At 44.6% G+C, this 1,072,292-nt stretch overlaps 7 protein-coding genes and 3 long non-coding RNA genes across 21 annotated transcripts; 6 read left to right on the forward strand and 4 right to left on the reverse strand.

Moving 5' to 3' along the window:
- The first annotated feature begins 3,867 nt into the window (after positions 1-3,867).
- Positions 3,868-553,550, forward strand: RABGAP1L (RAB GTPase activating protein 1 like). 6 transcript variants are annotated; one of them, XM_074960979.1, is made up of 26 exons: positions 3,870-4,023; positions 82,501-82,668; positions 86,544-86,736; positions 87,403-87,613; positions 90,965-91,139; positions 92,464-92,624; positions 93,987-94,097; positions 112,143-112,209; positions 119,375-119,477; positions 120,781-120,947; positions 134,888-135,032; positions 165,685-165,778; positions 171,782-171,932; positions 348,919-349,032; positions 378,602-378,676; positions 385,222-385,347; positions 386,845-386,988; positions 413,405-413,446; positions 438,858-438,986; positions 529,118-529,210; positions 539,167-539,277; positions 542,127-542,231; positions 543,570-543,653; positions 544,179-544,250; positions 546,230-546,427; positions 547,810-553,550. In XM_074960979.1, exons 2-26 carry the CDS (start codon positions 82,534-82,536, stop codon positions 547,963-547,965), a joined length of 3,162 nt encoding a protein of 1,053 aa, XP_074817080.1. In that variant the 5' UTR covers positions 3,870-4,023; positions 82,501-82,533; the 3' UTR covers positions 547,966-553,550. The 6 variants fall into 6 exon arrangements, with proteins under 6 accessions (XP_074817082.1, XP_074817080.1, XP_074817081.1 ...); XM_074960980.1 differs by lacking the exon at positions 3,870-4,023 and having other exon boundaries at positions 82,600-82,693; XM_074960981.1 differs by lacking the exons at positions 539,167-539,277; positions 542,127-542,231; positions 543,570-543,653; ... (1 more) ...; positions 546,230-546,427; positions 547,810-553,550 and adding an exon at positions 529,509-529,669 and having other exon boundaries at positions 3,868-4,023.
- On the forward strand, positions 208,377-213,218 carry GPR52 (G protein-coupled receptor 52). The gene has a single exon (XM_074960978.1). The coding sequence runs from the start codon at positions 208,645-208,647 to the stop codon at positions 209,728-209,730; it is 1,086 nt and encodes a 361-aa protein (XP_074817079.1). The 5' UTR covers positions 208,377-208,644; the 3' UTR covers positions 209,731-213,218.
- On the reverse strand, positions 523,509-560,061 carry LOC141992197 (uncharacterized). Its single transcript, XR_012640549.1, has 4 exons — positions 559,902-560,061; positions 543,540-543,609; positions 524,736-524,951; positions 523,509-524,070 (listed from the first exon to the last, which is right to left on the reverse strand). It is a non-coding gene; the product is annotated as an uncharacterized LOC141992197 (long non-coding RNA).
- A 612-nt stretch (positions 560,062-560,673) lies between these two features.
- CACYBP (calcyclin binding protein) lies at positions 560,674-582,736 on the forward strand. The gene is made up of 6 exons (XM_074960986.1): positions 560,674-560,831; positions 572,737-572,932; positions 575,585-575,681; positions 576,229-576,328; positions 578,879-578,973; positions 582,457-582,736. The coding sequence occupies exons 1-6, from the start codon at positions 560,811-560,813 to the stop codon at positions 582,614-582,616; spliced, it is 669 nt and encodes a 222-aa protein (XP_074817087.1). The 5' UTR covers positions 560,674-560,810; the 3' UTR covers positions 582,617-582,736.
- On the forward strand, positions 562,596-568,720 carry LOC141992201 (uncharacterized). Its single transcript, XR_012640551.1, has 3 exons — positions 562,596-562,993; positions 564,294-564,413; positions 568,547-568,720. It is a non-coding gene; the product is annotated as an uncharacterized LOC141992201 (long non-coding RNA).
- Positions 582,737-587,402: 4,666 nt separating the features above from the next.
- MRPS14 (mitochondrial ribosomal protein S14) lies at positions 587,403-593,429 on the reverse strand. The gene is made up of 3 exons (XM_074960987.1): positions 593,321-593,429; positions 591,574-591,732; positions 587,403-587,914 (listed from the first exon to the last, which is right to left on the reverse strand). Exons 1-3 carry the CDS (start codon positions 593,381-593,383, stop codon positions 587,732-587,734), a joined length of 405 nt encoding a protein of 134 aa, XP_074817088.1. The 5' UTR covers positions 593,384-593,429; the 3' UTR covers positions 587,403-587,731.
- A 16,747-nt stretch (positions 593,430-610,176) lies between these two features.
- Positions 610,177-645,243, forward strand: TNN (tenascin N). The gene is made up of 16 exons (XM_074962183.1): positions 610,177-610,591; positions 611,637-612,008; positions 619,229-619,492; positions 621,953-622,135; positions 623,225-623,314; positions 625,736-625,999; positions 626,744-627,007; positions 628,533-628,796; positions 629,532-629,795; positions 637,270-637,400; positions 638,059-638,191; positions 639,207-639,358; positions 641,523-641,619; positions 642,413-642,580; positions 643,369-643,532; positions 645,097-645,243. Exons 1-16 carry the CDS (start codon positions 610,177-610,179, stop codon positions 645,241-645,243), a joined length of 3,372 nt encoding a protein of 1,123 aa, XP_074818284.1.
- A 9,008-nt stretch (positions 645,244-654,251) lies between these two features.
- On the reverse strand, positions 654,252-678,420 carry KIAA0040 (KIAA0040 ortholog). The gene is made up of 2 exons (XM_074962184.1): positions 678,298-678,420; positions 654,252-657,768 (listed from the first exon to the last, which is right to left on the reverse strand). Exon 2 carries the CDS (start codon positions 657,657-657,659, stop codon positions 657,336-657,338), a length of 324 nt encoding a protein of 107 aa, XP_074818285.1. The 5' UTR covers positions 657,660-657,768; positions 678,298-678,420; the 3' UTR covers positions 654,252-657,335.
- Positions 678,421-711,023: 32,603 nt separating this feature from the next.
- TNR (tenascin R) lies at positions 711,024-995,092 on the reverse strand. Of its 7 annotated transcripts, XM_074960989.1 has the most exons (26): positions 994,933-995,092; positions 928,590-928,683; positions 849,928-850,030; positions 788,901-789,060; positions 785,463-785,673; positions 778,016-778,583; positions 770,616-771,092; positions 762,718-762,981; positions 760,385-760,500; positions 756,619-756,769; positions 750,261-750,530; positions 747,448-747,633; positions 737,975-738,064; positions 736,240-736,503; positions 734,793-735,059; positions 733,671-733,790; positions 731,861-732,004; positions 730,091-730,210; positions 728,318-728,461; positions 727,477-727,607; positions 725,857-725,989; positions 722,199-722,350; positions 719,896-719,992; positions 718,650-718,811; positions 716,154-716,317; positions 711,024-715,764 (listed from the first exon to the last, which is right to left on the reverse strand). In XM_074960989.1, the coding sequence occupies exons 6-26, from the start codon at positions 778,512-778,514 to the stop codon at positions 715,645-715,647; spliced, it is 4,071 nt and encodes a 1,356-aa protein (XP_074817090.1). In that variant the 5' UTR covers positions 778,515-778,583; positions 785,463-785,673; positions 788,901-789,060; positions 849,928-850,030; positions 928,590-928,683; positions 994,933-995,092; the 3' UTR covers positions 711,024-715,644. The 7 variants fall into 7 exon arrangements, with proteins under 7 accessions (XP_074817090.1, XP_074817089.1, XP_074817094.1 ...); XM_074960988.1 differs by lacking the exon at positions 928,590-928,683; XM_074960993.1 differs by lacking the exon at positions 788,901-789,060.
- On the forward strand, positions 745,868-814,075 carry LOC141992205 (uncharacterized). The gene is made up of 3 exons (XR_012640552.1): positions 745,868-745,881; positions 748,133-748,252; positions 814,021-814,075. It is a non-coding gene; the product is annotated as an uncharacterized LOC141992205 (long non-coding RNA).
- Positions 995,093-1,072,292: the final 77,200 nt, after the last annotated feature.

A 1,072,292-nucleotide genomic window follows, 5' to 3' on the forward strand; every position in this document is an offset into this window, starting at 1 on the left:
CTGGAGGTGCTGTGGTTCAGGAAATTCCCAAGCATCTTTTCTGGCTGAATTTTTTTTGAAAAACTGTACCACATTACTAGATTAAAAGCCTGATCCTGCAAGGTCTTGACTGTGCCAGACAGTCCCTGATGTCTCCCAAAAAAGGCCTAGTCCAATGCCCATTGATATCAATTTAAAGACTCCTATTGATTTAAACAGGCACTGGACCAGCCCTTAAATATACACTATCTAATGGAACATCAGCTGCTCCAAATTCAGGTCTTATATTGCTGCTCCATTAGAGTACACAATTTAAATGCGGGATATGGAAGTGCACAGGGAGGGACTAAACAGAGGCTAATGAAGAAGGCAGGAAGGTGAAGGCTAGAATATCAATCTCCAGATCCTTGACCTGGTACCCACTAAAGTAAATGAGAGTCTTTCGATTGACTTAATTGGATTTTGGATTGGGCCCTACACACTAATGTATCAGCTCTAGTGATGAATACCAATGGCTGGGAAGCACTGCTACACTTTAATTAGAAAAAAGTATTTTCAGCAAAAGATAGTAGCATTTTAAACAGAAAATAAATTGAAGACACAAAGCTAAGTATGGCTATTGCATTAGAAAGGTAAACTGAGGTGCACTACAAAATAACAACAAGGAATTTAAGGCATGTGTTACTGTATTTTCACTGCAAATTAACTATTATTTAATCATATCCTTCGCTATTGGTATGCACTACAAAATAACTAATAGAGAATAAATGATATTAAAATGTGATATGCATTTCATATTAATGTTAATGAATGGTGTTTGAATTACAAAATAACCAATCCACAGTCAACTGCATTAATAGATGCTATGCAATACAAATTAGATGATTATGAATAAATTTAATTTATAATTGATTATATGAATTGCAATTTAATTTAATAGCAATTGACTGTATTCTTTGGCACCATTATCAATGAATGATTACTGTCATTAACTATTGATTAAATGCATTAAAACACCAAAAGGAAAATCTCAGAAGTTTTATAGATGATAAAATAATTATTCTGCTATATTTCTGTAGTCTTTGCAACTGCCGGGAAAATATCTGTTTCTTCTTAGTGAAGCCAATATGAAGGTTGCAACTTAATTATATTAAAATGTAAAGATCAAACAAGATTATTAAATAAATAATCCTACAAAAGGCTGTAGCAAGCACCTCAATAAACCAAATCATTAAAAGGGAACTCAATGTACTCTAAGTGCCAGATCCTGGATGCTGTCCAAATCAGGGATATGCAAACAGGACATGAAATTTAGCTTTGTACTCTCCTGATATTGCTACATGTCTGTGTCTAACCACAGGCCAGGTTGGAACAGCCTGAAGACTACTCTAACTTATGCCAACTGAAAATAGCCACCATAGGTTAAAAAGACAGCTGGCAATCAGCATCGTTTTAGAGAGGTATCAGTCATACTTCTTTTCCTCTGGCCATGACCTTTTCCCTATGAACGGCCAACTTTAGTGCCAATTTATGATGCCAGTGCAGTGCAAAGCAGCCCTTCCTCACTATAGAACCTGGCTCTATGACTGTATATTCAAAACTTGGTGTCCTTTTCTTACAGTATATGAATAATCATTCATCTGAATGGAATGTTTGGATGTGTCAATTTTCTCTAGTCACACTAAATAAGTTCAAACAACATCAGGATCTTGAAGAATCACATTTCCATGTGTAAATGCTGTATCTGTTATTGTTACAGTAACTCCTAAGGTCTTGTCTGCACTAGCTTTTTCCCTTAAAATTTCCCCCCCAAGAACATGCTGGCAGCCGCTTGTATGTTTACTAGTGTTGTCTAGACCTGTTGAACTATCCAAAAGCATAGAAATTTGGCCGTAGGATCCCCATAATTGCTAATTCCCTGTCCAAGATCCCCATCAGTATACCCAGGTTCCTTGCATGGGAAATCAGTGCAGAACTAGCTTCTGTGGAGAGAAACTAGTGTAGAACATTGCATAAATAAGATATCCCTGCATCATCTTTCCTAAATCCTACCTAATTATATAAATCATGTGCCACCTCTACAAATTTGCTGCCTTATGTTAATTGGAAAAATCTGCCACATCTAGCCCACAGTCATTCACACAATAAATAGTCATTATTAAGCATTCTGGAGTGATGCTTCTTATAGGGTGATCAGATGTCCTGATTTTAAAGGGACAGTGCTGATTTTTGGGTCTTTTTCTTATATAGACTCCTATTACCCCTCTCCTCTTGTCTGGTCACCCTAGCTTCTTAACACATTGCTGTTCTAGGCAACCACCCTTGATCTATCTTTGAGGCAGAAGCAGCCCTGACAAGCTCTATAATATGTATATTTAATTTTAATTACAATTTATTTTTTATGGCTTGTTTCAGCATAAAAGGAGAATAAGAGTGAAAGAAATAGAGAAAGGAAACCAACAAAACACTCTCCAGTTACATAAATGGATATATAATTGTTGATGGGTCAATAATCAGAAACAAATTGGTATCATCTGCTGGAATTAGAGGGCAATATAATCCCCCCCTCTGTTGAGCCATTATGTACCTGATCCAGCAGGCCCAGAGGCAGCTGAAGGTCAAGCACAAAAGTAGAAAGGCAATTTACTTGGGGCATGGGAGAATGGGATAATCAGTAGCAATTGACTTTTTTGGAAAGAAGTGAAGGTCTTATGCCGCTCCATGTTTGACATTCTCCAATGTCCCTGACAGGGATCCCTGTCCCCCACAGCAAGCAATAATGGGAAACTATATAGGATTGGGATACATACATTAATGACTTTCTCACTTGTCAGAAATGTTACAGGTGGAGCTGCACAAGCTTTGGCAGCTATGGGAACAGGTAGCTGCCAGGGCTGAACAGGAAGAAAGGAAGGTTATGAGACTTGCAGACACCTGCACCACAACTGCATGAAAGCGAGTGTTCTCATTATTTTCACAGCAGCTGTAGCAGGAAGCACTTTAATTTGCAAGAGCTGGAAGTACTGTGATTGACACCCACCCTGAGGACTTGCATCGGGAGTCTGCAAATCAGCTGACAGCAATGCTTAATTTGTAATGAGAGGTGCCAGGGCTAAAACATGTTTTTTTCATTCATAACTGATGCAGCAAGCCCAGAGATGCTCCGGCTATAAACTGCCAAGTCTAGAAGTGCCAGAGCTCAGCCCTGGCACATATTAAGCGCTCGGTGACAGACAGAAAACCACACCAGACTTGTTTCAAAGAGCCTCATGACTTGCACGCCAATCTCCCTTAATGAGGTGTTTTTTTCGGAGGAGAAGGGCTGACTCCGGATTTTCTGACCTCTGTGGTTGGTGTTACTCCTGCCACGCAGCAACGCATGTCATCGAGCAGCCACAAACGCCAACGTTTTCAATTGCCTGAAGCTAGGCACCAACATAATTAGTTACACTAAGGCAGCTAGCCACCCCCAGGCGCCTGGGGGAAAGGGGCTGAGCTGGCAGAGCCGCTCCTCAGGAGACGTGCGGCTACCCCCCCTACAAAGCTCAGCTCAGGCCAGTTATTTTAGGTGCCTAACCGCCACCCTGGAAAATCCGGGGCTTCAGCGGCTCTCCCTGACGAGCAACCCACAGCGCTCCCTTCATACGCGGGAGCGGTCCGCGGAGTAGGGCACGCGGCTGCCCTGAACCGCCAATGACTGACGGGGCACGCGCGGCAGGCCCCTCAGTCAGAAGGCCGTAGATTGCCGCGCGCGCACCAACGAGCAGGAGGCAACAATAGCCGCTGGGGGCGCGCTCATACCGCCTTTTCCAAAGGCCGCCCTCGACGGCCGCTTGGTCCCCGGCTCTTGGACCCGCGCGCGCGCGCTCCGCTGTTGGAATGTTCGTCGTCCTCTCGAACCTCAGCGCGGCTGCGCGACTTCCTCTCCCCTGCTCCTCCCCTCTTGCTCGCTCCCTCCCTCCGCCACTTCTCGGAGCGCCGGTGTTGGAGCGAAGCCGGAACGGGCCGGGCAGCCGGGCTGGAGCACGCAGAGTTCTGCGGCTGGTGAGCGAGGGGAAGGGGAACAACGTCTCGAGGTCCCGCTCTTGGGCTGTGCTTGGGCTGCCCCCTGTGTGCGGACGGGAGGGGGCGGTACCTCGCCCCTATTCACCGGGCGGGTGGGGGGGCGCGAGCGGTTCTCTTTTGGGTCCGCTGGTGCCCGGAAAGGGGAGGGAGCTGCTTTCTTTCAGGTCCGCAGGTCTTGAGTCTCGCTTTGCCCTGCCCTGGGTGGGCGGCCTGAGCCTGTGACAGGTCCTCGTGACCTCGGGTGGCTTCTCCTGCCAGGGGGCGGCACTAGCTGTGACCTGCCGACATTGCTGCTGCCTCGGTGTTTGCCCCCCCCGCCCGGTGCTCTCGGAGTCGCCGGCTGCGCCTCCCCTGCCCCGAAAGAAGGAGGAGGAGGAGGAGACGCGAGGTGTGTGTGTGTTTTGGTGCGGGAGTTGCTGTGTCGTTCTGCTCTGTGTCCAGGTATTTTGTGTGTGTGTGCGCTTCCCTGCACTCCAGCGGTCCTTGGGTTAGTGCAGCTTTGTGGGGTGTGTGTGTGTATGTGTTATGAAGCTGGCGTGTAATGGTAAAGTTGCTTGCCTCTTGAGCTGGGAAGGGGGGATTCGGTGGAAGGGTTCCTCTCTTCTCCTCGTAGGAAAAGCGAAGTCACTTTCCAAGTCTAAAACTAGCAAAGCAGCAGTCTGCATCTGTCTGTTTGTCTGAGGAGCACAAACACTTAATTGATACACACAGCAAAACCCTTCATGCACATGGAGACACTTTAAAAACTCCTTAAAACTTAATCCCAAATGAGGGAGTCGCTCTCTGAAGGAGTGAGACTTTGCACGTCTGCTCTACTGTATGTTTCTAAAGTGTGGCAATTACTTTAATCTCACTGTCAAGGGTTCAGTGCTGGGCTGTTTGCATTTGATTTTCTTGTATGTTAATTACATCTCATATAATTTTTCTTAGCAAGGGATTTTGAATGTTTTTCTGTTTTGAGCTATAGATATAAAGTACTAGCCGCTTTAAAAAAATAAAAGCAACAACTAGAAAAAACCCTTCTGTTTAAAAGAAGCCTGTGTAGAAACATTTCTCATGTTTTCATTTTCAAGCTTTAGCCAGCTTCATGATGATATTGATGACATGATGCCAAATCCCACTTTGGTAAAGAGCAGCTGCACCCCCTACCTCTTTCAAAAACTTCCTGCCTGTTAGGATAGAAAGCAACAAATTCTGTTTTCCGCAAACCCATGTTACCCCACTGAAGTGTTCACTTGACTAAAGCAAACTCCCAAGTTCTGTATGTCAACGTGCTTGCATGTTTTGGGGACTTAAAATTCACTTTATCCTGTTTGTAAAGCCATCAACAAAGTGTAACAAAGCAGCTGTGTACAAATGGATTTTCAAAAAGAAAAGGAGTACTTGTGGCACCTTAGAGACTAACCAATTTATTTGAGCATAAGCATCCGATGAAGTGAGCTGTAGCTCACGAAAGCTTATGCTCAAATAAATTGGTTAGTCTCTAAGGTGCCACAAGTACTCCTTTTCTTTTTGCGAATACAGACTAACACGGCTGTTACTCTGAAACCGGATTTTCAAAACATAACTTTTTGCCTTTTTAAAGACATCTGCACATATTGAAGTTTTGGAATTGGTGATTTTAAGGTTAGTGCCCCAATTCTGCAGGCTTCCCGTGTACATGTACTCACCTTGATACATTGTGAGTAGTCTTCAAAAGTTAAGCACGTGTATAAATCTCTGCAGGACTGGGGCCAACATTGTTTGTGCAGCACATTTGGATTGTATGGTACATCTGACATAATTAAACATCAAATGATACTGGTATGAAGTAAATGTGCAGTTTGAACTTGATTGGGCCTGGAATACTGACTGAGTTGTTAGCACAGAATGATCTGAATAGTGTTTCTAAAAGTGAAGCTAAATCTGAAGAACTGATGGAAGTATTTAACTGTAATTTTAATTAAATTTTCATAGAGATATGGTGGAATACTGAGCCTCATTTTGTTTAGAGGGCTGAATTCAACTTTAAATTTTGGTTCATGTGCTAAGGTGTGGGCCACATACAACCCATGTCTGTGCTGAAGCTTCCAATGATGTCAATAAGAGGCTTGTATAAAGATCAAGGGTATAGTATGTTTTTCATTTTGTTACCAAACTTTTACTTACCATCACTATTAGTTCCTTATTTTTGCTTTCAGCACTACAGGGTGGGAAAATTTACTTGTATTTATGGTCACCTGTAGTTCTGCCCCTTGTTCCTCTCCTTCCCTATAGTATTTTTGCTTCAACTTTCCTGTCTTTCTGAATCAGTCTTTCTTCCCTCTGCATTTTGTTCCCTGCAGCAATTTCAATTCCCATTTCCTCTCTTTGGGCTTCACTCTCACCCTTCCCACCATTGCATCTCCTAAATTAATGAATAATGTTGAAATATAAAGTGTTACCATTAGGCTTTATATTGTTAAGATGCTAATGAGATTAATAGGGCACGGGAATTCTCAGTCATTGTTTCAGCCTGTCTGCAGATTCAGGAAGAGAACAGTACATCAGCTACTCTTAGGTTTCAGAGTAGCTACTCTTAGTTCATGATTGAAAGGTTATCTTTGCAACTGGTAGGGCAAGAACCTTTGTTTTTACTGAAAACTCAGATTTTGCAGAATTTGAATATTCTATGTGGGCCATATAAATACACAAAGTGGAACAGATCCAGCCCGTGGTCTGGTTGTTCGATGTTTATGATATGTTAGACAACTTACACATAACATCCTTATGTAATTATGATATTTGGAACATGTTAATTCCATTGACTATCCAAACAGCATGAGTTTCCTTTCTTTTCTGGTGGTGGTATAATTCAACCTGTGCTTCATTGGCATTTGTTTAGTAACACATCACTTGTGAATCTGTGTCTTTCACTTTTATTCTCTTTTTTGCCTGTGTAGGTCTTTGTTCTTGAAAGATATTAGCAAGTCTTAAGTAATCTAGCTGGTAGCACCCCCTGGGGCATGTACGCTTGCTTTTTAATGTACACATTTGAGCCCAAGAATACAAAAAAGTCTCTTTCTCAAATGCTTGTAAGCAGTGAGGACTGCAGAGCCCAGGCTCCGGCCTCAGCCCAAATGTCTACACAATAATTTTCCGCCATTGAGCCCAAGGCCCTCAAACCCAAGCAGCTATGCCCATGCTGTGGGTCTTTTATTCCAGTGTAGACATACTCAAAAAGGTGTTTCCCAAATGCCACTCTTCCTTCTTGGTGGTTACCTATGTGCTTTCTTCCATCTCCTAAGATGTTTAGTATTAACTAACTTTTCTTAATTTAAAAAGTATTTTTAGTTTCCACTGTTGCAGGTACTGTAGTCTAGGGTTGTTCTTCTGTTCTCAGCCTTGTTTCCGCAAATACGGACTTCATTTTGAATTCATTCCCATTGTGTTGCCCCTTCTTCTTTGCACCTGTTAGGCCATGGGGCTCATGGCTGATACTGGTAAGAAAGCTAGCTTTTGACTTAGTGGTAACTTTGGCATTCCAAGACGCAGGGATGACTCTGTTCAGTGTTTACAAGGTATAATGAAGAGCATGGTCCCAACCAGTGCTCTCTCTTTTTCCTTCACTCTAGAAAAAGGATCGGGATGGCCTTCTCAAACTCCTATTAATAGAGGCTCCTGTAACAAAGTTGACTAGAGTAGTGTCCTCAGTAGTGTCGAATAGCCATTCAGTCTGGACACAAATAACAAGTAAATTAATTGTGTGCAGTGTTGTTGTAGCTGTGTCGGTCCCAAGATATTGGACAGACAAGGTGGATGAGGTAATAGCTTTTACTGGCCCAGCTCTCACTAGCAGAAAATGGTCCAATAAAAGATATTATCTCATCTACTTTGTCACTCCAGGAAACTACTTGTAATCTAGAAATAAGAAATACATCATTTACAAGTTTCTAACATAAAAATGTTAGAATCTGAATAAATGTAAGTTAAGCTATATAATTGCTTAAATAAATGTGTACAGATAAAATGTATCTTCCTGGTTATCAACAAGTAGTACCAAATTTAGTGTGAAGGTTATATTTTAGTTGTAAATCACCGTGTTTTAATGGTTACCAACCAGTGAGAATCATCTTTTCTTTAGGAAAATAACTAAAAAATATTAAATGCAAGACATAATTTAAATCATTTTAATGAAAGTTTCCTGCTTTCTTCTTGAAATGATAATTAAAATTAGTGATTTAAATTGCTCTGATTTAAATCAATCTACCCTGCCTCCTTTATATATCCTAAAGCAGGGGTGGGCAAACTACGGCCCGCAGGCCGGATTTGGCCCACCAGCCATTTTAAACAGGCCCTCAAGTTCCCGCTAGGGAGCAGGGTCTGGGACTTTTCCCGCTCCGGCACTCCAGCCGGGGAGCAGGGTCAGGGGCCGCTCAACGTGGCTCCTAGCCTTCGGCTCCTATGCACTCCAGTACCCACCTCTGGCACTCCAATGGGAGCTGCAGGGGCGGTGCCTGCGGATGGGGCAGCGTGCAGAGCCACCTTGCTTCACCTCTGCATAGGAGCCAGAGAAGGGACTTGCTGCTGCTTCCAGGAGCTGCTTGAGGTAAGCGCCGCCCAGAGCCTGCGTCCCTGAGCCTCCCCCCTGTGCCCCAACCCTCCGCCCCAGCCATGATCCCCCTTCTGCCCTCTGAACCCCTCGGTCCCAGCCCGCAGCACTCTCCTACACCCCAAACTCCTCATTCCCAGCCCCACCCAAGAACCCACTGTGACGTTGCATCCCATAATGCTTTATGGAAATATACTTATTAATGTAAATATGACACAACTGGAATATCTTTTATGCTATGTATGCCATGTAATACATCTCTGCAAAGGTTATGATCTACTGAATATATTCATCCTATTTGTATGCATGTATCATTCTTGTGTTTGAAGTTATGAATATTGGCTGTGCACTAGTTTGATTTTAAATAGCGTTAGTAAGTCATTTGGGCAGCTTCTTTAGAAAGGAATTTGCAAGTTAAGTGACCAGTCAAGAAACACTGAACGGACAATGGATCTTGGAAGGCTCCAATCCACATAAGAAGTCTACTTGAGGATGTTCAAGGTAGCATGTGAACAATGGCTGTTACCTGTGACCAGAAATAAGAGAGAAATACCCCCTTGGAATAGTGTAGGTGTTCCCTGGTGAGATAGATGTTGCTATGGGCTCACAAACAAGGACAGATCCATTGGTAGGTATATGTGTGTCTAAATTAACCAGGTATGACTCAGACCTAGAATGAGGTGTGCAATAAAATATATGCTTTAGTTCAACCAGAGTAATGGACTTGATTCAAAAATTACTGGGTGAAATTGTACAGTTGATGTTATGCACGAGATCAGACTTAATGATCATAATGGTCCCTTGAAGCCTTAAACTCTATGCATCTATAAAATGTGGAAAATTGGAAGGGAGTATTTTTTTTTTTAAACTATCATTGGATGCATAGAATAGAACATATAGTAAGAAGATACATACATACAGATAAGTTGGAAGTTGCCATACAAACTGAGAGGCGAATTAATTCAGATGAGCTGCTATTAGCAGGAGAAAAAAACTTTTGTAGTGATGATCAAGATGGCTCATTTAGACAGTTGACAAGAAGGTGTGAGGATACTTAACGTAGGGAAATAGATTCAATATATGTAATGACCCAGCCACTCCCAGTCTCTATTCAAAGCCAAGTTAATGGTGCCTAGCTTGCATATTAATTCAAGCTCAGCAGTGTCTCGTTGGAGTCTGTTTTTGAAGCTTTTCTGTTGCAAAATTGCCACCCTTAAATCTTTTACTGAGTGGCCAGAGAGGTTGAAGTGTACTCCTACCGCTTTTTGCCTGTTATGATTCTCTAAGTTAAGTATCCTCACACCTTCTTGTCAGCTGTCTAAATGGGCCATCTTGATTATCGCTACAAAAGTTTCTTTTTCTCCTGCTGATAACTCAGCTTAACTAATTAGCCTCTCACAGTTTGTATGGCAACTTCCAACTTATCTGTGTGTGTGTGTGTGTATATGTGTGTGTATATATTGTGACAGGGTTGGGCTGGATGGCTACAGGAGAGTAATAGAAGGCAGATATATTAGCCCCCGGTTAAGTAGGTCCCTTTTCCCAGTGTAAAGTAACAGGGAAGGTTCCAGAACGATCAGGAACCTTCTAGAGACAAGGAAGACAGACAGGCTGATTAGAACACCTGCAGCCAATCAAGAAGCTGCTAGAATCAATTAAGGCAGGCTAATCAGGGCACCTGGGTTTAAAAAGGAGCTGACTTCAGTTTGTGGTGCGCGTGTAAGGAGCTGGGAGCAAGAGGCGCTGAGAGTGAGAACGCATACTGTTGGAGGACTGAGGATAAACAAGGTGTTGGGAGGAGGCCATGGGGAAGTATCCCAGGGAGTTGTAGCTGTCGCACAGCTGTTTCAGGAGGCACTCTAGACAGCTACATGCCACAGGGCCCTGGGCTGGAACCCGGAGTAGAGGGCGGGCCTGGGTTCCCACCAAACCTCCCACCTCCTGGTCAGACACATCCTGGTCAGTCCAGTTGACCTGGACTGTGGGTTCATGAAAACGGCCAAACTGAGGGCTTCCGTGAAGCTCCAAGGCGAGCAAATCCTCCAATAAGTGCAAGAGGAGGAATTTTGTCACAATATCTTCTTACTATATGTTCCATTCTGTGCATCCGGTGAAGTGGGCTGTAGCCCACGAAAGCTTATGCTCTAATAAATTTGTTAGTCTCTAGGGTGCCACAAGTACTCCTGTTTTTTTGCGGATACAGACTAACACTGCTGCAACTCTGAATACCATACCATGCCACGCTTACTTCTGCCTTCAGAGTTGGGTCAGGACCCCTACAGTTAGAATATTATGAAATTTTAGATTTAAATATCTGAAGTCAATAAATTTGTGGATTTTTAAAATCCTCTGACTGTGAAATTGACCAAAATGGACCGTGGGCTGTACTTCTGGGGAAAAAATCCTCCGTTCATGCACAGAAAAGGTAAAGAACAGGCAGTGACAGTACCTTCTAGTTTATTCCAGAACTTGAATTTGCATCCTGAATCATGATGGATTGATTTAAGTCACTCTTGTTTTGCATTTGTACTTCAGTTATTTTTTGTAAAGAGAGGCTGATTCTTATTGGTTGGTAACGATTAAAACATGTTGATTGTCAACTAAATGTAGCCTCTACGCTAAATTTGGTACTATTTCTTGCTAACCAGGAGGAAACATGGTCTGTATATGTTCAAGCAATTAAATAGCTCAACATACTTTTTTTTCAGATTCTTGCACAGAATTTTTTTATTATGTCAGGAAATGAAGAATGGTGCATTTCTTATTTACTAACTGTTTTTTTTTTGTTTTGCTCATAATTTGTGTCGAGCTGTGTTTGGATGGACATTAGAATTAAATTAAAAATGCACAAAACCACGATTTTAATTATTTTCTTAAATAAAATCTTATGTGCGGGATACACAAGAAAAATTTTTATCAAAACAAGCAACTGATGTATTAAAAAAGGAATTATCTGTAGTTAGTGAATTTAACCAGTTGTTTCTGGTTACCGTGTCCTTGAAGTCTTTACAACTAGTATATCTCATTCTCTCACACCTAGCTTTTATTAATAGATTGGAAGAGGAAAACAAGCTTTCCTGCTTCCAATTGATCTCTTAACGTTGAACTGAACTTGTAGAATGAACTGAAATAAAGAAAATATTCCCTCTTCCCTTGAGAGAGGCTGTCAAAAACTGGTTTAGCACTTCAACAATTGGTGATTCCAAGTGATTAGTCAATGACTACCACCAGTTCACTGATTTGACTTCCTTTAAAACTCTAGCAGCAAACAAGTAGTGGTTGGATAGTTTTTAATTTAATTTTTAGTTTAAACAATTGTAATAGATTACAGTAAGTTTGACTTCACACAGTTGTTAAACTTCAAATTAAATTTTAAGTAACTTTATTTTTTGAAAAACAAAATTAATTTAATTAAAAAAATCAGATTTAAATGCACTCTGATCTCCACCTATTTTAGCTGAAAACTTAAATCCAGGTACAATAAGGGTAAAAAAGCAAATCCTGTAAGAAGTGCACCCAACATCTCACAAGCATGAGGGAGTTTATACCGTTACTTCTGGAATCAGAAAGCCAGTGAAAATGCTTGCAAAAAGTTCTAGGCCCCTTCTTTGGAAGTTAGATCTATAGAAAGTCTTTTTTCCTGGTTTTTAGAAATGAATATGTGTGAGTACAGCACTGACTGATCAAGCAGAAACGAATCCTGTATTTCAGTGGCATGTTCTTTTTTTGGATAGCCTTCCGTGTTCAAAATATATTTTGAATGTCATATGGAGCCATTAAGTAGATGTAGAAACAAAAGTTTCTAAATGTTGCTGTTACTTTTGAAGGTTGAAAATCCAGTTTGGTGGTATGGGAGTTGCAGTATTTAATTTCATGGGTACTTGTTGTATCAAGCTTGCAAGTATAATCAATTCACTTCCGAATGGCATTTTTTGCCTTCCTATTGGCATACTGAAGATTTAGCCTTTCTCTCAGCATCTGCTGTCCATTCTTCCATCACTGGGGGAGAGTTGGTAGGTATCCCGCCGCGGGAGGCTGCACAGGGTTCCCCTTCTGATTCCTCCATTGTTACTCAATTAGCCAGAGCAATTATTGTTGAGAAACTCATTCCTTTTGTGCATGGCCACAGAAAGGCAGAGAGCATTGCTTCAAAAATTACTAGCTCCTGCTGGCTAGGGAGTCGGAGTTGAGGACTGGAAATACAGCCCGGGTCTCCTGTATAGTACGTTGGAGTCGCATCTTACGCGGTGGTTAGGTTCTAAAGTCAGCACGTAAGGTGAAAATTGTGTATAGTCAAAATTACTCTTGAAAATCTCTTAAATCGCCCATAAAGTACAGTGTACTGTACATGGTTTTGTGTATCCTGTACAGTAATATGTATACAGTAATGTACAGTATATAATGAGTACATAAGCAAAATATAATTTTACACTATTTTTAATTACATGAGAGAGAGAGAGACGGAAGGATGAAAGAATAAAAAAGGAAAACAGTAAACCTAACCACTCACCATTCATCCTGGATATTCTTGCTAGTCTACGACGACTAAGACAATGGTGATGCGACGATGATGAATGATGATTATGATGATTAGTACAGCGCCTGTATGATCGATGAGACGATGAAGATGGGTGCTGTACACACTCTGATTAGTCTTCCTCTTCCCCTGACAACACTATTGGGGGGTCCTCAGGGCTTGATGTCAATCCAGGAGATGGAGGTGACGGAGAGCTTGGGTGATGGAGAGAAAGTCATAGACGAAGTGGTTGGCTCTGGTTCAGCTCGAGAAGTTGATTGTGTAGGCTCATCTGCTGCTGTTTTTTTTTTCTTGAAAAACATGGTGATCGGCAACTGTCGCTGTTGTCTCTTGAGCTGCTCAAACATTTCTTGATACGGTCTCAAATCGTCCGTAATACTACATGTGATTTTGAGGCTTCGTTCCATAGAGGGGATCGTATTCAGAAATTAAATCATTCACGTGTTTTGCTACTTGGAACACTTAAGCAAATTTATGAAGATTCCAATTTGCTGGCTCTTCCTGTTCGTGGTCGTCATCTTCGTCTTCTGGAGATGATTTTCATCAATTCCTCTAAGTCTTCGTTAGTTAATGTTGCTCAATAGCCCTCAATTAATTCTTCAGTTTCTTCCTCAAGGATGTAGACGAAGCCATTACCACCCGCTTGCTTGGCCATCTGAATAATGCGTTTTACTTCTTTGTCAATGGTCAGGAAACCCTTAAAATCATTCACACGTTCTTTTCATAGGTTTCGCCAACATACATTGACTGTGTCAGGCTTGATTGCATCCATTGCCTGTTTAACGTAAGTGATGCAATCGGCAGTGTTGAAGGACTTCCAACACTCCATCACATTAAGATTGGGATCAGCATCCATAGCGCTACGTATCTGTGAGAATGTAAGCCTGGGGTACCTGGCCTTGAAACAGCGAATCACGCTTTGGTCGAGAGGATGGAGGTGGTACTGGGGGGGGGGGGAGATGACTTCAACATTGTTATGCGCACCGGAGTGCCTCAGGATGGCCAGGAGCATTGTCTACTATAAGCAACATTTTAAAGTCAAGTCCTTTCTCCTTGAGGTACCGCTTGACCACTGGATTGAAACACTTTTGGCACCAATCCAGAAATAATGCTGCTGTCACCCAAGCTTTTTTATTTCATTGCCAGAACACAGGCAGGAGATTTTTGTTCTTGCCTTTTAGGGCATGGGGATTTATGGCCCTGGAGAGCAAGCCTGGCTTTATTAAATGCCCAGCCGCAGTGCCACAAAACAACACAGTCACACGGTCTTTAGCTGCTTTGAAGCCGGGGCTTGTCTTTCTGATTTCGAAGTGTAAGTGTGGTTGGGCATTTTTTTCCAGAAGAGCCCAGTCTCATCAGCATTAAAAACTTGTTCCGGAAGACAGCCCTTTTCTTCTATGATTTTCTTTAATTGTTCGGGATAGGCTTTTGCTGCCTCTTCATTGGCAGATGCAGCTTCACCAGTAGTCTGCACGTTTTTGAGGTTGAAGCGGTTCCTAAAACTGTTAAGTCAACCTTGGCTGGCATTGAATTCCTTCTCATCAGAAGGCTGTCCCTCTTCGGCGGGAGGTTGGAACAGCGCGTAGAGGCTAAGAGCCTTTTCTCGCAACGTGTTGCCATCGGTAGGCACACCTTTACGGTTCATATCTTCCAGCCATAAGTTTAATGCCTTTTCGGTCTTCACTAAAGTCTTATCACGCACCTGGCTCGTCGCTTTAGCAGTTATTGGAGCACTTGATGCCACGGCTTGACGAATTTCTCTCTCTCGAATCTTGATGGCACGGATGCTAGATTCGTTGTGCCCATATTTACGCTCCACATTGGAGACCGACATACCGTCTCTCAATAAGTCTAACACAGCCAGTTTTACCTCCAGCGTTGGAACAGAACGCCGTTTCTTCGGTTGAGCACCAGATGAAGTAGTTGGCTTGCATTTAGGGGCCATGTTGTACAAAAAATATGTATCTTTAAACACTAGAATCGCACACAGCACGGCGAGATGCTTACACTATGAGAGGCATGCGGGAACTGAGACCAACTGAGGGAACAGCAGATTCACATCTCCCATCTTACGCTCACTCCGGGGCATACACTCATTGAGTGGAATGCTGGGCGGAATCGCTCGCACTATTTAAACTGTTATTTGTCTTTCTTTTTTTTTTTGCTGAGCGTGTATAGTTGAATTTGCGTAAGTTAAATGTGTGTATGGTGCGACTCCACTGTATTACAGAAAGCTGCTGCTATGTCAGTTCAGTCAAAAAATGTTTGAACAGATTAGTATTTCATTTGATGGTAGAGCGGTAAGTAAAGCAACTAAGCTGATCGGACTTAGCTTAGAATGTCTATCTGCAAAATCATGAGACGTTGACATAGTACAGGTTCTGTGGGGAAAAAGTAGCATGGCTGAAAGGTCTCTTGATCATAATTTGTATGATGATAATTACAAGTAAATATGGTGGGATGGTCTTAAGGTGAAGTTACTTTTCCACAAAAAGGACCTTAGTATAGGCTGTGTTTCAGTGTGAAACTGTGATCTGCACATTACAAGGCATTGGAAACTTGGGACTGTAGTTCACACTTCACTGTATTGGAATTCATTATGAGCCAGCTCCAGTGTCCTAATTGTGGGAGGCAACTTCATGACTCTCTGTTTAGAAATCATTGTATGTGAGAGAGTAAAAGGAATTTAAACATGAAAAATGAGAGTAAAAGCATAAAGGAAAGGAAGATATTACGAAATTGACTTTACAGGTAGTTCTTCAAGTTGTTCTTGAGATATATTCCACTCAGGTATGTTCACACCTAGCAAACTGATGTCAGAGATTTTTCTCTCTAGCTGTATATGTCATGGCGGCACGCACATCTTATGCCTTCCCATGGCAGCACCACCCTTATGTAGTCTCAGGAGGGGCCCAGACTCCACTCCACTCCACCCCCCGCAGTTACTCATAGCTCCCTGTGCGCAAATCTTCTCATGTTTTTTTTCTCTGCGTCACATTTGTGTTGCTGAGTTTTCACTTTGTAAACAGTTTTTAATAACTGTTAGTACTCATGGTCTAGTTTAGTTTTAGTGTAGTTCTTATAATTAGGATTTTTTGTGTGTTTTTTGTGGTGTCTGGATGTGAGGGTTATGCAGCATTCTCCAGGCTTCAAACGTTATCTGTTGTATGGGGTCTCTCTTCGCATCAGTAACCCATACACTTGATGCTTGCTCTGCGTATGAGAGGGTCACGCTAAAGAAAGGTGTATTTTCTGCATTCTTTTAAAAAGAGAATGCAGATTGCAAGAGACCATCATCTGAAGCAGCACTTGATGGAGCAAGCTATGAGGCTTGTCTCATCACTGTGACCTTCCACAACCTCCGGTTCCAATCACCTTCACCCACCTTCCATCTTTGAGGAAGCGGTGAACAGACCCCTGGTCTCTAGATCGCCATCAAAAATAGAAAGGGGTCATCTTACATCTAAGGAACCACTTTGAAAAAGGACCAACAAGACAGATCGGGGCACCTGAAAGAAAGGAGGGATTCATCATCTTCCTCCTCAAAGGCAGCCTTGAGACATCTGCAAAACCATGGTACCCAATGTGGAGCTGGCCATTTGGCCTGCATCTTCCTGGTACAAGAGCAGGAGATTTCGAGTACTACACCATTTACTTCAATCTGTTTGGGGGATGGCCATCAAATCCAGTACCTAAGGTATCAAAAGCAGCAGTGCTGCAACTGTTTCTATCAGCCTCGCAGGCCTATGTGGCAACAATGAACTTGTTCTGTTTGTCCATTCTGGCGTTGCCTACTTCAGGAGTCACCAGGATTATCAATACCAACTGCTATTCTAGGCCCTTCCGCTTCTTCAGCATTGAGGCTAAGGTTGATGCCATTGACATCCTTGGTAATGAAGTTGGAACAGACACCATCATCAGGGCAGGAGGCTGTAGGTTTGGTAGAGGTGCAGTACTCTATAGCGCCGTGAATATTCTTCACCTTGTCACTGGGGATCTCGATACCTAGACTGTGCTTTGAGCCCACACCAACTCCATTTTGGTCTTCGGCACCAATAAGAGGTGATTTCCTGAACTTTTTGGCAATGTGTCTGATACCAACAATGCTCCTGGGCTGACTTGGCCATTTTATTCTTTGTTTGTGGACAAGTCAATATACCTTGTAGGCCCATCTGGTTGGGCTCCACCCATGCCCACAGACTATATAGAGCACTTTTCAGATTATGCTATAAAGTCTTCCAGTTCTTCTCCACCATGGTGGGAGAAATCTAGCAAATCCCTTAAGCAGCACCCTGCAGAGAGTCTCTCCACTCCTATAGAAAGGACAGACCATCTTGGCCCCTGATGTACTGTTCTCCTATGCCTTGCCATTTCTTGCAGTGCCCTTCCTGGGAATTGTGGAGTGCCTCCTGCTTACATAAAGTTAGGACTCGATTCCCATCTGCAAGCAGATCTCCCTACCCTCAAAGGGACCAGCCTATAGAGAAGTCCCTATCAAGAATGCAGGAGGATGTCCATCCTCTCAAACCACAATTCCTGGAGGAGCATTTGTCAGAGCAACAACCTCTCTCTTGTGCGACAACCTTGGCTATACCCAGTTCCCTCCCTGCCACCTCAGGAAGATCAGTAGCCCCACACTCCTCATCTCCCCTCCAGAAGACTTTAAATCTTACCAGGACCTGCTTTGAAGGGTGGCTTCAGCTCTGAGTATAGAGGCTGAACTAGTCCAGGAAGATACTTACATAACTACTCCAGAAAGGGTTGTCCTTCAGATTAATGACTCCTTATTACAATTTGTGAAGGCTTTATGATTAACCCCTGCTTTGCATCCCCCAAAAGCTAAATGTGTGGATAAGCATTCTGACGTACTTGCTCAGGGGTTTGAATGTGTTTTATTCACATCCAATGCCTAACTCTTCAATCATCACAGCTTCCAATGAGAGGTCGCTGCAGGGGAGGTCCAAAGCAACTTAGAAAGAAAAAGGCGAAAAGTCTGGATTTGTTAGGAAAGAGAATTTATTTGACTGCCTCGCTCCAGATGAAGATAGTGAACCAGCAAATGTTCTTGACAAAATATGATTTCCTCAGCTGGGAAGGGATGGCTAAGTTCTTGGACAAGCTCCCGGAGGACGCAAGGAATGAATTCCAGGCCTTCCTCACTGAGGGTAGGCTGGTGGCAAAGACTTCGTGTCAGTTGGCACTGGATGTTGCAGATGTCTTTTCTAGGCTATGGCCCCTACGATAAGAAGGGGATCATGGTTACACAATTCTGGAATAGCACTAGACATTCAACATTCTATTGAGATGAGGACTTAACTTTTGGTGGATAGTTGCTATTCTCTGATAAGATAGATGAAGTCGTACATTCTTCTAAAGACTTCTGTGCTACCCTCTGTCCTCTGGGAGTGTGTACCCCATTCACTAAGAAGTGCCAATACAAACCTTCTCAACAAGAGCAGAGGCTGCCATTCTATCCCTCAAAGGACCAGGACACCTCCAGAAGAAGGCAGACCTCAATAGAAGATGTTGTCTAACTCCAGTTCAAACCAGTTGTCTCTGTCTCCGCCTGCGACAGAGAAGCAACCATTTGACTTCTTTGAGGGCAGCGACACAACCAGCAGCAATCTTCCTATTCCTTATCTTCATCTTGAAAACAGACTAGCTCTTTTCCTCAGCACTTGGCAGATGATAACCTCAGACAAGTGGATTGTAATTACTGTGGGTCTAGGATATTCAGATGAATTCTGCTAATTTCCCCCTTTCTTCACTCTCCCTCCATTTCCCTTTTTCAGGGACCAATCTCACAAGACTGTTTTCCTTTAGGAAATCTAGTCACTGCTTACCTTGGGAGCTACAGAGGAGTTTACTCCACTGTTTTAGGGACAGGGTTTTTACTCCTGCCATCTCTTAATCCCCAAAGCCAAAGGGGGACTACAATCCATACTCAATCTCTGTGCTCTCAACAAATTCATCAAGCATGTGGGTAACCATATGGAATCTCTAGCATCAATCCTCCCTTCCCTGGATCAAAATGATTGGGTTGTTGTCCTCAGTCTTTGAGATGTGTATTTCCAATTATGGTGCTTCCTGGTCACAGAAAATATCTCAGATTTGTTGAAAGGGATCATTAGTATCAGTATACAGTACTCCCCTTTGGCATCTCAACAGCTTCCTTTTTTCTCCTGCAAATGTGTGGGATTGGTGGCAGCATTCTTAAGGCGAAAGGGTATTCACATCTTCCCTTACCTCAACCACTGGTGGCTCCATGGGTCATCTGAGAGTCAGGTTCATTGTCACATCAAATTCATCATCCCCCTCTTCAGTCATGGGGGACTCATTCTGAATAAAAAAGATCACTCATTCTTACTCAGAGAATTGAGTTCTTTGGGGTCCTACTCAATTCTGAGTTCAACTGCATTTCTGTCTCAGCAGAAATTTCAGGTGATTCACAACCTGTGCCTGACTTTCAGGACTCACCCATCCATTGTGGCTTGGACTGATCTGAGGTTGGTTGGCCGTATGTCCTCATGTACATAAGTAACCAAGTATGTCAGACTGTCTCTGCAAGGTTCAAATGTGGGTGAGATTAGTCTGTTGGCCCAGGAGGCACCACTGAGACAAGTTTGTCTAACTACACCAACAGTGCCAGGGTCGTACAGTGGTGGATGAACCCAGGCAATGTGTGTGTAGGGGTCCTCTGTTCTCCCCCAGCCTCGGGAGTTGGCAGTTGTAACTGACTAATTTCTAAGGGCATGTCTACATGTACAGTGCTGCAGTGGCACAGCTGCATCAGTTCTGGTGAAGATGCTCTATGCTGACAGGAGAGAGCTCTGCCATCGGCATAACAAAACCATCTCCACGAGCAGGAGAAACTCTCCTGCCGACATAGCATGGTCCACATTGGCACTTACGTCGCTCTGGGGGGTCATTTATTGTTTAATGTTGTCAAATGAGTGACAACATTTCTGCCAACATAAGCTGTAGTGTAGATATAGCCTAATAAGATGGGGTGCTCATATGGAGTGTTCTTGGGCTCAAGGCCTCTGATCACAGCATGAGGCAAATCTTCATATCAATGTCCTTGAGCTCTGAGCAATCCACAAAACTTGCCAGGGACTCTTAGTGCAGATTCTCATTGACGACGCTATTGCGATGTATTATCTGAATAGGTGGCGGTTGAAGGGGCCTGGTGCACCCTGCTGTGTCGAGGCAGTAAACTTCTGGGAGTTTTGCATTGGGGAAAATGCTTCACCTGTGGCTGCACACTTACCTGAAGTGCAGAACCAGCTAGCTGACTTCCTCAGCCGGAGGCTTTCACTCAGTCACAAATGGTTTCTCAAGAAGAGTGTTGAGACTCATTTTTCAGAGGGGGATGCCTCCTTTCCATCCACTTGTTGGCAACAAAAGCGAACAGAAAATGTCACTTCGTTTGTTCTTGAGTAGGGCACAGCCCATATTCCCTTTCTGACACCTTTAATGGACACTGGGTCTAATGTATATATTGCTTCAATTCCTCTTCTGCAAGTCCTTCACAAGCTGAAGTGAGGATTGTACCAGATTGATCCTTATAGCCCTGGAATGGCCAAGGCAGTATTGGTTTTCGGTTCTCCTCAGTCTCTCAGTTCCTCCTCCTCACCCCTGCCTCTTCTTCTGGATTTCCTTTTGCATCTGGGCATGGGCAGCCTCCACTTTTCAGACTGGCTTCTGACTGGCTAAACCAAGAAGAGAGAATGTGATTGTAATGGATGGCCTGGAGGGCCAGACAGTCTAGAGGTTAGAGTGTGTGGCTCCTGGTCCTCTGCTTGGTTGCGGGGCCTCAGTGTTTAAGGCTGGAGGTGGGGAGGTAGGGGGGAATCGGGCCGTCCCTCTCCACCAGGTCCCAGTCCATGGCCTTGTGTGTGTCAACTCCTGAACAGGGGCAGCCCTACTGGCAGAGTGTCTAAATTCACTGCGCTGGGCTACTTCCTATCAATCTATTCGGTTTGGGGCATGGCTCCTCTAGTCCGCTTAGCTGAGAGGTCTGCTTCTGTAGGGTCCTTCTCATGGGTCTTGAGCTGCACCTCATCATGGTCCCAGGCTCCTGCAGGCAGGTGGCTGCAAGTTGGGCAGACCAAGCCCCACAATGTCTCTGGGCTTTGCCCACTCAGTTGCCTCTGGAGCTTGGAGGCTTCTAGGTCTCCTCCAAAGTCTCCTTTGGACGGGGAGACCGTGCTTCCTCTCAGATGGCTGCATTGGTGGGCCAGGTTAGTGATCCTTCCCCTCAGTTAGAGAGGTGGTTAGCTCCTGCCTCTTTGCCAGTCAGTCCAGAACTGAGCCAGGCATTTTCCTTTTTTCCTTCTTCCAGGCTGGCATTGGCTGTAGGTATAATGGGGCAGGGCTTGCTGGGCCCAGAAGCTCTCTTTAACCCCTGATGTGTTGGCTGGCCATTGCTCTGCTTCATCACAGTGTTCAATAGTGGGTCAAGAAATCCTTCTCAGCAGCAGAAAGCAATCAACAAGACCGGCTTACCTAGCTAAGCAGAAACATTTTTCCGTCTGAGCCTGTTATTGCAAGGTACAGCCTTTGGAAACAAAGATCCAAGATGTATTAGAGTATCTCCTACATTTGAAATCTTTGGACCTGCCTCTAATTTTGCTGAGGGCACATTTGGCAGTGATCCAAAACAGTCTTGATTGGTTTGTGCCAATCCAATGGTGGTTGTTTCTTAAAGGAGTAACCTGCCTTTCCCCTCCGATCCAGGACTCAGTACCTCTTTGGGACCTCAACACAGTTTTAGCAGCAGTCGTGGGTCCACCCTTCAAACCAGTGGCCCCTTGTGTTTGTCCTTACCGAAGCCAGAAGATTCTTTCTTATAGCTAGAACTTCAGCCAGAAAAATCTCTGAGCTCATCCATTGTTGGTGGGCCCTTCTTAATGTTTTTAAAGACAAAGTAGCCCTACAACCGCATCCCAAGTTCTCAACTAAAATCTTGTTAGTATTTCATTTAAATCATGTGATATGTCTTCCAGTCTTGTTCCTGAAGCCATGTTCCCTCAGAGACGAGGAATGTCTCTATTTTAAACATGAACACTGGCTTTTTATCTTGACAGGTTAAAGCCCTTTAGACAGGTGTTCTTGTCTTTTTTTTTTTTTTTTTTCCCCCCGTGTGGATCATGAGGGGTCAGGTGGTATTGATTCAAACAGTATTTCACTGGATTGCTTTCTGCATCAGTTGAGTGTGTGGGGTAGCCTGTATTCTTCCTCCATAGATGCTCTCAGCTCATTTGATGAGGGCCCAAGTCATGTCAGTGACTTTGCTCAGGATGTTCTCATACTAAACGTTTGTGGGACTGCTACTTGATCCTCAGTACATATATTTATCTGGCACTATGCAGTCACAAGGGCCTTTAGGTCTGATGCAACTTTGGCAAGGTGGTGCTGCAAACACTGTTTAGGTAAAAGCGGCAGAGTCCTGTGGCACCTTATAGACTAACAGACGTATTGGAGCATAAGCTTTTGTGGGTGAATACCCACTTAGTCGGATGCATGTAGTGGAAATTTCCAGAGGCAGGTATAAATATGCAAGCAAGCATCAGGCTAGGGATAACGAGGTTAGTTCAATCAGGGAGGATGAGGCCCTCTTCTAGCAGTTGAGGTGTGAACACCAAGGGAGGAGAAACTGCTTTTGTAGTTGGCTAGCCATTCACAGTCTTTGTTTAATCCTGAGCTGCTGATGTCAAATTTGCAAATGAGCTGAAGCTCAGCAGTTTCTCTTTGAAGTCTGGTCCTGAAGTTTTTTTTGCTGTTTTTTGAAGTTAAATTTGCTATTTAACTATTTTTGTCCAGGGAGATTGAAGTGGTCTCCTACAGGTTTTTGTTTATTGCCGTTCCTAATATCTGATTTGTGTCCATTTATCCTTTTATGTAGGGACTGTCCAGTTTGGTGATGTACATAGCAGAGGGGCGTTGCTGGCACATCATGGCATATATTACATTGGTGGACATGCAGGTGAATGAACCAGTGACGGTGTGGCTGATTTGGTTAGGTCCTGTGATTGTGTCGCTGGTGTAGATATGTGGGCAGAGTTGGCATTGAGGTTTGTTGCATGGATTGGTTCTTGAGTTAGTTACTATGGTGCGGTGTGTAGTTGCTGGTGAGAATATGCTTCAGGTTGGTGGGTTGTCTGTGGGCGAGGACTGGCCTGCCTCCCAAGGCCTGTGAAAGCTGGGGATCGTTGTCCAGAATGGGTTGTAGATCACTGATGATGCGTTGGAGAGGCTTTAGCTGAGGACTGTATGTGATGGGTGGAAGGTGTGGCAATTGGCCTGAATGTCATTTAAGTTTGGACTCAATCTATTTTCTCTTTCCCCTGGGGAGGGACTCATGTCCAGAGTCCTCTGCCAAGGACAACCTGCCTGCTACAGTTGAAAACTTTCAAGTTCCATGAAAGATAGGTGTAAGAGGATGATGTGTCTGTGACAAATTAGCCTTAGACAGTTAAGGGCCTTTTATCAGAATCTTTAATTAGACCTGTAATCAAATGGGAGTCACTGAAGTGCATGGAGCACTGTTGTCATGATCATGTGCGCCTGGAAAGCCCAGAAAGGATGCTGCTACATTCAGTAAAAATAGAATATTGAGCCTTCTGGACTTCTTCGGGTTGGTAAACAGATCTTTACATTTCTTGAAGGTGCTCAGATGCCATGGTGATGGGTAACCTTATGAAAACAACTAGTGAAATGTTAACTTCCTAAGAGGCATGGGAGCTGCCCTTGGAGTCCTGAGAGGGTTAAATAGGTTGTAATTAAAAGGATCCCACCCAAATATTATTGGGTTCTTGAGTAGATTGAAAGTTGCATTGCATCTGAGTCTCTTGTTGGTTTGTAGTCTTTGAAGCTGTTAGGTAACCATTTGAGTCTAATTGGAGGCAGAAATAATTTACATTGCTAACGTTTTGGGTGACAACATTTGTCCCATCTAACAGATGATGAATGATTCTTAACTTCTAGACATTTCAGGCAGTTGAGCTGGGTTAACAGGCTTCAATTTTAATTCAAGCATGATAAGATTCATCTTGCATGTAGTATGTCAATTCTGTGTGTTTTAGGGACATCATGCCAAATTTTTTATAGGAAGGATGCATATCTCAAACATCTGAACACATAGATAATTCAGCAGTTAAGTAAGAATTTTAGCCTTTTTGGGATTTTGACTTCTAGAGGAAAAGACCTTATTTAAGGATTGACTTTTTGATGGGAATTAGATGCCTAATTTGTCTGAAAACTTCCCCAATGTCTCAAAGCACCTGATAAATACTTCTGTAGTAGATTGTTTGTCACTTCTGTTGCTTTTTAATTTCAAAAATTGGAAATATTTAAAAACACTGTGCTTGAAAGGCAATAACATTTCAGTGTGTTGCTAGCTGAATAAATAATTTAAGCAGAAAAGAAACTTATAAATGGCAGCCTATACAGTGGAGAATCATAAACGTGTAACTTGGGTTCCATTTGCACATACAAAAATAATAGCTGTTGGTCTTGAAAAAGATGTAACCTCCCCCCTTCCCTTTCTCCTGGAAACTATTCAAGTTAGTTAGATGTTTTAGCTTGAATACTGGATTTCAAAGGATCTAGAGTAAATTTAGCTTGCTTATCTGCAACATAAGCAGTAATCAAGAAAACAAGTTTTTGTTTTATCCCTGTACTGTGTGTAAAACGTTACGTTGTGATTTTTCTCTGAAATGTGACTGTACAAAAATGGCTTTGCCGGCAGTGGACCCTAGGGTCCATATTTTTTGTCTATGATTTCTGTCTCTAATGTGTTTTTTAAAAAAAAAAAAAAATGCCAGCCCTGCAAACTTTACACAGGCTGAGGGTCATGCTTGGTTTGTTCCTTTTCTTGCATCATGCTCTGTGCATGTAAAGGAGGCTGAGAACAAGATGCTAGCTGGTGGTCTGAGGTTGAAAATTACTTTCTCTCCCTCCACAAAAAGTTCTCAGCCTTTTTCTTGGCAGGTTCAGAATTAATTTGAAAATAAAAATTAACTCAGCAATCTACAAATCTAAACAAGATTACACAGGAAGACTGGTGGAGGAGGGAATTGAACCAAGGTCTCCCAAGTGCCAGGCTAGCACATTTAGGTCCCAACTGTTGGCTGAACATCTTTTTTTGTTAATTCAGTGATGGACTATGTAGCGTACTTATAGCATATAGAAAACAGGAGCATTCTGTTTAATCAAACTCTTTACTTGCATTTCTGTCAGAGAATCAGGAAAATCTATTTGAAAAATAAAAGATCAATAGCTTAGTTTCATGCCTTGTTTGGGGCCCTTTTGGGTAGCATATCAAAGGCCTTGGTGTCAGTTAAAAATGTGATGACCCTGTAGGGTTTTTTTTTTCTTGGTGGGGAGAAAAGAGGGCTTGCACAACTAAGAGCCTAACTTTCTATCTAGAATTAGCATTTTAAGATCTCTAAAGATGATTAGTAAGAGGCTTGTCCTTTGGCTTTGCTTGTTTACATTCCTCAACTTGCTCTGGTTTGTTTCTCCTTTTTGATTGTTGTTTAGGCTTCATCCAGCATGCTTACCTTAACTACTTCTGTTTCAATGCCATTTACCCCTTGGCTTCCCTGGCATATGTTAATTTTTAATAGTTGTAGGATATTACTGCCTTTACAGATAAAAGCTGTACTGGTTTATGCATGCTACACAGATATAGGATAAAGACATATTCTTCCCTTAATCATAGTTGATCCCAGCTGTCAACACTTTAAATGATAGCTTGTGTTAGTAATATAGAACTTCCAGTAAACAGAGGAACCACTTACTTGAATCCTTCTCGGAGATAAAGAAATTGTTCACCACTTCAGTGGAAAGAGAAACCTCTCAGGACAAATGCTAGAAAATTCAATAATTTTTAATTATGGTCAGTACTGCTGCTTATCTCTCTCTTTCTTGGAGATTGATCAGGTAAGAGTCCTGTGTGCCCAAAAAAAAAAAAAAAAAAAAAAATGTATGGAAGGAAGTTGTTTGCCAAATCTAGAAAGGCAATTAGGTTGGAAATTCCCTTTACATTTAAAGTTTCTCTTGGGTTCCCTGGCCTATTGCTGTGACCACTTCATTCCCCTCTTTGAATCCCTTCACTTGTTCTTCTGCACTATATAAAATGTAAAATTCTTGCCCTAGCCTTCAAGGTCCTCTACGCTCTCAACTTGTCTGCCCTTGTCCTTATTATGTTGATGCCCAGCATCATATTGAGATAAAATATAAGCATAGACAAGACCCCAGAGCTCTAAAAACCCCAACTCCACGAGGGGGAATAGCCACCTCCTGTCAGTGGAAAAACAGTAGTATTATCATAAAGTCCAATACCAGGTGACTTGGTCACATATCCCTGCAGCCATAACTCAGAGACTGTTTGCGGCATAAGGCTTCCTGGTGGGAAGTTAGCATTTCAGAGACATATAGTTTTCCCTAATGACCCTTCCCAAATGGCCATCTAGACTGATTGCATTCTGTCCAGTGGGCATTCCTCAGGTGTAAACACATTTGTAATAGATGCATACACAATATTCCTGACTTCAGATACAAAAATGACACATGCATATAAATAGGATAATCATATTCAGTACATTATAACTCTTTCCAATGATATCTCACATTCCCTATCTTGCATAAAATGCATCATAGTTATGCCATAATCATATCATATATATAACAATATTTCTATGAAGAATATTGGGGCATAGTGCCACAGCGGTAATTTGCAAGAAAACACTGTAAAACTTTTAATACTTAAATTCAGGGTGGATTTGATTTAAAACAAATTGATTTAAATCACTAGTCAGGAAGACTCAGTTTAATCATGGATTTCTACATAAAAGTGCATTTTTGTTGTTTGTTATAACCTTAATATATATTCTTCACAACTCAAAGATAGATATAGGTTTCATTGTTATAAGGTACATACTACATATTTTAAAGTGATTTATTCTGAAAATTTTTCATATTAGTTTTATAGCTATATCAGAAAATGATTGATTGGTTATTTCATTTACCAAAGGTAATTGAAGCAGATATTTATGAAGTCATTGGGAGGTGAACTATCTCCAATTCAACAGGTTAATCATTAATATTTGGAGGATTTCCTTGCCATGCTGAATTAGGAGGAGAACATCACCAGACAGATTTTTAAATTGTTTTATTGAACTAAAACAACAACGTTATGTATTCTGGATTTGTTTCTTCAACAGCAAAAATATAATATTTTAACAAAACAAGCATATGAATTTTGGAATTTAGTTAAACATTCAAGTTCTTTAAAATCAGGTTTGTTTTTGTTAAGTATTTTAGTTAAAAACAATTTTAAATGAAATATTTAAAAAAGCCCACAAATTTAAATTGACTATGTCAGCCAGGTCAACATGAGAAACTTAAAATAATGGCTTCTGAAGCTAACTCATTTGTCTTCACCTTCATTTTCCTGTTTGTTCATAATCTGGAAAAGAAAAACAACCTTTCCTGCTTTTTCAAGTCCCAAACAATTTCTCAATTTGGAATGAATTAGTCCAAAGGAAGAATATATTCTTTCTACACTGGCGGAAGAAGCTACTGCTGTTAAAAGTGAGATTATCACTTCAACAGTCTCTGAATCCAAGTGCTTAAGTGACTTCCACCAGTTCACTGGTGTGACTTCCTTTAAAACATCATCAGCAAACACATATTGCTTGAATGGTTCACCCTTACCTCTGAAGTTTATTATAGTTGGCATTATAGAGGGATGATTGCTGGATGTCCATGTCATAGCCAATTCTTCTTCTTCAGCAGTTCAGGTTTGACCATGGTACTGAGTACTGAGAACATTTGCAAGAAAATGAGCTGGAGATAGTGCTTGTCCCATTCATTTTTTTAATGCTTGTAATTTAACTCTGTCATTGCATATTTCTCTTTTGGAGATCTCACTCAGTTCCTTCCAAATTTCAACAGCGTCAGCAATAAAACAGCTATTTCCCAGCATTTTGTTGAAGGCTACGGAAATAGGTTTCAGGGTTCTTGGCATGTGTTCAACATTTCTCTTAAGCCCAATGTTGAGAACTTGGGCTGTGACAGTGCCATCTATTTGTTCACAATTTTGTTCACAAACTGTCATCAGATTAGGCCAGTTCTTGATATAGAGGTCAAAACAGTCCACTACTGAGTTCCATCGCATGTCTTGTGGGAGAGTTAGCTTGGTTCCTCTCTCTTTTTTCAGAGCTGCTGCTGCGAAGTGGTTGTTACGGAAGTATTTTGCAATTTCAACAACATTAGCCTTTATTCTGGAACATTGGAGGTGCATCAAATGAGCACTGCAACTGTATGTTATTAGCTTGGGACTCTCTTCTAAATAATTTCTTCTAATCTTGGATACATTTGCAGCATTGTCTGTGACCAAGCTGCGTAGTAGACATTTGAGTTTTTTTAGCTTTTACTGCTACTTCTTGTAAGTATTCTGCTGTGTGTGCATTTCCTGATGTATCAATTGTTCCTGTAAGGAAGACATTCCCTCCTGCTGTTATCACACAAGCACATGCAACAGGATCACTGTGGACACTGCTCCACCCATCAAGACTCAGGTTAACAATTTCACCCTCTAGACCTTTTGCCCACTGCTCAGTTTCTTTTTCATACACTTTATCCAGCAATTTGCCTGCGACATCTGCTCTGTTGGGTGGACTGTATCCTGTCTTAATTACTGAACCATGTTAATGAAGTGTGGGTTCTCAATCATACGGAAAGGAGAGTTTGTTGCATAAACAAACTGGGCAGTTTTTCCATCAATCATCTCTTTTTGTAATCTGCTGGTTCTTATCACATACTTATCTATGGTTGTTTCTGAATGATGGAGATTTTTCTTTTCTTTTTTGCTACAGGTGATGTACTGTGGCTGTGTGACATACATGATGTAACTGAAACACTATCATTGGCAGATAACTCTGAAACTATAGAAAATGATGGTGATCTTGAAGGGGGTGGATAGTCTTCAGACTCCTGTATGTTGAGGATGGATTCTCCTAAACAAAATAAGTCAATGCATTTATTTCATTAGTACCACCATACTGCTCATTTAATATTACTCATTGCGTTGGCTGACACTCAGTACTACTGTTAAAGGTGAAATTGTAAAAGGAAGATCTGCCAATTTCAGCTATTTATTTTTGATCACAACTTCATCTAAAATGATAGTACCGTAGAGTAACAACTATATTTTTTTGCTCAAACATGAGAATTCAAGAATAGTCCAGAAGGAAGACAGGCAGTCCTTAAGAAAGAAGTATGAAATAAAAAAGTTTACCAACCTGAAGATCCTGCATGTTCAGACATGTTCCTTTCATTATCTTCAATGCAGCTTCCTCTTGAAAAGGAACACTTCTCATGATGTTGTTTCATTCGGGCAATCAGTCCTTGCATTTCTTTGTTGCACTGTTTGCATTTTGCATGCATGCCTGTCTTACCCACAGGTAGAGGAACTTCATTAAAATATTCCCGAACTGGGTCTCTTTCATGGCCTGCTGCTATGATAGGTTTTCCCTTCTAGTTAGAGAGTGGTATGGTATATCTCAAATCAATGAAGGCTACCCTCAGAAAGACCTCAAGACTTCTGGAATATGTTGCTCAAGCAGTTTCACTTTTGTTTCTACTGCCTGTCCCTCCCCTGTCACATTTATCTCCAGACTTCTTCTCATTGTCCAGATCTAATCTTCCCCAGATCATTTATTTATTTTAAAACATTTTTGCTGTTAACAAGCATGTTATCTCTGGAGTCACAAATCCACAGTTTGAGAACTGCAAAACTAAGGATCTCTTATGGTATCTTTTGGACTGAGCACTGAGTCCCATTGGGTAGAGAGAAGTATTAACCTAAATAAGCTATAAAGAAGCCCCTGGAACCTCATAAAATTGGTTCCCTAATCCATGAACTATTGGAACTCATTTACAAAACTTTTCTTACACATTACATGAATATATTGTCTCACACTATAGAATTAGAATGAATAATCCCTGTTCCATGGTGGGATACATTTTGAGTTATAATGTAGTCTTTAGATAGGTGTTTTCCTCAAAAAACATTTTATCCAAAAAATCCAATTTAAATAAAAGTCCAATTTTTTTTTTAAAATGATTGGTTTGTATTCACCCTGGCATCGTATAGCTTTACAAAATTCTCCTCCTTCAGTGGAAGTTGATTTTCTGATATGGGGTAAAATATTCCTAATCCTTTCATTACCGCAGGGTGGGCAAATAACTTTGGTCCTGGAGCTGGGAAACACTAATTTTAATAGTAATTCTATCTTGAATTGTAAAATTTATTTTGAGATACCTTGCATATGAAGGTGAGACACAACCAAAAATATCAAGGAATAAATGGGCTTGAAGATTTAGGATATGACTTAGTTCTACCAAAATAAAGTCATAGATTTTTCTGAAAAATTCCATTTGGCTTATTTCTTGGTATCTATGTGTTAAAGATTTTAGTGTACACATGTACAAGCTCCTTGGGGGAATTTAGTATTTTGAGTAGGGCTGTCGATTAATCTCAGTTTTAATTGCACTGTTAAACAAGAGAATACCACTGAAATTTATTAAATATTTTGGATGTTTTTCTACATTTCATATATAACTTGTATTCTGTGTTGTAATTGAAATCAAAGTGTATATTTTGATTACAAATATTTGCACTGTAAAAATGATAAACAGAAGAAATAGTATTTTTCAGTTCACCTCATACAAGTACCATAGTGCAATCTTTGTCCTGAAAGTGCAACTTACAAATGTAGATTTTTTTGCTTTTGTTACATAACTGGAGGGCTGGCCTTACCATGAGGCGAACTGAGGCGGCCATCTCAGGTGCCAGACTGTGTGTGGGGGTGCCACTGGGACGCAGAGTATAAAAAATTGTCTGCTTGTGGTGTGTATGTATTCTGTCTGCTCTAGATGCACAGAGATGGAGTGCTGTGCTGGAGGAAAGATGGCACAAGAGACATAACAGGCAGGCAGGAGAAAAGGTGAGAGGGAATAACAGGGAGCTGCAGGGGGAGAGAGGAGGAGGAGCCGCCTCTGAGGTACCTCTCTAGCACCCCCAGGAGCCTGGACTGATTAACACCAGCTTCTCAGGGTGCTTCCTGTTTCTTGCTGCTTCCCTGAACCCACTTGAGGAGAACAGGCAGTCAACTGAAGTAGTAGGAGCCAGTTAGGCCCTTAAGATGCTGATATCTTCCCTCACTCAGGCCCTTCTACCAGCCTGCTTATTTGTCCCCTTCAACTGAGTGTTGAGAGCCACTATAGCTGGCACAGAACAGCAGTCATGAGTGAAAGACAAAAACGCCCCTCTGGGGCAGCATTCAGAAAAAGAAAGAAAGCAAAGGAAGTTTTTCTATCTAATCAGGAAGGAGCTCTCCTGAGATACGTAGACACAAATGTTCACGGTGAGCCTTCCGGCCTCAGTGAGGATGTGAGTGGTGAGGAAATGCCTGATCTTCCAGTTAGTCAGAGTGCAGGTGGCCTGGCAGGTACTGCAACATCCATATCTCCATCTCAAATGGATGTAACCATGCACATTCCTGAAGAAAAGCGTAGATCAGAGAAGAGTGTGGTGGAGGCGCAAGAAACAGCTGCTGCTGAGTTTTGTTCCTTAAGTCTAGATGATCCAGGACTGTGGACCCACTTGAGCAGTAGCCTGAGGGACCTCCTTAAACTGCATGGGCACAGCAAGTGAAAAACTTCATGTTCTCCAAAGACAATGAAAACAGAAGTTGCCATCCAACATATTACTGGCATGAAATCCCTAATGGTGACAAAGTGGAGAGGCCATGGCTTATGTACTCAACCCCAGAATGCTGCATACTGTTTTTGTTGCAAACTCTTCCAGTTTAATGTTCCAGCCACATTAGGTTCTACAGGAAGAAAGGGCTGGAAAACTCTGGCTAGAAATCTGGCATGCCATGAGAAAGCAGCAAATCACCAGAGTGCATTCCATAGGTGGAAAGAGCTTGAGATGAGACTAAGGTTAAAGGCCGCCATAGATGATTGCATCACAGTTTGTTTACTGGCAAAATGTTCTGAAAAGGCTCATTGTCATTGTGAGACTGCTAGCATCTAAGAAGAGTCACCACCCAAGAAATGTACGCACACCACTACCTTGGAAAAACAATTCAAAATGATACCATACAGTTACTGGCAACAAAAGTCAAGCAGAAGATTGTGCCCGGTCTGAAGTCAGCAAGACATTACTCTGTTATTTTGGACTGCACATCTGACATCAGCCATACAGCACAAATGACTTTAATAGTGCGTTTTGTAACAACAACAGAACTTGGTGAAAATGTCCCTGCAATGGTGACTGTCAGAGAGCATTTTCTAGAATTTATTGACATTGATGATGCTACAGGAGCTGGTATGACAAATGTGCTTCTTAAAAAGCTGGAAGATACGGGAATTTGCGATAGCTGACATGAGAGGTCAGGGCTACAATAATCCTGCCAACATGAGAGGAAGGCACAGAGGAGTGAAGACACGGATCCGAGAGTTAAACCGCCGAGCTTTTTTTGTCCTTGCAGTTCTCATTTATTGAACTTGGTGGTCAGTGATGCAGCATCAGCTTCTAGTGAGGCTGCTGAATATTTTAATGTAATTCAAAGCATCTATGTATTTTTCTCTGTATCAACTTATAGATGGCAAATTTTGAAGCAACTTCTGGGAACATCCTCTCTCGCACTGAAACGACTGAGTGCCACACGATGGGAAAGTTGAGTAGAAGGCGATAAAGCCTATCAAACACCAAATTGGGAAGATAAATGATGCCATAGTTGCCAATATGGAGAATAATACTATTGCAGGAACTGTTCGTGAGAAAACAGTGGCAGAGGGAAATGGAATCACCAGTAACATACATAACTTCAAATTTCTGTTTGGCTTAGTGTTGTGGCATGACATACTGTTTGAAATAAATGTTGTAAGCAAGAGACTGCAAGGTGTTGACCTCGATACATCTGGAGCAATGGAACAACGGGACAAAGCAAAGTCATACCTACAGTCTTACCAGTCAGATGAGGGATTTCAAAACGTTCTGAAGAGAGCACAGAAGTTGGCAGAGGAACTTCACACTGAAGCTGTTTTCCCACCCATTCAAGAATACAAGAATCACCAAAGATGACGACATTTTGATTATGAGGCACGGGATAATCGCATAAGAGACCCCAAACAACAATTCAAAGTTGATTTCTTTAACCAGGTGCTAGATTGTGCAATACAGTCAGTTGAAGAACGTTTCATGCAGCTCAAGGAACACAGCAGTATATTTGGGATGTTGTATGATATTCCAGAACTCCTCACTATACCTGAAGAAGACCTACACCAGCAACGCAGGGCACTAGAGACAGTATTGACACATGATGACATGCGCGATATTGATGCGAGTGATTTAGGTGATGAACTGAAAGCCCTTTCAAGATACTTTTCAGCAGGATCAACTCCAAAGGCTGTTCTGGAATATATGTGCACAAATAAGATGACCACCCTCTTTCCAAATGCTTTTGTTGCTCTGCGCATACTTGTAACACTTCCTGTAACAGTTGCCAGTGGAGAACGCAGCTTCTCCAAGCTGAAGTTTAATAAAAACACATCTACGCTCCACAATGACACAGGAGAGGCTGGTCGGCCTTGCAACCATCTCAACAGAGCATGAGCTGGCCCAGACTGTGGACCTTCAGGAAGCAGTTCAAATCTTTGCAACCAAGAAGGCACGGAAAGCACCAATTTGATTATTCAAACAGATAAAAATGCCAGCGTTTACTCCGCAGACAAGAAAAGTTACATTTGCTGTTCAGGTGTTTTGAAAGTTAAGTGTTAGTTTAAGTTTTTGAAAAAGGCCTTTTAAGTTGTTAGTTCTCCTTTATTGGGATAGGTAACAGAGCAGTACCATGAGAGGAGTAGAACAGGAAGAAGGCAGAATTGAGACATTTCAAAGTTTTGGCCCAAGCTAGGGGGTATGGGGGCGTCATTTGAGCTCCCCGCCTCAGGTGCCAAAATGTTGTGGGCCGGCCCTGCATAACCACACTCAAAAACAAAACAGTGTAAAACTTCAGAGGCTACAAGTCCACTCCGTCCTACTTCTTGTTCAGCCAATTGCTCAGACAAACAAGTTTGTTTACATTTGCAGGAGATAATGCTGCCCGCTTCTTATTTACAGTGTCACCAGAAAGTGAGAACAGGCATTTTCATGGCACTTCTGTAGCCAGCATTGCAAGGTATTTATGTGCCAGGTATGCCAAACATTCACTTGCCCCTTCATGCTTCGGTCACAATTCCAGAGGACAGGCTTTCATGCTGATGAGGTTCATTAAAAAAATAACATGTTTATTAAATTTGTAACTGAACTCCTTGGGGGAGAATTGTACATCCCCTGTGCTGTTTTACCCGCATTCTGCCTTATATTTCATGTTATGGCAGTCTCGGATGATGACCCGTCACATATTGTTGTTTGTTTTAAGAATGCTTTCCCGCAGATTTGACACAATGCCAAGAAGGTACCAATGTGAAAGTTATAAAGATAGCTACAGCACTCAACTCAGATTTAAGAATCTGAAGTGCCTTCCAAAATCTGAGTGAGACGAGGTAGGGAGTGTGTTTTTAGAAGTCTTAAAAGAGCAGGACTCTGATGTGGAAACTACAGAACCCGAATCACCAAAAAAGACAATCACCCTTCTGCTGGTGGCATCTGACTCAGGTAATGAAAATGAACATGTGTCGGTCCGTACTGCTTTGGATGGTTTTCAAGAAGAACCCATCATCAACATGGATGCATGTCCCTGGTATGGTGGTTGAAGCGTTTGCATCTGGCATGTAAATATCCTGTGCCGCCGACTACAACAGTGCCATGAGAATGCCTGTTCTCACTTTCAGGTGACATTGTAAACAAGAAGCGGGCAGCATTATCTCCTGCAAATGTAAACCAACTTTTTTGAGCAATTGGGTGAACAAGACGTAGGACTGAGTGGACTGGCAAGCTCTAAAATTTTACATTTTGTTTTTGAGTGCAGTATTTTTGTACATAATTCTATATCTGTAAGTTCAACTTTCATGATAGAGATTGCCTTGTAGTACTTGTATTAGGTGAATTGAAAAATACTATTGCTTTTGTGTTTACAGTGCAAACACTAGTAATAAAAATAAATATAAATACACTTTGTATTCTGTGCTGTAATTGAAATCAGTATATTTGAAATGTAGAAAACATCCAAAAATATGTAAATAAATGGTATTCTATTGTTTAACAGTGATTAATCACATGGTTAATTTTTTTAGTCGCTTGACAGCCCTACTATTGAATTATGTTAACACAGATTTCACGTTTTTGGGGAAACGCCTATTTATCATCTTTAGATGGACAGTCCAGGGAAAATCCAGGAAACCTGTTTTCTCTTTGATAAAAATATATTGTCTCCTTAAGTATAATGGAAGTTACATGTATACAGAGTAGATAAATGAACAGGTTAGTATTCTTAATTGGATGTATGCAGTACCCAACGAAACACATTATCAAAGTAAAATTTTCAGCTGCTGTTCTTTGTTACCAGTGACTACTGCTGTTTGAAAATAGTGTATACAATTAACTTTCTTGGAAAGTAGTAAAATCTGAAGGGGAGAGCTACACTTGTGTGTGGGCAACTATACTTAAGGTAAAACAAGTTGACTTTTACCAAATCTGAAAACAAAATTAACAAGTTGCTCTTTTGGGAAAGTTAGGCCCTATGGCAGAAATCTAGCTTTATATGAGCCAACCAAGCAAACATTCCAGGAGAAAAGTCCAGGTTTAAAGTTGTTTTGTTTTGGGGACATGAAAAACAAAATACATTAAATTATACAAAAGTTAACCTTCACCCAGGTGACTGTATTCTAAGCAGGAACTGAAAGCTTTACTTATCATACCTGAGTCAGAAATAAGTTCTAACCTTCCCCTCTTGCCCTTGGTGATTGCACACTTCCACGAGGTAATTGGTTTTCACCTTTGCTCAGCCACATTCCTGCATATTTGGGTTGCCTTCCAATTTGGACTTATTTATCTAATTGACCCTGCCATATTTTCACATGGTGGGGTCTATTTGTATTCCAGGCCATTAAGATGAAAACTGAACAGTGCTTTCAGTTTTTTTTGGATAGGCATTTGACCCCTCCATGACTACAATCATAGAATCTCAGGGTTGGAAGGGACCTCAGGAGGTCATCTAGTCCAACCCCCTGCTCAAAGCAGGACCAATCCCCAATTTTTGCCCCAGATCCCTAAATGGTCCCCTCAAGGATTGAACTCACAACCCTGGGTTTAGCAGGCCAATGCTCAAACCACTGAGCTATCCCTCCCCCCAGGATCCATCAGGGAATCTATTTTCCAGTGATTCCATTCTCCTTGATTTAACTCATATCCTATAGAACAATTTGAATTCATTACAGATCCACTGTATTAGGCCATAAAGACTCCTTTTGGCTTATTCAAACTATTTTTTTGTAGGAAATTTCCCACCGTTTGCTACAATTGGTGCAGCTTTGTTGGGGGCAACAGTGGTGGATGTGCTAGTGTCAGAGTGCGGGTGTCTTTACTATTATGTCATCTAGACCTGCTTTAAGCAAAGGGTTAAATGATGCAAGAGTGAAAATGCCTGTGCCCTGTGTATACTAGTTCTCTCATTGCTGCCATCTGTGGAAGTGTATGGCTTTTTGATTTGAGTGTGAATGGGGGGTCAACTTTCTGAGGTGACAGACTTCAGTTTTAAAATCTAGCAAAGCACATTTGTAATCTTTGTAAACGTTAGTCAATATTGGAATGGAATTTAATTTAATTGGGTTTAACTCTTCATTGAGTCCAAGGAGTCTTAGCTTATTAACATTAGTACTAGATTCTTTCCAAGTCGTCTTTTACCTGTCTGGGACAGTATTCCTCAGATCTGGACACTTGGTTATTCTTAACCAACCAACAATTAATTCACCCAGAACCACATAAGCAACCAATCACAGTTCGTTGATCAAGTGTAGATCCAACAAATTTTCTAGGCACACATAGAATACAATATCAAATTCAGTTTTGTAAGCAATTAGTATAGACCAGTGTTGGGAACCAGCAGCTCTACCAGGGAACAACACAAACCACCTAAGCTCTCTTAGTATATTTACATATTAGTTACAGACCTTTAGTACCCCTAATTCATTTTCATGTTTCCAGTAGTTGTCCAAGAAATAAGGCTGCCCTTGTTTTAAAGCACTTTTAGGAATATTGTCCTTCTATTTCAGTTCAGTCTGAAAGGGGGGGGAACTAATTGAAAATATCGAGCAATTGCTTAAAGGTATTGTTTGAAGTTCTCTCAGGACGATTTGCTTGGACTTAGAAAGGAGAACATGCGTATACTACTACTTAAAATTCAAAATATGAGGTTACTTGATGTCTCGCTAGAAAGAGGGTAGACTAGCAGTACCTAAATATTTTCCCCTGTATGACCCCATTTTCAGATATACTATCTGGGACTGTGGGAAACTCTATAAATGACACCCACCCTGCAGTGCAACTGTACGTGCAAGGTCATGCTACATGGAGGATGCCATTTTGCTTTCTGAAATGGTATCCTGCACACAGTGCCCTTGCACATGCACAGTGTTTGTGAGGTCACGCTGCATGGAGGCACAAATGTGTAGAGAAAAATAGTATCCTCCATGTGGCGTGGCCTTGTGTGTGAGGTCATGCTGTGCAGAGGATGCCGTTTTGTAAAATGGGGGAATTGAGAGCTTCATTAGTGGGAGATAGGTGTCAATTACCTCCTGCCTGAAGGGAACACCTCGAAGGTATGTCATCTTCTGGTGAACTGTCTTAACTCCAAGTCCTTTGAGCATAATTTTGAGTATGGATACATAACTCCTTAAATGTTATCCATACATATATTTCGCAATTATTAGGATGACAGGTGGGCTACTGGTTCTTGGTTGAGACCTCACATGGCACCCTTTGGTGAACTCTGATACAGATATCCAACCCAGGGGTTCCCTGTTGTGCACCCCTCATCATCTGCCATTTGACATCAAGAGTTCCCTGGATCACAGCATGGTGGCTCAGATTTAGGGAGGCTGAGTTTCTAGCCTTACTACCCACTGCCTTGGTTCCTTAGACCTCTCCCAGGGCAGCTGAGCAACAGGTGCTTGGGGAAGAGTGTGGCCTTTTTGAAATCTTTGGGGAGGGAGGTGTCCCTCCAGACTTCAGGTCTGTTAGAATTATTATTAATAATTAAAATTATTAATATTGATATGGGAAACTAGTAAATACTAATTTAACCCAATAGTACTTATACAATTGCTCTAAACATGCCTAAAAAGCCTAAATCATATGCAATTTACTACATCCAAACAGTGTTTAAAAAAAAAAAAACGTAAGCATTTGATCAAGCTTCTTATAAGTGGGCTACACCTGGAGGTGCTTAGACCCATATTGGTTGGCTCCAGCGTGGTCAGGCAGGTATTAGCAATGAACCCTTTAAGAGTTGACAAATTTTTATATCCTTTAATAAACAAGTGATGTCATTGCCAATTACTGACTTTAGCTAAAAACCAATTTGAGACAGTTCCACCTTATTTCATCTTAATCCAGATAAAATTTACCACCTACTTTCTTCCCATGACCTTTTCTCCCATCCTGAGAATTTTTCCATTACACCTGCATTCACATAGGCTTTAACACTGGTATATGGGGTGGGAAAGGGCCATGTTGGCTTATTTTAAAACAGATTATCTTTGTTTTATTGAAAACCATCTGCAGTCTTCCTTACTGGGCCAGAGGCCTTCTTTTTAGAAACTTCCCTTAATCTCATTAGTTATTCTTTGAACCATGCATCCTTCCTACTTCGTTCCTTCTGGCCTTATACCTCATTATTTTCAAGGCCTTTCTTCTACTTCCTAATCAGGGCCTTTGTTTACAACACATTTTTCTTAACCAAATTTAAGATAACTCTAATTCTTTAATTTCATATTTATCCTACATGGTCCTCATTGCCTTGTTGGCATACCAATAAATCTCCAAGGCACTGTACTTTATCCAATATTGAGGTTGGTACCAATCATCCAGTGCCGACCCTTCCAGTACAGACACAGTGGAAAAGAGGGATGTTACCGTGCACTCTCTGTACTTTCTCCTCATCCTTGAATGAGGCCATTGTCTTAGAATCATCCTCCCTGGTTCCTTATGATTACAACATACAAGGAACTTACGAAAAGGGTAGCTGCCTCCCAAGGTGTTCAGATAGAACTAGTCTAGCCCAATCCACACAAGTTAGTGGATATTTTACCTATTGATGCCATTGTGGCACCTATAGAAATCCTTTGACAAATTCCATTCTCTCTCATGCCCAATGTCCAAAAGAATGGAGGAAAGTACTAAGTTCCTTCCCAAGGACATGAGTATTCGAGGATCTGTGCTGTTGATGATGGCTGTGAATGGAAAGGCAATGCAATGGTGGTCTAAATCCACTCCCGAAGACAAAGGTGCAAAGAAATTGGATTTCTTTGGAAGCAAGGATTAATCGTCATCAGGATTTCGGTTCAGAATTGCGAATGAACAGGCTGTCTTAGCCTGTTGTGATTATTTGGGACTCAATGCTTCAATTTGTGGATAAATTGCCAGATTAGAGTAGGGAGGAAATTATTAATCTGTGAGGGCCACCAAGTGGAAATATCATCCTTGCAGGCTCTGTTGGACAGAGCTGATTCAGTGGCTTGAGTGATGGTGATGGGAGTCACTATACATCATACATCTTGCCTGAAGTCATTGGGCATTCCAGCATACAGTTGAGGATTTGCCTTTTGAAAACTCAAATCTATTCTCAGAGGAGACAGATGAAATTCTGCGTTATCTAAAAAATCCCTGGGCAGCCCTGAAGTGTTTGGGCATTTATGCTCCAGGCCGTAAGAGAAAGCAGTTCAGCCCTTTGGTCCAGCTGTCTAATAGGTCCAGCAGAGGTATCTGTTTTACCCTGTTGAGCATGTGACATAGGATGCAAAGAAACACCTCCTCAACCTTCTGTTACTGCTAAACAGTCTGTAGCATCTAAGCAGTCTATTTGACTCTTTAGTGATTGATTTGCTGGCCCATCACTATTATTTCCCCTCCTTTGTCAGCAGGTTTTTTCACTTTCTAAGTGCTTGGACCCACATTACACCAGAAGGATGAGTTCAAAGCACAGTAGAACTGCGCTATACCCTGCAATTCACTTGTATCCCCCCTCTCTTTTCAGGGATCATTCTTATGAAACTCTACTAATTCAGGAAGTTCAGTCTGTTACAGTTAGGGGCCACAGAAGAAGTATCATCTCACCATCATGGTATGTGATTTTGTTCTCATTTTCCAATTCCAAAGTCCCAGGGAGACATCAAATCTATTTTAGACATATGAAAACCTCAACAGATACGTAAAAAAGATAGCTTCATATGGTTACCATTGCATTTGTTATCCTATCTCTACACCCAATGACTGGTTTGCTGCCCTCATCTTAAAGGTTGCCTACTTCCATGTAGCCATTCACTAGAGGTACAGAAGGTTCTTAAGATCCATTGCAGCAAATGTTTATGGTCCTTCACTTCAGCCTGTTGTCAGCCCCTCAAATCTTCACAAAGTGCCTGGCATTAGTTATGGCACGTCTCAGGAAGGCAGGGGTCCTGGTATACCCGTATCTGGATGATTGGTTAGTTCAAGATCAATCCAGACAGCAAGTAGTAGTGGCCATCAAAAAGATTCAGCCCCTCTTCCATTTGCTGGCCTGTTGATCAACAAGAACAACTCAATTCTTCTCTCTTTAGAGAGAATCTTAATTCATAGGAGTGGTTCTCCACCATAATGAGAGTGTATTAATCTCAGGCTGGGTTTCAGGCAATATTGCACCTGTGCAAAGACTTTTAGGTTTACCCTTAAACGACAGTGAGGAATTTCCTGGAACTTCTAGGCCATTATTGCAGCTTGTACATATGTGAATCCTCATGCCAAACATCCTCAGTCATGCAGAAGTGGTTGAAGTGTACCATTTCTTATCTACTGGACATGCTGACTCACATACTTCAAAGTGTTTTGTTGGATAAACCCTGCTAATGTGTACGGTGGAGTTCCTTTTGCCTCAACTCTGCCCTCCATGATCCTAGTCATGCTTCATCTTTTGGTGGCGGAACTCTTTTCGGTAATTTTCAGACTTAGGTCTCTGGTCAGATCAGGATCTCTTTCTCTCTCTCTACCTCAGTGTTGGAGAACTTTGAGCTATCTGCCTGGCCTGCCAAGTGTTTCTTCCCCATGTCAAAAGTGGTTCTGAGAAGTGCTCTTGGACAACAATGGTGCAGTGTTCTTCCTAAAGAAGTATGGAGGTGCTAGGGTAGAATCCCTTTGGTCAAGAAGCAATATACCTTGTGGCAGGGTCGGGCTGGATGGCTACAGGAGGGTAATAGAAGGCAGATATATTAGTCCCAGGTTAAGTAGGTCCCTTTTCCCTGGGTAAGGCAACAGGGAAGGTTCCAAAACCATCAGGAACCTTCTGGAGACAATTAAGACAGACAGGCTGATTAGAACACCTGCAGCCAATCAAGAAGCTGCTAGGATCAATTAAGGCAGGCTAATCAGGGCACCTGGGTTTAAAAAGGAGCTCACTTCAGTTTGTGGTGCGTGTGTAAGGAGCTGGGAGCAAGAGGCGCTAGGAGCTGAGGGTGAGAATGCATACTGTTGGAGGACCGAGTACAAACATTATCAGACACCAGGAGGAAGGTCCTATGGTGAGGATAAAGAAGGTGTTGGGAGGAGGCCATGGGGAAGTAGCCCAGGGAGTTGTAGCTGTCGCACAGCTGTTCCAGGAGGCACTCTAGACAGCTGCATTCCACAGGGCCCTGGGCTGGAACCCAGAGTAGAGGGCGGGCCCGGGTTCCCCCCAAATCCTCCGAACTCCTGGTCAGACACAGGAGGAGTTGACCTAGACTGTGGGTTCATGAAAACGGCCAAACGGAGGGCTTCTGTGAAGCTCCAAGGCGAGCAAATGCGCCAATAAGCGCAAGACCCACCAAGGTAGAGGAGGAACTTTGTCACAACCTCTAGACTGTCTGCAGAAAGAATGGAGTTGTGCTCAAAGCATCTCACCTCCCTTGGATTTCACAAGTGTCTAGTGCAGTGGTTTTCAACCTATTTACCATTGTGCCTTGCATATGCAACTCTGTGTTATGTGGGCCTCATACACACAATACATATGCTACCTCTATGGCTCTGAGGATGTCACATGGGCCACAGTTGTGTGCTGATTGGGTCGCAAGTGGCCCATGGGTCACGAGTTGAGAACCACTTGTGTAGTGGATCATCTCTGCAGGTCATTGTCTGAGGGGACCATTTGTGATCTCTGATCCCTATGTTGCAAAACCTATTTTTTGGATTTGGTGAATGCCAAAAATAGACCTATTTCCCACCCAACAGAATAGGAAGTGTTACGAGTTCTGTTCAAGGGCAGGTCAAGCACTGGATCTTTGTCAGACACCTTTCTAGTGTCCTGGAGGGGGAAAATGTCTCTGCATGTTTCCCCTCCATTCCTGTGGTGCCAAGAGTTTTGTGCAAACCCAGACAGGATCCCTCTGCTAATTTTGATAGTGCCAGCCTGGTCTGATCAGCATTGGCTCTTGGACCTGTTGAGCCTTTTGATTTGAGATCCAGTATCTATTCTTCTGGTCTCAGATGTAGTTTTGCAGGACCATGGCCAGACTCTGCATTGCAGCTCTCTCAGCCTGCAACTGGCTGCTTGGATGCTCCCTGGGTAACTCTCCAGGAAGCTGCCTGTTCTCTTGGAACAGGCAGCTTCCTGGAGAGTTGTTTTAAATAGCAGGAAACTTTCCACCAGATATACCTACCTTAAGGAATGGAAGAGGTTCTCTCTGATCCCAGCAGAAAGATACTTCTCCATCATGGGCTCCTCTTAAGTTTATCCAGGATTACCAGCTTCACCTAAAGGATGAAGGACTTACTGTCAGTTTCCTGAGAGTTCATCTGACAGTTCTCTCAGCATTCCATCCTCTTTTAGAAGGGAAGATCTTTTCTCCCTTCCTCTCCCCCCCAACCCTATCAATATTAGATTCTTGAAAGGTTGGAAGAAGTTCTTCCCAGGTAGGGACTGTGATGGGGTGGACTAGGCCCTGAGGTTCCCTGCTGGTGGCCTCACAGCCCTGTCACATCCCATGCCAGAAAAAGGCAGTGGAGAGGGTCCTCCAAACTGCCAAGAGTGGCTGTGTTGGATGCAGCCAATCAGAAGGGGCTGCAGGGAGAAGCCAATTGGGGCCCAGCAGCCTAATATAAAAAGAACTGCAGGGCAAGAGTGCAATTCTTAGCTGGAGTGGGAGAAGTACGGATGGTGTGCCGGGGTAACTGAGGAAGCCAGAGGACCTTGGACAGAGCAATGCTGGCAGAGACCTGAGGGGAGCAAGAAGGCGCTCTGGGCTGGCTGCTGGGACTCAACCAGGGCAAGGCCCTGAGGTAAGGGTAAAGAATTGTGGCTCAGGGAATTGTAGCAGTGACACAGTTTACTTAAAGGAATCCAGTTTATTTAAAGGGACATAGGTGTTATCAATAGGGTCCCTGGGCTGAGATCTAGAGTAGTGGGTGGGTCTGGCCCCTCACCCCCTCAATTAGCCACTGGGGAGGTGGCCTGGACTTTTGATGTACCCCAGAAGAGGGAACTGAACTCTTTTTGTTGCCCAGAAGGAGAGCTGGGGACAGAAAGGCCTTGAGAGGGTGAAGACATTGCTTCCGGGGAGGGAGCCCAGGAGCACTGATCTGTACCAGAGCAGGAACAATTTGAGAGAGCCCAAAGAGGCTGAGAGACTATTCAAACCAGAGTACTGCGATAGGCCTTGCTGGACTGATTGAGGAGCGAGTCCAGGGGCAGGGCTGTAGATAGCAGAGGGCTATCTATAACAGAGGGCACAGAGAGGCCACTGTTAGACTTGTAACCTGGAAGGGGTTTCCTTTTCATTTCACATACAGACTGTGTGTGACTTGGCCGGCCGGAGGGCTGAGTTGCTGAAGACTCACCCCAAGGCAGAGAGAGAGTGCAGCATATGCACCCTGCCAAGAGGGGAGCTTGTGAGAGGTGTCACCCTGTTACAGGGACCCCACATCATCCTAGGATCTGAATTTGCTGCTTTTGGTTTTAATAGGGACCAGCTTTTAAACCAATGACTACATCTTTTTTCTCATCTCTCAATGAAGATAGTATTCCTGATGGCTGTTACTTTGGCTTTGAGGCTAGCAGAATTTCAGGCTTTGATGACTGACCCTCCTTTATACAAGGTTTTAGAATGCTAAAGTTAGTTTGAATTCACACCCAAAATTTCTCACTAAATGACTTTAAACTAAATTAGCCTATGTACTTAGCAACCTTTTCCCCAAAACCTCATTCACGATGATGGAAAAACTCCATACTTTGGATATCTGTAGGGCATTAGTCTCATTAAGTCTACAGACTTAAAGATATCTCTGGAATTATTTGTCTCCTTTGCTGACAGAATGAAGGGACAATTTGTCACTTTTGCAGAGGATTTCTTCCTGGATATCCTCATGTATTAGTCTATATTGTGGTTTTGCTAAGGTTCCACTACCTCAGAGTTTTAACAAGCCGTGTCGGCTGCATTCTTAGGTCGAGTTTCCATCAGTGATGTTTGTAGGGCTGCAACTTCATCTGTTAATACCTTCGTTGCTCGTTATGCTCTCCCCAGGCCTTACGAGTGATGATAGAATTGTGAGGCTGATATTTAGATAAACTCCAATACCCTTCTCCATTTGGAACTGCTTGTGAGTCACTAAAACAGAATCGACATGTGGAAGCAAATGGTTACATACCTGTTCTGTAACTGTTGTTTGAAATGTGTTCCACATATCTATTTCACGACTCCTGCTCCTTCCCCTGTATGTCAGGGTCACAGCAAATGGTGACTTCAAGTATAAAGGAAATGAGGGTGCTTGGAGCTGCTCTGCCTCGGTATGCCCTTGGCTTGCAGCATGAGAGTGTGGAAGGCACAGCCACTTCCCCAGTGGAAACTGCTCTACGAAAAGTTCTCTGACTTTGATGCACCGGCACATACGCACCAAAAGTGGAAAGGACATGTGCAACATATCTCAAAGAACAGTGGTTACTGAACAGGTATGTAACTATATTTTGTTGGTCACTTGTTAAGGATTCTTTTTAGCCACAAGGAAGATGGAAGTTTCATCCTCAAGTTAATTATGGGAGTCTTCAGCTTGAAGGACCTACAATATTTGGAAGACTCTTCAGTCAGTATCTCTAACTTCGAAATATGTCAACCATTGTTTCTAGTTCCTTTAGAAGGAACAAATGTCTGAAAAAGGTGATAATAACCAGGATTCTAGTAATTGAAAGGGGGCAACAGGGTTATAGTTTCCTGATTATGTAAGCCGGGAAAAGACTATAATTTATTACCAGTATATATTCAAGGAATGTTTGACATCTGTACATCCGTCATTCAACAATGGTGGGAATATTTCTGAAGAAGGCTGTTGTAACTCTTTTTGCCTGTGCATGTATATGGGCTCGTCAGATGCAATGCCCTTGCATTCCCATGACTGGTCACGAGTGTCTTTTTTTTTTTTTTTTCCTTCAGAGCTATGGTGTCCATTTGTGGTCAGCAGAACTATATCTTTTGAGGGTCAAGCAGTGCAGGATTCATAACATAACAGAGCACGGCTACCACTCTGAAACCTTATGTGCCTTAGGCCTGGTCTACACTACAGGAGGGATCGATCTAAGTTAAGCAATGATAGCTACGTTAATAATGTAGCTGAAGTCAACGTACTTAGATCTACTTATCGTGGTGTCTTCACTGTGGTAGGTCGACGGCTGATGCTCCCCCGTCCACTCCAATTCTGCTTCTTGTCGATGGGAGAGCGCTTCGCGGTCCGTTTATCATGTCTAGACTAGACACGATAAATCAACCCCTGCTGGATCGATCGCTGCCCGTCGATCCAGCGGGTAAGGTAGACAAGCCCTTAGTCATCTTATGTGCCAGAAAGGGTTAAGCGTCCTGCAGGATTCAATCCGTAAAGACAAATTTCAATCCAATTCAAATTCAATCCGTAAAGACATGCGGGGAGATAATGTTTGTTTTTGTGTCTTTACATATATATGGGTAATGGTCAACAATGTTATCAACAGTCCCTGTCTATGCTGTATTCTGTTAATTCAGAGATAAAAAGAATATCCTAACATTTAAATGAACTGTAAACCTGGGATATCACTGCATCTCTCTTTGAAATGCGTAGCCGATCATCTGCGAATGGTGAAAACAGGCAATTGCCTTAAGTTAATTCATGTAGCTAAGTACCGGTGATGGACCTACTTCAGTCACCCTGATTATCTATTGTAAATCAAGGGACTCCGACCTGTCAAAGAAGGCTTGAAATTGTATAAAAGATCCTTTTTATGTCAGATCTGCTTAAGTGTCAACAGAAGCTGCTTAGTGTTGGCTTGGCTTGATAAACCTGAGTATTGAAATATCCACCAGCTTTGGGGTTTGTCTGCCCCATTCTTTGCAGTTCACCCTAATTGAGTGACCTCAGCAGGCTCCCCCCCCCCCCCCCCCCCCGGGACCCTGGTCACACATGTACATGAACACGAGAAGCCTGGGCAACAAGCAGGAAGAATTGGAAGTCCTGGCATAGTCAAGGAACTATGGTGTGGTTGGAATAACAGAGATTTGGTAGGATAACTCACATGACTGAAGAACTGCCGTGGATGGGTATAAACTGTTCAGGAAGGACAGGCATGGGACAAAAGGTGGAGGAGTTGTACTGTATGTAAGAGAGCAGTGTGATTGCTCAGAGCTCCAGTATGAAACTGGAGAAAAGCCTGTTGAGAGTCTTTTTGGGTTAAGTTTAGAGGCGAGAGCAACAACGGTGATGTCGTGGTGAGCATCTGCTATAGACCACCAGACCAGGAGGATGAGGTAGACAAGGCTTTCTTCAGACAACTAACAGAAGTTTTTAGATCACAGGCCCTGGTTCTCATGGGGGACTACAATCACCCTGATATCTGCTGGGAGAGCAATACAGTAGTGCATGGACAATCCCAGGAAGTTTTTGGAGTGTGTTGTGGCCACCTTCCTGGTGCAAGTGCTGGAGGAATGAATGAAGGGCCATGCTCCTCTTGACCTGCTGTTCACAACAGGGAAGAATTTGTAGGGGAAGTAGAAGTGGGTAGCAACCTGAGCAGCAGTGACCATGAGATGTTCAAGTTCAGGATCCTGATAAAAGGAAGAAAGGAGAGCAGCAGAATATGGATCCTGGACTTCAGAAAAGCAGACTTTGACTCCCTCAGGGAACTGATTGGCAGGATCTCCTGGGAGGCCAATATGAGGGAGAAAGGAGTCCAGGAGAACTGGCTGTATTTCAAAGAAGCCTTATTGAGGGTGCAGGGATAAAGCATCGTAATGTGCAGAAAGAATAGCAAATATGCCAGGTGACCAGCTTGGCTTAACAAAGAAATCTTTGGTGAGCTTAAACACAAAAAGGAAGCTTACAAGAAGTGAAAACTTGGTCAGAGGAGAATAAAAAATATTGCTTGAGCATGCAGGGATGTAATCAGGAAGGCCAACGCACAATTGGAGTTGCAGCTAGCAAGGGATGTGAAGGGTAACAAGAAGGGTTTCTACAAGTACGTTAGCAACAAGGAGGTCAGAGAAAATGTGGGACCCTTACTGAATGGGGCAGGCAACCTAGTGATAGATGATGTGGAAAAAGCTGAAGTACTCAATGCTCTTTTTGCCTCTGTCTTCACAGACAAAGTCAGCACCCAGACTGCTGCACTGGGCAGCACAGAATGAGGAGGAGGTGAGCAGCCCTCAGTGGTGAAAGAACAGGTTAAGGACTATTTAGAAAAGCTGGACGAGCACAAGTCCATGGGGAGGAATGCAATGCATCTGAGGGTTCTGAGGGAGTTGGCTGATGTGATTGGCAGAGGCATTGGCCATTATCTTTGAAAACTCATGGTGATCGGGGGTGGTCCCAGATGATTGGAAAAAGGCAAATAAAGTGCCCATCTTTAAAAAAAGGAAGAAGGAGAATCCGGGGAACTACAGACTGGTCAGCCTCATCTCAGTCTCTGGGAAAAATCAGGAATCCATTTTGAAGCACTTGGAGGGAGAGGAAGGTGATCAGGAACAGTCAAGCTGGATTCACCAAGGGCAAATCATGCTTGACCAACCTGATTGCCTTCTACGATGGGATAACTGGCTCTGTGGACATGGGGAAAGTGGTGGATGTGATATATTGCTCACAGTTTGTATTTGGCTTTGCCTAAAGCAGACAGATATGATTCCCTGTCCCAAGCAGCTTGCAAACTAAACTAAATGTGGTAATTAGGAGGAGAAGCAACAATAGGAAATGAGATGAGTAACAGCAATAAGCCCATGTGCTTATTCAGTAGGGGTAATTGCATGCCATGGTGTAGTATAAAGAGTAGCTTGTTCTGTTTTATTTTACCATGTGGGATGGTTAGTTGACTAATATGTAGGTTTCATGGCAGAAGTAGTCTTCAGTGAAAAGGGAAGGGCTTTATGAATTAGGCTAGTAAGAAATCCAATTGTTGAGGTGTTAAAAGAATGTAGAGATGTTTGTGGAAGTAGATGTATGGGGTATCAAGGCTGTGGTATCATTGGGTGGGGTCTGGGGGGACAAGAAGAGTCTCTGCAAAAAGGTAGCTCTGTATGTTAGACGAGGCAAAGTTGATGGAGGATCTTGAAAGTTAAAATAAGCTTCTGAAAGTTTGGGGCGGAAGAGAAGGGGTAGCTGGTGGAGTGATGAGCTCAATGGGTGAGGAATATGCTCTCAATGACAGCTTTGAAGAGATGGAAGGGTGTCTTGGGCATTGAAGGTTATGTCTACAGTGATTTAAAAATAAGAGAGTGCAAGAGAGTTGGGAGGGAAGATCAGGAGTTCACGTTTGGTTATGTTGACTTTAAATTGACATTGACATATCCAGGTAATGACTGAGCATAGAATTGAATTGAAAGGGATTGGTTAGGAGTAAAAAAGGTGGATTTGGGAGTTCAGTGTAAAGTTGTTAGTCAAGACTGAGTAAAGATTTTTGGTACTCCTAAAAATCTTTATTTGATTTTCAAAATCTGGAACACCAGTGGATGGCTTGTTCATTTTTATATAATAAAAATATACTTCTCTCTCTCTCTTTTTTTCTATGGAGTTTGCTGGGGACAGTCTGTAACAAGTGGTCTGCCTCTTTAAGAGCCTGGGGCCAACCAGCCCTGTTCAGTTATCAAACCCAGCTGGAAAGGGGTCAGGTGATCTCTGAAGGCCTAGGAGAGCTGTGGGAGGGAGCTTGGTTCTGCTGATAGGCCATGGAACAGAGACAAGGGTGCTTTCAAAGGAGACCTTAAACTGAGGTTAGGTTTGCTCAGTGTGGAGAGCAAAGTTCCTCTGGAGTTTTTGTGAAAGTAGACACTTTTCTGATCCCTTGACCAAATTATCTCTGCTGACTATGTAGTGTGATAATTATTTGCCCAGCAACTGTTTATCAGAGGTGGATGCATTTCAGTGGTGGTTGAAGTGACTCCTGTTTATAAAGCACTTCAGGAAGAATAAAACTGTGCTATTATAAAATATTACTATTATATTATCTCAGACAAGTTCCTCACAGTCTCACGTTATTAGAAATAATAGCCTGCAGAGATGGTAGTTGGTAGGAACACTCAATATATTTAACTGTGAGCTTGTTTCAGTGGCTAAATTAACACATCACCACTGCTCGCGCTATTTTCTGACGTAATAAAATATATTAAATAAATTATTTAAAAAAATGAGCCTCTTATGCTGTTGCTTTCCACTCGGGAATAAAATCCATCACTCTAAACTGTGTGGCCATAACGTTTAGTAACCTGCTTGTCCCACCAGGATTGAGCTTGACCGAGAGTTTGAAAACAGCAAGTACTCGGGAACAGTGATATGGTGGGTTTTTTTTTTTTTTTGCCTATCAGAACTTGACTCAAGTAGCATCATCCGTTCTGTCTTCACCACTACCTCATACTTTCCAAAGTCAAAAACGAACTGTTGGATAGCCACATTTTCCCTAAATTACTCAACTTTAAAGAGTGTGCTTAGTGACAAGGAAGCAGCTTGAAACAATATTACAGAACTACTTTAATTTGTAGCACTTGCACTGCGATACCCTTGACTCAGAATTGCTTACTCAACAAAAACTGGATCTCAGGAGTCTGAATAGCATACATGCATAGTAAATACTTTCAGTATTACTTTTCTGATACTTAACATGCAAATGTATTATACCTTTTCTTCCTTGTGCTTTTATTAGCACTAAGATCTGCATAATTAGTCATAACTTCCTGGAGATGAGGACAGTTCTGCTACTAGTCCTGCTTTAGCAAAATATGTAATTAAAAAAAATGATGTAAACTGGTGGGAAAACTATGGGTGGACATGCTTCAATCAACTTAATCCTAAGTAATATAATCAGTTGTAATCTGATGTGTGTCCACACACAGGTCTGCACCAGTGTAGCTATTGGCTTATTTACACATGGAAACCTCAGGAAAATTAATCTGAATTAAATAAAGGTGTGAATATAAAGTGGGTTAGTAAAATCCCTGTGAGGATCCTTGTATTTAGAATTCAATTGGCTTTCAATGTGTTTAGTTTAATAAATTTTTGAAGTGAATGAAACTAAACAAGATGAAGGTCATTTTAATTCTGAATGAGAGCATCCATACATGGATTTAATATGGCTTTAACTAATCCACTTTGAATTCAGACTTTTTCATACTTAGGATTAATTCTCTTGAGTGTCACCGTACAGACAAACACTAAATCAGTTCTAAATAGATGCAGTCCTCTACCTGTGGTTAAAAGTAAACATTTATTTTTTTACTCTGTTTTTAATGCCTAGCACTGCACACACAGCTGAGTGAGAGCTGGGATTCTATAACTTGCCCAGTATCAGTAGAATTGTCTACTAAATTCTAGTTACAAACCTGTCACAACACCTGTGCACCCTGTTGAAGGCAGTGGGGTTGCACAGGTAATGCAGAGGGCATAGTTTGGCCTGCCTAATGTTTATTATTGAGGATGTGTGAAAAGGAAAGGACCCAGCTTGACTTTCTGAATGTTTGTTTTAAAAGGAGAAAAAAAAAAGGGGGTGGGTGGGAGTGGGGTGGGGGAGGATTTATTTATGAACTGATTTCATTTGAAAAACCTAGGCTAGTGTTTGAGTTAGTTGTCCTGGTTGGCACATTGGCTCTGTGTTTAGGGCTTCTTAATTACAGTACTTCCTCCTCCCCTTCTGCAATGGACTGTGTGCAGAAAGGAGGCTGGGGATGTGTTGCTCCTTTGTGTGGTTGTGCATGTGTGTGTGCTCCTTGTCATCTTGAGCCATGCTGCACTGAGCTGGCAAGTTGACTCGGTGCCAACCACATAGCTGGCACTGTTCTGGGACCTTCTTTCCCCAGCTTAGTTGGTTAAGGCTAGTCAGGACAGTATTTTTCCCTGAATGACTCTAGACTGAATTCTTGTGTTACCAAGTGGTTCAGGGACGCAGCGCATACACAAAGCCTGAGTAAGCAAAACATTTTTTCTCTTTCTTATAAATACATTGGTATTCATAATATGATCTAGTGCAAAGCACTGGTTGCAAAATCTTGCAGAGGGGGAATAAATCTTGGCTGATGTGACTTTGTATTGATGCCATTTTCCTTAAGTGGTTGATCCTGGGTTATAAGTTGCAGAGACTTTAAAGTTTGTCTATGGCAGGGGTTCTCAACTTTTTTCTTTCTGAGGCTCCCACACAACATGTGAAAATTCCACTGCCCACCTGAGCTACAACAACTGTTTTTCTGCATATAAAAGCCAGGTCCAGCATTAGGAGGTAACAAGCAGGGCAGTTGCCTGGGGCCCCATGCCACACTGGGCCCAGTGAAGTTGTTCAAGTTTCAGCCCCAGATGGTGGGGCCTCGGCTTTCTGCCTTGGGCCCCGGTGAGTCTAATGCTGACCCTGCTTGGCGGACGCCCTGAAATCTGCTGGCGGCCCGCCAGAGGGCCTCAGACCCTTGGTAGAGAACTGCTGGTCTATGGCATCTGTAATGTGGCCATCACTTTTTTATTTAGGTACCCAATACAATAACTTAACCAAAAACAATCATTCTGTGTTCTCCACAAACAGACCAGTAACTGTGCTCTTGCCATGGAGGGTAGTTTTACTTCCACAGAAATGTCCGTTTTTCCAAAATAAGTCAAGTGACTCATTTGTGTGGTAGGGGATTTTTTTTTTTTAAAGGACTTCATCCTCAACACTGCTTTCTTGGAAGCTATGAAAAAATATTTCATGATTGTAGAAGTATATTGATAATATACATCTGCCTCCTCTCTGTTCATGAAAAGTTCTTATTCTATCCCATACAACAGTATTAGCAAATCAAGGAAGTACTGATAGTTTACTGGTTTCTCAGAGATGTTTAACACTTTCTAGTACTGCTGGATTTAAGGCACTGGGGGGGCTTAATTAACTAATAGCGAGCAGATGTAATTTTGTTCTGTATCTTTATAGCAGAAGTTTCCACAGAAGTGAGAAGACGAAGGCTAGGGGTGACATCCTGGCTCTGTTGAAGTAGTGGGAACAATCTCATTGACTTCAGAAGGTCCAGGATTTAGCCCTATTAGTGTGCTTGTGGCACCTTAGAGACTAGGTGCCACAAGTACTCCTTTTCTTTTTGCAAATACAGACTAACACGGCTGTTACTCTGAAACCTGTCTTTAGTGTGCTGTCTGCCTTCCATATAGACTATCAGCTATGTTACTTAAACACACATGAACCTACCAGAGGCATTTAAAAATTAAGATGCAGATATGTACTAAAAATATAATGTGTGTTTAGTGGTGGATGTACACCATATGCATATATCTCTTATACATTTTAAGCTATTTGATGTGTTCATGAGCAAAAAAACTAGGTTCAAATGTTGGGCCTGAAAACATTAGCACTTTTAAGGAATAGGTCTAGTCTGCGTACAAAACTTAGGTTGGCATAGCTGTGGTGCTCAGGGTGTGAAAAATCCACACCCCTTAGTGCTGTACCTCTGCAGACCTAACTCCCAATGTAGATGCAGGTAGGGCAATGGAAGAATGTTTCTATCGCTCTAGCTACCGTTGCTCAGGGAGATGGTGTACCTACAGTGACAGAAAAACCCTTTCCATTGCTGAAGGCTGTGTCTACATAAGTACAGCTGTATTGGGTCACACCTAGCCCAGTATCCTGTCTTTTGACAGTGGCCAGTGCCAGGTGCTTCAGAGGGAATGAACAGAACAGGCAGTCACTGAGTGATCCATCCTCTGTCATCCACTCCCAGCTTCTGGCAAACAGAGGCTAGGGACACTCAGAGCATGGGGTTCCATCCCTGACCATCTTGGCTAATAGTCATTGGTGGATCTATCCTCCATGAACTTACCTGGTTCTTCTTTGAACCTGTTATAGTCTTGGCCTTAACAACATCCCCTGGCAATGAGTTCCACAGGTTGACTCTGCATTGTATGGAGAAGTACTTCCTTTTGTTGGTTTTAAACCTGTTGCCTATTAATTTCAGCAGGTGACTCCTGGTTCTTGTGTTATGTGAAGGAGAAAATAACACTTCCTTGTTCACTTTCTCCACACCAGTCAAGATTTAATAGACCTCTATCATCCCCTCTTAGTCATCTCTTTTCCAAGCTGAAAAGTCCCAGTGTTTTTCATCTCGGCTTGTACGGGAGCTGTTCCATACGCCTAATAATTTTTGTTGCCCTTTTCAATTCTATTAGATCTTTTTTGAGATGGGGGTGGGGATGGGACAGGACCAAAATTGCACACAGTACTCAAGGTGTGGGTGAACCATGGATTCGTATAGAGGCATCGTATTTTCTATCATCTTACCTATACCTTTGCTAATGGTTCTTAATGTTCTGTTATCTTTTTTTATCCTGCTGCACACTGAGCGGCTGTTTTCAGAGAACTATCCACAATGACTCCAAGATCTCCTTCTTAAGTGGTAACAGCTAGTTTAGACCCCATCATTTTGTATGTATAGTTGGGATTATGTTTTCCAATGTGTATTACGTTCATTTATCAGCATTGAATTTCATCTGCCATTTTCTTACCCAGTCACCCAGTTTTGTGAGATCCCTTTGTATCTCTCCACAGTCCGCTTTCGACTTAACCATCTGAGTGATTTTTGTATTGTCTGTAAATTTTGCCACCTCACTGTTTACCCCCATTTCCAGATCATTTGTGAATATGTTGAACAGCACTGGTCCCAGGACAGACTCTTGGGGGACATTACTATTTACTTCTCTCGAGTCTGAAAACTGACCATTTATTCCTACCCTTTGTTTGCTGTCATTTAACCAGTTACTGATCCATGAGAGGACTAGGGATGGATTATGACATTTTGAGCCCCTAAACTACTTCAAGTGTAAGAGGCCCCATACCGTAAAAAAAAAAAAAAAAAAAAAAAAAATTTCACAGAACATTGTAAACAATACAGTATAAAAAAATCCAAAATCCAAAAAACAATAGAGTAAAGAATACCATTTACTAGAAGAGTTCTCAGGAAATGTTTCTTCTCTGTTGGGGCATCTAAATAGTGGAATTCCTTGTCAGAATATGCAATGAGACTCTTAGAGGATGGCAAAAACTAGAGATGGCAATAGAGGATAAAAAAGGCAATAGAAGATATAGGATGCAGATAACCCACAAGTTTAAAGCTCAACTATTAATTATATTGATATGAATAACACCCAGGTAATAAGCAGATCATCAGAAAATTCTATGTGGGTTGTATTTTTCCAGTAAACTTATTTGGTTTGTTTTTTATAGATGGTTATGCTGAATTACCAAATATTGTTACTAAAATTAGTAGTAGAAAGTTTTAATTGAAACCAGTAAAATATTAATTTTATATAGTGTTATACCAGGATATTTCTGTTAAAAGTTAGTGCTATTTTGTCTGTTCTCAGAGGAAAAGGAGAGGATATATAATTTTTTTATACCATGAATAAGGAAAATTATCCTTCTTTTCATATGAATAAATGAAAAACCGTTTGATTATTTTGTTAGAAAAATACAAATTTTATTCACAGTATGTATAAAATATATTTACAGATGTTTATTCAGATTTAATTTTCACTACAAAACAATGAATTGTTGGTATTTTTCGTTTGCCATACTATAAAAATACAATGTATTATGCATATGATATGTGATTTATAAGTCTATATAAGAATTTTTACATAGCATACTATCTATAATAAAATATTACCTTATGTGCGCCAAACCCACCTAGCAGAAAATACCTTTCTTTTTTCTAGACAGCCATCTCTCTTCGCATTCACTTCACTATCCTCTGTCTTCCCCAGGACCACTAATTAATCTTGAGTAAACACCTCGGAGACACAGAGCGACAACAAGCTGTATGTGCGAAAGAGAGAGAATTTACCAGAAAAAAAGACTGGTAATCTCTCGACAAGCATTGAGAAAGTGAGAAAAACTTGCCTATAGTCAAGCAAATATAATGAATATTATAGCCTTTAATAGCTTATAAATCATATATGCACATAGTTTGAAATAACTTGCTCACCAAGTACTCGGAATACTTCTCTCAGAACCCTCAATTTATCCTTTTGTCAGCGCTCTCTGATATTTACTGTGAAGGTTCCCGAAACTGACGGAGGGAAGCCAACACAAATTTGTCCTCCTCAAGATTCACTCAATCCAAGTCCATAAGACGTTCACCTGCAAACTCAATCATATGACGTATGGACCGCAGAAAGCAGCATGCGCACTAAAATATACAATTGTACGGATGTACAGATCAAAAGAAGAAAACACACTAACACTTAAGAAAACGAAACAAAACGGGAACAAAGGCACTATACGACTGAACGTGCTGGATCATAAACAAAAGATAGCGGCCTTCCGGCTATTACCAGCCAAGGGGGCCACTATACATGACGTCACTCCTAGGACGAGTCCCATACGAGTATGAGCTTGGCAGGATTGCTTCACGACACTGCAGTCTCAGACCTTACATTTTTCCCAATTTTATCAGCGGTGAGATTATTTATTTAAATAAATTAGAAAGGCATGGTCAGAATTTTACCAGTAGCAGCTGGCTAACAAAACGCTGCCTTAGGAGACTGATAGTAGACTTATTAGTAGAAATACTAATTTTAGAAGTGCAATTATAGGTTTTTTTTTTTTCTTCTCAGCACTGGCCTCCCACCTGTCAATAATGAGCAATGATTGAAGTATAAGGGTAGGGTAAGAGTATTTGTGTAGCCATGTGTATATTTTTGTCATATTTGAATGAAAAGTCTATATTTAGAGAGAATCCTCTTTTTCCCATATCTCCATCAACCGATTTTCATAAAATTTGAAATGGAGTCAGTTTTTTCTTTTTTAGAGGCCCCTCATATTGGGAGGCCCTGAGCTGTAGTTTAGTTACCTTATGCCTTAATCCAGTACCGGAGAGGACCTTGTCTCTTTACCTATGCCTACTTTGCTTAAGAGCCTTTGGTGAGGGAGCTTGTCAAATGCTTTCTTATAATCCAAGTGCTCTATCCACTGGATCACCATTGCTAACACGTGTGTTGACACCCTCAGAGAATTCTAATAGATCGGTGAGACATGATTTCCCTTTACAAAGGCCTTGTGGACTGTTCCCCAACATATCGTGTTCATCTGTGTGTCTAATAAATCTGTTCTTTGCTATAGTTTCTTCCAATTTGCTTGGTACTGAAGTTAAGCTTACCATCCTGTAATTGCCAGGATTGTCTTTGGAGCCTTTTTAAAAAAATTGGTGTTATATTAGCTATCCTCTAGTCATCTGGTATAGAAGCTGATTTAAATAATAGGTTACATACCACAATTAGTAGTTCTGCAATTTCATATTTGAGTTGCTTCAGAACTCTTGGGTGAATACTGTCTAGTCCTGGTGACTTTAAATTACTGTTTAGTCTATCACTTTGTTCCAAAACCTCCTCTATTGACACCTCAATCTAAGACAGTTCCTCAGATTTGTCATCTAAAAAGAAGGGCTCAGGTGTGGGAATCTCCCTTACATCCTCTTCAATGAAGACTGATGCAAAGAATTAGTCCAGTTTCTCCACAACAGCCTTGAGTGTTCCTTTAGCACCAGCATGCAGTGACCCCACTTGCTGCTTCTGATGTACTTAAAATTTTTGTTGTTAGTTTTTGTGTTTTTGGCGAGTTGCTCTTCATATTCTTTTTTTGGCCTGCCTAATTATACTTCTACACTTGACTTGCCAGAGTTTGTTCCCTTTTATTTTCTTCTTAACTTTCAGTTTTTTAAAGGATGCCCTTTTTTGCCTCTGATTTTTATTTTATGGTCTTTACTTCTGCTTTATGGTGATACATTGGCATAGTTGCAATGACGTAGTTATGCAACTATAATGCCAATAGTGTAGACCTGGCCTCAGGCATACTAAATTAACACTGAACAGTAAGTTGACAATATGTAGCTTCACAGCAGCAAATTAGCATGTGGCGCACATCAGCTTAGCAAACTAGAAATTTGAATAACACTGCACGCATAAATACAGCAGGGTGACTCAAAAGATCAAACCACATTAAAAGGGTCACCTTAGTCATAGCGAAAAGTCTGTTTTGTTTTTTGTTTTTTTGTCACCTTTTCTGTTTCATTATCCAGCACATTACTTTTTCTTTGTGTTAAACAGAGAACTGGTATGGTTTTGGATATAGCTTGCCAAAAGCTAGAGTCAAATTGGCTGGCTGAGCCTTTTTGTTGGTCAGTTTAATTCTTCCATAACATAGAACCTTTTTTCATAAGTGGTATCTGTTGTGCTGTTTATGTAGGTTGAATGTGGGTATGTGGGGGGATGGTGGAAAAAAATATGGTGGAAAAATATTGTATTCTTTTATTGTACGACATAATTACAAGCTTGAGATGCAAAAGTATTTGTGTCTATTTATAGCTTTAAAAGGTCACTAGGAAAATATTACTTGTTTCCGGGGCAAGGAGAGAGGACCAGTCACTCTTAAAAATACTCCAGAGCCATACAGTGCTTCTTGTGCTTCTTTAGAATCTCCTGGCTTATTTTATTATTAAACATCCTACAAAGGATTTTTAAAGGGTTATACCCTGTTTTGGTACTTCACTGCATGTCGTGTGGAACGTGATGTGAGTATTTTCATATTTTCTCTCAGCTTTTTTTGTTTTAAACTTTTTTAGAAATACTAGGAGTGTTTGACTTCAGCTTCTGGTTTTGTTGGAGGACTTTTAGGGTAATTGTCAAATTTGTTGGGAGGTTTCAGGTGTTTGCTTTAAATAGGTGTTAACAAAAACAGATTTTTAAACTGAGTGAGTAAAAATAAACATTCCTATTCATTTAATTGTTTATCTTGGATATCTCTGTGAAAACAACACTTGCATTTCAACCATAAAAAATCAAGAAGCAGAAAAAGAGTTTAGGGATATGAAAATGATCTTTTAGACTGCCATTATATATTATGAGGAGGGGACTCTTCCTTTCCCCCTTTGCAGGTCCCATTTAAAAGGGCTAAATCAGGGCACAGTAAAAGATTTATATAGTGGCATTTTTTGTTTTAAAACCTATTAAGATAAAATTTTTAAAAAATATATGTATATATAATACACACTCACACACACACACGTGTCGTTTATTAACGTAGCCTTAAACTTACATCCCATAGACCGGGGTTCTCAATCTTTTTGTTTCAGAGTCCCCCTCCCCTCCCCCCAACATACTGTAAAAACTCCATGGCCCACTTGTGCCATAACTCTTTTCTGCCTATAAAAACCAGTTCCAGTGTTAGTCCCCATGCCATAGAGGGCCCCACAAATCTCAGTTGCTCAGACTTTGTCTTTGGCTTCAGCTCCAGTGGCGGGGCAGCGAGGCTCCAGCCCCAGACCCCAGCGAATCTGATGCTGACCCTGCTTGGCAACACCCCTCCTCCCCCCAGTAAAACTTGTTCATGGCACCCTGGTTGTGAACCGCTGCCATAGACAATATTTGCTCTTTTTAATATAGTTCTTGAAAGCTGAGCTTTAGCTGTAACAGGCTGCTAGAGGATTGCAGGGGAAAGGAAGAGCAGGATATGACAGCATCTAGGATATCCAGAGATCTGAACTAAATAGGGGGGAAGAGAAAAAGGATGATACTTAGCCAAGTCAAGTAACAATGGTAACCGGAATCTGCTACTACCATTTAATAATCATTTCTCTCCTTTCCCTCTGTTAGAAAATACATATTTTTAGTAGGGCTGTCAAGTGATTAAAAAAATTAATCGCAAGATTAATTGCACTGTTAAACAATAACAGAATACAATTTATTTAAATATTTTTGGATGTTTTCTACATTTTCAAATATATTGATTTCAGTTAAAACACAGAATACAAAGTGTACAGTGCTCACTTTATATGTATTTTTGATTGCAAGTATTTGCACTGTAAAAAGACTTATTTTTCAATTCACCTAATACAAGTACTTCAGTGCAATCTCTTTATCATGACAGTTGGACTTAAAAATGTAGAATTATGCACAAAAAATAACTGCATTGTTTCATTTTTCAATGTAAAATTTTACAGCCTGTAAGTCCACTCAGTCCTACTTCTTGTGAAGCCAATAGCTCAGACAAATTTGTTTACATTTGCAGGAGATAATGCTACCCACTTCTTGGTTACAATGTCACCTGAAAGTGAGAATAGGCATTTAATGGCACTATTGTAGCCAGCATTGCAAGATATTTACCTGCCAGATGTGCTAAAGATTCATATGTCCCTTCATGCTTCAACCACCATTCCAGGGGACATGTGTCCATGCATTTGATGGGTTCTGCTTGATAACAATCCAAAGCAGTGTGGACCGATGCACATTCATTTTCTTTATCTGAGTCAGATGCCACTGCAGAAGGTTGATTTTCTTTTTTGGTGGTTTAGGTTCTGTAGTTTCCGCAAAGGAGTGTTGCTCTTTTAAGAGTTCCGAAAGCATGCTCCACACCTCATCCCTCTCAGATTTTGGACGGCACTTCAGATGCTTAAACTTTGTGTCGAGTGCTGTAGCTATCTTTAGAAATCGCACATTGGTACCTTATTTGCGTTTTGTGAAATCAGCAGTGTAAGTGTTCTTAAAATGAACAACATATGCTGGATCATCATCCGAAACTGTTATAACATGAAATATGTGGCAGAATGCGGGTAAAACAGAGCAAGGGACATACAATTCTCTCCCAGGGAGTTGTCACAAATTTAATTAACGCATTATTTTTTTCATGTGTCATGAGCTTGGAAGCATGTCCTTGTAATGGTGATTGTAGGCTCTGAAGTTTTATATTTTGTTTTTGAGTGCAGTTATGCAAAAAAAAATCTACATTTGTAAGTTGCACTTGCACGACAAAGAGATTGCACTACAGTGCTTATGAGGTGAATTGAAAAATAAAATTTATCATTTTTACAGTGCAAATATTTGTAATAAAAAATAATACACACTTTGATTTCAATTGCAACACAGAATCAATATATATGAAAATGTAGAAAAAATCCTAAGTGTTTAATAAATTTCAATTGGTATTCTATTGTTTTACAGCGCAATTAAAACTGTGGTTAATCGTGATAAATCTTTTTGAGTTAATCGCGTGAGTTAACTGTGATTAATCGACAGCCCTAATTTTTAGAAAAGGTTAAAACTTTTTTTTTATCGGTTGTGTACTTTATAGATCTGTTGTTGTTCCATCCTCCAGAGGAGAGGGATGTTTAAAGAAATTGACAGTCCTGGTCAAGTATTCATAGATGCATAGATATTCAGGTCATAAGGGACCATTATGATCATCTAGTCTGACCACCTGCACAACGCAGGCCACAGAATTTCACCCACCACTCCTGCAAAAAACCTCACACCTATATCTGTGCTACTGAAGTCCTCAAATCGTAGTTTAAAGACTTCAAGGAGCAGAGAATCCTCCAGCAAGTGACCCGTGCCCCATGCTACAGAGGAAGGCGAAAAACCTCCAGGGCCTCTTCCAATCTGCCCTGGAGGAAAATTCCTTCCCGACCCCAAATATGGCGATCAGCTAAACCCTGAGCATATGGGCAAGATTCATCAGCCAGATAGTACAGAAAATTCTTTCCTGGTTAACTCGGATCCCACCCCATCTGATATCCCATCACAGACCATTGGGCCTTTTAACCATGAATATTTAATTACCAAAACCATGTTATCCCATCATACCATCTCCTCCATAAACTTATCGAGTTTAATCTTAAAGCCAGATAGATCTTTTGCCCCCACTGCTTCCCTTGAAAGGCTATTCCAAAACTTCACTCCTCTGATGGTTAGAAACCTTCGTCTAATTTCTAGTCTACCTTTCCCGGTGGCCAGTTTATATCCATTTGTTCTTGTGTCCACATTGGTACTGAACTTAAATAATTCCTCTCCCTCTCCGGTATTTATCCCTCTGATATATTTATAGAGAGCAATCATGTCTCCCCTCAACCTTCTTTTAGTTAGGCTAAACAAGCCAAGCTCCTTTGAGTCTCCTTTCATAAGACAAGTTTTCCATTCCACGGATCGTGCTAGTAGCCCTTCTCTGTACCTGTTCCAGTTTGAATTCATCCTTCTTAAACATGGGAGACCAGAACTGCACACAGTATTCCAGGTGAGGTCTCACCAGTGCCTTGTATAATGGTACTAAACCTCCTTATCCCTACTGGAAATAGCTCTCCTGATGCATCCCAAGACGGCATTAGCTTTTTTCACGGCCATATCACATTGGCGACTCATAGTCATTCTATGATCAACCAATACTCCAAGGTCCTGCCTATGAATTTTTTCCCCTTTCTTGAGATGCAGGCTTTCGATAGCTTCTGCAGCTTTGATTTAAAATAATCCCAGGCCTCCTCTACCTTTAGACCGAAAATTCTTGAGTCCAATCCACTTCCCTAACTAGTTACCTTAATTTTTGAAAGTCAGCCCTTTTTGAAATCAAAAACCCTAGTTGCAGATTTATTTTTGTTAATCCTTCCGTTAGTTTGAACTGAATTAGCTCATGATCACTTGAGCCAAGACTATCCCCTACAACCATTTCTTCTATGAGGTCCTCACTACTCACCAAAACCAAATCTAAAATGGCATCCCCTCTAGTCGGTTCAGCAACTACTTGCTGAAGGAATCCATCAGCAATCGCATCTAGGAAAATCTGAGCCCTATTATTATTACTAGCACTTGTCCTCCAGTCTATATCTGGGAAGTTAGTCTCCCATGATCACACAGTTTTCATTAGTATTTACTTTATTAAAAACATTAAAAAGGGCTCTATCCATATTCATATCCAAATTAGATCCCGGCGGTCTATAGCACACCCCAAGCACTATCCCAGGGGAGGCTCTAATAGTTTTCTTCCCCAGTGTATTCTCCCATAGCATAAATACAGGCGAAAACACAACACCTTGTTGTATGGGAAAATTATTTACAGAGGACATAAAGTGATTTAAGGAAAGGTGGGTGGTTGAACTATAAACTAGCTGCAAAAACAATATATTAAAAAAACCAAACTTAACTCCATAGAAATGAGGGTAATTGGTAATTCAAAAGGTGAATCAAGACAGAGGCTTGCTCTCATTGGCCAAAGTAGCAAAGATATACTGGTATTCTAGAGCTGTTTTATTAGCATCTTATATCCCAAAGGGACGGTCTAGTTTTTCCTCACAATCCGGAGTCTCTATACCAGGCAACATGAGTCATAGGACATTAACTTTCACAGATACAACATGTTCAAGTTCAAGCTATCCTCTACTACAATCTAAGATGTTTTCAACTTAGAATTGTTATTCAGAATGGAAGAGATTTTTTTGATATGAGCTTGTGAGAAGGGCCTGTCACCTGATTCTGCATTAGTCTTCCCCATCTTCTCTCACTTTATTGCAGTTCCTGGGGAAAAGTGCAAGAGGGATTTAGTGGATGAAGTCCTGAGTTAACACTTGTTATGACATAGCTAAAATGCCCATATCTGCAGGTCTTAGGGCTCACTTAACTAGAGTTACAGTTGCTTTCATGGCTTGAGTTAAACATATCTCTGTTATAGAAATATGCAGAATAGCTGTGTGGTGGTCAGTAAGTGCATTTACTGTACATTAGCCTCTGGACTTAACATCCTGCTCTGATGCTGGAATGAGGGGCGCAATGTTTCTTTCTGGTTTAACTAAGAACTTCTCAGCCCACCTTCTGTTTGGCCAGTTCCGCTCATTAATCTCCTTTTTGAGTGGAAGTGCTCGGGGCCCTTGAAGAAGTAAGAGGTTACTGGTAACTGTGGTTCCTTGGGAGTTGCTGCTGTATATTCTCACTCTCTACCCATTCTCCCCTCTGCCTCTGAATTCCTATATACCTTGGACTCTGAGGTTTAGGTGAGGAAACTGAAGCAGTTAAGGACTGTACTTCCCTTATGACCTCGGGTGCTGATTGATCAGTAGCGTAAAATGCAGCTCATGTAGCCCCAACGGACATAGCTTTTCAGAAAGTTCCAGGAATTCAGATGCCAGGGGTGGCACCTTTCCCAGAATACATATAAGTACAAAGCAACTATTCAAGAATCAGTTACTGGTAAGTAACTTTTCTTTTTTGTTTTCTTTTTATCACAAATTCATTTTGTGGTCAGTTGGCAAAACTATTGAGTTTACATCATCTACTTGAAGACAAAATAGGTCAGCTTTACTAAGCAAGAGTTTGCCTGTCCTGCTCTTGTTATCATAGATGAGAAACGTGCACATTAGGAGCTTGTTTTTGTTTGCTCTGAGAGCACAGGCAACTTACTTCCTGTTAGAAACTGTTTAGTGTTTTATATTGAACCATTTCTATTTCAAGAAAGTAGCAGTGAGGTTAATTTAATCTCATTCTGCTGTGGTTTTCTTTTTAGTTCATAGCACTAAACATGAAAAGCTGTTTGGATCTATAAGGCACATCTGTAATACAATCAACATCAGGGCCCCATTGTGCTAGGCACTGTACAAATGCATATTAAGAGACAGTCCCTTTCCCAAAGAGCTTATGCTCTAAGTACACAACACAGAAGAAGGATTGGATAATTGGAAGCCGCATATGAGCAAGAATTGGAAACTGAGGCCCCAAAAGATTAAATGACTGGCCCAAAATGGCACAGGAAATCTGTGGAGGAGGCAGGCAGCAATTTAATTCAAATCTCCTGAGTCCTGTCCATTGCCTTAACCATCCTGTCATCTACAGTGTCAGCACATTTCTTAAGACTTTCTCAGTATAGATTGTTGCATGTGGTCTTTCTATTTTAAAACTAGATAAAATGGGACACGTTTAATTTTTGTGAAGTCCAAAATATGTAATCCTCTTCAAATTTAAAAACAGGACTCAGTTTGGAGTTGAAAATGTGACCTATTTGGCAAAAAATCCATTTGGGCAATGTTTTCTGCATTCCTAGGAGGTATATTACTAGTTTATATATTGGTCAATAGTTTAAACAAAAAAATGCACGTTGTGTTTTTTCTAGGGGTTTCTGCACCGGCATGTGTACTGTATCGCTGATCAAGGCTTGATAAAATAAATTTGCCTATGGGAGTGAGTGTGGCTGCCCGAGCCATTATTTTATGTAGAATTTAAATTTTTACTGTAAATATAAAGCTCTAATCTGTACAGGTGTTGAGAGAACTTTCCAAATGTCAAGAGGCATACTGTTGTCTTTCTGAGTCTGCAGTCAGACTGCTCCAGTGCCTCTGCTGCTGTTAGTAACTTAGATAGCACCAACAGTGAATTTCACAAGACTGTGGTCAGCGTAAGTGCTCTTATCAGAATTTAGTAAGGGGGATGTCAATCAACAAGAATTGTCCTCATCCACAGGTGTAATTTGGGTTATTCATATGGAAAACGGACCTACAAAATGGAGGTTGGGGGAGGCATAGAATAATAGAGAATTCTTCTTGTATTGGTTTCTACACTGGGCTCAAATCTTACTTCTTTGAGTGCTTGTTCACGTCCATTCCAATTAGGTGTGCACACGTCACGTGCACGGAGGTCGGAAAGTTTTTCCCTAGAGGAGCCCCCTAGTGGCGCCCTTATGACACTGTATATAGTACCCTGCAGGACCGACCCCGCTTCGGTTACTTCTTACTGTCCGTGGCGGCATTGGAATGTGCTCTCTCGCTTGCGAATGATCCCTTAGGAATCTCGTTTTACCAGTTAGACAGTTTGTTGTTAGATAGTTAATAAGTTAGTTAGGTACAGTTTAGCTAGAGGTGACTGGGAATTAGTTTCAGCTACCAACCTTGGGCTGCGGGGCATGCAGCAAGCCCAGGGGTTTAAAGCTTGCGCTAACTGCCACAAGTCTATGCCCAATAGCGACCCCCATAACTCCTGCCTTAGGTGTCTGGGGGAGGCACACCAGGCTGAGGGCTGCAAAATTTGCAAGGCCTTTAAGCCCTGCACTAAGAAAGAAAGAGACTTTCATCTTAAGCAGCTTCTCATGGAGGCTGCGTTACAACCAGCGGCCCCAGACTGCCTGGTACCGGGCCCAAGTTCCTTCGTGCGAAGTGCCCTGGCATTGGTGCGCGATTCGGCACCGGGCTCTAGAGATTCCCAGCTCCGTAAATCCCCAGCATTGAGATGAGCCGACCAGCCCCGGCAGCACTCAAGCTCCCCAGCACTGGCCAAGTGCCATAATAAAGGGGAAAGAGGACACTCCCCTCAAAGAGCAACCAAGACAGTCAGAAAGCCTCCTACAACTCAGAGACAGGACTCTGTTTCCTATCAGGAACCGGCACCATTGACTCCGGCGCTGCAGGCACCGTTGAGTCGGGCGCGCAGCGACTTCAGCGCAGACCAGTGTCTAGAGGTGGTCTTGGAACCCCCTTCCATGCCTGACACATTTGAGGCTGCAAAGGACCTCATCGAACTGTTGGCGCCCAATCCCATCCCATGCAGGGAGAAGCTTCTGGCACCACCCAGACGGGTGCTGTCCAGAGGGAAACTGGCAATGGTGCGCCACTCATGGCACCGCTCCCGTTTGAGCTCGTCACAGCGCCACTCCCCGGCACCGACAACCCCACATGAGGTTACGGCACTCAATGAGGACCCATCACTGCTCCATGTCGTCCTTCGTTACTTGGCACTGAAACACGGTACCAGCCACTTCCCCGGCACCATATGCTCTAAGGTGGTCCAGGTCTTGGGATAGCCGGTACCGCTCACTATCACGATCATCTCGGCACTGGTCCCTGGCCCACACCTCTCGGCACCCCACGGTGGCACAACGATCATCTGCACTGCCTTGGTCCTCCCCATCAGCCTCCGAAGCTGACTCAGGCCGCTCGAGTTATAGCAGGCACTGGACCAAGACCAGCACAGAGTCCCACACAGCCTGGCAGCCGCAGTGGCCAACTCTGGGGCAGTGGCCCTTTTGGACCCCATAAACCTATCACCTACAGGGCACATTTTCCAGAGCCTCCAGGTCGGTGCACTCAATGCGACACCACTCAAGGTCGCCATATATACACACCTTGAGGGCAAGAGAGGCCACTCTCTCTAGACCAACCTCGGACCCCCAGAGCAGCCAACAGAGGCAGGTCCATTGCCTGCACCACTACCGAGAAGCACGCCCCAAGACCGCAAGAGGCGCAGTCTGCCTCTGAAGAGGCAACAGCCTTGACAGGCCCCAACATGGTCCAGGACTACAGGGCATTACAGGAGGGTCAGGACGGTGGCAACCAGCCTCAGCACACATCCTTATCCACCCCAGATGAAATTGGCAGGAACATCTGTATCAGGACCCCCACCTATCGACCATAGGGCCCAGCAAGAACTTCTCCACCTAATTGCTCTTAATATGGGCCTTCAGGCGGAAGAGGCTGTTGAGCCTGAGGATCCGATGGTTGATATCCTGGCTCTGGAAGGACTCTCAAGGGTAGCATTGCCACTGATCAAGACTATCCAGAGTAATTATAAGACAATCTGGAAAACCCCAGCTTCTATTACCCCGATGGCCAGGGGAGTGGAGAGAAAATACTTCGCCCCATCTCAGGGCTATGAATTCTTGTTCTCCCACCCTGCATCCTGCTGCCTGGTTGTGTCAGCTGTGAATGAAAAAGAACGCCAGGGTCTGTAGGCCTTGGCACCGAGGTCGAAAGAGGCCAGATGATTGGATCTCTTTGGCAGGAAGGTCTACTCATCGGGAGGCCAGCAACTCAGGATCGCAAACCAACAGGCCATCCTTAACAGACACAACCTCAACTCTTGGAACGTTATGTCCAAGTTTAAGGATCGCCTGCTGCAGGATTCGCATGCAGTTTTCTGCACTAATTGAGGAAGGAAAAGGCGTAGCCAAGACATCTCTGCAAGCCCCCATTGATTCGGCTGACTCTGCGGCCAGAACCATATCATCAGGAGTGGTTATGTGGCATTCAGCATGGTTACAGGTGTCAGGCCTCCTTCCCGAGGTCCAAAACACATTGCAAGACCTCACTTTTGAAGGCTCTGGCCTCTTTTCAGCTCAAACAGACTCCAGGCTGCATAGCCTCAAGGATTCCAGGACTACAATGAAATCCTTGGGAATGCATACAGAAGCAACCCAGAAGAAGCCCTTCAGGCCTCAACCTCCACAGCAGAAGCAATACCAACCTTGCCCCAGACAAGACCCTTATTGCAGGTGAGGCAGGAATAATGGACACAGACCGTTGAACAATGTGTCTAACTAAGGCCCAAATAAGCCCCAGCGAGGCAACAAGCAAGGGTTTTGAAGGCATGCATGAGGACAGCGTACCAATCCAACCCCAGGATCCCTCCCCACAGTTTTTAAACCGGCTATCCCACTTCTACAGTGCGTGATCCCGTATAACATCAGACCGCTGGGTCCTATGCACAGTACAGGTGGGATACTCCCTCCAGTTCTCCTTCCCTCCCTCCCTCCCACTCCCTTTCCCCATCCCTCTTCAGGGACCCCTCTCATGAGCAACTCCTTATGCAGGAGGTGCGATCACTCATTGATGTAGGGGCGGTGGAGGAGGTTCCCCAGGAGCTAAGGGGAAAGGGATTTTGCTCCCGTTATTTCCTAATAACCAAGGTAAAGGGGGGAGTGTACGACCCATTCTAGACCTTCGCGGACTCAAGACATTTATGGTCAAACTCTGGTTCCGCATGGTCTCCCTAAGCACTATTATCATCCTGTCACTGGGTCTAGGAGATTCGTACACTGCCCTCGACATGAAGGACGCTTATTTCCACATTGCCATCCATCCGGCACACAGATGCTTCCCATGTTTTGTGATAAACTGCGAGCATTACCAGTTCACGGTGCTCCCGTTCGGCCTTTCCACAGCCTCCCACATGCATGGCGGTGGTAGCAGCTTTTCTGCGCAAAAGACAGGTTCGAGTGTACCCGTACTTTGATGATTGGCTGCTGACAGAACACTCCAAAGAGCAGTCCCATGTTACACTGGTCAGGAACACCTTTCACAGACTGGGGCTCCTTCTCAGCATAAGCAAGTCGTCACTCATATCAACCCAAAAGATAGAATTCATAGGGGCGGTCCTGGACTCAGTACAGGGAAAAGTAAGCTTCCCAGAACCCAGGTTTCAGGCCATAGAACAAATTGTCAAGACGATATTACAATACCACACCACAACCGTGAGGGGTTGCCTGAAGTTAATAGGCCATATGGCAGCCTGTACTTACGTAGTCAAGCATGCCAGACTGAGGCTCAGACCCCTACAAGTGTGGCTCACATCATGGTACCGCCTGGCCTGAGACAGCCTGGACATGATAGTAACTACCCGGCCAAGTCCGAGAGTCTCTGTGTGGTGGCTGGACCAACTAGTAGTCTATGCAGGAGTCCCTTTCGCCACAACCCAGCCTTCACTGACGTTAGTAACAGATGCGTCTGATCTGGGTTAGGGTGCACACCTAGTGGAACTGAGAATGCAAGGTCTGTGGACGCAGGATGAGATACTCCTTCATATCAACCCAAAGGAGCTCAGAGTGGTTCGTCTGGCCTATCAAACCTTTCACACCACTTTGCAAGGTCACAGCATGACAGTCCTGACAGACAACACTGCTATGTTTTACATAAACAGGGCAGAGCTCGCTCCTCACCCCTCTGCCGTGAGGCTCGGCTCTTCTGGGGCTTCTGTATAGCCTGGTCCATACAGCTGGAAGCATCCTACCTCCCTGGGGTGAGGAATGAGCTGGCAGATCACCTCAGCAGGTCCTGCCAAGCTCGCGAGTGGTCAGTCCGATCAGATGTCCTGCAGTCAGTTTTCCAAAAGTGGGGTTATCCCGAAGTCGATCTATTGGCTACCAAGGACAACAGACAGTGCCCTCGGTTATGCTCATGTCAAAACCACAGCCCGGGCTCTATCTCTGATGCATTCTTAATGCGGTGGGGGAGAGGGCCTGAAGTATGCCTTCCCTCCAATCCTGCTGATCCATTGGGTCTTGCTCAAGATACGCAGGGACAGAGCAATGGTGATCCTGCTTGCCCCGTCCTGGCCACGTCAGCATTGGTATACAACACTCCTCGAATTATCAGCAGATGCCCCAATAGCCCTACCCCTATATCTGGACTTGATCACTCCGGACCATGGGCGCCTTCTCCACCCGAACCTACAGTCCCTGCACCTCATGACTTGGAAGCTCAAGCTAAACTTGATTGAGAGCCAGTGCTGTCAGCCAGTGAGACAAATACTTTTTGGCAGCAGGAAACCTTCCGCAAGGTCAACTTACTTGGCCAAGTGGAAAAGATTCTCTTGCTGGTGTGAACCCAGACGTCTGTTACCGCTCCAGGTATCTATCCCAGTTATTCTGGACTACCTGCTTCACCTCAAGCAACGAGGCCCATCACCAGTGATGAGCTGCCAAAAGCTGAAGAACCGGTTCCTTCAGTCGCTCCAGGTCTTCGGCGGCAGGCCCTTCAGTCAGTCGGGGTCTTTGGTGGCACTGAAGGATGCGCCACTGAAGTGCCGCTGAAGACCCGGAGCGAGTGAAGGACCCGCCGCCAAAGTGCTGCTGAAGACCCGGAGCGCTGCTGGGTGAGTAAAAATTAAAAAGGAATTCTCAGGGTAGCCTCCCCAGCTGAGAGCTCAGGCGGGCCGGACAGGACGGTCCCACGGGCCGGATGTGGCTTGCGGGTTGGAGATTGCCCACCCCTTTAACAACCAGTTCTAAACCAGCTTCAAAATTTAACCAGTTCGCGCTAACCAGCTCCAGCTCACCACTGTCTATCACTTTCATCCATCAGAGTACACCAGGCAGGTATCTCAGCTTTCCATCCAGGGGAATCTGGGTGCTCGTTTGTTCTCAAATCCCATGGTGGTGCATATTCTCAAGGGATTGGAGAGGGTATACCCTTACTCTTGACCGCCAGTACCAACCTGGAATCTGAACCTGGTCCTCTCCAAGCTAATGAGCCCACTGTTCGAGCCCCTGGCTATTTGTTCCCTCCTTTACCTTTCATGGAAGGTATCATTCTTGGTGGTCATTACATTGGCGAGGAGAGTGTCTGAACTAAAGGCTCTCACCTCCGAACCCCCTTATACGGTGTTTCATAAGGACAAGGTGCAACGTAGACCGCACCCTAGATTCCTCCCCAAGGTGGTCTCCCAGTTCCACATGGGACAGGACATTTGTCTGCCTGTGTTTTTTCCAAAGCCTCACACGAGCCCGCAGCAGCAGAGCTTGCATACGCTAGGTGTTCAAAGAGCCCGAGCATTCTACATAGCATGCACGAGGCCTTTTCGCAAATCAACCCAACTGTTCATGGCCATAGCCAATAGAATGAAGGGCCTTCATTCTATCTTCAGCGCATTTTGTCCTGGATCACAGACTGCATTCGCACTTGCCATGAGCTGGCTAAGGTCCCAGCTCCGGCAATCACAGCCCATTCAACGAGAGTGCAAGCATTTTTGACTGCCTTTCTGGTGCCTGTACCCATCCATGAAATCTGCAAAGCAGCTATCTGGTCCTCATTGCATACGTTTACATCTCACTATGCCATCGAGTAACAGGCCAGAGATGATACAGCGGTCTGCAGGGCTGTCCTCCAGTCAGTCATTCTTTGGCTCTTACCCACCTCTGATGGTCAGCTTGGAAGTCACCTAATTGGAATGGACGTCAACAAGCACTTGCAGAAGAAAAGACGGTTACTTATCTCTCGTAACTGTTGTTCTTCGAGATGTGTTGTTCACGTCCATTACAATACCCTCCCTCCCCTTCCTCTCTGTTGGAGTCTACAGCAAGAAGGAACCAAAGCGGGGTCGGGCTGGCTGGATACTATATACAGCACCATAAGGGCGCCGGGGCTCCTCTGCCGTCCCAATGGGAGCTGCTAAGGGAAAAAGTTTCTGACGTCCATGCATGCGACGCCCGCATAGCTAATTGTAATGGACATGAACAACACATCTCGAAGAACAATTACGAGAGGTAAATATCTGTCTTTTCCTGGGCTCTAGGAGTGCTTCTCTCCGAGGAAGCTGCTTCCCCGTCTTTACTGCAGCCATATATATTCCAGGGAAGAGAGCTTCTAGAGTAGCCTTGTGATCGTATTGTGGGTTATAACCTGCCAAACTTGAATGTGTGATATGTAGATTTAGTTTAGAATATATAAACCTGTCTGCCTGCCTGCTACATCATAACTTCAATCTTGTTCCATGAAACCAAACCCATTAACGTTTCTGACATTTTAAATTGCTATGATTTAGAAAGGGAAGAATTTAAATTCAGAACCGTTGGTAGTGAGAGAGATGGGGAAGGTGCTAATATACAAGAGTAAAACTAGCTACCAAAGAGAGTCCTCATAACCTCCTGTTGTCTAGAAGCAACCAGAAAGTCAGTAAGGAACTGCCTCTGTTTTCTTCTGGTAATAAAAGAGCATGTTACATCATCACATTACTGTCTGTGTGCGGCGCCTTCCCCTGCCCCACAAGATAGTCAGTTGCCTCATAAAGATCTTTTAATCTGTATGGATCACTTAACAGGTTTTACTAGATGATTACTATGTCACTTGATAAGTGTTCAGCTGTATGACGTATCAACATCCAAATGTTTATTATGTGGTATATGTGAATATTTTTTTTATAGGCAGCTCATTAAAAAAAAAAATTAGGGGTAACTTTTAAATTTGGTGTGCATTTTGGGAGTGTATATCATGTTGTCTTTAGGCAGTCATTCTAATACTTATGCTATATGCTCTGGAATATGACTCAAGTTGATAATTCTTAGTACTTGGTGGCTAATTTGTACATGGTATGGGAAGCTACTTTGGCTCATGGATGGTGTCATACTAACTTTTGTGTACAAAACCTTTGCTATCAAAATAGCACATGACTAGAATGGGCTAAGGGAGATGAGAAATCAAATCACTTCTGTGGTTCATTCATGCATTTCAGCGTCAAAAAGGTACTGAGTAGCATGTTCAATCTTCCACTTGTACTCTGGGGAAGCCATTTTTACTTTTGTACCTCAGTCCCAACTATCCTAACAGCACAAGACAAAAGTACTGACACCCATTTCTGTTCTATATTGTGGTGCTAAAAGGAGCTGAATGACTGTCAACTGTCTCTGAGATGAGAAGTTACTCTTGTGATAGAGCAGAAATTCTATATTAGAATACAAATGCTGCTGTAAAGTTGCTGTTTGCCATATGACAATATATCAAACTTCTTTAGTATCTAAAAGAGGATATCTTGAAAAGACACCAGGCCTAGATTGGAATCTGAAATTACCCTCCCATTCAGGCTGTGTCAAAATCTGAGTCTTTTTGCATAACATAGCTAAGATATGACCAGGGCCATCCCTACCAATTATGGTGCCCTACGCAGCCCAAGCACCTGTCTTACCCTCCCTGTGGGGGGGATGGGCTGCGCTCAAGAAGCAGGAACTGTGGGGAGCTGCTTTGGGGGGGCCCCCACAGGCCCAGAGCGGCCCGAGGGATTAGCGGGAGGGGGCCTGGCACCGGCTGCAGGAAGTGGAGCGACCCGGCCCCAGCCCGCTCTGCTTCCCCGGGCCCAGCCGTGTCGCTTGAGTCGGGATTTTTGTGTTGGGGAAAGCACCACCCCTGGCACTCACCGGTAGCGGGAAGTGCAGTGACCCAGCCCTCTCTGCTTCCCCTGCCCCGGCCCCTGCCCTGTTGCTTGGGGGTAGGCCCCCTGCACTCACCGGCAGTGGGAAGCGGAGCAATGTGGCTGGGAGCTGCCACAGTGGAGCAGGCTGGGCGTCGGTTGCTCTGCTTCCTGCCGGTGAGTGCCAGGTTGGGCCCGACCACTGCTGGTGGCGCAGACCCCCTGCTAATCCTCTGGGCTGCGTCCATCTCTGGGGGAAGAAATGGAATGGGGGTTGGGCTGGGGGCAGAGATTAAGAGCCGGGGTGGAGGGAATTGGCACCCCCCCCCCAGGGATGGCCCTGCCCCTTACAGGGGGCGCAGCCCGTGTGGGGGCCTGCAGGGGGATAGGGCTGGCCGCTGGAATTGGTGCTGCCACGTATGCAGCATGCAGCTGCTTAGGGGACTATGAAATTTGGGGCAGTTTGGTGCCCCAAATTTCATGGTGTCCTACGCAGCTGCGTATTCTGCATATGCCTAGGGGTGGCCCTGGATATGACCTTTTCTTATCTATCTATCCACATTTCCAAAATGCTTGTTCATGCTGTCATCTTGCATCTCAATTATTGCAATGTGTTCTCTGGACTAGGTAAATGCAATTTTGCACCACTCACATTTATTTAAAAAAAAAAAAGTCACAAAGTTCATTTCCCTCATCACTTTAACCATGTCATCCTTCTCTTTGCATCCATTTGCTCTTCTTTCTCCATTACATGAAACATAAACTTCTTGTTTTCACTTTCAAGACCTTTTGCAGCCTAACGCCATGCTGCTTATTCTCTTTCGCTAGTGAGATGTTGACTCCCATCTCCTGCCAAAGAAGCCAGTGTTGGTTGCCCACTGGTAAAATTTTCAGACAAGCACTTTTGTGCTTTAAACCATACTGCCCCTCATGCTTGGGAGGAGCTTTCTGTAAACATTTGCAAATGTACTTTGTTAAAACTGTCCTTTGCCAGGATGTCTTAAAAAACAACAACAATGGCTAGACAGCAAGTGTGCTGAGACCATTGCCTGTCATCCTGATAAGCAGGATCCTAGTTTTCCATGATAAAAACCCAAAATTCTCTGACTAAAAAAATACATAAAAATCTGTGTTTTTCCACTATTAAAATGAAATGCTGAACTTTAGTTTCCCTAGCCATGATATATAGTTGATAAGGTGGATTTGATTTAAATCACTAGTCAGGAAGGCTAGTGATTTAATCATGGATTTCTACACAAAAGTGCATTCTTGTTGGTTGTTATAAACCTAATACATATTCTTCACATCACAGAGATAGATGTAGGTTTCATTTTTCGGAGGTGTTACAGAGTCCCTGGGCGATGCTCTGGAACTGCTCCCTACAAAGCCAGGCAGGACTCTGGTGAAGTCTCCTCTCTGTGAGCAGACTGTCTTCAGGTCAAAAGCTCACACAGCTTCCACCTTCCTGGGTCTGACCTCGGAGCATTCAGCATCCTCTGCCCCTCTGTGTGCTTCCCACAGCGAGTCGGCCCAGGCTGGGTCCTGGGGAAGCCAGAGGGTCCAGCACCCCAACTTCGCAGTCAGACTTGACTCTTAGCCCGCCAGTAAAACAGAGGTTTATTAGATGACAGGAACGCGGTCTAAAACAGAGCTTGTAGGTACAGAGAACAGGACCCCTCAGCTGGGTCCATTTTGGGGTGCTGTAAGCCAGACAACCACATCTGCACTTCACTCCTCGTCCCCAGCCAGCCCCAAACTGACTCACCCTCCAGCCCCTCCTCCTCTGGCCTTCGTCCCTTTCCCAGGCCGGGAGCTCACCTGATTCCTTTGTTCTCCAAGCCTTTAGCTATCACCTTGCAGGGGGGAAGGGCCCAGGCCATCAGTTGCCAAGAGACAGAATGTCGGCTATTTATGTACCCTGGCCCTTTGCTCTGCAACAATTACACTCCCTTATCCCACCACCTAGAGACTTAAGAAATGCATAGGGGAAACTGAGGCACCCCTACAGTATTCAGAGGAAACATTAAGAACAGTCCCACTTCGTCACAGAAGGTACACACTATACATTTTTAAAGTGATTTACTCTGAAAACTTTCCAGATTAATTTTACAGCTATATCAGAAAATGAACGATAGTTTGGTTATTTCATTTACCAAAGGTAATTGAAGCAGATAGTTCACCTCCCAATGACTTCATAAATATCTCCAATTCAACAGGTTAATCAATAATATTTGGAGGATTTCCTTGCCATGCTGTATTAGGAGGTCTGTATTCTGGATTTTTTTCTTCAACAGCAAACATACAATATTTTAACAAAACAAGCACATCGATTTTTGAATTTAGTGAAACATTCAAGTTTTTTAAAATCAGGTTTGTTTTTGTTAAAACTGTTAACTAAAATAGTTAAATGAAATATTTAAAAAAACAAAAATTAAACTGACTGTGTCAGCCAGGTCAATGTGAGAAACTTAAAATATTGTCTTCTGCAGCTAACTCATTCATCTTCACCTTCATTTTCCTGTTTGTTCATAATCTGGAAAAGAAAAAACAAGCTTTCCTGCTTTTTCAGATCCCAAACGATTTCTCAATTTGGAATGAATTAGTCCAAAGGAAGAAAATATTCTTTCTACACCGTCAGAAGAAGCTACTGCTGTTAAGTGTCTCTGATTCCAAGTGCTTAAGTGACTTCCACCAGTACACTGGTGTGATTTTCTTAAAAACTTCATCAGCAAACATATGTTTCTTGAATGGTTCACCCTTAGCTCTGAAGTTGGCACTATGGAGGGAAGTGTGATGGTTTGGGTCACAGAGACCCCCTTGGGATTGTCACCTGATGTGCTGAGACTACCTCTGAGCCTGTTTTCTCTGCCAGTTTGGGCCTCCGGAACCCTGCCTTGTTGAGCCAGACACGCCAGTCGACTCCAACACAGACCCAGGGTCTGACCCATGCGCCCCAAAGCTGCAGACTTAACTGAAAACAGCTTAAGAAGTGCTCCTGTCTCCAGCACCCAGACATCCAGCTCCCAATGGGATCAAAACTCCAAATGAATCCGTTTTACTCTGTATAAAGCTTATACAGGGTAAACTCATAAATTGTCCGCCCTGTATAACACTGATAAAGAGAGATGGACAGCTGTTTCCTCCACCAGGTATTAATACTTGCTCTGGATTAATTAATAAGCAAAAGTGATTTTATTAAATATAAAAAGTCGTATTTAAGTGGTTCCAAGTAACAACAGACAGAACAAAGTAAGTTACCAAGGAAAATAAACCAAAAAGTCTAATACATTAAAAAAATAATAAAATCTCACCCTCAGAGATGTTCCAACGAGTTTTCCTAGTCTGGGCCCAATCCTTTCCCCGGTACAGTTCTTGTTAGCTCCAGCTCAGGTGGTAACTAGGGGATTTCTCATGACTGGAACCCACTTTGTTTTGTTCCACCCCCATATATAGCTTTGGCAAAAAGCAGGAATCTTGTCTCTCTGGGTCCCCACCCTTCCTTCTAAATGGAAAAGCACCAGGTTTAAGATGGATTCCAGTCCTAGGTGACATGGTCACGTGTCCTGGGAGACCCCAAGCCTTCATTCTTCCTGGCCTGACTCACAGGAAGGCTTGCAAGTAAACAGAGCAATTTACAACCAGTTGTTCTAGTTGATGGGAGCCATCAAGATTGCAAACCACCATTTATGGCCCACACTTTGCATAATTACAATAGGACCGCAGAGTTATATTTCATATTTCTAGCTTCAGATACAAGAATGATACTTCACACAAATAGGATGACCACACTCAGTAGATTATAAGCTTTGTAATGATATCTTACAAGAGATCTTTTGCAAGAAGCATATTCCAGTTACATTATATGAAAATATGCTAATGAGTATGAATAAAGTCATATGGAGTGCAATGTCACAGGATGATTGCTAGATGTCCATGTCATAGCCAGCTCCTCTTCTTCAGCAGTTAAGGTTTGACCCTGGTACCATGTATTGAGAATAGTTGCAAGAAAATGAGCTGGAGAGAGTGCTTGTCCCATTCATTTTTTTAATGCTTGTAACTTAACTCTGTCATTGCATGTTTCTCTTTTAAAGATCTCATTCAGTTCATTCCAAATTTCAACAGCGTCAGCAATAAAACAGCTATTTCCCTGCATTTTATTCAAGGCTACAGAAATGGGCTTCAGGGTACTCGGCATGTGTTCAACATTTGTCTTAAGCCCAATGATGGGAACTTTGGCTGTGACAGTGCCATCTATTTGTTCACAATTTTGTTCACAAACTGTCATCAGATTAGGCCAGTTCTTGATACAGTGCTCAAAACAGTCCACTACCGAGTTCCATCGCATGTCTTGTGGGAGAGTTAGCTTGGTTCCTCTCACTTTTTTCAGGGCAGCTGCTGCAAAGTGGTTGTTACAGAAGTATTTTGCAATTTCAACCACATTAGCCTTTATTTCTGGAGCACTGAAGTCTTTGACTAGGAGGTGCATCAAATGAGCACTGCAACCGTATGTTATTAGCTTGGGACTCTCTTCTAAATAATTTCTTCTAAACTTGGATACATTTGTAGCATTGTCTGTGACCAAGCTGCGTAGTAGACATTTGAGTTTTTTTAGCTTTTACTGCTACTTCTTGTAAGTATTCTGCTGTGTGTGCATTTCCTGATGTATCAATTGTTTCTGTAAGGAAGACATTCCCTTCTTCTTTTGTCACACAAGCATGTACCACAGGATCATCGTGGACATTGCTCCACCCATCAAGACTCAGGTTAACAATTTCACCCTCTAGACCTTTTGCACACTGCTCAATTTCTGTTTCATACACGTTATCCAGCAATTTGCCTGCGACATCTGCTCTGTTGGGTGGACTGTATCCTGGTCTTAATGACTGAACCATGTTTATGAAATGTGAGTTCTCAATCATACGGAAAGGAGAGTTTGTTGCATAAACAAACGGGGCAATTTTTTCATCAATTACCTCTTTTTGTAATCTGCTGGTTCTTATCACAAACTTATCTATGGTTGTTTCTGGATGATGGAGTTGTTTTTCTTTTTGCTACAGGTGATATACTGTGGCTATGTGACATACATGATGTGACTGAAACACTGTCATTGGCAGATAACTCTGAAACTATAGAAAATGATGGTGATCTTGAAGGTGGATAGTCTTCAGAATCCTGTATGTTGAGGATGGATTCTCCTAAACAAAATAAGTCAATGCAGTTATTTCATTATTACCACCATACTGCTCATTTAGTATTACTCATTGCATTGACTGACACTCAGTACTACTTTAAAGGTGAAATTGTAAAAGGAAGATCTGCCTATTTCAGCTATTTATTTTTGATCACAACTGTATCTAAAATGATAGTACCATAGAGTAAGTACTATATTTTTTGCTCAAACATGAGAATTCAAGAATAGTCCAGAAGGAAGACGGGCAGTCCTTAAGAAAGAAGTATGAAATAAAAAAGTTTACCAACCTGAAGATCCTGCATGTTCAGACATGTTCCTTTCCTTATCTTCAATGCAGCTTCCTCTTGAAAAGGAACACTTCTCATGATGTTGTTTCATTCGGGCAATCAGTCCTTGCATTTCTTTGTTGCACTGTTTGCATCTTGCATGCATGCCTGTCTCACCCACAGGTAGAGGAACGTCATTAAAATATTTCCAAACTGGGTCTCTTTTATGGCCTGCTGCCTCTAGTGAGAGAATGGAATAGTAGATCTGAAATCAGGGAAGGCTACCCTCAGAAAGACCTCAAGACTTCTGGAATATGCTGCTTAAACAGTTTCACTTTTGTTTCTACTGCCTGACCCTCCCTTCTCACATTTATCTCCAGACTACTTCTCCTTGTCCAGATCTAATCTTCCCTAAATCATTGAACTTTTTGAAACTTTGCACTTTTAGAGAGAGGTAAGGGATTGACTCAGTGTAGAGAAATTTGCAGAGGAACAATAGGGTTGTAGGTAGTTAGTTAGTTACATTTTTGCTGTTAACAAGCATTTTATCTCTGGAGACACAAATCCACAGTTTGAGAACTGCAAAACTAAGCATCTCTGATGGTGTCTTCTGGACTTAGCACTGGGCCTCATTGGATAGATAGAAAGATTAACCTAAATAATCTATACAGAAGCCCCTGAGACCCCATACGATTGGTTCTCTAATCCATGATCTATTGGAACTAATTTACAAAACTTTTCTTAAACATTACATGAACGTATTGTTTTATACTATAGAATTAGAATTTATAATCCCTATTCCATGATGGGATACCTTTGAGCTATAATGTATCTTAATTAAAACTATCTTTAGATTAGTTTTTTCCTCAAAAAGCATTTTATCAAAAAAATCCAACTTGAATAAAAAAAAATCTGATTTTTTTTAAATTTGATTTTTGAAAAATCACTGCCTTTTATTCACCCTGTCAGTTGAACACGTTTTATTGATATATTTAACATTTTAAAGCAAGTTTGAAGCCTACCAGTGCAATTAATCATTATAATAAAATTAATATAATTGCAGTTTGTATTTGTCTGCCTTTGAATGTAATGTACAGCTTTGGTGCATACAGTACAGAACTGCACATTACCATGAAATATTGTCCTTACCAAACTCAGTGACATGGTTTTAGGGGTGCTTTTTTGGCATCTTCTCATAACTTTAATTTCTCACGTCTGGAGGCTGAAGTGAAATTTGAAATGCATTAAAACAGGAATCCCTATATACTATTGAAAAAACCTCTATACCCAAGAAGCAGTTTATTGGAGTATGTTTAGCTATGTAAATTTTAAAGTGCATTCAAAAATCAACTACAAGAGGTGGAGGTTGTGCACATTGAGTAAGTGACACTGGTATTTTCAGTAAAATTTAGTTAACAGTTAATATGTTTTTATTTTTTCACAAAAGGTAAAAACTGAAGATTCTGTGCAAAAATGTAAATTCCATGTTTTCCTGTGGCAAATGGATTTCTAGGATCCCTGTTCAGTATTACCTCATTTCTTGTGCTCCTCTGCCCTTTTTCAACCTGTTGTCTCTTGTCTTCTACTTAGATTGCAAGTTCTGTGGGGAAGGAGTGTCTCTTTGTTTTGTTGTTTTGTACAGCACCTCGTACAGCAGGACTGGGGCTCCTACATTGTACCGGAATACAAATAACAAATAACATTGAAGTTAATCAAATAGAAAGGCTGTCTAGGAAAACTATCTTGCAGGATAACATTATTTCTTGAGGAGACAGGTTGTTTTTACTGGACATTTTTGTTCAAGAAAGACTTGATTTGCTGGTAGAATTCAGATTACTTAATAATCAGCAAAATAATCCTCTTATAGTATAGTCCTGTTATCTCCCCCCCCCCCCTTCACCCCCCTTTCCCTTCACCAAGCGTATGCAAAAATTCACTAAGTGGAGTTTCACTATAATGAAATGAGGCCTACTTGGAAAAATATCCTCCCGCCTGCCTATCAAATATGTTTGGAGTAGTGGTAGGGCCTCTTCTTATTTCCTGTAGCTTTGGGGCCTTTATCAGCAGTGTTTGCATAGGGCCCTTTACAAAAGCTCAATCTCCTCCTTAAGGGAGCAGCATCAATAATATTGAGAGGCATACTTATGGTTCCTCACCATACTGGGGGCAATTTCTCCTCCCAGGTTTCAGCCAAGCCTTTTCTATATTAAAATATTTTGTCTTGTAGCAATGGTGCAACTATGGGTGCTAGCAACAGTAGGAGTTCTAATGTAGACAGGGGTTGAGCATATTTGTCATGGTGACTAATTGCTGCATTCAAAGAAGAGGGCAATGCAATTTTATTCTAAAGTGAATCTTCAGTGAAAATCAGAGCAGTTCAAATCCCCTGAAGTGCGTTGAAGCACTTTCACCCTACTTCATTATAACAGGAATTTCTCTATAACAGAGTAATATAGTAAGTGAGCTCCAAGCACTTATATAGCATGTTAAATTTTCAAAGCATTGTACAGACATTAATTGTTGTAGTTTTTGTAATAATCACATCACTGCACTTTCTTCCCTGTGTCTTTATTCTCATGCATTTCCAATGTGGTGCTGGAAGGGATTATTACTTGGCCATTAAGTGAAAGAACATTTTTACAGAGATTTTTAAACTCTGGAACAAAGTTCATTGCAACACTGAATCTCTCAACTAGGCTTGGGTGGAGCTCACATTACATCATTCGTCTGAAAATATTTCTTAAATATGTGAGTTTTTTTGAAATGGTGAGATGATGTCTGAAAGAGCACAGGTACAGCTAAAACTTTAACCCCAGCTGGTAATCTCTACCACAGTAGTTGCAACCACAGGACAGTGGCTTTGCTGGAAGCACGGCCTTCTGACAAGAGTATACTGTATAAAATCTGTATAAATCAGTCCCTCGATAGAATGGAGTTCTGCAGTGATTCCAAGATTTCTGTTTATGACGTCTACAAGCCCAGAGGAGGTCAAATTTTCAAGGTCATATTTATGTTCTTGATCTTTGCTGGGGTTACATGTGTCGACATGGGCACAATGAAGCCACCATTCTTTAGGGAAGAGCCAAAGACTTGTTTTGGCTCTAGAGTAGGGGTTCTCAAACTGGGGGTCGGGACCACTCGGGTTTGTGAGGTTATTACGTCGCAAGCTGTCAGCCTCCACCCCAAACCCCACTTTACATTTATAATGGTGTTAAATATATTAAAAATTGTTTTTAATTTATAAAAGGGGGGGTCACACTCATAGGCTTGCTATGTGAAAGGGGTCACCAGTACAAAAGTTTGAGAACCCCTGCTCTAGAGCCACCATAGAGCATGCCAAACAATTGTATTTTGTGGTTGGGGCTTTGAAATAATGAAAATGACAATTCAGAATGGAGTATTTTAATCCCTTCTCCTTTTTAATTAGTATATTTTTAGATTGTTTTTCACCTTCCCTTTAAATGGTCAGGAAGGGAAGGAAAATGAATGTCTCTTATAGGGTCTTGCTATCTAAAATCATGGTTTGGGAGGCCAAAAATAAAAACTCTTTTTGAGTTCCCATTAACCATTATGTTTATATAATTTAAAATATTCTGTTCTTTTTGTTAGGCACTACTTATTTTTCTTCTGCAACTGCTATTAAATATATTTATCAATTAGAAAAGGATAGCTGCGTACAGTTTCAGAGCTGACTCAGTGTTTGTACTTTTTTTTTATTAGGTTGGTGCAGCAGGAGGGAATTGCAGTCCTGAAATGGAAGTCCGGTCCTCATTTGATAAATTTAGTCAATCATCTGAATCTGTGTCCACCTTAAACAGTGAAGAATTTGTCTTGGTTCATCAGCAACTTGAGGATCCCTGTGCAAAAGATGAGAAACCTCAACTAAAAGTACACTTATTTTTTTAAATGCATAGTAAGAATCTCTTGCACCAAAAGATTGTGATTTATATTACAATTTATTTAAGTTAATTGACTTTGGTGTTTGTGCAGATTCTTAAAATCCTTTACTTTTGTTCTTGCTGTATATATTTGCAAAATGAACAGAGTGAGTGAGCAAATCTGTTTGTCTAATGAAAGTTTCAGTCCAGTCACTTATGTAATAACTTGAAGTGTCAAGACTTAGCCATCTTAGCATCCTTCTGATTTATGCAGTCAACAAAAGAAACCAGTTATTCTTATAAATTTAAAAACTTCAAATTGGGAGATAGGAAACAATGTGGCTTTATGATTCAGAACACTGTTTCGCTGTTTGTATATGAGATCAGGATTAAGCTATATATGTATAGACTGCACTGGCTTTTGCCTTATTGATCTGCCTTCCTTAGCGTTGTCTATACCAGCGTTTCTTAACGTGGGGGACATGACCCGTAGGGGTCACGAGATGGGTTTAGGGAGGTCACAAGTGCAAGGCCAGCATTAGGGGGTAGCAAGCAGGGAAATTGCCTGGGGCCCCATAAAGCTAAGTTACACGCTCGAGTCCCGCGTAGCGGGGCTCCAGCATGTAACTTAGCTTCATGGGGCCTCCTGAAGTGTTGAGTCCTGGGCAGTTGCCCTGCTTGCCACCCTCTAGCGCTGGTTCTGAGTATTATTCATAATTTACTTAATTAGATTTAAGGTAGGGGGTCGCAATTTTTCAAGTCTTACTGGGGGAGGAGGGTCATGATTTTTTTTTTTTTTTAAGTTCAGGTTGAGAAACACTGGTATACATTAAGGACTCTTTTTCTAAAAACTTCCTACTGTGGATAACATTGGAACACTTAATACAGGCAAGACTCCTGCAACTGGAGCCACTTTTAATACCACGTCAGATTTTCTCTAAGCGTTTTTGGCTGATAGTGTTACAGATGGTTCTGGCTGTGGGACCTTGCCTCATAAGGGTTTCCAACATAGTCAACTTTGGTGCAGGAAGAGCTGTTGGCACAGGTGGGAAATGTGTAGAAAATGACCCAACTTCCATTGCTGACATGCTTATAACTACACTATACTTTCAGCCTCGTTTCTGTCCCTAAGCTCTCTGCCCAGACACGTTTTTCTCTTCAGCCCAGCTTTTCCTTTTAATTTAGCAGCAGTTTTGGTAGGGAGAGGGGTTTTGTCAAAGGTTGAAGGGAAGCTCAAAACTTCCTTAACTCAGTGGGTTTCTACAGTGCTAGAAGTGGTTAGAACACTAAGATCAGAGGAGGTGCTCTCAGCTCCATGTGTTTGTACATACAGTAGCCTTGGAGGCCGGAGCTGGGATTTCAAGATTTTCACCAGTTTTCTGATGCTCTGCATTAGCCAAGTCCCAATCCAATGATTTAGGTTATCTGCTCTGTAGGATGAGGTTGAGCTGCTGGATCATATTTACTGCACCTTAAATATTGCAAACCTGGCCACCCAACTCAAAACCGTCCTTAAGATAAAATGATGGGGAGAGGGCAAAACTGCCTTCCCAATTCCACAATATCTAAGGAAATAGTGGCCTCATAGTATTTGAAGATGTGTGGCAGGCAGCCGATTGAAGATCATACTATCAGGACTGTCCAGGCAGGTACCAGAAGAACTCCTTAATTTCAGCCACAGGAACTGGTGCACCTGCAGCTGTCTCCTGAACAAATCTGAAACACTGCTTTTAAGAAACCACGCACAGCCAGGAGAGCCCCTTGTTCTAAGGTCTTGGCATCTAGTTTTGCAAGTACTCACCAAATCCATTAAACAGTGGTTTGCTGGGTGGTTGGGTGTAGGTTTTTAAAAAATCATTAAAATTTAATTTAAATTTTAAAAAACATTTATATTTATTTTAAGGTACCTCTTAGATGAGATTTAGAATTTGTTTCCTGGGAAAAACACAACCTTCCATTTGAGTCAGTGTTCCCTTGCCCTCTTTCTACCCCAAGCCAGCTCAGACCATGAGAAGCACTGAAATGTGTTGGATGTGGTCAAGGATGTGAAGTTTTACTTGCATAAAACAAAGCCCTGGGGAAAGACTGATGCAAATTTGTCTTTATATGGAGGATCTAAAAAAGTGAATAGTTAAGTCTACTATTGCAAGATAGTCCTGTAACTTGTAGGCGATCGGTTATACAAGAAGTCTCCTCCCATTTGAGTGAGCGCACACACTAGCAGGTGCATGACTGCTTCATGGGCTCAGCAACACAGAGAACCTTTGAGGAGATGTGTTGGGTTTCAGTGCACTCGGTTTTCAGTGCTCTGTTTACTAGGCCAGGGGTTCTCAAACTTCACTGCACCATGACCTCCTTCTGATGACAAAAATTACAGCCTGACCTCAGGAGTGGGGACCGAAGCCTGAGCCTGCCAAGCCCTGTCACCCTGGGTGCAGGGGCCAAAGCCTGAGCCCCACCACCCCAGGTGGGTGGGGGCGGGGACAAAGCCAAAGCTCAAGGGCTTCAGCTCCAGGCAGGGGACCTGCAACTTGAGCCCTGCTGCCCTTGGGCTTCAGCCTTGGGCCCCAGCTGGTGTAAGCCAGACCTGGAGACCCCATTAACATGGGGATGCGACCCACCTTGGTGTCCCGACCCAAGTTTGAGAACTGCTGTACTAGGCCTTATAAGATAAAAACTCATCCAATGCAGCTATCAGATACTGAAAGACTTAAGTTTTTCTTTCCCTTCGATTTGATGGATGTCTTTTTACTGCTTGCCGTTTCCTATAAGTACTTGTCTCATGGGGGCAGCAGCTGTTTATATGGGAGAAACGTAAAAGTTCTCCTTTTACTTTACTGTAATTTTATCAGCTTTAAGCTTCTAGTGCATTGTCAGAAACCACTCCCTTATAAGAGCTTATTTGAATGTGAATTATTCTTCACTTTAGCAGGCAAGTAACTGACAGATGCGGGCAGGGTGGGGAAGCTCGTTAGGAATATTATGCTCTTCATCCAAAATCTGTGACAAGATAGAAAACTTGTCAGTACTTGACTGACAGAGAACTGTGCTCCCATTTAAAGAAGAGAAAATTATGGTGAGGAAATTAATTTTAAATTATCTTTCAGTGTGGCTCAAAGTTGAACTGTGCTGAGGAGATGGCAGATATGAAAATGTCTCTCCCAGGTAGTTGTCTCAACTGACTAGATGTGTTTTGTTATGATTAGGTAGTTTCTCTTCTTTCTGTATACAGAAACTGAATTGAACAACGTTTTTACTATTGTCTGAACACCTGGAGAGAGCTCTGTTTCTAATTCTCAGTTACATTTTAAAAAATAAAGATAAATGAAAATAGAATAAGGAATAAAACCTCCAAATTAATTTTGCCATTCATTACAGATGTATATTAAAAATGAGGGGAGAAGGATATACCTAATTACACTTTTATTTTTCTGTGTGCCTTTTAATATACTATCTGAGTGTAGCACACATTCATGACTCATGGATGCCATTTTAATACAATATAAAGTACTTGGAGAGGTGAAATCTGTACTGTATATAGTCAAAGATTTGAGGATATATAAATTGTCATTACCTGAGCAGTTATACTGGATGCTGCATTGTAATACTGGATGTTGGAACCTTTGGTAGTCAGATATAGTCTTCCATTGTACACATTTTATTTGTTGGTTTAATGAACACAGATGAGCCTTGGGTGCATTCATGGCTTTAGCCACATGAGTAACATGGATATCTGGTATAATTAGCTGAAGAAGTGTTTGGCAAAATGTCTTCTTTAAAAAAGTAAAACAAATTTGAAAATATTTTTCAAATATTTGTGTAATAACTCTTAAGGTAAAAGTAGCAGACAATTTGTAAGTCTTCTGTGTCTTGTCCTTCGTACAGATATTTTCAAATGGAGATGAACAGCTGGAGGAAGCCATGGAAGAGGTACTGAGAGATTCTGAAAAAGGCCAAATAAGTTATACTACTGACTGTAAAGACTCCAATGATGCTTGCAGACGGTCGGCTGAAGATGTGTCAGCCAGTCAGACAAAGCAACCTTCTTTACATCTAATTCTGGACCCTTCCAATACAGGTACTGGTTAAGATATTTTGGGTATGTACTGAAGTTATGGGATGAAACTGAGCAAAGGAAAAATTGAGGTGAGTCTGACTGTGCAGAGGTCTGATCCTCGTCCCAAGAATCCCCAGACCGGGGGAGGGGAAACTGGGGAGAACATTTCTGAGATTCTGGGCTTCTCTGGCCTCCCTCAAGCCTTCCTCTCTCACTCCTGTCTGTCTTTTAACTGTCCTCAACTGACTAGCTGCATTACCTTGCTAATTGCTCAATATCCAGTCATTAACCAGTTATCTCCTCCATATGGCCCATGTGGGGATGCTTGCAGAATGCTCAGATTGATGAATCAACCTTAGGCTACTCACACTCATTCGGCAAGCAATACCTGTAGTCAGTAGGGAGAGATTGACACTAAATATGGAGATGTTCTTAAAATGTCTTTTTGGTAACCTGACTACATTTATTACTGCAAAAGCTTCACAAATATGAAATGGCCATAATTCAGAATAACTGCCCTTCCAGGTCTATGTGATCATTGTCTAGGGTAATGCTTCAGGGAGCTTGTTCAGATACAGTGATAGTTTCTTTTAGGTTTACAGATGTAGGCTTGCAGCTTTTAACTTGCACTAATTTAATGCAATGGCTGAGAGTTTTATTGTTAAGATTTATTTTCTTCATTTTCAGAAATCTCGGCACCTAGACCCTCTTCCCCTAATGAACTCCCAGAAGAGGACAGTGTATTATTTAACAAACTGATGTATCTAGGTTCTATGAAGATTTCTGCTCCTCGTAATGAGTCAGAAGCTCTACGTGCTATGGAAGCTTTGAAGTCCTCATGCCAGTCCTCTTTTCCTGTGACTCTCTATGTTCCGAACGTCCCAGAAGGCTCTGTAAGGTGAACTACAATGGTACTTCATTACTTACGCAGACACACAGGCCTGGTCTACACTGGGGCGGAGGGGAGGATTGATCTAAGTTACACAACTTCAGCTATGTGAATAATGTAGCTGAAGTCGACATACTTAGACCTACTCACTGCGGTGTCTTCACCGTGGTGAGTCGACTGCTGCCGCTCCCCAGTTGACTCTGCCTGTGCCTCTCATGGAGGTGGAGTACAGGAGTCGACGGGAGAGCACTCGAGGGGGGCGGGAGAGGGGTTTGATTTATCGCGTCTAGACTAGACGTGATAAATCGACCCCTGTTGGATCGATCGCTGCCAGCCGATCCAGTGGGTAGTATGGACATACCCAAAGAGTTCAGATTCTGACCTGGGTTGCAAACACTGGGCTTCCAGTGAAGTTGAACTGCGTAGGTCTGTCCAAAAGCATAATTTATCACAAACTCTGCTGAGGAAATGATAAAATGAATAAAAATCAAGGATATTTAAACGAATAAGTAAAACATCCAGTGAGAAAAATGCACAAGTTGAACTTAGAATCTTGAACCCTTTAATATTAAACTAGTTTTATTGTATGATGATGGTAGGACTCAATCACATAGATTCAATCTCCCTGATGTATTGTATGAGACAAAATCTCTACCTTCTGTTAATTTGCATGCGAATTTGAAATATTCTAGATTGTGTTTAACAGATCACACTGTATAATGAGAAATAGTCAGCCTGTCCTTACAGAATAAACATACCTAACGCTGAAATCAGCGAAGATCACATTTGAGAAGTTCTTGAGCATGCTTTATTTCTATAACCAAAACCATGCTCACATTATTAGCATTTTCCTATATACAGGGTTTGTAATTGTAGACTCTGTAAAGGTCTTGCAAGCAGTTAGCTTTACAGTAATATTCCCCCAAAGTCCTATATGCTCACTAAATGGAGTATTTTTGAAGACTGCAAAAGTAATGTGTGCTTGCAAAAAGACAGCTGCGAAGATTCTATTGCTGACCATTGTGAAGGGCTATAACTAGTGCCATTCTTTCAGGTTGTAATTTCAATCTATGCCAATAACCTTTTAAGAGGGTATTCATACATTTACAGTGAGATCTTGGTACTGTGTCCCAAATTTAGAACTGAAGTAAGTAGGCACAGCTCCCATTGATTTAAATGATCATTTTAATCTACTTTATATTGCTTTCATAGATGTTGTGCTTGAGCTTAATTCTGTAAATACAGTATATATATAAGTGCATGTTGTAGGTCCTGTTTCATAAAATGAAGATCCATGATGTTTTTTCCATAATGAAATTCTATTATGAATTGCGTTAGACAAGTTTGCCTCCTTTGGAAAAGACCCACCTTTTTGTTAGTTTTCCCTTACTGACTCTGCTTTTCATCGTTAGTGTAGTTAGTTTCCCTGGCACCCGTTTCTTAAAGCAAAAACAAATAAAATTACCTTCATTAAATAGTTTCCGAATGAGCATAGTCTTTTTTGGTAATCTGGTTTTCCTGCACAATAAAATATTTATTGTTACGATTCTTGGTGGAAACCACAAGGTGGCGCCTTGGAAATGCTTCCAGGCTAATATATAATTGGAAATGATGTGACTTTGCTAAAGCATCAGACTTGCAGGTGTCATGCAAGAGAGAAATCAAGGGAAATGGAAAGAAAGAGGGTTCACTTCTAACAGAAAAAATATACACATCATTGGTACTTGTGTATTTTGTGGATCTGTGAATGCTTTGACCCACTTCATGAAAAACTTAGATACCTATTTTTCTGTTTAAATAAAAATGGTGTATTAATGCAATGCATATTGTTGCAGATTATGTAAAAGGTGACTTCTCTGATTTAGGGAATAAAGTATTAGTTTAAATGCACATTGAGATAGAAAATTATGTTAGGAAGGTTTGAGGCATTAGCATAGCCTAGTGCAGGGGTGGCCAACCTGAGCCTGAGAAGGAGCCAGAATTTACCAGTATACATTGCCAAAGAGCCACAGTAATACATCAGCAGCCCCCCATCAGCTTTACTTCCCCCTGCTCCCAGCACCTCCCACCCCCCGGCAGTCCTCCCGATCAGCTGTTTTGTGGCATGCGGGAGGCTCAGGGTGAGGGGAAGGAACGAGGGCACAGCAGGCTCGGGAGGAAGTGGGAAGGAGTGGAGTGGGGGCAGAGTCTCTGGCAGAGCTGGGGGTTGAGCAGTGAGCACCCCCCAGCACATTGGAAAGTTGGTGCCTGTAGCTCCAGCCCTGGAGTTGGTGCCTATACAAGGAGCCACATATTAACTTCTGAAGAGCTGCATGTGGCTCTGGAGCCACAGGTTGGCCATCCCAGGCCTAGTGTTTGGAGAAATTCAATTTATAAGATATATATATATATATAAATAATTTGGAGTAGCATACCTGCAGTGTTGGTAACTTTTGCCAAATTCTAGAAAGGAAGCCTTTCACATATTCCAGCTAAAGTTAATTTCAAGTGATTTTATTCCAGACACCTTTGAATATGGGTACTTTCTACTACCCTTGATTTACTTTTAGGAAGGAGCTGGTGCTTGGGCATGATATGACAGGGGAAGTATCTCCAGTTTCTTCAGGGCACTTCCAACACCTTCCTTGGGCAGAGACAGTTTGTATATCTTCTTTTTCTTTATGAAATGCAGGAGCTGGAGTTGCCTTGAGGTTTATTACTTTTGGCTGGATTTTTTCCTATTGATGGTTGTCAGGAGGTAATATGCCCCGATTTTATCCAAAAATAAAATATCAGGCCTTTAAAATAGCTTGCAGGACAGGGTAAAGGAAATCTTGATGAGAAGTTGACCTCAAATGGGGGTCGTGTGCCTTTTATTGATATTTTTAGACAAGATATTAAGGTCAGTTTTCACCATTATTTGACTTTTTAGCAGTATACAGCATAACAGCGTACATTTCAGACTACTAATAACTTCTCAGACAGGGAGTTTACAGAATCTCCCTTTGCTGAGTTTCTGGGCATGTATGTATACGAAGTGCATTTTCACAATTTCTGTGGTTCCTAGTTAACCAGACCCTTTGATTCTGGTGATTAACTGCAGAGCAGTGATTTTTATGAGGCATACTGCTCCGATATAATTTAGAGTATTATATGCTTCCTATTTTATTTTGATATAAATTGTATTGAAACAAATGTAGTTGAAACTGAACATTTTTATTGCTTACATTCCTTAATTGTATTATAATGTTGGGTGCTTGCATTGAATATTAGTTATACTTTGCATAATAGCTCATTCAGTTACAGAAAGAAGCTGGTGGATATCTTTATTTGGTTCCAGTTTATTTGACTGACTTCACATTTGTCACTTCCCCCCTGCAGAATAATAGACCAAACCAGCAATATGGAGATAGCCTCTTTCCCAATCTATAAGATATTGTTCTGTGCACGTGGACAAAATGGAACCGCAGAGAGTGACTGCTTTGCATTTACTGAAAGCTACTGTGGAACAGAGGAGTTCCAGATTCATGTTTTCTCCTGTGAGATTAAAGAGGCAGTAAGTATAAAATACTACCACAGTGACTTGTTACCGAGCATAATAAAGCTATTTTCTATGATTGTTCCCAGTCTTTAAATATCTGCTGTCACATACTATCATGTAAAATCAACCTCAGTATTTTGGCATGTGTGCAGTAGATTTCACAAGATGTGCAGCTATGTGTTCTTGAATATTAAAATAATTTAGGAAGTTACTTTACTTTAATACCTTTTACCAAAGTGTTTATCTTGCAGTGGGTCTTGCCCAAACATTGTCCTAGTTTACAATTTATTGCACTATGATGTAATGGGGAGATTTGGGAGATAATCCTTCGCTCCTGCTTTAAATCTGGGTTGAGATTACCAAGGAGATAATGTGCTTGGGCCTTGGAGTTATAACGGAATGTCTTAAATCCCTCAGTAGGGATTCCTCTTGATGGTTAAAGAAGAGCATTGGGACATTTGAAAGAGCAGACTTCTGCTTTCCTTGAGTTAATGATGATCAGCACAGTATTGGGTCTTGAGGGTGGAGATGGTAAAAAGAAAAAAGTAAAGCGAATGTGAGTTTAGGACCTGGCAGGTACAAACAATAAACTGGACAGATTTTTAAATGTAAAATTAATTACAATAACAAAATCTGCAGGTCATTTAGCAACAAAATTACATTCATGAACTGCGTAGACCAGTGGTTTTTCAACCTTTTTTATTTCTGGACTTCTAATTTTTGAATGAAGGTGTGGATCCCTTTGGAAATTCAATTTGTGGTCCACAGATCCCTACTACAGTAGTCTTAAGCTGCAAACGGACTGAATAGAACTCAACCATAAATGTCTCACATGCTCAGCAGGTCATTTGACGCAGCAGGAGAAAGGGTGCTAAACTCTTGTTTTTTATGGTAATGACAACACTTCGAGGTTTTGACCTGTAGGTGGGGGATTCACATACTTTTGATCAGAAAAATGGAATGACTTTTCTGGGATCTGAAACTTTATTTTCATAGTCACCTTTCATGGACCCCTTCGACATTGTCTGCGGATCACACGTTGAAAATCACTTGTGTAGGTGAAACTTGCTGACTTAACAATTTTTGAGATATTGCATCAGAGGTGAACACACTTCTGTAACACTAAAACTATGGTATCTCAACACGTATTCTTATTAAACACTTGAAATGAGCGGGAGAGAAGAAGGGTAAAATGATTTTTTTAAGAATTTCAAAAATATGCTTGCTGAGAAATGATCTCTTGAGGGAATACATCACAACTGTGTATGTTCTCCACAGGCAGATGAACGGATGGCGTCGGTGCTCTTACTCTTTTTTTTTTCCCCCTTCCCTTTTTCAGGTCAGCAGAATTTTATATAGTTTCTCAACAGCATTCAGACGGTCTTCCAAACAAGCTTCAGACCATGTTAAAGACACTGTTCTTCCTACCCCAGATAGTGATGTGTTCACTTTCAGTGTCTCCTTAGAGGTCAAAGAAGATGATGGTAAAGGAAATTTTAGGTAATTTGAAAAACGGAGAAAAATTAGAAGTCTCCATAAGACATGTGCGGCTGTTTTGAGGGATGTGTGGCTAACCAGCATGTAGTGAAGAAGCTAGTTTTGGTTTACTTTTTGCTGTATGCTATTTTGTTTGTTTGAGGTTTTTGCTTTGTTTGTCTTAAATACATTTTTTTGTAGAAGCCTAACTTGATTCAAAAATAAAAAGCAGTGTAGAAAAACAATATTAATCAAGTTTTGTAACTGTTTAAATTCTAGTTCTTGGTGTACATACTCAAGTGTGCCTATGGAACTTGGAAAGATAATTGAGGCCTAGCTTGCTGAAAATTTGTACCAGTGTTTTCTGGGGTTTCTTTCAGTACAGTAAATTAACTCTTTTAATTGAGTTTTCATAAGCCAATAAATCTGAATCAGTGTGTTGAGGGTACAGGAGAAAATATTGGAAAAATGTCTTGAAGCATTGTGGAGGTGGGAAAGGAAGCATATTTCAATAAGCATGAGCACCCTTCTCTTAACACACAGTGTTCTTTGGGTATGATTTAAGACATACAGATATGTGAGAATTTTGGATAGAAAGGGGTAGCAATGGGAATTTTTGTTTTGTGTAACACTTGTTTCTGCTTTTATATTTTGCATGGTGCCCAACTATGGGCACCTAATATTCTCATACTGTAACTTAAGATAGCTACTGTTTGAGAAGCAGTCTTAAACTATAGTAGATAAATATGTACCACATAATAGCTGCAAACATGAAAATGAAACATACAGAAATTTAGGCCCCTACGGGTGGGGCAAAGATTCCTCTTGTTCAGTACCAAGCTATTAATTGGCTGATAAAAGACGAATAAAGGGGAAGAGGAGATATAGAATGATTGCAGACATGGGTGGCACTGGTGGAACTAAGTGGGTGGCTATCACTAGAGCTCTGTGGTTTTTCACAAATGTGAAATAACACAACATAAAATGAAATAAAACAAAAAATCTACCCCATGTTGGTGGCTCCTGCTGCTCATGTCCCATGGGTTAGCCAGGCCAAACCCCAGCAGCTCTGCAACCCTGTGTACCAGGTCATAACTGTTGGAGTGGGGAGCCATGCCCAGCTCCATGGGACAGATGGCACCACTGTGGGGTGAATGCAGGGTGACCTCACTCTGCAACACCCCTCCCGGGGCCTCCCACTCCCTTCCGGGGCAGGCCCAGACACACTTCCACCTGGGCCTCCCACAATAAAATAAAATGAAATGCCTTAAAAATAAAAGGAAAATAATTTTATGAGGCTCTAGCTATCACCACATCATATTTCTAATAGTTATTCACCTATATTGTGCTATATCTGTGCTAAAGGAATTAATTCTTTCTTTTTAGCCCTGTACCAAAGGACAGAGAGAAATTTTATTTCAAACTGAAACAGGGAATTGAGAAGAAAGTTGTGATCACAGTCCAGCAACTGTCAAACAAAGAATTGGCCATTGAAAGGTAAGCATGATATAAAGGAAAACATGTTAAGTGTAAGAAAATGTTCTCTAATGTGCTTATCATCGCCCTCACAAAATACCTGTGATTCAGTGGAACTGAATACATTGTGCGCTAATAATACATACATACTAAATTCAGACTTGGAGCTCTAATGAGGTAACTTGTGTGTATTACCAAGTGTTTCTTCTTAAATATCCAAAGGAATAGAAAAATATAGGTTAATGGGTTACTAGTGTCCAAACACCTTATAGCTCATCTATCACTTCTGGAGTTATTTCAGTGTTAAGACCAGTGTTCACTACTACTGAGGTGAATCCAACCAGTGTTGGCTCAGCACAGGACCAAATACTTGGAGCTACAGTTGATTTGAGGCCCATTTTATTTTATTTTATTCTTTAAATCTGCATGTTGGTTGAAGATTTGGCCACTTACTTTGGTACCTAAGGGAGGGGGGCAGATATTTTCTGAAAATCTCTCTCATAATACTCAGGGTTTTTCGTTCTGCTTCAGTTCTTGGTCGCATTTTTGGGTTTGCCTACAATTCTTGTTGTTTATGCACTTGAACTGCTTTTGATGTTGCTTTATGTGTCAAATATGTGGGACAAAATGTAGTACATCCGTTGTAGCCTTTTGTGTCTAGCATGTTCCTATTGAAATGCTGGCAGCCGTATCTGCTAAAGCCACATTTGCTATACTAACATCTTAAAAATAGAAACAGTGGAGAGTTAGTGTCTCACTGGATTGCTAGTGGGACATGAATCTGTTTTCAAAACCTTAATTTCAGATCCAACAAACTGTGAGTTGGCATTAATGCCCTGATGCCCATTAATTTAAATTCTTGAATCTGTAGGTTTTCCATTTTGTTTTTTTCCGTGGAGGTCTCCTTCTGTTCAGATCTGGCCAAAGTTTCTTAAAGCTTCTGTTTCATTCTTTCTGTTCCCAAGGATTGTTTGGCTTTGTTCTTGGTTAAAGGTTTGGTTACTGCACAAAGTATGTATTGGTGTTTGAATGCTGGTGCTGCTTTTTTGTCTTAAAGAAATCCAGATTCCTGATCAACTTTTTAGTTTTCTGTTCCATTTCTTCTGATTCCTGTTTCTATGCAACTGTAACAGGTGTGAAGACTGCCAATTTGTGGTTGGATTCTAAATTAGTCTTAGAAAGTTTTTATTCTTTTCAGCTTTAAGTTTTACAAGAACATGTCTCCTGCTGGATGGCTAGGCCCATCTTCCTCCAGTTTTGTCTGGACTATCATGTCAGTGCAAAGTCCTATGATCCTCTTCCGATCATACAAAGTTTAGATTCTTGAATTTGTAATATATCTTCTAATTTTATAATTTTTAGTGAATGTTTAATAAAATTATTTAGGAAATAATATGCACTGAATGTGTTCAAGTAATGGTATAATTAGTAGAGCTGTCAAGGGATGAAAAAAATTAATCGTGATTAATTGCACTGTTAAACAACAGAACACAATTTATTTAAATATTTTTGGATGTTTTCTACCTTTTCAACTATATTAATTTCATTAGAACACAGAATACAAAGTGTACAGTGCTCGCTTTATATTATTTTTGATGGCAAGTATTTGCACTGTAAAAAAATAAAAGAAATAGCATTTTTCAATTCACTTAATACAAGTACTTTTAGTGCAATCTCTTTCTCATGACCATTAGACTTACAAATGTAGAATTATATACAAAAAATAACTGCATGCAAAAATAAAACAACGTGAAATTTTACAGCCTGCAAGTCCACTCAATCCTACTTCTTGTTCAGCTAATCACTCAGACAAACAAGTTAGTTTATATTTGCAGGAGATAATTCTGCCACTTCTTACTTACAATGAAAGTGAGAATAGGCATTTGCATGGTACTGTTGTTGCAGGCATTGCAAGATATTTATGTGCCAGATGTGCTAAAGAGTCATATGTCCCATCATGCTTCAGCCACCATACCAGAGGACATGCGTCCATGTGGATGACGGGTTCTGCTCGATAACAATCTGAAGCAGTGCAGACCGACACATGTTCATTTTCATTATCTGAGTTAGATGCTGTCAAGGCTAATTCCCCACCCTAGCATGGATAGTTGAACCAGCCCCATTCTTTTATCTCTGACAGGACGAAAACATTTGACAATTGCTTATCTGTGGATGTCAAGGCTAATTCCCCACTCTGGCACTTTGAGTGCCGAAGGTGGGGGCCCACAAGGATTCTAAAAATTAATACTGGCCACTCCAGGCTTGTATTAAACTCCCAAGATTACAGCTTTTCTCTGACCTTGGATTGGTAGATGCTGCCACCACGCAAGTGCAGAACCCCTTTGAGAGCCCAAGAAGGCATACTTGGGAATTCCTTCCTGTGGAGTACCCTCAAACCGTTTCACCTCCCCCTCCCCTTTTGGGGAAGAGCGGAGAAAGGGGGGGGGGGGAAGGGAAATCAGCTGTTGCCATGAGCTAATTAAACAACATGTGCACAAACTTCTTAAGACACAAAAATCTAACTCTGTTCTTAAAAAAGGTAAATTTTATTTAAAAAAAAAAAAAGGGTGGGGGGGAGAGAATACATCTGGGAACTCAGGCTATTGCTAGATTTTAAAAGAGCAATTACAGGGAGTAAGCACCAAAAATAGCTTCCTTGAGGTCCAGTTTAAAGGTTACAAGCAAAACAAAAGCACTTGGGGTTAGCACAGAGGAATCCACAAGCCATAAAGAAATAAAAGGGATAAACCTAATCACATCTTCCTAGACATTTCCTGATCTACTTACATAACTGGGTCTTTAAAGGAGTAGTTTCTAGGTATGATACTGATGATTTTTCATACCTGCCCCAAGCTTTTTACAGCATAGCTCTGCTCTGTCTGCCTCTCCCCGGGAGAACAACAGACCGACAAAAAGGGGAGTCGTTTTTCAATTTTTGAAAGTTCTAGCCTTCCCATTGGCTCTTTTGGCCAGGTGCCCACTCACTTCCTTTTACCTATGCACAGCAGTGAGACTTTTTAACCCTTTACAGGTAGAGCAATTAGAGAATAGCTACTGAGAGGGATTTCATAGCTACTGGCTGGCTGGGTGTCCATAAAAGGGAGGTACCCTCCCCCCCCCTTCATTTATCACAGTTGCCACCAGCAGAAGGTTGTTTTTTCTTTTTTTGGTGCTTCAGGTTCTGTAGTTTCCGCATCGGCGTGTTAATTTTTTTTAAGACTCCTGAAAGCATATTCCACACCTTGTCCCTCTCAGATTTTGGACAGCACTTCAGATTCTTAAGTTTTGGGTCGAGTGCTATAGCTATCTTTAGAAATCTCACATTGGTACCTTCTTTATATTTTGTGAAATCTGCAGTGAAAGTGTTCTAAAAATGAACATGTGCTCTGTCATCATGCGAGACTGCAATAACATGAAATATATGGCAGAATGCGGGTAAAACATAGCAGGGGACATAAAGTTCTCCCCCAAGGAGTTCAGTCACAAATTTAATGCTTTATTTTTTTAATGAGCGTCATCAGCGTGGAAGCATGTCCATTGGAATGGTGATTGTAGACTATGAAGTTTGTTTTGTTTTTGAGTGCAGTTGTGTTACAAATGTAGATTTTTAAAAAAAATTTTAAGTTGCACTTTCATGGCAAAGAGATTGCACTACAGTACTTGAATGAGGTGAATTGAAAAATACTATTTCTTTTGTTTATCATTTTTACAGTGCAAATATTTGTAATAAAAAATAATATACACTTTGATTTCAATTGCAACACAGAATACAATATGTATGAAAATGTAGAAAAACATCCAAAATATTTAATCAATTTCAATTGGTATTCTGTTGTTTAACACTGTGATTAAAACTGCAATTAATCACAATTTTTTTGAGTTAAGCGCGTGAGTTAACTGTGATTGACAGGCCTAATAATTAGTAATATGTAGAAGTAAGCATAAGTATTGTATAAAAATATTTGACAGGACTCTTCGGTGCAAAAACTCTCTTCCTTGGAAACTGAAAGTTTTTGTGTGATTGGTCCACATTTGGTGTGCTTATGCCCATGTGTGCGAGATTGGATTCTTTTGGCCACCAATGTCTGGTTTTGGTGTGCCTGCATGCTATGTTTTCTTGCACTCCTCCATCTTCGCCTGAAGGCATAAAGAGTAGAGTGGTCCAACAGTCTTTCCATTCCATCTTACCACCTGTGGCAATGAGACAGAATCCTTACACTGTCTGCTTGCTTCCCTGTGCACTAGTGTTAGTAGGTACTAGTATTTGTTAATTAGTTACTAGTGTTAGTCTTTTTATCAGTTGCCACAAGCACCAACCTTTTAGTCAGACATTTAGTTTATAGGGAGGACCACCATATACAGGGTCTCTGACAATATGACAAAACCAAAATCCCTGGAGTTCAAAACCTGTCCTCTTTGTGTGAAGCTTCAATAGGTGCATGTGTGCTGCAAAACACAAAATCTCCCCCTCCCACATACAGCAGCAAGTCTCAGAGCCTCTGTCAACTGACTCTGGCGTGTGAGGCTTGTGCTACATGGCTAAAAGTAGCAGTGTAGATATTCCCACACAGGCTCTGAGACCCACCCTTACTGGCTGGGTTTCAGAGCCCGAGCTCCAGCCTGAGAGGGAAGGTCTAAACTGCTATTTTTAGCCCTGAAGTGTGAGCCTTGCAAACCTGAGTCAGTTAGACTCAGGCTTCAAGACTTCCTGCTGCAGGGTTTTTATTTATTTATTTTGCAGTGTAGATGTACCTGGTCCTCTTTTGTTTAGGAGAGGGACACATGCATAAGTGATTGTTCAATATATTTCTCCTTCTCTAAATGGACTCAAAAAGCTAGAGTCCCACCTAAAATTGCTGCTCCTGGAGTGCTATGTACAAGCAACTGTGGATGCTAAAAGGAAGGATGTAGCTTGACCTTAGTCCTCCTGTCAGTTCCTCCTCATGAGTGCCACAGTGAGTTGAGATTCCACTTGAGCTCCTGTGTTACAGTGACTAAGATGGTCCCGTTCTCTGCCTCCATTTTGGTGTCTATGACCTCAGAGAAGGTTCGGAAGGAGCACTGCTCCAGATATGAACTAAGGTGCAAGTCACCCTCTGCTGCTGATTCTTACATCTCAACTTGCTAGGCACCAGTGCCTGATTTGTCTCTGGCTCAACAATCACAGGGCAGCCAGCTGCCTGACAAATGTGACCTTGTGCCAACTGTAACCTTGTTTGATGTGTTTCCAATTTACAGTTTAAACATAAGGAATAAAACCACACTGAATTCTTTAAGGGTTGAGCCTCCAGGGTAGTTACAGATAATTTAATTTAGTGGAGGATTGTGACTGACACAATGAGTGATCAAATTAAAGGCATTATTTAATTTAAAAAATTACGTAAAGCAAACAGGAATTACAATATAACTACATGCTGCGTTTATATTCACATTCCAAGAATAAATGGTGCATTCTGGGGTGATCAGTCCTTGGATGAGAAGAACTTAAGTCTTTTTTTTTTTTAACAGCACCTTGATGGTGGATGAGCATGTAAATCTAAAATTAGAATAATACCTTTTTATAATAAATTATAACAACACTCCTCCTATTAAGCCTACCTTGTACCATATCTATATTTCGGCTACCACATTAAACCTTTCATACCCGAAAACTCAAATACCTTCTACTTCATTATTAGTTATTAATATCAAACATCATTCTAATTACTATTTGCATCATTGCAAATTCTGTGGTTACCAATATTCCAAAACATCCAAAAATTCCCCTACAACACTTGCTAAACCCAATTAAAACAGAAACATATTTACTACATGACCCAAGGTTATGCCTTGTCGCTTCTATTAATATCACTATTCACTCATGCTAACAACATAACATAACTTTAGCTAGTGTGACTCCTGCTCCCGACTTGCATTTCAACATATTTTGAGTTAGCCTCATCATCTACACCATGAAACCCATGGATTGAGCTTGCTGTGGCACAGTCACCTTAGAAGAGGTGTGGCCAACCTGAGCCTGAGAAGAAGCCAGAATTTACCAATGTGTGTTGCCAAAGAGCCACAGTAATATGTCAGCAGGCCCCAATCAGCTCTCCCCGCGCCTCCCGCCCACCGGCAGCCCCGCCGATCAGCGCCTCCCTCTCCCTCCTTGCACCTCCCAATCAGCTGTTTCATGGTGTGCAGGAGGCTCAGAGAGGGAGGAGTGAGGTCATAGCAGGCTCAGGGGAGGGGATGGGAAGGAGTGGAGTTGGGGCAGGGCCTGTAGCAGAGTCAGGGGTTAAGCAGTGAGCACCCCCCGTCACGTTGGAAAGTTAGCGCCTGTAGCTCCAGCCCTGGAGTTGGTGCCTATACAAGGAGCCGCATATTAACTTCTGAAGAGCCACATGTGGCTCCGGAGCCGCAGGTTGGCCACCCCTGCCTTAAAACTTTGCCCATTGGTGCTGTTTCTAGAGCATATATGGACCCCAAATGATTTAGCTGTGGGCCTGATTCAAGATCACCTTCACTGGATAGGTTGGTGATGGTGCTGGCTCGACCACTTGTCACTGAGACCTTAATATTGCAGACAAGCGAAGTATTGATGGCATTGCTTCAGTTCCCTACTTGAAATGAGGGGACGTGAGAGCATCCTTGTAACTACTGAAAAGGCAACCCCACCTTTGTAGGAGTCTTACTGCTTTTCATCCTACCCACTGGTTCACATTATGGGCTCATTTCCCATTCTCCCTCCTCCCCTCTATGGGGATCACAGTGGAATTCTGGGATAGCCTGCAGGGACTGCTCTTTGAGTAGGAAAAGGCGTGCATCTCAGAGAACAGGACCCCTGGTATCCTCTTGTCCTCTAGTCCAGCATTCATATACCTATCAACCATTGCCTACTGGGTAGCCTATCCCAGAAAACCATTAGCTAATTGTCCGTCTTTCCAGGTCTAGATCGCCCTTCTCTCAAAAGACAGCATAGAACTTTCCAGCCAGGTCAGTTATTGCAGCATCAGATACGAGAGTGACAGAAGGAGAGCTCTTTCTCAACACTGGACACTAGATGTCTTCCTCCCACCAACAAATTTGCCAACACCATTGAGAGTCTATCAGAACCTCCTACAAATCTTCTCCTTCCCCTTTTGGCAGCTATCTCTTTTTTGGAAGCTTGGGATGGGATCACCTCAGACCAGTTTGTCCTAGATATTGTCAGCAAAAGGTACTGCTTTCAATTCCAATCCTTTTCTACCTCTCACCCTCTTTCAGGGGCACCCTTTCACATGACACTGTTGAAACAAGAGTTGGACTCCATCTACTGCTTGCAGCAGTGCAGAGGCAGGGCATTTAATTCCCATTACTTTCTCATTCCAAAGAAGGAAAGTACTATGGCATCCCATATCTGGACTTTCAGCATCTCAACAGGTTCATCTGGCATTTCAGGTTCAGGATGGTGATTCTGGCCTCCATAATGCTCTTGTTAGATTCTCAAGACTGGCTCACATCTCTCAACTTTCAAGATGCCCATTTTCACATGTTAATGCTTCTGGCCCTCATGAAATTTCTCCAGTTCCTAGTAGGAAGATCTCATGACTGGTACACTCTCATCACTGTCCTGCCCTTTGGCCTTTCCACAGGACTGGGGGCATTCAGAATGCTTGGCAGTCCTGGCATCTCATCTAATCAAACAGGTAATCCAGTTCTACCCATAGCTCGACTGACTGATCTGAGGAAGATCACCCCAACACCAACTCGATTTAGGTGACCCTTACAACTGTTATACTGGGCGTCAAAGTCGGCAGAGAAAAAGCTACACTTTCACCTACTCAAAGCATGCAGTTTGTAGGAGCTGTGTTAAGTTCCAAGTCATCTAAAGCTTACCTTACACAAGTTTACAAACAAAGGTGGACCTTGTCAACTAACTTCAAGCACCCAAAAACATCAGTGAGAGCATGCCTCAGACTTCAGGGACACGTGGTCTCCTGCACCTATGTGATGCATCTTGCCTAGGGTTGCCAGGTGTCCAGTTATCGACCGGAATGAGTGGTCGAAAAGGGACCCTGGCAGCTCTGGTCAGCACCATGGCCAATGGGAGCTGGAGGGACGGTGTCTGCGGGCAAGAGCAGTGTGCAGAGCCTCCTGGCCTCCCTACCTAGGAGCTGGACCTGCTGCTGGCCGCTTCCGGGGCGTAGCGTGGTGCCAGGGCAGGCAGGGAGCCTGCCTTAGCCCCACTGCGCCGCTGACCGGCAGCCGCCTGAGGTAAGGCCATGCCCCAACCCCCTGCCCCACCCCTGAGCCCTCCCTAAAGCCAGAGCCCCCTCCTGCACACCCAACCCAGAGCCCAAAGCCCCTCCTGCACCCCAACCTCCTGCCTCAACCCTCAGTCCCCTCCCACACTCTGAATCCCTCGGCTTCACCCCCCAGCTTAGAGCCCCCTCCTGCACCTCATCATAGAGCCTGTACTACCTCCTGCACACCAACCTCCTGTCTCAACCCGCAGCCCCTTCCCACACTCTGAATCCCTCGGCCCCACCCTGCAACCTGGGGCCCCTTCCTATACCCCCAAACCCCTCATCCCCAGCCCCACCCCAGAGCCCACACCCCCAGCTGGAGCCCTCACCCCCTCCTACACCCCAACTCTCTGCCCCACCCCGGAGCCCCCTCCCACACCCTGAACCCCTCATTTCTGGCCCCACCCTGGAGCCCGCACCCCCAACCCTCTGCGCAGTCCCATAAAAAGTTCTCTCCTCATTACGTTGATGGAAAGACCTTCAGATATGCAACAGAATACGCTCTTCTTCACCTTTACTTAGAGAGAGACTGGTGACTGATACCTTCACTCAGGTATGGGTAGTCATCTAGGTCACCTTAAAACTCAAACCTTATGGTCCCCTCAAGAAGCTTGTCTGCATGTAAACATCCTGGAACTCCGTCATCTGCCTGGCACGTGTGGCGGTTTCTACCTTTACTCCAGGGATTCACAGGTCAGATGCTGACAGACAACATCCTGCCTATGGATTATGTCAGTAGACATGGAGGATTCAGGTCCTCCCCACTCTGTCAGGAAGCCATTTGGCTCTTGATTTTGTATGTTGATCACCCTATCATGCCTGGTCCCCAAGGATTGAGAACTTGCTAGTAGATTACTTCAGCAGACAGTTCTCGGACAACCATAGGTGGTCAGTCAAGGACATAGTGTTTCGGAGTGTCTTCTGCAAATGAGGGTAGCCATAATTAGATCATTTGCTCCAGTCCTGGCTTTCTGTCAGATGGCTTTCTTGTCCCCTGTACACTGGGACCCATGTATACTTTCTACCAACCATCTCAATGATACAGAGGGTCTAGACGAAACTGAGGCAAGATGCTGGATCAGTGATCACGATGGCCTCAGCATGGGCCAAGCACTTGCCTATGACCTAATTAATTCATCTCCCAGTTTTTTTCCCCAGGCATTACTCAACTGCAGGGAATTGCCATTTTACCTTAAGGTCAGAATCATTCATGAACACACCTAAACTGCTGGTAGCCTTTGCTGATAGAATATTGCCTGATCTTAATCTTCACAGAGATGATAAAAATGAGTCTCCAAGTGTATAAGAACATATTGGGAGCAAACCAAGTTAGAGCCACCTAGAGCACAGGCTTTAGAGCCTCTGCTGCCTGTTAGAAGAATGTCCTTCTTTCTGAAATTTGTAGAGCAGCTACATGGAACTTCGTCCACATATTTGCAAGAAACTGTACTTTGGTAGAAACTTCCAGATTAGATGCTCATTTTTGGTAGGTCTGTCCTGCAGTCATTGTTTAAATAGAATAGCTATTATCTACCTCCTAGCACACAGATACTGCTTGTTAGTAAACAAGAATGAAATCCACATGGAAGTCAGTTTTCAAGATGTGTTGTCCACATGGACTCCATGACCCACCCTCCTTCTCTGCTACTATGGAGTCCTACTCCTTTGGGATTCTGTACTGGTGGGGGAACAGAAGGGTGCTTGGACCTGCTATGCCCTTGATATCCTTGGAATGGGGGGTGGGGTGAGACCATCTAGGGCACAGGAATGGGCTCTGTTGGCCAAAATATTCCAGTTTCATTTCATGTGGGTGCACCAAGAGTGGAATTAATGTGGATAATACATCTGAAAGAACCAGTTACTGTAAGGTAAGTAACTGTTCTTTCATAATATAAAATACTAACTGTCCTTAACTACAGTGGTGATGGGGGTGGTTGTTATGGTATAATGGGGAAGTTCCTTCTGAATAGTAGCATGAAAAATATTAACATAAAAAATCCACCAGGTGGCAGTCTTACCAAAAGAATTCAAATACACTTTCAAGTCTCTCATATAGTGAAAAAGTTGAGGAAAGTACTATATTCTAATCAGTGATTAGTAGGAGAAAGTACCTTGAAATGATCAAGAGATACTCACCACAAAAAAATAATTAAAAATAACTTGAAAAAGACATGTATCTTTCTCTTTCACTTCCAGTTTTGTCATAAAATGGAAATTTAACGCTTTAGACAGTTAAAATATAATAAAAAATATTACCTTTAAACACAGTTGTGTGATTTTCTGTATCCTGAAACTCCATTCCTACTCTTCGGGAGCTTTTTTAAAAAATAACTAAAAATAGGATTGAAAACAGGATATAGAATAATTTCGTAGAATCATAGAATATTAGGGTTGGAAGGGACCTCAGGAGGTCATCTAGTCCAACCCCCTGCTCAAAGCAGGACCAATCCCCAATTTTTGCCCCAGATTCCTAAATGGTCCCCTCAAGGATTGAATTCACAACCCTGGGTTTAGCAGGCCAATGCTCAAACCACTGAGCTATCCCTCCCCCTCTTCACCGGTAAATCCACTCTTGCTGTCATGATACAACTTCATTTCTGTACCCAGTAAGTGGTATGTCAAATATAGCCTTAAAATAGATGAATGGAGATTATACAACCCTTTCTTTGCTGTGGGAGTGGGGGCATTATGATAGTCTGTAATTACATAATCATACACTAATTTTTCCAAAGGACCCCCGCCTTATTCGTTATGCAGACTGGGTGGAGGAGGGTAGAATTAAGGTTTTATGGGCAACTGTAAATCTGGCATTCTCTACCTTTTGAGTGTTGAATTTGCAACCCTAAAGAACTTAGTTTTTATATGGAATATACAATACCAAATTGTGAAATAGTAAAGCTAATTTCTAATTTTAGTATTTAAACAAGATTTTGTTTATAACCACATAACTCAAAAATGGTTAAACAGATTTTGCTCAAACTTCAAAAAAAATACTCTTTTTGATTTGAAGCAAGCTATGGAGAATTTCAGCTCTAGAGTTAGAGTCTGGAGCACAGCACAAAGGTTTTGTTCGACAGGAATTAGGCTCCTTGTGTTGTGTATGAGGCCTTGCAGATACATAGTTGACCCTAGCTGGTGAGTTCTTCACTTGACTGAATTTCAGCAATATGTTTTGGAAAGCAAGTAATTAGTGTTCCATCTTGTCTTTCTGAGATGGAAACTCAGCTTTTTGCAAAGATGAGAATTTGTACTCCTGGTGAGGGTACATGCAGATAATATATTGTGGAAATTCATACAGCAAATTCTCCTATAGCAGACTATCCTGATCAGCAAAGGGCTAAGTCTCTTTACAACAAGATGATTGTGTGTATTTTTGTCTTTCTGTATTCTAATTTGATGAAGCTCAGTTTGGATTCTGTAAGCCTACATGTGTTAATAGTGTCCTCTTGGGGGTAGTGGATGAAAGTGATTTTGGGTTAATTAATGACTGGTTCATATGTGATCCTCAGACTCCTTGCAGCTCCTAGCAACCAGTGACAATTTAGGAATAGTTGTTGCATTAGTGTCTAATTATTTAGTTTTTACAAAAATGAAATTGCCTCTAACTGATTTCTTTTTTCTTCAAACAGTGCAAATGCATATTCTTGGGGAAACACTAGGAATTACTTGTTTCATTCTGTACTTCAAAAACATTAATTGAAGATCTGCCTATAAAGGTTCACACTTTTTAATGTCATTCAGATGGTTTTCCAAGTTTTGATAGTTAGAGAGGCTACAGAATTAATTTCTAATTTCTTTGTAGGTGGAGGCTATGGGGCATCAAAGCATTTGTTGAATTTTTTTGTAGTTTCATGCAAACTTCAAGGTTTGTACAACATTTGATCTTGGTTAATCTTAAATGATGATTTCATAACAGTATCTTGTTAATTACTTTCAGCAAGTGCAGTAAGAAACTTATGTTATGAAAAGGTTCACCTGCTTTAGAGTAATTGACAATTCAGAAGTGCAGTACCTGGTATGCGTATGGATCAGTGTTCTAACTGACCGATTACAAGATTGGATACTGATGGGAATCTGTTATGGACCACCAGATCAGGCTAGAGAACAGGATAAAGAGCTCCTTTAAGTATCCATTTATAATATGTAGAAAGAAAAATTGCACTATTGTGGGAAATTTCAATCTAGGGATATATGCTAAAGGTCTCATGCTGCCACTAGTAAAAATTACTTGGAGTTCCTAAAAAATTATAGATTTTCTAGCACCAAGTATTATGACTTACTTGAAGTAATTCTAGTTGACCTCCTAGATACTGTGTTTTGAGATTACGAGTTTGGTTGACAAAGGTAACTGTATTGATAAAAGATGCTTAGACTTCTGTAAGTCATGTGACTTAGTACTGCATAAGCAGACGTAGATGATGTGCCACATGCAACAAGTTGTGGGATTGCGGCCTAAGGATGTAACCAGCAGTTCTGAGTTGTGTGCCTGTCTTTCAGTTTCATTTCCCTCTTCCCTGGTAACCTTATTGCTTTTGTATGCAGTAATTCCTCACTTAACGTTGTAGTTATGTTCCTGAAAAATGCGAGTTTAAGCAAAACTATGTTAAGCGAATCCAGTTTCCCCATAAGAATTAATGTAAATACTGGGGATTAGGTTCCAGGGAAATTTTTTTCATGAGACAAAAGACTATATTTTAAACACACACACACGCTCTCGCTCTTGCTCTCGCTCAACAAACAACAATGTAATCCTGGTACACAGCGATGATGATTGTGAAGCTTGGTTGAGGTGGTGAAGTCAGAGGGTGGGATATTTCCCAGGGAATGCCTTACTGCTAAATGATGAACTAGCAGTTGGCTGAGCCCTCAAGGGTTAGCTCATTGTTGTTAATGTAGCCTCACACTCTACAAGGCAGCACGAATGGAGGGAGGGGAGACAGCATGGCAGAGAGAGAGAGAGATGCGCATTTCCCCTTTAAGTACGCTGACCCCACTCTTAAGTACATTGCCTTGTTAAGTAGATCAGCAAGCTGAGACCATAGCTGCTGCCAGGAAGCTCCCTCCATCCTGAGCCCTGTCGTGTGTCCCCCCCTGCTCTATGGAAGATGTGGTAAGCGGGGTGCAGGAGCAGAGGGGAGGGGGATGCCCTGACATTAGCCCCCCCCCTTCTCCTCCACACCCCCTGCACAGCAAGCAGGAGGCTTGGGGAGCAGATCCAAGGCAGAGGGCAGGAGCAGCACACTGCCGGGGGGGAGGGACAGCTGAACTGCCTGCAATTGATAGCCTGCTGGGGGGCTGCTGCACAGGGAACTTAGGGGAGTGGGGAGCTGATGGGGGGGCTACGGGTCCATCCTGATTCCAAGCCCCCAACAGCTAGCTGCAACGGGCTGCTCTTCCTGGAAGCAGTGGACAAAGCAGGCGGCTGCCAAATGACATTATAAGGGAGAATTGTGCAACTTTAAATGAGCATGTTCTCTAATTGATCAGCAACATAATGAAACAACATTAACCGGGGCGACTTTAAGTGAGGAGTTACTGTGCTCTTTTGCCTTTTGAAGCCTGTGTAGCTGCTATTGATCTTTTTTACGCTCTATAATAAAATGTGAAGAGAGGAAAAACATAATTTTGTGTATAAATTACTACCATGTCTGATTTCTATAATGAAGCAGAGAAAGCATATCACATGCATAAAATGAACAGGAACAAACCTGGCTAATAGGGTAGTAATCACTTATGTGGAAAAACCTGTTAGTAAGTTTTTAATATAATGATATTCACTCTGCTAATGTAATTGCATTGTTTATTACATTTCTACTCATAACACACCATGCTCACCACAGTATTAATTAGTTAGCTGTCAGTCATTTGAAAGCTATGAAACTGCTTTTGTGGTACCCTTTGAATACTAAATGTCTAAACTGTCTATTCCTTATAATCCCTATTTGTTGTAAAACCTAAATATTCATTGTGAAACAGTCAAACCTTTCTTCCATTAGAGAAAATTGGGCTATTGTGCAAAAGAAAACTGTCAAAAAAGACTAAAATATTGTCTGTGCTTTTTATAATTCAGCCTGTTGCTAATAGTGCTGCTCAGATGCTTTCTTGATTGTGAGATCTCGTTTCTGTGTAATATTGCGTAACATTTGTCCATTATAAATATGCATCAGCTAACCACTCTATTTGTGATGTAGCAGATACCAAGAGGAAGATTTACAGGTGACTTAACAAGGATTTTTTAAAAACTGGCTTTGTGCCTTTGTTTCCTTATCCTGTATAAAGGAAGCCTGAAGAGATTGTTTTAAGAAGTGTTCTATTTTTTAAAAAAATATGAGGCATATTAAGTCTGTTTTTTCCAGCTGTCCCTGGAGATGTCTTTGGGATCTTAGAGGAAGAGGGTTTTTTTTTGGTTTTTTTTTTGTTTTTTTGTTTTTTAAATTTATTCTTTTGTAGAAAGATAGCCTTATGGCTCAAGCACCAGACTGGGTTTCAGTGCAGACTCCTTCCTGATCTTGGGCAAGTTACTTAATCTCTCATGGTATGTCTACACTGCACACTAAGCCAGAATCTGTGAACTTGGTGTTTCCAACCCTACACTTGAGAATCCACATTGCATTTTTAACTTGGGTTTACAGTTACAGGACCTGGGTCTCACAGCTGTGCTAACACATCCATAGTGCACTACACAGACCTTCTGACTTGGGTCTGCTGTTTGACTTGCATCCACACTGCAAAATGACAGGGCTTGGACCTGAGTTACAGTGGGACTCAAACTTTGACCCATCTCCATAGCAGGGTCTTAGGACCTGGGTCCTGAGTGTTTGCTAACCTGAGTCAGATTGATTTGTGTGTGTGTGACGTTGTGCTCCATATGATTTTATGAAAATATGCTAATAAGTGTGAGTATAATGTAACTGGAATATGCTTCATGCAAAAGGTCTCTTGTAAGGTATCATTACCAAGCTTATAATCTACTGAGTGAGGTCATCCTATTTATATGAATGTATTATTCTTGTATCTGCAACTTGGAATATAAAATATAACTCTGAGGTCCTATTGTAATTATGCAAAGTGTGGGCCATTAATGGTGGTTTAGAATCTTGATGGCTCCCATCAACTGGGACAACTGACTGTAGATGGCTCTGTTTACTTGCAAGCCTTCCTATGAGTCAGGCCGGGAAGAATGAAGGCTTGGGGTCTCACAGGACATGTGACCATGTCACCTGTTACTGGAATCCATCTTAAACCTGGTGCTTTTCCATTTAGAAGGAGGGGTGGGGACCCAAAAAGACAAAAAATTCCTGCCTTGTACCAAAGGTTTATAAGGTAGTGGAACAAAGTGGGTTCCAGTCATGAGAAATCTCCTAGCTACCACCTGAGCTGGAACGAGGACTGTACCGCGGAAAGGATTGGGCCCAGACTAGAAAGGAATCTAGTCTGTGAAAGAAGCTTATTGGAATATCTCTGAGGGTGAGGTTTCATCTGTAATCAGTTTCTTACTGTATTAGGCCTAAAGTTGTGTGTTTTTGTTTTATTTTGCTTGGTAACTTATTTGTTCTGTCTGTTATTACTTGGAACCACTTAAATCGTACATTTTATATTTAATAAAATCACTTTTTGCTTATTAATTAACCCAGAGCAAGTATTAATGCCTGGGGGAGAAAAGAGCTGTGCATATCTCTCTATCAGTGTTAGAGGGCAAACAATTTGAGTTTACCCTGTATAAGCTTTATACAGAGTAAAATGGATTTATTTGGGGTTTGGAACCCATTGGGAACTGAGTATCTGGGTGCTAGAGACAGGAGCACTTCTTGAGTTGTTTTCCGTTAAAACTGCAGCTTGTGGGGGACGTGGTTCAGACCTAGGTCTCTTGTTGAGCCAGACACACGAGCCTGCTACAAACAGACGGTGTACTGAAGTTCCATGCTGGCAGGTAAAACTGGCTCAGAGGTAGTCTCAGCACATCAGGTGGCAGTCCCAAGTGGGTCTCTGTGACCCAACCCGTCAGTGTGGACAGAAGTGGAGGTTGGGCTGAAACCTGAGTCAGAGACTGGGCTTAGTGTGCAGTGTAGACATAGCCCCAGTACCTCAGTTTCCCAACTGTAAAATGGGGATGGTAAATCGTTCCTTTGTTTGTCTTGTCTGTTTAGATTTCAGGGTCTCTAGGACAAATTGGGGAGAGTCCAGCAGAGGGCAACGAAAATGATTAGGGAGATGGGGCACATGACTTACGAGGAGAGGCTGAGGGAACTGGGGTTATTTAGTCTGCAGAATAGAAGAGTGAATCGGGATTTGATAGCAGCGTTCAGTTACCTGAAGGGGGCTTCCAGTGAGGATGGAACTAGACTGTTCTCAGTAGTGGCTGATGACAGAACAAGGAGCAATGATCTTAAGTTGCAGTGGCGGTGGTCTAGATTGGATATTAGGAAACACTATTTCACTGGGAGGGTGGTGAAGCACTGGAATGGGTTACCTAAGGAGGTGGTGGAATCTCCATCCTTTGAGGTTTTTAAAGCCTGGCTTGACAAAGCCTTGGCTGGGATGATTTAGTTGGTGTTGGTCCTGCTTTGAGCAGGGGATTGGACTAGATGACCTTCTGATGTCTCTTCCAACCATAATATTCTGTGATTCTACGACAAGGTGCTGTCTATATAAACCAGGGTTAGGCAACCTATGGGACACGTGCCAAAGGCGGCACGCAAGCTTATTTTCAGTGGCACTCACGCTGCCCAGGTCCTGGCCACTGGTTTGGGGGGCTCTGCAATTTAATTTAATTTTAAATGAAGCTTCTTAAACATTTTAAAAACCTTATTTACATACAAAAATAGTTTATTTATATGTTAAAGAGTTACAGAAAGAGACCACCTAAAAATGGTAAAATGTATTAAATTAGAGTGAATAAATGAAGACTCGGCACACCACTTCTGAAAGGTTGCTGACCCCTGATACAAACAATTAACACAATGGGGTCCTGATCTCAGTTGGAGCCTCTGCAGGCTAGTATAATGTGTTTTGTAAGCTCCTGTACCTTAATTGAAGGGGCTGGAGTACTGAACATTGAAGAAGGGTATAATTCCTTCCAAATAGTCAGCGGGATGGGTGTGCATGTATGTGTATACTGTTTAGGGCTTTATATATTTTATAATCCTTTCCTATAGCAGTTGCTCAAATTTGAGCAAAACCCTTCAGCTCATTTGATGTATCCATAAAGAATTACAGAAAAAGAAAGCAACCTCAGTGTTTTTGTTCCTTTACAATTCAAATGTAAGGTTAGCAATGGACATGACACTAAAATAGGGAATGAACAGAAAAGCATTTTCATTTTTAAAGAATGCTGATACTGTGTTGTAAATGGTAGAAAGGAACATTGGAAATAGTATTTAGTCCTTCTGTACAGAAGTAGATTACATTTTTGATATATATTCCTTGATGTGGTGAAATATTGAATACCTTGCTTTCAAATACTCAAATACTTCCTATGTATCAGAAGTATTTTAACATTTAAACTGTATACGTTAAGCTTTGTACTTACTCAAGAAAGTTCGTAACAGAAATTAATTTTGATTTTGAAAACTTGATTTTGCCTTTATCTTTTCAGTAGACGATTTCTTGGCCATGTCTAGTATATGTGGTGGCGTTTTCTGAATGTGAGAGATAAAAGCACCAACAGCAATTTACTGTAAAAATGATTCTACTTAAAGGAAAAATAGTGGGTGATCTTTGTCGTGTGCACACTCAAGAAGATATTGCTGTAGTTTTCAATGACTTTCTAATGTCTTTAATTTTTAAAAACCTTTTGCAGATGCTTTGGGATGCTGTTAAGCCCAGGTCGAAATGTGAAGAACAGTGACATGCATTTACTTGATATGGTAATAATCATCTTGTCTAACAAATTAGAGGCTATGGGGTGCAGTTTTCTGTTGCTTTTTTGAAAAAGGACACTGTCAGGGTGCCCATTGTAATTCAATCTTTTAAAATCCCAGCTTTGAAACTTGAAGGTGAAATTTGGTCCTTTACCAAAATGTTTCCTCCATTATATGCATATATTGGTTTACTATTGTAGAGCTGTTCTTGAATTTTGTTTTATTAAATAAAAACGTTTGAAACATTGTTATCCTGGGGAAGAAAGCATATCTAAAAGAATTAAGAGGAGTTTACATACAAAGATAAGAAAAAAAAATTATTCAAATGCCAACCTTGACAGTGTCCCTTTATGGGGAAAAATAAATAAATCTATCCTTAATGAAAATGGTCCCTCAAATAAGCAAATAAAGTAGAGCTTTCTACCTTTGTCTGACCTGATTACCTAAATCTAGCAAAGGTCTGATAATTTGCATCTGCAAGAGTTTTGTTGTCACTTATTTAAAGCATGACATTAATCTATCATATGTGACTGACACTGCTGTTTAAAGAGCCCCTCCTCTGTTCCTTCTTATTTTCAAATTATTTGGTCTTAGAGTATATCCAGTGAATATGCCTCAAATTTCTAGAAACCCATATTAAAAGCAACATATATTGTGTATTCAGATTGTATATTTAGTAAATCAAATGTTAATCTCTGATATGATGACTCTTCAAGCTGCATTCTTGTAAATGAGAAGCAAACTGCCTTCCTCTGAATTAGGTCAGATGTTCAGCAAGGATATCTTGCTGCTCCAGAGCTCTTAATGTCATCAGAATATGTGCTTGAACAAACACTAAGTAAATATATTTTAGGGATATACCTGGATGATGATAACCTTACTGACATCAGTTTCGCTAATGGCATAGCACTCTTGGATCCCCACAGGCCCACAACTGTCACAGATCTACAGGATCAGCGCTACGCCCCCAACTTTGGAACAATCTCTTGAAGGAAATCCTTTGATGTGCCTCACCCTAAGGGGTCTCTTTTCCTTCAGGGTAGGCCGTGGATACCTCACTACCTCTTGAGACTAAACCTCTGGGGCTTAAGCACTGCTGCTTCACACTGTGAGCTCTGTTCAGTGAGTCCAGCTGAGATAAATTCCTGGGAGAGACTTGTACACTCTTCAGGGACTAATGCACCTCACCCAGGATTCGTAGTGGCATCAAAACAGTGGCATTTTAGTCAAGTGGACCACAGCATAAGAAATCCTTAGGTTAGCATAGAGAAATTAAGGTTAAAGCATAGTCCATTCTGGTCAACCCAGAGCCCCAGCCAAGCTGTAGCAAACTCCATTATATAACTTGTGCTTGCACACGTGCGTGTTCTCTCTCTCTCTCTCTCCCTCTTCGTTCATTAGTCAGTTCACAAGTGAGAGAGCTTCCAGCTACCTCTGGAAACCAACCCTTATACCCCCTCAACACCAGTCTCTGTCTTTTGTTCTTCAGCTTGGGTCTTTGCTTAGCTTCTCTGCTGAGAAGCTGGAAATCTGAGTCATTGGAACTTGCGTTGTGTCTCCAGCCCTCTTGTTGATCTGGGTTGATTTCAACCAATTCCTTAAAGACTGTTCATTCCACCTATACAGGGAGGTAACACACACCTGTGTCTTAGTCTGAGTGGAGAGCAAATTTAATCCTTTTCTCCTAGCTGGGTAGTAGTGCACCATAGAGGGGAAACTGAGGTACACATAGGACTCATAAAAATACTACAGAAAATTCCCACTTTGTCACATCCGCTAATTGCCAAATCAGTGGAAAAGTTTATTGTGGTATGTAAAGGCTGGAAAGCTCAGCGGCAGAAGCTGGCCTGAAAATTAACTGAAGTAAAACCAAAATTCTTCCAGCTGGTGACTTTGTATGTGGTGTGGGCACTAGCATCTTAGCGGGCAACCACCTAGTCGATATGGCTGCGTTGGGCAATGATCTACCTCAGCTACATTGTGGATAACATGGGTGGCATCAAAGAAGAACCTGAAGCCTGCAGTGCAAAAGCGTCATCAGTAATGGGGTGCTGCTTAATCAAAAATGTCTTTTGAAAGCCAAACTCCATGATAAGTACAGAGATTGAGCTGAGGATATACAGTGGTCAGTATCTTGACCTACGGGACTGAAACATGGCCCCTCATTGTCCAGATGGAAAAGAAATTGGATGTCATTCAGATAAAACATCTCTGAATGATTGGAAAACATCCAATGGTTGAAATTCAAGACAAATGAAGAGATCAGTCTTCTAACTAAACAGGTTCTGCTCTCTCAGATGGTTGCCCAGTGTGTTCTAAGGTAGCATGGACATTTTGTTTGAATGCCTACCAACTTCCCTGTGGGAGTCATCTTTGACTTTTGACTTAGTAAAAGCAGAATGGAAAAAACCGTCCGGAAACCTAAAACACGATGGCTGGATGGTGTCAACAGACACCTGTTCCTTAAAGTCGTTCTAAGTGTCCCATTTCAGGGCAACTGCACCTGTATTTCCTCTTTGTGGTCCAGCAAGGGCACCCACCCTCAGGCTTCTGGCTCCCCAGCCATCAGCTGTCTTGAGTGGAGACCTTCCTCTCTCTCTTCCTCCTGACTGGGGTTTTCTCCGGCTGCAGAGTTCCCCCAGCAAGGCAGAATGACTGACAGGCCCATATCTGCACTTTGCTTTTCTCCTCAGAGGCTATAAACAGCATAATTGCCCATGGTTTAATTTGCCAAACAGCTTTTTCTAAGCAAGCACATTTATTCTTAAGATAAAAAATTATCAAGAAAACATTAAAAAAAAAAAGAAAGAAAAGAAAAAAAAAAACCCCTACAAACATGCTAATAAGCTTACCAGAGATCACTTTCCCCTATCTCCACAATAGCTCTGATCGGTGTCAGTGCTTCCAGTCATTCCCTAAAGATTGAGGCCCTGCCTTTGGACAGAAGATCCTGTCTGTTTTCTGGATGAGAAAGGTCTCGACTCAGTTTAAACTTAGGCTATTTATCCAAAAATCCTTTTTGTCGGTTGGCCTCTAAAAAATCCAGTTTGAACTAGTGTAGGTGAGCCTCCCCAGGGGGTGGTGTATCTCTGGAGGTGTTACAACTTGATTTGAATTTGCCTGATAACCCCACACTGTTCTTATTTCATGGATGGCTCTGATTACCCTCCCCCATACAGTTGCTGGCCCACAATGATACATAAACTTAATACAGTAAGCTCTCCCAAAGAAATCATAGGCAATTGCCATGTCTGTCTCACTGTCTTGTAATATATCAGATTTGGTTCAGGACAGAACATCATGGAGGTACATAACTCATTCGGTGGCTTCTGTCTAGGTTGCCCAAGCAACAGCATGACATCTAGTTATATTTTAACTTAATTGATGGCCAAAATGAGCACTAAAAAATATTCACTGAGCAGAGGAGAAGCCAAAATCAGTCCTGCCGTAAGCAGACCCAGTTCCACTGAAGTCAGTGGAATCGTACCCATTTATAAGAAGGGCTAAATTTTGCACTTGGATTTTAACTAAACCATTGAGGAAAAAGGTACTAAAACCATGTGTAGATTGTCTAAAGTAGTTGCTTAAGACAAAGAGTTGCCCATTGAAGGTTGTCTTTTTGTGCAGGTTTCACTGTATTAGGACGTCCCAACCTGTAGCCATCAGTTGCTTTTAACGGTGCAGGAGTTTGCTTGGTGAGCTGACACTTATTGTTAGAAGTAGGCATACAAGCCAAAATTTTCAAATATGGGTAATTAAAATCAGGTACCTACATTCATACTTGGACATCTAAATAAGTGACCTGACTTTCTAGATGCTTAGAAACATTCAGCCCCTCATTTGCTTCATTACAACTTAAAATTTTGGCCATTGCTCTTAACTACTAGTTGACCTTTTTCAATTTTTAACTTTTCTATTGTACACTCTATAGCAAGTTGTTTGTAAGTTAAATACAAGTTAATAGTTTATGTAATTTAATTTTTTGAGTTTTGATTAGTGTTCTACAATATTGAAATCTCAACATATTCTAGAAGTGCTTAACTTGAACTGGTTAGGAGTTGCGCATCAGTACAATAACCTTGATTTACTTCGAGTCCTTTAATGTCCCTCTGGTTTCCTGTGTAAGGTGAGAAAATGGTTGATCGGGACAAGCTGATCCTTGTGTGTTTCATAGCAAGCAATTAATGTTGATGGCATTAAATTGTTTAAGGATGTCCTTCTAGCAGTCAAGACACAAGAATCCTCGATCCTGACTAAATACCCCTCTTTTTTCCAAAGTGTGAGTTGTCAGCATGAAAGATAATTCCTGAAGACTTCATGGTAAATTAATTTTTAGGAGTGAGGAGGACATTCCTTTTCTTTTTCATGGGAAAAGTAATCTTCCTCAAATGAGATTTGACTCAAGTTGAAAATTTCCAGTGGTGCTTTGAAGATGTCAAAGCATTCTATGTTGTCTCATATCAGCAAGTCAAAAAGACATGTCAGTGCAGTGAAAGACACTCCAGAATGTTGGCACATCTCAGGGGTTTGGCTTTGGCTCAGATGTTGAGGATATATTTTACTCCCTGTGAAGATCAGAGTAATGCACCCTGATGTGATCTCTACCACCTGTTGTCTTCACTGACATATAAAACCCTCAGTCACTTTAAAGAATTCTTCTTCCTGTCCTGCTGTAGCATGTTTTTTTTCCTAATGAGATTCCTGCTACAACCATTTTTTCCCCACTTGTTTAAAAAAGTCATTCTGATGACAGCAAGGGACTAAATGATACTAGCTTGAGCCAAACACAGAGTGTGCAAATAATGGGCACACTTGCAGAATCACAGAAATGTGTAGGGCTGGAAGGGACCTCAGGAGGACATCCAGTCCATTGCCCTGTGCTGAGGCACAATTATATATACCTAAACTATCCCCAACTTATGACCATCCTTTGTTATAAAAACCTTTTACATATTTGATTACTTATAGTGTCCCCCCTCAGCCTTCTGCAGACATATCTCTGCTAGTGCATTTCAGTATTGACATGAACAAATCTGCTTTTCCAGTTGTATCCTTTGATTAGGAAATGGAACAACAAATTGTAATAAACTTTGTGGTTGCTTTGTAATGTAGACAAATGTTTACTGAAACAGGTCTCAAAAATGTATTTTAATATGTCATCTTAACAAGGATTTGAATCCAGGTCTCCAGAAATAAAACCCATTGCATTAAACTACTGCATCACATAATCTTAGTTTATTTGCTTAAGTATAACAAATATTCTGAAAAGTCCTTTTTCTGTTTATTTGGAGAATTCAGCAGTAGAACTGGGTGAATCATGGATTTTTCAATTCTCTGACAATTCCAGAAAAAATGTTTTGATTCAGGTGGAAATGAAAACAATCTAAAAAAAAAATTGTAGTGAATTAAAAAGTCAGAAAAAAATTTGAGCTGGATCAAGTCAAACATTTTGTTCAACCCAACTCAATGTCTTTCATTTCAGTTCTGATATTTTAACACAAACAGAGGAAGACTAGATTCACAAAATCGGTAGGGATGAGGGTGTGCTCATTTCTTCCTTATAACTTTTAGTCCAGTCGTTAGGATAGTCTTCTGGGGATGTAGCAGACCAGGGTTCAATTCCCCCTGCGGCCTGAAGTGGGAGAGGTAATTTCAACTTGAGTCTCCCACATTGCAGGAGAGTGCCTTAGCCATGGGGCTGTGGAATATTTTCATGTGAATCTCTCGCTCTCTCCATTGTTGTTCATAGTGGCAATTTTTAGTCATCCATGATTGCAATGAATAATCATTGGGCCAGGGAAAGTATGTGAGAGTGACTCTATAGCCAGCTTTTTAGGGCATCCACATACGATGCGGGAGGCCCAAGTTCAAGTCCCTGCTCCACAAAGGGTGAAGTTGAACCTAGGTTTTCTACATTCCAGGAGACTCTGCCCCAGTGGGTTATAAAAAGGGCACCACCATCAGCTTGACAAATTAAAAGGTTTTGACAATGTCAAACCAAACCATTTTGATTGGAAAAAATCAGAATGTTTTGGAAACGTTCTGTTTGGTTGAAACTATTCGGCAGACTCAAAGTGACTTTGCAGATAGTTTCTGGTTTCCTGAAAGTCTTTTTTTTTCCTCTTCAGTGAATAAATTATTCACTCAGCTTTATTGAGCACCTCAGATTAATTACCCAGCACCCTGACAAATTTGAGGTAGGATGGAAGATACCTCTCTCCTCAAGATCCGTGGGGAGGCCATTCTGCAAGGCCCTCCTTGATCTGAGCAATGAAGGGATGTTCTAAAACAGGGAGAGGGCTTCAAGAGACTGGTGTGCATGCATATACGACTACAGACTTGGCAATAGCCTCTACACGTAACTTTGTGTTCAGACTTATTTCTCCCAAGATTATGAATTTTTTTAGAAATGGGAGACACTGCATGGAATTGTCTTTTAGTGCAAACCTGGAGACGTTAACAGAGATTTTAGTGCATGCATGTACGTCGGGGGTGGTGGTGGGAGGGGGCTGTTCTGGATGCATCTGCATGTTGTTCTGACATTTCTCCCTAAAGTTAAGGTTTAATTCTCAAAGAAATCTACTTCAATGGTGGCACATACAAATCTACCAGCCAGCAGCAAACACCAAAGCAGGTGCAATGGGTACAGCTGCACCGTGAGAGATTTCTGCCTCCCCTTTCTCCTGGAAGTTTGGATGTTGATGAGTTCCTCAGAGAGTTTCCCTAGTTTTCACTCTGAATGCGTTCTCCCCTGTGCTGATTGGCTTTTTTATTCCTATACAGTCAGTTTTCCTGACCCTGTCCTCCATGTCTGTTTCCCTGCCTTCCCCTCATCACTCCCTTCCTTGTCTCTTCTCCCTTCATTTGTTTGTCTATTCCCACACTCCAAAACAGTAAAACATAAAGCCAGAAACACGCTCCCGCAAAATAAAATACTAACAAAAATAATTCAACTAAATGAAAATAAATGAAATGTTTGCAAGCTATCATGTTGTTCTCTTTGCTTGTATGTTCTATCCCTTTTCAACTTTGTCTATCTTCACTGTTTAGATTTGAAGCTCTTTAAAGCAGGGGATTATCTCACTGTACAATTCCTAGCACAACTGGGCCCCCGATATTGGTTGTATGTAGGTGCCACTGTAATGCATATAATACATATGTTTATTCTTAGGAGTCCATGGGAAAGAGCTGTGATGGGAGAGCGTATGTTATTACTGGAATGTGGAATCCCAATGCACCTACTTTTGCAGTACTTAATGAGGAAACACCTAAAGGTAAATGATTTTTTTAACAATGCTGTTTTGCTTGCTTAGTAATTACTTAATATGATAAAGAATACTTAACCTTGTTTAATAAATGTTTTCTGTCTTTGTCTCTTTGAGACCATGCTGTGTACTTCAGTTTAACGTTAACATCATGGTAACCCCAAAGGCCTTGGTCAGTATCACAACCTGACTGTGCGAGGAACTGTATAAACACATATAACATAAAGAATTGTTCAAACTGGCATGTGCTCTTGCTGCAAGGTCAGAATCCTGTAGAAGAGCTGTGTGTGAGGTCACAGGCATGTTCCCCTGGGGATCAGAATTCTCAATCCCAGGGGTACTTAGGAGCCATTTCCTCACTGCGCCTAGTTCCTGTTTTACTGCTTGGTTGAATCAGGAAATCCTATCCTTTTTTTAACCTTGATTTTAGCCTTAAAGTAGTATTGACTCCGAGCACAGCATACTTTTCCTTATTCTTGGATTTCTTTAGTGTCTTTTAAAATGTTATATACAGTAGTTTGTTACTTCTAGCATAGTGTAGATTTGGCTCTTGCTGTGCAGCTTGACTCTATTTCCAATTCATGACTTGATTGTGTTCTTTCCATTGTCCATTTGTGGTCTGATCACGTAACTATCCCAGGTGAGTGCATTTGTTATTGCCTGAGGCTCTGTTTCATATCCCTGATGACTAAAAACGAACACTTATTTTAAAAGCTGTGTTTCCTGCAACAGTAAAATCACGTACTTAAGGGGTCTTATTTGTAACTTATAAGGCCTAGGCATCATTCATCCATTTTGTATCCGAGTGCCAATGGGGCTTGGGACAAATGCAGGATGATGTAGGGAATGCTTGACACCGAGTATCTGGCTTCTAAGACAGCTCACTCCTTCAGCATTAGATGATACCTTCAGATTTGTGACCTGACCCATTGTAATTTTCCAGTCATTTGACCTCAGACCATGGTTCTGGTCCGCAGTTTCTTCATTCCTTCCCCCTCCTCACCCCATATGGGACGTTTTGCCTCCATTCTTGCAAATGCTTACTTGTGTGAGAGAACTACCAGAATTATTTGCTATTAAAGGAGACTATCCCATTGGCTATTTTGCATTTCATTCTATGTGGATATACAAGATCTAAAACAGAAATGAAATATGTGCTGCAGAATCAATAGATGGATTTAATAGGAAGGGATTTGGACCTAAATAGCCATCTGTTTTTGTGGGGTTTTTTTATACTAATCAGTACCTTGAGAAATTGACTCTTTTTGAGACTGACTGCTTTTGTGAATGTGAATTTATTTTTGCGTTCCAGATAAACGTGTGTACATGACTGTGGCAGTGGATATGGTGGTCACTGAAGTGGTAGAGCCAGTCCGCTTTTTGCTGGAGACTGTTGTTCGTGTGTACCCAGCTAATGAGCGTTTCTGGTATTTCAGCAGAAAAACCTTCACAGAAAATTTTTACATGAAGCTAAAACAGGTACAGCAGTGTTTTCTAATAAGAATAAAATTGCTTTTCTTTAGAAAAAATTGACTTTCTGAGCATTAGTCGACCTTTTCTAATTATTTGTTTCTGTAGATGTTTCCAAGGCCCCTGATACTGGCGCAGAGCCGGCTCTAGCTCTAACAGACTAAGCAATTGCTTAGGGCCTCAAGCAGCTCAAGGGGGCCCCCATTCACATTTTGTATTGTTGAGAGGAGGGAGGGGAGAACAATATTCCTGCTTAGGATCCCCAATGCGCTAGCACCACCTCTGTAATGGTGATAGAGTATAACAATTAAAAATGAAGAAAACTCAATCCTTTGAAAGTCTTAATTTTATCATGTTATAATTTATCTAGTTTTATTTATATATATAATATACACACAAAATAAATAAATAAATAAATAAAAGTAATTAATTTGTTTCGGTAAAATGTGTTGGAGTTCACAGGTGCAACTTGGTTACAAATGCACTTTGCCTAATCTCAAATATTCCTTTTCATGCTAGTTAATGAAAGGGCCATTATTCATCTCTAGGCATTTGAGTTTGTATTCCCTGACATTACACATTTTATAAATGCTTAAATTGGAAGCTTCCTATCTAGTTCTAAATTGCTTACTGATGCAGTGGTAAACTTCTACGTATATTTATAATAATGTAGCTCTAACGTTAAAGCAACCAAGGCATCTTTATATATTTAAATATCAACAGCTCACTCTACTACTGTAGTTCATTACAGCATCATCAGGGCCCTACCAAATTGACAGTCCATGTTGGTTAATTTCACAGTATTGTTAACTCTAGGGGTCTTGACCCAAAAAGGAGTTGGGGGAGGGGGTCGCAAGGTTATTGTAGGGAGGGTTGTGGTACTGCTACCCTTACTTTTGTGCTGTTGCTGGCGACAGCGGTGCCTTCAGAGCTGGGCAGCTGGAGCGTGTCGGCTGGGCGCCCAGCTCTGAAGGCAGTATCCCACCAGCAGCAGTGCAGAAGTAAGGGTGGCAATGCCATACTATGCCTTCATTACTTCTGTGCTGCTGCCTTCAGAGCTGGTCGGCCAGAGAGTGGCAGCTGCTGACCAAGGATCAAGCTCTGAAGGCAGCAGCGCAGATGTAAGGGTGGCAATACCATACCATGCCATCATTACTTCTGCGCTGCTGCTGGCGGCAGCTCTGTCTTCAGAGCTGGACTCCTGGCCAGCAGTGGTGAATTTATCTAATTCTTTTTGAACCCAGTCCCCTGGCAATGAGTTCCACAGGTTGAATGGGTGTTAAGTGAAATAGTATTTCCTTACGTTTGTTTTTAAACTTTGTTCATATTAGTTTCACTGGGTGACCCCTAGTTCTTGAGTTAGGAAAGTTATTTATCCCTTCACATATTCACTTTCTCCACACCATTCATGTTTTTATAGTCATATCTTTTCTAAATTGAACGGGCCTAGGCTTTTTAATCTCTCCTTATATGGAAGCTGCTTCATATCCCAAATCATTTTCGTTTCCCTTCTCTGTACTACTTCCAATTCTAATATATTCCTTTGAGATCGCACCACCAGAACTGCGTGCAGTATTCAAGGGCGTTCCATGGATTTATGTAGTGGCACTATGATATTCACTGTTTTATTATCTATCCCTTTCTTAATGGTTCTAACATTCTGTTAGGTTTTTTGACTGCCACTGCACAGTGAGTGGATGTTTTCATAAAACTATCTGCAGTGTCTCCACGATCTTTCTTGAGTGATAACTGATCCCATCATTTTGTGTGTATATTTGGGATTATTTTTTCTAATGTACCTTACTTTGCACTTATCAACATGGAGTTTTATCTGCCATTTTGTTGTCCCATCACCCAGTTCAGTGATCTTTTTTTAACTCTGCAGTCAGCTTTGGACTTAATTATCTTAAATAATTTTGTGTTATCTGCAGACCTTGCCGTCTCACTCTTTACCCCTTTTTCCAGATCATTTATGATGAATATGTTGAACAGCACAGGTCTCAGTACAGATCCTTGGGAACCCCACTATTTATCTTGCTTCATAATGAAAACTGACCATTTATTCATCTTGTAACCAATTATTGATCCATAAAAGTACCTTCCCTCTTATCCCAGGACTACTTAATTTGCTTTGAGCTTTTGGTGAGGGACCTTGTAAAAGGCTTTCTGAAAGTCCAAATACACTATATCCACTGGATCTTGCTTGTCCAAGTGTTTGCTCACACCCTCAGAGAATTCTAATAGATTGGTGAGTGGTGATTTCCGTTTACAAAAGCCATGTTGACTCTTCCCCAACATATTGTGTTCATCAGTGTGTTTGTTTGAAACTATAGTAAAAAACAAAATTATCAATGTGCCTGGTATTGAAGTTCAGTGTCCTGGCCCATAGTTGCCATGATCTACTCTGGAGCCTTTTAAAAAAATTATTGTTATGTTAGCCATTCCCCTGTCATCTGGTATGGAGGCTAATTTAAATGCTAGGTTACCTACCACTCTTAGTAGTTCTGCAATTTCATATTTGAATTCCTTCAGAACTCTTGGGTGAATACCATCTGGTCCTGCTGAGTTATTACCATTTAACTGATCATGTTGTTCCAAAACAACCTCTACTGACACCTCAATCTGGGACAGTGCCTCATATTTGTCACCTAACAAGAATGGGTTGGGTGTGGGAATCTCCCTCACATCCTCTTCAGAGAAGACTGATGCAAAGAATTAATTTAGCTTCTCTGCAATGGCCTTGTTTTCCTTGAGTGCTGATTCAGCACATGAGTTGTCCAGTGGCCCTATGGATTGTTTGGTAGTCTTCCTGCTTCTGATGTGCTTAATTTTTTTTAAGTTTGTCTTTTGCTAATTAATCTTCAAATTCTTTTTTGGTCTGCCTAATTATACTTTTATACTTGATTTACCAGAGTTTGTGATTCCAGGGAGAACTGGAAGTCCTGGCACAGTCAAGGAATTATGATGTGATTGGAATAACAGAGACTTGGTGGGATAACTCACATGACTGGAGTACTGTCATGGATGGATATAAAATGTTCAGGAAGGACAGGTAGGGCAGAAAAGGTGGGGGAGTTGCATTGTATGTAAGGGAGCAGTATGACTGCTCAGAGCTCAAGTATGAAACTGCAGAAAAACCTGAGTCTCTGGATTAAGTTTAGAAGTAGAAGCAACAAGGGTGGTGTCGTGGTGGGAGTCTGCTATAGACCACCGGACCAGGGGGATGAGGCGGACGAGGCTTTCTTCCGGCAACTCACGGAAGTTACTAGATCGCAGGCCCTGGTTCTCATGGGAGACTTCAATCACCCTAATATCTGCTGGGAGAGCAATACAGCGGTGCACAGACAATCCAGGAAGTTTTTGGAAAGGGTAGGGGACAATTTCCTGGTGCAAGTGCTGGAGGAACCAACTAGAGGCAGAGCTCTTCTTGACCTGCTGCTCACAAACCGGGAAGAATTAGTAGGGGAAGCAAAAGTGGATGGGAACCTGGGAGGCAGTGACCATGAGATGGTCGAGTTCAGGATCCTGACACAGGGAAGAAAGGAGAGCAGCAGAATACTGATCCTGGACTTCAGAAAAGCAGACTTTGACTCCCTCCGGGAACTGATGGGCAGGATCCCCTGGGAGAATAACATGAGGGGGAAAGGAGTCCAGGAAAGCTGGCTGTATTTTAAAGAATCATTATTGAGGTTACAGGGACAAACCATCCCGATGTGTCGAAAGAATAGTAAATATGGCAGGCGACCAGCTTGGCTTAACAGTGAAATCCTTGCTGATCTTAAACACAAAAAAAGAAGCTTACAAGAAGTGGAAGATTGGACAGATGACCAGGGAAGAGTATAAAAATATTGCTCGGGCATGCAGGAGTGAAATCAGGAAGGCCAAATCACACCTGGAGTTGCAGCTAGCAAGATATGTTAAGAGTAACAAGAAGGGTTCCTTCAGGTATGTTAGCAACAAGAAGAAAGCCAAGGAAAGTGTGGGCCCCTTACTGAATGAGGGGGGCAACCTAGTGGGAGAGGATGTGGAAAAAGCTAATGTACTGAATGCTTTTTTTGCCTCTTGTCTTCATGAACAAGGTCAGCTCCCAGATTACTTCACTGGGCAGCACAGCATGGGGAGGAGGTGACCGGCCCTCTGTGGAGAAAGAAAGTGGTTCGGGACTATTTAGAAAAGCTGGACAAGCACAAGTCCATGGGGCCGGATGCGCTGCATCCAAGAGTGCTAAAGGAGTTGGCAGATGTGATTGCAGAGCCATTGGCCATTATCTTTGAAAACTCATGGCGATCAGGGGAGGTCCCAGATGACTGGAAAAAGGCTAATGTAGTGCCCATCTTTAAAAAAGGGAAGGAGGAGGATCCTGGGAACTACAGGCCAGTCAGCCTCACCTCAGTCCCTGGAAAAATCATGGAGCAGGTCCTCAAAGAATCAATTCTAAAGCACTTAGAGGAGAGGAAAGTGATCAGGAACAGTCAGCATGGATTCACCAAGGGCAAGTCATGCCTGACTAATCTAATTGCCTTCTATGACGAGATAACTGGCTCTGTGGATGAAGGGAAAGCAGTGGACGTGTTGTTCCTTGACTTCAGCAAAGCTTTTGACACGGTCTCCCACAGTATTCTTGCCAGCAAGTTAAAGAGGTATGGGCTGGAGGAATGGACTATAAGGTGTGGATAGAAAGCTGGCTAGATTGTCGGGCTCAACGGGTAGTGATCAATGGCTCCATGTCTAGTTGGCAGCCGGTATCAAGTGGAGTGCCCCAAGGGTCGGTCCTCGGGCTGGTTTTGTTTAATATCTTCATAAATGATCTGGAGGATGGTGTGGATTGCACCCTCAGCAAGTTTGCAGAGGACACTAAACTGGGAGGAGAGGTAGATACGCTGGAGGGTAGGGATAGGATACAGAGGGCCCTAGACAAATTAGAGGGTTGGGCCAAAAGAAATATGATGAGCTACAACAAGGACAAGTGCAGAATCCTGCACTTAGGACAGAAGAATCCCATGCACTGCTACAGACTAGGGACCGAATGGTTCGCCAGCAGTTCTGCAGAAAAGGACCTAGGGGTTACAGTGGACGAGAAGCTGGATATGAGTTAACAGTGTGTTGTTGTTGCCAAGAAGGCCAATGGCATTTTGGGCTGTATAGTAGGTGCATTGCCAGCAGATCGAGGGACGTGATCGTTCCCCTCTTTTCAACATTGGTGAGGCCTCGTCTGAAGTACTGTGTCCAGTTTTGGGCCCCACACTACAAGAAGGATGTGGAAAAATTGGAAAAAGTCCAGCGGAGGGCAACAAAAATGATTAGGGGACTGGAACACATGACTTAGGAGGAGAGGCTGAGGGAACTGGGATTGTTTAGTCTGCGGAAGAGAAGAATGAGGGGGGATTTGATAGCTGCTTTCAACTACCTGAAAGGGGGTTCCACAGAGGATGGATCTTGACTGTTCTCAGTGGTAGCTGATGACAGAATGAGGAGTAATGGTCTCAAGTTGCAGTGGGGGAGGTTTAGGTTGGATATTAGGAAAAACTTTTTCACTAGGAGGGTGGTAAAGCACTGGAATGCGTTACCTAGGGAAGTTGTGGAATCTCCTTCCTTAGAAGTTTTTAAGGTCAGGCTTGACAAATCCCTGGCTGGGATGATTTAACTGGGAATTGGTCCTGCTTTGAGCAGGGGGTTGGATTAGATGACCTTCAGAGGTCCCTTCCAACCCTGATACTCTATGATTCTATGATCTGACTTCCAATTTTTAAAGGATGCATTTCTACTTCTAATTGTGTCTTTTACTCTGCTGTCTAGCCATGGTGGCATTTTTGTGCTGCTCTTACTGTTTTTTTTATATTGGGGGGGGCAGTATACATTTAATTAGAGCCTTTACTATGGTGTTTTCAAAAAGTTTCCATGCACCTTGCAGGCACTGCACTGTGTGGCACCCACCTCTCGCGAGCTCCTGCTTCTGTTTGGGTGTGTCTGTGGTCTTTAAACCAGTCACAGCCTTGGTATTGGGCCATACCCCCAGGGCTTCCTCCCTGAAGGCAATGGTTTTGCCCTTTTAGTCTGTTCTGCCCCCCAGTTCTCCAGCTGGACTTCCTGACACTTCAGTCCCCTTCTGGGGGTTTAAAACTGTCCAATTGTAGGCCCTTCCCCAGTGGCCTATGGTGGAACCCAGGTCCACCAACTACTCTGAGTCCCATTCCAGGGACCCTAAGAATAGCAGCCACGCTCCACTGTGTCCGTTCAGTAAAACTGCATTCAGTTTCCTAGGACGCTTCCCCACAGCCCCAGCCTTCCCTTACACCTTACTCTTAGCTCAGGGCCCTTCAAAGTTCAGGCCCAGCAGCCAGCCAGGAGTCCTTCCTCGCTCCCCCAGTCCTTACTAGCACTGAGTTGTCTGTTGTGCTGCATTTCCCTTTGGGCAGCCAGGAGTACCATCTGCACTCTTCTAGCTCCAGCAAGGAACTGCCCCCCCCCCCCCCCGCAGCTCTTTTTTATTGGGCTCTCCTGGTCTCTGATTGGCTGCTTCCCCTGGAGCCACTCTCACCTGCTTGGAGGACCTCTCTACCGCTCTTTCCTGGGACAAGTGTGTCAGGACCCTGAGGCTTCCAGCAAGGGGCCTCAGATCCTAGTCCACTCGGTCACACTGTTCCGTTTAGTTTCCTTTTAACTAGATTCCTTGTTTTGGTGGTATTTTCCTTTTTGAAAGTAAATGTGACTGTGGTGGGTTAGTTTGGTATTTTCTCTCCTGTAAGGATGTTAATTTCAATTCTTTTAGTTTGGTATTTTCTTTCCTGTAAGGATGTTAATTTCAATTCTTTTATGGTCACTATTATTAAGCGGTTCAGTTATATTAATCTCTTGGACCAGACCCTGTGCTCCACTGAAGACTAAATCAAGAACTGGTGCTCCCCTTGTGGGTTCCAGGGAAACAGCTTCAAAAGGCAGTTGTGATGGGATCCCCGGGGTGCAGCGTGAGACTGTGGGACCGCTGTGCCCTCTGAACTCTCTCCATCCTGGGCTGTGTCTCTCACAATGCCTTGCTCGTGACCAGCAGCAAACCCCTCCAGGTGCTGTTATCACTCAGCACAACCACATGTGGAGACCCCACACCCAGCTAGATTGAATGAATGCTCCCAGAGCCACTTATGAATCACACATGGAAAGGCACCTGAGCCAAATCCCCCCAGTTCCCAGCACTGTACCCCAGAAATATACCATCTTGCACTGCTCAAGATTGGCAGTGCAAATTTATTAATTGGTTCATCTTTCATCAGTGGAAGTGGATATACACCAGCCTTTTCAAAACTTGAGCAGATTTGCCCCACACTTCATACAAACTCACTGGTAAAGATCAACAGTAAAACAAATTTATTGACTATAAAAGATCAATTTTAAGTGAAATTAAGTGCTAGGCAAAAAGTCAGAGTTGGTTACCAAAAGAAATAAAATATAAACACGCAGTCTAAACTCTCAACCCGATTAGACTGGGCAACAACTAGACTAAGCAGTTTTTCTCACCCCACTGGATATTGCAGTCCTTAATATACAGATTTCACCCTTGAAATCTGGGCCAGTCCCCTCAGTTGGAGTCTTCAGAATGTCCTTGTTGCTTGCAGCATAGGTGGGTGAAGGAGAAAAGTCCAGCATGGGCCCCCTGTGTTTGGTTTTATATCCTCAGTCCATGTGCTTGGAAAACACAAGTCCAGGCATGTCTGGGTGGGCATTGCTGAGTCTCCAGGCAAGGTTGAACAATTCCCTTGCTGTGGCCTCATGCAGGTGAGTCATTGCATTGTAGCTCCCTCGCTGGACAATGGTTGTTGCTGCGTTGATTGACATCCCGCGCAAGTGTTGGTCACTTTCCTTGCTGTTGCCTCTGGGGAGCTAATATCTGGTTGATCCCCCAAATTACAGCATGTTTTAGTGACAACCCTACAACACAATTCTCCTAACTTCATATTAGGGCTGTCAATCACATTTAACTCATATGATTAACTCAAAAAAATTAATCGCCATTAATTGCGATTAATTGCACTTATAACAATAGAATACCAATTGAATTTATTAAATATCTTTGGATGTTTATCTATCTTTTCAATACTGATTTCAATTACAACACAGAATACAGAGTGCACAGTGCTCACTTTATTATTTTTGATTACTAATATGTGAACTGTAAAAATTATAAACAGAAGAAATAGTATTTTTCAGTTCACCTCATACAGGTACTGAAATGCAATCTCTTTATCATGAAGGTGTAACTTACAAATGTAGATTTCTTTGGTTACATAACTGCACTCAAAAACAAAATAGTGTAAAACTTTAGAGCCTACAAGTCCACTCACTCCTACTTCTTATTCTGCCAATTACTAAGATAAACAAGTATCAGAGCAGTAGCCATTACAGTAACTCCCTTCTCTGCATGTGCCAGTATATTTATGCTTGTATCTATAATTTTCACTCCAGGCATCTAAAGAAGTGGTTTTTCACCCATGAAAGCTTATACCCAAATAAATCTGTTAGTCTTTAAGGTGCCACCAGACTCCTCATTATTTAAGATAAACAAGTTAGTTGACATTGATGGGAGATACTGCTGTCTGCTTCTTATTTACGTCTCCTGAGAGTGAGAACAGGCATTTGCATGGCACTTTTGTAGCCAGCATTGCAAGGTATTTACATGCCAGATATGCTAAACATTCATATGCCCCTTCCATGCTTTGGCCACCATTCCAGAGGACATGCTTCCATGGGGATGATGCTTATTAAAAAAATAATGGATCAATTAAATTTGTGACTGTATCCCTTGCGGGGAGAATTGTATGTCTCCTGCTCTGCTTTACCCGCATTCTGCATATATTTCATGTTATGACAGTCTCGGATGATGAGCCAGCACATGTTCGTTTTAAGAACACTTTCACAGCAGATCTGACAAAATGCAAAGAAGGTACCAATGTGAAATTTCTAAAAATAGCTTCAGAATTTGACCCAAGGTTTAAGAATCTGAAGTGGTGTCCAAAAACTGAGAGGGACGAGGTGTGGAGCATGCTTTGAGAAGTCTTAAGAGCAACACGCCAATGCAGAAACTACAGAACCCAAACCACCAAAAAAAGAAAATCAACCTTCTGCCGGTGGTGTCTGACTCAGATGATGAAAATGAACATGTCTGTCCGCACTGCTTTTGATAGTTATCAAGCAGAACCCCTCATCAGTATGGAAGCATGTCCTCTAGAATGGTGGTTGAAGCATGAAAGGACATATGAATCTTTAGCACATCTGGCACGTAAATATGTTGCAACACCAGCTACAACAGCGCCATGCAAACACTTGTTCTTGCTTTCTGGTGACATTGTAAACAAGAAGCAGGCAGCATTATCTCCTGCAAATTGTAACCAAAATTGTAACCAAAATTGTTTGTCTTGAGTGATTGGCTGACCAAGGAGTAGGACTGAGTGGACTTGTAGGCTCTAAAGTTTTACTGTTTTATTTTTTGAATGCAGTTTTTTTGTACATAATTCTACATTTGTAAGTTCAACTTTCATGATAAAGAGATTGCATTACAGTTCTTGTATGAGGTGAATTAAAAATATATTTTTTTACAGTGCAAATATTTGTAATAAATAAATACAAAGTAAGCACTGTATACTTTGTATTTAGTGTTGTAATTGAAATTAATATATTTATAAATGTAGTAAACATCCAAAATATTTAAAATAAATGGTATTCTAATTATTGTTTAACAGAGAGTTTAATTTTTTTACTCACTTGACAGCCCTACTTCATATGCATTAATGATATACATATTTGGATAGAGAAATGACTTTCAGCAGATCATAACCTTTCCCCTGATACCTCACAAGGAATGCTTTATATATAATATCACAATTATATACAAATGAGGAATATGGTGGATTACAGGGTGTTTCCCCCAGGTACACAATGTCACAGCAGTCATTTATGGTATCCAGAAATTTTTCTGTCTGCATCCCTGTCTTGGGGTGACATATACCCAGTCAGTACTGGGATAGTTGAAATCCCTCATTATGGTTGGGTTTTCTGTTTTTGTAGTCTCTATAAACTCCCTGAGTATTTCACAATCACTGTCACCACCCTGGTCAGGTGATTGTTAGTATATTCCTGTTACTATACGCTTATTATTCATGTATGGAATTTATATCCATAGAGATTCGATAGTAAAGTTTGATTTATTTAAGTTTTTTACTATATTTGACTCTGCTTTCTCTCACAGGTAGTGACACCCACCCACCAGTGCAATCTACTGGAATTCTTACATATTTTGTGCCCCGTATTAGTGTCACGTGGATTATCATTGTTTCACCAAGTTTCTATAATGCCTGTTATTTCAATACCCTCATTCAATCCCAGGCACTCAGGTTCAACCATTTTAGTAATTAGACTTAAAGCATTTGTATACAAGTACAATATTTAATTGTCTGCCTTCTTGTGATATTTCATGTGATGTCATCTACACTGCCCCCTGGTGTGTGGAAGGAGCAGTGAGGGAATGAATGTTATAAATTGCACCATTAAATGATCATTATTAATGAAAATCACTATACAGATGATTGTAATGTTATATAATGCTTTAATAATATCGATTAAAACACGTACCTTCCTCAGAATAACACACAACAGATTTCTGTGCAAGTTAGATTTCCTCCAGAATATTTCACTTCATTAGCCCCCCTTCCCTCCCCCGAGCTCTGTCTGTCATTATTTGTATGAGGGGCTGTGTAGTTGAACCTAGGGGAGGTGGACTCAAGATACAGCATACTGCATATTCCCTCTGTGTGGCTTTCCCACGACTGTGAGTGTGTGATTTACATGATTTTGCATCCGTCCTTGCCATGCAGTGGAAGGGTGCATATGCTTCTTAGTATGTGTAAGCTTTACTGAATAATGTTCAGTACAGTAGAATCCAAAGGTCCTCCCCATAGTTTTTCTGTCCTGCTTGACCCCCATTACTTGCAGCTTCCATTATTATTCAGTTCATTTTGGAATTATGTAGAGTTTCATACTCCTGCAATAAACATTGATCCATTTTCTCTAGAGATTTACACATCTAACTGATATTGGCTCAAGATCTGAAGAGTGGAGTCTGATCTTCTAATTTGTGTTGTATTGCAGTGGAATCACAACCCCTGTGGCTGACTTAAATGAATAGGACTGACTTAATTTTGCTGATCCTAAACTAGAATGACAATTGTCGCCTTACTAAGGGATAAAACAGTTAGTGCTGAACAGCTAGTGATGTTTTTACTGTACAGTAAAGGCACAGACTACACTGAATGCCCACCTGACTAAATCAATCTCCTGCAAGCTGTTTTCTTTGGCACTCCAGCTCTTCAGTTTTACAATAGAGATAAGTGAAATACAGTAGAATTTATAAAAAACACAAGTATGTGAAAATGTGGAAGACTGCTGCCCTTCCCAGTTTTAAAGAGCGTACACTATAATCCTTTCTATTTGATACTCATCATAAAATACAGTTTCTTTCTTGGTCCAAGTAAACTTGAGTCAGCAGGGCATGTTTCAAGGAATACTTTGCCTTTTTCTGAGGTGATTTTAAGGGTATCAGTGGGAAGTAGATTGAGGGGGCATTTTTGGTGGTTAGAAGAGTCCTAAATGTTGGCAGTGGGCTAATCTGAAGTTCTTAATGTATTTTTAAAATGTTTGTTTATATGTGCCTTGAGTTTCAGACAAACACATTTTTTAAAAAATGACATTTAAACAGATTTTTGAATACTATCCCAAGTCCTCAGAATAATGCTAAAGCTGTATAACTGTAGTGTTCTCAATAACACCCCTCTCTATCCCTCCAAAAGGAATGTCCAAGACTTTTTGATAAATGATGAGATTATCAGTGTCGACATAATTGCTTGATCAAGGGCCTTGCAACTACCTGATGCTGACATCCTGGGAGATGAAACGTGTATGCATTGATAATGGACCCAATGCCTCCCTGTTATATTTTACTAATCACAAGCGTAATGGCTCTAAATTATAAACTGTCGCCCAGCTTTCATCCCGCATTTCCAGAACTGTATGGAAAACTGATACTCGGAGAGAGAGAAGAGGACCCACGCCCTGTTTTTTCTGTTATAATAGAAACAGGTCTGATGGACTGATCAGAGTAGGGGGGGAATGCTTGATTTTGTCCAACCACAGGCAGTCCAGATTTAGACTAGCCCATGGAACAGTTCCACCAACTGGAACTGAAACTAGAGGAGGTATTTAGAGTGGAAGATGTTAATTACTGCGGGTGGAATTGGCGAGCAAGCTGGAGTTAATGCTCCTTTTTTGAATGAAAGGTGCCAGGGGCTCTTAAATGACAAGTGGTCAGTGCCTTGGTTTTACACAGCAGGTTCTCATATGTTACTCTTATTTTTTGCTGACAGAGGAAACAGTAATCTTATTCTAATACTTGGTAACTTTTTTTCTTTGACTTATCCTTTATTGGATATTCCTTTTTTCTCATGTGGTTAACACCGTGCTTCTGAGACAATTTTAGCACCACCTCTGTAAGACTGCTTTCATTTGATTTTTGAGGCTGACTTTACATTATTAGCCTGTTTGAAAAATGACTTTATTTTAACTGTGATTATGTAAGGTTTGCAAAGAATTAAGCAGGCTTTAAAAACTCTGATTTAAAACTGGTCTTAAAATGTACTTTTTGGCTTTACTTTATCTCCAGTTCACTTAATAACAGCTATTTGGCTTGATTATTGGACAACCATATGAAAATACATGAATCACGGTGCTTTTTGAATAATAATATTGAGTACATCAGAGAAGAAACTTTTTTACATGGGGGTGGGGAGTAAGGAGAGTTGTATATACTGTACTCTGATTTCTGGGAAGTGAAGCAGCTGGGGCACATGTTGGAGAGGACACATCTAGGAACAGTCTTGGTGTCTGGTTCTTTTCTCTTTGAAGATTTAATGTGGACACACTAAAGAGTTATTTTACTGACTTTTTTTCTTCTAGACTTATCAAATTCATTTATCCAATCTTCAAGATTTAAGTACATTACATTTTTAAAAATATGAAGTACAAGTTGTTTTAATCAACAAAAAAATTTGATGGGTCTTTAATGGATCTTTTGTCACACTTGATTCATGCTAAATAAAGAATGTCAGAAAATGTATTCCTGTCAGTGTGCCTTGAAAGTTATCAAACTTAGGCACAGTCAGGTATGAAGCTACTTTTGAGTGTCAAGTGCCCTCCAGTGAGAGTGCCTTATTCCCCAAATTGTTATAACTAGGGATATTGAGCTCAGGCATCCCAGCTAATTTCAGCTACTGGTAAAACATAAATACACTGGATAAAAATCCTAAAGGGCTCGTGGGATTAAATGGAAGATATTGTGGTCCCTGGAGCACAGGTGAATGTGTGCACTGTACACAACCGACTTCTAAGGATCCTTTCATAGCACGTTGCTCATGCAGTGCGCATTATAATCTTTCTGATGCGCAACATGCTACCTACTGCCAACTCTCAACATTCTACAAAATGGCTAAAAAACTTGGTTTCTCAAAAATGCTTGGTACTTTTTTTTATCACAATATTTTTCCTGTCTGTCTTTGCAATTTTTTCTTGAAGCAGTCCCCTCTCTGTCTCAGTTTGTTACATTTAAATTGTAAAGTTTGTGTTATAATTCCTCAAATACATAAAGGTTGTTGCGGGAGGAGCTTTAAAAATAATTGTTGTTCTGCCTGTTTTCATTGCTGTTTTTCTTCTTCCTCAAATTACATTCAGCAATGTCATATACGAATCTCAATCCACATGTGCAACTTCCATTGAAATTGGACAGAGTCTTGCCCCCCAAACTACTATATCAGTCCTTGGTTTAAGCCTATTTTGAACAAACCAGCAGAAACATGGAATTGGTGAATAGCAAGAACCTAACATTAAAACTCATTTTATGTCCTTATTTTTAGTCTGCAGGGAAAAGCCACACAAATGCTGGAGATGCAATTTATGAAGTTGTAAGTCTGCAGCGGGAGTCTGAGAGAGATGATGAATCAGTCAGTCCAACAAGTGCAGGGGGTCCGCTCTCGCCACAGGAGGATGAGGCAGAAGAAGGTAAGAGTAAAATGAACATGTAAAATTCCCGTATATGCTGCTTTTTTCATAGTTTTTCTGCCTTTTATTCCCATATAGATTTCTTCCTATTTGTGCCCGTCAGGGATAGATTTTTTTTTTTTTTTTTTTTTTTTTGCTATTATAATACGTCATTCACAACTAGTGCATCTTCACTACCAGCAGCAGTGCCCGACACTTTTAGACTGTCCTGTCTAGACTGTTTTATCCAGATGCAGCAGCAAACAGGGTGCATCCATACAGCACTCTGCACCAAAACTTGCCATTCCTCCTCACCCGTTAGGCTAACAAGATAGTAAGCTTCTGTTAAAGGGTTTTTCTTCCAATCAGAGTCCATTATTCTCTAGAAAGAGCTTTCATAATTAACAGTGATGCCAGGAAGCTCTTAGCTGTTTATAGTAGTAATGATTTCTGACTCAATCCCTGGTGCCTGTGGATCATTTTTATATAACTTAAAAATTATTTGTGGATTTTTTCCTTCATGCTATCAATCTATCCTGAATATATTTTAAATTTGTAGTAAGTGTCCTTTCAGCAGCTTGTTTGATGGAGCAGGCATCAATTACTATTGCACAATTAATTCCTTTTTTCCCAGTGATTATTATTGAGAATAACAAGTGTTTGTTCCAGAATGTAATGAACACTGTGCTATTAGAGAATAAATATTCTCTAGAGCTTGCCCTCTTGATGTTGTGTAAAACAGTTTTATTTAAAAATAGGGTAAATAAAAGTACAGAGGTGTGCACAGCAGGAAAAATAAAATGGTAAGTTAAACCTAATGTTAGTTTCCATATGTTAAATTCAAAATACTTGCAAAGGAAATAATCCTCTTTTAAAGATGTCATTACGATGTAACACTGTTCTCATGGAAACTGCATTTAGAGTACTTGCCTAGAAGTTATCCGTCCTGCTAGATGTGCCAATTAAATGAGTCACTACCAGTTGTTCTACATATATTTCCATTCTTATGTACCTTCTTTTGCAGATTATTAATTATTATTATGGAAAAATACAATAGTTTAAAATTCCAAAGTTTTTTTCATTTGTATTTTAGATCTTGAACTAAGATTTATTTATTTGTTTAATTTCTGTTTCGGATCAGGGACCATGAATACCGGCTCCATATTCCCTCCCGCCTCCCTTTTTACCTGGTCCTGACTATGGCATATATTTTGTATTGTAGGGACTTTCCCACCTCATAGGCTACCAGTTAGTTCATCCATGTATGGGTTTTGAAGGGTTGTTCTTTATTCTGTATGAAGTGCTGTTCCCCACTCTATTCGCTCCATCATTTTCCTCATGATTCACTGTATGACATTTGAAGCTTGCAATATTATTTATTTATATAATGCCATAAAAGTGTATGATGCCTTATTTGCATCCTCTTCTTGCTTACTTACTCTTTGCAGCTATCTCAATTTCTGCCAACCCCAGGACTAAGCGTCCCGTGGTCCTTTGTGAGCTAGCTGACTCATGCCATGATTAGGAGTGGAAATGTCACTTTAAGAAATAGGACAGAATAGTCTTTCAGTCCATATATGAAGAGAGTGGTTCAGAAGGACTTTTGTGCTGCTGTTGTATTGGCGGACATGTGGATTTTCTTCCCATGGTGGTTTTAAGGTCATTAGCATTTTAATGTGAATGGGAAATACATTTCATTGTGTCATAAGAGCAAGAACTTATAGAAAATCGGGATTGTGTTTTTCTAATAAATAAACCATACCTTTGTTCTTACTGGTGCTTTGGTTTCATGACACTAACTTCCAGTTTGTCTTTTTTAAAGATCTCTGCAAAATCATACGTGGCCATTTAGGAATTTTTCATATCAGCCTAACATACATTTCCATTACATTTTATCACTAGCATTGCAGCTCATATTTCTGTCAGCTCAGTCATCAAACCTGAGAGCTGGAGGCGGCTCAGAAATTTTCCCCTGCTTAGGGGATCACTATAGTCTTATTTAATTAATATTAACAGCTTGCTTGTCAAAGCAAAAGAATGCGTTGAACCTCTACACTAAATTGCCTTACCTTGCTAACAAGGTTGCTTAATTCAGACTATAATTTAAGTAAAAAGAGATCCAGATATATATTGACTAAACTTTCTCTTATATGTTGTTGGAAGAGGTCTCAAGTGAAATGTATTAGGGTATCTGTGCTCATGTTCATAATGCATGGTAAAGTAGTGGGAGAGTGAATTATTAATGTGTAATTTTGAATTTTGACAAGGTGCAAGGCATGGCTGGTCAAGCACGCTCATAGGGGCTTCCTTTGTAATCATTTTTTCATTTCCTCCCCCATTTAAATTTGCCCTGACAGAAGTCCCCAGACAAAGAGCCATCAGTGGCCAGGAAAGAACCCCAGAGGATGCACCTAGATGGGGGCAGCATGAAGCACCTGAAAGTGGGGGTCTGGAGGCATCCTATAGAAAAAGGGCAATATGAAATAGCTAGGAGGGTGGAGACTTAGAAGACCCCCATGAGGGGCAACATGAAATGAAGTTAGGCAGCTGGTAACTAGTGAGGAAAAGACAATTCTCCCTCACCTCTCCTGGTCATCTAAGACCCAAACTTGAAGTTCAAGTATCCCCCTCATGCTGCTGTTTCCTCACATGCCTGGCCAAGCTTCCTGAGAACTGCTTCTCAGAACAGAACAGATCTTCTTTTTGGAGGGCTGGGAGGTGGCTGGGGAGGGAAGCAGTTTTCAGGCATATGAAGTAGAGCACAGGGTTTCTCAAATTCACTCTTTATAGTGTATGATGGAGGAATGAAGAATAAGTAGGCACTAAACTATGGCAAAAAAATGAAACTGTTGTTCATTACTGTTCCAGTGGTTGCAGCTGAACTGATTCTCCCTGTTTTTCCTTCCACTGGGGGATTCTATAGCCTGCCAGAATTGGTCCTGGTATAGGGTCACCAAATTGTGAAAGGTGTTAGCCTCAGTTTCCTCCTCTTCCACACACATACTTGGGGGAAAGAGTATAAACTGGTTGCTTAGGAGATTGCTCATGGAAAGGCAGGTTTCCACATTTGAGGTCCTAAGACTGGATTGATTGGGGGAAGGGGAAAGGTATTATTTTTGAGTTAATGTGTTTTGATTTCTAATGATACTGGTTACCCTTAGAAGACCATCCCGGATGACTCGGTCTGATTTTTTGTTTCTGCTGAGTCAGTCCACCAGCTCAGTGCTCTTTTGATATGAAGTTGATATACAGCAACTAGGTGTAAATAATTTCACGAATTAACTTGTCGTCTTTGTATCTCCTACAGTCATTAAACTATTATTATTATTATAACTATTATTGAGAACGGCTTTTGAGTTCTCTTGATATAGTTTTGTATGATTTCAAAAACTAGGCCTCCCTGCTGTTGCCCACGTAAAGTCATACTTAATATTCAGTGCTTTCAGAAAGTAGTTCAGAAGTAGGAAGTAGATGATAAATAAAATGCTTTCTTTACAAATGTGCCAAAATTATACAAAAAGTTGAATTTATTTAATGTATAGCCAACTGTAAGATAGTTTTAATGGCATTGTTTTCCTAAGTAAACTTTTATATTTTTGTAAATTGGCAAAGAATAGTCTTCAAAAAGTGATTCCTCCTTTAAAAAAAAAAAAAAAAAAGAAAAGAAATAAGTAACACTTTATTAGTCAGGTGACACTTCTGGAGAGAGTAGCTTGATAATTAAGAAGTGTCTACCCAAAGGTCAGTCATCTTATAGAACATTCGCATGATTTCCTGAAATGCAGTGCTGAATGGAAAACTAAGGAACAGTCAGCCTTTTGCTATAGCAAGAGATTTCTTAAAGATGATTAGGCCTCCACCATGGCTGACACACCAGGAATTGAATTGGGCGTCCTCCAGATATGAAAGAATGGGTCTCTGCACTGATGCTGGTGCAGAAGGAAGGGATTGTGCTATCGGAGCCATGTTGGAATGTGATTAAACATACATGAATGTTACTAGGGAGGTGAAGTTGAATTTTTTTGTTAACAAGTTGGGGGGTAGAGGTAGAACTTCAGGAGGGAAGAACAAATGTGTAGCAGAAGTCCCCTGGTCCTTGGACTCTTCTGAGATGGCTTCACTCTCCAGAAATAAGAACAAAGTAATAGCATGTGAGGATTGCGACGTGGAGGAGAGGTTGGTGTTGCATATAGACACCATGAAATTCAAAGATGAGAGGGAGATCCAAGTGATGGAGGGGTCTGAAAGCTGCAGAGAAATCTGAGAGAGTTATGTATTGGAGGACCCAGAAAGAGAGAGTAGGTAAGGACAGAGTGAGCAATGTAAAATGATCTGATCATCTCAGAGTATGGTAAGACAAAAAATATAGTAAGACAAAAACACCACATCAGCTGTGCATGAACAGTTTTCATAAAGTGATCACTCACTTTTTCAATATTTGTCCTCAAAGGAAACCTGCACAACTTCTTCAAAAGGCAAGCCTATTAACTTAAATTCAAACTCAGATAAACAACAAAAGACATGAACTTAATGGGGACATGGTTTTGTGGCTCAGTCTAACATTTTGTAATACACCACACTGTCTTCTGTCCTTAATTGCCCACTTCAAACCCTGCATGCATAACGGTCTATGCCCCAATTGCCCACTTCATTTAGTCTGTCCCAACTGGTATTTAGTGCAGACATTCTGATTTCCTTCCCCAGACTTGAAGAGCTCTGGGTAGCTCGAAAGCTTATACTTTCCAACAACAAAAGTTGGTCCAATAAAATATATTATCTCACCCACCTTGTGTGTCTCATACTCTGGGACCAATATGGCTACAACAACACTTCAAAGTTTTATGAAGTTGACTTTGAAAGAAGAAAAGTTGAGGAGTGGGGAGGGACAGGAAGCAGCATCCGATGAAGTGAGCTGTAGCTCACGAAAGCTTATGCTCAAATAAATTGGTTAGTCTCTAAGGTGCCACAACTCCTCCTGTTCTTTTAGCAAGAGGAAAGAATCTCAGTGGCATCACCATGGTCTCTGGGGCAGGAGAAATGAGGATGAGAGAATCAAGGAGTTACAGAAGCAGAGTTAGTGGAGGAGAGTAGTATCTCAGAATGAATTCCTATTTTGTGGAAATTACATAAGAACAAATAAATTACATAAGAACCGTTTGGGGGAGTAGTCAATTCTGCATTTTTTATACAAACTAAAAATAGCTGATATTTTGTTTAATTCATAAGAACTGTGTCAGAACCCAAAAACAGGCTTCTGCTGTTGGGTCCTCCCTCAACCAAACAGAACTTTAAATGTGCTTTGGCTTTTAATTCCCACGGTAGTCATAAAAACTAAAAACTAAAACCTGTTCAGTTCGTGAGGACAGTCTGTTAGAAGGTCATCTTGTCCTAGGTTCAATCAGACAGAAACCTTGGTTGCAGTCCCACAAGATGTAACCTTTTTATACAATAGCTTCTAATGCGTGTGCAAATGCATAGTGTCTCACTTAAAAAAAAAAAAATACACCTGAGATGAGTCAATCTCTCATTTTTACAGGTTGTACGTTCAGTTCTCTAACATTAGACCATTCTTACTGCATTGCAAGTTAACCTTTCAGTTATTAAAAATACATTGAATCAACTCCTGCAGCAATATTATTGTGCTATTGGGTGGTTTCTAATCCCTTTAAGTGGTGAAAAATTTAGTACAGTATATTACTGTATATTTTTTTTCTCGCTCTGAATGATGTAAACACGCACTTGATAGTTTAGTTTGATTTATGTTCATACTGTAAAGTGAGTGATTCAAGTGTGAATTCTCAGTTTTAAAAAAATAAATATTTGAATGCAAAACATTTCCATGGGATGCAAACCTACCTAGAGTTCTATGACGTGAATTTTTCATGTCAAATGTTGAAATTTGGAATTTTATGGCTGCTTCTCTTCAAGAATTATTTTATAACGAAAGTTGCTAGGGGGCAGTAGTTTGGAGTTAGGGTTCTGCATGACATCCTTTCTTCTTTCTCCTGTACCCAAGTCTCCCCAACCCCATGAAAATTTGTTTGTGGGAACTCATTTGTGATTCAGGTCAGGAGTGGATGGGACAGGGATGATGGGTGCTCTGTACAGCATCATATTCTTCCTTCTTCCAAATCCACAGGACACGTAAGTGCAAGTTGTGGTGGACTGGGTAAGCATTATATGAGTGGATTCTCCCTTCTCTCTGTCAAACCCGCTCCCCTTGAGCGCTAAGTGATAGTTTCCATCTGCAGCAAGTTCTGTATGATAATCTTCGCAGCATAGGGCTGTTCTGTGAATGACCATGGCCCTCTATGGATATCCTTGATATTCATGAGTATTTGATAGGATTCGATGGGTTCTTCTTCGATTGGTCTCTATATGTATTCCACATTTGGGTATGCATGTGTACCATGTGCCTGGGTTCAGAAATTTTTAGTACGCAGTGTTCTTTGGTCTGGGATGTGAAGTTACTCTCCTCATACTCCAAACAGACTATAAAGGGTAGTGTGAACTGACACCTCTCCAGTTCCTTCATACCACCACATGGATGGAGTCAGAATCCTCATTGTCCACTTTGATCTTTCTTTACTGTGAACCTGTAAATATAATTTATAAATAGTTGCAAATAGTTTAGTGTGTGTTTTTTTAGTGTTTTTATAGTTAGCATAATTAGTTTAGTTCTTCTCACCCCAGGGAGCTTCTCCTTCTGAAGAGGGACTATGCCAAGAGTTCCGGTGTTCAAGAATTGTCTCTCCTGCCCCTTTTCCATCAGCAACTACCACTAGCACTGCCTTTATTGCCTTGGGGAGACTCTTATTGCCATCAAGTGCCACATCTGCTGCTCCTTCCCCTCCCCAAACTCATAAGGGACAAGAGCTTTCTCTGCAGAAGCACCTCATGGAGCAGGACGTGAAATCTCATTCAGATTCAGGCTGGAGAGACCTTCCCCATACAACGGCCTCAGACTATGAGCAGCAGACCTCTGGGCATGACTTCCAGAGTAGAGGCAAAAGCTGTTAAGTCTAAGAAATCCTCTCACAGGAGAAGGGGACATAAACATAGGCATAAGGACAGATCTCTGTCCAGATCTGCTTCAAAGAGAGAGAGGATTCCTCCCCATCCTGTCAAAGTCAAGTGAGTCCTCATGTGAGGGTTCTAAAGAGTTAGGTCTGTATAACCCTTCTGTCCTAGAAGGACAGGCATGAAGGAAGAAGGATCCAATCATACTGGGTCCCGCTCCATCCTGCAAACCTAATGAGTGGTACCCAACGGTTCCGTGTAGGAGTTCAATGATGGGGGTCCCATCCGATGGCTCCGATGTTCTCACAGTGGCATATTATCAACTGGGCCCACACGACCTGTGCCCAAGGTCCCTGGCCAATTGAGAGACCCTGGAAAAATGGGCATCCCGCCCACAGCAGACAAGCACTGGGTGGGGCAGGGGAAGTCTTTGCACCAGTGCCAGGTGGGTGGGTGGGCAGGGGAAGCCCCTATGCCCCAACCCTGCTAAATGACTGGGAGGGTCCAGTGCTCCCCAGCAGCCGCCAGGTCAGAGAGAGGAAGGGACGGGGCCAGACTCGGAGCCGGAGATGAAGGGGCGGGGCCAGAGCCTCTCCAGCTACGCTGGAACACTGCCTGCAGAGCTACTTGGGAGAGAGCCTGGCTGGGAAGGGGCAGCAGCCCGCTCCCTGCTCAGGCTCCGCAGAAATGCGGGGCAGTGGGGGAAGCCCCAACGCTGCAGGCAGAGGGTATGCTCTGGTCCAGGGCCTCACGAAACCTTAATCCACCTCTGGTTCTCCATGCCAGATTTCTCAAACACAAGACATTTGCATGACCTGGATCCACTGATCTACTCCTCAGAAGCCCTCGAAACACTGAGGACTGAAGCCTTTACCTCGCTGGAGGATGTCTTCACTCTGTCCTGCCCACAAGCTCCCTTGCACTCATGCTCGACTCCTTTAGAAACATACCTACATGCGGGGAGACCACCTTGTGAGGAAGAGTATCCTCCCCTACTGTGTCCACAATTTTGAACATCCTTCCCCTAGTATCATTGGCACTGCTGGTAGAACAGGAGCCTATAATTTTATCAAGTGACTGACATTCCAGATGAGGCTCCCTCTCCCCCTTCTCCTACAAGGGAAACGAGACCAAAGAAGGTACTGGAACTGTCTACCTCCTTCCAGCCACTGGTCTCAGATGCCTTACGCTCCTTCCCCTCTGGCCAATCCGTACTGGTCTTACTGGGGCCTGTGGGATCCATATAGTAGGCATCGTGGATCTGTGCAGGAATCACACCAACTGTCCTCTCCTAGCCATTCCAGTTGGCTCTGTCAGAATTTAGGAGGAAGTCAAGCTGGATCCAGTTGTTCTGGTGGGTATATCATTCTCATTGAAAGAGGTGGTTGCTCCATCATCTCCCACTCTATCTGATGACCGAAAGCAGAACAGGAGTTATTGCAGTGTGTGACAACGGAGCTCCAGATATCTCTTTGAAGAAGACCAGGACACACAACAGCGCCTATTGGACATCCTCCAGGCCTCTGGCCCTTTGAAGGTGGCCCTTGCAGTTAATCAAGCCATTTTGGAACCCACTAGATTGGTGTGCCCCTACCCCAGAGAGAGCTGAGAAAATATATTTTTTGCCAGAGAAAGTGTCAGAGGTTTCTTCTGCTCATTAAGTTCCCAACTTCTTAGTGCTTCAAGTTGCTGCACAAAGGCCCAGAGTTCTCAAAGACTACCCCAACTGACAAATGTGCAAAACATATTGACCTTTTGGGTCGGAAAGTGTCATCTGCTAGTCTCCAATTCAGAGCTGCTAACTATGAGGCATTGTTAGCAAAATACGATTTCCTGAATTATGCCAAATTTGCTGACTTTAAAAACAGACTTCCCTGGGAAGCTAGGGCCCAGTTCCAAGCCCTTACTGATGGAGGCAGGCTGGTGGCCAAGATGTCACTTCAAGTGACAGTAGATACTGCCTCTAGAGCCATTGTCACAGCTGTAGTCATGAGACATGAGTTATGATTGTAATTATACAATAGAATCATAGAAATGTGGGACTGGAAGGGACTTCAAGTGGTTATCTAATCCAGCCCCCTGCGCTCAGGCTAGGACTAAGGATTATCTCTAGACCATCCTTCCCAGGTGTTTGTCTAACTGGTTCTTACAGACCTCCAAAGATGGAGACTCCACAGCCTCCCTAGTTAATTTGTTTTGAAGCTTAACCATCCATATAGTTAGGAAGTTTCTTGTAATGTCTAACCTAAAGCTCCCTTGCTGCAATTTAAGCCCGTTACTTTCTTGTCCTGTCCTCAGTGGATAAGGAGAACAATTTATCACATTTTTCTTTATAACAACCTGTACATAATTAGACTGTTCTCATCAGGCCCCCACACTTAGTCTTCTCCAGCTAAACAAACCCAGTTTTTCAATGTTTCCTCGTAGGTCATGTTTTCCAGACGTTTCATCATTTTTGCTGCTCTTCCTCTGTCCACATCTTTCCAGAACTGGACACAGTTCTCCAACTGAGTCCTTATCAGTGCTGAGTAGAGTAGAAGAATTACTACTTGTCTTGCTTGCAACACTTCTGCTAACACATCCCAGAATGATGTTGGCTTTTTTTAGAACAGTATTACACTGTGACTCAATCATATTTAGTTTGTGACCCACCATCATCCCCAGATCCCTTTCTGCAGTACTTCTTCCTAGGCAGTCATTTCCAATTTTGTGTATTTGCCACTGATTATTCCGTCCTGAGTATAGTACTTTGCATTTGTCCTTTTTGAATTTCATCGTGTTTAATTCAGACCATTTCTCCAGTCTGTCAAGATCATTTTGAATTCTAATCCTGTCCTTCAAAGCGCTCACACCTCTTCCAGCTTGGTATTGTCCGCAAACTTTATATGTGTACTCTCTGTGCCATTATCCAAATCATTTATGAAGATCCTGAATAGAACTGGCTCAGGACAGATCCCGGTGGGACCTCACTCGATATCCCCTTCCAGCTTGACTGTTACATATCACCTTATCTTCTAGGTTCTTACAAACTGATTGTTTGACTATTTGCTTCGTTATCTTTTCAGGTACCAAAATTAAGCTGACTGGTCTATAATTCCCTATAAGTCCCAGGGATACCTCAGGGAGGACCAGAATAACATTGAGAACCTTCCCTTTGATGAGTATAACCTCTTTAGTGAGAAGACCCATGAGTCTTATACACTTTAAAACAGCTGTTCTCAACTGGGGGTCCATGGCCCCCTGGCGGGGCCACAAGTCATTTCAACTGGGCCATGGGGCTCTGTGACTGAAACCCTGAGCCCTGGCACCCCCTGTGGGGCTGAAGTCCTGAGCCCATGGGCAGAGTTAGGGGGTGTGGGGGGGTGTTGCTCCTCCCCCAAATTGCAGTGCTTTACCCACAGCGAGGCAGCCCCAGGGGCAACTCCACACCTTCCGTTCCTGGCCAGGTTGGAGGCGGGAAGCTGGAGCCAGGCATTGCAGGGTGGCTGGTGCCATGCAGCAAGCAGCTGTGGAGGTCCCCCGTCTCCTGCAGTTGGTGCCCAGGGTTGCGACTGCTCCTCGGCTTCCAGCCCCCTTGGGCTGCTCAGGCAGCCAGTAAGAGCCTCCCTAGCTCCGGAGCCAGCAGAGCCCTTGGGGAGCAGCGACCACAAGGGGGGGCCATCCTGGCGCACAGCCCCTAGTTACCCCTCTCCCTGGTAAGAAAACGAATTGGAGAGGTGTCTGTCCACACTGCCCTTAATACTTTCTTCTTTGGAGCACAAGTAGAACAATTGCGATATGTGGACCAACAGACGCTGCTTACTAAAAATTTCTGGACTCGAGCAAATCATGTGCATGCTTACAGATAGGGACCACACATCTTGAAGTACCTCCAGATACAGGTAAGTAACCTCTATTTCTTTGAGCCAGTTCCCCTCACTACTATTGCTTTGGGGCAAGCCCCACTCCTCCAACAGAATGATGAGTAGAAACAGCTAGCAAAAATTTGAGGATTTTCCAGTCCCCTGTATGGAAACAGACCACATAGGATATCTTGGGGCCATAAGTGAGGTTCTTTTTAGGAACTTCAATTTTGTTTTAGGCTAAATTTGTAAAATTCTAATCACTGCACATTCAGTTTTGTGTTGGCAAACGTTTTGTACACTTTCGCACAGTGTGTGCAAATCATGAAATTTACATTGCGGACCTCATTCATGCACCCAATAGTGCAAACTGAGGACAAATGGAGTATATGCATGGATGTGCTAACGCTTATACATATTAAAAAAAAAATCATTGTGGATTCTGCATTGACACTTTCAAAAATCTGGTCTATCAACTCTGGTTCAATTCAGTTGGCTTTCTGGAATGCTTAAAAATGTGATTTTGATAACCATTTTATCTGCTAATCTAATCAAAGGCTAAAATATAGTCACTTCAATTTATGCTCTGTAAAATTGACGTTTTACCTTTTAAATAATAAATGACAGTAAATGGGTGTAGCTTGTGCAGAGTGCAGAAATAAGCCAGCTCTTGAGATTGAACCACTGTGATCACATTACACCTGCCCTGCATTCTTTACCTTAGTTACCTATAAAATGGCATATTGATTTTTCTTAAAAGGTCTCCTCATTGGTTTATCAAGTCTCCGGGGGGGGGGGGGGGCGGGGTGTGTGTGTGAAGTTACCTATGCCCTCGATAACCTCTGTGACCTTTTTTCTGGTGTGTCTGGGTTCTGATGCAAATTACATGATAGGTTTTCACCTTTGTACCTTAGGTTGATTGACTCAAACCCTTACTGTTGTGGTCCCTAGGGGTTATGAATTGCTCCCACTAGATATCCAAGTATCTCTCGTTCCACGCTTTAAAATAAAATTAAAAAAAAAAAACCCTTGTCTTTTTTGCCTTTTCATAGAGATGTCAAACTCAGATGGTACAGTACATTTTGAAGGAATTTACATTTTTAGGAGCACTTATCTATTGTGCTGCATTTAATTGGCTTTGTCATCAATGTGGGTGTAAAACTAGTGAACTGTAAAGAGAATTATGCTGAATGAAGAGTGGGGGAAAATTATCTATTAAGATTTAAGTGAAGTATATACCAACTTCTAATTTTCCATGATTAGCACCCTTTTGTATTTGCTATTTATGAATATACATGAGTGGAGTCTTCTCTTTTTGTACAAATGTTTTTACAAACAAATTTTTGCTCTACAGCTGAGCAAACAAATGAGTAAACAAAACTTTTTTTGAGTAAAAATAGGGAAGGGCCACTATAGGATTTTATCTGAAAATGAGGAAGAAGCTAGGGATTAAGGCAGAGAGGGCTGGAAAGGTCCACTGGACCATGTTGGCTTCAGAGGCTGCAGGGAGAGGGACTACTGCTGTCTGCAAGTCAGGTGAGCCAATCTGCGCAGAATAATATTGCTCAAATCTACCATCACATCACCCCATGAAGAGGAGCAGCAGCAGCAGGGGGGAGATCTGGCAAAGATTCATCCAGAGAATCCCTCATCTGTGAATTGGGATTGCTGGTTCTTCTTTTTTAGGGTCTGTGCCACAATTCCATCAGGCAGTAGATTGGAAAGGGGGAAGAGGAGGGAAGGAGAGAACTGGCTCGTTGTGAAAACTATTTGCTATGGACATGGAAGCAGCGTGACACCCACCATAATATTGTTTAAATGCAGAGGCCACAACTTTATTTAAAATATTACCTTACTGGGGTAACCACTTCTAACTATCCAGTAAGGTTGTTCCACTGCAGCTCTCTTATGTGGTATACCCTCATGTACTATAAACTTTTGTGTGTGATTGTGAAGGTCATGCACCCTCTCCACCCTCAGCTCTGCTAAGGTGCTCTGACTGGAAGCCCAAGTCTCCTGCCTTCAATGTGGAGAAGGAGAGAGAAGATGCGGAGTTGCAAGCAGCATGAGACACATCGGCATGACCCCTTGCCATGCTGTGCTGTGACCAGGGTGAATGCCCAAGTATGCCACTAGATTACAGCGCTCTCAGTAGGACCCTTTCTAACCTGCCAACTGCACTGGAATCTGCCAAAGTTGAAATAATTAAACTCCAAAGCCAGACCTCTTGAGTGCCAGGTGGAAGGTAAAAAAAAAAAAACCCACACAGCAATTTGCCAGTTTTGCCTTATGAGAAAAATCGTTTCCAGATGGCAAAACTGTTGATTAGCCTAGCTCCCATCATCACTGCAGACCAAGCAACTAGATTGAGATGGGCAGGGCTGAAACTGGGAGCCCACAAGGGTTACCCTGTCCAGGCAGAAAACTGCATCAACCCTCCCTCATGCTCCACCTGGCCCAGCACCACTCACATCAGCCAGTGGCAGGGGCAGTGGATGGTCAGGCCCAGATGCAGCATGTTATCCTCTCACTCCCCCACCCAATGCAGTATGAGGAAGGAGGGAGGGAGGGGAGAAAGAAGCAGCCCCAACATGATGAACTAAACCAGCATTGCAAGAGCAAAGGTACATGGAACGCTGCCTCAGCTGCTGCTAGTTGAGATGCCAGAAGCTGTTGCCATTGTTCCCAGCCACATCAAAGCCACGCCCTGGATAGTGGGGTGAACAAATATTTACTTGAATGAGAGGTGAAGTGTCTCCCCTCTTGATTTATGTCCTCCTTCCATCAGTGTACCTCCTTTTCCTCTACAGGCAATGTATGTCCTTACCCTATTTATGCCATCCATCTCTAGCTTCCCATTCAATCTGAGCAGGAGAATTGTGTCTGGGGGAAGTGGGAGTATGTGTTTACTGTGTTAACCTTTCATTCACACTCCCCATATTTTAAGTTTTTGCTTCAATAGTTGTAGCTTAATGTTTGCTAAAATTATTCTAAAATATTTTGAAACAAATATGTTAGGATGGGGGAACTGTTTTACTGTTAAATTAATTCATGGGTGACTTGAGGTGAGCATTTCTAATTTTTGAGTGTTTGGAGTACTAAAACATTTCACTGCACAGCAAATTATTTGAACATTAAATCTCATATTTGGACCATTTGTTATATTTCTCCAGTTGGTTTCCTGACAGACCTTGCAGAATTCTGAAAGTATCACACAAACATAATGTGCTGGTATGAATAGAATAGAAAAATTGTTTTAAACAAGCTTAAAAATTAAATTGCAGAAGACTAGCAGTAGTAACACTTTCTTTATATGTAACAGTCTTTCATCCCCCAGGTTTCATGAGCAGACTTTACTTTAGCAGTACTGTTAGTGTAGCCTAGCCTGTTAAGCTAGGCCAATATACTGCCTTTTTCCACAACAGATAGCAGATGTTCAAGAGAATACACAACAGTTTGCCTTTACAGGTCATACAAATCTACAATAATGCTAAACTATGAATAGACATAAGTAGGAAGATGTGGCCATTGCCTACTGCAAATTTTTAGATTTCATATGAGTACAAAGATGCAGATGAATGCGAACATAGTGTAATCAAATGCAACAATAAAAACATGGTCAGACTGAAAGTTTTGATGTATTGACTTGCACTAGCACTAGGTTGTCATTGATGCTGCCTTCCTGCTGAATGCCAGTCCTTGAGTACCGAAGATAGTATTTCGGTGGTTGCTCTAGCTTTGTCTTGCAGGCCCTTGCCCACTCCTATACAATATTATATAACTGAAGCCAAATGGTCTGCGAAAAAAGGCAGTATATGTTCTCTTTGAAGATCAGACAGTCATTTGCAGATTTTCACCAAGGAGCACATAGTCCTTGAATGTTGTCCTCATTCACATCCAACTCCATTTTCTGTTCTTCCCTGCCGCTACTAGATAAGTATTTTTTTTAGTGTGGAAGAGGATGTTTGTTTTGATTAAAGTAATTTTCTTCACATTACCTCTGTATTACCTACCTTTCTAAAAAGTCACTCCAAGTAAGTTTGGGGGGGAAGGGAGGATGAAACTGTACAGGTGAAAGTCCAGTTGCAGATCCCTTTCACTATGTCAATACAACTAAGGGTCTGTATTGGGCAGTACAACAATGGGACCTTGCATATATCCTACCTGTGTTGGGGAATGAAGGAGAGAGACACGATGAGCATGATATAAATATTAATAAAGTCTGTGGCCATCTGTGCAGCCCTGGCTTCAGCTGAATCTACTGGGCGCGTGGGGAAAATGTTGACCAGTCTGAAGTTCTCCAAGTTGCTTCACAGGGATCTTTTCACCTCTGAATTGCCTCTGTCATGCTGCTGCTGTTGTTTCTGTTGCACTCCTCTGAGCAGCATGATGTTTGGATCAGGTCCTTGCTGAATGTATGTTGCCAGTCTGTTAGTCTTTGCTACCAGTTCTTTGCCTGTTGCCCCCTCAGGAAGGAAAGGGAGAAACACACATAAAATACATCTGATATTTTAAAAAGTGGGGTCCATGTACATAGCCACAATGTAATGGTCCTTTGCTCATACTACTATGAGGGGGCAATTGTCTGTCAGTGTGTCCTAACCCAAGAGCTTTGTCCCAGAGTTTTCATGCAAAACCTTGATGACTTTAGCATTGTAGAGGCAAATTAACTTCCCATATGAATGGTTTGTGTGATGGTCAGATATGCCACTCTGCTCATATAAATGATATGGGCACATGAGGTCACCATTAAGGCTTTGTGCAACAGCATGAATTTGAAGCTGGGCTATGCATTGCTTTTTGGTATCTGTTGGAGAGAAAAGTGAAAGCCTGATGGGAGTGTGTTATCGACTGTGTTGTAGGTAATGTGAAAGTAGCAAAGAATGCGGGAGACTTTTCTCTTAATTTATTTCCATGTTTTAAGGTGTTGAGAGTGTGGGATGCATCCTGACACAACCTTAACTGTTTCAAAATATGTTTTGTTTTTTTTGATATAAACTTAGCTAGAATATGACCCAACCTTTCATGGATGGAGAGGGGACCACACATGCCCTTCCCAATTAGTTCATATTGATGTGATGAGATAATTCTGTATCTGCTCTCAGCCTCTATTATAATAATCTGATTCAGTCCTCCCCCAGCCACTGTTTTAATTGCTCTTCCAAAGAGGAAAAAGAAGCAATACCATGTGATGGTGACTAATCACATAGTGGTAATAAAAATAGCAGACACTCCGCAAATAATCTGCAAATAATCAACATGTTGGAATTTGTCAGCATGAAATGGTACTTGAAGAATTTTGAATAGCAAACAAGTTCTGTAAAAATTGAAGTCTGTTCAAACCATGAACAAGAAATAAGGGTGATACTGAATGGAAACACTTGTTTGCTACAGCTGTTCACAGAGCTAGAAACACACTGTTATGTGGCTTTTTAAAGGCCCCCCCCCCTTTTTTTTTTTTTTTGTGCTCTGTGTTTAGATGATCTTTCAAATAGCTATTGGGAAATATTTTTTCCCATACCAGTTCAATATGTAACTTACAAATATCCAGCCTTTTTTCTCAATGAGCGGGAGCCAACATGGCTAGCTTTGTTCACATTCATGTCCAAATTTTTAGCTGCATCTACAAAGTCATTGCTGCTTCCTAAGAACTGATCTTATCTCCCTATGAACTGTTTTACCTTAATGTAAATGTAATGTACTTCTAATTTACTGTTACATTGATTCTGGCAGTCCAGAGAAATAAGTTTGTCTCATTTATAGAACTGGCTGATTTTTTTAAACAAAAAATGCTGTTTCAATAAAATAGAAATTTGTGTGAGAGGTTATTTTCCCTCTCTTTTGCATTTATATTGAAACAAAAAATCATATGGTCATTGACAATCGTTTTTTTTTTTTAACAAATTAATTTTTTTCATTTTTGTCAAGTTTTTGTGGGAAATGTCATACATTTCCTGACTAGTTCTGATAATTTATCCCCTTTTCTCCATCATTACTGCCAAAACACTCTCTGGTCCATGCTCTGGTGCTTCTTATCTCCGCTTACCTACTGAAACCTGCTTCTCTCTGGTCTTCCTCACTGTTATCTCTCTGTTTTATTTAATATGTTCAAAATGCTGCTGTCAGTAGCATCTTCCTGTTGTTACTCTGACCATACCTTGTCACCTTCAGTCTTTCTGTTGACTTCCCCTATTCTCCTACGTTTAGTTTAAACTTCACTTTTATTGACATTACCACCTACATCCAACCTAATTTCCTTCTGTACATTCCTTTCCACTCCCTGTGCTCTGCTCAAGCTTCTCTCCTGACTTTTTTTGTCACCCTTACCCACTGCACAGTTTCTTTTGTTTGTAACAGGTTCTCAGTTAAAACTCCTCATGAACCTTTTCTGCTCCTTCAGATCACTACCAAAAATCCACCTGCTTAGCCAAGCAAATCTGTAAGTTCTTCGGGGGGCAAGGATGTGTTTATTTGCATGTGCTATAGAAGGCACTTAGAATAATTACTTCTAAGTTACTATATAAGTTAATAATATCATACTCACTGAATCAGATCTACTGTGCCTGGCTTTTTAAAGACAGCTGCAGTTATTGAAAAGGTAGTGCTAAGTACTCTATATATGTAATTGGTTTTAAATACTAGTGGGAGAGTAATACGTCTATTAAATGAAAGTTTGTTAAATAGAATTCAACAAAAGGCCCACACAAAATGGAGCCGTTATTTTTTCATTATAAATACCGCAGATAAAACATCTGAAATACATCCATTTGTTAGGATAACAATTCTGAACCAGAATCTGTTTCTTCATAGAACTGGAAGGGACTTAGAGAGGTCATGTAGTTCAGTCCCCTGCACTCAGGACAGGACTAAGTATTATCTATACCATCCCTGACAGGTGTTTGTCCAACCTGCTCTTAAAAATCTCCAACGATGGAGATTCCACACCCTCCCTAGGCAATTTATTCCAGTGCTTAACCATTCTGACAGGAAGTTTTTGCTAATGTCCAACCTAAACTTCCCTTGCTGCAATTTAAGCCCATTGCTTTTTGTCCTATCCTAAGAGGTTAAGAACAACAATTTTTCTCCTCCTCCTTGTAACAACCTTTTATGTACTTGAAATCTGTTATCATGTCCCATCTCCGTCTTCTCTTCTCCAGATTAAAAAAAAAACCCTATTTTTTCAGTCTTCCTTCATAGGTAATGTTTTCTAGACCTTTAATCATTTTTGTTGCTCTTCTTTGGACTTTCTCCAATTTGTCCACATCTTTCCTGAAATGTGGCACCCAGAACTGGGCACAATACTCCAGTTGAGGCCTAATCAGAGTGGAGTAGAGCAGAAGAATTACTTCTCGTATCTTGCTTACAATACTCCTGCTAATACATCCCAGAACGATGTTTGCTTTTTTTTTTTTGCAACAGCGTTACACCATTGACTCATATTTAGCTTGTGATCCACTATGACCCCCAGATCCCTTTCCGCAGTGCTCCTTCCTCGGCAGTCATTTCCCATTTTGTATGTGTGCAAGTGATTGTTCCTTCCTAAGTGGAGTATTTTGCATTTGTCCTTATTGAATTTCATCCTATTTACTTCAAACCATTTCTCCAGTTTGTCCAGATCATTTGAATTTTAATCCTATGCTCCAAAGCACTTGCAACCTCTCCTAGCTTGGTATCGTTCGCAAACTTTATAAGTGCACTCTATGCCATTACCTAAATCGTTGATGAAGATATTGAACAGAACCAGACCCAGAACTGATCCCTGTGGGACCCCACTCGTTATGCCCTTCCAGCATGACTGTGAACCCCTGATAACTACTGTCTGGGAACAATTTTCCAACCAGTTATGCACCCACCTTATAGTAGCTCCATTTAGGTTGCATTTCCCTAGTTTGTTTGTGAGAGGGTCATGCGGGACAGTATCAAAAGCCTTACTAAAGTCAAGATATACCGCATCTACCGCTTACCCCCTATCCACAAGGCTTGTTACCCTGTCAAAGAAAGCTATCAGGTTGGTTTGACATGATTTGTTCTTGACAAATCCATGCTGACTGTTACTTAGCACCTCATTATCTTCTAAGTGTTTGCAAATTGATTTCTTAATTATTTGCTCCATTATCTTTCTGGGTAAAAAAGCTAAGCTGACTGGTCTGTAATTCCCCAGGTTGTCCTTATTTGCCCTTTTCCAGTCTTCTGGAATGTTTCCTATCTTCCATGACTTTTCAGAGATAATTACTAATGGCTGAGATATCTCCTCAGTCAGCTCCTTGAGTATTCTAGGATGCATTTCATCAGGCCCTGGTGATTTGAAGACATCTAACTTGTCTAAGTAATTTTTGACTTGTTCTTTCCCTATTTTAGACTCTGATCCTACCTCATTTTCACTGGCGTTCACTACGTTAGACATCCAATCACCCACCAACCTTCTTGGTGAAAACCGAAACAAAAAAGTCATTAAGCACCTCTGCCATTTCCACTTTTTGTTATTGTCTTTCCCCCCTCATTGTATAACGGGCCTACTCTGTCCTTGGTCTTCCTCTTGCTTCCAATGTATTTGTTGAATGTTTTCTTGTTACCCTTTGTGTCCCTAGCTAGTTTGATCTCATGTTGTGCTTTGGCCTTTCTAATTTTGTCCCTACATACTTGTGGTGTTTGTTTATATTCATCCTTTGTAATTTGACCAAGTTTCCACTTTTTGTAGGACTTTTTTTTTCAGTTTTAGATCATTGAAGATCTCCTGGTTAAGCCTGGGTGGTCTCTTGCCATACTTCCTGTCTTGCCTATGCAGTGGGATAGTTTGCTCTTGTGCCCTTAATAGTGTCTCTCTGAAAAACTGCCAAATGTCTTCAGTTGTTCTTCCCCTTAGACTTGCTTCCCGTGGTATTTAAAACTCCCTGAGTTTGCTAAAGTCTGCCTTCTTGAAATCCGTTGTCTTTATTGTGCTGTTCTCCTACCATTTCTTAGAATCACGAACTCTACCATTTCATGATCACTTTCACCCAAGTTGCCTTTCGCTTTCAAATTCTCAACTCGTTCTTCCCTATTTGTCAAAATCAAATCTAGAACAGCTTCACCCCTAGTAGCTTTCTCCATCTTCTGAAACAAAAAATTGTTTCCAGTACATTCCAAGAAGTCGTTGGATAATCTGTGCTCTGCTGTGTTATTTTCCCAACAGATGTCTGGGTAGTTGAAGTCCCCCATCACCACCAAGTCCTGTGCTTTGGATGACTTTGTTAGTTGTTTAAAAAAAGCCTCCTCCACCTCTTCTTCCTGGTTTGGTGGTCTGTAGTAGACCCCTACCTTGACATCACCCTTGTTTTTTACCCCTTTTATCCTTACCCAGAGACTTTCAACAAGTCTGTCTCTTTTTTCTATCTCAACCTCAGTCCAAGCATATACATTTTTAATATATAAGGCAACACCTCCTCCCATTTTTCTCTGCCTGTCCTTCCTGAGCAAGGTGTACCCTTCTATACCAATATCCCACCAAGTCTCCGTGATGCCAACTACGTCATTCTTGTGTTTATATACTAGCATTTCAAGTTCTTCCTGCTTATTCCCCATACTTCTCGCATTAGTATACAGACATCTATGATACTGATATGATTCCCGCCCCCGCAGTTCTGTCTTGTTTCTCCCTTATTTCTGCTATAACAGCCCACGCTCCCCCCATATTCCGACCCTTCTCCCAGGCCTCCATGTTTTTGACTTTCCTGTGGGCTTTGGTCACCTGCCCCCGTCAAACCTAGTTTAAAGTCCTCATTAGGTTAGCCAGTCTGTAGCCAAATATGCTCTTCCCCTTCCTCAATAGGTGGGCCCCATCTCTGTTTAGCAGTCTTTCTTCCTGGAACAGCATCCCGTGGTCAAGGAAGCTGAAGCCCTCCTGGCGACGCCATCCTCGCAGCCAGGCATTGACCTCCAAGATGCATCTGTCTACTGAAGTCCCTACCCTTGACTGGAAGGACTGAAGAGAACACCACCTGCACCCCAACTCCTTCACCCTTACTCCCAGAGCCCTGTAGTCACTTCTGATCTGCTGAGGGACATACCTTGCAGTATCATTAGTGCCCACATGGATGAGTAGCATGGGGTAGTAGTCATAGGGCTAGATGATCCTCGACAATCCCTCTGTAACATCTCGGATACAGGCCCCTGGCAGTCAGCATACCTCCCAGGATGCCATGTCAGGGCGACAGATAGGTGCCTCTGTCCCCCTCAGAAGAGAGTCTCCAGCCACCACTACCCTATGTTTCCTCCTGGGAGTAGAGACTGTGATCCTCCTACCCTTGGGGGTATTTGGCTTCTCCTGTTCAACCTTTGGAGGTGATTCCTCATTACTCGTTGCCAGGGCAGCATAATGGTTCTCCATCACCATAGTGGGGTGGAGCACTGCTTGCTGCCAGAAGTAACCAGCAGCCAGTGTCCTCCCTGTACCAGAGCCATGTTCTCCTCCCCTGGTGGCATGACAGCAGTCCTCTCTAGCTGATAGCGTCCTCAGCCTTGGAAGTCTCCATATGAATACTGTCAAGGAATTCCTTGTGTGCACGGATGCTCCTCAGCCTAGCCACCACCTCCTGTAGCTCTCCCACATGCTTCCTGAGAGATTCCACCAGCAGGCACCTCTCACACTGGATGGTCCCCCCAGCCTGGCTTTCTGTGAGTGGGAAATGTAGGCCACAGTCTCTGCAAATCCACACCAGGATCTGGGTAGAGGCATCCATTGTTAGGTTCTCTGTCTGGATACAGGCGCAGGTGGAGGAGACAGGAGCAGTGTTGGCACTGGCAATGTGGCCCTTCCTAGCCATAGCGCTTTTATTACGTCTCCCTCCCACAAATTCCCCTGTTTGCAGTTCCCTGTTCGCTAGCTCCCCTTGGTTGCTTAGCCTCTGGCTTTTAAGGCCTTCCGTCCTGGGTCAGCCCTACCCCCTCGTTAATCACACACGGGGAGGGTGATCACAAGGCTGATTGAGGCTGATCAAGGGAACAAAGGCTCAAACAGAAAAGCAGAAAATCAAAATATCATGAATTTGTTATTAGGGTGTGCAATAGCCTGCTAGGTAGCTTGTCACTGTTGGGAGGATGGGTTTTCTGGGGTTCTCCATGTGTTACCCTCTTGGAGAACATTGTGATTCCCCCCCTGCAGTGGCTGTCAGTGCATCTGTGAGTGCTGGGGAGAGGGCATGCAAGAGCAATACACGGTGTTCTTTACCAGTAGGGTCTCAAAATACTGCCCCTAAATCCTGCTCTTGTTCTGTTCTCGTTAGGATTCTTAAAAGCAGTTCAGAAACTGTTCATCTAATTCTAATGATTAAACTCTATTTAAAGGGCTGGTACTATCTACAACTGAAATTTGGCATGCTGTAAAAGTTTCAGCTTGACAATAGTCTTGTAGCAGTTTTAAGAAAAAGTGGCTACTGAAGATAGCTAATCAGTTTTTTTAAGCCGTTTAATGATTTAGGATTGTATTGTAGCTTTTGTAACTCCAAAATGGTTTCCTCCACATCTCCTGACACTGAAGTATTGCGAATGATTAATCTCTATACTGGATGAGCTATAGTAGGTATCATAAATAAATTAAAGGAAATGTGAATATCTGGTGCAAGATACTGCATGCTGTACTTGGTGTAAAGATGCCCACGGAGCATAAGAACATCGAGTAGTCAGCAACATTAAATCTATAAGAACTACATCTGGCTACAGTCAAATAAATCTTGACATAAGAGTCCATAAATCTTGACATAAGAGTCCACTGATTTAATCTAGTTTAGGAAGCACTAATCTTAGATCAGGTTTCACAGTGGTAGCCGTGTTAGTCTGTATCAGCAAAAATAACGAGGAGTCCTTGTGGCACCTTAGAGACTAACAAATGTATTTGGGCATAAGCTTTTGTGGACTAAAAGCCACTGCATCAGATGCATGCTTGCATCTGATGAAGTGGGTAAACTTATGCCCAAATACATTTGTTAGTCTCTAAGGTGCTACAAGGACTCCTCGTTGTTTTAATCTTAGGTCAAGTTTTGGAGTTACCTCCTTGTTTTAGTCACACTCTCAGCAGTTTCGGGAGATACAGTTTCTTTGGGGAGATACAGCAGAAGCCTTTCACTCTAATGTTAGAGTACACCAAATGAGTGTGCATATTGGATCACTTGGACTCTCAACTGTGTTTTTATAGCTTTCTTTACTTGTGTGGGACTGGGATGTCCAAGAGGAGGAGCCACCCATTAGCTTTATAAAAAGGGGACTGCTCTCTTGAAGGAAGTCTACTGTTAACATCTGTTTGGCAGTAATATTTTCAGCTGTCCTAATGCACTGCTCTAAAGTTTCCCTGCCACTCTGCAGCAAGAAAACTTTAAAACAATTTGAGATGCCCCTGAAAGTTCCAGTGCTTCAGACTCAGCTGTGGGGAAGTCATAAAATCCATAATTGTGTGGTCTGCGTACGTTTTCCTTTTAAAAATGTTTTACAAAACAACCAAAAAACCCTCCTCTGCAGATTCTTTGTTTTAATGATCAGGCAGTTCGCAGGTATGGTCAGTTGATTCTAAAACCACTTGAAAATACTTTAAATGCTCCATTATATAAATTGTATCACTCTACTACTATATCAAAGATATTCTTATCCAGATAAAAAATAGTCTAAAATATATTGGATCAAAACAGATCCAAATAATAGCCTCAGCTGCCTTCAGCCCATCTGCCTCTGGTTTGTGAGATGTGCGTAGATCCCTGAGTCTCTTACAGCCTTTTAAGAGATGAATTCCTACACCTGCCTTCAGATATCAAAGACCGTATTATCCACTTCTTCTTCTTCCTATTTCAACAACACTACCACCAACAGCAATCATCTTTTTCTCAAAACTGGTATGGAAGATGTCCCTTTAAGTCCATGCTGAGACAAAAGAATTTGTCCTCCACTTCTTTACCAGCAGTTCGACGTCAGGTTTGACGTAAGGTTTGAGAACAGCAAATCCCAACTTTGATTTTTGTTCCTTTTTCTTTGGAGACCATTTAAGCCAATTTCCCAGTAATTCACAAAAGATCACCACAGAAAGTGGGTTTTCCACACTATAAAAGACTGTTTATACCATCCAGTTCAAAATCTTCCCTCCAAACGAACCTTCTCCTTCCCTATTCAGGAAGCCCTCTGACAAGATGGTGTTAAGAGAAAAAAACAACTCTGTACTAAGGGAGGGAGCAGTAGAAGAGGTTATGGTAAATTTCAGAAATTGGGGTTTCTATTCCTCATGTTTTCTAATACCAAAGAATGGTGGAGGTTTTTGCCCACTTCTGGATCTGAGGAAACTAAACAGGTACATTTGAAGGTTTTGCTTCAAAGTGTTAATAGTGGGTTTCATTATCGATTTCCTATCTCAATTGGTTTGCTGCTCTTGACCTGAAAGACAGTTAACTGCATATTTCAATAAGACCATCACACAGGAAGTACCTTCATTTTGCCACAGGACAGGACCATCTCCAATACAGGGTCCTTCCTTTAGGGCTCTCCAGGGCACCCAGAGTCTTTATGAAGTGCATATCCATAGCGGCAGCTTTTCTGAGAAGACGGGATTTTCCTGATTCCTGTATTTAGATGATTGGCTCTTAAAAGCAGCTTCCAAACATAAGCTGGAAATAGGCACTTGATTCACGTGGTCTCTGTTCCAGAGGTTGAGTATTTGGATTAACAAAAAGAAATCTCTATAAATGCCTTCACAAAGTGCCCCTTTCATAGGAGTAATTGTAGACTCCAGGATAGCCAGGGCTTCTGGAGGACAAATTCCTAAAGATGTCATATGCCCATTCAGTATCTACTTCAGAATCCATCTCAGAAGGTGAAGTTCTTCCTCTCCCTACTAGGTCTTATGACATCAACCTTATGTGAGAGTAAAGATGATACTTCATGCCACTGGTTGGCAAGAAACGTCAAACCTGCAATAGACTACGTGAACCTCGTAATTACTATTACAAACAAGATCTAGAAAACTCTTGTGGTGGACGGACAAGGATCATATAATGCAGGGAGCTGAGGTTCAGCCCTTCTTCCCCATCATGACAATTACAACAGGTGCCTTGAAAACAGGCTGGGGTGCCCATGTCAACAACCGTGTAACAAGAGAGCTCTGGAATCGGGAAGAGTGTCACCTCCCCGATCAGTGCTTTGGAGTTAAGAGCGAGTTGTCTGGCACTCAGATCTTTCCTCCCTCAGGTGAAAGGATATGTGGTTCAAGTGGCCATGGACAGTTATAACAGCAGTATATTATATTAGGAATTGGGGAGGAGCCACTAAAGCCTTGGGAGAGGGGTATTCTTCATGAGATTTATATGGGAGCCTTCAGCCACTTAGTGGACCAGCTAAGCAGATCCACAGATATAAGAATGGTCCATGAAAGACACTGTGATCAGGGGAATTTTTGACCTATGGGATACTCCATATATAAATCTCGTTGCCACAAGGTACACCACCAAATGCTGTTTGTTTTTGTTCAAGGCAGGGGCATCTAACAGATGCTTTCCTCCTCAGTTTGGATACAGATCTGATGTATGCTTTCCCACTATTCCCTTTAATATTGAAGGCTCTGATCATGATCAATCAGGATGATACTTGTCGCTCCAGAATGACCAAGACAGCAATGGTACGTGGACTAGCTCCTCCTTTCAAAGGAAACTTCAGGGTATTACCACTGTCATAGGACTTTTTGTCATAGCAGCAAGGGTATCCTCTTTATCCACTTTTGTTAAATTTGACAGAATCTCTGACAGAATTAGAGTACTGTTTCTCTCTAGATGTACAGCATGTGTTACTAAATGCTAGAAGCCAATCAACCAGAAAATGTTATGATTTGAAATGGAAAAAATTTTCACTTTGGGTAGCCCTTATTCAATCCATATTTGAAGTATTGTTTCTAAAGAACGAGGGTTTATCTGTTGTCACTTAGGGTACATTTAACTGCAATTGCAGTGTTTCACACACCACTAGATGGAAAATCTATATTTCTAATATAGAAGTTTCTAAAAGCTTTACTATATTTCAGGGTGGATTTGATTTACATCATGAAGAAAAGAAGGTTCTTTACCTGTAGCCAAGGTTCTTTGAGAGAGACTTTGCATATTCATGCTCTGTACCTTTTCCTCCCTCTTCTGCAAAGTTCTAACTATTTGGGGGCTCTGCATTAGCGGTGGAAGGAACTGCGGTGGCAACCGCTGCAGTGCCCGCTTTTACAGCCCTGCCATCAGAACATGCTCAAATGTTGAGGAGAGGAGCACCGAGGGGCCACATGAGCGCTCATATTGGCACTGCTACTAGAAGGTTGCACTGTTCAGTGGCACTGGTTGGCACATGTCTCAAGAGTGTGAATATGCAGAGTCCATCTCCAAGAACCTCAGTTATAGGCTAAGTAACCTTCATTTCTGGTGTTGCTGACTAGGCTGGAATATGTCTTGTGGAGCTTAGTCATATGTTTCTCAAACTGCAAGAATATTTCTTGTGCATTTATTTTCAGCAGTGGTTTAGTAGAACCATTTTACCTGTGAACATACATTACCACTCAGGTTCTCAAGTTTTTATTTATGTATTTATTTATTTTTAAGCTTTAACCTTGGAACATTTTTCTGATTATTTTTGCTTTGTTCTGCTCTGGATTTAGAAGTTGCTATTTGTAATGAGCTTCAGGTTTGGGCCAGGTAGATCAGTGGGACGTCATATTTTTATTGTGATTGGCTGAATTACCCCATGTGACCAATAATGGATCTGCTCAGCAGAATCCATTTTTACGTAGTGTCTGAGGGAGAGAAGAGGGAAGAATTGTATCTGATCTAGCTGGGAAAATCAGGACGAGAGAATTTTTAAAATTTCATTTATGCTATTAAATTTCTTTTAAAAATTACTGTTTTTAAATTTTAATTATTGTTCAGGTTTTAAGGATAAGGAGAATGGGTCCACAATATTTTCCGTTACTTGCTTTAGAATTTAATAATATGCTTTGCAGATCTGGGCTTCAAAATACAGTACATTTCCATGGGCCATAATGAGTTCTTCAAGTTATCGGAAGTGGTCTCGTTTTACTATCGTATATTTTAATACACTTCATTATCATTATATCCTTGCTTTATAAGGGAAAATTGATTTTTCTGAGCTCAGTGTTTCTACTTTTGGTTCCAGTGAACCTGCACAAAAGGATATGAACTCATCAAATCAAAATTTTGCCTGTAGGACTGCATGGAGATTAAAAAAAATGGGGCAACGGGATTCACTGAAACCTTCGTCTTCTCTATTTCAGGACCTATGAAACCATGCAAACTGATTCTGACCCAAAGAATTTAATGAACCATGTTTTGGTTTGAAATGGAAGAGATTGTGGAACTCTGTTTTTCCAAACCAGTATTTCTGTTCACATTGCTTTGAGTGTTTTTGAGGTGCAAGACATGAGCTATCTTTGTCCTCATTGTTGGCTGTCAAATTCAAGGACCAATATGTTTTTATTAATGACTTGTACTTGGCAACTGCTGAGATTATTAATTAGGAACCTGTACTTGGAGTCAGAGTGACAGCGATGAAGATTTAGTTAGGAGAGAAATCATGCCAGTATGTTGGACAGATCCTCCTCTACATGTTGGCATCAGTAGTTCAATATATCAACTTGTTTCTAATATGAAATGTTGAAAATTCTTGGAAAATTAAAGATGTTGGCAAAGACTCAAGAGTGTGGCTGAGCTCTGTCACACTCTCTTGTGGAGCAAAAGTTGCTTTAAGCCATCTTTTGTGCTCTCTGGATTCTTGGGATAGTTTGCCCCCGGGCAAAGTTTAAAGCATACTCAGGCCTGCTCTGAACTATATTTAGCTGCTTTGGGACTCCAAGGATAATGGGAACATCGCAGCGACTCTTTTGTGCTGCCAGAGTGGTACAAAAGAGCTATGATTTGGCCTGATCACAGTACCAGTTATCTTCTAAACCATACTAGTTTTGAATATTTAACAGTATTGGGTTTTTATTTTGCTTTTAAGATTGTGTTTAAAGACCTAAAATTACTAGTAAACATATAATCAGAAATCTGTGGTTTCAGTGGTTGGAACCAGGAAAAAGTTTGTATAGATGGTAACAGGTCCTCCTTTGTATCTGTATTTATTTTTGGTGATGGTCGGTCCTCTGATATATGTGAAATACAAAGATCTCATAATTTCTTTTGGCAGTCTAATTTGGCCCCACCTTGGCCATAAATTCGTCAGTACCACTCTGCATATTAGATGGCGTCAGATGAGAGCAATGTGAAATGTTTCAGTGTGAGACCGGAGGGGATTTTCCTGTAGTTAAGGTAGTGGACTGAGACTCTTAAAGATCAGAGTTCAGTTCCCAGCTCTGACACGGTGTGAGACCTCGGGCATGTCACTTAAACTCTCTATACGTCTGTTCTTCATCTGCAAAATGGGGATATTTCCTTTTTTCCACTCTGACTGTAAACATCTTGTGGTAGATATGTTGCTCCAAAAGCTCTTGGGCCAGTCCTTCCACAGCTTGAGAAGAATCTTCACCAAGTTCATGTGCCTCAAAAAAAAAGCTCCAAGATTATCTCATAGACTCCTCAAATTATTCTGATTGAATGGAGGATTAGGTCAACCCAACTAAATGAGTTACTGTCTTTCCATATAATGGTTGTGGTCACAATGTTTCCCAATACACAAAACACATGTAACCCCACTAAGTCTTGCACCTGAGAGGGAACACTTTGTGACATCAAGCCCATTTCCTTTTCAGTTGTGCCAGCCAATACCCTATGAGATGAATCTAGTCTTTAATCATGAGCCTTTCTAGAAAGAAAAGGAGTACTTGTGGCACCTTAGAGACTAACCAATTTATTTGAGCATAAGCTTTCGTGAGCTACAGCTCATTTCATCGGATGCATACTGTGGAAAATACAGAAGATGTTTTTATACACACAAACCATGAAAAAATGGGTGTTTATCACTACAAAAGGTTTTCTCTCCCCACCACCCCACTCTCCTGCTGGTAATAGCTTATCTAAAGTGATCACTCTCAAACTGGACAGTCTCTATGTAAAAGAATAAATGGATGCAAATCAGATGTCAAGAATTATAACATTCATAAACCAGTCGGAGAACACTCTCTGGTCACGCGATTACAGACATGAAAGTTGCGATATTACAACAGAAAAACTTCAAAACCAGACTCCAGCGAGAGACTGCTGAATTGGAATTCATTTGCAAATTGGATACAATTAACTTAGGCTTGAATAGAGACTGGGAGTGGCTAAGTCACTATAAAAAGTAACCTATTTCCCCTTGTTTATTCCTTCCTCTCCCCCCACCCCCACACACTCACACACACAATGTTCCTCAAACGTTCTTGTTAAATCCTGGATTTGTGCTGGAAATGGCCCACCTTGATTATCACACACATTGTAAGGAGAGTGATCACTTTAGATAAGCTATTACCAGCAGGAGAGTGGGGTGGGGGGAGAGAAAACCTTTTGTAGTGATAAACACCCATTTTTTCATGCTTTGTGTGTATTAAAAAGATCTTCTGTATTTTTCACAGTATGCATCCGATAAAGTGAGCTGTAGCTCACGAAAGCTTATGCTCAAATACATTGGTTAGTCTCTAAGGTGCCACAAGTACTCCTTTTCTTTTTGCGACTACAGACTAACACGGCTGTTACTCTGAAACCTTTCTGGAAAGAGTTCTCTCTCTACTTCATTAAACTTCTGTTTGTGAAACTTGAGGTTTGGATGTGGGTGGTAAAGCTTCAGAAACAACCCCTGGGCTGTAGATATATATCTCAGCTAGCAAAGCATATAACTGTTTAGAGTACACTTTTCAATAGTGAAGTCCCATTTTCAGAAGTGAGTTAGGAACCTGAACTCAGTGAGATTTGGGGCTTGTCTCCACAGGGAAATAGCAATTCTGGAATAACTGTTTTGCAATATCTATTTTGGAATAGCTCCCTGCATCGATGATGTATTCCAGAACATAATTGATGTAATTCCAGAATAGTGTCCATATGGGGGAGTTATTCTGTTATAGCTAAATTATACCAAAATAGCTGTGCTGGTCAGTTTCCCTGGTGACGTTTGAAAATGGGATTTAGACTCCTAACTCACTTAAACTGTTTAGAAAATGTTCCCTGTAACCCATATCTTCAACATAATTTCTGATTCACAGGCTCATCCCATCCATTTTACCTCTGTTTCTAACTCTACATTAAAGCCACTTATCCTTAACACTCCTGAGATTATTGCCTCTTCACTTCTAACTTCCCATATAATTTCAGCTTCCAAGTCACGATATCACTTTTGCTGCTCTTCTGTGGATCTTTTTCAGTAAGATACTGTTTCATCACTGTGGAGTGTGATCAGAGTTCCTGAGGCAAGAACTGTGCATGGTGTCCTAGGTGTGGTGCAATGTAAGGGACTAATATAGTCTGCTCTACTTGATGAGAAATTTCTCTGTATATAAAACCTGGAAATGGAATTGGCTTGTATTTGGCAGTAGTATAGTACTGAGTACTCTTATTTAATGCATCACTGATTGCCACCAAGTCTCTTCACATAATGCCTTTCTAGATACTAGTTCCCTAATCTGTCTGTTGTGCATTCTTTCCTAAATGTGTTAATTTTAAACTTCTGCATCTTACATTTCATCCCTCACTTGTCTGCACAAATCCTCAAGCTTTCCATATTCCTTTGTATTTTCTGCCTTTTTTTGTGTTGTCTCCTATAACTGTTTTGTGTTTTCAGAAAAAATTGTTATTCTATAAATCTGTTAGCACTTTGGTAAATGTGTGCATGTTTTTGTTTCTTTGCAGAAAGCGATAATGAACTCTCAAGTGGTACTGGTGATGTGTCTAAGGATTGTCCTGAGAAGGTCTTGTATTCCTGGGGAGAATTACTGGGGAGATGGTAAATATTAACTTTCTCATTTAGATTTTTAAATACTGAACCTTTTCACCTTTCCGAAGAGCAGATAAAGGCTCATAAAACAATACAAGGCCTAAAATTCCCTTGGCTTAAATTTTAATTTTCTTTTTCCATTTAAAAAATCCCCAAACATTTTAGTTATGATTATAAAGTAGAGATGCTCCATATGAAAACATGTATTTAAACCCAGAGCATAAAGGATTAGCACTTGTATTTTTAATTGGTGGTTATTCTGGGGATCTCTCTCCCAGTGCTTCCATGAAAGCCCTGGTCCCTGTGTTACTGCGTTTTCCGAGGTTTATTTGACTAATTATTCTCCTCAACCTTGGTGTTAAACATGGTTCATTTCATGCTCCCTCCTCCCCATCCTGTTTAAATGCTTATCTTTATAACCTGATTTATTAATTTGTACTAATTTGTCTGTTCCCAAATCTTTCCTCCTTATGATGTTACATGTTGTGTATTATGGTTTCATTGGTATTGATTCTTTCTGTTGGTCCTATATGTGATAGAATCCCAAGGGGACACTGATCTGTTTTCTCAGATGCCAGGAAGAGGTTTTTAAATCATGTAACAGACTTCAAATTGCCTTGCTTAGACCAAATTAAATTTGATCAAATGTATTTTTTGGCAAAATTCTCAATTTCAAGTTAACATTCAAATGCATATTGACACAAGGTTAGAAAAATTAAAATTGAAGGCTTACATGTTGGAGGAACTTAGTCTTCCCAGGTGAACAAATGCATGTTTACATCTTTCAAAAGAAGGCAATCCAGGATACATGAAAGGCCTGGTGAAAAGTTAGAATTTGATGAAATATCTTAGAAATTTTCAAATACCTAGAAAACAGGTTGCAACTTTTTTCAGACTGATAAAAACATATTCGTTTCACCTTTTCACAACTCAGAAATGTCCAGAAGAGTTTTACCCAAATTAAAATAAAATGCTGTTGAGATGCAGACCGAGCATAGAAAATTTTAGGCCACAATGTGGAGGTTGAAAGGTATGAGCATCTGCAAATTGAAGGTTGTAATAGAAACTGTTTTGCCAATAACTATAGTGGGTATTGCCTAGGCTTGTGAAAAGAAACACATTCATGGAATGAAGTAGCTACATGGATAGTGCCAGTATGGATGGAATGTTATTTTTGGGACTTCAGAGCTAAGTGGGAAATAGATTAGAACAAAAACTCTGTGTGTTATGGAACTGGCAAAATATGCATGCATCAAACCAGATTATCCTTATTCCCTTATTATTTGTGACTCTGTTCTTTATCTTGCCTCTGTTTTGTTGCTTTCACCCCTTGAATCAAGTCTGCTATTAAAATGTAGGATCATTAGGTGCGGTGGGTATTTTATTTTTCTGTAAAGTACGTAGCACTCTTTGGGTGCTAATATGGTGATAGGGTTACAATAATAAGATTGTGGTTGTTTCTGCTAAATTGTGCCGCTGCAGAGTTATACCCGACTTTCATTTAAGAATTTAAAATTTTAGAAAAATGTAATTGAAGGAATGGGATGGAATGGATCTGCTGCGGGATTTAGCTTCAACACTCACTCAGTCTTTAAATAAGATTAGATTGGAATGCAAAGCGCTTTTCCATCCTTAGTTTTCACATGCAAATGCTCCTGAAAAACACCCAGGGTATGAGTAGTGAGCCGGAGGGGAAGGACCTCAACCAGCTTGAAGACCAGCTGCTGCAGGCCCCTGCCTGCTAGTTTATCTGAGGACTTTCTTTGTGGGAACCTTCTGCTACTATTAACCCAGCAGAGTCCTCTGTCTAGGTGGTGGCACCAGGAGTCATCCTCTACAGCAGTGGTGCTCAACCTTTCCAGACTACTGTACCCCTTTCAGGAGTCTGATTTGTCAAGTCTCAAGTTTCACCTCACTTAAAAACTACTTGCTGACAAAATCAGACATAAAAATACAAAAGTGTCACAGCACCCTATTACTGAAAAATTGCTTACTTTCTTATTTTTACCATATAATTATCAAATAAGGGAATATAAATATTGTACTTACATTTCAGTGTGATACTTGAGCCTGTTTTTCATTTGTGAGCCTTGTCTGAAGCCAGAGCCTTGGGTGGCAGAGCTGAAGCCAAAGCCCTGATGCTCAAGGCTGAAGCATGTATCTTAGCTTTGCGGGGCCCCCGTAGTGCGGGGCCCTGGGAAATGGTCCTGCTTCCACCCCCTAACATCAGCCCCACACTTACGACCCCTCTAAACCTGTCCTGCAACCCCCCTGGAATTCACAACCCCCAGGTTGAGAAACTGATCTCAATGTGTTGAGTACCCCTTGCAAGACCTCTGCATTACCACCAGGGGTATGTGTACCCCTGGTTGAGAACCACTGCTCTACAGGGCCTTCTGCTGTTGTGGTGGAAGGGATGCCTCCACCTTGAGACCTCTGTGCGGTTAGGTGGGGCTGGGGCATTGCTGGTCATGTGCTGACCCCAGCATGTTCAGATGTAGAGATAGGTTTGGGCTTACTGTATAAGTATAAATTGGGTATACTGTATAAGCTCTCCCAAAGAGAGAACAGGTAGGCTGTCCACTGCCATAGGAGATGATTCGTGTGTGGATGGTCTTCGCTACTACCATCACCTCAGATTGAGAGGGGGCTTGGAGATGTGCCTGAAGTCCCAGATTGCCTTAATCCAGGCTTGCATTAATGAGAGGTAGGAGGAAATGGATTAAACCTAAAACACGCTTGCCCAAATTCAGCTTTAGTGTAACTCCACTGATGTTATGTCAGAGATGAATTTCGCCTGTTCAGTATTTGAACTTTTGAGGAATTGTTTAGTCTTTCCAGGATTTTTTGAAAAGTATAGCATTAAACAGTTGATCAGAAATGTAACAGTTTGAAAATTAAAAATAGATAAAATAAAATAAGCTCCTCCAACGTGCCAAACGCTACAGCATATGCTGAAAGAGGATACATGCCTTTGTAAGAAATTAACATTTCCATCTAGAGAATTGGTGCACTGATTGTTTTGGAGATAAAAACTTCTTGTATGTTAATTGCTACCTGTCATTGAATGTTACTGTAAACGGGTGGACTGATATGACAGAAAAATTGCATAGATGTAGTCTGTAAGAGATTTTTCCTAAAAGAAGTCATAACAAGATAAGCAGAAAAACAAACAAACAAATGGAAGATAGGGGACTGTCTTCTCATTTATTTAATAAGTCACAGTATGTAGGGCATCCTTAGAATGAGGTTTATTTTTCTGAGCTGAACTTCTGTCATAACCAGCGGAATTCTCAAAAAGATGTGGATAATAGCTTCTGATGTGTACATAGATAATGGCCATACTTAGTAGTCTTTAACCAGAAATATTTATAGCAACTGTAATTTTTTATTGTTTTTGTTATGTCTTCCCAGGCCATAATCATATGGTCTTGGCATCTCTGATAATATCCTGTATTTGTTCTTTGACCTATTAAATAACAGCTGCTGAAGTGTAGCCAAGATAATAAATGCACTTTGTAAGAAATTAAAGATGTAAATCCACCAGTAGCCATGAGAGACCTAGTCCTTTCCAAATGCCAAACGGTGTATGTGATAAAAATAAGCGGATAAGCAAAGCTTTGTGGGTTTTTTTTTTTTAAAAAAAAGCTGTTTCCACAGCCAAACAGATGGCAGAGGGTCATCTGGCAATAGAGAAAATAAAAAGCATACATATTTATTTTCTACAGTAAAATGGACAGCAAGGAATATTAATCGTTTAAACTATTTCCCAGATAGACACTCAGATACCTGAAGAGTTGCTAATTGTAAAGGTACAGAGTTTTGCTTGACTGCATGGTTATTTTATAACGTAAACTGAACTATCTAATACTATCGAGAAGTGCTATCTGTGCAGTAAAATTAATGTACTTGAGTATTTATGTAACAAATCAGTTATGATCCTGTGCATGCAGTGCTCAAACATGCTTGGAAGTTGGAAATATATGATGGTAATGGAGTACAGTATTCTGCTCTCTTGACTATCACTGTATATTATTATCTGTGTGCTCTTGCTGCTGGTAGTGAAGAATTGCTTATTGTCTTTCATGTGCATGTGAAAGTTTACCATCTTAGCTCTTTGTTGGATTTATTTACATGTTAAAAGGCTCAGAATTAAGTAGGCCTTTATGTTTACTTACAAAGAAAAATTGTTTGCTTTGGTTTCTGTAAATTACCTAACAAATAAAAAGAAATTGTAGTTAAATGTGCAGGTGTGGGAAGCTCACTCGAAAGTACAGCATGTATCTTACGGAATTATTGCTTCAGAATTGATGAACTTCATCACCCCATTTTAGACTGTTTAAACTTTGTGTATTTTGGGGGCATAGTTATTTGTTTGGTTTTATGACAATAGTATTCCATTCTTTTTTATTTTGTTCCCTTCTTACCACTTGCCTGGTTGGTGGTGGTTTCACTTTCAGTTTAAATTAAATTATAAAGTCGGCGGGCGGGGCGGGGTAGGGACTTGGTTTTCTTACTTGTCTTTTCATAGCAATGGCACTATATAAATAATTACCAAACGCATCTTAAACTACTTTTTCGTGGGTATAGATATCTTGCTAACTAGTTCATGCTCACTGTGTGTAACTTGTGTTTGAGACCAAAGAATCAATTCAAACACTGACCTTCTGCTGCATTTTTGGAAATTGCCATGATAGATCAAAGCAATGGTCCATCCAGTTCAGTGTCTTGTCTCTGACAGTGGACAGTATCTGATGTTTATAGAAGAAGTTCTGAAATCTCTATAATTGAAAATTACAAAATATACTTATGGGAGAAACTTGACCCTTCCATTAGGTGATTAGTGGGTGGGATTTTATTCTGTGAAATATGATGGTTGATGTGTCGTACATGATTAACCCATCTAATGTAATTGGACGTGATAGCAGTGATGCCGTTATCATTATGTAATCCTTTTTAAATTCTACTAGGCCCTTTCTCTCAATTTTTGAAGTGAATTCCACAGGTGAATTATGTGTTAATTTTTTAAAAACATATGTCCCAGCCATGCATGAATCTTTTCCATCTTCTACGCAGGGAGTGGGACTAGGTTGAGAAGCAGTGGACAAGAAGTCTAATAGAGAAGTGCTAAATTATTTTTAAAAATACTTTTAAATTAATTTTCACTCATTAATTCATAGATTTACTTGTAAATCCTTAGAAAAATTAATTCAGTACTCAGAGGAAGTGCTGTAATTTGGTGGGTTTCAGAGTAGCAGCCATGTTAGTCTGTATTTGCAAAAAGAAAAGGAGTACTTGTGGCACCTTAGAGACTAACAAATTTAATTTGGTGGAAACACTGTATACTCTTCATAAGTAACAAAGAGGTTGAATCCCTGCTTTACAAGCAAAACTCAACTCAGCTTTAACTATGGAGCTGTAACTAGTGCCTCTATAACAATAATATTAAAATATTATCAGTGCCTCTTTTTATGATACCCAATGTATTTTATTTGCTTTTTTAAACTGCAACTGTACATTGAGCAGATGTTTTAAATGAACTTCCATAATGGCTATGCCTTTTTCCTTAATAGTTAGTTAATTTTGAGCTCACCTATGTGTATGAATAGAGAAACTGTTCTGTGCACTACAGATTGTTGCACTTGCCAACAATGAATTTAATTTATCAATGTGTTCTCCGTTGACTAGCTTGGCTCCCTTTTCAGTTCTTCACTTTTCTAGTCTTGATTAAACCTCTCTAATGTTGACCTTTTGGGTAATAAGCAAATTTTGATTTTGGGAATTCAGCAAATTTTGTCACCAATCCTGATATGAGTTCTTGTGGCAGTTTTGTTAGTAACCTGAGAAGTACTTGCAAATATGAGCAATGAAACAAATATTTATGGTTTGAATTAGTCGTGACTGTACTTTTGAGAAAAACACACATACTCAGAAAACTTTCCATGTATTTCTCATACTGAATGTTTATGTCTCCTCATATAGGAGAGGTAAACACTTAATTTGTTTTCTCAGGCACAATAACCTTGTTGTGCGACCAAAAGGACTGTCTACACTGGTGAAGAGTGGCGTTCCAGAGGCACTAAGGGCAGAGGTTTGGCAGTTGCTAGCAGGATGCCATGACAACCAGGCCATGTTGGACAAATACAGAATTCTCATCACAAAGGTAAAAATTATTTATGCTTTCGTTTTCTAGAATAAACTATATAGAACCTCAGTTTTGTGGCTGAAAAGTGACAAGTGTGCAGAATTGTTTTAAAAAAAAACAAGTAATTTGAATGGTGATGAACACACTTTACCCCCTGCCGTGGGTAGCTGCTGGATGGCATTCATTAACAATAGAATCCAATGACCTATATCCATAGTAATGTTTGACATTTAACTTTCTGCTTGCCTTGATAACAACCACTGCATAGTCTTATTTTTAAAATGTTGGGTCTTATTTAAGATTTATTGTTTGTTACACAGCAATTGGAGGCTGATGCTATTTTAATTTTTGCTCTTTATTGAAAGAATATGATCTTGGCAAAGGCTTTTTTATATAAGAATATTAAAAAGTATATTTAAGTATGAAGAGACTTGGCTCCTCTTCTCATCACATGGTTTCCAGTGCATAGCATCATTAGTAATCTGGAGCAGTGGTTCTGCAAACTTTTCATTTTATGGACCACTCTGTGAGTGGAATATCCTCTCATGGATCACCTCCCGTCACCACATCCCAATGCCTCTGGTGCTTGGGTGTCCTAATAGTTTTTGCAGATTATCAGGAAAGGCTTCCCAGACTACTGATGCCCATGGACCAGAGTTTGAGATTCATTAGTATAAAGTTACAAAGCTTCTGTGCATTTTCAGACTAGTCATTCTGTTTTATAAGATTTATCTATCTTATATTTCTAAAACACATATTACTGTCGTTTTATCTGATTTAAAACAATAGCCACAAAGATGAGTGTGATGGAAGCAAGTAATGACTCCAGTTTTACGTTGTGGTTGTAAAATGTACTGGATTTATAGCCCCAGAGACTGAAATTTTCTGTCCACAGAAAACATACAGCATGGGCAATGGCAATGCAAACTTCTCACAATGTCCTCTCAGTATGACTCAGTCCTGACTACTATACTAGTAGTAATTAGTAGCATACGTAGGGTGCCATCATTTTAGTATCTGGTGCCCTCACAAGTCTTAAATAGAGACATTAGAGAGATGGAACTCTATCTTATCCTGTTGTTGCTTGTACCTTTTAATCTGACCAGTCAGCTGGGGTTTTAAGGTGAGAAAGTTGTTCCTGGAATTGAGAGAAGAGTTTGGTTTTCATGGCCTATTTAGCCTTGCCAGCAGCAGTATCAGTTGATACTGTTTTTTGTGATTTGGACACAGTTTTCTCTGGGAGCCATTTGGAGACCGCCATTTGGAGACCACCATTTTGTTGTGTGCTGCATCAAATCCATTCACCGTTATTCCTCCCCTCCATTTTAACAGTGGGGAAGCTGTTTATTGCAGGGTAAAAAAGTTGATTACTTTTTTATATGACTCTGATCTTCAAACTGTTGCCTTACAGAAATATGTAGCTGCAATTTGTGCTTTTCATGAACTAATAGAAGATAAGGATTTCTAGGTGGCTTATATTTTTCAAGATTATTAAGGGACAATTGCATCTAACGTTCCATATGAAATTTTTGAAAACTCAGTTTTGCTGAATGGAAATCTTTTTCTCTGAAGGCATGAACTTTGCCCCATCAACTACAAATATACAAAAGCTGGTGATTTATATAATTTGGCATATGATGGATAAAATGGTTAGTGAAATGAGATGAAGTGGTTTTTTTTTCCCAGTGAAGATGTTGTTTTCACTTTAAATGTTCATCATTCTGCTTACATCTTTTACTGGCCCTCATGCCGGTCCTGGTGAGGTCTTATTCTGTAAGTGAGAACCTAAAGACCTTATGAGATCTAGCAGGTATTAACAAAGTCTATACAATTTGTGATGTTTTAACATCCTGTGTTTCAAATTGTTCTGAGGGGGGCTTGTCATTCAAAGGCTTACGTTTAAAATTGGCTGTAGCATGCTTTTTGTTCGTCCTATGTGGTGTAACTGTGCGTGGGGTAGATGAATGGGAGGGGGAGAGAAAAATACAAAGGCTTTCCCATTAGTGTTTCAGCAAGTATCACTTGCTTCCGTTCTCAACGTGCTGGGGCACAACCCAAGAAGTTGTACCCCGATTATCTTGGCGAGCAAAGGTGAATGGAGAGCAATTCAGCTGTTAGTAGGAATTGTCAGTGATCCCTTTTTGGCATCTTTTAAAGAAGCAGTTGTTAAACTCTTGATACAGAGAATCTTAATTAGAGCAGTGTCTGCAACCTCTCTTTTTAAGGGAGGTTTATTGAGTAGGCTGTGGCAAAGCAGCTCAGATAATATCGAGAGTGTCAATACATCTGGCGATCTTTATTTTAGGCCTTGTTATGGTATGGAGGTTGAATTGTAGGATGATCATCTTTTGGTGACTGAAGATTAAGGGTACATGCTCATTCTGTTGGATCCATCTTCAGTCTTTGATCACAAGATACTGTTAACATGGACATTTGTGGACCCTAGCATGGATAGTTGAACCAGCCCCATTCTTTTTTCTCTGACAGGTTCAAAACATTTTGGCAATTGCTTATCTGTGGATGTCAAGGCTAATTCCCCACTCTGGCACTTTTGAGTACAGAAGGTGGGGGCCCGCAAGGCTCCTAAAAATTAATACTGGCCGCTCCAGGCTTGTATTAAACTCCCATTTCTGACCTTGGATTGGTAGATGCTGCCACCACCCAAGTGCAGAATCCCTTTGAGAGCCCAGGAAGGCGCACTTGGAAATTCGTTCCCGTGAGGTACCCTCAAGCCCTTTCACCCCCCATCCAGGGAAGAGTTGAGAAAGAGGAGTGGGGAGGGGGGGGCAGGGGGAAGACAAGGAAATCAGTTGTTGTCACCAGCTAATTAAACAACGTGCACAAACCTCTTAAGACACAAAAATCCAATTCTATTCTAAAAAAAAGTAAATGTTATTAATAAAAAAAAAAGGAAAAAATACATCTGGGAACTCAGGCTATTGCTAGATCTTAAAAGAGCAACTGCAAGGATTAAGCATCAAGAATAGCTTTCCTGAGGTCCAGCTTAAAGGTTACAAGCAAAACAAAAGCATCTGGGCTTAGCACAGAGGAATCCACAAGCCGTAACGAAATAAAAGGGATAAACCTATCGCGTCTTCCTAGACATTTCCTGATCTACTTACATATCTGGGGTTTTAAATGAGTAGTTTCTAGGTATAATATTGTTGATTTTTTTGTACCTGGCCCAAGCTTCTTACAACATAAACGCTGTCCTGTCCGCCTCTCCCCAGGAGAACAACAGACAGACAAAAGGGGAGTCTTGTTTTAATTTTTAAAAGTTCTATCCTTCCATTGGCTCTTTTGGCCAGGTGCCCACTCACTTCCTTTTACCTATGCATAGCAGTGAGAGCAATTAGAGAACAGCTACTAAGAGGGATTTTATAACTGCTGGCTGGGTGTCCATAAAAGGGAACTACCCTCCCGCCCCTTCATTTATCATAGTGGACACTCTCATGTGCAGTACTCCAGGATTCTGTTCTGTCATGCCTCCTGCTCGACATGTATCTGAGGCTGTTAAGGGAGATAGTTAAGTGGTATGAGTTAGTGCCTTTAGTATACATATGATACCTAGCACTAAGGTCTTCCTATATCAGATCCAGACTGCACAGTCTATCAGCTTTTCCAGTCTCTGGTCAAGATAGAGGCTTTAATGAGAGCTACTTGGCAGAGCTCAATTTAGGGAAGACAGAAGTAATGTTGACAGACAGGGAAGAACAGTGGGAGGGAAAACAAAGGTGGCATGAGGTTCTTTGAATGAAGGAATTGGTTTGCCTTTTTGTTGCTACATTTCACAGTGTGGGTTCCTCTTGGTTTCTTGTCTGCTGGATTTGCAGATAGGAGTGGTGACTCATAGACTTTAAGGCCAGAAGGGACCATCGTGATCATCTAGTCTGACCACCTGCACATCACAGGCCACAGAACCTCACCCAACCACTGCTATTATAGACCCCTAACCTCTGGCTGGGTTACTGAGCTCCTCAAATCATGGTTTAAAGAGTTCAAGTTACTGAGAATCCACCATTTACTCTAGTTCGAACCAGCAAGTGACTTGTGCTCCATGCTGCAGGGGAAGGTGAAAACCCCTCAGGGTCTCTGACAATCTGACCCAGGGGAAAATTCCTTCCAACTCCAGATATGGCAATCAGTTAGACCCTGAACACGTGGGGGAGACTCACCAGCCAGACACCTGGGCAAGAATTCACTGTAGTAACTCGGAGCCCTCCCTGTATAGTGTCCCATCTCTGGCCATTTAAATTGTTTGGTAATAGCAGTGACAGATGGGCCACATGCCTTTGTAGGCAATCCCATCATACTATCCCCTCAATAAACTTCTCAAGCTTATCTACAGAAGAGGATAGAAACGTCAAATCTATCCTATCTTAAGTATCCACCATGCTTTATTGTTTCTCCACTTTCTAGACACAGAAACACTCAACTTCCTGTGAATGATTCTAGATAATGTAGTCCAACAGGAAATTGCTTGTATTAAGTAGTATTGTAATTAGAAACACCACGGAGAGCACTCAAAACACTGTGTGCACATATTGGTATTTTGTAACAGTGACTGCCAAATTTCCCTGAATCGAAGGAACGAATTGTGGGAGTAAAAGAAGGAAGACGGACATTGAATTATAAGGGGACAAAGTCCAGAATTACACACCTCCCCCAACACAGGCAATCCAAGAAGGTCCAGACCGGACTGGTGCAACATAAGTAAAATACAGGATGTTGGCACCTTGGATGCTGATCCAGGCTCAAAGCCACTGGTTCAATAAGAGCTACACACAAAATGAATGCAGGTGCACCAGCAGTTAAGTGTAAGTGCCTCCCACTATTCCAATGGTTTTGGCCAGCACACGGCATTGCAATACATCACAGACCCACTCTAAGAACAAATATGCCTGATAGAAATCTGATACACGCCTGTAATGCTGGCAGACCAACAGTGGGGAAAAAAGCACATTTCATACCACCCAAGAAGCTCAGCACAACTTCTGCAATTCGCTCACAGAGAGTACTTTTTTCTAGCTGTACTTTGTTAAAAGGTTGTGACTTTATCATTTTGAATGTAGACTGTGCGATACTACTGCATGCCTTTGTCACTTCCAGATTGGATTGCTGCTGTGCAGTCTGCCACATTGTGACTAGCTGTTAAATGGGTGGAAAGGGGTGGGGTGCATGGAAGTAGCCTTTCTATGTACCTGCAGAATGGAACAGCCTTTGCACACGCCACTGTGTATCAAGAAGTTCGCATTTTGTTTCTGGGTGTGACCTGCTGAATGCTGGCTGCTGTGTAGACTGCTTCTTTGCTTGCATGATACTGCAACACTTAAGGTCAGCTGTGGTAGTTGAGCTAACAGCCTTCATGTTTAACTGGAAGTGGGCTGGTGGCATGGTGTTTCCAGTTAGGGACCCACAACAATAGATCTTGCCCCACTCCCTTTAGTTTCATAAGGTTTGGATCTTTATCTTAATGGCACATTGTAAAGATTACCTGTTTTCTCATGTTTCAGAGTAACAGCCGTGTTAGTCTGTATTCGTAAAAAGAAAAAAGAAAAGGGGTACTTGTGGCACCTTAGAGACTAACCAGTTTATTTGAGCATGAGCTTTCGTGAGCTACAGCTCACTTCATCGGATGCATAGCCGATGAAGTGAGCTGTAGCTCACGAAAGCTCATGCTCAAATAAACTGGTTAGTCTCTAAGGTGCCACAAGTACTTCTTTTCTTTTTTCTGTTTTCTCATGCTTTTCTTGGGGTTGAGGGGTTGTAGTTTCCATTGAGGGATGTTTGCCTTTACTTTATTGGACTTTGGAGGGGTTCTTACTTGTCAATGTTTTGTTTTGTTTTGTTTTTTTAAATCTTTGTGCGTGAAGAACTTTGGACTTTTATTACAAATTGAAATAAATATCTGATGGCCGGCTAGCTTGGGCAGTGTTGTACAATAAATCCAGGTTCAACTCTTCTGTTCACCACAGCGTATTTTTAAATTGCTGGGTTGAATGTCATTTCACTTTGTATGTTAGATCATTTTGCCTTATGTATACCTTCTTCTAATATTGTATATAGTTTATTTCTCTGCATGTAGTTATTGCTCATATAATACTTTTTCTGTTTTCTATGGAAATCTCTTTAAGCTGTTGCAAAACCTAGGAACATAGGAATTGCTATAGTGAACCAGATAAAAGGTCCATCTGTTCTGATGTCTTGTCTCTAGTGATGGCTGTTACCAGATATCCTCTTAATGGACAATTATGGAATAATCTGCCAATAGGGAAAGTTTTTCCCTAAACCCTGTCAATTCAGGGTTGATTTATATTTTGAAGAATTTTCTTTGGTATTTAAAAAAAATGTTAATTTAATCTTGGATAATAAAACTCAGTATTTTATCCATATAAATGTCTGCTCCTCTTCTGAATCCTACTAAGGTCTTTGCTGCAATACATTTTTGTGATAATAAATTCCATAGATTGTTCGGTTTCAAAATTTAAATTTCTTGTCTTAATTTCATTGTGTCCTTTTGCCCTTGTATTATGAAAAGAAGGTAAATAGGAATGCTCACCTTATTTTTTTCTGTACCCTTCAATGCCTCTATTGCCTCTTCTCTTATTTGTTTCCTTTCTGAACTAGTCACCCTCTTTTTAGCCTTTCATTGATGGGAGGTCTCTACATTCTCTGATTTTCATTGCTCTTCACTTGACCTTTCCTATTTGTGAACCCTGTATAAGTATTCAGTGTTTCGGTTCGTTTCTGGAAACTCAATGTCTTGTTGGGTTTCTTGCCCTCTTGGTAGCATAGTCTCTAAAAGTATGAATCTTTACAGTAGAAGACTTGGATGCAAACGAGTAAATCAATTATCTTTAATTAAATGTTTGCAAATATGGATTTAGGGACCTAAATTGAGGCACAAAGTAGGAAAACTTTGGCTTTAGTCCCTAAGCAGGAATGAGGAAAGACACTTAGTCTCTAATACTGAATGTATAATATCTAGCCATCATTGCTTATGACTATCTCAAGTAGCGAAGAGAGTTATGTTAGTGTCTGGAGGCTTTGAAAATACTCCAGCACTGACCTGACATAACCCACAGTGAGGATCTAGCTGCTTGACTTCATGGAAAATTACTGCTTGTAGGCAGGCAGCAGGAAATACATCATATGTGGACCATAAGATGAATTAAATTGTGGTAGATACTAAAAATAAATGTAATTCTAATTTGGAATTTTAATAATGTACAAACTTCTTGAAAACGTCATAATTTGACAAACAGTAATGCAAAAAATACTTCTAATTGTCTAACCATGTACTGTCAAGTAACTTCATAATTAATGTTCCCACATTTCAGCGTACAGTTCAGTGACAACATAAAATGGTTATTTAATTTTAATTTTTAACGATGCAACCACATCAAAATAGCATTTTAAATACATTTTGTTTTCCCTTTTGTGAGTGTTAGAGTCTGTGTTTTGCGTGGGGTTGGGGTTTTTTAAACTCAACATAGGAAAGAAAGATTTCTCCCCTTATTAGAAAGATGATTTATAACATACCTTGTCCTCCAAGAGCCCTATCTGTTGTTCTTGACACAACATTGAGAGAAGCAACTTGCAGAAGCAGGCAAGCTAAATGGAGCCACCTGCTATGATGGACAAATGGCATGTAAGGTAGGGAAATTGAAGCAGGAAAGCATTTCTGATGAGAGAGAAAAGGAATGGGTGGTAGTGTCAGGCTGTCTGCAGTGGCTCACAAATGTGAGTGCCAACTTAGGGCAGACTGTTACAAACCAGGGCACAAACCCCAAACTAGTGTGTTCCATAATTAGATTTCACCAACCAAGTATGAACTCTTCAAGCACTGTAAGCCTCAACATGGAGTCATGAACAGCCCCCTTGGGTATTACAGTCTGTCTTGCCACCCAGGCAAGTCTGCTTTTGTGATAGATGATCCCTTACACCAAAATTCACAATAATATTCAGGTTTCAGAGTAGCAGCTGTGTTAGTCCGTATTCGCAAAAAGAAAAGGAGTACTTGTGGCACCTTAGAGACTAACAAATTTATTTGAGCATAAGCTTTCGTGAGCTACAGCTCACCTCATCGGATGTAGCTTACGAAAGCTTATGCTCAAATAAATTTGTTAGTCTCTAAGGTGCAACAATATTCAGGTTACTCCCAGTCCGAAAGGACCAGTCACGTACCCCAGTCAATTGTACCTTAGATCTCTCACCAAAGACAACACTTGGCACATAGGTATCAATCACATTATAAAGTTTATCAGGTTTTGTTTACAGTTCATAAGCCCTGTCCTACCCACAACATCCTATCCATAAATCAATTTGCAAATCTTTTAAATGAAAGACTCACTATAAATGTGAATTATTATTTAAAGAGGCAAAAATGGCCTATCGCTTAGAAATAATAAAGGCACCTCACTGCAGAGGACTTGCCAGACTTGAAAACGAACAAAATCTTTCCTATCCTAGATGCATCTCATTAATGTTTCATGTTTCCTTAAATTTTGTGGCTTGATTCTTAAGAAAAAAACAAACTTATAATAGAACAAGGCAAACTATTATTAGTGTTGCCAGAATTGAATCAGCTCGAGAATTATTGTTCTTTCAAGTTCTCTGTGATTACTTAATGGGATGCTGTCAGTTTAAAATCACATTTCTCTGTTTGCTAAGGTGCTAGATAAAATATTAAATATGTTTCTTAACTGCATACACAGGAACAAACGATCAAGGACAGGCAATTAGCAGACAATATTAAAAGAGAATTGAAAGTGATTTATTTAGTATGCTGAGAAAAAGAACAAAATTGTCATTATAAGATGTGTTTGGCGTGTTATGGGGTGATAAATTTGGATGTGAATGCAGTACAAATTTCCTTAAATTGACTGAGATTTGTATGAAGAACCTCAGGCAAGAGTTAATGGCTGTATTTCTGTATAGGGGAACCAGACAAGTCTGTCCATGCTTGTCATTATTATTGGCTATGGAAATAGAAGCATTTGCCCAGAAAATTAGATATAATCAACTAATTAAATGAATGGAAGTGGGGAAAAAATCAGCCAAAAATTAGCTCTGTTTGCTCACTGTGTAATGCATGTATCTGGGCCAAGAACGTAATTGCAGGCCATTCAGTTGGAGAACAACCTTTCCGGAGATTCTTCTGGGTTTCAAAATATGGGAAGTTTGATTCTGGGATTAAATTACAAAATCAGGAGAACAAATCTCTTCAAAAAACAAATTGAAATGGATACAGGGAAGCAATTGCCATCCAGTGAGGGGCCAGTTGAATGAAGGTACTATAAATGCCAGTGTTGAGACAGATCAGGGGAGTTATGGAAATGTGGAATAAATATACTATTTCTTGGCTGGTTAGAATCTCATTGATTAAAAAGAATAAACTAGGTAATATATTCATTCTGTTTCCAGCTGTTGTCATATTATTGTGATATCAGATACAAGTTTCCTAATTTGTTTCATACTATCTCACTTTAAATGGGAAAAGAAAAGACCCAGAGTTAAGGCTTCAGGTCTTTATAGAGCCTTTAAATAAGGAGGTTTTATGGTCTCTAATGTAAAATTAAACTTGCAAGTATATCCTCTGAAAAAAAAAATTGCTTGCAGCAAAATAGGGTTGCCAACTTTCTAATTGCGCAAAACTGAACACCCTTCCCCAAGGCCCCGTCCCCTCTCAGAGGCCCCACTCCCTCCAGCTCCTCTCCCTCCGTCGCTCGCTCTCTTCCACCCTCACTCACTTTCACTTGGCTGGGGCAGGGGGTTGTGACGCGAGAGGGGGCGAGGGCTTCAGCTGTGGGTGTGGGCTCCGGGGTGAGGCCAGAAATGTGGGTTCAGGGTGTAGGAGGGGGTTCCTGGCTGGGGCAGGGGGTTAGGGTGTAGGGGGGAGGGAGGGCTCCCGCTAGGGGTACAGACTCTGAGATGGGGCTGAGGGGCTTGGGGTACCGGAGCAGGCTCAGGGCTGGGGCAGGGGATGAGGGGTTGGGGTGCAGGAGGGGGCTCAGTGGGTTGGGGTGTGGGAGAGGGTTTGGGGTGCGGGCTTCAGGATGGAGTTTGGGTGTGGGGGCGGGGCTCGGGGCTGGGTCCCTTTACCAGTAGTCTCTCTGGTCCAAAATTAAAGAACAAATTGAACTAATAAGTAGATTTTGCATTCCAAACCACCCAGGGTTTAGGTAAGAATCAGGGTAAGAATTTTCCCATTATGTCTTCTTTTCTTCTATTCTGGTCAACCCTGGCGTTTTAAAAAGTACTTAGTTTGAGCTCCTCTTCTAGAGGAGCACATTCTTCCACAGAGCTGAACTAAATTTTATGCTAACAGAGTTTTAATACAGCTATTTCTATGCATTTTCCTGTTAATTCTGTGCACAAGTTGAGTAGAAAAGCTTAAAGTAAAAGATGAGCTTTCAAATAACCCATGTAAACCTGTTAAGAACATGTGCAAGCATTTATTTTTTCAACATTTGAAATTCTAATAACTATATTTGTACAGTGGGAAAAACTTTGCTACATATTTAATATACTTTGCTTTTAATACACCTAGTTAATCTTCATTTTTCTAAGTTAACTAATGCAGCTGGAAGATAGAAGATGAAGGAAATTGAAAGTGAGCCAAAGCTTATTTAAATGTGAGTAAATCCAGTATACCTTGAAGTCCTTTGAAAGCTTTATAATTTCTGTTTCTATTAGGAAGCCCCCATGTTAATTTCTGACTGCAAAAGTAGCCTTGAAATGTTCATTGTAGATGTGAGGATTATTTCTAACATGGAAAGACGCCATTGATTTGGATAGAAAATAGATCAAGCTTGTTATTTCTAGCAGCAACAGAGGATATTAAGTGAGAACCAAGAGGGAGAAGCATCTTTTATCCCAATGCATAATGCAGGCTTACATTGTTAAATGTTCTGGGACTAATTAAACAATAAAGGACTCTAATTAAAAAGGGGATTACATACCAGCTGCCTGTGCAGGTTGTTTTAAAGAAGGAAACTAGAAAAGAATATTTGCATAGCAACTTTCTGGCAAATTTCTCCTGTACAGGACATTTCATCTGTTTGTCCTAACTGAGGGTGGGTGAGTTTATGCTTCCATTTAGAGTAGAGCACCTTCTATTCCTCCTGTTGAGTGACCTGGGAAGCATCACTTGCCATTAAACTTGCTGCTTAGTGGTCTACTTCTAATATTAACCTGTATGAGAGCACCAGTAGGAGGCAAGATTTTGTTCATTTTCAAGTCCAGCAACTTCTCGATAATGAGTTTTTGCAGTGAAGTGCTATTATTATTTCTAAATAGACTACTTTCTCTTCTTCTAATAAGACAAGTATTTACCGCAAAGACCCTTACAAACTGATTTATGGCTAGGGGATGTAGGTTAACAACTTTACTTTTGTGAAAATTTGTCTTGGGATCTTTGGAGACCACAGCTTGTCCAAACTATGGTTTCAAACCTGCTTAGGAAAAAAAGCACTTCTGGCTGCACATTGTTTCATGACGCTGTTTTAGAGTGGGAAATTTGCTCTATACTAACTCTGTGGAAAGCTCTCACCTACTGAATTTTTCTTCCAGCCTCTGGCTTTTTCCTTGGCTGTGTTCTATTTACATATTGAGTAGGCATGACCTCCTTACCTGCTTAGAGATAAGATCACCACCCAGGGTGGTGTGACTGCAGGCTCATATAAATCTTCTGTAATTGATAATGTATAAGGTATTTTTCTGCAGTTTGCTAAGAAAAAAGAGAAAAATATCCAATGATTTAAACATTATAAAAGCAGTTAAGATCTTCTCATTAAAAGGTGAAAATGACATATAAGTAATTCTTATTAATCATATCACACTTGGTCTGTGTTGTATATCAGTTTCTTAATGATTTGCTTGGATATTAGGTGAAATAATTCTTGAGAGCATACCTTCAGGTATTAGTATCATTGTGTGCTGTCTATGAGCTTGTTGCCCAATTTCATTTTTGTTTCATTTCCGTTTGTTCAATAGCCGTAGCAGATTCTGCTGCCTTAATTTTATCTACTTTTCCTAGGAGACAAAGGATAAGGTGGTTCTCTCCACACTCTTAGATTGTTCATGCCATGTTTTGTGAATCGCCAATCTCTCTAAGTATCATACATTTTGCTCTTCATGAAGGAAGGTTATTTCAAGTGTCTGCTCAGACTGACAGGACAGCATGTCATTTTCTGGTGTAAATGAATAATAATCTGAGTTTTATAATGCTGAAAGTTAGGAGATAGAAAGGTCTCATGCTTTACAAACATTTCTAGTAGCTTTTTGATTTATTTCGGGAGTGCTGCATTTCTGCAGCTTTGAAGATTTTGAGCTATTATGCCATTTGAACTGAGAACATTTATTAGAAATAATTAGTAGAAGTTGAGGCATATTATTTCACTTGGAAAGCCAACCCATTCCTGTTTTCCTCAGTGTAACCTTTGTTGTTGGAATGAAGTGACTCATAAAGAAATATATTTTTAATTATGTTTTAGTAAAGTATTTAAACCCAGATTTTCAATGAATTGTGTACACATTTTGGTGCATATTTGAGCTGGTGTGGGAAGCTCTGAATAGTGCCCACAACCTCAGCTTATATGGCACACACAAAAAATGCACATAAACCTGTTTGAAAATGTGTTCTCTAATCTGTTAAACCTATTGAGATGGTATTTGCATAGTGCACAGTGCCAAACTCATTAGTGCTAAACAAGAAAATAATAATGGTTTATTGTACACTGCTTCTTCAGTACCATTGTGCAATAAATGAATATCCAATTAAGGAATACAATTGTTAAATACAATGAGGTACTTCGATATCAGATTTGAATGAAATTATCTAATGAAAATAATGAACAGGAGTTATGACAAAAGATCTTATTTAAAATCAGTGATGTGTATTTGTTAAAACACTTTGCCTAAAATACACTGTTAATAGAAATTAGTTTTATTCAGCTTTAGAGACTTCCTTAACGCTTAGAGCTTGATCATGTGACTTGTTCTTGACCTCAACTTCCATTGACTTCACTGAGAATTAAGGATGCTTGGCACCTTGGAGAAGAGATGCAGTATATTGCAAGATCAGGTACTTAACTATTTATGGAGTTTTTCATATGCTTACTTTTTTTGCTTAGTAATTGTAACTGTTTTTATGCTGCTGTCTTTTGTTTCACCTACTTGAACATAGACAGTGGCAGAAAAATTCTGACAAATCAGCAGCAAACCTAGGTGATAAAATTTGATGAAGCATTAGTCTCTCGTCTTTCCTCCAACTAAGGTGACCAGATGTCCTGATTTTATAAGGACAGTCCTGATATTTGGGACTTTGTCTTATATAGGCACCTTCCCCCAGCAACTGTCCCAATTTTTCACACTTGCTATCTGGTCGCCCTACCTCCAACCCAATCATTACTGTTTGTTAGGTCTCAAGTATTGGACAGACTTACCTGTGAGGCATATTTTGTATGAAAACAATAGGAGAAACTTATAACTACAAATAACAGGCCAGGTTCAATGATTTGCACCAGCTGAGAATCTGGCCCATGGTTCTTGATTTATCTGTGAGCAGGGAAGTGCTTAGAAAACTGTCAGATTTCAGGGTCTTAATGCACAGCTTTCCCACTTCAGTATTTCAGTTTATTATGTAGTATTATAACTACCCTTTAAATACATAAGTAACTAGCAAAAAGAAAAGGAGTACTTGTGGCACCTTAGAGACTAACCAATTTATCTGAGCATGAGCTTTCGTGAGCTACAGCTCACTTCATCGGATACATCCGATGAAGTGAGCTGTAGCTCACGAAAGCTCATGCTCAGATAAATTGGTTAGTCTCTAAGGTGCCACAAGTACTCCTTTTCTTTTTGCGAATACAGACTAACACGGCTGTTATTCTGAAACCTGAAGTAACTAGTTGTCACTTATGTGTTTGAAGTATTCCTTCCTCCCCTGGCCTTTTGCACATTACTTTGAAGATAGTTTGTCTTTCTGAAAGTATTGTCCAACATTGTTCTTTCAGGTCATTTATTGGTAGGGCATCCTCAATTTTTCCATGTTAGGAAAGTCCTAATAAGGCTACAAAAGAAACAAACAACTCTGTGCTTTGCTCAGTGTAGCACAGTATAGAACAAAGGGTAGATTGAATTCTCATTGTTTCTGGCCCCAAGTATGAGAATAATGCCGACCAGTTAAGCAGTAGGAAACTTATGGCATGATGGTTTGTATTCTTGCAGGATGTGTGTGCAGGATGTATACAAAAAGTTATGAATCCACACTAGAATTATATTCTTAAAATGTGTTTGGCAAGCAATGCATAAGCACTGTCTATCTTAGCCAAGGAACGTGAACTTTATTCTCCGACCAGCCTGGTCATGGGGAAAAGACAATGAAGGCCCATTTTTACATATTAGGTAAAGCCAACAAGTAGGGGAAGAGACAGCCTGGTGTCTTTGCACTCTCAGGAGAGAGAAGCTTAGTCTAGGTTTTACTTTTCAAAGAACATTTGCAAAGATTTACTGCTCTGTAAAGACGGGGGCTGAACCTCCAGTGATAAGCAATTGAATCAACCAACTGTATAAATATTACTCTTTTATAAAATGTGTGGAGTGAGGTCTTTTCTGAAAGCTAATGGCACACTGGTGATAAATATATCACTTGGAAATCTATATTTTAACACTATATACAGAAATATGGATACTTAATGATATTATGCTTTAAAGTAAGGTTAAGCAAGGTGTGGCCAAAAACAATGCTCTCTGTTACAAACGCCCATCTGTTTCTTCCACTAGCAGCTGTGTAAGAGATGTAGGAACTGCAATTCTGGATCTGACTTATGGTCTATCCAGTGTATTATCCTGCATGAGCAGCCAGTACCAGACCTTCACAGGAAAATTTCTCCACAGTGAAAAATTGTGCAGTAGATGTAGTTGCCAATAATAGAAGCATTTTTCTAGCTGCAATTTTTTAAAATAGCCGAGGGATCTGGGATAGAAAAAACGCAACTCTGGAGAGTTATGTGTATATTTTGGTGAGCTTTTAATTTTATTTAACTTTTTAAAGTTTGGGGATCAAATAACATACCAAGGTTTAGATGCTTATTCACATCACTGGGGACCCAAACTAGACTCCATATTCCTCCATCCCAATATAAGCCCCTTCTTGCAACAGGCACCCTCTGTCTGCAATTGTCTTGGGGATGTGTGGACGTGAGCAGGCTAGCTGCATACCTTGGATATTCCTAATGGAGAACAGTTTTCCCTACGCACCCGTTTCTGGTGTTTTTTTCCCTCTTCCCACCACTCTGGGAAATAGGGGACCATAGGGCTTCTCCCTTCATTGAATCTCATCTTAGGGAACCTCAGGTGATCTCCCTAACTTACAGTCTTTTGGTAATGGGATGGTATTTAAAGCTTCCTGCATGTCTCCTGTCAGCCTTTTCCCCATTTCTTTCTCTTGCTTCTCCCTTCATTGAATCTCATCTTAGGGAACCTCAGGTGATCTCCCTAACTTACAGTCTTTTGGTAATGGGATGGTATTTAAAGCTTCCTGCATGTCTCCTGTCAGCCTTTTCCCCATTTCTTTCTCTTTCAGCCCTAAGGTGGGAGTCTGAGTGGAATCGAACAGACTACATATGAAAGGACTGTGCTGTATCACCATCATTAAGGGACCAGGCTAGCAGGTTGGCAGTGGTCCCTTTCTGACCTCTACTAGCGGGTTGGCAGTGGTCCCTTTCTGACCTCTACTAGCCTCTGCTGCTCAGCGTCTACCTCTTGCAGGCTCGGGGAGAGGGTATAGCTCCCCGTTGTGACCTACTGACTAGGCACCAAATTTCTTTTAGAAAATGGAGCCAGTGTATGGCCTGGGATTTTGGCTTGGACTGAAAGTGCCCAGGAAAACTTTTAAACAGATCTGTCAAGTTTTGTGCAGCTCCATGCATGACAGGCAAATTATTTAATGAAAACAATTGCAAATAGTCACAAACTTCAACTTAAAACAACGGTGTGGCTCTAGTGCTGGTGAAGGGCATTGGCTCTGTTTATCCAATATGCATCAGCTTTGACATAGGGGCACAGGAAGTTTCCTCTTGAGGGAATGGATAGTTCAGCCTCCATGACCCATTCAGTTTTTGGGGCTCTTTGCTGAGTCTACCAATTAATGCAAACTCTGGTGATGAATTTGTGATGTAGGACCTAGAACTGAGACCCACCGAACTCATCTCCTATGGGGGCGAGCAAACATCCTTTAAATGGGAACAGCTTTTAATCTTTACTGATATAGGCTGGGTTCAGGCTAGTGACCTATAGATCCAAGGTCCTGTAGCTTTTAATAATTCCCCGAAGCATCCAGTCCCTCAATAAATGCTAAGTAAACTTTCTGGGAAAATAAGTGTAATAAATCAAGTTCTGACATTTTGGGAGCTGACACTTTGCCTCTGCTCTCTGTGTGGATACAGAGGCAAAATTTTCCCCACACTGCTCTGTCATCTTCAAACATATTCTACTATTAAAGCTGTTCTTAAAGGAACAGCTCCCATTGACCAAAATACAAACAATAATAGAGCAATAAAACAAATATTAACAATCATCCAAATTCATTTTAAGTACAATATTTTGCAATATAAAATCGTGTCAACAACTACAGTTATTCCAGGATACTCACTAATATAAGAAGTAGTTCCATATATTTAGCGCTTTCATTTGTAACTCAAGACAGCACTGTATTGTTGGTTATTAGGATGCAGTTCCTGGCTCTGGGAGCAGTGTGTGGCCTACTAGCTAGAGACAGCATATCCAAGTACATAATTTGACACATTTCTTCTGAACGTTAGTGAATGAGATTTGGGTCTGTAATATCAGAGACCTAGATTCTATTCCTATCTCTAGGTGATTGATAATTGCCTCTCCCCTAAAGTAGGGTGATGAAGTCTTGACTATTAAGGGCTATGAAATGTGCAGATGTATTAACAGCAGTCATTGGAACAGATTAGAATTTATGGTCTCTTGGTTGCAGTTTTGTACACTTTCCCCTAGGCATCAGGGAATTTTGTAGTGGAGGGTCAGGGTCCCTTCTCTCCTTCCTCTCCCATACACATTTTTGAATGATAGTTCTGTCAGATGCTTGACACTAGGCAGGTCGATTTAAAAACCGGTAGGGTAGTCCAGGCCAAACTGGGACAGTTAGCAAGAAGGGTAATATAATACATATTCGCAAAAAGAAAAGGAGTACTTGTGGCACCTTGGAGATTAAATAAATTGGTTAGTCTCTAAGGTGCCACAAGTACTCCTTTTCTTTTTGCGAATACAGACTAACACGGCTGTTACTCTGAAACCTGTCATAATACATATTGGTTTCTTCCTTACCCTAGATATTTAGTGGTATGTTTTATGTCCTGAGCATGAACACATAGCTGTTCATACAGCAAACAGAGTGAAAATATTATTAAAAGTAGGTGTTTTGTGTACCATATTGTAAAAGTATCTGCTAATGTTTCTGAGGGCAAGAATAATTGTTCTTAAGTACTCCCCCGTTGTGGACTGTTGTATATAATTTGTGTTCAGTTTGTATATAAGCACCTAGCTGCCAGAGCCAAAGGAACTCTCTAAAATGTAAAGAATTATTGCATATGTAGACTATTAACAGATCACTGTAATTTCTGAGAAAATAAAATTAAAAAATGAACCTCCTGTGAACATTACAATCTCATTTCAAATTGATTGCATGCTGACTTCTTCCTAACTGTCTACCATCTTCAAACAAAGGGTTGCATAATTGCCATTCAGGACACTGCATTACTAAAGGACGAGATTTGTTTGAAGGTGTGAGAGAGATCTAGCATTAACCTTTCTATATTACTGAGTGTGGAACAACTACTAGGGGACTTGTGCCTTTAGGGGAAGTAGAGACAGTGTCCCATATAGTGTATTTTGGTAGTTTTCCATTCTGGAAATCTAATGTCTGGCATCATTGAAATTCATAGAATTATGATTTAACATTTACTTCTGGTTTTGGGGCTAATTCACTTCTTCCCTTAACGCACTGATTGTAAAGGAAATGTAAACCTTATTCATTAGGGCAAATTTCAGCCAGCCTGAACTTGGCTTCTAAAACTGCAAACATATTTGACAATGCATCCGATGAAGTGAGCTGTAGCTCACGAAAGCTTATGCTCAAATAAATTTGTTAGTCTCTAAGGTGCCACAAGTACTCCTTTTCTTTTTGCGGATACAGACTAACACAGCTGCTACTCTGAAACCTGTCATATTTGGCAATGTAGATCAGGTGGTTAAATGTTGAATTACGACATTTGCTTGTGTCAGTGCAGATTTGTGTGCCCAAATACAGTGATTTGTATGCAAAATTAGACTGTGATTGTTGAAAAATTGGGTTCTCTTTACTTTTTGAACACTTACTGACAGTCTCCTGCACTGTATAAAAGTCAGCTTTTAAAATAGATAATATTTTTTTATGTAAGTGTTACATACAAGTTAAGATCCATTTGTATCTCAGATGCCATATGTTATACACAAGGTAAGATCAATTTGTCTCTAATGCTAAAGCTGTTCGTTTAAAAAAAAAAACCCTATACTATTTATTTCTAGTTTCTATATAATAATATCTATCACGGTGGCGGTTAAGTATACAGATTTTTAAACACTAAAACAAGATTTACTACAAAACTATTTATCAAAAACTGAGTGAAATAAATACATGAACCTGTGTACTTTCCATTTCATTTCTTTTCTCAAAGAATTTTGGTGCTGTGCAGAAAAGTGTTGATACCTCTGTGACCAGGTGAACAAATGACCAGTGACGACTAAAATTGTACAAATCCAAGCATGTGGACTTTCCATTCATGTCCACAAAGAAATACAAAATTTTCTTTTTCTCTTGAAATGCGCACACTCTTTGTCTATCTTTCTCTTCTTGGATAAAGGCATGATGGCCTTTTGTCACAAGCTGAATAAAGAAATGAAGCAAGGGATGTATATCCCCCCCTTTACATTTTTCTTTTAAATTTTTATTTAAAGCGGAGTCTGCCAGTCTACTGGCTGCAATAACTATTCACCCTTTGACTTATTTTAAGTTTCCTTTTCCTTGCCAGTTTGGGGTATCTGCCTTCCATCCAGTGTGTATCGCATTCCGGGGATGTAATCCAGACCAGTGGGGGATGTTTCCTTCTGTAGGTGCTTCACAATGCTTTGCTGCTGTAGCTCCCAACTTGGGCTGTTCACAAATAGTCAAACAGCATGCAGGTCACACCCTGAGTGTCTGTGTGTAGTTGCAGCCTGCCAGCAACACTCCATGCGTGCTCTGGCTTCCACCAGCCTCGGTTACCACTTGCAGGGTGACCCCCAACACAGTCCCAGTCCCAAATTTTCCCAACAGTGTGTATAATGTATTGTCCAGCCCTCTCCTGGAGAGTTCAGATATTAGAGATCCGTTGTCCTTGTAAAGGGTCAATGTTCAACATTTTGCTTTTTAACTGGAGTTACCTGGACAGTTCACTTCAAACACAACACTGGATAAGTTTTGATTAAAGGATAAAACAAGTTTATTTAACTACAAAGAGGAGATTTCAAGTGAGAGCAAGTACAAGGTATTAGAATCAGAAATGGTTAAAAGAAAAATAAGTAGCTAAACTGTCTAGTAGCTAAAACTTAACTAGACTTGGTTCAAGGTAAAATTCTTACCACATGTTCCAAGCAACAGGGCTGACCGAATTCTAAAATCTCACCCCTCCCCGCCAACAACAAAAAAAAAGTCAAAGGACTAGCTCGGAGTGGGTTTGCCATATGGATGCTGGTTAAGTGGGCGGGATGCCAGCCTGAGTGAAAGTGAAACCTAGTCTCTAACCCAGAGGTTCTCAGGACACACATTTTGGTGGCCGCATGCAGCCACGGTGGCTGCGTTTGAGAAATACTGCTCTAATCTGTATCCCCAGCCATGCCAGCTAGCCCAGGTTGAAAGCACCACTAAACCTGGGTAAGAGGATTTTGTGTACGGATGGGAGTGGGTTAGGGGAAACGCTTGCCAGCATACCCTAAGACACATACTGTCTTCAGTTGTGGCCCTCAATATTGTTGGAGTGCTGGCAACAGCTACAGTATACAGTTCAGGTTGCCAAAGTATTTCCATTTATAAATTATTTTCAGTTACTCATAACTTTACAGCATTTCATCCATGTAGCTGAAATTTTCTGTTCCTTGATTCTGCTTGAAGGTGGGTTTTTAGTTTAAGGAAAAATGGGTCCCCCTTTTAAATACAAAATAAAAAACCTTTCCATCTTTTTCAAAACAGAAATACAGCCAAACTAATTAGAAAATTGAAATCTTAAAAAAAAAAAAAAAAATTAGGTCTTACTAAGAAGAGACTTTTTGAGTATTTTGGTCAAAGATTGGTTAGGATTTGGCTGAGTTGTGAGGCTTTGAAAGTGCACATTGAGCATATGTTAAATTTTTAACAAAAGTGGTAACTTAACAATCATCTGCTAGTACTTGGGGGAAAAAGGCATGCTGTGCTAAGCTGACTTGCACAGCAATTTAGCTTCATAGCAAATGTGCACCTCTAGCTAGATCCCTAAAATTGCATTATGTATATTAGAAATTTAAATGTATTGTGGTATTTGAGAAAAATTGTGATCCATTAATTTGTCTGCTTTCTAATGCATACACACAAAGAGTTAACTTTGGGAAGGCCTGACTTGACTGCATAGTTTTTAATAGTATCTTAATGCAACTTTTAAAATGTCATTTGTTCCCACCATTACAACGAATGCCATAAATGTTGTTTATCCCTGACTTACAATAAACTAAGGTAATTGCTGGCCTAGATAAAGCTGCAAGGACACCGAGCTGAGTATGAGAAGTCTGAATGACCAATTTGTTTTCCATTCACTTTTATTTTCCTCACGTTCTATTACCCTGAAGAGTTTTTAAAAAGTTATACTGTAATTCTGATCTCTAAAGGAGATTCACAAAAGCAAAAGAACTTGTATCTGAAAGCTCATCTGAAAATTGAGTCATAGATGTTACATTTAAGGCACTGAAGGTTTGATTATTCTACTCTTGACTGCTTTTAAATTTCCAGTTGCCATAACAACTTTGATATTTCTTTATTTTTAGCACATCAGTTGCCATAACAATAAAATACAGCTTTTTGAATGTAATCTTTTTTCTCTTTTTTTTTGGTCCTTTTTGTTTTACAGAGAAACTTTTTCTGGGGAAAAAATGTTTAAATGCATAGCAAAATTTCCCCTATAATATGAACACTTTAGTTAGAGTATGGTTGTTGCCAAAGTAAATGTTTTCATATAATTTTAATGGGTTTTCACATGAGGTCTTCGAAGGCAGATCCTTGATTTCTATGAATTTGAAAATCAGTGGAGATACCTATATGGAACCTTTGCTTGGATAGAAAATTAATTAGTGCTGGAATTTTGTTTCATGTTCAATACATTTTGTTTAATTCTTCTCAATTCAAACAAACAAAATCTTGCCTTCCCCAACATGTTTGTCTGTAGTGATTGGTTATTTGTAAGGAGCAACCGATCTCTTCTGCAGAAAGAACCCTGATTTTTTTTTTTTCTGTTGAAACCCCATCTCTCTTTTCTTCTGATGTTATCATTTGCATTTTTAATTCTCAAAGGTTGCCTCAGAGACTTGTCTTTCAATTTTTTGTTGTTGACTGAATAGACCTGACATTTAACATTCATATATTTTTTTTTAACTATAGGTTATAAATAACATGCGTACAGAAAGAACACCATACTTTTTGACACCATGTTGGTCCATATTAAAACCAATCCATTAATTTAATTTTGGGTTGCTAGTAGGTGTCCGAAGGAGGAAATTTTGATGGAGTTGGGGATTATCCATTTAAACAACTTAAGTCGTTTAAATTTACAGTATTTCCAAAACAGCTGGCCATTTTGTTCTCATTACAAGGATGGTGGAAAATTCTGCGCTCTGTTTACACTTAAAATGTGAAGTGGAGGCGTGTTGGGGAGAATAAAGGGCACTGAAATTATTCCAGCAGTGCATGGAATTACTTGGCTTGTGTAAGGCAAATTAACTTAGGTCCTATGGTGTGGAACCTGTAATGAGGCCAGTGGGGTTTACTTACAAGGATGTAACAAGGAGACAGTGCTTCCATTATTCTGCTGATGCTCCTCCCCAAGCTGCCCTGCCCGGAATTCCTCAGGCATTCAGTTTAATTCTCTCTATTTCGTATGCCCATGTGTATGAGTGCATTGGGGTAAGGACTCCCTGTGCCTTCCCAGACATGGTGGAGAGGCCATAATATAATGCAATATGAGTAGCTGCCAAGTTTTGTTATGCTCTGCGAGACATTTTAGAGAAGTAATTTACTTATCTGCGAATAACATGCTTATAACCTTAAATTCAGTTTTAAAAAAAATATGTGGTTTTATTTCTGATGAAAGGCATCTGGCTTGAACTCATGGTCTCCAGATTTGCAGGTCAGTGTCTGTTTTCTTAGGCTACAGGGTGTTTTGTGGGGAGACGTGCTCTTCTCCAAAAATGTGATAAATTGCCAAAGATGCAGGAATGCATGAAAAAAATTGCCCTCTTAAGTGAGTGTTTTGTGAGATGCATGATACTTGGCATGTCTGACTGTGAGCTTTAGAAGTTTAGAGAAATCTCAGCTTGTCCCATTGGACACAAGTAAGCTCACCACTGAACAAAAATTAAGTGCTTAATAAATTCTTGGTGTTTGTTTACCAAAATTAATCACAAAATATTCTTCAAAATTTGCAGCAAATCTTGTCTTCTCATTTGTTTCTTTAAAAGCATTATCTGATTAACCCTGACCTGAAAATTAAAGTTTGGTAAAATGTTCTACAAAACCTGAAAATAAAAATTTCAGTGAAATCGCCCAGCAGGATTTGCACCTCTACCTTGTGCCAGTATGTAAGATTTCAAAAGTGAAATGTACTATATGCAAAAGGGAAACTCAGTATTCAGATTCTCTTGTCCAGCAGAGACCAATGAAATCTGTAAGCAAAGAGCATAAATACTGTAAAGTAAATTCTTACAATTCTGCTTTAATTAACTATGTTTGTTTTAGTAAAGGAGTTAGGGAAATTTATTTTTAGTAAGCAGATTTTTAACTTGATGTTCTGTGCACCAACAAAATACTTACATTTAATTTAATTTTTTTTCCTGGAATGGTGGGAGAATCTTTGTGGGAAAAGTGGCAGTTTCCTCGAACCAAGTAAAAAGCTAAGACTTGTTCTCCAGCCCACACGAGATTTATAACACATACCACTTTATTTCTATAAAGGGTGAATTTTCCTCATTAAGCAATAAGGTCATACTAATGTTGAGACCAAAAAAAAAAATGTAATTATTAAATAGCAAATGTTAAAAAAATCTGTAAAAACAATCAAAAGAGTTGTAGAGTGTTACAGGTGAGCTTTATGCATTTTAACTTAATGTTCCATTTTGATTCTTGGGAGAAAATTAGAAACACTTTGCTTGAAGGGTCATCTGGTGAGGTACACCTAGGCTCATTCCACGGCTCCCTCTCCACTGAGAACCACCACTGAAATCTCCTCGGAGATCTGCTGTCCTTCCCTAAATCTCCCCTTAGCTTCTTCTCAACAGTAAACTACTGTTGGTCCGTCCCCAAGACCCTGGTCATGCCCAGCTTATTGGTGCTCCAGGTAGCTCTTTCCTCTGCTTGGGAACAGGTGCCTCTTATATATCCCACCAGGCCTGTCTCACCTTTACTTTTAGGAGGCAAAACAGGCACAGGTAACCAGCTGACCTTGTGGCACACTTCAACTTGATAGTTTGAACATTTTTATGCCCCCCAATAAGCTTAGGGGGTTTTCATGCAGGTCCCCACATCTGTTCAGAGTGGGGAAGAAACCTTGACAGCTATACTACGTGATCGTTGGTTGCTGTGTCTAGCTCATTTGGTTAGAATGAGATGCTAATAACACCAAGGTTGTGGGTTTGATACCTGTGTTGGCCACTTACTAGCTGCCTTTGTGCCGTGGCTTTGTACTTAGGGTTGTGGTGGATTCTCAATCGCTTGAATTCTTTAAATCAAAAGTGAATATCATTTAAAAAGATGTACCCCAGAACATCAATTGCAAAACACAAATAAAGAAGCAAGACATTTGGGTAGGTTGTCAATCAAAACATATAATAACCTTGAGCTGGTTAGGTCAGCAAGTCTCACAAAACATTATAACTGTCCAAACAGAAGATGTGTAATGGCAAGCCTTGAGTAACTGCACTCACCCAACACTGTGCACATGGTTCTTCCCCCTCCCACATCCCCTGCAAAGAAACAGGCACAGGAACACTGAGTTCAGGGAGTAGGAACCAGGAACTGAACAAGGAACTGGAAGGTGTCACACACACACACCAGTCGTCATAATTTCCTTCCCTTCTCCCCAGAAGTTTGGTGGTACCTGATCGAGGCATCAGGTGATCCTGGGGCCATAGGTTATACCTCTGATTCAGTTCTGGGGATGAATGCTGTTGCAGTGGTGCAACTTCCCCAGTTGGTCACATGACATCACGTTCAGAAAGAACGTCCTCTTCCCTATCTGTTCAGCTTTCAGGCAGTATAACTTGTCAGTTAACAATGCGTTCTTCTTGTGGTAAATGCACTCACCAACGTTCCGTACCCTGCAGCCCACAAAATCATACCACATATATTGAAAATGCTTCCAGCCCTTGCCGAATTTACACTCCTTGTCCAGGATTGAAGACTTGAGGTATGTCTACACAGTAATTACACACTTGTGGCTGGCCTGTGTCAGCTGGTTTGGGCTATGGAGCTGTAAAATTGCAGTGTACACATTCAGACTCAGGTTGGAGCCTGGGCTCTGTGACCCTCCCCACTTGCCAGTCCCAGAGCTTGGGCTCCAGCCTGAGCCCGAACTTTTACACTATAATTGTACAGCCCCACAGCCCAAGCCCCGCAAGTCTGAGTCAGCTGACACAAGCCAGCTGCGGGTGTCTAATTGTTGTGTAGACCTACCCATGGAGTCTTGCATGGGAATGCTTGTTGAAACTCATATATTTCCTCATCACATCAGTTGGCTTCTAGGACGGTGATTGCTGGGATGAACCTTTTCTGTCAACATAGACAACTTGGTTCTCATAGGTTGGCTGAAGAGCTGATAAAACAGGATTTCTGCAGTACTTTCATGAGGTGTCCTCTGAATATCTTATAAAGCATGACTTAATGCAATAAGGGGAAGGGTGTATCTCAGTGTTGTACCAGTATGCAAACTACATGTTTGTTCAGAGTTCCATGCAGTCTTTCTACTATTCCATTTCCTTGGGGATGGTACGTAGTAGATTTCTATTGTCCTGTACCACTACTCATCGGAAAACCTTCAAATTCTCTGGATACAAAAGATATCCCATTATCTAAAACAAGGCACTCTAGTAGGCCAAAAATAACAAATTCAGTGGTTAAGCAAGAAATGAACTCCTTTGAGGTGCCTTGTGAAATTATGAATGCGGAAAGGTAACATGAGTAATAGTCTATAACAATTAACAGTGTGTAGCCATGCAGTGCAGTTGAGAGGCCAGAGATATCTACTGCAGTTCTCTGCTATGGTCTGTCTATGACTACCAGTTTCAAAGGATCCAGAGGAACAGTAGTTCTATGCATTGTGTGGGCTGAGCACGCCTTCTCCTGATGCTCAGTGTCTGAGTGTAGCCCTGGCCACCAAGCATAACTATGCAGAAGTTCCTTTGTAACTCCTAAATGTTACACATCCAGGACTGCATATTGCAACACTGCTGGGATGACCACACAGGCTCTTCTTCATAAGAGATGTTGAGTAACACATGCCTTCGCTGTGATCTTGGAACGAATTTTGTAGAGTGTACACAACATTTTCTTAAGGAGTGGATCCATCCAAACCACTTCTACAGCACATATCACCTTTCAAGCTCAATATCTTGAAGTGTGGCATCAGCAGTCCACCACATATGTTTTGGTAAAAAGCATAGTGTACTCTGCTGTTTCTGCCTATGTGGGTGCCAACTCAGAAGACTTTCTCAAAAGGTCATTGGCAAATAAATTGTCTTCCTTTGGTATGTACCAAATGGAAGTCATACTGCTACAACTGAATAATACACCACTGCAACTTCACACTCAGCAGGTCAATGGTGTTATGATAAAGGCCAAAACAGGCAAATAATTGGTTTCTAAAGTGAAATGTCTTTCCACTAAGTAGACCTTGAAGCATACAATAGCAAGAACTCTAGTTCAATCTGTAAATGCTTTGCTTCCATCAGGGTGAGAGCATGACCACCTATGTATTGAGGTAGGCCAGTGAACGAATGTCAACTGCTATGACCAGACTACCCTGGTAGTCAGGGTAATGGTAGTGAAGCGACAGTTTGCAGCATTGGCTACGCTCAATTGGCTGACAGATACTACACTAGAAACTCTACAGCATCTTTTGCAAAGCTGCACGTGGCTGCATTTAACTTTGTCAGCTTGTTGGAGTTGGGTTAGCACCTGGTCCAGAATAGCATTATGCTTAGGAATGGTTTTAGCGAAGAGGAGAATATCATCCAAATAGCAATATGTACCCTGGATATCATGAAAGGACTGAGAGACCACTCTCTGAAATATCCCAGGAGCAGAGACTAAGCCAAAAGGGAGCCATTGATAGCTGTACCTCTGAGATAGCATGCTGAAAGTCAATAACTGCAAGCCACAGATCTTTGCCAATAACCGGATTGGTAATCCAACACAGAGAAAATCTGGGATCCACATACCCAGCTGGTTACCTCTTCAAAGTTTGACAATTAAAACTCCCCACATCTCATATATTTGAGAGCCCTAAAATTTGTGCAGTTGAATATCGCCATTTTTCTCATATATGCTCACAGAGTGTGAGCTCCAATCCGTAAGCCCTTCCCCCTCCCAAATGTTACCATTATCTTTCAGGTGCTGCAGTTCTGCTTGGCGCTTGTCTACAAGTGTGAAAAGTATATGATGTGCAGGTGGTGAAAAGGGTGTTTAGCAGGGTGCTAAGTACTTCGGGAGCTTTTAATTGCTAGTCATTTGTTGAGTAATGTATTTAGCAGTCCAAACTTTTATTTGGCACTTGACAGTACTGTATAGTGTGTTTAATAGCTAATTTATTTCAGATGACCAGGGTTGTGAGTTCAATCCTTGAGGGGGCCATTTAGGGATCTGGGGCAAAAATTGGGGATTGGTCCTGCTTTGAGCAGGGGGTTGGACTAGATGACCTCCTGAGGACCCTTCCAACCCTGATATTCTATGATAATCTGTGACTGCAGTGTAATTTCCATGCACGAGGGCTATGTATTAACATTAAGCTAACTGTACAGTGGATGGGTATGATGTGATATTTGGAATGCAAAAATGGCAGTTTTAAATAAAATGCATGGTTTTTAGACCTTAAATATACTTTTGCAAGCCATTAAATACACATTAGTCACATAACCAGAAGGAGAGGTTAAAGGAAAAGACAATGCAAATAACACTGCCCTTGATCAGGGTGCCTGGGCAGGGGTAGTTAATGCTGCTTTGTATATTTGCCAGTTTATTATTTTTGCCTGCCTCTTACCGTTAGTAGTAAGACCGGCCTGTTAGTTTTAATGGCAGTGTCTGTAGCCACATGATCATGGCTGAGGGCCTATACATGATTGTTGCTATTTTCCCCTTCCTAGAGCAATGCCTTGAGACAGGTACCCAACTAAAGTGAGTCCTGGTCGGTTGTCTCCTTCATGCTAGGTCACCTATTTTTTTGTTCTTTCCACTCAATAGATGCTAAACAATGTGTGATTATCGAGCTTGATGCTGTAGTGCTACTTTTGCTGCCAGATATTACAACCACTTACTAAGTGATGCAAGAGAGCAGTATCCTTTACACTTCTCCACAGCACCCTCCTCATGTAAATCATCCTCCAGCCAGTTTTCCACAGGGCTTTTAATTTTCATTGACTTGAGGAGTGAAAATATTCCATGTTTGTCCACAATTTTGGTAGTCAGATGAATGTACAGCTCTGAATTGAGTTTGTAGTTTCAAAAGTGTAGCCACTTAATCCTTGAGGTTCCAAACATTTTTTAAAGGAAAGCTGCAGTGATCAGTTCTAAGAACTTAGCTTAATGTATGCAAATACGAATATATGGATGGAGTCTCTCTTTTGGTCATTAATACCAAGTTTTTAATCATTATAAAAGGTGGCTGCGTAATACACAGGGACATAAAAGGACCAGACAGAGAACTTTAACATATTCATGGCCAATTTCCTTCACTGATCCAATTCTGCAAAGCTTTTTCCTTTTGTTTTCTCGTCAGTTCCCAAGTTCTCAAGAGCTGCCCAGGCACAGATACGAGAATCCAGCAATTGGTTAGCTCTGTCTGCCTCAGTGATTCAGTCTCATGTCTTTCCCTGGGTGACCAATTCTGCATAGTTCCTTGCAGGTCTGATTACTTCCACCATGGTAACAGCCATGGTGGACATAACTTTCTTAATGATAACTTTTTTTAGTGCCAGCAGGTGGAGTAAATACAGGATGGAAAGCAGTGGGAAGGGAAGTACTTGACATGGAGAAGAGAATTCTTGCTAGCAGCTGACAGGTGAGGTGACTTGGGTGCAACCTGGAAGAAGGGAAGAGACTAGGGGCTGAATTTGAGACTGTGAGGCGGAAGGTGGACAAGCCATTTGTATTTACCTTAAATATAGAGGTGGAGGAAAACTAAGGAGTCAGCAGGGCTTCTTTTGCAGCTGAGAACAGGAAAGATTGCAGGGGAGAGGCAGAATTGAGGAGAGCAGAAGGGAAAGATGTTAAGGGATTGGGGAACAGCAACAATGGACAGGATGGAGAACAGTGAGCTTGGAAATGTGAAATAAAAATATGAAAATAAATGTACAGGAAAAAATATTTAGAGCTGAAACTGAAATAAATAGATCCCTGGGATGAAAAGGGAACCAAGGTAAACCAATGCAGGGGAGGAAAAAAATCTAGAATAGAAAATAAAGAAAAGGCTGGAATTCGATAGAAATGAAGTAAACTATAAAGAAATTAACTATTAAAAAAAAAAAAAAGGGAATATTTTTTCCTCTTTGGCCTGAGCAAGTATCCACTATTCTGAGCCTTGCACAGTTGTTTCCGTTAGGAGGAGAAATTGATGATGCGAGTCAGATATTTCTTTGGTGCAATCCTGTTTATTTACAGTGAATGTACACAAACTCCTATTTCCCAGGGCTCAGTAAGAAGAAACAACAGCAGGGAGTTTCCTTGATCACAATTTCCAAATCTACTTCTCCAGTGATTTTTGTGTCCAAGCTGTGTATGGGGAAACCCCTGTTAATCTCCCTGAAATGGTTTTGCTCAGACCTTGCCATGTGGTCTCTTGCTGTGGGTGGTAGCTTCTGTTGTTTCCAGCTGTTTCACTATATAAGGGGCATTTAATTGTTCCGTCAATTAGAGCATGAAAGAAGGGTATTTAGCACACTCCATAGTTTGAACCAGGTCTGCAATTTTCTGTAGATTAAACAACTGCTTGATGGTAGCCATTAACACCTTCCAGCATACCACTGTATATAAAGGGGAAATAATGAAACAGAACAAAAAAGGAGGACAAATTTTGTTTAAAAAAATAATTTTGAGCTATTTTGTTTCCTAATGATCTACATGTGGAGGCCTTTGTTGTGTGTGGCTTTCCTCCTGCCCATGCGGAAATGGGGCAGTGCTGTCTCCAAGGCATAACATCAGTTTCTCCATACCCTGCAAACTCCATGGATTTTGTCAGGGTTGGCTAGTTTCTGCTTAATTTGCACCCCCATCCCTCAAAATGTAAAAAGACAATATAAATTACTGTAGACAGTTTGTAACTTGCACTATTTCCATTTCAGCTGTTTGAGAAAATCCATAATGAGTTGGGCTCTTGGAGCAGCTGAGGTCTGGGGAGCCACTGGCAGCTTGCCACTTGGCTTCTTGTCTGACTGCACTTCCTGAATGGAAGAAGTCAAACTCCCCTACTTTTGTATAATAATTCTCACACAAGGAAGAAGGGGCACTTTTAATTCATCTAGTTACTTTATCACTTTTATTATAATTCATGAAACAGTATCATTTTACACTGAAAAAGATTCAACATATATTGACATTGTTTCCACACTGTTACACACTGGCTAGTTAATATCCTCCTGGACTCCTTTTACAACTTCCAAAATATGAGGGCAGGGTTGCTGCTTACAAATATTTGTAGGACTCTTTCTGAGCCCAGTAGAAAGACCTGATGATTCAAAAATATGCTGGACCAGATCTAGTGAGTGAGTTGGTTCTCAGTTGTTAACTTCTATTTAGTGATGCATCTCTGCAGGAAGCCTAGTTTGATTATGTACATTAGGGCTTGGAAGTATGAGCTTCAACATTCAAAATTATTATGTGGAGCCATCCAAGATGGAGGTGCAAGCTGGATGAGGTAATATTTTTTATTGGACCAACTTCTGTTGGTGAGAGAGACAAGCTTTCAAGCTACACAGAACTCTTCAGGTCTGGGAAATGTACTCAGAATGTCACAGGTAAATACAAAGTGAATACACCAGATTGAGGTGTCAGCAGAGGAGATTTTGGAACAAACTGATCAATTAAACAGTAATAAGTCATCAGGACCAGATGGTATTTACCCAAGAGTTCTGAAAGAAACTATCACTTAAATCAGCCTCTGTACCAGACAACTGGAGGATAGCTAATGTAATGCTGATTTAAAAAAAGAAAAGACTCCAGAGGCGATCTTGGCAATTACAGGCTTTTAAGCCTAAGTTCAGTACCAGGCAAATTAGTTGAAACTGTAGTAAAAAACAAAATTATCTCTCACACAGATAAATATAATATGTTGGGGAGAGAAAAGTCAACATGGCTTTTGCAAAGGGAAATCATGCCTCGCCAATCAATTAGAATTCATTGAGGGTGTCAACAAGCATGTAGAAAAGGATGATCGAGTGCATATAGTGTACTTGGACTTTCAGAAAGCCTTTGACAGAGTCCCTTACCAAAGGCTCTTAAGCAAACTAAGCAATCATGGGATAAGAGGGAAGGTCCTCTCATGAATTAAAAGACAGAAAACAAAGGGTAAGAATAAATTATCAGTTTTCACTATGGAGAGAAGTAAAGGGTCGTGCTCCCAAGGATCTGTACTAGGACCAGTACTGTTCAGCATATTCATAAATGATCTGAAAAAAGAGGTGAATGCTGAGGTGTCAAAGTTGGCAAATGATACAAAATTACTCAGATAGTTAAATCCAAAGCTGACTGTGAAGAGTTATAAGGGATCTCACTAAACTGGGTGAGTGGGTGACAGAATAGTAGGTGAAATTCAGTGTCAAGTGTAAAGTAATGCACATTGAAAAATAATCCAACTATACATACGATATGATGGGGTCTAAATTAACTGTTACAACTCAAGAAAGAGATGTTGGAGTTGTTGTGGAAAGTTCTCTGAAAACATCCACTCACTGTGCAGCGGTAGTCAAAAAAGCTAACAATCTGAGGAACTATTGGGAAAAGGATAGATCATAAAACAGAAAATATGATAATGCCACTTTATAAATCCATGTGATGCCCACATCTTGAATGCTGCATGCAGCTGTGGTCACCCCCTCTCAAAAAGGATAGATTGGAATTGGAAAAGGTGCAGAGAAGGGCAAGGAAAAGGATTAGGACATGGAACAGCTTCTGTGTGAAGAGAGATTAAAAAGACTGGGACTGTTCAGCTTGGAAAAGAGACGACTAAGGGGGGGAGGATATAAGAGAGGTCTATAAAATCATGAGTGGTGTGGAGAAAATGAATAGGGAAGTGTTATTTACCCCGCCTTTTAACACAGGAACTAGGGGTCACCCAATGAAATTAATGGGCAGCAGGTTGAAAACAAACAAGAAAACATACTACTTCACACAACTCACAGTCAACCTGTGGAACTTGTTGCCAGGCGATGTTGTGAGGGCCAAAAGTATAACTGGGTTAATAAAACAATTAGATAAGTTCGTGAAGGACAGGTTCATCAACGGCTATTAACCACTGTTGTCAGGCCTGCAATCCTATGGTCTGAGTGTTCCTAAACATCTAACTACCAGAATCTGGGACTGGACAACAGGGGCTGGATCACTTGATAATTGCTAAGGTTAAGATTTTGTCTCACTTATTTTTAGTAAACGTCATAGACAGGTCGCAGGCAATAAACAAAAATTTGAGGGAGCCAGTGACCTGTCTGTGACTTTTACTAAAAATAACTGGGAGGAGGGCAAATGGGGGAAGAGGAAGGAATGACAACTGGAGCCCTGTGCGGCGGGGGGACTGACAGCCTGAGCCCCACCACCACAGTGAGGTGTAAAGCCTAGCTGAAGTCACGGGGGTGGGGAGGGGGTGCACATAGCCCCAGCTCTCGCCTAGCTGTGGGGAGCTGGTAGGGGAGCATATGGCTCTGGCCCCAGCTGCAGCCACTGACAGCTGAAGCCAAAGAAATCACGGAGGTCTGATAAAGTTACAGAATCTGTGACTTCCATGACCTCCATGACTAAATTGTATCCTTAATAATTGCCCTGTTCTGTTCATTCCCTTTGAAGCATCTGGCAACCGGCCACTGTCAGAATATTGAGCTAGATGGACCTGTGGTCTCACTCAGTCGCTGTTACTATTTAGAAATTAGAAAGTTTCAAAACTATTGTCATGTAAACTTTATTTTTTTAAATTTACCTTTTTATGATTCCCTTAATGCTACGTTTAACTGCTGCTAAATTTGAAGTGTCTGATTTTCAGTGTTTTAAGAAGTGTAGAAGAGCCCTTCACTTTTAGCCTGGATCATGTGTAGAGTCCAGCAGAAGGAAGGGAGGAGTAGGGATGTTTCATCCACTTTTCCTCTCCCAAGCCTTGTCCTCACCCCATCTCCGGCTGCAAGCAAGTGGGAAAGGAGAGGAGTCAAAATTCCTTTCCTTTGCTCCTCTTGTGGTGCAGCTAGGTGTTACTCAGAGCTGAGCCTAAAGGCTCAATCTAGTTCTAACACATTTTGTTGCAGCAATTTACAATAGCAAGTGATTGGAATATCTTTTATATTGCACTAAAGTACTGTTTTATATTTCTCTTAAATCCCTCGACTGGAGGAATACAGTATCACTGCTATACCAGTGTATTTCGTATTTATGTTGCTTCAGTTCAGTATGCAGTTCCAATTTCTAGAGATTTGTCGTTCAGCCTTGCAAATTTGCTCCAGGCTGAATTTGAAATACAAGGTGTTAACCCAGGAGCAACTTTTGCCAGATTTGGTCTGTGGTTTGATGTAGCAGAATTACAAAAATTAGTAATTAGATACTTTATTCTATTTTATTCACTCTCTAAAACCAAACCTGTGACAAATGTATTTTGCCGGCCCTTAACTAAATTGTGCTATGCTGTATTGGTGTATGATTGGGTATTTTCTGAATATACTGAATGTTTCAATTTTGGGTTAAAAATGTGTCTAGTGTGAATGTAATAATTTTACTTTATGCTCATTTTGTATCATGGAATGACTAAACACATATATTTAACGGATCCATAACCAGAAGAGGAATAATATCATGAATATGTATTGGTATTACATAAGTCAGTTAATTGAGTTTAAAAAATCTGTGGACTTTAACACTACAACGGTCTGTTACATTGTCTCAGACTCACCTACTGAAAGAAAATTATTCTGACCCAAAATCTTTTTTTAATAACTTACTAAGTATACAATTAGACATTTTGAATTATTTTAGGGACATATTTTAAGTTACCCCTTTAAAATCCATTGGTAATGCCCCCCCCCCTTTTTTTTACATTAAGCTAAAACAAATAATTGGTTAACGTTAAATCACTTAAATGTTTAGAAGCAATGGATGTTAGTTTCATTCCTAACAAATACTGTGAGAATAACTTTCTCAACATTGTATTTAGGTATTGCAGTAGATAATGTTGTATACTCCATAAATATACTGTGCTGAGACCTCTTCATATCTAGACATAATAGAGAATTAATTAGGTAGTTTCAGCCTTAATTTTAAATGTCTTTGCATTTGGGTATTTATTTTGGATCGTAAACATTGCTTAAATGTATTTTTTATGATTCTGTAGTTACGTTAATCTAACTACATTTGTCTTGTATAAATAGTTCAGCAATTTGAATTGATAAGAGGGTAGAAGCTGATTTTAAACTTTTACAGATCAAAAAAGAAGCATTTTTTTAATTTTAAAACAATCAGTTTGACTTTATGAAGGTTAGCACTTATTTGTTTAATAATTAATAGGTCTTTCCTGCCAATAAGAATTAATTACTGCTGACTTGCTTTAACTGGTGATCGTTATAGTAATATTATGGTAGTTTCTATGTGGTATGCAATGGTTTTTTGCTAATCTGCAGGATATAACCCTATGGAAGTACTAGAAGGGAAGCCTCTTTCAGAAGTTTCCAAATGCCATTAATATATTATAGGGAAATGGTCAGTTCCATTGTCTTAATTTGTCATTCTTATTTGCCTCTTGCTGTGTAAGCCTGCATTGTGCCTGGCAACTGTTACCTAGTGACAATTTCAGCTGCTTTAGCCATTGGCTGTGCTGTTGATTGGGGCAGAAGGACCGAGTCACCTTTCTGATAGTGAGTTCTTCTGCATCAGCTAAGGATAAAGAGGAGCAGCAGGCTCAGGTGCAAGCAATAATTTTGAGAGAGAATGTGAGAAATAGTGACAGCATCCTTGTAACTGCCTCACAGTAAATAGGACTTCTGTATCAAGCAGTTCACCGTAGCAGCTGATAAGAATGAACGTAGGTGAGAAACATTGGTTTACTGATGTAGCAAGAGAATTTTTTTAAAAAGTAGTGATTTTGTAACAGATTAAGTTACTTATAGACAGAGAGAATGAACAGCTGGCAAGTGTTTTGGGGATGTTATAAAATCAAAAAGACCCTTCTGTACAGCATGATGGTGCATCTTGGAAAATTAACTTCAAAAGAATGCTTTCTGTCAAACTACTGCATCAGAAGTGGAGAAAATGCTTCTCTTCTAGTGAATGAAATTCCTTCAGAAGGAGCAGCGAAGACTATCAAAAGCACCAGTGAGATGTCAGTACTTTTAAAGGGACGTTAAACAAATGCTAAAATAATATCTAAATGACCTTGACAAATCTTTTTATTTGGATTGATTCATTCTTGTCTGCCTCTTCATAATCTCAGGAATTCTAGGATTAAAGATATTTTTAGTATTTCTGGGGTTTTTTAAAAGCAAGACTGTGTACATTTAGTAACCTAGCTAATGGTCCTTGCACTAATCAAGCAGTTACTCAAAAATGAATACAGAAGAGGCTTTCTTTAACATATGGCTGCTCCATAACTGCAAATACAATTAACAGGTAACGTCCAGCTATTAGAAGATCTGGTTTATAAAGCAGTGATTTATCATGCTAATCATCTAATAAAAACCAAAAGTCTGTGGCAGCCTAGAAGCTGAAGCTGAATGACAGAATATTGGAGTAAACAATGGCAGCTTTTCTAGTCTGATCAGCATTTCATTAGCTTCACAGCAGAACGCAGATGGAAGTTTCTGTTCTTGTTGTATGGAGCTTGTGAAAGGATTCAGGTGTTGCTACAAAGGTGAGAAATATCATGGATATATCTGTGAACTTCACTGTACTGATCCACTGTAGCAGATATGGCATTATTTCTGAAGAAAATTATTTTTGATTATCACTGCTGAAATGAAATGCAAGAAGGATTTATTTTGTCTGTGAGGACCTTGGATTATGCTGCTGACATTGATAGTTGGAGTGGACCGTAACTGTTTAAAAGAGTTTTGAATACTGACTTAAAGCTCCAAAATTTATTCTTACATTTTTCTGATTTTTAAGTGAGTACACATGATCTTCCTCATTGTACAGGTAGATATATGTTTTCCTTCCTGGGAGTCAGAGGACAAACCTAGCTTTCCCCATACCCTTCTCCCTCCAAATAAAATTCATTATTCATACACAAACTGTGGTGAGTCTATTGGAATTAACCCGGACAGAAATGTTTTCCTTTCCTCTCTAATGAATAGGATAGATGAAGGAAAGATCTCCTGAACGGAGCCAAAAGACACAGCACGATACGGTGAACTTTTCCTTGATTTTCCAGACATTCTGTGATTTAGTTATTTAAATGAACATAAAACATTAATTCATTTCTAAAGATTGCTGATTCAGGAAACCTGTGTTGTATTGAGACATTTCTCTTTTTTTTATTTGTATTTTTCTAGCTAATTCCAAAGAAACTGCCTTTCTCAGGAAAAAAACAATCACAGAGGCAGTTTTTTGAGGCAGTTGACTTTTTCCTGTCCCCCCCCCCCCCCGTTCCTTTTTTTTTTTTTGGTTTTTATTTTCATCTTCCACAAATACAGTAAAAAGAACCTGTTTTCTTTGGAAGTGCCTTTTTTTTTTTTTTTTTGGTAAAGATGGAGAGCACTGGAGGAAACTCGTCAGTGGCCTTTTTGGCTTTTTTTTTTCTTTCCTCAAAGCTAAGGTGTGTCAGAGCATTGCATTGATGCTAAAGGGGCATCAACAGCTATGAGACTGTAACCTCCCTGATAGAAGCACTGGCGGTGTCTACAAAGAGAGATGATGAGACTCTGAAGCAGAGTTTAGCTGATGTTGGGCAGGTCACCTGCTCACTGTAGCTCTGATTGCAGTGTTCCCTAATCCCAAACCATGAACCACTCCAGATGGACTGAATGGAGGACTCTGAACATGAGCAGTATCATTGTGAATGTGTCTGAGCATCTCTCCTGTCCGCTGGGATTTGGCCACTACAATGCAGTCGACATCTGCATCCTTGAGACGGTCATTATTGTTCTGTTAACATTTTTAATTATTGCTGGTAATTTAACTGTAATATTTGTCTTTCACTGTGCTCCGCTCTTACATCATTATACCACCAGCTGTTTTATTCAGACTATGGCCTATGCTGATCTTTTTGTTGGAGTTAGCTGCCTGGTTCCTACATTATCATTGCTTCACTATTCTACAGGTGTCCATGAGTCCTTGACTTGTCAGGTTTTTGGATATATCATCTCTGTGCTGAAGAGTGTCTCCATGGCATGTCTTGCTTGCATCAGTGTCGACCGCTATCTTGCTATTACAAAACCTCTCTCCTATAATCAACTGGTCACGCCTTGTCGCTTGAGAATCTGTATCATTTTGATCTGGATATACTCTTGTCTGATCTTCTTACCTTCCTTTTTTGGTTGGGGGAAACCTGGTTACCATGGTGATATTTTTGAATGGTGTGCTACCTCCTGGCTCACCAATGCCTATTTTACTGGCTTTATTGTGTGCTTACTGTATGCTCCAGCTGCTTTGGTAATCTGCTTCACATATTTCCACATCTTCAAAATTTGCCGGCAGCACACCAAAGAGATAAATGACCGGAGAGCTCGCTTTCCTAGCCATGAAGTGGATGCTGCGGGAGAGACTGGGCACAGCCCTGACCGCCGCTATGCCATGGTTTTATTTCGGATAACCAGTGTGTTTTACATGCTTTGGCTCCCCTATATCATATACTTTCTGCTGGAGAGCTCTAGGGTGCTGGAAAATCCAGCACTTTCCTTCTTAACAACATGGCTTGCTATAAGCAATAGTTTCTGCAACTGTGTGATATATAGCCTCTCCAACAGTGTTTTCAGGCTGGGACTCCGGAGACTGTCAGAGACAATATGTTCATCTTGTATGTGTTTAAAAGACAAGGATGTACGGGACCCCAAACCTAGAAAACGGGCTAATTCCTGCTCCATTTAAAGAAAACTGGGACAACTAATGAAATGCAATCTGACATTGGGTTTGGATAGCATTTGTTACATCTGGAAATTTGCCACAACAGAAATATTTACTTGAATAGTTCCTAGGACATGAGATGGGGTTTGCAAGTGATTCGTAATAAAGGAAAAGGTTGCTATTAAAGGGCACTGAAAGGGCACACAAATTATAATGAATATGGGTCTTGTGAAATTGTGTGGTGGTATGACAGAAATTAACAGAAGATGAAAGAAATCAATATCTCATATTTTCTGCAGGGCATGAAATAACTGGCACTTCAAAGCAGGCTCCCCCTTGAGATAAATTAGTGACCTATTAATTTTTTTCCTTTTAGAGAAATTGTCATATACAGTATTATATATGTGGCAGGATATACAGTAGCCTCAAGCATTAAAATATACTTTTTTAAACACACTGAATGGCTCTCCATAAATGATATCGACAGAGGATGCATAATAAATGTTGCAATTTAACAATCAGCTGCATATAGTCTTTGCTTGTGTCTTGTACTATTTTCAGTTGTACAAATATCCGCTAAACCTTTCCCCTCTCCCACCTCCCCCCAAACCCCATACAAATTAAAGAAACTGATGGGTACACTTTTTGGATAAAATTAAAGTTTTGTTTTTTGCATTTCTTGTGCAGCTTCCACAAAGCCTGCTGCTTCTCCTCACCCCCCGCCGCCCTCCATTTCCATTTTTTCATGCCCTGCACCCTGGGTTCCATTATTCAGAAGTGACTTAGTTAATGAAGGAGCCTGTCAGATAAACTTAATTTCAAATAACTTCTTCCTTCAGAAAATTCTGGCTATTTTTACTAGCTGGATGTTTGCATTCACCATATTCTAATGACTTTTACAAAATTTGTTCTCTGGATCCTGCTAAATTAGCACACAGTACTGATGTGGTGTCCTTTAGGATGTATTAAAGCTTTTCCTTTAGCAGTTACACAAATAATCCTAATGCAAATATGATAACCACACACAGCAGTGTCACATCACTGCTCAGTGCATTTAAAAAAAAAATTTAATGGAAAATAACTTTTCTGTGGGGTCTGAATAGCTGACTGTTGTAGCTGCCAATCCTTTGTGTGAACCTAGCTTGCACATATTGTATTTTTTTTAAAAAGAAAATGTAAAGTATGTGATCTGTGCCTAATGTTTTCATAGCATATGGAGTAGGTCAATTTTAAGTCTACAGGATTTTAAAAAAGAATTACTTGCTCTAAGAGAAATACTTTTATGCAGGTATTAAATAGATATTTATTAGAGGAGGAGGTGGAGAGACAATTCAGTATAAAATACAGATAAGAGCCTCAGTATTGCCTTTTGTAACGAACTGCCTTTCAGGTTCACCGCTTAAATAAAATACTTTGCAAGGGCACTACATGTGTAATAAATTGCCTAGGGTTCAGATATAGTATGGCAAGTAGTGACATATTTTAAATATTAGTTTTAACCCAAGGTGCCATTTTCTCAGATGGTGATTTGTTTTGTTTTTTAAAAAGGCCTAACTATTGCTACTCTTAACAGCTGCGAAATAGTTTCTTATTTTACCAAAATGCATATAATGAAATTGTGCCTGTGACTTTTCATAACGGAAGTCAACCTTATTTGCACACCAATGGTTTGACTACAGTAGTCTCTTAAAAAAAAAAAAAAAAAAGTATGCATTGTTTTATTGAGGTGGTTCTGAACCCCTGTACATTTTTAAAACTATAAGAAAGGTAAGAAAAAATAAAAAGAATAAAGTAGTATTATGTATATCAAAACCGCACTTGGCTTTAGTTCCCTGATGTTATTCTGTGTTCTCTGAAAGTCCAAATGGGAGACAACTAAGGAATTAGAATTAAAAAAAAAAAAAAAAAAAACCCACCATTAATTTTTGGATTTTTTGCTTTCCCTACATCGTGCGTCTGTGTCATTGTTTCTAATATTGTGTATTGGTGAGCCAGGTTTAAGTGCCAGTTGGAATTTTCCTCTAGTCTAGCTAAGCTTATTTGGTGTTGATAATTACCCCAGATTAATACTCCAGATAAAATTTGAGAGGAATTCCTTGGTAACTTTGTCTTTACACCATATATCTCATAGTTGTTCCTTTCTAGACAGATGAACCTATTCCTTCCCTTCTGAAGACAATGGGTGAAATTTTTATAAGTGCTTAAGTGGTTTAGTGTGATTTTTTTAATGAGTTTTAGGCATTTTGGTGCCTATGTGTCATTGAAAGAGAGAGAGAGAGCTTTAGGCTCCTAAGTGTCCAGGGTGGGTAAAAAATTATTTAAAAATAAATCAAAATAAGAGTTTGTTTAAATTAATTTTTCTTTTTAAAAACAAACCTTTTTAAAATGGCCTATGTTAAGGCCTAATTTATTATAATCTATTAAAATAATTTAAATACATAAAAGAAAAATGCTGCTTTAATGAGCCCTCCTCAAATTTTAATGAGTTAATGGGTTCAGCTTTTTTTATGATACAGAGAATCAGGGGGAAAACGTCTTTAAATTTTGCAGTCAGTTAAGCTTTATAAATGTCAAAATACCGCATTCAGTATCTATATTATTTTTAATCTTTGCAATTGAGTGAATGCTAGTATTTACATTTACTTTCAGTTCTGCTGAGCAGAAAAGCTTTTGTCTTAATTACTTTTGTTTTCAGTTAAGCCAGCGGATGAAGAGAAAATATTTTCTTCATTTGGACTAATTGATTCAAAATGGAGAAACCAACCGGGAGTTGAAAAAACAGGAAAGCATGTTTTCATCCAATCTCTGAATAAAAACCAGGTGTGAGAGAGAATTACATCTATTAAGTCTAAAAGTTGAAGGACAAGTGGCCAGATTTTCAAAGGTATTTAGGTGCCTAAATATGCAGATAGGTTAGGTACTTTTCAAAATCCCACTAGGAGCCTATCAGCACTGTTGGCCCCCACATACCTTTTTTATTTCCTGGTCACCATAGGCCAGATTTACAATCTGACAATTCACTAACTACAATTTATACTTCCTTTGTTCAATAAATCCGTTAGTCCTAAATGCAAAACTAGTTGATAAACTTACGTATTCAGCACATTTAAGGTAGCTTTATTTTATTGATAAACAATTTTTAAATGTTTTTCTTGTGCTTTTTTAAATTATTTCCAATTGCCATCCAAATGTAACTCCATATAAATCCGGAATAAAAAATTAATGATCTAGTGAATAAAAAATGTATCGTTAACCATTTTCTAACAGTAAAAAGGGAATAATTAAGAATATGAATAAATGTATGTTAAACTATACAATTGTTTAAGTGTTTATAAATACAGGGTATTCTCATGTTAGCAAAAACGTGTTAGTTACACGTTTAGTGTAAAGGTTATATTTACTTGCGAATCAATATGTTTTAATGGTTGTACCAACCAATGAGAACAAACCTTTCTTTAGGAAAATGGCTAAAGTATAAATGCAAAACAGGGTTAAAATAAATTATTTCTTGCTGATGTAAATAATTATTAAAATTGGTGATTTAAATCAATCCACCTTGTAAATGCCTGAATCATTTTTGAAAATGAGATTAAGATCCTTCTGAAAAGTTTACCCAGTGGATACTTCATAGATATCTCCAACTGTTCTGTAGTGCATGGAATCAAGCTTTGGTCTTCACGCTGCAGCTAGTTTTGTTAAACTCTACATGGTGATTCTTCCACCTTTTTGGGGAAGTGTAACCTGTTTATTGGCCTAAGACCAGTCTGTGCCCACATACTCATAATTTAACTTGTAGTTAAGGCTGCCTATGGGAGGGTGAAGTAACAGAATGCCAGTCTCTAATGAAATAAGCTAATTTTTTAAGGTGAAGAGGGGGAAAACTAAAAACCTGTCACCAAAGTCTCAGGTTACTAGTTTTGGTATGCACCACAGTGGTTCAAGTCTTAAAGGTGACTTGAAAAGGGGCTTTGCCTCTTCATTCTCATTTACTGACAGTGTAGTATTAAGATAGCACAAAAGGGTTTGATTTCTAAAATAAATGAATGTTTTGGGGGGTTTTAACCTTTCAAATATCAACCTTCCTTAGGGGACCCAAAGATGTGGTTAGGGAGATTTTACAGCACCCACTTGAAAGGAAAGGGTGAATGTGTAGCAAAAGAGCTTTTCTTCCAATTCTTAGTTTGGTGTTTGAGTTCAATAGCTGCTAAGAAAAACAAGAATTCAGTTTGAGTAAAAATCACTCCCTCTGAATTGAATAGATGTTACTTGTTTGGTATTTGTGACATGATAAACAAGGTATATCTTGAGTCATCTGCAAAATCTGTTAAGTGAAACATGATAGACAAAACCTGAATGTATCATATAAATAAATAGGAAAAAAATTCGGTAATAAAATCACAGACTAACCTCTTTTCCTTCGTAGGTTACCTGTAATTGTGTTTGATATTAAGCAACTTAACAAACCTCTTAAATCACTGCTTTGGCTCAAAATGCTTTCTATTATTTTTAACATCTTTTTGATTTTCTCTAAATCTATTTTTTCTGAGTTGTTGTAACTGAAAAAGTGCCTGATCCATGGGACAACTATATAAGGGCTTGCAGGACTGGTATTAAAAAAAGGTTTTTCTTCAGATTTACTACTACTTTAACTAGTTTGCCTACCATTTACTATCATTTGAGTATGCAAAAATGTGTGCTAGCAATGTGACTCTTGCTTTTGAGGCTTTGGGTTTTTGATTATGATGCTTATCCAGCCCTTTATAATTATTTCCATGGGTGAGTAGCCTACATATGCTCTGTGAGACTCTAGGGTATCACAGCTACAATAAAGCTGCTTTTATTCCAGAGAATTTCATCTAGCTGATTTCATCTTTTTATAGCTGCCTAATCCTACTCCATTCTCAGAAGCAGACTTGGATCCCTCCCAGCCTAAGTATTCTATATAAAAGTAAAGGTAGGGGATGCCCTGAACCTGGTCAGCATATCCCAGATATGCAGGATATGGCAGCCAAGAAATAAATGAAAAAGCTCATTTAACTATGTTTCCTGGCTTGTCCCACCTGTGTCACCCAAAGCAGCTTCATAACTCCATGCTCTTCAACTGGATACTCTTCCCCTTCATACTCTTCTCTGACCTTCCTGGTCAACCCAGTCAACAACCCCTATATGTCACCTACTGAAGTTTATGGAATCCAGAAAGCTGCATAATGTCTCTTCTAAACAGGGCCACATGATCTATATGTGCTATTGTTTTCTTGAGATTAGAATGAAATCTTTATAGAAGAGAAAACATATTGAAGGTTTGCTTGTTTTCTGGAAGGACAGTTTCCAGTTATGTAATTGGAATTCCACTGCAGCAGTGACAAGGTGGAGAAAACCAAATTACATACTGCATACATATTAACTGGTAAAAGGTTTTTAATTGACCCTGTACATACTGATGACTAACTGTGGGTATTTTTTTAAATAAGGTAATAAGAGTTAACAGTTGTTCAGCAAGTTACAGAAATGTCTTAAAGTTGAACAAATCTTTTACTTTTCAAAAATTTTAGTTTAATAAATTTTTACTATAGCACCACAGATGTGCATGATGGTTTATAGACCTAGGGACTAATTCACTTCTACTAGCAGTGTCCTCGCTGCAAGCTACCTTTGTGCAAATAACAGTGGAGAGGAAAGTTCTTTTGCATATGAAGCTAGTCTTCCGTCATATAGGGACGCAAAACCTGGCCATACTGAACTTCTGTTTGGAGAGCTGGCTGGAACTCTGTTACCTGGCAGTTAGAATTCTGAGATGGTGCTCCACCCTAGAGATGCTACAGCGGAGTGTATATCAGGTGGTTTGCCTTTGCTCCTTGTCCAACAGGCAGAATCTGTGATACTTACCTCCCCATCCCTCTTCTGAGCCTTTGGAGATATCAGCTGTGGGAAAGATTCTCCAAAGGCCATTTGCAGGAGGGGTAGGTGAGAACGCCTTCTGAATACACCCATGTCCCCGCTCAATGGGAGATCACTTTGTTTCCTTCTTTCTGGTCCCTGCTTTCTCTTTCTTGTAACAGTTACATGAGTTTACTGCAGCCTTAGGCTGCAGGAACCTCTGTGTTGGAGTGGAGTCGGGAGGGGTGGATATTCTGAATGCTGGATGGGAGTAGGGCATTCATTTGCTTATGTAGGTTCCGGAGATGGGGCTGCTGTGGAGATATTACCTCACCCACCATCTCTTGGAATCTGTCAGACTGATTGCTGAAATTTTTAACTCGTGAGTTAACAATCAGTACTGTATGTCCCTTACTGCTGTGTGCCAGAATATTGGTCAAAATCTGGCCTGTAAAGCAAGCATGGCTACCTCTGCTTTTTATTTATTTTTAAGTTTGCTCCTCTGAAGAAGGGCTTCTCTAATAAAGGAATTCTCTGTAAGGTTTGCATAAAGGTTTTTCTATTCCTTAGCATGCATTGGAGGATTCCACATGAGGCTTAACTCCTTTTGATGGACAAAAGGAAGTACAGTAGATATTTCTTCTTATGTCAGTCAGGCAACTGCCCAATTTGCGTCACGTCCTGATTTTCCACAAAGTCTCCCAGTATGATGATCTCACATTCTTGCATGTGAAAACCAGATTAAGGAGAAAGCTCTGATTTATTTTCTTCTTCAGTTTATTCCGTGGTTACAACTTCTATTTCTTTGTTAACTGTAAGTCACATAAATGTTTTGTTAATGGAATACTCCTCACGTCCATGTACCTACAGACCTTTTGAAATAAAAATAAAATGTAGGAAATAACAGTACAAATATTAACCAAATAAATCAACATGGTTAATAAAATGAACTTTAAAACCCCTCCCTGTGCCATCAGAATGCTGGAGTTCTCTGAAACATTTTAGGAAATGGCCCACAATAATAAAAAATTAGCTGCTAAGCAAAAAATTAGAATGTAAAGGTTGAAATGAAGACACGTCCTGTACTGCAGGTTAAGCAAAGCAAAATTGCTTACATTTATGTATGAGATTCCCCTTGTGCAAATGTGTATAGATTGCATATATTGTGCCATGGCATTTGCTATTCCGTTTCTCCTGAGTATTTGTATTGGTACTTTAAATCTGATTTTACATTTAGTATGAAAGAGGATATGTGAAGATTGGCTTCTACTTAGGTGCAATCGATGCCTTCAAGGGTGAAAAGGACTGAATACTTGGGTAATGGAAAAAAAAATATTAGCCATTTTCTGATGGTAAAAGTATTATCCATACAGTGACTTTTTTCCAGAGAAATGTTCTTCTTTATTTTCTTGAATTGGCAAATTTAATCTCTTTCTAAGATGTCTCTCCAGAGAAAACCATAAGCAGTGAAACACAATGCCACATTTAAATATGCTTTCTTATTTGAAGATCTTCCATGTTTGCTGAAAAAGCTCAAATGCCATTATGTGGCAGAACTGTGGGAAGAATGACATGCTGTGTTGTATGCCTAATGGCTACTGTGCTATAGTTTTTGTACTAAGTCTATGCTCTCCCCATCCCCACCCCCAAAACAAGGTGGTTTTTTTTCCCCTTGTGGATCTAATACTTTTGATTTTTGGCTGTACAGGGTCTATTAAAGATGATCTTAAAATTGTATTTGCTATTCTGTTTCCGCAAATATTTTTGATGTCCATTGGTATTTCCCTATTGAGTATCGTTGATCATTTTTAGATTTTACTTTCAGCAAAATCTAATTAGAATATATTTTAAAAGTAGTTCACCTGTCAAACTGCATAGTATCACTAAGTGGCTACAGAGGGAAATACATCATTGCGATGGTTAGATATTGCTCTAGTCCATTGTCATGTGTACGACAAATACAGTTTAAATATAAACAGAAGTTATAGTTACTGCAACAGCACATGAAGATGGCCTGGCAACATTTCAGATATTACAGTACCTCAGAGTACTTTCATCACCATGAAATTACTATATCCTCATTTCCTATCATAAAGTTGTAGACAAGCAAATAAAAGTGTATGGTGAGTTTTTTATTATGCTAGTAAGTTTCTCAGGGCCTTGCCATACCACTGGATCCATGCCCCCATCCACAGTTGGAATGTCTGTCCATGGTCCTATAGCTGTTGCAGAATGCCTGGCAATGTGACTCCCTTGGAGTTGATCTGCCAAGGAGAAGTGCCAGTGGCACGTGGGGCCAAAGATGTTGTGGAGACACAACTTCCATGAAGATGGCCAGGGCCGTCTGAAGATATATGAAGTTTGTTTTCTTATCCTTGGGAGATGGGGCAGTATTTCCAGAATTATTGCTTAAAGATGGCATTTCATTTATTAATGGGCGCATAAATCATAAACAATGTGCAGCCAAGTACAGGTAGCATGTTTTTATTTCACTTTTTATGTTGACAAAAGGTTCCTTAAATGAAAAATGTTTTGATTCAGTTTTTTATTTACTTTGTAAATTCTATGGACTATCCAGCTATTAACATCATTTTGATGATTAAGGGTCAGTTCATGCGCTCAGATTTGAGCCTCAGAGGGGAGAAAAGAGTGGAAGATTCTCTCAAATCACTAGTGAGTCTGAGGCCTGGTCTAATCCTGCACCCTGCACCCATTCACACAACAAAGCCATTTTTTCGCCATAAAGGGCTCTTAAAACTGATTTCTGTACTCCTCCCCAAGGAGGGGATTAGCGCTGAAATTGACATTGCCGTTTCGAATTAGGGTTAGTGTGGACACAATTATAAGGTATTGGCTTCCGGGAGCTATCCCACAGTACACCATGGTAACTGCTCTGGACAGCACTATGAACTTGGATGCACTGGCCTGGTGTACAGGAAAAGCCCCGGGAACTTTTGAATCTCATTTCCTGTTTGGCCAGGCGAGCTCATGAGCACAGGTGACCATGCAGTCCCAGAATCAAAAAAGAGCTCCAGCATGGACCGAACGGGAGGTACTGGATCTGATTGCTGTATGGGGAAAGGAATCCGTGCTGTCAGAACTATGTTCCAAAAGACAAAATGCCAAAACATTTCAAAAAATCTCAGGGGCCATGAGGGACAGAGGCTACATCAGGGATGCAACACAGTGCCGTGTGAAACTTAGGAGCTCAGACAAGCGTACCAGAAAACCAAAGCATCAAATGGACGCTCCGGGACAGAACCCCAGACATGCCGCTTCTACGCTGAGCTGCATGCAATTCTACGGGGAGCCGCCACCACTACCCCACCCCGTCCTTGGACTCCGATGGTGGGGTACTCTCCACCATGCCTGAGGATTTTACAGATGGGGAAGATGAGGAGGAGGAGCTTGGGGAGAGCACACAGCACACCGTTTTCCCCGACAGCCAGGATCTTTTTATTGCCCTGACTGAAATACCCTCCCAACCCAACGAAGCCGGAGAAGGGACCTCTGGTGAGTGTACCTTTTAAAATATAATACATGTTATAAAAACAAGCGTTTTTTAATGATTAAGTAGCTCTGAGGACTTGGAATGCATTCGTGGCCAGTACTGCTACTGGAAAAGTCTGTTAACATGTCTGGGGATGGAGCGGAAATCCTCCAGTGACATCTCCATGAAGCTCTCCTGGAGGTACTCTAAAAGGCTTTGCAGAAGGCTTCTGGGGAGAGCAGCCTTATTCAGTCCTCCACAGTAGGACACTTTACCATGCCATGCTAGTAGCAAGTAATCTGGTATCATTGCATGGCAAAGCCTGGCAGCGTATGGTCCCGGTGTTTGCTGGCATTCAAGCAACATCCGTTCTTTATCGCTCTGTGTTATACTCAGGAGAGTGATATCGTTCATGGTAACCTGGTTGAAATAGGGGAATTTAATTAAGGGGACATTCAGAGGTGGCCGTTCCTACTGGGCTGTTTGCCTGTGGCTGAAAAGAAATCCTCCCCACAGTTAGCCACGCGGTGCGGGGGGGGAGGAGTATTGGTGCTGAGCTGTTCGCGTTTGGCTAGCAGAGATCTTCCCTGATACCAGCCAGGCAGTGCGGGGAGGGGGTAAAGCTATCATCCCAGAGAATTGGATGATGGGAGGGGGTTAGTTTGGTTTCTGCTGCTGCACATTAACAGGAAAACTGTAGCACTAAATGGCCAACTCAATGGGCTTTGCTTGGTATGGGAAAGGAGGGCGCTACTGTTATGAAGGTTGCAGAAGCCGAAAGGCTATGCCTTACCAGGGCCGTCTGCAAGCCGAATTCTGTTGCCCGGCACTGCGTGTGTGATCTCTAACACCAAAGCTGCAGGCACTCAATATAAGATGCAAAAGGTGACCTTGTACGAAAATCAAATGTGCTATGTAATGTGAATAGTGTTGTTCACCGTGAAAGAGTATAGCCATTGTTCTTTAAAATGTATCTTTCTAAATACTTCACTCCCTTTTTTCCCTCCAGCAGCTCAAATGTTTCAAGCCTCCCTCCTCCGTCCCAAAGGCTATCTCAGATAAGGCTGTGAAAAAAAACGCACGTGCGATGACACGTTCTCTGAGTTCATGCAGTCGTCCGGCACTGACAGAGCTGTGTGGAGGGACACAATAGCAGACTACAGGATAGTGGCTGATGAACATGAGGAGAGGTGGCGGCAGGAAGATCAAAGGAGGCATGAGACAACGCTGGGGGTACTGCGGGATCAAATGGACATGGTCTGGCATCTGGTGGAGGTTCATGAACAGCAGCAGGATCATAGACTGCCGCTGCAGCCCCTGCTTAACCGCCCTCCCTCCTGTCCAAGTTCCATAGCTTCCTCACCCAGAGGCCCAAGAACGCGGGGCGGGAGGCTCTGGGCACACAACCACTCCACCCCAGTGGACAGCCCAAGCAACAGAAGACTGTTGTTCAACAAGTTTTAAAGTGGCCTTTTCCTTCCCTCCTCCCACACCCCTCCTGGGCTACCTTGTGAGTTATCTCCCTATTTTTATAATCCATTAATAAAGAATACATGTTTTTTAAATGACAATGACTTTATTTCCTTTGCAAGCAAGCTGTGATCGAAGGGGGGAGGGCGGGTGGCTTACAGGGAATTTAGAGGCAACCAAGGGGGTCGGTTTTCATCAAGGAGAAACAAACAGAAGTGTCACACGGTACCCTGGCCAGTCATGAAACTGGTTTTCAAAGCTTCTCTGATGCGCAGCGCTTCCTGCTGTGCTCTTCTAACCACCCTGGTGTCTGGCTGCGCATATTCAGTGGCCAGGCGATTTGCATCAACCTCCCACCCTGCCATAAACATCTCCCCCTTACTCTCACAGAGATTGTGGAGCACACAGCAAGCAGCAATAATAATGGGAATATTGGTTTCGCTGAGGTCTGAGCGAGTCAGTAAACTGCGCCAGCGACCCTGTAAATGTCCAAAGTTACACTCTACCACCATTCTTCACTTGCTCAGCCTATAGTTGAACAGCTCCTGACTACTGTCCAGGGTGCCTGTGTACGGCTTCATGAGCCAGGGAACTAAGGGGTAGGCTGGGTCCCCAAGGATAACTATAGGCATTTCAACATCCCCAACGGTTATTTTCTGGTCTGGGAAGTAAATCCCTTCCTGCAGCTGTTTAAACAGACCAGAGTTCCTGAAGACGCGAGCATCACAAACCTTTCCTGGCCATCCCATGTTGATGTTAGTGAAACGTCCCTTGTGATCCACCAGTGCTTGCAGCACCGTTGAAAAGTAACCTTTGCCGTTTATGTACTGGCTGCCCTGGTGGTCCGGTCCCAAGATAGGGATATGCGTTCCGTCTATTGCCCCACCACAGTTAGGGAATCCCATTGCTGCAAAGCCACCTAGTATGACCTACGCATTTCCCAGAGTCGCTACTTTTGATAGCAGCAGCTCAATGATTGCGTTGGCTACTTGCATCACAGCAACCCCCACAGTAGATTTGCCCACTCCAAATTGATTATGGACTGACCGGTAGCTGTCTGGCATAGCAAGCTTCCACAGAGCTATTGCCACTCGCTTGTGAACTGAGAGGGCTGCTCTCATCTTGGTATTCTTGCGCTTCAGGGCGGGGGAAAGCAAGTCACAAAGTTCCATGAAAGTGCCCTTACGCATGCGAAAGATTCGGAGCCACTGTGAATCATCCCAGACCCGCAACACTATGCGGTCCCACCAGAGTGTGCTTGTTTCCCGGGCCCAGAATCCACGTTCCACAGCATGCCCCATTGCCACCAGGATAGCCAAATTGCGGGGGAACACGGTTTTAGAGAAAAGTGTGTTCATGTCCTCATCACCATGTTTCCGTTGCCTCCTTGCTTGGTTTTTCAGGAGCTGATTCCGCATAAACTGCACGATAATGTGCGAGGTGTTTACAATGGTCATAACTGCTGCAGTGAGCTGAACTGGTTCCATGCTTGCTGTGCTATGGTGTCTACTCCTGCTCAGGCAATCCAGGGAAAAGGGCGGGAAATGATTGTTTGCCGTTGCTCTGATGGAAGGAGGGGCGACCGACAACATGGCTTACAGGGTTGGCTTACAGGGAATTAAAATCAACAAAGGGGGTGGCTTTGCGAGAAACAGAATGGCTCCCTCAAGGATAGAACTCAAAACTGGGTTTAGCATTGATTTCACGGAGGGAGGGAGGAGAAAATGAATACAAAACAAATCTGGTCTATTTCTTGTTTTGATCCACTTCCTCTATCTTCATAGATCTTGCTGGCAGCAGACTGGGCAGTACAACCGCTAGCCATTGTCATCTCATGGGTGCTCAGCAGAAGATGGTGCAGTATGACTACTGGTCATCATAGTCTCCTGGCTGCTCATTAAAAGACAGTGCAGTAGGACTGCCGGCAGGACTGAATCGCTATGAGACAAAACTTAAAAGGGAAATGACCTGGCTGAGTCACTCCCATGTTTGCCCAGGCGCCCCTGACCTCATCGAGGTTGGTTAAAAGAGCACCCTGGACTACATCAGTCATACTACACTGTCTGCTGCCAAAAGGCAATGAGCTGCTGCTGTGTAGCAATGCAGTACTGCTTTTGCCAGCACCCAGGAGACATACGGTGACGGTTAGCTTGCCGGGCTCCATGCTTGCCGTGGTATGGCGTCTGCGCTGGTAACCCAGGAAAAAAGGCACGAAACGATTGTCTGCCATTGCTTTCACGGAGGGACGGAGGGAGGGCTAGGGGGGCCTGACGATATGTACCCAGAATCACCCGCGACAATGTTTTAGCCCCATCAGGCAATGGGCTTTCTATCCAGAATTCAAATGGGCGGCGGAGACTGCGGGAACTGTGGGATAGCTACCCACAGTGCAACGCTCCGGAAGTTGACGGTTGCCTCGGTACTGTGGACGCACTCTGCCGACTACATGCACTTAGAGCATTTGTGTGGGGGGACACACAATCGATTGTATAAAAACACTTTCTACAAAACCGACTTCTATAAATTTGACCTAATTCCGTAGTGTAGACAAGGCCTGAGAGTTAGAAGGGAGTTGCTGTTTAAGTAACATCACATCCTCCCTTCCTTTCCTCTAACACTGTGGAAATCCTTCTGTAAATTGTGATCAAAGCTCCTGGAATTTTTGGGTGTTGAGGGAGCAGAGTCTGGGAGAAAAGCACTGCTTTGTTCTCCAGCAAACCCTTGGGAAAATGCAGGCAAGAATTAATGCTCACCATTTCACAATTAATTCATGTGGACTCCTGGTGTAGAACTTCAAACTCCCCTGAAGGGGTAATTTGGAGCACAGGTGGGATGCAAGGACAATGCAGCTTTTTCAGCCAGGCTGACTTAGGAGGTAGGGGGAAGGTGGGTCAAAGAATGCCCCAGTCCTCTATGGATTCCATGAGATCAGTGTGATTTTTATCAGATCTCAGGACAAATGCAGACTTGGCCCCTCTGCAGTGCCAAGCCCCATCCACTTGAGAAAGAACGTGACACATTCTGTGGCATACAGAAATATATGGTTACTTAAGGCATGCCCACATTTTGATCGTATTGTTATTTTTCTTTGCTTCCCTTTGTTCTTGTTTCCTTCTATAAATATTTAATTTGAAAAGGAAGATAGAGATGAGTGAATATTACTGAAATTGAACGAATAAATAATGAATTATTGTGGGCATCATGGAAGAGGTCAGTTTTCAAGAGACATTTAAATAAAAAGTAGGGTAGGGTGTTCCATATGTTGGTAATTGCATGGAAAAAGGCATGGACCTGCAACTATGTTGAATTCACATACACCTCAGATGTGAACCTATTCAGATACCTGCACCCAGTTATAGGAGTTGTTTTTTATTATGAGTATGCAACCTTTTTACGTATTATCCAATTTGTGTGTTTATATTTAATTTGTTCTTTCCCCAGACTTTGCTTCTGGCAGTTCTCCTTGTTTGACTTTTAAGTTTAGATTTGTAAATGGACAAATGATATTTTTCAGTGATTAGGCAAATTTGTCCTGACCCATGAAAGGCATGTAGGGTACCCACAGGGCTTGGAATATTTATTAACCAATTAAATTGTTCATTTTCCTGTTAGCTATTTTATTATAGGAGAATAAATAATAGGATTTGTGTATTAAGGCAAAAAAATTAAGAAGTCTACAACTGAGCTGCTCTTAATCTCTCGCATGACTTTATTGCAGCAAACAATTTTTATATTTGAAAGAATTAATTGGAGTAATGGTATTGGGCCAAATAGTGGCTTCCCATGGGTAAACCCTCTGGGGCAGGAAAATTGTACAAATTCTTAGTTTATGTTAATACAGTTGAGGATACCATATTTTAGTTTTGGTTCTCTTCCCTGTTTCAATCAAATGAATTCCAAACACAAATTAAGTGTCACCTTTCGGCCATGTCACAAAGCCGCTGCGTCTGTCCGTCTACCATCTGGGCTGCAAACTAGAAAGTTGAGGCCAGGCCCAGGACCAAAGGCCCCTTGATGCTGGTGGATCCTTCGGCACTGCCATTGTCTTGGCAGCAGATCCCATCATCGAGTTCGGTATCGGCCTTGGTACTGATGGCTCTCCTGGTACCAAGTGGGAGTGTCTTATTTGATGCTGCTGGTGCTGATTCCCCACTCCTCTTTGGCACCAAATTCGCCACCTTATTGGGCTTCAGACCGGTGGTTTGCCTCATCGGGGCTGGCTCCCCCATTGTCACCACAGCACCTCTTGGTAAAGGGAATTCATATGTTCCTGTATCTAGATGATTGGTTATTGAGGGGCAAGCCCAGAGAGGAAGTCCTCTCTTATGTTCACATCACGCTACTTCTACTCGATCATCTAGGACTCATCCTGAACCTGGGAAGGCAACAGTCGTTCCAGCTCAGCGAATGGAGTTCATTGTGGCCCTTTTTATATATCAAAAAGTTCGAGATTGTTTCTACCGACCAAGCGATTCCAGGCAATCTACTACCTATGTCGGAACTTTGGTCTCATTCCCCAACCACAGCTCAAGTATATGTGGGCTGTGGTTGCTTGGCCACATGCACGCAGGTAGTTTAATATGCCAGGCTGCGCCTGCATCCTATTCAGATGTGACTAAAATTGATCTGTCTCTTGGACATGCTGGTCTGACTACCTCCACTGATACCGGTCTCCTTACAGTGGTGGACTATTCAGGACAATGAGTGTCAGGGTTTTCCTTTAACTTGGCATCCACTGACCAGGACTATAGTTGCTGATGGCTCCTTAATAGGTTGGTGAGTCCATCTGGACTTGCTGAAAGTTGGAGGCTTGTTGTCAGAACAAGAAGCTTCTCTGCAGATCAGTGTCATGGAGCTTCATGCCATCTACAGTGCCTTTCAGAATCACATTGGGGCTCAGTGGTTCTCATACTCACGGACATTGCCACCACAATATATTATGTGAACAGGCAGCAGGAAGCACACTCCAACCGGCTTTGTCAGGAGACAGTCAGGTTCTGGCAGTTTTGCATTGGGGGAAACATTACGCCCATGGCCAATCACTTGTCTGGAATCCAGTCACCTGACGGATCACCTCAGCAGGAATCTCTGTCTGAATCTCGAGTAGTCTGTGAACCCAGTGTCCTGAAGTTGGTTCGTCTTTGCAGTTTGTGGTATCCCAACAATTGGTCTGTTGCCTTTCATGGCAAACAAGGAATACTGGCTGTTTTGCTCCCAGGGATGTCTCAGTCTGGGCTCCCTGACGGATGCTTTTCACTTGTGCTGGGAATCAGTACTCCCGTTTGCCTTTTTTCCAATTCCAGTCATCCCGTAGGTCTTTCCCCAGGGGAGAGGGATAGCTCAGTGGTTTGAGCATTGGCCTGCTAAACCCAGGGTTGTGAGATCAATCCTTGAGGGGGCCATTTAGGGATCTGGGGCAAAAATTTGGGATTGGTCCTGCTTTGAGCAGGGGGTTGGACTAGATTACCTCCTGAGGTCCCTTCCAACCCTGATATTCTATGATTCGACGATTATCAAGCTGAAATTGGACCCTGCCAAGCTTATTCTCACTGCTTCAGTGTGTCTGAGACCTCGTTGCATTATTGGTCAGCCCCCTGTCCCTTCTTCTTCATCCATACCTTGTAACTCAGCATCATGGTCAGGTTTTGCATCCGGTGCTTGGCTGCCTGCATCTCACAGCGTGGCTGCTATATAGTTAGATAAGGAGGAAGGATGTTCAGAGGTGGTCCGTCAGGTCTTGCTTACTAGTAGAAAGCCCTCCACCAAGGCTGCCTATTCAGCCATGTGGAAGTGGTTCTCATTATGATCATTAGCCTGGGAAGTTCAACCAATGCTGGCTTGTATCCAGGACATCTTACTTGGAGTAATTGTTACACCTTCAGTCTTTTGGTCTTGTATTTAGTTCACTGAGAGTGCACCCGATGGTGATTTCAATCCATGGGAAGTCAGTGTGTTCAAACCCAATGGCAGTGAGGTTCTTGAAAGGAGTCTTTCATCTCCACCTATCAGTTAAAGAACTGGTTCCCTTGTGAGACCTTAATATTGTTTTAGCAGCTCTCATGGGATCTTTGTTTTGAGCCTCTGCCAACAACTTCTTACTCCCTTCTGTGTCAGAAAACTGCCTTCCTTGTGGCAATAACATCTGCAAGGAGAGTGTGCGAGTTGCAGGCTTTGATGGTGGAGAACTCCTTGCCTGCCTTTTTCCAAAGACAAAGTAATCCTGCAGCTGCACCCTAAGTTTTTATCTAAGGTGGTTTCCCAGTTTCGCTTGAATCAAGTTATGTGTCTTCTATTCTTTCCTAAGCTGCATTCAATCTCAGAGGAGCAGTGTCTTCACACATTAGATGACAGGCCATGTTTAGCTTTTTATCTGGAGAGAACTTAACTTTTCCATTCCTTGCCTCATCTTTTTGTTTCATGTGCAGCTCAAATGAAGGGCCAAGCAGTCTCTTCGCAAACAGTCTCCAGGTGGGTAACTTCTTGTATCATGACAGAGTACAAAGTAGATCAGGCTATGCCTCCTCAGGGTGTATGACCTCAATCCACAAGAGCTCAGGTCACATCAATGGCATTTCTAAATTATATTCCTATATTGGACATTTGCAGAGCAGCTGTTTGGTCCTCTGTGCATACTTTTTGCAAACCACTATGCCATTGCAGCTGCTCCAGATCAGATGCAAACTTGGGAAGGCAGTCCTCCTTTAAAAAGACTCTGAGCCCCCATCTTCTGCGAGTATTGCTTGTGAGTCACCCACATGGAATACGTGACTGCATCTACTTGAAGAAGAAAAATGGGTAATGACCTGTAACTGTTGTTTTTCTAGATTTGATGCAGATGTGTGTTCCACAACCCACCCTCTGTCCTTTTGAATCGAGTCTGCATCTGATGCTCAGTTTGAAGGAACTGAGGAGGTCATGGTGGTGCTGTCTGTATACTGCCAGGGTAGGGTCTGTGGCCACAGGGTGTCAGCACTGCCCCTACAGCTATTGCTCAGCAAAGTTTTCTCTGGATCCAGTGTTCAGGGTGCACATTCCACACGGAATACACATCTGCATCACGTCTTAAAGAACTACAGTTAGAGGTAGGTAACTGGGTTTTTGTGAGGGGGAGGGTTGAGAGAGGATTCAGGATGCATACACCTAGCAGTATCAGTGAAACATTCCTCCAAGGTCCGGTTTGATCTAACAAGGACTATGGGGAAGAGATGTACAGTTGTGTATCTATCCTATGTTTAAAAATTATCTCACCAAGAGGCCACTAATGTTGGAAAACGTGAGAGGACAGATCCTTGAAGGATGCTGCTTATAAAATGTCTGTGTATGGTGATATACAATTGTTCACCATGTCCAACTGACTCATATTCTCCCAGGTCTCATTGGAATCACCAAAGTTACAGATATCCTAGCAACTAAATTCCTTAATCACCAAAGCAATAATCCTGGTCATCCATAACAAAAGCTGTTGAGAGATCATGTGTGACTAAATATGGCCAAGTGGCTATCACCATGTCTCAGTGCGTTGCAGTTGAGGATGACAGATTTGGGACAAACTGCTGAGAAATAAAGCAGACTCACCTCAGACTGGTAGTTATTTTATCATTAGATGTACAATATAATGGGAGCTAATTTAGCTACAACTAATCAGGAGAAAGATCTTGGAGTCATCGTGGATAGTTCTCTGAAGACGTCCACGCAGTGTGCAGCCGCAGTCAAAAAAGCAGACGGGATGTTAGGAATCATTAAAAAAGGGATCGAGAATAAGATGGAGAATATCTTATTGCCCTTATATAAATCCATGGTGTGCCCACATCTTGAATACTGCATACAGATGTGGTCCCCTCATCTCAAAGAAGATATACTGGCATTAGAAAAGGTTCAGAAAAGGGCAACTAAAATGATTAGGGGTTCGGAACGGGTCCCATGTGAGGAGAGATTAAAGAGGCTAGGACTTTTCAGTTTGGAAAAGAGGAGACTAAGGGGAGATATGATAGAGGTATATAAAATCATGAGTGGTGTGGAGAAAGTGAATAAGGAAAAGTTATGTACTTGTTCCCATAATATGAGAACTAGGGGCCACCAAGTGAAATTAATGGGCAGCAGGTTTAAAACAAATAAAAGGAAGTTCTTCACACAGCGCACAATGAACCTGTGGAACTCCTTTCCTGAGGAGGTTGTGAAGGCTAGGACTCTAACATGGTTTAAAAGAGAGGTGGAGAAATTCATGGAGGTTAAGTCCATTAATGGCTATTAGCCAGGATGGGTAAGGAATGGTGTCCCTAGCCTCAGTTTGTCAGAGGGTGGAGATGGATGGCAGGAGAGAGATCACTAGATCATTACCTGTTAGGTTCTCTCCCTCTGGGGCACCTGGCATTGGCCACTGTCGACAGACAGGATACTGGGCTGGATGGACTTTTGGTGTGACCCAGTATGGCCATTCTTATGTTCTTATACCAAGCCAGTAACAAAAGTAAACTTCTGTCTCACCACACTGGTTAACAAGAAGTCAAAAATGCAGTCTCCATAGGCATCCCAGCCCTTGTTTCACCATCCAGATACTAGATTTTCTGATGAGTTGTTATTGAAACCAATTTAATCAAACAAAGGGTGGTTCTGATCTCAAGAGATCAGCCCCATAGCCATACTGTTCAAGGACAAGGCAAAGTTTGTACCTTGGGGAAGTTTTTAACCTGAGCTGGTAAGAATAAGCTTAGGGGGTCTTTCATGCGGGTCCCCACATCTGTACCCTAGAGTTCAGAGTGGGGAAGGTACCCTGACACTTACATGATATACTTTGTGCAACTTTTGTTGCAATTGTCTAACAGTGGCAATATCAATTATATACATGTTCATATTTCAATCATCACAGTGGCCACCACATTTTAGAAACAGCAGAGGATCTTATCAAATCCTTAACCATTGCACACTCTGTTCAAACAGAAGGCCACAACACAGACTGGAACCTATCCTCCATGTCGTTGGTATTGAGGTCTGTGTAGCTGAAAATAGAGTTTAATATGCTGTGTATGTATACCTTCACAACAATAGAGCCGTGGCTAGACATTTGTAGTGGAGGGAGGGGACTTTGTCTTTATATCAGTCTTTTTCGGTTTGCAGTTTATCTGCTGATAGGATGGAGTGTTTAAAAGACACACATTTAGTCCTTCCTTCTCTAGATTGTCTGACCTTCTCAGTGTCCAGTCCCAGAATGGTTAAATCATGAAGCTCTATTTCTGTTCTGTATTCTGGTTTCCTGTGTTGCAGTTCAGAATGCCATTGGACCTTCAGGCTAGCCTGTCGTTGTCTTTCTCTTGTTTATGAATTCAAGAATGAATGTTGAAAGAATGGGAAAGTGTCAAAAGAAATCACAGCTTAAAACAGTGAAGCTTCCATGTTTAAATTATTTCATGACTTAAAACATCCTGTTCATGTTCTTGTAGAAGGATGCAAGTGACTAGACAGATACCAGCAACACCCTGGGAACTTGTACAATTATTTTTTATTCTCCTTCCTAAAATGAATTCTTTTGAGACCAAAAGGAGCATATTCTGTATTAGACAAAATATATTCTTGCAAAGGGAATCTTAAAGTTTCAGATGTATACTTCAATAATGTCTCCATCTGACTGTCTTCCTGGGATCCTTATTTTAAAAAAAAAGGAGAAGAAGAAATCTATCGACGTGTCCGAAAGAAAAATGTCCTTGCCATGCTTTTGTTGACTTACGCAATGGTGGATTAAAATATATTAAGGGTAAAATGACTGGAAATACACATGTATGCAGTGTAATTGTAGCCAGGTTGTCCCAGGACATTAGAGAGAAAAGGTGGGTGAGGTAATACCTCTTATTGGAACAACTTTTGTTGGTGAGAGAGACAAGTTTTTGAACCACACTGAGTTCTTCATTAGGTTGCTTAAACTGTAGTTGTTAGCAATTTCATTGCTAGCCCCAGTCCTTTATTTCTGTGGTCACATGCTACAGGAGCCTTTTAAAGATCTTAAACTTGCCACTTTGTACATCTTTTTGAACATCTATATTTAAGGTTGCAAAATGGTTTCCACTAACTCTTTTCAGATGCTCATAACTTTCTGAAAATTCCTTTTGGGCTGCAGCTTTCCATGCTTGGAATTTAATTCTAGCCACACGTTCTGCATGTAGCTACTGCACAAATGGTTGAAGTTTGAAATCAGGCCCATGATTTCTTGAAAATGTATTTGGTCTTCACTTTTTCAAGATTTTCCTAACTGTTTTGGCTCATCATCTCTCTACAGTGGCCTGGCTTGAAAACTTCTTTTTTTTTCCAGTTTTGTTTGACTTGTGGAAAATTGCATTTTAATTTTTGAGGGGAGTGTATATGGGGCAAGACAGAGAGCAGGGAATGGTAGTGCTTTAGAGGGATACATGAGAAATGCCAATTCTCTTCCTATCGACATACGTCAACTCAATTAATTTTTTTTGCATTTATTCAAAAACAGGGAAATTCCTAAACAAAATCTTAAGCAAAAGGTTTTAAAACTGTATATATCCAAAACCCAATACTACACATTTCTTACAGAAATCCTACAATTGCAAACAGTCAAAACCTTACCAAGTTTGGGAATGAATAGTTAAAGGATCTCGGAATTTGTTATTACTGTAGTATCTTAAGGCCTCTGAGATCAGGACCCCATTGTACAAGCACATAGTGTGATGCAATCGCTGCCTCAAAGAGCTTGCATTCTAAATAGACAAGACAAAGGGAAACAGAGGGTAGACGAGTCTTGCCTAAGTTCACATTGTAGGACAGTGGCCAGGTAGGGACTAGAATCCTGATCTCCTAGCTCCCGATCCAGTTCTTTCTCCACTAGACTACACGTCATATCACCCTTTATCTCACATGATCACCCTGCCTGATGTATGCCATCCACCCAACCTTAACTCTGCCCCCTAAAATTTGTAAAAATATATGCAAAGGTGAAAGTAAACTACTCCTGATTTATGCTGTTGTTGATCTGTGAATCAGAATCAAGTATGTGTTACAGATTTTTATATAGAGGTACCATTCATTGTTGTATGCAGACACCACATACCCACAGGCTGGCATAGTGAACATAAGCATAGGGTGCCTTAAAGCACTTCTGATTTCAGTGGTAAGCCTTTACCTCACTGTAGCCATTTGCTCATGTTACATGTGTAAATATTAATCTACTACAGTATGGATTTAAGAGCAGCAAATGAGAGATTTCACTGGGAAGCTGACCTCCTGTATCTATCTGTACATTATCCAATTCTAAAGGTATTTTTACAGGGCAGTTGCAAAAGATGTGGATACTTGATCACGTGAAGAATTGCAGCAGTAAGTATCAAGTAAACTAGAGAAATGACTACATGGTTTGACATCAAAAGGAGTTGATCTCCCACAACTTTTTCTTCATTGACACTGTTTTCCCTGTTAAAATATTCTGTATATTGTCTCTTTTTTCCTCTGCAAGATGTTTCTTCTTCCAGTTTTCAAGTGTTGAAGATGTATGTATGCACCAGCAAAAATTTGCTGCTTTACTGCAATGTGTATATTCATTCAAGAGATTTCAGTTAAGAAGGCAATATAACTGCACCATTTTCAATCACTTAGATTATTTTAATGTGGCCTTTTCTTAACATAGATATTTATTACTTACAAAATGATGCTTTCTTTACACATCAAATCTCCATTAATTTTAGTGGGAGTCTTAGATTGGCAGGGAATCTTAGCTTGGTGGTTTTGCATGTCCAGTGTCTCGTTGTGGATTTTATTTAGAGTAATATCTAAAGCTCCAATCCTTCAAACACTTAGTCTGATGCATAACTTAATTATAATGGGACTACTCATAAGTAAGAGGAATGCACAGAAGCTTTAATAACCCTTCTATTTGTATAGGATTATCACAAGTATAATTATGCATCTGCTTAAATGTTTGCATGGTTGGGCTGAAGAGGATGTATAACATGTTCAACAAAATTTTATGTCTAATCCCTACTTCATTCTTTATTGAAACTGTTAAAATCCACAGTACGTTAAAGAAAAAATTGAGAGTATGCTGTAGCTCCAGTTTGCCACATCGTATCTAAAACTTTGCATTTTCATGACAAGCAGATTAATTACACGAGGCTTTACATTTAGGATAACTTGATTATTTTTTCTTGTTATAAATCTGAGCTCCTCAAAGAAGAGATGAGACTTGTAACAAAATTGTGCTGCTTTACTGGACTACCAAAGTCCTTAATATATGTTTACTGTATAGTATATGGGTAACACACCGAAAAGAGCATAACTCTTCTAATAGGACATTGTTCTAGAGGTGATATATTTCTGTGACACACAGAGCACACTAATTTATCAATGTAATTACAATCTTTTGTATTTGTGATTCTATAGAGATAGTCCAATGATTAATACTGTAGTATACTGCTCTCATTTGTAATTAAACAGTATATTGAACATTCTGAATTTCATTTTTTGGAAGTGTAATATGACCGCATTTAAAGAAGCTCATGGTATTAAAATATTATACAAGCAAATTATTAATAACGTTAATCATTATGTATTTGTTTTTATTACTCAAATGACTTAGAACTATAAAACTGCACAGTTAATAAACATATCTGAGAAAAAAAGGTTGTCTTATAACTATATTTGACAGTTGAGTAGCTAGGATTTTCATATTTCTCTGGTGGGAGGATTTTGTTCCTATGGAATCCAGTCAATGGTATCAGTTTACAATGTAAACTGGGGCTCTTTAGGTGTGGTGATCTTATTTTAGGTTCAGACATTTATGTACCCCCTTTCTTTAAGGTAATGAGAACTTTGTGCTGGTAAAAGGGGCCAGTGTAATGTAATCACGTATGGGGAAACAGACAAAGCTCTTGGAAGAGGCCTGCTTTGGGGCAACAAACCCCCCACTCAGTTAGATGTGAGGGATCAAAGGGAGTTGGTCAAGTGAGGCCAATGGAGTGTGATCATGAAAAAAGTAAAGTGTGTGAGAGGAGAAAACTACTGGGGCCTGGGGCGGGGGAGGGGGGGACATTGAGCAGGGAACCCCTCACAGTGATAGGAAAGGAGCCGTCTTTCCCTCAGAGAGATGGAAAAGAAGCCTACTTCTGTAGGAGTGATGCGGACCCTGGACAGGCCTCTCCATGGAAAATGACCTCCCTTTCAGGAGAAGGTAGGAGGCCACAAAGAAAGAGAAGCCAGCTAAGTACATGGGACAAATTGAAAAATGGAGTGCACAGGATGAGGTCAGAGGTGTAACAATGGAGGACACCAAACAGAGAACCCCAAAGTGAAAGGGGCCAGCTTATTTGAATTAGAAAAATAGGTCCACCAGGAACAGAAGGCCTGCCTCCTCGGTTGAGGGAGGGGCCACAGGGCTAGAAATCAGTTGATTGCGTGGGCAACAAAAGAGGAACCAAAGTGAAGGTGAAAGAACTGATGAGCAGAGAACTCTGGACTGGACCCACAGCTTTTTGAAGTAGTCCAAGGAATTGGTGGATGTTACCCAGAGGAATTTGGCCCAGATACCTGAGACAATTAGGGAGTGAACAAGGCCCCATGGTCTCAGAGAATTTTCCTCTCAAGCTTTCTCCTTCTGGATTGGTGGATGGCCATTTTGGCCAGTGCCAGGAGGTTGATTAGGTCTGTGATACAGCATGGCCAGAGGGCAGCAGGAGAGTGTAAGAAGGGAGCCTTATTCCCTGTAGAGGGAAGAAAGTTTGCTATAAATTAATTAAAGCACCTGAAGCCAATTAAAGCTCCTGAAGCCAGTCACATGATAAAAACCCCCTGCTTCAATCAGACAAGTTTGGAGGCGTTGAAGCAGAGTGGACTGGTGTTGGACCAGAGAGCAGTTTGGAGGGAAGCAGAGGAGAGTTGGGAGAAGTGCTGCGGTGGGCTAAGAAGACCAAGACCCTAGGTAAAGGGACACCTGGTTTGTGCAGAGGGAGGGCAGGAAGCCCCACAAGCTGAAGAGCAGGAGAGGGAAGTAGCCCAGGGGAAGGAACCGCTAGTTCTAGTGGTTTACCGTTATCCCTCCCTCTCCACTCCCCTCCTCTAGGACACTAGTGGGGCAGTTAATACCCCAGTTCAGGGGCAAGAAACGGTGCCCTGAAACCCCCTCCTCCTCCCCCGAAGAAGAGAGAGCGCAAGACCCATCATAGTAGTGGGATCTACGTGCTGGGGACTTAAACCAGGGTTAGCCAAAACCCTCCCGTCCCTAAGATGAACGACGTGGTCAAGGCCCTAATACAAGCCACCCAGCCCAGCAGGAGGCTACCCGGGTCCAAGCAACTGCCCAACAGGAGGCAACATGGATGCAGCAGGAGACTAATAATCTGTTGATGAGTCCGGCTGCCCAGGACCGAGGCCTGCTGCAAGAGCTGGTGAACCAGAAGAGGGCCCTTATGGAGCTCAACTGTGACGGGACCTGGACCATATGGGCCAGCCACTGCCAACAGAAAATGACATGGGAAGATGATGTGGAGGCATACCTCCTGGCTTTTGAAAGAGCAGCCCTGCGGGAGGCCTGGCCCCAAGATCAGTGGTCTGGTATCCTCGCCCCGTTCCTGTGTGGGGAGGCCCAGAAGGTCTACTACGATATGGCCACGGAGACTGCAGCAGATTACCCCCAGCTGAAGGCAGAGATCCTGGCCAGAGCCGGTGTAATGACGGTGTTGCGAGCCCAGAGGTTCCATGAGTGGCAGTATGCAGAGGACAAGACACCCTGATCGCAATTGTTTGACCTGATCCACCTGACCTGGAAATGGCTGCGCCCTGAGGCCCTCGGCTCTGAGAAGATGATGGAGCTCCTGGTACAGGACCAGTATATGAGGGGGCTACTACCAGAGCTCCGGGCTTGGCTTGGCCAGAATGACCCCTCCACCTATGATGAGAGCGCGAATAACTCGAGTAACCCCTATAGTACGAGAACATGTGGAAAAAGCACAAGAGGCCCAGCGGATATATTACAACCGTCAGGTGAAAGTACGGAGATTTCAGCCGGGGGAACGGGTGATGGTGCTAGTGCTGACAGCAGAAAGCAAACTCCTAGCCAGCTGGCATGGACCAAGTGAGATAGCGGAAGCCACTGGGGAGGTGGATTATAAGGTCAGACAACCAGACCTCTGAAGGCCAGAGCAAATCTACCACATCAACTTACTGAAGCCCTGGCATGACTGAGAGACGTGCCTGGTCATTCGGGGAGCTTCACCCCAGACAGACGACCCACAGGGGCAGGTGAAAATATCTCCTGAGTTAACTCCAGAACAGTGAACAGAGGTCATTGTTATGATCCAACAGAACCAGGACGTGTTCTGTACACAGCCGGGAGTACGACACTGGTCCAACATCATATTGTCACCAGGTGCGGAGTAAGGGTGATAAGACCGTACGGGATACCAGAATCTAAAAGGGAAGAAATTAGGAGAGAAGTGAAGAAGATACTGGAACTCAGGGTTAGTGAAGAATCCCACAGCCAGTGGTCCAGCCCTATCGTCCTAGTCCCCAAGCCTGACGGCACCCTGAGGTTTTGCAACGACTTCTGGAAGTTGAATCAAGTATCCCAATTCGATGCCTATCCGATACCACGCATTGACGAGCTAGTTGATCAGTTAGGCAAGGCCTGATACGTAACCACGCTGGACCAGACCAAAGGATATTGGCAAATTCCCTTGGCCAAAAACACCAAGGAGAAGACTGCTTTCTCTACACCCGATGGCCTGTTCCAATACACTGTCCTCCCTTTCGGACTCCATGGGTCCCCTGCAACATTCCAATGACTTATGGATAAATTGCTGCGACCCCATGCCAGGTATGCCGCCGCCTATTTAGACAAAAGCCGTGACTGGGAAACGCACCTAGGAAAAGTAGAAGCGGTGCTAGACGCCCTGCGGAAGGTCGGCCTCACTGCCGACCCTCTCAAGTGCGTGATAGCACTAGCTGAGGCCAGATACCTCGGCTATGTAGTAGGGAGAAGTTTGGTGAAACCCCAGTGGAATAAAGTGGAGGCAATACAAGATTGGCCTCAGCCAGTCCGTAAAAAGCAGGTCAGAGCATTTCTGGGGATAGTAGGATACTATTGGAGATTCATCCCTCTTTTCGCCACAAGAGCAGGGCCATTGCAGATTTAATAAAGGCTTGGGGCCCCGAGATAGTAAAGTGGACTGATGCAGTAGAAGGAGCATTTGCAGATTTAAGGACAGCCCTTTGCTGCCATCCAGTACTCATAGCCCCAGACTTCGAGAAGGAATTCATCCTACAAACAGATGCCTCGGAGGTAGGGTTAGGAGCCGTCCTTTCGGAGATGGTAGGGGAGGAGGAACACTCAATCTTGTATCTCAGCCAGAAACTCCTCTCCAGGGAACAAAAGTACGCCGTCGTTGAAAAGCAATGTCTGGCGGTAAAATGGGCTATGGAGACTCTCCGCTACTACCTACTGGGGCGGCGGTTTACCCTGGTGACAGACCACGCCCCACTCCAGTGGATGCACAGAAACAAGGAGAAGAATGCAAGAGTGACTAGGTGGTTCCTATCCCTGCAGCCCTTCCATTTCTGGGTACAGCATAGGGCTGGAAGCCAATATGGCAATGCTGACAGCCTATCACGACAGCACTGCCTCTCATCCCAAGTAGCCCAACCCCATGCTGTTGAGCAAAGGTGGGGGGCGGGAATATGTGATACAGCATGGCCAGAGGGCAGCAGGAGAGTGTTAGAAGGGAGCCTTATTCTCTGTAGAGGGAAGAAAGTTTGCTATAAATTAATTAAAGCACCTGAAGCCAGTCACATGATAAAAAACCCCTGCTTCAATCAGACAAGTTTGGAGGCGTTGAAGCAGAGTGGATTGGTGTTGGAGCAGAGAGCAGTTTGGAGGCGTTGAAGCAGAGTGGATTGGCATTGGAGCAAAGAGCAGTTTGGAGGAGTTGAAACGGAGTGGATTGGTGTTGGAGCAGAGAGCAGTTTGGAGGGAAGCAGAGGAGAGTTTGGAGATGTGCTGTGGTGGGCTAAGAAGACCAAGACCCTAGGTAAAGGGACACCTGGTTTGTGCAGAGGGAGGGCAGGAAGCCCCACAAGTTGAAGGGCAGGAGAGGGAAGTAGCCCAGGGGAAGGAACCGCTAGTTCTAGTGGTTTACCGCTATCATTACCCCTCCCTCTCCACTCCCCTCCTCTAGTACACTAGTGGGGCAGTTAATACCCCAGTTCAGGGGCAAGAAATGGTGCCCTGAACACCCCCCCCCCCCAAGAAGAGAAAGCGCGAGACCCGTCATAGTAGTGCCAGCAATTTGCCACAGGTTTCTGACTTTGGTGGGACACGGATGGGAAGTGCGTCCTGGGAGGAATGTGGGGAGAAGTGCAGTCAGAACTTAATCAGGTGGTTTTGGAGGAGCCAGAAGTGGGGCTGCTTCCTGACACATTGCAAGTGGATGTATGCAGGGTCTCCCTCTCTCTGCAGAAGGGTCAGGCATCAGAAGCAACCATGAACCACATCAGCCATGTATCCCTGCTCTCATGCCATGGGATGAGAATGGATTAGAGATGACCCACCAGGGGTGCTTTCCTTGCAAGTGGTAGGATGTTGACAGGATAAAGAAGCCCTCTGTTTATCCACAGCATCAATTTCCATGGTCCATTCAGTCCTTGGCATTTCTGCTGTGATTATCATTATTGGATGCTAATCATGGTGGGTGATCTTGCCTCTCGTAACTGAACTGAGAATACCAACTCATTTTACAAAGCAATAGAATACACAACAGCCCCTGAATGGCAATGAGTTTGATATACATCACATCTGAGCCTTCAAACCTTGCAGTCTTGTAATCTTGAGACTCTGGTTCAGCCTTCTTAACCAATCTGTCTGCATACCTTTATTAATACATAAAGTATATTGGTTTAAGAGGGCAGTGTGCTCTCTTCCAAAAATAGCATGTGAAGACTTAGAAAATATATTTCCCTCAAAATGCTATGTCTCTTCAAAGAAGTGTGATCATATTTTTCCCACATATACTAAGTTATGAAATGGTAGTGAACCAGAGGGAAACATTCCTTATAACCTCTCAATCCTCCATTATTTCATTAGCAAGATCTTTTTCAAATAAACTGGACAGATCTTCTGTGGAATTTTTGGAGGTCACCAGCATTGTTAGACAGTTTGTGTTGCAAGTGTTCATAAAGATCTCTGTAGTGGGCAAATAGGTTGAACTAGGAGGGGGAACTGCTGGGATTGCTGCTTACCCACGCTAGAGAAAGGAGGGAGCCACCCCATAGCTGTTAACAGAAGATGAGGAGGTATATCCCCACCTACTTTAACCTGTCTGCATCACTGAGTTGTTGTAATGATATATTCAGCTGTAGCTTCTGGATGAAAGGTCTAGGAATTCACAAAAGCCCTTTATTGTTAGCTGGAATCTTCAGATTTGTCACGGAGAAAGATTGTAAATTCAATTTGGCTTGTTGGCTCACTGAGCAGTTTAATTTATATTCTTTTCAGTTTGAAATTTTTGTGTTAATTGCTCTCATATTAAATAATAATTTGTACGACATAATACTGAATACTTAAAAGTTTAAATGAAATCTCTAATGCAATCTTGTAAGAAGAATACCTCATTTCAGGAAGGTGCATGCTCATTTGTGTACAAGAGGCTATAAACATTCAAAGAATTTTAAGTTGTTACTTAATAGTGAATATTATTTAGAAACTTTTTTTGTCACATATATGGATGAGTTAACATGGCCTTTTGGTTACCAGAAATGGTTCTACTTATTTTTGTGGAAGATGAATTAAAAGTTGTAGGGCTAGACTATTACATGTGGTTATAGGATTGTGCAATAGACAAAAAGAAGTTTGTATTATTCATAGACTGCTTGCAGAATGTAAAGTGATCCTTGGAAATAGAGATGGGCCAAAACTGGAGCCTTTTAGCCTCATCCTCCTGAACTTTGGTTTAGTAAACATTGAACTCAGATGCAAATTGCCCTGGTTTTGATTTTGCAAATCCAAATTCTACCTGAGGTTTACAAAACTAAACCCAAACCATGGCCTGTCATCCCATCTTTAAAGAAGTTAGATCTCTTTGTACAGTATCTGTGTGAGAGTGATTCAAGAGCGTACACAGTTAATCCCAGCCGAACTACTTATTAGGCAGAAGCTGAATATATGTGTTACATTCAAAGCAGATGTTTTTGTTAGTGCTCTGGGACTGGTAATGATCTGAAATTCTTGTTTTGCATGAGCTGTATTTTCCTTGGGGTTTATTCGGCTTTCTGTGTCTTGGGAGTTGATCTGAAAACATTTTAATTCAGTTATGGTTATGTATTAAGTAGAACAAGGCATAATTTTGGGGACTTTTTATATTGCTTGCAATCTGAAATACAACACTTTTGTATTAAGGAGCAAATCTTGCTTCCATGTAGATGTAGAGACTCCTCTAGCAGCAGATCTATGTAAGTACTTATTACCATCACCAGAGAATGTTAACGCTTCCCAAACATTAGTTCTTTTATCCTCACCCAAGTTTGAAAATATTGGCTGTAACATTTTCTTTTATCTAAGTATGAGGAAGAAAGGTATATGGAGAACACATGCTCCCTTCTTTGTGTTGGTGGCAAAAATTTAACCATTTGACCATGGAGGTTTAAAATTAGTCTATAATGAAAACTAGTATTATTCTGCCTGGTATTATATCAGATTCAAACATCTCTCATCAGCACCTCTTCTGCTTTTCTTACAGGTTATTTCAGCTTATGTTTTTCATTGCAGTACTTAAATCTTACGTGGCATATGTACCATATTTCAGTACATACATTAATAACATTAATGTTTACAATTTCTGTCGCTTACCAGGTTTTATCATGGTGCTGCATTATGTGTGGGCAGAATGTGCAGAGCGCGTGCACCAGTTTTGAGTGGGGTTTATTTTCGTGCGGGTGCCAGTTCAGCACTGCTGAGGTGCCTGTTCGCTGACATGTGGGGCAGTTAAGAGTGAATCGTCTGGCCCCACTCCACTGTTGATCCTCCTGGCCTCATATTCCTGATATGATGATCGTAAAGCATTATCCTGATATGATGTCGTAAAGCATTAAGTTCTCAGACTAAATTTCAGTGCTCTTAGTTGTGGATTGTTTTTTGGGGAGGTTTCAGTTATTTTATCTAAGTAGCATGTTGGTAAAAAGCTTGAGTCTTATTTTTGAGAACATGTCTTTTGGAGTTGTCAGCTGTTCTCTTGCAGCATTGCTCTTTTTGTGCTTTTGGCTGATTAATTGATTTCACTCAGCAGGACTCAACGTGGAACAGGGGAGTGATTTACACAACCATCCCTGCATTTCCTCTCTCTTCCCATCCTCTAATCCAGGGGTGGGCAAACTTTTTGGCCTAAGGGCCACATCAAGTTTCCAAAATTGTATGGAGGGCCAGTTAGGAGAGGCTGTCTTCTCCCAAACAGCCGGGCGTGGCCTGCCCTCCGCATCCTATCCGACCCCCCCGCTTCTTGTCCCCTGATGGCTCCCCGGGGACTCCTGCCCCATCCACCAGCCCCTGCTCCCTGTCCCCTGACCACCCCTGGACCTCCCACCCCTGACTGTCCCCTGCCGCCCCATTCAACCCCTCCCCCATTCCTGACTGCCCCCCGGGACCCCTGCCCAATCCAACCTCCCTGTTCCCCGCCCTCTGACCGTCCCGACTCCTATCCACACCCCTGACCACAGCCCCCGAACTCCCCTGCCCTCTATCCAACCCCCTTGCCCCCTTACCATGCTACTGGGCACACCAGTGGCTGGCGGCGCTACAGCCGTGCTGCCAAGAGCACCGGGTCAGGCCGTGGCTCTGCAACTGTGCTGCCCAGCCACCCAGAGAGTTGTGCCAGCAGCGCAGCGTGCTGAGGCTGCGGGGGAAGGGGGAACAGCAGGGGAGGGGGCGAGGACTAGCCTCCCTGGCCAGGAGCTCAGGGGCCAGGCAGGCGGGTTCTGTGGGCTGGATGAGGCCCACGGGCAGTAGTTTGCCCACCTCTGCTCTAATCTCTCAATACTTTGATTTTTAGAAAAAAATCATTCTCTTGGCTCTGTTAACTGGAAGGTACTCACAAGAGCGAGAATTACTTTCTTATTAGTATCTTCCATGGCTTTAAAATGACAATTGATATAATTACCCTTTTTTTTTTCTTTTCAAGAAATCTTTATGGGGCTTATGTTTGTGTGTTCTGGCTTCTATTTTGGCTAAGATTTTGTCATCAGTCTCTCTTTATTTTGCATTCTTTTAATTCTATTCTGTCCATACTACCTAGACAGACAGACAGGTATAGATTGTATGTCAATATTTATTGTTTTTACTGTGCTATGAAGATATTGTATACTCTGTGAAATATTGCTATTTTTATTATTCAGATCACATCAAGAACTTAACCAATACAGTTTTAGAGGGGAGGAAATAGATAGCTTCCAACCTTAGTTTTAACTATGAGGAATCCTTGTGGCACCTAGGATTCCTCGTTTTTGCTGATACAGACTAACATGGCTACCCATCTGAAACCTTAGTTTTGTCCCTTTAGCTCTTCCCTGAGCCAGAGCCTCAATTGAGTTGGCCCTTTAAGTCCAGAGGCTGTGCTCACATTCACAGGAGAAGGTTGCTCGCTTGCAAGCAGCCAGTCAGCAATGGGAGCTCACTCACAGAACCCATAACGCTTCTCCCCTTCAGCTGCAAATTGGTCAGTTTCCTTTCCCACCCCCCAAAAAAGGTACTGGGTGTAGGAGAGAGAGAGCCACAGGCCTCCTGGGAGTTAAAGGTCATTGCTGCTTGGTTTATAACCAGGGATTTTTAGGGAAAAAATTACATCAAAAGATTTTCAATGTCATAACTGGTGTACTGTTATATTTTGAAGCCAGTCCCCACAGCAGAAAGAGCTAGGACAAAATTTTCAAACCTGGGTACCTAAAGTTAACATAGTAATTCTATATTTAGGCATCTAGGTAGAGGTGGCCTGATTTTTCACTGTTGCTGAGCAACCCAATTTCCCATTGAAGTCGAGGGAGGTGTAGGCAGTCAGTGACTGAGGATTCACCCTGGTATATATTTGGGGGGAAATGCAATTCATAAACAGTTTGATGGCATAGTAATGTAAGAGTTTTCTTCTAGCCTTTCATCTTATGTTGTAAATTATTTTATACCTAAGTCAGGTTACTTGAGCTTTTAATACAGCTCCTTGCTACTTCCTGATGCTTGAAATGGTTTTTCTTAAGCCAGTGTTTTTCTGTCTTTGATTTGTAAGAGGTTCTGTTTTTGGCAGGATGGATTTCTGTTCTTGTCTCTACCTTTCCTGTTTTCTTCCTTGTTTCGCCCCTTGCCCCCCGCCTTCCTCCTATCCTTTTCACATTTTCTGAATTCTTCCTACTTTGCTTTTCTCTCCTTTTCTGTGTCTCTCCTTCCCCCCCTCAATTTCTGAGATACTATGGTCAGTCTTTGCTCACTAATCATACAAGCTCTGCTAATTGGTGTGTCTGTTATCTGCCAATCTGCTGGTCCTACTCTTTTAGGTGCACCCTGAACTGTAGTGTCTTGTCTTGACAGTTCGCTGTATGGAGTAGAAGAGAAAATGTGAAATCAGGGGGTCAGAGTAGCTGGACCTCTTGGATCAGTTCCAACACCTTATCATCAGATCCTGGCTGACTAGTAAAACTGTATCTGTCTGTGTCACAGCATGCCAGCATATAAATTGTGAAACCAAAATTAAGATGAGTTTTCATCTTTGATGATCGCAATTAAAAAAAATTTCTGCCACCTAGATTAGAATGGGCAGGGATTGGAGATTAGCAGAGAAGTGAAATAACTTTTGAATATGGGTTAAAGTTGTGACTTTGGTGTTTGGTGATCAGGAGTCTTAGGACAGCAAAATAGAAGTGCTGTAACATAAGTAGGGCCCTACCTTGAAAATTCACAGCTATGAAAAACGCATCATGGACCCTGAAATCTGGTCTTTTGTGTGCTTTTACCCTATACTATATAGACTTCACCGGGGAGACCAACCTTTCTCAAATTGGGGTTCCTGCCCTAAAAGGGAGTTGTGGGGGTGGGGGTTTGCAAGGTTATTTTAGGGGGGATCACTGTATTGCCACCCTTACTTCTGCACTGCCTTCAGTGGGTGACTGGAGGGGGGCGGCTGCTGGGTGGCCAGCAGCAGTGCAGAAGTAAGGGTGGCAGTACCATACCCCATGCCATCTTACTTCTGTGCTGCTGCCTCCAGAGCTGCGCGGCTGGACAGTGGCGGCTGCTGACTGAGGGCCCAGCTCTGCGGGCAGCAGCACAGAAGTAAAGGTGGCAATACCATACCGTGCCATCCTTGCTTCTGCGCTGCTGCTGGCGGTGGCTCTGCCTTCAGAGCTGGGCTCACAGCCTGCAGCCACCACTCTCCAGCTGCCCAGCCCTGAAGCCAGCACTGCCGCCAGCAGCACCGCAGAAGTAAGGGTAGCAGTACCACAACCCCCCCTACAGTAACCTTGTGACCCCCCTAACTCCTTTTTGGGTCAGGACCCCTACAATTACAACACTGAAATTTCATATTTAAATAGCTGAAATCATGAAATTTTCTATTTTAAAAATCCTATGACCATGAAATTGACCAAAGTGGACCATTAATTTGGTAGGGCCCTAAACATAAGTTATAGGAGTGTGTGGGAGATCTGAAAATTCATTGTCCTGATTTTCTGTACTTGCAGTTATTTCCCTGCATTCTGATGGACAGATTGGTTGTAGATGTTGCTTTAGTTAAGCCTGAATAAGAATAGCTCTAAATGATCTGGTTTGTACTATCCTTAATGATCTTACTCTCATTCAGGCTGTAAGGAGCTCACAAAAGTTTTCTGTGTAGATTTTACCCAGAAAGAAAGGTAAATACTATTACTGTGAATAGGTAATTTCTGAATGTACTAGAGTGGCTTTTCTCTGACTGCTCTGCAGGGAATTTGCTGGTGATCTTGAGTAGAGCTGGCTGGTCATAGCTTCAAAAAGCAATAAATGTTTTCCTAAAATTAAACAAATTGCCACAGGCATGTGTTATGATAACTATTTGAAGGGCAGGTGGCCCTGGAAAGGGAGGAGAAAGTGCAAATCGGGGAGGAAATGTGCATGATAAAAGTTCTCCTTGTAGGTTAGGTCTACACTTGTGGTGTTTTAGAGTACAGACACTGCATGCCCAGCTAGCACAGGCATAAGTAGCAGTGTAGACAGTGAGGTACTGCTTAGGCAAGTAGAATATAGAAATGCTAGAACCTTAGGTTGGTCTATAACGTACATGGCTCTCTACACAACAAAGCAGAGCCTCTCACATCCACACTGCTGTTTTTAGCAGTGTAGTGTCCCATTGCCTCTCTGCTGCCAGAGCCTTTCCCCACCGCAGTGAAGGCTCCAGCAGTGGAGAAAGATTCTGGCAGGGGTAGACAGCAGGGAAAGGTTCCAGCAGTTCTCGATTGCTGGAACGTTTCCCATCTGCCAGAGCCTTTTATTGCCATGTGTAGCTACGTGTATTTTACACACTGCAAGTATAGACAAGGCCTAAGTTGTGGACCACCCTTTGGAAGGATTTGAGAGTCCCAATATTAGACAGTCTAGACTGGTTTTTAGAGAAGATTGTACTTTATTGAGAAATGAACTGCATAAAGAATCGGGTGGAAGGACAATTTGTCCAGGTTCACATAATCTTCATACAAGACCTGTATGATTACCTCTTACTTTATGAGGATGAAGAATATTTTGGCAAACATACTGAAACACAGTGAGACAGATCCTTATGAGGAGTTAATGGATTAGGAAGTAAAAAAGAAAAACAAAAACAGAACATGTTCTTCCTCCCCTACTGCACTCCTTAAAGCTTCATTACTCAGGATTTAGATGTTAAGGAATGAGGAGGTAGTATCTAACAGACATCATTGTTAGACATTAGAAAATAAGGAATTCTTAGTCAGCAGTAAAACAAATTAATACATTTGTTATTTTTATTGTTGAAGAGTAATTGGAGAGACCAGAAAAAACAGATTTAATAATAATATCAGTACTATACTGACTAGCAGATTTTTTTCTGTTTTTGTAGTAATGGTCCCAAACCTGTCTGTCTAAAAATAAAGCATATCAGAATACAAAGTACCGAGAACGAATGAACTAACTGGCATACTCACTCTCAGTATGGTTGTTGAAAAGACACAGATGAAATGTATCCTCTTATGGGACAAATGCTCCTGCAATCTTTTTACTATTGTACATATTTAATCACAAGCATTTTATATAAAATGACTTTCTGGCTAGTCTCAGTATAAAAAATGAGTTCACATCAGCAGCTTGATGAAAATCTGGAGTAGTATAGGAATTCTTATGCCACGTAACATGGCATTGCCTCAGCTTCAGCCATAATTTTCCTTTAAATGTTGAAATGCTAATAAAATATAAATCAGTGCTTTAATAAAGATCAATGTAAATTTAAAGTTTGCCTGTGCAAGGCTGCATACATGTACAAAATAACATTGTTCCTACAATTGGGAACTGTAAGCAAGGGATTTACTTGCTGCAGCAGTGAACATAACAAACACCATACAAACGGCAAGATAGATAGGTTAGTTCTGAAAATCATAGAAATGTAGGACGGAACGGACCTTGATAGGTCTTCTAGTCCTATCCCCTTAAGTGAGGCAGGACCAAGTATTGTCTAGACTGTCCCTGATAGGTGTTTGTCTAACCTGTTCTTAAAAACCTTGTATGATGGAGATTCTGCAACCTCCCTAGGTAATTTGTACCAGTCCTTAACAACCCTTACATTAGGAAGTTTTTCCTGATGTCTAAACTAAATCTCTCTTGCTGCAATTTAAAATGGTGATGAAGATTGAAAATAATGAAAAATGTGGTCAGTATATACAGAACGATATCTTTTTTGATTGAAAAGATAATATATGAATGTCACCAGAGCTAAAACTTAGCAAGGAATATTAAAATTATAGAAATAAAATATATTTCTAAAATATTCAGGCAACACTTTGCTATAATCTGATTCAAGAAAATAATACTTAGGAAAATAAAAAGAATAAAAATATCAGAATGGAAGTAAAGATATAATATATAGACTGGAGGTGACATTTATAATAAAAATGTACACCTGCTGGGTGAGAGTAAAGCCACCAGCTTAGGTCATTATTCCCTACTAGTGGTCACTTTCTTTACCCTAGGGACAGTAGCTTTGCCCTACAAGCTTAAACTCCAGTCTACATAAGGTATTTTTATTATTTCCTTTAAAAATGTTCCTTTACTTTATATATGCTGTGTCACGAAGTGTGGGGGAGACAAGGCCCTGCACCCTCCCACTTCCTGCGGTTCACCGTGACTCTCAGCCAGCCAGTAAAACAGAAGGTTTATTAGACAACAGGAACACAGTCCGAAACAGAGCTTGCAGGTACAGACAACAGGACCCCTCAGTCAGGTCCATATTGTGGGGGCAGGGAGCTTGGACCCTGGCCCCGGGTCTCCCTCCATTTCCCCAGCCAGCTCCAAACTGAAACCCCCTCCAGCAGTCTCCTCCAGCCACACAGCCCCGCTCCTCCTCCAGCCTTTGTCCAGTTTCCTGGGCAGAAGGTGTCACTTGGCCCCATCCCCCTCCTGGGCTCAGGTTACATGCTCAGGTATCATCCCTCAAGTGAAGTCACACCTTGATATCCCATCACCAATGCAGACAGTATCAGCAAAACTCCCACGCAACATCCCCTGGTCAATCCTCCCCATGCCCTACTCTGTCACTTGTTACCTTCTGAGGCTTCTGTTTGAAATTCAGTGAGTCAAATTAAGCCCTAATGTGCGTGTAGCTCTCTTATAATCAGTGGAGTTGTATCAGTTTACAGCAGGATTGAATTTTCCCCAGTAGGTTATGCTGATATTTAGTCCATATGAGAGCTTGAGCTGTACGGCAACTGCCATCTTGAATACATAAAGTTACACATATTTTCCTCGGTTTTTACAATATTTTTTGTATTTCATTCAAACTTAATTTTTTTTCCATAGAATTTTTGTGGGCACCTCTTTGTGTCCTTCGGGGGGAGGAGAGGGGAAGGAAATAGAATATCTGTGACTTAATTTCAAGGGTCCACATTCAGACTCTTTAAATACCTTCAGTTTACAATAGGGACTGTTTGCAGTTTATTTTTCGAAGGTCACCAGTAGTTGGTTCACAAATTCCTCTTGTGCTCACTGCTGTTTTAGTAATGTATTTTGTTCTATTACAGGAATAAGTGCATCTTCCCTGACATGCTGTTGTGTTGCAGAGACATTTCTGTAACTGTGTCTTCAGTAGTGCAGATCTCTAGCAGATAAGAATGGAATAGAGAAAGTTACTTGCCTACAGCTGCAGCTCCCCCCCTTTTTTTTTTTTTAAAGAATGCTCTAAGGAACATCTATCATCATCAATGTTTGTTTCAAAGAGAGAATTAGTAGTAGTCAACTGGAAATGACATTGATCTGCTATTAAGAAGGATTATTCATTTTAAATGCTGAAAATCCTATAACACTTTCTAATATTCTGAATACATTATCTAATGTGTAGTATAAATTGAAGTAAATTGCTATAATTACAACCAAAAAGTCATTCTGCTCTAACAGGATGAATGGCATTTCATTTCTAAGTGTTTTATTATTTTTATGCTGTACAAATTTATTTTAGTATCATAATCAAACCTTTTATATTTGCAGTTTCTTTTAAATCTCTTTATGAACTTTTCCAAACCTCCTTTGCATTATTATTATCTATTTGCATGTTACATGGTTCTCTTTACTCTATATCTGCTGCGTGCCTAGCTATGTTGTGGTCAGATTTACTGATTCAGTTTCATAGGTGGTAATATAGGATGCAGTCTCATTATTTTGATTTCTAGACACATCAACAGGCTGGGAACCATTTGTGGATACTACATGGATGAAAGATATGATAGAAAAAGAAATAAATTGATTTCTCTCATACCTACCTTCCTTGCCATCTGATCCGCTTTACTTCATATATATATATATATATAAAATATAAAATAGGGTAACAGTCTAGTCACTGCTACTCCTGTGAGTCCTCTGCCAGCTATTATCTCCACTAGCACAGTGGTTACTATTAAAAAGGCATTATTTATTAACCGTTATGAAACTGCAATGTTTCCTGTAATTTGATAAGGGAATAAGATGTTGTAACTGTTGGTAAACGCTGATGGTTTAATGCAGACACTGTAAGTTGCTGCTCCCACTAATGCTACTAGAGCATTCTGTGCTACTATAATTGCTTGCCTCTTCTGTCACTAGTTCTGATGGTATCCTGAGGAGAAAGAGAGACAGGTGAAGTGCTGATATTTATCTCCTGAATAGAGAATTGCATTTGCTATAACACTGCAGTTTGGTTTCTATGAAAACATCGAAGGAGTTTCCAAAATGCATAGGTAAGCTGTTAAGGTTGTTCACAGTGTTACTGATATTGGGACTTTCACAAACTCCATATGTATTTACCCCTCCTAAGCTTTGGGGGCAGGGATGGTGCCTCTAGCCTCTTTGCTAAAAGCTGGGAATGGGTGACAAGGGGTGGATCACTTGATGATTACCTGTTCTGTTCATTCCCTCTGGGCACCTGGCACTGGCCACTTTTGTCGGAAGACAAGATACTGGGCTAGATGGACCTTTGGTTTGATCCAGTATGGCCGTTCTTATTTTCCTGTAGGTGTGAAGCTGCATTTCTCACATAGGACCAATTCCCTCACTTCTCAGCACCCTTGCCTGTCCTGTCTCTTCCTCCTACTTGCAAGCTGCATTGTGATACCCCAGGATTGTAACTGAGCTTTTTCTAACCAGAGTTGAGTCAAAGAAGAATGGTGTCTCTCTTGGCCTTCTAGCAATACAAGGTTAGGCATGCTTGAGGGCATACAGTGGTATATTATAGTAGTTAGTATGTTAAAAAGATACCCACAGTACGCTTTAGGAAAATAGATGTTTGGTTTGAGGGTTTAACTGTATTTAAGTACTGCAGTGCCAACGCTGCATTTCCACTGTCCATGGAATTTAGTAATAAAGGCTGGGATTTTCAAAGGAGCAAAAGGGGGCTTGGCGTCCAGCTTCTGTTGAATTTCAGTGGGATATGGGTGCCCATCTCCCTTGGACCAAGGGAAAATTCAAAAGTGCTTCTTGCCAACCATAATGACTTTGCTCAACCATTTTAATGTATATTAAAATATAATATCAGAATAAGTGAGCTTTTTTGGAACTAATATTTTCACAATCAACTATAATATTTAGATGGAGGCCTGTAGACTAATTTATTCACACAACTGTTTGTGCATACGTTTAGCATAAGAACAGCCATACAGGGCCAGACCAAAGATCCATCTAGTCCAGTATCCTGCATCTGACAGTGGCCAATGCCAGGTGCTTGAGAGGGAATGAACAGAGCAGAGCAATTATCAAGTGATCTAGCCACTGTCATCCAGTCCCAGCTTCTGGTAGTTGGAGGTTTAGAGATACCTGGAACATGGGATTGCATCCCTGACCATCTTGGCTAACAACCATTGATGAGTCTATCCTCCATGAACTTATCTAGTTCTTCTTTGAGCCCTGTTATAGTTTTGGCCTTCACAATATCCCCTGGCAATGAGTTCCACAGATTGACTGTGCATTGTGTGAAGAAGTACTTCCTTTTGCTTGTTTTAAACCTGCTGCCTATTAATTTCATTTGGTGACTCCTAGTTCTTGTGTTACATGAAGGAGTAAATAACACTTATTCACTTTCTCCACACCATTTATGATTTTACAGACTGCTGTCATATTTCCCCTTAGTCGTCTCTTTTCTAAGATGAACATTCCCAGTCATCTTAATCTTTCCTCATTCAGAAGCTTTTCCATACCCCTAAACATTTTCCTTGCCATTCTCTGTGCCTTTTTCAATTCTAATATATCTTTTTTTGAGATTGAGCGACCAGAACTGCATGTAGTATTCAAGGTGTGGGTGCACTGTGGATTTATATAGAGGCATTATGATATTTTCTGTCTTTTTATCTATTTCTTTCCTAATGGTGCCTAACATTCTGTTAGCTTTTTTTACTGCAGCTGCCCATTGAACAGATGTTTTCAAAGAACTATCCACAATGACTCCAAGATGTTTCCTGAGAGGAAACAGCTAATTTAGACCCCCATCATATATATGTTTGTATAGTTGGGATTATTTTTTCCAATATGCATGACTTTGGATTTATCCACATGGAATTTCATCCACCATTTTGCCACCCAGTCAAGTGAGATCCCTTTGTAACTCTTTGCAGTCAGCTTTGGACTTAACGAGTAATTTTGTATCATCTACAAATTTTGTCACTTCACTTATGAATATGTTGAACAGCACAGGTCTCAGTACAGTTGTTTGGAGGATCTGCTCTTTACCTCTCTCCATAGTGAAAACTGACCATTTATTCCTACACATTGTTTCCCATCTTTTAACCAGTTACTCATCCAGGAGAGGACCTTCCCTCTTCTACCATGACTTTCTACTTTGCTTAAGAGCCTTTAGTGAGGGAATTTATCAAAGGCTTTCTGAAAGTTCAAGTACACTAGGTTGACCAGATCACCCTTGTCCACATGTTTGTTGAAACCCTCAGTAATCTCCTTGAGTATTTCACAATCACCATCAACATCCTGGTCAGGTGGTCAATAGTATATTCCAACTGCTATACTCTGATTGTGCAAGCATGGAATTTCTATACATAAAGATTTTATGGTACAGTTTATTTCATTAAGACTATGCTTGTTTTCGCATATAGTGCCATTCCCCCACATGTGCAAACTACTCTGTCATTCCTATTTGTTTTGTACACTGATATTACCATGTTCCATTGATTATCCTCATTCCACCAAGTTTCCATGGTGCCTGTTATATCATTATCCTCATTTAATGCTTGGCACTCTAGTTCACTAATCTTACTATTTAGACTTCAAGCATTTGTACATAAGCGTTTGTACATTTCCTCAATGCTCATGTGCCTCCATGTGCTATATTTAAATGAGACACTTGGACATTTGACTATTTCTCACTACCTGTACTTTATTAACTTGTTTCCTATCCTCTTTACTTAAGATATAGAGTTCCCCCTGTAATAAATTAATTCCTAACGAATGTCTCCACCTGAACCGTGTGCTCTTCCACACTTGTTGGGTTTCTCCCAGCTCTTACTAAAAATATTGTAGAGGATTTTTTATTTATATGGCAGCAGTCTAATTCCATTTTGGTTTAGGTGGAGCCCATCCTTCCTCTATAGCTGCCTCCTTTCCCAAAAGGTTCCCCAGTTCCTAATAAACCTAAACCCCTCTTCCCTACACCATTGTCTCATCCATGCTTTAAATTCTGCCTGTCTTTCTGGCTCTACGTGTGGAGCGGGAAGCATTTCAGAGAATGGCGGTCCTGGACTTCAAGCAGCATAAATTTGGCCTCCAGGGCCTCTTTTCTACCTTTCTGTATGTCATTGCTACCTACATGTACCATGACTACCAGCTCCTCCCCAGCACTGCGGATAAGTCTGTCTAGATGTCTTGTGAGATCTGCAGCCTTTGCACCCAGTAGGCAATCACCATGTGGTTCTCCCAGTCATCACAAACCCAGCTATCTCTACTTGTAATAATTGAATACATATTACTATTTCTTGGCTCTCCCTAGTAACTGGTGCTCCCTCCCCCAGAGGGGTAGAGTCATGGTAAGAGTCTAGCATGACATCATCTGGAAGGAGGATCCCAACTATGGGATTGTTTCCCTTTCTTTCTCCAAGACTTTCATCCTCCTTAACAGCAGAGAAGCTATCAGATCAGGGGTGGGACCATTCTACTGTGTCCCGGAAAGTCTTATGTATGTACCTACCTCTCTGTCTCCTTTAGCTCCTCCAGTTCAGCCACTCTGGCCTCAGGAGCTACCCACTGTCTCTCTGAGGGCCTTGAGATGCTTACATACAACACCTGCCCACAAGGCAGATAGTATACATGCTGCACTCAGTGCAATTAACTTGATAGCCCCCACTCTACTGCTTGCATTGATTTTATTCTTAGTGTAGTTTTTTGTGTGTTGGGGGGGAATGTTACTGGCGTATGTTTTTACGTAATCTGCCTCTCACATGCCCTCTCTAAACTCCCTTGCAAAATTCCTGTTTGCTGCTCCTAGAATCAGCAAGCAAGCAAGTAAATAATAAACAAACTCACCCGAAGGATCACGTAGTCCTTCCTCCTTCACCTGGAGAACTCCCTCGCACAATTTCCCTGTTTGCTGCTCCTTCTTGTGCTTAGGAGCTGGCTTCCCTGAGTTAGCCCTCCCTCCTCGTCAAGGCTTTAATAAGGCTGCTGACAGTTCCCATTATAAGATCCTGTTTTCAGTGGCTTATAACTTTGTCAAATTTTAACTGTTTGGGCTGAAATTCTTCACCCCATGTGTCTGCCACAGGCTGACTTCTTTGCAATACTTCAGCAAAAAAGGTTCAGCTGTTTCCAAGAACAAGGCTAGGGAAAACTGTGTTGTTTTGCTTGTGGACAACACCTTCCATCACTACAAACACCTGATTCATCCTTACAGCAGCTCCATCCTGTGTGTTGAGTGCAGCAGGAATCCTGTCGAAAAATATCATATGATCTGTGGTAAATTGCCGGTACGATTATGATGGGTCCCGCGCTTCCTCTTCTTGGGGGGTGGTTCAGGGCGCAGTTTCCTGCCCCTGAACTAGGGTATTTACTGTCTCACCACTAACCCAGAGAAGGGTAGTGGAGAGGGAGGGACCCGGGCCCACCCTCTACTCTGGGTCCCAGCCCAGGGGCCCTAGGTAAAGAGACACCCGGCTTGTGCAGAGAGAGAGGGCAGGAAGCCTCACAAGCTGAAGAGCTGGAGAGGGAAGTAGCCCAGGGGAAGGAAGCACTAGTTCAAGTGGTTTACTGCTATCCCTAGGGCCCCTGGGCTGGGAACCGGAGTAGAGGGCAGGCCCGGGTCCCTCCCTCTCCACTACTCTTCTCTGGAAGAGGAAGCGCGGGACCCATCATAATCGTACCGGCAATTCGCCACATGTGGTGTGAGAGGTGCAATCTCCGCGCTGGGGACTTAAACCAGGGTTAACCAAAACCATCCCGTCCCCAAGATGGACAACGTGGTCAAGGCTCTAATACAAGCCACTGCGGCCCAGCAGGAGGCTATCCAAATCCAAGCAACCGCCCAACAGGAGGCGACTTGGGTGCAGCAGGAGACTAATTGGCTGTTGATGAATCAGGCTGCCCAGGACCGAGCTCTGCTACAGGAGCTGGCAAACCAGATGAAGGCCCTTATGGAGCAGAACCACAATTGCGACGGAACCTGGACTATACGGGCCAGCCACTTCCTACAGAAAATGACACGGGAGGATGATGTAGAGGCGTACATCCTGGCATTTGAGAGAACAGCCCTGCAGGAGGCCTGGCCCCGAGATCAGTGGTCTGGTATCCTCACCCCGTTCCTGTGTGGAGAGGCCCAGAAGGTCTACTATGATATGGCTGAGGAGGATTACCCCCAGCTGAAGGCAGAGATCCTGGCCAAATCCGGAGTAACCATTGCCTTGCGAGCCCAGAGGTTTCATGAATGGCAGTATACAGAGGACAAGACACCCCGATCGCAATTGTTTGATCTGATCCACCTGACCCGGAGATGGCTGTGCCCTGAGGCCCTCAGCTCTGAAAAAATGATGGAGCTCCTGGTATTGGACCGGTATATGAGGGGGCTGCCACCAGGCCTTCGGGCTTCGGTTGGCCAGAATGACCCCTTTACCTAAGATGACTTGGTCTCCCTCGTGGAAAGACAGCTGGCAGCCCGTAAACTGTTCCAGACCCCAGGCGGTGAGACACTGCAAACCAGGAAGACAGCCCCAAACCCAAGGCCCCGGATTGTCGAGAACTACAGAAGAACCATAACTGGGAGGAAAGACACTGAGGAATGGCCTGAGGCCAAGAAGGGACCTGGGGGTTTGGGAAGAGAGGGCTGGGGGGGGGGGAGATGCGACTAAATAGCTCCAGGCAGAGGGCAGCAACTGGGATAAGGGGTCGGTGTTACGAGTGTGGGGAATTGGGGCATATAGCATCCCAGTGCCCCAACAGGGAAGAGCCTATGCAGTGCAATCTGGGGGATCCTGGGGAACAATGTGGCCTAATCGGCCTGGTAGGGGTCGCAATGACCTCACATGGGTATACAAGGTCAGTAAAGATGAACGCTATTGCAATCATAGCATTAGTAGATTCCGGGAGTGCTGTCACACTGGTCTCGGGGAATTTGGTGGGGCAAGACCAACTAACCTGGGCCAAAACCACAGGGGTAACGTGCGTTCATGGCACAGTAAATTTGTACCCCACAATCCCAGTACGGATTGAGATCCAGGGAAACACTACCAGGGTAACTGCAGGAGTGGTCCCTAGGCTCCCCTACCCGGTCTTAATTGGTAGGGACTTCCCCGGGTTTGAGAACTTACTCCCCAAAGTAGAGCCAGGAGAGGGTAGCAACCCCAGGGCTGAGACGGAGGCACCTACAGATAGCCTCACCCCAATTTTTGCCGAATTTGCCCCAGAGCTATTTTCATCCCCTGGGAAACCCCGAAAGTCTAGGCGGGAAAAGAGGGCAGATAAAAGGCTAGGGACCAGGATTCTAGCAGAGAACCAGAAAGGCTCCCTTGTTGGTAAGCAAGCCTGTTCAGGAGACAATTGAGGCCAGTGAGGACTCAGAGGCGGTTCCTAGCCCAAGTAGGGGCAACCCAAGGGGCAGAGAAGAAATAGGTCCCATGGAGTTAGGTCAAATCGGTACCGCACTTGAGAATTTCGGGCAGGACCAAGCCAATGACCCGCTATATGCGAATGTGAGGGAGGAGGTAGTGGAAGTAAATGGCATACCTGTGGAAGGAAAGACCAAAGGCCCAAGGCCGTATTATGTGATCAAACGTGATCTGTTGTACCGAATAGTGCAAATTCGAGGGGAAGAAGTAGAGCAGCTCTTAGTCCCGTGGAAACACACAAGGGCAGTACTAGAGTTAGCTCACAGTCATTTATTTGGGGGACATCTAGGAGTAGAGAAGACACTTGATAGATTCTTAAGAAGATTTTATTGGCCAGGAATACGTGCGGAGGTCCAACACTTACTGTACCTCCTGCCCACAATGCCAGTTGCATAGCCCCCAACCTCACTTGCGGGCCCCATTAGTACCTTTGCCTATTATTGAAGTCCCTTTCAAAAGGATAGCCATGGACCTAGTGGGCCCGCGGGAAAGATCAGCACGGGCCACCGAAACGTATTAGTCATCCTTGACTATGCCACACGGTATCCAGAAGCCATTCCTTTAAGAAACCCCACATCCAAGGCAATAGCAAAAGAACTACTTCAGGTTTTTGCCAGAGTGAGCATCCCTAAGGAGATCCTGACTGACCAAAGAACGCCTTTCAGGTCAAAATTAATAAAGGACTTATGTACCCTGCTCCGCATCCATGCCATACGGACGTCAGTCTACCATCCACAAACAGATGGACTGGTAGAGCAGTTTAACCACACCCTTAAAGGTATGATCCGGAAGGTGGTAGCACAGGATGGAAGAGACTGGGATACCCTTCTACCTTACCTAGTGTTTGCAATACGGGAAGTCCCCCAGGTATCCACCGGTTTCCCTCCCTTTGAGCTACTATACGGACGCCACCTACGTGGAATATTAGATATCGCCAAGGAGGACTGGGAAGAACAACCCAACCCAGGAGAGAATGTCACTGAGCACGTGACACAGATGAGAGAGTGAATAGCTCGAGTAACCCCTATAGTACGAGAACATTTTGAAAAAGCACAAGAGACCCAGCAGACATATTATAACCGCCGGGCAAAAGTACGGAAATTTCAGCCAGGAGAACGGGTGATGGTGCTCGTGCCGACAGTGGAAAGCAAACTCCTGGCCAGCTGGCATGGGCCATATGAGATAGTGGAAGCCATTGGGGAAGTGGACTATAAGGTTAGACCGCCGAAGACCAGAGCAGATCTACCAAGTAAACTTACTGAAGCCCTGGCGTGACCGAGAGACATGCCTGGTCATTCGGAGAGCTCTACTTTAGGCGGATGACCCACAGGAGCAGGTGAGAATATCCCCCGAGATAGCCCCAGAACAACTAACAGAGGTCATTGACATGATCCAACGGAACCAAGATGTGTTCTGTACACAGCCGGGCCGTACGACACTGGTCCAACATCATATCGTCACCAGGCCTAGAATAAGGGTGACGATAAGACCGTACCCGATATTGGAAGTTAAAAGAGAGGAAATTAGGACAGAAGTGAAGATGATGTTACAACTTGGGGTTATTGAAGAATTCCACAGCCAGTGGTCCAACCCTATCGTCCTAGTCCCCAAGCCTGACGGCACCCTGAGGTTTTGCAACGACTTCCGGAAGTTGAATGAAGTATCCCAATTCGATACCTTTCCGATACCACGTGTCGATACCACGTGTTGATCAGTTAGGCAAGGCCTGATACCTCACCACTCTGGACCTGACCAAAGGATATTGGCAAATTCCCTTGGCCAAAAACACCAAGGAGAAGACTGCTTTCTCTACACCCGATGGCCTGTTCCAATACACTGTCCTCCCTTTCGGACTCCATGGGTCCCCTGCAACATTCCAATGACTTATGGATAAATTGCTGCGACCCCATGCCAGGTATGCCGCCACCTATTTAGACTATAGCCCTGAATGGGAAACACACCTAGGGAAAGTAGAAGCGGTACTAGATGCCCTGCGGAAGGCTGGCCTCACTGCCAACTCTCTCAAGTGCGTGATAGGACTAGCTGAGGCGAGATACCTCAGGTATGTGGTAGGGAGAGGCTTGGTAAAACCCCAGTAGAACAAAGTAGAGGCAATACAAGATTGGCCTCGGTCAGTCCGTAAAAAGCAGGTCAGAGCATTTCTGGGGATAGTAGAGTACTATCAGAGATTCATCCCCTTTTCACCACAAGAGCAGGGCCATTGACGGACCTGATAAAGGCTTGGGGCCCCGAGATAGTAAAGTGGACTGATGCAGCAGAAGGAGCATTCGCAGGTTTAAGGACAGCCCTTTGCTGCCATCCCGTACTCATAGCCCCAGCCTTCAAGAAAGAATTTGTCCTACAAACAGATGCCTCGGAAGTAAGGCTAGGAGCCGTCCTTTCAGAGATGGTAGGGGAGGAGGAACACCCGATCCTGTAACTCATCCGGAAGCTCCTCCCCCGGGAACAAAAGTATGCCATGGTTGAAAAGGAATGTCTAGCAGTAAAATGGGCTATGGAGACTCTCCGCTACTACCTGCTGGGGCGGCGATTTACCCTGGTGACAGACCACGCCCTGCTCCAGTGGATGCACAGAAAGAAGGAGAAGAATGCAAGAGTGACTAGATGATTCCTATCTCTGCAACCCTTTCATTTCCGAGTACAACATAGGGCTGGAAGCCAACACAGCAATGCAGATGGCTTGTCACGAAAGCATTGCCTCTCGTCCCAAGTAGCCCAACCCCATGGTGTTGAGCGGGGAAGAGGATATGTGATACAGCATGACCAGAAGGCAGCAGGCGAGTGATATAGGAGAGATATGTAAGTCCCAGGATGAGTAGAAGCCTTATTCCCTGTAGAGGGAAAAGGTTTCTATAGATTAATTAAAAGCACCTGAAGCCAATTAGAGCACCTGAAGCTAGTCACCTGATAAAAAACCCCTGCTTCAGTCAGTCAGGGAAAGGAGTTGGAGCAGAGAGCAGTTTGGAGAAGTGCTGTGGCTGGCTAGAAGACCAAGACCCTAGATAGAGAGACACCCAGCTTGTGCAGAGAGAGAGGGCAGGAAGCCCCACAAGCTGAAGAGCAGGAGAGGGAAGTAGCCCAGGGGAAGGAAGCACTAGTTCAAGTGGTTTCCCATTATCTCTAGGGTCCCTGGCTGGGACCCGGAGTAGAGGGCGGGCCTGGGTCCCTCCCTCTCCACTACCCTTCTCTGGGTTACTAGTGGGACAGTAAATACCCTAGTTCAGGGGCAAGAAACTGCTCCCTGAACCGCCCCCAAGAAGAGGAAGTGCGGGACCCATAATAAACGTACCGGCAATTTGCCACAGATCAAAGACTGTATCATAATGCATACACACAAGGAGATTTCCTAACCATTGAGTGCTTGACTTTGCAACCTTAATAATGTTCATTTAATGACGTGTGTGTGTGTGTGTGTAATTAGACAGTATAGGAACTAGTTGCACATGCTGACACTGAATGCTTACAGTTACTATCATAGGAGGTGTCACTTTTCACCAACACACAAAGCAGAAGCCCCAAAATGCCCATTTAATATACATATCAGTGAATGCTTCTTAGCAGAACAAGGTTTATTGAATGCTGCATTGGTCTAAAAGGTTGGGTTTTCTTAATTGTGTAAATAACCACAAAACGGTATCAGATGATGTATTGTAGTTTGGGTTTTTTAAGAAAGTGCTCTTTTGTTCCTGTTTGAGATAAAGGATGTCATGGGCTTTCACACAAATTCAATGTACTATGTATTTTTATGTTAATGGAGGACACAGTAATAATTGTATTTTCTCCTCCAGAAGGAACATTTTTGGACACTTTTGTCAGAATACTACATGTAAGACGACGTTTCATTGTTTGTTAATCTGCTCAGTTACAATCCCCATCATGGGGGCCACAGCATTAGGTGTCAAGTCCTGATGTTTGTCATTCAATCTCAACCATTTTGTATTTTTTTTAATGAAAGTTTAATTGAAATAGGTACTCAGGAGTTATTGTTTAGACAGACTCTGGGGCGTGGTTATACATTTACTGTTCACCCTGCAGGCCTGGATTCAAGGCTGGATTGTTGCTAGATGATTAATAAATAGTAATTATTGAACATCTTTACCAGCCCTCCCATTTGCTGTTTACCATTTCTTACATTGTTACTTGCTGGCAGGAAAAACAGGTAGGAATTTCTTAAGTTTTAGAAGTTTAAAGCTGCTAAACTACCTCACCAGATTAGAAAAAAGGGGTTTATAAGAGAGAGATGGTTGTCACTAGGACTCTGAGAATCAATTTTTTTCCATTGGACAGTCTTAAAAGACAACGAAAAGTATTTTTGTTGCTATTACTTTTATTAAAAACATATACATATTGAAAAGTAACTGAAAGTATATCGGGATTTGTATTAGAAGAAACATGATTATGGAAACATAAAGTATTCAGTTGCTGCAAATAAGGCTTACAGGATTCTGAGCTGCATCAAAATGAGAAAGATGAGCAAGGGCAGGGAAATATGTCATTGTACAAGGAAATGGTGAAATCCCTGCTGCTGCTGTGTCCATTTTTTTTAATCCGTAACTCCAAAAGGAGGTATAAATTCTAGGGAAGTCCAGGGAAGAGCTGATAGTGTTCATCACTCAAATCTTTATAATTTTGCCTTTTTTCCTAATTAATATATCAATGATATTAACAGGGAATATTGAGAATACTGTGGTAATATTAATTACTTGAAAAGAATAATTTAAATTGATCAAAGATTTCATGAACTGAATAGTAATGAAAGGCTGATGGTTTGGCTGTTTTCACACTTTAGAAAGGTGAAGTTTGTGGAGAAGAAACAGGCCAAGCTTTAATAATTGATTTAACCCACATGTGGTGCACTGAAGGTCAGTGCCCCATTTCTAGAGAGAAACCATGCTTCTTGCTGGGATTTGCTGATAGCTGTTATCTTGGGTTAGGACCAGCAGCATCACGGACAGCTCAAGCGTCTGCTCTTGCTCTAAGAAAGACATTTGTACAGGGAATACTTCCCATTCTGGGGGTATAGAAAAAAGTATCATTGCCCCTACAATAGATGGGAGCTGTATAGAGAACAGCTCTGCAGTAAGGGGGCAGTGGTGGGAAGCTGTGTTAGAGAGGATGCTCAGAGTATTTGTTTTGGGAGTTCAGCAAGCAATGAGATTAGCAAGGTCACTGAGCTCTCATGGTTCTGCTCGTTGCAGAATTGAGCCAAGTCCATCCACCTCTTATTCCCACGTGATAGCCCTTTGATCTCTTGACAGGACCCTGTGTCCTGTCTTTTCCCTCGTGTCCTGTCTCAGAGCGGGGGGATTCAGAACTCCACAGGGGGAGAGAAACAAGGTCCAGGTTTTCTCCCAACACCAGATAAAAAGATCACCTGCAGAGGATTAGAGTGGGTGGTAATGGCTCTGTAGCTGGATTCACAAGGGTGTGGGGTAAAGCTAAATGACTGGTCCAACTTCACTGCCTGCTGCTCGGTCCATCTAGTATCCCTTTGTATCCTACTCACTGTCTCTGGTTCTTCCAATACAGTTCACTCTAGCTTCCTTCTCTCAAGAGAGCTTCTCTTCCCCTTCTCACCTATTCCCTATTTTGTGCAGGTTGTGGATGAGATGGCTTTTCTTCTCCCCCACTCCAGTTCACTACAAGGAGCCCTCCTTTGTTGGAGGTGTTCCTTCTTTCATGCTGCTTTCTTAGAGAGCGACAACAGCAGCCAGAGACTGCTTTTGTCAGAGCCTCGGCTGCCTCTGGTGCTGTTGCTGACGCTATCTCTGCCGATGATGTACAAGTAGGTGGTAGCTTCTGGAAAGTGATCGGAACTATCTCACTAGAAAAGGGGGTAAATTAACTTAGATAGCTATGTAAATTTAACTAATCTGCTACAGGTACATAAAGGCCAGCCCTGGAAATTTAAAAAATAAAATTGAGATTAAATAGCCTAGGGCTTTCACTCCCAGGATGTGATCAGCCTTTGGAATTCTTTGATTTACAAGGCCTTCATAAAATCCACATAACTGTCCACTTTTGAATTCCAGTAATTTGACTGCTTTACCGATATGTGTATGGCATAAATGGGATTTGATGCTTAACTATGGATATCCTTGCTTACAAAGACAGATATTATCCTTATTTTCACCAGAGAAATAATCAGACACTGTTGTCTGTTTTGTTTTTATTTTCAGTGTTCACATTTTAAAAGTAATTGTTGAAAAACTTCAGAAGGATTGCACCCAGAATAAAGATCCCAGCAATCCTTCTGTTTCACAAACTACATTCTTCACTAGAGATGCTGACTAAAAATTTACGCTGCTTATCAACTGCCTCCACTTTATTTGTGGCTGTGAGTCTCTGTTAATGTCAGGGAGATATATGTTGTGGTATTAGCAACTCTGACATTGATTACTTAGAAGTTAATTCTATTCTTTCTTATACCCATCTTCAAGACCATGGCAATACAGTAATTACAGCAGTCTCTCCCAGAAGGGAAGACAAAAGGTCTGCAAGCTCATTGCCTTACAGACTTAATTTGATCCTAGATTGTGTTAGTTTCATGGACCCAACCTCATTAGAGTTATTTTTTATTTCATTTCTTTCCATTAAATCTACATATGTTATTTGCAGATTAGATATCTTCATTTAGTTTTTTATTAGGTTTTATTAATTGGATTTGGAGATATTGATTTATATTTATCTTAACTTAGGGCCTGAAGTACAAGGTGTTAAGTGTTCCCAACCCCTTTGAATTGTAAAGAGAGTTGAGGGCTCTTAAACCCTTGTAGGATCAGGCTCTTGGTGTTGAAATGTGACAGTCTTTCTAAAGGGTATGTAGGTCAGTCTGGGGCACAGCAAAATGAACAACTATGTGTAATCTCTTTTTAAAAGGGCGGTGTTCATATTTCTAAAATGCAAACTGATGGTGGGGCTTGTAGCACTGCCTATTATTAAGGTTGCCCAACACTTCCCATTGTAAGACCCTGTTTTAAGTAATTTTTAATTTTGCCAAATTTAACTGTTAGGCTAAAATTTTCCATGACAAGTGTCTGCCTCAGGCTCACCAGATTGTGCATGCTCCATCCCCACAGAGTGACTGTGCATGCTTCTCCAGCCCAGGGCTAGAGGGGTGAAGCTGGACTTTCCTGGGGATAGCTGATTTAGGCCAGGGTGGGGCTGGTCACTGGAACTGAGAGCAGGGAGCCTGTCTCTCCTGTGCCCACTGTCAGGGGGGGGGAGGAACAGTATGTAATTAAAGACTGTGTTACAATGCATGAGCACAAGGGGGCCAAATTAAAGTTGTGCAGGCCACCTTAATTCTGGCATTTGCTAACTTTTGAATGCTTGAAACTAGGGCTGTCAAGCGATTAAAAAAAGTAATTGCGATTAACCACACTGTTAAACAGTAATAGAATACCATTTATTTAAATATTTTTGGATTTTTTCTACATTTTCAAATATATTGATTTCAATTACAACACAGAATACAAAGTGTACAGTGTTCACTTTATATTGATTTTTGATTACAAGTATTTGCATTGTAAAAAAACAAGATATAGTATTTTTCAGTTCACCTAATAAAAGTACTGTAATACAATCTCTTTATCATTAAAGTTGAACATACAAATTTAGATCTATGTACAAAAAAATCTGCATTCAAAAATAAAACCATGTAAAACTTTAGAGCCTGCAAGTCCACTCAGTCCTACTTCTTGTTCAGCCAATCGCTCAGACAAAAACAAGTTTGTTTACATTTGCAAGTAACAATGCTGCCCGCTTTTTGTTTACAATGTCATCTGGAAGTGAGAACAGGCGTTCTCATGATACTGTTGTAGCCAGCATCACAAAATATTTACGTGCCAGATGCGCTAAAGATTCAGATGTCCCTTCATGCTTCAACCACCATTCCAGGGGACATACATCCATGCTGATGACGGGTTCTGCTTGATAACAAGCCAAAGCAGTGCAGACGGACACATTTTCGTTTTCATTATCTGAGTCAGATGCCACCAGCAGAAGGTTGATTTTCTTTTTTGGTGATTTGGGTTCTGTCGTTTCCGCATCAAAGTGTTGCTCTTTTAAGACTTCTGAAAGCATGCTCCACATCTCGTCTATCTCAGATTTTGGAAGGCACTTCAGATTCTTAAACCTTGGGTCGAGTGCTGTAGCTATCTTTAGAAATCTCACATTGGTACCTTCTTTGCATTTTGTGAAATTTGCAGTGAAAGTGTTCTTAAAATGAACGACATGTGCTGTGTCATCATGCGAGACTGCTATAACATGAAATATATGGCAGAATGTGGGTAAAACACAGCAGGGGACATACAGTTCTTCCCCTAAGGAGTTCAGTCACAAATTTAATGAACGCATTATTTTTTTAGTGAGCGTCATCAGCATGGAAGGTGGCCGAAGCATGAAGGGGCATACAAATGTGTAGCATATCGGGCATGTAAATATCTTGCAATGCCAGCTACAACAGTGTTATGTAAATGTCACTTTCTGGTGACATTGTAAATTAGAGGAACATAAAAACGGCCATTCTGGGTCAGACCAAAGGTCCATCAAGCCCAGTATACTGTCCTCTGACAGTGGCCAATGGTAGGTGCCCCAAAGGGAATGAACAGACAGGTTATCATCAAGTGATCCATGCCCTGTCACCCAGTCCTAGCTTCTGGCAAACAGAGGCTCGGGACACCATTCCTGCTCATCCTGGCTAATGGCCATTGTTGGACCTATCTTCCATGAATCTATTTAGCTCCTTTTTGAATCCCGTTATAGTATTGGCCTTCACAACACCCTCTGGCAAGGAGTTCCAGAGGTTGACAGTGAGATGCGTGAAAAAATACTTTCTTGTGTTTGTTTTAAACCTGCTACCTATTAATTTCATTTGGTGGCCCCTTGTTCTTGTATTATGAGAAGGAGTAAATAACACTTCCTTATTTACTTTCTCTGTACCACTCATGATTTTATAGACCTCTATCATATCCCTCCTTAGTCGCCTCTTTTCTAAGCTAAAAAGTCCCAGTCTTATTAATCTCTCCTCCTGTGGAAGCCGTTCTATACCCTAATCATTTTTGTTGCCCTTTTTTGAACCTTTTCCAATTCCAGTATATCTTTTTTGAGATGGGGCGACCACATCTGCATGCAGTATTCAAGGTATGGGCGTACCATGGATTCATATAGCAGCAATATGATATTTTCTGTCTTATTATCTATCCCTTTCTTGATGATTCCCAACATTTTGTTCGCTTTTTTGACTGCTGCTGCACATTGAGTGGATAATTTCAGAGAACTATCCACAATGACTCCAAGATCTCTTTCTTGAGTGGTAACAGCTAATTTAGACCCCATCATTATATATATATAGTTAGGATTATGTTTTCCAATGTGCATTACTTTGCATTTATCAACATTAAATTTCATCTGCTGTTTCGTTGCCCAGTCACCCAGTCTTGTGAGATCCTTTTGTAGCTCTTCACAGTCTGCCTGGGACTTAACTATCTTGAGTAGTTCTGTATCATCTGCAAATTTTGCCACCTCACTGGTTACATGTTTTTCCAGATCATTTATGAATATGTTAAATAGGACTGTGTCCAATACAGATCCCTGGGGGACACCACTATTTACCTCTCTCCATTCTGAAAACTGACCTTTTATTCCTACTCTTTGTTTCCTATCTTTTAAGCAGTTACCAATCCATGAGAGAACCTTCCTTCTTATCCCATGACTGCTTATTTTGCTTAAGACCCTTTGGTGAGATACCTTGTCAAAGTCTTTCTGAATATCTAAATACACTATATCCACTGGATCTCCTTTTTCCGCATGCTTGTTGACCCCCTCATATAATTCTAGTAGATTGGTGAGGCATGATTTCCCTTTACAAAAACCATGTTGACTATTTCCCAGCAAATTATGTTCATCTATGTGTCTGACAGTTTTGTTCTTTATGATAGTTTCAACCAATTTGCCCGATACTGAAGTTAGAACTCTATTTGGGACAGTTCCTCAGATCTCAGAGTAGCAGCCGTATTAGTCTGTATTCGCAAAAAGAAAAGGAGTACTTGTGGCACCTTAGAGACTAACACATTTATTTGAGCATAAGCTTTCATGAGCTGCATCCGATGAAGTGAGCTGTAGCTCACGAAAGCTTATGCTCAAATAAATTTGTTAGTCTCTAAGGTGCCACAAGTACTCCTTTTCTTTTTCCTCAGATCTGTCACCCAAAAAGAATGGCGCAGGTTTGGGAATCTCACATCCTCAACAGTGAAGGGGCAGCATTATCTCCTGTAAATGTAAACAGACTCGTTTGTCTTAATGGTAGGCTGAACAAGAAGTCGGACTGGGTGGACTTGTAGGCTCTGAAGTTTTACATTGTTTTGTTTTTGAGTGCAGTTATGTAATCAAAAAATCTACATTTGTAAATTGCACTTTCTCAACAAAGAGATTGCACTACAGTACTAGTATGAGATGAATTGAAAAATACTGTTTCTTTTGTTTATCATTTTTACGGTGCAAATATTTGTAATAAAAATATGCACTTTGATTTCAGTTAGAACACAGAATATAATATATATGAAAATATACAAAAACATCAAAAATATTTAATAAATTTCAATTGGTAATATATCGTTTAACAGTACAATTAAAACTGAAGACTAACAATTAATAATACAAGGGACTAATTTTCTCTGCTGGTTTCCAAGGTACATATTTACTTTCATGTTAATTTATAGAGATGGCCAGATTCCATCTAATCCAGGGGTTCTCAACTCTTTTCTTGCTTGGGGCCCCCCTCAATATGCTATACAAAGACCAGGGCCCAGCGGGACTTGGGGCTCCAGGCCTGGCGGGGGACAGACCCTGGGGCATAGGCATAGTTTAACTTCTCTGGGGGGGGGGGGGGGGCAAGGACTGGTGGGGCTCAGGCCAGCTCCACACAGCAGGGACCAGGGAGGGAGTGCCACCTCCACCTCAGCAGGCCACGCAGCCTGTCTGGGTTGGCGGGGGAGGGTGCACAACCAAAAAATGTAACTCAAAGTGGGGAGTCAGCTCAGAAAGTTTGAAAACTGCTCAGGGTACAGGCAGGGTGTAGCTAGGAGCTGTGGGCGGGCAGAGGGTAGCTCAGGGTGCAGAGAGAAGGATAGCTAGGGGCTGTGGGCAGGCAGGGGGGTAACTCAGGTTGCAGGGAGGGGGTAGCTAGCGGCTGTGTGCAGGCAGCAGGGTAGCTCAGGATGCAGGGAGGGGTAGCTAGAGACTGTATGCGGACAGGGGGTAGCTAGGGGCTGTGTGCCAGGAGGGCTCCCTCTGCAGTGACTGCTCCCTGAGGGCTCTGCGAGCCCCCAGAACTGGGTCCCCACACCTGGGCAGCTCTTACCAGCCGCCCAAGCAGTTAAAGCGGGCTGGGAGCTGAGGAGCAGCCACAGCCCCAGGCACCAGCAGCAGACGGGGGAATGCCAAAGCTGCCCGCTCCATGGCACCATCAGCCAGAGGAGCAGCTGCCCTGCACTGCCTGGCATTGGCTTCCCACCTACAACCTGGCCAGAGAGCTGGGCCTGAGGGGAGCTGGAGGAGAGGAGATGAGGGGGCTTGGAGCTGCCTCTGGATTGCCTCACTCTGGGTAAGACACTGCAGTTTGGAGGGGGCAGCACCTTTGTGCGCCCCTCCCCCATTCTGCCCATGGACCCAGGGCTTCTGCCCGTGGGAGGCACCAGGGCTTTGGGCTTCAGTCCCGTGTAGCTCTGAGATTCGGTGGGGTGGGGGCACTGGGGCTCCTGGCTTCAGCCCTGCTTCGCTCCCAGCTTCAGGGTGGGGTGGGGACCAGGTTTCAGCCATGGGGCCCTGTGGGGCCCTTGAAAGGGCTCACAGACCCCTAGGGGGCCACAGGCCCCCGGCTGATGAGAACTGCTGATCTAATTTATCAATCATGTGCTCCCTATTAGCATAGTATTTGAACACCTTATGTTGTTTTAATGTATTTATCCTCACAACACCCCATAAGGTAGGGAAGTATGATTATTCCCATCTTACAGATGTGAAATGGAGACACAAAGAAACTTGCCCGAGATCGTAAAGGAAGTCTGTGATGGAGCAGAGGAGTGAGCCTGAGTCTCCAGAGTCCCAGGCTAACCACTGAATCGTCCTTCCTGCTCTCATGTACAAATATTTAGATCCCACTGAAGTGAGTAGGCGTTGTGCATGTTTAGGCAGAACGAGGCACAAAGTGTAGTTATCCAGCCTATTTATGATCTAATTCAGCAAACTATTTGATGTAAATTAAAACAGTCCTGGTCAGTTTTTGTTGCCCTTATTTTTCATCTTCTATGCAGAGTGGTCTCTCTGCTTGCGTGTCAGTTGTGTATTTACTCTGTCTTTGTAGAATTTACTTACCTGTCCTGTAAAAAGAAAAGGAGTACTTGTGGCACCATAGAGACTAACCAATTTATTTGAGCATGGTAGCTCACGAAAGCTCATGCTCAAATAAATTGGTTAGTCTCTAAGGTGCCACAAGTACTCCTTTTCTTTTTGCGAATACAGACTAACATGGCTGTTACTCTGTTACCTGTCCTGTGTTTTTCTGGCATCCTATTTCCACTCTTCCGTCTCAATTAGCCAATTACTTTGTTCCATCTAATTGGTTAGTTTTTCATCTTGTAAAATAGCCTTCATCACTTCTTCCTGCTACTTTTCTTGATGTTTTTGACTACTTCAATTAAAGGTACCTACAGACAAGGATAAATTGGTTAAAATCTGATGACACATTATGAATTAGCACATTATCTGCAATTGTGTAACCTGTCCAATAAATGGTCTTATATTTGGCCATGTTTTCTACTGAGGCGAATGACATCCAACTTTACATAAAGAGGTTAGTCCTCTATCAGAAATATTAGTCATACTAGTATAATTATTAACCTATAGTTCCTCACAGAGAGAGATTTTCCTTTTTTAGGTACACTACAAGTATAAATTCATGTAACATCTCACCAGTGAACTTGACTGAAATGCGGGACGCATTTCTGTTATATTGGTATGAAATGATATAATCTATTCCAGATTAAATCTGTTCCAAAATTTAGATTTTGTTAAAAATAAACAAAAACCCAACCCAACCCACCTTTTTAAAAACAAATAAACAAAAAAAATCTATGATTAATAAAAATGTTAGTTTTTTAAAGAAAAAATTCCAGTGGAAAACAGTTTTCTCAATAAATATTTCCAGACCTGCAGTTATTGCCTCATAAGATTTTCTGCAACTGAAAGTTTAGTCTAAAGTGAAATGGACTAGAAACTGACTGTAAACAAAAGTAAAACTGACTTTTGTTTTCATTGTCCAGACGGAGGCATACAAAAACCAAGCAGCAGAAATAGTTGTACATTAATTTTAATGACATTTAATTTTAATATCAAGTTTTATTTCTGTCCTATGTAATGAGTTATTTTAAAATAAGATTTTTAACTTTACCATATCTCTTTAATGATCCTAAGTACACTTTATAAACAAAAATCACCTACTATTAAACTGTGCTGTAATGCTAAATCATTTTACTAACATATATTTCTTTTTTACTTTTTTTGTGTGTGTCTGTTATTCTGAGAGCCTAACCATCTCCCAGCATGGCTTCTGAAATTAAGAAAACATACAAATTGGTGTTTTGAATTAAATTAGGTGGGATAAATATCATAACGAGCTCTCTACAGAAATGAATTTGTAATTTTTAAATATGCAGAGAGCTCTATAGGTAGGGTTGAACTAATCTATTTCAAGGGAAGGTAATTACAGCATCACTGGTGAGAAGCAATCTTTTAAAAATAGCCAGTCTCAGGTGGTTGAGAAAGTTAATTAAAGCATAAAGAGTAATGATATGTACCTTCTTGCTCTGCTGCTCTACTTTACTGCTTCAGGCATAGTGTTTTACAATGAAAACTAGCTTCAAGCCCCGGAAGCGTCACTGTGATGGAAACTAACTAACTTGTTTCAAAAAGGGAAAAAGATTGGTATAAATTTATCTGATATATCACATCTAACATATCTTTAATGAAATATACCTCCACAAAAAGTAGTAATAATAATAATAATGCTAGGCATTGATGTCCATATTATTTTATTCCTTGTGAAAAAGAAAGTGCCATCTTCAAATATTTTTTAAAATGTCTTCTTATTCTTTTCTTACATGTCTTCATAGCTTTTCTTTTGTTTGCTAATATACTTAACAGGAATGTGGTACTGGTTACATAAATACATTTCTGGATGGTTGCTTTCTTGTGAAAGCATCAGTGTTTAGTAGCTATTTCCATGAATGTCCATAAATCTTATTGTATGCAAATGTAATTCCAATTCTGCTGTGAACAGAATATATAATATACATGCTGCTTATAGTCCCAACATTGTCCCTCCCTGGAATTTTGCTTTATTGGTCATTCAGATAATAACCAAACATAAGCATAATCTTTCTCCCCAAACTTGGCTGTAGAATTTTCCTTACAGGACCGGTTACATCCTGGTTGGAGTTAAGTCTGTCTGTCTAATGTGAGTCAGCAGTAATTATACTTGCCGTTCATATGTCGGGTTCAAATGCCTGACAATCAGGATGACTCAACAGAGAAATCCTGCTTCCCTGTGCAGAGTCCTGAGCCTGCCATCCTTTAAACCTAGTTATAAATAGAAATATATGTAATTCTTCAAAACAGGCAGACATTTTCTGTTGAGGCTAGGTAGGGAAGGACACTCTACTGGGGTCACCAGATAAAAAGTTGACATGATTTCCAGGAATAGTTACCAAAAAACAGTTATCCATTTGTGTGATGAAGCAAATGACATGTCATTACAAGAATCTGGATAAACGCAGTGGTTTCGTCTTAGTGAAATGTCTACAGAGAGGCTGTCTTCTCTCAGTACCTGCATGTAACTCCTGGAAAAACGCTCTCAAGAAAGATGCAGCAGAGATTAAGTCGTCCCAAGGAGAGGTGGTAAAAATACTTAGAGCTATGGCATACAGAGATATTGCAAAAGACTAAGAGCATAATGTTAGGACGTAAAGGATTTAAGAGACTTGGCTGAGGTTTTCAAAGTGATGAATGGTAAAGTGAGAAATAATCAAAAAGGCTGTGACCCTGCAAATATTTATGACCTTGCTTAAGTGTCATCATATGAATACTCACATTGACTTCAGTGGGATTGCTGATTTGAGTAAAGTTATTAAAATGCACAAGTGTTTGCAGGATCAGGATGTGGCTTTTTTCCCTGTTGCTTACTGAGAAAAGTGAAATTAAAGTGCAGTGCCTTTAGAATAAGTAAAAGGAAATGCTTTTTTAGATAGCATATAGTCAACCTGTAGCACTGAAAGCTCCAGGAGGTCAAGACAAATAGTGACTGCACTTAAGAAAAACACTGAACAATAAACAAAAAACCCAAAGGTAATTTAATGACTGTTAACATTTCTAGCTATTCAAACTAAAAGAATTAGAAGGGTGATTGAACATCATGTTTAAGAATGTCTTAAGTAATTGTTTTTCCCTCCAGATGAATAAAACACGTTGCAATTGTATAGGTGCATTATATTGTGGGTTTGGGGGCTGTATGCTGGGTTGACTGTTGCCTTTGGTGTTCACTGCCACAGGTACAGTGCTGGTCTAGGTGGATAAATGATCTGATATGACAAATTCTGTGTTTCCACAAAAGTGCTCTTGAGATAAATTTCTATATGATTTGTTTTTTTAAAAATTGGTCTTTGTTTTTCCTCTCACATTCTATTTAAGGTTAACTTATTGTGCACGAGAAAAATCTGGACACATTATCATTACCTTATTATTAGACGTGAGAAAAAGTACAATGCTGTTTATTGGACCACTTGAGAGAGAGATTACCCAGAGGACTGGGAGAGTCAGGTAATTTAATCAGAGAAGAAACAAGCTCAAAACACTTGCTGGTATTCCATTTGCTTTGTGAAAGCGTTGATGTTCATTTTCTGTTTAGCTGAAGGATTAACTTTTTAATTCATTTAGTAATTGGAGTCCAAAATGTGTGTGTTGTGCGGAAGGCAGACTTGATGGTAAATTTACTGTGCCAAACATAGAGTATTAAAGCCCCACTCCTACAAGTGACTTAATGAGGACAACCTCTGCCTTGGTACAGAGTCCCATTGAAACCAGTGGGGTTCCACCCAGGTGCAGTAGTCAGTCTTCACAGTTACTTGCAGAACTGGGACTGGTGTGTATAACATCTGTTAGTGCTAATTGGGTTGCTCACTTTGCTGTGCATCTCACGGAGGACCTGATTGTCCTGTAACGTGGGTGTGAGACATTAGTATAGCTCAGTTGGAATTACTCCTGCTATAAAACAAACACCAGTTGTAATTACTCCTGCTATAAAAAAAGAAATCCAAGCCCATAAACCATAATGTAATATATACTCTATGGGCATGATCCCACAGTATGTTTTCACACAATTTCCATTGTGTTCAACTAGAGTTAAGCATATAAAGAGTTGGGCCTAATGCTTCTTTGTACATGTATCTCTCTGTGAGGAGCTATAGGTTAATAATTATGCTAGTATGACTAATATTTCTGATAGAGGACTAACCTCTTTATGTAAAGTTGGATGACATTCGCCTCAGTAGAAAACATGGCCAAAATTAGAGACCTGAGTCTTCTAAAAATTCATTTTAAATTATTTCCGTGACAGTGTATGACACAAACATGACATCATATCATCATGACCAAGGTATATGAAACGTTTAATCGCTTTTAACCTTCTGTCATTGCCATGTAATTTTTTCTATTAATGATTGCACTACAACTTAATTACTACTGCCATTGACACACGTGTTCCAGTTTTTGTTCTTTTGTGATGCCTACAAAACCCTGATGGCTGACCATGACTAGGCAGATGGCAAATTGTGATTACTACCTACCATGGAAAATGTAGCCCCATTTCAGTCTTTTCTCATCCTTCCCTTTTACCTTGTCTGGTGTTGGTTTTGTCCACCTGCTGCATCTTGTCAGCAACTAGAATTGTTCTTTGTGGCAGGGACTGTCTTTTTACTTCATGTCTGGACACTGACTAGTGCAGTGTGTCCCTATATGGGAGCCTTCTGGGACTTCTGTAAAATACTAATGTCAGAATTTAGCTGCTTAAAATATTTGTAACTCACTTTTGGTCATATTAGGTCAAGCATTGCACCTAACTGGTGGTATTGTTTTTCTTTTGAACAAAACATTTTATAGTTCTATTGAGTATACATGGAATGTTCTGTGGTTTTATTCCTGTCTTATGGACTTAGTATACTCTGTGCTCTGCTTCAAATGTTGTGAAAAAGAGAGCTCTAAGGGTATGTCTGCAATGCAGTAAAACAGCCGCACCTGGCCTGTGTCAGCTGATGTGGGCTTGCAGGGCTATAAAACTGCAGTGTAGATGTTTGGACTCAGGCTGGAGCCCAAGTCAGCTGACATGACCTTGCCACGGTGTTTTACTGCTGTGCAGGCATACCCTCTTACTTATATTCAGACAGTCCAGGTGATCATTTTAGAGATAATATATTACCTTCTCACTGACAAGATGTAATAACATGCTAATCTGAACGTACAACTGGGGGAAATATTTCTTTCATAAAAATGATGGAGTTGTAATATTCTGTCTTTTCTGCATAAAGGGAGTGTCCGTCTTTTATGGGGGTTGAAAGTTTTCAGTGGATTACCACATGTTGGGTAGGTGAAAATTTAAGATTCCAGGATTGTATAGGTTAAGTAAAGTGCTGGAGTTAGGACTAATTTCTGACAACATGCTGTATTTATCTGGGATTTTAATGGAAAAGGCAATAGATTTTTTTTTTTTTACTGTTCAGATTCCAGAGGACTGAAAAGATCCCAGTTTAAGTCAATTAATTTAAGGAGATCCAAGTTGCAATACACCTTGTAGAACAGTAATTTTAACATCACTTGTTAGGAAAATATTAAAAACAGGTTTGCTTGATTTAATGAATTAGCTACTTTGAAACATATAGTTTCAGTAGATACAGCCAACATGGATTTATAAAAGGTAGGTCTTTAAAACTGTTTCTCATTCTTCAAAGATCTTGCTATCATGGTAAAGAAAATACAGTAATGTCATGGTTTCCATATCAAATGAACTGGCTTAAGGCAGTCATGCTTTGGGAGTAAAACAATTTTTATGATAAAGATTCTAAAACAGTGAAATAATTTTTCTGGATAAAATCAGAAAGTACCAATGGAACAAAACAGAACCGTTTAAATAATATAAATACATTTGATATCAGTTAACTGATATAAATAATGGAAAATTAGTTAATATTTCAGAAAGATTCTTAGCAGTCATGTACATAAAATGAAAATTTAGTTTAATTTAGATAGGTGGCAACCAACCAGAAGGCTATTGTGCTTTGAAGGTACTCAAAGTGTGAAGGGGAATATGTGAAATATGGCACATTGACTCAAAGAAAAGCAGTAGTATATTTAAAAAAGCAAATCAAGGCAACATATATCCAATTATATGCATTTGTAAAAACTCCACATACACATTTAAAAATGGAAAAAATACATTTAATAAACCATACTCAATTTCCAAGCGATTTCAGAAGCGGTCTCAGGGGATAGCTTGCTTAGCTAGTGGCCTTATCCTACTTCTGTTGAAGTCGCTGAGAGTTTTGCCATTAATCAGAATGAAGGGAGGATAAAGTCCCAAGCACTTCTCAAAATAAGACATTTCTTTTCCACTTAGCCCCACTAAAGTAAGTATAGGTTACAGTGATTAAAAGCCAAACCAACTGAAGAAGAGACCCAGACCCAATTGCGATAATTCCATTGCAATTTACATTGTTATTAACTTTATAACTGGGTCTCTTGTTTAACAGCTGTGGGTTTGTAGTAATGTTACTTTATGCATGAAGATAGTTCCATGTGAAATGTATTGCTTAATTGTTTGTAAACGCCAGTGATTATTAAAGTTCTTGGGGTGTAGGATAGTAAGTTCTGTAGTGAATTAATACACTAAACTTTTACCTCTGAAGTCCTGTGTTACCATCTGGATTATGTAGAAATGAGAATGAGTTTGGTTATCTCAACCTATCTTTCTTAGCTGACATTTCTCTACATGTGAAAATAAAATTGCTGAAATCTGTCTCTGTTTGGAGATCAAATCTTGAAGTCAATTGAGCGAGCCAGCAGCTGGCCCTGTAAAATATGCTGCTGTCGATTTGAAGGAATTGGAAAGATAAAGAAAATTCTCAGATTTCATTAAAAAACAAAGCAAAACAAAGGCCCCAATTCAGCAAGTACTTAGGTAGATGTCTAACTTTATGCACGTGAGTAGTCACCTTGAGGTCAGACACATGCTTTCGTGCCTTGCTGAGTCAAGGCTTAAATTTCTAACCCTTTTCCTTGCAAAGATGGCCTTGAAAGCATAAATATAGATTGTTGTAAATGGATCTCTAAGGCTGAAAGGAATGAGTGGCTGAATTCCATTTTCTAGATGTAGTGTGGGGAGACCTAAAGAAAACTCCTTCCCTTATGTTCCTGGACACAATTTTTGGGCCAGATCCTAGTCACTGGCAGGAGTGGTGCAAAAATAGTGGAAAGCTGCCTGAACAAGGCAGCTGGGGATTCTCTTGACATAGGGGAACACATGGGTGACCAAAGGCCAGCATAATTTTCTCTACACCACCTGCATTCCACTGCACTCCTCTTCCTCCCCAGATAGAGAGAAAGAGAATGCCAAAGCAGGCCGGGGGCATGAGGGGATGGAATGGGGTGGGTCTGGAGCACACTACACTGACAAACCCTGAACAGCCAGCAGGGGACTACTTTAACCAACTGCTGCTCTAAGTTACACTGGGGGCGAGGTTGGCCTCTAGGTCATGGGAGCCAAAAAGTGTCAAGGAGCACCTCCCCCCATCCCACCCCGTTTCTCAGGTCCTGTGTCTTGCTCAGTTCAGTCAAACATAGCAATATGGTTCTTTATGTAAAATCTATCCGTATAAATTTGGGGATTTGAAAATCATCTCATCGAACCCTTCTTAAAATCCTTAGGTTGGCCCTTTGTATAATGGTGGATACTTGTTGGGGCGGGGGGGAGAACAAAACCTTGTAAACCCACCCAAAAATGATAAGTCTGGCTCTTGTTTCAAAAGGGCAGCACCAAGGTTAGATTTGTTTCCCTGACTGGAGTATTGGAGGCGGCCACAGGTCAGGATTGAGGTGCGTTATTGTACTTGTTACTGATCATGTGATAATTAAAGCAAAAGTGCTTGAGTGAATACTGTTACACTAAAGAATAATTCTGCAGTCTGACTTACTGACAGGATATACACAATATTACTAAATATGCTTTTAAGATTCTCTTAGCGCAGTGGTTCCCAAACTTGTTCAGCCACTTGTGCAGGGAAAGCCCCTGGCGGGCCAGGCTGGTTTGTTTCCCTGCCGCTTGCGCAGGTTAGGGCCGCTGCTTCCAGCAGCTCCCATTGGCCTGGAGCAGTGAACCGCGGCCACTGGGAGCCACGATCGGCCGAACCTGCGCACGCGGCAGGGAAACAAACCGGCCCAGCCCGCCAGGGGCTTTCCCTGCATAAGCGGCGGAACAAGTTTGGGAATCACTGTGTTAGCACCAGTGTGAATTCTTTACAGTAGTGAATATCAAAACAGAGTTAATTATAGTAGTACCATTTCTGTTCCTCACCTCATCTCTGTCTTGCACTATTATTTTCTATTGCTGCTGGCTATACAGCATCAGGCCTGGCATCACTGAAGTGTGAACAGAATGCCAGCACTGCATTCAGCACAAGAATAGAAAGGCAGATGGCAGAATGTGCTATTTATAGCTTGAGCCAATCTGCCTGAGGTGAATGATGCTGAAATGGTTATCAGGAATATTTTCAGCTCTTAAAGGGATAAGGAAAAAGAAAACCAGATAAAAATCCAGAGATCCTGGACCTCAGGAGCTTTGCTGGAGATGGGAAAGTAATTCAAAGTACTGATTACCTATTTCATAACTGGAAAAATCAAATTTTTTCCTCTTGCTTCCTCCGCCTGCCAATCCCCCACAAACCTTTCAAATGCAGACTTCATTTCAGCTTTGTAGCACTATTCATGACTGAGCTTGAGGAATTTATTGTTCTCTGGAAGTACGGCTGCCATAGCAACTTAGGCACACTGCATTTTAATTGCAAGGCACTATGTAGCTTTATGAGAATAACTAATAAAAAATTAGTATTGGGGATGATTTCAGTGGTGCTACTAGTATAGTTCTCTTCCCTACTTGGGTCTTTCACTTCTGTTAGTTTTGGTAGAATGGAGGGACAACTTTTTTTTCATTCCTAGTTTTAATTGTTCTATTGTGAGGAATCATCCACATGTCCACCTTCCTAAACATCGTTTTCGTATAAAAACATAGGCCTAGATTTTCAAACCCATGTAAATCTGGAACACACTCTTCTTAGTGTGCAAATTCTGGCTTCTATGTATGAGTTGAGGGTCTTCTTTGAGTAGTGTCCCTATGGGTGCTCCACTGCAGGTATATGCACGTCCCTGTGCTTCTGATCAGAGAACTTCGACAGCAGTGTTTGTTCGGTCTGCACATGTGCTTTCCCATCCTGGTGCTCTGTCTCGAGGCTAATTAGCACTGCGCAGGTGACCCACCCTCAGTAAATCATTGGTTGCATACGCACATCTGGCGTTGTGTGTGCTGTCAGATGCATGCATTTCTGAAAATTGGGGCCATTAAGTATTGTGAAAAAGAGGAATTGATAGCATTAATTTTAATTATCTAGGTATTATAAGAGCAAATATACATTACCTTCAATTTTTTTCCTCATATTTTTGTTTCATATAAACATTTGTCTCATTGAAAGTACAGATTCCTATGGAACTATGGACAAAAGTCTGCTTTTGCATGTAAATTTACCTAGGGAAGGAAATGGAGCAGTAATGTCTAAATAGAGGGTCTACAAGCCTTTGTGTTTGGGCACCTGGGAGAATGTCTTGGGGAGGAGTGGGAAGAAAGCGCAACTCATTCACCAGCACTTCTTACTGCTCTGGAAAAGATGTCTGCATGTTCCCCCTTGGTACCTGCTGTCAACAGTACCCTAATAGAGGGGGCTAGTCATCTGTCCACTTCCCTAAGCTGTTTAACCATTCCCCAGTGAAACCATGAAGCAATCCTGGGTGCATTGCCAGGCTTCCCATCTAGTATTCAGTCCATTTTCTGATCTGCTTCTGTGCGGTATGCTAAGTAGAAAAGACTCCCAGTATCCTCTTGCCCCATCCCTGTCATCAGTACATTGTGCCATGTTTTGATAGGATGAAACAGAATCAGAGAAACGGTGTTTTCTGTAAATTGCTCAGAATGGTGGCACGTTATACTATATGTAATCTAGAGCCTGTAGACTAACCTAAGCCCTTGCATCAACTGATTTGCTCATATCATCTAATTTGGCAGTTGAAGACTGGTAAATATCTTTTAAAAATTTCCTTTTCTTCTTGGAGTGATTGTACATGTCGATGACACTGTAGTTATGTGCCTACCTCGTACACGGTTGTCATAGATTTTCCCCTTAGCATTCCCCTTCAGGGCAGCGTATGCCAGCATATGCACACAAGTATAAATGGCTGCGCTCCCCTGACCTCCATCAGATCCTTTCCACTGCTAGTAATGGTTGTTGGAGCTCTGATCTTTTGTATCTGCAAGTCTTCCCTATTTTAGTGTATATTGTGCCTACAGAGTTAGTTTTTAATCTATATTTAGATATAAGAATAAGTTTAGGATAGTAATTTTCTAGAGTGGGGTTACCAGTTCCCAGTTGGGTACCATGCTCAGTACCAGACTAATGCTTCATTCTCCCAGCTTCAAGGCCTGTCTCTCAAGTAACAAGTCTATGCCAGTGAGCGACCCAGACTACAGCTGCCTTAAGTGTCTGGGATATTCACACGAGACTGACAAATGTCACATTTATCGAGGGTTAAAACCCCAATCAAAAAAGGACAGGGCTGCCAGTCCGAAGTCCCTGCTTATGCAGTCTGCATTTCATCTGTCGTTGGAACCTTCCTACTTGGAATGGGTACAGAGCACATCTGAGTTGGTGAGGAGTGCTCTCCCTGTTCTGACTGAGTCCAGCAGTAGACCCTCGTTGGTGGTACCTAAGAAGAGACCACATAAGTCTCCCATAGACGTTGTACCGAAGCCTTTGAAGTTTATGGTGAGTCACCAAGTGGAGGCAAGAACTCGGAAGTGTGCTTAAAGAAAAGGTACCTCCAGACACAGACCATAATTCAGGAGGAATTGCTGAGTCCAGAGTCCAAGAAGGGCTGAGTTGCTGAGTCCAGAGCCTGTCAAGACGGGTCCCTGAAGGACTGGTACACCTTTCAGGATCTCAGACTCAGGAGCCCTTTCTGCTGTTGTCTACGCCAAAGGCTTTTGAGGCAGCCAAAGAATTGCTTAACCTGTTGGTGCCGACTTCCCCTGCAGTTCATGAATGTCGCCCAGTACCAGGATTGGAAGGGCATAGTCCTGGCTCCAGCACCAGAGCACCGTTTAGTACCAGTGGTTTCTATAGTTGTGGCCCTTTTCTGTAGAGTTCCGTCTAGAGAGAAGCCAGCAATGATCTCACTGATACCCCCATCTCCAGACTCAGAGCTGGTCTTCCTGGTACCAACAGGGTCAGCTCCATCGTGGTCTGAGGAAGCAGACTCCTCATCAGACTCAGAGGTGTCTCAACCTGAGCATGCCCAGGAGCCCCAGTGGAATGCCTGCCCACTGTGGTATCAGCTGCAGTCTCGGCACTCTAAGGACCAATGGCCTGCACATGGCTGGGTCCCGCCCCCACATCAATGCCTCTTTTGGACCCCTTGTGCCTTCCCTCCACATTCTATAGCCTCTCCATTCCCTTCCTGCCCTTCTAAATGAGCTATGCACCAGGAGCATCTTCAGCAAGGTCATCTTCTTCCCTCCTTTGGAACTGGAACCGATACTGTGCAGGGGGAACCGCATACTCAGGACTGTCCTGTGGAAGAGTTGAAGGAGGCACCTCCTCAACAACCCTTAGCCTCTTCTTTGTCACCAAATGAGGTGGTAGTGACTGGGTCTACTTCTCCTCCTCCTGATGATGATTTCATTGCTCAGCAAGACTTGTTGAGGAAGGTGGCTGCAGCTCTGGATATCCAACCAGAAGAGGTGCAAGAAAGGTCACACAAGGTTGTGGACATTTTAGTCTCTGCAGGACTCTCTAGGGCTGCTCTCCCTATTAATGAGATTATGCTGGAACCTGTCAATGTTTTATGGCAAACCCCATCTTCCCTGTCTCCCACTGCTAAAAGAGTGGAGAGGAGATATTATGTCCCTTCACAGGGATTTGAGCTCTTCTATAATCACTCTCCTCCAAGCTCTCTGCTAATGAAAAAGAGAGACGGGGCACCTTGCCTCTACCTCTAAAGGAAAAGAAGCAAAAAAGTTAGACCTGTTTAGCCGGAAACTTTATTCCATAGGAGGTTTACAGCTTAGCATCGTGAACCAGCAGTCTGTGGGATGATACCCTGAAGTTTAAAGACAAGCTTCCTGCTGAGGCAAAGAAGGAGTTCATTGCTATGGTGGAGGAGGGAAAATTAGTTGCCAAAACATCATTGCATGAGAGCCTGGATGTGGCGGACTCTGTGGCTTGAGCTATGGCTTCCACCATCACTATGCGGCGTTCATCTTGGCTGCAGTCATAAAGTCTTCCCTTGGAGGTGCAACAAACCATTCAAGACCTCCCATTTGAAGACTCTTTCCTCTTTTCCAATAAGACAGATGAGAGGCTTCATAGTCTTAAGGATTCAGGGGTGACCCGTAAGCCTCTGGAGAATTATACATCTGCAGCAAAAAGAAAGCTGTTCCACCCACAGCAGTCCTAACGGTTTCAGCCCTTCTTGCTGCATACCCAGGACATGTCCAAAGAGAGGAGCAGAAGTTACCAAAGGCATTCTGCCTCCTCCTCTCCCCACCCCTCCTGCCCCCCTGCAGCTGCCAGTTCTTCTAAGCAAACTGGGTCCTCTAAACCAGGGGTTCTCAAAACTTCATTGCACTGCAACTGCCTTCTGACAACAAAAGTTACTTTATGATCCCAGGAGGGTCATATAGAAACCTGAGCCCACCCAAGCCCCGCTGCCCTGAGTGTGTGTGTGGGTGGGGGGAAGAAAGACAAATGGCTTCAGCCCCGGGCTGGGAGCCTGTAATCTGAGCCCCACCACCCAGGGTTGAAGCCCTCAGACTTTGCCTTCAGCCCTGGGTGGTAGGGCTCCAGCAAGTCTAACGCCAGCCCTGGTAACCCCATTAAAATGGGGTCTCAACCCACAGTTTGAGAACCACTTCTTTAAACAATCATTTTGACCTAGTAGTTGAGAGCACACAACCATCTTTCTCCATCCCAGTTTTTGCTGACTGCCTATCCCACTTCCTAAGTGCTTGGACCCACATCATCACCAAGGATCAGTGAGTTTTAAGTATGATGGAAGTGGGGTATGATCTTGAATTTATTTCTATCCCCCCTTTTCACTGCCTTCCCAGGCCCTCTTCAAGTACCACTCTCATGAGAGTGTGCTACTTCAGGAGATCCAATCTCTCCTCTTTGTGGTGGCCATACGGGAAGTTCCCATGTTCATAGGGAAGGGACTTTATTCCTGTCACTTCCTAATCCTAAAGGCGTAGCGGGTCTCAGGCCTATTTTAGATCTAAGGCATCTAAACAAGTTCCTAAAGAAAACAAAATTCCAGATGGCTACTCTAGGACACATGGCAGTGTGCACTTGTGTGGTGCGGCATGCCAGGCTACACTTCGGAGAACTAAGGTAGTACAGCATTGGCCTGTCATCATATGGACATGGTGTTTCAAGTCTCAGGTCTCGTCCTCGTGGGACTGGTGGGTAGAAACTGTCAATGTTTTCAAGGGAGTTCCCTTTCCCCATCCATGACAGTCACTTGTTCAAGTCACAGATGCATCGAATCTAGGTTGGGAAGCTCCCTTAGGTCTGCTTCAGACTTGGGGTCTGACTGGAGATTCTGCTCCCCTTATTCTAATAGCCCCAGTGTGGCCCTGTCAACATTGGTTTTCAACTCTCCTAGCCCAGACCTCCGCTGCTGCTCCCAAGAGAGGTGGATGTGATCTCCCAGGACCCAGCCTCCTCCTTCATCCCAACCTTCAGGATTCAAGTCTCCATATAAATATCAGGGAGCTCTAGGCCATCCCTTTAGCTTGTGTGGTGTTCCTTCTGCCTATCAAGGGGCGGAATTGGTTGGTACTTACAGACAACACAACAGCCATGTTCAATGTAAACAAACAAGAAAGGGCCCATTCGTCAAAGTTATGCTAGGTGGCAATCCTCCTTTGGAATTTCTGCATTACCAGTTTCATCAACCTTTGAGCTGCTCATCTTCTAGGAGCTCCGAAGGCTCCAGCAGACTGCCTGAGCAAGTTGTTTGCAGGTCACCGCTAGTGGTTTCTGCCCAGATGTGTCCAGGTCTATTTTCCAGTGGTGGGGAATTCCCCACGTGGACTTATTTGCAACAAGAGCAGATAAAAAATGTCATTTTTTTTGTTCCCAAGCAAGTCACAGCCAAGGTTCACTGATAGATACTTTCTTTCTACCCTGATCAAAAGGCCTGCTGTATGCCTTCCCACCAGTTTCGCTCCTGCCCAAATTCTTATCCAAAGTCAAGACAGATTCTTCTCCCCTTATTCTAATGGCTCCAATGTGGCCCTGTCAATGTTGATTTTCAACTCTACTAGCCCAGACCTCCACTGCTGCTCCCAAGAGAGGTGGATGTGATCTCCCAGGACCCAGCCTTCAGGTTCATCCCAACTTTCAGGCCCTCCATCTGACCGTGTGAATGCTTCATGGCTGACAACCTCAGAACGAGTTTGCTCTTAGGGAGTGCAGGAATTTCTGCTAAATAGTAGGAAGCCTTCAGCCGGTTCTACTTACCTTGCTACATGGAAAAGATTCTCCATTTGGTCCATAAAAAGAGGTGTCCTCTGAGCTCAGGCTCCAATTTGCCGTATCTTGGACTATCTTTTGTTTCTGAAACAGCAAGGGTTAGCTCCTAGTTCCATCGGAGTCCATTTGGCGCCTGTCTCAGCTTTCCACCCTCCTGTGAATAACGAGTCAATTTTTTCAAATCCTGTGTCCATCAGATTTCTAAAGGGTTTGCTCAGATTATACCCTTCACAGCCCAATTCCACAGTGGAATTAGTTCTAGCAAAGTTGATGGGTTCCCCCTTTGAGCCTCTAGTCACTTGTTCTCTATAACAACCGTCTATGAAGGTGGCTTTCTTGGTTGCTATAACATCAGCCAGTAGGGAATCTGTGAGCTTTAGTATCAGAGCCTCCCTATACAATTTTCTTTTGGAACAATATTTTCCTTCGACCTCGCCCAAAATTCCTGTCTAAAGCAGTTTGATTTTTACATTTATCAAACAGTTTATTGACTTTCTTTCCAAAGCCTCATTCAAGTCAAGGACAGTGATAGTGACAATGAAATGCTAAGGGAGATTAGAGAGGCTATCAAAATAAAAAACTCAATAATAGTGGGGGATTTCAATTATCCCCATATTGACTGGGTACATGTCACCTCAGAACAAAATGCAGAGACAAAATTTCTTGATACTTTAAATGACTGCTTCTTGGAGCAGCTGGCACAGGAACCCACAAGGGGAGAGGCAACTCTCGATCTAGTCCTCAGTGGAGCGCAAGATCTGGTCCAAGAGGTAACTATAACAGGACCGCTAGGAAATAGCAATCATAATATAATAACATTTAACATTCCTGTGGTGGGAAGAACACCTCAACAGCCCAACACTGTGGCATTTAATTTCAGAAAGGGGAACTATGCGAAAAAGAGGAGGTTAGTTAAACAGAAATTAAAAGGTACAGTGACTAGAGTGAAATCCCTGCAAGCTGCATGGACACTTTTCAAAGACACCATAATAGAGGCTCAACTTAAATGTATACCCCAAATTAAAAAACACAGTAAAAGAACTAAAAAAGAGCCACCGTGACTTGACTTAACCATGTAAAAGAAGCAGTGAGAGATAAAAAGGCATCTTTTAAAAAGTGGAAGTCAAATCCTAGTGAGGTAAATAGAAAGGAACATAAACACTGCCAAATTAAATGTAAAAATGTAATAAAAGCCAAAAAGGAGTTTGAAGAACAGCTAGCCAAAAACTCAAAAGGTAATAACAAAATGTTTTTTAAGTATATCAGAAGCAGGAAGCCTGCTAAACAACCAGTGGGGCCCCTGGACGATCAAGATACAAAAGGAACACTTAAAGACGATAAAATCATTGCGGAGAAACTAAATGAATTATTTGCTTCAGCCTTACAGCTGAAAGTGTTAGGGAGATTCCCAAACCTGAGCCATCTTTTGTAGGTGAGAAATCTGAGGAATTGTCACAGATTGAAGTGACCCTAGAGGAGGTTTTGGAATTAATTGAGAAATTTAGCAGTAACAAGTCACCGGGACCAGATGGCATTCACCCAAGAGTTCTGAAAGAACTCAAATGTGAAATTGCAGAACTATTAACTATGGTTTGTAATCTGTCCTTTAAATCAGCTACTGTTCCCAGTGACTGGAAGATAACTAATGTAATGCCAATATTTAAAAAGGGCTCTAGAGGTGATCCTGGCAATTACAGACCGGTAAGTCTAACATCAGTATCGGGCAAATTAGTTGAAACAATAGTAAAGAATAAAATTGCCAGACAAATAGAAGAACGTAAATTGTTGTGCAAAAGTCAACATGGTTTCTGTAAAGGGTGATCATGTCTTACTAATCTATTCGAGTTCTTTGAGCGGGTCAACAAACATGTGGACAAGAGGGATCCAGTGGACATAGTGTACTTAGATTTCCAGAAAGCCTTTGACAAGGTCCCTCACCAAAGGCTCTTATGTAAATTAAGTTGTCATGGGATAAGAGGGAAGATCCTTTCATGGATTGAGAACTGGTTAAAAGACAGGGAACAAAGGGTAGGAATAAATGGTAACTTTTCAGAATGGAGAGGGGTAACTAGTGGTGTTCCCCAAGGGTCAGTCCTAAGATCAATCCTGTTCAACCTATTCATAAATGATCTGGAGAAAGCGATAAACAGCGAGGTGGCAAAGTTTGCAGATGATACTAAACTGCTCAAGATCGTTAAGACCAAAGCAGACTGTGAAGAACTTCAAAAAGATCTTACAAAACTAAGTGATTGGGCAACAAAACGGCAAATGAAATTTAATGTGGATAAATGTAAAGTAATGCACATTGGAAAAAAATAACCCCAATTATACATACAATGTGATGGGGGCTAATTTACCTACAACTAATCAGGAGAAAGATCTTGGAGTCATCGTGGATAGTTCTCTGAAGACATCCACGCAGTGTGCAGTGGCAGTCAAAAAAGCACACAGGATGTTAGGAATTATTAAAAAAGGGATAGAGAATAAGACAGAGAATATCTTATTGCCCTTATATAAATCCATGGTACGCCCACATCTTGAATACTGCATACAGATGTGGTCCCCTCATCTCAAAAAAGATATACTGACATTAGAAAAGGTTCAGAAAAGGGCAACTAAAATGATTAGGGGTTTGGAACGGGTCCCATATGAGGAGAGATTGAAGAGGCTAGGACTTTTCAGCTTGGAAAAGAGGAGACTAAGGGGGGATATGATAGAGGTATATAAAATCATGAGTGGTGTGGAGAAAGTGAATAAGAAAAAGTTATTTACTTGTTCCCATAATATAAGAACTAGGGGCCACCAAGTGAAATTAATGGGCAGCAGGTTTAAAACAAATAAAAGGAAGTTCTTCTTCACTCAGCACACAGTGAACCTGTGGAACTCCTTTCCTGAGGAGGTTGTGAAGGCTAGGACTAGAACAGGGTTTAAAAGAGAACTGGATAAATTCATGAAGGTTAAGTCCATTAATGGCTATTAGCCAGGATGGGTAAGGATTGGTGTCCCTCGCCTCTGTTTGTCAGAGGGTGAGATGGATGGCAGGAGAGAGATCACTAGATCATTACCTGTTAGGTTCGCTCCCTCTGGGGCACCTGACATTGGCCACAGTCGGTAGACAGGATACTGGGCTGGATGGACCTTTGGTCTGACCCAGTATGGCCGTTCTTAAGAAAAGCTCCATATTCTAAATGTTAGAAGAACTTCGGTTTTTTTACCTAAATCAGAGTAGGCCTTTCAGAATTTCATCTCAGCTCTTCGTTGTGCTTTCAGACAGAGTAAAGGGCCACCCACTATCCACCCAGAATAGTGGTTCTCAAACTTTTGTACTGGTGACCCCTTTCACATAGCAAGCCTCTGAGTGCGACCCGCCCCCCCATAAATTAAAAACACATTTTAATATATTTAACACCATTATAAATGCTGGAGGAAAAGCAGAGTTTGGGATGGAGACTGACAGCTCCCAACCCCCCCATGTAATAACCTTGTGACCCCCTGAGGGGTCCCGACCACCAGTTTGAAAACCCCTGACTCAGAGGATGTCTTCCTGGATTTCCAATTTTATTGGTTTATGCTACCGATTGGCTGACATTGCATCTCCAAGTAAAGTGGTGACTCACTCAACCAAGTCACAGGTAGCTTATGTAGCCTTTCTGGCTCTTGTACCCATATTGGACATTTGTAGGGTTGTCAGTCCATACATTTCCCTCTCACTTTGCCATCTGTCATCACTCTAGAGACAATGCCAGATGTGGATGAATGGTCCTACAGTCCCTGTTCAAGTAGACTCCGAGCCCACCTCTAGTTCAAACTGCTTGTGAATTGCCTACAGTGGAATGGACATGTGCAATCACTCAAAGAAAAAATGGTTATCTACGGTTCTGTAACTGTTGTTCTTTGAGATGCGTTGCACATGTCCATTCTACGACACCCCGCCCTCCCTCCACTCCCTATAGGAGTCTTTCCAGTAGAAAGGAACTGAGGGGAGTTGAGGCAGTGTATCCCCTTATACCTGCGTGCAGTGGCGCAAGGCGCCAGTGGGAACTGCTGAGAGAAAAATGTCTGACACCTGTGCACGAGGCGCACACACACATCTACAGTGGAATGGACATGTGCAACACCTCTTGAACAACAGTTAGAGAAAGGTAGGAAACAGTTTTTTCTTGTGTCTGTAACCCTTAATTCTGTCCTGTTAGTCGTTAGTATTGTTTTGCTGTATTGTATTTGTATTTTAAAAGAATAAAAAAACTTTATTATTGAAGGCGATAATGTAAATTAGATAAATTAGCTAGAATGGTGACCATGGTACTAACTTTTAGTTTAATTCTTTGTTGTTGTTTATTTTGAAAGTATGTTAACTTGCAAAGTTGTCATTTCTTTTATATTTTTTTAATCTGCTCCTCTTAAGTGTTAATGCTTTGTAAATGCCTCTTCATGACTTCATTATTAAGCAGGAAAAGCCATCTCTAATGTAATTAAAAAAAATTAATGTAGTTCATTATTCTGTCATGACTGTATCCCTCAGGTGTTTTAAGGATAGTGCATCTATTACCATCATACATTTAGTTTGCTAGACTAATGGTTTGCAAGACTCTGATATTTTTCAAACTGGTAGGAAAGCAAGAATTCATTCTGTTCATTACAGTTGTCAAGTTCAATTTCATTAGTTTTGATTAGGGCTGAGTTTGTGCCATCTGTACTGTATGTCTCTTATATAAAAGATGCTAGATTTGAAATCAGCTGCAATAGTCTCCTGATACAGTGACCTTTATTTTGTGTGGTTTAGCACAAAATTAACTCAGTTGGATTAAGTCAATTTCTGAGTTTATTTTTGGTTTCAGTTAATTTGTACTACAGTCTTTGTGGCAGATTCTGACCTTGTGCATAAGTGGTTACAATTTACATTTTTTCTTCCTTTTAAATAAGTACCTCAGGCTTGTTGGATGCAACATAATACAGAGTTGGTTTGAGGAACACAGCAATACCCTGTGGAGATTAAAATAATTCTAACATGGCTAAGATACTTTCTAAACAATATTTTCTTAGTGAAGCAAAAAATGAAGTACAGATTATTAGAAAGAGCTGAAAACATAAAAATATTTACTGATTTTAAATAGCAGCTACTGTATGAGAATCTATTTGGAAAAAAAATAGCATAGAAACCATCTGGTTTAGATCATGAGCCAAGAGTTGCTAAATAAATTAGCTAATAAATGTAGTGAACCACTGACAATTATTATTAGAAATCATGGAGAACTGGAGAGCTACAAGAGGATTGGAAAACATCAAATGTAGTATTGATTTTCTGGTATATAGCAATTAGTCTAACCTCAATACTAAGTAAAATAGAAAAAATATTGAGAGGAAAAAATGTTTAAAAGAGGTATACAAAAATCTAAGTAGTGGACCTATAAATGATGATAAATTGTGTGACTTTATAATTCATGCCAGACAAACCTGGCCTATTTATTATTTATAGAATGTCATCCATTGACATGGTGCTTCAGAGGCAGAAAGTCGTTGACATTTACAGTACAATCTGAGTGATAAAACTAGTGGATGAAGGGATATAATATATCTGGACTTCAATAAAACATTTAATACACACTCACAAAATCCTACATAAAATATGTTCAGATGGGCCTGTAGCTTGGATACGAACACTCTGACAGATACTGAAAAGTGACATAACCAAATGATGATTGTAAACAGCAATGTTAGAGGAGAATCTAGATACCGCAGAAAGTTGTTGAATATTATTTATACTGTGGGCAGTATATGCTTCCCTCAAAGTTACTGCTACACTAAGGCCCCTGCATGGTTTAAGGGAGAACTGTGCTGCTGGAGGCTGAAATCTTTTGAATAAGATTTCAATGTGTGGTGATATGATCATTAAAGATGTAGTGGCTGTGATACTTTTGGAGGTTACCAAGGATGTCCGGGGTGAATCACTGACATCTGCTGTGATAAATGAAGGGGGTGGGGGGAAGGGAGCTCCCTTTTATGGACACCCAGCCAGCCAGTTAGCTATAAAATCCCTGTTAGTAGCTGTTCTCTGCTTGCTTTACCCGTAAAAGGGTTTAAAAAGCCCATAGGTAAAAGGAAGGGAGTGAGCACCTGACCACACGAACCAATGGGAGGGCTAGAACTTTTTAAAATTGGGAAAAAAAACTTTCCCTTTGTCTGTCTGTGGTTGTTCTCCCGGAGAGCAGGGACAGGGATGGACTATGCTGTAAAAAGCTTTAAGCCAGGTATGAAAAACCATAAAATCATACCTAGAAACTACTTATTTGAAAACCCAGATACGTAAGTAGATCAGGAAATGTCTAGAATGACACGATTAGGTTTATTTCTGTTTCTTTATGGCTTGTGGACTCCTCTGTGCTAACCCCCAAATGCTTTTGTTTTGCTTGTAACCGTTAAGCTGGACCTCAAGAAAACCATTCTTGATGCTTAATTATTATATTTGCTCTTTTTAAATCTACCAATAGCCTAAGTTCCAGATGTATTTTCTTTCTTTTTGTTTTTAATAAAATTTACCTTTTTTAAGAACAGGATTGGGTTTTTGTGTCCTAAGAGGTTTGTATATATGTTGTTTAATTAGCTGGTGGCAACAACTGATTTCCTTTGTTTTCTTTCTCAGTTCTTCCCCAGAGGGGGTGTGAAAGGGCTTGAGGGGACCCCAGAGAGAGGAATTCCCAAATGCATCTTCCATGGTTCAAAGGGATTTTTTTGCATTTGGGTGGTGACAGCATCTACCCATCCAAGGTCAGAGAGAAGCTGTAACCTTGGGAGTTTAACACAAACCTGAAGTAGCGAATATTCATGTTTAGAATCCTTGCGGGCCCCCACCTTCTGCACTCAAAGTGCCAGACTGGGGAATCAGCCTTGACATCTGCTCACAGCGGGAGGGAGTTCTGTCTGTGCCAACCAGGGGAAACAGTTCCCAGCCACTGGCTGCTTTGCAATACAGGTGCTCTACTCCAGTCTCTGCAGGCTAGAAATTTACACACCCCACTGTGTTACACTCAAGTGCTCACTTCTCTATCTTCTGGACACCTGCAGTGTATACTGGTCTTCTGTTTCCATGGAAACGGCACCACAGTTCACTGGTTACACATTAGTTAAACACTCTCTTTAGCACAAGGCACTTAAGTTTATAGTAAAACAAAATGAAAGTTTATTTAACAGAGCTTGAGATAAGGAGTCAAAATAAAGGAAAGTAAAAGAATTTGAAAACATGAGGTTACGGGTAAAAGAAAACACAAAATGCAATCTATAGTCTATACTTATTAACAAGTTACTTTCCTGACTAATAAAGCATTTCTCACCCTATGGTTAGTTCTTCCAGAGCTTGTCCAGCCCTTAAAGCTGGGATCCACTATTGGCGAAACCTCCATCTCCCCTCACAGAGGATAACAAGTGGGACAATCTTCTGCTTTTATACAATCCTTGGTTATTGTCTCAGGAGTGGGTGGGTGAGGTTCTGTAGCCTGCAATTTGCAGGAAGTCAGACTAGATGATCATGATGATCCCTTCTGACCTTAGAGTCTGAGTCTCTTAGCCCACCCGCTTTTGAGAAGTTACTTGGGGTTCATTTATCTCTGTAGCTCTCCCGTTTGCATCTACTCCAGATATAGATCCAGTAACCACCCCAAACGCATCAAGAAATTTGTTATCTACAGCCAGGCACTCAATGCCACAGAATATGATCTGAGGAGAAAGTCCAGGGAATATACACCATAACACACTCAAAGCCTCCTTCAACAAACAAGGACACTCCACCAGAGGAGTATATCGCATCATGGAATGAGCCAGCCAAATACCCCAAGAGAATCTGCTTCAATACAGAAATAAAACCCCCTTCAACCTCACACCCCTAGTTGTCACCTACCACCCCACACTGGATCCCATATGGAGTATCATCAAACAATTATAACCCATAATTGATGGGGACCCCATCCTGAAATAAATGTTTCCTGAACCCCCTCTTCTGGCCTTTGAACAAACCCCCAGCCTAATAGATCATCAGAAGCTAGGTCCCCACAGACCAGGATACACCAACTCAAAGCAGCACCAGACCTTTCAGACAACAGATGCAAAACCTACAGACATATCTCAACTGCTACAGTGATCAACACCTGTCACAACACACCTTGCAATATCCATAGTCCTACATATGCCTATCACAAAGTGTGACATATCTCATCCAGTGCACTAAATGCCCGAATAACAACTATGTGAGTGAAACCAGACAATCACTGCACTGTCGAATGAACACTCACAGGAAAATGATAAAAGACAAAAACACCACATTATCTGTGGATGAACACTTTTCACAAAACAATCACTCCTTATCTGACCGCTCAGTCCCCATCCTCAAAGGAAACCTGCACAACACTTTCAAAAGATGAGCCTGGGAGATTAAATTCATAATTTTGCTAAACACTCAAAATCCTGGTCTTAATGAAGACACTGGATTTATGGCTTGTTACAACAGTCTGTAACCCACTAACCCCTGTTTTTGTCCTATGACTGCAGGGCTGTTAATGGGACACTTTACCTTGAATGGTCCCTCAGAATATCTGCTAACTACTTACACTAAACTATCAGTTCAGTTTTGTCTTTAGCTGTGACAATCTTAGGCCATGTCTACACTACCACTTACGTCAGCAAAACTTATGTCACTGGGGTGCAAAAAAAAAATCTCCCTGAGCGACATAAGTTTCACCGGCATAAGTGGTAGTGTCAAGGCTGATTCCCCACTCTGGCACTTAGAATGCAGAAGTTGGGAGCCTGCAAGAATTCTAAACATTAATACTGGCCACTCTAGGCTGGTGTTAAACTCCCAAGGTCACAGCTTCTCTCTGACCTTGGATGGGTAGATGCTGCCACACCCAAGGGGAAAAAAAAAACCCATTGGGACCCAGGAGGGTGTACTTGGGAATTCCTTCCTGTGGGGTACCCTCAAGCCCTTTCACCCCCCCCTCCAGGGAAGAGCTGAGAAAGAAAATAAAGGAAATTAGCTGTTGCCCCCAGCTAATTAAACAACATATGCACAAACCACTTAGGACACCACAAATCCAATCCTGTTCTTAAAAAAGGTAAATTTTATTAAAAACAAAAAGGAAGAAAATACATCTGGAACTTAAGCTTTTGCTAGATTTAAAAAACCCACTTACAAAATGTAAACATCAAGAATAACCCACAAGCCAATAAGAAATAAACAGAAATAAACCTAATCACATCTTTCTAAACATTCCTGATTTACTTACATATTTGGGTTGTTAAATAAGTAGTTCTAGATATGTTCTGATCTGATTTTCTTATCTGGCCTTCAGCTTCTCACAGCATAACTGCTCCCTGTTCCCCTCTTTCCCGGAGAACCACAATACAGACAAAGGGAAGTTTTTTTTCAATTTAAAGAACAGAAAGCTTGTCAATTTCCAACAGTTGACAAGAAGGTGTGAGTAACAGTAAGCGGGGGGGGGGGGAATAAGCATGGGGAAATAGTTTTACTTTGTGTAACGGCCCATCCACTCCCAGTCTTTTCCCCATGCTTATTCCGCCCCCCCCCCCACTGTTACTCACACCTTCTTGTCAACTGTTGGAAATAGGCATCCTGATTATCACTACAAAAGATTTTTTCTTCTGCTGATAATAGCTCACCTTAATTGATCACTCTCGTTATAGTGTGTGGCAACACCCATTTTTTCATGTTCCGTGTGTGTGTATATATATCTTCCTACTGTATTTTCCACTCCATGCATCCAATGAAGTGGGTTTTAGCCCACGAAAGCTTATGCTCAAATAAATTTTAGTCTCTAAGGTGCCACAAATACTCCTCGTTCTTTTTGCTGATACAGACTAACACAGCTACCACTCTGAAGTCTGATGTAGAATGTGATCATTATGTATAGTTATGCAGCCAAATTTTCAGAAGTGACTGATGACTTTGGGTGCCTCTGTTTTTTGGTGCTCAACTTTGGTACACCTTCGGCTGACCTTCAGAGGTCCTGACCACCTGCAGCTGGCATTAACTTCAGTTGGGATTATGGGTACTCAGCAATTCTAAACATTAAAGCTAAACTGTCTCAGAAGTGCAAGAACTGCAACTGTGGTTTGCAGTGGTGTGTGTGTGCGCGTGGGGTTGTCCCTTTCCCCTCGTGCAACTATGCAGGGGCCAGCTGTAATATAACATGTAAGCATAATGTAGAGGGTTAAAGAAATGTCAATCTTAAAGCATTAGCTGTGGGAAGGCTAACAATGCTCAATATTTGGGACTCCTGTTTGCAAAGAACCAGTCATTTTAATTTTTTTCCAAAATTGTCTATTTAAAATATAAATCCACACTACAAGCCCAGCAGTTGGAAGAAATCCTATAATAACAAAGCAGTGTGAAAAAATAGATCTTAAAATGATTAAAAATATAGTGACAATCTTGTTTAAATCACTTTAATTTGTCAGTACCTTTCGATTCTTTCAACATGTTGAGTGTCAACGTTTTTTGACTGAACTCAGGGTGTAGCATGTGCTTTTTTTTTTTTAAATCAGTTATCAGACTTTGTATAGTTTCATGAACACAGAATTATTTATGACCCAGAAAGGATGCATCTGGTTCACAGCTTTACCATGTGACCACTGAAGTACTAATAAAAAGAAAAGGAGTACTTGTGGCACCTTAGAGACTACCACAAGTACTCCTTTTCTTTTTGCGAATAGAGACTAACACGGCTGCTACTCTGAAACCTGAAGTACTAATAACATCCAGGAATATTAGCTTGATACAGGTAGTCCTGTAGTTTCTGTAAGCATTTTGTGTCTTTACTTCACTCCAGACCTTTCAACTACTGTCTTTTTTTTTTCTGTTGCAAGTCTCCTATCAGTTTATCAATTATTGATGAGGTCTGCACTTGGACCATTTGTTCATAATGAATAATTCCAAAGGCAGAAAAAAACCACTCTGCAAATTTAATGAATTGTCATTTTGTAATGTTTTATATTGCGTTTTCTTAGAGTGCTGAGTTGGGAATGAAAAATTCCAAAGCAGAAGCAATTTTTTTGTTTGAAATGTAATGTGTACTGTATATTTCTTCTATGAAAATGTAATGCATGACCTATACCTATGATGACTAAGAATGAAAAGTAGTTGTGTGATTCCCAAATAGATTGTCCCTTTGTCACTCAGGCACTTTATTTCTTTCACTTTTTTATTGTTTTTCATTCAAACAAGCAATGTTATATGTGTAGCAGAGGATGGAGCAAGAAGAATATAAAATGAGTGTTTGGCTAGGGGTAAAAATAGTCTTCCAGAAATGATACTTTTCTGAAAATCAAGTAAACAGAAACAAATTTTTATGACAGCATGGCTTCTCTGCCTTTTAAATGAATATTTGCTTATTTACTTTCAGTGCAAAGGGCATTGTTGTCCCCTTGAGAATTTAATTAAAACCTGGAACACTGACTAATTATATGGCAGGCCTGGGATTAGGGACTAGATTATCCAATTACCTATCTTTTCTTTACAGATAGGGGGCTCGAATCATGACTGTGTGGTGCTGGATTCTGCTTCCGCTCTTGAGAGCCCAGCTCAAAAAATGAGCAGTCCTTGGTTTGGGAAGGGATGTGGCTAGGGCAGCTGGGCAATGTACTGAATTAACATGTCTCCCAGACATTGTCCACCTCTAATTTTGTGTGCATGTATGGAATGTCAGCCACAACTAACAACTGCCTTCTTTGGTGGGGAAGGTGGTAGAGTCAAGCCCTTCTTAGGTTTTATTACCATCTCTTTTGCCCTCCTGAGAGTAGTTAATGCAAACAACACTTGCCCTCTCCTGGTGATGAATCACCCTTGGGGAACAAATCACTGATGCTAGAGGTGTGGTTTTTTTTTCACTGCTCCACTTGTGAATCAATTGAAGAAACAGCAGCATGTATGCATCACTCTGAAATAATTTAAAATTTAAGTGCATTTTGTACCATATTTGATATTTCTAGTGCTATCTGGAATTTCAGCCTAGGAGCATTTTTTCTTAAAGTAAATGGCCAACCATTTTAAATTTCCCATTTCTTTTTCCATAGTTGGCACTGCTCCTTAGATTGGCCAATGCTTTCATCTCACTTTGTTACTGCTTGCTTTGAAGCTGTGAATTTTGTCCCAGGAAAACCATGAAGGTAATTTTAAACCCTTCCTTCAAGCTGAGCTTTTATGGTCTGTCTGTTTTTCTATGATAAAAAGCAAAAGTGAACTAAAAATAGATCTTAAACCTAAATGTGGGTGACTGCTGAATGAGCTGCTGTCACAGTGCATATTTTTAAGAAAACCAAACTACACGGTCACTTAACAGGATTTGATAAATTAAGTAAAATCTTCCCAAAGTAACCAGCTCCCTGTCTTGGAATATGATGTATGTATTGTTGGATTTTTTGGTCTCATTTACTTTTTTTTAATAAGTGTCGTTAAGAAAGAGAGAACCTTGGAAGACGTGGTGTTTTGATAGTATTCTGTAGTGCTCTGCAGGAATCCAGGATCAGGTCTAGGAGAGAATACTCTTTCACCCTGTGTACGTTGTAATATTCTTGACCATTTAGAAAGGAAAATACTGACTGATTTGTTCTTCAAATACCATTTTTATTGACTATAACGTGACATTAGACATCTTGCATCCTGGGGTAGCATTTGAAAAATGGCAGCAACGTGGGGAGGATAAAGAAGGTGTCAGAAGAGTATGATAAAGGGAATTTATCGGGGAAAAAAAAAAAGAGGCAACCCTACTTTAAGAAAGCAATGTGGTCTTGTAGTTAGAGTATAGCAATGAGTCAGGAGCACTCTTCTGTTTTTTATTCCTATCTTTTCTGCTGACCCACTTTGTGGCCTTGGGTAAGTCACTTAAATGCTGTATGCCTGAGTTTCCGCACCTGTAAAATGAAGATAATATTTAGCATACCTATCTTGCAGGGGTATTGTTAGGTTTAATCGCTATTTATGAAGCTCTTTGAGATCTGTGGGTGGAAGGTAGCATGAAGGGGCCTACTATTAACTACAACTACTAGTAGTATTCATTATGAAATGGTGGTTTATAAAGTTCTCTTGGATACACAAAAGTCAGTTTAAAAAAAAAATAGATTTTTCACAATTCCAAGTAGAAGAGCGGTGAATGTATTTAATTTGAAAGTATTTTTCCCCCTTCTGATATTTGTCATGTAGAGGTGAAGGACACAGAATCTGAGAATGAGAGATCCCAGGTGTTTTTCTGACGTACATTTTTTGTGTTGCCTATAAATAGCAATCCATGTTTATATTTACTGATTCTTCCCAGATAGAGCTGCTGATACTTCATGGAAAACTTTGTTCTACATTCTATTTTCAATGTTTTCCTTCCTTTATTTTGCATCTTGAAGGACATTTATGTGCAAAATGTTCATCTGCTTCTGTGCTTATTCTCCTCACCAGAAGTCATCTATCTATGCCACCATATTTAGACAGGAAGGCAGGAGGCCTTTGTGCAGGGATCAGTTTGCGGGAGGAGGGGGGAGAGAGCTTGGAAACAGGGCTTGGAAGAGTACCACTAAGTAAGTTCTACCAGCTCTAGACCTAATTGCCATTAAAATTTAAAAAGAAACCAGGAGATTCACCACGTTTCATAGCAGGAACCTGAGGATGCATGTGCTGGGGCAGTTTTGCCAGCAAGTAACATTGTGCCAGCAGAGATTTCTGTTTCTGTATCTAGCTCCCAGAAATTCTAATACTTGCAGAGAGAGGGAGTTGAGGGTTGGTGAATCTTCCATGTAAACACCAAAATTATAATCATAACCCAGGTCACCAAACAAGCATGTCATTGAAATTTGCCAATACTATTTGTTTTGTTCCTGAAAGAACATATTGAATCTATCGAAGCACAGGGTAAAACTTTGCTGTTTGAAACTAGTTGTGGTGAAGACCTTGTAAGGGTATCATAGTTTTTGTAAATGCATCAGTAAGAGGTGTACCCTGGTTGCTCTTCAGAATTATTGTACCTTATTATGGATCCACTGAGAGAGATCTATGGAAGGAAAATTTAGCAGTATCCAGAGACAGAGTGACTCCATTAGAGGAGTGTAATCCCCACCTTCTCTCAAACTGGTGGTAGAATTGGAAGAAAAGGCTCTGAGGGGCTCATCACATCAATGCTCAGAGTTCTTGTGGAACTATATTCACAATCTGATGAAAAAAAATACAATTACTGGTAAGGGACCTTTGTTTCTCATACTGTGTGATGTGACCTTCAGTAAATTCTGGGAGTAAGATTAATACTGAGCTCTAGTTGGGGCATGAAATAATTCCTTGAAATATAGATACATATTTTCAGCATTAGTATGTAACCTAGCACAGAATGTTTCATTATAGTTTTATTGTGTTGTGCTAGGGAAGTAATCCGTTTGTTTTGCTTTTTGTCAAGCAAGGTTAAATTTAGTTTGGCCTTGGGATGATATATCGAGTCACACAGCACAATTGTAATTGCAACTAGTAGCTCAAAGATGGTCTCTATGGCAACATGTCTTTTTATACCAACCTTGATGTTTCTGCACTTCATTCAGTACCATCTAGCATTTAGTTTCTTAAACATCTTTACTCAGATTATATAAACTCTGTTTTAGCACAGACCGTGTTAGGAAAGACACTTTAAATTGTTTGTCAAACCTTTATTCTGGGCCAGGGTGGTAGTTGCATGAGAGCATCAATGCACTTCAGAGTGGGGAAACCTGGTTCAGAGGTTTGGATCCCAGGTTGTCAGAGCTCAAGTGTATCTCAGAGTTCATGTGCTTGGACTGTGAAAGTGCAGATTACTAGTTATTGCTTGCTGAACGAATGCCTTCTGCAGGCCAATCATTTGTTGTTAGAAGTTGGCTATGTAGATAAGATCGTATACTATCTTCAGATTTTAGGTAAATGATTGTAGGATTTAACTGACGACTGCTTTGTGGTATCTTTATTTAAATTATCATTTATTATTAACCTGTGTTTGCTGTGGTACTGCCTAGGGACCAGTGAACATCAGGACTCTATCATGCTAGGCACTGTACAATCACAAAGTAAAAGATAATCCCTGCTTCAAAGAACTTACAGTTTAAGTGGATGAGACAGATGACGGGCGAAGGGGTATAACACACAAGCAGATTGAACAATATGATTGCAGCAAACATCATGTTAGTTTCTTGTTGTTGTTGTTTGGCTTTAGCTGGGAGAGGGTTAGCTAAATGGAAAGACAAGGAAAGGGAGAGGGAACGTTAAAGGGAGGAGGTGGGGTGACAAAGCAGGGGAGGAAAGAGGATGGTAAGGGCAGATAAAGTGAGGCCAGGTGAAGAGGCTGTGTAGTCTGGTGGTGGTTGTCCCTCCCACTCTGGGTCGGAGGGAGGCCATGCTGCCTCACTATGCCATCGGGACCTTGGCCTAGTATTTGGGGGGAATTAGCATTTAGGCGTTAGTATCCCGACTGGCCTAATGGGGTTGAATTCCCAGATAGGCAATTAGCTTCAGCCCGTAGGCAGAAACAAGGTTCTCCCAGGAGCCCATATGCCTTTGCCCCGAGGCGGGGGCTGAACAGTCAAGAGTCTATAGCTTTAAGGCTTTTTAAGCAGGGTCTGTGCAAACACGAGCATCAATTGGCCCTGGTCTCCTGATGCACAGACACAGCACACCCAGTTGTCAATTAGCTCTGGTCTCTTGGTTCAGAGAGAGAGCACACCCGGGAGACAATTAGCCCTGGTCTCTTGGTTCAGAGAGAGAGCACACCCGGGAGACAATTAGCCCTGGTCTCTTGATTCAGAGACAGAGCACACCCAGGAGACAATTAGCCCTGGTCTCTTGATTCAGAGACAGAGCACACCCAGGAGACAATTAGCCCTGGTCTCTTGATACAGAGACAGAGCACACCCAGGAGACAATTAGCCCTGGTCTCTTGATACAGAGACTGGGCAAAACCTGTACTCAGTCAGCTCTGGCCTCTGGTTGCAGAGACAGAGCAACCCCAGGGATTGGGCATCCTAGCTCTGGTGGACGACCCCACAAACGCAGGCCACTGGACCTGGTGAGGGGAAGCTGCCACCTCAGGATTGGGGTGGCAGGTGGGGTTCAAGCCCACCCTACTCCACTGGTCCCCGACCCAGGACCCTAGCCATGGCAGTGTGGTCTGCCACTGGGTCAGGAGGAATCCCAACTGCAACACACTGACTGTACCTCAGGCAGCGCTGTAGCCAGACTAAGGTCAGCTATCCCTGGGCCACTTCCTTGCCTCCCCTCGGGGTGTACTTGGGTCAGCGGGGCAGTTTCTGGCTTTTCTGGGTAGGTGGCCCACAGCAGTCCCAGCAGGTCCATGGCAGAAGCAAGTTCCTTGGCGGGTAGGGCGTTGCTGGGCTCAGCAGTAGGGTCCATGGCCGGGAGTGAGCAGGAGCCCTCTGCCTCCCTCGGTGTCTCAGCTCCAACTGAGTGGGAGGCTCCACCCTTTATGCTTCCTGTTCCAGCGACATACATCTGGTGGGAGGGGCAAGGCAGGCTTGGCTCTGCCCACTTGGGCAAGGAGGGTGGCTCCTTCCCCTCTGGCTTGGAGGGCGGCCACACCGCCTTACTACAGGCTGTTTGGGAGACGATAGGTGGAGGTTGGAGCAAACAGACAATCATCACTGGGCTGAGAAAGTGCAGTCAAAACCACAGAAAATACTGTCATCATCAGTATCCAAAACATCCCTGCTTAAGCTGCTGCTTCAGCTACTCCTCCTAGCTTGTGTCTCTGTCTGGCTGTTCCTTTTTCCCCAAGACCACTTTGATGTGGGGAGGGGGGAGGTATGTGGGTCCTAATGCCCTCAGGGAAGGGGTTTCCCTGTATAAGGGTATGTCTACACTACGAAATTAAATCAATTTTATAGACGTTGATTTTTAGAAATTGATTTTATACGGTTGATTGCGTATGTCCACATTAAGCGCATTAAGTCGGCGGAGTGCATCCTTACTACAGTGGCTAGCATCCACTTACGGAGTGGTTATCCCACAGTTCCTGCAGCTTCCACCCCCCATTGGAATTCTGGGTTAAGCTCCCAAGGCCTGATGGGGCAAACACATTGTCGCGGGTGGTTTTGGGTACATCGTCAGTTGCCCCTCCCTCTGTGAAAGCAATGGCAGACAATCGTTTCGCGCCTTTTTTCCATGCAGACGCCATACCACAGCAAGCATGGAGCCCGCTCAGCTCAGCTCACCATCACAACTGCTGTGGTGTCCTGGGTGCTGCTGTCAGCAGACAGTGTAGTACGACTGCTAAACGTCATCATCCACCGCTTCCGCTGCAACTCTGCTCTCCTGCTCTTGTAAATGAGCTCAGTCTCAATAGCAAATTTCTCCATGTTGTCGTCATCCACCGCTTCTGCTGCATCTCTGCTCTCCTGGTGCCATGAAGCCACCTCGCAGGTCCTCTCGTCGTTCTGTATAAATATCTATTCTCGTGGCATCCGTCGTCATCCACCACTTCCTCTGCAACTCTCCTCTCCTGCAGACGCCATACCATGGCAAGCATGGAGCCCGGCTCAGCTCACCTCTGCTGTTGTGAGCATTGTAAATACCTCGTGCATTATCCTGCAGCACATGCAGAACCGGGCTAAGAGACACCAGCACGAGGATGATTTTGATGAGAACATGGACACAGACATTCCTGAAAGCACGGGCTGTGGCAGTTGGGACATCTTGGTGGCAGTGGGGCTGGTTGATACAGTGGAACACCAATTCTGGGCCCGGCAAACAAGCACAGACTGGTGGGACCGCATAGTGTTGCGGGTACGGGATGATTCCCAGTGGCTGCGAAACTTTCGCATGTGTAAGGCCACTTTCCTGGAACTCTGTGAGTTGCTTTCCCCCACCCTGAAGCTCAGGAATACCAAGATGAGAGCTGCCCTGACTGTTGAGAAGTGAGTGGCAATAGCCCAGTGGAAGCTAGCTACGCCTGACTGCTACTGGTCAGTCGGGAATCAATTAGGAGTGGGCAAATCTACTGTGGGGGCTGCTGTGATCCAAGTAGCCAACGCAATCACTGAGCTGCTGCTATCAAGCGTAGTGAATCTGGGAAATGTGCAGGTAATAGTGGATGGCTTTGCTGCAATGGGTTTTCCTAACTGTGGTGGGGCGATAGACGGAACGCATATCCCTATCTTGGCACCGGCCCACCTTGGCAGCCAGTACGTAAACCGCAAGGGGTACTTCTCAATGGTGCTGCAAGCACTGGTGGATCACAAGGGACGTTTCACCGACATCAACGTGGGATGGCCGGGAAAGGTGCAGGACGCTCGCATCTTTAGGAACTCCGGGGCTGTTCGAGCAGCTGTAAGAAGGGACTTACTTCCCAGACCAGAAAATTACCATTGGGAATGTTGAAATGCCTATAGTTATCCTTGGGGACCCAGCCTACCCCTTGCTCCCATGGCTCATGAAGCTGTACACAGGCAGCCTGGACAACAGTAAGGAGGAGTTCAACTATAGGCTGAGCAAGTGCAGAATGGTGGTAGAATGTGCCTTTGGACATTTAAAAGCTCGCTGGTGCTGTTTGCTGACTAGGTCAGACCTCAGTGCAACCAATATTCCCATTGTTATTGCTGCTTGCTTTGTGCTCCATAATACCTGTGAGAGTAAGAGGGAGATGTTTATGGTGGGGTGGGAGGTTGAGGCAAATCGCCTGACGTCTGATTTTGAACAGCCAGACACTAGGGCGATTAGAAGAGCACAGCAAGGTGTGCTGCACATCAGAGAGGCTTTGAAAACCAGTTTCGTGAGTGGCCAGGCTTCAGTGTGAGAGTTCTGTGTATTTCTCCTTGATGCAAACCCGCCCCCTTTGTTGATTTTAATTCCCTGTAAGCCAACCACCCTCCCCCCTTCGAAATAAAGTAACTATTGTTTTGAAACCATGAATTTTTTCTTAATTAAAAAAACAAGGTAGATAACTGACAAGGTAGCCCGGGTGGGGTGCGGTGGGGGAAGAGGGGAGGACAAGGCCACATTGCTTATTGTAGCCACACTACAAATCAAAAAGAAAAGGAGTATTAGTGGCACCTTAGAGACTAACCAATTTATCTGAGCATAAGCTTTCGTCAGCTACAGCTCACTTCATCGGATACATTCAGTGGAAAGTAAAGTGAGGAGATTTATATACACACAGAACATGAAAAAATGGGTGTTATCGTACACACTGTAAGGAGTGAATCCAATGAAGTGAGCTGTAGCTCACGAAAGCTCATGCTCAAATAAATTGGTTAGTCTCTAAGGTGCCACAAGTACTCCTTTTCTTTTTGCGAATACAGACTAACACGGCTGTTACTCTGAAAACTGTAAGGAGAGTGATCACTTAAGATGAGCTATTACCAGCAGGAGAGTGGGGGGGAGAAAACCTTTTGTAGTGATAATCAAGGTGGGCCATTTCCAGCAGTTAACAGGAACGTCCAAGGAGCAGTGTGGGGTGGGGGAAATAAACATGGGGAAATAGTTTTACTTTGTGTAATGACACATCCACTCCCAGTCTCTATTCAAGCCTAAGTTAATTGTATCCAGTTCACAAATTAATTCCAATTCAGCAGTCTCTCGTTGGAGTCTGTTTTTGAAGTCTTTTTGTTTTAATATTGCGACCTTTAGGTCTGAGATCGAGTGACCAGAGAGATTGAAGTGTTCTCCGACTGGTTTATGAATGTGTTAATTCTTGACATCTGATTTGTGTCCATTTATTCTTTTACATAGAGACTGTCCAGTTTGACCAATGTACATGGCAGAGGGGCATTGCTGGCACATGATGACATGTATCACATTGGTAGATGTGCAGGTGAACGAGCCTCTGATAGTGTGGCTGATGTGATTAGGCCCTATGATGGAGTCCCCTGAATAGATATGTGGACACAGTTGGCAACGGACTTTGTTGCAAGGATAGGTTCCTGGGTTAGTGGTTCTGTTGTGTGGTGTATGGTTGCTGGTGAGTATTTGCTTCAGGTTGGGGGGCTGTCTGTAGGCAAGGACTGGCCTGTCTCCCAAGATTTGTGAGAGTGATGGGTCTTCCTTCAGGATAGGTTGTAGATCCTTGATGATGCGTTGGAGAGGTTTTAGTTGGGGGCTGAAGGTGACGGCTAGTGGCGTTCTGTTATTGTCTTTGTTGGGCCTGTCCTGGAGTTAGGTGACTTCTGGGTACTCTTCTTCTCTGTCAATTTGTTTCTTCACTTCAGCAGGTGGGTATTGTAGTTGTAAGAGCGCTTGATAGAGATCTTGTAGGTGTTTGTCTCTCTCTGAGGGGTTGGAGCAAATGCGGTTGTATCGTAGGGCTTGGCTGTAGACAATGGATCGTGTGGTGTGGTCTGGGTGAAAGCTGGAGGCATGTAGGTAGGAATAGTGGTCAGTACGTTTCCGGTATAGGGTGGTGTTTATGTGACCATCGCTTATTAGCACCGTAGTGTCCAGGAAGTGGATCTCTTGTGTGGACTGGTCCAGGCTGAGGTTGATGGTGGGATGGAAATTGTTGAAATCATGGTGGAATTCCTCAAGGGCTTCTTTTCCATGGGTGCAGATGATGAAGATGTCATCAATGTAGCGCAAGTAGAGTAGGGGCATTAGGGGACAAGAGCTGAGGAAGCGTTGTTCTAAGTCAGCCATAAAAATGTTTGCATACTGTGGGGCCATGTGGGTACCCATAGCAGTGCTGCTGATTTGAAGGTATACATTGTCCCCAAATGTGAAATAGTTATGGGTGAGGACAAAGTCACAAAGTTCAGCCTCCAGGTTTGCCGTGACATTATCAGGGATACTGTTCCTGATGGCTTGTAGTCCATCTTTGTGTGGAATGTTGGCGTAGAGGGCTTCTACATCCATAGTGGCCAGGATGGTGTTTTCAGGAAGATCACCGATGGATTGTGGTTTCCTCAGGAAGTCAGTGGTGTCTCGAAGATAGCTGGGAGTGCTGGTAGCGTAGGGCCTCAGGAGGGAGTCTACATAGCCAGACAATCCTGCTGTCAGGGTGCCAATGCCTGAGATGATGGGGCGTCCAGGATTTCCAGGTTTATGGATCTTGGGTAGCAGATAGAATGCCCCAGGTCGGGGTTCCAGGGGTGTGTCTGTGCGGATTTGTTCTTGTGCTTTTTCAGAGAGTTTCTTGAGCAAATGCTGTAGTTTCTTCTGGTAACCCTTAGTGGGATCAGAGGGTAATGGCTTGTAGAAAGTGGTGTTGGAGAGCTGCCTAGCAGCCTCTTGTTCATATTCCGACCTATTCATGATGACGACAGCACCTCCTTTGTCAGCCTTTTTGATTATGATGTCAGAGTTGTTTCTGAGGCTGTGGATGGCATTGTGTTCTGCACGGCTGAGGTTATGGGGCAAGTGATGCTGCTTTTCCCCAATTTCAGCCCGTGCACATCGGCGGAAGCACTCTATGTAGAAGTCCAGTCTATTGTTTTGACCTTCAGGAGGAGTCCACCTAGAATCCTTCAAATCAAATTGTTTGAATGACAGCTTGGGCCATCCTCTGGAGTGGAGTGGCTGGGTGTCCGGAGCCTTCCCGCCCGCGTTCTTGGGTGTCTGGGTGAGGAGGATATGGAACTTGGGGAGGAGGTCAGGGGGTTGTACAATGGATGCAGCGGGGGTCTGTGCTCTTGTTGGCTTTCCTGCAGCTGCACCAGACTCTTCATCATGTCCGTTTGCTCCCCCATTAGCCTTAGTATCGCCTCCTGCGTCTGCTCTTTGCGCTCACTTAATGCTTTCTTAGTCTCTTAACACTGAATGCCTCCATGCATTCAGCTGTGCCCTATCAGTGCGGGAGGACTGCATGAGCTCGGAAAACATGTTATCGCAAGTGCGTTTTTTTCACCTTCTAATCTGTGATAACCTCAGGGACAGAGATGATGGGGGAGCCTGCAAACATTTGCACCTGGGGGGAGATAAAAAGGAAGAGTAAAATTTAAGAAGATACATTTCTGAGAACAAAAGGGAGACTTTCACAGTGAATCAAGCAATTCACAGCAGACGGCACAGGTGCTTTAGGTACAAGGTTGCATTTTGCCTTTTATATTGAGCACCTGCTGATATGGTGACACATCACACATGGCTGGGCAACAGAATTCGGTTTCCATGCAGCCATGGTAAGGCAAAGGGTACATGGGGATGGCTTCTTACGCATAACATGTGGGAATGGTTTCAAACTGCAGTTCCATCCTTTCCCATAGCAAGCGATGGGTTGGGTTTCACATTTAAAAGGAGGGGCTGTAGTTTTGGGGTGGATGTGCAGCACACCCCTCCCCCCACCCCACCGTCTGGCTATTCTCCGGGATGATCCATTTTAGCAAAGCGCAAACAGCCCAGCATGAACGGGGTCCTTTTACTGTTCCCTTACAAAAATTCCCCTATTTCAACCAGGTGACCACGAATTATTTCACTCTCCTGAGGCTAACACAGAAAGATATAGACCGAATGCTGCTTGAATGCGACCAAAACCCAAGACCATTCGCTGCCATGCTTTGTGCTGCAATGATTCCAGACTACTTTCAGAGTACCTCCAGGAGAGCTTCATGGAGATGTCCCTGGAGGATTCCCACTCCACCCCAGACGTGTGAACAGACTTTTCCAGTAGCTGTACTGGCCGCAAATGCATCCCAATTCTTCATGGCAAATCAAACATTAAACACTCTTGCTTTTAAACTCTGTACTGTACTATTGTTACAAATGTGCACTCACCAGAGGTGCCTTCTCCAGCTTCAGGGTCAGGGATCCCGCCTTCGGAGGGTATTGGCTCCAGGGTGGTGAAAAGATCCTGGCTGCTGGGGAGAACGGATTCACCGCTTGCCTGCTGCGCATTCTTCTCCTCCTCTTCCTCATCCTCAAAATCCTCCTCCATGTTGCGTGAGACTCCCCCCCTTACAGGTGTCCACGGACAATGGTGGGGTAGTGGTAGGGTCCCCTCCTAGCATGCCATGCAGCTGATCATAGAAGAGGCATGTATGGGGCTCTGATCCGGAGCGACCGTTTGCCTCCTTTGTCTTTTGGTAGGCTTGCCTCTGCTCCTTAACTTTCACATGGCACTGCCGTATGTCCCTGTTGTAGCCTCTCTCCAACATGCCCTGTGAGATTTTGGCAAATGTACTTGTATTTCTTCTTTTTGATCGGAGTTCTGCCTGCACAGATGCTTCTCCCCATACAGCAATCAGATCCAGTGTCTCCCTTTCGGTCCATGCAGGAGCTCGTTTGCGATTCTGGGGGAACTGCATGGTCACCTGTGCAGCTGAGTTTGCCACGCTGACCAAACAGGAAATGAAATTCAAAAGTTCCCGGGGCTTTTCCTGTCTACCTGGCTAGTGCATTGGAGTTCAAAGTGCTGTCCAGAGCGGTCACAATGGAGCACTGTGGGATAGCTCCCAGAGGCCAATACCGTCAGTTTGCATCCACACTACCCCAAATTCGACCCAGCAGGGTCAATTTTAGTGCTACTCCTCTCGGCAGGGAGGAGTTGACGGAATGGGGTTGGTTGTGTGGACGCATTCATTTTAAAATCGACCTAATGCGGCTAAATTCGACCTAACCCCATAGTGTAGACCAGGCCTCAGTCTGAGTCTTAGAGGTTCTAGTGGGAAGGTATGCTCCTGGGTGGCCCCATTTTACTCCCTACCCCCCAGAAGCGCCCCGAATACTCAGTAGAAAATGTGTTAAATATGAAATTCAGTCCTGGCACAAGTGAGTGCAGTTCCATTGATCTCAGGATTTTTGTGATATGGGCGTGATCCTTTGGGATCAGACGAGACTGGTATAATTAACATGGGGAATTTTAACACAATAACGTAAAGATAGGTGTCTCTCACTCCAGTCCAGTCCTTGCAAAAGTTTTTAGAGGGGACAGATTTTGAGCCTAATGAAGTTGATAGGGCTGTTATAAATGTACAGGTCTATTGAGAAATACCTTATTTGTTGTAAAACGATTAAAATTACAAACTACCATTAACTATGTTATAATAACAAAGGTTACATTCTATTTATTTATTCCAATGTAATGACTTAAGTGCTTTGTTTTAAATATGTAGATGTTTCATCGCTGAGCTTTGAGTTTAAGATTACATTTTCAGCACAAGAATGGTTAATTTTGGGAATTACTTGCCTTGTTGCTAACTTCCACGCTGAAATGTACCCAGCAGCATATAAACAAAAGACAATATGATAATACTGTATTCTTAGTATACTTCTTCAAGACTTTAAAAATCTAAATAACGACAGTCTATTTTAACAGTTCAAGAAGATATTTTGAAATCATGGCATGTGCGACAAGTACAAATTGTTGAATGTGAGAAAAATGCTAAATGAGTTGTTTCAGTTTCTGGGGACTCTTGCTCAAATACTGTCTCTCCAAACATATTTATTTGCTTAAGGCAAAACTGTTCAATGCTGATAACGCAGAAGGCCAGGTTTCCAAACAGTTTTAGGAATCCGAACAATGGTTGACAAATGTCTTAGTATTTTGGGGCCAGAATGTGCTGTGGGTGAGGTAACTTGCAGTCTGGTTACTGTTGAATGGGATATTTCTAAGACTTTTCAAAAATAAAGTTGGCAAGACATAGTGAAATTACAGAATTTTGCACACACCAAAATGCGAGTAGGGGAGGAAAACCCACAACTTTTTGCTTAAGGAATCAAAATTTCGATGGAAGACTTGAATGACCTTGAAACTCGGGTTCCCAGGGGGCAGATCCTGCCCAGGCCTACAGTATATGGCAGTGGAACCAGTGTTGCTCTCCTGCATGGTATGTGGAGCACAATTCCACCTCCCTGGCTCCTATTTACTATCGCCCTTTCATCTGGGTCTTATCCTTATTCATTCAAGTCAGGCTGTTTCCTCCTCCACACTGCTGGATTCCAGCCGGGGAAGCATTGAGAGCAGAGGAAAGACCGTCTCTTTTCTCTCAGTCCGCAGTGCCGCTGCAGCTCCAGTTGCAGGGAATGTTCTGTTCACCCCCAGGTTTGAGCATCCCTAGCACGGATGGACTCTTGAGAGTATCTAGCTGTCAAACTATCCTGAACAAGTGAGAGAGTGGCCAAATTTGGGCATTTTTTTACAGGAGCAGAAAAAGGCACATACCTGGCTATAGCTTCTTAAAGAAAAGGTTGTAAGGATTTTTTTTAACATGAGCAAGCCAATTTATTTTTCTTAATTGTGTTCTCAAAATAACTGAACCAGTTTTGCCTAAACCTTCCAAATAAAAATTCAGCCCGAGGCAGTCAGGTACCTGGTATTGGAAATTTCAGCCTGAGCAGCTGAAGTCTGGTAAAGTTATAAGCAACTGAAACCACGGTGTTATAATGTAATGTGTCGGGCAGGTTAACTATTGGTGGAACTGGTAGTGTTGCCTATAACACAGTATTTTTGTAATGTATATTATAAAAAGAGAGGCTGTGGAGAGAGGGCACACAAGGGTATTTAGTAGTAATTGAATGTTTCTACATTGGAGCTTGTGTTACTGTAGAAAACGTTCTTTATAAAGCCGTTACTCATAGCTGGAACTGGCTGATTTATAGTCTCCAAATCATAATTCATGAGACAATCACAGGCCATTCATTTCAAATAATTTTTGCTGCCTTTCAGTAGAGTAGGTCTTGAATTGTGTATGGTACTTTAAAATGCCACAGATTTGGTCAAATATTTTAACATAAAAATGACCCTACTGGGTCAGACCAAAGGCCCATCTAGCCCAGTATCCTGTCTTCTGACAGTGGCCAGTTGCAGGTGCCCCAGAGGGAATGAACAGAACAGGTAATCATCAAGTGATCCATCCCCTGTCGCTCATTCCCAGCTTCTGGCAAACAGAGGCTAGGGACACACCATTCCTGCCCATCCTGGCTAATAGCCATTGATGGACCTATCCTCCATGAATGTATCTAGTTCCTTTTTGAATGCTGTTATGGTCTTGGCCTTCACAACATCCTCTGGCAAGGAGTTCCACAGGTTGACTGTGCGTTGTGTGAAGAAATACTTCCTTTTGTTTGTTTTAAATCTGCTGCCTATTAATTTCATTTGGTGACCCGTAGTTCTTGTGTTATGAGAAATAGTAAACAACACTTCCTTATCTACTTTCTCTACACCAGTCATGATTTTATAGACCTCAATCATAGTTCCCCTTAGCTGTCTCTTTTCCAAGCTGAAAAGTCCCAGTTTTATTAATCTCTCCTCACATGGAAGCCGTTCCATACCCCTAATCATTTTTGTTGTCCTTTTCTGAACCTTTTCCGATTCCAATATATCTTTTTTGAGATGGGCAACCACATCTGCACACAGTATTCAAGATGTGGGTGTACAATGGATTTATACAGAGGCAACATGATATTTTCTGTCTTATTATCTGTCCCTTTCTTGATGATTCCCAACATTCTGTTCGCTTTTTTGACTGCCGCTGCACATTGAGTGGATGATTTCAGAGAACTATCCACAATGACTCCAAGATCTTTCTTGAGTGGTAACAGCTAATTTAGACCCCATCACTGTATACGTATAGTTGGGATTACGTTCTCCAATGTGCATTACTTTGCATTTATCAACATTCAATTTCATCTGCCATTTTGTTGCCCAGTCACTCAGTTTTGAGAGATCCTTTTGTAGCTCTTCACAGTCTGCCTGGGTCTTAACTAACTTTAGTAATTTTGTATCATCTGCAAATTTTGCCACCTCACTGTTTACCCCTTTTTCCAGATCATTTATGAATATGTTGAATAGGACTGGTCCCAGAACAGACCCCTGGGGGACACCACTATTTACCTCTCTCCATTCTGAAAACTGACTATTTATACCTACCCTTTGTAGATATAAATTTTCTGTCTGTAATCTCATGAACTACTGTAGTCTGAGTTTAATTTCTTTCATTGGGTCACTTTTTAAGCATTTACTTCATTAGAAAACTATGGTGTTAGCCTGTGCTGAGCAGGGCTTAATCTGTATGCAACATTTTATGTCTATAATTTTGTAATTTAAAAATGTATAATTCATGCATTAGAAAACTTTAAACGCTGCTTTTTTGATCAAACAAAATCCCTAGAGAACAGTGCCAAGCTTTCATGTAGCTGTGATTATATTTATTTCAGTGTGTATTGTGACTTGGACATAGTCACGTTCACCATGTTGATAAATTTCTGGGTAAAATCTTTCCATCCTTTATTTATCTATGAAGGAGCTGAGTTATTTCAAATCAGGTCATTTTCATTCCTTATTTTGAAAGAGTTATGCCCTGCTCCTGTTGTCACAAGTTTAATTCTTTCAATTTCTTCTAGAGAATTCACCTTTTTCCACTTCCTTTTTAAAGAAATACTGTCAAGTAGTTTTGACCCAAAGTTTAGGTTTTGTAAGAAAAGAGGTTTACAAAACCCAATATAAATAGAAATGATTACACAAAATTGTGTGTAACAAATTCTCCTGCATTGTTTGGAATCCAAGCCTGACAGCACCATACTCAAGAACTGGAAAAAGTGATACTGGCTGACATAGTTTTATTGCTCAATCTGACAAGAAAGCAAAATTAAGGACATAAATGGAGAAATTTTTAAAACTTTGTTTTCATAATGTAAGATTTTCCTGAATAGAGGTAGAATTTGTTCTTGTCTTGACAATATCTTTTGCACTATTTGTATATACTTGTGTCCCCTTTGAAGGCATAGGTCACCCAAGGCCAAAATCTCAACAGCATTCCCAGCCCTAGCAGCTGGCCTGGTCAGTGGACATGTGTGTAATGGAGTAATGAGAAGAAATCCTCTTCCCAGGCTGCAGAGGCCATTTCAGACCAATGGCGCCCTGTGGCCCCCAGTACATGGCCCCTCTCCTGTGGGAGTGAACACCAGAGGATCAGCACAGGTGCAGATCTTCTGGCCCCAGATTCCATCTGCGTCCTCCCTGATGCTGTGTGAGAGCTCTTGCACAGTAGGGCTCCATTCCACTCAAGGGCCATGTATTTCCTATATAGTCTCCACCCACTCCCCCTTTAATCCTTCACATCCATGGTGTGCAGTAGAACGGCATCAGTTACACTGCTAGAGCATTCACCCATCCATGGTGGAGGAGGCAGGATTTTTCTCTTAGTAAATTTTGGGGGTGGAGATTATGGATTGTTAAGGGAAACATATGTTGTCTATTTACTTCACCTTCGCCTGGAATAGGCATCATTCTAGTTATACAATCTCCAAGGATGAGTCCTTATCTGAAAGTATCATTCTGAAAACAGTAGGTCTATCCTTCCTAATCATCTTTACCATGTGGAGGTTTCAGTTGCTTCCTAGCCAGTATTTGGTCCAAACGGACCTGATATTTGAGAGCTTTCATGTGATACATTCCCTCGAGGCTTGAGCCATTGCACCTCCCCCGTACACACTCATCAGTGTGGTCCTCTGGAAAATAATACTTTCAGAGCATAACAGTGATATAAGAAAACAAAACTATTTCAATGCTACTGCCCTTTAATTCTATTGTTTTAAATTTATAACAGGTATTAACATTTACTAATGCCTTCTGTGTAACAAAGCAATGATCACTGAGTATGACTGATTTTCCACTTAGACTGATATTAGCTATACAGAAACCTGTAAGAAGCCATCTATTTGGCCTGCAGGTTGTCCCATTAATTCTAGCAGATCAGCCTGGGTAGACGAAAAAATTGTTACTGTAGGTTTGGCTGCCACTAGAAAATCAGTTGTCACTTTTAAAAACCTCTCAGTACTTTTCAGAGTGATATATTTCAATGCCTTCTGTATATTAGTGTTGTCTTTTATGTAGGTACTGGTCTGCATACTGGGAACAGAGATGTCAATTGGCTTTTAGAACTATGGACAAAGTCTCTTACCCTGGCACTTACCCTTACCCTTGCTGAATCACAGCTCTGTTTCCCAGAAATAAGTATTTTGACTTAAAATGCTGGTTGCATGCATCTCATACAGTAACACTTAAATCTTTTTAATAAAATAATATTGTAATAGGATATTTGTGTTAAACAATGTTGTTAGGAAGTAAAATATATAAATGATTACTTATCCCAAACTGAATGTTGTCTTTCCATTACTTATTTCTCTTATGCATATATCTAATAAGGCAGGATACAAAGAACAACTAAAATAGCAACAAATACAGTTTTCAATAAGCCACTTTAGAATCTTGAAAGGTGATGAGCTCCACAGTGTCAAGCAACTGCTTTGAAAGCTTTACTGGATGTGAGGGGAAGGTACATATAAGATTAACAAGGGGTGGTAAAGTTTTATGTAAGTCAGGTAAGCCCAAACTTTGTGATACTGAGGACTGCACTGGTAACTTGCTGTGATGGGCGGGGTTGCTTCCTTATATATCTATATGCATTTCAAATTTTTAAGAAAAAAATCACATAGCTATAGTATTTGCACACAACCATAGTATTTCAGTTCTTCGTTGATAGATGAATTGCTTATGTTTTTCAGCAATAAAAATAGCATCAGTAAACTAGTTTTGCCCTGACCTGTAGTTGCTGGAAGAGTGTACCTTGTGGTAGCAATTTGTGACTATGTGGGCCTCATTTGGCCTTTAGACCATATTCTGTGCATCTCTGACACAGTTATGTTGATGCACAAAATCCTATTCTGAATAATTTATACAGTATTTGTGTTTCAAAACAGAACTAAGTATCTGTAAATAATAGGAATCCTAATAAACCTTTTGACCTTTCCAGTGTATATTTCTCGAATTGAAAGATCCCAAACTTGGACAGATATCATCTGAACTAACCTAGGTTATAAAGCCTCAGGCAAGCCTACCTAGGAGAGTTCTTAAATATCCTAAAAAACAGAAAAATACAAGTGTTATGTGAGTCAAATAAACTCTACATACAAATATAAATGCTGGAGAGCGTAGACTCCACAGTGGCAAAAACTAATTTCTTTGATTTGCAACATTCTTTGATATCTTTATAAGTTTTTAAAAAATAGAAATGTTCGGTATTTTATTCTTTTGATTTTACAAGTTAAGCCATAGCACCTAGAGGCAAAGGTGTCAAACATGATTATAAAAATACTGTATGATAAATACAACATGAGCATTAGGAAGCCAGAAAATAATCAGACCAAAGCAACTAAAAGCTATTTAGAAGTGCAATGCTCATATAAAAATGTCGGACACAAGTAACACTTGTCAGAAAGACAAAGAGATAGAAAATGAGCCAAAGCACTTTTAATCTGGATCAATCTTCCCTCAATAAAAGTAAATACACAAGATTCAAAAAGGAAACATGTCACTAGTATGAGCCATATTGTTCACTATCTAATTTTCCACTCACTCATAGCAATTAAATACAAGTAGTGAGCACTAGTATCCAGGGCAGGAGCATCCATCTGCCTAAAGCAACTCTGGTGGGGGAAAGCTGAAATTTTAAGCACATCAGCATCTAACTATTTAGATTTTAGGATTTTGGAAGCAGTAGAATTGTATAACAGATTTAGTGATAGATTCTATAGGGTTCAGAAAGGAAAAAGCCATTCTTCCATTTCATAACTATGTGTGGCTTTCATAGATCTTTATAGCCTGGTCACAGTAACAGAGTACAACTGATCTTAGTTGTCTTGCAATCTGATTTACCTTGGTTCAAACTGAAGGTAGGATGCTTGATTTATAGCCTCCGTTTGTGAGTGAATGAGAGCAAAATATAATCAGTCTGATATCTCCTGTCTTTTTTTTGTCTCTATCATTTATCTTGTTCCGTTTCCCCTGTATGTCTTCCTTCCTCTATCATCTTTCTCACCATGTCCTGTTGATCCATTCCCATCCCTTTTATATTATTCCTCTTTCCTTCTCTTCTGTCTTTAGCTTTTCTCTCCTTCTCCCCTCTTTTTCCTCTCGCGTTCTCTATTTTTTGTCTATTTCATATTCTATTGAGTATCTTGCAGAATTTCTTTCCTGTGTTAACACTGATTTGACTGTCATAATCACTTTTATAAAGTATTCAAGGTCAAGGCCTAATCACAGGTTAGAATCTTTTAGACACAATGCAGATATATTTATAATAAAGGAACAAAACTGACATGGTAAAATATTGCAGATACAAAGCCATAAGTATAGGAGTAAAACAAAAAGTTAAGGCAATGATACCACATCACTGTAACTCTGTCACCATATGCCTAGACTCTTTGTTAACACAGTATGTGCTGCAGTTCCACAATGCTGAGGGATGTCATTACATGTAAGACATGGGTTAATTGGTTCTGCTTTATGAAAAGTCATTTTTGCTATTGGCTATTTTGTGAGAGCATCAGAATTCTCAAACATTGCTTCTCCCCAGCTAGGTCTACTGAGCCCTGCATGATGTGCCTGGTTACCTTCTCGGTTTGTCAGACATGATTACAAAGCCTGTTTCTGGTTAGCATTGTGTCACCCCCAAAATCTTTGTTGAACACTTTTATATGCCTGGAGTGAAAAAGGACACTGAGGCAGAAAAGTAATCTGGCAACTGGTTGGCCAGAACAGGCGGGGAAGGGGGGGCTCCTTCCTAGAAGAGTTTTGTTTGGTTTTGGTTTATGTTGACTGGCTTGGAAAGGAGTGAAATTCTCATGATAAATTGTATTTTAAAGGGACACCATCTTGAAACCTAATCAGTTACACGAGTCTCAGATGCTACACCTACAACCATATTTTCCTGTTGAAAAAACAAAACAAGCTGTTCCCTGCTGTGATGTGAAAGACCCACAGAAATAGTGATCTATCTACCTACCTAGAGGAAAAAGTTAAACTGACTATGGAAAAACGCCAAGTGCACAAAGTAATTAAATTTATAAAAACATGAAAAAAAATTCTTTCAGTCATAGTATTCTAGTAACAATTTAAGTTAAAAATAAATTAGACAAAAATGTTTTTAATTGATGGTAGCCCTTTAAACATATTGTAAGAAAATGAACTCTTTGTTTAACTCCAGATCTCTGTTTTTAATCTGTTTATTAATGTAGCCTTAATTTGACATGTTGAATAGTTGTTAACCTGTGATGCAGGAAAATGTGTGACTGGGCAGTATTATGTTATTAAATTAATGAAAGGTGATTCTATAGCTTTCAAAGCAGGCCCTGTCTTCTGATATTTTCCCAACAATATCCTTTATGTGAAGGGATTAGATCTTTTTTTTGTTTGTTTTTATTTTACAATATAACTTGTTTATTCCTCCATGCCTGAGGGCACATACTGAATGTAGTTCACTGCATTTCCTGATAATGAAAGCTTTCATGTGTTTGAGGGTTATTCTTTGCTTCTGTTGCGGTAGGAGTTCAGCAGTTTTATATCTGTGCTGCTGACTGACATGAATGTTCAAGGGCACTAAGAAAAAGGGTATTGTCAGTTAATTTATAAGTTTGCATGTTTAAACAGATTCTGGGTTATTTTAGTCATGGCAGAACATTCATATATTCAAGGAGTATGTTTATGTGCTATGTATTATTATTTTGAAAATGTCATCCAGTGAGCGGGAACTGTAAAGTGACAGTACTGTCTAGTGAGAGAGCCTCCCCACATAACCAGAGCAATTAAAATAAATTAAGTTGTTAAATTGAAATAGCAGGGAAGAAAAAAGAAAAGAAGTACCTACAACCCAGGAAAGGAGAAGAGAAGAAGGCTTCCTGAAGTCCATTAGAAATCTCGCTGTGCCCATGTAGTTTATGTGGGAAGTGCTTAGATATTATGATGATGGGTGCTATAAAAGTAGATGGATTAAAATCAGTGATTAAAACGAGATTTTTTTTAAATTTAAATTAAATACTTCTTTAAAGTTTTAAATTAAATTTTAAATTATAACAATCTATGCTAAGGCATAAAATTACTCTTCTTCCTTATATTTATCCATTCAGATGGGGTCCACTGTACCAGTCTTCTCCCTCCAAAGTGCTCTTCAATGCCATATCATCTATCACAACCCATAACATTTTCCTTTATGACCCCTGCCACTTTTCTTGGGTTGGACTCTTTTTTTCCTTAATCTTGATGAATTTACTATAATCTACTAAAATAATTTCAATTAAATAAAAAACATTTTTCAGATAATACTTGTTTACTGCTAAAGTTTTAAAGAAAATCAGACTTCTGAACTGTTGGAACTCACTGGCTAAGAACCTCGGTCCCCAGTTTGTTGAAGTGTTAAACCAGCTTTTGACAGCAGTATCCTCTCTTCTGCAGGAGCAGAGAGAATTTTTTTTCCAGTGTATTGAACCAGTTCAGTTCTATGACTAGATAACTGAAAGTTGAGAAACCAATAGGGTGCTGAAAACACAGGAAATCTTGTTTTCATCCTCTGATCTGTGAATACCAATGGGGTGTGACAGAATCTGATCTACTAGTCTAAAATCTTGAAAGACATGGTGACCAGCAACAAGCAATTCATTTCACAATCTACAGATAATGCTGCTTTTGTTTTATAAATCAGTTAATTTTCAATCTTTATATGTTTTGCTAAACTTTTTTCTGCTGTATCCAGCACAATTAAAGTAGGTATGTTTAAACTAATAATTTAAAATGCTTTTTTATGCATTTTTAATTGAATTCCAATTTCCATCCAAATACAGCTTGACACACATCATGAATGTAGGGTCAAAAGGGTTAGTTTTAAATTGTTGGATGCCAGGCAATTTTATTTTTGAAATTACTAAAAATATTTAGTTTAGAAGAACAAGAAATGGTAGGCTGGCTCTACTAATAGTTTCTCTGACCACCAGCTCAGGGGTGTGGTTCTAACTATTTAATCACGGGCGTTCTTTTACATGTCTTAGGGAATACTATGATTGAGTCCAAGTAAAACAATCACAGCTATTAACCATGACTGTTGTTTTAAAAAAAGAAGAAGAAGAAGAAGGAATTAGACAAAACCACACAAATAACTGAACTCAAACAATAAACTGGTTCCTTTTGGTACAGTCTCTTCCAAATGTCTGTCTGCGGAACTTTTAACAGAGTTTACATCCTTGAGAGTGAACTGCCTTTTGGGGCACTTTTCACCTGATAAGTTTAGACCAAAATATATTACTTTCCAAAATTATTGGGAATTCAATTTTAGTATCTTATTAGATACTTAAAACTGTTTATGCATAGACAAAATAATGTCAGGGCAAGTGAAGTCTGTCTAGCTGTTAATAATCTAAACAGTTTATAGCTGGGCAAAGTAAGGAATTTTAACTAAATCCTATTAAATCAAAGAAGAAATTTAAATTAGTGGTTACTTAGAAGAAGCCATTTAAGGAGCTGTCTTAAGAAAGGCCATTTACGAATAGTAAGAATCTTAAATCCAGTTACATTTCACTATTTCTGTTTACTGATGTTTAGCCCCGGTCTCCTCTCCAGGAATACATTGTCTAACTGGTTGGTGATTAACAAAAGAAACTTAGTTTTTTAAAAAGAAAAGGCGTACTTCTGGCACCTTAGAGACTAACAGATTTATTTGAGCATAAGCTTTCGTGAGCTATGGCTCACTTCATCGGATGTATGCAGTGGAAAATCCAATAGGGAGATTTTATATACACAGAGAACATGAAACAATGGGTGTTACCATACACACTGTAACAAGAGTGATCAGGTAAGGTGAGCTATTACCAGCAGGAGAGAAAAAAAACCTTTTGCAGTGATAATCAAGCTGGGCCATTTCCAGCAGTTGACAAGAACGTGTGAGGAACAGTAGGGGTCAAAAATAAACATGGGGAAATAGTTTTACTTTGTGTAATGACACATTCACTCCCAGTGTATATTCAAGCCTAATTCAAGCCAGTTTGCAAATTAATTCCAATTTAGCAGTCTCTCGTTGGAGTCTGTTTTTGAAGTCTTTTTGTTGTAATATTGTGACTTTTAGGTCTGCAATTGAGTGACCAGAGAGACTGAAGTGTTCTCCGACTGGTTTATGAATGTTATAATTCTTGACGTCTGATTTGTGTCCATTTATTCTTTTACGTAGAGACTGTCCAGTTTGACCAATGTACATGGCAGAGGGGCATTGCTGGCACATGATGGCATATATCACATTGGTAGATGTGCACATGAACAAGCCTCTGATAGTGTGGCTGATGTGATTAGGCCCTATGGTGGTGTCCCCTGAATAGATATGGGGACACAGTTGGCAAAGGGCTTTGTTGCAAGGATAGGTTCCTGGGTTAGTGGTTCTGTTGTGTGGTGTGTGGTTGCTGGTGAGTATTTGCTTCAGGTTGGGGGGCTGTCTGTAGGCAAGGACTGGCCTGTCTCCCAAGATCTGTGAGAGTGGTGGGTCGTCCTTCAGGATAGATTGTAGATCCTTGATGATGTGTTGGAGAGGTTTTAGTTGGGGGCTGAAGGTGATGACTAGTGGCATTCTGTTATTTTCTTTGTTGGTCCTGTCCTGTCCTGTAGTAGGTAACTTCTGGGTACTCTTCTGTCTCTCTCAGTATGTTTCTTCACTTCAGCAGGTGGGTATTGTAGTTGTAAGAACGCTTGATAGAGATCTTGTAGGTGTTTGTCTCTGAGGGGTTGGAGCAAATGCGGTTGTATCGTAGAGCTTGGCTGTAGACAATGGATTGTGTGGTGTGGTCTGGATGAAAGCTGGAGGCATGTAGGTAAGTATAGCAGTCAGTAGGTTTGCGGTATAGGGTGCTGTTTATGTGACCATCACTTCTTAGCACTGTAGTGTCCAGGAAGTGGATCTCTTGTGTGGACTGGTCCAGGCTGAGGTTGATGGTGGGATGGAAATTGTTGAAATCATGGTGGAATTCCTCAAGGGCTTCTTTTCCATGGGTCCAGATGATGAAGATGTCATCAATGTAGCAGTTTTTTTAAGTTACAGCAGCATTTCAGTATTCTAACAAATCATTTAAAACATTTTAAATATAATCCCTTAGCTGTGTTTTAGTTAATTTCCTCTCACCAATCCATGTTGAAATCTTGGGAAGGTTTTACGTGTGTTGGTTTCTTCTCGAGTCTTCATCCGATGAAGTGAGCTGTAGCTCACGAAGGCTTATGCTCAAATAAATTTGTTAGTCTCTAAGGTGCCACAAGTACTCCTTTTCTCTGAAATCTGTTTTTGGCAGCTTGCTTGTGGAGACCTGTGTTTGAGCTGCGTAGCAGAAGGTGTATGTGTGGGCTGCTCACTTCTGAGTTTTTATACCCTTCTTCTTCATATTTTTGTGAAATTCTAGAAAAACACATCGCTTTCAGGCTTGTTAGACTCAGAGTTGGTTGTTGTCACCCTTTCATTGACATCCTGCCTTCAGGGTTGGCTTATGTGACACTTTCAGCTCCTGAATATGCAGTCTGTTTGACGAAGATGTAACATTTTTAAAATTACCTTTATTCTTCTTGTGGCAGGGAAGATCCAGATAACTTTTGAAGTTAGTTTTAACTCTTTCTTTTTATTCAGTCCAGTTTCTGAGATATTCTTTCAATTTTACTGAAATTTGAAATAAAATAAAATTGTTTTCAAAAAGTCCAAACACTCTTTTGTTTTACAAAGATTTTTAATTCTCAAAACATTCTTTTTAACTTAAATAACTCTTAGAAAATCTGTAGCTTAAATAGGTAAAAGTTGTTGATTTTGGAGAGATGATTCTTGTTTCACAGAATTGATTGACTGTTTGTTTGTGAACTGCCAGTAATTAAATAATTTCCCATTAATATAAGTATTCTATAGTTAAATAGGTTCTTACACTAGTCTAACGAGGTCATTAGATTCCATGTTGGTACATAAAACATCTTGCCATTTACACAGCAGTGACAGTAGGAACTATTAGGAGCTTTCCATTTAGCTAACATATTTGTAAGTATGCACTTGTGATTTGATATCTTTTTTAATGAGGTTACAAGTTTGGTTGATTAAGGTAGTAATAATGATGTAATATATTTAGACTTCTGTAAGGTGTTTGACTTGGTACCACATGACATTTTGATAAAAAAAAAAAACTAGAAAGATATAAAATTAACATGACACACAGTAAATGGATTAAAAGATGGCTAAATGATAGATCTCAAAATGTAATTGTAAATTAGGGTTGCCAACTTTCTAATTCCAGAAAACCAAACACCCTTCCCTGAAGTCCCACTCCTTCCCGAGGCCCCACCCCTGCTCACTCCATCCACCTCCCTCCGTCGCTTGCTCTCCCCACCCTCGTTCATGTGCTCATTTTCACTGCAAGTCCCAAATAGGCACCAGGAGAAGGCCAGGAGCTGCCACAGTTTGAATATGGGAGATGGAATGTGTGATTCAAATACCCTTCATCTCACCAGGGAGAGATTTTAAACACTACTGGAAAATTAAACTTTTTAAACTTCTTCTACACCCTCTCCAATTTTTCAACATTCTATTTAAAATGTAGACACCAGAATCAGATACAGTAGTCCAATATTTGTTTCACCAATGCCATATACATATACTCCTGCATGCTGGTGTTGCTCTACAAAATGGATGAATGATAAAAGGGTGAATAGGTGTGATAGCTTAAAGTGAATTTAAGCTTCAAATGCAGGTGAGTAAGACAGCTAGTAAGAATATAACTTGTAAAAGATAAATTGGGGATCTATTTTACTTTCTCGGGGGGATAAGTGGTAATCCAAATGGGAAACTAAGAATCTGCTCCACCCTTAGCTCTATTTTCTTAATGACTTGTCAGATATTGCTCTTGACAAGTACAAAACCGGATTTATTCATGTCACATTATCTTTATAAAGGTTTTGTATAATGCAACATTGGTGCAACAATTCTGTTCCATCTATGAGAAAAAGGACTGCAGTTCACATTTGTCAATGGTAGTAAGTTGTGGAAATGATAGACCAATTAATATATTTTTATTTCCTAAATGCCTATATTGTAGTTTTATGTTTGGAATTAGGACCACACATTATCACAGCTGCAATGGGTCCATTAAAGGCCCAGTCCTAAGCCCAAATACAAATCCATAGAGCACAACCACAGAAATGCACACCTGTCCAGATACCTATATAAATAAATCTGTAGAACCTGACTCCCACACCTACATGAAGATACACACGTGTATTCATGTGTACACATCTAGCATGCACTAACACATATACTTCCACATTATTTATTATTACAGTTGTTGTTTAGTGCCTCGAGACCCCAGCTAAGATAAGGGCTCCAGGGTGGTAGGTGCTGGACATACACATAAAAAGAGAAAGTCTACAACAAAGAGTTATAATGTAGCTTGACAAAGGTGCGGAGAAATGTATGATACATTGTCTCTTCTGCAAGTACTAGTCAACAACATTTAATTTTTAAGAAATAATACATTTCTTTTAGAGTTCCATTCTCTTTTAAAAACGTATTATGAAATGAATACATACATGTTTTATCTCATCAATTTAGGGGCTGCCTAAATCACCCAGCCAGGAAGGGAGGAGAGTGGGCTGGAGGGGAAAAGATTGTGGGGGAGAGAGGATGGGGAGGGAAAGAGACCAAGGACGAGAGCAGAGTGGGGGTATGTGGGGTGGATGGGGATGCAGGGGAAGCAGAAGGCTATAGGTACATGAGGTTATGGGGGGCACAGAGGTGTATAGGGACATAATGGGAGTGCAGCAGTGTATGGAGGTGAATGGGGTGCAGGACTGTGGGGGGTGAGGGACATGGCAGCTCTGGGAGGTGGAGAGGATGGGTGGGAGAGCGCTGTAAGGGGTACAGGGCTGGGATGGGTAGGTGTGGCCAGGCAGGTTGGGATGGGACGGGGGAGGGATGCAGTAAGGGGAGTAGGATGGGATGCAGGGGTGGGTTGGGGCGGGGAGGGATGCAGTGACGGGGGGATGTGGGTATGGGGGATGGGCGGGTAGGGATGCAGTGAGGGGGATTGGGACAGGGAGGGATGCAATGACAGGGGGATGGGGGTGCAGCCCCATTCCCAGCACTTGGAGATGGAGATACACATACCTCTCAAACTCCTGGGTGCTGGCGATGGGGTGACAGACTGCGGTTCGCTGCAGGGCACTTGCCGCAGCTCCAGCCTAGCAGCCGCAGGAGGAGCACGAGGAGAAGACGGCTAGCAGCAGCAGGAGAGGTGCACGCCACAACCCCTCAACAGCCTCCAGCTGAGCACTTGCGAGTTGCGCTATTTCATCTCCTGCCTTGACCCAGCCAATGGGAGATGCGCCTGCGGGTGGGGAGTAGGGCAGCACGTGGACCCTCCTGGCTGCCCCTAAGCCTAGGAGCCGAACATGTCGGCTGCTTTCCGGGAGCCATGCGGCAGCTAGCAGGGAGCCTGCCAGCCCCATGGCGCAGCGCCTCCAACTGGACAGTCAATGGCCCGGTCAGCAGTGCTGTCTGGAGCCACCAGGATCCCTTTTTGACTGGATGTTCTGGTCGAAAACCGGACATCTAGTCACCCTATTATAAATGGGAAATCATAATTGAATGGGTGTTTCTTGTAGGGTCCTGAAGGGATTGGTTCTTGGCCCTACGTTATTTAACATTGTTGTTAAAGATCTGGAAGAAAACAAAATTATCACTGAAAGTTTCAGATGATACGCCAGTTGGGGGACTGGTAAATAATGAAGAGGGCAAATTACTGATGCACGTACATTTGGATTGCTTAGTAAGCTTGGTGTAAGCAAACAATCTGTGTTTTAATATGGCTAAATGCAAATTTATACATCTAGGAACAAAGAATGAAGCCAATATGTATAGGATGGGGGACTCTGTCCTGGGAAGCAGAAAAAGATTTGAGGGTCACGGTGAATAATCAGTTGAACATGAACTCCCAGTGCGATGCTGTGGCCAAATCCAAATTTTATTCTTGGACGCATAAAAATAGGAATCTGAAGTAGGAATGGAGAGATTATTTTACCTCTATATTTGGCATTGGTGCTTGAATATTTTGTCCAGGTCTGGTTTCCCCAATTCAAGAAGAATGTTGATGATAAATTGGAGAGGATTCAGAGAATAGCCACGAGAATGATTAAAGGATTGGAAAACATGCCTTATAGTGATAGACTCAAAGAGCTCGATCTATTTTTCTTCACAAAGAGAAGGTTAAGGGGTGACTTAATCACAATCTATAATCACATACGTGGGGACCAAATATTTAATAATGGGCTCTTCAGTCTAGCAGGGAATAATACAACATGCTCCAATAGCTGGAAGGTGAAGCTAGACCAATTCAGGCTGGAAATAAGGCCTACATTTTTAATAGGGGTTTAGACTCAATGACCCTTGCAGTCTCTGTGACGGGTTGGGTCACAGAAACCCCCTTGGGACTGCCACCTGATGTGCTGAGACTACCTCTGAGCCCATTTTCCCTGCCAGCATGGGACTTCAGTACCCTCTCTTGTTGAGCCAGACACGCTAGTCTGCGGCAAACACAGACCCAGGTCTGAACCACGTCCCCCAAAGCTACAGGCTTTAACTGAAAACAGCTTTAAGAAGTGCTCCTGTCTCTAGCACCCAGATACCCAGTTCCCAATGGGATCCAAATCCCAAATAAATCCATTTTACTCTGTATAAAGTTCATGCAGGGTAAACTCATAAATTGTCCACCCTCTATAACACTGACAGAGAGCTGTGCACAGCTGTTTGCTCCCCCAGGAATTAATTAATTACTCTGTGTTAATTAATAAGCAAAACGTGATTTTATTAAGTATAAAAAGTAGGATTTAAGTGGTTCCAAGTAATAACAGACAGAACAAAATAAGTTACCAAGCAAAATAAAACAAAATTCACAAGTCTAAGCCTAATTCAGTAGGAAACTGAATACAGATGAAATCTCACCCCCAGAAATGTTCCAATAAGCTTCTTTCACAGACTGGACTCCTTCCTAGTCTGGGTCCAGCAATCACTCACACCTCTGTAGTTACTGTCCTTTTATTCCAGTTTCTTTCAGACATCTCTTTTGGGTGGAGCGGCCATCTCTTAAGCCAGCTGAAGACAAAATGGAGAGGCTTGCAGGGCCTTTTATATTTTCTCTCTTGTGGGTGGAAACCCCTTTGTTCTTCTGTGCAAAGTCACAGCAATAAGATGGAATTTGTAGACACCTGGGCAAGTCACATGTGTATGAATGATTCAGCTTTTTGCAGGCCAATGCCATTGCTTGTGTACCCGCCTCAGCGGTTCCGATTCCCTTCGAGAGGGACGTCCTGCCAGCGTTCGCCTACCTAAAGCTTTCACGCCTCAGGACTGGAGAGGCAGGCTGAGCGGAGTCCTCTTCAGTCCCCACACTGGGGTCACCAATCAAGGGACTCGAGGCGTACCTCACTGGTAGATTGGTGCAGGCCCTCTGAGAGACGCACCACCCGGCAAGAACTCCAGGACCAGCCCTGACTGACTCCAAGGGCCCGAGACCGATCGGACACCAGAGACCACCAATCACTGGGCCATCATCGCCTGTCTCCAAGAAGGAGGTCGCCCTACTCAGGACGATCCTCCCAGCAACGAGCCCATAGTAGCTCCCAATCCTGTTCAATGTCCTGGTACCGGTCAAGTAGTGAGAGGCGTGGATCACCGGGTATCCACCACAGATCCACCAAATGCCGTCAGTTCCCGAAAGCCTGACCAAGGTAGTCTCGCTTGGACTGGTCGACTTCTGGATGCAGCGACCAGCACCGTTTGGACAAGAGCCACCGGTCATCCCAATCTGGGTTGCCTGGGACCGACTGCTCTGCTGGTAGCTCTGGCTCGGAGCAAGGTTCCCTGTCTGTGGGACAAGCCCTGGCATCTACATTATTGGCACCGAAACCTGTCCCATGGCCCCAAGCATAGCGGCCGATGCCATGGTAGCCATGGAATCCTTGAGGTTCACCCAACCTTCCCAGTCTGCCTGATCGGTGTTGGGAGCCTCGGAGAAGCCAGCAGCCTCGATATCCTGTCCCCCTCCAGTGCTTGAGGCTTCGTGGGGTAAGACCCTTCAGGTCCAGGATCCAGGGGAGCAAGTTCCTAGACCACCAATGGATGTGGAGGTTGCCACGGCACCGGCATTGTCCTCGTTGTTGCCAGATGAGGCTATCACAGGGCTCCCTCATCCAGTTCCTCAAGACGATGCCAAGGCGCACCAGGAACTTTTGAAGAATGTCACTTCTAACCTGGGGCTTCAGGCAGAGGAATTGGAAGAGCCCTCGGACATGCTGTTTGACGTCCTCAGCTCCTGCCAGGGTGGCTCTACCCCTTCATGAAGGGGTTTCTAAGATCACTAATGCCCTGTGGCAGACCCCCTCTTCCCTGGCCCATATCTCTAAAAGGGACAAATGCAAGTACTTCTTGCCGACCAAAGGGCACGAATACTTATACTCCCACCCAGCCCCTAATTCCCTTGTGGTTGAGGCGGTTAACCATAAGGAGAGGCAAGGACAACCCGGGGCCACCCCCAAAAATAAAGACTCGAGGAGGCTGGATCTCTTTGGATGTAAGGTTTATTTGTCTTCCAGCCTTCAGCTGAGTGTGGCCACCCACCAAGCCCTCCTTGGCCAATAGGATGTTAATATGTGGCAAGCCATGACCAAGTTCAAAGGGTCGCTCCTTGAGACTTTCCAGATGGAGTTCTGAGCGATCCTCGATGAGGCCACGACCGCGGCCCTCCAGGCTGCGTCGGATGCTGCTGCTGCTGCCCGTACTATGGCTTCCGCTCTCTCCATGCAGCAAGTCTCTTGGCTGCTCCTCTCTGGGTTGTCCACCGAGGCCCAGCAGTCATTGCAGGACCTGCCCTTTGACAGCAGGGCCCTATTTACGTATCAAACAGACAACAAGATGCACGGCCTCAAGGACTCCCGCATCACCCTGAAGACCCTGAGTCTCTACGTCCCAGCTCCAGTGTGTAAGCGGTTCAAACTACAGCAACCTCAGGGCCAGGGGAACCAGCCTCGGCAGGACCAGCTCCACAAGCGAGCCAAGGGCTTAAGCCACCCGCCTCCGCCCTCCGCCCAGTCGGGCTTGACCCGTATCAAGCAAGCGGCCAAACTGTCGTTTTGAGGGTGCACCCGAGGGCAACTTACCAGACTATTCCCCGGATCAATCTTTCCCAGTGTTCTCTGACCATCTTTCCATCTTCCTCCCTGCCTGGATGGCTATAACTTTGGACTGCTGGTCCTCAGTACAGTGGAATGGGGTTATACCCTCCAGTTCCTTTCTCCCCCCCAGCCCTTCCCACCCGCCTTCCCCGTTCCTCTTCAGGGGCCCTTCTCATGAGAGTCTCCTTGCTCAGGAGGTAAAGGGGTTACTACAGCTGGGTGTGGTGGAAAAAGTTCCTCTTGAGTACAGGAACAAGGGGTTCTATTCCCAGTACTTTTTAATCCCAAAGGTAAATCCTGGACCTGCGAGACTTCAACAAGTACCTAAAAAAGCTTAAGTTCTGCATGGTCTCTCTGGCATCTATCATCCCTTCCCTGGATCTGGGAGACTAGTATGCCCCTTTGACTTGAAGGATGCATACTTCCGCATAGCGATCATTCAAGGTCACAGACACTTCCTCCAGTTTACGGTGGGCCCCCACCACTCCAGTTTGTGGTCCTCCCATTCGGCCTGGTGGCAGCACCGAGAGGGTTTACCAAGTGCATGTCGGTGGTGGCGGCTTATCTCAGGAGTTGGGGTATCCAGATCTACCTGTACCTTGACGACTGGCTAGTCAAAGGCAACTCCAGGTCTCAGGTCCAAAAGGATGTCGCGGTGCTGCAAGCAACATGCCGCTTCCTGGGCGTCCTGGTGAACGACAAAAAGTCTGTTAGTTGCAGTGCAAAGGATAGAGTTCATCGGAGCGGTGTTCAACTTGACCTGCGCCAGAGCGTTCCTGCTGCTAGAAAGGTTCCAGACGTTGACGTCATCGTGGAAGTCTCCACGTTTCCCCTGACTATGGCCAGGGTTTGCCTACATCTGCTGGTCACATGGCAGCATGCACATACATTGTCCACCACGCCAGGCTCTGGATGCAACCTCTGCAGCAATGGCTGGTGACGGTCTATTCCCAGTCCAGAGAAGATTGGTACCATCCCCTGGATGATACTTGCTTCATTGTGATGGTTGACCGATCACACGATGGTCTTGGAGGTTCCGTTCGACACACCCCAATCACTCCATCGAGTTGGTATCGGATGCCTCAGACTTCGGCTGGGGTGCGCACCTCGGCGATCTCCAGACCCAGGGTATGTGGTCCCCGGAGGAGATGACGTTACACATAAATGTCAAAGAACTCAGGGCCGTCCACTTGGCATGTCGGGCAAGGTGGTGAGAGTCCTGACGGACAACACAGCCTTGATGTTCTACATCAACAGGCAAGGGGGAGCATGCTTGTTGACTCTCTGCCGAGAGGCACTTTGTCTGTGGGACTTCTGCATCAGCCATAAAATCCATCTGGAAGCTTGTCACTTCCCTGGCGTCAAGAACATGCTAACGGATCACCTCAGCAGGGACGTCTCCTCTCACCACAAGTGGTCACTCCACCCGGAGTGATCCCCCAGAGGTGGGGAATTCCCCAAGTGGACCTGCTTGCCACCAGACAAAACAGGAAATGTCACTGGTTTTATTCTCGGCAAGGCCTGGGCAAGGACTCCCTCTCCGATGCCTTCCTCCTGTGGTGGTCAGGGAACCTGATGTACGCATTCCCTCCAGTTCCTCTCATCAGCAGGGTCCTAGGAAAGATCAAGAAAGACAAGGCACAGATTACCATGATTGCCCCAGTGTGGCCTCGCCAGCACTGGTTCAGCACTTTCCTGAACTTACAGCGGCCCCTGCCCAACCCACTGGACCTACTGTCACAGGACCACGGTCGGCTCTTACACCCCAACGTCGCGTCCCTCCACCTCTCTGCATGGATGCTGTATGTGGCTGAACCCGGAGCAATGGACCTGCTCAGATGAGGTCCAACAGGTCCTCCTGAGGAGTAGGAACCCCTCAACCAAATTGACTTACCTGGCCAAATGGATGCTGGGCGTCCAAGCATGGCATCTCTCCCTCATGCTCTTCCATACACTCTATCTTTGACTACCTGCTTCATCTGAGGAACCAGGGCCTGGCACAGTCTTCCATTAGAGTGCATCTCACAGCCATCTCCGTTTTTCACCCACTGATCCAGGGCCAGATGGTGTTTTCTCATGACACGATGGTCAGATTCTTGAGAGGCCACAAGAGACTCTTCCCACAGGTATGGGCCCCTGTCCCACAGTGGGATATTAACTGGGTCCTCTGCAGGCTCACGGGCCCACCCTTTGAGCCGCTGGGCTCCTGCTCCCTTTCCCACCTGTCATGGAAGGTCGCTTTCCTTGTGGTGATGACATCAGCAAGGCGAGTCTCTGAGATTAAAGCCTTAACCTCAAAACCACCATACATGTCTTCTACAAAGACAAGGTCCAGCTGAGGCCCCACCCAGCCTTCCTGCCAAAGGTGGTATCTACCTTCCATATGAACCAGGACATCTTCCTTCTTCCCTGTGTTCTGTCCTAAGCCGCACAAGACCAGTGGGGAGAGGTGGCTGCACACCCTGGACTTCCAAAGGGCCTTGGCTTTTTACCTAGAGCATACCAAGCCTTTCCATAAGTTGACTCATCTCTTCATCGCCACAATGGATAGGATGAAGGGCCTTCCAGTGTCCTCGCACAGGATTTCTAACTGGATCACTTCTTGTATACGGACCTGTTATGATCTGGTGGGGATCCCACCGCCACCGATTGTCAGAGACCACTCGACTAGAGCTCAGGCATCCTCGGTGGCCTTCCTGGCTCACATGCCTATCCAGCACATCTGTAGAGTCACGACGTGGTCCTTTGTCCACACGTTCACGACGCATTATGCCATCATTCAGCAGGCCAGAGATGACCCTCCATTCTGCAGAGCTGCATTACAATCTACACATCCTTGAACTCCTACCCGCCTTCAGGGGTACTACTTGGGAGTCACCTAATATGGAATGGACATGAGCAAGCAGTTGAAGAAGAAAAGACAGTTACCTTTTCCGTGACTGGTGTTCTTTGAGATGTGTTGCTCGTGTCCATTCCATGACCTGCCCTCCTTCCCCACTGTCGGAGTTTCTGGCAAGAAGGAACTGAAGGTGGGGGGAGCCAACAGCGCCCCTTATACCGTGACATGCGGGCGCCACTCCAGAGGGCGCCAGAGCCAGTCACTTATGGATACTGCAGAGGGAAAAACTTCCGGCACTGGTGCATGTGGCGAGCACACACACCTAATGTGGAAGGGACATGAACAACACATCTCGAAGAACACCAGTTACAGAAAAGGTAACAGTCTTTTCTGATAACACATTGTAAATTCCTTTTTAAAGTTAGGTCTCTATTTAAAACATTTGTGTTTTATAGGGTCTGTTGTGTTGAAGTGTGGTTGTCCTTGGAAGATAGAGGCATAAACCTTCTGGAATTTCTTTGATTAGCTTTAACATTTTGTAACATAACTAGTTAAACATATGCATTGTTATATTTCCAAGCAGCATGTCTATAATGTTCTTGTAGCTCTATCTGAATAGTCAGTAAAGGTGCAAACAAGTTTGTAATTATTTAAAAATATTTTGTTATAATAATTTTATTAATATCATTTTTGCATCAATCTTGAGATCTCTTCCCCACAGTTTCCCACCCCACATGAGTAAATATGATATGCATCGTTCACCATATCCTAACTGAATAAAAACATGTTAAGCTTGTGTATAATTACAGTGTATTCTCCTGGTTAGCAAAAAGTACCAAATTATGCCAGCCAATCAAAATAACGTTTCTTCAGGAAAATAACTAAAAAGTACAAATGCAAAACAAGATTGAAATTGGTGATTTAAACAGGGTTTCCTGATTGCTGTTTTAGATCATGATTAAAATTGGTGATTTAAATCACTTTGATTAACTTTGATTTAAATCAATCCACCCTGAATAGCAAACTGATAGATATAGTTTGAAAGGAACTTAAGGGAAGAGTATCTGTTTTCCCCAGTCCTCCCTTGCCACTATTTGGTCATTATTATGACTCCTGTGTATTCTCTGGGTCACAGATGACTGCTTTCTAGGGCTAATGGTAGTTAGCATTACAGAGATGCTGAGTATTGGTAGTTTAAGAATAATGCTCTGCACCTTTATAGTGGCTTCCATCTAATGTATCAAGATGATTTAAACACATTAATTACTTTCCCTGTGAGTGTTATCACCCTAATTTTAGAATTGAGGGAACTGATGTACAGAAGCTAATATGCAGCAGTCAGCCTATGCAGAGGTCTAACAGGTTGCGTCAGAACCAGGACTAGAAGGCATATTCTCTGATTCCCATTTCTGTTCCTTAACCACAAGACCACCTTTCATCTCTTGGGATGCATGTTCTCCCACAGAGGAGAGTAAAAACGGTTTTTGGAATTGGCTGACAAGTGATGTTGAAAGAACATTGCAGCAAAATTCCACCAGCCTAAGGAGCTGCAGTCTTACTTTTCTTCCAAAGCCAATGTCACTGCCAAGTAATGCAAAGAGCTGCCAACCCAACACACAAACACCAGGCCACCACTGATACTGGATTTTCTTCTATAAAATGCAAAGATGATCGACTCCAAATAATTCTTCCCTTTATCCAAAAAATTTCTAACTGATCTCCTGTCAATGTACCTTCTTGTCATTGTACAGAGCTTACTCTAACCTTTAATGGGATTGTTGATCCTTAACCATTCTGAGAGAAGGGTAGATTCAAGAGAGTAGAAGATGTTTCAGAATAACTTGTCTGTTTCCAAATTAGGGGACTGAAAAAGCAATGTTGTGATGGCAAATATTGACAGGAATATATTCGGGGTATCAGAATGCTTGCTGGACTGTATGCCTAGCACCGGAGATCAGCTGGGTATCCTTATTGGTTGGAATAAGATACCCAGTCAACTGAAAATACTTCTGTAGCGTTTCTGCTTGGATTATTGGGGAAACTAAGCTGTCCTAGAAAGGTAGAAACAAAAAATACAAAAAGGCTCGTGTCTCCTTTTGATAAGGATCACTATGTGCAGATAAAACATATTTTAAAATCAGTCTATCAGCAACTCTTTCAGTCTGTGTAAAGCTTAAAGAATGCAGTTCCATGACAAAATCCAGAAACACTGAAGACACGAGCTTAATAGACTTCTAAAATGAAAATGCTGTAACATCAAATATTAATATTTTGCTAGCAGCAGGCAGTACAAATGTTTGTGGCTGCCATGCATTTGAAGGCCTATTAAACTGAATTTTATTAGGGCCATTCCTCAGAGCTGGAGTTGCTCAACTTGCAAGTGAAAAATAAGCCAACTCTGGAGAGCAGCAGTTCCTTGAAATCTTAACCATTTACACTGGTCGTCTCATCTCCAAAACTAGGTTTAATTTCGGAACACACATAAACAGCCAGTTGAACAGCTTCAGTCTGTTGAATAAACATGTTTAAAAAAATACCTTCACTTTAATAACCTTAACCTCTTTTTATTTGACTGAAGTTGTCTTCTGGAGCAATAAAAATACTTTCCTCTTATATAATGTCTTCCAGTGGAGCTCTCAAAGAGCCTTATAAAACTTGATAAGCCTTGCAACACTACCAATATATAGATGAAGAAACTGACGTACATAAGAAGTAAAAGCCCAAATCTATCACCTTTGCCATACTCTTGCAATTAATCAGAAATCGGTACTCTGCAGTAATCTGATATCAGGGAAATAAGGTACTATTTATTGTGAGTTAAGGTGGCTTATTGGATGTGAAGTGATTTGCCCAGAGTGGCACAATGAGTCAATGGCACAGTCAGGAGTATTCTGACTCAGACTAGTGCTTTAACCGCAAGAGTCGCCTTTAATTAAATTCCGTGAATCTGGTTATCGTCTACATTCTTTAGTCTGATGAAGGAGACCTGAACAAGGACATAATATAAAAATTAGGAGACAAAAAGAAAATCAGGAACTTGGAAAAAAATTAATTTCATGCAAACGATAATAAATCCGTGGAATAACTTTTCAATTGCTTGTTCAGGAGGAACTGCCGAGATTTTTTTCTAGAGAAGGGAAGGAATTAAGAAGGCTGGTGGAATTCAGAGCAGTAAAAAAAGTGTAAGCAAGCATGTTGGGTCAGATGGCCTTTACTTGGGCCTTAAATGTCTTCCATATACTGAATCAGACCTTCTTAGTTAATAACAGTGTTATTTTTTCAATATTCAGAGCTGCCCAAAAGCATCTCCTCACTTTAATTAAAGAAGATTAAAAGACATATTTATCAAATTTCAGTGTGACCCAAATAAAGCACAGGGCAGGACAAAAAGGAAAATAAAATTCTGTCATTTCGTCTCCCTATATAGTGATTACACTGAGGTCATGTGCAATTAAAAAAGAAACCAAAAAGGGTTTGAGTTTGGTCCTGGAGGGCAACACAAATTATATATGAAGAGCTCTCAGGAGCTCGGAAGCTTTTCTCTTTCACCAACAGAAATTGGTTGAATAAAAGATATTACTTCACCCGACTTGTGTCTCATACTATCTCTGGCATTCGCTGAAGTGGGGAGGATTGATTTATCACATATACCCACTGTAGACCGTGAGGGGCAGTTTTGAAATGAATACCAAAACTGCCCTTCCTGGTTACCATTCAGGTAATGGCTAATTGGTTTGTCTTGGAACTTTGAGGTGCCACGCCTGTAGAGGAGTTAAAAAGAGAGACCCTCCCCCCTACATCTTGATTATCTGTTGGAGATGAAAAGGAGGAGCTCAGTACTGCATGCCGCCTTGTCTTTAAAAACTTCAAACCAGCTTGCTATTCCAGTATTTGGTCTTCAATTTCAGATCACCCATTCACTTTCTCAGTGGTTTACAGCCATGGTATTCTCATTAAGAATGAGAGTGGAACTCTCAATCATTTATCTCCATGCCCTCAGTTTTCCTTTTGCAATCTTAAACCAAAGTTTCTTAACTCTGTCTCCAGTGTAGTCACTTGAACTTTTTAGTAATATTTGCTGATTCTTTACTAAGTAAAATCATCAGCTTGATGAATCAAATCAATACCTTCTAATGGAATGAAGCAATCCCAACACCCAGCTAATGGAAGCAGCATGAGAGCAAAATATAAAATATTTAGCAAGAGGCACTACAGTAATACAAATAAATAATAATAATAAGTAGTGCAGGATTGTCATCTGTTTATTTTTTATAATTAGATTTCTTATGGTTCCCAATAGCAGCCATTCAGAATCTCACTGCCACAGAATCATGTAAAAATAAGGAAAGTAGAAGTAGAAAAGAGCCTTCCAGAAGAACTAGAGGCTGCTACACCTTTATGCCTGTAAGAAATGTTGAATGACACTGAGTATGCACATCATGGTCTGGGTAACTTCCAGTGGACAGACACCCACCTTTTTTTTTTTTTTTTTCCAAACCACACCTCCAACTTACCTATGCCACAGGCAGAAACTCTCTCTGATATACAGTGTCTTTGTCTTCTGCATGCAACTTCGAGAGACTCCTTGATAAGCTTTTAATGACCACTTTAAATTTACAGTACTCCATCACAATGGGACAAGCTGACCATCGGGCACTCAATGCCTTGAAGCAAAAGGAACCTGTGGGGTTTGTTTTTTTTTTTGAAAGAGCAAACAGATTGAGACAGACTAAATGTATCAGTATGTAGCAGAAAAAAGAGAGAGTGCAGAATAGAGAGAGAAAAAGGAAAGAATGAAGAAAAACTCAGGCAGAGTAAAGGGTTGTCGGGTTTTTTTGAAGAACTGTTGCATTATTAATTGTTTTGTATCCGCTCTAATAGTGTAATGAATGTTTACAGGGGAAAAAAATTAAAATTCACCTAATCTTTTAGCTGGATGGTAACCTTTCTCTGGGTCTGACCAGGTGTTACCTGACCCCTTTGAACTCTGCATATTACCTTCTTTTTTTGTTCTGAAAAATGGACAAGCATGGAACAGTATCTACATAGTATTTAGCTCTTTTAAACTATTAGTATTATAATTTTGTATTTTGCAAAGTTCTTTGGAATGTAGGAATTGCCAGACTGGATCAGAACGAAAGTCCATCTGGTCTGCTATCCCGTCTCTGCCAGAAGTGAGCACCAGATGTGCCAGAGAAAAGTTAAGGAAAGCCCACTGTAAGCAGATGTGGTGGTATTTGTGTCCCACATTAGGTCCCATTCTGAGCTCTGATAGTTAGGGATTGTCTTAATATCCCTTCCAAAATGTTTGTGACTAATTATAGTTCTTTTCTTGATTTCCATATAAATATTCAAATGTCTTTGAATTGTGCTAAGTTCCTTGCCCCAGTGACTTCCTGTGGCAATGAATTCCACTGCCTAATTATGCATGATGTAACAAATAAAAGGAAGTTCTTCTTCACACAGGTTTCAGAGTAACAGCCGTGTTAGTCTGTATTCGCAAAAAGAAAAGGAGTACTTGTGGCACCTTAGAGACTAACCAATTTATTTGAGCATGAGCTTTCGTGAGCTACAGCTCACTTGATCGGATGCATACTGTGGAAACTGCAGAAGACATTATATATACAGACACCATGAAACAATACCTCCTCCCACCCCACTCTCCTGCTGGTAATAGCTTATCTAAAGTGATCATCAAGTTGGGCCATTTCCAGCACAAATCCAGGTTTTCTCACCCTCCGCCCCCCCACACACAAACTCACTCTCCTGCTGGTAATAGCCCATTCAAAGTGACCACTCTCTTCACAATGTGTATGATAATCAATTACCAGCAGGAGAGTGGGGTGGGAGGAGGTATTGTTTCATGGTGTCTGTGTATATAATGTCTTCTGCAGTTTCCACAGTATGCATCCGATGAAGTGAGCTGTAGCTCACGAAAGCTCATGCTCAAATAAATTGGTTAGTTTCTAAGGTGCCACAAGTACTCCTTTTCTTCTTCACACAGCGCACAGTCAACCTGTGGAACTCCTTGCCTGAAGAGGTTGTGAAGGCTAGGACTATAACAGGGTTTAAAAGAGAACTAGATAAATTCATGGAGGTTAAGTCCATTAATGGCTATTAGCCAGGATGGGTAAGGAATGGTGTCCCTAGCCTCTGTTTGTCAGTGGGTGGAGATGGATGGTACGAGAGAGATCACTTGATCATTACCTGTTAGTTTCACTTCCTCTGGGGCACCTGGCATTGGCCACTGTCGGTAGACAGGATACTGGGCTGGATGGATCTTTGGTCTGACCCAGTATGGCCGTTCTTATTGTGTGAAAACATATTTTCATTTATCTATTTTGAATTTCTGACCTTTGAATTTTGTTAAATGTCCCTTTGTTCTTGTGTTATGAGACAGGGAGAACAGAGGTTCTCATTGAACTTTCTTTAGGCCATTTCTTATTTTATATAGTTCACAAAGGTAAACAATCCTAAGCTTTACAATTTCTCTTTTTTCATGTGCTCTTGATGATTCTTGTCACTCCTCTCTAAACCCCCTGTAATCCTGCAATATCCTTTTTGAGAATGAGTGACCAGTACTTGTACATTACTCCAGATGAGGACATGTTTTGCAATGCTAGTGTTTACTTTCACAGCATTCTTGTGAAATTCACATGTGATGTATAAGGGTGGTATAGGTTACTTTCTCAGACCAGTTTACTAATCTCTAAGGAAGAGCTGGTGTAAGTACACGCTGAGTAGCAGGAAGCAGTGGTGAGACATTGTAAATTAAAGTAAGGTGCAATCTGCTTTCACATATGGATTGTTATATCCTTTGTTGTTTTCTTTTCTAACCCCCTCCTCCTCTTCTAGCTCCTCAGTGTATACCATCCTAAATTACTTAAATTGCACTTACTTTTAGACTCTATTGGGCCAAATTCAGAGATGATGTGCAGTAGGCGATGTACGTTACAATATGGTAGGTGGATCTGAGTATAAGTAGCTGTCATAAATATAAAGGGAAGGGTAAACACCTTTAAAATCCCTCCTGGCCAGAGGAAAAACCCTTTCACCTGTAAAGGGTTAAGAAGCTAGGATAATCTCGCTGGTACCTGACCAAAATGACCAATGAGGAGACAAGATACTTTCAAAGCTGGAGGTGGCGGGGGGGCGGGGGCGGGAGCGGGCGAGGGGAGAAACAAAGGTTCTCTCTGTCTGTGTGATGCTTTTGCCGGGAACAGAACAGGAATGGAGTCTTAGAACTTAGTAAGTAATCTAGCTAGATATGCGTTAGATTCTGTTTTGTTTAATTGGCTGAGAAAATAGCTCTGCTGAATGGAATGGATGTTCCTGTTTTTGTGTCTTTTTGTAACTTAAGGTTTTGCCTAGAGGGGTTCTCTCTGTTTTGAATCTGATTACCCTGTAAGGTATTTACCATCCTGATTTTACAAAGGTGATTCTTTTACTTTTTCTTCAATTAAAATTCTTCTTTTAAGTACCTGATTGCTTTTTCCTTGTTCTTAAGATGCAAGGGTTTGGGTCTGTGTTCACCTATGCAAATTGGTGAGGATTTTTATCAAGCCTTCCCCAGGAAAGGGGGTGTAGGGTTTGGGGAGGAGTTTGTGGGTAAAGACATTTCCAAGCAGGCTCTTTCCCGGTTATATATCTGTTAGACACTTGGTGGTGGCAGCAATAAAGTCCAAGGGAAAAAGGAAAATAGTTTGTACCTTGGGGAAGTTTTAACCTAAGATGGTAAAAATAAGCTGAGGAGGTTTTCATGCAGGTCCCCACATCTGTACCCTAGAGTTCAGAGTGGGGAAAGAGCCTTGACAGTAGCTCTAGGCCTAGAGCAGGGGTGGGCAAACTTTTTGGCCCAAGGGCCACATCTGGATGGGGAAATTGCATGCAGGGCCATGAATGTAGGGCTGGGGCAGGGGGTTGGGGTGCGGGAGGGAGTGCGGGGTATGGTGGGGGGGTGTGGTGTGCAGGAAGGGACTCCGGGCAAGGGGTGAGGGCAGAGGAGGGGTGTGGGATGTACGAGGGGGCTCAGGGCAAGGGGTTGGGGTGCGGGAGGGGGCTCAGGGCAGGGGGTTGGCTGTGGGAGGGGTGTGGATGCAGCAGGGGGCTCAGGGCAGAAGGTTGTGGTGCAGGAGGGGTGTGACGTGCAGCAGGGGCTCAGGGCAGGGGGTTGGGGTGCAGGGGGCTGGGGCTGAGGACGGGGGTTGGGGTACAGGAAGGGTGCGGGGTGCGGCAGGGGGTTGGGGTGCAGGAAAACATATTTTCCAGAAAGGCGTCTGCTGTTGATCTGAAGACATCAAGAAATGGATATCAACCACTTTCCTTGGTAGTTTGTCCATTGGTTAATCACCCTCGCTGTTTAAAAAAAAATAAGAAAAAAATGGATCTAATTTGAATTTGTCAGTTTTACTCAGGACCAATCCAAATCCAGACTTCCTCCATATGAAAATGATCCACCTCCTTAATGGCAAGCTGTTATAATACCTAGAAGCCAAGATTTTTTAAATGACTGGTGTCAAGGTTCCTCCCCCACTCTGAACTGTAGGGTACAGATGTGGGGACCTGCATGAAAAACCTCCTAAGCTTATCTTTACCAGCTTAGGTCAAAACTTCCCCAAGGTACAAAATATTCCACCCTTTTGTCCTTGGATTGGCCGCTACCACCACCAAACAAATACTGGTTACTGGGGAAGAGCTGTTTGGACACGTCTTTCCCCCCAAAATACTTCCCAAAACCCTGCACCCTACTTCCTGGACAAGGTTTGGTAAAAAGCCTCACCAATTTGCCTAGGTGACTACAGACCCAGACCCTTGGATCTTAAGAACAATCCTCCCAACACTTGCACCCTCCCTTTCCTGGGAAATGTTGGATAAAAAGCCTCACCAATTTGCATAGGTGACCACAGACCCAAACCCCTGGATCTGAGAACAATGGAAAAGCATTCAGTTTTCTTACAAGAAGACTTTTAATAAAAATAGAATTAGAAATAAGAAATCCCCCCTGTAAAATCAGGATGGTAAATACCTTACAGGGTAATTAGATTCAAAACATAGAGAACCCCTCTAGGCAAAAACCTTAAGTTACAAAAAAGATACACAGACAGAAATAGTTATTCTATTCAGCACAATTCTTTTCTCAGCCATTTAAAGAAATCATAATCTAACACATACCTAGCTAGATTACTTACTAAAAGTTCTAAGGCTTCATTCCTGGTCTATCCCCGGCAAAGACAAAATGTAGACAGACACACAAACCCTTTGTTTCTCTCCCTCCTACCAGCTTTTGAAAGTATCTTGTCTCCTCATTGGTCATTTTGGTCAGGTGCCAGCGAGGTTACCTTTAGCTTCTTAACCCTTTACAGGTGAGAGGAGATTTCCTCTGGCCAGGAGGGATTTTAAAGGGGTTTACCCTTCCCTTTCTATTTATGACACGCCCCCCAAATCTCAGCTAGGGTGAACCACTGGCTGGGATTTCTTCCTGGAGCTCTAGGAAAACAGAGTTAATAAGACACATGCATCTCTAAATATGCTACCAAGTACATAAAGACTAACAATATTTTCCACATCTCAAGGACGATTTTAACCAGTTGAGTCTGGGAAACTTTCACGTGAGAGTGCATCAGCCACTTTGTTAGAAGCTCCTGAGATGTGTTGGATGTCGAAATCAAAATCTTGGAGAGCTAAACTCCACCGAAGAAGTTTTTTGTTATTTTCTTTGACGGTGTGAAGCCACTTCAGTGCAGCATGGTCGGTTTGCAGGTGGAAACGCCGTCTCCAAACATATGGGCGTAGCTTTTCCAGAGCGTAGACAATGGCGTAACATTCTTTTTCAGTGATTGACCAGTTGCTTTCCCTCTCAGACAGTTTTTTGCTGAGGAACACTACAGGGTGGAATTCTTGATCAGGTCCTTTCTGCATTAAAACTGCTCCCACACCACGCTCGGACGCATCTGTGGTTACTAGGAACGGTTTGTCAAAGTCTGGGGCCCTTAGTACAGGGTCAGACATGAGGGTCGCTTTTAGCTTGTTAAAGGCCTTCTGACACTTTTCGGTCCACTGAACAGCATTTGGCTGTTTCTTTTTGGTTAGGTCTGTCAGTGGGGTGGCGATTTGGCTGTAGTGCGGTACAAATCGCCTGTAATAACCGGCCAAGCCTAAGAAGGATTGAACCTGTTTCTTTGACTTTGGGACAGGCCACCTTTGGATAGCATCCACTTTGGCCTGTAGGGGGCTGATAGTTCCTTGACCCACCTGGTGTCCAAGGTAAGTCACTCTGTTTAGGCCTATTTGACACTTCTTAGCCTTAACAGTTAGTCCTGCCTCCCTTATGCGCTCAAGGACTTTTTGTAGATGTTCCAGGTGGTCTGCCCAGGAATCCGAAAATATGGCCACATCGTCAAGGTAGGCGACTGCATATTCTCCTAATCCCGCTAGGAGACCATCTACAAGTCTTTGGAAGGTGGCGGGTGCATTTCGCAGCCCGAAAGGGAGTACATTAAATTCATACAGCCCGAGATGTGTGGTGAAGGCTGACCTTTCCTTGGCAGATTCATCTAGCGGTACCTGCCAGTACCCCTTGGTTAAGTCCAAGGTAGAGATGAACTGGGCCCGTCCCAGTTTCTCTAATAGTTCATCTGTGCGTAGCATTGGATAGTTGTCTGGGCGAGTTACAGCATTTAGCTTACGGTAGTCCACGCAAAAACGTATTTCCCCATCTGGTTTGGGAACTAGAACCACTGGAGATGCCCATGCACTTTCAGAGGGGCGGATTACACCCATCTGTAACATATCCTGGATCTCCCGTTCTATAGCAGTTTTAGCTTGAGGAGACACTCGGTAAGGTTGGACTCTAATTGGGCGAGCATTACCTGTGTCAATGGAGTGGTATGCCCGTTCAGTCAGTCCTGGGGTGGCTGAGAACGTTGACGCGTAGCTAGTGCACAGCTCCTGGATCTGTTGTCGCTGCATACGCCCAAGGGTCATGGAGAGGTTCACCTCTTCCACACCACCAGCACATTTCCCTTCGTAGTAGACACCTTCAGGCCACTCAGCGTCGTCTCCTCCCTGGGCTGTAAACTGACAAACCTTTAATTCTCTGGATCGATTAGAAGAGCTGAGAGGCGGTGGGTTGCTCCGTGCCGTCGTCCAAGCTCTCTGGAGGCTTTCATCTGCTTCCTGTTCGGTCTGGAACTGTTCCCTTGATGCTGGAGACATCAGTTCCTCATTGGATTGTGAACCTAGGCTTGGTCCCTCTGGAAGCGATATAGGGGATGGAGCTGTTTCTGTTGACTGTGAACCGCTCTCCGCTGGTGCACTATGTTGGGATTCAGGCTCCGGCTGAGCCTCTTGGGTCGGGTTATCGGCTGCTGCCAGTTCAGGGTCGGTGGGGCCCTCTGGTGTTGAGGTTGCAAGTACTGGATTCAGTGCTGACAATGGGTCTGGTGTTGGTTGTTCGGCTGGTTCCGGTTCTGGGACTGGTTCCGTCTGGGTCTCTGGGACTGGATCCACTACTGCTGTTGCAGACATTGGCCTGGGGTCCGGGTCCATCACCTCTGACCGGGTCCTGATAGAAGTTTCTGGAACAGAGCTAGGCCTCACGGCTTGTTTAGCCTGGCTGCGGGTGACCGTTCCCACCCTCTTGGCCTGCTTCACATGATTGGCCAAGTCTTCCCCCAACAGCATGGGGATGGGATAATCATCATAGACTGCAAAAGTCCACATTCCTGACCAGCCCTTGTACTGGACAGGCAACTTGGCTGTAGGCAAATCGAAAGAGTTGGACTTGAAGGGTTGAATCGTCACTTGGATCTCTGGGTTGATTAAATTGGGGTCCACTAAGGAAGCATGGATAGCTGACACTTGTGCTCCGGTGTCCCTCCACGCGGTGACCTTCTTCCCGCCCACACTCACAGTTTCCCTCCGCTCCAAGGGTATCTGGGAGGTATCTGGGCCTGTGGACCTCTGGTGTGATTCCGGTGCAATGAACTGTAATCTGTTGGGGTTCTTGGGGCAGTTGGCCTTTACATGCCCCAGCTCGTTACATTTAAAACATCGTCCAGCTGATGGGTCACTGGGGCGAGGAGGGTTGCTGGAGAACGGGGTGGTGGGACGATAAGGGGTCTGGAGGGTTCTTTGGGAGGTAGGTGGGGCTTTGGGCGGCCCCCGGTAATAGGGTGTGGTCTGGGGTTGTCCCTTCTGGTCTCCGCTCCAACTGCGACCAGTTTTTTTCTTCTCTGCCACCTCCACCCATCTGGCTCCAATCTCTCCTGCCTCGATTACAGTTTTGGGCTTCCCATCTAGGATGTATCTTTCTATTTCTTCAGGAACACCCTCTAAGAACTGTTCCATTTGCATTAGGAAGGGCACATCTACTGGAGATTCAACACTTGCTCCTGATATCCAGGCATCCCAATGTTTCACAATGTGGTAGGCATGTCGGGTAAATGACACGTCTGGTTTCCACCTTAGGGCTCTGAACCTCCGACGAGAATGCTCGGGTGTTATCCCCATTCTGACTCTCGCCTTGGATTTAAACCGTTCATACTCATTCATGTGTTCTCTAGGCATTTCAGCCGCCACCTCAGCTAAGGGTCCACTGAGCTGTGGCCTCAGCTCTACCATGTATTGGTCGGTAGAGATGCTGTACCCAAGGCAGGCCCTTTCGAAGTTTTCTAAGAAGGCCTCAGTATCATCACCTGCCTTGTAGGTGGGGAACTTTCTGGGATGGGAAGTGGTACCTGGAGAAGGATTGCTAGGGTTTGTTGGTATATTCTGCTGAGCCTTTATCTTCTCTACCTCCTCCACATGCTTCCTCTCTTTTTCCTTCTCCTCCTCCACATGCTTCCTTGCCTCCATTTCCCTCTTGTGGGCAGCCTCCTGTACCTCCTTCTCCAGCCGCATGAGTTCTATCTGTCTTTCATGTTCCCTTTGTTTTTCCTCAGCCTGAAATTTGGCTAATTCCAGCTGTAGTCTAGCCGCAGATTTTGTCATTCTAACCTCTCTGTTTTTAACTAACTTTACACCCGAGGTTTAGAAATAAACAAACAAAACTTGGCTGTAAAATTTTGCTGTGCTGGAATAGAATACCTATTCTCTGATAGTGATTGTCAGCCTACAGAAAAAGACAATTCCCTTGTCTCTGCTCTGGGCCCAAATCAAAGCAAAAACTTCCAACTACTTGGAAACCTGTTTACCCAGCCCAAAGAAAAAACAAGTTTCCTTTTTAAACTTGTGCTCCTTGTAAAAAATCAAAATCCAAAAAAAAAAAAACCCCTGCCACTTTTGTCTCCAGGCAAATGGGTAGAACACCCCTCCTTCTATTTACTTTTAGGGAAACAAAAAACTCTGGGTTGGAAGACTGTGAATTTCCCTGCAGGAGTTAAGTACCCTGCCTCCAGGCAAAGAAAACCTGCAATTCACAAAGATAATCCCCTTTTGTCTCTGCTTGGCCACAAAGCAGAGAAAAACAAGCTGCTTTCAGGTTCAGCTGCTTCTGGACTTCCTTTTTTTTAAAATCTGTATTTCTAGTTCAAAAAAATCTCAACTGGATCTCAAAATGATTTCAGGTTAATCCCACCACTCTGCCACCATGTCAAGGTTCCTCCCCCACTCTGAACTGTAGGGTACAGATGTGGGGACCTGCATGAAAAACCTCCTAAGCTTATCTTTACCAGCTTAGGTCAAAACTTCCCCAAGGTACAAAATATTCCACCCTTTTGTCCTTGGATTGGCCGCTACCACCACCAAACAAATACTGGTTACTGGGGAAGAGCTGTTTGGACACGTCTTTCCCCCCAAAATACTTCCCAAAACCCTGCACCCTACTTCCTGGACAAGGTTTGGTAAAAAGCCTCACCAATTTGCCTAGGTGACTACAGACCCAGACCCTTGGATCTTAAGAACAACGAACAATCCTCCCAACACTTGCACCCTCCCTTTCCTGGGAAATGTTGGATAAAAAGCCTCACCAATTTGCATAGGTGACCACAGACCCAAACCCCTGGATCTGAGAACAATGGAAAAGCATTCAGTTTTCTTACAAGAAGACTTTTAATAAAAATAGAATTAGAAATAAGAAATCCCCCCTGTAAAATCAGGATGGTAAATACCTTACAGGGTAACTAGATTCAAAACATAGAGAACCCCTCTAGGCAAAAACCTTAAGTTACAAAAAAGATACACAGACAGAAATAGTTATTCTATTCAGCACAATTCTTTTCTCAGCCATTTAAAGAAATCATAATCTAACACATACCTAGCTAGATTACTTACTAAAAGTTCTAAGGCTTCATTCCTGGTCTATCCCCGGCAAAGACAAAATGTAGACAGACACACAAACCCTTTGTTTCTCTCCCTCCTACCAGCTTTTGAAAGTATCTTGTCTCCTCATTGGTCATTTTGGTCAGGTGCCAGCGAGGTTACCTTTAGCTTCTTAACCCTTTACAGGTGAGAGGAGATTTCCTCTGGCCAGGAGGGATTTTAAAGGGGTTTACCCTTCCCTTTCTATTTATGACAACTGGTAATTTTGGGTTCCCAAACTGAGGGTCTTTTAAAGAGCCACATTTTCAGAGGAGAGGTGTTCATCACTTTCTGAAAATTGATCCATTTTCAGTGTTTCAGTTTGGGTGCCTGTAAATCAAAATCACTTGTTGTTTTTGAAAATCTTGGCCAGAAAACAGTCTGAGGACAGTGGGAGACAGTTGGATGAAATAAAGATTTTTACCATCTTGAAAAAAGGTGAATTAATAGCCCACAGTATTGTAATGTCAGAGATGGGCCTAGGACACACACTTCATAGTCAGGTTTGAATTCTCCGAAGTTCAGGGCTGTTCAGATCTAAGGTTTTGGTTTGGGCTCGGGCTCATATCTAGCAAGACTATTATAATTCTAATGCCAGTACAAGTTATTTTTGCTATGACAGTAATTAATATGTTTGAGACTAAGGTAGCATACTACAGAACTAAATTGACCGGTGTATTTATTGGGCTAACCTAACCATTCTCTTCATCCAAGTATCTTGATATCTAACTCTGTTAAAAAGCCTCCCAGGAATAGCCCCTTCTGCTTTTTCTCACTTCCTGTCTCTCTCTTTTAATTAAGATTGGTGCATTTTATACTCCCAGATGAATAAAAGATTATGATAATTAAGAGATGGTCTATTTATGGAAAGAAGCTGAACTGAGCTTCACAAAAAAAAATCTTGTCTTTCACTCAATACACAAAACTCCAACATGTGACATACAAATTCTTATGTGAGATATTTTAAAAGGAAAAGGACTATTGAATTTTTAAAATAGTTGATTGTGAAGCTGGAATTGTGTGGGATTATGTACATGCTGCGTCAATTTTATATATTTTTATATAAAAATATGGAGAATGAGGAGAGGAAAGGGAGTGAGAGAATGTGAGTACAGGATTGTGTGGTGTAAAGTTTTATTGAGGCATTAGTTTGGGAAAGCCATATTCACAAGTGGCAAAGACATGTTGTCATCCCAAGCCAGTGTTGACAAAACCTTTATACTACACCACATCTTTATATATTGTGTGTGTGTCACATTTACAAATATTTTAGGGAATTTTAACAAAATAAGTTGAGATTATTTTTCATATTCCTGAGCCTGTAAAGCCAGATGCCTTAGTTACTCTTTCTCAACTCTGTGGGGCTCAGAGGGAGCCATAAAACCTTCTGAAAGTGTCCTAAAGTAGCTTTTTAATATCTAAAAGTGTCCACTTCAAAGATCAATATCTCTGGACCTTCAGAACTGGAAACAAGTGATGAGCATCAGTGAAAATCTGGGAATTCCCTTTTCAAAGATGTAAAGATGTGAAACTGCTGTTGTAAGTTACAGTATTTGAAATTTGGTTAATTTATATTTTAAAAAATAGAAAGAGAATGATGTACCTTCCATCCTATCTGAAAGTCTCCTCCTTTCTCATGAGTTCTAGTGGTGAGTGGCTCCCAGTTGACCTACATCATCACACAGTCAAGAATGTGGTTTCCAATTTATTTTGAACAATTTCTCCTTATTCTGGGATAAGTCTTTAGTTAACAATCTGCCCTGAATACAGGATAGCCCTGAGATGGAGATTATGACTCCCTCAGTCACAATCTTCCTCCTGGCCTCCCTGCTGCTCTGAGGAGGGAATAAATTGCATTGGTTCTATACCTACTACAGCATATGCTCCATGATGTGCTTCTTAATGAGGCTTTGATATCTAAACCCTTTAGTACCCATTAACCCTTAACCAGGGGCTGGGCTACTCCGGAAGACCAGGGCTTTAAAAAGCCTGCTCCTAAGCCACCAGAGGAGCTAGCGAACAGAGGAGTTTTGCGAGGGAGTTTAGGGGAAAGTGTGATGGGGGGCTAGATACACTAACATTCTTTAAACTTCTTTAAACTTAAGGCCAAAAATACCCCCTGATAAAAACAAAATATCAACAAAGGAAAGGGGTGCAGGAGTAAAAATAGAATGTAGGCAGAAGTCCAACAATAGAGTGGGGGCTATCCAGTTTATTACACTCAATACAGCATGTATGATTACCTGCCCTATGGGCAGGTGGCATATGTGTGCATTCGGTATAAGGAGCTCCTGGCTCTGAGACTGTGTACGGGCTTTGGAGGCCAGAGTGGCTGAACTGGATGAGCTAAGGGAGACAGAGAGGTACATAGATGAGACTTTACGGGACACAGTAGAACGGTCCCACTCCCAGTTTGACAGCCTCTGTGCTATTGAGGAGGATGAAAGTCTCGGGGAAGGAGACCATCCAACTGGAGCAGAGGGAAATAATCCCATAGTTGGGACCTCCTTCCAGATGATGTTTTTCAGATGCAGAAGTTGGGGTTTTTGCCCACAAAAGCTTATGCCCAAATAAATCTGTTAGTCTTTAAGATGCCACCAGACTCCTCGTTGTTTTTGTGGATACAGACTAATAGAGCTACCCCTCTGATACTTGGCAAAAATGAGGAAGTTAGTAAACAGAAATTAAAAAGTACAGTGCCAAAAATGAAATTCCTGCAAGCTGCATGGAAACTTTTTAAAGACACCATAATAGAGGCTCAACTTAAATGTATACCCCAAATTAAAAAACATAGTAAGAAAATCAAAAAAGTGCCACAGTGGCTAAACAACAAAGTGAAAGAAGCAGTGAGAGGCAAAAAGGTATCCTTTAAAAAGTGGAAGTTAAATCCTAGTGAGGATAATTCAAAGGAGTATGAACTCTGGCAAGTGAAGTGTAAAAATATAATTAGACAGGCCAAAAAAGAATTTGAAGAACAGCTAGCCAAAGATTCAAAAAGTAATAGCAAAAAAAAAGTAAGTACATCAGAAAGCAGGCAGCCTGCTAAACAACCAGTGGGGCCACTGGACGATCGAGATGCTAAAGGAGCACTCAAGGACGATAAAACCATTGTAGAGAAACTAAATGAATTCTTCACATAGGTCTTCATGGCTGAGGATGTGAGGGAGATTCCCAAACCTGAGCCATTCTGTTTAGAATCTGAAGAACTGCCCTAGATTGAGGTGTCATTAGAGGAGGTTTTGGAACAAATTGATAAATTAAACAGTAATAAATCACCAGGATTAGATGGTATTCACTTAAGAGTTTTGAAGGAACTCAATTGTGAAATTGCAGAATTACTAACCGTGGTTTGTAACCTATCATTTAAATCAGTTTCTATACCAGATGTCTGGAGGATAGCTAATGTGATGCCAGTTTTTAAAAAGGGCTCCAGAGACGATCCCAGCAATTACAGGCCAGTACGCCTGACTTCAGTACTGGGCAAACTGGTTGAAACTGTAGTAAAGAACAGAATTGTCAGACACATATATGAACATAATTTGTTGGGGAAGAGTCAACATAGATTTTGTAAAGGGAAATCATGCCTCACCAATCTACTAGAATTCTTTGAGGGAGTCAACAAGCATGTAGACAAGGGTGATCCAGTCGATATAGTGTACTTAAATTTTCAGAAAGCCTTTGACAAGGTCCCTCACCAAAAGCTCTTAAGTAAAGTAAGCTGTCCTGGGATAAGAGGGAAGGTCCTCTTATGGATTGGTAACTGGTTAAAAGATAAGAAACAAATGGTAGGAATAAATGGTCAATTTTCAGAATGGAGAGAGGTAAATAGTGGTGTCCCCCAGAGGTCTGTACTGGGACCAGTCCTATTCAACATATTCATAAATGATCTGGAAAATGGGGTAAACAGTGAGGTAGCAAAATTTGCAGATGTTACAAAACTACTCAAGATAGTTAAGTCCAAAGCAGACTGGGGAGAGTTACAAAGGGATCTCACAAAACCGGGTGACTGGGCAAAATGGCAGATGAAATTCAGTGTTGATAAATGCAAAGTAATGCACATTGGAGAACATAATCCCAAGTATACATATAAAATTATGGGGTCTAAATTAGCTGTTCATAGAATATCAGGGTTGGAAGGGACTTCAGGAGGTTACTACTCAAGAAAGAGATCTTGGAGTCATTGTGTATACTTCTCTGAAAACATTCACTCAGTGTGCAGCAGTAGTCAAAAAAAGATAACAGAATGTTGGGAATCATTAGGAAAGGGATAGATAATAAGACAGAAAACATCATATTCCCTCTGTATAAATCCATGGTACACCCACATCTTGAATTCTGCATGGATATGTGGTCTCCCCATCTCAAAAAAGATATATTGGAATTGGTGACGGTTTGGAAAAGGGCAACATAAATGATTAGGGGTATGGAACAGCTTCCATATGAGGAGAGATGAATAGGATTGGGACTTTTCAGCTTGGAAAAGAGACAACTAAGGGGGGGATATGATGATGTCTATAAAATGATGATGGATATGGAGAAAGTAAATAAGGAAGGGTTATTTACTCCTTCTCATAACACAAGAACTAGGAGTCACCAAATGAAATTAATAGGCAGCAGGTTTAAAACAAACAAAAGGAAGTATTTCTTCACACAACGCACAGTCAACCTGTGGAACACTTTGCCAGAGGATGTTGTGAAGGCCAAGACTATAACAGGGTTCAAAAAAGAACTAGATAAATTCATGGAGGATAGGTCCATCAATGGATATTAGCCAGGATGGGTATGGATGGTGGCCCTAGACTCTGTTTGCCAGAAGCTGGGAATGGGCGACAGAGGATGGATCTCTTGATGATTACCTGTTTGGTTCATTCCTTCTGGGGCATCTGGCATTGGCCACTGTCGGAAGACAAGGTACTGGGCTAGATGGACCTTTGTTGCGCTCCTTGGTACAGAGATGCCAACCCTCCCTAACTTTCCACAATCCTCCTGATTTTTACATGTAATTACAAAATTATTAATTCTACTAATTTTGCAAGTGTGTGTGTGTCACTCACCACCACTGGGATCTGACAGACACAGCAAATAGTGCTGTGGCCCCAGGGAGGGCATTCTTCTCCACCACCCCTCTGGCAATACTCCGACTGTACAGTGTGGCTCTGATAGGAGGCAAGCCACAGTTATTTTGAATGTGTTGGGTGCTGCTGGATTCACTGCCCAAGTCCCAGGCTATTCTACTTGCCCTGTGTGGACTCTGCTGGACTACGTTAGTACCCTCTAGGCACCTAGAGTATGCCAGCAAAGTCCACATAGGGCAGGTACAGCACAACATGCAGCCTGTGGCTTGAGTGATGAATCCAGTGCCCCAACCCCGACTGAAGTCCCCACTGCTTGCCTGCTATCAGACACTCGCTGCTCAGCCTACAGGAGAGGAGAAGCCAGAGGAGGAGGAGGTTGCAGTGGCAGAGGAAAGAGGGGAACGCAACAGAAGAATGAGAAGATGTGGAGTATCATCCTGGGAAGACGGTCCAGGCCTGGGACTGGCCAAGGCAGTTAAGAGCCCTAGTGGTGTAGGAGGGCAGCTTACCTTGGGCTATTTCTCCATGTTTGGGAGTGGAGTACAAGGGGCCCAGGTGTCTCCCAGCCCATGGGCCTAGACAGGAAGGAGAGGGAGAATTCCCAGTTTCTGTGGGGAGAGGGAGGTCCAAGCAAGCTTCCTAATTCCTTCCTCATTATTTTCACGAACATCCCTAAAAGTCTCAGAACCAGGTAGGCATCTCTGCTTGGTATATGCTAGTAGAATTTTCTCAGGATTGATTTGCAATAATTTGGATGTTTTTTGACAGACACATAGCTTTCCAAGCAGTCTGCTTCCTTTTGCACACAAAGAGACAGATCTAATTACTAGCCAGCATGAAAATTCAGCTGAATTAAAGAGGTTACTGGTAGCAAGGGAAAGTATGGACTTGTCTGACAATCACTTATTCCTTCCTTTTGCTGTTCTGAGAGAGGCAGGATGAATAGTTGTGTGTGGTCATTATGGATTCTAGTATAATAGCATTTTCTGTTTTGTTTTTTTTTCTTGAGAGCATTAAATGGTCAATTTTAAGTATTTTCAAATAGGCAGGTTCAAACTACTAGTTTTAATTTGTAATTAGCACAGTTTTGCTGTTGGCTTGATATGTTTTGAAGAAATGCATCTGTAAGGTTGCTCGAGGCAGTCTGACTCTGTTTTCTTGATATTCAGAGGGATATAGTACACAACATTTCCAGGGGAAAAGCAACTACAATTAAATGACTAACCATTTCCTTAAAGTGCTACCAGAGTTTAAGCTTTTTGGACCCTAAGCCTGGAGGAAGAAAAACCTGCCACGTTGCTCTTACTAAAGCAGCTGTCAACTGGTTATTGGAATTGAGGTTTTTTTAAGTGCATTTTTGGGGGATGAGTCAGTAAGGCAGTTACCCATGTTGACTGCAGATATAATTTTACATTCTGTGTATTTAATTATACTATAACTGTGCTAATAGTATTTTTTTCTCTCTCATTAGGATTCTGCCCAGGAGAGCGTCATTACACGAGACATTCATCGAACATTTCCAGCACATGACTATTTCAAAGACACAGGAGGAGACGGGCAGGAATCGCTTTACAAGATATGTAAGGTATGGTCAGTTTTTTTCAGTTAAAAAAAAAAGTTTGAGATTTTGCTGTGATTTTACTCCCTTCTTGTAACTTTGGTCTGGTTCACATCAGTGGTCAGTAAGATCTTAAAACTTATTTTGAATTACAGATGTAATTTCAGTGTTCCTCAGGATTAGACCTACTAAAATAGATCTTGTAACTTCAAGTGAGACTGTGGAAATATTATGAACTCAAGTCAGCTTTGCTGATGGGCAGTGCAGTCTCATAGGTCTCTCACAGTAGAGGCACAAGGCAACTGAGCTTTGTCACTTGGTCTGGAGTAGAGAGCTGCCAGGGCAGGATGAGCCTCCAGAGCCAGTTCTGCAGTGACAGTAGCAAAAAGCCTCCCTGAAGCAGCTACTCAGATAATAAATAACACTTAACTCTTATGTAGCACTTTCACTCATACATCTCAAAGCACTTGAGGGAGGAGGGTATCATCAGCTCTATTTTACAGATGAAGAAGCTGAGGCACTAAGTGAAGTAACTTGTTCCCAGGCACAAAAAACAGACCTGCCACAGTGGAGAGATGCACGAAGTGGGGCATCACGGCTAGATCAGTTATGTTCTCCCACCATCGTGATTTTCAGCCAGGGATGGGAAATAAGATTAGATTAGATTTTCTTTTTGTCAGCAGGAATTATTTTAGTGAAGCTGTGGGATTATTAGTTATGTTGAGTTATATCTCATCGAATGGCTTCTTGCAAGTTTATGTATCCTATTGCAAACTGACATGTTTGCCCTAAAATAGTCAGTTACTGGCTATCCTATGACTTTCAACATGCAATTTGAGCTGATACACTCGGGGTGGACAAACTTTTTGGCCTGAGGGCCACATTTGGAAATAGAAATATTATGGCAGGCCATGAATATTCACAATATTGGGGTTGAGATGCGGGACGGTGTGAGGGCTCTGGTTGGGGGGTCCAGCTCCAGGGTGGGGCCAGAAATGAGGAGTTCAGGGTGCAGGAGGGTGCTCTGGGCTGGGATCGACGGGTTCAGAGGATGGGAGGGGAAAAGGGGTTGGGGCGCAGGGAGGGGCTCAGGGGTGCAGGCTGTGGGCGGCGCTTACCTCAAGCAGCTCTCGGAAGCAGCGGCATATCCCTTCTCTTGCTCCTATGTGGAGGCATAGCCAGGTGGCTCTGCACGCAGCCCGGTGGTTCTGCACGCTGCCCCATCTGAAGGCACAGCCCTTGCAGCTCCCATTGGCTGCAGTTCCTGGCTAATGGAAGCTGTAGGGGTGCTGCTTGGGATGGGGGCAGCATGAAGAGCAGAGGCCCCTGACTGCCACTAAGCACAGGAGCTGGAGCGGGGGGCCATGCCGCTACTTCTGGGAGCTGCGTGGCATGGCCCACAACCCTGCTCTCCGGCTGGTGTGGGGCAAGCCCCAGACCCCACTCCTCAGCAGGAGCTCGAGGGCCGGATTAAAACGGCTGGCCACGAGCCGTAGTTTGTCCACCCCTGTGATACACAGTAAAAAAAACAAAAAACAAACCTTCTGAGATCTGATTTAATGTAACCAAGTGTAACTTGTACAAGGGTCTTTTCCTTTACAATCTTTGATTTTATCCAATTACAAAAAACAGGAGGCTGGTGTCTGCCCCTTTCACAGGTTTGCAAAGCCCAAACCACAGCAAGAGAGTTATGATTCTGCTACATGGGGAACAGGCCAAAGAGAGGCTATGCAGGGAGTGCTGCATTCTTTGGCAGTTATCTCCAGGACAGGTCAGAGTGGAGTTGTATGTGGGTCTAGATGGGATGGCTGGATAACCAGTAGATTTACAAACGTTATGGATCCACTTGCCAAAACTTCACTGTGTATGAGAAATGTAGTGGCCGTGCAGGTGTTCTGTGGGTTGGGGAGGAGGATTCCATCCCCCAAATATTTATATAAGTCACTGAGCAAGTGACAAATTTCACACACGCTTCATATTTTTACTCCCCAAGAGATCTTAAATTTCTGCTTTAAACAATATATACCTACTCCGGTAGGCAGCCACAAGTGTGGTAATTGTGTCTCCCTCCTTTTATAAGGATGGGGTGGGGGGCAGTAGTGACAACCTGTACCCCCACAAAGACTTTTGCTGGGTTGGCATCAATGGGGGACCTCTGACATAGTGATCCATGCTCCTAAAGACAGGGCTGGCACCTTTTCCTGGGGACCACTTTTGCAAGGGAGTGGGAGTTGCATCCAGTATTCCCTTTAATTTTTTTTGGTGTGCACAATGAATAACTGCCTAAGCACTGCCTCTGCCACTCCCCTTCCCTCTCCCTGTTACTTGTCTCATCCTCCATTTCATTACTAGACAGAAATGGTAGAATTGTCTATAATAATGCAGAAAGGCAGAAGTGTTCAATTAATATTTCTGTTCTGTATTTGGGAAATAGCTGGATGATATATTCAAATTATATGATGATGGTGAAATTCTTTCCATTCCAACAGTAATTCAGTAAGAAGTTAAACATCAGCTACTAAATTTAGACATTTTAAAATGATCAGGTCCAGATAATTTGCATTAAAGAGTTTTAAAAGAGCTGGCCAAAGAGCTCACTGAAGTGTTAATATTGCTTTTGAATGCATCTTGGGACAGTTCCAAAGGACTAGAAGAAACCTAATGTGCCAGTATTTAAAAAGGATAAACAGGATGACCTGGGTTATTACATGTCTGTCAGCCTGAAATTAATCTTGGGAAAAATGATGAAACTATTGATACAGGACTCGATTAATAATTAAAGAAGAGTAACATATTAATGTCAATCAGCATGGTTTTGTGGCAAATAGATCTTGTCAAACTAATTTGATACCTTTTTTTGGATGAGATTATAAAGTTGGTTGATAAAAAGGGAATAGTATTTGACTTGATACCACACAACATTATAATGAAGAAACTAGAACAATGCCCAAAAAACTCCAACATATCTCAAATGGATTAAATATGGCTAAGTGATAGGTCTGAACATGTGATTATAAATGGGGAATCATCATCAGTGTTTCTAGTGGGGTCCTGCAGTGATCAGTTCTTGGCCCAAGGCTATTTAATGTTTTTATTAGCTCTGTCAGGCGATTTAAAAAATGTAATCACGATTAATCGCACTGTTTAACAATAATAGAATACCATCTATTTAAATAGTTTTGGATGTTTTCTATATTTTCAAATTATTTATTTCAGTTACAGCACAGAATATAAAGTGTACAGTGCTCACTTTATATTTATTTTTGATTACAAGTATTTGCACTGTAAAAAAAACAAAAGAAATAGTATTTTTCAGTTGATGTAATACAAGTACTGTAGTGCAATCTCTTTATCATGAAAGTTGAACTTACAAATGTAGAATTATGTTAAAAAAAAAAAAAAAAAGCATTCAAAAATAAAACGATGGAAAATTTTAGAGCCTGCAAGTCCACTCAGTCCTACTTCTTGTTCAGCCAATCGCTCAGACAAACAAGTTTGTTTACATTTTCAGGAGATAATGCTGCCTACTTCTTGTTTACAATGAGAACAAAAGTTCTCATGGCACTGTTGCAGCCGGCGTTGCAAGATATTTACAGACCAGATGCACTAAAGATTCATATGTCCCTCCATGCTTCAACCACCATTCCAGGGCACATGCGTCGATGCTGATGATGGGTTCTGCTCGATAACAATCCAAAGTATTGGGGACTGATGCATGTTCGTTTTCATTATCTGAGTCAGATGCCACCAGCAGAAGGTTGATTTTCTTTTTTGATGGTTCAGGTTCTGTAGTTTCCGCATCAGAGTGTTGCTCTATTAAGACTTCCGAAAGCATGCTCCACATTTCGTCCCTCTCAGATTTTGGCACTTCAGATGTTTAAACCTTGGGTCGAGTGCTGTAGCTATCTTTAGAAATCTCACATTATAGCGTCTTTGCGTTTTGTCAAATCTGCAGTGAAAGTGTTCTTAAAATGAACATGTGCTGGGTCATCATGCGAGACTGCTATAACATGAAATATATGGCAGAATGCGGGTAAAACACAGCAGGGGACATACAATTCTCCACCAAGGAGTTCAGTCACAAATTTAATTAACGCATTATTTTTCTGATGAGTGCCATCAGCATGGAAGCATGTCCCCTGGAATGGTGGCCGAAGCATGAAGGGGCATACAAATGTTTAGCATACCTGGCACATAAATACCTTTCAATGCCGGCTACAAACATGCTATGCAAATGCCTGTTCTCGCTTTCTGGTGACATTGTAAATAAGGAGGAGGCAGCATTATTTCCTGTAAATGTTAACAAACTTGTTTGTCTGAGCGATTGGCTGAACAAGAAGTCGGACTGAGTGGACTTGTGGGCTCTGAAGTTTTACATTGTTTTGTTTTTGAGTGCAGTTATGTAACAAAAAAATCTACATTTGTAAATTGCACTTACACAACAGCGATTGCGCTACAGTATTTGTAGGAGGAGAACTAAAAAGCACTATTTCTTTTATCATTTTTACAGTGCAAATCTTTGTGATAAAATAATATACACTTTGATTTCAATTATAACACAGAATACTATATATATATATATATATATATATATATGTATGTATGTATGTGTATATATATATATATATATGAGAAAATGTAAAGACATCCAAAATCTTTAATAAATTTAAATTGGTATTCTACTGTTTAACAGTGCGATTAAAACTGCGATTAATTGTGATAATTTTTTTAATTGCAATTAATTTTTTTGAGTTAACTGTGTGAGTTAACTGCGATTAATCGATATAGTTTTTATTAATGATCTGGAAGAAAACATAAAATCATTACTTATTAAGTTTTCAGATGAGACAAAGATTGGAGTGTGTGACAGGGTCAGGCCAGATGGCTACAGGAGAGTGGTGGAAGGTAGATACATTAGCCCCACATTAAGCAGGTCCCTTTTCCCATGTAAAATAACAGGGACTATTCCAGAACAATCAGGAAACTGCTGGGACCAATTAAGGCAAACAGGCTACTTAGGACACCTGGAGCCAATTAGGAAGCTACTAGAACCAATTGAGGCAGGTAGGCTAATCAGGGCACCTGGTTAAAAGAAAGACTTCCCTTCAATTAGGGAGAGGTGCATAAGGAACTGGGAGTGAGAGGACGTGCTGCTGGAGGACTGAGGAATACAAACACCATCAGGAAGAAGATCCTGCAGTGAGGACAAAGAAGGTGATGGGGGAAGGTCATGGGGAAGTGGCCCAGGGAGTTGTAGTTGTCACACTGCTGTTACAGGAGACATTGTAGACAGCTGTGATCCACAGGGCCCTGGGCTGGAACCCAGAGTAGAGTGCGGGCCAGGGTTCCCCCTATTCCCCCAACTCCTTATTTAACATAAGAGAAGCTGACCCGGACTGAGAGTCATATCAGAGGGGAAGGCCTCTGGCCTGTCCCCGACCCACTAGGTGGGACAACACAGACTGTGGGGATTGCTCTCCTCCCTTTCCCCCATCCTGACCAGTGATGAGGTTAACTGAGTGAATGGCAGGTTTGCGTCAGTGGCAAAAGTGGCCAAACTGAGGGCTGCTGTGAACCTCTGAGGCAAGCAAATCTGCCGGAAAGCGCAGAACCCACCAAGGCAGAGGAGGAACTTTGTCTTAACTGGTAAATAATAAAGAGGACAGGTCACTGTTTCACTGGATTGCTTGGTAAGCTGGGTGCATGCAAATATGCATTTCGGTATGGCCAAATTCATACATCTAAGAAAAAAGAAAGCAGACCGTAATTACAGGATGCAGTATTTTATCCTGGGAAGCAGAGACTCTGACAAAGACTTGGTGGTCCTGGTAGATAATCAGCTGAACATAAGCTCCCAGTGTGATGCTGTGGTCAAAGGGCTAGTGTGATTTTTAGATGTATAATTGGGAAAATTGAGTACGAGTATAGAAGTTATGTATTACATCTGTATTTGGCACCAGTGTTATCTCTACTGGAATACTGTGTCCAGTTCTGATGTCCACAATTCAAGGAAGATGTTGATAAATTGGAGAGGGTTCAGAGAAAAGTCACAAGAATGATGAAAGAAATGAGAAACATGCCTTCCAGTAATAGTCTTAAGGAGCTCAGTTTATTTAACTTATCAAAGAGAAGTTTAAGGGGTGACTTGATCAGTCTATAAGTACCTACATGGGAAACAGAAATGTGATAGTACAAGACTCTTCAAGGTACTGAAGGTATAACAAGATCAAGTGTATGGAAGTTGAAGCTAGACAAATTTAGACTGAAAATAAGGCATACATTTTAACAGGGAAGGTAATTAATCACTGAAACAATTTACCAAGGGTTGTGGTGGATTCTCCATTACCAGCCATTTTAAAATCAAGATTGGACGTTTTGCTAAAAGATCTACTGTGATTCAAACAGGAGTTAATTCAGGCAAATCCTATGGCCTGTGCTGTGCAAGAGGACAGAGTAGACGATATTGGTATAGACTGATACAGCTTGTTCAGGAAGGACAGTTAGGGAAGAAAGGGAAGAGGTGTTGCCTTGTATGTTAAAGATGTATTCACTTGCACCAAGGTTGAGACAGAAGTGTAAGGCAGACCTACTGAAAGTCTCTGCATAAGGATAAAAGTGGTACAGAACAAGGGTGATATCATGGTAGGGGTTTCCTTCTTCCTAACCAGGAAGAAGACGTGTATGAGACTTTTTTTAAACAACTAACAAAATAATTCAAAATACAGGACTTGGTGATGATGGGGGACTTCAACTGTCCAGACATCTGCAGCAGGGTATAGATTATCCAACAAGTTCTTGTAATGCATTGGAGACAAGTTCTTGTACAGAAAGTGGAGAAAGCCACTAGGGCAGGGGCTACTCTAGATTTAATTCTGACAAACAAGGAGGAACTAGTTGAGAATCTGAAGTGGAAGGCTGCTAGGGTGAAAGTGATCATGAAATGATTGAGTTCTTGATTTTAAGCAACAGTAAGAGGGAAAACAGCAGAATAAAGACAGTGTTTCTTCAAGAAGGCAGATTTCAGAAAACTCAGAGAATTGGTAGGTAAGATCCTGTGGGAAGCAAGTCTAAGAGAAAAAAGAGTTAAGGACAGTTGGCAGTTTTCCAAAGAGGTATTATTAAGGGCACAAAAGCAAACCATACCTATGTGTATGAAAGATAGGAAGTATGGTAAGCAGCTACCCTGGCTTAACCAAGAGATCTTCAGTAACCTGAAACTCAAATAAGATTCATACAAGAAGTGAAAACGCGGTCAAATTATAAAGAATGAGTATTAAAAAAACATAAGTACGTAGAGACAAAATTAGAAAGGCCAAGGCACAAAACGAGATTAAACTAGCTAGAATATAAAGGGTAACAAGAAAGCATTTTACAAATACATGGGAAGCAAGAGGAAGACCAGAGATAGGGTACGCCCATTACTAAATGAGGAGGAAAAGACAATAACAGAAAACGCGGCAGTGGCTGAAGTTAAATGCCTTTTTTGTTTCAGTTTTCACCAAAAAAAAGTTAGCATTGATCAATGACTAACATAGAGAACAACAGTGTAAATGAAGTAGGATCAAAGGCTAAAACAGCAGAATAACAAGTTAAGAATTACTTAGACAAGTTTGATGTCTTCAAGTCGACAGGGCCTGAGGAAATACATCCTCGAACACTTAAGGAACTGACTGAAGAGATCTCTGAGCCATTAGCAATTACCTTTGAGAACTCGAGGAGGATGGGAGAGATACCTGAGGACTGAAAAAGGGCAAATATAATACCTATATATAAACTCTTCGGGTAGCCCTCAATGCGAGGATGATGTCTGCCAAGGGGGTTCATTGTTGAGTTTCTAAGTGGCTGAGGAGCCCAATTCATGCTGTGACATTACACTCCATATTCTGTATGGAAATGTGCTTATGATATGGATATGGCATAACTGAGAGATACTTTATGCAAGATGGCTCATTTACGTTATCATTGGAAAGGTTATGATTTACTGAATGAGATAATCCACTGATGGCCCATTAGTAAAGACAATGAACTGTGAAAGAGCTTAAACTTCCTGTGGACGCTCCAGACAGCTTGCGAGTAATGGCAGCTATCACCCTGCAGAGACATGGGTCTGAGTCACCTCGTACTGGGACTTCTCTTCCTCCTTCCACCCCCCCCCCCCCCCCGCCCTTGGAATGTCAGTGTTTTTCCACTGGAAGACAAAGGGTTGTCACCATACACAAAAACTATAGAAGGTGGGGGAGTGACATCATTGCGGTTCTCCTCTGCCACCCCGCTCAAAGAGACACTGGGAATCACCTGGAAGCAAGAACTGAACCCGGGAGAGAAGAGCTGAGCCCAGGCCGGAAGCGTGTCTAGCCTGTGAGTAATAATACCTGAAGTTACAAGCTGCAGGCCAGTGCAGCACGCTTTCAAGGATCTCTGTAATCTGCCTGAAACAACATTTAAGGTGAGAAATGACTATTTGTAGTCAATTTCTTTAGTGACTCAAGCTTAGTTTGTGTGTTTTGTTTTATTTGCTTAATAATCTGCTTTATTCTGCTTGCTATCCCTTATAACCACTTAAAATCAGCCTTTTATAGTTAATAAATTTGTTTTGTTTATTATTAAACCCAGTTTGTGCAATTTTTAACTGGGGAGAGGACACGAAAGGGTTCATATCTCTCTTCATATTGAGGAAGAGGGCAAATTTTTATGAGCGTGCACTGTGCAGATTGTTTTATACAGTGCAAGACAATATACCTTTAGGTCTGCACTCTAAGGAAGGTGGGCACCTAAATGCTGAGGCAAGTCCCTTAAACTGAGTCTTCCCAGAGCTAATCTGAGTGTCTGTGTTTTTCTGCAGCTGGGTGTGGCCCTGCCTGTGTATGTGCTAGAAGAGGTTTAAGAGCCTGGCTCAGCAAGAGGGGCCAATGCTAGCAGAACAGGCGGGCTCAGTGGTATCTCAGCACATCAGGTGGCACCCTGAAGTGGGGCAACTCGTCACACATGCCCTGCAGATTTTCCCACAGAAGTGACAGGTGTAATCTTGGAGGAGACATAGTTGTTGACTGGACAGTTGTGCGCTTTCTTTCCTCCTTTGTCACTTCTCTGTCTCATGAGCACATCTGTTCTCCTCAAAATGAGCTGTGGCTTGGTCTATAGTGTGGTGCCATTGTGTTCTGTTCTGCGCCGAGTCCTCCCAGTTTGTTGGGTTGATGCCTTCCTTTTTAAGATGTACTTTCAGTATGTCTTTGAAGCACTTCCTCTGCCCTCTGTGAGCCCTTCTTCCTTGACTTAACTGAGAGAAGATTACTTGCTTCGGGAGGAGAGTGTCAGACATACGTACACAGTGGACGGCCCAGCGGAGTTGATGTTTCGTGACCTGCACTTCTATACTGCTGATGTTGGCTGCAGAGAGCACGCTGATGTTGGTGTGTCAGTCTTCCCAGCTGATCCTGAGAATCCTCCTGAGGCAGCGGTGCTGGAACCTTTCCAGCTGCTTGAGATGTCGTCTGTAGGTTTCCCAGGTCTCACACCCATAGAGAGGGGTGGGGATGACAACTGCCTTGTAAACCAAGATCTTGGGGCCTGTTAGCAGATCCCTATCGTTGAAGACTGATTTGGGTAGTCTTCCAAAGGATGTGTTGGCACAGCAGATCCTGTATTCAATTTCTGGGTCAGTGTTGGCTGTTTGGGAGAGGTGGCTACCAAGGTATGGAAAATGGTTCACATTTTCCAGGAGTTCTCGGCCGATGGTGATTTGTGGAGTACAAAGAGTAGTCTGTGCAGATGAGGGCTGATAGAGTACCTTGGTTTTCCCGATGTTGAGAGGGAGACCCAGGCTGTGATAGGCATCTGCAAAAAGATTTAGGGTGTTTTGTAGGTCAGCCTCTGTGTGTGCAAGAATGATGCAGTCATCTGCATACTGATCAGTGATGCTAGTTCTCGTGATCTTAGATTTTATTTGGAGATTGAGGAGGTGCCCATCCTCACAATACTCAATCCCAATTCCATCAGGAAGGTGGTTGCGGATCACGGCAAGGCAATGGAGAAGAGTGTTGGAGCAATGACACAGCCCTGCTTGACACCAGTGTGAATGATGAATGGTTTCGTCTCTGAGCTGTTGCACAGAATGGTGGCAGTCACTCCATCATGGAGTAGTCTGATGATGGAAATGAATTTCTGTGGACAGCCAAACCTACACAGCGCCTTCCATAGGGCATTGCGGATAGGGAAAAGCGGCTTACCCATTGTTACAGTATTCACGAAAGGGGAGAAATCTTTGTGTGGGAACTATAGCGGTATTGCCATCCTCTCCGTTGCAAGAAAGATCCTTGCCTGGATCCTACTAAACCACCTTCTCCACCTCCCTGAATCACAATGTGGCTTCAGGCCATCCCAAGGCACAACTGACACGATCTTTGTGGCATGACTGATTCAGGAGAAGTGCAGAGAGCAACACCAGGAACTGTTCATGTTATTCATCAACCTAACCAACGCCTTTGTCTAGATCTATAAAAAAGGGAATAAGGACAACCCAGGGAATTGTAGACCAGTCAGCTTAACTTCGATACCCGGAAAGATAATGGAGCAAATAATCACAGAAGCAATTTGTAAGCACCTAGAAGAAAATAAGGAATAATAAGGGAGAGGGGAGCCCTAGGCTTCCACCCAGCTAGCTTGGGAGCTCCAGAGATGTCAGGCTCTCCCCTCTCTCAGGAGCAGTAGTAGAGGATACCACCCCCCCACCCAAAAGCTGGAAATTGCAGGCAGTAGTGGTCACTGCTCCTCCAGGCCAGCTAGGGACTGCAGATGCTGGACCTTCCCTTCTTCAGACCACTGGGAGATGTGACAGTGACTTTGGCCCCCTTTCTACCTCCTGTAGAGTGCCAGAACCAATGACCCTTTCCATCTCCCCCAGTAACTGGGGCTCTTGCTCATACGGACCCCTGCAGCAGGAGCCTGCTTCTTCCCCAGGCTGCTCTTGTTGTTACCTCAAGGAGGAACCAGGAGGCTCCCTCTCCTCTGGACTGTTGACTTTGGCTGCTCTCTGGCCCTGCAGCCTTGCTGAGAGTACTGGCAGGGCTCTCTGAGCAATGGAAGGGTGCCCCTTAAACCTTGGCATAGTGCCCTCCTAGAATAGCTTGGTCTGCCCCAGTGAGTGCTGCTCCTACCTCTGCTTCGGGCTCTGTGCAGACATGATTGCATTAGTTGCACTCAGGGTCATGTTTTCAAGCTCTTATTCACACTTGTAACAGAATAACTGGCCCTTTATATGAAATCGGTCTCAATTATTCTGTTCTAGTCCAGGTGCACGCTAGTGGGAGACAGCCCAAAGTCAAGCGAGAGCTCAGAACTCAGAGTTGAGAAAGGGAGTGAGTCCAGCGAAAAAGCTCATAAGAAGAGCAGGACTAGGTTGAGAGCTTTAGCAAGGGGATGTCGTTGAAGGAGGGAGAGTTCACTGGTGAACAGTGGAGCCAAATCAGGCTGGTAAAGCAGAAGGCAGGAAGTAAATTGGGGGAGTCACCTACAGACTTCTCTAGGTCAGAGAGCTATGCCCAGAGATTGCTGGAGAGGGCTGAAGGCTGCAAGCAGAGGAGGGAGATGCCTGTTGGCTCTCTGAGCCAGAGAGCTGAAGCCGAAGGGCCAGAGCAGGCTGAATCCTGGTGAATGATTAACTTGCTGGTGTCTCCATGTAAGATCTAGAGCCAGACCTGAGAATGAAGCAGGGCAGAGAAGCACCATAGCTAGTGGGGTTGGGGCAAGTCATGGTGTGAGACACCAGAGCCGTACCTGGGGGAGGTGTGGTGAGAAATGCCAGGCTGTACCTGAGAGTCTAAAGAGAGACGCTGGACCATGGTGAGAGATGTTCAGAGCTGTATGTGGTGTGTTGGGATTTGAAAGAATAAATGTGCTGTTCTGACTGTGCTGGGGAAATCTGAATTGTGTTGGTGTGGGACGTTTTGTAATAAATTAACCCCGATAATAGCTATTTATACTTGGAAAACTTGTTTGGAATTACTGGGGACTCTGGAAGAAACAGGAAACTGAGGCTAGTGCGCTGGCCTGCTTCAGGTACACCTGCCAGGCATACACCGCTTTATCACATATGGTGGAGAATATGGACAGGCGATCGGTGCCTGGAAGAGGGAAATCGAGGCTGTGGGCTGTTGAGGCCGCAAAGGGGCACCTAGGAGACAGCCACCTGATGACAGTACCATAAGGGCTAGAAACATAATTTAAAAAAACCAAACCTCAGAACTCAGTCTGATAGCATCAGATGTCTCTGCAAGCCAGGGCCCTGGGAATGTGCCTATTGTGCCTATATCTAATCTGGTCCTGAGTTTGTTACACAGTACAAGAGCCTTGTCAAGTTTTAGAAGAACTGTTTTTAAAAGTTCATGAACTTGCTTATAAGAGAGATGATTTTATGAAAACCCTTCAGTGCTGAAAGCAATGGCTTGGCAGCTTTTTATTAGAGAGAGTCTTTTAACAGATACTGTGCACTCCTGCTGCTCTCCTAATGTGAAAACAGGAGACATTTGAAGAATGCTGCTGTTTAATAGCGCCAGGAAAGGGTCTCTGTTTTCTGCAATAGGAGAGTCGAAAGCTGGAGAGGAGAGAGTTTCTCTGTGCCCCAGTGAAATGAGAAATGATCAGAGCCGTCAGATAAGAAGGAAGACTTAAAAGCTCACTGCCATGTTTTAATGGAACTGTCAGTTCTTGTTTCTTCTCTTAATCCCTTCAGAATAGAAGGAAATCAGGAAAACTTGAAGCTTTTTCTGTTGCAGCACATTTGTGTGATGAAATTAAGACTCTAAAAATGAACTTGTAAGGCTGAAGGTGGTGATGAGAAAAGAACCAGCAGTTACTGGCTATATAAGACTCATTTGGGGGCTTCAGATTGGCTAGTGTTTTACAGATCAAGTGTTTTCTAAAAAGAGTTTTTATTTCTTGCACTCTTGCACTTTTGTAAATGTTATGAAAATTAGAGCTATTTTTGGAGAGTTCATTCTCTGTGTCACTGGGTATAATGGAATAGTGCTGGTGACCTACTTTCATGCCTACACATCTAATTAAAGCACTATGCTATAGGGATACAAAGCAATTGGCAGAAATAGTCTTCTCAGTTTTTTGGTTTGAAGTATCTGCACTGCACAATTTAATTTGAGGCATGTTGTTTTTTCTCATTTTCTGATTAAAACAGCTCCTATTTGATGGAGAAACAATTGCTGTGACTTTTTAATAGGAAGAATCAAATACGTTGCAGAGAAATCAATATCCCAGTTTGTCTAGGTTAACAACCTTATTGTACAAAGAACCAAACAAAAATAAATGCAGCACTCACCTGTTTCTGCAAACATGGTTGTGTTTTATTCTTCTTCGAGTGATTGTTCATGTGTATTCTACAATAAGTGTGCGTGCTTGTCATGTCCACCGGTGCTGGAAGTTTTTCCCCTAGCAGTACCCACAGTGGGGAGCGCCCCCCGCGACCCCTGAATGGTGCCTGCCTGCCGTGGTATAAGGGGAGCTGCACTCTCAGTTCCTTCTTCCCACCAGTGAAGGTGCGTTGGAAGTACTCTGCTCCAGCTTTGCTGTAGCTCGTCCCCAGAGCTGTTCGTTCATTCGGTATTAGTACCTGTAGTTCGTTAGCTGTTTAGTTAGTCGGTGAGCCCGGGCCAGGGCATGCCCCGTGCCCCAGGGTTTAAGTCGCGCAGCTCTTGTAGGCGTTCTGTGCCAAGAAGTGGCCCGCACACAGACTGTTTGCACTGTTTGGGAGAAACCCATATCAGCGAAAGGTGCAAGATTTGCAAGTCGTTTAAGCCTTGGACCAAAAGAGAAAGGCACATTAGGCTCCGGGCTATCCTGATGGAGTCGGCGCTGACCCCGACTCTGGCATGCCACTCTGAACTGGTACCTGGCATCGCTACACGGCGTCCTTCTGGTGCCATCGACCAGTCGGCACTGCTTCCCGTCCACGAGGCATGCCAAGAGGGCCAGAAAGACTCCCTCTTCGCAGCGGCACTGAGGAAAGTCTGGAACAGAGGCTAGGCCCCTGTCGGGCAGTCCTCGATCCCCACTGGGCCCCAGGCCTCCGACTCACATTGAGTGGAGTAGCTCGGCCCCTTCGGAACAGGCCTCTCTGGATGCCATCCACGCCTGAAGCCCTCCAGCCAGCCTGGGATGTTATGTCCATGCTGGTGCCCGGAGCGCTGCCGATGTCGGTCCCGCGCTCCAGAGGCAAGCCACCACTGGGATCTCCGCAGTCGCCTCTGGCCCGGTACCGGTCTTGGTCAAGGGAACGTTCCTGATGCCGTTCACTGCCCAGCGACCATTTGGGGCAGTCCAGGGGGATCGACGCCGACCAGACTGTCTGGCTGGTTTCCGTTGGGCCGGGACTCTCGGCACCGCTCGTCCTCAAGGAATGAATATTGATGGGACTGCGGAAGGCGTCACCAAGGGTCCTCGTCTCGGAGGGGGTACTGCAGTCGGTCATGGCACGGTCGTTGATGCCGTTCCCGCTCGGACTCCCGCTCCAAGTCTCTGCCAAGACATCGCAGCCCTGGGTGTCGATCGCTGGCGTCTCGTCGTCGTGGGTCCGCCCCTCGAGGCTGTTCACAGAGCAGCTGTTACCATCGGTACCAGTTCTCCACGTCGAGATTGCAGTCCTGTGGCCGATGTAGATCCCGGCACCGCCGCTCCTCCCGGTCCAGAGACAGTAGTAGATATTACGCCAGCCCGGCCTCCATTCGTAGCCGTCCTTCGAAGGGCCAGGCCAGCCAACTCAAACAGCCGGCTCCGCCGGCACCACAGCAGGTGCAGTGGCACTGAGCATCGTGGCCAGCCCAATGGTACCAGTGGGCACCATGGACTCCGGTGCAGCCCCCAGTGGGAGCTCGCTTGGTGGCCAGAGCTTCGGAAGCACTGTCGGCCTCCCTCTCCAGACCCCCGAGAAAGGAGTTGGTGGGACGTATGTCCTCGGCACCGTGCCCAGAGTCCGACCAGGTGGTGGACCCTCCGGTGCCGGCCGATACCCAGAGCACTGCACCGGCCTCCTTGCCCTGCCCGGAGGAGGCGATTGCGACCCCATCCCCCTCCACCCCGCAGGAGGACTTCAGGGCCCATCAAGAACTCTTAAAGAGGGTGGCAGCAAGCCTCCACCTCCAGGCAGAGGAGATGGAGGAGTCCTCCGATTCCCTGTTTAATGTGCTGTCCCTGCCGGCACCAGGTAGGGTAGCCTTGCCCCTCCATCAAGGGGTGGCTAAGATTTCAAATGCCCTGTGGCAAATACCGGCCTTGTTGGCTCCCATCTCTAAGAAGGCGGAACGCAAGCATTTTGTACTCACTAAGGGGCATGAGTACTTGTATACCCACCCAGCGCCCAACTCCCTGGTGGTCGAGTCGGTCAACCACAGGGAACGGCAGGGTCAGCCAGCTCCGACCCCAAAGAACAAGAACTCTCCGAAACTGGACTCTTTCGGAAGGAAAATTTATTCATCTTCGAGCTTCCAGTTACAAGTGGGAAACCATCAGGCTCTCCTGGGCTGGTACGAATTCAATCTGTGGGGCTCCCTGCCCAAGTTTGAGGACTCCCTCCTGGAGCGCGATAGGAAGGAGTACAGGGCACTAGTGGAGGAAAGGGCAGCGGCTGCTAGGGCGTCCCTGCAGTCAGCCTCGGATGCTGCAGACATGGCCGCACAATCCATGGCCTCTGTGGCGTCCATGAGACGTGTGTCATGGCTCCTGCTCTCTGGACTGTCCAGCGTTGCACGGTCTTCCATGCAGGATCTCCCGTTTGACGGGAAAGCTCTGTTTGCGGCGGAAACAGATACAAGGCTGCATGGTATGAAAGACTTCCGCACGACCCTCCAGACTCTGGGCCTCTATGTCCCAGCTCCGGCAAAACCTAAGTTCAAGCCGCAGCAGACTCCCGCCCAGGCCGCCCTCCCAAAGTATGAGGCTGCCCATAAGAAGCAGTGGGACTATAAGAGATGCCCTCAGAGGCAGTCTCAGCGTGCCCCCCAGCCTGGGTCCTCCAAGGGCAAGTAGCCAGGGAAAAGGTGCTTTTGACAGGACACTCAGGGGCACCCTGCCAGTCCTCATCAGGGATCCACCCCCAATAAAGCTCCCCTTCTCCAACTGGTTGTGTGCTTTCCTCCCAGAATGGTCACGGCTAACCTCGGACCGATGGGTCCTCAGCACCATCCCCGGGGTTACACCCTCCTGTTCACTTCCTCCCTGCCCAACTACCACCCACCCCCATCCCTCTTGGGGGACCCCTCGCAAGAAGCTCTGCTCGAGCAGGAGGTGGGGCGGCTCCTAGGACTAGGAGCAATACAAGCGGTGCCTGAGGAGTTCATGGGCAAGGGGTATTACTGCCGTTATTTCCTTGTCGCGAAGGCCAAAGGGGGGCTCAGGCCCATCCTGGACCTGCGAGGTCTGAACCAGTACATGGTGAAACTCAAGTTCCTCATGGTTTCCCTGGTCTCCATCATCTCCTCCCTTCGTGGTGGGACAGAATCACTGCCAATTCATGGTCCTCCCGTTTGGTCTGTCCACTGACCCCAGGGTGTTGACAAAATGAATATTGGTGGTAGCGGCCTACCTCAGACAGTGGGGGGTCCAGATATTTCCCTATCTGGACGATTGGCTTGTCAAGGGCACCTCCCGGTTGCAGGTGAGGGATCACATGGCATTCCTCCTGTCCACGTGCACCACCTTGGGCCTGTTGGTAAACAACACCAAGTCCACATTAGTCCCAGTCCAACTCATGGAGTTTATCGGGGCACCCCGGATGCAGCGTCGGCCAGGGCCTCTCTCCCGCCAGACAGATTCGAGACCCTGAAAGGTTTCATCGACTCGGTCACAAGGTTCCCGGTGACAACAGCCAGGGTTTGCCTGCAGCTCTTGGGTCACATGTCAGCGTGCACGTATGTGGTCCGTCACGCCAGACTCCAGATGAGGCCCCTCCAGCTCTGGTTGGCCTTGAAGTTCTCCCAGGCCATGGACAGGATGAACAAGGTCCTCACCATGCCAGATTCTGTGATCATCTCCCTACGGTGGTGGTCTGCCCCAAACAACATGCTCCAAGGGGTCCCGTTCAGGGACAGGGCCCCATCATCAGAGCTAGTGTCCGATGCGTCGGACCTGGGTTGGGGGGCCCATGTGGGGAAATTTCAGACCCAAGGCCTGTGGTCAGCTCAAGACCTGACCCTACATATAAATGTCAAGTTGCTCAGGGTGGTGCAGCTGGCATGTATGGCCTTCCGTTCGCACCTGGAGGGCATGGTAGTCAGGGTCCTCCTGGACAACACGGCCTCGATGGCCTATATCAACAGGCCATGTGGGGCCTGATCCTCTGCCACGAAGCCCTCAGGCTGTGGGATAGCCCAGAACGAGAGGGCAGATTGCTTGAGCAGGGACTTTTCCTCGCAACATGGGTGGTCCCTCCACCTGGAGTGGCCCACCGGCTCTTCCGAAGGTGGGGAACTCCCCAGGTGGACCTATTTGTGACTCGGCAGAACCGGTGATGCCCCCAGTTTTGCTCCAGTGGGGGCTTGGGGAGGGGCGCTATCTCCGATGCCTTTATCCTGTCCTGGTCAGGCTGGCTTCTCTACGCCTTTCCCCCGTTCCCTCTAATCAGCAGGGTCCTGGAGAAGATAAAGACGGACAAGGCCCGGGTCCTCGTGATTGCCCCGGCATTGCCCAGCCGGCATTGGTACGGGACCCTCACAGGCCTGGGGGTAGCTCCACTGTGGCAGTTGCCGCTCCGCCCAGACCTGCTCTCTCAGGACCAGGGCTGCCTCCTCCATCCCAGCCTAGTGGCTCTTCACCTTACGGTGTGGCTGCTCAGTGGTTAGGTGGAGAGGAATGGACATGCTCAGAACAGGTTCAGCATGTCCTCCTTGTAAGTAGACGGCCCTCCACTCGCCGCGCTTATTTGGCGAAGTGGTCCCGGTTTTCTAGGTGGGCGGTGGACCAGGGTGTCTCCCCTGTGGCCGCCCCTATCCAGCTTATTCTTGATTACCTCCTCCACCTGAGGGTCCAGGGCCTGGCGCCCTCGTCAGTCAAGGTGCACCTGGCAGCCATACTGGCCTTCCATCCACCGGTGCAAGGGCACATGGTATTTTCCCATGCTATGATTGGCCTGTTCCTTAAGGGTTTGGACAGTCTTTTTCCGTATTCTAGACCCCCGGTCCCACAGTGGGACCTAAACCAGGTGTTGGCTCGTCTCACGGGGTCCCCATTTGAAGCACTGGCCACGTGCTTCTGCTCTCACCTCTCATGGAAGGTGGCCTTCCTGGTTGCAATCGTGTCGGCCAGGCGAGTCTCGGAACTCAGGGCCCTGACTTCTGAGCTGCCGCACACGGTATTCTATAAGGACAAGTCCAGCTCTGCCCACACTCCGCATTCCTCCCGAGGGTGGTCTCCACCTACCACATGGGTCAGGACATTTTTCTACCGGTTCTCTTCCCCAAGCCTCACGTGTCCAGTGAGGAGTGCCGTCTCCACAAGCTCAATGTGCGGCGGGCTCTGGCTTTCCACCTCGAGTGGACCAAGCCGTTCAGAAAGTTCTCGCAACTGTTCGTCGCCTCGGCTGAGCGCTCAAGGAGCCAGCCGATTTCCACTCAGCAGCTTTCCAATCCTTTCGTGCATCCGTTCCTGTTATGAGCTGGCTGGTGTCCCCCCGCCACCCACTGTGAGGGCACACTCGACTTGGGCGCAGGCCTCGTTGGCTGCCTTCGTGCCCCCCCGTTTCCATCCAGGACATTTGTAGGGCCGCCACGTGGTCTTCGGTTCACATGTTCACCTCGCACTATGCAATCGTCCCCCAAACCAGGGATGACGCCGGGTTCGGCAGGGCTGTCCTCCGTCCTGAGAACTTGTGAACTCCTACCTGCCTCCAACAGATATAGCTTAGAATCACCTATTGTGGAATACACATGAGCAATCACTCGAAGAAGAAAAGACAGTTACCTTTTCCGTAACTGGTGTTCTTTGAGATGTGTTGCTCACATCTATTCCACATCCTGCCCTCCTTCCCCTCTGTCGGAGTTGTCCGGCAAGAAGGAACTGAGGGTGGGGGGTGCGTGTAGCTCCCCTTATACAGCACCAGGAGGCGCCGCTCCAGGGGTCGCTTCCCCCCACGGGTACAGCTAGGGAAAAAACTTCCGGCACTGGTGCACGTGGCAAGCACGCACACATATTGTGGAATAGACATGAGCAACACATCTCGAAGAACACCAGTTACGGAAAAGGTAACTCTTTTTCACAGGCTCAAAGCGGGTGTCAATGTTTCCAATAAAAACTGAGGCAGTGGAGGAGGGTCCACGTCATTTGTGACATGGCACCTTTCATTGCTGACACTTTCTCTTTTTGCTCATCTAGTTTATAATTTATTCTGAATCCTAACTCTGCTTGTGGAAATGGGGATGAATTATTCAGCACAGCAGTTGGTTGGTTTACAATGGAATAACAATCCCACTGCAGCAATTGACCATGTCTCTGTGTGTTTGGGCCTCAGAGAGAGAATTACAAGCTGTTTTTCTTGAGCGGCTAGTACTCTTCATGCCCAATGTACTTTCCTTTGGACTCTCTTAGCTACAGGAGATAATGTAATGGAAGCGCTGTATTGATTCGTGCTATCATGACATGTAACTTTTATAGCATGATGTGCCTATTTTGACGGTTTGCTCTTTGGCTCACCCTTCAGTGTGGCAAAGCTGCTTCATAATGCTATCCGGTTGATTTCTCCTTTGTTTATCCTTCAAACCTCTTTCCTGATTCACTCCAATACAGTGTCCTCTCCTTCAGTGCTCTCTTCTTCTTTATATGCACCGTGACAGGGTTGGGCCAGAGGGCTATAGGAGAGTAATAGAAGGCAGATATATTAGCCCCAGGCTAAGTAGGTCCCTTTTCCCTGGTAAGGTTCCAGAACAATCAGGAACCTTCTGGAGACAAGACAGGCTGATTAGAACACCTGCAGCCAATCAAGAAGCTGCTGGAATCCATTAAGGCAGGCTAATCAGGGCACCTGGGTTTTAAAAAGGAGCTCACTTCAGTCTGTGGTGTGCATGTGAGGAGCTGGGAGCAAGAGGCACGAGGAGCTGAGAGTGAGAACGCGGACTGTTGGAGGACTGAGGTGTACCATCATTATCAGACACCTGGAGGAAGGTCCTATGGTGAGGATAAAGAAGGTGTTGGGAGGAGGCAATGGGGAAGTAGCCCAGGCAGTTGTAGCTGTCGCACAGCTGTTCCAGGAGGCAGTCTAGACAGCTGCATTCACAGAGCCCTTGGCTGGAACCCGGAGTAGAGGGCGGGCCCGGGTTCCCCCCAAATCCTCCCAACTCCTGGTCAGACACAGGAGGAGTCGACCTGGACTGTGAATTCAGAAAAACGGCCAAGTTGAGGGCTGCCGTGAAGCTCCAAGGCGAGCAAATCCGCCAATAAGCGCAAGACCCACCAAGGTAGAGCAGGAACTTTGTCACAGCACGTATCCTTACTATGACGCTGGACATCCCTGTATTCACACCCTATACACTACTGCAATAATGTTTGGACAAAATATGCCTTGAGAGGTATCATGTGAAAGTTAATAACACGCTGGTTATTAATATCACTGTAAAATGCATGGTTTAATGCTATATATGAAGTTATGAATTCCCTTTCTTTGATGTTACTAAGACCACACAGCCTAGCCTAGGTAAAGGTGATAAACAAGTGTGTCCTAGACAAAGGAATGTGGGTTTATCTCAATTTGTAGATTAGCCATAAACAAAGCTGTCAAGCTAAACTGGTGCGGGTTATCCTGATCCTGAATTCAAGAGACAGAGAATTACCATGGGTCCTGTACCCCAGAGAGACAAAGGAGACTGAATCTCCAGGAGGCCTTCCTGACTTTTTTAGACAAAGACAATCCTTTTGGGGATATAAGGGAGAGACTCCATCTTTATCCTTCACCTTAGGAGACAAAGGAACCAAGCGATTTGAACTCTGTGATAGGTCCTGGCCAGTAAAAATTGGAAAGGAGTCTGAGTTAGAGAAACCATCTTGAAAAAAGACTGTATCATTCTAGATTCAGTTTTAGTCTTTTAGATGCATGTTTTCACTATTTGCTTGTAACCATCTCTACCTTTATCCTTTTTACTTGGTATCACTTAATCAATGCTCTTGCTTTCGTTATGAATCATCAGTGGTGTGTAAGATCTGTACAGTGTGTGCTTCTAGAAAGCTAACATGTTGGAATGTTTTACTGTGTCTGTAAAGGCAGCAAACCTAACACTTTTTTGGTGAGGGTCCAGTGAGAGGGGCTGATCCCTGCAGTAGGGTGATTTGGGGCTAGAAGGGTACTAAGGTCTGTCTGCTAGGAGTAGTAACCAGGTTGGGCAAAGTCAGCGTGAGGCTTGTGTCCTGCTGGCAGGCGGTTGGGGTCAGAGCTCTGGACCAAAGCTGCACAGCCACAAGACACCCAGGGCTACAAGGCAGTTGGTGACTACAGGACTGGCCTTAGGGAAAATGGTGCCCTGGGTGAACTTTATTTTGCCATCCTTGGTGCTCACAGGCACATCTCCCCCATAGTTCCTGGTCCCCATGGGTTCCCAGGGCTTCCCCCCACCATCGCCTGCAGGAAGGGCTGCAGAAGGAGGCATTTATGAGCCCAGCCATATGCCCCCTGACAACTGTGCCCATGGGAAGGGGGAACCCAGAAGTTGGCCCTCTGGCTCCGGAGGGGGGAGGCCTGCTGGCTCTGCAGGGCAAACCCTGGTGCCTGCACCTCCCTGCCAGGCTGGCAGCCCCGGCCGGCATCGCCCACCCTCTGCACGGCTGGTCAGGCCTGCCAGTTTGCAGCACTTGGATGGCGTGTTCCCACCCCACCCCCCCTGCCCCGAACATGGTGCCCTGGGCGTTCGCCCACCTTGCCCATCCCTAAGGCTGGCCTTGGCTGACCCAATCCCTTAGTGGCCTGGGTGAATCCCAAAACATCACACTTGCAACTTTCTTAATGGTCTCTCCAGTGTTCCCCATAAGTTACAGTGTGAAAAGTTGCTGCCTTCATTTCTGTTGCCAGTCAGGGGGCAGGCCTGACTCCTACAGCAGCCTGTTGTGCCAGCCCGTGGAGATGCTTAAAGCACACACCGTATCAGTTTAAGGATTTTTTTTTTAAATGTAATTTTAGTTTTTTTAGGTTTGAAAAGCAATTTTGTAAACATTTTCTTGTTGCAAGCAAAAACAAATTTGTAATATTATCTTGTCCTCTTCAATGTACATATTAATAAGACTCTCCCTCTGTGCATCAGCTAGGAAAGAGTAATTCTGGTCTCACATATGAATTTTCTGCTGAGACTGCACCCGTTAAAAGGTCAGGTTTGTGAAGCTACAGTGCTGGAAGGAAAATAAATTATTTATTGTGCTAGGAGGCCTGCCTGAAGAGATTGGAAATATTTCTTCATTCTCCTGGTCTCAGATTGTAGTTACAGCTCTGCATGAGGCTTATTGTGTGAAACTGAAATGCCTTGCAGTGGGTACTTCATAAATGGATTAAATAATTCAATAATCATAGCTCTATGTAAACACAGTGGTGTGGGAGGGTGTATTATGTGATGTAGCCAAGATATCCCAGCTTTTTAGATAAAATAGTAGGAATACTGTTATTCTGCAACCTGGACATACAATTAGCTGTTCAACTGATTTGGGTGCAGAGTTGTAAATTACTGTACAACCAAAATTATTAAGAGACCAAACATGAAGTAAATAACTTCCTAACCTCTCAGCGCTATAAGCTGTTAAATGAGAGACCCAGCTCCAAGCTCAGGTGGAACCTTGGGATAGTCACACTGCTGCCTGGGGACAGAAGACAGTTCCAGGGGTGATGCTCCCAAGACTCCAGCAGACGATGTTACAGCATGCACAGTCTGTTTGAATACCCTAGCCGTTGGTGATAGAGCAGTGTTGCTTTTTCTGTGCAATATGCTTTCTCCTGCAACCCAGTTATGAGAGCAACATACAGATTCTTGCTGTGGGCAGAGCAGAAAGGAAGAAGAGAGGTGAATTATATGAGGGTCAGAAAAGGCAGTTCAAAGCAAAGAGAGGTGAAAACCCTACTGCTCCCACTTTGACACTGCTTTAGGTGGGAGCCTGCCTGTGTATAAGGAAATGGCAAGGAGCTCAGATTCTTATGTAAGACCCACTGTTGCACAGAAAAAAGAAACTTAATTCAAAATCAGCCCCTGGAAGTACGGTGTCATTGAAGTGCAGTGTAATTCTGTTAATTTAAGTATAATCTAAAGCCAGTTCTGTTAGAGTAAAACTTTGGTAATATAAAGGTTTAATTCCTTCATCACACATTGTTGGCATATCCCTCAGACCGTCCTTAGAAATATGGAACTGACACAAAAATAGATAATAAAAAGCTAGCTGGGATTGCAGTGGTCCTGAAAACCTGCCGTTGACTCTGTCTTTGGGTATCCTTTGCATTCAGTGTGCTTGGTACTTACTCATGGGAGAGAGAGCCTGCTGTGGTGTTCACCAGTGACCCTGGCAGATGAGAGAAAGATGCTGTTACCCAATTCTAAGGAAGCTCCATCCATGACTTTTGCCAGAAAGAGGGTAGTTCTGTTGTGTGCCTATACTGGTGTGAAGATGGGGGTAAATGCGAGCTCTGGAAAAAATGCAGATCTTCTCGGAGCTGAAGCTATAGAAGGATATTTGAATGTCATCTATTGTAGTTTAGTGTGACTGACTCGCTGTGTTTAAGGCAAATTGGCAATATGATTGTAATTTCACATTTCCTAGTTAGTATGTTGAAGTTTAATGGGTTCTGAGTACAATGGAACCTTGGGAGAGCTGAGCTATCATGTCTGAATCAATTTTCTTGATTGGGAAGGCAAAATGATCAAAGTCCATCTCACTTTGGAGCTTTGAGATGCATTTCTTAGCCTGCTTTCATGTTAGTGACATCATCCACAGTAGCAGCAGAATCGCAGAAATCTGAGGGTTTAAGTTCAGGCCAGAAGTCTTTCTGTTCACCTTTGAAATGAATATATTTCTAATTTTTAAATCTGCTTAATTCTGTTAAGGGCTAGGATCTCAATCAATTTTCTATGACAGTTTTTTAAAGAGCATTTCTGTTGACCCTAGACTTCTGCATTCTTCTATTTGGATCAGCAGACTACTCCATATCAGAAGTGCTATTTTAGGAGGCTGTGTCGATCCCAAAAGGTGCTATAGGTGTTGTGATAACTTGAAAAATCCCTTACAAGTTCTAGAAGACTGATAGCCGTTATAAAGAAGCTTATTGATTGTGTAGAGGTGGCTCAGTTTCTGTTTGTTATTAATGAGTTGAACAAGATTGCCCAGTAGAGACTTACAGCCTGTCTGTTTTAATTTAAAAAACTCCTATATCATTGTGGGGGGGAGGGGAAGGTGCAGGAATCTCACTCTTCGCTTACAACAGTAAGCAGAGATTTCTGAGAGCAGTCAGAGAAGAAAACTAGCATAAAAGTTTGCTAAATTGTCCCAGGTCATTAAAGGACAAATCCTGTTCCTATTCAAGTAAATGATAAAAGTCCCATTGACTTCACTGGGAGCATGATTTTGTCTTAAGAGGTCTGGAAAAATAACCTTGGTGCTCCTAAAAGGATGTTGCCTTGAAAAATTGCTGTGGATGGTCTTGTTAGTTGCATAATATTGTGATAGTCCCTGTAGGTAGCACCCTTATTGTTGAGGGTAAATTGATGAAATAAAGCTTGTTGTGATGCTCTGCAATGTAAAGCTTTACAAGTTACTGAACAAAAAACAACTGAAACAAAAGAACAAGAACAACAACAAAAAACCAAAACAAAACCTTGTATTTTGAAATATCCTAAATATGAAGCTTGAAAAATCCACTCACCTGGGATGAGTATGAAACTTGCCTGGGCAAATGGTATTAATTTCTCCAGAATCAAATATTTCATTTAAAAAAAAAAAAATCTCTAAGCCCTCATGATTGTGTCTTTGGGACCTGGCAGCACAAGTCTCTTTTACCCTGGCTAGAAGGCTTAATGCTAAAACTAGCAGCTGCCTAATCCTGCCTAAATATGACTGCCTGTCATTTCTTTAATTGATCACTAGCCACTACCAAAGTTTTTAATCTTTTCCGTACTATTTACACGTGTCATGAACTTGTGGTTTTGATATCTTTTGGCAGTGAGTTCCAAGAGTGTATCAAGAATTTAAAAGGGGTTAGACATTTATGTGAACAGTAAGAACATACGGTTACATAAGAGAAGATTTTAAAAATTACAAGGGATGTATATCCTTATGCTTCAGAGTATAAGCCAACCTCTAACTTCCTGAGGTTAGGCAGAAACTCCCCCGATGGGCATGTTACTCCATAATTATCCATTTTGTGGTTTTTTGCACCTTCCTCTGAAGCATCTGGTAGGATACTGAAATAGAGGAAACATTAGTCTGATCTATTATCACAGTTTTATGTTTCTATCTACAAGTTCTGTGCCATGAAATGAAAATCTGATGATGAAAATGGAACATTTACCTCACGAATACTTCCTGTTTTATGTACCAGGATATGCTAACAATAATTAATTGACGTAGGACATACCTGTTTTAAAATCTCTTTGAACTAGTTAGCTGTTGCTATTTTTAAACCAATTAACTATTATGTAATTATTGCCGACCACAGATAGAACCCTGTGTAATGTCTATCCCTTGTTATTAGTTTTGTGTTACTGTTTAAAATAGAAATAGAAATTAAAAATAGAAATATTTTTTCTTCAAAATGTGAAAAAATAGTGAATGTTGTTATAATGCTGAAAATAAATGACTGACTATTGCTTTGGGTATTTGCTACTGAACGGCACTGCCCTTTAAAAGGCAGATATGAAACAACTTTCGGAAGTACTAAATAAATAAGGGATTAAGTACCCACAAACTGGTAGACGTGGGAATTCAGATGAAAAAAAACATATTCCCTTATTGCTTTTTCTTAATTAACACTCTATTTTTTTAAACGAATCCTGGCACTGGTTAGGACATGTCCAGAATCCATTCCATTTTAACTCTTAATTAAAAAAACATTTTATATTGATCCAGTGCTTGGGGTTAGTAGACCAGGAGACCAATTTTAATTACACACTTACCCAAACTAGCATCCATTTACAAGAATGACAGCTCCTGACAGTTATTAAGCATTATGGAGTTCTCCTACCTTGTAACCTCAGCAGCTAAATTTGTCAAAATTAGTAATCAGGTTTCAGTTTTAGTATTATGTTGTTTAAGTAAATCTGTTTCCTTATCTAACTGAGGATGTTAATCTCTGTGCATTTGAGCAGATGATAAAAAGAATAGATCTGGGCTGTTGTGGTCTCCGTTCTGGTTACTCTCTTGGTTACAACCAAAAGATTAGTAAACCATATAGATAAAAAGATATTATCTGTGGGCCACAGCTAGTTTCCAGCAAGGGTAGCTATAAATACAGAAGGAAATATGAGTGCATGAGACTCCCTAACCCATCCACTGAGATACTGTGTGATAGACCCAGATGGTTTTGATTTCATATGCCACAATGTATAAATGAGACTGGAAACCCCTGATTTGGAAGATTTAATCATGATATTTAAAAGCAATTATTTCCTTTCTTTGTAGCTGGTTGCTTCAGATGAGTAAGAGCAAGCATGGTTGTTTTTCAGACCACATTGATATTTTAAGAACCTGTCATCTTGCCTGGAGCTACAACAGTGAGAAACGTGCTAGTGAGTGTGACACATGACATTGTGGGCAATAGTGATGACATTTCTGAAATGAGGAATACTGTATTAGCTGCCCCTTTATTACCAGCACAGCCCCTTTATTTGCTGCTGTGTACGTCGTCAACACCCAGAGTCCACCTCAGATTGTGCTACAGTTGTTGCCAGCCTCAGTGCCAAAATGGAAGCAGTTAATTCAACAAATATTTTGCAGGACAAATGCTTTGTTAGAACTCATGACAAATCTGTTACTCTCACTTAAGTATATGAGATGGTCAATATCAAATTTATTTAATTTTCAACAGTAGCAAAGAACAGTTTCTGGATATTTTCTTTGAGATGCAAGTTCGCTTTTGTTGAAATTCCCAAAATATATCCCTGTTTTGTGCTTTTGTTGGGCAAGCACTAGGGGATGTGAGAGAGCCATGCATTTCACAATTTAAATATGGACCAGCAGTAAAAGAATCTGATATTTTAATGCTCTTTAGCTCCTCCACCATCATCCACTGTAAGCAGTGCAACAAGACCCCAGTGAAGATGCACTACATGAAAGTTTTATATGGGGGGCCTTGCAATAAAAATCTGCCAAAAGAACTTAAAACAAAACTGGAAATGGCTTTCCTCCCCGGGACTGAGAAAAGGGTTCATTGCTACTGACTGCACTTGTTGATGGCAGCTTCACACACAGCATCTTTTGTACTTTTTACTTCAGAGGGGCTCCAGAAGAACAGAAAATATAGAATTTGGTTTCTGTGAAAACATTGTGGGTTATATTGGTAATTCTCCCAATGCTGTGAATATCCTTTTTGATACAAATGCAAGGGAAAGGTTATCCAAAAAAATCTGATCCAAGATGTGACTACCATGTATAATTCTATCTTCCATGTGTTACCACGCCTTTCAAAAAGCTGCGCATGAATATTGCCTACACTATCCTATTCCCACACTATCCAGTCTATCCCCAACTAAGTAGAATTTGCAACCTTGTCTCATCTGAGACTTAGAAACAAAACACTTATGTAGGGTCCCAATTGAAACCATTATCTTACAGGATCAGATGTTCGGGAGGGTGTCGAGACTGTTTTGTGATTCGCACTGATGGCAGTGGAGACATATCCTATGGCTCTTGCTATTTGTGTCATATTAAAATTAAATTTATTATTTGGGGTAGGAGTATGTCGGTTTTATTTTGTGAGGTACTGTCATGTTTCTGGGTGTTCAAAATGTAATATCTCCCAAAGAAGAAAAAACTTCCTAAAAACCCACTTTCAGCTGAAGCAAAGCGCAAAATGTTAGCAGAGCATCAGAGACAGATGTTGAAAATTTCTTTTTTATTAGTCTTGTGTTTATCCTGTACTTTATCTCTATAGCAGATCATTTGTGTACAGAAGGCAATGCATCACTTACATTGATGGTTTAATGAATGTTTTGTGGGTGTGGATTTGTTTTAAAATTACAATACATGTTTTACTTGTTTTGGAGATGCAACAACATAATCAAAGCAACATTTGGGACATTAGTCATTTGGATGACCTGGATGAATAGTGCTATAATAAAACTATTGCTGCGTGTCATTAATTGTACCTTTAGGAATACAGGCAACATGAAACTTCCATGTGAATTATATCACTAGGTTACTCATGGTACCCAATTGCTCATAACATATCTGTAGAGTTTATGGCTGAAGACCTTGATTCTTCACAGGAAGTGTGAGGGCTAGGCAGGGAGTTGTTTGCAACTCTCTGATTCAGAAATGCCCAGCTTCAGCACAAGTTAGAGCTACACAGGTGCAATGCTAACCTCATGACTGGCATACGATCTCTCAGGAACCGTACACCAGTGGAGGATAAGGTGAAGCAATTTTTCTCCAGTTTCAGCTTTTTTTCGTAGTCTCTAGTTGTTATGGTTGTGAAAAAAACTTTTCAAAACTTGAGCTGAAATGCAACTGATGTGATGTCTGTCTGAGCTGTCAGAGAGCTTGAAATGAAAGCTCTGAGATCTGAACAGAGCCATTCATTTCAGTGAATTCCAGTTCAGATGTTGATGATATTTTCTTTTTGTGTCTACAGTAACTGTTTCACTGCTTTTCAAAGCACGTAGGAAAGGAGAGTAGGTATCATTATTAAGATCTACAAAATAAAAATATAAGGACATAGATCAAATAGTATTTTAAAGCCCTTTAATTAAAATTCTAAAATATTGGTAGATTTTTAACAATGCCAGGATGGCTTGAAAGGAGGTGCAGTTGGTTTCATTTCCTGAAGGGAAGCTTTCAAATGTTTGGAAAACATTGTCTTAAGCCTCAGTCCTATGATGTCACCTGAAATCCTCTGTGGAATTACAACTTTGTTATCTGCAGCTGAGTATTATTATTCCTTTTCAGTATACTAATAAGGCAGGGACAGCTGTCTTATAGAGAAAATTTCCCTTTCAAATTACCCTTGGTGGTTTTCTTCTTAACACCCTCAGGGCCAAGAATTTTATCATGTAACAGTTGGTCTGGCTTTTTTAAAGGTAACTGTTCTAATTCTCCTCTCATATCAGTTTTACACTGATGTAACTCTATTGATTTCAGTGGTATTACTGCTGATTCACACTGGTTTAAGTGGGAGGAGAATAAGGCCCAACATTTTCAGCACCTCTGCAAATATACAGTGTCAGTAAAGGACAAACAGTGATCTATACATGTTTTATTTAATGCACATTAAGCCTACACCAAAGTGGTTAGAATTCCATGCACTTCAGTGCCTCTAGCTCCAGAATATCATATGATCTGAATACTGCATTAGTTAAACTGCATTATATGACAAGAGATACATGGATTTTAAATATTCAATAAAGAAATTAAACTTGACTTTATTTTTTTCTAGGCATACTCTGTTTATGATGAAGACATTGGCTATTGTCAGGGACAGTCCTTCCTTGCTGCGGTGTTGCTGCTGCATGTGAGTAAATTACAAAGTGAAAGCTCTGACATGATGAAGCTGAAACCGTTTAAAAAATTTTAGTACTGTAACTTGGTGTCAGTCAAATATTCACCAATCCTAGTTTTTCTGTCCATTTTTTCCTTCCCTGTGGAATCCTTTTAGCCTGATGCCAAGAGAGAGTACATGTGGCTTATACCTCTACAAATGTGTGATTCATCTACAAATAAGAATATGAACTACTCGAATATGAAATTGCAGAGCTACTAACTGTAGTAGGTAACCTATTGCTTAAATCAGCCTCTGTACCAGATGATTGGGGGATAGCTAATGTAACTCCAATTTTTAAAAAAGGCTCCAGAGGTGATCCCAGCAGTTACAGACCAGTCAGCCTAACTTCAGTACCAGGCAAATTGGTTGAAACTATAGTAAAGAACAAATTTTTCAGACACACAGATGAACACGATACGTTGGGGAAGAGTCAACACAGCTTTTGTAGAGGGAAATCATGCCTTGCCAATCAGTTAGAATTTTTTGATGGTGTCAACAAGCATGTGGACAAGGGTGACCCAGTGGATATAGTGTACTTGAACTTTCAGAAAGCCTTTCACAAGATCCCTCCCAAAGGATCTGAAGCAAAGTAAGCAGTCATGGGATAAGAGGGAAGGTCCTCTCACGGCTCAGTAACTGGTTAAAAGGTAGGTCAGCTTTCACAATGGAAAGCACTAAACAGTGGGGTCGCCTAGGGATCTGTACTGGGACCAGTGCTGTTCAACATATTCATAAATAGGGCCCTACCAAATTCACAGTCCATTCTGGTTAATTTCACAGTCATAGGATTTTAAAAATCGTAAATTTCTTGATTTCAGCTATTTAAATCTGAAATGTCATGGTGTTGGAACTGTAGGGGTCCTGATTCAAAAAGGAGTTCCGGGTGGGGGGGCAGTCTCAAGATTATTGTAGGGGGGCTTTGCAGTACTGCTACCCTTACTTCTGAACTGTTGCTGGCAGCAGTGCGGCTGTCAGAGCTGGGCAGGCAGAGAGCAGCAGCTGTTGGCCGGGAGCCCAGCTCTGAAGGCACAGCCACTGCCAGCAGCAGCACAGAAGTAAGGATGGCACGGTATGGTATTGCTACTGTTACTTCTGCGCTGCTGCCTTCAGAGCTGGGTCCTTGGTCAGCAGCTGCCACTCTCTGGCCGCCCAGCTCTGAAGGCAGCAGCGCAGAAGTAATGGGGGCATGCTATGGTATTGCCACCCTTACTTCTGCACTGCTGCTGGTGGGGCACTGCCCTCAGAGCTGGGCACCCAGCCGACAGCCGCTGTTCTCCGGCCGCCCAGCTCTGAAGGCAGCGCAGAAGTAAGGGTGGCAATACTGCAACTTCCCTAAAATAACCTTATGACCCCCCTGCAACTCCCTTTTGGGTCAGGACCCCCAATTTGAGAAATGCTGGCCTCCCCTGTGAAATCTATATAGCATGGGTAAAAGCACACAAAAGACCAGATGTCATGGAGGGAGACCAGAAAGCACAGTCTGTGATGCTTTTTTCATGGCAGTGAATTTGGTAGGGCCCTATTCATAAATGATTTGGAAAGAGGGGTGAAAAGTGAGGTGGCAAAGTTTGCAGACAGTACTAAATTACTCAAGATCATTAAGCCCAAAGCTGACAGTGAAGAGTTACAAAGGGTACATGAGTACATCACAGGATCTCACTAGGCCGAGTGACTAGGCAACAAAATAGCAGATGAAATTCAATGTTAATAAATCAACAATAATGCTCATTGCCAGACATAATCCCAACTATACATACAAAATGATGGGGGGTCTATATTAGCTGTTTCCAGTCAAGAATGATCTTGAGTAGTTCTCTGAAATGTGCAGCGGCAGTCAAAAAGGCTAACAGGATGTTAGGAACTATTCGGAAATGGATAGACAATAAAACAGAAAATATCATAATACCACTATATAAATCCATGGTACATCCACACTTGAATACTTTGTGCAGTTCAGGTCATCCCATCTCAAAAACAATATCAGAATTCAAAAAGGTGCAGAAAAGGGCAACAAAAATGATTAGGGGTATGGAACAGCTCCTATATGAGGACAGATTAAAAAGACTGGGACTGTTCAATTTAGGAGAGAGACAGTTAAGGGGGGGATATGATAGTGGTCTGTAAAATCATGAATGGTGTGGTGAAAGAGAATAAGCAAGTGTTATTTATCCCTTCACATAATACAAAACTGGGTTCATCTAATGAAATTAACAAGCGGCAGGTTTAAAACAAACAGAAGGAAGGTACTTCTTCACACAACATATAGTCAACCTGTAGAACTTTTGCCAGGGGATGTTGTGAAGGCCAAAAGTATGACCGGGGGTTCAAAAAAGAATTAGATAGGTCCATCAATGGCTATTAGCCAAGATAGTCAGGGATGCAACCCTATGCTCCGAGTGTCCTTAGCCTCTGAAGCTGGGACAGGATGACAGGATATTGAACACAGGATAATTGCCCTGTTCTGTTCATTCCCTCTGAAGATTCTGGCATCAACCACTGTCAGAAGACAGGGTACTGGGCTAGATAGGTGGACCGTTGGTCTGACCCATTATAGCCATTCTTATGTTCTTAAGAAGCCATTAGGCCAGGAATAATTAGGTTTTGTTATAATAGAAGCTGTTATATATTTTGTCGTGGTCAGTTTTTATTTGATGGTTAAGGATACTTTTTTGGATAATTTGTGTGCCAAATTCTGAAGTTTTTAATGGATTTTCATTTCATTTTTAACCTAGTCCTCACCAGGCAAACTCTTATTGAAGTTAGTGGGAGCTTATCTGAGGGTGGGATTCTAACCCAAATGCAGCATAAGTGCCATTGACTTTCAATAGGTCTTGTGCTCCCAAGTCACTTGAGCACTTTTGAAATCTCCTCATGAGCAAAAACTGAATAAAGGATTTGACCCATTCATTGAAAGACATACTTGGCATACTTGATTGTTAATTTGTATTGTCATCTTTCATTTCCAAGATACTAGAACAGTTGAAAAATACGAGATATTTACAACCTGCAAAACAAATGTATTGATACATCTACGGAGTTAAGAAATGGGATATTGTGAAGAGCATTTTAAAAAAACAGTTATGCAGGCTGTTGCTTGTTTTCAGTGCCAGGCTTTTGTTGGTAACATCACATTAATCACTATCAGCATTTATTGCCATTTAGAGTACGGTTCTTTACAAGACCCCTAAAAATTTATCCCTAACACAGACAGCCCAAGAGGAAAGAAGTTACTAAGTAAGATGTCTAAAAGAAAAATTCAGACTGTTTCAGGCATAAGTATTATCTTCTTAAAAGGCAACTATGACATCTTGAAGATCTAAGCAGCTGGTAACCCAGGAAGAGCATTGTGGAGAGATGATTGTCTCTTTATAGACACAATTGAAAGTAGAACCACATTCCCCCTCCCCCCGCCATATATTCCAAAATCAAACATTCCAGAGATATTTTACATGGCATTTCTTACCTAACCGTAGGCTTTTTTTTAAGTTTAGTTCAGATAAGATAAGCTATTTGTGGAGACACAAGTGTTCAAAAATGAATAAGCTGCCAAGTTCCAAATATGATTAATTTTTGTTTGGCTCCCTTTATCTCCAAATGTGTGATGTTACACTGGCATTACTACGCAGAATTGCCTTTGAGTGTTTTTAGAGTTTGTGATGAAATTTGAAAGATATTTCTAGGAACCTTCATATGGCAATTACACCCATCTTAATATGCCTTTATAATACGTACATTCATAATAAGAAATGAAACTGAAATGATCAGAGAAGGGGAGGAAGCAAATTCTTGCTGATGTAGCTTAGGAGCTGCGGTGGGGGAGAGGTAGAAGATCACATCCTTCAAGCCCCTAGCTCCCCCAGATTGTCCATGCCCAACCAGTTAATTGTCCTGAATGCTTACTGACTCTGTTCTGAACCTCTCTAAGACTTGTTAATCTCTACATGGTCCCATCATCTTCAGGCCCTATTTATTCTTCTGGGATAGGGGGTGCTTTTTCCTTCTCCTGCAGTTGTCTTCTAGGGGTGGATGGGTAGCCTGAACCTCCATCTTGAGTCTTCATAGTTTTCCTGTGCTGGAGAAATACCCACCAAAATATGAGCCAAGATTTCACAATCACAGGGAACCATTTGTCTCCAGCTGTCACAGGACTCACAATATTTTGTGTGCTTCTTGAAGCCCAGCTCTTGCATTCATGTGAATATGTGGGAATCTTAGCTCTCATTATTAACAAACTGGTAAATTTTTAGCAATCATGGTTGGAAAAGGGGCTCAAAAACCAAAGCAAATTAAAAGAAACCAAAATTTATTATTTTTTAAAATCTCATTGGTTTAACAATAATCTCATAAATTTTGGGGATTGATTCATGATTTTGGACTCTTGGGATTGGTAATACTAAAAAAATCCCTATCCCCTGAGAGTAAAGTCTCCATGGCCTCTCCGTGTAAAAGACTTGGCCTCACAACAAACTAACAATCCCTTCCTACTCCTTGTAGGTATGTCTTCATTGAAAAAGAAGATCTATTCTTAACTTGGGTTAAAATACCCGTGAAGACAGTGCAGTTTGGCAGCTTGAGTTCAACCCCAGGTTCCCTTATAGGTTTAAACTTCACCTGCTAACCCAAGTTAAAACCTGAGTTACTATGTCTTCACTGCTATTTTAACCTGAGTTAAGAACTCATCTTTTTTTTTTTTTTTTTTTTTTTTTTTTTTTTGCACTGCAGACACACCATATGTGTTGGATGGGGATGAATGTGTGTGTGCATGCATGTGTGTGTGAACATAATTTCCTTGTTAGTATATGAACAAGTAAAATAAGTTTACATTTATGTTTTAGAAAGAACAGACCCAGTTCCCAAGCTCTTTATGAAGGATAAAGCTATTAATTTCTCTTCTTAACTTGGTCTCCAGCCTTTATCTGTCCTCCATAGGGGTTCATTTTTTCAGATAAGATTGTGGCAAGAGATCTGAGATCTCATAACATCTTATTATGTCTGATTTTAGTCTGCACAGACACCTGGCAGCTGGGCTGGCAGTTCTTGAGGTTCAACAGCTACTTTCATGTAAACTGGCTAAAGACAAAGGACTCAGCACCAGTTTAGGCCTAGAGGCAAGGCATGATCTTAGTCTGGGCACTAAAAAGTGAAACCTTAGAAGTCAATAAAAAGGGACTGAAATTCTCTTTGAAGAAAACTATTCAGCTATTCTATTCAGCTTTCTAGAATTTGTCTGGAGAGAGATTCTGCGTGCAAGCGGAAATAGTAAAAGGTCAAGAGTTGTCACTCATATATTCAGAAGTAGTTTCTGCTCATTAACACTTATGTGGTATTTGCAGAAGTAAGACATTCTTGTAATTAAGGTCCTGATTTGTGTCTGTAATAGTTTCTGCTCACACATACCCTGCTACGGCATCCCCTGAAGTCAAGGATTCTGTCAAGGGAGGTTATGATGACACAAGACTTCCCACAACCTCCCCTCCTGAGGCATAGGGCATGCAGCCAGCCAGCACAACTCTAGAAGTGAGGTTGGCTGATTTAGTGCAGCCCCTAAGTGGGTCTTGAGTAGAGCCCCAGCAGGGATTAAAGCTTTCGGTATCATTTGGATGAGGAGGTATGGCCATGGTGTAGTAGGGCTTCTGAGGGAGTCATGTTGCTGGGAGAGGTCTCAGAATGGTCACATGTTTGGAGGGCCAAGCTCATTGCTGTGTCCTCAGTCATGGAAAACCTGACCCAGGACTGCTTGATGAACCTGGAAGTTGGCTGGAAATGTGCCCTTTCTGCATTTTTTCCCATGAGGGCCTGATATAGCCTGGAGTTTTTGAGAAGTGTTTTTCTAATGTCCAGTTGACAAAGACTGTTTTGATGACAATTTGTTTTTACCATGGTTTTCTAGATAAGAACTATGTACCAGCTAAGCTAAATAGTCTCATTTACCTTTGTAATGGGAATGCTAACGGCAGTTGTGGATTTACAGTCCCAAGCATTGAACTGAGACTGGAATACTGTTTACACTGTGTTTGAATAAGGTTCTGAAGAAAGATCCTAACACTGTTTCAAATCAGTATAGACAAGGCCTACCTCATGTTTTCCTCAAGGAGAATAAATTATTCCCCTCAGATTTTTTGGTACCTAATAGAACTGTGTGAATAACTTTTTTTTTCTGGTTTGCTGGCAGTTCAAATATTTTTTTAAATTTTTTTCAGGTTGACTCAAAACAAAACTTTTTCAAAAATTGTGATGAATTGAAAAGAGGGAAAAAAATAGTTTTAGACCAAACCAAACATTTCATTTGACCTAAAACAAAACATTTGGTTTTTATTTCAAGGTTTTTAATGTTTTAAAAAATAAAATTTCAGAAAATTAAAAGTAATTTTGAATTTTAAAAAATTGAAACCTTTAGATTTTTTTCAGAATCTCTTACAATCACCTGGGCAAAGGGAATTTTAAAATTTTACAGCTATGGTATTTCAAATCTCTGCATTGTCATTCAAAGTGTCTTTGTGTGTTTCTCCCTGTAGATGCCAGAGGAGCAGGCCTTTTGTGTGCTGGTGAAGATCATGTATGACTATGGCTTGCGAGACCTCTACAAAAATAACTTTGAAGATCTTCACTGCAAATTTTACCAACTAGAGAAACTAATGCAGGTAGGACCAGGATCAAGCACTCTGGTCCTGTCATACGTGGTAATGTTGGGTGGGGAAGAGGTAAACTATTCTCTTACAGCTTTAGAAAAATACAACTTTCTCCTTTCAGAAGTGTATTGGACCAAATTCTTGAATCCTAAGAGCCCCAACGTGAGGGACATTTAAGATCTGAAGCTAAACATTGTGGTTGGGTCTGTGTCTGTTTTCTTTTGGCTTCCATATACTTACTCTTGCTAACTTTTTTGATTCAAAGAGAGAATATTTATGGTTCTCTCTCCCCTTCTCTTTTTATTTGTTAAATTGATGTGTCTACAGTAGAACTTCTGAGTTCTAACAAAATATGAGAATATTTTGGTATAGGATTGTCTTAGTTTGCATGACTTGCATTATGAGTTAAGATATACAAGCTGGGACAATTCTATGAATATGAAAAATAAGTCCAACACAGGTCATTTTGCAGGTCACGGGTCATCTTATTTTGACTCGATATGCATCTAGTTTTTCTTCGCATTTTAATTTTTCGTATTAAAAGCAATTTAACTCTGACTAAACCATTACAAGTTTTATACGCTGTTGTCCTGACTAATAAGCCATTATTAACAGTCCATTAAGATTTGACCTGTGGTGCAGTTACAATAATGGAAGCTTGCTGTTGGAATCAGTTAACCAGAGTAAAAATACAACTGTTCTGCAAACTTCCCTTTTTGAGATTTAAAAACTAAAATACAATCTTGGGCACACAACCCCTTTGAACTCGCTTTCCAGGATGACAATTTGTGTATGTTTACAATTTACTGATACTTGTTATGTGGTGCTACATAGAAAAAAAATACATTAATTTGTTCTCAGTATGTTTTTTTTCAATATTTGTACCAAACAGCTACAATGAACTTTATCGAGTAAGTGTATTTTTAATGACCAATGATCTACAATTGACATTACTATATACCTGGTAGTTGATGATTACTGCATTCCTGGCCTTTGGAACTTGCCTCGTTGTCTGATTGTTAATGTTTTTTAGTTTTTTGCTTATCTTTCATGATCCCTGACGCTGATTTAAACTCCCTGCTTCAATGTCCATAATTTAATTGTTTTCCCAGAAGAAACCATTTATAACAAAAGCATTAACGATTTTTTTAAATCGATAGTTACGCACATGTTATACTTGGCACAACTACTCTACCTTTCCATATTTAATGTGCTATAATTTCTCTTTCTAATCCCATGGTAGATTATTGATTTGATTTTGCTTTTAATAGCTAGCATGATAGAATCTGTGGTGTGTAACACAGAGAAGCCGCCACAAAATGAGAGTGAAATCCTGTCCCCACTGAAGCCTGTGGCAAAACTCCCATTGGCTTTAATGGAGCCAGGATTTCACTTTGCTCTTGTCTCAAACCTCAAATAACCTTGCTGGCAGTGCGTTTCTGAAACTGGAGGATCCTTGGGTGACATTTAAGCATTTCCCCCCTCCCCTTTTTTTTTTTCTTACTCTAGGAGCAGCTACCTGATTTATATAGCCATTTCTCAGACTTGAACCTGGAAGCTCACATGTATGCATCCCAGTGGTTTCTCACCCTCTTTACTGCCAAGTTCCCACTCTGCATGGTCTTCCACATCATTGATTTACTACTCTGTGAGGTAAAATGACACCGTCCTTGAATCAGAAGAAATGCTTTTTGTCCAAAAAATGTTAATAATTTTCCTTTTTTACCTCATTTTGTTGGAAGATTTAGTCATTTGTTGCTCAGTTTCTATCAGATTAATTTCTAAATGAATGCTGAATGTGTTAAACTGAAGACGCTAGCAAGGCACCTTGCTCTTTATAAATGTAGTTTTGCACTAGCTGGAAGTGATTAACTTTTTCAGGATGGACTTTTAAATAAGTGTAAGTTCAGTTAGTTAGCCATTTAATTTTTAAAATGGATAGTTCATCCAAGTTTAATAAATCTGGCTTCTGGCAACTATCCAATTGCTCAGATGAGATTGCTGTGGTAGAACTTTACATTGTTTCCCCAGATCAGAGCATCCAAAGACAGTGTGAATATTACATGTTGTTTCTGATAGCCTGGTATTTCACAGATAGTGGAGAATTACCAAACAGTGCTGGTACATTAAACTCTTAGGCCTGACAGGTAGAAAATAATCAAAAGAAAATAATCAAGCACTGCCTTACTCCAGAGAACAGAGTTGCAGTTTCTTGGGGCATGTGTGCACTATAAACTTAAGTCAACCTACTTTAGATCAACTTACAGCCACTGCAGTAATTACTGCGGTGGTTCATATCCACACTGCTCTTCTTCTGTTGATGGTACACGTCCTCACCAGGGCAGTGTGGGGGGCTGACAGCAAGGGCTCTCAGCATTGCGCGCATCTCCCCACTGGTAGTCTGCTACCCGCTGGGAGTTCAACAGCCCCATCCCACCTGGACTAGGGCTGATGTGCCCGGCTTCTCAGGTCCACGATGGGAGTGGGGCAGTCGCACCAGGCTTCTTGGCTCCCTTCCAGGAGCCTGGCTGCCCCACCAGGCTTTTGGCTCACCACTGGGAGCATGGCAGCCAACCAGCCGTTCTCCTGGCGGGGAGATCTGCGCCCGGAGTCTGGTCAGGTCCCGTGCTCCCAGCGAGGAGTGGGGAGTCCGGGCTGCAGCCTGGTTGGGGAGCCGGGAGCCTGGGCAGCAGCCTGAGCCAGGATGGCAGCCTGGCTTGGAGCAGAGACTGGACAGCAGCCTGGCTGGGGAGATGGATTTTTTGTCAATTTCACAACTCCAGCGGAGGTGGGGTAAAGATTATTTTATTTACTTTTCGGCAGCACAGTGTGTTCCAGTTTGGACTCAAACCATTTAGTCTTCTTTCTCTAACAATTTCTTAGTTGTGTTAGTAAAACAAACAGAGGAGAACAGAACATCAGTGCCACCCATTTCACTTACGTGCATCCTATTCCTTACAGAGTAAATCATACACTGAGTTCAGCATTTTGATCTCTTTGGAATTAAGTTAGCAAGTTTATTTTCAAAACAGAATTGTGTCATAGAATCATAGAATATCAGGATTGGAAGGGACCTTAGGAGGTCATCTAGTCCAACCCCCTGCTCAAATGGACCAATCTCCAACTAAATCATCCCAGCCAGGGCTTTTTCAAGCCTGACCTTAAAAACCTCTAAGGAAGGAGATTCCATCACCTCCCTAGATAACCCATTCCAGTGCTTCACCACCCTCCTAGTGAAAAAGTTTTTCCTAATATCCAACCTAAACCTCCCCCACTGCAACTCGAGACCATTACTCCTTGTTCTGTCATCTGGTACCACTGAGAACAGCCTAGATCCACCCTCTTTGGAACCCCCCTTCAGGTAGTTGAAAGCAGCTATTAAATCACCCCTCATTCTTCTCTTCTACAGACTAAATAATCCCAGTTCCCTGAGCCTCTCCTCATAAATCATTTGTTCCAGCCCCCTAATCATTTTTGTTGCCCTCCGCTGGACTCTTTCCAATTTTTCCATATCTTTCTTGTAGTGTGGGGCCCAAAACTGGACACAGTACTCCAGATGAGGCCTCACCAATGCCGAATAGAGGGGAATGATCACGTCCCTCGACCTGCTGGCAGTGCTCCTACTTATACATCCCAAAATGCCATTGGCCTTCTTTGCAACTAGGGCACACTGTTGACTCATACCCAGCTTCTCGTCCCCTGTAACCCCTAGGTCCTTTTCTGCAGAACTGCTGCCTAGCCAGTCGGTCCCTAGTCTGTAGCAGTGCATGGGATTCTTCTGTCCTAAGTGCAGGACTCTGCATTTGTCCTTGTTGAACCTCATCAGATTTCTTTTAGCCCAATCCTCCAATTTGTCTAGGTCCCGCTGTATCCTATCCCTACCTTCCAGCGTATCTACCACTCCTCCTAGTTTAGTGTCATCTGCAAACTTGCTGAGGGTGCAATTCACGCCATCCTCCAGATCGTTAATGAAGATATTGAACAAAACCAGCCCCAGGACCGACCCTTGGGGCACTCTGCTTGATACCGGCTGCCAACTAGACATGGAGCCATTGATCACTACCCGTTGAGCTCGACAATCTAGCCAGCTTTCTATCCACCTTATAGTCCATTCATCCAGCCCATGCTTCTTTAACTTGCTGGCAAGAATACTCTGTCTGCGGGTGCAGTCAGTCTCTGTCAATCTAATGTATCCCTACACTCTGGTTCTTGAAGAGAAAGTTATGTCTATTCACTCCAGTCTCTTTCAGCCACTGTCATTGTAAGAGACAGTGCAGACAAGAATCCACAGCTTATCACAGCAGTGATTGCCCGTCTGACAATAAAACCACACTTCACCCTTTATTGTATTAACCCTGATAAGAAACTACAAATGTTGAAGAAAATGTAGATTATTTTGTTTTTTTTAACTCAACTCTAGAAACATTGAAATACAGATGTCATATCTGGTAGCCTCTGTCTCATCTTGTTTGGCAAAAACACACAGAAAAAAAAGATGAAAACTTTTTTTTTCCTTTTTAGGAGTATAAGTAAAGCTGTGTAAGAGGAAAAATTGGAATCTGCCAGAAAAAGTAAACCTAGCATTTGAGGGAGGAAAACCCTTTAATGCTAAAGGGGCCTAATTTATGATGGCTAAACAATAATCAGAAATATTAAAGAAATGGAGGGCTAGTGGGAAGTCATGTGTAGAAATCTCAAGCACCAGCAGGAAAATGTCTCAGACAGAAAACGAAGCAACGGTACAGACCAGCCAGAAAATAACTCTGACTTCCAGAAAGAATCCAGCCTAAAAATACTTGGGCTCCCGAGAATTTGTTAGAGGAGATAATGGTCAAAAATAGTATTAGGGTTGGCCTGTGGTTAAATCAAAAATGTGTCTGGCCCTCCACAGAGAAGAAAAATAAAACCTAAGGGCATATGGAGCTTGAAAAAGAAGACAAGAAATGGGTCTTTAATTTAGGACTTCAGTCATATTGTAAAGCTATGTCTCCAGGCAGCCTCCAAGAAGAGCTATGCAGCATAGCATTGTCTGCATTAAATAGCTCTTACCTTTATTTCTCAGCATATCTGTAATTCCAGCAGCTGGAAGGGAAAAAAAGTGGGTGCAGCAGTTAACAATGGAAAATGTCCACCTTAAAAAAAAAAAAACACCTTTGAAGTGAGCTGTGTTGTGGCTTTTTTATGGGTTTCCAGCCTTTTCATTAACTTGTCTTTGTCATAAATACAGATGAATTTTGAATAGCCTTTAACTTCCTTCCTGGCTGTGCTTTCTCTATGTCTCTATCCTGCCTGTAGTTGACAAAATATTTACATCCTCAGTAACTCTTTCATGCAGGAAAAAAAGTCTGAAGAAAGAAAGATGGGGAACCAAACGCTGAATAAATGGTCAGAGCTAGTCACTGGCAATGAGATTCTCTGGTCCCCATGGAAGTGATGCTAATTATGGTTCTACTGGATTAACACTTTGTGCCAGACAGGGATAATTTCAGGTGGGGTTTATCAATTTTGATTTTATCTGTGCTGGGAGAGGGAAGAACATTGATAATTCAAAGGGGTATTTTAAATCCTCATTCCAGAAAGGAAAAGCATTTTTTGGTGACAGCAGTATCTTATAACGAGCAAGGATGCTGCTTTCCACTGAAAGTCTCACGGAAGAGGTCACTAATGAACCTTAATAGGTGGGGAAAATAAGAATTTTGGGGGATGGAGGATAGGAAAGAGGAGAAACTAAATGGCAAACCAGTAATATAGTGATAGATAATGAACTGCTGTTCAGGATTTCTTTTTTTAGCATTGTAGTGATGTTTGTGCGTCTACAGCAAAGGTCTTTTAATCTTTTCCGTATACATAGTTGGATGGAGATAATATCTTCCTTGTTAAAATTCATAGCAGTCTGGAACTTGCCATGCAAGGTCACAGTGAATGTTGGGAGAATATCAAATGGTTAGGTTTGAATGTGCGTTCAAAGGCTCAGATGTGTATCCAAACCACTGCCTTTTTTGAGCATTCCCCCCCATCCCACCATCATCCTCCCTGTGACCTCCAGTCATCAACTTCCCTTCTACCCATCTCCCAACTGTTGAAGATGTGATGTAGGCCTAGGGTGCTCCACATTTCCAATGTCCCTGCACTAATGCCTCCTAGGAATTCCTCGTTATTTGTCACCTCGGTGTCCATGCCCTTTCTGGAATGGGGAGGATTTTATGGCTGAGGGACTTGAGCAGAGGCTATTGCTGCTGATGGCTAGAGAGGATTAGGGTTGGGGGTATGCTTGTCACTGTTGATTATTTATTTAGATTTTAACAATAGTAAGAAATAAGCCATACAAAATGCTCTAGGCACTCTGAATAATTAATCTTACAAGCACACAGCAGAATTAAAAAATCACAAAAAGGGGTGCAAATGTAGCCCATCAGTAGAATTAAACAATCAAAAAGTGTAACAAAGTAACAGGAACATATCCTCATACAAGAACAACAGGCTATAACACTCAGGCATAAAGGAACATATCCGTATCCTAACCCTTCCCCACAAACCCTGTGAAGGAAATGGTTTTTGAAGCTTAACCAGAACGTCATCAAGTTGGGGCTCTCTGGACCAGTCTGCAGGATATTTATGGTTGGAAGGTGAGCAGCAGAGAATTAAATCTAGGTTGAATTAAACCTAGATTTAAGGAGTGCGGAGTTCTACATAGTGGAACAGAGTATTAGGAGAACTAAAGGTCTCCCCCATCTAATAGATTTCCATATAACATTCTTAAATAGCTTACTTTTGAGTAGATCACCTCAACCCCAAATGAGAAGTGCTCTTCTTTCAATTCAGTTCTCATAAAAGTAGGTAAGATAGGCTCACCCTCTATTGTCGGCAATCCTTGAGACTCACATTCCTCAATCTCATTTTATCTCCAGTAACCTGGTTCTTCACTGTGCTACATCGCTTGCCTTCTTTAAACACTTACTCAAATTGGCTTATCCCACCACTTTCTTCCCCATTGTTTGCATTTTAAAGTCAAACTTGCCATCCCTCCTTGATCATTGTGGAGATCCCAGGAGAAATGGTACTTCTTCCTTTTTAAAAAATGTGGTTGTATTTGCTATGTAGGGCTTTCTTATTGTATGTACATAAATTAGTTTAGAAATACTAAAGATCATATTTAATAGATCAAGGATCTCTTATCTTACTCTTTTTGTTTCTGTTTGACAAGTTGCTTTCTTATGAGTGAACTTTCTTAGTATCTTGTGCCACATACTCAGTTCTTTCACAACACTGAATTCTTGGTCCATGTATGTATGTATAATAGATATTTAGATAATTGTACTGAATCTCAGTGAGTTAACATTTTACATTTTTTTTCATAAATATGCATTTTAAAAAATGTGTTTACACAAGTCTAACTACGTATTTATTAGAGAGCAAAAAAAAAAAAAAAGATTCTGACAGGTAAATTAGATGCCTTTTATAACCTTTCATGAAATTTTCTGTTAAAGGAAAATGTTCAATACATGGAGTCGTGATACAAGCAGTATTGTCAAAAGCCAGGAAGTACAATGCTAAAGCTGTCACTCCATTATTAACTTTGAATTTCCTGGTGCTTGTTGGTTTGTGTCACAACTTTAATAATAACTTGAAATCTTATGTTTAGTTTTTGATTACAGAAGGCCATTTTTGTGCAAAACTTTGAGGATGTTGAAGTGCATAAGGATTACGTTTCTCTCCTTCTAAAGGGTATACATTAAATTTTAGCACACATCTGGTGGGGCTTGGTGCATGTTTGCTAGTATCAGTCATACCAGAAAGAGACAGACAGTTGTCACAAAAATGAATAGTCTGGATGTCGAGCTGCCATTTTTGGATCAACATTTCTGAGGACTGAGTAGAAATGAGTTACGCAGAATTCAATCTATTTTTTGTAAATTATGTGTATTATAATTATAATATTCAGAGACTGGAAAATCTGAGTCACAGAGAGGTGAAGCTAACTTTCCTAAGGTCACACAGCGACATAATGGTAGAGCTGGGAATAGAACAGATCTCGTGACTCCTTGTCCTATATTATAACCCTGGACCATTCTCCTTCCATAAATATTCAGCCCAGAATTTGTGTAAAAATAATGTTCAGAATCAGCCTTGGTAGATTATTTGTATAAAATAATAGACTGATAGATTTGATTGTAAATAAATCTTAGAAAATGTTGTTTAAATCTAGTGAGTGGGCATGAATTCAGAGTTAAATTGTGGAGCTCTATTGTATAGCTATGATTCTTGAGGAGCGCTAGGTTTCATAATGAAATAGTTAAAGTCGCAAAGGGATTATACACATTGTCATGGAAGGTTTGATTTTTCCAGTGCAGTGTCTTGCTGGGGATGTAGGTGCTGGGAAACACTAAGCAGAATGGTATAGCTCAGACCATAAGACTAGTCTGCTCAGCACATTAGTTCTGACTCTAGTACTAGAAGTCATAATAGCCTGTTATTTTTTATCTATTGTTGTCAAACTCTGCTGTGATTCCATCAACAAAGCCAAGTTGAAAAAGAACAGATTAATATTTAACCTGTTAAACTTCCTCAGGAATTGGATCTGGAACAAACCCACTTCCTCCCCAGATCTACAGTGGGGTAAAATGTGAATTTAAAAAAATAGTGTACAATATTTTATCTTACCAAGGTTCTGTTGACAAAAATGCTGGAACTTTTCAGAATTAGCTATATAGTCTATCAAACCTGTAATTAAGCATCTGCCAGGATTTCCATTATGCATGTTTTACTAAAGCTTATTAAATGGTAGAGAGGGTTCTCTAAAAATAAACCCTATTTTAGAGTTGTAACAGTTCAGACTTAAAAACTAGCTTTAGATCAAAATTCTGTGCAGAAAGTTTCAGCATGAAAATATACCATTGCAACAGTTGCACAGATGTGTGTTAGGTTCTGTTACCCTTCACTCCTGTAAGTCAAAAACAACTTTATTTGCTTTAAATAAAAAGGGTGTAGATCAGTGATCCCCAAACTGTGGGGTGCACCGAGGAAAATTCAGGGAGCACAGCGGGGCCTGGGCCCATCCCCATGGGGGGCAGAAAGGGAGCACCACCCAACCCCACTCTGGCACCACCTCGCTCTGGCCCCGCCCCCAGCCACAGCTCAGGCCCAGCCTCAGCCCCGCTCCTAGCTGCAGCCACGGCCCCAGCCTTGGCTCCCGGCCCCAGCCACAGCTCTGCTTCCAGCCCTGCTCCTGTCCATGGCTTCTGGGAGGGGATGTGGGGGAGGACATGGACAGGTTTCATTATGGGTAAGGGGCGGGCATGACAGAAAAAGTTGGAGGGCCACTGGTATAGATGATCAGACTTTAAGTTTAGGCTAAATGCCCTTGCCACTTTTTTTTTCCTCTTTAGTCCACAGCCCTTCTTCCACATCTCTCTCAGATCCTGTGGAGGTGTTTTCTTTTCTTATGTCAACCAACCACCCTCATAGCATCCAGTGTTAACTGGGTGGTATTTTCTTCTGAGCCCATTAACATTAGTCCTTAAGAGTTTATTGCAGGGTGGGATGGGTAGGTTATCAGCAGCACTCATGCTTAGGGTACTAAAGGGTAGGATTTGAACCTGTATGTCCAATATGGTACACTAGACCCACTATTTAGTAGTTTGAAAGAAAAGAGTAAATGAATTAGTTATTTCACTCTCAGAACAGGTTAAATGAATTGTTCGTCCATTTGTTAGTTGACAGGATTCCATATCACATTCCTTCCATTACCACAGGCATTAATTGACACTGCTCTTTGCAGTCTCACAGGGTAAAGTATTGAATAGACATGGTATCTGTAATGTGGCTAATAGAGGGCTTTCATCTAAAAGGTTGTCAATCCATCATCTTTGCCCAGAGTTAAAAGATCATTGAAGATTACAAGTTCCTTTTTTTTAAAAAAGTGTAACTACAGCTGTGTAGTGTGTTTTAAAATATTAAAATGCTAGAACTTTGTATCAGGACTACATACCTGATACATAAAAAGGTGTGTGTTTATGTACATATATTTATATATAGATTTTTATATTGTCAATTTTGAGATTAGAATTATACAGCCAGTGGATTTCATCCATGTCCTCCTCTCCCCCCACCCCACCCCCACAAAATTAAGGTAGTGGAGTTAAGTCAAGTTTGCTATCTCTGAACTCTCTTGCTTTCATGGGTTTATGTCAGACATTTAGACCTATTTTAAGCATAACTGTAGTTGAATTTATCTTATGGTTACTATAGGGGTTGGGGAGAGGGTTTCCAGTACTGGAACAGAAATAAATGCAAACAATTCAGCAGTTGGTGTAGTATATGGCTGAATAAACCTTTAAAGTTTTTTTTTAAATGGTTTAGATTAGAATCACAAAGGGCTTAAAACTAGTTTCATACTAATGCTCACAAAAACAGAGGAAGACTAAATTGCTTGAGTGAATGAATATAAAACTGCAGCCACACACAGTACCAATCTCTTTCATTGCCACTGGATCATCAGAAAACAGATCATAATTAGTCGCCTCTAAAGCTGTATAGAAAAAAAAAATCAAAGCTTGGGTCTAAGAAAGGACTACTTAATGGAGGACACCCAGGAGGGCATGAGGTGGCCACAAGAAGACCCAAGATTCAACAAAACCCCTTTTGCTGCCATCCAACTAGTCCTATGTGCACCTGTAATTTAGGTACCTTTCATTCATAGATGCAATTTATTTATCCCAAAAGTAATGTGCAGTTTCAGGACAAAGCTGATGACAAAATATGAGCAAAGTGAGAACTATCTTAGACCAATCTGTAACTCAGGATAACTTATGTGAGCAGAAGTTGCCGCCTTGGTCTTGTTGATTTTATGAGGGGGAGCAGATGAAGGGGAGAAGAGTTGGGAGTAAATTGCTTTGGCTGCTTTTGTTTTTAAAAAAGAAATATTTCTCTTTTTGAAGATGTGTGTCGTGAGGTAGGTGTGGGGCATCAGGTTGTGGGGGGATCAAAACAGAGATTTAGTGGCCCAAGTGGCCTCGCCCCCAGTATTGCCAGAGCTGCCCTGGCTCCCAGGACAGCACAGCCCAATGGCCAGAGTCAATGCAGCCGCCCTTCAGTGCAGGGGTGTGCGGCCCAATGTCCAGAGTCAATGCAATGCAGCTGCCATTTGGTGCAGGGCAGCGCGGCCCAATGGCCAAAGTCAGTCTAGCAGCTCTGTAGATCAGAGCAGTATGGCCCAATGGCCTAGGTCAGTAGGGCAGTCCTTCTGCTGCGCCATTCACCCCTCCGAGTGCTGGCTGCCTCACTGGCAGGGCAGCTAGGGTAGGGAGGCCCGGACCCACCCTGCTCCACCGGGTCTCGACCCAGGGCCCTAGAGAATCAGTGCTTCCACAATCAGTCTTAGTCACCCAGTACCTCAGTCCTGCTCCCTGGATCGCTTTCTTCCCTTCCTTCCAAGGCTGGTAGCCTCGTGGCCTCCGTTGTCTCTCCTCCGTTGTTGTTGGCTGGGGATCTGTTGGAGCCTTAGCCTGGCTGGCTTCTGGATCCTGGAGCTCCAGCAATCTCCCTGTGGGAGCCTGCAACACAAGTCTGCTCTTGTCAGGGGCCAGCCCAGCCTGAGCTGAGGTACTCCCTTTTATACTCTGCTTCCAGCTGGAGCATGCCCAGCAGGGGTAAGGGGGATGTGGCTTCCTCAGCCCACAGAGTGAACCACTTCTGAACCAATGCCGGTTAAGTATGCCCCATCACAATGTGGCTGAAAATTTAGCAAATTTCTATGTTGTGTGCTAAATGCTGAATTATGGTGGAGAGGAGAGAGACATCCAGCACATAATTTAAAAAGTAACTTTTAAAAAATTCTTTGATTCTAAATCAACTGGGTGGATCTCATTTTTTTGCTGATGTCCCAGAATTCATGTGTTTTATGGCTTCAGTGCTACCCTGCTGGAAATCTTTACTGTATCATTGAGCAGTCTCATGGGAGATTGGGAACATTTCCCTCCTCCCCCCCCCCCCCCCGTAGCATATTTTTACATTTTGTCTTTTTCTTTTTAATTATTTTAAGGATAAACCTAAAGATTAAACGTTTATGTTAATTCTCAAGAATCTGGTCATTGCGACAGCAAAGTTTCCTGATTTGGTGAAGCTCCAGAAAAACACATTCAGGGACCTCCCAGGCAACCCACCTCTTGCTAACATACGTAAAGAGTATACATACATTTTTTATAATGTGATGAATGCAACCCATAGCTTGAATGACATTGAGCACATATTTCTGATCTTAGTTTAGTTTTAAACTTTGTTTTGTAGTTCATTATTAATAAACATCCTCTAAATGTTTTCTAAGACTGTTGCTTTGGCCAGAATTTAAGGCCTTGTCTACACTACAAAGTGTTTGTCAGTACAGCTATACCATTATAGATATACCAGGAAGCCCTTCTACAGGGGAGACAGATTAAAGAGCTCTTTGCTGGTTTAGCTTTATACCAATTCTTCTCCCCCCCGCCCCACTCTCCCCTTCAAAAAATAAGCTATACAAGCAAAAATATTTTTGATGGTATAATTTTGTCTACACTTGTCTTTTGCTGGGCATATCTATGTTGATTAGGGAAGTGATTTCCCTCCCACCCCCTTCTCCTAACTGAGAGAGGTATTCTGGCAAAACTTCTAAGGGTATGTCTACACTACGAAATTAGGTTGAATTTATAGAAGTCGATTTTTAGGAAGCAGTTTTATACAGTTGATTGTGTGTGTCCCCACTAAGTGCATTAAGTCGGCGGAGTGTGTCCACAGTACCATGGCTAGTGTCGACTTTCGGAGCGTTGCACTGTGGATAGCTATCCCACAGTTCCTGCAGTCTCTGCTGCCCATTGGAATTCTGGGTTGAGCTCCCAATGCCTGATGGGGCAAAAACATTGTTGCAGGTGGTTTTGGGTACATGTCATCAGTCACCCCTCCATCCGTGAAAGCAACGGTAGACAATTGTTTCGCGCCTTTTTTCCAATGCAGACACCATACTGCTGTCAGCAGACAGTGCAGTAGGACTGCTAACCGTCGTCGTCATCCACCGCTTCCGCTGCAACTCTGCCCTCCTGGTGCCATGAATCCACCTCTCGGGTCCTCTCGTCGTTCTGTATAAATATCTATTCTCAGTACATCCGTTGTCATCTACCGCTTCTGCTGCAACTCCACTCTCCTGCAGATGCCATACCACAGGAAGCATGGAGCCTGCTCAGCTCACCGCTGCTGTTGTGAGCATTGTAAACACCTCGCGCATTATCCTGCAGTATGTGCAGAACCTGCAAAAGCAGGCGAGGAGGCGACGACAGCGCCATCACGATAGTGATGAGGACATGGACACAGACGTCTCTCAAAGCATGGGCCCTGGCAATTTTTACGTCAGGGTGGTAATGGGGCAGGTTCCTGCCATGGAACACCGATTCTGGGCCTGGGAAACCAGCACAGACTGGTGGACCGCATAGTGTTGCAGGTCTGGGATGATTCCCAGTGGCTGTGAAACTTTCGCACGCGTAAGGGCACTTTCATGGAACTTTGTGACTTGCTTTCCCCCGCCCTGAAGCTCAAGAATACCAAGATGAGAGCAGACCTCACAGTTGAGAAGCAAGTGGCGATAGCAGTCTGGAAGCTTGCAACACCAGACAGCTACCGGTCAGTCGGGAATCAATTTGGAGTGGGCAAATCTACTGTGGGGGCTGCTGTAATCCAAGTAGCCAACGCAATCACTGAGCTGCTGCTATCAAGGGTAGTGAATCTGGGAAATGTGCAGGTCATAGTGGATGGCTTTGCTGCAGTGGGGATTCCCTAACTGTGGTGGGGTGATAGACGGAACGCTTATCCCTGTCTTGGGACCGGACCACCTTGGCTGCCAGTACATAAACCGCAAGGGGTACTTTTCAGTGGTGCTGCAAGCACTGGTGGATCACAAGGGATGTTTCACCGACATCAGCGTGGGATGGCTGGAAAGGTGCATGATGCTCGCATCTTCAGGAACTCTAGTCTGTTTCAACAGCTGCAGGAAGTAACTTACTTCCCAGACCAGAATATTACCGTTGGGGATGTTGAAATGCCTATAGTTATCCTTGGGGACCCAGCCTACCCCTTAATGCCATGGCTGATGAAGCCATACACAGGCAATCTGGACAGTAGTAAGGAGCAGCTCAACTATAGGCTGAGCAAGTTGCAGAATGGTGGTAGAATGTGCATTTGGACGTTTAAAAGCTCACTGGCACAGTTTACTTACTAGGTGAGCCCTCAGTGAAACCAATATTCCCATTGTTATTGCTGCTTGCTGTGTGCTCCATAATATCTGTGAGAGTAAGGGAGAGACGTTTATGGCGGGGTGGGAGGTTGAGGCAAATCGCCTGGTGGCCGATTATGCACAGCCAGACACCAGGGCGGTTAGAAGAGTACAGGAGGGTGTGGTGTGCACCAGAGAAGCTTTGAAAACCAGTTCCATGACTGGCCAAGCGACGGGGTGACAGTTCTGTTTGTTTCTCCTTGATGAAAACCCGCCCCCTTGGTTGACTCTATATCCTTGTAAGCCAACCGACCTCCCCCCTTCGAACACTGCTTTCAGAGGCAATAAAGTCATTATTGTTTCAAAATCATGCATTCTTTATTAATTCATCACACACATAGGGGGAAAACTCGCGAGGTAGCCCGGGGGGGTGGGTGAGGAGGGAAGCACCAGATGGGGTGGTGGAGGAGGGAAGGACAAGGCCACACTACAGTTCAAAACTTATTGAATACCAGCCTTCTGTTGCTTGGGCAATCCTCTAGGGTGGAGTGACTGGGTGCCCGTAGCGCCTTTTCTGCAGCTCCACCAGATGCCTGAGCATGTCAGTTTGCTCCCCCATTAGGCTCAGCATTGCATCCTGCCTGCTCTCAACATGCTCCTCCTTCCTCTCATCACATTCATTTAATGCTTTCCTGGACTCTGCCATTGCTTGCCTCCATGCATTCTGCTGAGCTCTTTCATTGTGAGAGGACTGCATGAGCTCTGAGAACATCATCGCGAGTGCGTTTTTTTCACCTTCTAATCTTTGCTAGCCTCTGGAATGGAGATGATAGGGGGAGCGTAGAAACATTTGCAGCTGTGGAAGGAAAAAAAACGGAGAGTAGTATTTAAAAAGATACATTTTAGAGAACAAAGGGAAGACTATTTCACACTGAATCAAGCAATTCACATTACATAGCACATGTGCTTCACACCCCCGCCCGCCCCCCACCACCGCGTGGTTAGTATCAGAGAAGATCCCCCTCAGCCAAACGCGAACAGCTCAGCATGAAAGGGCCTCCCCGCACTGTGTGGCAAAGGCTTTTAGAGTACCTCCAGGAGAGCTTCATGGAGATGTCCCTGGAGGATTTCTGCTCCATCCCCAGACACATTAACAGACTTATCCAGTAGCTATACTGGCCGCAAATGCATCCCAAGTGTTCAGGGCAAATTAATCATTAAACATGCTTGCTTTTAAACCCTGTATTGTATTTACGAAGGTACACTCACCACAGCTGCCTTCTCCAGCTTCATGGTCTGGGAGCCCGCCTTGGGAGGGTTGGGAGGGTATTAGCTCCAGGGTGATGAACAGTTCCTGGCTGCCAGGGAGAAGAGATTCTCCGCTTGCCTGCTGTGCGCTATCCTCCTCCTCCTCCTCCTCTTCCTCTTCCACAAAATCCTCATCCCTGTTGCGTGAGACTCCCCCCTGGCAGGTGTCCACAGACAGTGGTGGGGCAGTGGTAGGCTTCCCCCCCCCCCAGAATTGCATGCAGCTCAGATAGAAGCAGCAATTTTGGGGCTCTGACCCGGGGCGACCGTTTGCATCCTTTGTTTTTTGGTAGGCTTGCCTGAGCTCCTTAACTTTCACGCGGCACTGCTGTGTGTCTGTTGTAGTCTCTGTCCATCGTGCCCTTGGAGATTTTGGCAAATATATTGGCATTTCATCTTTTGGAACGGAGTTCTGTCTGCACAGATTCTTCTCCTCATAGAGCGATCAGATCCAGTACCTCCTGTTTGGTCCATGCTGGAGCTCTTTTGCGATTCTGGGACTCCATGGTCGCCTGTGCTGATGAGCTCTGCATGGTCACCTGTGCTGATCAACTCGCCACACTGGCCAAACAGGAAATGAAATTCAAAAGTTCCCAGGTCTTTTCCTGTCTACCTGTCCAGTGAATCTGATTTGAGAGTGCTGTCTAGAGCGGTCACAATGGAGCACTCTGGGATAGCTCCTGGAGGCCAATACCATCGAATTGCATCCACACTACCCCAAATTCGACCCAGCAAGGGTTGATTTTAGTGCTAAACCCCTTGCTGGGGAGGAATATAAAAATCAATTTTAAGAGTCCTTTAAGTCAACAAAACAAACTTGGTTGTGTGGTTGGGTACAGGGTTAGATCGACCTAACGCTGCTAAATTTGACCTAAACTCGTAGTGTAGACCAGGGCTAAGTGTAGCCCAACCCAGGCCTAAGAAAAACGTTGTCATTGAGGTGTGAGCACTCTATTTAACTTTCCTTCTCTGGCTGTGAGTTTTATGAGTTTCCCCTGTATTAAACTTACTTGCTCTCTGATCATTTGACATTCATTGGACAGGTATTCTTCTGCAAAAAGGAACTATTCAGAAGTCGAATAACTCCCAAATACAAGAAAGCAGTTGGTGAGAATGTCTTTTTTAAGTTGCTGAGCATGCCTGTCAAATTCCTACTGAATTGTGTACTGTAGGAGTGCTAGTAATAATTGGAATAAGGATCTAATACAGATTCCATTGAAACCAATTCCTAATTTGCCAGAATCAGGCCTTTAGAGAGGCAGAGATAGCGTTATAAAAATGCAGTGCCTTTCAAATATATCAGTCTGTGGTCAGACCCAGATTAGACCCTGACAGCAGAAGAACATTTATTGTCTCTTGTTACTAATATATATATAGTCTATAGATATTTTCTCTTTATTTTTGTAGAGCACTGTACAGGCTTTCCTTTATTTTCTTCAGCACCAGCTGTGAACCACATAGTGCATTATCACAACGTGCTTTTGAACTCTGTCTCCATCATTTTACTTGAAGAGCTTTTGAGCCACTTTCTAGCTAGTCTCCCTAAGGATAATTTTTTTAGGTTCCTACCTAACATGATTCCTACCTAACATGTACTGCCATCTGCTGCTTGTGGATAGGAGCATATTTTAGTCATTCCAGGAAGTACATAAAGCAAAACCACAATATCAAAAAGAACTTAAGTAAATATTACAAATGGAGAAATGACATATTAACCATTGTTGTATAGGCTGCTGTTGTAGCCCTGTCGGTCCCTGGATATTAGAGAGAGAGAGAGAGAAGGTGGGTGAGGTAATATCTTTTACTGGACCAAATTCTGTTGGTGAGAGACAAGCTTTCAAGCTTACACAGAGCTCTTCTTCAGGTCTGGGAAACTAACTCTGAGTTATACCTTGAGTTAGTTTCCCAGACCTGAAGAAGAGCTCTGTGTAAGCTCGAAAACTTGTCTCTCTCCCCAACAGAAATTGGTCTAATAAAACATATTACCTCACCTACCTTGTCTCTGTTATATTAACCAGCCCAACAAGATCAGATGCTTTTTTTTTTTTTTTTTTTTGGGAGGATGATGCTATTGAAGCGTGTACTAAATTTCTTACTCTGAATATGGGAAAATAGGCCAGCCTCTCAGATACCAGTGTAGGCACCTAGCTTATGACGTCCTACGACAACCTTGACACTTGAGATTTACTGGGATGCTTGCGTTTCAGCCCTCATATTTGTAGGTAATCACCTTATACAATCATTAAATTGTGTCATCTGTTGTTGTGGTTAATTCATATGTAATCAATGTGTGATGAATAGATTTAAGTTGGAGGTATAGGAATAAGTAGGATTGTATTATAGGGGTATAAGGCTGACAGGCATTTATGAGTGATGAAGTATATAAGTAAGTAAGGCTGTAATGCAAGGCCTGCAGGCTGAGGCCTGTAAGGTTTTAACTTACCTTTTCATGGCCTAATGTGGCTAACCCAAAAGTAACCCTGTGCCAGTGAAGTTACAAGATTACTGTAAATTATGTGCTAATAGATGGTGATTGGGAAAATATGCCACAATGTACCACATGTTGCCCGATTGTAACATCTTGGGAAATACTGCAGCAATCACAGTTTACCATGGGGACTTGTAAATGCTAATGAAAATAAGGGGTACTAAGAGGATAGCCTCTGAAAAGTGGGGCCTCCCAAATTTTATAATATGGAAGTCCAATTAAGGGAAAAGGGTTGGAACCCTCAAGCGTATGTAGAAGAGTTATGGGTGTGAGTGTAACAGAATTAAAGGACTGAATAGTGAGGAAGAATGCATCAGCAGACCTTCCACAGATGACCACTTGTTGAAAATTTCTCCTATCCTTATGGTACCCTTGGGGGTATGAGTATGAAAATATTGATGCTGGACATGTTATGGTATGCCTACACTTCACTTAGGTGTCTGTAACTGTGGCATTAATTATCTGTGTAGTAAAGTTTTTAATAAAGGAAATATTAATAACTTGTGAAAGCTGTTGTGGTCCCTACTATCATTACTCGTGCTCCCGGAGTCTCCTGCCCTAATGATATTTCTAATAGTGGGACTCACCCTGCTGATTCTGATAATGTAGCCTTTAGGGACTGCAAACCTTAGGCACAAGTTACTATGGTTTAAAATACCATTGGTAATATCAGCCCCTCAATAATATAAAGGCCGTGGAAGCAGCTGATCAGAAGACCTTTTCTCAACTTTGGAATCCATTTGAAAATTGTATTTTTAATGTAATTGTAAAATGCACCTTGAGGCTATGATGAGAGCTATATAAACTCAAATAAAGAGGTAGGAGCAGGTCCTTTGAGTGTGCCAAGTGCATTTGGTATAATTAAAAACTCAACATGAACTGTTCCATGTACCATGCTTACAGTCACAGCAGTATCTTCCTGTACTTTGAAACAGAGAAACTATGGTATGGCAATTACTTTTGGAATGGGAAATATTCCCATATTAATATTAATGGCGTCCATTGTACTGTCACTCTGAGATCCTTCACATGCAGTGAATGTAAATCAAATATAGGCAAGTTAAACTCATTCACTGACTGAATTCATCAAAACCTCTTAAACTCACTGTACATGTATCCCTCAGTATGACCCATTAAAGAAAAACCCAGAATGATGAATTGGGGTAATGTTCCATTTACAGGGAAGAAAGAAAACCTGTATTGGGTGCCTGTGGTTTAGTGGATTAGGCATAAACCAGAATCCTGGGTTCTTTTTCTTACCTTGCAACTGTCTCATATATATTTAGGCAAGTCACATGTTGGGAAGAACTCACAATTGGGACAAGATTTTCAAATGAGCTCAATTCCTAGGTAGTCACCAAAATAACGGGCCACGTTTTCTAAAGAACTAGGAGTTAAGCGCTGAGCTTTTTTTTTGAAAATTTGGCAAAAAATGCCATAATGCGGACTGCTGGGTGGCTGAGCACTTTTAATAAATAATGACACCCTTAATACTGTTTTTACAATCTATCTACCAAGCTATCCAATTTACTTGTCTATTTAATCCATTCAGTTGAATCTAATTTAGATTCTTATACTATTTCCATCACCATGGTATCTGAAAGAAATACCGATACACCAGAACCCCCTTTATCCAATCTAATGGGGACTGGGTCAAAATCAGATTATCAAACATTTGGATAAGCCAAGGAATGGGAAAGTGCAAGTCTGCAGTGCCATCTAGCGGCTATAGGGGAGATCCCTGCTTCTGTACCTGTGTGACCTGGCTAACGGAGGGTTGGATGAACAGGGTTCTACTGTATATTAAAAAATAGACATGAAGATTTCAGTATTTTCCTTTCTCCTCCTCTTTACTATAGGGACTCCATTTTTTATTATTGTTATGTTTTTATTTTAGGTGATTTTGGTGGGGCTATTGAAAAAGGCTAGGTTGAAGAAGTAAGTTATGCCTTCTACTCTGAAGACATTGGGGTTTGTGAGCATTTTGATTTCTTTCAGAAGTGAGTTCCATAGCTGAGGACTAGTTACTAAGAAAGCTGTGTCTGTTGCCTGCCCAAGGCTTACTCTCTTACAGAATTACAAGTTAAATGTTTTTTTCAAGCTGCCTGCCCTGGAAACTCACCCTGGAATGTAAGAGTCAAGTAGGATTTCTTTCTCGCTGTCACAACAGGAACAAATATTTTGCAATTGAAATTTAGCAATTCTGTTAATGATAGATGAGCCAAAATAGAATCCAGCTTTCTCTCCCTGACTTCTCACTAACAGCAATAAACAATACTAACAGCTTATTTTAGTCAGTAAAGCAAGCAGCTATGACTCTGAATACACACAAGGAACAGATAGATCTTGTGAGTAAGAAGATCCATTTTTACACAGTCACTTTTCAGAGCTGGATTTAACCTTAGTATCCGTATTTTACTGATGAGACAACAAAGGCACAGATGTGCTTACCAAGCTATGAGAAGTGGTATGTAAATGCAAATTATTATTATTATCTATTAAATTAATTCAAAACCAATCCCTGCAAAATGTTCAGGAGGCCTCCAAGACTTACAAATTGAAGACTGTGCCACAGACCTTTTACTCTATATAGTTAAAGTCAGCAAAGAAGCATAATTTATTCCTCAGGCCCCTTCATGTGCTCCCACAAATCGTAGCCACCAAACAAACATTCAGCTGGACCCAATCCAAAATTTAAATAGAATTGTAATTCCTTTTTAGAATCTGTAACCACAATTACCCTTTACAAGTTCAGCTGAACACACAATTACAAAACAGCTTCAAATTAGCTTCAGATGAATAGCTAAATTCTAAAAACCAGATCAGAAACATGTAAATATCGGAATTTTGAAACGGAGTTACAATGACTGGTTCTCTTGATACTATCCATTTTGGTCTGAGATTTTTCAAATGTTATTTAGGAGCCACTCAGATGTCTCTAACACATACCTGACCCATCTGAATATAAGCTGTAGAGAATGTTTTGTCAATATCTCCTTTTTATTTCCTTCTAGAAGCCATCTTTATATAGGAGTAAAACCACATGTATTCACCTCCGTGCACTCCCAAATCAGAGACGAATATACTGAATGAATTTCCATTAAATCTGTTCTGCCAGATTCACCCTCTGAGGTGGTGGGCGGTCGTGTTAAGAACATTGCTCTGTGACCACAGAGGCATCTGTGTCAAAGTGGTGATGCCTCCTTGGGAGGGGAGGTGCCAGTACCAACACTACCTTCCCTTGGGACTTCTGCCATGTGAGAACAGATTGAAAATCGGACATGGGTTCCATAAAAGCCCCACAGGCACGTGCTCTTCAGGAGATGTGCTGCATCACTGTATTCTAGGTTACTTGGTCCTGCCTCAGTGCAGGGAGATGGAATAGTTGACCTCTTGACATCCATTCCAGCTCTACATTTCCATGATTCTATTATTGTGGCCCCAATAATAGAATCTGCACACTGGGTTATTGAAGGTTGCCAGCAGCTTGGCACCAGCCTGTTGATCTTTATAACAAGTTAGTTTGAATTCAAATACTAAATTAAGCAATGAAATAAAACATACATAAAGGAGTAACTTGATCCAGATCATTGGTTCTGTAAAAGAAAGCGTATCAGCATTCAAGGCCAAACACTTTTCAATCCCGTATCTGCTTCTGCCATAGCAGTAGTTGCACTTTCTTCTGCATTTCCAGTTTTAGAGTGAAAAGGCTCAAACCCCCAAATGCACTAAGCAACCATATTGCAATGTATATTTGTCTAATTCATAATTACCCTAAGTGTTGACATGTAAATTGTGATAAATTAATTTTTTTCATTAAAACTTCTTTAGTCCACAATAGTTTAGTCCATAACAAAAAATCAACATATCCCTAGTACTCACTTAATCTTACCCTCTCGTTATATTTGAAAGAGAAATACATGATGTCCCATGAACTGTGACTATTAGGTTACTTTTATGCCCTAGGGAAAAAAATATACAGTTATTTTCCCTACTGGAAGGTCAGCTTCATCAATCCAAAAAACATGATTGCTCTTGTAATGAAATGGTTAATTATTCCTGAGTTCCTGAGTATTTAAAGGGGGTTTTAATCACATGTCATTGTAGTTTACTTACTCACTTTAGTGAGTATGTTTTGGTGTTTATGGAGTGGATAGAGAAAATAGTCTCAGAATTTATGTACACAAGTAGTTTATGTTTCACTAAAGGATGCACTTACTTATGCTGGAATAAGTGATATTAATGCCATGTTCATGACCTAAAAGTTGAGGATTGTTGAGGATTGCTTGATCCTCTTTTGGGATTCTCCTAGTGTTGTGCTGAGTTTTAAGTGTGTTACTACCTTGCAGAGGAAATCTTGGCTGCAGGTGAATTTAACTTGACTCCCCTTGAACTCCCCACCCCTTATGGTCCCCCCCAAAAAGACACAGTCCCTCTGTAGGGCACTCACACATTTAGGGGAACAGAATTGTAAAGTTAAAAAAAAAATTTCCATTCAAACACTCATTTTTAGTCTTAACTTCAGCACGCATGCGTGTATACACACACACATTATTTTCAGCTGAAACTTTACATATTTTACAATTTTGATGAAATTTGGTGTGTCTGGTTTGCTGGTTAGAACCCAAAATTCCCTGGGAAATCAGTCTTTTGGCTTCACATGCAGAGTAGCATAGAGTACTAGCTGGGCACTGCAGTAGTCCCTCCATGGCGTTAGAATCGGAGCAGGGGAGTGGGCAGGGACAGGGGATGAGCTCTCTTCATGCATCATCACCCCACCATTATTGCTTTACAGTACTAATACTGCATCCCTCTGTCTTGTGTGTGCAACCCTGTGGAAGCCACCTGAGAGGTGAGAAGGGAAAGGGATATTCAAAGCATGGTAGCCAGTGAGAGAGTCTGTGGAATCATGGGTCCACTGAAGCCATGGGCCCCCACACAAGACCTTCACAAAGACACCTATGATTTTTTAGCTAAGCCCCTGAATTCCAGAGACTTGGGGACTGAACTCCCTGCCTGTTCCAGAGGGGTCCCCCTCCCAGCCTTTTGAGAGAATAATTCAGAGGAATCTCCACAAAGGGAATATGATCAAGCTTCTTGCCCCTGCTGTGAGTTTTCTTATTTTAGAATTATTTGAGCCTAAATTCTGCCCCAGAGCCTCCGTGAGGATTAATTGGTTTGACTTGTGAGAAGAAAATATTTAAATTGAACCCAGTGAACTGAGCAGGAGTATGAAGTGGTCAACAACTATGTTCAGCCAACAACGGGAATTTCAGACTCTCCCTCATGTCAGCAAGCTCCTCTGTTTGAAATAACTTGCACAGATGGCAATTACCTTTGGTTTTGATCAAGTTGAGGGAAACATTTTCTTTTTCTTTTTTTTTTTTAACGGAACCTCAGCCTTTTACGACAGAACCAAAAATATTAGAAAAATAATCTCCGTATTTCATCAGGTATATTGTTTACAATTCATGTTTCATTTGTTTGGAGAATACTATTCATTAGCATATATTTTATCAACATCACTTCCTAACAAGCCCATACACCTGTTCAGCAGCCTCCACGCTTCTGTTTCATTTCCTTTTTTCCAGCTGTGCACAAAGTGTCAGTGAGCTTTCTTTTCTAAAACTTTTCTATTTATTCACGCTACCCCTATGGCCTTAAAGTTGTACTTTGTATGAATATGCTGCCCTACAGGAAACTCAGGATAGATTCTGAAGGGGTATATCAGTTCCTCATTTGGAAAAGCCCCTTGGATAGGGCCTTGGGGAGAAGTAAACTTGTGAGTTTCCCCTTCCCTGAGTCTTACCCAAACTTTTCCATTGCAGGAGGGACGAGAGTTGCCCATTTTAGAACAGGTTCATTCCCCAAAACCGATGGATCACATGAGACCTGCTAAAGGCACTAGGCCTCTGCACAGGCTCTCCAGCTGTTCTGCAGCACTCAGGAGCTTGCAGAGAAGTTGATCTTTCCAGAGACTGTCATGCTGGCTGCTGGGGGGCATGCTATGCAGATGGCCATCCCCAAGGAGGGGTTGCATATGATGCTATGGAGTCTGCTGACCTTTCTCTGTCTCTGTGGAGGAAGTGTGGGAGGTCAGTGCACAAAGGGTTAGTTCCAGGCATGGATCCTACGGGAACAGGTCCCCCTCTCTCTGCTTCAGGGCTCTTGACATAGATGGTTGACTGGCTGCAGTCAAGGAGCATAGAGCACATCTCAGGAGGGCTGTATGTATAGGAAGTTTTAATTCACTTTGTGCCCTCCTGATCCTGGGCTGCCTATGTGTTTGACTGGTTGCCCAATGTAACTTGGAGCAATGTCAGGGCTGCTGTCAATTACACTGGCTGTCAGTCACCCCAAGGGGCTGTTAAAGCAGCTGGGGATCTTCAGGGCACAGGAAGGTGCTCATCACGTCCCTTTTGCTGTCCATTGGAAGAGTGGTGATATAAGAGCTGTTACAGTGACCTCAATAACAAGAACATGGTAGGGAGAGCTGGAAACACTATATGTTCAGAGCTGTGACAGAGAAGAGTTCTTGGGAAGACAGACCAACACTCTCTTGATTTTTTTCATGGGACTTTTTCGTGCCTGAAATTGCACATGACAGTAATCATCAGTAATTCTGCAGGAGTAGGACAGTGTGTTGGCATACGATAACAAAATCTGCTTCGCCAGTCAATCCGTGCTGATTGTGGGGTTTTGTAATGTCCATTGGCCGAGGTGGGCTAGGTGGCAGTCCAGAGCAGTAGTCAAGTGTGTGCGGGTGGTCAGGTAGCCGGGAGATGGATTGGTATCAGAGGTATTCTGAGCAATGGTCGGAGTTCTTGCAGAGGTCAGAAGCTGGAAGATCCAATCCAAGGGGTTGGGTCAGTGGGTTAGGGAGTGAAGTCAGGCGAGGCAGCGGGCAACAAGGTACGGTCAGGCAAAGCAACAAGGCAAGGTGGTTTAGGCAGCAACCAGCAGGCAATGGTCTGATGCTCAGATAGCTTCCTCTTCCTGTTGGGGGTCTTTATATAGTCCAGGTGCCCAGTGAGAGTGCTGTCTGTCCATCCAATCAGGGGCCTGAGGTAGGCTGATGTCGGTCTGTAGGCCTTTAGCAGTAAGACTGTTGGTCAAGGTGGTAGATCAGTTCATTGCTGTGGTGCAGCAGCTCAGGATGCAACCCATGGACCTAGTGAGCCTGGTTTTGATACTGGGGTCCTGACAGGTTCTTGTTTGAGCACATCACTGTTCATTCTGACAGCAGTTATGACTTTGACACAGGTGACTGTTATGAGATACAGAGCTTTTCATCTACAGATCATGTGCTCAAACCTAGTCCACTTCAGTTGTGGATAAAAGTTGTTACCATCCGATGACTATGTGAAATGAATTGTTGGTTTCAGTTACATTTTTAAAGGATTGATATCACAAATGACAGAAAATTCCATACTGATTGGCACTCTTGTTGGCAGTCACAGCAGAGAAGGCAAGGATTGAAAGGCTATGGAGCTTGAAATACCATTTTTACCACTTAAAATGTTCTGTCTAGAATCGGGTTGAGAGATTCTGGAATGGCAATATTGGGCGCTTCGACTGTTGCTTTCAGCGCTTTACCTGTTGCATGAATTTCAGTTAGCATGGTTGACAATCTAATGCTTTTCTAGTAAAAATAAACAAAATAGTTTTTGGTGTATATTTAAACTGCTGCTATCGCCCATGGAACTAGGGATTGTTCAATAAATGCTCCTCTGGTTTCAGTGCTGCTACAATTCTGACCTCTGGTGGAGGATGTGTGATCTGTTGCCATAGTGATTAAATATAAAATTACCAAACAACTTGTTAGCTAATGCAATTTTTTTTTATGTTATTGTGGTAGCACCTCGGAACCCCAGTCATGTACCACAACCACATTATGCTCAGCACTGCACAAACACGACAGACCCTGCCTGACAGAGCTTACATTCGAACAAAACTTCTTTCTAAAAGGTTCTTCAGCTTTTGATGAAGTCTGGATTGTGCAGGACACGACAAACTCCACAGTTTTGCATTTATACTTAAGATATAGAGCGTCACGTTTAGGGGGCAGTTTGGAGGACTTCTCCTCAGCAGAATCAGCAAGCTCCTCGAGGAGGAGGCTACTTCTGCCTCCCGCAACCAGCAGCATTTCTCTAAGGGGCAGAGCAGATGGCTCCACAGCCCTCCCTATGCTATTGGACCTTAGGGGTTACATGCTGCCTCTTCAATTTTGTGTCTGGGTTTTCCTAACAGAACCCACTCCTATAAATGACACAGCATGCCTGGAAACTGACAATGTGTGAGCTAGTTTCCCAGGAGTGCTAGGCAATCTGATATGTTGCTAACAGGGAAGCGTTAAACAGCAGGATAGATCTTGACAGCAAATTGTTGGAGGTGAAATGTGATGGAGGGAATTTAAATAAATATTTCTGAACCTTAAAGAAGGGTTGGTTCAAGGGACTGGCAAAAGTTTAAGGGCTCTTATTCTTGCAAAAACCAAGTCACTCAACCCTAATTAATAAAAATACGTGAGATTACCTCAGAAACTCCATTATGATATTGTTAAAACAAATTTCAGGGTGAAATTAGCAAGGAACTCATTGAAATCTTGTTATTGTACAAGGGGAGATTACTAAGGAAATCCTGCGATAATCCCATAACTGTGTGTATTATAATGGCAACATTATTTCTGGGAAAGTCTGTTGGAACTCTTTCATATGTTAAATCTGAGTGAGGCAGTGTAGTAGGTACACTGCAATTGAACAATCTACATTTGCTAAAAAAATGTAAAGTTATCGTGATAAATACAAAGGAAAGTCAAAATAATACAATACATGTGGGTTTTATATAGTACGGTATCTACCATACCCAGGGTATTGCAAAGCCCTGTAAAAAGTTAAATGGAGTTGTGTGGCAAAGTAGTCCTAGATAGTAGAACCTGCTTTATTGACATAGGGAATGTTTGATCCTGCACAATACAGCTGTACTGTACCCTTTGGCCTGGTCTACACTGGCAAGTTGTACTGGCATAACTGTATAGGTGAGGGGTGTGATATTTTTACTGATATAGTTATACTGGGACAAGCCCTCATGTGGATGCAGTTATACTGGTATAACAGTGCCTTGTCATATAGGAATACCTTTACTGGTATAAGTATCTTTATACCGACATAGCTGCATCCACACGAAGGTGATTGCACCACTTTAACTATACCAGTTAAGCAGTACAACTTTTATGTGTAGTCAGAAAGAGGCTCTAGATCTTTATCTTCGGACCCAGAATGGCACCAGATGAAGGCAGAGCTGTCCTGTTTAAGGTCTGTTAGAAAGGCTAGGAGGGAGCACTGGTACCTTTAATTCAGCTCCACTAGCCTAGCAATTCCAGCACTGTGTTCTCTCAGGGGATCAGAAATCAGTGGAGCATCATTATTTTATCATCATTTCCTTTATTATATGTATTCATGTATGTAGAACCATATGTTTGCAATGTAGTGAAAGTGGCAAGCACAACAGGGCTGATTTACACATCTAGCTGCCTGATCTCTGAACTGTCTTACATTTGAGTTGATATCAGAAAACCTGTGTGTTTAAGACTTGGGATTTTTGTGGGTGTTTAATACAAAAAAAATGTAGATACAAGCTGCTTTCTTTGGACTGGCAAAAATTGTATTGACTAGATTATTTGGTTCTGTTGGCTTTGAAGAAACAGGCTGTCCCAATGGTCTGTTGCTGGTAGTATTCTGTACTGTCCACGGGAGACCAGATTTGACTGATACTTAGCCAAAGGACAGAGGGCTGCCCAAAAGCACCTATCTGACCAGTAAGAGAGCAAAATCGCTGGAATCCAAAGTCTCTCGGTCCCCCTCAGCTAGAAGTTTGGAAGCTGCATCATGGGGCCTTAAGTGTGGGAAATTTGGGGGTACCTCAGGACTCTGACAAAAATCTTGCAAATCTCCCTGGTAATAAATGGTGGGAACTAATGGAGAACTAAAACCTGGTACAGTGGGACTGATTCAGTTCTCTTTTTTTCTTCTCCTTTTCAGGGTCTGAACATAATCTTTCATGTAGCCTTGGCACTCTTAAAGGTAAGTTATTTATTTTAACCCTTTTGTTTATTATAAAGCAGTATGAGATATTCACCTTCAGGGATTGCTTAATTGAATATGCCACACCTTCTAATAAAACCACATTGAAAAGTCTCAGACAATAATGGTTGGTCTCTCAGAGTTATCATGGAGGAAAATGAAAATATAAAGGGGGGGGTGGTTGTCCTTAAAAACTTCAGCTTTGTTGTTTATATTAAACTGCTTCATCATGCAGTGAAGTTCCTGGTGACAAAGGTAATATAGTGATTAAGATGCCTCATAGATGTACCTGCTCAGAAGAAAACAACAGTTGATGTAAATTGCAGAACTCACATTGACTTCATCAGGGCCAGGACTTCATCTTTGCTTTCGTCTGGAAATGGAAGTGGTGCTTGAATTGGACAAGTGCTCTGCAGTATTCCCAACATGCTACTGTCAAAAAACCACCGTATTGTCCAACAGTCTGCTGTTTAAAACCTGGTGCTTTTAACTGAAAGTGGCTGACCCTTCAAGGGGTAGAGACTACAACTCAAATTAGCACAGCTCCTCAGTTGTTAACATAACTACTCTGTAATGGGATGCAGGCTAGTGCCAATCAATTGTCACTAGTCCTCCAATGTCTTCCCACAATTTCCCATGTGTCCAGAAAGGACAGAGAAATTGTCCCACAATTTACTGGGAAATAATTCATAGAGCAGCTCACCTTACTGTAGCTCAAAGAAGCATGGGATATACCCCCAGAAATCATAGCATCACACATGAGTGAGTGCAGCACCTTTGTGGACAGCCCAATGTGAGGGTTATTTCATAGTGTGGCCATTGTCACTTGAGCTATGCTAATGTGAGGTATGTAACTCAAACGAAGACAACGCAAATTAGCCTTGCAGTGAAAATGTGACCTTGGTAACTGGAGTTTCCTTAGCAGATAGCTAGTTTGTGCCAGATTGTGTGGTTACTTTGTTATATTGACACATCTTCAAGGAACAGCCTGGAAAAAGGAAATTCATTTCACATACATTTCAATAGAGCTGTCAGTCTGCAATGCCACTAGCTTCCACTCTCAATTTTCAAAGTGACTGCAAAAGATGAAAAAATGTTTGTGCTCTATTATTGTTCTTGGGCAGTGGTGGACAGCCTGCGGGCCGCATGCGGCCCATCAGGGTAATCTGATTGTGGACCACGAGACATTTTGCTGACGTTGACCATCCGCAGGCATGGCCCCCTCACAGCTCCCAGTGGCCGTGGTTTGCAGTTCCTGGCCAATGGGAGCTGCGGGAAGTAGCGGAAGATTCTGGGGATGACTGGGAATTTAGCAGTTTGACATGACACATACCTTGTGAAAATGGAGTCCCACATGGTCAAGCAGGATTGTGGGAGAGTACTAGAGAACTAGCAACAATTGAGTAGTGCTAGCCTGCATCCATGAGACAGAATGGTCATGTTAGCAGCTGTGAGTTGGTCACTGGGGTTTTGTCTGTGCCCTTAGTCATGGCAGCCAACTTGAGTGACTAGTACAGCAATACAGAAGAGAGGAGTTTGAGTGTGAATGGGAGTCTAATTAACAGGATTACTTGAGCTATAACATGAATCAGCTTTCCAGTGAAGACAAGCCCTGTAAGGGGGAAAGTGATTTTTATCCAGAGTGTTGAATGCTTTTTTGTTTTGTTTTTGTTACCACTCACTTAACAATGTATTCTGCCTAATGAACAATTAACAGGCAAGCTCCCTTTTTCAAAGATTTAGCACCCCGTCATAGCAATGAAGGGCTAAGAGAGCACCTAATCCACTTCTTTGAGTTTTCCAAGGGAGACCTCCAGCAAAAACAAGGAAGACAAGATATGTGAAACCTGAGATTTCAAACATAAAAATCATGCAGAATAATCCCAGGATCCTCAAGAGATTTGTTTCTGCAATTGAAGTCAACAGTTCTTACATGTTTTCCCCAAATATCTCTATTTCCCAGAGTCATCAGAAAGAGCAAGTGGGACAAAGTGTTATTGGTAGCTCAAAACTGGACCGAACAGCTCTGGTTCTTGGATCTCATGGATCTAGAATTGGACCTTGAAGTCTCACTTCTCAATCTCCTGGGTGTATTCTCTCAGGATCACAGCTATGTTCTTCACATGGAAGTTGCTCAGTCTTAAAAGTTTGCTACTGGCCTGTCAGGAGGTTTCAGCTCTGACTGTTCTGCAGAAGTTCAGGAGATCATTTCAGAAAGCAGAAAACCTTCTCATAGACAGCTGTTTATGCTGAAATAGAATAGCTTTTCTATATGGATTTCCCAGAGTTAGTGAGTTCCAAATCCTGATAGCTGGTCCCTATATCCTCACCCAAAATTTATTTTACTAAAGTAGTCTTTTATTTCCGTCTTAATCAGCTCATTAATTTACCTGTCTTCTTCCCTAAACCCCATTTGATTCTGAGAGACATTAGATTATACACCTTAAATGTTGAGAGCTTTTACTTATCTCCTAGACAAGACAAAGCCAATTAATTAAACTCTTAGGGCTTGTCTACACTACCCACCGGATGGCAGGCAGCAATTGACACAGTGGGGGTCAAGATAAATTGACTGCTGAGCGCTCTCCCATCGATTCCGGTACTCCACCGGAAAGAGACGCGCAAGCAGAGTCGATGGGAGAGCATCTGCTGTCGATTTAGCACAGTGAAGACACTGTGGTACGTAGATCTAAGTATGTTGACTTCAGCTACACTATTCACGTAAATGAAGTTGCGTATCTTAGATCAACCCCGTGCGGTAGTGTAGACAAGCCCTTAGACTTCTCATAGCTCGTAGGGGTAAAGCTAGGGGCCAGTTTATCTCAGCACAGAGTCTCTCTAATGGACTAGGTTACGTGTACACACGTGCTGTGACCTGGCGGATGTTTCACTATTTGGGGTATTGGAACGTACTCTGCTACATCCAAAGATGTTTCAGCTGCATGCCTACATGATGTTTCTATCACATACATATGCGTAGGCTGCTGGTAGTGTTTTAACACCATGTTGATTAGACTTGCTCTGAACAGGGTTATGTGATACGGTTTTTAAAACATCTGCATCAGCTCAGTCGTCTGTCTGCAGTAGTGCTTCCAACGTTGCTAACACTTGTGCAGCTGAGCTGATGTTAGCAACAGTAGTATGTTTCTAGAAAAATTTTCAAGTGTAGGCAAGGGCCTTGGTGTTATGTTAGGAAGAGGATTGAACCCCTAAACATCTGCCTTTAGAAAGACCTTGTTATGATTAAGGAGACTTCTTGTTTTAAATTATTAGCCCTGGTTATTTGTAACATAAAGCACTCAATCTAATTACTTGATGATTATCTGTACATTCTACCTCCTTTGCCCACTGAGTCAGTTCTGAATTGACTACCCCAGATGATTAGAAGGGAAAATTTTTAAGAAGGTATTCTGGAATCACTTTATAATAAGCACTTTATAAGCTTGTAACTGTCTGCATTTTGGTTTGTTACTCTGGTTAGCAACTCTTAAGACAATACATTATGTTGCATCCATCCTTATGTTGCGGCAGTAATAGAGAAGTTATCTTGATAAAATATTTCCCTATTGGAAAGCACAAAATAACCACAAAGAGAATATAGTCAAGTAAGATGAGGTTCTAAATTAGAAACTACTTATTAGTTTAAAAGGATGTACCTTTCACTTTTTTACAGAAGACTCCATTTCCATAGCAGCAGCAACATGGAAATGATGATCTAAATTAGAGGATGGCTTGCTTTCAGCAGGAATTGCTCTTCTGTTTGAGGGGATAGGATTTTTGTACTCTGAGTTCTGGAATAAATATTTGCCACTTAAATGTATTTGTCTCCAACTTTTATAGCTTAGAAACCATATGTTTTTAGTTGATCTGTCTTTCAAATAACAGTAACGAAGTCTGAGTGCTTCAGAACAACATCTTTATGAAACCATGTGCTTCTGAGGAGCTTGTTCCTTACCAGAGCTGGAGTTGGATACTGCATGTAGACCAACAGCTCGGGGGGCTTGGTCTAGGTAGACCTCGCCCCAGGCCTAAATTAATGGCAACTTTAGTTGTTTTTTCTCCTCCACAATCTTTTGGGTGATTTCTAATTTTAGGAATCAACAGGCTATTAAAGAGCCTTTATCCAGTAAATGTCATTTCTTCCTGGCATCTGTGAGTAATGTTCAGTAATGTCCTCTAATTACCAACAGAATTATAACTCTGGTCCTGACCTGTCTACTAACCTAGTAAATTTGGTGTCACTGCTCTACCAGGTGCCTAGATTAAAACTGAGCTTTCGCTAGAGTTTAAAATGACAGTGAAGCTCCTCTGACCAATAACCTGGGCATGCTAACCTGCTTCAGAGAATAAAATGATAGTCACAGGAATCGGGGAGGAACCTGCTCTCATCCCCACCTCCATGATCTAGCACATTCACAGCAATGCACAGTTGATTAGGCACAATCATCATGTATTGTTTTGGTTGCTTTTCTCTGAACAACAGGCATTGGCCACTGCCATAGTCTCCCAGACCTGATTGGGAGTATTAGTCTGATTCAGTATGGAAAATAGAGTGTTGAAGGAAATACAACTTGGACACTGTAGGGAAAGTTTAAGTGTTCCATTTCATCACATCTTCCTCCAACAGTTACTACCTTTCAGATATTGATGTAGAATATAAAACAGGGGTGACCAAACTTACTGACCCTCCAAGCTACATCTGATAATCTTTAGAAGTTAGAGAGCCGGGCACACCTGCTGGGGCTTGGGATGTCTGCCTGGCAGGGAGGAGGGTTATCTTGGGGATCAGGGCTTCAGCAAAAGTGGGGCTCAAGCCCCACACCCCAGCAGGTGCACCCCATGGGACTCAAGCCCTGAGAGCCTCCTCCCCACTGGGCAGAAGCACTGAGAGCCACCACCCTGCTGTAGGGCAGAAGTCCAGAGCTCCCCACTGCCAAGTCTGGTAGGTGGAGAATGGGCTGGGGGAAGGGCATAGGAGGCTCTGCAAGCTGCTCTTTAACTGTAAAGCAGCTTGCGAGCTGTGGTTTGGCCACCCTGACATATAGCATCCACAAAGCATTCTCAATTATAATTTTGTCCAGTTGGTGGCAGTATTATACAATTCCTTATTGTTTAGATATTTAATATTGTAATTGTAACTGAAGCATTGTTAATAAGTTGAGCTCATTGATGTAAACAACTTTCTTTGCTCTCACCTCCCAGTTCCCAAGAGGGAGACAGACTAAGGCACAGCAGCGTAAAATGAACATTCATGTTTAAATGGCAGATACACTGTTAATGAAGGACAGTTTAGAGCACTTTCACAAGCAATTTACTATCTTGACATATTCATAAAAAGGACGCTCATTAAGAATATAGATTTAGAATGGTGAAAAGGAAAATGAATTCCCATTCCAGTGCATGGCACCTATTCAAGTGCCTTTTATCACCTGGACAGCCGGCTTCTTTGTTGTGGATTGCAAAGTAAACATTGAAATATTTGCATCTGTTAGGAAACCTGTTCCATTAAAAAGTGTCATTTGACACCCCATTTTAGACAAATATGGAAGGCAATTTTAGCCATTGCAAGCTTTTTTATTCCCACTCAAAAGTTCTTAATTGAGTGAGCTGCAAGTGTAAAGCAAGTTTTACAGTGGAATTTACATTTTCGATTAATTGCATCCAAACTTATGTAGCTATATCACAAAATGCGACTTCTGAGCAAATGTTCTCTTGTTTATGGTTAAGCAACTATCAAAGCAACATAGGGAGGCTCAGGAAAATCAGTTTTTATAATCAGATTTTTAAATTCTACACATTATGTATTGTTTCCTTACTTTAATCTTCCTACTCGGTTACCTGGAAAATTAAATGCACGCTTTTCAATTCAGTTTGGGGCTAGCAAAATGAGGCAACTATAAAGATCCATAATCATACAGAAGTAAAAGTTTAAATTAAAATACACGAAACTGAAACACAAAGAAAATAGTGTGCAATAACTAAAAGTGTAACAAAACATAACATAAGAATGGCCCTACTGGGTCAGACCAAAGATCTTACTCACAGAAGCTCACTATCCTGTCCTCTGACAGTGGCCAATGGCAGGTGCCCCAAAGAGAATGAAAAACAGGTTATCGTCAAGTGATCCATGCCCTGTCACCCAATCCCAGCTACTGGCAAACAGAGGCTAGGGACACCATTCCTGCCCATCCTGGCTAATAGCCACTGGTGGACCTATCTTCCATGAATCTATCTAGCTCCCTTTTGAACCCCATTATAGTATTGGCCTTCACAACACTCTCTGGCAAGGAGTTCCAGAGTTGACAGTGCTTTGGCACCGTGACTTCTTGGACATGCGCACTCTCTTTGTAGAGATGAGCTACTTACAGGCTGTGGACAAAACAAAAAATCTTGTCCACAGTTCATAAAAATCCCCAAACCCTGGCTGTTGATCAAGTGCACTGATGTAGGCAACCACTAAGAAAATATTGGTTGCGAACAGATCAAGGCCTATCCTTTGGTCTGTAAAAAGATACTAAGTTCAAATGTACAGGGGTTGGAAATCTTTTTAACATATGCTATCTAGAGTGTCTTAAAAGTTAGTGATAGGGAGTACTTCAGACAGCTCGCTGGTGGGGGTGGGCAGGCTCAGAGGCTCCCCATTTCCAAAAATAAATTAAAACTAGAATGAAAAAGGTGGATTATTTGATATCATTATTCTTCTGTATCTCTCCTTTCCCTTCTCTATCCTTTGCTACCTTCACTCATCAAACCAACCTGTTAGGGACAACTTGCTCTCATGCAGTGAAATTTATCACTATGCAGAGGGCCATCACAACTGGTGTACCTCTTAAAGCCAGGGTTTATGTGGGAGGCAAGTGATGCATCAAGGTTACACTGGCCCTCTGCATAGGAGTACATTTCCTCTATAGCGAACATCTTGCCAGTAACGCAGGGAGCCCTTTTCATTCTGCTCTCATGCTACCTTGTCAGCTCCTTTGGGTGGACGCTTACACCTACCCAGCCCCAAATTTTGAGTGTTGTGCTCTGGGCGGTACCAGGACTTTAAAAATCACGGATAAGATTTTGTTCTCTGCCTCTCAAGTCCTGTCTTCACTGCAACCGTCAGCTCAATGTAGTGCACTTGAGTTACTGCATTTGAGACAGCCTCGCTTTAGTCACTGAAGACTGGGAGTAGATGGGTCATTACAATAACTAATTTCCCCATACTAATTTCCCCCTACTGTTACTCACACCTTCTTGTCAACTGTTTGAACTAGGCCACCTTCATTACCACCACAAAAGTGATTTTTCCTCCCTTGGTATTCTACTGTTAATTGAATTGTCTTGTTAGCGCTTACCCCCCACTTGGTAAGGCAACTCCCATCTTTTCATGTACTGTGTGTATATACCTGCTACTGTATTTTCCACTCCATGCATCTGATGAAGTGGGTTTTAGCCCATGAAAGCTTATGCCCAAATAAATTTGTTAGTGTCTAAGGTGCCACAAGGGCTCCTCATTGTTTTTATTGATTTCTTGGAATTCTACCAGCAGGACTACAGGTATGTCAGTGAAGGATAGGCAGGGGACAAGAAGGCACTGCATCTCTTTCCTCACTCTGGATAAAATTTGCAATATTGCCAACTCCAAATATTTAAAAATCATGAGTCAGCCCTGAAAAATCTTGAGATTTTAAAATATATGTTCTGTGTTCTTTTTATTTGCCTTCGGATTCTGAGCCTTGAGAGCAGGGGTAGGCAATCTATGGCACGCGTGCCAAAGGCGGCACGCGAGCGGATTTTCAGTGGCACTCACACTGCCCGGGGCCATGGCCACCAGTCTGGGAGGCTCTGCATTTTAATTTAATTTTAAATGAAACTTCTTAAACATTTTAAAAACCTTATTTACTTTACATACAACAATAGTTCAGTTATATATTATATACTTATAGAAAGAGACCTTCTAAAAACGTTAAAATGTATTACTGGCATGCGAAACCTTAAAGTGAATAAATGAAGACTTGGCACACCACTTCTGAATGCCACATTTTCACAATTTCTCTGCAACCAAGAGGGCTAGAGTCTTTTTTAAATGAGAGCCAAGATTCTCATGCAATCACGTGACTCCAAGTGCTTTAAAAATATTGTGAGACTCACAATAAAACTGTATAATTTGTCAACACTAGGCCAGCACAATGCTTGTCTCTCTCACTTAAATCCCACTTAAGCTCTACATATAGGCTTCTTAGGGTACTTTGCAGCTAGGAGTGTGCCTCCCAGCCTGGGTAGACAGACACACACTAGCTCTGCTTGAGATAGCACACTAAAAATAGCACTGTGGCCATTATGGCGTGGGTGGCAACACAAGCTAGCCTCCCATGTAGTAGCCTACCCCACCCCTTGTGTCCATACATGGGTGGCTAATGCATGCCACAACGTCGTCTTTTTAGCACGCTAACTTGACCAGAGCTAGCATGTGTCTATCTACCCAGGCTCCCAGCTGCACTGCAGACATACCCTGACTGGCATCCAGCATGAGGCTGAGAGAGATGGAGTTAATTTCACCCCTTGCAAATGGATGGGGTGTTCTGAGGCTTAGGCTGGCACAAGCCACTTCCCCAGGAAGTCTGAGTGTTCTGGGAGGTGAGGGTTATTTGTCCTTTCCTTACTTTTAAGTTTACTCCAGGCTCTCTCTGAGCCTTTGTTGAAGATGTCTGACAGTCACTCCTCTCTTGACTGTTTGTTGACACTGTTGATGTCATGTTGGATTTTCTTTCTGGTGAGCTATACAGGCTCAGTTACTTGCTTGGCAGGAACTAAGAGAGACAAGGATTTCCTGAGAAAAACTTCTACATGAGAAGTAGATTTTTCAAAGATGTGGTTTTGGGGCTCCTTAGCCCAACACTGGCTGTGTCTCTAGACATGTCCAAGAGATACCTCTGAATTCTCAGCAAAACTACAAAAACTGTCTAAGTGCAGAGCTAGCCCCATATCATTTTGGGTAGCCCTGCAAAACAGTGACAACAATTTGTTTTCCCTCTCAACATCCAAAGTGTAACCGATTCGTGTTCACCATTATCACGCTACTATGCACAAGGCTGGCCTAAGGATTTGAGGCATGGCTAGGGAGACGGTTATTTGAGAGGCAGAACAAAGTTAAACTTACTCATTTTACCTCAAAAATGTGTGCAGGGGGAGCAGGTGCACAGGGGTTTGTTAGGTTCTTTCCCAAGGCTCCTGCTGCAGAAGTGGATTCCAGCTAATTATTCCATTCAGCATTAGTGATCAGTGGATATTGTTCTGTGTTTTCAAGGCTGTCTTCACAAGGGAGAGATCTAGAAATTTATCTTTTTAAAAAAACAAAGCTGAGATTCTCCTTTACATTTCTAGTTCCCCCAGCTCAGGGAGGTCAACAGCAGTGGGTTTTGCAGGTTTCAAAGCCCAGCTCTACTGAGTATATTTATTGAAAATTGTCTCTTTAGACACCAAGTCTGTAGATGAACCCTTCAACTCCCATGTGAAACTGTTTGCCATGGATAATTTGTCCTAATAAGCTCAGGACCAAGGGACCACTATGCTAGAGTGTCATGTACATGTTCATGTGGATTTTAAGCTATTTTTTTTTCTTTAAAAGGGTTTGAGAATGAAAGCAGGAAAAATAACTCAAAATTCACCAGAATTCAGCCCTTTAGTGGCCCCAAGCCCCTGGCTTATTTGATATTCTCTGAAAACTGCTGCCCACCATTCTGGTCTCCTGTCTTCCAGTGTAAGGAAAAACATGGTCTTCATGTATTTTCAAATTTATTCTCATTGCAGCCTGTGTTTTATCTTTCCATAGGAAGGCATTTTCATTAAAGAGAACCTCTGTTTTTTCAATGTTAGATTCTCATTAGCTTTTTAGTGACTCAGTCTTTTTTGATACTAAAATACTAATGGTAATCCAAAGACACTTTCTTTGGACAGTTCTGTAGCTCAGAAACTATCATACAAAAGCAATAGTTTATGATGTAGGAACTATTAGTGATGCTTGTTTTGTTATTTCAGTGCCTATCTATTTAACTTGGTACTCATATGGCTTCCATTACCGTAGTATCTGAGTGTGAGCCCAGGATGAACATTTAAGACATAAAACCCCCATATCGCCAGGCTCTGAGCACCCTTGACAAATACTTAAAAACAGCAGTAGCAAACCAGCAACTGTTTTGTGCAAAACTTCCCAACTGTCAGGGTTGTTAAGCACTGGAATAAATTGCCTAGGGATGTTGTGGAATCTCCATCATTGGAGGTTTTTACAAAGCAGGTTAGACGAACACCTGTCAGGGACAGTCTAGATAATACTTAGTCCTGCCTCGAGTGCAGGGGACTGGACTAGACGACCTCTTGAGGTCACTTCCAATCATACACTTCTGTGATTCTATGAATGCCATAGAATCATAGAACTGGAAGGGACCTAGAGAGATCGTCTAGTCCAGTCCCCTGCACTGGTGGCAGGATTAATTATCTAGACCATTCCTGGGTGTTTGTCTAAACTGCTCTTAAAAATCTCTGGTGATGGAGATTCCACAATCTCCCTAGGCAATTTATTCCAGTGCTTAACCACCCTGACAGGAAGTTTTTCGTAATGTCCAACCTAAACCTCCCTTGCTGCAATTTAAGCCCATTGCTTCTTCTTGTCCTATCCTCAGAGATTAAGAACAACAATTATTCTCCCTCCTCCTTGTAACCACCTTTTACATGCTTGAAAACTGTTATCATGTCCCCTCCCAGTCTTCTCTTTTCCAGACTAAACAAACCCAATTTTTTCAATCTTTCCTCATAGGTCATGTTTTCTAGACCTTTAATGATTTTTGTCACTCTTCTCTAGACTCTCTCCAATTTGTCCACATCCTTCCTGAAATGTGGTGCCCAGAACTGGACATAATATTCCAGTTGAGATCTAATCAGCATGGAGTAGAGCAGAAGAATTACTTCTCGTGTCTTGCTTACAACACTCCTGCTAATACATCCCAGAATGATGTTCCCTTTTTTTGCAACAGCATTACACTCTTGAGTCATATTTAGCTTGTGGTCCACTATGACCCCTAGATCCCTTTCCATTTTACTCCTTCCTACACAGTCTTTTCCCATTTTGTATGTGTACAACTGATTGTTCCTTCCTAAATGGAGTACTTTGCATTTGTCCTTATTGAATTACAGCCTATTTACTTCAGGCCATTTCTCCAGTTTGTCCTAAACTAAAATTTCCCTCCTCAACTATCACAGAACCCTAATCTCCCCCAGATAGAAATCCACAACCTCATCTAGAATCCCCTGAACTTCATCCGTCCACAGATTCCTTCCCATGTATATGTTTTTGTTTTGATTTACACAATAGTTCCATAAAAGTACCTATCCTTTATTTTAGGGGCTCCTTGACACATTTTCAAACACAATCATATATTAAAACTACATCAGAGAGATGGCTTTGAACCATGCTCTTAAGGTCAACAAATGTGGGCTATTTTGAAACCAAGTTGGAGAGTGAATTCCAAAGTTGAGGAGCCCTCACAGAGAATGCCCTGCCAGCAGCTACTTCTCTAGCATCTACTTCTCTAGCAGGGAGCTCCTCATCATGCATCTCTGCTGAGCTCAACTGTGGCATTGTCGCATGGGCAGAAAGAGTCTCTTGGAGAAGAAAGCCCTCGGCCAGTTAGGGATGTATAGGTCAGAACCAATACCTTAAAGTCCACTGAGAAGCTAATGAGCAGCCCGTGGAGATTGAGTACTAGTGCTGTGTGCTGACTGCAAGACAAGCTGCTTAACTTGCAAGCTTTGCTCCCAGTTGCAACAGCCTCAGTTTCTGAGTTGATTTAAGGAGTGGCCCTTTGAAGAGCCCATTGCAATAGCCTAATGTTGCATGAATGGCAGTGAGAGTGTGTGTGCTGGAACTTCCTGACAAGAAACAGATGGAAATAAGATGTCCTGCTTACTTGTGCTATAAAACTGCAGCAGCTGGGAGTGTAACAAGATTGCCAAATCGCAAATTTGAATGACAAACAGCAGACCCACTCTCAATCTGAGGGTTTAAGGTAATTGTTGCCATATCTTCCCATTGTTTCTTCCAGCCTACTAATAGCAGCTCAGTCCGGGTTGAGACGCAGCCTGTTCACTCTCATTCGTGTGCCAATTGCAGGAGGTTCTGCTTAATAATGGCCTAGTTAATAACCGCTTTCTGTTAATAGAACCATTCTGCCTGGAACCGATACTGTACAATGGGCTACAACGTGAATTGGTCTGGATATTGGCAACAGGCATGCCAGCTATTGACAACTTTTTTGTGGAAAGCCCCAGTCACTGGCAGGTTTGCGGGGCTGCAGCCAGGGATGGAAGTGCTGGGACATGTGGAGCCCATGCCCCAGGATAGGCTGCAGGCAGACACCCAGATGCCAGGGCTTTGCATAGGGATCAGGGCACTGAGGGCCAATGGGCTGGCACAGTTACCTCACCCTGCATTCTCCAGGTTGTGTCCTGCCCTGGCACCAGGACCTGGACTCCACACATCCCAGCACCCTTGCACCCCATGGAAAGCCCCAGCTACAGGCAGGATTGTGAGGCTGCAGCCAAGGAAGGAAGAGCTGACCTGTATCAAGCCCAGGCCCCCTGTGCCAAGGCAGAACGCAGCCTGGAGAGTCCAGGGAGAGGTACCCTGTAGCCCCGTGCTTCCTTCCCTGGCTGAAGCCCCCATAAACCTGCCTGCGTCCAGGGCTCAGGATGTCCCAGCGCTTCCTTCCTTGGCTTCAGCCCCCAAAATCTGTCTGCATCCAGGGCTCGGGATGTCCCAGCACTTCCTTCCCTGGCTGCAGCCCCCATAAACTTGCCTGTGTCCAGAGCTCGGGCAGGTCCAGCGCTTCCTTCCCTGGCTGCAGCCTTACAAATCTGCCTTTCGCTTACTGACAACTGCTGGTTAATGGCAACTTTTGGCTGTCCACTGAGGGGTTGCTAATAAGCTGCATATACTGTACTCCATCCATAGAGAGAAACATTCCACTGTACCCTCTGGCTCGGATGCAATGGAGACACCAGATCATCATCGGCTTATTAGAAAAACACACACCCCTCCAAAAAAAAGAAGAAAAAAAAAGATTATTTTCCCAAGGAAAAAACTGGGAGGGGTACGCATTGAAAAACAAAACAAAACCCTTAAAGGTTTTGTAAAATGAAACGCAAAAAAACCACTGTCAGTCACACATTTTAAGGCCAAAAGAGACCATTATGATATTCAGCTCTGACCTCCCGCACAACTCAGGCCATAGATTGCACCCCCTGCATCAAACCTATAACTTCTTAGTTGAGTTAGTGTTACAATATAGCTCTTTTTTAGCAAGACCATCAATCTTGATTTAAAGATGTAAAGGAATGAGGACTGCACCACATCCCTTGGGAAGCTACTCCAGTAGTTAATTATCCTCCCTGCTAAAAATCGCACCTTCTTTCCAATCTGAAATTGTCTTGCTTCAGCCCCCAGCAATTGGATCTCATTATTTCTTTGCCTGCTAGAGTAAAGAGACATCTTTGTATTCACTTCACAAGCATATTCATTCTTCATACATAAAAAGAAACAAACCTTATCCAAAATGAAAAGTCTGCATTTCTGTAAGCAAAACAAAAGAACACAATAGCGGAGGCCCCCCGTCTACTAAAATTAGCTTGAGGTCTGTTGATCAGAGTGCAGGTCTTTCAAAAATTGACAAATGCTGAATGGAACAGTTCTGCCTCCTGTTGATTCCACCCACTAGCCCTGCCTCTTCACCAGTCATTCCACCCTCTATGTTTCTAGACAGTTCTGTAAGTTCCTTTGTGTTTCCCAGTAGGCATAACAAGAACCTTCATAGTCGCACTGTTTCCTTTTTAATATTTTAGAGTAAAGTTTTCATTTTGAAACTTTGATTATGATCATGGACTCCTCAACCTAGCCAACAAAGGTCGAACAAGACTGAAAATTCAGACTGGAAATTAGGCATATATTTTTAAAAGTGAAGGGAATTAATCCCTGGAGCAACTTACTAAGGGTCATGCTGGATTCTTCATCATGGGCAATTTTTAAGCCAAAATTGGATGTTTTACTAAAACGTCTTCTCTAGTTCAAACTAGAATTATTTTGGGAAAGTCCTATGGCCTGTGTTATAGAGGAGGGCAGAGTAAAGGATCACAGTGGTCCCTTCTGGTCTTAGCATCTATGAAGCTATTCACAGATTGAAACTTGATTCTAATATTTCTAGTACCTGCGAACTCTCCAACATATGTTATATTCATGTAAATACTTCAAAAATACAAAAACAAAATTGGAAAAAACCCCACTATGTTGTTTTGTTTTCCCGAGTGGAACTCCTCAGCTTTTTCCCAACCCGGTTGACACATCCTTTTCTCGCTAGTCCCCACAGTGGACCTACCCATACATTGTTTAGATGTGATAAGGTAGAACCTTGGGTAACCACGCGAGACCTTCCATGCACTGAAACAATTACGCAAGAGCATTCATTGGAATCATGTTACAAGGCAACCTTCTATCTTCCTGCTTGGGCCTTAAGCAAGTCAGGACCACCTCATGATGAACAGTGCTGAAGTCCACTAATAAATCTATTAATATGGACTCCTGATCTTTAGTCTTCAACCAGTACTTCCAGTGCAGTCTGAATTCCATAACTGGTCTGAAGCCAGATCGGCAAGGATCAAAGATCTGAGGATTCTAGAATATCAGAGCTTTCTCCATAATCTTAACCCAAAATGGAAGATTATAGTTGGTCAGATTGTCTGTTACAAGTAAAGATTTCTTGTGCAAAGGTCATACACAATTTCTCTTAAGAGTGCTAGGACAATCTACCAATCACGGACCTACTACTTCCCTACCAGCCTTCAACAGCCAGGTGCAGGGTGTGGATCAAAGTACTTACTCCCTGTATATCCCAAGCCCCAGTGGGTATCACTAACCTTAACTAAATCAGAGATGGTCTAGCCTCCCCTCCTTCAAAATTCTGTTCTCCAGACAGCCCAGTCCAAACATGAATGATTTGCTCTGCAAAATAAGATATTTCCTTGCAGCAGGATGTACTCAAATCAACTGCCAGGAGAAGACTGCTTGGATAAAATAGGCTATATACTGCTAGAGCAAATATGTAGGTGCTGAGAGTAAAATGAAGAATTTCTTTTTTACCTCCTGCACAGCCATGCATAAGAGTTTAAGGAATCTTGGACAAAGTCAGCTGTTGCTAGCCCATAGTTTCTTCCACGACTGCTCCAGCCATTTCCCCATACATTTCATCTGTCACAGTAAACCAAGATGACCTGTGAGGATGGAGTTATTTTTGCTAACACCTTTTCCGTACAGTTCTTTGTCAGTCCAAGAAAATGTGTTCATGTTTTAATGGAGTTCAATATAGATAATGCATTAGCCTGAATTGTATCAACTTCAATTTAGTATTTTTCACTACTGTTGCAGAGTTTATCCAGACATGTCTTAAGTCAAATCTTCTTCACATTTAGACTACTCATATGAGAGCATTCTGATTGTGATTTCAATGTGGTGACCCTGTATTGTGGAATTTCACTTTTTATAAAATAATGTTTTGGCTAGTAGCTCTGCTAAAGGGGATTATCCTGGATATAGAAAGTCCAGGGTCAAATGCTTTTTGCAAACTAATCTGTATTTGCAGAAATGTGTGCAATTTTCAGGGATCATATCTTTGTCATTTTAGAGCTTTACAAGATCTACCATCTTTCTATAAATTAGAAATATGTAGAATTCCATTATCTGTCTGCATAGGCAGGGATATTATTTTAGTTTTCAGTCTAGTGTATGAATTGTTCCAAAGATATGCTCTGTTGGACAGTCCATTTTCTAACTGAATGATTTAAAGGCAGAGCATCATAAAAGGCATGCTTTCTCAAGCTCACTCCCAATGAGAGATGAAGTAGAACCCGGTACAATATATCTAGCCATATGGCAGAGGTACCTGGCCTGTTCCATGCATGGGAGAAATGGAAGACAATTGAAGGTGTGACATCACAGCATTCCCCCCGACAAATTTGCAGTTCTTTCTTTTCTATCATATTTTATACTTTGTAGAAATTCTGTTCCATCAGTGCAAATCTTCTCCACATTCAGAAACAGCTCCTGAAGTCATACTACCTGAAACAAACATAGGCCATGTCATTCCAGCTTCTTAGAATCCAGGTGCTGTGCTCTCTCTATCAGTAGTCCATCAGTACACCCTGGCATCTCTCACTGTTCCATGCAGTAATCTAGGAGGGACTGTAGTGTCTTGCCCTACCCACATATATGTGGACAGTATTGAATCTGTCTGTGTTTTTCAAAAGCAGATATGAATAAGGTGTATATATTGGTTGGCAGTCTCTTGATTTCCTCTAAGCAATGGTAAGAGGATGTAGTTCATATATCTGTGAGTTCAGGATTCAACAGCAGAAACTGTCTGGCTAACATTGATTTAAGGTAGACTGGGAGGGGGAGCTCATTGGTTCAACAGCTCACTATTGGCTTCTTATTACAGCATTCTCCCCCGAGACACACACTGCATGCTCATTCACCTACCTCCTTCTCTCCCCTCCCCCTCCTTTCCTACCCCTTCATTACTGATTCACAGCAAGAGGCAGCAGCAGCAGCTGCTGCCAGGATTGTCACGAATCAGGGAGTGCAATGAGCTCATCCTTTTCTCTTTGCAGCTTCATAACTGCCCTGGTTTTATTGCTCTTACTGCTGCTCCTGTCTGCTCACACACACATTCATAGATGCACTGGGCCCTGCTAGCTATCCTTTGCCTTTCTCCCATCAGAGCTTTCCTGCTCTCATTCTCTGCCATTTTCCTGCTCTCCGGATATATTTAGATGCATGTGTTCTTTGGTTTGTTTTTTGTAATCTACTTTGGACTCCTGCTAAGCCATTACAGTGGATCATATTCTTCTTTGATTCATAGCAAGATGCCTTGCTCTTTCTAAGACATTAGCTGGCATTCCTTGCTCTAGACAGAAGTGTGAACCTATTTGGGAGACCTGAGGCTAGCTCCTATAATATTGTAGTTTTTCAGATTGTGGCTAAGAGACTGCGATTCTCACTCTGGATACTTACTGCTTATTGCTCATGGAAGAGGGGGTACCTTGCACAACCCCAGCTGCCAAGCTCACACCACCCATCAAAAAGTCACAGGACATGCATGACGAGAGGAGCAAGCTGGTGAATGAGTATGCATGTCGTGTGCTGGAACTTCTTGGGATGGGGCATCGCCTGTTTGTGCCTCGGCTGCTTGCGGTGAGATCACATTTTCTTGAAATTAATTCATAGCTTATCTGCCATCCTCCTTTCCCCTCCCTCTGCCTCCAAGGATCCTCTGCAGCTGTTAGATACATGAGGATTCCCCCATTTTTCCCCCCTGCTTTACACAGCCCACCTAAGAAGCACTGAATCCTGCTCACTGCCCTTCTAGCCAAGGAAGACTGGATGGATACTCCCTTCTGAGCCCATCAGTGCCACTCCTTAACTGGTGTGAGGGTCATAGTTAGGGCTGCATGAGAGAGATTTGAATGTTTTTGTTCTCCATTTCATCGTGATTGCTAGTGCAGTATGTCCTACTCATTCCCAAATACTAATGCAGAATGCATCGGTGTTTAGCATTCGGAATTCTTAACTCCTGATGCCAATGATTAATTTCAGACATGCAGGCAATTTCATCCATAATTTGAAGCAGTGATGCTGTACATTTGCTTACTTCTAACATTTCTGTGCTTGACTGTGAAAATCCAGCTGGCAAGTTGTAAAATGTCTAACTTATCTCTGAGAAGGAAATGGTTAAAGATGCTCTTATCTGCTGGAGCACCTGAGCTGTGTGTCTGTGAAATGGCCTGAAGCTAGTGTGGCTTGTTATGATACAGAGATGTCTGACCTGCTTATCATTTGTACAGTAGCACAAGAACAAAGCCAAACACACAAAATAGTTAAGCTAAAAGGCTGAAAATCACTAGCCAGTCCTGTCCAGTTCTCTTCCATGGTTCTGTAACTAAACCAGGCTTTGGTTCTGTTGTATAATTGGTCCAAAGCAGTTCTGTTATCTAATATCCAGTATTTCATAGCTGAACATAAATATTCCAACTAAGCTGGTTATTGTGTGTAGGAGGGAGTTCTTTAGCTGGACCCAGACAGTTTTATAATGGGGAATTGGTTTTCTAGAGGGATAGGGGGTTTTCTTTATTGCCATATTCTAACTAATCCTTGTACTATTCCTAGAGTGACCTAAGCTTGGTTTTTTACAAGTACTTTAGAAACCTACTCTTGATCTCCATTTTCTGCAGTAGACCCAGATAAGTGACAATCTGTTCCTTATAGGATGTTTAAGGCATAAGAAGTTCACCAGAATACTCCCTTCCTTCTGCATCGTGAGACATCAGATCAAAAACCAAGTAGTTTCAGTTACTTGAAGTGAAAAGTGATGACAGATTTGAACATCATCATTTGGTGTGGGTATGGATTTAGTTCTCATCATAGAGAGAGGCTAATAACAGGTTTGAATCAAACTATAAGCATTATCCAAGCTTCCCCCCGCAGCACTCCTAATACGCCCAAATCCTGAGCCGTATGCAGAGTATATTCCATTAATGAGTGATGTGAAAAATATGCTCTATAGCAATTACATCAGCCTGTAAAATTCTCACCTGAGTCAAGTACACTTGTTGAAAGGCAACTGAAATAACATTAATTTCATTTGGGTTTTTCCCTTATCATCACGGTTAGACTGAGCGTGTCTAGTCCTTGAATTTATGTTTGGGCCGATACATTTTCATGATTATTTTGCACGTCTTAATTTACAGTGCCTTTTGGAAGTCTCTGAGTACACACAGCTGCACTGGAGAGATTTGGCAAGAGACATTGTGTATGTTCAGTCACAGAGTTATTAGCAGTGCACTTGTGGATGGCAATCCGTTGTGCATAAGACTTAGGCCAGGTCTACACGAAAACTTGTGCTGGTACTGTTGGTTAGCATTGTGATTCTTTTTTTTTTTTTTACACGACATTTTTATACTGGGAAAAAGTGCTTTTGCCAGCGTAACTTGTTTTGTTCCAGGAAACAGTGTAAGCTATACTGGCAAATGCACTCTTTTGCCGGTATAAACTGCATGTACGCTAAAGGCAGATCATTTTCTACCAGACAAGGCCTTGGTTCTCAGAAAGTTTACTCACTACTCTGGTAGAAAGTACAGTTCAAGCTTTATCTTATTGGAGTGGCTAATGATGTGGGATCCATGACTAATACTTACAGGGCAGCATTATGGGGAACCATGTCACATATACCATTGCAGATTTTCTCCTATCAATGGAAAAGGAATGGATGCAAAGCTTTAAAAAAATTAGCAGATAATCCTTGATTTTAGATTACCAGATTTAGAATATGTAAGAGATTAAATAAGAGACATACAGTTTGACCTATTTGTCTTAGAAGAGTAGATTTTATATTGTGCAAGATCAAAAGTAATAGTAGTACCTAGCTCCTATCTATGCGCTTTTCATCCATAGAGCTTAAAGCACCTTGCAAAAAGAGGTAAATATCATCCCCATTCTACAGATGGGAAACTGTATAGGATAAGAGTATTTCACATAGAAAACAAATATAATGGTAGGGAACTTAGAAATGAATTAGAGAGAACGGGGTCTGACTCTCCACTGCCGTGCGCTCTGGGCAGACATTGATCTCTGGTCAAAGAGGCTGTAAAATGCTACCATTTTGATGTGGTAGTGTTTTATACTCTGTACAGGTAGGTGTAAATGATTATACAAGATACAAGACAGTGAAGAATCAAGTCCAGAGTGTACAGAGTAGATGACCCTGAATCTCATATACCTCATCACTTCTTAGGTAACAATTAGAGTCAGAGTTGATGTTGATATTACTGAAGCAGGCTGGAAATTTCTGCAAAGCAGGACAGAGTAATTAAATTAAAACAAACAAGTCAGAGTTACATTTTCCACTTTGCATGTTCTTAACTATTTTGGGGAGCTTCATTGTGACATTGTCTACTCACCGAAAAAAAGTAATCAAGGTGGGTATGTTATACTGCCCATAATTTCAAAACTGTGTGCATTCTCTTCTCCTGTTTCATGCTTAGGGTTATCCAAAACTGCACATTTTCAGTGGAAAGTGCTTTTTCTGAGTTTCAGTAAAATCCCTTGAAGGGCTTTTTACACATCTACAAAAACACACTTTATCCATTTCAAAAAAACCTAAACATTTTTACCCACCCTTTTAAAGACACAGCTATGATGAAACAGGCTGAAGTTTGAAACTTCAACTTGATATGGCCATGGACATCTTTGAGATCTACTATTTTTCTTTGGTTTGAAAGAAAAATCAGTTTAACAAAAACACAACCATTTGAAAGCTGCTTATTGAGTACTAGAAAGTGTCCTTAAGTCCCCACATACACAAAAACACAACATGGCTGTGCAGGTGATTAAGCTGGAATTGCTGGTTCACCAAGCTTACAAAGTTTTTTGTTAAAATAAGCAGATTGACGGCAGGCCAAAAAGTTTACAGATCTTTGTATGCTGAATGGCTCCAGAATTCTTCTTTGATCCATCATTAAGGATCACAAAAAGTCAAAAAATGGAAGGCTTACAGTGTCAACACCAGTATAATTTGTATTACCCACTGTGATGGGTGTTCACCCCACACTTACCCTGAAAGGGTTAATGCAGATTGAGAGGGGGGCTAATTAACCCAAAAGGCCACAGCTGAGGGGAATCAGGTGGCTAAGTAGTCCCCTGTCTTGAGGGAGTGGCACCAGCTGGGTACTGAGCGGGAAGAGTGCCTGAGCTGGTGCCACTTCCTCAGTAGCTGGTAAGGAAACTCCTGGCCTGGGGCCCTCTAATCAGCAGTCAAGGTCTGCACTCCTATTCCTTGCTGTTTTCGCCTGTGCCTTTCCTACCTGCTGGCTCTCCCACCTCTCTGGGTGTGTCAGCCAAACTCCCTCCACCCTGGGAATAACTGAAGGCTACTCTCTGTAGCCCCAAACATACCTCCCAGAGGGCGATTGTAGACTACTCCTCTGCAGCATCCTCCTGTTCTCAGCTCCTGGACTTTTATACAGACAGGCTCTTCCTGTTCCTGCCCAGCTGAGCCCCATTTAATCAATCCCTGCTCCCTGGCTCCTGTTCCAGGTGCAACCTGGGCAGTTAATTGGCCCACCTTAACCCTTTCCAGTCTTGTGTGCAGTGGACACCCCATCACACACGCATATACTGTTTTCTATTGCTTTTTTCTTTCCTGTTCTAATAAGTAGCTAAATATTTCTGTTTGTTAAACAACTTAAGAGTATAAGACATACGCAAATGCAATCACTGAACATTATTCTTAGAATCTTTACTTTGGAATTTTTTGACTTCATGTGATTTTTCACTGCAAAACTTTAACATTTCAATTAACAGGGTTGTTTTTTTTTAATTAAAAATGCATTGTGAAATAGAAAAGTCCAAATATTAAGGCTTCAGCTAAACACTGTGTACCTACTCTAAAACTTCATAACTTGTACTTTTCAATGGCTATAGGCTCAATCCAGTAAACTCTTACTCGTATGAATAGTTCTTATTTACATGAGTAGTAAATAATAGTAAATGAATAGCTTGGGAGAACAAAATAATACATGTAAATTATACAAAACAAAATTTGGTTCTCTTAGCAAGTTGCTTGCATCAAAGTTTGGTTCAGTGCTTTGAGAGTTTTTTATAATGAACTACTGCTTGGGGAGTGTGGTGCTTTTGCTGTTCCAAGGGCTTGAGTTTCTAGCTGCCTAGGAGAACTGCATTCAGAATGGTCCCGACAGTGTCCTGGACCCCAAAAGTGCTTTTGGAATACATTTGAAAAGTCCCATTGCTGGGTGGGGAGAAATTGTCTCACAGTGTATTTGAAGACTGATACTTTGGTGCCTGTTTTCAAATAGCACTTTCTCTTCTCTGCTACCCCTATATCGTATTAAGATATACTGGAGAAATTGTAGTGTGTATTTAATTGAGTTGATTTAACGGATTTATAGGGCACCTATCTGGAGCTCTTGGTGCAATATATTAGTTAAAAAATACAAATAGAATACAGACAACACAAGTGAACAGACTAATCCAGGCCAATTCAAACTAAAAAGTCACATAAAAATAGGAGGACTTGTGGCACCTTAGAGACTAACAAATTTATCCACTCCATACGGCTAAATTCAGTGGCTTGCATAATGACAGGTTTCAGAGTAGCATCCATGTTAGTCTGTATCCGCAAAAAGAAAAGGAGGACTTGTGGCACCTTCTCTAAGATGCCACAAGTCCTCCTTTTCTTTTTGCGGATACAGACTAACATGGCTGCTACTCTGAAACCTGTCATAAAAATATGATAATCTAATTCCAGCACTCAATCCCCTTCCTTATCATAGCCTGGCAAAAAGATGGGATTTGCAGTGTGGCTGGAAGGCTAAGAAATCAAGGCTCTGGCATCGACTTTTGAAGTCCAGAACCTGGATGGAAAACATTCTGTCAGCAGTCCTTCAATCTATTAGAGCTTCATCAGGATAGTATCTGAGCTCCTTCTACGTAAAATCCCTGTGGAACGCTACATGAGAATTTTTGGGGTAGAACAACACTTGCTTTCTGGAATCTCACACACACAGTGCTACTCAAGCAACTTAAGCTACTCCTTGAGGGGTCGTGAACCTATCAACCATATCTTGTGATCAGTGGTGGCAAAGATTACCAACACACCCAAAAAAAATCAGCATGGACATTTGATCTTCTTTAGTCATTAGGAGGAGATCATTAGTCAACACATCCAGTGTAGTCTGTCCCCCCATACATGGGCCTTAAGCCCAACTGAGGAAATCCAAAGGCTCCAAAAACTGCCAGAGTTCCCCTACTACAACCTTCTCCATGATGTTTCCCAAAAAGGGGGATAAAAATGGGTCAATAATTGGCAACATTGTCAGTGTTGAAGTGGCATACTTCAGGTGCCATCCTCATGCACGAAACTACTCAAGAGATTAGTGATCAGGAAAATTCACCCTGGCTCTTCCTACCACTTTAACAAATTAGATACACAATTTGAAGGAATTTTAAAGCCTTTTTTCTGATGTATGCACTGTATACTCTCACTATGAAAAATGTTTTGTAATAAAAATGGGAGCAAAAATGTAAACACCTGCACAATCTTGAGTACCATTTAAAAATTGTATTAAGCTTAACTAGATTGTTCCTTTCAGGCCCCTCCTTCCATCTTTTCTGGGCCCAGCTGCTACTGCATTTTCAAAAGAGCTGTTTGTGGCCAGCTGGGCCACTTCCTATGCTTGACTGTTTCTGGTACATGCTTTAAAGCCTGCAGCTTTTTACTGAAATATAATTTAAAGCATTTGGGAAAAATTATATTTGCTCTTTTAAAAAAAATAGTGTTTATATAGTTGATTTAATTATTTATATGTAAATGAGCCAATCCTGCAATAAGAATATCCAGGTTCACAAGGTGTGTAGCATTGATTCATAACTGAAAGCATCAGGATCATTTTCTTCAGTTAGATTTTCACAGATTTTAAGACCAGAAGGGATCATTAGAACATCTAGTCTGAACTCCTGCATAGTACAGGCCATAGAATTTGATCCAGTTATGCCTGTATTGAGCCCAATCACTTGTGTATGACTAAAGCATATCTTCCAGAAAGGCATCCAATCTTCAGTTGAAGACTTCGAGATTTTGAACTGGTGAGGCTTCATTTGGGAAACTGAGTAGTTCACTTTGGGGATTTGTGCACACACACCTATTGCATATGTGCATCCCTGACCTGTGTGCAAACCTAGTGCAGCGTACACATGGAAGTTGGGTATTGTGACAAAGCTCTGTCCTTGTCTCCATGTGTCCCACGTTTCCTGGCGGATTTCGCTAGCCTCAGAGGCTCACTGTGACCCTCCACGTAACCCTTCTCTCTCTAGAGACAAGGGTCACAGTCTACTGAGCCATTTTCATCATAAGCCAGCAAGGGAGGTGAGGAGAAACTATCCTCCCTTGCACAGTCTCTGTTGTCTCCTAGTCTCAGGGATTAATCGGGGAGGGCAAAGCAGGAAGCCCAGGCCCGCCCTCTACTCCAGGCTCCAGCCCAGGGACCCGAACAGTATCAGCTGTGGCAGCTCACCTTTAGAAACATGACACCTACAATCCCTGGGCTGCTTCCCCACAGTAGCCCCCACTTCCTCAAGCTCCACTTCACCCTTACCTCAGGGCTTCCTTCCTTGTGCCTTATATGGTATGTACTACTCAGTCTCTCCAACAGCACAACTTCCTCCCACAGCTCCTGACAGCCACGCCAACGTGACTAACTGGGAGACTTTTAACTAGTTTCAGCCAGTCCCTGATTGGTTTCAGGTGTCCCAATCAACCTAGCATTCTCCCTGGAGAGTTCTTAATTGGCCCCAGGTGTCTTAATTGACCTGGAGCAGCTGCCATTTAACTTATCCTGGTACCAGGGGTTTGTTTAGTCTGGAGCTAATATATCTATCTCCCACTACTTTTCTATAGCCATCTGGCCTTGCCCCGTCACAGTATTCACACTTGAAAATTGTAGCCGTAGTCTTTTGTATTCTCTCAAATGCAGAAGTTAATCTTATTAAATTTTACATACATTTTTAGTAAAGCGTGAGTAACAGAAACAAATACTAATCTCTATGCAACTGTTCATATTACCCTGTCAGCAGCACTACTGGATTTCTGTTGAATCTTCATCTCTTCGCTTTTCCAAGTATAGTACTGGCTATGGTTTTGGCTCAATACCACTGTGATAAGCATTAAACTGAAAAATACAGAGGTGGGGTGTAATGCTTTTTCTGGCACAGTGCTACATATGAATTTAGTGTCACAGGCTTCTCAACATTAATGATTTGCTGATACATGTTATAACTCAGAAGCACTTTTACTTCTGCTGATCATGTCTGCAGCCATATACAGTGTCTTTCTAGCAGGGAGTTACTGAAATCAGCAACAACCTAAGAAGCACAAACCATCTCAAAAACACCATAATTCTCCACCTAGCTTTTTCTGTCCCTGAGTTCCATCTTGACAGGCTTTGCCAGATGCACTTTCTCTGCCTCCAGGTATGGAAAGATAAGTACATCAGCTTGTTAAAGTCCTCTTATCATGCTGCTTTGCCTGGGATTTTTCTGGATGTGCTCTTGACTTTTTATTTCATTTTATAAGGTATAGTTTAGAGAACCATTGTCCTAGAGTTTTTTGTTTGTTTGTTTGTTTGTTTGTTTGTTTTTTGAGCTAATGTGAACGGTGGCTGTTTGGAATAAATTTAGCAGATGATAAATGCAATAATAGAGTAGGTATGGATGTTCTCTGCGTGTATAATAGTTCTTATCTGTATTTCATTGCAGACCTCTAAAGAGGACCTTTTACAGGCTGATTTTGAAGGGGCTTTAAAATTCTTCAGAGTTCAGCTGCCAAAGAGGTACAGAGCAGAAGAGAACGCTAGAAGACTGATGGAACAGGCCTGCAACATTAAGGTGAGAGTGTTCTTCGCTATCTCTAATTCCGCCAAAGAATATAGAGGGAAAGAGGCAGCAGAACATGGAAATAAAAGTGAAATTCTTACTCCTTATATTTAAACAAAATAATGAATCGGGCATTTTTTCCTCAAACTCTGCTTTGAATAAAGCAACTAAGTAGAATAGGGAAATTGATTTATAGTTGGAAAAGTAAAAGTAGAGATGTCACTTAGTTAATTTGTAAATAGTCAAAAGACTAAAAAGCTGGATGGTATGTCTGAGGCTCACACAGCCATTTGTTAATTTGGGCTACCAGGTGTCTTGCCTTTGGGGCTATTCATCTGCCGGGTATTATTTTATAATGTAAATGTTTTGGAGTAGAAGACAATCTCTTTTGCAGTTTACGCTTACTGAGACAATGGTCCTCTGTCCAAATGGTACCCTAGCCAGAGCCTTATCTGCAAACAATGGGCTTCTGAGGAGCTCTGTACTAGGGTCGTGTTTTTGTAGTGATGGATTGCTAATCTGGGGAAACTCTCTCAGTTCTTCCGTAAGTCTATGCTAGGGGAAATAATGATTTTAAATCGATAAAATGCAAGAGGATGTAGAGGTGGGATGTTGGGGGTTGGTCTCCTCTTCAATCTGGCATTTTTCTGTTGGAATGATTATAAAAGTAAAGCTTAACCATTTGGTAGCAAATTTTGGTCCTAAATGCAAAGGGGTATTCTTAACTCAAGTCTTGAGGCTTTTCTATTAATTGGAATTGTGTAAGTAATGCTCAGCAAAATGGGCTGAGAGTGTATCACCAGAAAGTATGATCTTCCCACTGGGAAAAAATTAGAAAATGAAGCTTTTATTTAATCACAGTGCACTACTGAGAACTAATTTCTTTCTGTTTTTCTAGTTTAATACTTTATTAGGCTACTACTTTGTATGTATTAATATTAAAACACTTATGAAAGTGAGAGACTCTCAGCACTAGGTTGAGTCCAGCCTATAGAAGGCAAATGCTGTGCAAATTTTTCCAAACAATGCTGCCAATGCACCTCAGCCTTCATTTGGAACACCACTGCTAACTCCAATTTACTTCTACATTTGAATGAAGATTGACAGTTATTCTTCAAAGTGATTGCACATGTCCATTCCACTGTAGGTGAGTGTGCACTTAGTGAATGTTTGTCAGAGATTTTTTCACCCAACAGAACCTGTCGGGGCAGCTCAGGAGCTCTCTGCTGCTGTGCACCAGTGTGTGCAGGTATAAAAGGTGGAGCCACCCCCGACCCTTCTCAGTTCCTTCTAACTGCTCATGACAATTGTTGGAATGAATTCAATCTTGCTATTGCAAGTTCTTCCCTCATTCCAGTGTAAATTATACCCATTTTCTTAGAAATAGTAGTTAGTTAGTGTTAGTTGTAAGTTTCAGTTTTAGGTCTTTAGTCAGTTTAAATTTTGGTACTGCTACTGTGGGGGTCTGCAGTTTAGGATTGCATATCAGCAGGCACTCCTAGGTCGGTATGATTTTACCTTGTGGAATAACATGTTGAAGTTTAAGGACAGGTTACGAGACGGCTGAAGGCAGGACTTAAATGCGATGGTGGACAAGGGCAAGCTGGTGACCAGAACAACTCTTACTTATGCACAGAGTGAAGCATGCCAGACTGCATCATAGAAAGCTACAAGGGTGGCTAGCTTCAGTGTATTCCTTGAGCCGTCATCATCTAGACATGGTGGTTCAAGTACCAGTGCTAATCTTGTCATCTCTGGACTGGTGGACAGACCCTCTGAAAGTTTGTGGGGGATCCCCACTGTTCCCCTGCAACTAGCACGCTCTTTAGATGGGTCATCACTGGGTTGGAGAGTACGAATGGGGTCGCCGCAGACTCAAGGTCTGTGGTCTTCCCAAGATCTAAAGGCTCATATAAATGTCAGAGAATTGTGAACTGTCCATCTTGTGTGTTGGGCTTTCCTTATACATATTAAGGGGAAAAATCTGCTAGTGTTAACAGACAACACAGCCATCATGTTTTATGTAAACAGACAAGGAGGAGCACATTCCATTTGGTTGTGTCTGGAGTTCTGCATAGCCAACTCTGTTCATGTCAGAGCTGCTTCCCTTCCAGGGGTGAAGAATATGCTGGCAGATCAGTTGAGCAAGTCCTTTTCAAGTGGTCACATTGTCCAGACATGGCCAGGTTGATCTTCTGATGGTGGGGCATTCCCCAAATGGACCTGGTTGCAGCAAGGACCAAAAGAAAGTGCCATCAGTTCTGTTCCCAAGGAGATCACAGCCTTGTTTGTTGATGGATGCATTCCTGTTGCCCTTGAAGAACACCCTGCTGTATGCCTTCCCTTCAATCCTGTTACTGCCCAGAATCTTGTCCAAGATCAAACGAGACCATGCTCGCCTCATACTTACAGTACTAGTGTGGCATCGGCAGCACTGGTTCCCGACCCTGATAACCTTGTCAGTCAGACCTACATTGTCTCACCTGCTGAATCCAGATATAATTTCCCAGGACCACGGCTGCCTCTTCCACCCCAACTTGCGGGCCCTCCACATGACAGCATGGATACTTCATGGCTAAAACTGTTAGAAAAGACTTGCTCAAAGAACATGGAAGAAGTACTTCTAAATAGTAGAAAATCTTCAACTAAGAGTGCTTACCTGGCTAAATGGAAGCATTTTTCCATCTAGACCCATCAGAAAGTTGTTCCTCTGGAGCAAGTCCCAGCCCAACATTTGATGGATGATCTTCTGTACTTGAAACATCAAGATCTAGCAGTTCTGTCAAAGTTCATCTGGCAACTGTCTCTGCTTTCCACTCATCCATGAATAATAGATCTCTTTTTTCCAATCCCATTGCTATCAAGTTTTTGAAAGGGCTGGATGTGTACAAGAACTTATCCCCCCCTCATCAGATCTGAACCTCCTATTAGCAAAGTTAATGGGACCACCCTTTGAACCATGCAAGACTTGTTCTCTGTTCCACCTCTCTGTGAAAGTGTTGTGTTTTATTGCAACTACCTCAGTTAGAAGAGTGGGCGAGTTGAGAGGTCTGGTATCAGAGCCTCCTGTAAGGTCTTTTTTAAGAACAACATTTATCTTTGCCCTCCCCCAAAGTACCTGACGAAAGTTGTTTCCAATTTTCACATTAATCAGGCAATCTATTTGCCAACTTTCTTCCGGTAGCCTCATGCTCACAGAGATGAAGAAAAGCTCCACTCTTTAGATGTCAGAAGAGCTTCAGCTTTTTACCTAGACCGGACTAAATCATTTAGGTCATCATCACAATTGTTCATCACAGCGGTTGACAGAATGAAAGGTCCCTTGGTATCCTCTCAGAGGATTTCCTCTTGGATTTCTTTGTATATGTGTTTATGTTGCCAATTGGCTAATGTCATTCCACTGGCTAGCATGCTAGCCCATTCAACGAGGGCACACGCACAATTGTGGCTTTCCTGGCACAATTCCTACTCTGGACGTGGTCATCAGTGCTCTCACTTGCTTCTCATTATACTAGAGCCCTTCAATCCAGGAACGATGCCAGATTTGGGCATGTTGTTCTACAATCACTGTTCAAATAGGTTCCAGGCCCACCTCCAGATCAATCTGCTTGTGAATCACCTATAGTGGAATGGACCTGTGCAATCACTTGAAGAAGAAACAGTTTCATGCCTTTCCATAACTGTTCTTTGAGATGTGTTGCACATGTCTATTCCATGACCCACCCCTCTCTATTGGAGTTTATGCAGTAGAAAGGAACTGAGGGGGGTCAAGAGCAGCTCCGCCCTTTCTACCTGCATCCAGTAGCACATGGCAGCAGAGAACGCTTGAACTACCCCAATGGGTACAGATAGAGGAGAAAATCTTCAACAACCATGCGCTGGGCATGGACATGCACAATGCATCTTGAAGAACAACAGTTACAGAAAGGTAGGTAACCATTTCTATGTCACATTGGTTGACAATTTTTTATTGTGCAAGGACAAGGTTTGTAAAGTGAACATAAGGTTGAGACTAAAATCCCTTTTACTTGTCACCTACGCCAGGACTTGAATCCTTCCCTTCAGAGATGAAAGTATGGGAGGGAAAGGCTTAAAAGGTTAAGCTTCAGGTTTGACATACCTATATTCAGTCAGACCACGGTTTAAACCCTGGTTTGAATAATTTCAGGCCTGGTTTCTGCTGAGCTAAATAAATTGATTTCTATGCTGTTCACTTTGTATGCATTTTTCAGAGACCTTAAATATAGAAGTGCCTTAGCTCTGTGTTGGCATCATAGAGAGTCGTATGGCACTTTTTGTAAGAGAAGGAGTTTGCCCATTTTCTTAGGCCCAAATTTTCCTCACCTTACTCTTGTGCAATTCATTGCGTGCCAGCTGGTTGTATTTCAGTGATTTTATGTATATACCTAGTTTGTGAATTATTTTGGAATCATTCAACGTAAAAGGTAGTATATTAATGATGATGTTATTAACTTATTGTGTCAGATACAGTTTTGTTATTACCACCCAATATGATGGCTACTGTGATTTTGGCTACATATGCTTAATAAGAGTCTTCCCCCCCCACCCCCGCAAACTTAGAATGAGTTTCACTCTATTTGGTAAATTAAATCTGTGCAGAGTATGGAATTCTCAGAATACTTATGCTGTCTCAATTTTTCTTCCAGTCAGTTTATTATTCTTTTAAAGGATTTTGCATTAAAATCTTTTGTCATTCATTGTTTTTGTTCTCCTGCAACTTTTCTAGTGGAGTACCTATTTGCTGGTATGCAGCCAAAGCTATTAGACTATTTTGAAGTTAAAAATTGTTACAAACTTTTGTATCACACATAAATGCAATCCCCAAACTAGTAGAAATTACCAAACCAGCACAGTGCAATATGTCTTCAAATTAATTATTCTTAGAACAGTTAATCCTAGTTTTTAAAAATAAATTTCAATAGAGTACAATTTTATTTTCTATATAAGAACATCTTTTATATCTGTTTGGATAGCAAACTGTATCTTTAAATGATTCACAACATTAATTAATACAAGATAATATTATGGTATGCATTACAAGAAACAATGGTGTGTGGTGAATAGATGAAAGCAGTCTGCCGAAAGGCCAATAACAAAGCGAGAGAGGTATTAGGAGGGATAAGCCAGGGAGAACAGATACCACATGTGAAAAGGGGAAGGAGATCAAATGAATCAGATGTGCGGAGGAACGCTCTTCCAGATAGCAAGAGTTGCAGAAAGGAGTGTTCTTTTATGAAAGGTAGCCATATTGTGGGGAGAAATGGAGCCCAGTACTAGTTTAGCAAGGGAGGAAGAAACCAAGTCTGTGAGGTTGACTCTAGCAAGAGCATGAGGTCTTTCTAAAACAGGAAAGGGAATTCTGAACTAAATCCCAAAATGAATTGGAAGTCAGCTGAGTTGTTTGAGGGTGTGATGTGGACACAGTTGTTTATATGGATAAGAAGGCAGAAAGTAGAATTCTGCACATCCTGGAGTTTGAAGGGTGAGATAAAGGCACAACTGAGTTCAGCAGAGGTGGAATCAAGGCACTGTCCCACTTAGGTTATGTTGCAGAGGTATGCACATCCAAATAGGTAGTGTTGGAGGGAGGGGAAGGACAACTCAAGGTTAAGAATGATGCCTAGTTCATTAGCAGTGGAGGGAAATGGAATTAAGTTAAAAGAAAAATGTCAATTTAGATTTAGTGTCACAGGCTGGCTGTGTGTGTGTGTGTGTGTGTGTGTGTGAGAAACACCCCACACCACCCTGTTAGAAGGTATTATTCCTGCAAAGAAATGTTAAGTGGGTTCTGCTGACTCACTGAAGCAAGTGGTTCATTAGCTTATTCAAACATAAGAGAGGTGGGAGGGGATCTAGCAGTCCTGTTATAGGAAGCCTAGGAGCAGCCAAGCCTGGTGAAAAGATTTCAGCTGAACTTCATTTATCATTAATTTCTTCTTTGAGAGATGGCACATGTGCATTTCACTCTTGGGGTTGGTGTGCCCAGTGTACGGCCATCAGAAACTTTTTCTCTTAGCGGAACCCGTTGGGCAGCTTGAGCTCCCCCTGCTGCCGTGCACCACTGTTTGCAGTTATAAAGGGCAGAGCCGCCTCTACCCCCACCCCCCTCAGTTCCTTTTTAGCACCCGTGACAGTTATTGGAACTCTGTTCAATGCCAGAACAGCGCTCGCTTGCGCTCTGTCTCTCTCTCTTTGTAAATATTGTGTGTGTGTATGTGTGTATGTGTGTATATATATATATATATATAGTTGGTCTAGTCTTCAGTATAGTTCGGATCGTTAGTAAGTTTTAGATGTGTTTAAACAAACAAAATGTTTCAGATTTGTTGTTTTCCCCGTTTGGGTGGTTTCTTATTCACAAAACAGAGTTTCGTCACCAGGCTTCAAGCCCTGCGCTTCTTGCTCGAGGCTGATGCTAGTGAGCGACCGCACACGTATGGGGCTGGTGTCAGATTTGCAGAGTTCAAGCCTACAACAAAAGAGGACAGGAAGGCTAGGCTGAAATTCCTGCTGATGGAAGTGGCGCTCAGGCCATCGTGGAGCTATTCTGGTCTGACTCGATGCCAAGTGCTGTAGCTTCAGTGACATACTTGCCTCCAGTTTTAGCAGAATCTCAGCACCATTCTCTCTCACTTGTACCAAGGAAGAAATACAAAACTTCCAGTGAGACCCCAGCCAGGGCAAGGTCTCCACCCTCTAAGTCTGTTTAAGGAGTTGAGTACAGTGCACCTGAAACCTAAGCATTCTTTCTCCAAATCAGTACCTAAGTTGGCTCAGTCAGCTCTGACACTGCAAGGAGCACTGTCGAGCCTGGTGCTGGAAGCAGCACCATCAACTTCTTCAGCACTGCAACAAGAGATCCTCTTGGTGATGACTAGCTCGGAGGCATTTGTGGCAGCAAGAAAATCTGCTCTGCTTGTTGGTGCTGGTATCTCCTTCCTTAAGGAGTCTGATCCCTTGGCACTGACGCCCCATCCACCATTGGTTCAACCTCTGGTTTCACAGTTGCCTGCTTCCAGGACACACGGGCCCTTGGTACCATCCAAGAGGAAGCCTGCAAGGATTGCAGCGCTCCCCCTGTCACCAGGCTGTCAGCACTGGTCCCCAGCCTGACTGGATCAGCCCCACTATGGTCAGAAGAAGGGGACTCTTTGTCATTGGACTCTGAGGTGGGCTCTTACATCTCACAACCCAAAAGCAGGACCCACTGCTCTCCTCAAAGATCCCCTTTGTCAACCTACCACCGTGACTCTTCAATAGGATCTTCTGTGGGAAGGTGGCCAGGACAATGGGGCCCTGCCCTGTATCAGTGGCTCTTTTGGACCCTGAAGAGTTCCTCCAGCTTCCAGATCTTTCCCACACCATGCATACTCAGTGCCTTCGTCTAGGAGGGCAGAGTCTGCTCACTGAGCGGTTCAGTCCCCAGAGTCTGGTACCAAGCAGGTATTGAGCGTCAAGAAGAGGTTCCAGGACCTGAGCAAAAGCTGGTAGAAGAGATTCTACCACCTCCAGTCTTTGCCTCCTCTTTGCCCACTCCAGATGAGGCTGTTTCATCTGGGGCAACTCCACCCCATCCTGATGATTTTAATGTTTATCACAAGTTATTAAGGACAGTGGCTGCAGACTGAGGTGTACAGGTTGACGAGGTTAGAGTCTCCTCACTTTGCCTGGCTGACATTTTATCATCTATGGGTCTGTCTCCAAGGTAGCTCTGCCAATTAATGAGGCAATACCAGAGCCTATGACAGACTCCATCCTCTTTGCCTCCCACCACTACCAGGGAAGAAAGAAAGTACTATGTATCCTCCCAAGGTTTTGAGTACCTTTATACTCACCCACCTCTGGGCTCATTAGTTGTCACAGCAGCTATTGAGGTCAGAACATGTAGGGATAAAGTGAGACAGGCTAAAAGTCAAGTAGAGTTGGACCTTGCAAAGGGAATTAAAACCAATAGTAAAAGGTTCTATAGCCATATAAATAAGAAGAAAACAAAGAAAGAAGAAGTGGGACCGCTAAACACTGAGGATGGAGTGGAGGTCAAGGATAATCTAGGCATGGCCCAATATCTAAACAAATACTTTGCCTCAGTCTTTAATAAGACAAAAGAGGATCTTAGGGATAATGGTAGCCTGACAAATGGGAATGAGGATATGGAGGTAGACATTACCATATTTGAGGTAGAAGCGAAACTCAAACAGCTTAATGGGACTAAATCGGGGGGCCCAGATAATCTTCACCCAAGAATATTAAAGGAATTGGCACATGAAATTGCAAGCCCGTTAGCAAGAATTTCTAATGAATCTGTAAACTCAGGGGTTGTACCGTATGATTGGAGAATTGCTAACATAGTTCCTATTTTTAAGAAAGGGAAAAAAAAGTGATGCAGGTAATTATTGGCCTGTTAGTTTGACATCTGTAGTATGCAAGGTCTTGGAAAAAATTTTGAAGGAGAAGGTAGTTAAGGACATTGAAGTCAATGGTAAATGGGACAAAATACAACACGGTTTTACAAAAGGTAGATCGTGCCAAACCAACCTGATCTCCTTCTTTGAGAAAGTAACAGATTTTTTAGACAAAGGAAACGCAGTGTATCTAATTTACCTAGATTTCAGTAAGGCGTTTGATACCGTGCCACATGGGGAATTATTAGTTAAATTGGATAAGATGGGGATCAATAGGAAAATTGAAAGGTGGATAAGGAATTGGTTAAAGGGGAGACTACAACGGGTCCTACTGAAAGATGAACTGTCAAGCTGGAGGGTGGTTACCAGTGGAGTTCCTCAAGGATCGGTTTTGGGACCAGTCTTATTTAATCTTTTTATTACTGACCTCGGCACAAAAAGTGGGAGTGTGCTAATAAAGTTTGCGGATGATACAAAGCTGGGAGGTATTGCCAATTTAGAGAAGGACAGGGTCATCCAGGTAATCCAGATCCTACAGGAGGATCTGGATGACCTTGTAAACTGGAGTAATAGTAATAGGATGAAATTTAATAGTGAGAAGTGTAAGGTCATGCATTTAGGGATTAATAACAAGAATTTTAGTTATAAGCTAGGGACGCATCAATTAGAAGTAACGGAGGAGGAAAAGGACCTTGGAGTATTGGTTGATCATAGAATGACTATGAGTTGCCAATGTGATATGGCCGTGAAAAAAGCTAATGCGGTCTTGGGATGCATCAGGAGAGGTATTTCCAGTAGGGATAAGGAGGTTTAGTACCGTTATACAAGGCACTGGTGAGACCTCACCTGGAATACTGTGTCCAGTTCTGGTCTCCCATGTTTAAGAAGGATGAATTCAAACTGGAACAGGTACAGAGAAGGGCTACTAGGATGATCCGAGGAATGGAAAACTTGTCTTATGAAAGGAGACTCAAGGAGCTTGGCTTGTTTAGCCTAACTAAAAGAAGGTTGAGGGGAGACATGATTGCTCTCTATAAATATATCAGAGGGATAAATACCAGAGAGGGAGAGGAATTATTTAAGTTCAGTACCAATGTGGACACAAGAACAAATGGATATAAACTGGCCACCAGGAAATTTAGACTAGAAATTAGACGAAGATTCCTAACCATCAGAGGAGTGAAGTTTTGGAATAGCCTTTCAAGGGAAGCAGTGGGGGCAAAAGATCTATCTGGCTTTAAGATTAAACTCGATAAGTTTATGGAGGAGATGGTATGATGGGATAACATGGTTTTGGTAATTAAATATTCATGGTTAAAAGGCCCAATGGCCTGTGATGGGATATCAGATGGGGTGGGATCCGAGTTACCCAGGAAAGAATTTCTGTACTATCTGGCTGATGAATCTTGCCCATATGCTCAGGGTTTAGCTGATCGCCATATTTGGGGTCGGGAAGGAATTTTCCTCCAGGGCAGATTGGAAGAGGCCCTGGAGGTTTTTCGCCTCCCTCTGTAGCATGGGGCACGGGTCACTTGCTGGAGGATTCTCTGCTCCTTGAAGTCTTTAAACTACGATTTGAGGACTTCAATAGCACAGATATAGGTGTGAGGTTTTTTGCAGGAGTGGTGGGTGAAATTCTGTGGCCTGCGTTGTGCAGGAGGTCAGACTAGATGATCATAATGGTCCCTTCTGACCTAAATATCTATAAATCTATGAGAGTGACGGGGCATTAGGCTGCCATCACCCAAATCAAAACATGCTATGAGGTTGGACTTATACAGCAGAAAGATTTATTCAACAAGAATTTGAAGCTGTGTATTGCTAACCAACAGGCTCTGTTGGGGTGGTGTGAATTTAGTTTATGGGACTCCATGGAAAAGTTCAGGGAGCTTCTCTCAGAGAACACTAGGCAGGAATTCTCTTCTCTGGTCAATGGGGGCAGATCAGCTGCGAGAACTACGTTGTAGGCGGGGCTGGACGCAGCAGATTCAGTTGCTAGAACCCTGGCTTCTGCAGCTGCCATATATAGATCATCCTGGTTGCAGTCTTCTGGCCTTCCCTGTGCAGTCCAGAATACTATCCAGGACTTGCCATTTGAGAGCCTTCTGTAATTCCTGGACCACACAGACAGCAAGCTCCATGCACTTAAGGACACTAATGCCACCTTGAAGTTCTTAGATCAATAACATCTGCCCTGTCAGGAAGCACTTTCAGCCTCAGCAGATGCACCAATATTCTGCTCCTCCGCCTCAACAAGGACCTGTCAAAAAAAAAAAAAGGTCCAGGGGTGATAGGTGTAGGCCTCCCCGTCCTGCTGTTTTGCACCAGCTCCAGCCCCTTCAAGACACCCAGGAAATGCAAAGTGGTCATTTTGATGGGCCAGTCAAGGTCAACATGAGAGTCTCCATCTCTCTAGATCCAAACACTCTCATCTTCACAAGCCATCTGTCCCACTTCCACAGTGCTTGGTCCCCGGTTACTTCAGACCAGTGGATCTAGAGCACTGTGGAAGTGGGATATACTCTCCAGTTTGCTGCGTCTCCTCCCTCCCCATTCCTCTTCAGGGTCCACTTTAACAAGAAAATCCTTATCCGGGAAGCACAATCGGTCCTTCACTTAGGAGCCATAGAGTAGGTTCCAGATGGTTTCAGAGGGAAGGGATTTTATTCCTGATATTTCCTAATCCCAAAAGTGAAGGCGGGGGAGGGCGGATCTCAGATCAATTATAGGCCTGCATCAACCTAGCAGATTCTTAAAAAGATAAAGGCTCGCATGGTCACCCTAGCTTCTACTATCCTTTCCCTGGATCCTGGGGACTGGTATGCCGCTGTCAACTTAAAAGATGCCTACTTCCATGTATTGGAGGGGTAGCCGTGTTAGTCTGTATCCACAAAAACAATGAGGAATCCGGTGGCACCTTAAAGACTAACAAATATATTTGGACATAAGCTTTTGTGGGTAAAACACCCACTTAATCCAGCTCAAAAGAAGTACCCCAGTTTCTGGTAAGTCAAAAGCATTACCAGTTCACTGTATTGCCTTTCAGCCTGTGAGCAGCTCCCCGGGTCTTTACAAAAGTAATGGCAATAGTAGCTACATTCCTCCAAAGGTTGGAAGTTCAGGTTTACCCCTGACAACTGGCTGGTCAGGGGCCAGTCCAGACTTCAAATACGTAAGTGTTGCCCTGATTCAGTCAATGTTCAATGTTTAGGGACTGTTAATCAACAGAGAAAAATCTCTCCTCTCCCTGGACCAGAGGCTATACGGTTCATAGGGGCAGTACTGGACTCATCTCAAGTGAGTGCCTTTCTTCCAGACTCCAGGTTCCAGGCTATCTGATCAATTGTTATGTTTGACGGTTCACCCAGTCACAACAGCACAAAACTGTTGGAGGCTTCTAAGTAACATGGCCTATTGCACCTACAGGCACTCTTGCACCTGTTTCAATATGCCAGAATGTGCCGCAGAACGCGGCAGGACTGGCTGTTATTAGTCTACTTGCCAAGCCGCCCTCAGTTAGACTTAGTGATAAGAGTGTCCTCTCGTGGCCTCACATAGACTGGTGGACAAACCCCGCCAATGTATGTATAGGCATTCTGTTTGCCCACCCACAACTGACTCTCACACTAGTGACAGATGCTTCTGCTGTGGGATGGGGAGCCAACCTGGGTTCTCTGCCGTGCCGACACAAGGTCAGTGATCCTTAGAGGACTTAGCTTTTCACATGAGTGTCAGAGAACTGAAAGCTGTGAGACTGGCGTGCCAAGTATTTCTATTGCAGATCAGGGGAATCAGCCTGTTGTCCTCACAGATAACACGGTGGCAATGTTTTACCTCAACAAACAGGGGAGAGCCTGCACTTCTCCACCCTGTCAGGAAGCCACTCTACTGTGGGAGCTCTGTATTGCCTATTCGATAAATCTAGAAGTATCTTATCTGCCAGGCATACAGAACAGCCTAGCAGACTACCTGAGCAGATTGTCTGTATCACCACGAATGGTCTTTTTGCCCAGATGTGGCCAGAAACATCTTCCATTTCCTTTTAAGAGAGACGCTTACTGAACACTGGTCATAGGATTATTGCTCTACAGAGGACTTCAGAGCTACTTCTTCCTTAGTTTCTGCCAATCAAGGGCAAAAGGGGAGATAGTTTAGAGACACTACATGCTTTGCAGCTCCCATTTATATCAGTTTTAGCCTTTCCTAGCAGAAATCATTGATAATTGTGTTAGGGCTGTTGGCCAAATTAGTTAAATGTCAGCTAGGACAAGTTTCTCTCAGCTTTTGAGGAGAGGGGTAAATAACCCATCCACTGAGATATTGTATGATAGACCCAGATGGTTTTGACTTCATATGCCACAATGTATAAATGAGACTGGAAACCCCTGATTTGGAAGATTTAATCATGATATTTAAAAGCAATTATTTCCTTTCTTTGTAGCTGGTTGCTTCAGATGAGTAAGAGCAAGCATGGTTGTTTTTCAGACCACATTGATATTTTAAGAACCTGTCATCTTGCCTGGAGCTACAACAGTGAGAAACGTGCTAGTGAGTGTGACACATGACATTGCGGGCAATAGTGATGACATTTCTGAAATGAGGAATACTGTATTAGCTGCCCCTTTATTACCAACACAGCCCCTTTATTTGCTGCTGTGTACGTCGTTAACACCCAGAGTCCACCTCAGATTGTGCTACAGTTGTTGCCAGCCTCAGTGCCAAAATGGAAGCAGTAAATTCAACAAATATTTTGCAGGACAAATGCTTTGTTAGAACTCATGACAAATCTGTTACTCTCACTTAAGTATATGAGATGGTCAATATCAAATTTATTTAATTTTCAACAGTAGCAAAGAACAGTTTCTGGATATTTTCTTTGAGATGCAAGTTCGCTTTTGTTGAAATTCCCAAAATATATCCCTGTTTTGTGCTTTTGTTGGGCAAGCACTAGGGGATGTGAGAGAGCCATGCATTTCACAACTGAAATATGGACCAGCAGTAAAAGAGTCTTATATGTATGTTAATGCTCTTTAGCTCCTCTGTCATCATTCACTGTAAGCACTGAAAGTTTTACAGTAGAACCTCAGAGTTACGAACAGACAGGTCAGCCACACACCTCATTTGGAACTGGAAGTACACAATCAGGTAGCAGCAGAGACCCCAAAAAAATCCTGTTATTGCAGGTTTCTTTTAGTTCCAAAACATCAATTTTCTGAGTGTTTGGAAATATACACAAAGGATTCTTTGCTCCCTTGCTTCTTGCACCTGTGAAAAATGGGTATAAAATGCTGCCATTCTGCATTTTACTGCCACTTTGCCTAAGCCTAAGTTATTGTAAAGGGGCAAGATGGGAGAATCTTACTCAGAATGTCCACTAAAAGTAATGAGTTCATTTTCCCCCAGAATGAAATCCCTTTCAGGATCCACAGAGTGTAAGCAGCAAACTGACTTCTTTTTTTTTTATTTTATTAAATAACATCATGCATCTGCTCTGAGAGAGAGACTGTGTGTTTTACTAATGCTAAACTGGAAAGTGGTTATGGCAATAAATCAAACATATATGGTTCTCTTTATGAATCTCAGAGTGTAAGTGCCATGGAGCGTTTTCTGTAAATTGCTAAGCTAGTGATTAACAGGACTGTTTCTAAATACACCCAGTGCCCTCTACAGTTGTACCCAAAAGGATAATTGGAAAATACACTGACCTGAAACTAACCTGAGCAAAGCTGTTTTATTCCCTGATCTTAAAAATGTGTTTTATAAAACAATACTGAAGATTACTTGGACTTGACATTGCATGACTAGGACCTTACATTTACACAGCCAGTTTTAGCAAAAAGTTGTTGTTCTTTGATTGTCTTACATTATGAAGTGTTCCAAATGGTCCAGTTCCAAACATATGTGAAAAGTGAGGTTGCTGTTAATGACTAAAGCCCTTTTTAAAGTTTTATTTCCAGTGTTCTTGTTTTTAATCAGTGCTGCTCTTAGTGCTTTCTCATCCTAGTAGCACAAATGTGAGAAATGTATAACTGCTGAAAATAACTTAACATTTCAGTGAATTCATCATTCATCCCTTTCTGGATAGCACAAGCATACTTTCCATTATCTTATCTTCAAACTAGTAGTTCTCCATTTGGCCCTCTTATCCTCTATCTTCAATATCATGGCTAGAAAGTAGCATAACAGGCTGCTAAGGCCCCTTCATTAGTTTTTGAGAGATGACTCAGAAACTGTCCTGAGAAAACCAAAAGTGAATGTAACTATCTCCAGGGCAGCTAACGAGAAATACCATCTCCCTGGAATCTGGGCACAGCAGCTGAGGTCACCTTCTGCAGAACAACAGAAGCTCCTCTGAAGAGGATTTTAGAGGCTCTGCTGTCTTTTTCTGTAGGGAGAAAAGCCATGTTGCCTAAGTTTCAGCAACAGCCATCAGATGGCTACAGAACTGACCAAATCTCTGGCTGCCAGAAACCCATCAGTCAAACTTGGCTATGACTTCATGCTACTTTGTTTTGGCCTCATCTTTCTTCCACATTGTCACATAGAAATATCATCTGGGTGCCTTGTGGTGTGGGAGCTAGTATTCAGATACTGGGTAAATGCTTAAAATAGATGGAAGATCTTACCTGGAGAAGAATTCAAATAGCTCCAGTAATCACTGACAAGTACAAAGATTCAAGGTCTCCCTCAATGCTGAGCCCTCTATGTTGTTCATCTTTGCCATTTATTTTATGTCTGATGTGCTGCTTGGGATTTGGGGCTTCTCCTGCATTCCAGTTATTCTGAGACTGAATAACAAACCTGAAAGCAGGGCCACAACTGTGCCAAGTCATGATTTTACCAGGAGGTTTGCAATATTGGACTATAAGGTGGATAGAAAGTTGGCTAGATTGTTGGGCTCAACGGGTAGTGATCAATGGCTCCATGTCTAGTTGGCAGCCGGTATCAAGTGGAGTGCCCCAAGGGTCGGTCCTCAGGCCAGTTTTGTTCAATATCTTCATAAATGATCTGGAGGATGGTGTGGATTGCACCCTCAGCAAGTTTGCAGATGACACTAAACTGGGAGGAGAGGTAGATACGCTGGAGGGTAGGGATAGGATACAGAGGGACCTAGACAAATTAGAGGATTGGGCCAAAAGAAATCTGATGAGGTTCAACAAGGACAAGTGCAGAGTCCTGCACTTAGGACGGAAGAATCCCATGCACCGCTACAGACTAGGGACCGAATGGCTCGGCAGCAGTTCTGCAGAAAAGGATCTAGGGTTTACAGTGGACGAGAAACTGGCTATGAGAGTCAACAGTGTGCCCTTGTTGCCAAGAAGGCCAATGGCATTTTGGGATGTATAAGTAGGGGCACTGCCAGCAGATTGAGGGACGTGATCATTCCCCTCTATTCGACATTGGTGAGGCCTCATCTGGAGTACTGTGTCCAGTTTTGGGCCCCACGCTACAAGAAGGATGCGGAAAAATTGGAAAGAGTCCAGCGGAGGGCAACAAAAATGATTAGGGGACTGGAACACATGGCTTATGAGGAGAGGCTGAGGGAACTGGGATTGTTTAGTCTGCAGAAGAGAAGAATGAGGGGGGATTTGATAGCTGCTTTCACCTACCTGAAAGGGGGTTCCAAAGAGGATGGATCTAGACTGTTCTCAGTGGTAGCTGATGACAGAACAAGGAGTAGTGGTCTCAAGTTGCAGTGATGGAGGTTTAGATTGGATATTAGGAAAAACTTTTTCACTAGGAGGGTGGTGAAACACTGGAATGCGTTACCTAGGGAGGTGGTGGAATCTCCTTCCTTAGATATTTTTAAGGTCAGGCTTGACAAAGCCCTGACTGGGATGATTTAGTTGGGGATTGGTCCTGCTTTGAGCAGGGGGTTGGACTAGATGACCTCCTGAGGTCCCTTCCAACCCTGATATTCTATGATTCTATGATTGGATGTTTTTCTTAAAACTGCAGCTCCTGGAGTCATGTTAATACATGAGAATCTCAGCTTTCATTGTTTGTTTCTGAAAGTAAGTTTCTAGCCCTCATGATTTCACAGAAGAGCTTGAAAATATGAACCTGAAGGTTCAATAATCAGAAAACAAATAAAAAGAAACCCCCTTTTTTTAAAGACCACCTTTAAGCCGGATTCCTGGTTTTTGAATGCTCTGGGTTGTCAATACTAGTTTAATGCACTTGGGAAGAAAATAAGTTACCATTTGTCTAAACACTGGTAGAGTCTCCCAAACTGAGACCGATCTTCATTCGAGGATTCAAAGTATAGACTGCCCTACACACAGTGAAACCAAACACAGTTGTAACTTTAAAACAAGTCTGAAAGCACTGTCACCACTCTGTGTCTTGAGGATAGACTGGCAAAAATAGAGAAGCTGTGTTCATTGAAGACTGTGTGTAAAGTGTGGTGGAGGCTGTCTCATTCATTTAGGGTGTGTCCCTAGCAGTGATTTACCACCCCGTCTGGAACACATTAATCGGTGCTAAGTATGATGGTTCTGGATTTGAATGGTTTATTAGTTAGGAGCTCACTAATTATTAGGGTCAGTGGAAATTTGCAAGAAATACTACTGTTTTTTAGGTAATAGTGGGATAGTATTCCCTGCATTTGGGGGACACTTTGGAGGTAACTTGTACTTTGCTATTAGATCGGTAGAAATTCTTACACAAGTCTACATCTAGCACAACTCATACATGTTACATAACTCCAAAGTCAGCATACATCTTCAACAGCCAATAGCAAATTTGGCTGCTGTATTTTCCCCACATTTGCAGAATCTAAGGAGTGATTTATTTTGTCCCAAACTTCAAGAGGCTAGGCACTATCAGTCCTGCCGACAGGGGTGGAGGGAAAGGAAGGGGGCAATTGCCCAGGGGTTTGGGTGATGTAAAAGGGCCCGGGGGCGGCATCAGAGCAACGGGACTAAGGCAGGCTTCCTGCCCACCCTCACTCCATGCCGCTCCGGGAAGCAGCCGACAGTGCGTCCCTGCAGCCTGGGGAGGGGGTCTCCATGCACTGCCCCCTCCCAGAGTGCTGACTCCGAAGCTCCCATTGGCCAGAAAATGCGGCCAATGGGAGCTGTGGGGATGGTGCCTGCGGGCAGCAGTGTGCAGAGGCCCCTTGGGCCCCCTGCCTAGGAGCCGCTGCCGGAGGGGTGTGCCGGTCACTTTCAGGAGCTGCCTGAGGTAAGCGCCGATCCTCTGATCCCCTCCTGCATCCCAACGCCCTGCCCCAGCCTAGAGCCCGCACCCAAACTCCCTCCCAGAGCCTGCACCCCGCACCCCAACCCCTTGCCCCAGCCTGGTGAAAATGAGTGAGGGTGGGGGAGAGCGAGCGATAGAGGGAGCAGGGGAGGAGCCTCAGGGAAGGGGCAGGGCAAGGGTCTTTTGGGTTTGTGAGATTAGACAGTTGGTAATCCTTCCGGGCAGGCGTGTGGAAGCCCTGGCTGTGCCGGAAGAGTGCACCCAGCAATGCAGCTGGCAGCTTGCTGGGCACCAGCCAGCGCAGGTGCAGCACCACCCAACTGTCAGGTGGACCACGTCCGCGTGGTGCAGCTTGTACATGCCTGCGGGCACATTGACTATTCTGCCCTGGAGCCCAGAATTGCTGTCAGCGGGCCTGGGCACTATAAAGTTACCTGATCAGAATCTAAGGGCAAAGCACAGTCTTGTTCACAGCTGAATTTGCCAGGCAGAACAAGTTAAATGAAGGAGCCAGTTGCTTATCCTCCCAGTAGGATATAAGACACTATGGGAGAAGGAGGATTTTTCACTTTTGTTTCCTGCTCTTTTCCCAGTCCATTACAGTTACCCTACCAGAAGAAGATAACAGTAGTCAGATATCTTGCCACTGGAAATGTCCTGTTCTATATGGAAGGCAAACACCTTCCATAATTTATCTGGACGAGTCTATAAAATAGTTGGAGGGGATGGAATTTTCTTCCTGATCTCAGCTAGCCATTCATTTATAACCTCCAGCATGAGGAATGAGAGCCTTTCTAATTGCTATACTGCTCAATCTGATTGCAGAGGTTCTTATTCATATGTTGTTTATCTCTTTTTGAGTCTTACTAAGCTATTCAAATGTTAATGGCAATTAACTATTGGAACACTGGAATTACCAATGGAAGTGGAGTATCTGTCTTTTTATGTCTTCAGAACAAAATTGGATTCCCTTCTGGAAGATTTGCTATAACCAAAACACAAGTTATACTTTAATCAAACACAAGTAATTGGGCTCAATACAGGAGGTCAAGAACAGATGATGTAATTGTCCCTTCTGGCCTTCAACTCCATGAACTTGCTTTCCTGCAGTCTAAACATATTGGTTAATGGCTGCTCTTCTGCCTTGGCATAGCTCACATATGGCAGCTGGCTTCTCTTCTAATCCCTCCTCACCCTCTTCGCAGTGGGAGGAAAGACTTGATAATAGCCGCACTTTAAGGCCCTGATGAGAGCAGCCCCATCCAACCTTGTAACTTTGTTTTTTCCATCCACACTTCAGAGCAAGTAGGGTTTCTCCCATTGGATTGGTTGTGTAAGAGGACAGAGTGCTGCTCTCATCACCTTACATGAACAGCAGCTGACAGGTTCAACAAAATTGTGGCTTTTTCAATATGAAACAGTTACCCAAACTCTTGTCACAGGTGCATGTTAACAAGGTGATCTGTGCATTCTGGGAATAACCTTGGCTCTGCCTTGAGGCAAGACCTTTGTGGTACCTAGCTAATAGTTTTACTAGTTGAGCCAAAAAGAACAAACTAAGCTAGTAGGGACTATGCTAAACATGTCTCAACTGGAAATTGTTCTTTATGTAGCTTAAAACAACATTCATTAATAATGTTGCTATTTAAATAGTTCCAACTAGGCTTTGAAGCTAACACCTGTCTGAGGTGAGAGGTTTCAGAGTAGCAGCCGTGTTAGTCTGTATCCGCAAAAAGAAAAGGAGTACTTGTGGCACCATAGAGACTAACAAATGTATTTGAGCATAAGCTTTCGTGAGCTACTTTCATGATGCATCCTATGAAGTTAGCTGTAGCTCATGAAAGCTTATGCTCAAATACATTTGTTAGTCTCTAAGGTGCCACAAGTCCTCCTTTTCTTTTCTCTGAAGTGAATGAGTAATAATGTTCACACCTTTATTGAAACTGCTGTTTGGCCTGGAAATAGTTTCCAGCCAGGCTGGATTAACAAGTAACCATGCATTGATTTGTGTGTAAGGGAATCTCTCTTTGCAATGGGAAGGGCTAGAAATCTTGTTTTTGCTATGAGAGGGGAAAAGCCCACCCAAAACCCAGCCGAAAAGTGAAGGAGATCATTGTAGAAAGGCTCCAAGGTTGCAAGAGATGTTCACCCTCCTGGCTCTGCTAGTGATGCATCAAATTAATTTTCCAACATAAGGGACAGAAAAAAATTGCTCGTTTATCAATTTCTGAAGGAGAAGCCAAATCAAACTGGAGAGAATTGTTTTCAGGCCTACAGAAAGTGCTGCCGTGTCATGTGGGATTTCTTATTAAAAGCTGATCTTCAATTCCACTTATTATCCACGTGCTGTTATCACCAGTTTGCAGAACTGCAATCCTGTCATCATAATAAGGAGGGTCGTGTTTTTTACTGCGCACTCTATTCTCTACTTGGGCTACATCCCTGATTCATGGTATAGCATCGTGCAATGAACAGGCACCTCTGAATGTCAGATTGAAGCTCTACAAAAGAACAGTACTTTTTTTGCATAAGCCTCTAGAGTCATCATTTCCCTTAACTCAGTAAAGATAGGTCCTTGTTGTTAGGATGCAGTACATTTATATCTGCATAAACAAATATATTTGTCTAGCAACATAGAATTTATCATACATATTAGGTATTTCTTTGATCTGTGCAGTCCCATCTTTTTGGGTATGGGTATTTGCTGTGGCTGTGCATGCACTCCATGCACCCAGGACCAGAAACTCTCATTGGTCCACACCTATGCCCTGCATCTCATATGCTGCAATCTGAGTGTATAAATGGTGGCGTGGATTGACCATCTCTCCAGTTCCTTTTTATCACTGGCCATCTGGGACAGAACCCTCCTGTGTCCATTAGTCTTCTAACGTCTACTTGATCCATTATCTGTAAATATTGTACATAGTTTTAAGTTTTGTTATTTTACTCTTTTTATTAGTTAGTGCTTTTTAAATAATAGTTAGTGGACAGCAAGGGTTTCTGTCCCTCCCCCCTCGCGTCCCCTTATTTCCTCTATGACCAGGTTACTTATGCCCAAAGTCCCAGGTTTCAAACCTTGCCTTGCCTGCCCTCTGGTCTTCTTGGTAAGTGATCTGCACAAGATCTGCCTCTACTGCTTCAGGGAATCTCACATCCCTTCAAAGTGTGAGATCTGCCGCTCCTTCCCCCCTCATATAGGCAATCCTGGGAGTTCAGTCTTCACAGGACTTGACAGAGGTTTCCATGAGATCTTCATCTGATCCAGGCCCTTCCCGCTCACCACAGCATTGAGTGGAGCCCAGAGCTGATTGAGTTTGAATGAGAATGTGAAGTCTCCTGCTCTGTAAAGACTGAGCAGCCCTTTGGTGAATGTCCTTCATCCATGTTTTAAGCACTCCAAATCCTCATTTGTAATCGATATTTTATTGCTGTAGGCCTCATAGCACTTGAAGCCCAACATCTTGTCAGCTTCAGCCATGATCCCTAAACACCAGGGTGGATAAAAATCAATGATTTAAAAAAAAAGATTAGATTTTTTAAATTTAAATTGGATTTTTTTATTTAAATTGGATTTTTTGATAAAATGCTTTTTGAGGAAAAAACCTATCTGAAGATACTTTTAATTAAGATACATTATAGCTCCACAGATATCTCATCATGGAATAGGGATTATAAATTCTTATTCTATAGTATGAGACAACATAGTCATGTAATGTTTAAGAAAAATTTTGTAAATGAGTTCCAGTAGTTTATGGATTAGGGACCCAATTTTATGGGGTTCCAGGGGTTTCTCTATAGATTATTTAGCTTAATCTTTCTATCTACCCAATGGGATTCAGACCTCAGTCTAGAAGATACCATCAGAGATGCTTAGTTTTGCAGTTCTCAAACTGTGGATTTGTGTCTCCAGAGATAACATGCTTGTTAACAGCAAAAATGTTTTTAAATTAATTAATGAATTGATATATAGAGGTGAGAAATAACAGACCTCAACCCTATTGTCCCTCTGCAAATTTATGTACACAGAGGCAATCCCTTACCTCTCTCTAAAAGTGCAAAGTTTCAAAAAGTTCAGAAAGATTATTGGGGGCGGAATAGATCTGGACAAGGAGAAGAAGTCTGGAGATAAATGTGAGAAGGGAGGGACAGGCAGTAGAAACAAAAGTGAAACTGTTTGAGCAGCATATTCCAGAAATCTTGAGGTCTTTCTGAGTGTAGCCTTCATTGATTTGAGATCTACCATACCATTCTCTCACTAGAAGGGAAAACTTATCATGGCAGAGGCCATAAAAGAGACCCAGTTTGGGAATAAGAACAGTTCAAGAAATATGTGTTTGCTGATAACGTTTTAAAGAAAGTCACACCAGTGAACTGGAAGTCTCTTAGATTCAGAGACTGTTGAAGTGATAATCTCACTTTTAACAGCAGTAGCTTCTTCTGCCGGTGTAGAAAGAATATTTTCTTCCTTTGGACTAATTCATTCCATATTGAGAAATTGTTTGGGACCTGAAAAAGCAGGAAAGCTTGTTTTTCTTTTCTAGATTATGAACAAACAGGAAAATGAAGGTGAAGACGACTGAGTTAGTGCAGAAGCCAATATTTTAAGTTTCTCATGTTGACCTGGCTGACATAGTCGATTTTATTTTTGTTTGTTTTTTTTAAATATTTCATTTAACTATTTTAATTAAAAACAATTTTAACAAAAACAAACCTGATTTTAAAAAAACTTGAATGTTTAAGTATCAGAGGGGTAGCCATGTTAGTCGGTATCCACAAAAACAACGAGGAGTCCAGTAGCACCTTAAAGACTAACAGATTTATTTGGGCATAAGCTTTTGTGGGTAAAAAACCCCACTTCTTCAGATCCATGCATCTGAAGAAGTGTTTTTGAATGTTTAACTAAATTCAAAAATTAATATGCTTGTTTTGTTAAAATATTATATGTTTGCTGTTGAAGAAACAAATCCAGAATACATAATGTTGTTGTTCTAGTTAAATAAAACACTTTAAATGTCTGTCTGGTGATGTTCTCCTCCTAATACAGCATGGCAAGAAAATCCTCCAAATATTAATGACTAACCTGTTGAGCTGGAGATAGTTCACCTCCCAGTGACTTCAGAAATATCTGCTTCAATTACCTTTGGTAAATGAAATAACCAAACAATCATTTATTTTCTGATATAGCTGTAAAACTAATCTGAAAAGTTTTCAAAATAAATCACTTTAAAAATGTATAGTGTGTACCTTCTAAAAATAAAACCTACATCTATCTCTGAGTTGTGAAGAATATGTATTAAGGTTATAACAACCAACAAGAATGCACTTTTATGTAGAAATCCATGATTAAATAGAGTCCACCCTGCTAAAGACACATGGTCCTGTAACCAGAACCAATGACTAATTCTACAGAATAGCTCAGGAAAAGAACAACAATTAGTCTCACATTCCAATGCAGAGGAGGAAAGTGGCCAGGCCTGTGCAATGGTGTGGACAAGTGAAATGAACCAATGTATTCTGATTTGACTCAATGGTAAGATAAGAAACCTAAAGATTGGGGGGTGGGGGGGAGAAGGGTTAACAAAAGAGAAGGCAAAAAGGTTAACAAGAAAGAGGTCCATTGTGTTTTCAGCCCCATTGCTGATGGAGTTAAGAAAGATGCTGAGGGACCGCTGGGGCCATGGTCCTTATTACCTACCCTTTTCAATGAATGTTTGGTTTAGCTAGGGACTGCTCATGAAGTTGAAGTTCACTGCTTTCCAAATAATTCTGAGCATGGAATGGTGAGGGCACATTCCAAGTGTTATAGGGATTTGCAGTGACAGTGTACCCTGAAAATTTCAGTTCCAGATGAGTAACTTTCCTTTACAGACCTCAAATATTATTTCAGTCATTATTGATACCTGTTCTGGCAGGCTTCAGAATTAAATGCAAATAATAATTTGTTACACTGGCTAAGACATCTCTGACAGACTAGAAGTCTGTCTGGAAGTTTCGTAGTAGTGGTATTAATATTTTCAGATTCCCGTCGTATCAGTGCTGTGGCTTTTTCCAGCTCTATGTGACTAATATTGCTTCCTAACAGCCCTGGCTTCTTGTGGGGAAGTAAATGAGACAGATACGATACGGTTAAATTGGGCCTTCTGTAGAACCTATGTATTAAAAAAAATGTGCCATGCTGGAACACAAGTGCAAAGATAGGGAGGCAGGGCTTTTGAACTGAAACAGAATGTGTCTAACAGCTGAGATGTTGAAATATTCAGAAAACAGGTTGCTTAAGTAACCAGCTAGATGGAAAAGTCACTGTATTTTTTTTCACCTTTTACAGAGGTGTTTCCTTTCAATTGAGAGGCCTGTGTAGGACTTCACTTCTTCCCCCTCTTTTCAATGGTGTCATGGTGTCTGGGGTTCTAGCATTGTTTAAAGCCAAAATATTTATCTTGTCGTTATTAGCATTTATTACTATAGTTTGATTTTCTGTAAGGCACGTTAAGCACCTAGGCAGGGAGAATCCACTTTGATGCCAACTCCTGACCACAATATACTAGGAAATATCTGTCTGACTCCCCAAGTCTGCTTCACATCCACTCCTGCAGCTTTTCCAGGAGGAATGGCCAGTTTTTGGAAATCCAGTTCTTTGTCAAAGTCATCAGACAAGATTTTCAAAAGCAGTGTTGAAATGAATCCTTATACTCATCAGCGACATTATCTCAGGGCGTGCTGTCCTGTCGGTGACTGTGCCAGAACACAACCCTAAGGGGTGAAGGTGGTTGAAGATGCAGAGTGGTCATCCTGCACTCTCTCAACCCCCACACTGCTCCAACAACCCTCACATTCCCTCCCCCTGCTCCAACCCCCATATTCCCTAGCTGTGCTACAACAAAATCTATACAACTGTAAAAATGTATGAGCAGCTCACATTTAGAGGGCTCAGAGTAGCAGCCGCGTTAGTCTGTATTCGCAAAAAGAAAAGGAGTGCTTGTGGCACCTTAAATTGGTTAGTCTCTAAGGTGTCACAAGTACTCCTTTTCATTTAGAGGGCTATATAGCAAAAATTCATTGACCAAATGACCCAGTGACTTGCTTTCCTTTGATTACAGTCCAATCCATTGTTCAAGAAATGTGTTACTTTAACTGTATACTAGAGTCTTTCATCTTCCCTCTATTTTATTAGTGCAAATTTCCTTGACAGTACATCTCTAAAATTTTACTTAAGAACTTTAAAACAGCTCTTAAACCAGAACTTTTGGTCTCTGGGCAGAACATCCAGAGGGAGCCCCAGCAGAATGGAGGCAGAGAACAAAATGCACAACATATATTCTCTGAAAGCTGCCAGAGGGTGCACCTTAACTTCACAGTGCAAGGTACAGCTCAGGTTCAATGACCATAGCATATTACTGTGAAAACAGACTGCCTGCAGAGCCCTGATCTTGCCACACATGCACATTTCACTCTTTTAGGTCATCGGTATATCTCATGCTGACCTAGATTCTATATCTTACCCTTCATAATTTTTTCAATATTGTTTCCCCAAAGGGGCAGTGGGTGCCACGCACTAACTGAGATAAATATTGAGTGGTTGAGGTCAGTATGGCGAAGGGGAGAGCCACAGTTTGAGCCTCAGATGGACACAAAAAAGGTTAGAAGAACTAGGTGATTTTGTACACAATCTATTTTTAGGAGGTGCTGTATCTTGGGAACTCCTTTCACAAATAACTCCAAATTTGGACTAATAACCCTACTCTTGACCCCCATGAAGCACATCAAATTTCAAGACAATCGAAGTAAGCATGTAGATTTTTGAGCACTTAAATCGTTGCCCTTTAAACAGTAAGCAAAGCTCAACATTAACTATAGCAGAGCTGCCACTCTGCTGTAATTTCAGAAAACTGAAACTAATCAGAAATTTGATTCCCAGACATACGATCAGTCTCTTAAGCCAGGTCTATACTCAAAATGCTGCAATGGCACAACTGTACCGTTATTCCACCTCCGCGAGAGGTGGTAACTACGTTGATGGGAGAAGCCCTGCTGTCGACATAGTGCTGTCTACACCGAGTGTAGGTCGGTTCAAGTGCATCGTCTGGCTGGGAGGCAGTGGTGGATATTTTCACACCCCTGAGCGACATAGTTTCTACTGATGCAAGTTTATAGTGTAGAACTGGCCTTAGATTTGCTTCTCTCTCTCTCTATCAAGTAACTTGTTCCTAGGTACCAGTAAACATGGCATGCAATATCTAATACAGTAGTTTCCTGGCTTCTTCTCACTATCGTCTTAAACCCACATTGGCACCATAAGGAAAGATGTGTTATCAAGTTATAACTCTGATGACCTTCCAGTCTGGCTTGATTGGCAGAGAGGGGAAAAAAGCCTCCTCTTATCACTGTTTGAGTTATTTTAAAATACCAAATGGTTCCTACACTGATTCCTTGTGACTTCGTCATTCCTGAACTTGAAGAGAGACTTTTGTATTGAAGGAAATGAGATAAAGTTTGGTGTCTAAAGAAACTAGATTCTGGCAAACTCATTGTCCACAATAGTCCTTATGATGGTAATAACATCATACACATTTGGCAATAGGTATGTTGATATAGTACTTGTACTGGGGGGGGGGGGTGGGCTCTTCCTTTACATGAAGTAGGGTAATTTTCCTCTTCTCCCTTCAACTTCACTTGTGCCCATTTCCATTCTGAGATGTACATACAGAGTTTCCATTGCCTTTAGTGGAAGCTGTGTACACACACAGGCAGAATATGGCCCTTCATTGCCTTGTAATATAAAGTGAGATTTGGGTTTACTTGTAGTAAAAACCGCAAATACACAGGATAGAATTTGTCCCATGCATGAGTGCAGTTTGGAACAGGCAGTATCCGTGCTCCTTAAAGTGAAGGACCCAGCACAGAAAGTTCTCTGTTAGCTCAGTGCCTGGGATGGAGACAACAACAGCCAGGATGTCGTCATTTCCCCGTTTCTGGCTTTTCAGTTCTGCATTGAGAGACTGGCATGTTTTGATGATGTGTGGACACAGAGACGGGTGCCATGTAGTTCAGAAACAATATTTTTAATTCACTTTTTATGCCATATTCTGAGATTACCCAGAACCATCCACTCAGACAGATGTGAAACACCTGATAAATAAATTGCAGAGGCAAGGTACGTGAGGTAACATAATTTATTGGACCAACTTCTGTTGGTGAAAGAGAGAACTTTCGAGCTACACAGAGCTCTTCTTCAGTTCATTTCTTGCAGTCATCTGACCAGGGAAATCACAGGATGAAAACAGGAAAGATGCTGCATTTTGGACACTTAGAAATCATTGAAAATCTTCCTCCTTTCCTTGCTCTTTGGTAACAAACAAACTTGCACTGTATGGAGTGAAAGGATTCTTTACAGAAACAGTATTAATTGCTGAGGTGAAATATGAGGATGGATGGGGTTTGGATGACTAGATGCCAAGAGTCCATCTTGTGTTCTGATTACTATTATAAATCTCTCTCCATTAGCCATTTTTTTTTCCTCAGGAAGTAGATTAAGGCCTAATGGCCTAAGCAATCAGGAAACAAGCACATATTTTTATAGATTTATTGCTGGATTGGAAGCTAATGTATCTGCCGATTGGGAATCCTGGCTCCAATGGAGAGAATCTTTTCACTCCTTAAAACCCCCTCCACATTCCAGTGGTTCCGATTGCATCTGATCCTGAGTTATGATTTCAAAGTATAGAATTTTTAGTAAAAATATTACTGCATTGAAGGGGATTAACTGATTGTAGCAAACAACATTTGATAGAATAACTTGGTTTTTAGCTGGTGTTTTATTTATTTAAGGCAGTGGTCTCCAACCTTTTTACACCCAAGATAACTTTTTGAATTTAAGGGCAACCCAGGATCTACCCGCCCCTTCCCTGAGGCCCTGCCCCTTCCCCAAAGCCCTGCTCACTGCATTCACCCCCCCCCACTCACTTTCATCGGGCGGGGGTAGGGGTTTGGAATGGGGTGCGGGCTCTGGGCTGGGGCTGAGGGGTTTGCAGTGTGGGAGGGGGCTCTGGTCTGAGCCTGGGGCAGGGGGTTGGGTGCAGGAGAGGCTGAGGGGTGCAAGTTCTGGGAGGGAGTTTGGGTGCAGGAGAGGACTCTGGGCTGGGGCAGAGTATTGGGGTGCAGGAGGGGGTACAGGGTGCTGGCTCTAGGAGTGGGTCAGGGCTGGGGCTTGGGGTGCAGGAGGGAGTTTGGGGTGCAGGATAGCGTATGGAGTGCTGGCTCTGGGAGGGGGGGTCAGGGCTGGGGGTTGGGGTGTGGCCTTCCGCCAGGCAGCACTTACCTCTGGCGGCTCCCTGCCTACCCCCGCCACACGCCCCTCTCTGTAAGCACCGCCCCCACAGATCCCATTGGCCACAGCTCCCCGTTCCTGGCCAATGGGAGCTGCGGGGGGGCAGTGATTGCAGGCAGGAGCTGCATGTGGAGGGAGACCCCTGCCCCTGGGCCCACATTGATGTTTCCAGGAGTGGTGTGGGGCCGGGGCAGGCAGGGAACCTGCCTTAGCTGCAGCCCCGCTGTACCACCGGAGATCGCAATCAACTGGGAGATCCTCTTGGACTGACCAGTCGATCGCAATTGACCGGTTGGTGACCACTGATTTAAGGGTTCCCAAAGAACTTTCAAGAATGATGAGGTGATGTTCAGAACAAGGTGAGCACGAGTCAGACAATATATATCCAGGTTTTAATGTTGGGTTTCCCTCTATTGCCCCTTACTGATCAAAAACAAATAGTAAAGGATTAGTGAGACTATAAATAATTATGTGCTTTGGAAATAATAAAGGTAGATAACGTCTAGCTGCTCAGAAATGCCTGTAGTAAGGGTACTAAACAATTAAATGTTCCTTATGCTAGTACATAGAGACTTAAAATCTGAGACTTAGAAATCCTTCAAGCTCCAAAAGTCTGTCTGAGAGCATAAAGACCAGTTTGTTGACATTGGAAGAAGAGAGGTTGGCTGCTGCTACAGAAATGTAAATAATTTATACGGGATATACAATAGGAAAAGGTTGGATTTTCCTTTTTGTGACTGTTGATATAATCAGTTACTTATACAATTAAATTTGATAATGCATGTAATTTTATCAGTATTGTCCACTCCGAAGAGTTCAGAAATCATGAGATTGCCATAAAAATGAGATGGGGGGGGGAATGAAGAAGAAATCATGTTTTTGTGTATATGCTGTTTTTGAACACCCCCGACCATCCCAATGTATGTGTGACAATTACAGGTTGAAAATGCAACAGCCAGTGCACACAGACTTAAGGTTACCACCTGTCCAGGCTTTCCCAGGGTCTGCCCTTTTGTGCTGAGAAATCTGTAAGGGTGCTCAGGGCATGCTGCCAGCAGTCCAGTTTTATTGGCTCAAGGTCATCCAGGTTGTCCTGGTTTTTTTGCACCTCAAAGATCCTAAACATGCACACATGCAGATTCAGGCCCTGGCCCCCTGTGCCCCTGCCTTGACTGCCTCCCGGCTCCAATCCACTGCTCAGAATCCCCCTGGCTCCCCACCAGAGGCTCCTGTACACTTCCCCCCAAGTTCCCTGGTGGACTCCAGCAATTGCCTCCGTCTCCAGCCTGCAGAGCAGGGGGCTTCCCCTGGGCTCCTACCGCATAAACTTCCACTCCACCATTGTGGTGGGTAGGGTTGCCAACCGTCCCAGATTGGCCAGGAGTCTACCAGAATCGGCATCGAACTCCCGGTGACTATTGAAAGCAATCCGGGAGATTTTAATAGGCTGCTAAAAGTCCGGTCGGCAGTGCAGCAGGGCTAAGGCAGGCTCCCTACCTGCCCTGGCTCCGTGCGGCTCCAGGGAGTGGCCGGCATGTCTGGCTCCTCAGTGCAGGAGTGACCAGGGGGTCTCTGCCCAGAGTGCTGACTCTCACAGCTTCCATCAGCCAGGAACTCCGGCAAATGGGAGCTGCGGGGGCGGTGCCTGTGGCAGAACAGCGCTCGGAGCCCCTGGCCACCCCTGAGCCTAGAAGCTGGAGGGACATGCCGGTCAGTTCCAGGAACTGCCCAAGTAAGTGTCGGAACCTGTACCCCTCACCCCCCTTCTGCACTCCAACCCTCTGCCCCAGCCCTGAGCCCCCTCCTGTACCCCAACCCTGGCTCTAGCCCTCAGCCCCCTCCTGCACCCAAACTCCCTTCCAGAGCCCGCACCGCGAACCCCCTCCCACACTCCACCCTCTGCCCCAGCCCTGAGCCCCTCCTGCACTTGGAACCGCTCAGGCCCGGCCCAGAGCCCCCTCCTGTACCCCAAACCCCTCATTTCTGGCCCCACCTGGAGCCCTCGCCCCAACCCCCTGCACCAGCCCAGTGAAAGTGAATGAGGGTTGGGGAGAGCAAGTGATGGAGGGAGCGGGGATGGAGTGGGCATGGGGAGGGGCCTCAAATAAGGGACGGGGTGTCAGGGAAATGGTGAGAGGCAAGGCAAGGGTGTTCAGGTTTGTGCAATTAGAAAGTTGAGAACCCTAGTGTTGGGGATGACACTGCTGCGCCAAGCTCACAGGGCAGGGCCATCTCTACTGTACTGCACCTGCTTCAGGGCTGTGCCTACACAATGCAAGCAGCTTACTCTGCCTGCCTGCCTGCCTGCAGCCTCTAATGGAGAAGGCAGTTGGGGATTGGGAGAACTGAGGGACTGAGTGGGAGATTGGTGAGGGATGGGGAACATGGAGGGGCAGTCATTAGGGGCTTTGGCAATTCATTAAATGATTTAATCATGAATACAGAAGTATCCACACTTTTCTTCTATCATTTCACCTCCCCAGCCTCCTCCAGTCTGGCTGTTGTAACAGCCAAAATCACCAGTTTGGTTATTCCGACCACAAATGTCTTTCTGATTTCTTCCGTGTTACCTCTTATGCATAGAAAACCTTCCCTGAACTTAAATGTAAGGTAAAAACAATGAGGAGTCCTTGTGGCACTTTAGAGACTAACAAATTTATTTGGGCATAAGCTTTCGTGGGCAGGGCCGGCTCAGGTGGGGCTGGGGCTCGCAGGCGGTGCTGGAAGTGGAGGGAGTGATGTCACCTTCTCCCAGCGCCTGCAGGGGCTTTACCCCCTCCCCCGCCCGGCCGCGCAGAGAAGCCCCGATATAAGGGGTGGCACAAGGCAGCGCAGCAGCCAGTGAACAGAGGAGGCGGCGCAGTCCTGGCTCCCTGGCAGGACTCGCCCTCTTCTCCCCAGGTAGCGGCTGGGACCTGGCAGCTCAGCATCCCAGGGCTGAGGCTTCCCCTTCCCGCTGCAGTCGGGGGCGCTGCGCCCTCGCCCCATCTAAGTGGCGCAGCTCTGAGAGCGCAACTGCCCCCCCCCCCCCCCAGAAAAAAGGATGGCCGGAATGCCGCCCCTGGAAATGTGCCGCCCCAAGCACATGCTTGCTTTGCTGGTGCCTAGAGCCGGTCCTGTTTGTGGGCTAGAACCCACTGATGAAATGGGTTCTGTCCCATGAAAGCTTTTGTCCAAATAAATTTGTTAGTCTCTAAAGTGCCACAAGGACTCCTTGTTCTTTTTGCTGATACAGACTAACACGGCTACCACTCTTACATTTAAGGTGACTATCCTGTAAGGTGACCCTCACCTCCTTCATATCTCTTCAAGACGTATTTCTTATCCCTTGGCCTGAGTTGTTAGCCAATATTCGGGTGTTTGCATGTTGTTTCCATTAGGAGGAGAAAATGATGATAGAGTCAGGTATTTCTTTGGTGCAATGCTGTTTCTTTACAAAGAATGTACACAAAATCCTGTTTGACTGAACACAATAGCAATAAACAATAGCAGACAGTTTCCTGGCTCACAATTTCAAAACCTGCCTTTGCTGCCAGCCCAGAAAAAACTCTTTCTCTTGACTTCCTCCCAGAGCCACGCTCTCACTGCTTCTCCCCCTGTCTGCTGGCTTTCTGATTCCTTTCATGCACAGACACACAGCTCCCTTGATCAATATCCTCGCCCCGAGTTTGCAATTGGTCCCAAGGAAACCCTTCTTATTCTCCCTGAGTTAGTTCTTGCTCAGGCCTTCCTATTCAGTACAGTACCTTGGGCAGTAGTTTTTACTGTTTCAGTGTCTTTCTTCATAAAGACACTTAATTGCTTCTTACGCTTGGCCTGAATGAAAGGTGGCTAGCAAGCCCATCAGCTTCAGTGAGGTTTGTGATTGCCCATAGATCAGACACACTCGCTGGCAGCCACAAACAGTATAATATGAATATAAAAATTGTATATCGTTGATGGTTTCCTTCTCACTCTTCACGTGTTGCTCATCATGATAGAGTTCATGATTCTAAAGAATGGTAGGAGAGAGAACAGCAAAATAAAGACAATGGATTTCAAGAAGGCAGACTTTAGCAAACTCAGGGAGTTGGTAGGTAAGATCCCATGGGAAGCAAGTCTAACGGGAAAAACAATAGCAGACAGTTGGTAGTTTTTCAAAGAGACATTATTAAGGGCACAAGAGGAAACTATTCGATTGCTTAAGAAAGATAGGAAGTATGGCAAGAGACCACCCTGGCTTAACCAGATCTTCAAAGATCTAAAAATCAAAAAAGGGTCCTACAAAAAGTGGAAACTCGGTCAAATTACAAAGGCTGAATATAAACAAATAACACAAGTATGTAGGGACAAAATTAGAAAGGCCAAGGCACAAAACGAGTTCAAACTAGCCAGAGGCATAAAGGGTAACAAGAAAACATTCTACAAATACATTAGAAGCAAGAGGAAGACCAAGGACAGGGTAGGCCCATTACTCAATGGTGCAGGGGCGGGGAAGGAAACAATAACAGAAAATGTGGAAATGGCAGAGGTGCTTAATGACTTCTTTGTTTCGGTTTTCACCAAGAAGGCTGGTGGTGATTAGATGTCTAACATAGTGAATGCCAGTGAAAATGAGGTAGGATCAGAAGAGGCTAAAATAGAGAAAGAACAAGTTAAAAATTACTTGGACAAATTAGATGTCTTCAAGTCACCAGTGCCTGATGAAATGGATCCTGGAATACTCAAGGAGCTGACTGAGGAGACATCTGAGCCATTAGCAACTATCTTTGAAAAGTCATGGAAGACGGGAGAGATTCCAGAAGACTGGAAAAGGGCAAAGTATAGCGCCCATCTATAAAAAGGGAAATAAGGACAACCCGGGGAATTACAGACCAGTCAACTTAACTTCTGTACCCGGAAAGATAATGGAGCAAATAATTAAACAATCAATTTGTAAACATCTAGAAGATAATAAGGTGATAAGTAACAGTCAGCATGGATTTGTCAAAAACAAATCATTTCAAACCAACCAGATAGCTTTCTTTGACAGGGTAACAAGCCTTGTGGATGGAGGGAAGAGGTAGACGTGGTATATCTTGACTTTAGTAAAGCTTTTGATAGTGTCTCGCATGACCTTCTCATAAACAAACTAGGGAAATGCAACCTAAATGGAGCTACTATAAGGTGGGTACAAAACAGGTTGGAAAACCATTTCCAGAGAGTAATTATCAGTGGTTCACAGTCATGCTAGAATGGCATAACGAGTGGGGTCCCGCAGAGATGAGTTCTGGGTCTGGTTCTGTTCAATATCTTCATCAATGATTTAGATCAGTGGTCCTTAACCTTTACTGCAGCCTGCACCCCTTTGGTTCTCAAAATATGTTCTCACACCCCTAATCAAAAATCAAAATATATTCTCGCACCCCTTATCAAAAATCGTTGAAGTAGGTCAGTTCTTTAAACCTAGATATATTTTTGTTTGTATGTTACAGTAAGCGTTAAAAAATGTATAATGTTAATAAATACATAGGTTTCATGAAACAAAGTAGTTGTACTTATGTGCCTGTGCTTAATTTGTGTTTTCAATGATTTACCTTCTAAAAAAATCTGGCATGTCTCACATCCCCAGAAAAGGCATCTTGCACCCCCAGGGGGTGTGTGCACCCCAGGTTAAGAACCACTGATTTAGATAATGGCATAGAGAGTACACTTATAAAGTTTGCGGATGGTACCAAGCTGGAAGGGGTTGCAAGTGCTTTGGAGGAGAGGATTAAAATTCAAAATGATCTGGACAAATTGGAAAAATGGTCTGAAGTAAATAGGATATAATTCAATAAGGACAAATGTGAAGTACTTCATTTGGGTAGGAACAATCAGTTGCACACATACAAAATGGGAAATGACTGCCTAGGAAGGAGTACTGCGGAAAGGGATCTGGGGGTTATAGTGGACCACAAGCTAAATATGAGTTAACAGTGTAACGCTGTTGCAAAAAAAGCGAACATCCTTCTGGGATATATTAGTAGGAGTGTTGTAAGCAAGACACAAGAAGTAATTCTTCCGCTCTACTCCACTCTGATTAGGCCTCAACTGGAGTATTGTGTCCAGTTCTGGGCACCACATTTCAGGAAGGATGTGGACAAATTGGAGAGAGTCCAGAGAAGAGCAACAAAAATGATTGAAAAGAAAAGGAGGACTTGTGGCACCGTGCAGACTAACACATTTATTTGAGCATAAGCTTTCGTGAGCTACAGCTGACTTCATCGCATGCATCCGATGAAGTGAGCTGTAGCTCACGAAAGCTTATGCTCAAATAAATGTGTTAGTCTCTAAGGTGCCACAAGTCCTCCTTTTCTTTTTGCAGATACAGACTAACACGGCTGCTACTCTGGCACCAGTTCTTGTGAGTCAAAAGAAAATTGTCTCTGTTCAGTCGTTCACATTGTTTGAATAAATAGAGCTGACAGTACTTTGCAGTTTTGCCAGACATTTTAACTATCACAATATACATTACAAATATTAATGAATTGAGCCTCACAACACCTCTGGAAGATGAAATATTGTTATCCCCATCTCGCAGAGGGGGAATCAGAAGAAGAGAAAGGAAGTGACCTGTTCAAAGTCACAGTAGATCAGTCAGTGGCACAGCTGCAAGTAGAACCCAGGTATTTTGACATAGTCTGCTGCTTTAGCCGCAAGACCACACTGCTACCAATTAACTACTATATTGCATAACTCACTTCTTTGGCTTCTATGCCCTAGGAATCTCTCAGGACAGATTTTGCAGTCTCCATCTCTATTTCTTTCCTGTGAGATCAGATAGACCCCTTTGGTAGGTTCTCTTAATTGGCTCATTAAGGAGATGGATGCCATCTGTCCTAACTATCCACCTCACCAGTAAGCCTCAACTGCCTTCCATCAGGCTCCAGACAAACTGTGAAATACAGTAGAACCTCAGAGTTATAAAAAACAGAGTTACGAGCTGACCAGTCAACCACACACCTCATTTGGAACTGGAAATACACAGTCAGGCAGCAACAGAGACACCACACACACACACACACACACACACCCCCACCCCCCGCAAAAAAGGGCAAATACAGTACTGTGTTAAACGTAAACTACTAGAAAAATAAAGGGAAAGTTTAAGAAAATTTACAAGGTATGGAAACTGTTTCTGTACTTGTTTCATTTAAATTAAGATGGTTTAAAGCAGCATTTTTCTTCTGCATAGTACAGTTTCAAAGCTGTATTACATCACTGTTCAATTGTAAACTTTTGAAAGAACGACCATAATGTTGTGTTCAGTGTTGCAAATGTTTCAGAGTTACGAACAACCTCCATTCCTGAGGTGTTCGTAACTCTGAGGTTCTACTGTAATGCCATTCAGGCCTCAGGCCTTCATCTCTCAAGGACCCACAAACCCTGCCTACAATCACGAGGATTCAAATAAATCAGTGTTCCAATTTTCTGGGATGAGTAATTGGCTGCCTGGTCAGCTGCTGGTGGCTTGTGTACTTTTCAGCATCTTTTAAAGGGATGATGGGGTATAGCTCTGGAGCATAAAATAGGGCTGGGAATCTCTCATCTAAATTTGCTTGATTGAGCCCTGAACATCTTGTGCAACCCCTCTCATACTCCCTGAGGGCTAAATTCCCTGTAACCTGCACAGATAGGCAGCAGCCTATTTAGAACCAGCACAGACCCAGGTGCGGCCAGCGTAGCACGGGTTGGCCCCAGGCACGGCTGGCGTGGCCCAGGCCCACCCCAGGTGCGGTCCTCCCCCAGCCTAGACCTGCTACGGCCGGGGAAGGGGCGCCTATCCTGCAGTCCCAGCCCCAGCCCCAGCCCTAGAGCTCCTGTGGGAGGGACAGGCGCCTCTCACCCCCAGCCCAGGTGCTGCTGGAGGAGAGGGTGCTGGGGGGAGTCCTCTCTCCCCACCGTAGCCCCAGAGCTCTTCTGCACTCCAAATCCCTCATCTCCAGCCCCTCCCCAGAGCCCACACTGCTAGCCGGAGCCCTCACACCCCAACCCTCTGCCCCAGCCCTGAGCCCCCTCCCACAAGAACACCTTGGCCCTACCCCCACCACATGAATTTTTTAATGTGCACCAATATGAAGGTGATGTGTCTGTCACACATATTGGTGCACATAACAAAATTCATTCCGCACATAGGTGGGAAAAATTAGAGGGAACGCTGACCCAGGGCTGAGTGTTGTTGGCTTTACTTATACAAGTAGTGTAAAGGAAGCCAGTGGGATTGTTCCTGTGCATAAGAGCAGGATTTGGCCTATAGTAATAAGCTCTTGGGGCAAGGAATGCATGTTTTTCTGTTTATGGAGAGCCACTGAATGTAAAGGCACTACGTAAATGAACCTTAATAATAATAATGGGCTAGATTATCACAGACTCTTTGTGGGTGTGAAAGGGAGCAAATTGCCTTTCCTCTCCCTTGAACTTCACGCAGGGGCCAGCCACAGTTGTCATTTTCTCTGCTCCTGTGGCTTGACCCACTCTACATCAGTTAGTGAGCTGCCTATAGTGATCTGCTGGGACAGGACATCTTCATAACTCTGGCCAGCTATTAACTGCTACAGCCTGGCCATAATTAATAGTTGAACTCTCAGAACCATCTTTCTTTCAAATACTTCTTTAATTCCTTTAGGAAACATGTACACAAGCTGCTCTTCTTGCTGTTCACTTATATCAGGCAATAATACTAGCTATTCTCTGTGTAATGATTTCTCGATAGATCGATATTTTGATGCTCAGAAAGGCCAGAGAGAATTCCAAACATGGAAAGAATGTGGTATAGAAGAATTACTTGGGTGGAAGGGGCAGACCTGTGAGGCCGAGGTTGTGCTACTTTAATGGCATAAAGTGAGAGGAATCCTCGAGTGAATGCAAAGACTGCATCATGACAACCTTGAGCTGAAGTGCTGGGGAATTACATTAAAGAGAGATGGTCTGTAATTAAGAATGTGGTGTTATAGAGAGGTAAGGTGGATGAGGTAATATCTTTTATTGAATAAACTTCTGTTGGTGAAAGAGACAAGCTTTCAGGCTACATCAAGCTCTTCTTCAGGTCTGGGAAAGGTACTCAGAGTGTTACAGCTAAATAAGGACAGGTCTACACTTAAAATGGTGCAGCTGCAGTTCTTAGGTGAATACATTCCTATGCCAGTAGTTAATCCACCTCCCTGAGAGGCGGTACCTACGTCGACATAGCGCTGTGAACATGGGGCGTTACGGTCAGTATAACCACATTGCTCAGGGTTGTGGATTTTTCACACCCCCTGAGTGACATAGTTATACCAACACAGATTTGTGGTGTAGACCAGACTTAAGAGGTGGAACAGGTTGTTTAGCATAAGTAGTTAACACACATTCTAAATGACTATTCAAGGTAAAGTGGCCCATTGTCACCTCTGTGGTTCAGGACTATTTAGAAAAGCTGGACGAGCACAAGTCCATGGGGCCGGATGCGCTGCATCTAAGGGTGCTAAAGGAGTAGGCAGATGTGATTGCAGAGCCATTGGCCATTATCTTTGAAAACTCATGGCAATCGGGGGAGGTCCTGGATGACTGGAAAAAGGCTAATGTAGTGCCCATCTTTAAAAAAGGGAAGAAGGAGAATCCAGGGAACTACAGGCCAGTCAGCCTCACCTCAGTCCCTGGAAAAATCATGGAGAAGGTTCTCAAAGAATCCATTTTGAAGCACTTAGAGGAGAGGAAAATGATCAGGAACAGTCAGCATGGATTCACCAAGGGCAAGTCATGCCTGACTAACCTAATTGCCTTTTATGATGAGATAACTAGCTCTGTGGATGAGAAGAAAGCAGTGGACGTGTTATTCCTTGACTTTAAAAAAGCTTTTGATACGGTCTCCTGCAGTATTCTTGCCAGCAAGTTAAAGAAGTATGGGCTGGATGAATGGACTATAAGGTGGATAAAAAGCTGGCTAGATTGTCGGGCTCAACGGGTAGTGATCAGTGGCTCCATGTCTAGTTGGCAGCCGGTATCAAGTGGAGTGCCCCAAGGGTCAGTCCTGGGGCTGGTTTTGTTCAATATCTTCATTAATGATCTGGAGGATAGCATGGATTGCACCTTCAGCAAGTTTGCAGATGACACTAAACTAGGAGGAGTGGTAGATACGCCAGAGGATAGGGATAGAATACAGAGGGCCCTAGACAAATTAGAGGATTGGGCCAAAAGAAATCTGATGAGGTTCAACAAGGACAAGGGCAGAGTCCTGCACTTAGGACGAAAGAATCCCATGCACTGCTACAGACTAGGGACCGAGTGGCTAGGCAGCAGTTCTGCAGAAAAGTACCTAGGGGTTACAGTGGACTGGATTATGGTTATAGCTGGATATGAGTCAACAGTGTGCCCTTGTTGCCAAGAAGACCAATGGCATTTTGGGCTGTATAAGTAGGCGCATTGCCAGCAGATCGAGGGACGTGATCATTCCCCTCTATTTGGCATTGGTGAGGCCTCATCTGGAGTATTGTGTCCAGTTTTGGGCCCCACACTACAAGAAGGACGTGGCAAAATTGGAAAACATCCAGTGGAGGGCAACAAAAATTATTAGGGAGCTGGAGCACATGACTTATGAGGAGAGGCTCAGGGAACTGGGATTATTTAGTCTGCAGAAGAGAAGAATGAGGGGGGATTTGATAGCTGCTTTCAATTACCTGAAAGGAGGTTCCAAAGGGGATGGATCTAGACTGTTCTCAGTGGTACCAGATGACAGAACAAGGAGTAATGGTCTCGAGTTGCAGTGGGGGGGGGGGGGTATAGGTTGGATATTAGGAAAAACTTTTTCACTAGGAGGGTGGTGAAGCACTGAAATGGGTTATCTAGGGAGGTGGTGGAATCTCCTTCCTAAGAGGTTTTTAAGGTCAGGCTTGACAAAGCCCTGACTGGGATGATTTAGTCGGGGATTGGTCCTGCTTTGAGCAGGGGGTTGGACTAGATGACCTCCTGAGGTCCCTTCCAACCCTGATATTCTATGATTCTGTGACCATGGAACAAAAAAATGGGTTTAGTGGGTTACAGATTGTTGTAATAAGCCATAAATCCAGTGTCTCTCTTCAGTCCATAATTCTTAATGTCTAGCAAAGTTATGAGTTTAAGTTCCCATGCTCGACTTTTCAAGGTGTTGTGCAGGTTTCCTTTGAGGATGAGGAATGAGAGGTCAGATACAGAGTCATCGTTTTGTGAAAAGTGTTCTCCGCCAGGTGATGTGTTTTTGTCTTTTATCCGTTTTTCTGTGCGAGTTCATTCGAAAGCGCAGTGATTGTCTGGTTTAACAGTGCGATTAAAACTGTAATTAATTGCAATTAATTTTTTTTAGTTAATCGCATGAGTTAACTGCGATTAATCGACAGCCCTACAAGTAATAAATAAATAATAAAAGACCAAAAGCACTTAGATGCCCAGTTAGGACTCTCAGCCCTTAACGCACCCCAAGATTCTTTGTTGCTGCTGTTATTTGGTATTGTTATGAGGGAAGGGACAAATATGAACTTCTCTCTGAAATTTCTGTGCTTTCTCTGTGTTGCAACTTTAAACTGTGTGTGACAGAGTGCTGGGGAGCTATCAGGTGAGCCAACTCTCTGATCACTTAGGCATCAGTCAGCTCCTCTGGAGATGACTGATTGGGGTTGTGCAAACTAATTGGCTGATCAGGCTCAGAGGCTAGATGAGCCAATTCATCTGTCAGCTGAGGGGTGTAAGAAAGACAGGAAGGAAGTACCAGGGGGAGAGAAGAAGTAACCAGGGCTAGTTGAGCGAAGCGTGTGCAGAGATCTCAAAAAAGGGAGACCTCTGGTCCTGTAGGAAAGGGCTAAAGGTAGAGAAGCTTTATATATAATATCTCTGCATGGGATTGTATTAGTATTGGTGATGGGAAAATAAATAAATCACACGAAGTTGCCACGCAACAGACTGAGTCTGAGGGGTTCCTGGGGCATCTGAGGACAAGGAAGGAGCGTGCCCATGTTAGAAAAACAGGTATTTTTTCTTTCATGACCAGATCAGTAGAGAATTCAGCCATAGCAATAATCACAATATTATGCAATGTATGAAATAGAACAAGCTGCATCAAAAGAATTGCCAATGTGAAAGTCTACTTTCATACTCAAACACCGCGGAAAGTCCAGTTAATGTATCTGCTGAATTAATCACCCATCCTTAGGGGGCTCCCTCAAATGCCAGTAGAGTTGCCAAGTCTATTTGTAGTCCTCCATACTATTACAAAGAGCTGCAGCACGACACTTCACTCCAGGACAGTTACTTCAATAGAAGAAATGTCGTGTAGCATTCCCCTAAAGTAGCCATGGCATGTTTTGCAGTGTGGATCAAATCCCTCACTTGTTTCACAGCATAATTAGAAATTGAGTCATTCTTTCACAAACATCGCAGGAACAATTCTTGAGAAGACAGACATTCGTAACCCTTCTAAATGTTATAGGCCAGTGTTTCTCAAATGCAGTCACTGTGGCCGCATGTGGCCACCAGGGGATTTTTCTTCGGCCACAATAGCCTCCTGGGTGGAGATGAGGAGGGGCACAAAGCAGCAGCCCCTCCCTGCAGTGCCTAGCTGTTGCTCCTGGCTGCATTGGTGTTTGCTGGCACCACCAGCAGAGGATAAGCAGTCTGCACCAGGCAGCCTCCTGGGGGCTCCGGGCAGCACCTCTGCAGACATACGGGGCTAGTGTGTGTGGTCAGCGGGTTTTGGGACCTGGGCTCTGGCTCTGGACTTTAGCCCGGGGCGGTGGGGCTTGGGTTTGGACAAATTGTCAGAGCGGCCACCAGCAAGGGTTGGTGGCCACACTCTGACGCTACCAAAAAAATTGTTCTAAGAATCTCATAGGTATCCACAGCTCTAGATTTACATTATATATGGTCAATCACATGGGAGAAAGCAAAATAATGTCTCTTTTTTCATATTAATTTTAACATTTGCTTGAAAGCACCCATTTTCTGATCAACTTCATGTGTTACTTTAAAGCAGTGCTGTTATAGAGTAGAGCCAGAATTCTCAGAGCTTTTTCTTGAGATCCCAAATAGAGCCTTTTGTAAACAATAGAAGACAAAGACTGATTTTTCCCTCTTTAATTTGAGTGGTGAACACAGACTTGGAATCTAATAAAACCTGAACCTTCTGCATACAAATTGATGTTAGACGGGAGCTGCCACATTCTTACAGTTCCTACCCAGCCTAGAAGCTGACTGGTAGGAGCAAAAGAGCGAATCAGGGTTAAAGGGAACACTGTCAACTTGAAATGTGGCTAATTTTAAAGCAAATGTGCTAAAAGTCATGTCAGGTACACACCTGCCTCAGAGTCTCCTGTACATTTTTATGGTTTTACAAACCAAATTTTCTTCTTTTAAAATTTTTTTCTAAAGTTTTGTGAAAGACCAAATAAGCGATGGGAAAATAGTGACACTGACCATACACAAAGTGCTGTCAAATTCAGAAAGTAAACCAACTCCACATATGTATAAAAATGTTTTTATTTATTTCTCTCATCTGCTAGAGTAACCTAGGTGTTACTATGTAGTTACAATAATCCTAGGCATTACTTGTAACAGGCAGAGGTATGATGCTTAGGTTGATGGTGTCCCTTGAAAAATCAAGGGAGGGTATCTATATGAATCAATCCTCCATTATATCTCACAATCCCATTGTAATCTGTGCACGAAGAATTAGGCCTGAAGAGTTTTCCTGCTTGTAGAAAGCATGCTGAAAATGCGGAGTAGGATTAAATATTGTAGCTCTATTGTGCCTTTAAGGGTATGTCTACATGATGAAATTAGGTCGAATTTATAGAAGTCGATTTTTTAGAAATCGATTTTATACTGTCGATTGTATGTGTCCCCACTTAAGACCATTAACACCATTAAGTCGGCGGAGTGCGTCCACAGTACCGAGGCTAGCGTCGACTTCCTGAGCATTGCACTGTGGGTATCTATCCCACAGTTCCCACAGTCTCCGCCGCCCATTGGAATTCTGGGTTGAGATCCCAGTGCCTGATGGGGCAAAAGCATTGTCGCGGGTGGTTCTGGGTACATGTCGTCAGCCCCCACCCCTCCGTGAAAGCAACGGCAGACAATCGTTTCGCGCCTTTGTTCCTGGGTTACCCGTGCAGACGCCATACCACGGCAAGCATGGAGCCCGCTCAGCTCACATCACCGTGCGTGTCCTGGGTGCTGGCAGACGCAGTACTGCATTGCTACACAGCAGCAGCTCATTGCCTTGTGGCAGCAGACGGTGCAGTATGACTGGTAGCTGTTGTCGTCGTCGTCTCCTGGGTGCTCTTGGCCGACCTCGGTGAGGTCGGTCAGGGGCTCCTGGACATAAATGGGAGTGACTCCAGGTCATTCTCTTCTTAAGTTTCGTCTCATGGAGATTCAGTCTGCCTGGAAAAGATGACGGCTACAGTCGTACTGCACCATCTGCTGCCAGCCTACCCCTTGCTCCCTCCTCCCTCCCTCTGTGAAAGCAACGGCCAACAATAGTTTCACGCCTTTATCTGTGCGGGCACCATATTGCTGTCAGCATCGTCATCCACCTGCCGCTTCCACTGCCACTCTGCTCTCGTGCAGACACCAAAGCACGGCAAGCATGGAGCCCACTCAGATCACCGCGGCAGTTGTGAGCATTGTAAACACCACGCGCGTTATCCAGCAGTATATGCAGAACCAGAACCTACAAAAGCAGGCGAGGACAATGCGGTGATGAGAGTGATGAGGACATGGACACAGACTTCTCTCAAAGTATGGGCCCCGGCAATTTGGACATCATGGTGGTAATGGGGCAGGTTCATGCCGTGGAACGCCGATTCTGGGCCCGGGAAACAAACACACTCTGGTGGGACCGCATAGTGCTGCAGGTCTGGGGCGATTCCCAGTGGCTGTGAAACTTTTGCATGCATAAGGGCACTTTCATGGAACTTTGTGACTTGCTTTCCCCTGCCCTGAAGCGCAAGAATACCAAGATGAGAGCAGACCTCACAGTTCACAAGTGAGTGGTGACAGCCCTCTGGAAGCTTGCAATGCCAGACAGCTACTGGTCAGTCGGGAATCAATTTGGAGTGGGCAGATGTACTGTGGGGGCTGTTGTGATCCAAGTAGCCAATGCAATCACTGAGCTGCTGCTATCAAGGGTGCTTGCTTGAGCTCCTTAAGTTTTATGCGGCACTGCTGCGGGTCCCTGTTATAGCCTCTGTCCTTCATGCCCTTGGAGATTTTTTCAGATGTTTGGGCATTTCGTCTTTTGGAACGGAGTTCTGATAGCATGGATTCATCTCCCCATACAGTGATCAGATCCTGTACCTCCCGTTTGGTCCATGCTGGAGCTCTTTTGCGATTCTGGGACTCCATCATGGTCACCTCTGCTGATAAGATCTGCACTCACCTGCAGCTTGCCATGCTGGCCAAAGAGGAAATGAGATTCAAAAGTTCGTGGGCCTTTTCCTGTCTACCTGACCAGTGCATCTGAGTTGAGAGTGTTGTCCAGAGCGGTCACAATGGAACACTCTGGGATTGCTCCCGGAGGCCAATACTGTCGAATTGCGATCACGCTACCCCAAATTCGACCCGCAAGGGCACTAATCCCCTCATCAGGGAGGAGTACAGAAATCGATTTTAAGAGCCCTTTAAGTTGAAAAAAATGACTTCATCGTGTGGACGGGTGCAGGGTTAAATTGATCTAACGCTGCTAAATTCGACCTAAACTCGTAGTGTAGACCAGGGCAAAGACATAGCCCTGTTTGTGGTGATGTAGGGAGACACCACACCAGCAGGATCTCTAGGAGTCTTTGAGCCTCCAGGGAGCAAGAGGGAGCACAGCCACTACATCACCATTGATGGAAGTGCAGTGTCCTCTTTTTTCTGCTACCGGCCAGCTCGATCACATGGCAAAAGCACTAGCCTTGAATAGTCCAAGTGGTAGATTTTGTCCAGTCTTTGCAGATGGACACAAGGAGAAGAGACTCCCTACACTCCCATCTCTTCTCCTGTGGGTGCCTGCACTGGGCTGGGTATATTCCTTTGTCTTTCTTTACAGAGTGGCACGTTTCCATTAGCTACATAGACTTAATAGCAGTGGTGATACTGGTGTCATGGTCCAGATCGTATCTTACTTGAATAAAAGGCAAAATGGAGCCAGAGGAGAAAAGCTGAGGAGATGCCAACAGGACATACAAATGTTTGAAAATGCCTGGAGTCTCTTTGATCGAGTCTGAGTAAAGAAATATTTCATTATCATGGAAAGAATTGCTTCACTCAACTGTGTAAGATGCTCCCTTCCCGCTCACATAAAACTCCAAGTCCAAAGATAAGCCTGTTCTATCAAATCAAGAAAAATGTATCTTGAAAAAAATCATAGCTTTTCTAATTGTATTACATTTTTTGAACCATCAGGTAGTTGATATAGTTTCCACATTAGGAAACTGGATCAACACAATTAAGGACTGAAACAACTTGCATACTGAACCTCAGATAAAATAAACCTTTGAGGAGAAATTGTCCTTGCTTCTGAAATATTTTTTTCTTCCAAATGTGAACTATATTCCTTTCACTATAGAGTGCAATGATGAACAGAGACTTAGTGGCAAAGGATAACTTGACTCTTAGATTAAAGTGTGGTGTTGCTGGTCATTGTGTATATAATTTAATATCTTATGCAACATGACAGAGTCTAAATAGTTTCCGAGGCAAAATGTTTAAAACTAGAATAAAATAGTCACTGAAAATTAAACAAACAAAAAAAACCCTCTCAAAAATCTTGTGAATTTTTTTGGAGGTAAGTTTAATATAAAAATTTCCCCTTGAAAGTTTCTCAGCATTCACTTTCTAGCCTTCACATCATTTTAATCAAACTAAGGGCTCGATTGTGGAATATATGGACACAGCTCTGTATGGAGTTTGCACAGTGCTTCTCACATTTCCAGGGACATCACAGCCACTGCATCCCCATTGCTGAGGGTGCTGTCACCTCTCCTCTGTACTGGTCAGCTCTTTTGGCTGGAGTGGAGGGAGTAATGTAATGACAGCAACTTTGCAAGCATTGCAGAACTCTTTCACTATGTGGGTATGTCTCACAACACAGTTCGCTCAAGTTAGAACTTGAATTTTGCCCTTAACCCAACTCCCATCCGCACACAAAAATCTCTAGCTTGAGTTTAGTGGCCTTTAAGCTCAAGCTAGCTAGCCTGTCAGTGGTGTGGGTTGAAGCTCAAGTGCTACCTATGCTGGGGCTAGTAATGCAGTGGGGATGCACAGCTCAGGTTACACCAACTCAGCAACAGCTAATGCAGTCACTTGGTGTAACTTGTTGTTTTGCAGTGTGGTCACTCTCACTCAAGCTAGGCTAGCTCAAGTGCAGAACTGGAGTGTGCTAACTCAATCTAAGGCTATGTCTACACTAGCAATCTTACAGCGGTACAGCTGTGCCGATGCAGATCGCTTGTGTAGCCGCTTTATGCTAACAGGAGAGAGCTCTCCCATCGATGACATAAAACCACCTCAATGAGCAACATAGCGCTGTGCACACTACCGCTTATGTGGCAAAACTTATGTCACTCGGGGGGTGTTTTTTGCCAACGTAAGAGGTCAGGTCTACACTACCAAACTTGCAGTTAAAACAAGCCCTGCGAGTGAAAGAGTGAAAGTGAGTGCACCTGGTCCCCCAGGTCTCCCCTTTTGCTCCCTCTCCTTCCCTTGTGCACGGTATGATCTGACCATAAGAGTACGCTGCACAGGACCTCAGAGGTGTAATTCCCAGGGTGTGTGGATATGTGCGTGCTAGCTCCGCTCGACATAGCCCCTAAACGTGGCAGTGCGGCCCCAGTGGTATGGGCGGCAGCTCCTGCTAGCCACCCGAGTATGTATGCAGTGGGTCAGGCGGGACTGTGCCCATGCCACTGCGGCTGCACTGTTTTAGGTGCTAGCTCAAGCACAGTTAGCATGTGGACATCTAACCGCGCTGTGAATTGCACCTTCCAGCTGCTTTGTGGACATGCCCTAGATGATCAAATTAAAATTAAAACCATTTATGCTAGGAGGCACACCACCGGTTGTGATATGAGGCATCCAAATAAATATTTCATTGTATTCTTCTTCTGTGTCCTATTCACCCTGCACAGTGTGGCAGTCTGCCAGTTAATAAGTTGTTTTGACAGTAATTTGGAGAGAACCTGACAGGCAATCGCCAAATAATTATACTTAGCATTTTGTATTTTCAATGCAAATATTAACTAATTTTCACAATGAAATAGGCAGGTAATCTAACCTCCATTTTGTGGATGAGAAAACAGAATCAGAGTAGTCCAACTAGCAGAAGGCCACACAGCAAGTCAGGTGCAAACTTTGGATTAGAACGAAGGACTCCTGGCCCACGGTGCCCTGCTAACTTCAAGTTTCTTCATATTTGCAAATCTCACTTTATAATGTGTTGTTTAATGTTAATATCTGTTCTCATTTGCTATTCAAATACAGTATATGACGACAGTCGTAATTCAAGGACAAAGGTAACAACACAGATATATGTTTATGTTTCACAGTGAATCAAGCAATTCACAGCAGACAGCACACGTGCTTTAGGTACAAGGTCACATTTTGCCTTTTATATTGAGCGCCTGCCGGTATGGTGACACATCACACACGGCTGGGCAACAGAATTCGGTTTCCACGCAGCCATGGTAAGGCAAAGAGTACACGGGGTTGGCTTGTTACGCATAACATGTGGGAATGGTTTCAAACTGCAGCACCATCCTTTCTCATAGCAAGCAATGGGTTGGGTTTCACATTTAAAAGGGGGGGCTGCAGTTTTGGGGTGGATGTGCAGCACACCCTTCCCCCCACCCCACCGCGTGGCTATTCTCCGGGATGATCCCTTTTAGTGAAGCTCAAACAGCCCAGCATGAACGGGGTCCTTTTACTGTTCCCTTACAAAAATTCCCCTGTTTCAACCAGGTAACCATGAATGATTTCACTCTCCTGAGGCTAACACAGAAGGATATAGACCGAATGTTGCTTGAATGTGACCAAAACCCAAGACCATTCGTTGCCATGCTTTGTGCTGCAATGATTCCAGAATACTTTCAGAGTACCTCCAGGAGAGCTTCATGGAGATGTCCCTGGAGGATTCCTGCTCCATCCCCAGACATGTGAACAGACTTTTCCAGTAGCTGTACTGGCCGCGAATGAATCCCAATTCTTCAGGGCAAATCAAACATTAAACACTCTTGCTTTTAAACCCTGTACTGTAGTTACAAATGCGCACTTACCAGAGGTGCCATCTCCAGCTTCAGGGTCAGGGATCCTGCCTTCAGAGGGTATTGGCTCCAGGGTGATGAAAAGGTCCTGGCTGCCGGGGAGAAAGGATTCACCGCTTGCCTGCTGCGCATTCTCCTCCTCCTCCTCTTCCTCATCCAAAAAATTCTCCTCCATGTTGCGTGGGACTCCCCCCTTGCAGGTGTCCACGGACAGTGGTGGGGTAGTGGTAGGGTCCCCTCCTAGCATGCCATGCAGCTGATCATAGAAGCGGCATGTATGGGGTTCTGACCCGGAACGACCGTTTGCCTCCTTTGTCTTTTGGTAGGCTTGCCTCAGCTCCTTAACTTTCACGCGGCACTGCCATATGTCCCTGTTGTAGCCTCTCTCCAACATGCCCTGTGAGATTTTGGCAAATATACTTGTATTTCTTCTTTTTGATCGGAGTTCTGCCTGCACAGATGCTTCTCCCCATACAGCAATCAGATCCAGTGTCTCCCTTTCGGTCCATGCAGGAGCTCGTTTGCGATTCTGGAGGGACTGCATGGTCACATGTGCTGCTGAGTTTGCCACGCTGACCAAACAGGAAATGAAATTCAAAAGTTCCCGGGGTTTTTCCTGTCTACCTGGCTAGTGCATTGGAGTTCAAAGTGCTGTCCAGAGCGGTCACAATGGAGCACTGTGGGATAGCTCCCAGAGGCCAATACCGTCGATTTGCGTCCGCACTACCTCAAATTCAACCCAGCAAGGTTGAGTTTAGTGCTACTCCCCTCGCCAGGGAGGAGTACAGAAGTTGATTTTAAGAGTCCTTTCAGTCGACGGAACGGGGTTAGTTGTGTGGACGCATTCATTTTAAAATCTACCTAACACGGCTAAATTCGACCTAACCCTGTAGTGTAGACCAGGTCTTAGGCTCCTTTGAAAATCCCACCCAAAACGTAGGTGGAGGGTGGGGGAAAGGACTTCTATACACAAACACAGTGTTCAGGACAATGGTTTGCATAAACGATGATTTTTTTAAAAAAAAAATCTCTATATACATTTTCTAGAGACAGAAGGACATGAAGTGAGTAATTCACCATTGAGTCCTTGAGAAAGCTGAAGCGGGGAGAGGAAAGTAAGGAAATAACTGCTAGTGCCTTAGGCCATGTCTACACTAGAGACCTTACAGCAGAATAGCTGTACTGATGCAGCTGCACCGCTGTAAGATCTCTTGTGTAGCAGCTCTATAATGACGCAAGAGAGCTTTCCCATCGACATAATTAAACCATCCCCAGCGAGCTCTCCCACCGACCTAGCGCTGTCCTCACTGGTGCTTATGTCGGTGTAACTTATGTCGCCCGGGGGTGGTTTTTTTTACCCCTGAGCGACATAAATTATACCAACACAAGTGATAGTATAGGCACCGAGTTTCTAATCTGCTGGGGGGTGCTTCCCCCAGGCCTCGCCCCCACTCCACCCCTTCCCCCAATGCCCCACCCCACCCTGCTCTTCCTACCTCTTCCCCGCCTCTTCCTGCCCCCACCCTGCCTCTTCCCGCCCAGTTCCGTCTCTCCCCTGAGTGCGCTGCACCCTCGCTCCTCCCCCCTCTCTCCCATGCTTCCTGATGCCGTGAAACAGCTGATCTGTGGCAGGCAGGAGGCGCTGGGACGGAGGGGGAGGCGCTGATCCGTGGGGCCGCAGGTGGGTGGGAGGTGCTGGGGGAAGGAGGAGGTTCTGATGGGGGGCTTCCGGTGGGTGCTCAGCACCCACCATCTTTTTCCCATGGGTGCTGCAGCCCCAGAGCAGCCATGGAGTTGGTGCCTATGGGTGGTAGTGTAGACACAGCTTTAGAAAGAAAATGAAATAAGGAATATAGGAAAGAAATGTAAAATATTTAAATTTTAAAATCTGGATTTAATTCAGTAAGAAATGAGAGAGCCATAATTTAAAAGGCTGGATGGAGCTGAATGTTGCTGGGTGTCAATATGTAGTTTAGAACAGTGGTTCTCAACCAGGGGTACATGTACCCCTGCGGGTACTAAGAGGTCTTCCAGGGAGTACTCAACTCATCTAGATCAGTGTTTCTCAACCTGGGGGTTGCAGCCCCCAGAGGGGTCACGGGACAGGTTTAGGGGGGTCACAAGTGCAGGGCCAGCATTAGGGGGTGGCAAGCAAGGCAGCTGCCAGGGGTTCCATGCCACAGGGGACCTGGCGAAGCTAAGTTACCTGCTTCAGCCCTGCCACCTGGGGCTCCGGCTTCAGACAAGGCTCACAAGTGAAAAACAGACTCTCATATTACACTGAAATGTAAGTACAATATTTATATTCCAATCAATTTATTTTATAATTATACGGTAAAAATGAGAAAGTCAGCAATTTGTCAGTAATAGTGTGCTGTGACACTTTTGTATTTTTATGTCTCAGTTTTGTAAGCAAGTAGTTTTTAAGTGAGGTGAAACTTGAAGTAGGCAAGACAAATCAGATTCCTGAAAGGAGTACAGTTCAGAGAGGTTGAGAACCACTGGGTTAGAATCACAGCTACAAAGCGTTATCACCTGTTTAAAGTCCACACAGGTTTTAAAAACCAAATGGGGTAGATTTGGTTTTGCCAGGTTCACGTCCTGCAGGTTTACTTGAAGCTTCAGCTAAACGCAAAACCTGAAATTCCACATAAAGTTGAGATGAACCTTTTTACACCCTGTTTAGAAAGGAGTGGCCTTCCAAATCACTTTATCACCAGTGTCTTGGGGCAGCCACAGCTGGCCTGCTCTCCTTCCCTTTTGCATTTGGGGTGTGTATGCCGAGGGAGGTCATAGGTCTGCTGTTGTGCACAGCCAAGGAAAGAGCATCTGGGAGGTGGGTCTCAGACAGATCTTTACTCATCAATAACTACAATGGGAACCTGGGTCAGTGTTAGCTTTCTGTGTGGCATACAGATGATTTGCAAAGGATGGAGGAAGGAAAGGAGGAGTTCAGGTTTTGCAAATTTGCTTCCTTATAATCTATAGAGAAGGCCTGAACAATTTTAAAGCTTTTTTTTTTTTTTTAAACTTTAAAATAGGAGTAGAACAAAGTAAGGGAAACAAATCTCATCTCCCCTTCCTTCACCCACGCATGCAGTAAATAATTCAAACACAGCCAGAGCACAGCCATAAAATAAAAAAGAAGCAAAAGTTTTGACCTTTTCTCTAAAACTTGCTACAGATTTATATTGAGGGGGAGAGAATTCCAGAGTCACCGGCTTGCTGGAAAAGGCTGTACCTCAGCAATTCCAGTCCTGCTAACCTCTGCTACCACCAGAAGAATAACAGTAACTCTCTAAAGTATATTGGTTTGCTGGCTTAAGTCTGTAAGATTGAGTGCACAATTTTGCCTGCACCCAAGTTACAAGGAAGGCAATACACTTGCAAAAGTCAAGGATTTGCATGCATACATATCTTACTGCATGTACAACCCTGATTTGTACACATGTGGGCGGGATTTTTGCAGGCACAACCCAGGTGTGCACACACACATTTTTTAAAATGTAGGCCATGTTATCTGACACTTAAAAGTAAAACCATGAAAAGCTTTTGCCCAGCAATAGGCAGCTGGTTCAGCATACACCACTGCTATGAAGTTACATGACACTCTCCATTAATATCACTTTATACTTAATGTTTGTGTAAAAACAGAAAATCCACAAAAAGAAAAGGAGTACTTGTGGCACCTTAGAGACTAACAAATTTATTTGAGCATAAGCTTTCATGAGCATCCGATGAAGTGAGCTGTAGCTCACGAATGCTTATGCTCAAATAAATTTGTAAATCTCTAAGGTGCCACAAGTACTCCTTTTCTTTTTGGGAATACAGACTAACACGGCTGCTACTCTGAAACCTGTCAGAAAATCCACAGGGGTTCCTAATTAATTACGTTTCTCTTAAAATTTGAACTAGTTCATAATTAGAATATGAGCCTTTACTATGATTGGTTTCAGAGTAGCAGCCGTGTTAGTCTGTATTCCCAAAAAGAAAAGGAGTACTTGTGGCACTTTAGAGACTAACCAATTTATTTGAGCATAAGCTTTCGTGAGCTACAGCTCACTTCGTCGGATGCACACTGTGGAAAGTGTAGAAGATTACACTTTCCACAGTATGCATCCAATGAAGTGAGCTGTAGCTCACGAAAGCTTATGCTCAAATAAATTGGTTAGTCTCTAAGGTGCCACAAGTACTCCTTTTCTTTTTACTATGATTGTTTCCAGCCAGTTACTTATTTAATGGTTAATATTCCTTCTCAAAGGTATATCTACGTAGGACTGTATTCATTATTGCTTATCTTGAGGTAGGTAACACCTAAATCAAGGCTGGTCTGACATTCCCCAGGCTACAAAAGTGTGATTTACCGTAGGAATCAGCCTAATGAAGAGGGTGGGATTAAACTCTTTCTGGAGTGCAGCAGTGTTTTCTGGGATTGCCCAGGTTTGATCAGCCATTTTACAGTCCTGAGGGGTTTTTCTGTGATATTTAGCTCTGTGGGAGAGTAATATTACTCCCTATGCAAATTAAGAGCTAGAATTTTCTTTTTTTTTTTTTTTTTTGGTCCACTCCTCTGGCTTCTTAATTGCCAGTAATCCTCTTGGGGTAAGGAGGAGGGTAGACCTTTAATGTGGGATAAACAAGCTTTCTGTTCTAATCAGCTGTTTTCCACTTTAATGGCTGCATTTGAAACAGATCTTACCCCTCATTACATGGTGGGGAAGTTATAAAAGGGGTATGATAGTACCATTGTTCATCCTGTATTGGTTGAAAAACTATGCAAAAATCTCTTAAACGCTGCCAGGTAGCACCTCAAGTGCTATACAAACAGGTTTGAATGTAATTGTCTGAAGTCTGTTATGTTAATGAATCCAACTTGGAGTAACTGAAGGAAACTCCAAACTCTGCTTCATAAAAGGAGTGGCGGCAGTGAATGCTTAGCAAGAATCTGGAGAGGGCCCTTACTCAGCATATATATAACTCTTTTCAGTGAGGGTCGAGCCATGTTGGTCCTAGGATATTAGAGAGGCAAGGTGGGTGGTGAAATAGACAAGCTTTCTAGCTGCACTCTCTTTCACGTCTGTTCCAACAACAGAAGTTACCTCACCCACTCTTTTCAGTCATTCAGGCGAAAGGTCCCTTGTCATATGGAATAAGACATTGCTGGAGGTAGGGTGGGAGGGAATCTTATCCGGTGAGTAAGCAGAATTTTGCTGCATAAAGGTAAATGTTATGCAAAATTCAGTAATATTCCATTCGTATTTTCTTTTCATCCAAATGTGTAAAATCCCAGCATATGTGATTCAGGTCAGTTATATTAGCTAGTGTAATCTTGTGCTGCTGTCCTAACCATCTGTTGGCTGGCTAAGATTGCCCTCCTGCCTCCCCATGACCACCTGGTTGAAATACAAATGACACAGGAAAACTGCTTTACCACTTCCTTGATGACTGCTGCTGCAGTACCTGTGTGGTGTTATGCAAAGCAGCAGCATTTGTTACAAAGGATGAGGAGTAACGTGAGGCAGCTCTAGTCTGCACATAGATTTTACATCATGTGTCTGATATGTTATTCATCAAAGGAGTGCTTAAAAATCTTTGTTGCTGAGGGGCTCAGTATTCAAGTTCAGAAAACATGTGGGCAGACTTGAAGAGATTGTGAGCTGTTTCTGTAGAAAAGGCATATCCCCTCTTCCCAGTTTCAGTGAAATGATACTCTGGGCCACGTCTTGATAGGCAGATAGGTTGTGTTTTTAATTGTGTTAGCTCAATCGGGTTATCTTAACACGACTGAAAAGCGCTGTTAAGATGCAGGTGCTGGCCATGTTGCAGCTTAGGCTCTTCCTGGGCTACAACCCAGTCAGTCAACACAACTTGCCTGCATTCTAACAGGACTTTTCAGTCACATCAGGCTAACTCAGCTGAGCTCACATGATTGAAAAAATACCCTTTTAAGTCAGTGAACTGTTCTGCTGTAAAATGAGAGTAAAATCTGCCCCATAATCTCTGACCAGCAAAAAGGTGACTAGAAGGATTTAATGATCTGAGCTGGGTATTATTTTGCATATCTGCATTCTCTACCCCTTAATTCTACCCTTGTTGTAGAATTAAGTTGTGCTCTCACTATCGCAGGAATGCTTGTTGTTGTTCTGTGTGCTCGCTCCCTTGGTACATACATGACTGTTCAAATGTAATTTCAGTCCCTGTTTGCAGCCTCTGTACAGCTGCCAGCAAGGAGTGTGGAATTATGGGAAGTTTCTTTCTTCACCTCCTACAACAGGTGTCTTTGTTAGCACACCTCATATACAGATACTGTCCGCACACACTGAGTCACCATGACTGAGAGAAATGTGAATGCAGGAAGAACTGCTTTCAATGCCAGCAAGTGTTGCTATAAGAAAAATCTGAAGCCATGAAGCAGAAGAGAACATATGTGAAGAAGTTCCCAGTACAAGTTACAGCTCTTCTGAAAATATAAGAAGATTTTAGAATACAAGGTATGATCTATCTGCTGGACTCCTTGATAAACAAATTGTTTACTGGATATCACTCTAATTTTTGAATCTGAATTACCTCTCCTGAGGAAAACAAGTAAAAGAAATATTGTAAGACAACCTCATTTAAGCAAAGGAGAAATATATAACACAAAAGCTGCATTGCAGATAAATTTCAAGTGAAAATATTTTTCTTTCTCCTGCAAGGGTTAAAGATGATCAGAAACTGTCTTAATCTCAAGGATTTCACCTCAAGTGCCTCATTTTTGTTTGCCATAAGCCTATTAGAACACTCTTCTGTTTCCTACCAATAACGTGTAATTTTTTTCCTCCTCTATTTAAGCAAAAGAGATGTTGGTTTTTAATCCTGAACACTACAGCTGTTGCTCAAGTTTCCTATTCAAATGCAAATAACACGTGGTGCTATTTAAATACGCATGTAATCTTTGAAAGATACTTCAGGAAAAACAGGAAAAAGAGAAGAGCAACGTTGATCTTATCCTGTTTATTCTGGAAAGCAAGCGTGTGACAATATGCGACTGGCAATTTGGACTGGAAATCTCTGTAAGGTTTGCAGTGTCCAGCATTCACTCTGATTTGAGAAAAACACCCAGCTGAATCCATTTATATTTCTTGCACAGGTTGGAGTTTTCGTCGCTGGAACAAAGTGCTACCAGAGGGGGTAAAAAATGTAATAAATGGGGCTAAATAGAAGCACAGACAATATAATTTTACTCTGTGTTCATTTGGCAATGATTACTTTTCCTAGTAAAACTGTGCGTAAGGGCGTTTTTCTCAGAGGGTATGTTTTGTTTATTTCTTTAAATCAATTCATACTTTTCTGTAGAACTATATTTTCATTTATAATTTGATAACTTTCAATTTCTTTTATCATTTTCCAAATTATTTTTTCTGTTTTGGCAGTTTTTCTTTGTCATATGGATGTTTAAACAAACGATTTGACAAGACTGATTCTCCAGGAAGCAACCAACAGGGCTACTGTACACTGTCTGCTTGAGACCCTATCACTTTTGTAATTAAAAGTTACAGAAGTCCTGAATATTTCATGCTAAGGACAATCAAGCCTGGGAAAAATAATGTGGATTTCTATTGGTTTTCTTTTGCCTGAAATATTTCCTTTTTAGAGTATAGATAGTTTAGATAAAAGATTATTGATTTTTTCATCATATTCTTCCCTTTTTGAGGTGACTGTTTTACTCTCTGGGTTACAAAAGGAAACTAACATCTGTTAAATCTCTACCATAGCTGGGACTCTTGCTTGTAATTTGATATGTTGCTGTTGAGCCCTACTTGTGCTTTAATTTTCGTACAGGTTTTCCAAAAAACCCTAAGTGACACAAATGACAACCTAAAACTGTGCAGAAGAAAGTGACTACTTTTTCAAGTATTTCTGAGGATAGCTTTATAAACTTGTGAAAAATTCCATGGAGGGCATACGAGAGGTCATTTATACACTCCTTTTCTTTGAATCTGCAGAATAAGCATAAAGCAAGAATTCAGTAGAAAACCAAACTCCCCCAACAAGAAGAATCATCTGCCTGTGGATAAATATTGGATTTAAAGAGTGAATCATTACAAAGAACTTTGGGATGAACAGAGGGAAATAAATAGTTTCCTAGGATTTGTGAAAACTTCAGTAAATTACTTTTCTACTTTCTCTGAGAATTTGAGCAGGCATTTATAAAACACATTTCCTGTAAAGATAAGAGACCCCCCCTTCCCACCTCAAGAGACAAACTACATACAGGAGCTGCTTTGGTTGGTTGGGGTTTTTCTTGTGACACTCCACCCACTCTAGCTTCTTCAGGTGGGTGTGGGCGACCATCACCCACAAAGAACTCAGATAAGGTTCATTGTTGGATGGTGAACCTGCTGCTGCTAACAGCTGGGAGCTTGCTGACAAAATGATGGAAGAAATCTCCATAGTGGTGGCCTACAATTCCCATATTTTTAGCCAGCTATATGATGAAGATTTTCTGGCCAGTCTGGTGGCAATCAGCAAACCCAAATCTGTGGTAGGTGTTGCTGTTGTGATTGTGAACTGTTGTTCACAGGTTGTTGATCCTTTGACTGTAACATGTGATGGTTATACTCCTACAGGAGAGGAGCCCTTTCACTGAAAGCAATACAGTTCTTCTAAAAAATTATATAAATCTCTCTACAATTTGTCTATATGTACTGAGAAATAGCATACATAGTAATAATAATGATAATAGTAATTTAATTTGGAGTAATAATTTAAACTGTTCATATTAAGTTAATGTCTTTTTGAGACTGAGGTGAAGAGAGGAGGAATTGCTCAGTAGAAAAGCTAGTTTTGTGGTGTGTATAATAATTTTTTTGTGTAATTTTGATTTGAACTTTTATGGTTCTCAAGTGTTTTGAGCTCTCTGAAAGAAGTAAAAATGAGACTGAAACTAATTACAAAGTATTTTTCTCCTAAAAACAGAGCAAGTGCTAAATAACCTCAACACTTCTAGGGCTTAGCATGTCAGTTAAAGACTCAAGGCCAGATTCTCAGCTGGTGTAAATCAACATAGTTCCTGTGGATCTGAGCTGTGAATTTGGCCCACATGATGGTCCATAGACTTCACACTCATTTTATAGGAGTTGTTATATATCCTATTTTAAAATCAGCATAAGCATCTATGCAAACTTTTTAGTTAAAATACAGCACCAAATTACTGTTCTAAAGCATTTTAGAGACGTGTATGTATATTATATGCATCGTATAGTCATGATCCTGCATTGGGATCTGTTAATGCAGACCCCTGTGGATATGTGGGGTACCACTGAAGTTAACAGCTTTGTCTTCAATACAAAAAAAAAAAGCGAGATAACTCATCCATTAGCTATCCTGCTGTAAAATCTTAATCCAGACAAGGTACAGGTAGTTTTTACTGTGCTGTAATTAGGTGAACTCAACTGCTGATTGGAGGTATAGGGTTGACCTCACCTAGCTATGTCAAAGTAAAAGCTCCCTGCACCTTGTCTCGTCTAGGATTTTCAAAGAGTGCCTGAAGTTGGGCTCCCAATTCCACATTTTTTAGGGTCAGATTCTGTGAATGGCTTCATGCAAGGGTCTGCCGTGACTGAGTCATTGGTGAGATCGAGGGTTTGCAAATTACAAGCCTGATTTTTCAGAGGTGTTGAGCTTAACTTTTTATTGACAATGCAGATGCTAAGCATCACTAAACATCAGATTTCTTATCTAGGAGCCTATGTTTAGACACCCTGTTTGCGATTTTTGGTCTCTGTGGGTATACTGTCTGTGTAAATAACTATCAGAAGGAAAGAATTTATTTAGGTAACAGTGCTTGGATATTTCCATATGTGGCAGATCTATAATCTTCACAAGAGGAAAAATATGCCCTATCCATGTATTTTAAAAATACATTAAATTCATGACTACTTTACCTTCCCCTCATTACCTGTGGAAATTGCCGTTTATGTGCACCTGACCTCTCTTCATTACACCTGATTAGCACTCCAGAGCTAAGCCAGTTTCCTTCGATTTTGTCCAATCACATTCATTCTGGTGCCATTTTTCTTCCTTGCCCTTAGGTCTTGTCTAGACTAAGATTTAAGATATGTTGAAACATATTAGCTAACATTAGGGTGACCAGATGACCCGATTTTATAGGGACAGTTCAGATATTCAGGGCTTTGTCTTATATAGGCACCTATTACCCCCCACCCTCTGTCCTGATTTTTCACACTTGCTGTCTGGTCACCCTAGCTCAATGGCTCTCAACCATTTCAGACTACTGTACCCCTTTCAGGAGTCTGAGTTCTCTTGTGTACCCCAAGTTTCACCTCACTTAAAAAGTACTTGCTTACAAAATCAGACATAAAAATACAAAAGTGTCACAGCACACTATTACTGAAAAATTGCTTACTTTCTCATTTTTACCATATGATTATAAAATAAATCAATTGGAATATAAATAGTGTACTTACATTTTGGTGTATAGCATATAGAGAGTATAAACTAGTTATTGTCTGTATGAAATTTTAGTTTGTACGGACTTCATGAGGGGTTTTTATGTAGCCTGTTGTAAAACTAGATATATATCTAGATGAATTGATGTACCTTCTGGAAGACATCTGTGTACCCTGAGGGGTACATGTACCCCTGGTTGAGAACCACTGCCCTAGCTAACATGTTTGAAAAGTCTACTGTCGACAAGACAGTGCATTCTTTAACATGTGCTAAACTTGGTTGAGTAAAAGCCAAAGCACCTCCTGAGCTTTCACGCGACCAGCTTAGCAAATGTTACAGGCTGTGTGCCTTGTCTACACTGAGCTTTTACAATGTGTTAGCTAACATGTTCTAACTGCACACCATTAAATCTTAGGTTTCAGAGTAACAGCCGTGTTAGTCTGTATTCCCAAAAAGAAAAGGAGTACTTGTGGCACCTTAGAGACTAACAAATTTATTTGAGCATAAGCTTTCATGAGCTACAGCTCACTTCATTGGATGCATTCCGATGAGGTGAGCTGTAGCTCACGAAAGCTTATGCTCAAATAAATTTGTTAGTCTCTAAGGTGCCACAAGTACTCCTTTTCTTTTTTCATTAAATCTTAGTCTAGATAAAGCCCTCTTCCCTCTCTTAGGCAACTGCCATAACAGCAACTTCTTCCTGACCAAGAACACAGAATAAGATCTTTCTCTAAGACAGCTAGCACTGCTGTAAATTGGCTAGCAGAAGCACTGTTAGAGCAGTTGGTTATCATGCGCATAGCTATAGTTGAGTTCTCAAATTCTGTCTTGCTCTTGAGTTTCACCAGCCCAGAACCAAGAATATTGTCATGAGTGTCTCCCATGCTCAATTGCTTCCATGCTACTAGGCTATTTCTCACGGATCATTTGGATAAAATTTTCATGGTAAGAAACACTGCATCTGAGCCTAAGCCTACAGTTTAATTACTTGGGAAGTTCTGCTTACATGGCTCTAGCAATTGCATCCATGCTTTGTACAAATTCAGAGAAGTGCAGAGACAACAACACGTTGTGCATAGTTTAGTCTGGATTTTCTACATTTGTTCCCCTGGTCAGATGTGAGTCACTTGTGCTGAGTGGTTAAAGGAGGAATTGGTGTCAGAAATTCTCAGTTACAGCCTTAACTGATTCTACCACATTCTCTCTCTGTGTGATGAAATAACATTGTGGTCACTTTTTTTTTGCTCATCTGTGAAATGGAAATAGTACTTCACAGTGTATTGCGATCTTTGGATGAAATACACTGTGGGAGGACAAAGTATTATTATCACTATATTATTTATTTTAACATAACAGAATATATGTGCTTATCAAGGCGTACAGGGTTTGGTTCTGAAGCACAAGTTGCTGCATGTGTTTCAGCACACTGGCCAAATCCTTAGCAAAGATGAAAACCTACAGCTTTTAGTGGAGGGACTGAAAAATGCACACACTTGACACTTCTGAAGTTGGTTAATTTTTAGTTATGTCAGGCTCCTTTTTGATACTATAAGGCAAATACAGTACATCGTGATTTCAGTCAGCCTTAAAATACATTTAACTGTCTCATACTGGACTGAACAGCGTATGATTTTGGGATGAAATTAAATAGCAAATCCTGTTGAGTCTGCTTTGGTCACTTGTACCAGGTAGCCCCACGAGATGGGTTTGCTATATTGAATGAGATTCTGCAGAAGTAGTTTGTAGGGATTTGACTTTGGAAATGGTTACAAGTTTGTGTGCTTTCTTTGAAATGGTAAGTTAGTTTAGAAGCAATGTTAAGTTCTTCCACTGTCAGACATAACAATTTACCTGTGAGTTAATTGTACCCCTCCGTGGGAATAAGGTTCCCCTTACAGTTTCCTCTGCTTCTTCCTCTTTAATGCCAGGCTTTGCCTTTCCACAGAAGTGACCAGGTGTTCTGGCTCAGACTGCTGCTTGCCCACCCCCCCATAGCCTATCCCCAGGTGCAGATCCCTGGACTTCTTGTGAGCTCTCTGCAGGGAAAAGGAAGAGTGCTGCTGTGAAGGTGGTTTATCCCTCATTCCATGTTGGGAGGGGGAAGGTCTATGGAGGGAGAAATCCCAAAGTTACAAACTAACATAAGAACGGCCATACTGGGTCAGACCAAAGGTCCATCCAGCCCAGTATCCTGTCTACCGACAGTGGTCAATGCCAGGTGGCCCAGAGGGAGTGAACCTAACAGGTAATGATCAAGTGATCTCTCTCCTGCCATCCATCTCCACCCTCTGACAAACAGAAGCTAGGGACACCATTCCTTACCCATCCTGGCTAATAGTCATTAATGGACTTAACCTCCATGAATTTATCCAGTTCTCTTTTAAACCCTGTTATAGTCCTAGCCTTCACAACCTCCTTGGGCAAGGAGTTCCGCAGGTTGACTGTGGGCTATGTGAAGAAGAACTCCCTTTTATTTGTTTTAAACCTGCTGCCCATTAATTTCTTTTGGTGGCCTCTAGTTCTTATATTATGGGAACAAGTACATAACTTTTCCTTATTCACTTCTCCACACCACTCATGATTTTATATATCTCTATTGTATCCCCCTTAGACTTCTCTTTTTCAAGCTGAAAAGTCCTAGCCTCTTTTAATCTCTCCTCATATGGGACCCGTTCCAAACCCCTAATCATTTTAGTTGCCCTTTTCTGAACCTTTTCTAATGCCAGTATATCTTTTTTGAGTTGAGAAGACCACATCTGTACGCAGTATTCAAGATCTGGGAGTACCATGGATTTATATAAGGGCAATACGATATTCTCCGTCTTATTCTCTATCCCTTTTTAAATGATTCCTAACATCCCGTTTGCTTTTTTGACTGCCGCTGCACGCTGCGTGGATTTCTTCAGAGAACTATCCACGATGACTCCAAGATCTTTCTCCTGATTAGTTGTAGCTAAATTAGCCCCCATCATATTGTATGTATAGTTGGGGTTATTTTTTTCCAATGTGCATTACTTTACATTTATCCACATTAAATTTCATTTGCCATTTTGTTGCCCAATCACTTAGTTTTGTGAGATCTTTTTGAAGTTCTTCACAGTCTGCTTTGGTCTTAACCTGATGTGGTTTATCTGAACTCCAGTGCCCCACAATTTTCAGCACCCCAAAGCTTCCAGCAAAGGTTTGTTCTGTGACTTCCTTCCCCTTTCCAGTCTCACTTTTGGATTGGGGTAAAGTACATCAGAGTATGAGTTTCTAGTATTGGCATCTTGCATGACTTTATCACAAGACTAGTGATACTTGGTGATTTTCTTAAAGCTCCAGCTTCTGGATTCATGCAATTACATGAGAATTTCAGCTTTTTTTTTTTAAAGGCAGTTGCTAGCCCTCCCAGAGAAAACTTGCAGAGAAAAGCTTGAAAACATGAACTCTAAAGGCTCCAGCACTGGAAAGCAAATAAAAAGATTCCAAAATATATTATTTTTTAAAATCTCATGCTATTTTAAGACAATCTCATGATTTTGGGGGCCTGAGTCATGATTTTTTAATGTGGGGGGTTGGCAGAACTAGTTTCATCATAATTCCTCTCGTCCAATAAGTCCTACCATAAGTGTGTGACACACAGGAGTACTAGTAAGACAGTCAGCTGACATGGGTCAGGGTCACAAAAGGTTAATGCTAAGTAAAAATAACAAACACAGACTTTTGCTATCGGTCCCAGTGCCAAGATGTACAGGAGGGAATCAGCCTAGCCTTTGAGTTGCCAAATTAGCATAAAACTATAGGGCCACAGGCTGTTGCTTATGTCTAAGGCCAGCCTTACTTAACTTTCTGGTGCTGTTGAGTTCTAATCACTGTAACAGTAAGGACCTTGCATGAGCCCTCAGCAAGAGGGGAAACCACTTCCCCCACTACCATTCAGTTTCAGCTGTTTCCCAGCTCACACCCATTTCAGCCGCCGTTTCCACAGGAAATGGAGCAACTTTTCTTTTGCCTCAGAAAAATACAAGTGAGTTAAGTGGGATCACAGCACTTACCATATAAAGAAATCTCTCTAAGGCATTGGCAAGTCTTACTTCGTGTTTGTACAGCACCTAGCACACTGAGGTCCAGCCATAGGTTCTGGAACCAGAGGTGCTGGGGGTGCTGCTGCACCCCGTGGCTTGAAGTGGTTTCCATTATATACAAGTTTGGTTCAATGGATCTCAGGAACCCCACTATAAAAATTGTTCCAGCGTCCCTGGGCCCAGCTCCTAATTGGGACCTTTGGGCAGTCCCACAATACAAATAATAAATAATTGAATACGCAAAGTGCCAAATATGTGGAAGATTTCAGATAAGGTCGTCTTAAATTACATTCCAAAACCATCATTATGAGAGCAATACTTCTGTATGTTTTTCATGCTGAAAGTTTATCATATATTGTAAATAACATAATTTACTATACTGCAGTTACATAGCTAACATTATTACCATGTAGTAAATTAAAAAGAGGTTTATGATTTTCCACTTGTGTAGTCACATTTGTGCAAAGTGGGTGTAAAATGCTATCGTTAAGATGTAGTAGTGTTTTACACCTGTTTTGCACTGGTGTAAATACCTGTGGAAGGTGCAAGGCAATGGAGAATCAGTTTCATAGATTGCTAAATAAAAAGATACAAGGAAAAGAGCAAAATATTTTGAGCAAACAGTAAGCATAAGGCCAGAATGCATCTCTTCCTGTTAATTCAGTGTCATTAAAGGGGAAAGTTGACTATTTGAAACTACTGTGCACTTAATATTCTGAACTTGACAGAAGCAAATCAAAGTTGGTCACTGTGCAGTTTGTACCAGAACTGAGTGGTTTTACTCTAGGGAATTTTAATTCTCAGTTTAGCTGCGGAAAACTTGTATCAAAGAGGTTTAACTGGTATAATCCGATGTAATCCAGAGTTCAGGTAAATTCCATTGGAAAGTTTAGTTGTATTTTCATTTAACTGCCTGTTCTATTGTTTTGCACCTCTTTTGGGGGGACTTTGATTCATTTCATAGAACTCATTCGTTGTTAGGCACTAGCCAACACCATCATAATGGTTTTCATGGACACTATCTCCAAGCAAACAATGCAGTGTGAAAGGCTATTTTTAAAATACATGCTGCAAATGCTCTTTTTGACCCTCGGGCTTTTTCTACCCAGAGTGTGTAAGAATAGTGTTGCTGTGGCATTATAGGACTCAGCTTTTTCTGCCCGTATATTTTGTATGTGCAGCAACCTAAGTAAAACTGATTTCTGAATAAATCACATGGAACGAAAATTTACACTAATCAGGTGATAGCCAACATTTTGGGGTACCTACTGCAAATCAAGTTCTGAGCACAGCCACACCAATTCAGGTGTTAGCCTGTTACAGATGGGGTGAATATACATCCCAGTTAGATGGCTGTCCTGGTATTGAGACCTGTTTTGTTGAAATTGGGACTTTCATTCTGGATTTAGTGAAGCCCCATAATATCTAGTCATCTGTGTTGACCTGCCTCCTATACGTACGGCTGTTGTGTTGTGGGCCTTAGGTCGTTTGTAAAGTTGCCCTGCAAAGGACAAACATTGACTGTGCCCTTTTTATCTTCTTTCATTCCTTCTCCTCCCACCCATCACTAGGGTGACCAGATATCCCGATTTTATAGGGACAGTCCCGATGTTGGTGGCTTTTTCTTATATAGGCTCCTATTACTCCCTATCCCAATTTTTCACACTTGGTCACCCTCCCCATCACCAAAAAAAAAAGGAGCTTTTCCTTTTCCACAGGCTTTTTTTAAATAATAGCAGTTTCAAGAGTTTTATCTCCCCTGTGGCGGTGGTGGTTGTTTTCTGGATGCCTTCTAGGAGGACTAGAAAAATGGAGTGGGAGTTCTTTGTTCTCAGTCTGAAGGGGAAGGTTATTGAAATTTTTAGAGAGCTTTTCTCCTATGTGCTTTTCGTGAGCTTGTGTTAAATTGGTGTTTTTTAAAAAAAAAAGAATTTAAAACATTCTGTTTCTCTCTCCCCACGTCAACCAGTCGCTCAGAATTTAATCTTCTGACTTCTGTGATTTCACACACCAGTCACCCTTCCTCTGGTTCTTAAACACACCCTATGACAAACCTCACCCAATTTCTTTAACTGCCAAGACTCTTCTCCAGAGTCCAAACTCCTCAACCCAGTCTGACCTTTCCATCTACCAAATACTTCCCTGTCACCATCTCCTGTGATGGTCTCCAACAAACCACATAGGCTATGTCTACACTTCGGAATTTTCCTAGTAATTCCACTAGTACTGACACCTGTTTGGGGATGAAGCCTTGTGTGGACAAGGCTTCAGTGGCTTCCCTGTTAGTTAAGGATTGATTGATGTACATTAGGGCTCCCACAGTTCATACTGGGATTTTGTTTATTTTAAGGCCTTGTCTGCACACAAAAGTTGCACTCCTTTAACTTAAAGTGGTATAGTCCCCTAGTGTGGACACAGTTATACAGTACTGGTATAAATACTGTACGAAAAGACTGAAATAGTTACGCTGGTCCAAAAACTGTGTAGACAAAGCCTAAAAGAAGCAAACAAAGTTAAATACTCCAGTGTAGACAAAGCCTAAAAGAAGCAAACAGGTCTCATGTTTTCTTTGTTCTCTATTTTCTCTTTCTCAGTTATCTACTCCTGGAGAGGCCACAGTGATGTGTGAGATAGATACTTCAGCTGACAGATTATGTTAAACATTCACAAATGTATTCACAGGTTACTTGCACCCTCTGAATCCACCTATGACAATGGAGTCCTTGTATTTATTTGTTGGATAGATTACAGGGGAATAATTAATCTATCCGCTGCAGGCTAGTTAGATGATTTGGTTTGAGGTATGCAGTCAGGCCTGGTAAGGTGCTAATGTTGTATTTACATACAGCATTTTACTTTCATTGTGATGTCAGAGTTCTTAAGCATGTAACCATGATGACACATCATTTTTCCCTTAACAGCATCACAAAGAATGTCAACTGCACAGAGAGGAACTGTGAAATTTAGATCCTTTTGTTATGTACAGAGACCTCAAGCCTAAAATGAATTCTACCACCCACAAACCCATTGACTTCAGTGGGGTTCTCAGAGTGTAGGGGTGTGCCCATATGGAGCTAATAAAAGGATTGGGGCCAAAGTCACTGGATGCTATAGACAGACTTCAGTTTAGTTGTTCAGTAGCTTACCTTTTTATTTCAGTCTCTGAAAGTGAAAATATTTTCTATTACGATTTCTTTAGCTTTTATTTATTTTTTCAATTGAGTAACTTTTGCTCATGAAAGGTACTGTACTGACAGCCTTGGGGATTAAACAGTCTAAACACAATTCCTTTCCCCTCTCAAATTAATCATATTTAGATTCTTTTCTGATTTTCATTTATCTAGAGAAACTGGTATAGCATACACAGTGGCAGTGCAGATCATCCCATGTGCACTGCCAGTACCTCAACCCTGATGTGAAGGTTTCTAAGGGCCAGAGGGGGAGTTCATTCTCCAGCAACCATTCAGTTCTTTGCCTCTCTCCTGGGACTGACAACAAGGAAATAATTGTGATGCAGACATCTGTCTAGTAAAATTTCCAGAAATGTTTGCATATGCATGTATATTTAATGCCAATCATGGAACTGGTAAATAGTGAATAAGCATATGTTTTCCATAATACTCATGTACATGTAGGTGGTAAATACCATGATAGTTGCTAGTGTATATTTTGCTTTCACCACTGACTCACCTGTGATCTCTGTAGTAAAGTGGACCTAGGTTCTCTCTGGCCCTATGTTTTATGGCTCTGAGAGGCTGAATTCTGTAGCAGGGTGGAAATTCTGAGGCATATTTAAGTAAATGAATAAAACCTACTGAATTAAATATGGAAGGGAATAATCAGTATATCAGTCTTTATTTTTTTACATAAAACTTGATTTATTTTACGCTGCCCAAAATTTGTAATGTTTAAAGCAGATTTTTGCTGTTATGTATTCTTAAAACACTGTACAAGCTGTCAGTGGTGAAGCAATTGCTTTTGTCAGCTGGGTACAGGACAGTTGGGACTTTTAGTACCTGGAAAGGCACAGGAGTCTACTTAGCTTTTGGGCATCCAAGAAGTTGAGCCTTTTGGCAGTGGGGTAGAAATGCATCTCCTTTTGCCCTCTTCCTTATTGGAAGTAACCTGACATTACAGGGAGGAACTTGACTTCCTCGTTCCCCATCACAGCAGTAACTTACCCCCCTCCCTCCTGCCCTGATATATACCACTGCCTCCAGTATCTATGGATAAGCACATTAGCTTGCTGATTTTGATGTTTCTATTAAATACTCTGCTGTGAAATAGCCAATAACATTGAGAATGAAATATCCACCATTAGTTTTCAGAGTCAACATCTTATTTAGATGAGTGAGGTCATTCACACTTCATAGATTTATAGAGTTTGAGGCCATCAGATGGGACCATTAGCTCATGTAGTCTGACCTCCTGAATATCACAGGCCATTAAATTTCACCCTGTTATACCTGTATTGAGCCCAGTAATTTGTATTTGGTTAAGTCATATCTTTCAAAAAGGCATCCAGTCTTGGTTTTGATGACATCAAGAGATGGAGATTCCATCACTTCCCTTCTTAGTTTGTTTAAGTGGTTAATCACCCTCACTGTTAAAATGTTTGTGCCCAATTTCTAATTTGTATTTGTCTGACTTCAGTTACCAGTCGTTGGTTGTCTGTTAATGCATTTCTCCACTAGAGTAAAGAACCCTTTAATACCTGGTATTTTTGCCCTGTGAGGGTATTTATACACTGCTAATAAACCACCTCTCAGTCTTCTTTTCCATAAGCTCAACAGACTGAGCTCTGCAAGTCCCTCACTCTAAAGGCATTTTCTCCAGCACTCAAATAATTTTTATGCTTCTTTTCTGAACCCTCTCAAATTTTTCAATATCCTTTAAAAATTTTAGACATTAGAACTTTATGCAGTATTCCAGTATGATTCTCATTGATGCTATAGACGGAGATAAATTCATCTTCCTACTCCCTTGTGTATACATCCAAGGATTGCATTAGCCCTTTTTGCCACAGCATCACACTGGGAGCTCATGTTGAGTTTCTTGTCCACCATGACCCCTAATCCTTTTCAGAGTCACTGCTTTCCAGAATACAATCCCCCTCTCTGTCGGTGTGGCCGGCCTGCATTCCTTGTTCCCAGAAGTATATCTTTGCATTTGGCTACATTAAAATTTTGTTTAAATGGGCCCAGCTTACCAAGTAGTCCAGATCACTCTGTATGCCTGCCCTATCCTCATCGTTATTTACCTTTCCGTCAATTTTTGTGTCATCTGCAAATTTTATCAGCAGTGATTTTATATTTACTCCCATGTCATTGATGAAAGTATTAAATAGCATCAGGTCTAGTACCGATCCTGGCGGAACCCCACTAGACATCCCAACTCGCTGATGATGACTCCCTATCAACAACTCCTTTTTTAGGTTTGTCAGTTAGCCAGTTCTTAATCAGTGTATCTCATGCTTTATTAATATGGTATAGTGTTAATTTTTAATCAAAATGTAATGTGGTACAAAGTCAAAGTACTCTTGGCCTATCTAAGGCCGTGATCAAATGTCTTGATGTTTTTGGTCTTTTGGCCTTGAGATGAAAACCTTGTCTGTGTCTCTTAGACCTTGAAGTGAAAAAATTATCTAAGTTATATCTGAGCAGTTACCTTTATCAACCAAACTTGTAACCTCCTCAAAGTATGAAATCAGGTTTGTTTGACAAAACCTATTTTCCATAATACTGCATTGGCTGCCATTAATTATATTCCTGTCCTTTAATTTTTTATCAGTTGAATCCTATGTCAGCTTTTGCATTATTTTGCCGAGGATTGATATCTGGCTAACTTTCCTATAGTTACCTGGGTCATCCCACTTGCCCTTTATGAATCTTGGCACAAGATTAGTACTCTTCTAGTCTTCTGGAATGTCCAAGATGTATTAAAAAGGAACACCAGTGAGAGAGATCTCCTCAGCCAAGTCTTATAGGACTCTTGAGTTCAAATTATCCAGGCCTTCTGATTTAAAAATGTTTATCCCTTGTAGCTATTGTTTAACGTCCTCTTTCATTAGTAGTGGACTGGAAAGTACTTCATCATTATCTTGTGATATGAGTACATGATCCTACTTATTTTCAAATATGGAACAGAAATATTTACTGAATATTTCTGCCTTTTCTATGTCATTAATAAAAATTTTACAATCTCCATCAAGTACTGGGCCTTGCTAAGAAATCTTTTGTTCCTACTAAACTTTAAAAACTCCTTCTTATTGTCCTTAGCTCTGCTAGCCTGTATTTTTCCTTGATATCGTTAGCTTCCCTTATCAATTTTCTACACTTAATAACTTCCAATTTATATTGATTGCCATCTATTTCCCCTTTTTTTCCTTTTGTTATATATTGTTTTTTTTTATTTCTTAATGCTGCCTTTATTTCACCACTAACCAGGAGAGGCTTTTAGCCAAGGCTGTCCTCTTCCTTGGTTGTGGATTTGTGGCTTTTTGGCCATCTAATAAACTCTTCTTAAAGAACTTCCAGTTTTCATTCACATTTTTCTGTTTACATTTTTCCTCCCACTCAATTTCACTAATAATTTTCCTCAGCTTTGGGAAATTAGCCCTTTTGTAGTACCCAAATGTGTGTGTGTATATATATATATGTGTATATATATATATATATATGTGTATATATATATATATATATATATTACTAGTTGGGACTGTCCTCTGTTTGCCCATATTGAATGTAATCAGATCATGATCCCTGGTTCCTAGGCAACCAACAACTTCCAGTCCAGTGATGACTTCATCCTTATGTATCATAATGAAGTCCAAAATAGTACCTTGTGTTGGGTGCTATGCCTTTTATGTCAGAAAATTATCATCCATAATTTTTAGAAGCTCTAATGATGTTTTACTGATGGGGCTCCATGAGACCTCCAGCATATGTCTCTCAAACTGAAGTCCCCTGTAACAGCAGCATTTTCTTTCCATGTTTTACAGGGTGCTTGGAAGATGAAACACGCTTCACTGCTGTAAGCACTAAGTATATTTTGCATAAATAAGACAATAACAAATGAAAGCTTCACTTCTCTGTTTGTTAGCTAAAAACCACCCGCTTTGGAGGGATTTTCAAAAGAAAGTGAATTAGCTAGGATGACAAAAACAAGCTTATCTGAAACCAGTTTCCAGTGGAAAAAGCAATGAAACTCTTTATAGAAGCCTGTCTTTTCCCTAACTGGTGGATGGAACAAAATGTAAATGCTCATCTATCTAGATGAAAATCTGAGTTAAAAATAACTCTCTCATTTAGCCCTCAGTTTTATGATCCTGTTTTTGCTCGTTCTGAACCCATTTATTGCAAAAGTTTTATCATGTTGCTAATCAGTACAGAGGTTGAACAATATTTTTTTTTATTGTTGCTCTTCAATTTGTGCTCTCCTGCCTCATTCACTGCACACCATTGATCCAATCTGTATCTATTTGCTCTACTCCCCTAGCCCAGAAGATGCAGGAAGGGATACAGCTGGTATCTTCCATAGAGAACATCTGTGAATTCTCCTCTGGCACCTGCTATCCACAAATCCAGCTCTCCTTCATGGCACTCGGTTCATAAATTGTCTGTCAGTCTGTGGTGCTTATAGCCTCCTTTACTGGAATATCTGAGCACCTCCTGGTCTTTAATGTTTGTGTGCTCACAACACCACTGTGAGGCAAGGAAGTGATATTACTGCCATGTTACAGAGGGGGAACTGAGGCACAGAGAGACTGAGTGACTTGCCCAAGGTCACACAAGAAGTCTGGTGTAGCAGGGACTTGAACCTGGGTTTCCCAAGTCCTAGGTTAATGCCGTAACCACTAAATCTCCCACTAAATGTCAGGAACTGCGGTTTTTCAATAACCTTTTCTGTACAATCTGTAGACAACAAGCCATGCATTATGGCTTGTATCATTCAAAGGCATCTGCTTATCCAGTTTGCTGGGCAGATGGTTTTCACCAGTCTAATTGCAGGTTTCACAAGATGCACTCAGTTGATTGCTTGTTAGCTGAAAGCTGTTGGCTGTGCTAAATGTGTTTAATGTGGAGTGTTTACAGCTTTTGCAATCTAGAAGTCACTGAACCTGGTTAAGGGCCCCTTGTTAAGAGGATGGGCTGCTTACACATTGTGTGCCCACAAGTTGTAAGATGATAAAATTAATTTGCATTGGTTTCCACATACTGGAAGTAAGAGGTTGAGAAGTTAACCCTCATTCAGTTTAGTTGTGGTCTCTGGGCTTCGGGTTTTTTTTTCCCCTTCCCAGCATGATTCCAGGAAATTGTGGAGGGTATTTTCCTAATTTTCTAGCACTCTTGCTCTCTTCTGTGTTTGCTCTGGCTACCAATTGCAAAATCAACTTTTTCTTTTCCAACCACTCCTTCCACCCTGGTGCTGTGAGAAGTTAACAGGCATACCAGCTCCACCATGGTAAAGTGAATAGGATCCAGAATTTGCTGAGTCATCCAATTCTCCTATCACATATATTAGCCACTGGCCTCAGTTTTACACTCCCCTGCAATCCCTTCAAGGAGTCTGAGCTGTTGTAAATGGGGTTGGAAAGCCAGTTTAACTGGTTACCTAGGAATACCTAGCACAGGGTTGTTTACTGTGCAGAGTGGGGCTGGCCCTGTGCATGGGGTGTGTCTGTCTGTCTGGAGAGGAAAGGAGATGACTGGAGAACTCTGGCTATTCTTTGGGAAGCTGCTGTAAGTTAGAGGTCTTTGGGACTGTCCCTTTCCCTGGGTTCAGCACTATATTTAACTCACGTGTTACAGCACTGCCTCCTCCTCCCTGTGTACTCTGACACTGTTCTGCCGTCCTCTCCTAGCCCCCCAGCTGCCCTCCTTCTCATTGCAGTGACTAGCAGAAGGATGAGTGGAACGGGGGAAGCTGGGAGAAGAAAGCCCCAGCTCCTTTGGACAGTATATATTGCCCTCATTTTCTTTCTGAAGAATTGACAGGTCAGTCAGCAGAGCCAGCAGTGCTGTTCTCTAGTTAGCCCTGAGTGATCCTTTTAATGGGACCCATTTCTTTAGTTTAGAGCCAAATTCTGAGTCCCATGCAGAGCCTGCATAAACCAGCTTGGAGCCAGGGTACAGAGTAGTAGCGTTACCATGACATGGCCACTATGGCAGTCTCCACGTTGGAGTAGCGGCCACAGCCTACAATGTAACATGCCTTTTGTATTGGATATTTGGCCGGTGGACCTGCAGTGTTGGTGGGACCTACTGACAACTCCCCTCACCCACCCCTGCATTACCATGGGTAGAGCTACATACAGCACTGTGGCATACAGTGTGACAGCCTCCCCCTGCAGTGTCTCTGTGGTTTTTCTCCCCATGCAGAGTGCAGCAGAACCCCAGCAATTCCACTCCTTTGTGAGCCTTGTGAACTTGCCCAAGGAGCAATCGCACCTCGTATGTAACATTCCCTAAGACTTTTCACTGACTTGGGCCTGGGGGGAAATTGAGTCAGAAGCGCTGTGTCAGCAGCATTATGATGGTAGGAGACCTTTCCTGCTCACACAGCTAATGCCGCTCATTGGAAGTGGTTTAATTATGTCGACAGGAGAGCTCTCTCCCGTCGGCATAGAGCGGCTACGCAAGCTGCATCGGTACAGCTATGCCGCTGTAAGCTCGCTAGTGTAGACATGGTCTAAACTTTAAAAGTGAGAGACATCCCTCACACTGAGTTGAAGTGTGATGCTACAATCACATAGGATAAACAGGAGCAACAGCAACAAATCCAAATATATGTAAACTTGACATTTACAAAAATTAAAACGTGGCAGTGGATTGACATGAACCAATAACAAACCTGATGGTGGTACAACCGCAGTTATCCACAACTTTGTTATCGTGAACAGGATCCTGTCCCCAGTGCCTAAACAAAGTGACATTTCCCCTAATTATCTGATCTCACGTCATGTCCCCCAGGGTAAACTTACTTAGATTATAAGATTTTGGAGGCAGGAACCTTGTTTGGAAAGTTGGTCCTGGCCTTCCTTAAATGATAGATAATAAAAATATTCTTTTCGCCTGGTACTTAACTATCTCACATGGGCATTCTGAGGCCTAATTAATAAAAATCTTAGCTGAAAGGGCTATAGAAATGCAAAATATCATGCCATTGACAGCTGGCTTTAGGTATATGGAGATCTCTTGGAAGGATTAACCCCCAACCTTAGAAGTGTCCAAAGCATCTCATGTCACTGGCTCTGGAGACTGCCATCTGGAATCAGGATAACTCATCACCGTAGAGTGGAATATTTTCAAAATGTTTCTCTAGAATTCCATGAGTTCCTCTTTCTAGTCTAATTGCACCCTATGCATTTAGATAATGAATTGATGATCCTGTTGTTAGGATAAAATAAAAACTGACCCAAACTTCAGCCCAACCAGTTTTCCTTGGCTTCGAGTTAGGATTCAAATGGGATTCTTATTCTTCTGCAGATTCTTTATTCATGAAATCTATGTATACAACATGGAAAATAAGGTGATTTGTTAAAAAAAAAAAGTTCTCTCACTGAAATGAAACAATATTGGTAGATGTGATTGCTAAGGGAAAGCTGCCTTGTTGCAATAAAAGGAAAATCTGTAAACTCCTCCTTTCTGGAATTCTAAATGGAGATTCATGCTACATGTAAGGGAGCCTTTTCAAGTAGGTTTGCACCAAACAGTTGGGCTTATGCAGCAAAACCTATCTCGCCAGGAAGCTTTAACGGAATGTCCCCCTGCTGATAGAGTAGAAGGTAGAATAGCATGAGGCACTCAGATCTCATAGTAATACATGCTGTGCAAGAACCTGAATAGACTAGATTAGAATATCAGCATCATTGATTCACCTCTGTCCTTCACTACGCGGAGATTGTTAAACAGAGCAACAAGCACTGTTCTTCAAATGCTTGCTCATGTCCATTCCATATTAGGTGTGTGTGCTCGCCAATGCACCAGTGCCGGAAGTTTTTCCCTCGGCAGAGTCCATAGGGGACCGGCCCTGGTGTCCTCTGGAGTGGTGCCCGCATGGCATGGTATAAGGGGTGCCGCCGGCTCCCCCTACCCTCAGTTCCTTCTTGCCGCCAGTGATGGTGCTGGAACATCTGCTGCTTTGGTGGGCTTTGATTCCATCTCTGATCTTGCAAACTTTGAAATCCTGTAAATAGTTACACGTGGTTAGTAGTTTTCTTAATTACCCTTAGTAGTAGTACTCAAACTCTCCGTTAGTCCCAAACGGGACCCAGCCGGGGGTCGGGGCATGCCCTGGACCCCAAGCTTTAAGCCCTGTGATTGGTGCAAACAGCCTATGCCCATCAGCAATCCCCATACCAGCTGTCTAAAGTGCTTAGGCGAAGGGCACATAAGTGACAAGTGCTGTATCTGCAAGTCCTTTAAACCTAGGACAAAGAAGGAGTGCGATATCCATCGAAGAGCGCTCCCAATGGAGTCAGCACTCACTCCGGCACCAGAGCAGCGGTCTGACGCCGCACTGAGCACCACAGCCTCCGTGCTTAGTGCTCCCCCAGCACCCTCCACAAGCCGGCACCAGTCTCCCTCCGCGTGGAGGGCCTTGGCGTTCTACTGAGAACGTACCAAGCCTTTCCAAAAATCAACTCAACTCTTCATCGCTACAGCGGATAGGATGAATGGTAATTCGGTGTCCTCACAGAGGATTTCTAATTGGATTACCTCGTGTATAAGGACTTGTTACAGGTCCTTATACAGGACCTGGCAGGGGTTCTGCCGCCACCTGTCAGAGCCCACTCAACGAGAGCACAGGCGTCTCCTGTGGCCTTCCTGGTGCACATCCCTATCCAGGACATCTGTAGAGCCGCAACGTGGTCTTCTGTTCACACGTTTACCGCTCATTATGCCATCAGTTAGCAGGCTAGAGACGACGCTGGGTTCGGCAGAGCTCTGTTGCAATCTACACATCTGAACAACTACTCGCCTCCAGGGGTGCTGCTTTGGAGTCACCTAAAATATGGAATGGACATGAGCAAGCACTCAAAGAAGAAAAGACAGTTACCTTTCCATAACTGGTGTTCTTCGAGATGTGTTGCTCATGTCCATTCCACAACCCGCCCTCCTTCCCCACTGTCAGAGTTTCCAGCAAGAAGGAACTGAGGGTGAGGGGAGCCGGTGCCCCTTATACCATGCCATGCGGGCACCACTCCAGAGGGCGCCAGAGCTGGTCCCCTATGGATACTGCTGAGGGAAAAACTTCCGGCACCGGTGCATGTGGCAAGCACACACACCTCATATGGAAGGGACAGGAACAACACATCTCGAAGAACACCAGTTACAGAAAAGGTAACTACTTTTTTTCTGACAGGTTTCAGAGTAGCAGCCGTGTTAGTCTGTATCCGCAAAAAGAACAGGAGGACTTGTGGCACCTTAGAGACTAACACATTTATTTGAGCATAAGCTTTCGTGAGCTACAGTTAGTCTCTAAGGTGCCACAAGTACTCCTTTTCTTTTTACTTTTTTCTGTGCCAGGACCTGGCCTGAAGCCAGACACTGAAGCATATTGCTGAAGGTGAGGTTCAGTTGGAAACTGCTCTCTGATTCTTGATAATCTTGGCCTGAGAAAGAGAGGTAGGAGACTAGCCAATAGTTAGTGAGATTGTTGGCATCCAGTGTTGGGTATTTTTTAGAATGCATGTTTCAGGGTGCTTGGTAGAGGGAAGCATTGTCTATAGTTGGATCTCAAGACTACTATGAAGCAGCATGGTCACTGAGCCACCAGTGAGCTGTTCTCAAGACTGTGACAAAAGGAGAAATGGGGAATCTCACTACCTGTGTCCCAGTTATTCCAACCTGTGAATTTTCCATGTGCACAGGCTACTTGTTATGATCTCCATATTTATTCTTTAACAGGGAGTCAGAAGTTTTTCTCTATAAACCTTACCTTTACCCAGTAAACATAAGATGTTGCCAGTTCAAATTTTCCCTTTTTCTCCCATGGGGACTTTATGCCTGTGATTAAATTGAATCTCTCTGGAGAATCAAATTCTTTGGATTGCCTTGTATAGTATCATGTCTGGTATATTAGTCCTCTGGATTAGATTTCTTGTAGATTACAAGAAGGATGAATGGAGTCTACTGTGTTCTGCCAAAACCCCACTGTGGCTTCTTTTTCTTTTCTTTTGTTTTCTTTTTTTTTAATGTGGACAGAATACTTATCTTCTTTTGAATCTAATCCACTCTGACAAATATCTCAAGGTACTGCTTGAGCCCTCTCAGATATCTTATTGTTATTGAAAGGACAATTCAGTGATCTGCATCAATGATTACACAATGCAGTGAAGCTTTAAGACAGTTTCACTGTTACATTCAAGCCTTAAATAAGCTTAATCAGCTGTTTGAATAGAGCTGTATTATCCTTCCTTGACCCTAGTTTAGCTGAGTACATTCTTTTTAATACAAGATGTTAACTGGAAGAAACTGGTACAATAACTTGAAATACAAGCCAAGATACTACATATGATCTTAATTCGTTTTCACTACTCTGTATTCTGAGTATTGGTTTAGAATTTAGTCTAAACCTTCTGGTTCTCAGATGACATACTTCAATAAGCCAAACATCATTATAAAATTGACTTACTTTTAACTTTAGGTATTTTTAGACTGTAAGTGTGGAGAAAGTTAAGCATTCATTGGTCTAACAAATAATTAGATTGTGGTGGCATCTTGACTTTGAAGTAGTTTAATTTCGCCCCCTAATCTTGAAATACCAAGTAGGGTTGCCAACCCTCCCAGTTTCGCTGGGAGTCTCCTGGAATCGGTCTCTACCTCCTGGAGGCTACTGAAGTCAAACCGGGAGATTTGAGGCTGCTAAAAGTCAGGCGGTGCAGGGGGCTAAGGCAGGCTCCCTGCCTGCCCTGGCCCCGTGCCACTCCCCGAAGCAGACGGCATGTCCCTGCGGCCCCTGGGCGCGGAGGGGCAGGGGGTCTCCGAGTGCTGACTCTGCAGCTCCCATTGGCTGGGAACTGCGGGGGCTGCACTTGCAGGCGCGGGCAGCACATGGAGCCTGCTCCCCTCCAGGGGCCACAGGGACGTGCTGGCTGCTTCCAGGAGCAGCGCAGGACAGGCAGGGAGCCTGCCTTAGCCCCACTGTACCGCTGCCCCGCAGAGCCACCTGAGGTAAGCCCTTCCTGGCTGGAGCTCACACCCCAATCCCCTTCCCCAGCCCTGAGCCCCCTCCCACACCCAAACTCCCTCCCAGAGCCTGCATCCTGCACCCCCTCCTGCACCCCAGCCCCCTGCCCCAGCCCAGAGCCCCCTCCTGCACCCACATTCCCTCCCAGAGCCTGCACCCCTCCTGCACCCCAACCCCTTACCCCAGCCCTGAGCCCTGAGCCCCCTCCTGCACCCAAACTCTCTCCCAGAGCTTGCATCCCTCACCCTCTCTCGCACCCCAACCTCCTGCCCCAGGCTCAGCCCCCTCCCACACTCCAAACTCCTCGGCCTACAGCCGCAACCCCTCCCGCACCCCAACGCCCTGTCTCAGCCCGGTGAAAGTGAGTGAGCATGGGGGATAGCAAGCAACGGAGGGAGGGGGAATGAAGTGAGTGGGATGGGGCCTCAGGGAAGGGGCAGGGCAGGGGCGGAGCAAGGATATTTGGGTTTCTGTGATTAGACAGTTGGCAGCCCTAATACCAAGGAAAGCAAACAAGTGGAGCCAAAAACTTAAATCACCGACTTCAAAGAAAGTGAGAGGAAAATATTAAATGTTTGGTTTGTTTGTTTATTTTATATATAGAAACCAGAGAGAGCAGTAGAAGACTGCAGAAATAAATCTAACAGAATATTAAATTTAGCAAATTCAGTTGGCTATTCAGTTATTAGTGTATATGAAGCAGTATATAGGAAGGCTATGAGGAGCTGTGGATCTATGATTAAAGGAAGACCACTAATAAATAAGAAGTAAAGAATGAAAATACTCTGCTTAATGTGGTCTAGTAGTTAGAGCTGCAGATTAGGAATTGGGAGTTCATAGAATCATAGAATATCAGGGTTGGAAGGGACCTCAGGAGGTCATCTAGTCCAACCCCCTGCTCAAAGCAGGACCAATCCCCAACTAAATCATCCCAGCCAGGGATTTGTCAAGCCTGACCTTAAAAACTTCTAAGGAAGGAGATTCCACCACCTCCCTAGGTAACGCATTCCAGTGTTTCACCACCCTCCTAGTGAAAAAGTTTTTCCTAATATCCAACCTAAACCTCCCCCACTGCAACTTGAGACCATTACTCCTCGTTCTGTTATCTGCTACCACTGAGAACAGTCTAGATCCATCCCCTTTGGAACCCCCTTTCAGGTAGATGAAAGCAGCCATCAAATCCCCCCTCATTCTTCTCTTCCGCAGACTAAACAATTCCAGTTCCCTCAGCCTCTCCTCATAAGTCATGTGTTCCAGCCCCCTAATCATTTTTGTTACCCTCCACTGGATGTTTTCCAATTTTTCCACATCCTTCTTGTAGTGTGGGGCCCAAAACTGGACACAGTACTCCAGATGAGGCCTCACCAATGTTGAATAGAGGGGAACGATCACGTCCCTCAATCTGCTGGCAATGCCTCTACTTATACATCCCAAAATGCCATTGACCTTCTTGGCAACAACAGCATACTGTTGACTCATATCCAGCTTCTCGTCCACTGTAACCCCTAGGTCCTTTTCTGCAGAACTGCTGCCTAGCCATTCGGTCCCTAGTCTGTAGCGGTGCATGGGATTCTTCCATCATAAGAGCAGGACTCTGCACTTGTCCTTGTTGAACCTCATCAGATTTCTTTTAGCCCAATCCTCCAATTTGTCTAGGTCCGTCTGTATCCTATCCCTACCCTCCAGCGTATCTACCTCTCCTCCCAGTTTAGTGTCATCTGCAAACTTGCTGAGGGTGCAATCCACACCATCCTCCAGATCATTAATGAAGATATTGAACAAAACCGGCCCCAGGACCGACCCTTGGGGCACTCCACTTGATACCGGCTGCCAACTAGACATGGAGCCATTGATCACTACCCGTTGAGCCCAACAATCTAGCCAGCTTTCTATCCACCTTATAGTCCATTCATCCAGCTCATACTTCTTTAACTTGCTGGCAAGAATACTGTGGGAGACAGTGTCAAAAGCTTTGCTAAAGTCAAGGAACAACATGGCTTTCCCCTCATCCACAGAGCCAGTTATCTCGTCATAGAAGGCAATTAGATTAGTCAGGCATGACTTGCTCTTGGTGAATCCATGCTGACTGTTCTGGCTCTGGGTCAGCCACTGGCTCCCTTTGAAACCATGGCAAGTCACATAACTTGCCTCAATTTCCCTGTCTATAAAATGAGCATGATAATACAAATTCACATGGAACTGAGGCTTAGTGACTGTTTGTAAAACATTCTGAGATCCTTGGAGAAAAGGGGATGTAGATGTGGACTTCATTAATACATCAGGATTGGTGTGGATTGTCCATAAATTACTTAAAATATTGTTGGATGAAAGAAAACTCTCCAGAAGTTGAGTGGACACTGATTCCTTCTTGTCCTGGCCACCCATGGCTGGTAGAGAGCAGTGTGCTGCCATGCCTCAGACTCCTCCTCAAAGAGGGTGACCTTATAGCAGTTGTAGATCTTTTTGTTCCTGTGAACTGGGAGAACAAGCTAAAGAGTGCAATGTATTATTTTTCCTCAACTGCCATCTGACAGCTCATTGTACTGATCATTTGAATGTTCACTCCACTTGATAATGGCATTGTTTTTGCCCCATTGAGAGTCTTGTGCTTCTTCAGAGGGAAGTTTTGTTTGTTCAGTTCCTTGTGTTTGAGTGTTTTATTGAGATTACTGCATGACTGGCTGTGTGTGTGTGTCTGGTTGTGAAGAATACAATACAATAAAATAAAAATCAAATGTAGGGGAATGGAATATGAGATATTGAGATACACGGTTAAGCAAGGTTTATAAATCCTAAATTTGATACCACACAATCCAGCCAGCATACGCCTCAAGGTGTTAAAGAAAGAAGAAATCAATATTGCAGAAGCTTTCATGGACACTTTTATGAGCATACTCAGTTCAGCCGCAATCCATGAAGAGTGAAACATGGCTAACATAATGCAATTATTTATGAAAGGGCCTAGAGATTTGTCAGATGTTTGTAAACTAATAGATCACAGTTTGAGATCATGAGTTGGGCAAACTGTATCAAGGAGTTAAAGTGCAAAACAGCATGGATCCAGGAAAAGAAAGAGCTATAATAATGTCAGACTCCTTGGAGAATACTACTACTGGATAGTAGTAGAGGCCACGTCAGTTGTTATGCATATGTAAAGTTTATAATATATGGGATTATTGTTCTGGAGTGGAATGTTTTCCTAGTGGAAGCTTTTTCTCAAATTGCTGGAACAGTATTTCGTTGTATTTGGATATTCTTTTCCAGTGATGATGATAATGTGGCGTAAGTGGAGATATATTTGTCCGAATGGAGATGTCTCTCTTTGAGCATTGAAACCTCTTCTAACTGCATTACCCTTGTATCTTCCAATGTAATTCTGTCCCTGTCTAATGGTAGCATTAGGGAGATTGTATTACTCACCTTTAGCACCAGTAAGAGAATAAAAGTATAACATTTGCTCACAGAATGGGGTACCAGGTGCACAGCCCTTGCTCTCTCTCCCACACTCCAGCTGCAATTGGGTTTGGTCCTAAGCAGATGGGGAGGGGGTGTCTTCCCTTGTACAGACACATAGGATGAGGGCACGATCCTGCCATTAGGAAATCAGAGGAGAGATTGTACAAACAGTTTGTATGGAAGCCTATAAAATATCAAGAACTCACCACTGAACTCTCAGGGAATGGAAAAGTGAGAAAGCAAAACAGAGCAGCTTTAAGAGAGGCAGTAGACACTCTTGTTTCTAGGACTCCCTATGTATGACTTGTTTTCGACAAACATTCGTGGTTTACCATTCAGGTTCGGATTGATTTCTGCTGCCTTTGGGACGGGTGGTTAAAGCACCAAGTAGAATCCACACAAGTAGAATTCCACTTCTGCTCCAGCTAGAGAATGATCTCCGAAACCAGATCAGTAAGGCTGCTCCCAGGTGGCCAAATACATTTCAAAAATTTAACAAGGAGAGCTGCATATTACTGGCTAGTGTGTTTAGTCTCCTGGTAATGGTCTGTAACACCATCCTAATAAGGAGAACTAGTAGTGTTGTTGCCTTTTGACCCAAGTGGCTAGACAAAGTTCAGGGCACTGGGGATGTTCCAGGTGGAAATAGAAATTGATAGCGTCTGGTATTTTTTTGATGCTGTCTTGTTTATTTACAAGGTGTGACAGACCCTGAGGTACAACCTGGACTGTGGGACCTTTGTGTCCTCTTTAACTCTCTGGATCAGGGTACCTCTCACACTGCTCTGCTAGTGACAAGCAGCCCCTTCAGGCTTTGCTCTCACACAGCCATTAGCATGTGAGGGCACACCCGAAGTTACATGCAGGCTCTCACAGCCTCTCATGAACTGTACACAGGGAGACACTAGCAAATCCCCCCAACCCCAGCATTGGATTCCAGAAATGTACCATCTTACACTACTCAAGACCTTCCCTTGAGCAATGTAAGCTCATTAATTAGTTCGCCATTTCACCAAAGGGTAGTAGGCATGCACTTTGTAATCTGAGCAGATTCCCCAAGCACTTTGAACAAACTCACTGGTAAAGATAAAACTTTAAAATAAGTTTATTAACTACAGAAAGATAGATTTTAAGTGATTATAAGTGTTAGGATAGTGGTTAGAGTTTGTTACATAAGAAATTAAAGAGTAATAAAATAAAATCACAGTCAAATCCTAAACTTTATCAGACTAAGTGAGATTTGAATCAAGCAGCTTTTCTCACCCCACTAGGCGTTGTAAGCAGTTCACCGTTTTTAATACACAGGCTGAATTCCCTGCTCAGCCTGGGACCAGTTTCCATAGTTCAAAGTCTTTTCTTCCAAGCATTCTTGCTACTTCAGAGTAGATGGGGGAGGAGAGAAGTGGACTCATGATTCCACTGTCCCTTATTTTATACTCTCAGGTTCATGTGCCTGGAAAAATACTGGCTCAAACATGGAGTCAATCATCACGAGTCCTCATACTTGGCTGAGTCATGGAGTTAAGCAATCCCCTATTGTACAGAGCTTGAGCAACTGTCTCTTACTGAATTGTAAATCTCTTGTTTACAGTCCCCCCCCTCCAGGTCAATGGCTGATGATGGTCGCTTAACACCTGTCTGGATGTGGGTCACCCATTTTGTTGCTACTGGAGAGCTAGCTTTGGGCATCTCCCTGACTCATAACATATTTCAATAACAATCATGTAGCAAAATCTCATAACTCCGTATACAATGATGATATACATATTTTGACAGAATGAGTTCCAGGAAATCATGACTTTCATAGGATACCTTAGAAAGCATTCTTTGTACAAATATCATAACCATATACAAGTGGTGAATGTGTGGGTTACAGGGTGCTATTTCGAGGTACAGTATGTCACACAAGGAATGTATGGAGTCTAGCTTCTACAAATGCTGGAGGAACCAAGAACAAAAAGGAGCGGTTACTTAACTTACAGTCCCCAAGCCTCTCTAGCCAACCGAAAGACAGTTTATTTCTCTAGCTTTTCTCAGGGTCACACTATCCCCACAGGTTACTGCTTGACTCTCTTGCTGTTTGCTTTTGGTTCCCTCTCTGTTCTGTCTGTTCTCAGTTCCTGTGTTCAGTTTTTCTGCACACACCCCTACCTAAAACAATACTCAGCAAAAGTTTCTGGGTGGATTCACAGGTGCAGTGACTGAGTGCTTGTCACAGAGTCCCTGGGCGATGCTCTGGAACTGCTCCCTTCGAAGCCAGGCAGGATTCGGGTGAAGTCTCCTCTGGGTGAGCGCCTGTCTGCAGGGCAAAAAGCTCACAGAGCTTCCATCTTCCTGGGTCTGACCTCGGAGCATTCAGCATCGTCTGCCCCTCCGTGCGCTTCCCACAGCAAGCCCGCCCAGGCGGGGTCCTGGGGAAGCCAGAGGGTCCTGCACCCCAGCTTCGCAGTCAGACCTAAAACAGAGGTTTATTAGATGACAGGAACATGGTCTAAAACAGAGCTTGTAGGTATAGAGAACAGGACCCCTCAGCCGGGTCCATTTTGGGGGGCAGTGAGCCAGACAACCACGTCTGCACTTCACTCCATGTCCCCAGCCAGCCTCAACTGACTCACCCTGCAGCCCCTCCTCTGGGCTTTGTCCCTTTCCCGGGCCAGGAGGTCACCTGATTCCTTTGTTCTTCAGCCCTTTAGCTATCACCTTGCAGGGGGAAGGGCCCAGGCCATCAGTTGCCAGGAGACAGAGTGTCGGCCATTTATGTACACTAGCCCTTTAGGGCTCTGCAACAATTACACTCCCTTATCCCACCACCTAGAGACTTAAGAAATGCATAGGGGAAACTGAGGCACCCCTACAGTATTCAGAGGAAACATTAAGAACAGTCCCACTTCGTCACAGTGCTTAAAGCACTCAGCTACAAGACTGAAGGTTGTGGGTTTGAGTCTTACTCAATCTCATGCTGAAAGGTGACTTCCAGTTTACCCAGCTGCAAAATGGTACCTGCTCCTTCAGGTTAGGGCAGACTATGGCAGGTGGACATGATGCTGGCCACATTGCTCCCTTGTGTACCATTGACTATGAAACTGACATGCCTTAACCGTGTCAGCCTGATGAACCATTGGCTCAGGGGTACTTCACTTTTGTCCTAGATGGGGTCTTATCCTCATGTTAATTGAAGGGTGTGTTCACACCTCTCAATCTCAATGTGGCAACCCATAACAAGGTTTCAGTCAGCTCACAACAATACCCTAAACCAGACAAGTAAGGCTGCTCCCAGCAGGTGGCCAAGTATGTTTTAAAAATTTAACAAGGAGTTCTGCATACTACTGGCTAGTGTGTTTAGGTTCCTGTTAACGGCCTCTAAGGGCATGGCTACATTTGCAGATGTAGAGCACTGTCAGTTAAACCCGCCTTCGTACAGCACAGTAGGAAAATGCTGCAGTCTGTCCACACTGACAGCTGCAAGCGCACTGGCATGGTCACATTTGCGGCACTTGCAGCTGCATTGGGAGCAATGCATTGTGGGCAGCTATCCCACAGAGCACCTATTCCAATTCTGGAGCTGTGGCTTGCGGGAAGGGGGTGGGGAGTGTGGGGCATTCTGGTTCCTGTCCCAATGCCCCATGAGGCATTGGTTCGCATCCAAGCATATTCCCTTTCCTTCCAACCACATTTGGCACCATCTTTCAACGGTTTTTGTACTGTGTGCTCTGTCTTCCCTTTCGGTCTGCGGGAATGGAGCCCGAATTGCTGAGGAATATGCTGATGAGTCTCGCCAACACGTCACGTTTGGCAGTCGAGTTATTCCTTAAGACACAAAGTGACAGTGAGGACTCTGACGATGATATTGACTCGAGTAACGCAAATGACACGAGTTTGCTTGTGGCATTCACGGACATGCTCACCATTGTGGAACGCCGCTTTTGGGATCGGGAAACAAGCACTGAGTGGTGGGATCACATCGTCATGCAAGTCTGGGATGACGAGCAGTGGCTGCAGAACTTTTGGATGAGAAAAGCCACTTCCATGGGACTGTGTGAGGAGCTCGCCCCCAGCCTGCGGCGCAAGGACACAAGATTGAGAGCTGCCCTGATGGTGGAGAAGCGGGTGGCTATTGCAGTCTGGAAACTGGCAACTCCAGACAGCTACTGATCAGTCGCTAACCAGTTTGGAGTGGGAAAGTCGACAGTTGGAATTGTGTTGATGCAAGTTTGCAGGGCCATTTATTGCATCCTGCTCAGAAGAACCGTGACTCCGGGTAATGTGCATGACATTGTGGCTGGCTTTGCACAAATGGGTTTCCCTAACTGCAGAGCGGTGATAGATGGGACTCATATTCCAATTCTGGCACCAGCCCACCTAGCCTCCAAGTATGTTAATCAGAAGGGCTGTTGGTCTATGGTTCTCCAGGTGCTTGTGGATCACCATGGGTGTTTCATTGACATTAACGCAGGCTGGCCCGGAAAGGTGCAGGATGCACAAATCTTTTGTAACACTGGCCTGTTCAGGAAGCAGCAAGCCTGGACCTTTTTCCCAGACCAGAAGATCACTGTAGGGGAAGTCAAAATGCCCACTGTGATCCTTGGAGACCCCGCTTACCTTTTGATACCATGGCTCATGAAACCCTACACAGGGAGCCTTGATAGCAGCAAGGAGTGGTTCAACAACAGGCTGAGCTGGTTTAGAATGACTGTGGAGTGTGCTTTTGGCCGTTTAAAGGGTCGCTGGCACTCTCTGTATGGGAAGCTGGACCTGGCCGATAACAGCATCCCCGCGGTTATATCTGCGTGCTGTACCCTCCATGTGAAGGGAAGGGTGAAAGATTCACTCAGGCATGGAACTCAGAGGTTCAACACCTGGAGGCTGAATTTGAACAGCCAGAGAGCAGGGGCCCAGCGTGGGGCTGCAAGTATTAGGGATGTCTTGAGGGAGCAATTTGAGGCTGAAAGCAAACAGTAATGTCTGGTGTGATGCCCTACACGGGAGTGAAGTGCAGTAGGAATCTGTGTTTGCTATGTATGATACACTGACTTGCAGTGCCTGTTGATTTTCTAGGCTAAGGTTTCTTTTACGTTATGCAATAATAAAGAATGTTTTCAAATTCAAAAAATCAATGTATTGAAAAGAAACACAACACAACTGCTTGGGAAACACAAAGGGCAAGGGGGTAGGGTGGGGTGGGGAATGGTACAATCACAAATTTGCGTATGTCCTGTCTGGAGTGCTGTGCAATGCGTGCTGCACTTCAGGATGGCTACACTACACTGCATGGTGATGGGGGTTTAGTGCAGTGGGTAAGGGTTGTAGTTTTCAGGGCTGGGTGGTGAAGCTACAGGGGTTGGAGGCAGCGGGTGGTGGTAAGAACCCAGATGTTGGGGAAAGTGGTTTGGAGGTGACATGGTGGCACAAGGGAAAGAGTTATGGGACAAGGGCTGCGGGGGGGAGGGTGCGGTAGTGCTCTGCCTGCATGGCTACGAGTGCCTGGATCGAGTCCTCTTGGTGCTCCATGATGCTTATCAGCCGCTCTGTGCTTTGGTGCTGGCAATCTGCATTCTGCTGGCGGACCCTCCTTTCACTCTCCTGCCACTCCTGCACTTTTTTTATTTTCATTAGTTGAATGCTGCATGACTTCATGCAGCATGTCCTCTTTGCTTCTACGTGGGCTCTTCCTGATTCTTTGCAGCCTCTCAGCTGTTGATAACACAGACGGCTGAGATCTCGAGGTTGCATCTGTAAAGGCAAAATGCAACACTTAACAGAGGCAGCATTGTTCACACCAAACAGAGCAATGATTCCCCCATACTCCAGGGCAAGCACAGTCTACACAATAGCATAATTTGCCTGTCCCAAAGCAAGCGCACATAACCCACGGGAGCCCCAAAATGGTGAGTAAGCACAGGGTCAAGCGTGACTGATTGTTTCACGGCTGTACTGTCCTCTGGGTTTCTGTGCCTTGGGGAGAGCCAATAGCGGCAGGGGGCCCCTATACTGATCACTGTCCCCACATTTTCCACAGGAGTTCGTCCTGGAAGATATCTCTGCTGAGGGTGACCTGGAAAGCAAGGGAGGGTCTTCTACTGCAATGCGGCTTCCACCCTGGCCCATATGCAGCTTGCCTGTGTGCAACAACGGTCCCCCCACCCCACGCGGCACAGTGGCGCGGACAAGTTAGCCTTACTAGGACAAGGAACACAGTGGCTCTCCCGAGACACCTGCACAAGCGCATTTCCCAAGTTCTGGTTGAGACCTTTGAAGAGATCACTGAGGTTGATTACCGCAATGTGAGAGTGCACATCAATGCCCTGTTCCGCATCTACGCATGCACACGGCCCTAACCCTTCTCATCCCAAGAGCCCGCACTGAATAACTTCCTTCCCAAAATAAAAGCCGCTTACCGGGAACCTCCTCTGGTGTTTGTCCTTCCCCAAGCACCGGCCGCCGCGACTGGCTACCTTCCTCCTGGCTGGGGATTCTGGGGTGTTTTCCTCCGCCTCAGCCCACTCGCTCCCGCTTTGCTGCTCCTCCTCCCTCCTTGTTGCATTGGCCTCTGAGGTGTCCATGGTGGTACTCAGCATGGAGGTAGGGTCACCCCCAAGTATCGCACCCAGCTCCTTGTAAAAACAGCAGGTTGTGGGGCAGCACCAGAGCAGCTGTTTGCCTTTCGGGCTTTGTGGTAGGCGTTCCACAGCTCCTGTACTTTAACCCTGCACTGCAGTGCGTCTCAGTCATGGCCCTTTCCATCATGGCCCTTGATATCTGCCCAAAGATATCATAATTCCTGCGGCTGGAGCACAGCTGGGACCAGATAGCTTCCTCCCCCTCAAAACACTGATGAGGTCCAGCATCTCGCCATTGCTCCATACTGGGGATTGCCTGGCGTGTGGAGGCATGGTCACCTGGAAAGATTCTCTGAGAGCACTCCACGCCTGGCTGAGCAAACAGGAAGGGGATTTTCAAAATTCCCAGAGAATTTAAAGGGCGGGTCTGATTGTTGGTCACCTGAGGGCAGGGCAGTAGAGTTCAAAGTGATAACCAGAGTGGCTAGAACAGGCATTGTGGGATACTTCTGGAGGCCGATCACAGTGCAGTAACAGACCAGGGTGTTCATACTGGTGCCGTGGCAGAGTACCAGCAGCACTGTAGCTGCGGAGTCAGAGCGCTCTACGTGCCTTGCCAGTGTGGACGGGTAGTGAGTTAGTGCGCCCGGGGCTCCTTTATTGCGCTGTAACTCGCAAGTGTAGCCAAGCCCTAACACAGTCCCAATAAGGAGAACTAGTCCTCATCCTCACAGAACACTAAACTGGTGCCATAAAGCCTCGATACTGTGCTCTTTGTAGTTGTTTGTTTCATGGCGATGTCTCTCAGCCCTCCTCCAAACCTCCTAGTATAGGTTATTGCTTACCCAGCCCATATCTTTATACTGCCTTTCTTCTGCCTATCTATCTTGTATTACAAAGAAGAGAATAAGGTTGGTCTTGCATTGAACTGGGATTCAGGTGACCTGGGTTCAATTCTCAGCTCTGTCACAAACTTCTTGTGTGAACTTTGGCTTTTTCGTGCTTCAGTTACCCATCCGTAACATGGAGTAATAATCTATACGCCTATGAGGTGGAGAAGTGATTGTTTGTGAGGCACTTGGATGCTATAGTGATGGCGGCCATATACGTACCTAGTTATATATCAAGATATAAAACGCAGGAACTTGGGCCTCATGCTTCCTTCGTAAGATGTGCAAAAACTCCCCCAGCTTTTTTTGATGTTTGGACCTCTGAGGAACTGGTAGGTGTGCATGAGGTCATGCTTTAACCATCACGACCGTCTAGCAAGTCCCTTTCACCATCCAGGAGGACTGCAGTGGTGGATGCAATAGAAGTGTGCATAATATAGAAATGATTGATAATTTGGATCTGCTTAATTGGTAGTTCTGTTGATCAGTAAATATGAAATAAACATTCATATGTCATTAAGGTTTGACTTAAACTCACAAATACCTGAAAGTAAGGAGTACAGGTGACCATGAAATCTTTCTCCGGCCTCTTCTGCCTATCTTCCTGTCTAGCCAATCTAATTTATTTGTATCCACCCTACGTATGTAGAATGTGTGCCCATCATGGAGGTATGTAAGTGAATGACTGTAGATATATGCATGTATGCAAACCCAGACCTTGTGAGACTAATGAGATTTAGCACAAACACTTTTGCATGTGCACCTTAAGGATTTGATCCACTATTAATTAAAAATATCGAGAAGCAGGTAAGTTGGTTGGTACAACAATTCATTTACTATTTTCTCCCTCACTGTGCCCCTTTCTTTGCACTGGGGTCTGGTGGCTTTGTCCTGAAATTTCCAATACAGATCTGAAATTTTCAACATTGTCCAAAAGAATTGTTTACCTTGCACTACAGCACTTCAAGGTGCAGCAATTTCTAGTCTAATTCTCCTTTTGCTTCATAAATACTCCTGCTTTTTATATCTGTACATGCTTCTCCACCTGTCATTCCCTTCTTTTTCTCTCCCTGCTTTGTGCCAATAGCCGGTAGATGCAAAGCATCACACAGTAAGCACAAGAGACATAAGCTTGGAAGGTATCCTAGCGACACATCATTCTGGTGTCTATTTCTCTGAGCAAGATCAAAGTAAACATCATGGAAGCACAGCAGGGTGGGAATAGATTGGGTTTTGTGTAGGATTGGTTCATTTCCTTAAAATCTTACTTTGAAGTGTACATTTAGCGCTGAATGTTAAGGTAGCCTTAACAGCCATAGCATAGTAGGAAAGAGGAAATGGTTTGTACTTTCCCAGGAAGCCCTGCTTTTCATATAGTTAGTAGGGGTCAATTGACATATAAATGAGCTTCTCCTGTTAAATTATTTTCATTCAAATTTGTTTTCAGGTAATAATAATACTATCTCCCTCTTATCACTTAGCACTTTTCATAGATATTTATTTAAGAGGCATCCAAGTAGAATTCTCATGAACATTTATCCAGAATTATTGCATTGATTGTATTCTTCTCTGTTCTCCTTATTCTCTTCAAAGTCTTTATTTTAGAGCTGTAGGTTTATGTTTAACAATAGGCTGCAACTGATTCATTGTGCTGTATTAGCCCTTCCTGCATCTAGCATAGAAACTCCCTGTGACAGTGTACTGCACCTTGCAAGCAGGATTGGCTTCCACATCTCCCAGCTGTAACTCCCCCGACCCTTTCTGCTGTGACTTTGGGAACCACCTCGGCCCTTTCCTATGGCAGGGGAAGAAAATCCCCAAATGGAAAATTGGAGAGAAACTATATTAAGTCCCACTCACATGCATGCGCGCCCACACACATGCAGTATCCTCTAGTGGCCACAAAGCCTTCTCTTCCCAACAACCACTATGACAGGGTGGTTGTGGTGCAGCGCTGTCCTGCCAGTAGCTGCAATGCTGCTGTCACGTGAAGCTCTGTATTAGCATGTAATGCTCCTGATTTTCGTCAATTGCTTAATAACAAGGGGGCGGGGATTAGAAGACTGGCAGAAATATCACAGGAACAGATCAGGCAAATCATGTATCTTTTTATAAATCACTGTGACATATTCTTTCACTGATGTCCTTGCCTGATGCCAATGTATGCCATACAGCTAGCAACTTTGTTGTTGCCTATTATGGATTGTATGGGGACATTAGAGTGCTGTTAAAGGTCTGTCAAGGGAGCAAGTAATGAGAGTATACACAAAGCTACATTATAGCCAATTAAAAAATAAATGTAAAGCTGAGTATCTCCATTCTACACCTAAAAATACAGATGCTGTCTCTATATCTTGACTGATTTTTTTTGCAAAAAAAGCAGATGGATGTTTTCGTGTAAATCCAGCTGTCTGTGACTTGACCTGTTTGCACAGTTGTTTACCAAATCTGTCTGTGATTTTCATCTGTGTAGCTGACTCACTGTTTCCCTGCTGTGGCTGGAAGTGAACAATGCAGCTTTATCAGTGTCATAGGGCATCACTTAACTCTGGGACACTGATGCACAGACTTGGTGTGGGCAGCGAGTGGGCAGGTGAATGAGAGCAGAGCCACCTCAGTCACTGGTAATGTTCTACCACAAAAGTACCAACCATGTCTCCAATGAGACTTCACAGAGACTAGTACAGGTCTGAGCTCACTATCTAAACAACAAGTAATGTAAGTGATGTGGGCAGTGTATGAGCTGTTTCTGTTTGATGGAAAAACTGATTCTCACTGGCAGGGAAAAAATCACTTGATTCTCCCCTAATTCATTCCCCAACATCCTCCTGTTGGACACATGACATTTTTTAAATCATTCAATTTTCATAGCACTTTGTCATCACTGCTCTCAAACTCTTCCTGTTAAAGTTTCAGTGGATCCAAGAGACCAAAAGAACCATGTTCTCCTTGCCATTCTTCATTTATTCCCATATTTATGCCTGTTCTTCTCCTCCCGATTCTTTTTCAAAATGTTTCTACTTCAGGATTCTGGTTTCCATTTGAAGTATTTAAAAATAAATGCCATTAAGCTTACTAAGGATCCTCTCCACATATACTGTATTGATAACTGTTTGGTGTGCCTCTTTTTACTGTCAACAAAAGTAGAGTGCAAAAATGTTACTTTTCCCCCAGCTTTCACCGCAGCTTTCTGGTGACAGTGAGATGAGGAATTAATTATTCAGTACGGAATATCCGGAGCTTCCTCCACTTCATGTTTGCAAGTAAAGACCTCTGGCAGCCTTTTCCTGTGCTTCTCTAAGAACATGTTTTTCTGAATGTATTCCACAGGTGCCCACAAAGAAGCTGAAGAAATATGAAAGAGAGTATCAGACAATGCGAGAGAGTCAGCTGCAGCAGGAAGACCCAATGGACAGATACAAGGTAAAGGAGACACTATATGGAAACCTACTCCATTGGCTAAATTACATGGACTAGTGATCAGATTTCACTAGTCAGCAAGAGGTGCCTATGTCAGTATTTCACACATACTGGGATATGCCAATACAGTACAGAAAACTATACTGGGAATTAAAGTGGTGGGTCAAATTCATCTAATTTCTTTAATGATCACTTTGGCTACTTGGAGTCATTCTGATTTTCCAGGAGTATTTCAGTCAAAAAAAAATTGAACACTCGAGAAGCCCTCAAATAGCCACATATAATATTTTTCTTCTTTCAGTTTATATGTTTGTAGGTAACTCTCCTGCTGTTGCGCTTTTACTGGGAATCTGCATGAGACGCTGAGAGACTGAGGGTGATTCTCAACTACTGACACAAAAAGGAGGAAATAATACTTACTGTTTAGCAAAAACTGTGCATGGTCACACCAACAAAGACTTTAGGAAGGTGAACTCTTCCAAGACTGACATATGGTCCTTGTCATCCATCTCTGTTTGTTGCAAGGTTTCATAATTTTTGTTAGTACAAGGGGGCCCTGATTCCTGCTTGGGGTCCCTTGGTGCTACTGCAATAGACATAATAATGAACAGGAGAAAAATAAAGCCCCAGTGATGTGTGAAGCAGAATAATGTTGATAGTTATTACATGTATTTTAATGCATATCAATTACAGCTTAATGGGATCAACAACATATGGCCACAGATTCAAAGTCAAATGTCTTGGTTACTGTGGAGGAGTCAAGTTGTTAGTCTGATAGGTTGATGGCTCACAAAAATAGGATTAGCTCAACAGTATATCTGAATTTCTGATTTCCAGGGTAATTGGGCCCCAATGCTGAAAGCTGCTCTCTGCAGGCAGGTCCCCACGTACATGTAGCTCCAGCCACACAGAGCAGCTTACTGGATGGGAGCCTGAGTGTGACTATCCAATATCTTGCCAGTATTGTGTTATGTATAAGAAAATATAAGTATGCATGATGTTATCCTTTCTTGTGTTTGTTTTCTGATGCTGCATACACAGGCAGATCAGGAATCATTCAGTGAAGCAATTTGTGAGTAATTTCAAATAATAAATAAATTTGACAGTTCCATGATCTACTCATGCACAGCTATGAACAGGGGGAAAAGGCAAAAATTATGGCCAAGATCCTGCATTGAAAACCAGGTATGCAGACCCCTGCACCTGCATAGGGCCGCACTGGCTTCAGTGGGGCTCTGTGCAGTTGAAGGGGGTTTGCCCATGCAATCCTCAGTGTTGGATCTGGGCCTAGAAAGCACACTTTGATCAAGCTATTGACATTTCCCTGGGAGGGGTAGGGGGTGTACTTTTTACTTTATCAGAGTAATTGCCCTGTTTATGGCAAAACTTGGAAAAACATTATTGCACATGTAGGGTAGCTTGTCACTCTTACAGAATGGGGTTCAGAAAAGCATTATTTTGCATCTACCAATGTTGGCCATTATTTGTGAAACAATACTGAGGGAAAATTTGTCCGGAATGTTGCAGATAATGCACAGATAAGCCAACACAACAGATATCGTAAAACTTTGCTGAAGATGAACTCAGTACTCATAAGATCACCTTTCTGCACTCAGGTCCTACTCCTAGCACAGGTCAGTTGGACTAGAGCCTCTGAGCTTTGATTTCATGCCCAGATGTTGTTCCTCAGATAATACATTATAGTAATATGTCAATTTTTTTTCTACAATCCCTAATAAACATGAGGCACCTTGTAATATTTTTCAATTTTTTATTATAATATATTTGAATTTCATTATCATTATCATAATGATATATTCTATTGATTTAGACTTTTATTGGGTAAGTTCTTTCTAAGATTTGTATTTCATTTAAAATTCAGGATCCTTTTACTACACGTTTTTTTTCCCCCCAGCAGCAGCTCAGCTTTCCTTAGGTGCACTTTTCAGGGATGAGGCACTGAACTACTTATTGGGTGACTTAGCTGTGAACTTATGTGGCCAGCATATGCCAGCAACTTTTTTACTGTTCCTCAATATTATACATAACGTATAAGTGCCATTTTCTATGTACTTTTAAATGAATTACATTCATGTATTCTATCTGGCATACATAGAGTAGTAAACAGTTCTATAAGATACTACAATTGTGTACAGTATCTAAGGTTGTAGAAAACAATGTATGATGCTGAGGAATGGTACAAGCCATGTAGTGAAAGACTGTTACAATGCATACACATGAAGAGGCAGAGTTAAGACTGTGTGTGAAAGTGTAACTGACATTTCTTGATTTCTGAGGCTAAACTGCAAATTAACATTTTTTAACATAACTCTAATCCAGCATAGATCCAATTTTCTGTCAGAACTAGGACTGCATTCATGGCCAAGAGAATACTAGTTAATTTCCCTATTTAGAAATAACCATGTTTACTGCTTGTTAACTGGTATTGTTTTCTTTCTTCAGTTCATTCATACTAACATAGAACTACAATAATACTTAGAAAATGTAGGGTACTGTTCATCTTCAAAGCACTGTGCAAGCCTATTAGCTAATTAAACCTTACAGCACTCATGGAAGATGGATGAGCAAGGGTTATTATTCCCATTTAGCAGATCGTGAAACAGGTGAAGTGACTTACTTGGCCACACCCACAGTGAGTCACTGTCAAGAGGCAGGACTAGAATTCAGGATTCTGGCTTGCAGTTTTCAGAGTAACAGCCGTGTTAGTCTGTATTCGCAAAAAGAAAAGGAGTACTTGTGGCACCTTAGAGACTAACAAATTTATTTGAGCATGAGCTTTTGTGAGCTACAGCTCACTTCATCGGATGCATACTGTGGAAACTGCAGAAGATATTATATACAACTTGATGATCACTTTAGATAAGCTATTACCAGCAGGAGAGTGGGGTGGGAGGAAGTATTGTTTCATGGTGTCTGTGTATATAATGTCTTCTGCAGTTTCCACAGTATGCATCCGATGAAGTGAGCTGTAGCTCACGAAAGCTCATGCTCAAATAAATTGGTTAGTCTCTAAGGTGCCACAAGTACTCCTTTTCTTTTTGGCTTGCAGTTGTGCATCTCCTTGTGTAACTTTTATCTGGATTGGATCAGGTCAACCTTTTGTTGATGCACTGATTAGTAGAGAGATCCCTCACAACCAGCTGAGCCACATTTAGGTCAAGCTTTTTATCTGATAGGTTTCACACATGGGAAAGAGGTTCTCTCTCTTAATGGGAGAACAAGTCTGTTATGATAAGTGTATTAACTCCAGTTTTGTATGTTTAATTTTATTAGTATGTCTTGATGAGAATGGTGAGAATCAGATTTGAAGACTATGCATATAGGGGTCAGTCAGTTATGATTGCAGGCCTGCATGGATGTACAAGGGGGAGAAAGCAAAAAGTCCTGCTCAACCCTTAAAAGACATCATTGCAGGCCTTGTGTTCAGGAGTGCAAGGTCTATATTCACACCACTGCTAGTACGAGGCTCCCTAGAACTGGGGGATAGCACTCTGCACCTTGTCAAAGGTCCCAGGATGTCCTTGCATGATGCTCCAAGAGCTCCCATTGGGATGATGCTCTCCATGTGGGTTGTGGCTTAAAGACTCAGTTTTCCTAGCAGAAAAAAAATTATTTTCAGTTCACCATTCAGTAGTGGGGATGGCTTTTGTTTTAATGATTTCTTCTGAGCTCTGTGGAGCAGGGGTCTGTGCAGCATGTTCATCTTTTAGATGTAGAACACATTTATTCTCTCCCTTGTTTTCAGCGTGTGTTTTGGTTTGTTTCACTACCTGTGCAACTTTGGGATGATCATTTAGATGTACACCGACAGCCTTCTTGTATGTCACTTTGCTCAGACCCATTACGGTTTAATTAAGAATTAAACTATCCTGTGAATTATCCTCTCGTCCCATGTGGGGGGCAGGGCTTGGGGAACTGCGGAGTGAGGAGGGGTTGAAGCCTCCCAACTTTACAAATTATGTGGATCCGCAGGAAAGGGCCTTTTAGACTGACAGAGCCAGGAACTGTCTGTTCAGTGGGCCTTCTCTTCCTGTTGCTAGCAATGTGGCTCTAGCCGAAACCATACTGCTGTTGGCATGGTGGCTACTCAGTGGGAGTCATGGAGCGGATCTGGGAGAGCTGTACAGCACTGAGGTGTATTAACTCCTAGCCACATTTTCACACCAATCCAGGGAACACCAAGTGGTGATGATGCATAGCATGGCTAGTCTCCTTCTCCTGCCCACCCTGCTCAACACCCAGTGAAGTCTCTTCTGGGCAGTACACCTACAGAGGGGCATCTGAGTGTTCTGGTGAGGGGAAAAGGACTGCTGAGGAAGCACTCCTTCTTCCCCCAACGCAGATCTCCAGAGGAACAAGCGTGGACGTGGAGATTAATTTCTCTGCAGTAGACTTTTTTTTAATCAGATATAAACAATCCACATGACATTCTTCACCAGATCTGGTAGAGAGGTATGTCCAAACTGACTGACAATATCCCTTAAGGTATGGGGAGAATTGTAAATTTATGATTATTACATTCCAAGAATTGTCCAACCCCAAACCGTCTGTAAATTCTGAGATCATTTAAAATTGGGATTTTACAACATCTGATTAATCATCAGCTAGCCAGATCCTACACAGACTGAGTGGAAGCAATGTAGTACACTATGCTACATGTCCAGTATGATGCAAGAATTAGTTATTGGGCATGCTTATTTTCTGCAAGTCAATTGTGACAGATTTTATTCACCCCACACACGCACGCAGACACACAAAAATCAGAAATAGTGCTCTGAAATTCACTTTGGGTTTATTTTCTTTCTTCTCAATTTAGAAATTTTTCATTTAGGAAAACTAAATACATACAGACACATTTCTGCAGCAGAATAACTTTACTGTTGGGTTTTTACATTCAGACAAATATAATGTCTGACATTTTCATAAAGTAAAACAGAAACACAGCCTGAGTTGCCATTCTTAAGTAAATGAATTGACTCTGAGTGAAAACACATCACAAATTGTAAGTAGTAGCCAGTAAAAAAAATGGGAGCTGCGTGTCCAAGAAAAGTACCAAAATAATTCAGACAAATATTTTCCCCATAGTCTGGGTGATTTTTCGAGCCTCTGAGAACTTCTCACCTATAATATGGGTTTATAGGCTGTATCAGTGATGAAAACTTGGATCCTGTAAAAAATGTCCTGTACAGTGGTGCAAACAAAAGCTAGAATCCTACAGGTAGACCCTGCATCTACACAGAATCCCATTGACTTTAGCGGGAGCTCTATATGCGCAAAAGTGTGCTCACACAGTGCTCATGACCAAAAATGTTAAATGTCGCTGCTCTGTTTATCTTAATGAAATAAATTAGAAACGTTTCCTACTCCTACAGTGTGACTTTGCTGCAATACAGTAAATATGTTCACTTTAGTTTTTACTGCTAAAATATGACCCTTAACTAAAGTTGTTCACATCCAAAATTGCTTTGATGTCCTAATTTTGCACACAATAGCCTTGATCCTGTAATGAGATCTGTGAGTGGGACAAAAAGAAAAGGAGGACTTGTGGCACCTTAGAGACTAACAAATTTATTAGAGCATAAGCTTTCGTGAGCTACAGCTCACTTCATCGGAGTGGGACAGTTACACCTCTGTGGCTCCACTGCCATACAGGAGCAATTTTTTTATCTGTATTAATGTATAATCCAGATATTAGCCTTTTTGTATGCCTGAAGTGTCAATAAGTAAAAATTAATATTCTAATAATTGTTATTTTGATGCTAGTTGTTGCATTAGCATTCCTGAATGCAGGCGACGAAACATTTGATAACTATTAGAGTGGTTTTCTTCTTTATTTTTTAAAAAACCAAAACTCTGCACTATGACAGTTGACGGAATGTTTCTTTAAAACCAGAGCCAAGAGTTCATCGGCGTATCAGAGAGCGCAGTGAAAAACTTTGTGACACCTTCCATAAAACTTCTTTTGTCCTGGATAATTGTTCCTTTAAAGCTTTGTGGCTTTTCAGCCATCTTACATTTCTCAATTTTACCATCTTGGAATTAACCTAATTAACTGCTCTTTTGGATTGACTCATGAAGCCTTCAACCTACTGCCATCCAGGACTGTGAATTCCAATCAGTCTTTTCATTTCCATCAATAAGAAACTCTCTATGTTTAAATATCTGCTGTTGGGTACAACAAAATGTGAAAATTAAGATTTCAGCAAGGTTTGTGACACCAAAGTCACACCCAGCTTAGTAGCAGCAGTGAAAACAATTTGCATCATCATTGGTAATCATATATATTCATCCTTCATGCTAGCTTGATAGCAGAGGGTGGAGTTTATTAGCCTTTTAGTCTTCCTGAGTTGGGACTTGCCTGCAAGTTTCAAATCAGCTTTCTTCTTTAAATCAATGTTTGTTTTAATAAGTGGAAGCTGGAGTAGACCATACCTTTAAAAAACAAAGTGAGAAATCCCAGTGTAGGATTAGCAAATCAGGAATTTTTGTTTGTTTTTTAATTTCCTAATTATTTTGTTTGGTATTTAAAATTCACTGGATATCCTGTTTGACTGTGTTGACACCAATGATTGAAAGCAGTAGTTGGTCTGTGACTTTGCAGGAGGTAAGTTTATTTGTGTGTATGTATGCAGTGTAAGTGTTTGTCTCTATTGGAAATGCAGTATCCTCCTTTTACAGACGCTAACCAAATGTAACCAGCTGTCTCCTGTGACAAAAAGAAGGAAACTAATTTGGAAAGCTGCATCTTTTATTTTACTGCTTGTGGAAACAGTGATACCAACAAGAAGGGAATAATCCGTACAGTCAGTATACTTTTATAAATGCTGTATATTTAGAGACAAGGCAGGGAGTGATAGCGAGTCTCTCTTTACACCTGTAGAACATCTAGCAGGTCTGACTAGTGAGCTCATGTGAGGTTACAAAATGCTGGTTCTGATGTTAGCCTGGTTGTAGCTAACAAACTGCATTTAAAGTTAATCTGAGGAATCCTCCCCCTGAAAATGAGGCTGTGTAAAACTCTGCAGAACACTTTTGACAGGCAGCAAAAGTAGCTCACTTCCTTTTGTGAGAAGCAGTTTAGTTACTATCTTCCTCTTTTTTTGTTAATAATTGTTTTGTTTTTTATTTAAATAGATTTGAGAACTTGCTCCTGAGGAAGCATGCAGTTCTTTGTTGGTAGGATGTAAGGAGGGGCTGGAGAAGTCTACTCATGGCTAATCATACTTTGCATCCTTGTTCTGGGGGAAAGGAAAGGCAACTTGATAAATTATCCTCAGCTAGAAAATAAATATATGTAGAATCACAGAGACTAAATAGCTGTTGGCTGGTATAATGAATAGGACACATCTAACATTTTAAAACTTGGCATGCAGATTCCTATTTAAGAGGAGGATAGTGCATTTCCAACCACATTGCTTGCTTTCCTACTTGTCTGTGAGTGCAGAGCAGGAGTTTGAAACCTCACGTTCTGCTGCTTGCTTTGCAGACACTGAAGCTTCTGGCAAAAGCATAGCAAAGAATGTTAAAGCCAACCAACTTGCAGGGTTATTTCACACAGGTCTGTAAGGAATCCAGCTGATTTCTTCCTTATCTTTCAACAGTGTTCCTATAATCAGCATTACAGCAGCTATGTTAGTAATTTCTGTCTAGTGAGAAATTTGGTCTCTTTTTCAGCTACATCTGCTGTCAGGCAGCTATCTTTGCTAATGAAATTGGCAATCCTTTGATAGTGTGAACAAAAGTATTGAACTAAAGACACCTAGATAGCTTTCTATAGACGATTGTAATTTAGTTTTACATCCAAGTATATATTACCCTTACCTGAAGAACTAGTTTTAACAATTTTATATTTATAGCAGAGTACAGTGTAATTTAAATAAAAACTCAGCAGGTTTTTGTCTTTAAAGATGTTTACTTGACTTGTGTCAAATCATAATAAGGTTCTTTCATTTAAGGCTTCAGTAATCGTGTAGCAGTTATTTAATGTATGATGTCTTCAAAAGGAAACAAATCTACCTTTCTGTGCAGTGCAATATTTCAGGCACTGTTGCACAATAAGGTCACAGTGAAGAGTAAGTATTTGCAAAGGCTCCATTTCCTGGCACAGAGGAAGCTGTTTAACAACGAGAGGGTTTTTTTCTTTGTTAAAACATCCTTTTTGAGCAGTAGTTCTGTTTTGGCAAGCATATGAAATACCCTTGCAGCAGGAGGATGTTGGAACAAAAACAGGACTGTATCTCTGTTGTAGGGTTGCCAATTTTAGTTGGAGGTTTTTCTGTAGGTTTCATCATGATATAATCTCTAATTAAAGATTAATCAGTAATTCCTGGAGACTCCAGGGCAATCCTGGAGGGTTAGCAACCCTACTCCGTTGAGATTAAAGAGAGGAAATGCCTTACCCATATCTTCCATTAGGATTGTTAGGAACATAGTTGCGGAGTAGGAGGAAAATTAAGAAAGCTGAGTAGCATGTTTATGCAGTGGGTTCAAGAATTCTTTGTTTTGAAGCAATGTTTTGGTTGAGTAACTCATGAACGTTTATTACAGAGGCAGTATCTTGCTATCTTAGAGGCTGTAATATATTTCATTTTATTTTTGTTCAAAGGAAAAAACTGCCATCTGTCCTCAAGTGAAGAGATGATCTTTGTCAAATGTTATCATGTGGAGAATTCCATTCTTCAGTCATAAGGAAGTTCTTCATAAAAACTTGAAATTTTGTCTTTATTTTACATAGCTCATAGATTTCCCCCCCATCCCTTCTTTGGTATGAAAGACTAGAGGCCATTAAGCAAGGGCTAAGGCAAGCAAATCTGCTGCTCTTTGCAAATTCATTTAAGATCCCCATATTTAGCCCATTCTTCTTAAGCCAGCTGCTTGATGGGGACTCTCAGAATATGTTTGGCAGCCTGTCTGCTCACCCTGAAACATCTTTAACAAATGTTTCTGCCTTAAAGCCCTTGGACAAGAAACATCATTCCAATGATAAAAAATGCATTCGTTATTCCTCTCTCCCTCCTCCCCTAATTTACTTACACTGGTCTGGTAGTATTTTACAACCACTTTGCACAGGGATAGGTGACTACACAAGGTGTAAGGCAGGGGAGAATCAGTCTATACATTGAATATTTTTTCATTTCCGAGTTGATCTGCATCACTGTTCTGGAGTCTGTATACATTTCAAAAAGAAAGGCCTTCTCCCCATTTGCACTCTTTCTTGGCAGATGTCATTTGAATACACACTAGAATCCACTGGCACAGATTTTGGAGAAAAGCAAGTCAACAGAGCTGGAGAAAGGTTCGTTACTAGGCTGCCCTGTTTTGAGATCCAGCAGAGGAAGGACAGTTGATTCTACATCATTTTCAGAACATAATATTCCTATGGAAGATTTGAAATCAATATTTAGTAAAATGGGGCAGGACAGATTCTATTTTGGACCTGAATAGACTATTAAGAGCATCTCTTGAAAATGGCTCTTGTTCATTACCACTGTGTTTTGTGTGGGATTTTATTATTTAACCAATTTCCCTTAACGATCACCAGGTCGAAGCAGAATATTTTTCTGGTAAAAAGGGTGCTTTTGCACTCAGAGAAGCCTATAATCAGTGTGTCATTTGGGCCTGAACATAAATAAATATGTTTGTAAAGAGCACCATAGGGACGGAATTGGAATCACTGCCCTTCAAGTTACATTTCCATAGCACTGTTTCAGTTTTTCTAAACAGGCTCTGTCAGATGGGGTACTGCATCTTCTGGCTTAATTCAATGTTGTTTCCCACAGCAGCAATCCTGCCTTAACTGTGCACTCATGCCTTCTTGGTTTTTACACTTTTTCTCACTCTCATACCCACCCACAAAATATTCACTTGTCTCTTTGTTCCTTCATTTTAAAATTGATAAGAATTAACTTATTCTCCTATTTGTTCCTCTCTTTCTGCAGAGGGAGAACCGCAGGCTCCAGGAAGCGAGCATGCGGCTGGAACAGGAGAATGATGACCTTGCCCATGAACTTGTAACGAGCAAAATAGCCCTCCGAAATGACTTGGACCAGGTAACACAGGCACTGATTTGTAGCCAGGCCTGAGCCTGAACTCCTAATGTTAGGTGGTGGGGAGGGCAATGGCAGTATTTTGCATTCACAACTGAATGAGTGCAAAATTGAAGGCATTATTATTAGTGTCTTTCTTTATCTGCTCCCATTGAGATGCCTAACTACCTGATCTGTAACTGCAGTCAAGAAGCTAAGTGTCTAATGGATGCAGTTGCAGGCACAAATATTGGCACCAGTGGACACCAAATTACCTGTGCTACTGCAGTCTGTTTTGGAAAATGTAGACCTTAATCTCTAATGCAAATATCAGAATATGGCTACTAACTTGAAAAATTTATGCCATGCTCTCCAGAATTTTAAATTGCTACAATGTCATCCAGTATGTCTCTCACCTCACCCATTCCTCTACTCTTCCAAAACCATCTAATCCCAGCTCCAGTTACCAAGGTAGCAGACAGCACTCCCAAGAAAGCTATGTGGGGCTAGCACCAAAAGTTGAGATGTTTAGTATTTCCATCAGTAAAATGCTTCCTACAAAATCTAACCTGTGGCACAGAGGACAAGTGCTGGGGGAGCTGTTCACATGATTAGGTTGACTTTGGGAAGGTTATACACAACTGGGGTGTTGTCTTATCTCTTTGCAATAATGCAGTGCACTTCAGAGCTTCAGAATGTATTCTGCTACATTCTTTAGAGGTGAACTGTTAGTAATCAATAGTGTATTAAATAATAAACAGGACAGATTCTGCACTCTTACTTCATTGAGTAGCATCTTACTCAAACTGAAGCCAGTAGGTGCTGTTCTGGGGTAAGGTGCTCCTTGGTATGAGTAAGGGTATCTGAATCGGACTGTGCTTTGACTGTATACAGTTCCCAACTTACATAAAGAAATACAGTCCATGCTACAACCCTGCAGTTACTCTAACTCTTAAAAGTCAGTGTCTGCTGTTTTGGGCTCAGTTATGACTAAGAGCCTGAGCCATACTGATAGGGGAGATGCACAAGAGCAAAGGATACGGGAAATGTCTCTGGAGGCTAGGAGTAGATGATAAAACCTTGTGGGATGCTAGGAGATGTATCCTCCCCAGCAGCAGTTGAAATACATGCCAAATTGTAACACTTGCTAGCTCCACAGCTGCTTATTTTCTGCCCATTCCTGCTCTCATATTTTAGCTGTCTTCTATGTAGGAGATTGAAGTGGCTTTTTTACCTGTAGTTCACCCCTGCTGTGGCAATAGCTTTGTCTCTCTCTGTGCAACTGTTGTCTTCCTTCCCCACAAGAGTTAATGACACTTATGATGGTGCTAGGCAGATGAGCACCTGGGACTGAGCAAACAGAAAAAGGAACTGATATTCAGATAGTTCTTTCAAGTGTTTTTAATGGTTATGTTGAACCATGTATTATGTTGCTGGTCTAGGGTCTAAAACAGGTTGGTTTGTTTTTTCTTTTTAAAGTTGGCAGGACCCCTTTACTATCCCCATACCTCCTTTGCGCCATCAGATGCTAGCATCACTATCCCCTTCCTTTCACTCTTCTCTTGTTTTTGCCCTCTTCCATACTGCCACTTTGTGTGGAATGACCTACCAATCCTCCCACCTTCCTCTTATTCATATCCTTGCTAAAGACTTGCTTCATCTCTTTTGCCCCCCTCCCCGAACACTAACTCCTCTCACTGTGTTGGAGGGGAGGAAACCTGTGGGTGTCCCCACTGCATCTTGGTTATTCTTGTAGATGTAAGCTTCTAACGGTAGGGACGTTCTTCTCGTCTCATAGCACCTTGAGTGACATCCTGGCCCTACTGAAGTCACTGGCAAAACTCCCATTGACTTCAGTGCAGCCAGGATTTCACCCATCCTCTGCATTTAACTACTATTAATAACCAGTGGCAGCATGGCAAAGAAGCAAGCTATAGTGCCAGTGATGGTGGGAAAACATGGTGCAGGTCACACACACAATTTCTGCATTAGGTAATCAATCATTCTGCAGTGTTTTTTTCCCATGATTTTGCAGCCAGTGAGTTATTTCTGGCTACAACCATTGCCTGTTCCATCAACTTGCTTATCAAACAGAGTGAGTGCTGCAATGCAATATTAATCTATGAAATGGGGAAGTTACCTAGCCACTGACTATACCTAACACTGGCAAAACCTCTTTTTCACTGTAATCAGCTAGGCTAGCAAGGTACCCCCACCATACCAAGACATTTCTGGTACTCTTGAATGTCTCATAGTCATGCCTAGCTCTTCAAATGGGGGAACAAATTCACACATCCTGACCAACATACATTATCTGGCTTCTCCAGAAAATATTTTTGCAGTGTTTTTACAATGGTAGATAATGCTCTTCTGCGTCTTATATTGGCCTGCACTCTAAGTATTGTAATACAAACAATACTTGAAAGTGTAAAGTGCTAAACAAACTCTCAACTCTCCTGTGATGTAATATCTTCCCCATTTTACAGATGTGGTAACCAAAGCACAGAAAGATCAAGCCGCTTGCCCAGGTCACACAGGAGCTTGGTTGAGAACCCAACCCACTATACCATGCTGCCTCCCTTCTGATTCGTAGTCTTCCTTTTATTTACATCAGAGTCACACATACCCTAACATAAGCCAGGAGTCTCACACGTGATCCAGGATCCTTAATTGCTCTTAATATGGCCCAGCACATTTTCTGTTAGAGTATCAAATAGTCGTGTGGATTTGCACAGCAGCTGAAACATAATGCAATAACCAAGCAAGCAGTTACTAGAAAAAAACGTGTTTCTGCTGCAAAAAGTGAGCGTGGGAGAACATAGGAGGAAGAGTTGCATCAAGGTTTTTTTTAGCTCATCCCTTCTGATTGTCAGGCTGAAGACAAAGCAGATGTTCTGAACAAGGAGCTTCTCCTGACTAAACAGAAACTAGTGGAGACTGAGGAAGAAAAGCGGAAGCAAGAAGAAGAAACTGCCCAGGTAAGACTTGTTTGAGTGTTCCCACCTAACCAAACACACACACACCACAAGAATTTGAGGGTCGGTATTAAACAACGGTATCAAATGTTTGTTAGTGCCCCTCAAAACATTCATTCTCTAAGTCAGAGTGAAAATAAAAAATGCACATAAAGAGAGAAAATTAAAATTCTCTATTTCTGAGCATCTTTTGTGTTCCTACTGGAGCTTTGAGGGTCCCATTTTCCAACATTTAATCCTGTCTCCCAACATCCTTTTTACTGCCACTGTGTAAAACACCCACACCCAAGGAGGCCTAATCAGACTCTCTTCAGAACCTACAAAAGTAGCTGGAGGCATGGCTGTTACATAGAATTTGCCATGCTGAATCAACAAGTTAAAGCTATGAGTTGTTAAGTGCTTCCAGGCTGTAAGCCCAAGAATGGTATGGAAATGATCTTTTTCCTTACTGGGTCTCACCTGATACTGGTTTACAGATTTTTTTATTTTTTTTAAACGTTTAGCTATTTTAAATCCTGGACAATGACCTACATATAAGTGTGTTTCAATAGCAAAAACCCCTCTGATCATGCTTGAGGATTTCTTTGATAACTGTCTGTAAACAGAAGCTGAAGCAATGAGACTTATTTGCTTCATTGCATTAACCAAAGGTTATCAGTCTCCCACAAAAAAAAATATTTCATAGTTCTGTTTCTCTAAATTGGAGAGTCCCATCCTCTCTCCATCTGTTGCTAGAGCTTTACTACCTCTAGCAAGAGAGACCTTCACTTCTGTTGAAAGGTCTCTGTGTTCTTTATGGTGCTGAATGGCAGGATGGGATTTAATGGTATTTTAATGCACTGCCATATAGGTGGTCAGTACTGCCATTCTGAGCCATTTGGGCTGGAGAGGTCATTGTGATGATCCTGGCATGTTCTGCCTTCCATACTCAAATATAATTTTCTCCTGGGTGAAAAGGATCTGGGGAACTCAAACACTAAACAACAATTGGCTGTCTAGTGGGCTCGTTTATATTCAGTCATAATCAAAGATGTTCCCCATACTCTAGAGCAGAATTTCCCAACCAAAGATATGCAGTAAATGTCCCTGTTCTTAGATAGCTATTCATATTGCTGAGAATACAATCATACTACTAAAAGATAACTGCACATTGACTAAAACAGAGGCTATAACAAGTCTTTTTTTTAATACCAGGCTTTATCAAGTAGTGGGAGTTGGTAATGAAGAGCTATAGTGTTGATACAAATGCAGAGAATGTTCAAGAGTGAAGTCATCACTCACATGTTGGAAAATTCCTCAAAGCACACCTACTAATATGATTTCTCTCCTTGAACTTTCCAGCTGAAGGAAATCTTCAGGAAACAACTAGAGAAGGCGGAATCTGAAATAAAGAAAACCACAGCCATTATTGCGGAATATAAACAAGTAACATTTATAGAGAAACTCCTGTTTCATATAATTATTTGTAAACCATTTTTAACGTCTTTCTACTCCCCATCTCAGGCAAGCTGACTGTTCAGCGTTTTAGTATTTGTACTTTTGACCAGGGCATGTCTCATTTCAGGTTTTCTGAGAGCATGAATTGTAGACAGTTATATTCTTTCTGGAGTTGTCCAAGTGGAATCTGCCACTTTCTGTAGAGAAGAATACCTCCTTATCAAGCCATTCCCAACCCACTACAGTGCAACTGCCTCTTTTGCCCTGCTCCTGGCTAAGGATGTAGGCCAGCTCCCCATGAAATTAGTCAAATCAATCTCAGTGTTAAGGTTGCATCTTGAATACTACCATTTAGACCTTTTTCATCAGCCTTGCTACCACTAATGTATTCATTCTGAGGAAATGACGGTGTATGATTTCGGTGACGCTATAATAAAATACTGCTGAAATGTACCACAAAAAAAAATTTTTTTTTAATAAACTTTATAAAAGGGATTGTTTTCTCTCTTCCAGATTTGTTCCCAGCTGAGTACCAGGCTGGAGAAACAACAGACAGCAAGTAAGGAGGAACTGGAGGTTGTGAAGGTGAGAATGAGGCCTCTGTATGTGAAGTGTCTAACTCAAATATTCATAGATGCTGGCAGTAAAATACTGAAAGGAATTTGAACTGCAGCCATATAGTAGCAGCCTTGAGAGTCAGGAAGATTGTCTAAACTACCTTCTCAGATGTTTCACAGGATGGAAACAATTGTAGAGTACATGTCCCTTCACCATGCCGTTGTGGATATCGGGTATGCTGGAGTTTCCAAACTGGAGTGCACAGAATGCTTGTATTTCCCCCGCAGAAATGTATGTATTTTGCAGGAAGCATGGAAGGATAAGTCTTTATATGTTCTAATAAGCTGAGAAAGGGAGCCCTTTGGGGAAGCTTTTGAAGTGCATCTCCATTTTGCACAGTGCACACAGGCACAGCCCAAGACAGAGAGAGCAAAGGTTGCTTTGGACTTATGGATTCTGGGCAGACCAGGGAGCTGCTCTTAATTATGGTGAGCTGGCCTGGTCTGCCCTAGACTTTCCATAACCATCCCCCTTCTGTCCTGAACACCAAGGCCTTGTGAGATCTGCATAGAGCTGTCTCTGATTGTCCTACATAGTCTCCCCACTAGCGGAATTTTCCCCAATAAGGGACTTCACAGCACCTGTATGCTGCCACAGCAACATACGTGGAATCCCTCCCTCTGTTTCTGTAGTTCTCAAACTTTCTGAAGTATATAACTGTTGCTATCCAGTGGCAAATGTCTGCCTTGTACTAGGGTTAAATATTTTACTGCCTACTATTTATGATACATTAAACCAAGGGTTTTACACATGCTTTACAAGTAGTTGGCAGTACAGCAACATACATATCTTCCCTCTCATACAAAAAGACATTTCTGAAATGAGAATACCAGCCACTCTACTTACTGTTTGTGAAACTGTAATTTTAGAAGAATAAAGACTGACATGCATCTAGTTTCTTAAAGCATTTCAGTAAATTTTTTTACTTGTTTACTCTTGCTAGGTGGTCTGAGAGCCATGTCAGCAGGATTACATTAGCAGACACTTGCTATTGTTAATGGTGACCAGATATTCAACCCAATATTAACAAGAGGGAAGGAATGCAAGCCAAAATAGGGAAAGAAAAGTTTAAAGAATATTTAGATAAATTAGATATATTCAGGGCTTGATTAAATTCATTCTAGAGTAGTTAAGGAAATAGCTGAAGCAACCATCTTCGAGAACTTATGGAGGACAGGTGAGGCCCCAGAAGAATGGAGAAAGGCAAACATAATACGGATCTTAAACTAGGGGAACAAAAAGGACTCAGGGAATTATAGACCAGCCAGCTTAACTTTGATACCTGAAAAGTTCCTGGAACAAATTGTTAGTCAATTTGTAAGCACCTCTTCAAGCCAACCCAATATGGAACTTGCTGTTGTCAAGTGTTCTAGACACTAGGAGCATTCTGTAAAATAATATCACTATTACATGCCAGTATTAATAGCAAAGTAGTGGCCGTTGCATCCAGCATAGAGTGATTGCTTGTGACAAGTAGGGAAAACCTGGGTGGGAGCGGGTTTCTAAGCAATATCACATGGCTGTAATATTTTTTTTGCCAAAAGCCATATTAACCTTAATATTAGATCAAAGGTATTCTTTTTTTAAAGCAGCAAGTTTGAGCCAGAGAAAAAACCCTGCAATCTACTTTGTCAACAAATATGCTAACATTAATGCAGTACTGCAAAAATATCACAAGTCTTGACAACAAGAGGGTAAATGTGACTTCTGAAGTCTAGATGTGTTGAAAAAATGCTGAAAGTATTAGGAATTCTTATCCTGGTGCATGTGCCCATATCTGTTGTTCATGAACTTCTAAAATCATTTGAGGTAACACCGCATGTGACAATCTCACACAGTTAGTGGCTCCATTTGCTTTTTGATGGTAATCTAACATAAAAGAGCGGCTCTTCCAGGAAACAGGACATCTGTAACATAGCTAAAAATGGATTCTCTGGCTGTTCCAGGGTAAACTGATGGCTTGCAAACACTGCAGTGAGATTTTCAGTAAGGAAGGAGCATTGAAGCTGCCTGCTATAAGCAGAGAGACCCAGGGAACAGAAAGAGATGATGAGAAGGATGCCCTCAAGAAGCAGCTGAGGGAGATGGAGCTGGAACTGGCACAGACCAAATTGCAGCTTGTGGAAGCAAAGTGCAAAATTCAGGTATATGTACAGGTATCCTACTGCAGAAAAGACTGATTGTATTAAGCCCTATCTACTCTATGGGGAATTTAGTTGCAATGTGACTGTCTCCTTGACTTTGGTTCTGCTCTGTAGTGTAGATGGTGCTAGAATGTTGCTTTTATGCAGTGACACTAAGGGCTATGTCTACACTGGTACTTCCACTGGTAAAACTTTTGTCGGTCAGGGAAGACGCTCTCCAGCCGACAAACCTACCGCTGCTCGTTGGCGGTGGTTTTATTTTGCCAGCAGGAGAGCTCTGTCCTGCTGGCAAAGAGTGGCTATACAGGAGACCTTACAGAGGCATAACTGTAGAGGCAGAGCTGTGCCACTGTAAGGTAAGCCATGTAGACATAGCCAAATTGAAAGGAGTCTCCTGTTCCTTTCATTCCTGCACCAAAGCTGAAGGGAGTCATTCTTGCACTCCCTACAAGGCTAGCCAAGCCAAAGGGGGCTAAGACCACTGCAGAAGAATGCATACTGCACCCTCTTAAAGGGTGGCACAATGGCCACATTTAACTTACGTGGTAGGGAGCTCTGGAAAGGGTATGAAACTCAATGCCTCCTGTAGATCTGCTGGGGGTAAATGTAACTGTACATTATTCCCAATCCGTGGCAGTGACTATAAAACACAATCCAGCCTTTTAATAACATAGTGCTATGTCCAAAAAATAGCTCTCGTTTGTGGCCCTAACTTACCCCAGTCCTGTCTGGCATATGATTGTCTGTTGTCAACCCTTTTGTTCTTGAAGTACCCTCTCCTCTTCTGCTAAGCTTGTGGAGTCGCTCTCACCACAAGTCAAAACGTCCATCATGCATAGTAGTATCCCTTGAGGCATCCGTCAGTACCCGTGGCAAGGAGTTTCATTGCAAGCAAGGCAGCCCCTCCGCTCCTCAGACACTACCATTCCTCTGTTGGTTCAGTGGCAGCTCAAGATACGCCCTTCCTTTCATACTATTCTACTTCTAGACATCTCTACACACAGCTGCCAAGCCATCAAGGCACCATACCATTTGTCTTTTACCCTCCTATAGATTAAATCTTGTTTGCCTACAGTGTGTCTATATGCTCGTCCATACTATTGCTACACCCACACATCACCTCTGAGGGTTTATTTTATGCCAGTCTAATTGGACATAACTGATTTTGTGAATTCCCAGAAAAATGGGAGGTTTTTTCACTCTTCCCCTGTGGTCTTCAAAGAAAGAGTTCTAATTTGTAGTAATATCTTCTGTAGTTCTACTGCCTCTCCCCTCTCCTCCCCTGACTGTAGAAGGAAAGAACTCCGTTAAAGGGAGTGACTTTGAAGATGCCTCTCTAATCAATGATTTTCTGATCAACTCTGACTATTCTACTTCCTTAGGAACTGGAGCACCAGAGAGGAACCCTTATGAATGAAATCCAAGCTGCTAAAAACTCTTGGTTTAGCAAAACCCTGAACTCTATCAAAACAGCCACGAGCACACAGCCACCCCAGCTGCCTCCACCATCCCAGTCACCCAAAGAGAGCAGTACATAGTTCCAGCCAGACTCCAGGCACAAGAGCACAAAGAATAAAGCAACTGAAGCCCTGGAGGATTTTCCCAGGGGTCTCTCCTCTTGGGAAAAGGACAAAAGGCAGGAGTGCAGGCACTGAAGTGAAATCCTTCAGTGTCTTTACTCATTCTGGTGTGACCCTTTCCAAAGGGAAGTTATTTAAAAAATCCAATTTTATGTTGAATACTTATTTCCCACCTGCCTTCCTGAAAGCCACATTCCAAAACCTTCATCCTTTTACACTTTATTTTATATGCTTAGATGTTAAGATGGGTCAAATAATTCAGAACTAAGTGTTTAGTATGTGAACTAATTATAACTACAGCTGTTTTCTTTTTGGGAAAGAAGGAGGGCAGCATAAATCTTGTCAAAGAAAGCACAGTGTAATGCCAGGCTCTATACTGCTCCATACTCATGCCATGGGATCATCTCATGTTTACAGTGGTGATTGCATCCTGCAGCGAAGCATTTCCCATTCATTATAAGTCTTAAGTCACAACCAAGATAGTCTTGTGCTCTCTCTGGCATAGCACATGTGTTTATAATGTTCCTTGCGAATATTGTATGTGTTTGATTCTGGCAATTAGCTTCCTGCACAAATTCAAGGAGCGCAGGTCTTCCAGGCGCTGAGTGGCAGCACTGTTTAATTCTTGTGTGTCGCATCTGAACTGGAATTTAAAGTGAAATCTTCTAGTTCCCTTCTTATTCTATGTTTTATTTTCTGAACTGGATAAATGATTCCCTCCATCAGAACAAAGGGAAGGATATATTCCTTGGGTGGGGTTTGTTTGGGGGTTTTTTGGCCAACAAGTAGATTTGAAACCTTGCTTAGTTTTGACATTCTACTACCCCTGTGCAATAAAATCTGTTTTTTTTTTCCCAGCGAAAAGTTGGTGGAAACATTTTCACATGAAACACTGGGCCAAGGTTTAAGGCTTGCACTTGGCACAAAATTGGAAGCATCAAATCAAAATACTCTCTTTGCACAGGAGAAACAAACACCACAGAACAGTTTATTTGCTTTTGACACTTTATTAGGGAACCCTAAGTTCCTGTATTTTTTTTTAAAGGACAAAATATTAAAAATGCAAGACAATAGACTTTACTCATGAGGTAAATTTTTCTGATTATTCTTGAGTCTGTCTGAAAACACGATTGTCTTGTTTTATATCTCTAAGTTGAAGTGCAAAAGCAGTTGTCTTTTTTTTTTGATTGAACATAAATGTTTATAGAAATACTTATTTCATGAAAAATTGAACTATTGCTTAAACTGATGGAAATATTTTTTAATTATATTTAACATGTCTATAAGAAGGTCTTGCAGATAAATACTGTTGCTGGACAAGAGGTTAGTTGTGCATTAAGTTTCCCCATGTTATAAAATGTTTCAGGGACATTAGCCCTGTTTTGATTTTAAACTTTAAGTAATGCAATATTTTATCAGCTCTGTACAATAAAGTTTAATGATACTCACATCCTGCTTCATTTTCAAGTATATTTTCAGAAGATTTTTACATATAGTACAAGTTTAATATTTACCCTATGCCAAATGAGACATTTTGAAGAGCAGTCAGCTGTTTGAAATAGAAATCAAAATGTAGTCACTATCCGCAGGCAGCAAAAGTCCTGCAATTTGGTGATGTAGGTTCTTTTTTCTAAGAACAGAGCTGAAAAGAGTTAAGTTCCTCTCTTTAGAATGGTTTATAAACTTACGTGGGAGAACAGTGTTTTGTCTAGATGTTGTTACAGAGTGGAACCAAAAATAAGAGGGTTCTTCAAATGAAACTGTATTTTGGCATGCTTTCCATAATCAGCTTATTGCTATTAGTAATTCCACTGGACAGGAACGCTGGTGTTTATTCAGTTAAGTATTAATTTCAGCATTGAGATGTCACTGGAAAGTGAATTAACAAACGTGAATTAAGTTATGTAATAAACTGGAGGTGACAATCATATACATTAGGATAATTACCATATTGTAATACTAGGAGTACTGTGCTCACAGCCAACTTTATTACTGGTATCAAACCACCAGTTCTGTCCAAATTTCTCATTTAAATTCCAATCATGCCTAGAGGTTGATTTATATTGTTTTCCAAACAAGGTCTTCAATGCAGTATAAACAGAAAAGTGATTTAAAAATGGCAATTTCTGGCATATCTCCAGTCGTAAAAATGTTTGCTACTTGTTAGCCATGCTGAGCTGTTACAGTTATCGGAGAGGAAATTGGATTCTATTTTACCTTCATGTGATAGCAATAAAATTATCAGTCCAGTGCTGATGACAGAATCTTCACTCCTGGTTATGATCTAAGAGGCTTGATTTTTCTAACAGCCCCCAACCCCCCAATCCCAGGTTGAGTGTCTATCACCTCTAATTAGAAGAATGAATAACCTTTAGACTTTAAAAACTGTAAATCTTGTTGGAATCAGTGAAAGAACAAATAAAATAGCACTTTCCTGACTGTAATGACAGTGATATTCAATAACATGGAAAGCTAACAAGACTTTAGGGTTACAAGATAGGAGGTAAAATCCCACTTCCTGGCTGTATATACAAATAACCTACGATTGTCATAAGGATTAAAAAATTGGTTTTAGTTGGCCCTCTCGGTGAAAGACAGAATTAGGTATATGATGGAAATGTGCACCTTCAGGGTTGGCTGACATATTGTATGTAGTAAAGGTTGATGTTTGTACAGATTTTTTTCAATGGGAGACTTCCTGAATTGAAAGTCTCACTGAAGCGAATGTGTATCTGTTCAAACAGCACTGAAACAGTTAACATAACTCAAAGTGTGGAAGTAATTATTTTTTTAAATCAATATCAAAATGCATGCCCAGTTCCAACAGTTATACTAAAGTTAATTTGCGTCCGTCCATATGTAAGGAGCAAGCATTATTGGGGATTTTTATTTTTATTTTTACTTCTATTCAGAACAAGTAATTTTGAAATATGGCCTTAATTTCACAAAGAAACAAGTCTCTGTAAAATATATATTTTGGTGCAGTTATTAATCTTGTGGATATTAGTGCCTCACTGAGGTGCACAATGCAGAAAGAACAAGTATATTTTTCCACTTTATACACAAGTTTGGGTGAAACACCTAACAGGATAAATAAAAAGTTGGATTAATTACATGGTACATCAATTCACTAATCATATCTTTGTGGATCAAAGTTGAATTTATGTAAAATAGTAGTGCATACTTCATATTACTTAAAAAAAATTGAAAAGTTAATGACTTGCCTTCATTCAGATAAATTGCTCAAGGTTCTTATGCTTCAGTCCTCAGTAGAAGGAAAGCACTGAACCATGTACCCAATATAGCCAGCTGACACACACATCCCAGCCTCTGCCCTGCTCATTAGATTGTACATCTTCCCATTTGCTATAGCTAAGTTATCTTTAGATAAGCAGAAAAAATCTTTTTGTATTATAAGTTGTATGGCAGGACTCTGTGTAGCCATTGAATTTCCTGTTTTATGCTGGTGTATTTTGTTTTGTTCTCTTATTTCATTAAAAAGCTAGTTTGAAGCAAAAAGCAGGTGCGAGGTATCTCGGTTCACTAGAACAAGAAAGGAGAGTCAGGCAGAGCAGAAACTCATCCCTCAATACCAGAGTATATTCATCATAGCAGACTCCTGTAGTCTGAGAAGAGACAAATACATTACAGCATTAGGTTTTGTTGCAAACACCAGGGGTGAAATCCTGGCCCCAGTGAGACAATGACAAAACTTCCATTGACTTCAGTGGGGCCAGGATTTCACCAGTGGAGTTGAGTTTGTGATATGCTGACTAGCCTTGGTGGTAGTGTTCTTTAACAGAGTAGAAAAACTGCCCATACTGGCTGCTACAGTATCATGATTTACAAATTAAGTATGATAAAATCTTGCTTTCCTGATGCCACAACCTCTCAGTAGGAAGTGTGCATGGCTGAATTCTGACATCCCTGTACTGAACATGTGAACTTTGTTATTTTTCATCTCCTTGAGAAGCCTTTAGTACATGTTTTACATTTGAACATCTAGGCAGTGGTTTTAACTAAGAGCTGAATGATAGTTCTCTTGAACCCATAGGAGCCATCAATGGATGATGCCTTGTAAAGTAGTCAGTTGTTCAATAGCTGTCTTTACTGGACATATGGCGCTACATATGCCCACCGATGTAATGCAGCACCATACATTTTCCTCTTAAAAATATAGTCTGGTTAGTATACTACCCATCCCATGGAGAGGTGTCCCACAAAAAAAGCATTTCTATCCAAATAGTGCTAAATGCTCACACACTACATCCCTTTCATTCTGAACTATTCAGTGTAGAAAATGTCGCAAGTTGACTTCTGAACACCCCCCAATGCACCCTCTAAAACTAGGCTATGAGACATAAAAAGCATCCAGTTTTAAAGAGATTCATAATGAGAACTAAAAACTGGAGCATATAAGGGCACTACACACAAGCACTAATTACAACCCTACCTTTCCTAGTTCAGAGGCCTGCAAAACAACATTTCATGACCATTACTCACTTTGTACAGGTTTGCCCTTCAGGAATACAGAGCTGTCATTAATTTCTTCCAGACTCCCAGTGGTTTGCTATTGAATGTATTTCATGCCTATTTTTACCTGGAAAAAATATGGCTCAAAAATAAGAACTTTACTTCCTTCCCTTATTTTCTTATTCAGTGAGACTTGTTTTTATTTAACCTGTAAAGGAGCATATATGCATCTTTGGAAGTTATATATAGAATAATATATAGGAAACTGAATTAGGAGATAAAATACATCAGAAGAGTCTAGTGTCACAAATTTCATTCATGAGATTTGATAACCACCAGAATCCTGGGCTGTACTAATTTCCTTTCAGTTTCTCTTATTTTTGTATTTTATATAATACATTGAGCCTACTACCAATTCATATAAACAAGAGAAAATGTCATTGGCATCTTTGCCTGATTCCCTCCTTTTAACAAACCCCTGGAGGAAATGAATGTGGATGATGTTTTCAAGAATTGTATTGGGAGCCATTTCACTTAGAACCATCACCTTCTCTTAGAAAGCCCAACTCTGGAGAGAATCTTCTTTATAGTTTAAGTAGAAAATACAATGATGTCAAGTGCAAGCAAAGATGGGCCCTATCCAGATCCCTAGTTTTCCAAAATTTAAAGGGGGTTCAGTTCCAAGGGTTTTATTCAGCCTCTTGAAATAGGGACCAGCTGCAAAGCTTGGATCCAGCGTGAAGGTTCCCCACCTGTTGGGTTATTCAGCTGCACAGTCTTGATTTGGGTCCATCCCTAATTATAAGAGAAATACACTGCTAGTGGACTAGGGAGCTACAGGAGCTTTGTTGTGTTAGACATATGATTTGGGAACATTTCTATACTGCCAATCAGTCGCTGTATAACCAATCCATGTATCATATAAACATATAAAGGTAACACTTGTTATTAAAAGTGTAAATTAATGTACATCATCAGAAGAAATGTTTACTTTTTTAATTGTTAGACATGTTTAGATCAGTATCTTGTTTTCATTGTGTGAATGATATCTTGTAAAATAAACAGAAATGCAAACAAGATGGGAATGAGATGCTTGTTTTCATAAACTGCTTACATTACTGATACCCTCAATGTCTGCTCAAGAAATGGTTTGACCTCTATGTACAATAATAAATCTTATTAACACTGGCACTTTTGATATGCTTACAGCAACTCAGTTTGGTCATTCTCAGGCATGCAGCATTAGTGTATCAAGTCCTATCACTAAGGTTAAGATTTTGTCAGTTATTTTTAGTAAAAGTCAGGGACAGGTCACGGGCAATAAACAAAAATTCATGGAAGCCTGTCCCTGACTTTTACTAAAAATAACTGGGGAAGAGGGGGAAGGGGCACTGACCGCCACAGGGGACTGAAGCTCAAGTCCTGGGGGGAAGTAACTGACAGCCCAAGCGGGGGGGACAGAAGCCAAAGAAGTCAGAGAGGTTTGTTAAAATGTCACAGAATCCATGACCTCTCTGACTAAATTGTATCTTTACCTATCACTGAATTCACACTTAGAAAGTCCGCTAATGGATGTTATATAGCAAGCAACTAATTTCAAGGGTCTGGGGCAGGGAGTCAATAGGCAGACTTGTGGGTCAAATCCAGACCACCAGACACTTTTCAGTGGACCCCAAAATCTTTTTTTACTTAGCATCATCATTATTATTTTCTCTGGAGTCTAGATCTTGACTATACGTTGACCAAGAAATTTGGACCTTGACAAAAAATAATTAACTACCCCTAGATGGGGTAATGCAGTACCACACCTGTATCTGTGGTCCACAGCTCAATTGCTGGCAGTCTGTGGAGAACTGATACGTCACATGGCTCCTCTTTTCCAATTGTTTCTAGAGATGCCTGGGGTCTTCAGACCCTGCAGGCTTACAAAAGCTGCTGGAAGTAAAGGTGCCAGTCTGTCTATATACAGTATACACCACTCCTAGAGGCTGATGCTACACAAGGAGTGAGGTTACAGGGTCTTGCGTATCTCCCTAGCAGAATACACAGTGGAAGCAGGCAATGGGGCAGGCAAGCACTATACCCAAGAAGAGAAGGAGAAGGTGGTTGTGCAGTAAGGCCAGGGGAGCAGACTAGAAAAGGGACAGAAGCTTGTGCTGGGGGAGAGGAGCAGAGAAAAAGAGGGCCAGACAGCTGGGAAGCGCGAGGGGGCAGGAGGGAAGGGAAGACACGGAATAAAAGTAAGGGTATGTCTACACTACGAAATTAGGTCGAATTTATAGAAGTCAGTTTTTTAGAAATCGTTTTTATATATTCGAGTGTGTGTCCCCCCACAGAAAATGCTCTAAGTGCATTAACTCGGCAGAGTGCTTCCACAGTACCGAGGCAAGCGTCGACTTCCGGAGTGTTGCACTGTGGGTAGCTATCCCACAGTCTCCAGAAATGAGATTCAAAAGTTCGCGGTTCTTTTCCTGTCTACCTGGCCAGTGCATCTGAGTTGAGAGTGCTGTCCAAAGTGGTCACAATGGAGCACTCTGGGATAGCTCCCAGAGGCCAATACCGTCCAATTGTGGCCACAGTACCCCAAATTCGACCCGGCAAGGCCGATTTAAGCACTAATCCACTTGTCAGGGGTAGAGTAAGGAAATCGATTTTAAGAGCCCTTTAAATAAAAAAAAAAAAAAGGGCTTCATCGTGTGGACGGGTACTGGTTTACATCGATTTAACGCTGCTAAATTCAACCTAAAGTCCTAGTGTAGACCAGGGCTAAGATTACATTTTTGCAAAAGAAAAAGCAAGGAACACCCTTTTCTAACATAAGAATGGCCATACTGGGTCAGAGCACAAGTCCATCTAGCCCAGTGGTTCCCAAACTTTAACAACCTGTGAACCCCTTTCACTAAAATGTCAAGTCTCACGAACCCCCTCCTAAAAATTAATATGTCCAGGGATTTTCTTCTTTACCTGAGTATAAATTATAAAAGCAGTGACCTTGGAAATACAAAATTTGTTTTTATGACATGCTTATTATACACTAATATTACCATTACAGTATTATTACATTATGAAAATGGCAACACACTTCCAAGATCTCACTTTCATAGCTTGTATCACTTTGAATAAGCCTGTTATAAGACAAGGCTCCTATGTTTCATCAAGGAGTATCAGATGTGAAACAGCATGAAGGTATTTAAGAAGCCAACTCAAGGAGTTCTTCCTACACAAGCACTCAGGTCTTGAGCAGTCCAGGCAAATGACGCACGTTGCAACAAAGCTTAAACTTGTTCTTCATAATAATTTAAAAAACAATATTAGCTGCCTATTTAATTTTAAAAAACAGCAAAAAATATCCACCTCCCTTTCCATTTCTTATGAGTCTTGAAGTTGAAATCTCCTCAGTGTGATAGATATGCTTGCTTTGATCTGCTTAGCTCTTGGAAGTCCAGGGGCTCTGGGCTGCTGGCCACATGCTGCCCGGCGTCCCTAGGGACAGCTCTGTCCGCCATTAGGGAATTTTTTCCCCAAGAACCTCCTGTAACATTTCGTGAACCCCAGTTTGGGAACCACTGATCTAGCCCAATATCCTGTCTTCCAACAGTGGCCAATACCTGGTGCTTCAGAGGGAATAAACAGAACAGGTAATCATCAAGTGATCCATCCCCTGTCACCCATTCCCAGCTTCTGGCAAACAGAGACTAAGGACACTATCTCTGCCCATCCTGGCTAATAGCCACTGATGTATCTTCCATGAATTTATCAAGTTCTTTTTTGAACCCCATTATTGTCTTCACTTTCACAACATCCTCTGGCAAAGAGTTCCACAGGTTAACCGTGCACTGTGTGAAGAAATACTTCCTTTTCTTTGTTTTAAACCTGCTGCCTATTAATTTCATTGGGTGACCCCTAGTTCTTGTGTTATGAGGAGTAAATAACACTTCCTTATTTACTTTCTCCACACCAGTCATAATTTCATAGAACTCTATCATATCTCCCCTTTGTAGTCTCTTTTCCAAGGTGAAAAGTGTGTCCTATTAATCTCTCTTTATATGGAAGCTGTTCCATACCCCTAATAATTTTTGTTGCCCTTTTCTGCATCTCTTCCACTTCCAATGTATCTTTTTTGAGATGGGGCAACCACATCTGCATATAGTAGTCAAGATTTGGGCATACCATGGATTTATATACAGGGAATATATTTTCTGTCTTATCTATCCCTAATGATTCACAATGTTCTGTTTGCTTTTTTGACTGCCACTGCACATTGAGTGGATGTTTTCAGAAAACTATCCACAATGACTCCAAGATCTCTTTCTTGAACGGTAACAGCTAATTTGGACCCCATCATTTTATATGTATAGTTGGGATTATGTTTTCCAATGTGCATTTCTTTGCATTTAGCAACATTTAATTTCATCTGCCATTTTGTTGCCCAGACACCCAGTTTTATGAGATCCCTTTGTAACTCTTCACAGTCTGCTTTGGACTTAACTATCTTGAGTAGTTTTGTTTCATCTGCAAATTTTGCCACCTCACTGTTTATCCCTTTTTCCAGATCATTTATGAATACGTGGGACCAGTACTGGTCCCAATACAGTCCTCTGGGATGCACACCACTATATTTACCTCTCTCTGTTCTAAAAACTGGCCATTATTCCTACCGTTTCCTATCTTTTAACCAGTTACTGACCCATGAGAGAACCTTCCTTCTTATCCCGCTAAACTTCTTACTTTGCTTAAGAGCCTTTGGTGAAGGACCTTATCAAAGGCTTTCTGAAAAATCTAAATATAGTAGAACCTCAAAGATACGAACACCAGAGTTACGGACTGACTGGTCAACTGGACACCATGTGAAACTGGAAGTTACCAATCAGGCAGGAGTAGAAACCAAAAAATAAAAAAAGCAAGTATCATAGTGTGCTTCTATTGCGTACCACACTGTGCTTACATTGCATCTTAAAGGTAGGCACATCTGGGCCTCTGTTATGCTGTCTTCGAAAAGTTTCCATGCAGCTTGCAGTTATTTCACTTTTGGCAATGTACCTTTTAATTTCTGTTTATCTAACTTCCTCATTTTTGTGTAGTTCCCCTTTTTGAAATTAAATGCTACCATGGCGGACTGCTGTGGTGTCGTCACCCCCATAGGGATGTTAAATTTAATTATATTATGGTCACTATTACCAGATGGTTCAGCTATAGTCACCAGATCCTGTGCTCCATTTAGGACTAAAGCATTGCCTCTCCTCTTGTGGGTTCCAGGACTAGCTGCTCCAAGAAGCAGCCATTTAAGATGTCAAGAAACTGTATCTCTGCATCTCATCCTGAGGTGACATGTACTCAATCAATATGGGGATAACTGAATTCCCCCATTATTTTTGTAGCCTCTCTAATCTAATCTAAAAAAAAAAAAAAAAGGAGTACTTGTGGCACCTTAGAGACTAACCAATTTATTTGAGCATAAGCTGTTGTGAGCTACAGCTCACTTCATTGGATGCATTATGCTCAAATAAATTGGTCAGTCTCTAAGGTGCCACAAGTACTCCTTTTTTTTTTTTTTTTTTTGCGGATACAGAGTAACACGGCTGCTACTCTGAAATCTAATCTTTCTGAGCATTTTGCAGTCAGTATCACCATCCTGGCCAAGTAGTTGGTAATATAGCCCTACTGCTATATTCTTATTATTCGAGCATGGAATTACTATCCATAGAGATTCTATGTCACAGTTTGGTTCCGCTAATATTTTCACTTCATTTGACTCTTCGCTTTTTTACACATACAGCACCACCCTCCCGCCTGCCTGACCTGTTCTGTCAGTCCGATATATTTCGTACCCTGGTATTCCTGTGTCCCATTGCTTATCCTCATTCCACCAACTTTCTGCGATGCCTATTATATCATTTAATACCAGGCACTCAAGTTCACCCACCTTATTATTTAGGCTTCTAACATTGGTATATAAAAAAGAAAAGGAGGACTTGTGGCACCTTAGAGACTAACAAATTTATTTGAGCATAAGGTTTCGTGAGCTACAGCTCACTTCATCAGCTGCATTCAGTGGAAAATACAGTGGGGAGATTTATATACACAGAGAACATGAAACAATGGGTGTTACCATACACACTATAACGAGAGTGATCAGGTAAGGTGAGCTATTACCAGCAGGAGAGCGGGTGGGCGGGAGGGGGAACCTTTTGTGGCGTTCTGTTATTTTCTTTGTTGGGCCCGTCCTGTAGTAGGTAACTTCTGGGTACTCTTCTGGCTCTGTCAATCTGTTTCTTCACTTCAGCAGGTGGGTATTGTAGTTGTAAGAACGTTTGATAGAGCTCTTGTAGGTGTTTGTCTCTGTCTGAGGGGTTGGAGCAAATGCAGTTGTATCGTACAGCTTGGCTAATGCCATTAGCCATCACCTTCAGCCCCCAACTAAAACCTCTCCAACACATCATCAAGGATCTACAACCTATCCTGAAGGACGACCCATCCCTCTCACAGATCTTGGGAGACAGGCCAGTCCTTGCTTACAGACAGCCCCTCAACCTGAAGCAAATACTCACCAGCAACCACACAACAGAAACACTAACCCAGGAACCTATCCTTGCAACAAAGCCCGTCGCCAACTGTGTCCACATATCTATTCAGGGGACACCATCATAGGGCCTAATCACATCGGCCACACTATCAGAGGCTCATTCACCTGCACATGGGATATATGCCATCATGTGCCAGCAATGCCCCTCTGCCACGTACATTGGCCAAACTGGACAGTCTCTACGTAAAAGAATAAATGGACACAAATCAGACGTCAAGAATTATAACATTCAAAAACCAGTCGGAGAACACTTCAATCTCTTTGGTCACTCGATTACAGACCTAAAAGTGGCAATTCTTCAACCAAAAAAAATTCAAAAACAGACTCCAAGGAGAGACTGCTGAATTGGAATTAATTTGTAAACTGGATACAATTAACTTAGGCTTGACTAAAGACTGGGAGTGGATGGGTCATTACACAAAGTAAAACTATTTCCCCATGTTTATTCCCCCCCCCCCCCAGACATTCTTGTTAACTGCTGGAAATGGCCCACCTTGATTATCACTACAAAAGGTTCCCCTCCCTCCTGCTGGTAATAGGCTCACCTTACCTGATCACGCTCCTTACAGTGTGTATGGTAACACCCATTGTTTCATGTTCTCTGTGTATATAAATCTCCCCACTATATTTTCCACCGAATGCAGCCTATGAAGTGGGCTGTAGCTCAAGAAAGCTTATGCTCAAATAAATTTGTTAGTCTCTAAGGCGCCACAAGTACTCCTTTTCTTTTTGCGGATACAGACTAACACGGCTGCTACTCTGAAACCAATTGGTATATATGCACTTCAAAAAACTGTCTAGGGCTAAACTGTCTCTAGGGCTAAAGGTGCTCACGTACCTTCCCCCGGCTACTGGTCCATGACAGCTGCAGTCACCAGCGCCCACTGAGCAGGGGCAAACCAGCTGGCAGCTGTTGAGGGCGGAGGAAGAGCCCCATAGGAAGGGGCAGCGAGCGCGGCGACGCGGGAGCCTAACCGGGTCTAAGGACGCTGCCGCCCGGGTCGGTACCTGAACAACACCGTCCTCCGCGGCTCTCCTCGCACAGCGCGGCCCCTCTGCCGCACAGCGCCGGCTCCCCCGTCCCCCGCGGCGAGAGCGGGGCTCCTCACCCTTTCCTCTGGGCGGCCATTGGCCAACCAAGAGCGACCCCCAGTGCTCCGCGCAGAGCAGACACTCGCCACGGCTGGTGTGACAGTCACCAGCTGAAGGGGGATGGCGGTGGAACTGGGACACAGCCCCCCGGGCGGCAACGGTAGAGCCGGAGCCCCCTGACCAGAGGCGCCCGCCTCCCCGCGGCGAACACCCCTTAACGCGGCCTGGGCGGCGCCTCAGCTAGGCTGTCTCCCTGGAAACGTCGCGCCTTTCATAGCCCCGCCCACTCCGTTCCCGCTCGCAGGGCGCACGGCGATAAAATGGCCGCCGAGCGCCTAGCCAGCTCTGCAGTGGGACCTTCTAGGACGCCCGGACTCCTGCGAACTCTATGCCTCTTCCTGCTGGGAGCGAGAAGGGGCGTGGTTTATGCGGCTCTAGTCGCTAAGGGGCGTGGTTCGGGCTCCTGCTCTCAGGCGGAAGCCTGGGATCGTTACTAGGGGGCGTGGCGGACGGGGGCTCCGGAAAGTTCCAGAGGGGCGGGGCGGGGCGGGAGCAGGCGCTGCTGCCGCTGCGACTGTGTGAGTGTCAGGCTGCCCCTCCCCCCAGATCGGCTGCGGCTCGTACGGAGCGAACACCGCAGTATAGCATCCCCGATATGGCGTCTGCGCGGGAGGAGGTGAGGGGAGGGGCGCGCGGGAAGTGGGTCTTGGCGGGGCCCGGCGGAGGGCGTAGTGCCCGGGGGTCGGGTCTTGCAGGGTGTGTGGGGCGCTGTGTTCGGGGGGGTGGGTCTTGCAGGGTGTTGGGAGGCACAGTGCCCGGCGGGGGCAGTCTTGCAGGGGGCACAGAGCCCCGTGGAGGGCTAGTCGGGGCAGGTCTTGCTCCTGCCCTCGGGCCAGCTGGCTGGGCTATGTTATCCCTTCCTGGAAGCATGCCCCCCCCCGTGCCCCAGCGTGCCCTGCCACTGCTCCTTGTGCACGGGGGGCTCAGCCGGGCGCACACACGGGCTCTGGGAGGGCCACACCCCATAGTTTTCTCCTGCGAGCACAAGAAATATGGCAAATGCGTGGTATCCTGCCTGCCTTCTGAGCTACTGGGCACTCGGCCCTGCTGGCCCTCCAGCCTCGAATTGGTGGCCCCGCAGGCTGCCTGGCTGAGCGACTTCCTGTGTGATTAGGCATTACCATGTGCTCCCTTGAGCTGCCGTTTAAATGGAAGGGTTTGGGTCTGGCCCTATCCCTACGGGAGTCAGTGTCCTGTCTCCCCCACACACACCTTCCACTTAATGCCCCTGCAGCTGCTGGTCCTTCCCTGCTGCAGCTACTCAGGCTGCCTGCTCTATCCCAGAAAGAGAAGAAAGTACCTCTGGCTGCCCTTGCCATTTCTCCCAGTGCCTGCCCTGCTTCCCTGCCTGGCTGTGGGAGCCCCACAGAGAACAGCTGGGAGCTCTGGCTCCAAGGGGAGTGCCTTGGAAAGGATGGCTCTCCTCCCCCACAGAGGAAATAGAGGAGAAGCTCCCTGAATCTGCCCCCAGCCCCGGTACACGTTAGCTTGTTCCAGCTGCCTGTGGTCCACATGGTACATATCCAGTTGGAGATAGTTGGGGTACACTATGATTCCAGCCACTCCTTCATGGCACCTGCACCAGGGTGTGAAGAAGGAAGCATAGGACTGGCTATGCTGACTCTATACCCTTTAAGGTAAGTCCAGTACCTTACAACTTTTCAAAGCTAGAAACTGGAACTTTGTGCCATTAGAAGGGGGAAATTGACACCTTTTTCCAGTGTGGGACACAGTGGAATGTAATGGTTGTAACTGTTCTGAAGACAAAAGGCATTGTATTAGTGCTTCACTAAGTAGTATTAACCCATTGCCCTTTAACCCTCCTCCAATCCAGCTTCTCTTAGATACTTAACAGCTTAGTACCCCCATAGGAGGGGTCCTTTTCCCATTCTCCTCTCCTCTGAGTGCTCCAAAAAGAATGGAGGAACAAAAGATGTAATTACTTATCTGTAATTCGGTTTCTCTGAAAGTATTATCTTGCACAGGTCTCACTGCTGGTCTCTGCTCCCTGGCATCAAACAAGTGGAATTCCCTACTCTAAAGATGTTTTTTCTAGGCCCACAGGGGTAGTTGTAGCAGGTAGGAAGGTGTGGTCTTGTGCTACTGTGGAGCTTAACCATTGCACTTAAACCTTTCCATTAAGTTCCGGACTTGGAGTCTGTCTACACAGGGGAATTTACTGGAATAACTATCCTGATCTATTTGAGCATAAGCTTTCATGAGCTACAGCTCACTTCATCGGATGCATCCTCACGAAAGCTTATGCTCAAATAAATTTGTTAGTCTCTAAGGTGCCACAAGTACTCCTTTTCTTTTTGCAAATACAGACTAACACGGCTGCTACTCTGAAACCTATCCTGGTCTAGTTATACTTATCCTGTTGATGGTCCAAAACTGATTGATGGGATGGGATGGGGTTGACTCTAGAAGGCAAAAGCGCTTGGGCTCCCCAACTTTGGAAGGAGGATCTGCCAGGCAGAGACCAAAGCAGGATTCTTCCCTAGAGGCAGAGTCCAAGCAATAGTTCTTTGTAAATGTATGGAGTGAAGAGCAGGCACGAAAGGCTGTTTTGCATAAGTCTACAACAGAAACATCCCTGAAGCAATCAGTAGCCCTGCTTTTCCTTGTCTCAGACAGAATGAACCTGGAGATTGCAATGGCCTGGCCAACCTAAAGCTTAGCAACCTGAAATGCAGTCAGCCATTTAGACATGGTCCTCCTAATGACAAGGTTGTGTAAGAAACTGATATCAAAACAATGTCCAGTGGCTTAGCTATGGTAAGTATCTTTTTGCTGCACCGATTTTCCCCTTTCCACCCAGTTAAGCAGGCGGGGGCAAGACTCTTCATCCTCTTAGCATATTGTTCAAAGAAAGCACATAGTTTGGGTTTAAACTCAAAACACCTTGAGCTGAAGCTGGGTGTGATGCCCTCTACATGTGCCCAAAATAAAGAACCAGACCATGGCACCAACATTCTTTAAGGCCCAGCATCCTTTTGGACAGGGTGGATTTGATTTAAATCATGGTTTAAATCACTAGTCAGGAAGACTGTTTAATCATGGATTTCTGCATAAGTGCATTCTTGTTGATTGTTATAACCTTAATACATATTCTTCACAACTCAGAGGGAGATGTAGGTTTCATTTTTAGAAGGTACACACTATACATTTTTAAAGTGATGTTCCTTTCATCATCTTCAACGATGTTGTTTCATTCAGGCAACCATGCCTTGCCTTTCTTTGTTGCACTGTTTGCATTTTGCACACATGCCTGTCTTACCCACAGGTAGAGGAACTTCATTAAAATATTCCCAAGCTGGGGCTCTTACGGCCTGCTGCCGTTATAGGTTTTCCCTTCCAGTGAGAATGATATGGTAGATCTCAAATCAATGAAGGCTACACTCAGAAAGACCTCAAGACTTCTGGAATATGCTGCTCAAACAGTTTCACTTTTGTTTTCCACTGCCTGTCCCTCCCTTCTCACATTTATCTCCAGACTTCTTCTCCTTGTCCAGATCTATTCCAGTCCCAACAATCTTCTATTCATTGAACTTTTTGAAACTTTGCACTTCTATAGAGAGGTAAGGGATTGACTCGCTGTACACAAATTTGCAGAGGGACAATAGGGTTGAGGTCTGTTATTTCTCACCTCATTATGTATATTGATTTATTTTAAAAACATTTTTGCTGTTAACAAGCATGTTATCTCTGGAGACACAAATCCACAATTTGAGAACTGTAAAACTAAGCATTTCTGATGGTATCTTCTAGACTGAGCACTGAAGTCCCATTGGGTAGATAAAAAGATTAACCTAAATAATCTATACAGAAGCCCCTGGAGCCCCATCAGATTGGGTCCCTAATCCTATTGGAACTCATTTACAAAAACTTTTCTTAAACATTACATTAATATAGTATCTCATACTATAGAATTAATAATCCCTATTCCATGATGAGATGTCTTTGAGCTATAATGTATCTATCTTTATATAGGTTTTTTCCTCAAAGCATTTTATATAAAAAAAATCCAACTTTGAAAAAAAATTTAAATAATTGATTTTTATCCACATGCTTTTAGAACTGCTGGGCCTGTGGTGGCCAAAAGGCCATGGGATCACTGAAATCAAAAAGGCTGAACATGACCTGACTAGAAGGCACAGAGAAAGATAACTGGAGCAGTCATAGTCATGATGTGCTGGTGAGCCAGAGCCACATAAGTATGACTACGGATCTGGGGTTTTTTTTTGTTTTTTTTTTTTAGGGATGTCAAGCAATTAAAAAAATTGTGATTAATTGGGCGACTAATCTCACTGTTAAACAATAGAATACCATTTAAATATTTTGATTTCTACATTTTCAAATACATTGATTTCAGTTCAACGCAATACAAAGTGTACAGTGTACAAATATTTGTGCTGTAAAAAACAATAGTTTTTCAATTCACCTAAGCGATTGCATTACAGTACCTGTATCATGAAAGTTGAATTTACAACTGTAGAATTATGTACAAAAAATAACTGCATTCAAAAATAAAAATATAAAACTTTGGAGTCTACAAGTCCGCTCAGTCCTACTTCTTATTCAGCCAATTGCTCAGACAAACACGTTTGTTTACATTTGCAGTAGATAATGCTGCCCACTTCTTGTTTAGTGTCACCTGAAAGTGAGAACAGACGTTCACATGGCACTGTTGTAGCTAGTGTTGCAAGATATTTACATGCCAGATGCGCTAAACTTTCATATGTCCTTTCATCTTCAACCACCATTCCAGAGGATATGCATCCATGCTGATGATGGGTTCTGCTCGATAACGATCCAAAGCAGTGCAGACTGACGCATGTTCACTTTCATCAGCTGAGTCAGATGCCACCAGCAGAAGTTTGATTTTCTTTTTTGATGGTTTGGGTGCTGTAGTTTCCACATCAGAGTGTTGCTCTTTTAAGACATCTGAAAGCATACTCCACATGCTGTCCCGATCAGATTTTGGAAGGCACTTCAGATTCTTAAACCTTGTGTCGAGTGCTGTAGCTATCTTTAGAAATCTCATATTGGTAACTTTTGTGTTTTGTCAAATCTGCAGTGAAAGTGTTCTTAAAACGAACAACATGTGCTGGGTCATCATCTGAGATTGCTATAACATGAAATACATGGCAGAATGTGGGTAAAACAGAGCAGGGGACATACTATTCTCCCCCCAAGGAGTTCAGTCAAAATTTAATTAATGCATTTTCTTTTCTTTGTTTAACTAGCATCATCAACATGGAAGCTTGTCCTCTGGAATCATGGCCGAAGCATGAAAGGGCATACAAATGTTTAGCATATAAACATTTAGCATATAAACATACTGGCACGTAAATACCTTGCAATGCCAGCTATAAAAGTGCCATGCAAATGCCTGTTCTCACTTTCAGGTGACATTGTAAATAAGAAGCAGCGCTGCATTATCTCCTGTAAATGTAAACAAAACTTGTTTCTCTTAGCGATTGGCTGAACAAGTAGGAGGACTGAGTGGACTTGTTGGCACTAAAGTTTTACATAGTTTTTTGAGTGCAGTTATATAACAACGTACATTTGTAAGTTGCACTTTCACGATAAAGAGATTGCACTACGGTACTTGTATTTTTCAATTCACCTCATACTATTTTTTCATTTTTACAGTGCAAATACTTTTAATAAAAATATAAAGTGAGCACAGTACACTTTGTATTGTGTTGCAGTAGAAATAAATATTTGAAAGTGTAGAAAAATATCCAAAATATTTAATAAATTTCAATTTATATTCTATTTAAGTGTGATTAAAACTGATTAATTGCTGTTAATTTTTTTGAGTTAATCACGTGAATTAACCACGATTAATTGACAGCGCTAGGGGTTTTTTTTAAGTTGGCTGAGGTGTCGGGTTTCAAAGCTAAAATTTAAAACAGTAGATTTGCTAATTTGATAAACGTTAATCAATATTGGAATGGAGTTTAATTAGGATAACCCCTCCTTTGAGTCTGGGAAGTGCTAGCTCACTAACTTCAATGCCAGGTTCTTTTCAGGGTTATTTTTATCTTGAATGCTACTCTTCAGATCAGGATACTTAGGCTATGTCTACATGGCGCACCTTCGAACAGCATGGCTGGGCTGCCACAGCCACCCCATTGTAAGGTACACAGCGTAGCCATTCTTTATCGCCAGGAGAGAGCTTTATTGTGCTTTAAGTAATTTTCCAAAAAGGATACCCTTGTCTTAAGGCGCTCTTATGAATATGGTTCCTGTTCTTTCCAATGTTTGGTTTGAATTGGACAAGTTTAAAACATCAAAAGGAATTGCTAAGTTATTGTTTGATGTTCTCTAAGGCCAATACGCTTGGACTTACAGAGGAGAAACATACAGCTAGCATTACTTAGTTAAAATCCAAAATATGGTTACTTGAGGTCTCAGTAGAAAGTGTAAACTCAACATGAGAACTTTCAGTTACTTACTTTAAAAACAAAGCAAAACTACTATCTCTGGAACGAGTCTCACCACTTCTCAGTTAACTTGGATAGGGGAGTCTTCGTCGGGTTAGTCCAAGCATCAGTAGTGCTTCTGAATTTTGCAGCAGCTTTTGTGAACTCAGCAAGACTATAGGGTCCCACTTGGTGACCTCAATCTGTATATGCTGTTTCAGGGTTCATCAGGGGCCAGGAGGGGCTCATGCACATGCAATTCTTATTTCTGTTGTCAATTTGCCAGATAGGCTCTTGGATTTGAGTTCAGTTTCTCTGCAGTTGCCATTGATATCCAGTAGATGGCATCAGTGTATAACATTTCTTTGATATTTTTCATAATGGAGGCTTCTTTCATTCATTTCAAGGTCTATATTTCAGTAATTTTCTGTATTATCCAGACTTTCCCGTTTAAGTAATTTATTTTAATATTTCAAGGCTATATACAGGTGCTTCTTTCAATATTCTTTTCCTTCTTGTGCCATACAATTCATATCCCTTCTATAGGGTCACTATCACTTAGAGCAGAAGTGGGTAAACTGTGGCCCACATCTGGCCCGCAGGACCGTCTTGCCCAGTCCCTGAGCTCCAGGCCAGGGAGGCTATTCCCCAGCCCCTCCCCTGCTCTTCCCCCTCTCCCGCAGCCCCGTCAGCAGCATGGCTTGTGCCCACCCACCTCCCGGACTTTCCAATAAGCCTGTCCTGCCGCTCTGAGCGGCATGGGAAGGGGAAAGGGGGTGGTCAGGAGACAAGGAGCAGGGGGGTTGAATGAGGGTGGGGGAGTCCCAAGAGGGGGGACAACAAGGGGGGGTCCGGGGGGGGGTAGTTAGGGGACAAGGAGCAGGGGGTGGATGTATCAGGGGTTCTGAGGGGGGCAGGAAGTGGGAGGAGGCAGGGACCAGGCTGTTTGCGGAGGCACAGCCCTCCATACCATTTCACAACCCTGATGTGCCCTCAGGCCAAAAAGTTTTCCCACCCCTGACTTAAAGTAACAAAATTCCACAGAGTTTGTCACTCACTAGTGGAGTGAGTCTCTCTCCCCGCATCTGGCACCCTCTGCTGATAGCTGCAATAGTGGTCAGTCTCTTTCTGTGACTTGGCCCTCCAGCCAGGTCACAGTTTAGTCCACTCTTTCCAGGGAAAGAAAGTCCAACAGAAAACCATCTTAACGCCCTCACAAAAGGATCATCTACCCCACTTCTGGGCCCCATGGTTTTCACACTCTTCTCTCTAGGCTTTCCACTGTTTCTCTCTTTCTCAGGGGTCTCTCCCTTGGAATCCCTGTAAAAAAAAAATATATATATATATATATATATATATATATATATATACACAAATTAAAACCAATTTCTGCCCTCCTTCAGTTTGACCCCTCATCCCTGCTGATCTGTTCCTCAACAGAGCACCTCCCTGGGTTCTCTCCTGGTAGTCCAAATCCTATCCTTTTATTAGGGCTCACCACTGAAGCCTGCTCCACTCCCAAACCCTGCTTAGTTAATCCCTCACCTGGTCTCTTACCAGACTTCCCCAAATAGGAAAGGATCCCAGGGTATGTGCTCTTGCTCTCTCAGCTTTCCCTTCATAACCTTTCTACTGAGTTCTTCACTTTCTACAAGCAACTCCTTTCTTCTCTCAACTTCCTGCCTTATAATTGCTCCTCCCCAGCTGGGCTTCATCCTCAGTTAAGTCTAGCCCATTCTCCAGGTGCAGGCTGGTATAAAAATTGGCTTCTCAGGCCCACATTAACTCTTTCACAGCCTGTGAGGGGTACATACCCCATCAAGTTTCTCTCATTTTAGTGAACATAGTCCATATGTTCTTTGATTATATTTAATACCTTTCATTTCACATCTTTCAGGGCTTACACTCGAAAAAGAAACATTGTGAAGGGACAAGTTAACCTCAAACAGAGAGTGAGTGCCTTTGATTCATAAAGCAGACAAATATACAACTTTTAATTTGGGGTGAAGGCTAGTTGGTTTGGATTTCTTGGTATAACAGGCATTTTGTCACAATTGATCTTTGGTTTGTACTGGGGTCAACTAACTAGTTATTTCTAGTCCGCTTACCTCCTATATAGTTTCTATACTCATCTATGGTTCTTGATTAACACATAAGAGGAGATGATAGAGCACTTTGAACAGGACATGAAGTTATTCTTGTCTCTCTCCTTAGCTCGACCAAAAGAAGTAGGAGTCACTGCTTTGAGTAGCTGGAAGACTCCTTTCCAGGGGAATGTGTACTTCAACTTCAGCTTAACTGATGGTCCTCAGGCAAGCGTCCCATATGTTGGGATGGACATATTGATTTCTGTTGTCTTTAGCTCTAAGTGGAATTTTGGAATATGCTTTGGGGTGACTAGTTGCAATCTTAGTTGTCATGGAGGAAAAACTACTTGTCTGCATTTTAAGATCTGATCCTTCAGAACCTACCAGTAATAGAACAGTTGCTGTGTGTCCCACTGGAAAAAGCTGTCAGTTTTCCCCCTTCTATTGGCACAAAATTCCAAATTCTACCTTGGAAAGGTTGTATGGTATTGGACTAACCATGTTGCTGGTCCAAGATTGAATATTGTCTGTCTTGTATCTTAAAGCAGTGTAACTTTTGCAGGGGAATTTCACATCTGAGAAATGGTTAGAACTGAGGAACCACTTCTCCAGTAGGTTGATTTTTACAGCTGCTGTTTGAAAGTGCTCAGGTGGTTAAAATAAGTGTCCCAAAAAAAATTTAGTTGGCAGAGTGCAGGTGAGATGGCCAGCAATGCAGGATAAATAGTTACCGTATGTTTCTGAAATTTATCATGTATCACCATGATCTCTCTCTGTGTATTCATTTTTTTTCTTTAATAAATTAAGTAGTTAAATAAGGTAAAAATCTTAAATGAAACAAACTGCCACAGAATCTCTGTGGATAGAAATTCCATGTTTGAGTATAGCAGTAGGACTATACTTCTTACCACCTGACCAGGATGCTGACAGTGATTGTGAAATGGTAAGGATGGTTGAAGATGTTACACAAGCAGAAAGCTCCGTTGCATGGATCCGATGAAGTGGGTTTTAGCCCACAAAAGCTTATGCTCAAATAAATTTTAGTCTCTAAGGTTTCACAAGTACTCCTAGTTCTTTTTGCTGATACAGGCTAACATGGCTACCACTCTGAAACCAATAACAGTGGGCGATTTAAGCTATCTTCATTTGACTGGGTAAATATCACTTCTGGGAGTGGTGCAGAGATAACATTTCTAGGCACCATAAATGACTGCCTAGAGGAGCAGCTACTCCTGGAACCCACAGGGGGAGAGACAATTCTAGATTTAGTCCTAAATGAAGTACAGGATCTGGTCCAAGAGGTAATTATAGTTAAAGCAATTGGTAATCGTGACCATAATGTAATTACATTTAACATCCTTGTAGGGGGATAATACCAAAAATACCACTATAGTAACATTTAACTTCTAAAAGGGAAACTACACAAAAATGAGAACTCTTGTTAGATGGAAATTAAAAGGTGCTGTCACAAGAGATAAATGCCTGCAAGCAGCAAGGGGACTATTTTTAAAAACACCATAAAAGACACTCAGCCTAAATGTATACCCCAATTCAGAGAAAACAATAAAAGGACCAAAAGAATCAGCACCAAAAAGGCATCCTTTAAAATTTGGAAGTCAAAACCTACTGAGGATAATAGGAAGGAGCACAAACTCTGGCAGGTTAAATATAATAAGGGAGGCCAAGAAATAAAGACACACAAACTAACAGTAAGAATTTTTTTTACGTATGTTGGAGGAAGAAAGCCTGCCAAATAGGCAGTGGGGGCACTAAATGACAAAGAAGACAACTCCACTGCAAAGAAGCTAAAGTAATTCTTTGTATGGGTCTTCACTGCAGAGGATGTGGGGGAGATATCCACATCAAAGCTGTTTTTTGGGTGACAAATGTGAAGTAGTGTCCCACATTGATGTGCCAGTGGAAGAGGTTTCAGAACAAATTGATAAATTAAACAGTAACAAGTCACCAGAACCAGATAGTATTCTCCCAGGAGTTCTGCAGGAGCTCAAATATGAAATTGCAGAACTACTAACTGTCGTATGTAAACGATGATTAACACAAGCCTCTGTACCACATGACTGGAAGGTAGCTAATGTAACTCCAATTTTTAAAAAAGGCTCCAGAGGTGATCCTGGCAATTACAAGCCAGTCAGCCTAACTTCAGTACTGGGCAAATTGGTAGAAACTATAGTAAAGAACAGAATTATCAGTTACATAGCTGAATGCGATTTGTTGGGCAAGAGTCAACACGGCTTTTGTAAAGGGAAGTCATGACTAAATCAGTTTATTAGAATTCTTTGAGGGTGTCAACAAAGAATGTGTGGATAAGGGTGATTAATCAATATACTGGGATTTTCAGAAAGCCTTTGACAAGGTCCTTCACATAAGACTCTTAAGTAAAGTAAGTAGTCATGGGATAAGAGGTACTTTCATTGATCAGTAACTGGTTAAAAGACAGAAACAAAGCATAGAAATGGTCACTTTTCATAATAAAGAGAGATTAACAGCATGGCCCCCTAAAGATCTGTTCTGGAACCTGTGCAGTTCAACATATTCATTAATGATATGGAAAATGGAGTGAACAGTGAAATGGCAAAATTTGCAAATGATAAAAAATTATTCAAGATAGTAAAGTCCAAACCTGACTGCAAAGAATTACAGGGGAATCTCACAAAACTGAGTGACTAGGCAACAAAATGGCAGATGAAATTCAGCACTGATAAGTGCAAAGTAATGCACATTGGAAAAAGTAATCCCAACTGTACATACAAAATGATGAGTTCTAAACTGGCTGTTACTACTCAAGAAAGATCTTGGAGTCATTGTGGATATTTCTCTGAAAACTTCAGCCCAATGCCCAGCAGCAGTTAAAAATGCTAACAGGATGTCAGGAAGTATCAGGAAAGGGATAGAAAATGCCACTATATAAACCCATGGTGCACCCATATCTTGAATACTGTGTCCAGTTCTGGTCGCCCTATCTCAAAAAGGATATAATGGAACTGGAAAAGGTTCAGAGAAGGACAACAAAAATGATCAAGGATATGGAACATCTTCCATACAATGACAGACTAAGAGGATTAGGGCTCTTCAGCTTAGAAAAGAGACGATTAAGCGGGGATATGATAGAGATCTATAAAATCATGAATGATGTGGAAAAGTGAATAGAGGAGTAGTATTTACTCTTTCACGCAATACAGAAACGAGGGGTCACCCAATTAAATTAATAGGCTGCAGGTTTAATACAAACAAGAGGAAATACTTCTTCATTTAACACACAATTAACCTGTGGAACTGGTTGCCATGGGATTTTGTGATGGCCAAAAGTATAACTGGGTTCAAAAAAGAATTAGATAAGTTCATGGAGTATAGGTTCATCTATGGCTGTTAGCCAAGATGGTCAGGGATGTAATCCCATGCTTGGGGGGACCCTAAACCTTTGACTGCCAGGAAGAGAAGACAGGGGTGGAGCTCTCCAAATTGCCCTGTTCTGTACGCTCTGTTATTGGCCACTGTCAGAGACAGGGTAGTAGGCTTGATGAACCATTGGTTCATATCTGTGGGAGCTCATATGTTCTTCTTTATTATTTGTATCATAGCACCTAGGAGCCCAGGTCCTGGACCAGGATCCTGTTATGCTAATACAAACACATAAGAAAAAGTCTCTGCCCCCACGAGTAAAAACAACTTAAAACATCTGTTTGGAGTTTTTAAAGGGAAAATGCAAGCTAAACATTGGGAGAAATTTGCAGACTATTGAATAGGGAAGTGGCAATATTCTTGTTGTTCTGCAATATTTAATATTAGACTGGACAAAGCAATATAGGTAGCAGTCCTACATTGGCCCCAGGGTGTGGGGTTGGGATGGACAAGACCTGTTCAGTCATCTAATCCATCTCTAGTTTCTGTGACTGAGATGAGTGAATGGGCTCAGCAGTAAACCTCAGATAAAGAGGCATGTGTCTAATGTACATATATGGTCTTCTATTCTTAAACCCAGCTGGAGAAAGATTTGGAAGAGGTGAAAGAGCTCCTGAAAAAAGCCACGAGGAAAAGAACTCATGATGTCTTGATGGCAGAAAAGTACAAGCTAGAGATCGAAATCAAGAACCAGCCACCACCCAAGCTAAAAGAAGACACTGTGGAGGAAGAGAAACCACCAGCTGTGGGATACACAGTGAAAATCAACAGTTATGGTAGGATTGCTCTTCCAACCCGACTTCCTGCAGAGCTAAGTGTGACTGGAGTCCCACTGGGCCACACTGAGGTTACTTAATTAGGGCAAACTGCAGAATGGGGCAGACAATCCCCAAAGCTGGTGGTCATTCCAATACTTAGATCCACCAAGCTAGCCACAAAACAGCTTCTGTAATACCTTACTAGTTACCCAGAAGACAAAACACAGTTCCCTAAAGCAACCCAGCCTTGGGCTTCCTCCTAGACTGTCAAGTCGAATATGAAAGTTCTACCAATCCCAAGGGATTGGACATATTACCTCTCAGGTTAATGAATATTTCAAATCTTACTCAAATTCATGCTTGCAGCCAATTCTTATTAACTAAACTAAAATTTATTAAAAAAGAAAAAAGAGAGAGTATTGGTTAAAAGATCATTATACATACAGACATGAGTACAGTTCTGAGATCAGTGTCATAGTAGAGATGGTGAGTTTTAGTGTTGCAAAGAGTTCTTGGTTAAGGCTTGAAGCAGTGATGGCATAAACTGCTAACTGGTTAAGTCTCTGGTTGCTCCCAAATCATTGGAAGGTCCTCAGTCCCTTGGTTAGAATGTTCCCTTTAGTATAAGTCCATAGTCCAGAAATCAGAGCAGGAAAGAGGCAAAATGGAGATGTTTCCAGGGTCTTTGATAGTTTCTGCCATGTGGAGGGAAACCCATTGTTTCAAACAAAGCCCTCCGCACAGTTTGTGGGGAAAAATATAGGTAACAAGATGGAATTTAGGGTCATGATTTAGTCACATGGCCTTGCATGCTTTGCTGAGTTATAGCAGAGGCCATTACCCGTACTCTAGTTAGGACGTTCACATGAAAGTCCATCAGGTGTGGATAGGGTTGCCAGGCATCCGGTTTTCAACCAGAATCCCTGGTCAAAATGGGACCCTGGCAACTCTGGTCAGCACAGCTGACCAGGCCACTAAAAGTCCAGTTGGCTGCAACGGCCAGCACTGTGCGGCTCCTGGAAACTGCTGGCATGTCCCTCCGACTCCTTGGCACAGGCACTGCCCCAAGAGCTGGTTCCACAACTCCCATTGGAGCTCCCAGTGCCTCCTGGCCGCCCCCCATCCCACTCCCCAATACCCTGCCCCAGCCCTGAGCCCCCTCCTGCACTCTGAACCCCTCATTTCTGGCCCACACCCCCAGCCCAGAGCCTGTACCCCCTCCCACAAACCAACCCCTGCCCCAGCCTGGTGAAAATGAATGAGGGAGGAGGCGGGTGGAGTGAGCAAGGGCGGGGCCTCGGAGAAGGGCAGAGCAGGGGGCGGGACAAGTTCTGTTTTCTGCGATCAGAAAGTTGGCAACCATAGATGCGGATAGGCGTTTTCCATGGTCCATTGTGAGTTAAGTGTTCCTTGATAGGCCATTCAACTTGAATAGTCTCTTCACAATGTGCTGCCTAAATACCTTGTGGGTATTATCCAGAAGCAAACACATTTGAAATACAGGTATAGAGACAATATTCATAACTTTAGATATAAAAATGATGCATGCATACAAATAGGATAATCATATTAAGCAAATCATAACTTTTCCATATACCCTGTACATGACATACTTTGTACAAGATTTGTTGCAATTATAGAACAATGGTAGCAACAATGATTCACATGGTCATACTTTAATCATATAACATCACACTAAGATTAATGATGTAAATGGAACCGAGCATTAGTGCCAGCTGGTGGTTAACTGGTTAACTCAGTTTGTCACTCATACTCACCGTGTGTGTGTGTGTGTGTGTGTGTGTGTGTGTGTGTGTGTGTGTGTGTTTAAATTACAGGGATGATAATTGCCCAATATGGGCATTGTGTTTTAAAGATGGGAGGGGTTAAGGGATCCCAAGAGCTCTGGCTCCAAAGCAAAAATAAGCCTCTATCCCCGCCTTATCTGAGGAGGAGCCGCCCCTTTCCTGGCACCAGCAGGAGATCCGGCAGACTAGGTAGCCCAGCAGCTGCCACTGTGGGACATTCAGAGTCTCTTCAGGTTTAGCTGCAGTGTCGGGGGGAGGGTGGCGTGGCAGGTTTAAGCAGTCCCAAATCCTCCAGCATTAATGGGGAGGAAATTACTGGTCTCTGTCCTGCTCACCCCTCACCCCTCCTAATACTTGGCAGATATGAGGGAAAGCGCAGGTGCTCTTCAGTTACAATCTAGGCAAAAGGTGTAGGGAGTGTCCAACATGCTGATCTGTGGAGATAGTGCCCATAGTCCAGCACCCTGCCACAATTGAATAGGGTACTGGGTGAAAGTGGGCATCAAAGGAGGAGACCAGGAGAGATGTAGCCAAACCTTCCACTTGGCTCTGATCCTGCCCACCCCTTTCCGCTAAGTCAGGCAGAGGTGCCTTGCTTCTCCCTGCTGTGGTAGAGTTGCTCTTTGATGCACTATGGGGACCAGGAGAGCAGAGCCCCAAAGGGTATACCTGGCCTCCCCTCTTTCATTCCACCCTTCTTTGAGCAGCTAATGGCTTCCCTCTGAAGGCAGTTGCAGTAATGTATGGCCTATGGTGGAAGGCATGCTCTCTTCTGGGGGAGCTATGGTTGTTTCAGAGGAACACCACTCATGAGCAGGCAGAGGTTTTTTCCAGCCTTCCTATCTGATTTTCTCCCTTTCAGGTTGGGATCAGTCGGATAAGTTTGTGAAGATTTACATCACTTTAAATGGAGTGCAGCAGCTTCCAGCTGAGAATGTGCAGGTCCACTTTACAGAAAGGTGAGTCCAGACTGTTGCTATGCCGTACCAGGAAGAACATATTGGAAGAGCTATACCCAAGATTAAGGCCTGTTGTATTGAGTCCTTCTGGGTTAAAATCTTAAATTCTCCAACAATACTTTGGCACATGCATATGTAGCTGTCTTCAGAGGAGCTCAAAGCATTTTACTAATGCTAATTAGGCCGTAAAACACTCTCATAAGGGATGTGTTATTAGCCCCATTTTATGAGTGACAAAACTGAAACACTGCGAGGTTAAGTGATTTGCCCAAGGTCCCACAGCAAGTCTGTGGCGGAGCTATAAAAAGAACTCTGAGCAGGACTTCTGACTTGTAGTTTCTTGTAACCTTTAGACAATAGTCCTTTCAAGGAATCTTCCAATATTGCAATAAGTAGGGAATCAGAAAGTCCTGGATAAACAACAAAAGTTTTGGGGTTCAGTTTCCCAAGGAGTCAGGCTGTATCCCTCTCTTGTTAAGGGTCAGTTTGCATAGCACGTATGATAGGGAAGTGAAGTGTGTGCATTCATTATACTCTTTCTTTCTAGGTCATTTGATCTGCTAGTGAAGAATCTGAATGGGAAGAATTACTCCATGACATTCAATAACCTTCTGAAACCCATCTCTGTGGAAGGCAGTTCAAGGAAGGTCTGTGTATCTTATCTTTGTACGTACTTATATAGACCCCCCTCACCATCTGAGTAATCTTAGCCTGATTCAGTAGAATCCTCCAGTTTAGCCGTATAGGATTGCTCTAACCTCAGACCTTCTCTCTTGCTCTCTTCAGCCTCCAAAGGGAAGTTGTATTGATGACTTAACGTATTCTGTGGCTGAAAAATTGAATCCTTGCTGCAGAATTGTGTGCCAGAATCTATGCTTTTGTTTTAAAACATCAAGGGACAGATTTTCATAGATATATAGGTGCCTAAAGATGCAGATAGATGCTTAACAGGATTTTCAAAAGCACCTAAGCAGGTTGGGTGCTTAACTCCTATTGATTTCAGTGAAAGTTAGGGCCCAGACCCTCTAACGTGTTTAGGCACTTTTGAAAATCCCACTAAGCATCTATCTGCATCTTTAGGCACCTATATATCTCTGTGTGTAGCCCTTATGGTTGCAAAGAAAAATTTTCCAAACATGGAGAGGGCTTGTCTACACAAATACTTAGTTCATGGCAAGTGGGAGTGTGAATTTACCCCATGCTAGCCTGCTATGCACTACCTGTCCAAGTGGACCCTGCTGAGGTGCACTAAGTGTTTGTTAGTATGCTTCGATATATCCTGAACAAACTCTTAGTGCACCTCAGCAGGGTCCAAATGGACACCTAGTGCGCCGCAGGCTAGTGCAGAGTAGATTCACGTCCCAGCTTTCCTTGCCACAAACAAAATATTTGGGTAGACAAGCCCAGAAAGTAACTAGATGCCTGAATCTGTACACAGCCTGAGATAAGAGCTTAGCTACCCCATTTGTGTCAGTGGGATGTTGGCTTTGAAGCTGAATGATAGAAAATATCATTAATATTCCAGCATTGATTATCTTAACTTCCAGCTAATGTGCTTATCTGCAAACCCAAATCACCGCTCATACATTCCTATGTGCCAAAAGCCACATATGCCCCATACTTAACTGCCAACATTTGCAGCTTTCCCCAATGATACATATAAGGTGACCAGATAGCAAGTGTGAAGAACTGGGACAGGGGCTGGAAGGTAATAGGCACCTATATAAGACAAACCCCCAAATATCGGGACTGTCCCTGGTCATCCTAGACCAGTGGTTCTCAACCCATTTACCATCGTGGGCTGCATATGTGGCCCACGATGTGTTATGTGGGCCGCATCCAATGCTATCTCTATGGCCCTACAGATGTCACATAGGCCGCAGCTCTGTGCTGATTGGGCCCCAAGCAGCCCGCACTTTGAGAACACTGTTCTAAACATATATAACATAAAAATATGGGTTGTGGTCCACAATTCTTTACGGCAGTGTAAAATAAATTGAACTTAACATCGGCTTAAATAATGAGGGGATACTCTTGAGATATTCATTTTTCATATTGTATTGAATTAAAAAAAGAGTGAGGTTTTAATTGATCTGAAGCAGAATGCAGGGATCTGATTATAGAATTTAGGTCAAGGTTACAAGGTCAAGGTTAGTACACAGGGTCTTGCTTGTAATTCACTGGGGTGCTGCACTGAGGCTTGGTGGTGTCTTCAGACTAGCTTTTTATCCCTGGAGATATGGGTTCAAATAGAGTTACCCCTGATTTAAATGTTGTTGTTACTGGACTCTTAAGCCATTTATCCTCATCACAAAATACTGGAATAGTAGAGGGAGGTGCAGATCAGATTAGAAGTGGGTTATGGGTCTGAAGTGGAAAAGCAGAGGCTGTTGAGAATCTAAACTGAGGTGGTTTTTTTGAATCCTTAAACCAAAATCCACATACTCTTGAAAATGTAAGCTGAGTCCTTGTGTTCGAGTAAAATGTGCGGAGGTGGACTGGCTGGAGTCATAAACTGGGGATGCTACTAGCACAGACCACAGCAGATAACGTCTTCTAATTCCAGGTGGTGCTAAGTAGTGCTGGGGGTTAGATGGGTGGTGTGCCTGAGTTTCAGGGATCAAAAAGGTTGTATCTGATCATTAATTCTGAGACAGTCCTTAGAAAAGCTCATACTAATCCTTTTCCCCAGTTTTCCACTGGGGTGTAATATTTATGAATCACCACAGACAGAAACTAGGTATGGGATCTTTAACATTGATTGGTCTCTAGTCCCTCTGACCAGATAAAAAGGCCGTTGACCAGACAGACCACAACGTTTTCAGGATCTCAAGTATTGTGGGCCAGGCTGCTCCTGCAGTGGGGCTGTGTTTTGGAATTCATAGAGTATTTTCTACCTCCCTTTAATACTGACTGCTGTTAGATATGACTGTGTCCCTTTTAGAGTATTCAAAACAAAGTAACCCTTAGTGCCCCACAGCCAAATACTTAATATTGATTTAAAAATATGTCCCATATAAGAAAAAACTAGCCCAGACAGCAATTCTCTGAGAAAGTTTTGAGCATCCAACAATAGAATAATACCAGAAACTGTTCTGCTACTTTAATTATTGTGGATGCAATGAGTATCTCCTATAATAAGTATCCTTAATTCACCTCTTACCATCAGATTTGTTTTTCTTTGCCTCCCTTTACAGATCAAGACGGACATGATCCTTGTGTTATGTAGGAAGAAACGGGAAGAAAAATGGGATTGCCTGACTCAGGTGGAAAAAGAGAGCAAGGAGAAAGAGTAAGTGTCCCTCCCTTCACTCCACCCCAACAATATTGCATTAGTGTCACCAAAGAAAGCAGATGTGTACTGTGACTTTAACATCTCTAAGTCTACACAATGAGAATTATGGTCCAAGGGCCTAGCATTTAACCTGTTTTACGACCTGAGAATTATTTCATAGCTGTTTCCCTGATCTTTGTAATCAACTGATCTGGGGATTCCTTTGGCACTAAAGATTAGTGCCCTGGGAAGGAATTTGCACTGATTTGCTAAAATCATTCTGCCTTTTGCTGCTTGAATGCTCCAGGTGGGATACAGCTGGTACATCCTTAAATGGTTTTAATAGGATATTGGTGAATGGTGCAGCACAGGAAGTGTGGTGGTGAAGACCAGCAATGAAAAGCTTAAAGTTAACTCCTCTTTAAGCCACATGTTCCTATCTTGGAGGCTGTATTCCTGAATAGGAGCTGCTCTAATTGAGACTAAATGCTCTTAGAGGCTTTTTCCCTGCAGGTGGTAGTGGAGTGTTTTCCACATCTCTGTTGATGGCCTGAGGCTCTTTTATGTCCCTCCTTTGTAGCTCGGACCTGCAACCTTTTAAGGAGGAATAAAACAGGAGCCTGTCAGCGTTGCCAGCAAATCCTCTGAGGGCTCACTGGTAGAGATTGGGCTTAGCTGCAAAATTTGGATTCAGATCAAAACTACGTTCTTTCTGCATCCATATCTCATAATTCATGAGCAATTTGTTTCTTCCTTCTGGTGCATGCTGTACAAAGGACTGGGTACTGGTCATTGAACATATGTCTCCTGCAATGCAGTACTTTACCACTAAGCCAGCCCTACAAAGGTCTGCACTGACTCCCTGTTCAAGGGGTTAGTCACAATATATAAATCCCTTAAAGTTGCAAGACCCAGCCATTTTGTAGATCAGCTGGGACAATCTTGCTGTCACACTCTAGGGCAGCGGCTCTCAACAGGGAGTCCACGAACCCTTTCACGGGGGCCACGGGGCCCCATGGCTAAAACCCAGAGCCAAAGCCCCAGCAACTCCAGAGGGGCTGAATCCAGGAGCAGTGGGCTTGGAGCCCCAATCCCTGGAGCCCCAGTGGGGTTGAAGCCAGGAGCAGCTGGGCTGAATTCCTGAGCCCTGGCGCTCCCCCTGGGTAGAAGCCCTGAGCCCATGGGCAGAGTTGGAGGGACACGGATGTTACCCCCTCCCCCCCCCCGAAGCTACAGAGCAAGAACAGGGCAATCCCGGGGCAGTTCCACACACACACCCCCTCCCTCCACCTCCTCTCGCCACCCACTGGTCAGGTCAGAGGTGAGAAGCCAAAGCCGGGCAGTGTAGGCTAGTGCCATGGAGCAGGCAGCTGCGGCATTCCCTTGTTTCCTGCTTGTGCAGGGAGTTGAAGCTCCTAGCCCCCTTTGCTCACGCAGCTGGTAAGAGCCGCCTGGGCAGGGAGACCTGGCTCCCTGGCTGGCAGAGCCCTTGGTGAATAGGGACTGCAGGGGAGCCCTCCTGGCACACAACCTCTATCTACCCCATCCCTGCACCCTCAGCTACCCCCTCCCGGCAAACAGCCCCGAGTGACCCCTCTCCCTGCACCCTGAGCTATCCCCCTGCTCACACACAGCCCCCAGCTACCCTTCCCCTTGCACCCTGAGCTACCCCTCTCCCTGCACCCTGAGCTATCCACCTGCCCACACAAAGCCCCTAGCTATCCCTCTGCCCGCACACAGCCCCGAGCTACCCTTCTCCTTGCACCCTGAGCTACCCCCTCCCTGCACCACCCTGAGCTACCTCTCTGCCTGCACACAGCCCTTAGCTGCCCCTCTCCCTGAACCGTTTTCAAACTTTTTGAGCTGAGCTCCCCACTTCTGAGTTATAATTTTTGGTTGTGCCCACTTCCCCCCCAACCCAAACAGGCGAGTGGCCTTCTGAGGTAACTCAGGGGTGGAGGTGACACTCCCTCCCTTGACCTCCCTGTGTGGACCTGGCTCCAGCCCCACTGACCCCTGCCCACCGAAAATAGAAGTCAAACTACACCTATGCCCGAACTTCCTCCCTTGCCCAGAGCCTCCCCCTCCCTCGCTGAGCCCTGGAGCTTTTATAGCATGTTGTGGGGGGCCTCCAAAAGAAAAAGGTTGAGAACCCCTGCTCTAGGGGTCAACTTTTGAAGACTGGCTCTCGGCATAGAGTCCTGTAACTGGGGAATTTGCTCCCCCTGCTGGTCTAACAGGGCTTGGTTCAACCCTTTACTTTTTAGTTAGCCCTTCAGCTGATTAGTACAGTAGACAAGGGGTTTCAAAGGCAAGATGAGGGGAGAAGCTATGGGGCAGGTTTCCCTATGATAGCCAGTAAGGGCAATGTATGTGCTTATGGTTTATATTTGTGGTGATATGCCGGTGGTAAAACTGGGTACCAAATAAATCAAAGTAGGTTCCATTTATCACTTGGCTTCTTTAGCAATGAAACATGTCTTAAGGGGCCAGTCCATTGGTGGTTTAACAGATGTGATCTAGTATAGGCGGGGGATACTTTAGGATTGTCACCTTGGTAGGAGGCTGATTAAGAAGTAAGCTCTTGCACCGACTTCATGGTAACAGCAGAGATTGATTTTTGGTACTTCCTGGATCCAGTGCTATATTTAGTTACCATCTCTATGAACTTAATCTACACCTGTTTCAAACCCTAATGCCCTCTGCAAGGTTCTTCCTACCCTCCCCCCTTACTGAGACATCTCCAACATAATGTCTGTTTGTTTTTATTTTCCACTTAGTCTAGACCAGGGGTCAGCAACCTATGACACATGTGTCAAAGGAGGCACAGAAGCTGATTTACAGTGGCACTCTGCTGCTGGCCTGGGTTTCCGGCTCCTGGTCCTGGTCACGAGTCCCAGGGGCTTCGTTGCTGGCCTGGGGTCGCAGCCGCTGGCCCTGCTCAGCCTGCTGCCGGCCTGGATGGACGGAACCCCGAGCCAGGAGCGGGCTGAGCAGGGCCGGCAGCGGGGACCCTGGCTGGCAAGGGCCGGTGGCCAGAACCCCAGACTGGCAGCGGGCTGAGCTGCTCAGGCCGCTGCCAGTCTGGGGTTCTCTCCGCTGGCCCCCACCAGCTGCGGCCCCGGTAAGCCTGCTGCCAGTCTGGGGTTCCGTCCGCCAGCTCCTGTAAATGTAAAATGTATTACTGCCACACGAAACCTTAAATTATAGTGAATAAATTAAGACTTGGCACACCATTTCTGAAAGGTTGCCCACCCCGGTCTAGACAACGTCCTCTCTTTCTTTTTGAAGATGCCAAGCTCAGAGGACTCAGCTTGAGACTCCATAACACCCTTTCCCAAAACCCAAGGCAAAATTCTACATAATACCAATTTTTTGCATAAGAATTGTTAAAGCATTTAAAGTTTGGCAGAGAATTGTTACAAATGACTGAGGCTCCTAGGTGGTATGATTAGTAATACAATGATAAGCTTGTTTCATGCATATCCACCTGTCTTACAGGAAAGCCTCCTATGACACCTCAGACCCTGGTGAGGGGCTGATGAACCTTCTCAAAAAGATGTATGCGGAGGGAGATGATGAAATGAAAAGAACCATTAACAAGGCCTGGGTTGAAAGCAGAGAGAAACAAGGCAAAGGGGATATACCATTAGATATTTGAGACTACTCCAAAGGCTGCCTTGACACGGACCTTCCATATGAGACTTTTGCTGTGCTGCAGAGATCAGTTCTACAAGTGCATTGTTTACACAACCTTCTTCCAAGCAAAGACACTTACCTGTTTTCCATTTCAGGTTGGAGAAAATATTTAAATAAAATACCCTTATAAAGCATTTCTTTCCGTCAAGTGGTTTCCTCCTCTTCCCTGAAGACTAGGAAGTATTTGTATCGCTTCCCTCCCCAAGAGCTTTTTATTGGTCTGCTCATCTGAAAACTGACAATTATACAAACATTGTAAACAGAAAAAAAAAAACTTAAACTGTTGTGTCAAGTGTCAGAGGGGTAGCCGTGTTAGTCTGGATCTGTAAAAGCGGCAGAGAGTCCTGTGGCACCTTACAGACTAACAGACATATTGGAGCATAAGCTTTCGTGGGTGAATACCCACTTAGTCGGATGCATGTAGTGGAAATTTCCAGAGGCAGGTATAAATATGCAAGCAAGAATCAGGCTAGGGATAACGAGGTTAGTTCAATCAGGGAGGATGAGGCTAAACTTCTTTTAGCAGTTGAGGTGTGAACACCAAAGGAGGAGAAACTGCTTTTGTCCTTGGCTAGCCATTCACTGTCTTTGTTTAATCCTGAGCTGATGGTGTCAAATTTGCAAATGAACTGAAGCTCAGCAGTTTCTTTTTGAAGTCTGGTCCTGAAGTTTTTTTGCTGCAGGATGGCTACCTTGTGTGTTAGTCACCATGTCATTTGGCTGCCTTTGGCTATTTGGTTCCTAGCCCTAATGTATTAACCCAGCTTAAGCGACTTTCTACATGCAGGAAGCAGGAGAAACTGTCAAACAAACCTCAAAAGGACAGACATGTCTAAATAGCTGAAGACAGCTTAATTATAGGAGTGGAATCTGCATCTTTGAGTAGTTATTGGTTCATTGAGCTGAAAAGTAGCTCTTACCTACCGTTCTTTACAGAAGGGCAATGGCAAGAATCCTGTAGAAAGCATGCTGAGCAGATACCTGTTGCTAGTCAAGAGACTTGCTTAAGCGCACCCAGGAGAAGGTGAATGTGACCAGCTTATCCAGCATCTGCCTGCAGCAGGCAATCCACCCATTTTTCCAACCGCCTCCCCAAAATGCAGGAGACACAGCTGAGTAACAGCAGTGCAGTTAGTAGCCATAAAAAGGAAAGATGCAAGAACAATGTCTGGACTAGCACAAGGCAGAAGCGTAACTATTTTCTACCCTTTGTAAAGTTCTTGATCATTGACAGGAAGGTTCTGTACCAAACTAATGAATTAATAAGTTGCTATAAGCATGACCCCCTTTCTTTAAAAAAGGTGGTGCTGTCTACCAGAGCACAGTACAACTGTTGACTTTCTCACACCCTACTTTGAGATGTTTAGGAGCCTACAGGTCAACAGAATTAAGCATTAGACCCCACGTTGGTTAATGTGTGGAATTCATTGTAGCTTCCCATATTAGCAGCACGAAGCTGCTCAACCATTGCTGTGATAGAACATGAGCCTCTGCAGGCCTCGCAACTGGTAGCATGTGGGTAAAAGGTAGGATCAAATACACGCTCCTCCCAGCAATGTGAGGGATGGGGAAGACATCACAGAACAGGAAGGGGGCAGGGATCCTGTACACCCCAAAACATCTGCTTGAATGTGGGGGTGTTACCTGTCAGCTCTATATTCTTGGGGAACCAGGGTGTAGTACCTAGCCTGTCTGACTCACAAAAGACCTACCCCCACAGCCTTTGCTTGAACCAAAAACAATCAGAAGAAAGACTTACAAAAAGCAATGAAAAGGCCATAGGAGGCACACCTAAACACTGGGACAAAGGGTGACAGGATTAAGGAAACTCCCCTAGCCTCATTTGCATCGAAGATGGGACAGGGCGGCATCTCCATTAGCATCCAGAATGGAGAACAGAGATTCCAAGGCAAGAACTGCATAGAACTCTGGGACCAGAAAAGCAGGGAAGCACTGCATGATGGGGAATCTGTGCTCCACGCCTGCACACACCCAGCTCAGTAGTTATCAGACCAATTCTAGTAATAATCCTTTATTGGTATCCAAAATAGTGAAGCTCTCTAATTGCATTGTGAGCTCCCTCCAAGGAACACCGCCCATAGCCAGGAATGATCAGTTCCTATTGCTTAGTCTGAACAAAACAACTTTGGTATACTCCCTTGAGCCATCAGTTCACCCATAAACAAATCTAGTGTGTTGTTTCTCTACAAAAACCCCTACCCATGCTCAAGTAAGTGTTCTGATGCCTGGATCCAAAATCTGTATCAGTTCTATTGGGACTTAATCTTCTGAACGTGCTGGGGGCTCTACCTGTCTCCAGCACTCCAGACCCTCAGCTACCACCACCACCTGGAACCTCCAATTGATTCAAGCTTCATGGAGTGGTGAGAACCCAGCTCTCTCTCGCTAGGTATAGCCTTCTGACCCTGACTTGTGTGATCAGTCAGTTTTCTAAACCTGACTTTTATATCAAATTTAAGTTAGATTTAATAGTATAACTGTTTTGTTTCTTTGGCTCCCCTATGGTTATTACCTGGCAGTAAATAACTTTCATGGTTAAGCTGGTGTGACAAAGTGGGAATGTTCTTAATGTTTTCTCTGAATACTGTGTTGGTGCCTCAGTTTCCCCTAGGCATTTCTTAAGTAGCTAGGTGGTGGGATAAGGGTATGTGATTGTTAGAGCCCTAGAGGGCCAGTGTGATGGTGTCTGCATAGAGAATCGCCAACACCCTGTCTCCTGGCAACTGATGGCCTGGGCCCCTCTTCTGCAAAGGTGCCAACTGAAGAAGGGGTTGGAGAACAAAGAGATCCGTGGCCTCCTGATCCGGGAAAGGGACAAAGGTGAGAGGAGGAGAGTTTCCATTTGGAGCTGGTTGGGGAAATGGAGGGAGGCCCAGATGGACAGACCTGACTGAGGGGTCCTGTCCTCTGTACCTACAAGCTCTTCTTTTAGACCATGTTCCTGTCAACTAATAAACCTTCTGTTTTACTGGCTGGCTGAGAGTCACGTCTGACTCTGGAATTGGGGTGCGGGCCCACTGGCTTCCCCAGGAGCCCCGCCTGTGCGGACTCGCTGTGGGAAGCGCACCATGCGAGAAGGGGATGCTGAATGCTCCAAGGTCAGCTCCAGGAAGGTCGAAGCTGTGTAAGCTTCTTGCCCTGGAGACAGTCTGCTCAGAGAGAGGAGGATCCCCCAGAGTCCTGACTGGCTTTGTATGGAGTAGTTCCAGAGCATTGCCCGGTGACTCCGTGACAGCTGGTTGCTTCTCTCTCTCTCTAGCCACCCCGTGGATGGTTTTTGGCTTCCTCATTTTCCCTGCAGCAACGCTCCTCGTACCTAAGCGAAAGATCCCTGCAGCACCCAAAAATCCTGTGGGGTTTGCTTATCAAGTGGGTTACTATCAGAACAATTGTAACATGGAAGTGAAGATAGGGACATGCTGAACCGGGGACATATGAGGGTGGCAGCTTGGAAGTGCTGCTCCACCCAGTCTGCTGAGTCCAGGAGCAAATAAGGGTGGCAGACTGAAAGTGCTGCTCCACCCAGTCTGCTGAGTCCAGGAGCAAATAAGGGTGGCAGACTGAAAGTGCTGCTCAGGCATACTCTACTCCAGTGTGGTGCCCATGGCATATGAGGGTGACAGCTTGGAGATGCTGTTCGACCCAGCCTGCTGAATCCAAGGGCCTATGAGGGTGACAGCTTGGGACATATAAGAGGTCAGCTTGGGAGTGCTGATTAACTCGGTCCTCTCAGATGCACTCTGTTAACGTGTGTGTGTTCGTCTGATTCTGGGGCTGGAAGAACCGAGCCGTGGGGAACCTAGGTCCTGCAGGATAACTCCACTGGGAGGGAACTTGCAGCAGGGAGCAGAGCTCCATATGAGAACACAAGCGACACAAGCAGTACATTGACAGAAGTACAGAACATGCCTCCCCTTCCCCCCCAGCCCCAAAGAGTAACCCTAATAAATGAGCATACCCCAAAGTAATGGGAAAATCTGGTAACAAGGGCTACTGCCAAATTCATTACCTGTGCTGCTTCACCACAGCAGTAAGGATGGCCTCTGCATACACTGCCTACAGCAGGGTATTCCTTTGCAGTGTGAAGGGAGGGAAGCCACAGGCTGTGACTAGCTCCCTAGTGCAGTACTCCCAGTGCCACATTCCTTTCCCACAGTCTACTGCAGCAGGAGAGGGAGGCTGAGTACACACTGCGCAGTATAGCTCTGATTGCAGGAGGCAGCAGCTCTCTGTGCCCCAAAGCAGATGTAGCATTAGGTGTTAGCTCACCTAACTCCCAAGGGATATGATGCTCTTGTTCCTATTTTGCAGATGAAGGAAAAACTAAGGCCCGGAGATGTTAGTTCAGTGACATGATTCAGGGGGTTGATAAGAGAACTACTGCACCAGGCTCCCTAACTGCACGAAGGAGAAGAACCTCAGGACACTTCAGCTCAATGGGGTGTTTGTCCACTGCCAGCCTGGCCTGCCCCTAACATACAGATAAATTGAACAGGTGTAGTGTTTAAATACCTTAACTGAGGGTGAGCACCTTTCAGCTACTTGGCCGGAGTAGTTGGAGCTTGTCTTCATATTCACTGCAGCATACGTCCCTGCTACATTGTGTGATTCCTTGTTTTTAGTGATACTTTTGAGCAGATAACTGTGCAAAAGAGGTCATTGCAATCTGAATGTAAAGAGCGAACAGGAATCACTGAACAAGTCTTGTACTGTAATGTGTTTTTAATTTAGATGTTCCTTTTAGTTACAAATCCCAGCTTGGTTTTATAACAGGGTAGCAACTCTTCCTGGCAAAATAAAACTGCCTCTAGCACAGCCTGGCTTGGTGCGTTCCTATTCGCCCCTTATCCCATATCTCTTTGCCATCAGATTTGCAATAGTCCCCTCACAGTGGTATCCCAGTGACAGAACCTCTCTATCCCCTCCCCCTACTTGTTTCTGGTACGTTCATGCTGGACTTTAAACAAAAGGACAGTCTTGCTTTTTCAGTTACAGGAATGCATAAATTGGGCCCAGTCTCCTCTTTTTGACTGAGCAAACAAGTCCTAGTGGTGATTTACCACATAGCTCTCTGTATCCCAGACATCTGACTGTGGTCAGCCAGGTGGCGGAAAACAATTCGACTAAGCCTCCAGCGCCGCTTCACGCCTCGTGGACGGGATGTCAGGACACATCTATTCCGGATCCTCACAGGGCAGCTGTCACGTGGCAGGGCAGCAATCTCTTTATCAGCTATTTCCTGGAGCCAAAGGAAGGGCAATTACACACACACACCCTGAAGTTGCTATGCTGTATTTTGCCCAGGGTTATCTTTTTTTAAGACAGTTTAGTGAATGGGGTATAGATGGACAGGCCTGAAGGCTTCCTTACCCACAGCAGAGGTACCAGCATGTGCCTCCTTCCTACCCTGGAGCCACCACCTCTCAACTAATGAGAGGGCAGTTTGCTCTCCATGCTCTTCTAGGTTCTCTCTCCTCAGACTTCCCATGGGATTTAATGGTTCCACTTGCTGGATGAGGACCCTGCTCCATTAGGAACTGAAAAGTGTCCTCATGTATTTCACCTAAGTCACTGAACAGTCCAGTTGGACAATTACCAATTGTCAGTAGTGTCTCTGTTAGAGGGTGGGCTGGCCCTTTAAGGGAGTTGGACTCAGCGCCATCTGTTTCATGTTAGTTACCTCCCCAGCTGAGAGGCTTCCAGGCAGATAAAAGAGTCTGTTCAGTTGGGGAGAAAGACCTACAATAAGCAGGACAATTCTTGCAGGGGACCCAGTGTCAGAAGAGACTAGGGAAGGTGTCTCAACTCCAGCCAGAAGGAAGGACCTGGCGGGAGCAGCCTGCAGGGAGGGGCAGGAGTAGAAGCTGGAAGAAGAAGAAGAGGCTTGAAAAAACCAGCAGGAGTTGGGTTTTGACAAAGAACTGTTGAGCCCAGCAAGGGGCTGTGAATTTGGTAGTCAGGGAGAGGCTTGTTTTGAAGTAAGTTGACATTTGAACTGTAATGTTTTTATATCCCAAACTCCAAGAAGAGGTGTCTGATTCAGAAGAATCTGGGTACAGTCACATTGGGAAACCCAAAACAGGGAAACTGAGGCAGTGGCAGGGTCTAATGCTGGATCAGGTAAAATGGTGTTGCATTCAATTACTGTTTCCCTGAGGCTTGCAGTACCCTTGCAAAATTTCCTTCTCCTAAAAAGGTCATGTGATCTCAAAGGGATAAAAGGTCAAGAAACCACACAGATGACCTACTTCTGTTTCTTACCTTTGCAAAGTCAGTGTAACTGTATGTTTTACCTTCAAACCAGATGCTTCAGAGCTTTATGTACAAAGCCTAATACTTTCAAACAACCCTACAAGAACAAGCCAGTGCAACCACATTGGGGAGTGAAGGTAGGTAGTTAGGGAAACAAGTCTTTCATTTCAACATTTCAAGCCACAAGTCAACATTTCAAGCCACAATTTGTCACAGATAGCAAAAAATGATTTTAGAAAATAGTGTCCTTTAAATTAGCAAATTAAACGTAAACTGCCATTTTTCAATAGGGAGTTTGTAGCATCAGCTTTTGGAGGCTGTAAGTTGTTATATTTTCCACATTACAGCTACAACAGATAGACAAGTCTGATTTGTACAGTGGAGTTGCTCAGAATTAACTGGTGCCTTTCTGATGCTACTCAAAGAGGAACAGATTCTGAAAGGCATATATCTGGAGTCTGTTGCTTAAGTGTTTCTTTAGAGCCCAAGTATCATGCTGTCGAAAGCAACAGCGTGGATCTTATTTTCCATACCCCTCTTCCCTAGTTCTGAAGACTAGTAGGGGCCCTAGAATGACAAGGAGATTTTATACTGAACAGTTCATTCCCCACCTTAAATCACATTCACTACTACAGTAGCTAGCTGTGACTCTGAAAGATGACCACCACTACCTGGGGAATAGCATGAGCAGATAAACCAATAGAAATCCTTGTTTTTATACAAAATGTCCACTGCAGGCTGGTGCTACCTCAATACTGGTAGGTGAATATGCCATGTAAAGGCCAGCTCATAGCAATGAGAACGATTCATGGTATATCTCACTCAAAAGGGTAGGTAAAGCCATCTCTGTGAAGGAAACTCCACAGCAAATGTAGAGGGGGAGAGAGAGAGAGAAGGAAGACAGACTGAAACCAGGACACAATGAGTATGTTCCCCATGAGGTATCAATTGTTCCTTTGGTCTGAATTAGTTTCTATTAGGAAATAGTTTATATGCTAGTTATGTGAGCAACCACCCAGAAAATACTAGAGCACTCACTCATCCAGAGAAGTCAGAAGGTTCCCTACTACAAATCAATTCTTTCTGCACCCCTTAACAAACCAGTCAGAGCAGAATCCTAACTTATTCCCACGATCTTCCCTCACAGCAACAGCTCGGGTGCATTATTCCCTGGTAAGTCTATAAAGATTGCTAGCTTTATTTTGGAGTATAAATAAAGCTTCCAGACAAATAACTGCTGAAGACAGAGTTCTGAGGAGAAGTCTTGCTTCCTGTTCTCTCAGTGCCTCATTCGTTTGAGTCAGCATCTCCTGTTGTAAATGCTGGCACTGGGAAATAAGGAAACTGATGGCTTAGCTAGGGGGGGAAAAAAGCTACCTCCAGCAGGATGTTTTAACTACAGAGTCAGATCAGCAGCACTCATCTTTCTCCCTTTTTCCCCACTCTAGCAATTTCTATAGCCCTGGTGACGCCTGCAGGCTCTATTAGGGTTTTCAGATGGGTGGGTTGAGGTAGTGGTGACTAGACAATAAAAATCCAGAAATTTATATCTAAAGGTCCTAATCCTGGAAAGACTTGTAAAAGTCTAATTTTAATAGGGCACACAGCCCTGTTGAAATCAATGAGACTACTTACCCATATGCTTAATCTCAAATATGTAAATCTTTGCAGAATCATGTCCCAAGATTTTAAAGTAGTGTGGGAGCAGAAATCAGCCTGGATGTACAGCATTTCTTTAGGAACTAGTAAACTAGACCTGTAGTGAGCAAAACTATGGGGCACACCCCCCCTAGGGGGGCACAGAGGAACGTGCAGAGCTGAGTGGCAATGCCAGACAGCTTGTGCCAGCCCCCTTGGGGGCAGGGAGGGAGCACCTCCACCCGAGTCACCTCAGTGGGCCACCTAGCCCATGGGTCAGTGTGCCGTGCCAATTTCTGCTCCCAGCATCCTCTGTGCAGAGTGCTGGCTCCACCCCCAGGCTGAAAACCCAAGAGGGGAGGGGGCAGGTATTGGCCCTGCCCTAGCAGTGCAGCCTGTCTGCAAGGTAGAAGCAACCTGCAGGTGAGGAAGCCTTGGCTGTGCAGTAATGGAGGGGGGAGGCACAGACAGATTCCATAAATGGTAAGTGGGGATGCAACTGGAAAAGTTTGTGTACCACTGAACTAGACAGTGAACCTCCCATACCTAAAGGGGAAATGGCCCTCACACACCCATTAGTGACAGTTACAGAAGGAAAAACAAGACTCCAGGAACATCAATAGGAACAATGAGGCTGTTCACTGTACCCCTGCAGGACATAACCACTTCCTGTTCTAATAACCTCTGATGACTTCTGATTTTAGCAGTGGCAAAGGAGTTCCACCCAAGAGATTTTATTCCTGTTGAGAATGACCCAAAAGGGACAAGGCTCTGGAGCTGAGTATCAATACTAAGTAGATGGCTACATGATGTGAAGTGAGCTTGTGAACTAGATGGATGCAGGTATTCTAGAGTGAGCCCCCCCCCCCCCCCCGAATCTGAAGCCTTGCACTGGCTGCACAATTAGATTCATACAAAGTAGCTTGTGATGCTCAGAGTGTGGGTGTGCATACCTTCTCCCTAAAGAGTTATGGTCCCACAGGAAAGTACAGATGGACTTTACTTTACCTGCAGTTCTTTAGGCAGGATGTTATTTTTTCGGAGAGCGTTGATCCGCAACCTCTCATCTGCATATTCATAAGCCATCTTCCGTCTCTTTACATCACGCAGCATTCTCCAGTCTACATAGTAACCCCGCACTTGCCCTCTACAGGGCAAAGGGAATATCTAACAAAAGGGAAAATATAAAGGTTAAATCTGCAGCTTCCAGTATTTTATCACTCACCCAATTCCAAATATTGCTTATTCCAATTTACTCTTCCTAGCATCTACCTCATTTGGATTCAGTCACTGCCTTCACTGACTCCTCTGGTCTTCAGGCCTGACAATACTGGCAACAGTCACCCTCTTCACCCATCCAGGGAATTTAATCCTGTAGCTCAGCAAATCACACCAGCTAGCTCTGTTGTTGGCCTGGCCTAGGTCATGAAATTCTATCATGTCTAAGGACACAATTGTTGACAACTGTGATCTGTCATGTTTAACAACCAGTGTGGACCAGGACAAACTGTATGTAGTTTCAAGTGTTAACACGATTGTTGACAGCTATGTTCAAACACAAAATTCTGTAGCATAGATAAGGCCTGCAGGATCATACATCCCAGCACAGGTGTGTTTTACACAGCATACAATGGAGCCTTTTAAGACTGTCAAGATTTAAATACACAGTCATAATAAAATGCCCTACTAGCATGTAGCACAAGGAGACTTTGATCTTGGCTAAGGCACGACTGGAATAGAAATCATCATAATAAATAAAAGGGCTGTTGGCACCTCCTAGAACCCGTAGAAAAAAATCCAGGTTTTTTCAGGAGTGTGGTTTTTTGTTTGTTTGTTTGTTTTTTGGTGCTGGGATCCAGTGTATTTTTGGCTAAGATCAAGTATCAGTAGTCTCTTGGCCTATCAAAGACCATGATCAAGTGTCTTGATGTTTTTGGTCTTTTGGCCTCGAGATGAAAACCTTGTCTGTGTCTCTTAGATAATATTTTTACTTCACAGTCTAAGTTATATCTGTTTAATAGCCTATACAGTCTCAATAGAGGATATATCATGTGAGACACACACACGTCAAATATCCTAAAGGGCCTTTTCTATTTCTAGCTGCTAAACTCTCTTCCCTTGTTTTTTTATCACTAAGGATCTTTTGGTGAAAACAGGATTTTTTCTGTAGCTGACTCTCTTCTCCTGCTGCTGGTTCTTCACCTGCAGTAGTCTGGAAAGGTTGAGAGCCACCGTCCTAGACAACACTGCCACTCTCTAAAGCCAAGTGGCACACTCCACAAAATGCTTCTCCAGACACGCTACCAATCCTTCCCGCCTAAATTAACGGACCTGAAGCCAGGAAGACCGCACTTCACCCAGGGGCGAACCCAGCGGGACACCCCGTGCGCTGCACGGAGAGCTGAAGATGAGACACAGACCAACCCAGGGGAGGGACGTGGGCCGCTAGGCAGCGCCGCAGAGAGAGGGCACCGGGCAAGGGTACAAAGGCTGCCGGGGAAGGGCTCCCGAGGGCCGGGGGCAGGGAGTGGGGGCACTGGGTAGGGACTGAAGGGGACCAATGGGGATGGACCGGGGGCAGGGGGGCACCGAGGAGCACGGATGGGGGCGGGGGCAGGGGCAAGCAGAGAGGTTGGGCTCGGGGGCCAGTCGGTGGCGGGACAGTGACCGGGGGCCCGGGACAGGGAAGTTTACCAGCCCCAGCGTGAGCCCCGGGGAGTCCCCGAGCCGGGCGCTGCCGCCCGACGGGCCTGACCTGCCGAGCGGCCCGCAAAGCCCAGCCCAGCATGGAGGCCGCCATCTTCCCCGCGTGGCGCATGCGCCTCCAGCCACCCGTCGGGCGGAGGGAAGGGGGGGAGCGGGGAGGCGCCGGGGGAGGCGAGGCGTTGTGGGAGGGGGAGGGGTGGTGGGTGGTTGGGGGAGGAAGAGGAGTTTTGGGGAGGGGTGGTTTAGGGATGGGGAGGGGGGCTTTGGAGGGGGATTTAAGGGAGTTTGGGGGGAGGGAGAGGTTTGGTGGAACCAGGCAGAGCCATGGGTTTCGATAATAGGACACATTGTTCATTTCCCTTCTGCAGCCCAACCCCTGGCATCTCTCCTATTTCAGGCCCAGGGGACCAAGCTGCTGACCTATGTGACAGAGTGAAATCCACAGGAGGTGAAAGCTCCTGGCCAGGAGTGGGAGATCCTGTCCCGTCTCCCCATGAAGCCTGGAGTTCACAGCCCCGAATGGCACCCTTCGAGTTTGTCAGTCTCTGCCAGCGTGCTCAGTGCTGTTATGAACAAAGGGGGACACAGGCCCTGTTCCGTGGGTGATGCCCCACATAACAGGCTCAACTTAAGAGATGAGCCCCAGAGGTGTCTGTGACAAATTAACCATTAGACCTATGCAAGCAGCTGGGCTCCTCTGGCTAGTCTATCTAGCTATAGAGCATGTCAGGCTCCCCCATGCTCTGCTCAGACCTGCACTGTGGCATTATGGGGTCACTCCTGCTTTACTTCCTCCATGTGCTGAGACTTCCCCACACCCATAGGCAGCAGTATTGCCACCTTGTACACCATACACACTCTTTAGACACAGATGGCCTGATGTTCCTTGGCTTTCTGTAGAGAACATAAAGATGCACACAAGGGTGTGCATCTGGAATTGGGGCAAATTCCCAACATAGACAAGGCCAAAGATAAGGAGGAAAGTCGGCACTGTGCTGGGGAAGGGAGAGGAATCCCTAGTTCCTGATCTTGTTGCAGCTGCTTCTATACACAGGGAGGAAAGAAGAGCTGGGTTAGACTTGCTATATCTGCTTCCCAATGAGAGTGAAGATACTATAGTACTTTCAGAGTCCATCTTTACCGAGGCTGCTGGCAACCCACTACCACTGCAGGGCTGATGAGAACTCTTGCCACCACTCTTGGAGTAAAAGGGGTGGATCTTTTGCTCTGTATGCCTTTCCTTTTATAGTGAAACTCCACTTTAAAGTGCTTTTGTGTGTGGGGGGCGGGGGGAACCCAAACCTTTTTTGAGGGTTACACTGTGTAGAAACTTCATCCCTGTGCTGATGTCAGTCTGAATAAATACCTCCCTCATTAGATTAAACTGGTAGTCTTTGCAAAACCTCAGGCTAAGCGTTTGTGCAGACCACAAGGATCTGATGTTGGGAGGGGTGAGCTTGTAAAACTGATTGGGATGGAGTTCCAACAGGAAAATATGATGCAATGCAATTCAGCAATACACCACACAATGTGGTCACTTTCCATTTAAGTATGTCTGTGCTGCATGTCCATAATTACTACTCATTTGATTTATCTCTCAGTCTCTTTTTCTCATTTCTCTCTTTCTGTTTCTCAAACTGCCTCTTCATCTGCCTGGCTATTCATAGGTCTTGTTCTTGGTTTTTAGTAGCTAATTTACAGTGGCAAGATTTCACACCACCTCAACTCACAAATTTTGATTAAGGATGTGTGGTTTACAGACAAAAGAACAATCATGACCCTCTCACCAATGAAAAATGACTGGGAAATTCTGCATGTGCTGTGTGTTTCTTCCTGTACTATATTGCCTCAAAAGAGTAACTGCCCTTTTGCACTGTGCGGAATCTCAATCGAGGTGCGTTAAAATAACTTTTTGCTGTAGTAAGCAGAGTTGTGACTTCAGGTGGAACGTATGTTGGGCTCTTCACTTTGAACTCAACCTCTTGATGAAATTAACAATTCATATCTACTGGCTGGAGCATCCAAAAAGTCTTGCCTTTGAAATTATCTCCTTTCACAGGCCTGACGTGCTGCCTTTTGTCCATGTGACAGGTTTCCTGTTGAGACATCTGAGCAGAGGCAGAGGGGTTCTAATGTGTTTCGACGGAAGCACAGGTTTCAGAGTAACAGCCGTGTTAGTCTGTATTCGCAAAAAGAAAAGGAGGACTTGTGGCAGACTAACCACTTTATTTGAGCATAAGCTTTCGTGAGCTTATGCTCAAATAAATTGGTTAGTCTCTAACGGAAGCACAGTTCCTTGCGGTTTGAGTCCTGGGGATTGAAGTCTATTTATGCACAGCAGAATCAGTAGCATAATGAACCCTGACCACTGCCAAAGAACATCAACCTTGTCCATGGCCTGAGGAGACTGATTTTATAGTTGAGAGGATAGTTCAATCTGCAGAGCTTATTATATCCTTGATCACCATGCCAACCTCGGTGCTACTTGTGGTGGATAGTTTCTGTCAAGTGGACGTCTGTCCTCTAGGCACTGGACTGAGACAACAAACTCGCATCACATAGGCTACCAAAGTGCCAAAATATGGTAGCAATTTTCAGTCACTACTCACCTGATATGGCTCAGGACCAGCAACCAAGAGGTGCAAGGCTCTGGGCTAAATCCTGGCCCAGGCGCTGGCCCCTTTGCACTGCTTGCAGAGCAAAGCAGTGAGAAAGCTGACCTAAGAGGGTAATTGAGGTCTGGTATAGGAGACACTACAACTGTTCTTACATCAAATGAAGATTCCCCTACACCGAGGGAATCCCCCACCACGTGAGGAGCACAAAGCTCTGGAAATATGGGATATCCAGGCTCATGGTCTGCAACTCATTTATGAGCAGTTTGTTGTGAGTATCTGATACTAAAAACTCAAGCTATGTGCATCTGAACACCTAAGTTACGTGTTTCTGGTCCCTGACTGGCTGAATGGAATGCTTAAAATCAAGTTTCTGGTGCTTGCAGAAAGAATGAAATACTTGCTTTTCATAGATATTCTCTAGTATTTGCTTGAATTCTCTGTTTCTGAAAACCTGCTGGCCAGTGAGCTCATTGCTAGAATATTTGTGGAATGCAAATGCAAAAAGGGACACAGACACAGCCAAAGAGATTTTGTTTAAAAAAAATCAAAATAATTGTGCATTATTTTTTGCAGCATTTGCTCTGCTTTTGTCCTTCATCAGCTGCAGGGGGCGCTAGTGAGTCCAGATGGAAAATGGGCAGAGGTGAGTGTGGGAGGTGCTGTATATGATGAGTATAATCCTGGGTAGGGGGATATATAAGGAGATTGATGCCCGATTAAAGATATAAAGCAATTCAAGAGGACAAACTCAGCTCTGAGCTCTGTTATCGCTCTAATTTAAAATCCTGCTCTCCCACTACAATTTAGTGTCCCATTTGATCCATCCAGTGCAGAAACAGTAAATGTGCAGATGTGTACACTCTAATACACACACGCTGCGAAGGCTGCTGAACGAACAGAATGACGATTGCACAACTGGCAGGGCATGTAGGAATCCTGCGGAATATTTGCTATCCTGTACATGTTCCTGAGGTATTGGCTGTAACAATGTGGGGAAGGTTCCATAATTCCCAAGTACTGTGTTTCACCCTTTAGCTTTACTAAATTAGTCATTTAAAATATTTCTTATTAAAAAGCAGGTTATCTTCTCACAAACCTGCGATCCAAATTCTCCTCCCCAATATAGCCCCTTTATACCGCTCACGAGATGCAACGGGGCCAAAGCAGGACAGGACGGGGCATGTCTGGAGCCATACTGCTGTGCTCCAGCAATTCTTAGGTGGGGATGGTTCCTTGGAGACCATTACCAGCTAGTGTAGTTTAGAGCCTCCCCCATGCTAGAGCTGGAGCTGCTCAGGGGAAAGAATCAGGGAACTGTAGCTGGATCTCTGATAGCCACACTCCTCTTGCTCTGCCCTGGGCAGATCTCAGCACAGGAGAGAATCTGCCCCTGAACTGTTATTTTCTCTAATAGTTTGAGAATAATACAGTTTGTCATGGATATAGAGCATAACATCTTTGGGTAAATACTGCTCTCGGAGCAGTCTGATGGATCGTGATTCTGATGGTCTCTGCCTGGGTGGGCAGAGCCTGCTGGAGTTCTCAGATCAAGTTGAAATCAACCACGCTTATCAGAAAGCACAGTTTTGCCTTTTTCTGAACTTCTCTTGGAGTCCTTTCTGCTCTCCTGTTTCAGCAACTATTTGGAAAAAGCAAATGAACAAATATGGCATATCGGAGTCCTTTAAACCAGGAGAGCCAATAGTTTCTTTAATATGGGTCTTCAGCATGTCCTTTAGCATAAACAGTTATGTTCAAGTGATTTCAAACAATGTCCAGAATCTCTTAAAAGTATGACTTTGAATTCAATTCGCCTTAGCTGACAAAGTTTCCTTAACGTCTTTTTTTCCCCTTCTAGCAGTCCATTGTTGGTGAGAATTCTTTACTTCTACAGCTCAGACATGACACCTTGACTTGCAGTCATAGGGAGTGTTTGGAAAAATACCCTCAGTGCAATAAAGTGCACCATACTTCATATCAGATCCCAGCAGACGAGAGAAGGAGTGATCAATACATGTCTATGATACTTAGATTTGCATGGTGCCTTGCATTCCAGAACACTGGAATCCTCAACATCCCCATGAGACAGGTAAATGTGATTGGGTTAGATCGTGAGCCCATTCTGAGCCAAGGTGGTCCCCTAGTGTAAGTTAGGGACAGCCTGCACTCTAAATTGCTCCAGCTGCCATTGGTTCCAAGAAGCCTGTGTGGTAGATGGGAATCAGCAGGCCCCAGAGACAACCTGGGCATGGCCCCTTTCTCCTGACTATGCCCCCTGTGCCAGCAATAGGAAAAGATGGAGGCATACAAACTAGGCTTGTGGAGAACTGGCCATGGCCAGTTGTGCTGGGCCTCGCTCCCCTCGTGGGGAGGCATAAAGTACTGCACAATACTGGAAGATCTGGGCCATTGTCACCATGTCACAGACTGAGAAACTGATATTGAGAAAGATTAATTGACTTGCACAAGGCCACGCAGTATGTCAGAATCAAAAAGGGGCTAGAATGCAGCTACTCCTGGCTCGGAGTCCTATGCTTAGACCATTGGACCATGCTGCTTCCTCTGAATCAGTTCCCTGTAGGCAAAAGATCAAGTGATAATGAATAAAGAAGGCAAAAAGTAAACCCAGAGTTCCAAGCCTCAAAAATAAAAGTAACAAGGCAGCCGCTGGTTACAATAGGGTTCAATCTGGAGTACTGGAAGGAAAGTGGTTTAACTTTCCCTGGCCCCCCAAAATGGCTCCACATGTACACAGCAGAAATCTTCTGTCATGCTTGTGTTAGAGCCCCCTTTCCCTCGCTCCCCCTTATGAACTCCCCACTCCTTCAGTGGTGTAGTATCATAAATTCAAAAGGTCTCTGCCATTATCAAGTTTGTCATTAGTTTGTGGAAAGAGAAAAGGAATACTTGTGGCACCTTAGAGACTAACAAATTTATTTGAGCATAAACTTTCGTGAGCTATAGTTCACTTCATTGGATGCATTCAGTGGAAACATTAGTATGTGGGTTTTCCCTAGTGCCTAACAGTTGCCAAACTCCACCCAAGAAAATTGTAAAGTCTTGAGTTATGCCCCTTACAAAATCTGTGTGGGCTGCAGGCTTCATTTGAGAACCATTTCAATAACATTTTCAATAATTATGTCGATACAAAGTTAGATTTTTGTTAAAAAGATATTAAATTTTTACGAAAAATTGGCAACATTGTTGACTTTTCCTGTGAAAAATGTGTCTGTTCTTGAAACATTAAAAATTATAGAAAACACTGAAATGAGAATAGAAATATTTAGTTTACCAAAAATCAGGTTTTTGAAATTTTTTATTTATATCATTTTTTAAATCTATTTTTAAGAGGTCCATTTCAAATCTTCTGAAATGAAAAGAGCTTCAACATTCTGAAAATGTTCATGAAAATAGGTTTTTATATTTCAGTCAGCTCTAATACTTTGTAAGAATAATGGCTCAGATTCTATGGAACTGTGCCAATTTACTCTAGATTTGCCTTGTTGTAGGTATATAATTTTATTATGTGGGTGATATAAAAGAAGTGGTATCCTTAACTTTTAATTTGCTTTCTTTTAAGTACTTGAGTTTTGCTAATGATGTGATAGATAAAGTGGATGAGGTAATATCTTTATTGGATCAGCTTCTGTTTGTGAAAGAGACATGCTTTTGAGCTCCAGTGTTGTGATTTAATCTTAACTGGTTTTGAAGTGTACTATACTTTTCCTTTTTTTGTGTTGAATACACCCAGGCCTCAGCAAAATAATGCTTTAAAAGTTCTTTTCCATATATGGGACTTCACAACAATTCTGAGATCTCTGCTCCTGTTTTTGCAAAAATATAAACATCTGCTGGTTTTTAGTCAAAATCTAAACATAAAGTGATAAGTCTGATAGAATGAGAGAGTGAGACACAGTGAAGAATTTTTCACCATCTCTCAAACCTTCTTCATTCCTTATGAAAAGCTCAGAAGGGAAACACCCAAGTGTCTCTATTGGCTCCTTTCATCTCCTCTGAAGGAGATTTAAACTCCCAGAGGGGAAAAGAGGCATCAGAAGCTGAGCAGGGAAGAGAAGAGCAGTTGCTAACCTTTAGCTTGCTCCAGTTTCCCATTGTAGGTGGCAGCCGAAACAGAAGGACCCTACTGCTTATCAGACAGCTGAAGAATATCCTAGAGGTAAGGGGAACATTTTTCTAGTTTCCTTTAGGACAAGAAATGAGAATACTCTTAGATCTCGATGAAGCATAAATAATCATTGTTTTCCTTTTTATAGCACCTTTCACCTGAAGACCTCAAAGCACTTTACAAAATCTAATGAAATAATGACAGGTTTCAGAGTAGCAGCCGTGTTAGTCTGTATCCGCAAAAAGAACAGGAGTACTTATGGCACCTTAGAGACTAACAAATTTATTAGAGCATAAGCTTTTGTGGGCTACAGCCCACTTCATCGGATGCATAGAATGGAACATATAGTAAGAAAATATATATATATATATATATATATACACACACACACATACAGTTAAGTTGGAAGCTGCCATACAAACTGTGAGAGGCTAATTACTTAAGATGAGCTATTATCAGCAGGAGAAAAAAACTTTTGTAGTGATAATCAAGATGGCCCATTTAGGCAGTTGACAAGAAGGTGTGAGGATACTTAACTTAGGGAAATAGATTCAATATGTGTAATGACCCAGCCACTCCCAGTCTCTATTCAAACCCAAGTTAGTGGTATCTAGTTTGCATATTAATTCAAGCTCAGCAGTTTCTCCTTGGAGTCTGTTTTTGAAGCTTTTCTGTTGCAAAATTGCCACCCTTAAATCTTTTACTGAGTGGCCAGAGAGGTTGAAGTGTTCTCCTACCGGTTTTTGAATGTTATGATTCCTGATGTCAGTCTCTACGCAAAAGAATAAATGGACACAAATCTGGCATCAGGAATCATAACATTCAAAAACCAGTAGGAGACCACTTCAACCTCTCTGGGCACTCAGTAAAAGATTTAAAGGTGGCAATTTTACAACAGAAAAGCTTCAAAAACAGACTCCAGCGAGAAACTGCTGAGCTTGAATTAATATGCAAACTAGATACCACAAACTTGGGTTTGAATAGAGACTGGGAGTGGCTGGGTCATTACACATATTGAATCTATTTCCCTAAGCTAAGTATCCTCACACCTTCTTGTCAACTGTCTAAATGGGCCATCTTGATTATCAGTACAAAAGTTTTTTTTCTCCTGCTGATAATAGCTCATCTTAAGTAATTAGCCTCTCACAGTTTGTACGACAACTTCCAACTTATCTGTGTGTGTGTGTGTGTGTGTGTGTGTGTGTGTGTGTGTATATATATATATATATATATATATATATATATATATATATATATATATATATATATATATATATATATATATATATATATGTGTGTGTGTATATATATATATATATATATATATATATATATATATATATAATCTTCTTAATATATGTTCCATTCTATGCATCCGATGAAGTGGGCTGTAGCCCACAAAAGCTTATACTCTAATAAATTTGTTAGTCTCTAAGGTGCCACAAGTACTCCTGTTCTTCTAATAAAATAAGCCTTACAACACACCTGTGTGGCAGGTAAACGTTATTAGAATACATATTTCACAGAAAATGGTGTTCCAGTTAATATATAATATATGTTCCAAGTTAAAAGGTTTAAACTTGCTCAAAGTGTTTTCCTTCAAAGAAAAACAAATATTTAGAGTGAAATGCTGTCTCCACTGAAGTCGATGGGAGTTGTCATTGACTTCAGTGGAGTCAGGATTTCACTCCTAGACTGGTTATTTCAGGCTCTGTTGTGTTCTTTACACTTTCTATTCCAGCCACTAATTTCTATGGTTTTTCATTTGTTTTAAAAGGCTCTTCCTCTTGCCATGGGATCATATTGAGGTTGTTTATTCATATTTACATGTTACGACTGCAACACAAACTAATAACAAAATGCTTGATACATAAATTATCTACCTGCTCAGCAGCCGCTTTCATGCCTTACAGTGCACATGTCACTTCACAAACTCCACAGGGCCAAATTATTTGAAGCTCTTTATCATTAGGTCAAATTAAATAGACTGATTCTTTTCCATAATAAGTATTTTATTTACTATACTGTTTATGTCAAAAAGATGACATTCCACTAGCAAAACAAAACTAAAGAAAATAGGCAGACGTGATCAGTTATAACAATTACAAAAATTGTGAATTATACAGCATTTTAAAAAATTCTCTTCTCTTAAAGAGAGAGGCTTACTTTAATAAAAGAAAAGGAGTACTTGTGGCACCTTAGAGACTAACCAATTTATTTGAGCATAAGCTTTCGTGAGCTACAGCATCCGATGAAGTGAAAAAGCTTATGCTCAAATAAATTTGTTAGTCTCTAAGGTGCCACAAGTACTCCTTTTCTTTTTGCGAATACAGACTAACACGGCTGCTACTCTGAAACCTTTAATAAAATAACAATTAATGACAGGTAAAAACCCCAACCACATACTGAATTAATAATGTAAATATCTGATTGGTAACTAATATATATAATAAAAGGAAGCCTCATAGCTAGCGTTACACCCTTGCTACAAAAACCTTATTATATTAAACAACTAAGTTGGAAAATAAAAAAAATTAAAAAGCAAAGATGCAGAGATTTTTCAAAGCTGTCTAAGGGATTCAGACATAAATCATTCAAACTAATTAGGAAACCAGGTACATACGAAAATGTAGACTTTGTAGAAGAGAAAATGCATGAGAAGAAAAAGATAGAGAAGCCCAAAGATTTACCTGACTGGTTTCCATTCCGTTTTCTAATAACGGAAATCATCCCAAACTTTTGTAGACTTAAGTAAAGAGTCAATTGGTGAGTGATGTCCTTGAACAAGGCAATAGACTCATGCAAAGAAACAGTCTAACCAAGTTGGATTCGGTTGTACTCAAAGCAGAATATGGTCAGCTCATATTATAGCTATAATAACCCTTTCCTTTTGGAGCCCAAGATGTGTTTTGTGTTTCAGAATTAAAATCAGAATTAAACTTAAACGTGCACGCACGCACAAATCACATTCAAAACATCATCCCACACAGGGAAATAAAATTGTTAGGAGCCGCTTTCTACAGGAAATGGTGTTGAAAATAGCACAGCCTCAGTGCAGAAAGTCAAGATTAGAAATTCAGTCATTTACGCTAAATAAAGTTTATGGAAACTCTGTAAAATAAGTAACTTGTCTCTTCAATCCACATGGCTGAGTGCCCCATTAGACTGGATAAAATGAGTAAATGCATAATAGGAAGCAAATGGCTGGGAGATGGACTAGAATATTAGAGAACTGAATAGATATTTTCCATTTCTAGATTCTGTGAAACTTGGGCAGAGTGGATATTGGGTATTTTGTGAGGTGCCAAAGGATATAGGAAAAACTTCATGAATGAGTTCTGCTTTTCACTGTTGCTGGTGTCTATTTAAGCACTTTTCATTGGTACAAAGTTGCAATATTAACAACAAAAAATGGCCCATATTCTGCTCTCATTCACGCTAAGATAAATCAGGACAACTTAACTGATTGATTGCAATGGCATTACTTCAGATCTACTCCAGCGTAACGGGGAACAGGATTTTGCCATGTACCTCCTGAGGATGCACCCCTTTCCTATCTGCAAGCTGCTATTGCACATCACCCTGCTTCAGAGCTATTGAACTCTTTGCTGTATTAAGACCCTAATAATTTTATAGCCAATATCTGAGTTATGGATATTAAGGTGGAACTAATGGTGGCTACTCATACTCGATAGCATTTGAATTCTCCTGAACCCAACCCCAGCGTTCCCAGGTTCAGTTAACTAGGGATGGAATTACTATTTTGCACAATATTGGTTGCAACATATGTGGAAAATGTTTGGCCACTTCCCCTTAGCTAGCCCAGAAAAGAGCCTCTTCAAGGAGCCAATCCCCACCACCTTCCTCAAGAAATGTCCCTTGACCTTGATGCTCAAACCTGTCTGTGACCTTCCCTTTCTCAGCAAAGAGGTTTAGAAGCAGCCTTCTTCCACCTTTCCAATAACCACAATATCCTTGGCACTTTCATTCTGGCCTTATCACAGAAACTGCTCTTCTTTAGGAATAGCACAGCACTATGGAATCCCACAAGGTTCAATTCTCAGCCCCCTGCTCTTTCTCCTATTTCATGGCCATTTTCCCTCTGCCTTTAATTTGAGCTTACACTGCTAACTTTTACAGTATGCACATATTTACCGCCTCACTGCCTTTCTTGACTACTGTGTCTCAACTTCCTTTAGCTAAATATCTCAAAGACTGATGTGCTTCCTTTGCGGAAAAGAACCATCTTCAAATATTACTCCGTTACCTCGGTTTCTCTCCTGGATGGAGACCTTGTATTTGACTCCACTGTCTGCAATGTTGGAGTTACCCTTCACTCTGGACTCTCCTTCTCCCAGGCTTCCTATGTCTGTCTGTGAATCTCCCTATCTCCACCTTAGCAGCATTGCCTGCATATGTCCCTCTCAGTCCCACCTCTGCTGAAATCGACATCCGTGGTTTCATCATCCCTTGCCTTGATGATAGTAGCTTCCATCCCTGCAGTGTTCCCATGCTTTAACTAACCCATGCATATACAGAAATCTGCTCACTACCTTCTCGCCTATAAAAAGACATGTAACCATATCACCTACATCTTCAAACAACACCCCTGTTTTCCCTCCACTTCAGGATCTGGTTGAAAATTAACCCCCTTGTTTTTAAAACCCTTCATAGATTTGCTGCATAGCCTTTGGGCCGGATCCTCCGCTGGTGTAGATCATTGACTTTGCTGGAACTATAATCAGGCCATGACACTTTACACCAGCCAAGCAGCTGGCTCTTTGTCTCTCCCTTCCCCTTTCTGTTCATCCCACTTGCCTAGTGTCAGCATCCTCCCTGCCTCATATTACAATCTCACCATTATTGGTCCAAGACCCTTCTCCTTCGCATCTCCTGCCATCTGGAACAACCTTCGTGCATCTCTCCACTTACCTGACTGTGCATCTATTTTCATCTGAAAATGTCTCTCTTCCACCGCAATTATTTTTTTTTAACTTTGTAAATCTAGTATTTAATTTAAACATTTGAGTCCATGCTAGGAACCATCCAGTTGGATCAGTGACTTTTATCTAATGTTTGTATTGTGCTAGCACCTACAGACCTGAAGCTATTTGGGCTCCATTGTGATAGGCACTGTACAAACATATTGTAAATTCTAGTCCCTTCCCTGAAGAGCTTACAATCTAAAATGGTTAGGAAAGTACAGCTACCTTATTAACAACCTATCAAGTGGCTTTGTGGTTTAGGTACATCAGCCTTGCATAAGAGGTGTGGGCTTAAATCCTATGAAAGCACTCATAGAAGATGTTAAAACTATGTTACCTTTTAAATGTTTGCGTAGATAGTAAATTCTGTGGGGCAAGGACCTATTTTGTTTTATGCTTGTACGGTGCCTAGCACAAAGGAGCTGGGGTGATAAAGTGGCACTGCAGTACAAGTAATATATACAACGGCCAGTTAACTTGAAGAAATACCGTTGTCCAAAACAGCAAATTGCAAAATTCAGTACACTAAAATACACAGGCATAGACATTAGGAATGGAAAAGACCTACAGGATTAGATCATCTTATCCTTCCCATGAGAATCCTGTCTGTTCTCTACAGTGTCTTATTATCTAGTGTTTTACTAAGTTGAGGTTTAAGTGTCACAAGCAATGTATCTTCCACCACTTTTCCTTAGGAGACTATTCCATAGTCTAATAGATCTGACTGTTAGGAAAAAAAATTCCTGGTATTCAATCTAAACCTTTCCTTTACTCAGTTTCACCCTATTACTTCCAGTTACATGATCTTATACATATGACCATAATGTTCTCAATGAAAGATTGGTTACATCCATCCTCTTTTTCTTAAACAGCAGGGGAAAATCTCTTTTATTACATGATGTTGAAGCCAGAAGTACTGGTATCCTCTTTCATTATACTTGACAGAAGTGCTATGTTCAGGACTTTTTCTCTTGAGTGATCTGCTTGCCCAGGAAAATCTGAGATCAATTTGCGGTGCTCAAGAGAGTCTAATTAGTAGAGACATCATGTTACAACACAGAATGGCATGCGATACCCAGAGATGAGAAAAGGGCTTTTCATGTGTGGTATGCGTGTGTGGGTTTTTCATTTCCAGGGCTTTGAAAATAAACCCTGTAAAACAAGGTTCTGGACACCCTGTCTGTGGTCTATTGTGAAAATCTGTGGATCTCAAGTACTATGTTGGTTCAAAGCCTTGAGATGAGGACAACCCTTATTACTTGATATGTTTCAGAGGGCTAAAGAGAGCTGAAGGTAGTTAATTTCTGTGGCTCTTTGCCTAAGAAAGGGGAGGTTTGGAAATAGTTTGTAAATGGAATAGCAGATGATGGGGGACGGGAGAGAGGATTAAAAGCCTCATCTTCCTTGGCTAACAGGTGGTTGCAAAACCTCAGAACAAGGATGAAGAAGTCCTGCATCAGCAGAATAATGTGCTGAGAGACGAAAAATAGGTTAGATAGAGTTTGACAAATGCTGGAAGGAAAAAGCTACAGATTGTTTCTCATTTTTAAAATTTTCTTTATACATAATAAAGGCTCATGGACTGAATCCTGAAGTCCTTATGCTATTTCACTCACTCTTTCCCCTGGCAAAACTCCTGTTAACCTCAGTGAGTGTTCTGCCTGAGCATGTGCTGAGTAAGGTGTTGAGCATTTGGCCCTACATACATTTGTTATTGTTTTTTGGTTTTTGGGTTGTTTTTTTTTTTAGGAGCCAGAGCCTCAAGTTTCTGAATAAGTAGGGTACTCTTCCTGAACCCTGCCAAGGAGGCTCTAAAGGACAGCTCCATATGCCATGATTTCAGGCTCTGGCTAGTCAAAGTGAGGATCTGTAATGTCATGGGGAGATCTCATCCATTTCCTAGACAGAATTTGGGACATGAAAAGTAGGTTTGCCCCTGCTCTGTGTGTGTTTGTGTGTGTAACAATCTTCGCTCTTAACTACAAGTGCCACCATGATTAAAACTGCCAGAAATTATCTTTCCCATTGGCATCAGTTAGTTTGTCAGACCTGTTGTCACTCAATCTAACAATGAGGTTATTTGGTGTGGCTCCTGGATTACCTTTGCAGTGACTATAAAGCATATCTGACATCCAGTTAAACCAAGCACTTCAAATCCCTAGAGAGACCTCAAAACTCAGGATGGCACCATGTCATCATACAGTAGTTTAAAATAGAATGTGGGGTAACACCTTGACTTCCCCAGGTTCAGGACAATGCAAGGGTCAAACTGTGCAACATCTTAGAAGAAGCAGAATTAATTTTCCAAGGGCATGCACAAATTGAGTCCCAGTCTTTATTTCACAGTGGCCAGTAACATGATTTAGACTGGAAAGGAGTCTTTGGCGTGGTAGACTGGATGACGAAGGAATTGGTAATACAGGGCCTTGAACCTTTAGATACTGGTTCAAACATCACCCAGGCTGATGATAACCAGTTGATTGTTATTCAGTGACCCATATGAAATGAGCTGATGTCTCAATCCAGTTGATAATGTACAAGTGTCCTCATCACAGTTAGTGCCCTTGCCTGCATGCCCAGCATGGAAGCTGTGCTTCCTCTCTCTTAGAAGAGGGACTTCCAGGTCAGGGTGCAGGGACACAGACAGAGCAGTATGTGAAAGTCTTGCCCTAGCATTGTCTGCACTGAACTTGTTGTATGGAGAGAACTATTCAGCCTCCCTGATTGTGAGCCTGGTACCTTACACCAGCACTAAATTCACTGTACGATAAATAAAGATATTGTACATTTGTACAGTGCAGTTCCTTCCAAAGGACCCTGTGATATTTTCCAATTAACAAACAGCTATGTAAACTATATGCAGTGAAACCTATGCAAGACACCATCTGTGCTAGGGGGCGTATTCCTTCACTCTCCCTCTTCCCCGGTCCTTCTCGCGTGAACACAGAGCAACAATACCCGAAGTCCGAAGGGGCAAACAATTCGATGTTTATTGGGGTGAACTTCCAGCAAGCTTAAATCCAAGTTCCTTTTTCCTTATTTTTGAATCCCAACTTACTTCCTGTTTGCCCCTAATTCATATAGTAATATTCTTAGCTATACCTTAACCAATCATTCTACTGAAATTTACCTAACCAATCCTAACATATTGTAACATGATTAGCTAACCAATTATATCTCACCACCTTAATTAGTTTACACCCATCAAAATTAATTATACAGCAGACAGAAACAATCACAGAACCAGACAGAGACCATGCAAATAAGCAATAGCAAAGTGGGAACTATAATGACAAAACAATACAGAAGTGAGGATTTCACAACTACATCTATAAAGACATAAGGGTTTCTCAGCTGTGTCTTTTGATAAGTGAGTTCTTACCAGACAGAAAACTATCAACCTAAATTTCCTTTTACATCTTCTAGGCTCTTCCCTTTCTCTGGAGGTGATAGATCGGATCACCTTCCTAACAGCCCCATATTGACTAGTTTGGAATGTGAGGATATGACCGGTCGCTTCCCAGCTTATGGCTGCCTCTGCTGCTTAGCCAAAGGCATTGGCCTAAGAACAGGGCCTCAGACTGTCACAGTGAGAGAAGGCCCTTACAGAGATTCTTTCCTGTATACCTCTATTACTAGCTAAAATGATAAACATATACCTACATTCTTAAAGTATAGGCCTTTACAGGCAGGCCTGAATATCTATATCCTAACAATCTGTATTAGCCAACCTCTTTTCATAAGAGGAAAGGAGTACTTGTGGCACCTTAGAGACTAACCAATTTATTTGAGCATAAGCTTTCGTGAGCTACAGCTCACTTCATCGGATGTATACTGTGGAAACTGCAGAAGACATTATATACACAGAGACCATGAAACAATACCTCCTCCCATCCCACTCTCCTGCTGGTAATAGCCCATCCAAAGTGATCACTCTCTTCACAATGTGTATGATAATCAAGGTGGGCCATTTCCAGCACAAATCCAGGTTGTAGGGAGAGTGGTCACCTTGGATAAGCTATTACCAGCAGGAGAGTGAGTTTGTGTGTGTGTGTTTTTGGAGGTGGGGGGGGGGGACCTGGATTTGTGCTGGAAATGGCCCACCTTGATTTTCATACACATTGTAAGGAGAGTGGTCACTTTGGATGGGCTATTACCAGCAGGAGAGTGAGTTTGGGGGGGGGGGGGCGGAGGGTGAGAAAACCTGGATTTGTGCTGGAAATGGCCCAACTTGATTATCATACACATTGTAAGGAGAGTGATCACTTAAGATAAGCTATTACCAGCAGGAGAGTGGGATGGGAGGAGGTATTGTTTCATGGTCTCTGTGTATATAATGTCTTCTGCAGTTTCCACAGTATGCATCCGATGAAGTGAGCTGTAGCTCACGAAAGCTTATGCTCAAATAAATTGGTTAGTCTCTAAGGTGCCACAAGTACTCCTTTTCTTTTTGCGAATACAGACTAACACGGCTGTTACTCTGAAACCTTTCATAAGAGGCTGCCCCAAGATATTATCCTGAATGTTCCGAGAACAATTCTGCTACAGACTTTATTGGAAAATCACCTCTGTTAAGTAGCTGATTTTTGTCACTCTTGAGTGGCTGCCTTAAAGCATGTTTCACTGTATAGCGTTTACTCCATCCACCACTGAAATGCAGCAATCTCTGGGGTGAACTCTGTTTAACAGCACACTGCAACAGTGTACAGCAGCTTAATGTAATAAGTGAGGGAAAAATACTATATCCAACTGCAGGGGAATTGTTAGACCTAATGTCAGGTAGGGCCAACACCTTTTACTTGAACTAAAATTGCAACGGGATAGTTAATAATCAGGACTTTAATAATCAGGTTTTAAGTCTCATCTGAAAGATGTCATCTTGCAGAGCACAGTGCCTGCTAATGATGGGTCAGGACTTTAATTCAGTGCTGACTTATAAGGAAGAGTGGCGCCTACTGAGTCAACACAATTACCATTTTCTGTATCACCCAGATATTCTTTGTATATGTCTTATCCAAATACTGACCAACCTGTCACTGATGAACTTGTGAGCTCACAGCACCAGATAGACCATGGCCTGCTGCGATGGTTTTATGGTAGAATTTTTTTCATCTTTTTTCTCCTTGAAACCAGCTTCACTGTTTTTGTAGAATCCTTCCCTCTGACGAATTACAAGATGAGTGTCTGGAGTTGGCTTACTTTCCCTCAGGGGATGTTCCTGTACCTTGCTCTCCAAATAGCTGCTGTTCAGCTCCCCCATGAACCTCACAACTGTACCAGCAATGGTCAGAAAATCTCCTTCAGCCACTCATACAAGATTGACCTACCCAAATCATCCCAGATCAAGGTGGAGGCGGACCCGTTGCCGCTCAAAGACGACAGTCATGTGCTGCTTGCTGCTGGGGATGCGGACGAGGAGGAGGAGCAGAATATCATATTCAGGCACAACATCCGAGTTCAGACACCGAGAGGTGACTGTGAAGCTTTGGGTCACATGAAAGATCTGGTGGAAAGGATGGAAAAGATGGAGAAAGAAATGATGGTGCTCAAGGAGGCCTGCAGTGTACAGAGGTGCTGTGGGGGAGTCCAAGGTGTGCATCATACTGTGATTTATTTTTTTGTAGTGTGTTCTCTCTAACTCCAGTAACTTTAATTGTATGTCCCTCTCTGTGCTGTGCTATTCCCTACTGGAAAAGTCCTGGGTAGGCTGGAGCCCAGGTTTCTTACATTGGAGTATGGAAGTCTGAGGCATATGGAAAGCAGGATTAATGGGATCAATTAGTTTCCTGAGTTTGAGGTGGGGAATCCTGGAGTTCCTGACACAGAGACTTCCAAAGTCCATTGAAGCCAATGGAAAGACTCCCACTGACTTCACTGGGCTTTGGGGGGAGTTCAAGTTCCAGAGCTTGGGCTGGAATTCTACTGTTTATGAGGTGATGGAGTGCTTGGTTTGCTGTGCTCCCCAGTGGTGATGGGCAGGGGTAGGGGTGATTTCAAGTGTCCTCACAGTGGCAAGGAGCTCAGACTCAGCAGCAGGATGTGGAATTCTGGGGTTTCTGGAAGAGTTTGGACTTGGATTAGACTCCTGCATTTCCAAGATAACTTGATTTCCTGATCTTGAGGGAGTCAAACTCTGGAATCTCCAAGGTGGGGTAGGGCTCAGGTTCCTGGGCTTGGCGGGGAAAGCTGAAGTTCCCAAAATGTGCTAACATGTGTCTTTCAGCTTTGAGAGGAATTCTGGAGTGTCTAAGAAGTCAGGGCATGGAGTTCTTGAGTTTGTGAGAGGGGACATTCTGGAATTCCACATCAGCAGGAGGCATGGTTGTAGCATTCCTAGGTTTTTTGTTTTTGTTTCCAGTTCCAGGATTTTTCATCTTAAAGGAAAATGTTGAGAATTTGTTTGTTTTTCTTTGGTAGGTAACTGTCTAAAACAAAGAAGAATGCCCAGGTGATGGTCTCATATGACCCTAGTGGGTGCAGCTATAATCAGTCCATTTAGTTTCTCTTTCCTACCAGTAGTTTTGAATAGACCTTCTCTATATCGGTCTACGGCTCTATTTCTAAAGCTGTTTTGTCTGCCTCTTTCTCTCCTGCATGCTACCTGCTGATGTCGGCTCTGGGTCCCCAACTGGACAGGTGTCTCGAATTGCAGTGGCCATGGAACTTTCATCCAAGAGATCTGTGGATGTGACTGTGATGAAGGCTGGGAGGGCAGTGATTGCTCCCGCCCCAGCTGCCCCAACAATTGCAATGGCAATGGACGCTGCGTTGATGGCAAATGCATCTGCAGCAAACCCTACGTTGGTGAAGACTGCAGTCAGCGGCTGTGTCCTATGAACTGCAGTGGCAATGGGATCTGCAACAATGGTGTGTGCCAGTGCTATGAGGAGTTCATTCGAGATGACTGCAGCGAGAAGAGATGCCCCAATGACTGCAGCGGCAACGGTTTCTGTGACAGTGGCGAGTGCTACTGCCACGATGGTTTCATTGGGCTTGACTGCTCCCAGGGTAAGAATCACCTTCCTTTTATTCCTTCCCTCTGTCTTTTATCCTGGAGTGTCCCCTATATCCCCCTTCCTTCCTGCCCACTGTGGCACATGTTTGGTTCCTTCTGCAGCTAACCCCACCCAACATCCATTAGCTGGAGAGGATGCTATCCCCACCCCAGAGCCAAAGGCTGGATATGGAGGCCTATAGCCAAGGAGGGATGCTAACCAAGCCCATAGATCGGTCCTGGGAATAAAGGCAAGGGGGTCAGCCAGGTCTGCCTGCCTGCTGCAGTCTGCAGTGGTTGTAAGTAAGCCAGAGGATTCAGTACAAGCTGTGACCAATGGTACATGAAAACCTTCAATAATCTACTCTGGGCTGAGGCAGTTGGGAATTTAGGATTAGAAGGCACCTTGTAGGTCATAAAGTCCAGTCTCCTGCTGTCTCAGGCAATGTCATCATATAATCCTGTTCATAAACTGATCAAGCTCCATCTTAAATCTAGCTAGGTTGTTTGCTCCCACTGCTGCTGTTGGAAACTCCCATTTGAGAAGCTATTTCTTGTCCTGTATCTGCACAAGGCAGTGGGGGCTGACTGATTAGACCTGAGTGAGCTGACCCTGCTCTCTCTCCAGAGAGATTCCAACTGGACTGGGCCAGGAGCAGAACCTCCTTAGTTTAAAGACACTATCAGTGAGGCTCCTTGCTGCAGGATTTCTGCTGAAGCCCTTGTGTAGCTGTACTTAAGGCTCAGTGCATGGCCTTGCTCTTTGGGTCATTAACCTTAGCCTGCATTTGTCTGCTTTTACACAGAATGACAAAGCTGAAAACCGTGACCATAATCCCCTTCCTTGTGGTGGTCTGCCTTTGCTGGAGGGTGTCTACTAGGGAAGGTTTTATGTTGCTGTTGTTTCTCCAAATGTATCTATTAAGTTGAATCTATAGTCTAAGATTTTCAAAGGGGCCTAAGGGTGTTATGTGCCCCAATCCCATTGACTTTCAGGAGGAGTTGGGCACCTCATTCCAATAGGTCTCCTCTGAAATCTCAGCCTCAGTCTCATTCAAGGTCTTTTAGCATAAAAAGTGCCCTAGGAGCCCTAGTCAAATAGTGAGTGGATCCTGTTCTGGACAACCAGCTCAACCCCAGCTGCCAGTTTGAGGGCTTGCTACCATTACTACTTCCCATCCTTGAAAAGCCTCAATGCCCATAAAAATGGCTCAATGGCCTAGTCATCCAGTTTGAAATGTCTTTTAAATCCCTATAACGGCAAGTTCATATCCCAGCCATGTCAACTCAGCCCTTCAACCTTCTGAGGCAGGTGAATTGAGTACAGGCGGATTATTGTAAGTGAAATACCTTATAAATCAAGATCCCCTGTGCCCTGAATCAGCAATAAAGCTCTGAACTTGCTCCTCAAAAACTACATTTGCTCATTGGTTCACCTTGTTTAGAAAAAGTGCTAGAGACAAAATTCTCCCCCTATACCAAAGCTCTTAACCAACACCTCATCCAAGTCAACCCCCAGTCTTTCTTCCCAGGTTTTCTGTTTGCCTCTCTGTCTATGATCATTCTGTTCTGTCCCCAGAAATGAGCAAGGAGTGCATGCTGTCAGAGGGGCAGCCAGGTCTGTGAGGGTGGCAGCCAGAATTGGCTCTGGTCTCCCAAGGGGGTTCTGGCCCTGCCTCCCAAAGAGAAGGGTCTGAGTGCCACCTGGCTTCTTCCTCCCCGTGCTGCGTTGCTGCTGTTGCTCCAGTAGCAAGGTGGACACGTTATAAAATTAATACACATTGTACAATTCATTTTGTCCTGTAACTCACGACTAGATCAGCAAGGTCACAAAAAGGAAAAATACTTTTCCTAAATCCTGTGTGAAACAGTTTATATTTCTGCAGCATCCGCCAAGCTCTCCTCTTCCAATGTCATTAAACTGGCTTTCATGTTCTGAGAAAGAGACTTCTGGATCCTGAAGGATTACTACCGAGTGCTGCGGTGGTACCGTTCCACTGATGTTTACATCTCTTTGCACGCAACAAGACACATTTCATAATTTGTTGTCATTATTACTGGCATATCTGAGCAACTAGAATGTATCTGCTCCCTAAAGTGCAGAATTATTTGCACTCATTAATTTTTACAATTCATTTATGATCAGTAAGGAGCTATGGACGGAACTAGATATTAAACCTCAGATACTGACTTGTGCTCTTTTTGAACATCACCTCATCACTCTACAGAGCACTTTGGGATACCTTAAATAAACGTGGCACCTGATTAAAACCAAATTTTTCTATCAAGTTATTGCCTTTGCTTGAAAATCATTGTGTTGGAGCAGAAGCAATAGGAATGGTGGAAAGTGGAGGGGGTTTTAAAGTATGAGAAGCTGAGACTCTCCAATGGGGCCAGGATTCCTAACAGGCAGATATGTGAGCTTTCAACCCAGCAGTGAATTTAGAAACGTGTTCCTGGTTTCCCGCTTGCTTAGGCCATAGGGCTTTAATCTATTTCCTGAGAAGCAACTGGCTAATGGAGAAAGATTTATAATAGTAATGAGAACACAAGATGGACTCTTGGCATCTAGTCACCCAAACCCCATCTGTCCTCATAGTTCCCTCAGCAATTAGTATTGTTTATGCAAAGAATCCTTTCACTCCATACAGTGCAAGTTTGTTTGTTACCAAAGAGGAGGAAAGAAGGAGGATTTTCAGTGGTTTCTAAGTGTCCAAAATGTAGCACTTGTTTACCTTTGTTTTCATCATGCTATTTCCCTGGACAAATGACTGCAATTTATTGATCAGGCCCCAGAAGGGCTTTGGTTTGTCACATCTGCCTGGGTGAATGGCTCTAGCTGATCTCAGAATTTGTATTGTTTCTGGATGAGATGGCAGGTGACCTCTGTGTCAACACCTCATCAAAACATGCCGCTGATGATGTAGAACTGAAAAGCCACGAAGACAAAATAGTGACAGCTTGTTGATATTGCAGCCACCTGGGTCACTATTCCATGCAATTGGCTAATAGACAACTTTGTTTTTCTGTGCTGGGTCCTTCACTTTAAAGGGTGCAGATAGCACCTGCTCCATCCAAACTGCACTTACATACAGAACAAGATCTGTCCTGTGTGTTTGGGGTTATTTTACCACAAGTAAACCCAAATCCCATGTATGTTCCAGGGCAATGAAGGGCCATATTCTGCCCTTGCGTTACATAGCTTCAACTAAAGGCAATGGGAACTGTGTACGCACCTCTAAGGATGGACTTTGGCTAGAGCTGTGGATGAAGTGAGGAGAGATTGCTGGGAAAATAGCCCAATTAGTTTCAAGAGAGAGCCTTTCCCAGTAGGACAAATTACACTACCATCATGTTTAGTGGCTTCATGATTGCTGAAGCAATGTATCTTTTGGCCAAATGGGTAAGATGTTATTCCCATCAGAAGGGCTAAGGTGTACACTGGATTTGTCAATATCTGTTTTCTGCAGGGATCAAACTTTCTTTAGTTTTCTTCACTACTGTGGTGCTCTCCTCAGGGCACCCACAGCCGTAAACCACTGTGTTACCTCTCTGCCTCAGTAAGAGAGAGCTTTGCTGGAACTTAGACTGTGTGTCAGCTCCCTGCCATGCCTGCCTGTCTATTTCACCAGCAAACACCCTGAGACTCTGCTAATCTTAACCTTGCCTTGCAGGTAACAATCAGTGAACCTCATTTCCTGAATTCCCCAGAGACATCTCTGCAGTGTCCAGTCCCTCTCACTGAGCACTCACAGAAATTATTAAGTTCGCTGCCTCCAAAGAGACAAAGCACACACCAGCCTGTTTAATTGTTTAATTGAGGACTCACACTTAATTCAATATAGCAGCACTGAGATGGTTTTGTAATAAAATAAGGATAAGTTTACTAATAAAAAGGACAGAGGTTTAAGTGATACTAAGCAAGAGAAAAAGAGACAGGTCTGGTTACAGACCAAACCATACATGCTTTCTAGTGACTAAACTTAATTCTAGCAAGTTATAGTCTTTGCCTAAATAGGTTTCTCACTTCTGAGTTACCAGCAGCTCCTGCCCTTCAAGCCAGGAGGATCCATTTTTTACAGACACCGAGGTTTCTGTTCTTTGTTCCTTAAGTGATAGCTCCTCTGCCAATAATCAAGCCAGTCAGCCAGGAAAATCCACATTTCTTTGTCTAGGGCAGGCTGGATTTATGCATTGCTTCTGAAACACATTTTAAGAACGTATTTCCAGCACACACATGTAATTCTTTATGCACAACCCACACATACATCACACAATGATATTAATGACCAGTATATCACCAGCTTTCTGCAAGTTCTGATGATTTTGCAGAAGGAAAGAAAACTATCTCCTTATCCCTGAATTATTTCAAAGGCCCAAATAATCCCTGAAATTAGTGCACGTGACTTCTTCATTCCTGAAGATGTAAATTGACTTCTGTAGTTGTGACAATCAGGGTCCAGATACCCCAGAGGGAGAACAGAGGGCCTGAACCTCAAATAATAAGCAATTGAATCAACTAGTTGTACACATTATTACTGCACTATAGGAAGTGTATCAAGTAACATCATTTTTTTTTTTTTTTTTTTTTGGTGCCAATGTGAGCTTAAGAAGATAGTGGGAAGAAGCCAGGAAAATACTGTATTAGATGCAGCAAGCAGTATTTATGGCAGTTAGCAATAAGCTACTTGGCGGGGAGAGAGAGGCAAGAAGATCATGTGATTGGGAACCACAGCTCTGGTTAGTTTAAACTGTGTTTAACAAATTTTTGCTTGGTCAGTGTAGACCAGACTGACTGTAATGCATCTTAAACTAACAATAAAGTAACTTTAACAGTGAAGATCTAAAGGTTGGTTTAGTACAATAAAATAAACCCTTAAAACCAGCACATTAATCCGTTGGAATAAACTGTAACACTTGTTTCCCAGCATAGGAATAGGAACTGAGACAATCTTGTTTTGTGATGGGCCAACCACAGCAGATTCAGAAGTTCAGTTTGGTCGCTGAAAGTTCAGCTGTTGCTTATCTGAGCTTATGTGTTATGGAAATCTGAGCAGATGTTCACTATTTCCTGGTTTTTTGCTGTGATATGGAATAGCACCAATAAATACCCTGGAGGTATTTCTGCTTTTACTCCTGGACAAAATCAGGGAGTTCCAAGATGTGAAATGTAAAAATAAAAAGCCCTACATATGTTAAAAAGTTAATCCAGCTTTTTCGATAGTAGAAAAATCATTGGGTGTTTGATTCAAGTTTTGGGAAAGGTTCAAAAAGGTTTGGGGTAAAATTGTCAAAAGCGCCTAAGTGACTTAGGAGCCTAAGTCTTATTAAATTGACTAAGTGCCTAAGTCATTCTTAAAAGTGGAACTTAGGCTCCTCAGTAGCATAAGCTCTTCTGAAAAGTTTATCCCAGCCTTATTTTATCTGAACTGGTAGTTTCTTCCTCGTTCCTTGGAAAGGAACTGATAGTATCCCCTTAATATCTACTGTGTAAAATAGAATGTACAGTTATAAAGAAGAGTCTATATAAATTTACCAACTGAAAAGCATGAGAATGGTTAGTTTTCTGAATCCTTCAGAAAGGTATAAAAATATACTGTGCAAAACTTGAGTTAATTAAGGCTGGAGCCTGTTGAGCATCCGTCACCATTATTTGCTATCACTTATCACTTTCTGTAAATTTAGTGGGATCAGGTGTCCTTACCGTGTAAACTGACTGTCAAAGAGCAAGTGTGGGATTTACTCAGCTCAAGATGTGATAGAACTCAAACTGTTACTGAGAAGGTTCTCTTTGACCGGAGGTGCATCAAATATTGAGCAGGATTTCTGCAGAAACTGAAGGCACAGGGTCTGTGCCCAATGGATAGAGAATTGTTATTGATGCAAGGGGAGCAGGAGGCCCAAAAATATTGACTCCATGAAACAACCAAACTAGAGATTCTGGATTTTTATTTCTCTCATGCATATTACACATACATGCATTCCGACATATTCATTTATATATATACACGTGTAGTCTGGTGCAGTTGTTCTTTCTCTCTCATACGTGGACTTTCTCTTTCATGCTCCCTTGCATCTGAACTTCTCTCTACAACCTTGAAATCACTTTTCCAGTAAGCAGTTAGTTTCTGCAGTAGCCGCCTGTGACTGTCTTTCACTGTGTGACTGACAGCTGTAACTCATCCCTGTGTTTGGCTTCCTTCCAGCAGTAGCAGTGAAAGTCAGTGCATTGAAAGTGCCTGGCTTACCTTCAGAACTGCAGTTTCGGCATTTGTAAGTGACTGAGCAATTGTAGAGTGAGGAGAGTTCTGTTGTATAGCTGCTGCGATAGCTGGGTAGTCTTTCTGAGGTTCAGGACCGAATGGTGTGAGAAGCGTTAAGGCCCGTTTTTGCTGCCACTCAAATTCTGTGATGAAGTCATTCCGCAGCTATAGTTGAACTTTGCAGTACTATTACAGAGTTACTGCTTTGGGTGCCAGTGAAAATATAGGCCACGAATTACAACACCAGAGAGGATAACCTGCTACCAGCTATCTCCAGTGTAGAACACTGAGATGTGCTGCCCTTCCTAGAGTTCTGTTCCTGCCCCCAGATCTCCAGGACAGTCTTGATCTTCCTGGGTCTATATGTCTGACAAGCCTCTTTGACTAGGCAGTTAGAGGGTCCTGCACTTATTCTGGATGTTGTAACGTCAGTACAGAATTATTTAATGCCACAGAACAAGAATGATGAAATGGTAACTGCACTCGTCCAGCCAAGCAAGGAGGAGCGTCTTTCTTCGACAGGTTTCAGAGTAGCAGCCGTGTTAGTCTGTATTCTCAAAAAGAAAAGGAGTACTTGTGGCACCAAGTACTCCTTTTCTTTCCTCGACAGACACACTTGGTACCATGGGTGACACTGAGTGTGTTAAGGAAGTTGTTTCTTGGCATTCTTTTGATGGTTGACATGTCCATGGCGCGAAGTATATCCCATTTATTGCAGTGTTGAGTGTTCTCAATTCCCATTGTCCACTGCAACTATACCTCTTTGTGGATAAGCAGAGGACTTCAGCCTCCAGCGCTGTCTTTGTAGTCCTGTTCACCAGCTGTTCATTCATTGTACCAATGCAAAATATGGGCCTGATCCAAACCCCATTGAAGTCAATGGAAAAACTCTCATGGACTTCAGTGGACTTTGGACCATGCCCCAAGATGAGATATCAGTCTTATAATTTCTTCTCCTTTTTTTCCTGTAGTCATTGCTCCTCAGAATGTGCAGCTGCTGAAGACCACAGAAGATTCTTTGACCTTCAGCTGGGATCAGGTGCTCGACGTGGATAATTACCTCCTCAGCTATTATCCGATAGGGCATGAGGCCTCCGCAGTACAAGTCAGAGTGCCCAAAGGACAGCTCAGCTATGAGATCCCGGGCCTTCATCCTAGCACAAAGTATCAGATCACACTTCGTTATGTGAAGAAGGGGATTTCCAGTAACCCAGAACACGTACAAGCAAGGACAGGTGGGAGCACTAGAAAGTCCTTTCCTCCAACAAAGGATTCGCTGGTCTTCAAAGTCAGGTTCAAACTATAGGGGGAGCAAACTGCTAGGCTTTGGGCATGTATGGCACTTCACATGACTTCCTGTCTGAGCTTTTGGAAAGGCCCATTCTCTAAGCCTTTCTTCTCCCATTTAAAGATGCCAAAATTTCCCTTCCCCCCCCAAAATCCCAGCCATTGTTCTCTGCTTCTGAATTCAAGGGAGTTCACAATGCTGGGGCCAGTTTACTCTCTGACTCCAGGAAACAGGAATGTTTCACTGTCACGCTGTCTGGAGTGGCTCACGACTGTGAGTGCCTACCTCAGGGCAGACATCCCAAATTGGTGGTATGTTCTATAATTAGATTTTACTGACCTAGTAACAAATGTGAACTCCTGGATCACTATAACAGTCTTACCAAGGAGTCACAGACAGTCCCCTTAGACTGTCCAGTCTATCTTGCCACGCAGGAAATCCGGACTTGGTGATAAATGGTCACTTACACCAAAAATCACAGAATGTTCAGTTTGCTCCCAGTCCCAAGAGACCAGTCTCTTATCCCAGATCAATTTGCATCTTAGATCTCACGCCAAAGACAATGCCTGTAGCCAATCCTGTAATAAATTATTTAAAGTTTTATTAACTAGGAAAAAGAAATGAGAGAATTATTTACAGGTTAAAGTAAGCAAACATACACGCAAATGAGTTACTATCTATGGTTCCTAAAGATGACAGAGATGTAGTAATCTGTCAATTCAATGTGTCTTTCAGGGTAGACCCAGGGGTAACCCCTGGGGATCTCTGCCTTAGTTTAGTATCTTTGGCCCTGTGAAAGTTCAAACAGCAAAGGAGGAACAATTTTCTTGTGACCCTGTTTTATATTTTACATTTCGCCTTATAGTCCATGAGACAAGCTCCCTTGCACATGGCATTTCCAAGGTGTGATAGGGCCATTTACCAATCCTTTGTATTGTGATATTCATTAATGGCCGGTTTAATCTTGAGGATTCTGTGCCTGGGTTCACAAGTTCAGAGCAAACACTTTCAAAGTTATAAAGTGAAACATACGTATTTCCTGATAGCATGGAATACTGATATTACAAGTTTCAGAGTAGCAGCCGTGTTAGTCTGTATTCGCAAAAAGAAAAGGAGTACTTGTGGCACCTTAGAGACTAACCAATTTATTTGAGCATAAGCTTTCGTGAGCTACAGCTCACTTCATCGGATGCATATTACAAGTATGATTAATGCATGCAGCAATTTACAAGCTTTCCGTAGAGTCTAAACACTCAATACATTCTTATAAGGCTGCAACCTATTTTAACAAAATGAATGTAAGATGAGCTGATCTGGTTTCCAGCTATGAGTTTGTCAGCTCTTAACTAACACTTATGACCTTGGCCAGATCTGGCACTTGGTTTACCACCGTCACAGACACATCTCCCCCTCACTCCCCCTCCAGTCTTCTGTCACCTTCATTGTCTTCCTGTCAATCTCAAATGCCCTGCTGGCCTTCAGAATTCTCCATGGACTCTTTCCACCTGACCCCTCAGAAGTTATATTGACCTATAACCCTGCCCGCTCTCTCCACTCCACCAATCTCTGCCTGAGCGATCTTGCCTCATATATACTTCCTCACTCCACTCTTTTGATCTTAGCCTTCTCTCTGCTCCTTCTCTGCTGTTGGAGGTAGAGGAATTTGTTTTTTAATTTGTGCCATCCTCTCTCCAAGAAATTGCAGCTCCTTACTCTCTGAGAACCATCCATTTGAATGGACACAGAAGGGTTTCAAAGAAGGAGAATGTAATTACCCAGGTGGGACTTGGCTAGGGGATGAGAGGTACTGCGTAGGCTGTACAGCATGCTATGAAGATCCTTAAAGAGTACAAGTAGTCAGGACTTCATTTGTACATATGGCAATGCCAGGTGCACAGCACTTCCTAACATCATGCTGGAGTGTTGTAGCATTTTGGACTCAAACGGCAGAGTGCCAGTTTTGAATTGTCAGCACCACTCCCTGCAGTAGCTGTGTTTTCCTCAGGCATCTCTGGGCCAGACCTGAATTAGTCTGACCTTACTTAGGTGATGAGATCTTCACACTGTGCTATCTCAATGCCCTTGGTAAAGCCAGTAAAGGGTTGGATTATGGGGAGTATGTATTTATTTGTAACAGAAGACATAGGAGCCAGAGTCCTCTATGGCTGGGATAGAGCTTTACAGTGAGTACAGTCAGGCCTGTTGAAAGAATAATTGCATTGTGTCTAGTTAACAACCCTTCAGTTCATTTGAGAAATTGTACCTGGTTTTGAGGCCTGAGACCCCTGGTGGAGGTAGTTTGGCTCTTTCCTGTCTTGTGTGCACACATGGAGAAGAGGTGGCTTTGGTGCTGCTGAAATGATAATGTGGTGCTCGCTCATCACCCTCCCCACTCTGTCTTCCGTAGCCCTATCTGCAGTTAGCGCTGCCTGGGTGACAGAGGAGATGGAGGACTCGCTGGAAGTGGAGTGGGAGAACCCCCCAACAGAGCCGGACTATTTTAAACTGAGGTTCAGCTCACCGCAAGGACAGGAGAAGGAGGTGGTGGTGCCTAAAAGCAGCGAACCGAAGAGCAGATACATCATCAGCGGTAAGTGACTGGATACAGCCCAAACGGGTCACAGCCAGGGAGAAATGGGGAGAGACAGGCACAAGAGAGAGGTTGACTCTTGAACCATAACCTGAGAAGAGCATCTCTTTTGTTTCTGTGTGGCTGATGCTCGGAGCAGACACAGACAGTTAGCAGAACTCTTTCACTTCATGCCCAGGCTGCTGCTGTGAGACACCTACAATGCACCCCTCTTCCCCACAAACACCCAGATGAGCCTTTATCCATGAACCTTGTAGTACATAGATGAAAGTCTGCCAGGTTAACCACCTCTAGCACCTACTGGCCAAGTGACTTTGAAACTATACTGAGTTCCCTTCAGCACATATGTTCACTGATGATTGGGGCTGGAATTTAACTGGCAGAACCCCAGGGTAGGACCCATTTCCATTCAATCTGATCTCAAATCATGAGAGATTCTGAATGTGAATGACCAGAGCACTTTATTTAGCTTGCTCTTGTAGCAAAAGAGGAGGTATTATTTGCTTTTTGTCTGGCTGGGAGTCTCACTTTCAATATCGCCAAACATATGGGGCAGATCCTCAGCTGGTGTACACTGGCATAGCTCCATTGAATTCAGTGATTTACACCAGCTGTGAATCTGGCTCTACAGCTTTACTTGCTTCTTTGCACCAAGTCCAGCACTTGTTCACATCTTCACAGGTAGCCATCATGAGGATATTCTCTCTGTGTGTGGGTTGAAGGGTGATACCGGACATCACATGGAAAAGCTCCCCATGTGGTATGGCTAGTAAATGTCAATGCACGTTCATTCAACTTTAATTCTATCTTCATATAAATAAAATTTACTCTCTCATTTCAGACCTGGGAACACTAAGGATGGGTAAAATGGAAATCCCCACAATTTATGACCAGTATGGCCTGTAGAGATGAGCCTAAACCAAAACATCATATCCACATATTCTCCAAACAAGAAGTACAAATCCCAGTCCCACAATTCAAATTCCTCTGTAATGTAAAATCAGAGAGAAGAAGATGCAATTTCTCTAAGAAAACATTTATGTACTTTATTCCCTAATTGTTGGGACTGCTCCTTTTGTTTTCTTATAGGCCTGAAGCCTGGCACAGAGTACAAGATCATTGTCATATCTGTGAAGGATGAGATTGAAGGAAAACCATCTATAGTGAATGGCCGAACTGGTACGTATCCAGAAGTCCCAAGGAGGATCAAAGCTCCCTAGATGGTGATGCTTGTTTTGAGTTGATTCATGTTTTCAAGCTTCTCTCCACAAACATGAGGGTTAGAAACTTAAAAAACAAACAAAAAACAAAAACAAAAAAACCCAACCTGAAATTTTCAGGTAATCACCAGACTGTGGGAGCTGGGGCTTTAAGACAAACACCAAATATCGTGAGACTCAGCAACGCTGCATTGTAACTTACTATGTAAAACATCATCAGTCCAGATGAGCGTGTGGGTTACAGATGGAAGGTAGGACCAGCAGCAAGGGGAAGCAACTGGGATGCATGGAAGGTGGAGAAAGGGCTGGGTCCTCTTCTCAGAGGAGTGAGGAAGGCATATGTGGGGGGATGTTGCTCTGGTCACTACACTGTGCAGAGGACAGATAGCTGGCCAGGTCCTCCAACAGCCAGTAATTAAATGCTGCATGCGAACGGCAGGGCAATTCTGCCTTGTTCTCACTCTGACTGCATCTGTTTCTCATCTGTGAGATGGGAATCCAGGATTCCCACACTACTGGAAACCTACAGATCCCCAAATGGAATCATCATTCCGTCCCTCCCACATTTCTTCTCTGTTAATGGCATCGCTGGGTGGGTTTGGCACTGCCGAGGTCTCTTTTGTTGGCCACTGCCTGGCCGGAGTCTGTTGGACTTTTCTTTTGATCGGTGCTCTTGTTTACTCTTGACATCTGATTCCAGTTACCCTTGGAAGGAAGTGCGGTCAGGAAGCACTGCTGCCTTTGGAACGTGATGGCTCCATCTGTCATCTGTGTTTTCGAACATTGTGAACATATAGATTCCGTCTCCTTTTCAGTGGCTATTACTAGAATGCTCTCTGCTTTGTGTAGGACCATTCTAGTGCTGCACAGCCCCAAGGCTTTTCATGAACTTATTAATTCCTCTAATATTTTCCCCTCGTTCTCTTCAGTGTGACCAGATCAGCCAATTCATAGAAGTTTAAGGGAATTTGTAGAACATAACTGCAACACAGCTGCATAAAGTGTGCTGTCTGGAGTGCCAGCTGTATAATGGTTTTGTGGAACAAGAGCTCCTTTGGGAGAGACCCACTCAGGTTGGTTGGCTGAACAGATGCTGCACAGTACATGAGTTGTTTGCATAGCCTCTCCCAACACTCCAGAGTTAGTACCAGAGAAGGGGTGGAGAAGACCATCCTCCATTGCCAGCAATGGGTACAGTTCCCCAATAAAGTACATCTCAGACATTAAAGTGATCTTAAACTAGGTCTCCAAAAGCATTAACAAACCACATAATGAGTTCCAGTGGCTGGAAGTTGAAATTAGACAAATGGAGACAGGAATTAAGGTGCAAAATGTTAAGTGAGGCTAATCATTGGAGCAATTCATCTAGGGGATTCTCCATCATTCAAACTTTTTGTATCAAAACTAGATATCTTTTTCTAAAGGAGATGCTGTAAGTCAACCAGAAATTACTGGGTGAAGTTCCTTGGCCTGGGTGGTTCAGGAGGTCGAACTAGACAAGATAATCACAATGGTCCTTTTTGACCTGAACATCTATGAATTATTCAATATTCAAGACTACCGTTTTTCCTTTAAGATGGTTCTCCTGCCATCTCTGGGTCATTCTCTCTCCTCCCTTCCCCATGATAGTGCGTGAAGAGGCCAAGGCGCCACTGGGATGCTTTAATGGAGAATACTAATTTCTTCTTTAAAGGATCCCTGTGTCAGGCCCTTAGTAAATGGACTAGTCCATTCCTCTGAGTATAAAGCTGGGAACCAGGAACTCCTGATATTGACTCCTGTGTCTTTGGGCAGTCATCTAGCCCTTCTCTCTCATTGTCCTCATCCACAGATAACAGTACTTGCCTCTGGGGTGCTATTGTGAGGATGGATGAGTTATTGCTGGTAAAGTAATTTGAAAATGAAATGGACTGAATAATATTATTCTCCCCAAATTTCCATTCTCTTGAAATGGTATCAGTCTAGGAAGGAGTGCCTCCTGGATTCAAAACAGCTATTTAAAAGATAATTCTGCCATTTCGTCCACAAATAATGTATTTCAAGTTTTTAAAAGCCACCATATTTGTAGGACCCACCAGTAATACACTCTGAACCCTGGCTTTGCACCAGGATTTAACTCACTAATTGTATTCTCAAAGCTATCTGCCCTCCTGCTGACCAGACCAGAAAGTAAACCAAATAAAGCTAGGTGTGTCTCTCCGTTGTCAGGAACAGAATAAAATTGGAAAATACTTTCAAACTCTTGAAAGAGTTTGCTGATCACTGTAGAGTAAAAGAAATGCAGACATGCTACACATGACAAGGAATGTGACTGTTGGGATCAGGTGGAATATTGCTCGGGGAGTTTGTTAACTCTGCACTTTCAGACTCTCTCTTAAAGGAATAGACAGCCCAACTCACCTGGAGACCGACCGAGTGACAGAGGACACAGCCACCATCTCATGGAACAGGGTCCAGGCTCCCATAGACACATACATGGTGAGCTACACCTCAGCTGATGGGGACACCAGAGAGATAGCTGTAGGGAAAGACCAGAATACCACTACCCTGATGGGTCTGAAGCCAGGCATGGAGTACATGATCTACATTTGGGCTGAGAAGGAAGGCTTGCAGAGCAAGAGAGCAAACACGAAAGCTGAGACAGGTAACTAATGGCAGGAGAAGAAGTGTGGAGCTTGATCATGACCTCACACCAGTTTATCAACTCCATTGACTTCACTGAAGTTACTTCTGATCTACACTGATATTAGTGAGACAAGAATCTATCCTGTAAATTGTAATTCTCACTAGTAGGCTGAACTAGCTTTTAGTTGTGAAAATGGAGCCTTTTAATCACAAGTGCTGGTAGGGATCCCTATTCACAGATGCTAGTCATTAATATCAGTACAATGGAGGTCATTCAATTAGTAAAACATAGCCATTATCAAGGCCTCTTAGTTGGCTGAACATGGAATTAATGACTTGCCTTCAGAATGCCATAAACAACCTCAGAAACCTTCCCATTTTGACCTTTCCGAGAACTACCCTGAGAGTAAGACACTGAGGGATAACTGGTGTAAGGGTTGCTCTCCCTGTGGTTTAGTGGCTGCTCACTGTGCTGGGGCTTAGCACATCTGGTGCTTGTGGGATGTGTTGGTTTTTTTTTTAACAGAAACGATATAGTTGCACTCTGGGTAGATGGAGGGTAGCAGCCAGTCCCTAAGAGCGCTTTTTCCTGTGTGCTAATTCATGTAGGAGCTTTGCTGTTGGCCTAAGAAACAGTATCATTTTCACAGCTGTGGAAGGGGGAAGGACCATGAAAAGTGGGGAAGGACTGATGAGTCTCTCCTAATGAAGTGTTGGGGAGAATCCTCACTGTAGCTCTTCACTGTTAAACCTTCTCTAAAAGAAATTGACAGCCCAACAAACCCGGTGACAGACCGAGTGACAGAGGACACAGCCACCATCTCCTGGAATGAGGTGCAGGCTCCCATAGACAGATACGTGGTGAGCTACAACTCAGCTGATGGGGACACCAGAGAGAGAGCCGTGGGGAAAGACCAGAGCACCATCACCCTGACAGGTCTGAAGCCAGGCCTGGAGTACATCATCTACATCTGGGCTGAGAAGGGAGGCCAGAAGAGCAAAAGGGCAAACACTAAAGCTGTGACAGGTAACCAGGGGAATCTCTGGGATGTGATACTAGCTACTGCATACCACAAACTGCTCCCTGGAGATTAGCTGTGTTTTGTTCTGTGCAATAAGCTGGAAGAAAACAGTGTACATTATAGAACAATTAGTCATGTGGCCAAACATGGCATAGGTACATACATGCTGCAGGCCATTCCAAGATTGAGATTTAGGATTTACCCCCACTCCCATTTACTCAATTGCAAAATGTCATTGACTTTAATGGGGTGCTTGACTGGTTCCATAATGCACATAGGTCGGGGTGGGAAAACTTTTTGGCCTGAGGGCCACATCTGGGTATAGAAATTGTATGGTGGGCCATGAATGCTCACAAAATTGGGGGTTGGGGTGCAGAGGGCTCCAGCTGGGAAAGCAGGCTCTGGGGTGGGGCTGGGGATAAGGGATTTGAGGTGCAGGAGGGTGCTCTGGGCTGGGACCGAGGGGTTCAGAGGGCAGGAGAGGGGCAGGGGGCTGGGGCGCAGGGGGGGTTGAGGGCTCCAATTGGGGGTGCAGGCTCTAGGGTGGGGCTGGGGATGAGGGGTTTGGAGTGCAGGAGGGTGCTCCAGGTTGGGACTGAGGGGTTTGGAGGGTGGGAGGGGGATCAGGGCTGAGGCAGGGGGTTGGTACACAGGGGGTGGTGTCTCAGGGGTGCAGGCTCTGGGTGGTGCTTACCTCAAGCAGCTCCCGGAAGCAGCAGCATGCCACCCTCTGGCTCCTACGTGGAGGATGCAGCCAGGTGGGTCTGCTCCATCCACAGGCACCGCCCCCGCAGCTCCCAGAAGCAGCAGCATGCCCCCCTCCAGCTCCTATGTGGAGGCATGGCGCTGGCCAGGTGGCTCCGCTTGCTGCCCCATCTGCAGGTGCCGCCCCTGCAGCTCCCATTGGCCACGGTTCCCAGCCAATGGGAGCTGCGGGAGGGTGGTGCTTGGGGTAGGGGCAGCATGTGGAGAGAGCAGAGCCACATAGGAGCCAGAGGGGGGACATGCCGCTGCTTCCGGGAGCCATGTGGAAAGCCCCCGACCCTACTCCCTGGCGGGAGCTCAAGGGCCAGATTAAAAGTTCTGATGGGCTGGATGTGTCCTGCGGGACGTAGTTTGCCCACCCCTGACATAGGTTCTGTGCAAACTTCCCCCACAGGGCTCTGCCAGTGCACCACAATCTTCCCCTATGGCATCTCCTGCTATTTTAGTCCTAGAGTATGCACAGCTCTGCCAGTGTATCTAAATCCTGACCCACAACAAGCTTATTACTCCAGGCTAGGGCCCCCTAAAAGTTCTGCCAAGTTCTGAGTCTTCCAGTAGTGAGTCCAGAAGCACTGATAGAAAGAGCAGTATTTACCTAGTGAGATGTGAGTGACAGGGCTGACAAGTAAGCAGCCTTCTGTTTTCCTCCATCTCATACAATATCTAAGGGTATGGAAAGATTTGAGTCTAGAAGACATGGTGCCCTAGGGGAATCATTTGAGAATCAGTCAATAACATTGTAATAATCAAGGCTTTTACTCACAGAAATTGACAGCCCAACTAACCTGGTCACCAATCGAGTGACAGAGGACACAGCCACCATCTCCTGGAACAGGGTCCAGGCTCCCATAGACAGATACATGGTGAGCTATACCTCAGCTGATGGGAACACCAGAGAGATAGCTGTGGGGAAAGACCAGAGCACCACCGCTCTGACGGGTCTGAAGCCAGGCATAGAGTACAACATCTACATCTGGGCTGAGAAGGGAGGCCAGCAGAGCAAGAGGACAGACACTAAAGCTGTGACAGGTAACCAGGGGAATTTCTGGAATGTGATACTACAGTAGCAGACTGGCTTCACACTGGATTAGCTGTGAATGTGTCCTCCCCCTAGTTAGTTACACACAATATAAAACACAGGACTTTTTGCCACACAGCTATGTGCTGTAGGAGTGTGCCCCTTGTAGGCATCTCAAAGCTCTCAGAAACTGGTTCTCCTGTGAGAGGAAATAGAACTGGCAGAAGTGAGATGTAGCATGGGTAAATGCTATGTGCACTTCTCCCTCACACCTCTGCCAGTGTACCCCAACTGTAGTCTGTAGGACTCCTACTAATTTAGTTCTGTCCCTTCTTGTTGGGCCTCATTCCTGACCTACAGCACCCTCGCTGTTCCAGTCCCAAGTCCTTTCACAGCTCAGGTTTGAGCTGGAGCCCCTAGCCAAAAATTCCACTCCTGGCTTTCCTAGGGAGTTCAGCCATTGCACTTTACCTGCAGCATCAATTGCAATACCACTGCTGAGGCATCTTCCAATGCACTTCAGTTCTGACCTTCAGTTGTCCCAATATTTCAGTCCTAAAACCCCAGTAGCAAGAGTGATGCTTAGCCATTGAGACATGAATACTGAAACCTATGTACATATTGTACTTTACCTAACTAAAGTTCTAAGAGTATGAAAATAAAGTTTAGAGACCAAAAGAAACAAGCTTCAAGGAGACAGTTTAGAATCTGTTAATAATGTTCTAATAATCCACACTTTTACTCAGACATTGACAGCCCAATTAACCTGGTGACCGACCGAGTGACAGAGGACACAGCCACCATCTCCTGGAACAGAGTCCAGGCTCCGATAGACAGATACATGGTGAGCTACACCTCAGCTGATGGGGACACCAGAGAGATAGCTGTGGGGAAAGAGAAGAGCATCATCACTCTAACGGATCTGATGCCAGGCATGGAGTATATCATCTGTATCTGGGCTGAGAAGGGAGGCCAGCAGAGCAAGAGAGCAAACACGAAAGCTGTGACAGGTAATGGGGGACAGGAGTGAAGGGAAGTTAGATAGAGACATGTCTATCCCTTTTTTATCTGGTGTTGCATGATCTCTTTTTGTATCACTGTGTATAAAGGTAACTTTGCCAATCAGGTATTAGCTACTTGAAATTCTGCAGTGGCCAAACTATCATGAAGATAATTGGATAACTATGAGCTGTTAGCAATGCACAGAGAGCAGAACTAGATGAGGCAAGAGCTATATGCACCCTGAAAGCTTGCAGATTGAAGGGTAACTGCACTTTTAACCCACCTCCTCTGTGGTCCACTCCAGCAATGGCCCTGAAGTCTGAGGCCTCTAGCCTTCACTTCTCTCTGGGCAGGGCCCCATGTCCCACTCCCTTTCAACTTGGAGTTTTAGGCTGCAGCCCCCTGCTCTTTACTGTGATTATCCTAGGCAGGCCTGACAAATGTTCAGCCCCTGCTCCTTTGTTTCTTTCCAAGGACAACAACCCTGTTTTACCAGTGACCACAAAACTCATCCAAAGTAAGCACATTTATTCAAAGACAAAAGCATCACAGAAAAAAGGTAAAACAAAACAGACTCTAAATGCACACTAAATGTAACAGAAATAGCCCATCAGTCCTATAGGGCCCTGGTAGCCCTAAGTCCTTCCAACCCTTCAGCGAGGGTTGGGGCCGCCTGAGGACCACAAGTCCTGTCCGTTTGCTGAATCCAAAGAAAGACCCTAAGGCTTGGTCTACACTTAAAATTTAGGTTGATATAGCTACTTTGCTCAGGAGTGTGAAAAATCCACATCCCTGAGTGCAGTAGCTATGCTGACCTAAGCCCCGGTGTAGACACAGCTGGGCTAATTGAAGAATATTTCCATTATCTTAGCTGCAATTGCTTGGGAAGGTGATGTTCCCACAGTGGTGGAAAAACCCCTGCCATTGCTATAGGTTGTACCTATACTATGGGGTTATGCTAGCATAGCTACAGTGCTGTAGCCTCTGTAGTGTAGACATGCCCTGAGTCTGTGTAAACTCAGCCTTTTAAATCCCAAATCTCTTGCCTCTCCTTTGGTACTGCCCTAAATGAGTATATGCAAACCACCCAAGGAGGTGATACTTCTCTGGAGCTGTTTGCAATCTCAGGGATGGCAGTAATCTCCCCCCACTTTTTTGGTTCTTGGAGGAGCGGTGGTAACCCTCCCACCATGGAGTTGCATAAGATCCCTGGTCCATAATGCCACATAAAACATTCATAAACTTAATACAATATGGTTCCCAAAGATATTGCATATGGTTGCAATTTCTGTCACAAATGACATCTAACTTATCCTGATACTCTTTGAATTTGGTAGCATTTTAAACCCCCTTTGCACCGGTATAAATGACTGCACAGGGCAATGGAGAACCAGGACCCTTATATTTTATCAGAGTTACTCAGGTCAGGCTATGCCTACTATCATAATGACAGTAGATGGTACTACCTGCGGCTCATTAAACTCACTGCCTTGTGGGTAGCCCGGGAGGGCATAAGGCTAAGGGAGCAACCCCTGACAGAAAAGCCCCACTGCGTTGTGGGTGAAGTCAGGAGAAAGAAAGTTTATGAGAGTAAACCCAGACAGAAAATCTGGAGTGGAGCCCCAAAGGTGGTCAGACTAACATCTTAGTATCTTTCCGGCAACTCCTGTAATGGATCGGGGACCAGATGTATTGATTCTTCCTCTCCTCTGGATTTTATCGGTGATGCTGAGAGAAGGGGGGTCCTGATGCATGGGCAAGTCAGGGCCTCCATATTATCTGCCCAGGCTTGCACCCTGGAGAGGTACTCCAACTTTGCCTCAAGCATCGACACAACACGGGAGGCAGCAGTCACTGGTTCTAAGCTCTTACTCGATTGGCGTAGAATTGAGCACCAGGGGCTGTCTCTGACAGTGGGAGAGATCATCGTATCTCACTGGACAACCACAACTCACCATAAAACTGGGCAGCCTCCAGACAACAGGGTGTTGTCCCACCACAGTCTGCCTGCTTCAATGGGTGCTTGGAACTTTGAGTTTTATCCCAGGTGGCATCCCAAATGGGAGAGGGGGAGTCCAACCCGTCACACCTACTCTTTGTTTCCTATCTTTTAACCAGTTACCAATCCATGAGAGGACTTTCTTTTTATCCCATGAGAGCTTGCTTTGCTTCAGAGCCTTTGGTGAGGGACCTTATCAAAGGCTTTCTGAAAATCTAAGTACACTATATCCAATGGATCCCCCTTGTCCACATGCTTGTTGACCCCCTCAAAGAATTCTAGTAGATCCGTGAGGCATGATTTCCCTTTACAAAGACCATGTTGACTCTTTCCCAACAAATTATGTTCATCTATTTGTCTGACAATTTTGTTCTTTACTATAGTTTCCACCAGTTTGCCTCTTACTGAAGTCTGGCTTACTAGCCTGTAATTGCCGGGATCACCTCTAGAGCCCTTTTTAAAAATTGGCATCACATTAGCTATCCTCCAGTCATTTGGTACAGAAGCTGATTTAAATCATAGGTTACAGACTACTGTTAGTAGTTCTGCAATTTCACATCTGAGTTCCTTCAGAACTCTTGGGTGAATACCATTTGGTCCTGGTGACTTATTACTGTTTAGTTTATCAATTTGTTCCAAAACCTCCTCTAATGACACCTCAATCTGGGACAGTTCCTCAGATTTGTCATCTAAAAAGAATAGCTCAGGTTTGGGAATCTCCCTCACGTCCTCAGCCATGAAGACCGATGCAAAGAATTCATTTAGTTTCTCCACAATGGCCTTATCATCCTTGAGTGGTCCTTTAGCATCTCAATCGTCCAGTGGCCTCACTGGTTGTTTAGCAGACTTCCTGCTTCTGATGTACTTACATTTTTTTTTTGCTATTACTTTTTGAGTCTCTGGCTAGCTGTTCTTCAAATTCTTTTTTGGCCTTCCTAATGATATTTTTACACTTCATTTGCCAGAGTTTATGCTCCTTTCTATTTTCCTCACTAGGATTTAACTTCCACTTTTTAAAGGATGCCTTTTTGCCTCTCACTGCTTCTTTTACTTTGTTGTTTAGCCACGGTGGCACTTTTTTGATTTTCTTAATTTGGGGTATACATTTAAGTTGAGCCTCTATTATGGTGTCTTTAAAAAGTTTCCATGCAGCTGGCAGGGATTTCACTTTTTGCACTGTACCTTTTAATTTCTGTTTAACTAACTTCCTCATTTTTGTGTAGTTCCCCTTTCTGAAATTCAATGCTACAGTGTTGGACTGCTGTGGTGTTTTCCCCACCAAAGGGATGTTAAATTTAATTATATTATGGTCACTATTACCAAGCGGTCCAGCTATATTCACCTCTTGGACCAGATCTTGTGCTCCACTTAGGACTAAATCAAGAATTGCCTCTTCTCTTGTGGGTTCCAGGACTAGCTGCTCCAAGAAGCAGTCATTTAAGGTGTCAAGAAACTTTATCTCTACATCCCGTCCTGAGGTATACCCAGTCAATATGGGGATAGTTGAAATTCCCCATTATAACTGAGTTTTTTATTTTAATAGCCTCTCTAATCTCCCTGAGCATTTCACAGTCACCATCGCCATCCTGGTCAGATGGTTGGTAATATATCCCTACTGCTAGATTCTTATTATTAGAGCATGAAATTAGTATCCATAGAGATTCTGTGGTACAGTTTGGTTCATTTTAGATTTTTACTTCATTTGATTTTACACTTTCTTTCACATATAGTGCCACTCCCCCACCAGCATGACCTGTTCTGTCCTTCCTATATATTTCGTACCCTGGTATTACTGTGTCCCATTGATTATCCTCATTCCACCAAGTTTCTGTGGTGCCTGTTATATCAGTATCCTCATTTAATACGAGGCACTCTAGTTCACCCATCTTATTATGTAGACTCCTGGCATTGGTATATAAGCACTTTAAAAACTTGTCACTTTTTAGTTTTCTGTCATTACATGATGTAATTGAATGGGGCCTTTTTTCATTTGACTGTTTCTCATCAGATCCTTCCTGTATTTTATCATCTTCCATCCTCTCCTCCTTACTAGGACATAGAGAATCTACATTAATAGATCCTCTCCTAAGGGATGTCTCTGTCTGAACCACGTGCTGCACCGCAAAACCGTCGGCTTTCCCCCCAGTGCTGCACATTTGTTTAAAAAAAATTAAAAATGAAAAATCAAAACATTTTGAATTTTTTCCTAAATAAACTGTTGTCAGAATTGATACATTCTCACAAAACATGTTGATTTCAACAAAATGGTATTTTTCAATGCCAGAAAATTCTCGACCTGCTCTGCTAATACCTTTCAAATCTTACCCAAGACAACAGCTACGTATTCCCAATGATTAAAATAATAGGCTTGTAGCAGAGACCTTGTATGGGAAGTTTTTAGGCCAAGAGGCAGTTTGTTTTTGGTGTCCAAGTTGTAACAGCCCCCTGCAGCTCAGACCCTTAACAGTAGCACTGTGAATTGATTGGGAGAGCACAGGTAATGCTGACAACATCTGATGAAGTGAGCTGTAGCTCATGAAAGCTCATGCTCAAATAAATTGGTTAGTCTCTAAGGTGCCACAAGTACTCCTTTTCTTTTTGCGAATACAGACTAACACGGCTGTTACTCTGAAAGCTGACAACAGTATCACTGGAGTAGGACAATGGATTCCAATACCCTATATCTCCCTCTGCTGTCCAAGCCTCCACAGTACTAACCTGAGAGGATTTCTGCTTCCATACATAATAATAAAAATTGATTTTTTTTCTTAACCTCGGGAGTTCAGTAAATAGTTATTTTAATTGATGGGAATAACAGCTCATTGAATATATGGTGTTTCATTCACAGTTAATAGCTCCTTATGTGCGCTTTGATGTACCAGTTCCTGCCTCTCTCACCTGATAAGGGATCTTTGTCTGTGTAGATATCTTCTCTCTGTTTCTATTTTATGAAACAAAAACTCTCTAAACATAAGAGAAATAAGGTTCTCCTGCCTCCCAACCCTGTGTTCAAGCCACTGCTGCTCCACTCTTTCCATCTGTCTAACTTAGGTACTTATATGGCCCCCATTACTGTAGTATCTGACAGGTTTCAGAGTAGCAGCCGTGTTAGTCTGTATTCGCAAAAAGAAAAGGAGTACTTGTGGCACCGTAGAGACTAACAAATTTATTTGAGCATAAGCTTTCATGAGCAACAGTGAAGTGAGCTACAGCTCACGAAAGCTTATGCTCAAATAAATTTGTTAGTCTCTACGGTGCCACAAGTACTCCTTTTCTTTTTGTGGTATCTGAGTGCTTCACAGTCTTTAATGGATTTATCTATCCTCACAACACCCTGTGCGGGAGGGCAGCCCCATTGACAGATGGGGAACCGAGGCACAGAGAGTAAGTGACTTGCCCCAGGTCACACAGGAAGCCTGTTGTGGAGCAGGGAATTGAGCTGAGTATTTCTGTGAGCTCCATGACGCTCTGCCATACGTGTGTGGGTGTGTGTGTATGCGCACGTGCATAGGCTCCTGTGTCAATAATTCTGCCATACGTGGGTGGGTGGGTGGGTGCATAGGCTCCCAGGTCAATAGTTGGTGCTTTTTCCTGAATACCAGCACTGCCCACCCGACACCCTCAGATTGAAACAGGGAGGGACCGTATGGATGGAGGTCTTTGTGAAATTAACGACAGGTTTCCAAAGAACCCTATCCCAGAATGCACCAAGCATTGTGTGAAAACTGGGACGGATTCTTCAGCGGCTGCCTCCGCTTCTGTTATTGAAAAATTCTGCTCAGGAGCTAGGAGGGGATCATTCTAGGGAACAAGTGTCAGAAACCACACTGGTCACAAAGGATGCCTCATACCCTTCATTCTTGTATGTCCAGTATAAAACAATATCAGAGGCTATTTATAATCACAATGAAATAGTATTGGTTAAAAATAAAGCCAGCCTGCTTGTCACACTCAGGAAGCAACCACACAGATATTTGAATGTATGGCTTAGTCTTTGCTGTTTGTGGAGGCTGTCTGAATCACACAAAATACCAGAGACCAGAACCATAGAGATGTGGGTTATTTTGTACTTGTAAATTGTTAGGGTAAGCAAACATATTAAAATAAAATGTTTCTGGTGCCTGCAAAGGGAGCCACTTTGCCATGGATGGGTTATGTGGTTATAGATCGTTAATGCAAAGCCCCCGGGTTTGGGGAAGAGAACCCCAAGTGTGTTGCAGTGTTTACCTCTGGAGAAAGAGAAGGACCACCTTAATTCATGTCCCTGCACCATGACTGTAAGGATCCGTTGAGACTAGAATCTGGGTTCGTGGAACCCGTTCCCACATCACCAGGAGGTGGCCATACAGAGCCACATTCAAGGGGCACTGTGGAGATTAGGCACTGCAGGAAGTACCATCCAAAGGATCCAGAGTGATAGCACGCTGTGGACTTCTGATTGGCCCATGTTCACTATTTTATCCTAGAGGGTACCCCAGGAAGTTGTCTGGGCAACCACACAGATCTCTGGCCTGCTGTGACTCCAGACCTCACCTTGCTTTCTGATCTCCAGTCTCTGACCGCAGCCTGACTTTGAGCCTTACTTTGGCCTCCTGATTCCAGGCTTGTAACAATCTCTGAGCTCGGGCCTCCAGCCCCAGCCTGACTCTTGCCACCTGATTCCAGCCTGGTAGTTACCTCTGATCTCAGGTCTCTGACACTGGGCTGACTCTGACCCTGACCCTTCCTTATCAATCTTGGCTCTAGTGATTACTTTGATCCCTGCTTGCTGATGCTGCCTCATGGCCATCCCTGACTGATGGCCACCAGCCCAGCCATGATAGCTAGGCCAGAGCACCTATGCCCCAGTCCCTTACACTGACCCTTAACTCCTCAGTCTTTAGAAGTGAGAAATACATATTTGCTTTCAGGCTGGTTAGCTTGTTTTTAAGGAAAGAGGGGTGTATTTTGGTGATCATAAACATGTGGGACAGGTAACACCGGCTGAAGGTGAGCTTGGTGTTGGCTCAGGGTGCAGGCAAATGCTGTGTGAGCTTCTCCCATGTAGTTCTGCCAGTGAACCCAAATTCAGATCATCAGCTATTCCAACTCTGGATGCCCTCACAGCTCTGCCAATGCAATCCCGTCTTCCCTCAGTAGCACCCTATGCTATTTCAGTCCAGGGTGCCACCTCATATCTAACCTATCCCCATCCTATTTCAATTTCAGCTCCCATGCCAGTGTATCTGAAGCCTGATCTGCAGCAGTCTTTACTATCTCAGTTCTGGGCCCCAACACTCTGCTAACGTACCTCACGCATTCCTCCTCGTTAACCATGAAATATAGTTTCTGTAGTTGCAGAGTCCCAGTTAACAATATTGGGAACTAAAAGCTCTATACTTCCATGCCCTATGCTGAAGATTCACTCTATGGGTTGCTTCTTCTCAGAGGTACTTGTACAATCAGAGTGTTTGATTCTGTTCTCTGTTTTTTGTTTGAAATAGAAATTGACTCTCCCAAGAACCTCCGTGTATCAGATGTGACACACAGCAGTGGTGTAGTTACCTGGACACCGCCTGCTGCACAGATCAGTGGCTACACTCTGACCTACCAGGCTCCAGATGGCACCAGCAAGGTACTGTGAGCTCTTCAATTCCTCCTTGTTACAAACCGCCCCAGTTTAAAGTGCACATAGGATGTTGGGTTTAGCCAATCAGATCCCATTATCAAGAACACATGCACAACCTTAGAACTGAAGTGAGAAGGTACCTTGGGGAGTGGAATATTCCATCTTAATTACACTTGTTGGGAGAAGCTGGTGCCCTACTGGACGGCACATACCACTGTGACTGCAGCTGGGTGTTGTGGATTGGGCAGATCCTTCACGCAATAGGAGAGTTCCATCATAACTGGCCTTGACACTGGGGGCAGGGATGTGTTTTAACTTTGCTTTTCCAGTGTGTTTATACATGTCAGAGGGCACCTTGAACGTGAGGTATCTCATTCACGAATGTGCATACAGCCTATTCCCTGTGGATACAGTTGTCTGTAGGGTATGTGCAAGTTCACTCTTTCCCCCAAATCCTCATTCCAGGGACAGGGAATCCTCAACCTACCCACTAATATGCAGATGGCCCTGTAGTTATAGGGTACACCCTGCTACCAGCATTCTTCTGACTGTGCCCTGCTCACCTCTAAAAGCATGCAGAGAATGGAAGCAGCATGGCCGGGAATAGATGACGCAGACTATGGAGCTGAGCAGATCTTTAGTCTATCTTTTCTTTTTTTGGCAGGAAGTGCAACTGGGTCCTAATGAGCAAAGGTTCATACTGGAAGGCCTGGGACAAGGAGTGAGGTACACAGTCTACGTGGTGGCCTTTAAGGGAGACCACCGGAGCAGAAAGGCAGCCAATACCTTCTTGACAGGTAGGGCTTGGCACTAATAATACTTAGCACATCTCATCTGTAGCACTTCGCAGTTAAGCGTTAGTGGTGATGGTTCCACTTTACAGAGGCCCAGAGAGATTAAATGACTCAAAGGTCATCCAGTAAGTCGGTAAATTGGAAATAGAACACAGATCTCCTGACTCCCAGTCCGTTGCCCTGGGCCAGGCTGCATGGTGGGTTGGAGATGCAGTTGGGGAAGAGCATGAGGTGACAGTGGGATGGCTTATATGGAGATTCAGATCCATCTGGATGATGTTGCTTGCAGAACCTACCAGTTGAGTATAGTAGATAGACTGATTGTGAAAAGCTGATTGGAGGTAGGGAAGGCGATCACCAACTCTGGATCTGCTTGCGTCATCCCAGTAGCATGGGGGCAACTTGTATCTTGCAAGCACTGCTTTTGGCATTCAGGAGGTGCCCAAATTAACTAACAGGGTCCAGGAAACTTGCATCAAAATGGCATCCTGTTAAGGTGTCTTTCATGCCAATATGATGCAGGGGTTTGTCCTGTTGGGGAAGGTCACAAAGGCATTGCCCATTGTGGACAAATGATGCAAGTGGGGAGGAGTTAGCGAGCTCCCTCTCCATCTAGAACCAGTACTTCTCTACACATCTATGACTTCCCTACATATCTATCCCCACACAAATCCAGCTTTCCTGAGACCCTCTCGAGGACCAGGCTGCCTCCTGCAGTCTCCACTGACCCCATTCCTGGGCCAGATAGACAGCAGGTAAAGCTAATTTGCAGCTTAGGTGGAGGGCGGTCTTTACCAGAGCATGGCAGGACCCAGGGCATCCGGGTTTGTGCTCCAGCTGATGGGTGCCTGTGGGTGTGCATATGGTGCAGGACTCTATATGATCCCATAATCCTAAGGCTGTCATTCCTGTGCCCCTGTTCAAACCACATCCTCTTTAGGAGACTCAGTTGGGAATGCCTCTCCAGCTTCCTTTTCAGACCTGCTGATGTGAGTTTTTCCCTGTCTTGTTCCCACAGTTGCCTTCCTCTACCCATATCCTGCTGACTGCAGCCAGACCCAGCAAAATGGGAATGCCACCAGTGGCATGTACACTATCTACCTGAATGGTGATGCTGGCAGGCCCATGCAGGTGTACTGTGACATGACCACCGATGGAGGCGGATGGATAGTGAGTGGTGCTGGGGTCTTTGCACATCTGTTTACTTTTTAAAAAAATCAAGTGACTCTAATGCTGCTCTGACATCCCTGGAGACTGAAATCTTCTGTTTATGGCCAGCACAGCCATGACATGGGCAGCAGCACTGGAATTATCCCCTCCTTTTACTCTACAGCTCCACATCAGTGTTTCTCAACTCTTGCCTGGGAAGTACCTTCTTTAGGGGCAAGGGGATAGTTGCCTGTATGCCTGTTCAGTCCTTGGCCTCTGCTGAGACTGCCAATGCGGATGCCAGTATTGGTGTCATGATCTACTCACTGCAGGTGGCGCCCCCTCCTGGCTGTTCTGGGGATTATAGATTCATAGATATTTAGGTCAGAAGGGACCATTATGATCATCTAGTCTGACCTCCTGCACAACGCAGGCCACAGAATTTCACCCACCACTCCTACAAAAAAACCTCCCACCTATATCTGTGCTATTGAAGTCCTCAAATCGTAGTTTAAAGACTTCAAGGAGCAGAGAATCCTCCAGCAAGTGACCCATGCCCCATGCTACAGAGGAAGGTGAAAAACCTCCAGGGCCTTCCAATCTGCCCTGGAGGAAAATTCCTTCCCGACCCCAAATATGGCGATCAGCTAAACCCTGAGCATATGGGCAAGATTCATCAGCCAGATACTACAGAAAATTCTTTCCCGGGTAACTCGGATCTTACCCCATCTAATTAGCTGTCTTCCAGGTCCAACTCCTCCTTTTGCGGGCTCTCTCTCCATTGTTCTCTCCCTCACTCTGCAGCCCGCCTCTCACTCCAGGAGCTGCAGCTTTGTCTTCATGACTTAGCCCTCTGGCCAGATCATTATGTGGTTTTCCCTTCCGGGGTATAGAGTCTCACTAGGCCTGCCGTCCAGGCACTGCCACTCTGTCAGTGGCAGGTAGGGGAACCTGGGACTGCCCACTACTTCAGGTTCCAGTCAAGGGCCCCTGCAACACGCAGCCAAAGTCTGCTAAGTGTTCAACCTTGCTGCTTTCTCTCTGGGATGCTTCCTACTCTGCCTCCAACAGGCTTTCTTCTCTGCCCTTTTCTCTCCCAGGTATGTCCTTCCCTCAGGGCCAGGTTCCCACTCTTTTTCAAGGGCCTCCCCCTTCCCTCTCTAATACACAGAGGATGGATGCAGACATCCTGACTGCAGCCATTTCTGTTGCCAGCTTCCTGGCTTTGTATTAGCCCAGCCCAGCCCCCCACCTGCTCAGCTGAGCTCCATCTTCCAGTCAGGAGTTGCTACCCCAGCCTAATCCCCTCATGTGGCCTATTTCACTGTCGGGCCCTTTCTCAGCTTCCTTAACCCTTTTGGGACTGATGTGGGGTGAACACCAATCACAGGGGTGTTGGTTGGGGACTGGGTCAGGTTCATTGAGATACAAAGCATTTCACTGGTTGGTCTCTTATTCCAGTCAGGCCAATGGTGTTAGTGACTGAATTTTCTTACCACCTGATAACTGTATGGTGGCTCATGTGAAATGAATGAGCAGTCTTGAGTCCAGTTCCTAGTAGATTGCTGGCCACAGCATAGAAACCATGACCTAAGGGCATTGTACAACAGGGCAGGAGCATAAAACTGTGTGATTCTGGGACCCCATTCTCCACTAGAATAAGATTATGTTCCTCTCTCCTTTTTTTTTATGTTTTTATTTTAATGAAGAATGAATAATGCAAACAATTTCCCATGAATATTCATTCACACGTCAAAAAAAAGTTCTTGTTGGTCCTGTTGTATATCTAGTTCCTCTTTATTTAGGTGTTTATACCACATTTGGGAGGTCTGTGGTTTCTTTTAGCCTCACTATCCACAAACATGAGTGTGATTTGAGTTATACTAGGGCAAATATTTGTGGAAAGCAAATTTTAAATTTCCAGTCACAAGTGTATGCATTGGAAGAGCTTGTGTGCTTATCCAATCAGAGAACATTAAAAAAAAGCATGTGAAATCACCTGGGCCAATCCCATTTTTCCAACAGCTTGAATTCTGAACACTCATTAACGCCACCTCTTCGTGGGCAGGTCGGAATCATGGACAAATGGGAGGAAATTGCAATCTCTAGTGAATATTCCACACACAGAAAATGAGGATAATTTACCCAATTGTTCATGACTCATGCAGCAGTGCTTGTTTTGCAGGTGTTTCAGAGGCGGAACACAGGGCAGCTGGATTTCTACAAGCGCTGGAGGAATTATGTCGAAGGCTTTGGCGATCCCCTGGGGGAATTCTGGCTTGGTACTGTATCTGTATGTGACAGTGAAGGGTGGACAGTTAAAGACAGGCTTTATAGAGGCTGGCCGGCATTTTGATACTTATCTGAAATATGCAAACTTCTTAGGTCTGCAGTCAGGTTGGAAATACCATCGGAACAGCCCTGGGCTTGGCTGCTTCTGCTCTTGCCTGGAAGTGCATAGGCAAATGAAACAAATCTAGTGCCCACTGAACTTCATCTGGCTTTCACTCAGAGTGAACCAATGTTTTTCATACCTCAGAAACGGTTCAGTTCAGGAGTTCTGTGATCCTGTACCAGGAGAGGAGTTACAAGATATTAGCACACTGATTTAAAGGAGAACATGGCATTCACTGAAACATGAAGAATAGGAACAAAAAGTACTGTACTTGGCAAGTCATTTTCTGTATCTCCTTTCCGGCTGTTTCAGCTGACTGTGCTTAGATTGGCAAATTCAGCACGTAGATGTGACTGTGGTTGGGGTCTTTAGATTTGCTTAGAGATAGTGAATGTTCCTTCGGAGTCTGGATTATTCTCCTTGATCTAGAAGTAAAATCAGACTCCTGTGTTTCTGATGTCATTCTCTGCTGCCATGAAGCCGCGTGCGATAGTGCAAACTCATCCTTATCCATATGATGTAACTTCGGGATCAAGTAGGGGGAGAAGGTGGGATGAGAAGGAGCAAACCACTGATTTAACCACAAATGTGGCAAGAAGAAACCTTGGAACAGAGAAAGTGAATGAATTTTGACACCTGTTTTCCCTCTATAGAATAATTACTTTGGATTCTTCTCCCAGGTCTTGACAAGCTGCACAATCTCACTAGCAGTACTCCCATTCAATATGAGATCCGGGTGGATCTGCAGACCTCCAATGACTCTGCCTATGCTGTCTATGACTTCTTCCAGGTGGCTTCGAGCAAGGATAAGTACAAGCTCTCGGTGGGGAATTACCAAGGCACTGCTGGTAAGGAATGCTTTGTATCCTTGCTGCTTCAGTCTCACATAATGGAAGCAGGCACTGGAATCTGGGACACTTGTTTCCCCATAAGCATGTGGGTTGGAATAGACTGGGATGCATTAGAAGTCCCATAAACCAGGTTGCTTCCTGGTGCTTCTCTAAGGAGGGAAATATACATTGGTATTTCTGGCTGGACCTCGGGAGTGGGCCCGCCAAGCCATCTCCTGAGAAGGGAGGGACTAGGTGTGGCTCACCGGCCACTGGATAAAGAGGCAGAGAAGAGGGAGGAGGCCCATGGAACTGTCCTCAGACTGGATTGGGGGGAGCAGGCCCAGCAGGCCACCTGCTGAAGAATCCAGAGAAGGGAGTGGTTCCAGCAGATGAGCCTGTGAAGGCATTGGATGGGCTGTTAGGCATTCCCAATCAAGGAAGACAACACTGGGGGGTGGTGAGAAGAAGGAGGGCTGTGTGGGGAGGAATGGCAACCTGATCCTGAACTGAACTGGAATTCAGACTCCTTGGGAGTTCACCCAGCATTACTTCCCATCCTGATGATATAATGGCCTTGGCCATCTGTACTCCAGGTATTCCCTGCCATGATGACGCCTCTGCCTTTGGCTTCCAATCCTCTCACCTGCCCCATTTACCACCTACGCCTCCATCCCTTTGAACCCCCACCCTCTGGGAATTGCCAAGTCTGTGGAACTGCACCCTCCTAGCCTCCACCCCCCTAGCAGTTTGATAGTGGCATCCCCAGATTGCTGTGCCTAACATCTCCTTCTCCCTTCTTTTAGGGGATGCACTGACTTACCACAATGGCTGGAAATTCACCACCTGGGATAGGGACAATGATGTGGCTCTGAGCAACTGTGCGAGGTCACACCAGGGTGCCTGGTGGTACAAGAACTGCCACTTAGCTAACCTCAATGGCAAATATGGAGAAAACAAGCACAGTGAGGTGAGTGCCAGGGTTCTGCTACATGTGTGCTGCTTCTCACCAACTTCAGGGACATGGGTGACACTGGACAGCTCAGATGGTGCCTGAGTCAGGAAGGGCTGTCCAGACTCATCCAATAGTTATAGATCAGGCATACTTCTTCCCTTTAAAAAGGGTGTATTGTAATCAATCCATGGCAGCCTAGGAACCTGACAGTCATTACTAGGGTACCCGCCATGGCCACCTGTAACTTCAGAGTGACTGCAGAGATGGAACTCGCAGCATTCAGCCCAGACAGCACAGAGCCTACTGCTTGAACTAAACGAGCATCCATTTATAGTAATCGGTATAGGGTCTATGAGACAGACACACATGCACACTGAGTGCTTCCAGTTCCATCCTTTGAAACACAGCTGCAGACACGCTGCCACTAGCTAGCTGATCACAGTACTGAACAGTGAATTTAGTAGTGCTGAAAGGTGCTGGATTGACAGCCATGAGAGACTGGAATCCTGTGTTTATACAGAGAGCAAGGACAGCAGGAGTAGTGGAACCTCTCTTGTGATCTGAGCCAGGATTTGAACCCTTGTCTCTAGAGGTAAAAGGCTGGGGCATTATCTCAGACAAGTTGCTTCATCTCTCTGTGCCTCTGCTGACCCATCCGTAAAGTGGAGATCCTGCTACCTGCCTTCCTTTGTCATTCGCTGTAGCTCCGCAAATGAAAAGCGCTGTATATGTGATGCTCAGGGCAGGGGCCCACCTCGTTAGGTGGTGGCAACATGTGTCACTGCTGCCCCACGTTCTGCGCTGGCTGCTGATGGAATTCAAAGTGGTGCTTTTAACCTATAAAGCCGCAGATGGCATGGGACCTTGCTACTTGCGGGTATGTCTACACTGAGGCAGTGTGGGTGTTGCGACATGGGCGGTGGCTTGGACTAGGCACCTGAGATTGGACCCAGGTGGGGGCAGGCGGGCTTGAACTTTGGCCACCAGCCTCAGCTTCTACAAGTGCTGCAACGCCCCCACTGCTATTTTTAGCTTGCTAGCTCAAGGAGAGCTAGCGTGAATTTGTCTACCTGGGGGCTGGGAATCACACCTCCCAGCTGCAGTGTAAACACACCCTGAGAAACCACCTCTCTCTTTATGCCATGCTGCTACAGCTGCAAATGGGCAGGAACTTTTGAACTGGAACTTCCTAATTTTAAAAGGGGGGGAGGGGCGCGGTTGGGAGTATAATACGCTCCACAAGGGGAACCTCGGCTCAGAAATGGGCTGTCCCTCAGACACCTGTCTGAAATAGTCCCGGTCTGTTGGTGTTAGGGCATGACACAAAATACATCTACTTACATAGGTTTCTGAATGTGTTATGCGTGTAGGGGGTTCAATCTTGGTGCATGCCCAACTGTATGTATATTAACTTGTGTTAGGGGTGTCCAGAGGGCTGGCTGAGACTCCCTCTTCTTATTATGGTAGAGATCCAAATAAATAACAACCCTCCCAATAGCTGAGTTATGTATTATTGTAACCCAGTGCCCCACACAGGGTTTTCATGCTTACTAAAGGGAATTCCTTGTTCTCTTTCCAGGGGGTCAACTGGGCACCATGGAAAGGCCATTTGTTCTCCATCCCTTACACTGAAATGAAGATCCGTCCTCAATCATCCAGCAATGAACCAATCCTGGGGAGGAAAAAAAGGTCTCAGGCAGAGAAGAGGAAGACGACCAGGGCCTAAAATGGCCTCCAAGCAGGGCCGAGCCTGTCAATTCCTGACAACGGAATTCCATTATTTTGTAACTAAATGTAAGGACTTGAACAGCTTGTTCCAATACTTATGTAACAAATGCCCAGCCTGCTGCAGCTCTGCTCAGAGCTCTCTGGGTTCAGCCTGCTTTAAGCATTTGGAGGCTATTGACAAAAGTCACCGGTCACAGAGTGGGAGGAGACTGATGGGGAATATTAACATTTACAGCTATCCTGATTGGCTGAACTCGACAAGGACCTGACTGGTCCAATGCACACAGATGACCTATTTTCCCTGATCATTATGAACTTTACAAGCAAGCTTTAAACTCATGCTGTGGCTTCCCACAACCCAAGTTGCTGACCCTCATATTTGCAAATGCCCTTCACTACTAGATATTGCTACCAGCTACTACTGTAACTTCTCAGGCCTCAAGGGGGCATTGTGAAGTTAAAATGCATCATTTTGTCAAGTTAAAATGCATCCAGTTAAAATGCACCCTTATCTATGTTGAAAATAACCCCGTGGGTTGATAATTTTAAGAGTCTAGTTTACTTGCTTCTATTTTTACTCCGTGTTTTTCTTCTCCTGGTTTCCAGCTTGGATGATGAAAAGAGGCCATTGCGCTTCACTTTTATTAATAATCAGCCTCTAGTCACTTGCTCTTTCAGATCCTCATGCACTAGCACAATGCCACAGTCTTTGGGGTGTCTACACTATGGGGAAAGATCTGGTTTTCAAACACTGCTTCTTTTGGAATTTTAAAAACAACACTGGAAAATGTCACCTAGTTTTAAGTTTTTGAATAAGCTTCTTTTTATAAAAACCTACATTTCCCATCTAAATGAAACCTAACAGTGTCACTTTAAAGCCTCTGGTTATTAAACCTCAGTTCAGGTTTATTGTAGCTCACTCCTGAGCTGCTCCATAATTCTCTTTGGCTTCAGGTTGTCCATTTTAGGGCCAACTCCAGGTGCCCTGTGTAATGCTCCCCCTGCTGACATGGGCTCTGCTGTGATAAGAGGAATGGCTCTCCCTCTAGTTGCTTGGAAAGGAAAATGGGGACTGGAATGAGGAATATGTACCAATAGGGGATTTGTTGTCAGATGGCATCAACATCAGAATAGCTGCGAGCACCTGAGTTCTCCGAATAGGATTCTCTTGGTGACCTTGGACAACTCATTTAATTCCTCTGCCTCAGTGTTCTGATCTGCAAGATGGGGAGAATAATAGTCATCAACCTACCTCAGAAGGGTGTTTTGTGTGTTACTTAGTTAATGCTGGCAAAGTGCTTTGAAGATAATTAAGTACTAAATATTATTTTGAATACAACAGATAACACTTCACAGGAGAGAAATCTCTTCACTCATCCCCCTCTCTCCTAGGTCCATGCAGTACCTGTCTCCTCTTCCTTCACCTCTCAATGCTAGATGCAGAACATTCTCTACTCTTAAAGGTACAGTCCCACCACTACAGGCATTGAACATCATGAAATGCTTTCTGTTAAACTGCTGGTAAAGTTAGTCAACCCTGGTTTAAACTCTGTTGTCTTGGGTCCTCTAATTCCAACTCCAAGTCTCTTCATACTAAAATCCTTCTGTATAATTTAATTGTAACCTTTAGAAAGCTGGTGTCTTCCAGCCAAAACAAATGCCTAGGAGAGAGTACAGTATATTCATGTTCACAGACTCCTAGGCAGGCTTCATAAAGAGGTGGAGGGGCACAAAAAAGTGGTTTTACTATCCTAAACTCTGCCTGCTCATGATGCCAAAATAAGATGCCACTCACAGGTGACTGTGAAGAATTTTCACAGTATGAGGCTTGTCTTCACATACAGCACTAGTGCAGCTGCGCCGTTGTAGCACTTAAGTGAAGACATTCCTATGGCTGACAAGAGAGCTTCTCCCATCGGTGTAGTTAATCCACCTTCCCGAGAGGTGGTAGCTATGTCAATGAGAGAAACTGTCCTGCTGACAAAACCTCCTGTGTAGACAGCGCTAAATCAGTATAACTGTACTGCTCAAGGCTGTGGATTTTTCACACCTCTGTGCGACGTAGTTATACCGATATAGGTCTGTAGTGTAGACCTGGCCTTATTGTCCCTCTCTTTCTTTGCATCCTCTTCATCAGCGCAGAAATAATTACAATGGTGACATTTAAATGGTCATCATTAGGCCCCAGAATTAGCACATTGACATGAACAAGGGTAGTTCACACTATTTTTTGACCTGCTGTTTCCAGCAGATTAAGATAGGCAGCGCTGCATGGTTTACAACTAGTTCACAAGGTGAAGATTTTCTTCATAGTCTTAAGGATGAGTCATCATTTGCTTGTGAATAAAAGCTGAGATCCTGGAGCGCACAATGCAGCCAACAGGGGAAAGTACCAGCTCACCAAGACTGGTGTGAGCCAGTCACATTCAATCACCTCCCCAAAGGGTTAATCAGCTGTGCCCGTTGGAACATGTGCATCCTGTGTATCAGTGTCTCTTTCTAGTTCATAATGCTGAATGGAAATGGTTCTTAAATAGAAAGAATGGCTAGGAATCATAAATCATTCACAGACCAACATGGAGCCCCTTAGCCATTACCAATAAAGACACTTCTAAACAAAAATCTTGCCCTCCTAGGAGCCTTTCACACATACTTTGCTCTGGTGTAAATGAGACCACAAGGGGTATGATTCTCATTTACACTAAGGCACCTTTATGCTGCTTGGGCCCTGACCCACACCCACTTTTGGGCCCCTTTTTTTGCCTCCCCCATCCCCTGCCAAGCAAGGGGGGATAGTTCTGCCCCTCCCCACAACACCCAGCCTGGGAAGGGGGTGAAGGGACCCTGCAGCAGCCCCGTGCCCAGTTTGGAATGGGGTGAGTGTGAAGAAGCCCAGGGTCTACAGGAGGAACAGAGGTGAGGCTGGGGGGCAGAATTGTGGGGGAGGAGGGGCACATAACTAATGTGGAGATGGGATTCATTTGGGGGTTGGGGGGAAAAATTATCTGCTGGGCATGGGGAGGGGCAGATGTGGGGGTGAGAGCTCCTGCAGCAGGGGACAACTCACCTCAATAAATCAGGGGGAGTGGGCAACATGAATTGTCTCACACACTGGGGATGGGCAGGGGGACGGTTTCAAATATCAAAAGCCATGCCAAAACCACAATATAATTACAATAAACACAGAATTTGGGGGTGGGGTCTGAGTCGTGATTTTTAAACCATTGCGGTTGGCATGGGCCCCTGGTGTCTGCTCCCAGAAGGGGATGAGGAGCGTGTGTCGGATAATCACTGGCTTAAGGTCTGAAGGCTATTAGGGTACGTCTACACTGTGACAAAAACCCCCGTGGCACTGATTCTCAGGGCTTGGGTCAGCTGACTCAGGCTCACAGGGCTAAAAATTGCAGTGTAGACCTTCTGGCTTGAGCCCAGGCTCTGAGACCTCTCCCCACCCCAAGTCTAAAGGCCCCGGCTCTTGAGCCCCCAAAACGTCTAGACTGCAATTTTATAGCCCCACAGCCTGAGCCCCGCAAGCCTGAGTCAGCTGACCCAGGCCAGCCACGGGTCTTTTGTCACAGTGTAGACATACCCTTAGGGTTTATTTGAGGGTCATTGGAACAGCTTCCCAAGTCATGTGGTAAATTCTCTTGGAGTCTTTAAATCATGATTGGATGTCTTTCTAACGAGGCACTCCAGTTCACCCAGAAGCGCTGGCTACTGTGGATCTACCCTTTGTGGAAGGGAAGTGCAATTGCCGGGGGAAGGCGTGTTTCTCTTCGAAGTGCCCTTGTCCCACTCAGGCTACTTTGTCCAGTGCTAGCCAGAGGCAGGTGCATTGTTTTCCACATGGTGACATATTGTAACTGTGGTGGAAATTCCCTTTCCTCAGTGCTAATGCTGAAGATCCCCCCTCCTAACCAGTCTTTGGTGGGCTCTCTAGGGGCCCCAGGACTCCATGGGAGCCAGGTGAATGGTCCTGGCCTGTAGAGATGATCCCTGGAAATAAGAAACCCCACTAGTCTCATTTCTCAGCTGTTGCTTTTAGCTTCTGGGCATTTCCAGATCCACTGCTTTCTGTACTACCACTGACAGCTTTCCCCCAGGCCTTTACTAAGCGCTTTCAAAACCACTTTCTGTACATTTCAATCTCACTCTCCTACAACACAAATAAGGTTTTGTTGCCATGGAAACACGTAGTTTGCCTTTCAGGTGTGTATGGAGTGATGAGTGGTAATTACCATGCCCCATGCTGGGGGAACCCACCAAAGCCACAAGCTTCAGCTAACTCCAGAACTGGGGTTCAGTGTGAAAGTCACGGGGAAGAAAAGGGGTGGGGGGAAAGCTGCATAGAGAAATGAAGTGAGCTTTCCCAGCCCCTGCTCTCAGTGTGTGCGAGGCTGGAGCTTGAAATGAACAGCACATAGGGTGATATAATCCCTTCAAATGAGCTTCTAGAGGCAGCTTTTGGGGGGTGGGGTTGGGAGGAGGCTGAGCTGGGTAACCCCAAGAGCTCTTCAGGGCCTTAGTTTCTGGACAGGTCAGCATGAGTGAGTCATATGGGCCAATATCTGTCATGCAAGGCAGGGCTGCTGTAGCTTCAGGGAGCATTGCCAGTTCCACCCCCCGCCCAGCAGCGGGCCTAACACAGGTGCAGCCTCAGAAAGAATTACCTGCCCCAAGTTTGTGTGTGGGGGTGGCTTATTCTGAGTGAAATTCCTTCCAACACTTCGGGGGGAGGCACTTAGAGAGGCTGCTGGTTAAAGGCAGCTCCTGCCAGCGGTTATTCCTGCAAAAGGGGTCTCCAGGATTCCCACTGTCCCCTCCCTCTTGCCTAATAAGGGTCACCCGGAGAGACATTAGCCCCTGCTGTCACTCTGAGCCGCCCCAGTGGAAATGTCACTTCTAAACAGAGCTGCAGGCAGCAATGAGCCATGGTGCCAGCTTTGTTGCCCCTGCTGGCTGCTCTCAGAGCTTCTGTGCAGGCAGCCAAGGCTCCTTCTTCCTCCTCCCTGGCTCACAGCTCTCCCGCCTTCACCCCACTGCTCCTCTCAGCTAAGGCAGGCCAAGGCGAGGAGAAATCAGCATACAGAACTGCTGCAGTTCCTCACAATGAGAAAAGTTTAGAGCAGATCTTCAAACCTGCTCTGTCCTCAGAGGGCCAAAACTGTATAAACTGCATAACACGCTCATTGTGGATCTGGGATAATCCACAGATGGGCACTTTCCAGGGTCTAAAGACTCTGACCAGCTCTTCAGCTGCTGTAAATCAGCATAGCTCCATTGGCTTTAATGCTGATTCCCACCAGGTGGGGACTTAGGCCTCTATTCACCACTTCTCCAATTACTGCTCTGATGTTTCTAAGGCTACAGCTGTGTGAACAGAGGCCAGCAACTAGGGACTTAGCAGGGTGCTATTGCGGTTACCTGGAGAGGCTTGGAAGACCACAGCCTGTTTCCCCAGCTGCTGAATCAAAGATACTCAAAGAAAGAAGGAGAATGTTTGGTGAGCATATGGGTGTGTCAGAGGGTCTCAGGTAAGTGATTCTTTACTATGGTGATGTGACAATCCCATGCTGGCCTGTTTGTGATGAGCTATTCCACTAATTCACCCAGTTCAGGGAACTGTATAGATATGAGTAGGTGCAATTGGGGCTGGGTAAGGGATTGTGTGTGGCAAATGAGGCTATAATTTCAGCTACTGCTGGCTCTAGAGCAAAATTCCAAGGTAGTATATACATACTGAGTTGGTAAAATGACTTGTAAAGGTGCGCAATGTCATTGTACTATATTTAGATAATCTGATAGAGAAATTCATGTATCTATTCTCACAGAGCAGGAGGCTCAGCTGCTGCTAGCAGCTCTCTAAGCAAATCTCAGAAGCAAAAGTAGTCCTTGGAGAGGGCTGTCAATACAGGAGAATTTGTATGTGACATCGGACAGTTTCTGCTTCTTTCCAAAATGGGGCCCTTCACAAAAAATGAGAACCACATATTTATGTGTAGCTCTGGATGGAAGTTTATTTTTGCCTGATTATTTTGGGTTCCTATCTTTCACCAGGAGTGGCACTCAACATGGGATATGTTTTAATCCCCTGGAAAAACCATATGATATGGGAATAAGGCACTGCAATAATCACAAATGGCCACAAGATGGAACCCTAGGTCCACTTCATTTTGGGGAATCTGGCCATGAAACATCTGACCCCCATGAAAAGATCTTTCAGTGTTAAATCCTGTCTCAATGCAGAAATTTTGATGTCACTCTACTGCCCAGCCCAGACAGTGCAGATGTTTTGCTCTGTTGCCAGGGAGTTAGTGAAGTCAGCTCATAAAAGGGAGGGACTAGTTGTTTTGCTTAGAGTCAGAGCTGGCATAAGTAAGTGCCATGAAAGCTTCCTGTCCTCTCCTCTTGCTGGCTTTGCCTGTACATCTAGGTCCTGACTTATGGCCACTCCCAGCCGTTCAGTTCCATGCTCCCACCCAGCTCTGCCTATGTCCCTCACTCCTGATGTGAAGCATCCGCTGCCATTCCAGTCCTGACAGGCACATAGCTCTCCCAATACACCCCAAGCCTGGCCTGATCAGTCTTTGGTCTTTGTTAAGGACTAGATTTTTCAAAAGAGCTCAGGGCCTTATTTTCAGACATGCTCAGCATCCCTGACCAGGACAGATTTTCAGGAGCGCAGCACCCATTAATGCATGAGAACATGGGAATGGCCATACTGGGTCCATCTCGCCCAGTATGCGGTCTTCCGACTGTGGCCTGAGCCAGACACTTCAGAGGGAATTAACAGAACAGTGCAATTATTGAGGGATTCACTCCCTGTTGTCCAGTCCCAGCTTCTGCAAGTTGGAGGTTTAGGGACAAGGCAGACCATGGGGTTGCATCCCTGACCATCTTGGCTGATAGGTCCTTCAATGGCTATCTGCCATGAATTTATCTAGTTCTCTTTTGAACCCAGTTATACTCTTTGGCCTTCACAACATCCCATGGAAAAGAGCTCTAAAGTTGACGGTGCATGTGTGAAGAAGTACTTCCTTATGTTTGTTTTAAACCTGTTGCCTATTAATTTACTGGGTGACCCCTGGTTCTTGTGTTAGGTGAAGGGGTAAATAACACTTCCCTAATCACTTTCTCCACGATTCATGATTTTATAGACATCGATCACATCCCCCCCCTTAGCTGTCTCTTTTCTACGCTGAACAGCCCCTGTCTTTTTAATCCTTCCTCATATGGAAGCTGTTCCATCTGGTGCCTTTCTCTGCACCTTTGCCAATTCTAATATATCATTTTTTGAGCTCGGGCCACAAGAACTATATGCAGTATTCAAGGTATGGGTGTACCATGGATTTATGTAGTAGCATTATGATAGTTTCTGTTTTATCATCAATCCCTTTCCTGACGGTTCCTAACACTCTTAGCTTTTTTTGTCTGCTGCTGCACATTGAGCAGATGTGTTCAGAGAACTATCCACAATAACTCCAAAATCTCTTTCCTGAGTGGTAATAGATAACTTAGACTCTATCATTTTCCATGTATAGTTGGGATTATGTTTTCCAATGTGCATTACATTGTATTTATCAACATTTGAATTTCATCTGCAATTTTGTCGCTCAGTCACCCAGTTTAGTGAGTTCCCTTTGTAACTCTTCAGGTCGCTTTGTACTTATCTGGAGTAGCTTTGTATCATCTGCAGATTTTGTCACCTCACTGTTTGCCCCTTTCCCAGATCATTTATGAATATGTTGAACAGTACTTGTCCCAGTACAGATCCTTGGGGGACCCTGCTATTTATCTCTCCACTGTGAAAACTGACCATTTATTTGTCCCCTTTGTTTCCTGTCTTTTAACCTGTTACTGACCCATGAGAGGACCTTCCCTCTCATCCCATGACTGCTTACTTTGCTTAAGAGTCTTTGGGGAGGGACCTTGTCAAAGGGTTTCTGAAAGTTCAAGCACACTACATCCACTGGATCGCCCTTATCCACAGGCTTGTTGACCCCCTCAAAAAAATTCTAATAGATTGGTGAGGCATGATTTCCCTTTACGAAAGCTGTGTTGCCTCTTCTCCAACAAATTGTGTTCATCTGTGTGTCTGATAATTTTGTTCTTTATTGTAGTTTCTACAAATTTGCCTGGTACTGAAGTTAGGCTGACTGGCCTGGAATTGCCGGAATTGCCAGAATCGCCTCTGGAGCCTTTTAAAAAAACCTGATGTCACATTAATGATCCTCCAGTACAGATCTGGTACAGAGGCTGATTTAAGCAATAGGTTACATACCACAGTTCTGCAATTTCATATTTGAGTTCCTTCACAACTCATGGGTGAATCCTATCTGTTCCTGGTGACCTATTACTGTTTAATTTATATTTGTATACTGTTTATATTTGTTCCAAAACCTCCTCTAATGACCCCTAAATAAGTTGCATGTAAATAAGGTCAGATTTTGAAAAATGCTGAGCACCTCAAATACAGCCAACACGCTGAGCTCTTTTGGCATCTCCACTTCGGCCCTGCTTTTCAATCTGTGTGTTTGTGATATGTACAATACAAACAGCTACTAGGGACTGGATGAGCGCCATTAACCTTTCCTCACTTGTGACCTAAACCAGCCTGGAACTAAGATCGACTGAACCCCAAGAAGGAAAATATTGTGTGCATCCCAACTCATACAGAGCAGAAGCATAACTCTTCTTCCTCCCACTTTTTTTTTTCATGCCAAGAGAGGTTGGCCTGCACTCATTAACGAGGAGACGCAGTAAACATTACATTATACTTAAAAGGGCAGTTTCCAATTAGTATCTGCGACTGGCTGAAAAGAGGTGCCCTTCAGCATTCCTCTCGACTGAAGTCAACAAAGGTCTCATCCAAGGCCAGTGAGATGGTGCAAAAAGATTTTCCCAAAGAAAGAAATGGCTGAGATCTGGAGACAAAATCTCTCTCAGGAGTTTGAAAAAAAAAAAAAGTTTTATTTTAAAAATTTTTCTTGAGCATGAACTGTGCAGAAGAGGCCGATACTGAAATCCAGATGCATGCACATGAAGAACTGTCTGCAAGGCAGAGGCTATTCTCCACAGTGGCAGAGCTAGCTGTAGGAACCTGAGCCCAGGTGGGCCTTATCAGGGTGTACTGAACGTGCATCAGACACTGCCTTGTTGTTGGCTGTGCAGATGGAACCTACTGGTTAGCATGTGTCACACAGACCCATAGAGGATGGGGTATTCTGCAGCTCAAGCTACAGACGCTCTCACTTTCAGTTCTGGTTCGATCCCTGGTATTGGCCAAGAGGATGGCTCTCATACAAGGTAGCTTCCTAAGCTTTGCTCTTTTGACTGTATGTAGTGGATAGAGATGGGGCCAAGTCATCAGGAGCTGGAGTTCTGGGCTGGTGGGTTCAGTCCATTAAAGAGATGGCTCAGGGCTATAAAGTTGGGGTAGGGTTTTGAACTTCCCCAAAGTTTGGGCGTGTTTGGATTTAATGGTTTGGGCCCATGGTAGAGTGCCTATATGCAGACACGGCCCTTTCCTCTGACTCTCTGTTCCTGACAGGGTTGAGGGCCCTCACAGGAAGCATTTTTCCGGGATGCCTTTCTGGGTCTTTTAACTATGGCAGAGCAAAACAGCTGTAGCTCAAAGATAGCCATGTCACAACTAGCTATATTTTCCTCTCTGCCAGCCAGTAAGTGCTTGTACCCCCAGTTATGTTTTCCTCTAGCTCTAGTTTTGTGTGTGTGTGAGAGAGAGAGAGAGAGAGAGAGAGAGAGAGAGAGAGAGAGAGAGAGGAGATTATTTCTCTCTCTGTTTCCAAAATGATGTAATTTTATAATCAAATATCCCAGAGCAGAAGCTGGGGTAGTGGGGGAGCCAGAGATGTTCAGGGAGAGTTGGTATCTAGGATCAGGCTTCTCTTAAGGCTGTTTAAGCTAAAATCTGACTCTTATTTGTTGCCTCTCAGCCTTGAAATTGGGTGGTCCCTGTTTTTTTTTTTTTTTAATGGAGATGAAGTGAATGAAGGAGCTGAATGGCATCTACTTAAAGGCATGGGTGAGGAGTCGTCTGGGGTTGAGGCTCCGAACAACACAGTTGAGTGAGGGCCAAACCCCATGAAGTGATGTCACAAAGTCGGACAAATTGGGCTGCACTTTGAGGGCACAGCAGAAGTGGCTGATTCTGTAAGCCCCAGCCAGCTCGCCCTGCTGCCCGCTTACCCTAGCAGAAGGGTATCCTAGAGCCAGAGAGCTCTTCTAGTGGAGGGTGGGTGAGACACCCTGCTGCAGATGAGGTCACCACACAGGAGTCTGCCATGCTGGAGGCTGTACCATTTGGCATGCTCCACCAGGGCTGGTCCGGATGGGTTTGTGTGCTTCCCTGAACTGTCTGGGTAGTCTGCTCTGGAGACTAAAAATAAACTAAAGCAGAATGTTCCCAACAGAGCCTTTAGAGCAAAAATATTTGTCTCTTGCACTGGCTTGTTGGAAAGATGATGGCGTCCACCCACTCTGTTTATTTGCAAACCATGTAAGTGAGACTTAAATAAACCTTGATGATAACTACAATAGTGCATGCAGGGGGAGGAGTCAGGCAGGAGCCCTGGGGAATAGACTGCAGTCAAAGAGGGCGTGGGTGGGGTCAAAGGTGGAGCAGGGGGCACAGATGGCTGTGGCCTGCTGACTGGCTGCAGGAATGGGATGAGCTGCCTTGCTTGAGAAGAAGAGGAAGATCTCAGGAGTGGGAGGAAGACACTTCTGTGAAGTGTGGGGGGGTTCTGTCTGGGACAATGTCTCTTAGGGCGGGATGGGGCGGGAGGGAAGGTTTGGTGGGCAGGAGGTATGAAGTGTATCTGGATTTCAGGCTCCCTTCTATGTCTTCGTGCTGAATTCCAGAGCCAGCTGCCCTTGCAGTGCTCCTTGGACCAGCGGCACAGCTGGATGGCAGGAGCTACTCCCTGTGTGTGCCCATTTGTGTGTACCACTGTCTGGGTGTGCTACATGGGCATGCCTGTGTGTCTGTGGGAGTGTGGCTCTGGCTGCGTGTGTGTCTAGCGTGCCGGGGGGGTGCATGGCCTAAGTTATTGCATGGAGTCAATGTTCCGAGGCCCGACTAGTATACATGGCCTACTAGTATACATGGGTTCCATGAATGAACCCTTTCTAGTAGTCATTAAATAAATAACTCTAATGCTGGAGCCAAGCTTCTGTGCAGAATTAGCTGGAGTCTTCTCTCTCGCTGCAGTATAGAAATGAAGCCACCTTCCTTGCAGCAGAACGAGCTTCCAAAGGACCAGTCTGCACCAAGGTCAGTCTTAGACAGGCTTTGTAGTGCCAGTACAAAGGTTTCAGTCTCTTACTGTGCCACTTTTGATCTGTTCTTGCCATCCTCTGTTATGGGGGTGGCTGCCAGCAGTAGGGGTGGCTGCTTTGCTGCCTTGGAGGAGCGTCTTTTGGCCTGTAAGGCAGGGCTGGGTTAGGAAGCCCCATTGGAAGCTCCAGTAGTGGGCTGGATACCTGTGTCTTCAGGAGTTGTGAAGCAATAGCTTGCCAGGGTGTGAAGGAAAACCCTTTTCATTGTGCTGTAACTATGTGTTCATGTCTGTGCAGGAGCAAAAGCCCGTGCGTGTGCAGAGGAGTGCCAGGGTGGGTTAGTTTTCAAGTGCATGCATGTATGTTCTTGTGTACATGTATGTTCATGTGCCTGTCGGGGTGCACATCCCTGGGCACGCATGGCTTTGTGCATGTGACATTGGGTTCATTTGCATGGGAGTGCAGGTATGTTGTGCACATGAAGGTGAATATCTGTGGGCTCATAGCTGCGTGAATGCTTGTACATGTGAGCGCACGCACGTCCTTGTGCACATGGATGTGTGTGTCCTGGAGCACGCTGCCTAGTCCAGTTCTGGGTGTGCATGTAAAGATATGCTGGACTGCGTGCCTTCTAGTGATGTCTCCGTGCTCTCACTAGTTGTCTGGCTTGTCCTGAAAGTCCTGGTTTTAAAGTTATTATCAAAAGAGACAGAGCCATCACAACATCTCCTTGCAGCACGTGGCCAGAAGGGCTCCCTGGGAAGGAGGGTCTTGGCTCCGTCCCTCCGACTAGACAGGCAGTGATGGTGTCTTGTCCAGCAGGAGCAGCTTGGGCTGAGCCGAGATCCACAGGTCCTCTTCACCCTTCTTTTTCCTCTTTTTGTTCCTCTCTGCTGGGACCTGCCCATTGCTGCTGCTGCTGTTGATGCTGCCTTTGCTCTGCTGTCTACAGAAGCAGCAGTGACAGCAGATGACGAGGAGGACGAGGAGGACAAGGACGGGCAGCCCCAACAGCACTGCCAGGCAGACGGTGTTGAAGATGCCCTCCTGGTGCTTGGTGTGAATGAGATTCCAGAGTGAGTCAAAGAAGGAGCTGACCTGCTCCATTGCCATTGGCCGGCTGGGCACCTGTTCTCCCCGCCTGTGGCTGGTGCGGTCCCCTTGCTGGACGTTCAGCCCTGAGGGAAGGCAAATGGAACCCAGCAGCAGCTCCGGTCAGTGCCTGTGAAGACAGAGGAAACAACAGGAAATCAGGAGGCTGCCCTGAAATCCACGTTTGATCAACAAAGCTTGAACGCTGCCCATGGGGCCTGCCACCTGGTGAGCGCTCAGCCAGCTGCAGAGATGAGTCTGCAGCTCCCGAAAGGGCAATGGTTTGGGATGTTTGGTCTGTGGGCTGAATCATGCAGACCTTCTGCCCAGCAGTGCTGAAGAGCCTCCAGCAAACCTGCTGTGTCTAGGGTCCCAAAGGATTCCTGACTGGCCGCAGCAATGGTGTAAACCCAACACTAGCTGTCTTCCTAAAACTACCGAGTTCCCCGAAGGGCTTGAGTTCTGAGGGGGCTGGCTTACACTGCCTAGGCCATTCTCACTCTTCTGCTGAACGACAGGACTTCTGCATAGTAATGCCCATGGATCCCCTCCTCCTCCTATGGACTAAAAGCACCATATTCCCAGACCCCTTCTGGGCCAGGGCAAATGGGACCAGAGTCCGGCATCAAACTCCCACCTCTGGCATGGGAGCATAGGGTCCGAGCTGCAGGTGGATGTACTGCTTTGAATACAATAAGCACTTGAGACACTACATTTGTATATGGGCATTTCCAGAGTTTGGGGAATGTTTGGGTCTGGGCTTTTGTTATGGGCTCAGCTCTAATAAGAATTAATTAGAACATCTAATAAGTTCAGAGTAGTTCAAATAACATTTTTCACCCCAGTTTTCCTTGTCACACAGCTCTGTGCTTCTGGGTTCCCCTGGAGACCAGAAGCAGTGAAATACATGTGAGGGGCTGGTCTCATGAGGTTTCCTTCTTGGAGAGGATTAAGATAGTTATCCAAATGACATTCTGACAGCAGGATTGTCTGGCTATGTAGACTCCCTCCTCAGGCCCTACGCCACCAGCACTCCCAGCTATCTTTGAGACACCACTGACTTCCTGAGGAAACTACAATCCATCGATAATCTTCCTGAAAACACCATCCTGGCCACTGTGGATGTAGAAGCCCTCTACACCAACATTCCACACAAAGATGGACTACAAACTGTTAAGAACAGTACCCCCGATAATGTCACAGCAAACCTGGTGGCTGAACTTTGTGACTTTGTCCGCACCCATAACTATTTCACATTTAGGGACAATGTATACCTTCAAATCAGTGTCACTGCTATGGGTACCTGCATGGCCTCACAGTATGCCAACATTTTTATGGCTGACTAAGAACAACGCTTCCTCAGCTCTCGTCCCCTAATGCCCCTACTCTACTTGCGCTACATTGATGACATCTTCATCATCTGGACCCATGGAAAAGAAGCCCTTGAGGAATTCCACCATGATTTCAACAATTTCCATTCCACCTTCAGCCTGGACCAGTCCACACAAGAGATCCACTTCCTCGACACTATGGTGCTAATAAGGGATGGTCACATAAACACCACCCTATACTGGAAACCTATTGACCGCTATGCCTACCTACATGCCTCCAGCTTTCATCCAGACCACACCACACAACCCATTGTCTACAGCCAAGCTCTCCGATACAACCACATTTGCTCCAACCCCTCAGACAGAGACAAACACCTATAAGATCTCTATCAAGCATTCTTACAACTACAATACCCACCTGCTGAAGTGAAGAAACAGATTGACAGAGCCAGAAGAGTACCCAGAAGTTACCTACTACAGGACAGGCCCAACAAAGTAAATAACAGAACGCCGCTAGCTGTCACCTTCAGCCCCCAACTAAAACCTCTCCAACGCATCATCAAGGGTCTGCAACCTATCCTGAAGGACAACCCATCAATCTCACAGATCTTGGGAGACAGGCCAGTCCTTGCTTACAGATAGCCCCCCAACCTGAAGCAAATACTCACCAGCAACCACACAACAAAACCACTAACCCAGGAACCTATCCTTGCAACAAAGCCTGTTGCCAACTTGTGCCCACATATCTATTCAGGGGACACCATCATAGGGCCTAATCACATCAGCCACACTATCAGAGGCTCATTCACCTGCACATCTACCAATGTGATATATGCCATCATGTGCCAGCAATGCCCCTCTGCCATGTACATTGGCCAAACTGGACAGTCTCTACGTAAAAGAATAAATGGACACAAATCGGACGTCAAGAATTATAACATTCAAAAACCAGTCGGGGAACACTTCAATCTCTTTGGTCACTCGATTACAGATCTAAAAGTGGCAATTCTTCAACAAAAAAATTACAAAACCAGATTCCAAGGAGAGACTGCTGAATTGGAATTTAATTTGCAAACTGGATACAATTAACTTAGGCTTGAATAAAGACTGGGAGTGGATGGGTCATTACACAAAGTAAAACTATTCCCCCCCCCCCCCGCCCACTGTTCCTTAGATGTTCTTGTCAACTGCTGGAAATGGCCCACCTTGATTATCACTACAAAAGGTTTCCTGCTGGTAATAGCTCACCTTACCTGATCGCTCTTGTTACAGTGTGTATGGTAACACCCATTGTTTCATGTTCTCTGTATATATAAATCTCCCCACTGTATTTTCCACTGAATGCAGCCGATGAAGTGAGCTGTAGCTCACGAAAGCTTATGCTCAAATAAATCTGTTACTCTCTAAGGTGCCACAAGTACTCCTTTTCTTTTTGCGGATACAGACTAACACGGCTGCTACTCTGTAACTTATCCAAATGTGTGAGTGCTTTATCTGGACTGACTCTTGAAACCTTTTGAGGCTTGCTCATTCCTACCTTGACTATTGGGCTGTACGTCTGTATGGGCCACTGCCCCCTAAGAAAAGGGGTAGCATGTGTCCGTGGCTGGAAAAACAAATTGAAATGGTGGAGCGATAGTAAATAATGCAGATGTGGAGGGACACTTTCAAACTGATTCTTCACTTGCTTTTACAATGATCTCTTGCAAAGGAAATTTAATGCAAGGTGCTAGTTCTATTCTGTTCAGGTTCCTATGCTGCCCTCAACACGGTAGTGTCTGAGCACCTTCCAGTCAGTCATTACATGACATGACATGACTCCTGTTTGTTGTGTGTGGGTCATTCTTTCTTTCTCCTCCTTTCTCCAGCAGAGAACTGTATGTGTGGTGCAGTGTTTGTTTTGGTAGGTGTGTGTTGTGTTGTTGTTGTTTTTTTTAAAGTACATGCAGCTCTGTGTTTGAGGCTGGAGAAGGCAGGTCAAGGAAGTGCGCCTTGCATTTGGGGTAGAAGTTGGTGAGGCTTTAGCTGGGAGTCTCTAGTCTTCCCACAATGCCTCAACCCTGGTTAGGCATGACAGGTGCTTGTGGTGAGCTTTGAGTACTGCCTACACAGTGCACTTGACAGTTCACCTCTGGGCTGAGACTGTGAGGGTGGCTTCCATAATGAGGACCAGAAAGTGGGCTGCCCCCTCCAGCATACCGACTACCACACGGTACGTTTGTGCGGCAGTCCAAGGTGTGATTGCAGGATAGGTAGAAAGGCAGCTAAAAACAGCAGCATGGAAGTGGTAACGCAGGCTAGCAATGTAAGTATGCCCCCCCAGGGTTCCAGTGGGCTTGCACAGCATCCATACTGCTATTTTTTTAGCCATTCTAGTGTGGGTAAACCTAGCCCAGGTTTGCCTCCCTGAGTTGCAATCACCACTCAGATTGTAGTGTACCCGCGCACACACCTACAGCATTTAGATAGCAACATTGCTCAGCCTATGCGGACCAGCGCTAGATTTCAACTTGTGACTCTGAAGTTAAAGGCTCTGTAGCCCCTTGCTTGTCCCCCGAGCCACCTGCAGCCCTCCGTTTTATTTTTTTAACCAAGTGTTTCTCACAGTCGAGGTTTCTTGTGGATAATGGTTCACCTCCCACTATACAAGTTTCAACAGAGGCTGACGTAACAATGGCATTCCCCTAGCTGTGCACATAACCAGCAGAGCACTGCATTCTTGGCAGCGGCCCAGACCGCTTTCCCCCTTGTCAATGTGCTGCATTGCTCCTGCCTCTCCTGGTCCAACTCTTACCTTTTAGTCATTACCATCATGTTTTGTATGGGTGATGGCCAAGTTGTGAATGAATCCACAAGGCCTGCTTTCAAGTGATTCCACAGGGATTGTGTCTTCACCCTGATTAGTTCCCGAGGTCCCAGCAGTTAAGCTGGACTAATTTTTTGGGGGTGAATTTACTATTCACTGAAAAATGCATTTTTCCGGGGAACGCTTAACAAATTTGAGTTGAATTAAGTGAATAGCTTTGGCTGAAAAAACACCTGAATTTTTTTCTGGGGGAAATGTTAAAACATTTAGTTTCAACTTTTCATTTAAAAAAAAAAAAAGTGGTTCAACATTTTTGTTCTGAAAATGTCAATTCGAATAAACATTTTAATAGTTTCATTTGATCCGAACAAAATGTTTTTTCGTTTCGGTGAGAGAAACGAAAAAAAGTCAAGTTTGGTTCAAAACTAACTGAATTTTTGTGTGTGATTTTTGGTTTGGTGGCCAAACCAGAAAATCACCATCTATTTCAGTGGCTCTCAACTTTTCCAGACTACTGTATCCCTTCCTGGAGTCTGATTTATCTTATGTACCCCCAAGTTACACCTCGTTTAAAAACTACTTGCTGACAAAATTAGACATAAAAATAGAAAAGTGTCACATAAGAATGGCTATACTGGGTCAGACCAATGGTCGATCCAGCCCAGTATCCTGTCTACTGACATTGGCCAATGCCAGGTGCCCCAGAGGGAGTGAACCTAACAGGTAATGATCAAGTGATCTCTCTCCTGCCATCCATCTCCACCCTCTGACAAACTGAGGCTAGGGACACCATTCCTCACCCATCCTGGCGAATAGCCATTAATGGACTTAACCTCCATGAATTTATCCAGTTCTCTTTTAAACCCTGTTCTAGTCCTAGCCTTCACAACCTCCTCAGGCAAGGAGTTCCACAGGTTCACTGTGCGCTGAGTGAAGAAGAACTTCCTTTTAAACCTGCTACCCATTAATTTCACTGGGTGGCCCCTAGTTCTTATATTATGGGAACAAGTAAATAACTTTTTCTTATTCACTTTCTCCACACCACTCATGATTTTATATACCTCTATCATATCCCTCCTTAGTCTCCTCTTTTCCAAGCTGAAAAGACCTAGCCTCTTTAATTGCTCCTCATATGGGACCCGTTCCAAACCCCTAAACATTTTAGTTGCCCTTTTCTGAACCTTTTCTAATGCCAGCATATCTTTTTTGAGATGAGGGGACCACATCTGTACGCAGTATTCAAGATGTGGGCGTACCATGGATTTATATAAGGGCAATAAGATATTCTCTGTCTTATTCTCTATCTCTTTTTTAATGATGCCTAACATCCTGTTTGCTTTTTTGACTGCCGCTGCACACTGCATGGACGTCTTCAGAGAACTATCCACGATGACTCCAAGATCTTTCTCCTGATTAGTTGTAGCTAAATTAGCCCCCATCATATTGCATGTATAGTTAGGGTGGTTTTTTCCAATGTGCATTACTTTACATTTATCCACATTAAATTTCATTTGCCGTTTTGTTGCCCAATCACTTAGTTTTGTGAGATCTTTTTGAAGTTCTCCACAGTCTGCTTTGGTCTTAACAATCTTGAGCAGTTTAGTATCATCTGCAAACTTTGCCACCTCACTGTTTACCCCTTTCTCCAGATCATTTATGAATAAGTTGAATAGGATTGGTCCTAGGACTGACCCTTGGGGAACACCACTAGTTACCCCTCTCCATTTTGAAAATTTACCATTTATTCCTACCCTTTGTTCCCTGTCTTTTAACCAGTTCTCAGTCCTTAATCAAGTCACAGCACACTATTGCTGAAAAATTGCTTACTTTCTCATTTTTACCATATAATTATAAAATAAATCAAATGGAATAAAGTGTACTTACATTTCAGTGTATAGTATATAGAGCAGTATAAACAAGTCATTGTATGAAACTTTAGCTTGTACTGACTTCACTATGGCTTTTTATGTAGCTTGTTGTAAAACTAGGCAAATATCTAGATGAGTTGATGTATCCCCTGGAAGACCTCTGTGTACCCCCATGGGGACATAGACCAGTGGTTCTCAATCAGAGGTGCATTTGCTCAGAATGTGTGAATGGTTGTGTGTGTGTGTGTGTGTGTGTGTGTGTGTGTGTGTGTGTGTGGGAGGGAGGGGTAAATATGGTCCCATCCCCCAATATGCCTAGGGAATTGTGGGGTTTATTTTATTTTTTTATTACCCCTTGTCCTGCTGCTAGTTTAGTGCTGTCCTACTTGGTCTAACTTGGCAGGTAGCCAGCTCTATGGAAGGCTGCTCAGATTAGAGCTGACAGACAGTAGCTGGGCTCCAGGTGGGCTTGGATGGGGTACAAAGCCTTTAATCACCAGGTCACTGGTTCAGGTCTAGATTAGTGGTGACTGAACATTGCTACTGACTGATGCCTGTTTGGCTGGCTGAGGGAGGGTAGTAACATCTACCCAGCCATGGTGGTTAAGTGTCTGGGTCACAGCCCCTATATGGTGGGCAGGCTGTGGTGGGCAGGCTCAGCAGAGAGGTCAGGAGATGAGCTGTAGACTCAATTCTCTTCCCAACTCAAGATGATCCCAGCAGGTCATGGCCTGAGGTGCACATGGCCTGATCTAATGCCCACTGAAATCAGTGGGAGTCTTTCTATGGACCTTAGTGGGCGTTGGAGTATGCCTGGAGGTAGGTAGGTGGGAGAAGCACGCCCTTGTGGCTACATTAACAGAGGATCTCAGTCTCCAGGAGTATTAGAGAGGCACCTTTCACTCAGGCTCAAGTCACTTGAAGAAGAGTGTCAGAAAATGCGGTGGGGTGAGCACATCTCTTTGATCCAGTGCAGAGCCTGACAGATGATGCAGCTGTTGTGACTCACCTCGCAATTGTTGCAAGAAGTGGGTGGGGTTGTGGAGGGGAAGGAGCAGCATTTTTGTGGCCTCGTGTAAGGTTTCCTTCCCTGGGGGAGAGTGCGAGGTGCTGCTGACCTGCAGGTTCCCTCAGAAAAGCATACCTATTTCTAGGGGCAAGGTCAGAGGGCTGGCTCCGCCTCTTGGGTTCACACTCGGCCTCCCCAGAGACCTAACAAAGCCCTTTGAGGGGCTGCATGAGGTGGTGCCCTTATGGGAGTGTTTCTCAAATGGGGGGTCCTGACTCAAAAGGGGGTCATAAGACTATTGGGGGGGGGGGAGGCGAGGCACCCCGTTCCAGCAGCAGTGCAGAAGTAAGGGTAGCATGGGATGGGGGTGGGTTGTCACAGCTTTAAATATTTTTTTAAAGAGGGTCCCAGCAAAAAAAAAGTTTGAGAACCCCTGCCTTATGGGTTTGAGCTGTCTGAAAGGGCGGTACTTTGGGAGGCTTTGTCTCCCCAGAGACGTGACCAGGTTAAGGATGATGCTGAGATTGTGGTCGGATACCTGCTAGGAGAACTGGCAGGTGACTTAGGGGCTAATAAATCGAAACTTGTGCTTACCTAGTGTTTTCCACTCAAGGGTTAGAAAGTTCTTTGAGAGCTTTGGCTGAAGAACCGCTATATGAAAGCTAAGTATTGTTATTTATTAAAGGTCTTGGCCTGCATTAACAACTCAAGTCCCACAGCCTCTCTGGGAGGCAGGGTGAGTTATTGGAATACCTGTTTTATAGAGAGGAGCAGGTCCATATCTTTCAACCATGGATGCCTTAAACACACCCACACTTAACTTGGGAGGTTTCAGTGGGGGTTGTACTTGCAATCCTCCTCTGACAATCAGACCTCGCTCACACACTGTCTGTGGTAGAGACAGAACCCGGTTATCTCGACTCCACTTGTGTTCTACAACTACTAAATTATGGGAGATCTCTGCTGTGGTGTTTGTTTTGGGAATCACCAGGGACCCTAGTTTATTAAAGGACCCATGTTTGTATTGCTGTTTTCCTGTTGTGGGCGGCATTTATTGCTGTCTGACCCTTTCTGTATCTCTCACAAGCAACGATACCCAAGGTTTTACCCTCTTGCTCGTGTCTGTGGTGCTGGCTAGTACATCTGGCCAGTACATCTCATTAGTGGATGGATGCTGCTACTTGCCCAGGGCTCTGGATTTGCAGTCACATCCTCTGTTTTAATGAACAGCAAAGCCTGGGCTCTGTTTGTTTGTTTTTTTTTCTAAATAGTAATTCAACATGTATGGTCTCCCTTCTTGATGTATGCTCCAGTCTTTCATTGACCTGCCTGGCCACAGGGAGGATGTGACACCCTTGCGGGAGGTGTTAATCTGTCACAGAGCATCTTTGTCTGCCTAAAATAGGGCTGTCCACTGCAGTTTGGGCCATGGGTGCACCCTGGTAAGTCCTTTGCTACCCTCCGCCCGCAGTGACATCCTACTCTCCACCAAGTCAGACCTGCCATTTTGCACTACCGCAGCAGGCATGGTGCGTTACGTGGCCTGAAAGAGAATGAAGAAGTCTGCTCTTAGAAATTCTGCCCCTGGGAAATTAAACACTGTCTGGAATCCAGATCCATGATGCATTCCTGGTCATGTCTCTTTGCTGAATCACAGAAAACCAAGAGACAAATTCTCAAGGGCTCAGCACCCACTGAGGAAGCTAGATTTTCAAAAGAGCTCAGATCTTATTTAAACTCCAAAACAAGGGACAGATTTTGCCAAAGTGCTCAGCACTTAGCTGTTAGTATCCCAGTGGGAGCAGCTGGATTTTCAGAACACTGCAGCATTACAGCTGCATGAGAAATGGTTTTGATTTTTTTAAACAATGAAAACAGATTATGATGAAACAAACTTTTTTTATCCTTTTCACCTAAATTTTCTACATATTTTTTTGGGTGGCATATTGTTGTGTTTTTTAAATCCATTTTCAGCAGCCAAAACAGAAGCATTTCAAAAAGTTTTGGTTTTTGACGACTTGAAAATGTGGAGCCAATTTTTTTTTTTAAATGTCAATTTTGGCTGAAATCTTCAGGTTCTGGTTGCTGAAAACAGGGAAAAAAAAAACAAACCTGAAAACTGAAACAGTTTGAGTATTTCAACATCCCCCACCCCCATTTAATCAGAAATGGACAGTTCCAGCAAACATTTCTGCTTTGACAAAACACTATTTTTTCATTAAAAATGACGTGTGTGTAAAAAAAATTCTGCATGGAAAAACTGCAGCCAGCTCTACTCAGCATTCAGTGGACAACCAGGCTCCTCTTTTGACGACCTATCCCCCTCAAACAGTGTAACTCTTAAGGCCCTAAAAAGGACAGGAAGCATCCACCTGGAGCAGTTGGTTATAATTTATATCAGTATAAGGCTAGAGTCTGTGATGGGAATTAATTCTTCTGGGTAGTGTCCCCTGATTCTGGCCTTCTCATGACCCATGTCAACTTAGGCAAGCTACCCCCTTTAACTGCATACAAACCCAAATGCTCTGTGATGCTTTGGCCCTGGATGAATATCATTGACACTGAATCCTGGCCCCAAGCCCCATGTCATTGTTCTGGTGCAGAGTTGGCTCTCTGAGGTGGTGCCCTCTGTCTGTGTATTTCACAGGCAGCAGCAGGAGGAAAACCCATGCCGTGGCACAAGACAGCATGGGTGGAAGGGCGTTTGCACTCTCCTGACCCTAATTGCTTGCATTTTGAGTGGTCCCTGAGAGCAGGTGTATTATGTGATGCCAACCCAAACCCGATCTGTATGTGGTGAAGGACATCATGTTTGAACCACGTGGCTTTATTTGCACGTGACTCTGTAATGCCTGGATGTGGCTGGGGTCACAAGCAGAAAGGCCAGAAAACTAGGGGGGAGAAGATTTTGGGGAGAATGATCTGGCAGCCATGAGATCTGGGTTCTGTCCCGGGTTCTGTCCCCACCTCTGCCACTGAGTGCTCTGTGACCTCAGACAAGTCACTTACTTGCTCTGTGCCTCAGTTTCCAACCTGTAACATGGGGATAGTGCTACTTTTCTACCCCACAAGGGGATCATGAGGCTTAATTCATTAATGTTTTAAGACAGGCTACACTGAAAACACTCTCTTTAGGCTCTGTAGAAGTATGAGGCCACCTGCCCTGCTGCTACACCTTGGCACATAGAAAGCTATTATTGCCTCCAGGAGCAAGTGCATCACGGCCTTGCACAATGTGATTGGCTCACTTAGCGATATCACTTCTGGAAGCTTTCAGGAGCAGCATTTCCCAAATCAACACGTCACCCCATGTACCCTAGCCAAGCAGACAGAGTGTCTGTGGGCACCTGTGGCTGGGTGGACTGACTAGCTGACAAATACACAACTGGCCTTCATTTGTCCACAGACAATGACCATAGCCCCTTGTCACAGTGGGGCTGGATCCTTTACGCTGCAGGAAGCGGCGTATAGCATGTGGACAGCATCACAGCACATCAACTAGGGATTAAACAGTATGCAATGGGTAGAGCAGGATTTGAAAAAAGAAGGCAAACCAGGCTGGTGTCCAACTACTCCCCCGGTTTCCAGCCTCGAGGGTTGCCAAGTGGAGTGACTGTTGCTAAGGAGGCTATAGTCAGACAGATTACACCATCCCAGCCACCACTCCTCCTCCTCCCTGCATTCCAGCCATGAGGAGCTTTTACCGTGACACGATCCGGCCGAGGGCAGCCTTTTGGACAAACTTTCATGCCTGATGTTTGCGTCTTACTGTGGGACCCTCCCATCGGGAGGGAAGTGTCACAGCCTGGCAATGCAGGGTGGTGGTAAAGTGGAGCTGCGTCAGCCCCAAAGAGCTTGGGGGAGGGTTTCCCTCTAGCACCAAGGCAGTGTGTCACAACTGGAATGGCTGGCAAAGCTAACTGAGAGGAGCTAGACACCTGTATCTGTCCATGTGTCCCTGCAGGGCATGCACTGTCCCCACTTGCCTTCCAACGCCTATGGGTTACTGGCAAAAGCCAGATGGATCGCAACAGGGCAACCCCAGTTACTAGGTTCTATAGAGGGGACTAAACTGGCCAAAACCTGCATACTGCATGCCTCCCCACACATGTGCACACTATGCCCCGCATGTGCCATACATACTGGCACACGTGTGTACACAGCCCACTCCATCACAGCCCATACCTCGCCCAAGGTAAGAAGGAGACTATAGAGGAAAACTACCATATATGGGGTGTTGAGGAAGGGAGGGCAAAAATATCCAGCCTGGAATTTCCCTCTGGCAGTTGTAGACGAAGCTGCCTTCTGTCTGTTTGCTCACTTGGAACTGGGCAAAGATCCCACCCTAGATTTCTGTGCTACTGGGGATGGATGGTGGCAGTAGCCCCTAGTGATGGAAAAACCAGATCTGGATTTACGTACCTGTCTGGCATAGACCCAAGGTACATCTGTGGATTCTGGTGCACCCTTTACAGGCCTAACTGTAGGCGTGCACCCGAGACCCATTGCTTCAGGGTGAAGGCCTAAATGGCTGGAGCTGGATTTAATTCAGTGGGCCAAAATCTAGAGGAAGAGACTCCCTCAGTACATTGTGATTGTACAGGGCTGAACACAATGGGGCTGTGATCTCAGTTGGGACCTCTAGGGCTACTGTAATGGAAACAATAAATAACATTAATAAGCTACAATAGGGAATGAATACTTGCAGCAAAATGTTGCTTCAGTCAATTTTGGTGCCTCTCTCCTTGATTATTGTTAAAGAGCCTTTTTTATTTAAATAGGAAAAACGAATGAATGATGATACCTAGCTCGTATATAGCACTTTTCGTCCGTGGATCTCAAAGTGCTTCACAAAGGAGTCGTCTCAACACCCCCACTTTACAGATAGGCAAACTGAGGCACGGAAGAGTGACATGACTTGTCCAAGGTCACCCAGCACACCAGTGGGTGAGATGGGAATAGAACCCATGTCTCCTGAGTCTTAGACCAGTGCCCTATCTATTAGACAACACTGTCTCCCTGGAGTGCCTAGATTCCCACCCTCCTGCACAGGGGCATCACGGGGGAAAATGTGAGAGTCTCTTGTTTAAAATATTAAAATCCCAACACTCATCCCCTTCTCCCACCCCCCAGAGGCTCCTGTAAATAATTTTTAGAACTGATTGTATTTCCCTATTGACTTTATCCTTGTGGAACTGAAAAAAAAAATAGTAATCAATCTGAAAAACAAACAAACAGAATATCTTGTTTTTGTCTGGATATTCTGTGTGTGTGTGAAGCTATAGTGCCATTTATCCATAAACGGGAAGTCAGACTCCCATAATACTCTACTCCACAAGAAAAGTAATTTTAGACAAAACAGGATGTATATTTTAATTCCTGCATCAAGATGCTTTATATTTACTGTCTTGAAAGTTTTAAGGAGGTGTGACAGGGTCAGGCCAGATGGAGGAAGGTCCGGCGGTGAGGACAAAGAAGGTGTTGGGAGGAGGCCACGTGGAAGTAGCCCAGGGAGTTGTAGCTGTCACAGGAGACACTACAGACAGCAGCAATCCATAGGGCCCTGGCCTGGAACTCAGAGTAGAGGGGAGGCCTGGGTTCTCCGCCATCCCTAAGAGGACCTTTATCCTGATGTCTGATAACGCTTGTACTTCACAGTCCTCCAGCAGCACACCTACTCACTCTCAGCTTCTTGTGCACCTCTTGCTCCTAGCTCCTCGCATACACCTCACTAACTGAAGTGAGGTCCTTTTTAAAACCAGATGCCCTGATTAGCCTGCCTGTCCTAATTGATTCTGGTAGCTTCTTAATTGGCTCCAGGTGTCCTAATTAGCTTGCCTTAATTGGTTCCAGCAACTTCCTGATTGTTCTGGAACCGCCCATTATCTAACTCAGGGAAAAGGGATCTGATTAATCTGGGGCTAATACCTACCTTCTATCACTCTCCTGTAGCCATCTGGCCTGACCCTGTCACAGGGATTGCAATTTTCTTTTTTAAATTGTAATTACTTGGTTACAGAAAAGCAGAGCTGTTTATAATGTTGCCATGGCTGTCTTTCCCCTTTAAAACATAGCTGAATAAACTGAACGTGACTCTTAACGTGTGTGTAAAATGTCTAGCCCAAATGGACCCTAATTTCTTGCCACAAGCCCTGAGTAAGGGGCAGTGCACAGCTGTGCAGCCTGAGGAGCAGACCACAAGCCACATTGTGGTTCTCCCCCTTAATTGAAGGGGAAGTAACATGCATCAGCCCTGGATCTGGTGAGGTGTAAATAACTTCCACCCTCTGTGCCTGCTCAGTTGTGCTGGTGATTCATTGTGGGAGGTGGAGGCGGAAGTTCTCTCCTCACACAGCTACTAGGAACACAGGTAGTTGGCCCAGGGCAGTAGGGGGGCTTTCCACACCTGTAAGGCCTTGTTGCCAGAGTCCCAATCTGACCCTCAGTTAAGTCTGATACACAACTAACTTTAAATGATTATTTAGGGCCCCTGTTGCCTTTTGCTCTGTAGATGAAGATTGTTAGTGCAATAACTGGGGGGGCTCACTGAAAATTTTTTGCATCCCTAGCTATGAAATTTCAGTTTAGAGCTGGCAACGCTCAGATCACAAACAGCCTTGTCAGTAAGGATGCTGAAGGGTTTGCCTCACTAGTCTACACCCCCATTCAGCCAGAAGGGGTTTGTTGCACAGAGCCCCGCGTATGAACCTTTCAAACGAGCAGGGAAGTTTGATGTGACTGACTTTCTTCTGGTGCTCCAGGCCCACGTCTGGAGGAGCAGAGGGTGCTGCAAGTTGGGACTGAGGAGCTGTCTCTTGAGTGCTCAGGGCTGGAATAGGAGGAGGCGCTACGGACTGATTCATTTGGATAGTCAGAGTTTTTTTGGGAGGGTGTCAGAACTGATTAGAGCTGAGGATGGTACAAGCAGATACTGTGCAAATGCAATCAGAGCCCTGATTTTAGGAGAGCCACTTAGTTCACTTGTAAAGCAGTTATGGAAGAGAGAAATGAGTGCATTATAATGACCCTTTCCCGGCACTAGGCATGGAATAGGAATGAGTCAGAGAAAAGTTTGTTGTAACTTGAAGAATTTGCTGCAACCAGAGCTTTAGGCATCTACTTGATGTATCAATAGGACATGTTTGTGTTTTTGTCTCTTGTATATAAATTGTCAAACTTAGTTGTCTAAAGTTACGCTCCTAAATAAAGGATGTGACACTCTTTCTCCCCCCCCCCACCAGGTGCTGAGCACTTGCAGCTCCTATTAAAGTTAATGTTAGCGACAGGTGCCCAGAACCTTTGAAAATCAAGTCACTTATTTAGGTACTTCAATGTGGATTTAGGCATCTAATTTTAGAGATCTTCATTTGACAACTTGGACCTACAAAACCAAAATAATTAGCATTGATACTATGCAAAGGTTGCAAGATCAAGCACTAAAAGTGTCAGGAAATTTAAAATTATAAAAGTTGTTCCGGCAACACGAGTTGGCCACATCCTGTATATTTTGTAGTAAACATATATTTTAAAAAAGAAGTTTAAGATTTACACTGAACAATGGGAAAAGGACTGGAAAGCACTACATCTGTGTAATGTGGCCAAGTTCATAGGACTGCAGCAACCTCAAGCCCTGATCCTACAAATTGATCCATTCAGACATGCTCTTATGTCTCATTTCACCGGGACTCTTCGCAGGCTTGTCTGGATTCCTTTGCAGAACTGAGGCTTTAACTTGTGGAATATGGTGACTTTTGAGTGCTTGTTCTCACAATGCTGACACTTTGTATATTTAATGTCCTCGAGGTGGGTAGCTGTTTTTAAGGGAGGGGAATTGGAAGAAAATAGAAAACTTAAAATCTGGAGGGTAATGGCTTGAGCAATTCCATGCCCTGCACTGGAACAATTCACCAAGGGTCATCATGAATTCTTCTCCATCACTGACCATTTTTAGATCAAGATGGGCTGTTTTTCTAAAAGCTCTGCTCTAGAAATAATTGGGGGAGGGAGCAGGAGAAGTTCTCTGGCCTGTGGTATACAGGAGACCAGTCTAGATATTCACAATGGTCTCTTCTAGCCTTGGAATCTGTGACTCTCTGAAATATATACATATAAGAGCCTGCCTACATTTAAGAAAAATTTTGCCCTGGTGTAACTGCATGGATGTAGTTAACACGACTGCAAACCCATGATGGAGATGTGGGGGGCTGTACTGCCCCAAAGTGGGACTTACATACTCCAATTGGGTAATTTATCAAAAAGCTACACTATGTGTCCCACTTTGTGCGAGAACAACCTGCCTGCATTTGGAGTTTGCACCAGTGTAAGGGCTTGTTTACACAGAGACTTAGTCCATGGCAAGCCAGGGTGTAAATCTACACAAACTAGCTTGTTGTGCATTGACCGTGTGGGCCCTATTACTGTGTACTAAAAGGTCAAAGCGCACTACAGAACTTTTGGGGCATGGTAGCAGATTTCATGTGGCCAGTTAGTATGTAGTGGGCTAGAGCACTGTAGATTTACATCCTGGCTTGCCACATACTAAGTCTCTATATAGACGAGGCCAGATCAATGCACTTGCACTGACGCACGTTTTCTTAACGTAGACAAGGCCTAACCTCTATTGCCCTGCTGCACCGTTACACTGGTGCAAAGCGCTAGCATTCTGATCTGGTGGTATTCCCTTCCTTCCCCTTTTCAGGGGTCAAAATGACTAAACATGGTACATGGCTCTGCTGACTTCACCAGAAGAGCTTGGATAACACCCACATCTTCTGGGTGTGGTGTTCTGTCCCATCTAGTGGCACCAAGACCACTTAAGAGAGAGAGGGAAAATGAGTCTGCTCTACAGCCTTAGGTAACAGCCAGTTGGCTTTTAGTTTATGCTGTAGAGGCTCATGCACTAAGCTCCAGACGTCCCTGGTTCGATCCTGCCCGACAACAACCAGGGTCTGTCGATGTTACACTTGCAAGTTCTTTGATTGGACCAACATGGACTTAACTTGCCACACCTATGTACTGGGGCTATTTTTCAGTGCATATCTGCAGACTTAAGGAAATGTTTCATTACTCATGCTCAGTGCAAGTTTCACATTCAGCCGGTTTCCTTGTAACATTACCTAAGAAAGCCTGGTTAGGATGTTTTTGAAATGGTGAATAGTATATTCCCTTCACTCTTCCAGAGCTCACAAACGGCTCAAGGGATTTTGATCAAATTTCCCTCCCCTGCCCCTCTGAAAAAATCAGACAGAAGCCAAGCGTAGATAATTTTCTCCCCAAAGGTGAATGATTTGGCAAGTTATGAATGTTTAAAAACATGAGATTAAAAGTGAAACTATTTTGAAAATTTAACCATAGAAGCATGCACAGGCCCAGACACAATCTATGTATGTAGATACTGATAGTGCAATAAAATTAAAGAACAATGATCAATTTGACCCTTTTTATAATCATTCAAACAACAATAAAATGATACTGTTCCCATCTGACTTTGTATGCTCATAATGTTATTAATGAACTTTGTCCAAAACTACTTCTAAAATGAGATTTAGTAAATGGTCTATCCTTCACAATATGCTATAAAATACCATCCCCATGTGTATCTAGTACCTCCTGTTCGTGGCCTGGAGGCTCCAATCCAGCAGAGATTCACCTGCATGGAGCTTATTGCAGGAGCAGGGCCCTAATAAGCATTGATGATCCTATTTGATACTAGCTGATCTCTGTACAGGGATGATTCCTTCCTATAGTCTGTGAGAGCTTTTCTGGTGATTTGAATAGGTTCCATGTTTCTACACAGGCTATATTTAATTGATGGCTCTCGTGAGCTCTGGCTAGATCTCTGTAAAAGCCGTATAATCAACCTGGCACAACTCCTCTGCTTACATTTTTCTTTCTGACTGATCTGAAACTCAGACTGGGCTTGCTGTATGCTTTACCAAAGCTCGCAAGCCCTTTGGGAAGATTCTCCAGGCAGCCTGGGCTGCTTGAAGATTTGAGGTGGCAGCCCTGTGAATCTTGGAGGCTTTGGCTGAATATTGCTTGGAGCTGTGGGGCATCACTCCTTTCTGAGAATTGTCTGTGTGAAACTGACAATAAAAGTTCTAACTAGAGATTGGCTGGAACCAGCAGCCTTGGGATTTGCACCCACCCCCAACATTGGAGCTAAAATGTATGGCTCAGCCCCATCGCTAGATCTTGTGACTCCCTGTGAACTGAAATCCTCATGCTCAGCAAAGCTCTTGTTCTGACCCATGTTCCAGTACCCTGGGGGAAAAGGCAGATTTTCATCAACAAAACCCTAAAGCACTGAAGAGTGTTTAGCCACTCAGATTGGCTGAAGGCTTGGCAGCCCTGCTCCTGCTATTCCCAACTCTCGAGTCTCTCTCCAGCCTCCTTTTGGGAGCCTGAGGTGCCCTGCCTCTGCTTCATGAATGACCTGGCTTAGAGATGGCTGCACCTCTCCGGTGCACCAAGCTACTCCCGGATCAGCCCCAGAGGCCTGGTCAACACAATGTTTTGTATCTGTTCTGCAGCACTGCTGCTAGCCATAAATGCAAGCACCAGTGCAGCCTGGGCTCTGGCATGTCCAGCACTATGTCACAAAACTCTGCCCTGAACACCAGTGCTGTAAACTGGGAATGAAATTTTGTAGTGCGGGGGGACTCAGAAATGGAAGCCAGACATCCCCATCCCCATCCTCTTCCCCCTTGGACAGGGCCTACACACTTTTGCCTTCACAGTGTGACCAGCCCCTATCATTCCAGGAAGCATAGAATCATAGGACTGGGAGGGACCTTGAGAGGTCATCTAGTCCAGTCCCCGGCACTCATGGCAGGACTAAGTATTTTCTAGACCATCCTTGACAGGTGTTTGTCTAACCTGCTCTTAAAAATCTCCAATGACGGAGATTCCACAACATCCCTTGGCAATTTATTCCAGTTCTTAACCATCCTGACAGGAAGTTTTTCCTAATGTCCAACCTAAACCTCCCTTGCTGCAATTTAAGCCCATTGCTTCTTGTCCTATCCTCAGAGGTTAAGGACAACAATTTACCTCCCATCTCCTTGTAAACAACCTTTTATGTACTTGAAAAGTGTTATGTCTTCTCCTCCCCCCAACCCCCACCCCCGCAGTCTTCTCTTCTCCAGACTAAACAAATCCAATTTTTTCAGTCGTCCTTCACAGGTCATGTTTTCTAAACCTTTAAATCACTTTTGTTACCCCTTCTCTGGACTTTCTTCAATTTGTCCACATTTTTCCTGAAATGTGGTGCCCAGAACTGGACACAATACTCCAGTTGAGGCCTAACCAGCACAGAGTAAAGCAGAAGAATTACTGCTTGTGTCTTGCTTACAACAGTGGCTCTCAACCTTTCCAGACTACTGTACCCCTTTCAGGAGTCTGACTTGTCTTGCCTACCCAAGTTTCACCTCACTTAAACTACTTGCTTACAAAATCAGACATAAAAATACAAAAGTGTCACAGCACACTATTACTGAAAAATTGCTTACTTTCTCCTTTTTACAATATAATTATAAAATAAATCAGTTGGAATATAAATATTGTATTTATATTTCAGTGTATAGTATATAGAGCAAACAAGTCGTATGAAATTTTAGTTTGTACTGACTTTGGTAGTGCTTTTTATATAGCCTATTGTAAAACTAGGCAAATATCTAGGAGTTATTGTACCTTCTGGAAGACCTCTGTGTACCCCCCAGGGGTACATATGCCCTGATTGAGAACCCCTGGCTTACAATATTCATGCTAATACATCCCAGAGTGTTTGTTTGCTTTTTTTTTTTGCAACAGTGTTACACTGTTGACTCATATTTCTCTTGTGATCCACTATAAACCCCCCCACCACTCTATCCCTTTCCACAGTTCTCCTTCCCAGGCAGTCATTTCCCATTTTGGATGTGTGCAACAGATTGTTCCTTCCTAGGTGGAGTACTTTGCATTTGTCCTTATTGAAGTTCATCCTATTTACTTCAGACCATTTCTCCAGTTTGTCCAGATCATTTTTGAATTTTAATTCTATCCTCCAATGCACTTGCAACCCCTCCCAGCTTGGTGTCATCCATAAACTTTATAAGTGTACTCTCTATGCCACTATCTACATGACTGATGAAGATATTGAACAAAACCGGACTCAGAACTGATCCCTATGAGACCCCTTGCGATATGCCCTTCCAGCTTGAGTGTGAACCACTGAAGGCTACTCTCTGTTTTCCAACCAGTTACACACCCAGCTTATAGTAGCTCCATCTAGGTTGCATTTCCCCTAGTTTGTTTTATGAGAAGGTCATGCAAGATAGTATCAAAAGCCTTACTCAAAGTCGAGAGATAAGATCAAAGAACCTGAGTATGAGTTGAGTCTTGAACTAGGATCCCTGCAGGACAGCAGGCTGGTGTCCTTTATATAGGTTAGGCCAGATAGGTCCTCTGACTGGCACAGCCAATGTAAAGAACGTTTGTAATAACTGTGGGTCAAAGATTCCTGTTACACCAGGCTCAGCTCCCAGCAAAGGCATCTGAGGTCTGGGAGAGATCCCCCTTGCCTTTTATAACTCAAGAAATTTTATTTAGAAAGAAACTCTACTTCACAGCTCATGTCAGTTTCCATACCTCTCTCAGCTCCAGCTACTGGAATGGGAGAAGGGCCCAGGCGGATATGGGGGATACAGTGTCACTCCTGTTGGAATTAGGAGGAGACCCTTTGGCCAGCTCACAGAGGGGAGAGGGTGTGTCCCCTGCTGTCTGAACTGCTCATAGTGGAGACAGCTCCAGGGCAATACCAAGTCAGGAACCCCGGAGCTGTTCATTATAAACAAGGGCAATTGTGCTGAGAGGTTCAGCATGTGCCACTTTAACAATGAAGCTAACCTACCTCCCACCCTCCCAGTACCGTGCTCAGGAAAGGCAGCTGTCACTTTCTGACTCTCCTGTGCATGGCTCTTTCCAAGCTCACAGCTAAATAACAGCGCAGAATCCAGAGCACCAGCAGCTTCTTATTATTTACTTGGATTCCAGTAGCAGCCAGAGGCTCTAATGAAGCTCCAGGCCCCATCATGCTGGGCACCCTACACAGTCCCTGGCCCAAAGATTTTATAGTGGAATAGAGCTGACCAGCAAATGGAGTGGGGAAACTGAGGCACAGAGCGGTGAAGTAATGTGCCTAAGGTCACTCGCCAAGGCCAATGGCAGATCCAGCTCTCCTGCCTCCCAATCGAGTGCCCTATGGGCTGGACCACAGTGCTGGCGCCCGCTGCATAAGTTCAGTGTTGTTTACAGATCCGAGACAGGGCGCTCAGGCTACGTGCTGGGTTCCGGCGCTGGGGACCTCAGGGAAACCCCTGAGCGCCGCTGCCGTGCCTCAGTTTCCCTTTAGCCAAAGGAGAACAGTACTTTAGCTAGCTCCCGGTGATGTCCGCCCGGCCCCGGGAGCGCGCCTTGGATAAAAGGGGTCCCAGAGCAACAGGGCTAAGCAGGCTGCTCGCTCCGCCAGCCCGCCGTCTGTGTGCACAGGGCGCGGTGACCAAGCGCTCCAACGGGGAGTCGCTTCCCCGGAGCACCCCGCGCTGGGACCGGGGAGGGCGCCCCGCGGCTACGTCCACACGCCCCGGCACGGCCGCCAGCAATTTACCTGCCGCTCCCCGGGGCGCTGCCCCTGCCACAGTCCCGCGCCGCCGCCGCCGCCGCCGCCTGAGAAGTTTCGCAGCAGCCAGAGGAAGTGGTGAGCTGACGGCTCGGGATGTTTGCTGCCAGCGGCCTCCCAGCGCTCCGCCCCTTGCCCAGCCCGCTCTCCCCGCGGTACTTGGGGCGACTGCCGGCTCAGGCCGGCCCCGGGGCTCACGCCCTGGCCTGTTTGAGCTTTCCCGCTCAGCTCTGCTCGCGCTGGCTCCCTCTCCCCGGCACGGCGGCTTTCCACGCGCGACCCACTCCCGGCCCTTCTGAGCCACGCAGGGCCCAGGCCACTGGGGGGACACCTCGCCCTCCGGCCACGTTCGCCGCCCTCGCACCCACGCCACGGGACACGCTGTGCAGGCGCTGGCCCATGGGCGACCTGTCCGCACATGCTGCGGGAAGAGAGACCTGAGGCCAGCTGCACAGAGGCACATAAAAAAACCCACGGCCTCACACAGACGCACCCCACACCACACAGGCACATGCTATCTCGCAAGGCAACAGGCACGTCTTAGCCACAGGTGCACATGCAACCGGGAAGACAGAGACCCACACTCTCAGGTATGCAGAGTCACGCACACACAAATACACAGCACTACACACAGAGCCATGCGCTATACACACAGGTATACACAACACACACATGCTACAGGCAGAGAGACACACGACCATGCACAGAGCTACATGCTATACACACAGGCATACACAATACACAGACACACGTGCTACAAGCAGAGACACACACCGCACACAGATCCATGCGCTGTACACACAGCATACACAACACACGTACACAGACATGCTATTCACAGATACACGCTACAGGCAGAGAGACACACTATGACACACAGAGCCATGCGCTATACACACAGCATACACAACACACGTACACAGATGTGCTATCCATAGACACATGCTACAGGGAGAGAGACACACCAGTGCGTACACATACAGATACCCCCTCACAAAGATACACACACCCTAATGTGGAGAGAGATCTGGTAGCTGCTTCCCTGACTAAGGTACTGTATTATTAACAGAACAAGCCGGGTAACAAACACCGCAGGGGCGAAGGAATCAGATCGCTGATAGGGAAGAATGGGACTGACCTGTGTGTGGCCAGCCTTATCAGCTGGCTCAGGGATATTATGCAAGCATTTCAAACCACATGGCAGAGAGACCTGTGTGGTTCAGGCCTCCTTTGCCTACTCTCAGAGCACCTGAGCTCAAACTGTCCAGCAATGAGAGTGGCTGTGTGTTAGGAAATTTGGCAGCAGGTACAAATAGCCCCCGCCTGCCCCTGGCTCTTGAGAGTGGTGCTAGTTTGAGAGAGAGGAGAAACGCTGGTCAGAAGACCAGGGTGGCTGGAAAGTACCCCGGGGGTCATATTTTTCAGTCTGGCCTTTATCAAGACTTTGTTTTTGCACCTGCAATATTGTGGGTACTAATAAACACAGGTGGAATTTTGTCCCACAGTTTAAGAGCTTTAGGTCCACCACTGGTTTGTGGGTGCTGTCGGGGCTGAGGTGTCTGAATGACATGAACTGTGGCTGCAAGTCATTGCTGGTGCAAAATTGCACTGGCAATTATTTACATCCAGAGTTTGCAGGTCCTAATGTGGAGGCTGGTGTTTGAGAACCTGGCTTGGGACCTTTAACTTCTGCCTGCCCAAGCAGATGAATGACATACAGAGGCCATTTAATAACAATGACCAAGACTCACAGCCGATAGGCTACAGGGTGAAAACTGAGCACCAGCGGAGGTACAGAAAGACAGTTATAGAGTACGTAGCATAGTGTATCCCAGGGAGGATAACCACACATCTAGGTGAGAGACAGAGGAATCAGTCTTCATTCACTGAATCTGGTCATCACATGCCTGACCCAATCCATGTAGGCATCTGGCAAGCTAGGGGCACATTACAATGGGTGCTGTTGTCTCTGGCTGGCGGGAGTGTGGTGCCCTGTGAGCTGGAATATGCATGTCTCAGCTGCTGACTCGGACATGATAACTTGAACCAGACGTGAGTGAGAGGAAAGAAACTGCTGCTGAAAAAGCAGTGTGGGTCTGCCTTCCAGCCGGAGAAACCAGTGGCTTTCCCCTGTGGGTCACCTGGAATAAAAGTTTTATTACAGCTGGTTTGCAGAGGGTGTGAATTGATTGTGACCGAATGGTGTGATGCTAGCTCAGAGCCCATAAATGTATATTATTCTAGGGTGCAGTCATGTCACTCTTAAAATAGGTGCCAGATACTTGTGGAATAAGCGGAATGAATCATGCTGATGTCTATACTGATGAGGAAGCTATGCAGTTATCAGCGAACTCTCTAAATGAAGTTTAATAGCAGCTACTGGGTTGTGGGTAGTAACCAGAACTTCAGGAGTGGCACATTGGAACAGATGTATGGTGCATCTTGGTGCACCGCCTCTGACAGTGGCCGATTCTAGAGGTTCCCTCCTCCCACGTAATGCACCCAGTTTTTCAATCCTGCGCTAGTGTGAGTGTTTCTTCCAGCCCAATGATGTGCCTCTGGCTCGGCTTCTGCTCCAGAAGGATTGACAGCTGCTGTGACTTTTTTGTCCCAGTGAGTCCCCGTGCAGATTGACTGATGTTTTTAGATTTATAACCAGCAAAAAGCCTCTATCCTGGGCCCTAAGTGTCTTTAACATAAAAAAAAAAAATCAGCCACTTCCCTGAGCCAGCAATTGACCACCCCCCAAAATATGAAATGGACAATACCCCAGGAAAGTCACACCCTGATCATCCCTCCCTCCACAAGAGAGGGGCCTAGCAGCTTGCCCTGGCATTCAGATTTGGCCTATTTGAGAGCCAGGGAGAGAGGAGGAAGGTGAATTCCAAAGGTGCGGTGCCCCTTATGGAGAGCAGTGACTCTGTCTCTTTATACTGAGAGCCCCTGCTGGGAGACACTGTCCTGATTTATAGCTTTTGAAACTTCCCAAGCTATTTTTCTCAATGATCTCCTGTAGTGTTAAATCCTCCCAACTGCTTGCATGTACAGATCGTATTTCACGGCAGCATTGCAAAAGGCTTTAAGCCCCATGGGTGTCAGGCCTGAGCAGCACTACAGCATGGTGTGGTAATGGAGATCTTGTGACTTGGTAGAAGTCAAGTAACCTCTGTCACAGTCTGAGTGCATTCATGCCCCAACCACTTGAATTCCTGAAAGACTGAATGTCTCTTTAAAAGAGATGCTATAATTCAACTGCAAGTGATAGGGCTGGATGCAGAAATCACTGGGTGAAATTCTATGGCCTGTGTTATGCAGGAGGTCAGACTAAATGATCGTCTTTGTTCTGTTTGTACAGCACCTAGCAGAATGGGGTCCTGGTCCAGGACTGGGGGTCTTAGGTGCTACTGCAATACAAATAATTATAATGGTTCTTTCTGGACTGGAAACGTATGAGCCTATCCCTCCAGTTGTCAGTCTGCTGAGACTTCAGCTTGGGTTTGGAGGCAGCTGAAATTGTGTGAGAATTGTCTGTCTTCTGTAAGAATTGTGCTCTTTGAGGCCCTTGCCATGTAGTATCAGCGATGCCTTTGCTGGTGATGGACACATGGAGAATGATTGACTCTGGCCAGGTTGATCATATGGCTAATTTTTTCTGGGAATACCTTGAAAGAGACATTGGTCTGGGAATGAGGAGATCTGGGTTCAATTCCCAGTGCCAATACCGCCTATATGGCTTTGGGCAGGTCTCTCGGTTGCTTCAGTTGCCCATCTGCAAAATGGGGATAATCTTTCTCCCATCCTTTGTCTGTCTTGTCTGTTTAGACTGGCTCTCACCATGTATCTGTTCAGTGCGTAGCACTGTGGGGCTCCAATCTTGGCTGGGGCCTCCCGGTGCCATAGTAATGTAAATCATCTCTTTCTTGCTGGTTCAGAAAAGCACCTGTGCCCATTGCCTGTCCCCACCTCCTGCACTGCTGGATCACTCCTTGCAGCTGCACACCACACGCAGTGCTGGTTACCGAGACACCTTGCGCTGCTCTGTATCAGAGCTGCAGTTACAGGAGTGACTGTCAGAGTCAGGGTGGGAAGCCAGTGCACATGTGCCTTGTGAACATCCCAGGGCAGCACTAGGAGCACAGTCAAGGAGAAAATAGATGAAAACCGAGGAGGGGGGCAGAGGAGCAGACAATAAGGTGGGAGCATGGGAATGAGGACAAAGGAAGGAAAAGGATAATAAAGTATCGGGGTAGCCGTGTTATTCTGTATTCACGAAAACAACAAGGAGTCTGGTGGCACCTTTAAAGACTAACAGCTTTATTTGGGCATAAGCTTTCGTGGGTAAAACAATTTTCACTCTATGCATCTGAAGAAGTGGTGTTTTATCCACAAAAGCTTATGCCAAGGATAATCGAGACAAGCATAAAAGAAAACACTGGGGACTCAGGGTGAAGGGAGGGTCTGTGCTGGTACTGCATTTAGGAATATGGCCCATGCTACGTTGCAAACACCCAATGGTGGTCAGTGCAGGATGCTTTAGTGGGAGGAGTAACCTGGCCATAAGACACCTAAGTGTGCAATTTATACCGTCGTGGTGGGGTCAGGAATTATCTTCCTCACCCCTCAGCTGGGAACTCATTTATGCCCTGAAGCATGTGGACTGTTAGCCTCAGTCATTGCTATCCTGGCTATGTCACAAGCAGATGCTGTTTTTTATTCATACTAGTCTCTTTTTTGAATCCTGCTGACCTGTTATCAGTTGCTAAGACCTGGTGTTGTGCTCGGTGCTCCACCAGACACAGCTAAAAAAAAGTCCCTAGATTAGAGCCCAATCTCATTGTCTCAATAATATCCTGTGGCAGGGAGTTCACATGCTCCACAAATAAATTCTTCTTCTTACCCACTTTAAATTTACTGCCTGTTGATTCCATTCTGTTTCCTGTTGGTTTGGTGTTATGGAAGGGCTGGGAAGAAGCCTCCAGCTGGGCATACCACTGAGCTCATCTATCAGGAACTTCTGCCCTGTCTCTTCTAGCTTGGCTTCTTTCCAAGCGATGCTAATTAGTCTGTCTCTTTAATCTCCAAGTATGGAATCCCCTCTCCCTCCTCCACTTGCTCCTCTTGAGAGCTCTTTAAAATGAGTAACTTTTGAAGCCACAGTTTAATTTCTTACAGGGCATCAGAGGTGAGAGGGGAAAAATTGTTCTGATTATCTTTCCTGGCATCTGAGCTAATGGGGACCTGGCAGCTAATGGGGAAGGTTGGGCAGTCTCTAGTCCCTCCCTTATTAGTTGGTGTGGCCCAGTTTTTAATGGCCAAAATACGATCACCTTAAAATCGGTAGCTTTAGAGATTCTTGAGCAGGTAAGTGGCTGTATGTGAAGCAAGGGGGAAGCTGGCAAGGGGATGTTCAGTGGCCTGTGAGAAATGGAGGCTTGTTCACCACCAGTGAAAGCAGCCGGAATATAGCTAGGGCCAGGTATTTTCAAGAGAGCTCAGCTCCCATTTAGCCACCTCATGGAATCCCCCCCTGATTCTCAACAGCAGGTGAATTCTCCTTTGTTCTCAGTGGGAGTTGCTGGGTATGGCTCATGTCTGTAGATTTGGGCCACTTCATTTAGGTGCTTAGCTAAGAGCTAAACTCTTTTCAAAATCTGTCCAATGGGGTTTGATGCTGCTCTACTCAGGCAAAGCTTCCATTGATTTCAGCCAATAAAGGTGCCTGCTGGTTTCCCTGCCTCTCGTTTATTATGGTGGGGTAACATCCGGCTCACAGTTCTCCCTTTCATAACTGTTTATGCTGCTCCACTAATGGCAGGCGTTAAGCAAGGCAGCTCCGCAATTCAGGCTCTTCACAGAGATTCAGACATGCGCTCTGTTCTCTGTGTAAACTGTGTATGTTTCAGGGTCTCAGGTTCTTGGCTCACGTCTCTCCGAGGGAGGAGAAACTGGCCTGCGAAACTCCCATTGTATGCAGTGCCTCTCTTGGATCCCTGTTCAGCACAGCATTTAAGCATGAGTGTAAGTCCCTCCCCATTCAATAAGGCACTTAAGTCTGCTGTCTTCAGTTGGACATTTAGCACTTGCTTAAGTCCTTTGCTGAACTGAGCCTTCAACTTGTAACGTTACCAAACTCCACCATGGATTTTATGTCCTTGAACCATAGGTCCTCATTAGAATTCATGTACTTGGTAAATATTAAGGCTTTATAAATTGGAGATGGGCCCCAACCATAGCATCTGCTCTAACCCACATGTCTGAGACTTTAGGACAAGGACTTTAGGACAGTTCTGGATCCAGTCTAGAAGCAGTGCAGCGATCTGAATCGCATCCCGGAATTGTGGGGCTTTGATCTCAGGCCTGAGAACAAATGTCTCATCTATTTTTGTTTGTCCTCTGGGACGAAAATAATTGGGTCTGCAAATTGCAGTGCAGTCTCTGCCAGGGAATGCTGAGAAATGAGCACGCATAGGTCCTAGGAATAAGCAAAAAGCGCCTGATGTTGCTGTGTAGCACCCCCTTCTGGATGGGCCTGGCACAGCACTGCATGATTCTGGAGGAAGCTGCACTCAGTTCTGCTTGGCCAGATGTATGGGCCTATCCAGTGGACTATCTGGGGTGGAGGTAGAATAAAGGCGAAACTAAAGGGATAGCAGAGTAACCTTGCGATTTAAACACAAGACTGGGAGTCTGGAGACCTGGCTCTCCTTCCTGCCTCTGCCCACTGACTCACTGTGTGACCTTGGGCAAGTCCCTTAAACTCTCTGTGCCTCAGTTTCCCCGTTTGTAAAATGCTGATTGATTGCCGAGCACCCAGAACACCAGATGAACTCAGTGGGAGCTGTGGGTGCTCAGCCCTTCTGAAAATCAGGCCCAAGGCATCTCCACTTGGGCACCCGAAAACAAATGGCTATTTTTGGAACGTTGCTCCTGACTGTGCCTTATGGTGTTAATGTCAACCCTTAAATTGGCAAGGGGGGAGGGGAATGAAACCCAGGGTTTTCCTCTTTTGAAGCATGAGCTGGTGGTTAAGGAGGAGCACAACTCTGTGTGACCCCTTCGTGCCCCCTGAGGCATTGTCTGGTGTCCGCTTCTGAGGTCATGTAGCCGAATTCCCCTCGGGTGGGTGTGCACCCTGTCTGCTCTTCAGCCATTGCAGGGAATTATTCCTAGGTCAGCTAGGGTCCTTTCTGGATAGGGAAGTCGTTCTGGCCTAGTTAGTGGTTTGTAGGAGCTCCTAGGAGAGGAAAGCCATTCAGCACCTCACCCCACTGTGGCAGGTGAGGGGCCATGCTCAGTACAGAATGCAGAGCAGCAGGCGCTAACGAACAGTTCCTGGCAGTCAGGAGATGAAGGGAGTGGGAGGAGGGGTTATGAGCAGGATAGGTGCTAGCCTGGGGCCTGGCTTCCATTCCTTGATCCACCCCAGCTTTTCAGTGTGACCAGGCAAGTCTGGTCTCCCTGTGCCTCAGTTCCTCATCTGCACAATGGGGATAACAGCCCTGCCCTGCCTTGCAGAGGTGTTGTGAGGTAAATATGCTAAAGATTGTGAGGCGCTCAGACACTACAGTAATGGGGGCCATGTAAGTACCTTAGCCAGACAGGGTGCGGAAGGGGGTGAAGCCTCATAACCCATAGCCATCATCACTTCCTTATGGCCTATCAGACTGAGGGTCAGAACCCCACTCCTTTTCTAGACCCAAGTTCTTCTGCAAAGTGTTCTCTCCATTTTCCTTGGGCTGAGTGGAAACCATTGAGCAGAGGGGCTCTCAGGGAGCCTAGTGCTGGTGATATATACTGGGTGCACCCCTGGGTTCAGGGTGCTGCTGGAGTGTTCTCACTATTGTGCAAGCCTCGTTCAGGGCGAGGGAATAGGAGTTATCCTGTGCAGACTGGGGGGCAGGCAGTAAGGTGCTGTGCAAAGACAGAGGGGCCAAACGAGCGAGCCAATCCCTGGAGCATCACCAAGTCACTCCTTTATAACCCTGAAGGAAGAGTAAGCATGTATGTGGGGGAGGCTTCCCCCAGAGCAAGAGTTGGGCCCTTGTACCTCACAGGAGCATTCTGACCTCTACATAACTGTTGTCTGGCTCTTGGGAAGAGAGAGAATCACTCTCTCCCTGTCCCAAACAGTATGAGGGGTGGGGACAGGCAGGTCTGAAGGTTTTAACCTTGTTATACTGCATCATCCGCTGCAATTCTCCCCTCTAATCTGCTCCTCCCAGCAAGAATGTGTTAATCTTCTCTTAGATATTTCATTTTAGGGTTTTCTGTGGCACCCATCAGTGTAATATCTAAATGTTTCCCAGATAAATCTTTGTAGTGGATTTCAAGATGTTTTTTCTGCTCTTCTGTCTTCCGTCTGCCCAAGTTCGCTCAAGAGGCTGACACGTCTTGGTTTTGGTCTGCGTTTGGCATGGTTTGGGATTTGGAACAAAATGTTTGCAGTGGCTGTAATTGTGAGGTATAGGAAGTTAGTTAATAGTAGAGATGAGCCCTGGATCTGCTCACAGAACCACAGGTCTGAAAATCCTCAGACTTTGCGTTCTGTTTCATACATAAGTGAGTGACCCATTATAGGGATGGGGATATGCAAAATCCCAGTTCCAGCCCCTCTTTCCCGTCCATTGGGAATACTGAGATGTAGGCCCAAACTTTGTGGGTTTTTTCGGACTCTTCTCCAGGACTCCTTGCATCTCTCACTACAGTAACATTTTTACCACCTAGTATCTTATACAAAGTCTGAATCTCCTCTCTTCCCCCAGTTTTACATGGGAGGGAGCTGCTCCTGATTTACACCAATATGAGAGCATAAATAGGCTCACAATGTCCATGGGCCAAAGCCACTGCTGGGATAAATAGATTCAGCTCCATTTAATCCAGGGGAGTTTCCTTCATTTCTACCAGCTGAGAATTTTGCCCCTTATCCTTCCAGCACATAAAACAGTGTTGTTAACCTATGGGCAAATATAATACACTTTTTATTTTAACATCTGGGTAGAAGCCAGAGTGGAGGAAATGTGGCCCAACCTCAGGTTAAACTCCAGGCAGGAACATACCTTGTTTGCCTGGCCTGCAGCTCTGTGGGCTGTCTGGATAGTTATGAGTTCTCTTTGCACATACTGGCTGGGGTTAAAGTAAGCAATGGAAAATTTGGCTCCCGGAGCTGCATGCCTCTCGTTTTTCCAGGGCGCCGCCTCCTTCTCTTCTTCTCTGCCCCTCACCTCAAGGGCTTCATGTTAAACACTAAAAATAAAACTCACCCAGCTGTAGGCCAGCTAAAAATAGACCTATCAGTTATTTATTTATTGCATCAGCAAAGGCCTTTCCTGCTGCTGCTCTGGAGCAAAACTCCAAAGTTGGGAGCTGGGTGGGATGTATGACCCCCTCGGAGAGCAGTTCAGCCTCTGAAAGAATAAACAGAGAGCTCTATCTTGGCTGAGATCCATGCAGCCCAGGACTGACAGGCTCCAAGTCAGCCATTCTACCTCCTGTCTTCTCTTGGGTTTTTTTTTTTTCCTGTCCTGAACAACCAGGCCAGCTTCTCTGACTGTCTCTCCTGAGCTCTAGCTTATGTGCGAGCTGTAGAGGCATATGGACTAGCTGAGATGCTTGACAGTGGCAAAATGTAGAGGTCAAATCCTGCAACCGGCCGGAATATTGGGGTTGGCGGGTGGGAAGGCAACTTGTCCCCAGGCAGCTCTGTAGCTGTAAATCCACACCTCTGTATGGAACGGTAGCTGTTCTTCTGTCTCCCGGCCCTTCTGTGCCTGCCAGGGCAATGCAGGATTTATCCCTACGGTAATAGCAAGTGATACATACTGGGCCTGATTCTCATTTACGCTCAGGCCCTTTTGCATCGTTCTGGCAGTCTACAGGGACCTTAATATGCATTTCCAGTCACTTTAAGGCTTCTTTACACTGCTCTTGGGCTCTGCCTATGTTAATAACAATACTTTGCACTGACTGGGCCTGCTTCTCTCTTGGCGCTGCCACCAACGCACAGCGGGTGTGTACGGTGCCGTGTCAGAGTGGCGCTGGTGGTGGGAGTGACGACGCGAGGTGCAGAGCGAAGGAGGCTAGCCCCTTTAGAGCTGGTAGGAAAACACCCAGATTTCACGTTTTTCAAGGGAAGCCACGGACCCGTTTTTCAGGAAAATGTTTGAGACAAAGTCTCTGTTTTTCGAAGGGCTCCAGTTGCCATTCAGCCAAAGCTCTCAGAGCACATTGCCAGTACTAGTCCTCAACAGCCTTGCGGGGCGAGCGATCTCCCCATGTTAGAGGGGCCGCGTGACTTTCCCATAGATATACAGCAAGGCACTGGCAGAGCGGGGGCTAGAATGTGGTGGTTAGCACTCTAGCCTGGTGTTTGGGGAATCCAGGATCAACTTTCCTCCAACTTCCTGCCTGACCTGGGGCAAGTTGCTTAGGGTCAGATTCCTAAAGGGATCTAGGCACCCATTGATTTCAATGTGGGGTAGGTGTTTAAATGCTTTTGAAAATTCTGCTAGGCACCTAAATACCTTTTAAAAATCTGGCCTTTACTCTCTCTGTGCCTCTGTTCCCCATCTGTCCAATGGGATAATATCACTGACCTGTCTCCCAGGGGTGTCTTGAGGCTAAATACCTCAAAGACTGTGAGGTGCTCAGATACTAAGGAGATGGGGGCCATACCTATGCTGGATGATACACGCTCCATTTAAATGCAGTAGCAAATTCTTAGATAGCATGATCTGTTTCAGGGCCAGAGCCCGAGGGTCCAAAGAAAGCAGAGTTCTTCTTTAGTGCTGTCAGAGAAATTTGATGCTTTAGGGATCTAGGGAAACAGAGGCTTGTAATCTCTAGGGTCGGGAGTGGACAGAACAGTCCTTAGGAATGTCTCCAAGTCCCTGCTGCGGGTGCTGCAGCACTTGGAAAGATGGCAATGGTGGTGGTTGGTTGTTTTCTGACCAGACCCATTTATTTTGCTGTTTTTTTTGGCTACGAACAGGAATTCCTTCCTGAGGAAATCCTAAGAGCAAAGCCCTCTGTGGGAGCAGAGGGAGGGGGTGAGGGGCAGGCTGAAGAAGCCAAGAGAGGTGGGGCAAAGAGGGGTGGCAACTTGAGGGGGTGAGCAAGCCCAGGCAGGATGATTTCATGTATTTAATTTAGGAATTGCCTAACGATCAGCCTCATTAATGCTGAAGGATGAAACCAGCTCTGTTAATGGCTGGGGCACCCACTTCCCAGTGGAGCCCGAGTGTGTGTGTGTGGGGGGGGCAGCATGTTCTGATGCTTCATTTATTTGAATGGGCATTTGTATCAGGAGCAGTGAAGGTGTTAGAAAGCAATCTCTCCCTCTCTCTCCCCCCACACTCCATGATAAGAGGGGGGTGGAAGTATATCTGATGGGACAGATAATATGAGTACTTTGTGTAAGGGGACTGTTGCCCCCTCACTAACATTCAGTGGGGGTGTTTTGGTTGCTAGCTCCCAGTACTAAAAGGGGAAGGGTCTATGGGAAATCAGGACCCTGAGACTGATAGACCTCTGGAACAATGGGGAGAGGCCAATGCTCTAGGTCAGCCTGAACGACAGGGTGGGCAGGCTAATCAGGGAGTTAGGAGGCCAGGGAGGTCCCGTCCTCCGTGTGAGCTGGATTTGCCTGGGTCAGACAGAGTGGGGCCGAGCTAAGGAGAAAGCAGGGGCCCAAGCTAAGCTGGGGAGCAGAGCTGTGCCAGATCCAGAGGAAGCAGCCCAGAGAGAGCAGACCCTGTCCTGGGAGCAGAGCTGCAGCCCCAAAGCCAGAGGCACAGCCCAGAGAGAGCAGACTTGCCCTGGGAGCAGAGCTGCAGCAACCAGAGCCAGAGGGGCCAGAAAAGCAGCCCACGAAGCAGGTCAGTGCTGGGAGCAGAGTCACAGAAGCAGCCTGCAGAGCAGACCTGTCCTGGGAGCAGAGCTGTAGCAACCAGAGCCAGAGGGGCCAAAGAAGCAGCCCAGGGAGCTGGAGGCAGAGCAGCAGCAGCAGTGCAGAGACAGAGTGGTGGAGCTGGGGCTGGAGCAGTCCGGCGCTGGGTGCGGTGAGCAGCTGGGGAGACCGAGGGGGACCCTGGGCAGCGGGCCCAGCACAGGGAGATGCCTTAGCCAAGAGGCTCTGCAGGCCAAGCTTGGATCGTAACCCCGACAGGGCGGGGGCGACACTGAGAAGAAGGGTCCTACCACTTAGAGCCTCAGAGTGTGTGGCCACTACCAGGGTAAGTGTCCAACCCACAGCATCCCTGCAGCACAGCCGGGGCCTGAGAAGAAGGCCTGGGACTTACAAGGAACAGACTGTGAACTGCCCTGACATTCCAGAGACACTGTTTGTGATGTTCCCTGCCACAGAGCGGGTTGATGTTTCCTTTAACCTTTCCCATTTTTCCTTTATTCTTTTTAAAATTAATTGTTGATTAAATAACTTGCATTTGCTTTAAATTATATGTAATGGTCAGTGGGTCAGAGAAGTGCCCAGTGCAGAGAGAGTACCCCGGAGTGGGGACACCCTAGCCCCTGTCCTAGGTGACCACAGCAGGGTTGGGGGTCGAGCCCCCCAGGAATCCTGGGCCCGCCTTGTTGGGGTTACGAGGACTCTGCCAGACAGGAGAGTGGAAGGGGAGTCCTCAAGGGCAGGGAGGCCACTGGGTAAAGGAAGTGGGAGCGAGGACTCAGATCCTTTTGCTAGCCCACGTCACTGGGGTAGTGCAGAAGCCAGGAAAGTTCCCCACAATAGCGGGACTATTCCCTCGCTTACATTTGCATGTATACAGCACCTGCTCTCTGGAGCTCTCCGTGTGTTTTGCAGACATTACTGGCCATGCCTGTGAACTTAAAATGAAGCTGCAGACTGCTCGGCCCATCGTTTCACATTCATACTGGTGGTGACACTGTAACCAGCCTCCAAATATGGAGAAATAAATGGCATGATCCAACCTTCACACCTCTGCTGCAGCCCATCTCTAAGGCACTCCCACTGCAGCCCAGCTGCACAGCAAGAGAGGCAGCACATCTGCAATAGGTTTGTAAAGGTCGGACACAGCCTCCGGCCAGGGACAAGAAGGAAGGTGATGAGGATGGCATCTCCCCAGAAGCAGGCTCAGAGACTGCCACACCCACTCTAGTGGGGGTGAACCTTAGACCTCTGCGCAGCTGGACAATGAGATGTGGCTCTCTGCAGAGATGGGTCCCTCAGCCGCATTGTTGCCTGCCAGTGTAAGACATGTCTGCATAGCTGCTAGAGGGAAGTGGTGGGATTGTAAGCCAGAACATGGCTAGGAGGGGAGGCTGATCTGGCCACTGGCCTGTGCTCTGAAATGGTTTGAGAGCTTGTGGTAGGGGACTTGTCCATAAAGGCCATTTTAGCAGATCTGGCATACTCCATCCCTGGTTACTAGCAACTCTGCAATCCCCCAACTTCAGTCTATGCACTTTGCTCCAGCTCCTCAGGGGTTAATGCACTCTTCCCCCGCATTAGGTTTTGTGTGTTTCCTTTTGCTGCTCTGAACACCTGGTTTCTGCATTAGAGTCTCACTGAGGGCTCTTGACACTGCTTTTCAGTATAAACAGGAGTTACTCTTTGTCCAGGATCCACAACTCTTCTGGCTGGGCTCCCACCCTTTTTGCTCAGCCTTTAACTCTCTCTGACACTGGTTTTTATTAATTCTTGGGGGTGAGCATGGAGCGTTTGGGGAAAGGAGACATGAACTGTTGCAAATGCATCTGAGCCCCTGCTTTTGTACTGTTCTGCACTGCACAGATAGTTTGTGTTGCACTTTTAGCCTAGTAGTTGGAGGGAGAATGCTGAATAGTATTTTTAAAGGAGGTGGTTTGTGAAATGGAGGAGTTTTGCTAATAAAATATCAAACTTCCTCACGTACTGTCGCTCTGCTAATGCACCTCAGTCCTGATCTGCTGCACCCCCTGCTACCCCAGCCCTGGATCCTATCCTATCCTACTCCTTGACCAATGCAGCAGACTCCTGGCGTGAGGCTGCCCCCTCTCAGTCCTGGTGCCATCCAGAGCAGTTGCTGCTAACGAGGGCAATATTAGGTAGTGAGTTGGTGATGCAGACTCTGGGGGTGGGTCTCCTAGTAGGAACCAGGCTGAGATCTCCAAGCTTCTCATGTACTAGTGACTGTTTAACCTTTGGTCTTCACAGGTGAAATGCGCTGCTTAGCTTCCATCCTCTCCAGCTCATTTGTTAACGGGTCCCCCCCGAAATTCTCCTGGGGAGGATGCAGCTGTGGTTCCGAGGCTCAGGCAGGGTGTGTTGCACTAAAGTCACTTCTGCAAATCATTACAGCTGTCAGTGGAACCCACCCACAGTGGGAAGGAAAGTGAAATGCAAAATGAGTCTGTTGAAAGAAAGAAACACAGAACTCAGGGGAGGGGAAGCGAAAGGGTCTTTTGTGGTGGGTCTGTCAGCTCGCTGGAGGAGAACTGCTTGGTATACTTCATTCGGACTTTCAAAAAGCTGTTGACCAAGGTCCCGCTCAGGAGGCTGTTAAGGAAACTAGGAAATCAGGGGGTGAGAGGTGGAGTTGGATCACGGATGAGCAACCGAGCAAGAGACCGTAAACAGACTGACAGGTGTTCAGTTCCCAGTGTGGCTGACGGGTGACAGTGGGTGCTCCCATGATTCTATCCTAGGCCTGGTATTCGGCACAAAACTAGCCAACAGGTAGTTGGGCAGCAGGTGTGCTGAGACTATCGTGCTGTCCAATATTGCCTCGTTGCATCCTAGTGCTCCTGTCTGTCTGTCTCCTCTTGTTGGCTCTTTTATTTCGCTTGTAAGCTCTTTGGGGTAGGGACTGTCTTTTTGTTCTGTGTTTGTTCTGGTCCATGACTGGGGCTTCTGGGTGTTATTGCAATACAGATAATAATGAATAATAAAGAGCTAGGTAAATGGGTGTGTGGTGGGTCTTCCAGACTCCTCACTAAGACAAAAGGGGTGATGGAGCCAAGGCGGCCCCGCCCCTCAGCTGTTGTTGTGCCTGCTTCGAATGGGGCTCTGGCAGTCAAGCTGGTGGCGGGGCTGTCTACAGGAGGGAAGCCAGTTAGTAACTTCTGGGACCAGAGGACTCCAGGGATGGCCCTGGACTGTGGGTAAGGCCCAGCTGGGAAGCCAGGGTCCTGACCCCTTTTTCTCTCCCCTTCTTCCTAACAAGGGGGAAATCCCTGAATGCTGTGAAGGGAGCTGGGAAGCCATGATGGACTGTCTGAATCACTGAGGCAGAGAAACCCTCTGCAAGGAGGGAAGCTGAGGGCTGTGACCATGCCCAAACTGAAGAGAGCACTTGAGGGGTAGGCAGGTAGGAATTGGCCTAGGGGAGGATGGTCTGGGGTATCAGCTAGAGAGGATGAAAACAATCCCATCCTCTCCCCCGCCGCCTTTGAACCCTGGGCCAGGACCCAGTGGACAAGGTGGGGTTGGGTCGCCTTATTCTTCCCTCGGCCCTTAGTCCAACCCGGGGAGGGGAGGGGAACTGGGAGAATAACAGACTGTGAGTTGGCCTCCAGGCCCCCAGATTGCCTGACAAGGCCCCCAAGACTTTGGAGACTGTTGAGCTGCGGCCTGCTCACAAGGCCTGCTGGCCCCAAGTGAACTCTGCTACAGGGAGATGTGACAGGGTAACAAGCCTTGTGGCTGCGGGGGAAGTGGTAGACGTGGTATATCTTGATAAGGCTTCTGAAACTGTCTTGCAAGACCTCCTCATAAACAAACTAGGGAAATATAACCTAGATGGAGCTACTATAAGGTGGATGCAAAACTGTTGGAAAACTGTTCCCAGAGAGTAGTTATCAGTGGTTCACAGTCATGCTGGAAGGGCATAATGAGTGGGGTCCCTCAAGGATAAGTTCTGGGTCTGGTTCTGTTCGATATCTTTATCAATGATTTACATAATGGCATAGAGAGTACACTTATAAAGTTTGCGGACGATACCAAGCTGGGAGTGGTTGCAAGTGCTTTGGAGGATAGGATTAAAATTCAAAATGATATGGAGAAATGGTCTGAAGTAAATAGGATGAAATTCAAAAAGGACAAATGCAAAATACTCCATTTAGGAAGGAACAATCTGTTGCATACACACATGCCTAGGAAGGAGTAGTACGGAAAGGAGAGTCTGGGGTCATAGTGGATCACAAGTGAAATATGAGTGAATAGTGTAACACTTTTGCAAAAAAAAAAAAAAAAAAAAGCAAACATTCTGGGATGTATCAGCAGGAGTGTTGTAAGTAAGACACGAGAAGTAATTCATCTGCTCTACTCCGCTCTGATTAGGTGTCAACTGGAGTATTGTGTCCAGTTATGGGCGCCACATTTCAGGAAAGATGTGGACAAATTGGAGAAAGTCCAGAGAAGAGCAACAAAAATGATCAAAGGTCTAGAAAATGACCTATGAGGGAAGACTGAAAAAGTTGGGTTTGTTTAGTCTGGAGAAGAGAAGACTGAGAGGGGACATAACTATTTACAAGTACATAAAAGGTTGTTTACAAAGAGGTGGGAGGTAAATTGTTGTCTTAACCTCTGAGGAAAGGACCAGAAGCAAGGCGCTTAAATTGCAGCAAGGGAGGTTCAGGTTGGACATTAGGAAAAACTTCCTGTCAGGATGGTTAAGCACTGGAATAAATTGCCAAGGGAGGTTGTGGAATCTCCGTCATTGGAGATTTTTAAGAGCAGGTTAGACAAACACCTGTCAGGGATGGTCTAGAAAATATGTAGTCCTGCCATGAGTGTAGGGGACTGGAGTAGATGACCTCTCAAGGTCCCTTCAAGTCCTATCATTCTAGGATGGCCTATGGAATTGAATTCTGGTTGGTAGGAATAACTGCTGCAGTTGATTGCTGAGTATTTGATGAAGAGTAACCACTGAGGAGAAAGCCCCGAGTGTCATTGTGGGTGGGTTAATGAAAGCCTCTGCTTGATGATAGCAAAAAATCAATCACAATGTGAAGGTGTGTAAAGAATGGGATAGAAAATGATACTGAGTTTATTAGAATGCCATGCTATGTATCAATGGGATGGACTCACCTGGGACGTTGTGTTCAGTTCTGGTCACTCGACCTCAAAAATAAATAGCAAAAGGGACCTAGAGACAGGTGCTGAAAATGATGAGAGGCATGAAAATACATGCAAACTGGATACAATTAACTTAGGCTTGAATAGAGACTGGGAGTGGATGGGTCATTACACAAAGTAAAACTATTTCCCCATGTTTATTCCCCCGCCCACCCCCCACTGTTCCTCAGACGTTCTTGTCAACTGCTGGAAATGGCCCACCTTGATTATCACTGCAAAAGGTTCCCTCTCTCCCCCCCTCCCCCACTCTCCTGCTGGTAATAGCTCACCATACACACTGTAATGAGAGTGATCACTTAAGGTAACACCCATTGTTTCATGTTCTCTATGTATATAAATCTCCCCACTGTATTTTCCACTGAATGCAGCCGATGAAGTGAGCTGTAGCTCATGAAAGCTTATGCTCAAATAAATTTGTTAGTCTCTAAGGTGCCACAAGTACTCCTTTTCTTTTAGTAACTCCTCGCTTAATGTTGTAGTTATGTTCCTGAAAAATGCAACTTTAAGCAAAACGATGTTAAGTGAATCCAATTTCCCCATAAGTTTAATGTATATGGGGGGGAGGGGGGGGTTAGGTTCCAGGGAAATGTTTTTCACCAGACAAAAGACTATATTATATATGCGTGTGTTTGTGTGTGTGTATACACACAGTATAAGCTTTAAACAAACAATTTAATACTGTACACAGCAATGATGATTGTGAAGCTTGGTTGAGGTGGTGAAGTCAGAGGGTGGAAGAGGGTAGGATATTTCCCAGGGAATGCCTTATTGCTAAATGATGAACTAGCACTCAGCTGAGCCCTCAAGGGTTAACACGTTGTTAATGTAGCCTCACACTCTACAAGGCAGCACAAATGGAGGGAGGGGAGACAGCATGGCAGACAGAGACACACACTGTGTGTGTGAGAGAGCGAGAGAGATGTGCATTGCCCCTTTAAGTACACTGACCCCACTGTAAGTACATTGCCTTTTTAAGTAGATCAGCAAGTTGAGACAGCAGCTTCTGTCACCAAGCTCCCTCCATCCTGAGCCCTGTCGTGTCCATTTCCCCCCCCCCTCTGTGGAGATGGGGTAAGCGAGGGGCAGGAGCAGGGGGGAGGGGGGACACCCTGATATTAGCCCCCCTCTTCTCCCCACCTGCACAGCAAGAAGGAGGCTCCCAGGAGCAGCTCCAAGGCAGAGGGCAGGAGCAGCACATGGCCGTGGGGGGAGGGACAGCTGAACTGCTGGCAATTGATAGCCTGCTGGGTGGCTGCAACAGAGGGAACTTAGGGGAGCGGGGAGCTGATAAGGAGGCTGAAGGTACACACTGTTTCCAAGCCCCCACCAGCTAGCTGCAACAGGCTGCTCTTCCTGCAAGCAGTGGCCAAAGCAGGTGGCTGCTAAACAACGTTATAAGGGAGCATTGCACAACTTTAAACGAGCATGTTCCCTAATTGATCAGCAACATAACAATGTTAACCAGGACAACTTTAAGTGAGGAGTTACTGTAGCTCTATCTGGAGAGAAATTGACAAGACTAGGACTTCTGGGTTTAGTGAGGGGAAGACTAAAATGATACATGCTAGAGTTATGTAAGGTAAAGAATGGCACAGAGAAGGGAAATCAGGTACTCCCTTTGACCCATTCTCATAATATAAGCAACGGGCTACTTTGATGAAACTTAAAAGCAAAATGGAAATACTGATTCACACAATGCATAATTATGCTAAAGAGCTCACTGCCATGGGACCCAAAAACTTGGTAAATTCAAAATAGGATGAGATTTTTATATGGGTAATGAAACCATTTATGGTTCTAGAAGAATAAAAGTGAAATAAATAGATGTGTTATAAACTCTCATGCTTCAAGGCATAAACCAGCCACTAACTGAAGGGTCCGGAGAAGAAATATTCTGCTGGGAAGGTTTTTCCAAAATTGTCCACTGCAGGGTTTCTTGCACAGTCGGTACTGGGCACTATTGGAGGCAGGATATTGGATGAGATGGCCTGTGTGTGATCCAGTTTGGCATTGCTGGATTACTGGCAGGGATTGTCTAGCGGTGTTGGTGTTCAGGATCATACCATGGCATTTCCATACCTGGCCCCAGTCCTTAGATGTAGATGATTAGGGGGACATGTGCCCCTGCTACTACTATTTCAGGATGCTATACACAAATTTCACCAGAGGGCAAAGTACATGGTTATGAAAGCCCCACCCCACCTAACCCACCAGCAGGCACTGTATGAAACGCTGGAGAAGCACTGACTGAAAAGAGTGTGCTGTCCCCTTCTCCAACTCAGCCTCTTCCAGCAGGAGGGAATATAGCAAATGCTGGAGGAGTGCTAGCTGGGAGGTAGCTAGTCCTGGTCTATTCCTGCAGGGAAGCGTCTGATGTCAGTAGTCCCAGCCTTTCCCAGCAGGAATTCTTGTAAAGTGCTAGCGTGGTGGCTGGGAGGATGCTGTACTGTTTGTGTGAAAGGGTTAAATGTCAACAGGGACAATCTGGCCCTTCACTTTTTAACTTCTCTAAATACCAAGTTCTCTCTTCATTTATGGGAGAGGCCCAGAGCACAAGGCAATATACCCAGATCACATCTTCACCCAGTTCTCCTGCAGATGAGCGGGGGAGGGGAAAGTCCTGAGCAGAACAGGAGAGCCCTGGGTTAACCTGGCAGAAAGGGAGTTTGGTTCTGGTGTCATCTTCCATCTGGAAGCTCTCGGCCATGAAAGGTGGGGCTGCCACTGCCTTGTACGGCTGATTTCACTACCCGCAATGTCTGTGGTTAGCGCAAGAATAAAAACAAGTGGTGTGAAAAGGCATTTCTTTTGGTCAGTTTTGAATTTTCCATCTTTTCCTTTCATTGAATGTCCCTGTGCTCTTGGGTTAGGAGACACGGAGAACAGAAGGTAGCTCCCTTTTCTGGCCCATTTATTATTTTATAGAGTTTCGTGACATCCTCTCTTATTTGTTTCTTTGCCAAGGTAAACAGTCCCCGTCTTTTCCATTTCTGTTCACATGGGAGTTTTTCCATGTCCTTGATCATCCTTCTTCGCTGACCCCCCTTTAGTTCTGCAATATCCTTTTAGAGATGGGCTGGCCAGAATGGCACATAGTATCCAGATGAGGCCACACCATTGATTTTATATAAAAGACTTTATAATATGCTTTGTATTATTCACTAGGCATTCCTCATGCCTCCTAACATCTTGTGTGCTTTTTTGACCACAGCTGCACATTGAACTCAGGTCTTCATTGAGCTGTCTACAGGGACACCCAATCCCCTTTTCTGAGCTGATACAGTAATTTAGAACTCTGTCAGGAGTATGAATAGTTTAATTTCCCCCCCTCTAATCTGCTTTCTGAATCTTTACTGTCCTACCTGACATAGTTTAAGGTGTGAACAAGGCTCCGCCATCCCTGTCTATCACGCTGTTTGCCAGAATGGCTACCTTGTTGTGTTTCTAGAACTCAGGTTTTTTACAAGGTTGTTGGTCAATCACTGAACCTGCAACCTGGAGTACTTTTCAGCTGGTCCCTTCCCTTCAACCTGTCTAGCTTGGGTGGCCCTTCCAGGAATTAAAACTGCCCGTTGTATAGCTCCCAGGTCCCTTGGTGCACACACGCCTTCCCACCACATCAAAGCGCAGTCTCCAGGGAAGGGCCAATCTGAACTACTTTGCATTTATCGATGCTGAAATTCATCTGCCATCATGTTTCCCATTCATCTAACCAGTTGATGTCTCTTTCGTTCCTCACAGTTCTCTCTGGCCCTGATCAACCTAAATTGTCATCTGCAAATTTTGCTTCCTCTCAACTCCCCCACCCACTGCAGATCAGGAATAAATACATTAAACACCATGGGACAAAGTATGGAACTTTGAGACACCCTCCGTTAACCTTTTTCCATGATGAAAATCAGCCATTCATTCCTACTCTTTGTTTCCTGTCTTTTAGCCAGGTTTGGGTCCATGAGAATGTTTAGCCTCTCGCACAGGAGGTTGTGAGCTTCTTTCGTAGCCTCTTGTGCAGAACCAAAGGCCTTTTGGAAGTCTTAAATTAATTATGCCAACCAGCTCTGCTTTACCCACTGCTTTACTGACATGTTCAGAGCAGGTGCACAGTGACTGTGTGCCACAGGCTAGATCCCACTGCCGACGAACTCAGTGGCCGTGCTGATGTTGACTCTAACAGCAGCATGTGCCATGTGGAGTAGAAATAACTTTGTAGGCTCCAGCATGGCATGAGTCATGGTGGGGGAGAGTATTTCTGAGGGAATACTCCTCCTGTTTCTGTATATGCCACAGAGGAGACAGGTGACATCATCTTGTGGTGTTCCAGCTTAATTTAGCTCCTCTGCACTCCATACCAATCTCATTAGGGCCCAGTTCCTTCCCTTTATATGGGACTGTCAAGGATCCCACTTCTTGTTCGGTCACGAGGTCTGGGGGTGCATTATAGACGTGGGAAAACCATCCGGGAGAGAAAACAAAAGCCACTTGGACCCTTAGGTGAAGAAGCTCAATGTTCTGGTGGCAGTTCCCAGGGAGGTAACTAGCCCATAACACTTTAAAGACCCTGCCCTGAAATCCACCTCTCCGGCTGCTCATGTCTTGCAGCTCCGACCCCCATCATCTCCTGAGAGCAACCACTGCCTCTGGGAATGTGGACACTGCACAGCTGAGCAGCAGACCTCTTCTCCCCTGTGGGAGGGAAGGGGGGGCTGTGCATTGGTGGGAGGAGGAGGGCCCTCTGGGAGAAGCTAAGTTCTTTCTCTCCTTTGCGGCTGATGCTGCAAGCCGTTTCTGCATGGCTGGGCTCTTTTCAAGGGGAACTAGAAAGCCAAAATAAATTATCAACACCCTTCCTCTCCATAGACAGTTGTTTTCAGGACTGTCAACTTCTCCCTCCCTTCTCTTTGCTAGGAGGACTAAAAGAGTGAGTTCACCTGAGGAGTGGTTAACCTGAGCTGCAGGCCCCTCTTGTCAAGGACATGTTTAGTAATAAATGGACTAAAACAGCTCAGGCTGTGTCCCATGTGTCATCATTGTTCAGGCCCCCTTTGGAGATGTGGTTTTGAGACAAACTAAACTAAACACTTCGTAGCTGGGCAGGAAGTGAAGGGTGAGGCCCTGTACACCAGAAATGCAGCAGCTGCAGCATCCGTACGTTTCAACCACATGCTACTTGCCGGCTCAGGGCACTTTGTCTTCAACTGCAAAGGACTTTTTACTGGTCCAGCAGGCTTTGAAGGGAAAGGAGATTGGCTTTGATTGAGATGTGGTGAGGTCTTGCCTAGAAGGACAGCCTGACCGCTGATTGTGCGGCATGTGCTGTGTGGGCACTGGGAAGGGGAGTGTGTTTATCAGTTATTTTCTCTACCCAAGTGTGGGGCTAGATCTCTTAGGCATTAGGCAGAGAGTAGAGACTTTCACCTTCAGTCACTGTTCCCACCTAGGCCGTGGGACATCTGCGTGGCCAATGTGAAATTATGCTGGAAGTGCCCCACCTTGATTGTCATGCACATTGTGGGGAGAGTGGTCAGTTTGGATGAGCTATTGCCAGCAGGAGAGTGAGTTTGTGTGTGTGTGGGGGGGGGTGTGTGTGAGAAAACCTGGATTTGTGCTGGAAATGGCCCACCTTGATTATCATGCACATTGTAGGGAGAGTGGTCACTTTGGATAAGCTATTACCAGCAGGAGAGTGAGTTTGTGTGTGTGGTTTTTGGAGGGGGGTGAGGGGGTGAGAGAACCTGGATTTGTGCAGGAAATGGCCCACCTTGATTATCATACACATTGTGAAGGGAGTGGTCACTTTGGATGGGCTATTACCAGCAGGAGAGTGAGTTTGTGTGGGAGGGGGCGGAGGGTGAGAAAACCTGGATTTGTGCTGGAAATGGCCCAACTTGATGATCACTTTAGATAAGCTATTACCAGCAGGAGAGTGGGGTGGGAGGAGGTATTGTTTCATGGTCTCTGTGTATATAATGTCTTCTGCAGTTTCCACAGTATGCATCCGATGAAGTGAGCTGTAGCTCACGAAAGCTCATGTTCAAATAAATTGGTTAGTCTTTAAGGTGCCACAAGTACTCCTTTTCTTTTTGCGAATACAGACTAACACGGCTGTTACTCTGAAATGTGAAATTACTGTTTATCAGAGCTGAGTGAGATTTGTTTTTTCCATTGGACATGTTCTGAAATGTTCAACATTTTTCATTCCAAAGTGGGGCAAAAACTTGAAATTTTTCACAGAATGGAAATTCTGAAACGTTTCCATGGGGAAGTATCAGAACATTTCATTTCAGCATCTCTGATAGAAACCAAACATTTTGACATTCCCCAAACTGAAATGTTTCTGGTTTATTCAACTGACCCAACACACAGAATTTTGTGTCAGTTCAATGCTAAACTGCATTTTCCCATTGCGACACATTGCCTTATGGGAGTTGTCATTCAGGAGTCTGATGCCCCTCCCCCACATTTTCTCCTATGAGCCCTGGCCAGACTACATCTTCCATAATGCACCATGCAGCTGAGTCGTCTGGATATCCACATTGCATTATGGGAGATGTAGTCCTCCAGGGAGATCAGCTCAGGAGAGAATGGGGGCTTGAATTACAACTCCCATCCAGCAGTTAGCCGATAGAGAAATGCATTTTAATATTTTGTTGAACTGATTCAAAACAAAACATTTAGGATCAGTTAAAAAAACACCCCCAAAATATTCCCATGTGGATCAAACTGACCTGAAATGAAATACTTAATTTCAATTTACTCTGACAGAAAATCAAGTTTTCAGCAAAATAAAAAATTTGATTTTGTGGAAATGGCATTTTCTGCCGGGAAATCATTCCAATGGAAAATTTCTGTCCAGTTTTTCTATTCATATGTCACCCAGGCATGGCACTTTACGTGTAAGTAAATAACACAAGGTGCTGCCCCTTTAAATCAGCAATCAAATTAGACGTAGCAACATAAGAAGGGAAGATGAATGAAAGCTGGGGCTGGGGGGAAGGACAGGGGCGCTGCCTGTAGAAGGGTGTTATAGTTTGTATAGTGTGCTAAGTGCATCTTGAGATGCTATGCTTGGTTACTTTCATACTGTACCTGGTGAGTTCATCCCTGCTTAGTCTGTAATTTATGTTTTAAGTTATTTATATAGTAGTTCTGAAGGGGCAAAGGTGGGGCAGAGCTCTATTGGGTTGCGCTGGCTGGAAATGAGTGATTACCTTTTTATTATTTGTTTTGGGCCCCAGTCATGGAACTGGACCCCATTTGTAGCAACCTGCATGGGACTTGGAGGGTGGAGCACAGGCTGCAGGGGGAAGAATTTGGAGGTGGCACTGGGAAGTCAGTCTTTGTGCATGTGGCTGGAATGCCAGCTCCAGCTGGAGCACCTGTGTTAACAGTTCACTTAATAAAGAGCCAGCTAAGTTGTAATGAAACATGGAGTCCTCATGGTTATTCAGCACTTGGTACATGAAACACCATTGTGTTAGGCGCTGTAAAAACAAAGATCTCTGCCCCAAAGAGCTACCAATCTAAGAATAAGACAAGAGACAATGGCTGGATAAAAACAGACAGACGGGAAAGGCAAGGAAACAATGAGACAATATTGTGATTGAGTTGATATTGTCATTGTTGGTCTCAGTCCAGTTCCATCATCTCCTTATATAGGTCAAACCTGGGGTGTACTGTGGGGAGAACCTTGCACAGGTTCTGCCTGGGCTGGACCTGTGCATATGAGTAACGTGTTTACTGGAGGAGGGCAGTAGCATGAGGAGGAGGAGAAGGGAAGGGGGTGCAGCAGCATGGGGTATGAGGCAGTGGCATGGGGAGAGGTTGAAAGGGCAGTGCAACACTAGGTGGGGGAAGAGTGACAATGTGGAACAGCAGGAGTGGGCAGGGAGGGTGAAGGGGGCGGACTTCCAGCCTGGGAGGGTGGTGGAGGGGAGCATGGGAAGAAAGAAAGCTGTGCAGTGGGGACTTGAGGGTGCAAGCGCCTATGCATTGCTTGCTGTCGGGGACCAGCTAGGAGGCAGGAAAGTCCCGACCTCAGTGACAGACTTTAACTGAGTCTCCAGAGGTGGCTGATTTAACTGTCAGTGTTAAAGCCAAGGGGAGCAAAGCTAAAAGCAGAGGGAGAGGACCCATGCCTTGGCTTGAAGGCTGCAGCTCCCCCAGGGCTTCCCTGCTGGCTCCCTTCTGGCTGGTGATGCATGGACTCTCCCGAAAGGGGAATCTGAGGTAGGAAGCTGTAGAGGAGAGGGGAGAACAGATGGTGAGACACCCAGCCAGAAAGCTCAGTGGAGAAAGATCTCAGGGACAAGAGAATGACCCTCTGAGCTCCTTCCTCCCTCCTGGCTGTGGCGTATTGAAAACTGTGTTTAAAATGATAAACTATCACTTAAATTCTCAGGAGTTCCTGCTCCTGCTTGCAGGCTATGGCGCTCTGTAGGATATATTCAGTCTGGGTCTTTCAGCAGTCAGTCTGCAAAGAGCCAGCCTATGGCAAACTGGGGTGAATTGTGTGTCTGCCTTAGGGAGCAGCCTGTTTTGTGTCTCTGTGCTTTTAGTTCTTGTGTGTTAAGATCCTGGATTTTAAGAAATAAAATAGTGTTACATTGCAGCCTTCCCAAAAGGAGTATTCTATGTTTTAATCTAACTCCTCTGTTTGCTTGCCATGAAGATATCACACATGGTATGGGGTGGTGGTGAGACAGGGCCTGATGGGTAAGGATGGAAAGAAGAATGGAGGGAGGAAGGCAAGAGCAGAGATGTAGATGGGGCTTATTTACAGGGAAAACTGAAAAACAAAGGGGAGAAGAGGCAGTCAGAAAGGAAGGGAACAACCTGGAGAGACACAGGGAAAGGAAGAAGAGAGAACTTGGGAGAGACAGCAAGGGAAGCTTGATGCTACAGTACTGCACTCCCTTGGCTGTCCGGTCTCTGTACAAGGTGGCATGGCTGCATAGGACGAAGGCTATTGTGAGAGTTGGCTTTAGAAAAGAGACTCCCCTAGAAGCCCGGTATCCTTTGTGTAAGGAGACAGGAGATCATGCTCTCGGGTTGAATGGTGGGGCTGGTTATAAGGGGCTGACACAAAGAGTGCTGGGAAGACACTGCTTTAATTGCTGTCAAGGATAGTAGCACTGGCTGCTCTTGTGGGACCTCCAGGCCTGGTGGCCCTGGGGCACATCTGCAGATATTGTAATAGAATGTGACTTCACCTGTCAAGCTTCAGTGAAATACAGCTCCTTGGGGCAGGGCTAGTGTTCCTGGTGTGTCTGTACGGTGCCTAGCACAACACTGCCCCAGCGTGCCGGGGAACATTAGGAGCAGTTTCACTTTTTTGCACAGTATTTTATGAGCTCTCCTGAAGTCTCCCAAAGTTCAGGGAATCTTGGGGCGTACTCCAGACACCTCCGGGGAGGCCCCAGACCTTCAGCTTTTGTTGCTGTTTTTGCATTGGTGTGGATTCTCCTTCCCAGCTGAGGCTAAATACTGGTGCTGCAAGGAAGAGGCAAGAGGAGCACCAGGTATGTACCCAGTGAGCCCAGCCAGGTGCCAGCCATGGTGGTGGGAAAAGTGCCTCGATCCAGGCACAGAAGGTGGTTTGGGAGCTAGGCTTCCAGGGAGCTAGGCTTCCAGGGAGCTGCCAGGCCAGGACTTGGGGTGTTGAGGTGGGGAGGCAGGAACCCCAGAATCCCATGACAGCAGCAGCTGGGGGACTGGTAGACGCCTGTGAGTGATGTTTCTTTTCTTGTCCCCAGTCTCATCGGCACAGCGTATTGTGTCGCCATCAGACGATACACTGCCACGTTACCCCAGGCTTGGGAGCTACCAGCAATAGGGAGTGCCCCATCCTCGGATGATCAGTTTGGGGGGAGGATTGTGTGTGCACTCCTTGCCACAGAGGGCTGTGTGGGGCTGTGCACACCTGCCCATACGCTGCCTAACATTCCTAGATCATTTACAAAGCAGTATCAAGCTGCTGTGGCTGTTTAATAGGCCAGGTACTGTCCTCCTCTCGCAGAAATCTCTTCATGGCAACCATGGGATTTCACCTGTGGTGCTGATTTTTTAAACAAACAAACAAACAGCCTTGCGGGGAGTCTGTTCCCTTTGCAAGTTGGTTCAGAAGAGCTGCCCTGTTCCTTCCCTGCCCTGGAGAATGGTAACAGCTGTCTGATTTTTAGCCAGCACTCAGCTGCGTTCAAGTTGGTGCGCTCTGACACGCACCGCAATGGAGCTTTGTATGTGTGCGCTCTCTCTTGGATTCCTTGATATTTCCCCTTCCGTTGCCCCTATGCCAGCTTTGCATTTGGTTGGTAGCTGCTCAGACCTGGGTGCCCCCACCTTGTGAGGCACAGCATGGGCAGTGGTGCAGACTGGGATGGGGGCCTGTGCTAGCTGAGGATGCCCCTTTGGTTTGGGAGTTGGCCTCAGAGGGCCCGACGTGGTGATTCATGCTGCACAGTCTACAGGAACAAAGTCTGGCGCTGAGCAGTGCCAAGGGCTTCACACGTGGCCGGGGGGTGGGGGTAGGGGAGAATTGGGCACACTTTGAAACAAAACACATCTGTGTAAACAAGGTGGGGTAGGGGGAGGGAGTTAAAGGCACAGAATGAGATGGTGAGGGGGAGGCAAATGAAGGAAGAAAGAAAGAGTAAGTTAGACAGAGGATGCCAGAGAGTGGGGACAAAAAAGCAGAGAGAAGAAAAAGCAGGGAGAGAAAGGGGAAGCTGCATCCAGTGCCGGCTGAGCAGACCAGGAGTGAGTGCAATTCTTTCTAGAGAACACTGGAGGGAGTTTAGGAATCAGGAGAAGACTGGACATTCAATTGGTGGAGCTGTTTCATTTTGTTAAATACAGCATCCATTTGGCTCCTACTCACTGCCTGCTTGATCCAGCTGCCATTCATCTGGGGCAGAGAGGGAGCGACTTAGGGCTGGTCTGCACAGAAGTTGTACTGACTGTACTAAAAAGGGTTTTTCAATTGATTGATTGAGCTAAATCACTGCAAGTCCCTTGCGTGGATGCTTCTTAAATGGGTTTGGGCGGCTAAGGTCAATTTGGTAACAAGCCAGTCTAGATAGATTGGAGCTGCGTGCGCGTGTGCGCAGAGATGGGGCCTCAGAAAGAGTGTCTCCTGGGAAACAGAAGGAGTAATTGTCAGAAAGAGAGGTGAATCAAGGATAGTGAGAGAAGGCACAACAGAAAATCTCTTTGCCAGACCCAGAGGATAGGGTAAAGGGGGAGAGATCAGGAGCTCGGGTTAGGGTTGAATGGAAAGGAGTTGTCAGTCTCTGTCCTCGCAGTTCTCCTCATTCACTGACCAGACACACAAATTGCTCCTTTGGAATCTTTTATTAACGTAATAGAAAATGCATTTAAAAAAAGGAACTATACATAGGCTAAGAGCAGTCAGGACTAAAAATACTAGTTAAGAATGGCCAACAAGCGTTGGGAGGGCAGTTAAGTTTTCTCTCCCCGCTTCAGTTGTGTAGATTTAGTTCAGTTCATCTGGGGGAGCTTTCTGCCTCCTTTCTTCCTTTTTTAAATAATAAACACAATTCCAGAGTAATGTATGTACAAAGGGGGTGGGGGCCGGGTTTTTTTTGTTTGTTCGTTTGTTTTTTGCCACCCCCCTGAAAAAGTGCCAGCGGCCGAAGTCTGGAGGGTTCAGAGTTTGTCTCCCCAGGTGGAGCGTGAGGAGGGTCTGTTCCTGTGGATTCTCACTGAAAGATGCTGGCTCCCTGCACTTTCCCTGCCCCCTCCCCTTTCTTTGAAACAGCAGTGCCATAGCCATATTCCATAGCACGGTGTAGCAGATTATGTGGAGTTAAAGGGTATCAAAATTCCGTTAAGCGCTTATCTAGTTCCTAGGCAGGACAAGAAGTAAGCACTGTCAGGCAGGCCCATAATAAACTGGGGGAAATGTTTATTACAGTACCGACCCATGGCATCTGCCTTATTTGTAGGAACATAGAGATCATGCTGGGCAGCTGGGGGAATTTCCCGGGGTGCTGCCTTCAGCTGGGAAAGGAGACCATCCTGGTGTGTGGAATGTGATCCTCTCTCTCTGGCAGAGAATCAATGCCTCTGAGCAAATTTCCTAGGGGGACCGGGGAAGGGGATCTGAACAGATGAGCACTTTTTTGGCAGTGTCCGGAGTCGGTTACTAACATATTGCACTACACTTAGGCCGGTGAACTTGTTTGCTTGTATTAATATGCGTATATATGTATATCTTCATGTATAGTGTAAATACACGCCCAGGAAAATGTATTATGCAGTGAGGCCAATAGACCTGCCCCCATCCTCCTGCTGCTGTCCCATGCACCTTTAGTGCACTAGAAAATTGTCAGGAGGGAGGGGGTGAAGACTGAACCAAACCTTGACTTTACCTGACCTATAGGAAGGAAGGATGAGGCAAGAGGGGAAGGACAAGAGCGCCCACTGGGATTTAATAAATTGCACTTCTCCTGTCTCCCCACAAGGGCCACTCATACTCTGTGCTTTGCTCACCTGAGCTAGTTGTATTTCTCTAGCCTCAGGGGCTATATAACTGGTTTGTTGGCATTGTTGTTTTCTGGCTGGTATTTGTCACTGCTAATTGTTCCATGACAGGGTGAGAGGAAGTGAACCTGAGATGCCAAAGGAAATGACAAAAACATTCCTTCCTCGTGTGTCTCCACGTGTAGCTCGAGAAGGTGGCCTCACCCTTCGGTGAGCTCAGTTGCAGTTTCTGCTCCTTGATATTTTAATTCCCAGTTGTCTGGACCTGATGCACACCTTAGCAACCAGTGTTTCAGTCCTGGTACTGCTATTGTGAAGACATGACATCTGAGCCATCAATAGGGAACCAAGGACTGATAGATGTCACCCATTTGGCTATGTGCATTGAGGGGTATCTTGACCTCTGACCTGTACAGTATGTTCCACAGGCTGCCCTGTAGTGTGGCATTTACCCACACAGGGCTGTGGACACCTTCAGAAGAAAAGACCTCTTTAGACATGGACTTCCCAGATTGGTGAAGGTCGGATTTATCACATAAATACCTGGTGATACAAAGCCAGTACAAACCAGACCTGCTAGGCCATGCCCTCAGCTGTTGTTACACTGCCTAGTTCCAGAGAAGTTGGAGATGTGCCAGTTTCCAGTAGGTAAGAATCTGGCTCCTTGTGTGACCTTCAGCAAGTCACTTCAGCCGCCTCATCCCCCACCCACCCCTTGTCTCCTGGGACTCAGTTCTCTCTGCTCTGAATTGGGGACAAATAATGCTAGAGGGGGAAGGCAAGGCTTAGTTCATTTATGTTTGTGATGTGATCTGAGACCCTCAGGGTATTGCTGTTATAAACTGGCACAAAGGCAAACGTTTCTTGAAACTCCTTGGGTAGCAATTAACTCTGACAAACTATCAGAGCTCATCCTATGAATATTTTCTTGCCTGCGGGAGAGGACTGGGCCTCGTTTTATCACCGGATTCCTCACGTTTATGTGCTTTTAGCAAAGCCAGGAAAGGCAGCTCTCCCTTCACTAGCTCCTGATTTTTTCAGGCACTTCTTAAACCACTGCAGAATGAATAACAGAGTGAGGGTGGGTGAACTGGCTGAGATGAAATAGGAATGGAGCTGAGCTTTCCCTTAAAGCTGACCCAAACCCAAACAGAACCTTTGTAAGAAAAAGTCCCCTCACAGCCCCATGTGTTTAATATTCAGGCCTCTCTGCAACTGCAGAAGCAGAAATGCTGAAATACCCCCAGGCAAGTTCTTGAACCGTTGGGGCCCCGATCATGGTTGTGGCCTTTAGGCATGATGCACATAGGAATAATATCATTTCTGTCCTGGTTAGGAGCAGGATGCCCCAAGACAGCCTGTTCTCAAGAGATTCCCAGCTTGATTTTTGCTGGCTTGTGGTTTGGGGAAACATCTGGCCTTCAAAGCACTCTTAGCCAAACCTAACCCAGTCCTTACGGAGGTTCATCCGCTACCAGAAAAGGTACAGCTGCTAAGCTCTACTTCCACTTCTTCAGTCACTAAAGCAGCCAGAGCAAAGGAAAACAAGTCTATCCCCTCAGAAAGCCTCTCCGCTCTCCCTCATATCCTTGGTAGCACTACTGAACAGGGCTCATTGTCTAAGGGCTGCCAGGTACTTTGTTGTAAGTACAGGCATCTCTTCCACGATGAGAGAGTTCAGTGAGAGTTTAGCCTTCTTCTCAAGGGCAGGAGGGACTCTAGTGCCCTGGCTTAAAGGAACGTGTTATACAAAGAACATTCCCTCCCTATCTTACTTATAGCACCTCGGGAAAGAATATTAAAATCCTGCCACGCAAGGGACTTGTGCTCCCATTCGAGTCAATAGCCATAGGGCATGCTCAGCCCTTTCCAGGGCAAACCCCAAATTCCCTTCTCACTACTGATGCTGAGAGTTTTCCTTTTTGCACATCACTCAGTCTGGACCATTACTTCAAATTCATTTCAAATCAAATCCTGAGTCTGATCTTGCAAGCCCTGTGCGTGGAACACCTCCTCTTGACTTCATGGAGGCCTCTGGCTCTCTGTGAGTTAAAGGCTTGAGCCAGAGCTCACTGAATCATAGAATCATAGAATATCAGGGTTGGAAGGGACCCCAGAAGGTCATCTAGTCCAACCCCCTGCTCGAAGCAGGACCAATTCCCAGTTAAATCATCCCAGCCAGGGCTTTGTCAAGCCTGACCTTAAAAACCTCTAAGGAAGGAGATTCTACCACCTCCCTAGGTAACGCATTCCAGTGTTTCACCACCCTCTTAGTGAAAAAGTTTTTCCTAATATCCAATCTAAACCTCCCCCATTGCAACTTGAGACCATTACTCCTCGTTCTGTCATCTGCTACCATTGAGAACAGTCTAGAGCCATCCTCTTTGGAACCCCCTTTCAGGTAGTTGAAAGCAGCTATCAAATCCCCCCTCATTCTTCTCTTCTGCAGACTAAACAATCCCAGCTCCCTCAGCCTCTCTTCATAAGTCATGTGCTCTAGACCCCTAATCATTTTTGTTGCCCTTCGCTGGACTCTCTCCAATTTATCCACATCCTTCTTGTAGTGTGGGGCCCAAAACTGGACACAGTACTCCAGATGAGGCCTCACCAGTGTCGAATAGAGGGGAACGATCACATCCCTCGATCTGCTCGCTATGCCCCTACTTATACATCCCAAAATGCCATTGGCCTTCTTGGCAACAAGGGCACACTGTTGACTCATATCCAGCTTCTCGTCCACTGTCACCCCTAGGTCCTTTTCCGCAGAACTGTTGCCTAGCCATTCGGTCCCTAGTCTGTAGCGGTGCATTGGATTCTTCCATCCTAAGTGCAGGACCCTGCACTTATCCTTATTGAACCTCATCAGATTTCTTTTGGCCCAATCCTCCAATTTGTCTAGGTCCTTCTGTATCCTATCCCTCCCCTCCAGCGTATCTACCACTCCTCCCAGTTTAGTATCATCTGCAAATTTGCTGAGAGTGCAATCCACACCATCCTCCAGATCATTTATGAAGATATTGAACAAAACCGGCCCCAGGACCGACCCCTGGGGCACTCCACTTGACACCGGCTGCCAACTAGACATGGAGCCATTGATCACTACCCGTTGAGCCCGACAATCTAGCCAGCTTTCTACCCACCTTATAGTGCATTCATCTAGCCCATACTTCCTTAACTTGCTGACAAGAATACTGTGGGAGACCGTGTCAAAAGCTTTGCTAAAGTCAAGAAACAATACATCCACTGCTTTCCCTTCATCCACAGAACCAGTAATCTCATCATAAAAGGCGATTAGATTAGTCAGGCATGACCTTCCCTTGGTGAATCCATGCTGACTGTTCCTGATCACTTTCCTCTCAGTGAGTCTTTTTGAAGTCAGTTGAAATCAGTGAGTCTTTTTGTTGCCTTCGGTGGGGGGGAACCAGGCCTAGAGAGAGGTCCAGCCTAGAGCTCAGTGATCTCCTCAGGACGAGAGCTGGATAAATAGGGAGACAATAAGCCATGACCATCTCAGCAACTTCTGTATAGAATTTACCTTCAGTTGAGTTTGCTTCCTCTTGTATTAGTTTCTTATGAATGCTTGTAGGAGCCAAGTTTGTTTCATGTGCATTTTCAAGCCAAGATTAGTTCAGTTACGAAGCAGAACTAATTGGGTGAGAAAACCACATTTGTTTTGGCCAGAGAAGTAGTTTATATAAAGGGTCATCCAGTAAGGGAGCAAGAAAAGAGGCCATGTTTAATCGGGTGGCCAATCCCATAGCACCAGTGCCAAACACAATTTGCACATAACCACTAGCTGAACCTTTAATTGCAGCCTGTTCACGGGCAAGTCTTCATGGAGGAAAATGGCCAGATTTTGCCAGATATTCATTGTTGATTGGTTGCCTTGGTGTTCCCAGGATACCCCCAAGGCACCAGAAATGTAACATTATAGGCACCTCTCCTTTGAGGGGTCTAATAGTCTCAGAGACTGAGGGTGATGGGGGGCGGGGGCAGCAGCAGTGGTCCTGAGGGAAGGTGGTCTCTGATTAGCATGAAGGCCAGCGCTGGGAATCTACACAGGTAGACAGCATGTAGAGTGGCTGAGATGGTGAAGAAGAGGAAGGAAGAAGCAAAGATTCCTCAGCAACTTACTCCAGGTGGAAGCTCTTGCTGAACCTCTCGGCTACAAGGGAAGTGGGAGGATGGAGAGAAGGGAATTTCCACCAAGCGCCAGAGAAATAAAACCAGGTTCAACTCAAGAGTAGGCAAGAGGTAGTTTGAAAAACTTTAGCTTGTGCCATGTATGGATAAAATGAGGCACAATCCCTACTCAAGGGGCTCAGTGCTCAGCCTGCCCTGGCTACCCCTTACTGCCCATTCCTTTTCATGTCAGTGTTGATTGCCAAAACCTCGTGCCATGATGCAGCATTGGTAACCTCATGTTAAGTCTTTGGTATAACTTGTCGTGGGATACGCTAGGGTCAGAAGATAGACTGCAAATTGCCCTTCATCCTGCAGTGTGTTCTGCTGGTCAGATAATGGAGTCCTATTGTTAGGACCCTCCCATCCCAGCTAGGAGGCAGCTGTGGAGGGGTGTGTAGTGGGGAAGTATATTGAGAGAATAATGATCCTTTCCTGGAGAAATGATACCTACAGTAACACTAGGCTGAAAGAAAGATCAATCTGAGTTCCTGTGAAGGGATGGGGATAAGGTCGGCTGTGGTTGTGATTTAGAATAGTGGGTTTTTTTGGTTGTTTTCTTTCCCTCTGCTGGATCACTAGTGCTGAGCAGCAGCATTTCCAGCGAGGTTTCTTGCTTCCACCTGAATGGACAATGGAGACAATGAAAGCCCAATCAAACCAAGTGACTTGTCCAACTTGAAGTCACCCCGAGAGCCACTGCCTCAGGTGGGTATTGAAGCCAGGGCACTCTCAGTTGCTGCACTTAGTTCTAACTGTTAAACTACCCGGCCTTGTCATTTCTTGTTTGTGGCTGCCAGTGGGTGGGGGCAGTTTTCATACAAATAATTGCTAGGGATTTCCCTAAACTTCCATCAGCCCTAACTGCTGCTTCTCGTTTGCTTTTGGAATTCCAAAGTGATACGCTAAGGACAGAAGAGATTTTTCTACCTCTCATGAGAGTCTCATCCCATCCTACTCCCCCTGCCCAGGTCTAGTTCTTCACTGAGGCCTTCTTGTTCCTTCTTGATCTCCCTAGACCACCTCCGGTTCATGGTGATTTACTCAGGGCCTTGTACAAAGCCCACTAAAATCCACAGGAGACTGTGCTGGCTTCAGTGGGCTGTGTATCCATCTCTACATCCAACACATGTGCAGAACTACCCCTAGCTGAGCACCACCCTCTCACCCATTCATGTGCTCAATGGGCAGGAAACCCCCTGGGTTCAGGACTGAAAGCAAGGCTTAGTGCCCTTATAATGCTGGGCCATACCAATGCCACATCACTGGAAGAGGCAACTGAGTGTCTGAAGGATGGGGAAGATGCAGCACCGTTCCATCAGACTAGACTAGCAACAGACGGGGTCTTTCCCCTTGACCTTACAGCCAGGGCGTTGAGGGTTGTACCTAATCCTGAACCCAGGGTTATTTAGGTTTTTATGTCCCAATGCATGGCACGGGGGAGGACTAATTTCCTGATTAGTCTCCTGTCGCTCCACAGGACATGGGCTGGATGGGAGTTAGTCACACTCCTTGAATCTATTAAAGAGACTCTGTCCTGAATTCTCTGTTCCACTCAGGCCCCTTTACATGCTCTCTGAAAGTGGCTGTAAACTGCAATTTAGTGCAAAGTGGCCTTGGTGTAAACGAGACTCAGGCCCACTATCAAATAGCAATAGTCCCTGGTAACCTTTCCTCTACAGTACGGTGAACTCACACAAAACTGCCTTGTGCTAGTGCATGGGACACAGCAGGAGAAAGCGCCTGGTCTGTTCTCATTGGCCAAACTGATTAAAGTGCAAAACATAAGCAGCATCAACGTTAAGGAGTAAATTCAGTGTTTGAAAATCACTTTTAATAATTAAAGGTGTTGTTAGTAACAACAGGCAGGGATGGGATAGAGTTTTAAAATACCAGGTTTTAACCAGGGCGGTGTCTCTTTATAAGGAGGGAAAACATGATGTTTGGAACATATATGGGGTCTTTCGTCCAAGGATCTGAAAGTGCTTTACAAATGTCAATGAATTAAGCCTCGCGACAACACTGTGAGGGAGGGAAGAGTTCTGTTCCCCGTGGTGGTGGAAACAGCTCACAGAGTCGGTGTGACTCACCCAGATCACAGAGGAGGCCGGTGGGAAGAGAATCTACATTGAGGTCTTTTGCCTCAACCACCCAAACCATCCTTCCTCCATAACCCCAGGGAACACAAACAGGATGACTAGATGTCACAGCACACGGCTGCAATTTACAGTCTCTGCAAGCTTCAGGATGAACTGCGGCCACTTGCCAGTTCTTCTGCTCGCTGCTCTTCCTCCAATACTCTTTGGTTTAGGACCAATAACGACTACGAGACACAACATTACTGTACGTAAAATTAATAGTGAAAGGGGAGCCTAAATGGACTTACTTCAGAATGACATTAAAGATTCCTAGAAGCTGTTTTGTCTGATTCCTTCTCTCCTCTCCTCTCCCCTGAGCTAGGCCTTAGAAGAATAACAGCAAAAACCCACCAAAGGGTTTATGATGAAGTCAACATGCAGAGTAGATGGGTCACCATTGTACCCCAGAAAACACTAGAGCAGCTCCCATCTACAGGCAGATGCTGTGCACCATCCATTCTGTTACTACCCATGCACCTACCATAAATAGGAGGCGACCTTGGGCATGTTAGAAGCATGGTGATGGTGGGGTTCATAAGTAGGCAGTGATCGCTCTAAAGGAAAGGAGAGATGGATACAATGCAGACAAGCATCTCACGCTCCTTGTGAGATCTATGACTTGCAGTAACCCAGTATACAATGGCAAGCATGAAATTCACTTCTCTCCACTGTGTATGTGTGCGCGCATGTAGTGTGCTACTGGGGATAAGGGACACTGTGTGTTCTTGGTCAAAGGGAGGGGGACAGCTGCATCATCTTGACTAACAGAGGGATTGGGCATTATGTTGGGGAGGAGAGAGGGGAGCAGGCTCTCCTTGGCTGGTATGACAAGGAGGAGGTGGAGTGTCTGTCCCTGGGATGAAGGGGCATCAGACTTGTTGCCTCTGACTATGATCAAATGACAGGGCACTATTGTGGTCCCTCTTGCCCAGGTGCGGCTGGTGCTACGTGCCGCCTCAGCTGCAGGCCCTAGTCCAACAGCTCAGCCAAAAAGCAAGCCTGCCCCCACCGTGTGGCCGGGCCAGCCTCCATCGCCGTCCCTGGCTGAAAGGACCTGCAGCGTGAAGGAGGACCTGCTGTAGCAGAGATGGTGGTGAAGGGAGCACCTTCAACAAAAACATGTCCTACGGGGTTCATCTGGGATTTATAAGTCTTTTAAAAAAATACTAAAAATCCATCTCTCCCTCTCTTTCCACATTGTGGGCAGGGGGAGCGGGCACTTGGCATTTCACAGGGAAGGTGTTGAGGTCCTTCCCTTTCCAAAGCCTACCAGCCGCTCAGTCAGCCCTTCCAGGACTCCTATGGACCAGGTTGCTAGCTCAGAGTGGAAGTATTTCTTTTCCCTTTTCATATTATAAAATACAAACGAATGACAGAAAAGGTCGGGTGGCTGGGGTGGGGAGGGGCAGGATTCCTGCTGGCTCACAGCTGTAGGGACCGTCGTTTCCTTCCCGAGACATTACGGTGGTTGTAGGGTCGCATCTTCATTTCCACAAAGGGTATGGAGAACTCGTGGCCTTTCCAGTGGAACCAGTTAATCCCCTGTGGGCAGGAAGGTGAGGAAGGCACAGGGCAAAAACAACAAAACAGGTGGAGGGGGGAAAAAGAAGGAAACATGTTTGAACTTGGAAGTTAAGTGGGAAGAAAGAAAAGAGTCTGTTTAATGAAGCGGCTTCGGTTATTACTCTGGGCAAGAAATGTGTAGGTTTCTCTCTCTGGCTTGTTATCCCCCTGCTGCTTTCACAAATGTGCTAACTCGTTAGTTTTCCTGCATCTCCCACTCATAAGGCAAGAGACATTGCTTTAAAGTTTCCCTCTTGAAACCAGATGGAAACTGCCCAGTGTAATGAAAGGGAAGGGTCAGGGAAAGGCACCTCAGGGCTCCTGGTTATGAGAAGCGCCATCTCTGTGTTGTGTGGTTCCGCGCTTACCTGACTGTGCCGGGACTCGCCGTACTTGCCGTTGAGGTTGGTCCGGTGGCAGTTCTTATACCACCAGGCACCTTTGTATGACATGGCGCAGTTTGTAACAGCAACGTCATTGTCTCTGTCCTTGGTGGAGAACGGACGTCCCTGGTGGTAGGTGAGTGAATCTCCTGTAGAAAGAGAGACGCTGTGAGGACACGCTCAGGGGTGTGTCTGTGGTGTGTAAGCACGACTCCCATGTCAGGCCTGGCTAGTCTCTCTACAGCGAGTAAATTATAATAATGCAATAACATTGTTCATTCTGCTAATCTATAGCTCCCCGGCTCAAAGAGTTGAAGACTGGCAGAATGCTACGGGAATAAGATTAGTTTGAGTTTCTAACACCTGACCTCATGGATCCTAGATCTTTCTGCTGACACTCTGGGGTAGAGATGGACCTGAACAAAACCTAGATCCTTGGATCTGAACCCCTCTGGGCTTTGGAGATGGTGAAAACCTGCAACCAGGTCCAGTTCTCAATTTCATGGCTTTAGAAGAGGCTAAAGCAAATTCCTGGATCCAAACAGCCCAGAACTGGAAATCTAGATGTAGATGTGAGGCAAGGGCCCATAACTGCTTTGATGAAGGGTTTCTGTTTCCTCCCATTGGCCAAAGAGATCGTTTTCTCCCTCTAAACATTGGTCCCTTCAAATTGTGGTCTGACTGGCTCAAAAAATAAAGGGTAATGAATATGGTAATTAGAGATAAGCCTGAGTTTGCAAAGTTTGGGGCTTTTCAAATCCGGGGAGGTGGTTTGTAGGCAGGTGTTGGCTGCAGAGTTTGGATCCTGATGTGAACTTTCCTACAGTTGGGAGATTTTCTGATCTAGGGTCTTTGGGTTGGGCCCATCTTCTGCTTCACTTCTGTCATGCTTCTGTGTTTCCAAAATAACCCTAAATGCATGATGGGTAATAAGAAGCGAATAAACTCTTTGTGATGCCCCAAGAGAATACCAAAGAGACCAGAAAATATTAATTATGCATAGTTCTGAAAAAAGAACACAGAGCTGTGCGTGCGTGTACACACACACATGTGGGAAAACCCAAGGGAAATGTACTGTCTGGGAAACCTTTACTCCTCTTTCTGGGGACAAAAAGGGGGTTCCCCTCTGTGCCATTATTAATAAGGGTTTGAAGCACAAAGGGACTTGTTGCATTATAATTCAGCCAGTTGGGGATAGGAGAGGAGTGTCAGACTCCTAGATATGATACAAACGTAGGCCAGGATCCTCAAAAGTATTGAAGTGCCTAACTCCCCTTGATTTCAATGGGAATTAGGTGCCTCAATACTAGATGTCTTACAGGCACGGACAGTTCTGCATCTTACATATGGTGGAGGTTTTCTTGCTAGCCCCAGGAAGAAAGTGGTTGCCTTGTACCTGGAGTCTGGGCATTTATGGTCATTAGACATTTTTATCCAAGCTAGTATAGCTGTATCCTGACTCCCCCCTCCATCTTGAACTTGGGGCTGCAGGGTTCCCACTCATCTAGCACCTCCTTGCTCGCACCCAGTAGTTTGCTACTCACTGACTGAGTGGAGAAAGCATGAAACCTGAAGTGACATCAGGGAGCCCTGATTGGAGGAACACCGGAAGCTCTGATTGGTCAAGGCATGCTATATAAACCCAAAGAGAGGCACAGGAAATGGTTTGCACAAGTAGGCCCTAGGTAGCAGCTGCTTGGACACCTTGCCCAGTGCTTCGACTGCTGATCTGCTTGCTTCCTGGTGACCTGAGTCGTGCCTGACCCTGTCTGGATTGGTGTGTCTGGCTCCTGCCTGATTCCCGGTAACCCAAACATGATCTTCTGCTAACCACTAGACCCGGCTTCCTAAGTCTGTCCCTGACAAGCTGCGGCTAATCTTGTTATTCATTGAAATGTCTAGTCTTAGTTGTGGAAGTGAGTTCTCCCCCACCCAAGGTATCTCAATGTTAGAACATTGCCATGCCAACATTGCGATGTGGGAAGCTTGGCAGTTCTCTCTCATCCAAGAACAGCGGCTGGGCTAACGTTCTAGCAAAAGCAGCAAATGTTTGGCACATATATCATGGTACTACATGGAAGACTTCAGCTTTTCAGTTGATATGGAAGCGTGACATTAATGGGCTGATCCGCTATTATTGTAGTACGAGGCACCAGCTCTCATTATTGATCCGATTAGATGAACAGCAATGGGTGTTGTATAGTACTGCTCATCCCCCATGGAAAATTCCATATGCTGATTAAACACGTGCCTCCTAGTGATTACCATACTGATTTATCTGATTACTCACAAGGAAGCAGAGACAACTAAGGGCGTCTATTTGGATGGGCCAGAGTGGTAGCAGCATCCAGGAAGGGAATTAATCCTTTGGGTGCTGGGATTTCCTTACACTGCTCAAGCTTATGCACTGCAGGTGTTTCAGACCCACCAGTCCAGAAAGCTTCCTACTGCACTTAGGTGCTTGTTAGTGATCGTGTATACCGGAAGTGCCGTTGTAGTCTCCTATCCGGAGCTTGTACAAACTCCTGGCGTCACCAAGGGAGAACTTGTCGTAATAGGCGTAAGTTGTCTCTTGGCCATCTCGCATGTCTATTCGTAGCTCGTAGCGTCCCTGTGATGTGATCTTGTGAATGTTGTCCAGCCCTGCAGAGAAAAGCAGAGGGTTCAGGTGAGATCTGGTACCTGATGGCAACTCTGGGAGGAAAGTGGAAGGAGATGCAGGGCTCAGTGAAAATGCACGGCAAGCAAAAGAAGAGCCACACTGCCTCAGTTCATGTCTCTGCCCTTAGTGACTGAATGTCGACTTTACACTTACGCATGGAACAAGACACAGTCATGTACTTATTAGAGATGGGATCCAGCCATTGAAATCAGGTCTGGTCCCAGATTTCTAGCATCACTAAGTCTGGAGTTTTGGGGTTTAACTCGTTGTAGTAGGAATCATTTGCAAAATCCGAATCTGGCTTCTGATGCCAAACACCTTACATTTGTAGGGTGTTTGCAGCTTAGGCCCACCTCCAGTGTGTACATGCACTAGTCCTGTCCCTGTGTGACAGCATTCCAGTCTGAAGCAATGCTAAATCATCAATATCCATTTTTTAAATTTCCTCAGGTGAATATTCTCACTCATTATGGTCAGGGATGAGCAATGCCAGTTACAGCCATCAATTGAGGGTATTAGTTGTATATGCACCACTCACACAGAGCTTTGCCAATGCCTCGCCCACTCATTCCTCAATTTCCACCATTCTAGGCCTGGGCCTCTTCTAAGAAGAAATTACCAATCATGTTAAATTGCAGAGTGTATTTATAATGCAGACAAAAGCTTTCCAGGGAATTGGACAGAATGGCCATGCTCATTTCCTTGTGTGACTTGAGGAGATTTAAAACCAGGTCTCTATGAGTGAAAGGCCAGTGAAAAAGCCTACTGTGCCACCTAACAAATCAGGAACTGCTGCACCTTTGTGGTCTCCTTTTATGTCACATTTCCTCCACATGACACATCGCTAATGATATGAGCGCAGACAGAAAAACGCGGAAACACCATGGTGAAGAAAAGCACATCAGTAGGGGGGAGATGGACAGATAACCTCTCTAATGATATGCAGACACAGAGAGATGGAAATTAAGCTTGCAGAGATAAGTGTCCAATTGAAAGTTGCAAAGCATCCACTGATCACAGCGTGGCTGACAGTGTCAGTGAGAGACAAAGAGGTGAGGGCATTACCCAGCCAAAACTCATCCTCTAGGTTTCCAAAGCCAACGCGGTAATCCATCCACTTTCGAAAGAAATCCGTCAGCCCATTCTGCCGTCTCTGGAACACCTACAAAGGGAGAAGGAATGAAAGCCACATGAAAGAATTTTTGCTCTATGCAGAAACAATGATAGATCATAGCCAAATGGGCTTCGTTATATGTGAAATTAAAAGATAGTGCTTTGCCTTTCTATACCACCCTTCAAGTGAGGAGCTCAGAGCTTGAGAGGTTAATGTATTAATGCTCACTAGAGTCCTGGAAGTTAGACATGTATGGCAACAGTCAATTTACAGATGGATAAACTGAAGTTAAGTGATGTCCACAACAACTCAGCTGCAGAGCTGGGAACAGAATCAAAAAATCCTGATGTCAAGTCCCCTGCTCTAACCAATGGACAACACTGCCCACTTTTCAGCATGTGATTTTGTTTTTAACTAGTTATTTCTGTGAGCCCTTCAGCATGAAATCAGATGTGAGGCTTTGAAGTAGAGTGAAAAAGCAGGTAAAAGCTTTGGTGAATGAATCCACACCAGCCGTGTTAGGAATTTATACTTTGATTTAGGAGGTCCTTTTCTGACTGCACATATACTAGCATTTGTTTGTAATAATGTGTGAAAGAGAAAGTGTGACAACACAGTCCAATTGGAACAGCAAAGTGTTCTCTAGTTCTGGTGCCAGTCCACCCGAGTCAGGCTGGTTTATGTGATTCAGCTAAGTAGCATTTACCTCTAAAAGCACTGTACAAAGTCACTCTAGCTGATGGCTGACACCACCATATGGTGAGCCCCGTGAGTGCAAATCATTTACTTTGAAAGCTAGTATCCATTTAATTTCATGTGTAGGACAATAGATCGGTTTCAGCTTCAAGCTATGCTTTACTTCAAAAAAGAGCTGCAAACATTTCAAATCAATCAAAGGGAATTTCTCCAAGTGCAGCTGCTATTAACATCAGGACCCATTCCTTAAGACATGGCAAATGAAGTAGACTTTAATTAAGCCTCTTTTGGTGCATTGCTTTGCTGTCTTTCATAGCTGTGTTGGCCAGAGCTGTGCTTTACTTCAATTTATTATGGGCATACAGTGTTTCTCTGTTGTGGCTTATAGCCACACATCCAAGGGTCGTGGTTTCATCTGAACTACAAAACTAAGCAGTATCAGGCTGGGTTTGTTCTTGGATGGGAGATTTGAAGGATAATCCCCACTGCTTCAGGCAGTAGTGCTGGTTATTCAGGAAACATCACTGTTTCCATTGTACCAGTGCCCGAGCATAGAGTTGGAGTCACCATGCTTGGAGGAGTAATGACATGAACATCCTATGGCATATTTTGGACTCATTGGGGTTTTTTAGCCTTATCCTTGCACAGGGGATGGTGCAGGGCTGCAGTGCCCGGCAGTAGGACACATTGTGTCTCAAAGACAAGCCGGGCACTGAGAAGGAATGTGGCTGCTGCTGTGCCTTGCATTGCTGACCCGTGCCACTGCTGATACATGTGGGAACTTGGGCACCGCTTTTCCCTGCCTTCTGTGGGGTAGCTTGTGTCCCAGTAGCTGTTAGCAGGGAGCTGTCCCTGCAGTCAGAAGAGCACGGGGACTTTGATTATAGCCAGAGTGAAAGGAGTAGGAAGGGTTCTTGCACCTTTGCCCCCTTTGCACAACCACTCAGAGGCCAGCTGCAATCTAACCCTGAGATAGAGTAGTGATGTTAAACCTGGTGTCCCACCCAAATTACATTCTACCTAGCTGGTTCGTTCCTTCACTTTGATAAGGATAAATTTTCCTTCCTCCCTGTAACTGTTGCCATGTGCTGCCAAACAGCTGCTGCATTCCCCCCCAGAGGTGTCTACTTGGCCTCTGTGAATGATGTGGCCCTGTATGGTGTCTAAAGCATTGTGGGGGATCCTCTGGAATAGAAGGATGGTGCTGGGAAATGGAAAACCATTAGTAGAGTTGTGCAAATAACTGATGTTCCCGTTTACTGTCCAAACTGCAAAAATAGGGGGAAAAATGGTGGTTGTTTTTTTTACCCTTTCAAATTTTTTTTAATGAAACTGAAATAAAATTCAAATGAAAATCATTTTGAATTTTAAAAAAATCTAAACCTTTTGAATTTGGGGTGAATTCCCCACCCCACAAAACATTTTGCCAAATCCAACAAAAATTCACACGTTTCAGTCAACCCGAAACTGCAGTTTTGAATGGGAAAAAAAGTTTTTTGTCCTAAAAATGAGCCCCAGCTCTAATTGTTCTGATGATGAGTTCTACATGGAGGCTTACAATCCATCCTCCCCCATCCGTGGTCATGTCGCAGTACACCTGCACTCGCTGGCTGAGGTCCCCATTGATGGAGATGGTGTAGAGTCCACTCATGGTGTCGCCATTCATCAAATGCTGGGCACAGTCCTGAGGATTAGCGAACACGCGGCCTCCTGTGAAATTAGAGAGGCAAAGCTTCAAAGAGGGCACAGCACCTCCCTACACATGTCACATGATATATACCGTATGATACAACATCGTACAAGGCTTACTGCAATCCAGGAAGGACATGCTTTGACTTCCGAGGTCATGAATCAGCTTGATAAATCATGGTAACTCCATCAAGTGCATAAGCTATCTCTTGGCTTACTTCACATGTCATAATTAACTCAGTGGTGGTGACCCCTTTAACACAGCAAGCCTCTCCCCTTATAAATTAAAAACACTTTTTTATATTTAACACTATTATAAATGCTGGAGGTGAAGCAGAGTTTGGGATGGAGGCTGACAGCTCACAAACCCCCTTTAATAACCTCGTGACCCCCTGTTTGAGAACCCCTGGATTAACTCATCATATGCCACAAGGTATAATGGCATGACACTCAGTAATTCTACTGGGTACAATGGATGACCGTGTGACATCTTGTGATAGTTTTCCATGGATCTTGTTAAATTAATTGTCCCCAATATACACAGATATTTTGGGAAATACCAATGTTCTTTCCTCATCAATACTGGTTGTACAAATATGTAACCAGACTGATTTCAATGGAGTACTACATCCAAGTAAGTGTCAGGACAATTCAGTTCATGCAGTGCTCATCTTTGTTAGAAAATTTAGCAGGGTGTACCTATGACCCGGCAGACATGGTGTTGAACACAACCGGTCCATGTCTGAACACAACTGGTCCATGTCTATGCAGACTGTAAAGTCATGGTCATCGTTCTGGTAGGTAGCATGATTCTTCATGGACGTGTTCTAGCTTGATGCAATTTTCAAATGAAGACATGCTCACAGTGAGGGGCCTGAGGTAATGGTTTACCAGTTGTATATGATCTCAACAGGTCTGCAGTATCAGAAACCTGCATCTGAGTCTTAGCTCACAAAAGTTTAATACTAGCTTAGCACTAGCGTAGGAGTTGTACTGATTTACACTTTTGTACATGAGAGGGGGAATTTACTCTGTCCAGTGGAGTTTTTTGTGATCTAGAGTAACTGTGAGAAGAACAAGGCCCAGTGGCCACAGCTGTGATCATCCTCAGTGAAAAATATTAATTATAGTGGACCAGATTTCACTCAAGTCCAGATTCTGTTTTCATTCCATGCCAATGAAAACAGGCCAAGGGACCCTTCATGCCAAGGGTAAATAAGGAGCAACTTCCCTGAAGTCACTGGACTTACACTGGTTTACACTAGTGTATGTGTGAAGAGAATCTGGACCATGGCACAAATGGGCACAAACTTGTGGGGAAATCTTTTGTTCAGTTTCAACGATGGCTTAAATGGCAGTGTCAGTTACCCAGGAAATGGATGTAATTCACTGGGTGTGCAATGCCTGTGTAAGTTTAACATTGAAGGGGGTGTGATTAAAAAGTGAGAAGAAACTTACAAATGCTGGTTTTGTTGTTGGCTTTTCTATTCAGTCCCCCCACCCGTTCTTGGGGCGTGAATAGTCAAGTGATTTCATTTTGGTCAAAAGGCAAAGAGCCCCTATTTTACAGTCTCTGAGCTTTTTAACACATCCAGTGAGAGACTTGTCATGTATAGTACTAAACACACAATGAAACCTGCTTCAAAGACAAACATGTTGGAGTTCCCGGTGCTTTGGGAAGACCACATTTCTTAATTTATATTCAGATCTTTAAAATCAAAGCTGACTTTGAAAGAAATTTCAAAGTACAAATTATAAATAGTGTATCAATTTTTTTTCCCTTTGTACCATTTGTATACAATTCCCCCAGAACCTTGTGCAAATATGAAAGACAAACGGAACACACAGCTATTAATATGCCAGGAAGAATGAAAGAGCCCTGTTATGTGTGAACACAAGAAGCAAAACATCTTAAATAAAGGTGTTTGTTTTTTTTTTAAACAAACCAACAAAAACAACCTATTGTTCTCCTGGAAAGTGCCCAGATATGTTGCTAGAGTAAATGTAATGCGATACCCTGGCCTTTAAACAAGGGAATGGTGGAAGCAACTACAGTCTACCATTGTTTCATTGTTCATCCCCAGATGCTTCTGTTTCAGAGCTATATTAGAAAAGAAACAGGTTTATTGTGCTTGTTACTCACTTCTATTTTCATTTAAACCTACTTCTAACATGTCTCTCGGGGAAGAAGCCATCCACAGTACGTTCTCTGACTCTGTATAGGGTCAGATCTTCAGCTGCCGTAAATCGCAGCATAATCTCCCTTGTCAGTGGAGCCTCGCTGATTTACACCAGCTGGGGATCTGGTCCTGTCTGTTTTCATCCTGAATTCAAGTTCATCGCCAACAAGTATATCTACTTTTCCATCCCCTATTGCATATGCTGTAATCCTTTGTGCCCAATGGAGTCGACACAAGAATAGCGTAAGAGGCCCTGATCTACAGATATATCAGAAAAGAAGGGTTTTTGTTGTTGCTAGCTTCTGTTATCGCATAAAAGCAGGTTACAAGGCCTTTCCATGTGCCTTGACTCGTGTGTATGTCTGCAGTGGATTCAAAGGGAGCCCTTTTAAAAGAACTATATGAATACCGAGGAAGCGATTTCAGCACTGTAGAGTGGACAGCATCTTTAGGCTTTTTCTCATCTCTTTTGAAGAGCTGAGGTACAAATGGAATTGGATTCAGCTCTGCACAATGTGCATAGTGTCTATTGAGTGCCGCTTTCTGAATAAAACTCTCCCACACTGGACACTATACTCGGCCCACATTTTTAACATGAGTGTTTTCAACATGCAGTGTTTCAGGGCAGACTGCTTCTTGTAAGCACTCTGACAATAGGGCCATGGGGACTGTGAGTCTCAATCAGCTTAAGGCAACATCCATTCCATGAGAGTAGAATATTTAATAAATAGGACTGCTCTAAAGAACAGGAAAGCAGGGCTGTCTGGCAGTCAGAGCATCATAGGGACTGGTTCTGGCCTTATGCTGGTTGTATATCGCGGTAATTCTATTGACCTTGGTGGAGTTGTTCCTGATATAGATCAGGATGAGATCAGGATCATGTCCATGGAATTTAGATATGGAAAAGACCCGTTAAGTCATTTAGTCCACCCTCTGGTCACTACAAGAGTATCCCCTGCACTGAATGTTCTAATTCTTTGGAACAGGAGCAAGAACAAGGTAAAAGGATCTCTTTGAAATAGGTGATCTCTGTATTAGACATGGGGCCTGAATTCAAAGCCTGGATCCAAATACCCTTGGACTAGGGCAGAATCCAGATCTGGTTTCTATCTCTGCTTTACGCCCTTTGTAGGAAGAAGGGAGGGTAATGCCTGTGGTAATGGAAGTTGAGATAGAACTTAAGTCTTGACTTTGTGTATTTGGGTGGAGTTAGGGGAGGAGTTGTCTTCCTTAGTTCTTCCTTAGTACTGGGAGGTAATAGACAATCTCCTTGAGACACTCAGGGGAGACTGTGGCTGGCGCAGCATGGCACAACTGGTCAAACAAGGTGGGGAATAAACTCCTGACCTGTGATGAAGCTGGTGGAGGTGAATCCACTCCTCATCGCATCCTGGGCTGCCTGCAAGCGTACGGTGTATTCCGTCGTCTCCAAAAGCCCCTCTAGGCGGATCCAGGTGTCCTCAGCATCGACTATCAGCTCCTAGACACAGGTCACAAAAGTAGGTAGAAGCCAAAAGCAACAGACTAGACAAGCTACCGGGAACCCAGACAGCATGTAAAGAGGGAGCAGAAGCCAGGAACTTCTATAGCGCATGCTGTCTGACTGAGTATCTTAAAGCCATTTATACCCGGTAAGCTCTCAACACCCTGGTAGTATTGCCACCCCCATTTCCCCAAGGAGTAAACAGAGGGAAAGTGACTTACCTTAAGACACAGTATGTTGAGGCAAAACTGAGATTAGACTCCACATCACCTGACTCCTAGGCTTGGCTTTAGCTGCTCAGCCATGTTTCCTCTTTGAACTTCAACCAAGGGGAGATTTAGGGTGACTAGACAGAGTAAGTCCCCCAGAATAGGGGGTGATGTGTAGATGCTATTCATGGTCCCTATGTACATGGATTACTGATTCCCATAGGCCCAGGGAACATGTTGTGTAACCTCATTGGAAGGCGACTGAGGTGCTTCATGGAAAAATGAGTAGTTCAAAAAGCCTCTTTAATCCCTAATCATTTAACATGAAGTTCGGCCCTCGGCAAAGATCTATGTACCACTTACCCTACTGGGGCAGTGATGGTAGGGTTAAGTGGTATCCAGGTGATTTCCTGTTCCTCTGCAGAGGGGTGTATTTCACTCTTCCCTGTAGACTTGATAACCACAACTGATGGTCAGTTTACTGTACCTGCTGGGAGCTGAATTCAGGACATCGTCTTTCCCTTGAAACAGGGCATCCCTGATGCCCAAAGCAGCATAAAGAGTGGAGCTGGCCAGCTCTGTTAACCAATTCCTAGTCTGTGCTCTCCGTTGTTTTAATCTAGCTGGTGGTCAGCCAGATCATGTGGCTCTTATTGAATCTCTTACTGAAATGCAAACATCCTGCGTCCCTTGTGAACTAGTAATACTGTCAAAGAAAACTATTAGGCATGTTTGCAATGGCCTATTTCTGATAAAGCAATGTTCATCGGCAGGTTTCTTCCACATAGTCAGATATTGACAAACTTATTAAATGATCAAACACACTGTGCTTTAGGGTGAATTAGTTGCCTGCATCTCTCTTTCTACTCTCCCTAAAGATAAGTGCCATATTAGCCTCCTTCCATTGCTCAGGTACCTTTCTCCAGGCTCCAAGGACTAATTTTCAGAGGATCTGAAATATTCTCCACTACTTCTTCCAAACATTTCAGGTGAATCTTGCCCATTTGGACCTGCAGATGTGGGCACTGATTTTTGTCTCCAACTCCTGGCTTACCCTGTGGATTGTGGCCTATCTGAGCATTGTCTAATAGTAGTGTCTATGAGGAAACTTGTGTCTGTCATCCGGGTCAGCCTGAGCCTCAGATTTATGCAAAACCCTCAGAAACATTGTCCTTCCTCTGGTGACTTGGATTGCCTCATTTATTAGTCCCTCCCCCCTGCCCCCAATCTCTGATTCTTGTTTTAGTGCAAACCCCTTTATCAGTGAAAACTCACCTTCCGGCTTCCATCAGTCGATCTATAGGTCATGATGTAGTTCTCGATCTCTGCCATTGGAGGTTGCCATGAAAGGAGGGCGCTCCGGCGGGTGACCTCAGTGGCAGTCAAGTTAGTCGGGGGATCCAGAACTGCAAAGGTCAATAGGAACCTAGGGAATTGGGAGTCTGACACACTAGCATGGCTATTACAGCTGATTGAAACAGCATGCTGGATCCATGAATCATGTTGACAGGTGTGCTGGCTGAACCACAGAAGTCTGGGATTTCTTACGATCCTGTGCTTAGCCCATCCTTCCCCTTGCTCTCCAGGCCAGTTTGCCCACCCCAGCTCGGAGCTCCACTAGGAACCAGATAAATATTCTCCACATGGACTTCTTTTGTCATGCAATTGCTCTGAAATGCATGAAGCAAAATGTCTGTCAAGAAGCTATTTAATAGTGAAACAGATTCCATTGTTCTCCTGGATACAGCCTTACAGCAATGGGCAAGAAAAGGATCTGATAAGGGTCTCCTCTTGAAGCCATTGGGAAATCTTATCTAGGGGGATCAGCAGAAAGGAACTGCTGGGTGTTTGAAAAGCATCTTTCTGAACCTGACATCTCACATGTATCAGTACAGTCTGGTTCTTATACCATGCCTATCATCATGGTCCCCTCCTGAGGTCCCTTCCAACCCTGATATTCTATGATTCTATGATCATGGTATCTGGGTGCCTTTGTGGTACCTGAGCACATAAAACAGACTGTTTAACAACTTATTTGGCTTCTGTTCCCCAGCCAGACAAAATAAAAGCCACTAAGGACATTTAGTTGGAGAAGGAAAGAAGTTACCGTACGTACGAGTCGTAAAGTTGGTGCTGATGGTGCTGCTTGTAAGAGGCCCATTGGTGGCATACATGGTGACCATGTAGCTGGTACTGGGCATCAGGTCGATCAGCTGGTACTCTTGGTTGGCCCCGTCCACTAGAATGGTCTCCCCTGCAACTGAAATCAGATGGAGCTGGCTTGGGCTGAATACGGAGCCCTTCTGTTGTTAAAATATGACTGGGAAAGAACCATTTGGGAAAAAAAAGCCTATCGTGGCAGGTTGCCTGGGCACAAGAGGTGGCATTTAACCATGTCGTGCCACCAGCCTGTCTCCGCTCTTTGCGTGAAAGATGTCCTCCTTCCTTCAGATCGCAGAAGAATGAGGATGGCCATTGCCCACACTCCTTACAAAAACCATGCCAACACCTGGCCCGTACATAGCACTTCCCATCCCAGGTTCTCCAAGCAACTTACAAAGAGCACAAGAATTATGATCGCCATTTTACAGCTGGGGAAACGGGCTTAGAGAGGAAGGGTGAGTGAGTTGTGCCAGGTCACAAAGCAAGTCAGCAGGATTAAAACTCAGCTCCCTCCCCAGTGGATCATGCTGCCTACTTTCTTGCTACTAACTTGTAAACTTGCTGCCCTGCAATCCGTGAGCATAGCAATTTTGTTTGGTGTTAGAAGCAGGCTTGGGCAGGAGTGGGTTTAAAGCAACAGATGTAAGGAAATGTCAATTTCAGCCACCACACTGAAATCAACAAAAAAATATCCACCTTCAGTTGGTGGAAGTGCAGACTTCTCCCCCACCTTGCACCTGCAGGAACTGGGTGGCACCAGCCCTGCGGCAGTGCAGGGGGCTCTGCGAAACCCGATTCCCTGTCTGGGGATGGAGCCATTCAGCAGGGGGATGGCCTCCCCATGGCCAGCGGCTTGTCCTCCTCCTTGCAGTCTTGGCCAGGGTCTCTGCTGTGCCGGGCCATGATCACAGCCTCCCTGGCACCTTGCGCTCCAGTGTCTTGGATCCCTCAGCCGTGCAGGGAGCCCCCTGTAGCCCTGCTGTCAATTCTGGGAACCCCCTACAGCCCCCCTTTATTTCGCTCAACTGTGAAAATAAAAATATTTTAAAATTGGGGAAAAAAATAAATAAAAATCAACGTTTAATCGTTGAAATTGTAAAAAAAATAAAAATAAAAAAAAAATAGAATTCAGCCAGGCCTGTGCATAGGGGACTCTCTGTTTGCCCACTGGCTGCATCTTCTCCATTTTCCCCCTCTTCAGTACTGGGGCTAACTAGAGGCCCCCTCATGTTCATGTCTAGTTTTGGTGAGCTGGGCTAGCTATGAGGGTGTCTGGAGCTCAGATTTCAGGGTCAGCCTTGTCCTCAGAGTGCTGGGGCAGGGAGCATCGCAGGGTGGGATGGTCCCTGTTGATACAGTGTTGGGGCACCTCTCTCTGGGTTGACAGGACACTCAGGCAGGAGTAGGCTGTGTACTGTGTGTGTGGAAAAATTCAAGCAGGAATAGATATCGGTTTGAAATCAGGACATGGCCTGCCCCTCTGCCATCCTGTTCCACCTTTTCTGGTCTTAGCGTGGCTTTGCTCAGAGAGCAAAATCCACCTTCTAATTTCCCATAATGATAGAATCCCTTTAAACCAGCTGTCTTTGGGGTAGGTGGTCAGGTTAATTAATTAATTTCTGATGCAGCTAATAGCGTTTAGCTAGTGGCGCTAAAGTCACGTGCAAATCTTGCTGCTTAAAGGCTGGAGGCAAACCAGATCGGCTTTCCGGCTTCACAGACATACCTGTGTAGTGTGTTAGCACAATGACGTAGTTCTCGACTTCAGAAAGAGGTGGGTTCCACTGGAGCAGGGCTTCTGTTGGGGTGACATTGGTGGCAGTCAGACCCAGAGGGTGGTCCATGGCTGAGAAGGAATCAGAAATTCATCAGGTGAAGGGTGTGAAGAGGAACTGGGCTCTCTGGGTGGGGCCAGAGGTGAATTCCAGATTAAATCCCAGGAAAACCTTCCTAACAGTAGGAACAGTAGGACAATGGAACAGACTGCCTCAGGAAATCATCAAAGCTCCTTCACTGGAGGTGTGCAAAAGAAGGCTGGGTAGCCATCTGTCTGGGATGGTTTAGACAACAAATCCTGCATCTTGGCAGGGGTTAGACTAGATGACCCTCGCAGCCCCTTCTAACCCTCTGGTTCTATGATTCTAACTCCACTGCATATGGGTTCAATAGCTTCTATTCCTGCTAGGCAGATTTTTTTTAATCCACAGGGGCTTTTCTATGCTGCTGCTGCTGCTAACTCTGTGGGGTAGAAAACCCTTGGAGTAGGTGAAATTTCTGCAGTTGCTTCCTGCAGGTCAGGTCAGGTTCTGTTTAAGGGTCCTAGACACAGCTTGACCCTTCCTCTCTCCATGGTATAATAAAAGAGCTAATTTAGATTCAATTGAGAGTCTGTTACATGCTGCAGAGCTGAAATCACTAATACCTAGGTCTAAGTATTAGACCTACTTTGGGACAGTGAGACTGTCCAGTATGCACCAGTAATGAGGCTCCCCCACTAACAGCTGAAATCACTGAGAGCTGCGTTAAGTAGGGGGAGCCCTGAAGACATCTTGGCAAGAGGCCAGCCGGACAGCTGGTGGAGAGGTGTGGCAAGTGGCCAGCAGGGTGGCTGGCGGAGAGGCGTGGCAAGCGGCCAGCAGAGAAGTTGGTGGAGAAGGCCAGAGCAGAGACGTGGCAATTGGCTGTTGGGGCAACGAGCGAGTGCCTGGGCAGTGTAGCGTGTAAGGTGCCTCCTTACCCCCTCTGCCTTCCACACAGGATGGGAGGTGAACTCTGCGGATGAACCTCTGAACTCTGGGGTTGCCCTGGCCAAGGACAGCAACTGTGAGTGGGGTACAGAGAAGGGACTTGCATATTAAAGGGACTTTTGGGTTGCTGGATTTAAGACCCTGAGGGGAAAAGGACACTGCCCAATTTACCAGGGGGTGGGTCTTTTGCTCATGGTTTGGGTTTATGAACCCTAGTTACAGTGTTTTCCCAAATGCTGAGTTAATTCCCTCCTTTTATTAAAAGTTTTTGCTACACTCAGACTCTGTGCTTGCGAGAGGGGAAGTATTGCCTCTTAGAGGCACCAACGGGGTGGTGTGTAATTGTCCCAGGTCACTGGGTGGGGGCTCGAGCCGGTTTTGTGTTGTATTGTTGAAAAGGAACCCCTAGATACTGAACCTGGCCCTTGTTGCTGCTGGCTCCACCTGGCAGAAGGGTTACACATGCTATTTAGAGCATTGTGAAGTTATTTCAAAGTGTGGAAATAGCACTGGATGCCTTCACAGTGCCCCTTTCCCTGAACCAGTAATGTGCACCACAAGTCACCCGGAACAGAGGCTGCAGTTTTGAGTCCGAAGCCCTTTTAAGCTATGGTCATCCAAACAATGAGGTCACCCTAAGAGTCAGCAGCAATCCTTGCTCCCACTCCCCTTGCCTCTCCGCACATCACACCCTGCCAGAGGGCATGCACTGCACAACCCCCGATCCCATCAATGGAAATCTCCCCCACCTGTATACACGGTGCTGGAGACCCGCTCGCTCTCCTCCCGGCCCCGCACGCTGCTCAGGCTGATCTCGTACTTGGTCGCTGGCTGCAGGCGGCTGAGGGTGTATTCGGCAACGTCATTGGCGACTGCCGTGCTGTCCACTCTCCCTGCAAAGCACGGGCAAAGAGCTTCATGGTTGCTCATCAGATCGTCCTGCTCTGAGCAGGAGCCTAGAGAACCTCAGGCTGCAGGCGCAAGGAGCGGAGATCCAGGCTCAGTTCTAGGGTGCAGACAGGTTAGGGGGTATTGGAAGTTACTTGGAGGAGACGCAGGGACAGGAATGTGAGTGGACCTTTGCCACCTGCCTCGCAAGCCCCAGCGTAGAGGGCATGCCAGGAGAGTGGGGATATGCCCATTGTGCTGAATGCTGGGTATTTGGGGCTGCTGTGGGTTGGAACAGCCCCGTGGGGCTGCTCTAACTTATGCCAGGGCTATTTCACACCCTGGAGCAGCACCAGATCTGGAGGGCTCGCAGCCACCTTTCCCTTGGGCTGGCCCTCAGTGCCTTGCATCTCACAAGGTTCAGCAGAGTGGATCAATAACACTGGGGCCAAATTCACTCTTTGTTCTTGCTGGCTTTGGCACCGGCTGCTGGTGGCGGGGTACCTGCTGTCAGGGAGGACGTAGCAGTGCGCAGTGACGACACTGTTTCCGCCACTGACTGTGGGCACTGCACCACCCCCTAATCTGGGTATCTCCATCTCTGGCTTAGCTCCTAGCAAGACCCCAGAGTTGCTCTGGAGCCATTCTAGTAGGGCAAGATCCCTTAGGGTATGTCTGCACTGCAGCTGGGAGCATGCACAGATAGATGCCGCACTAGCTGTGCTCGGGTTAGCTCGCTCAACAGAGTACTCATCACGGGGGTCTGGGCGGACTTGTCCTTGGGAGGCCAGCCTGAGCCATCACCTGCACCACTGCGGCCATGCTGCTACATTTAGTGCACTAGCTCCGCCAGAGCTAGCACGCATCTGCCTACCTGCGCCTGGAAATGTGCTCCTAGCAGCTGGGTAGACACGCCCTTGGACAAAGACTCAGGACCTGTGCCTGAGAGGTGCTGGACCCCCACCCCTTCCATGGGACCTGTTCCCAGAAGGTGTGGAAGTTAGAGTTCTGTGTGTATTACCAGCCACATCATGGTGCATCCCCAGGGGGCGTTAACTTCTTATGCCAAGGCTGAACCGACCCACATCAGCTGGACAGAGGGAATTTGGTGACTGTGGAGGTGGCCGGTGCCCGCTGCAGCTCAGCCAGAACTGAGGCCTGGACCCTGAACTTGCAGATCAGTGGATGGGAAATGTCTGCTCCAATAAATGGACCCTCTGCTCCTGGAGTGGGGGCACTGGTTTGAGAGCTTTCATCGTAAGAGACTTGTTGCCATTCATCCTCTCTCCTGGGGGAAGGCAGACAGCGCCAGGGCTGCCTTTAGGTGGACGGGTTCCATAGGACCCTGCCCCACCCCTCCACTTCACCCCCAACTCTTTCCCTCTTGGTTTCCTATGTCATCCCTCCATCTGCCTTCCCCACAGCCTCGCCACTTCTTTCCCCTCTCCACTTGTTTCTTTCTGGCCTCTCTAGGGTTGGGAGCTACCCAGCGGGTGCCTGCCCCCTCTCCCATTCCTACCATGCACTCTGCAGTACTGGCTTCTCCCTGCTGCATACCTCCCCCTGTAGTCATGGCCTGCAAGGTGGCTGGCTGTTACGCTATGCCAGAAGCGACCTAGGAAAGCCCACAGCCCACTTTGGGACAGCCTTTAGAGCTGGCAGCTGGGTTACCTTGTGCAGATCGGTAGGACACTCTGTAGTGGTCAAAAGCTGTGATAGGAGGGGCCCAGAAGATCATCACGGAGTCCTTGGTTACGTTGCCCACAGTGAGGTTCTTCGGGGGGTCGATCCCTAGAGGAGACAGGCAGAGGCGAGATGAAGCCTGCGAAGCAGTCACAGAACACGGATTGCTGGCTGAACCAGTGGTCGATCCAGCCGAACATTTCTGCACAGAGAATTTCATAGCACAGTCACCCCAGCTGCCAGAAGGGGGGGCTGCATCTATCGGACTCCTCACCTGTAAAAAAAAGCCAGGTTATGAGGACAGTATGGGTGTATGCAAAGAAGTGACAGCAAGACAACCCACCGGGGGAGCTATTTAAATAGCCAAACTCAACAAGGAATGCTGACATTGAACCCTATTCTAGGATTCAAAAGCCTCCAAGGCTCTGAACTTGAGCTGGAGAAACAAGAGGTCTGATGCAAAGCTCAGGGAAAGAGTCCCACAGACTGACTGACTCCAAAGGAAGGTTTGAATGCTCAGCCCCTCTCTGGAGCTCTGCCGTGTGTCTGGAAATGGGTTAGCTCCCACACCCCACAACTCCCATCTCTCTAGGCCCATTGTGCATTTGTTTGTGGCTGCTTTATCCTAAACTGGAAGGATGGGGTTGGCTATAAAGTGATTTCAGATCACAAGCTAAACACATTCATTTTTTTGGCCATGGTGGAGATTCCAGGATTAAGGGAGGCTAAATGTTTAATCCCCTTGTATTGTTTTGGGTTCTGTTACCACGGCAAGGACAACCACAATATGAAACTGGGTATGTAGCGTGCTGCAATGGGAGCCCAAGGCAGAGTATCTGGTTCTGGAGCATGCAGAACAGGAGGCCTGAGACAAACGGTCTAGCTGTGGGGCATGTGGAACTGGAGCCTGAGATGAATAATCCCTTTAAAATAATGAGCCGTAGGGGCAGCAACTTTCTTTTGTAAAGGTAAATTATTCTTTTAGCTCCAACTCTGGAGGATGGTTTCGAGCCAGGAGTCTCTGTTACCTCCCGTGTGTATCTTGGATCTCTTCTGCAGCCGGAGATTAGGCATGAGCATTATACCCCATCAAACAGCTGCTGACTTTACCTGTTGTGATGGAGCCCACTATGGGCTCGGAGCTGACCAAACCATGCACAGCCACCAGTGACACGATGTACTCCGTAGATGGTTGCAAGCCAGACAAGGTGGCGTGTCTCTTGGTGGCATCTAGCATGACCTGCTTGGTCTCCTCCTTGTCTCTGGGATTGTAGTTCAAGATAAACCTGTCTGCTGGAGGGGAGGGGTCACTCCAGGTGATGTTCAGGCTGGAGGAAGTCACATGAGAAAAATGCAGCTGTGTGATTGGTCGGAACCCTGGAAACCAAAGAGAGGTGTTGCAGATCTGTCACGGAATGGTTACACACCAAGGCAGGAGCGTTGCATATGACAAGACATCCATCATACAGAATTAATCAGAGAAAAGTCTCATTCAAGAAGTGTCCCAGGCAGAAGTATGGCTACATACTGAACCACTTCTCGCTGGGTTATGTCACTATGTGGCATGACGCTACTGTAAAATACTAGGATTCACTGCCCAGCAGTGTCAGATCGAGAGAGGCCAGCCCTGGTCTCTCCATTAACTTGAACCAGAGTTGAGAACAAGAGGAAAACTGAGGAAAAAAGGGTGCTCGACCCACAAAATAAGCTCCACTCAGAGACAACTGGTACCTGCTGAGAGGGGGGGCACAATTTAAAGGTTCACCCCCCCCAACAGCTTGAGTCATGCACCCCCTAAGCACGCAACCCCCCCTTACCCTCAGTGGCCCCTCCCTTCAGCTCCCAGCTGTTTGCTGCTGCCTCTCCCCACAGCTGCAGCTTGAAGCTCACCAGCTCCAGGAGCTGCTGCACAGGGAGGGGGCCTGGCTAGCAACCTGTGGCAGAAATCTGGGTTGGGGGATACATGACCGTGCGTGGCCGCCCCCCCCCCCCAATGCATTGCCTCTGGCTCTACCTACAATAGTTGCTAGACACTGTCAGTGGATTGGGCAGATATTCAAAATCTGATCGTATGTACTGTCTTGGTTCCTGGAGCATGGGCTCTGGAAGCTCCTAGGGCCTGGTCCCATTGACTGAGTCAAAAATGGAAGTGATGGTATCTCAGCAAGGGCACCCACCACCCCACCATGGTGTTAGAATGAGACATACCTCTTACTAGATTGTGTGGATCTGTGATCCCCCGCCTTTTCTTACAGGCTTTCCCGAGCAATGACACAGTGAACAATGCTGCTATTTCAGTGATCATCACCGGGTATCTGAGTTCACCACACTGAAATGTATGGGCAGTTTACACCTTTTGGATGAGCTGTTCCAGACTCGGGCAGTCATCTCTGCATCAGTTATGCTCAGCTCACATTTGCAACCATAACGGCTAGAGACTTTTTTTTTTTCCAAACAAAATGTTGAGATTCGGGAGCACAAGATGTCAGGTCAGGAGATGTGCCAGCAAGTTGCACCAATCTGAGCCGTGGCAGAGCTTGTCCCGGCCCTTCCCTACCTGTGAATGCATCCACTGTGGACTCCAGGCTCTGCTGACGGCCTCTCTCGGCAATGACTGAGATGGTATATTCTGTACCGGGATCCAGGTCTGAGAGTGTCAGCTCAGACTTGTCCTTGGGTGCAGTCACCTCGGAGGCCATCCCGGAAGCTGGAGTGAAGGTGATGCGGTAATGGTCGATGGGGCCCTTTGCCTGGGTCCAGGCCAGGGAGATAGACGTTTCCGTGGAGGCTGTCACCACGAGGTTCCGAGGGCTGTCAAGCTCTGTGGGAGGAGACGATTATGAGGTAAATCAGTGGCTCTCAACCTTTCCAGGCGACTGTACCCCTTTCAGGAGTCTGATTTGTCTCTCGTACCCCCAAGTGTCACCCCACTTAAAAACGACTTGCTGACAAAATCAGACATGAAAATACAAAAGCGTCACAGCACCCTATTACTGAAAAATTGCTGACTTTCTCATTTTTACCATGTCATTTTAAAATAAACCCATTAGAATATAAATATTGTATTTGCATTTCAGTGTATAGTATGTCGAGCAGTATAAACAAGTCATTGTCTGTATGACATTTTAGTTTGTACTGACTTCACTATGGCTTTTTATGTAGCTTTTTGTAAAACTAGACAAATATCTAGATGAGTTGCTGTATGCCTTGGAATACCTCTGAGTACCCGCAGGGGTATGTGTACTCCTGGTTGAGAACCACTGAGGTTAATTATAATGCAAGCCACAGGGCTCAGCACACTGGAGTTGTGCTGGTTGAATTGCGTACACTGCAGCCCAGGACACTGAGCAGGGCTGAACGGTGCATGGCTTCCAGGCGTGCCCAGAGGTGACTTTACGATAACAACGGAGTCTCTGGTGTGTGAAACAGCTGAGAGGGGCAGGAAGGGGAGCTGGCTAGTGCTTTTGGTACATGAAGTGACGCTTCCCTAGTTACAAGACCTAAACATACTTAGGAAGACTGTGGCTATGGCTACACTAGAGAGATGGCAGTGGCGAAGCTGCCAGCTCTCTAATGTAGCGACTCTAAGCCGACAGGAGAGAGCTCTCCCATCAGCTTAACTACTCCAGCCCCCGCGAGTGGCGGTAGCTGTGTTGGCAGGAGAAGTGTAGGCGCGGGAACTACGGGTATGGGGGGGTGCTGCAGCACCCCCAGGTTTTATGTGGGATCCCAACCCCTCCCCTGAGGATGTGCTCCTGGCCCTGCACGTGGGGTCCTGGCTGCCACCCCACGCCCAGGGCTCCGCTACTGGCCCCATATGCAGGGTACCGGCTGCTGGGCCCGAGCCCTCCCCCAGCCTCAGCCCTCTTACCCCTGTTCGGGTCCCCTCCTCCCATAGCCTTGCTCCTGGTCTCGGCTCGGGGGTGGGGGTGGGGTCGTCAACAGGGGTAAAGGGGCTGGCTTTCAGTAAAAGTGTTCTAGCACCACTGAGGAGCAGCTCTCTCACTGACATAGCATAGTCTACATCGGCACCTACGTCGCTCAGGGGGCTGGTTTATTCACACCCCTGAGAGACATAAGTTATGGCGTAGTGTAGACACAGCCTGTGGCAGGATCCTATAGCAGAGGCTGCACCAGGCAGCACTGGCTCTCCCTGGCTCTGCACAGGCTACAGCTAGGTGTGGTTTAAAGGAAGCAGTGCTGTGCTTTAAGAATGATGCCAGTGAGTGCCATGCTGTGTGTTTTATTTTGCCTGTTTATAGGTCTGTGATCTGATGGCACATGGAACTCACCAGTCCTCGCGTTCATGGTGGCTGGGACGCTCTGCTTGCTGTCCATGACGGCCGATATCCCAATTCCATATTCGGTTCCTGGCACCAGATCTGCCAGCAGATTAAAAAAAAAGACAGGTTATGCTTCTGTGTGTGTGCATGAGTGTGTATTACCAACCACAAGATTGTATTTCCTTTGCTTTGCCTCACCCCCGCCATTCTCTCTTCACGATCAACCTTGTCACGGTAACTCCACGTTCTCCTGTTGGTGTCTAAGTGCTTATAAAGGGCACAGTATTTATGGTATCTAGGCGCTAAGGTTGCTGCTGAAAATTTTCCAATAAAACTATTTGGCAGTGCTGAATTATTTTCTGGGGTATCAAGTGCCTCCTTCCGAGATGTCTCTAAAGTGAAGCAACTTAGGGAAATCTTAGGAGAAATTGAACAGGACCTCAGAAAACAGCTTCCTATTGTGAGAGTTCATGTGAACAGGTGTCCGAGGAAGCCATGGGCTGTGCATAACGATTTCTGATGGCCCTCCAAAGGCCGGGAAGTGGAATCATGCTACGTATTCTTGATCGCCATCTACTGGCGCCTTATCTATTAGCTATTTATATATGTACCTATAGCGATCACTCCTGTAGCACCTATCACCACAAAATTTTATTTTGCTTTGCTACTGTTAGAGATGTCCCAATTTCTCCAAGACTGCTCGGTTGCTCTATGACAAGGATACACCTCTAGCTTAGAACATAGCATGCTGTTCAATGCAAAATCTGGAGTTGTGTCTATCTGTAAAATCGGGGGAGTAACACTTTTATACCTTACAAGAGTGTTGTCAGCATGATTTTAGGGCTTGCAGCTAGCTGGGGAGTAAATCTACCCAGCCCTAGCCTGCCACACACTAAGGGTCTGATGCACACTAACAGTTTCTTAGTGCACTCTGATCTACTCCTGTTTCAAAGCAGGGTACATCAAAACACGCTAGGGTACTGTTAGTGCGTGGCAGCAGGGTCCACATGGCCAGTGAGTACAGGGTAGATTCATGCCCCAGCTTGCCATGGACTAAATGTTTGTGTAGACCAGCACTGAGTTAATATTTTAGACCCTGCTTTGAAAATGGAGAGCACTACAGAAGCGCTAAGTAATATTCTTAGAGGTCAACAAATGCTCATGTAAGTTGTGTCTTGTTTTGAGCTGGAGTGGTTGGCTCTTTTGGGACCATTGCATACATTGTTGGCTGGGGAAATTGGATTATTCTAACAAAAACAAGGCAATGTTTTAAAAGTAACTATTGAGACCTGCTGTAGTCGCCTGTAAAAAGATAGAAATTCAGAGTAAGAGACTCAGCCAGAGAGAGGTGGAAATGATAAGCTAGCTTTATTTGTTACCAAAATTATTTGACATCTAACATTGTCAACTGTGTTTCTTATTTTTGAGGTGTAGATGAAATGGTCGATAATTAATGAAGGAACAGTCTTTTGCTCTGAGAGCTGAAACAAGCAGGTACTAGACTGCGGTCGGCACAACCTGTGATTTCTGACTCAGGAGATTGAAATCTAGCTAATTTCCTGGGCACTGATCGCAGATCACTATTTTATCTCGGTGGAATATCTCATGGGTTTGTCTGTCACTTCCTTTTGGTTTCTGATGGGTTTATTTCTCTCCTGCCTGGCCATTATTGATCTTTCCCATCAAGTTAGATAAAAGCTGTAAAAAAACAGCAGCCAAGTAAAACTCATTTCCACAGAAGCAGCATTGCCAAAATGTGACCCAGCAGCATGTGGGAGCCCCTAGGGCCAATCTCTGACCCCTCCCTGTCCTTCTGTGGACTAAGAGGCAGGGAACATAGGTTGTCTTCACTGCCACTGACCTGCTAGGTGGCCTTCAAGTCACATCATCTCTTTGGGACTCTGTTTTCCCTGCCACCCTTTTACCTGTCTTGTCTAGTTAGGTTGTACGCTCTGTCTCTTTCACAATGTATTTGTGCAGCACCGAACACAATGGAGCCCTGATCTCAGCTGGGGATTGTAAATGCTACTCTAATCCAAGTAATAACGATCATTTAGGCACCAATGTAAGAGTCATAATTACATTGATGATGTATGGGTGGGTGCTGAGCCCTGTTGAAAATCTGGCCCCAATTGTGGGTGCTGAGCACTTGGAAATACGTCTCAAAACTGCTTGGAAAATCTGGCCCATAGTGCTTGCAGGGATCTGTTCCATTGCTACTTCTCCGTCTGGTCCCACCTTGATCAAGAAAGAGAGCATGGTCTGGTCACCGTTAAGGCCTAGGGCAGCAGGGAGGTCAGGGCAGGTGGTGTGGCCTTCTCTCAGGTTCTCAGTAGGTGCTCAGAGTCCTCGTGGTGACACATGTAATTGGATTACAAAGTACTTAATTCTTTTCTCTGGCCAGTGGCACAAGGACAGAGAAGCTGAGCTGCTAATCCTTCACCAGCTCCAGTTAGGCACTGTGTAATTAGTGAGGGGTGAACAGGGCATGTGGCCACTCCAGAGATCCCATTCTGTGCACATTCCCTCTTGGCAAAATTATAAACAGGGGAACCCAACCCTTACCTACCCTTTTAACAGCTGCCAAAACATTCCTTCACTCCCCACCCCAACCCCACATCCCCCCCAGTGATAAGAGCACCAATCCCTGTGCGAGCTATACATAATGGCAGTCTCCTGATTTCCCACCCAGCCTTTGGAGTGCTGAGCCTGTGACTCCTACCCACCCTCTTTGCCCCATCTCTGTGTACAGAAAAAGGAGACACCCCCTCCCACCCGGGCTATATAAATGCCAGGGCCAGTGCTGCAAAAGGATCAGAGGTTTGGATAAGTACCACGCCTGAATTCAGATACTGCCCGCACCATACTCTCCAAACCACTTGGGTCTGCAAAACTGGCCTGGCAATCTGTCCATCTTGTGAGATTTCCAGTACTTCCTGCTACTTCATGCTGGAAATACTAGGAGATGGCCTTTTCCTGTCCAGGTATGATCCAGGAAGTGCGGATGCACATGAAAGTTTTTTTTAAAAAAGTGAAATAATAAACGGAAACTTCTGCCACTCCCAGGGTTCTGAATTTCAAAGGTTGCTATGAGTTCTACAGAGGCATCGGAGAGCCAGCACCTGATAAACCATGCTGAAACTTTAAGGGTTGCAGGGTTCCCGCCACCAGGCTGTATCTGTGCAAGAAGACAAGTAGTGGAGGCAACCAGTTTCACACCAAGAGAGACAGACAAAACAAACACTAAAAATACATCCCCTCCATTAGGGCGGAACGTCCTCACCAATGGAATTAAAGGAAACGCATTTCACTCTTCTGTGTAGCACGGAGGTGCAGCACAGACCAGCTACTGAATCTGTGCAGCACCTGAGTGCTGCTTTCCCAAGCAGTTAAACAGAGATGAGTAATGTCTTCTCTCCCGGCTCCTGACTTTTGTACTCAGGGTAGGGAATCCTCCAAGGCCCGTGTGTCGTTGTGTATGAGAATGGGTGATGGACAGCAGTTCCACACCAATCTCCGCACTAGAGCTGGCCAAAAAACAGGGAGGAAGTTGGCCAAAGATTAAGAATAACCGTCAAGGTTATTTTTGTTTTGCCAGTTTTCAAAAGAAACGGTTTTTTCAGTTACTGGACCTTTTTTTGCAAAAATGTTCAGGTTTGGAATTTTTCGTTTGCTCTTCCACCTCCCCTGTTTCCATTTTTGCCACTGCAAAGGGGAAGGAAGAGAGACTGAGGCAAGGAAGGAAGAGGCTAAAGGATCAGTGGAGAAGGACCAAATAAAAAACAACAATGGGTGTTTTTCGATTTCATGGGGGAAAAGACCCTGAAAAATTAAAATTAAAAAATTCCCCACAACAATTTCTGATTTTGAAAAAAGACTAGTGTCCAACTAAAATGTTTAATTCCAGTACCTACTCTGCTCATTTGCCAGGGTCACAAAAGTGATCTTCAGTCCTTTCTACTCCACAGCTCTGTCTGGGCCAGATCTTTGGCTGATGTAAAGAGAGTCCAATGGAGTTACACCAGTTTACACCAGCTGAGGATCTTTTCCAAAGCATCTATTAATTTTCATTGCTTCCAGCACTGGCAGCTAAGAAAGCTATAGGAGAGGGAGCTGGAGTATGTTCTGGATCATTTATCATCAACAGAATGGTTAACTAAGTTCCGTGTGCAGAACCTCGATTACTATGAGGCAGTGCTAGAGAGGAAGGACACAGCTGGACTTTCAGATCCCAGGCTTGGGTACAGGGATAGCACCTAAGAAGCCCTACTTTCACCTTCAAATGGAGCAAAGCTGGCAGGCACCCTCATGAGACAATTACATGGGGCCCACTGTGGGAAAGACCTGGTTTTCCGCGGGTGTTGTAGAAGATGGGCATGAGCTAGTTCACTAAACCGGCCACTTGGTGGCAATGCTATTCCACACACCAGGCTCTCCCCTAGCCCAACAAAAACAGCTGGACTGTGAAATCATTGGGCACCTTGGCACATATGGCACTGGTATATCAGTATCCAGATGTGGGGATGGGCACTAGCTAAGACTTAGGCCAAAAGCAAAGGTCATTAGATTAGGGGATATCCTGGGTCACTGGGCTGGTTTTAAGTGTGGGCTGACCCAGAGGCTGCATTTCAGGGGGCACCGTGATGCTGGCTGGAATTCAGCTGCAGGAAGGAGACATCTGGCCTGAAGACCCCATGTGCTGTGAACCCCTCTCAGAATCATGTGCTGCAAGAAGAGGCCAAATGGTCAGCGGACAGGTCCCCTACTCTACCCAGGGGGAAGGAAATGGAAACCAGCAGGCTGCAGGAAAAGAGAGACAGGAGGGGAACTTGGGAAGGGAAAGAGATGGAAGGCTGGGGGAAGAGCCTGAAATATTCTTTAGCCAGGTGTCAGGCCACCTGGGGCTGATTGCATTGGGGAATTTGGTTCCCTTTGTGTGAATATACCATTCTTTCTTCACTGCAGCACCCAGCAATGTACTGGATAAACTCAGAAACACAGCTCTTTCCAGAGAGTAATGAAGATAACTCTGTTTTCCAGGTAACCAGTGGCAACATTACAGCCCCATCCAAATAGCTGCATCATGGCTTCCCCTCCAGAGGCCATCCTACTGCCCACCGCTCATGGTGTGCTGAATCCTGGCTAGAGCTGCAGCTGTGGTGGGTGTTGGTATCCCAGGGGCTGGGCAGGCTGATGGGGTAGCTGAAGTAACAAATGCTGTTACTAGCAGTTCAAAACCTGATCCAGTTCTCTCCCTCTGCATCCCCCACAAAACAAGGAAGAGTTGCACATTGACAGGGCCAGCAGGATGTTCCTTGAAACTCGGTTCTCTCCCGCTCCGTCTGAGTGCCTGGAGGCATGAATGCAAGGCCACCTACATAGAGCTCTTCCCTGCAGCAGAACTTCTTCCCTTCACGCTCTCCGCCATCTGCTCCTCTCTGACTCCGTCCCTCGGGGGGGAGGGGTGAGAGAAGCAGGGTTAGCCGTGGCCGTTATTTGGCTGGGAGCTCTCTAGGGTAACCTGCAATGCTGAGGAAGTGAGGTTAGATATTCAGCAGAAGCCAGACATCCCCTGGAGTCAGCAGTGGTGCCGTGCTCAGTCATGTTCTGTGCTGGTGCATGTGCTACCGTTTGGGTGACATGTAACCCCCCCGGCCTGCCCAGCTGTGATCATTACAGATGTTACGGCACTCATTGCAAAAGTAGGGACATTAGCTCTGGAGACCTGCTCAGCTTCCAGTTTGGCTAATTACCTTCTGCTGACCTAAATGCTTCCCACAGTTTAAGTGGATACTGCTAGTCATCTTCCCTTCCTTTCTCTCCCCCGGCTGGGGAGGGAGGGGGGCAGTGTGGCTGTTAAAGAGTGTTAAACAGTGTGGCTGTTAAAGAGCTGCCAGACTTCAGTGATTGGCAAAGTGATTCCTCTCTGTCAACTGCAGTGATTTGTGTTCTAACAGAGCAGTGTTTTACTGTGCTATAATTACACTGTATTTGTTTTCCTTATACGGTGCCCTGGGGCTTTTCATGAGAGTTGGAATATGATGATGATGGAAGAAGACTTTATATAAAAATGAGTCACTTACACCGAGTCAGCTTCCAACTCTCTGGAGTTGAGACATGTAAAGGAAGAGTAACTAAAAAGCAGGGGGAAAGAATCATTACAGAGAGTGCTAAAGGTCAGTGCTCCCTAGGGACACAAGGTGGGTGGGGCAATATCTTTGATTGGACCAGCTGCTGTTGGTGAGAGAGACAAGCTTCCGAGCTTGCACAGAGCTCTAAGTTTCCCAGACCTGAAGAAATGCTATGTGTAAGCTCAGAGGCTTGTCTCTTTCAACAATAGAAGTTGGTCCAATCAAAGACATAACCTCACCCTCCTTTTCTCTTGACTATCCTGGGACCGACATGGCTACAATACCGGAGCTATCTAGGAACACATTCTTAACACGATCCAGAGTGAAATCTCTTAACACTGTATAGGAGGTTGGTAATGGTAGAGACACCGTAGCAATATGATGTTAATTCTGGCCTCTGCATTGTGTATATGCCTTTCAAAGATCTGGATGTCTTCTTTGGAGAAGCGAGAGACCTGACCCAAGACCCCAGATCTGAACCCCTTTGGGTTTGAAGGGAGATTTGAGTACAGATCCAGTTGTTTCAGCTCTGGGCCATCTCAGCTAGAGACCACTAGGTCAGGATTCATGGGAAAGAGTGGATTAACAGGTGACCTTGTGGAAGGAAACACGTTTCTGAGGGGAACAGAAAGACTAGTTGTTATGAAACTTCTGGTGCTGATATTAACGGCAAGAACAAAGTGTGCCAGCTAAACCTGGGGACATGTCATACCCTACAGAATTCCAGGTGGAATTTCTTTACATGGAGCAATTAAAGGGAGACTCTAAGGTACTCAGACCCTTTACTCTCTATATAACCCTTTCAGTCGAATCTATCAGTCACCAACATTGTCCTCAGTATGGCTCTGATCCAAAGCTCCCATTGATTCCAACGGGCTATGAATCAGGCCCCAACTCCATGTAGAATTTGGGGCCTAAATGACTTTGATAGCATCCCGTTAGTATAAGGAGTAGACTCACCATGGCAACAACATGGAAAACACCTGTAAAGAATTTACAAAGGAATCAGACAAATGAAATAGCCCTGGGGTGAGATCCTGGTTCCACCCAAGTCAGTGGGAGTTTTGCAATCTCTTCAGCTGCTGAGGTAATGGACTTTTGGTGCTTGCCTCTCTTCACTGTCCATAATTCCCTGTCTCGGAATCACAGACAGAAAATAGATTCTTCATCCAGACTCATCCTCTACAGCCAGCTTGTGTCTTATGATTTTTACCATTTTAAATATTTGCATTGTGGGAACACCTAGACGCTCCAGCTGAGATCAGAGGCTCATTGTGCTAGGTGCTGCACAGACACATTGACAAGCCATTTCCTGCCTCAAAGCGCTAACAATCCAAACCAACAAGACAGACTGAAGGGTGTGGGAAGGAAGTGTTGTTATTCCCTACAATAGACTGAGCTAAGATTTTGTCTAGTCTAGTTTTCAGTGTCTCGGGCTCTCCGGAGAGGACATTTGACGCCACCAGCCTGTTCTCTTTAAGCCTGTCACAGTTCTTCAGCATGTCTCATCTCCACAAATGCATGCCCGGGAAACCCCTTTATTGTGTTTGCTTTAATTGGCTTTACTTGGCAACTGCTGTCAGTGAAATATTTCAGTAACAGATTCTGCTCTTAATTACATAAAGGTAAATCCAGAGTGACTCCATGGGGTGGATGATATTCATGTCAAGGGAGTAACACCAGATTTACACCAGTGTACTTGACAGCAGAATTTGGCCCATTTGCAGGACTTACCTTTCACTGCTTGTCTGCAAAAGTAGTAAACGCTCTGAAGAAAGCTGGCAGGTAAGTTAAGCCAGACCCTGGTTTCATGAGTCTGTAATGTCTCCCTCTAATCAAATTCTGCTTCTCAAGGCAGTTCCCCTCATGAAATGCAGCAAAAATAACATCTAATATTGTAGTTTTCACACACTCCATTGTCACACTTGCTGCTCTAATTGCTTTCCGGCCCTGCAGTCTTTTTTGTGATTAATTCTGTTGGGTTTGCAACTTTCGAACCGAGCAGAGTATGACCTGGGCTTTCCCAGAAAATCATTCGGTTTGCCAGAACCAGATGCCACAGACACATGGGGGTTCCAGCTAGACAAGTGCCAGACCACTGGGGTATCTGCTAGATCACGGGTGGGCAAACTGCGGTCCATGGTCCGGATCCGGCCCCTCAGAGCTTTGGATCCGGCCCATGAGATTGCCACCCTCGTGGTGCTGCGGGCCCTGCGCCGCTCCCAGAAGCGGCCGGCACCACGTCCCTGCAGCCCCTGAGGGGGCAGAGGGCTCTGTGTGCTCTCCTTGCCTTGGAGTTCCCCGTTTCCGGCCAATGGGAGCTTCAGGGAAGGTACCCACAGGCAAGGGCAATGCACGGAGCCCTCTGCTCTCTCTCCCTCAGGGGCCTCAGGGATGTGGTGCTGGCCACTTCTGGGAGCAGCAGGTAGGGAGCCTGCCCTGGCCCCAGTGCACGCTGCTGCCACCGTGGAACCGGTAAGTGGCGCCAGGCCAGAGCCCAAACCCCTCCTGCACCCTGCACCCCAAATCCCTGCCTTGAGCCCCCTGCCTGCACCCCAACCCCCTGCTGCACTCCACACCCCTCCTGCGCCCAAGACCCCTGCTGCACCCCGTATCTCTCCTGTGCCCCAACCCCCTGCCCTGAGCCCCCTGCTGCACCACACACCCTTCCCTGTACCCCAATCCCTTGCCCTGAGCCCCCTGCTGCACCATGCATCCTTCCCTGTACCCCAACCCCCTTTCCTGAGCTCCCTCATACACCCCACACTCCTCCTCTGCCCCAACCCCTTGCCCTGAGCCCCTTCCTGCACACTGCACCCCCTCCCATACCCCGCACTCCCTCCCGCACCCCAACTCCCTGCCCCAGCCCTACATTCATGGCCCTGCATGCAATTTCCTCACCCAGATGTGGCCCTTGGGCCAAAAAGTTTGCCCACCCCTGCGCTAGATAGTTGTCAGAGATGCAGGAGGGTACCATGGATAGTGCATGGTTTTGTGTGCAGAGCAAGACTTGGCAGAGGTGTGGCTTCACTGCTATTTTTAGTCACGCTTGCTAGATCAAAGCTAGTTCAAGTATGTCTGCAGGTGCTGCAACACACTTCCTGACTGCTATGTAGACATACCCTAAGTCTCACCAGTGTCAGTCAGGAAACTCCACTGAAGTCAGTGATGGGCGAATCAGGCCCAAGTTGTCCCAAGATCATCTCAGTACATAGGGAGTGGGATGGAAGAGGCTGTATGTTGCATGGGCTTGGTCTCCCTCCCTGATCTCCTGAATGGGGCCCAGTGCATGGAGAAGAAGAGGCTGCCCAACATCCATGTAGATCCTGGCATGTCCACAGAGGGATTTACCTGTGAGGGTGGCCCGGGTTGTCAGGCCAGCGTTCCGCGGCACCAGCACCTCGTGGTACTGCTCGCCTGCTAGTGTGCTGTACACCACCCTATAGTTCTGCACCTCCGCCTCACTGTTGTCCCACTCCAGTGCCAGGCTGGCCAACGTTCGCAAGCCCACCCGGAGGTTCTTGGGTGCATCAATCTCTATACAAGATAAGAAAACAAATGCAGTTCAATCTGCGAGAATTGCCCCCATCTGCAGCTGAGGAAATGCTTTCATGTGTTGGCAAGGAATCCAAGCTGTGTTATTGTGAGACCATGGTATTCTACCACCCCAGACACTAACCGCGATCTAACCTGCATGGAGTCGCACTTGCTGAGTTGTCTCTGTGGTAGCTCAGCCCCTTAGATTAATTAATAGATTTTAAGGTCAGAAGGCTTTATTGTGATCATCTAGTCTGGCCTCCTGCATAGCACAGGCCAGTGAATGGAGATGGACAGTAGAGCATCTCTTTTGTAAAAAGACACCCAATTTTGATTGAAAGATTTCAGGTGAGGGCGAATGCACCAAGTCTCTCAGTAAATTGTTCCAATGATGAATTACCCTTGCTGTTTTTTTTTTAAAAAAAGCATGATGAAATTGAATCCACCCAATACCTCAATGAGGTAAGGAATTATTATTATTATTATTCCCATTTTACAGGTGGGGAAACCGAGGCACAGTAAGTCAAGAAGTCTATGGCAAAGGCAAGATTTGAACCCAGGACTTCTCCTGAGTGCCTTAGCCGCAAGATCTCATGCCTTATCACAGACTCATATGCAGGTAAATCCCGCCTTGATAGCATGCCTTGTTGTTTAGCACTGCTACATATTACTGTACATATTGTACCAAATTCTGCCCTCATTTATATTCATGCAACCCTACTCTGATCAACAGGATTACACAGGTATAGCTTAGGGCAGGATTTGGCCATTTTATATCCAGGGTATAACTCCTTTTTGGTTCACAGGTAAAATTATACTCAGTAGATCCCATCTAACTATATATTTTTGTTCATTTGTTTTTGGAGGGATTTTTTGATCATAACAACTCATAGAGATAATACAAGGAAAGGCAAATTCAGCAAATTGATAGCACTGTACATCTCATTCTAAGTATATACACTAGAGACACTACAGTTACTGTCATAGAAGCACTGGTATCCGCTGATAATATATTTGACAGGTAATTTATAAACCATAAAATAGCACTGAAATATGCTCTCTAGCTTCTCCTTTATGGCACGGTAAATTAAACCTGTTAGCCATCCACAGGCTTAGCATTAATTAAAGTTTTACTGACCGGTTAGAGTATTCATATAAAGTATCAAAATAAGATAACCACATTTTTAACTGTGTCACTTTCAGTTGCTTGATAGCAGATTGTCTCAGGTGGCACCCCCCATCTCCTCTCTCTCAATTTGAATAACTATAGATGGGGCAATTTTTTTCAAAAAATGGGTACCTAAAGTTAGGCTCCTAACTCCTCCTTTAGGCATCCAAATAAGTGCCCTGATTTTCTAAAGTACTGAGCTTCTCGTAGCTTAGTGCTTTTGAAAAATCAGGCAACTTATTTAGGTTCTTAAATATGGATTTAGGAGTCTAATTTCCATTTTTGCAAATCTTGGTTATGGGCTCAGACTAATCTGAAGATCTGAATGTTCTTTGAACTTGTAGGGGCTGGCTCCTATCACTATAATAATCGAAACTCATGCCTTTGTGATGTGCTTACATACTACGGGGATGGGGTTGTACTAAAACATTGGTCTGAACTTTGGGAAAATGCAGCTCTGGATCCAGGTGCACAACGTACAGTCATAGAAATTAATTCCTGTACCTTGTTGCATCTTGCAGCAAATCAGTATGCCTGGGTTGCAAAGCATTATCTTAATGCAACACTTACTGGGCAAAAATCAGCATAGCTCCACTGACTTCAATAGAACTACACTGATTTATACCAGCTGAGAATCTAAACCATTGTATTACACTGCAGATTTAGGATTTTTTTTCTCCTGCCAAATACATATTGCAAATAGGACAGGCAAACAGATTCTGTAGATAGAAAGAGAGACAAGTATATACTGTAAAATTCCGATAGATGGGTATATACTATAGAGGGAAACATACAGAGATACCATACAGATCTGTCAGAGTTGAAAAATCCTTCACCCAAGAAGTATTTACCCTGATGCTATGCAGAATCAGAGATTATGCAGTGAGTCAGAGAGTCACAGTACAGTCGGCTTATATCTAAGGTTGTCATAAAACAGGGTCTCCTGGAGCCCAGTGATGTTGGTTCAGCGGTGTGCATACAGGCAGCAGATGGCAGTGGAGGAGTGAGACGTTGTGTCTGGTCACTGCTCTAGTGAGAGGAGAAGACACTGGGTGTGACCCTGAAGGAAAGAGGCTCTACTCCGGTTATGAGTAGAGGAAGTGCGTTTAGTGTGGCAGCGTCTGTCTGGCAGTCCATTGTATTAAAGCCTGTTGCCTACTCAGTCTGTCAGTCCATGAACTGGCCAGCTAGCTGGGTGTGTCTGAGTCTGTCAGTCAGTGTGTTGGCCTGTTTGGGGGGCGGGGGGGGCAGTCAGGCAGAAGGCCCTGATAAGTCTGTCAGAAAGGGAATCCATCTATTTGTGAGGGCAGCTGGGTCTCGGCCTGTTTGTCACTGATTCAAGTCAGTCTGTTAATCAGTCATCCAGTGAGTCGACCTGTTTGTTGTGTGGGTCTCTCGATGGCTGGCCATGTAGTGGACTAGACTCTAGCCAGATGGCTTTTAAATGCAACCGATGTACCTGTTGTGAAGGTGGTGACGGCAGGGTCGCTCTCGTTGGTCCCTCGAACCCCGGAGATGGAGACTTCGTACTGTGAGCCGGGCCTCAGGGCCTGCATTGAGTACTGGCTCAGGGGAGGCTGCAGTCGGAACATGGTCTTCCCCCCTTCCCCATTCGTGAGGCCGTACTTCAGCAGGATGTAGTCTACTTTAGCTCGGGGTGGGGTCCACTCCACGAAGGCCACTGTGTCCGAGACATCTCGCACCAGGATTTGGGTTGGCCCATCAATTACTGGACACCAAAGAAGCATGTTAGTTGTGAGAGTTAAACACAGACAGAAAATATGTAAATTGCATGGCATCCGGCCCTGGGGAAAGAGAGGGCTCAGTCTTGCTACATCTGATATTTGAAGTGGCCCATCACCACTTTAACTTAGTATCCAGGCAATAGCAGGAGGAAAAGAACTAATGTGAGTTGTGACCCAAGATCCCAGCTCAGGGTCCATGGATTAGAGATAGGCCTCCAGGCTATGCCATACTGGTTAGATGAGTTGTTTGTGGCTGCCAAGCAATAGGATGTAGGGAAAGGGGTCTGTTAAAGGGTGGATGGATCTGAATAGATTCTTGGGTTTGGTTCAGGTTGAGGGTGTTCATGGGAACCTTCTTCTGATATGCCAAGATTCATATGGAGTGGGACTGCACCAAGAAGAGTAAGGCATTCATCATAGATTCCAAGGCCAGAAGGGACCATTGTGATCATCTAGTCTGGCCTCCTATATAGCATAGGCCAGAGAACTTCCCTGAATCAATTCCTGTCTGAACTAAAGCAGATCTTTTAGAAAAACATCCTAACTTGATTGAAAAATTTCCAGAGATGGAGAGCCCACCACAACTCCCAGTAAGTCGTTCCAAATCTTAATTGCCCTCACTGTTAAAAAATTGTGCCTCATTTCTAGTCTGAATTTGTCTAGCTTCAACATCTAGCCATTCTGTCTTGTCGTACCTTTTTCTGCTAGACTGAAGAGTTCTGTTCCCCATGTCAGTTATTATAGACCAGGGATCTCAAACTCAAATCACCACGAGGGCCACATGAGGACTAGTACATTGGCCCAAGGGCCGCATCACTGACAACCCCCCCTCCCCGCTGCCACCGGCCCTGCCCCCACTCCACCCCTTTCATGAGTCCCCACCCCATTCCAACCCCTTCCCCAAAGTCCCCACCCCAACTCCACCCCCTCCCAGCCCCTCTTCCAGCACCTTCCCCAAATCCCTGCCTCTTCTCCGTCTCCTCCCCTGAGCACACGGCTTCCCGCTCCTCCCCCCTCTCTCCTGGAACATGCTAAGCACCGCCAAACAGCTGTTTGGCGGCGGGAAGCACCTGGAGGTAGGCAGAGGAGCGGGGACACAGTGCGCTGGCAGGGGAGGGGGGGTGGCGGGTGAGGGGAGCTTGGCGGCCACAGGAAATAACTCCGTGGGCCACCTGCGGGCTGCATGTTTGAGACCCCTGTTATAGACTGTGATCAAGTCACCCCTTAATCTTCTCTTTGTTAAACTAAACAGATTCAATGCCTGTGCAGTCTTTCACTATAAGGCATGTTTTCCAGACCTCTAATCATCCTCATGGCTCTTCTCTGAACCTTCTTCACTTTATCAGCATCCTTCTTGAATTGTGAACTCAAGAAGTGGACAGTGTTCCAGCAGTGGTCACACCAGTGCCAAATACAGAGAAAATATCATCTCCCTACTCCTACTCAATATTCCCCCGTTTCTACATCCAAGGATCATATTAGCCCCTTTGGCCAACAGCATTGCATGGGAAGCTCATGTTCAGCTGATTATCCGCCATCACCACCAAGTTCTTTTCAGAGTTGCTGCTTTCCAGGATAGAGTCCCCCATTCTGTAAGTAAAGCCTGCATTATTTATTCTTAGACGTATGACCTTACATTTGGTCATATTAAAATGTGTATTGTTTGAGATCCAGATCGCTCTGTATCAATGACCTCTTCTCTTCATTATTTACTACTTCCCCTATCTTTGTGTCATCTGTAACCTTTACCAGTGATGACTTTGTGTTTTCTTCCAGGTCTTTGATAAAAATGTTAAATAGCCTAGGGCCAAGAACTGATCCCTGCAGGACCCTTCTAGAAACATCCAGGCTTAATGATAATTCCCCATTTACAATTACATTTTGACGTGTGTCAGCCAATTTTTAATAAACTGTGGATTTCCAGTGTGCTGAAAATATTGAAAGTGCTAGTTGTTTTCTCAATTCTTCTAAGAGACTTTTCAAAACTTGACATTAGTTACAATATCCCAGAAGTTCTACCCATCCTTTACAAAAGAGAGAGGAGTTGTAGCCAGATCTCTAGATCTTGGAATAATTGCACTCGGACTCACAAGAAAGAAACAATACCCCTTGGGATTTCCATTGCTCCCTGTTTGATCTGGAAATCCCACAAGGTTGTGTTGACATTTCTACTTCCTCTCTTAGAAGAAATCCAGAAGTGCAGGGACCACAAGGAAATAAAAAATAATCTAAAGAAAAAAGTTACATGGTGAAAAGTTTGGGTTCAAATTCTGGGTTGATGCTGTTTGATTCTAACTGCTTTGCCTGTCTGTAGGTATTGTAATGACACACAATCTGTCAAGCATCTGTGTATTGGCCATGTGCTGTAGCAGCATTAACATGCAGCGCCTGCTGCACAGCCAATTCTGAGACTTATTTTCTACCTGGGGATCTGAGATCTATAATCCAGGTTCATACTGTATGGGGGCTTGCTTGTTTGTTTGTTTTACTAGTGACAGCCTAAATTGTATTCTGTAACTAGTACTAAATGCCCTGGTCTTGTAAGCTAGGGTTTAGGTAGTGCAAAGCAAAAATGTTATTTTTTTTAAAGTGCATTTTGTATGTTGGACAGGTTTCACTGGATAATAAACATATACTGAATATCTAGATCTCCAGAGGGGGCTGAGGTGTTGGGGTGATCTAAGAGGTTTCTAAACACACAGTTATTCTGAAATAGCTCTTCCTGATTAACTCCAGATGTGGATGCTCTTATTCCAGAATAGAGAACCTTATTCTAAATTAGTTTAGTGGGTTAAGATTGTAGGTGTTGTATTAATGGAGCATGAATACAATGCCTACAAGTCCTGCATGGTTTGCTGCTCAGGTGGATAGACTAATTAGTTGCTAAAAAAGTCACGAGTTTTCAGCCGCGGAAACTGGTGGTGCTACTGCAGAACATGCTGAGCTTGCATTTTTGGCTTGGATTTTCAAAGCTGCCTAAGGGGTTAGGTTCCCAAACCTCAATGAAATTCAGTGGGATCTGGGCACCTATTTCCCTTATGCACCTTTGAAAATACCAGCCCCTGTGTGAACATTTAACATGGGAGTGTTAATGGACTGTAACCCAAACATCAGTCTGTCCCAAATCTGGTGAATTCCTTGTGATCAGAGCTGGGCAAAACTTCAGTGAAGAAAGTTTAAACTCATCGGCAAAGGTGTAGAGGTTCCAGCCACACCAACTGGGGTCTCTCAAGGGTTGGTGTGCCTGGACTGCACAATGGCTTTGGGTGGAAAATCCTGTTTCTGCTCAAAGCAAGAAAAGTTTTGGCTGTTTCAGCTGATCTTCACGCTGAGATTTTGGGTTCATTACAACTTAAAATCAAACGGGTCTGGTTCTACCCTCCCATAACCAAAACAGAACAGAAAGGCTTGCATGAGAGATGGTGAACCAAATCTCCAGATTCAAAAATCTCTGGAGCTTTAGGAGCAGTCATATCCAGATCCAGACTCTGTGGCTGACCCCTCTCTGTATAATGGGCCAAGCCAAACCAATCCCCCAGATTTAAACCCCATATGCTGGAAAAGCTGGGATCCAGCAGTTTGAACCCATCTCTTTGCAGTTGGAGCCTATCAAGAACCACACTTTGTTGAGTTAGAGGCGAGGATCGTGGGGTGAAATTCTATGGCTTGTGTTTTGCAGGAGGTCAGGCTAGATGATTGCAGTGATCCCTTCTGGCCGGAAGATTTATGAATCTTTAATCTACTTTGCACAATCCCTTATGAACTGAAAGCACTGTGAGTTTGAGGCTGCTCTATGTGCAATAGCTGCACTCGTTAGGGGAATGGAAACATTTCATCATGACCAGTAGGTGTCTCTGTTAAGCCACATTATGCAAGCAGCTGCTAAACACACAAACAAAGCAATAGGAAAGGATTTGTGTTTGTTTGCAGAGATCAGGTAGACTAACATCTGCAGCAAGATGATAGATTCTCTCCTCTAATGTTAGAAAGACTCCTTTGCTGACTGTAGAGACCTCTCTGTTATATTGTGCTTTTTAGGATAATTTTCCTAGGAGCCCTTCAGTCTCCAGCTCCATTAAAGCCCTAATTAGCAACCTCATGAGAACACATCTCTATGTAACCTTCACAGAGCTGTTTAAATATGTGTTTCTGTTTGTAAATGGTGTGGCTGGAGGGAGCTATCTGACTGTCTTGCAAGGATTCAGAGTGAGAACTTAGATATGTGCTTTGCCCAGTGTTACCTTTGACTCAGCAATGAAAAGGTTAATTAGCTCCTGGTGTACACACCTGGAGACTCTAATCTGACTGTCTGCGAGAGAAAGTGATGGGCTTGTGGCTAGCATAAAAAATTGGTTCTGAAGAGACCTGAGTCCATCAGTGTGAAGCTGGGAATGATGATTATCTGTTCTGTTCATTTCCTCTGGGGCACCGGGCATTGGCCACTGTTGGAAGACAAGATCGAGTGCTAGATGGACCTTTGGTCTGACCCAGTATGGCTGTTCTTACGTTCTTGAGGGCCCTCAGCACCTCCCAGGATTTGGACCTTAACCTGTTGTCTGGGTGTGCTGGGGGACTACTTGGTACAAGCGCTTTTGTGGAACTGGGAACACTCAGTCTCCAACTTCAGAAATGTGCCTAATGTGAAATCACTAGAGGTGGGAAATTTACTTGGACAGAAAAATAATTGAACTGAGCCTTCACTTAGAACCCAAACTGGTCCTTGTTTGAGCTCAGTTAATGTTTCTCCATGCTTTCCCTGCACGAGCATCAGGCCAGGAGTGGGGGGAATTGTATCTATCTCGGGGCGGATAGCTACCCCAGTCTGTAAGTTTGTTCCTAGATGAGTCCTGGAGCTTTGAGCCCAGGAACTACAATTCCCAGGATGTACTGGGGAGTGTGGGGGAGAGAGGAGAAGGAACGGAAGCATGTGAGCTATATGCAACAGTGAGAGGAATTAATTTTCCCTTTGCTATTATCAAGCTCACTGAATCTTCCTCAAAGGGATTTAGGTACAAAAGAAGTGTCAAAATACTGTGAGAAGGGCTGTTCTTGTGGTGCTTCTGCACCCAGTTTGCAGCCCAGATGGAATTAGACCGTTCAGATAAACCCCAGATTTCAGGGCATTTGTTTAACCCAAATCATCATTCAGTTTAGAAGTTCATCCATCTTTAGTGTGTCTTTGAGACTGAAATTGTGCAGCTCAGTCAGGTGTTATTATCATAACTGGGCCTGTGCCACAGAATTTGCATTTGTGTCTGACTTTCCCCCAAGCTCAAAGTGGGAGGATTTGGTTCTGATGTTCCAGGCCAGAGCTGTCTCCTAATTATTTCTTTCCTTGCAGAAATGATGTAGACCGAAGTAATCCCTGGTGTAAGTCAATGGTATTACTCAATGGGTGAATTTGCCCTCTGAGTTTATCTAGCAGAGAGTAAATTCAGTGTTGCAAGTTACCCTCAATAAAGAACCCTCAGAACCCTCACCTGACCCTCCAAGCAAAGCCAAACCTGCGTCTTTTCAGGGGTTAAAAACATTTCAGTTTTAAGTCAATGGAGCTACACTGATTTACACCAGCTGGGGATTTGGCCCATTGTTTGAATGTATTGTTGGTGAAAGGTGCATGAACAAAACCCTGGAGACTGGATTCTTCTTGTAACCCAGGGAACTAGTACAACATTGGCAGCAGAAATGTAAACTACCCCACATCCATCCATCGATGTGCCCTGCCATGCTCTGGTGGGACCATCTCTAACTGTGAGAGGGGAGTTCAGTCTCCATGGCTATTCATTCCTTGGTTCCTCTGCTGAAACTGCCAATTAATGCCAATTGTGGTGGTGTTTTCTGTGATATGAACGCACATCTGCTGGGATCTGTATTGAGACCAGCATCTCATTTCACTTGGCCCAAATGATCCCCACCATCTGGTGATACCAGCCTTCAGCCTCTGCCGAACTGGATTATATCTGACCTGCTGACCTGGAGGTGAAAGGACAGCTATACAACACTGGGACCATGCCCTGTTCTGGGTCTGGAAAGACAGAGCATGCCTGAGGGCTAAAGGATGGAGTCACTCACAGGTGGAGATGCTGTCGGAGGTAGGGGGGCTCCTGGCTTGCTCCTTGAGGGCTACCACATTGACGATGTATTCTTCCCCAGGCTTCAGTCCTGTCTGGTTGAAGGTGGTGACACTGCTAGGAAGCTGTGCGATGACGCCACCTTCATTGTTCTAGGGAGATTAAAAAAGAAATCTGCACAGAAAGTTGGGGAGGGGGGAGTCTGGAACTGGTAACGTATTAAAAGGATGCAGCAGTAGTTGGAGAAGATAATGGGATGCCAGGTCAACTTGGCCCCAAATATAGAGCATCACTGGGAATAATGTACCCACCTGGGGAAAACTTACATACTCTCTGCATGTCTATTTCATAAGTGACCCTTATTCACAGTGGTGAGATCTTACTCATTCAGTTATTCCCATTGTTTACAATGGGCCTGCAGGTCTGATGAAGTGCTCATAAATGTGCATAAGGGCTGTACGGTCTGTCCAAAAGATATTACATGCCTCAGGATGGGTCGACTCTTTTGCCAAGGGTCCCAATACCCCCTCGCAGCCAGCAGGGGCTCACAGAGTCAGATGCATCTCATGCCGTTCACCCCTCAGTTGTTGCTTCCAGATGGCTCGTAGGCAGACAGCATTTTTCTCAATCCCTGTTTTTAACTAGTGTGCGTGTTCAAGCTGGTAGAGCGACTCCACATGAGAACAGTCAGTGAAAAAGGTCCAGGATTCATTCCTCTCTCTTTGTGGCACTTCTCGGCTGCCTGGCGTATCCTGTGGTTTATATATAGCTGTGAAACTGCAAGGCCTTTGTTTTTGGCACACAATACTTTTGAAGTATCTCTATTAAGTCTTTATACTCCATGTATTTCCTCTGGAAAACATAAGTCTTTAAGCAGCTGCAAATGTCACCTTTCCTGCCAGTGTTAGCCAAATGAAACTTTTCTTGTCATTGTCTTCACTAATAACATACTAAGCAAATCTTTGCACATAGATTTCCATTCGCATTCTTCCCTTTTCTAATTAAACTAGAAATCTTCCACTTTGCCCCTAAATTGCCATTTTAGCTTTTCTAATATTCTTTTCTCTTTTTTAACCTCTTTGTGGCTTTGTCATTTTCTCTGAGTTCTATTGCTTTGCAGAGCCGTTCCCGCTATTGCTGCAAATCTTATTGTGTTTTTTCCTTTCGCACAGAGCCACCATATATTTGCCATCTGAAATCACTTTTATTTTATATTATGGAGCAACAGCAGCAAGAAAGACCAGAATTAAAGTCCCCTTAGATCCCCAGTGCTCTTGTATCTCTATAGCAGTCTGCAGAGATTGTGAGAACAAACGAGTTGTTGTCTCACGCAGAGTTCTTAGAAATATGATGATACAGTGCACAGAAAGAAATGGTATCCTACTTTCATAGCCCACATAAACCACAGCTTTAATGTCAATGTGATATTATTGCTGTAGCATATATTTACTTTTCACTCTTGATTTTGTTTGTTTAATGTTTGCATTTTTTTCCCTAAACAATGAAAATAGCTGGTCAGTTTCATTTTAGTTATAGTCAGTGTCTAGTTGCTTTTCACTGTCAGGGTTTTAGAATGGCAGTGCAATGCTGTGATGTTTTGGAGGGAAATATTGTATCTGGAATGTTTTAAAATACCTTGAAAATATTTCTGTTGGTCTTAGGATTTTAAGAATTTAGTTTTACAAATTTTAAAGTTGGTATACATTTGACCTGAAAAGTTCACTTGAAATTTACAGATAATGCATTTAGGCTGAGATTTTCAAAGCCACTGGAGGGACTTGCCTGCCTTTATTAATCACACACCGCAGCATGATTAAAAGCTATATTTTTATTTCTCCTATCATGTAGTGTACCACTGTTTATAAAATTCAGGTACCTCACAAACTTTTTCTACTGTACCTGTCCTGTTCCATTCCAAGGTGTTACTTAATTGTTCCTGTACCTACTTGGGAAAATTAAACTGCATTTGTATAATGGGGACTAAGATCTAATAGGAAAATGGTGGCCAGTGGTTTGTCTTTCTTGTGCAGGCCGAAATAAAAGTGTCACAAATTGCATTGCATCATGACATCATTATGCTTGGGGCTCCACCTCACGATGTCAAGTTAAGGCAGGACTATTGTGGCATTGAGTCTGGATGCATTGTGACCCTGCACTGTCATGTCTGAGACAAACAAGGGACTATTTCCTTGGGTCATGGGACAGAGTCATGAACATTAGGACTGTGCAGTGACTCTAGGGAGCGATGATGATCTTCACAAAGAAATCGGGTAAGATAGCCAAGTGCACATCTGAGACTCTGCTTCCCCATCTTGAAATGGATATCCTAGCATTCATGTCAATCCTTATGTTGTGAGGATTGATTCACTAGTGTTTGTACAATGTTTTAAAGATGTGCTAGTTTAGTTCACTTATGGCTCTGGTAGTGTTTCCGTTAGAATTTCTTATTTTTTAGTGGCTTATCCTGATTTTGAATGAAAATTACCTCTGGGCTTATAAATGCAATTCATGAACTGCAACTCATAAGAGAATTTTGCTTTTGTGTGTGTGTGTGTATACACATATACAATTAGAAAAATATCGCTCCAGCCCTTTTGGAAACCAAAGTTAGAAACCAAAGTTGTTTTTGTCAATTTCTGCTCATCTGGATTTTGTTTTTGTACTGGTTCTGATGGTATGTTTTCATACCTTCAGGGGCCCAGTTCTACAGTTCTTTATTTCACAGAACCCTTGTTTACTTCAGTGGGAGTTTTTCCTGAGTCAAGGCAATATAATAGGACTCTTCATCCACATTTTTTTTATTGTAAGATGTGTAGGATACACTTGTAGAGAGGTGCCAGATACAAGTTGAGCTGTAGTTCTATACAAGTGGTACAATAACTGAGAATAAATATTAAATGTAGCATCAGTGACAACTTTATTGTTGATTTGTCTGTGCAGATAAAATGTTTGAAATTTAGGGCAACAGTTTCAGCCTTCAACTTTCATTTTTGCAAGCACAAATTGTACCTGTTCTATAATTGTGGTTACAATTTTGCAGCGGAATTATTTGTAATTGTGATTTAGGCTTCTTGGAGTCTGAGAGCTACTAAGTGCTCAATACTTCTGAAAATCAGGCCACATATTTGGGTGGCTAAAAATGGATTTAGGTGCCTAGCTTTAGACACCCAAGCAGGTTTCTATCATGGGTTTTTAGAGATGGTGATCAAATGCCTCATTTTCACACTGATAAGTTAGAACAGATGAATCAATTGCTGAATTGTTCAGAAAAGTCTGATCAAAGTCAGGGCAAGAAGGTGGGAGAAAGAAAATAGAATGGAGAAGGGAAAGAGAGAAAGGTATGTGAAAGGAGATGGAGGGAGAGAGTAAGGGAAGAGAGCAAGAGGACAGATAGAGGAAGAGAGGGAAGGAAAGCTAGAGGACCCATTTGTTTATATGGTAAATGTAGGATCTTTTTCATGGAATTCCCTCTATAGGAATGCATGTCCTGATACCTAGAATCCATGGAAAATAGTGTTCAGTGCAGAGCTGAGATTAATTGATCCAGATTGTGACCTGGTGTTTTAGTGCTTTGTTTTGGCATGGGTGGGCAGGGGGCAGACTAGGGGTATCATTCAGATGGTGTTTACCCAGCCCTGCACCATGCCTGTTCTGTGTGTGTGACTGCTCCTTTAAATGGGGACCTATTATTGTGACTATGCCACAGAGCTGACTTTGGGTGGCCAGCAGTGGCAGGGCAGAGGCATGGCGGTCCCCGTTGTTGTTACCTTGGGGATGAAGCTTATCTCCCAGCCATCAAAAGAGAAAGAGAAGGGCTCCCACTGCACCTCCACGGTGGTCTCTGTGATCGTCTTGAACTGCAGCCCTTGTGGAGTGGAGAGATCTGAAATGCAGCAATGCGGATCACATTAGCTAGGCTGTGGCTCTGTTCCTGCTTTAATGACACAGCTCCCCACAGCGTGAGACACAGGACACCCTACATCCCTGACAGGTCTGTTCTCCTTTGACTATGCCAATCTAGGTTAGTCAGCTTGGGTGAACCTGACTGCTAGTGTCAAAGGGGGTGTCATGAAGTAGGTACTGACAGTTGGTTGGCAGTTTTCTGTTGGAATGAGTTTCCAGTGGAAAATGCCCTTTTTTCCCCTTCAAAATCAAACTTTTTTGTGGTAGAAAAGCACTGCTGAAAGTGAAAAAGGGGCAGTTTTAATGCTTTTAATGAGCCATCATCACACCCAGATAAATTTCGAATAGCATCATGGATATTATCAAGGCCACATGTGTAATATGGCTGTGATAGAGAGGAAGAATGTTCCAGTGGATAGGGTGCTTGCCTGGAATTTGGGAGATCTAGGTTCAGTGTTTTGCTCTGACACAGATTCCCTCTGTGACCTTGGCCAAGTCACTTAGTCTCTCTGTGCCTCAGTTCCCCATCTGTACAATGGGAAAATGGAGATAATGCTATGTGTCCTTTCCTAATTCACAGGGCTGCTGTGAGGAGAAACACACTGAAGATTGTGAGGTGCTCAGATATTATGGTAGTAAAGGCCATAGAAGTACCTCAAATAGCTAAAGCTGTGTAAGGAAGGGCCTTATGTAGGAGGTTGAGAGGGGGCAGTGCTTCAGGGGATAAGTTTGGATAAGCTTTTGAGAATTAAGAACGTAAGAATGGCCACGGTGGGTCAGACCAATATCTAGCACAGTATCCTGTCTTCTGACAGTGGCTGATACCAAATGCTTCAGAGGGAATGAACAGAACAGGGCAATTATTGAGTGATCCATCCCGTCGTCCAGTCCCAGCTTCTGGCAGGTGGAGGTTTAGGGACATCCAGAGCGTGGGGTTGCACCCCTCACCATCCTGGCTAATAGTCATTGATGGACCCATCCTCCATGAATTGTAGGAGTGTACTCAGAATGAATCTGAACTCCTGACATTCGCTTCTCATTATTCAATCCTAGAGATGGACTGAACCAAAATCATGGACCAGCCGTTGGGGATCTAGATGTGATTTTTTGATGCTCCGGTCCGTCTCTATTATAAAACTAATTTCAAGGAAAATAAACAAGAAAAGGCATCCATGTATCAGGTGCAGCCTTGTATGAGAGAGAGCCTTGTACCCTGTGTGTTTGTGAGTTTGAGGGGAAAACTACATCTAGGGCAATCTTAGACCAGAATTTTAGTCCCTTTTGATGGCAGCATATGCTTGATCCAAACCCCACTGAAATCAATGGAAAGACGTCCATTAACTTTGCTGGGTTTTGGTTCTGTATTAGCAAAGGCATCACTGGCATTCATTCCACAAGAGCATTATGTCAATAACAGCCAGCTTTAATTCAGGAAGAGTTCTGTATGGGGTTAGCTTTATTTCAGAGATGTTCTGGTGCCACCAAAGCATTATTTTACAAACAGCAGAGCTGGCTGGAAAATGTCCCTTCCCCCCAAGGAAAATTTTAACTTTTTAGCAAAAAAATTGAAAGCTGAACATTTTTAGCTGTAAACTTTCAGTTTTAAAATGGAAAATTTGATTTGGAAATGCTATGGTGGTGCCAAATGGGAATTGTATTTCAAGCATGTTGTGTCTCCATTCTCCTCTATGGGCCAAGTTTCTCAGTTGGACTACATCTCCCATGATGCACCACAATCCTCCCATCTTACTGAGCCACAACCCATGTGCATCCTGGGAGTCGCCAACCATGGAACAGCATGAGATATGCAATGTGGCAAGGGAATCCAGTCCTAGAGGAGAACGGGGGGCAGGAGGTGTGACAGTATTTCCTAATAGAAATATTTTTGTTTTGCTTTTTGGTTTTCAGGTGTTCAAGTTTTTGACAAAATTGTAAATTTTCTGTGGAAAGTGGATACTTTTTTGTGAAAAAAATTAGTTTTGTCAAAAACCCACTTTTCTGTTGAAATACAGTTTTGATGGAAAAATTTCAACCAGCCTTAAACACACAATTTTAAATGATGGCAACCATGTACCAGAAACTGTATTAGACTGGGAAAGCTGTCTATCAGGGTCCACAGGTATATATGAGACTGCTCTTCTTTCTATTACTTCTGGCCAATGGGGATAAAATTGTATGGTGGAAAAGCAATACTTACGGGTAGTCACCTTGGTAGTGACGGGGACGCTAAGGATGTCGCTGATGACAGCGTAGATGGTGATGTTATATGTTTGGCTCGGCTCCAGCTCCTTGATGGTGACAGCACTCCATTCTCCAGGCACCCGTTGCTGGAGCTGAAGGCCCCCCGGCACCACTGGCTGGTAGGAGATCACATACTCTGTCACTGCCATTGGCCCATCCCATTCCAGGTCAATGGACCTGTCACTGATCCCAGCCACTCGCAGATCCTCGGGTGGGGCAACTAAAGGGAGAGGTGATAGACAGGGAGTGTCAGAGAGTGCATGGCTTATCCATCCTCCACCTCGCTACTTCAGGCATGATGTTCTTCTTGGGCTAGGGACTAGGATCACATTTAGAATTGGTATGAGGTGTGACATGGTCTCTCCCGAACCTTTTCATCCATTCCTTGTAGGGGGCTAGTCAATATTTATCTGTGGTGTGGACAGGGTATTAGGCTGGGAGCCTGGAGGCCCCATTCTAATTCCAGTTCTACTTCACCTCTCTGTGCCTCTTTCCTTCCATTCCTTTCTGTCATGACCTGTGGCTCTCAAACCTGGGTCTGCAGGGTTCCTGGAGGTCATCACGCTCCAATCCTCCACCCAGTGGTTTACTGGCATCAGTGCGAACTGAGACTTCTTGAAGCCCAGCTCAGATAGAAGGAGTGATGTTTCACTCCATATTTTTTATGAAAATATGCTTATGATATGAATATGACATAACTGAGATGTGCTTTATGCAGGATAGGTCTTGTAAGATATCATTGGAAAGGTTATAATTTACTGAATGCGATTATCCAATTTGTATACCTGTATCATTTCTGTATCTGAGTTAGGAATATTGACTATATATCTATATTTCAACTATGCTACTCTGAGCGATGCCCACTGCTAACACCTCAGGTACAACAATGGAAAAGCCAGACGGGGCTGATGGCCCATCAGCGAGGACAATGGACTGTGAAAAGGCTTGGCCTTCCTGTGGACCCTCCATACTGCCACTGACTCATGTGATACTACTGTCAGGAAGGAGTTAAAATTCAGCCAGCAGAAAAGACAGAAACTGCTGAGAAGCAAGGACAAAGTTTCTGTCGATACCCCTGATAACTTAGCTCAGCTTATATGGTCAATGCCCGCCCAGTCACTCAGCTCTTAGGACAATGCTAACCTTCCCTTCACAAGCCACCGGATGTCTGAAAGCACTCATCCCTCCCTGCCCTCCGCCTCCTTTCCCCACAAGGTAGCCATAGATGCTTGATGCAATAGGATGACCTCTATATGTATGTACTGTTCCTATTTTTATCTTTGTTTAGGGTTCTCTCTTGATTTGTGACAATGTCTGTCTCTGTATGTACAGATAAATGCAAATGAATTGATAAGAGAGTGTATATAACTGGCCACTATGGCACCATATTTTTGAAGCTGCTTGTCAGTCTTCCCAGTACCGTGAATAAACCTCCTTCAGTATTGTCTGTGCTTGCCTGATTCTTGGGGAAAAGAATCTTTTTGCCTAACACTACAGAGTCAGGTGTCACCTAATACTAAACATTACCTGGGACTTCTTGTAACTTTCCACTGCAAGGGACAGGGAGGGTCAAGTTTGGGAAACAAAGGTTTTCAACCTTATGTAAATCCTATTTAAAGGTGGGGAGGAAGGCAAATGGGACTCCTCCTTTCCATGACCTGTCTGCCCAAGAAGAAAGACTGCTAAAGCCACCTGAAGGGAAGGCAGGGAGAGTCCAGACTGAGACAGGGATCCAGTCTGAAAAGGAATATAACTGGAACTCTGAACCACAGAAACTTTGCAACCTGCCTAAAATAACATTTAGGGTGAGAATTTACATTTTGTAACCTGTTTCATAATTATATTGAGCTTAGCTTGTGTATTTTGCTTTATTTGGTCAGTAATCTGCGTTGTTCTGTCTCTTCTCTCTTATGTTCACCTAAAATTCACCTTTTGTAGTTAATAAATTTGTTTATGATATAACCCAGTTTATGTAATTTTTAACTGGGGGGAGAAGGGGGAAAGAAGTTGTGCATATCTCCCTCCACATTGAGGGAGGGGGTGAATTTCATAAAACCTCTGGGTTTGTACCCCTTAAAAGGAGTGGGCACCAGAGTGTTGGGGAAAGCTCCTAAGGCTGAATCTTTCCAGAGCGGATCTCTGTCTCTCTGTGCAGCTGGGTGTGGCCCTGCCTGTGCGGTTGGCTGGAAGAGGCTTGTGAGCCTCACCCAGCAAGGCCAGGTAAAGGGGACTCAGGCTGGCAGAATAGGCTGATTCAGTGGCATCCCAGCACATCAGGTAACCTCCCAAAGGGCCCACACCCGTAACAGAAGGCTCTACCCTGATCGATGGAACACAAGAGCTTCTGATTGGCCCATTCCCCATACTTAAGCCAGAAGGAGGAACAGGAAGTCATCTGTACAGCTGGGTTCCACTCTGCTTTGGACTGCTCATCCAGTGCTATCTGCTCTTGTCTCTTGACCATGACTTCCTTGTTTCCTGAATTGGCCTGATTCCTGGTATCTGACTCTTGGTTCCTGATCTTGGCTCCTGACCTCCTGGTTCTGAACCCCGGCTGGCAGGGTGACCTGGCCCCCTGCCCTATACTAAACACTAGGCATGGCCGCCTACGTGCTGGCCCTGACACTTTGTCTGCCTTGCCAATTCAATCTCTTCAGGGAAGGGGCTGTATGTGGTTGTCCAATGTGTGTACAACAGGAACCCAATCTTGGTGGGGTCCCCTCAGTCCTGCAAATAATCAATAATAGTCCTGCACAACAGGAATGTTGTTCAGTAAACAAAAGTCAATGGGACTCTGTGTGTGTGTGGGGGAGGGTGTTAAACGGTATGTTATCATGGGGCAAACTTGGGAATGACTCACACTTTGAGAACAACAGTTATTCCAATCCAGTGTTAATAGCACAGAATATGAGGGGGAGGAATTAATGCAATTTCCAGTATATGTATTTTCAAATAAACGCTTTTTAACTATATCGTCACTAGGGAGTATTCCTAACTCAGTGCCCCGTAGTGCTGCCCAGCCTCAATCACCCACTGGTTAAATTTTCAAACAAGCGCCCTTGTGGTTTCTCCCATGCTGCCCCTCATGCTTGGAGGAGCTACCTAAAAACATCCACAAAGGTACCTCATTATCTTCCTTCAAATCCCTCCTTAAAACTCCTTCGACCTGAGGCCCACAAAAAAACTTGACAAGAGTTAGGCTACTGGTGCTCTTAGTCCACTGCCCATCATTTTGACCGATATTGTCTCATCATTTCTTTTTACTTCTCATCTCTCTGTATCCACCTGTTAGCTCTTATTTTATACTTATTGGGAACTCTTTAGGGCAGGCACAGTCGTCTTGTTCTGTGTTTGCACAGCACCGAGCTATCGTGATACATGGAATTAAAGTTGAGGCAATCAGCTGATGGTGTTGTCCTGCTTCTGCTAAGTCTTAAAACCCACCTTGGCAGGGTGAGGACTGATGTCTGAGTGCCACATCAGGGTGTGTAATGCTAGTGATGGGATGAGCAGTCAAACCATGATGGCCCTGGACTCTGAAATTCAGATCTGGATGTGACTATTCCCCCGAGTTTGGGGGTGTTTGGACTCCAGGCTTTGTTTTGACCTATTGCAGAGGTGCAGCCAGCCATAGATCCTGCTCCAAAGCTGAATGTCCTCAGTTTGGAGGTACTCACATGCAGGGATTTGCTTTGGGGTCATCTCTCATTATTATCATTAGTAGTGTTGCAGTAGCACCTGGAGCCCTCCTCATGGAGCAGGACCCACTGTGATAGGCCCTGTACAAACACAGACAGTCCCTACCAGGATGAAGGAATTCCTGACCTTGTGCTGGGTTTGCCTTTGAGACAGCTCATTTGCTTGTCATTCAACCACTTTTAATGTAATAGAATCATAGAATATCAGGGTTGGAAGGGACCTCAGGGGGTCATGTCACTCGCTCACAGGTGACTGAGAACCAAGAAGTGTTGCTTTTCATAGAATCATAGAAATGAAAGTCTGGAAGGAACCTCAAGAGGTTACCAAGTCCAGCCCCCTTTGCTGAGGTAGGACCAAGTCTACCTAGACCATCCCTGACAGGTATTTGTGCCACCTCTTCTTAAAAACCTCCAGTGATGGCAATTCTACAACCTTCTTTGGTAACTTATTCCAGAGTTTAACAACCCATATAGTTAGAACATTTTTCCTAATATCTAATCTGAATATCCCTTGCTGCAGATTAAGTCAATTATTTCTTCTCCGACCTTCAGTGGATGTGGAGAACAACTGCTCACAGTCCTCTTTATAGCAGCCCATAACATATTTGAAGACTGTTATCAGGTCCTGTCTCAGTCTTCTTTTCTCAAGACTAAACATGGCCAGTTTTTTTAACCTTTCCTCACAGGTCAGGTTTTCTAAACTTTTTATCATTTTTGTTGCTCTCTTCTGGACTCTCTCCAGTTTGTCCACATCCTTCCTAAAGTGGGCACCCAGAACTGGACGCAGTACTCCATCTGAGGCCTCACCAGTGCTGAGTAGAGCCAGACAATTACCGCCCGTGTCTTACAAACAACCTCCCTGTTATTGATATTAGCCTTTTTTGCAGTTGTGTCACAATGTTGGGTCATATTCAATTTGTGATCCACTATAACCTCCAGATCCTTTTCAACAGTACTCCCACCTACCCAGTTATTCCCCATTTAATAGCTGTGTATTTGATTTTTCCTTCCTCGGTGAAGGACTTTGCACTTGTCTTTACTGAATTTCATCTTGTTAAATTCAGACCAATTTGCCAATAGGTCAAGGTCATTTTGAATTCTAATCTTGTCTTCCAAAGTGCTTGCAACCTCTCCTGGCTTGGTGTCATTTGCAAATTTCATAAGCATGCTCTCCACTCCATTATTCAAGTCATTAATGAAAATATTCAATACTGTCAGACCCAGGACTGACCCTTGTGGCACTCCATTAGATATGTCCAGTGATGAGCTGCCAAAAGCTGAAGAACCGGTTCCTTCAGTCGCTCTGGGTCTTCGGTGGCACTGAAGGACCCGCCGCCGAAGTGCCGCTGAAGACCCGGAGCGACTGAAGGCCCCACTGCTGAAGTGCCGCCAAAAACCCAGAGCGCCGTCAGGTGAGTAAAAATTGCCTAAAGTTAACCATGTGCTTAAGTGTTTTCTTGTTACAGCATTCAAAAGCTTTCTTGTTGCCTCACAGCACACTGTCTGGTTCCTTGTATTCTTTAACAACGGGTTCTAAACCGGCTTCAAAATTTAACAACCGGTTCGTGCAGCTGGTGTGAACCAGCTCCAACTCACCACTGGATACGTCCTCCCAGTTTGACAACTAACCATTGATAACTACTGTTTGAATATGGTCTTTCAATCAGTTGCACACCCACCTTATAATAATTTCGTCTAGACCGTATTTTCCTAGTTTGTTTATGAGAATGTTAAGTGGAACTGTGCCAAAATCCAGATATATCATGACTACTGCTTCCCCCATACATTATGCCAGTATCCCTGTCAAAGAAGGAATTTAGATTGGTTTGGCATGATTTGTTTTTGTGAAATTCATGCTGGCTACTGCTTGTAATCCTGTTATTCTCTAGGTGCTTAGAAATTGTTTAATAATTTGTTCCAGTATCTTTCCAGATATTAAGGTTAGGCTGACTGGGTTATAATTGCTGGGGTCCTCTTTGTTTCCCTTTCTAAAGACAGGCACTATGTTTGCCCTTCTCCAGTCATCTGGGATCTCACCTGTCCTCCAGGAGTTCTCAAAGATAATCACTAATGATTCAGAGATTGCTTTAGCTAGATCCTTTAAGCACCCTAGGATGAATTTTATGTGGCTCTGACGATTTGAACACATTTAACTTTAAATATTCTCGAACCTGATCTTTCCCTATTTTGGCTTGCAGTCCTTCCTTCTTGTTGCTAATATTAATTGTGTTGGGTATCTAGCAAAACAGGCATTAAACACCTGAGCTTTTTTGATGTCATCAGTTATTAGCTCTCCTTCCCCACTCATTATTTTTTGCTTTCAATTGCATTCAATGAAATAAAGAGGCCACATGTGACTGAGAGGGAAACATGCCTTCTTTGGGGCTGCATAAAGCTTCTAAAAATAGTCCTAAACTGCATCCAAAACACCCCTTGTTGGGATTTCCACAGGAGGCAGCAGAAGAGGGGCTCTGGGAGGTTAACCAGTATTTAAATAATGGCTTTCTCACCCCTCTTTCACCTCCCCCAGTCCCGCCCAACTCCGTCACATTATGCAGCATTTTTCCTGTTGATTTGAAAAGCAGCAGTGCAGCTGTTAAGGGGCTAAATGAAAGGAGGAATTGGGCAGATAATGGCAGGTGTAGGGAACGCAGGTCCAGGAAACAGGCAGTGCAGAAGCAAGAACAAGGTGGAGGGGAGTGGGGCAGACAGCAGAGCAATAGAGAGGGTTGTGGGCTGGACAGAGGGAATCTGGAGAAGTTGTTGGTTGCTGGCCAGCGCCTGTGTAGCAGCTGCAGCTGTGCTGCCTATACAAAAAAGGAGCAGCATTGCGTGTTGGCCAGGCACAGCTCAGAGTCCTGGGGAAGAGTGAAAAGGTTGAGTCTCTAGGGAGAGGTGCTGAGGAGACAGGGCTCTGTGAGTGGCGAGGTTCACCTATGTAGAAATGCTGCAGCCCTCTCCTCACTGCTCTGTGACTGATGCACCATTTTAGCTGGCACGAAAGGGTTAAATTGTATCTTGGCAGAGGGGTGCCCAAGCTGCAGGCCCAGTGGGCACTCATTGGGGTGAGCACGTCCTTGTCGTCTGGGACTAGGCAGCTCTGGTGCCTAACTGTATGATCTGGGGAGATGGCAGCCGTGGAAGAGAGATCTGCAGTGAGGTGAATGCATATAAACCTGCGAGCGTCACGTGCCCCCAGCCAACACCCACACGCTGCTTTCCTGCCGGGAGATGGAAAACTTACGGACGACAAATATGGCATCTCTTTGGTTGGGATGGAGTCTGCTTCCCTTCCCACCCACTCCCCTCATCCCCTGCAGCGCCAGGCCTGCTATCTGGGTGCTTGGCGTGAAATGCCGAACGTAGCTTTTATCCTCGTTCTCAAGTAGCCTGGTTAGGAGAGACAAGTGGAGAAGCACTTTAGATAATGACCCAGATGCTCCTGCACAAAAGGCCGAGGGCAGGTGGTTTCCAGACAGATGGTAATAGCCCCAAGAAGGAGCAGCACTTTACCTTGGCCTTATTGGGTGGACTACAGTTGTCATAGCAACAGCCGTTGGTTACACAGTGATCTTCCCCTGTGATGCTGGCAGAGGGTCCCCGTGTGAACTATTGCAACAGCTGTCATGGTCCTTCCGCTGGTGTCAGCTGGGGTCCTGAGCAGGAAGGCAGTGCAGAATGCTGGGGCCCAGGTCCCTTGCACAGTGCACAGCACGGACACCCTGGCTGAGTTAGGGAACTGCGACAAGAGCACGATGGTATTTTTCCTCCCCAAATGAATTACTCTGCAGAAATCACCTCCGGAATGTCCGACAGCTTTGTCTGCATGAAATGGCCCCATGCCTGGGCATGTGTGGGCCTGAGTCTCAGTTACTGTGTTCCTGTTCTGGGCAAGGGGAGCTTAAAGCTCTGCCCGTATGCCAGGCTTGGGAAAGGCCCTGATGTAAGTCAGAGCAACATCAGGGCTGCTCTAACTTGTGCTTTGCATCCCATGGCTCCCCATGGGCCCCAGGGAGCAGAGAACAGCAGTAGTGTGTTGCCTTCCTGCCAAGCCAACCCATCCTGACATGCCCCTGATCCACCCACTTCACAAGCAGGCTGAGAGCAGGGCCTACCCTTGCACCAGCTCTGTGCCCGGTAAAGAGGCCACTCCTACCTGCTGAGCAGTCTTGTCCCTTGTAACCTTCCTCACAAGCGCACATCCCCTTCTGGCAGAACCCACGTCCGCTGCAGGCATTCAGGCATCTCAACTGACCACAGTCTTCCCCCACGTAGCCCTCCTGACAGATGCAGGTGCCATTGGTGCATCTCCCCTTTCCCAAGCAGTCATCGGGGCACCTCAGCTCGCTGCAGTCTTCCCCTGCATAACCTTCTTCACAGATGCACTCCCCGTCCACGCAGAGGCCTCGGGAGCTACAGTCTGTCAGGCAGCGGAGCTCTGAGCAATCGTCCCCACTGTAGTCGTTGTCGCAGATGCACTGGCCTTCTACGCAGATTCCCCGGCTGGAACAGCCCATGGGGCAGTAGGGCTCTGAGCAGTTTTTTCCAGCCCACCCTTCATTGCAGATGCAGCCACAGGACTCCAGGCTAAAGTTACCGTGCCCACTGCAGTGGGGGATGTAATCTAGCTGCCCTGGAATGATCAAAATCAACAAGTCAGCTATCATTAGGGGCTCTATGGTGGGGACAGAGGAATCCCCACAATGGCTGCAGCCACAGTATGATGATATCCTTCCAATAGTGCTGTAGTTTCATATGGGCATTTGCTGGGGGACATTAATGCTCACAGGAGTAAGAGTCTGATTACACTGTGCATTATTCTCCTGCATAACTCTGCCACTTGCAGAGGCAACGCATGGGGGAAGGCACGCAGGGTCATGTGCCCCCCTATTTCTGCCAGGGTTTAGATGACCTGCCATGAACCCTGTGGCATTCAGCCCGAACCTTTGTCGTGCCTCCCGCCCACTATCAACAGTTATGCGTTGTCTCTATCTGCCAGGACACTTTGGTCTTGACCTGTAGTGCTCCTCCGCTATTCCAGCCGTGGGCTAGTGCCAATCATGCTGAATTGCCCCCAAGCTGTGAAATTGTTTTTAATGACATGCTTAAAAGGTCCATTTGGAGCTATGACAAGATGCACTTAACACCATATTCACTTAGGATTATTATATATTATTTGCAAAATTCCGATCTCAGTCCAGGTTTGCATTCAAAGGGTTTTGATTTGGCACAAGTTATGCAGGCCTGGACAAGCATTGCTACTGTGGATGACATTGTGAGATACAAAAAAGCTATTTCTAGTGGTTTTTATGGCCTCTCTGAATCATGTGCAGCTACTAGACCTGCAGGGCTGCAAAATGTTGGACTTTAAGGCCCTAGTCTGCACTGGTGCATGGGTCTGTTAGCACTGAACTTGGTGCAAGATTGGGCCCTAAGTTTGTGGCATTTTTATGTACAGAAAACCTGTTACTGGCTGAGAACTGAATCTCTAGTCCATCCTGGGCCTTGGGTAAAGGGGAAGAGAGGAAGGATATCTCTGTCAGGCTGATTTAAAACAAAAGGGTATTTGTTTGAAATTCTCAGGGGGCTGGAGAGCATTAGAAGTAGCCTCCAGGGGGGATGGAATAGTGAGCAGAAGGCAGGTGGAGTGATCAAAGGTGAGTGCTAACTGCAGTTGTTACACAGCTCTGCAACATGCAATTACTACGTAGCTCTGCAGCATATCACATGATTACCATCTCCTACTGGCCCCTGGGATTGGGAAAACCTGACCGTAGAAACATTTTATTGGGCTTCAAAATCCGAATCATTTATGTTCAAATGTTTTGCACTCTCTCTCTCCCTCTGTGTGTGTGTGTGTGTGTGCGCGCGTGTGTGTGCGCACACACACTTATTGGAAGATTCAGCTTTCTTCCATCTCACTTCACCCTTCTTAAATTGAATGGTTGTTCCCTGAATTCAACATCCTCACACTGGACAGGTTCTGTGGAAAACATAGTATGTGTTCATGTCATTAAAGACTGTATCATAATGCATATGCACCAGGGGGCTGAATTTAGGTTGCATGGGCAATCTTAATTCTGGCATTGTCTAATTTTTGCACGCTTGATTTTGCAATTGTAAAGACCTTCTGAAGTATTTTTTTAGATGTAATTTCTTAATTCGTTAATAATAAAACCAAACTGAAAAAAACCCTCCAGAAATTCTATAATATGGAACCATATTCACCTCCAATGTGGGTCATCAGCAGAGTTCCGACCTTTGGATCCACAGCACAGACCTCTACCACATGAGCTAATGGAGTGCCCGATGATGGTAGTAGGCTATTATCTTCTGTGAGAGCCAGCCACCAGAGGGGGATAAGACTCTTAGCCAGGGGTCTTGACAGCTGTTTGCTGTCAGCAGAAGAATGTAGACTCAAGACACCTGGGTTTGATCTGGAGGGGTTGCCCTAGATTACAGACCATTCTGACCCTCTGTTTCTACCCAACTCCCCCTCCTCAACGCTTGGCTCTTATCCCCAGCCCCTCTGCTGCTACGTAACCCCCCAAAGTACCTGCCCCTATATAACTCCAGCTCCTCCCTCTACCCCTCTACTCTAGTCCAACACCCCCACACCATCAGTTCCTGTCCCCTCTGCTCCTTTTCACCTCCCATCCCCTGGCTCCTGCCCTCTCCCCGCTGCACCTAAATACCCCATATCCTCTTCCCCTCCCTCTGCTCCTGTCTGTTCCGCCCCTGGCTCCTGCCCCTCTCCTTCCCACTCCCTGGCTCCTGCAACACCCTCTATCCTGCTGCCTGTCCACCCCATTGGGCTGCTGGGTTGGGGGAATATGTGCCTATATAAGACAAAGCCCCGAATATTGAGACTTTCCCTATAAAATCAGAACATCTGGTCACCTAAGTGCCAGCAATGGGGAGCCAGGAGAGACAGTCTCCCTGCTCTCAGTTCCTGTGCCTGGCACCACAGCTGAGCCCCTTGGTGGAGGTACAATTGCAGGAAAAGTCCTGTGCAGCCCCTGCAGGCCCGGGACAGAGCACGCTTCGCTGTTTTGCAGGGATGGCCCATATGCAGTCTGGTTGGCATGTAGGAGCTGTGCAGGGATGGAGCATGCTCAGTGCAGACAGAATTTTTGGAGAGTTTAGCTGCCAAACAAGTTTCTGCTTAGTACATGCAAAATGAGATTTTTTGGAGGCTTATTGTTTGGCTAAATCTGGGCACATTTTCACAGGGACAGCAAAAGGCACATCCCTGACACCAGGGCAGTCCTGTTACCAAATTTCATGTGCATGAAGGCACTACAGCTTCTCCGTGAGATGGTGGTAAGAATTATTTTACCATGGGCAAAACAATGTATTTTCTCCGAAACTCATTCTTGGAAATGGTTGAACCATTTGACTGAAACTTTTCCAAAATATTCAGCCTGATACAGACACCTGGTGTGGAAAATGTCAACCTGAATGGTTGAAGTTTGGCAAAATTATAAGCAAGTGAAAACAGAGTCTTATAATGGAAAATGTTAGGCAATCTTAATTATAGGTGGTGCTATCGCCTCCACCTATCATATATATTGCTGACCAACAAACATAAAAGTGGTTGGTTATAAAGTGTGATGGGACCATTTAGGCTATGCACACATTGGGGTGGTGTTCGGGTGTTCAGACTCTTGTTAAGTTGTCAGTAGATGAGAGAGGATGCTTGAACAGTTGCCAGAAAGTGGAGGATCATTTATGGAAATGTCTGGCACTGGTGGGGTGGGGGGGATGACCAATTCTTATCTGATTTACACTGGTGTTAATCAGAGTAACTCCACTGAATTTAAAGAAGTTACTCCAGATCTCCCTGGTGTAGCTGAGATTGGACTGGAGATTCCATAGAGTGATAAATATTTTGTAACTTCATTTGCATACATTATAAATAACCCAAATAGACCTACAACTGTTTTTACAACTAACTCCTTTCATGTTTTATCTCTTGAATTTTATTACTTGATTTTAACAGTGATTATTCAGCACATCAGTTTAATGGTGGAATAGTTTACATTTTATTTTTACCTAATGCAGTTATTAATATGTATGTTTGGATACGTGTTTGGTGCCAGACCTTCAGCTGGTATAATTTGGAATCACTTGCTTTGAACTGGGGCAGATTTACACCAGCTGCCGATCTGACCCATACACATTTCTCTGTGTGTTGCTGTGTTCTCTCTGTATGATGATGATGTGTGCATATAATCCCCCCTCACACACACAGATCATGAGCCTGATTCTCCTATTATCTATTAATATAACTTTGTTGGCTTCAGTGTCGTTACTCCTGATTTACATTGCTGTGTGACTAAGAGCAGGGTTAGGCCCAATGTAATTATGTATTATGCCAATTACAAAATAACAAGTTAAAAAAAGGAGAAGACATGGGGGAGCAAAGTTTGGGGTTTTTTGATTGTAGCCAATTCCTGTCTTCGCCCTACACTGGACGGTAGTTTTCTGCACCTGGGATAGGGCTGTGGATACCTTCTGTACGTTGACATTTCCTCCCCTTGAGGAGTTCTCATACGCCCCATTGGAGCGTTCATTTTCTACGCTTCACCATTCAGAGACCCGGATGCATGCTGTTAAGGAGTCCGGCAGAAACTCTTTGAGAAAACATCTCTGGTTCCTCACTCGGTTGAAATTCATTGTCTCAACGCCCCCCCTTTGTAACCCATTTCCTTACAGCAAGCCGCTATTTCCTTGGTTTTGAAGAACTGCCTTGTAGAGATGATGAACTGAACTGTGTCTTTTGAAACAGTAACCCTTATGGAAGGGTTACAGAAAGCTTCATAAAGCTTGCGCATTTTGATTCAGATGGAATACTCGGATGCTAGGTTTGTGCCTGCATTAGGAAAACATTTGTTTGTCTTTCATGGCAGCTAAAGTTATCTCCTGATATTTTTTTAACTGTGAATTTCATAGCCACTAAGTCCTTCTAGGGAGAGGGCAGAGAACTCATTTATTGCTGACTCCTGCGCTGCTGTATTGTGTGAAGGGACTACTTCGGAAACCAGTCGATTTTCTCTTCTACCGATCCCATGAAAAGTTACAGAACTGGCCTAATGATTGCTAAGGAGCAGGGGGTATAAAAGACGGACTTGCTGCCTCGTCACCTTGCTAGTATCATGCAGTTGTTTTTTAACCTGGCTTTAGCTGTGGTTGTGACTACGTTACCAGTGAAAGGACTTGAGCTGCAATGATATCATAAAATGGTTGCTCTTGGCGGGAATCTCTGTGGATTAATCTTGCTGTTCAGTTCAGTTCCTGTTTACCTGTAGCTCTTTAGAATGCTCACAACTTGCTGGTGATACATGGGAAAAGGCCCCGGTGATTCAGTGTAGAGAGTTAAGGCTAGATTGTGACTTGGATTGCATGCCCATATCGGGGATTAAGCATCCCACTCCCCCACCACTTCCCAACCTTGGATCTGGGATGTATTGTTCTAGGAAGGGAGCAAGCTGGCACGGGTAGGCATGGAGTGGTGAGGAAGGAGCAGGGCCTTGACCCTATCTTCCCACTTGCTGAGCAGAGCCAGGGCAGGGGGTGTTGTACCTCACTGTCGGTAGAGGCTAGTAGCAAAAAGCCACTTCCCTTGCCATGAACAAGGAGGAAGGAGGGAAGGAATTGTGACTTGGGGTGTGTGTTGGGGTCACAATGCCTTCTGGGGCTACTCCAGGGCTGCTGAAACTTAGACACCACTCCAGTGCCTAAAAGTCAAATCTAGGCCTTAATTTTTCCTCTTATGCCAACAGAAGCTAATTTCTCTAGGTCAGCCACAGTTTATTGAAGGAGCCTGGGGACACTTGGGATGGAGTGAGTGAAGGGACTGGACTCCCATCTCTTCCCAGAAGAGGAAAGTCTTTCTAGGTCAGTAGGGAGAGGTACATTGGTAGAAGGGTGTAGGTCTCGGTCAGGGTATTGGGCCATTGGTGGAGCAGTCGGGGGAAGACCAAGATGCAAAGAGCAATGAAGTTCAGCTCTCTTCTCACCTGAGCAGACAGTGTTTCCTCTGGGTCACTGCTGAATATACTGAAGAGCTTGGAGAAAGCTCAACACTTAATAACCACAGAGTGAGGGCCAGATTCAGTGGTGATGTACATGGCTGGGTAAGTCGCATGTAGGGTCTAAACTGGTCAGCAAATCGGCTCAAGTGACAAAGTAGTGTCTGGTAACTTGCACCAATCCAGCAGTCAGCATGAGTGTCCAAAATAGGTGTGAGTGTAACCTACATCAGTTCAATTTCTTGTGGAGACCAAAATCAGCTCTTGGTAAGTGGGCCCAGTTCCATTCTGTTACATGCGGGTAAATCAGCAGGCATTCCACTGAAGCCAATAGCAGTTGCATCCCCTTACACCCTACAGCAGTGGTGGGCAACCTGCGGCCCACAGGCCGCACACAGCCTGTCAGGGTAATCCGCTGGCAGGCCGCCAGACAGTTTGTTTACATTTGCATGGCCACCCACAGCTCCCAGTGGCCGCGGTTTGCCGTTCCTGGCCAATGGGAGCTGTGGGAAGTGGCGGCCAGCACGTCCCTGTGGCCTGCTGCTTCCTGCAGCTCCCATTGGCGGGAACGGCGAACGGTGGCCACTGGGAGCTGCGGGTGGATGTGCAAATGTAAACAAACTGTCTGGCGGCCTGCCAGCGGATTATCCTGATGTGCCACGTGTGGCCTGCAGGCCACAGGTTGCCCTCCACTGCCCTAGGGTTATCTGCTCTTCCTCCACCTTTTGCCTCTGCCAGGCAGGTTACACTCACTTTGCATTATCTGCTGAGTTCCAAATTGATGCACTTTGCCACTTGCACCTATCTTCTGACCAACTTATACACAATATGTAACTTACATCCAGCACCATTTATATCTGAATTTGACCCCGAGACTTCCATGGGAATTGTACCCACTTTACCAAGCTGCACTTGGGCCAGCGACTGAATTTCACTGTCGGTCTAGAAGAAGATATTTCCCCCATGTATAAACATTGACAAATCCATGTTGCAGGTTGGGATGCTCAAGAATCAATGAACCTGGAGACTGAATCTCTTTTTTAGGGGATGAAGAACTGTCACCGCACACACTTAGGAGTTTTACCAGGGCAGGGAGCTTTAAATTCCATTGAGGGCTCCCTAGGAACCATGGCAGTTGAGGAGGCCTGGGAGATACCCCGAATCAGCATATTTCCTGAATGCCCTGACCCTGCCTCTCCCCAGTCAGTCCCCCCCTTTTTCTTGGCTATGCTGGCTGGCTTTGGGATTCCCAGCAGTGTGGAGACTTGTGCTTTTGTATCCAACTCCTGATGGACTTTCTACCTCCCAGAACCTGTAGCCTAGGTTCTAGCTAGTGAATCTGGCCCTCTTTGTTTAGGTTGATGAGTAATATTGACAGTGCTGAGTATATGCACTGTCGTGGCACCATTAGCAAATGCAAAATTTCCTCCATTAATACTCAAAATTTCACCCACTCTAACTCATGCGCCTTCCTCTCTTGAGACTTTAGTCCCCAGCAAGATCTAACAGCATCAGTTACTACCTGTAGCTGCATTTTCTTGGCAGCAATTGGAGTTGCATTGGTCCCGTAGCATGGACACCTCCCTCTCCAGCATCTCAATTCTGCTTTGAAGCTCCTGCATGACCTGGACAGAGGTGAAGCACTTGCAAGCCTGCTTGGGGAGGTTTATCCTGTGGGTGAAGGTGACCTGGCTCTCGCTGTCTGAGGTCTGCTCCGTATATTCCGTCATCCTGTCGTCTTCTGAACTCACCTCCTGGTCAGATGATGCCTCAAGCGCTGACGAGCAGAAGCTGTCCAGGGGGACGTTAATGTTGTATACATGGTTGAAGACCATGGATTGCTCCTTGATAGGCGGGCTGTAGTTGGCAAAGTTGCCTTCCTTGTCCACTACCTGCCTCCTCATCCGCTCTGTTGTCACCTCTAGCCGGCACTCAAAGGGCTTGAGGACTGATCCCAGCAGGAGCAAGTTGAGACCGATAAGCATGTTCCTCAGGACTAAGTTTTCACTGTCAGCCCCCATTTTCTTGAGCAGAGAAAGCAACTTCTAAGCCAGCCTTGGCCAACAGAGCTGTCTGAGAACCTGGAGACCCTGAACGAGAAGAACATGAATGATATTAGCCTTTAAACGGGACTGCTGTGCTCAGACCACAGGAGGAGTCTTTTGCAGTGCAGCGTAAGGGGCTAGATTCTGCATAGATGTAACCCAGTGACATCCCATTGGCCTCAGCGTGATTGCAAAGGGTGCAAATCACTTGGGATCTCACCCATTGCTGGCAAGGAAATAGCTGTGTTTTTTAAGGAAAGGTTAAATGTGAGTCATCAGCTGTCGAGATGGTGCAGTCTGATAATGCGCTAGCCTTTTGTAGCTGGAGGCCTTACGTCACAACTGAAGGACCAAATTTTGGCTGCTTGGGGTGTAAACCAGAGCAGAATTTGTCCTGTCATGCATTTGGCCGGCTCAACAAGAATCCAGTCCTCACATTCGTCTGTCTCATCACCAAGGGCCTGATCTAATGCCCATTGAGGTCAATGGGGGTCTTTCAGTGAGCACTGGCTCTGGCCCCAACAGCTGGATCCTGCAAGGTGCTTAGCACTACTGAGGTGGCGCTCAGGACCTTGAAGGGCTGGGCCAACGTCTGGTGCAGTTTGCCAATACTGGAAGTCTTTGCTCATGTGAAAGTCCATAGACTGGAATAGAAGGGCGATGGCCGTTCCTGGCGGAGGCATACTGGGAGGCCAGTTGGTAACCAGCTGCCAGAGTGATGCTGTCTGGTTTATACTCGGTCTCATTTAGCCAGGCGATCAGTACCTCACTTTTGTGAGCTGTCATACACCCCCAGGGTGGAATCTGGGCCCACTGAAGTCAGTGCCATTAAATTCAATGGGGACAGGATTTCACTCAAAATCTTTACACAGGGACATGAAAATTTTGCATCTTACTTGGTTGATTTTTTTTTTTTGTACTGAAATGGTTCATTTGGTAGAAGCACATCATCTACTCGCTAATATATTTGGGGCATAAATTCCCAGATGGGAACCTATTCCGGATGCACTAACAAATACAATACGGGAGGGGAAAAAAGGCTTAAAAGCATGGGTGGTGATTACACATGTTCTCATATCAGTATGGTATCTCAAATGGCATTTCATGCCTCAGAAACTGAGCACTAGATTGCCAGGTTTAATTCAGTGGCTGTAGTAACACTGTTAAATTAGACTGTACAGTATTAAGTTTGTTTACATTTATGTTCTGGACAGACCAATATCTCCTGTTGAAGTCATTTCATCCCCTACCTGTGCCCTGTATTATGTGGTAAAGTGTCTTTATTTGGAACAAGACAACTTTTCATTTTCTTATTGATTTGTGGTCTGCAGGTGGTAATCCCAACTCTAAGGGCCACACTTATCCCTGGTATAAAATCACTGACTTCAGTGGAGTTGCCCAGGGATGAATTTGCCTCTAGAACTCTTGCTGGAACTATTGTGTGTTGACCAATGGTTAACTCCATCTGTTCTGCTTTAAAGAATTGCTGCTTTACATAGCAGAGAGGATGAAACCAGCAGACTAGCAGGACTGCAACTGTGAGCCCAAGGACTCTAATTGCTCCTGGTGCATCAGAAAGGACAATTTGATTGCACATTGGTTACCAGCTGCCAATCTGTTTGCCTTGCATTTTGTTTTCATTGGATCATTAGTTTATGGTTTGTGTCGTATAATTAGAGTGCAGTTGTTTGGAAGAAGGAGAGTTTAGCAGTAACAGCAGGGGCTGAGAGACAGAATTGCTGCAGTTTATATTCAGTTCTGTCACTATCTCACTGTGTGTGTACATGGGGGGCAATTCACTTTGACCTCCTTGTGCCTCAGTTTACCCACCTGTAAAAGAGGGATGATAATAAAGGCTAGCTCGAAATAGTTTATCTTATTTTTGTGCCCCTCCCCCTCTTTTGTTCTGGGCAGCTGTAATCATAGTGTTTTTCATTACAGCTTGGTGGGAAACTTTCCCCCTGTCCCATGATAATTTGAGATATTGAAAAAATTTCCTGTCTCAAAATGGGACCAAAAGCAGAAATCTTGAACGGTTTTTATGAACCAAATCCAAACCAAAATTTCAGTTCACATCAATCACAACATTTCATTTCAGTAATTTCTAAATGCTTCATTTTGATTTGGACTATTTTTATTTATTTATTTATTTTTACTATAATTAGCTTACACTTCAAAATGAAAAGTCATTTTGAACTGGAAAACTGGAATTTTTCATTTAGAAAATGTTGCGACAAAAGATTTTGACAATTTAAAAACTTTTTTCCCAGAAATATTTTTTAGTTGAAAAACTTCAAAACAGATCCTGTCCCGTGACAAGTTTGGGTTTCAATCAATTGGCATTTGCAATTGAAAAAACGTTTTATTGAAAAATTGTTGACTGGCTCTAGTTATTCATCTAACCTTCCTGTGGGCTTGTAAGGCTTGAATTAATTAACACTGGTAAAATGCTCATGGTTCTTTATTAAAGGGTTCAACAGAAATGCAAAGTATTATTGAATTTTAGCATCGTTTCCTGTAGTAATTACTACGAATATAGACTGAAGTCAATGGAAATATGGGTGATCAACTGGAGCTCAGCACTTTTCAGGATTGTGGCCTAATAATTCTTAATATAAAAGATGATGTTTTCAAATATTGCAAAGTGACTTAGGTGTCTTGCTCTCATTGAACGTCAATGGCTAGATGCCGAAACCTAGATGCTGAAATCCTGCAGGCCCTTTTGAAAATATTACCCAACGTCTCTCCAGTCTGCTCCTTCCTGCTTCCCCGCCACCATTAGGGAATAACAAGCACTTGGCACGTAATTGAGGTACAGTAATAAATACTCTGTAAAGCATCATAAAATATACAGTATAAAACAAACGATTAAAAATGTCAGTGCAACATCACACACAAAAAAAAGGAAGGAAACAAAAGAAGATAGATTTCATGGCAAGTGTGAATATATATCCAAGGGCAGGAAATGGCCTGTTGAGTTAACCCTAATTAATTACTTATGTCAACCAGGGTCTGAATGAGCTCTACCCTGACATTGACTGATGAACTGGGGGGGAAAGACCTCATAGGGCAAAAGACTTTGCATAGACCCACCTACTCTGCCTTGGTGACGGGCAGAGTGATCAACCTGATCAATTTTGGCTGTTTTGGGTTAAAATTCACTTTCGTCTTGAATGCAGGGTTAATGGGTTGTTGTTAGCTTACGGTACGACTAAAGGGCAGCAGAACTGTACTTACCATGCCCTAATTGAGGGGGGTTACCCTCGCTGTAGCCTACTTGCTAAGCAGGAGATAGTGATGCCAAGTCAGAGGGGGTGGGGGAAAGGTGTTCCTCCTTGGTGGTGTGGGCTCTGTTTAAAGTGGCATGGATACCATTTCCTCCTCCCCCTCCTGTGTTTAAAGGTAAAGCCGATCAGACTCAATTTAGAGGCCTTGTTCACTAGAGCTGAAATCACTGATGAGTAGCACTAGGGGACTGAACCTTAGACCTTGTTGGGAACAGTGTAGCAGAGAAAGACAACATGGAGGATGCAGCAGGCACAGCAGCGCACAGTGACAGCAGTAAGCGGCGGCAGGGGTGAGCAGTAGCAGCAGCAGCGAAGACCCTGCTTGGCCCCCATTCAGGGGTGGGAGGTGAATGCACCCCTGAGTTCTGGGACCTTGCTGACTTCGGACAACCAGCTGCCAATGGGGTGCAGAGGAGGGAAAGGGGAGTGGCATGTTAAAGGGACACCTGTCCACTGGACTTTCAAACCACAAGGTGGGAAACCGAGCCAAAGGACTGCTGGCCAAGATATGGTGGGGTGGGTGTTTCCTTATGGTTTACGTACTTTTGAATCATTGTTGAGGTGGTTTCCCAAATTAATGCTGAATTCCCGCTCCCTTGGAATAAACGTTTTCTTTTGTTTGCGAGTGAGGAAGTATTGCCTCTGAGAAGCACCCCCAGGTGGTGTTTAGTTTGCCAGATTTCTGGGTGAGAGCTCAAGCCAGTTCTGTTTTGTGATGTTAAAAGGAACCCCTAGGTATTGAACCTGGCCGTGCTGCTGCCGACACCACCTGGCAGACGGGTTACATTTAAATTAACCATAACTTTGTGCTTAATCTTTGAAGGTGGGTTGGACATTTATATGGATCTCAAGAATATCCAGAGGTGTTACAGTTAATGCTGACAAAAAGAGTATTGGGAAAGAGATTAAACCTCATCTTGTCAGTGTTTAAAACAATCTCTATCAGGGATTAGGAGGAGATCTTCATGGGGGGGGCAGATGACTCCCACATCTGCCTACTGCAGAGTTTCTAGCACCTTCTTCTGGAGCATCTGCTGCTGGCCACTTTTGGAGACAGGATCCTGGCAACTTCTATGCTCTTTATGCAGCATCTTCCATCTGGGGGTCTCAAAGTGCTTGGCAGTGATCAGTGATCCATTCTCCTGTGCAGTAGATAGCATCTCCATTTTAAATGGGGAAACAGGCATAGAGAAGTAAATGGCAAACATTGCCAGCGTGTGAGACTAAAGCTGGGCTCCTCAGCTCACGTCTTCCAAGGTACTTAGGTGTCTAACTCCCATGGACAGCTAAACACCTTTGGGGATCTGAGCCTTACATTTAGGTGTCAGCTATGGATGTAGGAGCTGAACTTTAGGCACCAGGGTTGAAAATGTTGGCCTCAGTGTCTTGCCTCAAGGCCAGACAGCTAGTCTGTGGCAGAGCTAGGAATAAAACCAAGTTCCCCCGACTCTCGAGCCCCTGCTTTCTCCATCATACGCAGCATTCACATCAAGGACTTTGCTCACTTTTTTAAACTACAGATCTGAAGCTTGGGGGTGTGTTGGATCCAGGTTCTTGGTTTGCCCTGTTAAAGATGAGGGCCACTAGCTGAATTGGAATCTGCATCTCGGAGTCGATATCCTAACACCCCCCAAAGTTCTAGGGCTGTTGGGTTTGGTGTGTTGGTTTGTGCCCATCTCTAGTGTTAACAAAATCCTTTATAGTGTTTTGAGGACCAAATGCATCTGAACCGCCTCGGGGCTCTCTCTTATCGCTGACTCCAACAAGTGGTTGAACTGCTTTGTTTAGCTGAATGCCATGAGTTCTGGTGATCACTTGGCTCTGAAGCTCCAGGTGAACTTAGGTGGTGCCATCCCAGGCAGACCAGGACAAACAAAGGATCTCATGTGAGCCTAAATGCAGCTCTTTGCATTTCTGTGCCTCTGTTCCTTTCAAGCAATCTTGTGACTGCTGAACCTCGTCCTGAGAGCCCTGCTACAGTCCTTGAACCTTTGTCTGTTGTTGCTGTGAACTATTATTGGATTACATTGGATAGTGTTTGTAGCATGGGCCACTTTCAAGGTGGAAACTGTTTTGTTTCCATGTGGAAAATAGTAGGCCTGATCTTCTTCGTGTGTCTATTGGTTTTACACCCATGTAACTACAACTGGACCTGATTCTCCATTGGCTTGGACTCGTTTGCACCACAGGGAGCATTTTCCACTTGCCTTGCACTCAGGTTGCGCTGGTGTAAGTGATGAGGCAAGGTGCAGGGCAATGGGGAGGCAGGCCCATTGACGTGCGTTTGTGTTGCTCCTGACTTACAGAGCTGTGAGAGCGCAAACAGGCCTTTGTGTTCTAACAATCAAAACTCAGTAGGGCGATATAGCTTAAGGGCACGTTGAAAAAGAGACAGCTGAGCTGCTGCACCAGCCCTCTTGAATTAAACCAGAATTTGGCCAAGGAGGCAGAGTTCCCACCCAAATCCAGATGAGGCTTAATCTACAATTTGGGATGGGGATTGAAGACTAAATCCAGGTGAAGGTTCAGGTCCAACCCCAGGGGTACATATCACTGAACCCTAAATTGTGCTCCCCCCTCCTGCCTGCTGGTTCCAACCTGGCTACTGGGCCAGAAGCCAGCAGATGGGTGGTGGCTGAGGGGCAAACATGCATCTGGGAGGATGGAGGAGGCCTGTTAGTGGTGAGGCTGGTCTGGTAGCAGGGCGAGTGCATGTGGATGGATGAGGGAGAGAGGGTGACAGCCGGCTTATGGCACTCTGTCAGGGGTTGCAAGAGGTTAGGGAGGCTGGGAGTGAGCTTGGATCTGGTTTTGCAAGGGAATGAAGAGCTGCGAGGAAAGGTTGGGTTTTTTTCTGGGGGGCTGGGATCTGAAGATAGGAATGCTGGTCCTCACTGTAATTCCCTCATCTGACCTGCTCGAAGCCTTGCAATGCCGAGGAACTGAAAACGAGCAGACTCATGCAAACAGTGCTCCCCACACTTTGCCTAGCCAATCGATCAGAGAGTTGCCCAGCTGTGCATAGTGTTGCCAACACCAGTCATTCAGAAATCATGAACCAGGCCTCAAAACTCGAGATAATTTTTTTAAAAAAAGGGTTGGGTTCATTTCATTTGTCTTCTGTTTCTGGGTGCGTGCAGGTCACATTTCCAAGCTTCTCTTCACAACCACAACAGCTAGAAACTCAATTGCTTATTAATGAAATCCAAGAGTCTCACATAATCCCCTAACTTTAAAAAAAAGCACCAATATTAGGAGGTTCAGGAGAAAATAATGAGAATTGGCAACACTGTACACTGTGCGTACCAGCAAGGGATGGAGCCAGTAGCCTTGTGGAGCCTTGTGACCCAATTGACAGGCCACTGTTCTAGGAATTGTACCGGAGTGTTGTGCCCATGGAGACGCTGTGGGAAAGGAAGCAGAGTACAAATTCATCTGGAACTCATTTGCCAATCCGGCCTGGGGACTGTTATCGAAGTCTGAGCTCTACCAGTAACTGCCAGTGCAGTAATCATGTGAAATTGCCCTATATTATTTATAACTATTTTTGTGCCTTGCACCTTGTCTTTGTTTCCCTTGGGAATGGCAGCACATATCCGCCTCTCCCCTCTGACCCCCCCCCCCCCCCCGTAAATACCTGTTTACTGCTTTGTCTCTCTCACATTGCCGTGACGTGCCTGAAAACACAACTGTTCAGCCGCCTCTTCAGCATTTACAGGGTTGTTATCGTATATTATCCAAATATGTCTGTTGTGCTTTCCCTTCCCTTGCTTGGTGCATGGTGCCTGTGGCTACCAAGCATGCACATGGGCACACGTTAGTATAGTTCCTCTCTTTCTTAATGTTCCCTGGAAAAGCAAGAAAAATCTATTTAATTCAGACCTGATGTCAGTAGATCCAGCCTCCATGGATGTCTCAGGCCAAATTCCCTAGTGCAAGTGACACATCAGGTGTACATTGGCCAGAAAATGGGAGTCAGTGGTGTAAACGGCAAAGAGGCAGTGTGAACTAGTGGGTAGGACACTGATCTAGGTGTCAAAGAGCCTGTTTCCTTTTTCCCAGTGCTGCCACTCACCTGCTGGCAAGTACTTCCTCTCTTTTTAGCTCAGTTTCCCTTCCCATCCTTTGCCTATTTACAGTGCAAGCTCCTCAGGCATTTGTTAGATTGTAAACCCCCACTATGTGTTTGTTCATTGCCTAGCACAATGGGGCCCTGATCTCAGCTGGGGGCCTCTAGGCGTTAGGGTAATACAAGTCATAGGATCAAAGTAGTGTATCTTGCACCCATTTAGTATTCAGTGGGTGTGGGAAATGACCACAACTCACACAGCAATGGCAGAATTTTACCCTCACTTACGCTCCACGTGACATTGTGGAAATCTACAGAGAGGAAATGAACATCAAATTTTACTACAAGGAGGTGGGTGGGAGAGGTAGCAGTTGTGACTCGGCACAACTCTTATTGACTTTACATTGTGCTTGCTAATACCTGGGTGAATTTGGTTTCCCCTGGATCTGAACTTCATTATTTGGACCTAGGTCTATCACGTGGGTCCCAACTGGAAGTTCTTATCTTAACACCCTCAGACTTCACTGAAGTTTAGATCTAGGTCCAAACGTCTTGGCTCAGCTTCATATCTAGTGATGAGCAGCATGCATTTCCACCCCTGTTCATGTGGAACCAGGATATCTCAGCCTACAGTAGCACTTTCCCTGCATTTTACAGTGCCTTCTCCTCACTGGTGGTCTTTGCTGTGACCTTGATTCCTCTTGTTGGTAGCTGGTCCCTTACTACTGGCCACCACTGTCACAAAGAGCTCAGGTGCTGCTGAACCTGAGATGTGTGCTGCCAACTCTGTGACTGAAGAGCCTCCACCTTGACCTGACCCTGGGAGGTGCCCATCTCAGAGCGTTGCAGTTCTCTAACCTCCTTTCCTGGCGTCCTTGGAGACACCTCAAAAGAAAATCCGCGCTCTTGCTCTCAGCCTCCCCAGGAGTGAAACTCTCAAGCTTTCCTCTTTCGCTTGATCTCAACTTTGTTTGCCAGCGTTACTTGGAGGTGGGAAGGCACTTTCTACAATTAGTGTGTTCGCTAGGTAGTCTCCTATATCTTTGGGGTCTCTAGTGACTCCACAGTGGCCTCACTGACCCTGGGAGAGAAGCTTCTCCTTGGCAATGGCTGGCAGCGGTGGGAGGAGCCCAGGGACTAATTAGTGCCCGTTGCCTTTGATGGACTTGTGTTTGTTAGAAGCTAACTACTTGCTCTTTGGACCTCTCTGCCTTTTGTGTGGGAGTGGAAGATGTAGGGTGGTAATTGTGACTCTGAGCCAGTTGTACAAAGCCAGGCTGGAACGTCGAATAAAACCTCATTGAAGGATTATAGACATGGCTTAGATGTGTGAATATAAAATTGCCCCTGCTCTTCTTGCTGGAGCAGAATTCAGTCTGGTTCAATAGGAACACAAGAGTTGGTCAGAAGAGCAAACAGAAATCCACCAGCTGAGGAAATGAGAGAGGGAGAGAGAGGCAGATGAAAGACTGAGATATGAAAGAGCGAGACTAACAGAACAAGAATATAGTGGCTAGATGGATAGACACAGTGGAGAGATAACTGATGCAGGACAGAGATTACTAACTAATGACCATAAGCAGGTCAGATAGTTAATGCCTGTATCAACTAGAGAAAGCGATAGAGTAATTTGACAGACTGATACAGTCGAAATCTGTGCAACCTCATTGATCCAATCCTCCTTATCAATATAATTATCACAGCAGATGTCAGCAGGCAGGGGACGGTGGCCTGTAGTAATTTATAAGCAGCAGATAATAGGATCTCTCATAATTCCAATGGAATACAGTGTTAATGAGGTGGACTGGGGGCGCAGCAGAGTCAGCGGGATTGCCAGAGCCAGCACGGTTTATATCACTCTTGCTGAGTTCTTGCTGCCTAATGAGATGTGCTTGGCACTGAGCTGTGATCTTGGCCCATCCCCTCCCGCTTCCTGAAAGCGGCGTCCTCCTCCTTTCCCCCACACTGCGGGTATTTCAAAGGGGAACAGAAAGGCACTCATACCTCACCAACTTCGTTACGCCAGCAGACAGACAAGAATTTTCACACACTCTCGACCCTAGAGATGAGCCATGTTTCTGTTGTGACCCACCTTCACCACTGGCTGTTCTAGACCAGATCCTGGGCTGCAGCGTGTCTGCTTTGCACCATGTCGCCGACTGAGTTTGGCCTTAACATTGGTGTAACCAGCCACAAGAGGATCGCTCAGCATAACAGCCATCCTCCATACCCCCCTCTGTTGTTGGCGTATCGGGTGTGACCAAAGCGAAGGTGGGAGTGGCCAGGCTATGTGTGCATGGTGTTGATCCCTGACTTGGGCCTTTGTTAGCAGCTGATGTAAGTTATAGCAGCTGTCTGATTGCTCCAGTACCCCAGGAACCCAGCTGGCCCCGAGATCAGAGAATGTACTCCTTTGCGCTGCATGAGCCGGGACTGCAGCCAAGGAGAAGGCTCGTGGTGGTTTTTAGCTTTCCAAGTAAAAATGCTGAAGGAAGCGCCACCTTCTGCTATGTATTTATTTATTTATTTCTATAAATGGAATCATTTTAAAAATGGGTTTCTCCATTTGCTCGCCTGCCTTCTCAGGCTGAGCAGGCCGATAATTGCAGCGGCTGGGGGTGGAATGCGATTGTGTTGGCCCCATTGTGTCAGCAGAGAGATTTCCATAAGAAGCCAGGTCTCTCCTTTCCTCCCTCAGCAAGGAATGGTTTTCACGGGGCCTGTCATATGTCAGAAAAAGCCCAGAGGGCAGGAATTTGCCTGCAGGGAAAGGTTCAGCAGTTGAATGTATTTTGGTTGGAAATGATAGGTAAGGGGATGTGCTCAATGGTTTTAGGGATCCTCTGCTTCCTGATCTAGCCCCAACTCCTGGAAATGTCTTGCCAGTCCTGTCAGGAATTCTGTTTAATTCTGGGCAGCTAATGTGCTTGAAGTACTATTACGTGAAGAATCCGAAACGTTAACAGCTGAGTTTGTGGAGAGTAAGGCTTGGTCTGCAATACTAACCTGGCCGACCCTGAAGCCAGGGCTATGTCGATGAAACGGCTTCTCCTATCGACACAGCTACTGCCTCTCGGAGAGGTGGAGCACCTACGCTGATGGGAGACACTCTCCCGTTGGCATAGGAAGCGTCTTCACGAAGCACGGCAGCTGCACTGGCTCAGCGCTGTAAGTGTAGACAGGTCCTGAGTGATCATACGCTGAGGGTACGACCCTGTTTCCACCACACTAGCCTTAGGCTGGTGTTACATATACTGCCCTCCTCGAACCAGGAGCCCAAAGCCCTGAGCTCAGAGCCTTGGAACCCAAGTCCCTCAAACGCAAAGGTTGGACCTGGCTTCCCATCCCGATCCAAAGCTTTCTCATGTGGGCCAATCTCTGCGGAGACCCAAAATGGGGGCAGCTACAAAGTGTTCACTTTGGGGGTTTAGTCACAAAACTCTGTGACCTCCCACCAAAAAAAAGAAATCACAAATTTTTGATTTTAAAAAAATTCAGTTGAAAATGAAAAAAACCAGGTTGCTGGGGAGCATAAAGCACTCACAACGCTTTGGAATTCGCCAACCCCCCCCCCCCTTTCTCCACCAGTGCTAGGGGGCTCTGTGCGTACCAAGGGTTTCCCCCGTTTCAGCTGTGACACAGCAGCAGCAGCAGTGCCAACACAGGTATGCAAAGCCTCTGTGGGTCTGTCTACGCTGCATTTTAAAACCCACGGCTGGCCTGTGCCTGCTGACTTGGGCTCATAGGGCTCGGGCTAAGGGGCTGTTTAATGGCAGTGTAGGTATTTGAGTTCAGGCTGCAGCCCGAGCTCTGGGACCCTCCCCCCTCGCAGTGTCCTGGAGCGCAGGCTCCAGCCCCACAGCCCGAGTCAGCTGGCACATGCCAACCGTGGGCATTTAAATGCAGCACAGGCATATCCTATAAGCCACAATTTGCCCCAGAGCAGTTTGCCTTCGCTTCAAGCAGCTGTAGAGGGTGCACTGCGCACTGTGCTTTGTCTGCCTCTGTGTAGAGGTTTGTACTGGTGCAACGACACTGGTGGCTGGCTGCTGACAGCTATAATTGGGGCAAATCTCCAGTATAAATAAGGCCTAATTAACTCTTATGAGTAAAACTGAGTGAATAACTGATGTTTTTGGTTTGCTGGGAAGCTCTGTCTCCTGTGCTGCTACACTCAAACTGTGTAGCTGGCAGAAGGAGGTACCTTACACCCCTGTAACTTCCTTGTGTTGCTGCGCAAACTGGGCCACAATTGAGCACTGTCTTTGGGCTCCCCCTCCCCCCCCAGAAGAGCAGTTCCCTGCTGTCTGCCTTTAACAACAGCCATGTTGACTGTGGAAAAGTTAAGTGGCTGCAAGGAAAGGTTCCACAGTAGCACAAAAAAATATTAGACCAGAAACCAGTTCACAGAAGTAGCCATTCTTCCTTAAAGCTGGATGGATAAGAAAACTCCAGGCTCTGGACTTCATATCCACACACAAGACTCTTCTCCCTCCCTCTTCTCTCTTTGTCCCAATTCCCCAATCCTTTGGAGGAGGAAAAACAATATTTATCTACAACTCTCTGAACCAAAGCAAATCAAAGGAGAAAGGACCAAAGGCGGGAGAAGAAAAAGGAAATCACTTTATGAGACCTTTCTGTGAAGGAGTGAAAAGAGAGATGAGTTTAAATGAAAAGAGCTACCTCAAGGAATCCCACTCCAGAGCAGCTGCTGAGAGGGGAAGTGACAAGTCAGGTCGTCAATGAGTGTGTTACCGCAGCTGGGGCACTGGAAGTTAAAGTTCACATCCAAAGAAACAAGAATCAGCAAGACAAGGTAAGAGAGCCAGTAATGTCTTTTGTTGGACCAACTTCTGTTGGTGAGAGAGGCAAGCTTCTGAGCTTACACGGAGCTCTTCTTCAGGTCTGGGAAAGGTACGCAGAGTGTCCCAGAGAATGAGCAGGGAAGTCCAACCGTGCTTAGCATGGAGCCAGTGGTTAACTCATTGCTGGCAATGGCAACACTGGAAAATGGGGACTTGCTAATATCCGACAAGGTGAATGAATCCAGGAGGTGGACTGATGATCCCAGCAAGCAGTTTGGCTATTGCACAGAGCACCCATTCTCTAGAAATTCCCGTGTAATGGGCTGGTACTGGCTAGGGTACCACTGCCCTGGGTTGGGTGGAATTACAACCACTCAGCTTCATAGATTTTAAGGCCAGAAGGGACCATTCGGAACATCTAGTCTGATCCCCTTCATAACACTGGCCATAGACCCTCACCTAATAAACTCTGCCCCAAACCCATAACTTCGGGTTGAGCCACGGTGAATCTTATGGAAAGATATCCCTTATTGAATCAAAGACTTCAAGAGACAGGGAATCCCCCTTGTCCTCCCACTGTCAAAAATCTGTGCCTGAATTTGTTTAGCTGCCAGCCATTGGCTCAGCTGTGTCCTAGGCTGTGGTACTGCTACAACTAAAGGAGAGGTTTCAGGGTAGCAGCCGTGTTAGTCTGTATTCGCAAAAAGAAAAGGAGTACTTGTGGCACCTTAGAGACTAACACATTTATTTGAGCATAAGCTTTCATGAGCTACAGCTCACTTCATCGGATGCATAAAGTGGAAAGTACAGTGAAGAGATTTTATATACACACAGACCATGAAAAAATATACATTGTTTGGAGAGTGATCACTTAAGATGAGCTATTACCAGCAGGAGAGTGGGGTGGGGGGAGAGAAAACCTTTTGAAGTGATAATCAAGGTGGGCCATTTCCAGCACATTTCCAGAAGTTAACAAGAACATCTGAAGAACAGTGGGGGGGTGGGGGTGGGGGTGGAAGGAATAAACAAGGGGAAATAGTTTCACTTAGTATAATGACTCAACCACTCCCAGTCTCTATTCAAGCCTAAGTTAATTGTATCCAATTTGCAAATTAATTCCAATTCAGCAGTCTCTCGTTGGAGTGTTTTCAAAGTCTTTTTTATTGAAGGATAGTCATACTTTGAGGTCAGAAATTGAGTGACCAGAGAGACTGAAGTGTTCTCCGACTGGTTTATGAATGTTATAATTCTTGACATCTGATTTGTGTCCATTTATTCTTTTACGTAGAGACTCTCCAGTTTGCCCAATGTACATGGCAGAGGGGCATTGCTGGCACATGATGGCATATATCACATTGGTAGATGTGCAGGTGAACAAGCCTCTGATAGTGTGGCTGATGTGATTAGGCCCTATGATGGTGTCCTCTGAATAGATATGTGGGCGCAGTTGGCAATGGGCTTTGTTGCAAGGATAGGTTCCTGGGTTAGTGGTTCTGTTGCTCCAACCCCTCAGACAGAGACAAACACCTACAAGATCTCTATCAAGCATTCTTACAATTACAGTACCCACCTGCTGAAGTGAGGAAACAGATTGACAGAGCCAGAAGAGTACCCAGAAGTCACCTACTACAGGACAGGCCCAACAAAGAAAATAACAGAACGCTACTAGCCATCACCTTCAGCCCCCAACTAAAACCTCTCCAACGCATTATCAAGGATCTACAACCTATCCTGAAGGACGACCCATCACTCTCACAGATCTTGGGAGACAGGCCAGTCCTTGCTTACAGACAGCCCCGCAACCTGAAGCAAATACTCACCAGCAGCCACACACCACACAACGGAACCACTAACCCAGGAACCTATCCTTGCAACAAAGCCCGTTGCCAACTGTGTCCACATATCTATTCAGGGGACACCATCATAGGGCCTAATCACATCAGCCACACTATCAGAGGCTCGTTCACCTGCACATCTACCAATGTGATATGTGCCAGCAATGCCCCCCTGCCATGTACATTGGGCAAACTGGACAGTCTCTACGTAAAAGAATAAATGGACACAAATCAGATGTCAAGAATTATAACATACATAAACCAGTCGGAGAACACTTCAATCTCTCTGGTCACTGAATTTCCGACCTCAAAGCGTGACTATCCTTCAACAAAAAAACTTTGAAAACAGACTCCAACGAGAGACTGCTGAATTGGAATTAATTTGCAAATTGGATACAATTAATTTAGGCTTGAATAGAGACTGGGAGTGGTTGAGTCATTATACTAAGTGAAACTATTTCCCCTTGTTTATTCCTTCCACCCCCCCCCCCCCCACTGTTCCTCAGACGTACTTGTTAACTCCTGGAAATGTGCTGGAAATGGCCCACCTTGATTATCACTTCAAAAGGTTTTCTCTCCCCCGACCCCACTCTCCTGCCTGTAATAGCTCATCTTAAGTGATCACTCTCCATACAATGTATATACTTTTCATGGTCTGTGTGTATATAAAATCTCCTCACTGTACTTTCCACTTTATGCATCCGATGAAGTGAGCTGTAGCTCACGAAAGCTTATGCTCAAATAAATGGGTTAGTCTCTAAGGTGCCACAAGTCCTCCTTTTCTTTTAACTAAAGGAGAGGCTCCTTTACTTGGTAAGGGTCTGTGTGTGTGCTCTCTCCCTGCTGTCATTGTAGAGCACTTAGTATCTGTGTTGTGAGCCATGGTAAACTCTGAACTGACTATGGATCTGTCATAGAGACCAAATGAACCCATATAACTCCAAAAATGGTCCAGACTTCTGTGTCTTTGACTTTCAATTTTAGAATAGGAATTATTCAGAGATTCACAGATTTTTAGCCCGGAAGGTTAAGGCTCCCCTGCATTGCATTCCTCCCACTGATTCCTGCATCAAGCACAAGTAACTTGAAGTGGAACTGGGGCATATCCTTTAGAAAGGCATCCAGTGATGAATGAAGGGCTAGGGGCTTCTGGGAACTAATGAGCGTCTAGGAGGAGTCTCTGACATTGTGAGCAGAACTGTGGCTGTCAGCTCCTCCCAGCTAGTCATTAAAGGATCTCTTTCTCTTAACTTTCAGGATCTGGCTCTAATCCCCAGTTAAAGCTCAGCACCAAGTTTGTTAGGGTAGAAAACCTGAAGGCCCATGTTACATCTCAGAGTTACTGTCACTTCTGTGGCCAGGTGCATCCAGTGTCTGGCCACTGCATGATCGACAAGAACAATTCCAGCATCAAGAACAGGGATGGAGAAATCTGGCAATTTGCACACTACATTCCGCAGCAGCAGCAGCAGCAGAAGGAAAGCAACAGGATGCTGCTGAATTGGCTGTAATTGGCATTAGCTGTTTTAGGTAATCCATCCCTATTAATCCCTAGTTTCTTTACAGAAAATATCTTCGGCTATGACTGAGATTTGGCTGGTGACTCCCAACCTCTGCCAAACGTGGATACATTACCACAGTGTATCAGGGTACAACTTCTTTTTCATTCCATGTCTCCCTCTTCTTTTTCATTCCGTGTCTCCCTTTCATCCTGGCTTGCACTAACTTTTTTTTTCTGATGGTTAGGCAGCTTCATGCTTATTCCATCCCATTCTGAGCAGTTTGCTTTTTCCTTAGGGGCTTTCCTTATCATGGTAGGTTTAGGTCTGCATTGGCCACTGCAGCTTAATTCTGAGGTTGGCTTTAAGACCTTGCATCCTTCAGTTCGAATTAGATAAAAGATCTGGAAGCCAAGACTCAGGGCTTGTGTACAAAGGAAGTTAAACCAAATTAACTGACGTTCTTTCACATCACACCTTTAGGTAAAGGGCACTAAACTCTTAGTTTGTTTGAGTGAATTCAGCTAAAGTGAACTAAATTAATTCAGATGAATGTAGGGTATGCATTTAAAGCTCTGTGTGTAGATACTATTGTTCTGGAACAAGAGTGTTAATTCAGAATAAGACACTTGTGCTGGAGTAAGAGAATCCATAGATGCAGTTAATCAGGAATATGTAATCAGCAAGAGCTATTCCAGAATAACTCCCAGCATAAACAAGTCCTAAATCTACTTTAATTATGAATAAGTGTGTCCACACAGGGGTTTAATGCACGTTAACTTCACACCTTTCATTAACTGGGCTTAACTTCCTGTGTGGACAAACCCTCAGAATAAATCTGCAGTGGCAGATACAGACACTGCAGTTTCTAATTCAGAGTGAAATCAGCATTTCCCCAAGCACACTTTGGAAATTCCCCTTTCCGAAATGTGCACATGAATTTCGCAGTGCATTTCTCCTGCTCGCAGAGGGAGTCGCACTTTGGATTGAATGCTGCAGGCTTCACTGACAGGTCATTAGTGAATAGTTGAATAAATAGTTCATGCAGGAGTCCAAAGCTGCGAGAATGATGTAGTGCAGTTCATCTTGTGGCACACCCCTCATCATATTCTGGGTTGGGTGTCATCAAAATTTTGTGGCCGGTATTCATAACTGAACTTCTCTGGGGCCAGCTAGTCTTAATATGCCTGCCCGACGTTGATTCGGACAGGAGACTCTGGCTTGTCTCGTCCACATCTCCTGGTTTTGGAGAAACCCTTGCAGCCACTTTGGGAGATGCTAATGGTGTGTTCCTGTGCCAGGTTCTCTGGGCATGGCCCACATCTGCAGTGCATTCTACAAATAGCTGTGAAGTGGCCTGGACAGTTGTGCATTGAAGGACACTCATTCCCTGGATGGCCTGAGTCTTGACCTGTTCCTTCCTGTCTCCTTGGACATGTGCTGGGAAGCTGGAGGAGAGCAAAGCAGGATGTGAGGAAAAGAGAAGCTGCCAAGATCACAGTTGTTTGCACCCAGCTTGCTGCACTCTACACTCCTTCCCTCAAAAGGGGAGTGGGGCAGAATAATAGGAAGGTGCTTTATACCTGCATGGCAGTGCTTCATGGAGAACCCATGTCCTACTCTCCCTCCCCAGCAGCCAGCTGCAGGAGAGGACAGCATGCTATTACTCCTTTTAAGGGGGGCATAACAGTCAGTCCTGCAAGTACTTGGGGAATTCTGGCTAAGCCAGTTGGAATTCTTTCTGGGTCTCTCCGCAGTGCTGCCCCTCCTCAATCGCCTAATGCAAGCTGTGGTTTAAAGTCACATCATGGACCGTATTGTACGGTCCCTTCTGTTACATCTCCTCCCTGATCGCTAATGGACAGTGGGCTCATTTTTCTCCTTGAGTGTGTCTGCACTGCGGGTCAGTGTCTGACTGTGGCATGGGTAGGCACATAGCGGTGCTAGCTTTCATCTAGCAAGCACAGGTAACAGCAGTACTGCAGATGTATCCAGACTCCCTGATGGGCTAGTATTTGTATCTGTACTTTCTCCAGATGTGCCCTTTCTGAGGTACCCCCGTCTCTTGCACTACCCTTTCATCTTTTCCCCTTCTCCCAGGCACCTCCCATCTCTCTCCTCTCAGCACCCTCTTCTGTCTTTCCTCTGTCTAGGATGGAGAACTCGTTTTCTGGCCCATCTGCCTCCTCCTGCACTTGGGGTGTTGCAGTCTGTGGTTTTGATTTGGGCCCACTGCCCTCTTGAGCCGCTACAGAGGTTCCCTCATCCTTAATAATACTAGCAATGGCTTTCAAAGGGCAGCCACAGCATGTTCTTCATTTTATCGTTCCGGGGCAAAATCACTTGGAACCATTGATTCAATTAACTGTGCCAGAACAGAGTTTTTTCCCCCCCTCCCGTTACAGACTCTCTGTAGGAATGAGCAGTAAGTTTCTGCATTCCTTCGTGGATAAAACTAGTAACATCTGACCAAATTTACCCTCCAGAGGTGCGGAGCTGCTCCTGAATGCTCTCTGTTCCTTTTGAATTAGGGTTGCCAACATTGTGTTTAAAAAATAAGGGACTGTTTTCTCAGGACCGCTGCCCCACCCCTGCTCCTGCTATTATTGTTGTTGTTACTATAATCATCATTATTATTAATAATAAGCAGTACTTGCTTACATTCACCAGGAGGATTTCTTGCTGCTTTTTGCAGCACTCAGCAACTCCTGATCTTTTTGTACAGAGATGAAATAATAAGGGACTGTTGGCAACCCTAATTATTGCCTTCAACAGCTGGGAGATCAGTTTGTGGTGCTACTGCTCCATCCTAGTGTGGGGCTCAGCTTCACTGATTCCCTTTGCCCCATGTGGCTATGTTAACATGCTGCACTGATATCAGGGTTTCCTCTCTTGGGTGGGTAAAGGTCAGCAGAAGGTTTGGAATAAACATGGAAGCACATCTCAAAGTTCAGATTCATATCCGAGCGTTCCCAGAGTCGGAGATGTATTCAGAACTTGGGTTTGGCATGTAACATAGAGAAAGGCCAGCCACAAAGTTTGGATCCAAATGCAGACTTTTCTAACGTCCAGGAGCTTGGTTTTGGTTCATTTCAGAGAATCGTGGGATACTTGGCTGAACTATCTCAAGCTCCTGTATCTGTAACACTGGGCTGAAAATCTTAAAAGAAGGTGGAACAGATCCAGCAGCAAAGTCAAAGTTATGTTGATTTCTAAACCTACTATTTCCAGGGGACCACTACAGACATTGTAATTCTTTCTCTGATTTCATTGTCTCTGAATTGTTCCCTTCAAGAATAGAGCAGCTAAACCTCCCATGGTTATTTTGGTTTAGTGTTCATGCCGATTGCAGTGGCTCGGTAGCTGTGTCTTTAGAAGCAAAATGAAGTGGATCCTTCTCCACTTAATGTACTTTATGTACTGCCAGCTCTTCAGGCCTTGTGGCACCAGAGTAGGACAGAACAGACCTTGGCTTTATTGACCATTTAAAGGGAGGCTGGCATACACAGCACTGTCATTAGCTAATTCCCAGGGAACGCTTATGGTTGGCATCAGGAGGTGGGAGAATCTGTTCTCAAATTCTAGTCACTGCTTTGACTTGTTTGTTTGTTTTTTATGTGCTGAGGGTAGAGATGGAGGAGGGGCACAGAGAGTGGGCAGCAGATGAAAGGATGGGGTGATGGAAAAGGGAGAGATAAATGCCTTTTACTTACTGTATTGGGTGACACTGCAAGTCAGATTTGTCTGCTATTTTGTAGCATCTTCTTAGGAGTTTTAAACCTGACCAAAAGGACTTTGCTTTGTTTTGACACATACAGACAGGGATTCTTGCTCTGATACCCATCTGAAGTTAAGATGGCAAACTTCACCTGGGTTTTTATCTCTGACACTAAAGCAATGCATTATTCTGAAGAAGATACGTACAAGGATTCGGACAGCCTGACTCAGTTCAGTTCAAGCTTCTCAGCTAGAGACAGGAAAATTTACTTAGTCCTATGTACAACCCACTTGAAAATCATGGCTTCTAGAGTTAGAACAGGAGGGGAAACATTTGAGGTTCAATTTCCAAGTGCCTCTGGCAAAGCGCTAGCTTCACAGATTTATAATTTTATTCCCCAGACATCCTAGAAGCCAGGCAAAAATTATTCTCAGTAAGAATCTGTATTCCTTGCAAAGCACAAGCTTTCATTTGGTTTGAAAAACAGAGCTGATTATTATATTTCCCTAGAAAAACTATTGTTTACATGAAAAATGGGCACAAACCAAACTCTCCAGCTGATTAGATGTATTTGTGTTAGCTCTTTAATGTTGTGAGTGCATAAAAGAGAGGAAGCCTGTGTTAACAGATGACATAAAGAACTGCACAGAGGAAGCCATTTGCTGTGCACGACAAGTTTTATTGGCCCTATTCAAAACCCAGGAACTATGCTCCGTGTTCTTGAGCACCATTGACTGGCAGTTGAGCTGTTATTTATGTAGAACATTCTCATTACAGTCCCAGAAGATAGGGAATTGAGGTAGCAGTCAAGAGACATGGGTTCTATTGCTCCCTCCGCTGGTGACCTGCTGAGTGACCTTGGGCAAGTCACGGCACAGCTCTGTGCCTCAGTTTCCCCACCTTAAAAAATTAGGGTAATGATCACTACTGTGCTTTGTAAAGCATTTTGAGCTCTATGGCTGTAAAGATCAAAGGATTGTTATTATATAATCTAGTGTCATTGGGTAAGGATTTGCTAGCCACTTCAGTTTTTGTTGGGCAAGTCCCACATCTGAAGCAACCAACCTCCTTCCAAGCAAGGCTTTGTAAGAGATTAAAAGTAGCCTGAAATGTGAAGAGAACCTCATCCAACAGCAGCTGTGTGACAATGTGCCAGCATTTGCATTGCAAAGCAGTGACATTTCTTGATGTGATGACTTAACATATGAGACATATGCCTCCTGCGTGTCATGAACACTGTGGTTGGCTGAGTTTATAGGGTGGCTATATCTGTACTTCAGAAGAGGGCATTTTATCAATGTTAGCTTTAGTGATTTATATCTTACTCACTGAAATTATTTTACTTTATTTTGCAACTACTTATTTGTGCTTTAAAAGGTATTTTGAGGTGGGTACATTTATAATTCACTGCACAGGTCCACACTGAGGTGTATACCTGTTTGTATTGTGTTGGTATGGCATTGCTGTGTAATTGGTTGTTGTACACATGCAATGCTGTTACATCTAGGTAGCAAAGCATGTATATGGCCTAGCATAGTTACATATGAAGTATAGCAGGAACATAAAATCATGAATGGTATAGAGAAAGTAAATAAGGAAGCGTTACTTACACCTTCTCATAATACAAGAACAAGGAGCCACCAAATGAAATTAATAGGTAGCAGGTTTAAAACAAACACAAGAAAGTATTTTTTCCACGCAACGCATTGTCAACCTCTGGAACTCCTTGCCAGAGGATGTTGTGAAGGCCAATACTATAACGGGGTTCAAAAGGGAGCTAGATAGATTCATGGAAGATAGGTCCATCAGGATGGGCAGGAATGGTGTCCCTAGCCTCTGTTTGCGAGAAGCTGGGATTGGGTGACAGGGCATGGATCACTTGATGATAACCTGTCTGTTCATTCCCTTTGGGGCACCTGCCATTGACCACTGTCAGAGGACAGGATAGTGGGCTTGATGGATCTTTGGTCTGACCCAGTATGGCCATTCTTATGTTCTTACTATTATTTAAGTTCCAGTAGCACCAAAGGTCCCAGCCGACATCACGACCCCCTTGTGGTTAATCCTATACAGAACGATAGTGAGAAACAGTGCCAGTTAGGAAAGCTGTAGCAGAGTTAGGACTCAAACCCAGATCTCTTGGGTCCTAAGCCAGCAGCTTAACCACAAAACCATGCTTCCACCTTAGGTTTATGTGACAGAATTATTATATAAGGGTTGCAGCTAGGTGCATGAATGACTGGAACAGTGCAGGGATGAAGAACAAAATGAGCGGCTTTTAGCTCAAGGCTGTTGTTATATCTCTTAGTTTACTGTGCGATATGTTGCAAACAGAGTATTAGTTAGTGCCCAGGGGTCTTTGAACCGATCTTGGGGCTGTCTCATTTGAACTGTGATGTGTTCCACATCTCCTTTTTTTTTCTTTTGTATATTCTTTAGCCACGTCTCAACTCTAGGCTTTTCTTTTGGCAGCCATAGCTTGTTGATGGATTTCCTTGCAACTCCTGCTAATGCTTTGAATGAGGATGGGTCTTGCTTGTTCAGAGGGCTTTTGGAAGCCCCAGAACATATTAGGCTGGGTTTTAGATCCAAATATAGGTCGGAAGTTTTCTGTAAGCCAGAATCATCATGAAAATGAACTCAAACTGGAGCTTGGAAGTTGTTCACCAGCACTCACATCTTTCCACACTGCTTGCCTACCCCTAGATCATTATTTTTTAATGTGGAGCAACCTATATAAATACCAGAATGACAAAATAAATATTTAACTTACTGTTATTTATGCTGTTCAACATAGATCACCTAAGGTTTAAAGGGAAAAGATGTGGAAAACCTGAAAGCAAGAATATGGAAATACCCACTTCCCTCTTTCTTTCCCCCCACCCGTTGGACTTTCTTATCACTCCATAGAAAAAGCACATTGGGGCTAGATCCTCCACTGCTGGAACATCAGTGTACCTCTAGTAAAGTCGATTTACATCTGTAGATCTCAAAGTGCTTTACAAAGTACAGCAGTTATGACTACCCCCATTTCGCAGATGGGGAAACTGAGGTACACAAGTGATGTGACTTGCCGTGGCAACCCAGCGGATCCTCTGTCTCCTGACTACCACTCCATCACCCTATTTCATAAGCCAGAGCATTATGACAGTGCTCTGGGTTTGTACAGATGTACATAGCTTGTTAATTAAGCCCCAGAGGAAAGTTTACTTTCCTAAAGCCAAGAGATGGTTCACCAGCCTGCTAGACACAGGCACTAATCCTGCTAGTAGGCGGCCTGCCAGGTAGGCCTAGGTTGCACGTACTGAGAGGATGTGACTCGCCATGGGCCCCTAGCCCAAGGATGAAGCCATATGAGAAGAGTTGCTACCGGTTGAGCTGGGGTTTCCCATCTCAATGTTTCAGTTGCTTACGAAAGGCCTACGTGAGGCCGAGATGCCAAGTAGATCTGTGGATGCCATGCAGGAGAAGGCCTGGTTGCTATGTTTACAGGGTTTAGGGTTCCCTGGGCAACATGGGATGGTTTTGATTCTAAATGTGGTCAAGCCCTCCCTGGGGTATCACTGGGATAAGGATGACCTTGTGTTCATGGGACCAGCTAGCAGGGAGGGGGTGATCATGGCATCAGGAGTTGGGTGATTGTCCCTCTGTTTTAAATGGTGTTTTCCCTGTGCATTCGCCCAGCGCTGGCTTCCTGTTATTCCCTGCCCCACTGAGCGGTGTCTCACTCTGTGGCATCAAACATCTGGATGATGGATTCCATTGGTCATGACCTGTGCATTCTGCAGGGTGAGTGGTGGGCCTGGAAAAGTTTTGTAGTTGGATATTTAGATGCTTTAAGCACACCTGGCCTATTTGCGGATCCCATCACCTCCCACTTAGACCATGATTCTCCCCAATGTTCCTGGCACTCTCTAGTCCTCACTCCTTCCTCAGGAATACCTCATCACCCCACGATATCACTATACAGCTCTCCCTAGTGGATTGCCAGCACCCCCTCAGCCCTCACTCCTTTACAGCCATTGCAGCACCTAAACGTTCATGCCCTAACAAGCTCCAAAGACCCTGCCATCAGCTAAGAGCTCTGCCTCTCTAAACGCACCTGTCATAAATATAAAGGGAAGGATAACCACCTTTCTGTATACAGAACTATAAAATCCCTCCTGGCCAGGGGCAAAACCCTTTCACCTGTAAAGGGTTAAGAAGCTAAGATAACCTCGCTGGTACCTGACCAAAATGACCAATGAGGAGACAAGATACTTTGAAAGCTGGAGGGGGGGGGGAAAACAAAGGGTTCTCTCTGTCTGTGTGATGCTTTTGCCCGGAACAGATCAGGAATGCTCTTCAGAACTTCTGTTAAATTAGTAAGTAGTCTAGCTAGAAATGCGTTAGATTTCCTTTTGTTAAATGGCTGGTAAAATAGGTTGTGCTCAATGGAATGTATATTCCTGTTTTTGTGTCTTTTTGTAACTTAAGGTTTTGCCTAGAGGGATTCTCTATGTTTTGAATCTGATTACCCTGTAAGGTATTTACCATCCTGATTTTACAGAGGTGATTCTTTTACTTTTTCTTTAAATAAAATTCTTCTTTTAAGATCCTGATTGCTTCTTCATTGTTCTTAAGATGCAAGGGTTTGGGTCTGTGTTCACCTATGCAAATTGGTGAGGATTTTTATCAAGCCTTCCCCAGGAAAGGGGGTGTAGGGCTTGGGGGGATATTTTGGGGGGAAGACATCTCCAAGTGGGCTCTTTCCCTGTTCTTTAACATGCTTGGTGGTGGCAGCATAGGGTTCAAGGACAAGGCAAAGTTTGTACCTTGAGGAAGTTTTTAACCTAAGCTGGTAAGAATAAGCTTAGGGGGTCTTTCACGCAAGTCCCCACATCTGTATCCTAGAGTTCAGAGTGGGGAAGGAACCTTGACAGCACACACGCATTCACTGAGAGACTCCCAGTGCCTGAGGCAGAATGTGTCTGATCCTATTCTTCCTTGTGGAATTATGGGCTTTGGGAAGGAAGGAGAGCACATTCCCTACTACTCAGAGCTAAGGGAGTAAGGGAGGATTGAGTGGGAAGGAGTAAAATATGCAGCCCTGTAAAAGCAGCTTGTGAAAGAAAGTGAAAAATGAGGCCTCTTTCTCAAGCGGCTGTCCCTTTGCCATACCAAATGGTCCTTGTGCCAGATGCATGTGGATTTACAGGGGCAATTCTCATCCCTGGCTTTGAAGGTGGATTCCCTTGGCTTCCTGTGGTATTTTCCTGATTCACCGATGAGCCAGTGCATTTAATCTCTCTGAAGTGGAAGCCCTAGAGAAAGCATGTGAGGTGTGTGGGACACTAAATTTAAACCTGCCTTGCTTCTTTACACCTTTCTGCCTTTTTTTTTTAAAATCTGCTTTGCAGACTCAGCTTGGTTTGTGAAACATTAGGGACCAAGAGGCATAAAATAGGCCAATAAATCAGAGCAAGGCTAGTCTATCAGTTTAACTTACGAAGGACTGGCAGTGGATTTACACCACAGAAGTGACTGTTAGCCACACAGGCCACGGGTTATTCATGTGAGAGGAGTGCTCAGATTGGTCTGAGGAACAAGGGCCAGGCTGGAGGTGGGCTCAATAACAGGGAAGTTATTTCTGGTAAAAATGGAGGTGCATTGGTAGAACTGTGTGAAAACAGAAGACTGGAATAGCAAAGAGTGCGGCAGACTAGGACAGAAGGACACTGGGAGAAGTGTGTGTGGAGATGCGCAGGTGGAATAGCGGGGAGGTGGCGCAGGTCATGAGTGAGATATATTGGCAGAGTTTTGTGTTAGCACCTGCGAACAACCTGCCTCATTGTAGTCACTGCTGCTAGAATGAGCCTGAAAATTACCAACCAAGACATGAAAAGGAAACAAAAGTCTCAATGGAGATGTGCAAAAATATTTGGGTGGGCGGGGCACAGGTACCAGAACCAGGTGCCAATAGTTATGAGTTGTCTTTCTAGTCAGGAAACTGAGATGTTAAGTGCTAAACTTAAAACGGTGTGTGTGTGTGTGTGTGTGTGTGAGTGAGTGAAAGAGAATATATATGAGCAGTCACTTTTTCAGACAGTCTGTGTAAAGTATGCACATGTTTCTGTGAGTAAAAAATGGGCTTTCTTTTGAAAAGCTGTAATAGGTGTGCAATGGCTTGTGAAGACAGCCACATATTCACCCATTATATATTTCTGTGAACATTCCCGCCAGCAACCCATAGATCTATTGAGCACTTATTTTATAGCATCATTTTTCTAAAGATTAAATTATATGCACTGTGATAAATGAAGGCGGGGGGGACCTCCCTTTTATGGACCCAGCCAGGCAGTTAGCTGTAAAATCCCTCTTAGTAGCTGTTCTCTAATTACTCTACCTGTAAAGGGTTAAAAGAAGTGAGTGGGCAACTGGCCAAAAGAGCCAATGGGAAGGCTAGAACTTTTTAAAATTGAAACAAGACTCCCCCTTTGTCTGTCTGTCTGTTGCTCTCTGGAGAGAGGAGACAGAGCAGCAATGCTGTAAAAAGCTTGGGCCAGGTATGAAAAATCATATCTAGAAACTACTCATTTGAAACCCCAGATATGTAAGTAGATCAGGAAATGTCTTGGAAGGTGCGATTAGGTTTAATTCTGTTTATTTCTTTATGGCTTCTGGACTCCTCTGTGCTAACTCCAAATGCTTTTGTTTTGCTTGTAACCTTTAAGTTGGACCTCACGATGGTTATTCTTGATGCTTAATTATTGTAAGTGGGTTTTTTAAATCTAGCAATAGCCTAAGTTTTCAAATGTATTTTCTTCCTTTTTTGTTTTAAATAAAATTTACCTTTTTTAAGAACAGGATTGGATTTTGTGTCCTAAGAGGTTTGTATATATGTTGTTTAATTAGCTGGTGACAACAGCTGATTTCCTTTGTTTTCTTTCTCAGCTCTTCCCCAGAGGGTGGGTGAAGGGGCTTGAGGGTACCCCACAGGAAGGAATTCCCAAGTGTGTATTCCTGGGTTCTCAAAGGGGTTTTTGCTCTTGGGGGGTGGCGGCAGCATCTATCAATCCAAGGTCAGAGAAAAGCTGTAACCTTGGGAGTTTAATACAAGCCTGGAGTGGCCAGTATTAATTTTTAGAGACCTTGCGGGCCCCCACCTTCTGCACTCGAAGTGCCAGAATGGGGAATCAGCCTTGACATGCACTAATAAAAGTAATTTAGCAGCCTAAGGTATATACTTCCTTTGTTTTTTGCAGTATTGTTTTAGCTGTGTTGGTCCCAGGATATTAGACAGACAAGTTGGGTGAAGTCGTATCTTTTATTGGATGAGATTCTGTTGGTGAAAGAGAGTGTAGCTTGAAAGCTTGTCTCTTTCACCAACAGGTAGTGGTCCAATTAAAGATATGACCTCACCCACTTGTCTTTCTAAGGTATACACTGGAAGGCTGTTATACATATACCAACTACAGCGCTCTGTATTCAGTGTCTCTAAATCACTCCTAAATAAAAGAGCTCCCTTTGGCTGAGTGTAGGAATTTTTGCTATCACATCCAGAGGGATGTTTTGAATCACATATAAATTGTATATGAATCTAAAGTGAATATAGAGCTGGCGAAATGAGACAGACTGAAAGCCCTGCAGATAAGAATCCCCTTTTTATCCAGAGAGCAGCTATAGTATGAGCTGTATGACTGTAATCCTTCCACCACCCACATTGTCCTGTCACTGCACATCCAAAGTGACCCAGAAGGAACATCTCAGGCAATTAGAGGAGAGTTCAGTGTCTCTAGCCCTGTCAGGTCTAGGTCTGTCTGCACCAGTCAAAAACCTTTGCTCACTTTAAATTAAGGCTGCTACAAGGTATATGTATCATTGAAACTCCCTAAGCAATTAAAGGTAAGGAAATTAATATGTATGGGAAGAAAGGGAAACGTTTAAATATGCTCCCACTTCGTACAAGCTCTTAAATAAATGTATGAAGTATACATATTTCAAAACCAACCTTAACTCTGCCCCATACAGCTGTCACCTACCCCGTCAGAACAAACACGACTTCAGACATTTTTGAAAAAGCTGGGCCAGATCCTCTGTTGGTGTAAATTGGTGTAACTCCATGGACTTCAATGCAATTTACCCTAGCTGGGGATACGACTCAGCTGAGTAGATATAAAAATGTAATATGTCCTATAGACTGAAGTCCATTCAACAAGGTCACAGTGGGAAAATCTGTTCTCTCATAAGTTGTCACTAGCCCAGCAGAGGGCCATTACTATAATTGTTTAATATTTCTATTACCGTCAGCACCTAGAGACCCGAGGCAGGATTGGGTCCCATTATGCTAGGTGCTGTGTGTACATACATACAGGTAAATACCATCCATGCCCAGAAGAACCTACAGGCTAGTTGCTTATGCACTACAATGTATACAGTGTATACAAATATACAGCAGTTGTTAATGACTTTGCTTATTACAAGCCCTTTTCTTTTTAAACTACAGTCTGTGTGAGAGTTTTTATGGAACTTTAATGCTATGGGAAATTTACAGGAGTAATAGCAAGCACTTTTGTGTTAGTGAGATTGGACACAAGTAAACGTGTCAAGTCAGGGTAATTTTTTCATAACCCATAACACAAAAAGAGCCTTAAGACTTTGATGAAAAAATCATCTTTGCGTACAGAGAAACTTGGTAATTTTCAGACCAAATCCACTTTGCTAGCTATAGTTATAGGTGGAGCTAAAAATTGGGCTTATAATGGGAGCTGAACTATGGAGTGTCTCATGGGGCCTGAGGCTCACTTGCCCTGCATCTTGTGCTGGCATTTATAACTGTCCAAGGGAAGTGGGTGTAAAGGACAACCATTCTGATTTGTGAGAGGATCAAGGTAATGGCAGATTGGGCCTACTGTCTCTTCATAATGGTGCTTAACTGTGGGCCAGATCCTCAGAGCTGCTGAGTTCCAACAACTCCCATTGACTTCAAATGGGCCACTATCTCTGAGGATCAATACCTGGAAAAGGTGTTTTTTGTGACTCAGCCACCTATCTTATACCAAGGGGACTGGACTGAGACCAGCAAGGCATTTCTCACAGGCTACCAAACAGCCTTTAGATGGTTCATGATTTTCATATCTGCTGACTACATGCATATTTAAGGATGAACTACTTCGCTGCTTTTAACAGCGTGCTCTAACTATATAGGGAGGGAGAAATCTATAAGTCCCTGAACTGACTGTAAATTCTCCAGGCTTAATAATTCATGTATGTCATTGTGATTGCAGCTCTACATTACATCTGTCTTTCATTATATATTCCCTTTTTATTGAATTTTCACAGCATACATCAATAGCCTCTATAAGCTCCCATAGGAAAGAAGCCAGTGGCTTAATACAAAGGTTCTGGGTGATATAATTTCATTTGCACCTTAACAGGTAAAGCACGACTCCTGCATGTTTGACTTCAAATCTTCTTACAGTGATATTCAAAATGGTTTGTCGGATCGCTGTCTAAAGCGTGTTCCTGTGTGAGGCCCAAAGAAGTGCTGCCGTATTCTTATGTATAAATTTGCCTCCTGTGGGATATTGCCTTTTGATCTTTGCAATGGTGCTGCTTGTAATCCAAATCCATCCTGGCATTTTAGCAGCTCTACAATTAATAACTTGTGGTTTTCCTGCCTTCCTATATGTACATCTACAGACTGAATAAATATAAATTAATTAACTTCCCATTTAATTAAAGGCTACATTTTCCCATGCAGATTGAAAGCTGCCTGCTTGATTTTCTGTTGGAAAATTGCACATAGAGGGTTAAATTTATTCACTGTGTTTCTGATTTTCAGATGTGGACACGTTATTTAGTGCATGCAGTAATGCACTGGACACTCAGGTCAGCACTTAGTCCCTGACATACCAGTTTTATTATTATTATTTATTTGTATTGCAGTAGTGCCTGGTAGCCCTGGTTATAAACCAGGAGCCCGCTGTGCTTAGCACTGTACAAAAACAGAACCAAAAGATGGGCCCTGCCCCAAGTAGCTCACAGTCTAATCTAGACATTTAAATTCTGATCTGAGCGCTTGAACACAGAATTTGGTGCTGTTCATTAGGCACCAGGGTCTGAAAACCAGGCTGCCCTCATCATCTAGGGCCCGATCCAGGCATGGGCTGAGCAAGTGCAACTCCTGCTGTGTGGGATGTGGGTGCTCCACCCTTTGCAAGATTAGCCTCATTTCATAAGAGTTCAGCACCCAGGTAAGTTCATAAATAAGAGGCCAGAGTGGAGGCTGAGCACTCTGAGCACAAGTGTCCCAATGGGAGGTGCTGGCTGCTTTTCAAATCTGGCTCTTATTTAGGTGCCTAGTGGGAAGTGAGTTCTTCTGAAAACCCAGTCCCAGTTGTGGGTGTGTCAGACAGCAGCTGGCCCTCTGAAGGGCCCAGGGGCTGAGCCCCTACCTCTGACAGGCTCCACAAGGGGGAACGAGGCAGCTCAGGTTCGCCTGGGAGTAATTAACTCACTGAGTAACTGGGAGGCAGCTAATTAGGCAAGGAAGTACCTGGGCATGATAAAAAGTTAAGGAGCTTAGTTTAGAGGGGGAACTCCTGAGGAGAAAGGGTGCAGAGAGGGAGGTGGGTGGATGGACAGATGCTTCCAGCAGACTGGTGAGAAGCTGCCAGACAAACTGTCCCTCTAAAGAGGGAGAAGCAGGGCAGGAGGCTGGAGAAGACTACAGAGATAGTCAGTAGCTCAGGGAACAGCACGGGGCTGAGAAGGACTGGTTCTGGCTGTTCCAAACAAAGGCCCTAAGCTGGAACCCACTGGAGTGGGTTGGCCTGTTCCCTATCTGCTCTTGCCAGGAGTTTTCAGAGAAGAAGCTCCTAAACCCAGGTAACCTACTAGAGCCACAGTCAGTCACATGGGGGGTGCTCGGGAGGCGACAGTGCCCCTTCTACAGGGTGCAGAGCCAGACCTACATACTCAGTGTCAGTAAAAAGTGAAGCAACCTTTTGTATTCTTACACCCACCCCTGTGCCCTGATAAATACATGCCCACTCTTTGCATTAGAGGTGACTCTGATGGCTGAGCACTGAAAGGCTTGCTTTCAAGGCTAAGGCCTAGGAGAAGGCGAGGGGCTAGGATTGCGGCTAGCCAACACAGCCTCCCAACATATTGAACTAAGGGTTATACCATGTTTCAGGGCATATGTCTATTTCCACAATGGTCGGGAAGGAATTCTCCAGACTTGCCCTACACTCCTAACTGTCTGTCTGCATTGCAAAAGGGTTTCATTTTCCTCTGTGTTGTGTATTGCAGAATCACAAAGTACTTAGTCTGGCACATCCATAAACTAAATCACTTTTGTGACAAAGAAAAGGTGAAACAGAAATTGAAATATCAGCTTAACCAGCTCCACGAGAGCTCTCCTACCTAGCTCTGACTCCTGATTTATTCACAGAGCTGCGTGAAATGGTCAGTGCAAAATCAAAAGCACTTGCCTGTGCATTCACAGAGCCTCCATGAACACGTTGGCCATGACGAGTGATTTTGGGTGCCCATCTTGAGGCAGTTTAAAGGGGCCTTGTTTTCAGAAAGTGCTCGGCACCCACCCTCTGGAAGAAAGGCCCCTTTAAGGCATTTCAAGTTGGTGCCCCAAAAACTGAGTCGCTTTTGGAAAATATAGGTAGTAATATTTCATTTCGGCATCCAAAAAAAATAACAGCCTGGATTCTCCAGTCAGCTCACCTAGGCACTCCTGCGAGAGTGGCCTGTTTTGCCTCCATGATTCTCTGGCTGGTTTTATGCTGACCACAGACCTGATACAGTTTGGAACCACCCCTAGGGTGCTCTACGCTCTGCCAGCTGGCTGCTGTCCCCAAGGGGTTGTCTATCAGCTGGGAATTGCCTACATGCCGGGAGGCTGCTGGAGAGGTAATATTGGAGCCAGTTTTGCTGGTCCTACACCTGATGGAAACCCCACCATGCCCAGAGAGGAAGATATGGACAGCTCCTGCTCTTTGTGCCATTTCTCTGAAGGAAAAGGGTTCCTTTCCTATGGATCTTAGAGGAGAGGCTGGGTGGGAGCAGGAGCTAGATTGGGGGGCATTCCCCTCCTCTCTGTGGGCCTCCTGATATCTGCAACAGGGGATGAGCTCCAGAGATTGTTGCCCCCTCTCAGGCCTTTAGAGGAAAAAAATTCTCCTTTGTCCTCCATTGATACTCCTCCCTGGTTACATTTTGAGGTCTGTTCCTGATATGCGAAGGGCTGGAAAGGAAGGATGTACTTGTGTTTACGACAGGAGAGCTGAATATGTTTCCCAGCTCTGCCACAGATTCCCTGTGTGACCTAGGCCAAGTCACTTATTTTCTCGTTGCCTCAGTCTCTAATATGGCACTGTCTGTTTAGGCCCTGATCCTGCAAATCCTTACAAACATGCTTCGTTTCATGTACTGTGAGGAGTCCAACTGCCCATCTTATACTAGGTTTTCTAGGGCAGATGTTCAATAGCCATGTTCCAAATTTGGGAACTAATGCAATTAGACTTTGGATGCCACATCAGCCAGGGGAGTTGGAAAAGCAAAGTTATACTTCTCATCCTTCTGCGTTTTTCTCTGCAGGGAGGGGCTTGTAGGGGAAAAATACTTCCTGGAATCTAGTGAGCAGCTCAGATTTTAGGGTGTCATAATCAGGAACCCCATGTCCGATCCACTTCAAACTTTGCAGAAAAATCCCATCTTGGCCTCACGTCCCACCTACCCGTTGTGAGGCCTATATGGCATTTTTGGGTGGATTTTAGGAGGCTCAGGTAAAATTGGGCTCATGATGGAAATTCCATCTGTAGCCAAGGAGCAACTGCCTTTGCTCCATGATACTTTTATTGAATTGTCGGCATTGCTCCTTTAACAGTCTGTGTGCCATGTACAAGTCATGAGAATCAGTAATGCTTTGAGTACGCCACAGGGGCTGGCCAGGAGGCAATGCCTGCTTATCAGCTACCGCCGCTCTTGTGGAAAAGTTGCAGTTGTGCATTCTTGGAGTTTATTTTTTCGTTCTCCCATGGCCTGTGTTTGCTGCTGAATGTTCTACTCTCTGCATCCTGTGGCCAATATCCAATCATAGACGGCTCATGTGTGCCTCTCTCGCTTAATGCATAGTGGGCAAAAACGTTCACTAGTGATTAAGCCTGCGAGTCTGTCACAGAGGTCTTGGAGGTCACGGAGATGATTACTATGGGCTAGCTCCAAAAAAGGACTTGGGTTATGGCTCTGAGCACACCTTTTGTATTGGGCCCCGGCAGGTGAGATAGGTGGGGGAATGCCTAGGTTGAGGATCCCATAGGGCTTAAGCATGAGACAGGTGGCTGGGTGCCTAGACCCAGGTGGTTGTGTGCATACTCACTGGCAGAAATGTAGATGTCTAGCAGACTTTAACAGTGGAAATTTGAGTGCCTAGGGACGCTGGGCAGCAGCCTAAGTAGTAGTTTTGAGGCTCTTGGTGTTGCCTGAATGTTGGATGTAGGTGCCTGTGTTACTCCTGTCCAAAATTTTGTCAGCACAAAATTTCAAGCAAACCTGTGTGTGTGTGTTTCCAAGCAATAAAATAACCACCCCATCTGAAATGTCATTAAAAAAAATCAACTTTCAGCTGCACCACTGGCCAGAAGAAAATAGTGATAATTTTTATAAGAAATCCCATGAAAACCATTATACTACTTTACTCAGGGCTACTAATGAATTAAATACACGGGCGGGCTACAACATTGGTTGCAACAGCATATAACCTCTTATCATCGGCGCTTTGATCCAATGGGAATAAGATCAGCAGGTTAGCTCCTGCGAATTCATGATGCGATCGTAACCTGTTGAAGTGAGTTTTTCAAAAGTGCTTAAGCTCCCCTAGAGAGACAAGGTGAGTGAGGTAATATCTTTTATGGTCCAATAAAAGATATTACCTCACCTACCTTGTCTCTCTAATATTCTGGGAGCATCAATACTTCAGTGACAGGAGCTCCCTTAATTATCAGATTAAACCTTTGCAATCCACATATCTGAAGACAGAAGTGTTGGCTACTGGCCAGTGCTGGAGCTAGGATCGCAGTTTTGATGGACCTATGGCATGATCTGGTATGGCAAATCCTCTGTTCCTGTGTTTAACCAAGTGTAGCTTAGTCAACAATACTCTGAAGTCATAAAGGAAGAATTAATAATAATTCTGTTAAATCACAGGGCATAAACACTCTCTGTAAATCCCCTTTAATTATGTGGTAGCACTCGATTATTTAATTACATGGCAAGTAAAATGTAAGTACAAAAATAAATACGGTTTTATTTTTGTCCTCACCAGGGGGCATGGTGTTCATGGTAATTAATTTGAGGGTAATATGACCTAGTCAAATACAGACACATGTAATTACCATGTAGCTTCTATGCAAGTGAAGGTAGAACCTGAAGAGGCCTTGCAAAATGGTCTGACCTTTGAGGACAGATCTAGAGGTCTTGTGTAATATCTGGAGCTCGCTGTCTATGGCACTTATATGGCACCCATTAGCATAGCATCTGAGCACCTTGCAATCTTTTATATATTTGCCCTCATAACACCCCTGTGAGGTAAGGCAGTGCTATTATCACCACAATACAGATGGGAAACTGAGGCACACAGAGGCTAAGTGACTTGCCCAAGATTGCCCAGGAAGTCTGTGGCCGAGAAGGGCACTGAGTTCCAGGCTGATATCATAACCCTTGATCAGCCTTCTTACCCTCACCCTTTTCACTTTCAGCTTCACAACAAGAGACTCAAAAAGGTTCTAAATACTGGAACCCATGGAGGTCTGATGTTACAATAAAACAATTGTATATTTAATTCCAGTGATAGGTGCCAGCCTATTTGATCTCTATGGTGGGTGGCAGGGTGCCCAAAAGGGGCCTGCTGCCAAGAACAACAATGGCCTCCCAATCCGGTTCTCTCTTTGCGATAAAGAAAGAGAATATCCGTGATATTCTGCCCCGTGGCAGAGAACATTGTTAACTGCTGCTTAGTTCGCTAAAACAAATGGCCTTTTAATTGTCATCTTCCTCAGACTTGTCTGATTTGGCTGTCCTAATGGCTTTCAGCAGTAAAGCCCAAACTGACTGCCCCATGACACTGTACTAGCAGCTAAACCCCAGCATCGGGGAGATCGTTCATAGGATCTCCTTTCTGAGGATCAACACTTGAGGGCTTTGAGCTGGGGAGAGGAATCCAGCAAGGAGCTCTCTCAAAACCTCTTGGGTTAGCACGTCATATAGTGTCCAACGCAAGAGGACGAGATCTCTGGTCTCAAGAGGGTGAAGTGCTCAGTGGATCTGCTTTTCTCACCCCTGAAATGTCCTGTTTCTGAGTGTGACCTACCAGTTCCTGATAGGGGTTCTGATGTCAGCAGTCGGTAGGGAACCACTGTCTGATGTGGCTGTGTGCGTGTTATGGCCACTCCGTCAACCTCACCTCACAAAGCACAGCTTATCCTCTGATCACATCACAGCACAGTTCTCTGTCCCTGAGTATCACCTCATTTCCTGTAGCACCACCCACCTGAACCTCCACTCAACCCTCCCACAACCTCTTGTCCATCAGTGTCCTCAACGTCGCTGCATCTCTTAATCTCCTCCTCATTGCTCTCTCCGCCCCATTCTCTTCTCCACAGAGTCAAAGAGAAGATTCACCCCCCTGCAGCACCCCTCACCGCTATCCCGTCACTTATCCCACCAACTCTCAACCTTGGCTCACTCACAACATCTGCTTCCGCTGCTGCTCCCTGGCCATTGAATGCCTCATGTGGGCTTCCTCTGGTACAGAGTCACTCTTGTCCTTCAGTTCTGCCATCTACTCCATCCAGTGCTTCTCTACTGTGACTGACTCCATGCCCACAGACTCAGCTGGCTAGTCATCACCCTTACCTCCTCAAACTCTTCCACCAGCCCCTTCTGTGCCCATCAACCTCTCCAGGCAGGAACTTGTTGACTTTTTTAAAGGGAAGTGCAACAAGAGTTGATGCGTTAACCCTGTGCCATAAGGCTTGATGAAAACTAAACACAAGGACTTGAGTCCATGGCCAGTGTCATTCTATTACTGTGTGTATATGCACCAAATACAGATTGGTACCTGCCTGTGGCATTGTGTGACTCCATTGCCATTGAGAGCTTTAACATGGCATTTCACCTTCCTTCCCCCGCTGCCACTCCTTGCATGCTAAAACAATAACACAATAATCTCCCTCTCATAGCCATAATTTGTGATTTTGTTGTTCAATGTAGTGCCGGTGAAGGATGCTGGACAGATAGCCCTGCAGAGCAAAGCCCTCCATCAACATGTCAGGAAGAGAACGGTCAGCAGAAATCCAAGCTGCTCCACACACTGCCTTGTCAATGTTGTTCCACCGGAACCAAGAGGTGAGAGGAGTATTCGCTCCCTGTGCCCATTTGAACCTTGGTCTGTGCTGAGATTCCTGGTTCCCACCTGTCCTCTGGGAACTGGGTTGAGACAATCAAAACCCAGTTCACAGGGGCTACCCCGTGTCCACCAGGAGATAATGACTTTTGGTCACTGTCAATCTGGACTGGGCACTGCATTTTTTCCCTTATCATTCTCATTCAACTGAGGTGAAAGCAGCGAGCAAGGCCTCGTGCCCACGCATCTGATACATAATTGTCACGTTCAGGGTCTTGGAGGTAATGCAGACCTCCTTGGGGCCTCTCCACTTAACTTAGTATGCTTCCTGTCAGATGCAAATTACATAGCTTGGGATGCTGCCTTCCAGACGCCATCAAAGCACTGTAATCTATTATCCATATGCACAGCGCATGCTGTGTCAACTCAGATCTATTGCATGTATTGGATTTTTTTTTTCTAATTGCAATGATGTATAAAATGCATTGAACATACTGGAAACAGGGCTAGTTTCTATGTTGAACGTAAAGGAGATGAAAAGATCAGGCACATTTAGGACAGTCTTTAAATTAGGTATTGTACACAATGGGACCTCCATCCTCCCCACCCCCATCTCCCCAAACCTCCCCAAAATCCTTTCCATGCAGAATCACATGAAAACACAAATCTAATAAACCATGTCAGTAGTTCTGAAGCAGCAGAAAATGTGAAGTTGGAGAAATTAAGCTAAATCCATAGAGTTCTTGTCCTCTAAGTTGTAGAGAGGACCAGGATGTGTTGTATGGGTGGGGCTTGATAAAATGAGGCACATTGGGCTAGAAGGCCAATGGAAAGTCAGCTGGTTTGGAGGAGCCCATACCACCTAGAGCAGTTGTCTCCCATCTCCATTATACCAGCTATGCAGTCCCCCTGAAGACCTTCAGAGCCCCATCAGTGTGATCCTCTTGTGGCAAGGCTTCCACCATATTATGAGGAGAGGTGATAAAGCCCCTTGGAGTTCCACTCCCTGCTTTTGTGTGTACTGGCCAGAACTGTCCAGTATTTAAGCCTGTTTCAGCCCCATTGTGCCTCTCTGTGTAGGTGATGATCAGACCCCATTTAACTGCACAAGCACTATGATACTGAGTCAATGTAACACTAAGTAGAGGCACTGCACGCCAGTTATAAAAAGGGTTCCATTCCTATTACTGCGGAACAGGATAAGAAACTGGGGTAACTGTCCAGAAAGGACCAAGCATTGAAACGTTGTTCTTTTTAGCATCAGGGGGTAGCCGTGTTAGTCTGTATCCACAAAAACAACAAGGAGCCTGGTGGCACCTTAAAGACTAACAAATAAATCTTTCATCTTTAAGGTACCACTGGACTCCTTGTTGTTCTTTTAGCCTCCTCCTGAAGTCTTTACCCAGGCAAAACGCTAATGGAAGTCAAGGGAGCTGATTTTCCCTTGCCGTTCACCTTGTGTAGTCATTTATACCTGGGCAGTGGGTTTAAAACACTGACTGGTGTAAATGGAAAATTCTAACTGGGTGCATTTTGCATTCATTTTACACAGCTGTGAATTTCTATAGCAGAGGAGAATCCCGTCCGATATGATTATAACATCAGGCCTGATATGTGTTCCTTAAGTTGTATAGGCCCCATATGGGAAAATTCTTATTTTTCTCAAAACACACATCAAGGTTGATTTGTGTGCACATAAACTTTTAGTATGTAACTGCAGGGATCAGGCAGTTTGAACTCTGCAGAACTTGTGTTAGCTTTGTTTTTTATTAATCTTTCCATTGTAATTTTTACTATGCTTCCATTGAGGTTTGTAACAAGAGATTGTGTACACCACTGGATCAAGTGCTTACTGCCCTTGCAAAGTTCTAATCCTACAGGGGCTGGGTGTTTCTAAGAATTGAATAGATTGCTGCTTTTTCAGCATTGAATCATCTTTCTCATTTCCAAATATTATGGAGACACCGGTTGGGGCTCTGTTATTAAGGCTGGGGTGGTTAAAACGTGTCTATTTGGTGGAGGAGCAAAATATACTAGACCATATTGGAATTTAAAGTTGCATAAATGTAGTCATCTTGGCACAATTTAAGTGATGCCCTTGGGATGACCTTTTATAGCCCTTTTATTCAGTGTAGGATCATTCTTAGTCTGTTTCTGTGGTATCTAGGGGGAAAACGTAAGATCCCTCCACTGGGCAAGTACTGGCTACCACAACACAGGTATCTTCTTGTGGCGTTTCCTTCTGTCTGGGATGGAGGTAGAGTATACTCCACCATCCCCCTGCAGAAATGCTGGCGAGTGTTTCCTGTCTCCCAAACCGTTAGATCTGAGGACATCTGCTGCAGGAAGAAGCATGCTTCCAGAGGCCAAGAGCCTGATCTAAAGCCCACTGAAGCCAGTAGATGACAGTGGGCTTTGGATCAGACCCCAAGCGCCACTTCATGGTTTGTCCTATTTCATGACAGCACGGCTCCCTCAAGAGTACTTCTACCATGGGCTCTGAGCCACGATAGCTGTGCTACTCTGTGCATGTGTGTGTGCTGGGGAGTTACTGCTGGTCTGATCAGCGGTAACTCCCAGGTGTATATCTGGGGTGAAATCCTGGCTCCATTTAAATCACTGGAAAAACTCCCATTGATTTCAAAGGAATCAGGATGTTACTCCATATCTGCATTACCTTGGATATATTATGGTGTGCAGAGTGACACTCTTCCCATGGTGCTTGAAGTGTCCGATGCCACAGAGGGGCTTTTGCTCTGTCAGAGAAGGAGGGGGAATGCACTGGAAATGCTGTGCCTGGAGGGTGGTGGAATTAGGGCTTTGCCAACCAGCTCTACACAGTGGCAGGTAGCCTTAATACCATTTAAAGCCTGATTGCTATCCAAATGCTACCCAGCCTATCCCAGGTAAGTTGTATATCCTGGGACTGGCATTAAACTATAATCCTTTTAAGGTTGTGCTCATATTACAATTTCCTTTACCTCCATTAATTATATCCATTATTTTGGCACTTCTGGCCCTGCCAGGAATCAAGAAGTGCAGCAGCAGCAGCAGCAAATGTGAAAAATAATAAGGATGAAGGGAAACTTAGCCAAACTTTGTGGGTTGTTGGAACAAAAAAGATTTGCTTTGAGTGTTGGACAAAAGTTATTCTGCCTGCACGAAGGCATCCTTCCCTCACTGTTCAGATGGGCTCACACCATCAGATTAGGATGTAGATTATGAATACCCCCAAAGTTTGAGGTTGTTCATAGCCAGGGGATTAGTGCAGGCTCATCGCTATGTATCTGTAGTGACAAAAGTTCTGGCAGCAGGGACTGGACAAGAAGGAGAGTGACTGGTATTGAAGGAGGCTTCTGTGAGTACAAGAAATTGTAACCAGTGACAATGGGGAAGGGACTTCAGGAGACACGCATTGACACTTATTTGGAAATTCAGGTCTAAATGACACCTGGATCCATTCAAATATCAAGCTTCCTCTTGGAGAAAAATGCCTCCCTTCATCTCCAGAGTTATCCGTCCTTCTTTCACCTGAGGCAGCAAATCTCCTTAACAAGTAGCCAGCTGGCCTCAGTTAGTTGTGTCCTGCACTGCTGCCTGTTTGTCTCTGGTTCACTGCCCTAAGCTGCCTCTGATCATGGATCCTAAAGATCCTGCTTAAATCTTGCCCGTGCTTTTAGGGGAGGTTGGCCTGGATGTGCTAGTGGCTCTTATTCCAAAGATTTCCCATGGTACGTCTCCTAGCTCAGACACACCCATGGATGCTGCACATGTAACGTCCACAAAGATTCCATAAATGGGTTCTTTCATCTTCTATTGAAACAACAGAGAAAGAGAGAGCGAGCGACGGGGAGAGTGAAAATGAACTGTATTCCTGCTGCAGAGACTTCATTTGATAAATAATGTATATAGAGTTTGCAGTAATAAGTGCTTTTTTTCCAACTCAGCCGACTCGGGTGCATTTTGACACATACTGTTTGTATTCCTAGCAGACAGTGAATGACAGGAGCCTGCTCCTGCGCGATGAAGGGAAGACGCAGGCTGTTAACATGCTGTGTTGTGGCAGATAGGTTAATCTGGCGTTCTACCTGAGCCAGTGAGACTGGCGCAGGAGTTCTGTTGACTGGAAGGAAAAAAGGCGACGTGGGGCATGTGTAGTGCTAGGCATTTAGGAAAGACCGTGGGGTTAATACATAGCACCAAGACAGCCTGACTGAATGGAGAACGGGGGAAGTGCAGCCTTGGGCTGTGTCTGACTATGGCAACGTCACTCGAATGATCCCGGGGTTCAGGGCAGGCACACATGGAGTACTGATCGTGCAGAAGATCATAGGAAGCTAGGATGGTCTCATCTCTAAGAAGGCTTAAAGAAGCCCGAAGAAGCTTTTGCAGTGTCTTTAATTCTCCCCTCTGTAATGTAGTTCAGTCCATTCCATGGTGGCATGGCTCAGCTCAGGATTTATGAACACCCTGGGTGGTGACCCTCAGTATCGCAGGCTGTGTTAGCCAGTAGATGGAGGGAAACAATTCAGATCTCAGACTCCTGACAAGCCAAAGAAAAGTGATAAGAGCATGGGATTGGGACCTGGACTCTATTCTGGGTTCTGCCGCTGGCCTGTTTGGTGACTTTGGGCAAGTCACTTCCCTTTTCTGTGTCTCAGTTTCCCTTGCTGTACAATGGGGGTAATGATACAGACCTCCTTTGTAAAAGGTTTGAGATCTACCGTGATGTAAGACCTAGGTGGTGGCATCATTATTTCTCATTCACTACAGTGCCGACCTGCCTGCCCATTTTGTAACCAGAGAGAACAGTATACCTCTTTTCTCTCTTCCACACTCTCCTTCTGGCTGCGATCCTCCATTCAAATCTGACGCATTCTTTGTTAAAAACATGTGAAAGTTGGTGGTCTCTGTAAAGGGCATGTGAAATTCTCCCTGCCTTCGTTGCCTCCTGCAGACCACAACCTGATTGTGGCAAAGAAATTGGTGCCATACTTGTTACAGGAAAATGGGCTATTTGGGAAAGCAACCTAAAAGAACTCCTGTTTTGTTTGTATAAACGGCTCAGCATACAGTCTCTTCTCCCTGAGCTCATGCTGATATTATTATAGTGTGAACCTAGGGACATTCATGATTGGCAGCTTTTCTGCCTCTACAATTTACTGTTCCTTTGACTGTAAACAGCATGGTAAAGCAAAATTAAAAAGCTACCTTTATACTTTGTTCTTGTTATTTCATGGTGCAAAGGAGCCATAGAGCAGGCCAGGATCTGTCCCCAAATCTCCAAGGAACTAGGAGTAGAGTTCTGCCTTCCAAGCAAACCATTTCTTACAGATTTGCAGCTGAAAAACTGTTTGGTCTCTCTTAGGTGTAAGAATCAGATGATTGAGATTCTGTCCATTCCGTATATTGAAGAGAGTCCAAGAAACTATTCAATTGCAAATACATGAAAAATTCTAGCTTGGAATTTGAACTAAAATCACCTTAATTGAGGTATGCTGAAGGGCATGTGCTGAAATAATTTTTTATTGCAGGCGTAGAGCTTTTGATGGAGCTACTGGGTAAAAAAAAAAAAAGATATTTGTGCCTGATAGACTTTGGTCACCCTATAACCCAGAGCGACTGGAAAACTGCATTAATCCATCCACATTTTATGTCGCTATGTAACAATTAGAAACAAGTATGGTGCTTTATTGCCAAGAGAGGATCAGATCCTCAGCTGCAGTAAAGCCCCAAGGGCAGTGGGGCTACACTGATTTACACCAGCTGTCGATCTGAAGCAGAACTTACTATCCACTTGTGTTGAACCGTAAGTATGTCATTAAGTAGCACAGCTAAATATGCACCATGATTTCACTGAGCCCGGAACTAAGAAAGAGTGAAGGCATTTGGAAGCCAATATACTGGTTTGCCATGTATTTCCTAGGCAAAGTTTTCATCCGCTTGCTCAAGAACTCTGGACAGCATCACGGGGCTGGACAGTAAACAGTTTATAAGTGAGCAATTGGAAACAGTTCCTGTATTTTCTTTTATGCTAAAGAAATACATTGTGTTATGAGCCATTGGATAGATAAATAATGATAAATAATAAACTCTGGCCTCGAAAGTGCAGTTTGCTGAACTGAGAAATTATATAACTGTGTGTGCAATTGCACATTGCTGGAAAATGGGAAATAGCAAAACATTGTCATTGTTGGAGTTCAGTAATGTAAAAGCGAGGGATGAATGGCTTAGGCACGCTGCCACTGAAATCCATGACAAAACGCCACTTGACTTTAGTGGTAGCATGGTACAGTCCTAAGAGATTAGGGTAAATTCTGGTATTTTCTGAGTTGGTAACATATGAGCTATAGCAGAAATCTTCAGAAATTGACCAACACTGCCCGTGTGCCCTGACTATTACAGTAGTGATCAGCGTTTGGTCATGCAGTGTAACACGATGGCTGCCTTTCGCTGAAAGTCAGAGGGAGGGAGGTGGCTAATTGCCACTAATGCCTGTGAAAATCTCCCCCCCCCGGAGGGTTTGGAACACCTGGCGATATACTGGTTTAAACTGCACTCATTGTACAATTCTGGTGACCAGGGACCGGATCCTGGGGGTGGAAATCCATAGGGGGCTCCCCGTGGGGATGCTAGCAGATCAAGCTGTGTAGGCTGACCAGATTTTCATGGGACTCCTTTCATGGGAAGAGAGGGTGGTGCTGAAGGGCACAGACGGGACATTATGGATGGGCAGCAGGGAGCTCTGCATGGACAGATGAGAGAGATGGCCGCCTACTTCACCACTCCCTCCTCAGCTCAGCAACACCCTGCTGCCCTATCGCACAATGCTCAAGATTTTCAAAAGTGCCTAGTGCCTTTGGGTGCTTCAGTCTGCGGTTGCCCCACCTGAGATCCTTTAAAGGGGCCTGATTTTTTAGCATGTTCTGAGTACCTGCCTGCTGAAAGTCAGGTCCCCTTCAGGTGTCTAAAGCTGAGCATCTGAAATCAGCGGATCCTTTGGAACATTTTGACCTGTGAATGCAACTATGTGATAACGTGCCAGGCCTGGTGGAGGGTGTTTCTTGAGGCGTTCGTGCTGTGCTCAGCCGGCCTGTCATCAGTTTCATCAGCTCCTTTATAGATCTTGTCTGATCCTGCCACAGTCTATAAAGACTGGGACAAAAATCTTGCTCTGAAACTGACAGGACACTGAGGCAGACCCTGAGTACAGGGACATTCATAGTTTTCAGGGATATATGGTTGTCTTCATTCTGATCATGGGTGGTAAGAGAAGAGCTGGCATGCAACAAATGCCGGTTGTTTCTTCCTGTAAATGAAAGACTTATGTATGTTTCGAAGTAGCAGTGATCCATTTGGCACTGTGGAGGGGAAAAAAATACCACCAATTATTTCATTAAAAAAATTACACTTCCCGTCTCATTGATCTCAGTAGCAGGAGTAGGCAAGTCTTGTGGAGTGGGAGGCACTGCAAATTGCCCACACTTGTGGTTTTGCACAGGCAGTTCTAATTCAGAACAATTCTTTTTTTCTCTGCAATTGAAATCCCCAGGGCATCACAGATCCCTTTCTGAGGCAGTGGAGCCCAGTGGGACTGGACATCAGTAGCCAAGCATTCAGTTACCAGCTGTACTGCTGGGTGATCTTGGACAAGTCACGTCACTGCTCTCTGCATCAGTTTCCCCATCTGGAAAAAGGGGATAGCCTAACACTATCCACCCTTGTAAAGTGTACTAGATCTACAGGTGAAAATATAATAACAATAATACTTATAGGATGAAATTCACCTCTGTGCAGAGTCTATTTTGTAGGCTTCAGTGAGTGTTACGTGGCCAACAGTCCTTATTCAGGTCCTCTGCATGGAGTAAATGTCACCCGTAGAATCCTTTTCATCCATTGATCTCAAAGCACCCTAACACAGAATACCTGAGCTATGAAGACGGGAAGCCACCTGGCAGACCTACGGGATGGAGGCAGCCTGTTGAGCAGGAACAGGGAGACAAAGAAAGGTGGGGCTCTCTATCTGAGCTACTAAAATGGTTAGTTTTGAGATCTGTGCTGAAGTTTCGGTGGTTCCTTCTCATATCTCCACTGGCCCACACATCTCTAATCGGTTGTCTTGCTGGTGTCTGAGAGATAAGACTGAAACCACGGTGCCTTTGATATCACATCCTCTTTTATGTTTAATGCAGGGAACCTGGGAGAGAACGCTCTTTTAATGCATGATCTGCTGGAAGATCAATAGCAGCTTAACATGCATTTTTGTCTAATATGCGTTGTGCAGAGCTTTGTAATAAAAACGCTGCTTTTCATGCCGTCCATTGGGATGACAGGCTCTGTCTCCGGGTTGTCTGCTTTCATCACAGCCGCCTCCCACGGAGCTGTCAGAGCAATAACCACGGTGCAGGGAAGGAGGCACATTGTTTTAGTCATTGCAAACATCACCCCATGGCTGCAAAGTACCAGGCATTATTGGGTTGATATAAGGGCAGGGATGAGGGCACAAGCTGGCCTGTTTGTCTGTTTATTTGAAATGAAGCAGGCTGGGCTAGATCTTCAGCATCTGTAAATCTGGGTAACTCCTTTGAAGTCTATGAAGCCCTGACCCCAGCTGAGGAGTCATTGTATCTCCTGTCTGTTGTCTGGGGATTTAACAGGAGTTAACACAGGAAGATTAAAATAATAACTTAACATGTGTCTTAAAAATAATTTTAAAAGATCAGCAATCGAAGCGAGAGCTGCCCTTGTTATCTTCTGGTGACTCAGGCTGGCATCTGTCTCTCAGACTGCATAGGGAATCTCAGCTTTTGTAAGGAAGTTCTAGTATTTTTTTTAAATTCTGGGCTGGGGGCATTAGATTAATTTACCTAGAGGAAATATTCTCTGGTAGTTACAGCAGGAGACTGGGACTCCTGGGCTCTCTTTCTGTCTCTGACCCCAACTTGCTGTGTTGGTAAATACCTGAGGCCAAAAAGCGTCCACTGATTTTCAGTGACCTGGTGTTTGGGTGTCCCACATGAGTCACAGATTCTGAGGCCAAAAGGGATCGTTGTGACCAGCTAGTCTGACCTCCTGTGCTACGCAGACCAGAGAACCACCCCAAAATAATTCCTAGAGCAGATCTTTTAGAGAAACAGCCAATCTTGATTTAAAAGTGGTCAGTGATGGAGAATCCACCATGATCCTTGGTAAGTTGTTCCAGTGGTTAATTACTCTTACTGTTAAAATCTAGGCCTTATTTCCAGTCTGAATTTGTCTAGCTTCAACTTCCAGACACTGGAGAGTGTTAGACTTTTCTCTGCTAGATTGAAGAGCCCATTATCAAATATTTCTGTTCCCCATGTAGGTCCTTATTGACTGTCCTTATTGCTTTGTTAAGCTAAATAGTTTGAGCTCCTCGAGTCTATCACTATAAGGCAGGTTTTTTAATCCTTTGATCATTCTTGTGGCTCTTCTCTGAACCCTCTACAATTTGTCAACATCCTTCTTGAACTGTGGACACAAGAATGGGACCCAGTAATTCAGCAGCCGTCACACCAGTGCCAAATACAGAGATAATGTAACCTCTCTACGTCTACGCAATATTCCCCTGTTCATATATCCAAGGATCACGTTACCCCTTTTGGCCACAATGTTGCGCTTGGAGCTCATGCTCAGCTGATTATCCACCCCATGCATCCCAAATCTTTTTCAGCATCACTGCTTCCCAGGATAGAATCCCCCAGTCTTGTTAGTATGGCCTACTTGCTTTGTTCCTAGATATATAAATTTATATTTAGCTGTATTAAAACACATATTGTTTGCTTGTGCCCAGCTTACCAAGCAATCCAGATACCTCTGTATCAGTGACCTGTCCTCTTCATTATTTACTACTCCAAGATTTAGCACCAAATTGTGTCATCTGCAAACTTTCACTCGTGATTTTATGTTGACTTCTAGGTCATTGATAAAAATGTTAAATTATGTAGGGCTAAGAACCCCACCGGAAACACTCCCACTCAATGATGATTCCCCATTTACAATTACATTTTGAGAACTCTGAGTTAGCCATCTTTTAATGTGTGCCATCTTACTTTTATATTGTTCTAGTTTTTTAATCAAAACGTCATGCAGTACCAAGCCAAAGTGTATTACATCAACACTATTATCTTTATCAACCAAACTTGTAATCACACAAAAAATATCAAGTTCGTTTGACAGGACCTATTTTTCTTAAACCCATGTTGATTGGCATTAATTATATTACCCTGGTTTAATTCTTTATTAATTGAGTCTCATATCAGCCGCTCCATTATCTTGCCTGCAATTGATGTCAGACTGACAGAAATATAATTACCTGGATCATCCCATTTACCTTCTTTAAACATTGGCGCAAGGTTAGCGTTCTGGAACTTTCCCAATGTTCCAAGTCTTATTGAAAAATCAACATGAATGGTTCAGCAAGCTCTTTTAAACCCCTTGGATGCAAGTTAACTGCACCTGCTGATCTAAAAATGTCTACCTTTAGTACCTGCTGTCCTCATGAGACACTAGTGGCACCTAGGTCCTGATTTTCAGAGGCACAGATCAACGCAGCTCCCATTGACTTTAAATGGAGTTGTGGGAGCTGAGCATCTCTGGAAATAGGGCACTAGATGTCTCAAGTCGGATACCCAAACATGGAGGTGTCCAAAATGAGGGGACATTTGAAAGTGTTGGTGTTTACCGTATTGGCTTCTCAGTACCCTGGCCACAAAAGGCTGGCTCCAGTGACCCTCCCTGGGGGGGTTTATGAATAGGCTTGACAGAATTTGATTTTTTAAATAATTGTGACAGATAATATCAATGTTTATTTTTAAGCAGTTTTTTATTGATTTAAATGTTCACAGTTGCATGAAATTATGGGATGAGGCCAGAAAATTATTTAATGACAGTAGACATTGAGATTCAAAAAGCTAAAGCTCCATAAGCTTAAAACACACGCTGTCAAGTTCACATATCAAAGTAAATAGCCATAAACTGGCAAATGATATTGTTTTTTAACCAGTTGTTCACTGGTGCATTTGAAACAAGCCTAATTCAAAAGTGTAGCCCACTATGGTGATGCAGCGCTTCAGTGTAGTCACTACCTATGTTAATGGGAGGGGTTTCCCATCGCTGTAGGCAATCCACCTCCGTGAGAGGCGGTAGCTAGGTTAATGAAGGAATTCTTCCATCAACCTAGCGCTGTCTACATCAAAAAGCCACACCCCTGAGAGATGTACTTATGCCGATGTTGGTTCCTACTGGAAACCAGCCTTAAATTGTTGGATTTTGACTCTAAGTTCTCAAGCAGCATTTTTCTCACTTTGCCTATCTGTAAACTTTGATGATTATTGATGGAAATATGTTTTCATTGGTTTGTGTGTGTACAGTGAAATCAAGGTTTGCCAACATTTATCCATTAAAAATCAAATCTTTCCAAGCCGAGTTATGAGGCTTAATTCATTAACATTTGTAAAGCACTCTGAGGTCCTCTGATGGAAGGCTCTGTGTAAGTACAAAGTATTATCATTATTCTAATGTATGACTAGACTTCTTAGCAGGAGGTCTAGTCTCCTAGATATTCTCATGCCATTCACTGTTAGAGAGATACTGAAAGAATGACAGGCATTTCTAATAATAGTTTTGAACTTCATCTTTTAAATATACTTGTATTTTAAATACTCTGAATAGGTAGTGCTCAAAGATATTAGAATTAATCATGGAGTGCACCAGCAGTCATAAGTATCAGACCAGCTCCTCAGCTGCAGTAAATCAGTGTAGCTCTGTTGACGTTAATACTAATTTACACCAGCTGGGGATCTGGCCAATTTTCTGCTGCTGTGAGCAGAACACAAGAGCAACAGCACTGTGCTGGGAATGAGGTGCAGCAGCTGACTTGTTAAGGAGCTTGACTATAATGATGAAGGTTGAGGGTCAAGTCTCACATGATCTCAACCTGGAAGGCTTCCTACAGTTCACCAAGCTGCAAAATGGGAACCTGATCCATCAGGTTAAAGGTGGTTGGACCTGATGCTGGCCACATCACTTCCTTGTGTGCTGTTATCTGTGAAACTGAGCCATTGGCTCTGGGACCTTTGACTGTTCTGGGAAGGTCTGGGCAACACTGGGTTAGAAGGTTCCAAGGTGGTTGGAGAATGATAGCTAAAACTGGGCAGAGAAGGAGAACTGGTCTGGGAAAAGTTCTTAAAAAATAGATGGGAGTGTGAGGAAAATAAACACATTGTGGGGGCTGGGGCAGATTTTAAAAAGGAGCACTGCCCTTTTCATTGATGGGGGAGAGTCAGGTTCCATCAGTTGCTCAGTGCTACGTTGCAAAGGAAGGAGCAGAGGTGGGAGTTTGTTATGTTGGAAAAATCAGGTCAAGCAGAGGAGACCCTGAGACTTTTTTTCTGGGGCGTATCATTGCTAAATGGCCAGTCATCTGGAAACCTGCAAGGACAATGGAACTGACCACGTGGCAACCCCCCAGCAGGAGAACTTTAGGGGGCCGGGGGCTGCTGGATACACAAATTAGATCTCCAAACAGAAGGTAATATTGGAAGGGAGGCCAGTGAGGGACCAGGCTATGAAATACTGCAAGGTATCTATCCTACCACCATGTCAAGTTAGTCGTTAATGTACAGTGAACTCAGATCTGCTGCAATTGCAACTTCAGTAAAACTCCCTTTGAAGTGGAGGACTTCAGCAGGGCTGGACCTGGTGTCTTTTAACTTGCTGCCATTAGGCAGATGCCACTATCATAGGAGCAGGGGCAGGGAAAGTAAGGCATTTGGCTGTAGTTGCAGTGGTACCCTCTATCTCCTGACCAACAAGCCTGGCATACAGTAGCACATATGGCTTTTAGGATTGATGCGCTTACCTGTGATCCTAGTTACCACTGCAGATTAAATAGAATCCAGACTTTGCAATGAGCCAGTTGTTCCCCTTCACCCAAACCACTTGGGAGAAGGGAGAGAGTGCCAAGTAATCAAAGGGCGGGCGGGTTAATCTCCTATTAAGCAGCTTCACCAATTTCTTTTGTTCCCAGGTCTATATGAAGCAGACAGCGAGGATGATTTAGATCAGTGGTTCCCAAACTGGGGTTCACGAAATGTTACAGGGGGTTCTCACGAAAAAAAATTCCCTAGTGGCAGACAGAGCTGTCCCTAGGGATCCCGGTCAGCCAGGGGCTCTGGGGTGTTAGCCCCATGACTTCCAAGAGCTAAGCAGATCAAAGCAAGCATTTCTTTCACACTGAGGAGATTTAAACTTCAAGACTCATTATAAGAAATGGAAAGGGAGGTGAATATTTTTTGCTGTTTTTAAAATTAAATAGGCAGCTAGTATTGTTTTTAAAATTATTATGAAGAACAAGTTTAGGCTTTGTTGCAACGTGTGTCGTTTGCCTGGACTGCTCAAGACCTGAATGCTTGTGTAGGAGGAACTCTTTGAGTTGGCTTCTTAAATACCTTCATGCTGTTTCACATCTGATACTCCTTGATGAAACATAGGAGCCTTGTCTTATAACAGGCTTATTCAAAGTGATACAAGCTACGAAAGTGAGATCTTGGAAGAGTGTTGCCATTTTCATAATGTAATAAAAATACTGTAATAATAATAATTAACAATAAATTGTGTATAATAAGCATGCCATAAAAACAAATTTTACATTTCCAAGATCACTGCTTTTACAATTTAGACTCAGGTAAAGGAGAAAATCCGTGGAAATATTCATTTTTAGGAGGGGGTTCGCGAGACTTGACATTTTAGTGAAAGGGGTTCACAAGTTGTTAAAGTTTGGGAACCACTGATTTAGATAATGGCATAGAGAGTACACTTATAAAGTTTGCCGACGATACCAAGCTGGGAGGGGTTGCAAGTGCTTTGGAGGATAGGATTAAAATTCAAAATGATCTGGACAAACTGGAGAAATGGTCTGAAGTAAATAGGATGAAATTCAATAAGGACAAATGCAAAGTACTCCACTTAGGAAGGAACAATCAGTTGCACACATACAAAATGGGAAATGACTGCCTGGGAAGGAGAAATGCAGAAAGGGATCTGGGGGTCATAGGTGGACCACAAACTAAATATGAGTCAACAGTGTAATGCTGTTGCAAAAAAGCAAACATCCTTCTGGGATGTATTAGCAGGAGTGTTGTAAGCAAGATGCGAGAAGTGATTCTTCTGCTCTACTCTGCGCTGATTAGGCCTCAACTGGAGTATTGTGTCCAGTTCTGGGCACCACATTTCAGGAAGGATGTGGACAAATTGGAGAGAATCCAAAGAAGAGCAACAAAAATGATTAAAGGTCTAGAAAACATGACCTATGAGGGAAGACTGAAAAAATTAGGTTTTGTTTGGCTGGAAAAGAGAAGACTGAGAGGAGACATGATAACAGTTTTCAAGTATGTGAAAGGGTGTTAGAAGGAGGAGGAAAGAAAAATTGTTTTTCTTAACCTCTGAGCATAGGACAAGAAGCAATGGGCTTAATTTGCAGCAAGGGAGGTTTAGGTTAGACATTAGGGAAAACTTCCTGTCAGGGTGGTTAAGCACTGGAATAAATTGCCTAGGAAGGTTGTGGAATCTCCATCACTAGAGATTTTTAAGAGCAGGTTAAACAAACACCTGTCAGGGATGGTCTAGATAATACTTAGTCCTGCCACAAGTGCAAGGGAATGGACTAGATGACCAGTTCTATGATTCTGTGATTCACTGTTGACACGCACCACGTTGGGATACTGGACACACTATACAACTGACCCATAGAAGCCTCATATAATGGGCTCTCTTTGGTATTTGGAGTGGTTTTTAAATTATTATTATTATTATTATTTATTATTTTTTCCTATCCTAAGGAGCATAAGATTTTTTTTTTAAAAAAAATATTGTTTTGCAATCCTCCCTTGCTGTTGGCTGTAAATATGACATTACACTACGGGTGTCAAAGCGGGCCTGGCCAGGATGATGACTTGTGAGGGTGCAAGAATGGGACACCTTTCTTAGAAAATCTGTTTGATTGCCCATACATAGCTTAACGTTGCTGGATGATTTTCCAGCAGTGGTCTGAGCAGGGAAGGTACATGTGTATATGTGGGTTTTTTAGTATGGGTAAAGAGCAGGTGGTTATATGGGCAGGATTTTCAAAATCTCCTAAATCATTTAGAAGTGTAAATCCTGTCGATGTGCATTTTTATAATGTGTGCTGGGATACTGAGCAATGCAAATGAAATGTCAAGTATCTTTGTGAAACTTTGAATGCAGGTAGATGTTCTTGATGTGCAAAAGCCAGGGACCCAATTGATTTTTAAAAGACATGGTTCATTCTGTTTTTAAGAATCAGCTGGTAAACTAGAGGTCTCTGAAGCCACTGAAATGTACAGTGCTAAGCTGGAAGACACTGAAAGATGCATTATCCACTGAGTTTGAGGACTTCAGAGTATCCCATGAGACTTTTTAGATATAGCACAAAACACAGATCGGCTTTGTTATTTGTCTGTTTTTGTTGTTTTTTTAAAATATCTTCCAGAACCGAAACCTGGTTGAAAAAATAGAGTAGGAAGCCAAATGAGATTTGGAACAGTGCTGCAGGATGGCTTTAGTGCAGTCCCCTAGCTATGGCACCTCACAGTGAGTTTGTAAGGTACGCAGGGGCTAACCTGGTAGGTGGTTGGATAGGGAGTCAGTAGATAGTACTCTCCCCTGCACCAGATGCATTCACTTAAATCCCTTCATTGTTAGCTTTTATTTTTAAATACATTTCCTGAGACTGTATCAGGGTTTATTCTAACATTTAAAAGCAAATGAAAAATGGTGAAAACCAAAACGTCAGCAGTATGGAGGAGGGGCGCTCACAATGTAGCAGTCAGGTGGGTTTGGCTGCCGGGACCTGACTCCCTGCCAATCTTGCTCCCTACTGCACAGATGAAGTAGACAGGGCTGCCCTGAAGCGTCCAGGTCAGCAGGGGAGCAGAAGGCTGCACCCTGTGAGTACTGACCTCCTGCCGGACAGATCCTTTTCCTGACCCCAGTCCTTTAGCACTGCCCTGTCCACTTCCTGTGGGCATACTGAAGGGCTGAGACCAGGAGGGCTCTGGCCAGCGGGGGAAGCTGGCAGTCCTGGCTGCCCAGGCCGCGCTCCCTGCTGGTTTTGGTTCCCAGGGCACAGAGTCCCATCCGCTTCCCCTGCTCGACAGAGCCCCCTTCTGATCCCGGTCCTTCAGCGTGGGTTTGTTCGCTTCCTTTGCAAAAAATTCCTGGGTCCCCAAAAAAGCCAAATTTGGGTGAAATTCAGTAAAAACCAGAATACTGAGTTTTTAAAAACCTGGGATTTTTTCAGGGCAAATCAGTAAATACCTAAATTGATGGGCCTTGTATACACTGTTCTTCCTTGTATACCTTTTTGACAAGAGGTAAAACCTAGGTCCTTATCACTTGTGGCTATTACAAAGGCTGGGGCGCTTTTCGCTCTCCAAATTCCTTTTTGGGCAATGATATTTTGCTTATTTAACAAGGTTCCTACAGTTCCTTACTGGATACAGCATTGTGCTTCCTTTCTTTTCCTAAGCCATTCAATAAAGTTCCAGTCATATAGCTGATGGATTCCACCCCAGAAGAGGCTGCATTTCAAGAGGGCTTAAATTTTTTTATTATTATTATTTTTTTTAATAAAGCATTTTGGGAACCTTTGACATGAAAAGCACTACATTGTATATAATATAGAATTTTAGTACTGTATTTGGAATCCAGCTCTGAAAAAGTTTTTAAATTGATTTATTGGTGGGTGGGGTTTGCGTGCCAGCTTTGGAGACACAGAAACTAAGGAGAGTTATTATTGGATTTGTGCAGTATTGCTTGAGAGGCACTAAACAAGGAGAGACAATGGTTCTCTCATTCCGCGTAACAAATGGATCTTGGTTTCTGCTCACGCAGCCAAGAAAAGAGGGCACAAGAAAGAAGGGTTACTTTTTCTGTTTCTGCTTCGGAGTTTATTTTGCATGTTGCTTTTGGATATTGTTTGTGTGTGTGATACTTCACATCAAGAAACTAATTTAAAAGTACATTACTTTTAGAGCTGAGTGAAAATCACAATTTCCATCCCACAGGAAATTGTGATATTTCAACATTTTATTTTTTCCCAAATCAGGAGAAAAAATTGAAATATCAATTTTTTTCACAGAACAAAAAGTTTTCCAAAAATGCTCTTTCAGAAATGATGAAACATTTCATTTTGGAGTTTTTGATCAAAACAAAACATTTTGATACTCCTGATTCAAAGTATTTCGTTTTAGTTTACTGAACTGACCCAGAATATTTCGAGTCAGGTCAATATTAAATTGCATTGCTCTATGGTGGCACATAGCTTCATTGGAGCTGCAATTCAGGTGTCTAAGGCCCCAGTTTTCCCTTGTGGGTCAGGCTCCCTGGCCAGTATACATCTCCTTTGATGCACTTGCAGCCATATGATTCCCATGGTGCACCATGCTCTGGGGGGCGGGGAGAGAGCTGTGTTGCATCATGGGAAATGTAATCCAGGCAGGGAGTGTAGCCCATAGGGTAGAATGGGGAGGTACTAGGCCCTCCAAACTAACAACTCCCATGAGGCAATGCACCTCTTTAGTGAAATGCAGTTTAATGTTGAACTGACTCTATTGAAACATTTTAGGTCAGTTCAACAAACCAAAATATTTCAACTCCCATTGAGATCAGGGAGCCTTCAGTCAGACCCTTAAGGCATTATGTAGCTGGATCAGCAGCATTAAACACCTACAGCTGTCTACATCTGGCACACAGGTGTTTAATTATGAGCTTGTTAGCTGGCAAGATGATTTTTGTGGAGTAGGAGATGGGAAATCACCTACAGTTCTTACCCACATCCCTTGGCGCTTATATATATATATAAAATTTACCACACCAGCATGGCAATAAATCAAAGCTTAAATACTCATAAAAATTCTGCAGTCACAAAAGTCACACACTTTCTGAGTGAGGGGGCGGAGAAGGGAAAAAAACCAAGATCTTGATAGTAGGGGATTTTTATAATAGAGTGTGAGGAGAGACAAAAGCATGTAAGAGGGTGGAAGAAACAAAGGCAATGAATTTGATTACAAACAATTGATCTACAAATATTTGAAAGGTATCAACACTGAGGCAGAATTTGCCTCTTCATGACACTGCTATAGCTGCAAAATAACCTAACTGACTTCAGGATTCAGAGTGGTAGCCATGTTAGTCTGTATCAGCAAAAACAATGAGGAGTCCTTGTGGCACCTTAGAGACTAACAAATTTATTTGAGCATAAGCTTCCGTGCGCTAAAACCCAGAAGTGGGTTTTAGCCCATGAAAACTTATGCCCAAATAAATTTGTTTAGTCTCTAAGGTGCCACAAGGACTCCTCGTTGTTTTAACTGACTTCAGTGGATTTACTGGGGATTTTATATTGGTCTCACTGAGAGAAGAACTTTGTGCTAAGGAGGAATTGTTCTAGAGAAGGCCCAGGGGAAATAACTTTCATCCGTTTATGCCCAGTTAAAGGAAAACGTGGGCTGAAGAGTATTCCAGACTGTTAGGCTACATTGTGGGCTAGTCTCCCGAGGACAAGAATGAAAACCCAGTCACTTGGGCTATTTAAAACTATATTGGAGAAAACACGGTAAAGCACAAGCCTATGTGGGCTGGAGAACGACTAGGTTGACTGAATAGGTCATTTCTACCTCTTAACTTCTATGACTCTGTGGCCTAGAGGGAGAGAGAAATTTGCTGAGCTAGACCAGTCTCAGGAGTAGAGCTGTGGGCAAAAATAATGCAGATTTGTTGGCTGAAACATTTCATGAATTTGTGTTGAATTTGCCAAATTATTTTGGTTGGGAAAAGGCCAAAAACAAATTCAGAAAAAAATTCTAAAAGTCTAGTTCTGACAGTTTTGAAATGAAACATTTTGATTTTTTCAATTCACAACTTTTTTGTTTGAGTTTTACTTCCATGGGTTGTTTTTTTTTAAAGGGGTGGGGGGAAGAAATAACCCTCAAACCCATAATGCAGCATTTCATTTTGGGGGAAAAATATTTTCTTTGACCCAAAATGAATTTTTTTCCCATTTTTTCAGTTTGCTGAAAAAATTGAAAACATTTCATTTCAGGTTGACCCAATATGAATCCTTCCCCGCTCCCCCCACCCCTTTGCAATTTTTCAGTTGGGCCAGTGAACTGAAAAAAACCCAGTTATTCATCCAGATCTACTCAGGAGCCTGCGATACGAGCGGGTAAGCTTGCTGTCCAGACATCTGCAATAGCTGCTAACGGTAGCTGTCTAGGAGCAGGTCCATTTGGCCCTAGATCTGCCAGTCCAGGAGCAGAGCTAACAACCCTGCTATCCCATAAAAGGCTTCTATCAGATCCATGCTGCTGTCACGCTCTGCCTCCAACTCTCAGCTGCTGCTGGATTCTCTCCTGCTCTGTGGCTCCAGCCCTTCACGCTCTGCAGCTGGGAACTCAGGCGAGGAGACTTTGGTCTGGAATTCCCTGGACACAGGTGGCACCAGCAGCTGCAAGTCCTTTTTGTTCTTGTTGGTAAACAGCCCAGATTTTATTTAAATATTCAGCAGGAAAGGACTTTGCCTGAATGTTGATCCAGGATGGGAGATGGTCCCTCATCTGACTCAAGGCTGCTAGCCTCAGAGCTCCCCCTTCACAGACACCAGCAGGAGACTCCGAGATGATGCTTAACTTGGCATTTTAATTTCAAATCCATGTGGGGCTGGGGATTTTATTTTACAAAGCAGGGCAAACTTTGCTGCGAACCAGATGCTGCTGGTGACCTAAGCCTTCCAGGGGAGAATAACTGACCCAAACCTACTGTTCTCCAGAGTGAAGCAGGGCTGTCAGGAATGCAGCAGATCACATCAAAGCTGAGTGCTACAGGAGCACAAAAGAGAATTTACAGCCAAACAGGTGGTATTACGAGTCATATTACCTTGAAATGCAGAACTCCTTCAGGTTTAATGGCTGCTGCCTTGATTTGCTCATCTGATTGCCATGTTAATGGTAAGTAGAGCGGCTCTAGGAAACTTTACTTCCCTGAGCAGCCTGCCCATGTCTCTTCTCCTTAGCAGGCAGATGTATCTACGCCCACTATAGCCAACAGATATATATATACACACATTCACCTAACAGTGAGCTCAGCTAGTGTGAATCTCCAATTAGTGAAGACATGCCTGGGAATGACAACATTCGGATCTGGATTTCAATCCGCTCCGATTCTGGGGTGTTCACATCTCAGGGGCTTGGGCCCCTTTTGGGTTCTGGGCTTTTGGCCCGTGACAGAGTTGGGAGCCAACTGTGAAATTAAATCTGGGCCCTATAAGGTCCTAGTGGATGCTCCCCTGAACCTAATTCTTGGTTAAATACACACCTTATATTGAAATCTGCTGCATTCCAAAAGCCAGCAGTCTGCTCTTCAGAAGACTCTTTGAGTCCGGAATAGTAGCCATCTTCTGCCAGTATCCAAAGAGATCATCCAGATCTGAACTGTCCCAGAGCATTCAGCCCATTATATAATATTACCTCACTCTTATATGGTGCTTTTCATTAGTAGATCTTAAAATTTTTTACAAAGGAGGCCAGTATCATCCCCATTTACAGATGGGTGAAAGTGAGGCACAGAGCAAGATGAAGTGACTTGCTCAAGGTCACCCAGCAGGCAAACGGCAGAGAAGACACCAGAAGCTAGTGCAATGCTCTACCCACTAGGAAACACAGAGAGGTACCACTGGCTAATTTCAGATCCAGATTTGTCTCCAGCCAAGTTCAGAGGTGTTTGGTGCTGGGGTTTTGTCTTGGGCCTAACTCTGATGCAGAGAAGGTATGGTGGACTCCACCATGGCAGGAGAATACTTCCCGTCCCTTCCTCCCATTCAAACTCTGCCTTCAGTGGAGTTGTTCTGGGAAAAGAAGAACTCCACTACTGGAGGCTTCTGCTGTATCAGTCCAGAGAGGGGTCAGCGAGCCTCGGAGGTGATAGCAGGTACATCCTCAATTCAGTCTCCGCGGAGTCCTGGAGATATGAAGACAGGAGAGAGGCCAATCTGGGGCTGGGGAATAGACATCTCGATACTGGGCCAAAAGCAAGCCCCAGTGTTTGCTCTTCCATGGACCTGTGCACAGCCCTGCCTCCCCTTCCCCCAGCTCTGCAGTCACGGTTCAGTGAGTCCATCTGATCACTTCTGTTCAACATGGCACTGCCAGGCGCAGAATGGCCAATGCCAAGAACTTCACTGCGGCCAACGCAAGCCCATCCATTTCATTAGTGGAGAACTGTAAAGCAGCATCCCTTGGGGGAACGGCACCTCAAGGAACAGAAATCAAGTGACACTCAGCACCCCCGAGGGTGGTGCATTAAGGTGATTGAGTTTAAACCTGCTGCTTGTCTAGCACCAGCTGATTTCTAAGCATGGGCCAACTTCCCCTACATAATGAAACAATTCAAGGAGCCTTCGCAATCCTCCTGGGGGCTGTGGAAAGCTGCCTTTTGCTTATCTGCCTTATCAGTATCAGTGTGACAGATAGAGCTCATCTTTCAGCTGACGAGACTCCTTTTCATTCCTTAACACAACCCTCCCCCACTAACCCCCCTCCCCTTCCTCTGCGATGGCTGGCGTTTTGTATTCCTGAGGCCACTCCAGCCAGCTGAATGCCTTCCTTCACATGACAGGGAGGAGGGTGGCCCTGCCAGAAATTGCTCCTGAACTATTCATCAGGCTTCCGCAGGCAGGAGGAATGAATGAATGACTGAGCGGCTGCTTGGCCTTAATCTTGCTAAGCGGCTCCAAACGAGGGTTGTCAAACCAGACAGCGGAACAGCTTTGGCTAAGTGTGTGTTCTCGTTCCCTGCATGCACAGGGACGAGCGTGTGGCTTCTGGTTGCAAATGAGGCCAGCCAGGATGCTTCAGGATTTCCCACGCCACGCTGTTGCGGCAGTGGGAGCCCTCAAGTACTTTTAGCACGGGCTTTCCTGGCCAGATCCAGGCTCCTTGTCCAGCCCAAGAAAACTGACCTGAAGGCAGAGATTTCAGCCTCTTGAACATCATGTTGCAATTTACGTCACCTTCTTCTTCTTTCCGCCATTTAATAGCATCGTGTCATCCGTGGCAGCAGTAAGCTAGAGGACGAGCCATTTTCTTTAACCCTTTGGGATGTACACACACATGCGCTGCTAGTGACCCCCCCTGGGTTTCTGCAGCGACTGAATCCCGGACCTATGGATCTGAACTCATGAGCCACTACAACTGCAGCTGAAGGACCAAGGCTTGGATCCACAATGGGACTTAGGTGCTGCAATGCTGAGCGTCATGGCACTGAACGTTTAGATGCCTAGAACATCACAGGAACACTGCAATCCATGAAGCCTGACTTAGGTGCCTCGGCTCCCTATACAACAAATGGGGAGAGAGAGGTTTCTCCCCACCAATGGGCTGCCTTTTGTGGTTTGCATTCTAAGCGATACTGACGAGAGGGACATGTGCTGAATCCTCCACTCTAGGTGCCTAAGTCTGGACGGCAGGGAGGCACCAAGCTCTGCTTAGAGATCCATGAACAGGAACTCCCTACCTGCGGTCAGGAGACTTCGCTGCCCAAGCCACTTTTGGAGGGAATGAGTTAGGTGCCTGCCTCACTCCACACAAACCAGGCAGAGGAGGAAGAGCCCACCTTATAGCTTGACTCATATTACTTAGAGCACTCACCAAGGATGTGGGAGACCCAGGCTCAATTCCACCCTCTCTCCCAAAGGGAGAGAAACAAAGTGAACAGGGGTGCTTTCCCACGTTCCTGACCTGTGGGTTATTCTGATGTAGGGCACCCTCAGCCTCGCCTGTTGAATGGATACATAATGAAGGACATGGTACATGTTGCAATGCTGAGTTACTCCGGGGGCTGGTGCGTGCATGCATGCACACACACACGTGTGTGTGTGTGTAAAGTTTGGCTCTTGAGGGGGCTAGAGGTGGAACACGGCTGCTGTTTGACAGTATATGACAACAGATTAGGAGGTAGAGTGACGCATACCTCAGGGGCACTTGACGTTGGCAGACTGCAATTACCCCAACTGGAATTTGGCCAAGACATCAAGATTTGAGCCCTGTTTCTTGCCAAAAATAACCATGGTGTCATTGAGGTCACCTCTAGCAGCGCCATGACACTATGTCAGGGTACCGGGTCAATATTGTCTCAGAAAGAAGAGTGCAACCTACCCCATCATCACTACCTGTAGCTGGGTTTGCCTTGTAAGTAGGTCCCTCCCTGGTGCATGTATGAAATGTGACGCAGGTATAGCCTGAGGGTCAATGGCTGCAGGCCGAGCTACCGGAAGACTTGGCTCAGGTCTTGGCTGCTACATCATTTTGTCCATTTCTTTTTCAACAGAAGAATGAGCAATGTAACTTGACTTAATGATGCCCTGCGGTGCTGATAGTGGTGGCAAATCGTAAAGGGAATATTGTGATATGGAAAGGATGTTTCTGCATGGTCTACTGGGCAGAATGAAGACCCAGGCCCCTCCCAATATGGTGTACATGATGTATTCCGTGATTACTATATTCTGGTGAAAGAACATGGCTATGTTCACTCTGGTAGTAGGCAGAATTCTATCTGGCTGACTGAGCTGCTGGAGTGTTTTATACTGAGCTAAGATTCGAACCAGCATCTCATGCACTCTCACTGAGTGAGTATGGAGGGTGGGGGTGGGGGGTGTAAAAACAGCTCCTTTTCTAGGTCAGCTGGGTGATGCCTGGGTCTGAGGCAAGGCTCCTCATGAATTAACCATCTGGCCCTGATGCAAGGCTGTACAGATGCTCCAGTGTTTAAATCAGAAGACCAGGAGCAAGAACTCCAGTGCTTGAGGCTTGGTGGGTATCTATCTAATTGCACAGCAGAAGTGATGCATTATATTTCTGCATACTGCTCCTTCAAATAGGAGGAGGAGTCCTGCTTGTCTGCTGTGATGTGCTCCATTCTGGAAAGCACTTTTGGATTCTGTGACCGGGTCAGACTCACTGTTATTTGCCTCATGCAGACACTACATTTGTTCTTTCTTGGTGTGCTGCTTTCCTTCATGTACAATCAATGACCTTCTATCTGAAAGCCCAAGCCTGCTATTTGTGTGTAGAAAAGCATGACACTGGACATGGATGACGGTCAATGACATTGTTACAGCATTTAGACCTGCAGGGCACAGAACTGGGTGGGTAAGTGGTCTCAGAACAGTGGAAATTCTTTATATTAGGCATAGGGGAGTGAGTTGATTGTGTTGCACACTGCCTCATAACAGCAAAGAATGTGGTGTTCATGCAACACCGAGAAAAGCAGAGCATGCAGCTCAGCAGTAATGAGCAGAGTGATTTGAAGGCTTTAAATTGGAGAGATTGTGAATAGATACTTTGTGTGTCTTTTTGGTTGGCTGGAGAACTTTATATCAAGTCATTTTGGGGTTTTCCCCCCAGCCCTGACAGTCTGAGGCACTGTAGTTTTACATGGGTCAAAGAGGTCTAACTCAGGCTGTGCACATGGGAAAAACGGTGCAGGCTGCATGAAAACAGCAATGCTGTTTTCCTGCCCCACTGATCAATGCCCTGGAGTGAGAAGTGTGCAGCAGCTGTAGAGACCATAAGCATAGCCAACAGGGGGAGACTGGGCAGCCAGAAAGGGGCCTGGCCCAAGGAAAGAGCCCTTCACTGCCTCTTCCCCTACCCTATAATCCCTCCAGAGGCTCCAGGCACAACTGGAGGGTGGGTGTGCTTGTCTGCCTTGTCTGCCTTAAGCCCTTTTCAAAATCCAAAGGTAGGATGCATACAGGAGCCGTGCCCCCTGCTCCTCCTCTTCCCCCTGAGACTCCCACCCCCTAGCTAGGCGAGATGCTGGCCAGTGATAAGAGCCACCCTGGGAGCCTGGGCTGATGTGGGGCAGACTCTCCACCTGCCCAGACTCTTAGTCTGCAGAAGAGAAGAGCGAGGGGGGATTTGATAGCAGCCTTCAACTACCTGAAGCGGGGGTTCCAAAGAGGATGGAGCTTGGCTCTTCTCAGTGGTGGCAGATGACAGAACAAGAAGCAATGGTCTCAAGTTGCAGTGGGGGAGGTCTAGGGTGGATATTAGGAAACACTATGTCACTAGGAGGGTGGTGAAGCACTGGAATGGGTTACCTAGGGAGGTGGTAGAATCTCCATCCTTAGGTGTTTTTAAGGCCCGGCTTGACAAAGCCCTGGCTGGGATGATTTAGTTGGGGTTGGATTAGATGACTTCCTGAGGTCTCTTCCAACCCTGATATTCTCGGGGGAGGGCCCAGAGCAGTCCCGGCCCATGTCCCTGCCCAGGACAGGTGGAGGGTTCAGGGCTCCTGGGCGGTGCTTACCACTGCCTCGCTTCAGCTTCTGCCCTGGGGCAGAGCCTCGTGCTAACGTAGAGCTAAGGCCCCTCTTGCTGGGAAGAGGCTGACACCACCCCGAGCCTTGGAGATGTGCTGCAGGGAATCCAGGACAGCATTTGTCCCAGAGTCATTCAGACTGGGACCAGGACTTGAAATGTACATTTTGGTACTGTCCGGCCCAATTAGGGACAGATGGTAACCCTAGTCTGCTCCCAGCTGCTGGAAGTGAGCTGGTAGATACCCTCATTCCAGCGGCTGATGAAACAGATGCGGAGCAAGGCAGGAAGTGATGATGGATGGATGTAATGTGGCTCACAAGGAGTTACTAACGGCAGGCAACTGTGGACTAGGTGGAAGCACATACAGAGAGCTACAACCCTTACATGGATGGCAAAGCACTGGTTCTGAGGGGACGCCTTGTGGATTCGCACAGCAGACTAGGATTCAAGAGGCCTGGCTCAGGCTTGCTGAGTGACTGTAGTTAAGCCACTTCTTTTCTCTGTGCTTCAGTTTCCCCATGTGTAAAATATGGACCGTGATAGTGAGCTCCTTTGTAAAGCGCTTTAACTCCTACTGCTGAAATGGGCTATCAAAGAGCCCAGTATTATATTTATTATTATAATCGAAACCCAGAGTTTGTCAAGCACCAGAGTCACCTGGCAACCTCACAATCCCATGTCCTGCTGGTTAACTTATCCCCCCCCCCCCCCCCCGAGCAACTGGTCATTGTTTAGTTTCACTCTCGGCTCGGCACCTCCCTCTGTGAGCATCCATGGGCTTGTTTCACTTCATTCTGGCCCACTCCTCACAACTGGCCAGTAGTGAGCAATTGCCTGGGCCCTGCTCTTGCTGCCTGTTGCTGTGATGGTTTAACAGGAAATCCGCCAGCCACAGGCTCTGGCGCTTGGCCCCGAGCTGCCCCTGGCTGAAATGCTTTTAAAGAGGATACTTATGGGCACAATGTGTTCATCTTTGTAGCTGCTTTTTGCTCCTGCTGGGCTGGTCCACTCACTTGGCAATGCCGTGCTCCCTGTCGCGAGGTATTTGCTGGGAAAGGCCCTCTTTCTAGGCCTCATCCAAGACCCACTGGGAGCCTCTCCTATGATTTCAGGGGGCACGGGCTCAGGCTCTGGGGTTCTTTTTTTCCGCAATCAGAAGATGCCTGGCTCCTTTTTCAGGCTTCTGTGTGCATCCCAGTTGCAAGCTAATGTGGCCATCACAAACTCTGGCCAAGTTTAGCGCCAGGTTCATGGCTAGTCCTAATATCTATAATGGAGCAATTGGAAGACCCCCAGATCCAAACATCCCTGCCAGGATCAATATTATCACCTTGTTAAATTAAACCATGCCTCTTTAAGATCTGCCCTGCCTTCCATTTTGATTAGTGCCCACAAATGTGGCTATTAATTTTTAGGGCCTAATCCTGCACCATTGAATCTGATGGGCATTTTTTTCTTGCCTTCAGTGGGAGCAGGACCATGCACTTAAGTGTGCTAGTCACTATAGTATCTGTGTTTAAATTGCTTCTGAATTTGGGCAGGGTTTTTTCTCCCATGTTTTTGGGAGAGTTGTTGCAAAACATTTTTTCGCTTTACATCAAAGTTTTAGGCAGCAACTGGCCAGCAAATGAACTTCCAGTTGCTTTTTCCTTTGGTATGCTGGGTTATTTTGACTTCACTTTTTTTTTGTTTCAAAACTGATTAAAAAATAATCAAGCCCCTTCTGTTACTGCAAATGAACATTTGATGATAAAGTATATTCCTAGGTTATCTTGGAGGAAAGTGCAATATCCTGTATTCTTCTCTTTCCAGTTTTTCTCCATTTCATTGATTTTTGTTAGCGCTTATCTTCCATTCTTTATTTCACAGTTGCCTGAGCATTAAAGGACATTTCTTCTTCTCCTCAGGCATGTGTAGACAGCACCTTAAACCTCTGCACATTAAAATATTAACTTCCAGCAGGCAGACAGAAATGCTCAAATGAGTGTTCATATCATACGCTACCATCTAACCCAGACTGCAGCCAGCCGCTGCTAGTTACTTCCCCCTCTCTGGATCAGTTATACAACTATAAGGCCTGATCTTGCAATCCTTACTCAGACAAGTAGTCCTTAGTCATGGAAGTAATCCCATTGACTAAGAGTTGCAGAATTGCGCTGTAGGGCCTGATCCACCATCTCCTGTAGTCATTGAGTCTTTCCAGTGCCATCAGTGCCAAATGAAGCTGATCCGTAGGGGGTTTGCTGGTGGGTATTTGTCAAGGCCATAAGAACTACTATTGCCAAAATGACCTGCAGGAAGCTCGCTCTTCTGCCTGGGGAACAATGGAGTAGGGAAAGGGCAGCAAGTGCTTAAGGGCAGCAAGTAATAAAGCTGTGTCAGAACTGCTCTCCCTACCTGTCCCATTACTGGGGTTCAGACATTTAAAGAGGCCCAGCGGGTGCTCAGCACCTCTGAAAACCAGACTGCTTATTTAGGAGCCTAAATATGAAGCCAGCAGCTTAACTTGAAAGGCCCCCACATGTGCCGATGTTGGCCAGTGTGTCTAGCAGCAATGGAGAGTCATGTGGGCTTGTAGGAGAGCTGTGCTGGAGGCAGTTCAGTTCCTCTGCTGTCTTGCAGAGGCAGGAAAAATAATCCTTGGAGGAGACCCTCCAAACTATACATACAAGGGAGGGGAGAGCTCCCAGCACATCAGGGATGCTTGAGAAGGGAAAGAGGAGCCTTGCTCTGCCTCAGGTATCGATGCTGATGCAGTTGTCCTAAAATAGTCATGCACGGAGCCCTTTTATCTTAGTAAAACTCACGTGGCATGAGCCAGTGCTCAGAGAATAAATAAACCCTTCCACACAAGCTATGGAATAATAATACACACACTTTACAGGCTGGATTAGTGACTGTGCTAAGCCGAGGGCCAGGGGAGAATAGCAAGACTTTCCTTCCTATGTTGGAACCCACAAATACCTTCTTCAGGGCTAATATTTGTTCCCTAAGTGTAATATTGATGCTGGGTGTTCTAGGGTGTCGCTTCAAACCATGGTACCTAGGAACAAAGCAGTTCATTTCTATATGTTCAGTTCATCTCTTGGGTGTATTTGATGTTCAAATGAAACCAGTGCTCAGATACTATGATGGTGTAGTCAGGACCCATACAGAGGAGAGCAGAGCCCTTTCTGGGGGTTATTTTTTGCCCACTTGAGAATCATTCTGATGACAGCAGGACTTTGGTACCCTGAGTTTATGCTGTAACTCACGTCTCCATTTGAAGGTTGGCATTCTTCTGCTGCCCCTCCTAATTTCCCTTCCTGTATCAACCCACGATTACATTATTTTTCTTTCCTTGGTCTTGAAGGGGGAAACAGATGGTCTTTTCCCAGATCCCTATCAGAGATACTACTACCTTTGAAAAACGTGGCCCATCAATGTTGCTTCATCTGCGACTTCCCAAAGCCTTGGGTATACCTACCCAGAGGAGGCTTCCCAATGCACGATCCTTGTGGCAATCCCCATGCTGTGGATTGGGTGTACCTGGACTTCTACAAATGCTACTGTGAAGGTTAATTTTGGTATGATATTTCCAACTGAGATAGAGTAACATATTCTTCCTCCAAAGAGGTGAACTGCTAAAGCCATTATCTGAATCATTACCATCACTGTAATACTTGTATTCCCATTAATTCCTTGACATTTACACACATTTCTATCCTGTTCAGTCACCGATCAACTTTTGGAATGTTAAATTGCGACCCTGTCACCAAACATCATCACGACTTCCGTGAGAAGGATCTGTGTCCCATCGTCACTGACTAGTTACAGTCATCCTCCTCTTCACTGCAGTCATTCGCAATCTCCTGCCATCCTTTCCCATCACGTTTTGCATTTCCATTGCCCATCTTCATTATCATCACTGTTATCACCACAACCCTCATATTCATCCTTCGCACTCCAGTCCTTAGCAAAGTCCTCCCAGCGCCTTATCCCTGCTGGGCTCCCGGCTCTGAAGGGCAGCATACCCTTAGTGCATAAAGCACTGCAACAGCCATCTGGGTCATTTAATGTGTCCCTGTCAGCAGTCACGTCTGTTACAGACTTCCTCTGCCGGTACACCTCTGAACAGCACTACAATGATCTGGACTTCTGTTGTGTTTGTTTCCAGTTATACAGTCCCCCCCACCCCGCCCCATCTTTATCTTCATTAGCCTCATGGTCACCTCCACCACCACTTATCATGAAGCATGAGCAACATAATCCTCACTTGCATCAGTGTCCTCATTTCTTCCATAACAACAATAATCTTTTCTACTACTGCAGTCATTACCTCATTATACTTCCATTCCCTTTTCGCATCATCTCCATTAGAACCCCATTACCTTGAACAACTCCATTCCAATCTATTATCTTCTTTATCTTCTTTATTATCATTATCTGCACCGCCTTCTTTATAACCATTACCTCCTCAATTACCATTCCATTACCTTTATTACAACCCCTGTTACAGTCATAATTATGCCCTTTACAGTTTTGATATCTGCATCTCCGCCCATCCAATTCCATATCTCCATCACCTCTGTTAGCAGCAGCAGCATGGCATTACAACTCAGTTATCTTCATTGTCCCCATTAGATAATTCACTTATCTTCACCATCACCACCTTTATTATAGTCATAATTATCTCCATCCTGATTTTCATACTTTTTCCATTATTTTCCATTACAGATTTATTGTCTTTCATTATCACGTCCTTCATCAGTCAACCTCTCTTTCACTACAGTGTCACAGGCCACATTATTAGCTGATGGCACGTGGCACTGAAGTCAATGGAGATCTGCCGATTTACACTAGCTGAAGATCTGTCCTGGTATCTTCATCACCATTATCTCTGTGATAGAGATCATCCCCGCCACTTCACTGTCACTATCTTCACCAACACCTCTCTATTACAATTCCAAAATCTCTGCCTCTATTACAGTCATAATTATCTCCATTACACTTCCATTATCCCCAGATTTATCTCCAGTGCAGATTTTATGATCATCATGACCTGCTCCTCCACAGTCGTCAGCATCTCTATTGCTTTTCCATCCAGTCCCTTCAGCCGCTCCTCTAGCACAGCGAGAAGCACAGCATCTCCTCTGCTAAAATACTATTATCTTAATTGTCATTTCTACTGCAGCCAGCACCTCCATTACAGCCCCATTCTTTTCATTATCGCCTTGATTACAGTTAGAAGTGCTTCCATTACAGTGCTACTATTTTGATTCATTTGTCTATTACAGTCTGCAGGAGCCCACCCATACATCATAATTCTATTGTCTCCAACAATGGCTCAATTAGAGTTTAATCACACACCCTTTGCAGCCTCTCCTTGCTGCCGGTGCTGCCGTAACCATCTGCCTTACCACCACCACAATTCCATGTACCCCCTTGGAACCATCTTTCCTACCTGGGGCATGCTTTTGAGCAGAACACCCTGCACTACGGCTGGTAACAGGCCGGCTTTCCACAGCGCGCAGCATAGATCCAGGGTGTAAATGGAAGACATTGAAAGGCACAGTGCTGACATGATGTGTGGAGGGGAAAACTTGTGCAGCAAATTCTGGGCAGTTCTCTTCATTGTATCAGCCCTCATATAGGAAAGGATGGCAGCTGAGGCAGAAGGTGTGGCCTGCGCTACTTGCATTGACTGGTGAACCACCTCTAGCTCACGCCCCATTGGCTCCCTGGGCAGACAAGTAGAGCTGAAGTCTGTGCAGGCCCCCTTTGACGCCACAGAGAAAAAGCCTGATCCAAAGCCTACTGCAGTCAGTGGGAGTCTCGCATTGAGTACAGTAGGCCTCAAAAGACACAGCCCTGTGGCATGCTGCCTGTAGCTCTCCCACCAAGACTGTGCACAGAGAACGTGCCTAGAGAGCAGCTTCTCCCTGGTTCCACCCATTCCCAGTGGAGCCCCAAACACATTTTGTCTGTGTTGAGGGGCTGTAGGCAGAGACCCCACACTGCCTTATCTGCCCTTCCCCAATGCTAATCTTCCCCCAGTTTCCATGGACATTTTCTCCCTTCCATGCTATGCACCTGGTCTTTGTTTGGGAATTTCAGTTCTAATAAGTTCAGCTGCTTAGAACCGAGCTGCTGCTCTCCTTAGAATCATAGAAATGTTGGGCTGGAAGGGACTTCGAGAGACCATCTACTCCACCCCTGCCCTGAGCCAGCACCAAGTATACTTAGACCGTCCCTGACAGAGGTTTTGTCTCACCTGTTCTTAAAAACCTCCAATGGCACGGATGTCCCAACCTCCCTTGGGAACCTGTTCCAGTGCTTAACATTCCTTAGCATTAGAGTTTTTCTTTGCTGCAAACCAAGCCAGTTGCTTCTTGTCATACTCACAGTGGACAAGGAGAACAATTGATCACCTCCCTTTTTATAACACTTTAGATAGTTGAAGACTTATCAAATTCCCCCTTCACGACATGTTAGTTAAATGTTTTAGGATTTCAAATCAAGTTTGATTCTGGTTTTGTGTGAAAGTCAGGCTTAGTCATAGTCTCATCCAATGTGATTCACTGAATACCCGGTTCCTTTCCAGCCCAACCAATTGCTAATAAAGGCTTGCCTATATCTTATGTTTCCTCATCCTGTTAGCCGGACTGTTTCAGTGTTAGCTGTACAGAACTAGTTTATGGTTGAAAGATATCATTTGGCCACATGCACACACAATGTATGACTATACTCCCTATAACAAGCTCTTGCAAAGAAGAAACATGTCAGAATGGGGATAAGTAAGATGAGAAGAGGTGAGACCTCTTGGTGGACAAAACTAGGACGTAGGAGGACTGCATTTGATTCCCAGCTGTACCATGCCCATGGGACTGATTACCAGCTGGACCAGGATTCATTTCACAGTAAGCTGGACTGATTGTTAGCCAAAGCTATAGGAGACCGACACTGAGTACAGACAATGTGCAAACAATTCATTGACAGGATGGTCGGGAATTTCAAAGGAGCTTAAAGTAGCTAAATGCCCCGCCATAATCTCTAGCCTGGCATAGGAATGGCAGACACTATGGCAGTAAACTGGATTAAATGCACACATTTTGTAAATGCTGAGTATTTCAACATCCTGCATTGACATCACTACATCCACAGTGTCCTGCTTCCATTGTGAAGCTATGCTCTCTATGTCCAGTGTCGTCAACATAGCAGGGCATTTTGCTAAAAAGCACGTCACAGTTCTCACTCCCAAAACCAGGCACGTGAATTTGCTATGACCAGTGTTACTATCCTGCTTATAGATAATTGCCATTCACCTCAGCCGGTTCACACACTGCTTTGCTATGCTGACATTTGAACCTCCCCGGTGGACAGCCACACTCCACTGAGCTGATGCTAGATACTGGTTCAGCTGTGTCATTTTGGTGGGAATCTTTGTACCTGCCCTGTTTTCAGAGTGGGCATCTTACAGAACCGAAACTGTCTTTGGTGATGTACTGGAAGAAAACCAGCCCTTTGCCAGGGTTGTCTTATTTCACTGGTGACACATGAACTTGCAAAGTTCCATCACGAGAAAATGGACCATTTCACTGCTTTTAACATGAGAGTTGCTAATGCACATGCACAGAATGTTCCTATCTGCTTAACCCCTGACTCCGCTGTGACAGACAGTAGTGACTCAGGCATACTTGCCTGTGCAAATACATTTGTGCATGAAGTCAGTCCCAGCAGGTCAATCCCTTCCCACCAACAGAAGAAACTCAGATGCTTGCCTCTCTCTGTCTGGGAAGCTGGTTCCTAGGAGCTACAAACACATGAGCCGGATTTGGGAAAAAAGAGAATAATGCAATCCAGCGCAGCAATGTGTGTAAGGAAAATAAACAGATCCGCACTGTAATTTCAGTGGCCAGAACTCCAGTGGGGTTCTTTAGGGAGCGTTCGTAAACCCAGATTTGTTTAAAGCAAACAAAAAGAAAGCGCAGTTAAATCTAGCTATCTGTTTCATGGTATTATTTCTTTGTCATAGAGTAGCACCCAAGGGCCCCAACTGAAATCAGAGTCCTGCTATGGCAAGTTCTGTACACACAGAGAGACAGTCCCTGCACCAAAGATCTGACAAGCTAGCCACAGGAAGTGCTATGATCCCCATTTCACAGATGGGGAACTGAAGCACAAGGCATTTAAGTGGCTTGCCCAAGAGCGTCACACTGTGGAAGAGCTGGGAATCAAACCCAGACCTCCTACGTCCTAGTCTAGTGTCATCAACAAATATGGAGAACGGCTTGTCTACTGTACATGTGATCAGAGAGGAAACTCTGGCCTCCTTTTCACCTTCCACATATACTTCAGAGTGAAGGCGTGGGGGCTCTTGCTTTTGATGGCATGGGCCAATAGTGGCACTAAGGGGGGGGCCTTCAGGTGTATGTGTGGCACCTTTTCACATGGGGCTGGAGAGTGAACCTGCCCTCCACTCACCCAGTAGTAGTGCCTGTGCCGCAGGGCTGAGCCTGGCTCCCTGCTCTGGGCGTTGTGACATGGCACATGGCTATGTGTGGTGCTGTGACCCCATGCACCATGTTGCAACGCCACTCATTCAAATTTGGCCTGGCCGCCCCTCGGGCATGACGAGCCAAACAGGAATGGTGCTGCAACCCCATGTGCCAGGTTGCAATGCCCGGGGTGGGGAGCTGGGGCCTGCCCCATGGGACAGGAGATGCTGCTGCAGCCACCATGAATGACGCATTGCTCCCCTGATTGCAAAACCTGGCTCTGCCACTGGTCTGGGCTCTGGTGATTTCTTACCACTTATTTATTATTTGTATAACAGCAGCACCTAGAAGTGCCAACCAGACTGAGGGCCCATTATGCTAGGAGCTGTACTTATAGATAATAAAACAGAGTCCCTGCTCCAAGGACCTTACAATCTCAGGTAGATGAAACCAACAAATAAGGGAAAGAATGGAGGTGGAGCAATACATGGGTTTTTGCACAGACTAGCCGTGTGTACAGTATGCAGGCACAGCTTGGTTTTTTTAATGGCGCTAGACAAGCAGATCAGCAATAGTAAGCGCATTTACCATCTGCTTCGCCATCATCAGCTTGGCAGCATTTTCCCCAGCAGAATGAAGTTGTGTGATGTCATTGTAGCATCAGAACATGGAGTATGCCCATATAGAACAGAGATTATGTAACAAAATACCTATGACCTCTATGGCTGCTTTATGATGCTGATGTTGTGTTTGCTGTATTGATTCCTTCACATTAGAAACTCTTCTGGCTAATTTGTACCTGTGCTTATTAGTTTGACAGCTGCCCAAAAACCTTAACAGATTTATTACTGTAGCTGGTGCAAGTCTGGCCGTGATTATGACCTTTTTCGTTCGCTGTTCATTAAAGCTGTTTTTTTGAAAGACGCTAATACATTTTCATGAAAAATGTCAAAATAATTGGCTCACAAATGTAAAAAGGATTATTTTTATAGATTTTTCAAAGAATGTTTTTTACCCAGACTGTCCAACGAGAAGCCTTTAGACCACGTGTCCTTCCAAAAACCCAGAGGGCCAGATACTCAGGTGGTGTGCCTTGGAATGGAAGTCACTGGAGCTGTAGCAATTTACACCAACTAAGGAGCTCTTCCACTGACTTCAATGGAGTGGTGGCGTTTTACACCAGTTGGGGGCCGGGCCCAGACACTTTATTCTTTCATAAACATGAGGAAAGATTCTTTGGAAAGCAGACAGAAGGGGGGAAATGCTGAGAAGAATAAAATATCAGCGTAAATAACTCATTCTTAGAAGAGTTTTGCACTGTCTGGAGCTTTATGCTCTGTATGAAGGAAAAACGAGAATATCTGGAAATCTTTGGAAAGAAAAGGAAACATGAGTTTTCCTTCGACATCACAAAGAGTTATGGCAGATGCTAAAGGGATGTAGAGATGTTTTATTATGGGCTTTGAAACACGAAGTTTTTGGTTAGGTTAGTAAATAATTCAAAAAATGATTTGTGCTGGCCCATCTGAGCTCAGGTATTGCGGGAATAAAGAACAAACCTCTGGCATCACTGAGCACAGTAATACACTTTTATTACCAGCCACATAATCACTAGCTTCCTGAAATACATTATTAAAAACAAGGTTAGTACTAGCTGCTACAGACCCCATCAGTCCAGAGCCCCAGCTTGTGAGGCATCCAATAAATAAAGTACCATTTGGGGCCATTTCATTACGGCTGTGGTAGCCAGGCATGAAGCTGAGTTCTGCTCGGACTATCTGCAGAACACCCACTGCAAAGCACTAAGGGACAACGAACCCCACCCGGAAGCTGGAGATTTGGGCGGGAGGGGAAAGCACAAAGTAAGAAGGTGCAGTACCTGCTGGCGTAGGTGGTTTGGTTTTTCCTTCCTCAGCACCCTCTCCTGGATCCAGTTCTCAAATGGAAGCAGCCCGTTTATCAAGGTAAGATGCTGTAACCACCTGTAGAGAGAAAGGTACGAGGGTGTTACCTTTTCATCTCGCGGCAGAGGCTTGCACTTGTGCAGATGTCCAGCTTTCAGTGACATGCACATTTCAAGCCTGTTCCCCACTTGTAGCAGGTGAATGGCACATCTTGGCTTGTCTCCCTCCCTGCCTGCCCTGTTAACTCTTTAAGCTCCCATCCATCTGGTGGAGGTCAGTGCATTGTCCTCCGCAGTGATGTACCATCACATGACATTTCATCGTCAAAGAGGAGGCTGTAAAAGCCTTCAGTTTGGAGGGTAGTAATCAGGTACCCAGCTATTACAGGACTCCAGTGGGGATAACAGTATCAAAATAGTGTTTTGATTTTTCATTGTGTTAGTCAACACTCCGTGGTCTCAAAATAAGACTAGTACAGCGGCTCTCAATGTTTCCAGACAACTGTACCCCTTTCAGGAGTCTGATTTGTCTTGCGTACCCCTAAGTTTCACCTCACTTAAAAACTACTTGCTTACAAAATCAGACATAAAAATACAAAAGTGTCACAGGATAGTATTACTGAAAACTTGCTGACTTTCTCATTTTTACCATACAATTATAAAATAAATCAATTGGAATATAAATACTGTACTTAAATTTCAGTGTATAGCATATAGAGCAGTATAAACAAGTCATTGTCTGTATGAAATTTTAGTTTGTACTGACTTCACTAGTGCTTTTTATGTAGCCTGTTGTTAAATGAGGCAAATATCTATATGAGTCAATGTACCCCCCTGGAAAACTGCATCCCCCAAGGTTACGTGTATCCCTGGTTGAGAACCACTGCCCTAGGGAAGGGCTGGAAGGCCAGAAGGAATGGAATCTTCCCCCCCAACTTTCCGCTTTGCTGCATCATTGCCACTCAGCAAAGACAGAACCATCTCTTGCCCACAGAATATTCATGCTGCATCCCAGATAGCCTATGCTGCAGTGCATTGCCTCCAGCAAAAATGAAATAATTCTGATTATTCTGATCGGATTCCTATGGAGTCATGGAAATTAGAAATGCCCTGTTACATTCTAATACTGTAATATAATTACTTTGCAATTGGCCACCTACAGCTTTCAGAAACTTTAATGAATTAAGCTGTACAACACCCCTATGACGTATGTAAATACTGTTATCCTTATGTGGCAGGTGGGGAAACTGAGGCACAGAGTGAGCAGATGACTTCCCCAAGTTCACACAGTGATTCAGTGATAGAACCCAGATTTTCTGAGTCTTGCTTCCACCTTTAAAAAGATGCAAAGGGGTAGATTCTGGCCATAAATGGCCAATGGTGAATTCCCTGGTGGAAGTGTGTGCCCCACTGATGTAAAGAAGGCACAACCATCTCCTGGGTCAGCTGCTCCACTGACCCCCTGCATGATGGGTGTACCTAGGGAAGACGACGACGACGTAGGTGCGTGGCAGGGGTCCACTCTGCTAAACTGGTTCCCTAGTGTTGTAGGGTCCCTCTGTGACCTTATACTGGTGGTGTAGGTTAGAGCAAGCCATAACTTCCTTCCCTGTGCTGAGCAGAGCTCGGGTCAGGGGAGAACTGGGTCTAGAAGCGTGCTGTCACTGGTGTGAGATCCAGAAGAGAGGCCATCTCCCTGCTCTGTGGTGTGGTGCCTCTGCGTGGGTGTGGGAGTGGGTGAATCTTTGGAGCCAGATTCGGTTAGCTCAAGAAGTGTCCTGGTGAGATTACAGCTCACAGGGCGGGAGGAGGAGGGAAATCTCATCCAAGCAGCTTATAATTTCACCACATTGCACCCTGAATCAGTAAAGAGGTGACTTCTGAGTTTGGATCTGACCCAAAACTGAACTGAAAAGCAGAGGGAATTGGTTTGAATCTGGAGATCTGAATTGATCTTCCCCACCAATGCGGAAGGGTTTGGACCTAGACTCTGACGACAAGCCATCCCTAATATGACGCTCCGAAAGGCATGAGTTTAGACACCATCTCACAGTGGAATCCAATTTGCTGCTCACTATCATCCACAAGTAGCTGCCACATTAGTACTTTCCAAGGTCTAGATTATGACATTCCTTGTGTGGGTGTAGGGTGGAAGAACCTTTGGGGCATGCCCCATGGATGCTCCCCAAAAAGGAGGATGAGGAGGGGTTGCCTCTAGGGGGGCTTGGCCAGCACCTGTACTCCCTAGAGTGCCCCTGAGTCGGCACGGTTCCCCAGCACCCCCTGCTCAGAGCTGTGCTTTATTGACTCAGTCTTGCTGCATATATCTGCCTCTTAATGAATATTGGGCCTAGATTGTCACCCCCCTGGTTGACCACTGCCACTGACTTCAGTGGGACTACTCATGTGAGCAACCACTTCCTAAGTGAGTAGCAGGATCACAGCCTTGCCCTTGGATTATTTCCCCCTGTATTTCCAGTATTAAGCTTCTATTTTACAGATGGAATCTTGCTGCATTATTTCCTCTTTATATTTCTAGCCCCATTCTATTATTTCTCTATCCTCACCCATTTTTGCAACACCTCCCAATATAGCATTAGCTGTGCAGCACTTCAGACAGGCCCTGTTCACTGCCTTCCTGCCCTCTCATTAATGACAGTGTTAAATGAAACGGGGCCTGCCAGCCATCCCTGCAGTGGCACCCCACAGGCCAGCCCTCACCGCCTGCTGCTTTGCTGTTCATCATTACCCTGAATCTGTGGTGGTCCAGCCAGTTTACAGTCCATGGGAGAGGGCTCATCTGCAGGCCCTAGGAATGAATTATTCAAGGAAGCTTGTGCGAGGCTTTACTGAGTTCTAAATACATTACACATCAGTCACATTTCCTTCATGCGCTCATTTGGCAATCCATTAAAAAGTTAATTAATTTTAATGTCTGGCTTTCTGTACTGATGCCTGGAATGGGCTTTAAAAATAAAACACATCCAAATCTGTCTGAAACAATCACACAGGGGGACTGATGGGAACTGGCTGTCTCGCAGAGGTGGTCTCCCTCCCTTGTATTATTCTCTACGTGGTTTCAGATAGAGGTCTTGTTCCTCTGGAACTGTTCTAGTGAACTGCTAAAATAGTTTTGGGCTCTGCTTCAGAGGTGGCTGCATTTCAGAACTGTGATGGATACAGTGTTATAGGTGGGTCTGAGCTGTAAAATTTGGATTTATATTTTGAAACCATGCAAAGGGACTGATCCAAAAGGTAAAATATTCAAAAGTGCCTAAGTCCCATTTTCAAAAGTGAGTTAGGAGCCTAAGTGTCTCATGGCAAGGCTATGGAACTTTGACTTCAAGGTGCCTCTTTAGAAATTTAGGTTCCTAACCACAGTTGCCAACTTTCACGTGGTAAATAAGCATCTCAACTTTCACAATAAGCCAAAAATCAAACTAATCCCATTTCAAAACAAGGCCAAAACAAGCCAATCCCTAAGAACCCCAACACTCTATGTGACTAGATTCCCCCCGGCGTGCAGTCTGGGACTGTGGGCCTGCTGTGGGCCCGACTCTCTCTCCACTAAAAAAAAAAAGAAGCAACAATCTACAACAAGCTACAAGCCATAAACTAGTCAACAAGCAACTCACAAGCCAATTAAGCTAAAAACAAGCCCAATTTCTGTTTTTTTTTGTTTTTTTTTGTTTTTTATGGGTTAGGCATGTCTGGTCCTAACTCACTTCAGGCATATCTGAAAATTTTATCCGAAGTGCTGTGGGAAGCCTCCCACAGTTTGAGATTTTTCCAGCCCGACTTCAGTCACTGATGAAGGCTGGGACATTCTGATCCAGATCTGGAATCTGAAACCACCGTCTGTACTCTTAGAGTTATAGATTCTTTAAGGCCAGAAGAGACCATTCTGGTCATCTAGTTTGTCCACTTTCTATACCACGGACTGTAAACCACCACCCAGCACATTGGTTATCCATTAATTCCTGCACTGAACCTCTGGTGGAGTGAAGGACAAGTTTTCTAGAGTGACCGCCAAATGTGTCCATGCAATCACTCTGTGTGCGCAAAAATTCTCATGCTAGCCCACAGTTCAGGACAGCACTTAAAGTTAAGCACATGGTTAAGTTTCGCTGACTTCAATGCAACTTATGCTAGTGCTTAAAGTTAAGCATGTGCTTAAGTGCTGGCCTGAGTAGGGCTGCTTTTCTGATGTGGGGCTATCATGTGCCGAAATATCATTTGAGTTGCTTTGGAGTCTTTCAAGTGCCTATCCTCTGCTTTCGGCACGTTTACCACGTTTAAACTGACATTTAATTCTAAACACCATATAATAAACTCTTCCCCCAGCAGTGGAGTATTTATAGTTACCTACCACTCTAATCACAGTCATCACATTGGTCCCATTTCCTTACCCATCATTCAGCCCTCTGCCCCAGATGCCTAGTGGGGCACTGCAGTACGGCCAAAAAAGCTAAGCAATCCAGGCCCTGCTGGACCAAGGAGGGAAGCAGATTCCAGGGGAGGACTCTTCTGGAGAACTTGTGAGAGCAGTCTCCTTCCAGTTCAGTCTGCAGCGGGTTCCATCTCACACGTCCCTGCTAGGCAGCATTGCGCATGAAGGGAGCTGGTGTCCCAGACAAGCAGCTCCCATGTGTACGCACACATTTAATCTTGGAGTCCGTAAATTTGCGGACTCAAATTCTGGCCATGATCCTGAGAAGTGCTGAGTGCCTCCTGGTTGGTATGGAGCACCTGCAGTTCCCCCTGCAGTTCAAGGGTATTGAGGTGCTGAGCACGTCCCCGTAGCTCATGCCGAGGCCCTTTGAAAATCTGTCGCTGTAAAGTGCCTTGGGATCCTTTGGCATGGAAAGGTCTGGAGTCATATAGTCATGCTGCTTGTGACAACAATCTCAGTCACACCTTGCGCTCTTCCCGTCTGCTTGTTGTACCTGTGGTTGGATACTTAGCAAGCTGTTTGGGGGCAGGGACCATCTTTTCATTGTGGCCTCTATGAATCACCATAGTACAAATAAATAATAGAGAATCAATATAAACGATCACCCTGTAAAAAGGGAAGATTTGGATACATGCCCATCCTTCTCTGCAGACGACAGGGATCTAATCTGGATGTTTGGCAGCCTTTGAATAGATCTGGTCAGTGTCCCCTATGAGTGGGCAATTTCCATTCTACAGAGATGATTGCAGACTGTAAATAATTCATTACCTTCTGTCTGGGAGTTTAAATGGGCTCCATGAGCTCAGTAGAACAGCTCCATAATCTGCCTGCGCTAACTTGTTGAAACTTGCTGGTCCGCCAGGTACATTTTGCTGCCTTTTCTGCAGCAGAACACCGCTGCTCGCTGCCTAGATCACTGCTCGGGGGACATTGTTAGAGCAGGACATTATTCTAGCCTTCTGTTTCTCTGTTGCCCAGTGGGGATAGCCCCTCGACAAAAATCCTGCCAGCCCCATCATGAGCTCCTGACAAAAGGAGTTTCAGTAGAATGCAATGGAAACTTTGTTTTACACCCTCTGATTTGGACACATCCTCCAGCATTAAAAGGCCTCTGGTGCATAATGGTTAAGCAAGAACAAAATGTGAAACGCTACATTGAAAAGGGCACACCTTGGAGAGCTCTTAAATGTAGCTTAATTACATTAGTTACACACCAATCGAGGGGGTAATTTAGCATCTTAAGACATATGCTTTGCTCACTAAAATGAGACATAACCCAAAAATGAACACAGACTGTGGACGTGCTGCCGTTTCCCTAAGACTGGGGAGGCTGCAGGCTCTGGATCTGGCTGACAACGAGAGATGCATTGTCTGGGGTGCTCTAAATATGCATAACTTCTTGTGTCCTGTACAGATGGAGAGTGATAAGTGATACCTTTAAAAATCTGGGGTTAAACTCTTTGGAGCAGGGACTGTCTTTCGCTGTGTTTGCAGGGCACCTAGCACAATGGGGCTCTGAGGTTGGTTGGGGTTTCTAGAGGCTGTTGCAATGCAATTCATAATCATTATGAGTTGCCATATTGAAGTGAGTAGGATTACTGATGGGAGTGAAATAAAAGGGGCATGTTTGCAGGATCGGGGCTCTGGCATGCATCATTTCAGTAAAGTAAAATCAAGCATCTCGTAAGAAAAGAGGAATTTTTCAATCATTTTAAAAGATGGCAACAACCCATCCCAATATCTGGGTCCACAGGATTGCCCCTTCGCCTCCTAGATAGGAACTAAGGCTTAGAGCCTCAAAGGTATTTAGGCACCTAACTCCCATGGATTTCAATGGGATTTAGGCACCTTCGAGGCTCTGGCCCTAAAGCCCTGTCCAAAATTTGGGCAGTGGATGATTTTTCCTTTCCATTCTGGACAGAAGGCTTCACACCACATTTTAGTTGAATTGCTTTTTTGCTGCTGTTCCATATCTGTTTGTCTGTCTAGTCTTTTACACTGTACGCTTTCTGGGGCAGGGACAGTCTTCTTCTCTGTTTGCAAAGCGCCTAGCACAGGGGGGCCTTAATCCTTACTGGGGGCCATAAGGCACTACCAGAATACAAATCACCAATACTACCATGGAGAAGAAATTTTACTTGTCCTTGGGGAAGAATCCTTCCCCAAAGGCACCAAGGAAGCATTGGCAATTGGACAGAAATTGTTGGGGGAAAGATTTTTTTGCTGGGTGGCGGTTTCTGTGTATGAAAGAAGCAACAAATGCATCATGTGATCCCCATGACTGTTTGCTGCAGCTGATGAGTGGATTTCATATTTCATTCTTGAATGAGAATTTAGTCCCTTTTGGCATTTGACACCATAGTGCGTAAGCCCATCTCCCCCATTTGGAATGGCCCCATCTTGATGGGCCTGAACCACAGAATTTGGATTCAGATTTGGATTTCTGACATCTCCATATTCTGGGAGGTTTGGATCTGGTGTCAGTCCCTTATAGAAATAGAGATCAATTCAAAATTCAGATCTGGATCCGGAGATTAGGGGATGATTCAGATGAAGATGTTGGGTTCAGCCGTGTCTCTAATTTGCAATGGTAACTGGTTGCACATAGTAAAGGCTAAATTTATGGGGGAAACCATTGGTACCCTCCATATTGTACATTTATTTATTTAAGCAAAAAATTAGCTCTGACTGACAGATGGTGTCCACCTTCACAGCCCATTTGCATGCAGCACATGTGAACGTTAATGACCTACCTGAATCTCCTTCCAGCTGGTGAACCCACATGCAACTTAATCCAACCTCCCAGCTGCCAAACCTGCCCACAATTCCCCAACGAACAACCCAACCTGATCCTGGACACCAAACCTATTTGCAACTGTCCACCTGAAAATGAACTCTGGATATCCCACCTGCCTCACCACTTCCCCTCCCCAATCACTGCAAAAATTTGGCATTTGCAGTGATAACTGTTGCTTCAAATTTATAACTAGGGCAGATGCAGGTATCTTACGACCAAGGGGAACTCCAAACAACTTTGTCCCAAGGTCAGCCTACGCTGCAATCAGGAGGTGTGACTGTAGCATGTGTAGACATATGTGAGCTAGCTTTGATCTACAAAGCTAGCCTGAGTAACATGTAGCCGCGGCTGCATGGAAGGCTGCACACCCAGGACCCTGGTTACATACCCAAGCTGCCGCCGCCCGTGCTGCCATGGCTTCACGGCTATTGTTACTTGAGCTAGCTTTGCTTTTGCTAGATATGGGTGTGGGTATAGATAGTGGTAACGTCTACATGTGCTGCAAACACACCTCCCAGTGACAGAGACTGGTTTAAGAGACAGTTCCTCAGCTGATGTTCCTCGGCTTGAAATCAATGGAACAATGCCAGTTTACACCTGAGAATCTGGCCCCATGTGACTGTAGAATTGCCACCCTCAGAACCCACGCATGCCTCATCAACTCACCAACGTGCTGTCGCACCTTGAGGCTACTGAGAAGAGGGAGAACAGAGGCGACTGGGGTGACCAACAGTGCCTCCCTTTTAAATTACACTGGGCGGTTAGTCCTGCTCCTTGTGACTGAACCCAGATGGTATGAAAAGATTACCGCAGCCTCCAGGCCTATCAGTCTGGTGTCTTTCAGCGGTACTAACTTCACCATAAATAGTAATAAATAAATACAACGCCTCTGCATTAAATTCTGAGAAGCCCATTGAAAACTGTGTACACAGTGAAAACAAATACATGATTAAATAACGTCTCTAACAGTATTTCTATAAAAATCCCCCTCTCGAAATAATATGGTGTGAAAGGGGCATTCAAGTGCTGGTTAACCTCCATTCAGAAAGATAATTTTTATCACATCATTACAGTCAACTGATTAAAACTGAGTTAATTCCTACAGAGCACCCATTCTAAACACTGCCTCGTCTTGTAAATTCAGCACCAAAAAATAAATAAAAAATCTTGATTAATATTAAAGCGCACACACAACCCTACATCGCTATAAAATCCAGCGCATGAGACCACATGACCAAGAACTCAAATGGATACAAACAATGAAACAGCTCTGGTTAGAGATCAGTAGATCTCAAAGCCCTTTACAAAGGAGGTCAGTTTCATCATCCCCATTTTACAGATGAGAAAACTGAGGTACAGGAAGTGACTTGTCCAAGGTCACCTAGCGGCAGCATCAGAAATAGACCCTCACATCTCGTAAATTCCACTAGACCACGCTGGTTAGGGAAAGGGGATTTGGATAAATGAAAACCAACCTGAACCGTCACACCACTCAAACGAAATGCCTCAGTCAGCATTTATTTTCCCTCTATTTACTTCCAACCCAAAGAACAGGTCCAGGATGTTCACCGAGATTGCCTGTGAGCATTGCAAGGCAGAAAGGGCTCTGGGACACTGTGTTAGAGACGTCATCCTTGTGGATGTCAAACTGTCACAGGATGAGGAAGTTTGGGAGAGTCAGGCAGAGCATCTTCCAGGAGCCATCTCTTCGGTATGGCGTCCGTTCCCTGATGGGCTGACATTCACAATTCGCTTTGGGTGACTATTCAAGCTTAAAAGTCACTTGTGCTGCGTATTTGCACGAGCAAAGTGCAAGCGCTTGAATGCTCTCAGCATGCACACCCAACGCAGTCAGGAATAAAGTGGTATCAAAATTGTATTTGAATTGAAATGGTGATTCTCTGAGCTCTAGCTATGAAAAGGAGTCTCACATCGTCTTCTCTCCCCTTCCCTTAAGTCTTCTTTTCTCTTCCTCCTCCTCATCCCATATTTGTGACCTCACCTCCCTAGAGATCAGGAGATTCAAAGGAAGCATGCTTCACCACGCATTCCAGCAGGCTGGCTACCTCCGTTGGCATATTTGCTTATTCTTCCAGCTCTTTGCTCCCTAGATCACAACCTATCTGCTGCTTCTATTCAGTTAAAGGTCCAGTCATAATGCAGGATATCAAAATCAGCTTTGTGGCAACAGACCATAATGTTGTGAACGCATGGTTCTCAGTCAGAATTTATGACTTCGCTGCAGGATCGAGCAGGAAGAACAGCCGGCTGCCAGAGAGAAAGCCCTGTTTTGGAACACAATGGAGGCCCACAAAAATGATGGGAAAATAGTCTTCTTTGTGCATAGTCTTTCCCCCACCCTAAGTGAAACACTGTAAAAAAGAGGCCTGCCCACCGTGGCATTTAGCATGTACATTTGGGACTCCTGAAGTATTTGGTGGTAAAGGTTAGATGAGCCATTAGTTTGATGAACTATAAAATATTGAATCTGTTTCACCTGGCTGCGCACAGAACATCTAAATCCATTTCGGAATCATGACTAGCAATTTATCCTCATCTTCCCCCACCTCAGAGCAGTTGACGTCCCTCAAGGTTCTGTCCTTAGTTCCTTTTTGTCTCTGTGTGTACTCACAGCTTACTCATCTACCTACCACCTCTCTGTGGATGATTGCCAGACCTGCCTTTCTCCCCCAACCTGGGTCATTGTACATCTCCAGCTTTTTCTCAGGCCTGGTTTGTACTACAGAATAACGTCAATGTAAGGCAGCTCATGTTGACCTAACTCTATACTACAGTGTTCCTCCCGCTGATTTAACTTGCCTGCTACAGTGACCTCATAACTCCACCTACCCTGGGATGACACCTGGAGCCCTGCTGCCCCAAGGCTGACACCTGGAGCCCTGCTTAAGTTGGTGCAAGTGCTCCTGGTGTGGATGTGCACCACCAACAGAAGCAGCATAGTGTGGACACAACAGAAGATTTAATTACTGCGGTGGCTGTAGGTCAACTTAATTTTGTAGCATAGACAAGCCCTTAGACATTTCCTGCAGATGTCCCACCACCATCACAAACTCAGTCTTTCTCAAACAGAGCTTCTCCTCTTACTCCTCACCCTCTCCTTTCTTCTCCTTTCTCTGCCACCATTGCCAGCTCTACCACGCTACCAGGCTTTCAACTCCAGTGTCATTTCAACACCCGTCTTGAAATATCTTTCTGCTCCATGCCCGGGCCCTCAGTGAGTCCTGGTCATTCTTCCTCTGTGATATCAGTGAAATCTGCCCTTCCCATTTCTAAAGCTTGCAGTGTTAGTTGTGAAAAGATAGAGCTGCTAGGGGCACACAGCCTGTGTAAACAGGAAATACAGGCAGTCTTGTGTTCACTTCCACCATGGTGTCCTGAGTTTCTGTAAAGCCCACATTGTGTCAGAACAGGCAAGAATAAAGACTCAAAAGATCACACAGAATCCATGCAAAAGGGAGGGAGGGAGAAAGAAAAACAGACAAGCATGTGACGTTGCACTTCATATGTTTTATGGAAATATGCTAATGAGTGTGAATATGATGTAACTGGAATATGCTTCATGCAAAAGGTCTCTTGTAAGGTATCATTACAAAGCTTATAATCTACTGAGTGTGTTCATCCTATTTGTATGTATGTATTATTCCTGTATCTAAAACTAGAAATATGAAGTATAACTCAGAAGTCCTATTGTAATTATGCAAAGTGTGGGACATTAATGGTGGTTTAGAATTTTGATGGCTCCCATTGACTAGGACAATTGGTTGTAAATGGCTCTGTTTACTTGCAAGCCTTCCTGTGTTCTTGTGAGTCAGGCCGGGAAGAATGGAGGCTGGGGTCTCACAGGACATGTGACCATGTCACCTGGTACTGGAATCCATCTTAAATCTGGTGCTTTTCCATTTAGAAGGAGGGGTGGGGACCCAGAGAGACAAAAGATTCCCGCCTTGCGCCAAAGCTATAAAAGGGGGTGGAACAGAACAAAGGGGACTGCCAGTCATGAAGAATCCCCTAGTTGCCACCTGAGCTGGAACTAACAAGGACTGTACCAGGTGAAAGGATGGGGCCAGGCTAGGAAGGAGTCTAGTCTGTGAAAGAAGCTTATTGGAACATCTCTGAGGGTGAGATTTACTTGTATTCAGTTTTTTAATGTATTAGGCTTAGACTTCTGTGTTTTGTTTTATTTTGCTTAGTAACTTACTTTGTTCTGTCTGTTATTACTTGAAACCACTTAAATCCTACTTTTTATACTTAATAAAATCACTTTTGTTTATTAATTAACCCAGAGTAAGTGATTAATGCCTGGGGGAGCAAACAGCTGTGCATAGCTCTATATCAGTGTTATAGAGGGTGAAGAATTTATAAGTTTACCCCAGAGGTGGGCAAACTGTGGCCCCCGGGCCACATTTGGCCCATGGGCCCGTCCTGCCCGGCCCTTGAGCTCCCGGCCGGGGAGGCTAGCCCCCAGCCCCTCCCCTGCTGTCATCCTCCCCCTGGCCCCGCAGCCATGCTGCCGCATGGGCAGCGCTCTGGGCGGTGGGGCTGCAAGCTCCTGCGGGGCAGCGCGGCGGCATGGTAAGGGGGCCAGGGCCGGGGGGTTGGATAAGGTGCAGGGGGTTCTGGGGGACAGTAAAGGGACGTGAAGCAGGAGGTGGTTGGATGGGTCAGGGTTTGGGAGGGGCGGTCAGGGGACAGGGAACGGGAGGGGTTGGATAAGCGTGGGAGTCTTGGGGGGCCTGTCAGGGGGTGGGGGTGTGGATAGGGGGTCAGGGGATGGGGAATGGGGGGTTGGATAGGTGTGGGGTCCCGGGGGGGGCCTGTCAGAGGGCAGGGGTGTGGATAGGGGTCAGAGGACGGGGAAGGGGGGGTTGGATAGGCGTGGGGTCCCAGAGGGCCTGTCAGGTGTAGGGATGTGGATAGGGGTAGGGGCAGTCAGGGGGCGGGAGGGGTTGGATAGGGGGTGGGGTCCTGGGGGGCATTGAGAGGTGGGGGGTCCCAGGAGGGGGTGGTTAGGGCACAAGGAGCAGTGGGGTTGGATGGGTCAGGAGTTCTGAGGGGGGCAGTCAGGGGGTGGGAGGGGTCAGATAGGGGGTGGGTGCCAGGCTGTTTGGGGAGGCACAGCCTTCCCTACCCGGCCCTCCATACAGTTTTGCAATGCCAATGTGGCCCTTGGGCCAAAAAGTTTGCCCATCCCTGGTTTACCGTGTACAAGCTTTACACAGAGTAAAACGGATTTATTTGGGGTTTGAATCCCATTGGGTGTCCGGGTGCTGGAGATAGGTAACCTGCTGAATGGTTTTCAGTTAAAGTCTGCAGCTTTGGGGGCGTGGTTCAGACCTGGGTCTGTGTTGCAGCAGGCTAGTGTGTCTGGCTCAACAAGGCAGGGTTCTGGAGTCCCAAGCCACCAGGGAAAACGGGCTCGGGGTAATTTCAGCACATCAGGTGACAGTCCCAAGAGGGTCTCTGTGACCGAATCCATCTGTCATAAATATAAAGGGAAAGGTAACAACCTTTATGTATGCAGTAATATAAAATCCCTCTTGGCCAGAGGTACAGAATCCCCTTACCTGTAAGGGGTTAATCAGTTCAATTAACCTAGTTGGCACCTGACCAGAAGGACCAATGGGGAAAGAAGATACTTTCAAATCGGGGCGGGCGAAGGCTTTGTTTTTGTGCTCTGTGTGTGTTCTCTCCAGACAAAGAGAGAGACCAAGCAAGTAATCCAGCTCCTACTGAAATGATACATCTAATATTACAGAAATAGTAAGGAATAGCAAGGAATGCGTTAGATTATCTTTTGTTTTAGCTTGTGAATTTTCCCTGTGCTAAGAGGGAGGTTTATCCCTGTTTTTTGTAACTTTGAAGTTTTGCCTAGGGGGGAATCCTCTGTGTTTTAAGTCTTATTACCCTGTAAAATGACCTTCCATCCTGATTTTACAGAGGTGCTTCTTTTACTTTTTTTTCTTTATAATAAAGTTCTGTTTTTTAAGAATCTGACTGTGTTTTAGTGTCCTAAAAACCCAAGGGTCTGGTCTGTGCTCACCTTGTTTACCTATCTGGTTGGTAGATTATTCTCAAGCCCCCCCCCCCCCAGGAAAGGGAGTGAAGGGGCTAGGGGGAATATTTTGGGGAAACAGGAACTCCAAGTGGTCCTTTTCCTGAATCTTTGTCTAACTCACTTGGTGGTGGCAGCAGTACTCATCCAAGGACAAGGAAGGATTTTTGCCTTGGGGAAGTTTTTAACCTAAGCTGGTAGAAATAAGCTTAGGGGGTCTTTCAAGCGGGTCCCCACATCTGTACCCTAGAGTTCAGAGTGGGGAGGGAACCCTGACACCATCACAAAGCAATTCTCCAGCCCAGCCAGGAAAGCTGCACAGAGCTAGTAGCAAAACAAGAAGAGAAGAGCCGAAAAACAAAGAGCCCAGAGCTGTAACAGGGAGTGATAAGAGAATATGAAATAATGAAGCTAAGCCGAGCCCCACAATAACACCCGTTTGGTTCCCTAACAAGCACCCTGAAGGATGGTCACTCTAGGTAAGCAGCTTCTAGAGATTTTGTCTAGCTTCTGGTTGAGGTCAGTAATCAGAGGAGAAACAAGTTAATACCCTGCTCTATCCAATGGGACCTATAGCAGAGGACATTTTCCTTTCCAGAAGCCTCACAGCCACTCAGATTAAACAACTGAATACAGTTAAAGAAGAACTGGACAAGTATTTCATGCCATGCTGCAACAGGATTTTTGAGAGAGCATGCCTCCACCCGCAAAAGCAGGAGAAAGAGGAGTCAGTGACTGATTCATAATGGCCCAGTACATCCTAATCCAGATATAGGGACATGAGCGAAGAATTTATCAGAGAGGGACAGCCAGCTATTTGATAGACTCCAAAATAATCCTAACCTCACTCTAGAGAAAGCCAAGACCATAGTCCTCCAAAGTCATTTGGTAAAGGAGCAACAGACTTTCCTCAAGAATAAGGAACAGGAGGGTCCATTATAGAAGCCATAGATCTGGGGAGGAAAATAACTCAAGATACCTAGAAACAATACTCCCCCCCAAGACCAGTGCAAAGACAAAGGGATCCAGAAAGAGCACTGCAAAGAAAAAGAAATACAACAGGAGCGTGAAAGCATGCCTATAGTGTGACAGATCACCACACAGCAAATGGCTTTGTCCAGTAAGAGACACCACATGCACAACATGTCTAAAAAGAGAGTATTACGCAGCAGCTTACTGGTCTAAATGCCGTAGTTGAAGAAGACCTAAGTAATACTGAGATTGCATACCTTGGAGACAGAAGAAAAACACAACGAACCACCACGGATCACCACAATCATCTAGGGGAAGTCTGAAATAGACTTTAAAATAGACACAGGTGCTGCTGTAACAGTGATTCCAGAATCACCTTATAGGAGGATAAATGCACCAAAACCTCAAGAGCCAAAAAAGATATTAAAAGGCCCAGGACAGTCCCCATTAGATGAGAAAGGAAAATTTCTGACCGCTCTGAAACCAGGAGAGAAGACTACGTCCCAGGAGATCTACATTAAAGATAGCTTAACTGCTCTACTGGGCTACCCAACAAGCACAGCCATAGGCCTAGTAATAAGGATAGAACCAGTCACCATGCACGTAGAACCTAAGATGAAGATGGGGTTCCTGAAATTGTTCCTTGGGCCGTGGAAACTAGAGGGAGAATATCAAATACAAATCATTTGCTCCGCTGACACCTATATGAGTCTCTGTCCCTTTACTGCCCAGGGTGAAAAGCAGAGCTCAGCTACATGGAGCCGATGGTGTCATTTCCAGACCACACTTCCCAACAGAATGGTGTGCGGGCATGGTAGTGGTCCCAAAACCAAGCGACAAGGTTTGAATCTGTGTAGATCTTACCAACCACAGCGAGAACGGCTGTAGAGAGCAGCATGTACTCCCTTGCGCAGAACGCACCCTCTGACAACTTAGTGAAGCAACACCCTTATCAAAACTGGATTTTCATTCTGGATTCTGGCAGATACTTCTTGCTGCAGAATCAGCATGGCTAACCACCTTCATAACACCATTTGGAAGATTTTGTTTCAATTGATTACCATTTGGCATGTCACCTGCTCCTGAACACTTCCTGAGGAAAATGTCACAATTCTTGGAAGGGGCTCTCTGCCAAATGGATGACATCCCTATCTACAGATCAACTCAAACCCAACATGACCAAGATCTCTTTGCAGTCCTGAAGCAACTTGAGAAGTCAGCCATAACACTCAGTGACAGGTGTGAAGTCTCAAAAGACAAAATTAAGTTTCTAGGCCAGATTAGTGATGGAACAGGGGTCAAACCAGATCCAGAGAAAGTGCAAGCAATTACCCACATGAAGGAGCCTCAGAGTGTCAGTGAGGCATGTTGACTCATGGGTATGGTAACGTACCTGGTGAAATTCCTACCTCACCTAGGAGAGAAGACAAAGCCACTGTGAGACCTCCTGAGCCCACAAAATTCGTGGTATTGGGGGGAACTAAACAGAGCCAGGCAATCAGAGAAACAAAACAAGACCTCAGCAGTCCCCCTCGTTTTGTATAACCCAAATAAAGCCACTTTAATTTCAGTTGATGCCTCACCCTGTGGGAAAGGGGCAGTTCTGCTTCAGGAACAGTCTCCTTCTCTGTAGTGCCCAGTAGCATATGCCTCACAAGCACTCACCAGTACAGAGCAGCACTGCACACAAATAGAAGAAGCAGCCCTAGCCGCTATATGGGCTTGTGAACTGTTCAGAGACTTTCTCGTGGGCATAAAATTTCATGTGGAAACTGATCATAAACCACTAGTCGCTTTGCTAGGTTCAAAAAACTAGATCAGTTACCATCTTGGATACAACATTTTCTAATGAGACTCATGCAGGTTCAGTTCTCAATTACCCTTATGCTGGGGAAGAACCGCACTATAGCTAATATGCTCTCCAGGGCCCCAATCCCAGACATGTCACAGCAAGAGAGTTAATAATAGGAGCTGCTCACGGAAAGTTTTGTAGATGCAGTATTTATTACTTTACCAATCAAGGAAAAATGCCTACAAGAACTGAAAAAGATGCAAGAGGCAGATGACATGCTGAGCCAAGTCATGACCCATTTTGAGCAGGGGTTGGACTAGATGACCTCCTGAGGTCCCTTCCAACCTGAATATTCTATGATTCTATGACCCATTGCAGAGAGGGTTGGACAACCCAGACAAAGTCAGAAACCTCCATGCAGCGATGCTGGGTGGGGGATCTTACCAAAAATCAAATATGACATTCCGGGATTCAATCCAGACCAGTGGGTAGATGTATCATCCCTGCCCTGCTACCTGGGAGCTTTGCAAACAGCTGCTGTAGCTCACACCTGGGTTACTCACAAACAGCCTGGCAGCATGCAAGTAGCACCCTGCGTGTCTGTGTATGGCCACAACCCTGGGCCAGCAGCTCTGACCTCAGCAGCCTGTCAGCAAACACCAGCCACACTCTGGCTCCCAGCAACTTTGGTAACTGTTTGCAGGGTGATCCCAGCACACTCCCAGTCCTGAATTTTGCCCCAGAAACCTGTTTTCTGCACTGTCCAGCCCCCTCCTGAACAGTCCAGATATATTAGGTTGTTGCCTCTCTAAGGAGATCAATATGCAACAGTATGCTACCTTAACAGTATGCTACATTACCCACACTCTTCCCAACACTGGATTAGTTCTCATTAAAAAATAAAACAAGTTGATGTAACTACAAGGAGATAGGTATTAAGTGAGTACAAGTACAAGGCGCTGACGTTAGAAGTGGTTACAAGAGAAATAAAGATAAAGCGCTTCCTAGGGCTAAACCTTAACAAACTAGACTTCTTAAGTGAGAGCAAGATGGACAGAAAGAGAGAACTTGGGATGTTTTGCCCCTAACTTTCCTTAGGGTTACCCCTACAGAAAGTTCATTCCTGCTGTGAGGGTAGAGGCCAGGAGTCTGGGGTGCAAGAGGTTCCATGCTGTTGTTTGCTAAGATGCAGATTCGTTTGTTCCTGCCCAGTTCCTGGCCACTTGGCAGGTGATGGCCCATCTGCTTTTTTGACACCTGGCTAGAGGCATCAGCTTGTCCTTTTCCTTTGAGAAGCTGGTTTACCCAGACTTGTCTGGAAAACACATTTCAGACCTAATTTCAGCGTATGTTTATAACTTTACATAGAACGTTGCAACCAATACATCACAAGCCACATTTTGTATAAAGATTATTACAACCTGTGCAGAGTGCGAATCCAGAGGTGCATTCACTCACACCATGGCCTGCTGTTAAAGGAGTCCAGACTGGTTATAGGCAATCCTTGACAAACTGCATGAGGGACACCAAGGAATTACAATATGCAGGGAGAGAGCTAAACAGTCTGTTTGGTAGCTTAGGCTGAGCAAACAACCACAACAGAGAGTCGGGAAAGGTGATATTTGCGTTTGCATGAGAACCAAATCATTGGAACCGTTACTACCCACTCCCAGACAGGCTGACCTTTTCCATCTGCACAATCCAACCTGCCTTTTGGTAATGTATGTCTTGAAGTTGCCAAGTTGCTCAACACCACATCAGGTGCAGTTGTGGAGAAGATAAAACCCATTGTTACCTGTTTGGGGATCCCCAAGCAAGCAGTGTCTGACAATGGTCCCCAGTTTACTACGGAGACGTTTTAAGAGGTTTCAGAGACCTACAGTTTCAATCACATCACATCCAGCTCCCTGTTCCCCCAAAGTAACAGGGAAGCAAAATGCCCAGTAAAGACTCTAAAACAACTCCTTTCTAAATGCTCAGATCCTCATCTTGCTCTCTTAGCGCACTGGTTGACACCTCAAGCAAACAGCTTCACCCTTGCAGAGCTGGGGATGGGAAGGAAGCTGTGCTTCATGAGCTCAGCCATCCCTTCCCAACTTAACCCTTGTTGGCCTGACTTCCTGAGACTACAGAAGAAGGAAGATCAATATAAAACTTACCAGAAGAGGGACTTTGACAGGTGCCATGGAGTTCAATCCTTGAGAATACTGAGTCCAGGAGATTACGTTACATTTGAGAAAGACTCTCAAGAAAAGGGGTCAGTGCAGGGATGTGCCAGAAACCCTTGATCCTGCTTTGTTAGTGTGCTAGCAGGATCCATCCATCAGAACCCGTGTCATTTTGTTGAGTGACCCCAGGAACCAATATTCTCTGATCCCTACACTGAGACAGAACCTATGAACAACCCCCTGCCTGCCCATGTAGAACTGCCAGCATGTCTTCCAGATCCAATCCCTGCAAGGACGTATCCTGCTAGAGAAAGACATTCCTAGAGGATTACCTAAGATCTTGAGAATCCAAGAAAGTCAGAGGACTACTAGCCGAATGTCATAAAAGGGCAGAATAAATCCCTGACACAAGGCTGTAGGTTTGGGCAGTCTACCCCATCTTTCCTAGGGCTTTTTATTTTTGTTTGCATTGCAATTTTATTTTGTTATACCTTGCTGGTTTTTATGAAAAGGTTGGATAAAGGTTTATCACCCTTCCTCTTCAGAAAGGGGGATGTGGGGTTAGTTGTGAAAAGACAGAGCCACTAGGGGACATTGAGCAGGGAAGTATAAGCCTGTGTAAACCAGAAATGAAGTCAGTCTTGTTCTCACTTCCACCATGGTGTCGGGGGCTCTGTAAATTCCACAAAGGCCTTGTTCCCACTTTGGGCCTCTCTTGCCATGGATACTGCTGTCTTCTCGCCAGGCCTCTCCCTGGCCACTCAATGGACTATGCTGCTGCCAAAGCCACTGTCTTCTCCCCCCAGCTGCGATCACATATCAAGCCTTACTCAGGTCCCTTCACAGGCTTCTGTGCCTTTTACTACATCCCATTTTGGTTCCTTCTCACCCTCAAGCCCTGGCATAGCCTTGTCCTCACTTACATCTCTGCTCTTATAAGCTCCTGTGCCTTCTCTCCCTAGTGCACCCATCTTTTGCCTCTTATTCTCTGCTTTCTTTCTTCTCTGATGCTATCCCCTAGGCTTGGAAGGAGCTCTCAGTTCTTGTTGGCCACAGGCACTTCGAAGCCACTTCCTTCCTGCCTCATTCTCCTCCCTGCCTCTCCTGTAACTAAACCACTGTCCTATAGTTTTGTCTTATGTCTCAGAGGATCAGGCCCTGAACCTTCAGGATTTGGCCATTACACTGTAATGTCATTGGGGGCCTACTTGAGGTTCCGTGAATCACCATTTGCCATGCTACACAAGAGCTGGATTCTCTCTGATTCTGGTACATATGCCCAGGAGGGCTGTGAGTGAGAGCGTAAAGGAGCCTTCTCGGTCTTCACATGGCCTGGGTACGAGCCAAGTGGCACAGCAACTCCAGGGCTTGGGACAGTAGAGTGACTCCCTGTTCCCAGGTGGCACCTGGCCCCCGGCTAATTGGGGAGGGACTCAGAGGCACTGAAAGCCATGGCTTCGTCCCTGTTATGCACTGGCCAATGGAGCACGGCCAGCTGTAAGTGGGGGAGTGCGTTGCAGCCCACCATGAGGTAAAGCAATGTGCAATGCTGGGGGGGCTCTGGGAGGCATTCTGCAGCCCCACTGACACCAGTGGGCCTTCTGGGTTACGAAGCAGCTGCAAGATCTAGTCCTAAAGCATTTAGGGCTCCCTGATTTGGGGTGCAACAGGCTTAACAAACCCCCTGCCTGAAATGCCATGCCTTCTAGAGCAGGGGTTCTCAAACTTTTTCTTTCTGAGTCCCCCCCCGCCCCACACGCTATAAAAACTCCAGGGCCTAGAGGAGGGGAGGAGGGGCTTGAGGTGTGTGTGGGGGGTGGGGTTGGGCATAGGTGTAGTTTGACTTCTATTTTGGGTGGGCAGGGGCCAGTGGGGCTTGAGCCAGCTCTGCACAGCAAGGTCCAGGGAGAGAGTGTCACCTCCACCCCCTGACTCACCTGAGCAGGCCACACGCCTGTCTGGGTTGAGGGGTGGGGGGGGTGCAACCAAAAATTATAACTCAAAGGTGAGGGGCTCAGCTCAAAAAGTTTGAAAACAGCTTAGGGTGCAGGGAGAGGGGTAGCTAAGGTCCGTGTGTGGGCAGGGCTGTAGCTCACGGTGCAGGGAGAGGGGTACCTAAGGGCTGTGTGCAGGCGCAGGAGTAGCTCTGGGTGCAGGCAGGGGTGTAGCTAGGGCCTGCGTGCCGGGAGGGGTGAGCTCAGGGTGCCGGGAGGGGGGGAGCTAGGGGCCGCGTGCCGGGAGGGGGGAGCTCAGGGTGCCGGGAGGGGGGAGCTAGGGGCCGCGTGCCGGGAGGGGGGAGCTCAGGGTGCAGCGAGGGGGATAGCTAGGGGCCGCGTGCCGGGAGGGGGGAGCTCAGGGTGCCGGGAGGGGGGTAGCTAGGGGCCGCGTGCCGGGAGGGGGGAGCTCAGGGTGCCGGGAGGGGGGGAGCTAGGGGCCGCGTGCCGGGAGGGGGGAGCTCAGGGTGCCGGGAGGGGGGGAGCTAGGGGCCGTGTGCCGGGAGGGGGGAGCTCAGGGTGCCGGGAGGGGGGGAGCTAGGGGCCGTGTGCCGGGAGGGGGGAGCTCAGGGTGCCGGGAGGGAGGGAGCTAGGGGCTGCGTGCCGGGAGGGGGGAGCTCAGGGTGCCGGGAGGGGGGAGCTAGGGGCTGCGTGCCGGGAGGGGGGAGCTAGGGGCCGCGTGCCGGGAGGGGGGAGCTCAGGGTGCCGGGAGGGGGGGAGCTAGGGGCCGCGTGCCGGGAGCGGGGAGCTCAGGGTGCCGGGAGGGGGGAGCTAGGGGCCGTGTGCCGGGAGGGGGGAGCTCAGGGTGCCGGGAGGGGGGGAGCTAGGGGCTGCGTGCCGGGAGGGGGGAGCTCAGGGTGCCGGGAGGGGGGAGCTAGGGGCTGCGTGCCGGGAGGGGGGAGCTAGGGGCCGCGTGCCGGGAGGGGGGAGCTCAGGGTGCCGGGAGGGGGGGAGCTAGGGGCCGCGTGCCGGGAGGGGGGAGCTCAGGGTGCCGGGAGGGGGGAGCTAGGGGCCGTGTGCCGGGAGGGGGGAGCTCAGGGTGCCGGGAGGGGGGGAGCTAGGGGCCGTGTGCCGGGAGGGGGGAGCTCAGGGTGCCGGGAGGGGGGGAGCTAGGGGCTGCGTGCCGGGAGGGGGGAGCTCAGGGTGCCGGGAGGGGGGGAGCTAGGGGCTGCGTGCCGGGAGGGGGGAGCTCAGGGTGCCGGGAGGGGGGAGCTAGGGGCTGCGTGCAGGGAGGGGGGAGCTAGGGGCCGCGTGCCGGGAGGGGGGAGCTCAGGGTGCCGGGAGGGGGGGAGCTAGGGGCTGCGTGCCGGGAGGGGGGAGCTCAGGGTGCTGGGAGGGGGGAGCTAGGGGCTGCGTGCCGGGAGGGGGGAGCTCAGGGTGCAGGGAGGGGGGGAGCTAGGGGCTGCGTGCCGGGAGGGGGGAGCTCAGGGTGCCGGGAGGGGGGAGCTAGGGGCTACGTGCCGGGAGGGGGGAGCTCAGGGTGCAGGGAGGGGGGGAGCTAGGGGCTGCGTGCCGGGAGGGGTGAGCTCAGGGTGCCGGGAGGGGGGGAGCTAGGGGCTGCGTGCCGGGAGGGGGGAGCTCAGGGTGCAGGGAGGGGGGGAGCTAGGAGCTGTGTGCCAGGAGGGCTCCCCTGTGGTAGCTGATCCCCCAGGGCTCTGCCAGGCATAGAACCGGGTCCCCCTGCCTAGGCAGTTCTTACCAGCTGCGTGAGCAAAGGGGGCTGGGAGCTTGGGAGCAGCTTCAACCCCTTCCCAGCAGGAGATGAGGGAACTCGGTGGCTGCCTGCTCCACGGCCCCAGCCAGAGCAACACTTGTGCTGCACTACACACACACCACACCGCGGATTCCCACCTCCGACCTGGCTGGGGGCGGGGAGAGAAGGAAGTGGGGGGTGGGGTGGAGCAGCCTGGGGATTGCCCTGCTCTTGAACGGCAGCTTGGGGCAGGGCGACGCCTGCCACGTACTCCTCCAGCTCTGCCCTTGGGCTCAGGGTTTCTGCCCCACCGAGGGGGGGCGGCAGGGATCGGGGCTTCAGCCCCACGGCTCCTGGCAGGTGTTGGGTCTCAGGCTCTGGGTTTCAGCTGTGGGGCCCCGCGGCCCCCCTGAAGCGGCTCGTGGACCCCTTGTGGAGAAGCGCTGTTCTCGAGCACCCAGGCACTTGGGTTTATGGCTTGTTCGAAAGGCGGCACCTCCGGCTGCACTGCACCGCCTAGCACCAGGCTGGCCCCGGGCTCTGAACCCTCCGTACTCAGTTATTGGCGGCCGGGCTCTTCTGGGAGGTCTCTGCCCGCCTGCGATAGGCGATGGGATCACAGCGCACATGGCGGCTGCAGGCCTCATTCTGACATCTTATTAGAAATTGTTACTCCCAGAGCTTTAATTTCCTTTCAGCCCTTCTGATAAGTGTCAACAAAAATGTACAAGTGTAATAATCCTGCAGAATCTTATTAGCCTCCTCTGCAAGTTGCTGGCTGCTGCTAACAACCATTGGAAAAATAACGCAAAATCTTTGATCCTCCAACAAATCCCCAGCACTCTTTCCCCTTGTTTCTAATTACCAGGGTTTCTGTATTAATTAAAGCAGAAGGAGAGCTGGAGTTCACAGCTTTTTGGAAGGAGTTTTGATCTTTAAACCGCCATCCAAAAGAGAGGGGGGGAAAGCAGGAGCTGAGAAGATTAGTTCAAGCTAGTCTCTGCAAACAGACTCAGTGCAGATATCAGGATTTCACAAGCAGGACGAGTTGAAACGTGCTCTTCGATGGACTATTGGAATCACGGTACTTCCCCTGGGAGAGGGCAGGGAAATGCATCTTCTTGAAGACTTGCGTTTCAATTATGCCAGCTCTCTACTACAGCAGCGCATGGGAGCAGACAGGCTGTTTGGCCAGCCAAAGCCTGGAGACGTGACAGGCCTGATTCATCATTGTGCTATGGCCCCTTTGTGCCAGCTGAGCCAGCCCCCAAAGTCTGCAGGGCAGGCGTAAGACCTGTCCCCTGAGAATCCGCCCTGGTCAGGGGGCCCCTGTGCCAGGCACAGAGCCAGCTCCAGCAGATCTGAGCTGCCTCCACAGCAGCCCTGGGTGCCGGGGGCATTCTGGAGCAGGAGCAGGTCGAAGGAAGAAGAGGGAAGATTCGGCATAGAAAGGGGCATCGTTGGGGTGGGCCTATGACCCTGCAAAGCCCCATCAGGGTCGTTACAGCAGAAGGCAGCCCCTACAGACTGTGAACAGGGAAGGTGCCAACTGCCCTCCCTTGTTTCCTGCACCAGTACAGGGGTGCGCCTGGGGGAGGGAGCACGTTACAGCGGGTCTCTGGCTGAACCTTATGGCTGAATTAGCCCTGACTATATGCTGGTACATTAGAGGTGGCAGAAAGCTCAGGGAGTCTCCCCCTCACCTCCAGCAGAGTGCCCATGCAGCAAACAGGCATAACCTGTCTTGCAGGGCTCAAAGGAGGGAAGCAGCTAATACCTCCTGCACGTGCCTGGCCTCAGAGGTGGTGTTGCTGAACAGGAGCTGGGCAGGACAGGATGCTGGTGGTGCTGGAGACACATCCACTCTGCAACATGCTGCCCTCCCCCATGCCAGGGCAGATCCAGACCCTGCTCCTTGGGCAGTCACCAGACCTCAGTGGGAAGTGGGTGTAAAATGGTACCCCTGGGCCAAGTGGAGCTTTCTGCACTCAAGTGTCAATGATCCCGAGAGGCAGGGTAGTGGTGAATCAGGCTCATAATGCCTGACCAGCGGCTCCTCTCATGTGCCAGCACGGCTCAGCCTTGCGAGGGACAGCACTGAGCCCAGAGCCAGGAAGTGCCACCCCCGCGGCACAGTGCCAGCCAGTGCTGCCGGCAGTGCAGCCTGGCACTGGGAGGCAGCTTATCCCAGCCCCTTGCAGGGACGCGCTGTGGGGGAAGGGCTCCCATGGAGCCCTGGCTGTCACCGAATCCGACCCTCGAGTGAGCTGAGTGCTGATGAGCCTGGCCCGTTGCCACATTTCCTGAGTGCTGAGACCAAAGATGGGCCAATTAGTTCCTGATTGTTCTTCAGATACCGGAAGGGGGACGTGGCCTTTTCACAGATTTGCAAAGGCTGCTGCATGTGCTCGTATTGCTTCAGTTTGTATATTTATGCTGGGGGCGGCGGGGAGAGGCGGCTCTGTGAACAAAGACTGGCCCTTGCAGGCTCAGCTAAGCAGTCCATAGCTTCCGGATTTCAGCAGCGCAGCCATGGCTAGCGTTTGTGCACGTCCAGTGCTCCTGCCGGCTCTTACAGCGTCCCTGGAAAAGAGCTGTTAGCTCCCGGTTCGACTGAAAATGGCGTGAGAACCAGACTAAGGGGTTGGGGCCCATTCCATCCGTTGCCGAAATGTGCAACTGCGTGCGCGTGTGGCAGCGGGGGGCGGGGGAGTCTTTTGTTGCCATTTTTGTTGTTCTCTCACCTGCCGCTCAGCATGTACTGCTCGGGGGCATTGATCGGGGTGTGTCCTGCCCTCTGCCAGAGCTTCCTGACCGGACACCCCCCGGGATGGGGGAACTGCTGTGGGTCGGAGAAGGTAAACGTCTCCCCTTAACTCTGACCAAACGCAACCACCTCATACATTCCTCCTGCCCCACGTCTGATGCCAGGCAGGGCCTCCTCGCCCTCCCTTCCTACACTGGCAGGCAAGCCGGTCGGGTCCTGCTTCCCCTGCCCACCAATGGCTATCCTGGCTAGAGGCAGCTCCTTGGGAAGCTGAGCACTTCTCTCTGTAGGAGCTAGGAGAGGCTGCGAAGCCTTCATCCCACCTCTGGTGATCACAGGCCCCAGCCCCACCTGCTGCCAGGGCTCGCTGAGCTCAGCCTTTTGACATTTAAATACCCCAAAGCACACTACCCACATGCTTGGAAATACCAGCGCTCCCCTCCCTCCCTTCCTGTTGGAGATGATCCTAAACTGGAACACCGGAGCCAAATGTCTACAATCTGAGCCGTTTTGGATCCACACCTGAACTTCCCTGCTTGGGCATCTCTATCACAGGCTTGAACCGGAACTCAGCAGCTGAACACCACTGAGTTTTGAATACATTTGAGTTAGGAGTTGGGTCCAGATGCCATGGCTTGGACCCATCGTTGCTTCCTGTGTAACAACTCGGACATATTCATGGGCTTGGGTTGACGCCTCAGACATAGCCAATGATCCTAGAGCTTAGCAGGTGCCTTTTGGGCTACTGAACAGCCGGAGTTAGATACTATAATGGAAACAAACTGAAATTCAATAGATACATGCACAGTATTGAGCCCAGTGAGTCCAGAAAGTAGCATTCTCTTCTAGAGAGAAAGGTTACAAAGCAGGCTGACGGAGAAAGCAAGCTAGGGCTGAGATATGATGGCAAATACTAATCCTGTTTATTCTCTTCTCATTGCCCCAAAGCAGGTCGTAGTTTGTCCTGGGGAAATCTACTAACTCTCCTTGCACAGGGGACAAGGCAATTCTGACGAGGTTGCACTGAACTGTTTGGAGCTGACAATCTCGAGTTGCTCGCCCTTTAGCAGCCCCCTTTTAACTGCCAGTTTAAAAAAATACTCAAAGAAAAATGCATATAATTTAACAGCCAGAGTCTGCTTAGGTGAGCAGCAAGGAAATATCTGAAGGATTGTTGAGTCTAAACTAATCTATTTAGATAGTGTATGTATCCAGCATGCATCACTGTGATACTGTATCTGGGAGACAGTATAAAAAAGCCACAGTCAGAAGGGATCATACTATATGCCAGTCATTGATGCTTCGCTTCTCTACCACTGAAACTCTGTGCTGGAGGGCCCGACGGTGTAAGCATGTGTCAGACACTGCACGGCTTTCTGCTCCATCTGGCAGCGTCTGCATTCACAACAATGTGGCGAATCCAGACCCAATTGACAAGGCCACAGAGGGTTCCCTGGCAGTAGAATGTGTGCAGCACAGCTGTGGAAGGGCAGAAGTTGGGGGGGCGCTGCGCAGGGAGTGTGCACCCCTATAAGGTCTGGAGTGTCATTGCAGGGGGCTCTCTGGCTGGCTGTGCTCAGGGGCAGGTGGGCTAGATTACAGGAGAGAGAGAGAATCCTCTGCTGCATATGCTCTAGTCCTCTACTCAGTGGGGGAGGGGTGCATAACGAGAGCGTCAGTCACTTCCATGGAAGTTTCTGCAGCTGGAGGAAGCAGTCCACTGCCCCTGAATCCAGCTATTTGAGCTGGGCATTGGCTTAGGGACTCATGAGGAGTCCAATGAAAGAAAGACCATGGTATGTAACCAGATTCCAATTTTGTTTTTTAAAAACGTCTTGTCCTTATTTATCCATCAGTAGCACACTGTAAAACGTCTGAGCATCTCTCATGACCCACTGGAGCCTTCTCGGATTTCTCTTCCTGCATAATACATAAAACTGCACAACATTAAAGAACTTGTAGCAATGTCTGTTTGGGAGAAGAAGCAGACTCATCTTTCACAAGGATTCCCAACAGAACCAACCCTGGATGTAATGGAGAACTTTCATCACGCTTCAGTAGTTGTACATTTCCCCAGTAGTATGTATGAAGCCAGCATTTTCTATATGACACCATAGGCAACTGTGGATCTCGAATACATGTTCCTGGCATTTGGGTTATTTTTAAGTTCAATACATCAATAACGTTCCCTTTTAATTGCTCATTTTGTGTTAATACACGATTCTCCCTTTTTGTTCCGGTATAATGGAACAGTTCTCAAATACGTTTCTCACACATTTTGGTGGTTCCAATTTTCTTAGCCATTCCCTCGATAATTGCATTATAAGTGTGAGTAACAAAGTGAGGTGCAGTTAGCACAAAGTATTCTGTGCCATTAGTGAAGGGGAGATATTTCTGTCTCTCTGACGGACACAGTGCCCTATTTGGGGGCATTGATACAAATTTAGGATCAGTAGAGAAAAGCTGGGTTGTGAGTTGCTGGAGGGATTTAAAACAATTTGATTCACAAAAGTGGCTTGCAATGTTAGTGCCCCTTCTGCCTTCTGTCCCCTGAAATCTGAATCACTGGGAAAAAGGGCTTGTCTCACATGGGAAGTTAGAGCGACCGCTCCGGCGTTGTTAGTGCCTATGCACATGTGGGGTGTTCTGGCAACTTTGAAATCTGAGGTCTGATTCTGCTCGCACGTATACCTGTCGCTTATAACAACTCCGTTATTATTATTGACATCACAGTAGTGCTCGTCTATCACAGATTCGGAGATTTTAAGTTCCGGAGGGACTGCCAGGATCATCATTTAGATTGCAAACTCTTTGTGGCAGGCACTGTTTTTTATTTTGTGTTCACAAAGAGCCTACTGCAACAAAGCTGATCTTGACTGATGCCTCCAGGCCTACTCCAATATAAATTACGCTAAGACGCCTGCTCCAAAAAGGGCCCCACCCAACGACAATGCTGCAGAGGCTCTGGGGGCCTTGTCATGCAGCCAGTTCATCTGATTGTGCCCCCTTGGGGTTACAGGGCGCAACTGGTTGCATTACCTGGGTCCCCAGCCTATTAATTATTGGGTGAGGTTTTATGGCCTGTTTTATGCAGGAAGTCAGATTGGATGAGTGTAGTGGTCCTTTCTGGCCTTAAAACCTATGAGTCAAGGGAAGAGTGCTACTTCTGGCTCACCCCCCATTTCTGCCTGGGGTAGGAGAAGCAGCCCCTCCCTGTGCCCTCAGCCAGTGCCCAGCAGGCAGCCAGCACATGTTGCCTGAAATGAAAATCTGGTTGTTCGCAGGTCTACTGGAGTAACTGTAAATTCACACACAGCGCTGTGTGCCCGCCGGGAAAATTCATTACGGCAATGCTTCATTAAAGGAAAACTGCAGTGTCACATGAAAGAGAGAAATTCTAATCACTACATCGAATTACAAAGGAGAGTAAATCACCTAGTTTTTTTTAGTGTGTCTTAAATATAATAAAAAAGAATAATTAACAATCAAAGGGGGAACAGCCATCTTGACACTTTAATGACAGACTCTATTTTGAGACACCGAAAATGCAACTCAGCATTTCAGTGCCTGAGAACAGCAGGAGGCTGTAAACGCTGTTGCCAGTGAAGTTCTTTGTGGGTGTTGCTGGCTTTTGACTCCACTGAAACTTTTGAAAATACATGGCTCAAAGCAGCCTCTTTCTGATGGGGACTGGGCATCCAGATCTCCTGGGCAGCTTTGAAAATCTCAGCCTCAAAGTCTATGAGCCAGATCTGGCCCCTGGTCTGTTTTCTTTGTGAAGCTCCAGTAGTGTAAAGCAAGCAGAGAACTGGCTTAACAGGCCAGTTGCAGATTTCCTAATGTAGGAAATCTCCCAGAGTGTCCAGAACTGGCTCCATGCCACCCTTCCTCCAGGAGCCCAGGGCATGCTCCAGTGGCCCCAGGTAGCTGGAACAGCTCCTTGGAGCCATGGGCAGAACTTAGAGCTGTCTCAAGGCTGCTCTAAGTCATGCCAGGCACTGTCTCAAGGCTGCTCTAAGTCATGCCAGGCCATGTCCACTGGCCTCCCCTGGTCCTGCACCAAGCACAGCTTGGCTGCACCAGAGCACCCAGCCCTGAATCTAGGAAACTATTTTGGTTGAATGGATAAAAGCTTTATTAAACATTTGCTAACAAAAAGTTCTGGCCATTTCTGCCTGTCCCTGTGCACACACTGTGCCCACTCAGAGCTCATGGCAAGTGGGGAATCTGCACTCAAAAGCCCAAACACCAGCTGCTTGAATACAAGGAGGCTCCAGTCAGTTGCTCGACGGTTCTGCTTCCTTCCAGTAGAGGACAGTGATATACACATGCACGCAGAGACATACACAAAGCAAGCAGTCCATTACCATGTGAAACTTGCAAAAGAAAGAAATCACTTGGCAGGGGTTACTTATCTACAAATGAAGAGGTCAGCATACAGAGGTTCCATTAAAACTCAACACGCTCTGGCCCAAAGCCCTTCAATAACTATGATCTCATCCTGGACTTAGAATAGCACATCCCGTGATTCCACAGCCATTGCAGAGTGGCACAGGCTGAGTTTTTGACTGGCATCCACTGCACATTGTATAGGAGACCCCTTTAGGAAGGTGGCGGTGGCAGGGCAAGACTAGAAGATTAAGCTGAGAGATTAAAATAAATGAGCAAAGGGATAGAAAAGGAAGAGAAGATAAGAAATAGAGGGTACCGAGTCATCCCATGGGCCTCAGCCTGAATACTCTGTGCATCTCAAACTTGTACTGACGTCACTGTAACTGGTGCAAGGATACAGGAGTGGGATTTAACAGGCTAACAGAACCCAAGTTGATTGACTTATCTGTATCCAAAGCTGGTGGTTATTTTCTGGCTGACTGAATTGGGAATGACGAGTACCCCCTAAATCCCATGCACACACACTTGCCGTGCTGTGAAGCCATATCGACTCCATTGCGGCCTGTGATGATGGTTACAGCAGCACTGACTGAGCTCAAGGCTGCCTGGTGCTGGGGCCCAAGCACGCAAAGAGGCAGGACCTGATTGGAGGAGCTGACAGTCTAAACGTGAACAATGGGGCTAAAGAGCAAAATATGCTGTGGGCCGGATTTTAGGCCTGGCCCGCTAATTGCTGTTTAAAAGCCTAACGAGGAATCTTGCCCATGCTGTTTAACCCAGGCAAGGCCAAATGGGTGGAGGAGGATAATAAAGCTTAGCACAGGTCTCTTCCTTTCTGTTGGCAAAGCACTGAAGGAATGAATGGCGTTTTCTGGTCCTAGGGCACTGCGTAAGTTCAGCTATTACAGGCGACCTGCAAAGGAGAAACTCATTGACTGGAAGCTCTTTGGGGCCGGCCTCATCTTTCTGTTTGGTCTGAATAGCGCCTAGCACAGTGGGGTCCTGGTTCTGCTGCTGCAATGCGGCAGAAGGAGGTTGCTGTGGACCCTGGAAGATTTCATGGCAACGGGAGACATGGCAAGACGGTGGCATCGCAAGTGCCTGACCCCAAGCAATGGAAAGAAGGAGGGATTTGTGAGGCTGTTTGAGATCCGTTGGGCTCGTTCTCCCTTGATCCAGACACAGAGGAAATCATCTGCCTTCTGTGGCAATGTGCTCTCAGCCTCCAGAGCCTGTGGAGAGCTCCCCACAAGTCTGTATAGCATGAGGGGCATGCAGTGGCTGACCAGGATAGGGTTACTTTTCCTTCCCTGCCCTATACCTTTAAAGGGGGCTGTGGGAAGTGCTCCTAGATTGGGAAGCTTGGTAGTGCAATCCCAGTGCAATTGTGCTGCCGGGGATTGGGGGCAGGGGGCAACTGGGAACACAGAGTCATAGATTCTTGGCACTCAGGGGACTTGAGAACCCATTCTGTTGAATGGCAATCCCCCACGCCCTGGAATGGTTCAGGAGGAAACTCCATGCAGACAATGTTACAGATTTTCCCCTAGCACCCTCCCCTGGATTTTCCCAAGGGAGGCGGCAATCAGACCCTTCTGGTTTGTTAACACCTATTTAACTCCACTGCCTTATGGACACTTGGAAGAAAATGGGTCCTGATTAAAAATGTGACACCCTGCCCCTTCCAATATGGTGCAATAGCTCACAATGCACATGTCCAAGGGCCTCCCAAAAAGAAAAATCACAGCTGAGCAGATTCCTACTATGTCTAAGGTAAGAAAACAGGTCAGAAAAATTGTCTGTAAAGAAGATGAAACAGAAGAACCCTTCCAGGCGTTCCTTATCCAGCATATGGAAGCAAAACCCAAGCCCAATTTAAAACAAAATCATCTGCAGGTCACTGTTAAGCTGGAGATATTTATCAGTCTGCTTGTCTGGCCAGTGGCAATCATGCCAACGCTGTATAAATGACTTTATGTTGTGATGTTCCAGAACACCATCGAGAGGATAAATGCAATAGTTCACCCAGGTACTATGTGGCAGCCGAATCAAAATTTCCTCATCTGCAAAAGAGGCTCAAATCGTAGCATAGTTTGAAGACTCCAAGAGGGGTAAAATAACAGCAGTTTGGTGATCTGGGAGGTAGTGGATAACTTATTCATGGTACAGCACACCTTCAGTAGTGCTGAATAAACAAAAAATAGCCATATTTCCCTGGCCAAAGAGCTTATCATCTCCGTAAGACAGAGACAAGGGGAAGGGACTATAACATATTAGCAAAGCGATCGTGTTGCTGCAGAATGGCCACCACTCATGATTTTATCACAGCTGATAATAATTGACATTTGTCTTAAAGATCCAGCTCCTAGAGTCATGTGATTACGTGAGACTCTCAGCTTTCATTTAAAAAAAATAAGGACACGTCTAGTGATTGTAATGGTGTAGAAAAGCTTGAAAATGTGACCCCTACAAGCTTAAAAAAAACCAGAAGGTGAATAAAAAGAACCCAACACTGATTGTTTTTAAAAATCATATTATGATTTTTGGGGCCTTACTCATGATATTTGAACACTTGGGGTTGGCAATACTAAGAACTGTACACTCTGGGTAATCTTGTATTCACAACACAATGAAATGAAGGGAAAAGGCAGGATGTGGTGATGTCATTCAAGACTACTAGAATGGAGACTGAATTAAGGCTGCCGGGGCAACCTTACTTCTGGCATTTCCTAACTTTGCAGCGTTTGACTTTGCAACTTTAATACTGTTCTTTTCACATAGTTTTTGTGTGTGTAATAGCTCTATAAGTTACCCGTAAGTCCACAACCTCCCCCTAATCATTCGGTGAGTTGCCTGGAGGCTTCATGATAGACAGGAGACATTTGAATTTGGCCTCACAAAGTAGCTTAGGAAGGGCGATCCATGAGTAGGGGAAGTGGCTTGGAAGAAAATATGGAGGAGCTGCTTGTGGGAGGAGTGAATCAGTGAAGGTGACATACCTAGATTGCGTTTTCCTACTGGGATTTACATCCTGTTTGGAGGCCAAGGTTGTGGGTGGTGCTCTGGTGACGTCTGGGACAGATGTCTATAGGGCAGCACTGGGCGTCAGATGGACAGAGAGAGCTGCTATGCTGGTGCTCTGCCTGTGGAAAGCAGTATAACGTGGTACCGCTCTAGCATTTTACATCCATTTTGCACTGATGTGACGGTCTGACCAAAGGGCAGAGTGACAGTGAATCAGAGCCTCAGATTCTCAGGTATCGATCCAAATGGAGTCTTCAGAGAAATCCTTATTATACGACTGTGAGCCTGCTTTCCTGGGGTGTGTGGATATATTGGGGAGTCCAGTCTCCACACCCTCACCTTTCCTCTGCACCAAACTCACTTAGAAAGACAGAAATGCATGGACTCATTCCCCCAGCAGAAATCTGGGTGACACATGGGGAGAAGGAAAAGGATGGTGCATGCTAATTATAGAGAGGAAGGCCAGAAGATGGCCATATAGGAGCAGCCAGCACGACCCACAACTGGGGCAGAATTGTACCTCTTAAGCACAATATTTGAGAAACGCTGTAAAAGGGACCATTGTATCTCCCTATCAGTGAGTGTGGGACTGAGAAATGAGCAATGCATAAGGGAGGGAACAACCTGGGAGCTGCTCTGCACAGCTAGATCTACAACCGTTCTCAAAGGCCTGTTACAGGGAGAGGCCTGGGGCTGGTCTGGAGGTTGGTGCTCTTTCTGTTGCCATCCTTCTGTCTGCTCCCTGAGTCACATACACCTGAGGTAAAGGGAGATTCTGTGACGGCAGCCTGTTTGGCTGATAGAGAGGGGGAGATAGGGACATCCTCATAGCTTCACAGAGGATGCAGGAAATCTTCACTCTGTTCTACCTCCCGAGAGCTGAAGACAGCAATGAGCCTGCTGAGTGACTTAGGAGGGGACATTTCTAAACCACTAGGAAACGTAAACACATCCATTATTAGTAGCAGCACACAGAAGACTCATTGTGCTGGGCCCTGTATACACATAGTAACAGTTGGTCCCTGCCGTGAAGAGATTACAAACTAACGAAACAATTCAGACAATGGATAGGAGGGGAAACTGAGGCACAGGGCAGGGAAGTGACTTGACCAAGGTCACACAGCAGGTCAGTGGCAGAGCCAGGAATAGGAGCAAGGTCTCCTTAGTCCCAGGCCAGTTCCCTTCCACTGTACCACACTCTCTCTCCAGTCAGCACCTTCAAATCTTTACCTTCACCCCCAAAGTGGGGGTCTCACACCTCAACATCTCCAGACCTTTTCCTCAGCCCCAGAGCGTGTGTGTGTGTTGGGGGGGGGGGTCACACACCTCAACAGCTCCAGACCTTTACCTCAGCCCTGGAGTGGTCTCACACCCCAAAGCCTCCATACCTTTACTGAGTGCCCCTGGCCTGAGGACACATCTCTATACATACATCTAAACTTTCCTTTTGTTCCTGGCCTCTGTCTGGGTGCCCAATCCAACACATTCAAACTCACTTTTCCTGCCATCGCCCGGATTTTAGTTCTGCCCCGCCCCCCCCAAACTTGTCCTTTTATGCAGAACACTAGGGCCATGCATCCCACCACACCCAAAGCGTTTGTTCCCAGACACTGGGGTGCACCGCTGTTAGAACAGCTCACTGCTAGCAAAGCATCCTGGGGAGCAGGGGTGCACTGACCGGCCTACTCCGGGTTTAGCTCCACAGTGCTACATGCCAGAGACGGAGCCTCTGATATCACCCCCCCACCCCCCCAAAAAAAACCTGTCTCCCACCATTGCTATCATCCGAACGTGGCCTCACAGTCTTAGCACAAACAGGCCGCTCCCTGGTATGATGACAGCAGGCACAAGTTCCTTCAATGCCAGAAGCAGGGCAGTGTGTTCCTGTTGCTGGAGTCACTGGGAAATGTACATGTTCCCTCTCCTCGAAGGGCAGGAAGAACAGAGAATTCCTCTCTGAATGGCACCCTCAGCCAGGAGTCCTCCCCCATGGGAAAAGGCACATTTTGGGGGCTGTCAGTGGAGCAGTGCTAACGAACGTTGGCCCACACAGTACCTGTTACACTCTCTCAGCTGCTTTACAGACCCAGCTCTGCCCCAGGGCCCCCCAAGCCGAGGGACATACCAGAGCAATGATTGCTCATAAAGGGCTAACCCAAGGGAGACATTATCCACCAGTTAGATTGCGTGGCAAGAATCCCGTCACTAATAACATTAGAGGGCACACGTCCGCCTCAGTGTTCCCCCAGCAGCCACGGAAGGGTTTATCGCTTCCATTATTTATACCCAATGCGGCGCAAAACCTGTGAGCAGATCCGTCTAGGCGTCTGCTCCTGCCGCAGGTGGGGAAAGTTGCTCTCAGGGGGATGGCAGCCTTTGCCCTCGGCAGTGTCTTTGGCAATAGTCATAAACAAGAGCATCTGGTTGGCTGTCATTGAGCAACAGCAGCCCACGCTGGGCCTGGGAGGGGTGCAGGGACTCTTGTCCTTCAAAAGGCCATGAAATTAATAGGCAGGCCTCTTTGCAGGCTGCGTGCAGAGTGGAGCGAGCTGGGGGTGCGGGGAAAGGAATCCTGGTATTTGTTTATGGTATCTTTCCACTGTGGGAAATGAGCACCCACACAACGTTTGCTTTTCTGAGGAATAAAGCTTTGGGTGTGGGCTGCAAAATTCATGTCAGAATGGAGGGTGGTGAAGCTGAAAAGCCATGTAAAATAATTCTGACCTGGGCTGGGGAATAGAGATGAGCAGGATTTTTTCCCTGTTTCTTGTGAAAAATGCCAGGCAGAGTGAAAAGCTGCCCCTAATCCTGGGAGAGACGCATCGCTTTACCTAGCAACCTGCCACCAGATCAGGAACGGAGATTTGGGACAAAGGGATATAGGGGATCAAGCCCCAGACACAGCGTGTTGGCCCGTAGGGGGCATCTGCAGATAGCTGAGAGGAGGGGTTGTTTAGAGCTTGGCACACCACTCAGGTGTCATGGAATTGAACGGACAGGGTCGGGGACTGAAATGGTAGGTGCAGAACACGTCACAGCAGCAAACCTGGATGGCATGAGTGGAGAATGTGCAGTCTAAGCACAGACATCCAAGCGCCTCTTCTTGAGCGCACAGAACTAGAGCGGGGTGGAGAACGGTGATGCCAATTCATGGAAAACTCTGGAATTGCAAAATGTGGGGTTGTTCCTATCTGGGACTGTCATAAATATAAAGGGAAGGGTAACCACCTTTCTGTATCCAGTGCTATAAAATACCTCCTGGCCAGAGGCAAAATCCTCTTACCTGTAAAGGGTTAAGAAGCTCAAGTAACCTGGCTGGCACCTGACCAAAATGACCAATAAGGGGACAAGATACTTTCAAATCTGGGGGTGGGAGGGAAAGGTTTTTTCTGTCTGTCTGTGTGATGCCTCTGCCGGGGACAGATCAAGAAAGCAAGCAATCCAACTCCTATTGAGTTAGTAAGTAAACTAGCTAGAAAATGCGTTAGATTTTCTTTTGTTTTTGGTTTATGAAATTCGCTGTGCTGGAGGGAATGTGTATCCCTGTTTTTGTGTCTTTTTGTAACTTAAGGTTTTGCCTAAAGGGATTCTCTATGTTTTGAATCTGACTGCCTGTGAGATTATCTTCCATGCTAATCTTACAGAGTGTTTCTTTTATTTTTTTTTTGTTCTTCTAATAAAGTTCTGTTTTTTAAGAATCTGATTGAGGTTTTTAGTGTCCTAAAAACCCAAGGCTGGTCTGTGCTCATCTTTTATTCTCAAACCTCCCCAGGAAAAGGGGTGCAAGGTTTGGGGGAATATTTTGGGGGAAGACGTCCCCAGGTGGTCTCTTCCCTGATTCTTTGTTAAATCACTTGGTGGTGGCAGCATACTGAATCCCAGATCTGGGGAATTTTGTGTCTTGGGAAAGTTTTAACCTAAGCTGATAGAAATAAGCTTAGGGGGTCTTTCATGCAGGTCCCCACATCTGTACCCCAGAGTTCAGAGTGGGGAAGGAACCCTGACCGGGACAAAAGCCCCACATTTCGAAATTCTCCAAATGACACAAAATCTGAAAACATTTGTTACGAAAACATGAAACGTTTTATTTTGATAAATTCTACACAAAATTCTGCCTGGTAGGCAGAAGGGGAGCTGGGAGCCTGGAAGCCCCAGGAGGTTGGAGCCAGCATCTCGGCTCCCCCTCAGCCTGCCATGGGAGTTGCTAAAGAGCCGGGAATCTGGAATGCCGGGCTGCTGAGGATCCAGGCAGGGCTCTGTTGGACCTCTACTGAACCAGCTCCGTAAAAGGGTATGATTTCGACTAATCTGAATTTTCCCTCGGAAAACTGTTCCATTGGGGACGTTCTGACCAGCTCTACCCAGAACTGCAATGTTACCTCAATGGAGTATTAGTGGCTGGAGCAGCATTACCTAGTGCCTGTAAGACTAAGAATATATTACATAGCTGTCATTTGCTCATTGCCCACTGGGAGTGAATGAAACTGAAACAGCTCCAGGGCTGCAAGGCTCAGCACAGGCATCAGTGTTCGCTCTTAAATATTGCTCCTTTGACTGGATACAGAGCTTGTGCAAGAACTGGGCGAGGGCTGTAAATGCTCTCTGAACTGCCCTTCAACTGCTCAGCATGACAGTCGGTTCTTTGAGGATGCCCCTCATGCTAGCTCTAGGAGAGATGCCAATTGATAATCTTCAACCCACGGGGATCCCTTAGCTCAAGCCAATCGAGACACTCTGCGATGATTTTACCCCTAATTCTTTGCAATCAGGCTTGCAAAAGAGCGTTGTTGTGGTGCTGTAACACCAGTACAGAGGTGTCCCCTCCATGGCCACCCCAACATACAGGTTCAGTTGTCCAAGGACTGAGTACACTGATAATGCACTGTACATCTACAGCTCCTTTCAGCTCACCGGCTCAAAGGTCTTAATTAATTCAGCCTCCCTAAGCTCTCTCAAGGTGGGCACCTATTAATGAGTATTATTCCCATTTCACAGATGGGACAACCGAGGCATGAAGCAGCGCCATGACTTGCCCAAGGTCACACAGTGAGTCAGTGGCAGACCTGGGAATACAAACTCTAATGCCATGTCTGCCAATTTGCCAAGCAGGCAACACCACCGTGTTTTATGACTGGGTTAATTACTCTGATCTCAGACACACTGCTCTGCCTCCTGCTTTCCTTCTCACCACCTGCCCAACACAATGGTCCCCAGCACCGCTTCTAGGTCCCCCCTCCCTCCTCTTTTTCTCTGGGCATGTTTCACGGGGCCTGGCCTGGAGTGTTGGGAATCCTTGAGTCCGCTCGTCGAGCTGCAGGCTGAGACACTAATTGCCACGCTGGTTCTGATTGAAATTCCTCTCAATGACAAGCCTGGGGAAGGTAACCAAATCCCAGCAGGGCGTCTGTGTGTTTTCAGTTCTGCTTCAGGAATCTCATCGTTAAAGCCACGTCACCAGAGCCATTAGGGACTGGATTCCGCTAGCTGAAAATTGTTAACTAACAGTGCTAAAGCCTGACGCTTTTCTACTGTTCAATGTCTCTCTTTACAGTCCTCATCTCTCTGCCGGGCTTACTTGTCTTCCTAGAATCCCCCTGCCTCCCTGGTTATGTTCTCCAGCTGTCTTGCTGTTTATTTAGTCACCTTGTTTTTTCTCTATACACACTGTCACTTTCATATTCCTTGCCTATCTAGCCTTCCAGCTATGTCAGCCCCTTTGTTTTTTTCTCTCTCTGCTGCCTGCTGTTTCCTGCCAACCTCTCCTCTTTATAGCCCTCTCTCGATATTCTTAACCTTTGCTGAACTAGCAGGTATCAGTCCAGGTATCAATCGCGTTTATTCCCTCCATCGCTCTGGGTATCTTGCTTACATTATCCAGTGAGTTCAGATGACCCACCTTCCCTCATCTCCGTGTCCAGCCGTTACCCAGATCAGACATACAGTCCACCAGAGGGGAAGTCATTGCCTTTGAAGAGATCTGCTCAGTCCTCAGCGGAGCCAGCACTGAAGGTAGAGCAGAATTGCCTTCCTGAACCCTGCCGGTGCCCCGCAGAAGAATGGAAGGCAAATGTTTAGCACCAGGCTGCACAGTACTCCTTTGGAAAGAGATCGCCATCACAGGAGTAACTGGGCATGGGAGCTCCTTGCTCGTAACTCTCACTGCTGCTAGGACAACAATCCAGGGAGAGCAGAGCTGAATGTCTCTACCTCCCCTTACTGCCCTTCCCCATGTGCAATTGCTAATGGCTCTGCAGAGCGCCCGAGAGCTGTGGGGAAGAGATGGGGAGGCTCCCTCTTCAGGAGCCTCCAGCATGCAAGAGCTAAGGAGTGTTCCCTCCCACCATCCTTGAACTATGGTGAGAGTTGGGCACATCCCTGCCTGTGGGAGGGGGAACTATGCATGGGTTGGGAAGAGGGGCCTGGCTCTGGTAGATGCAACCCTCCTATGTCCAGTATTGCCGAGTCACTGGTATTTGGCGTTTTTCTTATTACCCCTGCTCCTGGAGTCAGGTGATTACCAGAGTAGCTCACCTTTCCTTTTTAAAAAGGTACACTTCTAGCCCGCGAGGAGAAAAGCTTGGAAATGTGGCCCAAATTATGACATTTAAAGATCTCGTGATATCTCAGCCAATCGCATGATTTATTTTTAGACCCGACTCTCTTGGGGTGGGCAATGCCATATTCCCATGAGAGTTTTCCCTGGCAGAACCAATGAGTGCTGCTCACACACCAGTACCGTGCCCTGAAGGAGGAAACTCAGCTGGGGTCAGCACAGCCCTGACCCTCAGAAGTTCACTTGGAAGTTCACTTCGGGCTGAGTGGAGTGGAGTTTGTGGGGATTCCAAAGTTTTGACCCAAGAGCAGTGTTTTGTTTGAAGAGCCCAGATGCCTGGAGCCCCAAAATCAATGTGAAGTGGAAGCAGGGGATCAACACCAAAAAGTGCTCTCATGAAGCCCTTTAGGGCGAAATCCCAGAGTTTCACAGTTCAGAAAACCTGGGTGCCTGTCGGGAATGCCTTCTCTGTAATATGGGTGCATACAATAACCATTCATGGCCATATAGGGACAATGACGCAATGACAGACTATCACACATGGGGCTGATGACTTCTTCATACCACCCTCCACCTGCCAGGTAACATCTGCTGGAGGAGCCTTAGATGGTGCAAACTCCACAGGGATTTCTCCTGAAGAGTCCTACACACTGTCCCACCCGAGGGGCAGCGGTTGCCCCCTCGCTCCCACGGGAGCGAATCCAGTTTCCCATATGGATCCATGGGAAGCTGAGCCATCCGTGTTAAAGGCCCCAGGCCTCTACTGCAGCTCTGGGCCCCTTTGAAGCATCTCTAGTATTCCACAATCTGGGAGGAGTTTTGCCAGTATTTGACAGAATGTTATTGCTATTCCCCAGCATAGATCAGTGGCTCTGAAAGATCAGGCTGTGGATCAGATCGTAAGCTGGAGCTACGTTTGTGGACAGCTTTGTTTCTAACCTCCCAAACCCGCACCTTTCCATGGGCCACGGTTAATGATCAGCATGGTATGGTGACCAAAGGAAATAAATGCAATTCAATGCAATGAATGCGGCTGCTTAGATACGCTCCCGGACATTATTTATCTGTGAGCTGCAGTTCCTCTGCCTGATGATCGGCATTACATTCACCGGTACCAAATTTTCTCTTGTTGCCTCCATCCCGCCCTGCTGTGAGTTTTCCTGCTCACTCTGCAGTTTGGCTTCTGCATTCCTGACACTCTCTTTAACTTTGGTGCCAGCTGGAAATTTCCCCACTGTTGCCTTTACATGAAAGAGGCTCCTGCCAGAGAGATTTGAAGCAGCCTCCTAGTGGGGACAGAGCTTGGCTTGGATTTTCTAGCTCAGCTGGTCAGTAATGCTTCTGGAAACCCGATGAGAATCCTGGACTGGGCTATAAATAGCAGAGAGCGTCTCCACTTGAAGAGTTCACCACAACTTCGTGGAAGTGCTTTGCAGACTAGCTGTGGGCCAGAGACCTCCATCTGGGAACCGCTGGCTTAGGCGGAGTATCACTTTCCCCATCACTATGCTGCAGCTTGGCCTGATCTTCACCACCCTCGCACACACCATGTTCTGTAGCTCAGCTTGTCTGCATTGTCGCCATCCAGCCACCCGGATCTGGACTTTTGGGGAGGTCACTACCTGCCTTGGACAGCCATGGTGAAGGGTACTGCCATTTCACCAGCACGGAAATAGTCCCAGGCAGGCGGCGTGGCTTGCCAAATTCCCCATCTGTACTTGACAGCCAGTAATTGGTTTTAGCCTGCTTCAGCATTACCATTTCCACCGCTTGGGCTGGTGCTCTGCCAGCCTCACAGACTGTGGGCTGTGATGCAGTGAGTTTTGCCAGGTTGATGGGCAGTAATTTATAGTCGCATTTATTAAGTGTACAGCGGTTAATCCTGGAGCCTTTGCCCAGTTTGCAGGAAATGTTCCCTAGTTAGTTGCAATATGGCAGTTGCTAGCCCCTGTCTCAAGCTGTCCCCTTGGATTTGTGTTTCTTCGCAACTGGAGTTAGCTCCCAGGGTCGGACTCTGCTGCAGCTTGTGAAATCTTCCCACACTCTACAGGAGGTTTAATGCTCTCCTGTTGCACAATGATAACACCTGCTCCCTGGATCTAAGCAGACAGACATGGGGAGAGTGCTAACGGTTAAGTACAGATATTGCATTGCTGTAGGTGGCACTCTGAGTCCATTGCCAAATTTGCCTGGGATCTGAGGTGCTTCTAACTAACGATACAGGTGGCATCTCAGGGAATCAGATGGTGCAAAGAATGAGATCCTGCTGAGAGCCACAGGTCACATGAGTTTGGTGGCTGAGCTCTGGGTGGCACCAGTGAATTGGGGGGAAATTTAGCTTGCACAATGGGGTCTAAGCCTGTGACTGAGAAGCAGTTTAGTCCAGTGCCTAGGATGCTAAAATGCGAATCAACTCTGCCCCGACCTGCTGTGTGATGCAAGTAACCTCACGGCTCTGTGCCTCACTTTCCCCTCCTACCCTGTGACTTGTCCATTTAAATTGTAATCTGTTTGGGGTAGGGACTCTCTCTCACTGGGTGCAGGTCCAGGGCCTAACACAACTGGGCCCTGATCTTAGCTGGGGCCTCAGGGTGCTACTGTACTGCTAATAATAAAGTGTGTGATGAGCCAGTGAGAATTTGTCTGATGAAATAATGATTCCAATCTGGCTGAGTGTGTTTTCTCTGGATAGCCTGCTGGGCAGGAGGAGGACACTTAGGGTACATCTAACAGCAATTAAACATCCGGGTCAGCTGACTTGGGCTCATGAGAGACGTACCCGTCAGGAGCTTGGCTTGTTTAGCCTAACCGAATGAAGGGTGAGAGGAAATATGATTGTCTCTACAAATACATCAGCGGGATAAACACCGGGGAGGGAGAGGAGTTACTTAAGGGCCAATGTTGGCACAAGAACAAACAGATATAAACTGGCCATCAAAAGTTTAGGCTTGAAATTAGACGATGGTTTCTAATCATCAGAGGAGTGACGTTCTGCAACACCCTTCCAAGTGGAGAGGGGGGCAGGGAAGAAAAACCCAACTGGCTTCAAGGCTGAGCTTGATAAGTGTTTGGAGGGGATGGTATGATGAGACTGCCTACAATGGCATCTGGCCCATCTGCGACTGCCAGTAGCAAGCATCTCCGATGGGCAGAAATGGGACACTGGATGGAGAGGGCGCTGAGTTACTACAGCAAATTCTTTCCCAGGTGTCTGGCTGGTGGATCTTGCCCACATGCTTAGAGTCTGATCGCCAGATTTGGGGTTGGGAAGGAATTTTGCCCCAGGTCAGATCAGCAGAGACCCTGGGGTATTTTTTGCCTTCCTCCGCAGCATGGGGCAGGGGTCACTTGCTGGTTTGAACTAGAGTAAATGGTGGATTCTCTGTAACTTGAAGTCTTTAAACTGTGGTTTGAGGAGTTCAGTAATACAGCCAGAGGTTAGGGGTCTATTACAGGAGTGGGTGGGTGGTGTTCTGTGGCCTGCGACATGCAGGTGGTCAGACTAGATGACCACGATGTTCCCTTCTGGCCTTAAAGTCTATGAGACAGTGTAGGAGCTAGAGTTCTCCGGCATTCCACAACTCCTTTTCTCAACCACATGCCACTTAGAAAACTCCCCACTGAGCTCCATAAGAACTGAACTATGGTGCCTGGTGACTCCTAGTGGTGATCACTCCAAAGCCAGCATTGGTCTCACCCTTGAGGCGGGGGGCCATCTACAGCTATCATATCACAAAGCATCTGCTAAGGAAACCCTCAGCAACAGAGAAGCAGGGGTTCTGAAGATCAGCACAGAGACACTTTGCGAGGGCTGGCTCCGAGAGGCCAGGTTTGAAATAACAGGGGGAATGGCCAACCTATGGTGGCTGTGAGCAGCCAATGTAGATTTGATCTAGTTTATGCAACATGAGTCCATTGCCAGAACTGCCTTTGGTCTGTGGCAGCACCAGAGCAATCCGGTGCCGGACCTCTCAGGGGGCTTAGTAACAAAGTAAGTAAAAGAACAGGAAGAGGCAACAGGCTGTGTCTGTCACACATGAACACACCCACACAAAAATTAAGGCAGCACCTGTCCCAGGCCTATGTCTGTGTCCCAGGAGTGATCCTGCCTGCTTGTTAGGTCCTTTCCAGTCTTTCAGACACCTGAACAGAGTCATCAGGCTCAGGAAAGAGGGATTATTTCAACTGCAGCCCTTGCATATTGCTGTATATTTAGCTGAAGATGGTTAAAAGGAAATGAAAGGATCCTTCCTCTGGGTTCACATTGGATCTGGGCACAGGTGAGCAGGCAAAGATGAAAGATCTAGATACAGCAGATATACCCTGTAATACATGCAAGGCTCCCAATGTCAAAGTTAAGCAAAACAGGTGAGCAGAGGGATCAGGGGTATGAGAGAGGCAAGTAAAGACAGGAACCTAATGGAGACTGCAGATAGAAAGAGATATAAAGCTATTCAGCTTTACCACCTTTTGTAACTCGCTAAATAGCAAAGATGGGAGGAGCCATTAGAAGAAGGGATCGATCGCACAGCAATGCCCACAGAACCTGTGCTATACAGACAGAGCTCTTTAAACTAGTCTGTGAAATATGGATATGCTTGTTCTGGAGAGGGGAAGGAAAATCCTGCGATCAAAGCTTGTCTATTTAAAGGAAAACGCCAGTGATTCCTCCAGCGCCCTACCTAAATAAACACGGAGACCCATGTTTTCAGAGAAAGATTCTGACTATGAGATAGCCAGGACCCTGATTTTCACAAGTACTGAGCTCCCACCACTCCATGTGCTCAGCACCTTTGACAATCAGACCCAGCGTATAGCATATCAAAGCACCACAAAATCAGCGGCCACATTTGTACAAGTTGGCCAAAATGTTTAGCTAGCTGAGGGTAGGGAGATCTCCCTGGGGTTTTCCTTTCAAAGCACAGCTTGTGATCCTGCATATCTGCAATTCGTCAACTTTGAACAATAAGGGTAAACACGTAGGACTTGTGAACATTTTTTTATTACAAGATAGAAGGGAAAGTAATAACTTCATGGATAGATAGAAGCAATCCACAGCTGGGTATATTGAGCATTGGATTGCTGCTGATCATCCCAGTTCTATCCAAGGTGGAGTGCACCTGTCCTGCTTCTGAATGCCCTAGGTACACCCAGGTGGAGCTCATCTGCCTTGCTCCCAGAAGCCCCAAGTACATCTAGGTGGAATTCACCAACTTTGCGGTTTAGTGTTCCATTGATTTCAGCAGAATGCTGACGGCTGAAGGCAGCACAGGAAGGAAAGTGGACAAGGATCAGCAAAGGGGGTTAAAATGCATTACCAAGTAATTGGTGAGTTTGTGCCTGTTACTATATTTAGCCTCCCTTGGCTTGTGTGCAGAGCTCAAAGGAAGTTCCCTGCTTTGTTTGCATGAATTTCTTCACAATAACAACGAAAGAGAGAGAGAGCAAGAGAAATAAAAAGAAAGAGTAGGGAACCTGGGGTGGGGAGGGAGAGAGAGAAAGCCTGGGAAGGGAGAGGGGGACGTTCAATCCCTTCCCGGGAAATAAAACCAACAGCTTTGGCTCACGCTCCATAACCTAGAGAGTGATTGGGGATGCCCTGTGTGGGTGGGTGGGTCCCTTGATTGGTACATAGCACTCCAGCCCATTGCTGTCCCTCATAATAGAGAACAAATGGCTTCTTCCTGATGGCATAAACCATCCCCAGCTGACATCAACGTGTGGTGGGATATTTCACACTGGTGGCTGAGCGCCTGCGTTGACACCAGCGCTGAATTTCTTTTACTGGACTCACAATTTTCCCCAGAAATTACCCTCCATAAAGCTGCACAACCAAAGCTTGAGAGGGACTGCCCTTGTGCAGGTTTGGACTTAATTTCTGTACCACGGCTCCCTTCCTGGCACTGGATGACCTGTGCTCTTCCCTACTAATGTCTCTGTTGCTTCATCTGTTTCCCTGATGCTGATTCTGTTCACCCCAGAAACAGTTTGTTTCAGTGTCTGGAAAGGACCAGATGGGGATTTTCTGTAGGACAGATGGCACAAGGAACTGGGGGTCAAAGAAGATAGCATTTGTCTCTACCTGGCTCATGGCCCTGAGAAAGATGGGGTTCCACTGGAGGTGAGCTGCAAGTTTTGCCTAAGAACAGCAGAGGGTGCTGCAGGCCAGGAGTGGGTATATCAGAGATGCATGCATGTGTCAGTTTGGCACAGCACTCCCCCTGCTCCCCTTGGCATGCAGGCACCGTACCCAACATTCAGCCTGCACAATTTGAAGAAGTCCAAACCCAACCTGAGTGGCTCAATTAACAAAGATAAAGATCAGCTCAGACTTACTCCTCAGGCTCAGCTGCTCCTAAGGTTCCTCCCTCAGGACTGCTCAGCCCACACTCTCAATCCTCTCTCCCCCACTGAGCCACTCCCACCTCTTTTATACCAAGTCGGGTTATGAGTCACCTGCCTCAATGAGTCAGCAAAAGCTGTTTAACCCTTAGCCAGATGGTTCAACATCTGCTAGAAGGATGTGATCTGTCAGGCAAACACAGTCAACTTGTTACAGTCACTTATTTTCAGCAGGATTAATTGTCACCTGAAATTAAAAATATAAAACCTCCCAATATCCCAATGGCATATGTTTCTCCGCAGGTAGTAAAGGGCTCAGGAGAGCATTGCTAAAAGTTGCCATAGTAACAGAATCAGGCCCTTGGCAGAAGGCAGGAGGATTTTAATGTTTGAATCCTGAGGGGTTCCATAGGGTGATTGGATAATTCACCCAAATTACAGCAGCAGCTAGAGTAAGGATTATTAAAGGGTCTTTGGCATCCAGACTGTGTGAGAGCAAGTCCTATTAACTATAATAGAAGCAACATGTGTCCTTTCAGGCCTGTAAGCATCTATGAATGTCTAAGCAGCAACAGCATTGGCAGCACTGTATCCTCCCTTGAGATCCTTGGCCCAATCTGCGCTGAGCTGCTGATTATCTAGGATGTAATGTGGAGTTTCTCCACCTACCTCCCATGCTCTGAAGCAGGATTTTCACAGCCTTTTGCCTGACGCTGGCCAAGAGCGAACAGGTCTCCAACTGGGGGTGGGGGGGGCTGTCTGGAAAGAGGTGTCTCAGTACAGATTCTGCTGGCTTAGGGGAGAAATGCCATGTCTCCAGGAAAAGTTCGTATATCCTTTAGGTGGATTAACAGGTAAGGAGCCATGTGGCAGCTTCTCATACCTGCATTTGGCAATCCCTGATTACTCATCTCTCAGCCTAAAGCCACCTGGATACAGAGATGGAAATGGCTGGGTATCACCAGGGAAGCAGTCACATATCAGAAAGGAGCCCTGCGGAAAAACTAGGCTGTGACATAGTTGAACCCCCCTATCCCAGTTGAGGAAACTGCCAAATAACACCCACTTATCAGCTGTGCCCCGCTGTGAATGCATGCCAGTGAAAGGCCTGTCTGGTATGTGCCCAGTGTGTACTTCACATGTGAGCATAGTGGGTTTGACACTCCTCCCATGCCCGTGTCAATCAGGAGTAACTCCACTGATGTTACTCAGGTGTGAGAAGAGCATCAAGCCCTGTGTTCCTTTGCGTATGAGATGTGACACATTTTGCCTGCTGCAGAAGTTCCCACTTGCATTGCAGCATTCTCTGAAGGAAGGTAGTGTGGGCTAGTGGCTTTCATGCAGGCCTACGAGCTGGGAACTCTTTAGCTCTAATGCCATCTCTTGACACGAAGTCCCTCTGTGGCGATGGGCAAGGCATTCAGCCACGCTGCCTCAGTTTTCCCATCTGTAAAATGGCGCTGATAAAGCTCACCTAGGCATTGGGAGGTTTGATCTGTTAATCTTTGTTGTGTGCTACATAAGTATTGTTCCCATGTGTTGTGTCTGCTAGTGTTGGAGTGTGGGTGCCAGTGATTCACACGGGAGAGGAAGTCCTGCTTTGTCATTACATGCAATCTGCCTTTTTGGAGATTGGTTCCACTGGGCTCCCTCGCTCTGGAGATGATGGCTCTGCTAGCCTTCTGGAGCCTGTTATAGGGTTTGGAACTGTCCTTGGTCCTGAGGATGTCAGCCAGGGGGATGACCCCGGGCCCTATGGCTTCAGGACACAGGGGATGGGAACTGAAGAACAAACTCTGTATTCACCCGAATATGGCATCCTGTACCAGCAAGACTCAATCTACACCCCACTGCAGGGCTTGCTATTGGTTTGACTGCTCACGGGCAAGGTGGACTGCGCACACGGAAAGCGAAGGATGCACAAACAGACCTCCCTGCACGGGGGCCAGAGCCCTCCCATAGCCTTGGCTGCTTTAGCAGAGCTGTTTTCTTGTCCCCCTGGAACTGGTGCCCAGCTGAGCACCTTATAGAATAAGACGGACACACTGTGGCTAGAAAGGAGAAATGCAGTCTCTTAAAGTGAATGCCTTCTCCTGTCTTTGGATTCCGTCCCTGTGTCCCTATCTGTCAGGAGAGTGACAGGAGTGAGAAGGTTCAGCTAAGAGATTGTTCCTGCCCGGACATGTGCCATATCTCTCCAAGATCAGAAGAACACATAGTACTTGGTTGATTAGATCAAGTTATGGAACGGGTTTCACTGGGAGATAATGGAACAGCTCCCAAGACACAAGCTGTAGCCAAAAAGTGACAACACAATTTAAACTAGTGGCTAGAAATGTGCAGTAATTTAACCAAGATGAGACAATCAAAGTGTGTCTACACACACTCCCCCCCCCACTATGTGCTGTTTATATACACACACACAAACCACACAGTATAGTTGGCTGGGTCAGGATCATGTCATCTAGAATAGTTTTGCACTGTTACCTTACTAGCTGGTCAATAGACAGGGAGGGAAGGAGGAAGGTGTGATAAAGGTCAGACACAGGAATGTTGGGATCTTGATTTCATGGCCTCTGTCATATGACAGGGGTTAGGGTTACAAAATGGCTACAGTCCCCTTTCACTGACTCTTTCACTCAGATCCAGGGGCAAAGAGGCCCTGGATCTGAGACAGTGAAGTGTGTTCCTCAGGGGCAAAAGAGCGCATTGTAGCAGGGAAGAGAAAAGACTCTGTTGTAGCAAATCCATAGATGAGTCTTTATTTCAGCTCCTTGACACAGACAGACTCTGTACATTCTCCTTGAGTGTGACATGAAGCTCAAGCTTCTTCATCCAGCAAATTGACACTAGTTCCTGAATCAATCACCACCTGGACAGGGATGATGCAAACACGGATTCCAGCCAATGCGGGGTTTGGAACATGCTGTGCTGCGAGTCGCAACTGACCCACTCTAGTCTGTGTCTGGCAGCCTCAGTGAAGGATCCCCTTTATATTGATTTCAGAGGCCTCTCTCTGCTCCGCTAGAAGGGACTCTATGAGGCACTTGGATATTATAGCGATGAGTGCAATAAAAATACACAACCCATTGGCCACAGGCTGTCTCAGACCCAAGCATGCCACTTCTGTAGGCACCAGTAGGTGCTCCTTGAATACTGCAGTCATCGTATCATCAGGACGACATTGACAAACCAGAAGGAGCTGGCAAGAAGCAAAAATGATGGAGGGCTAGAGAGCGTGTTAACAGTCTACAACTGTTTGAACGGCTGGTACACCAAGGAACAGTACGTAGGAGAAGGGAATGCTAGAAAAAGCAGGTTGAATATGAGGGAAACCTCCCTGATATGGTGAAATATATTCAGCCACATCATCTCCATGGGGAAGTGATGGAAGGCCAGTTGCTTGGGACATTTAAAAGACTAGAGAGCAAACTGTAGGGCAGAATCCTGCACTGGCAGAAGATGGAGTGGGTGACTTCCTAGGTCCTTTCCCTCTATCTTCTGTAATTCTACAAGAGGGAGTTCTGAGCTCACATGGGCATCTCTACAGCACCTAATGACATTGCAAAGGGAAAGGAAGGGTCCCTCCTGGATCCCTTCTGTTGGTTGAGAGAGTCCCATGGCTCAGTGAGCTCTTGGCAGAGGGTAACTGAGGCTAGACATATCTTTTAGCATGTCTCCCCCCAGAATGTAACTAGAGATATCTACAGATTCCAGGCTGGGATTCTCAAAGGAGCCTAACTCCAATGGGAGTTGGGCACCTAATTCCCTTAGGAAGTTTTGAAAAACTCTGCCTTAGACTACTGGGTGTAGGCTTTATTATTCCGATGAAAACTGATGCTTCTACTTAATAGAGGAAAAATTTTATTTAGGTGTATGGCAGTAGTAGGACCCCCTTATGCTAGGCACTGTACAAACAGAACAAAAAGACAGCCCCTGCCCCAAGGAGCTTACAATCTAACCATTACCCCTTGGGTTTATGAGGTGACTGTCACACCCAGGACTTGCTGATGTGAAACCTCTCTCCAACTGGAGTACCCACTGTTTGCTCATCCCAGGGACCCACCCTGAAGCTCTTCTCTCACTGTGTATCATTATAGCTCCTGCTGCTGTCACGCAAGGTTCTTCCAATAAACGGAAAGCAAGGCAAGGCACCCTCCGTTCATGATAGAGAATTGGGGGCAGGGGGCTGCTGCCAGTCAAACAAGTTAACTGGCTGATTGGCCTTCAAGAGCTCTGTCATGAGACACAGAGATGCCCTCCGCCACCAGGAAGAGGAGAGATTTCAGAAATACACTGCTGTGGTTAACCCAGGCCACGACACTGGCCAATGGACTCCTTGCGGGCAGTGCAAGAGCCGAAACCGGAGAGGAACTTTTTAAATTTGAACCTGAGAGATTAAGGAGGGATTAGCTAGCACTCTCCTCTCTGTGACTTGACAGCAAGCAGGCTGTGCTCTGCAGCGGTGCATCTCTGCTGATTATCTCTCACTCCTACTGAGAGCGAATATTGGATTCACATTGCTTCTTATCTTTCTCCACAGCAGACAGGGAGAATCAGGGCAGCTGTGAGAGCTGCGTCCTTCTACACTCACCACCCATCGAGGGAGAGGCTCCGGCCCTAGCAAAGACGCTAGCTAGCTGCAGTGAAAGCCCTTCTGCTCCTCGAGGAGGAGCTGAGACAGACGAACATTCGAACATCTGGTGCTCAGGTGCAGGTCCCTCATTCCCACTTGCAAACAGGCAGAGTTTTCTGCCTCACTCTCACAGCTTCTAGGGATTTGAGGCATGGTTGGAGCTGGCCAGCTTTGATGTCTACAATCTGCCTTCACATTCACCTGGGGCTCTCGGAGAAGTTAGCCAGAGCCACACAGACACGTGTCAGGGACGGAGACTGGTGTAGTCACTGCTTCACCAATGGTGCCTGTACACAGAAATCTGTACTGATATGGTCTTTGTCATGATAACATCCGAGCACTTCCATCATTAACCTGGATCCTCCTAGTAACTCCCACTTCCATGAGATCGGGAGGGGTTATTACCACCATTTTATAAATGGGGCATTGAGGGATTAAGCCTGGGATTTTCAAAACCACTTAGCATTGGCCTGACTCTGCTCCCATCCATGTCAATGGGAGCATCGCCACTGACTTCAGTAGGAGCAGAGTTAGGCCAACACTGAGCACCCATGAACATTTCACCCTCAGTGACTTGCTCAAGGAGGTTGTGATAGAACAAGGACTTGACACCAGATCTCTAAAGTCCCCCTTCAGTGCCTCATCCCAGCAAACAGAGGCCTGGTGACATTAGATGGACCTGATCCAAACACCCAGATCCAAACTCAAAATCTTGATGCAAGTGTCAAAGGCTGGAGCCAAATTTCACAGCTGGCCCCTATCTTGATAGTAGGCTGAACCCAAACATCAGATACAGAGATTCCTGCACTGAGGGGTTTGGGATTCAAATCTGGGCTCAGATTCACATTTCACATCTGGCCCCATGCTCTAGAATAGGTCGAAATGAAGCTTCAGATTCCAACACTTAGAACTTTGGGTTTTTCTGAATCTTGGCACCTGGGTATAGTTCTGATTAGCTGCCTGTGTGTACAGTTACCCCACTGGCCCACAGAAATGCCTTTCTGAATATGCTAATATGGGAGCACAGGCACACAGGATATGTATAAATTTTACAGTTGCATTTTATGCCCTTGATTTTCAATGAGAGAGAGATGTCCTTCACCTCCAGCCTCCCTGTCTTAAGTGACCAATTAAACACATCCACATGGATTCTGGTACAGTTGTCTTTGACCCTCTTTACTCAGCAAGTGATTTTCAATAGTCCCTTAGGCAGTCCCTTTAAACAGAGTTCACTGCACATGGCTCTGAAGGAATTTCCAGTCTGGTTTGACTGACTGATTGGTTATCCTACCTGATAATTCCTTGTTGCTATAGTAAACCCTGTCAATCTTCTTCTGATAAACAGCCAAGTCAATTTCCTCCCACTCCACTCTCCTTCCCACCAAAGCCATCACGACTTCTCAAAGTCAGTTGTAACCCCTCCTAAGGTGCCAGCTGGTCTGTTGTCCCACCTCAGGAGTAAGCCAGGTGTTTGGACAGACAGAAAAGAGAAGGGATGATCTGCTTCCCAGCTTGCTTTGCTAGCCCAGGAGGGTTTCACTTTTTTAGGCTACCTTTACACTTGGAGCTGGGGGTGTGTGTGGGGTGATCCCCAGTTTGAGTTGACATACTTGTGCTATTTCACTAAAAACGGTAGTATAACCGTGGGAGCACAGGCACTGGCTCGTGGTGGCATGGGCTAGTGGCCCCAAATACATGCCCACAGGGTCTGGGGGAGTTTAGCCTCAGCACAGCTAGCCTGTGCCACTGCTACCCTGGGTACCCTGCTATTTTGAGTGCACTAGCCCTCACTGAGCTAGCGTGAGCCTGTCTCTACGAGCAGGGAATCTCATGCCCAGCTCCAAGTGTAGACGTAGTCTACGATAGACAATAATGTATTTGCTGGGGTTTGCTGTTTATTTCATAGCTCCGTAGACTAGAGATTCTTTGTACTAAAAATCTGTCAAAATGTGTCATCTCCAGAGTTCCTGCTCCCAGAGCAGGGTTGCATCACGTTACCTGCGGCATTCGTCTCGTTCAGCTGCACTACATCGACTTAATAGTGGAGTCCCCACTGATTGGTGTGCGTCAATTTAATTGGTGTGCGTCAGTTTAAGTTGTGGTCCATACAAATGTATTACCACCACTGTGGAAGGAATGCCTCTTGAGTCCTTGCACACTCCATGCCACGAGAAGTGACCATAGTGACTAAGCTACATTTTAGAAATGAACGAGTTCTACTAATTCAGCTTATTCTGGTCAATCAATCACATCCTAGCAACTCTACCAAAAACATTATGTTCCCCTGTCTGCTTGGAGAGCCTGATCCTGAGGGCTATCGACATCCTTAGGCAAAGCTGAGACCTTTTTAAAAAGGTTAGCCTAGAAGCTCCAACCACAATCAAGGCCACATGGTGCTGTGCAAACCCCTGACCCGAAGAACTTTGAATCCAAATTAAGGGTGGGCAAAAGGAAGGATCATTATCTCCATTTTACAGATGGTCCACTAGTACACAGAGGTATTTAGGAGCCTAACTCCCATTAATGGCAGTAACTCCTGGGCTTTACACACTGCTTTGTTATTGTAGGGTGGCTTATATGTATTGCGCTGCTGGCATCACAATTCATTTTTTATTTGGGAAGAAACCTTTGCTAGACAAAGAACTACATTGACATTTACAATTGGATTAGGAGTCACGATGTCCTGGCAGCCTCACCAGCATCCCTTTAATCTTCCAGCAGGTGTCTCTCAAAATCCCATATCACTGATGAGCTGAGAGAGGAGGAAAAAAACTGCAAACTGTCTCTAATCTCTCTCTATATTTCTGAATTAAACACGTCAGGACCCCATTGTGTCCATCCAAATGCATTTCCTCTCACCAGGGTACAGAGATAGCTGGCCCCATTTTCACCTACCGGGGTGGTCACACAGGTGGGGCAGAGAGCAGAATTGCACCAGGGTATTGTCAGGAGTCTGGATGTTAAAGTCTTCACTTAGAGCACAGCGTGGCCTAATGGGGAGAGCTAGGAGGGGGAAGGTCTAAATCCACCTTGATCATTTGCTCACTCTGTGACCTTGGGCAAAGCCCTGAGGGCTGGATTGTGCCCAACCAGTGTGGGGAAGGAACCATGTGCCTCCATGCAAGAGCCAGGCACAAAGTCCTTGGGGGGGAAGGGGGAGCGGTCCCTCCTAGCATCCCCAGGGAAACAAACCTTTCCAAAAGCCATGGCCCTGCTGCCTCCTCTCAATCCTAACCTGCGCAAGGGAAAGCAGGTTGGCCCACTCAAAGGGATGGTGCAACCGGAACGCTGTACGCTCCAGGGTGGTCTCCTACTCTTGGATGGTGCTGCTGTGCATCTCCTGATGGAAGATGTTGTGTAAATCACACACTCTGGTCCATGGTTTCTCCATGCCTCAATTTCCCCCGCAGTAAAATGGGGATAGCAATAGTCACCTCTCCCCCAGTGTGGGGTTGTGAGGCTAATCAGTTAATATGGGTAATGTACTTTGACTAGAAGGTGCTACATAGCAGGACTGAGTCTTATTTAGAGATGGGCCTGAGCCACAGTATCTAGAACTGTATCTAACTTTCTCTGTCGAAGTTGGGAGTGTTCAGGTCCAGGATTTTCATTGGGGCCCATCCCCGTTCTCATGGCAGGATGTTGGCGGGGACACAGCTACAGTGGGGTATAGACATGGACACACTACCAGCCCCTTCAGCCTACAAAAGCACAGGGCCAGCGTGAAGGGAGGAAGGGAAGGTCCATCCACCTGGAACCCAGCCTGCAGGAAGAAGTCCGAGAGCGGAAGAGGGTCGCAGGGAACAGCAGCTTTCTGGCATAAAGGAGGGGAGACTGTCTCAGCTGTGTTTGAAATGTGAAAGGGAAGACTGGCTGGCACAGAGGGTTAGTGACTGGCCCTACAGTCTTACACACCCCACATCGCTATTAGAGCCTGGCCTCAGCAAGTCATCTCTATAGTGGTTGCCATCTGAGAGCTCTTTGGTGACCAATGTGAAATGAGTTTGGTGGGTCTCAAGTAAACTCCCAGAGGACAGGTGTCCATATCCCCAAGTCTTCACAGTCAGGACTACCTTGGCTCTTAGCTAAAAGGCATTGGGCTGTGGAGACCAAATTCCCCTCTGCCCCTGAGAGAAGGGCCCTTCAGATCTAGTATGAAGCGCTGTACAGGGAAGCTGATGCTTCTTCTCTTCATGCCCATCTCCATGGATCTGCTGCCCTTGTGGCACTTTTCAAGCAGCAATAAATTCATTAAGGAAAAACTGCACAGAGTTATTCATTTTTCTCTTTATGGTGATTTGAAAGGTCTTCTTCCTGCTCGGCCTTGCACTCGGACTCCTAGCTCTGCAACTGTTTCTTCCACCCCTCACAATGGAAAGACCACCTTACTTAGTTGTTTGGGATGCTGTTGAGCATAGCAACAAAGGGAGATCTGGGCCAGATCTGTAGCTCCATTGAGTTCAGCGGGGCTACATCCATTTACAGCAGCAGAGGATATGGCCCACAGGTGGAGGTTAAAGAGTTGGCAGGTAAGTGAAGGAGAAGATCCCTATTTTGTTTCAGAGTTGCATTATATTAGTGTGCATGCGCATGTGGGGACTATGTATTATAACAGTGTGCGGGGGCAGGTATGGATTAGAACAGTGGCTTGGCACTCCAGTTTTGGGCTCTGGAATCAGTTCTGCTCCAGATCCAAAATGCAATCCACACCAATTACAGAATCAGTGCAGACACTTGCTGCAGTTCATCTCTATAGAGAAACTACATCAATGCTTCACTGATTATCTTCCCTTGGACCTTTTACTGCAGATAGAGGTGCAGAGAGAAAGCAATTTTTTTGCATTTTTTTTTTTTAATCTGCATCTCCAGTTCACTCCACAAGCCTTGTGTTCTGTGAGAGTTATGATACCCCTCTTCAGCATGATGTTAGAAGCATTTCCCAGCTGCAGTTGTTCTGCACTGAGTTTCGGTCCAGAAAGAAAAATGACACTGTATGTGGCTGGCTGATGCATTAGATCAGTGCAACTGCCATTTCATCTTAACAGACCTAGGTTCAACTCCCGAGTCAATATGAAGGAGCATTTGCCCTGAGTGGTTATGAACCCAGGGTACAGTTGGCAGTCTCTGCTCAGTCACTGGACTGAAATGTACACTGGACTGGAATGGAAAGGGGATGTTTCCTTATGGCTCAGAGAGGAAGTATATTGGCAAGCTTTCAGGCCTGAAGGGAAGGGAAGACCACTGGCCAAAGTACACAAAAGCACAGGACTGTAATAGCAGGCCAAGCATGATGTGCATTTGCAGACATTGTGGTAGCCTAGTGTGGGGGCTGAAGGGCAGGTTTGAAGGTCTCTGGTGGCCTTAGAGGAGAGCACGGGACTGCACTAGCCCAGATGCTGCAACGCAGGAGTGTGGTGCACTGGCAGAGACCACTGGGATCATCTAGTCTGCCCCCCTGTATAACACAGGCCATAGGACTTCCCTGAATTGATTCCTGTGTGAATTAGAGCAGATCTTTTAGAAAAACAGCCAATTTGGATTAAAAATCGCCAGTGATGGCAAATCCACCATGATCCTCGGTGAATTGTTCCAGTGGTGAATGCCCCTCACTGTTAAACATTTGTACTGCATGTCCAGGCTGAGTTTGTTTAGATTCAGCTTCCAGCTATTGGAACTTGTGATACCTTGGTCTGCTAGACTGAAGAGCCCATGATCAAATTTTTGTTCCCTATGGAGCACAAGACTATGACCTGAGGCACAGGATCAGAATAGCCCAGGTGCTGCAGGTCAGGATTGAGGTGTGCCTGCACATCCCCTGGGGGCACCGGGCTGGGAAAGCAGGGGCAGTGCATGCATGGCGGTGACAGAACGGGAATACCATGGGTGCTGGAGATGAGGATGAAGTGGGCTTGGCAGCATCACACAAGGGAAGCTTGCATCCACGCTGCCTGTCTCCACCAAGTGCTATTCACCCCTCACTAAACTCCCTCCCTAATGAATAAATAAGGGATTGTAAAGATACCATCTCAGCGGACCACATTCATTCTTCAGACTTGGCTCTCACATCATTGTTGCTCAGCTTACAAGTGGAAGCAAGAGGGGGTTTTCTGTGCCCGCCAGCCCAGCCCCAGTATCTGGAAATCAAGCGATGTTCTCCCAGCTTTGCACATCAGCCCTGACGCTATCCTGGAATCAGAGCATAGGATGCAGCTCTCTGCCTTTCCCCAACTGTTACTGGCTCTGCAGTGCACACAGGGGTAACTAACCTGTTCCTGGCAGGGAGCTAAACAGATGTGACTGAGCTGAGGATGAACACCCAGGAAGCAGACGTTAGCCATTAGGCCCAATCCTGCAGCTCATACAGAAACCATTCAATGGAACTTTTCAGTAGAGCCAAGGCTGCAGGATTGGGACTTACTTTGTATTGCTAACCAAACATCTCCCAATGGCCTACCTTGAAATTGCAGGACACATGCGTTTCAGGATAGCTCTTTCCTTGCCAGGTAACTGTTTACCGCTTAATCAGATGCCTCATACAGGAGAAGCCGGAGGATAATTAGAGGGTAGCTAGCCCTGCGACAACAAAGCCAGCATGGTTTTCGCTCTGTCTCCTACACCACAGTGCAAATTACAGGGAAATTGCTTTTGGACTCAGTTTAAGTGTGCTCATTACCAAATATCAAGAGGCACCTGTGATTAGAATGCAGTTAGGAGGAGTTTTGAGTGTAATAGCTTTGTAATTACCGTGTAATTAAAGAGTAATGATTAGAACTTGTGCCTTGTAATTTAAAGTGATGGCATTCAAACCCACCTCCTGATTGGAGTAACCATTCATCACTGTGCCAGTGTATAACCAAAAAAGTTTCCCTCTTCTGGGCCCTGCGACTCAGTTACTCCATTCCTGCTTGGGTCAGAAATGGATTGGGCAGGTGTGACATACCAGGGTACAATCCAGACTGGTGAGTAGCTGGGTCACCCCTGCCCCGTAACCTGGGGTGCCCTTGACAGTGCCTTGCTGCTGCCTCCAGTCTGGACTGCTCACAAACAGCCTCCGGCATGCAAGTCACTCCCAGCCAGCCAGCCAGCCACACTTCGGCTCTCACTAGCCCTAAAGAGTCCACAGGGTGACCCCAATACACTCCCAGTCCTAGATTCCGCCCCCAGAAACATATGTCCTGTACTGCCTAGCCCTCTCCTGGACAGTGCAAATACATTGAGTCCGTTATTCATTTGAGGCAATAATATGCACACAATTTGTTACACAAAATGGAGTTACCCAGATACTTCCACTTGAACACACTGAATTAGATAAAACAGTAAATCGAGTTTAGTAGCTACAAACAGAGATTTGAAGGGAGCAAGTAATGAGGCATAAGAGTCAGAAATGGTTGCAAGAAAAATAAAGACAAAATGTTTACTAATGGTGAACTTAAACTATCAGATTCAAGCAAGGAAAGTTTCTCACCACATGCTTTCAGAAGTTTTACTACCTCCCCCAGAGTCCAATGGCTGCCTCCTTTGAGTTTTCAGGTGAAGAGAATGTGATGGGCAGAGAAGGAGAGACAGATGGGTATTTTGGGGTGTCTTTCCCTTCTTTTTATAGTCCTGTCCCCCCTTTGAGAAGCATTTCCAGCTGGGAGCACAGCGGACAGGCAGGCTGGTTGTGGGGAAGGAAGCTCCCAGCTGTTTCTTTGCTAAAATGCAGATTTCCCGCCATCTTCTTTCCTGCCAAAGAATGGCCCCCTTAGCAGGTAATGGCCCAGCAGCCTTGTTCACACCTGACTGAGGCCTCAGCTTGCCCGTAGTCTCTGAGGAACTGGTTTGGCCATGCCTCAGATTTCTCTGGAAAATGTATTTTTTTAGGGTACGGTTTCAGCTGGTGTTCATAATGTCACACACAATGCTGCTACCTGCTTTTTTGCCATGCTATTGTTGCTCAGCAAATTATGAGTTTTGAAAAGACACTTCACGAGGCATATCTTGTACACACATTAGTATGCAGGCTGTGAACACAGGGCTGTATTCTGTTAGTCACCAAAGGGCAACAGTAGCTCTAAGCCATCTTTGAGCTCCCAAAACTCCAGGGACAGCCAGCAGTCAGCCCAGCTCCTAGCATCAACTAGCGCGGCCTCAGGGCTTCTCTAAGTTTTGCTCTGCTTTCCATGGCCTCGTATTGGCTCTGGCCAGCAGAGAGTAGCAGTAGAGCAGTGTAGTCTAGCCACATCCTCTCCCGACCCCATGTGCTAGGGGCTGTGAGCCGGATTGGTATAGAGCCATTATGCCAGCATTACCCCAGCCAAGGAGGGGCTCTGAACCCGGGTATTCTCAGGGAGCCATTTCTACCCCCTTCAAGGCTCCTTTATGCTACCACAGTGGCAGAAAGGCCCCAGAGAACATCTGAGAGCCTGTGTTTTCAGCACCTCCCCAAGCAGTACTTTTACTGCTGTTTATTCCCCACGCACTACTAAACTGCATACAGGGGGAAAGCAGGCCTGGCAAATAAACCCTGCCCACAGGTGTCCCTCTTCTGTGGGAAGAGGCAGGGAAAAAAGAAGTTGGGAAGGGGTGAATACAGGGAAGAGGAAGCTGGGTGTTGAGGAAAGGAAGGTGGGCAGCAGTGCTGGACAAATCCAAAGCCAGGGATCACCTGGCACCCAAGGCTGGCCAAACTAGAGGGTTTGGGGAGTGAACTCCAAGTTCAACTCCTGCAGCAACTCCTCCTGTGGACTGAGGCAGCCCTGCACCAAACCAGGCTAGTTGTACAAATCTGAGTGCACAGGGAAGGTTGGGCATGGGTTAAGGCACTGGTTGGGACTCGGGAGTTATGGCTTCAGTCCCTGGCTCTGTCATCAACCTGTGCCTCAATTCCCCATCTCTAAAATGGGGGATGATACTCCTTCCTTTCTCTCACCCTTTGCCTTGTCTATTAGACTGTTCAGAGCAGGGCCTCTCCCTCACTGTCTGCACAATGCCGAACGCACTGGAGCCCTGATCTCAGCTGGGGCCGCTAAGCACCACCCTCCTACAAATCATCATTTGCTGGGGACACCACTTCTTGTGGTGACGGATATGTTTGTTTAGTCTCTATTAGGCCTTTAATTGGCATTCTGCTCACCCGCTTTCTAACTCGGAGCGAAGAGATTGAGCGTGATAGCAGGTTTGCACGGCACGTTAGGGGGGAGGTAGTTAATAGATGATTATATCTGTCAGTTTAAACGGATAGCCACAGCCTGATCTCACTCCCAGAGCTCACCACAGCACTGTTCGGTGCAAATTTAACTTCCCAGTGAGCACACCAATTGCCCTGGGAAGGAGGCGGCTTTAATACCCAAGTCATTTACCCATCTCTATTCATATGCCCTGTCTCTGGGTAGAAAGTAAAGGTGATCTTGCAAGACTTCCTATGCCTCCAGCCAAGTCCCTTCTCCAGTGATGATACAAGATGTTGCACAGCTGTACTTGGTGATTCAGAGCACAGCTGCCTGGCTCGGCTCTTAACACTTAGGAAAACAATGAAAGATGTTTAAAGCCAAAACTGCATGATCACAAAGCAAACAGCTGCAAGAAGCCCAACTCAGCAACTGGAAATAAGAAGTTAAAACTTAGTTTACATATCCCTAACTGGAAGAGAATGCATCTATTTACTGCTAATAGCCCCATGACCCCACCCCCGGACTCAGAGAGCTGAAGATTTGCCTTTAGAGCTATCCCAATGGGAATTTTTTTGCTAAATAATCTACAGCTGTGCAAAACAACAGTGCATGTCCTCTCCTTCCTTCGCAGAGAAAGAGTCATTCCCCAGTGCCGACACAAGAAAGCAGGAGCAGATGCAGGGGTTTGAGCCTAGAGGCCAGGACTGGGAATGGGATTGTCAAGCGGAACTTGTTAACACTGACACCAGAGGGTATGCAGGGCGGCTGGGACATTGGAACATAACAAATCCTTCCCTCCATAACACAAGCAGCTTTCTGCTGTAAAGCGCAAAGCCAGGGAATCAGCCATGTGCTGGAGGGGCCTGAGCACAGCTCCCCTTATTCAAATACTGCTGCCAAATGAAAGGGAAGGGCAGGCCTCCTGCCCGTCTCTGGGTACTACTGAACCCGGCTTATCCCAGGGGCCACCCCTGGGGGGCCTAGAAATCCTCCCAAAAAGAGCAACGTGGAATGCGCCAAGTTTCAAGTGTTCTCCAAATATCTTCTCTGGAGGATGATCTCTGTGAACTCCCATTGCACGTCACCCCTCCTCCCATTTCAATTTACAGCAGTACAACACGGTGCTAGACTATCAATAGATGTGGGAGATGTCTATACACCCAGGGATGATGTATAAAGAGGCCCAGGGAGACACAGTTAATCAACATTTGTTTGCTGTGTCCTGGCGCCTCCTTCCCCATGAGGGTTGGGAAAGAGCAAGGGGGGGGGTGTTATTTAAAGGTGAAAAGAAACAAGTCTCTCACACCTGTCGTCCATGCTCCCCCAGTGCCGGGGGGGGGGAGGGGAGGAGGGGTTGCAGGCGAAGACAGGACAGATTTCTTAATCTTGTTAAAATATTGGCTGCACGTTGCTGCTTGGAATGCAAAAAGACCGTAATTGGCGGGGCTGCCAGGAGCTATAAGGTATTAGACTGGGAGGAGCTCTCTGTTACTGCAGTTCCAGCCTTCCCCAGCAGAAAGCATGATAGGGAATGTGGGAGGAAGGTGGTTGAGAGTAGGGGTGGGGGAAGCTGCCAGTTAATGTACTACAGGAAGCTTATTAGGTAAGACTGCTGGGGAGCTTGTCAGAATGCAGAGTAGAGGGGCGCTGGCTGGAAACATCCGCTCAACCTGCAGTGGCAATCAAAAAAGCTAACAACGTTAGAAGCCATTAGGAAAGGGATAGATAACAAGACAGAAAATATCATAATGCCTCTGTATAAATCCCTGGCACAGCCACACCTTGAATACTGTGTGCAGATTTGGATGCCCCATCTCAAAAATATATATTAGAATTGGAAAAGGTACACAGAAGGGCAACCATACTGAGTGGGGGTACGGAATAGCTTCTATAGGAGAAGAGATTAAAAAGATTGGGACTGTTCAGCTTCGAAAAGAGACGATTGGGGGGTGCGGGGGAATATGGTATAGGTCTATGTCATAAATATAAAGGGAAGGGTAACCACCTTTCTGTATACAGCGCTATAAAACCCCTCCTGGCCAGAGGCAACATACTGTTACCTGTAAAGGGTTAAGAAGCTCAGCTAACCTGGCTGGCACCTGACCCAAAGGACCAATAAGGGAACAAGATACTTTCAATTTTTTTTGGGGGGGGGGGGAGGAAGGCTTTTGTTTGTGCTCTTTGTTTACGTGTTTGTTCTCTCTTGGGACCGAGGGAGGCCAGACAGAAATCCATCTTCTCCAACCCATCCGAATCCAAATCTCCAATATTGCAACCAGTATAGGTAAGCCAGGCAAGGCGGATTAGTTTATCTTTTGTTTTATGTGAATTTTCCCTGTGTTAAGAGGGAGGTTTATTCCTGTTTTCTGTAACTTTAAGGTTTTGCCCAGAGGGGGATCCTCTGTGTTTTGAATCTGAATATCCTGTAAAGTATTTTCCATCCTGATTTTACAGAGGTGATTCTTTTATCTTTTCTTTAATTAAAATTCTTCTTTTAAGAACCTGATTGATTTTTCATTGTTCTTAAGATCCAAGGGTTTGGATCTGTGTTCACCTGTACAAACTGGTGAGGATTATTATCAAGCCTTGCCCAGGAAAGAGGGTGTAGGGCTTGGGGGAATATTTGGGGGGGGGGGAAGACGTCTCCAAGTGGTCTCTTTCCCTGTTTTGTTTAAAACGCTTGGTGGTGGCAGCATACTGTTCAAAGCCAAGGCAAAGTTTGTACCTTGGGGAAGTTTTTAACCTAAGCTAGTAAGAATAAGCTTAGGGGGTCTTTCATGTGGGTCCCCACATCTGTACCCTAGAGTTCAGAGTGGGGAAGGAACCCTGACAATCTATAAAATCATGAATGAGGTGGAGAAAGTAAGTATTATTTACCTGTATACATAACACAGGAACCAGGGGTCACCTAATTAAATTAATAGGCAGCAGCTTTAAAACAAACAAAAGGACGTACTTCACACAACGCACAGTCCACCTGGGGGAACTCCTTGCCAAAGGATGTTGTGAAGGCCAAAAATATAACTGGGTTCAAAACAGAATGAGAAGTTCCTGGAGGATTAGTCCATCAAGGGTTATTAGCCAAGATGATCAGAGACTCAACTCCAAGCTCTTGGTGTCTCGAACCCTTTGACTGCCAGAAGCTGGGACTGGACAACAGGGGATGGGTCATTCGATAACTGCCCTGTTCATTCCATCTGAAGCATTTGACACTTGCCACTGTCAGAAGGCAGGATACTGGGCTAGATGGACATTGGTCTGACCTAGTATGGCCATTCTTATGTAGAGGTCAAGGGTATCTGCACCTGCCTTTCCCTGCAGGAAGCACTATAGGAACTGGGAGAAGAGCAATGGCTGGTGAGGGGTTCACCTTGTCTGCGACCCCGGCCCCTTCCAGCAGGAGTCACTGTGGGGAATGGGTTAGGATGCAGTGCTGGCTGTAGGACAGCTTGTACCTACTCCCCTTGCAGAATCTTCCCTGAAAATGGCATGTAAGGACATTTGCCTTAAAGGAGCGATGGGCTGCTCTAGCTCTGGTTCCCCACAGTCATCGAGGCACCGGAACACGGCCAGAGTAACCCATTAAGTTAATTTGTGCATCCGCTCTCCTTTGGAGACTGTGGCCTGGCTCCTTGCTTTTATCGAGGTCAAGCCATCATGACTATATATGGGCAGGAGCCAAGAGGAAACGAAAGAAAGCTCATTTTCTCTCTGATTTAATTGTGCCCTGTTTAGAAAGCGCGATGGTATCAGCTCTGGCATGTAAGAGCCCAACTGGAGCAGATCAGATTGGATTTTTGATTGTGCTGCTTCCCACCCCACATGATCTCAGGCCCCGGCTCTAGCCGTGAGGATGAGAGACTCTGCCACTGGGGGAGATTGTTCCAATAACATGTTCTCCATCTGGCTCAACTGGTTGATCTTGTCGGGGCTTTGCTGGAACATGGGTCCAACAGAACTGTGACGGTATCAGCGCCTCGCCGGCTCAGAGAAAAGGATACGCTGCGTGTTTTCCAGGTTCGCTGCATGCTGGGGCTACTAGAGTCATGTGGGGAAAGCATGCTCACGGGGACAAGGGAATGGGTCATGTTCTGTGGCTTCATTCTTTGCACAGACACAAAGGGCCATTTTACCATTTCCCCTGGGCAGGATTTGTTCCAAGGTAGAATTTTGCCAGGAAAAGGCAAAGCCACATTATGCAGCAGGATCAATTCTTAGGAATAGGTGCAGAAAATTCAGAGAGACCAAACCAGGAGACGTCACCCCCATGCTCCTGTTCTCCCACCCCTCTGGGCTCTCCCCAAACTCAGGGTAAAGAATGGGGATTGGCCTCCTCAACCAGTGTAAACTGGTTCCATTCCGCTGAAGTCCATGGAGCCCTGGTGGCTTACAGCAGCTGAGGGGTCGGCCCGGTGCCATTCACCAGAAGCATAAGTCAGGTGAAGAACTCCACACTGAGCGGCCCACCCCCAAGGCCTTCTGAGGGGATGGGCATGAGGAACTGACTCTTCCCAGGGATGAACACCCCTCCCCCCCCCCAACGCAGCTTTGAGTTAAATGCCAGTGAGACATTGTGGGAGAGAAGGACCCCCAAGTGTGATGAATCCTGGGCTTCCCTGCACTTTGGAATGGGAGGGGACCCACTGATTCATCCCCTGCCCTCCAACAAGCTGGGAGTAAAGGAGAAGGGACTTGTGTAGAAGAAGAGGCTCTCCTTCCCCCAACTCCAAATTTGGATGTGGGAACCCCAACTCTCTCAGCCTCTCTGCTCAGGGGGCACAGATTCCTCTCTGGGAACACCAGCTCCACCCTGTCTCTGACTGGTTTTCTGGAGATGGGGGTGAAGGCTCCCACTTTCTCTGAATAGGAGGCACAGAGCTATTCTAGGCGTGCAGCCTTCCCCCCTCTCCCCTGGAAGCAGTTCTGAGTGCAGTCTGGAAGGCAGGGGTATTTAGAGCTCTCCCTGTGGCACTGGGAAAACCTGGGCTCCATTTCACACGCATCTCCTCAGAGGCTTCCAGGCTCTCTTCCTTCTGTTACATTTATCTTCACTGTCAGCCCTTCTTTTAATAAATAAAACATGACCCATATACCTGTCAGGGTTATTTCACACTGAATTTACCTGTGATGCTAACTCTCTCTGAGCACTCTGCCGGCCTAACAGCACCTGGGCTCCGCTTGGCTGCTGCACTTGCTTCCAATTGGACCTGGACCAACCCCAAGAGGGGCTGTCAGGAGAAGGGGCTCTTGTTTAGGCCACCAGCCCCTATGCCTGTCAGCTTCTTAAGACCTGGAGTGTGGGGGGAGGGGGAAGATGGGTGTTCTTGGAAGTGAGCAGGTAATAGCCCATGGCTAGAGAGAGCCGCGTGACAGTGGGCAGCCCCCTCTGAACATTTTCTCTACTATAGCATTGCTGATGCACCCCTGTCCTAACTGGTGTCCCCAGCTGTTGCAGTATGACCCCTTCCCAGCCCTTGTCTCTGGAACACCCCTCTCCCCACCCCCCGCCCCAGCTCTGCCAGTGCCCCTCTAACCTGACCTGCAGCAAACCCTGCCAGCAGCAGGCTGCAGTTCCAGTTATGGGTGCACACAGCTCTGCCAAAACATTTCAGTCCTGACCTTCAACTTTGCCCCCCCCCCACTCTTCCAGTCCTAGGTTCCCCACTGCTTTGTCAATGCATCCCCCTCCTCGATGAGACTCCCCTTGCTATTCCAGCCCTGCCCCCACACCTCGGTCTGAACCTCCAGCGTTCCCCAAACTCCGGCCTTCCCCTCACTCCTTCAAGGAGAGCCTGGCCTCTGCGCCACAGCCTGCCGCAGTTTTGCGGTGCTCGCAGACTTCCATCAGAGTCCAGAAAACTCCTCTCTGCTCTGACCTCTGCGAGCCAATCCAGGTTCCTCCAAGGGCGAAAGGCACCCGAGCTAGCTCCAATAGGTCTGTGGTTAGATTGCTGACACAAAAGGTGGCCGGTCCAATTACATCACAGTGGGATGTTGCTGTGGCAGCATGGGGAGTCTGGCTGAGCCCACAGTTCAGGGGCTGGACCCAATGGTGAGCAGGAGCCGGTTCGCACCGGTTCACTGGAACTGGTTGTTAAATTTAGAAGCCCTTTTAGAACCGGTTGTCCCGCGAGGGCTTCTAAATTTAACAACCGACCAAAAGTGGTGTCTTAGGCGCCGACTCGGTGGCACCCATGGGGAAAATTTGGTGGGTGCAAAGCACCCACCAGCAGCTCCCTGCCCCGCGCCTGGCCCCAGCTCACCTCCGCTCTGCCTCCGCCCCTAGTTATGCTCCGCCCTGCTCTGCTTTAACACACACACACACACACACACACACCCCACTTCACGTGAATCAGCTGTTTGGTGGGAAGCGAGGGAGGGCTGAGAAGCAAGCGGCGGCTTCGCGCTCAGGCCCAGGGAGGCGGAGGCGGAGAGGAGGGGAGCTCTGCAGGGGGGCGTGAGGAGGGCTGCCCATGCTGCAGCAGGTAACCGGAGGGGGGCCCAAGGGAACCGCTTCCCACCCCAGCTCACCTCCGCTCTGCCTCCGCCTCCCTGGGCCTGAGCGCGAAGCTGCTGCTTGCTTCTCAGCCCGCCCAGGCTTCCAGCGTGAACAGCTGATTTGCGGGAAACGGGGTGGGGGGGGCAGAGAAGCAGAGCAGGGTGGCACGTTCAGGGGCGGAGGCGGAGCGGGGTGGAACTGGGGCCGGGGGCGGCGCAGCGCGGGGCAGGGCTGGGAGCAGCTGGTGGAGGCTCTGCACCCACCAAATTCTCCCCGTGGGGGCTCCAGCCCCGGAGCACCCATGGAGTTGGCGCCTAAGGCGCCACTTTTGATGTGATCAGTGGGGGGAGCAGCCGCTCCCCCTGCTCCCCCACAAGCTTCGCTACCCTGCCCCAAGGAGCCAGAGGGACCTGCCCAATGCTTCCTGGGAGCTGCCCCAGGTAAGCACCGCCGGGACTCCCCACCTCGCCTCCCGGCAGGTCCCTCTGGCTCTTAGGGGCAGGGTGGGGTGGGCACCCACTACGGTGGCCCATGAGACCCTCCTGCCCGGTTCCAGGTGCAGTCAGGGGACAGGGGAGGGGGGTGGATGGGGCAGGGGTCCCAGGGGCAGGGGTGCGTCAAGGAACGCGGGGGGTTGGATTGGGCGGGAGTCCCGGTGGGCGGGAGTGGACCACGACCCCCTCGTGGGGTGAGGAGGGAACCGGTTGTTAAGATTTTGGCAGCTCATCACTGGCTGGACCCATAGGGCGGCGTCGGACACTCATCTCCCCATTTTCCCTTGGAGGGAGGGAGCTCTTTCATGTCGTGCTATCGAGCTGGCCAAGCCCCTCGCTATGGTCCAGATCACAAAGGCAGGCTCAGCCAGTGCTGCTTGGCCTGCTGCTGGGCTACTCTCTTAACACCTACCACTGTACAAGTAAGATCTTAACTGGTGGAAATCAGTAGAACTCCACTGAAGTCATTGGACCTACCCCTACCTTGACACCAGCTGTGGATCTGTGCCTCTCTCTCTAAAGTGCTTTACAAACATTAGCCACTCCTCCCAAGAGCTCGGAGGTGGGTGGGGTAACTGAGGCACAGAGATTCAGTCCCTTGCCCCAGGTCACCTAGCAGCAGAGCTGGGACTGGAACTCGGACTTGCTGGCTCCCAGCCCTAGGCACTAGACCATGCAGAGAGCCTGATCACTGCACCTACGGTATTTACTGTACGGCTGGTCGGGGACGGCAGAAGACAGTGTAATTTCTGGTTCAAAGGCTGTATTTTACCTCTGACCCTGTGTCACCAGCCTATCTAATCCGCCGCAGCCTGATTGTGCCTTCCAGCATCCTGTATTCTCCTGCCCATTACGTGTTCCTTTTTACAAGGGTTTTATAAATCCCAGACGAGCGCAGCAAACAGTAAACAAATGCCGACTCGTGTAACCTCAGCCTGAGCCTGGTTTGTTCCCCCAGCAGGTTTAACCCTGGGTCAGGCATTTGTTTAATGGGAGGGAAGAGAGAACAGGGGTCTGGGAAGCACTAACTTTAATTGGTACACAGCAAAGCCATTTGTCTTGCTCACGCTATGCAGCTCTGTGGGAGTGAGGGGCTTCTGTTCCGAAGATGCACAAGCAGCGTGTAGAAGAGGAAGCCGGGACGGCCATGGCACTATAGGCAGGATCAGCTGCATTCACCTCCTGCAGTAGCAAGGCCTTTCAGAGCTGGCAAGTAGCACTTTGGAGCAGCGGCTGCCAGAGTCAGTTGACCCTTGGCATGCCAACAGGACAAATACAGCTCAGCAGGGATTGTTTCTGAGGCCTAGTTTCTTGGCAGGGCCTCAGAGCAGACTTAGCCTTTTAGTGCTTAGCAAGGAAGAAGGCCAGGTGGCTAAGGTGCTAGACAAGGCTTAGAAGAGCTGCGCTCTATTCTTGTCTATGCCACAAATGCCCTGGATGACCCTGAGCACCTCCGTTTCCTCTTTGTAAAAGAGGGATGATAACATCACATCCCTCACCTTTGTCTGTTTAGCCTGGCAGCTGTTCGGGGCAGAGACGGCCTCTCACAGTGTGTACATACAGCACCGAGCGCCGGGCAGGGGGCTGAGCTCCTTTGGAGCCTCTAGACACAACCATAACAATAATAATAATTAGCAGCAGCCCCTTCTAAGGGCTCTTTCTCGAGTGACCACCACGGGAATGAGACCTGTTCACCGCTGGGCACCAAGACTCCTAGCTGTGTCCTTCCCCGGCAGCATGATCCTAACATGGCCATAAGTGCCAGTCATGCTGGTGGTGATTGACACGGACACCAGGCCACAGGGAGACAGAGTGAGCTCCCCCCTCAATTCACTTCACACAAGGCCCTGAATAGCCACCCGTCTCACTGCAGCGGGGTCCTTTTTGAGAAGAGGTTGCAGACAGCCCCCTGCAGCTTCTTCCCTTTGACATCAGGCTGCTGTTAAATGGGCTTGTCCTGCATTAGAAATAATTTTCCTTATGGAGAAGTCAGGCGCCAGTTTCCTCTGCCCCATAGCTCTGCTGTTGGCTTCATCAAGACCCTCTCCATGTTCTCTGGCATGGGTGCACCAGAGAGAGAAGAAGAATGTACATTGGTGTAGTGATCCAGCCGGTGCTAAATGGGAGGCTTGCTAGATGGCATGGGTAATTACAATTCATTAAATATTCTGTAACCCAAATTATTTAATTACCAGGGCTTCCCCACAGCAGCGGAGTTGATTTAATCACGCAGGCTATAAAAATTAGAAACGCTGCAAATGGGATCTTATTGCCTCACACGTTTTAAATAAACTGTTTTGCATGAAGTGAAACGAGCAGGCAGGGGTGGGAAGCAGCTGCAGCCCTGGATGGATATGGAGCTGGGCGGCTCATGGGAGGAAGGAATCAACAAAGCCTCTATGAAGGTGTCAGCCGTGGCACTGTAGCATATAAATTACCAGCATGTTGATGTAAAGCATCAGGATGGGGAACGGCAGCTTGTTACTGCTGGTTTCCGCAGCGTCAAGGTGCTGCTGGGTCTCTTCGAGGCAATTTGTGAGTCAATCGAGCCCGACTCACCAATTCATCATGACCTGAGCTGGGTGCAAGGGCAGAACTTAAACAGAGAGAGCCAGCTGGGAATGCGCGCCAGTGCTGCGGTTTGCAGCTGGGTGCTGGGCCGTCTCGTGTAGGGACTAGTGAGGGCACAGAGAGCCTTTCATGGCTAGATTCCAGGAGAGAGGCAGGACGGGGTCAAGAGATCCAGACTCAGTGCCTGGCTCTATTACAGACACCCCCTGTGATCCTGGGCTAGTCACTTCACCTCTTCATGTTTCAATTCCTCCTCTGTAAACTGGGGATAAGAGCCCTTTTCTCCCACTCTTGTCTATTTCTCATGTGATGTGTAAGAACAGGGCCCCAGTCCTGGTTGGGGCCTCCAGGCCCTAGCATAATGAAAAAGATAAAGAGAAAAATCTAGCCCAAGTACATTGTGGCCCCAAGCCATTTATAGCTTATTGGCTAGCCCGCCTGAATGGGGTTGGTTGCCTCAAGCCAGTTTCCAAGTGTCTGCTGCCAAAAACATGCCGTCACGCCTGCTCTCTTGCTGGCAGGCTAAACAAAGAGGCTTAGGATGGAATAAAGATGGAGCCTCTCCCTGCAAGAGATGGTCCCTCCACACCAAGCTCGAGGCCCATTGCAGGGCAGTGTGGGGAGGGGAGCTTACACTGCTGCAGCCCTGAAGTTCTCTGGACAGAGGACTTTAGGCTGACCTCGTTCAATGTGCACCTGTTGTAGTAAGATGCCAAGAAATACCTGCAGAAGAGAGCGTGATGCTACAGGGAATTGACACTGCTGAATCAGTGGGTCTGTACTGCCTCCTGATCCTACCCTCCACACTGCATACTATTATTTTGGAAACGACATTGCACCCCTCTCTCTGCATCCTTCAGTAACCAAAGGACACAAGATTCCAGTCAAAGTTGTTGGGGAGGATGGGGTGAGGTGGGGTAGAATGGACAGGGATGGCTTCCTCGATTTAACCCCTCAACCCACACAGTTAGATTGCTACCATTCTGAGGCCCTTGCCCATCTGCATTCTGATTTGACCTATAGAATACTCATGATAAATACAAACAGCTCTGAATATCTTCACCCCAAATATGAACATGATCTGTGTACAAATATCAGAGCCTATGAACATCTGTGCCAGGAGCTTAGGAGGACTCTAGAAAGGATTAGACATTGATATGGATAATAAGAACATCCTCTGTTACGTTAGAGAGGATAAAAACGCAGAAGGGACAAAAGCCCTCATGCATCCAGGCACGAGTCAAGTACTAACTGCCCCAGGTTAGAAAGAAACTCCCCTTATGGGAAGGTTATTTATTGCATAATTACCCTCAATGGGGGGTTTACACCTCTCTGAATTTTCTACCACCAGAGCAGATGAAGCATCTGGGATGGCAATTCCTATGATCCGATGACTCTTTGTTCAAGAGTCTCCAAGTATGTTTTGCATCTACTCCCTTCTGCTCTGTTACCTTACCCTTATATACGGCATTTCTGCATAGCTGTAAATAAGGCTCTGGATACACTGTGACACGTACGTTTTGCCTACCCCATTCCCCACAGCTTAAGAGCAACGGAGGCAGCTGATTTCATCGGATGAAAAGAGTTGGACATAAATATAACCGTTTTTCCTTCTAGAGCCCCTGTGTTTGAGGATCTCAAAGCACTTTACAAACATCAATTAATCTGATTCAGTTAATGGATAGACAGGGATCACACCACCCAACTCAGAAATACGTCCTTCTCTGGACTGAAATGTCTCGTGTGTTTTACATCACTAGGAATACATCGCAACAGTTAAGATCAGGAAGTGAAGACCACCATATTAAAATGCTTTCTGCAATGTCAACTGAAGCAGGCAGAATGTAATTAGAGGACCTAGAATTTCACCAAGACACCACGATTGACACTCCTATATTGAGGGGGGAAGCCCTGGGAAGTATCGCCGAAACGAAAAGTTCAAAAACCACGAGTCAGACCGACCCTCCCTCCTCCAAAATAATGAGATTGGCCCAAAAATCATGAGTTAAAACAATAACCAGTGACTGGTTTTGGAGCGGTCTTCTGATTTTTAAACCCCTCCCCCCTGCCAATGTGTTGCCAGTTTATAGCGAGAAATACTAGATTGGACATTGCACTTCTACATCAATTAATTTTGTACCCCAGTCCCATATTAACTTTGCACCTCAGAGCCACATCAATACAGTGTGCTCCCCATCCTCACGTCTCCCAGCCTCACATCCATTCTGTGCACCCGGTCACACAACCCTGCTCTCCCCTTTGCCCTCTAGCTCCACATCTGCCCCTGGTCCCAGGAGGTGGTTTTTCCCACTGCCCCCATGCTAGGCTGGGTGAGGCAGCTCCAAAGGTGGTCTCTTCTCCCCCTTTCCAGGTCCCATGCTGCAGCATTAGAAAGCAGGAGAACAGAAGGGGAGGAGCAGTGAATGGGACCCATTTTTCACAAGAGTGGATGGAGGAGAAAGGATCAGAGCTGCCCTGAGCTGTTGGGCCCCTTCTGCTCCATCTTATGAGACTGGCAGCAGCTGCTTTCTCTGTCCCTTCCCCATGCAAAACCGCCTTCAGCTGCTAAGGGTCAGGAAGAGCTCTGCCTGCCTCCTGCAGCATCTGTGATAGGTTGTTCTCCCCAGGTGGCAGGAAAGTGGGGATCTCAGCCAGACAGAGGGAGTTTTCACCTGCGCAGCCCTAAAATCTCTTGAAGGCTGGAGCTTCTGGTGTCAGACTGGCTTTGGCAGGGGCCAGTTGAAAGCTGGCAACACTGCAGGTTGGTCTTTAAACAGTCAAGACTCTTGAATAATGACAGGTTTCAGAGTAGCAGCCGTGTCAGAACGATGGCACAGCCAGCAGCTCAGCACCCCCTAGCACCAGGCGTGGGAATTACTCCTGGAGACAGACACATCACCTCCTAAAGGACCAACACCACTTCTTGCCACACCGAGACTCTCCCCCACCGAAGCACTGATTCCTCCATAGCTCACATAGTTCACAAGAGCTACTAGGATTGCTGCACAAGGTGCTTCCACACTGCAGGCCAGAAACTAACCATAAAAATAGTGTATTGGAAGACTCCCTTGCTGTCGGGTGGGAGGAATACCTTCAAAGCAAAGGATCAGGAACCCATACAAAGAGTTTGGTGCTTTAATCCCTGCTGAATTATCAAGTCTAGCCTCAATCCTGTGGGATCAAGAGATGTCAATTTCATCTGTCATGCCGCATGACACTGTATCAGTCTATCTATCCATCCTCCTTAGAGTCTCTATCCTATTATCCAGACACCCTTCTGATTTCTCTAACATGTTTCTCTATCCATTTATACTGTTCCTCTGTCTTGCTTCCCCATCCATGCTGTTTATTTGTCTTGCCTACGCTATTTATTTACCCACTACTACAACGACCACCTGAATGAGGCTGTCTATCCATCTCCGTTATATTTGCATAGATCCCTCTCTCCTATGTATAGCCTACTGTGCTAAGTGCTTGCTCATGTCCTAAGCCTGCCCCAATAAGCAGTAAAAACATCTTGTGCGTGAGACACTGCAACGGGATTCAGGAGCTCTGAGTTCAATTCTTGGCTCTGTCACAGAGTCCCTGTGGTGACCTTAGTGCCTCCATTCCCCTCTTGTAAAGTCAGACTTCCCTGATTCTGGGGGGTTCCGAGTGAGGCTAATCCAATAATATTTTATTGGCACTTAAATATTACAGTGATAAGGGCCACATAGGTACCTAGATAAGGCGATAACTCAGCAGTCTGTCCCTATTCAGGGAGACATTGACTTCAGCATGTTTGTAAAGTTAAACACATGCTTAAATGTGCTGATAGGAATGCACTTTAGCATGTACTCAAGATTTGCTAAATTGGGACCTAGATGAGCAATACACGGTTTTCAAGTTCTCCTAACTTTGCTAAAACCAAGCCATTCGTTTTTAAACCTAGCAAGAGATCTATTCCTTGTTACATTTGCCATGCTAAATTTGCACTTTTTAACAGCAGCAATTTTTTACATATTCCCATTCAAAAGGACTGGGTTAGAATTTTAAGCAGGAAAAATGTCCTTTAAAAATAAAATCTGTACTGAGCTAAGCAACGGAAGAAGAAATTTTGCTCAGGCTTTCAAAAAAATTCAGCTTCAGACAGAAACCCATGGACTTTCGAATTCAAGAGGTTGTGTGCAATTTAAAACAAGTTCTGAAAAAATGATTTTGCAACAGTAACTGTAGTAGATGCTGTAAGTGACCACCAGATAGAGAGATGTATGGATGCATTTATGGATGGACAGTCAAATGGTATATATATAAAATGTGTTTGATAAAAATTTATGAATTCAGTATAGCCCTGGTTTTCTGGAGGTCTTACAAACATCTGAGTATAGGAACAGTCATTCCATTTAAGACCAGGACCCATTAGTCTGATATCTTATCTCCAGTGGTGGGCATTACCAAATGTTTCATAAGAAGGAGACAGAAACGCCACAATAGACTATTATGTAATAAGTTGTCCCATAGGAGAAGTTACTTCCTAACCACAGGCAGTTACTGGTTCATTTATGCCCTGAAGCATGAAGGTTTATACCTCTTCTAGTTCCTTTTTCATTCCGTTGGCTACAACTCGTAATGGTGTCATTAATCGTACAAATTACCAATCCTTTTTTGAATTCTACTCTTGGCTTCAGGAAGAATTCTCTTGGTCTCAAAAGGTAACCTGGAGAATACTCTGCCACAAGGTAATTGTGACTATTTTAAGAAATGTTAATATTAAATAAATAAGAAATGTTTCCATGTATCAGTTTTACCTGTATTACCTTTGAATTTTACCATCAATCTGTTTGTTCTTGTATTATGAGATAGGATAAATACGGGCACCTAGTTCACTTTCTCTGCACCATTCATTATTTTGCATACCTTTATTTTGTCCACACTTATTCATCTTCTTGCCAAACTAAACAGTTTGAAACTTTTCAGTCTCTCCTTATATGGAAATTGCTCCACATCTCAAATCATTTAGTTACCTGTCTCTGGACCCCTTCTATTTCTGCTAAATATTTTTGAACTGCACACAGTATTCCAGGCAATTCCACTGAGTTACATAATGGCACTCTGATATTTTCAGAATTATTTCTATCCCTTTCTTTATGCAGCTTCACAGCTCTTTATACTCATTAGTGAATTTAGTCTCACAACATCCACGTGAGCATTATTATGCTCCATTTTTATAAATGAGGAAACTGAGGCGCAAAGAGGTGACTTGCCTGAGGTCACAGATCTAATTAAGGCCCAACTAATCTGAGGGCCTCTTCTTTCCCCCTTCCTGCAAATCTATGGTCACTCCGGATACAGCCATGCTTGCATATGCATGCAATAAGAAACAGCTAACAAACGCAAGTAACACACATCTAATCCAGGAGAAATTACTCCTCCAGCCGTGGAAAGAAACGAGTGGAGGATTTCTGTAATATACAGTGCAGCCACCCCTTTCAAATGTCTCATTTCGAGGGACATCACTCTTCTTGCTTCTAAAATTCTCCAGCCCCTCTCACTTTTATTGTTGAGGATTATTTATTCCGGAAACAAAGAATCAAGAAGCTGGGGCTGGAGACAGAGTCAGTTACATGAAAGGAAGGAACTGCACCACACGGTGATTTTCATGCATCTTTGCCCCTTTGGGCCTTGGCAGGCTAAGAATAGGGAAGCCCACCAAGTCTCTCCCATCAACACCATGGTTGGTGTCTATTTCCCCCTGAGACTTAGTCACAACTCAGATAACTGTGTGTTGATGAGCACCACTGGGCATATGGACCCTCACTATAACGAACCCTTTATTTCACTGGGAAGAAAACATCGAAAACAAGTTCTTATTGACACTGGAGACCTCTTGCTGCAATGACTCACCATCTCCAGTAAATCTAGTATTGTTTAGTAGACAAAGAATGGATTATGTAGCAACATACAGACATCAAAACCAAAACAAAGATGAGCATACCAACCCCAGCAGGACACATGTGACAACTACAAACTGGGTTACTCACAAGACTAGCAGTAGCTGGGAGATACAGGACACTAACTCTAGGTCACTGGATCAGACCTTTCATGTCCTAGTGATCAATGTTGATTACCAAAGAGGATAAGGATTGAAAGGGTACAAAGGCCAAGATGTTCCAAAGTGACTAGTGATTTTGGGTGCTTTGGTTCTCAGGCTCACCAGTTTCTGAACATCGGGTCCATTCAAGGTGTCTCGTGATGGGCATCCAGAAGTTACTGGTTGCTTTTGAATTTCTTGGGTAAAAGATGAACACGCCACTACAGGTGGTCCTTCCACATCAGGAATGAGGTATGTTAGCAGGTAGCTTTGTGGAGACCTGAGCAAACCCTGCTATTTCACACCTGAATCACATTCAGAGATGCCCATGTGCTCACCCTTAGCACCCCCTGTTGTTCCAGTCCTGGGAGTCTCTGTCTAGGAGTGCATCAGCTGAATCAAATTGCTTGGTGGTTTTGTGATGTGAACAAACATCCAAAATAAAGTAGACTCAAGCCACCAGGCTCAGGTCAACTATAACTTCAGTCACCCTTGAGACCAGGTGCCCAGAAATAAAAGGCACAAGCATTAACCCACTCAGCTCTACCGTTCCTGACTTCATGTCATCTGTGTCCGGGTTGACTCCAACCATATGCCGCAAGAAGAAAGAGCTATACAGGACAGCTGTGTGTAACAGCACTGGCTGGACATGGCTTGTGCAGGCAAGCCAGCTGTTGGCACCTCCATGCTGCAGCACTAGTGTCATTCAGCAAATCACAGAAGATGTTGGAGTTAAATGCTCCTGCAACGTAGATGGTAAGTAGGGCTCTCTGGTTAGGAGATGGTTGCAGCCCAACTGTATTAACCCTGCTTCATATCCGATATCAAACCCATATGGGGCATGGATACCATTCATTTGGCCAACAGGATTGGGCATACAGGCAGATCCTCAGCTAGTGTAAATTAGTGTAGCTCTATTCAAGGCAATAGCCCTTAGTGCACTCACTACTTAAATGTCTATCGCTTAACTGCATAATTTGTTTACTGTGTGGATCTGCTCCAACTCCCACTGAAGTCAATGGGTGCTTTCCATTGCCTTTGATGGCAACTGGAGTAGGTCTGATGTGAATACAACTCATGTGGCTGAGATCTGGCTTCCCCATGCTGTATGTCTTGCTACTGTGGTTAACTGCATAGGGAGAAGGCACTAACCTAAATGCATAGATACCAAGGCCCAGACCCACAAAGGTATTTAGGCTTCTAATTTCTGAGCCGAATTCCCTCAAACGTCTGGATCTGGATCCAAGCTTTGTGGATCAGTCCTCTCTCTGTAATGGGGCCCTGCCTGGAACTCTGGAGCCAAACTGCTCCCCCCCCCAACTCTGGGAAAGTTAGAATCCAGAGCCTGAATTGGATACCCCAGGCCCATCTTCAAATTCACGTTTACTGACTGCATGCTCAGCACACTAACTGGATGTCTGACAGCTGCCGATCTACAGCGTGCGCGCTCTGGAGAAGGAAGGAAGACTTCTCAACAGGTTTTGTCCATACGTCAGTTTCTCTTGAAACGCCTGGCAGTACATGCGGCAAATCCTAAGGTGGAAAAGTCCCGGAGATGTATAAAAGCATGGTTGTGACAGAACATGGTGAAAACATGTGGGAGAGCAGATAACCGTGCAGCCCTCCCAACACCTAACTTTGGGTGACTGCATATTCAGAGCCTAGTGCTGTGACTGAAAGAATAAGCAGGTTGCAGAATTAGTCAAACCTCAGAGAAAAACCCCTCTTTTCTTGCAGACTACGCTCTCGAAAGCATGCTCCACCCCACAATAGTTCTGTGTGTTCAGTTCCACTCTGAGTGGTTATCCCCTAGGGATGAAATTCACTCCTGTGTGTAAGGTCAGCACAAGACCTATGTGCCACTTAATGCTTCAAAATAGGGCTGAATTGGGACTTAAAGCGGCGTATAGATCGTGAACTAGCTCTCTGCATGGGGCGAATTTCACCCTTCATGAACATTGCTGGATAGTCCAAAGAGGCAGCAGTAGGACAAACCTTCCAAACACGAACATGAGAAAACCCATCCGTTTTTTCCTGTTTAAAGTTACTGTATGCGGACTCGTCTTTTCTCTTGCAATGTAACCAGAATAATGCTCACGGCAAAGGAGACCACTCACAGTAAATGCCTGCAAAACTCCACGATACTCCTCCCTGCCAGGGACCTAGCCTTTAACTATGCACTACTGTCCTCAGAGAAGCAGCCAGGAACATCTAGGAATGTTGGCAAGACAAAGAAATAGTGGCAAGTTTCCCCAAGTACCTGTAAAAATTCCTGGACCCCACAATTCCCCCCGTTTCTTTTGAGATATCTGCCAGTTCAACTCCACGTGACTGGGCTCATGCAGGTGCCACTGGAAAGAACTCTATGACCAGTGGTATTCACGAGGTCAGGCTCTATGATCATAGAGGTCCCTTCTGGCCTTGTGTCCATGACTCTTCTCGGTAGATTACTGGAATATGTGACCAGCAGAGAGAGGGGGAATTTCAAGTGTCTGGTAGAAAGCTCTTTTTCAAACATTTCTTTCAGAGTGATTTTTTTAAAGTGCTGATGAGAGGAGCCAGCTTGGAAATCTGTATCTTATTAAGTAACTCTATTCAGATTCTGCAGCTTATCCCCAGAATGGGCAGAAGCTGGGCAAGCATCTCCACCACTTTTCTCCATTAACATGCCTCAATTCTGACCTATGGCATCCTCCTCTAAGATTAGTCTCCATGGTCTAGTCAATCCTTGGGCTCTCTGCCAAGCCAGTGGCAATTGTCAAGGTGGGTTCTTTTTCTGGATCCTTGTCCATTAGGAACTGATAGAGACCATCAACTCATTTCATATTGGCCACCAAATAGTCTGCCGAGGGTAATAACTTGGAAACACAACTGACCTGGACTTGGACAGATTTCACCCAATGATTAAGAGACAAAAAAACTACTTTGCAAATTTGTGTGTATATGTGCACCCCCTTTTTCCACAGGGAATCAGGTGAGTTTCTTATATGTCCCATCTGATTTACATACACCATAACAAAGTCCAGGACAAAATGTACAGGAAAACACATTTCTTCCCGTATGGATACTATACAACATGAAGAAAAGGAGTACTTGTGACACCTTAGAGACTAACCAGTTTATTTGAGCATGAGCTTTCGTGAGCTACAGCTCACTTCATCGTATGCATCCGATGAAGTGAGCTGTAGCTCACGAAAGCTCATGCTCAAATAAACTGGTTAGTCTCTAAGGTGCCACAAGTACTCCTTTTCTTTTTGCGAATACAGACTAACATGGCTGTTACTCTGAAACCTATACAACATGAGTTTCATAGCTCTTGAGACAAGTCCATCAGGGGAATGTAAACAAAAAGGTGGTGGATCCAAACACCATCCTAGCTTCAGATTCTAATAATAATGGAAGATGCCATCCTTTTCCTGGTGTATTAGGGACTTCTTTGTTCTGCCAATAAGAGGCCTCCCCTTGTGAAGCAATACATGGCAGCATTAGCATTGTGCGTTTCCCTAGCTGACAGATAGCACTGTACCTTGCCTGGTTAGTACAAAAGTAAACACTGCCATGGCTACTTAACATCAGACAGAGATGTATGGGAGTGCACGGGGGAGCTCAGGTGGAAGACAGCTATGGAAATCAGCGTTGGAGGATGCTGTTTCTCTCGCCTCGTATCATCCCCAGGAAGCAAAGACTGCACGTCACTGAAAAATGGAACTTTGTGCCAGACTGACAGTCCTGGGCCCAAGTCTTCGATCTACAGAGCAGTTACAACACAGGCTGGTGCGGTGTCAGCTACCTCCCTCAGGCTGTCCGTGACATGCCTGGAGGGACTACTTTTGGTGGGGGAGCCAGTAGCTCACTCGGTGGGCCGCTCAAATACTTGACCTCTACTAGGACTGCGAACACAAGGGCCAAATGTGGCCCAAACACAGACACCTGTCCATTGAGAACTAAACTGAGACCACCTGGTCATTTCACATGAGATACCAGATGGGAAGAGCTTGAGGGGACTACTCAACTGGTCTGATTTAAACCAAGCTCCAGATCCTACTAGCAACCCCCTGCACCGTTCATGTTTGTGATAAAGAAAAGAACCAGAAAACAACCCTATAATCATGTACAGCTAGGCTTCTGTCTTTTTTCTATGCTTATCTGTCCTTTCCCTATGTTTATGGGTAGAAAGAATTTGAACTATGTGTTACCTGTACTCCCCGTTTGGGGAAAGAATTCCTTATACAGATGGGCCTCCATGTTCATACCTCAGGACTCAGACCAACAGGGGTTGACCGGTTTGAACTGGAAGAGATATCACAAAGTATGTTGAACCAAGCTATAAAAGCTCTACCTTGTTCTTTGTTCTGGGCTTCGCCATATTCCTCTGTGTAGGAATTGGTGAGCCCTTCAGCTGTCGTACTTGCTAGCATTAAAGTGCCTCATTTTAACTAAGAGTCCTGACTTTGTGTTTGTTTGGCTAATACAGAAGTCCAGGGAAGGCTACCCTCCCAACCCTAGACGGGAGGGAAACCCTTTTTCCCTAACATTTGGAAATGAGTATTTATCAGTATTGCTTTCACTTTCGTAGCCTGCCTGGCCATCGTCCTAGCTGAGCAGTTTGGGATGGGAGACTTGGTACAAAGACCTATGTTTTTGGTGATAGCGTGCATGGTCTGCAGACCAGTGACCACCCACATATTCATCTGGTGTAACCCTTCCCCACAATCAACCCTGGCAAAGGGGCAACAGAAAATCAGTGGGGACACTGAAGGCCTCCGAAGCACATCAGGTAGAGCAATTGTCTGAGCTGGGCCTCACGCACTTGGCAATCAGGAGCCAGGAAGCATGTGGAGGTGGAAAAAAGAGACAAATGTAAAAAAAGAGACAAAGAGAACAATTAAGAAAAAATGCAGGAGAGATGAGGACATAATTTGGTTCAATGGTCATGACAAGACAGGGTCCCTATTCTCGGCCCCCAGGACATCATTATTACCCAGTGGGAATAATACATATCCTGTCCAGGGAAAAAAGTTCTGGGGGTGTTCAAATCCAAAGTTTTGCTTCAACCCATCTCTGGAAACAACAGCCCCCATGTTGCACCTGGCTGAATGCTGTTGTGTAGGACTTTGGATTTGAATACCCCCGAAGACTACAAATTTTCCCCATGAGTGCTCCAACCCCGGAGCACCCACAGAGTCGGGGCCTAAGGCTCCATTTTGGCCAGTTGTTAAATTTAGAAGCCCTTTTAGAACCGGTTGTGGGGTTCCAGTGAACCGGCTCTAGCTCACCACTTATTGTCCCCCCCCCCCCCCGCTCCCTCCAGCAAGACCTATTGCTGGCCTTTTAAAGGGACACCATCATCCTCAGAATCTGAGTGAACACATTGCCCCTGCTACTGTTACAAATAACCCTCAAAAATTACTATGCTAAATTTTTCAAAATATAGGCGAGTACAGTTAGGAACCTAAATCTAAATATTTAGGTACCTAGATATCAGAAGCCTGGTTTTCAGATGTGCTCAGCACCCACAGCCACCAGATAATGGACCTGATTCTGGCTTTACTCCAGTTCCACAAGATTGACTTTGGTGGAATCACTCCAGATTGTCACTGATGTGAATGAGATCAGAAGAGAACCCAGTGGGATTGTGGGTACACAATAGCTCTTAAAAATCAGGTCTCTCCTGATTAAGAGCCTAAATCTGGATTTTGATGCCTAACTTTAGTTAATTCCAGTTGACTTCAACAGAGCTGGAATTTCACCCTCAGTTCTTTGGATAACATCCAAGACCAAAGTCCTTACTGGTGACGGTCATTAAAGGTTCCAGAGTACATTTTGCAGAGGATAGGCCTGTTGAACTGGCTACATTCTCCCTAGCTAAATTCCCTTTGCAGTTTAAATGGATAGAGTAACTTCTTCTCTTTCTGTCTTCAACTGATGTGTGGTGTTGCTGAGAGATGCTATAGAGGTGGCTGTATTTCAGTGCTGGGTGAGGTAATTTCGGTATGTTTTATTTGTACGTTTCGATGGGATCCCTTAGCACAAAGGATGATAGGCACATAAGATATTAAAAAGAAAAGACCCATAACTAAAGTGTCTGGCATAAACACAGCTACCTCATAAAAGATCAGGGCATTTTTTCCCCTCAAGAAATAAACTAAAAATGAGCTAACAGAAAGAAAAGAAACAGGCCACTGAGCATGAGTCCCTGGGTGCCATGTGCATGGGGCAACCTTAGAGGGCACAACAACATCAAAGTGGTCATTAGGTCATTGCATCTTGCAACACAGAATTGACTACAGACCTTCATCAAGGCTTTTTCCATGCACAGAGGCCATGTCCTATTCTGCTTGGCTGAGGATTTGACAGGTCATAAGCAGGAAGAGATGGGAGAAATTAACTAGAGAAAGATTCAACACAGGGAGCAAAAAACTTGCAATTTGACAACACATGAGTGAAATTGATGCCTGGTATTAATGCCATTGACCTGAGCAAGGATGAATTGGGCCCAGCATTCCTCTCTCAGGACACATTCCTTCCTTTCCCTAAACTGTGCCTTGCAGCATAGAAAGGAGAATATACTGCCTGTTTAAGGGTTAGGCTTAGACATGGCCACTTCCGCCAGAAAGAAGCCCACAGCTGAGATATCAAAAGGAACGGCTTGATGAAATGGATCCCAGTGCACCGAACAATTCTCACTCTCCACAGACATATACACCTAGAGTCACACTCAGATACACCTTTAAAGACTGCAAAAGGCACTCAGCTATTTAACCCCCGGTGGGGAGAACAGGCCTGTGAGAGAGAAAACAAAAAGAGGGACCAAAAATAGATCAGGGCCGATCAAGTGGGGAGACAAAAGGGAAAAAAATGGAGAGGGGACAGTTTAGGGTCAGAGGTGTAACCAAAGAGTGCCACTGGGTGACAGCGAGTAGAGCAGCACAGAGAGGAAGGTTAGAGTTGCCAACTTTCCAGTTGCACAAAACTGAATACCCTTGCCCCACCCTCTTCCTCAAGCCCCCACCCCTTCTCAGAGGCACCACCCCTACTCACTCCATCCCCCCTCCCTCTGTCACTCGCTCTCCCCCACCCTCACTCACTTTCACCGGGCTGGGGCAGGGGGCTGAGGTGCGGGAGGGGGTGAGGGCGTCAACTGGGGGTGCAGGCTCTGGGGTGGGGCTGGGAATAAGGGGTTTGGAGTGTGGGAGGGGGCTCCAGGCTGAGGCAGGGGGTTGGGTTGTGGGTGGAGCCCAAAATGAGGGGTTCAGAGTGTGGGAGGGGGATCCAGGCTGGGGTAGGGTGTTGGGGTGCAAGAGGGGTGAGGGCTCTGGCTGGGAGTGTGGGCTCTGGGGTGGGACCATGGATGATTGGTTTGGGGGTGCAGGAGCGGGTTCTGAGCTGGGGCAGGAGGTTGGGGCGCAGGAGGGGGTTTGGGCTCCAGGAGGGAGTTTGGTGCCGGGGATTAGGGTGCAGGAAGGGGCTCAGGGCTGGGGCAGGGGTTTGGGGTGCGGGGTGTGCGCTCTGGGTGGGAGTTTGGATGTGGGAGGGGGCTCAGGGCTGAGGCAGGGGTGCAGGAGGGGTTTCAGGGTGCAGATTCCACACAGCGCTCACATCGGGCAGCTCCCCGCAAGCGGTGACATGTCCCCTGGGCGTTCCAGTTGAAAACTGGACACCTGGCAACCCTAAGAGGGTGCTGGCCTATCTGACCTCCAGTTTATGGAGGGGAACTCCCATGTTACCAGAGTGCTCTACAGAAAAGCGGCCTGTAGATATGTAGTTAGTAGTTACTGTACCTGCAGATGGCACATAGGGATATGCAGCATTGTTCTTAGGTTAGCGAGGACTGACAGAAGTGGTTGTTGTGCACAGCAGATGGCTTCCTCTGTTCAGCTCATTCTGCCTCACAGCGGCAGCAACAGCCACCCCTTCAGAGGAAGGGGGCGGCCAAAAGATATCAGGATCAAAGGTTACAGGAGACAGATGAGAGGCGCGGGAGTGAGCTGGGGGAGAGAGTTGAACAGGTACCTCAGCACAGGTCCGACACAGGCAGGGGCAGTAAGTGCCCCACCTGAGCGCTACAGAGAAGAGACCCCTGGGTGGATTCCCACTCACTGCTCTGAGGCTGACATGGGGGCAGGGATATGGACATGCAGATAACGCTGGAACGATTTAGCTCCTGGGCAGATTCCCAAAAGGTATTTAGGTGCCTGACTTCCACTGATTTGAATGGCAGACACCTGAATACCTTTGAAGATCTGGGCCTAGGTACCTCCCATAGCTCAGTCCCCACTTGGAGAGGAGTCGGGTGGAAGGAGATCAATTATGCCTCCATTATGCAATGAAAGCATCGTTAATGTCTCTGTTAGCTCAGCACATGGCTGGCATTGCGGCCTCACTCATCTAGTCTCTTCTGCTGAAGTGCAGCATGGGATAGCTGTCCCCACTGATTACACCACTGCTGTCCCCCTGCTGCCTTAGCTGTGATGCAGTCACATCCCAGCGAAAAGTATCCTGATCAATACACCACTCCTTCCTTCCTCCCCACTGCACCTCCTTTTGCTCTATCATTTCATTCTCTCTCCTCTTCTCCCTGCCACTTTCATTTCCATGGAAACCCCGTCCTTCATCAACCCCCCCTTCTTGCTCCTACACTTTTTCCTCTTTTCTACACACAATCTGGAGCTGGTTTAGTTAAAAACTGGTGCAAGCCCCTGTGTGGATGGTCTGAGTTGGTGTACAGTAGCTTCTTCCAGTTTAGCTTAAACCTGTTCCTAATCAACTTGAACGAAACAGAAATAAAGTCACGTCTACACTAGAAGGGCTTTACTGGTATAGGGAATCCAGTACACTATAGGGCAGAGCACGCCTAGTGTGGACGTAGCTATGGCGACAAAAAACCGTGCTTTGAACCAGCGTAGCAAAACAAGCTATGCTGGCGTAGCTTTGCTGGTGTAGCTGCAACTACACTAGGGGCTTCTGCCGGCACAGCATGTCAAGATCACACCTTTTCACAGCCGCAAGTGATGTAGCTGTGCCGGCAGAAGCCTGTAGAGTAGACCTGGCCTAAGAGAGAGACCAGCCAGGGGGTTTTCACTGGGTTAACTAAACCAGTTTAAATTAACCTTGTAGGCGTCTAAGGCTTTGCCTACACAGTTTGACTATGTCCATTAGAGGTGTGATTTTAAATGCTATTATATACCAGTACATCCCCCAGCATGAATGCAATCAGACTCGTGCCTTATACCTGTAGGGAAGGGGAATGCGCTACTGGAATAGCTATCCAGAGATAAGACTTCTTTAGACTGCTATAACTGTGTCTACTCTACCTGTATAGCTAAGGCACTACAATGTGTCTGTGTAGACAAGGCCTCTCTCTCTTTCCGTCCATTCTTTTGCTTCTGTCTCCAACTGCAGTTACAGTACCTAGCACTTCCACCGTGCTGTACACTTTCAAAGCACTTCATACACATTCACTCCTTTATCTCTCCTGAGCTCTTCCCCTTCCATCTCCTCCCTCTTACATTCCTTTGTGTTGCTGGCTCTCTCTTTCTCCCTCTCTCCTGGTTTGTTCACATTGCTAAAAACACTTGTTTGGGTCAAACATGCTTTTCTGATAAACACATTTCATTGATCGCTTCAAAGCAAGTCCTCAAAAAGTAGCAGATGCTCTGCTCTCAGGATCAATAACATGTTGGAATCTCCTTTTCCCCTCGTCCCCAGCAGATCAGCCTGGGGGATGTGAGAGTGCATTGGAGGTGGCCTTTTGGGACTACCGCATCCCCAGAGATGGCAGTGCAGTGGAACAGCCACAGGTGGGAAAGGCAGAGGAAGACCTGTAGGAGGCTTGCAGCAGGAAGTGCTTCCTGCCTGCACAGGAGGGGAAGGGAAATCAGTGCCTCCACAGGGCAAATCCTCTCCCTGATGCGTTACTAATCAATCCAAACCAAGGGTGCAGATCTGAAAAATACAAGCCAGGTACAATATGCACAAGCTCAGAGCTGCAGACTGGCTTCAGGCAGGTACATTCTATAACACAATCAAACCTACCTCACGGGCAGCCAGCAATGCGCATCCCAGAGGAGCGGAAAGCGCCTGACAGAGCTTTGGACCGGATTCCCCACCACATTGTCCTCTCCGTCTGCGCAAAGCAACTGTACAACACTAAAGCCCTGAGTCTGTACTTACTCCTGTTCACTTTATCCCCAGGGCTCACCACTGGCTTCACGGCCTGGTTTTAAACCCACTTCGCCCTGCTCTAAGCAACTGCACAAGAGGCGGGGCAATGGAGAATCAGGCCCTTTGTAAGCAGCTCGCTGTCATGAGCTCTAAAAGGACACCCCACTCCCTAGAGGGTCCTAGACAACAGCCGGTTGCAGGAAGTCCAGCTCCTACTGCCTGCCTGACAAGGTGGTGATACCGGGGATTCTAAATCACAGTGGAGTCAGGAACATAATGGGGTAATGCTATAGGATGTAGGGGTTTGCAGCTGGAGAGTCAAATGCTTTGGCCCATGATCTGTGCATTTATTGGTGCATTTGAAGCTGTTTGGGATTTCAACCTGCCACAGGTTCATCACCAGAGTCCGTTATCAGCTGACTGAGCAAGGCTTGAAGGCATACAAAGTGTGCAGGCTCTCAGAGTTCAGCACCAACCATCCCCCCTCGCTCCCCTGTTATTGTCAGGACCTGGTGCTACCAGTGCCCATGTGGGGAGGGTGCCCTGGGAATGCAGTCTACGTTGATTCTGGGCTGGCAGTAAGCCACCTGAGTCCATTTTGCTTTTCTTCCGATCCTGATCTCTTGGGTTTGGGATATCTGCCCTTTGCCAGTCGGGGATCAGCACCACGCCAGCCAGTTGCATTGCTGATCTGGACCTACAATCCCCAGCTGGCCTCTGAGGGTATGACTACACTGCAAAACAAACAAAACCATAATGCATTGTGGCTGCCCCACCCCCTTCGCCAGATTTCAGAGCCCAAGTGGGAATATCTACACTGCTATTTTTAGCCCCATACAGTGAGCCTGGCTCAGCGGACCCAGGCTCTGAGACTCGCTGCAATGGGTCTTTTCTTACAGTGTAGACATACATGAAATGGACTGACACATGCAAACATGCTCCCCAATGGGGGGAATTCCAACAATGTCTCCTCCATAGCCACTCTGCTTCTGCTCTCTAGCATTCAGAAATCCCCTCCTTCCCACAGCAAAGGGAGCCAACTAACGTCTGCTACAAACTAATGGAATCCCATCACTGGGCAATGGCCGACTTGGCAGTTCTTTGTGGCCAATTTAAGCCCTGTCAGGGTCAGATGATGTGTTCTGGGATTTCCTCTGGACTGTGCCAAGTACTGTGTGCTAAGCACTCCTTAATGTGGTCAGCAGCGCCGGTGCCCAGTGCTGGGCGGGTAGAGGACTCCCTCAGGCTGTTAATACACTTGGAATAAGGACGCAAATGCATTTCTATAGAAAGTGATTTTGCTGTAAATCCGCAATCAATAAAGAGAAATTTAAAGGGATTAAGCTTTCTGCCTTCGCTGCAAATGAGATACTCCCCATTGGGCTCTCTTTTCTAGAGCCCATGCTGCAGCAGAGAATTGACCCCTTCACTGCTGCTAGCTCAAGGCCCCTCCGTGACTGCTGCGTTTATCAGGTTTTTATACCAATACAGGTGAGCGTCCATGTTGGGGAATGGTGCCTGACCAACAGGCCTGGACTAGACAGTCCTTGGTTTATGAACAGGGCTGTCCCTAGCTAATGTGCCACCAACCAGAGCATAAGGGACCCCTTAATGTAGTGAGGGATGAGTCTACTCTCCAGGCTTGGACGAGATCAGCCCATAGGTGCAGAACAGCTGGTTGAAGCTGAACTGTAGGTAATGCTGGTGGGCAGAGGAAAGTACTGTGAAGAGTTTACAGCCCTGGTGCAGTCTCCTTTGGCACCAACCCATAATCGGTCAGTTCAGACTATAACTCAGGAGGGCCCTGGGATTCCTCGCTGATGCTAAGCTCTTGTATTGCAGCCTCCATGAGTAACACATTCTACAGTCTCTGGTTGACTAGAATCCTCTGTCCTATCCTGGGGGACAATGACCTGGCCTCAGTTAAATCATCCCTTCATAGAAGGGATAGGATACAGAGGGACCTAGACAAATTAGAGGATTAGGCCAAAAGAAATCTGATGAGGTTCAACAAGGACAAGTGCAGAGTCCTGCACTTACGACGGAAGAATCCCACGCACCACTACAGACTAGGGACCGAATGGCTAGGCAGCAGTTCTGCAGAAAAGGACGTAGGGGTTACAGTGGACAAGAAGCTGGATATGAGTCAACAGTGTGCCCTTGTTGCCAAGAAGGCCAATGGCATTTTGGGACGTATAAGTAGGGGCATTGCCAGCAGATCAAGGGACGTGATCATCCCCCTCTATTCGACATTGGTGAGGCCTCATCTGAAATACTGTGTCCAGTTTTGGGCCCCACACTACAAGAAGGATGTGAAAAAATTGGAAAACGTCCAGCGGAGGGCAACAAAAATGATTAGGGGACTGGAACACATGACTTATGAGGAGAGGCTGAGGGAACTGGAATTGTTTAGTCTGCGGAAGAGAAGAATGAGTGGGGATTTGATAGCTGCTTTCAACTACCTGAAAGGGGGTTCCAAAGAGGATGGATCTAGACTGTTCTCAGTGGTAGCAGATGACAGAACAAGAAGTAATGGTCTCAAGTTGCAGTGGGGGAGATTTAGGTTGGATATTAGGAAAAACTTTTTCACTAGGAGGGTGGTAAAGCACTGGAATGCGTTACCTAGGGAGGTGGTGGAATCTCCTTCCTTTGAAGTTTTTAAGATCAGGCTTGACAAATCCCTGGTTGGGATGATTTAGTTGGGGATTGGTCCTGCTTTGAGCAGGGGGTTGGACTAGATGATCTCCTGAGGTCCCTTCCAACCCTGATATTTTATGATTCTTTGGCTGGAAGGAACTTCAATAGGCCATCTAGTACAGTCCTCCACTCAAGTGGGGGCCACATAGACCGTTCCTAGACCATTTGTCACCTCTCAGCTGGATTACAGCAACAATACACCTGGGCATGAAGCCTTCAGCGTTTAGGAAACTCCACTTGGTACAAAATGCCGCAATCCATCTCCTCAGTGACATGGGCTCAGCAAACCTGTCTTCTGCACTCTATGCTAGCTTCCCAGAGAATAGCACGTCATGTTCAAGGTATCAAGGTATCATAGCACGTCATGTTCAAGGTATCATATCTAAAAGAGCCTAAAGCACCTGGATGAAGATTGTGGTCAATCACTCCCCTCTTCTGGCACAGTGGAAGTGTCTACCATTAGGGTGATGCTCATCCGTGCGGGAGATGGGAGTTTCTCCGGTCTAGCTCAAGACTGTGGAATGAGCTCCCCCAGAAACTAAGGTCCAACAAATAACCTCACCACCTTCTGCTGCAAGTGGAAGTGTCCCTCCTTCACCCTGCCTTCTCCAGTATGCACACACAGAGCAGAGTGTACATTTAAACCCCCCCCCCCCAGAAAAAACCTATCATAACAACATTCCACCACACCCACAATTCTCCCCCTGGGGAGGGCATGACAAAAGAGGGAACCAAGTGTGACATGTTAGTTACATTGCTTAATGCATGATTGGGAGGTGCTCAGACACTACAGTGATAAAGGTGCTAGGAGAAACCATATAGAACAGGACAGAATACCCCTCATTCCCTCCACTCTGACTGCCAGCAATAGAGCCAGCTGGGGAAGAAGTTTTGTGATAGGATCACTTGTCTGCCAGACTCAGCGGAGACACCATCTCAATCATAGCCCTCCAATATCTGCTCGGATACCTAGGTCCTCATTAACTGGGCTAGATTCCACCCAGAGATATAGATGTGAGAGCCTCTCTGCTCCATTACTGATCTTTTCACCCCCCAGCATCTCAACTCTGCCACTGTTTCAATCAGATAAGCTAGTCACAAGTCACCCCAAAAGGATAGAAATGAGCATGGACACATGATTCTAGGTTGCATGTTTAAAGTGAGCACTGCAGCAGCTGTCCCCTGGGTAATCCTAGTGCAACTGAGCAATGACCCCTGCCTGTTTCTCCAGTCGTTTGCGCTCCAGAAATGCACCTGCGCAGACGGGGGGACCTTTGGGTAATGGGAGGAGCTGAAGGTGGGTGCCTTGTAACCGCACCCATTTGTTCCCTGGACTCTGCAGTAGTGGTACGGACAGCTCTGAATTGCTGCTGCTGCTCAGGGAATGCAGAACGTTAGCACAAGGATAAAAGGCTCTAAACTGGCTGTATGTGAGCCTAGGCAAACACTGAACACATCTGCAGAGAGAAATCACCTCCCTGAAAAAGCTTCACTCCCCAATTCAGAACTGCTGTGAAGTTTCCCCTCAATCTACCCTTGTGCAATGGTCAGGTATCAGCCTGCAAAACAGCCCTCCTCTCTGCTGACAGCCGCTGGGTGAATGGTGAGGGACGCACCTTGCCAGCCAATAATCTACTCCGCTGCCTTGCCCCTTGTTCATCCCTCCTGTCTTGCCTGTCTGCACAAGTCCTTGGTGGCTTTTGGATGCTGTCCTCATGTACATGTATTCTGTGAGGGCAATCCTCTAGATTACACAAAGGCAAATAGACTGCCGTTTCCATGGTCTGCATGCAAGGGAAGGATTGTGTAGAAATAAGGCACTACTGAAAGGAGAGCATGAAGAGAGACATGTGTCACCAGCAGAGGGGCAGGCACAGAACATGACACTGGTAGATATTATTATTATTGCATATGAGCCATGCACAATAATTGTGTGCTTGTGGTTAAAGCAGCCTTGTGGTCACTAGTTTGCACCAGTCATTTACATCAACTTTACCCAGGGAACATGTGCAGTATAGATTTTTGCTAACCACACTCATTTTGCTTTCAGCCACACCTCTTCCACAGCACCCACTTTGTGTACGCGCAAGAATCCCCTCAGCAGCGTAGAGTGGGCACAGATCACTAGGGTGAGATTTAATACAGACTCACAACAGACACAATTGCCTATATATAGTGCAACAGAGTGGAGATCTGAACCCAGCAGCTCTGATAACAGACTGTTCGTGCAGCACTACAGCATGAAGAGCTGGTCATAACCATGAGCAAAGCATATGCGCATTTGGGGATCCACCTCTGACAAAAGCTCTGTACCTCCATGGTCAAGCCCTATCCATCCCTCCCTCCTTTAGGGGGAATATAGGAAGCGGTCACAGCTCAGTACTGGACCCCCTCACCTACCTCCGCTTCTGGCAGCAGTAAGAAGGGGAGACTCCAGGCTGGATTCTCCCTCCCATCCCCTACCGGCAGGGAAAAGCAGCAGGCTGGGGTGTTGATTTCGCTCAGAGCCCCGCATATGGCAAGCCCGATTCCCACCAGCATTGTTCTCCCTCTCTGCGAGCAGCGGGAGGCTGTGATTAGACATGTCCCATTTGTTGTAGCACATCGCTGTTTGGAAGGCGCTCCCTAGCCCAGCACACTCTGATGTGGGAAATTTAACGTTGTCGGGAAATTGAGGCTCTTGCTGTCCATTAGTGAAGGGACTGAAGGGCCTGGATTTTTCCCCGTCCAGCACTCAGTAAGGGAGCTTCTGGCTGGCGGAGATATAGCAGCTGTAGGATGGGAAGCAGCCACTGGGGGTTGGGGGTGGAGAAGAGTAGGGGTTCTGTCACTCTCCCCCTGCCATCCACTGCTTGTCTGTCAAAGGGAAGCAGGTTCAGATCTTTGGCTGAGAAAAGACGACAGCCAGGTTCAGAGCTGTTCTCATCTGAAGCTGACTGAACAGGCGACATGCCAAGGGAGGGAAGGCAGGGAATTCCCCTGATGTGGCCTCAGGGCACAGCAGCTTTATCACACCAGAGGATGGAAAGGGGGCTGTGGTGTCAGTCAGTCACCAGCCAGAGCCCACAGCAGACACATCAGCTTAGAGGAAAGCTCTGATCCCCCTGCGTGGGTGCATCCTGTTTGTTGCTGCAGCTAAGGTGCACACCCAGACTCTCCATCTACAGACGGCAGCTCCACCAGGGGAGGCACAGGGAGCCTGCACCTGGCCCAGGCAAGACTCAGAGGCTTTAAGGCCAGAAGGGACCACTGTGATCATCTAATCTGACCTCCTGCACATCACAGGCCACAGAACCCCACCCATCCACTCCTGTAATAGACCCCTAACCTCTGGCTGGGTTATTGAACTCCTCAAATCATGGTTTAAAGACTTCAAGTTCTAGAGAATCCATCATTTACTCTCGTTCAAACCAGCAAGCGACCCCTGCTCCATGCTGCAGAGGAAAGCAAAAAATCCCCAGGGCCTCTACCAATCTGACCCAGGGGAAAATTCCTTCCTGACTCCAAATATGGTGACCGGTTAGACCCCGAGCATGTGGGCAAGACCTGCCAGGCAGATACCTGGGACAGAATTCTCTGTGGAGCCCTCCCCATCTAGTGTTCCTTCTCCAGAAGTTGCATATTTTTGCTACTGGCTGTTGCCAATGGGCTATATGCTGCTAAGCTGTTCTCTGCTGTGAAGAACATGGCAATCGTTTAACATCTTATTGCAGCATTACACTGGTGACTACACAAATGGCTCAAGGCAGGAGCTGAAGGCTGCTATATTCAACTGAACCAGCAGGGGGATTTAAAGAGGCAATGTGTAGTTAAATGTAGCCAGGGCAAGAGAGTTGACATCCCAATTATTGAAAAAAAATGCCGTGGGATTGTTCATTTCCACAAAAGGTCCGGGGCTCCGCTTCAGGCGCTAACCAGGATATGAAACTTCCAGCATTCTCATATTACCTAATGTGAAGCAGGCACATTGCGGGGACAATACTGGCTCAGAAGGAAGAGTACCACCTGTTGAGGAAGCAGCACGCTTCCTGAAGCGCCCTGGATTCATGATGGATGTTTCCCAGATGGTTACTTTCAGAGGCGGAGGTGTAACAACAAACCGATTGGTGTATTGGCAATAACTAGGGCCAGAAGGGATTCAGCCAAGAGTTCTGAAGAACACTAAGAATAAAGACAGGTTTCAGAGCAGCAGCCGTGTTAGTCTGTATTCGCAAAAAGAAAAGGAGAACTTGTGGCACCTTAGAGACTAACCAATTTATTTGAGCATAAGCTTTCGTGAGCTACAGCTCACTTCATCCGATGTAGGATTACAGCCCAGTGAGCTTTAAAATTAGTTGAGAAAATGACTAGAGTAATAAAACAACCAGCTGAATATGATAGGGACAAACCAGCCCAACTTCTGTAAAGGCAAACTGCATCACTATTTGAGTTCTGGGAGGGAGCGAGCAGAACAGTGCCTACTGGAAATGGGTAGATCCCATTTATCTGAACTTTCCTGAAAGCTTTGACAAAGTCCCTCTCAAGGGGCTATTGAGAAAACTAAGGTGAGAAGTAAAATTCTATCTTGGATCAGAAATTGACTAAGACAGGAGATAAAAGACATTGCCTCACCTACCTTATCTCTATAAGACAGAGGACAAAGAGCAGGATTAATGATCAGTTCTCAGCACAGAACTAGATTAACAGTGGGGTGCCGCAGTGATCTGCAGTAGGTTAGAACATTATTCAGAGCAGTTGTGTCTAGAGAGAATTGTGAGGAACTTCAGAGAGTTTTAATAAAGCTAGAAAATTGGGTGACATGATACAGATGGAATTCAATGCCGACAAGTGCAAGGTAAGGAACAATTTGAACTACTCATACACACTGATGGATTCTAAATGAGCTGTAACCACTCCAGGAAAAATATTCCATGCACTAGCAAGCATGATATTTGGCTGCATTAAGAAAAGGGAAAAACAGAATAATAGTGAAAAATATTATAATGTTATTCCATAAATCAATGGCACAGCATCAGTGTGCACAATCTTGGTCATCTCTTCTCAAAAAACAATAGATCAGGAATAGAAGAGAGTTCCAGAGAACAGCAATTTTAGTAGAACAATAGAAAGATTCTCATATGAAGAGAGTGCAAAAATAGTAGCATTTTAGAGATGAAATGTCTAGGAGGCAACAGGACAGAAGTATTTACAATAAAGAGTGGTATAAAGGAGATAAATCAATAGCTCCTGTTTGCCATTTCTTATGATCCAGGAACAAGGGAACACCCTGTGAAACGGGAACACCTAAAATACAAAACATTTACACAAGACAATTTACCTGTGGAACTCACTGGCACTAGATATTATGGAGGATAAGAGCTTGGCAATAGTAAAACTGGATGGGATATTTATATGAATAATATTCACAGTTGCACTAGCTAGGATAATAAAATGTATAAAAGGACAGTAATCCTTATTTTATCTATCTCCCTATCTGTCTTAGATATGTATAGAGCACCAATCACCATAGTATCATGCTTTAGGGCATAAGCTAATTATCAAACTCCTCTACATTTCAGTGCTTTACATTTCCCCTTGAAGTAGCTGTTACTGGTGCCTGTCAGAGAAAGGATACTTGACTAGATGGGCAATTGGACTAGCCCAGAATGACAACTCCTGTTTAATTTGAGAGATCTGATAACATTACAGTCAAAAGAGGCAAGGAGTCCAGACCCTAAGCCTCTCAGCAGGTACTGATTTCATCAGTTTGAACCAAGCACAGCTGGGATGGGGAGAGCGCAAGCTTCAAAATCTGTAGGTCTGATCTAAAGCTTGTTGATTTCCATGGATGGTGGATCAGGCCATGAATGCATTTTAAAAAAGGGAACAACTCCAAAACTAGGCTACAGAAATGAGCTCAGTTAATTCATGCCTCACAGGGACTGTGGCACTCTTACGAGTTCTGAGAATTTGCAAGGACCATGGGATGAAGAGCTCTAATCCCTCAACCCACCAGCTTCCTGGCTGCACAGTGCAATTGCGTGGATCTTTTCCACAAAGAGTAAAATAAATTAAATAATTTTCACCACCCCCAAATTACCCTCATTTTAAGTGTTTACATTTTCCAGGGCTTAGAGTCATCTCCCTGGATTCCACTTATATTAGTGAGTAGCTTGCATCAGAGGCTGTCATGTCAGACTGCATTTGGTATATTACTGCTGATATTTCATTTAAAACAATCTCTACTGGATGGAGGAAAACCAGATTTAAAGGATGCACTGTACAGACAGAGTCTATCGCCAGGAATGGGCTATATACAAATTTAGAGACCGCAACTGAGCCCAGCTTGAAAGAAGGAAGCTAAAATGAGGCTGGACTGTAACAATAACATAGTCCGTAACTAAATGAACTAGGTTTCTCTTGCCTCCAACTTCTGCCTTGAAAATTGGAGAAGTTACCACTTAAAGAGCGTCAATATCAAAACCTACAGCCTGTTCTGGCTTTCCTTCTCAGGGAGTAACAACTGAGACGTTAAGCAAAGCTCTCAGACTTTCAGGTCACTTACTGGATTACTGCTCTCTTTCTCAGACCATAGATGCAAGTTTCAAAGGCCCTTCCCAAAGGCTATTCACCTCAGAATGCTGCCATTTCCCAGAGCACCAGCCATGTGCAAGCTGAGAGAGAGATTTTTTTTTTTGCTAGCAGTTTTAAAGATATAGAGCATAACACAGCAGTTCCACCTGTAGTCACCTACAGATCTAGAAACTGGCCCAAAGAAAGCTTGGATGCGAAGCCCTACAATTACGGGAGGTTTGGCTCTGCATCCAAACTTTGCGTCTCAGGGTCATTTATAACAAGAACAGGAAGGAGAGGAAATTTGCTGAGAGGAACCAGATAGCAGATGGTCCCCATGGTTGGATACATGGTCACTGTTAGGCTCTCTACAATAGCAACATATTGAGATGTCAACAGGTCAGTTCAACTGTGTCCTGATGATCAATGCAGAAAGTGAATGAACACATTTGTGATTATTTTCAGGTCTCTCATCAAGCATGGCTGAAGAGCCATTAACATTTCACACACATTCCATCTTGCACAGACCCTGCTTCCCTGTCCAATGAATGACTTGATCTCCTCTTCACAGACCCACAAACACACTGGGGCTGGTTGAAAATTTGTCAAAACTATGCCCCCCCCCCAATGGAAAATTGGATTGAAAACAAACCAACCAAAAATTTTCACGGAATGTGTCTGTTTTCCTTTTAAACCCCCCACCCCACAACTGAAGCTTTTCAGCTTCCTGCAGCCTTCGGCCAAACAAATTTTGTTTCAAGGGGTTTGGCTTTTCAACAAAAAATTGAAATTTCCTGCTGAAAATTCCAAAGGCGAAAAACAAACAAAACAATGCCCCTGATTCTGAGATAAAAGTCTCTGATTTGATCAGGTGCCCAGGGACTCAAACCTAGGTTTTCTACATCTCGGGTAAGTGGCTTAACCCTCACGCTATAAAGGACACACCTCAAGTTTCAGTTGAAAAACAGACATTTTGACAATTCCATTTTTTGCAAAATCATGTGAAAGGTTTTGGTTTTATTCCAATGCGGGATGAAACCAAATTTCAAAAGCTCGAAAGTTACCATGAAATGGAAGTTTTGTCCTCCGGCTGGCTTTATTAAAAGTGCTCAGCTTTAATGTGTCAGAGAGAGAAAGGAGCTGGGTCTGGTGTTTCATATCCTGGTGGGCCCCGGACGGGAAATATGGTAAAACTGGCTGTGAAGAAGTCAGGAGAATAAGTGGGGGGAGAGAAAAAGCTAGAGGGTGGAGAGCCAGGGTTATTATGAGCATTTAGAATGATCTGGGTTATCCTTTCCTTGGAACAAGGGCCCAGCTCTTCTTTGTGTAAATCAGCATAGCTCTATTGACATAAATGGAGCTATACCTGTTTATACCAGCTAAAGATTTGACCTAGGAAGTTTTAAAGGCAGACAGCCCAGGAGGCCCTAGTTAGGAGAGGCAGCTAATCATCTCTATTTATACCCCTCACCTTCCCTCTCCACCCTGCTAGATTGGGGCAAAATCTCCCTAGAGCTGCCCTGAGACATCCCCTGCCGCCATTAAACTGTGGATATGACAGCATACAGGTCATGATTCCAAGGGAGGATTTCGAGACAGGCAATTCCATAGGTGGGGGAGGAGAGGATGCCTTTATCTGTGGTATACTGAGGACAAGCCCCTGATCTTCATACTCGCATGTCACGGGGGCTGCAGCCCCATCTACATGACTGCGGACAGCTTGGAAGGGTATAAAGGGGAAAAGCAGAGAGCATTTGCTCCGGTCGCCCAGGGAGGAAATGAAACCTGTCATTCTGACCCAGCAGCTCCCTCCCCAGGGGCCCAGCCTCACGTTCCCAATTGCCAGCTGAGAGAGCTGTAAACACAGTCCCGTGAGCTGCAGCCTGGAAAACCTGCCCTGCTGAGATGGATTTTTTAATTGGATTGTGACAAACATTTAATACCTAATAGAGCTCGCACTGGCACAGTTAATTAAGAATGTGACTAATCCAATTCACTAGTGGTAGCTCAGGAGGAGAAGGGAAGCGTGTGTAAGGGGGGGAGGGATGATGCAAAGGTGGGGGGAGGAATCTGCTAAATTGCTATTGTAGTTAATTTGAATTTGTGCGTGTGCATATTTGAGGGCATATAAATGACGACGAAGGGGTCTCTCTCTCCCCACTTCTAAGCTCAGGAGCCCCTGGGTAGAAGCAGAACAAGGCTCCATCACCTCCAACTCTCTCTGCATCCAGTCATGCTGGCTTGTTAGCAATATGCACCATTGTAGAGCCTGTTTGTGAGGAGAACAATTGAGTTTTACAGGAGTCACTGCTGGATGCACCTTATGGAGAGCCACTGTACGGATCTACATCCTCCAGGGAGCTGGGCAGTTAACTCTGGGGATACTTATTAACATTTCAGTCGCAGCCACAGGCCGCCACCACAATCAGAGACCCACAGTGCTCGGCGCTGCACAAAACATGGTCATGGACAGCCCCTGCTCCAAGAATTTACAGTGTAAATAAACAAAACAAAGTGGGTGGGAGGGGAAGGGAAAGGGAAACAGAAGTCCAGGGACTTGCCCAGTAGATCAGCACTGAAACCAGAAAGAGAATCCAGGTCCCTGAATCACTAGACCATGGTACCTCTGCTAAGGTGCTATTTATGACTGCCTCCATCCATACACATATAAGTATAGAGCTGTCTTCTCACAGAAGTTAGCTGAATTGATCTTTTCCATCTTTATCTAATCCCTCTCTTTGCCAACACAGCGTTAGTAGTGGTATTCTGGTAGCACATAAAATGGCATTGTCCACATACATGCATATGTGTGTGTACACATGCAGCATCCGCACCAAAGAACCTACCATCTAAAAAGCTAAAAAGCATACAAAGTGTGGGGGAGAGTAATACAGTTAAAACATACACAGTTTTATACACATTTTAAAGGTAGATATAAACTATACCTGATTGTCCATCAAACTGAACAACGCTAGTAAATTTATTACAATACAATAGATAAAAATAGATTTAATTTCTCATTCCCTGTTGCTCTGGGCACACAGTAGGGTTTGCTTATTATGATACATGGGTTAATTATTACACATTTACTAGCGTTTTACCTAGTTTAGTTGTATACGTCCTTGAATGCGTCTCTTACTTGTCCCTGTGAGTACGTAAACGCGCGCGCACACACACACACACGCAGGCAATCTATGGATGTGTAAGGTTGTATAGTTAGCCTTAGAACGGAGGTTCTTCCTACATTTTGTCTGCACACAACCCCTTGCAATTTCAGTTAAACCATATATCTTAATTTCCTGTACGGAATTCTCATGCAGTGTTATTGTGTGCTTTAAAACCGCTGCCGAATCTCGCCCCAGAGCTGGTTGCATTTCAGCAGTGGGTGAAGTGATGCCTGGCTGCGTGAGTAAAGGCCACTCCTTCCCACTCATGGTGACAGGCTCTGACAGTCTTATTGCCCATGCTGTGATGTCAGACACAAAACACCAGCATAAGTGACTTGCTCAAATTGACACAGGAAGTCAGTTGCAAAGCTGGAAAGTTAATGCAGCTCTCCCAAGTACCAGTCAAATGCTTTAAGCACAAGGTCATCTTTTCTCTCCTTCCCCCTCCCATTTCCTTGCCCTTCTCCTCTATTTAATTTCTTCCAGTAGCTCTTTTTATTTATGTATGTATGTTCGGTTTTACTTCAGAAGCAGCGCAGGCCACTCAGGCGCCTGCTGAGGGGAGAGAATGCCAGAGCTCATCAGCTCCAACTTGCTTTGAGGCCTGGACATGACATGTAGATTGTGAGGGTGTTTGAAGAGATTTCTGCCAATCCCCTGCTACAGCAAAATGGCTTGAAAAATTCCCAGATTGCTTATTTCTTAGGAAGATGACAAAGAGAGTGAGAGAGACATTGACAGAGGAAAAGAGAGAGAGAGAGAGAGAGAGAGAGAGAGAGAGAGAGAAATTGAGGGTGAGCATATCGAATGAGAAAGGATGGCTGTTTGCAAATAATAAAGCTGATGTTTACATTAGGCATCTGTGGGGAGCTTTGTTCAGACTCAGTTAACAGAGTATAAAATACACCCCCTGGGTAACAATTCTAAGGCTGGGTTGTTACATCAGGGCTCTAGTGACAAGAAGAAACCACTCATGGCTTTATAGCATTGCTGGAAAATCCCCAGGAAATCACGGCTTTTTAATCAGAGACAGTTGCTGGCCAGGTGCCTGATCATGGGAGTCCAAACCGGAAACTCCTGCTTCTGGTCGGGCTAGAAACATCAGGAAAGGAGGGAATGGAAATCAAGGGGAATTTGTGCCTCCTGCTGATTTTAATGGTAGGGGGTGGGGGGGCTTGAGAGATCCAGGTTCAATTCCCAGCTCTGCCAGTTATGACCATTTCCCCCAAAGAAACTTATCCACTCCCAGCTCTCATTTTAGGAGCTGAATGAAGTGACCAGATTTTTTGAAGTGCTCCTCACAAAGCAGCACATTGTCTCAAGAAGGGGAACATGGGTGGAGTCCAACCTCCACTACCTTCCCCTCAGTGGGAGCTACTGCGTGTTGAGCACTTAGGAAAACCTGGCTCCTGTTTTGGAACCAGATCTGTAAAGAAATTTAGGCACCTACAGCTACAGATAAAGCAGGAGATCAGACTAGATGATCCCTTCTGACCTTAAAGTCTATGAATGTAGGTGCTTCATCTCTCTGGGGTTCAGCTTCCCAGCTGTACAATAGGGATAATAATTCCTCTCTCCCCCACTTTGTCACATCTATTTAGCCTGTAAGCTCTTTGGGGGCAGGGGCTCTCACCAGGTGTTGGCAGAGTGCCTAACAAATGGGGCTCGGTTACCTGACTGGGCCTTGACTGTCGTAGACACAACAACCAACAATAGGAGCTACCACCTCTACCGATGGTAATGATAAGGACCTAGTAAGTATTTAGACCCTTAGGCTCCATCGGTGCCTGAACCACCTGCAGAGGGGCAGGAAAGGGAAAGTTACTAGGGTGGAGAAGAGATTTATTGGAACTTTATAAGACCTCAAAAAAGTTGATTTGGATTGGTATTGTAAATACTTGGTGTCTCTATAGCATGCCCCATTCCAGGATCTCAAAGCACTTCAGCAGCATTAAAGTGGCCTCAGGATCTCCCTCTAATGTCAATAAGCTTTATCCTCCTCTTCGTACAGATGGGGAAACTGAGGCACAAATAAGGAACGCGACCTCCAAGCGAGCCTGTAGGAGAGCCGAAACTAGACTCCTGACTTCCATTCTTGTAGTTTAATCACATTACCATCTTTCCTCCCAGAGATGCTTTTTGTTAAGGTTTCAGGCTGGTTCTTATTTATCCTGAACCCATCTCCCTCATTCCTAACGCTGGACAATCACAGCTGTTAGGCATTCACCAGCCAATCCTCCCCTTTACCGGAGTTTGCTTCCTAGCTAATTCAGAGTCCCTAGCCTTTGTCATAAACAGGGAACCTAGCCAGACACAGCCTCTCGCTTCAAAAGCATCAAAGACTGCTCTGAACACTCCAACTGGAGGAAAATACAACTCCTCCATGGGCCCAAAAATCACACCAGGCCCGTGTACGATCAACAACCCCAGCTGGGACAACATCTGTATGCCAGTCACTCCCAGTCCCTGTCAGTTTATAAATAAAACAAGTGAAGTTATTTTGGCCCCCGAGACAGAGATGTCTCTTGAAACACAGAGATGGGCTTTCTCTGTCTCTCTTCAGCTCCCGAGTTCATTGTTATTCTTTGGCAGAGAACAGGACTTGGATTGAACAAAGATGCCATCTGCAGTGGGGCGGGGGGGGAGGGGAGGAGAGAGAGACACTTCATGTTAGGGTGTAATGTAATAAATAGCGCTTTTAAATGAAGTCGGGGTGGGGGGACAAAAGAGGGGAGAGAGAGGCAGGCTGACAGCGAGCAGGGCCAGGAGGCGGGGGGGGGGGGGATGAGAGAGCAATTAACAAAGGCAGAAGATAAAAAAGAGCCTACAGCTCAGAGGAAGGAAAGGGAGACAGCTGGAGGGGAGAGAGGAGAGTCAGAGAGCAGAGGTGTGGAAGCACGTGGGAGAGGACTCCGAGGCAGAATGAAAGAATGCAGAAGAGGAGAGGGAGGGATAGCGAGGGCTGGACAGAAGAGAGGAAACTGAGGATGAGATGGACATGAGAAAGAAAACAGGAGAAAGGAGGATGAGAGAGAGAAACAAAGAGGCAAAGGAAGAGAGGAACATGCGGGGTGACAAGGAATGGGAGAAGTAAGCAGAACCGAGACGCACAGTGCAGGAACGGCTCTGGAAATGGGAATGGCGTGAGGGTGTGGGCATGGGCCGGGTAGGGCTGGAAGGAGAATGGTGTCTGCTGGCTATGCAGGGCCTCCAGGCTCTAGAGGGATGAGGCAGAATAGAATTGAACTGGCCTCACACAGCAGCAGCAATAGGGCTGAGCAGAGAAGCTGGGAGGGAAACATTCCTGAATCAGCGCAAGACCCTCCAGCCCAAGCTGTGAAAAATCCACCCCCGAGTGCTGCAGCTATGCCGACCCGACCCTGGTGTAGACACACGTTCGTCAGCAGAAGAATGCTTCCATGGATCTAGCTGCCTTCGCTCGGGGAGGTGCTGTTCCTGCAGTGAGGACAAACCCCTGCTGCTGGTGTAGGCCGCGTCTACGCTACAAGCTTATGCCAGCATTGCCAGGGCGCTGTAGTAGAGTCCCTGTAGCGTAGGCATGGCCCAAGCTTCTCAAAGTTCCCACGGTTCCGAATAATCTCCCCACTGCACCTGCTGTATTACACCTGCGGAACAGCTGACCCACTTTCCCCAGCACAGAGGCCTTTATTTGGTTCAGGACAACCTCACAGGCCATGTGTCTTCTGGCATCCCGCGGAGAAAGCGTGCTATATTCTAGAGATGGCGGCAGAAGGTATATGGCTGGTGCCTTGCCATCTTGGGCCAGGATTACAATTGAAGCAGGGGTGGATCTGGCCAGTATGTAGCTAGGAAAAGTCCAGGGAAGATCAGGCTGCTGCAGGAAACCTCTTGCCCCCCAGAGACCGATCCAATACTGTGATGTGCTACTATGGGGCACTAGGCAGCGGGAGGTGCTGTAAAACAGATCTTGAGTGCTAATGGTCATTAAAGATCGTGCTGCACTTTTCATAACGAGTTTGAAGCCTTAGCCCTGGGGTTCTGGCTGACCTCCAATGTAGGTAATTGCATTCTGTTCCCCCAAACTCCCCTGCGGTTTCACTTGAATACGGCATGCTCCGCTTCATGATGCAAAGCGGAGTGCGGCTAGGTACTGGTTGTATTTCAGCGGGGTGAATTAGCTCCTTATTGAATATGTGTATGGAGCGCCACAGGTATGCCTGGCACGTGATAGAGCAAACAGACATTTAGCCCAATCCTCCCCTCACTTACATCATGGTAAACCAGGAGTAGCGGCACTCTTCAAACTGCCCCCAGCCTGTAACAACCTGCAGTCCCTAATGAGCTGGGCCATACTTGAACTGGTAGGCAGCCAGTCCTGACAGGCTTCATAGCCCAGCCCTACACCTGCCATTTCTCTTCCCTGGGGCTGAAGGAGCCCCTGGGTGCAGCTCTTGCTGGGGTGCAGGAGCTACAAAGCAGCCCTGCCTCTCCTGACAGCGGGTATCGTGGTGGGGCCAGTGCAGTTGGTTGACCTCTGGCTGGAGAAGCGGGGCAGTCATATGGCCACGTGTGCCAGTGTCTGCCCTGAAGTGGATACATCTATAGTGGGCAGAGAGAAAAAGAGCAAGTGTGTGTAAGTGTAAGAGAATGAGTGAGGAGACCCCAGGAGGTCAGCTTCCACCTTCAGTTAATGTAGTGAACGAAGATAGCATCCCTGGAGCCAGCTCTCGAGCTCACCGGTGCGGACAGTGAAGCAGTCAGTGCTCCTGGCAGGTGGCTCACGTAGGCAATTGCTCTGCAGCCAAAGCCAGAGCATGCACACAGGCCAACAAGAAAAGGGTGGTGGAGGTTGCTGCCTGGACCACAGAAAGTCACAGCACAAGGGGCAGTGATGGGATTTGCAATCGGACCCAGCTTAGAGTTCCCCCATCTCTCTCTTCCCAGTCCCATGACCACTGTAGAAGGCTCCACTGCTATCTTCTCACTCCCCCTCCTAGCATAGCCACTGTAGGAGTACCCCTATCTTCAGTCTCCCCCTCCTTCCTACCTGTTGCCCACTGCCGTGTGTGACGGCTAGAGCAACGCACTGGAACTGTTCTCATTTGCTCTTATTTTTGTGTACAGCCACTCTGCATTTCTAGACGGAGAACACAGGCAGCCACTTTGTATTCCGTTCAGTGCAGACTGTTAGACAACACACACACACACACACACACACACACACACAATGTTCTTTCACTGAGATTTTACTTTCACCCCTCTCCTCTGTGGGCTGCCTGCTTAACATAAAATAAAGCTCATTCTGACTGAACGTACATATGGGAAAAGCATCATACACCAGAGAGCCCAGAACTGGAGCACCCCTTCCACACTTTCTCCCTTTGCAAGGGCTTGTGCCAGCCACTTACGCTCCCCTCTCTCTTCCTCGAATTCTCTCTTGCAGCTGGGTCAGATAGCGGATACAGATAAGATCCCTGTTCATTGCTCTTTATGGCCGACTTTTTGACTCTGTCATTCTGCCCCACATTTGTATCAACAAGAAAGAGCAAGACCCCAGAGCTAACAGGCATGCACTGGTACAGCAGGGCCAATACTACTCGTGCAGCGTTTTTAGGCACAGGACATGCAAGTGAATTGCACATTCACCTCCAAGTAGCTGAGCTTTTCTCTGCCTGCACCTTGGGTTTGCCCCAGCTGTGATGGGTCGAATCTCTCCTGGGATCAGGGACTGCTTTCCCATTTTCTGTTCATCTTCCATGCGGTCCGTCTACCTGCTTCTGCTGATACTATCAGCTGCCCCAATCTCTGTGCTATGCACAATAGAGAGCCTTCATGTTTTAACTGGTTGCTGTGGTTACAGACACATCTGCTGGGTCTCTGGGAGCTGTAAATAAGGATACTTTTGCAGTATTGGGGTATACGTTGCCTCTTCCTTATGGGGAACACTCACTTAAATCACACCTACCAGTGGCTGCTCACATTGCAGACTGATGTGGATGGTTGATGGGATAAATCGGGGCATGTTACACGGTCTTGTAATTAAAATGAGTATTTCCCCTTGCCCTTTTTTTCCCCATTACTCCCGAACGGATGGTCTGACCCCAGATCTCCTGATTCCCAGTTCTGTGACTTCATCCCAGGTCCGTCATTTTTCCTCTCTTCCTCACATAGGAATAGAGATGCACGAACGCAACTTTCCGACTGCAGTGGTTAGCACTGGGGCTGGTTGCGGGTACACTCCGTTTATTTCACCTGCCTAAAGCTCTGTCACTTGAACTGCCATTTCTCATCGCCACTCATCCAGCCGGAAATCACAACACATGTTAATCTTTGTCCCCCGGCGATTAGTCTTCATTATGCAAAACTAACAAAAGGAAATGACACTTCAGCGAGAGATACAGATTTTCACCAGATTTGTCTCCTACTCATTCATGACCCAGATCAGGAATCAAAACCATGACCCAGCCTTTAATGGGCCAGAAATAATAATGCGATGGATCTGCAGATAAATCAGCAAATAGCAATGCAATAATTAATCCATGACCACTTAGCAACTTCACGGCTGTCACTGTGCAACACTCCATCGCTACTTGGAACTCCAGGATGTCAGCAGCATTAGAATTCTGCTCTAAAAGGCCTACGTGGCTTGAGCTATATGAGAAACGTTTAGACATAAGCAGTATAGAGTCTGTGACATGTAACTGAATCCTTCCAATGCTGTCCAGCAGATGGCAGTGGTGCACATACAAACAAGCCACTTTATAATAACACTAACTTTAAACCTTATCTGGAAACACAAGGCAAAAATCCACTTATATATTCTTATTCTGTAACTCCATCTTCCCTTAACATGGGACATTTGTGCTTCTTTTATTACCGGGCTACTTCATTTGTTGACAGCTCCTGTCCAAAAAGAGTTTACAATCCAAATAGACAAGACACCTAAAAAACGAGGAGCAGCAATTCCACCCTGCTGACAGCAGTGCAGAGAGGGGAATGACATGCCCAAGTGCTCAAAGCAGAACCCAGGCCTCCTGTGTCCCAGTTCAGTGTCTTAGCCACTAGGCAACACTGCCTTCCTACAGAGCGTAGCGGCACTTACAAGCCCGATGGCAAAAGGTATTTCCTAAGCTGCACCATAAGCTCTGCGCAGGAGAGCGAACACCCCAGAGGCCCAAGCCCTCTGCTGAGGACAACCTGCCAGTGCCATGAAGAGTTCAGGTCTAAGAGCTGGATCCTGCAAGGGGCTGGGTACCCTTAAGTGCCATTGATGTCAGTGGCAGGTGCTGATCAGGCCTCAGGTGAAAAGAGTGGAGAGTCTCAGTAGATTTATAGCACACAGGTGTCCACATGACAACAGCCACTGGCCCTCTGCCGGCAGCCTCAGCAAATGGGGGAAGGAGAGAATATGTCATAAAGACATAACTGCCCTTTGCGGTCCGTGTCCATTGACTAGGTCTATCGGCTGGGAGCAGCAGCAGGCAGCCATGTGAGCATGAGAGAGAGAGAGACAGATTGACCAGTGGGTTACACAGGTGTAAATGAGAAGCAGGGCAGACCCACTGGACTCCCAGCTGCTCCCCCTGCGGCTGTCAGCGCCAGCCCCTCTCACCAGCCACATGGCAAATTAACTAACCAAAACCCAAGGAGCACAAAGGACCTGGCCCTCCTCTGAGCAATCCCGGTGTGAATCAGGAGCAAGTGCACCAAAGGCGGTGGCATCTGCTTGGCGTCCAACCGGTGTTGTGAGAGGAGAATCAGAGACAGTGTGGAAAGGCTGCAATTAATTACCCCTCTCCCCAGAGCTGCTGGGGGGAAAATCAGGGAGGGGCCCATCACTGCATTTAGTTCACAAAAGCTCTGACACTTGCTGCTTCATCTCTAGGAGAGCTGTTGACAGGGTGGAATTAATTACAGACTCATCCACAAAAGGGGTCGCATTGCTACTGCTGAGAGACACATGCTGAGACTGAATTGCATGCCGCAGACTAGGCTCCAGAGTCTGTGGAGACCCCCCCCCGCCCCACCACACACACCCCATCTCCTAGCCACTGAACAACCCAGGCGTGACCTTATGAGCAATTCAAATACCAGGAGACGATGGGGAAAGTATTAAGGAGGAAGTAAACAATTATGAACTAATTGCTGCTGCATCACAAGCTGTAAATTAAATCAGATGTACTGGAGGGAAACATGCATTTCCCCCCCTCACCCCCATGGAGCTATGCTGGCAGCTCCCCGTTCTCAGTTACTGCATTGACCCCACATACATTATACAGAATGGATCAGCCTCCACAGGTTGCAATTTTGTCATAAGCTCTTCCAAATACACAGTGTGTGGAGGGCCTGGACCTTTACATGCATTCAGTGGGAAGTGTTCTATCAAATAACCCTCCCTCAATTTAAATTTTATCTATAGCTGATCTCAAAGCAGAGCCCTGGATCCAGACATCCCTGACTTGGAGCACACCTCACCAGCACCGGTCATTCTGCAGGTTGGTTGTACTGGGTTGTCCGTCCCATCGTACAGTCACGCAGCACTGCACACACATAAGAGCAACTTCTCCACATGATAACCCACAGCCCAGGGGAACGTGCACTGAACCAAGAGTTTAAATCTCACTTCTACTGATTATATTTCCATGGGCTGACACCTCATGCCCCAGCCCTAGAAGGCAGGTAAGTATTAGCACAGTGCTCCAGCCCTCAATTTTACATATGAATTAACAGCAGTTGCACATGGTCACACAGCTGGGAAGAGAACTTAAATCTCTAGTATAACAAACCCACACTGCCTTTCATGTGGAACAGCTTATACCAATGAGAGTTAGCCTCTAACTGCTGCCCTGCATTACCCACCCAAAGCCAGCCATCCTGGGCTCTCTCTCTGATCTCCACTATTCTATTACTAACTTGCCAATAACTTTTTCTATTGGTGGGATCTGCTCACTAGCCTGATGTTAAAAGCTCTAACTGCGGAGCAGCATTGGTCTAAAACTCTGCATTGTAAGCGGTCTGGTTTTTGTTTGGTTTCCCCTGCTCCAACCATAGACACGCACACATCCCTACACACGCTGTTGCATGAAGGGCCGTGTACATTCTGGGGTTGTTTTCTGTACCATCCTTGGTAGCCTTAGATACTGATCAGGGTCAGACTCAGACTGAATGGACCCACCCACGGTCTGATTGGACATGAGAAATCCTGTGCTGGCTGAGCTCTTTGCATTGCATTTCCCAAGCTTTCCAATATCCATTCAACCATTTTTTTTTTTTGAGACAGAGGTTTATTTTAACGGGTGCCATGACCATGAGTTGCCAAGCACAGAATGCTGCATTTTTAGTGCTGGTGAGGTCTCTAGATTGGGGAGAGCTAGCAGGAACCAAACAGGTTTGAATTTTCTGATATGGAGGAGAATAAGAAACATACAGGTGAAGACTTTCCAGATCAAAACCTTGAAGGAAGATATAGGGGAAGGAATTACATTTCCCCTCCTTTACCCACCAAAGACAGATACACACGCACAATCAGAACATGGAGAGAGAGAAAGAGCGCAAGCGAGCGATGATTCATACACCTCCCAGCTCTACGTAACTCAGGCTAGTCCACTGAATATCTGACCCACATCAGTAAACCAATGCATAGACTGGCATAATCGGTAGTCTCTGTTCAGGAGAGTCTCAAGACTGGACTAGCAGGGGACATGCTGTTAGGAATGAGGTGCATTAGCTACAGCTTTAATGGGGCCCAGGACCGGAATGGCAGGGAGAAATGCAGGTCAGCATGGAGGGCTTTCAAACAACTGTGTGGAAGGCCCAACCTGAAAAGCATGGGGTGCTCAGTACTGCAATGAGGTACATTGGCAGAGCTCTGTGGGCAGCTCCACTGAAACATCAGGGGAAGCTGCAGGCGCAGTCTGAGGAGCAGTATCACAACTATGGACGGGGAGGGCGTCTATGGCTGGGAGGGCAGGGAGCTTCACACCTCAATTCAAATCAAGTCATTGTTAAAAGAGAATCGGAATTGGGGCAGAAGAATCAGCCCCTGAAGCAGCAGTAGGCCTCTCTCTCCTGCAGGGGGAGCTGTCAGCAAGAAGCAGGAATCCCGCCACCCCCACTCTGCCAGGGCACTATGAAATGTAAATAAAAAGGGAAGCGTCCAGGAATGTAGCAGGAGAGCCACCAACATCCCTGACCAAAGGAGGCGGCTACAGGGTCTCGGCCGGGAGCATGCACAGACTCCCTAAGGCCTGGGCCTGTGTCTGCCAGCTCCCCCTGGATGAAAGCCTTCAATTGGCTTGATGGGACTTTGGGATACTTGTTACCACGCTGGCCTGGCTCCTCCAGAGGCCCTTAGACAGACATTAATAACCTTCCCTCTCAGTGCCACCATTGTCAGGATGGCCGTTTCTATTAGAGCGCGCCAATATTTATGTATATTGAAACAGTAATATCAATGGTGTCATTGTAACGAGCCACTCAGCCTTCATACATGAGAGCAGGGCTCGCTCACTCACTGCCCCCACCCCTTGTCTCTCTCCCTTACACTCTCCTCTCTCTCCTTTTCTTCTCTCCCCTCTCTCTATCTAATCTCCTCTCTGCTCTCCCTCTCCCGTGTGTCTCATTCACCTCCTATATTATCCATCTTTCTGTCCTCTGCCCTCTATAATCCTTCACTCCCCTTCTCCCTCTCCCTGCTTTGCTGTAGCTCGCTTTCCTTTCCACTTTGGAAAAGCGGTGTCCCCGCCCCAACCCCGACCTGGTACATTGAGGCCAGTGGTGGCGGGCAAAGGAAAAAAGGAGGCGGATATCACTGCTGAAAGTCAGGCAGAGCGTGAGAGATAATGGGTCATTTTCCCACCCAGACTTGCTATGCCCCTCAGCCCTGATCCCCAGTCTCCTGCTTTTCCAGTCCCTGGCTCCACCCAGCTCTGCTAGCGCATAGGACTGCTACTGCCCCACCCTCCCCAAAGCTCTGCCACTACCTCTCAATCCTGATGCGAGCCAGCCCCTCGTGCGCTATCCTCTTTCACTGCTGGCTTGGCTGCACTGCATTCAGTGGAGCCACCCCCCATTTGCATGGGTGTCAATCAAGCCTCGGCCCTGAAGCACTTACACTGCTCAGCCTGTCCCCATCAGCTCCCTGGGCCCAAGATTGTAGCCAAGCAGAGCAGCACATCGGTTCAGACCCGCACACACAGGCGCTGCTCTCATACCACCGGCCCCCCACCCACCCTTTAACCTTTGCCCTGCGCGTGAGCGAATGCTGCTGTGAGGGTACAGCGGCTGTGCCTTCACCCTGGGCTCGCTATCAGCCCCTTCCTCTCTGTTCGTATTTCAGGGGCGCAAGAGAAGGATAGCTTCACTTATTTAATCAAGGAAAGAGCCCTGTCTGGAAGGAGTGAGAGCCAGAGATAAAAGACATGAGAAAACCCTCAACTCTCCAGCTAAAAGCCTAAGTGAAAAGCAACAAACAGATCCTGCTGGCATTTTATTTTAAGTCCATGACAGACTGAGGGGCTAAACCAGCTCCCGTTTTCAGAATCGCTTCTCGCTTTCCTCCTGGATCCATGTCCGGGTTCCGACAACTGAAAGATACAAGGACTTGGCTTCTCTTTTTGTAAGCTCATCCGCTGCCATCTCCACAAACACCTAGGAGTTGGAGCCCGACTGGGCTGGATTTGGGCATCAATGGGGTTTTTTACCAGCAGCTCAGATGGCAGCAGGAACTGGCTTAGAAGAGACCTGTTGAGTCAGTTTCGTGTTCCTTCTCCCCCCTCCTCCAGGCCAACACAGGCCTGTCCCCCTTGCTCACAACAAACTCCTCCCTCCTTCTAAACGTGGGAGGAAGGGTGATCCTGTGGTGAATGAATTGGACTAGGACCCAGGAGATCTGGATTCAATTCCCAGCTCTGTGACCTTGGGCAAGTTATCTGTGCCTTGGCTCCCCCTCTGTAAAGCGGGGATAAGAATAGGTCCCTCTCTGAGCCGGGTGTTGTGAGCCTAACCCCATCAGCAATTGAGAGGCGCTTCGAGACGGACACTCTGCAGGGGCCCCACCTTGGTCCCTCTGCAGCTCACTTGGTGAGAGGCAAATCCTCTCACTGGTCCCCGCTTGTCCCCACAGTGCAACCGCCATGGCTTGGTTTCACTCAATGGGCTACCAGGAAAGGCTCCAACTGCTGCTGTTCTGTGGAGCACAGGTGGGAAATGGGCAGTCCCTCTTCTCAGCTGAAGACAGGATAGCACTAAGGTGGCAGAGCTGTGCACGGACCCAGCACAACAGGAGGTGCTGCCACTCAAGCCCCAGAGCTGGTATTTGGACCAGGGTTTGAAGATTAGGGGATGCTGCCAGTCAGGTACTTTGGTGGAGCTGGATGATGGCCCAGAGATGCTAGTGGGGACTATGGGATTTAAAGAGCAGAGTTTGCGACCAGTCAGGATTGCAGTACGTTAGACAGACTGAAGTGAGGGCGCTTCCGTCCTCTTGGGGGACTATTCCATGGCTCAGGGACTCTCTTGTTCTTACAAGAGTTCTCAGCCTCCATGTTCTGACTTCATCCCATTACAGCACGCCCTATGAGCTCTCTGAATAATCCCCTCCCTCGGCGGCATTCCTCCATCCACATACTCCAGCCGGTTATCATGTCAACCCCACTCTGGGCCCATGAGCTGCAGATTTTCCAAAAAGACCTCGGGGTCAGATTTTCAACTGCTCTGCACCCACCGTGCATCTGACATAGAAAGTCTGGCCATTCCTGGCCCTTGGGCCAGGCTGCTCATCTTTCAGTTTCGGCTCTAGATCAGGTCTGGAAATGAATTTTTTTTCCTGTGAAGAGGGACAATTAAAAAGAAATTTATTCTTCCCAAAATTTGGAAGGTTTTTGTAGAAAATCTGAACTGCAAAAATGTGTCTTTTTTTTTTTTTTTTTTACGAAAACCCCCAAATCTTTGGCAGGCATGGATTTTTGGATGAGAGTTTCCATGTTGTTGAAGGTCAGTTTCCAGCTCAATAAGTGTTCGGATGGACTATTTCCAACTAGCTCTATAAGCGCCATTCTCCTTCCAGCCCCTCCATCATGATTGCAGTCTCCTCTCTTCATCCCTCAGCCTCCCATTCTGCATGGCACACAGCACCTCCAGCAGCACTTGCTCTCCAGGAAAGAGGCACTGATCTCACAGGCAGACACTACCTCATGGACAGCTGGGTGAGAGTCAGACAGAAAAGAGGGCTTTGCCTTGAAGAGCTATCAGGGCACGGGTGATACGTTCCACCCAGCACAGGGCTGAGGGTACTGACTGTGTATTCACTTATGCACATAGTGCCTCTGTGCAGAACAATAGCATAAGAAAGTGACGTATCTGGGCTGCTCCATTCAGTAATGCTAGAGCTGCTCCCACTCTCACGCCAGTACCAGAAAGCTCTTAGGTTGAAGCTCACTATGCGGAGATCAGCCCAAACCAACATCTTGACTCCAAAAATCCACAGGCTTCAAGGCAGCTCTGATCTGAATCCTGCAGCTTCATCTCTGCAGTGCAGAGAGTGTGGGCCAAATGCATTGCTTTGCAAGACAGAAGGACAATTCATTCATTAGTCATACAACACACATACCCCAACAACTTAGCATCTGACATACCACAAGCACCAGGCAAACATTCAATCTAATCAGCTGCATCTAGATACTTATCACCATAAAATTTAGGGGCCTGACTCAGAAGCCGTAACCGGAATGGACCATTGCTAATTAATCCTCACTGCACCACTTGGGGACAGGTCAGCTGTATGAACCCCACTTAGAGATAGGGTGGCAAAGGGAAGTGTCACAAAGGGTGTCTGTGACAGAACCAGGAGTAGAACCCAGGAGCCCTGGCTGGTACTAGGACCATGCCTGGCTTCCTACTTGGGTCTGATTATCCATTGCCATGCAATTCACATCATGGGTTACAAAACAGGTGTCAACGATACACCAGTGCAAAGGGAAAGGTCAATGTAAGTGACAACAAGAACTGTGGAGAATCAGGCCCCTTGTGTTCATATTTCCCCCAAACATTTTTTTTTAAAATGTCTCAGAGAGACAAAAGAACCCCCAGCTCTAGCCTTAGGTGACATTTTGGACATCCAGACACAGAAGTACTATGAGAAGAACAGATCTATTTTGAGATATGCACGGAGATCAACAAGGCTGTGAAAAAGAAAAAAAAAAAAACACCACAACTCTCGAGCTAGCTGGCTTTATTCAGGTTCCTGGAGGATCCTGGGCCAGGATTTCCACAAGTGAGTAGTGATTTGCCTCCATTTCTGGGTGCCCAATTTGACACACCTCAGAGAGGCTTGATTTTCAGAGTGCTGAGAACCCACCCTCTGAAAGTCAGGGCCCTTTGAGGTATCGCAAGCTGAGGGCCCAAACCTGCATCACCCTAAATTGCTAGCCATTTCTGAAAATCTCAGCCTTAATGCCCAGCCCCCTCACCCCCATCTCTAACCACCAGACAACCCCTGCCCCACATTTGAAGTTTCCAGTTCCAAAGTACAAATCAGCCCCTGTGCAGCGGGGTATAGAAAGAGAGGGTTTCTTCTCCCCACTTCTGCCTCTGGATCCCCCTCCTGCTTGGAGCAAATTAACCTCAGCGGTGGTTTCATTCGCGTGTGGGTGGAGGAGAATCTCAGATAATCAAAGGAGCCTCTCCATAAGAGTTTGCATTGCTGCGGCAGCTGCTCTTTGAAAGCGCTTCCTCACACCTGGAGGGAACTTGATTTCCTTCGGAGAATATGCCTTTCAAGTAGATTAAAAAACTATTTTCATGAGTCGCGGCTGTTTACATGCAAACCTGTCACTCAGACAGAGACTTGCCAGCTCAGGCACCTACTGAGACTTAAACAGCTCCCTTCTTTTTTGGCTAGTTTCTTTCCTGCACATGGGAAGCGTGGGGGGCGCGAAGGGTCTTGCTTTAATTTCACCAAAACACAAAAACAAAAATGTGAATGTTGACATTTTTATTTGAAAAGGGAGGGTGCATGAAATGAGACCCCGCCAGGTGGGGATGCTTTTCTGGCCAGCTGCAAAACGGCTGGGGTGGTGCAGGGGTGGCAGTTTTTCAAACAGCAAAGCTACACATACGTGCCTAAGCCCTGATCCTGCAACTAGGTCCAAGCGAACGGATCCTCTTGCCCTTGCAGAGCCACATGGACTTTCACTGGCATGCCATACAGGGACAAAGGTCCACGGGCATAGAGCAGGCAACTGCACATGGCAATGATTAGTTATGCAACTAGTGGCGCATGCATCGTGATCCCCCAGCTTTTGTGCACCTTCATAGTAGCTGTGCAAGTCAGGTGTGCAATTGCAAGAACATTTTTGCAAATACACTTTTTAAACTTGGGCTCTGAGAATTCATTTCCTAGATTTCCACCCTGCCCTACAGAGGGAAGGGCTGCCCTTTTTTATTGCCAGAGGTCCTAAAATACAATTAAGCACTCACAGCAGGCATTGGGTGCAGGGGATTGTGCGTCACAAGTGCCTGGTTTACATGGGAATTTTTCCATCACTCAAATTAATGACCTCACTCATCCTTCCCCCTGGTGCTGGCTGTTAGAGGCTGGCACACAGCGGGGGGGGGGGGGAGGAGCAGGAGAGAGGCAGGCAGCATAACCTGTCACAGAGGCTTGCCTCGGATTTGGGGCACGTGTGATAGTGTTCCTAGCAGACACAGCCCAGGCAATAACAATGAAAGCTTGCCCTACTGCTCTTTCCAATGTTCCCAGCGATGAGGGACAATCTGGAGAGGAGAGAGGAGAGGGGGATTCTGTGTCCAGGCACATTCAGTCCTTGGCTTTTCTCCTGCTTCTGCCAAGGTGGCCTGTGAAGGTCAGTTGTGTTGGTTTGATCACATGGACACCTGTCCACTGGGAATTGCATGGAAATCACCAAGCTTGTTTCACGTGGGCCAGCAGACAGAGCATAAGAACTTTCAGTCGCAGCTCACCTGGGCTGTATAGGAATGCACAGACCATCTCCTTCCCTGGTACCCTGAGCCATCCTGCTCCCCTTTTAACTTATCCTTGCTTAATCAAAACTTCTTGTCACCCAAAGCTCAGCTAGTAGCTGCGATGCCAATAGCCATGCCTGGCCCATCTGTCCAAAAAACCCTTTGCCAGAAAGTCTTGGTCTTCTCCACCCCCCCTTACAATGAATGTGCTGGTGCTATGGGAGCACTGCCACACCAGCCGGATGGATCACATGATGCCTGATCCCAAGTGAGGGCAATTGGGAGGGGGTGTGTGGGGGGGTCTGTCCATTGATTTCAATGGGCTTTGAATCAAGCCTGCAGCGTTCAGAGCCTGCCCACTGTGTCAGTAAAAGCCTGAGGAGCTCACCCAGGCTGGGGGATGGGGCAGCGCAGGGCACGTGGGACCCACTCCAACAAGGTGCCGAGCACTGTTAAAAGCTGCATGGGAAGTGCCAGACACAGGAAGCTACTTAGTTTTTCTAGGACCAATAAAAGTTGTGACCAACGCTGCCTGTTCTCGAGTGCCCCCCCGGCACCTTACCTACCCATTGGCTCCATGCATACAGCCATCTCCCTTGAACCCTCAGCTCCCATTAAACTCACTAGGAAATTGGGGCACTTGGCACTCGAATGAGGCAGCCTGCACTGCACTAAGCTCGCCCCCTACTGCCCAGGAGGCTGTACGACAGGTGTGATTGTGTGAGGAGTGAAGGTCAGGAAGGAAAGGAGTAATTCAGGTGCTACCTATTTTCTTTTAATTCCCTTTACCATTCAAAGGGAACAATGTGCCAGTCACGTAAAGTAATTAATCAGGAATTACACACAGAGTTAGTTAGGCGGTCAGGAGTAAAGAGTCCCCTGAGGCGCTCCAGCAAATTCTTCCTTTCAGTAAATAATTACTTTGGTTAAAATTCTTTACTAAATTAAATAATTCTTTGAGTGCTATCTCGGAGATGTCAAGTCATTTGTCTGGTTTACTTTGGTACCAGTGCTACATAATACATTAACTGTGTAATTAGAGATAACTTTTTAAAAAATCCCTTTGTGAAGGACTAGCATTAAAAACTTAATGTATAATTTATATTATACAAATAAAATGTGTGTATGCTTTATTATTTATATTACTGTAGCAGCTAGGGCCACACACCATTATTTATATTAGCATAAAAGTCAGAGGTCCCAGCCAAAATCAGGTCCCTGCTGTGCTAGGTGCCATATGTTCGCTGAGACACGGTCCCTGCACTGGAGAGTTTACAGTCTAAAGAAACCAGACAGAAAATGAAGGATTATTCTCCCCATTGTATGGATGGAAAGTTGTGGCACAGAGACACAGCCATTTGCCCAAGGTGTCACAGAGTATCTGTGGCATAGCAGGGAAGTGACCTGAGTTCTTCTGAGACCCAGTCCACTGCCTCAACTCAAAGATGATGCTCCCTCATGAAACCAGCATACAATGGCAGCCCAGAGTGACAAGGAGCCTAAGACACTCTCTCCCCCAGCTCCTGGGCTCCGTACCATTGAGAGTCCTCTTGTTTCTAGACAGCATCAAGATTCCCATGGCCATGTTTCATGCTGCATGGACTTAAGGGTCGTAAACACAGCTAGACCTCCTCCTCCAAAAGTCACAGGCTTCAACTCTGTCGGCTAAAAGAGAATCTCTCTTAGTTATAAGAAAAGGGTAAATACAGGCTAACACGGCTGTTACTCTGAAACCTCTCTTAGTTAAGTTTTCTCCTGCTGAGTCTCGGGCAGGGATCGGCAACCTTTGGCCCGCAGCCCACCAGAGTAAGCCCCCTGGCGGGCTGGGCTGGTTTGTTTACCTGCCGCGTCCACCGGTTCGGCCGATCGCAGCTCCCAATGGCCATGGTTCGCCACTCCAGGACAATGGGGGCTGCAGGAAGTGGTGCGGGCCCATGAAAGCTTATGCCCAAATAAATCTGTTAGCCTTTAAGGTGTCACCAGATTCCTCATTGTTTTTGTGGATACAGACTAACACGGCTACCCCCTGATACTTGGTATCACTAACAGACACTTCCGGTCATCAGATCCCAATCCCGTCTTCTGTAGGGGAACTTTGTATCTGCTGGAGTGTTTCTCCAGGGGCACATCAGCAGTAAACAGAGGTCTCAACAATACCATGCTATTCAGACTGACCTTGGGTTGACATTACAGGGGCTGAGTGCCTCGGTTGCACACTACTAGCTAAGATGATTAGCTTTCTGTGTGCACGTGTCACTGTGCAACAGCACATCTCTTTTTTCACTCAATCTCAGTTCAGCTTTTGTTCTAAACTAGTAGCCTGCAGCGGTGGATGGAAACAGAGGAGATTATGTGGGGAAAGAAGGGCACACAAAACCAGTTGCAATTATAGAAACAATTACAATGCAGAGTGAGACACTGTGTAGCTCCTAATGTTGCAGCGGAGAAAAATTCCTCCGCTGAATTTGCCGACTATGTGCAGACCATGCAGGGTGATTCTGGAGGTCACAGATACGGTTCAGTGATGTGACTATGACAGTCATGGCAACTCTTAAGCACCCTAATGGCTCAGAAGCTAGAAGGCAGATAAAGAGCCCCCAAGTTTATCAGTTTTTAAAAGATACCTGATTATTTCTGAACACTTGTGGCTGGGGACACACTGACTCCTGTGGGACAAGAATAAAGTTCTTCTTTCTACCTGCCAGTACTAGGGCAACTGGGATTTTTCCTCCCCTCCATCCCCATGTTTCACAGGCACAGTGATGGAAAATGGATGCACAAGGCTCTGTCCCCTCGTCACTCACATGTCCTACATGGGTTGGGGTGTACCAACCTGGCTGTAATAAGAGCTAACCTTTGCCCCAAAGACTAACCCAGATACAAACTGGGGAGGTGGGGGGGAAGAGGGGGTGAAAAATGTCTCAAAGAAAAATGTTGGCTTCTTCTTGAAACTGGAAAATTTTCACCAATAAAATTAGAGTTTCATTTCACAACTACTGTTTTCTGACAAAACTGGAAGAAATTTGTCTTGTTTTTTTTCCCCCACCCACTTTTTTGGTGGCAAACTGGAAAAGAAGGGAGAAAAAGGAGTGGGGGGGATGGAATTTTCTTTAAAAGCAAAAACCACCACTAAAAACGTTTGGATCAAAAAATTCTCTCAACATGTTTTGATACAAGAACTCGTTGAATACAGATGACTTGCGAGTTTACGAACCCTGTTGAATACAGATGACTGGAAGTTTTGCACACACTTTTTGCCAATCCACACCTCGCTGGATGTTAAGTAAAGTTTGGATACTTCTTGTCCCACCCTGCACTGTTATTTTTCCATGTCCACCTCCCCCAGTATGTCCTAGGTTCCGAGTGTCAGCTGCAGCATCACCAGGAATACAATAACTCCCTGCTAGAAAGGCAACTGTCAGTAGCCTGTAATAGATGCCTAGAATCTGAGGCAGATTCTTTTCCTGCTTCACCTCCCACGTTGCCCCTTCATATGGAACTGACGCTCATTTTACATACCTGGCTGTGATTCACCGACACGCTGTGGCTCTTTCGTTCCAACTAATCCAGCACAAAAGATGCCACAAAGCAGAAGTGTGGGCTCCTGGGGAATACCAACTGGCATAGGGGCTTCCCCACAGGTGGTGTACTGGGGATGGGGACCCCTTTACATCATCAGCCAATCAGTTTGGTTGGTTGACATCCACAGAACTTGCACTCACTGACACACGGACTGCATGTGGCCCCTTGTCTCTGTGTCCGCAGACTCAGGCAGACAGCATGGCACAGAGTCACAGTCCAGTTTTCTTCCCAGCCATAAAAGCTGGAAATTCAGTTATAAAAGCAAAAGCATAAATTGTTCAGCAACTGGATGGGCCTCCCAGTGAAGGGAGGGTGTGGGGTACTCCCAAATGCCAGCTCAGGCTACCAAAAATGTATACCTAACAAGACACAGCAAGGCAGATGACATGTCCAGAAGCGGCTATTGATTTTGGATGCCTCTATTTTTGGGTCCCCAACTTGCAATACCTTGGGGCCTATTTTCAGAGGTGCTGAGCACCTGCAGCTCCCATGGACTCCAATTGGCATGGTCAGTGCTGAGCATGAATGGAAAAATCAGGCATATAGTGTCCCCAGTTGGGCACTCAAATGAAGGCTCCCAAACGTGGGGGTCATTTGTGCACATTTTGGCTTAAGCACATGCCTGGTCCCCTCATATCGCTCCCGGATGGAGCAAATGCTGAGGAAGTACAACCTCAGATCCAACCAATGCTGCAGGATTTGCAGTAACTCAGTACGCTGAAGATCTAAGTGTCCGTGGTTCAATCCTAGATTTTGGCTGGCTTTCTTGCACCTTTCTCTGAAGCATGTTGCCCTGGCCACACCGGTGGCACGATGCAGGACCAGCTTGCTGGATCTGGCGTGGTCACTTCTATGCCACCTTCAAAAATCGGGGGAAAAACTCAAAGCAGCAGAGTAAGAGCCAGAAATTATGCTGCCGGACACTGATTTTTACTGAATTTATGCAAACACCCATCTCCCCAGTTGTTGCTGCTGCCTCCAGTTGAAAGAAAGGAGCCTAATGAGTTTTAAAATAAATTATATCCAAGGCAGGGCAATCCTGTACTGCCAGGAGATGCACAAAGCAACCTGTAAACATCTCCGAGTCTGACTAGTCAAGCTCCCCGCACCAATGAAACCGACGAAGCAGCTGATATCTGGAAATGAGGGGAAAGAAAGTGACTGAGACGGGCAGAGTTCAGGAAATGGAAGCTTATAAATGTCTTGAAATGATGAAATCTGGAGTGATGGCACCTGGGTGGGAACAGACCTTGAGTGTAGCCTGGAAAATAAGCTGGCAGATCCTTTACTGATTAGCCTGTCTTTTAAAGTCTACACATTAGCTGCATGAAAAGGAAGTTAAATTAAGACTTAAATGCACCCAAATCACTTAAGGGATCTTTAAGTAAGGCTGAAAATGAACCTTTCATTGAAGTCTCTTGCTGCATCATTTTCATCTCGACTCTAATCCTCACCCTGTCCCCTGATCTCTCACCCATTTCTCTCCATCCTTCCCTCCTCTGTGCGCCTCCCCTCCTTGACTTTCAGAAGTTTGGCTCATGCTATCTTGGGGGAGGTCCACCGGTACTTTGACCGCAACAACGTTCCCAGTGAAAATGCCATTGCTGCTTGATGAGCACAGGCAACAAAAAGGAGCCAGTTACACACGATACATAATTTGAGCAAACCAACCAACTGAGCCCTGGAAAGAGACACGTTCATGGCTGTGCTGGCTGAGCAGGCTTGCTGAGGTGACCCTACCCCCCAGTTGTTGCTTTCAGCTAGACCCATATCGATTGGATGATCAATTTTCAAATTCCAGGCGGAAAGGCTGAGTGAAAAATGACGGTGTCACCCAGTTGCAAGCCCTGGCTAATGCAAATGGAATAAGCCTCCCTTCAGAAGTTACCTTCCTGGGGTTGTTTATCCCTTCCCCACCCCCTCATTGTTTGTAGCTACAGGGAACTCCAAAAGTAGAAAAATCAATAAGAGCTTTAATTACTGGCCCCAAATTCATCAGGGCCTCAGCTGTAATTATTCTGTGCATGCCAGGAGCCTAGAGATCATAAGCGCACCAGCAAACCAAGGCGTAGCTGTGGATTCAGAGTTATTAAAGATCAGCTGACAGCACCTGGAAAGCCATTCAAAGCCATTTAGAGGCAATTCAGCTCCAATATATATGGCATGTTTTCTGTCTCTCTCCTCCCTTGTTATTTACCAGAGACATCTGCATACTCTGTAAACAGGCTCTTTATTTCAATTTGAGAGCTCATCAGGCAGTGGTTAAGGAGGAAGGATGAGCTGGTGGTTGAGGGATGAGCCTGAGAGTTAGAAGATTGAAGTTCTATTCCTCTCCTCTGTCACTGCCTTGCTGTATGACCTTAGGCAAATCACTTACCGCTCCCCCCGGAGTTCCTTGCCCATAAATTGGAAACAACAACCAGCAACACCACCACCACCTACCCCCTAGCAGACATGTTGTGAGGCTATGCCCGAACAGTCAGAGGGGCCACCAGGTCTAGTCTGCCCTCCTGCTCATCACAGGCCACCAACATCCACACACTAAACCCAACAACTGAAATGAGGCTTCAGTATTACAGCCCACAGGAGATTAACTATTACGTGTCACAGGCAGAGAATAAGAGGAACCAAAGCACATCAATGCCAGAGACCTCTGAAGTCTCAGGGAACCAGTTACACTTGTTAACATCTGCCCAGTGCTCGGAGTACATCTTTACAGCTCTTTCCATTGGAGAAAGAGAGAATGGCTATACTCATCTTCCCAGTGACATCATAGCCCTCCATGAGGCACATCACTTAGCGCCGATGCCATTTGGGGTCTCACAGAACTGACTTTAGGTGGGTGAGAAGCCTCAGGAGAAGACAAAATAGACTGTGCTCCATTCATAGTCATCCAACTGCCCATTCAGAGCCAGCCCCTGCATAGCCCCCCTATGGAACTCCACGGACTCCTGGGGGGGACCCCAGCCTGAGCCCCCAATTTGCAGCAACACAATGGTCTATGTCAGTCTGCCTTGGTGCACACTTACCCATGTTTTGACTCTTATGTTTAATCATCTCAAAGAGTTAATTCAATTATAAGATTTGATGAAAGGGACAGTGAATTCGGAGGTGAGTAAGAAACCCAGCAGCCAGGGATAATTTACAAGCCATGCAAGAGGAAAAAACAAACTGATTAGGTGTGGTCAAGAGATACAGGCCTAAGCCAGGACACGAGGGTGCCAGGTTGGGCATGGCCCAGATGCTCCAACTTCCTCTCCAAGGTGCTCAAAATAAAATGGTTGCTACCCTTCTCACAGTACTTCAGACCCAGCAGCCTTCTGTGTGACTGCCAGCAGGGATTCCACTCCAGCCCACCTGCAAGTTCAGCACCTGTGACACTTCCTGTTTGCCAAACTCCTCCCATGGTAACCGAACACAAACCAGGAGAACCAAGCAAAGCTGCCGAGAACCCAGGAGAAGCCAAGTGCAGAATCCATTAGAAGGGTCTGCTGTGGAGAGTGCAACACAAAAAACTTTCAGCTGAGCTCCATTCCTGGTTAGGCCGTGAAATAAGTAAGGGCCAGATTTTCAAACAAGCTCAGCATGTTGGGTGCATGCTGGGTGTTGTACTCTTTTGAAAATCCCTCCATGAGTGCTGTGGCACTTTGGAAAATCAAGCTGTTGTTTGGGTGCTTGGCTCGAGCCGAGTTGTGCTGAAAATCTGTACCCCACAGTGTATGCTGAGTACTTGAAAATCTGTCCTGAGCTTTTTTGAAAATTTGGGCTCATGGGACGGGTATTCAGATATTAAAAATGGTAGGTGACCTTGAAATGTGTGCATGCGCACACCCACGCACAGGAGCACGTACACAGCCCCACCTTGAAGATAGCATTTTCAATTTTGATCAAAACATGCAGCGCCTAACACCTTGCTTTTGCCCTGCTAAACAGAGATGGAGCCGAGGAAAATGGACCCAAATTGTAAAATCAGGATCTAGATCTGACTTTAGATTCCAATACACCCCAAAACTGAAGTGTTCAGATGTGAGCCAACTCTAACATGAGATACAAACACCTGGCTCTGGCTGTACAGAAAGGGAGTCTAATGCCCTACTGTGGTTCTTGGTAAGGAAGCCCCATGAGATAGATGAGCTGCCAACATGTGAAGGAATGGGGTGCGTGATTTGAGGCCATGGAGCAAAAATCCTCAAGTATTTCTTCAGCGATTATAGCATATGAAATAACAGCGAGACAATATGGGGAAAGGGTCACTGCTGCTCTCTTACTGGGACAGGTGGGAATATGGATGTTGATACAATGATCCTTCTAGCGATCCCCTGCATATTCCTGAACAAGCCTTTAAAACCAAGGGAGACTTCTCCCGAATAATCCTCCCTGGGTTTTAGATGGGACCTGGCCAAGCAGAGACAGAATGGGAGCATTTGGACTGCTCTATGCCACCTTCCATAATAGCTGGGTGCTCTGAAGAAAGCTGCCAGTTCTTTACCTTCATACTGGATTTCGGCATATTAACTCAAGACCTTCCATAACCAGGGAGGCAGCGCTCGCCTTGCTTCCGGCGGCCAGCCCTCCATGTTCAAATGCATTGGTATTGACTCAGCAATCAATTTTCAAATTCCAGGCAGCCAGGCCAATGAAGAGTAATTAGGTCACCCAGTCGCATGCCCCAACTAATGCAAACTGAGCAACTCTCCCTTTAGACATTACCTCCATATCATTGCTTGTGCCCTTTTGTTTCTAGTCACAGAGATCTCCTCAGGAGAAAAATCAGCAGGCAAAACTGTTTCAGGACAACTTGTAGGACACAGCAAAATGATCAAGAAGGGCAGAGTGTCAAGTGGTTAGAGCAAAGGCCTGGGAGTCAGGCCTCTGGGGGTCTATTCCTGGTGTTGCCACGCAGTCATTGTGACAAGTCACCTAGCCTCTTTGGGTCTCGAGCTCCCTATCTAGGAGAATGGGTGTAATAATTACTTATTTCCCTTTGCATGGCATTTTGACAGGCTTGGATGAAAGGTGCTATTTCCCTATGCCCTCCATTACCCTAAAGTCTGAGCACCTCTGATCTAATGTATTTATCTTGCAAACATCCCCGTGAGGCAGAGCAGTGCTATTATCCCCATTGTACTGATGGGGGAACAGAGGCCAGATTTTCAGGGATATTCAGATGCTGATCGGCACACAGATCTCTTCAGGAGTCTGGCCCTAAGTGACTTGCCCAGGGTCACACAGGAATTGTGTGGCAGAGCAAGGACTTAAAACACAAGCTTCAAAAGTCCCAGGACAGTTCCCTAATCATTGAACCATCCTTCCTCTCTCTAACTATATATTTGCAAAGTATGAATGGGTGGTCTTCCTTCCACAGTTGAGCTCAAAAGATAGGTGTCCATTTTAAGGGCAGTTTTCAACTCTCATGACCACTACCCAAACCAACCGACCTGAAACTTCACATACCACTTCTCTTCCTGGCCAAGATTTTCCTGCAAAAAGCTTCAAGTAAATCCTGGAAGGCTTCTGGCCAGACTAGTTCACCTTTAGTCCTGGTTTCATTCTCTCTCCCCATCACTCTGTTCTCCACTTCAAACAATTTTCTTACAGTTCTTTGGCTCATATTTCCAAAACAGCTGTACCTACAATATCAGAAAGTGCACGTCACTTGAGCTGAGCTGCTTTTGATGGGGGTCTGCTGGAAACAGTAGGAGATCGCAACAGATTTTAAATGGTTTTCATGTGAATATGAAAGCACAGATGGACTATTCATGTAAAAAGTATACACACAAGGGGCACGATTTACCTGTGTACTATGTGTCTCATTGGGAATTGTTAAGGTAATTCTCTTCCCATGGCTATGCAGACAGATGGAGTTTGCACAACTGCTGCATGACAAGGAGGAAGGTATTGCTGTTCGTGTGATCACCGATGAGGCAAAATTTTGCTACGAATCAGTACCATTGCCATAGCATCTTGGCCGCCGTGGAGGAGACACAAGGGGCCAGGCTCGGCTGGGGCCCTACACCTGCTGGCCAAGAGCAGCAGGAACCGGGCGCCGCTTGGGGGGAACCGGGCGGCCTGAGCCCAGGGCACCAACGCTCCCCGCCTGCCTCTGCTGCTGCAGAAGCTCGGGCTGCCCAGCACCCTGGTGCAGCAGTAGGATCCCTATCAGGCTGGTGGGTTTGTGTAGATGCAGGATGTGGCCTGTATTTAGAAGTCAGTCCTTGCAGAGCGCTCTATGGTCTCAAATATTTAAAATTTCATTTAAAAATTCACTGAGTTTTTCAACAGAGAAAACTTTCCCTTTTGTTTCAAATGGTGAAGTTTCATTGTGGTAAAATAGAGAAATTTAACTAAAAATGTAGAAAGTTTTCTGCAAAAAATTATCAAGTTCCAAAGTCATGTTGGACAACATTTTGCACAGCTCTACTGAACTGAATAGAGAAGGAATGGAGACTGGAGTCTTGTCCTGATAATGAGTGTCTTTCCCATTGGCTTCAATGGGCTTTGGATCAGGCCCTTAGAATGATTCATAGTCCTCCCCCCGAGGCACTCAAAAATAGGACAGAGCAGGGTCTTAATTGAAATGAAATGTATTTGATGCCATTTACCCACCTCTGGGAGACAGAAAACCCCGCTCTGACCAAGATGACCATAGCAGGATTTTCAATTTCCCACTGTAGCCATGAATGTCAAGCTACCAACCCCGAAATTAAAGGGACCCTCAAGATAAAAATTGCATAGGACAAAACAAATTCCTTCCCTGTGTAACTAATAACCTGAATGATTAAAAATAGAATGGAGCTGATAAAATTCATTTCCCCTTTGATGCTCATTCAGCTTTGATAGCAAAACGAGCTCATTGTTTTCTGAAGCTGGGTCCGGGCATCACTGAAAGCACTTGAGCACCTCCCATGCATTTACCGGTTACATCTCAGAATGCCCCCAGGAGGGAAATATTTCCCCATTTTGCAGTTGTGGGGAAGCCGAGCACAGACGTTCATGGTTCACCCAAGGACGCTAGGGTAGAGGGGCTGGCCATAAATTGTGCAACACTTTTTTTTGGCCATTTTCAAGTCCCACCTAGTCCTTGCAACAGTTTAACACTGACCCAAACACAAAAATTAAAGGACCCACCCACCCTCTGATGCGTTATGTAATTTATGGACAGCCCTGGTGCCCCATCTCCCACAGCTGCCTGTTACCTGCATAAACATCTGTTCAGATCCACAAATCTGTCCAGATTGTCTAATTAGACAATGATCCTGGTTAAATATCCCACCCCCTCCTTCCCTATTCTGTTTTCACTGAATTTTTAAAAATCATTCAAATGTTTCTAGTCATGTCACCTTCTCACCCCCATCCCAGGGACTCTCAAGGTAGGTTTTCTTAGTAACATGACAGCCTGCTAGAAGGGAAGGGTAGTCTTGTAGCTAGGGCATGGGAGTGGGATGCAGCCAATCCCAGGCTCTCCATTGGTGACGCTGACCAAGTCTCTGGAAAATACCACCACTCCCCTTTGTCTGCCTCATCTATTTAGATTGCAAAATCTCGGGGGCCAGCACAGTCTCTCACTAGGAGTTTGTGCAGTTCCTGGCACAATGGATTTCTGGTCTCATCTGTGACCTCTAGCTACTACTGCAATCATCATCATCCTCCCTTTAACTTTGCTACACAATCCCTCAGATCAGCTGTGCTTTAGAATGATTCTCCTCCCATCATCTTTGAGGACCAGGCGTGCCCCTCCTACACCCTTTCCCCAAGCCACCCATACAGAACTGCTGGAAGCCCCTGGCACGGGACCATCCCTTGCTGCCTGTGTTTGTGATTTGTTTGCTCCCTTTTTGCAATGCGAAAGCTGGCTGGCCCACTCCCTGGGATTTTAACCTCACCCACTTGCTAGGATAGCCGTAAGTGATTTTAGACGTATGGATGCAGCACTGATTGATCTGCTCTGTGATTGCAGTGCTGCTTGGGTTCCCAGGAGGTGCTCTCCCGATACCTTTCCACAGGATGAGTGGAATCTCTCTTTTCTCTACACACTCTGGTGTCTTGAGTAATTCATGTGCTTTCATGCTTTGATCATATTCCCCCCTAAACACAAATCAAGACCTTGCATGTGAGTGGTTTTTCTAAGCTTGCCCTGTGACTCTCCAACTGGAGCAATTACGTACTGTCTTATGCTGGATTTTGGGACTGAGTGGGATCATAGTGAAATTTAGGGCATAAGCTGGAGCCCACCACTGCCCAAACTTCTTGTACACAGCTCTGCTAAAGTAACTTTGTCCTGACCTGCAAGGCCCTGGCTGTCCCAGTACTGGGCCTCAGAGCCCTACCAGTGCAACTTGCTACTGTTGCACTCACTCCTCCTCCAATCATGGCTCACTATCCCAGCCCCATCAGCCTACCTGCAGATGCCACACAGTTCTGAAAAACCCCGAGCACCTCCAGTTTTGCCCGCAAGAACCAAGATAATTGCCACCAGGGAGTGGAAGGAAGCCTAATACCAATGTGCATTGCAATGAAGAATTAGGAGTGAACTCAGACAGCTAGATCCTCAGCTGTGTAAATCAACATCACTCCACTGAAGTCAGTGGAGTGATGCCGAGTTACACCAGCCAGAGCTTTTGCCCTTTGCTTCTAACAGCATAAATAGGGAGGGGCAATTCTTCTCTGGAGTTTGAATTTGCAGGAAAGGTGTCAGATGAGAGAGACAGATCCAGCTTCTTCCTCTGTTACTTGCATTGGCCATTAGCATTTTACACTTCTTTTGTCCTCGTTGCTCAGCCACTTTCCCTCATTTGTTTTTTTAAACAATAATTTGAATTTTTATTAGGTGCTCAGCTCCTGTCTAACTACCCCCATTTGAATTGCTGACACAAAAATCAATAGCAACATGCTCTGGCAGAGTGGATTCCCTGGCATTAGAGATAGCCTCCAAGCTGATTCTTTCGAGATGAAAACGAGTTGAACAAACAGAACAGACAATTTTCTTAAATAAAGCCGCAGCAGCCTCCATGGTTATGCTGCAGGGAGTGAGTGTTTAGACGTATTCTTTCCCTTCTCCTTGTGCTCATTAGACACCATTTCTTCTTTAACCATCTCTCCTCCACTGCAGAGCTATTGAAGAGGGGTTGGGGAAGTACAAACAACTAGCGAACCTGCCTATTATTTAGCAAAGACACCTGAGACTGGCAAAGAGGATTCTGAAGATACAGGAGACTATTAAACCCCATTGTGTCTTACACCCCGACCCTAGCCCCTCGCATATTTGCTGTTGCCATACCGGGTACCTTTGGGGTCATTTGGCTCTCATCATGTCTGAAATGGCCTTCCTTGTGGCATTGTTGTAGGGGAGGGAGCCCACAGCCTCCTCCATCTCTGACATCTTGTACCCAAACAAAATAATTCAAGGCCTGAGCCAAAGCCAATAGACTTGATACCCATTGACTTCAATGGATCTCCAGCCCTTCCATCTCCCTTGAGAAACCAGCTTACTTATTCTCTCTCCAGGTGTGTCAACTGGTAACAACTCCTGTGTGTGTGTTTGTTTTCTATGGGAAACTAGTGCAGAGAGATGTGATCTTGAACAGCCAGCTCACTCCACCAACTTACCAGCAGAGAAAGAGCAACACTAAGGAAACTAACTTGGCTTACCTGCCTTCCAGACAAAGGCAGGAGAGAGACTGTTCCCCAGGGACAGCAAGCAGAACCTCAGCTCTCCAGCTCACTAAATTAAGCCGACAAAATACAAATGGGGAGGGGGTAGGAAGAAAGGCAGGGAGTGAGGGTCAGCTCCTGCTTTGCATGTTAATAACTCTGGCTTTTCAGCCTCAGACAATTTTAATAAGAGATTAACTGATAGGCATTTTAAAAACTGCATATCAACATCTAGATCCAAGCTGCAAAGCCCCTGGATAGGAGAACTTCACTCCCTCCCTCCCTGGGCAGTAGCTCCTTGCATCTGCACAACAGAAATTCTGAATTCCCACACGCAGAAATTGGGCCAAGTCTTTGTGGCAAAGCTCGGGCTGAGGAATGCTGCTTCTCTGCTAAACACTCATGTGCTCACATCCCACTCCCTGCTTTTTACCTAGCTAGTGTCACCGGCAACTATTAAGAGCACAGGAGACCAGAATGTGTCCTGCCCCCCACCACACACACACACCCCCCTACCTTGTTAGCCCCTTGAAGGTTGGGGATTGTTTAATAAATGATCTATATTATGGTAGGTGCTTAGAGACCTGAACCAGCATCAGGGCCCCGCCTATGCTAGGTGCTGGTCAGACAGAGTGAGAAGTGCGCCCCCGGCTAGAGGCTAAACAACATACATAGACAAGGCAGACAAAAGTAGCAACATCCCCATTTTATGGATGGGGAGTGGAAACACAGAGATGAAGTGACTTGGCCACGGTTACATGGGGAATCTGTGACAGAGCCGAGAACGGACTCTAGATCTCCTGAGCCACCCATCGAGTACCTTCACCACAGGCCCATCCTTCCCTTCACAGCTACCCCGAGGTCTAAAATCAGTGTGTGATTTGTACTGAAAGTGATGCCGTGGCTCAAGCAATTTAAAAAAAAAAAAAACCAACAAAAAACCACCATTTATAACTGACGTAGCAAGCCCGGAGGTGCCGGGGCTCTGAACTGCCAAGTCCTGGCACAAATTAAACCCAATCTAAAGTAGTGGTATAACCCTCATTTCCTGGAGAGCTGCTGAAACCTTTGGCATGTGGCTGAAGCCAGACAGGGCCCTTTGGAGATTCGTGCTCAGCATCCCGCCCAGAGGGGAGCACTGACTTCCCAGCCTATGAACCAGCTCCTACCATTCTAAAATGATGACAGCTGGCTGGCTTGTTCCAGGCCACCATAGTTCATGAGGAGACGACGCTGGCCTGGGGAACCCAGAGTGCAGCAAAGATGCAGTGAGAAGCGCCACAGTCCAATGGATAAGGTCCCGTTACTCAGGAAACCTGGGTTCTAGTCCCAGCTCTGCCAATGCCCTGCTGTGTGACCTTGGGCAAGCGTTCCAGTTTCCCCTCCTGCCATTTCGTCAGTCTTGCCTACTTAGAGCATGAGCTCTTTGCGGCAGGGATGCTCCGCTTAGCCCAATGGAGCCTCCAGGTGCTATTGTGATATGGCTAGCTAGTAGTCTAGTGTTTGATGGTTTGACAGCCTCAGGGTTGGCAGAAGCAGAAGGCTAGGCAGCTTACACTGCAAGATAAAGTGGCAGAGGGTGAAGCCACTGCACAGCATAGGAAAGCTATGGGGACATAACTAAACATGGGCTAACTGGACATTCCTATCAGCAGGACTCGGACTGTGTACACACATATCACAGTGTAAGTGTTCACAGGGCCAACAGCCTGGGAAATGCCACCGTCCTTACAGCTAAAGGGGCACAGAAAAGCTCAAGCGCCATCATTAACAGACTACATGTACATAGGACAGTGACAGCTGTCTGAGAACACATCCCCTTCTGTCCACATGCCTGAAGCCGAGTGTAGAGCTGATTCAAACTAGCATAGCTGCATGGAGTCAGTACTGACCTACCTCACCTGGGGGTCTGGCCCATTAGCTTTCAACCCCCTGCTTATCATTTCCTTCATGCACCACTCCCCACCTGCTAGCCTTGTGTAGGTAAACCTGAAAGCCCCTCATTTCTCTGCCTGTTGCTGTCAGCAACCTCAGTTACCTCAATCCTTACCCCATGTTCTCTGGGATTCTCCATGCCTCTCCCAGGCCAGGCCCCACCACACCCAGCCCCCTGTTTTGCTCCCTACTGGCCTGTCTCTGACTTACCCCTCCTTGTTGCCACTCCATACTTCTCAGCCATTTAGCCCCCTTATGCTGCTCCCAGCCTGCCCCTGGGCATCTCCTACCTGAACTAGGAGCACCACTCCTTGTACCCCTGCCTCTAGGAGTCTCCTACCACCCTGTCAGCACCACCCCTTGCACTCCTCTCCCTGCACCAGCACCCCCAACCTCAAGCTCTACAAAGTCATCATTTGGGGGCCTGACTCATGAGACAATTTTTAAGCCAGAGATTTTTCTTTTTAAAAGCAATTTGAGGTTCTTTTCCATTTGCCTTGCGGTTACTGAGCCTTTAGGCTGCACTTGCTTTGCACTTTCGAGCTTTTCTCTGCAACTGCGAGGGCTAGAAACTCACTTAAAAATATAAAGCTGAGATTTTTTCACGCAAACTCACTAGTGCTGGAACCGGGGCTTTAAGAAATGCACCAAAATAATTGCCAAACTCATGAACAAATCACAAGAGCTGGCACACCGCTTCATCCTCTCAGCAGCTCCACAAAACCACTCCCCTTTCACTGTCTGCAACGTTTGGCTCCTCTTACGTCACTCACTTCTTGCTTCCACCATGTCCTTCCCAGTGGGAAGTCTAGACACAACAAGGTGCTCAAATACTGCAGTCACGAGGGCTGTAGAGGTGGACGGATAAATAAGACAGGGCCAACTGTACAGCAGAGACCAGAGTTTGTGTAAAGCCCATATCAAAGTGCACTGGCTTTCATTTCTGCTGCCTTCTGTGGGTTGGTAGAATAAAAGTTTTATGATTTTTATAAGCTTTCTATAAACTCTGAATTTGGCCATAACATTGAAATAGCCCTCCACAAACCACAGCATGCTCCCACATACAGAGCTCTTACATCATCATCTGTTGCAGCCGCATTCAGCGGCATCATGGACCATCAAGCCTAAGCTTCCACCTTATGCCTCACTCTGTATTGGATACATAACCCCGTACAAGGGGAGCAGAGTCCATCGTGTACTAGCACACTGAGATATGGCCACCTCTGAGGATTGCGAACAACCAGGCAAATTTAAGCTAACTTTAGCTGTGAATGAAAACAGAGTTTAGAATTATTTGCTTTTTAAATCCTTTTTTTTTTTTTTTGTAAAAGTCTCAGTGACACCTTCATTCCCTATCACACCTGGAGACCCCTCCGTCACTCTCCTCCCAGAGGGGTTTACTTTAATCATTATGTGCACTTGTGTACGTAGAAAGGATACGCCCACATGCTGTGGCCAGGAAATGCAGACAGACACACACTGGATGTCTATTGATCTCCCCTGCTGTAGAGATACAAATGAAGCCTTTTGCTTTTTACGGCAACTTTCAGCCACATTAAACTTCATTTCTACATCTATAAACATAGATGGCTTTGAATGGGAGGTTTGATTGTGGAGTTTACAAGTTCCATCTATCTTGGTTAGAGATGCCGTTCTGGGCAACAGACAGCACTTTTATAGGGCACCTGTGCTGCTGTCCCTTTAAGTTTTTCACACTGTACTTTAATCACACTTCCAGCTCTTTGGTGTCAGCTAGCCACTGGGGGCAGAGTGATATCCTTATGAATGCTCACTCCAAGAGCTCACTTGTCTCCGAGTTTTGAAACCCAGTGGGGGCAGGGGAAAGGAGAAGAATCTTGTAACATCACCTGACCTAATATCCACACCTCTTTGCTACTTTACCAGCCAAGGTTAAACCTTGATATTTACAAGCTGGCAGAAAGGTCTCCATCGCCACTTAAACAGGCAGGGCTGACAAAACTGACTTATTCAAGTGTATGTTTTACTGAAATCCATGTAGGCGAACACAGAATACACAAGTACTGCTGTTCCCTGCACCGCAGTGTTTACAATGCCTCACATGGCAGGCTCCAGCCTCGCTCGCTCTCTCTGGATGCATTTGCTGGAGATAAATTCACAGTAATCTATATAAACTCCAGGCTTTGACATCGCAAAGCATCAAAAAATTCAGACAATTACTGGGCCCCACCAGGAGGCTGCTGAGAGAGGTTGTTCTAACGGAAAACATCACTGTAAAGCAAGGATGATGGTTTTGAAATAAAACCCAGAGACAGAATTAGAAGAGAGGGGAAGCGAGAAAGATCAAATTGAGGAGCGTAAAGACCAGCTTGACCCTAGGCTGAGAGAGCAACATCTAGTACAGACCCAGTGGGGGCAAATCTGGTTAAGTTTAGCATCAGGGTAGGGCACTGGTTAGTTGTATTAAAATGCCATTTCCAGACAATTAGCTGGGGCCAAATAGCATCAAAGGCAGCCTAAGCTATAGCATAAAGGAAATGTAGTAGGCGAGCATACTCAAGCTGTATGTGCTCAAAGAGGTATGAAAAGCCAACCAGTTTAGGCTTATTAAAGCCCCAGAGATATGGAAATATCAGCCAGAGATATGAAATATCAGCTTTGTTAGTGCCAAGGAGACCTAGAATACCAGCCAGCCAGGCTGGGGATATAGAATACCAGCCAAGCCACACTATTCATGCCAGGGAGATATAAAATGCCAGCCAACCCAGACCATTAAATACCAGCTGAGAGACATAAAATACCAGCTGTGAATTAATGCCAAGGAGGACTAAACCAAGCCTCATGAATAAGCAATAATCACTGGTCGTAGGAAGAAGCTGCTGGAAAGCCAATGCAAATGGATGCAGTGAGTGACAATGCTCATGAATGAAGTAGCAGCATGGCTAAGTGCCCGATTCTGCCACGCTTATTGATGTCGAGCAGCAGCTTCGTCTGCCACCTTCATTCAGCGGGAGTAGCTGTGGAGAAGGGCAGTGTTCCACATGCGTTAAAGCTGGCAGAACCGTTCCCTGAAGAACGCAGTTGCAGAGGGAAGCTTGGCTGCCCATTGCTCCCCTCAGGGATTATAAACACGTGTCAGGGCATCCCATTGTTCAGCCATTGACCCGGCAAGTGACATTGGGAGCCATCAGTTCCAATGACGAAGGGAACTCGGCAACCTTTCTGCCTGCCTTTAAAATGATGGATGGGTAGATTAGGCATTGTTCCTGGTACCTTTGGAAACCTCTCTGGCTGGCAGTCCCAGCAGCATCAGCACAGAAACCTGTATGTGTCTGCACCCAACTGGTTGGTTCACATAAGTTAAATGCTGTTACAAGTTGGTATTTTGCTCAGTTACCTGTTGCAATTTGTGGTAACATGGCCACATACCCTAGACAGCAGAAAGGAATATCATGGATTCAGACAGTTGACGTAGGATGTGCCTTGTGTATTTCAAAGGGAAGGTACAGCGGAAGTTTGAAAACATCTTAGCCCCGAAGTTCACTGTCTCCTGCATTGACAGGGATCAAAGGTTGCTCATAACTTTGAATGAAACTTTTCGTATTTAGAATTTGGTGCCCATGAGCCCCTCTAAAATTGCCTCTCTTCCTCCTGGGGCTCACAAAGGGATGTGGTCTCAGTGTTGTGCCTCAAATTCCAGTCACACAACTCTCACTAGAGAGACTTCCTCTCAGCCCACCAGATGAGTTCCCATTTACCTCCCCCAAGAGGCAGCCCCCCGCCCCAAAATCAGACAGTTGGACATGATCAGCTATGCCCTACAGTGCCACCTACTACTTTGCCTCAGACTCACTGCTCCATCCAGGAATCCTCTGATAATGGGACCCAGATCCTGCACGTTTTTTCTTAATCGGCCCCTTGTGATGTCAAGCTAAGTAGGGAAAGGGAAGCCTCAACATGTCTGAGTTCTGACTGGGACTCAAGCCAACGCATGGTAAACTCAGGCATAGCTCCAGAGCCAACAGGAGAAGTCTGGCTTCATGGGGAATAAACTGACCTCTCTCTTTCCCAGTGTTACATGGATAAACTTAAGTAGGATAAACTCTTTCTGGACAAGTACTCCTCTTCTCCAGTCAGCCAGATTCCAGGGGTAAGGTCCTGGAGCTCGAGACCTTTTGGGCAGTGGCAAAGACCACCACTTTGCTGCTGGGCAACACTACTTCTGTTGCACCTTAATGTACAGAAATTGAACTATTAATGGATTATTTATATATACTGACAGTAATGGGATTCCCACCAACAGGGCAACTGCTCATAGTCAGATTTGTATCTCGTGTATTGCAAGTGCCCTTCCACTGAATGAAAAGCCCACAGGCCACCAGCTGCTCAGGTCTATGGTGATGAACTGATCAGACCGTACAACAGCAGAGAGATCTAACCCGGTACAGCTTGGTCCCTCCTTGAGGTAACCAGCTAATCTCACACAGGTTCCCACATGCTGAACAGCCACACTGCAAGTGAAGAGAATTAGCAGGAGGCTTGGTGGCCTGTAGTGAGTTATTTCATGTAGTTTTAATTATATATCAGACCACTCTTGCATGTGTTTTAATGCTATGTCTGCACTGGTCTATGTGGCTAACTCCCACCTTTGCAGGGAAAACCCTATGGCCTGAACTCCTTAGTTTGTCTTGAAATGAGACAGAGGGGTCATCCCTCAAGCAGGATAGTCAAAGGATTCTTAAATTACAACAAAAGCTGATTGAAACGACTACTGTTGGGGCTGGGTAGAGACAGTCTTTAACTAGAGGTCAAATTAGATTGTATGGGACACTATGTGGTTGCTTTAAGTCAGGGCATTCCTATGTAAAAGGGCAGTCATGTGAGAGACTATCAGAAGAAAACAATTATAGAGCAACAGGTACAAATGGCTACTATGCAGGAGGACAAAATTACAGAAAGGGAAGTTATGAAGTATAGCTAGAATGGTAGATTGTGAGGGAATCGTGCTACTGGAAGAGATTGAGTTGCTTCTGTCTCTGCTAGAATCCATCAGACATGGATGGATTGTGTGTCAGAGAGAACGTGTCTCCCTTTGTCCTTTTATTCTCTCCATGAACCTTCCAATAAGGGACTAGAGGAAAGAATGATCCACCCCCTTGGCTCATATAAATACATCGAGCTTCTAGTGCGTTCTGCCTGACATACGACAGCATGGCAGCTAGCGCTGCGTAGTTTGGGGATGATGTGATACCAATTCTATCATCAGGTGAGTGGATTCTCTACTATCCTTGGGGAGTGCTGATCACCATCCCTTCATCTTTCAAGTACGTAAGAGCCAGCAAGCGTAGTGATCACTTCCAGCTAGCTCCACAGCAGAGTTAGGCCCTACATGCCCAGTTAAAGCCATTGTGGGGGTGTTGGGATATGGGATAGTGGTGTGTGAGAGTCATGCTGGTCCCACCTGATTCCAGCCTTGTCTACTCCGGGATTTTAGCCACTGGCATAGCTGCAGCAGTGCAAGACACACCTGAGGTCATAGGCATCTGTGCCAGTCACACCGTGTCAGTGAATGGCATGTCATACTTGGGGTTTTCTACTACGGCAGCGATAAGAGCTCAATCCCCAAACAGGCTAAACCACACAGCACCACTGTAAGTCATGTCACTCCAGGTGTTTCCACCAATGCAGCTACACCTGTAGGCAAAATCCCATTGTGACCAGGCACATGTGTTCTCTCTTTGGGGGAGCAGCATCCAATGAAGTTGACATTTAATTTCTCATTACAGACACAATTAAAGAAAAAAGGGATTACAAATGAATACCGTATCGCGTCACAAAGTGCCTCAGCTCCTGCATGCCGGGTTTCTCTCTCTTCTGCTTGGGCAGTTTCATCAATTAATTGACTTCTTTCACCATCTAATTTATGATTACTTTATGTTTGCTTATATAATATGCTTCAAGCCCTGCTTTATACCCTACACAGTTACACTGCTAATGATCCCTCTCACACTGTGTTTATTGCATTTTGCTACCTAGTCAAGAAAGATTCAGACACAAATGTAACAAGAGGACTGGTGATCAGTCGTAGAGCCCCTTCACTTCTCAGTCACCTGCCCCAGAGCAGCAGTGAGTGAAGTTCTTACCCTATAGTGGCCTGCGTGCAAGGATCTCGCGTCCCGCATGCCAGCTGGTTCTAATTCACACCCTCATTGGCATTCCAAGACAACAGGCCAAGGATTGAGTGGCCTGTGGAGAGTGGGGATTGAGACATGTTAGTAGAGGGAACCCGTGCACTCCCCTTGCCTGCCCTGTAGGTGGTCTGGGGACTGAAATGAGGCCTGGTCCATGCATAGATTTTGCCCTGGTATTAGGGTTCAGCTTAGGGGTTTTATAGTTTACTGATCTGGCATAAGCCCTAGGGTGGACACTGTTATGCTAGTATAAGTGTGCATTATACCAGTATAGCTTAGTCCCCTTCCCATTCAGGAACAGCTATACCAGTATAAGAACATTTAGACCCGTATAATAGCATCCACACTACAGAGGCTGCACTGCTTTAACTATAGGAGTACTATGGTATAACTTGTTGGTGGGGCAAGGTCTCAGGTGGACTTTGTTCTCCAGGGTTCATGGTGGTACCTCTCAGCATCCCTGAATTCACTTTGAACAATAATCCACAAACATCTGCCTCCCCCTACAATGGGCCCAAATGGAGGACCCAGTATGCGGGGACACAACCATTAGTCCTACTGGAAACAGAATGCTGTGGGCTTTCTTCTTGCCTCGTAAGTAGCTCTTTCCACAGCCCCCCCCCCTTCCTGCTCTGTTATTTTTGATGTGAAGAAGGTTAAGGAACAAGCCTGAGGGGGGGTTGGGTAGAACTTTGGGACTAAACTGAGTGACGACTCTCCAAACGTTGCACCCACAACAAGCAAATGGCCACAGCGGCAGATTGAGGGTGGAATGGTTGGACTTCAAAGGGCATGGAGGTTTTACAGTGAAAACAAAAACAAAATCTAAAACCATCACTCCCCCAAGAATACTTTATTTGGGTCACTCCAGGTACAGAGTGGATTGGGCAATTTAACTTTTCTGGAAAAGCTAGAGCTGCATCTGGGGGTGGAGACCACAGTCCAGGTTTCAGTACACTGAAACATCCAAGGGCTTGTCTACACCAGGGAGGGTTTTCTGGTATATTTATTGCAGCAAACCCTCCTAGAGGAGGCACAGCTTATATCAGCAAAACAGTTCGAGTGCTTGTATAGCTTAGACCAGTTTCCCAAATGAAATAAACTATACTAGCGAAAAGGCTCCTAGACTAGGGCTTCAGATGGCATAGCTACATAGATTAGGGGGTGATATTTAGTGGTAAGTACACTGCCCTCGGGTATCAACTCAGCCTAGAACCTTTCCATGGGGGTCTGGATTGGCACAGTCACCTGCACATGGAAGGCAGCATTGTGCTGCTAGCTGAAGAACCTCAGCATTGTATGGTTGCACTTCTACAGCACCTTCCACCCCAGGGTTGCCAAGCCCTCTACAAGCCGTAATGAACACCCCTGTGTGAGGCAGGTAGATTGGTATCATTGCCCCCTTTCTACACATTCAAGGGGAGATTGGAGCAGAGACATTGAGGGCCTGAGAGGTTCTCAGAGGTTCTGGACTCCACTGTAAAGTGGTGAAAGAGTTTGGAATCAGGCCTTTACAAGGCCTAGCCTAAAGTCACACAGGAAGTCAGAGCCCAAAAGTCCTTCCTCCCACTGCGGTGCTTTAGCCACTAGCCCATACTCCTTTGCACGTCAAAGAGCCAGCAGAATCCATAGCTAGCAGGATCAGGATAGGGCTGAGTTTCTTCTTTGCCCTGGATCTCAGAGCTTTGAGTATTTCACTTCCCAGCCCCATTCTAACCTAGGTCTTCTCCCTTATGCCTCCAGGCTTGTGCCCAGACCCCATCACTACATTGCTAAGATAACCAAAGCAAAGGAAGAGCAGATGGGACCCACCTTTCACCCTCATAGGCCCTATGAGAGTGACACACTCTGCAATCCTGAGTATGCCACCCCTGAGCTCAGTAGAAAGCACTGTCTTTAATTATCTGGACCAGGAAGCACCCTTTCTGTCTCAGAAGCTGAGGTGCTGCCCATAAGGCAAACCCAGGCACTGCAAGCATGAAACGGGACTGGCAATTGAACCCATTTTCCCACATGCCAATGCAGGGTGTTGCCCACTAGGTAGCAGGCTGTCCTCATCAGGAAAGAATTTGCTTTGAAAGAAGAACAGGCAACTCCCTGAGCCCTGGTCTACACTAGGACTTTAGGTTGAATTTAGCAGCATTAAATCGATGTAAACCTGCACCCGTCCACACGATGAAGCCCTTTATTTCGACTTAAAGGGCTCTTAAAATCGATTTCCTTACTCCACCCCTGACAAGCGGATTAGTGCTTAAATCGGCCTTGCCGGGTCGAATTTGGGGTACTGTGGACACAATTCGACGGTATTGGCCTCCGGGAGCTATCCCAGAGTGCTCCATTTTGACCGCTCTGGACAGCACTCTCAACTCAGATGCACTGGCCAGGTAGACAGGAAAAGAACCGCGAACTTTTGAATCTCATTTCCTGTTTGGCCAGCGTGGCAAGCTGCAGGTGACCATGCAGAGCTCATCAGCAGAGGTGACCATGATGGAGTCTCAGAATCGCAAAAGAGCTCCAGCATGGACCGAACGGGAGGTACGGGATCTGATCGCTGTATGGGGAGAGGAATCCGTGCTATCAGAACTCCGTTCCAGTTTTCGAAATGCCAAAACCTTTGTCAAGATCTCCCAGGGCATGAAGGACAGAGGCCATAACAGGGACCCGAAGCAGTGCCGCGTGAAACTGAAGGAGCTGAGGCAAGCCTACCAGAAAACCAGAGAGGCGAACGGCCGCTCCGGGTCAGAGCCCCAAACATGCCGCTTCTATGATGAGCTGCATGCCATTTTAGGGGGTTCAGCCACCACTACCCCAGCCGTGTTGTTTGACTCCTTCAATGGAGATGGAGGCAATACGGAAGCAGGTTTTGGGGACGAAGAAGATGATGATGAGGAGGAGGTTGTAGATAGCTCACAGCAAGCAAGCGGAGAAACCGGTTTTCCCGACAGCCAGGAACTGTTTCTCACCCTGGACCTGGAGCCAGTACCCCCTGAACCCACCCAAGGCTGCCTCCTGGACCCAGCAGGCGGAGAAGGGACCTCCGGTGAGTGTACCTTTTAAAATACTATACATGGTTTAAAAGCAAGCATGTGAAAGGATTACTCTGCCCTGGCATTCGCGGCTCTCCTGGATATACTCCCAAAGCCTTTGCAAAAGGTTTCTGGGGAGGGCAGACTTATTGCGTCCTTCATGGTAGGACACTATACCACTCCAGGCCAGTAACACGTACTCGGGAATCATTGTACAACAAAGCATTGCAGTGTATGTTTGCTGGCGTTCAAGCAACATCCGTTCATGTGTTATCCTCAGGAGAGTGAGATATAATCCATGGTCACCTGGTTGAAATAGGGTGCTTTTCTTCAGGGGACACTCAGAGGAGCCCATTCCTGCTGGGCTGTTTGCCTGCGGCTGAACAGAAATGTTCCCCGCTGTTAGCCACAGGGAGGGGGGAGGGTTGAGGGGGTAGCCACGCGGTGGGGGGAGGCAAAATGCGACCTTGTAACGAAAGCACATGTGCTATGTATGTAATGTTAACAGCAAGGTTTTCCCTGAAAGAGTGTAGCCAGTGTTTTATAAAATGTGTCTTTTTAAATACCGCTGTCCCTTTTCTTTTCTCCACCAGCTGCATGTGTTTCAATGATCACAGGATCTTCTCCTTCCCAGAGGCTAGTGAAGATTAGAAAGAAAAAAAAACGCACTCGAGATGAAATGTTCTCCGAGCTCATGCTGTCCTCCCACACTGACAGAGCACAGACGAATGCGTGGAGGCAAATAATGTCAGACTGCAGGAAAGCACAAAATGACCAGGAGGAGAGGTGGCAGGCTGAAGAGAGTAAGTGGCGGGCTAAAGAGAGGGCTGAAGCTCGAATGTGGCGACAGCGTGATGAGAGGAGGCAGGATTCAATGCTGAGGCTGCTGGAGGACCAAACCAGTATGCTCCAGTGTATGGTTGAGCTGCAGCAAAGGCAGCTGGAGCACAGACTGCCACTACAGCCCCTGTGTAACCAACCGCCCTCCTCCCCAAGTTCCATAGCCTCCACACCCAGACGCCCAAGAACGCAGTGGGGTGGCCACCGGCCAACCAGCCACTCCACCACAGAGGATTGCCCCAAAAAAAGAAGGCTGTCATTCAATAAATTTTAAAGTTGTAAACTTTTAAAGTGCTGTGTGGCATTTTCCTTCCCTCCTCCACCACCCCTCCTGGGCTACCTTGGTAGTCATCCCCCTATTTGTGTGATGAATGAATAAAGAATGCATGAATGTGAAGCAACAATGACTTTATTGCCTCTGCAAGAGGTGATCAAAGGGAGGAGGGGAGGGTGGTTAGCTTACAAGGAAGTAGAGTGAACCAAGGGGCGGGGGGGTTTCATCAAGGAGAAACAAACAGAACTTTCACACCGTAGCCTGGCCAGTCATGAAACTGGTTTTCAAAGCCTCTCTGATGCGTACCGCACCCTCCTGTGCTCTTCTAACTGCCCTGGTGTCTGGCTGCGCATAACCAGCAGCCAGGCGATTTGCCTCAACCTCCCACCCCGCCATAAACGTCTCCCCCTTACTCTCACAGATATTGTGGAGCACACAGCAAGCAGTAATAACAGTGGGAATATTGGTTTCGCTGAGGTCTAAGCGAGTCAGTAAACTGCGCCAGCGCGCCTTTAAACGTCCAAATGCACATTCTACCACCATTCTGCACTTGCTCAGCCTGTAGTTGAACAGCTCCTGACTGCTGTCCAGGCTGCCTGCGTACGGCTTCATGAGCCATGGCATTAAGGGGTAGGCTGGGTCCCCAAGGATACATATAGGCATTTCAACATCACCAACAGTTATTTTCTGGTCTGGGAATAAAGTCCCTTCTTGAAGCTTTTGAAACAGACCAGAGTTCCTGAAGATGCGAGCGTCATGTACCTTTCCCGGCCATCCCACGTTGATGTTGGTGAAACGTCCCTTGTGATCCACCAGAGCTTGCAGCACTATTGAAAAGTACCCCTTGCGGTTTATGTACTCGCCGGCTTGGTGCTCCGGTGCCAAGATAGGGATATGGGTTCCGTCTATGGCCCCACCACAGTTAGGGAATCCCATTGCAGCAAAGCCATCCACTACGACCTGCACATTTCCCAAGGTCACTACCCTTGATATCAGCAGATCTTTGATTGCGTGGGCTACTTGCATCACAGCAGCCCCCACAGTAGATTTGCCCACTCCAAATTGATTCCCAACTGACCGGTAGCTGTCTGGCGTTGCAAGCTTCCACAGGGCTATCGCCACTCGTTTCTCAACTGTGAGGGCTGCTCTCATCTTGGTATTCATGCGCTTCAGGGCAGGGGAAAGCAAGTCACAAAGTTCCATGAAAGTGCCCTTACGCATGCAAAAGTTTCGCAGCCACTGGGAATCGTCCCAGACCTGCAACACTATGCGGTCCCACCAGTCTGTGCTTGTTTCCCGAGCCCAGAATCGGCGTTCCACAGCATGAACCTGCCCCATTAGCACCATTATGCATGCATTGGCAGGGCCCATGCTTTCAGAGAAATCTGTGTCCATGTCCTGATCACTCACGTGACCGCGCTGACGTCGCCTCCTCGCCCGGTAGCGCTTTGCCAGGTTCTGGTGCTGCATATACTGCTGGATAATGCGTGTGGTGTTTAATGTGCTCCTAATTGCCAAAGTGAGCTGAGCGGACTCCATGCTTGCCTTGGTATGGCGTCCGCACAGAAAAAAGGTGCGGAATGATTGTCTGCCGTTGCTCTGACGGAGGGAGGGGCGACTGATGACACGGCTTACAGGGTTGGCTTCAGGAGGCTAAAATCCACAAAGGGGGTGGCTTTACATCAAGGAGTAGTTCAGGCAGGACTTCACGGAGGGTTCCAATAAGAAATGCACCTAAGTTATTGTTAACTTAGTTAACTTAGGTGCACCTAAGTTATTGTTCTTATTGGAACAAGGAGGTTAGCCTGGCCTCTGATTGATACATGGCTAGATCTACCTCGCAGCACCTTCTCTGTGAGTGACTGCAGTGTGACCTAGAGGAATGAGTCCCCTAGACAGGGCAGGAGGCAAATGAGTACAAAACAAATCTGGTCTATTTCTTGTTTTGATCCACTCCATCTATCTTTTACATCTTTGGCTGGCAGCAGACGGTGCAGAAGGACTGCAAGCCATCCACATCTCATGGCTGCTCGGCAGAAGATGGCACAGTACGACTGCTAGCCATCCTCATCTCTTGCCTGCCTGGCAGAAGATGGCACAGTACGATTGCTAGCCATCCTCATCTCTTGCCTGCCCGGCAGAAGATGGCACAGTACGATTGCTAGCCATCGTCATCTCTTGCCTGCCCGGCAGAAGATGGTACAATACGATTGCTAGCCATCGTCATCTCTTGCCTGCCCGGCAGAAGATGGTACAATACGACTGCTAGCAATCCGTATTGCCTGCCTGCTCACCATTAGACGGTTCAATACGACTGACTGCAGGACTAAAGAGAATGACCTGGTCAAGTCACCAAAAATTTAGTCCCTGCGCCCATGTCTGCCCAGGCGCTCCCAGCCGACGTGGCCAGGAGCACCTCGGACATGACGAGGACGGGTACCAGTCATACTGCACCGTCTGCTGCCAGAAGGCAATAGGTTGCTGCTACTGTGTAGCAATGCCGTACCGCGTCTGCCAGCACCCAGGAGACATACGGTGACGGTTACCTGAGTGGGCTCCATGCTTGCGGTGGTATGGCGTCCGCACAGGTAACTCAGGAAAAAAGGCGCGAAACAATTGTCTGCCCTTGCTTTCACGGAGGGAGGGAGGGAGGGAAGGGGGGGACTGACGATATGTACCCAGAACCACCCGCGACAATGTTTCAGCCCCATCAGGCATTGGGATCTCAACCCAGAATTCCAATGGGCAGCGGAGACTGCGGGAACTGTGGGATAGCTACCCACAGTGCAACGCTCCAGAAGTCGACTCTAGCCTCGGTACTGTGGAAGCACTCCGCCGAGTTAATGCACTTAATGCACTTCTGTGGGGGGACACACACTCGAATATATAAAACCGATTTCTAAAAAACCGACTTCTATAAATTCGACCTTATTCCGTAGTGTAGACATACCCTGAGAGTGGTGCTGGAGCCTGCTGCCTTGTGCACACAACTGGCAGCAGCCAGGCAAGCTTCTCCCCCTCTGCCCCGGAGGGGCTGCCTCTAGGCACTCAGCCCCCAGCATTTGGCGCCTGTGGTGAGATTGCCAAGTAGGGCGCCAGCTGCAAGGGTGCTTTGTGCAAATAAAGAGACCTAACCACTAGAAATGGCAGTAAGGTACCCAAACTCATTGCCCATAGGTCACCAAGCAGTGTTATATGCTGCTGATTTGAACCAGATTATAGCTGGGGACCTGGGGTCCAAAAAGCTCTTCACTACGTTTTGTTTCCAGTTTCTTTGATTTAAGTCTTTCTTATTTCTCAGCAGTTATGCAGGGGACCAAGATCACAAAGGCCAAGTAAACGGGCTTGGCCCAGGAGGTCACTGCAGGATTGGACAGGGCAACATCAGCCTTTCCTACAGCATTAGCTTTGGCTAGTGCATCCACAGTCATGGGCCCACATGCCCAACCCATGGACCTCTCTTGGCCTAGCCAGCTGCTCTTTATGCTCCACATGGTTACAGTAGAAGCTGCTGGGAAATGCTGCTCTCCAGCATGAAGGGAGAGCAGCCCTAAAGCAATTCAGACAGAAGATCTTCCCAAATAACTCTTTACAAGTTGACAGCACAAATGGAGCTCAGAAGGCCACTACGTCCACCACTTAATTCTCAGTTCTGCTGATCATCTGCTTCAGAAACTCAAGTCCTGCGCTGAGCCCCCAGCCCAAAGGTAGGGTAAGTTTAGGAGCAGGAACTCCAAATTTCTTGCAGCAAATTGACATGTTGGTTCAATAGAACTGTGTGTTTAATCCCCAACATCCTAATGAACAAACAGACTGGAGGCCACATTCTGCCAAGGCTGCAGAGCTAGCTGCAGTGTTTATACATCGCCAGAGTTTATGTTTCCCTGTCTGTTTGTCCTTGCCCAGTCTTTACGTGCATGCATTAAACTGCTGCTTCCCTGCCCAGTGATATAACTCATGAATGTTACCCATCCAGTGCTGGAAGAGCCATGAGGACAGAGCAATCAGAAAGGTGTCCAAAAAATCCAAGGGTAAAACAGACATTCCTTTAGTAATACAGGCCCTGGCAAGCTAGCCGGCAAATGCAGAGACAGGGAACTGCCTTGTTCCCAGAGAGCGAGGCGCTGTCAAGCCCTGAAAGCTGGTCCACAAACAGAAAGAGCTTCAGAGTTCGTTATTCCTTTCATTTGGAATTTATTTTGTTTTATATTTCCCATGAATTTATCAGTGATTATTTAAAGTTATAAAAGGGGGTGGAAATCAGTACCAAAAAAACCACTTTACAGTTTTTGGGTCAATACTGGGGGACAGGAGTACAAAAAAGCAGCATTTAGAGAAATGTAAAAGCAGTTTAATGCTGTGGTTTCTTTAATGAGCTGTATATTAGCAGTATGTACACTTACAAATACACACATGTATCTTCCACTGCATTGCCTTAGTTTAAAAGCCACATATTTACACTTAGACTAACATTAACACAACAGATCTACCTACAGTAATGTACTGGATTTTCTTAATAATCAATACATTCTTGTACTTGAGGGGGTCCAAATTTGGGACAGAAAAAAAAAGTCAAAACAAAACAATACCTTTTGTAAAACCCAGGGATTTTTCAGTTAAAATAAAGAATCGTTAAAAACTGAAAACAAATGGCCTTAGTTCTCCCCCCGCAGCACATAGTCCCTGAATAGGGTTGGGAGACAGCTATTAAACATACAGGAGATCTCTGTCTAAAGCGGTGCAAGAAGAAGGTGCAGCCGCCAGAGGGGAAGAAATACTCCTTCCTAGTCCTCTGCCACACTGGGCCTAATTCTCCCCAGCCCTGCTGCAGGCTGTTTGCATGAGATCTTTAAGTAGGGATGTACTTTTCACAGGGGAGAACAGAAAAATAAAACCAGACTGAAACCCTGTCCTCTGCAGTACCCAGCACCTGGGACCAAGCTCTCCGATTCTCCAGTAAGCATCTTACACTGGGCCCCATTCCTCCCCCTGTTAAAAGTTGTAACAGGTAATTGTGAATGGAGTGCATTTAATTCATTTGTGTGTGGGAAACACCCAAGTCTCCACTTCAGCCAACCCTCCCCATCCCCTCTCCACGGGAAACCTACAAGAAGCCTGCAAAATGAGAGCTGTGTTACACAGCAAGGAAAACCAAATCAGCTAAACTTCCTAAGTGTCAATTTCAGGCACTTCAGACTCACTTCCAGGGACAGCTCTAGGGGTAGCCAAGCCAGGCAAGCGTCCCCTGGAATGGCCAGAGTTCAGATGAGAAGAAAAAAGGGACAAATTCACCAAAGGGCTCACTCAGTGCTTCTTGTCCAGGTTTGTCAGTTGCATCCATGTCTTTCCTCCTTGGGTCCCATCCACCCCATCCCTCATTCTACTTTCTGCACCCAGGTTCTGGCTTCCCCTCTAAAATCAGTGAGGTCTTACTGGATCTCCAAGTGCTTTACAAAATATCAGGCCAGATCCTCAGCTGATGTGAATCAATTTAGCTCCATTAACTTTGCTGGAAAACTGCTGATTTACACCAGTGTATGATCTGGCCCAAACAACATACCAAAAAAACAAACAAACAAACAAAAAAACCCAAACCCTTTGCCTACCCCCATCTGCAGCCAGTTCTTCGGTGGAAGGTGGCAGCTGTGTAAGGCATATCACCCTACAGTTAGGGCAAAAAGCAAAGAGCACCCTATCTAGGGGGAAATGCAGGGGAATTTAAGGAAACAAACTTTAGCTCTCCAAGTTGGAACATCGGGGTTCTCAGAAGCACGGGATGTTCAGTGACCCCAATCCGTGGGGACCTCCACATGGCACTTCCCTGAGCGCAGTGCCCCACACCATAGTGGGGGGCTGGGTCCCCAGACTCAGAGGGGAGCACGGCACCCCCACCGGCCCTTCCCAGGAGGGGCTCTGGAGGTGGGAAGGCAGGCGGCGCAGGAGGGGACGCGGTCAGGTAAGAGCCTTGCCCCTGGGGGCTCGCCGTGGCTAGGGACTGAACTACAGCGCACAGAGGAACCGAGCTGGTCCCGGACGGTGTCCAATGAAGGCCTGGCCCGGCCGCCTTGGCATGCAGGAGGGAGCATTTCCCCAGGGCGGGCGCGGCGGAGACTCCTTGCAGAGAAGCGCACCCAGCCTTGCAACTCCCCCCCCAGGCCCTACCACTTGCCAAATCGGCCCCTCGCTCGCCATCACCGAGCCACTGAGGGCCCGATCCTCAGCGAGCACCCCCAGCAGCCTCCGCCCTGCGCCGCCCCGGGGCCAGCCTTGCCCCGGGCAGGGACACTCCACTTGTGGCATCCCCTTTCGGCCAGGTTGCGTGGCTGGTCCGCCAGGGGGGAACCCGGGGCTCGTCTCCCCCGCCCCGACCGCGCTGTGCCAGGAGCTCCCCGGCTCGCCCTCGGGCGGGGCTGCGCCCAGCGCACGGGGCTCGCAGCGAGGCCGGCTCCCGGCAGCGCTCTCCGTGGTGCTGAAAACCAGCGGGGGCCGCCCCGGAGCAGCTGCCCCGGACTTACCGGCAGCAGCTGCAGCCAGGCTCCGGTGCTCCGCGGTCCCGGCTCCCCCGCGCCCCTCTGCTCCCGGGGGGCGAGCGGGGACAGCAAGTCGGGCGGCCAGCTCCGGCGGCGGCAGCTGCCCTGGGGATCGGCGGCTCCCAGCTTCAGCCGGCTGCCCCTGCTCAGCCTGCCGGCGCGCAGCGCAGAGCCCCGGCGCAGGCTGCGGCGGAGGGCGCCCGCGATGGCTCGGCTGTGGCTGGCTCTGGCTTAAATTTCAGCAGCATGGCTTCCCCCCCCCCCCCGCCCCACTCCCTGCCCGCCCCCCGCCGCCTCTCCCGGCCTGGCCCCGCACGCAGCCCCCTAGCGGGCACGGGGGGAGCCTGCACCGGCCCCGGCCGAGCCAGCGCCCGCGCCGGGAGGGGAGCCTGGGGCAGGGACTGGCGCTGGGGGTGCCCCCCGACACCCCCGTTTGGGAGCCATCAGTGGGTCCCCCCAGCGCGGGGAGAGGAAGAGAAGCGCCTGGGTTTGGACAAGGGCTGGGGGAACAGCTCCCCGGGCACTCCCGGAATAAGGGGGCGTGGGGGGGGGGTTAAATCCCGTGCCCTCCCCGGCTCGCCGGGGAAGACCCCGCTCAGTACTCCCTGCAGCCGTGTGATGGGGTCTCTAAGGCGGCTGGGAACGAGTCTGTGTCCGGCAGACGGCCACCATCACTACACAGGGCACACGCCCCTGGGAGCTCGGACCAGCCCCCTCGGCCGCGAAAGGCCGCTCCCGATTGAGGCGAACAAGATCTGTCTCGTAGCTACAGTTAAGCACCAGACCCTCCACTCCTGCTACATCACCAGCCTGGGACCTGGATTGGATTCCTGGCTCTTCCACAGGTTTCCTATGAGACATTGGGGTAAACTGCGTAAGCTGCCTCGCGGGTCCCCAGCTGTAGAATGGGGACACCGCCTCCTACTTCCCAGGGGTGTTAAGAGGCTAGAATCCATGATCGTGAGCTGCTCAGACACTGCCCGTGAAGTCCAGCTGGATACAGGTAGGTTCCTTCCCCTCTGTGTGGGCCAGCCAGTAGAGAAGCCCCACCAATGCACAAAGCTAGTAGGCGACTAGCAACCCAAGGTGCCTGAAGGCAACATGAGAGCAAGTGAACCCCCTCCCCGCACACTGATCTTCCAGGTGACCCGGGCCAAAAGTCATATCTTATTTTCCTTCCCATCTGCCATTTCAAGTTCCTTTTACATTTAGCAACTGCTCTCATAAATCACTATGGAGTAGAGCTCGGGGAAATTTTTCTATCCAAATCTTTTAACAAGAAATGCCCCCCAGATTCAGCAACGAACATTGTGAATTTGTGCCAATTTTGGAAAAAAAAATTAAACCAAGACAAGAGTTGAAATGTTTCATTGACATTTTCAAAATTAAGTGTCTTGATTTTTCCATTCAAAAATGACTTTTCAGTTTGACGTTTCCTTCCATTTTATTTTTCAAAATGCTGAAGTTAAACAATGCTCAAATTTAAAAAAAATGTTTGGGGTCAAATCATATATAATTTTCAGAATTGCCAATGACCCAAATAATTCAGGATTCACCTAGCTGTTCTACAGAGTCTTGCACTCACACCCACTGAAGCCAATGGAAACACCATTAACATTGATCTGTGCTGGATCACGACTTGTGCCATTGAAAAGCTGGGAGACTCCATGGTTTCAGGTAATATAAATGATTAGCTTTAAATACAGAAATCCCCAAGATATTGCTCCCCGGGGGCATAATTCAAAGCCTACTGGTGTCAATTTGATTTCAATGGATCAGGCCCTAAAATTTTCAGTTTAAATTATTTGATTTCCATCTTTCTCCCCTCACCCAAGCTAATAATACACTATAGAATCAATAGCTTGTATTACAGGGAAACTGAAATTCTCAGCATGATAAAGCACGTCTCGTCCCAGTGGACATGGGAATTTGGACTTTAAACCCTCACTGATCCCTCAGTCTAGCCGTTCATTTTTGGTACCGATCAAGGAGAGGCTTTTGGCTGTTTAGACCGACCATGGTAATTTTCAGGCTCTACAACGGGAAAGAATTTTAAAAGGGAAACTGATTCCAGAGAAGAAAAAACCTGGTGGTCTGCACCCAGAGGTCATTAGGGGATCCTACAACAGAGGGCAGCTATTGAGTGGATACTTCCTAACAACACCTTGACATTAGGAAGGAGACCGCCACCAGAGTTGCTTGGGGCCCATTGAAACTAGAGTTTCTATTGACCTGAGTGGGCTTTGGATCTGGCCTGTCCAGGAACAGCAGTGAGGCAGTCTTTGAGCTGGGGAAGGTTTTTGTTTAATGATTTCAGTGGGAGTGTCCTGATAGGAAAGTTTGGAGACGGATACAGCATTAGACCGAGACCCAGGCTCGGTCACCGACTTCCAGTAGGAGAGCTAGTTGGGAATTTTTTTTTTAAGTAACTGTTGGAAAATTTTGCTTTGTCTAATCCAAAGCTTTTAGTGGGAAAGGGCCAGTTCTGACAGTTCAGGATGGAAATTCAGATCACCTCACCTGAGATATAGAAACATGGGTTCAAGTCTGCCTGATTCAGAGCAAGGGTTCTGAAAGCCTGGGCGGCAGGGGTGGGGGGAGAAAGAGGGTCATCAGAGGCAGAGCTGCAACATCTTCATCACTGTCTTTAGCTCAGCATCACGAGGCAGAGTCTGTAGAGCTGGGCTTGGAGACTTGCCACTGCGGGTTTTCAAATGCAACATAGATGTACTGGGAGTCTCCCCTGTCCCAAGCAAGGGCTCTACCCACCACTATGGAGTCAGTCTGTCTCTTGAAAAGCTCTAGAACGTCTTGGTTTCAGCCAAATGGGGAAAAGTTTTGAAGTCTCAAAAATTCTCAGGATGGGAAAACTGTTCCCCACCCAGCACTATGACCGTGGGCAGGACACCGGACTTTTCTTTCCTCTCCCACCCTTTGTTTTGTGAGTGTTCTTCAGGGCAGGGACTATGCATATGCACAAGACCCAGCCCAATAGGACCCAGCTCTCAGCTGAGGCCCCTTACCAGTACTGTAACCACTAATGGCCTGCTTTGCCAGAGGAAAGGAAAGGCTGCCCAACAGCAAGGTGGAGCATCTCAGTGGGTCTGGAAGGAGGCTTTTACTACGGGCCAGTTGCCAGCAATGCCCAGCTGTGAGCTGCCTGCTGTGCATCTTCACACCTCATTGCAACAGGAAATTCCCTGCAACGCTCCCCCTGTACACGACCCTGAGGGTTTTATGCATGCGGCCCTGTAAACAAACAGCAACAGAACAGCAGCTAGTGGCTGCGGCAATTAGAAAAATCATGTTTAAGGCAGAATCAATCAGCTGAATGAGGTAGTTCAGGTCTCGCTAGGCAAACACCCCAGCAAGTGAGTTAGGAAGCACTAGCACAAAACAAGCAGGACACAAGAGTCTCTGTGATCACAACTCCTCGTTCAGTTTGCTGGGAGGTTTCCAGTCACAGCAGCCAGTTGCTGCCACATCTGCCCAACTGGGCAGAAGAATCAGTGGAAACCAGTTTCCACCCCTAACCCCAGAAAACACCAACTTTTAATTCCCCTGGACAGAGTGCAGTCTGGCAGTTAAAGCAGGGACTGGGCCTCAGGACACCTGGGTTCTGTTGCCAGCTCTTCCAATGTCCAAGATCTTGAATAAGTCCCTTAGTCTCAGTGAACTGATCTGTAAAATGGGGTTAATCAGGCTAAACTCAACAGACTAGACTAAAAGAAAAGGAGTACTTGTGGCACCTTAGAGACTAACCAATTTATTTGAGCATGAGCTTTCGTGAGCTACAGCTCACTTCATCGGATGCATACTGTGGAAACTGCAGAAGACATTATATACACTGTCTTCTGCAGTTTCCACAGTATGCATCCGATGAAGTGAGCTGTAGCTCACGAAAGCTCATGCTCAAATAAATTGGTTAGTCTCTAAGGTGTCAAGTACTCCTTTTCTTTTTGCGAATACAGACTAACACGGCTGTTACTCTGAAATCAGACTAGACTAGTTACAGAGAGGAAGCATTGGTCTTGGGCCTCCAAAGATCAGCATTCTAGTGACTGAGTAACTGTTGTGGTTCCTCACCTGAAAGATGGGGATTATACATTTTCCTCCCTCACACATTTACAGTGTAAGATCTTTGGGGCAGAGACAGTCTTACCTTGTGCCTAGCACTGCTAGGACCTTGGCAGTACTATTTTAGTAGCACCTAATGCTGTTTTTAAAAGAGCTTGGTTAGGTTTTTAAAGGCTTGGAAAATACTGTGTGTTCCCAATGAGGACTTTGCAGTGTCCACCACAGACAGCTCCTGTGGAACACACCCTATGTTTTACCTGGGGCAGAGTGTATACTGGGGCAGGACAGCCTTCGGGTAGGCAGCTGGGAGGGGGATTCCCAGCACAGCTTGACAGACACATACTAGCTCTGCTCAAGATAGCAGTTTTGCCTCTGAGACAGCAGCAGAGGCTCAGGCTAGCCCCCTGCATACATCCCCAGAAGGGTCAGTTGGGCTTGTACTGGGCAAGCATGGGCTAGCTACCCATGGCCACACTGCTTCTTTTAATGCACTAGCTCGATCAGGGCTGGCACAATGTCTATTTATGCCAGGAAGTGCCCTTGCAGCTGCAGTGTAGATGTACCCTTAGTCACTTCCCACAGACCATCAGCAGAGCTAAGTGTATTGAACAAAGCTGCTAATTCTTTTAGCTCAACCATGAGGCTTGGAGTACTAATTATAAGCTCCCAGTAACCTGTGACTTAACAGTCAGTGCTTTGGCAAGCACTTCCTTACTCAGAAAAGTCACTTGGTTGGCAGCTGCCTTGGACACACACAGTTGTGACAAGTGCAAAGCAGGGAAGTGAGGCCTCTGCTGCCCTCTCTCTAGAGATCTGTGAAGATGGCAATCTGGACCCCACGTTCCTCCAGCCCCAGACTAGACAATAAGGGGTTAAACAGGAGCCAGTGGAACGAGCAGCTCCCCTAGCTGAGCAGAGAGATGTTCTCACATGAGCTCACTCAGACATGTTCCAGCACGGAGGGCCTTGGTACAAGGCACGGTACATAAAGCCAGCTTAGCACACACTCTCCCCCACAGACAGACAGAGACACAGCCAGCTCTGAAGCTCCCAGCCAAACAGCTGAGGGTCACAAGTGTTCAATCCAATGGATGGGTGCCATTCTGTAGACAGCAGTGGCTGCATAAATACATGACTGTGGTCAGCGGCCAAACACATACAGTCAGACTTGGCACATCTTGTCCCTCACACACAGGCTCCCATCTAGTAAATTAAAGGAACAGATCCACGTATTCAGTGGATACAGAGGACTTTTCGAGCAGAACAGCCTTATTTTAGGACAGCAGAACAGCCTTATTTGGGCACTCACAAAAACCAGTTAGTCACAGACCCATGTCCATGGAGGATTCTAACCCAGGCTCTAGTGGTTTTCCATTCAAATGTCACAGATGGAAGCTCCAGCAGAAAGCCACTGTACAAACCGGCGCATATCAAGCAGGGAGGCCTCTTGCCAGGGGTGATCATTATTTGTGCACTAGAGAATGAGCCGGAGCTCCCAGACTGAATTAGCAGAAAATTAAACATATGTCTCCATTCACCAAGGTAAAGAAGGATACGTGGATCCATTCTGATTCCATCTATTTCAATTACTGTCAAGGACATACTGAGTCTATCCCGCAGGAGCACAGAAATCCAGGTCACGCTTGTCACCTGGCTTCCACACTGGGCTAGTCTTAAAACAAGGACTTGTGGGACCCTGCACTTTGAGACTCTGCCTTGCCTTGTTACCCTGAAGCTCAGTCTGCTCCCCACATCTGGTAGTGGGGCTGGAGGAACACAAAACTCACAGCCCTGCTTCTCCCATGACCTGGCAGGCTGGTCCCAGATATGCTTGCACTACTGTAGAAATCCAGACTGCCGTTACCTCCATGTGTCTCCTGGACTGGACAGCTATGCCTGCCTCAGATGGGCTAGGATTAGGAAGATGGTCTGCCTGTCAAAGCAGCTTTTAATGGCTATTAGCTAAACGTAACCTTAGCCCCGAACACCACATTGGCATCACCAATGTGAGTTACATGCTCCCTATCCAGGCAATCTATTACACTTTATGTATACACAGTAACAACAGCCCCCCCTGCTGGCATGAAGAATTCACACATCTAGAGTTCTCATACTGAAAACTGTACAGGAAATTGTCTTTTCTATCTTTGAAGCATGTGCTACTAGAGAAGTTGGGTGGTTCTGGGGACTGAATACAAGGCTAGGAACCATATTCCAAGTACCAATCCCAGCCCTAACAGGGAATCACTGTTGACCAGGGTCCATGGACCTTTCAGTGCCTCAGTTTTACCATCACAATATGGGGCTAGTACTGCACTCACAGGGATGAGGTGTACAATTAGTACGTGTCTGTGCAGTTCTAAGTATTATTATTACTATGAAGTATCACTAGATGGGACCCTGCATCTTTTGGCTCCACACCACTTATGCTGCTGAGCCCTCTCCAGGCCATAGGTCCATGTTTGACGAAGCAGGTAGGTAGATACCCAAAGCCCATTGTTCTAGTGGCTGATTCAATGGCCTGTGATGCAATTGTGAAAAAAATTAGGTTAATATAATTCCAGGGTGTATAACAGAGGCGACACACGAAGATAGTTGTCCTGTCTACTTGGCACTGGTGAAGACTCAGTGGGAGTACTGTGCCAAGTTCTAGGTGCCACACTTTAGGAAAGATGGACAAATCGGAGAGAGGCCAGAAGAGAGCAACAAAAAAATGATAAGTTTCAGAGTAACAGCCGTGTTAGTCTGTATTCGCAAAAAGAAAAGGAGTACTTGTGGCACCTTAGAGACTAACCAATTTATTTGAGCATGAGCTTTCATGAGCTACAGCTCACATTTATTTGAGCATGAGCTTTCGTGAGCTACAGCTCACATAAGCTCATGCTCAAATAAATTGGTTAGTCTCTAAGGTGCCACAAGTACTCCTTTTCTTTTTTTAAAAAATGATAAGGGGTTTAGAAAACCCAACCTGTGAGGAAATGTAGTAAAAACTGGGCATGTTTAATCTTGAGAGAAGACAACTGAGGTGGGACCTGATAAGTCGTCAAATATGTTAAGGGCTGTTATAAAGAGGACTGATAAATTGACTGACCAACTGAAGGTAGGACAAGAAGCAGTGAGCTTAATCCTCAGCAAGGGAGATGTAAGTTAGACATTAGGAAAAGGTTTAACTATAAAGATAGTTAACTCTAGATTTGGCTTCCAAGGCAGGTTGTGGGATCCCCATCACTGGAGGTTTAAGAACAGGTTAGACAAATTTTATCAAGGATGGCCTAGGTTTACTTGGTCCTGCCAGCACACGGGGCTTGACTAGATGACTTCTTGAGGTCCCTTCCAGCCTTACATCTCTATGATTCTAAGTCACCACATAGTGGTCTGAGCTGGGGAATAGTGGGGATATCTGGTAGTGGCTTAGTGGGGGCCAGCACGACCACCTTTGCATTGCAATGCTGTAGTTCCAAGCTGTAGCAAAACAACTACAAGCAATTTGTCCCAGAAGGAAGTGCCAACCCCCAGGTCTAAGCAATCTATGGGAGTTGGGCACTTACTGCCTCTTATGGCCTTCAGGGTGCAATCCCAGCCAGTGAGGGGTTGGTCACCACTTGCCCTACACCCTTGGGTGCCTTACAATGCTTTGCTGCTGTAGTTCCAAGCCTAGGATGCTCACAACCCGCCTACAAGCATGCAATTCACATAATGAAGTGTCTGCGTGCTTGATAGGGTCTGAGCTGCGGGACCAGGGCTAACAGCCTGTCTACCGCCCCACACTGGCTTCCGCCAGCCTTGGGGTTCCTTTGCTGGTTGCAACCAACACCCCCACAGTCCCAATTTTCCCAAAGCCATGTGCCCTGCAACATCCAGCCCTCTCGTAGACAGTTCAGAGAAATAAAGTTCCTTTGTTCTTCTAAAGGCACAAAAGCATATTGCAGCTTAAGTTAACTGGGCAAAATACACCCTTCCATTTAAACACAGCACCAAGTTAGTTTCTAGTAAAGCAAAAAAAAACACAACTAATGAACTATAGAGAGACAAGTTGGCCCAATAAAAGGTATTACCTCACCAACCTATGTCAAATATTCTGCGACCAACAAGGCTTTAACAACACTTAGGTTAAGCAATGCCAAATGAAAGGAATAAAGTTAGAAAGGGTTACAAGCAAATAAAAGTGAACACACAAGAGTCAAACAAACAATCTAGCAAGGTACAGGTTTAAGATTGGTTCTGGAACCTGAATATAGGTCAGAACCTTCAGCCCGACCTTGGTTGAAAGACCCATCTTTCTCAGTTTGCCAAAACTCTGTTCCCCTTGTGTCTGTCTAGTGATGGATGCCAAAAGGTGGCTTCTGTCCTTCCTTATGTCTTCTGAAGTTCAATGACCGCATGCTGTTTTCCCCCTGCTTGTGGGCTTCCCATCCCCCACCCCATATGTAAATGGCGCTTCCCTTGTTTTGATTCCACCATACTTAATTTACATAGGAGACCCGTAGATAGGTTCCCTCCCAGACAGGAGAGAAGGCATCTGTTTCTCCCTGTCCACACATTTAGAAGCATAAAACCACTGAGTATCCATGTTTCCTCCTATAGCGTTAATATGTCCATTTCAGTGATACCACGAGTGTCAGTAGCTTTCAAAAGAGACAACTTCACTCAATACGCTTCACATAAAATATTACTGTATTATAAATCAGTTGATTGTTGTTTATCACTTAAGGTTCAGGGCCCCCCACCTCCATCTTTATTGATCAGTAAAGACTTGCAATGTATTCTTTGAAAAGTAAAACCCAGACCAACCTTCTCTCTCCTGCTGGGGCACAGATACGAGGCCGTCTCCTCCCCCACTTATTAGTGTGAGAGCTTTGTTGACCCAATATGTGAAAAATGAACTTTCATGGTTTCTGCTGGATGACCAGGCTGGTCACAGAAGCAAACAAGTTCCTTTGTCTAGGGTAGACCTGTTTAAGCCAGGCATATCAAGGGGAGTCGGTAAACACACATTAGTAATAATTCTAGCATATAGCTATCTCTCTTAATACACACTATATACTTACATCATGCAAGAATAGAATAATCAGTGAGTTATGAGTTTTTACAATGATACCCCAAGGCATATTTTGTACAAAGGTTATTACAACAGCAGGCAGGGTGTGAATACAGGGGTGCTTAGAGTCACATGCCCCTTATGCCAAAAAGTGTAAGGATCCCCTTTTGGAGAGGGGCCCTAAGTCTTGTACTCCAGAAAGCTCCAATATAGAAGGAGCAGAGTGGGAATAGTGTTGGGGGGGGGCCCTAAATGGTCAAATCCTCAGAGAAAGAAGCATAACAGTCTGAATGGCAGCTTCATGCTTCTTAGAGTGTTTCCTGGGGGAAGAGTGCAAAGCAGAAATTTCACACATGTGCAAAGAAAACAGGGCCTCTTTGGATGGTTTCATGAAAAGGTAAAAGCAACACAATTTCACTAGACCCAGTGCTCAAGTTTTACCCTAAGCATTAAGAGCAGCAAGAACTGGTGGCTGGGGGATACTCTTAAAGGACACAGATAAGGTAAGTCACCTCCTTCCAGAGGGCTTTTCATTTCCTTTCCTAGTTAGTTTAGTGCTGAGCTGACAGTAAGTCCTCCAGTTAGTGTCAGAACAGGCAGCAAGAATGTAATCGCTCCTATATCACCCCAACAATGGAGCTTGCTCTGGCTCATGGTTGCAGCAGGGTTTGCTCACCACCGGACACAAGTCCCTAGCCACATGGACTGCAAAGCCATATTTGACATTATGATAGGGAACACAACTTCTCCAGGGCATGTTCTACCATGATCCCATTTGCTAGTGGGGACAAGGCCCACAAGTGGGAGGAGAATGTGCTCTACACGGACCACCCAGCCCTTGGCCTGTGGGAAGCGGTAAGAACCCATTACATCATCCTGTCACGTCTGGGCTTCAGTTTCCCTTCTTCTCATTGGTGGCCTCCTGTCTCCCTCCCAGCAGATGGGAGAGTTGAGGTTCAGCCCTCAGGCCAGCCTTCTTATTACAGCCCTTCTCTTCTGGGAATCAAGTCCAATCCCTCCCCCTGTCTAGTAAAGGGTTTCTGCCCTCCCTGAGCTAAGCAGCTTTTGTCCTTCCTGGCTTTCGCCCTGTGTTGATGCCAGGATGTGCTCACAACTTCTACCTACTAGGGCTCATGTCACCTTTCCCTGGGGCTCAATCCTTCTGTTGCCCCCTCAAGGGGGGGGGAGAATCATTCTTAGTCCTGTCCAGACAATAGCTTTACCCTGCGCTGACTGAGGTGATCTGCACCAGGTGGCACTGCAGGGGAGGGAGGGGGGTCCATGCCATCCCCTTACGATGGGACCCTGTACCGTGGACTGTCCACCCTCCAACTCAGCACTGCCCTGATTACCTGCAGGGCCACTCACTGCAGACCCTTCTCTGACTCGCGAGGGTTTTCTGCAGCCCCAACTCCAGGCATCCCTTCTGGCCTTGTACTTAGCCCACCCCCCAGCTGCCTGCTTTTCTCCAGAGCTCCTGCCCCTCCCGGCTGAGCCGGGCTCAGGCTGCCTCTTATAACCTCCAGCAGGCCTAGCTCTTGCTCACATGCTCAGTCACCCATTCTCTGGCGTCTCAGGTCCACAACCTGGGAGCCAGGCAGGCAGAGCAGAGGCCGAGTTCAACTCCCTTAAAGGGCCCATCTCACCTTGTGACAAGTCAGCCACTAACAGCCACCAAGGGGTGCCAGTGGTGGTGGCTGATGTGGAAACGTGACCCCTAGGAACTGGGCTGAGACCATGAACTGATTTCTCTCAGGCCTCCATGGTGAAAGGCTGAGTCAAGGGAGGGATAGCTCAGTGGTTTGAGCATTGGCCTGCTAAACCCAGGGTTGAGAGTTCAATCCTTGAGGGGGCCATTTAGGGATCTGGGGCAAAAATTGAGGATTGGTCCTGCTTTGAGCAGGGGGTTGGACTAGATGACCTCCTGAAGTCCCTTCCAACCTGGATATTCTATGACTCCATGCATTCCCTGTCCATGATTAGAACATAGCAGCTGTGGAGACACAAGGAGGGGAAGTTTTACTCGAGAAAGGTTTGATATATGAACAGGAGATGGCAGAAAGACAGAGCTTATTAGAATCCGCCAAGTACATTGGCGTAATGCTGTCAGGCCCTTTCAGTGTCACACACGGGGGGCTGCAGACACGCTGGAATGGCAAGAAGAGTCAACAATCGCCAGAGTTGCCTCCTATGGAATGGTACATGCTCAGGGGGTTGGAGATTTGTGGATAATAAGAGGGAGCGTGTTATAAACCAGGAGTGATATTAAGAGGGTTTGACTATAATTGTGAAAGCAATAAACCCAAATCTTTAAATCCATCTAATACCCTACAATCAACTGCCAAATTATCTGTTATCCTGTGACAGCTGAATAAGCAGTAAGCACTGCCAGGTGTGCTGAGAGGGGAGGGGAGTGCAGGGAGGGAGGGAGAATCAGAGATTAGGCAATCAAGGAAGCCAGCCAGTGGAACTGGGAAATAAATGCCCACTTTAGAGAGGCTGAGACAGAACCTTCCCTGCTAGATGGTGCTGCGGACATAAGCGTCATTACCTCATAACCAGAAACTCAAAGGGTTCGGAAACTCAAAGCATCTGAAGAACTAGGCAAGGGATCTGGTGGGAATGGGCCATGAGACAAAAATGGATTTACAGGCCTGGAGAGGTCCCAAGTTCGTGAGCCAAAAAGTAGCATCATTATACGGACCATTCCATACAAGAGGGGATCACTGAACAGAGACAGAGACCCTGCCCCAGCTCAGTGAATTCTGCAAGCACAAGTCAGAGGTAGGGCATCCTCTGAAGTGGAAGGCCACCAGTAGCCCTTAACTGAGCTCAATGCCCCACCCTTTTATCCATAGGAGAGCAGCCTTCCTTTCTCTCTCTCTCTCCCCGATGCCTCTGCATGGCTGAACTTGAGGTGGCCAGTGGCCAGACCTGAAAAGCTGGCCTTGGGGAAAAAAACCCACAAGGACAAGTGACCCAAAGTGAAGGACAAAAACAGAAGTTATTAGAGCAGGAAATTATAAATGAGGTGGGAGTAATTTCTTAAAAGGCTTTTTCAGTAAGTGAGTTTTCATAATTTCTCCTAAAACGCCAGAAGCTGACACAATAGCAGGTCGGCAGGGGTTGGGATAATTAGCGTAATGTTGTTTTGACCTTTCAAGACAGCCCAGAAACAGAGCAGGAACGCAAAGGCTTCCAGCACCATTATAACCTTCAATACTGAGACTGTCGTGGGAACGCCATTTGGAACGCAGCATTACCACGCCTCAGGCTTGTCCCCACACACCCTGAACCGAGGGTCAGGTCTTGAAATATTGTATTAGATGTAACATACTGATTCCATCCCAGTTTTACAATGGATCCTGCCCAGGTTTGTACTATGTTCAGATCCAGGGCTCATTTATACCAGTGAGCCACCACTTGAAAACCAGGCTTAAAAGTAGGATTGTGACCAACTAGGTGTCATAAATATAAAGGGAAGGGTAAACCCCTTTAAAATCCCTCCTGGCCAGAGGAAATCTCCTCTCACCTGTAAAGGGTTAAGGAGCTAAAGGTAACCTCGCTGGCACCTGACCAAAATGACCAATGAGGAGACAAGATACTTTCAGAAGCTGGGAGGAAGGAGAGAAACAAAGTGTATGTGTGTCTGTCTATATTTTGTCTTTGCCGGGGATAGACCAGGAATGAAGCCTTAGAACTTTTAGTAAGTAATCTAGCTAGGTACGTGTTAGATTATGATTTCTTTAAATGGCTGAGAAAAGAATTGTGCTGAATAGAATAACTATTTCTGTCTGTGTATCTTTTTTGTAACTTAAGGTTTTTGCCTAGAGGGGTTCTCTATGTTTTGAATCTAATTACCCTGTAAGGTATCTACCATCCTGACTTTACAGGGGGTATTTTTTTTTTATTTCTATTTACTTCTATTTCTATTAAAAGTCTTTTTGTAAGAAAACTGAATGCTTTTTCATTGTTCTCAGATCCAAGGGTTTGGGTCTGTGGTCACCTATGCAAATTGGTGAGGCTTTTTATCCAACATTTCCCTGGAAAGGGGGGGTGCAAGTGTTGGGAGGGTTGTTCATTGTTCTTAAGATCCAAGGGTCTGGGTCTGTAGTCACCTAGGCAAATTGGTGAGGCTTTTTACCAAACCTTGTCCAGGAAGTGGGGTGCAAGGTTTTGGGAAGTATTTTGGGGGGAAAGACGTGTCCAAACAGCTCTTCCCCAGTAACCAGTATTTGTTTGGTGGTGGTAGCGGCCAATCCAAGGACAAAAGGGTGGAATATTTTGTACCTTGGGGAAGTTTTGACCTAAGCTGGTAAAGATAAGCTTAGGAGGTTTTTCATGCAGGTCCCTACATCTGTACCCTAGAGTTCAGAGTGGGGGAGGAACCTCGACACTAGGTTTTGACTGGCCGGCCATTATGGATGGCATCCAGTCACGTTAGATCATTCCCGACCTGGCCAAGACCACTATGACCACAATTTCACCCTATTTGCACTGTTCAGCTCCACCCGCACTCAACTATAATTGAGGCGGGGGGCTGGCTACAAAGTGGGTTAAAGCTGTAATACCAGCGGGATCGATCCATGTTTTAGTCATTGATCTAAAGCCTCAGACTGACAGGTTTTAACTCAGCTGCAAGGACAGTTAGATTGCATGTGCTAGGCGTCTTTTAGCAGTGCTCTAGCTGGGGACAGGGAGAACTGTAGGATCTGGAGTCCTTACTTTGAATGGCTGTAGAAGGCGCCTGCCTAGGGATCCAAGTTTTGCACAGTGTTGGGGCCCAGTTAGAATATACATGCAATCTAACGCAGTGAATTGTTTGCTATTACTAGTCACTCTCACTTGTAGAGTATGACTGCATATTTTAGATACAGGGTTCTTACCATCATCCACTCCCCACTGATATTGGAAAATATTAACTGTCCAGTAGTAGGGGAAATCAGAGACCTTGTTGAAAATCCAGGGAAAGTTCCTTTTTATGAAAAATTCATGTGTCATATTAAATACATTATATATGTATTAAATGTGGTTTTGTTATTGTATGGCATTATCTTAAAGGTCAGGTAGTTGGGTGGGGTTGCATCTGATAGGTATAAGATGTGGAGGTGCCACACGTGCATATACTATTTCATGAGGTTACATCTCTACAATATCCAACACGAGCGAGTTTCTGCACTCAGGGAAGCATGTGAAATTATGCATAGAATTTTCATCTGTTGCATTTTAAGTCATTAAATGGCATTGCTGATTGAAACACATCATTGCAGGTGGGGAGGTAGGGTTGTGTGGGGTTTTTGGCTTGCATTTATTTACAAGTGTTTCAAGCTTGCAGAGATTCAAGATGTGTACCACAATCCACACCAGTGAATTCTACCATCAGGCTGGGCAGTGCAGGACTTGCATTGGCTTTAAAGGGCCATAGTGCACAAACAAAGCTTCCCCCCTCATCCCCCCACCTGATAAAACATGTCAGTCTCGTATGATTATTCACATTACAGTGAAGACTAGGAGCCCTAATCACGGACCAGGACTACATTGTGCTAGGCCAGGGGTGGGCAAACTTTTTGGCCCAAGGGCCAAATCAGGGTTGCGAAACTGTATGGAGGGCCGGGTAGGGAAGGCTGTGCCTCCCCAAACAGCCTGGCCCCTGCCCCCATCCGACCCCTCCCACTTTCCACCCCCTGACTGCCACCCTCAGAACCCCCAACCCATCCAACCCCCCTGCTCCTTGTCCCCTGACCATCCCCTCCTTGGAACCCCACCCCTAAATGCCACCCAGGATCCCACCCCCTATCCAACCCCCTTGCTCCCTGTCCTCTGACCCCTATCCACTACCCCCCCCACCCCCCAACAGGCTCCCTGGGACTCCCACGTCTATCCAACCACCCCCTGCTCCCTGACTGCCCCCTGCCAGAACCTCTGCCCCATCCGACCACCCCCCGGGACCCCCTTATCCCACCCCCATTCCCCACCCCCTTACCATGCCACTCAAAGCGGCAGGACTAGCAGCCGCACCACCCAGCAGGAGCCAGCCACGCTGGCACAGCGAGCTGAGGCTGCAGGGGAGGAGGGACAGCAGGGGAGGGGCCGGGGGCTAGCCTCCCTGGCTGGGAGCTCAAGGGCTGGGCAGGATGGTCCCGCAGGCCGGATGTGGCCCTCGGGCCATAGTTTGCCCACCTCTGTGGCCAGACAGGTGCCTAGCACAGAGGTGTCTGGCCAGTGTCTAGGCACTGGCCAGACAAAAAGTTGGTTCCTTTCCAAAAGATTTTAGAGTCCGAGTATCAGGAGACAATACATGGATGAGGCAGATGGGAGGCACAAGGAAACAATGAGACTATCTAGGTCAGCATGGTAGGTAGTGGTCTCAGCACACCAGCTGTCTTTGTGCTGAAATAAGAACTACCCCAAAATGCCAAATGAACACAGTTTTGCTCCCACACCAGCTTCGTTTATATTTTTTCTTGTCTCCATTAAACTAGCCCGAAAAACATCTTTAGTAAAAAAGTTACTTGTCTGGGTAACGGATTCTTTGAGATGACTTGAAGAACATCCAATATGCAAGAATCTTTAAGTTATGGGATTGTTCCCTCAGTCTACAAATCTAAATGAATACAGGGTTGGAAGTGAAGGACCATTATGATCATCTAGTCTGACCCTCTGCATGGCACAGGCCATAGATCCACTCACATCTGACTCAATCCAAGATTTCCTGAATCCTCGTGAAATAGTCTGGAAAGGGCCCGCTTTCCTTGGCTGCCCTAGAGTCAGCTGTATACAAGTCCCAGCTCGATGAGCTCATTGTACTGTTTATCTAAGGCACAATTCATGACCAGCATTAAATCTGCCTTGTTTATTTTGTAGTGTTACTCTAGATTCAGGCAGACAGCCACACACCCACTACAATAATAGGACTATTTGTGAATTATAAGGATAAAAAGCTACATTATTAGCAGCATAGGTAGGGCTTTTCACCAGGCTAAAGCAGCTCTGCAGAACTGCAAACAAGAATGCAATGTACTCTGAAGCAAACTGGTCCAAAACCCAGTTGCAAAGGACTCTCATTCCTAGAGCTAACTGGAATTTGCATGGCAGTCTCAAGTAAATCCATACTCAGCGGTTTCTACTCCAGACAATTGGGAAATGAATCAATGCAATATGAGTGGCCTCCCTTGTGCTATTTATTTTCATATTACATTAAACCCTGATTTTCAGGGCAGCACAGGTTTTATTACTGATGATGCAGAAAGACATTGCCCAGAGGGTAAGCTAGAGGTTTGACAGCTGAGCAGCTGATGACCGGCACATATAGCACTCTGGGAAGGTTGTTTGGGCACATCCTCAGCCAGTACAAGCTTTCACCACTCCAGTGACATAAATTCATCTTTTGGTATTGGGGAGAGAATACAGCTCCTCTTTCCCTGCCCACTGTAGACAAGCGTGGAAGTGACCTGATGTGTGTTTGGTTGGGGCGTGGACTCTTTGTTCCCTCTCCCCGAAACCCACAACAAGCAGCATCCCGCACCATCCACCCCCTCCATTGTCTGCCACTGGATCCAGCTATGATGGATAAGCACATTAGCTGGAGGTTTCTACTACAGAGATCAGCAGGAAAATTGCTAACAATGTTGACTTTGAAGACCCGCAAGCTTGGGACAGTTTTGCTCTCAGACTCCTCTCTACTAGATCACCCTCTGGTTTTGATCGTCTCTAGGCCTTACTCACAGAGACAGTAGATGCTCTTCACTTCCTGTCTAGCATGACAGCCCATAAATAAGAAGCACAATTAGGTAGTTAGGCATCTGTTAATATTTGCACTGGCCACAAAGGCTGGGTGCAAAAGTTATCAGTGTCAGTTATCTGCAGGAGGAGAACATCACTTATATAACAGAGACCAGCTGAAATTCTCAAAGCACGTTGGAAACCCTCACCAGAAGGCCAGCATGATGTTGGGGCTGTTATACCCATATGTCCATGGTAAACTAATGCAAGAAGTTCAAATATAGTCTGCTCACGCCCACAAAGCAATTCAGTGTCAGAATTAGGAGTCAAGTCACACAGTCCCGACCCCAGCCTCCTGCTCTGACCACTAGACCTACTTTCTGATATGCAAGTTATTTATCAGGGATAGGTGACTTTAGTGATGTGAGCGGTACACTTCCTAATGTAATTGATAGTAACCATGTTGTCCACAAAACAGAGCCCTCTAAAGACATGAAGCCCGAACCACAGCAGGCATGAATCAGTGTAGCACCATTGAGTCAAAGGAACACCAGCTGAGAATCTCACTAACTGTGTGCATCTAGCATGATCTGTTTGTAACATATACTGGCAAATATAAAGTCACTACAGACTCTTCTGAGTTTTTCCCAGCTGCCCAAAGGAGCTGGATGCCTAGTTCCCATTAATTGAGAAAGAATCCCAAAATCCTCCAGGCAGCTTTGAACACCCATCTTAGGACATTGTTACAGTTAGTACTTACAAATTTGCTGGGTTCTTCCTGATACAGACAGAATCTTCGTTGGACCATTTCCTACTCCCCAGCTGTGCTGCTGACTACTCCAATTGCTCTCCAGGTAGTTCACACTCCTGTGTGGATGTTGTTGTTACTTTTCTTGCATGTTTCTGGAACAGAGCTATTGGCAAAAGTCTCATTCCCCAACAGGAAGCCAGAGTATTATAGCCTTGTCATTTCACTGCAACCCTTCCCGCAATAGCTGTGTTGTCAATCCCAGTGGCCTGCTCGAATTCCAACAGGGTACTAGTTACTGAAGAACAGTAGGTTCACTGCTGGGACCCACATCACGTCTAGGCATGATGTAGCAGGCTCTCCTCCTCCCGTACCTTCTCCCAACAGCTGCTCTGGTCCCGTAATGGTCCAGGTCATATTTAGTCCCACCCCTACCAGAACAACAGAGTCCTGTAAAAACAACTACCCAATCACTTCACTGGGTCTGCCACCCTTCACTCTGGCCTGAGGGGCCCCATATACCCTTTCCTCAGGGTTTCCAGTAGTGCATAGCCCTTCCCAGGGGCTTCCTGCCATGTTACCAGTGGCTGGTAGGGAAACCCAGGCTCACACACTGGATTCCAATCCAGGGACCCCAGAACAGGTACTCAAGCTTCACTCCAACACACTCCTTGCTACTGTCTCCCTGGTTTTCTTCCTAGCAAGCCTTTCCCCAGGCTGTCTTCTCACCCTGCTAGAGCTCTCCTGTTCCCTACAGGTTTCTCCACTCCCTGCTACCAGGAGAGCGAGTGCAGAATTCCTCTCTCTCTACAGCCACCCCTCTGCCCAGGCCAAATATCACAGTTACTTCTATCTGGCTCAGGACCACCCACCTCCTGGCTTCCTTCTGGCTCTGGACCCTCTGCTTCTAGCTCCAAACTTCAGATCTCCCCCTCAGCCTGTAGCCCACAGAAGGAAACTCCCAGATACCTCTCCTCTGGATCTCCTCATTAGCTTTTGTGCAGTGCCCTGAGCTTCTTCCTGTGTGAAGATCCAGCTTCTCCCCATGCCTAAAACCCCTCCAGGTGCCACCTACTGGCCTAATTGTGCTCAGGCTCCTGTTAACCAACAGTTAACAAGCGTGGGATTTATAAACCCTCATCGCGTTGTTTTGCCTCCCTAACATTCTTATTGCATAATCAACTGGCTATTTGCTGTCTGACCTAAATATTATATTGTTGCTGTGTGCTGGTAGATGGCTGCTGCACTCTACCCCAGAGACAGCTGCATTTCAGTGAGGTTGGGGGTACGCTTGGAGCAATTCCTAAACACGTTGTGTAAAGTCAGTAAAGCACTTTGGGACATGGTGCTAGTCACATGTAAGCTATCATTATTTATACCATAGTGGCACTTAGAGGCCCCAAATGAGATTGGAGCCCCATTATACTGGGTGCTGTACGTACTCATATTAAGAGGTAGCCCCTACCCTGAAGAGCTGACAGTCTAAATAGACAAGAGAGAGAGGCAGCATCATTATCCTCATTTTATAAATAGAAAACTGAGGCACAGAGAGGCTAAGGGCTTGATTCACAAAAGGACGTAGGTACCTAACTGCTTCTTTAGGCACCTAAATCCCAGAATTCTGCCCCACTGGGATTCACAAACCCCCACTCAGCTGCCCCCAAACCCTGAAGGTGCCTAAAAATCACTCGGTGCCTTTAATTTTCACAGTCAAAGTCCCCTAGCCCCCTATGTTTCTGTTTCTGAGCATGCACCTGCAAACTGCAGTCCCACGCTGGGCATTTGGCTAACTAAGGCCCTGAGCACTTCACAAAGCTGGGGAAGAGCAGTGCTCCTCTGCCTAACTCGCCTGCGGGGCCCAATTCAGTCAGCGTGGGCAGATTGGATGTAGGGCTCCCACTGTCTCTCCTGTTGAAGGAGAGGGTATATGAGGGAGGTGGTCTCCCGCCCCGCCACCTTTGTTCTAAACCCACGCGGGCACCTAACACCAAGAGAGGTTTGCCGCCGAGAATCCCAAGCAGAGGGAGACGTCTCCCTGCAGCCCAGACTTAGGTGCCTATCTCTGAGTGGGGTGGGACATAGCACATGCCCCTTGCTGGCTTTTGTGAATCCCCTTCAGCAGCACCTGTCTCTCCCCAGACAGCGTACGGGGAGCTTAGGTGCTGTACTCAGGCATCGAGAATCCCTGTGATTCTCTAGGCACCTAAAAGTTATGCCTTTGTGAACCTAGCCCTACAGGACTTGCCCAGGGAACCTGTGGTAGAGGCAGGTCTCCCGCCTCACAAGACCATCCTTATTCCAGGCATCCTCAGCATGGCTCATCCAGATGAACAATATACTCTGCAAAGTCCCCACTACAGAGAAATGCAGGGCTGGACGGGACCTTGAGAAGTCATCGTGTCCAACCCCTGGTGCTCAGGCAGGATCACCTAAACCTGGGTAACTCCAGTGCAAGCAGGAGCTTGACAAGTCCACAGCAAGTGACTGCCAGTGGAAACATGCAGACAGCAATGGAAGGATGAAGAAGAACTCCCCCCCACCACCTCTTGCCTCCCCGTTCAGTGACGCAAGGGCATCTGAGCAGAGATTTGGGTATGCATTTTGTTTGGTTTTCCTTTAAAAAGGAAGTTAAATTTAGCCACTGGAACAGAACATATTCCCCAGGGAGTCCTTGCCCTTTGCAGCAGTGATGACACAGACCTAATTCCTGCCCAGAGAAATCTACCAGCTGCTGAGGTGAAGTCATGAAGGCAGGCAGCATGGGAGGCTGCTACTTTGGGCAGGAACAGCTGAGGCTACTGTATGGCTCTGAAGGTGGGCGGGGAATCCTCTGACACCCATGTACCTTAGGCAGTGTCAGGATGGGCCCACATAGGTCCCCAAGCCTTGATCAAGGCAGGAGGTGTGGTACTGGGGCCCATGGTCAGAATCAGGGCAGAGATTCAAAGGGAAGCAACACAGTGGCAAGTTGAAGGCTGCCAGCCCACCTGCCTACCAGGATGGGCTGAATATCTCAGGACAGGGGGAAAAACTGGCATCCCTCTGAGGAGGGGGAATACTGGGAGGGCTGAAGGGATGGGAGAAAGGAGGGAGAGCTGAATCATTTTGCTGGGTCCACTCCTGTGGTCCCATATCATTCCAGACAGAGCTGGCCAGCAGCTTGATCTGGCTGCGGAAGCCGCACAGAGGAGGGTGTGATGTCACTCAGCTACACCCGGCCTGCCCCAGCTCCTATGTTTATCTTCCCAGCTGCTGATCCTCTGCAGCTGATGCATGTGTAATCAACTGCCGCAGCACAAATGCGTCCAGGAGAGTGAGACAGAGAGAGACAGACTGGAGCAGAAGGGCAGCGCTGGCCCATGGAGAGGCAGAGCAGGGGGCGGCAGAAGTCTGGGTAAAGAAGGTGCAGGGGAAGTTACCGTAGCATTGCCCAAAGAGTGAAAATAGAGATCCCCCTCTATTGAAAGCTAATGGTCTGCTCATGCCCCAGAGGCAGGGCCCAGCACACCCTGTGGGGGACCCTTCCCTGTCACCACTGAGAGGCCAGTGGAGTGAAGGACAGAGTGGAGCAGCAACAGGTACTTTGAGGGACAAGGTTTTCGCCCTGGGTGGAGTCCCCCTTGCTTGAAATGGCTGGCTCCTGAGCTTGAAAGCTGCAGAGAAACCTGGATAGGATTTTCCTCCCCTCAAGAAATCCCACATTATAAAAACCCAACTACCCCTTGTTGGCAGTGCCAGCAGAGGCAACCAGGGCTGAGTAGCCATTGAGACAGAACTCCCATCCCATCCCCAGAGATGCTGCACTCTAGGTCAGGATACAGGCACTTGCCTGGGGCGCGGGGGGCCATGTTGAGACACCTTTGAAAAAGCCCTTTACCAGCCTGGTTTAGAGTGATCTGCCCCCCTAGGACTTGAGCGAAAGCTATCAGAACCTGGAGGGAGTTTTTAGCTCCAGACACCACCAGAATAATGACCCCGAGTTTGTGTTGCAATGGAGTTTGTTTCCTATCAATGGAAGGTTTTCTGCCATTAGTCTGAGAAGCAGAACTTTTGGGAACATTAAAGCAGGGGCACAGTCAGCCTTAGCAGTGAAGTTAATGCCTGGCACTTTTCCCGCACCATTTACAAACCAATTTGCAAAGACAAAGGGTCGCTTCACCCACCACTGGAATACTATCCCTTCTAAGATGGAGTATGGCAGCTGCTTTGCAGCACACAGCAGTACTACATAGCCATTTAGGAGAGGGAGTGAAGGGGAATTCAACTGACATCGCAGGGTTGATTTAGGCAGACAATTGTCCAGGAGACTCCTCCATGGGACTGATTCTAACAAGAGCAAGAGGGCTCTTGCAAAATATGCCACATGATCTTTACTGAGCATGAGGATGCAGAGCCTTGGTTTTACATCTTATCCTAAAATTGAGGGGGTTTGATGCAGAGGGAAATTGAGAGAGAGCCACAGAGTGTTTATCTGCTGGCAGGGGACTTGGCAGCTTGTGGTGGCACAAGATGGGGGGAAAGCTAAATGTAACAGCCATCGCGGGAAGGAGACTTTCCCCAGCACTGTGATTCTAGCAGATGCTCACCAGGGGCATAATGTTGGGCTATAAATCTGCAGCACGGTTACCTCACACTTGGAGAAACCCACAACTAAAGATGGGTCCAAAGTGACACTCTGTCCTCACACAACCCCAAACTTTGGAGATGTTTGGATCCAAACTATACAGATGGCACCAAACGTGTCAGATCAGAATCCCGGTTCTGAAGACCCCTGAATTCTAGGAAGGAGCCCGATTTCCCATTTCTTTTTGTTCCATTGCTGCTGTGCGCTCACACCTGATCTTTTTAATGAACCACTGTCTTGATCACCTTTGAATCCTATTGTGTCATCCTCCTTTTGATTTCTTCCTATTGTTCCTTTTCCCCTTTTCATTTCCCATCCGCTGCTTCTCTTCCTGCAGCCAGGTGCCACTCACACTTTGGGCTTTATCCCTTTTGTCCAGGGGATGGCTGGTCTGAAGGGGCTTATGGGGATAAACCCAATAATGATGTCATAACCACGTAGTACCCTGCTGCCACTAGGGGACTCAGACAGAGCTGGAGCACATTGACTGCAGGGAGCAGAGACAGAATATGGGAAACAGGCTTCAGTGGAGCAGAGATCTTCCCTACAGAAGTAGAGCATGGACTGTCTGCATAGGCCCCTTGCAGCATCCAGCCCTAGGCATCCATGCAGTTTGCCACCTGCAGCCCCACCAATTATTCTGAGCGTCAGCTGCCACTGACTATATTCACAAGGGACAGAATCAAAACTCTGGATCTGGGCACCTCTGGTTTTGGTAAGTTTGGATCCGGATCCAGATCCACATTTTGTGGCTGGGGCCCATCTCTACTTACAGTCCAGCAAGAGGAGCCAGACCTGGGTGGTCCAGACAGCTGGGGAGCAATTGACAAAGAAGGCAGCAGGTGGTTGGTTAGCGGCACCAGGACAGGTGTAGAGCAGGGACCTGTAGGGAAAGCTCCAGCTGTGAGAATGGCAGGTGAAGTCAATTGGGAGCAGCTGAGAAAACACCCAAATGTGGCCAAATTATGAGCTTCTGAAAAAAGTCTCAGTTTGCACTTGCTCAGGAGAGACTTGTTAGCATCTTGCAATTAAATTCTCTGAAGATTCTGCCTGCACTGAGCATGCTCCAGCCCCTCACAGCTCCTAGGTGCTGACTGATTGAGCATGCACCATCTCCATAGAGCACCTGAGCATGCTCCAATCCCAGGCTGAAGGTGCTGAGCAGGCCTTTCCCTGCAGTTGCTCCTACTGGCAGGTGCACTGTCTGGGCAAGGAGACTGGGAAAGAGAGCCAAAGGGTGGCAGGCAGGGGGCAACTGAGACAAAAAGCCAGAAAAAAATCAGTCAAAAAGCCAGAGGGGCATAGTGCCAGGCTATGTACCACCATCAGTGGAAATGGACTCAGAGGGCCCACGTTCCCTGGCAGAATGGTTATTGACAGGACAGTAGGGGAAACAGCCAACATGGGAGTTCATCTGGAAGCAGCTCAGCCACGTGGACAAAGAAGTGTATAGGGCTTAATACAGCTCCACTTGTTCAACTTCACCTGCATTCAGTTTCACTCCTTGCAAATGAAACAGGGTGGACCTGCTCTGGGGATGGATCAGGAGGGTGCAGCGAAGGAGGCTGTTGTCCGTTGAGCTCTATCTCATTTGCTACAGAAGTTGGAAGGTGTGTAGTGAAGGAGGCAGGGGACTGCAGTAAGAGAATGCTGCCCTGCAGAACTGGATTCTGTTGCCCCTGCCACAGAGTTCCTGTGTGATGCTGGGCAAGCCACTTAAATCCAGCTTTTCACACATGGTCACTAATTGTGTGATCTTCAGTATCCGTGTACCCGACTTGAGACCCTGGCGTGTGCTTTGCAGAAGTGTTGAGTGCTCACAGGTGCACCCAAAGTCAATGGGAGCTGGGCCTGAGTAGCTAACGTGCTATCTATACTGCTGAGTATGCTGAAAAATTGGGGCCTAACATCTCAGACTGGGCACCCAAATTAGTGGACACATTTGACCTTAATCTTCCTGTTTCTCAGTTCCCCATCTGTAAAATGGGGATAATACCCCCACTTCTCCCAGGGATGGCATGAAGATAAATTCATTAAAGCCTGTGAAGCAGGCGGACACTGTAGTGATGAGCACTGTAGAAAAGCCCATGAGAAAACAATTTTCACCACAGCAGGATTGGAATAGCATGCAGTACATAAGGCCTGGGGCCACCCATTGAACAATGAGGAGAAAACAAAATATGGGCTAGGTGCTCATTCAGTGAGCGCTGTGCACGGAGTGTACCATGGAAAATTCTGATCACATAATTAAAAGACTGTATCATGCTGCCTACACATGTGGGGGGCAGACCTAAGGTCACACCAGCAACCTTAATTTGCGTATTTCCTAGCATTGGAGTGCTTGATTTTGCAACCTGCATACTGTTTAGGTACTTTTGGGGATGTTATCTATACATATGATACAAAACCCTTAAAGAGACAGTTGCTCTGTGGTGCTGAAAGAAAACATTGGCACAAGGGCACCACGTCTAAAGTCCTGAAATGTCTCTTTTTGTTGTTTTTGTTTTTTACAGTCCTCCAAGGGCTCCCGTCTGTCTCAGACAATCAGATTTGGAATGCAAACCACTAACGTGTTCTCAGTTAGGAGCAGCGCATGGCTGCAGGCTATAGACACAACACAGACTTGAAATGGCATCTGCCTCTGTGTCTGGGAGTATCTCTCTATTCAGCACATCAACCTCTCTAGGATGAAATACTGGAGACATCTAGGGCTTCCTTATGAAATAATGGATATCTCCCTCTTCCTAGATATAGATTCACAGCCATCCCTGCCCCATACTCTGGGCAAAGGCACCTCCTGTGGTCTATGACTCTTTACTGTGTGCACGAGTTGGGTAACTAGGGCACATACAGAGCTCCAGCAAATTATTGATAACCATGTTTTGGGGGAATTCAGCTTTATTTAGGACCTGGTTCAGCAATGTACTTATGCACCTGTCTCTCTAAATATGAGTGGTCTATTTGAAGTCAGTGGAATTACTCACATGCTTCAAGTCAGGCATGTGCTTATGTAATTTGCTGCATACTGACAATGCTGTTAATAAGCAAAGTTGAGTGTGATTCAGTAAAGATAAGGCTGGGAACTGTGTCCCAAAAACCTCTTGCTGCCAATTAGCAGAGGGCACAAGATGCATCAGAGTTACAGGGCGTGGTATTTACAGACTAGTTTACCACGAAGTGTCATGTGTGGTCTCTACCAAAAGCCTGTGTCACAATGGTCAGCATCTTCTTTGCAAAATGTATGTGTAGATTGTATGTAAGGAGATATGATATGTCTGTATATTGGAAATTATGTTCTCAAAGCCTTTCAGTTAAAGGCAGGTCACCCAGAGGTAAGCTGCCTTCACACAGGTTCCACCAGACAGGAGGTGGGCAGCACTTACCTCTCTGGCTGACCATTGTGTATTGTGTCATACAATGGAAGTTGGGTTGCTGACTGAGTCAAATGCTAATGAAGAGATTGCAGGGACTTCAGGGGAAAATTAACAGGAAGAGGTGAACAGCAGGGGGCACCCTACAAACAGACATAAGAACGGCCATACTGGGTCAGACCGATGGTCCATCTATCCCAGTATCCTTTCTTCTGACAGTGGCCAGTGCCAGATGCTTCAGAGGGAATGAACAAAACAGGTAATCATCAAGTGATCCATCCCCTGCCACCCATTCCCAGCTTCTGGCAAACAGAGGCTAGGGACACCATTCCTGTCCACCCTGGCTAATAGCCGTTGATGGACCTATCCTCCATGAACTTATCTAGTTCTTTTTTGAACCCTCTTATAGTCTTGGCCTTCAAAACATCCTCTGGCAAGGAGTTCCACAGACTGACTGTGCACTATGTGAAGAAATACTTTCTTTTGTTTGTTTTAAACCTGCTGCCTATTAATTTCACTTGGTGACCTCTAGTTCTTGTGTTATGAGGAGGACTAAATAACACTTCCTCATTTACTTTCTCCACACCCGTCATGATTTTATAGACCTCCATCAGATCCCCCCTTAGTTGTCTCTTTTCCACCATACTTTACAGGTGGAGAATAATGGACTGGTCTAATATATCTAGGGGTGTGGAGAGGGTCTTGGCATTCTGCTTCTGGGAGACAAGATGCCAATGGGCTTGGCCATTCTGGTGCAAAAACCCTGTGAGAAGAGCCTTTGGGGGAGCAGGACCTTGATAAGACAAGAGCAGTGGCAGATTAGGCATTGGGCCAACAGGGCCCGTGCCCAGGGGCCCTGGCCAATTGGGAGGCCCCCAGAAAAATGGGCTCCCCCACACCCTGTCCCACTCTGCCTGCCCGGTGCTCCTGCATGCCAGGGAGTGGAGTTGGGGTGTGGGGGCTTGCCTCGCTCTGCCAGGCACTCCTGCATGCCAGGGAGCAGGGTAATCCCCTGTGCCCCAACCCCACTCCCTGGCAGAAGCCCTGGGCAGGGCAAGCCCCCATGCTCCCCAGCAGGAGTGCAGGGGAGTAGGGGAGACTGCAGGCAGAAGGGGTGAGGAGGGGCCCCCCATTTGCTCTGCCCCAGGGCCAGTGATGAGCTGCCAAAATCTTAACAACCGGTTCCCTATAAAAAGTTCTGATTTAAGGGACGTGCCCCAGTATTTATTTTTTGTACCATACGTCTGTATTTTAAAAATTCCTCCTGGACGGCGATTTAAGAACCAAAAAGCCTGACCTGTCCGGGAAAATACGGATGTATGTTAACCCTGCCTAAAGTTCTTTTTTAAAAAGATGGGCCTGAACTAGAAATGAGCTCCGTTTCACATGTGTGGGTCCCTACCACTCCCTGGGGGTGTGCTAGGGTGACCAGATGTCCCGATTTTATAGGGACAGTCCCGATTTTGGGGTCTTTTTCTTATATCGGCTCCTATTACCCCCCTCCCCCGTCCTGATTTTTCACACTTGCTGTCTGGTCACCCTAGGGTGTGCACATGTGTGGGTCCCAGCTGCTCCCTGCCCCCCTCATTGAAGCAGGTGTGCAGGGTTACTGCCCTGGGAACTGCAGGGCACCAGTGGACGTGGGGCCAGCTGAAGACAGGGATGTGGGGCAGGGCTAGCTGGAGGCGGGGGTGTGGGGCTGGCTGCAGGCAGGGCAGGGCAGGGGGTGCGGAGCTGGCTGGAGACAGGAGGGTGCGGGGTTGGCTGGAGGCAAGGGGCTGACTGGAAGTAGGGGCTGGCTGCAGGCAGGGCAGGGGGGTGCAGGACTGGCTGGAGACAGGGACTGGCTGCGGGCAGAATGGGGGTGCGGCAGGGGCTGGTGCAGGCAGGGCAGGGGGTGTGGCAGGGCCAGGCAACAGCCCACATGGCTCCCGCAGTACAGCGCCCCCGGCGGCTGGAGGAGGAATTACATCACTTCCTGGCTAGAGCCCATCAAAGCTTCAGCGCCCCCTGCAGGGAAGCGGGTTAACAACCGGTTCTAAAACTGCTTCAAAATTTAACAACCAGTTCGTGCAAACCGGCTCCAGCTCACCACTGCCCACGGCCCCATAAACTCCTAATCCGCCTCTGGACAAGAGGGTATCCTCTCAGTTATGTTGAGGTGCTAGGATGTGGGGGATGATTTTACTTTCTATGTAACCTTTTGTTTCCAATATTTCTGTTGCTGTTATTGGAATCTCTGTTCCTTGCTCACTAAACTTAGCCTCGCTTTCTCTATAACCATGTCTAAATGAGGCGTGCTGCGCAGAGCTGAGCTCTAAGGTGTAACTAGGAACCGGTAGTGTTCTGTTCCTTTGGGACCAGCAGCAATACTGTGCGCATCCATTGGAACAGGGGCTGGACAGCGCAGAGGGATGCTCGGAGGACTCAGGGGTTGGACTGTGCCTACCGCTAGCCTGCATGAGGGCTACTGGAGCCTGCACAGGATGAGAAGGGGGGTGATTATGTTGCTTGGCAGGCACAGACAAGGCTTCCTCATGCTAAAGGCCTGGGGATAGGGAGGTGCCTCACAAACTTAGGTACCCCTTCCCTTTTTGACCTCCTTTTCCTTCCCTTCCTGTTGGAGGCTGTGAGGTTTAAAGTGCCCTCTCATCACCCTGCCAGTGCAGCAGTATAAAAAGGTAATCATTGTCAGCCCTGGTGAAGCGTCACGTTTTCACAAGTTTGCAAATAGCACATAACATTTGGGGGCTTTTGCCTTGAAGTTTTTTCCCCTGGATCCGTGCAATCAACAACAGCAGCAGCTGCCACAAGGCCATCTGGGCAGGTGACAAATGATCAGCTGTTCTGCTGTGAAACCACCCCGCCATAACGGCGGACTCTCTCCCTGGAGAGAAATCCTGCCATGCTGACTGCAAAGATCTCCACACACAGTGGGGAAAGGGTCATCTTCCCCTGCAATCTCAGTCATAAATCAGACCATAACACATGTCTGAACTACCTCAATTTACATCAGCTGGGGCTGTGGTCTCATAAGGGAGCCCTGCACAGAGGTGAGCATTAGGAGGCATTTGAAGGGATGGGAGGGGAAACAAGCACAGAGAGGGGAAGAGACTTGCCAAAGGCCACCTGGTAAGTCAGGACTAGAATTCAAGCCCCCTGGCACCCAGTCTAGTACCCTAGCCCGTAGACCAGTGTTTCTCAGTCCTTGCAGGTTGGTGACCCTATTAGCTCTCCCAGGCTGAGAAGGTGGAGCCTGGCCAGTATTTGGCAACTTTCTTTAGGAAATGCAAGAGTCTCCTCATTCGTCATCAAGGGTTCCCGGAGGAAATGCTGAGTCTGTTCAAAAGAGTCCCTTCTCTGGGAACTCAACCATCCCACCTTTGACTCCGTTCCTGAGAGATCAGCATAGTCCACCCACCCCTCCCTTGGCCACATAGCACTGTCTCTTGCTCTGACTTCCCTACAGTGTCAGCCATGTACCTGAGTGACTAAGGACTGAGCATGCATTTTTAAGATAAACATTTTTATTAAAACAACAGAAAATTCAGAGGCAGTGAGAACTAGTGCAGTGTTTCTCAAATGGTGGGGCACGACCCCTTGGGAGGTCAGGAAAGGCAATCAAAATGGGGGTTGTAAGGAACTGAAAATTGTATGACTGTTCTAAAGCAGTGAGAATAAAATTTCCAGAATAGAAATTCGCTATTATGGGTAGGCGGGGGATACTTTTTTTTACTATGATTTTACAGTAAACATGGGGGGGATGTCATGAAAATTTTTGGTTTTGAATATGGGGTCACCAACCTGTAAGGACTGAGAAACACCCATCCAGGTGAGCTATGGGGAAGCGCCAGGATTGGGGCAGTCAGCTGTGTGTGAGAGATGGGGAGGGACCCTTGGAGGATTGCACGATGGTCCTGGAGGCGGCAAATCCAGGCTTGTGCTGAGTGGGTGCTGAGATCGCATTTCCAGAGCTTTGCCAATGGGCGAGTCAGCCTGCCAAATCACCACTTCCCTTGTAATCCATTGCGCCTGTATCCTGCTCTCTTTGGCCACTCAGGCTGCGGCCCCTCTGAAGTCAGGTACGTATGGAGTTATACTGTCTGTGTAAAGAGAAAAGGAGGACTTGTGGCACCTTAGAGACTAACAAATTTATTTGAGCATAAGCTTTCGTGAGCTACAGCTCACTTCATCGAATGCATCACAAAAGTAGCTCACGACAGCTTATGCTCAAATAAATTTGTTAGTCTCTAAGGGGCCACAAGTACTCCTTTTCTTTTTGCGGATACAGACTAACACGGCTGCTACTCTGAAAACTACCTATGTAGTGGCAGATCCTCTTTTTTCTCTCCTCTCAGCATGCAGTGCTGCTGTGCACCAGTCTGGCTCGCTCTTGTCCCTACCTTCCCAGTTTCAAGATGTCTCAGAGAAGCAATGCTGCTGTTAATATTGCATCATCATCAAAACACCAGCACCAAGACAGGCTTCACGCTTTCTCCTCCATTACAGACAGCGGCCCCATTGACAGCAGCCTCATCTCCAAAATAAACAGGTCTTAGAAGCTGAGGCAAGCAGTCTCCCAGGACTCCGAGTGGCAATGGGACACGGAGCTGTGCTGTACACAAAAGCCGAATGATGCCTGACAGAGCTCAGGAGAGAGGAGCTGGTTTAATAACAATCTCATCAATTACTGAGCTTTCAAATCTCACTCATATGAGCATATACTCTCTCTGTGCTGGTGTTTGGGCTGGATCCAAAACCCACTGAAGGCAGTGGGAGTCTTTCCCCCTCGTTTTCCTATGCATGCAGAATCCAGGGGCACATTCCTGCAGCTACTGCCCGAAAGGAGAGCACAATGCTGCCAATAGACAGAGAGCAGATGTGCCAGTATCATAGAATCATAGAAGATTAGGGTTGGAAGAGACCTCAGGAGGTCATCTAGTCCAACCCCCTGCTCAAACCAGGCCCAACCCCAACTAAATCATCCCAGCCTAGGCTTTGTCAAGCCAGGCCTTAAAAACCTCTAAGGAAGGAGATTCCACCACCTCCCTAGGAAACCCTTCCCAGTGCTTCACCACCCTCCTAGTGAAACAGTGTTTCCTAATCTCCAACCTAGACCTTCCCCACTGCAACTTGAGACCATTACTCCTTGTTCTGTCATCTGCCACCACTGAGAACAGCCGAGCTCCATCCTCTTTGGAACCCCCTTTCAGGTAGTTGAAGGCTGCTATCCAATCCTCCCTCACTCTTCTCTTCTGCAGACTAAATAACCCCAGTTCCCTCAGCATCTCCTTGTAAGTCATGTGCCCCAGCCCCCTAATCATTTTTGTTGCTCTCTGCTGGACTCTCTCCAATTTGTCCACATCCTTTTTGTAGTGGGGGGCCCAAAATGGTACACAATACTCAGGATGTGGCCTCACCAGTGCCAAATAGAGGGGAATAATCACTTCCCTCGATCTGCTGGCAATGTTCCTACTAATGCAGCCCAATATGCCATTATCCTTCTTGGCAACGAGGGCACACTACTGACTAATATCCAGCTTCTTATCCACTGTAATCCCCAGGTCCCTTTCTGCTTAGCTAGTCGGTCCCCAGCCTGTAGCAATGCATGGGAGTCTTCCATCCTAAGTGCAGGACTCTGCACTTGTCCTTGTTGAACCTCATCAGATTTCTTTTGGCCCAATCCTCCAGTTTGTTTAAGTTACTCTGGACCCTATCCCTACCCTCCAGTGTATCTACCTCTCCCCACAGTTTAGTGTCATCCGCGAACTTGCTGAGGGTGCAATCCATCCCATCATTCAGATCATTAATGAAGATGTTGAACAAAACCGGCCCCAGGACCAACCCCTGGGGCACTCTGCTTGATACCAGCTGCCAACTAGACATCAAGCCATTGATCACTACCTGTTGAGGCCGATGATCTAGCCAGCTTTCTATCCACCTTATAGTCCATTCATCTTTAACTTGCTGGCAAGAATATTGTGGGTGACCATATCAAAAGCTTTGCTAAAGTTAAGGTATATCATGTTCACTGCTTTCCCCATATTCACAGAGCCAGTTATCTCATCATAGAAGGCAATCAGGTGGGTCAGGCATGACTTGCCCCTGGTGAATCCATATTGAATGTTCCTGACCACCTTCCTCTCCTCCAAATGCTTCAAAATGGATTCCTTGAGGACCTGCTCCATGATTTTTCCAGGGACTGAGGTGAGGCTGACTGGTCTGTAGTTCCCCAGGTTCTCCTTCTTCCCTTTTTTAAAGATGGGCACTATATTTGCCTTTTTCCAATTGTCCAGAACCTCCCCTGATCACCACGAATTTTCAGAGATAATGGCCAATGGCTCTGCAATCACATCAGCCAATTCCCTCAGCACCCTTGGATGCATTAGATCTGGACCCATGGACTTGTGCACATCCAGCTTTTCTAAATAGTCCTTAACCCGTTCTTTCACCACTGAGGGCTGCTCACCTCCTCCCCGTGCTCTGCTGCCCAGTGCAGCAGTCTGGGATCTGACCTTGTCTGTGAAGTCCGAGTAGTTCTGAACTGAAGTCAGATACACTTTTATTCCCTATATGTGACATCATGGAACTAACCCCCTCATCTTCAGAGGTCCTGCTCTTTGATGGCTTCCTGATCTCTAGTGCATTCTTATAGGAACATTTTCCCAGAATTCCCTTGCTCTGGCTGGCCCTTTAATATGGCACAGCCAAACAACTGCAGTGCTAATCTGGCCATTTTGTAACTGGCAGCATCTGTCTTCTAAGCCATGAGTGCTTGCTACATTTCCTTCTGTTTATTGCCAAGAGATGGCACGTTCTCACACGATGAGACACCAGCAACCAAACTTAATCCTTCACCGCCACCACCTCTGAGCAGCCTGTGGGGACACAATAAGCTCTAGAAGCGTCTACCTTATGGCTGTGATAGCAAGGCTACTGTTAATATTGCATTGTCATCAAAGCGCCAGCACTGAGATAGGCCTCATGCCTTGGTAGCAAGGCCAGTGCGGAGATCTTGGCTAATAGTCCCACCCCATGCCCTTGCCAAGCTGCAGATGCTGAACTTGACAAGGGTCCAGCCAAAGCCACCAGCAGGATGGAGAGGAGGGACAGGACAGGAGACACGTGTCCTTCACTGCCATCATCGGTAGCAACTGACTGTTCATTTCAAGGGGGTGCCCCAAAAACAAGCCTCACTCACAGCAGAGAGGGGCACAAGCTGTACAATTCAGGTCTAGGTTGGCGTGAAACCTCACAAACATCACGGGTGTTTCAATCCAAGCTTTTGGTTTGGGTCCTTCCTTCTGACCTCAAGGGAAGCATCCAAGTTGGACAGTCAGAGCCTATCCTTGTCCCTGATTCTGCCACCTATGCAGGGGGTTATGAATGGCTGGCGTGCATGGCATCTACTGCTCACCAGCACTACAGGTTTAACCTCTTCTGAAAAGGGGCAGAAGGGGCCCCAGTGGTTGTGTGTGTGATGAGGAGTGGAAGGAGTGGGATTAGCCTAAAATGTCAGCCTAGAAAGGCCCATGCTCTTTACCAGAGCTCTAGGTCATCCTGTGCCTACTCCCTACACCCCTCCCCCCCCCCCCCCCGGCCACCTTGCCAACAGGCCATAGGATTCTATTTAGTGTATCAAAATCCCCCCGCCTTGCACCATTCCCTTGCATGGCTGTCACAGAATCCCCATAGCTGTAGGGATCTGGGGAGAAAGAAGGGAAGTGGGGGGTGTGTGTGTGTTTTCATGCAATCTTTATTTAAATAACTCCTGGCATGTTAGCACTATTTACTCTTAGCTGAGCCTCCTGACCAGCAGTAGGTCTGGTGTCTGTCTAACATGGCACTGAAAGGAAGTGAACCCCAGGCAGTGTGCCATGTTGTTTTCACTGGGCAGCTGAACTGCTCCTGAACTCTGCCTGCTGCTGCCACGGTGAGCTGTTACCCCAGCTGAACGGTAAGCCCATGTTGGTGTCTTATCAGGGCAACCTTACCCAACTGCCCTCCTTCCTTGTCACCCTGGCTTTGGGGACATACTCCAAAGGAATCGGGACCAAGTGATCTGACTGAGGGCTGTTGCCTTTCCTAAATACAAGTGGAGCTGGTTAATATTTTTTTATCTGAAATTTTTTTTTGATGGAAAATGGCTTTTTGCATCCCCCCCCCCACACACACCCTACAACTTGGGGGAGGGATTTTAAAAAAATGTCCCATGAACAGTAATTGGTGTTTTTCAAATAGCTCTGAACACAAGGCTCTCCCATGCTTGTACATAAGAATGGCCATACTGGGTCAGACCATTGGGTCATCTAGCCCAGTACCCTGTCTTCAACAGTGACCAGTACCAGAGCCTAACAGAACAGGGCAATTTTGTAGAAATCCACTCTTGTGATCCCCTCGGAGCTTCTGGCAGTCAGAGGTTTAGGGTCACACCAAGCATGGGGCTGCGTCCCTGACCATCTTGGCTAATACCCATTGATGGATCTATCCTGTATGAACTTATCTAGTTCTTTTTTTAACCCTGTTATACTTTGTCTCTCACAACATCCCCTGGCAAAGAGTTCCACAGGTTAATTCGGCATTGCATGAAAAAGTACTTCCTCCTGTTTGTATTAAACCTCTTGCCTAATACTTTTATCGGGTGACTCCTAGATTTTGTATTGTATGAAAGGGTAGATAACACTTCTCTGTTCACATTTTCCATGCCATTCATGATTTTATAGACCTCTATCATACTCCCCACCCCTTAGTCATCTCTTTTATAAGCTGACCAGCACAAAGCTTTTTAGTCTCTCTGTGTATGGAAGCCATTCCAGATCCTTATATTATGGAACATTAAATGGCTTGTTATTGTGTTATTCTCTAATGCAACGACCTGAATGCCCCACAGTGTCCTTCACACACACAAATTTCAAGATGGAGAGGGCAATGGAGCTGATAGTGTGATGGGGAAAGGCAGAATCACCTTTCCAAACCCCTCCATCACAAATGTTACAAAGTGTATTTTGGAATCGGTGTTAGCAGGACTTCATGGCTCTGGCAAAATCCAGCACTCGGTACTCTTCAACAGACAGCATCTATAATGCCTATCCTCTCTGGAATGCACAGCACATCTTTCCATCTATGGCAGCCCAACTGATACACCCAGAATCTCCCTTTTGACTGATTTAACTTACTGCATGTCTCTCTACTGAAGCCACCATCAGAACCATGTTCTGAACACAATGCTACTATTCCTACCCACGAAAGGAGGGGTGAGGGTGGGAGGAACTCCATTTATACCATCATGAAGAGGAACCCTGGCCACGCAGAGATGAGAAATCCCACACATGACTGAGATTTCCTGCAGAAAAACATCTAATTTTAGCTTACATTCATGTCCACACATGCAGCAGTGTCAGCTGTTTTCATTTAATATTGTGGCACTGAACCCTGGCATTCTCCTAAACCCAATCTGTCACTGTGTATTTCCTTTTGCAGATGAGTCAGTGCAGTTGACTATAAACAGCTTGTGGTTTCGGCTGCTAGAGTCAAGCCAGGAGGTTTGGCTTGGCTCAGCCTTTGAATTTCCTGGCTTGCCTAGGTCTATTATCTAGGCTGTTCACATTAATACATGAAATAGAGCTGGCCAGTAGCCTTTTAATCCTGAATAGGCCCTTTAGCCATTGTTAGCAAACCCCTTCTCTGTTTTGAGCACAAAGACAGTCCTTGAATGGGATTCCATGTCAAATGTTGTGATGCACGTTAAAGCATTGCAAACATTGTTAGAAAAGTTGGGCCAAATTTTCTTCTCGGTTACATCTGTGTAAATCTGGAGTGACCTAGTTGACATCATTGGAGTCACCCTGGATTCACACTGGTAAAACAGAGCATAATTTGGCCCAATATTTGTTATTTAGGGAAGTTGTTACCTATTTTCCTGGAGTGACGGGTATATCACAGTAGTACCTACAGTCCCAGCTGAGATTGGGGCCCATTGTGCTAGGTACTGTACACACACATCATAAGTTCCTGCACTAAAAAACTTACAATCTAAATGCTTGTTCATGAATTATTATGAAAGGCTGTCCTCTGTATCTGACAGTGACATCACAGCATCCCATGTGTTCTCCTGTGGCTGTATAGACAATCTGTGAGGAGCAAGATCACTAACAGATGTTGTTGATGTAAGCCTTCAGAGACTGCAGAGTTTTCCATCAATTCTATACCTTATGCACATGCTCTTTTGAGGGTTGTGTAATTCAGAATGCATGCAAAAAAAGAGACCAAGAAACACCAGTGTGAACACACAGCCTTGTTTCACTGCATTCAGGATGGGAAATGGTTTAGGGAGGCTACTAGCTGAGAGTACTTGACCAGTCATGTTGTCATGGAATTGACAGATGATGTTAACAAATCTGTTGGGACAGGCAAAGTTTTCTAGAATTTTCCAGAGGCCATTTCTACTCACAGTGTTGAACTTTTTTGGGGAGGGTGCGGGAGCCAAAGACGACAGCCCACAATTCCATGTTTTGTTTTGTGAATTTTCCCTGAATCCATCTCACATCAAAAAATCACGTCTGTGGTGCTCCAGCCTGATCTAAATCTACACTGGGTCTCTATTAGAAAATTATCTGACACCGTTTCAGACAAGCTGTTTGAACAAAATACAGGCGAGGATTTTACCACCGACAGATAGCAGGGAGCTACCCTGCTAGTTACCACGGTCAGATTTGTTGCCTTTATTTTTGTATAGTGTAACTATGATTGCATCTTTGAAGCTCTGAGGAATTTTCTCAGCTTCCCAGATATCCTGGATAATTTCTTGTAGATAGTTGACAGTTTGGGTGCCTGCAATTTACAAACTTCAGCTGGTATGCTCTCTTTGCCTGGCTTCATTTGTTTAATAGCTTTTTCCACTTCCTGAGTGATAGATGGTTGGGCAATTTCTTCATTTATGGGGTACTGGATTAGTTCCTGCAGGACCTGTGAGTTGACAGTAGAGAGATGGTTGAATAGCTCCGTAAAATATTGCAGTCATCTTATCCTTGGTTAAAGTAGGTCCATCTGAACTTTTAAGTGGAGCTAGCCCAGAATTTGGTGAGCCATAAATGGCTTTCAGGGACTCATTCAACAAATTTGTGCTGTGAATATCAGTGTAACACTGTATTTTTTCTGCTTTATTTTCCCACCAGTTATCCTGTAGAACACAAAGCTGTTTTTGAGCCTTGGCTTCCAGGTACTTGAATTTGTCTTTCTTTGATGTTGATTCTTTATAATTTTGCCAAGACAAAAACACATCATTCTTTTCCTTGGGGATCTTTTTGATTTCATCATCATTTTCATCAAACCAATCCTGATGCAGTCTTTGATTTTTGCCTAGAGCTGCTTTGGAGGCTTGAAGAATGGCTGATTGTGAAGATATCCCACTTTTCCAATGTGTTATTGGGTGAGGAGGCAATGCTATCCATTTTTTCCTCCATGTTTTCCCTCAGTTTTTCTGGATGAAATGGATGTCTCAGCTTTGTTATGTTCAGTTTTGGTTTAATCCATTCAGCATTGTTTTGCTTAGCATGGACATTGAAAATGGCTCTGATCATCCTGTGGTAAATCCAACAGTTAGTCCCTTGCATGGCTCTGGCCATTTTGATGTCCCTTATGTCTCTTGGCTGTATAATGATGTACTCAGTCAGGTGCCAGAGCTTTGACCTCAGATGGATCCAAGGGTTTTATATTTGTCAGCTTGCCTGAAAGTTGTATTGGTAATAATGAACTCACAAGCAGCACGCTTGCTGACCAGGGGGAGATCACTACTGTTCATTTTCCAAATTGCATTGTTCTTTATCACACCACTCCAAACCTCGCTATCTTCTCCAACTCTGGCATTAAAGTCTCTCAGAAGTATGCACTTGTCTTCACTGGCTATAAATACGATTATGTCATCCCCGATAGAGTAGAACTGTTCCTTTGCTTCTTCTGTACTGTTCATGATTGGAGCACAAGCACTGAGACAAGTGTCGCAAAGCGGGATTTGCCGCTGGGAAGTTGTCAGGTCATTGGGTGTTCATTTTGGCCCCCTGGCAAGTCTTTCGGTGATTTCAGGTGGCAGTTTCTCATGGCATTATCATGTATATGAGAGACTGACAGCGATGACTTCCCCACACAGATGGGCCAGCACCTCCGATCCCTAAGCTACGGCTCCCTGGCTAAGACTATCATAACAGAGTGGACAATCAGGCCCCAAGGCCACCCCCAAGTTTTCTCTTCCCTTGTGCGTCCCCTCCACAGCCCCTCACTGAGGAAGTTCTGTGCCTTTCCCACCTGTTCATGTAAGATGAGAGCAGTACTTGGCACATGCGTGTCCCTCCAGTCTATATTCCATAGGCCAAGGGTATAAACAGCGGACCTTCTCCAATTGTCCTTCAGTGCTCCCTTCACCAGCCAGAGCAGTTGTCCAACAAACCACACCCTGGTCTCCGTCAGGCAGGCCAAACAAGTTATAGGCAGTTTAAGATCAGTGTGTAGATTTAAGTTAATAAATATCAATTTACTATTTTATTATTTTCCCCTGCTTTGAGATTTTTGTAATTTTAGGCCACCACAGGCCTTGCCCATAAGGGCAGACATATCATTACAAAGAGGGTTGAATGGGTGTTCCTCTTGCTCCATGATGTTCCCCATGGAAAGTGCCCTCTAGGCCCTGAGGAATGGCACTTGGCTAAAGGCAGAGAAGCCTGCGAGGCCTCCTCTGAAAGGATCGTAAGACTTGGCGCCAGGACCTGCTCCAGCAAAACGCCTTGGTAGAGCGTGCATCTGGGAGACCATCCCCCTAAAAGGCAGCATCTGGCCAGACCAGTGTGTTGAGGTCTGTTGCAAAATCTGAGACTAGAAGGGACACTGTCCCCTTGGTAGGATGACCCCCATGCCTATAAGAAATGATGGTAGCTGGCTCCACCAGCTAAGTTCTTTGGACAGAGCTGAAGAGAGCATCTCCAATGGTTCCAAGAGGCTGCACAGTGGGGATCCAACCAGACTCCCATGCACGCAGCCTGCTTCCCAGGATCCTGGGGTCCAGAGTGGAAAAAGGATCTAGGCTGGCTCGATAGTTCATCCACATTGGGATATTCATTGGAACTGTCAGGCGATGCCAGTAGGATCCGACATGCTTCAGAGTCCAGAGACCAATTGAAGAGGTGTTGGGGGCTTGGAACCTTCACTGGTGCTGAGTCCCAGTGATTCTCCCATAGGATCCATTTGGGTTGGCTCCTGAGAAATTCTCTTACTTGTGGCCAACCTACTCTAAACCACTGTTCCCCAAGGACCAAGTGGCACTTTAGGTCCCAAGTTTCCATCAGATTTTCATCTCAATCCATCTATTTGCTGCCTAGGTTTTTCCCAAAGTCCTATGGCCATGCTGTGGAGGGTGAGCTGCACAACCCCAGGCAGTGCTAAATAGTTCAGGTGGAAACAGAACTGATCTGACCCTTCAGTTACTGTGGGAATCCAACCTCTACTGAGATTTTGAAAAGTTTGCACTTAGTTGGGTTTCCTTTTCTGCCTGCCTCTGAACTCCTTGATTTGGGCAAGGGCTGGAAGTGGAATCTGAGACAGGTTCTTTCTTATGTTGCTAGAAATTCTCTTCTCGTGAGATTTCACCAGAAAGGTGTGTGTGTGTGTGTGTGGGGGGGAGGTCTGATAGACTCAGATCTGAATTTTCCCTCCCACAGGGTTCGGGATTTGTCAAGACGTACTTCCTGGAAGAGCTCCTGCCATTCCTGCTCTTGCATTCTCGCAACCTCCACCACTTCCCTGTCCACTCGTGCCTCTACAGCTCCCTTATGAACAGCTGATTGCATTACTCCTACGTTGTATCCCAAGCTCTCTGTTACGCTAGCCACCTGCATTGAAATCAATTGCACCAAAGCAACTGTGAGACAGTGCAGAAAACACAGACAAATAGCTATGTAAACAGCCAACAAAAATCACCGCGGGGAGGGAGGGGGCTTTAGAAGAGCATATTAAAAGCATGAAATCTAAAACAACATGAATTTTATTACAAACAAATCTAAGATGTTCGCAGCTGGATATTTAATATACTTTAATCTAGTTTTGTGGTCTCGCTTTTTAATATTCACTTTCTCAAGCCTCGGGGGTAACCGAATAATAGAGAGTTGTTCACTCATTTTACATACAGCAGCACTGAGGAAAGACCAAGTCCCCAGCTGGTATAAGCTAGCACTGACTTAAAAGGAACTTTATCAATGTACACCAGCAGACGATCAGGCCGCTGAGGAATTGTGGGCTGCTGCATAAGTGGCTAGAAGATGTTTGGCTATGTAGCCAGACAGCCCCTCCCCAAACGGCGTTATGGTGCTATAATCATCGCAAAAATGGGTATTTCTATTCGTTAAGCATCCAGATAGTCCAATGAAGAAAAAAGTCCGCACTGTGCTAGGCACTGTAGAAACAGTGATAGAGGCCCTGCCACAAAGTTTACCATCTAGTTAGACAAAGGCAGTATTATTATCTCCAACTCCCCAGAGGGGGAATTGAGGCCAAGAGAGACTAAGTGACTTGTCCAAGGTCCCACAGGGAGTTTGATAGCACAAAGACTTGACCTCCAGGTCTCCTGAGTCCCAGTGCAGTGTCTTAACCATGAGAACATCCTTTCTCTGACAAAGAGTGATGCTTGATCCCTTTGTGCCATCGTCTGAACCCTGAGAGGTGTGTGGTTGTGCCTTTATTCACAGATTTCTTGTGCTGGGCTCCACTGGATAGAGACCATAACTTTCTAACAGGCAAAGATATATTTTTATTAGCAGTACCTGCACAGACCGGCTCCTGGATCTGAGCCCATCTGCATGGTTGTTTTGTTTGCAAGGGAGTGCAGGCATAGGGAGGGGAGAGGAATGTAAAGAATGGATTTTTTTTTTAAACTTAGTTTAATTTCAAGGCAACAACTCATTCTTGGCTGACATCCAAGGTATTCTAATGATCTGGGAGTGCCAATTCAGATTCCACAGGAATCCAACTAAAAGCGGTTAGCGGTCTGAGGATAAACCAGAGTAAAGCCAAGGGGGTGGTTGACACAGGGGGGCTTGGGCCCAAAATTGCTCCAGCCCACCTGGGCTTCATTAGCAGCCTTGATGGGGCCTGACAGCAGAGCTCTGGCTCCTTATAGAGAACAGGGAGAGGAAGTGGTGGCAGACAGGAGCTACAGAGAAGTAGGAGGCTCTTGCACGAGACCCAGGTTGGGAGAAAGGTTGGGGTCTGGAAGCCAGAGCCAGAAGGCTGGACTCCAGCTTGGAAGGACTGGGAGTGGTGGCTACATGAAGAGCAGACCGTGACAGAAGACGAGCTCTGGGTGGGGTAGAAGATGCCAGAGCTGAGTGTGAACTTTTGCGTGGTGGCGATGGACGTTCTTTGGGGACCTTGAGGATAGTTTTGAACTGACTGTTAAACCAGGCAGGGGCATTGTTAGCCATGAGAAAGATGGGTGGAGTTCTTAAGGGGTCCTGAAGAAGGGAGGTGGAGGCAGGGGCCTGCAGAACTGATCCTGGCCACGAGGCAGCACTCAGGAGGCAGCTGACCGTGTTACGCCAGTAATTTGTGGTTGCTTTCCTAAATGCTTAAGGACCCAGAGTTGATGTGGATTCTTTGTAGTATTTCCACAATCCTGGTGATGATGAAGATGAAGAACTTCAAACCCATAAATGGATCACTGCGGCATTAAACAAGCCTGTGAATAATTAAAACATAAATACTAGAGCCCTTAGCTCATTTTCCTTGTGTGCGCACTTAAGGAAAATCTTATCTAGTGCACTTCGCAGACGTGTGGGTGGAGGGCTTGGAGGTCAAACCTTTTCCTGACCATTCTGCTCATGGTTACAGTTACCAGCCAATCACCATCCATCAGATCTGGGGGTTTTGCATAGTCTGATCCTACTGGTTTCTAAGTATGTAATGGGTTTTTGTCAGGCTTGGAAGGCATCCTGTTCTTGGCTAGGATGCCACACAAAATGAGGCTCTTTAACCAACGAGATAACAGTGTGCAAGGAAACCGCCGGCAGCTGCATTCTGTGGCCAGAAATGGACCCCCAGAGGAGTTGAACTGCTGCAGTCACACTGAGCATAGTCCGGTGCCTAGAATTGGAGAGCCCACCCACGAGAATCCTAGGGGGTGACACGGTCAGTAGATGGACAGCTATGCAGCTCAAATGGCCAAACTCCCTGTGCAAGGGGACTGGAGGGCAGCCCTGAGGCAGCATTAATGGCTTCAGAGGTGCAGCATGGCTTGGAGCTGGGGAACTCCATTCCCATCTTGACTGTCACAAAGAAACCCAGCACAAGTCCCATTGACTCAGGCTTTGTGCTGGGTCCAGGATTTGGTCCCACTGACTCCAGCATTGCGGCTGTTATTCCACCTGACAAGGCAGCTGTCCCTTGTGGTCTGGCAATCAAACTGTGAATGTAAATAATCCCCAGAACCTTCTCTCTCCTATGAGAGCCAAGGCTTTCATTGATGCCTCCAGAAAATGGACATCCTCAGAGCCATCTGCTAGATCCAGGAATACAGATCTCGGCTCACCCTGTTCACAGGCACCAATGCCAACACCGCCCCATGCCAGTGCTCTTAAAATTCTCCTTGCGCTCCTGAAACATTGGCTAGGAGAGGAGACGGGAAACATGTCAGATTGCAATCGACAAAATCATGGTCGTTTCTCAGCCTGACGGCTGAGCACACACAGAGGTTTGCTTTCTGGCTGATGTGACATTTCCTCTTTCCCCCTCCACCGCCCGTAGTGGAAGAGGCTGTAGTAGAAAAATATATACTCATCCCCAGCCCCTAGCAGCGCAATCCCAGGACCAGGAAGACAGATGGAATGTTCACCTGTCTGTGGCAGGGAGATTTGTCTGGTTTCTCTTGTTCAGCCCTTCAGCACGCTGCATGTGTGCGCAGGTAGCAATGAAGACAGGCTATGGGGGCTGAGAAAAGAGAGAGACATCTGATGGGAGGGTGTTTTCTGCACACAAGGGGCTAGACTGTAGCTTGCAAGTCACAGCCCTGTGTAGAGAGCGGTGTGAAACAGCCCTGCTCTATGGGAGCCCCTCAAGTAGACAGTTTCCCTAGGGTTCCTTTTTATCCTAGCATGCCCCCATAGGCACAAAGGGGATTGCTCCCCAGCATGCTGGCCCTCTTCGGCAGCCTTTGGTGGTGACGGGGTGATGGAGCCATAGCCTTGCCTGCCCCCCACCCCTTATTCAGCATGGAGCAGGAACAAGGAGCCCCAGTGTTCCTCAGAACTCAGGGACTGGCCATGTACTTCTTGGCCCTCATCCTCCCTGCGTGGCCACTCCGGGGTGGCTCACAGTCTAGCCCAGAGCGTGGTGTTAGACCAGAGCCTGGCCCAGCCTGCTGCGACTTGGAGGACTCCATTTCCCTGGTCAGGCCTGGGGCTTAGATGGGTTTCATGTTGCCACTCAGTGAGAGTGGAACTGCACCCACAACCTCCAAGCGTTGACTCAACTGGGTGGGCAGTTTGGTAAGGAGGAGGAGTTGGGGGGAAAAAGTTCACGGTGCTGCTTCTGGGAGCGCTATTATACTCAGCAAGTTGATGGATTTGCTGGGGTGAGGACACCAAACTGGAGAGGCAAGAGCCATAGAAACTCACAGGAGGGGGACAGTAACTGAGAGAAGAGGAATCTGAACTGGGCTCTTGGGCTCACATGGATTGGCCTGAGGATCTGGCCTGGCAGAGCTCACACCAAGATCCTTTGAGAAATAAACACATCCAGGCAATGCCCCCCAGTTGCCAGTGAAGAATTAGTCACAGCACGGAGCCGTCACTGCATTATCTCAGCTCTGCTTAGTTCAGGGGTGGGCAAACTTTTTGGCCCGAGGGCCATATCGGGGAATAGAAATTGTATGGTGGGCCATGAATGCTCACAAAATTGGGGTTGGGGTGCGGGATGGGGTGCGGGCTCTGGGGTGGGGCTGGGGATGAGGAGTTTGGGGTGTAGGAGGGTGCTCTGAGCTGGGACTGAGGGGTTCAGAGGGAGGGAGGGAGGGGATCAGGGCTGGGGCAGGGGTGCAGAAAGGGGTGCAGGTTCTGGCTGGGGGTGCAGGCTCTGAGGTGGGGCTGGGATCGAGGGGTTTGGAGAGCAGGAGGGGGATCAGGGCTGGGGAAGGGGGTTGGGGCATGGGGAGAGGCTCAGTGGGTGCAAACTCTGAGCAGCACTTACCTCAAGCAGCTCCCGGAAGCAGTGGCATGTCCCTTCTGTGGCTCCTATGAGGAGGCGCGGCCAGGCATCTCTGCATGCTGCCCCATCCACAGGCACTGCCCCTGCAGCTCCCACTGGAGCATGTAGGAGCTGGAGCGTGGCCATGCCACAGCTTCTGGGAGCTGCGTGGTGTGGCCCACGGCCCTGCGCCCCAGCCAGAGTGCGGCTGAACCGCTGGTGTGGCCCCAACCCAGCACCCTGACTGGAGCGCCAGATTGGGGTGGAGTCGCATGGTGGGGCTCGCGGGCTGGCTTAAAATGGCTCACGAGCCAGATCCAGCCCGCGAGCTGTAATTTGCCCACGCCTGGCTTAGTTAGCTAGCGGTCCTGGCACCCTGAGGCTTCCTACAGCATACTGTACCCAGGGACAGTTCCATCACGGTGACGGTGCCCCATGGAGGAGGGCAGATACCCCATCCCAAATGTGGACAGTGGAGTTTAAATCTCAAATACTTTCCCTATGGAGACCGGGGTAAGAACAACCTCCAGTGCTCTGCACTACAGTGAGGTAAATCCGTAGAGCAAACAACTAATCCAAGGGCCAGGAAAGATCTTGGGGACCATTAGGAAACAGGGCTTGGCATAAGCATGTGTTTATAATGCAGCTGTGCATTTGGGTGCTTCTGCTTTATCAGCACCCCTGCACAGCGCCAGCAACTGCCTGTGCCTGTCTGGTGGGCGCAAACTTTGCTCCAGCCTTGGGAGCTGAACTGCGAGGGAAAATTGTTCTCCTGGCTGGAGAACCCCTCTCCACAGAGCCCTCTGGACAAGAAAACACCATCTGTATTTGATTGCAGTCACACCCGGAACGTGCGGGTGCTGAACAGACATAAAGGAAATCACAGCCCTCAGCCCAAAGAGCTTACAATCTACGAAGTGACAAGCACCCAGTCTCTCATATGCATAGATATCAATATTCTCCTGCATCCCCCGAAAAGGAGGCCTATTGTCCCAGCTGCCAGCTCTCCACTCTTCTAGCCCCCAAATTCTACAGCAAAAGCAGCAGTAAATAATTAATAAAATAAATAAATAAAATAATAATGTCTCCTGACTCCTCCGCCACTGGAGCACATGTCCTTGAGGAACCAAACTCCTACCTCTGATTATACAGTTTGTGCTCTCAGAAGTCCCACTGGCATATGGCATGATTGTAAGTGCTGTTGCTCCATTGCTGAACTGTCGAAACAGCTGCTAAAACCCCAAGGAAAACTCAGAACACATTCTCTTTGGAGACAATTTGGCTTCTCTCATGCAGATTCTCTGTCTCTCTTTCCCTGGACTTTTTTCTTATAGCTGCTATTAAAGACATTTGCATGAAAGCAAGACCTTTGTCTTTATAAAGCATCCACTGGCTCTGCAGCTAAGTCCCTCTCCTGACGTCAAATAATTTTGGTATCATGCCATCATAATCACGTCCATGGCAAACAGCTGTGATGTCACAAGCAGAGGATATGACTTCAGATGTGGCAATAACCATCGGGGTGGGGCGGGGGGAATGAAATCTAACAAAACTGCTGAATGCCTCATGGAAAAAAGTGGAAAGCATTTTGCTTAGAGACAGATTTGCTTTGCTTTGCTCCTTGTTTAAATTACTAGCCGGAGCTGCATGACAAGTTCTTTGCTGCAGAGGTAATTCCTCTCCCGTTGCTTATTTCCTCCTTCTGAAGTCAGAACTCTTGTGCTAGGACATTACCATTATTGGCTCCAGAGATCCTTACCAAGTTACAAGGAGACAAGTGAAGACAGAGGAGCAGAGGCCTGTTCCTAGCTGTCATAAATATAAAGGGAAGGGTTACCACCCGTCTGTATACAGTGCTATAAAATCCTTCCTGGCCAGAGGCAAAACCCTTTCACCTGTAAAGGGTTAAGAAGCTAAGGTAGCCCTGCTGGCAACTGACCCAAAATGGCCAAAAAGGGGACAAGATTCTTTCAAATCTGGAGGGGGGAGGGAATAAAGGGTTTGGTCTGTCTGTGTGATGCTTTTGCCGGGAACAGATCAGGAATGCAGCCTTACAACTCTTGTAAAATTAGTAAGTAAGTAATCTAGCTAGAATATGCGTTAGATTTCCTTTTGTTTAAATGGCTGGTAAATAAGCTGTGCTGAACGGAATCTATATTCCTGTTTCTGTGTCTTTTTGTAACTTAAGGTTTTTCCTAGAGGGATTCTCTATGTTTTGAATCTGATTACCCTGTAAGGTATTTACCATCCTGATTTTACAGAGGTGATTCTTTTACTTTTTCTTTAATTAAAATTCTTCTTTTAAGAACCTGATTGCTTTTTCATTGTTCTTAAGATCCAAGGGTCTGGATCTGTGTTCACCTGTATGAATTGGTGAGGATTCTTATCAAGTCTTCCCCAGGAAAGGGGGTGTAGAGCTTGGGGAGATATTTTGCGGGAAGACTTCTCCAAGTGGGCTCTTTTCCTGTTCTTCGTTTAAAATGCTTGGTGGTGGCAGCATAGGGTTCAAGGACAAGGCAAAGTTTGTACCTTGAAGTTTTTAACCTAAGCTGGTAAGAATAAACTTAGGGGGTCTTTCATGCAGGTCCCCACATCTGTACCCTAGAGTTCAGAGTGGGGGAGGAACCTTGACACTGGCTTATGATAATGATTTAGTGCCCACCTATCCAAAGGATCACAGTGCATTCTGCAACTCTATAAATCACACACTGCACTGTTGAAATGCAGCCACCTGTGGGTTGTGGAGGGGAAGTTTTGGCCAAGGCCAACAAGACAAATCTCTATAGGAAAGTGCTATTGGATGTCAACACAGAATCTTGGTTTCTAAAGGGATCAACTTGAAAAAAAATACTGTTGCTGAGTCTCTATGCTGTGCTTTAAGCCACCTTTGTGAGGCTCTAATTTACACGGCGCACTCTATGTGCTATAGTTCGGCCCTGCCCCCTGTGGGGCAGTGAAGCCCCTCTTCACTGGCAGAGGAGGGGGGCAGAATCCCTCCCCTCTGTACCCCAGGTGTGACCGGCTGAGCTTACACTGCTGGGATCTGAATCCCATGTTCCAGGGAGTAAGTTTCAAACCTAAAGCTTAGGCCCCTCCAGCAATGCGGTGCTTTGTAGGAGGGAGGAAATACTGCCTCGCTAGAGCTGAGATTCCCAACGCAGCCTTCGGGATTTTGACACACACTCCCATTGATGCTTATGGCAGCCGTGTGTCTAAATCCCCTCGGTTGCTTTGAAAGGCTCGGCCATGGCACAATGGCTCAAATGGCTTCCAATCACAGTGTTTGTTGACGAGTCTCATGAGGTCTTTAAGCAGCAAAACTGCCTGGTAATCGAACCACTGCAAGAGGAAAAACAGACCCTCCATTCCCTGCTTACTAACCTTGCCTCAGAACTGACTGTTCCTCCTCTCCAGACAGAGCTGGCCACCTGAGCTAGTGTGCCAGGGGCTATCCATCACCAAACGGTTAATTCCTCATTGCTGAGGCTAGTTACCTGGGTCCAGGCTTGGGGAAAACGGAGGGAGTTTTTCTTCCAGCACTTGGGATTTCTGATTTAAAAAAACCCACTCCTATTCCATAAAATAAAGGAGGGTAGGGAAAAAAAGACTGTACGAAGGCAAAGGGCACCGGAGAAAGGGCAGTGAGAAGCTTTTTGCTATTCCTCCACGGGAGAAACGCCAAGTTTCATGGGAGAAAATCACAGCATCAAGCAAGCCGCTGATAATTTAGCGGGAGGTAGAGATCGGCTGAAGCTTACACCCACAAACGAGAGATGTCAGCTCAACATCTGCTCCTGACACCTCAGCAACTAATTATTTTGCTGCACACTGTGGTTGGCTTACTGGAAAAGCCCAGGGGCTGCCTCGGCCCTGTCAATAAACCAGAGTTTGACTGGCTGAAGAGGGAGGGGGAGGAAGAGAGCCCTCAAAATGATCACCAAGGGATCAATTGAACTTTGTGAAGGTCACACAGTGCTGGGAAGGAGGGGGAAGCAGGGGTAAACATGGGAGGGGATGGAAGGCTTCAATGGGCCCAGGTCACAGCATCACCAATTAAAGGGATGCTGGCGAGAGGCATTAGATGCAGGCAAATTGGAGGAGGTGTCAAGTTGAGCCACCAGAATGATTAGAGATGGATTCCTGAGGACAGATGAAGGCTCCAGGTCAGCCAGGTTCTTAAGAAGATGACTAACTTCAAGCAGGCATATAGGCCCCCTGAAGCCAGTGAGCCAAAGGGTGGCTCGGGGGAGATCCAGGTAGTGGGGGAAAAGATGACAACAGCCTGGAAATATTCCAAAGGGTGTAAACACCCAGGAGTGGGCCGGACAAGGGGTTAAAACTGAGGATAACGGGGTGGAGTTAAGAAAAGGAGCAGTTAGGCTAGAGCTGCTCTGCCTCTTTCAGAGCATGGTCACCTCTCTCCCACACACCTCAGGGTTGGTTTATGACAACAAGCATTCCCAGGCACACCTCCCATGTAGACAATGCCATTAGGAAGGGATTGAGAATAGATTTATCCTCTGTTAATGGAATTTACCAGATAGATACTACCACAATCAAGAAGCCCAAAATTTGCCCTGATTTTTCTTGTCTCTCTTTGTAGAGTCCATATTCTTGTGTCTCTACTGGCTTCCATCCCTCATCCTCGGAAACAAGATATTCTGTACCTCTTCCTTTTAAACACAAGCTAGTGCTAGTGCCCCTGCAATCATGAGCCTAGTTTAGTGGCTAGGGTACCGGACTGGGAGCCAGGAGACATGGATTCTACTTCTAGCTCAGCCACTGAACTCTGTGGAATCCTGGGCAAGTCTCTTCCCCTGCCACCTGTTTCCCCTCCCACCTGTTAGCTCTTTGGAGCAGGAACAGGCTCTTACTATGTGTATACACAGTGCCTAGCACAATGCAGGCCCTGACCTCTGTTGGGTCATCTTAGCTGCTACTGTGTTATCATTTATAATTTGCATTAAATGGCTGTGGACAGCCCTGGGCTCACGTGCAACTCCACAAGAGGAGTCCCTCGCAGGGCCAGCCCTGCGACAAGAAGCCTGCATGTGCACTTGCAATAGGTCTAAATGTGTTCAGGGAGACAATATTTTTCAATATTTCATAGACAATTAAAACACTATAAAGACCCAAACTTTTAAAAGGAGCCTAAAGTTAGGCACCCAAATCTAGGCTCATCATTTCTGAAAATGAGGCTATTCATTTAGACACCCACATGTTGAGAATTTAGCAATGTTCAGCAAAGAAAGGGAATATTCCATAATTAGCCTGTGAAACTCAATGCCACAAGATATCATTGCAGTCAAGATTTAGCAGGAATGCGGGGGGGAAGGGAAGGATTGACCATTTGTACAGATGATAAGAATACTCAAAGATGCATCAATGGCATGGCAGGTGTCACCAGGTGGTGCTGTTACACTTTATTTTCCAAATTCTTTTTCTGAGCATGTAAGCAAGATTTTAGGCATGGAGGAAATGCTTATGTCATTGTTATGTTTTGATTATGCACGGTGCTGAGGGGAAGCAGCTCTATGAGCCCCAGGAGAGTTGGTGGGCTCTGATTAGAATCAATTCTTGGGGCAGAGTTGCTCCCCGAGACACAGGGGTTGGGCTGAAATTCTTGGGAGAAGGTATTGCCTGCATCTCTATTCCAGGACTGGTATGTGTGTAAATGAAGCAAATCACAGGTAGAATGCCACATCACTGATCCCTCTTCCACTGGGAAACTGACCTGTAAGGCCCTGACATCTACGGCTCAGCTAAGGACACACTGCTGTCAGGAGAGGGACAATAATTATAAGGATTAACCCAATGTAACCAAAAGCTTTGGAAGGGGTAGAAACCCTCCTGGTTCAGAGCAGGAACCCACCTTTAACAGATGAGGGTCAGGAGGGTACTTCCATGGAGGGCAGCTTATCCTATCCCTACTGCTGCATGGTTCTGCCTCTGAAGCATCCGGAGCCGGCCACTGCCAGAGAGAGGACACCAGATCAGGCTGGCAATTCCTGTTTGAAAAAAAAGTCTTTTTTCAAAGTCCCGCTCAGCCTCCCAGTTGTAACATGGGCCTGTTTCACCTTCTGTCTCCAATTCAGGAGGCCAGTGGGAAAACATGACCTATGGGGGAAGATAGAAAAAATTGGTGTCACAGGGCAAGTGCGCCTTGTCCCCTTTGCGGCAGTGTAAGGGTTGCTATAGCCCAGTGACTAAGTTTTTCCAAGCACCCTTAGTCTCAGGGCGGTGTGGCTTAAGTGGTTAAAGTCAATATGGTTGCCTTCTCCCTCAGGGCTGTGTCTCCCAATGGCCAGATCCAATACGACTACCCTCTCTTTTGGGGCGGTGTGGCCCAATGGTCAAAGTCAATATGGTCGCTCTCTCCCTCAGGGTTGTATGGTCCAATGGCCAGAGTCAACATATTGGCTCTCTTTCAGGACTGGCCATCCCCCCATGGGACCACAGAGGGCCGTGAGGTGTGCTGACAAGCCCCACGCTCTGGTGCTTTAAGGAGTGGTAGCGTGGTGTTGTGTCTGCTTCCCACATGAGAGTGCCCCGTGAGGGGAGGAGAGACACCCAACACCCCTCTCCCCACACCAGTTCATCTGGGGAGGGACAGCCAGGATTTTCCTGTCTCTCCTTCCCCATTCCTACAGCAGCTGCCATCCCACGCACTCTGGTTCTTTCGAACTGACAAGGAAACACTCTGGCCAAGATGCCATCCAGGCCCTGAACACAGAAACAGATGCTCTGCGCAGGGGGAGTGGGCTGATCTGAGCCAGTCTGCTTTTGGAGGCTGATGGCAAACACACAGCGTGCCTGGGCCCATGCTCCGATTTCAAACCTGCAGGGTGCCCCTGGCTTCGGAGGGAAGACACCTTGGTTGTTCTCGCAGGTTGCCCACTGCCCAGCCTGCACCTGCTGCTCAGTAGGAATCCGTGTAGTCAGGGTGAGTCTTACATTTGTAATTGCAGCCTTATTCTACCCTTGGTCTGGGCCAGAATGGCTGGAGCCCAGGATCTAGGACCCTGTGAGGTGGGAGGGCCCCAGAGTTCAGGCTGAAGCCTGGTCCAGAACATCTACACTGCAACGAAACAGCCCCTTAGCCTGAGCTGGCACAGGGCAGCCGCAGGTGTCTGAGTTTAGACAGATGCCTCTCTTGCTCCTCCCACCCTTGACCTGTCTTGTCTGTTTAGATCACAAGCCTTTCAGGGCCTGGGCTATACTGTGCCTGTACAGCCCCTGCCACCACAGGGCCTCTCGCTGCTACTGTAATAGAATAATTAATAATCCCCACCCTTGTGGCCACAGTTCCAGATTTGTTAGTTTTGGTGGGGGTGGTGGTGATGGATCAGGAGCAGGTGTTCTGCTGGGATGCGGTGCTGATGGTGGTGTATCCCCTGAGCTCAGTTATATCTGAGTTTCACACCCCTGAAAAGAGTGCTAGAAAAGGCAGGGATGTGTGCGGTGGTTCTGCTGCTCCAGGAGATGACTAACGGCCATTGTCCAGGACCATCAACGGGAGTTGTTTATATCTCACAAGAATGAAACTGGGCCCATGGTCCATGCTGACCAAGCAAACCGCTTGTAATCTTGTATTTAAAGAAGTTCCCCAGGCTGCTTTCACTGTGGATGGAGCCTGTCAAGAGCTTCGTGGAAAGAGCTGCAGAAGCAAGCTGCAAGCAGTGCACAGACAAGGAGTGTTGCTTCTACAAAACCCAGGAACCGCACGAAGTCCTCTTGTGTGGCATCCGCTGGCACCTCATGTATTAACTCATTATTGCCTTCTCGACACAGCTCTCTTGCAGCAGGGCCATCATACATATGAGAGGGAGGATATGTGGGAGGGCGACTCCATGGACGTAAGGCTGAGTGTATGGAGAGGTTCACACTTCTCCTCCCTGAGTCACTGTCACCTCCCATTCCAAAGTGTGTGACATCACAGTCTCTTCTGGGGCACTGAAATGCTGTACATAAACACACACATGTCATGTATTCAAATGGGAGAAGGGGAACACAACAAGGGGGAGGCTGAACAAGCTGTAGAAAACATCTTTGTTTTTTTAATTCTGCAGGAAAAAGTTCGTTTGCAGACAGGCAAGATCCCCTGCAGTTACCACCACACACTGGTGTGCTACTGCTTGGATGTAGTGTTTATGTACAGAGGACCAACCACTGCCTTCTCCTGGCATGGGACGGATAAATACCACCAGGAATATCCACCCTCATGCTCCAAGGCAGAAACTGATCAGCAGCTGCAGTCAGAAAGAAAGCTCTCCCCTGGGTGTAATATTACACCATTAGATTGTGTTCAGACATTCCTGTGGAGGAACTATCATTGGTCAGTGATGGAGGCATGCTATTAGCTTGGAATCTCTTCTAATATAGCAATTGCTACTTACTCATACCAATTCTCTCTTGCAGCCTGCCTAGTGAGGCATTCCTCCACATCACTGGGCAAAGGTCTGTGGCTTTCAAGCAGAAGTTTGAGTTCCAGTGTGTTATGTTTGAAGCAAAAGTGATACCCTGCTGCAGCCGCAGGAGAAAGACAGCCACTACATGTCAGGAGAGCTGAATTGAGCAGCATGGGGTGGAGAGAGAAAGCTAAGAGCAATCCAAAGGATTCCCCCCCCCCCCACTGTTCCCCAGCACCCAACCACTGAACTGCAAGTTGGAACATGACTTCATCAGATCAATGCCCACTGGCATAGCCATCCTGAATGATGTCCTGGACAAGGGTTTTATGCCTGGCAGGGGTGTTTGCTCACACTACGATTAGCTCCATTAACACATGGATCAATTAAGCATAGGCTTAAAATCCCTCCATGATGCTAAGTAATGACGTACGGCAATTAACGCATTAACCCGATGAGATCTCTTAGGGTATGCTGGCTTTCTTGGCCTGGCAAAGTGGGGACAGAGACAGTGCTTATGTCCTGGGGGTCCTTCTGGTGGGATCCAAACTTTGGTGACATCACCCCTTTGGTCTGAAACTAGATGAATCAGGGGCTTCCCTGATGTGCGTACATGGAAAAACAGATCAGCCCTCCTTGCAACTTCCGTCACTCCATGCACTCAGATGATTAGGAAAAGATGATCAAGACAAATGGAGGAGAGTGAAGTGTGCGGGCAGCTCTCCTCCATCACGCTCTTTCTTTCCTAAGCAGATCAAATTATGACCTGAAATCACTGACTACATATTTTATTATGTGGATAATTTAAGGATGAGAGTGAGACAGAGAATTCATGAGCTACCGTCACATTAGAAGACAAAGTGTTACCATTAATCTCTTAAGGAAAACAGTAGAGGAGAGAGGAAGGGAGAAAAAAAGAGGAATGTGATAGATGTTCCCCTGGTCTCGCTGGGCAAGCTCATAAACAAGCCACACTTGCTCCAAATAAGCCTGATTTGCATTGCAGATTTATCTCCGCTGCAGTTTGCTCCTCTTGGCAGCGAGCAATCGTGTAAATAACATGCATTGTTCTCACTGCTTGTTTATGCAAATGATCTCTGCGTATTTGTTATTCCTGAATAATTTCCGAGCCCTGATGTCCCGGCCGGCTGGCAAACTGCAGGAATCACATTATTTCTTATACCAAATGGCCTTCACTGTGGATTGCCAAAGCGCTTGGGACAGCAAGAGAAAGGACCCATCTTTGTCTCTAGAAAGGAAGAGGTGGAAACGTCAATACCTGAGTCCTTTAATCAGCCATGGGCTGGAGAATCTTCAGTAAAACAATTGTGCATTGACCACTGCGGGGGTAAACTAAACAACCCCGCTATGAACCCTTTCCATTTCTAACTTCTGAGTCAGCAACCCTTTTCCAACAAAGCTCTCCAAGATCCCCACTGCCACCTGGTGCCAATCTCAAAACAGGGAGGGGGATTTACTGCTCCACCTTCTTACTCCTCCTTTGGTCTTTTATATTCTTCTACAGCTGCTTTCTCCATTATTCTTCCCCTTCTGGCACATCCTGTGCTCTGTTCCAGCACTATGCCCTGGGTTGGTCCCTTTTGGAAGATGTACTCTGCCCCTTTCTCTCCCTCAATGCTAAGTAGATACAGGCAGACAACACCACATCTGGAAGGGGCCATCCCAAAATAGCATCACTCCTACTCAGTGGCCACATCTAGGCTACGAAATGAAAGCATTGAACCAGGGGGATCACATCAGCCAATTGCATAGGCCAGAGAGTCGCCCAAGGCCATGACATGTCAATGCAGAATCCCACAGGGTTTGCCCCCCAGATCAGAAATGCTCTGTGCATATATTTAGCCAGTATGGGAACATATCTGGATGGAGGATGCTGATGACAGATGTAGGCAGAATGAAATGTTAGCAATCATTACTGCTAAATAATGGTGTGGCTGCCCTTTGGGGCTGGTGGATTTAACCATGGGCAGTAGATGTATGCTTCTCTATACCTCATCCTTTCGATGGAACCCCTATGAGTCTGGGAACGCTGGCAGCACAACGGATTGACGTATGGAGAGCAAAGCATCCTTGATGGCCCTTGTCACAGAGAGAAACAGTGCAAATCAACTTCATTAACACACACAGACTGAGGCCAGCTGCACTAAGTAACCAGCAAAACAGAGGGGAATACTTGGCTTGTGAACTATAGGGACATGAAACACGTGCCCTTCAGGTCCAGGTTGCTGTTTCATGCTACTGGGGGAGATGGAACATCAAGAGAAGGCCCGGGAGGGAGCTGGTAGGCCTGGGACAGAAGGAGAAAGAGCCCTGCACTACATTGAAATTGGACACCGATCTCTGGGAGTGAAATCCTGATTCCTTGGTGTCATTTGGAATTTTATCACTGACTTCAGTGGGGCCAGGATTTCACCCCCGGTATATTATGTGTCTGGACAGTGGCATGTGTCCTGACTAGATAGTAGGGAATTGTGTCTCCTGTCCCTATTATACAACACTGAGCAGGAAAATGGCATTCAGCAAATAACTAATATCTGATGTAAAGTGTGTCTGTGTATTAGCAACCCACTCCCACTCCCAATGGATATAATTGGGAGCTCTGCCATTGGCTATGGACTGCTTGGTATTCCATTCACAACATCCATGGGCATATTGTACATGCTATCTGCATGCAGAGCTTCTTCACACAGCCCTGGGAACGGGGCATGAAGAGTGAGCTAGCCTGGAGCATCAGTATGTGTTTTGATAATCTTTATCCACTTTCCCCATCTTTGTAGCATCTGCATGCCTTACACTCATTAACATATTTGCCCTTGCAACGCCCCTGTGAGGTCGAGCACTGCTGTTATGCCCACTGTACGGGTGGGGAACAGAGATTAAGTGACTCTCCCAAAGTCACACAGGAAGAGGGACCTGGCTTTCCTGGGTCCCGGGCTACAGTGCTAACCACTAGGCCATCCTTCCTTTATGTGTATTTCTAATGAGCATGTAATGTTAGTTATTGGCTCAGACAAACATCCCGGCATATGGCTTGTACAGAAGATGCTTATATACAACACAGTTTGTTGTGAGCTCCTTGGGACAATCCTTGCACAGTCCGAGTTCTCCACTATTAAACAACTAAATTATTTGTATTGTATTTAAATGGAATTAAAAGTGGCTGTTGACCAAGCCACAGAATTTAAAGCTACGGGAGGTGCCTGAAGATGAAATGGTCACTAACCCTAAAGTAACTGGGGCTCTTCAAGATACATTATCCATACGTATGTCTCTTCCAACATGCAAGCCCGCCATGTGCTCAGGGTTGGATTCTTTTGGCCAGCAGTGGCTATTGGGTCTGTGCTTGTGCGCTAAGTATCCTTGGTCCCCAACCAGAGGGCTTAAAGATTCTTTGGTATGTAGATCCTCCTCCTCAGAGCCCTGCTCATGCAATCCCCCCAGAGAAGGAATTGCCACTTGAGCTCCTTGCAGCATTCTACAGTGTCTCATAGGGGAAGGGAGACTTGACCTGAGATGGGCAGAAGCAGCCAGTTCCTGGCTGGCTGTATGCCCCAAAGGGCCTGTCAAGGTTCCTTCCCCACTCTGAACTCTAGGGTACAGATGTGGGGACCTGCATGAAAGACCCCCTAAGCTTATTCTTACCAGCTTAGGTACAAACGTTGCCTTGTCCTTGAACTCTATGCTGCCACCACCAAGCGTGTTAAACAAAGAACAGGGAAAGAGCCCACTTGGAGACATCTTCCCCCAAAATATCCCTCCAAGCCCTATACCCCCTTTCCTGGGGAAGGCTTGTTAAAAATCCTCACCAATTTGCATAGGTGAACACAGACTCAAACCCTTGGATCTTAAGAACAATAAAAAAGCAATCAGGTTCTTAAAAGAAGAATTTTAATAGAAGAAAAAGTAAAAGAATCACCTCTGTAAAATCAGGATGGTAAATACCTTACAGGATAATCAGATTCAAAACATAGAGAATCCCTCTAGGAAAAACCTTAAGTTACAAAAAGACACAGAAACAGGAATATAGATTCCGTTCAGCACAGCTTATTTACCAGCCATTTAAACAAAAGGAAATCTAACGCATTTCTAGCTAGATTACTTACTAACAAGTTCTAATGCTCCATTTCTGTTCTGTTCCCGGCAAAAGCATCACACAGACAGACAGACCCTTTGTTTCCCCCCCCCCACTTCCAGCTTTGAAAGTATCTTGTCTCCTCATTGGTCATTTTGGTCAGGTGCCAGCAAGGTTATCTTTAGCTTCTTAACCCTTTACAGGTGAAAGGGTTTTGCCTCTGGCTAGGAGGGATTTTATAGTTCTGTATACAGAAAGGTGGTTACCCTTCCCTTTATATTTATGACAGGGACCAATAAGTCCAAGGCTGCTGATAAGGGTAAGAGGCAGTGGGCTGTTCGAGTGGGAACCATGGGCAATGCCTCTAGAATCCATAGGTCTATGAAAATAACAAGGGGCTGTAGATTCCCTCTCAGAGCCATAAGGATCATGAGATCAGGACCTTGGAGAGTGGGGAGGTGATGCTTCCCCACTGTGCTCAGAGACTGGAGAAGAGTATCCCTCTTCCAGAGCACGGCTACCTTACCCCGGGAGTTGGAGGAAGGGCGGCAATCTCTGCCCTGACCAGCACTGGTGAAGCGGGCAGTACCACGACAGCACCAGAGGTTTGTACCACGGAGGGTAATTTCACCACATGGGAGAGCAGGGGCGATTTGGGCTCAGTGGAGAACACACAGCTGCTGGGTGCCAGGAATGATCGTGCCAAGGGAAGACAGACGGAAGTTCTGAGAGACCGGTACCAGGCAAGGCATGGAGCTCAGTCTGAGGCACATCAATCTGAGGGCATCAGTGGGACCCATTCTGGGCCTTGAACTACCCTTTAAGGAGGCCGGATGAGGTACTCTGTCTTTTCCTCACAAGACCCAGACGGGGTGATCTAGTCTTATGTTCTGTAGTGGAGTGGTGCTCCTGCCTCCCTCTAACCGCAGCGGTTTTCCCAGTCTGGAGGACGTCATCTTAGAGGCATAAACCCTGGAGCGACAGGCTGAGACCAAGTTCACTGGAGCACTGTGTAAAAAAGTTTGCTCTGGTCCATCTGTCCCGATATGTCTGAATCTGGAGAGGGTTGCAGAGACTTCTCTGCAAAAAAGACTTCCAGGTAAGCTGGCCTCTCATACCTTCTGCATTCTCTTAGAGAACCACATGTATCAGGAACATGCCCCAGCCCGAGGCACCTTGTATGCCTCTCATCACAAGAAGGGCAGTTCTTATAACCAAGAGACTTTGATTCAGTGGTAAGGGCTGGAATCTGGGGGCTGTCAGCTAACCAAGAAAAACATTGTTTTTTTTAAAAAGGGGGAACAATAACTAAGCAAAACACACTAGCCATTAACTAGGTCTTCTACCTGTATGCAGGGGATAGTCAGTCTCACAGCACATGACAGGTACGCATGGAGACCAGCTCTTGAATTACAAAATACATAGAACTGCTATGGACCATTATCTATATGAGTCGCACACCGCAGTTCATGTTCTGTGCAGGCCATGCTGTAGCTAGTACAGGGGAGCTGTCTCAGGCATGAAATTCACCATGCTGGAAGCACCATTGCTAGCATGTGACCCATAGCTAGAGGCAGCATCCTCTTGCCCCCACTCCACCCCCAGTATCTGGCACCTGCTGTGCTATGAACGAGCCACATCCAGGCTCACACTTATCCCATATCCTGCAGAAGATTGACTCTGTGGCTCTTTTGATGTCGAGGAGTTTAGATTGTTTTGTTTCCCCTTCCTTCCCCTGAGGGCTTTGAGGCCTGCTAGTTATAGGTTGTTTAATTCTCACCAATCAGTTGCAGCTGCTGTATATTCCCCAGTCAGCATAACAGCACTGAAAAGCCCCCTCCCCATCTCTCAGTCAATAGGGGGACATCAATAGCCGCCGTAGGGGTAGGAGCATGTGGATGTGTTAAAATAAGTTTAGCTGTGTGTTTATAGTATGGATATATAATGCACACGGGTGTGTGTGTGTGTGTGTGTGTGTGTGTGTGTGTGTGTGTGTGTGTGTGTGTGTGTGTGTGTCTGTCCGTCCCACTCATGCGTATGCCCATACCAGGCATGGCCACAGAGAGTTTGAGAGATTATTATTTGACACTTGCACCCCAGGGCCAAGTCAGATCTGCGGTAGGCACTGTACACGCTCCACCCCCCAAAGACAGCTCTCCTACCCCCCCTAGGAGTTTACAATGCAAGTAATCAGTCTCAGCCAATAGGATAATTCCAGCCCTTGCAGCAGCAGACAACCCCCACAGACTTTACCAGGAGACGCACCCACAGATGTCAAAGCTGGACATGGTCCCATGCATTCCTGAGGGCTTGTAACACATTGTCCACAATCCCGCTGCCCCCAGAGCCACCTGGCAATGGGACAACTGAAAAGCAAACTAGCCCCTTTTCTATTGGAGACCTTCCCAAGGGACAGACCCAGGTCCTGCGTGCCCAAGCCCCACACACAGAGTGCAAACACAGCAGGACATTGTGCCTGAGTCCGCCCCCACTGCAGACTGTGCCTGGCAGTAAGTACAGTCTGCAAGGGGAGTTGATAAAGGGTCACTGCTAGGCCAGGGGGTCCATGTGACCCAGGGCCCCTGTTGAGAGCCATCTCCTGGCACCTTAATTAACTATTGACACATATACACTGATACAGAATGCTCATTACACCCCTTCGCCCCTTGACAGCACGATGAACCATGAGGACCCTGAGTTTTGGGGAGAGGCAGGCTGAGAACAGACAGTTCCAGCCTGCACTTCCCCTGGTGGAGTGGAGCTCTCTCTCCACACAGAGCCCTGCTCGGATCTGGCCAGAGACATGTACTCTTTCCACTCCCATGTGTACAGTATCTCTAGTCCTCAGCCTTCCCTTCAAGATTTCCCTCCAGGCCTTAGATTAAGCAAAACAGGATGTGGAGCCAGCCAATGTCCCTCCTGCATTGGCCAGCAGGGGTCACTGCAGAGTCACACAGTGCTCCCTAGCCTCACTGCCTGGGGAGGGAGGAGGCAGAGCCCAGCTGTCCCTAGTTCCAAGCTGCGGCTTTGACTTCACCATGATGGGAGAAGCGAGGACTGGTGGTGAATCCCTAACATCTATTGCAGGGGTAGGCAACCTATGGCACGCCTGCCAAAGGCAGCACGCAAACTGATTTTCAGTGGCACTCACACTGCCCAGGTCCTGGCCACCGGTCCGGGGGGCTCTGCCTTTTAATTTAATTTTAAATGAAGCTTCTTAAACATTTTAAAAACCTTATTTACTTTACATACAACAATAGTTTAGTTATATATTATAGACTTCTAGAAAGAGACCTTCTAAAAACATTAACATGTATTACTGGCATGCGAAACCTTAAATTAGAGTGAATAAATGAAGACTTGGCACACCACTTCTGAAAGGTTGCCGACCCCTGATCTATCGCATTGATTGAGTCAGTGCCATCTCCAGTGAAATGTGGAGCTAGTTGCTCTGCTCTAGAGATAAAGGTCATGAAGATAAGAGAGGCAGTCTCCCTGCGCAATGCACACTGACGCAGGATGGCATGTCCCAAGGGGGGAACTAAACCAGTGATGTGAAGAATACATTCGGGTGCTTGCCTGTCCCAGGAAATAAAGCATGTAAAGCCAGGGCCCTCCCACTGCCCTTTTGCAGACAGAGAGGGAATAACTCTGGTCCCCATAAACATTTCGCCCTCATCTCAGAACTATTTCTAATGTCAGAGGGAGGGTGAGGCAGTTGAAGACCAGAACAGCCACCGCAGTCTTCTCTGCATTGCCAGCATGTAACTCATTAATGCACAAAGCAAAATACACCAGGGGCCAGATCCTCAGCTCGCGTAAGTGGGCAGAACTCTAGCGACATCACACTATTGAGCAGGGCCAGCTTTAGGATTTTTGCCGCCCCAAGCAAAAAAATTTTTGGCTGCCCCCACTTTTTTTTCGTGCCCCCCCACCCCTGGCTCCGCCCCAACTCCGCCCCTTCCCAACTCCTTCCCCAAATCCCCAGCCCCGCCTCCTCCCCCGGGCGTGCCGCATTTCCCCCCGCCCGTTGCTTCTTGAGGCTCCCCCCACCCTAGCTCCCCTCCGCTCCACCTGCTCCCCTGAACATGCTGCCACTCCGCTTTTCCCCCCTCCCTCTCAGGTGAGGGAGAGGCAGCGTGTTCAGGGGAGCAGGCGGAGCTGAGGTGAGAGGGGGTGGGGGTAGAGGAACTGCTCCCCGCCCCAGCTCACCTCCACTCCACCACCGCAGCTCGGCTTCTCCTCCCTCCCTCCCAGGCTTGCCACGCCAAACAGCTGTTTCGAGTGCAGCAAGCCGCGGGGGGGGGGGGAGAAGTGGAGTGGCGGCAGCGCGCTCAGGGGAGCAGGCAGAGGCGAGCTGGGGCGGCGGGGGCACATTTCTAGGGGCGGCAGGGCTGGCGCTGGAATGCCGCCCCTAGAAATGTGCTGCCCCATGCACCTACTTGTTTTGTCGGTGGCTGGAGCCGGCCCTGGTGGGCAGGAAGGCTGACTTCTCTTCCTAGCTCTGCCCCTCTCTTTGCATGGTCATAGGCAGGGGGCTAACCCTCTCTGTAACTCGGCTGCCCTCTCACAGATCACCCCTCCCGCCAAGCAGCCATCAGATGGTGACAACCATAGGCACCGACTTAGGGCATGTACTTGTGGCTGAACATGCTCTGTGACTGAGCTCTTCCCAACCATTTGCTAGGACAGCATTTCACAGCAGCATGTGCACCAGAGCCAGATTCCCCACTGCTGGAAAGAGCTAGGGAATAAAGGGTGACTGATGGGGAGGAGCAGGGTCACTGACCAGGGGTTCGAAGGGGCTCAACATCCAGGGTGGAGAGGGGTTGAGGGAGAGCCCAGCTGGCATAATTGGAAGTAATAGGATGATATTAGGCAAAAGAAAATGTAGGAGGAGGGTCAGGCCTCCTTTCCCAGCAGAGAGCTCTCTGGTTATAGGGCAGTTGCCCAGAGGAAGTGGTGGAAGCCTCATTGTTTGAGAGCTGTAAAATGGAGGGGGCTAAGCTGCAGCGTGCGCAGTGTGGGGAATAATTCTGCACTGGTAACGGGGCATACAGCACCGGCCAATGCAAACTCAGCAAGGCCAAGTGTTGCCAGGCCATTTAATGGCAGTTGGGGGCACGATGGAAGGGAAGCAGAACAGTCCCAGCTCCGTTCCTGTCGAACGATGTCTGCAGCATCAAAACCATCACCACCAGCGGCACCACCAGCTGCTCGGTTGTGCATACTCTGGGGGCTGCTGCACATTTCCCAGCACCGTTTGTGCCACCTGCCACAGCCCCTCCCATCGGAGACCCAGCACGGCCAGTGCAAAGGGGTCAGGACTGAGAACAGGTCTTCCCCACTCCCCTGCTTTCTTTCTGGGCTGGCTAACTCTGTGGGAGGGCTAGCACATAGCAGACACCTGGCACAGTCAACCTTGCATGCTAGCAGCCAGATTTCTAGGGAGCTAGGAAGTTGGAATGGGATTTCAGGATCTCTCCCAGCTAAGGTCTGAAAGGCCTTGTGGGAGGTGGACCCTGTGTAGCTGCTAAGTGAGAGCTGCCTGTAGCATAATGGTTGTCTACACGGGGGCGTTAGTGTGCAGCAGGCCAGGGTGTGACTCTACAAGGCACACTAGCTACTCCCCATGTTGGACACACTGCATGCTAACAGTGCCTTTGTGTGCATTAGCCTAACACACCTTAAGGCCTTGTCTGCATGGCGAGTTACTGCCCGGCCAGTCGTAGGGGGGAATCTCCAGTACTCCAGCTTGCTGTGCGGGAACGTCAAGTGTGGACGTTGCTACAGTGCAGCAAAAGCCTGGAGCGTGGCATGGCTCACTACGCTTCCACACCAAGCACGTTAAGCCACCCTGCAGTACTTCCACTGTGCCACAGATTTCTCCCCCTCCCCCCGGCTTGCTGTGCATTAACTTGCTGTTGGTACTGGGTTTCTTCCCCACAGTGTCCCTTGGGCCGGGCCCCTGCGCTCACCTGGGCCTCTAGTCTGCTGCGTCCAGGTGTTCCACCAAGCTAGAGGCTCAGCCCTCCAGCTGAGCCCCAACCAATCCACCCCTTCCTTCAGGGATGTCAAACAGAGGCAATGGGATTGTCCCACAGCTGGGCTAAGGTCTTCTGCTGAGCTGTGTCCCCCGGGAGGCTCACAGGTTAGCTTGGAGACATAGTTCCATGTGGCAAGTCACCACTGGGCCCTCCCGGCCTACAGGGAGGGGCTGCCAGGCAGCAGTTGTCCAAAGAGCCCCTGCCTTCAGCCTGCCCTCTCTCCAGCCTACCCTCTCTTCAGGAGCTGAGGACAAGAGGTCTGCCACCAAGTTCCAACAGGGCTGGGTTTTCCCTTGCTAAACTCCACCCCCCATCCAGGTCTGACATCTCACAGGTGGGGCCACTTGAGCCCCCAATATCTCATTAGTCCTGTGTTGCCCAGTGCAGGGTTATCACACCATGTAGACAAGCCAATAGGCACCACACAACATAATTCGGCAGCCTCGGTGTTTGGAGTAGGCCAGGAGAGGAAGGGCAGGGCATTCCAGAGAAAAGATGGATGTACAGCGAAAGAGCTTGGAATAGGGAGATGAACTGATGGAGCCGGGGGGGGGCTGCAGAGTGGGACTGAGATGCACTGACAAAAGCCCCGAGCCAGTAAAACCAGGGGTGGTCTAGAGAAAGCCTGAAGGGCGCTGGCAGAGGCCCAATGCTTGTAAGAGCAGAGGTTGTATCCTGGGAGCACTAGAAAAATGAACACCACACACTGGCCAAGTGTCTTTGTCCCCCTCTAGCTGCTGGAGCACATAACGAGGTTTCTGATTCCACTGCTGCCTTCAGTTTGACGCACCAGGCCCTCCCTCCAACCAAGCCACAGCAGCTCCTGGCATTAGAGTCTGAGTTTTTTGGTTCAGCCTGGAGTAGTGTTACTCTAGGACATGCCCACTGCCTTCCACAGCTGTATCCCATCAAACCTCCAAGCCCCTCTTGGTCTCCTTTACCTACCAACCCCACCCCGAAGCTCTCCCCAGACTCACAACCCAATGAAAAGTGAGGAGATCAGGATACTGAAGCCAGGCGAAAAGATGGGGACACTTTTGTGCCAGGAGACTAAAAATTCCAGCTTTGGCTAAACCCTGTGTGAGGCAGCTCAAAATTGGGACAGACCAGAGGTGTTTCAGGTCAAAATGGAGGGTCTTTGGCAGAACCTCCTGGGGGAGCCTGCATAACACTACCCAGAATCTGCTCTCTTCATCTCATCACCTCTAACGCTTATTGAATTCGCCCTACTGCCTGCCCACATCTATCTGAAATGAAGCCACCTGCGTCAGACCCATAGCAACAGACTGGGCAGCAGATGTAAGCTGCTTGGCTAATATTCTTTGAGCCTGCTCTGCTAAGTCCACCTCCCTGGGCTGAAAAGGGATCATCTCTACAGGCCTGTGAGATGGAAGGAATTGGAAAAGACATGCCGAGGTCATCTAGGGGCAGACAGCGCAGGGAAGTGTGCTATTGCTAACCCCCAAGCATTCGGAAACCATGAGCCATGCTCCCCACACCCACCAAAAAAATAAAATAAAAAAAAATTCCCAAGGTAGGCTTAAAAATCTTGAGATAACCATTAAATGTTGGGATTTTTATTCTGCGCCTCTAAGGTTCAATTTTTCCAGCAAGTGGAGCATCTCATGTAATCACACAGCTCCGTGCTCTAGGGCTGTAAGTAAAACACCAACTATCACAAGACTTGGCACCAAGTGTCACAAACATGGAAACAGGATAAGGATTACCTTGCATAATGACTTAACCACTCCCAGTCTCTATTCAAACCTAAGTTAATTGTATCCAATTTGCAAATGAATTCCAATTCAGCAGTCTCTCGCTGAAGTCTGGTTTTGAAGTTTTTCTGTTGTAATATCGCAACTTTCATGTCTGTAATCGTGTGACCAGAGAGATTGAAGTGTTCTCTGACTGGTTTATGAATGTTATAATTCTTGACATCTGCTTTGTGTCCATTTATTCTTTTTGTAACAGAGAAGCTAAATGAATTTTTTGCATCCGTCTTCACTGCAGAGGATGTGAGGGACATTCCCACCCCTGAAACATTCTTTTTAGATGACAAATCTGAGGAACTGCCCCATACTGAGGTGTCAGTAGAGGTGGTTTTGGAACAAATTGATAAATTAAACAATAATAAGTCATCAGGGCCCAATGGTATTCACCCAAGAGTTCTGAAGCTCAAATATGAAATTTCAGAACTACTAACTGTGGGATGTAACCTATCATTTAAATCAGCCTCTGTACCAGATGACTGGAGGGTAGTTATTGTAACACCAATTTTTATAAAAGGCTCTAGAGGCGATCCCAGCAATTACAGGCTGGTCAGCCTAACTTCAGTACCAGACAAATTGGTTGAAACCATAGTAAAGAACAGAACCAGACACAGATCAACACAATATGCAGGGGAAGAATCAACATAGGTTTTGTGATGGGAAATCATGTCCCACCCAGCTATTAGAATTCTTTCATGGGCTCAACAAGCGTGTGGACAAAGGTGATCCGGTGGATATAGTGATCTTGGACTTTCAGAAACCTTTGACATTGTCCTACACCAAAGGCTCTTAAGCAAAGTTAGCTGTCATGGGATAAGTGGGAAGATCCACTCATGGATCAGTAACTGGTTAAAAGATAGAAAACAAAGGCTAGGAATAAATGGTCAGTTTTCACAATGGAAAGAGGTAAGTAGTGGGATCTCCCAAGTATCTGTACTGGGACCAGTAGTGTTCAACATATTTATACATGATCTGGAAAAGGGAGTAAAAACAGTGAGGTGGCAAGGTTTGCAAATGATACTAAATTACTCAGCATAGTTAAGTCCAAAGCTGACTTTGGAGAGTTACAAAGGGATCTCACAAAACTGGGTGACAGGGCAACAAAATGGCAGATGAAATTCAGTGTCTATAAATGCAAGGTAATGCACACTGGAAAACAATCCCAACTATACATACACAATGATGGGGTCTAAATCAGCTGTTACCACTCGAGAAAGATCATGGAATCATCTGGATTGTTCCCTAAAAACATCAATTTGCAGCTGCAGTCAAAAAAAAAAAAAGGGCAAACAGTGTTAGGACCCATTAGGAAAGTGATAGATAAGATAGAAAATATCAGAATGCCTGTACATAAGTTCTTGGCATGCCCACACCTTGAATACTGCGTGCAGATCTGGTTGCCCCATCTCAAAAAAAAAAATTGGAACCAGAAAAGGAACAGAGAAGGGCAACAAAAATGATTAGGGGTTTGGAACAGCTTCCATATGAGGAGATATTAAAAAGACTGGGACTGTTCAGCTTGGAAAAGACGATTAAGGGGGGGACATGACAGAGGTCTATAAAATCATGACTGGTGCAGAGAAAGTGATTTGGGAAGTGTTATTTATCCCTTCACATAACACAAGAACCAGGGATCACCCAATGAAATGAAAAGGCAGCAGGTTTTAAACAAACAAAAGGAAGTATTTTTTCACACAATGCCCAGTTAACCCGGGGAACTCATTGCCAGAGGATGTTGTGAAAGCCAAAAATATAACAGAGTTCAAAAAAGAATTAGAGAAGTTCCTGGAAGATAGATCCATCAATGGCTATTAGCCAGCATGGTCATGGCTGCAACCCCATGCTCTGGGTGTCCCTAAACCTACAACTGCCAGAAGCTGGGAGTGTATAACAGGGGAGGGATCACTCAATAAATGCTCTGTTCTGTTTGTTACCTCTGAAGCATCTGGTATTGGCCACTGTGAGAAGACAGGATACTGGACTAGATGGACCATTGGTCTGACCCAGTGTGGCCATTTTTATTTTCTTAATCTCATGAAAACAGCTGTTCTTGGGGAATTTCTGTCTCTTGGGCTAAAATATGGCAAGAACGGCTCTTCATGGGAGATACCAACTCTATCCAAACCAAAAAAACAGGAGCCTTCTGGCATGGGATCTGACCTGGAACCAAAGCACAGCAGTTGGTTCAGACCTAGGAATTCAAAGCTGAGCTGCACCAACCTTGCTCCTCCCCATTCTGGGAGGCTGTCAGGGTTCAGATGGGATGTTTTTATTTTGGCCCAGCTCCAGCTTCGCCTTAGGAAGAAATGATGTCCCTTCAGACAAAAACACTGAGCTAAGCCTCCACAGATCAGGGTTCAATTCCCTTAGGCAAGTCCCTTTGTCCCTCAGGGTCTCGATTTCCCACCTGTACAATGAGGATGGCATACTTCCTTTCCCTACTAGCTTTCTGCCTAGCCATTTATATTGTAAGCTCTTTGGGCAGGGACCAGCTCTCACTCCACGTGCAGCTTCCAGCACAATGCGACCCGAATCTTGGTGCTCTAGGCACTACTGGAATAGAAGTAAAACAACAATGCTACCTCATCACTCTCTTGCCTGTGCCTGGCCTTGCAGCCATCCCAAAAATAATATGACCAGTGCGGGTGGAGAGTTTGGGAAGCGGGTGCGGGGAGTGCGGGAGAGGAGAGGCTGTTACTCTTTGCTCTCTGATTTCTATCTGGGCTTGTTCCCATAAGAACGATAATCATAAAAAAATAACAGGTTTCAGAGTAACAGCCGTGTTAGTCTGTATTCGCAAAAAGAAAAGGAGTACTTGTGGCACCTTAGAGACTAACCAATTTATTTGAGCATGAGCTTTCGTGAGCTACAGCTCACCTGTAGCTCACGAAAGCTCATGCTCAAATAAATTGGTTAGTCTCTAAGGTGCCACAAGTACTCCTTTTCTTTTTATAAAAAAATAAATAACCAGCTCTTATGTGGTACTTTTCCTCAGTAGATCTCAAAGCACTTTACAAAATGTCAGTATCTTTATCCCCATTTTACAGGTGGGAAACTGAGGCACAGGGAGGGGCAGTGACTTGCCCAAAGGTCACCCAGCAGGCCAGTGGCATCCTGAGTCCCAGTCCACTATTCTGTGAACTGCAGAGAGCCCTCTCCTCCCTTCCTCTAGAGCCCCAAGCAATGTTCCCTCCAATTTTGACAGGCTGTGTGTGCAAAAAATTTCTTCTGTGCAAATTTTTGTGCATGCAGTGTTTCGCCGTGTGCGCGGAGTTTAGGATCTGTGTGCACACGTACAGCTTAGAGGGAACAGTGGCCCCAAGGCTTTTCATAGGTGAGCGAGTTGAGGATGGAGCACAGGAGTTGCCATCGGCAGCCTGGAGTTACATTCTCTATGCTGCTCTTGTTCAGCATCTGCTGTGCTAACAGCCAGAGTGCGAGAGCCCAATCAACTACAGCTTCCTCATGAGTGCGCCCACAGCCACCTGCCGCAAGGTTATTATTTTCCTCCTTAAAGACCCACGTTGTTTGTTGGGGATTTTGACACGTCGAATTAGATGCCGTAATCAAGATAAAGCAGTTATTTAAAGAAGGCCCCTGTGGACAAATACAGACTCCCACACCTGCACTCACTGGCAGTCTCTCTTCAGCTAGGGGTTCCTGGGAGCTGTCATTTTCCTTCAAAAAGAAATACACACCTTTGCTCCAGCTTGTCAGCTGCACCCACCTGCCTCATCGATTTCTAATACATTGTTTCCCAGCGCTGCAGTCTCCAGGGGCCCCTCTGTACACACCGCACTTGTTCCCCTCTCCAGGAGCTGCCTCTTCTCTTCGCTGGCTTTCCAAGGCGCTCCTGAGACGTGTGACAAAGGGCACAGAGGGAGCGGCAAACCACAGGATTAAGGGATTAAAATCAGAAGCCATGGCTCCGTGGCCTAACCCAGCAGCCACGCATCCCAGAATCACATCAAAGGTCCCAAATCGGGGGAGTTTGGCAGGATGCACCTGACCTCTGTGGTTGGATCACGGCACACATGATTCAGGAAAAGCCCACATGAGGCTAGCAGGGACCGCAGGGCAGGCATGAGCAGCGCATTATAGGCCCAGGACGGGAACAAGCCAGGGGGCTGTGGGTTCGTACTGAGGTGCAGTTGAAGCCGTGGGTCTGAGCCTGGCTTGGAGATAGCAGCCAGGGCTGTAGTTCAATGCTGAGCTGCGTATTGACCCACAAGTGCAGTGGCAAACAGCAGCAGGGGGTGCAAACCAGACAGAAAGGGTTTGAACCACTGGGGCCAGGCTGGTGTTAGACGTGCACAGGGTGCGGGAGGTGCATCAGAAGATGAGGGATGTGCATGGCAAGGACCCAATGACTGGAACTGGAGGGCATGAGAGACCCAGTGTCAGCACTGTCTGGAAGCAGCTTGCACAGGGGCCGTCTTGTCTGTGCCTCACTCTGGTCACAGCAGGGCTCAGACTTGTCAGATCACCAGAATTAGTTAGTCCAGATATTTGTGGGTGAACGTATCTGCCTGTGAGAGAACAGGGAAAGGGCAGCAGGTGAAAGACCCTCAGGGATGCACTACTTGCTTTAATACATACATTGAGAACAGCTTGCAATAGGGGCACCAGCTTGGAGTGAGACACTGGGCGACTGCTACACAGCATGCTTCGCCCAGGCTCAGAGTCAGGTTTGAGTCCAAGGCCCCCTTCTGCCCACACACAAATCAGTCGGACTCAGGTTAGCAAGCACTCAGGACCTCGACTGGGGCGGGGCGGGGGGGGGGGAGGGAGGTGCACCTGGGGGGTCCAAGCCTGGTCATTTTGAAGTGTGGAAGAAGCTTGAGCTGCAGACCTGCATCAGAAGGTCTGCGCAGAGCAGTACTGATGCATTCGCATGGCTGAGAGACCTGGGTGCAGCGATTGTAAGCCCAGGTTTATAACTCAGCACAGATGCTCAAGCATGGGCTTGGACACACCGAGTAAGACACAGCCCAGGTCATGCTGGAACAGGGTTCCATGGGCTGAGAGGTAGATTAGAGGGTAAGGTTAGGGAAGGGACAGGGAAAACAGCTCCTCCGGGCAGGTGGAGAAAGCAGGAGCAACGCGAGGATCTGCTAACAGATTTGGCTGCAGCACATTCAGCGGTGGTGGAAATCCCAGCGTCCCAGGCTGAAGGGTTAAAACAGGGCTAGGCCAACGCTGCTGGGCAACTAGGCCCCTCCTCAGCCATGCTGAGCCTGTTTAAGGTCCGGAGGGAACTAGCAGAACCAGAGAAAGCAGGTTTCAGTCAGACCCAGCAGATATCCGCTGGTCTTGCTACTCGGGGGCTGTTGCGCTGGGACAATGGGAAGCCCCTGGGGGAGCACACCTCTGCTGAGAGAACACATCCAAAACAGGAATCTCAGAAGGGGGTTAGGGCTGCTGCTTTTGCAGTGGCAGAGTGCCAGGAGCAGTTAACCAGCCAGGCTCTCCCACAGCCCTGCAAAGGAGCCACAGCTGTAAAGGGCAAGCATCTTCCCCGATGGGGACTGTAGGAGCGGGTAGCTCTTATTAACCACTGCAGGGCAAAAGGTTATTTACAAGACCAGCTCTCTTCTCCCAACCCAACCTGCCGTGCTCAAGGACCAGCGCGGGGAGGAAGGGTTTGAGTTGTGATGCTGGCTGGAAGAATCCCAGCACTGCATTAAAGCCTTAAAGCACACCACTGTGCTGTGAGACTCCAGGGAATGGGACAGTTAGCATCCCTGGGTCTTTTCCTATGCAAAGCACTTTGGAATGGAGCCTCTTTCCCCAAGGTCACTAAGGGCATGTCTCCACTGCCCTTTCTGAACCACCGGAGGACGTCCCTGCAACAAGCCACTTTGGCACCAGCACAAGAAAAGGGGCCTCCCCAGGTGGTACCAAGAGGCCCTGGAAGCTCAAGCACAGCAGGAACCAGAGGCCTTGAAGAAGCAGAGCTCCAGGCTCGGCCTTACAGGGAAGCAGAAGTGGGAACCTCTTAAGGATCAAAAGAGGCTGTTCTCCAGGATTTGGGGTGCGAGTGTGTGCGGGAGACAGACCGACACAGGACTTTGCACTGATTCCAGCTGGAGAAGCAGGCGGGACTGCGGCACTTCCAGGCTGATCAGGGCCCTGGCATGGCACTGCTTTGTCCCATGAGAGCCCTAGAAAGCTGGCCCAAGCTGCAAACTCATTACCACTCCCCATTCAGGAGAGGTGAGGGCAGTGGTGCAAGTAGGGCAGTACGGTCAGGTACACCATATCAGTAGGATATTTATAGCTGGTACAGCGAACCAGAAAGACCCAGGAGGAACCTACCCCCAGCCCCACGGTTCAGGGCTCTCCCGGGAACCGCAAAAGGAGCGGAATGTGGGGCCAGCCGGCAGCCCCACATCAGCAGTTCCTCCGGCGCAGCTGTACCTTCCCCAGCCCTTCCATGTAGTTGAGTCTCCTGAGTCCTCCTGCCTGGTGTCTGTACAGCAGAAGTCTCTGGTGCAGCGGGAGGACAGAGCCCTCCCCACCGATGTAGGATGGATCATGGGGAGGGGACGGGGAGAATACGGGGCCCCGGGCTGGGCAGTCATGTGCCCTCCCCTTTGTGTCCCTCCCATGAGTGCAGCGTACCAGCAAGAAATGATTTCTACTTGCACCACTGGGCAAGCGCGAGATGGTTCCTAGCCCACTCCTTTCCAGACCTGCCCATCTGTCAAGGCTGTAGGAGAGGATTAGTATCCTGCAGTCAGCAAAGGCAGCAGTGGTACAGCAGGGTGGGGGACAGAACGGGAAGGCTGGCCACAGTGGGGCTGGCAGATCCAGACTGAAAAGTGTAACCACTGAATCTTTAAGGCAGGAATGCCCAGATTCAGGAGGGGTTACTACAGCCAGAGGAGCCTGGGGGGCACAATGGACAAACGAAGCACAGAGACCGAACTCTTAGGGAAGAGGGGTGTGCACCTGCAACCCCTTCGGCCCATCTCCTTCTCCAATTCGCCTCTGTCCACATTGCCACTAAACCTGGAGCAGCCTCCCATGAGGACTGGTGCTGATCCCCAAACTTTTCAGGGTTGTGCCCCTCTTTACCCGTTTGCATCCCCCTTCCCCCACTGGAGCTGGGGCTGGAGACAGGCCCACGGCTCCTGGGGCAGGGACAGGGGTAAGGGGGCTGAGGTTGGTGCTGCAGCTGGAGGTGGGTCTGGGGCCAGAGGCGCTGCCAGGGGGCGAGGCTGGAACTGTAGCGGGGGCCAGCAGCTGGGCCTGGGTGTGGAGCTGGGGTCGGTGCTCCCTCCTGCCCCCATGGGGGTTGGCCTGGGTCCACTGCACCCCTCCCGAAGGTTCCTCTAAGTCTCCTTAGGGTCATGCGCCCCACAGTTTGGGGACTGCTGGACTAGACTGCATGGGGCTGGTGGGAAACCCAGCAGAGGGCTCCAAAGCAAGCAGAGTTCTTTGAACAGCGTGTGAGCCCCAACACCGAGACGACATGGCAACTCATCCCTGAGGATGCTAAAGTCAGCTCAGCCTGGGTCTCTCACAGCCTAGCGCCCTCTGACATGCTGCTGTTGCCCACAAGCCAGGGATGGGCAGACCATTTTTAAACACAGAAAAGTGGCTGTTCTACTAAAGGAAAGTTTTCTAGGGACTATTTTCATTGGTCAGAATGGTTCTGTTTTCAAGACTCAAAACCTTCCCAGCCCCTTCCCCATTTCCCCCTTTAACAGTGGCACAATGGAAAAAGCGTGGAAATTTCACAGGAAATTTCTAACATACAGCTCTAGGCGCAGGCCAGTGCCTGCTCGGTCATGTTGGTTTAAGCCGCTCTCCTGCTTGAAGCCCAATTACCTGGCTCACCTGGACTTAGGTAAATCTAGTAAATGTTTGTTATGCTGGTTAGCTCCTGCTTAGACTAACCGTAATCCTTTATTTAGCCGAAGGGCAGCTCCTATGATGACTGCTGCTGTGCATTGTGGGAAGATTCTCTTCCTTCTCTGCTTTGTCCCAGGTGCTCAAGTTCTCAGAGGAGATTCCTCTTTGTTCTTATTGTCACCTTGTTTGGAGGAGAAATGCCTTATTTGAAACCAGGAAGGCTACTTTTGTGAGGCAGACAGTGACGCATCCATCTCCTCCAGCTGACAGGGAGCTCTGTTGGATTGCAGAAGAGTCTTCCACAGAGGAGCGGTGAGAGTCCTAACGCCTGAGAGAACTAGGGAAAAAAACAACCCTTCCTTGGCACTCTGTGGATATAGCATGTGATTGAGTCAGTTTATCCCTTCTGTCATTTCTATGAACCCCTTCAGATCTGGGTGGGGCAGCTCAAAGTGCACAACACATGGCAAAGGATCTACAAAGCTCCGTGTCAGAGACCTAGGCAGCCACAGCACTGCAACGCCATAACCAGGGTTTGGAGTCTCATGGCTGAATTGCATGGATTTGAAATCTCACCAGGCTAAGGAGTCACTAAGGGTACGTCTACACTGCAATTAGACGCCCACAACTGGCTCCATTATACTCCCCAAGGCCCAATGCATTGAACTGTTAATGTAGGGAGAGCCGATAGACCTTTCATCAGAATCAGATTTAACTCTGCTTCCCAACCCCACCCAGCAGCACGAGTCATTCCTACACTGGGCAGAGAGCTGGCACTAGAGACCCCGTGGCAATAACCAGGGTTCTATACAGTTGTCGCTAGTATGGTTCTGCTTCCAGCATGAACAAGGCCTTCGGAAGGGACACTGGGAGTTATATCAGAGAAGTTAAACATGGTGAAGAAAAGACACATCCAACAGTTGAGCCTTTACTGCATCCACTGCATACTAAGGGCACAGCCTCTCTGCTTGCATTGCTTTGGAATCCATCAGTCTCATTCATTCTGAGCTATTGAGTATGTCCTCTATGACCAGAGGCAACAGAGGAGTGCTAATTCAGTGGTGGAAACAGGCAGACTAGTTGCCAAAAGAGCTGTGAAAGGAAAAAGCAGGAGCTGCTACTTGTCCTGCTGGGACACTCCAGGCAATGCTACTCGTTACCAGATGACTAGGCCCCCCACCTATCTCTGGCTCTGATCTGGGCTACAGCAGTATTCACTGTCACAGTCATAGTATGATTTGTTCCCAGCCACATGGAGAACACCACCACTATTACAATACAGGTAGGGAACTACTATGTTTAAAGCATGTTACTAATGCATGGTAAAATGCAGTGTTAGATCGAGTCCCAGTCATGCTGGTTTCTTCAAGTACAACCCAATGCACAGGGACAGCGGGAGTTAAACTACCTCCCTTCTGGGAGAATCGCCCACGGAAGGCAGGCGACCAACCCTCCTTTGGAGTGAATCTGCTCCAGGAAACGGCCTGGCAGAGGGGAAGCATAATGTTCACCTCCCTAGGCCAGCCATAGCAAATGCGGTTTAATGTAATTTCTAAATCCAGCATTACCATGGAACAGATAGATTATTTAAAGCATCCCTCAGAAGGAACATGGACCATTAAATCATTCAGACAGGAAAGTATCTGTTAGGGTTGTAGGAAAGAGTCCCAAAAGCAAAATGGGAATCCTTAACATTTGCACAAAACTGCCTTCATTCTGTCTCCATCAACACTTGGATTGCTTTCCTTCCAACGCTCAAGTAGTCTGGCCTTCTCCCGGGCTAGGACGGAGAGCAGTGGAGAAGACAAGCAATGCATGGAGATGTAATGCAGTGGAGGTTTGTACAAGCAAGCAGGCACTTGCTAGCTCGCACTGTTGCGTTAATATTAGCAGTCACATGCTATTTTTCCCGCATTCTAAGGATGGCCTTTATATTTTTATAAAATCTCTAAATTATTTTCCTTTTGAGGACTGACGTGACAGCCCTTTTCCTGCCATCACATACTAGCGGATTAATTCAGCCTCTCTTTAAAAAGTTGAAATGTGAGGTTGGAGGGTGCAGAAGAACACAAAGGATCCCAGAGAGGATCCAAGAAAGAGCAGTGGGTTAGAGATGCTAACAGCATGTCCCATATTCCACTGAAGTTACCCAGTTTTAAGTGCTGGAATCAAATTCAAGCCTGACTTTGAGAAATCAAACTACTGGAGCACCACAAATGGTTAATCACCTCCCTAAAAGAGGCTGCAGGGCAGGAACAATTGTGAGCCTTTTAAAAGGGGGATTAAAGAAAACCATGCTCATCAGAACCTATGGTTTGAATCGGAGAGTCTAAATTCTCCATCCTCACAAACCTGGGAAGAAAAAAAATATATATATATATAAACCCTGACATTCTACTTGTCTCCGAAAATTGTCATAACAGTGATTAGAAGATTCTGGGCTTGTGGCTACCAGAAGAGAAGCACAATCTTGGGGACTAACAGTCACAAAACATCTTGTGTCCTTCAGTGCTCCAGGGAGGAAACTGATTGTCTATGATCTTGATAAACTATTTCCCGTCATACTTCCACTGATCAGACTATGGGAAGAGAGGAGGTGGTGGCTGCCCCTGGCATGGCTGAGTTTCTAAACAACTAGCTACTAAAGTAGTTCTTGCCCAATAGAGGGTGTTAAAACAGAAACTACATGCAGGAGGAAGGGCTGCCAGGTAAAGCAGATCAGTCGCTATGCTGAGTGTGCACATGGACATCAGACGCTACATGAGTGGCAATGGTCTGATGAGTGGAATTCATGAAATAAAATATTCCATGGTCTGATGATGATTTTGGAAAAGCTTGAATGTAATTGGCCTTCAGCCTATACCCCTTCCCTCGACACCTTTTAAAGTCTCCCCAAGTTTTTCCCCTGAACAACTGTTACATTGGAAATTCACGTCCTGGGGAGGCTGGGAGAATGATGGTCGTGAACTAGTGATCCAGAAACATCACAAGAGCTAACCAAGTGAAAGCTGAACAATAAAGCAGGGAAGGGATGTTTAATCTGTTTAAAACTCTTGGTTTTGGCCTAACGTATTTCACTCCAATGCTTAATTAACATGTTGAACAAAGCCTTTGTTGTCGATTCAACACCTTCGCCCCTTCAATTAAGGTGTTAAGGACTCATCATAAGTGCCCTTATACCTCAGAACAGGTCTTCAGCAAAGCAAAGGGAGAGAAGACCATATTCCTGATAGGTCTAAGGTAAAACCAAACTGGAAAATAAAAATGTAAAAAATAAAGGAAATAAAGGATTCAATGTACTGTACAACACATTCAGAGAGACCCAAACAGTCATCCCTCATATTTCTGTAATAATGTTTCACCCTGAAGGATAACAAAGCGCTTCTAGACTATTACAGGAATCGTTTACTCCCCACTGAAACACAGTCAGTGTTGGAGTAGAACACACCTGCCACTCCGTTCCAGCAACACCAAACCAGCCGTTAAGCAAAAAGTTCTACACTTGAAACTGCAGGGGGAATTTAGGTAGGCAGAATGTAATTGCCCAAGTTGGCAATCAGCCAGGACATCAGCATTAATACCTCTATGTGCATGTGTAGGTACTCACAGTGCTCAATAGAAACTGTCAAAACAACAAAATCATTTCTCAAGCCACACATCAGAGTGCATTGAATACATTGCCCTCTGGCCATTGGAGGTCCTGGTGGGCATTTGCTAGTGCTGTGGAAGGAAATGAGGCTGCAGGGGAGGAGGAAGAGAAGAGCACTTGTATGCACAGAAATGTGATGAAGAGTAAGAGAATTTGCTTTCCAATAATCCGCTGCAGTCTTTATGGATCTTCCATAGTTCAATAAAATTATTCTAAACAAACATGAATCTTGCACTTTGTGGCAAAACGCCAGCATTAACATCTGGTCCATGCTCATGGTTTAAGAGCCTTGACATATCATCACTAATTGACATTTCCCCTTGACCATCACCTCACATTCCCTCTAGCAACGAACTTCTTTCAGTTCAGAAGCATCCTTCTTCTGACTAGTAAAGGAATGTTCAAATATTTCATAAAAAAGAGGCTGGCTTGCTGCACAGGATTTTGAAGTTTTTGCTTGTTATGAGAGAGAATTTACTAACACACCATCTACGGGGATGCACGTTCGTTTAGTCAAAGTAATTCAGCGGGCTGCCCAAAACTATTGCTTTTTCAAAAAAGGGGACTACAAAGCAAACAGATTTCCAGGTGTAACAGTAATTCTCTAGATTGCATTCACAGCATTTCATTGGAGTTTGGTAGCTTTTTGCATTTGAACTTTTCAACACTTTATGATGCGGCAGTCCACAGCCTAGTTTGGAATGTCTGTGGGTAAACGTATACACCACTGTTATCAATATGCTGGAAGATATTTGTGTGTACATATACACACAAAGTACATCCTCTATACACACTAGTGATACACGTATACATAGCGTATCTGTTTGCTAGAACAGACAGCCTTCAGGCATTTCTGTCTCCATGCCATAACTTCCTAACAGGATTTCATGACACACTGGTTATGTGCCCGAGCCCTGTCTATACTAGCACTTACACACTGCTAGACAAAGTTATCAGAGGGTGTGCCTGCACTAGATAATGCACACACTGCGGCTAACAGGCATGTTGTGCGGAGGCTGTCCCAGCATCTCAGGTGTGCCTAAACATTTAGGGATTCAATCCTGACAGGGATAATCTCTTTTCTGTATCTGTACAGCACCATGCACAAGGGTCCCAACTGGGACACTTGGGCGCTACCATGATATAAACATTTACCTCTACTACCTGGCCTCATAACACCAAGCTAGGCTACAGACCTCAGAGAAGGAAGGGGCTTTAGAAACATTGCAATACCACAGATACAAAAGAACTTTAGCCAAATGGTGCTAACACCGCTTATGGTAAATAATTATATGACATATACATAGGTTTACCTGGAGGAAAGAAAATTAAGGGGATTAAAGCAGAGAACATCTTCCAAAAGCAACAGCATCACTCCATTCATGGAGTTGCTATGCTTCTAATTAGAGCCAGACACTGAATTTGCATTTATCTTGATTGAAATAGAATGGAAACTTAAAAACAAGGAACTTAAAGTTAAACTGTTTTCCATTTAATTTGCAAAGTAGCCTTAGAGCATACATGGTATGTATTTTGCTTCTCATTTTAAGATCTCAGCCTCACCAGACCAATTTTCAATTAAAAAACCCAACAACAGATTTTCAATTTGTGTGTGGGAGGGGAAAGGGAAGTGTAATGTCACCTATCGAGAATGGCTGTTTGGGCATAGAGCTGGGTGAAATACAATCAAGTTTTGGTCTATGCTGATCCTTTGTCCCCT

Source organism: Natator depressus, chromosome 8 (assembly GCF_965152275.1).
Source record: "Natator depressus isolate rNatDep1 chromosome 8, rNatDep2.hap1, whole genome shotgun sequence".
Lineage (NCBI taxonomy): Eukaryota > Metazoa > Chordata > Testudines > Cheloniidae > Natator > Natator depressus.

Excerpts from the sequence above, each read along its gene's own strand:
- TNN (XM_074962183.1), top strand. The coding sequence starts at position 610,177 with ATGAGTGTCTGGAGTTGGCTTACTTTCCCTCAGGGGATGTTCCTGTAC. Across the intron at positions 627,008-628,532 it reads AAACACTAAAGCTGTGACAG|AAATTGACAGCCCAACTAAC; the intron begins GTAACCAGGGGA and ends TTTTACTCACAG. Across the intron at positions 629,796-637,269 it reads AAACACGAAAGCTGTGACAG|AAATTGACTCTCCCAAGAAC; the intron begins GTAATGGGGGAC and ends TGTTTGAAATAG.
- MRPS14 (XM_074960987.1), bottom strand. The coding sequence starts at position 593,383 with ATGCGCCACGCGGGGAAGATGGCGGCCTCCATGCTGGGCTGGGCTTTG. Across the intron at positions 591,733-593,320 it reads CTTTGCGGGCCGCTCGGCAG|ATATTCCCTTTGCCCTGTAG; the intron begins GTCAGGCCCGTC and ends CCCTTTTGTTAG. Across the intron at positions 587,915-591,573 it reads TCCTGCCTAAAGAACTGCAG|GAAATAGCTGATAAAGAGAT; the intron begins GTAAAGTAAAGT and ends CTTTGGCTCCAG.
- KIAA0040 (XM_074962184.1), bottom strand. The coding sequence starts at position 657,659 with ATGGCAATGGAGCAGGTCAGCTCCTTCTTTGACTCACTCTGGAATCTC.
- GPR52 (XM_074960978.1), top strand. The coding sequence starts at position 208,645 with ATGAACCACTCCAGATGGACTGAATGGAGGACTCTGAACATGAGCAGT.
- TNR (XM_074960992.1), bottom strand. The coding sequence starts at position 778,514 with ATGGGGGCTGACAGTGAAAACTTAGTCCTGAGGAACATGCTTATCGGT. Across the intron at positions 762,982-770,615 it reads GGGACAAGACTGCTCAGCAG|TTGCCCCACCCGAGGATCTG; the intron begins GTAGGAGTGGCC and ends CTCTCCCTTTAG. Across the intron at positions 732,005-733,670 it reads GTCCTACCGATCTGCACAAG|GGAGAGTGGACAGCACGGCA; the intron begins GTAACCCAGCTG and ends CGTGCTTTGCAG.
- RABGAP1L (XM_074960979.1), top strand. The coding sequence starts at position 82,534 with ATGGAAGTCCGGTCCTCATTTGATAAATTTAGTCAATCATCTGAATCT. Across the intron at positions 135,033-165,684 it reads GGAGGATGAGGCAGAAGAAG|AAAGCGATAATGAACTCTCA; the intron begins GTAAGAGTAAAA and ends GTTTCTTTGCAG. Across the intron at positions 543,654-544,178 it reads TTATTGCGGAATATAAACAA|ATTTGTTCCCAGCTGAGTAC; the intron begins GTAACATTTATA and ends TCTCTCTTCCAG.
- CACYBP (XM_074960986.1), top strand. The coding sequence starts at position 560,811 with ATGGCGTCTGCGCGGGAGGAG. Across the intron at positions 575,682-576,228 it reads CAGGTCCACTTTACAGAAAG|GTCATTTGATCTGCTAGTGA; the intron begins GTGAGTCCAGAC and ends CTTTCTTTCTAG. Across the intron at positions 576,329-578,878 it reads TGGAAGGCAGTTCAAGGAAG|ATCAAGACGGACATGATCCT; the intron begins GTCTGTGTATCT and ends CTCCCTTTACAG.